Raw genomic sequence first — 1,123,885 nt, 5'->3', positions numbered from 1 at the left:
TCTCTGTATGTGTATCTCTATCTCTGTATGTGTATCTCTATCTCTATCTCTGTATGTGTATCTCTATCTCTGTATGTGTATCTCTATCTCTATCTCTATCTCTGTCTCTGTATGTGTATCTCTATCTCTGTATGTGTATCTCTACCTCTATCTCTGTATTAGTGATGTACCGAACTGTCCGCCGGCGAACAGTTCCCGGCGAACTTAGCGTGTTCGCATTCGCTGTGGCGGGCGGACACATGCGCAGTTCGATCCGCCCCCTATTCGTCATCATTGGGCAAACTTTGACCCTGTGCCTCTCGGTCAGCAGACACATTCCAGCCAATCAGCAGCACTCCCTCCCTTCCACACGCTCCAACCTCCCTCCCAGCATCCATTTTCGATTCATTCTGAAGCTGCATGCTTAGTGAGAGGAGGGAAAGTTTAGCTGCTGCTGATTAGATAGGGAAATTGATAGCTAGGCTAGGGTATTCAGTGTCCACTACAATCCTGAAGGACTCATCTGATCTCTGCTGTAAGGACAGCACCCCAAAAAGCCCTTTTTAGGGCTATAACATCAGGCTGCTTTTTTTTTTTTTCCCTGTGTAATGTAATTGCAGGTGCCTGCCTGCCAGCTTCTGTGTGAGGTTCACATTGGATACTGTGCCTACTTGCCCAGTGCCACCACTCATATCTGTTTTTACAATAGGTTAAGCTTTACATTTAAAATAAATAAAAAAAATTTCACTGTAATAGAAGAGCAGTTGCCTGCCTGCCAGCTTCTGTGTCAGGTTGGATGCCTTGCCCATTTGCACAGTCAGTGCCACCACTCATATCTGTTTTAACAATAGGTTAAGCTTTACATTTAAAAGAAATAATTTTTTTTTCACTGTAATAGAAGAGCAGTTGCCTGCCTGCCTGCCAGCTTCTGTGTCAGGATGGATGCCTTGCCCATTTGCACAGTCAGTGCCACCACTCATATCTGTTTTAACAATAGGTTAAGCTTTACATTTAAAAGAAATATTTTTTTTTCACTGTAATAGAAGAGCAGTTGCCTGCCTGCCAGCTTCTGTGTCAGGTTGGATGCCTTGCCCATTTGCACAGTCAGTGCCACCACTCATATCTGTTTTAACAATAGGTTAAGCTTTACATTTAAAAGAAATACATTTTTTTTCACTGTAATAGAAGAGCAGTTGCCTGCCTGCCAGCTTCTGTGTCAGGTTGGATGCCTTGCCCATTTGCACAGTCAGTGCCACCACTCATATCTGTTTTAACAATAGGTTAAGCTTTACATTTAAAATAAATAATTTTTTTTCACTGTAATAGAAGAGCAGTTGCCTGCCTGCCAGCTTCTGTGTCAGGTTGGATGCCTTGCCCATTTGCACAGTCAGTGCCACCACTCATATCTGTTTTAACAATAGGTTAAGCTTTACATTTAAAATAAATAATTTTTTTTCACTGTAATAGAAGAGCAGTTGCCTGCCTGCCAGCTTCTGTGTCAGGTTGGATGCCTTGCCCATTTGCACAGTCAGTGCCACCACTCATATCTGTTTTAACAATAGGTTAAGCTTTACATTTAAAATAAATAATTTTTTTTCACTGTAATAGAAGAGCAGTTGCCTGCCTGCCAGCTTCTGTGTCAGGTTGGATGCCTTGCCCATTTGCACAGTCAGTGCCACCACTCATATCTGTTTTTACAATAGGTTAAGCTTTAGATTTAAAAGAAATATTTTTTTTTTCACTGTAATAGAAGAGCAGTTAGTTGTCTGCAAGCGTCTGGGTGTCAGGCCTACTTCAGCGTGTGCTCTGCAGACCTGTGCCAGCGTGCTTTGACAGTTGCCAATCATATCTGGTGTCTCTTTAGCGTGCTTTTACAAAGAAAAAAGGTTTCCAGTGTAAGCTAATAGCAGCCAGTCAGTGTCCTTCAAGCGGCTCTGTCAGGCCTTCCTTCAGCGTGTGCCCTGCACAACCCTGCCAGCGTGCTTTGACAGTTGCCAATCATATCTGGTGTCCCTTTAGCGTGCTTTTACAAAGAAAAAAGGTTTCCAGTGTAAGCTAATAGCAGCCAGTCAGTGTCCTTCAAGCGGCTCTGTCAGGCCTTCCTTCAGCGTGTGCCCTGCACAACACTGCCAGCGTGCTTTGACAGTTGCCAATAATATATGGTGTCTCTTTAGCGTGCTTTTACAAAGAAAAAAGGTTTCCAGTGTAAGCTAATAGCAGCCAGTCAGTGTCCTTCAAACGGCTCTGTCAGTCCTTCCTTCAGCGTGTGCTCTCCAGAACTGTTCCAGTGCACATTGCCAATCATATCTGGTGTCTCTATAGCGTGCTTTTAAAACCAAATTTTTTTTTTCACTGTTATAGATTGAATAGCAGTTACTTGTCTTCAAGCGGGTGTGTCAGGCCTGCAGTGTGTGCTCTGCAGAACTGTTCAAGTGCACATTGCCAATCATATCTGGTGTCTCTATAGCGTGCTTTTACAAAGAAAAAAGGTTTCTAGTGTAAGCTAATAGCAGCCAGTCAGTGTCCTTCAAGCGGCTCTGTCAGTCCTTCCTTCAGCGTGTGCTCTCCAGAACTGTTCCAGTGCACATTGCCAATCATATCTGGTGTCTCTATAGCGTGCTTTTAAAACCAAAATTTTTTTTTCACTGTTATAGATTGAATAGCAGTTACTTGTCTTCAAGCGGGTGTGTCAGGCCTACAGTGTGTGCTCTGCAGAACTGTTCAAGTGCACATTGCCAATCATATCTGGTGTCTCTATAGCGTGCTTTTACAAAGAAAAAAGGTTTCTAGTGTAAGCTAATAGCAGCCAGTCAGTGTCCTTCAAGCGGCTCTGTCAGTCCTTCCTTCAGCGTGTGCTCTCCAGAACTGTTCCAGTGCACATTGCCAATCATATCTGGTGTCTCTATAGCGTGCTTTTAAAACCAAAATTTTTTTTTCACTGTTATAGATTGTATAGCAGTTACTTGTCTTCAAGCGGGTGTGTCAGGCCTACAGTGTGTGCTCTGCAGAACTGTTCAAGTGCACATTGCCAATCATATCTGGTGTCTCTATAGCGTGCTTTTACAAAGAAAATTTGTTTTTCACTGTTATAGATTGAATAGCAGTTACTTGTCTTCAAGCGGGTGTTTTAGGAAGTCATGGCATGTCTGGCACACAGTGTTGGGGCAAGGGTCCATCTGACCACTGATACCTGGTCTGCAAAGCATGGTCAGGGCAGGTATATCACCTACACTGCGCATTGGGTAAACCTGCTGACGGCTGACAAGCAAGGAATGCGTGGCATTGCAGAGGAGTTGGTGACACCGCCACGAATTGCAGGCAGTCCTGCTGCCACCTCCTCTACTCCTCCTACTCCATCCTCTTCCATAACCTCCTCGGCTGAGTCCTCTTGTGCTGCTGCATCTTGCTCCACATCAACGGCTCACCCCCAGCTCCCCAGGTACTATTCCACATCCCGGATACGGCAGTGTCACGCCGTCTTGGGTTTGACTTGCTTGAAAGCAGAGAGTCACACCGGACAAGCACTCCTGTCTGCCCTGAACGCACAGGTGGAAAAGTGGCTGACTCCGCAGCAACTGGATATCGGCAAAGTGGTGTGTGACAACGGAAAAAATTTGATAGCGGCATTGAAGTTGGGCAAGTTGACACATGTGCCGTGCATGGCACATGTGTGTAATCTGATCGTACAACGCTTTGTGCATAAGTACACAGGCTTACAGGACGTCCTGAAGCAGGCCAGGAAGGTGTGTGGCCATTTCAGGCGTTTCTACACGGCCATGGCTCACTTTGCCGATATCCAGCGGCGAAACAACATGCCAGTGAGGCGCTTGATTTGCGACAGCCCTACACGTTGGAATTAAACACTCCTAATGTTCGACCGCCTGCTCCAACAAGAAAAAGCTGTTAATGAATATTTGTATGACCGGGGTGCTAGGACAGCCTCTGGGGAGCTGGGAATTTTTTTGCCACGTTACTGGACGCTCATGCGCAATGCCTGTAGGCTCATGCGTCCTTTTGAGGAGGTGACAAACCTAGTCAGTCGCAACGAAGGCACCATCAGCGACATCATACCATTTGTTTTCTTCCTGGAGCGTGCCCTGCGAAGAGTGCTGGATCAGGCTGTAGATGAGCGTGAAGAGGAAGAGGAAGAGTTGTGGTCACCATCACCACCAGAAACAGCCTTATCAGCATCGCTTGCTGGACCTGCGGCAACGCTGGAAGAGGATTGTGAGGAAGAGGAGTCAGAGGAGGATTGTAGCTTTGAGGAGGAGGAGGAGGAGCAAGACCAAACACAACAGGCATCCCAGGGTGCTCATTGTCACCTATCTGGTACCCGTGGTGTTGTACGTGGCTGGGGGGAAGAACATACCTTCAATGACATCAGTGAGGAGGAGGAACGGGAAATGAGTAGCTCGGCATCCGACCTTGTGCAAATGGGGTCTTTCATGCTGTCCTGCCTGTTGAGGGACCCTCGTATAAAAAGGCTGAAGGAGAACGACCTGTACTGGGTGTCCACGCTACTAGACCCCCGGTATAAGCAGAAAGTGGCGGAAATGTTACCGAATTACAACAAGTCGGAAAGGATGCAGCATTTGCAAAATAAATTAAAAAGTATGTTTTACACAGCGTATAAGGGTGATGTCACAGCACAACGGGAATCTAACAGGGGGAGAGGTGGAAGTCATCCTCCTCCTCCTCCTCCCACGACCACGCCGGCAAGGACAGGACGCTTTAAAGACGTGTTGTTGATGGAGGACATGCGGACCTTTTTAAGTCCTATGCATCGCCACAGCCCTTTGGGATCCACCCTCAGAGAGCGACTCGACCGACAGGTAGCAGACTACCTCGCCTTAACTGCAGATATCGACACTCTGAGGAGCGATGAACCCCTTGACTACTGGGTGTGCAGGCTTGACCTGTGGCCTGAGCTATCCCAATTTGCGATAGAACTTCTGGCCTGCCCCGCTTCAAGTGTCCTGTCAGAAAGGACCTTCAGTGCAGCAGGAGGTATTGTCACTGAGAAGAGAAGTCGCCTAGGTCAAAAAAGTCAAGATTACCTCACCTTTATTAAGATGAATGAGGGATGGATCCCGAAGGGACTGACACTGGGCGATACATTCGATTAAAAAAGGCCTGATGAGATGAGCTGCCTTGGGCTAAAAATGGTCCACACGCTGCTGTATTTTAGCTCTGAATGACGTTTGACTTGCGTGACTTATCCGCCACCAACTAGGGTTCAAGCCGCCATGTTTTAGGGCACTTTCTGCCTGTGAAACAAACATCAATTTTTCTAGCCGCTGCTACAGCAGCGGCTGCAACAATACCAAATATTTCAGGCATGTGTACATGCCTAATTTTTAGGCCCACTGGTGCAGCACTGTGGCTTCAAAAACCAAACCAAAAAAAAATCCTCCAAGATGGCACCAATATACCAGTGGTCTAAGCATCTTCCCACCTTGGCCTAAAAAGGGGAGGTGATTCAACAATTAAAAATCTCTGCCATTTACACGTCCACTGATAGGAGACCCAGAAGGTATTAAACTGATATGAACAATACTAAACTCACCACTCCTATCTGGTGGCACATTAGCTTGCCCGCGCAGTGCCCCAAATTTCAAGTAAGAGGACCGACCAAGCATCTTCTTCCATCTCCCTGTTACATAAATCAATGCCATATCCATAGAAATTGTAGAGAATATCCAGGATAGTTTTACAGGGCCAAATCATGTCGCCTGTTTAAAGAGGTGACCTTGCTCGGGTCCCAGGTGTGCGGTTCCTAAAATGGCTGCCATATACACGTCCACTGATAGGAGACGCGGAAGGTATTAAACTGATATGAACATTTACTAAACTCACCACTCCGAGTGCTGTTATTTATTTAATTTTTTTGTGGTGAGGCTTTACAGGACAGAGTGCTTCTCCACGGGACATGTTAACTCAGGGGCAGCTGGCTCATCAAGGAACCAGAGCAGCTTGAACGAGGTGACCTTGCTCGGGTCCCAGGTGTGCGGTTCCTAAAATGGCTGCCATATACACGTCCACTGATAGGAGACGCGGAAGGTATTAAACTGATATGAACAATACTCCACTCCTATCAGTAGGCCCCCCCATTGTGATTTATGCCCCCCACCCACCGTGCAGGGATGGGGGCCGGGGGGGAGGAAAGTAGGCCCCCCCATTGTGATTTATGGCCCCCACCCACCGCGCAGGGGTTGGGGCCGAGGGGGGGAGGACAGTAGGTCCCCCCATTGTGATTTATGGCCCCCACCCACCGCGCATGGGGTTGGGGAGGACAGTAGCTCCCCCCAGTGTGTATCATGGGCTTTGAGGACAGGTGTCAATCCATACCTGCCAAGTGACCCTATGTAGGGGTAACAGTCCCTATTCTGCTCTGTGTCAGTGTGTATCATGGTCTCTGTGGACGGGGAACAGTCTCTATTCTGCTCTGTGTCAGTGTGTATCATGGACTCTGTGGACGGGGAACAGTCTCTATTCTGCTCTGTGTCAGTGTGTATCATGGTCTCTGTGGACGGGGAACAGTCTCTATTCTGCTCTTTGTCAGTGTGTATCATGGTCTCTGTGGACGGGGAACAGTCTCTATTCTGCTCTGTGTCAGTGTGTATCATGGTCTCTGTGGACGGGGAACAGTCTCTATTCTGCTCTGTGTCAGTGTGTATCATGGACTCTATGGACAGGGAACAGTCTCTATTCTGCTCTGTGTCAGTGTGTATCAGGGGCTTTGAGGACAGGTGTCAATCCATACCTGCCAAGTGACCCTATGTAGGGGGAACAGTCCCTATTCTGCTCTGTGTCAGTGTGTATCATGGTCTCTGTGGACGGGGAACAGTCTCTATTCTGCTCTGTGTCAGTGTGTATCATGGTCTCTGTGGACGGTGAACAGTCTCTATTCTGCTCTGTGTCAGTGTGTATCATGGTCTCTGTGGACAGGGAACAGTCTCTATTCTGCTCTGTGTCAGTGTGTATCAGGGGCTTTGAGGACAGGTGTCAATCCATACCTGCCAAGTGACCCTATGTAGGGGGGGCAGTCTCTATTCTGCTCTGTGTCAGTGTGTATCATGGTCTCTGTGGACGGTGAACAGTCTCTATTCTGCTCTGTGTCAGTGTGTATCATGGTCTCTGTGGACAGGGAACAGTCTCTATTCTGCTCTGTGTCAGTGTGTATCAGGGGCTTTGAGGACAGGTGTCAATCCATAACTGCCAAGTGACCCTATGTAGGGGGGACAGTCTCTATTCTGCTCTGTGTCAGTGTGTATCATGGTCTCTGTGGACAGGGAACAGTCTCTATTCTGCTCTGTGTCAGTGTGTATCAGGGGTTTTGAGGACAGGTGTCAATCCATATCTGCCAAGTGACCCTATGTAGGAGGAACAGTCCCTATTCTGCTCTGTGTCAGTGTGTATCAGGGGTTTTGAGGACAGGTGTCAATCCATATCTGCCAAGTGACCCTATGTAGGGGGAACAGTCTCTATTCTGCTCTGTGTCAGTGTTTATCAGGGATCATTAGGATAGGTGTCAATCCATATCTGCCAAGTGACCCTATGTAGGGGGAACAGTCCCTATTCTGCTCTGTGTCAGTGTGTATCAGGGATTTGACTATCTTTATTCAGATTCAAAAATTACAATTCCAGGAAAAATTTAACAAACATTTACAAGAACATGTTATGCACATCATAGAAACAACGTAAACCTCTTTAAAGCCACAAACTTAAGACAAAAAATACGTACACACAATGTGTAAGGGTTTGAAAGAATATTCTGAATCCTTACATGTTTACTTTATCGTTTGTTTGGTTTTTGTGAATTATATATAAACTACAAGCAGCGTGAAAACTATAAAAACTCAAGTGGCCATGCTGATCAAATTAAATAGTATGCTTTACACAGCGTATAAGGGTGATGTCACAGCACAATGGGAATGTAACAGGGGAAGAGGTGAAAGTCATCCTCCCCCTCCCACGACCCCGCCATATCTGCCAAGTGACCCTATGTAGGGGTAACAGTCTCTATTCTGCTCTGTGTCAGTGTGTATCAGGGCAGGGCTTTGAGGACAGGTGTCAATGTTAGGTGATTTCTGCCCTTTATGGATTAAAAGCAGACTCTGCATCAACTGTGCAATTTTCCATGGGAGTTTTGCCATGGATCCCCCTCCGGCATGCCACAGTCCAGGTGTTAGTCCCCTTGAAACAACTTTTCCATCACTTTTGTGGCCAGAAAGAGTCCCTGTTGGTTTTAAAATTCGCCTGCCCATTGAAGTCAATGGCGGTTCGCGCGGTTCGCCGGTTCGCGAACATTTGCGGAAGTTCGCGTTCGCCGTTCGCGAACCGAAAATTTCGGGTTCGCGACAACACTACTCTGTATGTGTATCTCTATCTCTGTATGTGTATCTCTATCTCTGTATGTGTATCTCTATCTCTATCTCTGTATGTTTACCTCTATCTCTATCTCTGTATGTGTACCTCTATCTCTATCTCTGTATGTGTATCTCTATCTCTGTATGTGTACCTCTATCTCTATCTCTGTATGTGTATCTCTATCTCTGTATGTGTATCTCTATCTCTATCTCTGTATGTGTTTCTCTATCCATTCTAAGTGTATTTTGATATTGCTATCTCTCTCTCTCTCTCTCTCTCTCCATTCTAAGTGTATTTTGATATCGCGATCTCTCTCTCTCTCCATTCTAAGTGTATTTTGATATCACAATCTCTCTCTCTCTCTCCATTCTAAGTGTATTTTGATATCGCTATCTCTCTCTCTCTCTCCATTCTAAGTGTATTTTGATATCGCTATCTCTCTCTCTCTCTCTCCATTCTAAGTGTATTTTGATATCGCTATATCTCTCTCTCTCCATTCTAAGTGTATTTTGATATCGCTATCTCTCTCTCTATCTCTCTCCATTCTAAGTGTATTTTGATATCGCTATCTCTCTCCCTCTCTCCATTCTAAGTGTATTTTGATATCGCTATCTCTCTCCCTCTCTCCATTCTAAGTGTATTTTGATATCGCTATCTCTCTCTATCTATCTCTCTCTCTCTCTCCATTCTAAGTGTATTTTGATATCGCTATCTCTCTCTCTCTCCATTCTAAGTGTATTTTGATATCGCTATCTCTCTCTTTCTCCATTCTAAGTGTATTTTGATATCGCGCTCTCTCTCTCTCTCCATTTTAAGTGTATTTTGATATCGCGCTCTCTCTCTCTCTCCATTCTAAGTGTATTTTGATATCGCTATCTCTCTCCCTCTCTCCATTCTAAGTGTATTTTGATATCGCTATCTCTCTCCCTCTCTCCATTCTAAGTGTATTTTGATATCGCTATCTCTCTCTATCTATCTCTCTCTCTCTCTCCATTCTAAGTGTATTTTGATATCGCTATCTCTCTCTCTCTCCATTCTAAGTGTATTTTGATATCGCTATCTCTCTCTTTCTCCATTCTAAGTGTATTTTGATATCGCGCTCTCTCTCTCTCCATTTTAAGTGTATTTTGATATCGCGCTCTCTCTCTCTCTCCATTCTAAGTGTATTTTGAGATCGCTATCTCTCTCTCTCCATTCTAAGTGTATTTTGATATCGCTATCTCTCTCTCTCTCTCCATTCTAAGTGTATTTTGATATCGCTATCTCTCTCTCTCTCTCCATTCTAAGTGTATTTTGATATCGCTATCTCTCTCTCTCCATTCTAAGTGTATTTTGATATCTCTCTCTCTCTCTCTCGCTCTCTCTCTCCATTCTAAGTGTATTTTGATATCGCTCTCCATTCTAAGTGTATTTTGATATTGCGCTCTGTGACTAAGTGTCCTTAAGAGGCCTGCTTGCCTGCCTCCTCCCCTGTGACTATGGCCCTGGACTGTATTGCCCTGTAAAACTTACATTTGGGTGTGGCGAAATAGACCTCGCCACGTGTTCTTGGAGGGGGCTGATTGCCCGCCTCTTGCCTTTGGACTATGGACCAGACTTTATGGGAATGTGCTAACGCAGATAGCTATGCCATGGAGCCCATTCATGTAGTAATTTCGGGTTCGCGACAACACTACTCTGTATGTGTATCTCTATCTCTGTATGTGTATCTCTATCTCTGTATGTGTATCTCTATCTCTATCTCTGTATGTTTACCTCTATCTCTATCTCTGTATGTGTACCTCTATCTCTATCTCTGTATGTGTATCTCTATCTCTGTATGTGTATCTCTATCTCTATCTCTATATGTTTACCTCTATCTCTATCTCTGTATGTGTACCTCTATCTCTATCTCTGTATGTGTGTATCTCTATCTCTGTATGTGTACCTCTATCTCTATCTCTGTATGTGTATCTCTATCTCTGTATGTGTATCTCTATCTCTATCTCTGTATGTGTTTCTCTATCCATTCTAAGTGTATTTTGATATTGCTATCTCTCTATCTCTCTCTCTCTCTCTCTCCATTCTAAGTGTATTTTGATATCGCGATCTCTCTCTCTCTCCATTCTAAGTGTATTTTGATATCACAATCTCTCTCTCTCTCTCCATTCTAAGTATTTTGATATCGTGATCTCTCTCTCCATTCTAAGTGTATTTTGATATCGCTATCTCTCTCTCTCTCTCCATTCTAAGTGTATTTTGATATCGCTCTCTCTCTCTCTCTCCATTCTAAGTGTATTTTGATATCGCTATATCTCTCTCTCTCTCCATTCTAAGTGTATTTTGATATCGCTATCTCTCTCTCTATCTATCTCTCTCCATTCTAAGTGTATTTTGATATCGCTATCTCTCTCCCTCTCTCCATTCTAAGTGTATTTTGATATCGCTATCTCTCTCCCTCTCTCCATTCTAAGTGTATTTTGATATCGCTATCTCTCTCTATCTATCTCTCTCTCTCTCTCCATTCTAAGTGTATTTTGATATCGCTATCTCTCTCTCTCTCCATTCTAAGTGTATTTTGATATCGCTATCTCTCTCTCTCTCCATTCTAAGTGTATTTTGATATCGCGCTCTCTCTCTCTCTCCATTTTAAGTGTATTTTGATATCGCGCTCTCTCTCTTTCTCTCTCCATTCTAAGTGTATTTTGAGATCGCTATCTCTCTCTCTCCATTCTAAGTGTATTTTGATATCGCTATCTCTCTCTCTCCATTCTAAGTGTATTTTGATATCGCTATCTCTCTCTCTCTCTCTCCATTCTAAGTGTATTTTGATATCGCTATCTCTCTCTCTCTCTCCATTCTAAGTGTATTTTGATATCGCTATCTCTCTCTCTCCATTCTAAGTGTATTTTGATATCTCTCTCTCTCTCTCTCGCTCTCTCTCTCCATTCTAAGTGTATTTTGATATCGCTCTCCATTCTAAGTGTATTTTGATATTGCGCTCTGTGACTAAGTGTCCTTAAGAGGCCTGCTTGCCTGCCTCCTCCCCTGTGACTATGGCCCTGGACTGTATTGCCCTGTAAAACTTACATTTGGGTGTGGCGAAATAGACCTCGCCACGTGTTCTTGGAGGGGGCTGATTGCCCGCCTCTTGCCTTTGGACTATGGACCAGACTTTATGGGAATGTGCTAACGCAGATAGCTATGCCATGGAGCCCATTCGTGTAGTTAAAGACTTCGGCTCCATGGCAATTGAACTGTGTGAATAGGATCTGTGCGCTATTCGGTAGTTTGGGGCGCTCAGATCCCAGCTATCTGGGGATATGTGAAATGTCTGTGTGTTATGTGTAAAAGGGGACTTTATGTATTTTAAAGTGTTTTACTGTCTTTGTTTCCCCATGTGCTCAATGGAGTCTGTCTCTTTACTGGGAGGTAATTGGATTACTTCTCCTGTCTCCAGGAGAGAAGACTGTAAAACCGGTCTAAACTGGAAACTGACAGGGGTTTTAAAAGATACTTTACTAACTTTTGAACCCCTGGTCTGATTCATGCCATTTTTTTAATATGTTGTTCCCCTGAATGGATTGATTGTGGATATGTATTTTTATGTGAATGTGATGTATGGTTTTAAAGTTACAGAGTATGTGTGGAAACTGTATTTTTACTGTATGTAATAATTATGTTAATTGCTTATCTGAGGGGAGGGGATGTGTGGGTTGTACTGTTACTTGATTGGTTATTTTATGCCTCCCCCTGGGTGTGTCCTGTATATGCACAACTGTAATAAAAAGCAGGCTGGGTGTTCCAGACCTCAGACCTCTTCTGACCCTCAATACGTAGCCTCGTCTCGTTATTGGAGGGAACTGCTATATCACACTGGGGATTGCTAGGCTCTGCATATTCCCCTGAGCTTAATCACTTAGCTCTTTTAAGAGCCTGTTCCGGATACGCTCTCCTGGAGGAGAGGTCTTCCCCACACGGTCCTGGAGGACAGAATCCGATTCAGGGTGGAAGGAAGACGGCGAGGCTCCAGTTAAGCTACGGCGGTTGTGGAGCCTGCGGTGGTTGTGGTGTCGTCTGCAGTGCTTGGCGTCCTCTGTAAGCGCTAGGAGCATCCATCAACGGAGGGTACTCGGTCGGTGTACACGGAGCTCCGTTACAGTGGTGGCAGCGGTGGGATGGCGTCCTAGTGCGAGGAGAAGCAGCTCAGAGACACTGGTAATGTTTGGAGTTACAAATTAAGGGCAACGCTAGCCATTGCGCAGCATCCCTACCTACGGCAGCATGGAGCCAGCAAGTCCCTGGACAGCACTCGAAGTGGAGGATGAGTTCAACTGGAGGTTACAGAGCCTCTTGGCCCCATTGGGTGGGTCAGTATCAGAGGCAACCAAGTTGGACTGCAGAGAGAGTGCCAGGAAAGAGATGTGGGACGAAGCCCTGGAGGGTGTCCAGCGCGGACGAGATGAGCGTCTCCCCAGCGAGGAGCAGCGACTACAGGTCAGAGTGGCCCTATGGATGCCTATGATGGGAGAACAGCCCAGGTGGGAGTTGGTAATGCCGCTTAATTCTCTGGCATGGAGGGAACTGCTTAGACAACAAATCCAATGCTGTTTGTTTCACTGGTACCTATTCCAGGAGATATCCGAGCAATCCTAAATGGACTTTCCAACTGCGAAAAGTGCCAGTAGACGGGTTGATGAGGATGCCAGCTGACGAAGCATCCCAATGCGGAAAAAACACCATCCGCTGATAGCTCCATCGTACGAGGGGTTGCGACCTGTTTCCTAGCAGCCGGTCCATGAACTGCCAAGCTGACCTATTAGCCATTTTTCTGTAGTTGTAAAATGTCGAAGGTCATTTGCGAACTTAGGGCCGCGAGACGAAACTGCCACCATGTCTCATCCGAGAATAAATGTATTATCCAGGCAAGAGTGTGGTCAAAATAGTCGTATCCTAAATGATTCCAATATTTCCAATGGACTGTGTCATCCTCGGCTGCGGTAGTGAAAGGACTCCAAAAGGACGTCCAATCAGGTTCCCAAACTGAACTTGTGTGGTGGAACGGTGGTCGACTATTCTGGGGATAGTGAAGCCCGGAAATATACAGAGGGATGGGAAACGTAAACCGGAGTTGAGATTTTCATCCAGATATGTCATCGTCGAAGAGTGATGCAATGTACGGATCCAATGTTGATTGAGACCTGTATAACAACTAAGAGTCCTCACGTGTTGTAGTGAGAGAGTGAAATAATCTTAGCAGTCCGATCCTGTTTCATGCCCGACCTGTCAAAATTCATGTAGGGGTTCTTGGTCTACATGCCACCTACAAGATAGGGTATAACATAGTGAGACCCCTAGGTCCCTGTACCCCTGACAAGGGACCCAGCAATGTGAGTTTGATAGCAGAAGTAAAGGTCTCCCTATAGAGGGATACCTCCCTGCTTAGCTTGGAGTCCCACGAACAACTAGCATTCTCTTTCACAAGTCTTTCGGTATACGATTGACTCCATGGGATGGCTATCTGGGTTAAGTCCATACGTACGTTACAAACTCCCGAACGGACCGGTGTTCGTATATGCCTTGACGAAATAGACGGGCGGTCGGTAGTCTTCAGCGGTGTTCAGTAGATAATGTGTCCGTTTTTAGTTCCATAGAATTCTCGCCGAACACCGCTGGTCCGTCGTGTGTTACAAAATGGCCACCGCCTCGTGGTTGGTATACGAACGACGACCACCCATACGAATAGAATAGAGAGGTGTCTGCGTTTAACCACAACGTTTTAATTGGGGCCAAGAGTTTAACCAGCAGCACACTCCTCTCCTGGGTGGCCGTCCGTTCGGTAGTTTCAAGCGGTACTTAGAGAAACACACGAACAGGGGCATACGGACAGGCAATTAAACAAAATAGGGGCAAACAGACGAACCAGCAATCTTAGTCTATGCAGATGGATCTGTCACACGGCTCCCTCCTTGTGGGACACTCCGGCAGACCCAGCTTGACCATTTGGCGGGTCAACTTGGGGATGACCGGACTAGGAGGTGGTAGTGATGTCAGTTTGCCGGGACAATCCATCAGCATTCCCGTTCTGCTTACCGGGTCGGTAGCTGATGGTGAAGTTGTAAGGTTGTAAAGCTAAACTCCACCGCAGCAGTCTACCATTGTCTTCTGAGACGCGGTTAAGCCAGACAAGGGGATTGTGGTCCGTGATGAGGGAAAATTCCTGTCCATACAAATAGGGGCTCAACTTTTTCAGAGCCCAGATCACTCCTTCTCCACTGCCGCATAGCTCACTTCCCGGGGTAATAGCTTTCTGCTGAGATATGCGACAGGGTGTTCTCCTCCATCTTCCCCGACCTGGCTCAGCACAGCCCCCAGTCCATACATGGAAGCATCTGTATGGACAAGAAAGCGTTTGTTAGGGACTGGGGCAGCCAGGACAGGAGCATTTACAAGAGCCTGTTTTAGTGCCTGAAACGCAGCTTCACAAGCTAGAAACCGCAGGACCTGCTTAGGGAGGTTCTTCTTAGTCAGGTCAGTCAGGGGCTTGGCGATAGTACTGTAGTCAGGGACAAAACGTTGGTAGTACCCTGCCATCCCTAGGAAGGCTAACACCTGGGTCTTAGTGATAGGTGTGGGACAGTTAGCCACGGCCTCTATTTTGGCTGGCTCCGGTCACTGACTCCCACACCTCACTCGGTGACCCAGGTATTGCACTTTGGCCATGCCTAGATGGCACTTCTCTGGCTTCAATGTCAGGCCAGCGGCCCCGAATCTTATCCAGCACTACCCCTACATGAACCAGGTGTTCTTCCCAGGACTCACAGTAGATCGCAATGTCATCCATGTATGCACAAGCAAATTCCTGGAAGCCATCGAGGAGTCTATCCACCATACGCTGGAAGGTAGCCGGGGCATTCTTCATCCCAAAGGGCATGACCTTAAACTGGTACAGGCCAAATGGGGTGATGAATGTTGACTTGGGGATAGCATCCTCGGCCAGGGGGATCTGCCAATAGCCTTTACACAGGTCTATGGTGGTCAGATAGCGTCCCATTGTGGTGGAATATCAGTAAAAATAAATTTACTAGGACAAGATTGCCACGTGGTATGTGCACTTGCATATGTTGATGTATCACGTAGCTAAGATACAATCAGTAGTGTAAGGAGCATCTGTAGGAATACAGGATATACAAGTATTTCCCCTCCTCCATTGTGCTGGGCAAGCCATGTGGTCAAACAGGAATTTAGTCTCTATTCGGTTGATTAGATAAGAGTATGTGTGGGTTGAACTGATTATGGGAGGAGCTACATGCCTATATAAGGGATCTACACTATATGATCAGGACTCAGACTTTGCTGTTTTTTGGTGACATTAGTCCCTCTGAGTCCCGGTCGGTGAATCGAATAAAGAATCTCTTCCTTCCTGAAGAAACCTGTGTCCATCTCTCTGTGCTTGACTTCCGTCAGTTTCTCCGGTATAATTTGGTGCGTTGGCCGGGAAGTTCATCGTTCAACGGTAGCTGAGAAGCAGAGGCGTGAGACGGTCTATCTTTGCCCACGTTCTTTACGGCTGCACCCCTGAACTTCTGCGTGGACCTCCCTTCGTCTCGGCGCCACTGGTCTGTTGTCCAGGAGATCATCGGCCTCTACGTAGTAAGTGCTGGGGTGTCCCCGTCGATGAGTGTGAACTCAGGTTCATGAACGAGGAGGTAAGACGACCGCTGTTTTAGACGGCGGACCCACTAGGGGTATTGGATACCGATTGTGCGGTAGGCCCATAAGGGGTTATTTGGAATCTGCCCCCTCCAGTGGAGGGAAGGAGCGAAGGCGCACCGCTCAATTAAACGCCCTGTAGTCAGCCCGTTTAATTTTGGTTTGGAGTCAGGCGGGGTTCTGGTGTAAATAGCCCTAGCCGGACACCGGTGTCTTGTCTAGACTAGCGTTCTAGGGTGTATATTTTGTTCGCTAGGTCGGAGGGACCGGGAGACTAAGCGGCGTCTGTGTAAATTCGGTCCGCTAGATCTCAACCTATCTTGGCTAAGTGGGAAGGCGTGTAAATTTGGAACCCACTAGATTTTTGATAGAGTAATTAGACTAAAAGGGTGCTGTTGTAAATTCCGCCCTCTAGTTCGCTATATGTGGTGCTTGGGCAGTGTGGCTAACCAAAACGGATGTAGATAGTTTTAGGTAGTCCATCAAGGTACTGGACAATAGATTAGTTGGGAATTGTATATGTGTTAAAGATTGTTTTAGTAGCGTGTATATCTTGCTAGATAGTGTGAGCTCTGCCGTCTAGCGAGAGTGTGAATAGTGTGTAACTGTATGATAGCGCACGGTACCATAACCATGTATAATTACTGACACTGTAAATAAGTACTAATAATTGTCGTCTATATTGCATGTCTAACACCATAACCACTACTAATTGTACTGTGACTTTAAATTGTACTTTAACCTATGCTAACCGTACTGTAACTACTGTTTGTAAAGACGATGTTACTGGGGTATGTTATAGACGGGTAATTCAAATATAGGGAATTATAGCGTGGGTGACTGTATAGTTTCGCCAAAGGGCACAGTATTAGTTATTTAGTGACTGGTGTAACAGCTGTGTGTGTACGGGAATTCCCTGAGTGTTTTGTTGTGTGCGTTTCACTTAGTAACTGTACCACGTGGTGCTGTTGCCGAGGGAACGGGTGTGACCGTTGATAGAGTGTTTGCATAGTATCTGTTGGAAACGACGCTCCATTGTTAAGTATGGGCGCGTCAGATTCGACGATTTTGGATCCCTTAGGATGCATGATAAAGAATTTTAAAAAGGGATACACTAAATGTGATTTTGAGGTAAAAATGTCTCCAGCACGCCTGATAACATTGTGTAGTAGGGAATGGCCTACTTTGGTTGCCGCATGGCCGCCACGTGGCAGTTTGGATCCTAACCTGGTACAGCGTGTACACGTGGCTGTATCAGGTAGGCCTGAACTTTACGGCCAGTTTCCATATATTGATTGTTGGAGGCAGGCCTTAAATGACTCGCCAAAATGGATCCGAGTATGCCACGAGGAGCAATGTCGCCTCATGGTGGCCAGGACTCGCTTGTCCACTAGGGCCATGATTACGCCCATTTTGGACACGCCCCCTGAGTCTGAGATCCCTATGCCGCTCCCTTACTCCTCCTCCACAGGAAGAGGAAGATGAGGTGCTGCTGGAAACGCTCCACCCCTTGCCCCGTTGTCCCCACCTACTTCCTCCTCCAGCTCAGAATCCAGCCCCCTTGTTTCAAAACCTCCCCTTCCGGTACCTACTTCCGTTAACCCCACATATCCTGATTTGGCGCCATATCTAGCTTCCGGTCAGGCTCCCCCTAGCCCGGCCCGGAATATTTTATTCACCAACCTTCCCCAAAGTAAAGCTTCCCCATCCCCATGCCTTACTACCCCTCGACTGGAACCCTTAACTGACGCACCTCAACGAAGCCCCATACTAACCCGACAACTGTATATAAAGTATATAAAGGAACGGATAGAGGCGATACTAAGTGGAATGGGGAACCCCTGAGTAGGAATCAGTGCGCATATTGTAGGGAAGAAGGGCATTGGAGAAGCGAGTGTCCGCGAAGGGAACAGTATGAGAGAGACCGACCCAGGGCAGGATATGGTAGTTATAGAGGCAGAGCGAGAGGTAGAGGAGGTCCCGGAGGGAGTAATGGTAGCAATAGAGGAAGTGTTAGAGAAGACAGGTACTATCCCGCAGCGCAGAGATCCCGCGATAGAGAAGATAGGGACTTTGTAGGATTGGCTGACACGGTCATGGAGGACTATTGATACCGACCGGGCTCCATCCCCCTTGGCCGAGCGGAGCCTATGGTCGATGTATCAATAGGGGGAAAAAGGAGTGCATTCATGATTGATACTGGTGCTGAACATTCGGTGGTGACTGACCTAGTTGCTCCTCCATCTGGAAGAACTATCACCGTATTAGGAGCAACTGGAAGGAGTGGCCACTGGGAGGGCCACATAGTGAAACATCAATTCCTTTATATGCCTGAATGTCCAGTCCAACTGCTAGGACGTAATTTGCTGTCAAAACTACAAGCGCAGATAACGTTTCTACCAAATGGAACAACATCTTTAAAGTTCAATGGACCTTCAGGTAGAATGACACTATCTGTACCAAAGGAAGAAGAGTGGCGACTTTATACAGCGTTGACTAGCCAAAACCTTAAGAGTGATGAATCCTTGTTCAATATACCAGGAGTTTGGGCAGAGAACAACCCACCAGGACTTGCTCGTAATATTCCACCAATTCGAATCGAACTGAAACTTGGGGTCCATCCAGTGAGCTTACGGCAATATCATATCCCACAAAAGGCCAAGAAGAATATACAATCGTATCTGGATAAGTTCTTACGGTATGGTTTCCTAAAATTCTGTACTTCCCCCTGGAACACCCCATTGCTGCCTGTTCAAAAGCCCGGTACAGATGAGTATCGCCCTGTGCAGGACTTGAGAGCAGTCAATGATGCGGTTGTAAGTATACATCCAGTTGTGCCCAATCCATATAACCTGCTTGCTTTAATTCCGGGTGGGCTACCTATTTCACTGTCTTAGATCTCAAAGATGCCTTCTTTTGACTTCGAATTGCTGCAGAAAGTCAGTGTATCTTTGCATTCCAATGGGAAAATGCTGTAACGGGCTCGAAACGCCAGATGACTTGGACGAGACTGCCCCAAGGGTTTAAAAATTCACCTACCCTATTTGGATCAGCTTTAAGTCAAGACTTACTGGATTTCAAGTCCATCCCAGGAGAGTGTGTACTATTACAATATGTAGATGATTTGTTGATAGCCGCAGTTACAACCCTGACATTATCAAATGCCACTTCGATTGACTCCTGGCTCGACACACCTTAACGATGATGGCCAGATACAATACGCTGACCCAGTCTTTGTCTATGTCCCTTTCACGACTACCGATCTCTTTAATTGGAAGACCCATAACTCCTCTTACACTGAAAAGCCTCAAGCCATGACCGATCTGTTCACCTCGATAGTCCAGACACACAATCCCACTTGGGCTGATTGCCAGCAATTATTAATGACATTATTTAATAACGAGGAAAGGACTAGGATAAATCAAGCGGCAATTAAAGCGCTGGAAGAAGAGGCCCGTGCACGAAATCAAGCCAACCCAGCAGCATGGGCCGCAACTCATTATCCGAACACTGATCCAGAGTGGAATGTCAATGGTGCAGACATGGTTCATTTAAAAGCTTATAGAGACGCTATTATTGCTGGCATGAAAGCTGGAGGAAAGAAGGCGATTAATATGTCTAAGATGGATGAGGTGTTACAGAAAAGTGATGAATCGCCCAGTGTCTTTTATGACCGATTATTGGAGGCATACCGCTTGTATACCCCCTTTAATCCGGAGGCCCCTGAGAATTCCCGCATGGTTAACTCTGCCTTTGTCAGCCAAGCCTACGGAGATATATAGCGCAAGCTACAAAAGTTAGAAAGGTTTGTAGGGATGTCCATAACCCAACTAATGGAGGTAGCGAATAAAGTGTATATGAACAGGGAAACAGAGACGAAGAAAGAGGAAGAGCGCAAAACGCGTAGAAAGGCAGATATGCTTGCGGTAGCGATCGCAGGCGTAGATAGAAGGGAAAAGGAAGTATATAAAGGAACGGATAGAGGCGATACTAAGTGGAATGGGGAACCCCTGAGTAGGAATCAGTGCGCATATTGTAGGGAAGAAGGGCATTGGAGAAGCGAGTGTCCGCGAAGGGAACAGTATGAGAGAGACCGACCCAGGGCAGGATATGGTAGTTATAGAGGCAGAGCGAGAGGTAGAGGAGGTCCCGGAGGGAGTAATGGTAGCAATAGAGGAAGTGTTAGAGAAGACAGGTACTATCCCGCAGCGCAGAGATCCCGCGATAGAGAAGATAGGGACTTTGTAGGATTGGCTGACACGGTCATGGAGGACTATTGATACCGACCGGGCTCCATCCCCCTTGGCCGAGCGGAGCCTATGGTCGATGTATCAATATAGGGAAAAAGGAGTGCATTCATGATTGATACTGGTGCTGAACATTCGGTGGTGACTGACCTAGTTGCTCCTCCATCTGGAAGAACTATCACCGTATTAGGAGCAACTGGAAGGAGTGGCCACTGGGAGGGCCACATAGTGAAACATCAATTCCTTTATATGCCTGAATGTCCAGTCCAACTGCTAGGACGTAATTTGCTGTCAAAACTACAAGCGCAGATAACGTTTCTACCAAATGGAACAACATCTTTAAAGTTCAATGGACCTTCAGGTAGAATGACACTATCTGTACCAAAGGAAGAAGAGTGGCGACTTTATACAGCGTTGACTAGCCAAAACCTTAAGAGTGATGAATCCTTGTTCAATATACCAGGAGTTTGGGCAGAGAACAACCCACGAGGACTTGCTCGTAATATTCCACCAATTCGAATCGAACTGAAACTTGGGGTCCATCCAGTGAGCTTACGGCAATATCATATCCCACAAAAGGCCAAGAAGAATATACAATCGTATCTGGATAAGTTCTTACGGTATGGTTTCCTAAAATTCTGTACTTCCCCCTGGAACACCCCATTGCTGCCTGTTCAAAAGCCCGGTACAGATGAGTATCGCCCTGTGCAGGACTTGAGAGCAGTCAATGATGCGGTTGTAAGTATACATCCAGTTGTGCCCAATCCATATAACCTGCTTGCTTTAATTCCGGGTGGGCTACCTATTTCACTGTCTTAGATCTCAAAGATGCCTTCTTTTGACTTCGAATTGCTGCAGAAAGTCAGTGTATCTTTGCATTCCAATGGGAAAATGCTGTAACGGGCTCGAAACGCCAGATGACTTGGACGAGACTGCCCCAAGGGTTTAAAAATTCACCTACCCTATTTGGATCAGCTTTAAGTCAAGACTTACTGGATTTCAAGTCCATCCCAGGAGAGTGTGTACTATTACAATATGTAGATGATTTGTTGATAGCCGCAGTTACAAGAGAAATATGTCAGCAAGCAACACATGATCTACTACAAATTCTCTGGAAGGCAGGATACAAGGTGTCCAGGAAGAAGGCTCAGTTGTGTCAGCCAACTGTCAAGTATTTGGGATTCCATATCTCTGAAGGTCAAAGAATAATGGGTCCAGAGAGAAAAGAAGCTGTATGCCAAATACCAATACCCAAGAATAGAAGACAAGTGCGAGAGTTCTTTGGGGCAGCAGGCTTCTGTAGGATATGGATTCCCAGTTATGCGATATTGGCAAAACCTCTTTATGCAGCTATAAAAGGTACAGAACACGATCCCTTCCTATGGACCCCTGAACAGCAAAAGGCATTTGAAGATGTGAAGAAGGCTTTGATGAGTGCCCCAGCATTAGGTCTACCTGATCACACACGTCCATTCTACTTATATGTACACGAGCAAAGAAGAATGGCTGTGGGAGTATTAACACAGTACTTGGGATCATGGCAAAGACCTGTTGCATATATGTCCAAACAACTGGATGCAGTGGCCAGTGGTCTTCCACCTTGTCTAAGAGCCGTAGCTGCAGCCGCCCTGCTGGTAGCTGAACCCGATAAACTCACTCTGGGTCAAGAACTCTATGTGCGAGTCCCGCACGCAGTACAAACGTTGCTAGATTACAAAGGCAATCATTGGTTTAGTAACAGCCGCATGACTAAATATCAAGCTATGTTGTGTGAAAACCCAAGAGTGCATTTAGAGACTGTCAATACCTTAAATCCAGCTACCCTTTTGCCGCAACCTACTGAAAGTCAACACGATTGCCTGGAGGTGATGGATGAAGTATTTTCAAGTAGACCAGATCTTCGTGACTTTCCCATCCAGAACCCTGATGTCCAGTACTATACAGACGGTAGTAGTTATGTTAAAGAAGGGATTCGCTATGCAGGATATGCAGTAACAACTATGGACAAGGTGATAGAAGCTCGGCCACTGTCAAAAGGAACATCGGCACAGAAGGCAGAATTAATCGCACTAACACGAGTGTTACAATTGGCTGAAGGTTTAAGAGTGAACATCTACACGGACTCCAAGTATGCGTTTTTAACCACTCATGCCCACGGAGCTTTGTATAAAGAAAGAGGACTATTGAATTCAGAGGGTAAAGAAATTAAGTACGCAGCCGAAATATTACAACTATTGGAAGCCGTATGGGAACCGAAAGAAGTTGGTATTATACATTGTCAGGCGCATCTGAAAGGAGATGGTGATGTAACCAAAGGAAATCGGATGGCAGATAATGCAGCTAAGCGGAATCAGGAATCAGGAAGACAGGAATATGTGGAACATATAGCTACTCTTATACCTACTCCACTGTCTCAATGGACTCCAGTTTATACAGCTCAAGAAGAAGAGTGGTTAAAGACTGAAACTGGAAAGTACCTGGAGAACAAATGGTATCAGTTAGAAGATGGAAGAATAGTCATTCCAGCATCACTAGCTGTAGAAATTGTCCAGAACAACGGGACACATTCTGGAAGAGATAGTATGGAAGAATCTCTCAGAAAACATTTCTACATATCAAGATTGTCCAACTTGACTCAAGCCATTGTACGAAGATGTGTAATATGTGCTAAGAATAATGCAAGGCAAGGACCAGTAAAACCACCAGGAGTTCAGTATATGGGGGGACTCCCTATGTCCGATCTTCAAATAGACTATACAGTAATGCCTAAATCCGGTGGACATCGCTACCTACTAGTAGTTGTGTGCACCTATTCAGGATGGGTAGAAGCATGTCCTACTCGTACAGAGAAAGCAGGAGAAGTTGTACGATTCCTGCTGCGAGAAATAATACCCCGATATGGACTACCATGCTCTATAGGATCGGATAATGGTCCAGCCTTTGTTCACCAGTGCCTACAACAACTGACTCATATGCTTGGTATTAAGTGGAAGCTTCATACGGCATATAGACCTCAGAGCTCTGGTAAAGTAGAAAGAATGAATAGAACTATAAAGAACCAGTTGGCAAAGATTTGTCAAGAGACTCAGCTTAAGTGGAATGTTCTTTTGCCTATAGCTCTGTTACGTATTCGTAGTACACCTACCAGAAGGATGGGTCTCTCACCTTTTGAAATCATGTATGGGCGTCCACCTCCCGTACTTGGTAACTTAAGGGGGGATTTGAGTCAGTTGGGAGAAGGAATTACTCAGCAGCAGGTTGTAGAGTTGGATAAAACTATGGAGGAGGTACAGAAATGGGTACAAGATAGATTACCTGTGAATATTTATCCCCCTGTTCATAGCTATCATCCAGGAGATCAAGTGTGGGTTAAAGAGTGGAACAGTATACCGTTAGGGCCTAAGTGGAGGGGTCCTTATGTTGTTCTTTTGTCTACCCCTACAGCAATAAAGGTGGCTGAAGTGACTCCGTGGATTCATCACTCCAGGGTTAAACCAGCAGCAGTAGATTCTTGGCAAGCTACACCAGATCCAGAGAATCCCTGCAAGATCCGGTTAAAGCGCACGACTCAGTCGGAGTGACGAGGAGACATTGGGATTACAATTGTATTTAAAGAGATTAGTAAGTGAGTGTTTTTGACGGCCATAATAAAGCCTGACCACTTACCCACGTATCATAGCCAGGGTGTCTCGAAGGGACCTCTGTGAAGAAGAGCAGAACTCCATTCCCTGCAGCCCTTACAACCTGGAAGCTGAGGTGCCATCGCACGGACGAAGACTGAGGATGAAGACGTCGAAAGAAGTGCTTTTGATAATGTATATTTTTGTGTCTTTTTATATTCAGGAAGGTAGAGGTACCGACACTCCTAGCTGTGAGGTTTGCATTAAGACTACTATAACAGGTAATCATATTTCCCAGACCCTAATTTGGCATTCACAATATGAGTGTAAGGGATATGTGTCTAGTTGTAGATACCTAGGTATAGAATATAGTGTATGCCACTTAGGAGTAGGAGAACCTAAGTGCTTCAATCCAGAGTATCAACCCCGTACAATTTGGTTGACCCTCAGGAATGGAGATCCACAGGGGACCCTAATAAATAAGACTGTATTAGAAATCGTACATTCTTCGGGTGTTCTGCTATTTGATGCATGTAAAGCGATATCAAGTGGTAGAAAGCCGTGGAATGTATGTGGGAATCTTAAGTGGGAGAGAACGCATGGGTCTAACGATAAATATATTTGTCCCAGTAGTAAAAACAAGTACGTAAGTCCAAAATGCCCAGATAAGGATTATAATTATTGCCCATATTGGTCTTGTGTGGGGTGGGAAACTTGGGGACAGACAGCAGATAAGGATATGATTGTTACTAAGTTGCCTACCAAACCATATTGTAAGTCTATGGAATGTAACCCAGTCCATATACTTATAAATAATCCTGAACAATTTTTAGATAGGTTCGGTAACTTATTTGGGTTTCAGATATATGGGACGGGTTTAGATCCTGGGACAATATTGTTTATAGGGATAGAGACCGATACCGTAGCATCCCAAACTCATCAGGTTTTCCATTCTTTTTATGAAGAGATGAGTGTAGATAATAAAATCCCCCATAATGCTAAAAACCTGTTTATAGATTTAGCTGAAAGTATTGCTGGTAGTCTTAATGTGACCAACTGCTATGTGTGTGGAGGTACAAACATGGGAGACCAATGGCCCTGGGAAGCAAAGGAGGTAATGTCCGGTTCTGAGACAATTGAACAAATAATATCCTCACAAGCCGATTATCAGATAAGTGTTAGAGGTAAATCTGAGTGGAGAGTAAAGACCTCCATCATAGGTTATGTTTGCATAGCAAGAAAAGGAATAATGTTTAATACATCTGTAGGAGAACTAACTTGTCTAGGGCAAAAAGCTTATGATGATAGTACAAAGAATACAACCTGGTGGTCAGCTTCAAATGTCTCAGAACCACCCAACCCGTTTGCAAGATATGCCAGTTTAAAGGATGTGTGGTTTGATTTATCTATTACATCTAGTTGGAAAGCCCCAGCAAATTTGTACTGGATCTGTGGTAAGAAGGCCTATTCGGAGTTACCACAGGACTGGGAAGGGGCATGTGTGTTAGGTATGCTCAAACCATCCTTCTTCTTGTTGCCTATTGAAACAGGTGAGACTTTGGGAGTTAAAGTATATGATGTGAATCATAGGAAGAAAAGGGGACCCATCGAGATAGGCGCCTGGGAAGATAATGAATGGTCTCCCCAGCGTATTATAGATTATTATGGGCCAGCCACTTGGGCAGAGGATGGCACTTTCGGATATAGAACCCCAATATATATATGCTCAACCGCATTATAAGGTTACAGGCGGTGGTTGAGATAATTACTATTGAGACATCACAAGCGCTCAATCTTCTAGCGAAGCATAATACTAGGATGAGGACAGCCGTTTACCAAAATAGATTAGCTTTGGATTACCTATTGGCAGTAGAGGGAGGTGTATGTGGGAAGTTTAACCTAAGCAATTGCTGTCTTCAAATAGATGATGAAGGGCAAGTAATAGCTGAGCTTACTAGCTGTAACAGATCCCTACCAACCTCTGGTGGATGTGAAAGAAACAAGGGAATTACAACTTACACATCCATTCGTTCCATTCCCCTGTTCGTCTGGTTCCGTGCGAATTTCACGTGTAATGCAGAGGTGGCCGCCATTTCGGGACTTTCCACGTGTTCGCGGCCATCTTGTGTGCGAACAGCGGTGTTTGCCTGTAACCGCATGGAACTGAAAACGGATACGCAAACAGGCGAACACCGCTGAATCCTCCAGACCTCCATAAGTTCGTACGGAAACTACCGAACGTCCCCTCGTTCGGTAGTTATATGCAATCATCTATGGGGATTCCAGCGAACCCCGCGATTCGCATGGATGGCCAGAGTATCATACCTTTTTACCGTGCGAACGGAGACCGACCGCAAGGCCAAAACTCATGGAACTAATTTCGGCTAGTTGGTCTGTGCGGTCGGTCAAAACTTTGGAACGTTGTATCTCCCGAACTGTACATCCGAATGGGGTGATTTTTGGATATATTGTCCCCCTGAAGGAGAGCTATCCAGCGCTACCGGATTTAAAGCTGTACCCCCTGTTTTTGGGGTACATCCAGAACTGGTGGAAAAATGTGGACATTTTAATTGGGTTATGTAGTTATCTGAGGGGAGGAGACGTGGGGGTGTTACCATCTGTATTATTGGTTGTTTTCATCCTCCCCCTGGGAGTGTTCTGTGTGTATCTATTTCTAATAAAAAGCAGGCTGGGTGTTCCAGTCCTCAGTTCATCTTGACCCTTCAAAACGTAGCCTCGTCTCGTTCTTGGAAGGGGATTATTTGGGAATATTATTCTGCTCCTGTTTACAGCTGAACCTGCTCCTCACTCTGGATATCGTGGATGGGATTACATCAGCCTACTTCTCCACAGCAGCTTGCAGGGAAAAAGGACGTCTTCAACGGCAGAAACCCTCTCTCTATCTGGGTAGCCGTTACATTGGTTGGCAGCGGTGGGATGGTTCTTTTTGCCCAAGGAGCAAGTGCTGAATGGAGTCTCAGTATGCCAAGCTGAAAAGACCCACACTGAAAGATCTATTGGAAAATCGTGGTAGGAGTGCTAGTAACAGACCAAGGAGAGAGCTGATAGCTGACCTACTGGAGCTGGACGAAATGGATAGATCCATGGAGGTAACTGAACCTATTGCACCGGTCAGCGAGAACGATGTACTCACTGCTATTGTACAGCGAAGATTAGCATTATATCCGGAAAAGACCACGGAGCTATTAGACAGACTGTTCAAGAACGCAAAAGAGGAGATCGAGACTAAGAGGAGGCAAGACACGGAACATGTATTGGCGCAACAAGCTAGTACACATATAGTTCCTACTCCTCCTCCCGTTGCTGCAGGGAGGAAAATACCATTTACTGCATTTAAAGCGTTTGCAGAAAATGAGGAAGAGATTGATGGGTATTTGGCAGATTTTGAGCGGCAGTGCTCACTGCACCAGATACCCCCAGACCAATGGGTTACTATTCTGGCTGGAAAACTTTCAGGAAAAGCAAATGAGGCTTTTCGGGCACTCACGGCCGAAGATATCACACAATATCAGCGGGTGAAAGCCGCACTACTCACCCGATACGCAGTCACCCCAGAGGCGTATCGCCGTCGCTTCCGGGAGTCCAAAAAGAAGGCAGCGGACTCCCACATGGAATGGGCAAACAAGCTACAAAGGGTGGCATCACATTGGATGCAAGGGTGCAATGCTAACACCGGAGAAGAAGTGCTACAATTGTTCTTGATGGAACATTTCTTCCAAGATTTGGCGGCAGAAACACAGGATTGGGTGAGAGATCGCCGCCCAGCCAACTTAAATGAGGCAGCACGACTAGCGGACGAATATGTGGAAACAAGAAAAGTGAGCCAAGGTACTACGCGACCAGCACCTAGAACAGAGGCCCGCACCCCAACCTACGCTGCACGCACAGAATTCCGGGCCCCGGTACCCCCAGGACCTCCACGTCCTCAAGGGTCTAACAACCAGCCCCGGGAATCCTACAAAGTGACGTGTCATCGCTGCGGCAACCTGGGACATATTGCCCGTGTTTGCCCGTTGGGATCGGCCAATAATAACTGGAGGCGCACATCTAACACCGAAAGCCCATCTTCACGCCCCGCTGCTGCTCATTGCCTGGAAATTGAAGGGAGCCCTGAGGAATGCCTGGGAATATTATATGAGGCCAACCCCATACAAGCGGCTTCCCCAGATAATCGCCAGCACCACCGTCAGGAGGTGCGTGTAAATGGACAGATAGCACAAGGCCTAAGGGACACTGGCGCTACCATCACTTTAATACAAAAGCATCTGGTGAAACCAGAACTTGTGTCTAACCGTACTGTTGCTGTTCGGGTCGCTGGGGGGGCTGTTTTTCGCTTACCCACCGCCCGGGTACACTTGGATTGGGGAGTCGGGTCAGGAAAGACCACGGTGGGCATTATGGACAACCTACCCGCTGAGGTCGTGTTGGGCAATGATATTGGCCCTCTAGCCTCGGCCTTTTTACCCACTACTGCTGCGGCTTGCCCCGTGACCACCCGCTCACAGACCCGTATCGAGGACGATCCGCCAACGGGTCGGGAGACCCAGGTAAGCCACCGACAGACACCTAGCAATGACACTACAGATAGACCGCTAGCTTGGGACACCCCAGAGGAGTTTGGGAGGGAAACTAGACAGGACCCCACCCTCCGAAAGTACCGAGAACTAGCTGACAATAGAGGGGATGAGCGGGAACGTTTTATATGGGAGGGGGACCGATTATACAGATTAACCGAAGGCAGGAAGAGAGGCTGTGCTCCTTCGCAGAAGCGCCAATTAGTGGTACCTAGAAAGTACCGATTGGAGCTTCTCCGAATTGGCCACGACATTCCGTTAGCAGGACATCTAGGGGGTAACCGCACAACCTACAGAATCACTCAGACCTTCTTTTGGCCAGGAATCTCGAAGGACGTGCGCCGTTACTGTAGCACGTGTGATGTATGCCAGAGGGTGGGGAAGAGAGGGGATCATCCGAAAGCTCGACTGTCCCCTATGCCTGTGATCGAGGAACCATTTAGCAGGGTGGCAGTCGATCTAGTAGGACCCCTACCTAACCCCAGTCCCTCTGGTAAGAAATACATTCTTACCGTGGTGGACTATGCCACCCGCTACCCAGAAGCCGTCGCTCTGACGAATATCCAGGCTGACACTGTCGCCAGTGCGCTAGTCGGGATATTCACCAGAGTAGGATTTCCCCAGGAAATCTTGTCGGACAGAGGGACCCAGTTTACCGCAGACTTAACCCAGCAGTTGTGGAAGGTCTGTGGTATTAAGCCCCTACTTAGTTCACCGTACCACCCCCAGACTAACGGTCTCTGTGAACGCTTTAATGGTACCCTAAAGCAATTGCTACGGACCTTTACGGCGGAATACAGAGACTGGGAGCGATTTTTGCCACACCTCCTGTTTGCTTACCGGGAGGTACCGCAGGAGTCCACTGGGTTCTCTCCCTTTGAACTGCTCTATGGACGGAGGGTGCGAGGCCCTCTCGACCTCATCCGAGAGCACTGGGAGGGAGAGACGGAACACGAAGGTGTCCCCATCGTACCATATGTGCTAGAAATGCGGGACCGTATGGAACAGTTAGCCCGGATGGCCCGGGATCATCTCCATGCGGCCCAGGGTCGGCAGAAACATTGGTACGATCGGAACGCTAGGCTGAGAACATTCCAGGTAGGACAGAAAGTTCTAGTACTTAAACCCGTTCGAGGAAATAAATTGCAGACCTCCTGGCAAGGCCCCTACAAAGTAGTAGCCCAGGTCTGTGACACCACCTATATCATTGCCAGTAGCAAGGACGAAAAGATACAGAAGTCCTTTCATATAAACCTATTAAAGGAATACCAAGAACGGCCCGAAGACATAGCCGCCATATGCATCCCCGCCACTGAGGACCCTGACAGTCTCCCCATCCCTGATCTATTAGCCAACCCCGAGTCCAAAACCCTGCTTAATACAGTACAGCTAGGGGAGCGATTAACTCCCACAGAACGAGAACAACTCCAGCAACTACTAGTTGAAAAGAGATTAACCTTTTCCCAGGAGCCAGGTTACACCCCTGTAGCGACCCATTACGTAGAAACCCCAGGACAAGCCCCGCTCCGACAAACTCCCTATAGAATTCCCGAGGCTGTAAAAGAAGAGATGAGGAAGGAGATTCAGGAGATGTTAAAACTAGGGGTTATAGAGCCATCCGACAGTCCCTGGGCATCTCCCGTCGTCCTAGTCCCCAAAAAGGACGGGACGACCCGGTTCTGTGTCGATTACCGACGCCTCAACGACCGAACTGTGACAGACGCATACCCCATGCCCCGAGTAGACGAGCTATTGGATCGCATTGCCAGGGGACGCTATCTGACCACCATTGACTTGTGCAAGGGGTACTGGCAGATTCCCCTGGCCAAGGACGCTATCCCTAAGTCGGCGTTTGTCACCCCGTTTGGCCTGTACCAGTTTAAGGTCATGCCTTTCGGGATGAAAAACGCCCCAGCTACTTTTCAGCGCTTAGTGGACCGCCTCCTTGATGGCTTCCAGGACTTCGCTTGCGCATACCTGGATGACATTGCGATCTATAGCGAGACTTGGGGGGAACACCTACAACACATAGAGACTGTGTTGGATCAGATTAGGGCCGCCGGCCTAACTCTAAAGCCAGAGAAGTGTAACTTTGGCATGGCTGAAGTCCAGTATTTGGGACACAGGGTGGGGTGTGGGAAACAACGACCAGAACCCGCTAAAGTAGAGGCCGTAGCCAATTGGCCCACACCCCACACTAAGACACAAGTGTTAGCATTTTTAGGGACAGCAGGGTACTACAGGAGATTTGTCCCTGACTACAGCGCCATCGCCAAACCCTTGACAGATTTAACAAAGAAGAATTTACCTAGAGTAGTCCTGTGGTCTCCCGCCTGTGAAACAGCATTCCAAACCTTGAAACAAGCCTTGATCAATGCACCTGTTTTATCTGCCCCCGTCCCTAACAAAAGATTTGTCGTCCACACAGATGCGTCCATGTACGGACTGGGGGCAGTGCTAAGCCAGGTCGGCGAAGACGGGGGCGAACACCCTGTCGCGTATCTCAGCAGAAAACTGTTACCTAGAGAAGTGAGTTACGCGGCAGTGGAAAAAGAGTGCTTAGCCCTGGTCTGGGCCCTAAAGAAATTAACCCCATATCTGTATGGTCAAGAATTCACCTTAATTACTGATCATAACCCCCTTGTATGGCTGAACAGAGTAGCTGGAGATAATGGACGCTTACTGAGATGGAGTCTCGCACTACAGCCATACAATTTCTCCATCCAATACCGCCCTGGCAAGTTTAATGGGAACGCGGACGGTCTGTCCAGACAAACAGAACTATTGCCCTAACAAAGGACCGGACAGCCCCAAGTTGACCCGAAAAGGATCAATCCGGGTCTGCCGGAGTGTTCCACAAAAGGGGAGCAGTGTAACAGATCCCTACCAACCTCTGGTGGATGTGAAAGAAACAAGGGAATTACAACTTACACATCCATTCGTTCCATTCCCCTGTTCGTCTGGTTCCGTGCGAATTTCACGTGTAATGCAGAGGTGGCCGCCATTTCGGGACTTTCCACGTGTTCGCGGCCATCTTGTGTGCGAACAGCGGTGTTTGCCTGTAACCGCATGGAACTGAAAACGGATACGCAAACAGGCGAACACCGCTGAATCCTCCAGACCTCCATAAGTTCGTACGGAAACTACCGAACGTCCCCTCGTTCGGTAGTTATATGCAATCATCTATGGGGATTCCAGCGAACCCCGCGATTCGCATGGATGGCCAGAGTATCATACCTTTTTACCGTGCGAACGGAGACCGACCGCAAGGCCAAAACTCATGGAACTAATTTCGGCTAGTTGGTCTGTGCGGTCGGTCAAAACTTTGGAACGTTGTATCTCCCGAACTGTACATCCGAATGGGGTGATTTTTGGATATATTGTCCCCCTGAAGGAGAGCTATCCAGCGCTACCGGATTTAAAGCTGTACCCCCTGTTTTTGGGGTACATCCAGAACTGGTGGAAAAATGTGGACATTTTAATTGGGTTATGTAGTTATCTGAGGGGAGGAGACGTGGGGGTGTTACCATCTGTATTATTGGTTGTTTTCATCCTCCCCCTGGGAGTGTTCTGTGTGTATCTATTTCTAATAAAAAGCAGGCTGGGTGTTCCAGTCCTCAGTTCATCTTGACCCTTCAAAACGTAGCCTCGTCTCGTTCTTGGAAGGGGATTATTTGGGAATATTATTCTGCTCCTGTTTACAGCTGAACCTGCTCCTCACTCTGGATATCGTGGATGGGATTACATCAGCCTACTTCTCCACAGCAGCTTGCAGGACGTCTTCAACGGCAGAAACCCTCTCTCTATCTGGGTAGCCGTTACACTAGCCATATGGTTAAACTAGCGCATGTGCCTACTCAGGTATGGAAAGGGTATAATCCAAGTAGTTGGTTTGGTAATTGGTATGAGCAGTTTGGAGGACTTAAGGCATTGGTAGGTGGAGTCATGCTGATCTTAATGCTGTGTCTTCTCCTACCATGTCTTATTCCTTTAGTAGTTAGGTCTGTGCAGAGCATTATAGAAAATATAGCAGAAAGAAAGGCTGCTGCACAGATAATGGCCATATAGATATGAGGTTCTAAATCAGGGAGAACTAATGCAGGAAGAAGAATGTTGAGGGATTCACATCATTAGTAGCAAAGTCTGGTCTGGTTCATGGCAACCTGAGGTATATGCAAACTAAGGTTAAGTGATGCCTCCGTAATTGTGAAAATATCAGAGGCATCAAAGGGGGGAATGTGGTGGAATCTCAGTAAAAATAAATTTACTAGGACAAGATTGCCACGTGGTATGTGCACTTGCATATGTTGATGTATCACGTAGCTAAGATACAATCAGTAGTGTAAGGAGCATCTGTAGGAATACAGGATATACGAGTATTTCCCCTCCTCCATTGTGCTGGGCAAGCCATGTGGTCAAACAGGAATTTAGTCTCTATTCGGTTGATTAGATAAGAGTATGTGTGGGTTGAACTGATTATGGGAGGAGCTACATGCAGGGGCGTATTAGCCGCGAGGCAAACAAGGCATTTGCCTTGGGCAGCATTTTCCAGGGGGCGGCAAAAAAAGCCGCCCCCCCAAATGCCCAAGGCAAATGTCTTGTTAGCCTTGCGGCTAACAAGACATGCTGGGCTGCTGCTGGGCAGTCGGGCGGCGCTGCTGGGCGGGCGGCGAGGGAGCACTCCCCCTGAGCTGTCTGCTCAGCTCCCTCGCACGCCGCAGAGTGAGGCTGGGAGCCGGAATATGACGTCATATTCCGGCTCCGCCTCCCAGCCTCACTGTGCGGCGCGCAAGGGAGCTGAGCAGACAGCTCAGAGGAAGTGCTCCCTCGCCGCCCGCCCAGCAGCGCCGCCCGACCGCCCAGCAGCCACTAAACCACCAGGGAGAAAGATGACCCCCCCACCCAGCATTCCCAAAGGTAAGGAGACTGGGGGGGTTAAAGTGAAAAAAAAAGAAAAGTGTTAATGTGAGTGTGAGTGTGTGAGTGTCTGTTAGTGAGTGTGAGTGTGTGAGTGTCTGTTAGTGAGTGTGAGTGTGTGTGTGTCTGTTAGTGTGTGAGTGTGTGTGTGTCTGTTAGTGAGTGTGAGTGTGTGTGTGTCAGTGAGTGTGTGTCTTAGTGAGTGTGGGTGTCTGTTAGTGTGGGTGTCTGTTAGTGTGTTTGCCTGTGAGTGTGTGTGTGTGTCTGACTGTGTGTGTATGTTAGTGTGTGTGTATGTTAGTGAGTGTGTGTGTCTGCTAGTTTGTGTCTGCTAGTGAGTGAGTGTGTGTCTGTTAGTGTGTCTGTTAGTGTGTGTGTTTGTCTGTTACTGAGTGTGAGTTTGTCTGTTAGTGTGTGTGTTTCTGTTAGCGAGTGTGTGTTTCTGTTAGCTAGTGTATGCGTATCTGTCAGTGAATGTGAGTGTGTGTATTTAGAATGCGGGGCGGGGCAAAGGTTGGGTGGGGGTGGCGCGTGGGGGGGGGGCGCTTGAGTTTTGTGCTGCCTAGGGCAGCACAAAACCAGGATACACCACTGGCTACATGCCTATATAAGGGACCTACACTGTATGATCAGGACTCAGACTTTGCTGTTTTTTGGTGACATTAGTCCCTCTGAGTCCCGGTCGGTGAATCGAATAAAGAATCTCTTCCTTCCTGAAGAAACCTGTGTCCATCTCTCTGTACTTGGCTTCCGTCAGTTTCTCCGGTATCACCATGGCAATACGATCTAATAATTTGTCTACCCGGGGCATCGGGTAGGCGTCAGTGGTGGTTCGCTCGTTGAGCCGCCTGTAGTCCACACAGAACCGGGTGGTCCCATCTTTCTTAGGCACCAGGACTACAGGCGAAGCCCAAGGGCTATCAGAGTGTTCGATAACTCCAAGCTGGGTCATCTCCTGTATCTCCTTCCACATTCCTTCTCGGACTGGGATATGGTAAGGGGGTTGTCGCCGGGGGTTCTGTCCAGGGGTCTCTACCTTATGTAGAGCTAGGGTAGTGTAGCCGGGCTCTTGGGAGAACGTTGGCTGCTTCTCCCACAGAAGCTGTTTTGCCTGTCCCTTCTCGGTGGGGCTCAATCGTTCCCCTAGCTGCACAAGGCTAGTAAGGTCAGTCTGGGGATCCCTCTTTAACAAATGTGTCGTCTGCAGCAGGGGCACATACTGCAGCGACATCCTCTGGTCTCTCCTGATACTCCTTCAGCATGTTCACATGAAAGGATCGCTGAATTCTTTCATCTGCACAGCTGGCTATAAGGTAGGTTGTATCACACACCTGAGCTAGCACCTTATACGGGCCCTGCCAAGATGCTTGCATCTTGTTCGCCTTCACAGGTTTGAGCACTAACACTTTCTGCCCAACCTGGAAGACCCGCTGTCGGGCACCCCGATCGTACCTCCTCTTCTGTCTCCCTTGGGCCGCCTTGAGATTCTTCCTTACCATCAGGGACAGCTTCTCCCCGGAGTTCCAGAATATATGGCACTATGGGGATCCCCTACTGCTCTGTCTCACCCTCCCAGTGGCCTCTAATGAGATCCAGGGGTCTGCGGACCCTTCTCCCATAAAGCAACTCAAAGGGGGAGAACCTAGTAGATTGCTGGGGCACCTCTCTGTAGGAAAATAACAGATGAGGCAGGAACCTCTCCCAGTCTTTGCAAGTATCTGTAAAGGTCCTCAGCATCTGCTTGAGGGTGCCGTTAAAGCGCTCGCAGAGACCGTTAGTGTGACAAACTGCCCTTTGCCACTGGGCATTGGAGAGGGCTTATCGCTAACCTCCTGCCCTGCGACTATGGCCCCGGGACATATTGCTCTTTAAAAACTATATTTGGGCATAATAGATTTGTATTATGCTGACTCTGGCCCTTTAACTGTGCTGTACAGAAACTATAGACAACTGGAATATGTCTAACTGCTTCTCTGAGATTCGGTATTAAAACCGTTTGTGTCTTTTAAAACATTCCCTTTGTCTCAGTGTCTGGGTGGCCGCCATTTCGGGACTTTGCACGTGTTCGCGGCCATCTTGCGCACGAACAGCGGTGTTTTGCCATCAATCGCGTGGAACTAAAAACGGATACGCAAACAGGCGAACACCGCTGAGTCCTCCAGACCTCTGTAAATTCGTGCCAAAACTACCGAACACCCTGCTGTTCGGTAGAAAGACTTAATAAACTCTGGGGATTCTAGCGACCATAAAGATTCGAATGGATGGCAAGATTTTCGTGCCTTTTTACCGTACGAATGAGGACCGACCGCAAGGCCAAAACTTATGGAACTATTTTCGGCTAGTTTGTCTGTGCGGTCGGTCAAAACTTTGGAACTCCATAACTCCCGAACCGTTTATCCGAATGGACTGATTTTTGGATATATTGTTCCCCCGAATGAGAGCTATCCAGCTGGATTTAAAGGTGTAACCCCTGTTTTTGGGGTACATCCAGAACTTGAGCAAAATTGTGTATGTTTTAATTATGTTATATGTTTATCTGAGGGGAGGAGACGTGGGGGTTGTACCATGTATATGATTGGTTATTTTCAACCTCCCCCTGGGTGTGTTCTGTTTGTACTCTACTGTAATAAAAACCAGGCTGGGTGTTCCAGCACTCAGTTCTACTTGACCCTTCAAAACGTAGCCTCATCTCGTTCTTGAAAGGGAATTCTATTCCAAGGCCAGTAGGGTATTGTCATGCATGAAAAAGGGCATTCATTCTCGGGACGAGAATATAATTTTGCCTCTTTATAAATCACTGGTAAGACCACACATTGAATATGCTGTGCAATTATGGGCACCTGTTCTAAAGAAGGATATTATGGCACTAGAAAAAGTGCAGAGGTGGGCTACAAAATTAATAAAAGGAATGGAACATATCAGCTATGAAGAAAGGTTAACAAATTTAAACCTATTTAGTTTAGAAAAACGTCTTTACTGTAAGAACAATCAGAATGTGGAATTCTCTGCCTGAAGAAGTGGTTTTATCAGAGTCCATACAGATGTTCAAACAGCTACTAGATGCATACTTGCAAAAGCAGAATATTCAAGGATATAATCTTTCAATGTAGGGTAATAACTGCTTGATCCAAGGATAAATCTGACTGCCATTCTGGGGTCAAGAAGGAAATTTTTTTCTAGCTTGTTGCTAAATTGTGCTTCAACTGGGTTTTTTTTGCCTTCTTTTGGATCAACAGCAAAAAACAAATGTGAGGAAGGCTGAACTTGATGGATGCAAGTCTCTTTTCAGCTATGTAACTATGTAACTATGTAACTATTGGATTATTACTCTGCTCTTTTTACAGCTGAACCTGACTCTCTCTCTGAATCTCGTGGATGGGATTATACCGGCTTTACTTGTATACAGCAACTTGCCAGGGAAAATGACGTCTCCAACCGCTGATACCCTCTCACTACCTGGGTAGCCGTTACAGTTAGTCTGTGGATGATAAGGTGAGCTAAGCAGCGGTTTAATGCCTTAATGCCGCACACCTTCCACAGCTGCTGGGTGAGCATAGCGGTAAATTGGGTTCCCTGGTCGGAGAGGATCTCCTGAGGGAACCAGACCCTAGTAAAAATCCTAACCAGGGCATCAGCAACCGTCTCTGCCTCTATGTTAGACAGCGCTACTGCCTCTGGATAGCGAGTGGCATAGTCCACCACAGTAAGAATATATTTCTTACCGGATGGACTAGCCCTGGCCAGTGGACCCACAATGTCAACGGCTATGCGGGAAAAGGGTTCCCCAATAATAGGCATAGACATAAGCCTAGCTTTTGGGTGATCCCCCCCGTTTACCTACCAGTTGACATGTGTCACACGTACTACAGTATACTCGCACAGCCTGATTAAAATTTGGCCAAAAGAAGTTCTGGGTGATCCTATAAGCTGTGCGGTGAGATCCTAGATGTCCAGCTAATGGAACATCATGCCCTATTCGCAGAATCTCCTGCCGGTATTTCGCAGGCACCACCCGCTGTCGATTCGGCGGAGGGGCAACACTTTTCTGGGAAGGCTTAGGGATCCTATACCGTTCCCCATCTACTCCTTCCTCTCCAGTATCTGCTCTATCCCTGTACTTCTGGAGAGTCGGGTCTGCCCGGGTTTCCCTCACAAACTCCTCTGGGGAATCCCAGCTAACAGGGATCTGATCTAGGGTACCAGTCGGGGAAGCGGGTCTTACCTGGGTCTCAGCAGCAGGTGAGCCGGTTCCAGTAGCACGGGTCTGAGCACAGGTAGTCCCAGGGTTAACGTCAGTGGGGCCCATCGGGGCAAAGGCAGAAACCAAAGGGGCCAAATCATTCCCAAGGAGGATATCAGCGGGCAAGTCTTTCATGACCCCCACATCCACATGTCCAGCGCCCACTCCCCAATCCAAATGAACCCGGGCAACAGGTAGACAGAACACGGCGCCTCCTGCTACTCTCACCGCCACAGTGTCTCCGGTATGTTGGTGTTCCGAAATCAAGTTCTTTTGGAGCAGAGTCATGGTGGCTCCAGTGTCTCTTAAGCCGTTTACCACTCTGCCATTCAGCTTAACGGTCTGTCGGTGTTGATGACGGTTGTCCTGATGGGCTGCTTGTACCGGGTCGGCTTCGTGTAATATGCCCCAAAATTCCTCCTGCTCAATACAGTGAGCAGCAGGCTGGGGTGGATGCTGATTCCCGCTGGCCGGTCTCCTCCACGACTGTGCCTGGTTGACGTTGTTCAGTGGGCACTCTGGTCTCTTGTGCCCCAACTGTTTGCACGCAAAACACCTAATGGGCTGCGAGTAATCCCGGGCGTTGAACCGGGATGGCTGAACGTAATTGGTAGCTGGCGGTATCGTTGGGGTGCGTTGTGCTGGGGGTTGATAAACAGTAGTGGTTGAAGGGGCTGCTGGTCTGTACTCCACTCTGGTAGGGGCTTTAGTTGCTGTATTGTCCAATTTACGTGCGTCTGTGTATTCATCTGCCCGACGGGCAGCTTCGGGTAAGGTAGAGGGCTTTCGGTCTCTAACCCACTCTCGAACTCCTGCAGGTAATAGGTCAAAGCAGTGCTCCAGCAAAAATACTTGCAGCACCTCTTCCCCAGTTACCGCTTGGCACCCTGCCATCCAGTGGGCTGCCGTGCGGTGTACTCTGCATGCCCACTCCACGTAGGAGTCGCCAGTCTGTTTGCTGGTTTCCCTGAATCGCCGGTACGCCTCTGGGGTTACTGCGTACCTGGCCAAAAGGCATCTTTCACTGCCCGGTAGCTGGTGATTTCCTCCTCTGGGATGGGCCGAAACGCCTCGCTGGCCCGGCCGGATAACTTCCCAGAGAGGATAGTGACCCATTCAGCTGCGGGTACCTGGTGTAGGGCACACTGCCTTTCAAAGTCAGCCAGGAACCCGCAAAGTTCCACAAAGTTTCCACAAAGTTCCACAAAGTTTTTAAATGCAGCAAAGGGTACCTTTTTTCTTCCAATATTATTATTGCTGCTGTAGCTCCTCTTTCCTGGAGCGCTTGGTGTGCTGCCACTGCTGCCTGCACACGTTCCACAATGTCAGCTGTAGGGTTGGGGCCAAAGTGTGCCAGCCTTATCTGGACTGCCCGGTTGAATTGTATCTCCTCGGGTGTTACATCCAAAATGCTGGGCACATTAGCTCTCTCCATTCCTTGTGCTGCATCCATTTCGAATAACAAAGCAATAATCTCACGTTTCTTTAGATTACTTGCTGACCGTCCTCGGCATTCCAATATATCTTTAAGGGTAGCACGCCTTAACTCCTCATACTGCATTTCCTTCACCAAACTGGGGTATGTAGCTGACCTTCTGGGCGGTGGGACTCATCCCGTCGCTTGCCATCAATTGTTACGACACTCACCGCTGAAATAAGTGAAGCCACCGCTTAGTCGATAATCCCCCTTTGTAGAAATGCAGGTTTTGCACAGCCGACCACCAAACTCCCGAACGGAGTGTAGGGAACCGTAGGGAATCTCACGAACATCCAATCTAGCCCTTCACGGCTAGAATAAACAAAATACACTTTCCCAGTAGCAATTCCCCCACAAACGAGACCAAGCTCTGTCTTGAGGGTAAAACAGGATTCTATTTAATGGAGGCTACCTGCCCAGTATTTATGCAGGTCTCCCACCTGGTGGACACTCCCCTAGGGGACCAGATGGAAGACTGGGACATTTATTGGACAGTAGCCAATCGCAGTGGCTTAGGTATAAGCACTCCCCTTTACACATAAATCCCTCCTCTCTACCCTGGAGATAATTGGGAAGAAACCTAATTATCTCCAGGGATAGAGGCAAATCGCCACTTTAAATATAACAATACAAATACAATAAAATACATAATTCTGAAATTACCGAATGTATGTGGTTCGTGTATCCCCAGATAGCCTGGATCTGAGTGCATATTTCTACCGAATCGCGCTCAGATCCAATGTACACAGTTCAATCGCCATGGAGTCAAAGTCTTTCACAAGTCTTTCGGTATACGATTGACTCCATGGGATGGCTATCTGGGTTAAGTCCATATGTACGTTACAAACTCCCAAACGGACCGGTGTTCGTATGCCTCGACGAAATAGATGGGCGGTCGGTAGTCTTCAGCGGTGTTCGATACATAAAGTGTCCATTTCTCTCGCCGAAAACCGCTGGTCCGTCGCGTGTTCCAAAATGGCCGCCGCCTCGTGGTCGGCATACGAACGACGACCACCCATACCAATAGAATAGAGAGGTGTCTGCGGTTAACCACAACGTTCTAATTAGGGCCAAGAGGTTAACCAGCAGCACACTCCTCTCCTGGGTGGCCGTCCGTTCGGTAGTTTCAAGCGGTACTTAGAGAAACACACGAACAGGGGCATACAGACAGGCAATTAAACGAAATAGGGGCAAACAGACGAACCAGCAATCTTAGTCTGTGCAGATGGATCTGTCACACCAGCCTCCTACCTCATGACTGTGGCCCCTGGGAGATTGGGCCCCTGTAAACTTATGGACTTTTATTTGGTGTGTATGGCCCTTTAAGAACCGTCTGGGGACATATTGTGACTTTGGTGAACAATGCCCCTTGAAGACGGTGTCCCAAGACTGTTTATATATTGTTTTCCTGGCTTTCTCCCACTTGGTTCAGTAAATGGAGCTTACTGAACCAAGTACCACACAGGCGGACGACCCAGAAGTGGAAATGTGCAGGCAATTTACCTCCCAGGCTGTGAGGTTACTGCAGGTTAATTGCCGAGCTCTGGGTGGCCGCAGTTCGTGCAAACGAACACGTGGCGGCGGCCATCTTTGCTCATTCGAACGAGGTCAGCGGTATGTGTAGCCAAATTCATGGAACTAAAATCGGCTACACATTTCCGCAAACACCGCTGACCCTTACCTTCTCCCATACTGAATCTTCAGCTGCAGAGACTAAGTCCCGTTCAATGATTCGAACGCACGTTTGAATGGGACTTAGTCGTTTTTCTGCATAAAATTGACCGACCGCACAGCCCAAATCTATGGAACTGTTTTGGGCAGGAAAATGTGCTTGCGGTCGGTCATAAAGGACTTCCGTCTAACTTTTGATCTACTACATGGATTTGGCTGTTTTTTGAGAGTGTTTATGTTTAAAGTGTAATCTTTATGAAGATTGGATGTATGGTTTTAAAGTTACAGTGTATGTGTAAAAACTGTATTTTTACTGTCTGTGATAATTGTTAATCCCTTGTGTAACATAATTATAGCACAGGCAGAGGGGAGGATTTTGTGTGTAATTGCTGGGAGTGTTTTCGGATATGTACGTGTATGATTGTTTTGTAACACCCTGTGGGTGGTCCTATATAAGGGGATCCTGCATAAAAAAAAGGTTCTTTTGGTGCCAATAAAACAGAATAACTGACCCTCTAACTTGCAGCCTTGACTCATGATTGTAGGTGACCGCTATAATCACTACAGGGATTGCTATGCTCTTCATACTCCCTTAGCTACTGAGCTCTTGTAAGAGCTCTTGTTCCTGATCCTGCTTCGCTCTACAGAAATAAGAGGTTCACCTGCTGGAACCTGGAGCCTGGTCGTAGGTCCAGGGTGGATAGCAGACGGCGAGATCCTAGCCCAGCAGCGGTGGTTCGTGGAGTCTGCAGTACTTATGGTGTCTACGCAGTAGTTATGGTGTCTACGGTGCTGATGTCTTTGGTGTCTTTGGTGTCTTTGGTGAGCGCTAGGAGCATCCTTTCTACGGTTCAACTTCCAGCCAGCCTGGAGGCAATCGTAACAATAGAGTATAGACTGAGAGCTCTCCCTCTCCAAATCATGTCCTCCAGATATGTGCTCAGAGGAGTAGGGGCAGTCCTGTCATCTTATCCCAAGATTGTAATGACCAGGGAACTCAAGTCAACCGGGGTTTCCGATCTTTCCATGCATTCCATGCGTACGGTTGTACCTGCAGACCGGGTAGTGGGCCTTCTCTAGTATTGTTACCCGAGCAAGGCTGTGCCCATTTGCTCCATGAAGGTCTCGGTATCTGATGTCATCTTGATATGGGAAAAACTGTCTGCGTAGTTTGTTCGCAATGGTCCGGATATCTAAAACAGAATGCAATTGTCTGTTTTATATAGTGCAGAATATGCAAAAACCTGCATTCTTGTAATACCTGAGGCTCATCCGTTAGCCGTACTGTCTCCAGGAGAGTGTGTAAACAAGTGGGAGTCTCCCCCCGTTATACCTCTGTGAGTATTTCTCGTGTGGGGTACAGTGGTCTGGATCCAGTAGATCCATTACAGAAGGTGTATGTATATCCTGCATGATTAGGCAGCCCTCTATAATGAAATCGGTAGCACGGTCGTTAGATCTAATTGAATGCAGAAGGGACGCCCCTCTATTCAGTCATCGTTGTCCTGTACAGGCACAAGCCTGTGTGATGAACAAATGGACGGCACCGTAATGCGTTGAGTGTATGAGAGAGCCGCGCTCACTAATAATGTGATGGAACTCCGTGTCAGCATACGGCTGATAGCCTGAGTGGGCCACACCCATTAATAACCAAACAGTATAGTCTACATCCGTGACAGGTTCTCTCTACGAGAATGTGTCACTCAAAACATGACCTCTGTATCCAGCTCAGTATTGGGCTAAGGTTGAGGGAGGGCCGCACCCTCTAATTACAAATCAGTGTCCGGTTCCGTATATGAGAGGGGTTTGCTCTCGGTTTGTGAAAATAAATTATCATTCAAGGATCGAGGTGATGGAGGGCCGCACCCTCTTGTAATCCAAACTAGAGTCCCTTAAAGATTCAGGGTGACAAACTGCAGGGGTACGCCATTCGCTAATCAATGGGGCATAGACATAGCAGGCTAATCAATGGGGCACAGACATAGCAGGCCAGACAGAGGACACCGACAGAGTTGGCCCCTCACAGGTGTTGTGTTCTCCCAGCAGCAGGGGGCCAATCTGTTTGTGTATAGCCCCCTTTATATCTGTTACGGTTGCCTCCAGGCTGGCTGGAAGTTGGACCGTAAAAAAGGATGCTCCTAGCGCTCACCAAAGGACCATCAGCACTGTAGACACCATAACTACTGCGTAGTCACCATAAGAACTGCAGACTCCACGAACCACCGCTGCTGGGCTGGTATCTCGTTGTCTGCTCTGCGCCCTGGACCTACGACCAGGCTCCAGTAGGTGAACCTCTTCCTTCTGTAGAGCGAAGCAGGATCAGGAACAAGAGCTCTTACAAGAGCTCAGCAGCAAAGGGAGTATGAAGAGCATAGCAATCCCTGTAGTGATTATAGCTGTCCCCTACAAACATGAGTCGAGGCTGCAAGTTAGAGGGACAAGTCATTCTGTTTATTGGGACCCAAAGGGCTTTCTTTTATGCAGGTTTCCCTTAGATAGGACCACCCACAGGGCGTTACAAAAGAACCAATCACATACGTATATTACATAAAACACTCCCAGTAGTTACACACAAAATCCTCCCCTCTGCCTGTGATATAATTATGTTACACAAGGGATTAACATAATTATCACAGACAGTAAAAATACAGTTTTTACCCATACCCTGTAACGTTAAAACCATACATCCGATCTTCATAAAAATTACATATTAATTATCAGCACACTCTAAACATAAACACTCTCCCAGGGCCATAGTCATGCGGGAGGAGGCTGGCAAATAGGCTTCTCCACAATCCAGGGAAGCAGGGCAATTTATAATTTAAAGGGCCAGTTACAAATAGCAGTTTGTAACAATATCCATAGAGAATCTTGGGGTAATAGATGCACCAGCCATTCAATATAGTAAACCCTCATGGAGTGAGAAAGTGCGCTAAAGGCACTAAAATAGGAATTTTAGTAGTCCTCCAAATGTCCTACAGCCACTGGTCACTGGGGCATTCATGTTGTAAAAATTTCAGCGTAGAACAGATAAAATAGAACCCAAACTGCATCCCAACTTAGCTTCTTCAGCATATACCTTAAACAGGGGTGTTATACTGACTGGTTACATAGTTACATAGTTACATAGTTACATAGCTGAAAAGAGACTTGCGTCCATCAAGTTCAGCCTTCCTCACATATGCTTTTGCTGTTGATCCAAAAGAAGGCAAAAAACCCAGTCTGAAGCGCTTCCAATTTTGCAACAAACTAGGAAAAAATTCCTTCTTGACCCCAAAATAGCAGTCAGATGTCTCCTTGGATCAAGCAGCCATTACCCCACTAATTAGAAATTGTATCCCTGTATGTTATGTTTTTGCAAGTATTTATCCAATTGCAATTTAAACATCTGTATAGACTCTGACAAAACCACCTCTTCCGGCAATGAATTCCATATCCTTATTGCTCTTTCTGTAAAAAAACCTTTTCTTTGCCTTAGATGAAATCTCCTTTCTTCAAGCCTAAATGTGTGACCTCGTGTCCTATGTATAGCCCTGTTTATGAATAGATTTCCAGATAATGGTTTGTACTGGCCCCGAATATATTTGTATAATGTTATTATATCCCCTCTAATGCACCGTTTTTCCAAACTGTAGAGATTTAAATTGTTTAACCTTTCTTCATAACTAAAATGCTCCATTCCTTTTATCAATCTTGTAGCTCGTCTCTGCACTCTCTCCAGTGCCATGATATCCTTCTTTAGAACAGGTGCCCAAAATTGCACAGCATATTCAAGGTGTGGTCTTACCAGCGATTTATAAAGAGGCAAAATTATATTTTCATCTCGAGAATTTATGCCCCTATTTATACATGACAAAACCTTGCTGGCCTTAGCAACGGCAGATTGACATTGCATATTGGTTGGTTGGTTAAAATCGATGCAGGATCATGGAAAATATATATCGTCTGATATGGTCACCTAAAAAAAAGTGGCACAACACGTTGGCATGTAAACCTGATCAGTGTAAACAATGGTGACATCTGTTATAGCTTGTTTAAAACACAAAAGGGAAAAACAAGTACAGAAAATCAAAACAATCCATAAAATAGAAAGACCAATCTGTTAAGTTATGACAGCCAAGTGTGAGAAAACCAGTGTTGTTTATACCATTAATATTTGGCAAGTTATGGGGATGTATACAGGGAGTGCAGAATTATTAGGCAAATGAGTATTTTGACCACATCATCCTCTTTATGCATGTTGTCTTACTCCAAGCTGTATAGGCTCGAAAGCCTACTACCAATTAAGCATATTAGGTGATGTGCATCTCTGTAATGAGAAGGGGTGTGGTCTAATGACATCAACACCCTATATCAGGTGTGCATAATTATTAGGCAACTTCCTTTCCTTTGGCAAAATGGGTCAAAAGAAGGACTTGACAGGCACAGAAAAGTCAAAAATAGTGAGATATCTTGCAGAGGGATGCAGCACTCTTAAAATTGCAAAGCTTCTGAAGCGTGATCATCGAACAATCAAGCGTTTCATTCAAAATAGTCAACAGGGTCGCAAGAAGCATGTGGAGAAACCAAGGCGCAAAATAACTGCCCATGAACTGAGAAAAGTCAAGCGTGCAGCTGCCAAGATGCCACTTGCCACCAGTTTGGCCATATTTCAGAGCTGCAACATCACTGGAGTGCCCAAAAGCACAAGGTGTGCAATACTCAGAGACATGGCCAAGGTAAGAAAGGATGAAAGACGACCACCACTGAACAAGACACACAAGCTGAAACATCAAGACTGGGCCAAGAAATATCTCAAGACTGATTTTTCTAAGGTTTTATGGACTGATGAAATGAGAGTGAGTCTTTTTTTCAATTTGTATTTTTTTTATTCGGTTTAGAATAACATATACATCTGTTCCATTATATTCGTTTAAGTTAACAATGTGTACATAGTGCTGTCATAATGGGTATAAGATTGGCAACGGGTCTAACAATATAGATCTATTGCCCTGTATTGGTCTTTCTTAGTTGTCTTTATGGTGAAGCTCGGTGGCTAAGTCCCGTGGGCCTTTGAGTCTTTGCGTCCTGTAGAGATTCTTTGTGCTCCTTCAGACTCAGTGTGGTCTCCTCTACTTGTTGGGTCTAGAATTAGCAGCCTTGGAAAGTGGAGTCAGCCTCTTTACGGTGCTACTGGGCGGTGCAGTTTGCCGGATTTCGACGGTCTTCTCCTGTCGTCTTTGATTCTCGGTAGGAGGAGATGACTTTTGCTGCGGCATGCGCTTCAGGCCGGCCTTTTGTAGGAAGGTCTCCAGGTCATCCTCTGGGGTGAGTTCGTATCTCTCTCCCCCCACTTCTGTGAGGAGGGATCCCTCTATGCCCCAGCGATACTTGATATTGGCGACTCTTAGAGACCTGGCTATCGGTGCTAGTTGTCTTTTCACCACAAGTACGGAGAATGGAGTGTCTGGGTATATGGCTACCCTGTGGCCGTCGAGTAATACTGTTCCCATTTCTCTGGACTTGGACATTACTGCGGATCTCACGGAGATATCCCGGGCCAGCACAATGACATCTCTGGGTGCTGCTGTGGGCGCTGTAGCAGACTTCCTTACCCTAAACGCCGAGGTGATTAGAGGTAGGTTATGTGTGTCAGTTATTCCCATGGCTGTCAGGAGGGAGTGAGTATAGGGTAGGAGCTGTATGTCACCGACCTCTTCTGGGATGCCTCTGAGGCGTAAGTTACGTCGCCTGTGTCTGACCTCCATCGTGGTGATTGTGCGTCTAATGTGTTTTACCTGTGAGGTAAGGTCTTGTATGTCTCGACCGTAGGTCTGGAGTTTGTCCTCTCTGACGGCTTCCCTTGTTTCCAGGTTAGTGATTTTATGTCGTACCTCCTCCACCTCTGTCTGCACTGTCTGCAGGTCACTCTTCCAGATCTGTCTCATCTCCGTCAGGAGCTTTTTAATATCTCCTCTTGTGGCAGGTGCTTCATCTTCCTCAGACTCTGTAGCGTAGGATCGAGGAGAGGGCATTGAGTCTTCCTCCTCCTGGGAGGTTTCAGATGCCTCGGGTGTGCCGCGGGCCTCCGGCGCCATCTTGGATCTCTGTGAGGTCGCGGGCCTCTCAAAGGCCAGCCTGATGTCTGGCTGCTGGGGCTTGGTCGCACCTTGGAGTCTCTTATTTTTCCTTCCCATGCTCTCTGCTCGGGGGGTGTCCTTCTCTCGGGTTGGAGTTCCGCGATTTCGCGATGATTTCGGTTGTTTGTCTCTGGGTCAGAACGGAGCTCCGTGGAAAGACGTCCGTTCAGGTTCGTCGTAGGCCACGCCCCCCATGAGAGTGAGTCTTGATGGGCCAGATGGATGGATTGGTAAAGGGCAGAGAGCTCCAGTCCGACTCAGACGCCAGCAAGGTGGAGGTGGAGTACTGGTTTGGGCTGGTATCATCAAAGATGAGCTTGTGGGGCCTTTTCGGGTTGAGGATGGAGTCAAGCTCAACTCCCAGTCCTACTGCCAGTTTCTGGAAGACACCTTCTTCAAGCAGTGGTACAGGAAGAAGTCTGCATCCTTCAAGAAAACATGATTTTCATGCAGGACAATGCTCCATCACACGCGTCCAAGTACTCCACAGCGTGGCTGGCAAGAAAGGGTATAAAAGAAGAAAATCTAATGACATGGCCTCCTTGTTCACCTGATCTTAACCCCATTGAGAACCTGTGGTCCATCATCAAATGTGAGATTTACAAGGAGGGAAAACAGTACACCTCTCTGAACAGTGTCTGGGAGGCTGTGGTTGCTGCTGCACGCAATGTTGATGGTGAACAGATCAAAACACTGACAGAATCCATGGATGGCAGGCTTTTGAGTGTCCTTGCAAAGAAAGGTGGCTATATTGGTCACTGATTTGTTTTTGTTATGTTTTTGAATGTCAGAAATGTATATTTGTGAATGTTGAGATGTTATATTGGTTTCACTGGTAAAAATAAATAATTGAAATGGGTATATATTTGTTTTTTGTTAAGTTGCCTAATAATTATGCACAGTAATAGTCACCTGCACACACAGATATCCCCCTAAAATAGCTATAACTAAAAACAAACTAAAAACTACTTCCAAAAATATTCAGCTTTGATATTAATGAGTTTTTTGGGTTCATTGAGAACAGGCCCGGACTGGCCATCGGGCACACCGGGCAAATGCCCGGTGGGCCGCGGTGGCCAGGGGCCGAGGCCGGCAGGGAGATCACAGGATCTCCCCTGCCGGTCTATGCAGGGCCGGCACTATCCTATCGCCGGCCCTGCAGTAGTCCAGGGCGGGCCGGTGGGGAGATCAAAGATCTCCCTCACCGGCCCACCTGCAGTCCAACGCGGCCGCCGGCTTGGGAGGGAGGGAGGGAGCCAGCCTGCCAGCAGAGGAACCCGGCAGAGCTCTAATTTGTAGCTCCGCCGGGTTCCTCTCGCGAGATCCAGAGCGTTGCCATGGCAACGACCGGATCTCGCGAGAGTGAACTCTAGCCCGCAGGCTAGAGTTCACTCACCACTGGACCACCAGGGATGAAACAGTGCCGGAACCCCCCCTCCCGGATACCACAATGCCGGTCCCCCCTCCCAGGCTAAAAGGTAAGAAGGGAGGGGGGGACATAATGCATGTTATTTTATTTGTTTATTTACCCCCCATTATACATTTATACACCCCCCATTCTAACATTTATACACAGCAGCATTCTCACACCCATCACACTCAGCACTCTTACACACACATCACACACACACACAATCCATTCTAACATTTATACACAGCAGCATTCTCACACCCATCACACTCAGCACTCTTACACACATCAGCACACCCATCACACTCAGCACTCTCACACGCAGCACACACAGCACTCTCACACACCCATCACACTCAGCACTCTCACACACACATCACACACAGCACTGTCACACGCAGCACACACAGCACTCTCACACACAGTACTCTCGCACACAGCACTCACACACCCATCACACTCAGCACTGTCACACATGCAGCACACACAGCACTCTCACACGCAGCACACACAGCACTCTCACACGCAGCACACACAGCACTCTCACACGCAGCACACACAGCACTCTCACACGCAGCACACACAGCACTCTCACACACATCACACACCGCACCCTCACACACATCACACACAGCACCCCTCACACACAGCATCCATCACACACACTCTCACACCCATCACTGTCACAAACAGCACACACAGCACTCTCACACACATCATACACAGCACTCACACACATCACACACCGCACCCTCACACACATCACACACCGCACCCTCACACACCACACACATCACACACAGCACCCCTCACACACAGCATCCATCACACACACTCTCACACCCATCACACACAGCACAGACACACCCATCACACTCAGCACTGTCACACGCAGCACACACAGCACTCTCACACACATCATACACAGCACTCCCACACTCAGCACTCTCACACACATCATACACAGCACTCTCACACACATCATACACAGCACTCTCACACACAGAACTCTCACACACAGCACTCTCACACACCGCACCGTCACACACCGCACACACAGCATCCATCACACACACATACTGCACCCCTTACATACACACTACTTCCAAATATATCTATCTATATCTATATATATATATATATATATATATATATATACATACATACATACATACGCACACAGCACCCCTCACACACATACTGCACCCCAAACACATTATATTCAGACACACACTAGATCCCTTACCCAACTCTGGATCATATACACACACTAGATCCCTATATACACTCTGAATCCGTTATAAATACACACTCACTAGATCTCCTATACACATTCTGGGTCCTTCAAACACACACTAGATTATATATATATATATATATATATATATATATATATATATATATATATATATATACACACACACACACACTACACTCTTAACACACACACTCTGGATCCCCCTATACACACACACTAGATTCCTTGTAAGCAAACACATACTACACCCCTAAACACATACTTTCTACAAACACTACATCACCTATACACACACACACTATAGCCTGTATGCACACACTTGCTATATCCCCTATACACACACACACATTCTCTACAGCCACTAGCTACATATGCATCACATTACACCACACAACATGACTAAAACCAACCTTATTACACAATACCACACCACAATCCGCTCACTCTACACACACACAATACCACAAGCAGGCTCCAAACATATGCACAGTACTCTTTAATGGCATTTTGTCTCCATTTATAGAGACACCAGAGACAAATTGCAAGGAAACACAGTGCAAGCATGTTATTAAATTTGCTTGCGCTGTGCAGAACAAATACAGGGCTTTTTTTCTCATGCTAGAGCTCTTCAGCAGAGCTCTGTGCATGGTCTGCCCTGGAAGAGCATTGAACCAACATGCTCACTTTGAGAGGGGGCGTGTTTGTCATTGGTGATGACAAAACACACCTCCTCTGCCCCGCCCCCTTCTTAGTGGGCCGCTGTGATAAAAAATGCCCGGGCCAAATTTTTCTCCCAGTCCGGCCCTAATTGAGAACATGGTTGTTGTTCAATAATAAAATTAATCCTCAAAAATACAACATGCCTAATAATTCTGCACTCCCTGCAGTTTCTTAAAACAAAATAGGGTCTAAAAATCAGCCTGGCCACGTTTGATTAATGGTGTCTTACTATTTGTATAGTCTCCATAGGCGTGCGCACGGGGTGTGCCGGGTGTGCCTGGGCACACCCTAATCCCCGTGGCACGCCTATGTATTGAGTCCTGCAGGAACAGCGTTCCTGCACTTTTATTTGAGCAGGAACACTGTTCCTGCAGGCACTCAGCTCCCCCTTCCTCACCCTATGTTCCCCCTGTCATTGGGGTCGGTCAAGCGCCGGTCTCCACTCAGCCGCGGTGAGAGCTATGTGCTCTCTGCTTCCTCTCGCCGCGCGCTGTTTGCTGATGCTGGGAGCCGGAATATGACGTAGCCGGAATATGACGTCATATTCCGGCTCCCAGCTACAACAGACAGCCCGCGCGGCGAGAGGGAGCAGAGAGCACACAGCTCTCTCACCGCGGCTGAGTGGAGACCGGCGCTTGACCGACCCACTGGACCCCAGGGACAAGTCCACGCCAGCACTCCAGGTAGGGAGGCTGGGTGGACTTTTTTTAATAAAAAAATAATAATTTGTATGTATGTGTCTGTGAGTGATTGTGTCTGTGAATGTATGTATGTGTGTGTGTCTGTGTGTATATGTCTGTGAGTGAGTGTGTCTGTGAATGTGTGTGTGTCTGTGTGTATGTGTGTGAGTGAATGTGTGTATGTGTCTGTGTGTCTGTGAGTGAGTGTGTCTGTGAATGTATGTATGTGTGTCTGTAAGTGTGTCTGTGAATGTAGGTGTGTGTCTGAGAGTGTGTGTGTCTGAATGTGTGTGTGTGTGTCTGTGAGTGTGTGTGTATGGGTGTGTGGGTGTCTGTGAATGTGTGTGTGTGCACGCATATATATGTGTGTCTGTGTATGTGTCAGTCTGTGTGTGCACGCATATATATATATATATATATATATATATATATATATGTATATATATATATAAATATATATACACACACACACACACACACGTGTATATTATCTTTTTTGGGAGGTGGGAAAAGAGTTCCCACACTTTATTCCCCAGGACTTCACCGGAGATTTCCGGATCTCCCCTGTCGGCTCACGCAGAGTCGGCGCTATCTGAGTGCCGGCTCTGCTCTAAGCCTCCATGGGCTGGCGGGGAGATCAAAGATCTACCTCACCAGCCCACAGCAACATGGAGGGAGGCAGTAGAGGACCCGGGGAGCTCTAGACAGCAGCTCCGCCAGGTTCCTCTCACGAGATCTGAGCATTGCCACGGCAACACTCAGATCTCGTGAGAGTTAACTCTAGCCCCGCAGGCTAGAGTTCACTCTCCACTGGACCACCAGGGATGGCACATGGCAGCAAGGATCCCCCCTCCCTATATAAGGTAGGGAGGGGGGATATTTACTAATCTGCCCCCACCTCCACAATCCCTCCAAACATACAGCCTGCACGCTCACACACACAGTACACAAACCGCACCCTCACAAACACACAACACCCTCACACACAGCACACTAACAGCACCCTCACAAACACACACAAACAGCACCCTCACAAATACACGACACCCACACACATCACACAAACGGCACCATCACACGCACACATCACACAAACAGCACCCTCACACACACAGCACCCTCACACAGCACAGTAACAGGACCCTAACAAACACACACACAAACACCCTCACCCACATAGCACACTACCAGCACCCTCAAACCACCCTCACACAGCACACGAGCAGCACACACATACACAGCAGTGTATGTGTGTGTGTGTATATGTGTGTATGTATGTATGTGTATATATATATATATATATATATATATATATATTACATATATACACATGCGCCGTGTGTTTGTGCTTTAGGGTGCACACCCTAATGCAATAGGCTGCGCACGCCTATGATAGTCTCAGACACCAAATGTAATGTTTAAAGAATAACAGTTTCACTTACTGAAAGTAATGAATATACCTATTTCCTATCAAACAAAATAGCTATAGGAAGAGAATTGAGAAAGCAAATACATTTCATCAATACAGAGAGAGATTTCTTGGAATAGCACTCTAACAATCATTCATGAAACCTTTCAGGGCCTTTTATGACTTTGTGGCCGAAGACCTGTCACAGCTTATCTGTGTTTTATAGGCTTTGGCACCCCATGAGGATCTCACCCCATAAACAGGCCGCCATAGAGGAATGTACAGGCGGGGGAGGGGCTGTGATCAATGCACCCCCTCCTCCACCCGGTCGGACAATCACGGTCCGGAGCTGGAGACAGCAGTGGTAGGCGGCCACGTGTAGGAGAGAAAACGGCTGCCAAGTACTCGATCACTAGTACCTCGGGGAGCTGCAGGAAAGCATGGGACCACCGGAGGTGACTCCGCGGTCCGGAGGCCGGGGTCAGAGGAGACCTGATAGACAGTCCACCTCCAGTAAGCCCCCGGGCGGCGCACATACAGCCTGTCAAAATGGGAAGGGTGAAATAAAAATGGAGCATTGCTAAATATAGAAGGAGCAAACACATTGCACATTGTCCAGTAATATGCAAAATAGGTATCAGATTTGAAGGATACTATATGTGTATCACAAGGCTGTGATAATACTAAAACATGCACCCAATGGTCTTAACATTCTAGGAGATAGGTAGAGGGGGAAGAAAAAACAAAGATATAGTAAGGGCAGAAAAAGCCCACCAAGAACCCCTTGAATCCAAATGCACTACATTTAAGCAAACAATGAGGCATAAATCTACAGAACAATATATTAAGTTCCCAGATAGACTAACATAAAATACTGAATGTAAGCAATAAATCACAAAGCCACCAACTAATACTAGCAGGAGGCAGTGGTACTCGGGCCTGTACTGATGCGGAGCAGCAAAGAAAGAGGAAATGATGAATGGGAAGGGGAGTTTTATAGTACCTAACTTTTTTTTTCTGATTGGTTGTTTTTCTGTGCTTTTCTAGTAAAGAGAGACTTAAGCAAATACGAAGCCTCCTGTCATGTTATAAAATTGTGTACATACAAAGAAGATATGCGGAATTAAGTAATGAAACATGAAAAAACACCAATTACAAAACAGTAAACCGCACCCCTTAGTTTTACATATAATCCAGTTAGGGCTTTAATTAAAATCTGAGTTTTAACATATTTCTGTCGTGCATTTAGGAGTCATTTGAATTAGTTCTACTACAAATGGAATGACTGGAGGCAGGGCCGGACTGGGAATTAAAAGCAGCCCTGGAAAAAAATATTTACCAGACCCATAATGTGCCACGCCAGCATAGTGTGCAGATACAGAGTTAGAAAAGAGAACTTAAAAGGAAAAATTATTACTCCAACATAAAAACAAGCACTCTTAGGCTTCAAAATAAACAAAAGTGCTGATTTATTTTAAGCAGACGTACCTTTGCATGTAATCAATGTTTCAGTCCAACTACCTTGACATATTAAGAAAAGCTTGGTAATGGGACTGAAATGGTGAATGTATGTAGGGCACAACTGTAAAAAATGTACGTTATCTTGTTTATTTTGAAGTCCTGTGGGTGCGCTCTTTACTTTAAATATGTTATTGTGCTGGAGTATGCACCTAGCAACAAGACTCGGACAATACCTGCTCATTACATATGGTACATATTAACCCCTTAAGACCGCAGGACGTACTATGCCGTCCTTATTTTGGTGGCTCTAAAAGCCGCAGGACGGCATAGTACGTCCTGCGATCTTATGTACTTACCCGGTCGCCGGCGATCCCACGCCGGCGATCGCGGTATGGGGGACTTACCTGGGAGCCCAGGGAGTCCCCCTGCGTCCTCTTCAGCCGCCCAGGGCCATGTGATCGCGAGGTCCTTGCGAGGACCCCGCGATCACATGGACGGCATAGCCGTCCAAGGCATTGCCAGCAGGGGGAGTGCCTGTAATGACAGGTACTCCCCCTGCTGTCTGAAAAAAAAATAAAAAATGTTAAAACAGTGTAAAAATAAATTATATATACTTAGATCATATATATATTTATTATATATATGATCTAAGTATATATATATACACACATATACACACATACACATAAATATGCATACACTGTCTACGTGTATTTTAATATTAATATATACATAATTATATATATATATATTAATATCAAAATACACGTACAATGATATTGATTAAATATATATATAATTTTCATTATATATATATATATTTATATATAATAAAAAATAAATAAATATATAAATACGTTAAAAAAATAATAAAAAAATAAAAAAATAATGAAAAAAAAATAGATAAAAAATATATAAACACGCGTAATTTCGTTCTAACTGTATTTTAAAATTAATATATATATATTGATATCAAAATACATGTAGAACGAAATAATATATATATCTATATACATAAGTATATACGTATATATCACTATGTATATACCTATATATAAATAAAAATAATTAAAAAAAATTATATACATATATATACACACATATATATATACACACATATATATATAATAATTCTACGCATATATTTATGTAATAATTTTACATAATTAGGTCATTTTATTAATTACAATTTGCAGGACCTGCCTGCCAACCCAGGCCAAAAGTTCAGGGAATTACATTGTCTAGCACTATATTTAACTCTGTAACTTTCCAAGACACCATGAAACCTGTACATGGGGGGTACTGTTTTACTCGGAAGACTTCGCTGAACACAAATATTAGTGTTTCAAAACAGTAAAATATATTACAACGACGATATCGTCAGTGACAGTGACATTTTTTGCATTTTTCACACACAAATGGCACTTACACTGACGATATAATTGTTGTGATACGTTTTAATGTTTTGAAACACTAATATTTGTGTTCACCGAAGTCTCCTGAGTATAACAGTACCCCTCATGTACAGGTTTTATGGTGTTTTCAAAAGTTACAGAGTCAAATATAAGGTTTGCGTTTCAGTTTTTTCACATTAAAATTCGCCAGGTTGCCTTTGAGACCGTATGGTAGCCCAGGAATGAAAATTATCCCCATGATGGCATACCATTTGCAATAGTAGATAACCCAGGGTATTGCAAATAGGGTATGTTCAGTTTTTTTAGTAGCCACTTAGTCACAAACACTGGCCAAAATTTGCGTTCAAATTAGTTTTTTGCATTTTCAAATATTAACACTAACTTTGGCCAGTGTTTGTGACCAAGTGGCTACTAAAAAAGACTGGACATACTCAATTTGCAATACCTTAGGTTGTCTACTTTTGCAAATGGTATGCCATCATGGGGGTAATTCTTATTTCTGGGCTACCATATGGTCTCAAAGGCAACGTAACCAATCTGGCGAATTTCAATGTAAAAAAACTGAAATATGTAACACGCTATATTTGACCCTGTAACTTCCCAAAACACCATAAAACCTGTACATAGGGGGTACTGTTTTACACGCGAGACATCGCTGAATACAAATATGTGTATTGTATTGCAGTAAAAGCAAACAGTATTATGACATTCACAGTTAGAATGTCACGTAGAACTAAAAAAATTTAAAAAATTCTTATTTTCTCCCATTTTTTAAATATTTTTTTCATATTAAATTATGTTCCATACCTAAATATTTGATGTTAAACGAAAGCCCCGTTTCCCCTGAATAAAATGATATATAATAATGGGGGGTGCATTTAATATGAAAGAGGTGAATTATGGTTGGACAGACATATAGCGCAAATGCCAGGTTTTGTTTACGTTTTTTTGGATCACAACTTGTACATTTGGCTGCGGTCTTAAGGGGTTAATGAAATTTCTCTGTGTATTATGCATATATAAATGTACATTAATATATGTGTAAATATAATAGGCATAATTATATATATATCTCTAATACACACATTAATAATATACATGTAATATATCAGTGGCGGATCCAGAGCCTGAGGGGCACTTGTAGATTATTTAAAGAAAAAATCCATACACAATAACCACTACTGCTCTGTGTAGTGGTTATGTTGCAAGGAGTGCCGGGACCACCTCACAGAGTAAGTAGTCAAACTGTTTAAGAACTGTTTGACAACTTACCTGGGGTCTGCTGGGATATGGGGCTGTAGTAGGGTATAGGAGCAGTGGTGCAATGTGTGAGGGGTGCAGTGTGTGTGTGTGTGTGGGGGGGGTGTAGTGTGTGAATGCGTAGGATGTGTGGGGAAATGTGTGTATGGGGGGGCTGTTAATGTGTGTGTGGGGGGCTGTGTATGTGTGTGGGGGGCAATGTGTGCATGGGGGCAGTGTGTGAATGTGTATGGTGTGTGTGTGTGGGCAGTGTGTCTATGGGGCTAGAGTTCACTCTCAACACTGCGACCACCAGGAATTCATGGTGGTCGCAGTGGTGAGATTGAACTCTAGTCTGTGTGTCAGGCCTACAGCGTGTACTCTGCCAACCTTTGCCAGTTCAAAGTGCCACTCATATCTGGTGTCACAATAGCTTGCATTTAAAAAAAAGTAATTTTTTTCACTGTAATAGATTGAATAGCAGTTAGTTTTCTGCTAGAGTCTGTGTGTCAGGCCTACAGCATCTACTCTGCCAACCTCTGCCAGTGCACATTGCCACTCTTATCTGGTGTCACAATAGCGTACATTTAAAACCCAATAACTTTTTTGACTGTAATAGATTGAATAGCAGTTAGTTTTCTGCTAGCATCTGTGTGTCAGGCCTACAGAATCTACTCTGCCAACCTCTGCCAGTGCACATTGCCACTCTTATCTGGTGTCACAATAGCATGCATTTAAAAACCAAAAAACTTTTTTCACTGTTATAGATTGAATAGCAGTTAGTTGTCTCCAAGCGGGTGTGTCAGGCCTACAGCGTGTACTCTGCCAACCTTTGCCAGTGCACATTGCCACTAATATCTGGTGTCACAATAGCGTGCATTTAAAACCAAAAAACGTTTTGCACTGTAATAGATTGAATAGCAGTTAGTTTTCTGCAAGTGTCTGTGTGTCAGGCCTACAGCGTGTACTCTGCCAACCTTTGCCAGTTCAAAGTGCCACTCATATCTGGGGTCACAAAAGCTTGCATTTAAAAAATATATATTTTTTTCACTGTAATAGATTGATTAGCAGTTAGTTGTCTGCAAGCGTCTTTGTGTCAGGCCTACAGCGTGTACTCTGCCAACCTTTGCCAGTTCAAAGTGCCACTCATATCCGGTGTCACAATAGCGTACATTTAAAAAAAAATAAAAAAAATGTTCACTGTAATAGATTGAATAGCAGTTAGTTTTCTGCTAGAGTCTGTGTGTCAGGCCTACAGCATCTACTCTGCCAACCTCGTCCAGTGCACATTGCCACTCTTATCTGGTGTCCCAATAGCATGCATTTAAAACCCCAAAAACTTTTTTCACTGTTATAGATTGAATAGCAGTTAGTTGTCTTCAAGCGGGTGTCAGGCCTGCAAAGTGTACTCTGCCAACCTCTGCCAGTGCACATTGCCACTCATATCTGGTGTCACAATAGCGTGCCTTTAAAACCCAAACACTTTTTTGACTGTAATAGATTGAATAGCAGTTAGTTTTCTGCAAGTGTCTGTGTGTCAGGCCTACAGCGTGTACTCTGCCAACCTTTGCCAGTTCAAAGTGCAACTCATATCTGGGGTCACAAAAGCTTGCATTTAAAAAATATTTATTTTTTTCACTGTAATAGATTAATTAGCAGTTAGTTGTCTGCAAGCGTCTGTGTGTCAGGCCTACAGCGTGTACTCTGCCAACCTTTGCCAGTTCAAAGTGCCACTCTTATCTGGTGTCACAATAGCAGGCATTTAAAAACCAAACATTTTTTCACTGTTATAGATTAAATAGCAGTTAGTTGTCTCCAAGCAGGTGTGTCAGGCCTACAGCGTGTACTCTGCCAACCTTTGCCAGTGCACATTGCCACTTATATCTGGTGTCACAATAGCGTGCATTTAAAACCCAAAAACTTTTTTCACTGTAATAGATTGAATAGCAGTTAGTTTTCTGCAAGCGTCTCTGTGTCAGGCCTACAGCGTGTACTCTGCCAACCTTTGCCAGTTCACAGTTACACTCATATCTGGTGTCACAATAGCTTCATTTAAAAAAAATGTTTTTTTTCACTCTAATAGATTGAATAGCAGTTAGATTTCTGCTAGCGTCTGTGTTGTCAGGCCTACAGCATCTACTCTGCCAACCTCTGCCAGTGCACATTGCCACTCTTATCTGGTGTCACAATTGCGTGCATTTAAAACCAAAAAACTTTTTTCACTGTTATAGATTGAATAGCAGTTAGTTGTCTCCAAGTGGGTGTGTCAGGCCTACAGTGTGTACTCTGCCAACCTTTGCCAGTGCACATTGCCACTCTTATCTGGTGTCACAATTGCGTGCATTTAAAACCAAAAAACTTTTTTGACTGTAATAGATTGAATAGCAGTTAGTTTTCTGCAAGCGTCTGTGTGTCAGGCCTACAGTATGTACTCTGCCAACCTTTGCCAGTTCAAAGTGCCACTCATATCTGGTGTCACAATAGCTTACATTTAAAAAAAATATTTTTTTTTCACTGTAATAGATTGAATAGCAGTTAGTTTTCTGCTAGCGTCTGTGTGTCAGGCCTACAGCATCTACTCTGCCAACCTCTGCTAGTGCATATTGCCACTCTTATCTGGTGTCACAATAGCATGCATTTAAAAACCAAAAAACTTTTTTCACTGTTATAGATTGAATAGCAGTTCGTTTTCTGCAAGCTTCTGTGTGTCAGGCCTACAGCGTGTACTCTGCCAACCTTTGCAAGTTCAAAGTGCCACTCATATCTGGTGTCACAATAGCTTGCATTTAAAAAATGTTTTTTTTCACTGTAATAGAATAAATAGCAGTTCATTTTCTGCAAGCGTCTGTGTGTCAGGCCTACAGCATGTACTCTGCCAACCTTTGCAAGTCCAAAGTGCCACTCATATCTGGTGTCACAATAGCTTGCTTTAAAAAAAATATGTTTTTTTCAATGTAATAGAATGAATAGCAGTTAGTTTCCTGCAAGCATCTGTGTGTCAGGCCTACAGCATCTACTCTGCCAACCTCTGCTAGTGCACATTGCCACTCTTATCTGGTGTCACAATAGCATGCATTTAAAAAACAAAAAACTTTTTTCACTGTTATAGATTGAATAGCAGTCACTGGTCTCCAAGCGGGTGTGTCAGGCCTACAGTGTGTACTCTGCCAACCTTTGCCAGTGCACATTGCCACTCATATCTGGTGTCACAATAGCGTGCATTTAAAACCCAAAAAACATTTTGCACTGTAATAGATTGAATAGCAGTTAGTTTTCTGCAAGCGTCTGTGTGTCAGGCATACAGCGTGTACTCTGCCAACCTTTGCCAGTTCAAAGTGCCATTTATATCTGGTGTCACAATAGCTTGCATTTAAAAAAAATATTTTTTTTCACTGTAATAGATTGAATAGCAGTTAGTTTTCTGCAAGCGTCTGTGTGTCAGGCATACAGCGTGTACTCTGCCAACCTTTGCCAGTTCAAAGTGCCACTCTTATCTGGTGTCACAATTGCGTGCATTTAAAACCCAAAAACTTTTTCACTGTTATAGATTGAATAGCAGTCAGTTGTCTCCAAGCGGGTGTGTCAGGCCTACAGCGTGTACTCTGCCAACCTTTGCCAGTTCAAAGTGCCACTCATATCTGGTGTCACAATAGCTTGCATTTAAAAAATAAAATTTTCACTGTAATAGATTGTATAGCAGTTAGTTTTCTGCAAGCGTCTGTGTGTCAGGCCTACAGCGTGTACTATGCCAAACTTTGCCAGTTCAAAGTGCCACTCATATCTGGTGTCACAATAGCTTGCTTTTTAAAAAATATATTTTTTTCACTGTAATAGATTGAATAGCAGTTTGTTTTCTGCAAGCATCTGTGTGTCAGGCCTACAGCATCTACTCTGCCAACCTCTGCTAGTGCACATTGCCACTCTTATCTGGTGTCACAATAGCATGCATTTAAAAAACAAAAAACTTTTTTCACTGTTATAGATTGAATAGCAGTCACTGGTCTCCAAGCGGGTGTGTCAGGCCTACAGCGTGTACTCTGCCAACCTTTGCCAGTGCACATTGCCACTCATATCTGGTGTCACAATAGCGTGCATTTAAAACCAAAAAACGTTTTGCACTGTAATAGATTGAATAGCAGTTAGTTTTCTGCAAGCGTCTGTGTGTCAGGCCTACAGCGTGTACTCTGCCAACCTTTGCCAGTTCAAAGTGCCACTCATATCTGGTGTCACAATAGCTTGCATTTAAAAAAAATTAAAATTTTCACTGTAATAGATTGAATAGCAGTTAGTTTTCTGCAAGCGTCTGTGTGTCAGGCCTACAGCGTGTACTCTGTCAACCTTTGCCAGTTCAAACTGCCCTCATATCTGGTATCATAGCTTCATTTAATTTATTTTTTTTTTTTTCACTGTAATAGATTGAATAGCAGTTAGTTGTCTGCAAGCGTCTGTGTGTCAGGCCTACAGCGTGTACTCTACCAACCTTTGCCAGTTCAAAGTGCCACTCTTATCTGGTGTCACAATTGCGTGCATTTAAAACCCAAAAACGTATTCACTGGTATAGATTGAATAGCAGTCAGTTGTCTCCAAGCGGGTGTGTCAGGCCTACAGCGTGTACTCTGCCAACCTTTGCCAGTTCAAAGTGCCACTCAAATCTGGTGTCACAATAGCTTACATTTAAAAAAAATGAAAATTTTTCACTGTAATAGATTGAATAGCAGTTAGTTTTCTGGAAGCGTCTGTGTGTCAGTCCTACAGCGTGTACTCTACCAAGCTTTGCCAGTTCAAAGTGCCTCTCATATCTGGTGTCACAATAGCTTGCATTTACTTTTTTTTTTCAATGTAATAGATTGAATAGCAGTTAGTTTTCTGCTAGCGTCTGTGTGTCAGGCCTACAGCATCTATTCTGCCAACCTCTGCTAGTGCACATTGCCACTCTTATCTGGTGTCACAATAGCATGCATTTAAAAAACAAAAAACTTTTTTCACTGTTATAGATTGAATAGCAGTCACTGGTCTCCAAGCGGGTGTGTCAGGCCTACAGCGTGTACTCTGCCAACCTTTGCCAGTGCACATTGCCACTCATATCTGGTGTCACAATAGCGTGCATTTAAAACCAAAAAACGTTTTGCACTGTAATAGATTGAATAGCAGTTAGTTTTCTGCAAGCGTCTGTGTGGCAGGCCTACAGCGTGTACTCTGCCAACCTTTGCCAGTTTAAAGTGCCACTCATATCTGGTGTCACAATAGCTTGCATTTAAAAAAAATTAAAATTTTCACTGTAATAGATTGAATAGCAGTTAGTTTTCTGCAAGCGTCTGTGTGTCAGGCCTACAGCGTGTACTCTGTCAACCTTTGCCAGTTCAAACTGCCCTCATATCTGGTGTCACAATAGCTTCATTTAATTTATTTTTTTCACTGTAATAGATTGAATAGCAGTTAGTTGTCTGCAAGCGTCTGTGTGTCAGGCCTACAGCGTGTACTCTACCAACCTTTGCCAGTTCAAAGTGCCACTCTTATCTGGTGTCACAATTGCGTGCATTTAAAACCCAAAAACGTATTCACTGTTATAGATTGAATAGCAGTTAGTTCTCTCCAAGCGGGTGTGTCAGGCCTACAGCGTGTACTCTGCCAACCTTTGCCAGTGCACATTGCCACTCATATCTGGTGTCACAATAGCATGCATTTAAAACCCAATAACTTTTTTGACTGTAATAGATTGAATGACAGTTAGTTTTCTGCAAGCGTCTGTGTGTCAGGCCTACAGTGTGTACTCTGCCAACCTTTGCCAGTTCAAAGTGCCACTCAAATCTGGTGTCACAATAGATTACATTTTAAAAAAATGAAAATTTTTCACTGTAATAGATTGAATAGCAGTTAGTTTTCTGGAAGCGTCTGTGTGTCAGTCCTACAGCGTGTACTCTACCAAGCTTTGCCAGTTCAAAGTGCCTCTCATATCTTTAGTCACAATAGCTTGCATTTAATTTTTTTTTTCACTGTAATAGATTGAATAGCAGTTAGTTTTCTGCTAGCGTCTGTGTGTCAGGCCTACAGCATCTACTCTGCCAACCTCTGCTAGTGCACATTGTCACTCTTATCTGGTGTCACAATAGCATGCATTTAAAAAACAAAAAACTTTTTTCACTGTTATAGATTGAATAGCAGTTCGTTTTCTGCAAGCGTCTGTGTGTCAGGCCTTCAGCGTGTACTCTGCCAACCTTTGCCAGTTCAAACTGCCACTCATATCTGGTGTCACAATAGCTTCATTTAATTTATTTTTTATTTTTTTCACTGTAATAGATTGAATAGCAGTTAGTTGTCTGCAAGCGTCTGTGTGTCAGGCCTACAGTGTGTACTCTACCAACCTTTGCCAGTTCAAAGTGCCACTCTTATCTGGTGTCACAATTGCGTGCATTTAAAACCCAAAAACTTTTTCACTGTTATAGATTGAATAGCAGTCAGTTGTCTCCAAGCGGGTGTGTCAGGCCTACAGCGTGTACTCTGCCAACCTTTGCCAGTGCACATTGCCACTCATATCTGGTGTCACAATAGCGTGCATTTAAAACCAAAAAACGTTTTTGACTGTAATAGATTGAATAGCAGTTAGTTTTCTGCAAGCGTCTGTGTGTCAGGCCTACAGCGTGTACTCTGCCAACCTCTGCTAGTGCACATTGCCACTCTTATCTGGTGTCACAATAGCATGCATTTAAAAAACAAAAAACTTTTGTCACTGTTATAGATTGAATAGCAGTTCGTTTTCTGCAAGCGTTTGTGTGTCAGGCCTACAGCGTGTACTCTGCCAACCTTTGCCAGTTCAAAGTGCCACTCATATCTGGTGTCACAATAGCTTGCATTTAAAAAAAAAATATTTTTTTTCACTGTAATAGATTGAATAGCAGTTAGTTTTTTGCAAGCGTCTGTGTGTCAGGCCTACAGTGTGTACTCTGCTAACCTTTGCCAGTTCAAAGTGCCACTCTTATCTGGTGTCACAATTGCGTGCATTTAAAACCCAAAAACTTTTTCACTGTTATAGATTGAATAGCAGTCAGTTGTCTCCAAGCGGGTGTGTCAAGCCTACAGCGTGTACTCTGCCAACCTTTGCCAGTGCACATTGCCACTCATATCTGGTGTCACAATAGCGTGCATTTAAAACCAAAAAACTTTTTTGACTGTAATAGATTGAATAGCAGTTAGTTTTCTGCAAGCGTCTGTGTGTCAGGCCTACAGCGTGTACTCTGCCAACCTTTGCCAGTTCAAAGTGCCACTCATATCTGGTGTCACAATAGCTTGCATTTAAAAAAATTGAAATTTTTCACTGTAATAGATTGAATAGCAGTCAGTTGTCTCCAAGCGGGTGTGTCAGGCCTACAGCGTGTACTCTGCCAACCTTTGCCAGTGCACATTGCCACTCATATCTGGTGTCACAATAACGTGAATTTAAAACCAAAAAACTTTTTTGACTGTAATAGATTGAATAGCAGTTAGTTTTCTGCAAGCGTCTGTGTGTCAGGCCTACAGCGTGTACTCTGCCAACCTTTGCCAGTTCAAAGTGCCACTCTTATCTGGTGTCACAATAGCTTGCATTTAATTTTTTTTTAAATTTTTCACTGTAATAGATTGAATAGCAGTTAGTTTTCTGCAAGCGTCTGTGTGTCAGGCCTACAGCGTGTACTCTGCCAACCTTTGCCAGTTCAAAGTGCCACTCTTATGTGGTGTCACAATAGCTTGCATTTAATTTTTTTTTACATTTTTCACTGTAATAGATTGAATAGCAGTTAGTTTTCTGCAAGCGTCTGTGTGTCAGGCCTACAGCGTGTACTATGCCAACCTTTGCCAGTTCAAAGTGCCACTCATATCTGGTGTCACAATAGCGTGCATTTAAAACCAAAAAACTTTTTTCACTGTTATAGATTGAATAGCAGTTAGTTTTCTGCAAGCGTCTGTGTGTCAGGCCTACAGCGTGTACTCTGCCAACCTTTGCCAGTACAAAGTGCCACTCATATCTGGTGTCACAATAGCGTGCATTTAAAACCAAAAAACGTTTTCACTGTTATAGATTGAATAGCAGTCACTGGTCTCCAAGCGGGTGTGTCAGGCCTACAGAGTGTACTCTGCCAACCTTTGCCAGTGCACATTGCCACACATATCTGGTGTCACAATAGCGTACATTTAAAACCAATTTTTTTTTCACTGTTATAGATTGAATAGCAGTTAGTTGTCTCCAAGCGGGTGTGTCAGGCCTACAGCGTGTACTCTGCCAACCTTTGCCAGTTCAAACTGCCACTCATATCTGGTGTCACAATAGCTTCATTTAATTTATTTTTTATTTTTTTCACTGTAATCGATTGAATAGCAGTTTGTTGTCTGCAAGCATCTGTGTGTCAGGCCTACAGCGTGTACTCTACCTACCTTTGCCAGTTCAAAGTGCCACTCATATCTGGTGTCACAATAGCTTGCATTAAAAAAAAAAAAATTTTTCACTGTAATAGAATGAATAGCAGTTAGTTTTTTGCAAGCGTCTGTGTGTCAGGCCTACAGCGTGTACTCTACCATCCTTTGACAGTTCAAAGTGCCACTCATATCTGGTGTCACAATAGCATGCATTTAAAACCAAAAAACTTTTTTGACTGTAATAGATTGAATAGCAGTTAGTTTTCTGCAAGCGTATGTGTGTCAGGCCTACAGTGTGTACTCTGCCACCCTTTGCCAGTTCAAAGTGCCACTCATATCTGGTGTCACAATAGCTTACATTTTAAAAAAATGAAATTTTTTCACTGTAATTGATTGAATAGCATTTAGTTTTCTGGAAGCGTCTGTGTGTCAGTCCTACAGCGTGTACTATGCCAACCTTTGCCAGTTCAAACTGCCACTCATATCTGGTGTCACAATAGCTTCATTTAATTTATTTTTTATTTTTTTCACTGTAATAGATTGAATAGCAGTTAGTTTTCTGCAAGCTTCTTTGTGTCAGGCCTACAGCGTGTACTCTGCCAACCTTTGCAAGTTCAAAGTGCCACTCATATCTGGTGTCACAATAGCTTACATTTAAAAAAAATGAAAATTTTTCACTGTAATAGATTGAATAGCAGTTAGTTTTCTGGAAGCGTCTGTGTGTCAGGCCTTCAGCGTGTACTATGCCAACCTTTGCCAGTTCAAAGTGCCACTCATATCTGGTGTCACAATAGCTTGCATTTAAAAAAAATATATTTTTTTTCACTGTAATAGATTGAATAGCAGTTAGTTTTCTGCAAGCGTCTGTGTGTCAGGCCTACAGTGTGTACTCTGCTAACCTTTGCCAGTTCAAAGTGCCACTCTTATCTGGTGTCACAATAGCGTGCATTTAAAACCCAACAACTTTTTCACTGTAATAGATTGATTAGCAGTCAGTTGTCTCAAAGCGGGTTTGTCTGGCCTACAGCGTGTACTCTGCCAACCTTTGCCAGTGCACATTGCCACTCATATCTGGTGTCACAATAGCGTGCATTTAAAAAAAAAAAAAAAAATTTCACTGTAATAGATTGAATAGCAGTTAGTTTTCTGCAAGCGTCTGTGTGTCAGGCCTACAGCGTGTACTATGCCAACCTTTGCCAGTTCAAAGTGCCACTCATATCTGGTGTCACAATAGCTTGCATTTAAAAAAAAAAAAAAATTTCACTGTAATAGATTGAATAGCAGTTAGTTTTCTGGAAGCGTCTGTGTGTCAGGCCTACAGCGTGTACTCTGCCAACCTTTGCCATTGCACATTGCCACTCTTATCTGGTGTCACAATAGCATGCATTTAACCCCTTAAGACCGCAGGACGTACTATGCCGTCCTTATTTGGGCGTCTCTAAACGCCGCAGGACGGCATAGTACGTCCTGGGCGGTCTTACCCCCCACGTGGCCGGCGGCACGTGGCCGGCGGCACATGGCCGCTGCAGATCGCGGTCGGGGGGCATGCCCTGTGCCTCGGGACCGCGGTCTGCAGCTTCCGATCGCAGTGACAGGCTGTCACTGCGATCGGTATTTACCATGTGTCAGCCGATTTTAAAATCGGCTGACACATGGAGCCGGACGAATTTCTCTGCAGCAGATCGCGGTAGGGGACATGCCTGAGCCACCAGGCAGTCCCCCTGCGGTCAGTGACCGCGATCTGCAGAGTATGATCGCAGGGAGAGGCTGTCTCTGCGATCTGAATGCAGAGACAGCCTCTCCCTGCGATCTGATCCTGAGCCTATTGGCTGACCCATAGTAACTGCAGGCAGGATCCCCCTGCAGATCACGGTAGGGGGCATGCCTGGCCACCCAGGCACTCCCCCTGTGGCCAATTACCGTGATCTGCAGGAGGTGATCACAGTGACAGCCTGTCACTGTGATCACTGATCCTGTGTGTCAGCCAGTGATGTAAAATCACTGGCTGACACTGTCTCTGCACCTCTCCTCCCCTATTAACCCCTGTTAAAAACAATTAAAGTTAAAAATAAAATATACACATATATATATATATATATATATATATATATATATATATATATGACACACATTTACACATACACTAAGTGTATTTTAATATATATATATATATATATATATATATATATATATATATATATAAAATTATATATATATTAATATCAAAATACACGTAGAAGGATGTTGATTAAATATATACATTGTGGCGAAACCAACCTCGCCACTGGGCCCTGGAGAAGCCTGTTTGCTAGCCTCCTACCTGCTGACTATGGCCCCTGGGTTATTTGGGGCATATTGTACTTTATATTGCTGCTACTGGCCCTTTAAAATCAGCAATGGATATATTGGGACTTTTGGGACTACTGTCCCTTTAAGACTGTGGAGCATATTCCAGTATACTGCCTTTAATATTACATATGTATTTATGTGTTGAGTTTAACCTGGGATATGTATGCAGCATTCACCTGATTGTTCGGTAGAATCACTCCATTCATTATATTGAGTGAAACTACCGAACAACCAGACCACCCAGGACTAAGTGTGCCTCCAATTACAGTTTGCAACAATGTTGCAAACGGGTAATTGGCAATCAGTGTAATGTATTCTTTGTCCTCTGGGTGGCCGCCATTCGGGAAACAAACACGTGGCGGCGGCCATCTTAAACTACCGAACAGCGGTGTTTTGCCGTCGAGTGTCTGGAACTAAAATCGGACACTTGACTAGGCAAACACCGCTGAGACCTCCATACTTCCAGAAATTCGTATAGAAACTACCGAATGACCCGCCGTTCGGTAGAAAGAACCCCACAAACAAGGGAATTCATTCAAACCCTCTCCAGGCTCTATAACACAGGCAATTCGCCTGTTTTCATTCCCTTGTTTGTGACCGACCGCAGGGCCAAAATGCATGGAACTGTTTTCGGATACTTTACCCATGCGGTCGGTCAAATCTTTGGAACCTCATATCTCCCGAACTGTTCATCCGAATGACTTGAATTTTGGATATGTTGTCCCCCTGAATAAGGGCTATCCAGCGATGCTGGATTTAAAGGTGTACCCCCTGTTTTTGGGGTACATCCAGAACTTGGCTGGAAAAGTGTACCGGATAATTGGGTTTAATGTTATCTGAGGGGAGGGGATGTGTGGGCTGAACCATGTATGTGATTGGTTATTTTATGCCTCCCCCTGGGTGTGGCCTGTATGTGGATTATTGTAATAAAAGCCAGGCTGGATGAGCCAGTCCAGAGTTCCTGTTTTACCCTCAAAGTGATGTGTCGTCTCATTATTGGGGGGAAGGATTTATTGTATGCTGTTCCAGTTGACTGCTAGGAGTACAAGCCTATTCGTATGGTTCCTATTCAATGGTCTACAGCATTCATATGCTTGGGAGAATTTAAAGGTTTCTCGGATTCGGTGATTGTGGTGTCTGCCAGAGTGCTTGGAGTCCTCAGGAAGCACTAGGAGCATCCATTAACGGAGGTACTCAGTCGGGGTGCCAGGTGATCCGTTACATTGGTGGCAAGCGGTGGGATGGCGTCCTAGTGTGAGGTAAAGCAGCTCGGAGACACAGTTCGTTTGGATTTACAAATTGAGGGCAACGCTAGCAGTCGTGCAGCGCCCCTGGGAGCAGACAAGTATGGAAGGTTCTGGCTCTGGAGATGATTGGCTGGCCGAGGTGAGGCAGCGAGTGGCCGAGTATGGGGATGATATACCCATGGAGACACGCCGGGTGATCTGGAACCAGGTCATGGCCGAGCGAAACACAAGGCTGGACCGAGAATTCCGGTTGGCAAAAGAGAGGAAGTATGCTCAGCAGCAGGAGCGTTACAGCAGCCGGGTAGAGGCTGCATCCGAGGAGGTTAGCCGTCTTTCCCTGAGGCGGCGGGAGGAACCCGAAGTGGGGGTCCTCATAGACTGGTCCTGTGAGGAACCACAACAGGCAGGTAGAGATGGGACCAAGGTCACTCCACCGGGATGCTGGGCAGCCGGCCCAGATCCCCAGCAGCAGCCAGAGTTGCCAGGTGGGGAAGCAGGTGGCCCTTACTCACAAATGTTGAGGGGCCTCACGGATTGGTCCTGGGAAGACCCACAGATGGCAGGTGGAGATGGGACTGCGGTCTCTCTACCGGCCCTACAGGGATGCTGGGCAGTCGGCCCAGATCCCCAGCGGCAGTGTGCGTTACAGGGAGCTGAAGGTGCCGTTCTTGCTCCCCAGCGGCAGTCTACGGTGCAGGGAGAGGAGCCTGTTATCCCCTCTCCCCAACGGTTGAAAGTGTGTAAGGGAGAGGAGTTTGTTACCCCCTCTCCCCAGCGGCAGCTTAGCACACCAAGGGGAGACAGTAAGCCCCACACCAGCGCAGATGGGACCGTGGTCTCTGCGCCCAAGCTACAGGGAGCTGAGGGGGCCGTCCTCCCTCCCCAGCAGCAGTGTGATTTGTTGGGAATTGGGAGCCCAGTCTCCATTCCCCAGCGGCAGTGTGAATTGCAGGGAATGGGGAGCCCAGTCCCCATTCCCCAGCGGCAGGCTGAGTTACAGGGGGCAGAGGTAGTTGGTCCTACCCCCCAGCAGCAGAGTGATATGCCGGGAAGGCAGTGTGAAGTGCAGGGAGAGGAGAGCAGCGTCCTCCCTCCCCAGCGGAAGGCTGAGTTACAGGGGGCAGAGGTAGTTGGTCCTACTCCCCAGCAGCAGCGTGATTTTTTGGGAATAGAGAGCCCAGTCTCTATTCCCCAGCAGCAGGACACTGAATTGGGAGGAGAGACAGTCGGTCTCCCTCCACAAAGACTGAAAGTAGGCATGGGAGAGGAGATTGTTACCACCTCTCCCCAGCGGCGGATCATCAATGGGCAGAGTGTTCTAATGGGAGAGGAGCTGGTTACCACCTCTCCCCAGCGGCAGCTTAATGTACCAGGGGGAGACTGTAAGCCCCACACCTGTGCAGATGGGACCGTGGTCTCTGCACTTCCAGCACAGGGGGTAGGGACGGTCGGTCCTGCCCCCCTACAACAGGGCTGTTTAGCCAAAGGGGAGCCAGTCTGTCTCCAGCAGCAGAGCTGTGTAACTAAAGGGGAGACAGTCGGTCTCCAGCAGCAGAGCTGTGTAACTCAAGGGGAGACAGTCGGTCTCCAGCAGCAGAGCTGCGCAGCTAAAGGGGAGACAGTCGGTCTCCAGCAACCAGGCTCCAACCAGACTACTCCCGTAGTAGTGCTGGCACCAGGGCAGAGTACCGCTGGTCTCTGCCCACTCAGCAACCCACCAAAACAGCCTACCAGTCCCCCACACAGCCGGGGTGAGGCACCTGGACCTGGACAAGTTTTTCCATTACTCCATAGGTGTAGTAACCATTCATTGTGGGTGGGATGTACTGCTGTTTCTGTTTTGTGGGTGGGCTGCTGGACTAACAAGGGCACTGACCGGCAAGAGGTCAGGTACCCTGTTAGTCTGTTTGGAAAAGGGGAGAAATGTGGCGAAACCAACCTCGCCACTGGGCCCTGGAGAAGCCTGTTTGCTAGCCTCCTACCTGCTGACTATGGCCCCTGGGTTATTTGGGGCATATTGTACTTTATATTGCTGCTACTGGCCCTTTAAAATCAGCAATGGATATATTGGGACTTTTGGGACTACTGTCCCTTTAAGACTGTGGAGCATATTCCAGTATACTGCCTTTAATATTACATATGTATTTATGTGTTGAGTTTAACCTGGGATATGTATGCAGCATTCACCTGATTGTTCGGTAGAATCACTCCATTCATTATATTGAGTGAAACTACCGAACAACCAGACCACCCAGGACTAAGTGTGCCTCCAATTACAGTTTGCAACAATGTTGCAAACGGGTAATTGGCAATCAGTGTAATGTATTCTTTGTCCTCTGGGTGGCCGCCATTCGGGAAACAAACACGTGGCGGCGGCCATCTTAAACTACCGAACAGCGGTGTTTTGCCGTCGAGTGTCTGGAACTAAAATCGGACACTTGACTAGGCAAACACCGCTGAGACCTCCATACTTCCAGAAATTCGTATAGAAACTACCGAATGACCCGCCGTTCGGTAGAAAGAACCCCACAAACAAGGGAATTCATTCAAACCCTCTCCAGGCTCTATAACACAGGCAATTCGCCTGTTTTCATTCCCTTGTTTGTGACCGACCGCAGGGCCAAAATGCATGGAACTGTTTTCGGATACTTTACCCATGCGGTCGGTCAAATCTTTGGAACCTCATATCTCCCGAACTGTTCATCCGAATGACTTGAATTTTGGATATGTTGTCCCCCTGAATAAGGGCTATCCAGCGATGCTGGATTTAAAGGTGTACCCCCTGTTTTTGGGGTACATCCAGAACTTGGCTGGAAAAGTGTACCGGATAATTGGGTTTAATGTTATCTGAGGGGAGGGGATGTGTGGGCTGAACCATGTATGTGATTGGTTATTTTATGCCTCCCCCTGGGTGTGGCCTGTATGTGGATTATTGTAATAAAAGCCAGGCTGGATGAGCCAGTCCAGAGTTCCTGTTTTACCCTCAAAGTGATGTGTCGTCTCATTATTGGGGGGAAGGATTTATTGTATGCTGTTCCAGTTGACTGCTAGGAGTACAAGCCTATTCGTATGGTTCCTATTCAATGGTCTACAGCATTCATATGCTTGGGAGAATTTAAAGGTTTCTCGGATTCGGTGATTGTGGTGTCTGCCAGAGTGCTTGGAGTCCTCAGGAAGCACTAGGAGCATCCATTAACGGAGGTACTCAGTCGGGGTGCCAGGTGATCCGTTACATTGGTGGCAAGCGGTGGGATGGCGTCCTAGTGTGAGGTAAAGCAGCTCGGAGACACAGTTCGTTTGGATTTACAAATTGAGGGCAACGCTAGCAGTCGTGCAGCGCCCCTGGGAGCAGACAAGTATGGAAGGTTCTGGCTCTGGAGATGATTGGCTGGCCGAGGTGAGGCAGCGAGTGGCCGAGTATGGGGATGATATACCCATGGAGACACGCCGGGTGATCTGGAACCAGGTCATGGCCGAGCGAAACACAAGGCTGGACCGAGAATTCCGGTTGGCAAAAGAGAGGAAGTATGCTCAGCAGCAGGAGCGTTACAGCAGCCGGGTAGAGGCTGCATCCGAGGAGGTTAGCCGTCTTTCCCTGAGGCGGCGGGAGGAACCCGAAGTGGGGGTCCTCATAGACTGGTCCTGTGAGGAACCACAACAGGCAGGTAGAGATGGGACCAAGGTCACTCCACCGGGATGCTGGGCAGCCGGCCCAGATCCCCAGCAGCAGCCAGAGTTGCCAGGTGGGGAAGCAGGTGGCCCTTACTCACAAATGTTGAGGGGCCTCACGGATTGGTCCTGGGAAGACCCACAGATGGCAGGTGGAGATGGGACTGCGGTCTCTCTACCGGCCCTACAGGGATGCTGGGCAGTCGGCCCAGATCCCCAGCGGCAGTGTGCGTTACAGGGAGCTGAAGGTGCCGTTCTTGCTCCCCAGCGGCAGTCTACGGTGCAGGGAGAGGAGCCTGTTATCCCCTCTCCCCAACGGTTGAAAGTGTGTAAGGGAGAGGAGTTTGTTACCCCCTCTCCCCAGCGGCAGCTTAGCACACCAAGGGGAGACAGTAAGCCCCACACCAGCGCAGATGGGACCGTGGTCTCTGCGCCCAAGCTACAGGGAGCTGAGGGGGCCGTCCTCCCTCCCCAGCAGCAGTGTGATTTGTTGGGAATTGGGAGCCCAGTCTCCATTCCCCAGCGGCAGTGTGAATTGCAGGGAATTGGGAGCCCAGTCCCCATTCCCCAGCGGCAGGCTGAGTTACAGGGGGCAGAGGTAGTTGGTCCTACCCCCCAGCAGCAGAGTGATATGCCGGGAAGGCAGTGTGAAGTGCAGGGAGAGGAGAGCAGCGTCCTCCCTCCCCAGCGGAAGGCTGAGTTACAGGGGGCAGAGGTAGTTGGTCCTACTCCCCAGCAGCAGCGTGATTTTTTGGGAATAGAGAGCCCAGTCTCTATTCCCCAGCAGCAGGACACTGAATTGGGAGGAGAGACAGTCGGTCTCCCTCCACAAAGACTGAAAGTAGGCATGGGAGAGGAGATTGTTACCACCTCTCCCCAGCGGCGGATCATCAATGGGCAGAGTGTTCTAATGGGAGAGGAGCTGGTTACCACCTCTCCCCAGCGGCAGCTTAATGTACCAGGGGGAGACTGTAAGCCCCACACCTGTGCAGATGGGACCGTGGTCTCTGCACTTCCAGCACAGGGGGTAGGGACGGTCGGTCCTGCCCCCCTACAACAGGGCTGTTTAGCCAAAGGGGAGCCAGTCTGTCTCCAGCAGCAGAGCTGTGTAACTAAAGGGGAGACAGTCGGTCTCCAGCAGCAGAGCTGTGTAACTCAAGGGGAGACAGTCGGTCTCCAGCAGCAGAGCTGCGCAGCTAAAGGGGAGACAGTCGGTCTCCAGCAACCAGGCTCCAACCAGACTACTCCCGTAGTAGTGCTGGCACCAGGGCAGAGTACCGCTGGTCTCTGCCCACTCAGCAACCCACCAAAACAGCCTACCAGTCCCCCACACAGCCGGGGTGAGGCACCTGGACCTGGACAAGTTTTTCCATTACTCCATAGGTGTAGTAACCATTCATTGTGGGTGGGATGTACTGCTGTTTCTGTTTTGTGGGTGGGCTGCTGGACTAACAAGGGCACTGACCGGCAAGAGGTCAGGTACCCTGTTAGTCTGTTTGGAAAAGGGGAGAAATGTGGCGAAACCAACCTCGCCACTGGGCCCTGGAGAAGCCTGTTTGCTAGCCTCCTACCTGCTGACTATGGCCCCTGGGTTATTTGGGGCATATTGTACTTTATATTGCTGCTACTGGCCCTTTAAAATCAGCAATGGATATATTGGGACTTTTGGGACTACTGTCCCTTTAAGACTGTGGAGCATATTCCAGTATACTGCCTTTAATATTACATATGTATTTATGTGTTGAGTTTAACCTGGGATATGTATGCAGCATTCACCTGATTGTTCGGTAGAATCACTCCATTCATTATATTGAGTGAAACTACCGAACAACCAGACCACCCAGGACTAAGTGTGCCTCCAATTACAGTTTGCAACAATGTTGCAAACGGGTAATTGGCAATCAGTGTAATGTATTCTTTGTCCTCTGGGTGGCCGCCATTCGGGAAACAAACACGTGGCGGCGGCCATCTTAAACTACCGAACAGCGGTGTTTTGCCGTCGAGTGTCTGGAACTAAAATCGGACACTTGACTAGGCAAACACCGCTGAGACCTCCATACTTCCAGAAATTCGTATAGAAACTACCGAATGACCCGCCGTTCGGTAGAAAGAACCCCACAAACAAGGGAATTCATTCAAACCCTCTCCAGGCTCTATAACATAGGCAATTCGCCTGTTTTCATTCCCTTGTTTGTGACCGACCGCAGGGCCAAAATGCATGGAACTGTTTTCGGATACTTTACCCATGCGGTCGGTCAAATCTTTGGAACCTCATATCTCCCGAACTGTTCATCCGAATGACTTGAATTTTGGATATGTTGTCCCCCTGAATAAGGGCTATCCAGCGATGCTGGATTTAAAGGTGTACCCCCTGTTTTTGGGGTACATCCAGAACTTGGCTGGAAAAGTGTACCGGATAATTGGGTTTAATGTTATCTGAGGGGAGGGGATGTGTGGGCTGAACCATGTATGTGATTGGTTATTTTATGCCTCCCCCTGGGTGTGGCCTGTATGTGGATTATTGTAATAAAAGCCAGGCTGGATGAGCCAGTCCAGAGTTCCTGTTTTACCCTCAAAGTGATGTGTCGTCTCATTATTGGGGGGAAGGATTTATTGTATGCTGTTCCAGTTGACTGCTAGGAGTACAAGCCTATTCGTATGGTTCCTATTCAATGGTCTACAGCATTCATATGCTTGGGAGAATTTAAAGGTTTCTCGGATTCGGTGATTGTGGTGTCTGCCAGAGTGCTTGGAGTCCTCAGGAAGCACTAGGAGCATCCATTAACGGAGGTACTCAGTCGGGGTGCCAGGTGATCCGTTACATACATAATTATAATTATATATATTGGAAGGCATGGCCTGAAGTTGTGGGAGGGGCTATAGACCTACATAAGGGACTCCCCCTTTCCATGCTTACTTTTGTGGGTCAGACGAATAGCACTTCCAGGTCATACAAGACGCCATTTTGATTTCACCTTTGATCCATGAGGTCTCATACTCCAAGCTGTGTCCAGGAATCCTGCTGCAGGGCTTTCTGTTAATCCAGTGGCTTTCTTTCCGGTCAGCTACACATTTGGTGCCTCAGGGACTCTCAAACCGTAAGTTGACCCACCTGTCGCGCCAGGATTAGTTCCCACGGCATTCAGCACAGCACGGGCCTCACTTTACGGTTTCCTTTCGTTTTGCACGGTTATTTCATTACCTAATACTCACCTAGCTGTTCATGTAAAATCTGTTGGGTTAAAATCTGTTGGGTTAAAATCTGTTGGGTTAAAATCATCTGTGTGGTTAAAACTACACACGAAATACAATTTTTCGCCTACACACTGTCCCCTACCGGTCTTTGGGTGTACTACAGGCTTCTTAGACATTATCGCATTTCATGTACAAACCAACGAACCACTGCATTTTTTCCCACATACTGACCCCTACCGGTCATTTGGTATACTACAGGCTTCTCAGACATTATTGCATTTCATGTACAAACCAACTAACTACTGCATTTTCGCCTACACACTGACCCCTATCGGTCATTTTGGTGTACTACAGGCTTCTTAGACGTTGTTTGCATTTTCATATATAAACCACTAAATTTTCATCTTCACACTGACCCCTACTGGTCATTCGGTGTACTACATGCTTCTCAGACATTATTGCATTTCATGTACAAACCAACGAACCACTGCATTTGAGCCTACACACTGACCCCTACCGGTCATTCAGTATACTACAGGCTTCTCAGACATTATTGCATTTCATGTACAAACCAAAGAACCACCGCATTTTCACCTACACACTGACCCCCATCGGTCATTCGGTGTACTACAGGCTTCTTAGACGTTTTTCATTTTCATGTACAAACCAATAAACTACGGCATTTTCACCTACACACTGACCCCTACCGGTCATTTCAGTGTACTACAAGCTTCTCAGATGTTATTGCATTTCATGTACAAACCAACGAACCACTGCATTTGCGCCTACACACTGACCCCTACCGGTCATTCGGTGTACTACAGGCTTCTCAGACATTATTGCATTTCATGTACAAACCAACTAACTACTGCATTTTCGCCTACACACTGACCTCTATCGGTCATTTCGGTGTACTACAGGCTTCTTAGATGTTGTTTGAATTTTCATGTACAGACCAATAAACCACTGCATTTTCACCTACACACTGACCCCTATCGGTCATTTCGGTGTACTACAGGCTTCTTAGAGACGTTGTTTGCATTTTCATGTATAAACCACTGAATTTTCACCTACACACTGACCCCTACCGGTCATTCGGTGTACTACAGGCTTCTCAGAAATTATTGCATTTCATGTACAAACCACTGAATTTTCACCTACACACTGACCCCTACCGGTCATTCAGTGTACTACAGGCTTCTCAGACATCATTGCATTTCATGTACAAACCAATAAACCACTGCATTTTTATCTACACACTGACCCCTACCGGTCATTCGGTGTACTACAGGCTTTTCAGACATTATTGCATTTCATGTAGAAACAGACGAACCACTGCATTTTCGCCTACATGCTGACACCTACTGGTCAATCGGTATACTACAGGCTTCTCAGACTTTATTTCACTTCATAAGCAAACAAACTAACTACAGCATTTTCGCTTTTATACTGACTCCTACGGAATATTTGCATGGTTGCACGCTTAAAATATAAGTCCTTCCAATTACGTACTTTCACACATTCGGTTATTCAGCAGCCGGTCATGGTTCACTACACTCATGTTTCCGGGTACAGTTGTATTCCATATCACAGATGATATAACACTCCTGACAAGTTAATTTCCTTCAAACAGGGGCATTAACAAGCATACAATAAACATTGGGACGGAGCACTTTGCTCTATTAAACATGCATAACACACATATGGGTATACGCTTTTAAATGTCTATATTCAATTCTCATACATTGTTTTACCCGTCCGGGACACAGGTATTAATAACCCTTACGACCAGTAAGGGTATCTAATCATACTACAAGGTATATACACCTGCTCATGTGGTATTTACATACATTTTCTGTTTTCCCCTGGATACATCCTTAGCGTACTGGCAATTAGGGACTATAGGTTTCCAATAGGTATTCTCCTTTCTTGGCCACTACGCCTGTCGTATAGTGGTCCCGCGAGGCCAACACCCCGCCTCAACGTTCGGAGGCAAACACCCATCGGGCCACTCGTGAGCTAGCCGCCTCGCATGGTATATAGAGAGGGCCTCACCTGTCACTCCCTTCCCCTTTTTCTGGTTACAGTCACCGAGAGGCCAACATCCTGCCATTACGTTGGTGGCCACAAAATTCCCTCGCGCCATTGCATAGATAGAGCCTCTCAAGCCACTTGGCAACTAGCAGGGCCTCACCTGTCACAAAACAAAGGATTAATTGTTTCGCCATGCGGCTTTAGCTAGCAAGCCAGTACTAGCACACTGTGGGTTCATATAATAATGGTTATATTTATCTTTCACTTGGAGAGGATGTTGCTAGTCCCACACGACAATTTTGTCCCAACACAGTGGACGAACACGTTTCAGGCTCCAAGCTCTAGCACCTCAGAACTACCAGAGACAATCGGGTCATCTCATTCTCTTTGGCAAATCCCAGATTTGCAACAATTTCCATGTTGGCACAAGTTGTTTCAGTGCATGCAGACTGGCAGGTATGTTCCTAATACGTCAGGACTCAGGGCACATGAAACCATGTGTCCCAATAAATGTACCCTGAACATTACTTCACGCCTGTAAACATTATGCATTTCCAGTTCTTTCTAACTCCTCACCCTTCCAGACATTTAGTTGATTTCCTAATCTCCGATTTTAAAGGCCTTCCAGACAGGTATTGCCATATACTTTTGGGGAAATCTAGGATGCCCTAACTTGCAGTCATCACAGCAGCATCCAACAGCTAGCAATACACTCATGGCCCAAGAATGGCAGAAAGATTTCTACCTGGGCCTCTCCGATCTACACCATTTACCGCGTGGCGCAATCCCATTGGGATTGTCACAGGGAATCTTCCCTCACACTGTAACTGATCATAGACTTATCTGCACCTCACGCCTCGGCTACCCCAAGTCTCAACTCCCTCATACCCTTCCGAGGAGTCTTCATTACAGTATGCCATTGTTCATACCATTACAACTATCACTCAAAGCAGCGGGGGAAGCCTGGTCAAGTAAAACTGATATCACAACGCATTTCAGACTGCCATCATCCACCCTACACTGGCACTTGCAGGGCATTTATGGGCAGCAGTCATATATTTCTTCTCCTGCTTAACTTCCGGGTCAAGAGTAGCCACAATCTTAAATATATTCATAGAACTATTTGTTGGTTGTGGTTAAGCATATCCAGATGCCCCACAGTCATACACTCCTGAGATGTTTTCTTGTTGGTCAAAAGGAACGCCTTTCCCTCTAGAAGCTTCAAGGAAGCCATTAGTATGTCTGAACACTTGGGGGTCCCAGTATTCCCTAAGGTCACAGAAGACCCAGACACTATCATTACATTCCTGGGCATACAACTTGACTTGGCATCCTTGCCAACAAGTTACCACGTGAGAAATGGGAACAGTTGCTACAACACCAATTACCAAATCCTGCTTGGTATTCGCAACCGCATGGAACTACAATCCCTGCCAAGTTCCTTAAAATTTGCCATGCGCATCATACCGCAGGCTGCGCTTTCATCTCAGACCACTTTGCTTTTTCCACACTCCCGCATGATGATCAGGGGCTGTCCCTAGACAACCAAGCCACGGCAGGCCTAACCACACGTAATGGTAGACTACTGTGGCAGCTGACGTGACAGATGCCATGGCAGGGGGTCACTTATGGTCAAGGTCATGGATTACATGAACCTCGCCAACATAGCCGGGCTCTGACTAAACTGGCCTTGTCCACCAGCACTCAACACGCTTGCTACAGGGTTTCCACTTATACAATACGCTTCATGTCGGACCATGACTTAGATAGCTGGTTTGAGGTTTCCCCATTTATGGCATTCACTTCTTTTGCCACCTTAAGTTAAAAATTCTCGCACAACACGGTTAAACTTTATCTCACGGACATTCAACACTATACGTATTTCTCCTTCCCAAACAACAAAGGTTCCTATCCTCCTACCCCATCCATACCTTACTTAGAGACATAGCCAAGCGGACGTTCCCGCTACAACTAAATACTGGCCATAGACCTACAATGTTCAAACCATATCAGAACCACTCGACCATGCACCTTCCGAACCATGCACCAATGCAGTCATCAAACTGCTACCTATCTAGCCTTTAACTGCTTTCTCAAGGTATGACTCACTATTAGCTGCAAACATCAGAAACAAGAGTGCCTGTTGACCACTTATTGTTCTAAAACACACAATACCACTATGCCCGGTCCCTTCCTAAAACTAAGACGAGTCAGATGTGCGAACCAGTGCATATAACCTACTATCTTAGAAGCAATGCTGGGTGCCCGGTTTAAGGTACTGGTTACGTTCTTGGGCACGCCACCATACGTACCACTGAACCATTACTGTCACTGTACAATGCTGTCCTTACCACAGGTAAGTTCATGCACTATATAGCCAAGATATCCCCGCACACGTTAAAGGCACGGGGCCGCTCGGAATCATAGGCTTATGCGACTTACATACCACAGCCGATTCAGGAATTAGGAAGCTTTCATTAAAATGTCTACCTGATGGTTAACAAATGCACTATGATCCTGTATAATGTTTTGCATTAATATTTCTCTTTTTGCCCACTTTTTACCGGCCTACAGCATACGTCGGTTTCGGCACACCTCAACCAATTATTCCTAAAGCTACAACCATCTTATTCTATATCATATGAGAATGCCCCGAACACAAATTGGAAGGCATGGCCTGAAGTTGTGGGAGGGGCTATAGACCTACATAAGGGACTCCCCCTTTCCCTGCTTACCTTTGTGGGTCAGACGAATAGCCCCACCCTCCACTCCCATTGTTCATATTTCCTCTATGTAAGCCCACTTTTTACCGGCCTACAGCATACGTCAGTTTCGGCACACCTCAACCGATTATTCCTAAAGCTACAACCATCTTATTCTATATCATATGAGAGTGCCCCGAACACAAATATATTTTATAATAAAAAAATATGTAAATACGTTAAAAAAAAAATACAAAAATTATTAAAAATATATATATATGTGTGTAATTTCGTTCTAACTGTATTTTGATATTAATATATATATATATATATTGATATCAAAATGCACGTAGAACGAAATAATATATATGTATACATCACTATATGTATACCTATATATAAATAAAAATAATTGTAAAAAACTGATGTGTATATAATAATTTTACATATATATATATATATTTATGTAATAATTTTACATAATTAGGTCCTTTTATTAATTACAATTTGCGGGACCTGCCTAACAACCCAGGCCGAAAGTATAGGGAATTTAATTTGCTAGCACTATATTTAACCCTATAACTTTCCAAGACACTATAAAACCTGTACATGGGGGGTACTGTTTTACTCGGGAGACATCGCTGAACACAAATATTTGTGTTTCAAAACCGTAAAATGTATTACAACAATGATATTGTCAGGGAAAGTGAAATTATTTCCTTTTTTGCACACAAACGGCACTTACACTGACGATATTTTTGCTGTAATACTTTTTACTGTTTTGAAACACAAATATTTGTGTTCAGCAAAGTCTCCTGAGTATAACAGTACCCCTCATGTACAGGTTTTAGGGTGTTTTCAAAAGTTACAGAGTCAAATATAAGGCTTGCGTTTCAGTTTTTTCACAATGAAATTCGCCAGATTGGTTACGTTGGCTTTGAGACCGTATAGTAGCCCAGAAATAAGAATTACCTCCATAATGGCATACCATTTGCAAAAGTAGACAACCCAAGGTATTGCAAATGGGGTATGTTCAGTCTTTTTTTAGTAGCCACTTAGTCACAAACACTGGCCAAAATTGGCTTTCAAATTAGTTTTTTGCATTTTTCACACACAAACAAATATTAACGTTAACTTTGGCTAGTGTTTGTGACCAAGTGGCTACTAAAAAAGACTGGACATACCCCATTTGCAATACCTTGGGTTGTCTACTTTTGCAAATGGTATGCCATCATGGGGGTAATTCTCATTCCTGGGCTACCAAACAGTCTCAAAGGCAACGTAACCAAACTGGCAAATTTCAATGTGAAAAAACTGAAAAGTGTAACATGCTTTATTTGACCCTGTAACTTCCCAAAACACCATAAAACCTGTACATAGGGGGTACTGTTTTACACGTGAGACATCGCTGAATACAAATATGTGTATTTTATTGCAGTAAAAGCAAACAGTATTATCACATTCACAGTTAGAATGTCACATAGAACTAAGAAAATTAAAAAAAAATCTTATTTTCTCTCATTTTTTTTATATTGTATTCATATTAAGTTATGTTCCATACCTAAATATTTGATGTTAAATGAAAGCCCTGTTTCCCCTGAATAAAATGATATATAATAAGTGTGGGTGTATTTAATATGAAAGAGGTAAATTATTGTCGAACAGACATATAGTCAAAATCTGTGGTTTGTTTAAATTTTTTTTGGTTCACAACTTGTACATTTGGCTGCGGTCTTAAGGGGTTAATGTAACTGTGAAGCACTTTGGGCAACAAAGTTGCAATTAAATGTGCTATATAAATAAATAATAACAGTTACTCCGCCCACTCCAGTTGTAGACTACTGGTGGAGGCAAGAACACTTCACACAATTTCCCCAGAAATTTTAGCTTTTCCAGTTAAGTGTTCTTGCATAGCAAGACCACTTAATGTTATCTCACATATATTATTATTATTAAGTGTTCTTGCATAGCAAGACCACTTAATGTTATCTCACATATATATTATTATTATATTTAAGTGTTCTTGCATAGCAAGACCACTTAATGTTATCTCACATATATATTAAGTGTTCTTGCATAGCAAGACCACTTACTGTTATCTCACATATATATTATTATTATTATTATTATTATTATAGCCAGATTTGCCACCCTAACTCCTCCCACAGTTTTTACACTACATAGACAAAAATATACCAAAACGTGCAGATTGTTCCCGATTGGATTGCTATTACTTTGTGGAACGTTTCGCCGAATGGTTCACGGAATATCGTCGTTCTTGTCGCGAAATTTGTCCCATAGGAATGAATGGCAAAGCTAGAGTGGGAGCTGGCAAAAGCTGAAAAATCAGGACATGATTTCTAAACTGCCACCACTCCTTCATTTTCAAGCCCACCTGCACAAATCTTATATCAAAACGTTCAGCTATCCCTGCTGCCACTAAAAATGTCCACAGCTAAGCCATAGTCCTTATAGTTTTCGCAATATGACCATTTGTTTGCAACTCACGCAGTCCATTGACATGCATTGAAACTCCACTCTGCAAAGCTCACATTTGAAGGGCAATTTCTCAACTGCGACTGTGCCTTCATTGTTAATATCTCAGAGACATATTATACATCAAAATGTAGGTCTGGGTCTTGTGATTCTCACAATATAAAGCTCTTCGCTGTAGGATTTATAGTTTTAAAAATATGACCGTTTGAAGATGGCAACCGCAAAAATACTCTGACCTGTGCCAGTCTGCAGCAGCAAGTGATGTCATAGACAAAGCCTTTTACACCTGCTAATGTTTTTATAACTGTATGTTTTAATGTAACTGTGAAGCACTTTGGGCAACAACATTGCAATTAAATGTGCTATATAAATAAATAATAACAGTTACTCCGCCCACTCCAGTTGTAGACTACTGGTGGAGGCAAGAGCACTTCACACAATTTCCCCAGAAATTGTAGCTTTTCTAGTTAAGTGTTCTTGCATAGCAAGACCACTTAATGTTATCTCACATATATATTATTATTATTAAGTGTTCTTGCATAGCAAGACCACTTAATGTTATCTCACATATATATTATTATTATTATTATTCTTATTATAGCCAAATTTGCCACCCTAACTCCTCCCACAGTTTTTACACTACATGGACAAAAATATACCAAAACGTGCAGATTGTTCCCGATCGGATTGCTATTACTTTGTGGAACGTTTCGCCGAATGGTTCACGGAATATCGTCGTTCTTCTGGCGAAATTTGTCCCATAGGAATGAATGGCAAAGCTAGAGTGGGAGCTGGCAAAAGCTGAAAAATCAGGACATGATTTCTAAACTGCCACCACTCCCTCATTTTCAGGCCCACCTACACAAATCTTATATCAAAACGTTCAGCTATCCCTGCTGCCACTAGAAATGTCCACAGCTAAGCCATAATCCTGATAGTTTTCACAATATGACCATTTGTTTGCAACTCACGCCTTCCATTGACATTCATTGAAACTCCACTCTGCAAAGCTCACATTTGAAGGGCAATTTCTAAACTGCGACTGTGCCTTCATTGTTAATATCTGAGAGACATACTATACATCAAAATGTAGGTCTGGGTCTTGTGATTCTCACAATATAAAGCTCTTCGCTGTAGGATTTATAGTTTTAAAAATATGACCGTTTGAAGATGGCAACCGCAAAAATACTCTGACCTGTGCCAGGCTGCAGCAGCAAGTGATGTCATAGACAAAGCCTTTTACACCTGCTAATGTTTTTATAACTGTATGTTTTAATGTAACTGTGAAGCACTTTGGGCAACAACATTGCAATTAAATGTGCTATATAAATAAATAATAACAGTTACTCCGCCCACTCTAGTTGTAGACTACTGGTGGAGGCAAGAACACTTCACACAATTTCCCCAGAAATTGTAGCTTTTCTAGTTAAGTGTTCTTGCATAGCAAGACCACTTAATGTTATCTCACATATATATTATTATTATTAAGTGTTCTTGCATAGCAAGACCACTTAATGTTATCTCACATATATATTATTATTATTATTATTCTTATTATAGCCAAATTTGCCACCCTAACTCCTCCCACAGTTTTTACACTACATGGACAAAAATATACCAAAACGTGCAGATTGTTCCCGATCGGATTGCTATTACTTTGTGGAACGTTTCGCCGAATGGTTCACGGAATATCGTCGTTCTTCTGGCGAAATTTGTCCCATAGGAATGAATGGCAAAGCTAGAGTGGGAGCTGGCAAAAGCTGAAAAATCAGGACATGATTTCTAAACTGCCACCACTCCCTCATTTTCAGGCCCACCTACACAAATCTTATATCAAAACGTTCAGCTATCCCTGCTGCCACTAGAAATGTCCACAGCTAAGCCATAATCCTGATAGTTTTCACAATATGACCATTTGTTTGCAACTCACGCCTTCCATTGACATTCATTGAAACTCCACTCTGCAAAGCTCACATTTGAAGGGCAATTTCTAAACTGCGACTGTGCCTTCATTGTTAATATCTGAGAGACATACTATACATCAAAATGTAGGTCTGGGTCTTGTGATTCTCACAATATAAAGCTCTTCACTGTAGGATTTATAGTTTTTAAAATACGACCGTTTGACGATGGCAACCGCCAAAATACTCTGACCTGTGCAAGGCTGCAGCAGCAAGTGATGTCATAGACAAAGCCTTTTACACCTGCTAATTTTTTATAACTGTATGTTTTAATGTAACTGTGAAGCACTTTGGGCAACAACATTGCAATTGAATGTGCTATATAAATAAATACTAACAGTTACTCCGCCCACTCTAGTTGTAGACTACTGATGGAGGCAAGAACACTTCACACAATTTCCCCAGAAATTGTAGCTTTTCTAGTTATTATTATTCTTATTATAGCCAAATTTGCCACCCTAACTCCTCCCACAGTTTTTACACTACATAGACAAAAAATATACCAAAACGTGCAGATTGTTCCCGATCGGATTGCTATTACTTTGTGGAACATTTCGGCGAATGGTTCTCAGAATATCGTCGTTCTTGTGGCGAAATTTGTCCCATAGGAATGAATGGCAAAGCTAGAGTGGGAGCTGGCAAAAGCTGAAAAATCAGGACATGATTTCTAAACTGCCACCACTCCTTCATTTTCAAGCCCACCTGCACAAATCTTATATCAAAACGTTCAGCTATCCCTGCTGCCACTAAAAATGTCCACAGCTAAGCCATAGTCCTGATAGTTTTCACAATATGACCATTTGTTTGCAACTCACGCCTTCCATTGACATTCATTGAAACTCCACTCTGCAAAGCTCACATTTGAAGGGCAATTTCTAAACTGCGACTGTGCCTTCATTGTTAATATCTCAGAGACATACTATACATCAAAATGTAGGTCTGGGTCTTGTTATTCTCACAATATAAATCTCTTCACTGTAGGATTTATAGTTTTTAAAATACGACCGTTTGAAGATGGCAACCGCAAAAATACTCTGACCTGTGCAAAGCCTTTTGCACCTGCTAATGTTTTTATAACTGTATGTTTTAATGTAACTGTGAAGCACTTTGGGCAACAACGTTGCAATTAAATGTGCTATATAAATGATAACAGTTACTCCGCCCACTCCAGTTGTCAGAGGCGGCTCTAGACTTTTGGAGGCCTTAGGCGAAAATCAAATATGAGGCCCTCCCCCATGCGCAATAAAAAAGAATAAAAAAAAAAAGCAGGAAATATTAAAATTAACTGTATACATTGCATATTTTAAGGCAAACCTTAATAAACCCCATAATTTCAGTATTCAAACTTATTTTTGTTATTAAATTCTACAAATTATCTATACACAAACATTGGGTATAGATAAACAGTTTGTGTCTGACTTAGTTATTCTTGTTGGTGTCTCCTAAAACTGAAATAAAGTTGTCAACAGAGTATTAAAAGAGCACTATAGTATCAGGAACACAAATGTGTATTCCTGACCCTATAGTGTTAAACTATTTAGCCCCCTCCCCCCTCAATGTAGTAAAAACTTACCTTATTTCTTGAGCTGCACAAGTCTGCCAGCGCCGGATCCGCCCAATTGGCTAACATAATCTAAACTGATGATCTCAGTCTCCATCCCCCTTTATTTCCATCTCCTCTCCGTCCCCTTTATTTCCACCTCCTTTCACTCCCCCTTTATTTGCATCCCCTCCATCACCTCTCCTTCCCCCTTTATTTCCATCTCCTCTCCTTCCCCCTTTATTTCCATCTCCTCTCCTTCCCCCTTTTTTTCCATCACCTCTCCTTCCCCCCATTTTTCCCCATCACCTCTCCTTCCCCCCTTTTTTTCCCCATCACCTCTCCTTCCCCTTTTTTCCCCATCACCTCTCCTTCCCCTTTTTTTTCCATCACCTCTCCTTCCCCTTTTTTTCCCCATCACCTCTCCTTCCCCTTTTTTTTCCCATCACCTCTCCTTCCCCCTTTTTTTCCCCCATCACCTCTCCTTCCCCTTTTTTTCCCATCACCTCTCCTTCCCCCTTTTTTCCCCATCACCTCTCCTTCCCCTTTTTTTGCCCCATCACCTCTCCTTCCCCCTTTATTTCAATCTCCTCTCCTTACCTTTTTCTCTCTTCTCCTCTGCTCTCTTTCCTTCACCACCAGCAGCGTCTTTTTCTTCTCTTCTTCTTGGTACCGCAGGCGGGGGAATGCAGGGAGGGGCTACGTTGTTGCGTCGTGACGTCACCAACATTGGCATCGCGGATTGGCCGATTAGCCGGTTAGTGTGTAGGAGGAGGGGAGGGGACTCACTCCAGCACGGAACCCATATGAGAGGTTTCCATCTTTCGTTAGAGCCGGGCGGTGCCGCGGCAATGCGGCCGCCGGCCGGAATGAAAAGATAATAATTTATTGTTTTAGCACTACTGAAGCGTCTCTCTAATCACACGGTTTAGGCGGCCGCGAGGCCCCTTTTAGCGCGAGGCCTTAGGCGGCCGCCTAAACCGCCTAATTAGAGAGCCGCCTCTGCCAGTTGTAGACTACTGGTGGATGCAAGAACACTTCACACAATTTCCCCAGAAATTGTAGCTTTTCTAGTTATTAAAACCCAAATTCATTAAAACCACACATCCAGTCCTTTAAAGACATGATGGCCATTGCTAACCCCACCTTTGAAGATACCATGGCCGCTGAGACAGGTTTTAATGATGTTAATTTATGGTTAGAATGGATGAAATATAATGCCAACAAACATAACAGAACTGCATGCTATGTGTGTGGTGGTGCCCAGCCTCACCTCGGCACCGTACCTTTAACCTTACCAGTAGATATAGAAGAATGTGTTTTGAGTCTTTTTGCCTACCATTACAACTATAAAAGGTCCCTCTGCGAAGCATGGACAGTGGAGTACCCTCTCCTAACCAAGGATGTCAAACCCCCAGAAGGTGTTACAGTTTATAAAGGTAATTAAGTGTTCTTGCATAGCAAGACCACTTAATGTTATCTCACATATATATTATTATTATTATTATTAAGTGTTCTTGCATAGCAAGACCACTTAATGTTATCTCACATATATATTATTCTTATTCTTATTATAGCCAAATTTGCCACCCTAACTCCTCCCACAGTTTTTACACTACATAGACAAAAATTTACCAAAACGTGCAGATTGTTCCCGATCGGATTGCTATTACTTTGTGGAACGTTTTGCCGAATGGTTCTCGGAATATCGTCGTTCTTGTGGCGAAATTTGTCCCATAGGAATGAATGGCAAAGCTAGAGGGGGAGCTGGCAAAAGCTGAAAAATGATTTCTAAACTGCCACCACTCCCTCATTTTTAGGCCCACCTACTCAAATCTTATATCAAAACGTTCAGCTATCCCTGCTGCCACTAAAAATGTCCACAGCTAAGCCATAGTTCTGATAGTTTTCACAATATGACCATTTGTTTGCAACTCACTCAGTCCATTGACATTCATTGAAACTCCACTCTGCAAAGCTCACATTTGAAGGGCAATTTCTAAACTGCGACTGTGCCTTCATTGTTAATATCTCAGAGACATACTATACATCAAAATGTAGGTCTGGGTCTTGTGATTCTCACAATATAAAGCTCTTCACTGTAGGATTTATAGTTTTTAAAATACGACCGTTTGAAGATGGCAACCGCCAAAATACTCTGACCTGTGCAAGGCTGCAGCAGCAAGTGATGTCATAGACAGGGCCTTTTACACCTGCTAATTTTTTATAACTGTATGTTTTAAAGTAACTGTGAAGCACTTTGGGCAACAACATTGCAATTAAATGTGCTATATAAATAAATACTAACAGTTACTCCGCCCACTCCAGTTGTAGACTACTGGTGGAGGCAAGAACACTTCACACAATTTCCCCAGAAATTTTAGCTTTTCTAGTTATTAAGTGTTCTTGCATAGCAAGACCACTTAATGTTATCTCACATATATATTATTATTATTATTCTTATTATTCTTATTATAGCCAAATTTGCCACCCTAACTCCTCCCACAGTTTTTACACTACATAGACAAAAATATACCAAAACGTGCAGATTGTTCCCGATCGGATTGCTATTACTTTGTGGAACGTTTCGCCGAATGGTTCACGGAATATCGTCGTTCTTGTGGTGAAATTTGTCCCATAGGAATGAATGGCAAAGCTAGAGTGGGAGCTGGCAAAAGCTGAAAAATCAGGACATGATTTCTAAACTGCCACCACTCCCTCATTTTCAGGCCCACCTACACAAATCTTATATCAAAACGTTCAGCTATCCCTGCTGCCACTAGAAATGTCCACGGCTAAGCCATAGTCCTGATAGTTTTCACAATATGACCATTTGTTTGCAACTCACGCCTTCCATTGACATTCATTGAAACTCCACTCTGCAAAGCTCACATTTGAAGGGCAATTTCTAAACTGCGACTGTGCCTTCATTGTTAATATCTCAGAGACATACTATACATCAAAATGTAGGTCTGGGTCTTGTGATTCTCACAATATAAAGCTCTTCACTGTAGGAATTATAGTTTTTAAAATACGACCGTTTGAAGATGGCAACCGCCAAAATACTCTGACCTGTGCAAGGCTGCAGCAGCAAGTGATGTCATAGACAAAGCCTTTTACAACTGCTAATTTTTTATAACTGTATGTTTTAATGTAACTGTGAAGCACTTTGGGCAACAACATTGCAATTAAATGTGCTATATAAATAAATACTAACAGTTACTCCGCCCACTCTAGTTGTAGACTACTGATGGAGGCAAGAACACTTCACACAATTTCCCCAGAAATTGTAGCTTTTCTAGTTATTATTATTATTCTTATTATAGCCAAATTTGCCACCCTAACTCCTCCCACAGTTTTTACACTACATAGACAAAAATATACCAAAACGTGCAGATTGTTCCCGATCGGATTGCTATTACTTTGTGGAACGTTTCGCCGAATGGTTCACGGAATATCGTCGTTCTTGTGGCGAAATTTGTCCCATAGGAATGAATGGCAAAGCTAGAGTGGGAGCTGGCAAAAGCTGAAAAATCAGGACATGATTTCTAAACTGCCACCACTCCCTCATTTTCAGTCCCACCTACACAAATCTTATATCAAAACGTTCAGCTATCCCTGCTGCCACTAGAAATGTCCACGGCTAAGCCATAGTCCTGATAGTTTTCACAATATGACCATTTGTTTGCAACTCACGCAGTCCATTGACATTCATTGAAACTCCACTCTGCAAAGCTCACATTTGAAGGGCAATTTCTAAACTGCGACTGTGCCTTCATTGTTAATATCTCAGAGACATACTATACATCAAAATGTAGGTCTGGGTCTTGTGATTCTCACAATATAAAGCTCTTCACTGTAGGAATTATAGTTTTTAAAATACGACCGTTTGAAGATGGCAACCGCCAAAATACTCTGACCTGTGCAAGGCTGCAGCAGCAAGTGATGTCATAGACAAAGCCTTTTACAACTGCTAATTTTTTATAACTGTATGTTTTAATGTAACTGTGAAGCACTTTGGGCAACAACATTGCAATTAAATGTGCTATATAAATAAATACTAACAGTTACTCCGCCCACTCTAGTTGTAGACTACTGATGGAGGCAAGAACACTTCACACAATTTCCCCAGAAATTGTAGCTTTTCTAGTTATTATTATTCTTATTATAGCCAAATTTGCCACCCTAACTCCTCCCACAGTTTTTACACTACATAGACAAATATATACCAAAACGTGCAGATTGTTCCCGATCGGATTGCTATTACTTTGTGGAACGTTTCGCCGAATGGTTCACGGAATATCGTCGTTCTTGTGGCGAAATTTGTCCCATAGGAATGAATGGCAAAGCTAGAGTGGGACCTGGCAAAAGATGAAAAATCAGGACATGATTTCTAAACTGCCACCACTTGCTCATTTTCAGGCCCACCTACACAAATCTTATATCAAAACGTTCAGCTATCCCTGCTGCCACTAGAAATGTCCACGGCTAAGCCATAGTCCTGATAGTTTTCACAATATGACCATTTGTTTGCAACTCACGCCTTCCATTGACATTCATTGAAACTCCACTCTGCAAAGCTCACATTTGAAGGGCAATTTCTAAACTGCGACTGTGCCTTCATTGTTAATATCTCAGAGACATACTATGCATCAAAATGTAGGTCTGGGTCTTGTGATTCTCACAATATAAAGCTCTTCACTGTAGGATTTATAGTTTTTAAAATACGACCGTTTGAAGATGGCAACCGCCAAAATACTCTGACCTGTGCAAGGCTGCAGCAGCAAGTGATGTCATAGACAAAGCCTTTTGTACACCTGCTAGAGTTTTTATAAATGTATGGTTTAATGTAACTGTGCAACAAAGATGCAATTAAATGTGCTATATAAATGATAACAGTTACTGCGCCCACTCCAGTTGTAGACTACTGGTGGAGGCAAGAACACTTCACACAATTTCCCCAGAAATTGTAGCTTTTCTAGTTATTATTATTATTAAGTGTTCTTGCATAGCAAGACCACTTAATGTTATCTCACATATATATTATTATTATTATTATAGCCAAATTTGCCACCCTAACTCCTCCCACAGTTTTTACACTACATAGACAAAAATTTACCAAAACGTGCAGATTGTTCCCGATCGCGTTGCTATTACTTTGTGGAACATTTCGCTGAATGGTTCTCGGAATATCGTCGTTCTTGTGGCAAAATTTGTCCCATAGGAATGAATGGCAAAGCTAGAGTGGGAGCTGGCAAAAGCTGAAAAATAAGGACATGATTTCTAAACTGCCACTACTCCCTCATTTTCAAGCCCACCTACACAAATCTTATATCAAAACGTTCAGCTATCCCTGCTGCCACTAAAAATGTCCACGGCTAAGCCATAGTCCTGATTGTTTTCGCAATATGACCATTTGTTTGCAACTCACGCAGTCCATTGACATTCATTGAAACGCCACTCTGCAAAGCTCACATTTGAAGGGCAATTTCTAAACTGCGACTGTGCCTTCCTTGTTAATATCTCAGAGACATACTATACATCAAAATGTAGGTCTGGGTCTTGTGATTCTCACAATATAAAGCTCTTCACTGTAGGATTTATAGTTTTTAAAATACGACCGTTTGAAGATGGGAACCGCAAAAATACTCTGACCTGTGCAAGGCTGCAGCAGCAAGTGATGTCATAGACAGGGCCTTTTGCACCTGCTAATGGTTTCTATAACTGTATGTTTTAATGTAACTGTGAAGCACTTTGGGCAACAACGTTGCAATTAAATGTGCTATATAAATAAATAATAACAGTTACTCCGCCCACTCCAGTTGTAGACTACTGGTGGAGGCAAGAACACTTCACAATTTCCCCAGAAATTGTAGCTTTTCTAGTTATTAAGTGTTCTTGCATAGCAAGACCACTTAATGTTATCTCACATATATATTATTATTATTATTCTTATTATAGCCAAATTTGCCACCTAACTCCTCCCACAGTTTTTACACTACATAGACAAAAATATACCAAAACGTGCAGATTGTTCCCGATCGGATTGCTATTACTTTGTGGAACGTTTCACCGAATGGTTCTCGGAATATCGTCGTTCTTCTGGCGAAATTTGTCCCATAGGAATGAATGGCAAAGCTAGAGTGGGAGCTGGCAAAAGCTGAAAAATCAGGACATGATTTCTAAACTGCCACCACTCGCTCATTTTCAGGCCCACCTACACAAATCTTATATCAAAACGTTCAGCTATCCCTGCTGCCACTAAAAATGTCCACGGCTAAGCCATAGTCCTGATAGTTTTCACAATATGACCATTTGTTTGCAACTCACGCCATCCATTGACATTCATTGAAACTCCACTCTAGCCAGCTCAAACTTGAAGGGCAATTTCTAAACTGCGACTGTGCCTTCAATTTTAATATTGCAGAGACATACTATACATGTAAATGTAGGTCTGGGTCTTGTGATTCTCACAATATAAAGCTCTTCACTGTAGGATTTATAGTTTTTAAAATACGACCGTTTGAAGATGGCAACCGCCAAAATACTCTGACCTGTGCAAGGCTGCAGCAGCAAGTGATGTCATAGACAGGGCCTTTTGTACACATGCTAATGGTTTGTATAACTGTATGTTTTAATGTAACTGTGAAGCACTTTGGGCAACAACATTGCAATTAAATGTGCTATATAAATAAATAATAACAGTTACTCCGCCCACTCTAGTTGTAGACTACTGGTGGAGGCAAGAACACTTCACACAATTTCCCCAGAAATTGTAGCTTTTCTAGTTGTGTTCTTGCAAAGCAAGACCACTTACTGTTATCTCACATATATATTATTATTATTATTATTATAGCCAAATTTGCCACCCTAACTCCTCCCACAGTTTTTACACTACATAGACAAAAATATACCAAAACGTGCAGATTGTTCCCGATCGGATTACTATTACTTTGTGGAACGTTTCGGCGAATGGTTCTCGGAATATCGTCGTTCTTGTGGTGAAATTTGTCCCATAGGAATGAATGGCAAAGCTAGAGTGGGAGCTGGCAAAAGCTGAAAAATCAGGACATGATTTCTAAACTGCCACCACTCCCTCATTTTAAAGCCCACCTACACAAATCTTATATCAAAACGTTCAGCTATCCCTGCTGCTACTAAAAATATCCACGGCTAAGCCATAGTCCTGATAGTTTTCACAATATGACCATTTGTTTGCAACTCACGCCACCCATTGACATTCATTGAAACTCCACTCTGCAAAGCTCACATTTGAAGGGCAATTTCATTGTTAACATCTCAGAGACATACTATACATCAAAATGTAGTTATGGGTCTTGTGATTCTCACAATATAAAGCTCTTTGCTGTAGGATGTATAGTTTTAAAAATATGACCGTTTGAAGATGGCAACCGCAAAAATACTCTGACCTGTGCCAGGCTGCAGCAGCAAGTGATGTCATAGACAAAGCCTTTTACACCTGCTAATGTTTTTATAACTGTATGTTTTAATGTAACTGTGAAGCACTTTGGGCAACAACATTGCAATTAAATGTGCTATATAAATAAATAATAGTTACTCCGCCCACTCCAGTTGTAGACTACTGGTGGAGGCAAGAACACTTCACAATTTCCCCAGAAATTGTAGCTTTTCTAGTTAAGTATTCTTGCATAGCAAGACCACTTACTGTTATCTCACATATATATTAAGTGTTCTTACATAGCAAGACCACTTAATGTTATCTCACATATATATTATTATTATTATTCTTATTAAGTGTTCTTGCATAGCAAGACCACTTAATGTTATCTCACATATATATTATTATTATTATTATTATTAAGTGTTCTTGCATAGCAAGACCACTTAATGTTATCTCACATATATATTATTATTAAGTGTTCTTGCATAGCAAGACCACTTAATGTTATCTCACATATATATTATTATTATTATTATTAAGTGTTCTTGCATAGCAAGACCACTTAATGTTATCTCACATATATATTATTATTATTATTCTTATTATAGCCAAATTTGCCACCCTAACTCCTCCCACAGTTTTTACACTACATAGACAAAAATTTACCAAAACGTGCAGATTGTTCCCGATCGCGTTGCTATTACTTTGTGGAACATTTCGCTGAATGGTTCTCGTAATATCGTCGTTCTTGTGGCGAAATTTGTCCCATAGGAATGAATGGCAAAGCTAGAGTGGGAGCTGGCAAAAGCTGAAAAATCAGGACATGATTTCTAAACTGCCACTACTCCCTCATTTTCAAGCCCACCTACACAAATCTTATATCAAAACGTTCAGCTATCCCTGCTGCCACTAAAAATGTCCACGGCTAAGCCATAGTCCTGATTGTTTTCGCAATATGACCATTTGTTTGCAACTCACGCAGTCCATTGACATTCATTGAAACGCCACTCTGCAAAGCTCACATTTGAAGGGCAATATCTAAACTGCGACTGTGCCTTCCTTGTTAATATCTCAGAGACATAGTATTACATCAAAATGTAGGTCTGGGTCTTGTGATTCTCACAATATAAAGCTCTTCACTGTAGGATTTATAGTTTTTAAAATACGACCGTTTGAAGATGGCAACCGCCAAAATACTCTGACCTGTGCAAGGCTGCAGCAGCAAGTGATGTCATAGACAAAGCCTTTTGTACACCTGCTAGAGTTTTTATAAATGTATGGTTTAATGTAACTGTGCAACAAAGATGCAATTAAATGTGCTATATAAATGATAACAGTTACTGCGCCCACTCCAGTTGTAGACTACTGGTGGAGGCAAGAACACTTCACACAATTTCCCCCGAAATTGTAGCTTTTCTAGTTATTATTATTATTATTATTATTCTTATTATAGCCAAATTTGCCACCCTAACTCCTCCCACAGTTTTTACACTACATAGACAAAAATTTACCAAAATGTGCAGATTGTTCCCGATCGCGTTGCTATTACTTTGTGGAACGTTTCACCGAATGGTTCTCGGAATATCGTCGTTCTTCTGGCGAAATTTGTCCCATAGGAATGAATGGCAAAGCTAGAGTGGGAGCTGGCAAAAGCTGAAAAATCAGGACATGATTTCTAAACTGCCACCACTTCTTCATTTTCATTTTCAGGCCCATCTACACAAATCGTATATCAAAACGTTCAGCTATCCCTGCTGTCACTAAAAATGTCCACAGCTAAGCCATAGTCCTTATATGCAGAAGGGACGCCCCTCTATTCAGTCATCGTTGTCCTGTACAGGCACAAGCCTGTGTGATGAACAAATGGACGGCACCGTAATGCGTTGAGTGTATGAGAGAGCCGCGCTCACTAATAATGTGATGGAACTCCGTGTCAGCATACGGCTGATAGCCTGAGTGGGCCACACCCATTAATAACCAAACAGTATAGTCTACATCCGTGACAGGTTCTCTCTACGAGAATGTGTCACTCAAAACATGACCTCTGTATCCAGCTCAGTATTGGGCTAAGGTTGAGGGAGGGCCGCACCCTCTAATTACAAATCAGTGTCCGGTTCCGTATATGAGAGGGGTTTGCTCTCGGTTTGTGAAAATAAATTATCATTCAAGGATCGAGGTGATGGAGGGCCGCACCCTCTTGTAATCCAAACTAGAGTCCCTTAAAGATTCAGGGTGACAAACTGCAGGGGTACGCCATTCGCTAATCAATGGGGCATAGACATAGCAGGCTAATCAATGGGGCACAGACATAGCAGGCCAGACAGAGGACACCGACAGAGTTGGCCCCTCACAGGTGTTGTGTTCTCCCAGCAGCAGGGGGCCAATCTGTTTGTGTATAGCCCCCTTTATATCTGTTACGGTTGCCTCCAGGCTGGCTGGAAGTTGGACCGTAAAAAAGGATGCTCCTAGCGCTCACCAAAGGACCATCAGCACTGTAGACACCATAACTACTGCGTAGTCACCATAAGAACTGCAGACTCCACGAACCACCGCTGCTGGGCTGGTATCTCGTTGTCTGCTCTGCGCCCTGGACCTACGACCAGGCTCCAGTAGGTGAACCTCTTCCTTCTGTAGAGCGAAGCAGGATCAGGAACAAGAGCTCTTACAAGAGCTCAGCAGCAAAGGGAGTATGAAGAGCATAGCAATCCCTGTAGTGATTATAGCTGTCCCCTACAAACATGAGTCGAGGCTGCAAGTTAGAGGGACAAGTCATTCTGTTTATTGGGACCCAAAGGGCTTTCTTTTATGCAGGTTTCCCTTAGATAGGACCACCCACAGGGCGTTACAAAAGAACCAATCACATACGTATATTACATAAAACACTCCCAGTAGTTACACACAAAATCCTCCCCTCTGCCTGTGATATAATTATGTTACACAAGGGATTAACATAATTATCACAGACAGTAAAAATACAGTTTTTACCCATACCCTGTAACGTTAAAACCATACATCCGATCTTCATAAAAATTACATATTAATTATCAGCACACTCTAAACATAAACACTCTCCCAGGGCCATAGTCATGCGGGAGGAGGCTGGCAAATAGGCTTCTCCACAATCCAGGGAAGCAGGGCAATTTATAATTTAAAGGGCCAGTTACAAATAGCAGTTTGTAACAATATCCATAGAGAATCTTGGGGTAATAGATGCACCAGCCATTCAATATAGTAAACCCTCATGGAGTGAGAAAGTGCGCTAAAGGCACTAAAATAGGAATTTTAGTAGTCCTCCAAATGTCCTACAGCCACTGGTCACTGGGGCATTCATGTTGTAAAAATTTCAGCGTAGAACAGATAAAATAGAACCCAAACTGCATCCCAACTTAGCTTCTTCAGCATATACCTTAAACAGGGGTGTTATACTGACTGGTTACATAGTTACATAGTTACATAGTTACATAGCTGAAAAGAGACTTGCGTCCATCAAGTTCAGCCTTCCTCACATATGCTTTTGCTGTTGATCCAAAAGAAGGCAAAAAACCCAGTCTGAAGCGCTTCCAATTTTGCAACAAACTAGGAAAAAATTCCTTCTTGACCCCAAAATAGCAGTCAGATGTCTCCTTGGATCAAGCAGCCATTACCCCACTAATTAGAAATTGTATCCCTGTATGTTATGTTTTTGCAAGTATTTATCCAATTGCAATTTAAACATCTGTATAGACTCTGACAAAACCACCTCTTCCGGCAATGAATTCCATATCCTTATTGCTCTTTCTGTAAAAAAACCTTTTCTTTGCCTTAGATGAAATCTCCTTTCTTCAAGCCTAAATGTGTGACCTCGTGTCCTATGTATAGCCCTGTTTATGAATAGATTTCCAGATAATGGTTTGTACTGGCCCCGAATATATTTGTATAATGTTATTATATCCCCTCTAATGCACCGTTTTTCCAAACTGTAGAGATTTAAATTGTTTAACCTTTCTTCATAACTAAAATGCTCCATTCCTTTTATCAATCTTGTAGCTCGTCTCTGCACTCTCTCCAGTGCCATGATATCCTTCTTTAGAACAGGTGCCCAAAATTGCACAGCATATTCAAGGTGTGGTCTTACCAGCGATTTATAAAGAGGCAAAATTATATTTTCATCTCGAGAATTTATGCCCCTATTTATACATGACAAAACCTTGCTGGCCTTAGCAACGGCAGATTGACATTGCATATTGGTTGGTTGGTTAAAATCGATGCAGGATCATGGAAAATATATATCGTCTGATATGGTCACCTAAAAAAAAGTGGCACAACACGTTGGCATGTAAACCTGATCAGTGTAAACAATGGTGACATCTGTTATAGCTTGTTTAAAACACAAAAGGGAAAAACAAGTACAGAAAATCAAAACAATCCATAAAATAGAAAGACCAATCTGTTAAGTTATGACAGCCAAGTGTGAGAAAACCAGTGTTGTTTATACCATTAATATTTGGCAAGTTATGGGGATGTATACAGGGAGTGCAGAATTATTAGGCAAATGAGTATTTTGACCACATCATCCTCTTTATGCATGTTGTCTTACTCCAAGCTGTATAGGCTCGAAAGCCTACTACCAATTAAGCATATTAGGTGATGTGCATCTCTGTAATGAGAAGGGGTGTGGTCTAATGACATCAACACCCTATATCAGGTGTGCATAATTATTAGGCAACTTCCTTTCCTTTGGCAAAATGGGTCAAAAGAAGGACTTGACAGGCACAGAAAAGTCAAAAATAGTGAGATATCTTGCAGAGGGATGCAGCACTCTTAAAATTGCAAAGCTTCTGAAGCGTGATCATCGAACAATCAAGCGTTTCATTCAAAATAGTCAACAGGGTCGCAAGAAGCATGTGGAGAAACCAAGGCGCAAAATAACTGCCCATGAACTGAGAAAAGTCAAGCGTGCAGCTGCCAAGATGCCACTTGCCACCAGTTTGGCCATATTTCAGAGCTGCAACATCACTGGAGTGCCCAAAAGCACAAGGTGTGCAATACTCAGAGACATGGCCAAGGTAAGAAAGGATGAAAGACGACCACCACTGAACAAGACACACAAGCTGAAACATCAAGACTGGGCCAAGAAATATCTCAAGACTGATTTTTCTAAGGTTTTATGGACTGATGAAATGAGAGTGAGTCTTTTTTTCAATTTGTATTTTTTTTATTCGGTTTAGAATAACATATACATCTGTTCCATTATATTCGTTTAAGTTAACAATGTGTACATAGTGCTGTCATAATGGGTATAAGATTGGCAACGGGTCTAACAATATAGATCTATTGCCCTGTATTGGTCTTTCTTAGTTGTCTTTATGGTGAAGCTCGGTGGCTAAGTCCCGTGGGCCTTTGAGTCTTTGCGTCCTGTAGAGATTCTTTGTGCTCCTTCAGACTCAGTGTGGTCTCCTCTACTTGTTGGGTCTAGAATTAGCAGCCTTGGAAAGTGGAGTCAGCCTCTTTACGGTGCTACTGGGCGGTGCAGTTTGCCGGATTTCGACGGTCTTCTCCTGTCGTCTTTGATTCTCGGTAGGAGGAGATGACTTTTGCTGCGGCATGCGCTTCAGGCCGGCCTTTTGTAGGAAGGTCTCCAGGTCATCCTCTGGGGTGAGTTCGTATCTCTCTCCCCCCACTTCTGTGAGGAGGGATCCCTCTATGCCCCAGCGATACTTGATATTGGCGACTCTTAGAGACCTGGCTATCGGTGCTAGTTGTCTTTTCACCACAAGTACGGAGAATGGAGTGTCTGGGTATATGGCTACCCTGTGGCCGTCGAGTAATACTGTTCCCATTTCTCTGGACTTGGACATTACTGCGGATCTCACGGAGATATCCCGGGCCAGCACAATGACATCTCTGGGTGCTGCTGTGGGCGCTGTAGCAGACTTCCTTACCCTAAACGCCGAGGTGATTAGAGGTAGGTTATGTGTGTCAGTTATTCCCATGGCTGTCAGGAGGGAGTGAGTATAGGGTAGGAGCTGTATGTCACCGACCTCTTCTGGGATGCCTCTGAGGCGTAAGTTACGTCGCCTGTGTCTGACCTCCATCGTGGTGATTGTGCGTCTAATGTGTTTTACCTGTGAGGTAAGGTCTTGTATGTCTCGACCGTAGGTCTGGAGTTTGTCCTCTCTGACGGCTTCCCTTGTTTCCAGGTTAGTGATTTTATGTCGTACCTCCTCCACCTCTGTCTGCACTGTCTGCAGGTCACTCTTCCAGATCTGTCTCATCTCCGTCAGGAGCTTTTTAATATCTCCTCTTGTGGCAGGTGCTTCATCTTCCTCAGACTCTGTAGCGTAGGATCGAGGAGAGGGCATTGAGTCTTCCTCCTCCTGGGAGGTTTCAGATGCCTCGGGTGTGCCGCGGGCCTCCGGCGCCATCTTGGATCTCTGTGAGGTCGCGGGCCTCTCAAAGGCCAGCCTGATGTCTGGCTGCTGGGGCTTGGTCGCACCTTGGAGTCTCTTATTTTTCCTTCCCATGCTCTCTGCTCGGGGGGTGTCCTTCTCTCGGGTTGGAGTTCCGCGATTTCGCGATGATTTCGGTTGTTTGTCTCTGGGTCAGAACGGAGCTCCGTGGAAAGACGTCCGTTCAGGTTCGTCGTAGGCCACGCCCCCCATGAGAGTGAGTCTTGATGGGCCAGATGGATGGATTGGTAAAGGGCAGAGAGCTCCAGTCCGACTCAGACGCCAGCAAGGTGGAGGTGGAGTACTGGTTTGGGCTGGTATCATCAAAGATGAGCTTGTGGGGCCTTTTCGGGTTGAGGATGGAGTCAAGCTCAACTCCCAGTCCTACTGCCAGTTTCTGGAAGACACCTTCTTCAAGCAGTGGTACAGGAAGAAGTCTGCATCCTTCAAGAAAACATGATTTTCATGCAGGACAATGCTCCATCACACGCGTCCAAGTACTCCACAGCGTGGCTGGCAAGAAAGGGTATAAAAGAAGAAAATCTAATGACATGGCCTCCTTGTTCACCTGATCTTAACCCCATTGAGAACCTGTGGTCCATCATCAAATGTGAGATTTACAAGGAGGGAAAACAGTACACCTCTCTGAACAGTGTCTGGGAGGCTGTGGTTGCTGCTGCACGCAATGTTGATGGTGAACAGATCAAAACACTGACAGAATCCATGGATGGCAGGCTTTTGAGTGTCCTTGCAAAGAAAGGTGGCTATATTGGTCACTGATTTGTTTTTGTTATGTTTTTGAATGTCAGAAATGTATATTTGTGAATGTTGAGATGTTATATTGGTTTCACTGGTAAAAATAAATAATTGAAATGGGTATATATTTGTTTTTTGTTAAGTTGCCTAATAATTATGCACAGTAATAGTCACCTGCACACACAGATATCCCCCTAAAATAGCTATAACTAAAAACAAACTAAAAACTACTTCCAAAAATATTCAGCTTTGATATTAATGAGTTTTTTGGGTTCATTGAGAACAGGCCCGGACTGGCCATCGGGCACACCGGGCAAATGCCCGGTGGGCCGCGGTGGCCAGGGGCCGAGGCCGGCAGGGAGATCACAGGATCTCCCCTGCCGGTCTATGCAGGGCCGGCACTATCCTATCGCCGGCCCTGCAGTAGTCCAGGGCGGGCCGGTGGGGAGATCAAAGATCTCCCTCACCGGCCCACCTGCAGTCCAACGCGGCCGCCGGCTTGGGAGGGAGGGAGGGAGCCAGCCTGCCAGCAGAGGAACCCGGCAGAGCTCTAATTTGTAGCTCCGCCGGGTTCCTCTCGCGAGATCCAGAGCGTTGCCATGGCAACGACCGGATCTCGCGAGAGTGAACTCTAGCCCGCAGGCTAGAGTTCACTCACCACTGGACCACCAGGGATGAAACAGTGCCGGAACCCCCCCTCCCGGATACCACAATGCCGGTCCCCCCTCCCAGGCTAAAAGGTAAGAAGGGAGGGGGGGACATAATGCATGTTATTTTATTTGTTTATTTACCCCCCATTATACATTTATACACCCCCCATTCTAACATTTATACACAGCAGCATTCTCACACCCATCACACTCAGCACTCTTACACACACATCACACACACACACAATCCATTCTAACATTTATACACAGCAGCATTCTCACACCCATCACACTCAGCACTCTTACACACATCAGCACACCCATCACACTCAGCACTCTCACACGCAGCACACACAGCACTCTCACACACCCATCACACTCAGCACTCTCACACACACATCACACACAGCACTGTCACACGCAGCACACACAGCACTCTCACACACAGTACTCTCGCACACAGCACTCACACACCCATCACACTCAGCACTGTCACACATGCAGCACACACAGCACTCTCACACGCAGCACACACAGCACTCTCACACGCAGCACACACAGCACTCTCACACGCAGCACACACAGCACTCTCACACGCAGCACACACAGCACTCTCACACACATCACACACCGCACCCTCACACACATCACACACAGCACCCCTCACACACAGCATCCATCACACACACTCTCACACCCATCACTGTCACAAACAGCACACACAGCACTCTCACACACATCATACACAGCACTCACACACATCACACACCGCACCCTCACACACATCACACACCGCACCCTCACACACCACACACATCACACACAGCACCCCTCACACACAGCATCCATCACACACACTCTCACACCCATCACACACAGCACAGACACACCCATCACACTCAGCACTGTCACACGCAGCACACACAGCACTCTCACACACATCATACACAGCACTCCCACACTCAGCACTCTCACACACATCATACACAGCACTCTCACACACATCATACACAGCACTCTCACACACAGAACTCTCACACACAGCACTCTCACACACACCGCACCGTCACACACCGCACACACAGCATCCATCACACACACATACTGCACCCCTTACATACACACTACTTCCAAATATATCTATCTATATCTATATATATATATATATATATATATATATATATATATATATATATACATACATACATACATACGCACACAGCACCCCTCACACACATACTGCACCCCAAACACATTATATTCAGACACACACTAGATCCCTTACCCAACTCTGGATCATATACACACACTAGATCCCTATATACACTCTGAATCCGTTATAAATACACACTCACTAGATCTCCTATACACATTCTGGGTCCTTCAAACACACACTAGATTATATATATATATATATATATATATATATATATATATATATATATATATATACACACACACACACACTACACTCTTAACACACACACTCTGGATCCCCCTATACACACACACTAGATTCCTTGTAAGCAAACACATACTACACCCCTAAACACATACTTTCTACAAACACTACATCACCTATACACACACACACTATAGCCTGTATGCACACACTTGCTATATCCCCTATACACACACACACATTCTCTACAGCCACTAGCTACATATGCATCACATTACACCACACAACATGACTAAAACCAACCTTATTACACAATACCACACCACAATCCGCTCACTCTACACACACACAATACCACAAGCAGGCTCCAAACACATGCACAGTACTCTTTAATGGCATTTTGTCTCCATTTATAGAGACACCAGAGACAAATTGCAAGGAAACACAGTGCAAGCATGTTATTAAATTTGCTTGCGCTGTGCAGAACAAATACAGGGCTTTTTTTCTCATGCTAGAGCTCTTCAGCAGAGCTCTGTGCATGGTCTGCCCTGGAAGAGCATTGAACCAACATGCTCACTTTGAGAGGGGGCGTGTTTGTCATTGGTGATGACAAAACACACCTCCTCTGCCCCGCCCCCTTCTTAGTGGGCCGCTGTGATAAAAAATGCCCGGGCCAAATTTTTCTCCCAGTCCGGCCCTAATTGAGAACATGGTTGTTGTTCAATAATAAAATTAATCCTCAAAAATACAACATGCCTAATAATTCTGCACTCCCTGCAGTTTCTTAAAACAAAATAGGGTCTAAAAATCAGCCTGGCCACGTTTGATTAATGGTGTCTTACTATTTGTATAGTCTCCATAGGCGTGCGCACGGGGTGTGCCGGGTGTGCCTGGGCACACCCTAATCCCCGTGGCACGCCTATGTATTGAGTCCTGCAGGAACAGCGTTCCTGCACTTTTATTTGAGCAGGAACACTGTTCCTGCAGGCACTCAGCTCCCCCTTCCTCACCCTATGTTCCCCCTGTCATTGGGGTCGGTCAAGCGCCGGTCTCCACTCAGCCGCGGTGAGAGCTATGTGCTCTCTGCTTCCTCTCGCCGCGCGCTGTTTGCTGATGCTGGGAGCCGGAATATGACGTAGCCGGAATATGACGTCATATTCCGGCTCCCAGCTACAACAGACAGCCCGCGCGGCGAGAGGGAGCAGAGAGCACACAGCTCTCTCACCGCGGCTGAGTGGAGACCGGCGCTTGACCGACCCACTGGACCCCAGGGACAAGTCCACGCCAGCACTCCAGGTAGGGAGGCTGGGTGGACTTTTTTTAATAAAAAAATAATAATTTGTATGTATGTGTCTGTGAGTGATTGTGTCTGTGAATGTATGTATGTGTGTGTGTCTGTGTGTATATGTCTGTGAGTGAGTGTGTCTGTGAATGTGTGTGTGTCTGTGTGTATGTGTGTGAGTGAATGTGTGTATGTGTCTGTGTGTCTGTGAGTGAGTGTGTCTGTGAATGTATGTATGTGTGTCTGTAAGTGTGTCTGTGAATGTAGGTGTGTGTCTGAGAGTGTGTGTGTCTGAATGTGTGTGTGTGTGTCTGTGAGTGTGTGTGTATGGGTGTGTGGGTGTCTGTGAATGTGTGTGTGTGCACGCATATATATGTGTGTCTGTGTATGTGTCAGTCTGTGTGTGCACGCATATATATATATATATATATATATATATATATATGTATATATATATATAAATATATATACACACACACACACACACACACGTGTATATTATCTTTTTTGGGAGGTGGGAAAAGAGTTCCCACACTTTATTCCCCAGGACTTCACCGGAGATTTCCGGATCTCCCCTGTCGGCTCACGCAGAGTCGGCGCTATCTGAGTGCCGGCTCTGCTCTAAGCCTCCATGGGCTGGCGGGGAGATCAAAGATCTACCTCACCAGCCCACAGCAACATGGAGGGAGGCAGTAGAGGACCCGGGGAGCTCTAGACAGCAGCTCCGCCAGGTTCCTCTCACGAGATCTGAGCATTGCCACGGCAACACTCAGATCTCGTGAGAGTTAACTCTAGCCCCGCAGGCTAGAGTTCACTCTCCACTGGACCACCAGGGATGGCACATGGCAGCAAGGATCCCCCCTCCCTATATAAGGTAGGGAGGGGGGATATTTACTAATCTGCCCCCACCTCCACAATCCCTCCAAACATACAGCCTGCACGCTCACACACACAGTACACTAACCGCACCCTCACAAACACACAACACCCTCACACACAGCACACTAACAGCACCCTCACAAACACACACAAACAGCACCCTCACAAATACACGACACCCACACACATCACACAAACGGCACCATCACACGCACACATCACACAAACAGCACCCTCACACACACAGCACCCTCACACAGCACAGTAACAGGACCCTAACAAACACACACACAAACACCCTCACCCACATAGCACACTACCAGCACCCTCAAACCACCCTCACACAGCACACGAGCAGCACACACATACACAGCAGTGTATGTGTGTGTGTGTATATGTGTGTATGTATGTATGTGTATATATATATATATATATATATATATATTACATATATACACATGCGCCGTGTGTTTGTGCTTTAGGGTGCACACCCTAATGCAATAGGCTGCGCACGCCTATGATAGTCTCAGACACCAAATGTAATGTTTAAAGAATAACAGTTTCACTTACTGAAAGTAATGAATATACCTATTTCCTATCAAACAAAATAGCTATAGGAAGAGAATTGAGAAAGCAAATACATTTCATCAATACAGAGAGAGATTTCTTGGAATAGCACTCTAACAATCATTCATGAAACCTTTCAGGGCCTTTTATGACTTTGTGGCCGAAGACCTGTCACAGCTTATCTGTGTTTTATAGGCTTTGGCACCCCATGAGGATCTCACCCCATAAACAGGCCGCCATAGAGGAATGTACAGGCGGGGGAGGGGCTGTGATCAATGCACCCCCTCCTCCACCCGGTCGGACAATCACGGTCCGGAGCTGGAGACAGCAGTGGTAGGCGGCCACGTGTAGGAGAGAAAACGGCTGCCAAGTACTCGATCACTAGTACCTCGGGGAGCTGCAGGAAAGCATGGGACCACCGGAGGTGACTCCGCGGTCCGGAGGCCGGGGTCAGAGGAGACCTGATAGACAGTCCACCTCCAGTAAGCCCCCGGGCGGCGCACATACAGCCTGTCAAAATGGGAAGGGTGAAATAAAAATGGAGCATTGCTAAATATAGAAGGAGCAAACACATTGCACATTGTCCAGTAATATGCAAAATAGGTATCAGATTTGAAGGATACTATATGTGTATCACAAGGCTGTGATAATACTAAAACATGCACCCAATGGTCTTAACATTCTAGGAGATAGGTAGAGGGGGAAGAAAAAACAAAGATATAGTAAGGGCAGAAAAAGCCCACCAAGAACCCCTTGAATCCAAATGCACTACATTTAAGCAAACAATGAGGCATAAATCTACAGAACAATATATTAAGTTCCCAGATAGACTAACATAAAATACTGAATGTAAGCAATAAATCACAAAGCCACCAACTAATACTAGCAGGAGGCAGTGGTACTCGGGCCTGTACTGATGCGGAGCAGCAAAGAAAGAGGAAATGATGAATGGGAAGGGGAGTTTTATAGTACCTAACTTTTTTTTTCTGATTGGTTGTTTTTCTGTGCTTTTCTAGTAAAGAGAGACTTAAGCAAATACGAAGCCTCCTGTCATGTTATAAAATTGTGTACATACAAAGAAGATATGCGGAATTAAGTAATGAAACATGAAAAAACACCAATTACAAAACAGTAAACCGCACCCCTTAGTTTTACATATAATCCAGTTAGGGCTTTAATTAAAATCTGAGTTTTAACATATTTCTGTCGTGCATTTAGGAGTCATTTGAATTAGTTCTACTACAAATGGAATGACTGGAGGCAGGGCCGGACTGGGAATTAAAAGCAGCCCTGGAAAAAAATATTTACCAGACCCATAGTGTGCCACGCCAGCATAGTGTGCAGATACAGAGTTAGAAAAGAGAACTTAAAAGGAAAAATTATTACTCCAACATAAAAACAAGCACTCTTAGGCTTCAAAATAAACAAAAGTGCTGATTTATTTTAAGCAGACGTACCTTTGCATGTAATCAATGTTTCAGTCCAACTACCTTGACATATTAAGAAAAGCTTGGTAATGGGACTGAAATGGTGAATGTATGTAGGGCACAACTGTAAAAAATGTACGTTATCTTGTTTATTTTGAAGTCCTGTGGGTGCGCTCTTTACTTTAAATATGTTATTGTGCTGGAGTATGCACCTAGCAACAAGACTCGGACAATACCTGCTCATTACATATGGTACATATTAACCCCTTAAGACCGCAGGACGTACTATGCCGTCCTTATTTTGGTGGCTCTAAAAGCCGCAGGACGGCATAGTACGTCCTGCGATCTTATGTACTTACCCGGTCGCCGGCGATCCCACGCCGGCGATCGCGGTATGGGGGACTTACCTGGGAGCCCAGGGAGTCCCCCTGCGTCCTCTTCAGCCGCCCAGGGCCATGTGATCGCGAGGTCCTTGCGAGGACCCCGCGATCACATGGACGGCATAGCCGTCCAAGGCATTGCCAGCAGGGGGAGTGCCTGTAATGACAGGTACTCCCCCTGCTGTCTGAAAAAAAAATAAAAAATGTTAAAACAGTGTAAAAATAAATTATATATACTTAGATCATATATATATTTATTATACATATGATCTAAGTATATATATATACACACATATACACACATACACATAAATATGCATACACTGTCTACGTGTATTTTAATATTAATATATACATAATTATATATATATATATTAATATCAAAATACACGTACAATGATATTGATTAAATATATATATAATTTTCATTATATATATATATATTTATATATAATAAAAAATAAATAAATATATAAATACGTTAAAAAAATAATAAAAAAATAAAAAAATAATGAAAAAAAAATAGATAAAAAATATATAAACACGCGTAATTTCGTTCTAACTGTATTTTAAAATTAATATATATATATTGATATCAAAATACATGTAGAACGAAATAATATATATATCTATATACATAAGTATATACGTATATATCACTATGTATATACCTATATATAAATAAAAATAATTAAAAAAAATTATATACATATATATACACACATATATATATACACACATATATATATAATAATTCTACGCATATATTTATGTAATAATTTTACATAATTAGGTCATTTTATTAATTACAATTTGCAGGACCTGCCTGCCAACCCAGGCCAAAAGTTCAGGGAATTACATTGTCTAGCACTATATTTAACTCTGTAACTTTCCAAGACACCATGAAACCTGTACATGGGGGGTACTGTTTTACTCGGAAGACTTCGCTGAACACAAATATTAGTGTTTCAAAACAGTAAAATATATTACAACGACGATATCGTCAGTGACAGTGACATTTTTTGCATTTTTCACACACAAATGGCACTTACACTGACGATATAATTGTTGTGATACGTTTTAATGTTTTGAAACACTAATATTTGTGTTCACCGAAGTCTCCTGAGTATAACAGTACCCCTCATGTACAGGTTTTATGGTGTTTTCAAAAGTTACAGAGTCAAATATAAGGTTTGCGTTTCAGTTTTTTCACATTAAAATTCGCCAGGTTGCCTTTGAGACCGTATGGTAGCCCAGGAATGAAAATTATCCCCATGATGGCATACCATTTGCAATAGTAGACAACCCAGGGTATTGCAAATAGGGTATGTTCAGTTTTTTTAGTAGCCACTTAGTCACAAACACTGGCCAAAATTTGCGTTCAAATTAGTTTTTTGCATTTTCAAATATTAACACTAACTTTGGCCAGTGTTTGTGACCAAGTGGCTACTAAAAAAGACTGGACATACTCAATTTGCAATACCTTAGGTTGTCTACTTTTGCAAATGGTATGCCATCATGGGGGTAATTCTTATTTCTGGGCTACCATATGGTCTCAAAGGCAACATAACCAATCTGGCGAATTTCAATGTAAAAAAACTGAAATATGTAACACGCTATATTTGACCCTGTAACTTCCCAAAACACCATAAAACCTGTACATAGGGGGTACTGTTTTACACGCGAGACATCGCTGAATACAAATATGTGTATTGTATTGCAGTAAAAGCAAACAGTATTATGACATTCACAGTTAGAATGTCACGTAGAACTAAAAAAATTTAAAAAATTCTTATTTTCTCCCATTTTTTAAATATTTTTTTCATATTAAATTATGTTCCATACCTAAATATTTGATGTTAAACGAAAGCCCCGTTTCCCCTGAATAAAATGATATATAATAATGGGGGGTGCATTTAATATGAAAGAGGTGAATTATGGTTGGACAGACATATAGCGCAAATGCCAGGTTTTGTTTACGTTTTTTTGGATCACAACTTGTACATTTGGCTGCGGTCTTAAGGGGTTAATGAAATTTCTCTGTGTATTATGCATATATAAATGTACATTAATATATGTGTAAATATAATAGGCATAATTATATATATATCTCTAATACACACATTAATAATATACATGTAATATATCAGTGGCGGATCCAGAGCCTGAGGGGCACTTGTAGATTATTTAAAGAAAAAATCCATACACAATAACCACTACTGCTCTGTGTAGTGGTTATGTTGCAAGGAGTGCCGGGACCACCTCACAGAGTAAGTAGTCAAACTGTTTAAGAACTGTTTGACAACTTACCTGGGGTCTGCTGGGATATGGGGCTGTAGTAGGGTATAGGAGCAGTGGTGCAATGTGTGAGGGGTGCAGTGTGTGTGTGTGTGTGGGGGGGGGGTGTAGTGTGTGAATGCGTAGGATGTGTGGGGAAATGTGTGTATGGGGGGGCTGTTAATGTGTGTGTGGGGGGCTGTGTATGTGTGTGGGGGGCAATGTGTGCATGGGGGCAGTGTGTGAATGTGTATGGTGTGTGTGTGTGGGCAGTGTGTCTATGGGGCTAGAGTTCACTCTCAACACTGCGACCACCAGGAATTCATGGTGGTCGCAGTGGTGAGATTGAACTCTAGTCTGTGTGTCAGGCCTACAGCGTGTACTCTGCCAACCTTTGCCAGTTCAAAGTGCCACTCATATCTGGTGTCACAATAGCTTGCATTTAAAAAAAAGTAATTTTTTTCACTGTAATAGATTGAATAGCAGTTAGTTTTCTGCTAGAGTCTGTGTGTCAGGCCTACAGCATCTACTCTGCCAACCTCTGCCAGTGCACATTGCCACTCTTATCTGGTGTCACAATAGCGTACATTTAAAACCCAATAACTTTTTTGACTGTAATAGATTGAATAGCAGTTAGTTTTCTGCTAGCATCTGTGTGTCAGGCCTACAGAATCTACTCTGCCAACCTCTGCCAGTGCACATTGCCACTCTTATCTGGTGTCACAATAGCATGCATTTAAAAACCAAAAAACTTTTTTCACTGTTATAGATTGAATAGCAGTTAGTTGTCTCCAAGCGGGTGTGTCAGGCCTACAGCGTGTACTCTGCCAACCTTTGCCAGTGCACATTGCCACTAATATCTGGTGTCACAATAGCGTGCATTTAAAACCAAAAAACGTTTTGCACTGTAATAGATTGAATAGCAGTTAGTTTTCTGCAAGTGTCTGTGTGTCAGGCCTACAGCGTGTACTCTGCCAACCTTTGCCAGTTCAAAGTGCCACTCATATCTGGGGTCACAAAAGCTTGCATTTAAAAAATATATATTTTTTTCACTGTAATAGATTGATTAGCAGTTAGTTGTCTGCAAGCGTCTTTGTGTCAGGCCTACAGCGTGTACTCTGCCAACCTTTGCCAGTTCAAAGTGCCACTCATATCCGGTGTCACAATAGCGTACATTTAAAAAAAAATAAAAAAAATGTTCACTGTAATAGATTGAATAGCAGTTAGTTTTCTGCTAGAGTCTGTGTGTCAGGCCTACAGCATCTACTCTGCCAACCTCGTCCAGTGCACATTGCCACTCTTATCTGGTGTCCCAATAGCATGCATTTAAAACCCCAAAAACTTTTTTCACTGTTATAGATTGAATAGCAGTTAGTTGTCTTCAAGCGGGTGTCAGGCCTGCAAAGTGTACTCTGCCAACCTCTGCCAGTGCACATTGCCACTCATATCTGGTGTCACAATAGCGTGCCTTTAAAACCCAAACACTTTTTTGACTGTAATAGATTGAATAGCAGTTAGTTTTCTGCAAGTGTCTGTGTGTCAGGCCTACAGCGTGTACTCTGCCAACCTTTGCCAGTTCAAAGTGCAACTCATATCTGGGGTCACAAAAGCTTGCATTTAAAAAATATTTATTTTTTTCACTGTAATAGATTAATTAGCAGTTAGTTGTCTGCAAGCGTCTGTGTGTCAGGCCTACAGCGTGTACTCTGCCAACCTTTGCCAGTTCAAAGTGCCACTCTTATCTGGTGTCACAATAGCAGGCATTTAAAAACCAAACATTTTTTCACTGTTATAGATTAAATAGCAGTTAGTTGTCTCCAAGCAGGTGTGTCAGGCCTACAGCGTGTACTCTGCCAACCTTTGCCAGTGCACATTGCCACTTATATCTGGTGTCACAATAGCGTGCATTTAAAACCCAAAAACTTTTTTCACTGTAATAGATTGAATAGCAGTTAGTTTTCTGCAAGCGTCTCTGTGTCAGGCCTACAGCGTGTACTCTGCCAACCTTTGCCAGTTCACAGTTACACTCATATCTGGTGTCACAATAGCTTCATTTAAAAAAAATGTTTTTTTTCACTCTAATAGATTGAATAGCAGTTAGATTTCTGCTAGCGTCTGTGTTGTCAGGCCTACAGCATCTACTCTGCCAACCTCTGCCAGTGCACATTGCCACTCTTATCTGGTGTCACAATTGCGTGCATTTAAAACCAAAAAACTTTTTTCACTGTTATAGATTGAATAGCAGTTAGTTGTCTCCAAGTGGGTGTGTCAGGCCTACAGTGTGTACTCTGCCAACCTTTGCCAGTGCACATTGCCACTCTTATCTGGTGTCACAATTGCGTGCATTTAAAACCAAAAAACTTTTTTGACTGTAATAGATTGAATAGCAGTTAGTTTTCTGCAAGCGTCTGTGTGTCAGGCCTACAGTATGTACTCTGCCAACCTTTGCCAGTTCAAAGTGCCACTCATATCTGGTGTCACAATAGCTTACATTTAAAAAAAATATTTTTTTTTCACTGTAATAGATTGAATAGCAGTTAGTTTTCTGCTAGCGTCTGTGTGTCAGGCCTACAGCGTGTACTATGCCAACCTTTGCCAGTTCACAGTTACACTCATATCTGGTGTCACAATAGCTTGCATTTAAAAAAAATATTTTTTTTTCACTGTAATAGATTGAATAGCAGTTAGTTTTCTGCTAGCGTCTGTGTGTCAGGCCTACAGCATCTACTCTGCCAACCTCTGCTAGTGCATATTGCCACTCTTATCTGGTGTCACAATAGCATGCATTTAAAAACCAAAAAACTTTTTTCACTGTTATAGATTGAATAGCAGTTCGTTTTCTGCAAGCTTCTGTGTGTCAGGCCTACAGCGTGTACTCTGCCAACCTTTGCAAGTTCAAAGTGCCACTCATATCTGGTGTCACAATAGCTTGCATTTAAAAAATGTTTTTTTTCACTGTAATAGAATAAATAGCAGTTCATTTTCTGCAAGCGTCTGTGTGTCAGGCCTACAGCATGTACTCTGCCAACCTTTGCAAGTCCAAAGTGCCACTCATATCTGGTGTCACAATAGCTTGCTTTAAAAAAAATATGTTTTTTTCAATGTAATAGAATGAATAGCAGTTAGTTTCCTGCAAGCATCTGTGTGTCAGGCCTACAGCATCTACTCTGCCAACCTCTGCTAGTGCACATTGCCACTCTTATCTGGTGTCACAATAGCATGCATTTAAAAAACAAAAAACTTTTTTCACTGTTATAGATTGAATAGCAGTCACTGGTCTCCAAGCGGGTGTGTCAGGCCTACAGTGTGTACTCTGCCAACCTTTGCCAGTGCACATTGCCACTCATATCTGGTGTCACAATAGCGTGCATTTAAAACCCAAAAAACATTTTGCACTGTAATAGATTGAATAGCAGTTAGTTTTCTGCAAGCGTCTGTGTGTCAGGCATACAGCGTGTACTCTGCCAACCTTTGCCAGTTCAAAGTGCCATTTATATCTGGTGTCACAATAGCTTGCATTTAAAAAAAATATTTTTTTTCACTGTAATAGATTGAATAGCAGTTAGTTTTCTGCAAGCGTCTGTGTGTCAGGCATACAGCGTGTACTCTGCCAACCTTTGCAAGTTCAAAGTGCCACTCATATCTGGTGTCACAATAGCTTGCTTTAAAAAAAATATGTTTTTTTTCAATGTAATAGAATGAATAGCAGTTAGTTGTCTGCAAGCGTCTGTGTGTCAGGCCTACAGTGTGTACTCTACCAACCTTTGCCAGTTCAAAGTGCCACTCTTATCTGGTGTCACAATTGCGTGCATTTAAAACCCAAAAACTTTTTCACTGTTATAGATTGAATAGCAGTCAGTTGTCTCCAAGCGGGTGTGTCAGGCCTACAGCGTGTACTCTGCCAACCTTTGCCAGTTCAAAGTGCCACTCATATCTGGTGTCACAATAGCTTGCATTTAAAAAATAAAATTTTCACTGTAATAGATTGTATAGCAGTTAGTTTTCTGCAAGCGTCTGTGTGTCAGGCCTACAGCGTGTACTATGCCAAACTTTGCCAGTTCAAAGTGCCACTCATATCTGGTGTCACAATAGCTTGCTTTTTAAAAAATATATTTTTTTCACTGTAATAGATTGAATAGCAGTTTGTTTTCTGCAAGCATCTGTGTGTCAGGCCTACAGCATCTACTCTGCCAACCTCTGCTAGTGCACATTGCCACTCTTATCTGGTGTCACAATAGCATGCATTTAAAAAACAAAAAACTTTTTTCACTGTTATAGATTGAATAGCAGTCACTGGTCTCCAAGCGGGTGTGTCAGGCCTACAGCGTGTACTCTGCCAACCTTTGCCAGTGCACATTGCCACTCATATCTGGTGTCACAATAGCGTGCATTTAAAACCAAAAAACGTTTTGCACTGTAATAGATTGAATAGCAGTTAGTTTTCTGCAAGCGTCTGTGTGTCAGGCCTACAGCGTGTACTCTGCCAACCTTTGCCAGTTCAAAGTGCCACTCATATCTGGTGTCACAATAGCTTGCATTTAAAAAAAATTAAAATTTTCACTGTAATAGATTGAATAGCAGTTAGTTTTCTGCAAGCGTCTGTGTGTCAGGCCTACAGCGTGTACTCTGTCAACCTTTGCCAGTTCAAACTGCCCTCATATCTGGTATCATAGCTTCATTTAATTTATTTTTTATTTTTTTCACTGTAATAGATTGAATAGCAGTTAGTTGTCTGCAAGCGTCTGTGTGTCAGGCCTACAGCGTGTACTCTACCAACCTTTGCCAGTTCAAAGTGCCACTCTTATCTGGTGTCACAATTGCGTGCATTTAAAACCCAAAAACGTATTCACTGGTATAGATTGAATAGCAGTCAGTTGTCTCCAAGCGGGTGTGTCAGGCCTACAGCGTGTACTCTGCCAACCTTTGCCAGTTCAAAGTGCCACTCAAATCTGGTGTCACAATAGCTTACATTTAAAAAAAATGAAAATTTTTCACTGTAATAGATTGAATAGCAGTTAGTTTTCTGGAAGCGTCTGTGTGTCAGTCCTACAGCGTGTACTCTACCAAGCTTTGCCAGTTCAAAGTGCCTCTCATATCTGGTGTCACAATAGCTTGCATTTACTTTTTTTTTTCAATGTAATAGATTGAATAGCAGTTAGTTTTCTGCTAGCGTCTGTGTGTCAGGCCTACAGCATCTATTCTGCCAACCTCTGCTAGTGCACATTGCCACTCTTATCTGGTGTCACAATAGCATGCATTTAAAAAACAAAAAACTTTTTTCACTGTTATAGATTGAATAGCAGTCACTGGTCTCCAAGCGGGTGTGTCAGGCCTACAGCGTGTACTCTGCCAACCTTTGCCAGTGCACATTGCCACTCATATCTGGTGTCACAATAGCGTGCATTTAAAACCAAAAAACGTTTTGCACTGTAATAGATTGAATAGCAGTTAGTTTTCTGCAAGCGTCTGTGTGGCAGGCCTACAGCGTGTACTCTGCCAACCTTTGCCAGTTTAAAGTGCCACTCATATCTGGTGTCACAATAGCTTGCATTTAAAAAAAATTAAAATTTTCACTGTAATAGATTGAATAGCAGTTAGTTTTCTGCAAGCGTCTGTGTGTCAGGCCTACAGCGTGTACTCTGTCAACCTTTGCCAGTTCAAACTGCCCTCATATCTGGTGTCACAATAGCTTCATTTAATTTATTTTTTATTTTTTTCACTGTAATAGATTGAATAGCAGTTAGTTGTCTGCAAGCGTCTGTGTGTCAGGCCTACAGCGTGTACTCTACCAACCTTTGCCAGTTCAAAGTGCCACTCTTATCTGGTGTCACAATTGCGTGCATTTAAAACCCAAAAACGTATTCACTGTTATAGATTGAATAGCAGTTAGTTCTCTCCAAGCGGGTGTGTCAGGCCTACAGCGTGTACTCTGCCAACCTTTGCCAGTGCACATTGCCACTCATATCTGGTGTCACAATAGCATGCATTTAAAACCCAATAACTTTTTTGACTGTAATAGATTGAATGACAGTTAGTTTTCTGCAAGCGTCTGTGTGTCAGGCCTACAGTGTGTACTCTGCCAACCTTTGCCAGTTCAAAGTGCCACTCAAATCTGGTGTCACAATAGATTACATTTTAAAAAAATGAAAATTTTTCACTGTAATAGATTGAATAGCAGTTAGTTTTCTGGAAGCGTCTGTGTGTCAGTCCTACAGCGTGTACTCTACCAAGCTTTGCCAGTTCAAAGTGCCTCTCATATCTTTAGTCACAATAGCTTGCATTTAATTTTTTTTTTCACTGTAATAGATTGAATAGCAGTTAGTTTTCTGCTAGCGTCTGTGTGTCAGGCCTACAGCATCTACTCTGCCAACCTCTGCTAGTGCACATTGTCACTCTTATCTGGTGTCACAATAGCATGCATTTAAAAAACAAAAAACTTTTTTCACTGTTATAGATTGAATAGCAGTTCGTTTTCTGCAAGCGTCTGTGTGTCAGGCCTTCAGCGTGTACTCTGCCAACCTTTGCCAGTTCAAACTGCCACTCATATCTGGTGTCACAATAGCTTCATTTAATTTATTTTTTATTTTTTTCACTGTAATAGATTGAATAGCAGTTAGTTGTCTGCAAGCGTCTGTGTGTCAGGCCTACAGTGTGTACTCTACCAACCTTTGCCAGTTCAAAGTGCCACTCTTATCTGGTGTCACAATTGCGTGCATTTAAAACCCAAAAACTTTTTCACTGTTATAGATTGAATAGCAGTCAGTTGTCTCCAAGCGGGTGTGTCAGGCCTACAGCGTGTACTCTGCCAACCTTTGCCAGTGCACATTGCCACTCATATCTGGTGTCACAATAGCGTGCATTTAAAACCAAAAAACGTTTTTGACTGTAATAGATTGAATAGCAGTTAGTTTTCTGCAAGCGTCTGTGTGTCAGGCCTACAGCGTGTACTCTGCCAACCTCTGCTAGTGCACATTGCCACTCTTATCTGGTGTCACAATAGCATGCATTTAAAAAACAAAAAACTTTTGTCACTGTTATAGATTGAATAGCAGTTCGTTTTCTGCAAGCGTTTGTGTGTCAGGCCTACAGCGTGTACTCTGCCAACCTTTGCCAGTTCAAAGTGCCACTCATATCTGGTGTCACAATAGCTTGCATTTAAAAAAAAAATATTTTTTTTCACTGTAATAGATTGAATAGCAGTTAGTTTTCTGCAAGCGTCTGTGTGTCAGGCCTACAGCGTGTACTCTACCAACCTTTGCCAGTTCAAAGTGCCACTCATATCTGGTGTCACAATAGCTTGCATTAAAAAAAATATTTTTTTTTCACTGTAATAGAATGAATAGCAGTTAGTTTTTTGCAAGCGTCTGTGTGTCAGGCCTACAGTGTGTACTCTGCTAACCTTTGCCAGTTCAAAGTGCCACTCTTATCTGGTGTCACAATTGCGTGCATTTAAAACCCAAAAACTTTTTCACTGTTATAGATTGAATAGCAGTCAGTTGTCTCCAAGCGGGTGTGTCAAGCCTACAGCGTGTACTCTGCCAACCTTTGCCAGTGCACATTGCCACTCATATCTGGTGTCACAATAGCGTGCATTTAAAACCAAAAAACTTTTTTGACTGTAATAGATTGAATAGCAGTTAGTTTTCTGCAAGCGTCTGTGTGTCAGGCCTACAGCGTGTACTCTGCCAACCTTTGCAAGTTCAAAGTGCCACTCATATCTGGTGTCACAATAGCTTGCATTTAAAAAAATTGAAATTTTTCACTGTAATAGATTGAATAGCAGTCAGTTGTCTCCAAGCGGGTGTGTCAGGCCTACAGCGTGTACTCTGCCAACCTTTGCCAGTGCACATTGCCACTCATATCTGGTGTCACAATAGCGTGAATTTAAAACCAAAAAACTTTTTTGACTGTAATAGATTGAATAGCAGTTAGTTTTCTGCAAGCGTCTGTGTGTCAGGCCTACAGCGTGTACTCTGCCAACCTTTGCCAGTTCAAAGTGCCACTCTTATCTGGTGTCACAATAGCTTGCATTTAATTTTTTTTTAAATTTTTCACTGTAATAGATTGAATAGCAGTTAGTTTTCTGCAAGCGTCTGTGTGTCAGGCCTACAGCGTGTACTCTGCCAACCTTTGCCAGTTCAAAGTGCCACTCTTATCTGGTGTCACAATAGCTTGCATTTAATTTTTTTTTACATTTTTCACTGTAATAGATTGAATAGCAGTTAGTTTTCTGCAAGCGTCTGTGTGTCAGGCCTACAGCGTGTACTATGCCAACCTTTGCCAGTTCAAAGTGCCACTCATATCTGGTGTCACAATAGCGTGCATTTAAAACCAAAAAACTTTTTTCACTGTTATAGATTGAATAGCAGTTAGTTTTCTGCAAGCGTCTGTGTGTCAGGCCTACAGCGTGTACTCTGCCAACCTTTGCCAGTACAAAGTGCCACTCATATCTGGTGTCACAATAGCGTGCATTTAAAACCAAAAAACGTTTTCACTGTTATAGATTGAATAGCAGTCACTGGTCTCCAAGCGGGTGTGTCAGGCCTACAGAGTGTACTCTGCCAACCTTTGCCAGTGCACATTGCCACACATATCTGGTGTCACAATAGCGTACATTTAAAACCAATTTTTTTTTCACTGTTATAGATTGAATAGCAGTTAGTTGTCTCCAAGCGGGTGTGTCAGGCCTACAGCGTGTACTCTGCCAACCTTTGCCAGTTCAAACTGCCACTCATATCTGGTGTCACAATAGCTTCATTTAATTTATTTTTTATTTTTTTCACTGTAATCGATTGAATAGCAGTTTGTTGTCTGCAAGCATCTGTGTGTCAGGCCTACAGCGTGTACTCTACCTACCTTTGCCAGTTCAAAGTGCCACTCATATCTGGTGTCACAATAGCTTGCATTAAAAAAAAAAAAATTTTTCACTGTAATAGAATGAATAGCAGTTAGTTTTTTGCAAGCGTCTGTGTGTCAGGCCTACAGCGTGTACTCTACCATCCTTTGACAGTTCAAAGTGCCACTCATATCTGGTGTCACAATAGCATGCATTTAAAACCAAAAAACTTTTTTGACTGTAATAGATTGAATAGCAGTTAGTTTTCTGCAAGCGTATGTGTGTCAGGCCTACAGTGTGTACTCTGCCACCCTTTGCCAGTTCAAAGTGCCACTCATATCTGGTGTCACAATAGCTTACATTTTAAAAAAATGAAATTTTTTCACTGTAATTGATTGAATAGCATTTAGTTTTCTGGAAGCGTCTGTGTGTCAGTCCTACAGCGTGTACTATGCCAACCTTTGCCAGTTCAAACTGCCACTCATATCTGGTGTCACAATAGCTTCATTTAATTTATTTTTTATTTTTTTCACTGTAATAGATTGAATAGCAGTTAGTTTTCTGCAAGCTTCTTTGTGTCAGGCCTACAGCGTGTACTCTGCCAACCTTTGCAAGTTCAAAGTGCCACTCATATCTGGTGTCACAATAGCTTACATTTAAAAAAAATGAAAATTTTTCACTGTAATAGATTGAATAGCAGTTAGTTTTCTGGAAGCGTCTGTGTGTCAGGCCTTCAGCGTGTACTATGCCAACCTTTGCCAGTTCAAAGTGCCACTCATATCTGGTGTCACAATAGCTTGCATTTAAAAAAAATATATTTTTTTTCACTGTAATAGATTGAATAGCAGTTAGTTTTCTGCAAGCGTCTGTGTGTCAGGCCTACAGTGTGTACTCTGCTAACCTTTGCCAGTTCAAAGTGCCACTCTTATCTGGTGTCACAATAGCGTGCATTTAAAACCCAACAACTTTTTCACTGTAATAGATTGATTAGCAGTCAGTTGTCTCAAAGCGGGTTTGTCTGGCCTACAGCGTGTACTCTGCCAACCTTTGCCAGTGCACATTGCCACTCATATCTGGTGTCACAATAGCGTGCATTTAAAAAAAAAAAAAAAAATTTCACTGTAATAGATTGAATAGCAGTTAGTTTTCTGCAAGCGTCTGTGTGTCAGGCCTACAGCGTGTACTATGCCAACCTTTGCCAGTTCAAAGTGCCACTCATATCTGGTGTCACAATAGCTTGCATTTAAAAAAAAAAAAAAATTTCACTGTAATAGATTGAATAGCAGTTAGTTTTCTGGAAGCGTCTGTGTGTCAGGCCTACAGCGTGTACTCTGCCAACCTTTGCCATTGCACATTGCCACTCTTATCTGGTGTCACAATAGCATGCATTTAACCCCTTAAGACCGCAGGACGTACTATGCCGTCCTTATTTGGGCGTCTCTAAACGCCGCAGGACGGCATAGTACGTCCTGGGCGGTCTTACCCCCCACGTGGCCGGCGGCACGTGGCCGGCGGCACATGGCCGCTGCAGATCGCGGTCGGGGGGCATGCCCTGTGCCTCGGGACCGCGGTCTGCAGCTTCCGATCGCAGTGACAGGCTGTCACTGCGATCGGTATTTACCATGTGTCAGCCGATTTTAAAATCGGCTGACACATGGAGCCGGACGAATTTCTCTGCAGCAGATCGCGGTAGGGGACATGCCTGAGCCACCAGGCAGTCCCCCTGCGGTCAGTGACCGCGATCTGCAGAGTATGATCGCAGGGAGAGGCTGTCTCTGCGATCTGAATGCAGAGACAGCCTCTCCCTGCGATCTGATCCTGAGCCTATTGGCTGACCCATAGTAACTGCAGGCAGGATCCCCCTGCAGATCACGGTAGGGGGCATGCCTGGCCACCCAGGCACTCCCCCTGTGGCCAATTACCGTGATCTGCAGGAGGTGATCACAGTGACAGCCTGTCACTGTGATCACTGATCCTGTGTGTCAGCCAGTGATGTAAAATCACTGGCTGACACTGTCTCTGCACCTCTCCTCCCCTATTAACCCCTGTTAAAAACAATTAAAGTTAAAAATAAAATATACACATATATATATATATATATATATATATATATATATATGACACACATTTACACATACACTAAGTGTATTTTAATATATATATATATATATATATATATATATATATATATATATAAAATTATATATATATTAATATCAAAATACACGTAGAAGGATGTTGATTAAATATATACATTGTGGCGAAACCAACCTCGCCACTGGGCCCTGGAGAAGCCTGTTTGCTAGCCTCCTACCTGCTGACTATGGCCCCTGGGTTATTTGGGGCATATTGTACTTTATATTGCTGCTACTGGCCCTTTAAAATCAGCAATGGATATATTGGGACTTTTGGGACTACTGTCCCTTTAAGACTGTGGAGCATATTCCAGTATACTGCCTTTAATATTACATATGTATTTATGTGTTGAGTTTAACCTGGGATATGTATGCAGCATTCACCTGATTGTTCGGTAGAATCACTCCATTCATTATATTGAGTGAAACTACCGAACAACCAGACCACCCAGGACTAAGTGTGCCTCCAATTACAGTTTGCAACAATGTTGCAAACGGGTAATTGGCAATCAGTGTAATGTATTCTTTGTCCTCTGGGTGGCCGCCATTCGGGAAACAAACACGTGGCGGCGGCCATCTTAAACTACCGAACAGCGGTGTTTTGCCGTCGAGTGTCTGGAACTAAAATCGGACACTTGACTAGGCAAACACCGCTGAGACCTCCATACTTCCAGAAATTCGTATAGAAACTACCGAATGACCCGCCGTTCGGTAGAAAGAACCCCACAAACAAGGGAATTCATTCAAACCCTCTCCAGGCTCTATAACACAGGCAATTCGCCTGTTTTCATTCCCTTGTTTGTGACCGACCGCAGGGCCAAAATGCATGGAACTGTTTTCGGATACTTTACCCATGCGGTCGGTCAAATCTTTGGAACCTCATATCTCCCGAACTGTTCATCCGAATGACTTGAATTTTGGATATGTTGTCCCCCTGAATAAGGGCTATCCAGCGATGCTGGATTTAAAGGTGTACCCCCTGTTTTTGGGGTACATCCAGAACTTGGCTGGAAAAGTGTACCGGATAATTGGGTTTAATGTTATCTGAGGGGAGGGGATGTGTGGGCTGAACCATGTATGTGATTGGTTATTTTATGCCTCCCCCTGGGTGTGGCCTGTATGTGGATTATTGTAATAAAAGCCAGGCTGGATGAGCCAGTCCAGAGTTCCTGTTTTACCCTCAAAGTGATGTGTCGTCTCATTATTGGGGGGAAGGATTTATTGTATGCTGTTCCAGTTGACTGCTAGGAGTACAAGCCTATTCGTATGGTTCCTATTCAATGGTCTACAGCATTCATATGCTTGGGAGAATTTAAAGGTTTCTCGGATTCGGTGATTGTGGTGTCTGCCAGAGTGCTTGGAGTCCTCAGGAAGCACTAGGAGCATCCATTAACGGAGGTACTCAGTCGGGGTGCCAGGTGATCCGTTACATTGGTGGCAAGCGGTGGGATGGCGTCCTAGTGTGAGGTAAAGCAGCTCGGAGACACAGTTCGTTTGGATTTACAAATTGAGGGCAACGCTAGCAGTCGTGCAGCGCCCCTGGGAGCAGACAAGTATGGAAGGTTCTGGCTCTGGAGATGATTGGCTGGCCGAGGTGAGGCAGCGAGTGGCCGAGTATGGGGATGATATACCCATGGAGACACGCCGGGTGATCTGGAACCAGGTCATGGCCGAGCGAAACACAAGGCTGGACCGAGAATTCCGGTTGGCAAAAGAGAGGAAGTATGCTCAGCAGCAGGAGCGTTACAGCAGCCGGGTAGAGGCTGCATCCGAGGAGGTTAGCCGTCTTTCCCTGAGGCGGCGGGAGGAACCCGAAGTGGGGGTCCTCATAGACTGGTCCTGTGAGGAACCACAACAGGCAGGTAGAGATGGGACCAAGGTCACTCCACCGGGATGCTGGGCAGCCGGCCCAGATCCCCAGCAGCAGCCAGAGTTGCCAGGTGGGGAAGCAGGTGGCCCTTACTCACAAATGTTGAGGGGCCTCACGGATTGGTCCTGGGAAGACCCACAGATGGCAGGTGGAGATGGGACTGCGGTCTCTCTACCGGCCCTACAGGGATGCTGGGCAGTCGGCCCAGATCCCCAGCGGCAGTGTGCGTTACAGGGAGCTGAAGGTGCCGTTCTTGCTCCCCAGCGGCAGTCTACGGTGCAGGGAGAGGAGCCTGTTATCCCCTCTCCCCAACGGTTGAAAGTGTGTAAGGGAGAGGAGTTTGTTACCCCCTCTCCCCAGCGGCAGCTTAGCACACCAAGGGGAGACAGTAAGCCCCACACCAGCGCAGATGGGACCGTGGTCTCTGCGCCCAAGCTACAGGGAGCTGAGGGGGCCGTCCTCCCTCCCCAGCAGCAGTGTGATTTGTTGGGAATTGGGAGCCCAGTCTCCATTCCCCAGCGGCAGTGTGAATTGCAGGGAATTGGGAGCCCAGTCCCCATTCCCCAGCGGCAGGCTGAGTTACAGGGGGCAGAGGTAGTTGGTCCTACCCCCCAGCAGCAGAGTGATATGCCGGGAAGGCAGTGTGAAGTGCAGGGAGAGGAGAGCAGCGTCCTCCCTCCCCAGCGGAAGGCTGAGTTACAGGGGGCAGAGGTAGTTGGTCCTACTCCCCAGCAGCAGCGTGATTTTTTGGGAATAGAGAGCCCAGTCTCTATTCCCCAGCAGCAGGACACTGAATTGGGAGGAGAGACAGTCAGTCTCCCTCCACAAAGACTGAAAGTAGGCATGGGAGAGGAGATTGTTACCACCTCTCCCCAGCGGCGGATCATCAATGGGCAGAGTGTTCTAATGGGAGAGGAGCTGGTTACCACCTCTCCCCAGCGGCAGCTTAATGTACCAGGGGGAGACTGTAAGCCCCACACCTGTGCAGATGGGACCGTGGTCTCTGCACTTCCAGCACAGGGGGTAGGGACGGTCGGTCCTGCCCCCCTACAACAGGGCTGTTTAGCCAAAGGGGAGCCAGTCTGTCTCCAGCAGCAGAGCTGTGTAACTAAAGGGGAGACAGTCGGTCTCCAGCAGCAGAGCTGTGTAACTCAAGGGGAGACAGTCGGTCTCCAGCAGCAGAGCTGCGCAGCTAAAGGGGGAGACAGTCGGTCTCCAGCAACCAGGCTCCAACCAGACTACTCCCGTAGTAGTGCTGGCACCAGGGCAGAGTACCGCTGGTCTCTGCCCACTCAGCAACCCACCAAAACAGCCTACCAGTCCCCCACACAGCCGGGGTGAGGCACCTGGACCTGGACAAGTTTTTCCATTACTCCATAGGTGTAGTAACCATTCATTGTGGGTGGGATGTACTGCTGTTTCTGTTTTGTGGGTGGGCTGCTGGACTAACAAGGGCACTGACCGGCAAGAGGTCAGGTACCCTGTTAGTCTGTTTGGAAAAGGGGAGAAATGTGGCGAAACCAACCTCGCCACTGGGCCCTGGAGAAGCCTGTTTGCTAGCCTCCTACCTGCTGACTATGGCCCCTGGGTTATTTGGGGCATATTGTACTTTATATTGCTGCTACTGGCCCTTTAAAATCAGCAATGGATATATTGGGACTTTTGGGACTACTGTCCCTTTAAGACTGTGGAGCATATTCCAGTATACTGCCTTTAATATTACATATGTATTTATGTGTTGAGTTTAACCTGGGATATGTATGCAGCATTCACCTGATTGTTCGGTAGAATCACTCCATTCATTATATTGAGTGAAACTACCGAACAACCAGACCACCCAGGACTAAGTGTGCCTCCAATTACAGTTTGCAACAATGTTGCAAACGGGTAATTGGCAATCAGTGTAATGTATTCTTTGTCCTCTGGGTGGCCGCCATTCGGGAAACAAACACGTGGCGGCGGCCATCTTAAACTACCGAACAGCGGTGTTTTGCCGTCGAGTGTCTGGAACTAAAATCGGACACTTGACTAGGCAAACACCGCTGAGACCTCCATACTTCCAGAAATTCGTATAGAAACTACCGAATGACCCGCCGTTCGGTAGAAAGAACCCCACAAACAAGGGAATTCATTCAAACCCTCTCCAGGCTCTATAACACAGGCAATTCGCCTGTTTTCATTCCCTTGTTTGTGACCGACCGCAGGGCCAAAATGCATGGAACTGTTTTCGGATACTTTACCCATGCGGTCGGTCAAATCTTTGGAACCTCATATCTCCCGAACTGTTCATCCGAATGACTTGAATTTTGGATATGTTGTCCCCCTGAATAAGGGCTATCCAGCGATGCTGGATTTAAAGGTGTACCCCCTGTTTTTGGGGTACATCCAGAACTTGGCTGGAAAAGTGTACCGGATAATTGGGTTTAATGTTATCTGAGGGGAGGGGATGTGTGGGCTGAACCATGTATGTGATTGGTTATTTTATGCCTCCCCCTGGGTGTGGCCTGTATGTGGATTATTGTAATAAAAGCCAGGCTGGATGAGCCAGTCCAGAGTTCCTGTTTTACCCTCAAAGTGATGTGTCGTCTCATTATTGGGGGGAAGGATTTATTGTATGCTGTTCCAGTTGACTGCTAGGAGTACAAGCCTATTCGTATGGTTCCTATTCAATGGTCTACAGCATTCATATGCTTGGGAGAATTTAAAGGTTTCTCGGATTCGGTGATTGTGGTGTCTGCCAGAGTGCTTGGAGTCCTCAGGAAGCACTAGGAGCATCCATTAACGGAGGTACTCAGTCGGGGTGCCAGGTGATCCGTTACATACATAATTATAATTATATATATTGGAAGGCATGGCCTGAAGTTGTGGGAGGGGCTATAGACCTACATAAGGGACTCCCCCTTTCCATGCTTACTTTTGTGGGTCAGACGAATAGCACTTCCAGGTCATACAAGACGCCATTTTGATTTCACCTTTGATCCATGAGGTCTCATACTCCAAGCTGTGTCCAGGAATCCTGCTGCAGGGCTTTCTGTTAATCCAGTGGCTTTCTTTCCGGTCAGCTACACATTTGGTGCCTCAGGGACTCTCAAACCGTAAGTTGACCCACCTGTCGCGCCAGGATTAGTTCCCACGGCATTCAGCACAGCACGGGCCTCACTTTACGGTTTCCTTTCGTTTTGCACGGTTATTTCATTACCTAATACTCACCTAGCTGTTCATGTAAAATCTGTTGGGTTAAAATCTGTTGGGTTAAAATCTGTTGGGTTAAAATCTGTTGGGTTAAAATCATCTGTGTGGTTAAAACTACACACGAAATACAATTTTTCGCCTACACACTGTCCCCTACCGGTCTTTGGGTGTACTACAGGCTTCTTAGACATTATCGCATTTCATGTACAAACCAACGAACCACTGCATTTTTTCCCACATACTGACCCCTACCGGTCATTTGGTATACTACAGGCTTCTCAGACATTATTGCATTTCATGTACAAACCAACTAACTACTGCATTTTCGCCTACACACTGACCCCTATCGGTCATTTTGGTGTACTACAGGCTTCTTAGACGTTGTTTGCATTTTCATATATAAACCACTAAATTTTCATCTTCACACTGACCCCTACTGGTCATTCGGTGTACTACATGCTTCTCAGACATTATTGCATTTCATGTACAAACCAACGAACCACTGCATTTGAGCCTACACACTGACCCCTACCGGTCATTCAGTATACTACAGGCTTCTCAGACATTATTGCATTTCATGTACAAACCAAAGAACCACCGCATTTTCACCTACACACTGACCCCCATCGGTTATTCGGTGTACTACAGGCTTCTTAGACGTTTTTCATTTTCATGTACAAACCAATAAACTACGGCATTTTCACCTACACACTGACCCCTACCGGTCATTTCAGTGTACTACAAGCTTCTCAGATGTTATTGCATTTCATGTACAAACCAACGAACCACTGCATTTGCGCCTACACACTGACCCCTACCGGTCATTCGGTGTACTACAGGCTTCTCAGACATTATTGCATTTCATGTACAAACCAACTAACTACTGCATTTTCGCCTACACACTGACCTCTATCGGTCATTTCGGTGTACTACAGGCTTCTTAGATGTTGTTTGAATTTTCATGTACAGACCAATAAACCACTGCATTTTCACCTACACACTGACCCCTATCGGTCATTTCGGTGTACTACAGGCTTCTTAGAGACGTTGTTTGCATTTTCATGTATAAACCACTGAATTTTCACCTACACACTGACCCCTACCGGTCATTCGGTGTACTACAGGCTTCTCAGAAATTATTGCATTTCATGTACAAACCACTGAATTTTCACCTACACACTGACCCCTACCGGTCATTCAGTGTACTACAGGCTTCTCAGACATCATTGCATTTCATGTACAAACCAATAAACCACTGCATTTTTATCTACACACTGACCCCTACCGGTCATTCGGTGTACTACAGGCTTTTCAGACATTATTGCATTTCATGTAGAAACAAACGAACCACTGCATTTTCGCCTACATGCTGACACCTACTGGTCAATCGGTATACTACAGGCTTCTCAGACTTTATTTCACTTCATAAGCAAACAAACTAACTACAGCATTTTCGCTTTTATACTGACTCCTACGGAATATTTGCATGGTTGCACGCTTAAAATATAAGTCCTTCCAATTACGTACTTTCACACATTCGGTTATTCAGCAGCCGGTCATGGTTCACTACACTCATGTTTCCGGGTACAGTTGTATTCCATATCACAGATGATATAACACTCCTGACAAGTTAATTTCCTTCAAACAGGGGCATTAACAAGCATACAATAAACATTGGGACGGAGCACTTTGCTCTATTAAACATGCATAACACACATATGGGTATACGCTTTTAAATGTCTATATTCAATTCTCATACATTGTTTTACCCGTCCGGGACACAGGTATTAATAACCCTTACGACCAGTAAGGGTATCTAATCATACTACAAGGTATATACACCTGCTCATGTGGTATTTACATACATTTTCTGTTTTCCCCTGGATACATCCTTAGCGTACTGGCAATTAGGGACTATAGGTTTCCAATAGGTATTCTCCTTTCTTGGCCACTACGCCTGTCGTATAGTGGTCCCGCGAGGCCAACACCCCGCCTCAACGTTCGGAGGCAAACACCCATCGGGCCACTCGTGAGCTAGCCGCCTCGCATGGTATATAGAGAGGGCCTCACCTGTCACTCCCTTCCCCTTTTTCTGGTTACAGTCACCGAGAGGCCAACATCCTGCCATTACGTTGGTGGCCACAAAATTCCCTCGCGCCATTGCATAGATAGAGCCTCTCAAGCCACTTGGCAACTAGCAGGGCCTCACCTGTCACAAAACAAAGGATTAATTGTTTCGCCATGCGGCTTTAGCTAGCAAGCCAGTACTAGCACACTGTGGGTTCATATAATAATGGTTATATTTATCTTTCACTTGGAGAGGATGTTGCTAGTCCCACACGACAATTTTGTCCCAACACAGTGGACGAACACGTTTCAGGCTCCAAGCTCTAGCACCTCAGAACTACCAGAGACAATCGGGTCATCTCATTCTCTTTGGCAAATCCCAGATTTGCAACAATTTCCATGTTGGCACAAGTTGTTTCAGTGCATGCAGACTGGCAGGTATGTTCCTAATACGTCAGGACTCAGGGCACATGAAACCATGTGTCCCAATAAATGTACCCTGAACATTACTTCACGCCTGTAAACATTATGCATTTCCAGTACTTTCTAACTCCTCACCCTTCCAGACATTTAGTTGATTTCCTAATCTCCGATTTTAAAGGCCTTCCAGACAGGTATTGCCATATACTTTTGGGGAAATCTAGGATGCCCTAACTTGCAGTCATCACAGCAGCATCCAACAGCTAGCAATACACTCATGGCCCAAGAATGGCAGAAAGATTTCTACCTGGGCCTCTCCGATCTACACCATTTACCGCGTGGCGCAATCCCATTGGGATTGTCACAGGGAATCTTCCCTCACACTGTAACTGATCATAGACTTATCTGCACCTCACGCCTCGGCTACCCCAAGTCTCAACTCCCTCATACCCTTCCGAGGAGTCTTCATTACAGTATGCCATTGTTCATACCATTACAACTATCACTCAAAGCAGCGGGGGAAGCCTGGTCAAGTAAAACTGATATCACAACGCATTTCAGACTGCCATCATCCACCCTACACTGGCACTTGCAGGGCATTTATGGGCAGCAGTCATATATTTCTTCTCCTGCTTAACTTCCGGGTCAAGAGTAGCCACAATCTTAAATATATTCATAGAACTATTTGTTGGTTGTGGTTAAGCATATCCAGATGCCCCACAGTCATACACTCCTGAGATGTTTTCTTGTTGGTCAAAAGGAACGCCTTTCCCTCTAGAAGCTTCAAGGAAGCCATTAGTATGTCTGAACACTTGGGGGTCCCAGTATTCCCTAAGGTCACAGAAGACCCAGACACTATCATTACATTCCTGGGCATACAACTTGACTTGGCATCCTTGCCAACAAGTTACCACGTGAGAAATGGGAACAGTTGCTACAACACCAATTACCAAATCCTGCTTGGTATTCGCAACCGCATGGAACTACAATCCCTGCCAAGTTCCTTAAAATTTGCCATGCGCATCATACCGCAGGCTGCGCTTTCATCTCAGACCACTTTGCTTTTTCCACACTCCCGCATGATGATCAGGGGCTGTCCCTAGACAACCAAGCCACGGCAGGCCTAACCACACGTAATGGTAGACTACTGTGGCAGCTGACGTGACAGATGCCATGGCAGGGGGTCACTTATGGTCAAGGTCATGGATTACATGAACCTCGCCAACATAGCCGGGCTCTGACTAAACTGGCCTTGTCCACCAGCACTCAACACGCTTGCTACAGGGTTTCCACTTATACAATACGCTTCATGTCGGACCATGACTTAGATAGCTGGTTTGAGGTTTCCCCATTTATGGCATTCACTTCTTTTGCCACCTTAAGTTAAAAATTCTCGCACAACACGGTTAAACTTTATCTCACGGACATTCAACACTATACGTATTTCTCCTTCCCAAACAACAAAGGTTCCTATCCTCCTACCCCATCCATACCTTACTTAGAGACATAGCCAAGCGGACGTTCCCGCTACAACTAAATACTGGCCATAGACCTACAATGTTCAAACCATATCAGAACCACTCGACCATGCACCTTCCGAACCATGCACCAATGCAGTCATCAAACTGCTACCTATCTAGCCTTTAACTGCTTTCTCAAGGTATGACTCACTATTAGCTGCAAACATCAGAAACAAGAGTGCCTGTTGACCACTTATTGTTCTAAAACACACAATACCACTATGCCCGGTCCCTTCCTAAAACTAAGACGAGTCAGATGTGCGAACCAGTGCATATAACCTACTATCTTAGAAGCAATGCTGGGTGCCCGGTTTAAGGTACTGGTTACGTTCTTGGGCACGCCACCATACGTACCACTGAACCATTACTGTCACTGTACAATGCTGTCCTTACCACAGGTAAGTTCATGCACTATATAGCCAAGATATCCCCGCACACGTTAAAGGCACGGGGCCGCTCGGAATCATAGGCTTATGCGACTTACATACCACAGCCGATTCAGGAATTAGGAAGCTTTCATTAAAATGTCTACCTGATGGTTAACAAATGCACTATGATCCTGTATAATGTTTTGCATTAATATTTCTCTTTTTGCCCACTTTTTACCGGCCTACAGCATACGTCGGTTTCGGCACACCTCAACCAATTATTCCTAAAGCTACAACCATCTTATTCTATATCATATGAGAATGCCCCGAACACAAATTGGAAGGCATGGCCTGAAGTTGTGGGAGGGGCTATAGACCTACATAAGGGACTCCCCCTTTCCCTGCTTACCTTTGTGGGTCAGACGAATAGCCCCACCCTCCACTCCCATTGTTCATATTTCCTCTATGTAAGCCCACTTTTTACCGGCCTACAGCATACGTCAGTTTCGGCACACCTCAACCGATTATTCCTAAAGCTACAACCATCTTATTCTATATCATATGAGAGTGCCCCGAACACAAATATATTTTATAATAAAAAAATATGTAAATACGTTAAAAAAAAAATACAAAAATTATTAAAAATATATATATATGTGTGTAATTTCGTTCTAACTGTATTTTGATATTAATATATATATATATATATATTGATATCAAAATGCACGTAGAACGAAATAATATATATGTATACATCACTATATGTATACCTATATATAAATAAAAATAATTGTAAAAAACTGATGTGTATATAATAATTTTACATATATATATATATATTTATGTAATAATTTTACATAATTAGGTCCTTTTATTAATTACAATTTGCGGGACCTGCCTAACAACCCAGGCCGAAAGTATAGGGAATTTAATTTGCTAGCACTATATTTAACCCTATAACTTTCCAAGACACTATAAAACCTGTACATGGGGGGTACTGTTTTACTCGGGAGACATCGCTGAACACAAATATTTGTGTTTCAAAACCGTAAAATGTATTACAACAATGATATTGTCAGGGAAAGTGAAATTATTTCCTTTTTTGCACACAAACGGCACTTACACTGACGATATTTTTGCTGTAATACTTTTTACTGTTTTGAAACACAAATATTTGTGTTCAGCAAAGTCTCCTGAGTATAACAGTACCCCTCATGTACAGGTTTTAGGGTGTTTTCAAAAGTTACAGAGTCAAATATAAGGCTTGCGTTTCAGTTTTTTCACAATGAAATTCGCCAGATTGGTTACGTTGGCTTTGAGACCGTATAGTAGCCCAGAAATAAGAATTACCTCCATAATGGCATACCATTTGCAAAAGTAGACAACCCAAGGTATTGCAAATGGGGTATGTTCAGTCTTTTTTTAGTAGCCACTTAGTCACAAACACTGGCCAAAATTGGCTTTCAAATTAGTTTTTTGCATTTTTCACACACAAACAAATATTAACGTTAACTTTGGCTAGTGTTTGTGACCAAGTGGCTACTAAAAAAGACTGGACATACCCCATTTGCAATACCTTGGGTTGTCTACTTTTGCAAATGGTATGCCATCATGGGGGTAATTCTCATTCCTGGGCTACCAAACAGTCTCAAAGGCAACGTAACCAAACTGGCAAATTTCAATGTGAAAAAACTGAAAAGTGTAACATGCTTTATTTGACCCTGTAACTTCCCAAAACACCATAAAACCTGTACATAGGGGGTACTGTTTTACACGTGAGACATCGCTGAATACAAATATGTGTATTTTATTGCAGTAAAAGCAAACAGTATTATCACATTCACAGTTAGAATGTCACATAGAACTAAGAAAATTAAAAAAAAATCTTATTTTCTCTCATTTTTTTTATATTGTATTCATATTAAGTTATGTTCCATACCTAAATATTTGATGTTAAATGAAAGCCCTGTTTCCCCTGAATAAAATGATATATAATAAGTGTGGGTGTATTTAATATGAAAGAGGTAAATTATTGTCGAACAGACATATAGTCAAAATCTGTGGTTTGTTTAAATTTTTTTTGGTTCACAACTTGTACATTTGGCTGCGGTCTTAAGGGGTTAATGTAACTGTGAAGCACTTTGGGCAACAAAGTTGCAATTAAATGTGCTATATAAATAAATAATAACAGTTACTCCGCCCACTCCAGTTGTAGACTACTGGTGGAGGCAAGAACACTTCACACAATTTCCCCAGAAATTTTAGCTTTTCCAGTTAAGTGTTCTTGCATAGCAAGACCACTTAATGTTATCTCACATATATTATTATTATTAAGTGTTCTTGCATAGCAAGACCACTTAATGTTATCTCACATATATATTATTATTATATTTAAGTGTTCTTGCATAGCAAGACCACTTAATGTTATCTCACATATATATTAAGTGTTCTTGCATAGCAAGACCACTTACTGTTATCTCACATATATATTATTATTATTATTATTATTATAGCCAGATTTGCCACCCTAACTCCTCCCACAGTTTTTACACTACATAGACAAAAATATACCAAAACGTGCAGATTGTTCCCGATTGGATTGCTATTACTTTGTGGAACGTTTCGCCGAATGGTTCACGGAATATCGTCGTTCTTGTCGCGAAATTTGTCCCATAGGAATGAATGGCAAAGCTAGAGTGGGAGCTGGCAAAAGCTGAAAAATCAGGACATGATTTCTAAACTGCCACCACTCCTTCATTTTCAAGCCCACCTGCACAAATCTTATATCAAAACGTTCAGCTATCCCTGCTGCCACTAAAAATGTCCACAGCTAAGCCATAGTCCTTATAGTTTTCGCAATATGACCATTTGTTTGCAACTCACGCAGTCCATTGACATGCATTGAAACTCCACTCTGCAAAGCTCACATTTGAAGGGCAATTTCTCAACTGCGACTGTGCCTTCATTGTTAATATCTCAGAGACATATTATACATCAAAATGTAGGTCTGGGTCTTGTGATTCTCACAATATAAAGCTCTTCGCTGTAGGATTTATAGTTTTAAAAATATGACCGTTTGAAGATGGCAACCGCAAAAATACTCTGACCTGTGCCAGTCTGCAGCAGCAAGTGATGTCATAGACAAAGCCTTTTACACCTGCTAATGTTTTTATAACTGTATGTTTTAATGTAACTGTGAAGCACTTTGGGCAACAACATTGCAATTAAATGTGCTATATAAATAAATAATAACAGTTACTCCGCCCACTCCAGTTGTAGACTACTGGTGGAGGCAAGAGCACTTCACACAATTTCCCCAGAAATTGTAGCTTTTCTAGTTAAGTGTTCTTGCATAGCAAGACCACTTAATGTTATCTCACATATATATTATTATTATTAAGTGTTCTTGCATAGCAAGACCACTTAATGTTATCTCACATATATATTATTATTATTATTATTCTTATTATAGCCAAATTTGCCACCCTAACTCCTCCCACAGTTTTTACACTACATGGACAAAAATATACCAAAACGTGCAGATTGTTCCCGATCGGATTGCTATTACTTTGTGGAACGTTTCGCCGAATGGTTCACGGAATATCGTCGTTCTTCTGGCGAAATTTGTCCCATAGGAATGAATGGCAAAGCTAGAGTGGGAGCTGGCAAAAGCTGAAAAATCAGGACATGATTTCTAAACTGCCACCACTCCCTCATTTTCAGGCCCACCTACACAAATCTTATATCAAAACGTTCAGCTATCCCTGCTGCCACTAGAAATGTCCACAGCTAAGCCATAATCCTGATAGTTTTCACAATATGACCATTTGTTTGCAACTCACGCCTTCCATTGACATTCATTGAAACTCCACTCTGCAAAGCTCACATTTGAAGGGCAATTTCTAAACTGCGACTGTGCCTTCATTGTTAATATCTGAGAGACATACTATACATCAAAATGTAGGTCTGGGTCTTGTGATTCTCACAATATAAAGCTCTTCGCTGTAGGATTTATAGTTTTAAAAATATGACCGTTTGAAGATGGCAACCGCAAAAATACTCTGACCTGTGCCAGGCTGCAGCAGCAAGTGATGTCATAGACAAAGCCTTTTACACCTGCTAATGTTTTTATAACTGTATGTTTTAATGTAACTGTGAAGCACTTTGGGCAACAACATTGCAATTAAATGTGCTATATAAATAAATAATAACAGTTACTCCGCCCACTCTAGTTGTAGACTACTGGTGGAGGCAAGAACACTTCACACAATTTCCCCAGAAATTGTAGCTTTTCTAGTTAAGTGTTCTTGCATAGCAAGACCACTTAATGTTATCTCACATATATATTATTATTATTAAGTGTTCTTGCATAGCAAGACCACTTAATGTTATCTCACATATATATTATTATTATTATTATTCTTATTATAGCCAAATTTGCCACCCTAACTCCTCCCACAGTTTTTACACTACATGGACAAAAATATACCAAAACGTGCAGATTGTTCCCGATCGGATTGCTATTACTTTGTGGAACGTTTCGCCGAATGGTTCACGGAATATCGTCGTTCTTCTGGCGAAATTTGTCCCATAGGAATGAATGGCAAAGCTAGAGTGGGAGCTGGCAAAAGCTGAAAAATCAGGACATGATTTCTAAACTGCCACCACTCCCTCATTTTCAGGCCCACCTACACAAATCTTATATCAAAACGTTCAGCTATCCCTGCTGCCACTAGAAATGTCCACAGCTAAGCCATAATCCTGATAGTTTTCACAATATGACCATTTGTTTGCAACTCACGCCTTCCATTGACATTCATTGAAACTCCACTCTGCAAAGCTCACATTTGAAGGGCAATTTCTAAACTGCGACTGTGCCTTCATTGTTAATATCTGAGAGACATACTATACATCAAAATGTAGGTCTGGGTCTTGTGATTCTCACAATATAAAGCTCTTCACTGTAGGATTTATAGTTTTTAAAATACGACCGTTTGACGATGGCAACCGCCAAAATACTCTGACCTGTGCAAGGCTGCAGCAGCAAGTGATGTCATAGACAAAGCCTTTTACACCTGCTAATTTTTTATAACTGTATGTTTTAATGTAACTGTGAAGCACTTTGGGCAACAACATTGCAATTGAATGTGCTATATAAATAAATACTAACAGTTACTCCGCCCACTCTAGTTGTAGACTACTGATGGAGGCAAGAACACTTCACACAATTTCCCCAGAAATTGTAGCTTTTCTAGTTATTATTATTCTTATTATAGCCAAATTTGCCACCCTAACTCCTCCCACAGTTTTTACACTACATAGACAAAAAATATACCAAAACGTGCAGATTGTTCCCGATCGGATTGCTATTACTTTGTGGAACATTTCGGCGAATGGTTCTCAGAATATCGTCGTTCTTGTGGCGAAATTTGTCCCATAGGAATGAATGGCAAAGCTAGAGTGGGAGCTGGCAAAAGCTGAAAAATCAGGACATGATTTCTAAACTGCCACCACTCCTTCATTTTCAAGCCCACCTGCACAAATCTTATATCAAAACGTTCAGCTATCCCTGCTGCCACTAAAAATGTCCACAGCTAAGCCATAGTCCTGATAGTTTTCACAATATGACCATTTGTTTGCAACTCACGCCTTCCATTGACATTCATTGAAACTCCACTCTGCAAAGCTCACATTTGAAGGGCAATTTCTAAACTGCGACTGTGCCTTCATTGTTAATATCTCAGAGACATACTATACATCAAAATGTAGGTCTGGGTCTTGTTATTCTCACAATATAAATCTCTTCACTGTAGGATTTATAGTTTTTAAAATACGACCGTTTGAAGATGGCAACCGCAAAAATACTCTGACCTGTGCAAAGCCTTTTGCACCTGCTAATGTTTTTATAACTGTATGTTTTAATGTAACTGTGAAGCACTTTGGGCAACAACGTTGCAATTAAATGTGCTATATAAATGATAACAGTTACTCCGCCCACTCCAGTTGTCAGAGGCGGCTCTAGACTTTTGGAGGCCTTAGGCGAAAATCAAATATGAGGCCCTCCCCCATGCGCAATAAAAAAGAATAAAAAAAAAAAAGCAGGAAATATTAAAATTAACTGTATACATTGCATATTTTAAGGCAAACCTTAATAAACCCCATAATTTCAGTATTCAAACTTATTTTTGTTATTAAATTCTACAAATTATCTATACACAAACATTGGGTATAGATAAACAGTTTGTGTCTGACTTAGTTATTCTTGTTGGTGTCTCCTAAAACTGAAATAAAGTTGTCAACAGAGTATTAAAAGAGCACTATAGTATCAGGAACACAAATGTGTATTCCTGACCCTATAGTGTTAAACTATTTAGCCCCCTCCCCCCTCAATGTAGTAAAAACTTACCTTATTTCTTGAGCTGCACAAGTCTGCCAGCGCCGGATCCGCCCAATTGGCTAACATAATCTAAACTGATGATCTCAGTCTCCATCCCCCTTTATTTCCATCTCCTCTCCGTCCCCTTTATTTCCACCTCCTTTCACTCCCCCTTTATTTGCATCCCCTCCATCACCTCTCCTTCCCCCTTTATTTCCATCTCCTCTCCTTCCCCCTTTATTTCCATCTCCTCTCCTTCCCCCTTTTTTTCCATCACCTCTCCTTCCCCCCATTTTTCCCCATCACCTCTCCTTCCCCCCTTTTTTTCCCCATCACCTCTCCTTCCCCTTTTTTCCCCATCACCTCTCCTTCCCCTTTTTTTTCCATCACCTCTCCTTCCCCTTTTTTTCCCCATCACCTCTCCTTCCCCTTTTTTTTCCCATCACCTCTCCTTCCCCCTTTTTTTCCCCATCACCTCTCCTTCCCCTTTTTTTCCCATCACCTCTCCTTCCCCCTTTTTTCCCCATCACCTCTCCTTCCCCTTTTTTTGCCCCATCACCTCTCCTTCCCCCTTTATTTCAATCTCCTCTCCTTACCTTTTTCTCTCTTCTCCTCTGCTCTCTTTCCTTCACCACCAGCAGCGTCTTTTTCTTCTCTTCTTCTTGGTACCGCAGGCGGGGGAATGCAGGGAGGGGCTACGTTGTTGCGTCGTGACGTCACCAACATTGGCATCGCGGATTGGCCGATTAGCCGGTTAGTGTGTAGGAGGAGGGGAGGGGACTCACTCCAGCACGGAACCCATATGAGAGGTTTCCATCTTTCGTTAGAGCCGGGCGGTGCCGCGGCAATGCGGCCGCCGGCCGGAATGAAAAGATAATAATTTATTGTTTTAGCACTACTGAAGCGTCTCTCTAATCACACGGTTTAGGCGGCCGCGAGGCCCCTTTTAGCGCGAGGCCTTAGGCGGCCGCCTAAACCGCCTAATTAGAGAGCCGCCTCTGCCAGTTGTAGACTACTGGTGGATGCAAGAACACTTCACACAATTTCCCCAGAAATTGTAGCTTTTCTAGTTATTAAAACCCAAATTCATTAAAACCACACATCCAGTCCTTTAAAGACATGATGGCCATTGCTAACCCCACCTTTGAAGATACCATGGCCGCTGAGACAGGTTTTAATGATGTTAATTTATGGTTAGAATGGATGAAATATAATGCCAACAAACATAACAGAACTGCATGCTATGTGTGTGGTGGTGCCCAGCCTCACCTCGGCACCGTACCTTTAACCTTACCAGTAGATATAGAAGAATGTGTTTTGAGTCTTTTTGCCTACCATTACAACTATAAAAGGTCCCTCTGCGAAGCATGGACAGTGGAGTACCCTCTCCTAACCAAGGATGTCAAACCCCCAGAAGGTGTTACAGTTTATAAAGGTAATTAAGTGTTCTTGCATAGCAAGACCACTTAATGTTATCTCACATATATATTATTATTATTATTATTAAGTGTTCTTGCATAGCAAGACCACTTAATGTTATCTCACATATATATTATTCTTATTCTTATTCTTATTATAGCCAAATTTGCCACCCTAACTCCTCCCACAGTTTTTACACTACATAGACAAAAATTTACCAAAACGTGCAGATTGTTCCCGATCGGATTGCTATTACTTTGTGGAACGTTTTGCCGAATGGTTCTCGGAATATCGTCGTTCTTGTGGCGAAATTTGTCCCATAGGAATGAATGGCAAAGCTAGAGGGGGAGCTGGCAAAAGCTGAAAAATGATTTCTAAACTGCCACCACTCCCTCATTTTTAGGCCCACCTACTCAAATCTTATATCAAAACGTTCAGCTATCCCTGCTGCCACTAAAAATGTCCACAGCTAAGCCATAGTTCTGATAGTTTTCACAATATGACCATTTGTTTGCAACTCACTCAGTCCATTGACATTCATTGAAACTCCACTCTGCAAAGCTCACATTTGAAGGGCAATTTCTAAACTGCGACTGTGCCTTCATTGTTAATATCTCAGAGACATACTATACATCAAAATGTAGGTCTGGGTCTTGTGATTCTCACAATATAAAGCTCTTCACTGTAGGATTTATAGTTTTTAAAATACGACCGTTTGAAGATGGCAACCGCCAAAATACTCTGACCTGTGCAAGGCTGCAGCAGCAAGTGATGTCATAGACAGGGCCTTTTACACCTGCTAATTTTTTATAACTGTATGTTTTAAAGTAACTGTGAAGCACTTTGGGCAACAACATTGCAATTAAATGTGCTATATAAATAAATACTAACAGTTACTCCGCCCACTCCAGTTGTAGACTACTGGTGGAGGCAAGAACACTTCACACAATTTCCCCAGAAATTTTAGCTTTTCTAGTTATTAAGTGTTCTTGCATAGCAAGACCACTTAATGTTATCTCACATATATATTATTATTATTATTCTTATTATTCTTATTATAGCCAAATTTGCCACCCTAACTCCTCCCACAGTTTTTACACTACATAGACAAAAATATACCAAAACGTGCAGATTGTTCCCGATCGGATTGCTATTACTTTGTGGAACGTTTCGCCGAATGGTTCACGGAATATCGTCGTTCTTGTGGTGAAATTTGTCCCATAGGAATGAATGGCAAAGCTAGAGTGGGAGCTGGCAAAAGCTGAAAAATCAGGACATGATTTCTAAACTGCCACCACTCCCTCATTTTCAGGCCCACCTACACAAATCTTATATCAAAACGTTCAGCTATCCCTGCTGCCACTAGAAATGTCCACGGCTAAGCCATAGTCCTGATAGTTTTCACAATATGACCATTTGTTTGCAACTCACGCCTTCCATTGACATTCATTGAAACTCCACTCTGCAAAGCTCACATTTGAAGGGCAATTTCTAAACTGCGACTGTGCCTTCATTGTTAATATCTCAGAGACATACTATACATCAAAATGTAGGTCTGGGTCTTGTGATTCTCACAATATAAAGCTCTTCACTGTAGGAATTATAGTTTTTAAAATACGACCGTTTGAAGATGGCAACCGCCAAAATACTCTGACCTGTGCAAGGCTGCAGCAGCAAGTGATGTCATAGACAAAGCCTTTTACAACTGCTAATTTTTTATAACTGTATGTTTTAATGTAACTGTGAAGCACTTTGGGCAACAACATTGCAATTAAATGTGCTATATAAATAAATACTAACAGTTACTCCGCCCACTCTAGTTGTAGACTACTGATGGAGGCAAGAACACTTCACACAATTTCCCCAGAAATTGTAGCTTTTCTAGTTATTATTATTATTCTTATTATAGCCAAATTTGCCACCCTAACTCCTCCCACAGTTTTTACACTACATAGACAAAAATATACCAAAACGTGCAGATTGTTCCCGATCGGATTGCTATTACTTTGTGGAACGTTTCGCCGAATGGTTCACGGAATATCGTCGTTCTTGTGGCGAAATTTGTCCCATAGGAATGAATGGCAAAGCTAGAGTGGGAGCTGGCAAAAGCTGAAAAATCAGGACATGATTTCTAAACTGCCACCACTCCCTCATTTTCAGTCCCACCTACACAAATCTTATATCAAAACGTTCAGCTATCCCTGCTGCCACTAGAAATGTCCACGGCTAAGCCATAGTCCTGATAGTTTTCACAATATGACCATTTGTTTGCAACTCACGCAGTCCATTGACATTCATTGAAACTCCACTCTGCAAAGCTCACATTTGAAGGGCAATTTCTAAACTGCGACTGTGCCTTCATTGTTAATATCTCAGAGACATACTATACATCAAAATGTAGGTCTGGGTCTTGTGATTCTCACAATATAAAGCTCTTCACTGTAGGGATTATAGTTTTTAAAATACGACCGTTTGAAGATGGCAACCGCCAAAATACTCTGACCTGTGCAAGGCTGCAGCAGCAAGTGATGTCATAGACAAAGCCTTTTACAACTGCTAATTTTTTATAACTGTATGTTTTAATGTAACTGTGAAGCACTTTGGGCAACAACATTGCAATTAAATGTGCTATATAAATAAATACTAACAGTTACTCCGCCCACTCTAGTTGTAGACTACTGATGGAGGCAAGAACACTTCACACAATTTCCCCAGAAATTGTAGCTTTTCTAGTTATTATTATTCTTATTATAGCCAAATTTGCCACCCTAACTCCTCCCACAGTTTTTACACTACATAGACAAATATATACCAAAACGTGCAGATTGTTCCCGATCGGATTGCTATTACTTTGTGGAACGTTTCGCCGAATGGTTCACGGAATATCGTCGTTCTTGTGGCGAAATTTGTCCCATAGGAATGAATGGCAAAGCTAGAGTGGGACCTGGCAAAAGATGAAAAATCAGGACATGATTTCTAAACTGCCACCACTTGCTCATTTTCAGGCCCACCTACACAAATCTTATATCAAAACGTTCAGCTATCCCTGCTGCCACTAGAAATGTCCACGGCTAAGCCATAGTCCTGATAGTTTTCACAATATGACCATTTGTTTGCAACTCACGCCTTCCATTGACATTCATTGAAACTCCACTCTGCAAAGCTCACATTTGAAGGGCAATTTCTAAACTGCGACTGTGCCTTCATTGTTAATATCTGAGAGACATACTATACATCAAAATGTAGGTCTGGGTCTTGTGATTCTCACAATATAAAGCTCTTCACTGTAGGATTTATAGTTTTTAAAATACGACCGTTTGACGATGGCAACCGCCAAAATACTCTGACCTGTGCAAGGCTGCAGCAGCAAGTGATGTCATAGACAAAGCCTTTTACACCTGCTAATTTTTTATAACTGTATGTTTTAATGTAACTGTGAAGCACTTTGGGCAACAACATTGCAATTGAATGTGCTATATAAATAAATACTAACAGTTACTCCGCCCACTCTAGTTGTAGACTACTGATGGAGGCAAGAACACTTCACACAATTTCCCCAGAAATTGTAGCTTTTCTAGTTATTATTATTCTTATTATAGCCAAATTTGCCACCCTAACTCCTCCCACAGTTTTTACACTACATAGACAAAAAATATACCAAAACGTGCAGATTGTTCCCGATCGGATTGCTATTACTTTGTGGAACATTTCGGCGAATGGTTCTCAGAATATCGTCGTTCTTGTGGCGAAATTTGTCCCATAGGAATGAATGGCAAAGCTAGAGTGGGAGCTGGCAAAAGCTGAAAAATCAGGACATGATTTCTAAACTGCCACCACTCCTTCATTTTCAAGCCCACCTGCACAAATCTTATATCAAAACGTTCAGCTATCCCTGCTGCCACTAAAAATGTCCACAGCTAAGCCATAGTCCTGATAGTTTTCACAATATGACCATTTGTTTGCAACTCACGCCTTCCATTGACATTCATTGAAACTCCACTCTGCAAAGCTCACATTTGAAGGGCAATTTCTAAACTGCGACTGTGCCTTCATTGTTAATATCTCAGAGACATACTATACATCAAAATGTAGGTCTGGGTCTTGTTATTCTCACAATATAAATCTCTTCACTGTAGGATTTATAGTTTTTAAAATACGACCGTTTGAAGATGGCAACCGCAAAAATACTCTGACCTGTGCAAAGCCTTTTGCACCTGCTAATGTTTTTATAACTGTATGTTTTAATGTAACTGTGAAGCACTTTGGGCAACAACGTTGCAATTAAATGTGCTATATAAATGATAACAGTTACTCCGCCCACTCCAGTTGTCAGAGGCGGCTCTAGACTTTTGGAGGCCTTAGGCGAAAATCAAATATGAGGCCCTCCCCCATGCGCAATAAAAAAGAATAAAAAAAAAAAAGCAGGAAATATTAAAATTAACTGTATACATTGCATATTTTAAGGCAAACCTTAATAAACCCCATAATTTCAGTATTCAAACTTATTTTTGTTATTAAATTCTACAAATTATCTATACACAAACATTGGGTATAGATAAACAGTTTGTGTCTGACTTAGTTATTCTTGTTGGTGTCTCCTAAAACTGAAATAAAGTTGTCAACAGAGTATTAAAAGAGCACTATAGTATCAGGAACACAAATGTGTATTCCTGACCCTATAGTGTTAAACTATTTAGCCCCCTCCCCCCTCAATGTAGTAAAAACTTACCTTATTTCTTGAGCTGCACAAGTCTGCCAGCGCCGGATCCGCCCAATTGGCTAACATAATCTAAACTGATGATCTCAGTCTCCATCCCCCTTTATTTCCATCTCCTCTCCGTCCCCTTTATTTCCACCTCCTTTCACTCCCCCTTTATTTGCATCCCCTCCATCACCTCTCCTTCCCCCTTTATTTCCATCTCCTCTCCTTCCCCCTTTATTTCCATCTCCTCTCCTTCCCCCTTTTTTTCCATCACCTCTCCTTCCCCCCATTTTTCCCCATCACCTCTCCTTCCCCCCTTTTTTTCCCCATCACCTCTCCTTCCCCTTTTTTCCCCATCACCTCTCCTTCCCCTTTTTTTTCCATCACCTCTCCTTCCCCTTTTTTTCCCCATCACCTCTCCTTCCCCTTTTTTTTCCCATCACCTCTCCTTCCCCCTTTTTTTCCCCATCACCTCTCCTTCCCCTTTTTTTCCCATCACCTCTCCTTCCCCCTTTTTTCCCCATCACCTCTCCTTCCCCTTTTTTTGCCCCATCACCTCTCCTTCCCCCTTTATTTCAATCTCCTCTCCTTACCTTTTTCTCTCTTCTCCTCTGCTCTCTTTCCTTCACCACCAGCAGCGTCTTTTTCTTCTCTTCTTCTTGGTACCGCAGGCGGGGGAATGCAGGGAGGGGCTACGTTGTTGCGTCGTGACGTCACCAACATTGGCATCGCGGATTGGCCGATTAGCCGGTTAGTGTGTAGGAGGAGGGGAGGGGACTCACTCCAGCACGGAACCCATATGAGAGGTTTCCATCTTTCGTTAGAGCCGGGCGGTGCCGCGGCAATGCGGCCGCCGGCCGGAATGAAAAGATAATAATTTATTGTTTTAGCACTACTGAAGCGTCTCTCTAATCACACGGTTTAGGCGGCCGCGAGGCCCCTTTTAGCGCGAGGCCTTAGGCGGCCGCCTAAACCGCCTAATTAGAGAGCCGCCTCTGCCAGTTGTAGACTACTGGTGGATGCAAGAACACTTCACACAATTTCCCCAGAAATTGTAGCTTTTCTAGTTATTAAAACCCAAATTCATTAAAACCACACATCCAGTCCTTTAAAGACATGATGGCCATTGCTAACCCCACCTTTGAAGATACCATGGCCGCTGAGACAGGTTTTAATGATGTTAATTTATGGTTAGAATGGATGAAATATAATGCCAACAAACATAACAGAACTGCATGCTATGTGTGTGGTGGTGCCCAGCCTCACCTCGGCACCGTACCTTTAACCTTACCAGTAGATATAGAAGAATGTGTTTTGAGTCTTTTTGCCTACCATTACAACTATAAAAGGTCCCTCTGCGAAGCATGGACAGTGGAGTACCCTCTCCTAACCAAGGATGTCAAACCCCCAGAAGGTGTTACAGTTTATAAAGGTAATTAAGTGTTCTTGCATAGCAAGACCACTTAATGTTATCTCACATATATATTATTATTATTATTATTAAGTGTTCTTGCATAGCAAGACCACTTAATGTTATCTCACATATATATTATTCTTATTCTTATTCTTATTATAGCCAAATTTGCCACCCTAACTCCTCCCACAGTTTTTACACTACATAGACAAAAATTTACCAAAACGTGCAGATTGTTCCCGATCGGATTGCTATTACTTTGTGGAACGTTTTGCCGAATGGTTCTCGGAATATCGTCGTTCTTGTGGCGAAATTTGTCCCATAGGAATGAATGGCAAAGCTAGAGGGGGAGCTGGCAAAAGCTGAAAAATGATTTCTAAACTGCCACCACTCCCTCATTTTTAGGCCCACCTACTCAAATCTTATATCAAAACGTTCAGCTATCCCTGCTGCCACTAAAAATGTCCACAGCTAAGCCATAGTTCTGATAGTTTTCACAATATGACCATTTGTTTGCAACTCACTCAGTCCATTGACATTCATTGAAACTCCACTCTGCAAAGCTCACATTTGAAGGGCAATTTCTAAACTGCGACTGTGCCTTCATTGTTAATATCTCAGAGACATACTATACATCAAAATGTAGGTCTGGGTCTTGTGATTCTCACAATATAAAGCTCTTCACTGTAGGATTTATAGTTTTTAAAATACGACCGTTTGAAGATGGCAACCGCCAAAATACTCTGACCTGTGCAAGGCTGCAGCAGCAAGTGATGTCATAGACAGGGCCTTTTACACCTGCTAATTTTTTATAACTGTATGTTTTAAAGTAACTGTGAAGCACTTTGGGCAACAACATTGCAATTAAATGTGCTATATAAATAAATACTAACAGTTACTCCGCCCACTCCAGTTGTAGACTACTGGTGGAGGCAAGAACACTTCACACAATTTCCCCAGAAATTTTAGCTTTTCTAGTTATTAAGTGTTCTTGCATAGCAAGACCACTTAATGTTATCTCACATATATATTATTATTATTATTCTTATTATTCTTATTATAGCCAAATTTGCCACCCTAACTCCTCCCACAGTTTTTACACTACATAGACAAAAATATACCAAAACGTGCAGATTGTTCCCGATCGGATTGCTATTACTTTGTGGAACGTTTCGCCGAATGGTTCACGGAATATCGTCGTTCTTGTGGTGAAATTTGTCCCATAGGAATGAATGGCAAAGCTAGAGTGGGAGCTGGCAAAAGCTGAAAAATCAGGACATGATTTCTAAACTGCCACCACTCCCTCATTTTCAGGCCCACCTACACAAATCTTATATCAAAACGTTCAGCTATCCCTGCTGCCACTAGAAATGTCCACGGCTAAGCCATAGTCCTGATAGTTTTCACAATATGACCATTTGTTTGCAACTCACGCCTTCCATTGACATTCATTGAAACTCCACTCTGCAAAGCTCACATTTGAAGGGCAATTTCTAAACTGCGACTGTGCCTTCATTGTTAATATCTCAGAGACATACTATACATCAAAATGTAGGTCTGGGTCTTGTGATTCTCACAATATAAAGCTCTTCACTGTAGGAATTATAGTTTTTAAAATACGACCGTTTGAAGATGGCAACCGCCAAAATACTCTGACCTGTGCAAGGCTGCAGCAGCAAGTGATGTCATAGACAAAGCCTTTTACAACTGCTAATTTTTTATAACTGTATGTTTTAATGTAACTGTGAAGCACTTTGGGCAACAACATTGCAATTAAATGTGCTATATAAATAAATACTAACAGTTACTCCGCCCACTCTAGTTGTAGACTACTGATGGAGGCAAGAACACTTCACACAATTTCCCCAGAAATTGTAGCTTTTCTAGTTATTATTATTATTCTTATTATAGCCAAATTTGCCACCCTAACTCCTCCCACAGTTTTTACACTACATAGACAAAAATATACCAAAACGTGCAGATTGTTCCCGATCGGATTGCTATTACTTTGTGGAACGTTTCGCCGAATGGTTCACGGAATATCGTCGTTCTTGTGGCGAAATTTGTCCCATAGGAATGAATGGCAAAGCTAGAGTGGGAGCTGGCAAAAGCTGAAAAATCAGGACATGATTTCTAAACTGCCACCACTCCCTCATTTTCAGTCCCACCTACACAAATCTTATATCAAAACGTTCAGCTATCCCTGCTGCCACTAGAAATGTCCACGGCTAAGCCATAGTCCTGATAGTTTTCACAATATGACCATTTGTTTGCAACTCACGCAGTCCATTGACATTCATTGAAACTCCACTCTGCAAAGCTCACATTTGAAGGGCAATTTCTAAACTGCGACTGTGCCTTCATTGTTAATATCTCAGAGACATACTATACATCAAAATGTAGGTCTGGGTCTTGTGATTCTCACAATATAAAGCTCTTCACTGTAGGAATTATAGTTTTTAAAATACGACCGTTTGAAGATGGCAACCGCCAAAATACTCTGACCTGTGCAAGGCTGCAGCAGCAAGTGATGTCATAGACAAAGCCTTTTACAACTGCTAATTTTTTATAACTGTATGTTTTAATGTAACTGTGAAGCACTTTGGGCAACAACATTGCAATTAAATGTGCTATATAAATAAATACTAACAGTTACTCCGCCCACTCTAGTTGTAGACTACTGATGGAGGCAAGAACACTTCACACAATTTCCCCAGAAATTGTAGCTTTTCTAGTTATTATTATTCTTATTATAGCCAAATTTGCCACCCTAACTCCTCCCACAGTTTTTACACTACATAGACAAATATATACCAAAACGTGCAGATTGTTCCCGATCGGATTGCTATTACTTTGTGGAACGTTTCGCCGAATGGTTCACGGAATATCGTCGTTCTTGTGGCGAAATTTGTCCCATAGGAATGAATGGCAAAGCTAGAGTGGGACCTGGCAAAAGATGAAAAATCAGGACATGATTTCTAAACTGCCACCACTTGCTCATTTTCAGGCCCACCTACACAAATCTTATATCAAAACGTTCAGCTATCCCTGCTGCCACTAGAAATGTCCACGGCTAAGCCATAGTCCTGATAGTTTTCACAATATGACCATTTGTTTGCAACTCACGCCTTCCATTGACATTCATTGAAACTCCACTCTGCAAAGCTCACATTTGAAGGGCAATTTCTAAACTGCGACTGTGCCTTCATTGTTAATATCTCAGAGACATACTATGCATCAAAATGTAGGTCTGGGTCTTGTGATTCTCACAATATAAAGCTCTTCACTGTAGGATTTATAGTTTTTAAAATACGACCGTTTGAAGATGGCAACCGCCAAAATACTCTGACCTGTGCAAGGCTGCAGCAGCAAGTGATGTCATAGACAAAGCCTTTTGTACACCTGCTAGAGTTTTTATAAATGTATGGTTTAATGTAACTGTGCAACAAAGATGCAATTAAATGTGCTATATAAATGATAACAGTTACTGCGCCCACTCCAGTTGTAGACTACTGGTGGAGGCAAGAACACTTCACACAATTTCCCCAGAAATTGTAGCTTTTCTAGTTATTATTATTATTAAGTGTTCTTGCATAGCAAGACCACTTAATGTTATCTCACATATATATTATTATTATTATTATAGCCAAATTTGCCACCCTAACTCCTCCCACAGTTTTTACACTACATAGACAAAAATTTACCAAAACGTGCAGATTGTTCCCGATCGCGTTGCTATTACTTTGTGGAACATTTCGCTGAATGGTTCTCGGAATATCGTCGTTCTTGTGGCAAAATTTGTCCCATAGGAATGAATGGCAAAGCTAGAGTGGGAGCTGGCAAAAGCTGAAAAATAAGGACATGATTTCTAAACTGCCACTACTCCCTCATTTTCAAGCCCACCTACACAAATCTTATATCAAAACGTTCAGCTATCCCTGCTGCCACTAAAAATGTCCACGGCTAAGCCATAGTCCTGATTGTTTTCGCAATATGACCATTTGTTTGCAACTCACGCAGTCCATTGACATTCATTGAAACGCCACTCTGCAAAGCTCACATTTGAAGGGCAATTTCTAAACTGCGACTGTGCCTTCCTTGTTAATATCTCAGAGACATACTATACATCAAAATGTAGGTCTGGGTCTTGTGATTCTCACAATATAAAGCTCTTCACTGTAGGATTTATAGTTTTTAAAATACGACCGTTTGAAGATGGGAACCGCAAAAATACTCTGACCTGTGCAAGGCTGCAGCAGCAAGTGATGTCATAGACAGGGCCTTTTGCACCTGCTAATGGTTTCTATAACTGTATGTTTTAATGTAACTGTGAAGCACTTTGGGCAACAACGTTGCAATTAAATGTGCTATATAAATAAATAATAACAGTTACTCCGCCCACTCCAGTTGTAGACTACTGGTGGAGGCAAGAACACTTCACAATTTCCCCAGAAATTGTAGCTTTTCTAGTTATTAAGTGTTCTTGCATAGCAAGACCACTTAATGTTATCTCACATATATATTATTAAGTGTTCTTGCATAGCAAGACCACTTAATGTTATCTCACATATATATTATTATTATTATTCTTATTATAGCCAAATTTGCCACCCTAACTCCTCCCACAGTTTTTACACTACATAGACAAAAATATACCAAAACGTGCAGATTGTTCCCGATCGGATTGCTATTACTTTGTGGAACGTTTCACCGAATGGTTCTCGGAATATCGTCGTTCTTCTGGCGAAATTTGTCCCATAGGAATGAATGGCAAAGCTAGAGTGGGAGCTGGCAAAAGCTGAAAAATCAGGACATGATTTCTAAACTGCCACCACTCGCTCATTTTCAGGCCCACCTACACAAATCTTATATCAAAACGTTCAGCTATCCCTGCTGCCACTAAAAATGTCCACGGCTAAGCCATAGTCCTGATAGTTTTCACAATATGACCATTTGTTTGCAACTCACGCCATCCATTGACATTCATTGAAACTCCACTCTAGCCAGCTCAAACTTGAAGGGCAATTTCTAAACTGCGACTGTGCCTTCAATTTTAATATTGCAGAGACATACTATACATGTAAATGTAGGTCTGGGTCTTGTGATTCTCACAATATAAAGCTCTTCACTGTAGGATTTATAGTTTTTAAAATACGACCGTTTGAAGATGGCAACCGCCAAAATACTCTGACCTGTGCAAGGCTGCAGCAGCAAGTGATGTCATAGACAGGGCCTTTTGTACACATGCTAATGGTTTGTATAACTGTATGTTTTAATGTAACTGTGAAGCACTTTGGGCAACAACATTGCAATTAAATGTGCTATATAAATAAATAATAACAGTTACTCCGCCCACTCTAGTTGTAGACTACTGGTGGAGGCAAGAACACTTCACACAATTTCCCCAGAAATTGTAGCTTTTCTAGTTGTGTTCTTGCAAAGCAAGACCACTTACTGTTATCTCACATATATATTATTATTATTATTATTATAGCCAAATTTGCCACCCTAACTCCTCCCACAGTTTTTACACTACATAGACAAAAATATACCAAAACGTGCAGATTGTTCCCGATCGGATTACTATTACTTTGTGGAACGTTTCGGCGAATGGTTCTCGGAATATCGTCGTTCTTGTGGTGAAATTTGTCCCATAGGAATGAATGGCAAAGCTAGAGTGGGAGCTGGCAAAAGCTGAAAAATCAGGACATGATTTCTAAACTGCCACCACTCCCTCATTTTAAAGCCCACCTACACAAATCTTATATCAAAACGTTCAGCTATCCCTGCTGCTACTAAAAATATCCACGGCTAAGCCATAGTCCTGATAGTTTTCACAATATGACCATTTGTTTGCAACTCACGCCACCCATTGACATTCATTGAAACTCCACTCTGCAAAGCTCACATTTGAAGGGCAATTTCATTGTTAACATCTCAGAGACATACTATACATCAAAATGTAGTTATGGGTCTTGTGATTCTCACAATATAAAGCTCTTTGCTGTAGGATGTATAGTTTTAAAAATATGACCGTTTGAAGATGGCAACCGCAAAAATACTCTGACCTGTGCCAGGCTGCAGCAGCAAGTGATGTCATAGACAAAGCCGTTTACACCTGCTAATGTTTTTATAACTGTATGTTTTAATGTAACTGTGAAGCACTTTGGGCAACAGCATTGCAATTAAATGTGCTATATAAATAAATAATAGTTACTCCGCCCACTCCAGTTGTAGACTACTGGTGGAGGCAAGAACACTTCACAATTTCCCCAGAAATTGTAGCTTTTCTAGTTAAGTATTCTTGCATAGCAAGACCACTTACTGTTATCTCACATATATATTAAGTGTTCTTACATAGCAAGACCACTTAATGTTATCTCACATATATATTATTATTATTATTCTTATTAAGTGTTCTTGCATAGCAAGACCACTTAATGTTATCTCACATATATATTATTATTATTATTATTATTAAGTGTTCTTGCATAGCAAGACCACTTAATGTTATCTCACATATATATTATTATTAAGTGTTCTTGCATAGCAAGACCACTTAATGTTATCTCACATATATATTATTATTATTATTATTAAGTGTTCTTGCATAGCAAGACCACTTAATGTTATCTCACATATATATTATTATTATTATTCTTATTATAGCCAAATTTGCCACCCTAACTCCTCCCACAGTTTTTACACTACATAGACAAAAATTTACCAAAACGTGCAGATTGTTCCCGATCGCGTTGCTATTACTTTGTGGAACATTTCGCTGAATGGTTCTCGTAATATCGTCGTTCTTGTGGCGAAATTTGTCCCATAGGAATGAATGGCAAAGCTAGAGTGGGAGCTGGCAAAAGCTGAAAAATCAGGACATGATTTCTAAACTGCCACTACTCCCTCATTTTCAAGCCCACCTACACAAATCTTATATCAAAACGTTCAGCTATCCCTGCTGCCACTAAAAATGTCCACGGCTAAGCCATAGTCCTGATTGTTTTCGCAATATGACCATTTGTTTGCAACTCACGCAGTCCATTGACATTCATTGAAACGCCACTCTGCAAAGCTCACATTTGAAGGGCAATATCTAAACTGCGACTGTGCCTTCCTTGTTAATATCTCAGAGACATAGTATTACATCAAAATGTAGGTCTGGGTCTTGTGATTCTCACAATATAAAGCTCTTCACTGTAGGATTTATAGTTTTTAAAATACGACCGTTTGAAGATGGCAACCGCCAAAATACTCTGACCTGTGCAAGGCTGCAGCAGCAAGTGATGTCATAGACAAAGCCTTTTGTACACCTGCTAGAGTTTTTATAAATGTATGGTTTAATGTAACTGTGCAACAAAGATGCAATTAAATGTGCTATATAAATGATAACAGTTACTGCGCCCACTCCAGTTGTAGACTACTGGTGGAGGCAAGAACACTTCACACAATTTCCCCCGAAATTGTAGCTTTTCTAGTTATTATTATTATTATTCTTATTCTTATTATAGCCAAATTTGCCACCCTAACTCCTCCCACAGTTTTTACACTACATAGACAAAAATTTACCAAAACGTGCAGATTGTTCCCGATCGCGTTGCTATTACTTTGTGGAACGTTTCACCGAATGGTTCTCGGAATATCGTCGTTCTTCTGGCGAAATTTGTCCCATAGGAATGAATGGCAAAGCTAGAGTGGGAGCTGGCAAAAGCTGAAAAATCAGGACATGATTTCTAAACTGCCACCACTTCTTCATTTTCATTTTCAGGCCCATCTACACAAATCGTATATCAAAACGTTCAGCTATCCCTGCTGTCACTAAAAATGTCCACAGCTAAGCCATAGTCCTTATATGCAGAAGGGACGCCCCTCTATTCAGTCATCGTTGTCCTGTACAGGCACAAGCCTGTGTGATGAACAAATGGACGGCACCGTAATGCGTTGAGTGTATGAGAGAGCCGCGCTCACTAATAATGTGATGGAACTCCGTGTCAGCATACGGCTGATAGCCTGAGTGGGCCACACCCATTAATAACCAAACAGTATAGTCTACATCCGTGACAGGTTCTCTCTACGAGAATGTGTCACTCAAAACATGACCTCTGTATCCAGCTCAGTATTGGGCTAAGGTTGAGGGAGGGCCGCACCCTCTAATTACAAATCAGTGTCCGGTTCCGTATATGAGAGGGGTTTGCTCTCGGTTTGTGAAAATAAATTATCATTCAAGGATCGAGGTGATGGAGGGCCGCACCCTCTTGTAATCCAAACTAGAGTCCCTTAAAGATTCAGGGTGACAAACTGCAGGGGTACGCCATTCGCTAATCAATGGGGCATAGACATAGCAGGCTAATCAATGGGGCACAGACATAGCAGGCCAGACAGAGGACACCGACAGAGTTGGCCCCTCACAGGTGTTGTGTTCTCCCAGCAGCAGGGGGCCAATCTGTTTGTGTATAGCCCCCTTTATATCTGTTACGGTTGCCTCCAGGCTGGCTGGAAGTTGGACCGTAAAAAAGGATGCTCCTAGCGCTCACCAAAGGACCATCAGCACTGTAGACACCATAACTACTGCGTAGTCACCATAAGAACTGCAGACTCCACGAACCACCGCTGCTGGGCTGGTATCTCGTTGTCTGCTCTGCGCCCTGGACCTACGACCAGGCTCCAGTAGGTGAACCTCTTCCTTCTGTAGAGCGAAGCAGGATCAGGAACAAGAGCTCTTACAAGAGCTCAGCAGCAAAGGGAGTATGAAGAGCATAGCAATCCCTGTAGTGATTATAGCTGTCCCCTACAAACATGAGTCGAGGCTGCAAGTTAGAGGGACAAGTCATTCTGTTTATTGGGACCCAAAGGGCTTTCTTTTATGCAGGTTTCCCTTAGATAGGACCACCCACAGGGCGTTACAAAAGAACCAATCACATACGTATATTACATAAAACACTCCCAGTAGTTACACACAAAATCCTCCCCTCTGCCTGTGATATAATTATGTTACACAAGGGATTAACATAATTATCACAGACAGTAAAAATACAGTTTTTACCCATACCCTGTAACGTTAAAACCATACATCCGATCTTCATAAAAATTACATATTAATTATCAGCACACTCTAAACATAAACACTCTCCCAGGGCCATAGTCATTTATTTATTATTTATTTATTAAAAATTCTTAAGAAACGCAGTCTTATTACCCATAGGGTCTCGATGCGCATACCAGCAATAAAAAACAGACAAAACAATATCCAGCAAACAACAGCATTATAATCACATGCATTTGGACCAAGTTAAAAATTTTCATGTCATCCCGTACGCCTGAGCAAATAAAGCTGTTTTTAAGCTCCGGCGGAACTTCAGTAGATCGTTCTCAAGCCTTACTGACAGTTGGTGGCCAGTGGTAGTCATGCGGGAGGAGGCTGGCAAATAGGCTTCTCCACAATCCAGGGAAGCAGGGCAATTTATAATTTAAAGGGCCAGTTACAAATAGCAGTTTGTAACAATATCCATAGAGAATCTTGGGGTAATAGATGCACCAGCCATTCAATATAGTAAACCCTCATGGAGTGAGAAAGTGCGCTAAAGGCACTAAAATAGGAATTTTAGTAGTCCTCCAAATGTCCTACAGCCACTGGTCACTGGGGCATTCATGTTGTAAAAATTTCAGCGTAGAACAGATAAAATAGAACCCAAACTGCATCCCAACTTAGCTTCTTCAGCATATACCTTAAACAGGGGTGTTATACTGACTGGTTACATAGTTACATAGTTACATAGTTACATAGCTGAAAAGAGACTTGCGTCCATCAAGTTCAGCCTTCCTCACATATGCTTTTGCTGTTGATCCAAAAGAAGGCAAAAAACCCAGTCTGAAGCGCTTCCAATTTTGCAACAAACTAGGAAAAAATTCCTTCTTGACCCCAAAATAGCAGTCAGATGTCTCCTTGGATCAAGCAGCCATTACCCCACTAATTAGAAATTGTATCCCTGTATGTTATGTTTTTGCAAGTATTTATCCAATTGCAATTTAAACATCTGTATAGACTCTGACAAAACCACCTCTTCCGGCAATGAATTCCATATCCTTATTGCTCTTTCTGTAAAAAAACCTTTTCTTTGCCTTAGATGAAATCTCCTTTCTTCAAGCCTAAATGTGTGACCTCGTGTCCTATGTATAGCCCTGTTTATGAATAGATTTCCAGATAATGGTTTGTACTGGCCCCGAATATATTTGTATAATGTTATTATATCCCCTCTAATGCACCGTTTTTCCAAACTGTAGAGATTTAAATTGTTTAACCTTTCTTCATAACTAAAATGCTCCATTCCTTTTATCAATCTTGTAGCTCGTCTCTGCACTCTCTCCAGTGCCATGATATCCTTCTTTAGAACAGGTGCCCAAAATTGCACAGCATATTCAAGGTGTGGTCTTACCAGCGATTTATAAAGAGGCAAAATTATATTTTCATCTCGAGAATTTATGCCCCTATTTATACATGACAAAACCTTGCTGGCCTTAGCAACGGCAGATTGACATTGCATATTGGTTGGTTGGTTAAAATCGATGCAGGATCATGGAAAATATATATCGTCTGATATGGTCACCTAAAAAAAAGTGGCACAACACGTTGGCATGTAAACCTGATCAGTGTAAACAATGGTGACATCTGTTATAGCTTGTTTAAAACACAAAAGGGAAAAACAAGTACAGAAAATCAAAACAATCCATAAAATAGAAAGACCAATCTGTTAAGTTATGACAGCCAAGTGTGAGAAAACCAGTGTTGTTTATACCATTAATATTTGGCAAGTTATGGGGATGTATACAGGGAGTGCAGAATTATTAGGCAAATGAGTATTTTGACCACATCATCCTCTTTATGCATGTTGTCTTACTCCAAGCTGTATAGGCTCGAAAGCCTACTACCAATTAAGCATATTAGGTGATGTGCATCTCTGTAATGAGAAGGGGTGTGGTCTAATGACATCAACACCCTATATCAGGTGTGCATAATTATTAGGCAACTTCCTTTCCTTTGGCAAAATGGGTCAAAAGAAGGACTTGACAGGCACAGAAAAGTCAAAAATAGTGAGATATCTTGCAGAGGGATGCAGCACTCTTAAAATTGCAAAGCTTCTGAAGCGTGATCATCGAACAATCAAGCGTTTCATTCAAAATAGTCAACAGGGTCGCAAGAAGCATGTGGAGAAACCAAGGCGCAAAATAACTGCCCATGAACTGAGAAAAGTCAAGCGTGCAGCTGCCAAGATGCCACTTGCCACCAGTTTGGCCATATTTCAGAGCTGCAACATCACTGGAGTGCCCAAAAGCACAAGGTGTGCAATACTCAGAGACATGGCCAAGGTAAGAAAGGATGAAAGACGACCACCACTGAACAAGACACACAAGCTGAAACATCAAGACTGGGCCAAGAAATATCTCAAGACTGATTTTTCTAAGGTTTTATGGACTGATGAAATGAGAGTGAGTCTTTTTTTCAATTTGTATTTTTTTTATTCGGTTTAGAATAACATATACATCTGTTCCATTATATTCGTTTAAGTTAACAATGTGTACATAGTGCTGTCATAATGGGTATAAGATTGGCAACGGGTCTAACAATATAGATCTATTGCCCTGTATTGGTCTTTCTTAGTTGTCTTTATGGTGAAGCTCGGTGGCTAAGTCCCGTGGGCCTTTGAGTCTTTGCGTCCTGTAGAGATTCTTTGTGCTCCTTCAGACTCAGTGTGGTCTCCTCTACTTGTTGGGTCTAGAATTAGCAGCCTTGGAAAGTGGAGTCAGCCTCTTTACGGTGCTACTGGGCGGTGCAGTTTGCCGGATTTCGACGGTCTTCTCCTGTCGTCTTTGATTCTCGGTAGGAGGAGATGACTTTTGCTGCGGCATGCGCTTCAGGCCGGCCTTTTGTAGGAAGGTCTCCAGGTCATCCTCTGGGGTGAGTTCGTATCTCTCTCCCCCCACTTCTGTGAGGAGGGATCCCTCTATGCCCCAGCGATACTTGATATTGGCGACTCTTAGAGACCTGGCTATCGGTGCTAGTTGTCTTTTCACCACAAGTACGGAGAATGGAGTGTCTGGGTATATGGCTACCCTGTGGCCGTCGAGTAATACTGTTCCCATTTCTCTGGACTTGGACATTACTGCGGATCTCACGGAGATATCCCGGGCCAGCACAATGACATCTCTGGGTGCTGCTGTGGGCGCTGTAGCAGACTTCCTTACCCTAAACGCCGAGGTGATTAGAGGTAGGTTATGTGTGTCAGTTATTCCCATGGCTGTCAGGAGGGAGTGAGTATAGGGTAGGAGCTGTATGTCACCGACCTCTTCTGGGATGCCTCTGAGGCGTAAGTTACGTCGCCTGTGTCTGACCTCCATCGTGGTGATTGTGCGTCTAATGTGTTTTACCTGTGAGGTAAGGTCTTGTATGTCTCGACCGTAGGTCTGGAGTTTGTCCTCTCTGACGGCTTCCCTTGTTTCCAGGTTAGTGATTTTATGTCGTACCTCCTCCACCTCTGTCTGCACTGTCTGCAGGTCACTCTTCCAGATCTGTCTCATCTCCGTCAGGAGCTTTTTAATATCTCCTCTTGTGGCAGGTGCTTCATCTTCCTCAGACTCTGTAGCGTAGGATCGAGGAGAGGGCATTGAGTCTTCCTCCTCCTGGGAGGTTTCAGATGCCTCGGGTGTGCCGCGGGCCTCCGGCGCCATCTTGGATCTCTGTGAGGTCGCGGGCCTCTCAAAGGCCAGCCTGATGTCTGGCTGCTGGGGCTTGGTCGCACCTTGGAGTCTCTTATTTTTCCTTCCCATGCTCTCTGCTCGGGGGGTGTCCTTCTCTCGGGTTGGAGTTCCGCGATTTCGCGATGATTTCGGTTGTTTGTCTCTGGGTCAGAACGGAGCTCCGTGGAAAGACGTCCGTTCAGGTTCGTCGTAGGCCACGCCCCCCATGAGAGTGAGTCTTGATGGGCCAGATGGATGGATTGGTAAAGGGCAGAGAGCTCCAGTCCGACTCAGACGCCAGCAAGGTGGAGGTGGAGTACTGGTTTGGGCTGGTATCATCAAAGATGAGCTTGTGGGGCCTTTTCGGGTTGAGGATGGAGTCAAGCTCAACTCCCAGTCCTACTGCCAGTTTCTGGAAGACACCTTCTTCAAGCAGTGGTACAGGAAGAAGTCTGCATCCTTCAAGAAAACATGATTTTCATGCAGGACAATGCTCCATCACACGCGTCCAAGTACTCCACAGCGTGGCTGGCAAGAAAGGGTATAAAAGAAGAAAATCTAATGACATGGCCTCCTTGTTCACCTGATCTTAACCCCATTGAGAACCTGTGGTCCATCATCAAATGTGAGATTTACAAGGAGGGAAAACAGTACACCTCTCTGAACAGTGTCTGGGAGGCTGTGGTTGCTGCTGCACGCAATGTTGATGGTGAACAGATCAAAACACTGACAGAATCCATGGATGGCAGGCTTTTGAGTGTCCTTGCAAAGAAAGGTGGCTATATTGGTCACTGATTTGTTTTTGTTATGTTTTTGAATGTCAGAAATGTATATTTGTGAATGTTGAGATGTTATATTGGTTTCACTGGTAAAAATAAATAATTGAAATGGGTATATATTTGTTTTTTGTTAAGTTGCCTAATAATTATGCACAGTAATAGTCACCTGCACACACAGATATCCCCCTAAAATAGCTATAACTAAAAACAAACTAAAAACTACTTCCAAAAATATTCAGCTTTGATATTAATGAGTTTTTTGGGTTCATTGAGAACAGGCCCGGACTGGCCATCGGGCACACCGGGCAAATGCCCGGTGGGCCGCGGTGGCCAGGGGCCGAGGCCGGCAGGGAGATCACAGGATCTCCCCTGCCGGTCTATGCAGGGCCGGCACTATCCTATCGCCGGCCCTGCAGTAGTCCAGGGCGGGCCGGTGGGGAGATCAAAGATCTCCCTCACCGGCCCACCTGCAGTCCAACGCGGCCGCCGGCTTGGGAGGGAGGGAGGGAGCCAGCCTGCCAGCAGAGGAACCCGGCAGAGCTCTAATTTGTAGCTCCGCCGGGTTCCTCTCGCGAGATCCAGAGCGTTGCCATGGCAATGACCGGATCTCGCGAGAGTGAACTCTAGCCCGCAGGCTAGAGTTCACTCACCACTGGACCACCAGGGATGAAACAGTGCCGGAACCCCCCCTCCCGGATACCACAATGCCGGTCCCCCCTCCCAGGCTAAAAGGTAAGAAGGGAGGGGGGGACATAATGCATGTTATTTTATTTGTTTATTTACCCCCCATTATACATTTATACACCCCCCATTCTAACATTTATACACAGCAGCATTCTCACACCCATCACACTCAGCACTCTTACACACATCAGCACACCCATCACACTCAGCACTCTCACACGCAGCACACACAGCACTCTCACACACCCATCACACTCAGCACTCTCACACACACATCACACACAGCACTGTCACACGCAGCACACACAGCACTCTCACACACAGTACTCTCGCACACAGCACTCACACACCCATCACACTCAGCACTGTCACACATGCAGCACACACAGCACTCTCACACGCAGCACACACAGCACTCTCACACGCAGCACACACAGCACTCTCACACGCAGCACACACAGCACTCTCACACGCAGCACACACAGCACTCTCACACACATCACACACCGCACCCTCACACACAGCATCCATCACACACACTCTCACACCCATCACTGTCACAAACAGCACACACAGCACTCTCACACACATCATACACAGCACTCACACACATCACACACCGCACCCTCACACACATCACACACCGCACCCTCACACACCACACACATCACACACAGCACCCCTCACACACAGCATCCATCACACACAGCATCCATCACACACACTCTCACACCCATCACACACAGCACAGACACACCCATCACACTCAGCACTGTCACACGCAGCACACACAGCACTCTCACACACATCATACACAGCACTCCCACACTCAGCACTCTCACACACATCATACACAGCACTCTCACACACATCATACACAGCACTCTCACACACAGAACTCTCACACACAGCACTCTCACACACACCGCACCGTCACACACCGCACACACAGCATCCATCACACACACATACTGCACCCCTTACATACACACTACTTCCAAATATATCTATCTATATCTATATATATATATATATATATATATATATATATATATACATACATACATACATACGCACACAGCACCCCTCACACACATACTGCACCCCAAACACATTATATTCAGACACACACTAGATCCCTTACCCAACTCTGGATCATATACACACACTAGATCCCTATATACACTCTGAATCCGTTATAAATACACACTCACTAGATCTCCTATACACATTCTGGGTCCTTCAAACACACACTAGATTATATATATATATATATATATATATATAAATATATATATATATATATATATATATATATATATATATATATATATATATATATACACACACACACACACTACACTCTTAACACACACACTCTGGATCCCCCTATACACACACACTAGATTCCTTGTAAGCAAACACATACTACACCCCTAAACACATACTTTCTACAAACACTACATCACCTATACACACACACACTATAGCCTGTATGCACACACTTGCTATATCCCCTATACACACACACACATTCTCTACAGCCACTAGCTACATATGCATCACATTACACCACACAACATGACTAAAACCAACCTTATTACACAATACCACACCACAATCCGCTCACTCTACACACACACAATACCACAAGCAGGCTCCAAACACATGCACAGTACTCTTTAATGGCATTTTGTCTCCATTTATAGAGACACCAGAGACAAATTGCAAGGAAACACAGTGCAAGCATGTTATTAAATTTGCTTGCGCTGTGCAGAACAAATACAGGGCTTTTTTTCTCATGCTAGAGCTCTTCAGCAGAGCTCTGTGCATGGTCTGCCCTGGAAGAGCATTGAACCAACATGCTCACTTTGAGAGGGGGCGTGTTTGTCATTGGTGATGACAAAACACACCTCCTCTGCCCCGCCCCCTTCTTAGTGGGCCGCTGTGATAAAAAATGCCCGGGCCAAATTTTTCTCCCAGTCCGGCCCTAATTGAGAACATGGTTGTTGTTCAATAATAAAATTAATCCTCAAAAATACAACATGCCTAATAATTCTGCACTCCCTGCAGTTTCTTAAAACAAAATAGGGTCTAAAAATCAGCCTGGCCACGTTTGATTAATGGTGTCTTACTATTTGTATAGTCTCCATAGGCGTGCGCACGGGGTGTGCCGGGTGTGCCTGGGCACACCCTAATCCCCGTGGCACGCCTATGTATTGAGTCCTGCAGGAACAGCGTTCCTGCACTTTTATTTGAGCAGGAACACTGTTCCTGCAGGCACTCAGCTCCCCCTTCCTCACCCTATGTTCCCCCTGTCATTGGGGTCGGTCAAGCGCCGGTCTCCACTCAGCCGCGGTGAGAGCTATGTGCTCTCTGCTTCCTCTCGCCGCGCGCTGTTTGCTGATGCTGGGAGCCGGAATATGACGTAGCCGGAATATGACGTCATATTCCGGCTCCCAGCTACAACAGACAGCCCGCGCGGCGAGAGGGAGCAGAGAGCACACAGCTCTCTCACCGCGGCTGAGTGGAGACCGGCGCTTGACCGACCCACTGGACCCCAGGGACAAGTCCACGCCAGCACTCCAGGTAGGGAGGCTGGGTGGACTTTTTTTAATAAAAAAATAATAATTTGTATGTATGTGTCTGTGAGTGATTGTGTCTGTGAATGTATGTATGTGTGTGTGTGTCTGTGTGTATATGTCTGTGAGTGAGTGTGTCTGTGAATGTGTGTGTGTCTGTGTGTATGTGTGTGAGTGAATGTGTGTATGTGTCTGTGTGTCTGTGAGTGAGTGTGTCTGTGAATGTATGTATGTGTGTCTGTAAGTGTGTCTGTGAATGTAGGTGTGTGTCTGAGAGTGTGTGTGTCTGAATGTGTGTGTGTGTGTCTGTGAGTGTGTGTGTATGGGTGTGTGGGTGTCTGTGAATGTGTGTGTGTGCACGCATATATATGTGTGTCTGTGTATGTGTCAGTCTGTGTGTGCACGCATATATATATATATATATATATATATATATATATATATATATATATATATATATATATATATATATATATATATATATGTATATATATATATATAAATATATATACACACACACACACACACACGTGTATATTATCTTTTTTGGGAGGTGGGAAAAGAGTTCCCACACTTTATTCCCCAGGACTTCACCGGAGATTTCCGGATCTCCCCTGTCGGCTCACGCAGAGTCGGCGCTATCTGAGTGCCGGCTCTGCTCTAAGCCTCCATGGGCTGGCGGGGAGATCAAAGATCTACCTCACCAGCCCACAGCAACATGGAGGGAGGCAGTAGAGGACCCGGGGAGCTCTAGACAGCAGCTCCGCCAGGTTCCTCTCACGAGATCTGAGCATTGCCACGGCAACACTCAGATCTCGTGAGAGTTAACTCTAGCCCCGCAGGCTAGAGTTCACTCTCCACTGGACCACCAGGGATGGCACATGGCAGCAAGGATCCCCCCTCCCTATATAAGGTAGGGAGGGGGGATATTTACTAATCTGCCCCCACCTCCACAATCCCTCCAAACATACAGCCTGCACGCTCACACACACAGTACACTAACCGCACCCTCACAAACACACAACACCCTCACACACAGCACACTAACAGCACCCTCACAAACACACACAAACAGCACCCTCACAAATACACGACACCCACACACATCACACAAACGGCACCATCACACGCACACATCACACAAACAGCACCCTCACACACACAGCACCCTCACACAGCACAGTAACAGGACCCTAACAAACACACACACAAACACCCTCACCCACATAGCACACTACCAGCACCCTCAAACCACCCTCACACAGCACACGAGCAGCACACACATACACAGCAGTGTATGTGTGTGTGTGTATATGTGTGTATGTATGTATGTGTATATATATATATATATATATATATATATATATATTACATATATACACATGCGCCGTGTGTTTGTGCTTTAGGGTGCACACCCTAATGCAATAGGCTGCGCACGCCTATGATAGTCTCAGACACCAAATGTAATGTTTAAAGAATAACAGTTTCACTTACTGAAAGTAATGAATATACCTATTTCCTATCAAACAAAATAGCTATAGGAAGAGAATTGAGAAAGCAAATACATTTCATCAATACAGAGAGAGATTTCTTGGAATAGCACTCTAACAATCATTCATGAAACCTTTCAGGGCCTTTTATGACTTTGTGGCCGAAGACCTGTCACAGCTTATCTGTGTTTTATAGGCTTTGGCACCCCATGAGGATCTCACCCCATAAACAGGCCGCCATAGAGGAATGTACAGGCGGGGGAGGGGCTGTGATCAATGCACCCCCTCCTCCACCCGGTCGGACAATCACGGTCCGGAGCTGGAGACAGCAGTGGTAGGCGGCCACGTGTAGGAGAGAAAACGGCTGCCAAGTACTCGATCACTAGTACCTCGGGGAGCTGCAGGAAAGCATGGGACCACCGGAGGTGACTCCGCGGTCCGGAGGCCGGGGTCAGAGGAGACCTGATAGACAGTCCACCTCCAGTAAGCCCCCGGGCGGCGCACATACAGCCTGTCAAAATGGGAAGGGTGAAATAAAAATGGAGCATTGCTAAATATAGAAGGAGCAAACACATTGCACATTGTCCAGTAATATGCAAAATAGGTATCAGATTTGAAGGATACTATATGTGTATCACAAGGCTGTGATAATACTAAAACATGCACCCAATGGTCTTAACATTCTAGGAGATAGGTAGAGGGGGAAGAAAAAACAAAGATATAGTAAGGGCAGAAAAAGCCCACCAAGAACCCCTTGAATCCAAATGCACTACATTTAAGCAAACAATGAGGCATAAATCTACAGAACAATATATTAAGTTCCCAGATAGACTAACATAAAATACTGAATGTAAGCAATAAATCACAAAGCCACCAACTAATACTAGCAGGAGGCAGTGGTACTCGGGCCTGTACTGATGCGGAGCAGCAAAGAAAGAGGAAATGATGAATGGGAAGGGGAGTTTTATAGTACCTAACTTTTTTTTTCTGATTGGTTGTTTTTCTGTGCTTTTCTAGTAAAGAGAGACTTAAGCAAATACGAAGCCTCCTGTCATGTTATAAAATTGTGTACATACAAAGAAGATATGCGGAATTAAGTAATGAAACATGAAAAAACACCAATTACAAAACAGTAAACCGCACCCCTTAGTTTTACATATAATCCAGTTAGGGCTTTAATTAAAATCTGAGTTTTAACATATTTCTGTCGTGCATTTAGGAGTCATTTGAATTAGTTCTACTACAAATGGAATGACTGGAGGCAGGGCCGGACTGGGAATTAAAAGCAGCCCTGGAAAAAAATATTTACCAGACCCATAATGTGCCACGCCAGCATAGTGTGCAGATACAGAGTTAGAAAAGAGAACTTAAAAGGAAAAATTATTACTCCAACATAAAAACAAGCACTCTTAGGCTTCAAAATAAACAAAAGTGCTGATTTATTTTAAGCAGACGTACCTTTGCATGTAATCAATGTTTCAGTCCAACTACCTTGACATATTAAGAAAAGCTTGGTAATGGGACTGAAATGGTGAATGTATGTAGGGCACAACTGTAAAAAATGTACGTTATCTTGTTTATTTTGAAGTCCTGTGGGTGCGCTCTTTACTTTAAATATGTTATTGTGCTGGAGTATGCACCTAGCAACAAGACTCGGACAATACCTGCTCATTACATATGGTACATATTAACCCCTTAAGACCGCAGGACGTACTATGCCGTCCTTATTTTGGTGGCTCTAAAAGCCGCAGGACGGCATAGTACGTCCTGCGATCTTATGTACTTACCCGGTCGCCGGCGATCCCACGCCGGCGATCGCGGTATGGGGGACTTACCTGGGAGCCCAGGGAGTCCCCATGCGTCCTCTTCAGCCGCCCAGGGCCATGTGATCGCGAGGTCCTTGCGAGGACCCCGCGATCACATGGACGGCATAGCCGTCCAAGGCATTGCCAGCAGGGGGAGTGCCTGTAATGACAGGTACTCCCCCTGCTGTCTGAAAAAAAAATAAAAAATGTTAAAACAGTGTAAAAATAAATTATATATACTTAGATCATATATATATTTATTATATATATGATCTAAGTATATATATATACACACATATACACACATACACATAAATATGCATACACTGTCTACGTGTATTTTAATATTAATATATACATAATTATATATATATATATTAATATCAAAATACACGTACAATGATATTGATTAAATATATATATAATTTTCATTATATATATATATATTTATATATAATAAAAAATAAATAAATATATAAATACGTTAAAAAAATAATAAAAAAATAAAAAAATAATGAAAAAAAAATAGATAAAAAATATATAAACACGCGTAATTTCGTTCTAACTGTATTTTAAAATTAATATATATATATTGATATCAAAATACATGTAGAACGAAATAATATATATATCTATATACATAAGTATATACGTATATATCACTATGTATATACCTATATATAAATAAAAATAATTAAAAAAAATTATATACATATATATACACACATATATATATACACACATATATATATATAATAATTCTACGCATATATTTATGTAATAATTTTACATAATTAGGTCATTTTATTAATTACAATTTGCAGGACCTGCCTGCCAACCCAGGCCAAAAGTTCAGGGAATTACATTGTCTAGCACTATATTTAACTCTGTAACTTTCCAAGACACCATGAAACCTGTACATGGGGGGTACTGTTTTACTCGGAAGACTTCGCTGAACACAAATATTAGTGTTTCAAAACAGTAAAATATATTACAACGACGATATCGTCAGTGACAGTGACATTTTTTGCATTTTTCACACACAAATGGCACTTACACTGACGATATAATTGTTGTGATACGTTTTAATGTTTTGAAACACTAATATTTGTGTTCACCGAAGTCTCCTGAGTATAACAGTACCCCTCATGTACAGGTTTTATGGTGTTTTCAAAAGTTACAGAGTCAAATATAAGGTTTGCGTTTCAGTTTTTTCACATTAAAATTCGCCAGGTTGCCTTTGAGACCGTATGGTAGCCCAGGAATGAAAATTATCCCCATGATGGCATACCATTTGCAATAGTAGACAACCCAGGGTATTGCAAATAGGGTATGTTCAGTTTTTTTAGTAGCCACTTAGTCACAAACACTGGCCAAAATTTGCGTTCAAATTAGTTTTTTGCATTTTCAAATATTAACACTAACTTTGGCCAGTGTTTGTGACCAAGTGGCTACTAAAAAAGACTGGACATACTCAATTTGCAATACCTTAGGTTGTCTACTTTTGCAAATGGTATGCCATCATGGGGGTAATTCTTATTTCTGGGCTACCATATGGTCTCAAAGGCAACGTAACCAATCTGGCGAATTTCAATGTAAAAAAACTGAAATATGTAACACGCTATATTTGACCCTGTAACTTCCCAAAACACCATAAAACCTGTACATAGGGGGTACTGTTTTACACGTGAGACATCGCTGAATACAAATATGTGTATTGTATTGCAGTAAAAGCAAACAGTATTATGACATTCACAGTTAGAATGTCACGTAGAACTAAAAAAATTTAAAAAATTCTTATTTTCTCCCATTTTTTAAATATTTTTTTCATATTAAATTATGTTCCATACCTAAATATTTGATGTTAAACGAAAGCCCCGTTTCCCCTGAATAAAATGATATATAATAATGGGGGGTGCATTTAATATGAAAGAGGTGAATTATGGTTGGACAGACATATAGCGCAAATGCCAGGTTTTGTTTACGTTTTTTTGGATCACAACTTGTACATTTGGCTGCGGTCTTAAGGGGTTAATGAAATTTCTCTGTGTATTATGCATATATAAATGTACATTAATATATGTGTAAATATAATAGGCATAATTATATATATATCTCTAATACACACATTAATAATATACATGTAATATATCAGTGGCGGATCCAGAGCCTGAGGGGCACTTGTAGATTATTTAAAGAAAAAATCCATACACAATAACCACTACTGCTCTGTGTAGTGGTTATGTTGCAAGGAGTGCCGGGACCACCTCACAGAGTAAGTAGTCAAACTGTTTAAGAACTGTTTGACAACTTACCTGGGGTCTGCTGGGATATGGGGCTGTAGTAGGGTATAGGAGCAGTGGTGCAATGTGTGAGGGGTGCAGTGTGTGTGTGTGTGTGGGGGGGGGTGTAGTGTGTGAATGCGTAGGATGTGTGGGGAAATGTGTGTATGGGGGGGCTGTTAATGTGTGTGTGGGGGGCTGTGTATGTGTGTGGGGGGCAATGTGTGCATGGGGGCAGTGTGTGAATGTGTATGGTGTGTGTGTGTGGGCAGTGTGTCTATGGGGCTAGAGTTCACTCTCAACACTGCGACCACCAGGAATTCATGGTGGTCGCAGTGGTGAGATTGAACTCTAGTCTGTGTGTCAGGCCTACAGCGTGTACTCTGCCAACCTTTGCCAGTTCAAAGTGCCACTCATATCTGGTGTCACAATAGCTTGCATTTAAAAAAAAGTAATTTTTTTCACTGTAATAGATTGAATAGCAGTTAGTTTTCTGCTAGAGTCTGTGTGTCAGGCCTACAGCATCTACTCTGCCAACCTCTGCCAGTGCACATTGCCACTCTTATCTGGTGTCACAATAGCGTACATTTAAAACCCAATAACTTTTTTGACTGTAATAGATTGAATAGCAGTTAGTTTTCTGCTAGCATCTGTGTGTCAGGCCTACAGAATCTACTCTGCCAACCTCTGCCAGTGCACATTGCCACTCTTATCTGGTGTCACAATAGCATGCATTTAAAAACCAAAAAACTTTTTTCACTGTTATAGATTGAATAGCAGTTAGTTGTCTCCAAGCGGGTGTGTCAGGCCTACAGCGTGTACTCTGCCAACCTTTGCCAGTGCACATTGCCACTAATATCTGGTGTCACAATAGCGTGCATTTAAAACCAAAAAACGTTTTGCACTGTAATAGATTGAATAGCAGTTAGTTTTCTGCAAGTGTCTGTGTGTCAGGCCTACAGCGTGTACTCTGCCAACCTTTGCCAGTTCAAAGTGCCACTCATATCTGGGGTCACAAAAGCTTGCATTTAAAAAATATATATTTTTTTCACTGTAATAGATTGATTAGCAGTTAGTTGTCTGCAAGCGTCTTTGTGTCAGGCCTACAGCGTGTACTCTGCCAACCTTTGCCAGTTCAAAGTGCCACTCATATCCGGTGTCACAATAGCGTACATTTAAAAAAAAATAAAAAAAATGTTCACTGTAATAGATTGAATAGCAGTTAGTTTTCTGCTAGAGTCTGTGTGTCAGGCCTACAGCATCTACTCTGCCAACCTCGTCCAGTGCACATTGCCACTCTTATCTGGTGTCCCAATAGCATGCATTTAAAACCCCAAAAACTTTTTTCACTGTTATAGATTGAATAGCAGTTAGTTGTCTTCAAGCGGGTGTCAGGCCTGCAAAGTGTACTCTGCCAACCTCTGCCAGTGCACATTGCCACTCATATCTGGTGTCACAATAGCGTGCCTTTAAAACCCAAACACTTTTTTGACTGTAATAGATTGAATAGCAGTTAGTTTTCTGCAAGTGTCTGTGTGTCAGGCCTACAGCGTGTACTCTGCCAACCTTTGCCAGTTCAAAGTGCAACTCATATCTGGGGTCACAAAAGCTTGCATTTAAAAAATATTTATTTTTTTCACTGTAATAGATTAATTAGCAGTTAGTTGTCTGCAAGCGTCTGTGTGTCAGGCCTACAGCGTGTACTCTGCCAACCTTTGCCAGTTCAAAGTGCCACTCTTATCTGGTGTCACAATAGCAGGCATTTAAAAACCAAACATTTTTTCACTGTTATAGATTAAATAGCAGTTAGTTGTCTCCAAGCAGGTGTGTCAGGCCTACAGCGTGTACTCTGCCAACCTTTGCCAGTGCACATTGCCACTTATATCTGGTGTCACAATAGCGTGCATTTAAAACCCAAAAACTTTTTTCACTGTAATAGATTGAATAGCAGTTAGTTTTCTGCAAGCGTCTCTGTGTCAGGCCTACAGCGTGTACTCTGCCAACCTTTGCCAGTTCACAGTTACACTCATATCTGGTGTCACAATAGCTTCATTTAAAAAAAATGTTTTTTTTCACTCTAATAGATTGAATAGCAGTTAGATTTCTGCTAGCGTCTGTGTTGTCAGGCCTACAGCATCTACTCTGCCAACCTCTGCCAGTGCACATTGCCACTCTTATCTGGTGTCACAATTGCGTGCATTTAAAACCAAAAAACTTTTTTCACTGTTATAGATTGAATAGCAGTTAGTTGTCTCCAAGTGGGTGTGTCAGGCCTACAGTGTGTACTCTGCCAACCTTTGCCAGTGCACATTGCCACTCTTATCTGGTGTCACAATTGCGTGCATTTAAAACCAAAAAACTTTTTTGACTGTAATAGATTGAATAGCAGTTAGTTTTCTGCAAGCGTCTGTGTGTCAGGCCTACAGTATGTACTCTGCCAACCTTTGCCAGTTCAAAGTGCCACTCATATCTGGTGTCACAATAGCTTACATTTAAAAAAAATATTTTTTTTTCACTGTAATAGATTGAATAGCAGTTAGTTTTCTGCTAGCGTCTGTGTGTCAGGCCTACAGCGTGTACTATGCCAACCTTTGCCAGTTCACAGTTACACTCATATCTGGTGTCACAATAGCTTGCATTTAAAAAAAATATTTTTTTTTCACTGTAATAGATTGAATAGCAGTTAGTTTTCTGCTAGCGTCTGTGTGTCAGGCCTACAGCATCTACTCTGCCAACCTCTGCTAGTGCATATTGCCACTCTTATCTGGTGTCACAATAGCATGCATTTAAAAACCAAAAAACTTTTTTCACTGTTATAGATTGAATAGCAGTTCGTTTTCTGCAAGCTTCTGTGTGTCAGGCCTACAGCGTGTACTCTGCCAACCTTTGCAAGTTCAAAGTGCCACTCATATCTGGTGTCACAATAGCTTGCATTTAAAAAATGTTTTTTTTCACTGTAATAGAATAAATAGCAGTTCATTTTCTGCAAGCGTCTGTGTGTCAGGCCTACAGCATGTACTCTGCCAACCTTTGCAAGTCCAAAGTGCCACTCATATCTGGTGTCACAATAGCTTGCTTTAAAAAAAATATGTTTTTTTCAATGTAATAGAATGAATAGCAGTTAGTTTCCTGCAAGCATCTGTGTGTCAGGCCTACAGCATCTACTCTGCCAACCTCTGCTAGTGCACATTGCCACTCTTATCTGGTGTCACAATAGCATGCATTTAAAAAACAAAAAACTTTTTTCACTGTTATAGATTGAATAGCAGTCACTGGTCTCCAAGCGGGTGTGTCAGGCCTACAGTGTGTACTCTGCCAACCTTTGCCAGTGCACATTGCCACTCATATCTGGTGTCACAATAGCGTGCATTTAAAACCCAAAAAACATTTTGCACTGTAATAGATTGAATAGCAGTTAGTTTTCTGCAAGCGTCTGTGTGTCAGGCATACAGCGTGTACTCTGCCAACCTTTGCCAGTTCAAAGTGCCATTTATATCTGGTGTCACAATAGCTTGCATTTAAAAAAAATATTTTTTTTCACTGTAATAGATTGAATAGCAGTTAGTTTTCTGCAAGCGTCTGTGTGTCAGGCATACAGCGTGTACTCTGCCAACCTTTGCAAGTTCAAAGTGCCACTCATATCTGGTGTCACAATAGCTTGCTTTAAAAAAAATATGTTTTTTTTCAATGTAATAGAATGAATAGCAGTTAGTTGTCTGCAAGCGTCTGTGTGTCAGGCCTACAGTGTGTACTCTACCAACCTTTGCCAGTTCAAAGTGCCACTCTTATCTGGTGTCACAATTGCGTGCATTTAAAACCCAAAAACTTTTTCACTGTTATAGATTGAATAGCAGTCAGTTGTCTCCAAGCGGGTGTGTCAGGCCTACAGCGTGTACTCTGCCAACCTTTGCCAGTTCAAAGTGCCACTCATATCTGGTGTCACAATAGCTTGCATTTAAAAAATAAAATTTTCACTGTAATAGATTGTATAGCAGTTAGTTTTCTGCAAGCGTCTGTGTGTCAGGCCTACAGCGTGTACTATGCCAAACTTTGCCAGTTCAAAGTGCCACTCATATCTGGTGTCACAATAGCTTGCTTTTTAAAAAATATATTTTTTTCACTGTAATAGATTGAATAGCAGTTTGTTTTCTGCAAGCATCTGTGTGTCAGGCCTACAGCATCTACTCTGCCAACCTCTGCTAGTGCACATTGCCACTCTTATCTGGTGTCACAATAGCATGCATTTAAAAAACAAAAAACTTTTTTCACTGTTATAGATTGAATAGCAGTCACTGGTCTCCAAGCGGGTGTGTCAGGCCTACAGCGTGTACTCTGCCAACCTTTGCCAGTGCACATTGCCACTCATATCTGGTGTCACAATAGCGTGCATTTAAAACCAAAAAACGTTTTGCACTGTAATAGATTGAATAGCAGTTAGTTTTCTGCAAGCGTCTGTGTGTCAGGCCTACAGCGTGTACTCTGCCAACCTTTGCCAGTTCAAAGTGCCACTCATATCTGGTGTCACAATAGCTTGCATTTAAAAAAAATTAAAATTTTCACTGTAATAGATTGAATAGCAGTTAGTTTTCTGCAAGCGTCTGTGTGTCAGGCCTACAGCGTGTACTCTGTCAACCTTTGCCAGTTCAAACTGCCCTCATATCTGGTATCATAGCTTCATTTAATTTATTTTTTATTTTTTTCACTGTAATAGATTGAATAGCAGTTAGTTGTCTGCAAGCGTCTGTGTGTCAGGCCTACAGCGTGTACTCTACCAACCTTTGCCAGTTCAAAGTGCCACTCTTATCTGGTGTCACAATTGCGTGCATTTAAAACCCAAAAACGTATTCACTGGTATAGATTGAATAGCAGTCAGTTGTCTCCAAGCGGGTGTGTCAGGCCTACAGCGTGTACTCTGCCAACCTTTGCCAGTTCAAAGTGCCACTCAAATCTGGTGTCACAATAGCTTACATTTAAAAAAAATGAAAATTTTTCACTGTAATAGATTGAATAGCAGTTAGTTTTCTGGAAGCGTCTGTGTGTCAGTCCTACAGCGTGTACTCTACCAAGCTTTGCCAGTTCAAAGTGCCTCTCATATCTGGTGTCACAATAGCTTGCATTTACTTTTTTTTTTCAATGTAATAGATTGAATAGCAGTTAGTTTTCTGCTAGCGTCTGTGTGTCAGGCCTACAGCATCTATTCTGCCAACCTCTGCTAGTGCACATTGCCACTCTTATCTGGTGTCACAATAGCATGCATTTAAAAAACAAAAAACTTTTTTCACTGTTATAGATTGAATAGCAGTCACTGGTCTCCAAGCGGGTGTGTCAGGCCTACAGCGTGTACTCTGCCAACCTTTGCCAGTGCACATTGCCACTCATATCTGGTGTCACAATAGCGTGCATTTAAAACCAAAAAACGTTTTGCACTGTAATAGATTGAATAGCAGTTAGTTTTCTGCAAGCGTCTGTGTGTCAGGCCTACAGCGTGTACTCTGCCAACCTCTGCTAGTGCACATTGCCACTCTTATCTGGTGTCACAATAGCATGCATTTAAAAAACAAAAAACTTTTGTCACTGTTATAGATTGAATAGCAGTTCATTTTCTGCAAGCGTTTGTGTGTCAGGCCTACAGCGTGTACTCTGCCAACCTTTGCCAGTTCAAAGTGCCACTCATATCTGGTGTCACAATAGCTTGCATTTAAAAAAAAAAATATTTTTTTTCACTGTAATAGATTGAATAGCAGTTAGTTTTCTGCAAGCGTCTGTGTGTCAGGCCTACAGCGTGTACTCTACCAACCTTTGCCAGTTCAAAGTGCCACTCATATCTGGTGTCACAATAGCTTGCATTAAAAAAAATATTTTTTTTTCACTGTAATAGAATGAATAGCAGTTAGTTTTTTGCAAGCGTCTGTGTGTCAGGCCTACAGTGTGTACTCTGCTAACCTTTGCCAGTTCAAAGTGCCACTCTTATCTGGTGTCACAATTGCGTGCATTTAAAACCCAAAAACTTTTTCACTGTTATAGATTGAATAGCAGTCAGTTGTCTCCAAGCGGGTGTGTCAAGCCTACAGCGTGTACTCTGCCAACCTTTGCCAGTGCACATTGCCACTCATATCTGGTGTCACAATAGCGTGCATTTAAAACCAAAAAACTTTTTTGACTGTAATAGATTGAATAGCAGTTAGTTTTCTGCAAGCGTCTGTGTGTCAGGCCTACAGCGTGTACTCTGCCAACCTTTGCCAGTTCAAAGTGCCACTCATATCTGGTGTCACAATAGCTTGCATTTAAAAAAATTGAAATTTTTCACTGTAATAGATTGAATAGCAGTCAGTTGTCTCCAAGCGGGTGTGTCAGGCCTACAGCGTGTACTCTGCCAACCTTTGCCAGTGCACATTGCCACTCATATCTGGTGTCACAATAGCGTGAATTTAAAACCAAAAAACTTTTTTGACTGTAATAGATTGAATAGCAGTTAGTTTTCTGCAAGCGTCTGTGTGTCAGGCCTACAGCGTGTACTCTGCCAACCTTTGCCAGTTCAAAGTGCCACTCTTATCTGGTGTCACAATAGCTTGCATTTAATTTTTTTTTAAATTTTTCACTGTAATAGATTGAATAGCAGTTAGTTTTCTGCAAGCGTCTGTGTGTCAGGCCTACAGCGTGTACTCTGCCAACCTTTGCCAGTTCAAAGTGCCACTCTTATCTGGTGTCACAATAGCTTGCATTTAATTTTTTTTTACATTTTTCACTGTAATAGATTGAATAGCAGTTAGTTTTCTGCAAGCGTCTGTGTGTCAGGCCTACAGCGTGTACTATGCCAACCTTTGCCAGTTCAAAGTGCCACTCATATCTGGTGTCACAATAGCGTGCATTTAAAACCAAAAAACTTTTTTCACTGTTATAGATTGAATAGCAGTTAGTTTTCTGCAAGCGTCTGTGTGTCAGGCCTACAGCGTGTACTCTACCATCCTTTGCCAGTACAAAGTGCCACTCATATCTGGTGTCACAATAGCATGCATTTAAAACCAAAAAACTTTTTTGACTGTAATAGATTGAATAGCAGTTAGTTTTCTGGAAGCGTCTGTGTGTCAGTCCTACAGCGTGTACTATGCCAACCTTTGCCAGTTCAAACTGCCACTCATATCTGGTGTCACAATAGCTTCATTTAATTTATTTTTTATTTTTTTCACTGTAATAGATTGAATAGCAGTTAGTTTTCTGCAAGCTTCTTTGTGTCAGGCCTACAGCGTGTACTCTGCCAACCTTTGCAAGTTCAAAGTGCCACTCATATCTGGTGTCACAATAGCTTACATTTAAAAAAAATGAAAATTTTTCACTGTAATAGATTGAATAGCAGTTAGTTTTCTGGAAGCGTCTGTGTGTCAGGCCTTCAGCGTGTACTATGCCAACCTTTGCCAGTTCAAAGTGCCACTCATATCTGGTGTCACAATAGCTTGCATTTAAAAAAAATATATTTTTTTTCACTGTAATAGATTGAATAGCAGTTAGTTTTCTGCAAGCGTCTGTGTGTCAGGCCTACAGTGTGTACTCTGCTAACCTTTGCCAGTTCAAAGTGCCACTCTTATCTGGTGTCACAATAGCGTGCATTTAAAACCCAACAACTTTTTCACTGTAATAGATTGATTAGCAGTCAGTTGTCTCAAAGCGGGTTTGTCTGGCCTACAGCGTGTACTCTGCCAACCTTTGCCAGTGCACATTGCCACTCATATCTGGTGTCACAATAGCGTGCATTTAAAAAAAAAAAAAAAAATTTCACTGTAATAGATTGAATAGCAGTTAGTTTTCTGCAAGCGTCTGTGTGTCAGGCCTACAGCGTGTACTATGCCAACCTTTGCCAGTTCAAAGTGCCACTCATATCTGGTGTCACAATAGCTTGCATTTAAAAAAAAAAAAAAATTTCACTGTAATAGATTGAATAGCAGTTAGTTTTCTGGAAGCGTCTGTGTGTCAGGCCTACAGCGTGTACTCTGCCAACCTTTGCCAGTGCACATTGCCACTCTTATCTGGTGTCACAATAGCATGCATTTAACCCCTTAAGACCGCAGGACGTACTATGCCGTCCTTATTTGGGCGTCTCTAAACGCCGCAGGACGGCATAGTACGTCCTGGGCGGTCTTACCCCCCACGTGGCCGGCGGCACGTGGCCGGCGGCACATGGCCGCTGCAGATCGCGGTCGGGGGGCATGCCCTGTGCCTCGGGACCGCGGTCTGCAGCTTCCGATCGCAGTGACAGGCTGTCACTGCGATCGGTATTTACCATGTGTCAGCCGATTTTAAAATCGGCTGACACATGGAGCCGGACGAATTTCTCTGCAGCAGATCGCGGTAGGGGACATGCCTGAGCCACCAGGCAGTCCCCCTGCGGTCAGTGACCGCGATCTGCAGAGTATGATCGCAGGGAGAGGCTGTCTCTGCGATCTGAATGCAGAGACAGCCTCTCCCTGCGATCTGATCCTGAGCCTATTGGCTGACCCATAGTAACTGCAGGCAGGATCCCCCTGCAGATCACGGTAGGGGGCATGCCTGGCCACCCAGGCACTCCCCCTGTGGCCAATTACCGTGATCTGCAGGAGGTGATCACAGTGACAGCCTGTCACTGTGATCACTGATCCTGTGTGTCAGCCAGTGATGTAAAATCACTGGCTGACACTGTCTCTGCACCTCTCCTCCCCTATTAACCCCTGTTAAAAACAATTAAAGTTAAAAATAAAATATACACATATATATATATATATATATATATATATATATATATGACACACATTTACACATACACTAAGTGTATTTTAATATATATATATATATATATATATATATATATATATATAAAATTATATATATATTAATATCAAAATACACGTAGAAGGATGTTGATTAAATATATACATTGTGGCGAAACCAACCTCGCCACTGGGCCCTGGAGAAGCCTGTTTGCTAGCCTCCTACCTGCTGACTATGGCCCCTGGGTTATTTGGGGCATATTGTACTTTATATTGCTGCTACTGGCCCTTTAAAATCAGCAATGGATATATTGGGACTTTTGGGACTACTGTCCCTTTAAGACTGTGGAGCATATTCCAGTATACTGCCTTTAATATTACATATGTATTTATGTGTTGAGTTTAACCTGGGATATGTATGCAGCATTCACCTGATTGTTCGGTAGAATCACTCCATTCATTATATTGAGTGAAACTACCGAACAACCAGACCACCCAGGACTAAGTGTGCCTCCAATTACAGTTTGCAACAATGTTGCAAACGGGTAATTGGCAATCAGTGTAATGTATTCTTTGTCCTCTGGGTGGCCGCCATTCGGGAAACAAACACGTGGCGGCGGCCATCTTAAACTACCGAACAGCGGTGTTTTGCCGTCGAGTGTCTGGAACTAAAATCGGACACTTGACTAGGCAAACACCGCTGAGACCTCCATACTTCCAGAAATTCGTATAGAAACTACCGAATGACCCGCCGTTCGGTAGAAAGAACCCCACAAACAAGGGAATTCATTCAAACCCTCTCCAGGCTCTATAACACAGGCAATTCGCCTGTTTTCATTCCCTTGTTTGTGACCGACCGCAGGGCCAAAATGCATGGAACTGTTTTCGGATACTTTACCCATGCGGTCGGTCAAATCTTTGGAACCTCATATCTCCCGAACTGTTCATCCGAATGACTTGAATTTTGGATATGTTGTCCCCCTGAATAAGGGCTATCCAGCGATGCTGGATTTAAAGGTGTACCCCCTGTTTTTGGGGTACATCCAGAACTTGGCTGGAAAAGTGTACCGGATAATTGGGTTTAATGTTATCTGAGGGGAGGGGATGTGTGGGCTGAACCATGTATGTGATTGGTTATTTTATGCCTCCCCCTGGGTGTGGCCTGTATGTGGATTATTGTAATAAAAGCCAGGCTGGATGAGCCAGTCCAGAGTTCCTGTTTTACCCTCAAAGTGATGTGTCGTCTCATTATTGGGGGGAAGGATTTATTGTATGCTGTTCCAGTTGACTGCTAGGAGTACAAGCCTATTCGTATGGTTCCTATTCAATGGTCTACAGCATTCATATGCTTGGGAGAATTTAAAGGTTTCTCGGATTCGGTGATTGTGGTGTCTGCCAGAGTGCTTGGAGTCCTCAGGAAGCACTAGGAGCATCCATTAACGGAGGTACTCAGTCGGGGTGCCAGGTGATCCGTTACATTGGTGGCAAGCGGTGGGATGGCGTCCTAGTGTGAGGTAAAGCAGCTCGGAGACACAGTTCGTTTGGATTTACAAATTGAGGGCAACGCTAGCAGTCGTGCAGCGCCCCTGGGAGCAGACAAGTATGGAAGGTTCTGGCTCTGGAGATGATTGGCTGGCCGAGGTGAGGCAGCGAGTGGCCGAGTATGGGGATGATATACCCATGGAGACACGCCGGGTGATCTGGAACCAGGTCATGGCCGAGCGAAACACAAGGCTGGACCGAGAATTCCGGTTGGCAAAAGAGAGGAAGTATGCTCAGCAGCAGGAGCGTTACAGCAGCCGGGTAGAGGCTGCATCCGAGGAGGTTAGCCGTCTTTCCCTGAGGCGGCGGGAGGAACCCGAAGTGGGGGTCCTCATAGACTGGTCCTGTGAGGAACCACAACAGGCAGGTAGAGATGGGACCAAGGTCACTCCACCGGGATGCTGGGCAGCCGGCCCAGATCCCCAGCAGCAGCCAGAGTTGCCAGGTGGGGAAGCAGGTGGCCCTTACTCACAAATGTTGAGGGGCCTCACGGATTGGTCCTGGGAAGACCCACAGATGGCAGGTGGAGATGGGACTGCGGTCTCTCTACCGGCCCTACAGGGATGCTGGGCAGTCGGCCCAGATCCCCAGCGGCAGTGTGCGTTACAGGGAGCTGAAGGTGCCGTTCTTGCTCCCCAGCGGCAGTCTACGGTGCAGGGAGAGGAGCCTGTTATCCCCTCTCCCCAACGGTTGAAAGTGTGTAAGGGAGAGGAGTTTGTTACCCCCTCTCCCCAGCGGCAGCTTAGCACACCAAGGGGAGACAGTAAGCCCCACACCAGCGCAGATGGGACCGTGGTCTCTGCGCCCAAGCTACAGGGAGCTGAGGGGGCCGTCCTCCCTCCCCAGCAGCAGTGTGATTTGTTGGGAATTGGGAGCCCAGTCTCCATTCCCCAGCGGCAGTGTGAATTGCAGGGAATTGGGAGCCCAGTCCCCATTCCCCAGCGGCAGGCTGAGTTACAGGGGGCAGAGGTAGTTGGTCCTACCCCCCAGCAGCAGAGTGATATGCCGGGAAGGCAGTGTGAAGTGCAGGGAGAGGAGAGCAGCGTCCTCCCTCCCCAGCGGAAGGCTGAGTTACAGGGGGCAGAGGTAGTTGGTCCTACTCCCCAGCAGCAGCGTGATTTTTTGGGAATAGAGAGCCCAGTCTCTATTCCCCAGCAGCAGGACACTGAATTGGGAGGAGAGACAGTCGGTCTCCCTCCACAAAGACTGAAAGTAGGCATGGGAGAGGAGATTGTTACCACCTCTCCCCAGCGGCGGATCATCAATGGGCAGAGTGTTCTAATGGGAGAGGAGCTGGTTACCACCTCTCCCCAGCGGCAGCTTAATGTACCAGGGGGAGACTGTAAGCCCCACACCTGTGCAGATGGGACCGTGGTCTCTGCACTTCCAGCACAGGGGGTAGGGACGGTCGGTCCTGCCCCCCTACAACAGGGCTGTTTAGCCAAAGGGGAGCCAGTCTGTCTCCAGCAGCAGAGCTGTGTAACTAAAGGGGAGACAGTCGGTCTCCAGCAGCAGAGCTGTGTAACTCAAGGGGAGACAGTCGGTCTCCAGCAGCAGAGCTGCGCAGCTAAAGGGGAGACAGTCGGTCTCCAGCAACCAGGCTCCAACCAGACTACTCCCGTAGTAGTGCTGGCACCAGGGCAGAGTACCGCTGGTCTCTGCCCACTCAGCAACCCACCAAAACAGCCTACCAGTCCCCCACACAGCCGGGGTGAGGCACCTGGACCTGGACAAGTTTTTCCATTACTCCATAGGTGTAGTAACCATTCATTGTGGGTGGGATGTACTGCTGTTTCTGTTTTGTGGGTGGGCTGCTGGACTAACAAGGGCACTGACCGGCAAGAGGTCAGGTACCCTGTTAGTCTGTTTGGAAAAGGGGAGAAATGTGGCGAAACCAACCTCGCCACTGGGCCCTGGAGAAGCCTGTTTGCTAGCCTCCTACCTGCTGACTATGGCCCCTGGGTTATTTGGGGCATATTGTACTTTATATTGCTGCTACTGGCCCTTTAAAATCAGCAATGGATATATTGGGACTTTTGGGACTACTGTCCCTTTAAGACTGTGGAGCATATTCCAGTATACTGCCTTTAATATTACATATGTATTTATGTGTTGAGTTTAACCTGGGATATGTATGCAGCATTCACCTGATTGTTCGGTAGAATCACTCCATTCATTATATTGAGTGAAACTACCGAACAACCAGACCACCCAGGACTAAGTGTGCCTCCAATTACAGTTTGCAACAATGTTGCAAACGGGTAATTGGCAATCAGTGTAATGTATTCTTTGTCCTCTGGGTGGCCGCCATTCGGGAAACAAACACGTGGCGGCGGCCATCTTAAACTACCGAACAGCGGTGTTTTGCCGTCGAGTGTCTGGAACTAAAATCGGACACTTGACTAGGCAAACACCGCTGAGACCTCCATACTTCCAGAAATTCGTATAGAAACTACCGAATGACCCGCCGTTCGGTAGAAAGAACCCCACAAACAAGGGAATTCATTCAAACCCTCTCCAGGCTCTATAACACAGGCAATTCGCCTGTTTTCATTCCCTTGTTTGTGACCGACCGCAGGGCCAAAATGCATGGAACTGTTTTCGGATACTTTACCCATGCGGTCGGTCAAATCTTTGGAACCTCATATCTCCCGAACTGTTCATCCGAATGACTTGAATTTTGGATATGTTGTCCCCCTGAATAAGGGCTATCCAGCGATGCTGGATTTAAAGGTGTACCCCCTGTTTTTGGGGTACATCCAGAACTTGGCTGGAAAAGTGTACCGGATAATTGGGTTTAATGTTATCTGAGGGGAGGGGATGTGTGGGCTGAACCATGTATGTGATTGGTTATTTTATGCCTCCCCCTGGGTGTGGCCTGTATGTGGATTATTGTAATAAAAGCCAGGCTGGATGAGCCAGTCCAGAGTTCCTGTTTTACCCTCAAAGTGATGTGTCGTCTCATTATTGGGGGGAAGGATTTATTGTATGCTGTTCCAGTTGACTGCTAGGAGTACAAGCCTATTCGTATGGTTCCTATTCAATGGTCTACAGCATTCATATGCTTGGGAGAATTTAAAGGTTTCTCGGATTCGGTGATTGTGGTGTCTGCCAGAGTGCTTGGAGTCCTCAGGAAGCACTAGGAGCATCCATTAACGGAGGTACTCAGTCGGGGTGCCAGGTGATCCGTTACATACATAATTATAATTATATATATTGGAAGGCATGGCCTGAAGTTGTGGGAGGGGCTATAGACCTACATAAGGGACTCCCCCTTTCCATGCTTACTTTTGTGGGTCAGACGAATAGCACTTCCAGGTCATACAAGACGCCATTTTGATTTCACCTTTGATCCATGAGGTCTCATACTCCAAGCTGTGTCCAGGAATCCTGCTGCAGGGCTTTCTGTTAATCCAGTGGCTTTCTTTCCGGTCAGCTACACATTTGGTGCCTCAGGGACTCTCAAACCGTAAGTTGACCCACCTGTCGCGCCAGGATTAGTTCCCACGGCATTCAGCACAGCACGGGCCTCACTTTACGGTTTCCTTTCGTTTTGCACGGTTATTTCATTACCTAATACTCACCTAGCTGTTCATGTAAAATCTGTTGGGTTAAAATCTGTTGGGTTAAAATCTGTTGGGTTAAAATCATCTGTGTGGTTAAAACTACACACGAAATACAATTTTTCGCCTACACACTGTCCCCTACCGGTCTTTGGGTGTACTACAGGCTTCTTAGACATTATCGCATTTCATGTACAAACCAACGAACCACTGCATTTTTTCCCACATACTGACCCCTACCGGTCATTTGGTATACTACAGGCTTCTCAGACATTATTGCATTTCATGTACAAACCAACTAACTACTGCATTTTCGCCTACACACTGACCCCTATCGGTCATTTTGGTGTACTACAGGCTTCTTAGACGTTGTTTGCATTTTCATATATAAACCACTAAATTTTCATCTTCACACTGACCCCTACTGGTCATTCGGTGTACTACATGCTTCTCAGACATTATTGCATTTCATGTACAAACCAACGAACCACTGCATTTGAGCCTACACACTGACCCCTACCGGTCATTCAGTATACTACAGGCTTCTCAGACATTATTGCATTTCATGTACAAACCAAAGAACCACCGCATTTTCACCTACACACTGACCCCCATCGGTCATTCGGTGTACTACAGGCTTCTTAGACGTTTTTCATTTTCATGTACAAACCAATAAACTACGGCATTTTCACCTACACACTGACCCCTACCGGTCATTTCAGTGTACTACAAGCTTCTCAGATGTTATTGCATTTCATGTACAAACCAACGAACCACTGCATTTGCGCCTACACACTGACCCCTACCGGTCATTCGGTGTACTACAGGCTTCTCAGACATTATTGCATTTCATGTACAAACCAACTAACTACTGCATTTTCGCCTACACACTGACCTCTATCGGTCATTTCGGTGTACTACAGGCTTCTTAGATGTTGTTTGAATTTTCATGTACAGACCAATAAACCACTGCATTTTCACCTACACACTGACCCCTATCGGTCATTTCGGTGTACTACAGGCTTCTTAGAGACGTTGTTTGCATTTTCATGTATAAACCACTGAATTTTCACCTACACACTGACCCCTACCGGTCATTCGGTGTACTACAGGCTTCTCAGAAATTATTGCATTTCATGTACAAACCACTGAATTTTCACCTACACACTGACCCCTACCGGTCATTCAGTGTACTACAGGCTTCTCAGACATCATTGCATTTCATGTACAAACCAATAAACCACTGCATTTTTATCTACACACTGACCCCTACCGGTCATTCGGTGTACTACAGGCTTTTCAGACATTATTGCATTTCATGTAGAAACAAACGAACCACTGCATTTTCGCCTACATGCTGACACCTACTGGTCAATCGGTATACTACAGGCTTCTCAGACTTTATTTCACTTCATAAGCAAACAAACTAACTACAGCATTTTCGCTTTTATACTGACTCCTACGGAATATTTGCATGGTTGCACGCTTAAAATATAAGTCCTTCCAATTACGTACTTTCACACATTCGGTTATTCAGCAGCCGGTCATGGTTCACTACACTCATGTTTCCGGGTACAGTTGTATTCCATATCACAGATGATATAACACTCCTGACAAGTTAATTTCCTTCAAACAGGGGCATTAACAAGCATACAATAAACATTGGGACGGAGCACTTTGCTCTATTAAACATGCATAACACACATATGGGTATACGCTTTTAAATGTCTATATTCAATTCTCATACATTGTTTTACCCGTCCGGGACACAGGTATTAATAACCCTTACGACCAGTAAGGGTATCTAATCATACTACAAGGTATATACACCTGCTCATGTGGTATTTACATACATTTTCTGTTTTCCCCTGGATACATCCTTAGCGTACTGGCAATTAGGGACTATAGGTTTCCAATAGGTATTCTCCTTTCTTGGCCACTACGCCTGTCGTATAGTGGTCCCGCGAGGCCAACACCCCGCCTCAACGTTCGGAGGCAAACACCCATCGGGCCACTCGTGAGCTAGCCGCCTCGCATGGTATATAGAGAGGGCCTCACCTGTCACTCCCTTCCCCTTTTTCTGGTTACAGTCACCGAGAGGCCAACATCCTGCCATTACGTTGGTGGCCACAAAATTCCCTCGCGCCATTGCATAGATAGAGCCTCTCAAGCCACTTGGCAACTAGCAGGGCCTCACCTGTCACAAAACAAAGGATTAATTGTTTCGCCATGCGGCTTTAGCTAGCAAGCCAGTACTAGCACACTGTGGGTTCATATAATAATGGTTATATTTATCTTTCACTTGGAGAGGATGTTGCTAGTCCCACACGACAATTTTGTCCCAACACAGTGGACGAACACGTTTCAGGCTCCAAGCTCTAGCACCTCAGAACTACCAGAGACAATCGGGTCATCTCATTCTCTTTGGCAAATCCCAGATTTGCAACAATTTCCATGTTGGCACAAGTTGTTTCAGTGCATGCAGACTGGCAGGTATGTTCCTAATACGTCAGGACTCAGGGCACATGAAACCATGTGTCCCAATAAATGTACCCTGAACATTACTTCACGCCTGTAAACATTATGCATTTCCAGTACTTTCTAACTCCTCACCCTTCCAGACATTTAGTTGATTTCCTAATCTCCGATTTTAAAGGCCTTCCAGACAGGTATTGCCATATACTTTTGGGGAAATCTAGGATGCCCTAACTTGCAGTCATCACAGCAGCATCCAACAGCTAGCAATACACTCATGGCCCAAGAATGGCAGAAAGATTTCTACCTGGGCCTCTCCGATCTACACCATTTACCGCGTGGCGCAATCCCATTGGGATTGTCACAGGGAATCTTCCCTCACACTGTAACTGATCATAGACTTATCTGCACCTCACGCCTCGGCTACCCCAAGTCTCAACTCCCTCATACCCTTCCGAGGAGTCTTCATTACAGTATGCCATTGTTCATACCATTACAACTATCACTCAAAGCAGCGGGGGAAGCCTGGTCAAGTAAAACTGATATCACAACGCATTTCAGACTGCCATCATCCACCCTACACTGGCACTTGCAGGGCATTTATGGGCAGCAGTCATATATTTCTTCTCCTGCTTAACTTCCGGGTCAAGAGTAGCCACAATCTTAAATATATTCATAGAACTATTTGTTGGTTGTGGTTAAGCATATCCAGATGCCCCACAGTCATACACTCCTGAGATGTTTTCTTGTTGGTCAAAAGGAACGCCTTTCCCTCTAGAAGCTTCAAGGAAGCCATTAGTATGTCTGAACACTTGGGGGTCCCAGTATTCCCTAAGGTCACAGAAGACCCAGACACTATCATTACATTCCTGGGCATACAACTTGACTTGGCATCCTTGCCAACAAGTTACCACGTGAGAAATGGGAACAGTTGCTACAACACCAATTACCAAATCCTGCTTGGTATTCGCAACCGCATGGAACTACAATCCCTGCCAAGTTCCTTAAAATTTGCCATGCGCATCATACCGCAGGCTGCGCTTTCATCTCAGACCACTTTGCTTTTTCCACACTCCCGCATGATGATCAGGGGCTGTCCCTAGACAACCAAGCCACGGCAGGCCTAACCACACGTAATGGTAGACTACTGTGGCAGCTGACGTGACAGATGCCATGGCAGGGGGTCACTTATGGTCAAGGTCATGGATTACATGAACCTCGCCAACATAGCCGGGCTCTGACTAAACTGGCCTTGTCCACCAGCACTCAACACGCTTGCTACAGGGTTTCCACTTATACAATACGCTTCATGTCGGACCATGACTTAGATAGCTGGTTTGAGGTTTCCCCATTTATGGCATTCACTTCTTTTGCCACCTTAAGTTAAAAATTCTCGCACAACACGGTTAAACTTTATCTCACGGACATTCAACACTATACGTATTTCTCCTTCCCAAACAACAAAGGTTCCTATCCTCCTACCCCATCCATACCTTACTTAGAGACATAGCCAAGCGGACGTTCCCGCTACAACTAAATACTGGCCATAGACCTACAATGTTCAAACCATATCAGAACCACTCGACCATGCACCTTCCGAACCATGCACCAATGCAGTCATCAAACTGCTACCTATCTAGCCTTTAACTGCTTTCTCAAGGTATGACTCACTATTAGCTGCAAACATCAGAAACAAGAGTGCCTGTTGACCACTTATTGTTCTAAAACACACAATACCACTATGCCCGGTCCCTTCCTAAAACTAAGACGAGTCAGATGTGCGAACCAGTGCATATAACCTACTATCTTAGAAGCAATGCTGGGTGCCCGGTTTAAGGTACTGGTTACGTTCTTGGGCACGCCACCATACGTACCACTGAACCATTACTGTCACTGTACAATACTGTCCTTACCACAGGTAAGTTCATGCACTATATAGCCAAGATATCCCCGCACACGTTAAAGGCACGGGGCCGCTCGGAATCATAGGCTTATGCGACTTACATACCACAGCCGATTCAGGAATTAGGAAGCTTTCATTAAAATGTCTACCTGATGGTTAACAAATGCACTATGATCCTGTATAATGTTTTGCATTAATATTTCTCTTTTTGCCCACTTTTTACCGGCCTACAGCATACGTCGGTTTCGGCACACCTCAACCAATTATTCCTAAAGCTACAACCATCTTATTCTATATCATATGAGAATGCCCCGAACACAAATTGGAAGGCATGGCCTGAAGTTGTGGGAGGGGCTATAGACCTACATAAGGGACTCCCCCTTTCCCTGCTTACCTTTGTGGGTCAGACGAATAGCCCCACCCTCCACTCCCATTGTTCATATTTCCTCTATGTAAGCCCACTTTTTACCGGCCTACAGCATACGTCAGTTTCGGCACACCTCAACCGATTATTCCTAAAGCTACAACCATCTTATTCTATATCATATGAGAGTGCCCCGAACACAAATATATTTTATAATAAAAAAATATGTAAATACGTTAAAAAAAAAATACAAAAATTATTAAAAATATATATATATGTGTGTAATTTCGTTCTAACTGTATTTTGATATTAATATATATATATATATATTGATATCAAAATGCACGTAGAACGAAATAATATATATGTATACATCACTATATGTATACCTATATATAAATAAAAATAATTGTAAAAAACTGATGTGTATATAATAATTTTACATATATATATATATTTATGTAATAATTTTACATAATTAGGTCCTTTTATTAATTACAATTTGCGGGACCTGCCTAACAACCCAGGCCGAAAGTATAGGGAATTTAATTTGCTAGCACTATATTTAACCCTATAACTTTCCAAGACACTATAAAACCTGTACATGGGGGGTACTGTTTTACTCGGGAGACATCGCTGAACACAAATATTTGTGTTTCAAAACCGTAAAATGTATTACAACAATGATATTGTCAGGGAAAGTGAAATTATTTCCTTTTTTGCACACAAACGGCACTTACACTGACGATATTTTTGCTGTAATACTTTTTACTGTTTTGAAACACAAATATTTGTGTTCAGCAAAGTCTCCTGAGTATAACAGTACCCCTCATGTACAGGTTTTAGGGTGTTTTCAAAAGTTACAGAGTCAAATATAAGGCTTGCGTTTCAGTTTTTTCACAATGAAATTCGCCAGATTGGTTACGTTGGCTTTGAGACCGTATAGTAGCCCAGAAATAAGAATTACCTCCATAATGGCATACCATTTGCAAAAGTAGACAACCCAAGGTATTGCAAATGGGGTATGTTCAGTCTTTTTTTAGTAGCCACTTAGTCACAAACACTGGCCAAAATTGGCTTTCAAATTAGTTTTTTGCATTTTTCACACACAAACAAATATTAACGTTAACTTTGGCTAGTGTTTGTGACCAAGTGGCTACTAAAAAAGACTGGACATACCCCATTTGCAATACCTTGGGTTGTCTACTTTTGCAAATGGTATGCCATCATGGGGGTAATTCTCATTCCTGGGCTACCAAACAGTCTCAAAGGCAACGTAACCAAACTGGCAAATTTCAATGTGAAAAAACTGAAAAGTGTAACATGCTTTATTTGACCCTGTAACTTCCCAAAACACCATAAAACCTGTACATAGGGGGTACTGTTTTACACGTGAGACATCGCTGAATACAAATATGTGTATTTTATTGCAGTAAAAGCAAACAGTATTATCACATTCACAGTTAGAATGTCACATAGAACTAAGAAAATTAAAAAAAAATCTTATTTTCTCTCATTTTTTTTATATTGTATTCATATTAAGTTATGTTCCATACCTAAATATTTGATGTTAAATGAAAGCCCTGTTTCCCCTGAATAAAATGATATATAATAAGTGTGGGTGTATTTAATATGAAAGAGGTAAATTATTGTCGAACAGACATATAGTCAAAATCTGTGGTTTGTTTAAATTTTTTTTGGTTCACAACTTGTACATTTGGCTGCGGTCTTAAGGGGTTAATGTAACTGTGAAGCACTTTGGGCAACAAAGTTGCAATTAAATGTGCTATATAAATAAATAATAACAGTTACTCCGCCCACTCCAGTTGTAGACTACTGGTGGAGGCAAGAACACTTCACACAATTTCCCCAGAAATTTTAGCTTTTCCAGTTAAGTGTTCTTGCATAGCAAGACCACTTAATGTTATCTCACATATATTATTATTATTAAGTGTTCTTGCATAGCAAGACCACTTAATGTTATCTCACATATATATTATTATTATATTTAAGTGTTCTTGCATAGCAAGACCACTTAATGTTATCTCACATATATATTAAGTGTTCTTGCATAGCAAGACCACTTACTGTTATCTCACATATATATTATTATTATTATTATTATTATAGCCAGATTTGCCACCCTAACTCCTCCCACAGTTTTTACACTACATAGACAAAAATATACCAAAACGTGCAGATTGTTCCCGATTGGATTGCTATTACTTTGTGGAACGTTTCGCCGAATGGTTCACGGAATATCGTCGTTCTTGTCGCGAAATTTGTCCCATAGGAATGAATGGCAAAGCTAGAGTGGGAGCTGGCAAAAGCTGAAAAATCAGGACATGATTTCTAAACTGCCACCACTCCTTCATTTTCAAGCCCACCTGCACAAATCTTATATCAAAACGTTCAGCTATCCCTGCTGCCACTAAAAATGTCCACAGCTAAGCCATAGTCCTTATAGTTTTCGCAATATGACCATTTGTTTGCAACTCACGCAGTCCATTGACATGCATTGAAACTCCACTCTGCAAAGCTCACATTTGAAGGGCAATTTCTCAACTGCGACTGTGCCTTCATTGTTAATATCTCAGAGACATATTATACATCAAAATGTAGGTCTGGGTCTTGTGATTCTCACAATATAAAGCTCTTCGCTGTAGGATTTATAGTTTTAAAAATATGACCGTTTGAAGATGGCAACCGCAAAAATACTCTGACCTGTGCCAGTCTGCAGCAGCAAGTGATGTCATAGACAAAGCCTTTTACACCTGCTAATGTTTTTATAACTGTATGTTTTAATGTAACTGTGAAGCACTTTGGGCAACAACATTGCAATTAAATGTGCTATATAAATAAATAATAACAGTTACTCCGCCCACTCCAGTTGTAGACTACTGGTGGAGGCAAGAGCACTTCACACAATTTCCCCAGAAATTGTAGCTTTTCTAGTTAAGTGTTCTTGCATAGCAAGACCACTTAATGTTATCTCACATATATATTATTATTATTAAGTGTTCTTGCATAGCAAGACCACTTAATGTTATCTCACATATATATTATTATTATTATTATTCTTATTATAGCCAAATTTGCCACCCTAACTCCTCCCACAGTTTTTACACTACATGGACAAAAATATACCAAAACGTGCAGATTGTTCCCGATCGGATTGCTATTACTTTGTGGAACGTTTCGCCGAATGGTTCACGGAATATCGTCGTTCTTCTGGCGAAATTTGTCCCATAGGAATGAATGGCAAAGCTAGAGTGGGAGCTGGCAAAAGCTGAAAAATCAGGACATGATTTCTAAACTGCCACCACTCCCTCATTTTCAGGCCCACCTACACAAATCTTATATCAAAACGTTCAGCTATCCCTGCTGCCACTAGAAATGTCCACAGCTAAGCCATAATCCTGATAGTTTTCACAATATGACCATTTGTTTGCAACTCACGCCTTCCATTGACATTCATTGAAACTCCACTCTGCAAAGCTCACATTTGAAGGGCAATTTCTAAACTGCGACTGTGCCTTCATTGTTAATATCTGAGAGACATACTATACATCAAAATGTAGGTCTGGGTCTTGTGATTCTCACAATATAAAGCTCTTCGCTGTAGGATTTATAGTTTTAAAAATATGACCGTTTGAAGATGGCAACCGCAAAAATACTCTGACCTGTGCCAGGCTGCAGCAGCAAGTGATGTCATAGACAAAGCCTTTTACACCTGCTAATGTTTTTATAACTGTATGTTTTAATGTAACTGTGAAGCACTTTGGGCAACAACATTGCAATTAAATGTGCTATATAAATAAATAATAACAGTTACTCCGCCCACTCTAGTTGTAGACTACTGGTGGAGGCAAGAACACTTCACACAATTTCCCCAGAAATTGTAGCTTTTCTAGTTAAGTGTTCTTGCATAGCAAGACCACTTAATGTTATCTCACATATATATTATTATTATTAAGTGTTCTTGCATAGCAAGACCACTTAATGTTATCTCACATATATATTATTATTATTATTATTCTTATTATAGCCAAATTTGCCACCCTAACTCCTCCCACAGTTTTTACACTACATGGACAAAAATATACCAAAACGTGCAGATTGTTCCCGATCGGATTGCTATTACTTTGTGGAACGTTTCGCCGAATGGTTCACGGAATATCGTCGTTCTTCTGGCGAAATTTGTCCCATAGGAATGAATGGCAAAGCTAGAGTGGGAGCTGGCAAAAGCTGAAAAATCAGGACATGATTTCTAAACTGCCACCACTCCCTCATTTTCAGGCCCACCTACACAAATCTTATATCAAAACGTTCAGCTATCCCTGCTGCCACTAGAAATGTCCACAGCTAAGCCATAATCCTGATAGTTTTCACAATATGACCATTTGTTTGCAACTCACGCCTTCCATTGACATTCATTGAAACTCCACTCTGCAAAGCTCACATTTGAAGGGCAATTTCTAAACTGCGACTGTGCCTTCATTGTTAATATCTGAGAGACATACTATACATCAAAATGTAGGTCTGGGTCTTGTGATTCTCACAATATAAAGCTCTTTACTGTAGGATTTATAGTTTTTAAAATACGACCGTTTGACGATGGCAACCGCCAAAATACTCTGACCTGTGCAAGGCTGCAGCAGCAAGTGATGTCATAGACAAAGCCTTTTACACCTGCTAATTTTTTATAACTGTATGTTTTAATGTAACTGTGAAGCACTTTGGGCAACAACATTGCAATTGAATGTGCTATATAAATAAATACTAACAGTTACTCCGCCCACTCTAGTTGTAGACTACTGATGGAGGCAAGAACACTTCACACAATTTCCCCAGAAATTGTAGCTTTTCTAGTTATTATTATTCTTATTATAGCCAAATTTGCCACCCTAACTCCTCCCACAGTTTTTACACTACATAGACAAAAAATATACCAAAACGTGCAGATTGTTCCCGATCGGATTGCTATTACTTTGTGGAACGTTTCGGCGAATGGTTCTCAGAATATCGTCGTTCTTGTGGCGAAATTTGTCCCATAGGAATGAATGGCAAAGCTAGAGTGGGAGCTGGCAAAAGCTGAAAAATCAGGACATGATTTCTAAACTGCCACCACTCCTTCATTTTCAAGCCCACCTGCACAAATCTTATATCAAAACGTTCAGCTATCCCTGCTGCCACTAAAAATGTCCACAGCTAAGCCATAGTCCTGATAGTTTTCACAATATGACCATTTGTTTGCAACTCACGCCTTCCATTGACATTCATTGAAACTCCACTCTGCAAAGCTCACATTTGAAGGGCAATTTCTAAACTGCGACTGTGCCTTCATTGTTAATATCTCAGAGACATACTATACATCAAAATGTAGGTCTGGGTCTTGTTATTCTCACAATATAAATCTCTTCACTGTAGGATTTATAGTTTTTAAAATACGACCGTTTGAAGATGGCAACCGCAAAAATACTCTGACCTGTGCAAAGCCTTTTGCACCTGCTAATGTTTTTATAACTGTATGTTTTAATGTAACTGTGAAGCACTTTGGGCAACAACGTTGCAATTAAATGTGCTATATAAATGATAACAGTTACTCCGCCCACTCCAGTTGTCAGAGGCGGCTCTAGACTTTTGGAGGCCTTAGGCGAAAATCAAATATGAGGCCCTCCCCCATGCGCAATAAAAAAGAATAAAAAAAAAAAGCAGGAAATATTAAAATTAACTGTATACATTGCATATTTTAAGGCAAACCTTAATAAACCCCATAATTTCAGTATTCAAACTTATTTTTGTTATTAAATTCTACAAATTATCTATACACAAACATTGGGTATAGATAAACAGTTTGTGTCTGACTTAGTTATTCTTGTTGGTGTCTCCTAAAACTGAAATAAAGTTGTCAACAGAGTATTAAAAGAGCACTATAGTATCAGGAACACAAATGTGTATTCCTGACCCTATAGTGTTAAACTATTTAGCCCCCTCCCCCCTCAATGTAGTAAAAACTTACCTTATTTCTTGAGCTGCACAAGTCTGCCAGCGCCGGATCCGCCCAATTGGCTAACATAATCTAAACTGATGATCTCAGTCTCCATCCCCCTTTATTTCCATCTCCTCTCCGTCCCCTTTATTTCCACCTCCTTTCACTCCCCCTTTATTTGCATCCCCTCCATCACCTCTCCTTCCCCCTTTATTTCCATCTCCTCTCCTTCCCCCTTTATTTCCATCTCCTCTCCTTCCCCCTTTTTTTCCATCACCTCTCCTTCCCCCCATTTTTCCCCATCACCTCTCCTTCCCCCCTTTTTTTCCCCATCACCTCTCCTTCCCCTTTTTTCCCCATCACCTCTCCTTCCCCTTTTTTTTCCATCACCTCTCCTTCCCCTTTTTTTCCCCATCACCTCTCCTTCCCCTTTTTTTTCCCATCACCTCTCCTTCCCCCTTTTTTTCCCCATCACCTCTCCTTCCCCTTTTTTTCCCATCACCTCTCCTTCCCCCTTTTTTCCCCATCACCTCTCCTTCCCCTTTTTTTGCCCCATCACCTCTCCTTCCCCCTTTATTTCAATCTCCTCTCCTTACCTTTTTCTCTCTTCTCCTCTGCTCTCTTTCCTTCACCACCAGCAGCGTCTTTTTCTTCTCTTCTTCTTGGTACCGCAGGCGGGGGAATGCAGGGAGGGGCTACGTTGTTGCGTCGTGACGTCACCAACATTGGCATCGCGGATTGGCCGATTAGCCGGTTAGTGTGTAGGAGGAGGGGAGGGGACTCACTCCAGCACGGAACCCATATGAGAGGTTTCCATCTTTCGTTAGAGCCGGGCGGTGCCGCGGCAATGCGGCCGCCGGCCGGAATGAAAAGATAATAATTTATTGTTTTAGCACTACTGAAGCGTCTCTCTAATCACACGGTTTAGGCGGCCGCGAGGCCCCTTTTAGCGCGAGGCCTTAGGCGGCCGCCTAAACCGCCTAATTAGAGAGCCGCCTCTGCCAGTTGTAGACTACTGGTGGATGCAAGAACACTTCACACAATTTCCCCAGAAATTGTAGCTTTTCTAGTTATTAAAACCCAAATTCATTAAAACCACACATCCAGTCCTTTAAAGACATGATGGCCATTGCTAACCCCACCTTTGAAGATACCATGGCCGCTGAGACAGGTTTTAATGATGTTAATTTATGGTTAGAATGGATGAAATATAATGCCAACAAACATAACAGAACTGCATGCTATGTGTGTGGTGGTGCCCAGCCTCACCTCGGCACCGTACCTTTAACCTTACCAGTAGATATAGAAGAATGTGTTTTGAGTCTTTTTGCCTACCATTACAACTATAAAAGGTCCCTCTGCGAAGCATGGACAGTGGAGTACCCTCTCCTAACCAAGGATGTCAAACCCCCAGAAGGTGTTACAGTTTATAAAGGTAATTAAGTGTTCTTGCATAGCAAGACCACTTAATGTTATCTCACATATATATTATTATTATTATTATTAAGTGTTCTTGCATAGCAAGACCACTTAATGTTATCTCACATATATATTATTCTTATTCTTATTCTTATTATAGCCAAATTTGCCACCCTAACTCCTCCCACAGTTTTTACACTACATAGACAAAAATTTACCAAAACGTGCAGATTGTTCCCGATCGGATTGCTATTACTTTGTGGAACGTTTTGCCGAATGGTTCTCGGAATATCGTCGTTCTTGTGGCGAAATTTGTCCCATAGGAATGAATGGCAAAGCTAGAGGGGGAGCTGGCAAAAGCTGAAAAATGATTTCTAAACTGCCACCACTCCCTCATTTTTAGGCCCACCTACTCAAATCTTATATCAAAACGTTCAGCTATCCCTGCTGCCACTAAAAATGTCCACAGCTAAGCCATAGTTCTGATAGTTTTCACAATATGACCATTTGTTTGCAACTCACTCAGTCCATTGACATTCATTGAAACTCCACTCTGCAAAGCTCACATTTGAAGGGCAATTTCTAAACTGCGACTGTGCCTTCATTGTTAATATCTCAGAGACATACTATACATCAAAATGTAGGTCTGGGTCTTGTGATTCTCACAATATAAAGCTCTTCACTGTAGGATTTATAGTTTTTAAAATACGACCGTTTGAAGATGGCAACCGCCAAAATACTCTGACCTGTGCAAGGCTGCAGCAGCAAGTGATGTCATAGACAGGGCCTTTTACACCTGCTAATTTTTTATAACTGTATGTTTTAAAGTAACTGTGAAGCACTTTGGGCAACAACATTGCAATTAAATGTGCTATATAAATAAATACTAACAGTTACTCCGCCCACTCCAGTTGTAGACTACTGGTGGAGGCAAGAACACTTCACACAATTTCCCCAGAAATTTTAGCTTTTCTAGTTATTAAGTGTTCTTGCATAGCAAGACCACTTAATGTTATCTCACATATATATTATTATTATTATTCTTATTATTCTTATTATAGCCAAATTTGCCACCCTAACTCCTCCCACAGTTTTTACACTACATAGACAAAAATATACCAAAACGTGCAGATTGTTCCCGATCGGATTGCTATTACTTTGTGGAACGTTTCGCCGAATGGTTCACGGAATATCGTCGTTCTTGTGGTGAAATTTGTCCCATAGGAATGAATGGCAAAGCTAGAGTGGGAGCTGGCAAAAGCTGAAAAATCAGGACATGATTTCTAAACTGCCACCACTCCCTCATTTTCAGGCCCACCTACACAAATCTTATATCAAAACGTTCAGCTATCCCTGCTGCCACTAGAAATGTCCACGGCTAAGCCATAGTCCTGATAGTTTTCACAATATGACCATTTGTTTGCAACTCACGCCTTCCATTGACATTCATTGAAACTCCACTCTGCAAAGCTCACATTTGAAGGGCAATTTCTAAACTGCGACTGTGCCTTCATTGTTAATATCTCAGAGACATACTATACATCAAAATGTAGGTCTGGGTCTTGTGATTCTCACAATATAAAGCTCTTCACTGTAGGAATTATAGTTTTTAAAATACGACCGTTTGAAGATGGCAACCGCCAAAATACTCTGACCTGTGCAAGGCTGCAGCAGCAAGTGATGTCATAGACAAAGCCTTTTACAACTGCTAATTTTTTATAACTGTATGTTTTAATGTAACTGTGAAGCACTTTGGGCAACAACATTGCAATTAAATGTGCTATATAAATAAATACTAACAGTTACTCCGCCCACTCTAGTTGTAGACTACTGATGGAGGCAAGAACACTTCACACAATTTCCCCAGAAATTGTAGCTTTTCTAGTTATTATTATTATTCTTATTATAGCCAAATTTGCCACCCTAACTCCTCCCACAGTTTTTACACTACATAGACAAAAATATACCAAAACGTGCAGATTGTTCCCGATCGGATTGCTATTACTTTGTGGAACGTTTCGCCGAATGGTTCACGGAATATCGTCGTTCTTGTGGCGAAATTTGTCCCATAGGAATGAATGGCAAAGCTAGAGTGGGAGCTGGCAAAAGCTGAAAAATCAGGACATGATTTCTAAACTGCCACCACTCCCTCATTTTCAGTCCCACCTACACAAATCTTATATCAAAACGTTCAGCTATCCCTGCTGCCACTAGAAATGTCCACGGCTAAGCCATAGTCCTGATAGTTTTCACAATATGACCATTTGTTTGCAACTCACGCAGTCCATTGACATTCATTGAAACTCCACTCTGCAAAGCTCACATTTGAAGGGCAATTTCTAAACTGCGACTGTGCCTTCATTGTTAATATCTCAGAGACATACTATACATCAAAATGTAGGTCTGGGTCTTGTGATTCTCACAATATAAAGCTCTTCACTGTAGGAATTATAGTTTTTAAAATACGACCGTTTGAAGATGGCAACCGCCAAAATACTCTGACCTGTGCAAGGCTGCAGCAGCAAGTGATGTCATAGACAAAGCCTTTTACAACTGCTAATTTTTTATAACTGTATGTTTTAATGTAACTGTGAAGCACTTTGGGCAACAACATTGCAATTAAATGTGCTATATAAATAAATACTAACAGTTACTCCGCCCACTCTAGTTGTAGACTACTGATGGAGGCAAGAACACTTCACACAATTTCCCCAGAAATTGTAGCTTTTCTAGTTATTATTCTTATTATAGCCAAATTTGCCACCCTAACTCCTCCCACAGTTTTTACACTACATAGACAAATATATACCAAAACGTGCAGATTGTTCCCGATCGGATTGCTATTACTTTGTGGAACGTTTCGCCGAATGGTTCACGGAATATCGTCGTTCTTGTGGCGAAATTTGTCCCATAGGAATGAATGGCAAAGCTAGAGTGGGACCTGGCAAAAGATGAAAAATCAGGACATGATTTCTAAACTGCCACCACTTGCTCATTTTCAGGCCCACCTACACAAATCTTATATCAAAACGTTCAGCTATCCCTGCTGCCACTAGAAATGTCCACGGCTAAGCCATAGTCCTGATAGTTTTCACAATATGACCATTTGTTTGCAACTCACGCCTTCCATTGACATTCATTGAAACTCCACTCTGCAAAGCTCACATTTGAAGGGCAATTTCTAAACTGCGACTGTGCCTTCATTGTTAATATCTCAGAGACATACTATGCATCAAAATGTAGGTCTGGGTCTTGTGATTCTCACAATATAAAGCTCTTCACTGTAGGATTTATAGTTTTTAAAATACGACCGTTTGAAGATGGCAACCGCCAAAATACTCTGACCTGTGCAAGGCTGCAGCAGCAAGTGATGTCATAGACAAAGCCTTTTGTACACCTGCTAGAGTTTTTATAAATGTATGGTTTAATGTAACTGTGCAACAAAGATGCAATTAAATGTGCTATATAAATGATAACAGTTACTGCGCCCACTCCAGTTGTAGACTACTGGTGGAGGCAAGAACACTTCACACAATTTCCCCAGAAATTGTAGCTTTTCTAGTTATTATTATTATTAAGTGTTCTTGCATAGCAAGACCACTTAATGTTATCTCACATATATATTATTATTATTATTATAGCCAAATTTGCCACCCTAACTCCTCCCACAGTTTTTACACTACATAGACAAAAATTTACCAAAACGTGCAGATTGTTCCCGATCGCGTTGCTATTACTTTGTGGAACATTTCGCTGAATGGTTCTCGGAATATCGTCGTTCTTGTGGCAAAATTTGTCCCATAGGAATGAATGGCAAAGCTAGAGTGGGAGCTGGCAAAAGCTGAAAAATAAGGACATGATCTCTAAACTGCCACTACTCCCTCATTTTCAAGCCCACCTACACAAATCTTATATCAAAACGTTCAGCTATCCCTGCTGCCACTAAAAATGTCCACGGCTAAGCCATAGTCCTGATTGTTTTCGCAATATGACCATTTGTTTGCAACTCACGCAGTCCATTGACATTCATTGAAACGCCACTCTGCAAAGCTCACATTTGAAGGGCAATTTCTAAACTGCGACTGTGCCTTCCTTGTTAATATCTCAGAGACATACTATACATCAAAATGTAGGTCTGGGTCTTGTGATTCTCACAATATAAAGCTCTTCACTGTAGGATTTATAGTTTTTAAAATACGACCGTTTGAAGATGGGAACCGCAAAAATACTCTGACCTGTGCAAGGCTGCAGCAGCAAGTGATGTCATAGACAGGGCCTTTTGCACCTGCTAATGGTTTCTATAACTGTATGTTTTAATGTAACTGTGAAGCACTTTGGGCAACAACGTTGCAATTAAATGTGCTATATAAATAAATAATAACAGTTACTCCGCCCACTCCAGTTGTAGACTACTGGTGGAGGCAAGAACACTTCACAATTTCCCCAGAAATTGTAGCTTTTCTAGTTATTAAGTGTTCTTGCATAGCAAGACCACTTAATGTTATCTCACATATATATTATTAAGTGTTCTTGCATAGCAAGACCACTTAATGTTATCTCACATATATATTATTATTATTATTCTTATTATAGCCAAATTTGCCACCCTAACTCCTCCCACAGTTTTTACACTACATAGACAAAAATATACCAAAACGTGCAGATTGTTCCCGATCGGATTGCTATTACTTTGTGGAACGTTTCACCGAATGGTTCTCGGAATATCGTCGTTCTTCTGGCGAAATTTGTCCCATAGGAATGAATGGCAAAGCTAGAGTGGGAGCTGGCAAAAGCTGAAAAATCAGGACATGATTTCTAAACTGCCACCACTCGCTCATTTTCAGGCCCACCTACACAAATCTTATATCAAAACGTTCAGCTATCCCTGCGGCCACTAAAAATGTCCACGGCTAAGCCATAGTCCTGATAGTTTTCACAATATGACCATTTGTTTGCAACTCACGCCATCCATTGACATTCATTGAAACTCCACTCTAGCCAGCTCAAACTTGAAGGGCAATTTCTAAACTGCGACTGTGCCTTCAATTTTAATATTGCAGAGACATACTATACATGTAAATGTAGGTCTGGGTCTTGTGATTCTCACAATATAAAGCTCTTCACTGTAGGATTTATAGTTTTTAAAATACGACCGTTTGAAGATGGCAACCGCCAAAATACTCTGACCTGTGCAAGGCTGCAGCAGCAAGTGATGTCATAGACAGGGCCTTTTGTACACATGCTAATGGTTTGTATAACTGTATGTTTTAATGTAACTGTGAAGCACTTTGGGCAACAACATTGCAATTAAATGTGCTATATAAATAAATAATAACAGTTACTCCGCCCACTCTAGTTGTAGACTACTGGTGGAGGCAAGAACACTTCACACAATTTCCCCAGAAATTGTAGCTTTTCTAGTTGTGTTCTTGCAAAGCAAGACCACTTACTGTTATCTCACATATATATTATTATTATTATTATTATAGCCAAATTTGCCACCCTAACTCCTCCCACAGTTTTTACACTACATAGACAAAAATATACCAAAACGTGCAGATTGTTCCCGATCGGATTACTATTACTTTGTGGAACGTTTCGGCGAATGGTTCTCGGAATATCGTCGTTCTTGTGGTGAAATTTGTCCCATAGGAATGAATGGCAAAGCTAGAGTGGGAGCTGGCAAAAGCTGAAAAATCAGGACATGATTTCTAAACTGCCACCACTCCCTCATTTTAAAGCCCACCTACACAAATCTTATATCAAAACGTTCAGCTATCCCTGCTGCTACTAAAAATATCCACGGCTAAGCCATAGTCCTGATAGTTTTCACAATATGACCATTTGTTTGCAACTCACGCCACCCATTGACATTCATTGAAACTCCACTCTGCAAAGCTCACATTTGAAGGGCAATTTCATTGTTAACATCTCAGAGACATACTATACATCAAAATGTAGTTATGGGTCTTGTGATTCTCACAATATAAAGCTCTTTGCTGTAGGATGTATAGTTTTAAAAATATGACCGTTTGAAGATGGCAACCGCAAAAATACTCTGACCTGTGCCAGGCTGCAGCAGCAAGTGATGTCATAGACAAAGCCTTTTACACCTGCTAATGTTTTTATAACTGTATGTTTTAATGTAACTGTGAAGCACTTTGGGCAACAACATTGCAATTAAATGTGCTATATAAATAAATAATAGTTACTCCGCCCACTCCAGTTGTAGACTACTGGTGGAGGCAAGAACACTTCACAATTTCCCCAGAAATTGTAGCTTTTCTAGTTAAGTATTCTTGCATAGCAAGACCACTTACTGTTATCTCACATATATATTAAGTGTTCTTACATAGCAAGACCACTTAATGTTATCTCACATATATATTATTATTATTATTCTTATTAAGTGTTCTTGCATAGCAAGACCACTTAATGTTATCTCACATATATATTATTATTATTATTATTATTAAGTGTTCTTGCATAGCAAGACCACTTAATGTTATCTCACATATATATTATTATTAAGTGTTCTTGCATAGCAAGACCACTTAATGTTATCTCACATATATATTATTATTATTATTATTAAGTGTTCTTGCATAGCAAGACCACTTAATGTTATCTCACATATATATTATTATTATTATTCTTATTATAGCCAAATTTGCCACCCTAACTCCTCCCACAGTTTTTACACTACATAGACAAAAATTTACCAAAACGTGCAGATTGTTCCCGATCGCGTTGCTATTACTTTGTGGAACATTTCGCTGAATGGTTCTCGTAATATCGTCGTTCTTGTGGCGAAATTTGTCCCATAGGAATGAATGGCAAAGCTAGAGTGGGAGCTGGCAAAAGCTGAAAAATCAGGACATGATTTCTAAACTGCCACTACTCCCTCATTTTCAAGCCCACCTACACAAATCTTATATCAAAACGTTCAGCTATCCCTGCTGCCACTAAAAATGTCCACGGCTAAGCCATAGTCCTGATTGTTTTCGCAATATGACCATTTGTTTGCAACTCACGCAGTCCATTGACATTCATTGAAACGCCACTCTGCAAAGCTCACATTTGAAGGGCAATATCTAAACTGCGACTGTGCCTTCCTTGCTAATATCTCAGAGACATAGTATTACATCAAAATGTAGGTCTGGGTCTTGTGATTCTCACAATATAAAGCTCTTCACTGTAGGATTTATAGTTTTTAAAATACGACCGTTTGAAGATGGCAACCGCCAAAATACTCTGACCTGTGCAAGGCTGCAGCAGCAAGTGATGTCATAGACAAAGCCTTTTGTACACCTGCTAGAGTTTTTATAAATGTATGGTTTAATGTAACTGTGCAACAAAGATGCAATTAAATGTGCTATATAAATGATAACAGTTACTGCGCCCACTCCAGTTGTAGACTACTGGTGGAGGCAAGAACACTTCACACAATTTCCCCCGAAATTGTAGCTTTTCTAGTTATTATTATTATTCTTATTCTTATTATAGCCAAATTTGCCACCCTAACTCCTCCCACAGTTTTTACACTACATAGACAAAAATTTACCAAAACGTGCAGATTGTTCCCGATCGCGTTGCTATTACTTTGTGGAACGTTTCACCGAATGGTTCTCGGAATATCGTCGTTCTTCTGGCGAAATTTGTCCCATAGGAATGAATGGCAAAGCTAGAGTGGGAGCTGGCAAAAGCTGAAAAATCAGGACATGATTTCTAAACTGCCACCACTTCTTCATTTTCATTTTCAGGCCCATCTACACAAATCGTATATCAAAACGTTCAGCTATCCCTGCTGTCACTAAAAATGTCCACAGCTAAGCCATAGTCCTTATAGTTTTCACAATATAACCATTTGTTTGCAACTCACGCAGTCCATTGACATTCATTGAAACTCCACTCTGCAAAGCTCACATTTGAAGGGCAATTTCTAAACTGCGACTCTGCCTTCATTGTTAATATCTCAGAGACATGTGCAGATTGTTCCCGATCGGATTGCTATTACTTTGTGGAACGTTTCGCCGAATGGTTCACGGAATATCGTCGTTCTTGTGGCGAAATTTGTCCCATAGGAATGAATGGCAAAGCTAGAGTGGGCAGGGCCGGCGCCACCTGTAAGGCGACCTAGGCAGCCGCCTAGGGCGCAACTTACTAGGGGGCGCCGGATCCCTGTCCCCGCTGCGCCTCCTCATGCTGCGCCGCCTGAGCGCTTTAACAAGCTCCAGGTGGCGCAGCACTGCTGCACGGAGGGCGGCCGGGTTTGAGTGACATGCAGGAGGGAAGCGCAGAGCGCTCCCTCCTGCCGGTCTCTCCATGTAGCGTGGCCGGGCGGCGCGGAATGCGGGACAGGAACCTTTGTTTCCTGTACCCGGCCGCCGGCGGAATGACAGGAAGTGCTCACTGAGTGAGCATTTCCGGTCATTCCGCCGGCGGCCGGGTACAGGAAACAGAGGTTCCTGTCCCGCGTTCCGCGCCGCCCGGCCACGCTACGTGGGCAGGAGGGGAGGGTAAGGACCACTAAGGGGGGGGGGGTTGTAAGGACCACTAAGGGGGGGGGGGGTTTGTAAGGACCACTAAGGGGGGGGGTTGTAAGGACCACTAAGAAGGGGGGGGGGGGTTTGTAAGGACCACTAAGAAGGGGGGGGGTTTGTAAGGACCACTAAGGGGGGGGGTTGTAAGGACCACTAAGGGGGAGGGGTTGTAAGGACCACTAAGAAGGGGGGTTGTAAGGACCACTAAGGGGGGGGGGTTGTAAGTACCACTAAGAAGGGGGGGGGTTGTAAGTACCACTAAGAAGGGGGGGGGGGGTTGTAAGGACCACTAAGGGGGTTGTGGGGTATAAGGACCACTAAGGGGGTTGTGGGGTATAAGGACCACTAGGGGAGTGATGGGGGGGATAAGGACCACTATGGGAGGGAGGGGGGGATAAGGACCACTATGGGAGGGAGGGGGGGGATAAGGACCACTATGGGAGGGAGGGGGGGGATAAGGACCACTATGGGAGGGAGGGGGGGGATAAGGACCACTATGGGAGGGAGGGGGGGGATAAGGACCACTATGGGAGGGAGGGGGGATAAGGACCACTATGGGAGGGAGGGGGGGATAAGGACCACTATGGGAGGGAGGGGGGGATAAGGACCACTATGGGAGGGAGGGGGGGATAAGGACCACTATGGGAGGGAGGGGGGGATAAGGACCACTATGGGAGGGAGGGGGGGATAAGGACCATTATGGGAGGGAGGGGGGGATAAGGACCACTATGGGAGGGAGGGGGGGATAAGGACCACTATGGGAGGGAGGGGGGGATAAGGACCACTATGGGAGGGAGGGGGGATAAGGACCACTATGGGAGGGAGGGGGGGGATAAGGACCACTATGGGAGGGAGGGGGGGATAAGGACCACTATGGGAGGGAGGGGGGGGATAAGGACCACTATGGGAGGGAGGGGGGGGATAAGGACCACTATGGGAGGGAGGGGGGGATAAGGACCACTATGGGAGGGAGGGGGGGATAAGGACCACTATGGGAGGGAGGGGGGGATAAGGACCACTATGGGAGGGAGGGGGGGATAAGGACCACTATGGGAGGGAGGGGGGGATAAGGACCACTATGGGAGGGAGGGGGGGATAAGGACCACTATGGGAGGGAGGGGGGGATAAGGACCACTATGGGAGGGAGGGGGGGATAAGGACCGCTATGGGAGGGAGGGGGGGATAAGGACCACTATGGGAGGGAGGGGGGATAAGGACCACTATGGGAGGGAGGGGGGGATAAGGACCACTATGGGAGGGAGGGGGGGATAAGGACCACTATGGGAGGGAGGGGGGGATAAGGACCACTATGGGAGGGAGGGGGGGGATAAGGACCACTATGGGAGGGAGGGGGGGGGATAAGGACCACTATGGGAGGGAGGGGGGGATAAGGACCACTATGGGAGGGAGGGGGGGATAAGGACCACTATGGGAGGGAGGGGGGGATAAGGACCACTATGGGAGGGAGGGGGGGGATAAGGACCACTATGGGAGGGAGGGGGGGATAAGGACCACTATGGGAGGGAGGGGGGATAAGGACCACTATGGGAGGGAGGGGGGGGATAAGGACCACTATGGGAGGGAGGGGGGGGATAAGGACCACAATGGGAGGGAGGGGGGGTAAGGACCACTAGGGCAGTGAGGGAGGGGGGATAAGGACCACTATGGGAGGTTGGGGGGGATAAGGACCACTAGGGGAGGGGGGATAAGGACCACTATGGGAGGTTGGGGGGGATAAGGACCACTATGGGAGGGAGGGGGGATAAGGACCCCTATGGGAGGGAAGTGGGGATAAGGACCACTAGGGGAGGGAGGGAGGGGGGATAAGGACCACTAGGGGAGGGAGGGGGGGGATAAGGACCACTATGGGAGGGAGGGGGGGGATAAGGACCACTATGGGAGGGAGGGGGGGGATAAGGACCACTATGGGAGGGAGGGGGGATAAGGACCACTATGGGAGGGAGGGGGGGATAAGGACCACTATGGGAGGGAGGGGGGATAAGGACCACTATGGGAGGGAGGGGGGGATAAGGACCACTATGGGAGGGAGGGGGGGATAAGGACCACTATGGGAGGGAGGGGGGGATAAGGACCATTATGGGAGGGAGGGGGGGATAAGGACCACTATGGGAGGGAGGGGGGATAAGGACCACTATGGGAGGGAGGGGGGGATAAGGACCACTATGGGAGGGAGGGGGGATAAGGACCACTATGGGAGGGAGGGGGGGGATAAGGACCACTATGGGAGGGAGGGGGGGATAAGGACCACTATGGGAGGGAGGGGGGGGGAAAGGACCACTATGGGAGGGAGGGGGGGATAAGGACCACTATGGGAGGGAGGGGGGGATAAGGACCACTATGGGAGGGAGGGGGGGATAAGGACCACTATGGGAGGGAGGGGGGGGATAAGGACCACTATGGGAGGGAGGGGGGGATAAGGACCACTAGTGGAGGGAGGGGGGGATAAGGACCACTATGGGAGGGAGGGGGGGATAAGGACCGCTATGGGAGGGAGGGGGGATAAGGACCACTATGGGAGGGAGGGGGGATAAGGACCACTATGGGAGGGAGGGGGGGATAAGGACCACTATGGGAGGGAGGGGGGGATAAGGACCACTATGGGAGGGAGGGGGGGATAAGGACCACTATGGGAGGGAGGGGGGGATAAGGACCACTATGGGAGGGAGGGGGGGATAAGGACCACTATGGGAGGGAGGGGGGGATAAGGACCACTATGGGAGGGAGGGGGGGATAAGGACCACTATGGGAGGGAGGGGGGGATAAGGACCACTATGGGAGGGAGGGGGGGATAAGGACCACTATGGGAGGGAGGGGGGGGATAAGGACCACTATGGGAGGGAGGGGGGGATAAGGACCACTATGGGAGGGAGGGGGGGATACGGACCACTATGGGAGGGAGGGGGAGGGGATAAGGACCACTATGGGAGGGAGGGGGGGGATAAGGACCACAATGGGAGGGAGGGGGGGTAAGGACCACTAGGGCAGTGAGGGAGGGGGGATAAGGACCACTATGGGAGGTTGGGGGGGATAAGGACCACTAGGGGAGGGGGGATAAGGACCACTATGGGAGGTTGGGGGGGATAAGGACCACTATGGGAGGGAGGGGGGATAAGGACCCCTATGGGAGGGAAGTGGGGATAAGGACCACTAGGGGAGGGAGGGAGGGGGGATAAGGACCACTAGGGGAGGTTGGGGGGGATAAGGACCACTATGGGAGGTTGGGGGGATAAGGACCACTAGGGGAGGGGGGATAAGGACCACTAGGGGAGGGGGGATAAGGACCACTAGGGGAGGGGGGATAAGGACCACTAGGGGAGGGGGGATAAGGACCACCAAAGGGGGGTAAGGAGGGAGGACGACTAAGGAGAGGGGAGGAGGGTGATTACCACTAAGGGGTGGGGGGAGTAGGGCAAGGTCTACTAAGGGGTTTGGGAGAGGGAGGACCACTAAGGGGTTTGGGAGAGGGAGGACCACTAAGGAGGGGGGAGTGAGAAGACCACCAAGGGGGACTGCAGAGGGACAGGGGGCCAAGGGAGAGCACTATGTGACAGAAGGGGAGAACACGGAGGGACAGAAGGGAAGGGGAAATCAATAATTGAGGGGAGAGCACTATGAATTTTTTTTAAAAAAAGAGAGAGCTGTTCCCCTCCCAGTCTCTATCCTACCCCACAAACCCTGTCTTTTACACTACACACATACACAATGCACCCCCCCCACACAGAAACATACAATGCATTCCTACTCACACACAGACACACCCGAAACACACAATGCATCCCTTACGTTCTCTTACATAATTAATGCACCCCTTACAGACACACACTGCATTCAATTACATACAATGCATTCCTACTCACACACACACACACACACACACACAGAAACATACAATGCATTCCTTACACGCAAACACACACTACATCCCATATAAACACACTACATCCCTTACACAAATTGCACACATAAAACATCCCCAACTCATGGATGGGCCATGTAGGTGGATTTATGGGTGGGCATTGTAGGCGTATGCCCCCTGGGGGCCCAGACCTTGAGCTGTGTAAGGGACCCTAAAAAATGGAGCTGCTTCCTGTTCGTTAATTGTTGTGAGCACTGTTAAAAACAGTCTCCAGAGAGCCTCTTCTACACCAGACCTGTGGAGCCAGACTGAGCCCATCATCAGCCTCTTGTCCTCATCTGGTGGTAAGTAGGCAATCCAATATATTATTAGTGGCACTAATCTCTAATTTACCTCACATTAAATGGATACTATAGTCACCAGAAGCACTACAGCATAATGTAGTGGTTCTGGTGTCTATAGCCTGTGCCTGTAGGCTTTTTAATGTAAACACACTGTCTTTTCAGATAAGACACTTTGTGAAGACTGGCGTTGGCCCATATGGCAGAGCATATGGGCGGGGCATTGTGATGTCACATGGTGGGCAGGGCCGGCGCCACCTGTAAGGCGACCTAGGCAGCCGCCTAGGGCGCAACTTACCAGGGGGCGCCGGATCCCTGTCCCCGGTGCACCTCCTCATGCTGCGCCGCCTGAGCGCTTTAACAAGCCCCAGGCGGCGCAGCACTGCTGCATGGAGGGCGGCCAGGTTTCAGTGACCGGCAGGAGGGAAGCGCAGAGCGCTCCCTCCTGCCGGTCTCTCCATGTAGCGTGGCCGGGCGGCGCGGAACCCGGGACAGGAACCTCTGTTTCCTGTACCCGGCCGCCGGCGGACTGAAGGGAAGCGCTCACTGAGTGAGCACTTCCTGTCAGTCCCCCGGCGGCCGGGTACAGGAAACAGAGGTTCCTGTCCCGGGTTCCGCGCCGCCCGGCCACACTACATGGGCAGGAGGGGAGGGTAAGGACCACTATGGGAGGGGTGGGGGGGGGAATAACGGACCACTATGGGAGGGGGGGTGGGGGGGGGAATAACGGACCACTATGGGATGGGGGGTGGGGAATAACGGACCACTAGGGGAGGGGGGGTGGGGGGGGAATAACGGACCACGAGGGGGGGGAATAACGGACCACGAGGGGGGGGAATAACGGACCACGAGGGGGGGGGGGAATAACGGACCACGGGGGGGGGGAATAACGGACCACTAGGGGAGGGGAGGGAATAACGGACCACTAGGGGAGGGAGGGAGAGGGGGGATAAGGACCACTGGGGGGGTAAGGACCAGGGGGGGTAAGGACCACTAGGGGAGGGGAGGGAGGATAAGGACCACTAGGGGAGGGAGGGAGAGGGGGGGATAAGGACCACTGGGGGTGGGTAAGGACCAGGGGGCGTAAGGACCACTAGGGGGGTAAGGACCACTAGGGGAGGGAGGATAAGGACCACTAGGGGAGGGAGGGAGAGGGGGGATAAGGACCACTAGGGGAGGGAGGGGGTGAATAAGGACCACTGGGGTGGGTAAGGACCACTGGGGGGGTAAGGACCACTAGCGGAGGGGAGGGAGGATAAGGACCACTAGGGGAGGGAGGGAGAGGGGGGGATAAGGACCACTAGGGGAGGGAGGGGGTGGATAAGGACCCCTGGGGGTGGGTAAGGACCAGGGGGGTAAGAACCACTGGGGGGGGTAAGGACCACTAGGGGAGGGGAGAGTAAGGACCACTAGAGGAGGGGGAGGAAGGACCACTAGGGGAGGGGAGGGAGGGTAAGGACTACTACGGGAGGGGAGGAGGGAGGAAGGACCACTAGGGGAGGGGAGGGGAGGGTAAGGACCACTAGGGGAGGGGTTAGTCAGGACCACTGGGGGAGGGGGGTGAAGGAACACAGGGGGAACAGGGGTGGGAAGGTAAGGACCACTGAGGGAGGAGGAGGGGAGGTCCACTAGGTGTTTGGGAGAGGGAGGACCACTAAGGAGGGGAAGGACCACCAAAGAGGGGTAAGGAGGGAGGACTACTAAGGAGAGGGAAGGAGGGTAAGGACCACTAAGGGGGGGGGGGGATTACCACTAAGGGGGGGGGATTACCACTAAGGGGGTGGTGGGAGTAGGGGAAGGTCTACTAAGGGGTTTGAGAGAGGGAGGACCACTAAGGGGGGAGAGGGGAGTGCGAAGACCACCAAGGGGGGACTGCAGAGGGACAGGGGGCCAAGGGAGAGCACTAAGTGAGACACACACACACACAGAAACATACAATGCATTCCTAATCACACACAATACATCCCTTACGTTCTCTTACATAATTAATGCACCCCTTACAGACACACACTGCATTCAATTACATACACAGAAACAAACCTTGCACCCCTTACACACACACACACACACACACACACACACACACAATGCATTCCTTACACGCAAACACACACTACATCCCATATAAACACACTACATCCCTTACACAAATTGCACACATAAAAAATCCCCAACTCATGGATGGGCCATGTAGGTGGATTTATGGGTGGGCATTGTAGGCGTATGCCCCCTGGGGGCCCAGACCTTGAGCTGTGTAAGGGGCCCTAAAAAATTGAGCTGCTTCCTGTTCGTTAATTGTTGTGAGCACTGTTAAAAACAGTCTCCAGAGAGCCTCTTCTACACCAGACCTGTGGAGCCAGACTGAGCCCATCATCAGCCTCTTGTCCTCATCTGGTGGTAAGTAGGCAATCCAATATATTCTTAGTGGCACTAATCTCTAATTTACCGCACATTAAATGGATACTATAGTCACCAGAAGCACTACAGCATAATGTAGTGGTTCTGGTGTCTATAGCCTCTGCCTGTAGGCTTTTTAATGTAAACACACTGTCTTTTCAGATAAAAGACACTTTGTGAAGACTGGCGTTGGCCCATATGGCAGAGCATATGGGCGGGGCATTGTGATGTCACATGGTGGGCAGGACATATGGGGGGGGCGGCAAAACTGTTTTTGCCTAGGGCGGCAAAAATCCTTGCACCGGCCCTGATGGTGGGCTGGACATATGGGGGGGGCGGCAAATTTTTTTTTGCCTAGGGCGGCAAAAATCCTTGCACCGGCCCTGAGAGTGGGAGCTGGCAAAAGCTGAAAAATCAGGACATGATTTCTAAACTGCCACCACTCCCTCATTTTCAGGCCCACCTACAAAAATCTTATATCAAAACGTTCGGCTATCCCTGCTGCCACTAAAAATGTCGACAGCTAAGCCATAGTCCTTATAGTTTTCGCAATATGACCATTTGTTTGCAACTCACGCAGTCCATTGACATGCATTGAAACTCCACTCTGCAAAGCTCACATTTGAAGGGCAATTTCTCAACTGCGACTGTGCCTTCATTGTTAATATCTCAGAGACATACTATACATCAAAATGTAGGTCTGGGTCTTGTGATTCTCACAATATAAAGCTCTTCGTTGTAGGATTTATAGTTTTTAAAATACGACCGTTTGAAGATGGAAACCAACAAAATACTCTGACCTGTGCAAGGCTGCAGCAGCAAGTGATGTCATAGACAAAGCCTTTTGCACCTGCTAATGTTTTTATAACTGTATGTTTTAATGTAACTGTGAAGCACCTTGGGCAACAACGTTGCAATTAAATGTGCTATATAAATAAATAATAACAGTTACTCCGCCCACTCCAGTTGTAGACTACTGGTGGAGGCAAGAACACTTCACACAATTTCCCCAGAAATTATAGCTTTTCTAGTTAAGTGTTCTTGCATAGCAAGACCACTTACTGTTATCTCACATATATATTCTTATTCTTATTATAGCCAAGTTTGCCACCCTAACTCCTCCCACAGTTTTTACACTACATAGACAAAAATATAGCAAAACGTGCAGATTGTTCCCGATCGGATTGCTATTACTTTGTGGTACGTTTCGCCGAATGGTTCACGGAATGTCGTCGTTCTTGTGGCAAAATTTGTCCCATAGGAATGAATGGCAAAGCTAAAGTGGGAGCTGGCAAAAGCTGAAAAATCAGGACATGATTTCTAAACTGCCACCACTCCCTTATTTTCAGGCCCACCTACACAAATCGTATATCAAAACGTTCAGCTATCCCTGCTGCCACTAAAAATGTCCACAGCTAAGCCATAGTCCTGATAGTTTTCACAATATGACCATTTGTTTGCAACTCACGCCGTCAATTGACATTCATTGAAACTCCACTCTGCAAAGCTCACATTTGAAGGGCAATTTCTAAACTGCGACTTCATTGTTAATATTGCAGAGACATACTATGCATCAAAATGTAGGTCTGGGTCTTGTGATTCTCACAATATAAAGCTCTTCGCTGTAGGATTTTTTTTTTTTTAATAGATCTTTATTAGAAAATATTTTCATAATTTTTTTGACATACAACAAATATGCGGGAATTAATACTTAGCAGCGTATATGCACATCTATCAGATACATAGTTCTTTTATATTTAAAAGGCATAACACATACTCATAAATTGTCAGGGTACCTGAAGTCTCTACCTCTGAGGAGGTTAGACTTCCCGACGGCCGTTCTCTCAGGGGGGCTGATTCATCCAATCCTCACAGCTCTCATAGTCATTCTCACGCCGGCCGCGATATCCCCGCTTCCTTTTATGACACGACGCTCAGGAGCCGACGTCATGACGGCAATCACATCCCGACCTGTCAATCTAGTTCGGAACAACGAATCAGGGCTCGGCAAGGGCGGAGTCAACAATTAAAGAACCAGGGTATAAAAGAGGGATGTGTGTAATGGTTCATTGCCTTGTCGTGGTTCTAGCTTGTCTGGTTCCTCAGTGCTCTTATGTCTATTGTTCTATTTGGTTTTGACTCGGCTTGTACTATCGTTCCTGTTTACCTCTCGTGTCCTTTGACCTCGACTTGTCTCTCGCTTACCTGTTCTCTCGTTCCCTCGACCTCGGCTTGTCTCTGACCATTCTTTGCTTTCTCCTTACGTTAGTCCGGCCATTCTAAGGTCCGGTATACGTACATCTCTCCTGTTCGTACTCTGCGTGTTGGATCCCTGTCCCGATCCTGACATTACGACAGGGCCATGGATCCTGCAGGTACAAACGCTCAGCTTGGTTCTCCTGACTCGAGGTTTGAAGCCATGGACCATAGAATGGACCAAATGGCCCTAGCGCTGCAAGCATTACTATCCCATCCGAGTAATCAAGCAGAGGAGATGCGTACTCCATCCATCTCTCTTGCTAACACAGGCCTAGAGGTAACCACAGTGGGAACTTCTTCCCGTGTTACTTCCCCTTTACGGTATGGCGGTTCTCCGGATACCTGTCGAGGTTTTCTAAACCAGATAGGAATTCATTTTGAATTACAACCCCGCGCCTACCCTACTGACAGGGCGAAGGTTGGATTCATAATCTCGCTACTCATTGACAAAGCTCTTAGATGGGCTAACCCTTTGTGGGAAAATGATAATCCAGTAGTCTATAACTATAATGCGTTTATTACTACTTTTAGGAGGACTTTTGATCCCCCAGGGAGAAAGGCCAGTGCAGCTAGATTACTATTATGTCTTAGACAGCATAGTCTAACCCTTGTGGATTATGCGCTAGAGTTCAGATCCTTGGCAGCAGAGGTCAAGTGGAATGAACAAGCCTATATGGACGTATTTATGAATGGATTATCAGATGCGATCTTAGACGAGGTTGCCACAAGGGATCTTCCTGAAAATTTAGAGGAATTAATTTCATTTATTTCTCGTATAGATGAACGCATGAGACAGAGGCAGAACACTCGTGATAATGGTTATAGACCTTCCTTAAGACTAACTCCCGCATTTCAGAATTCTGAATCTACTATTCTAGCTCTCCCAGAACCTATGCAGATTGGTAACACTCACCTTTCAGAGAATGAAAGACAATATAGGAGAAGGGAGGGTCGGTGTATGTATTGTGGAGTAGGAGGTCACCTACGCCTAAATTGCCCTAACCGTCCGGGAAACGCTTGCACCTAAGTTTCTCCAGAGGACAGGCCTTGGGTGTTTCTATTTTGTCCTCTACATATGATTACAGGGATCATAGGTTACTATTACAGGTTTCTTTAACTTGGGAAAAGGGAGTACTTAAAGCTATGGCATTAATAGATTCCGGAGCAGCTGAAAGCTTTATTGATCAAACCTTTGTCAAGAACCACTCTATCCCATCTCAGTTAAAGGAGACTCCCTTGGCCGTTGAGGCCATAGATGGTAGACCTTTATCAGATCCTGTTATTTCTCGTGAAACCTTACCAGTTAAGTTAACCATTGGTATTTTACACGAGGAAGAGATTTCTCTCATGCTTATCTCATCCCCTTCAGTTCCTATAGTTTTGGGGTATCCCTGGCTTAAAAAGCATAACCCTACTATTGATTGGGAACAAGGTGAAAGTCTCTTGGGGTCAGGGTTGCCAGAAAGGTTGTGTACAGAAAGTCTCACCATTGTGCGTAGTGGACACACCTAGTAACTCTAACAAGCCCACAGATTTACAGATACCTTCCCAGTACCAGGATTTAAAGGCAGTCTTTGATAAGAGGAAGGCTGATACTTTACCCCCACACAGGTCCTTTAATTGTAAGATTAATCTCCTACCTGGTACTATGCCTCCGAGGGGCAATGTATATCCTCTATCCACTAAGGAGAACTTAGTCTTAGAGGAGTACATTCAGGAGAATCTAGACAAAGGCTTTATTAGGAGATCCTCTTCTCCAGCCGGAGCCGGTTTCTTTTTTGTAGATAAAAAAGATGGCACACTACGGCCTTGCATTGATTATCGGGGCTTGAACAAGATAACAATCAGAAATGCTTATCAGATTCCCCTAATTACTGAACTATTTGATCGCCTGAAAGGTTCTAAGATTTTTACCAAGTTAGATCTGAGGGGTGCTTATAACTTGGTGAGAGTTCAGCAGGGTGATGAATGGAAAACGGCTTTCAATACCCGGTATGGCCACTATGAGTACACGGTAATGCCCTTCGGGCTTTGCAATGCCCCTGCTGTATTCCAGGACTTGATTAATGAGGTCCTTAGGGAATTTCAACATGAATGTGTTATAGTTTATTTGGATGATATACTAATACACTCTAAAGAACCTGAGATTCATCACAAACAAGTCATAAGGGTATTGCATAAACTCCTACAGCATGGGTTGTACTGCAAATTGGAGAAGTGTAGCTTTGACCAATCTCAGGTAAACTTTCTTGGTTACGTTATTTCTGGAGAGGGGTTTAAGATGGACCCTGTTAAACTCCAATCTATCTTGGATTGGCCATTGCCCAAGGGACTCAAGGCCATTCAGAGGTTTATCGGATTCTCAAATTACTATAGGCGCTTCATTAAGGGGTACTCTTCTATTATTGCTCCTATTACCAACATGACTAAACAGGGTGCTGATACTAAGACATGGTTTCCGGAGGCGCTTGTTGCTTTCAGTACTCTCAAGGAACAGTTTGCCTCAGCACCGATATTAGTTCATCCAGACACATCTTTGCCTTTCTTACTCGAGGTAGACGCCTCAGAGACAGGTGTAGGCGCTATTCTGTCCCAAAGGTTAAGTTTGAATAAACCACTGCATCCATGTGTTTTTTTTTCCAGGAAATTGTCTGGGCCTGAGAGCAGGTATGATATTGGTGACAGGGAACTGTTAGCGGTAATTATGGCTTTAAAGGAGTGGAGACATTTGTTGGAAGGGACTTTACACCCGGTTATTATTTTGACGGATCACAAGAATTTGTCATATATAGGGGAAGCCAAGCGATTGTCTGCCAGGCAGGCTCGTTGGTCTTTGTTCCTTACTCATTTCAACTATGTGCTCACTTATAGACCTGGTTCTAAGAATTCTAAGGCTGATGCATTGTCCCGCCAACATGAACCTTCTACTATGCCTGATATGTTTTTTTTCTTCTATAGTTCCCAAGCGTAATATTATTGCCAGCACTAGCATCAAGATTCACTCTCCGTTGCTGGATGAGATCAAGAAGTTACAACATCTGGCACCCGGACCTATTGCAGGGGACCGTTACTTCGTTCCTCCTAAACTCCAACTGGAACTTATGCAGTGTTTTCATAACAGTAAATTTGCCGGACATCCTGGCATACGCAAGTCATGTTCTCTGATTTCTAAAGATTTCTGGTGGCCTTCGTTACGTAAGGATCTTAAGGAATTCGTCGGGGCATGTGATGTCTGTATGAGGACTAAACAACCTCATACGCTTCCATGTGGGCTTTTGCACCCCCTAGAAATTCATGAGAAACCATGGTCTTGTCTGGCTATGGACTTCATCGTTGATTTACCGGTTTCTAAAAAACATATGGTTATCCTCACAGTAATTGACAGGTTTACCAAAATGGCTCATTTTGTACCTCTGCTCAAATTGCCCTCTTCTCCCGAATTGGCTGAAATTTTCGCGAGGGAGATTTTTCGTTTACATGGGATTCCTTCTGAAATCGTTTCTGATAGAGGTTCCCAATTTGTTTCCCGGTTTTGGAGATCCTTCTGTTCTCAGCTTGGTATCAAATTAAATTTTTCCTCTGCCTATCATCCCTAGTCCAATGGGGCTGCCGAACGCACCAACCAAAAGGTTGAACAGTTCTTGCGTTGTTTTGTTTCTGAACACCAGGACGATTGGGTCGGTCTGATTCCTTGGGCGGAGTTTGCGCACAACAACAGTGTTTGCGATTCTACTCGTTCTAGCCCCTTTTTCATGAATTATGGCTTTCATCCTTCCGTTCTTCCGTCGGCCTCCCCCTCCCAGGGGATACCGTCGGTTGATATTCATGTTGCCAATCTGAGAAAGTTGTGGGACCAGACTCGACAAATCCTTATTCATAATTCCATGGTGTCCAAACGACACGCTGACAAACGCAGAAGGGTGGCTCCTGTGTTCTCTCAGGGTGATAGGGTATGGTTGAGTACCAGAAACATCCGCTTGAAAGTTCCTTCCATGAAATTTGCTCCTCGTTACATAGGCCCTTACAGGGTTCTGTCTCGTATAAATCCTGTTGCATATCGTCTGGCTCTTCCGCCTGCCTTATGCATCCCGAACTCCTTTCATGTTTCTTTATTGAAGCCTTTGGTGTTTAACAGATTTTCCGCCACTGTGCCTTCCCCTCGTTCTGTCCAGGTTGAGGGTCAGGAGGAGTATGAGATCAATTCCATCCTCGATTCTCGGATTTCTCGGGGGAGGGTGCAATATCTTGTTGACTGGAAAGGATATGGTCCTGAGGAAAGGTCTTGGGTGGTCCAGGAAGATGTGCATGCTCCTCGCCTCCTCAGGGCTTTTCATGCTCGCTTTCCGTCTCGCCCCGGTTCCTTCCGCCCGGTGGGCGTTTCTGAGGGGGGGGGGGTACTGTCAGGGTACCTGAAGTCTCTACCTCTGAGGAGGTTAGACTTCCCGACGGCCGTTCTCTCAGGGGGGCTGATTCATCCAATCCTCACAGCTCTCATAGTCATTCTCACGCCGGCCGCGATAGCCCCACTTCCTTTTATGACACGACGCTCAGGAGCCGACGTCATGACGGCAATCACATCCCGACCTGTCAATCTAGTTCGGAACAACGAATCAGGGCTCGGCAAGGGCGGAGTCATCAATTAAAGAACCAGGGTATAAAAGAGGGATGTGTGTAATGGTTCATTGCCCTGTCGTGGTTCTAGCTTGTCTGGTTCCTCAGTGCTCTTATGTCTATTGTTCTATTTGGTTTTGACTCGGCTTGTACTATCGTTCCTGTTTACCTCTCGTGTCCTTTGACCTCGACTTGTCTCTCGCTTACCTGTTCTCTCGTTCCCTCGACCTCGGCTTGTCTCTGACCATTCTTTGCTTTTTCCTTACGTTAGTCCGGCCATTCTAAGGTCCGGTATACGTACATCTCTCCTGTTCGTACTCTGCGTGTTGGATCCCTGTCCCGATCCTGACATAAATAGTGGTCGCATATTCACTTATAATCCAGCATATCAATACTAACATACAAAAAAAAACAACAATAGGACACAAAAAAAAAAAATCCACCAAACTCAGAGCGCATAATCAAATATATTCTCTTCCACCTGTACTGGGGTTATTAACTTCTATTTTCAGTTTGACAGGTCTTTCTCTATTTATACAGGTGTCTATGTGTCCCGTATAGATTAAATTGGAAAATAACCATCTATGGGATAGCTATCCAAATAGTAAGCTGTATTTATCTAACCATTCACAATACCAATTGTTTTTCCTAGAAGTAAAAGTCGTATTGTTGATCATCTCATGTTCCATTGATATTTGGTACCTTACTTGATCTATCAGTAGTCGTTTGTTAAACGACTTGGATACTTTCCAATTTCTCGCAATAATAATTTTAGCAGCAACTAAACAATGAATGGCAAAACAGATCTCTTTTTGAGAATCAAAAGACAAATTCAGATGTAAAAGAGCCGAAGCAGCATTCTCCGGAATTCTATTTACAGTCATAGATGCAAAAATATTAAAGGCCCAGGACCAAAGAGCTTTAACAACTGGACATGACCACCAAATGTGTATATAGGTGCCTAGATGACTTCCGCATCTCCAACAAGTTGGATCGGCAGAGTGAAACATTTTAGCTAATCTAGCAGGAGTATAATACCATCTATAGAGGACTTTAAAGTGGCATTCTGACAGATTCAAGCAATGCATATGTTTATTCACCCAGGTTAAAGAGGAGTTCCAGTCATCTATCGAAATTTGCAATTTCAAATCTAATTCCCACGTCTTAATCAAACTATAAGGCGACTCCTTAAGGGCTTCCAGCATTGATGATGCAACAGACATGCTCTTTTTAATAGATTGAGACTTAAACATAACTTCCAGGTTTTTCGCAAAAATAGAAGTCGATTTGATCACGTTTTTGTGTAGGAAGTTTTTTATCCGCAAATAAGTGAAAATTTCTCTGGATGGAATATGAAAAATATCATTTATGGTCTGAAATGACAGAATATTATCGCCATGCATAATTTGTAGTAGCTTAATTTTATCAGCGTTAGCCCAGTTCTTTAAAGAAAAATCTTTTATAAGGATTTGCAGTATATCTAATGTACATGTCTTGGGTATCTTATTACTTAGGCCTAATTTTTTCTTAATTGTTATCCACTCTTCTAAAATTTGAAATAATATCATTGAATTCTTAAACGAGTTCATTAAAGAGTTGTTTGTGACTGTCCACATCGAAAGTTGCAATGTGTCTGTTTGAGCCATTTCGGACTCTAAAATATACCATGGTTCAGAGACCTGCACAGGGTCCTGAAGGAGATAGATATGTCTAATAATATTTGCATAATAGCTATAGGTAATACTAGGAAAATTTAAACCACCGTTGGACAGTTTTTTAGTTAAGATCTTTTGAGCAATTCTGGGTTTTTTATTATTCCAGATAAAATTATTGAAACTGGATTGAATCATAGCCAACCAAGGCCCCGGGACTTTAAGTGGAATCATAGAGAACATATATAGCCATTTAGGCAAAATGTACGAATTAATAATATTTATTTTACCATGCCAGGAGGTTTCTAAATTTTTCCATCTTTTAAGTTTGAGATTCATATTTCTCATGAAAAACATTATATTCCTCTCCATTATGCCTGTCACATTGGCGGTTATAAATAGTCCTAGATAATTTAATTCTGAGTCTGTCCATATAAATTTATAGGAGTGGGTTAAGGTATTTACCAGATCGTTGTTCAAATTCAAAAACATTACTGTGGTTTTAGTTATATTTAATTTAAAGTTTGAAATATTGGAATACCTATTAATTTCGGTCATTAGAGATTTTAAAGAAGACTCTGGAGATGTAAGGGTAAGTAACGCGTCATCCGCGTATAGTGATATCTTGATATCCATCAAGTTTGTTTGGACACCTTGGATTAGGGGGTTGTTCCTAATATTGATTGCCAAAGGCTCAATAGACAAAATATACAGCAGGGGGGAAAGAGGACAACCTTGTCGTGTACCATTTTTGAGTGCAAACCACCCTGCTGTAATATTTGGACCCACCGTTCTAGCAGTGGGGGAGGAATATAGGGCCATAATGGCATCATGTATCCAACCAGTGAACCCGAAAGCAATAAGAAGTTCGCTGAGATAGCCCCACCCGACCATGTCGAAAGCTTTTTCAGCATCTAATGACAGGGCCAGGAAGGGCTTCCTATTTCTATTGGCCCAGTCCAAAGTATCAATTATTCTCCTAATATTATTGGACACTTGCCTACCCGGCACAAACCCTATCTGATCTGGGTGGATCAGCGTCGCGATAATAGTCTTAATTCTATCAGCGATAATGGCCGCATAGATCTTCATGTCCACGTTAATCAAAGCTATAGGTCTACAATTACTAGGGTTATGGCTGGTTTTATCGGGTTTCAATATCAGAATAATATTGGCCTGTAGTAATTCAGTTGGAAAAGATTTATTTAAAGCTATTTGATTAAACATATCTGTTAAAGGATTAATTAATAAGGGCTGCATCTGTTTATAATATATATTCGTGAAGCCGTCAGGGCCCGGAGTTTTGTTAATAGGAAGTCTATAAATTTGGAATTTAACTTCATCAACCGAGATGATCCTATTTAAGGTTAGTAGATCTTGAGCTGTGACTTTTGGGATCTGAGTATCGGCTAGATAATTTTGAATATCTTTTAAATTAGGCAACAGTTTAAGATTATACAAATCTTCATAAAATTGATTGGATCTGTCCCCTATTGCAGCAAGTGTCGAATAGACCTTTTGGCCATCGATCAATTGTTCCACCCTGTTTTTTGCATAATGGTTTAGAAGTCTTTTGGATAAGTTCTTATTGGCTCTGTTACCAGTATAGTAATTTTTTAATCTTAGTTTATGAATATTTAATTTAATTTTTTGTTCCACTTTCAGATTAATTTGTTTTTGTAAAACATTTAACTTAGTTTTCATTTCTGCAGATGGATTTTGTTTATTTAATTTAGATAAATTATAGAACTCAATATACAGATCAGTTAGGGTCTTACCATTTATAGACCTCATTGTATGGGCTAATTTAATTAAGTAGCCACGCATAACTGATTTGTGTGTACACCAGTTGTTTGCCGGCGAAGTATCAGAGGGACTATTTTCTAACCAAAAAATTTTTAATAATTGGGTTAATTCTTCCTTATTCTTCGGGTCATTGATAAGAGCGTCGTTCAGTCTCCAAGTAGTATACACCCTTGGGGATTTATTACCAAAGTCTATTAAAATAAGGCTATGGTCGGACCATAAACTCTTTGATTTCAATTGAGTTGCATAAGGGTATCGCTTTAGCCTCTAATAAACAAAAATCAATACGTGCATATGAACCATGCACGCACGATTGATGGGAATAGTCTTTATCGGTTGGATGTAGTAATCTCCATATGTCGTGGAGGTATATTGGTTACAGATGTGATTTAGTTTCTTAGATTGTTTGACAGTTCTTTTATCAATTGTAGTAGCAGAGATATAGGTCTTATCCATTTTAGGGTCTCCCACACAATTAAAATCGCCCGCTATAATTAAATACCCCTTAGATACTTTGTCCACTCTATCCATTATTAATAAGAATTTTGTCATAGGGTCGACATTCGGTAAATAAACATTAACTAAGGTATAGGTCATTTTATCCATTACGCATACAATAATTATATATCTAGCTTCTGGGTCTAATTCAATATATTCAATTACCAATTCAATATTACTATTGAAAACGACTGCAACTCCTCTTTTTTTCTTGTCTTTTAAGGAAGCAATATTGGTAAATTTGTCCCCACCCCATCTTTGTTTAAGATCTTCCAACCAATGAGTTTCCTGTAAGAATGCCACTTGAATGTTATGTTCACTAAGAGTATCATATAGTCTACTCCTTTTTTTATAAGTATTTAAACCTTGTACATTTAGAGATAATAATTTTAACATCTATGACTATCAGAAAATTAGTCGCATATATTTATATTTAAACCCCCAGTAACCCAAGATAGGAATTCTATTATCCTTTCTTGCCATACATTTGTCAATGAATTCATATGCTCTGAGCGTGGAAAAAAACACAAAGACATAAAAAAAAGAAAAACCAACCAAAAAACAGACTACAGCAAACACTATCGAATTAAAATTGGATCGAACAAGATCCAACATCGTCTTCCAGAATACAGCTAGATTAGAGAGAAGGTAGTTCTTTCTACTCTATTTTAACCGTAGATTTCAGGTAGTATTAGAAATCAACGGAAACAATGTAGTATCACTACACCAAAAGGGCCCAGAAAAAACGCATTAGAGGAAACTACTATATCTGATAGAGAGAAAAAAAAAAAAAAAATATATATATATATATATATATATATATATATATAATTATACATTTTATAAACATTCTTTGATGCCAAGATTTATCACTTGCTTAGGATACTCATTTAAGAAACATTTGTGTAAAATATATATTATACATTGCTAGCAACATATGTCTATTGGCATCATAAATCCAAACCATAAATCCCAAAAAAATCCCCCCCCCCCCAAAAAAAAAAAATAAAAAAATTTGAGAACATATATCGTCATATGAACAAAATTTAGACCAGAACCACTTTCTCAAGTTATTCTATTAATGAGACTATTGTATAGCATCTATTTTGTTGATGATAGACAGAAAATGTCAGTTAGCCTCACGAGTCTGACAAATCATATCATATTTCAAAATATATATGTACTATGTTATATTGTATTATATCATTATATCAGTGTATATCTAAGTATACCCCTCCCTATTGGTCTACAGTAATATTGACCTACATAATATGTAGTTACTTATGTAATATAAAACTACACAAGCAACTATTTCAAAAAATATCAATTAATGTATGTATCCTATCCCAATTACAGAATATTTTATCCCCTTGTGATATTATATTTTATCAATGTACCTCAATGAGGTCTTATCGTGTTTCACAATAAATATATCTCTGTATTATATTATATTATATCATTATATCCGTGTATATCAGTGTATTTATGTTAGTCCCAGATTTAAATCAAACCTTACTGTGAAATAGTATCATTCTAAATTAAATTAAAATGTGATACAACAATTATTTACTTACACACAGGTTTTTTGTCAAATTATTTACCATCGCCTTAGTATTCAAAACCCATAGTGAAGGCTATTATTGTACAGTAGCCCTTTCAATAGACTCCTCTCAAGGTGAAAAAATCTTTGCTACTTAACACTTGTAAGGTCAAAATTAGTTGCTCACCTACCAAATGTAGGGAGGTTATTACTGATATATTACCGTCGTCACACCCAAAAACCACGAACATATCCTTTACCCCAAAAACACCAAGAAAAAAAATAAAAGAATTTTTTCCTTTCAGATTAGAGGCAGTGCTTATACCACAGGGATATCCAATCTGGAGGGAAAAAACAGGCAGGCAAATCTCCAAACATTTTAACCCCTCCCCTAATTACCTCCTTTCCCATAAGTAGCAGCTCCTCCTGATCATCCCCAGTTCTTTGCCTGCCTCCGGCAGGGGAGGTTAGACAGGAGGTTCTCCAGGAAGCAGGTGAGAAGGGCTGAGGCTCTGGGGGCACTGCTTCCTTCATCCGGGTAAGTAGCCTTTTACACGCCGGACGGCGTGGTCCCTTAAGTTTTATGTTGCCGTCTAATGCCGTGCCAGGTGCCGGTCTGACGAAGGACGCAGGCGTGCGTCGGCTGGAAAGTCCTGCGGTGGAACGCACACACAGGTTGCGTTGCGTTCCACTAGGGAGTCGCGGAGCGCTATGCGCATGCGCAATGCGAACCTTGATTCAGGCGCCAAATTTGAACTGGGCGTTCGGTTTGGTTTCAGGACTTATATGAGCATTTACCAGCAGCAACCTCTGTTTGCCAGGTGCTCTCAGAACGGTTGTAAAGAGTGTTATCTCACCTGCCCTCTAACACACTCTCAGGCCATTTAAGGTAAGACTGATTAAGTTTTTAATTAAATGGGTCTTAGCCTGAATCGGTAAGGAGAAAATTTTGATTATTTTCCCTTTTTTGTTTTCTGTTCCCAGTATATAATCCTGTAAATTTGGATAAAGTTGCTGAGAAGGGGAAATGTACAGCTAAGCCAAGCATTAATGTGCCCGGTGTGTGGCCATCTTTTGCCAGATGGTTTTTAAAAAAGGAACCTTTGCTCTGTGTGTTCAAAAAAGCTTCAGAGGAAGCACAAAGAACAGAAATGTCCACTTGCTCGGCTGGTTACAACAAGGTATGCAGCAAACAGGTTGTGGATAGGTAGTCAGCAGCATTGCAGACAATCCAGGCGTCGGTTGCCCAGGATTCACAGATTGTAATACATGCTAACAAAAGTCTAAGATCTTGGGAAGTTCCGATACTAGTTTGGAACTAGTGGTTCTGAGTATGGCGATAATTCAGGCAGTGTCTCTTCAAATGAGAAATCTACAGTCCCAGAAGAATCCATTTGGGAAATTGATTTAAGAAGTGCAGTTGCATTTGAACTTGAGGAAACAGGGAAGAAATCCATATGTTTTCTCTTTCACCCACAGATTAGGGAGTTGATTTAAAAGAATGGAAAATTCCCAAGTTACAAGCTGTTTATTTCTGGACAGTTTTTAAATCTCTCTTTTTCCATAGAAGCGGAACAGGACTTTAAGCTGGATACAGTCCCTGTAGTGGGCGTCCCTATTGCTCAAGTAGGTAAGAAGACTACAGTGCCGATTGGAGACTCGAGGTCGGAATTCGGAGACGCGTCCCTCATTTCTAAAGTTCCTTTTGTAGAACATATTTCAGGGGTCAACATAAAAGAGCCGTTGATTATAGGAGAAGGAAAGAAGTCGAGTTTTTCCTAGATCTCTGGAATAAGACATCTTCAGATCGCTGGGCCCTCGCAGTAATTAAGAAGGATACGCTCTAGAGTTATCACAAACCCCTAAGTAAGGGTTTCTAGGTTCAGTGGTTCTTTCTCTGATGTGGAATTCTCTCTGAGGCGAGAAGTATCAAGTCTGTTACAAATCAGAGTGGTGGAAGAAGTTCCTTTAAAGGAAAGACATCAAGGCACCTATTCAGGACTTTTCTTGGTGCCGAAACCAGATGGATCGTTCAGACCCATGATAGACCTTATAGCCATTAACAGGCGGATTATCAAATTAAAATTCCTCAGGGAGTCAATAAAATAGCGACTCTGCTTATTCATCCAGTAAGTTGGTTTGCGTCCCTGGATTTCTAGATACCTATCTTCAAGTATCCGTAGCAGAATCCAGCAAAAATTCTTCTAAGGTTTGATGGGTGCTACCAATCGGTAGACCAGACATTACCAGTTCAGAGCACTGTCTTTCGGTCTGTCATCAGCGCCCTTTCTGCAATTTAAGGTATGCTTTTGGGCTCATATGATCCAGGTAAGTTTTCGATACTTGATGTTGCAAGTATTTTAATTGTCACTGGGAGGTCTAGCCCAATGGGCCATTCTACCAGGTTTACTATTTCAGGTATAATTCACCTGCTACCAGAACAAGAGAGGTAACTCCTTAATAGGTATCTCCATCACGGTCCTTTCTCCTGATACTCATGGGGATCCTTCTAGGGGTCCTTATATGTGGAATTTGCAACCAATGTATGGCTTTAAGTGGTTGATTCATCCTACATAAAATAATGTAATGCAGCTTGTTGATGACAAACATTTGTCTGATATGTTTTTACAGGGTCTCTGTGCCTAGATCGGTATATGTTATGGTCACGCCTAACAGTGCATTGTTGTAGTACTTGTGGATTATATACTTGTATTGGTGTTGATATCTTACAGATTATACAAACTGCTTATTATCGCCATAGGCTCTGCCACTAGTAGTTCATCGCTATATGAAGATAAGGTAAGAGTAAGTAAGCGGATGTTTATTCTCATATGGATAACTGATTATCCGCTTCTATCCTGCTTATTATGTGTCGATTACCACAATGGTTCAGGTGCCTCTGGTTACCACCTTCTTATCAGTATCCTGCCAATTACATTTCTCCTACTTATGTTACACAACTGTCTCTAATAAATTTGATTATACTGTTTGGCATAATCTGTACTATTACAGTATGCTTCTTTGAATGTAGGTACTGATGTGATTGATCCTTAACTAATCTGTATGTGATTCTTCTTGCCTTTGCCTAGTAATATCATTGGTTTATACCTCTCCTGTGACTGATCATTACTGTATCAATTCATCCACGTTGTGAGGTATTGTTGTGAACCTGATTTTTGATATAGATGTGTGTATATATATATATATATATATATATATGTATATATATCTATATATATTCGCTATTGCAGTGTTTTAATAACACTTATTTCTCTACTAGTCTCTGCCTCTTTCTGACAGGCAGGTATTGAATTGTTTCCTGTATCCACAGGTAAGTAGTTCACAAGGCAAGAGGGAGCAGTGTGAACAGTCCTTAATAATCACATCCAGGAAGTAATTGGATTCTCAGTGTATTTCTCCTCGTGTTGAAAAGCATGGTGTGTCTGTTCTCATCCAACTTTCTGTTATGCCTTTGTCTAGGTTCTGATCTGATGAGGTCATCAATTGGGTTTAAAATTTTATATCAAAATGGCATTATCCTTATCTACCTTAGGCTATCAGGGCCTTGATTCCTTTCGGACTCTTTCATGATTCAGGATATTTCAGTTATTGTATGCCAGGAGATTGCTGACCTTGCAGCCTCTAGGCTATTTACTTGTCTGAGCAGAATGTATGACAATATCCTTTGGATGTCTTGTTTGGCCTTTTTAAAGTCTTCTGAAATGTATGCAGCTCTATAATGGTTTTATAGCTATTAGCTGTTTTTTGATCTCTGTCCCTCCCGCTATATATACTGCTTGGGTAATCCACATTTCAGGAGGTATTCTAGAGGACGCCAGGGTGCATCTTCCGACCCTTCGGAAATTCCGATTGACGGCCTGGTTTCTGAACTTCAGATTTTAGAGAGTAAAGGTCTGGATTCTGAAGTTATAAAAATTTTTTTGTTGGCAACTTACAAGGAATCTACTTCAAGGTTCTACACTAGGTTGTGGAAGTTTTTTCAGCGGTGTTGTAGGTTTGTAGTCAACCCTGTTTCCGCGTCCGTCCAGAAGATTCTATGCTTACTTCAGATGGGATTTGCAGAAGGTCTTAAGCCTGCTTCATTTAGATTCATGTTTCTGCTATCAGTTTCTTCTCCCTCAGATGCTTCACCTCGAATTTTCTGATTTCAAGGTTCTTCAGAGCTCTGACACGTTTGGTGCCCTTTGTTTGGGAGGCCTGTCCTCCCTGGGATCTGAATTGGTCCTTTCCGCGCTTTGTGTACCGCCTTTTGAACCATTGGAAGAAGTTTCTCTGAAGATGTTTTCATTGAATACCATTTTCTTTTGGTGGCTATTATGTCAGCTAAAAGAGTATGTGAGATCCGAGCGCTTCGGGAGAATTGTCCCTTTTTGGTTTCATCAGGACAAGGAGGTTCTGAAGCTCGGTCCTTCAGGTATCTCTAAAGTTTTATCTGTTGCCAATGTCTACCGAGAAGTGGTTTTGCCGACCTTTTGTCGGAATCCGTCTAAAGCCTTGGTAAGTATTTTCTCTGCTTAGACGTAAAGATATATCTTTTGCATTATCTAAAAGCTACGGAATCCTTCCGGAAGGATATCGGTATGTTTGTCTTGTTCAAAGGCACATAGAAAAGGTATGTTGGTTTCGAAGAGTTCTCTGGCTAGCTGGCTGAAGGTTTGTATTCTGTTTCTTATTATAAGAGTGGCACGGAATTTGCAGGCCCTATAAAGGCACAATCTTCTAGAGCTGTTTCGTCGTCATGGGCTCTGCGAGCAGCTGCTTCTCCTTCTCGAATTTGTTCAGCTGCTGATCGGTCCTCTCTCCTTACGTTCTCAGGACACTACAAGTTGGACATACTGGCCTAGGAGTAGGCAGCTTTTGGGCGCAAGGTGCTTCAAGCAGTAGTGAACTGAAACCCGCCCTCAGGATCTGCTTTATTATATCCCTGTGGTATAAGCACTGCCTCTAATCTGAAAGGAAAAACATAAATTTTACTTACCGAAAATTTCTTTTTCCTGAAGGATTAGAGGCAGTGCTACAATTCCCGCCCCTTTTTTCTAATATACTCAGTAGTTTTGCAGCTATTTGGCTTATGTATTGACTGGGGATGATCAGGAGGAGCTGCTACTTATGGGAAAGGAGGTAATTAGGGGAGGGGTTAAAATGTTTGGAGATTTGCCTGCCTGTTTTTTCCCTCCAGATTGGATATCCCTGTGGTATAAGCACTGCCTCTAATCCTTCAGGAAAAAGAAATTTTCGGTAAGTAAAATTTATGTTTTTTTTTTTTAAGTATCAGAATCTAGCCCTGGCCCCTGAATCGGCTATTTACAAAGTCAATTTGTTCCCTTTCAGCCAGTCCAACAATTTAGTATTTGACTCAAATACCTCTCTTTTCCCTTCATATGACAAACTTATTTTGGGCGGGTAAAGCCACCTATATTTTATATCATGGCGTCTAAGAACTTGGGTTGCTGGACTAAACGTTTTCCTTTTTGTTCTCGTCTCGAAGGATAAGTCCTGGAATACTTTTACATTTTGAAAACAACCAGAGGTTAGCTGATTCTCTCTTACGGCTTTCCAAACTTTTTCTTTATAGTCATCTGTATTAAAACATGCAATGATATCTCGCGGAGCATCGTTCTGAATGGATTGAGGTTTGAAAAGTCTATGGCACCTTTCTATTAACTGATTGTGTGAATTACACTCCACACCCAGCGCAGAAAAATACTCCATCAAGGTTTGTCTTACATCTTCTGGTCTTCCCTTTTCTGCTATATTTCTAAAACGCAGATTTTTACGTCTAGACCGGTCTTCGATACCGTTCAATTTAGACTCCAGATCTGAAATCTTATGATTGGCCATTTGGAAGTCTTCTGCTAGTTTTTTTACAGTAAATTCCAGCTCTTTAATTTGATCCTCGAATTTGTCTATTTTTGCAGCAAGTACATTTATTTCTTGTTTAATTTCTGATTTTATTTCTGCGGCTGTTGCAGCAAGCTCCATTTTTATCTGTTGCAAATTGTCCTTTAAGGTAGAACATAAAAAAGTAATTGTTAAAGGCTCCTTATTGGCCTCTGAGTCAAGGCATTCTAAGCTGGCATCAGTGTCGTTCATCTTCTGTTAAGGGTTTTTATGTTGGGGAGAGAAATAAGTTGACAAAGATTTGTCCTGAGATGGATCTTTTTTCTCCTTCCTCATGGAGGATTTTGAATCATGTGTCTTTTTAGCAGCCATAATCAAGAGTCACATGAAGTACAGTCGCTCAGATTTTAGGTGGGCTAAATTTAACAAGGTATATTACCACTTGATATATTTAAGCAGCCTGAGGACGCAGCAGATCAATAGAAAAAATAACTAAATACACTAAAGTTCTCCCGAGGTGCAAATATACTGCTCTAGACTTGTGTCCCAAACTTGAGAAAGCATTAAGCAGTAAGTTAGTCGTTTTTTTTTTTTTTTTTTAGTCTCTAATTGTTCAGACTGCAGCATATTGTGACTGAAAACGACATTATTAAAAGACTTCAGGCTATTTTACCATGCGAAAGCAAGATAAGCTGCAAATATGAATCTTCAAATTGAAACCACACAGCAGCTGATATATATTACCACACAGGCGAGTAGTAGAAGCTCTGACTGTCAGGAAGCACTTTCGGAGTAGCTAGAATGCTAACTGCCACAAATTCAGGGGTTGCTGGAGGTCTACCTGCCTCAGATCGATTTCAGAGTTACTGCAGTTTTAGGAGCCTCCTATCCGATTCCATGGCATGCGTTGTGAGCAAGTGAGAAAAAAAAAAGTATTTGGACATAAAAAAAATATAAATAAATTGTTTGGGCATAAGCTGGCTGATGCCCGGACTTGAACAAAGTTAAAGTCTGTCTAAGGTCTGTCGAAGTTCAGGTGGACGGACTAACAGGGTTGTTCAGCCAAATTGTTAGCAGGTAAGTAGTGAACCTCGAGGATGTCTCTCTCTCCGGGCACACCATTACATGGCGGGCCGCCCCTCCTCTTCCGTCATCACGCCGACAGCACCGCCAGCACCTCAGCACGTCCTCGCGTCATGACCCCCCTCGCTGTAGGATTTACAGTTTTTAAAATACGACCGTTTGAAGATGGCAACCCCAAAAATACTCTGACCTGTGCCAGGCTGCAGCAGCAAGTGATGTCATAGACAAAGCCTTTTTCAAGCCTGCTAATGTTTTTATAAATGTATGTTTTAATGTAACTGTGCAACAATGTTGCAATTAAATGTGCTATATAAATGATAACAGTTACTCCGCCCACTCCAGTTGTAGACTACTGATGGAGGCAAGAACACTTCACACAATTTCCCCAGAAATTGTAGCTTTTCTAGTATTAAGTGTTCTTGCATAGCAAGAACACTTAATGTTATCTCACATATATATATTATTAAGTGTTCTTGCATAGCAAGAGCACTTACTGTTATCTCACATATATATTATTATTATTATTATTATAGCCAAATTTGCCACCCTAACTCCTCCCACAGTTTTTACACTACATAGACAAAAATATACCAAAACGTGCAGATTGTTCCCGATTGGATTGCTATTACTTTGTGGAACGTTTCGGCAAATGGTTCTCGGAATATCGTCGTTCTTGTGGCGAAATTTGTCCCATAGGAATGAATGGCAAAGCTAGAGTGGGAGCTGGCAAAAGCTGAAAAATCAGGACATGATTTCTAAACTGCCACCACTCCCTCATTTTCAGGCCCACCTACACAAATCTTATATCAAAACGTTCAGCTACCCCTGCTGTCACAAAAAATGTCCACGTCTAAGCCATAGTCCTTATAGTTTTCACAATATGACCATTTGTTTGCAACTCACGCCATCCATTGACATTCATTGAAACTCCACTCTGCAAAGCTCACATTTGAAGGGCAATTTCTAAACTGCGACTGTGCCTTCATTGTTAATATCTCAGATACATACTATACAACAAAATGTAGGTCTGGGTCTTGTGATTCTCACAATATAAAGCTCTTCACTGTAGGATTTATAGTTTTTAAAATACGACCGTTTGAAGATGGCAGCTGCAAAAATACTCTGACCTGTGCAAGGCTGCAGCAGCAAGTGATGTCATAGACAGGGCCTTTTGCACCTGCTAATGGTTTGTATAACTGTATGTTTTAATGTAACTGTGAAGCACTTTGGGCAACAACGTTGCAATTAAATGTGCTATATAAATTATAACAGTTACTCCGCCCACTCCAGTTGTAGACTACTGATGTAGGCAAGAACACTTCACACAATTTCCCCAGAAATTGTAGCTTTTCTAGTTATTAAGTGTTCTTGCATAGCAAGACCACTTAATGTTATCTCACATATACATTATTATTATTATTATTATTGCCAAATTTGCCACCCTAACTCCTCCCACAGTTTTTACACTACATAGACAAAAATATACCAAAACGTGCAGATTGTTCCCGATCGGATTGCTATTACTTTGTGGAACGTTTCGCCGAATGGTTCACGGAATATCGTCGTTCTTGTCGCGAAATTTGTGCCATAGGAATGAATGGCAAAGCTAGAGTGGGAGCTGGCAAAAGCTGAAAAATCAGGACATGATTTCTAAACTGCCACCACTCCCTCATTTTCAGGCCCACCTACACAAATCTTATATCAAAACGTTCAGCTATCCGCGGTGTCACTAAAAATGTCCACGGCTAAGCCATAGTCCGAATAGTTTTCACAATATGACCATTTGTTGCAACTCATGCCGTCCGTTGACATTCATTGAAACTCCACTCTGCAAAGCGCACATTTAAAGGGCAATATTTAAACTGCGACTGTGTCTTCATTGTTATTATCTCAGAGACATACTATAAATCAAAATGTAGGTCTGGGTCTTGTGATTCTCACAATATAAAGCTCTTCACTGTAGGATTTATAGTTCTTAAAATATGACTGTTTGAAGATGGCAACCGCAAATATACTCTGACCTGTGCCAGGCTGCAGCAGCAAGTGATGTCATAGACAAAGCCTTTTACACCTGCTAATGTTTTTAGAACTGTATGTTTTAATGTAACTGTGAAGCACTTTGGGCAACAACGTTGCAATTAAATGTGCTATATAAATAAATAATAACAGTTACTCCGCCCACTCCATTTGTAGACTACTGGTGGAGGCAAGAACACTTCACACAATTTCCCCAGAAATTGTAGCTTTTCTAGTTATTAAGTGTTCTTGCATAGCAAGACCACTTACTGTTATCTCACATATATATTATTATTAAGTGTTCTTGCATAGCAAGACCACTTACTGTTATCTCACATAAATGTATGGTTTAATGTAACTGTGCAACAACATTGCAATTAAATGTGCTGTATAAATAAATAATAAGAGTTACTCCGCCCACTCCAGTTGTAGACTACTGGTGTAGGCAAGAACACTTCACACAATTTCCCCAGAAATTGTAGCTTTTCTAGTTATTAAGTGTTCTTGCATAGCAAGACCACTTAATGTTATCTCACATATATATTATTATTATTATTATTATTATTATTATTATAGCCAAATTTGCCACCCTAACTCCTCCCACAGTTTTTACACTACATAGACAAAAATTTACCAAAACGTGCAGATTGTTCCCGATCGCGTTGCTATTACTTTGTGGAACATTTCGCTGAATGGTTCTCGGAATATCGTCGTTCTTGTGGCAAAATTTGTCCCATAGGAATGAATGGCAAAGCTAGAGTGGGAGCTGGCAAAAGCTGAAAAATCAGGACATGATTTCTAAACTGCCCCCACTCCCTCATTTTCAGGCCCACCTACACAAATCTTATATCAAAATGTTCAGCTACCCCTGCTGTCACTAAAAATGTCCACGGCTAAGCCATAGTCCTTATAGTTTTCACAATATGACCATTTGTTTGCAACTCACGCCATCCATTGACATTCATTGAAACTCCACTCTGCAAAGCTCACATTTGAAGGGCAAGTTCTAAACTGTGACTGTGCCTTCATTGTTAATTACTCAGATACATACTATACATCAAAATGTAGGTCTGGGTCTTGTGATTCTCACAATATAAAGCTCTTCACTGTAGGACTTATAGTTTTTAAAATTACGACCGTTTGAAGATGGCAGCTGCAAAAATACTCTGACCTGTGCAAGGCTGCAGCAGCAAGTGATGTCATAGACAGGGCCTTTTGCACCTGCTAATGGTTTGTATAACTGTATGTTTTAATGTAACTGTGAAGCACTTTGGGCAACAACGTTGCAATTAAATGTGCTATATAAATGATAACAGTTACTCCGCCCACTCCAGTTGTAGACTACTGGTGTAGGCAAGAACACTTCACACAATTTCCCCAGAAATTGTAGCTTTTCTAGTTAAGTGTTCTTGCATAGCAAGACCACTTAATGTTATCTCACATATATATTATTAAGTGTTCTTGCATAGCAAGACCACTTAATGTTATCTCACATATATATTATTATTAAGTGTTCTTGCATAGCAAGACCACTTAATGTTATCTCACATATATATTATTATTATTATTCTTATTATTCTTATTATAGCCAAATTTGCCACCCTAACTCCTCCCACAGTTTTTACACTACATAGACAAAAATATACCAAAACGTGCAGATTGTTCCCGATCGGATTGCTATTACTTTGTGGAACGTTTCGCCGAATGGTTCACGGAATATCGTCGTTCTTGTGGCGAAATTTGTCCCATAGGAATGAATGGCAAAGCTAGAGTGGGAGCTGGCAAAAGCTTAAAAATCAGGACATGATTTCTAAATTGCCACCACTCCCTCATTTTCAGGCCCACCTACACAAATCTTATATCAAAACGTTCAGCTATCCCTGCTGCCACTAGAAATGTCCACGGCTAAGCCATAGTCCTGATAGTTTTCACAATATGACCATTTGTTTGCAACTCACGCCTTCCATTGACATTCATTGAAACTCCACTCTGCAAAGCTCACATTTGAAGGGCAATTTCTAAACTGCGACTGTGCCTTCATTGTTAATATCTCAGAGACATACTATGCATCAAAATGTAGGTCGGGGTCTTGTGATTCTCGCAATATAAAGCTCTTCACTGTAGGATTTATAGTTTTTAAAATACGACCGTTTGAAGATGGCAACCGCCAAAATACTCTGACCTGTGCAAGGCTGCAGCAGCAAGTGATGTCATAGACAAAGCCTTTTGTACACCTGCTAGAGTTTTTATAAATGTATGGTTTAATGTAACTGTGCAACAAAGATGCAATTAAATGTGCTATATAAATGATAACAGTTACTGCGCCCACTCCAGTTGTAGACTACTGGTGGAGGCAAGAACACTTCACAATTTCCCCAGAAATTGTAGCTTTTCTAGTTATTCTTATTATTCTTATTATTCTTATTATAGCCAAATTTGACACCCTAACTCCTCCCACAGTTTTTACACTACATAGACAAAAATATACCAAAACGTGCAGATTGTTCCCGATCGGATTGCTATTACTTTGTGGAACGTTTCGCCGAATGGTTCACGGAATATCGTCGTTCTTGTGGCGAAATTTGTCCCATAGGAATGAATGGCAAAGCTAGAGTGGGAGCTGGCAAAAGCTTAAAAATCAGGACATGATTTCTAAATTGCCACCACTCCCTCATTTTCAGGCCCACCTACACAAATCTTATATCAAAACGTTCAGCTATCCCTGCTGCCACTAGAAATGTCCACAGCTAAGCTATAGTCCTGATAGTTTTCACAATATGACCATTTGTTTGCAACTCACGCAGTCCATTGACATTCATTGAAACTCCACTCTGCAAAGCTCACATTTGAAGGGCAATTTCGAAACTGCGACTGTGCCTTCATTGTTAATATCTCAGAGACATACTATACATCAAAATGTAGGTCTGGGTCTTGTGATTCTCACAATATAAAGCTCTTCACTGTAGGATTTATAGTTTTTAAAATACGACCGTTTGAAGATGGCAACCGCCAAAATACTCTGATCTGTGCAAGGCTGCAGCAGCAAGTGATGTCATAGACAAAGCCTTTTACACCTGCTAATTTTTTATAACTGTATGTTTTAATGTAACTGTGAAGCACTTTGGGCAACAACATTGCAATTAAATGTGCTATATAAATAAATACTAACAGTTACTCCGCCCACTCTAGTTGTAGACTACTGATGGAGGCAAGAACACTTCACACAATTTCCCCAGAAATTGTAGCTTTTCTAGTTATTATTATTCTTATTATAGCCAAATTTGCCACCCTAACTCCTCCCACAGTTTTTACACTACATAGACAAAAATATACCAAAACGTGCAGATTGTACCCGATTGGATTGCTATTACTTTGTGGAACGTTTCGGTGAATGGTTCTCGGAATATCGTCGTTCTTGTGGCAAAATTTGTCCCATAGGAATGAATGGCAAAGCTAGAGTGGGAGCTGGCAAAAGCTGAAAAATCAGGACATGATTTCTAAACTGCCACCACTCCCTCATTTTCAGGCCCACCTACACAAATCTTATATCAAAATGTTCAGCTATCCCTGCTGCCACTAAAAATGTCCACAGCTAAGCCATAGTCCTTATAGTTTTCACAATATGACCATTTGTTTGCAACTCACGCCTTCCATTGACATTCATTGAAACTCCACTCTGCAAAGCTCACATTTGAAGGGCAATTTCTAAACTGCGACTGTGCCTTCATTGTTAATATCTCAGAGACATACTATACATCAAAATGTAGGTCTGGGTCTTGTGATTCTCACAGTATAAAGCTCTTCACTGTAGGATTTATAGTTTTTAGAATACGACCGTTTGAAGATTGCAACCGCAAAAATACTCTGACCTGTGCAAGGCTGCAGCAGCAAGTGATGTCATAGACAAAGCCTTTTACACCTGCTAATGTTTTTATAACTGTATGTTTTAAAACATACAGTTATAAAAACATTAGCAGGTGTAAAAGGCTTTGTCTATGACATCACTTGCTGCTGCAGCCTTGCACAGGTCAGAGTATTTTTGCGGTTGCAATCTTCAAACGGTCGTATTCTAAAAACTATAAATCCTACAGTTATTATAAAATATATATATAATTATGTATATATTTAATCAACATCCTTCTACGTGTATTTTGATATTAATATATATATATATATATATATATATATATAAAAATACACTTAGTGTATGTGTGTCAGGGTACCTGTAGTCTCTACCTCTGATAAGAGGAGAGACTTAGACGTTTTCCCGTTCAGAAGGGCTGTTTCCTCCGTTCCTCGCGGTTCCTCCGGTCGGTTACACGCCGGCCGCGAGGGATCCACGCCCTTTTATGACGTGACGCTCAGTAGCCGACGTCATGACGCCAAGCCTGCTCGACCTGTCACTCAAACCCTGAACACGAACCAGGACTCGTCGGGGGTGTGATTACCTCCTAGAACCGGGGTATTTAATAGAGCTTCCCGCATTTGCTCATTGCCCTGTCGTGGTTCTAGCCAGTCTAGTCACTCAGTGCTCTTGTATGTCTATTGTCTCTTTGGTTCTGACCCGGCTTGTTTGTATTACTCTGCTTATCTCTGTTATCCTTTGACCCGGCTTGTCTCTCGCTTACCTGTCAAAAAGGCAGAAAAAATGCTTATTGCCACTACACTTGGTACAAGCTAGCGGAAAAATTATCCCACGCTAAGGTTCAAAATATGCCTTTTGAAATACCCTGGGATGTGTTCTTTAAGAAATGGTATGCCTTTATGGTGTAGTTGTAATATGTAGCCTGCTCAAGTGCTCCAAAGTGGGACACGGACGCATCAAAACCCTCCATGAAAATTCACACTTAAAAACCTTAACTTGTCACGTCTCTTTTACAGCAGTGTAACTTCACAAAATAGTGTCTAGGTCATACATTGGGCATATTGTTTTACTCAGAAGACTTAGCTGAGCATAATTTGGGGGGTTTGAACTTAGTGGCACATATGAAATGTACAAAATGCCCAGCAAAAATGGAATCCGTATGTAAAAAAAATGCCCCAAATTATTTTTTACCACATACTTTGGCATATATTGGTGAACAAATGTTAAGGCACAATATGCACCATATGAGATACCCTGGAGTGTCTACTTTTACAATTGGTAGGCCTTTGTGGGGTTTTTTTGAACAGTCAAACTGCTATAATACCCCCAATTGAAGCAAAGGCCCATTAAATCCGCCTCTCAAAATTCTACTGTAAATGTTGAAACGGACAGGTCTCTTATATGGAAACCTTTTTTTCTTTGTAAAAACATGCTATAGAGACACCAGATATGAGTGGCAATGTGCACTGGCACAGGTCTAAAGAGCACAGGCTGTAGGCCTGACACACCCGCTTGAAGACAAGTAACTGCTATTCAATCTATAACAGTAAAAAAAAGTATTTTGGTTTTAAATGCACGCTATTGTGACACCAGATATGAGTGGCAATGTGCATTGGCACAGTTCTGCAGAGCACACGCTGAAGGCCTGACACACCCGCTTTAAGGACACTGACTGCTATTAGCTTACACTGGAAACCTTTTTTTCTTTGTAAAAGCACGCTATAGAGACACCAGATATGAGTGGCAATGTGCACTGGCACAGGTCTAAAGAGCACAGGCTGTAGGCCTGACACACCCGCTTGAAGACAAGTAACTGCTATTCAATCTATAACAGTGAAAAACGTTTTTTGGTTTTAAATGCAAGCTATTGTGACACCAGATATGAGTGGCAATGTGCACTGGCACAGGTCTAAAGAGCACAGGCTGTAGGCCTAACACACCCGCTTGAAGACAAGTAACTGCTATTCAATCTAGAACAGTGAAAAACGTTTTTTGGTTTTAAATGCACGCTATTGTGACACCAGATATGAGTGGCAATGTGCACTGGCACAGGTCTAAAGAGCACAGGCTGTAGGCCTAACACACTCGCTTGAAGACAAGTAACTGCTATTCAATCTATAACAGTGAAAAAAGTTTTTTGGTTTTAAATGCACGCTATTGTGACACCAGATATGAGTGGCAATGTGCACTGGCACAGGTCTAAAGAGCACAGGCTGTAGGCCTAACACACCCGCTTGAAGACAAGTAACTGCTATTCAATCTAGAACAGTGAAAAACGTTTTTTGGTTTTAAATGCACGCTATTGTGACACCAGATATGAGTGGCAATGTGCACTGGCACAGGTCTAAAGAGCACAGGCTGTAGGCCTAACACACCCGCTTGAAGACAAGTAACTGCTATTCAATCTATAACAGTAAAAAACGTTTTTTGGTTTTAAATGCACGCTATTGTGACACCAGATATGAGTGGCAATGTGCACTGGCACAGGTCTAAAGAGCACAGGCTGTAGGCCTGACACACCCGCTTGAAGACAAGTAACTGCTATTCAATCTATAACAGTGAAAACAGTTTTTTGGTTTTAAATGCACGCTATTGTGACACCAGATATGATTAGCAATGTGCACTGGCACAGTTCTGCAGAGCACACGCTGAAGGCCTGACACACCCGCTTTAAGGACACTGAATGCTATTAGCTTACACTGGAAACCTTTTTTTCTTTGTAAAAGCATGCTATAGAGACACCAGATATGAGTGGCAATGTGCATTGGCACAGGTCTAAAGAGCACAGGCTGTAGGCCTGACACACCCGCTTGAAGACAAGGAACTGCTATTCAATCTATAACAGTGAAAAACGTTTTTCCTTTCAGATTAGAGGCAGTGCTTACACCATAGGGATATTCAATCTGGAGGGAAAAACAGGCAGGCAAATCTCCAAACATTTTAACCCCTCCCCTAATTACCTCCTTTCCAATAAGTAGCAGCTCCTCCTGATCATCCCCAGTTCTTTGCCTGCCTTCGGCAGGGGAGGTTATGCAGGAAGGTTCTCCAGGAAGCAGGTGAGAAGGGCTGAGGCTCGGGAGGCTCTGCTTCCTTGATGTTCGGGTAAGTAGCGTTTAACACGCCGGACGGTGTGGTCCCTCAGAATTTATTCCGTCTTTTGCCGTGCCAGGTGCCGGTCTGACGAAGGACGCAGGCGTGCGTCGGCTGGGAGGTCCTGTCGGTGGAACGCACACACAGGTTGCGTTGCGTTCCACCAGGGAGTCGCAGAGCGCTATGCACATGCGCAATGCGAACCTGGATTCAGGCGCCAAATTTGAACTGGGCGTTTTTGTTTGGTTACAGGACTTAAAAGGAGCGTCCCCAGCAGCAACCTCTGTTTGCCAGGTGCTCTCAGAACGGTTTGCAATGTGTGTTTCTCACCTGCCCTCCATCACACTCTCGGGCCATTTAAGGTAAGACTGATTAAGTTTTTATTTAAATGGTTCTAGCCTGAATCTTTAGGGAAAAATTTTGTTATTTCCCTTGTTGTTTTCTGTTCCCAGTATATAATCCTGAAAATTTGGATAAAGTTGCTGAGAAGGGGAAATGTACATCTAGCCAAGCATTTAATGTGCTCTGTGTGTGGCCATCTTATGCCAGATGGTTGTAAAAAGAAAACTTTGCTCTGTGTGTTCAAAGAAGCTTCAGAGGAAGCACAATGAACGGTAATGTCCACTTTATCAGCTGGTTGCAACAAAGTATGCAGCGAATAGTTGTGGATATGTGGTCAGCAGCATTACAGACAATCCAGGCTTCGGTTGCCCAGGATTCTCAGCTTGTAATACATGCTAACATAAAGCCCAACATCTTGGGAAGTTCCGATTCTAGTTTGGAACTTGTGGTTCTGAGTATGGCGATAATTCAGCAGTGCCTCATCAAATGAGGAATCTGCATTCCCAGTAGAATCCATTTGGGGAATTTATTAAAGATGTGCAGTTGCATTTGAACTTGAAGAAACAGGGTAAAAGTCCTATAGGTTTCTTTTTCACCCACAGATTGGGGTATTGATTTAAAAGAATGGAAAATTCCCAGGTCACATGCTGTTTATTGGCTAGACAGTTTTTATTTCTCTCTTTCCATAGAAGCGGTACAAGACTGTATGCTGGATACTGTCCCTGTAGTGGGCGTTCCTATTGCTCAAATAGGTAAGAAAACTACATTACCTATTGGAGTTTCAAGCGGCCTCAAGGAGGTCATGGTTGAACGCAGGGACTCCTCCTTAAAGATGTTGTTCATCTCTTCGGCAGCTCAAGCTAAAGCTTTGATTACGGGGTCATCCGTTGCCGAGGTCCATATTTCTTTGGTTGGAAGAACTAGAAAAGGAAGACCCATTAAAGCTATTATAAAATATCAGTATGGCATCTGAATTTTAGTGGATGCCTCTGCAGAAAGCCTGAAATTATCGGCCAAGAATATAGGTATTTCAACAGTCGCCAGAAGAGCACTTTTGGCTTAGAAATTGGTCAGCAGATGCGACACCTGATAATTCACTGTGTGAACTATCTTTTGAACCTGGAAGACTTTTCGGTTCAAAGCTGGATGAGTTGTTGAAACAGGTGAAGGAAGGAAGGAATGCTTTACCAGTATCGTATGGGAAGCAGTTAGAAGCCGTAACGCAGAGACACTTCCCTCATTTAGAAGTTCCTCTCTTAGAAACTATGTCAAAGGTCAACAGAAAGAGCCTTTGATTATAGGAAGAAGTATCGACTCTGTTACTAAAAGAGTGGTGGAAGAAGTTCCTCTAAAGGAAAACATCAAGGCACCTATTCAAGACTTTTCTTGGTGCCAAAACCAGATGGTTCGTTCGGACCTATCCTAGACCTAAAGGCCGTAAAAAAGCGGATTATCATAAAGAAATTCCTCATGGAAACAGTAAAGTCGGCTGCTCTGCTTATGCACCCATTAAATTGGTTTGCTTCCCTGGATTTGAAAGATGCCTATCTTCATGTACCCATAGCAGCATCCAGCAAAAGTTTTCTACGGATGCGGTGTGCTGCCAATTGGTAATCATACATTACCAATTCAGAGCACTACCTTTCGGCCTGGCATCAGCGCCCAGAGTATTCCAGGGTGGCCAAGACACATAGCTTCGAGTAGTAGTTCAAGCTTTCTAAGAAGTATGGGCATCGCTGTCTTTCCATATGTGGACGTCTGGCTGTTGTTTGCAGAGTCCCAAGTTCAACTACAGTTAGACCTGGGGACAGCCATCAATTCGCTGGAAAAGCATGGCTGGCTAATAGATTTCAACATATCGGAACTAGTGCCAGTTCAAAGGATCCAGTTCTTGGGTCTATTTTTGGATTCTATCGCGATGAAGTTATTCCTGCCAGAGGGGAAGATACTTAAAGATCAAGCGGTTAATCCGGAATCTCTGAGAAAAAAGTGTGTTTTTAATCAGAGATGCCAGGTGCTTGCTGGGTCTGTTTACAGCCTCAATCCCGGCAGTCGCTTGGGCAATAGCCAGATTGAGACCTCTACAAAGTTACATGCTGCAGGTCTGGTATCGACAGGAACTCGGCCTAGATAGGCTGATGAGGTTTAACGATCTGATGTTGAAAAGTCTCGTTTCCTCCACGGGGGTCTGTCTTTCCGGATGAAGTCCTTTACTATCATATCAACAGACGCCTCTGCGCTGGGCTGGGGGGCCCATCTGGAAGACGTATAGAAGCAGGGGTCCTGGCAAGAGAAGGATATGAGAAGTTCCTCGAACTTCAGGGAATTAAAGGCCGTATGGATGGCACTCTTGGCGTTTCAGTTTCTCATCAAAGTTCAACATATTCGAATTCGTTCAGACAATCGAACGACAGTGGCGTATTTGAACATACAGGGAGGTACGAGATCAACAAGATTAGAAAGCCTTTGTTCAATAATCATGCTGTGGGCAGAAGTACACCTGATGTCAATCTCTGCAGTTCACATTTTAGGAAAGTGCAATGTGGTGGCAGATGCCCTGAGCAGGCATCATTTGAAACAAGTAGTTTTGGTCCCTGTCATGCAGAACTTTCAAGTTCAGCACAGTCCGCTTCGGTATTCCGGAGTCAGACCTGATGGCACCCGGAGTGAACAGGAAGACAAGACGTTTTGCATCCCTAACTCCAGCAGACAGGCCGGATTTCATAGATGCCCTGTCATTACCACGGAAGTTCAACCTGGCATATAGCTTCCCGCCAGTGGTGATTATTCCCAGAAATACTTCAAAAAAGTAAGGCTGGGAAATGTAAGTATTATCCTAATCCGTCCAGGGTGGCCAAGAGGTAGTTGGTTCTCGGTTCTCCTGAACTTTCCGGGGGCCACCTTTTGGAAGCTTCCTCTTTCAGGAGTAATTCTAGAGGACGCCATGGTGCCTCTTCCGGACCTTCGGAGATTCCGATTGACGGCCTGGTTTCTGGACTCCAGATTAGAGTGTAAAGGTCTGGATCCTGAAGTTATAAAAAAATTTTTTTTGTTGGCATTTACTTCAAGGTTCTACGTTAGGATTTGGAAGTTTCAGCGATGTTGTAGGTTTGAAGTCAAACCTGTTTCCGCGTCCATCCAGAAGATTCTATGCTTCCTTCAGATGAGATTGGCAAAGGTCTTAAACCTGCTTCATTTAGTTTACATGTTTCTGCTATCGGTTTCTTCTCCCTCAGATGTTTCACCTCGTATTTTCTAATTTCAAGGTTCTTCAGAGCTCTGACACGTTTGGTGCCCTTTGTTGGGGAAACCTGTCCTCCCTGGGATCTGAATTTGGTCCTTTCCGCGCTTTGAGTACCGCCTGTTGAACCATTGGAAGAAGTTCCCTGAAGATGTTTTCTTTGGATACCGTTTTCCTTTGATGGCTATTCGTCAGCTAAAAGAGTATGTGAGCTCCGAGCGCTTCGGGAGTATTTTCCCTTTTTGGTTTTCATCAGGACAAGGAGGTTCTGTAGCTCGATCCTTCAGGTATCACTAAAGTTTTTTCTGTTGCTAATGTCAACCGAGAAGTGGTTTTGCCGACCTTGTGTCGGAATCCGTCTAATGCCTTGGTATGTAATTTTCTCTGCTTAGACGTAACGATAGGTCTTTGGCAATATCTAAAGCTACGGAATCCTTCCGTTAGGATATCGTTATGTTTGTCTTGTTCATAGGCACACAGAAGGTATGTTGGTTTCGCAGAGTTCTCTGGCTAGATGACTGAAGGATTGTATTCTGTTATCTTATTCTAAGAGTGACTCGGAATTTGCAGGCCCTATAAGGGAACATTCTGCTAGAGCTGTTTCGCCGGCAGGGGCTCTGCGTGCAGCTACTTCTCCGTCTCGAATTTGTTCAGCTGCTAATCGGTCCTCTCTCCATATGTTCTCAGGACACTACAAGTGGGACATACTGGCCTCGGAGTATGCAGCTTTTGGGCGCAGGGTGCTTCAAGCAGTAGTGAACTGAAACCTGCCCTCAGGATCTGCTTTATTATATCCCTATGGTGTAAGCACTGCCTCTAATCTGAAAGGAAAAACATAAATTTTACTTACCGAAAATTTCTTTTTCCTTAAGATTAGAGGCAGTGCTACAATTCCCGCCCCTTTTTCTAATAAACTAAGTAATTTTGCAGCTATTTGGCTTATGTATTGTCTGGGGATGATCAGGAGGAGCTGCTACTTATTGGAAAGGAGGTAATTAGGGGAGGGGTTAAAATGTTTGGAGATTTGCCTGCCTGTTTTTCCCTCCAGATTGAATATCCCTATGGTGTAAGCACTGCCTCTAATCTTAAGGAAAAAGAAATTTTCGGTAAGTAAAATTTATGTTTTTTGGTTTTAAATGCACGCTATTGTGACACCAGATATGAGTGGCAATGTGCACTGGCACAGGTCTAAAGAGCACAGGCTGTAGGCCTGACACACCCGCTTGAAGACAAGTAACTGCTATTCAATCTATAACAGTGAAAAAAGTTTTTTGGTTTTAAATGCACGCTATTGTGACACCAGATATGAGTGGCAATGTGCACTGGCACAGTTCTGCAGAGCACACGCTGAAGGAGGCCTGACACCCAGACGCTTGCAGACAACTAACTGCTCTTCAATCTATTACAGTGAAATTTTTTTTTTTTAAATGTAAAGCTTAAGATATTGTGACAACAGATATGAGTGGTGGCACTGACTTTGCAAATGGGCACAGCATCCACTGATCCTGACACAGAAGCTGGCAGGCAGGCAACTGCAATTACATTACACAGAAAAAAAATAAATAAAGCAGACTGATGTTCTAGCCCTAAAAATTGTTTTTTGGGGTGCTGTTCTTACAGCAGAGATCAGATGAGTCTTTCAGGACTGCAGTGGACACTGAATACCCTAGCCTAGCTATCAATTTCCCTATCTAATCAGCAGCAGCTACCCTTTCCCTCCTCTCACTAAGCATGCAGCTTCAGAATGAATCGAAAATGGATGCTGGGAGGGAGGTGGGAGGGTGTGGAAGGGAGGGTCTGCTGCTGATTTGCTGGGATGTGTCTGCTGACCGTGAGGCACAGGGTCAAAGTTTGCTCAATAATGACGAATAGGGGCGGATCGAACCGCCCATGTGTTCGCCTGCGGCGGCGAACGCGAACACGCTATGTTCGCCAGGAACTATTCACCAGCCAACAGTTCGGTACATCACTAGTGATGACCTGGAACCGAATGGTTTCAAAGTGTAAAACCCCTGTATACATGTGTAACTGTACAGTTTCATGAGTAACAACTGGAGAACTTAATGGTCTACCATCTATGGCCTCAACTGCCAAGGGTATCTCCTTCTCTCTGATGGGAATGTTGTTTTTCTTAACAAAACCAGAGTCTATACAATTTTCAGCTGCCCCGGAGTCAACCAGAGCGTATATGTGCTCAGCTATACAACTCTCTCCCATATGTAAAGAGACAGGGAGAAGCAAACGGTTAGGAGGCAATTTAGGATACTTAGATATCACAACCAAGTCCTGTCCCCTATAAGGTCTTAGGTGCAAGAGTTTTCCGGAAGCAAAGGACATTCCTTTAACATATGGTCTCTCCTACCACAGTATAGGCAGAGTCCGTCCCTTCTCTTATGTAATTTTTCAGTATCAGAGAGTTTGGCAACCCCTAATTGCATGGGCTCCTCTTCAGATACTTTAACACTCTCCGGTTTATCAACTCTGGGGTTAATAGGTGTAACAAAACGTCTATTCCTGTTCTTAGTATAGAGCCTGTCACGAATCCTATTATCTATATCAATGAGGTAGTCAATAAAGTCCTCTAATGCAATAGGAAGCTCCTTAGCTACTACCTCATCCAATATAGGGTCTGATAAACCTTCCATGAAGGCAGTAGTTAACCCATTGTTGGTCCAATCTACCTGTGAAGCAAGAGTACGAAACTGAATAGCATAATCAGCCACAGACCTAGAACCCTGTTTAATTCTCATTAATGCTCTTGTGGCATTTTTTGACCTTTTCGTTGTGTCAAACGTTCCTACGAAAAGCCGTAAGAAAACTATTGAAATAATGCACCAAATAGGATTTGCCCACTCAAGTGCTTTATTGGTAAGTTGATGCATAAGGAACCCAACCTTAGACCTCTCTGTGGGAAAGGAACGTGGATACATCTCAAAGTGGAATTCTATTTGATTAATGAAACTTCTGCATGTCTTAGAGTTCCCTCCATACCTAGGAGGAGGTGTTAAATGGGCCGAAGTATTGGACAAAGTAGATACTTCAGGAAGAAGAGGTGTAGGAGGATTAGGTGTGGTTGCTGGAATAGTTCTAGATAATAGCATCTGGAGAGCCTGGGCTATCTGATCCATACGGTGATCCTGCTCTACAAATCTAGCCTCATGGGACGCCATCTGCTGAGCTAAATCTGCAGGGTCCATGGCCCTATCATAATGCAATGTGAATATACCCCAACACGCAGGATCCAGCTAAACAGAAGACAACACAGAGGGGAAATACGTCTACCGGTCCTTAGAGTGGCCGGACTTGACATATATAGGAGAAGTACAGAGTCAGGAACGATCCGAGGTCAAGAGCATAAAGAGACAGCGTAAACTAGGACTAGCCGGGGTCTGGTACACAGTAAACAGCAAGCCGGCAAACAGAACAGATAAGGATAAAGAGTAAACAAAGTCAGAATACAAATCCAAGGTCAATACAAAGGAACACTACTGAACACCACAAGCGCTAAAGGGAACTGCAACAGAAACCACGATAGGTAATTGTATGGGGAGTGTGGCATGACAGGGACCAATGGGAGGCTGTGACGAGACCAACCTCGCCACATTGCATTGGAGGAGCCTGGTTGCCCGCCTGCCCTTAGAGTCAGGCGGGACACGTGACCGCTTCTCGCCTTCCAGTTCCAGCCGTTGGATGAGCCGCGCGCGGCTCGTGTAGCAGCAGAGCCGCGCGCGGCTTGAACAGAGGACCCCGGCCGGCACCTGGAAAGGGTAAGTACCACTACACTTGGTACTGAAGCCCATGCCACGCATAGTGGCATTGAGGAATGACCAGTTCACCTCCTCAAATGCCTTCTCTGCATCTGTTGATAGAAGGAATAGGGGAGACTTTTTATTTCGTGCAAGGTCCCCAGGAGGGTGCTATCTCTAGCTTCCCTGCCAGGGATGTACCCAATTTGATTCGGGTGAACCAGGTATTGTACTCAATAAAAAAAAAGAGAAAGGTAGCTCCTTTGTATTCAAATTAAGAAAATGTAAATTACAAATGTCCAGATAAAACAATCCAGATAAGAAGATTAGACTTATAAGACTTATAAACGGAGCAGCAAACAGGAGATAGCAGTTCCTAGGTCAAACACAACTTGAATTCAGTGGTACATATAAAAAAAACAGAGAGAGGGACTCCAATGGTAGCGTATGTATATAAAATTCAATCGAGGTAGGTATTACTCACATTTACCAGAGCTAAATCCAGCAGGTTTGTAAGGCGTGAGTGGTATGGGATATGTGTGGTATTCCGAACCTCCGATGGTATGGTAACAGGGGGGACCCCAACCAAGAAGATAAAAATTGCAACAAATATAGTGTTCACTGTAGCTTTGAATATTAGTTCAAAGTGAATAGCGAATATTAGAATATGAGAGGTATACTGACATTTAACCAAGCAGGCTCACTGCTCAATGTACAGGACGCTGGTGGTGTGATCCCCACCTTGGATTCTTTAGTCCTCATTAGAACAGTGGGCAAAGGTGTCAGGCAGTAAAATAGAACAAAAATAAATAAAATGGCAAAAAGAAATATGGCAAACGTATAAAGGTAGTGAAAAATTCCTTTATTAAATTTAAAATAGAATAAAAACTGAATTTCAAAACGCGTTTCACCTCACAGGGCTTCTTCAAGTAGAAATGAGTATTGGGTAACAAGCCTGACATACAGTAGTATATGTAGGGAGCTTATTGCAATTACATTCTAAAATTGGCGCCAAAATTACATCCTCATGGAAGGATAGAATGAGTACGGTATATGCATAATTATCTTAAAAACATAAATACATAAATCACAATAATAAGTAATAAAAAGATGCATACAATATTTAACACACAAAAACGAGGGATGTAGTGGTGATAAAAACTAGCATTAGGTGGATCACGTGACACGCGACTTTGTTTCCGCGTCACGTGATCCTCATGTCATTATCGACGTCGGTGGCACGCACATGCCACAGAGGAAAGAGCGAGTGCGCGTTCGTCCCTCTCCACAGTATGCATTACTACTCATGCGTACTGTGGAGGGGGACGCACGAGCACTTGCTCTTTCCTCTAAATGCTATATTCTTGTGAAGCAAAACTGAAACAAGATTCTTATTATTTATGCATTATTATTTCAAATCCTTATTGCTGCAGAAGTCTGCCAAAGTTAAATTACTTTTTTTTAATAAATTATATTTTCTTAAAGTGACAGTATCAAATCTCTTTATTCACCTACAGTTGAATTCCAAATATTTTTTACCCGGGAGTATTACACCTGGAGGTTACATGATTCCCTCCTATTGGACCTCACAGTCCAGGAAACGGTCTCCAAACTCTCACCGCCTACTTCTCTGAAAATCCTCCTGGGGACCAAACTGATGTCACAATTTTGGGAGCGTCATTATGGGCTCACTCATTCAGATCGCGACATGCAAAAAGAAAGAGGCTCATCAACAGCTCAATGACCTGTTGAATGCCATTGCCAAGCTTGAATCCCAACACAAAAGATCCAAAGTAAAAGCTGTATAAAAGGACATTCTGGAAACCCGCATGTAACAAAAACCCTCAGTGTTTGCAGTAGTTATGGTGGTTTTTCCCTTCCCTACAGTGATTATGGTGTGGTTCTCCTTTCTGATGTTTTATTGCAACAAAGGACACGTCCCTGGACTTTGTTTTCCCCTTGTCATTGCTGGATTTTATATGCCTCCTGATGTGTTCGTTAGTTGATTCAGTAAATTAAAAATGTATTACGAACAAGATCATATTATTCAAGTAGCTGAGCAAAGTGTCGAACGACTGACCACCCTGCATGTGGAGTGTGCTGCTAGTTAACCGCAGCCTAAGTGATGAAAAGGCTGGGTGGTCGTCATTCGTATCAATGAACACGTGGCGGTGGCCATTTTGTGTAGCCGAACGCAGTCAGCAGTGTTTTGTCGTTGAACGCCTGGAACCAAAATCGGACACTCAAAGGCACGAACACCATAGGGACTTCCACCTTCCGTGCGTTCGACTAAATTCACAAGAACAGAGCGCTATTCAGTAAGAACAAACTACCGAAAGAGATGCATCCAATGGAATTATGTACGAACGGATCCATTTGTGCAATTTGTACTTTATTTGAATGAGAAGATAGACCGGCCGCACAGCCTAATTCTCTAGAACTCTTTTGGACATGAAATCAAGTGTGCAGTCGGTCAAATGTGACTTCCACAGAATTCGGGAACCCCTGCTGTGATCTGGGTGGTTTTTGGAGATGTTGTTTGCCCAGATCAGAGCTATCCAGGAATAATTTTGGGGATATGCTTGAATTTTGGGGTGTTTCTGAACTTTGGGTAAAAATGTATATTTATCTTAATTATATCACAGACAGAGGGGAGGGCTTGCTGACTGTATGTGGGAGCGTTACAGTAATAATTATTGTTCCTATTGGTTAATGTTCCTTGTGTCCCTGTGTTCCATCAGGTCCAGGGGGTGTGCCTCTGGCCTGAAAATGTGTATAAAAAAATGCCTTTGTGCTCAATAAACCAGACCTTCTTACCCTCAACTCGCAGCCTCGTCACGTGTTGTAGAGAACAGCTATAACTGCTATATCATTGCTAGCTCTTCTAAGAGCTCTCTTCAGCTATACAGCTATACCAGCTCCTCAGAATATTGGGTTGGAACTCTGCAGCGCTCTCTATGGGAAGAAGAATGTCCAGACGGTAGATCCCCTCACTCTATAGGGGTAACCGTCACACCGCGGAAAACTGCTCAAGATTTTATCACACAGATATTTCAGGAACAATGGACTAAAGGCTTCATCTACTTACATGCCAATAAAGGGTGAGAATACTGGCGCGGATGCTTAATGGGCAACAAACGCACGCACAAGTGCATAGGATCAAAACTTCCGCTGCAAGCTCAACCCAAATACCAGAGGAGATCACTGCAGAGCTCCCAGCCTACTACTCCTCTCTATATAATATCGCACATCAGACAGGAAACGCCCCAGAGAGTGATTGGGTGGAGTATGGGGCCCACGTTTGACTCAGGCCTGTTAGACGAGGCTATTTCCTCACTACCTTTACTCCACACTGTTAGCAAAAAGGTTGGACTGATGAACTGATGATTGCCGATTGCTAAGTAGCTGAATACCTCATATTGCAGGAATTGGGAACTAGACACGTGCAATTCGTTTCATTTTGAATGTCAATTCAGACAAATTTCGGGCGATTCGGACATTGGGATACTTCAGAATGTCTGAATACCTGAATTGCAGAACACTTACAACAATCAAGTAACACACATTCATATTAAATGTAAGTTACTTACCAGTCAATGGAAGGACAAGAATGAATAAGTAGATAGCTCCCCAACACTGTGGGAATTATGGAGATATCTACCAAAAGGCTGAAAGACCTAAATTGGTCTTTCAGCCAAATATACTAATACTAAGTAAACATAAATTCTGCCCCTACTCTCCATGCCGAGTAGGGGCATGGCTAGTAAACCGTGTTAAAAAAAAAAAAACAAGTGTCCCCCCTCCCGAGCCCCCACCCGTGCTGTGCGAGTGGGGGCTTTTAAACTGAAGGGGGGAACCTATTGCCCCCCCCTGGTCCCAACCCCTGAGCAGTGGGTGGGGGCCCTGGATGACAATGGGGGGAACCTATCATGTCCCCCCAGGCCCCCATCCCTGAGCAGCAGGTGGGAGCCCTAAATTAGAATAATTATTCTAATTTATTGTCCTCCACCCTGGCCCCTAACCCTGAGCAGTGGGTGGGGGCCCTAAATACCAATAAGGGGGGGGAACCTATTGTCCTCTTGGCTGTGGCCACCAGGAATACAGTTTTATAAGTGAGGTGTTGAACAGAGATATCCTTCAGAGGTGCATAGGGAGCTTCCGTTAAAGCATTCAGGACTAATGGCAAATCCCATGGAGGAGCTGAGTTCCTGGCTGGAAGTCGTAGGTGTAAGGCTGCCTTAAAGAACCTTGAGATGAGAGGGTGAGATGCCCATGAGGTATTACAAAGAGCAGATAGAGCTGAGGACTGCACCTTCAAGGTGTTCTGGCTTAAACCTTTGTCCAGGCCTGCTTGTAGAAATTCCAAAACATGGAGGTGAGTAGGATGTTGAAAATCAAAAGATTTTGTCACTGCCCATTTTTGGAAGGTTTCCCAAATCCTGTAATAACAGGAGGATGTGGACTGTTTCCTTGCTTTTAGGAGAGTATCAATCACTGCTTCGGATAGGCCCTGGATGAGGAGGGATCTCCTTTCAACAGCCAGGCCCCCAGATTCCAGCTAGATGGATCGGGGTGAGTCGCTGGACCCTGGATTAGAAGGTCCAGGGAGATTGGAAGATGCCAAGAATGGGTCAGAGACATTTTCAGTAGAAGGAGATACCAAGGTCTCCTGGGCCAGATCGGAATAATTGCTATCACCTTCTTTCCTTCTTTCTAGATTTTCTTCAGTACCCTGGGAATCAGAGGCAGGGGAGGGAACACATACCCCAGGCTGAAATTCCAAGAATGGGAAAAGGCATCTTGCCCCAGAGCTAGAGGTTCCTTGGATAGGGAGAAACAAATTGCCACCTGAGCATTCTGTATGCCCTACCTCTTCGTTAGAACTTGAAAAACTCTGGTATTCAAGCTCCACTCGCCTGGTAGAATCTGAATTCTGCTTAGGAATTCTTCCAGAATGTTTTCCACCCCTGGGAGGTAGATTGCTTTTATCCCTTTGATGTGAATCTGTGCCCAAGACAGGAGGAGTTATTTCTTCTAAAAGGAGTTTGCTTCTTGTACCTCTTTGGTTATTTATATAGGCAGCCACTGCACTGTTGTCGTACGTATAGAGAGCCAAGGACTCCTGAGATCCCTGTAGAGTTTCCGTATAGCAATGTAAATGGCCCTCAGTTCCCGCAGATTTGAGTGAAGGCCTTTCTCTGATGGTTTCTAAGTGCCTTGAATCTATGGAGAATCTTCTATTGGAAACCCTTTCCGTAGATTGTCTTGCTGAAGCCACCATCTCAACTGATCTTTCACGATATGAGGGATATGAATCATTTGTTTCCAGTTGTTGCGATAGTGGTTAAGCTGACTCAGGAAATTCGACTGGATAGTTCTTGAGTTCCACTGAGCCCAGTGGACTAAACCTATAGTTGAGGTTAAGTATTCCTTGGCTGTGATGGAAGGTTTGTGGAGAGCCGAGATAATTTTTCTTTTTAGTCTGTTGATCCTTTCTTGTGATAGGAAGATCTTTGCTTCTATGGTGTCGATATGAGCCCCTAGGAATATTGTTTGTTGAGATGGAGTCAGAACACTCTTCTCTTCGTTGATAATCCAACCGTGTTCCTGTAGACAGTTCAGGGCCCATGTGGTGTGACAAGAGGCTTCTGGTGAGATGGAGCCAGAATTAAAATGTTGTCTAGGTAGTGAAATATTACCAAACCCTGTTTGCTTAGGTGTGCTATGAGGAGCAATAGGATTTTTGAGAAGATCCTTGGAACAAGGCTTAAGCCGAAAGGAAGGCCTCTGAATTGGAAGTGCTGTTCTATAATATGAAAACGGAGAAACTTGCAATGGAGAGGGTAGATAGGGACGTGGTAATATGAGTCCCTCAGGTCTATGGATGTTAGCCAATCCCCTTTGTTGATATTGGGAATAATAGTGGATATGGATTCCATCTTGAACAAAATGCGCTTCAGGAATGGGTTGACTTTCTTCAGATCTATTATAAGTCTCCCCCGTTGGGTTTGGGGGCCAAATATACTGTTGAGTAGATGCCCTCGTATCCAGGGCCGGTGCTTGGATTTTTAGGTACATAGGCGAAGATGCATTTTTCCCCTAAAAAAAAAAAACATCTTCACCTATGTGCCTCTTAACCAGCCCCTCTCCCCTCCCCGACCCTTAATGGTCCCTTCCCTGTCCCTTAGTGTTCTTCTCCCCTCCCCCCTCTTTTCCCTGTCTCTTGGTGTTTCTCTCCCATTCCCTCCCTGTCCCTTGGTGCACCCCACACCCCTTTAGTGGTCACACTCCCCTTCCTGGTGTGTCAGTGTGTACAGAGTGTAGCGGAGCGGAGCGCGGTACAGGAGCTTCAGTTTTCTGTACCCGGCCGAACTGACAGGGAGTGCTCTCTCTGTGAGCACCTCCTGTCAGTCTGGCCAGGTACAGGAAACAGAAGCTCCTGTACCGCGCTCCGCTCCGCTACACTCTGTACACACTGACAGTCACACACTCAATGACAAACACACAGACGTCACTGACAGACACAGACTTATTGACAGACACACTGATAGTCACACACAGACTCAATGACAAACATACTCTCACTGATTTGACAGACACACAGACACACACTCATCATACGCAGACGCACACGCCGTCACTCGCAGACGCACACGCCGTCACTCGCAGACGCACACGCCGTCACTCGCAGACGCACACGCCGTCACTCGCAGACGCACACGCCGTCACTCGCAGACGCACACGCCGTCACTCGCAGACGCACACGCCGTCACTCGCAGACGCACACGCCGTCACTCGCAGACGCACACGCCGTCACTCACACACATACACTCACTAATTATTTTACAAATAAATATTTTCCACCCAGCCTCCCTACCTGGAGAGCTGGTGTGGATGATGAATCCTTCCCTGGGGTCCAGTGGGGCTGCTGGGCGGCGTGCGGCTGTGCTGTAATCAGACGCGGCGAGGGAGCTCTCACCTCTCTGCTCTGCTCCCTCGCACGCTGCCTGTCTGCTGATACTGCGGGAGCCGGAATATGACGTCATATTCCGGCTCCCGCGGTATCAGCAGACAGGCAGCGCGCGAGGGAGCAGAGCAGAGAGGTTAGAGCTCCCTCGCCGCGTCTGATTACAGCACAGCCGCACACAGCACCGGGGGCAGAGATGGTGGCCCGGCAGGAGGGAGAGCTTCCCTCCTGCCGGTCACTGAAATCTTGCGCCCCCAGAGCCCGTGCGCCCTAAGGCGGCCGCCTGTGCCGCCTTATGGACGCGCCGGCCCTGCTCGTATCTTTCTGAAAGAGAAATCTCTTTTATGACACCTTGACAAAGCCTGAATGGTGGGAGGAAGAGGGAGAAGACATCTGAAGGAAAAAGGAGTGAAGTATTTTATTTTATTACCTTAATATGATTCAAGAGAGAAGAAAAAAAAAAGGGGATAAAGGAATAATTCTTACCTTCAGGAGACAAGAAAATGACTCTGGTCGTACCGAATAACTTTTCAGAATAGTTTAGGAACTGAATGAACTAGAAACTTTAAGAATCAAATGAAAAGGACTGTCTCTTTAAGTAAGGATGTTTGCACATGCGCAGATCGTATGTGAGAATGCTGAACCGTTCGCACCTTTTTCTAGAGTAGATTGCGCCAATTATGAGAACTGTGGTATAAACGAAAAGGGACTAGCGAGGAGAATCCCTTAGAAAGGAGATGAACGACATAGCATTCGAATGGAAGAAAAAATGAATGATACTAATGAACAGAGAATTGTAGATTATGCTAGCTTTAGTGTACCTGTAATCTTAATTTTATTAATGACAGGAGGTGAGTATTTTGCTAGTTTGGATAGAGGTAGACGGAGAACACAGGTAAAAGAGTCGATCTAGAAGCCGAGGAACTGGACCATTTGGGATGGAGAAAGTGTAGACTTCTCCTGGTTGATAACGAACCCTAATGATTCAAGCAATGAGGATGTGTAAATTTACAAATAGGAGAGCGCACTAGTAAATATAAATATGGATAAAATAAAATAAGAATATGATAGTATAAATTTCAGCAGCTAGACATAAAGCAAAACTCCTTAAAGATCATGCCCTAAATGTATGAATAAAAAAATGTCAGCGCTATATGCGGTAGTCTAACAATGAGGCTACCTATAGAAAATGTGACTACCGCATATAGCGCTGACATTTTTTTATTCAATGAGGATGTGTAGTTCATCGGAAATCGCAGTCTGGATACGTCTTTGCAAAGTAGTAAGAGATCGTCGAGGTAGATTAAGCAGCGTATGCCCCTTGCTCGAAGATGTGCGGTGACTGGCTTGAGCAGTTTGGTGAAGTACCACGGTGCGGAGCTGAGGCCGAATGGTATGCAGGTGAATTGGAAGGTCTTGTGGTTCCAAAGGAAGCGGAGGAAGCATCAACTGGTTGGATGCACTGACACAGAGAGGTATGCATCCTTGAGGTTGAGTCGGGTGAACCAATCGCCTGGCTGAAGTATGTCTCGGAGGAGATGTATGCCTTCCATTTTGAAATGCCTGTACACCACGAAAGTATTCAGTTGGCGAAGGTTGATGACGTGGTGGAGTACCCCTGATTTCTTCTTGACCAGGAAGATAGAACTGAAAATCCCTTGTCGTGTTGGGTGAGTTGGATTGCTCCTGTTTTGAGTAGGGATCGTAGTTCCGAATCGAGCAGAGAACTTTGTGACTTTGACAATATTGGGTAACGTGGGGAACCTGTCTGAATGGGGAGAGAATAAAATTCTAAGGAATAACCCCAAACCGTGTTTAGAACCCAGGCATCTGAAGACAAAGTCTTCCACATGTCTACACAATGTAACAATCTGCCCACATGACATACAGTAGAAAGGTGGCAGGTTGGAAATCTCACCTGTCGCATATCTGTTGCATCCTCAGGCTCTGCCTCCTCGTCCCCTGTCCGACCTTTGGGTATAGAACCCCCTTGATTGATAGTTGGGGAAGAATGGTGATGTGTGGGGTTGATGACGTTGGCTTGTGGCCCAGAAGCAGCTGGCTGTACGACGCCTTGCACGGCCAGCCCTGCCAAAAACCTGTGAGGGTTGTTGATGAAACACTCTTTTCATGGATGTCTGCGCCTTGTTCAGTGTGGCGTATAGGTTTACATGTTTTTGTAATTCTTTAATATAGGGTTCTCCAAATAGCAGACCCTTGGCTTTGGGGCCTAATTCTTTGGCTCCCAAGTCAGATAGTTTGGCATTCATGCGCAGCAGCACTGCTTTCCTACGCTCTGTACAGAGGGATGTATTTGCATTGCTCAGCAGGCATATGGAGCGTAGTGCCCATTCTCTGATTACAGATGGGTCCAATGGTCCCTCTTGAGAGAGGGCGTCATCAGCCAGTACAAGAATTTTTGCAAGGGGCCCCAGGATATCCTACATTTTGTCCTGGGTGAGGCGTAAGCTTCGTTCAATGCCCTTTTTTGGGTTACGGCCAGTTCTGGCTAGGTATGTGTAAATCAGCGTATCAAATTCTGGGGTCATAGCAACCTTGTCTGGTAGGGTAATCCTCGGACATTCCACTCTTAAGCATTTGCGGACCTCCTGATCCAGGGGTCTCCTAATCCAGAAGTGGATGTACTGGGATAGATGGTCTGGAAGGGACCATTCCGATGATCAAGGGTATCTGATATGCCGAGGGTCAAATAGTGGTTGACCAAGTGTATCCAGAAAGGATTCAGCCTTCCCTGCTGGTGTTGATGGGACTGTATCCTCCAGTGTGGGGTCACTATCTTGAGGCAAAGGTGCTCCCCCGAAGGATGCCTCAGGCCAGTCTCTTTCGTTGTCCGATGAGTGGTCGGCCTGCCATTCATCTAGAATGGCTAAGGGGTCTAGGGCAAAAATGCCTTCTTCCTCTTCCAAGAGGGTAGGCTGGACAGAGTGTTTCTCTCTAGTGTCCGCCTGTCTGGGGCGTTTTGCCGGTTATTTTCCCTTGCGTTCTGGTGTTCTGGCCCATCCCCTTCTAATAGCGTTTATGGGGTTTGGAAAGATTCCGTCTAGGGGAATCGGAACCCTCTGATTCTTCGACAGAAAGCAGGGGATCAGAGGGTTTGTGTTCCTTGTGCTCTAAGGGCAGCACCCGAGCCAGAGCCTTTTCGAGTGAAGCGGTGACAGGCGCGTTTATGAGAGCTTGCAGATTTTGATCCTGGTTTGTGGCCTCCATAGTAAAGTATTGGTACCTATGGGGCAGAATAGGCCAATATTAGAATGTATATCAAGGCCGTATATATATATATATATATATATATATATATATATATATATATATATATATATATATATAAAATAATATATTTTAAAATCCAAAGTGCAAGCTTAAGCTGGGGCTCATCCAGCATAAATAACATATATATAATTGTTTGTACCCGTGAAGAGGTATGATGGCACAGACAAAGCGGGCCAATCATGGGCTTTGGCTACATGGGGCTACATTAGTGGGGTGCACTTCATATGTGAGAGTCAAATAGAAGCACCAAATTTAAGTTTTATGTGAATGTGATGCATACTTTTAAAGTTATGAATATTGTGTAAAACTCTGGATTTTCCTGCCTGTGATAATTATATTAACCCAGTGTGTAAGGTAATCGCATCACAGGCAGAGGGGAGAATTTTGTGTGGGAGTGTCTGTGTGTACTGTACGTATTGATTGGTTGTTCTGCAAAACCCTGTGGGTGGTACTATGTTTGTGAAATGGGCATAAAAGCAGAGTGTTGGATTAAAAGCCAGTTCTACTTCACCCTCAATTTGGAGTCTCGTCTCTTATTGGGGGATCTGCTACAAGGGATTGCTATGCTCTGCATATTCCCTTGCTATAATCACTCCTAAGCTCTTGTAAGAGCTTGTACCTGCTTTGCTCTGAAGTAAGAGAGGATCGGCCTGCGGTGGTTGTGGTGTCTGCTAGAGTGCTTGGAGCCCTCAGGAAGCGCTAGAAGCATCCTGCTCTTCATATCTAAGAGTCAAATAGAAGCATCAAATAGTGCGCTTACAGCGCAGTTGTAAACATTCTAATTGTTTTGCTGCTAAACTACTAAATAGTACATTTTGGGGCCTGCTCTTCATATCTGAGAGTCAAATAGAAGCGTCAAATTGTGCGCTTATGGTGCAGTTGTAAACATTCTTATTTTCTGGGTGCTAATCTGCTAAATAGTATAATTTGGGCATTCTGTTCATATCTGAGAGTCAAATAGAAGCATCAAATAGTGCCCTTACAGCGCAGTTATTATTATTATTTAATTATTTATATAGCGCCATCAGACTCTGCAGCGCTGTACAATGGGTTGACTAACAGACATGTAATTGTAACCAGACAACTGGACGTACAGGAACAGAGGGGTGGAGGGCCCTGCTCCATGAGCTTACATTCTAGAAGGAGTGGGGTATAGTGACACAAAGGGTAAAAGTAGGGGGACGAAGTAGGTTGTTACAAAAGTATAAATTGAGAGCTTAGTAGGTAATTTTTGAAAGTTGCAGGGGAGGAGTCATGGAGGGTGGGGGATGAAAACCTGCTAACAGTTTAATTGATACGCTTTCTTGAAGAAGAAGTGAGTTTTCAATTATTTTTTGAATGAGTGGAGATTGGGTAAAATTCTTACGGAGAAGGGAAGGGAGTTCCACAGAAGAGGTGCAGCCCTGGAAAAGTCTTGGAGGCGAGCGTTAGAGGTGGGAGTACGGACAGAGGATATATGTAGGTCTTTGGCAGAGGGTAGGAGCCTTGATGGGACATACTTGTGTATTAGGGAGGATAGGTAGGTTGGATCAGCATTATGTAGGGACTTGTAAGCAAGCACCAGAATTTTAAATTGAGCCCTATATCTAACTGGAAGCCAATGCAGGGACTGACTGAGCAGGGAGGCGTGAGAGGTGCGGGTGGACAGTTGTAAACATTCTAATTGTTTTGCTGCTAAACTGCTAAATAGTAAATTTTGGGGCCTGCTCTTCATATCTGTGAGTCAAATAGAAGTGTCAAATAGTGCGCATACAGCACAGTTGTAAAAATTCTTATTTTATGGGTGCTAATCAGCTAAATAGTACATTTTGGGCGTGCTCTTCATATCTGAGAGTCGAATAGAAGCGTCAAATAGTGTGCTTACAGCGCAGTTGTAAACATTCTTATTTTATGGGTGCTAATTAGCTAAATAGTACATTTTAGGCACGCGCTTCATATCTGAGAGTCAAATAAAAGCGTCAAATACCAATATAACAATATTGTAATTCAAAGTTCAAAGTTCGGTCGAACCTGCCGGACCTGAACATCCAGGTGTCCGCTCAACTCTAATTGTACGCTCACTTGAGCAGATCCTCATTAACTTCTTATTTCCCAACACACATAATAGTTTGTTTCTATTATATCCCACCTTAAAATTATAAAAAAACATAAAGTGCTGCTATTTAAAAGTAGCACTATGTAACTGCCAATAATAATAAAAACATAAGTGCTTCCATTGTTGTAGCTGATAAATGATTACATGAGACAAGAAATACTAAAAACGTTTATTACGTTGTTTTTTTTGCCTTCTTTTGGATCAACAGCAAAAACATATGTGAGGAAGGCTGAACTTGATGGACGCAAGTCTCGTTTCAGCTTTGTAACTATGTAACTATTATACATGATGATATTATTACTGGTATTGTTCAAGCAACCATTATTTAAATTCAATATATTTAACTTTGGATGAGATAATACACTTACCAGTTACATAGTTACATAACTGAAAAGAGACTTGCGTCCATCAAGTCCAGCCTTCCTCACATTTGTTTTTTGCTGTTGATCCAAAAGAAGGCAAAAAAACCCAGTTAGTACTAAACTTAATAAACGTTTTTAATATTTCTTGTCTGCAAAATACAATCAATATTCAATATCTGAAAGGGTAGTCTATGAAATCTTGTAACAGCCCATAAATAACTTTAATATATAACAGATACACTACAGGTGCTTGAAGAATATTAGATTATTTTTGTATCATACAATTACTAAAGAGTAAAAGGACCACAAGCAAATAACATCCATATGAAGATTTTAAATATGTCTACTATTAAAATTTCTTTATTTTAAAACCTTTAACTCATGAGTCCTACAAAATTGAAGTTTGATGTTAAATCAAACAGAACACCTTGTAAACAAATTTACTTACAGACATACAATATCTTTTAAGCACCTTTGACAGCAAAATTGTATTGTTCTATGAATTTATTTACCAAGTCCTGCTGAATCTTCAGAGCAGAGACTGGGCCCCTTAAAAAAAGCATTAACACCCAGCACTCCCAAGCAACCAAGTCCTGCTGAATCTACAGAGCAGAGACTGGGCCCCTTAAAACAGCATTAACACCCAGCACTCCCAAGCAACCAAGTCCTGCTGAATCTTCAGAGCAGAGACTGGGCCCCTTAAAACAGCATTAACACCCAGCACTCCCAAGCAACCAAGTCCTGCTAAATCTTTAGAGAAGAGACTGGGCCCCTTAAATCAGCATTAACACCCAGCACTCCCAAGCAACCAAGACCTGCTGAATTTTCAGAGCAGAGACTGGGCCCCTTAAAACAGCATTAACACCCAGCACTCCCAAGCAACCAGGTCCTGCTGAATCTTCAGAGCAGAGACTGGGCCCCTTAAAACAGCATTAACACCCAGCACTCCCAAGCAACCAAGTTCTGCTGAATCTTCAGAGCAGAGACTGGGCCCCTTAAAACAGCATTAACACCCAGCACTCCCAAGCAACCAAGTCCTGCTGAATCTTCAGAGCAGAGACTGGGCCCCTTAAAACAGCATTAACACCCAGCACTCCCAAGCAACCAAGTCCTGCTGAATCTTCAGAGCAGAGACTGGGCCCCTTAAAACAGCATTAACACCCAGCACTCCCAAGCAACCAAGTCCTGCTGAATCTTCAGAGCAGAGGTATCATCTCTGGAAGATCTACTCAAGAATTCCTGTATTACGGTTTCCTTTAAACGCTTATTTTAAAATTGTGTTCTATTCCATCTCCCTCCCTATACTATCACTACTTAATTGATAACTATATCTCCCATCCTGATCTTCTGTTTTTCTTAAAGCTGGTATGATCATGTCATTTTATGTTCATTCTCTAAGACTCTTTGTTAATTGTTTGTTTAGCTAGTGTTACTACTCTCACTGATAATCTAGTAAATTTATGTTCATGGTTTATGACTTTCACCTATCTAATCCTTCCTATCTTTTTATCCCAAATGTTCTCTCCTTTTAGTTTTTCATCGCTAATTAATTACCTCAATAGCCCCATGTCTCCCCACCCATAATAGTGTGTTTTTCTTTTCTTTTTTTTTTCTTTCTAACCTCAGACCTTATATTTCAGACTGGGCCCCTTAAAACAGCATTAACACCTAGCACTCCAAAGCAACCAAGTCCTGCTAAATCTTCAGAGCAGAGACTGGGCCCCTTAAAACAGCATTAACACCCAGCACTTCCAAGCAACCAAGTCCTGCTGAATCTTCAGAGCAGAGACTGGGCCCCTTAAAACAGCATTAACACCCAGCACTCCCAAGCAACCAAGTCCTGCTGAATCTTCAGAGAAGAGACTGGGCCCCTTAAATCAGCATTAACACCCAGCACTCCCAAGCAACCAAGACCTGCTGAATTTTCAGAGCAGAGTCTGGGCCCCTTAAAACAGCATTAACACCCAGCACTCCCAAGCAACCAGGTCCTGCTGAATCTTCAGAGCAGAGACTGGGCCCCTTAAAACAGCATTAACACCCAGCACTCCCAAGCAACCAAGTTCTGCTGAATCTTCAGAGCAGAGACTGGGCCCCTTAAAACAGCATTAACACCCAGCACTCCCAAGCAACCAGGTCCTGCTGAATCTTCAGAGCAGAGACTGGGCCCCTTAAAACAGCATTAACACCCAGCACTCCCAAGCAACCAAGTCCTGCTGAATCTTCAGAGCAGAGACTGGGCCCCTTAAAACAGCATTAACACCCAGCACTTCCAAGCAACCAAGTCCTGCTGAATCTTCAGAGCAGAGACTGGGCCCCTTAAAACAGCATTAACACCCAGCACTCCCAAGCAACCAAGTCCTGCTGAATCTTCAGAGAAGAGACTGTGCCCCTTAAATCATCATTAACACCCAGCACTCCCAAGCAACCAAGACCTGCTGAATTTTCAGAGCAGAGACTGGGCCCCTTAAAACAGCATTAACACCCAGCACTCCCAAGCAACCAGGTCCTGCTGAATCTTCAGAGCAGAGACTGGGCCCCTTAAAACAGCATTAACACCCAGCACTCCCAAGCAACCAAGTTCTGCTGAATCTTCAGAGCAGAGACTGGGCCCCTTAAAACAGCATTAACACCCAGCACTCCCAAGCAACCAAGTCCTGCGGAATCTTCAGAGCAGAGACTGGGCCCCTTAAAACAGCATTAACACCCAGCACTCCCAAGCAACCAAGTCCTGCTGAATCTTCAGAGCAGAGGTATCATCTCTGGAAGATCTACTCAAGAATTCCTGTATTACTGTTTCCTTTAAACGCTTATTTTAAAATTGTGTTCTATTCCATCTCCCTCCCTATACTATCACTACTTAATTGATAACTATATCTCCCATCCTGATCTTCTGTTTTTGTTTTTCTTAAAGCTGGTATGATCATGTCATTTTATGTTCATTCTCTAAGACTCTTTGTTAATTGTTTGTTTAGCTAGTGTTACTACTCTCACTGATAATCTAGTCAATTTATGTTCATGGTTTATGACTTTCACCTATCTGATCCTTCCTATCTTTTTATCCCAAATGTTCTCTCCTTTTAGTTTTTCATCGCTAATTAATTACCTCAATAGCCCCATGTCTCCCCACCCATAATAGTGTGTTTTTCTTATTTTTTTTTTCCAACCTCAGACCTTATATTTCAGACTGGGCCCCTTAACCCCTTAAGGACACATGACGTGTGTGACACGTCATGATTCCCTTTTATTCCAGAAGTTTGGTCCTTAAGGGGTTAAAACAGCATTAACACCCAGCACTCCAAAGCAACCAAGTCCTGATGAATCTTCAGAGCAGAGGTATCATCTCTGGAAGATTGCCCACACCATGGTCATCAACTTACTTATAGATAGTGCACATCAGCTGGTTTCCTTAACACACCAATCAAGTCACTAAACCTCTCCTCACCTGAATTAATTTAACACACTGCATCCTTACATTGGTTTAAACACTCATTGATATTTGTGTGTGTTTGTATATATGATCTACATATCTATATAATACACATTTTCTCTAATGTTCTCCCTTCTATTTTTCACTTCAACACTAACTTCTCTCATCACTAAAATATCCCTAACCTTTCACTCACCTGTAACTGGCAACACCATCATCATTACTTCCACCTTACTCCCCTCCCCTCTCTATTCATCACATGCACTCTACACATACCTTTCCAGCCTATCTCCACCAACTCCTCCCAAATCCTCTACATACATACCCTCCTACAAAACTTTCAAATCCTACTCCCATCTTCACTTCCTTTCTATCCTTCTGGTCCTAGCAGCTGGTGATGTCTCTCCAAACCCCGGTCCCCTCTCAACAAACTCAGCACATACTAACCCAAGGATCCACACTAATCTCATACCCATCTCATGTTCCTCTAAATCCTCCTTCAATACTGCCCTCTGGAACGCACGCTCTGTTTGCAATATAACTAAATCCACTGCTGTCCATGACTTCTTAATCTCTCGTTCAATAGATTTACTAGCCTTAACAGAAACCTAGCTCTCCCCCCCGACACTGCCACCCCTGCATCTTTGTCCTTCGGTGGTCTCTAACTTACCCACAACCCAAGAAACTCTGAATGTAAAGGTGGAGGTGTTGGGTTTCTCCTCTCCCCTCACTGCTCTTTTAAACCTCTTCCCACCCCCCCTTCCCTCTCTTTCCCGTCATTTGAAATACGCTCAATTTGCCTTTTCAAACCCTTCTCTGCTAACATTGCTGTTATTTACCGTCCCCCTGATTCCCCTCTTCTCTTCCTTGACCACTTTGCTGCCTGGCTACCCTATTTCCTCTCTTCTAACGTTCCATCCCTAATTCTCGGGGACTTCAATATTCCTATAAACCCACCTTTGAACTCTGTAGCCACTAAACTACTTTCAATTACTTCCTCCCTCGGGCTATCGCAGTGGGCAAATTCTCCCACCCATGTAGCTGGCAATACCCTTCACCTAATCTTCACTTATGCATGTACAGTATCTAATATCTGCAACACTCCATATCCACTCTCTGATCACCACCTCTTATCATTTGCTCTCGTGTACCCCCTCACCTAACAACCTCAGCCTAACCCCCCTCAAATCAGGAGGGACCTTAATTCTCTTGATCTCCAACAGTTGTCAGCTGACATTGATTCACAACTGCTGTCCATCCCTTCCCTCTCCTGTCCTTCACTGGCCATCTCCATATATAACTCTACTCTTACATCTGCCTTGAACACTGCAGCGCCACTCCAAACAAGCACCTCAATGAGGACCCGCCCCCAACCATGGCATACTAAATCAACGCGCTACCTGCAAAGATGCTCCCGTTGTGCTGAACGCTCCTGGAGGAAGTCTCGTACCCAATCAGACTTTCTCCGTTATAGATTCATATTGTGTTCATACAGTGCTGCCCTTGGCCTTGCCAAACAGTCCTATTTTTCCTCTCTCCTTAGCTCATGTTCCCGCAACCCCAGGCGTCTCTTTGACACCTTTAATTCTCTTCTTCGCCCTGCTGTGGCCACCCCCAAAACTAACCTTACTGCATGTTACTTCACTGACAAGATTGAACAGGAAAGAATTCTCCCCTCCTTGCCTTTCTGTTTCTCAATCACACATAGATCATGCCTTTCCTACACTTCAGATATTCTCCCCAGCTACTGACCAAGAGGTGGCTGCTCTTCTTTGCTCCTCTCGCCCCACCACTTGCCCGCTCGATCCTGTCCCATCTCACCTTATCAGATCTCTCTCCACTTGTCTCGTGCCTTCTCTAACACACATCTTCAACTGCTCGCTCTCTTCTGGCATCGTCCCTGCTGACCTTAAACATGCCACTGTAGTACCTATACTAAAAAAACCATCCCTTGACTCATCCACCCTCTCTAACTACCGTCCCATATCCCTGCTCCCTTTTTCCTCAAAGCTTCTGGAAAGACTTGTCTTTACCTGCGTGTCTCATTTCCTCAATTCCAACTCTCTCCTTGACCCCCTTCAATCTGGCTTCCGCCCTTTCCACTCTACAGAGACTGCCCTTATCAAAGTTACTAACGACCTAATCGCAGCTAAATCCAAAGGCCACTACTCCATACTAATTCTTCTTGTCCTCTCAGCGGCCTTTGACACCGTTGATCATGCTCTCCTTCTTCAAACTCTTCAATCGCTCGGTCTCTGTGACTCTGTCCTCTCGTGGTTTTCCTCTTATCTCTCCCAATGCTCATTCAGTGTCTCTTTTTCTAATGATACCTCCTCCCCTCGCCCTGTCTCGGTTGGAGTCCCCCAAGGCTCCGTCCTTGGTCCCATTCTATTTTCTCTTTATACTGCCTACTTGGCAAACTTATTACCACTTTTGGATTCCACTACCACCTGTACGCTGATGACACCCAGCTATATCTCTCCTCCCCAGACCTCTCCCCTGCCGTCACTGTCACTGCTTGCCTTTCTTCCATCTCTGACTGGATGTCCTCCCGCTTTCTGAAACTCAATCTCTCAAAAACTGAGCTCCTTGTCTTTCCTCCTCCTAATACTGATCCTCCTCTTTCGCTCTCCCTTCAAGTTTGTGGTACCAACATCAGTCCATCCTTGCAAGCGCGCTGTCTTGGCGTCATACTTGACTCTGGTCTCACCTTTGAGCCTCACATCCAGCATGTTGCCAAATCCTGTAGATTCCATCTTAAAAACATAGCCCGCATCCGCCCCTTTCTTGCACCAGATACTACCAAGGAGCTTGTCCATGCTCTAGTAATTTCCCGCATGGATTATTGTAACCCTCTCCTGATTGGTCTTCCCAAAAGCCGTACTGCACCCCTACAGTCCATAATGAACGCTGCTGCTAGACTGATTTTCCTCTCTAGTCATTTCTCGCACACCTCACCCTTCTGCCAGTCCTTACATTGGCTTCCTGTATGCTATAGGAGTCAATTCAAGGTACTAACTCACACCTATAAAGCACTGAACAACTCTATATCTCCTCACATATCCATAGGTATGTCCCTTCTCGGTCTCTCCGCTCTGCCCGTGACCACCTCCTGTCCGTTGTCCGCACCCGTATGGCCAACTCGCGCTTGCAGGACTTCTCGCGGGCAGCTCCCTTCCTATGGAATAGCCTGCCTACCGCCATCAGACTCTTCCCTAGTCTTGCATCTTTTAAGAAGTGCCTTAAAACCCATCTCTTTAGGAAAGCTTATGGCCTCCAAGACAAACCCCTACCTCACATACCTGTCTCTTGCCCTCTCCTAAAGGGCAGCCCACCTTATTTGATTGCAAATTCCTGTCCTAATGTCTTTTACACCCCACCTCCTATAGAATGTAAGCTCGATTGAGCAGGGTCCTCTTCAACCTATTGTTCCTGTAAGTTTATTTGTAATTGTCCTATTTATAGTTAAATCCCCTCTCATAATATTGTAAAGCGCTACGGAATCTGTTGGCTCTATATAAATGGCAATAATAATAATAATAATAAAAATACCTACGGTTTACACATTTTGCCATCTACTACACAAATATTACAATATGAAAAGCAAGTTATTTCTGCGCAATAAGTTGTCATAATGCTTTGTTCTAAATTAAAATTACATGGGTTTTATTAACCCTTGGGAATGTTACTTGTGCTTCCGGTTACAACAACTAATAAATTAACCAGACATGACTTAGACATTGATATTTGATGAGGTTTGTTTTGATTTCAATGCCCACCTGCTGTTAGGGGCCAAGGGACTTTGACACGGTCTGCAGTCAATTAATTAACCTGTGATCTTTCTTTTTTAATGTAATGGCAAGTTAAGAGGTTTGAAGTAAACTCATAAAACACTGAAATAAAAGCAAGATTTACAAGCTGGGATGACTGCTCTGCTATGAGTATTACAAGATGTTTTCTTTACAGGTAGGATGACAATGTATGCAACTTGTTTGTGTCTGAGAACAGAAAGGCAAGTGTCATTTGCAAGATGGATTTAGGTAAAGAAATGAATATTTATGGAAAAAAAAGAAAAGGAAACTTCTTTAGTTAATAATTAGTGCAAATATTTACAATGTAAATTTAAACAAAACATCTAAATGTAATCTAGTTAAGAGGTAAATGGGGAGAGAGAGAGTCTGATCTCATCGCCTATATTAGGATAATGTGAACAATTTAAAAACTGAACTATGCTTTAATCATAGGGTTAAAGACGCCAATATAGAAAAAGAAACCCGGCCGTCGCTGTCTAACTAGACCATAAGTCAATAGTGGCAGCTAGGGTAGAGGGCATGAAGAGAAAAAATAATAATAATAATAATAATAATAATAGTATAATAAGTAGTACAGGGGTATGTACAATACAGAGGAAAAAAGAAAAGAAGGTAAATAATGAAAAAACCCTCACAGATAATGAGGGATAAAACTAAAGATTGTGTACTTGGGCAATTCACACCAGCTGACGGTGAGAAGCCCACACAATAGCTTTGTTAGATATAGTTGGTAAGTTCCTGTGTATCGACAGGGGTATAGGCTGTAGCGTGTCCCGGGTGGTTGAATACCGATAATGTCATAAGCCGTACTTGTATCAATGTATCCGGGTTTAGGATACAGTACAGTGTTATAATCGGTGATTCAACTAAAAGGGGATGCTGCTGCAGATTAGGTTCTTGTGTATCAATAGTGGTATACACTGTAGCATATCCCTGGTGGTCAAATAAAGATACTATCATAAACTGTGCTCGTTTCAAAGTGTCAGAGTTTGAGATACAGTATAGTGTCTTATGGCATAATTTGACTGAAGAGGGATGCTGCTACAGAGAGAGTGTATCCTATTCCTATCACAGCGAGTAAACCTGTAGTCAAAGTTGTATGCGGTGGAGTGTGTGTCCAGCAAAGCATACAGGTACCTAAGTCCGTATTAAGGAGTCATATGAGTTAGTTTCATCAATAGCAGATATATCTGCTCTAGATGCCTATACCAAATAATGCCGTAATGGCTAGTGACCGAGGTCGACAGGATCTCAAGTTTCTAGGTAGAGATAGTGAGAAAAGGTGCCTTCGAGGGTACCTGGTATAGGAAAGGAAGATAAGAAAGGTTAAACTGCTAGAGAGATAGCAGACTGACCCCTTTGTATACGGAGAGGCACTAGCCTACAGATTCAGTCGCTGACTCCTGTTGTATACCGTGATCGGTATGTGTCTCTAACTGTTCGTCCGCTGTCTCCCCATTGCGAGTAAGTAAAAATAATAATGCGGAGTGTCGGGGGGGAGAGGAGGTGACGAGAAACACAGCAGGCAGGGTCTGGTGAATATAGTGATAGGAAATATTAAATCATCGCGCCCCGACGCGCGTTTCGCCTTGCTTCAAAGGCTCATCAGGGGGAAATGATTTCCCGTCATGCTAGGGTTTAAAAAGGCCGCCCTTGCATCTGATTGGTCACTGATTTATGCAGAGAGTATGGTGGCCGAAATGGCTGAAAAAGGTTTAGGAGAAGCCTACGTCCTTTGAATATATTAGATTGGCTGGACAGCCAAGGTCCAAGCATCAGTGGACTCAAGTTTATTGGTATATCAGCCAATAGGGGGGATATTCCAATAACAAATCGTCATAGAGATGATGGTAATCTTGATAGGTTAATATTGTGACGGTACTCCAGTAAGGTGCATTATACTGGAGGTTGTCAATTTGTACAAATCGGTATGTAAGGATCGCTAGCTAGATGTAGCTTGTTGCAGGTAAGTAGAAACACAAGCACAATTGGATAGTGTCCGGTGATATAGTACGGACGCCTGGTATGCCAGTTGGAGGGCATATGTTATGAATACGAGACCCGCGGAGTCAGGGGAATTCCACTCAATCGGAAGAGCTCATAGTGTCCTAGGATAACCATATCCTTAGTTTAGAATAGAAGGATTATATAGATATGGACTAAAAGTCCATAAATAGGGGTATCTAAGTAGTGAGTGCGGTGATGTAGTAGAGGTGCCCCATTAATAGTGAGAATTCCAGATACCAATAAGGCAGTTTAGGAGTTAAGTTTTATATCATAAACAAAATTCACATTGTTACATGCTGTAACGTAACAGGGGGGTGATCAATTCTTATAGGGCAACTAAGCGACTTGCGGGATTCGAGAGGAACCTGTCTGGAGTATTAGGTACAGAGATAAATATTATTGATGTATGAATGCCGTGTAATTAAATTCCTCATTAAGACCCAGAGGGGTCAAAGTCTTGAAGGAGAAAATCCACTGTGACTCTTTTCTGAGTAAGGTTTTGTTGAAGTCGCCCTTCCTCGGATTCGGTAGTAGTTTCTCAATTACCTGGAATCTTAAATTATCAGGATTCCCATTATGGAAATTGAGAATATGTCTTGCAATAGGAGTAGGCGTGATGGTATTCTTGGTAGATGTTATATGCTGCAGAATCCTCCGTCTAAACTGTTGGAAGGTTTTGCCAATATATTGGGCTCCACACCTGCAGGTTCGCCTTCACAGGTTTGAGCACTAGCACCTTCTGCCCAACCTGGAAGACTCGCTGTCGGGCACCCCGATCGTACCATTCCCTCTGTCTCCCCTGGGCCACCTGGAGGTTCTCTCTTACCATCAGAGACAGTTTCTCCATGCGGTCCCGGAGTTCCAGAACATACGGTACTATGGGGGTCCCTTCTTGCTCTGTCTCCCCCTCCCAGTGGCCTCTAATGAGATCTAGGGGTCCATGGACCCTTCTCCCATAAAGCAGCTCAAAGGGGGAGAACCCAGTAGATTCCTGGGGCACCTCTCTGTAAGCAAACAACAGATGAGGCAGGAATCGCTCCCAGTCTCTGCAAGTGTCAGAAAAGGTCCTCAGCATCTGTTTGAGGGTGCCATTAAATCGCTCGCAGAGACCGTTAGTCTGTGGATGGTATGGGGAACTAAGTATCGGTTTAATGCCGCATACCCTCCACAGCTGCTGGGTGAGCACAGCGGTAAATTGGGTTCCCTGGTCAGAGAGGATCTCTTTAGGGAACCCAACCCTGGTAAAAATCCTAACCAGGGCATCAGCAACTGTCTCTGCCTCTATGTTAGACAGCGCTACTGCCTCTGGATAGCAAGTGGCATAGTCCACCACGGTGAGAATGTATTTCTTCCCGGATGGACTAGCCCTGGCCAGTGGACCCACAATATCAACAGCTATGCGGGCAAAGGGCTCCCCAATAATAGGCATTGACATAAGCCTAGCTCTTGGGTGGTCCCCCTGCTTACCTACCCGTTGACAAGTGTCACACGTGCTACAATATATCCGCACAGCCTGGTTAAACCCTGGCCAAAAAAAGTTCTGCATAATCCTATGGGCTGTGCGGCGGGACCCTAGATGTCCGGCTAGCGGAACATCATGCCCTATCCGCAGAATCTCCTGCCGGTATTTCGCGGGCACTACCAGCTGTCGATTCAGCGGAGGGGCAACACTTTTCTGGGACGGCTTAGGAATCCGGTATAACCTGTCCCCCACCCACTCATACTGCTCCCCCTCTGTTCCTTCTTCTCCAGTATCTGCTCTGCCCCTATATCTCTGGAGAGATGGATCGGTCTGGGTTTCCCTCCCGAACTCCTCTGGGGAATCCCAGCTAACTAAAGTCTGTCCTGGGGTGTCAGTCGGGGAATCGGTTCTTACCTGGGTCTCAGCAGCAGGTGGGCTGGTTCCAGCAGCACGGGTCTGAGCACGGGTAGTCACTGGGTTGGCCTCGGCAGGTCCCATGGGAGCATATGCAGAAACCAGAGGGGCCAAATCATTTCCCAGCAAAACATCAGCAGGCAAGTCCTTCATAACTCCCACATTCACATGTCCGGATCCCACTCCCCATTCCAAATGAACCCGGGCAACAGGCAGACGGAACACGGCGCCTCCTGCCACCCTTACTGCTACAGTATTTCCAGTATGTTGGTGTTCGGAAACAAGGTTCTTTTGGAGCAGGGTCATAGTAGCTCCGGTGTCTCTCAGACCAGTGACCACTTTACCATTCAGCTTAACGGTCTGTCTGTGTTGTTGGCGGTTGTCCTGCTGAGCTGCTTGCACTGGGTCTGCTTCATGTAGGATACCCCAAAACTCCTCCTGCTCAAAGCAGTGAGCAGAAGGCTGAGGTGGCTGCTGGGCTCCGCCGGCTGGTCTTCTCCAGGACTGTGCTTGGCTGGCATTGTTTAATGGGCACTCTGGTCTTTTATGCCCCAGTTGCTTGCATCCAAAGCACCGGATTTGATTTGAGTAATCCCGGGCGTTGAATCGGGCTGACTGCCCATAGCGGGTTTGCGGTCCCTGACCCACTCTCGAACTCCTGCAGGTAACCTGTCAAAGCAGTGTTCTAGCAGGAATACTTGTAGCACCTCTTCCCCAGTTACCGCTTGGCACCCTGTCATCCAGTGGGCTGCCGTGCGGTGTACCCTGCATGCCCATTCCACATAGGAATCACCAGCCTGTTTGTTAGTGTCCCGGAATCGCCTCCGGTACGCCTCAGGAGTAACAGCGTATCGGGCCAAAAGGGCATCTTTTACTGCCCGGTAGCTAGTGATTTCCTCGTCTGGGATGGCCCGAAAAGCCTCACTGGCCCGGCCGGATAATTTCCCAGAGAGGATAGTGACCCATTCTTCTGCGTGCACCTGGTGTAAAGCACACTGTCTTTCAAAGTCCGCCAGGAACCCGTCTATCTCTCCTTCAGTCTCAATAAAATTTCTAAAGGCAGCAAATGGTACCTTTTTCTTTCCATTATTATTATAGGGTACCTCTGCTGCTGCAGCTCCTCTCCTCTGGAGCGCCTGTTGTGCTGTCACTGCGGCTTGCACTTGCACCACAATCTCCGCTGCAGAGTTGGGGCCAAAGTGTGCCAGCCTTATCTGAACTGCCCGGTTAAACGATATCTCCTCGGGTGTTAAATCCAGCAGGCCAGGCACATTAGCTCTCTCCATTCCCTGTGCTGTATCCATCTCCACCAATATAGCAATAATCTCCCTTTTCTTGAGATTACTTGCTGATCGTCCTCTGCGCTCCAAAATGTCTTTAAGGGTAGCACGCCTTAATTCCTCATATTGCATTTCCAATCTGGGGTGTGTAGCTGGCCTTCAGGGCGGTGGGATTCATCCCGTCGCTTGCCACCAATTGTTACGACACTCACCGCCAGGGGAATGAAGCCGCCGTTTAGTCGATAATCCCCTTTCTCCAGAAATGCAATTTCAGTCCAACCGATCATAAAACTCCCGAACGGAGCATACGAATGTGGTAACTCCCGATCAGCAATCCATCCGAAATCCTTCCACAGCTAGAAATAAACGAAAACGCTGTCCCAATAGTAAATCCCTCCACAAACGAGACAAAGCTCCGTCTTGAAGGTCAAGCAGTAATGTGTTTAATGGGGGCTACCTGCCCGGTATTTATGCAGGTCTCCACAAGGTAGACACTCCCCTAGGGGACCTTGTGGAAGACTGTAAAATATATTATACAGTAGCCAATCGCAGTGGCTTTAACACAAGCCCTTCACAGTTTACCCATAAGTCATTCTTTCCTATCCCGGAGATAATTAGGGAGAAACCTAATTAACTCCGAGGATAGGGACCATCGCCATTTTAAAACATAATACGAAAAATACAATAAAATACATTAAATCAGAAGTACCGAATGTATAGTGTTCGTGCAACGTATCCCCAGATAGCCTGGATCTGAGGGCATATTCCTACCGAATAGCGCTCAGGTCCGATGTACACAGTCCAATCGCCATGGAGTCAAAGTCTCTCATAAGTCCTTCGGTATACGAATGACTCCATGGGACGGCTACCTGGGTAAGTCCATACGAATTAGAGAAACTCCCGAACTGACCGGTGTTCGTACGCCTCAAAGAAATATAAGGGGGCGGCCGTCTCCAGCGGTGTTCGGTAGATAAAGAGTCCCTTTTTAGATCCATAGGTTTTGCACCGAACACCGCTGATTCGCCTCGTGTCCAAAATGGCCGCCGCCTCGTGGTCGGCATACGAACGACGACCACCCGTACGAATGGAATGGAGAGGTGTTTGCGGTTAACCACAACGCTCTAATTGTGGTCAAGGTGTTAATAAGCCGCACACTCCTCTCCTGGGTGGCCGATGGTTCGGTAGTTTCAATCGGTACTTAGGGAAACATACGAACAAGGGCATACGGACAGGAAATCCACGAACCCAAGGCAAACAGACGAACCAGCAATATAGGTCTATGCAGAAGGGTTCGTCACACTGTGGTTGGTATTAGTTAATACCAAGTGAAAAAAGTAGGTTTACATTTTTGTATTTTTTCTATTTTTTTTTTAAACTTTGACCCTTTTAAATGTATTTTTCTCCTTGCTGTTTTGATTTATGTTAAATTTTTTGTCACTTTTTTTCCCCTTTTCTTATACATTTTCTTTGCTGGATTTATTTAAACTTTGTCGCTTTTTTTTTTTTTATTCTATATTTTCTCCTTGCTGGTTTTATTTAAAATGTTTTCCCTCCTTTTTTTCATTTTTTTTCCCCTCTCTTGTTGTTTATATTCCCCTCCTCGTGGGTGCTGCTGCTGCTGAGCTAATTAGGGGGAGTGCCCCTTAATTTTGCATAACTCTCTTTACTAAACTCCATAGCAGTAAAGAAAGTGAAACATTTAAACCAATCAAAATGCAAATAGGAAGTATATTATCACAGTAAATAGGCTCCTCCTCCTCTTTCTTTACTGCCCCATCGCAGACAGGTCAGAGTTTTTGGCTCTTACCTTATTACTTCATATTATATACGTTTTGTCATTTATAATTGCTCATACATTTGCTTATATACTTTATTTCTTCTTATTATCTTTATTTCCTATTACTTTCTCTACTTGTTCCCTGTATTTTTACTTTAACTACCTTTCCCTCTTTTACTGGGACTGTTTAGACTATGTCTCCATAGTCCCAGCGGCCTCGCTCAGTTTTCCCATTTTCCCGCTCGTTTTTTCCGCCCTCGGGCGGTCCCCGAGTTTTGGCAGGTCCCTCAGACTTTGCCCCCTGCTTTGCCGCCCCTGCCGGCTCCCTCTCACTCATTTTTGCCGCGGCTCGGCACCAGCCGCGGCTACACTCACGGCGGCCATCTTTAATCCCGCAAAATCTCGCAAGATTACGGACGCCATCTTGAAAGTGCCGCGAGTGCCACCAGTGCCGCGAGGGACACACACTGGAATTCTACCGCCATACTTCACAGAGGTCAGTTATAAAAGCTTAAAAGCTGTTAAAGGCACATAAGGTGTTAACCTGTGCCTGCTTGGGGTGCTGACCTTAAACTGTGCTGCTAAAGAGGTCGCTTTGTGGCCACCTCTACAACCCTGGGTGAGGCCCAGAACAAAAATCCCAACTAGGGGTTTAGTATCCTGCCCTGCTGGGGCTATTTATTATTATTATTACCATTGGCTTTATATACCCTGCTGGGGTGATTTTGCCACAGTTCTCCTTGGTCACAGACCCTGCTGAAGGTATAACCTTCTCATACATACCACTACATACCCTGCTGGGGTATAATATATTTACAACCCTGCTGGGGTTATTTGGTTTTCTCCTCAAACCATTATCATACCTTTTATAAACCCTGCTGGGGTAATTTGTACTCTGTACAACAAAAACACGTTATTGCACCCTGCTGGGGTCCGCATAACGATACTAAAACAGCTTATTACTGTCTAATACAGCATAGTGTCCTCTATCATACGCCCTGTGCCAAACACATATTCAGGCATTATGGAGACCTCTCAGACAACAGAGCTCCAAAACATGGTAAACGAGGCCGTATCCGCCTCCATGGAGAAAGTTCTCTCCAAAATGATGGCTTCTGGTCCTGACAAGAGGAATTCATCAAAAACCCACCCATCCCGCCATGACTCAGATTCTGATGAACCAGAATCACGCAAGAGCCCAGAAACCCTTACGGGCAAACACCATTGGTAAGGCAAAAAGGGTCATCAAAACCCTAACAAAGGCAAAAACCCCGCTAAATGCACTAAACCCGCTACAGCCACCACCCCGAACCCGCAACACGAGTACTCTTCGGAAGAAGAAGAATCTCACGCTAAATCCATGGCCATCCTAGATGAATAGCAAGCGGATGAGTCAGATTCCAACAAGGATGCTTGGGGCTCAGACTCAGGATCACAATCCTTCTTTCCACAACACACGTTCATGGGAGAACCCCAAGAACCAGACAACGCGGAAACCCCCGCAGGAAGACAAAGACACCATATTCGACCCGCTGGGATAAAAACTTTTTGACCCACGAAAAATAAGACACCCACGCTCAAGCGACTGGACACCACCCGACCACTTAGCGAGGTTCATGCACCTCTGGGTACGAAAGTCCATGGACAAGACAGTCCGCAACCACTTGAGGTCGGAATGCCCACGACCTTTTCTACCTGACCACGTTGCTGACACTCCAGAATTCGACCAGGTGATGACCACCTTTATGTCACGAGGTGGCCGTGACCCTCGCAAAGGAGTGGAGAAAGGGTTTAGAGGAGTACAGGGTAAACTTCTGTATTTAGTGGGACCACTATCCAGAATTATGTATTTGGCCGATCAATTCGACGCTACTATGGTGCGAAAATGGGCGCATGATGTGCAGGAATGGGCACAAAGATGCTTTTGTTTTGTGGGTAATGCCAATGTCGCCTTATCATCCGAGCGACGTAAAGCAGCACTTCTCCGCATTGACGGGAAGTTGGTGGAGTTGGGCACCAAAGAACTAGGTCCTATGGCACAGGGCAAGATCTTTGGAGAAACTTTCCTTAAGGAGCTGAGCAGACATGTAAACGTCTACACATCCTTAAACAAGGCTCAGACATCAATGCGAAGAGTCTTTAGACAAAACCCCTCCAGGGGTGTTTTTTGGATGGGCTGGCCGCCAAAGGGGCCGTGCTGCCAGCCACTTCTGGCCATCAGGCCCCCACTCTAGGAGACCCCAACCTTTTTACCCAGAGGTGGGATACCGACCATCCTCCTACACTTGAGGTGCAGACACAGGTCGCGGACCACGCACCCGAGGCAGAGCTAGTTTTTCCTCAGGTAAGCAACCATTTCACTCATTCTTCCCTTCCAATGCGTACAGCAGGTCGCATATCTCTTTTCTTCCAGGAATGGACCTCCATCTCCACGGACGCATGTATCCTACAGACAGTACAAGGCTACGTCATAGACTTCGTAGACCAACCACGACAGACGGAACTACCACGTTCCATCCACTGCTGAAGGATAGACACCTCTCTCATCGCCGACGAACTACAAACTCTATACTCGAAAGGCGTGATCGAACCCGCCTCCGACCCTCGAGGTTTCTTCAGCAACATCTTCTTAGTAAAGAAGAAAACGGGAGATCTACGACCCGTCATAAACCTACGACAACTCAACGAATACGTCACTTACAACCACTTCAAGATGGAAGGCATACATCTTCTACGAGACCTCTTACAAGACAAGGATTGTTTCACGAGACTAGACCTCAAGGACACATACCTATCAGTACCCGTCCACCAATCCTGCAGACATTACCTTCGTTTCCAGAAGCTCAAGGAAGCAGGCTGAAGGGTCAGTGTTAGGACCCGCTTAGGGGGGGTCTGCCTTGACGTTGGCAGGCGGGCATCCCTCCAATGGCCATTGGAGCAACTAAATGACCTCCATTTGTCTAAATATACATAGGGATTAAGGAAAAAGCGCAAGTAACATTTTCTTTTCTTTGGTTTTTACTATATATTGGGGCTGATGTGTGTTGTAGTCCTTGCTGCTTAAGCGCAGGACTTCTCTTTTTGTATTTGTATTTACTTTGTATCACACAGCCTGGTTACAATGCTGCTACCCATCCTATGTGTTCCTTATTAAGGGTTAATAAGTAAAGGGGTGTATATAAAAAATACCCCTTTCTGTCTCATTAGAGATATCTTTGCCAGAAGCTCAAGGAAGCAGGCTGAAGGGTCAGTGTTAGGACCCGCTTAGGGGGGGGTCTGCCTTGACGATGGCAGGCGGGCATCCCTCCAATGGCCATTGGAGCAACTAAATGACCTCCATTTGTCTAAATATACATAGGGATTAAGGAAAAAGCGCAAGTAACATTTTCTTTTCTTTGGTTTTTACTATATATTGGGGCTGATGTGTGTTGTAGTCCTTGCTGCTTAAGCGCAGGACTTCTCTTTTTGTATTTGTAATTACCTTCGTTTCCACTGGCAAGGCCTTCCTTGGCAATTCACGTGCCTCCCCTTCAGCCTCAGTTCGGCCCCATGGTGTTTCACCAAACTACTGAAACCCTTGGTCGCACATCTTCGAGCGCAAAGAATTTGTTGCATTATATACCTGGACGACCTCCTGCTGTTCTGCTCAGACAGACTCAGACTGATACGACACACACGGTATACCACGGATCTCCTGTCATCCCTGGGCTTCATAGTGAACTTTCAAAAATCGGCTATCTCCCCATCACAAATAGTAAAATTTCTAGGATTCGAGATAGATTCCATCTCCAGCGCTCTACGGCTACCGACATCAAAAATCTCAGCCATTCACAAGGAATTACGCAGGGCCATCCGCTGCCACACCATTCCACTCCACGCCCTCGCACGCATTGTGGGACTTCTCTCGGCTTCCACACAAGCTATATTCCCCGGTCCACTCCACTACAGGGCGATGCAGCGCCTCAAAGCTTCCTTCCTCAGGAAAAAACCCTCATACGATCAGCCAATCCCGATGACAGAAGAAGTCAGAGACAAACTCAGATGGTGGCTAGACAGCATGGAGGCATGGAACGGCCGAGCCATCTTCGGAAAGACTCCCAATATGATATTGGAATTAGACGCCAGCCTCTGGGGATGGGGTGCGACGAGCGAAATTACATTGACAGGAGGCGCCTGGACATCCCAAGACCTCAACATGCATATAAACTGCCTAGAACTCGGGCGTGGCCTGGAAGCCGAGGAAGATGGCAGCGTGAACCCGGAGCTCCCCGCAAGGCTCATAGCAAATCCTCGCCAGTAGCACCCAATTGCCCCGAAAATGGGCAAATCACAGAAGGCAACACAAGCCTCGAAGCCCGCAGACACCCCGAGGGGAACATCGAACCCCTCCATGCGGCGATTCCTGACAAATCAAGCCGATGGAGAAACACAGGCCTCCACTGACTCGTTAGCCACGGGAGAGACCCTCTCGACACCGATATGGAGTGGGGATGACACACAAGTAGAGAAATCACTGCATCACCCCTCAGAGCCGAACCCGGAATGGCTATCCATCCTCCGCAATTTACCTACCAAGGCAGACCTGACAGAGGCAAACAATAGCCTCCGGGCATCCATCACTGCGGAACTACAGGCCATGCGGGAGGAGTTCTGCGGCCTAAGTCAAAGAGTCTCCCAGATTGAAGCGGACTGCGACCACATGCAGGCGGCGCAGTCAGCCAACACGGACGCCATACAACTCTCCACCCAGCGACTCCAGCAGATGGCACATCATTTGGAGGACCTCGATAACCGAGGTAGACGACAGAATATTAGAGTCAGGGGGATCCCTGAAGATGCCGATGAAGTCGCCCCAATACAGGAAACCCTCATGGGTCTCTTTAACAATATACTGGGCCGCGCCCAGCAGGAACCTATCCACATGGTGAGAGCACATCGGGCACTGAGACCTAAAGGCCCTCCCGGGAGTCTGCCAAGAGATGCCATATGCTGCCTCACGGACTATCACTTAAAAGAGGAAATTTTACGCAAAGCCAGGGAATCCGACAGAATACTATTGGGCAACACAGAGGTCCAACTATACCCGGATCTCTCTCCTACCACCCTTGCCTATCGTAGAGCTTTACGTCCTTTTACTAGACAACTACAGGCCAATAGGATCAAGTACCGCTGGTGCTTCCCGACCGGATTACAGGTTCACACGCATAGAGGCCCATACATGATAAAGGACTATGCCGATATAGAGGAACTGGGGAGAGACCTCCAGATCACACCAGCCCCTCTACAATGGCCGGATCCCTTAGTCCTCTATACACCCACCCAGGGCCCGAAACCAAGAACGGCAAGTAACCAACCCCCAAGGATCACTCGACAACAAGCGACCGGCCCACGTGGCCTCTGAAAAGGGGTACGGCCAGCCATTATCAGGACTTAAATCGACTTGACCCCCCCCTACTGGGAACAAACTCCGTCTTGCTGAACTCCATCCCTCCCCGCCAACGGACTCGCACAGACCGAGAAGAACTTCTGCACGACCTACACAGACTGGGGGTAACCCGTCGCACGGGAGGGCACCTTTTACATGCAGACAAGTGGCCTACTCTCGCAAGTTACAGACCCAAGGACTATGGCGCAAAGACATTTTGCTATCGACACCATGACTCACACCTCTAATCGCAAGTATCACACTTTACTGGCCGACGGGCCTGAGAGACTTTTAATGCTCATGTGTAACCCTGCTTACAAACTGCTAACTACCCTATGAATGCCACAACGTGGGGACATGGGGAGGAGGGTGGGAGGGACGGATAACAAGGGCTCGAAGATAATTAGGGGCCAGCTATAGGGGAGGCGAGAAGGGAGGGAAGACCGGGATGGGCAACCGTCCCCCCCCACGAAGGCCTTGTGATGACCTGGACAGGAGCAGGCTGGAGGGACGGGGGCCCACCTCGCTCAGACCCCTGGCACATGCACACAGATAGAATAGGGCTCCAAGCGGGGTACGATCTCTGAATAGGATACGAATTGAGGGGCTGCTTCATTGTGGTGGGAGGGGAGGGGGTGAGAGGGAAATAGCCACCCAAGGGCTCAAAGATAAGATGGTTACACAGGAGCCGGGAGGTACTTTTATATGACTGAATCTCAACAGATAGAACGGGGAGCCGATGGATAGAGATGGGAGGGAAATGGGAATCCCAGGGGGTGGGGGACGGGTCGACAAGCAACACATGGATGCCTCCATAGGTGAACGGAGGTATTAGAGTGCAGATGACAACCTAAGAGGGCATAAGGCTAATAACTGACAATGCATGTTGTTATTTACACTGTTACTGTTTTCCTTTATGTTAATTATTATGTTATAAGATATACGTTGCTACTGTCACATTTGTACACTGGCGAGGACACGAGAAGCATACACGATCGTACAGAGCCACAAAGGGGACACCTAGGGACTAGGTGAGGGACACTAGGTCACACCAGTGGGAGACTCGCGGAGCGAGCGACCAGGACACTTCCATACACACGTGGAGGCCTAGGCCTTCCAGCCACACCCACGAGGGACGGGCGTCACTCACAAGAGGTCGAAGTTTAACACCTAGGGGCGGCCGAGAGCCCCCACGACCAACGAGACGCTAACACCCTAACGCCGAACAGACGGCGGACACCCCACACTGTACACCCACAAACACCTCAAACACTACACACACTCAATTTAGCTACCGGCCTGGGACTGCCGGGTCCGAGAACCGGATAGACATAGCGCAAAATGTCGTTGACCCCGGCTAACCTCACGCTTATAACCGTGAATGCAAGAGGCCTGAATAAACCTGAAAAGAGGTCAACAGCCTTGAAAGATTTTCACGCCGCTAGGGCATCCATAGTATTTATCCAAGAGACGCACTTCAAAGAGGGAGCAAGACCGAAACTACATAATCACCATTATCCCACAGGCTACTATAGCGACTATCACGGGGGGAAGGCCAGGGGAACAGCAATTTTGATACACAGAGGAATCCCGTTTCAGGAACTGGGCCTACAGACGGACAGGGAGGGGAGATATGTTCTCCTCAAGGGAACGATAGCGGGCCAGACATATACCTTCGCCAACATATATGCCCCCAACCAGAGGCATCACAAATTCCTGGCAGGAATACTTCGCAAGATACAAGGGTTTGCAGAGGGTACACTGATCGTAGGAGGGGACTTCAACATTGCCCTAGACCCTAAATGGGACACGTCCACGGGCACATCCCACATACCCATACAACACCTGAACACGCTCAAACGCCTCATATCCAAATACACACTAGTAGACAGTTGGAGAGCCCACCACCCAGACGAGAGGGACTATACGTTCTACTCCCACCCACACAATTCCTATACCAGAATAGATTATTTCTTTATGACCCAATACCATCTCCCACTCGCCCTACGAGTAGAACACGGCACGGCCACCTGGTCGGACCATGCCCCCGTGACACTCACGATAAAATCCCCACTCTACAGACCCAAAGTCTCTAAGTGGCGACTCAACGAACACTTGCTCTCCGTACCGGAGGTAAAAGCGGAAATCGACACGGCTCTCCGTGACTATTTTGCCACAAACACCCCATCCCAAACATCCCCGACGATCATGTGGGAAGCACACAAGAGTGTGATTCGGGGCCACTTTATTCAAAAAAGCGCTAAACTAAAGAGACAAAGGGAGGCAGCCATGGCAGACACTCTGACAAAAATTAGGGAGATCGATAACCTGAACAAAGTCAACCAGACGCCCGAATCGCAAAGTCAGCTACTCACACTACGCAGGGACCTGACCAAGATGCTCCAGACAAAATATCACAGAGATGCGCTGCGACATACCGCCTTTTTCGCACTACATGGCAACAAAAGTGGTAGGCTACTGGCACGGATGTTAGCCAAACGCAGACAACAGACGTACATTGACCGCATACGGGATGATAAGAACACATTACACAGACTGCCTTGCAAGATACAGGAAACAATCAGGGCATACTACGCTAACCTATACGCACTACACGGGCCACACACACACCAGGCAGACACAAGATTGACGGATTCCATTGATGCATACCTGACACTCAACTCGACGCCTAAGATAGACAGGGATACGGCTGACCTACTAGACAGGGAGATAACATTAGACGAACTGACCACAGCAGTGAAACAGACGAAAACGGGCAAAAGCCCGGGCCCAGATGGCTTACCACTATGCTATTACAAGGCGTACGCTGACATACTATATGCCCCTCTCATATTGACGTTTAACGACATAAAAGAGGATCACCCACTCCCCAAGCAATCCCTGGCAGCGCACATCACTATTATCCCAAAGGAAGGAAAGGATAGGGAACACTGCGGAAGCTACCGCCCTATTTCCCTAATAAACAGCGACCTCAAACTCTTGACTAAGATATTAGCGAATAGACTACAATCACATATACCCACTCTGATACACCCGGACCAGGTGGGGTTTGTACACGGGAGGGAGGCGCGAGAAAACACCATGCGCACCCTTACATTGATGCATAGAGGCGCGCGCACTGCCGGGGGCCTTCTCCTGCTATCCACGGACGCGGAGAAGGCCTTCGACAGGGTGGGCTGGAAATACTTATTCCGGACCCTCGCCCACATAGGCCTGGGCACGGGCATCAGGAGCTGGATAGAAGCTCTGTATGCGCAACCATCCGCGCAGGTGATTGTAAATGGAGCCCCTTCGGAACCATTCGATATATTAAATGGTACGCGCCAGGGATGCCCCCTGTCACCGATCCTCTTCGTCCTAGCCCTGGAGCCACTACTGGTGGCCATTAGAAACAATCCGGACATAACGGGGATGAGGACGGGACCGATCCACCACAAGGTAGCGGCGTATGCCGACGACCTACTATTCTACGTGACTAATCCCGAAATTTCACTCCCAAATATACTCAAAACATTACAGGAATACGGGCGACTTTCTAATCTAAAAATCAATCTGAACAAATCATTCATACTAAACGTAAGCATCCCTGACCGACGGGCGGAAGCCCTGCGCCAACACCACTCGATCCAATGGGCGACTCAGAAGCTAAAATACTTAGGAGTCTGGTTGACAAGGAAGGCAGAGGACCTATTTAAAGTAAACTTTACTGACTTACTAACGAAAATGAGCACAGAGATGCAGGAATGGCCACACCCCCATATATCATGGTTAGGCCGCATTCAGGTAGTAAAGATGAATTTCCTACCGCGCATGCTCTACCTGTTTCAAGCAATCCCAATACAGATCCCACGCACATATTTTGCCACACTACGCACAGCCATAATTCACTACGTGTGGAATGGGAAAAAACCCAGGGTCAACCATGCCCTCCTAACGCAGCCAAAGGACAGAGGTGGGCTGGCGTTGCCGGACTTCACTCTGTACTACAGGGCATGCCACCTTCTACGGATAGTAGAATGGACCAAGACAGGTACACAAAAATTATGGAAACAGGTGGAGGAACATGAGGCGGGAATCCCGGTCGCAGTGCTGCCGTGGCTGCCACCTGACATATCGACAGGGCACACAACACACTCCCCATACACAAAAGCGACCCTATGGGAATGGAACCATGCCAAAGGGAAGCACGGTCTCACCACCTATCCCACCCCCCTACTACCTCTCACTTATAACTCCGACTTCCCCCCCGGAACAGACCCGAGAGCATTCAAGGACCTAATCCAAGATCCTCTACCCAGACTCATACACGTACTCACACCTAGAGGCCCCAAGACCTTAGACGACTTACGGGGACAGTCGGGACACACCTTCTTAACACACCTCAAATACAGGCAAATAAGGAGCTACATAGCCTCCCTCCCTCAGGGTCCCATACTTACAAGGGCAACCACCACTTTTGAGAATCTCTGCATGGACCCCCACCCATTGACACATGGAATATCCGTCTTATACAACCTACTACTAACACTTACGCCAGTAGAACAACCACGATTTATGGGGAAATGGGAGGCAACACTAGGCCACACAATAGATAAAGATGACTGGGAAAAAATTTGCTACCTCACACACCACTGTTCAAGCTTTAGCAAAACACAGGAAACGGCGTACAAGCTATTGACCCATTGGTACTACACTCCCGCAACACTACACACACGAATCCCGACACATTCCCCACTATGCTGGAGATGCGAAAAGGAACAGGGCACTCTCCTACATATATGGTGGGAATGCAAAAAGATTACCTCATACTGGAAAACCATACACCAAATCATATGCCAATACACAGACGACCCGCCACCTTTCACCCCGGCAGCAATGCTGCTACATCACACACAGATCGCTAAGAACGCATACAAACGATCGCTCACTATCCGCATTCTAAATGTAGCCAAGGCACTGATACCTCAATTCTGGAAGCAACCAGTCACTCCTCCCCTCAAGATATGGTTCACACGAATGGAGGAACTCAGATCCCTTGAGGAACTCCATAACACAGCAAATGACACCTTCCAAAAATACCTCAATACATGGACACACTGGATACTAAAATCTACCACGTCAGGTTTCCAAGAGATGATTATATCTCTACCAGACTCTTAACTTGCAACGGCCGTACGAATACTGACCGCAGGAGGGATGGAATCCCCAACACAGGGACACCCCACCACTACCCCAAAAAATGCTGAGACCGGGACCCCGACCTCCACCTAGATAGAAGGGTGAGAACCCACATACATAATGACCCCACACATACTACCAAAGGAAGGGTTAAACCTGGGACGTCCTCAAGACAGATGGGACACACAGAAAGGAGGGGATAGGACACACATACGACAGGTAAATCAGACCTCTACCATAGCAGAGACTAGGAGACACATAACTCCTACCTAGGAAGAGAAACGAAACACATAAGAAACGAATACCAAAAAATAGGGCTTCGGAACGGAGGAAGCTTGGACACCGGCAGTCTCAGGATCCGCCACACGCTACATTTCAGATGAAGGCCAAACAACACAGATACACACACACATACACACACACAGACATAACACATAGGACAGGAGATACATCGACTAATGAGGGCAAATGCGTTAACCGATCTAAGAAACTGAGACAAATCAGGGTGGAGAACTCGGAGCATACACATTCTAAAGTTCTAAAGTGAACCAAATGTTGTAAAAGTTTATATGTATTTCATAAAGGGTCCTGCGAGTCCCTACTACACAGAGGCGCATGTGCCCTTGCAATACTGTGAATTTATGCAACCGATGATACTACCTATTGAAAATTTTCATGGAGACCTGCGAGTCTCGACACGCAACTTACCATATGCTGAAAAAATTATTTGAAAATAATAAAAATCATATTTACAAAAAAAAAAAAAACTGCCTAGAACTAGCCGGGTCTTTCGCTATCCGAAGCCTAGCGAAGGACAAGTCGGATTGCTGCATCCTCCTCAGGATGGACAACATCAGGTCCGCTACATCAACCGCCTAGGCGGAGCCCGTTCCCGTCTCCTGTCAGAAATCACAAAAGAGATCTTCGATTTCTGCATACCCCGCAACATCTCCCTCACGGCAGAATACCTCCCAGGAGAGACAAACCTCACAGCAGACTGGTTCTCACGTCACTGGTGGGACACCAGCGACTGGAAACTGGATCCACAAATCTTCAACCACATTGCGGAACACCGAGGGCCACTTCACCTGCATCTATTTGCGTCCCGCAACAACAGGCAAACAGAACTATACTTCAGCTGGCTCCCGGACCCGGAGAGCGCAGCAGTGGACGCATTCCTACAGCCATGGCCGATCACGGGAGCCTACGCCTTCCCTCCCTTCGCTATGATAGCGAGGACCATACACTACCTGAAGATTCAACAAACCTCTCTAGTGCTCATCACTCCACTATGGAGAGGACAACCATGGTTCCCAGACCTCCTAGCTCTATCATGCAATGATCCTCTTCTACTACCTCATCATCAGTACATTCTCACAGATCCAAAAAGCAACCCTCACCCACTCATCCTAGAAAATCGTTTCCATCTGGTGGCTTGGACACGAAACACATAAGAAACGAATACCAAAAAATAGGGCTTCGGAACAGAGGAAGCTTGTCAGGGGCTCCTGGCAAGTTGGCGAACTATCGCAGGCTGCTAAAGAACTACTATGGGACTCATGGGCCCCTGGAACCAGAAGATGCTACCTATCCGCTTGGAACTCCTGGTCCACTTGGTGTTTGGAACGGAACCTCGATCCATTTACGGCCTCTATTTCAGCCATTTTGAATTTCCTATCCCACCTATTCTCATTAGGTCGGTCTTACAGATCACTTAACGTAATTCGTTCAGCTATTTCAGCAACTCATGTCCCCATACTAGGGATCCCGGTTGGTAAGGACCCACTGGTGTGTCGACTTCTGATTCGATTACAATGCCCCCCCCAGGCCCAAAATATTCTCGATTCTGGGACGTCGACGTAAACCTCCGATTCCTGAGAGACTGGCCAACTAACGACAGACTCTCCCTCCGACAACTCTCAGCAAAACTCACGGTCTTGCTTTGCCTGGTCTCCTTCCGCAGAGTGTCAGACATTCGAGCGCTGGACATAGACGCTTTTTCTATCTCCCCAGAAGGAGTAACATTCCGGATATCTCGTCACACGAAGACGGACTCTACATCTGTATTCTATCCATTCTTCCCCACAGATCCACAACTCTGTGTCGTCTCCGCTCTACGTCAGTATGTAGAAACTACCTTACAACTCCGGTCTGCACCCTCAGGTCAACTCTTAGTATCATATGTTAGACCACATGTCCCCATCACAACGACCACCCTAGCAAGATGGGTTCGATAGTTGCTATCGCTAGCCGGCGTGGACACTACGTTCGGAGCCCACTCCGTACGTGGAGCAGCAGCATCCTCAGCCTTCATGGCGGGTGCCTCCATAACGGATATCCTACGCTCCGCGGATTGGTCTAGAGAATCTACGTTCCGCACCTTCTATTTCCGACCGAACTCCGGTGCGCCCATGTCTCTTATACAACAGCGTTAAAAATGCAAAATAGGAAGCCTCCAGTCATGTGGTAAAATTGAAGATTATGCTAGCGTTAGTGTACTTATAATCTTAATTTTAATAATGACAGGAGGCGAGTATTTTCCCACCCTTCCCACCCGGAGAGGAGGGGAACTACTCTATTCATACGTCTACAACTTTCTCCTTTTCTTCCTTTTTAATCTCCACCAACCAACATGTTGGCATATTGTATCCTCTATTACCATTAGCCTATCGATCTACTGTTAGATTATAATTCGTAATATATACTGTTTCAATGCTATCCGATGGATCAATACCTATATTACAAACAGTTTCTAGACCGGTGCCTAACCTTTCTCACATTCTCTTTTAAGTTTAACTTCGTTTCAACTTGCAACTTCTGCGGCATAATCATAGGACTGCGGTTCTTCATATAAAGACCACGAGTTCTATCTGACGACTTCTATCACCCTGATGGAAAAAGATCTCAGAGGTCAAATCAAGAATAGTACTAGTAAAGATAATCTTTCCAAAAAAGAAAGACTGGCACTTAAAACACTAATGAAGATGGAAGATATAACTACTACATCTGCGGATAAAGGAGGGGGAGTAGTAATCTTGAATACGAAAATAGAAGAAAATATATGGCTCTAATTCAGAGGTGCCAAGAGCTTGAACCACTGAATGAGTGCCACAACAGCCCTGGAGTTACTGTCATAGAAAAGGGAATAACCCTCAAATAGTGCTATAGAGAAATGAAAAGATTGGACCCAAAGGGTCCTTAAATGGGAGAGTAATCCGGAAAAATAATATAGACAACCCTACCTTTTAATAATCCTAAAGGGAACAAAACAGGGGAAGGACGGGTAGAGAGAATGGGTGAGGATGTACCAACCAGAAACTGTAATAGAGGGTCAGGTGCTTACTAATATAAAGAGGCTACCTGACACAAGTCTAACTGGAGGTGACTAAAAAATCCCCATATATAAACCTCAAAGAGAGTGGTCCTAGGTAATCAGGAATGGCAAAAAAGAAACTTAACTGAATAAATTGAAAAGGAAAAAAGAAAACCTCTATAAGGGGACACTAAAGAAATCCCCAGACTTTGCCTTGACAGAAAACTCCTGCAGAAAGTGAACTGTCCCTGTATACCTCGGCGCTTGTGGAAAAGCCACTACTGCCTACCATGACCAAAAAAACCCTTCCTGTCCTAATAGCTTAGAAATTAAATTAAATTAAATCATAAGTGCTACCAGAAAGTGCAACAAAAATAAATAAAATAACTCGACGCGCGTTTCGGCGTTTAAGCACGCCGTCGTCAGGAGCATTGAACTGTAACGGTTCCCTGTAATGGTTTAAATACCTTAGATTGTGATCAAACGTTACGTGTTGCCGGCTGAATGCCCCACGTGGTTCGCCCAGTGTGCTCGTCATTCATTGGTTCAGTCTTACTAGCCCCACCCGTTGTCGGCCGCGTCATTTGACGCGGACCTGACGAAAACCGGATAAGGTGCTACGAGTGGGTAGTGCCTGTATGCGGTCTGATTGGATTAACGTCTCTCAAGTCCGCCCTTCTACTGCGTCAAATGACGCGGTTATGTGGACTTTGGGACATATCATTAACCCATATTGGGCAGTACTCACATGGGGGCCAATAGGGAGAACTGGTCCAAAAAGTATTGCGAGCAAGGAAGTTCCCTCACAACAATATATATATATATATATATATATATATATATATATATATATATATATATATATATATATATATATATATATATATATATTGTAATCGTTTAGATAAATGACGATCTAAGGCTACACTAACCAACCAATGAATGGGAAGTTAGTGGTGGAGACAATACATAACGCATTTCTGACACCTTGGGGCATTTAGACGGGGCATTCTATTCACAATAAGTATGTACAGGAACTGGAACAGTGAAGATTATGACACAAGAGTTCCTATGCAATCTCTTATTTAAATTTAAAGGATAAGCATATAGTGCCATAAAGAAAGTATATACAAAAAGAACACAGCAATTTGTTGTGGTTTATATATTTGCTTATTTACAGTGTGATTAATAGTGTCCACATAAGAGGACTGGTAGGAATGTCCAATATATTATTTACATCCAAAGATAAAAGAGAAGTTGAATGGGCCAGATTAAAGGAAAGCTGAGAATGAAAAACCCACGTTCAGACCCGCGGGAGAGAGGGTCTTGAGTCTGTAAATCCAATAGGATTCACGCTGTCTTAATTTCTTATCCCAGTCCCCCTTCCGTTGAGTTTGTGGGATATATTCTATCCCCATAAACTTCAATTTATTGGCAGAGTTCAGATGGTGGGTTTTCAAATGATGAGAAATTGGAGTTTCCAAAGGGGCCTTAGGGTCTTAGTTCCACCCTCCAGAAAGATTGAGATAGAGGGATTCACACAAAAATGGGAAGATGCAACAGCTAAATGCTCTACTACTTTCATGTCCATAGTATGCAAATATGAGTCTATACATCTGACCAATATTCAGAAAACTCTAGACACTGAGATTGAAAACATCCAAAAGTTTAAGGATGATCCTCAATTTCAAAACCTAGAAGTAAAATTAAAGACCAATTTGGATAGATTCTCCTACCAAATCAAAATCAAGAAGCATCATAAATTTATAAGAGACACTACAGATTTTGAAACTGGGCGGGTCTATCGTCAAACAAAAAGGAAAGTGAGGATTGATTCCGATCACTTTAGTACTTCAGAATATGAAACTACTGACAATGAGGGTGAACCCACAATCAGCAACCCCACACAAACTGAACCTAAAAGCATACTAAGGAAAGGGGTAGATTTTTTTAGGGCTACGACAAGCAGACGAACTTCAACGACCCAGAACCAGACAGGCACAGAGGGGCAGAGGTCAGAGACGACAATGACGCCAATAACTAAGGATCTAAGGATAATTAATTTATCCTCGTTCACACTGACTGATATACAAACTAAAACCCTTTTAAAAGGTTTATCCTTTGTACCCACCCCTCCCTTTAACAAATTATTTTGGACAAAGGACTTGCACCTGTTTGCTCGTAAGTTGGCCCTACATAAATATCATACGCACAAGAAAGAACAGAAAGCATCCAGTTTGGGATTGACAATCAGGGATATGGACTGCTTGGAGACTCTGGTCGAACTCCTTGACTCCAATAACCCCAATGTCACCAATATCCCAACCACTCATCTTGCACCTAAGAGCCGCTTCACACCACATCTAAAAGACTACAAGAATATTGCAGTCTTCCTGGATATGGTATGCAGGGATATTGAAAACGTCAAATTAGGAACCCTACGTATAGAATCCACTGGTAATCTCACCAAAATTGAAAAGTCAGCATTAAAAGAAGTTTCAGCGCTTAGTAGATAATCCCCCTATAAATAAAGAGGGTCTTAAAATAAGAAACAGTGGAAGAAAATATGTGTAACACTGTAAACCATATAAAGCTAAAAATAAATATGGATACAAATAATAAATAAACTACAAAAATAAAAAAAGATATAAACTAAAATGGAAAAAATCCAACAGATAAAAATCCAGAATCAAATGTGGGAAAATGCCACTATTGAAAATCCAAAGTACAATAAAAAAAAGGGGAGATGTAAGTCCTGCACCAAAATCGGTATTTCTGTTTCCCTTTTATCTAAGGTATTTTCGTATATCTGGACCCCTACTCTCCACTACACATTAGGATTTTGGTGCAGGACTTACATCTCCCCTTTTTTTATTGTACTTTGGATTTTCAATAGTGGCATTTTCCCACATTTGATTCTGGATTTTTATCTGTTGGATTTTTTCCATTTTAGTTTATATCTTTTTTCATTTTTGTAGTTTATTATTTTTATCCATATTTATTTTTAGCTTTATATGGTTTACAGTGTTACACATATTTTCTTCCACTGTTTCTTATTTTAAGACCCTCTTTATTTATAGGGGGATTATCTACTAAGCGCTGAAACTTTAAATATGCATGTCTATTAGAAATTGGGATTTTCTTTTGTTTTAGCAGCTTATCTATTGATATTGGTATTTATTTATATACTGTCTAGATATCTTTTGGTTGTTATATTAGCCATTCATCTAGTACTAGCGCTCTCTGTTTCTTGTTTTCAGCATTAAAAGAAAATGATAAATTGGTAATTAAGCCATCAGACAAGGGTGGTAATGTGGTTCTCATGGATCATTCTAATTACATACAGATGGTCCAAAAATTGTTAAATGATAAAGAGACCTATCAAGTATTGAACCATGACCCCACTATGCAATTCTTTGCAGAAATTAAGACCATGTTGAGCCAGGCTTTACTTGAAAACCTAATTACCAAAAACGAATTTGAGTTCATGCTGGTAAAACAACCTATACTCTCAACCTTCTATAGTTTACCCAAAGTCCATAAATCCCTAGACAATCCGTCAGGTCGACCGATTGTTTCGGGCTGCGGAAACCTGACTCAGAATCTGAGCATATTCCTGGATAAAATTTTGTCTCCTATCGTCTCGAAGTTGCCGTCATACATAAGAGATACAAAACAAATGCTTAATTTCTTGAAGGATATCTCCATACCAGATCAAGCATTATTATGCAGTCTGGATGTGGAGTCACTGTACAGCTCTATACCTCATGTACAGGGAATTAACAATATTCAATCTATCCTTGAACAAGAACTTGTCCAAGATCCCCGGCTGCATACATTGAACTCGTTGCTAACATAAGAACAGTTCTTACTAAAAATATCTTTCTTTTTAACGGTACCATCTATCAGCAAATCAGGGGGACTGCGATGGGGACTTCGTGTGCCCCCTCGTATGCAAATCTTTACCTGGGTACCTGGGAAGATTACATCAGATCAGCTCCACATTTGAGTCGTTTTATGGGGATGGTTTCCTGCTGGAAACGGTACATAGATGATGTACTAATTATATGGACAGGTAACTTGGAGGACTTTGAAACATTTGTAAAACTCCTTAATGAGAATGACCTTAACTTAAGATTTACCAGTGAAATGGGCGGCCAAAAACTTAATTTTCTGGACATAACTTTAACTATCCAACCTGCGGGAAGCGTTGTAACCACCCTCTTTAAGAAACAAACTGCCAACAATAGCCTTTTGAATTGGCATAGCCATCACCCCCAACCACTAAAAGCGGGTATACCAATAGGGCAGTATTTAAGGCTAAGACGCAATTGCTCCTCCAAAGATGACTTTAAAAACAAAGCATGGGAACTTAGGCGAGCATTCAAGGAGAAGGGTTACCCTAACAGGGTGTTACATAGAGCCTACGCCAGAGCAATTAGCACTGAACGTGAGTCCCTCCTGACCGACGATAAGACACAGGAACAGGACCAAAAACTGATTCGTCTTATCGCCACATATGATGCAGGATGGGACTTCATGATGGACACTTTGAAGCGCTATTGGCCAATATTGACATCCGATCCACAAGTCAAACAGGTAGTCACCACTTTTCCCTCAGTAACGGCATGGAGGGGAAAAAACTTAAGGGACACTCTGGTACAACGCCACCTAGCTCCCCTGAAAATAGAGGGTAGAAACTACTTACCAAAAGGGACATATAAGTGTGGACACTGCAGTGCATGTGAATTCATCGATTCTAAATCCAAGGAATTCACGGATAGTAATAATAGCGAAATTTTTCCAGTACGCTCATTTTTTAACTAGAGAACATATTAATTCGGTCAGAAGACCTTTGGAAACTCCAATTTCTCATCATTTGAAAACCCACCATCTGAACTCTGCCAATAAATTGAAGTTTATGGGGATAGAATATATCCCACAAACTCAACGGAAGGGGGACTGGGATAAGAAATTAATACAGCGTGAATCCTATTGGATTTACAGACTCAAGACCCTCTCTCCCGCGGGTCTGAACGTGGGTTTTTCATTCTCAGCTTTCCTTTAATCTGGCCCATTCAACTTCTCTTTTATCTTTGAATGTAAATAATATATTGGACATTCCTACCAGTCCTCTTATGTGGACACTATTAATCACACTGTAAATAAGCAAATATATAAACCACAAAAAATTGCTGTGTTCTTTTTGTATATACTTTCTTTATGGCACTATATGCTTATCCTTTAAATTTAAATAAGAGATTGCATAGGAACTCTTGTGTCATAATCTTCACTGTCCAGTTCCTGTACATACTTATTGTGAATAGAATGCCCCGTCTAAATGCCCCAAGGTGTCAGAAATGCGTTATGTATTGTCTCCACCACTAACTTCCCATTCATTGGTTGGTTAGTGTAGCCTTAGATCGTCATTTATCTAAACGATATATATATATTTTGTTGCGAGGGAACTTCCTTGCTCGCAATACTTTTTGGACCAGTTCTCCCTATTGGCCCCCATGTGAGTACTGCCCAATATGGGTTAATGATATGTCCCTAAGTCCACATAACCGCGTCATTTGACGCAGTAGAAGGGCGGACTTGAGAGACGTTAATCTAATCAGACCGCATACAGGCACTACCCACTTGTAGCACCTTATCCGGTTTTCGTCAGGTCCGCGTCAAATGACGCGGCCAACAACGGGTGGGGCTAGTAAGAGTGAACCAATGAATGATGAGCACACTGGGCGAACCACGTGGGGCATTCAGCCGGCAACACTTAACGTTTGATCACAATCTAAGGTATTTAAACCATTACAGGGAACCGTTACAGTTCAATGCTCCTGACGACGGCGTGCTTAAATGCCGAAACGCGCATCGAGTTATTTTATTTATTTTTGTTGCACTTTCTGGTAGCACTTATGATTTAATTTAATTTAATTTCTAAGCTATTAGGACAGGAAGGGTTTTTTGGTCATGGTAGGCACTAGTGGCTTTTCCACAAGCGCCGAGGTATACAGGGACAGTTCACTTTCTACAGGAGTTTTCTGTCAAGGCAAAGTCTGGGGATTTCTTTAGTGTCCCCTTATAGAGGTTTTCTTTTTTCCTTTTCAATTTATTCAGTTAAGTTTCTTTTTTGCCATTCCTGATTACCTAGGACCACTCTCTTTGAGGTTTAGATATGGGGATTTTTTAGTCACCTCCAGTTAGACTTGTGTCAAGTAGCCTCTTTATATTAGTAAGCACCTGACCCTCTATTACAGTTTCTGGTTGGTACATCCTCACCCATTCTCTCTACCCGTCCTTCCCCTGTTTTGTTCCCTTTAGGATTATTAAAAGGTAGGGTTGTCTATATTATTTTTCCGGATTACTCTCCCATTTAAGGACCCTTTGGGTCCAATCTTTTCATTTCTCTATAATCTTGAATACGGCAGATTATGAAGAAGAAAATCGTAGACTACTAAATGAGATATCCACGTATGAAGCATTAAAAGAAGATCCTCCGTCCATATTCACAGAAAAATTGAAGATCTTACTAGAATATGGTAAAGAAAGGGGTATCCTTAGTGAGAGAGAATTTAGATACCTTAATGTGAAATTCCCTAAGATACCGATATTTTATCATCTGCCAAAAATTCATAAGAGATTGCAGAAACCTCCTGGGCGTCCAATTATATCCGGTATAGGATCCTTGACCGCAAATCTATCCGAATATGTGGACCAATTTTTACAGAAGACGGTTTTATGTTTAAAATCCTATCTGAGAGACTCAACTCAAATTCTTAACATTTTATCCGATTTTACTTGGGAAGAAGATATGTTTTTAGTAACCGCGGACGTTACCTCGTTGTATACTGTCATTGAACATCTTCAGGGATGTGAGGCAGCACAATAATCTCTGGCAGTGTACACAGAATTGAAAAATGATCAAATAGACTTTTTAATACAATGCATTGCTTTTATCCTTACCCACAACTACTTTTGGTCAGATGGACAATTTTATCTCCAGCTGGAAGGTAACGCCATGGGAACGCGTTTTGCGCCGAGTTACGCCAATCTTTTTATGGGCAAGTGGGAAGATGAATTTATTTGGGATAACTGCCCATTCGGCGCAAAACTGTCCCTATGGCGTAGGTACATTGATGACTGCTTTTTTATTTGGAAGGGAGACCTGGAATCATTGGAAAATTTGAAGACTTATCTGAACCATAACCCATACAATCTGATATTTATCTTCTCACATTCAAGAGAGAAGGTTGAATTCCTTGATCTAAGCATCTACATTGAGGAAGGTAAATTGCATACAAAAACATACAAAAAGAATGTAGACTGCAATAGTTTCATACCGTTCCACAGTCACCATAAACCTACATGGCTTAAGAACATTCCTCAGAGCCATTTAGGAGTATAAAAAGAAACTGCTCACAGCCGGAAGTGTGCAATCAACAAATGAACGAAATGAAGCAAAGATTTGTAACCAAAGGTTACCCCATCCCACTTTTAGACAAAGCTCTAATTAGAGCTAAAGGCATCCCAAGGGAGGAGACTCTACAGAAAAAGGTGAAAACCCAAGTAAAACAGGATCAGACACCAGCATCCATCACTCAGTATAACAATCAAGCGTCAACAGTACAGGACATTTTAAGAAAACACTGGGGTATTCTTAGAAGTGATCCCAGCCTGTCTGATATTATTACAGACAAGCCCCAGATTATTTATACGAGAGCACCTAATCTGAAATTGATGCTGGCACCAACACTAAAATCCACTCATCAAAATCAAAGAGAAGTCTCTGACAAAGGTTTTTCAACATGCAATAAATGTCAAGGGTGTAGAAATAATCCTCATCAAGCAAACAGGAGACTAACCTTTACATCAGCTGATGATGGGAAGAAATATACAATTATGTCCAATATGAATTGTAATACCATTGGGGTAATTTATTTAATAACATGCCCATGCCTTAAACAATATGTGGGAAGGACAAAAAGACAACTCAAGACACGAATCTCAGAACACATACAGAATGTGAAAAAGGGTCTACCTACACATAATTTATCTAGGCACTTCAAGGAATTCCATGGTGGAAATCCAGAAGGTCTTGATTTTATGGTAATGGAGAGGTAGAAACCAATTGGAGAGGCGGTGATCTTGAAAAAAACTTAGATCAGAAAGAAGCTAAATGGATTTTTACTCTTAATACCCTAGTACCCAAGGGTCTTAACGTGGACTTTGAACTAAATGCTTTCCTATAATAAATTTTAAGAGGGGTCAGAATTTCCCTTTATTTATTTTTTTGGTTTGTTTGTACTTTTGCTGTCTCTATTTTATATTATCTATGTTTTAATCACCAGGTGGATCTTTCTCACATTATTTGATTTCTTCCTATTACAATTATGCTGCTATCTCCATCGGTTGGTTTAGAAATGGATAGATCTTCTATGAGCAGCTAATCTCTTGCATATTCCACCAATTCATTCATCTAATATTTTATTTAAGGACACAAAGTGCAATTTTCTTTGTCACATTCTTTTATTTCTGTCCAATTTCAGTTTGTGGATCTTATGGGATTACCATTCAGACATTTTGTGTCATTTACTCGATCGTATATGAGTAAATCAAATGTGTTATTAACAGACTTGTTTTATGTATTGATAAGAACATACATATATTTTGTTTTTAATGTGCTAGATATTTTCTCTTTATTATGTTTTATATTTTTTATCTATTTCTTTATTTCTTTATTTATTATTCTTTATTTTTTACATTTCACCAATTTGCAGATCTGTCTATATGTACCATATCTATTTGTGGTCCCTGATACATTTATTTAACAAAGTGCAATATTTAATTAATATTCTTCTATGTGTGTTCAAATTCAGTATGTGGTTCTTGTGGGACTATTATTCAGATATGCTCTGTCATTTATTTAATTAAGTGTGTTACACTTTAATTATCTGCAGATATATTGACATGTACTACATGAATTTATGGTTCCTAGTTGAATTGATCGATTATAATTATAACATTTACATTCTGTATGCTATCCAGATTTGATGCCCAATTATTATTTAATTGATGACTTGTGGGATACTATGTGTGTATATATATATATATATATATATAACGATATGGAACAAGACAAGGTTATGCCTCTGATGAAATAGGGCTGCACCCTATGAAACGCGTAAGGCTAAAACCTACACGAAGAGAACTTTTGGAGAAAGTAGGACTCGACATTCTACAACTGTTGCCTGACGAAACTCTGGTGATTCACCCCTCGATGTGAGGTCGGAGGTGATCTACCAAAGAATGCGGACGCCGTCCTCACCGGCTGCTGCATTATTGATTTGGAAGGAAGATACCATAATCCACAACCATCCAGAGGGACTGTACAGGTTATATGGTCCTTTTACTTTCTCCTACCTTGGAACAGTTCGATAGTATATTTTTGATGCATTATTTTGTTGATTTTATTATTAATACGGACTTTTCATAATAAAGCAATTTTTCTTCTCAAAGCCATCATTATCTACAAGTCATCCTTGTGTTACACGGATCCAATTCTAAAGTATCTATATGATTCACAATTTTTATTTGTAGATCCATTTTTGTTTTGTTTTATTTTTGATACTACAGTTGCAGTGTAGCGGACTGCCCCAGACTGCACCAGAGTCTGCCCCAGTTTCCTGGAGGGGACTGCTTGCACGCCTCCTGCCCTGTGATTATGGTCCCTGGGAGATATGGCCCTTCAAGTACAATATTTGGGCATAATGGATTATGTATGACCTTACTGGCCCTTTAAGAACCATCTGGGGACATACTGTGGAGTTACTGGGTGACCACCATTTCATGTATCAGAGGCACATGGTGAGAACAATGGATGAAGCACATGGTGAGAACAATGGATGGCGGACATTTTAACTCACAGACATTGTTGTGACTTTTCTACACGGTGCCATCTCGCCGGTATTTGGCACACAAAGACATCGTGCAGTAGTTTTAAACTATACAGCAGGGGACACATTATACAGTAATTATTTTTTATATAATCTGTATATGTTCTGCGGAATCTGCATTAAACTGTATCTTCTAAACTACTGAATGGATCTGGGTGAATTTTGGATATGTGGTTCACCCAGATCCCCTGGTTCTGAGGATATACTTTATATGGGGTTATTGCATGTTTTGGGGTCCCTGTGATATTGTTTATAAAACTGTATTTCTCTGCCTGTGATAATGAGATTACCCATTGTGTTCAGTAATCCTATTACAGGCAGAGGGGAGGATTTTGTGTGGGAGTGTCTGTGTGTATTGTACCGATTGATTGGTTGTTTTGTCCCTCCCTGTGGGCGGACCTGTATTCTCAACAACTGTAATAAAAACCAGGCTGGGAGTGCCAGCCTCAGTTCCTGCTTAACCCTCAAAGTGAAGTGTCGTCTCATTATTGGGGCAGGATTTATTGTATGCTGTTCCAGTTTGACTGCTAGGAGTGTAAACCTATTCGTATGGTTTCCTATTCAACTGTCTACAGCATTCATATGCTTGAGAGGATTTATACGCTTCTCTGATTCGGTGGTTTTGGTGTCTGCTGCAGTGCTTGAAGTCCTCAGGAAACGCTAGGAGCATCCTTTAACGGAGGTACCCAGTCGGGGTGCCAGGCGATCCGTTACATGCAGTTTTTTGGCAGCCAGCTCAGATCTCTCAGACTAAAATACTGTTTATTAGGCTGTCAGTTCTTTGTACTAACCAGCCTAGATCTTTTATGTTACTCTGGTTTTATTTTTATTTTTATATGTATCTTTCCTCCCTTTTTATATGAAAGTAGAATAATTCATAAACACCTCAGTTGATTCTGCTGTTGATCTTCCAGCAGATCATAGGTGTTTTATGAGACATATCATTTACTCTGTGTGCAATATTTATCTGCTTATATGCCTGGACTGATTTATTTATTATCTGGACTTCACATCTAGATTTCCATACAGTGCTGCAACACAGGACTGAGGCTAGATACTTTGAGTATTCTAGTTATCTTGCAAGAATGTTTCAGCCGTTATTCTGTATTTTGTATTGATATTTTTATTGATCTATTTTACAGTATCTGTCTGATAATATTACTGTATTATTTATTTATTTTTAACATTCTACTTTTAAGCTCCTGGATTACTTTATTTCTAGATTTGACTTCTATCACCCGTTGGTGCCTGTTCCCACTCATGCCAAGACGTTCATCATTCCAGTTAGATACCACAGTTGATGTTTACTACAGACTTTTATCGCTAACCTTCTTCCCTGTTCTGATGTCGCTTCTGAAAGAGGAGGAGGAGCCTATTTACTGGGATAATATACTCCCTATTTTGCATTTTGATTGGTTTAAATGTTTCACTTTCTTTACTGCTATGGAGTTTAGTAAAGAGAGTTATGCAAAATACTCGCCTCCTGTCATTATTAAAATTAAGATTATAAGTACACTAACGCTAGCATAATCTTCAATTTCCACCTGTGTGGGATTTGTATTGCCAATATAAACCCACTACTGACTCACAGTGCTTGCTCACTGGAGTTTGCTTGAAAGTAGGCTATTTAAAGAAGTCTCTTTTAAGTAGGGGTTAAAACAACAGGAGTTTGTTGGTGAACTGGTGAACTGTGGTTAATACCAAGTGAAAAAAAGCAGGTTTAATTTTTTTTATTTTTTTTGTATTTTTTTTAAACTTTGACCCTTTTTAATTTATTTTTCTCCTTGCTGTTTTGATTTATTTTACACTTTTTGTCACTTTTTCCCCTTTTCTTATATATATATATATATATATATATATATATATATATTTTTTTTTTTTTGCTGGTTTTATAAAACCCCTTAAGGACCGCTGACGGTTCAGGACCGTCATAACGGTCTTGGGCAACTTACCTGATCGCCGTCGGTCCCACGGCGGCGATCAGCTCTCCTCCCGGTTGCCTGTCTGCCCGGGCAGTCCCCCCTCGGCAGATCAGGACCCCACGGCCATGTGATCACTCGATCACATGACCGCAATAGGTGTCTGTGTATCTGCCTGCAGGGGGACTGTCTGTGCTGACAGGCAGTCTCCCTGCAAGTGAAAAATCAAAAATAAAGTTGAAAAAAAAAACCAATCAGTGTAAAAAAAAATATAATATGTATATATATATATATATATATATATATATATATATATATATATATATATACATGTATTATATCTATATATACCTATATATAATATATGTATATATATCATATATATAATGTCATACTAAGTGTATTTTTATATTTATATATACGTACATTAATATAAAAATACACTTATATTTAAATTACACACGAATATATACAATATATATAATAACTATATATATGGTATATATATATTATTCTAAAATACAAATAATATGTTAATAAAAATAAATAACAAAAAATAAAAATAATTTGTAATAATTAAAAAAAAATTATATATATATATATATATATAAATGCAATTTTATTCTAACAGTATTTTGATATTGATATATATATATTTATATCAAAATACACTTAGAATGTAATGATATATATATCTATGTATAAATAAATAAATAAAAATAATACGAAATATACATATGTCCACATACATAATTACATAAATAATTTCATAAATATACACGTAGACGTCAAATATATGAATATGTATATATATTAAAATTATACGTGCATATTTATGTAATATTTTGACCTAATTAAGTAATTTTAATGATTGCAATTCGAGGGACCTGCCTGCCAACCCAGGCCGAAAGTCTAGATAATTTAATTTGCTAGCACTGTGTTTAACCCTGTAACTTTCTATGACACCCTAAATCCTGTACTTCGGGGTACTGTTTTACTCGGGAGACTTCGCTGAACACAAATATTAGTGTTTCAAAACAGTAAAACATATCACAGCGATTATATTGTCAGTGAAAGTGAAGTTTTTTGCATTTTTCACACACAAACAGCTCTTTCACTGAGGATATTATTGCTGTGATATATTTTACTGTTCTGAATCACTAATATTTGTGTTCAGCGAAGTCTCCTGAGTATAACAGTACCCCACATGTAGATGTTTTATAGTGTTTGTGAAAGTTACAGGGTCAAATATAAGGCTTGATTTTACTTTTTTTTTTTTTTTATTGAAATTTGTCAGATTGGTTAGGTTGCCTTTGAGAGCGTATGGTAGCCAAGGAATGAGAATTAGCCCCATGATGGCATACCATTTGCAAAAGAAGACAACCCAAGGTATTGCAAATGGGGTATGTTCAGCCTTTTTTAGTAGCCACCTATTCACAAACACTGGCCAAAGTGTTTGTGACTAGGTGGCTACTAAAAAAGACTGGACATACCCAATTTTGTCAATCTTTCTTTTATTGAGGCATATTGTAAATGGGATACAGAAAAGAACGAAGGGGTTGCACGTTATCCATACAAATTGGGGTCATGCGAACATATTGCAGCCTCTCCCATGAGTGTCTGCCTCCTTTTATATTTTGTAGTGTTCTATAATATGGCATTTGCGTCACAAAATACAGCATAAAAAGTTAGTACCAGGTAAAACAAAATAAAGTGATCAGCATTGGTGGGATACATTCTCATGAAAGACTGCCACATTTGTATAATAGAGTAACAGATTAATACAGGCTAGGTTTAGTTATTACGTGAGAGCAATTAATGATTGCGTACGCTGTGTTTTTCACGTGAAGAATATAGTAGAGTGAACATGCTATGTACGATGTTGGTTGAGTGCAATCTGAAATAGTATGTCTAATGTGCTTGCGGTATTAAACATAGGAGCCAGCTCGTGTGAAAATGTAGGATTTCAAGAGTATTACAAACGAGAATGAACAGTCGTAATTCAACTGTTAGCTTAATTTGACAGGCTAATGGCAACCCTAGGCAGTATTAGACGCTGATATGGTTAAGTTCCGTAATAGCAGATTATGTATGGCTTAAGACTGCAATGGCATAAGCGAAAGTGAACTAGGAATAACCCTCGCGTTAATGAGTTTGCTGGTAGTTGTCTAATAACATTTAGAAAGTATGGTGGCCCTGAGAGCCTGGACAGCCTAACAGTAAATAAGGTGGAGTGGTAAACTTATGTTGGTGTCGAGAGTACAACATTGGTAAAGCTGCAAAGATATTAATTAAGAGTAAGAGCAAGGGTCACGTCGTTGGTGTAGGGAGGTGCGTCCGGCAGGTTGCCTGTGGGGGAGAATGCTCAATTATCATTGAGGCGAGAACAAGTGGTACATGCTGACCTTATGACGTGATTAGTGACATGGTTCAAGTAATCCAAATAATATTAAAATGAAAAATGCAAAATTTCTAATATGCTTAATATGTAAATGTTGAGTAGTGCCAGCTAAGGGGTACAAGAAACGAAAATAAGGCACAATTGCCATAGGCACTGGCAGGTAACTTAAATTATACACGTTGGGTGGAACGTCTCGGTTCCGGTGTCGCGTATGTACCCCATGAAGTAAGGGTGTGCTAGTGAGACATCAATAACCACAACAATATAATACTTATATTAGACTGTCCCAAGGTCCGTGATTCTGGTAGAGACGGTATACTGTAACGTGGGTAAGTGCGTCATCTGTGTGTGGGAGCATCTTCGGCCCGACGGTGTTGGCCTCTGGGGACATGCCATCTACTGTTGTCCGGGTTGCGGGCTCGGCGTCGGTCTTTCTCGTGGGATGAACGGCGTGCTGGTGGCTGGGTCTCCCATTCCATGCTGGGGCTCATGAGGCAAGTCGGTTGGTATGACTGGCAGTCCCAGTTTCGTCAGAAGCGCGGGTGCCTCCACCTCTGAAGTTATTTTGTGGGTAGTTTCATTATGCGGAACTAGTAGGGATCTTTGTGGGCCCCATCGATAGGGCATCCCTAGGGTACGTAGATGGCTGGTAAGTCTTGACAGCGTCCTGCGCCATTGTAAGGTGGCCCGGGTTAAGTCCTGGTAAAACGATAATTGGGCTGATTCAAATGTAAGGGGCGTTTTACCTCTGGTTGCTGTCAGGAGTTGAGTTTTGTCGCGTGTGGAGGCGAATTTAAGTATGACATCTTTAGCAGGTGTAGTAGGCGACCTGGGGTTCGCCGGTAGTCTGTATATGCTGTCCAGCTCTACTTTCCGGCATACTGCCGGTGGCAGGATGGTGGCTAAGAGCCTGCGGACGTAGTGCGGCAGATCTTCAGCCTGAATAGTAGCTGGTATGCCTCGGATTTTTACATGGTTCCGCCTGGCCCTGTCTTCCTGAGTGGACATCTGCAGCGTTAGATTCTGCTGCGCGGCTTGTAATTGAAGCATGGCGTTTTTCATGTCTGCCATATCGTTTTGGAGTTCTGAAATGTCAAGTTCCGTGGTTTGGACGCGTTCTGTGACATTATGCATGTCTGTTTTCAGGCGCCCCACGTCTGCGGCCAGCGTTTTTTGTATGTCTTGTGTCCAATTCAGGAGGTCTTGCTTGGTGGCAAAAATAGTGTCCCCCAGAGTTGTGTTTGGTACCGGCGTCATGGGAGCCTGGTCCGTTTGGGTCGAGGTGTGAGCCGGTGAGTGGTACGGCGTCTGGGCATTGGCGGGGGGCCTGGGCTGCGTCTGCCGTTGGAGCAAGGTGCCTATGTCTTGTGTTGCGGAGGGACCCGTGAGGGTTTTCTGGCCGCGTTTCCCCATGGGTTCGGGGGTCTCCTGCAGGTACGGGTAATAGTCGCTCTCCGCGTCTGAGTCACCTTGTGTGTAGGCGCCAAGAAATTGCTCAAGGCCGTGGATGTTCGGCGCGTGGTAGGCCCTGGGTCTGCGTTTAGTGCCTCCGGACTTCGGGGTGTATCGAAAAGGCATCTGCCGGTTCGGTGTGCGGACCTGGTCTCGGTTCCGATGTGCTGTGGTTCGGATGGCGGGCGGTTTTCAAGATGTTTGCGGATTGAGAGTGTCAAGGTGGGAGCCTGCAGTTATGGCGTCCGCTCAGCTTCAGGTCCCGGCCGGAAGTGACATACCCAATTTTGAATACCCTGGGTTGTCTACTTTAAAAAAAATATGTACATGCTAGGTGTGTTTCGGGCATTTATGACAGATAACGGTGTTACAATGTCACTATTGATACATTTAAAATATATATATATTGAAACAGCAAGTTCCTACTTGTATTTATAGGCCTATAACTTGCAAAAAAAAGCAATAAAGCATGTAAACACTGGGTGTTTTTAAACTCGGGACAAAATTTTGAATCTATTTAGCAGTTTTTTTCATTAGCTTTTGTAGATAAGTAAAAGATTTTTCAAGTAAAAGTCCAAAAACATGTTTTTTTTTTTAAATTTTCACCATATTTTTTTTTTTAACCCCTTAAGACCGCAGGACGTACTATGCCGTCCTTATTTGGGCGGCTCTAAACGCCGCAGGACGGCGTAGTACGTCCTGGGCGGTCTTACCCCCCACGTGGCCGGCGGCACATGGCCGCTGCAGATCGCGGTCGGGGGGCATGCCTGGCCCCCCAGGCAGCCCCCCTGTGCCTGGGGACCGCGGTCTGCAGCTTCCGATCGCAGTGACAGGCTGTCACTGCGATCGGTATTTACCATGTGTCAGCCGATTTTAAAATCGGCTGACACATGGAGCCGCGGCATTTTCAATCTGCAGATCGCGGTCGGGGGACATGCCTGGCCCCCCAGGCAGTCCCCCTGCGGTCAGTGACCGCGATCTGCAGAGTATGATCGCAGGGAGAGGCTGTCTCTGCGATCTGAATGCAGAGACAGCCTCTCCCTGCGATCTGATCGCAGTGACAGCCTGTCACTGCGATCAGAGGTTACTATGTGTCAGCCTATTGGCTGACCCATAGTAACTGCAGGCAGGATCCCCCTGCAGATCACGGTGGGGGGCATGCCTGGCCACCCAGGCACTCCCCCTGTGGCCAATTACCGTGATCTGCAGGAGGTGATCACAGTGACAGCCTGTCACTGTGATCACTGATCCTGTGTGTCAGCCAGTGATGTAAAATCACTGGCTGACACTGTCTCTGCCCCTCTGCTCCCCTCTTAACCCCTTAAAGTTAAAAATAAAATAAATTACAGTTACACATCAAATATACTTAGATCATTTATATATATATTATATATATGATCTAAGTATATATATATATATATATATATATATATATATATATATATAGACACACACTTACACATACACTAAGTGTATTTTAATATTTATATATATATAATTATATATATATATATATTAATATCAAAATACACGTAGAAGGATATTGATTAAATATATACATAATTATAATTATATATATATATATATATATATCTATATTTTATAATAAAAAAATATAAATAAATTAAAAAAAATAATTAAAAATATATATGTGTGTAATTTCGTTCTAACTGTATTTTGATATTAATATATATATATTGATATCAAAATACACGTAGAACGAAATAATATATATATATGTATATACCTAAGTATATACGTATACATCACTATATGTATACCTATATATAAATAAAAATAATTGTAAAAAAATTATATACATATATATATACACACACGTGTATATATAATAATTTTACATATATATTTATGTAATAATTTTACATAATTAGGTATCCTAATTAATTACAATTTGCGGGACCTGCCTAACAACCCAGGCCGAAAGTATAGGGAATTTAATTTGCTAGCACTATATTTAACCCTATAACTTTCCAAGACACTATAAAACCTGTACATGGGGGGTACTGTTTTACTCGGGAGACATTGCTGAACACAAATATTTGTGTTTCAAAACCGTAAAATGTATTACAACAATGATATCGTCAGGGAAAGGGAAATTTATTGCATTTTTCGCACACAAAAGGCACTTACACTGACGATATTTTTGCTGTAATACTTTTTACTGTTTTGAAACACAAATATTTGTGTTCAGCAAAGTCTCCTGAGTGTACAGGTTTTACCCTCATGTACAGGTTTTAGGGTGTTTTCAAAAGTTACAAAGTCAAACAAAAGGCTTGCGTTTCAGTTTTTTCACAATGAAATTCGCCAGATTGGTTACGTTGGCTTTGAGACCGTATAGTAGCCCAGAAATAAGAATTACCTCCATAATGGCATACCATTTTCAAAAGTAGACAACAAAAGGTATTGCAAATGGGGTATGTTCAGTCTTTTTTAGTAGCCACTTAGTCACAAACACTGGCCAAAATTGGCTTTCAAATTAGTTTTTTGCATTTTTCACACACAAACAAATATTAATGTTAACTTTGGCAAGTGTTTGTGACCAAGTGGCTACTAAAAAAGACTGGACATACCCCATTTGCAATACCTTGGGTTGTCTACTTTTGCAAATGGTATGCCATCATGGGGGTAATTCTCATTCCTGGGCTACCATACAGTCTCAAAGGCAACGTAACCAAACTGGCAATGTGAAAAAACTGAAAAGTGTAACATGCTTTATTTGACCCTGTAACTTCCCAAAACACCATAAAACCTGTACATAGGGGGTACTATTTTACACGTGAGACATCGCTGAATACAAATATGTGTATTTTATTGCAGTAAAAGCAAACGGTATTATGACATTCACAGTTAGAATGTCACATAGAACTAAGAAAATGTAAAAAAAATCTTATTTTCTCTAATTTTTTTATATTGTATTCATATTAAGTTATGTTCCATACCTAAATATTTGATGTTAAATGAAAGCCCTGTTTCCCCTGAATAAAATGATATATAATAAGTGTGGGTGCATTTAATATGAAAGAGGTGAATTACGGTTGGACAGACATATAGCGCAAATGCCAGGTTTTGTTTACGTTTATTTTGGATCACAACTTGTACATTTGGCTGCGGTCTTAAGGGGTTAAACAACAGGAGTTTAAACAAAGAGGGGTATATATTGTTTTTGCTCACTTGTGTTTTTGTAACTGGGGATGAGTGCTAGCAAGATTGCAAGTTTTACTCAGTGCTGCATGTATGCATGCCTGGGTAAATCTGTCCAGGGTCCATACCTCTGTGGTGGGTGTGAGCGAGTGGCTTTTCTGGAAGCTCAGATTGGAGATCTGGAGAGGCAAATTGCAACACTGAGGGAGATTGACAATCTTGAGAGAAGTCTGCTGCTCACTGAGCAGAGTTTAATGAGGATTCATTATTTTCCACCAGGGATTATTAAAAAAAAAAAAAATTCCCTTGATATAGTGCCATAGTTGCCAACATTTGAGAAATTGGGACATTCAGCGCTCCCTGTACAGTGCTGCTCTCTGTATAATACATGGCTGTGTGAATAATATCCTGGGACAGTCAGGGCTCCCTGTATAGTGTTGCTCTCTGTATAATACATGGCTGTGTGAATAATATCCTGGGACAGTCAGTGCTCCCTGTCTAGTGCTGCTCTCTGTATAATACATGGCTGTGTGTATTGTGACAGACCCCTTTTGGGAGTAACAGATACCATCTCGGAGAATTGCCTGTTTGTACCTGGATTATCGTGAACTGCTCTGGATCTGTTCGGTATACGCAGCCACGTGGGGAGAACAATGGTCGCGGCCATTTTGACCGCACGAACTAATGACCGAACCCTCACGAACTATTCACACGACGAATCTCCACCTTACCGGTAACTGACACTCATGCTGTTCGACAGATCCAGATTACCGAACTAGAGACACTATATCCACTAGAGAGTTTTCGTTTATGTTATGTGGTTCCAGAGTAAATGGTGCAAACGTGTATCTAGTGAACGGCCCAACCGATTTAGGGGATTTTCACGTATATTGTTCCCCTAGAGCTCCGTTCTCTGATACACGTAGTACATTGTATTTCCGTTGCATTTTGTGTGTGTTATTAAACTTACAAATAACTGTTAAATATTCTGCACGGTACAGTGGGAGGGATTCCCACTGTAAATGTATTATCTCCTCCGGATACGGGGAGGAGTTGTTGTACGGCATAAAAGCCCGAGTTGCAGAATAAAGATTATTCCTACTTTTGACCCTCAACACAGAGTCTCGTCTCGTGCTTGGAGGGGATATTTATAATGCTGATTCGTATTCTCTCGGAACGTGTTTCGTTATAACTGACTTCATCTTGGGGGAAAAGACACCTTCTCAGCGGCGTAAACCCCTACTACACCGGGGTGCCGCTACAATTGGTGGCAGCGGCGGGATCGTTATTTCACCCCAGAAGGACAGCTACCGAGAGCGATCAGGATGGAAGCCTACTACGGAAGGCTGAAACGATCTACCCTGAAAGACTTATTGGAGAGCCGGGGTCGTTCGGCTAGCAACAAAAAGAAAAGAGACATTCTGGCAGAATTGGTTGCATTGGACTTAGCCGAACAAATTGGCGAACTGGGTGTCGAACTAAACCCGGAACCGGAGGTCGCATTGGTCCGAACCCCGGAAGACGAACTATTCGACCACGAGGTGAGGGTAAGACTGGCTCACTACGGACCGAATCCCTCACCTAGGATCGTTACACAAGTAATCGCAGCAGTCGATGCCAACCGGCGCCAGACTCCAGCCAGTGCCAGTCCAATTGCTGGAACTTTCCAAACTCCAGAGGAAAAGAGGAAAGTACATTTTGCCGCTTTTAAAAGTTTTGTGGAAACGGAGGGGGAGATTGACCAGTACTTAGCTGATTTCGAGCGTCAATGTGCCCTACATAAAGTACCTCCCGAGGAGTGGGTTAAGATTTTGTCGGGCAAATTATCCGGGCGAGCCAGTGATGCTTTCCGGGCGATTCCTGACCATGAATTGGGAAGTTATCGCTTGGTCAAGGAAGCCCTATTGTCCCGATATGCTATAACTCCTGAAGCATATCGGAGACGTTTCCGGGAATCTCGGAAGCAAACCGGTGACTCCTACACCGAGTGGGCCTGCCGATTACAACGCACGGCTGCCCACTGGATGGATGGGTGCCAAGCTACCACCGCAGAGGAGGTACTACAACTGTTTTTGTTAGAGCATTTTTTCGAAAAGGTGGACCAAGAGATCCAAGAGTGGATTCGGGATAGGAGACCTCTTACCCTACCCGAAGCCGCTCGTTTGGCCGACGAGTATGCGGATGCCCGCAAACCTGATCCCTCGGTCCAAAAGACAACTCCCCGAGTAGAAAGCTGCCCCGTCAGCACTACTCCAACCACCCCCGTTAACCAACCCGCCTACAACAGTTCCTCCCGCTTCACCCAGTCCAGTACCACGGACCGCCAGCGGTGCCATAGGTGCCAGCAGGTGGGCCCCTTGAGAGACAAATGCCCACTAGATTCAGCTCGACAAACTTCTTGGAGGAAGCCTGCCGAGGGGAACACCCTGCCGGCCCTTTACCTCAGGGGCCCATTGCATTGAAGCCCGGCCCATGGGGGAAGAGCAATGGGAAATTTTACACGAAGCCAACCCCTTATATGCAGCTGCCGTAGACAACCGCCAACATCATCGGCAAACAGTCCGAGTAAATGGACAAGTTGTCAGTGGATTAAGAGACACTGGGGCCACACTAACATTGATCCAACACGACCTGATCCCAGAAAAAGAACATACTGGACAAACTGTGGCCGTTAGAGTGGCCGGGGGCGCTGTGCATCGTCTCCCTACGGCCCGAGTGCATTTGGATTGGGGGGTAGGGGCCGGCCAAGTAAATGTGGGCCTGATGAAGGGGTTACCAGCCGAAGTTCTCTTGGGAAATGATTTGGCTCCTCTGTTATCCGCTTTTGCCCCTCAAGGCCCTGCTGGTGCTTGTCCTGTCACCACCCGTGCTAAGACCCGTGCCATTGGAATCGGTCAGCCGGCCGCGGAGACCCAGGTAAGAACTAATCCTCTGACTGTGACGTTAGGGCAGACCTCCTTAGACTGGGATACCCCTGAGACTTTTGGGAGGGAGACCCGGGAAGACGTCACCCTACGAAAGTATAGGGATAAGGCAGATAAAGGGGAACCGGGGACAGATGGGGAAAGCTACGAGTGGGTGGGGGATAGACTATACAGGATCCCTCAGGAACCCGCAGCAGGTAGAAACCCCGTCCCTCAGAAGCAACTAGTGCTACCCAAAAAGTATAGGCAAGAGATCATGAGGATTGCCCATGATGTACCCCTAGCTGGCCATTTAGGAGTACGTCGTACGGCCCATAGGATTACCCAGAACTTCTTCTGGCCCGGGCAATACTGCAGAACCTGTGACACCTGCCAACGGGTGGGTAAGAGGGGGGATCACCCTAAGGCTAAATTAATGTCGATGCCGATCATTGGGGAACCCTTCTATAGGGTCGCCGTTGACATTGTAGGCCCCCTAGCTCGACCTAGTCCGTCCGGTAAGAAATACATTCTTACTGTGGTGGACTATGGGACCAGGTATCCGGAGGCAGTAGCTCTGTCAAATATTGAAGCTGAGACGGTAGCCGATGCGTTAGTTAGAGTATTCACCAGAGTGGGGTTCCCTAAGGAAATCCTCTCCGATCAGGGAACCCAGTTTACTGCCTTACTCACACAACAGTTATGGAAAGTATGCCACATTAAACCCCTGCTCAGCTCCCCGTACCACCCCCAGACCAACGGCCTCTGTGAGCGCTTTAATGGGACTCTCAAACAAATGTTGAGGACCTTTACGGACGGTTGCAGAGACTGGGAGAGATTCTTACCCCACCTGTTATTCGCTTATAGGGAGTGTAGCGAAAGCCACTTCGCCACTGTGGTTTGGAGGGGGCTGCTTGCCCGCCTCTTACCCTGTGACTACGGTCCCTGGGCGATTTGGCCCTTTATGCACGGTATTTGGGCATACTGTGGGTTATTGGGCTGCCCCAGGATTATGGGCCCTCTCATCAGCCCATACGAAACTTAAACCCCATGGCGTTTGAACTGTGTTTGTGGCATCTAAACGCTGTTTGGATATGTTGAGCGCTCAGATCCAAGCCATCTGGGGATGGGTTGAATGTGGGGGTTCTGTTTAGTATAACAGGAGTTATGTATTTTTATGTCTTTTGGTGGTTGCTGGTAACATGTGCTTAATGGAGGCTGTGTTTGTCCCTGGATATAATTAAATCAGCTTCTCCATTGTCTCCAGGATAGAGGATTCTGGGGAACTAGTTTGAGCTTCTAAAAACCATGCTTCCAGAAGGTCAAATGCACATTTGTACTAACTTTTGAACCCCTGGTCCAATTCGTATGATTTTTGAGTATGTTGTTCCCCCGAATGGATTGATTGTGTATATGTATTTTTATGCGAATGTGATGTATATTTTGGGAGTTATGAATGGTGTGTAAAAACTGTATTTTCCCTACCTAGGATAATTGTATTTCCTGTGTGTACAGATAATTAGTTTACAGGTAGAGGGGAGGGCTATGTGTGGGATGTAACTATTGTGTGATTGGTTAATGTACGTTACTGTGTGTCCCTCCCCTTCATGGGAGCACCTAATAAAAAGGGCTGCAAGCTAGCAGCCAGAGAGTTCTATTTTTACCCTCAACTTGAGTCCTGTCTCTTATTGGGGGAATCTGCTACAAGGGATTGCTATGCTAGGCATATTCCCTTGCTATAATCACTGAGCTCTTGTAAGAGCTTGTTCCTGCTTCGTTCTGAAGGGAGATAGCTGCAGCCTGCGGTGCTTATGGTGTCTGGTGGAGTGCTTGGAGTCCTCTGGAAGCGCTAGGAGCATCTTTCAACGGAGGTACCCAGTCGGGGTGCCAGTGGATCCGTTACATTGGTGGCAAGCGGTGGGATGGCGTCCTAGTGCGAGGAGAAGCAGCTCAGAGACACCGGTAACGTGTGGAGTTGTGCAGCGTCCCTATCTTCAGCAACATAATGGAACCAGCAGTGGCTACAGCAAGCATGGCGTATAGCTACTCCGTACTAGAGTTTGGCACGATGGTAGGGTTGCGCCTGAAGTTTTACGGACCCAATCCAGAGGAGAAATACGTGCGGTTCGTGTGGGACATGGTGACCCGGAACATACAACACAGGGCGTTGAGGGAAGGCCAGTGGGCACGTTGGGAGAAACTCCAGCCACAGGTAGAGTGGGACGAGGAAGAAACCGAGGTGGCCGGTGGAGATGGGACCGAGGTCTCTCTACCGGCCCTACAGGGATGCTGGGCACCCGGCCCAGATCCCCAGCGGCAGTATGTTTTACAGGGAGGGGAGACAGTCGGTCTCACTCCCCAGCGGCAGAATGTGTTATTGGAGGAAGAGACAACCGGTCTCCCTCCCCAACAGCAACCAGAGGTACCCGAGGTAGAGGACCTCATAGACTGGTCCTGGGAGGACCCCCTGCAGGCAGGTGGAGATGGGACCGAGATCTCTCCACCGGCCCTACAGGGATGCTGGGCAACCGGCCCAGATCCCCAACTAGAGCTGGAGTTACAGAAAGTGGAGAGCATCGACCTCCCCCCCCAGCAGCAGCCGGAGTACCAGGGGGAGGTAAGTGATATTTCTCCTCCCCAGTCAACTCCTTTGTTCCCTGACCCCCCAGCAGAAGAGCTGGCAACTGGGCAGAGCGCCGCTGGCCTCTGTCCTCCCTTGTTTCCTTCCCCTGAACCTGACTTTCTACAGGCTGCCTCAGCGGAAGAGCTGGCAACTGGGCAGAGCGCCGCTGGCCTCTGTCCTTCCTTTTTTCCTTACCCTGAGACTACCCCAGCTCTGACCCCGGAGCAGAGCACATCGGGCATCTGGCCCCCAAGTACTCACAGCCATTTGCCCAGCAAGGCCGAGGGTGCCACAGTTTCACCCCACAACTTGGGACCTACAGGCCAGTATGACTTATTGTTGGGGGGCTATTCTGTGAATTCTTTATTGTGGGGGGGGCTACACTGCTAAATTTGTTTTGTGGGTTAGACCCTCTGTGAACTATGTACCGTGGGTGGGCCATTCTGTGAATTCTTTATTGTGGGGGGGCTACACTGCTAAATTTGTTTTGTGGGTGGGCTACTCTGCTAATTTTGTTTTATGGGTGGGCTGCCCGACTAATCTAGGTACTGACCGGCAGAAGGTCAGGTACCTGGTTAGTCTACCCCCGAATGGGAAGATATGTAGCGAAAGCCACTTCGCCACTGTGGTTTGGAGGGGGCTGCTTGCCCGCCTCTTACCCTGTGACTACGGTCCCTGGGCGATTTGGCCCTTTATGCACGGTATTTGGGCATACTGTGGGTTATTGGGCTGCCCCAGGATTATGGGCCCTCTCATCAGCCCATACGAAACTTAAACCCCATGGCGTTTGAACTGTGTTTGTGGCATCTAAACGCTGTTTGGATATGTTGAGCGCTCAGATCCAAGCCATCTGGGGATGGGTTGAATGTGGGGGTTCTGTTTAGTATAACAGGAGTTATGTATTTTTATGTCTTTTGGTGGTTGCTGGTAACATGTGCTTAATGGAGGCTGTGTTTGTCCCTGGATATAATTAAATCAGCTTCTCCATTGTCTCCAGGATAGAGGATTCTGGGGAACTAGTTTGAGCTTCTAAAAACCATGCTTCCAGAAGGTCAAATGCACATTTGTACTAACTTTTGAACCCCTGGTCCAATTCGTATGATTTTTGAGTATGTTGTTCCCCCGAATGGATTGATTGTGTATATGTATTTTTATGCGAATGTGATGTATATTTTGGGAGTTATGAATGGTGTGTAAAAACTGTATTTTCCCTACCTAGGATAATTGTATTTCCTGTGTGTACAGATAATTAGTTTACAGGTAGAGGGGAGGGCTATGTGTGGGATGTAACTATTGTGTGATTGGTTAATGTACGTTACTGTGTGTCCCTCCCCTTCATGGGAGCACCTAATAAAAAGGGCTGCAAGCTAGCAGCCAGAGAGTTCTATTTTTACCCTCAAATTGAGTCCTGTCTCTTATTGGGGGAATCTGCTACAAGGGATTGCTATGCTAGGCATATTCCCTTGCTATAATCACTGAGCTCTTGTAAGAGCTTGTTCCTGCTTCGTTCTGAAGGGAGATAGCTGCAGCCTGCAGTGCTTATGGTGTCTGGTGGAGTGCTTGGAGTCCTCTGGAAGCGCTAGGAGCATCTTTCAACGGAGGTACCCAGACGGGGTGCCAGTGGATCCGTTACAGGGAGGTACCCCAAGAATCTACCGGCTTTTCCCCCTTTGAGTTGTTGTATGGGAGAAGGGTGCGAGGCCCCCTTGACCTCATTCGGGACCACTGGGAAGGGGAAACCGGACAGGAAGGGACACCTATTGTGCCATATGTCCTGGAACTCCGGGACCGCATGGAGCAACTCTCTCTATTGGTAAGGGAGAATCTCCAGGCGGCCCAGGGGCGACAGAAACAATGGTACGATAGGGGTGCCCGGCAACGACTATTCCACATAGGGCAGAAGGTATTGGTGCTGAAACCGGTAAAGGACAACAAACTGCAGGCTGCGTGGCAGGGTCCTTACAAGGTTCTAGCCCAACTCTGCGACACCACCTACCTTATTGCCAGCTGTGCAGATGAAAGGATCCGACGATCCTTTCATGTGAACATGCTAAAGGAATACCAAGAAAGGCAGGAAGATATTCACGCTGTTTGTGCCCCAGCTACGGATGACCCCGAAAGTTTACCCTTACCTGATCTACTAGAGAGAGAAACCCACACCGACCCTATTAGTTTAGTGAAGTTGGGAGACCGATTGAGCCCCATTGAACTAGAACTAGCTAGGCAGCTCCTATGGGAAAAACAGGATACCTTCTCCCAGGAACCAGGATACACCACCCTGGCCATGCATAAGGTAGAAACCCCAGGGCAGGCTCCCCTCCGACAGCCCCCTTACCGTATTCCTGAAGCCGTCCGGGAAGGGATGCTGAAGGAAATACGAGAAATGACCCAGCTGGGGGTCATTGAGCCATCAGACAGCCCCTGGGCCTCTCCTGTAGTCCTGGTACCCAAGAAGGACGGAACCACCCGATTCTGCGTGGACTACAGGCGACTTAATGAAAAGACTACCACTGACGCTTACCCGATGCCCCGGGTAGACTAACTATTAGATCGCATAGCCAGGGGAAACTATCTCTCTACCATAGACCTTTGCAAAGGTTATTGGCAGATCCCCCTGGCCGAGGATGCCGTCCCCAAGTCGGCATTTGTCACCCCGTTTGGCTTGTACCAATTCAAGGTCATGCCATTCGGGATGAAAAATGCCCCGGCTACGTTCCAACGTATGGTGGATAGGCTCCTCGATGGATTCCAGGAATTTGCGTGTGCATACCTGGATGACATTGCGATCTACAGTGAGTCTTGGGAAGAACATCTAGTGCATGTAGGGGTAGTCCTAGATAAGATTCGGGCCGCGGGCCTGACACTAAAACCGGAAAAGTGCCATTTAGGAATGGCCGAGGTACAATACTTGGGTCACCGGGCAGGGTGTGGGAACCAGAGGCCGGAGCCTGCCAAGGTTGAAGCAGTGGCCAACTGGCCTTCACCCAATACTAAGACCCAGGTATTGGCCTTCCTAGGGACGGCGGGGTATTATAGGCGTTTTGTCCCTGATTATAGTACGATAGCCAAGCCCCTGACTGACCTGACCAAGAAGAATTTACCTAGGCAGGTCCTGTGGTCTCCCGCTTGCGAAGCCGCATTCCAATCCCTCAAACATGCACTTGTTAATGCCCCTGTCTTGGCTGCCCCAGTACCTAACAAACGTTTCCTTGTCCATACAGACGCTTCCATGTATGGACTGGGGGCTGTGCTGAGCCAAGTCGGGGAAGATGGAAGAGAGCATCCGGTCGCCTACCTCAGCCGAAAGTTATTACCACGGGAAGTGAGTTATGCGGCCGTAGAGAAGGAGTGCCTGGCCCTGGTATGGGCATTGAAAAAGCTAACCCCTTACCTCTATGGACAAGAATTCTCTCTGGTGACCGATCACAATCCATTGGTATGGCTTAACCGGGTCGCAGGAGACAATGGCCGGTTGCTAAGATGGAGCTTAGCCCTGCAAACATACAATTTTACCATCAGCTACCGACCCGGTAAACTAAATGGCAACGCCGATGGGCTGTCTCGGCAGCTTGACAATTCTCCGGACAAGTGAAGTCCGGTCATCCCTAGGTTAATCCGAAAGGATCAAGCCAGGTCTGCCGGAGTGTACCACTAGGAGGGAGCCGTGTGACAGACCCCTTTTGGGAGTAACAGATACCATCTCAGAGAATTGCCTGTTTGTACCTGGATTATCGTGAACTGCTCTGGATCTGTTCGGTATACGCAGCCACGTGGGGAGAACAATGGTCGCGGCCATTTTGACCGCATGAACTAATGACCGAACCCTCACGAACTATAGACACAACGAATCTCCACCTTACCGGTAACTGACACTCATGCTGTTCGACAGATCCAGAGTACCGAACTAGAGACACTATATCCACTAGAGAGTTTTCGTTTATGTTATGTGGTTCCAGAGTAAATGGTGCAAACGTGTATCTAGTGAACGGCCCAACCGATTTAGGGGATTTTCACGTATATTGTTCCCCTAGAGCTCCGTTCTCTGATACACATAGTACATTGTATTTCCGTTGCATTTTGTGTGTGTTATTAAACTTACAAATAACTGTTACATATTCTGCACGGTACAGTGGGAGGGATTCCCACTGTAAATGTATTATCTCCTCCGGATACGGGGAGGAGTTGTTGTACGGCATTAAAGCCCGAGTTGCAGAATAAAGATTATTCCTACTTTTGACCCTCAACACAGAGTCTCGTCTCGTGCTTGGAGGGGATATTTATAATGCTGATTCGTATTCTCTCGGAACGTGTTTCGTTATAACTGACTTCATCTTGGGGGAAAGGACACCTTCTCAGCGGCGTAAACCCCTACTACACCGGGGTGCCGCTACATGTATAATATCCTGGGACAGTCAGTGCTCCCTGTATAGTGTTGCTCTCTGTATAATACATGGCTGTGTGTATAATATCCTGGGACAGTCAGTGCTCCCTGTATAGTGCTGCTCTCTGTAAATACAGATCTGTTTGTGTATAATATCCCAAGACAGAGAGCAGCACTATACAGAGAACACTGAGCTCACTGACATGCGCAAATAGGCTCACTGACAGACAAAAAACTCTCTGACTCGCACACAGGCTTACTACAGACAAACTCACTTGTATAAACACAAGGCTCACTACAAAGAAGTTCAGGGACACACACATGCTCAATAAATAGAAGCTCACTGACACACACAAGCAGTACCATCTTAACAGTGTTAAGGGCCCCCGGGCAAAGCAGTGCACTGGGGCCCTTCCTACACAACAACTCACAGGAATAAAAATTGTAATTATTGATAGACTGCTGAGTACATACAGGGCCGGCCTTAGGGGTGTGCGAGCTTTGCGGCCGCAGAGGGCGCCATGGAGCAGGGGGCGCCGTGCGGCCGCACAGCCGACCGGGATTTAAAAAAAATGTTTTTTTTAATTTGCAGCGGGGGCGGAGCTTACCGTGCGGCGGGGGCGGAGCTAAAATCGCCGGAAAACTGCTGCAGGGGAAGCAGGAAGGAGTCCCTGCTTCCCCACCAAACAGTCACCAGGAGCTGCACTGCCTCCACAATGAACTCCACAGGTAACTGTGTGATTGTCAGGTGAGTGTGACTCTCTGCCTGTGTGTATTACTGTCTGTGTGTGTGTGTATATGACTGTCTGCCTCTGTGTGTCTGTGTGTATTACTGTCTGTGTGTGTGTGTGTATTACTGTCTGTGTGTGTGTGACTGTGTGTGTGTGTGTGTGTGTGACTGTCTGCCTCTGTGTGTCTGTGTATATGACTGTCTGCCTCTGTGTGTCTGTGTGTATGACTGTCTGCCTGTGTGTGTGTATTACTGTGTGTGTCTGTGTGTATGACTGTCTGCCTTTGTGTGTCTGTGTGTATGACTGTCTGCCTGTGTGTGTGTGTATTACTGCCTCTGTGTGTGTGTGTATTACGGTCTGTGTCTGTGTGTGTGTGTGTATGACTGTCTGCCTCTGTGTGTCTGTGTGTATGACTGTCTGCCTTTGTGTGTCTGTGTGTATGACTGTCTGCCTGTGTGTGTGTGTATTACTGCCTCTGTGTGTGTGTGTATTACGGTCTGTGTGTGTGTGTGTGTGTGTGTATGACTGTCTGCCTCTGTGTGTGTATTACTGTCTGTGTGTGTGTATGACTGTCTGCCTCTGTGTGTCTGTGTGTATGACTGTCTGCCTGTGTGTATTACTGCCTCTGTGTGTCTGTGTGTATGACTGTCTGCCTCTGTGTGTCTGTGTGTATGACTGTCTGCCTGTGTGTGTGTATTACTGCCTCTCTGTGTGTGTGTGTGTATTACTGTCTGTGTCTGTGTGTGTGTGTATGACTGTCTGCCTCTGTGTGTCTGTGTGTATGACTGTCTGCCTGTGTTTGTGTGTGTTTGTGTGTATTACTGTCTGTGTGTGTGTATGACTGTCTGCCTGTGTGTGTCTGTGTGTATGACTGTCTGCGTGTGTGTCTGTGTGTATGACTGTCTGCGTGTGTGTGTGTGTGTGTATGACTGTCTGCCTGTGTGTGTCTGTGTGTATGACTGACTGTCTGCCTGTGTGTGTCTGTGTGTGTGTGTGTGAGACTGTCTGCCTTTGTGTGTCTGTGTGTGTGTGTATGACTGTCTGCCTGTGTGTGTGTGTGGATGTCTTCCTGTGTGTGTGTATGGCCGTCTGACTCTGTGTGTGTGTGTGTGTGTCACATACAACCAATACACGCATATCACACACTGTTAATACACCCATTACAAATATCACACATAGCATACATATCACACACAGTCATCACACCTACTATCACATACACAGACAACACAAACATTACAGCATACATGGATGACGGGGGGGGGGGCGCTGTGAAAATTTTTCGCACAGGGCGTCTAAATGCCTAAGGCCGGCCCTGAGTACATACACACAGTACACAAATACGAACACCGAGAAACTTCTGAATACACACACACACAGACGTTGCTGAATGCACACAGACGTTGCTGAATGCACACAGGCTGATTTTTACACTTACACACAGACTGCTGAATCCAACACACACACAGCTGAGTCCATACACACACACACACACATACAGACTGCTGAGTCCATACACACACAGACTGCTGAGTCCATATACACACACACACACACACACACACACACACACAGACTGCTGAGTCCATACACACACACACACAGAGTGCTGAGTCTATACACACACAGACTGCTGAGTCCTAGATACAGACACACACAGACTGCTGAGTCCATACACACACACACACACACACACACACACAGACTGCTGAGTCCATACACACACAGACTGCTGAGTCCATACACACAGACACACACACACACAGACTGATGAGTCCATACACGCACACACACACACACACACTGCTGAGTCCACACACACACACACACACACACACACACAGATACACAGACTGCTAAGTCCACACACACACACATACACAGACTGCTGAGTCCATACACACACATTTACTGCTGAGTCCACACACACACATACACACACACACACACAGACACACACACAGACTGCTGAGCCCATACACACACACACACACACACACACAGACTGCTGAGGTCATACACACACATATACTGCTGAGTCCACCCACACACACACACAGACTGCTGAGGTCATACACACACATAGACTGCTGAGTCCATACACACACACACACACACACAAACACACAGACTGCTGAGTCCATACACACACACACACACACACAGACAGACTGCTGAGTCCATACACACACATATACACACAGACTGCCGAGTCCATACACACACAAACACAGAGACTGCTGAGTCCATACACACACACAGTGGGCTGAGTCCATACACACACAAACTGCTGAGTCCATATACACACACACACACACACACACACACACATACACACACAAACACAGACTGCTGAATCCATACACACACACACACACACACACAGACTGCTGAGTCCATACACACATACAGACTGCTAAGTCCATACACACAGACACACACACAGACTGCTGAGTCCATACACACACATACTGCTGAGTCCATACACACACACAGACACAAAGACATACACACAGACACACAGACTGCTGAGTCCATACACACACACACAGACACAAAGACATACACACAGACACACAGACTGCTGAGTCCATACACACACACAGACTGCTGAGCAGGGCTGCCATCAGAAATTTTTTTTTGGGCCCCTGACACAGCTCAAGATCTGGGCCTCCAGGGCCAGCCCCGAGCTGCCCACAAGGATGAAGGGTGTGTGTGTGTGTATAGTGGATGTAGAATGTGTGTCATGGATGCAGTGTGTATAGTGGATGTAGAATGTGTGTAGTGGATGCGGTATGTGTGTCATGGATGCAGTGTGGATAGTGGATGCAGATTGTACGTTTTGTGTAATGTATGTAATGTTTGTATGCATGCATTAGATGCAGAGTGTGTGTGTAGTGGATGTAGGTGTGTATAGTGAATGCAGAGTGTGTGTTTTGTAGTGGATGTACTGTGCATAGTAAATGTAGTGTGTATAGTGAATGTAGTGTGTGTAGAGCAGAGTGTGTACTTGAAAGGATGCAGTGTGTGTGTAAAATAGGGGGAAGGGGAGTTTTTTTTTTTTTTTATTTGTGTATATTTACATTTCCCCCCCCCCCCCCTGGTTCTTACTGTGCCAGGGAGGGGGGAGATCGCATTCCCTGGTGGTCCGGTGGCATGGAGGAGCGAGCCAGCCGCATTACATTGAAGAGGGGGCCCAGCAGCACACACTGTCTTCCTTTCCAGCTCCTCTCTGACTAACTCTCGCGAGACAGGTCTGCGTGCTGTGCAACCCATGGCAACGCGCTGGCGGCCGCAGGGCGTAGGGAAGTTAGACAGAGAGCAGCTGGAAAGGAGGACAGAGTGTGCTGCTGGGCCCCCTCTTCAATGTACAGGTAGCAGGGGGCCCTCTGTGCACATATATATAGCAAAAATTATATATAAGTGCACATACGGAATGTGGGGCTCGGACTGCCAGAGTAGTGCTGCTGAGTCCATACACACACAGACTGCTGAGTCCATACACACACACACACAGACTGCTGAGTCCATACACACACAGACACGCAGACTGCTGAGGCCATACACACACACAGACTGCTGAGTCCATACACACACAGACACAGACACAGACTGCTGAGTCCATACACACACAGACACAGACTGCCGAGTCCATACACACACAGACACAGACACAGACTGCTGAGTCCATACACACACAGACACACAGACTGCTGAGTCCATACACACACAGACACACAGACTGCTGAGTCCATACACACACAGACACACAGACTGCTGAGTCCATACACACACAGACGGCTGAGTCCATACACACACACAGACACAGACTGCTGAGTCCATACACACACACAGACACAGACTGCTGAGTCCATACACACACACAGACACAGACTGCTGAGTCCATACACACACACAGACACAGACTGCTGAGTCCATACACACACAGACACACAGACTGCTGAGTCCATACACACACAGACTGCTGAGTCCATACACACACACAGACACAGACTGCTGAGTCCATACACACACAGACTGCTGAGCAGAGGCGGCTCTAGACTTTATGCGGCCTTAGGCGTAACTCAAACATGAGGCCCCACTAACAAAAAAGTGTCACCTATACACATTGATGCACAGTACCTGTTTATGTGCCTGAGAGTGTGTCAGACAGAGAGTATCCTTGTGTGTGAGAATGTATGTCTCTGTGAGCATGTTTGCGTTTTTGTCTGAGACTGAAGTGTGTTGTGTGTATGGCGGGTGATGGTGCGAGGGGGATGATGGTGACAGGGAAAGGGGGGGTGATGGTGAGAGGGAGAGCGGGGTGATGGTGAGAGTGAGCGGGGGTGATGTGAGAAGGAAGGGGGGTGATGTGAGAAGGAAGGGGGGTGATGTGAGAAGGAAGGGGGGTGATGTGAGAAGGAGGGGGCGTGATGTGAGAAGGAGGGGGCGTGATGTGAGAAGGAGGGGGGTGATGTGAGAAGGAGGGGGGGGTGATGTGAGAAGGAGGGGGGGTGATGTGAGAAGGATGGGGGGTAATGTGAGTAGGAGGGGGGGTAATGTGAGAAGGAGGGGGTGATGTGAGGTGGAAGGGGGGGTGATGTGATAGTGGAGGGGGGGTTGATGTGAGAGTGGAGGGGGGGTTGATGTGAGAGTGGAGGGGGGTTGATGTGAGAGTGGAGGGGGGGTTGATGTGAGAGTGGAGGGGGGGTTGATGTGAGAGTGGAGGGGGGGTTGATGTGAGAGTGGAGGGGGGGTTGATGTGAGAGTGAGGGGGTTGATGTGAGAGTGAGGGGGGGTGATGTGAGAGTGAGGGGGGGTGATGTGAGAGTGAGGGGGGGGTGATGTGAGAGTGAGGGGGGGTGATGTGAGAGTGAGGGGGGGGTGATGTGAGAGTGAGGGGGGGTGATGTGAGAGTGAGGGGGGGTGATGTGGTGTGAGAAGGAGGGGGGTGATGTGAGAAGGAGGGGGGTTGATGGTGAGGGGGTGAGGCTGAGGGTGGTGAGGGGGTGAGGCTGAGGGGGGTGAGGCTTAGGGTGGTGGGGGTGCTGAAGCTGAGGGTGGTGGGGGGTGCTGAGGCTGGTGGGGTGGTGAGGCTGAGGGTGGTGAGGGGGTGAGGCTGAGGGTGGTGGGGAGGGTGGTGAGGCTGAGGGTATTGGGGAGGGTGGGGAGGCTGAGGTTATTGGGGAGGCTGAGGGTGGTGGGGGGTGCTGAGGCTGAGGGTGGTGTGGGGTGCTGAGGCTGAGGGTTGTGGGGTGCTGAGGGTGGTGGGGGTGGTGGTGAGGCTGAAGTTGGTAGGGAGGCTGAGGGTGGTGAGGCTGAGGGTGGTGGGGAGGGTGGTGGGGCTGAGGGTGGTAGGGAGGGTGAGGAGGCTGAGGGTGGTAGGGAGGGTGGGGAGGCTGGCTGAGGGTGGTAGGGAGGGTGATGAGGCCGAGGGCGGTAGGTAGGGTGGTGAGGCTGGCTGAGGGCGGTAGGGAGGGTGATGAGGCTGAGGGTGGTGGGGAGGGTGGTAGGGAGGCTGAGTCCATACATACAGACACACAAACTTCCTCACTAGCAGACACACACACACATTAAGCCTACCTGTCACTGGAGCCTGTTGCTGGGGGTCAGGCAGCCATCTTCCATGCTTTCCAGCAGCAGCATGGGCTGCTGCTTAACGGCGGGGGCGGGGCTTGTGTGCGGGAGACGGTGCTTCGTTTGGGGGCGGGGCCTGTGCCAGGGAGCCTGTCAGTGCTCCCTCGGCCCCAGACAACACCTGACCCAGCACTCCAGCTGCTCTGCCCTGCATTCCCTCGGGCTGTAACAGCCCGAGGGAATATCATGTAAACATATAGCCAGTAGGTTGCTGGCATTTGGGGGGGCCCAAGGGGGGGCACAGAATGATGTAGGGGGGGCCATGGCCCCCTCTGCCCCCCCCCCTAGCGACGCCACTGCGGAGCTGTAAGTAAGAGCTCCGCCGGGTTCCTCTGCTGTCAGGCTGTCTCCCTCTCTCTCTGCCGGCGGACGGAATATACTACATATGGGCCGGTGAGGGAGATCTTTGATCTCCCCACCGGCCCTTCATGGAACACAACCGGGCCGACGCTCGGATAGTGCCGGCCCTGCAAAGACCGGCAGGGGAGATTGCCCAGTGTGCCTGATGGCCAGTGCATTTGCCCGGTGTGCCTGATGACCAGTCCAGGCCTGCCCTCTAGTACGGGTGGGGTTGAGAGGGTAAGGAAGTCTAGACAGGTTGTGGTGGTAGGGGACTCTATTATTAAGAGAGTAGATAGGGTAATCTGCCACTCTGACCGACTCAACCAGACAGTTTGCTGTCTCCCGGGTGGTCGGGTCCGGCATGTTGCCGACAGAGTGGAGGGATTATTGGGAGGGGCTGGGGATGGTCCATATTGTTACCAATGACAAAGTCAGAGTAAAATGGAAGGTCCTAAAGAATGAGTTCGGGGAAATAGCAAGTAAGCTAAAGAAAAGGACCTCCAAGGTAATATTTTCAGAAATATTACCTGTGCCGCGCGCTACAGCAGAAAGGCAGAGGGAGATTAGAGAGGTCAATGTGTGGCTGAAGTCTTGGTGCAGGAAAGAGGGTTTTGGGTTTTTAGAGCACTGGGCAGATTTTGCGCTTGTGTACAACCTGTATAGCCGTGATGGATTGCACCTAAACGGAAGAGGGTCTGCTGTGCTGGGGGATAGGATGGCTAGAAGGTTGGAGGATATTTTAAACTAGTAGTAGGGGGTGGAGGGTCAACACAATCTAGAAAATGGAGATAGGATAGCTCAGAACAAAGGGGGTGGAGATGCAGGGGAGGGGAAAGCTCAGAACAGAGGAGGTATGTAATATTGATAATTCACAAAAAGTACAAATGACTCTTAATATTAAATGTATGCTTGCTAATGCAAGGAGCCTATATCACAAAATGGGTGAAATAGAGGCAATAGCATACACTAAACAATATGATATAAAAGGCTTAACAGAAACATGGTGGGATGAGACACATGACTGGGCAGTTAACTTAAATGGGTACACATTATTTATGAAGGATAGGAAAAACAAGAAGGGTGGTGGGGTATGTTTGTATGTCAACCATGAGTTAAAGTTAAATCTTAGGCATGTGGAGTGTGACGAGGAAAATGTGGAAGCTCTATGGTTAGATATCTGCTTGGGACAAACAAAGGGTAATCAATTATTGGTTGGGATATGTTATAAACCACCTAATGTAAATATTAATGAGGAAGAACAGCTGTTAATTATTGGAGATATTAATTACCCGGACATAAATTGGGATAGAGGGACTAGTACTTTAGCAAGGAGAACCAGGTTTTTAAATGTGTTTAACCCCTTCAGGACAGAGTCAATAGTGCACGTTCTGATCAAAACAAAATGTAAACAATAACTGGAATTTGCGCTATATGTCTGTTCAACCGTAGTTCCCCTCTTTCAAATTATATGCACCCACACTTATAATATATCATTTTGTTCAGGAGAAACAGGGCTTTAATCTATCATTAACTATTCATATATGGAACATAATTTATTATGAATAAAATAAAAAAAAAGGTGAGAAAATAAGATTTTTTTTTAAATTTGTATTTCCGTCTGCCATTTTAGCTGTGAATGTCATAATACTGTTAGGTTTTACTGCAAAAAAATGCGCATATTTGTAATCAGCGATGTCTCACGAGTACAACAGTACCCCCCATTAACAGGTTTTATGGTGTTTTGGAAAGTTACAGGGTCAAATATAGAACGTTCCATTTTCAAATTGAAATTTTCCAGATTAGTAATGTTACCTTTGAGACGGTGTGGTAGCCCAGGAAAGAGAATTACCCCCATAATGGCATACCATTTTGAAAAATTAGACAAGCCAAGGTATTGAAAGTGGGGTATGTTTAGTCTTTTTTAGTAGCCACTTAGTCACAAACACTGGCCAAAATTAGCGTTCATATTTGTTTTTGTGTGAAAAAAGCAAAAAACTAATATTTGGCCAGTGTTTGTGACTAAGTGGCTACTAAGAAAGACTGGACATACCCCACTTGCAATACCTCGGGTTGTCTACTTTTGCAAATGGTATGCCATCATGGGGGTAATTCTCATTCCTGGGCTACCATACGCTCTCAAAGGCAACATAACCAATCTGGCAAATTTCAATGTGAAAAAAATGAAATGCAAGCCTTATATGTGACTCTTTCCAAAACACCATAAAACCTGTACATGGGGGGTACTGTTATTCTCGGGAGACTTCACTAAACACAAATATTAGTGTTTTAAAACCGTAAAACATATTACAACAATAATATAGACCATAAAAGTGCCGTTCGCTTGTAAAAAATGCGAAAAACGTCACTTTTACTTAAAATATCATTGTTGTAATACAATTTACCAGTTTTAAACACTAATATTTGAGTTCAGTGAAGTCTCCCGAGTAAGACAGTACCCCCTATGTACAGGTTTTATGGTGTCTTGGAGAGTTACAGGGTCAAATATAGTGCTTGCGAATTAAATTCTCTGCACTTTCTCCCTGTGTTGTCAGGCATGTCAATCAAATTTTAATTAATCAAATCACATAATTACGTTAAAAGATTATTTAAATATACACGTAGAATTTTAATATATATGCATTTATAGGTATTTAAATTCTACGTGTATACTAATGTAATCTTTTCTGTAATTATATGTATTTATCTATATATATATATTTGCGGTTATTTGTATTTTATACAACGATAGATATATAAAGAATGTCATTCTAAGTGTATTTTGTTACCGATATATATATATTAATAACAAAATACAGTTAGAATGAAATTACATATGCATATATAATTTATATTAAATTTTGTTTCAATATTTTATTTATTTTATTATTTTATTTATTTATTATTTTAATTATACGTATTTATATATAATATATATATGTACATCTATTATATATATAATATATATACATATTATATATATGTAACGTCATTCTAAGTGTATTTTAATATTAATTTATATACTTATATTAATATTAAAATACACGTTGCATGACGTTACATATATATAATATGTATATATATTATATATATAATATATATACATATTATATATATATTAAAATATATTTAATTTATTTTTAAACATGTTTATTTTATTTTTTTTACACCTCCTACCAGCAGGGGGACTGTCTGATATTTCAAACAGTCCCCCTGCTGGCAGATCCATAGCCAGCTATAGGGGGCCATGTGATCGCTCTTTGAGAGCGATCACATGGCCCCCGGGGGCCTCATTTGCCGGAGGGGGGCTGCCTGGGCTCTCAGGCAGCCCCCCAGAAGAGGATCGCGGCGGAGGTGAGTAGTTGCTGGCTCCTGGGGGCTTAAACCGTTACGGCGTTCCATGCCGCCGCAACGGCTTTAAAGCCCATTTAAAGCGCGACGGCATGGAACGCCGTAACGGCGTTAAGGGGTTAAATGACACCTTTATGTCACAACTGGTCCAAGCACCAACTAGAAAGGATGCTTGTCTTGATCTCGTTATACAAACAATGTTGATCTTTTGACCAACATTCAAGTAGGGGAGCATTTGGGAAATAGTGATCACAATATGGTAATTTTTAAAATAAACTCAAAAAAGCAAAAGCAAGTGGGGTATACTAAAACGTATAATTTAAAAAAAAGCCAATTTCAATAATATTAGGGCAGCTTTACAACATATCGACTGGCATAAACTCCTTAGTGATAACAACACTGAGGATAAATGGAAACTATTTAAACAAATATTAGAAACGTATATTTCTCAGTATGTACCATTGGATAATAAATATAAAAATAAATATAAAAGAAACAAATTAAAACTAATGTGGCTTAGTAGAGAAGTAAAACAAGAGATTAAAAATAAGAAAAGGGCATTTAAAGCATTTAAATCGGACAAATCAGAGGCATCCTATATAATTGCTTACAAAATGGCAATTAAAGTGGCAAGAGATATGCAAATGATTGCTGCAAAAAACTTGCAGATAACTTGTGATTGGATAACTCAAGACAAGGTGTTAGAAAATTAATGTAAATAAAGCTCCGGGGCCTGATAGTATTCACCCACGAGTACTTAAGGAGCTAAGTGAGGGAAATAAGTGAACCTCTGTATTTAACTTTTCAAGATTCTTTTGTTTCAGGTATTGTACCAGAGGATTGGAGGAAGGCAGATGTTGTTCCTATATTTAAAAAGGGTTCAAAATTCTTGCCTGGAAATTATAGACATGTGAGCTTAACTTCTGTGACTGGGAAAATATTTGAAGGGCTATTAAGGGATAATATTCAGGAATTCATTGGGAAGAAGTTTATTAGCAATAATCAGCATGGTTTTATGAAACATGTCAAACTAACCTAATTGCTTTCTACGAAGAAGTAAGTAAAAGTATAGATCAGGGTGTTGTAGTGGATGTGATCTACTTGGATTATGCCAAGGAATTTGATACGGTTCCTCACAATAGGTTAGTCTTCAAACTAAAAGAAATTGGTCTAGATGAATATTCTTGTTGTTGGGTAGAACATTGGTTTAAGGATAGAGTACAATGAGTCGTCATTAATGGTACATATTCAGGCTGGACAAAAGTGGTAAATGGTGTCCCTCAGGATTCTGTTTTGGGACCGCTTTTATTTAACATATTTATAAATCATCTTGAAATAGGCATTGAAAGCCATGTATCAGTGTTTGCAGATGACACAAAACTTTGTAAAGTAATCAAATGTGAGCAGGATACTGCTTTGCTGCAGAGTGATTTGAATAGATTAGGGGACTGGGCACAAAAATGGCAGATTAAATTTAATGTAGAGAAATGCAAAAATGCACAAGCAATTTACACCCTAAATGGTAGTGAATTTGGGATAACCACACACGAGAAGGATTTGGGAATTGTTATAGGCAACAAATTAAACAGCAATATGCAATGTCAATCTGCAGTTGCTAAGGCCAGTAAGGTTTTGTCATGTATAAATAGGGGCATAAATTCTCGGGATAAAAATATAATTTTGCCTCTTTATAAATCGCTGGTAAGACAATACCTTGAATATACTGTGCAATTTTAGGCACCTGTGCTAAAGAAATATATCATGGCACCAGAAAAAGTGCAGAGAGTTTAAACAGTTAACGTACCTGATGATCGTCTTGATTGACGTATACTGAAGTGGAAATAATAATCCTTACTTGAACCTAAAACATGTCACAAATTTAAGTTACAACCTAACCCCTAGGTGAAACCAAAATTGCCCCGCCAAACAAAATGGTAGATACTAGCCGTATACATATTTAAAAAAAAATGTTAAGAAGATTTGCTAGGGCAATAACCTGGACTCCTTTAATGCTGTAGTTGCGTTTAAAGGACCACTCTAGGCACCCAGACCACTTCAGCTTAATGAAGTGGTCTGGGTGCCAGGTACCTCTAGGATTAACCCTTTTTTTTATAAACATAGCAGTTTCAGAGAAACTGCTATGTTTATAATGAGGGTTAATCCAGCCTCCAAATCCTCTAGTGTCTGTCTCATTGACAGCCGCTAGAGGCGCTTGCGTGCTTCTCACTGTGAAAATCACAGTGAGAGCACGCAAGCGTCCATAGGAAAGCATTGTAAATGCTTTCCTATGCGACCGGCTGAATGCGAGCGCGGCTCCTGCCGCGCATGCGCATTCAGCCGATGACGTCGCGATCAAGATGGAGAGGAGGAGGAAAGCTCCCCGCCCGGCGCTGGAAAAAGAGGTAAGTTTAACCCCTTCCTCTCTCCAGAGCCCGGCGGGAGGGGGTCCCTGAGGGTGGGGGCACCCTCTGGGTACTCTAGTGCCAGGAAAACTAGTATGTTTTCCTGGCACTAGAGTGGTCCTTTAACCAATAAGGCCCGTTTGTAAGCAGTGTCAGTAATATCTTAACAGAGGGGAGAAAACAACATATAAACGTATATAATGTCATCTAAAATAATACTGTATGGCGTAGTTAGCAATAAGCAATGCACAAGACCGGGCTGAGTATATTAATAACTTGTATAACATATTAATAAACACAGTAAAGTACGCAATAAGCTATAAGGAGAAATACTTTAGTAATGACCTTTAACTGACCTAATGGAGAACGATTTTTTACCAGCGTTGTTTGACCTGAGTTAACCACTGCTGCTAGGACAGTGATTTACCAGCAGTTAACATATTTATAAATGATCTTGAAATGGGCATTGAAAGTCATGTATCAGTGTTTGCAGATGACACAAAACTTTGTAAAGTAATAAAATGTGAGCAGGATATTGCCTTGCTGCAGAGGGATTTGGATAGATTGGGGGACTGGGCACTAAAATGGCAGATTAAATTTAACGTAGAAAAATGCAAAGTTATGCACTTCGGGGTTAAGAATGCACAAGCAGGGGGCGTGGTTTGCAGCCGAGCGAGCTGGACGTGTCCGGGTAGAGCTCCGCTGCGACCGCGGTGCCAACAGCATACAAAGGCGGAGATAAACTCTCAAATAGACCGATCTAGGCGGGGGAGACGTGATGGATCGGAGAGCCACGAAAAAACTGGCGAAAAAGGCGGTGGAAACTGGCGTTATTGTGCCAGATATGTTTGCGGCCTCTCACGCCGTGCGACTAAGCACACAAGATGGCGGACATTCCCCTGCAAGCCCAGCAAGCGGTGTGGCATCGGATACCGATACCAGCCAGATCCTGGCGAAACTGGCAGAGGTTCATAGCTATCTGGCCTCAGAGATGGTACGTACTACCTCAGAGGTGAAAGCAGAAATACAGGCTTTGGGGGTGAGGACGACGGTACTCGAGCAGCGGGTCGAATGCACGGTTGTGGCCCACAATGCTGCAGCCGCCCAGATCAACCCAGATCAACCCAGATCAACCACCTCACCTCCCAACTACTCACTGCAGAATCAGCTATAGATGACCTGGGGAATAGAACGCGGTGCAACAATATACGCCTTCGGGGATTACCTGAGCAGGAAGGGGAAGGGTCCCTGTCTGAGGTCGTTCTGGGGATTTTCAGGCCGCTACTCCCCGACATCCCAGAACACTTGTGGCACATTGAACGGGTGCATAGGGCCCTCAGGGCTAGGAGGGCGCGCCCAAGGGATGTAATAATTAAATTCCTATCGTTCCAAACGAAGGAGGCCCTGATGAGGTATGGCAGAGACCGACAGATCCTCTATAACGGGGTAAGCCTTACTCTCTATCAAGACCTTACCCCACTGACCTTGCAGAGGCGAAGGGATTGGCGTCCGATCACTGAACTCTTGCAGCGCCATTCCATCAAGTACGCTTGGGGGCACCCATTCCGGCTGATGGCCTTCAGGGATGGCTGCACGAAGCTTCTATTCCCTGATGGTGACCCGAGAAAGTTCCTGGCCGAGCTGGGGATCCAAACCCCTGATGATTTTCCGGTGTCGAGGGGGTCGGCAGAGGCTCTTGCCGCTCTCCCCCGAGAGTGGTACGCGACGGATGAATGAGGAGGGAGGCTATTTCATTGCCGTATCCGATCGGCAGGCTGTTCTTCTGGATGGTAAGACCTCGAGGGTGGGATTAGGTTGTTTGGGTGGGCGACTCCTGGGCCCCGCTTAATGCGCCTTTGGGTCTTTATTATTAGCATTTCTGGTTGCGGCAGGCCCAGGTTATTGGGATTTTATGCAAGGCACATTTGGGTCAGCGGGCTACTTAACCCGTGGGTGGACCTGCTCGTTATTGGGAGGGTTAGGGCTTCTTGCCATCCCCAGACCTCGCCCTGGTTCCCATACTCCTGACCTATTGCTGCCCCTTCCCCAGGGGACCTTTTTCAGATTGGCCCACTATTTTTTCTTCACACGATTTTGGGGTTCATGTCTGGTCCCTCGGAGCCGAGGGCAATGTTTGTTTAAACACTGTTTTTCTGGGGACTGGGATCAGGGTGGGGCGGCGGGCGTCGGGAAGTGTTTTTTTTCACTGTGTTTATGTTACTTATTACTTGCCCCCCCTTCCTCGAAGGACTCTTTTCAAGATGGCCCACCATTTTTCATAGCATGACTTTTGGGTATTATGCCTGGTCCCTCGGGGCCAGGGGCAATGTACATTTAATCACTGTTTTTCTGGGGAGTGGGATCAGAGTGGGGCGGCGGGCGGTGGGATGCGGATTTCAATGTGTTCATGTTATTTTATTATTTGCTGCCCCTTCCCCAAAGGACTTTTTCCAGGTTGGCCCACTATTTTTAGTAGCAAGTTTTTTGGGTTTCATGCCTGGTCCCTCGGGGCTGGAGGCATTGTATACGTAGAAACTGTTTTTCTGGGGTGTGGGTTCGGAGTGGGGCGGTGGGCGGCGGGATGCGGTTTTCCTGGTGTTCATGCTATTTTTTCGTCACCTATTCTAATGCATCAGGTCATGACGTTGCTTATTATTTGTCCCCCCCCTCACGATCCTGCTTCGATGCCGCCCCTTCCCCATAGGATTTTTCTCGGGCCGGCCCACCACTTTTTGGCTTCATAGCTAGCCCTTTTGGGCCGGGGGCAATGTATATTTATGTTACTGTTTTTCTTATGGGGGGTGGGTTTGGGATGAGGCGGCGGGATATGGTTCACGCTATGTTCACGATTATTTTTATGCTACATACACTCTTAAGTCAGGTTATGACACTGCGTATTGTACGTTTCTGGGCGGGGGGTTGGGTGGGGGAGGAGGGGCGGGTTATGCTGTGTATAGGTGTAAGATTAAGGCACCTGTTAGATTTTGGAGGTTTTTTTTGGTTCTGGATGTCGCTTGGGGGCGGCCCAGCGGTCTCCCCCTTCATTTTGTTTCTTTTATATAATATTTTCGAATTTTGTCTCCAATAGGGGATTGTCTGGCACCCTGGGGGTACTATTCGTTGTTGGTCCATGTTGAGGCGGTTCTGGGGCCGTATCGGTTCTCTGGAAACGCCTCGACATATTTCCCATTTGGCCCTGGCAACAGGTAAGACCAGGCTACTGTTTTTTATGTTTTTCTCTTTTTCTTTTTCTTCTTTCTTTCACTGTTCTACTACCCCTCGTTACCCTTGTTACCTTCCCTTACCCCTCTTCCCTGTTCGGACCCTGTTGGGGGGAGGTGTCATTGTGTCCGCTACGCATTATCAAGGTCGATCTGTAGAGGATCCGACTTGTATGACAAGCCGATCTCTTACTTCACTACAATGCCGTTGAAACTTTTATCTCTGAATGTTAAAGGCCTTAATGCCCCGAGTAAACGGCGCCTTATGTTTAGGGAACTTAAACGCCTGAACACTGATATAGCCTTCCTGCAGGAAACGCATATACCAACGCCAGCAAAATTTATGTTGAGGGACCATACATTCCGCATTGTACATGAGGCGAGAGCTCTAAACAAGAGGAATGGCGTAGCTATTCTCATACATCACAGATGCCCCTTTCGAATGGGGAATGTGATAGCTGATCCGGCGGGACGCTATTTATTGCTTTCTGGGAGTTTGCACTCCCACACGATCCACTTCCTTAATATATATGCCCCCAATGTCCCCTCTGCCGAATTCTGGGACGCCATGGCCCAAATGGTCAATAACTTACCGCATGGAATGATAGTTGTGGGCGGCGACCTTAATGCCACTCCGTGCCCGGCTGTTGACCGGAGCCGTTGCAGCGGGCTGCCAAGATCACACGGTAGGGGGGGTCAGGACAAACTACTTTGCACATTTATCCAGCGTACCGGCCTCTTAGATATTTGGAGAGCTCATCATCCAGATGACCGTGATTTTACGTTTTATTCTGCACCCCACGACTCTTACTCTAGGATTGACCTATTTCTAGTTAACTCGCATGCGGCATCCAAGACCTCTGATTCCACGGTCGGTTCTATAACCTGGTCGGACCACGCGGAGATTTCGTTAACAATGGATAAATTATGCACCGCGTCTCCGTGGTCCTGGAAACTGAACACTTCGTTACTACAGGACCCGGTCGTGATGGAAACGGTCCGTCAGGAATTATCCGATTATTTTCTTCGGAACGTAATGCCTGACCTCCGCCCGGCAACGGTTTGGGCCGCTCACAAAGCGGTTATCCGGGGAATATTTATTCGAGAAGCGACGGTAAAAAAGAAGCGTAAAATGCAACTATTGTCATCCCTTCTGGAGGCCCTGGGACGTGCGGAAGAGAAGCATAAGGCAGCCCCGTCAGCTATCACGTTGGCGGACGTACAGAAATTGCGTATGTCTGTGCGAGAGACACTCTTGGATGATACAGCTAGGGCAGTGGTATGGTCCAAGAGGACATACTACGAAAAATCTAATAAAATGGACAGATTGTTAGCTAGGTCCCTCCGCCCGAGACAGGGTCACTCTCATATCACGAGCATCAAAGACGCTGCGGGTAAGTATTGCACGGATCCCACTGATATCGCAACGGTATTCACAGCATACTACTCTAACTTATATAACCACTCTGGAGGAGCAGACTGGGAACGACAACAGCGTGAGATGGAGGAAACAAGGGTTTTCCTCAACCAACTAGCCCTACCAAAACTGGAGGGTGGTGATGCTGCCACCTTGGGAGCTCAAATCACGGCCGACGAAATAGACGCGGCAATTTCGTCCTTGAAGGGCAATAAAGCCCCAGGCCCAGATGGCTTCGAGGGCGGTTATTATAAGATGTTTCGGGAAGAACTGGTACCGCATCTTGAGACGTTGTTTAACGATCTAATGAAGGGGGGCATACCGGACAGGGACATGTCGCTGGCCAACGTGATCCTGTTACCAAAGCCAGGCAGAGACGATTCGCTCCCTGCGAATTTTAGACCGATCTCATTGATAAACCACGACTCTAAGATTCTAGCTAAGATCTTAGCGACTCGCCTGAACCCCTTTTTAACTCGTCTGATCCATCCGGACCAGGTAGGTTTTATCCCTGGTAGACAATTGTACGAAAACACTCGACGTAACATCGACCTTCTCTGGCGGCAGGCAACTAGGGAGATCCCAACTTTGGTCCTGTCACTTGACGCAGAGAAGGCTTTTGATAGGGTTAAATGGCCATACTTATTCGAGGTCCTACGACACTTTGGCCTCCCTAACATGTTTATCACAGCAATTCGGGCTCTATATACGGATGTCCGGGCACGGGTACGTATAGCAGGATCAAAGGCTCTACCGTTTAACTTGGGCAACGGGACCAGACAGGGCTGCCCTTTGTCGCCCTTACTCTTTGCTTTGTCACTGGAACCCCCATTACAACAAGTGAGATGTACCGATGAGATTCATGGAATTTCGATTGGGGACCGGCGATATGTTGTATCTGCATTCGCTGATGACGTTCTGCTGACTCTGACGGAACCGACAGAGTCAATGGATGCGCTGGCAGCAGTCCTAGAGACATACGGTGAATTGGCCGGATACAAAGTGAATCTACCCAAGTCGTGCGCTCTACCTATAAGTATGAGTGATCCTGATATCGCTCGCGTGGGAAATAATCACAATATTCGTATTAATCGGCATCACATCAAATACCTGGGGATTCATTTGACGGCAGATCCTGCCCAGCTCTTCCAGCAGAATTACACCCCCATGATACGCACCCTTATCTCGGATATGGAAAGCTGTCATGATAAGCCAATCTCTTGGATTGGTAGAATCCACTCAGTGAAGATGAATGTCCTCCCCAGAATTTTGTTCCTGTTCCAATCTCTCCCAGTTCGACTCACCAAGTCTGACTTGGGTCCGCTTCAGCAAGCTGCAGGGAAATTAATCTGGCAAAACAGGAAGCATAGAGTTTCCCGTAATATCCTCTATAGATCAAAGTCTAGGGGGGGCCTGGGGTTGCCAAATTTTTATTTTTACTATTTAGCGGCCCAGCTCACGCAAATAGCGTTTTGGCACACCCCTCCAGATGAAAGGAGGTGGGTTGATCTAGAGTCATCCCTCATGCGTCCTGATATACCCCAATTCCTTATGTGGGTTCCTCGTGAACACAGACCGACAACACGAGTTGAATGCCCGGCCATAGCGAATTCGATGAAAATATGGGACATTGCATCGGTCAAATATGGGTTGTCCTCCCGGACATCCCCATTGACCCCCTATCTTAGAAACAAAGCTTTCCCCCCTGGACTACACGCTAGGGATTTCGAAGGAATAGAGGGTACGGGCGTCCAGCGCCTTTGCCAACTCTATGAAGGTGGCTCACTACTTCAGTTTGAGGATTTAAAGGCCAGGGCAAATTTACGCCCTTCTGACTTCTTTCGCTTTTTACAACTCAGAGACTTTGCACAGACCCCGACCAATAGGTTTAGTGCACTGCAACCGCTTACCTTTTTCGAAGCCATGTGCCTCAGGGAACAGTTCCCGAGGGGCCTTATAACAGCTTTATATGCGCATTTAAGCACTTCCACGTCAGAATGGGGGGACCTTACGTACACAGCTCAATGGGAGGCGGATCTTGGCGAAGAATTGGAGGGGGTGGATTGGCAGGAGATTTGGGAAGCTGCAGCAACTTCGTCTATATGTGTTTCAATGCAGGAACAAGCATATAAAACCATGTTTAGGTGGTACACCACCCCGGTGAAGTTGTGTAGGATGAACAGGGTATCCACGGATGTATGCTGGAGAGGCTGCGGTCATAAAGGGACTTACTTACACATGTGGTGGGAATGCCCTAGGATCAAATCGTTCTGGAAGGGGGTGGCGGACTTACTGAAGGATATCTTTGGTAGGGAGATTGACCTAGACCCATGGGTTTTCCTTCTGGCCAGACCTCTTGAGGGATGGACCAGAACGGAATTGAAACTGTTGAATAATGTAAACCTGGCGCAAGGCGGGCATTGGCTCAGGTCTGGCTTCAACCTTCCTCCCCCCCTTTTCACAGGGTGCTACAAAAGATTAAGGATACGTTCCTTATGGATAAACTTACAGCGAAGGTCAGAGGCACGACGGCAAAATTTGATAAAGTTTGGGCACCGTGGATAAATAGTGGCGCGGGAGAATAGGCGATAAGGGAATAGGATCCGGGCCTCCGTTCTCCTTTCTTCCGTCACCTTTTAGCGAACAGGATGCTTACCTGTCATGTTCCCCTTACAGAGGATTTAATGGAATGATATGATGTTATAAACTGGTCTCCAGATATTTAAGTCAGCTTAAATTACACGTCCTGCTTTTAATGATTTAACGATTATTCGTAATTATTGCTTACACTGGGCTTTTAATCATATAAGCACTTTGGATATCTATTTCTCAGTACTTTGGTTGTATCTGGCTACCTTGTTTATTATTAAGTTTAACGATACAGTCAGGTTCATTCATAGTACGGCTATTCCATTCAGTTAGACTTGTTTCAGTTTCATTTGCCAGGTGGTCAGTCTGTTTGGCTTATGTCGCCACCTTGTGGTTTTACAATACTGGTCGGTAACTTTCTTTTAATATATTACAAACTTTTCATTTTTCATATATATGTTTCTTTGCTCTGGACCTTCGGGAGCCTCTAGGATACAGCGGGTCTTTGGGGATAGGTGACGTGGCTATGATTGAGGGCACGGCCTCATGGGCTGGTGCTGAGGACGGATGACTACTCCTACCCTTCCTACCCTTCACACCTCCCTTCCCTCCCCCCCCCCACCCTCCCCCTTGACCTTCTTTTCTATACTTTTCTTTATCCCCGCTTTTTCTGTCTGTATTGTTCTTTGTTCTTTCTTTCCTCTACTTCTTTCTTATCTGAATGGCTTTAACTTCGCATTATTCTCTATCTTGGCCTGGGCCTTGTCCTAACTGATGGGGATCGCGACTATTCAGTGATATTCTTAGACATCTGCAACTATATCAATCAGCGTCCCTCCTGGCGGGGCTGTAAAAGGGCCCTATGTAATCTGTAAGATATGGGATTATATATGCATACTTAACAACAAGATGCCTCCTGTACTGCAGCCATTCATGTTCTTTTTGAATTTTATGTTAATGGAAAATTGGAGAGACACCGTGCACATATATGGACGCTTCGAGGCCAGTGTGCCGAAGACATTAACAAAGCTACGAATAACATATGCTTTACTTTGAACAATTTGCTCATCACTCACGCTGGATCTTGCTAACGTCTTTACAAATGCGATGTATTTATATGTATATTGTGCTAATGGTGTTTCACCTTGTTATAAATAAAGAATAAAAAAAAAAAAAAAAAAGAATGCACAAGCAATTTACACCCTAAATGGTAGTGAACTAGGGATAACCACACACGAGAAGGATTTGGGAATTGTTATCGACAACAAATTAGGTAGCAATATGCAGTGTCAATCTGCCGTTGCTAAGGCCAGTAAGGTTTTGTCATGTATAAATAGGGGCATAAATTCTCGAGATGAAAATATAAGTTTGCCTCTTTATAAATCGCTGGTAAGACCACACTTTGAATATGCTGTGCAATTTTGGGCACCTGTTCTAAAGAAGGATATCATGGAACTAGAAAAAGTGCAGAGACGAGCAACAAAATTGATAAAAGGAATGGAGCATTTTAGTTATGAAGAAAGGTTAAAAAATTTAAATCTCTTCAGTTTGGAAAAACGGCGCCTTAGAGGTGATATGATAACATTATACAAATATATTCGGGGCCAGTACAAATCATTATCTGGAAATCTATTCATAAACAGGGCTATACATAGGACACGAGGTCACACATTTAGGCTTGAAGAAAGGAGATTTAATCTAAGGCAAAGAAAAGTTTTTTTTACAGTAAGAGCAATAAGGATATGGAATTCATTGCCGGAAGAGGTGGTTTTGTCAGAGTCTATACAGATGTTTAAATTGCAATTGGATAAATACTTGCAAAAACATAACATACAGGGATACAATTTCTAATTAGTGGGCTAATAGCTGCTTGATCCAAGGAGACATCTGACTGCTATTTTGGGGTCAAGAAGGAATTTTTTCCTAGTTTGTTGCAAAATTGGAAGCGCTTCAGACTGGGTTTTTTGCCTTCTTTTGGATCAACAGCAAAAGCATATGTGAGGAAGGCTGAACTTGATGGACGCAAGTCTCTTTTCAGCTATGTAACTATGTAACTATGTAAGTTAATACATGACAATTAATATACCCCAAATGAAGGTCCAGAGAAAAGAAACATATATATGAAAAATGAAAAGTTTATAATATATTAAAAGAAAGTTACCGACCAGTATTGTAAAACCACAAGGTGGCGACATAAGCCAAACAGACTGACCACCTGGCAAATGAAACTGAAACAAGTCTAACTGAATGGAATAGCCGTACTATGAATGAACCTGACTGTATCGTTAAACTTAATAATAAACAAGGTAGCCAGATACAACCAAAGTACTGAGAAATAGATATCCAAAGTGCTTATATGATTAAAAGCCCAGTGTACGCAATAATTACGAATAATCGTTAAATCATTAAAAGCAGGACGTGTAATTTAAGCTGACTTAAATATCTGGAGACCAGTTTATAACATCATATCAAATAAAACACTCTACTCCTAAATGTACATACAGAGGACATCTCTAATTATCAAGTAACGTGGCCGCCTACCAGATGAAAGACTGTTCTTTGAGGGTTAATTGAAACGAGCATCTTAGAATTCGAGGGGTAGCTGGGGCTGATGGGAGTGACACACTGTGGTACCTCTCCATGTGAGAGGTAAATAGAGCGAGAGGTGGGGAGATCGTGGTGCCAGTGTGACTGGCGTGAACCAGGGGAGGGGGGCTCGGCATTCAGCGTGTGTGTGTGCCAGTCCTCCTCCCTGCCCAAGCCCCCTCATTGGAGGGCTCTAGATCCGAGAAGTCCCTTTGTGTATAGAGAACTTGCTGTGCGTCTGAGGGGGGGCGTACCTATGTGACCCGGTGGTGCACGAGGATCGCGGCAGTCAGTGTGTGTGTGAGCCAGCCCCCTCCTTTCCCCCGACCCCAGCCCGGTGATCGGAGGGGCTGTGGACCCGGAAGAGCATGTGTGCCGGGTGAGCATGATGTGCATCAGTGGGGGGAGTTGTACTCACGAGAAGTGGACCTCGCCACGAACACTCACACTGGATTAACATGCAGACCCCAAGCACTGCCGGTGGGTGGAGAATGACTTCAGGAACACGTGAACCGGAAGTAAACAAAGCACAGGTGAGTAGGGGCTAATGGGGTTTAAATAGGGATAAAAATGTACCTCCCACAATTACAGGCCAAGCCTTCTATATATCTATATTTAGATCTCTCTCTCTCTCTCTCTCTCTCTCTAAATATATATATATACATACATATTTAAATTCTACAAATATATTTATATAATATTTTTGCATAATCAAGTCATATTATTAATTACAATCTGAGGGACCTGCCTGACAACCCAGGCAGAAAGTCCATAGAATTTGTCTCGCAAGCCCTATATTTAACCCTGTAACTTTCTAGGACACCAAAAAACCTGTACATGGGGGGTACTGTTTTACTCAGAACACAAATATTAGCATTTAAAAACAGTACAACAATGATATCGGCCGTAAAAAATTTTTTTGCATTTTTCACACACAAACAGTACTTTCACCGACGATACAATTGTTGTGCTACATTTTACTATTTTGAAATACTAATATTTGTGTTTGGCAAAGTCTCCCAAGTATAACAGTACCCCCATGTACAGGTTTTATGGTGTTTTTAAAAGTTACTGAGTCAAATATAAGACTTGAATTTCCTTTTTTTCACATTGAAATTTGCCCGATTGGTTATGTTGCCTTTGAGACCGTATGGTAGCCCAGGAATGAGAAATACCATTTGGTCTCAAAGGCAACATAACCAGTCTGGCAAATTTCAATGTGTATAAACTGAAAAATGTAATGTGTTATATTTGACCTTGTAACTTTCCAAAACACCATAAATCCTGTACATTGGGGATACTGTTTTACCTGTAAGAAATCGCTGAATACAAATATGTGAACTTTATTGCAGTAACAGCTAACAGTATTGTGACATTCACAGTTAAAATAAGTAGCTGTCTCAGTAGTAGGTGTGGGAGCAGGGGATGATTAGTAGTAGGTGTGGGAGCAACTGCAGCACACTGTTAGGTGGGGGAGCAGGGTCAGTATAGTGGGAGGTGGGGAGTAGGGGCTGTTTGGTAGGTGGGGGAGCAGGGGCAGTGTAGAGGTACATGGGGAGCATGGGCTGTTTGGTAGTAGGTGGGAAAGCAGGTGCTGTTAGGTAGTAGGTGGGAAAGCAGGTGCTGTTTGGTAGTTGGTGGGAAGCAGGGGCTGTTTGGTAGTAGGTGGGAGTGCAGCTGTGGTAGGTGGGGGAGCAGGGGCAGTGTAGTGGTAGGTGGGGGCTTTTCGGTAGTAGGTGGTGGAGGAGGAGCTGTTTGAAGTAGGTGGGGGAGCAGGGGCAGTGTTGTGCTAGGTGGGGAAGCAAGCGGGGGAGCAGGGGCAGTGTAGTGGTAGGTAGGGGACAGTGGCTGTTTGGTAGTAGGTGGGGGGAGGCACAGTGTAGTGGTAGGTGGGGGAGCCGAGGGTGTTTGGTAGTTGGTGGGGGAGCAAGGGCAGCGTTATGGAGCAGGGGCTGTTTGATAGTAGGTGGGGGAGCAGGGCTTTTTAGTAGTAGTGGGGAGCAGGGGGAGCGTAGTGGTATGAGTGGTAGGTGGGGAGCAGGGGTTGTTTTGTAGTGGGTGGGGGAGCAGGAGTAGCGTAATGGTAGGTGGGGAAGCAGGGGCAGTGTAGTGGTAGGTGGGGAAGCAGGGGCTGTTTTCTGATGCCAATTTGAACTTGTCAATTAGATTATGAACATGCACTAGTGGTCACATTTGGGAAACTTTATGGAAGATTTGTATTTCTCATGTTTGATCGCTCATAACATTAGTCTTTTTTAGAATAATACCATTAAATGCCATTATATATCATTAGACATATAATTTAATTCTGTAGAATGTAATTGTTAAGGACATGAAATATGACTACCATTTTTTTTTTTTAAATTCTTTATTTCTTTATTTTTACTTGTGCATGTAGTAACATCAAGCGTGCAAAGCCACGACAGCAGCTGCAGGCTTTTTCATAACATTTCAAAGTGTGGCAGTTTAGACAGCACAATTTTTTTTTTAAACATGAAAATAACAGACTGTGTAACACTGGTAGTTCGTATTAAACTTGCTAGGCTAGTCGTGCCTATGACAGATTTACTTACGTGTAAGAGTATGGTAAGGTTTATGGCATTGCTTTTCTAACAGATCATATCATAGTGTAAGACTAGTCTTCTGTGACAATAATGTAATTGTAAGTTTTACGTGTATAGGACATGCTAGGCTACTGAAGATTATCGATTCTATGTGTACAGGATTAGGTATAGTTTAACACAGGCAGGATCTCTATGAGACTATGTGACAGGCTAGGGCATTTTAAGGTTGTAGGTAAGCGGTTGAGCTAGGACTCGTTACTCAATACTGTTCTACTAAGACATGTGTCTTGACAGCTTACAATTAAATAGGCAATCAACTATTATGCAAAGTAGGCTAAGCTGAAACTTGTTTCGCGCCTTAGTCTGGAGCACAATACAAGGACATGTAACATTTGCAAGAAAATATGTAATAAGATGTGGTGGAATCTCGGTAAAAATAAATTTAGTAGGCCGAGATTACCACGTGGCATGTGTACGTGCATATGCTGACGTATCGGTCGGTTGGTTGCACGTGGCAAGATACGACCAGTAGTGTACGAAGCATGTGCGAGAATACAGGATGTAGTATTCCCCTCCTCCATTGTGCTGGACAAGCCATGCTGTCAAGCAGGAAGTTAGTTCTTATTTGTTTTGATTGGTTAAGAGAATGTGCGGGTGGAGCTTAATATGGGAGGAGTTATGTGCCTATATAAGGAGCCTGCACTATTGTCCGGGGCTCAGAACTTGTTGTATTTTGGTGACATTAGTCCCTCTGAGTCCCGATCGGTGAACCGAATAAAGAATCTCTTCCTTCCTGAAGAAACCTGTGTCCATCTCTCTGTGCTTGGCTTCCGTCAGTTTCTCCGGTATCATTTGGTGCATTGGCCGGGAAGCTCATCGTTCAACGGTAGCTGAGAAGCAGAGGCGTGAGACGGTCTATCTTTGCCCACGTTCTCTACGGCTGCACCCTTGAACTTCTGCGTGGACCTCCCTTCGTCTCGGCGCCACTGGTCTGTTGTCCAGGAGATCATCGGCCTCTACGTAGTAAGTGCTGGGGTGTCCCCGTCGATGAGTGTGAACTCAGGTTCAGGAACGAGGAGGTAAGACGACCGCTGTTTTAGACGGCGGACCCACTAGGGGTATACTGATTGTGCGGTAGGCCCATAAGGGGTTAATCTGTGTATGGAATCTGCCCCCTCTGTCGGAGGGAAGGAGCGAAGGCGCACCGCTCAATCGAACGCTCTTTAGTAAGACCGTTTGATTTGGTTTGGAGTCAGGCGGGGTTCTGTGTAAATAGCCCTAGCCGGACACCAGTGTCTTGTCTAGACTAGCGTTCTAGGGTGTACAATTTGTTCGCTAGGTCGGAGGGACGGGGAGACTAAGCGGCGTCTGTGTAAATTCGGTCCGCTAGCTCTCAACCTATCTTGGCTAAGTGGGAAGGCGTGTAAATTTGGAACCCACTAGACTATTGATAGAGTAGAAAGACTAAAAGGGTTCTGTTGTAAATTCCGCCCTCTAGTTCACTATATGTGGTGCTTGGGCAGTGTGGCTAACCAAAACGGATGTAGATAGTTTTAGGTAGTCCATCAAGGTACTGGCCAATAGATTAGTTGGGATTGTATATGTGATAAAGATTGTTTAGTAAAGTGTATATCTTGTTAGATAGCGTGAGCTCTGCCATCTAGCGAGAGTGTTAATAGTGTGTTGCTGTATTATAGTGCACGGTACCATAACCCTGTATATTTACTGATACTGCATATAAGTACTAATAATTGTCGTCTATTGCATGTCTAACACCATAACCACTAATAATTGTATTGTGACCTTAAATTGAACTTTGACCTATGCTAACCGTACTGTAACTGCTGTTTGTAAAAGACAATGTTACTGGGGTGTGTTATAGACGGGTAATTCATATATAGAGAATTATAGCGTGGGTGACGGTATAGTTTCGCCAAAGAGCATAATATTGATTACTTAGTGACTGGTGTAACAGCTGTGTGTGTACGGGAATTCCCTTAGTGTTTTTATTGTGTTACTGTGTACGTTTCACTTGGTAACTGTACCACGTGGTGCTGTTGCCGAAGGAACGGGTGTGACTGTTGAATAGAGTGTGTGTATAGCATTCGTTGTCAACGACGCTCCATTGATAAGTATGGGCGCGTCGGAGTCGACGATTTTGGATCCCTTAGGATGTATGGTAAAGAATTTTAAAAAGGGATTCACAGTATGTGATTTTGGGGTTAAAATGTCTCCTGCACGTTTGATCACTTTGTGCACTAGGGAATGGCCTACTTTGGTTGTGGCATGGCCGCCACGTGGCAGTTTAGATCCAAATCTGGTACAGCGTGTACACGTGGCTGTATCAGGTAGGCCTGAACTTTACGGACAGTTTCCATACATTGATTGTTGGAGGCAGGCCGTAAACGACTTGCCAAGATGGGTCCGAATATGCCACGAGGAGCAATGTCGCCTCATGGTGGCCAGGACTTGTTTGTCCACTAGGACCACGGTTAAGCCCATTTTGGACACGCCCCCTGAGTCCGAGATCCCTATGCCGCCCCCTTATTTCTCTGCAAGGGGAAGTGATACAAGTACAGGAAGTTCTACACCCCCTTCCCTGTTGTCCCCATCTACTTCCACTTCCTCCTCCAGCTCAGAATCCACCCCACGCTATACTAAACCTCCCCTTCCGGTACCAGCCCCCATTAAGCCCACCTATCCCGATTTGGCGCCATTTCGAGCTTCCGGTCAGGCTTCCTCTAGCCCGGCTCGGAATATTTTATTCACCAGCCTTCCCCATGATAAAGCTTCTCTATCCGCACGTCTTATTACCCCCCGACCGGAACCTCTAACTGACGCCCCTCCACGAAGCCCTATACTAACCCGACAACTGACTGGAACCCAAAAACCTAAACATTACCAGATGCCTGTTCATTTGAATCCTGGGTCAGCCTACCTTAATGAATTAGGTCAAATGGTGTATGCTGACCCAGTCTTCGTATATGTCCCGTTCACGACTACCGATCTCTTGAATTGGAAGACCCACAATTTCTTGTATACTGAAAAGCCACAAGCCATGACCGACCTGTTCACCTCGATAGTCCAGACGCATAATCCAACTTGGGCTGATTGCCAGCAATTATTAATGACATTGTTTAACAACGAGGAGAGGACTAGGATAAACCAAGCGGCTATTAAAGCACTGGAGGAAGAAGCCCGTACTTTAACCCCTTAAGGACCAAACTTCTGGAATAAAAGGGAATCATGACGTGTCAGACACGTCATGTGTCCTTAAGGGGTTAAACCAAGCAAATCCAGGAGCATGGGCCACAACTCATTATCCTAATGCTGATCCTGAATGGGATGTTAATGGCGCAGATATGGTTCAACTAAAAGCCTATAGAGACGCTATAATTGCTGGCATGAAAGCCGGAGGGAAGGAAGCCATAAATATGTCGAAGACGGTTGAGGTGATTCAGAAAAGTGATGAAGCGCCTAGTGTCTTTTATGACCGATTATTGGAGGCATACCGTTTGTATACCCCCTTTAATCCGGAAGACACTGAGAATTCCCGAATGGTAAACTCTGCCTTTGTCAGCCAAGCTTACGGAGATATTAAGCGCAAGCTACAGAAGTTAGAAGGGTTCGCAGGAATGTCCATCACCCAACTAATGGAGGTAGCAAATAAGGTGTATATGAATAGGGAATCAGAAAGTAAGAAAGAGGAAGAGCGCAAGATGCGTAAAAAGGCGGATATGCTAGCGGTAGCGATCGCAGGCGTAGATAGACGGGGCCCAGATAGAGGCGATAGTAGGTGGAATAGGGAACCCCTGAGTAGGAATCAGTGCGCGTATTGTAGAGAAGAAGGGCATTGGAGAAGCGAGTGTCCAAAAAGAGAGCAATACGAGAGAGACCCACCCAGGGCAGGTTATGGAAACTTTAGAGGCAGAGCGAGAGGTAGAGGAGGTCCCGGAGGGAGTAATAGTAGTAACAGAGGAAGTGTAAGAGAAGACAGATACTATCCCACAGCGCAAAGGTCCCGCGATAGAGAAGATAGGGACTTTGTAGGATTGGCTGACACGGTCATGGAGAGCTATTGATACCGACCGGGCTCCATCCCCCTTGGTCGAGCGGAGCCTATGGTCGATGTGTCAATAGGGGGAAAAAGGAGTGCATTCATGATTGACACTGGTGCTGAACATTCGGTGGTGACTGACCTAGTTGCTCCTCCATCTGGAAGAACTATTACCGTAATAGGAGCAACTGGAAGGAGTGCTGCAAAACCGGTTCTTAAAAGTCGACTCTGTACATTGGGAGGCCACGTAGTAAAACATCAATTCCTTTACATGCCTGAATGTCCAGTCCAATTGTTGGGACGTGATTTGCTATCCAAATTACAAGCGCAGATTACGTTCCTACCAAACGGAACAACATCCTTAAAGTTTAATGGACCTTCAGGTATTATGACATTATCCGTACCAAAGGAAGAAGAGTGGCGACTTTATACAGCGTTGACTAGCCAAAACCCTAAGAGTGATGAATCCTTATTCAACATACCAGGAGTTTGGGCAGAGAACAACCCACCAGGACTGGCCCGCAATATTCCACCCATTCGAATCGAACTAAAGCTTGGGGTTTATCCAGTGAGCCTACGGCAATATCACATCCCGCAGAAGGCTAAGAAAAATATTCAATCTTATCTGGATAAGTTCATACGGTATGGTATCCTAAAATTCTGTACTTCCCCCTGGAACACCCCATTGCTGCCTGTTCAAAAGCCCGGTACAGATGAGTATCGTCCTGTGCAGGACTTGAGAGCAGTCAATGATGCGGTTGTCAGTATACACCCAGTTGTGCCCAATCCGTATAACCTGCTTGCTTTAATTCTGGGCGGGGCTACCTATTTTACAGTCTTAGACCTCAAAGATGCCTTCTTTTGCCTCCGAATTGCCGCAGAAAGCCAATGTATCTTCGCTTTCCAATGGGAAAATGCTGTAACGGGCTCGAAACGCCAGATGACTTTGACAAGACTGCCCCAAGGGTTTAAAAACTCACCGACCCTATTTGGTTCAGCTCTGAGTCAAGATCTACTGGATTTCAAGTCCATCCCAGGAGAGTGTGTATTATTACAATATGTAGACGACTTGTTGATAGCAGCAGTTACAAGAGAAATATGTCAGCAAGCAACACACGATCTACTACACATTCTCTGGAAGGCAGGATACAAGGTGTCTAGGAAGAAGGCTCAGTTGTGTCTGCCAACTGTCAAATATTTGGGATTCCATATCTCTGAAGGTCAAAGAATAATGGGGCCAGAGAGAAAAGAAGCTGTGTGCCAAATACCAACACCCAAGAATAGAAGACAAGTGCGAGTGTTCTTGGGGGCAGCAGGCTTCTGTAGGATATGGATTCCCAGTTATGCGATATTGGCGAAACCTCTGTATGCAGCTATCAAGGGTACAGAACAAGACCCCTTCCTATGGACTCAAGAACAGCAAACGGCATTTGAAGATGTGAAGAGGGCTTTGATGAGTGCCCCAGCATTAAGCCTACCTGATCACACACGACCATTCTACCTGTATGTACACGAGCAAAGAAGAATGGCTATGGGAGTATTGACACAGTACTTGGGATCATGGCAAAGACCTGTTGCCTACATGTCTAAGCAACTGGACGCAGTGGCCAGCGGTCTTCCACCTTGTCTTAGAGCCGTAGCTGCAGCCGCCCTGCTGGTAGCTGAAGCCGATAAACTCACTCTGGGTCAAGAACTTTATGTACGAGTTCCACATGCAGTACAGACGTTGTTGGATTACAAAGGAAATCATTGGTTTAGTAACAGCCGTATGACCAAGTATCAAGCAATGTTGTGTGAAAACCCAAGAGTGCATTTAGAGACTGTAAATACCTTAAATCCAGCTACCCTTCTGCCGCAACCTACTGAAAGTCAACACGATTGTTTGGAAGTGATGGATGAAGTATTTTCAAGTAGACCAGATGTAACGGATCGCCTGGCACCCCGACTGAGTACCTCCATTAATGGATGCTCCTAGCGCTCCTGAGGACTTCAAGCACTGCAGCAGACACCACAACCACCGACTCTGAGAAGCATAGAAATCCTCTCTAGCATATGAATGCTGTATACAGCCGAATAGGAAAAACCATACGATAGGTTTACACTCCTAGCAGTCAAACTGGAACAGCATACAACGAATCCTCCCCCCAATAATGAGACGACACTCCACTTTGAGGGTTTAAGCAGGAACTCTGGCCTGGCTCATCCAGCCTGGCTTTTATTCACAAACAGGTACATACAGGACACTCCCAGGGGAGGATGAAATTGACCAATCACATACATGGTTCAGCCCACACATCCCCTCCCCTCAGATAACATTAAACCCAATTATCCGGTCCACTTTTCCAGCCAAGTTCTGGATGTACCCCAAAAACAGGGGGCACACCTTTAAATCCAGCATCGCTGGATAGCCCTTATTCAGGGGGACAACATATCCAAAATTCAAGTTATTCGGATGAATGGTTCGGGAGATATGGGGTTCCAAAGATTTGACCGACCGCATGGGTAAAGTATCCGAAAACAGTTCCATGCATTTTGGCCCTGCGGTCGGTCACAAACAAGTGAATGAAACAGACAAATTACTGGTGTTATAGAGACTAAGGGGGATTCGCATGAATCCCCTAGTTCGTGAGTTTCTTTCTACCGAACGGCGGGCCGTTCGGTAGTTTCCCCACGAAATCCTGGAAGTCTGGAGGTCTCAGCGGTGTTTGCCTAGTCGAGTGTCCGATTTTAGTTCCAGACGCTCGACGACAAAACACCGCTGTTCGGTAGTTGAAGATGGCCGCCACCACGTGTTCGGCTCCCGAATGGCGGCCACCCAGAGGACACAGACCACACTGCACTGATTGCCAATTACCCGTTTGCAACATTGTTGCAAACGGTAATTGGAGGCACACTCATTCCTGGGTGGTCTGGTTGTTCGGTAGTTTCACTCAATATGCTGAATGGAGTGATTCTACCGAACAATCAGATGAATGCTGCATACAAATCACCCAGGTTAAACTTAACACATATATGAATACATATATAATATGAAAGGCAATATACTGAATATGCTTCACAGTCTTAAAGGGACAGTAGTCCCAAAAGTCCCAATCTGTCCATAGATGATTTTAAATGGCCAGTAGCAGCCATATACAGTACAATATGCCCCAAATAACCCAGGGGCCATAGTCAGTAGGTAGGAGGCTAGCAAACAGGCTTCTCCAGGGCCCAGTGGCGAGATTAGTTTCGTCACACCAGATCTTCGTGATTTTCCCATCCAGAACCCCGATGTCCAATATTATACAGACGGCAGTAGTTATGTGAAAGAAGGGATTCGCTATGCAGGATACGCAGTAACGACGATAGATAAGGTGATAGAAGCTCGGCCACTGTCAAAAGGAACATCAGCACAAAAGGCAGAATTGATAGCACTGACACGAGCGTTACAATTGGCTGAAGGTTTAAGAGTGAACATCTACACGGACTCCAAGTATGCATTTTTAACCACTCATGCCCACGGAGCTTTGTATAAAGAAAGAGGACTATTGAATTCAGAGGGCAAAGAAATCAAGTACACAGCTGAAATACTACAACTATTGGAAGCAGTATGGGAACCGAAAGAAGTCGGTATTATACATTGTCGAGCGCATCTGAGAGGAGATGGTGATGTAACCAAAGGAAATCGGATGGCAGATAATGCAGCTAAGCGTGCCGCTGAATCAGGAAGACAGGAATATGTGGAACATATAGCTGCTCTTATTCCAACTCCACTGTCTCAATGGACTCCGGTTTATACAGCTCAAGAAGAGGAGTGGTTAAAGACTGAACCTGGAAAGTATTTGGAGAACAAATGGTATCAGTTAGAAGATGGGAGAATAGTTATTCCAGCATCACTAGCGGTAGAAATCGTCCAAAACTATCATAACGGGACACATTCTGGAAGAGATAGTACAGAAGAATCTCTCAGAAAACATTTCTACATACCAAGATTGTCCAACTTAACTCAAGCCATTGTACGAAGATGTGTAGCGTGTGCTAAAAATAATGCAAGGCAAGGACCAGTAAAGCCACCAGGAGTTCAGTATATGGGGGGACTCCCTATGTCCGATCTACAAATTGACTATACAGTAATGCCTAAATCTGGTGGACATCGCTACCTACTAGTAGTTGTGCGCACCTATTCAGGCTGGGTAGAAGCATGTCCTACTCGTACTGAGAAAGCAGGAGAAGTCGTGAGATTCCTGCTACGAGAAATAATACCCCGATATGGACTACCCTGCTCTATAGGATTGGACAATGGTCCAGCTTTTGTTCATCAGTGCCTACAACAACTGACTCATATGCTTGGTACAAAGTGGAGACTTCATACGGCATATAGACCTCAGAGTTCTGGTAAAGTAGAGAGAATGAATAGAACTATTAATAGAACTAACCAGTTGGCAAAAATGTGTCAGGAAACCCAACTTAAGTGAAACGTTCTTTTGCCCATAGCTCTGTTGCGAATTCGCAGTACACCTACCAGAAGGATGGGTCTCTCTCCTTTTGAAATCATGTATGGGCGTCCACCTCCCGTACTTGGTAACTTAAGGGGGGATTTGAGTCAGTTGGGAGAAGGAATTACCCGGCAGCAGGTTGTAGAGTTGGGTAAGACTATGGAGGAGGTAGAGAAATGGGTACAAGATAGATTACCTGTGAATATTTATCCCCCTGTTCATAGTTACCACCCAGGAGACCAAGTGTGGATTAAAGAGTGGAATAATGTACCGTTAGGGCCCAAGTGGAGAGGTCCTTATGTTGTTCTTTTGTCTACCCCTACAGCGATAAAAGTGGCTGAAGTGACTCCGTGGATTCATCACTCCAGGGTTAAACCAGCAGCGGTAGATTCTTGGCAAGCTACATCAGATCCAGAGAATCCCTGCAAGATCCGGTTAAAGCGCACGACTCAGTCGGCGTAACGAGGAAAACTTGTGGATTACAAATGTTATTGTTTCAGAGATTGGTAAGTGAGTGTTTAGACGGCCATAATAAAGCCTGTCCGCTCACCGACGTGTAATTTAAAAGCCAGGAAAGTCTCGAAGGGACCCCTGTGAAGACGAGCAGAACTCCATTCCCTACAGCCCTTACCTCCTGGAAGCTGAGGTGCCATCGCACGGACGAAGACTGAGGATGCAGCCGACGAAAGATGTATTTGTGATAATGTTTATCTATATGTATTTTTATATTCAGGAAGGTAGAGGTACCGACACTCCTAGCTGTGAGGTATGCATTAAGACTACAAGAACAGGTAATCATATTTCCCAGACCCTAATTTGGCATTCGCAATATGAGTGTAAAGGTGATGTGTCTAGGTGTAGATACTTAAATGTAGAGTATAGTGTATGCCATTTAGGGATAGGAGAACCTAAGTGCTTCAATCCAGAGTATCATCCCCGTACAATTTGGTTGACTCTCAGGAATGGAGATCCTCAGGGGACCCTAATAAATAAAACAGTGTTAGAATCCGTACATTCTTCGGGTGTTCTGCTATTTGATGCATGTAAAGCAATATCAAGTGGTAGAAAGCCGTGGAATGTATGTGGGGATCTTAGATGGGAGAGAACGTATGGGTCTAATGATAAATATATTTCTCCCAGTAGTAAAAATAAGTATGTGAGTCCTAGATGCCCAAATAGGGATTATAATTTTTGCCCATATTGGTCTTGTGTGGGGTGGGCAACTTGGGAACAGACAGCAGACAAGGACATGATTGTGACTAAGTTGCCTACCAATCCATACTGTAAATCTATGGAATGCAATCCAGTCCATATTCTTATAAATAATCCTGACCAATTCTTAGATAGATATGGTAACTTATTTGGGTTTCAAATATATGGGACGGGTTTAGACCCTGGGACAGTATTGTTTATAGGGATAGAGACCGATACGGTAACCTTCCAAACTCATCAGGTATTCTATTTGTTTTATGAAGAGATGAGTATAGATAATAAGATCCCCCATAACGCTAAAAACCTGTTCATAGATTTAGCTGAAAGTATTGCCGGTAGTCTTAATGTAACCAACTGCTATGTGTGTGGAGGTACTAACATGGGAGACCAATGGCCTTGGGAAGCAAAGGAGGTAATGTCCGGTTCTGAGGCAGTTGAACAATTAATATCCTCACAAGCCGATTATCAGATGAGTGTTAGAGGTAAATCTGAGTGGAGATTAAAGACCTCCATCATAGGTTATGTTTGCATAGCAAGGAAAGGAATGATGTTTAATACTTCTGTAGGAGAGTTAACTTGTCTAGGGCAAAAAGCTTATGATGATGATACAAAGAATACAACTTGGTGGTCGGCTTCAAATGTCTCAGAACCATCTAACCCGTTTGCAAGATATGCCAATTTAAAGGACGTATGGTTTGATTTATCTATCGCATCTACTTGGAAAGCCCCAGCAAATTTGCACTGGATCTGTGGTAAGAAGGCCTATTCGGAGTTGCCACAGGACTGGGAAGGGGCATGTGTGTTGGGTATGCTCAAACCATCCTTCTTCTTGTTACCTATTGAAACAGGTGAGACTTTGGGTGTTAAAGTGTATGATGTGAATCATAGGAAGAAAAGGGGACCCATAGAGATAGGCGCCTGGGAAGATGATGAATGGCCTCCCCAGCGTATTATAGATTATTATGGGCCAGCCACATGGGCAGAGGATGGTACTTTCGGATATAGATCCCCAATTTATATGCTCAACTGCATTATAAGGTTACAGGCGGTGGTTGAGATAATTACTAATGAGACCTCACAAGCGCTCAATCTTCTAGCGAAGCATAATACCAGGATGAGGACAGCAGTGTACCAAAATAGATTAGTCTTGGATTACCTATTGGCAGTAGAGGGAGGTGTATGTGGGAAGTTTAACCTGAGCAATTGCTGTCTTCAAATAGATGACGAAGGGCAAGCAATAGCTGAGCTTACTAGCCATATGGTTAAACTAGCGCATGTGCCTACTCAGGTATGGAAAGGGTACAATCCAAGTAGTTGGTTTGGTAACTGGTATGAGCAGTTTGGAGGGCTTAAGGCATTGGTAGGCGGAGTCATACTGATTTTAATGTTGTGTCTGCTCCTGCCTTGTCTTATTCCCTTAGTAGTTAGGTCTGTGCAAAGCCTGATAGAAAATATAGCAGAAAGGAAGGCTGCAGCACAGATAATGGCCATATATAAATATGAGGCTCTAGATCAGGGAGAACCAATGCAGGAAGAGGAGTGTTGAGGGATTCACATCATAGGAAAAGTCTGGTCTGGTTCATGGTAACCTGAGGTGTATGCAAACCAAGGTTAAGTGATGCCTCAAGTAATTGTGAAATATCAAGAGGCATCAAAGGGGGGAATGTGGTGGAATCTCGGTAAAAATAAATTTAGTAGGCCGAGATTACCACGTGGCATGTGTACGTGCATATGCTGACGTATCGGTCGGTTGGTTGCACGTGGCAAGATACGATCAGTAGTGTACGGAGCATGTGCGAGAATACAGGATGTAGTATTCCCCTCCTCCATTGTGCTGGACAAGCCATGCGGTCAAGCAGGAAGTTAGTTCTTATTTGTTTTGATTGGTTAAGAGAATGTGCGGTTGTAGCTTAATATGGGAGGAGTTATGTGCCTATATAAGGAGCCTGCACTATTGTCCGGGGCTCAGAACTTGTTGTATTTTGGTGACATTAGTCCCTCTGAGTCCCGATCGGTGAACCAAATAAAGAATCTCTTCCTTCCTGAAGAAACCTGTGTCCATCTCTCTGTGCTTGGCTTCCGTCAGTTTCTCCAGTATCAAAGACATTGTGGAATACTCAGCTGCCATTGAGACTAGGTTGTATTTATAGAAGGATATGACAGTCCCTATAGGAAGGTAATCACCCATCTCCCTGTGTGGGCTTGAAGCAGGAGCTGTGTTTGTCGAGTTCCCCTGAGGTTGTGGTTTGCAAGCGCACCCAGCAGAGAGTACAGTCTCTGAGTCCTCGCGGCTGCCTGATAGTGATGTCGTCAGCGGATGCCTTGCGGGGTCTCGCTGGTCCATGAGTGCAGGGGGATGTAGCTCCGGTGAGGAGGTCTGTCTCACTTGTTGGGTAAGTCACAGCCTTGGTCATGGGTCTGTGGTTGCGGGCTGCTTTGGATCCGCTGCAGATGGCGCTCGGTTAATGTAGGCGCTGGGTCTGCTGCTGGTGAGTAGGTCTGCTTGCAGTTTGGGTAGTTGGCAGAACCGCAGGTCTCCTTTGCTGCCTCGTTGTGATTGCATTTAAATGCCCTGGGTGGTCGTAGCTCTGGCCGCGTCCCGTGGGAGCTCTCCTTCAGCGGTTTACAGGTTAAGTGCATCTCTGTTGGCCATTTTGTCATGGCCACGTGGTAGCTGTCGGCGCTGAGTTGCCCAATAGCACTGCCAGGATGTTGTCTGCCTGGTGGGGCCGGGATAACCCCCTCAGTCGTTGCCGGTGTGGAGAGCGAGGCAGCGGCCGTCTGCCCCACTCCCCTCCCAGGTAGGCCTCAGTCTCCCCAGCCCCGGAGCATCTCACCAGGACCCGGCCCACCCGATATCAGGTGCTCCAGCTGCACCGGGACACTCCAGGACCAGGTATATTGCACTCCCAGGGGGTTCCAAAATGCAATTTTTAAGCACTGAAAACGTTAATTAACTAACCAGTTCAGAGTCAGGAGGCAGATTGATGGATAGGGAATAGGCTGGAAGGAGGGACAGTTTACTTTGGTTATTGTGAAGCTCTTTTGTTGAGATTTGCAGTTAGTTTTTGGAGTTTGTTGGGGTTGCAGCGATGTAGCAGTACAGGGGCACAGCCAGCGTTACTAATTTTCTAAGGCTACAAGTATGTGCTCTAGGCCCATGTTTTTTATCGTATTATACGATTAGTAATGCAAAGGATAATTGTCTAGTTAGCATTACAAGTGTTTAGCTAGAACATCTTTATTAATATTTGTTAGATTTTCTTTACCATATTTTTATAAAACAGTATCGTTTGCTATAAGTGATTGTCATTTAGTCTTTACATGTTAAAATATATGTTAAAATATAACTACCTTATGCAGCTAATAACCTAAATTTATAGCTGTACAAAATAAAAGGGTTGGTTTTGAATGCTTGTAAATATATGTGGGCTTCCATTAACCCCTTAAGGACCAAACTTCTGGAATAAAAGGGAATCATGACATGTCACACACGTCATGTGTCCTTAAGGGGTTAAAGGGACACTCCAGGCACCCAGACCATTTCTGCCCATTGGAGTGGTCTGGGTGCCAGCTCCCACTACCCTTAACCCTGCAAGTGTAATTATTGCAGTTTTCATAAAACTGTTTATAGCACATGAAAAGTGTAACGCTATGTGAGGACCTCCAGCGTCGCTGAAATCCCCATAGGAAAGCATTGAAAGCATTTTTCAATGCTTTCCTATGGGAAGGTCTAATGCATTAGATCTCCCCGCCAGTGGCCGCGCATGCTCAATAGGTCTCCCCCGCCGCATGACGTTGATGGGGGAGGAGCGTGTGCGGACCCTGACCCAGCGTCGAGGGAAATCCGCTCTGGATACAGGTAAGTCACTGAAGTGGTTTTAACCCCTTCAGCAACATGGGATGGGGGGTGGGAGGGACAGGGGACCTGCAGTGCCACGAAAACGGCTTATTTTCCTGGCACTAGAGAGTCCCTTTAATTGAGCAATGGTTCTACATTTACAGTGCATGCGCATTAGGTCTCCCCCGCCGGCGGTCGTGCATGCTCAATAGGTTTCCCCCGCCGCATGACGTTGGCGGGAGAGGCGCATGGGCGGACCCTGACCCAGCACCGAGGTACATAGGCGCTGGATGCAGGTAAGTCACTGAAGGGGTTTTAACCCCCTTCAGCAACTTGGGATGGGGGATGGAAGGGAGAGGGGACCTGCAATATGTTTTCCTGGCACTGGAGAGTCCCTTTAACTCTATTGTTTGTGTAACTAGGTTACACCGGGACACATGACTGGTGGCCATCTTAATGCTCTTTGAAGCACATGGTCGGCAGCCATCTTGATTTTCCTAAAAGTTTAACACAGCAGTTATTGTGAATCCCTTTTGAATCGTGCAAACTAATACATCCAAAACCAAGAAACCACAACAGTAATGCAACTCAAAACCATGATAAAATATATTTCATAGCTTCTCATCATTTCTGTTAGTACTTGGTTAGGCTTTTGCCGCCATTGCAAATGGCGTCTCTTGGAGTGAGCCAAGTGTATTAGTTCACCAGGTGCTTCTATCTATTGTCTTTTTACTCCTTGGTTGCAGTTTTGACTAACACACTTCTTTGATCCACATACTATTACCTAGCCATTCTAGTCATGTAATATGATTTTCTTGAAACCACTTTTTTATCACACAGCAGCAACATATCAAGAAGCTGGATCCTGTTGAAATATATAGGCTGTGTTATTTAGAAAAGGTCACTTTTGTCTTCACTTCACTTTCAAATATATCATTAATATAAAAAAGTTTTAAAAAAACAAACAAACAGAAAATGTCAGTGGTCAATTGACGCACCCCTTCCTATCTGAGAAGAACAAAGCTTTACATCCAGTCTGTAGTATTAGTGACAGTCTTTAAGTGTGGTAAAATAAAACAGTGCCATAGCTTATCCCAAATTGGTCTGTGGAGGTAGCAGACATAGCCACACTGCAAGACTAATGCCAGGCAGGGTAAAACTAAACCACTACAACGAAAACCATTCAAAACCATTACAACAACCAGCACCAACACAACATTTAAGAATTCATTTTAAAATAAAAATGACTCATGTCACACAGTGCAGGTAGGGTTAATTTGTGTAATAAACTGTCACACACTGTATAATACTGAGCAAAGAAGCTTTCAATTTGCAAAGCATCCGCAGTGGCAAAGAAGCACAACGCAAATCTAATAATGTTCATATTTATGTTATTATTTTAATTCACCAGATGGTGAAGGGTTTAACTGTTCTTGTCCAATCTATCTCTTTCAACTAAAGACACTATACTCACCATCCCACCTGTTCTACCTAATGATGGTGGCAGTAGGATAAGTAGAAAAGGTACCGCTGGTGGTATGTGGTTACACATGATCAGTATTTTCTAACTCTGCTTCTTAGTAAAAGACATGCAGTGTCTTTGCATATGTTGGATCACAACTCACTAGTGAGAACCTTTCACTCTTTCCCCACTCTTTATTAAATAAAACAACATATATTTGCTTTAATCTGCCCCCCCAACACATACAATTACACAGTCACACACTGCATCCCTTACACACATACACACAATGTACCCTTTGCACACACACACACACACACATACATATACACACACACTGTTGGGTTCAGTGTTTAGTAGACAGAGCCCAAGATGCAGAAGACCGTTGTAGGCAATGGACCAAGTTTGCAGTACAAAAGAGAGTAGTCAGGGAAGCCAAAGGTCAGGACAGGCAACACAGGTTCAGAAGTTATGCTACAGGCAAGGGTCAAAATCAGGATACAACAGAATAGTCCCTAAAGGTCTTTAAACTATCAGGAGCAAAGTAGAATTGAGTGAGGAGTCAAGGGTGTGTGTGTGGTTTAAATGGGGAGAGAGGATGGTCTTGTTCATTGTAGCTCCTCACTGGTCTCCACCTCCTGTACCTTTAAAATGATCTGCTTCAGCGCACGCACACCCTTTGATTCTCCCAAAGCTCTGTCTTCTGTGTCGTCGTGTGTGAGAAGCGGCAGCGTCCTGTCTCCTGTGTCAGCAAGTGGCATTTGCATTAACAGATGTGGCGTTCATATGCACGTGAGCGGTCGGCGTGGGTGGTTGAGCAAACCGTGCTGTCTGGAGGGTCGTGTTTCGACACGGCATCCTCATGGAGTGAGAGAGAGACATGGCACGGGAGCGCGAGGCAGGTGAGTGTGGCAGCGAGGTCCTGATAGTACACCCCGTATAAGGAGTTGCCTCCGGAGACTACAAGGAGCAGGACGAGAAGGTTGTTGGAGATGGAACCTTCAGAGTAGGTGAGGAGCACTGATGTTACTTACAGGTTACCAGGACCTCTCTTCTGGACTGTATGCCTTCCAATGTATCAACAGCAAAAAACATATGTGAGGAAGGCTGAACTCGATGGACGCAACTCTCTTTTCAGCTATGTAACTATGTAACTATGTAACTATGTAGATATTCAAGAATCCCTCTTTGAATGCAGGAGTCAAGGAGGTCCTGTACTTCATATTCAGGTACCCCAGCGACAATCACAGGAGCTGGAGGAGGGATGACCCGATCTGGGAAGGTATTTTCTTTAAAAGGTTGGATGGAAACGGTATTGAGGAGGTAGATCCATTTGAACTGCGACGGATGAGATGATCTTCTTAACACGAAATGGACCAATGTATTTAGGACCCAACTTCTTGAAAGGGCAGGGTAATTTTAGATCTTGGCCGAATAACCAGACAAGTTGATCAACTAGATATGAAGGTGGGATTCTTTTGCCATGGTCTGCATACAGTTTATAGAGGCGTTAACTATCCTGTAGTGATTTTAGAGCACGGAGAAATCCTTGTGTTAGTTGATTGACCAGAGCGGAGGCATCTGGGACAGTGGAAGAAATGGACAGTTTAGGCAGGGATGTGGATTGGAATTCGTAATTAAGCATGAAAGGAGAAACATTTGTGGAGTCGTGTACATTAGAAAGCCACATGAGAGTAGAACGCACATTAGTACACGTCAGGAAATCACTCACCCTAACTACAATAGGTTTCAACCGCTAAGTATTCCCCAAAATGATGAGGATTTTTGTCACAGGCATATGAGGGGACGTTACAAAGAAACCCCCGTATACCAGGCGTCACCAGGGAAACGGAGACGCAGTTTGGAGGAAGGGGAAGTAGAGGAGGGATACGGATACAAAAAAGAAAGGAGAGAAATACCCCGAAGAAGAATGGAATCTTCAACCTCTCTAAACGAGATTTAACGAAACCAGAAACCGAATTACTAACTAAAGGACTCAAATTTGCCCCTACAAAATCAATTGATAAATTCAGCGTATATTTGGATCTGAATAGATTTAAGAGAAAACTTTGCTTAAAAAAATTCTTTCTCAAAAATCCTATTAGTGACAACCATGACACTCCTCCTGTAACCACAACTATACACACCGACTTAAGGGAGAAGTCTACGTTTTTTCCAAGGTGTTGCATCTCTGGTGAGATGACAACCTTTGAAAAAATGGTAATGAACGATGTTAACAAAATAAAAAAACCTAAGCCAAGTGAACAGAACCTGAACCTAAAGGAGAGACAAGCTCTCAAACAATTAAAGGAAGATCGTACAGTCGTTATTAAACCGGCTGACAAGGGGGGGGGGATAGTCATCCTAGATGTGGATGATTACAACCAGGAAATTCTCAGATTGCTAAGTGACCAACAGACCTACCAAATTTTGAAAAAAGATCCCACTAACGATTTTAAAAACACTTATGGTGAACTAATTGAGAGAGGTAAAATAGATGGAGTTCTAAATATAAAGGAATATAAATTTCTGAATGTACAGCATCCCATTATCCCAGTCTTCTATTATCTCCCCAAGATTCACAAGAACAAGGACAAACCTCCAGGCAGACCCATAGTCTCAGGGATAGGGTCCATTTCAAGTAGGTTGTCTCAGTACATTGACAAATGTCTACAGCCTATAGTGAACACCTGCCCGAGCTATCTGAAAGATACCATCAATATTTTACAAATCATTCAACGAATCACCTGGAAGACAGACTACTACTTAGTTACATCTGATGTAAGCTCATTGTATACAATCATTTCCCATACTCAGGGATGTAGAGCCACTAAGCATTTTCTGGAACAATCAAAGAAATTCTCTGCCACTCAGGTCAACTTCATTGTTGATGGGATCAAGTGGATCCTAATGAACAATTACTTTTGGTTTGACAGCCAGTTTTACCTCCAGGTATGTGGAACGGCGATGGGCACGAGGTTTGCGCCCAGCTATGCAAACCTGTTCATGTCTCATTGGGAACAGGAGTTCATCTATAGTGACCATAGGTGGGACGCGAACCTCGTTGCCTATCGCCGTTACATAGATGACATCTTTTTTATCTGGAGGGGTGACGAGCTGTCCCTTAATACCTTTTTGACATACCTGAACAGCAATGATCGGGGTATAGTACTTACCAGCCATTACAGTAAGACCTCGGTTGAATTTTTAGACCTAAATATATACGTAGAGAACGATACCTTAAAATCTTGCACCTTCTTTAAGAAGGTAGACGTCAACAGCTATATAGGGGAGAAGAGTTGCCACTTCTCCCTTTGGCTGCTGAACGCTCCCAAGGCACAATTACTAAGAGTTAAACGTAATTGTACGGATGACATCAAATTCCAGGAACAATCTGCTAAAATCCTTGGGGATTTTAGGGAAAAAGGTTATAGTGAGACATTACTATCACAGGCTTATGGGGAGGTAGAGGTGAAGAATAGGGGTGATCTACTCATATACAAAGACAAGCAGGTTGATACACAACATCAGAACTTCAACTTTATTTGTGATTACAATTGTAAGAGTGCACAACTTAAGAAAATTATTAATAAATATTGGCCGATATTGAGGAATGATCCTATCCTCCACCCCCTGCTCCCTGATAGACCTACGATCACCTATAGGGGGGCTAATAACTTAAGTAGTGGTTTAATACGTAATCATTTACCCACAAAAAATACAGGCACAAAATCATCTTTTTTCAATGAAGCTAACGGATTTTATGGATGCGGCTCCTGTGGAGCATGTAAAAAAACTCAAAGTTCGAAACGAACGATTAAAGAGTTTGCCCATCCCATGAATGACAACAAGAAATTTAAAATTAGAGAACTAATTACCTGTCATTCCACAAAAGTAATATACAAAATCACATGCCCATGTAAACTGACATACATAGGAAGAACCATAAGGACACTTAATACACGCATCCAGGAGCACATAAGGAATATAAGAAACGGTTTTGACAAACACAGTGTCTCCATGCATTTTAAAGATAAACACAATTGTGATCCCTGTTTAATGGAATTCATGGGAATTCAAAAAATTTCTGTCAACTGGAGGGGGGGAGATCTAATGAATAAGATAGGTCAATCCGAGATGAAATGGATTTTTAATTTAAATACCATGCAGCCGCATGGATTAAATGATGACTTCGAAATATGCAATTTTTTATAGTTTTACAATATTTATATTTACATATTGTATATACTTTTTATACATTTTTATATATATATAGGTATCTTTTTTTTTTTTTATTTTAATATATATTTTTTTTTTTTTTTAATTCTTTATTTTTTTCGTGCATGGTATAACAACAAGCTTGTTCAGCCACAATAGCAGTCACAAGCAGTAATGTAACGAACAGTTAAAACATAACGTGGCATATGAGTGTACAGCACAATTTTAGTTTTGTAAGAGAAAAAAAAAAAATAGACATTTCTTTACATATGTTTCAAGCCTAGCTAAAACAATAATCAATGAAGAGATATTTACATCCTGCTGTCTAGAGTTTTCAAAAGATAAATTAACTAGCTGGGTAATCGCAGCGGGAAGTACATAGTGCATGAGGGTATGTTATGCTTCGTTTATGCGCTATGTGCACTGCAGAGTAATATTAAATAAAATAAAATGATAACACAATTAACGATTAAGTACTGTCAAAAACTGACATGCAGCTTCCCCCGGGCCCCCTCTCGCTGCTAACAGTAAGGCGTGGTGGAGCGTATGGGCAGACTGGCTAGACTGGTAACGTTAATTCAAGTAGGGCCTAACATGCAATGCTAGTGTCTGTTTTAGATCCGTTTTATCTAGTGCAGGTTGTGCGGGTGATCTTTCCTAGCAGTTCTGAGTTGCCAAGCCCAGTGGTGGGATAAAAGTAGTATACTCTTGTGGCTGGTACGTTACTGGGCATTGGAGTCAGTATGGTGTTAATGGGAGTCACCAATAATTAACATGCTGGTCTATCGTCGCTAGACTAGGCTGCGTTACAGGCGGTTAAATTAAATTTAAGTACATTTAAGGAAAGGCAGATAGCCAATAGTTAACAAAACATAAATAAGAAAAGCAAATCAAGACAATAACTATGACATCTTTCAGACAGCTTGGTATCAGTAGGCTGGGTTATGACTGCAAGTCCTTGCTCGAGGGTATGTGGCACCTTCAGCCAATACCTCGGTTTGGTAAGACCATTTCGTCCCTAGGAGCTCTCGTGAAAGATAACCTGCACTTTTTTTTTTTTTTAGAAAAATAAAACACGCTAGGATCATTGTTAGGCTTATAACAGGCTTGGAACTATGCGGGTATGTTCTCAAGAGTGCATATATGTGCCAGATAGTAACAAAATTAAACTAAGTTAACTGAAAACAGGTTGAACATATCTGCATTAGGGCTTAGGTAATATTCACGTTATATTTAGCTGCTTGCTGGCGTTCTAGGTTATGTTAAGCTCTGCTAAGGCCCTTGCAAAACACGCTAAATTCAATGTGAGTGAAATTTGAGAAGGCATAGAAAAAGAGAACAGGTATTATTGGGCACTTAGCCTTGCAAGAGATTACAGTCCCGGGATGAATGAGGGTAGTATGAGTCTTTAATATATATGTGGCCGCGGTCCTGGCCTCTGTGCGGCTGTCCCAGTAAGGAGTCATCCTATGCCCTGTGGGCTCATGTTGGTCTCCCATTGCATTGGATGGTGCTTCGTCCTCTGTGGACCGATGATGGTGAGGTGAGCGGTGCCTTTGCGGGGAGGCAGTCCCATTGGCGGGCTTTGTGTGGACCCGTTTAGCTGTCTCAGTGGTCGGTGCGTTCGCGGCCTGTTGTTGAGCCGGTGTAGGTGAGCAGCTATTGCCTTTGATGTAGGGGTCTTGGTGCGCTGTGTTTCCTCACTAGCTCCGTAGGGTGCACCGGTCCTGGGTCCGCGCCGGATCTTTGCGCTTGAGTGAAGTGACTTTTGGCGCATGGCTGTGGGTGCCCCTGTAACTTTGGTAGCTTTTTGTTGGCTGCTCCTATTCTTGTTGCGGTGCCCGGTCCCTGCTTGCAGAGTGGTTCGTTTTTTTTTTTTTGAAAATCTTTATTTAGGGGGTTTTTTTTTGTGTTGTTTGAATAAAGAACATCTTACAGAGAGTATACAGATAACAAGTTCAATGGTTGTAGTCAACGAATATATCATCATATTAGGATACATATATAGCTGTTTACATAGATTTGTTCATTGAGGTTACATCACATCACAGAACAGATTGTTTACGCAGTTGGTGTACTTAAGTGTTCATAAGTAGAGGGAAATCGTGAGGGAAAAGGAGGAAAAGTGGGAAAAGGGGGGTGGGGGAGTGGGAGGAAAGAATGCGCAGGATGAGATAAGATATAATAAGAAGAATGAAAGCGGAAACAATATAGATTCATTTAAGCCATTGGTAGTAATATCGAGACAGAGTTCCACTATGCAAATAACCATCATGCACATATTCCTCGCTGTTGTCGTTGGTTCTTATCTTTCTCCTGCATAGTCATCTTTATGATTACGTTGTGCGTTAAAGGCAAGAAGTGCAAGGCATGGATTATCAGATATCATATGTGTGAGGCTTATGCATTTGTCCCTCAATATACCCTGGAGTGTAAGTGGGAGATACCACGCTATCATCTACCACCGTATATCGTCACCAAATCACATCCTGTTATTTGGGTCTTAGCGTAGTGTTTTAGTGTATCTTTCCGTAGAGAGGTTGCCTTAGAGTTAGAGAGAATCGGAATCACGGGAAGGAGAGGGGTGGGGGTGGGGTTGGAGTGAGAGTGGGGGGTGGGTAGAGAGAAAGAGGTGGTCGTCTAGAAGAAGATAACTAGCAGTGTGGACCTGGTATTATAGGGGGAGCCCCTATGTAATGTAGCTCCCCTTTGAGCTCAGTGCCCTCCCTCTCGGCAGGTGCAGGGAACATAGTCCCGGTTTCCTATGTGCTCAGGGGGCTGATCCCTGGTGTTGCCTGGGTGTGTGACTTGGATTCCGGTATGTTATCCAGCTATCTTTCAGCACCTGTTTGGCTGCTGGGATAGAGGTGAGCAGGGGAGGGGTGAGGGGAGACAATCAGTGTGGCAGAATTGCGAGGAGGTGTGAGAAGGGGGATATGGTGTTAGGCAGCGCCCCCCGGCCCCGCCCCCACGTGACCGGCACTCCCCCATGTGGTGTTGTTTGCAGCGGTTCTAGCCCCGAACGTTTCGCGACATGAAGACAAACCATGGGTACCAACGCTCCGCGTGTTTACCTCCTCTATCCTGAAGGGATGCATGCAGTGCCTCGGCCTCCTGAATATCCTCAACTTTACGGATCCATGCCTCTTCGCTAGGTGTTTCAGTTAGTTTCCAGTATAGCGGAATAAGCGATTTGGCCGCATTCAAGAGGTGACGGAGGATGGATTTCTTGTAGGAGGACAATGACATTTGTGAGATGTGGAGAAGGGCTAAGGCGGGTGACCAGTCTGCCGCGTCACCTAAAATTTCACGTATTCTTTGTTGGATCATATTCCAGAAGGGGGTGATTACGTCGCATTCCCACCAAAGATGTATCATCGTCCCCCTATCCCTCTGGCATCTCCAGCAGGTTGGGGGTATAGTTGGGAAAATCCTGTTCAGAAGGACAGGGGTTCTGTACCAGGAGGCGATCAGTTTGTAGTTTGTCTCTTGAAGTTGGGAGCTAGCCGAGCTCTTGTGTTGCCAAACAAGCGCTTTGTCCCATTGTTGGGGTGTAAAGGTTGTATCCAACCTCTCTTCCCATTGCCTGCGGAAGGTCGTATTCGTCGTCAGGTGCCCTGTTAGGAGATGTTGGTATAGTGTAGAGATAGCGTTATCTAGCGCAACCCTCCTCTCACAGCAGTTTTCTAGCCATGTGCGTGCCCTATGTAATCTTGCGTTATTCTGTGTGGTATCGTGAAAGTGTTTCACTTGTAGGTAGCGGAATATGGCCAGAGGCGTCCGGGGCTGTCCCTCCATTAGGGTGTCCAGAGTCTTTAGTGATCCATCTCGGAGAACCGAGTGTAGTGGAACATATTCACGTCCATCTAGGGAGGGCCACGTCGTGGTCGAGAATCCACCCCCTATCTCGGTGTTGTGAGTGATGGATAGCATCGGGCTAGGGGTGGGTGATATATGGGGCAGTTCTCTCATGGAGCTCCAACCATACAGTGTTTGTACGAGCAATCCCTCTGTGGTAATTCTCCGTGTCTTCCTGGCTATACCTCCCCAGATGATAGGTTGCACTGGGGTTCCAGAACTCTCCTGTGTCAGCATCACCCATTGTTTTTGCGGGGGTTCCGTGTGCATTTCGACTACCCGTTGCAGAATCGTGGCTTGGTGGTATTTTCTGAAGTCAGGCAGTGCTAGGCCTCCCCGATGTCTGGGCAGGCTGAGTAGGTCGTATCGTAATCTAGCTCTCTCCCCACGCCACACGTATCTTAAAACTGCCGTTTTCAGAGCGGCGAAGAAGGAAGTCGGTAGGGCCAGTGGAATCGTTTGGAAAGGATAGAGCAGCCTCGGTAGGATGTTCATCTTGAGAACTGCTATCCGCCCATGCCATGAGATGTGTGGGTGTTTCCATCTGTCCATATCCGAGATAATTTTCTTTAAGATGGTGGTGAAGTTGTATCGGTAAGTGTCTTTGGGATCTGAGGGTATCCAGACCCCAAGATATTTTAGTTTCTGAAAGCACCATTTGAATGGGAATAATGGTTCCAGGGCGATGTATTCATCGGCAGGCATGGACACGTTAAGCACCTCACATTTTGATAGATTCAGTTTAAGGCCGGAGATCGAGCCGAATGTCTCGAACTCCGACAGCAGGCATGGTAGTGCGATGCGGGGATTTGTTATATAAAACAGGAGGTCGTCCGCATACGCGGCGACCTTATGGGTTTTGCCCAGCCAGGTGAAGCCGTTGATGTCTATGTGGTGGCGTATTTTCTGCAGGAAAGGTTCCAGTGATATGGCAAATAGCAGTGGAGATAGGGGGCACCCCTGCCTTGTACCATTGGAGATCTGAAAGTCCCCAGTGAGGGCACCATTGACACGCACCGCAGCCCGCGCGGTCGGTTGTAGAGGGCTCGGATCATTGTAATGAATTTATGCCCCAAACCCATCTGACCGAGGGTGGCAAACATGTAAGGCCACTTCACACGGTCGAAGGCCTTCTCGGCATCGGTGGAAAGTAAGAGAAGGGGTCGCTGTGACTTCCTCGCCAGGTGTTGTATCGCGAAGAGCCGGAGTGTGCTGTCTCTAGCTTCTCGTCCTGGTACAAATCCTGTCTGATCTTTGTGAATAAGGGAGGGGAGGATGGATTGAAGCCTGGTGGCGAGAACCTTCGTAAAGAGTTTTGTATCCACATTTAATAACGATATCGGGCGGTAGCTCCCGCAAAGCAGTGGGTCCTTTCCTGGTTTGGGAAGAACAGTTATGGTGGCTGCTAGGGACTCAGGACCAAATTGGCCACCTTCAGCGACCGTGTTAAGGGCCTTTGTCAACCACGGTAAGACTATGGAGGAGAATGTTTTATAGTAACCTGTGGAGAACCCGTCCGGGCCTGGTGCCTTCCCCCTCTTGGTCACCTTCAATGCCGCAGCCAGTTCGTCCTCCGTGACCTGGGCCTCTAGGTGTAATGCCGTATCAGGTGGGATCGCTGTTCCGACCGTGTCGCGAAGGTAGTCCTGGGCACGTGCCGATGTCGCTGCGGAGCGTGATTGTGTTTCTTCCGCGTCAAGATTGTATAGGGATTGGTAGAACGACCGAAACTCCCCTGCTATGTCCGTCGGGAGGCCAGAAATCCCGCCCGAGGCGAGGCGTAACCTGCGAACCTGGGTGCGGGGTGTCTGGCCCCTAAGTAGACGGGCAAGGAATCATCCGCCCTTGTTGGCATGCATGTAGAAAAACGCTTTGGATCGTTGCAGGGAGCGGTGGTGGCGTTTCATGAGGATCTCTTTCAGCTGACGCCTGGCGTGCATCAGATCCCGGTACGTCTCCAGAAGGTGTGATCGTTTATGCTGAGCTTCCAGTTCCGTGATTCGACGGTAGGTCTCGGCCATTTCACTCATTGCTGCCTTCTTTTTATGTGTGGCTATGCGTATGAGTGTGCCCCTTATGACACTTTTGTGTGCCTCCCAGAGTGATATCGGGGATATGTCCGGGGTTGCGTTGTCCTGAAAGTAATGAGTCAGGGCTTGGGAGATCTGTTCCCGGGTGCCGGGGTCTAGGAGGAGGGTCTCGTTCAGTCTCCACGTCCATTTGGATGGTCGGAACAGCGGGGACTCCAGTTCCATCGTGACGGGGCCGTGGTCCGACCAAGTGGCTGGTTCTATTTTGGCTGCTATTAGTCGCGACAACCCCGTTTGTCTAATAAAGAGGTAGTCGATGCGAGAATACCTGTCGTGAAGTGCGGAGTAGTATGTGAAGTCTTTTTCAGAAGGGTGTAGCGATCTCCAGCAGTCAGCTAGGTCCATCTCACCCAGGGCCCTCCGGATCGCCCGTAGATGTAGTTGTGAGATGCTGCTGTGTCCCGTGGAGGAGTCTAGGATGGGGTCCAGTGGAACATTAAGGTCGCCCCCGAGGACCAGGATTCCTTCCGCGAAGTCGTTCAGTTTCGCCAGAGTGCTTTTCAGAAACATGGCTTGTCGTTTGTTGGTGACATAGATGTTGGCAAATGTATATATCCTGCCCGCTATTGTTCCCTTTAAAAAGAGGTATCTACCTTGCGTGTCGGTAACGTTGTCTAGTGGTTGAAACCCCAGGTCTGCCGATACCAGTATCGCCACTCCGGCCTTCCTTGCCGTAGGGTGATTGCAGAAGTGATTAGTCGGGTACCATTTATTCTGGAGCTTGATTGTCGCGCCAGTGCGGAAATGCGTTTCTTGCAACATGGCCACTGATGTTCGTTTTTTCCGAATTTCCCGTAGGAGGTGGGTCCTCCTTTCCGGGATGTTCAATCCCCTGCAGTTAAGGGTGAGGATCGATATGGGAGCTGGTTGGTATGCCATGGTATCCCAATGCGCGAAAGATATGGGCTGTAGTTAGAATGTGCTTGGTCAGCCACCCACCCCTCTCCGTTCCCGGCTCGTCACGTGGGCGCAGGTTCTCGAGGCCGGCCAAGGGGGGGTAGGGAGGGGGGGCGCCCGCCCTATCTGGATGTGGATTTGGGGCGGAAAAGGGGGCGGAGGGGGAGGCGAGGATAGGCAGGTGACCGTGGAGGAATGGGGAGGGGGGGGGAGGATAGGAAGAGGTTAGAGGAGATAAGAGGGGAATGAGAGGGAGAGAGAAGAGATAAGAGATGTCCCGTCCAACGGGTGTGTTTACCGGGGTATGTGGTACCCCTCTTAGGTGTCCCCACAAAGTGAGGTGACTCGTGTTACGGTGGGTGGCTCAGGGGGACACGCCCTGGTAACCAGACCTAAGGGCAATGTCCCGTCGAGGTCCGCCGTATATAGGCAGCACGAGTGTATGGAGTTACGTGGGTTCGTACCCAACCAAGTGATATCTGGTGGTGATGAAAAACAAGTAGCCGTCCACTACGCACCCCGTGTTTGCTTAGTGTACAGATTATAAGAGGCGATTAAGTGCATGTATAAACATTAAACAATAACAGATCAACAACATGAGCAGCAACTTAGCATCACTAGAATCATAAATAACAGTGTTATGAGCATCCAACTTTTGTCCTCCCGTCCGCCTTGTGGTACCCTAGTTGTGTCCCCCCCCCTGTATTTACAATGCCCCCCGTTTTTGTGTGTCGCCCCTGTCATCTATCCCATGTTTGGTACGTCAGTAAATATTGTGTGAGGGTGTTCTCGTCATTCTCGCTTCCCTCCTCTCGATTCCCTATGAGTAAAAGTCGTGTCTACACGTTTCGGGGTCCGGTTATCCCCCACACCCCCTGTGTGCTCGGTATGCCCGTCCCTGAGGTGTGCGGAGTGGGAGGGAAAGAAAGGTAACATGTTTCAATGTGTGAGTCAGTGCGTGAGTCCGTTCCCCGCTCTATTGCATTCCCTTCAGCCCCCATACGGTCAGTCTTTCCCACTAGGCCCTAGTGCGTGCCATGTATGGCTACTGTGGCTGGATCCGTACCCAGTCCCATGTAGTCTGTCAGTCTCCCGTGAGTACATTCTCAACCCTAAGGCCTATAGCAAGAATAGGTTAGTGGAAGTAATCAAAACATTGGAGAAATGAGGCGTCACTGGTATATGCGTCATGTAGGGCATAGGAGCATGAAATACAACATAACATCTATCCGCTGAGCATCATTCAATTTGACATCTTAATATAACAGTAACCCATTGAATCGGTTAATTGGACGCCAAAAAAGCCCTGGTAACATATGACTATGGATAAATCTACCATTAGAGTGTGAGAGGGTCTAGACCCAGCAACCAATTTCCACAAAGCATGCAAACCGGGTTATACAGGTATATGAATACGGAACCAGATTGTGAGGACTGTCGCCATTGTAGATTTCTCTCGGAACGTTCCGGGGTTGCGTAAGTTCCAGTGTAAAGAGTCAATTCTGCTTTCGAGGACGCACAGATTCGTATCGGAGTGTTCATACTTCCTCAATGTGGGTAAGCCGGATATTCCTCACATAGTCAGTGACAAAAATAATAGGGTAGCGATGGAAAGGGGGGAGAGTCTGGCTATTTTGAGCACAGGGGAGTAGTGTTCATGTCCAAGAAAGTCAGGTGATAGGCCTCACAATCAGGTGATAGGGCCTGAGCCGCCTTGAGTAGGGGGGGGGGGGGGGTCCGGGGCAATAGAAATCAGCTATCCAGGTGCAGCTTGACGCTTCAGGTGGGCCACAGGATTATTGTATGCGTTATACACGTCCCATGAGGTGAACAGTGAACTACATTGTGCGTGGTGTTGGGGCCCAGGACCTGTATGTTGTAGTTTACAGGTCTTACATGGCGTTCCTCTGCGTGATAAGGCGGGTCTCACGGTTATGCCCCGGCTACCAGAAGGTCAATAGAGTGGTGCAAGCATACATATTTATATGGCGGCCTGATGTTCATTGTCCCATATAGGTTCTGTCTGGTTTACATGTCGCTGGGACGTGCTTGTATAGGTGGTCTCCTGCTGCCGCAGAGCAGCCTTGTATAATGTCACTGGCCTTCGTGGAGTGGAGGGGTGCATATTTCAAGCAGGCCCTAGGCAGGCAGCGGGGGAAGAGTCAAATGATTTCAACTAGGCCAGCCTGGGGTACACACGGTATGGGGGCTTGACACTAGTGAGTGCTTGGTTAGAGGGCCTACATAGCGTGTGGGCCAAAGGGTGTGATATCCCGTCAGGTCGTCCGTGGCCTATTGACGCCTGAGGTGTCCACTCGAGCCTGTGGTAAGTGTAGAGTGGGCTAAGTGGGCCGGGTGGCCTCAATAAGGCGGGGGTATGGAGAGGTACGCTTGGTGCCCTCCGACCGGGACACCAGGGTTGAGACAGCGGTGGGGCGAGGGGGGCTGGGACCAGGGTTATGGGTACAGGATTCCCATTTCTGGGAGTGGTACTCACTCAGCCTGATCTCCCGGGTCCAGGCGTCGCCTGAGGGGCTGTCTTTGGGGGGATCCATTTCTGCGCCTCCGCGGAATTCCCTGAGGTCGTGGGCCTTGTCCTGTGGGCCCAATGACCCAGTTTGTTATTGGGATAGGCGGGAGCTCCAGGGCTTCCAGGAAGCGGGGCACCTCCGCCGGCCATCTCGCAGATATCCAGCCGTCTCGATGGCGGGCCATCAGCGCGAAGGGAAAGCCCCACTTGTATGAGATGTGCCGCTCGCGGAGGGCTGCTGTGACTGGTTTCAGGGCTCTCCGGGCTTCGAGTGTGAGGGGGGAGATGTCGTTGTAGAGGGAGACCTGGGAGTTGCGATAAGTCCATTCCGGCCGTTCACGTGCCTTCTTCATAATAGAGTCTTTAATGGGGAAGGAGTGGAGGCAGCAGATGAGGTCCCTAGGACCGTCTTCAATCGATCGTGGGCGTGCAATTCTGTGTGCCCGTTCAAACTCGAAGTGTGGTGGTGCGGCCCCTTGTAGTAGCATGGTGAACAGGCCTGATAGTACCTCCGTCGCATCTTCCTCCCCTCCCGACTCTGGGATCCCTCGAACCCGAATATTGCACCTGCGGCCTCTATTGTCGAGGTCCTCCATATGTCTCCTCATGTCTAGTAGCATGTCGCCTTGCCGCGAAATCGCCAGATCAGTTGCTGCGAGTCTGGTGGTTTGGGTTTCTGCTGTGTGTTCTATGGCTTCAATGCGGCCTCCGTGAGCGGTGACTTCTGCCCTAACGCCTGCTATCTCCGCTCGGAGGGCATCTTGTATCGTGGTGGTAAGTGTGAGCAGGTCCGTTTTCGTGGCCATTGAGGTCGTTATGGAGCGGAGTTCCTCGTTGATCCGGTCGAGTACAGAGTGTTCTGTGCCGGATGGTAGGATAGGAGATGGCGGTGTTGTCCCCGGGTCTACCGTCTCCCCTCCGGGACCGGGGCTCTGCTGTAGGAAGGAGTCCATAGGACCCTGGGAGTGGTTGGGTTGAGAGCCCCTCGGTGTCTGAGAGGGCTCTGTGCGTCTGTTGCGACCCATTTGTCGTCTGAAGCTATATTTAATCGCTATTCAGGGGTATTGTGGAGCGGAGCACATGGATTAAGCAGCCATCTTGGTCGAGGTCCTGGCCACGCCCCCGAGTGGTTCGTTTTTTGGGTCTGCTCGGCTTGTGGAAGAAGTGCCTTGGGGTTGCTGTGTCCCGGTCCGGATCTGCCCGCGGCAAGCGCCGTGTTGTGTGGTCCGGTGGGGATTCCTGGCCTGTGGGCCAAGTGAGGGCCTCCAGTTTCCCCCAGAAGGCACTGAATATGCGGTTTAGACGTTGCTCTGTAAACCGCCATGCTGTGCTTAGGGTTGCGTTGCGTGAGCCATCCGCCATTTTGAGAGCTATACTGCTTCTCTCTGGGCCCTGTGGGCTTGGTGCTTGGGTGTCTCTTGGTGTAGGGATCTTGTGGGGGTGACCCGGGATAACCCCCGCCGGGCCAGAGGGGGGGGAACGTGGGTTCCGATGTGGGGTTTCATTTGTATTCGGCGGCGGGAGAGCGGCCGTCTCCCCCATGCTCGCCATGCTGATAGGCATCTCTGCTGTTATCGGTACGTACCGGAGCTGATGTCGGTTATCGGGTGTCGTTTTGTGCGCCCCGGTCCTCCCTTTCACCAGGAGGCCTTTTGTGTGTGGTTTGGTGCCTTGGTAGGGAGGTTTTCCTCCGTTTTGTCGCCCCAGTTTGCAGGAGCCGTCGAGGTAAGCGTCCTCTCGGCTCAGCGGTCAGACCACGCCCCTATATAGGTATCTTTGATACCCCTTTTTTATTAAGATGTTTATCATATGGTTTTATCTCAAAGTCATTAGATCATCCATGTGGTTTACCCTTATTATCTGCATTGTTTATTTTATACTGCATAATAGCAGTTAATTAATATTCATATGTCTATCTTTCTTGATATTATTTTTTAATTATTCCCTTTCTCCATCATTATGGTCTTTCGGGGAAATGGACATTTTTTGACGTTGGACCAATTTTGGACATATTTCGAACACTTTGCACACATTGCCATCAAGAAATATGGCCAAACTGCGAACTTCCGGCACTACAGGGTGCTGAAAGGGACATTCCTGACAAGCATAACATCCCTGCTGTTGATTCAATGCCGGACGCACACAAGCCTCCAATTTCACTTCCGCGTATGACGTCACACGCACGGGACGTTGTGCGTGATGACGTCACGCTATCGGAAGAGACCACCAACAGCTGAGGCTGTAAATTTCCTGCAGTATGAGCTCCGTGATTGGCGGTATCACGGAAGCCATCGCCCAATGGACTCCCAGTGAAGGATATTTAAACTTGTATGTAGCAGCATTATGGACACCAATTGAGAAAGCCGGATTATATCGGCGAAACGCGTCTTGGACCTAGCACTTGAGTATATTATATTTATTTTATTGTTTTTATGTATAGACTACAATAAATGTTAATTATTTTCATCAAGTGGACCAGTGATTTATCCATGCTGCTATAAAGAAGGGAACTGCCACCCTATAATTGACAGTATACTTGTACACTTGGAGCCCAGTTATAGGCTCCTAATAAGGTGAGAAGTAAATCGTTGTTTATACTCTATTTCTCAAACGTATTAAGGATTCCTGCACCAGGGTTAGCATTGCTTCCCTGTTCCTTTTATTTTCTGTCTCCATTTTGAGGTTTTCTCACAGCTGACAAGTACCTTATGCGGGTGTGATACATCCCTACCACCACCAAGAAGGGAACTGCCACCCTATAATTGCCAGTACACCATCATACTTGGAGCCCAGTTATAGGCTCCTAATAAGGTGAGAAGTGAATTGTTATTTTTACCTTATTTCCAACTTATTAAGGATTTCTACACTAGGGTTAGCATTGCTTCCCTGTCTCTTTTATTTTTATGTCTCCACATTGAGGTTTCTTTACATTCCATGAAGACCTAAGAGGACTCTAACAACACTTGTATTACCTCCTAAAGTCCGTAGGAGTAAGTGTTCTATTTTATTTGTAAGCGCTCCACCGTTTGCACTATCTTTGCATGCAATTGCACAGCAGTGTTTTTTTTGTGTATTAGTCGTGTACATGTGTATTGTAGACAAAATCTGCAGTAGTGAGAAGTCTTTTCCAGTTGAATTGCAGATGTGTTGTGTAACACAGAGGATATGTTTCTAATGTTTGATTTGTTCGTTCGGTTTGCCCATTAGTATAAGGGTGGAATGCAGTAGAAAGGTCCACCATAATATTGAGGGACTGACAGAAGGCTTTCTAGAACTGGGATGTGAACTGGGTCCCCCTGTCAGGGATTCCATGCAACCTGAAGACATGGTCGTGAAAAAGAGTGGCCATCCTTATGGCAGTGAAGAGACCCTTTTTTAGGATAAAATTGGCCATCTTGGTCAAACGATCGACAGTAACCATTATGGTATATCCATGGTATTCAGGAAGATCAACAATTAAGTTGAGGGTGATATTACTCCATGGTCTGGAAGGGATTGGTAGAGGTTATAATAAACCTGACAATTTCATGGTTAGTTGTTTTGCTCTGGAACAGGTAATGCAGGTACTCCCGTAGTTTGTTACGTCCTGTTTAAGGGTAGGACACCAGATATGTTGTTGGATGGCAAGTATGGTCTTTCTTTGTTCACTATGACTAGATATAAGAGCATCATGGAAGTGTTGAAATATGCGGAGACGAAAGGGTTCATCAACATAGCTTTTCCCATGCATCAGGAACCCTTGTGGAGACAGAGGCAGATTAGTAGTTGTCTTTTACAATAGTGGCCATGATACCCAGGAAGTGTTGAGGGTTTAATACGGTTTCTTATTTCGTGTTTCATCTGAAGCAAACATTCTTGAAAGGGCATCTGCCTTTTGATACTCAGACCCTGGCCGGTAAGATACATAAAACAAAAAGAAAAATAATGCCCAGCAGGCCTGTCGTGGGTTGAGTCATTTGGCTGAACAAAGGTATTCCAGGTTTTTGTGGTCAGTATATACTGTTACAGGGTGTATTGTACCATCTAGGAGATGCCTCCATTCTTCCAAGGCTCATTTTATAGCTGGTAGCTCTTTGTCACCGACATCATAGTTGGATTCGTCCTTGGTCAGCCAGAGTAAAAGGCGACAGGATGCAGGGTATCTGTCTCTTCGTCCCTTTGGGATAGGATTGCTCCAGTGGCCCTATCAGAAGCGTTGACTTCGAGAAAGAAGGGCATATGCTGTTTGGGTATACGCAGAATAGGGGTAGTGGTGAACATGCGTTTCAGTTTATCGAAGTCAGTTAGTGCCTGGTGAGTCCAATGCCATTTAATGTCTTTCTTGGTGAGACTTGTGAGTGGTTGCACTATATCAGATAAATTATTATTATATTAAATGCCTGTATAAATTGGCAAAACCCACAAACCATTGTACTTGTTTCTTAGTTTGGGGTTATGGCCATTGTTGTATTGCTTGGACCTTGCATGAATCAATTTATACTTTGGCAGGCTAGATGAGGAATCCTAGGAACTCTACACAACTTGGTTCAAAAATGCATTTTTCTATCTTTGCATATAACTTGTGTTGTCTGAGGCATTTAAGTACTTCCAAGACATGGTAATGATGTGTGATTAGGTCAGGATAAAAGATCAAAATGTAATCTAAATAAATGAAGACATACTTGTTCAGTAGATCTCTAACTATGAAGGAAATATTGGCAAGAGGCAGGGGCATTGCAGAGACCGTATGGCATAACTGTATATTCATAGTGTCCATATTTTCATTGATTTATTCTTTGAGAACAATATGTTATTTTTCTGCCAAGGAGTATCTTCTCCCAAATGGTATGGGTGCCCCAGGTAACAAGTATATGGGGCAGTCATATTCCCTTTGTGGTGGTAAGGTATCAACCCCTTTTTTATCAAAAACATCAGCATAATCATGATACACCTAGGGAAGTAGAACCTCTTGACCTCTCTTCATATCAACGTCCAGTGTGGAATGTATATAGCCTGCGGTGAGGTTGTTATGGAGTCACTGAGTGGTGCAGAGAGTGGAGGAGAAAGATAAGCTTCCTGAGGTCCACTTGATAACCAGATCCTGCTTGAGTAACCAGGGAATACCAAAAATTTCTGGAATTAGATGTGAGGGGGCAAGATCGAATAAAACGTACTCTTTGTATTCCCTATAGAGACAAGAATGGGTTTGGTTTGTTTCAGTATGGGACCTGCTTTCAGAAAAGACCCATCTACCACTTGTATTTTTAATTGAACACCTTTATTGATCACTGGTATTCATAGGGTAGCAGCCAAGGAGGAATCAAGGAAGCATTCATGGTTCGTCGTGTTCCACTGCAAGGAGAGGGAGACTGATAAGTGAGAAGTCATAGTATTCAAAGTAGAGGGTAGGAGATTAATACTTATTTGCTTACCCCTTGTGGCTCTTGTTTTATTGGGGCAGATCCTAACAGTATGTTGTGGATGTCCGCAGTAAAGACATAGGTTCCCTCTCCTTCTACGTTGTAATTCAGCAGGGGGTAGACAACCTTAAATGGGTCCCGTTTGCATTGGTCCCTCTGTCATATGTGGAGAAGGAAGGGACTGGAACCTGGGAGAGAGGCAGAGAAAGAGAGAGGTTGCTTTCTCATGACATCTCTCACGTAAACGTCTGTCAAGCTGGATCGCTTGTTGCATAAAATTTTACAGTGAGTCAGGAATACCAAAGTGAGCAAAATCATCTTTGAAAGGGTCTGAGAGGCCCAGGCGGAACTAGTTGATAAGTCAGATTTCATTCACACTCTCCCGCAACCCAAAATGACTGTTTCATGCTTTTAACTCTCTTCTTTGCCCTGTCATGCCTCCTCCTCCTACCAACCTGACCCCCACAAACTTTACAACTCACTTCACTGAAACGATTTCTACAATCAGGGAAGAGATCTCTCATCTCTCTCCATCCACTACAAACTTTTTCCCTAACCACACTATTCAGCTGTCCTATGTGTTACGCTACTAGGGGTGATTTGGATTGGAACTCAACTGCAGCTTGTAAACTCCCTAATTACAATAGTGAAGAAACGGAGAATCCTTAAGTATCAATACTGTAGCTTTAAGAAAAAGAGAGAATCACTGGTAACTTGATTCAAACAAAGTTTTAATAAGTGTTAAACTTAAATGAATTGCATTTAGGCAATAATCCAATAAGAAGAAGTGCAAGTAATCAACAACACAAAGTTCATTATTAAGTATTTCTTCAGAGATCCATTAAGTAACATTCTTTAAGTTCATGAGAATATTCTTCAATAGGAACAATAATCAAGTAGCTAAGAATATTTGCAAAGCAAGAACAGTTCGTAGTGAATAAGCATGATGGGAGTTGTCCTCCATGTAATTAGTAGATTGAAGCACTGAATGTATTTGCAAAGCAAGAAACAGTTCGTAGTGAATAAGCATGATGGGAGTTGTCCTCCATGTAATTAGTAGATTGAAGCACTGAATGTATTTGCAAAGCAAGAAACAGTTCATAGTGAATAAGCATGATGGGAATTGTCCTTCATGAGATTAGTAACTTGTAGCAATGAAGATTTGAGTAAGCAAGCATTAGTTCATTAATAAATGATATTGTAGACAAATAGCTGAAAGATATACTTAAGGTTAATATGGGTAGTCATCCAATAGTTCAGAGATATGGTCCACTGAGCAAAGTATCCGTTCTCCAGTAATCCTTTATGGCATGCAGCAATCCTTGCATTTGCTCAAAGGCTGGAACGGCTTGTCTGAGCTTGTGGAGAGGTAAGTCTGGCAGAAGTAGCTCCCAGTAGCTGAGCCTGTGGAGCCCGCGGTCTCGCGGAGGCAGCTCACACGTTAGCTCACACAATCAATCACCAAGCACGCTCTCTCTGGCCCAGTCTCCCTGAATACCGTCAGAGCTGTGTCAGAGGGGGGCAGGGTCCGGCTCCTCACAGCTGAGTGCCGAACCCAGAAGTGTTACTCCATGACAGGACCCCCCACCTAAGGAGCACTCTCCGGGTGCTATTACCTCGGTTTATGAGTGTATCTCCTGTGAAAGGCAGTAATCAACATCGATGCATGTATTTCAGAAGAATTCTCCCATGTGTTATCTTCTTCTCCATAACCCTTCCATTTAATAAGGTATTGTAAGTTACCTGTATGAAGTCTGGAGTCAAGAATTTTCTCTATTTCATATTCCAATTTTCATATTCCATGAAAAACAGGATGCAATTTAAGTGATGGAGGAAGTATCAATTTTACAGCATTTTCATTAACAATGTATTCAATTTGAAAAGGTCCAAGAAAAAGAGGACTTAGTTTCTTAGAAGGACGGTTAGTAGAAATATTTTTTGAAGATAACCAAACAGTGTCACCAACTTTATATTTAGGAGGAGCTCTCCTTTTAATATCATAATTCCTTTTATATAACGACATACAACTTTCAAGCGTTTTCTTTAATTGCTTGAACAATGAAGACATTTCCATATTTTGAGAAGAAACTACTGGATTAGAAGTTGTCTTGGGAACTTCAGGGAACAAGGAGGGATGGAATACATAATTTGAAAAGAATGGCGTCATTTTGCTGCTTGTATGTATGGAATTATTATAGGCAAATTCAGCCATGGGTAACCAATTACTCCAGTCATCTTGTAAATACGTACAGTAACAACTAAGGTATTGTTCCACACATTGATTGACTCGTTCCATTTGGCCATTTGTTTGCGGATGGTATGCTGAAGAAAGTTTACGTTGGATTTGAAGTGAAGAACACATTTCCTTCCAAAAACGTGAAGTAAATTGAGAACCTCTGTCTGAGATTATTTCTTCAGGAAATCCATGTAATTTGATTATATTGTCAATGAAAACTTTGGAAAGTTCAGAGGATGAGGGTAACTTTGTCAAAGGGATGAAATGTGACATTTTTGTGAAACGGTCTACGACCACAATGATGGTGGTGTATTTCTGAGAAGGAGTTCCACCATAAAGTCCATGGAAATAGACTGCCAAGGTCTTTCAGGTACTGGTAATCCAGTCAATAATCCATAAGGAAGGTGACGTTTCACTTTTGACCTTTGACATACTGGACAAAACTTAACATAGGATTTAATGGCTTTGTCTTGGCGAGGCCACCAATATTGCCTAGTAGAGAGTTAAAGTGTCTTTTTAATTCCAGGATGTCCAGCAAGGGGAGAATCATGAATTAATTTTAAGAAGTTCTTTCGGAGTTTTGGAGGAATGTAAATTCTGTTTTTGAAATAAAATATTCCATTTTTTTAACAATTTAGGAGTAGAAGGTAGTTCAAGTTCTTTGTGAGATAATTGTTTCAGTTCATCCAATACAGTAGTTGTAAGTCCAATAATTTTATCGTTTGATAATATTGAAAAAGTTTTCTTTTCTGAAGCAGGATTAAATGGAATTCTGGAAAGAGCATCCGCTTTTTTGTTACGAGATCCAGGTCTTAATTTTTCTTGACTTAAATGAAGTGTAGGAATCTGTGGGAGACAATTATCCTTACAATATTCTGAGTCAAAGGTAAGAGAGAAGGGAGTCCAACGAATGAAGGGGTTATGAGTTTGTAACTAGTGTTGTCGCGAACCCGAAATTTTCGGTTCGCGAATGGCGAACGCGAACTTCCGCAAATGTTCGCGAACCGGCGAACCGCGCGAATCGCGCGAACCGCCATTGACTTCAATGGGAAGGCGAATTTTAAAACCAACAGGGACTCTTTCTGGCCACAAAAGTGATGGAAAAGTTGTTTCAAGGGGACTAACACCTGGACTGTGGCATGCCGGAGGGGGATCCATGGCAAAACTCCCATGGAAAATTACACAGTTGATGCAGAGTCTACTTTTAATCCATAAAGGGCAGAAATCACCTAACATTGACACCTGTCCTCAAAGCCCCTGATACACACTGACACAGAGCAGAATAGAGACTGTTCCCCGTCCTCAGAGACCATGATACACACTGACACAGAGCAGAATAGAGACTGTTAACCCTACATAGGGTCACTTGGCAGATATGGCGGGGTCGTGGGAGGGGGAGGATGACTTTCACCACTTCCCCTTAGATTCCCGTTGTGCTGTGACATCACCCTTATACGCTGTGTAAAGCATACTTTTTAATTTGATCAGCATGGCCACTTGAGTTTTTATAGTTTTCACGCTGCTTGTAGTTTATATATGGTTCACAAAAATCAAACAAACGATAAAGTAAACATGTAAGGATTCAGAATATTCTTTCAAACCCTTACACATTGTGTGTACGTATTTTTTGTCTTAAGTTTGTGGCTTTAAAGAGGTTCACGTTGTTTCTATGATGTGCATAACATGTTCTTGTAAATGTTTTGTTACATTTTTCCTGGAATTGTAATTTTTGAATCTGAATAAAGATAGTCAAATCCCTGATACACACTGACACAGAGCAGAATAGAGACTGTTCCCCCTACATAGGGTCACTTGGCAGATATGGATTGACACCTGTCCTCAAAACCCCTGATACACACTGACACAGAGCAGAATAGGGACTGTTCCCCCTACATAGGGTCACTTGGCAAATATGGATTGACACCTATCCTAAGGATCCCTGAAACACACTGACACAGAGCAGAATAGAGACCGGGGGTCTAGTAGCGTGGACACCCAGCACAGGTTGTTCTCCTTCAGCCTTTTTATACGAGGGTCCCTCAACAGCCACGACAGCATGAAAGACCCCATTTGCACAAGGTTGGATGCCGAGCTACTCATTTCCCGTTCCTCCTACTCACACAGAGCAGAATAGGGACTGTTCCCCCTACATAGGGTCACTTGGCAGGTATGGATTGACACCTGTCCTCAAAGCCCCTGATACACACTGACACAGAGCAGAATAGAGACTGTTCCCTGTCCACAGAGACCACGATACACACTGACAAGGGGCAGAATAGAGACTGTTCCCCGTCCACAGAGACCATGATACACACTGACACAGAGCAGAATAGAGACTGTTAACCCTACATAGGGTCACTTGGCAGATATGGCGGGGTCGTGGGAGGGGGAGGATGACTTTCACCACTTCCCCTGTTAGATTCCCGTTGTGCTGTGACATCACCCTTATACGCTGTGTAAAGCATACTTTTTAATTTGATCAGCATGGCCACTTGAGTTTTTATAGTTTTCACGCTGCTTGTAGTTTATATATGGTTCACAAAAATCAAACAAACGATAAAGTAAACATGTAAGGATTCAGAATATTCTTTCAAACCCTTACACATTGTGTGTACGTATTTTTTGTCTTAAGTTTGTGGCTTTAAAGAGGTTCACGTTGTTTCAATGATGTGCATAACATGTTCTTGTAAATGTTTGTTACATTTTTCCTGGAATTGTAATTTTTTAATCTGAATAAAGATAGTCAAATCCCTGATACACACTGACACAGAGCAGAATAGAGACTGTTCCCCCTACATAGGGTCACTTGGCAGATATGGATTGACACCTGTCCTCAAAACCCCTGATACACACTGACACAGAGCAGAATAGGGACTGTTCCCCCTACATAGGGTCACTTGGCAGATATGGATTGACACCTATCCTAAGGATCCCTGAAACACACTGACACAGAGCAGAATAGAGACCGGGGGTCTAGTAGCGTGGACACCCAGCACAGGTTGTTCTCCTTCAGCCTTTTTATACGAGGGTCCCTCAACAGCCATGACAGCATGAAAGACCCCATTTGCACAAGGTTGGATGCCGAGCTACTCATTTCCCGTTCCTCCTACTCACACAGAGCAGAATAGGGACTGTTCCCGCTACATAGGGTCACTTGGCAGGTATAGATTGACACCTGTCCTCAAAGCCCCTGATACACACTGACACAGAGCAGAATAGAGACTGTTCCCCGTCCACAGAGACCATGATACACACTGACACAGAGCAGAATAGGGACTGTTCCCCCTACATAGGGTCACTTGGCAGGTATGGATTGAATAAATCATAATGGGGGGGCCTACTTTCCTCCCCCCCGGCCCCCATCCCTGCGCGGTGGGTGGGGGGCATAAATCACAATGGGATGGACCTACTGATAGGAGTGGAGTATTGTTCATATCAGTTTAATACCTTCCGCGTCTCCTATCAGTGGACGTGTATATGGCAGCCATTTTAGGAACCGCACACCTGGGACCCGAGCAAGGTCACCTCGTTCATGCTGCTCTGGTTCCTTGATGAGCCAGCTGCCAGTGAGTTAACATGTCCCGTGGAGAAGCACTCTGTCCTGTAAAGCCTCACCACAAAAAATTAAATAACAGCACTCGGAGTGGTGAGTTTAGTAAATGTTCATATCAGTTTAATACCTTCCGCGTCTCCTATCAGTGGACATGTATATGGCAGCCATTTTAGGAACCGCACACCTGGGACCCGAGCAAGGTCACCTCTTTCAACAGGCGACATGATTTGGCCCTGTAAAACTATCCTGGATATTCTCTAAAATTTCTATGGATATGGCATTGATTTATGTAACAGGGAAATGGAAGAAGATGCTTGGTCGGTCCTCTTACTTGAAATTTGGGGCACTGCGCAGGCAAGCTAATGTGCCACCAGATAGGAGTGGTGAGTTTAGTATTGTTCATATCAGTTTAATACCTTCCGCGTCTCCTATCAGTGGACATGTATATGGCAGCGATTTTTAATTGTGGAATCACCTCCCCTTTTTAGGCCAAGGTGGGAAGATGCTTAGACCACTGGTATATTGGTGCCATCTTGGAGGATTTTTTTTTTGGTTTGGTTTTTGAAGCCACAGTTCTGCACCAGTGGGCCTGAAAAATTTGGTATTGTTGCAGCCGCTGCTGTAGCAGCGGCCAGAAAAATTTATGTTTGTTTCACAGGCAGAAAGTGCCCTAAAACATAGCGGCTTGAACCCTAGTTGGTGGCGGATAAGTCACGCAAGTCAAACGTCATTCAGAGCTATATTAGGAAAGTGAAGATGGCTATATTGCTCGTTTGAGAAAGCCCCGAGAGGCGGGGCGAAACGCGTCACGTGACCACGGCATTGACGCACACGGAAGTGACTGGGAAACATCCACCGGCGAGAGGCACCTCGAAACAGAAGTAAACAGGAGTTAAGACTTACGTTTTATCATCTATCCCTGTTACAGATCGATTTCGTGTGGTGAGCTTGCGGTTGGACTGACCCATTCTTATGTTTTACTGCTTGGAATTCATTTTAAACCAATAAATGTTTGCGTCTAAAACAGTGGTTACAAAGAGCTTTTCTGTGGATCCCACGTACCCAAAAGGGCTGATCCTCCCTGGGCATGATAGCCGTGAGTGGGGCTTATACCACTCCACAATTGTGAGTTGTTTACCTATAGGGATTTTAATATATATGTGTTTTATGTGTATATTTTTACTTTAATGCACTAGGAGTACCTCCTATTGTCCCCCCTCCCTGTTTTTGTCTCCCTGATTACAGTACCCAGCTACCAACATTGACAGGCTATAAGGCTATAAGTATATTTGTGTCAGCGTGTTGGGTGCACATACTTGTCTTTGGGTCTCTGTGAAAACCACTATTTTATATTTGGAGAGTCACTGGAATATTTTAGAGGTGTCTCTATACATATTTTTCAGCGCACTAGCACTTTTCTCTTTTCTGTATTACGTGGAACCATTTTACCAGGGTACATTGCTGGTGCTGCTTATTGTATTTTATTATTATATAATATTTTTTTGTCTATCAGTTTGAATCTTGCGCCAATTTATCTTATTTGTATATAGTACCTGGGGAGCTGGGGGGGTGCCGTTGATGTGGAGCAAGACGCAGCAGCACAAGAGGACTCAGCCGAGGAGGTTATGGAAGAGGATGGAGTAGGGGGAGTAGAGGAGGTGGCAGCAGGACTGCCTGCAAGTCGTGGCGGTGTCACCAACTCCTCTGCAATGCCACGCATTCCTTGCTTGTCAGCCGTCAGCAGGTTTACCCAATGCGCAGTGTAGGTGATATACCTGAAAGTACAAACAGTATATATATGAGTGTGATACCTCAAAGTAAATAACAATGGTATCTAAATATACTTATACTTATCTGATAAAGTAAAAACAGCCTCTCAAGGTCGTTGCCCAGTTCCCGACCTTTTACAACATATACATAGACAGGGGAAAAATGAGATACGGCTGTGTATAATCTAGAACAGGAACAGAAAAAGATACATAGTGTGATACAGTAAAACACAAAGTAATGCGCCAATGTAATAATGCACTCACAAGATCAAAGTGAATAATGCGCCTGAACAGGTGCCTGCTGTGCCCTTATGGGAAGGATTTTCCTTTCCTTTCTTCTTTTTTTCTTATTTTCCTCTCCTATTGAGATAAAGGTTAGGAAATTTGCAATATGTGAGATATACTCACATCATTTAAATATAAGGAACAGTTTCACTGAAGACACTTAACTAATGGATATAATTAGGATCACTAAGATACATTATATGTAGGAATTTATTTTATGGATGTTATGACCCATCTTTTCACAATATATGTACTACACGAACACACATAAGTATAAAATAAATAAATTCACAGGATATTGGTTTATACTCAAAATGAATTTATCAACATGGTTTACATCAAGGTGTTGCTATTGATAATTGTCTTAAATATTGTATATGTACTTGCTGGTGGTCTATAAGTATGACACTATTATTTATCACCGTAAGTTTGGAACTTATATATAATACGATCATTTAAGCTGTAAGATGTTCCATCCAATGTATTGATTGAATCTAATATCAAAATGCCACTCAAAAGATTTCTCAATAATGATAACACATATGGAATTTAGTTAATTTTTTTTGGATAAAGAGTTTAACTGTGATCCCTTTATATTTAATTATAACAGCAGAGTATTAAGTACGCACTGATTGCTTTTAGGAGTTTTTTCTGCTCTACGAATCGAATTATTTGGATCATAGTTGTTCTCCATTACTAGGAAAATATTTGTTATAACATGCTTGATTTTCCATTAACATTTGGACCGTTATACCCTGGGCGACCTCTAGGTGGCAATATGTCTAATCCCTTTTCATCTTTGAGTTGGAACGCATAGGGCAATGGAACGCGGAAGTACAAACGGAATATTACTTCCGGTTTCCGGTTTCGCCGTTTGGCGCCAAAATTGAACATCGGAACACCTTCTGTACACCTGAACAGGTTTGATGAACGCTCTGCAACTGAACAGGATCTACAATCAATGGTAACTCCCACCGGATCCACCAATGAACTATAGGCTTAGCCTATTTATAGAGACTCATGGGGGGGATAACATTGTATGCATTTTTGTATGTACTGATTGATTTTACTTGACTTTTGGTCCCTGAGGAAGTTCCTTTGCATAGGAACGAAACGCGTAGGACCTTCCCTTTGCTTTTATTTTCTATTGAATGCGGCTATCATCTGTAGCCTTTTTTTCTACAATAAATCTGCATATTTATTTTATCTACCTCTACTGAAGTCTCATTCCATTTTTTTGGTCCGCTTGGAGTTCCAGTGGAAAGTGGAGACGCTCAGCCGCCCAAATATATCGGGGCAGGCACCTGTTCAGGCGCATTATTCACTTTGATCTTGTGAGTGCATTATTACATTGGCGCATTACTTTGTGTTTTACTGTATCACACTATGTATCTTTTTCTGTTCCTGTTCTAGATTATACACAGCCGTATCTCATTTTCCCCCTGTCTATGTATAGGTGATATACCTGCCCTGACCATGCTTTGCAGACCAGGTATCAGTGGTCAGATGGACCCTTGCCCCAACACTGTGTGCCAGACATGCCATGACTTCCTTTTGCACAATCGAGTACAGGTTGGGGATTGCCTTTTGTGAAAAGAAATTCTGGCCGGGTTCCTTCCACTGCGGTGTCCCAATAGCTACAAATTTTTTCAACCAGATTGTATGGTAAAAGCTGGCAGGCTAATAGTTCGGAGAAGCCAGCTGTCAGACGCTGGGCAAGGGGGTGACTTGGTGACATTGGCTTCTTACGCTCAAACATGTCCTTTACAGACACATGACTGTGGGCAGATGAGCGGGAACTGCTCAAGGCGGGAGACGGAGTGGCGGATGGTTGAGAGGGGGCAAGGAGGACAGCAGTGGTTGACGTGACTGAAGATGCTGGACCAGGAGGAGGATGGCGGCTTAGAGTAGGCGTGCTGCTTGTACTCATGTGTTGATCCCATAGGCGTTTGTGATGTGAGATCATGTGCCTATGCAAAGCAGTTGTACCTAGGTGGGTGTTGGACCTCCCACGACTCAGTTTCCTTTGGCACAGGTTGCAAATGGCATCGCTGTTGTCAGAGGCAGACACACAAAAAAATGCCACACTGCTGAGCTCTGCAATGACGGCATTCTGGTGGTGGACACAGCATGCGTTGATTGGCGTGCTGTCGGGCTGACCCCGGGTGCCGATGCATGCTGTCTGACTGTGCCACTAGCTCCTTGCGACGACCCCCCCTGCTTCCAACTCGTCTCCTCCTCCTCCTCTCTGTCTCCCCATCTGAACTTTCGCCCTTTTCTTCTTCTTGCCGAGCGGGCACCCACGTGACATCCATGGACGCATCGTCATCATCAACCGCTTCGCTTGTATCTGACAATTCAGAAAAGGAAGCAGCAGCGGGTACAACATCATCATCATCACACCGTACCTCCATGTGTTTAATGCTGCCTGCCTGAGACATATCCCTGTTATCTACATCCTCGACCTCTAGCAATAATGGTTGCGCATCACTCATTTCTTCAAACGGGTGTGTGAATAACTCCTCTGACATACCAAGTAAAGCGGCTGTGGTGCTAGTTTTGGTGGTGGCGGCAGGCGGGTGAGTGGTATCTTGAGAGGTGCCTGAAGCTAAGCTGGAGGTGGATGGTGCGTCAAGGTTCCGAGCGGAGGCTGTACAAGATTGGGTGTCCTGTGTTAGCCAGTCAACTATGTCCTCAGAACTTTTCAAGTTCAGGGTACGTGGCTTCTGAAAACTGGGCATTATTCTAGGGCAAAAGGGAATCACAGCACCACGACCACGACGGCCCCTGCGGGGTGGCCTGCCTCTGCCTGTCATTTTTTGGGGGATTAGTGGTACTATGCGTGCAAGCTACTGTGAGACCAGATATGATTGGCAATGTGAACTGTAACAGTTCTGCAGAGCACACACTGTAGGCCTGACACACCCGCTTTAAGACAATTAACTGCTATTCAATCTATAACAGTGATAAACAAAATTTTGGTTTTAAAAGCACGCTATAGAGACACCAGATATGAGTGGCAACTGTCAAAGCACGCTGGCACAGGTCTGCAGAGTACACGCTGAAGGAGGCCTGACACCCAGACGCTTGCAGACAACTATCTGCTCTTCTATTACAGTGAAATTTTTTTTATTTATTTTAAATCTAAAGCCTAAGCTATTGTAAAAACAGATATGAGTGGTGGCACTGGGCAAGTGGGCACAGTATCCAATGTGAACCTCACACAGAAACTGGCAGGCAGGCAACTGCACTTCTATTACAGTGAAAAAAATATATACATTTTTTTAATCTAAAAAACAAGCTATTGTAAAAACAGATATGAGTGGTGGCACTGGGCAAGAGGGCACAGTATCCACTGTGAACCTCACACAGAAGCTGGCAGGCAGGCAACTGCTCTTCTATTACAGTGGAAACTAAATTTTGGTTTTAAAAGCACGCTATAGAGACACCAGATATGATTGGCAATGTGCACTTGAACAGTTCTGGAGAGCACACACTGTAGGCCTGACAGAGCCGCTTGAAGGACACTGACTGGCTGCTATTAGCTTACACTGGAAACCTTTTTTCTTTGTAAAAGCACGCTAAAGAGACACCAGATATGATTGGCAACTGTCAAAGCACGCTGGCACAGGTCTGCAGAGCACACGCTGAAGGAGGCCTGACACCCAGACGCTTGCAGACAACTAACTGCTCTTCTATTACAGTGAAAAAAAAATATTTTAAATCTAAAGCCTAAGCTATTGTAAAAACAGATATGAGTGGCGGCACTGGGCAAGTGGGCACAGTATCCAATGTGAACCTCACACAGAAGCTGGCAGGCAGGCAACTGCTCTTCTATTACAGTGAAAAAAAATTATTTCTTTTAAATCTAAAGCTTAACCTATTGTAAAAACAGATATGAGTGGTGGCACTGGGCAAGTGGGCACAGTATCCAATGTGAACCTCACACAGAAGCTGGCAGGCAGGCACCTGCAATTACATTACACAGGGAAAAAAAAAAAAAAAAGCAGCCTGATGTTCTAGCCCTAAAAAGGGCTTTTTGGGGTGCTGTCCTTACAGCAGAGATCAGATGAGTCCTTCAGGATTGTAGTGGACACTGAATACCCTAGCCTATCTATCAATTTCCCTATCTAATCATCAGCAGCTAAACTTTCCCTCCTCTCACTAAGCATGCAGCTTCAGAATGAATCGAAAATGGATGCTGGGAGGGAGGTTGGAGGGTGTGGAAGGGAGGGAGTGCTGCTGATTGGCTGGAATGTGTCTGCTGACCGAGAGGCACAGGGTCAAAGTTTGCCCAATGATGACGAATAGGGGGCGGATCGAACTGCGCATGTGTCCGCCCGCCGCGGCGAACACGCTAAGTTCGCCGGGAACTGTTCGCCGGCGGACAGTTCGGTACATCACTATTTGTAACCAGTTGATTCCTCAGATGATTGGAAAAAGATGAGATTTTATTATATCAAAAACAAGAAATTCTGAATGGTTATTATTGACAATTGTCCTGATAGGAATTGTTTCATTTTTTTTTGATAGGACCAGAGGGAATTAAATATCCATCAATAACTCTGATGGAGACACAAGATGCTTTTTTCATAAAAGGAATTTTATTGGTTTCAACAAACGAAGAATCTATGAATATCCCTGTAGCTCCAGAATCAATAATAGCTTCAGTCTTGATTCTTTCTTTGTCCCATTGTAAAATTAAAGGTACAGCAAACTGATGAGAACAGGAAGAGGGAAGTGTTTTCAGAATTGAGGTATTAATTTTAAGCCTTCCTTCCTTAGCGCGTTTTAGAAGAGGACATTCTTATGAAAGATGTTCCTTAGAAGCACAGTACATACAGAGATTTACATTTCTTCTTCTTGTTTTTTCTTCAATAGATAAAGGTCCCCTGATAAACCCAACTTCCATAGCTTCACTTGGTTGCAAGAGTTTATTAGACATGCGCAAAGGTGGATTGTTTTTTTTCCAATATGAATTAGAGAGAGCCTTTTCAGCTTTTCGTTCTCTGATTCTTCTATCTATACTTGAGTTGAATTAATGTATCAAGCGTTGGGGGAAGAATGGTTCTAGATAATTAATTAATCTTTAATTGTTTCAGACAATCCTAAACGGAACTGATTACGTAGAGCTATATCATTCCATTGGGTTTCTGAAGCCCATCTTTTAAATTCAGCTATATAATCCTCCACTAGTGTTGTCGCGAACCCGAAATTTTCGGTTCGCGAACGGCAAACGCGAACTTCCGCAAATGTTCGCGAACCGCGCGAACCGCCATTGACTTCAATAGGCAGGCGAATTTTAAAACCAACAGGGACTCTTTCTGGCCACAAAAGTGATGGAAAAGTTGTTTCAAGGGGACTAACACCTGGACTGTGGCATGCCGGAGGGGGATCCATGGCAAAACTCCCATGGAAAATTGCACAGTTGATGCAGAGTCTGCTTTTAATCCATAAAGGGCAGAAATCACCTAACATTGACACCTGTCCTCAAAGCCCTGCCCTGATACACACTGACACAGAGCAGAATAGAGACTATTCCCCGTCCTCAGAGACCATGATACACACTGACACAGAGCAGAATAGAGACTGTTACCCCTACATAGGGTCACTTGGCAGATATGGCGGGGTCGTGGGAGGGGGAGGATGACTTTCACCTCTTCCCCTGTTACATTCCCGTTGTGCTGTGACATCACCCTTATACGCTGTGTAAAGCATACTATTTAATTTGATCAGCATGGCCACTTGAGTTTTTATAGTTTTCACGCTGCTTGTAGTTTATATATGGTTCACAAAAATCAAACAAACGATAAAGTAAACATGTAAGGATTCAGAATATTCTTTCAAACCCTTACACATTGTGTGTACGTATTTTTTGTCTTAAGTTTGTGGCTTTAAAGAGGTTCACGTTGTTTCTATGATGTGCATAACATGTTCTTGTAAATGTTTGTTAATTTTTTCCTGGAATTGTAATTTTTGAATCTGAATAAAGATAGTCAAATCCCTGATACACACTGACACAGAGCAGAATAGGGACTGTTCCCTCTACATAGGGTCACTTGGCAGATATGGATTGACACCTATCCTAATGATCCCTGATACACACTGACACAGAGCAGAATAGAGACTGTTCCCCCTACATAGGGTCACTTGGCAGGTATGGATTGACACCTGTCCTCAAAGCCCCTGATACACACTGACACAGAGCAGAATAGAGACTGTTCCCCGTCCACAGAGACCATGATACACACTGACACAGAGCAGAATAGAGACTGTTCCCCTTACGTAGGGTCACTTGGCAGGTATGGATTGACACCTGTCCTCAAAGCCCCTGATACACACTGACACAGAGCAGAATAGAGACTGTTCCCCCTACATAGGGTCACTTGGCAGATATGGATTGACACCTGTCCTCAAAACCCCTGATACACACTGACACAGAGCAGAATAGGGACTGTTCCTCCTACATAGGGTCACTTGGCAGATATGGATTGACACCTGTCCTCAAAACCCCTGATACACACTGACACAGAGCAGAATAGAGACTGTTCCCTGTCCACAGAGACCATGATACACACTGACACAGAGCAGAATAGAGACTGTTCCCCGTCCACAGAGACCATGATACACACTGCCACAGAGCAGAATAGAGACTGTTCCCCGTCCACAGAGACCATGATACACACTGCCACAGAGCAGAATAGGGACTGTTCCTCCTACATAGGGTCACTTGGCAGATATGGATTGACACCTGTCCTCAAAACCCCTGATACACACTGACACAGAGCAGAATAGAGACTGTTCCCCGTCCACAGAGACCATGATACACACTGACACAGAGCAGAATAGAGACTGTTCCCCGTCCACAGAGACCATGATACACACTGCCACAGAGCAGAATAGAGACTGTTCCCCGTCCACAGAGACCATGATACACACTGCCACAGAGCAGAATAGGGACTGTTCCCCCTACATAGGGTCACTTGGCAGGTATGGATTGACACCTGTCCTCAAAGCCCATGATACACACTGGGGGGAGCTACTGTCCTCCCCAACCCCTGCGCGGTGGGTGGGGGCCATAAATCACAATGGGGGGACCTACTGTCCTCCCCCCCTCGGCCCCCACCCCTGCGCGGTGGGTGGGGGCCATAAATCACAATGGGGTGGGCCTACTTTCCTCCCCCCCGGCCCCCATCCCTGCGCGGTGGGTGGGGGGCATAAATCACAATGGGACGTTCCTACTGATAGGAGTGGAGTATTGTTCATATCAGTTTAATACCTTCCGTGTCTCCTATCAGTGGACGTGTATATGGCAGCCATTTTAGGAACCACACACCTGGGACCCGAGCAAGGTCACCTCGTTCAAGCTGCTCTGGTTCCTTGATGAGCCAGCTGCCCGTGAGTTAACATGTCCCGTGGAGAAGTACTCTGTCCTGTAAAGCCTCACCACAAAAAAATTAAATAAATAACAGCACTCGGAGTGGTGAGTTTAGTAAATGTTCATATCAGTTTAATACCTTCCGCGTCTCCTATCAGTGGACATGTATATGGCAGCCATTTTAGGAACCGCACACCTGGGACCTGAGCAAGGTCACCTCTTCAACAGGTGACAAGATTTGGCCCTGTAAAACTCTCCTGGATATTATGTACAATTTCTATGGATATGGCATTGATTTATGTAACAGGGAGATGGAAGAAGATGCTTGGTCGGTCCTCTTACTTGAAATTTGGGGCACTGCGCGGGCAAGCTAATGTGCCACCAGATAGGAGTGGTGAGTTTAGTATTGTTCATATCAGTTTAATACCTTCCGCGTCTCCTATCAGTGGACGTGTATATGGCAGCCATTTTAGGAACCGCACAATTGGGACCCGAGCAAGGTCACCTCTTTCAACAGGCGACATGATTTGGCCCTGTAAAACTATCCTGGATATTCTCTACAATTTCAATGGATATGGCATTGATTTATGTAACAGGGAGATGGAAGAAGATGCTTGGTCGGTCCTCTTACTTGAAATTTGGGGCACTGCGCGGGCAAGCTAATGTGCCACCAGATAGGAGTGGTGAGTTTAGTATTGTTCTGATCAGTTTAATACCTTCCGCGTCTCCTATCAGAGGACGTGTAAATGGCAGCGATTTTTAATTGTTGAATCACCTCCCCTTTTTAGGCCAAGGTGGGAAGATGCTTAGACCACTGGTATATTGGTGCCATCTTGGAGGATTTTTTGGGGGTTTGGTTTTTGAAGCCACAGTGCTGCACCAGTGGGCCAAAAAATTAGGCATGTACACATGCCTGAAAATTTGATGTTTGTTTCACAGGCAGAAAGTGCCCTAAAACATGGCGGCTTGAACCCTAGTTGGTGGCGGATAAGTCACGCAAGTCAAACGTCATTCAGAGCTAAAATACAGCAGCGTGGGGGGCGGAGCTTAACCAGCGAGCTAAACGGACGCCATCTTGACAAGCTCCCCAGTAAACAGGCACAATCTATTAAAAATCCCAACACCCTCAGCCGATCCAACCTCCTCCAGCCCCCAGCTGGACTCCCTACCTACTCCCGAGCCGATCGATGCCCTTCTTTGCGGCTTCCACCCAGCAGAAGCGGAGACGGTAGGTTGGGGCCTACCCCACGCTCACAATCCCAGACCTGGAGAAACTACTCGGCGGCTACTGAGCGCGACAAGCGCGGGACGAAGCCTCCCTCCAAAGGTCAGACCATCCGGCACACACATCAGCCATGGGCCGCTGCTCATAGCGCCCACAAGCCATAGAACAAAACCGGGACATAGGGACCATGCTTCAAAGGCCTGCTCCGGCTAAAACTACTCCCGCGGACACGCTGCGTACAACGCCCCACTACCAACACACGGATCAACCGGAGGCAGAAACAACCTCAGAAGCCCACATAGGGCCACAACACCAACTAGACCCTCCAGCAGACATGACCCCAACATCCAGGCATGATTTAAAAATCCTATTATCGGACTTCCATAAAATCCTTGCGGCAGAACTGGCCCCCATCAAAAAGGACATCACTGCCACTATAAACAGGGTACACACTAATTAAAAACACATTACAGACATGCAAACTCACCTAGCTGAGCTGCAAGAATCAATGCACCACCTTCAGGCGCAACAAAGAGCCATAATGGCACAGCAGACAACCATGGAGGAACGCCATCGGCGCACTAATATAAAAATTAGAGGCATCCCGGCAGCCATCTTGCCAGATGAACTACCGCACTACACAAGGCGCCTTCTGGCCACTATTCTGCCTCACACCACGGTCAAGAAGATGGTCACTGAGGAGATCTACCGCCTGCCTACATCCTCAAAGGTACGCTCAAACACACCCAGAGATGTGATACTCAGGTGCCCAAATGTACACGACAAGATTCAGATCATGTCTGCATTAAAAGGTAAAACACCCCTGATATTTGAGGGCGCTAGCCTAACCTTTTTCCAGGATCTTACAAAGTCTACCCTCATGTGGCGCAAAACCTTCAGCTCCCTCACCAACAGACTGAGGGCAGCAGACATCACCTATCGATGGGGGGCACACGGATCCCTGGTGATACCACAGAACGGATCCCAACTCACACTTGCCTCCATGGAAGAGGCACCCACAATAATACAGGCCTTGGGACTGGACCCACCGACCGCCAACTCACCCTCAAGACCCTCTACTACCAATTGGGACCCAGAGCGCACCGCAACGTTTGTACCGCGGAACAGAAGCCCTCGGTCCTCGGACCCAAGACAGCCTCAAGGGACTGGCTGACAATGAGGCACAGTAGGGACACCTTCCCAGCGCTCACCTTTACCTCAGGTCTAAAGACTGCAAAGTTATTTTCAATGAACGTTTAACATTTCTTATAGTACCCCATTGTTCTTGGGGGCAACAATATATATATATATATATTTTTTTTTTTTGTGAGCCCAATTTTGGTAACCAAGTGCCGTTTTGGAAACGTTACCATAATTCCTACAGTTCGTACACTCAATGTGAAAATCACAATTGTTTATTACCTTGTTCTTTCTCCTGAACCCTGTTTTTGAGCCGGTGTCTGTCAGTTTGTGAGGTCTCCAAACATCTGATAGAGGTTAAAGCCAAGCTCAGTGTCCCATGACTAGGGGACATTACCCTCCTAAGGCTGAATAGGGGCACTAAAATTTAATAAACACACCTCACTACTTTCAAGCTACAAAAACAAGATTAAATGGTCTGACAAAATGTATATATTGCTAAAGCCCATTAAATGCTGACCTTATATAGATGACTAATCTAGAATACTGAACAGTAGCCGGCCTTTAAGAGGACAGCATAGTAAAGGTACAGGTTGTATACGGCCCATTACCTACCGTCAAAGTGTCCATATGGCAACGTACATTATTCTGCAAAGATTAGGGTTTGTCCTGCATTCTTAGTGGGTGTAGAGCTTTAAGCTCGAGGGTTTGTGAAGTCTAAAACGAGTCAAGAATTGCATACAAAAGCATAGGTCAGGAGAAACCTATCTAACTTCACACCACAGGCGTAACTTCACACCATAGGTGTGCACCCTAAAGCACAAACACACGCCGCATGTATATGTATATATATATATATATATATATATATATATATATATATATATACACACACACATACATATATACATACACTGCTGTGTGTGTGTGTGTGTGTGTGTGCTGTTAGTGTGCTGTGTGAGGATGGTGTGTGTAAGGGTGCTGCTGTGTGTGTGTATGTGTGAGGGTGCTGGTAGTGTGCTATGTGGGTGAGGGTGTTTGTGTGTGTGTGTGTGTGTGTGAGGGTGCTGTTTGTGTGTGAGGGTGTTTGTGTGTGTGTGTTAGGGTCCTGTTAGTGTGCTGTGTGAGGGTGCTGTGTGTGTGAGGGTTCTGTTTGTGTGATGGTGCTGTGTGTGTGAGGGTGCTGTTTGTGTGATGTGTGTGGGTGTCATGTATTTCTGAGGGTGCTGTTTGTGTGTGTGTGCTTGCGAGGGTGTTGTTAGTGTGCTGTGTGTGAGGGTGTTGTGTGTTTGTAAAGGTGCTGTGTGTGTTTGTGAGGGTGCGGTTAGTGTACTGTGTGTGTGAGGGTGCTGTATGTGTACTGTATGTGTGTGGGTGCTGTTTGGGTGTTGTGTGTGTGAGGGTGCTGTGTGTGTGCTGTTTGTGTGAGAGTGCTGTATGTCTGTAGGTGCTTTTTGTGTGTGGGTGCTGTATGTGTGTGTGTGTGCTGTATGTTTGGACAGATTGTGGAGGTGGGGGCAGATTAGTAAATTTCCCCCCTCCCTTCTTACCTTATGTAGGGAGGGGGGATCCTTGCTGCCATGTGCCATCCCTGGTGGTCCAGTGGAGAGTGAACTCTAGCCTGCGGGGCTAGAGTTAACTCTTGTGAGATCTGAGCGTTGCCGCGGCAACGCTCAGATCTCGCCAGAGGAACCTGGCGGAGCTGCTGTCTAGAGCTCCCCGGGTCCTCTCCTGCCTCCCTTCATGCTGCTGTGGGCCGGTGAGGTAGATCTTTGATCTCCCCGCCGGCCCATGGAGGCTTAGAGCAGAGCCGACACTCAGCGCCGGTTCTGCGTGAGCCGACAGGGGAGAATAAAGTCCTGGGGAATAAAGTGTGGGAACCAAGATTCCCACCCCCCCAAAAAAATAATATACACTCCAGTGTGTGTATGTATATGTGTGTGTGTGTGTGTATATATATATATATATATATATATATATATATATATATATATATATACACATATATATATATACACATTGACACGCATACTCAAACACACACACATACACTCACAGACACACACACACTCATACATTCATAGACAAACACATTCACAGACACACATATTCACATACACTGACACACATACACATTCACAGACACACATTCACAGATACACATACACACATACACTCACACACACACATTCACAGACACATTCACATACACACACACATTCACAGACACACACACACACATTCACAGACACACACACACATTCACATACACACACACAGACACACACATATACACAGTCAAAGACACACACACACAAACAGACACACACACACACACAGACACACACACACACACACAGTCACAGACACACACACACACACATTCACACACACACAAATTATTATTTTTTTAATTAAAAAAATGTCCACCCAGCCTCCCTACCTGGAGTGCTGGCGTGGACTTGTCCCTGGGGTCCAGTGGGTCGGTCGGCTCTCTCAATATCAGCCGCGGCGAGGGAGCTGTGAGCTCCCTGCTCCCTCTCGCCGCGCGGGCTGTCTGCTGTAGCTGGGAGCCGGAATATGACGTCATATTCCGGCTCCCAGCATCAGCAAGCAGCGCGCGGCGAGAGGGAGCAGAGAGCTCACAGCTCCCTTGCCGTGGCTGATATTGAGAGAGCCGACCGGGGGGGGGGGTCCATAACCTCTTGCCGCCCCCCCCCCTCCCATCCATGACAGGGGGGACATGGGGGGAGGAAGGGGGGCGCTGAGTGCCTGCAGGAACAGCGTTCCTGCACAAAAAAGTGCAGGAACTCCGTTCCTGCAGGACTCAATCCATAGGCGTGCCGCGGGGATTAGGGTGTGCCCAGGCACACCCGGCACACCCCGTGCGCACGCCTATGCTTCACACCATACCTGAGTTACAAAAGGACGTTTAATTGTTTATGTTGTTGCAATCCCTACTAGAAGACTGACACACGTACAACAATCGACAGGCCTAACCCTGACATGGACCGTACTTGACTGACACCACAGGCTCTACGTGTCCCACTTTCGCACGACTGGTACACCTAAGACGGGGACATACCACAAACGCTTAATGGAGTGACTGTTACACTCTTACCACGACCACCACCACCCCGCGACTCCCTAGGTTAGGAGTTTCGATCACGTGAGGCAGAGACCACACTCAAGGCAGGAGGCAGCACTGGACAGCCCACACGCTTCAGAAGTCACTCACTAGTACACACCCATCAATATGCCCACGGGACACCATACTGACACATACAGGCACACCCAAGTGTCATAACCATGGAGGCACCACATACTCCATAACTACTTCACACACGGAACGCGGATACCAGCACCGAATATACGACTCAAACACACAAATAACACAGGTTAAGCGGTTAATGACCCGGATCCAAGTTATTGCTTGTATTTTATAAAATTATATAATTGGTGCAGTCTCACAAGATGCAAGATAAATATGTTGATGCTATATACTGGAAATTCTGACTTGCAATGTACTGTTTTACTGTCATGCAAAGCACCGCAAAAATAAAGAATTAAAAAAAAAAAAATACAGCAGCGTGTGGACCATTTTTAGCCCAAGGCAGCTCATCTCATCAGGCCTTTTTTAATCGAATGTATCGCCCAGTGTCAGTCCCTTCGGGATCCATCCCTCATTCATCTTAATAAAGGTGAGGTAATCTAGACTTTTTTGACCTAGGCGACTTCTCTTCTCAGTGACAATACCTCCTGCTGCACTGAAGGTCCTTTCTGACAGGACACTTGAAGCGGGGCAGGCCAGAAGTTCTATCGCAAATTGGGATAGCTCAGGCCACAGGTCAAGCCTGCACACCCAGTAGTCAAGGGGTTCATCGCTCCTCAGAGTGTCGAAATCTGCAGTTAAGGCGAGGTAGTCTGCTACCTGTCGGTCGAGTCGCTCTCTGAGGGTGGATCCCGAAGGGCTGTGGCGATGCATAGGACTTAAAAAGGTCCGCATGTCCTCCATCAACAACACGTCTTTAAAGCGTCCTGTCCTTGCCGGCGTGGTCGTGGGAGGAGGATGACTTCCACCTCTCCCCCTGTTAGATTCCCGTTGTGCTGTGACATCACCCTTATACGCTGTGTAAAGCATACTTTTTAATTTATTTTGCAAATGCTGCATCCTTTCCGACTTGTTGTAATTCGGTAACATTTCCGCCACTTTCTGCTTATACCGGGGGTCTAGTAGAGTGGACACCCAGTACAGGTCGTTCTCCTTCAGCCTTTTTATACGAGGGTCCCTCAACAGGCAGGACAGCATGAAAGACCCCATTTGCACAAGGTTGGATGCCGAGCTACTCATTTCCCGTTCCTCCTCTTCACTGATGTCATTGAAGGTATGTTCTTCCCCCCAGCCATGTACAACACCACGGGTACCAGATAGGTGACAACGAGCACCCTGGGATGCCTGTTGTGTTTGGTCTTGCTCCTCCTCCTGCTTGTACACATGTGTTGATCCCATAGGCGTTTGTGATGTGAGATCATGTGCCTACGCAAAGCAGTTGTACCTAGGTGGGTGTTGGACCTCCCACGACTCAGTTTCCTTTGGCACAGGTTGCAGATGGCATCGCTGTTGTCAGAGGCAGACACACAAAAAAATGCCACACTGCTGAGCTCTGCAATGACGGCATTCTGGTGGTGGACACAGCATGCGTTGACTGGCGTGCTGTCGGGCTGACCCCGGGTGCCGATGCATGCTGTCTGACTGTGCCACTAGCTCCTTGCGACGACCCCCCCTGCTTCCAACTCGTCTCCTCCTCCTCCTCTCTGTCTCCCCATCTGAACTTTCGCCCTGTTCTTCTTCTTGCCGAGCGGGCACTCACGTGACATCCATGGACGCATCGTCATCATCAACCGCTTCGCTTGTATCTGACAACTCAGAAAAGGAAGCAGCAGCGGGTACAACATCATCATCATCACACCGTACCTCCATGTGTTTAATGCTGCCTGCCTGAGACATATCCCTGTTATCTACATCCTCTAGCAATAATGGTTGCGCATCACTCATTTCTTCAAACGGGTGTGTGAATAACTCCTCTGACATACCAAGTAAAGCGGCTGTGGTGCTAGTTTTGGTGTTGGCGGCAGGCGGGTGAGTGGTATCTTGAGAGGTGCCTGAAGCAAAACTGGAGGAGGATGGTGCGTCAAGGTTCCGAGCGGAGGCTGTACAAGATTGGGTGTCCTGTGTTAGCCAGTCAACTATGTCCTCAGAACTTTTCAAGTTCAGGGTACGTGGCTTCTGAAAACTGGGCATTATTCTAGGGCAAAAGGGAATCACAGCACCACGACCGCGACGGCCCCTGCGTGGTGGCCTGCCTCTGCCTGTCATTTTTTGGGGGATTAGTGGTACTATGCGTGCAAGCTACTGTGAGACCAGATATGAGTGGCAATGTGCACTGGCACAGGTCTAAAGAGCACAGGCTGTAGGCCTGACACACCCGCTTGAAGACAAGTAACTGCTATTCAATCTATAACAGTGAAAAACAAATTTTGGTTTTAAAAGCACGCTATAGAGACACCATATATGATTGGCAATGTGCACTGGAACAGTTCTGGAGAGCACACGCTGAAGGAAGGACTGACAGAGCCGCTTGAAGGACACTGACTGGCTGCTATTAGCTTACACTGGAAACCTTTTTTCTTTGTAAAAGCACGCTAAAGGGACACCAGATATGATTTGGAACTGTCAAAGCACGCTGGCAGGGTTGTGCAGGGCACACGCTGAAGGAAGGCCTGACAGAGCCGCTTGAAGGACACTGACTGGCTGCTATTAGCTTACACTGGAAACCTTTTTTCTTTGTAAAAGCGCGCTAAAGAGACACCAGATATGATTGGCAACTGTCAAAGCACGCTGGCAGTGTTGTGCAGGGCACACGCTGAAGGAAGGCCTGACAGAGCCGCTTGAAGGACACTGACTGGCTGCTATTAGCTTACACTGGAAACCTTTTTTCTTTGTAAAAGCATGCTAAAGAGACACCAAATATGATTGGCAACTGTCAAAGCACGCTGGCAGTGTTGTGCAGGGCACACGCTGAAGGAAGGCCTGACAGAGCCGCTTGAAGGACACTGACTGGCTGCTATTAGCTTACACTGGAAACCTTTTTTCTTTGTAAAAGCACGCTAAAGAGACACCAGATATGATTGGCAACTGTCAAAGCACGCTGGCAGGGTTGTGCAGGGCACACGCTGAAGGAAGGCCTGACAGAGCCGCTTGAAGGACACTGACTGGCTGCTATTAGCTTACACTGGAAACCTTTTTTCTTTGTAAAAGCACGCTAAAGAGACACCAGATATGATTGGCAACTGTCAAAGCACGCTGGCAGGGTTGTGCAGGGCACAGGCTGAAGGAAGGCCCTACAGAGCCGCTTGAAGGACACTGACTGGCTGCTATTAGCTTACACTGGAAACCTTTTTTCTTTGTAAAAGCATGCTAAAGAGACACCAGATATGATTGGCAACTGTCAAAGCACGCTGGCAGGGTTGTGCAGGGCACACGCTGAAGGAAGGCCTGACAGAGCCGCTTGAAGGACACTGACTTGCTGCTATTAGCTTACACTGGAAACCTTTTTTCTTTGTAAAAGCACGCTAAAGAGACACCAGATATGATTTGGAACTGTCAAAGCACGCTGGCAGGGTTGTGCAGGGCACACGCTGAAGGAAGGCCTGACAGAGCCGCTTGAAGGACACTGACTGGCTGCTATTAGCTTACACTGGAAACCTTTTTTCTTTGTAAAAGCATGCTAAAGAGACACCAAATATGATTGGCAACTGTCAAAGCACGCTGGCAGTGTTGTGCAGGGCACACGCTGAAGGAAGGCCTGACAGAGCCGCTTGAAGGACACTGACTGGCTGCTATTAGCTTACACTGGAAACCTTTTTTCTTTGTAAAAGCACGCTAAAGAGACACCAGATATGATTGGCAACTGTCAAAGCACGCTGGCAGTGTTGTGCAGGGCACACGCTGAAGGAAGGCCTGACAGAGCCGCTTGAAGGACACTGACTGGCTGCTATTTGCTTACACTGGAAACCTTTTTTCTTTGTAAAAGCACGCTAAAGAGACACCAGATATGATTGGCAACTGTCAAAGCACGCTGGCAGGGTTGTGCAGGGCACAGGCTGAAGGAAGGCCCTACAGAGCCGCTTGAAGGACACTGACTGGCTGCTATTAGCTTACATTGGAAACCTTTTTTCTTTGTAAAAGCATGCTAAAGAGACACCAGATATGATTGGCAACTGTCAAAGCACGCTGGCAGGGTTGTGCAGGGCACATGCTGAAGGAAGGCCTGACAGAGCCGCTTGAAGGACACTGACTGGCTGCTATTAGCTTACACTGGAAACCTTTTTTCTTTGTAAAAGCACGCTAAAGAGACACCAGATATGATTGGCAACTGTCAAAGCACGCTGGCAGGGTTGTGCAGGGCACACGCTGAAGGAAGGCCTGACAGAGCCGCTTGAAGGACACTGACTGGCCGCTATTAGCTTACACTGGAAACCTTTTTTCTTTGTAAAAGCACGCTAAAGAGACACCAGATATGATTGGCAACTGTCAAAGCACGCTGGCAGGGTTGTGCAGGGCACACGCTGAAGGAAGGCCTGACAGAGCCGCTTGAAGGACACTGACTGGCTGCTATTAGCTTACACTGGAAACCTTTTTCTTTGTAAAAGCACGCTAAAGAGACACCAGATATGATTGGCAACTGTCAAAGCACGCTGGCAGTGTTGTTCAGGGCACACGCTGAAGGAAGGCCTGACAGAGCCGCTTGAAGGACACTGACTGGCTGCTATTGGCTTACACTGGAAACCTTTTTTCTTTGTAAAATCAGGGCTCGAGTCCTGCAGGAACGCATGGGAACGGCGTTCCTGCACTTTTTCCAAAGCAGGAACGCCGTTCCCGCTAGTGATCCTGCAGGACCGGCCCAGAGGGCGCAATGTCGCTGTGCTCATTTCTCCCCGTACCCAGCACAATGCACTGTCTGCTGTTGGTGGTATGATGGCTGTCAAGATGCAGGAGATGTGCCCGCTCACACTACTCTCCCCCGCGGTAGTTTACTGAGGAGTGAAGCCTGCAGTGGGCGGGGCATTTAACTTCACTTCCTGTCAGGCCCTGCTAGAGGATTACCGAGCAGGGAGGAGTAAGAAGATCTCTTTTCAGCTACTTACACCACCAACAGTAAGTAGCCATGTTTTATTTATTTTTTCATTAAATAATTATATATCCAGCACAGAGCTCCACAGAGCTAAATCTTATAGTTCATGTGGAGCTCTGTGTTTTATTGGTCCAACAGTGCCACCTCACTTCTATTCCTCCTATGCTTCATCTCCCCTAAACACTAACAGCCATCCCTCTCTCACCCCTATTACTAGCAGCCATCCCCTTCTCCCCATCACTAGCAGCCATCCCTCACTCACCCCTATCACTAGCATCCATCCTCCTCTGCCCTATCATTAGCAGCCAATCCCTTTCTCCCCTATTACTAGCAGCCATCCCCTTCTCCCCATCACTAGCAGTCATCCCTCACTCACCCCTATCACTAGCAGTCATCCTCCTCTTCCCTATCATTAGCAGCCAATCCCTTTCTCCCCTATTACTAGCAGCCATCCCTCACTCACCCCTATCACCAGCAGCCATCCCCTTCTCCCATCACTAGCAGCCACCCCTCTCTCACCCCTATCACTAGCAGCAATCCTCCTCTCTCTGTTACCAACAGCTATCATCCTCTCTCCCTCCCATCACTTGCAGCTATTCCTTATCTCCCTGCCATCACTAGCAGCCATCCCTTATCCCCCTATCACTAGGAGCCATCCCTCTCCTCCTCTCATCACAAGCAGTATATGTCTGTTTATGTATGTCTCTGTATGCCTTTCGTCTGTTTATCTCTGTATGACTGTGTGTAATTCTCTGTATGACTGTGTCTGTGCATGACTGGTTGCTTGTATGACTGTGTTTGTTTGTATTCCTTTTATGACTATGTGTCTGTATGGTTGTGCCTTTGTGCATGTATGTATTTGTACCTGTATATCTATGTCTGTATGGTTTGGGAGGAAAAAGCCAGGCAAAGGGGCTTGTGGTGGGAGAAAGAGACACAGAAAGTGGTGGTGCAAAGAAAGAGACACACAAATGGGCTGGGGGAAGAAAGAGACTCAAAAGGGCTGTGAGGAGAAAAGAGACACACAAAAGGGGCTGATGAGGAAGTAAGAGAAACACAAAGGTTGTGGTAGGAAGAAAGAGATATACAAAGGGCCTGGAGAGGGAACACAGAGTGTGCTGGGCCCCCGTGTGCAGCGGTTGGCTCTCTCCACCATACCACTGGACCACCAGGTGATCTCCCCCCCTCCCTGGCAAGGTAAGAAGCAGGGAAGGGGGAATAAAAAAATATGAACACATAAATTTAAAAAAATGCTTCCCCCCTATCATCCAGCACACACGCACACGCACACACATCATCCAGCACGCACACACACACATCATCCAGCACGCACGCACACACACACATCATCCAGCACATACACACACACACACATCATTCAGCACACACACATCATCCCGCACACACGCATCTTCCAGCACACGCACACTGCATTCATTACACACAATCTGCACTTACTACAAACACACTCAGGGGAGGGCTGGCAGCCTTAGGCCTGGGGGGCAAATCCAGTCAAGTGGCCCATTGCACCAAGGGGAGAGTAAAAACACCTTTCCCATGTGATTGAAAGTGTGTGTGTGTGTGTGGGGTGGGGGGGGGGGGAGAGCAGTCACCTAAACAGACAATCAATGACAGGCACACTTGCTGATTTGGCACACACTAAAAAACACACACTCACTGACAGGCACACGCACACACTCACTGACAGGCACACAGACACACACAGAAAGACACATTGTTACAGGCATACTGACTCAGACAGACAGACATACTGACACACACAGGCATACTGGCTGACAGACATACTGACACACACACAGAGACATACTTGCACACAGACATACTGACACACACACAGAGATACATGCTGGTACTCACACAGAAACACACAGAAAGACACACTGTTACAGGCATACTGACTCAGACAGACAGACATACTGACACACACACACAGGCATACTGGCTGACACACACACAGACAAACTGGCACACACACAGACATACTTGCACACACATAGACAGACATACTGATACACACATAGACAGACATACTGACACACACATAGACAGACATACTGACACACACATAGACAGACATACTGACACACACACAGTCAGACATACTGACACACACACAGTCAGACATACTGACACACACACAGTCAGACATACTGACACACACACAGACAGACATACTGGCACACACACAGACAGACATACTGATGCGCACACACACAGACATACTGACATACTAACGCACACACAGACATACTGACATACTGACTGACACAGACATACTGACTGACACAGACATACTGACACACACAGACATACTCATCCACACACACCCAAACTTGACACTTTCAAAACCAGTGGACAGGGGCTGTAGTGGGGGGACAGGGGTGGTAGTGGAGGGTATAAGCTGTAATTGGGGGTTTAGGAAATGTACGGGGGGATAGGGGCTGAAGCAAGTTGATGGCTACAATTTGGGAAAGGGGCTGTGGTGTGTGTAATATGGGTTGCAATTGGGGGAGAGGAGCTGTAGTGGGGATGTTATGGGGCTGTGGTGGGGGGCATGGGGCTGTGGTGGGGGGCATGGGGCTGAGGAAGGGGGCAGGAGCTGAGAGGGGGAAAAGGAGCAGGGAAAGGGTGGGACAGGAGCTGACCAAGGGGACAGGGGCTGACCAAGGGGACAGGGGCTGACTAGGGGGCCAGGGGCTGACTAGGGGGCCAGGGGCTGAGGTAGGGGACAGGAGCTGAGGTAGGGGACAGGAGCTGAGGTAGGGGACAGGGGCTGAGGTAGGAGCTGACTAAGGGGACAGGGCCTGACTAAGGCTGAGGTGGGGACAGGGGCTGAGGTGGGGACAGGGGCTGAGGAGGGGACAGGGGCTGAGGAGGGGACAGGGGCTGAGGAGGGGACAGGGGCTGAGGAGGGGACAGGGGCTGAGGAGAGGACAGGGGCTGAGGAGGGGGCAAGAGCTGACTAAGGGGACAGGGGCTGACTAGGGGGACAGGGGCTGACTAGGGGGACAGGGGCTGAGGTAGGGGACAGGGGCTGAGGTAGGGGACAGGGGCTGAGGTAGGGGACAGGGGCTGAGGTAGGAGCTGACTAAGGGGACAGGGCCTGACTAAGGCTGAGGTGGGGACAGGGGCTGAGATGGGGACAGGGGCTGAGGAGGGGACAGGGGCTGAGGAGGGGACAGGGGCTGAGGAGGGGACAGGGGCTGAGGAGGGGACAGGGGCTGAGGAGAGGACAGGGGCTGAGGAGGGGGCAAGAGCTGACTAAGGGGACAGGGGCTGAATAGGGGGACAGGGGCTGACTAGGGGGCCAGGGGCTGAGGTAGGGGACAGGGGCTGAGGTAGGAGCTGACTAAGGGGACAGGGCCTGACTAAGGCTGAGGTGGGGACAGGGGCTGAGATGGGGACAGGGGCTGAGGAGGGGACAGGGGCTGAGGAGGGGGCAAGAGCTGACTAAGGGGACAGGGCTGAGGAGGGGAATAAAAATTTTTTTTTTTTTTAAAGTGTATTTACCCCCTCCCTGAGTCTTACCTTAGGCCAGGGAGCAGCAGCCAACAGGAGCAGCAACCAGCAGCAGCCAGTGAAGTCGTCCTCTCCTGATGATGTCATGAGGAGGGGCCGTGACTTCCTCTACTCTTCTCCCAGACTCCCCAGCGGTCCTGTGAGAAGAGCAGTGGAAGTCACGCCCCCTCCTCCTGACATCATCAGGAGAGGCCGGCCGACTCCACTGACTGCAGACTGCAGGAAGAGTGAGGTAAGTTGAAAAATCTGACTCCTCAGCCAGAAGCAGGGGGTTCAGATTTTTCATTTTTTTGCTGGGTGTGGGCGGCCCTGGGTTTAGGGCGGCCTGGGGGGCAATTGCCCCCCTGCCCCCCTTCCCAGCCCGCCCCTGAACACACTACATTCATTATACACACTCTGCACTCACTTCAAACACACTACATTCACTATACACACTCTGCACTCACTACAAACACACTACATTTATTATACACACTGCACTCACTACAAACACACTACATTCATTATACACACTCTGCACTCACTACAAACACACTACATTCACTATACGCACTCACTACATTCACTATACACACTCTGCATTCATTATGCACTCTGCACTCACTACAAACACTACATTCACTACACACACTGCATTCATTCTACACACTCTGCACTCACTACATTAATTACACACACTCTGCAATCATTACAAACACACTACATTCACTATACACACTCTGCACTCACTACAAACACACTACATTCACTACACACACTGCATTCATTATACACACTTTGCACTAACTACAAACACACTACATTCACTATACACGCTCTGCACTCACTACAAACACACTACATTTATTATACGCTCTGCACTCACTACAAACACACTACATTTATTATACACACTGCACTCACTACAAACACACTACATTCATTATACACACTCTGCACTCACTACAAACACACTACATTCATTATACACACTCTGCACTCACTACAAACACACTACATTCATTATACACACTCTGCACTCACTACAAACACACTACATTTATTATACACACTGCACTCACTACAAACACACTACATTCATTATACACACTCTGCACTCACTACAAACACACTACATCCATTATACACACTCTGCACTCACTACAAACACACTACATACATTATTCATACTCTGCATTCACTACAAACACACTACATGCATTATACACACCCTGCACTGCACTATATGCATAGGAGTATAAATTATTTAATTTTTGGGGGGGTTGGGGGGTGCGGGAATCTTGGGTGAGTTCCCACACTTTTTTCCCCAGGACTTGACCCCTGTGTAAAAGCACGCTAAAGAGACACCAGATATGATTGGCAACTGTCAAAGCACGCTGGCAGTGTTGTGCCGGGCACACGCTGAAGGAAGGCCTGACAGAGCCGCTTGAAGGACACTGACTGGCTGCTATTAGCTTACACTGGAAACCTTTTTTCTTTGTAAAAGCACGCTAAAGAGACACCAGATATGATTGGCAACTGTCAAAGCACGCAGGCAGTGTTGTGCAGGGCACACGCTGAAGGAAGGCCTGACAGAGCCGCTTGAAGGACACTGACTGGCTGCTATTAGCTTACACTGAAAACCTTTTTTCTTTGTAAAAGCACGCTAAAGAGACACCAGATATGATTGGCAACTGTCAAAGCACGCTGGCAGGGTTGTGCAGGGCACACGCTGAAGGAAGGCCTGACAGAGCCGCTTGAAGGACACTGACTGGCTGCTATTAGCTTACACTGGAAACCTTTTTTCTTTGTAAAAGCACGCTAAAGAGACACCAGATATGATTGGCAACTGTCAAAGCACGCTGGCAGGGTTGTGCAGGGCACACGCTGAAGGAAGGCCTAAAGAGCCGCTTGAAGGACACTGACTGGCTGCTATTAGCTTACACTGGAAACCTTTTTTCTTTGTAAAAGCACGCTAAAGAGACACCAGATATGATTGGCAACTGTCAAAGCACGCTGGCAGTGTTGTGCAGGGCACACGCTGAAGGAAGGCCTGACAGAGCCGCTTGAAGGACACTGACTGGCTGCTATTAGCTTACACTGGAAACCTTTTTTCTTTGTAAAAGCACGCTAAAGAGACACCAGTTATGATTGGCAACTGTCAAAGCACGCTGGCAGTGTTGTGCAGGGCACACGCTGAAGGAAGGCCTGACAGAGCCGCTTGAAGGACACTGACTGGCTGCTATTAGCTTACACTGGAAACCTTTTTTCTTTGTAAAAGCACGCTAAAGAGACACCAGATATGATTGGCAACTGTCAAAGCACGCTGGCATTGTTGTGCAGGGCACACGCTGAAGGAAGGCCTGACAGAGCCGCTTGAAGGACACTGACTGGCTGCTATTAGCTTACACTGGAAACCTTTTTTCTTTGTAAAAGCACGCTAAAGAGACACCAGATATGATTGGCAACTGTCAAAGCACGCTGGCAGGGTTGTGCAGGGCACACGCCGAAGGAAGGCCTGACAGAGCCGCTTGAAGGACACTGTCTGGCTGCTATTAGCTTACACTGTGTGACGAAACCAATCTCGCCACATTGTATTGGAGGAGCCTGGTTGCCCGCCTGCTGCCTTTGGATTATGGACCGGCAGCTAAAGGGTTAATTTTACTGTGCAGAAGGATTTATTTCTCCCTTTCTGCACAGCAGTTCGGTAGATTTCATCTACCGAACAAACAGCCGTTCACCAACCTCCCCAGAGCCGTGGGAAGCCGGCCGGCGTTGTTAATTGGCCACCCAGAAGCTGGAGTGTGCTGCCAATTTACCTCCCTGAAGCTGCGGTGAATTGCCTGTTAACTGTGTGGCCGCTGTTACACTTAGCGGCCGCTAGGTGGCGCTGTTCTGGAGCTCCCTGGGCAGCCAACACTTTTCTGCCCGGCTTTCATGCACCAAAATCGGACACTTTTACGTGCAGGCACCGCTGAACCTCCAGCCCCTGGTTCTCATTCGTATGAATTTGGTGAATGCAGGGAAATTCGGTAGTTTATGTTTTATGTGAACTGTAGTAACCCAGATAGCCTGCCATGGAGCCTGTTCGTATAATTAAAGAATTTGGCTCCATGGCAATTAAAATGTATTTGTGTGATCTGGGTGCCATTCACCTAATAATGTGCACCCAGACCTGAGCTATCTGGGGATATGTTACATGTCTGTGTTTTATGTATAAAATGTGTCTGTATGTATTTTAAAGTGATAGTCTGTTTCTGTGTCACCATGTGCATAATGGAGTCTGGCCTTTGTCTTAGGAGATAATTGAATTACTTCATTAATTATCTCCAGGGCAGGGAGGAGGAAACCAAGATGGATTGTGGGAAAGTATTGTGGCTGTGTGTACGAAAATGATACATGTCTGTCTGCTGTTTCAGTCTTCCATCTGGTCCCCTAGGGGAGTGTCCACCAGGTGGGAGACCTGCATAAATACAGGGGCAGGTAGCCCTGAATAAACAGACCACTGCTTGACCTTCAACACGGAGCCTTGTCTCGTTCTTGGGGGGATTCACTGTATGCTGTTGGAGATTTGACTGCTAGGAGTGTAAGCTGATGTCTGCTTTTCCTATTCATCTGCTAGCAGCTATTCGTGAGGTTCCAGCTGGAGTGCTACCTTATTCACCTATATCCAGTTCGTGAGTTTTGGTGCTTTTACAGTAGCTGTGCCTTTTTGGGAAAAGGGGATTATCGCCTAAACCAATTTTTCCCCTTTTATGCTGAAACGGTCCGTAACACACTGGAAACCTTTTTTCTTTGTAAAAGCACGCTAAAGAGACACCAGAAATGATTGGCAACTGTCAAAGCACGCTGGCAGGGTTGTGCAGGGCACACGCTGAAGGAAGGCCTGACAGAGCCGCTTGAAGGACACTGACTGGCTGCTATTAGCTTACACTGGAAACCTTTTTTCTTTGTAAAAGCACGCTAAAGAGACAACAGATATGATTGGCAACTGTCAAAGCACGCTGGCAGGGTTGTGCAGGGCACACGCTGAAGGAAGGCCTGACAGAGCCGCTTGAAGGACACTGACTGGCTGCTATTAGCTTACACTGGAAACCTTTTTTCTTTGTAAAAGCACGCTAAAGAGACAGCAGATATGATTGGCAACTGTCAAAGCACGCTGGCAGTGTTGTGCAGGGCACACGCTGAAGGAAGGCCTTACAGAGCCGCTTGAAGGACACTGACTGGCTGCTATTAGCTTACACTGGAAACCTTTTTTCTTTGTAAAAGCATGCTAAAGAGACACCAGATATGATTGGCAACTGTCAAAGCACGCTGGCAGGGTTGTGCAGGGCACACGCTGAAGGAAGGCCTGACAGAGCCGCTTGAAGGACACTGACTGGCTGCTATTAGCTTACACTGGAAACCTTTTTTCTTTGTAAAAGCACGCTAAAGAGACACCAGATATGATTGGCAACTGTCAAAGCACGCTGGCACAGGTCTGCAGAGCACACGCTGAAGGAAGCCTGACACCCAGACGCTTGCAGACAACTAACTGCTCTTCTATTACAGTGAAAAAAAAATATTTATTTTAAATCTAAAGCTTAAGCTATTGTAAAAACAGATATGAGTGGTGGCACTGACTGTGCAAATGGGCAAGGCATCCAGCCTGACACAGAAGCTGGCAGGCAGGCAACTGCTCTTCTATTACAGTGAAAAAAAATTATTTATTTTAAATCTAAAGCTTAAGCTATTGTAAAAACAAATATGAGTGGTGGCACCAGAGGCGGCTCTAGACTTTATGAGGCCTTAGGCGAAACGCAAACATGAGGCCCCACTAACAAAAAAGTGTCACATATACATATTGACGCACTGTCTACCTGTGCATGTGCCTGAGAGTGTGTCTGACAGAGAGTATCCTTGTGTGTGCGAATGTATGTCTCTGTGAGCATGTTTGTGTTTTTGTCTGAGACCCTATGTGTATGGGGTAGCTGATGGTGAGAGGGAGCGGGGGGTGTGATGGTGAGAGGGAGTGGAGGGTGATGGGGAAAGGGAGCGGGGGGTTGATGGTAATGTGAGAGGGAGCAGGGGGTGATAGTAATGTGAGAGTGAGGGGGTTAATGTGAGAGTGAGGGGGTTAATGTGAGAGTGAGGGGGTAATGTGAGAGTGAGGGGGGTAATGTGAGAGTGAGGGGGGTAATGTGAGAGTGAGGGGGGTAATGTGAGAGTGAGAGGGGGTAATGTGAGAGTGAGAGGGCGGTAATGTGAGAGTGAGAGGGGGGTAATGTGAGAGTGAGAGGGGGTAATGTGAGAGTGAGAGGGGGGTAATGGGAGAGTGAGAGGGGGGTAATGTGAGAGTGGGGGGGGTAATGTGAGAGTGGGGGGCATAATGTGAGAGAGTGAGGGGGGTTAATGTGAGAGTGAGGGGGGTTAATGTGAGAGTGAGGGGGGTTAATGTGAGAGTGAGAGGGGGTAATGTGAGAGTGAGAGGGGGTAATGTGAGAGTGAGAGGGGGTAATGTGAGAGGGGGGTAATGTGAGAGTGAGAGGGGGGTAATGTGAGAGTGAGAGGGGGTAATGTGAGAGTGGGGGGGTAATGTGAGAGTGGGGGGGTAATGTGAGAGTGGGGGGCGTAATGTGAGAGTGGGGGGCGTAATGTGAGAGTGAGAGGGGGGTAATGTGAGAGTGAGGGGGGTTAATGTGAGAGTGAGAGAGGGTAATGTGAGAGTTAGAGGGGGTAATGTGAGAGTGAGAGGGGGGTAATGTGAGAGTGAGAGGGGGTAATGTGAGAGTGAGAGGGGGGTAATGTGAGAGTGAGAGGGGTTAATGTGAGAGTGAGAGGGGTTAATGTGAGAGTGAGAGGGGGTAATGTGAGAGTGAGAGGGGGTAATGTGAGAGTGAGAGGGGGTAATGTGAGAGTGGGGGGGTAGTGTGAGAGTGGGGGGCGTAATGTGAGAGTGAGAGGGGGTAATGTGAGAGTGAGAAGGGGGTGATATGAGAAGGGGGGGGTGATGGTAAGTGGGGGGAAACTGAGGGTGGTGATGCTGAGGGTGGTGGGGGGTAATGCTGAAGGTGGGGAGGGGTGATGGTGGGGAGGGGTGATGGTGAGGGTGGTGAGGGGTGATGGTGGTGGGGGGTGATGGTGGTGGGGGTGAAGCTGAGGGTGGTGGGGGGTGAGGCTGAGGGTGGTGATGGTGGTGGGGAATGAGGCTGAGGGTGGTGGGGGGTGATGGTGAGGGTGGTGGGGGGTGATGGTGACGGTGGTGGGGGGATGAAGCTGATGGTGGTGGTGGGTGTAGCTGAGGGTGGTGGGGGTGAGGCTGAGGGTGGTGGGGGTGATGGTGGGGAGGGGTGATGGTGAGGGTAGTGGGGGTGATGATGGTGGGTGGTGAGGCTGAGGGTGGTGAGGGGTGAGGCTGAGGGTGGTGGGGGTGAGGCTGAGGGTGGGGAGATGGTGGTGGGGTTGAGGCTGAGGGTGGGGTGATGGTGGTGGGGTGAAGCTGAGGGTGGTGCGGGGTGATGGTGGTGGGGGGTGAGGCTGAGGGTGGTGGGGGTGATGGTGGTGGGGGTGAGGCTGAGGGTGGTGGGGGGTGAGGCTGAGGGTCGTGGGGGGTGATGGTGAGGGTGAGGGTGGTGGGCTGATGGTGGTGGGGGTGAAGCTGAGGGTGGTGGGGGTGATGGTGGTGGGTGGTGAAGCTGAGGGTGGTGGGGGGTGATGGTGAGGGTGGGGGGTGAGGGTGGTGAGGCTGAGGGTGGTGGGGGTGATGGTGGTGGGGGTGAGGCTGAGGGTGGTGGGGAGTGATGGTGGTGGGGGGTGAGGCTGAGGGTGGTGGGGGTGATGGTGGTGAGGCTGAGGGTGGTGGGCTGATGGTGGTGGGGGTGAAGCTGAGGGTGGTGGGGGTGATGGTGGTGGGTGGTGAAGCTGAGGGTGGTGGGGGGTGAGGCTGAGGGTGGTGGGGGGTGATGGTGAGGGTGGGGGTGAGGCTGAGGGTGGTGGGGGTGATGGTGGTGGGGGGTGAAGCTGAGGGTGGTGGGGGTGAGGCTGAGGGTGGTGGGGGTGATGGTGGTGGGGGTTGAAGCTAAGGGTGGTGGGGGTGATGGTGGTGGGTGAGGCTGAGGGTGGTGGGGGGTTATGGTGGTCGGGGGTGAGCCTGAGTGTGGTGGGGGTGATGGGGAGGGAGAGCCTACCTTTCCCTGGTGGTCCAGTGGGCTCCCTGGTGGTCCGGTGGCCACTGCTCCCGGTCTGCAGCTCCACAGAGCTGCAGACCGTGTAATCTCGCGAGATTTCAGAGCGTTGCCGTGGTAACCCGCGGCAACGCTCTGATTGGCCAATTCTCGCGAGTCACATGGTCTGCAGCTCTGCACACTGCGGAGCTGCAGACCAGTGTTTGCGGTGGCCGGCCTGGCAGCCAGGAGGGGCCTCGCACCCGGCGGCATACCGGCAAAGCCGCCGGGCCCCCTCCTGGTGTCAGGTCCTCGGTCAGTGACCGAGGACCTGACACACTCTGCCAACAGGCGGTTTAGGCGGCCGCGAGGCCCCAGCCAGCGCGAGGCCTTAGGCGGCCGCCTAAACCGCCTAATTAGAGAGCCGCCTCTGGGTGGCACTGACTGTGCAAATGGGCAAGGCATCCAGCCTGACACAGAAACTGGCAGGCAGGCAACTGCTCTTCTATTACAGTGAAAAAAAAAAATGTATTTTAAATCTAAAGCTTAACCTATTGTAAAAACAGATATGAGTGGTGGCACTGGGCAAGTGGGCACAGTATCTAATGTGAACCTCACACAGAAGCTGGCAGGCAGGCACCTGCAATTACATTACACAGGAAAAAAAAAAAAAAGCAGCCTGATGCTCTAGCCCTAAAAAGGGCTTTTTGGGGTGCTGTCCTTACAGCAGAGATCAGATGAGTCCTTCAGGATTGTAGTGGACACTGAATACCCTAGCCTAGCTATCAATTTCCCTATCTAATCAGCAGCAGCTAAACTTTCCCTCCTCTCACTAAGCATGCAGCTTCAGAATGAATCGAAAATGGATGCCGGGAGGAAGGTTGGAGGGTGTGGAAGGGAGGGAGTGCTGCTGATTGGCTGGAATGTGTCTGCTGACCGAGAGGCACAGGGTCAAAGTTTGCCCAATGATGACGAATAGGGGGCGGATCGAACTGCGCATGTGTCCGCCCGCCGTGGCGAACGCGAACACGCTAAGTTCGCCGGGAACTGTTCGCCGGCGGACAGTTCGGTACATCACTACTTATAAGTATGTTGCCGATGTAAAGCCAAAGTAACACCCACTATCAGCTTTTAGATGTGTATTCACCTACATTATACCCACATACAGCAATTTTCTTTTACAAAACTGGCCATCCGCAACACTACTACTATTTAATGGTGTACAATATACGATAGGTATGAAACCTACCACTCAGTCCATTTTTAGACTATGATTATGTATACCTAAATTAATATATTTAGATTTTTATTTATTTTTTATGCGCAGTCCTTATATTAATACTCTTCTTCCTAAATTGTATACATATATATCCAAGTGGAGTTAAAAATGTCTGTATTGCTAAATGTACCATTTATATTTACTGTTTTATTTTGTTTTTTTACTGATTTTTATTTTATTTTCACTGTTTTGCAAGATGATTCATATTACTTTAGTTTTAAAGATGATTTCTTCTTGTGATCACCATATGTATGAAACTAGCAATATGTGGTGTTTTTTATTACTATCAGTACAACATGTGTAATAGTATCTGATGAATTTGTATCTAGTTGCCGCTCTGATACGGTTAATTGAAGTGCTTTATATAGAAGCGGGACAGCTACATTCAGCTACCAGCCTCTGATGAAGTGAACTTGAATCACGAAACGCGTAAGGCTTTATGGCAACCGTTATTTTTGGGTTGGAGTGGAATGCAGGCTTGGGACGAATTGGAACGCACACGAAGATCAGTAACACCGATCTCGGCAAATCACCTCTTCTCAGCTGGCCAGAGGGAGGATTTCATCTAACCAACGTGTCTCCATATCCTGCAGCAACAAATGTTTCCAGATATGCCCGTTTGATTTGAATTTCTGTGAGTGTTTTTAATTCTTTCCTACAATAAATTAATTGTTTTATAGAGAGCGCTATGGCTTCTCCATTTATTTTTCAGAATACAGCGAAGATCCAGCCCCTTTAGATCTATTACTGTGATCTATAAGTTAATATATTTTTGTACTGTTGTTTCAGAAAGATACAACCACTTGAGGATTGGACATTGACTGCATACTCTATTTTGCAGAGTATATCATACATCAGTTTTGGATTATTTGCAATTTATGTTACTTTATAACATAAGTGTTTATCCAGATAGTTGATACATTGTTCAATAAGACATTTAAACGACAGTTCTTTTCCACATATCTTTTATGGACTGTGCTTCAACTGTATATTTTATCTATATCTTATTTTAATCCGTTATTTGAGCACAATTGGATGCAATATTTTTAGAGCATCTTGTTTAGATTATTCCAGCATTGATATTCAATCTACTATTTAGTCGATGTGCCCTACTTGCTTTAGCTAATGGCAGCACTTTCCCTGGCAAAAACCTCTTGAGGGTTTATTACTCAGTTTAATAGTCACTTTGTGTTTTATCAAATACATTAATACTAGCACTTATTTATTTGCTTTGCCTACAATATATCTCCTGGTACGTTTGGGATTTATCTGAATTCGGCTTGTTACTATCAGGGGATATGCTTTTTGTGGGGATATTATGTGTTTTGGAGGTATTTTCAGATTGTATTACAATTGTGTTCTTTTTCGCCTGGAGATAATTGAGTTAAGGACAGTAGTTGACTCAATTTTCTCCCAGGCAGAGGGGAGGGCCTGTCCTGTATGTGAGTGTCACACTGTACAACACTGTCATAATTAATTGATAATTTTGTATCACTGTCCCCACCAAGGTCCACATGGGTGTATCTCTTGGCTGGGGACTTGCATAAAAGGCCAGTCTGGCTACCATTAAAACAGACTTACTTCACTCTCAATCTAGAGTCTTGTCTCTTATTGTAGGGAACTGCTATACAGCTATAACTACTAGCTCTTCTAAGAGCTCCTCTACTTAGATAACTACCTGGAATGCCAGAACACCCCTTTACACTCGGGAGAAGGATGCCCTCTGGTGGTGGAAACCCCTCTACTCTTCCGGGTAACCGCTACAAGCCAAAAATGTAATTCTTTGTTAAACTAATTTGCATATGCCCACCCAGAATCCTTTGCGGTAGATTTGTGATTTCTGTGGGAAAAGCAAGTCTTATGGCTTGATGACTGGTGTGCAGATTTTTGTTTAACATTGTATTAACTATCCACAGACTTCAGGTGTATTTTTATATAAATATATATTTTAATATAATAAAAACTGTTAGAATAAAATTATATATATATATATATATATATATATATATATGTGTGTAACGGATCACCTTCCGTTGACGGATGCTCCTAGCGCTTCCTGAGGACTCCACGCACTGCAGATGACACCACAACCACCGCAGACTCCACAACCGCCATAGCTTAACTGGAGCCGCGCCGTCTTCCTTCCACCCTGAATGAACCTCCAAGACCTCTCCTCCAAGGAGAGCGTAACAGGATCAAGCTCTCAAAAGAGCTAAGTGATTAAAGCTCAGGGGAATATGCAGAGCATAGCAATCCCCAGTGTGATATAGCAGTTCCCTCCAATAACGAGACAAGGCTACGTATTGAGGGTCAGAAGAGGTCTGAGGTGCTGGCACACCCAGCCTGGTTTTTATTGCAGTTGTGCACATACAGAACACACCTAGGGGGAGGCATAAAATAACCAATCAAATAACAGTACAACCCACACATCCCCTCCCCTCAGATAAGCAGTTAACATAATTATTACAGACAGTAAAAATACAGTTTTTACACATACACTATAATTTTAAACCCATACATTCAATCTCCATAAAAATTACATATCCACAATCAATCCATTCAGGGGAACAACATATTAAAAATGGCATGAATCAGACCAGGGGTTCAAAAGTTAGTAAAGTATATTTTAAAACCCCTGCCAGCATGGCTTTCTGTCTCAGACCGGTTTTACAGAGCCCTCTCTCCTGGAGAAAATTAAGAAGTAATCCAATTACCTCCCAGGACAGAGACAGAGTCCATTGAGCACATGGGGACACAAAGACAGTAAAACACTTTAAAATACATAAAGTCACCTTTTACACATAACACACAGACATTTCACATATCCCCAGATAGCTGGGATCTGAGCGCACAAAACTACCGAATAGCGCGCAGATCCTATTCACACAGTTCAATTGCCATGGAGCTAAAGTCTTTCCCATAGTCTTTCCATTATATGAATAGGCTCCATGGCATAGCTATCTGGGGTATCACCGCTCACACAGGGCAAGTACCGAATGACCCCACTGTATTTAAAGGGCCAGAATGAGTGACATGCACTCTGTTAGGGCCGAATACTGTTTTTAAAGGGCCCAATCTCACAGGGCCATAGTCATGAGGAAGGAGGCTGGCAAACAGGCTTCTCCACAATCCAGGGAAGCAGGGCAATTTATCATTTAAAGGGCCAGTTGCAAATAGCAATTTGTAACAATATATATATATATATTTTACTTATTCAATATATATAGTTATTATATGTATATAAAATAGTTACATAGTTATTAGCTGAAAAGAGACTTGTGTCCATCAAGTTCAGCCTTCCTCAAATATGTTTTTGCTGTTGATCCAAAGGAAGTCAAAAAACCCAGTCTAAAAGCACTTTTGCAACAAACTAGGAAAAATGTCATTCTTGATCCCAAAATGGCAGTCAGATATCTCCTTGGATCAAAATATATATATATATATATATATATATATATATATATATATATATATATATATAAAAGAAACCAAGAGGGCTGCACTCACCAGAACATGCATACATTATAGGGTGCTGCTGGGGCCAAAATATACAAAATACAGAATCCAGCGCACTCGCTTATTAACTAAACAGAGATTTCAAATCTTAGAGATTGTAATAGTTTTATTTAAAAACACCTCGCCTAGGCAAAAAATGATGGGGGTTTAGTTACATTATATGATCATACATTGCATAAGCCTGCCAACTACGTCAAAGTACCCCATATTCGGCAGGTCCTAACCTAATAGCAGCCTAATGCTTGCTCTTATGAGATTAATCCACTTACTTGGGAAATACTTCCTTACTGGGACTCTCTCTCACTATATATATATATATATATATATATATATATATATATATATATATACCTTGTTGGAAATGCACTCGCAGGACTCGATACTGTTGCCAAAAATGTGCCATTTATTCAAGCTTCAAAAAGTTGATTACATAGTGTTGAAAAAAGTCCCTAGTGGACTGAAACGTTGACACTATGTAATCAACTTTTTGAAGTTTGAATAAATGGCAAATTTTTGGCAACAGTTTTGAGTCCTGTGAGTGCACTTCCAACAAGGTATTTTATATTTTGAGGTCGGAGTGGCATAGGCAATAAACAAGACTGGGAGCAGGAGTGCGGGACCCAGCGTGAATTATATATATATATATATACACACTGCTCAAAAAAACAAAGGGAACACAAAAATAACACATCCTAGATCTGAATGAATTAAGTATTCTTCTGAAATACTTTGTTCTTAGATAGTTGAATGTGCTGACAACAAAATCACACAAAAATAAAAAAATGGAAATCAAATTTTTCAACCCATGGAGGTCTGGATTTAGAGTCACACTCAAAATTAAAGTGGAACACACACCAGGCTGATCCAACTTTGATGTAATGTCCTTAAACAAGTCAAAATGAGGCTCAGTAGTGTGTGTGGTCTCCATGTGCCTGTATGACCTCACTACAACACCTGTGCATGCTCCTGATGAGGTGGCGGATGGTCTCCTGAGGAATCTCCTCCCAGACCTGGACTAAAGCATCTGCCAACTCCTGGACGGTCTGTGGTGCAACGTGACATTGGAGGATGGAGCGAGACATGATGTCCCAGATGTGCTCAATTGGATTCAGGTCTGGGGAACAGACGGGCCAGTCCATAGCATCAATGCCTTCGTCTTGCAGGAACTGCTGACACACTCCAGCCACATGAGGTCTAGCATTGTCTTGCATTAGGACAGGGCCAACCAGCAACAGCATATGGTCTCACAAGGGGTCTGAGGATCTCATCTTGGTACCTAATGGCAGTCAGGCTACCTCTGGCGAGCACATGGAGGGCTGTGCGGCCCCCCAAAGAAATGCCACCCCACACCATTACTGACCCATTGCCAAACCGGTCACGCTGGAGGATATTGCAGGCAGCAGAATGTTCTCCATGGCGTCTCTGGACTCTGTCAAGTCTGTCACATGTGCTCAGTGTGAACCTGCTTTCATCTGTAAAGAGCACAGGGTGCCAGTGGCGAATTTGCCAATCTTGATGTTCTCTGGCAAATCCCAAACGTCCTGCACGGTATTGGGCTGTAAGCACAACCCCCACCTGTGGACGTCGGGCCCTCATACCACCCTCATGGAGTCTGTTTCTTACCGTTTGAGCAAACACATGCACAGTTGTGGCCTGCTGGAGGTCATTTTGCAGGGCCCTGGCAGTGCTCCTCCTGTTCCTCCTTGCACAAAGGCGGAGGTAGCGGACCTGCTGCTGGGTTGTTGCCCTCCTACGGCCCCCTCCACATCTCCTGATGTACTGGCCTGTCTCCTGGCAGCACCTCCATGCTCTGGACACTACGCTGACAGACACCGCAAACCTTCTTACCACAGCTCGCATTGATGTGCCATCCTGGATAAGCTGCACTACCTGAGCCACTTGTGTGGGTTGTAGACTCCGTCTCATGCTACCACTAGAGTGAAAGCACCGCCAGCATTCAAAAGTGACCAAAACATCAGCCAGGAAGCATAGGAACTGAGAAGTGGTCTGTGGTCACCACCTGCAGAACCACTCCTTTATTGGGGGTGTCTTGCTAATTGCCTATAATTTCCACCTGTTGTCTATCCCATTTGCACAACAGCATGTGAAATTGATCGTCACTCAGTGTTGCTTCCTAAGTGGAAAGTTTGATTTCACAGAAGTGTGATTGACTTGGAGTTACATTGTGTTGTTTAAGTGTTCCCTTTATTTTTTGGAGCAGTGTATATATATATATATATATATATATATATATATAAGGGCTTCAAATCCTCTCCCACTTCACTATGGTTGGTCTGGCGAGTTACCCCTCCCACCACTCCCTTTATTCACATCACCTTCTAAGGCGGGCCCTCTCTATTACAGGCCTATTCCATTGTCGGTTCGACTGGTGCTATTGACTAAGATGTGTATTGCTAATTGCTAATTATGTGTTATATCACCATTACGGCAATATTGCCCCTCCCACAAATATATATATATATATATATATATATATATATATATATAGGGAGTGAAGAATTGTTAGGCAAGTTGTATTTTTGAGGATTCATTTTATTATTGAACAACAACCATGTTCTCAATGAACCCAAAAAACTCATTAATATCAAAGCTGAATATTTTTGGAAGTAGTTTTTAGTTTGTTTTTAGTTATAGCTATTTTAGGGGGATATCTGTGTGTGCAGGTGACTATTACTGTGCATAATTATTAGGCAACTTAACAAAAAACAAATATATACCCATTTCAATTATTTATTTTTACCAGTGAAACCAATATAACATCTCAACATTCACAAATATACATTTCTGACATTCAAAAACATAACAAAAACAAATCAGTGACCAATATAGCCACCTTTCTTTGCAAGGACACTCAAAAGCCTGCCATCCATGGATTCTGTCAGTGTTTTGATCTGTTCACCATCAACATTGCGTGCAGCAGCAACCACAGCCTCCCAGACACTGTTCAGAGAGGTGTACTGTTTTCCCTCCTTGTAAATCTCACATTTGATGATGGACCACAGGTTCTCAATGGGGTTCAGATCAGGTGAACAAGGAGGCCATGTCATTAGATTTTCTTCTTTTATACCCTTTCTTGCCAGCCACGCTGTGGAGTACTTGGACGCGTGTGATGGAGCATTGTCCTGCATGAAAATCATGTTTTTCTTGAAGGATGCAGACTTCTTCCTGTACCACTGCTTGAAGAAGGTGTCTTCCAGAAACTGGCAGTAGGACTGGGAGTTGAGCTTGACTCCATCCTCAACCCGAAAAGGCCCCACAAGCTCATCTTTGATGATACTAGCCCAAACCAGTACTCCACCTCCACCTTGCTGGCGTCTGAGTCGGACTGGAGCTCTCTGCCCTTTACCAATCCATCCATCTGGCCCATCAAGACTCACTCTCATTTCAGCAGTCCATAAAACCTTAGAAAAATCAGTCCTGAGATATTTCTTGGCCCAGTCTTGACGTTTCAGCTTGTGTGTCTTGTTCAGTGGTGGTCGTCTTTCAGCCTTTCTTACCTTGGCCATGTCTCTGAGTATTGTACACCTTGTGCTTTTGGGCACTCCAGTGATGTTGCAGCTCTGAAATATGGCCAAACTGGTGGCAAGTGGCATCTTGGCAGCTGCACGCTTGACTTTTCTCAGTTCATGGGCAGTTATTTTGCGCCTTGGTTTCTCCACACGCTTCTTGCGACCCTGTTGACTATTTTGAATGAAGCCGTCAGAGAGGACAAACTCCAGACCTACGGTTGAGACATACAAGACCTTACCTCACAGGTAAAACACATTAGACGCACAATCACCACGATGGAGGTCAGACACAGGCGACGTAACTTACGCCTCAGAGGCATCCCAGAAGAGGTCGGTGACATACAGCTCCTACCCTATACTCACTCCCTCCTGACAGCCATGGGAATAACTGACACACATAACCTACCTCTAATCACCTCGGCGTTTAGGGTAAGGAAGTCTGCTACAGCGCCCACAGCAGCACCCAGAGATGTCATTGTGCTGGCCCGGGATATCTCCGTGAGATCCGCAGTAATGTCCAAGTCCAGAGAAATGGGAACAGTATTACTCGACGGCCACAGGGTAGCCATATACCCAGACACTCCATTCTCCGTACTTGTGGTGAAAAGACAACTAGCACCGATAGCCAGGTCTCTAAGAGTCGCCAATATCAAGTATCGCTGGGGCATAGAGGGATCCCTCCTCACAGAAGTGGGGGGAGAGAGATACGAACTCACCCCAGAGGATGACCTGGAGACCTTCCTACAAAAGGCCGGCCTGAAGCGCATGCCGCAGCAAAAGTCATCTCCTCCTACCGAGAATCAAAGACGACAGGAGAAGACCGTCGAAATCCGGCAAACTGCACCGCCCAGTAGCACCGTAAAGAGGCTGACTCCACTTTCCAAGGCTGCTAATTCTAGACCCAACAAGTAGAGGAGACCACACTGAGTCTGAAGGAGCACAAAGAATCTCTACAGGACGCAAAGACTCAAAGGCCCACGGGACTTAGCCACCGAGCTTCACCATAAAGACAACTAAGAAAGACCAATACAGGGCAATAGATCTATATTGTTAGACCCGTTGCCAATCTTATACCCATTATGACAGCACTATGTACACATTGTTAACTTAAACGAATATAATGGAACAGATGTATATGTTATTCTAAACCGAATAAAAAAAATACAAATTGAAAAAAAGACTCACTCTCATTTCATCAGTCCATAAAACCTTAGAAAAATCAGTCTTGAGATATTTCTTGGCCCAGTCTTGATGTTTCAGCTTGTGTGTCTTGTTCAGTGGTGGTCGTCTTTCATCCTTTCTTACCTTGGCCATGTCTCTGAGTATTGCACACCTTGTGCTTTTGGGCACTCCAGTGATGTTGCAGCTCTGAAATATGGCCAAACTGGTGGCAAGTGGCATCTTGGCAGCTGCACGCTTGACTTTTCTCAGTTCATGGGCAGTTATTTTGCGCCTTGGTTTCTCCACACGCTTCTTGCGACCCTGTTGACTATTTTGAATGAAACGCTTGATTGTTCGATGATCACGCTTCAGAAGCTTTGCAATTTTAAGAGTGCTGCATCCCTCTGCAAGATATCTCACTATTTTTTACTTTTCTGAGCCTGTCAAGTCTTTTGACCCATTTTGCCAAAGGAAAGGAAGTTGCCTAATAATTATGCACACCTGATATAGGGTGTTGATGTCATTAGACCACACCCCTTCTCATTACAGAGATGCACATCACCTAATATGCTTAATTGGTAGTAGGCTTTCGAGCCTATACAGCTTGGAGTAAGACAACATGCATAAAGAGGATGATGTGGTCAAAATACTCATTTGCCTAATAATTCTGCACTCCCTGTATATATATATATATATATATATACATATAAAATGTAATTATAAGTGTATTTTTATATTATATGTATATATTAATATATAAATACACTTAGTATATTATATATATATATATATATATATATATATATATATATATATACATACACACACACACACACACACACACACACATATTATATATAGATATAATATATGTATATACCTCATCTTTATTGCTTTCTGTGGCTTTCTTAGACCTAGGGAGTTCACAGTCGTATGCCAGGTAGATACCACATCAAGCCTTAAACTATCTCATCTAAAGAAAGTCGATGACCACTATGTCCTTCCAATCTTCCCACTATCATTCCTCTCTTCCTTACCGAAAATGCCTGGTGCCCAGTCAAAGTACTCAACATTTTTCTTGTATCTAAGCACACACACACTCACTGGACACTCCACTATTACTACTCCAAGGGCACCCAGTCACCACAGCTAAGTTCACATCTCACATCAGAACTCTACTGTCAAGGTTGGGCTACAACCTTGCTTCCTTCTCCGGTCACTCCTTCTGTATAGGCGCAGCATCTTCAGCATCTAGTTCAAACACACCAGTCCACATCATTAAGAGACTGGGCCACTGGAAATCCTCTATTTACAATACTTACATACCACGACCGGAGAGGGAGCGTCGACAAGCTTTCAGAAATCTAGCTTTATAACTTGTAATAAAGTGTGTTTTCTTTGAATCCTCCTTTTGCCCTCTTTTTATTACTGGCCTACTCGTTTCTTGGTTTCGGCACACCTCAACCAACTTTGATTCTTTTTATACATTCCATAACCTATTAACAATTACGAGCACAAATAATATATATATATATATATATATATATATATATATATATATATATATATATATATATTATTGCCATTTATATAGCGCTTCACAATATTATGAGAGTGGGGACGTAATGTAACTATAAATAGGACAATTACAAGAAAACTTACAGGAACAATAGGTTGAAGAGGACCCTGCTCAAATGAGCTTACCGTCTGTAGGAGGTGAGGTATAAAACACATTAGGACAGGAAATAGCAATCAAATAAGGTGAGAGTGAAGCAGAGCTGGAGGAGAGAGTAAACTGCTGCCCTATAGGAGAGAGCTAGAGACAGGTGTGTAAGGTAGAGGTTACTCTGGGAGGCCAAAAGCTATATACATACATATTTATTTATTTATTTCAAATTTATTAACTTTTTTTTTTACAGCAGCAGGGAGACTGCCTGTTAGTTTGGGCAGTCCCCCTGCAGGCAGCCCTATGGATTCCTTTTGCGGCCATGTGATCGCTCTTTCAGAGCAATCACATGGCCTGCAGTGGCCTAATTTGCAAAGGCGGGACTGTCTGAGCTGTCAAGCAGTCCCCCCAGACCGGGAGCAACACCGATCGCCAGGCAGAACGGCGGTGATCGGGAAAGTAATAAGGATGTGCTGCGGACGTACAAGGGGGAACGGCGGCGATTGGGTAAGTAAGGACATTTATTGTCGGATGTACCAAGCACATCCATGGTCCTTAAGGGGTTAATAGCCTGCTGGTGCCTGCATGAGTCTCCTGTGTGCTATTATAATTTAATTTGCATAGTTATGAGTAAGAGCTGATTAAAAATGAAACAATTTTTTCATGGAGGCTGTGTGAGTCACAGCCAGGTGGTGTGTGGATCGGGGTCCATGAACAGAAACAAAAGTGATTTAACCCCCAAATGGCAGAGAATTAAGCAGTGAGACTGCAGGGGCATGATCTATACATCAAAACCACTTTATTCAGCTAAGGTTGTTTTGATACCTATAGTATCCCTTTAGAAGGATGTTGATTAACGTGGGGATTTATGAAAATACTGGTAAAATACAGTGAATATGCATGACCATGGGATTTTACAGTAATGCTTTAAGGTTACTAAACAAGCTAAAAACTGCCACGATCTATGTTGCATGATAATATTATTGCCTTCCAGGAAGGGAAAGACTCTTGCATTTCAGGACACCTGAATACCAGACAAGAAAGAACAGTAAAATAATACAACAATGGTTATGGTTAATAATATTTTAAACTTGATGGTAAGTTGACAACACATGTAACAACTTGCCAACCAGTGAGAACAGAGAGATTTTTTTGAGCGTGATAAGCCTAACGCAAAACTATTGCTGCACAGAATGAAACTGTGAGCGAAACGTTCACTGCACAGAGCAACTACTGCTAAACTATATCAATTGATTCCACGTATAACAAGTTGAGTTAATTGTAATGTGACATTGTAAACACAACACAGAGTGAACTGACATTGCAAATACTGAAACCAGGTGCAGGGTGAACTGATATTGCACACATTTAAGCATGAAGTGAACTTAAATTGAATGTACTGAAACTAAATATTGGTGGAACTGATATTCCACCAACTACACAAAGCCTTGGGTGATATGATATTGTGTATGCTGGAACGAGGCATAGGGTGAACCAATATTGCACTTGGTAAGCCCATGCATATGGTGATCCTACTTATTGTATCTATTGTTAATTGAGGTCAAGCCTAGTGTTGTATAACACATGATGAAATAATAAGGAATAATGTAGGAATAATGTTACATGAATAATTCATGTAAAATGAAATGACCAATATTACATGTAATGCAAACTGAAAACTAGGATGAATTAACTCTGCTAGCACTACAGCAGCGCAAGTAATCTTCCTTACATTGGAACAAAGCATAGGGTGAACTGATATTTCATGTACACATTGCCCAACATTTCAAATGGACAAATAGGGGCACAATAATTGTATGGGTGTGAGTGGAAATGTAGCAGCAGTGTAGTTCGGCTCTTCTGTGAAATTTTAGGTGACTTACACTTACACATTTATGAAATTAAAACGTAATTTAGAACCAGAACAATGTATCTTACTTAGACTTATTTCTAAACACATTTATTGTAGTTTAAAGACACATTACGGTGAGTGTTATTGCTGTGGAGCTATGTTATACACTCAGACACATTAACAATATGGAGCACCTAGAAAAGAGGGACATCAAGACAGAAAGGAGGGGCCAATGGATTTGGGCCCAAAAATATGGACATTCCCTCCTAAATAGAGACATTTTGGAGGTATGTACAGAGAAACAGGGAGAACTGACATTCATAGAGTGATCACTATATGGAGCAAAACAATACTTAGAGTAAACTGATGGCTATATCAATAAAAATGCTTAGAGTAATCTAACAAAATACATAATGTTAATTGATATTGCATGTAATGATACACATAATAGGGTGAAATTATATTGCATAAAATAAAACAAAACATTGTAATATAGTACCTAGTAGAAATTCACTGTCTTGGTAACTGGAGACTGCCAGATGGGTCAGTGGGCTAGCTACTCAGCAGTATTGGCACATTAAAAACAATTTCTAAAAACTGACTGGTCTAAATAAAAAGGGAACTTCTACATTACAATCACCACCTGATTCCAAGATAAGACTGCAAACTATCCCCGGTCTAGTGTTGCAAACCTTAATGGTAGCCTCAAGACCAGTAGTGGCCCCTATCTATCCACTACCAGATTTATAGTATACTTGTCCTGATACTGCCCCTGCAATTGGTGTGAGTTACTATTTGCTATTTGTCTATTCAGTCTCTCTACTAATAATAACATGTTGACATATCTCTTGACATTGTCCTAAGACTATTCTCAGTGTATTATAACTCACCATGCAGTATTGGATGAACGCGATATGCACATGGAATTAATGAGCAGATCATGCAATAATACATATATATGTACATATATATATATATATATATATATATATATATATACATACAGTCATGGGAAATAGAAAATACACTCTATTTGAATTATTTGAATTACATGGTTTCAAATATTAAGAAAATGATTTTCCTTAGCAGGCCTTAAAATTAGGTAAATATAACCTCAAATGAAAAACAAAACATGACATATTATACCATGTCATGATTTATTTAACAAAGATAATGCCAAGATGGAGAAGTCATGTGTGAAAACCTAAGTAAACCTTATAAATCAATAGTTTGTCGCCCCTACTTTAGCTGCAATAACTTGAAGTAATCGACTTCTGTATGACTTGATCCATCTCTCACATCATTGTGGAGGAATTTTGGCCCGCTCTTTTTTTACAATGTTGCTTCAGCTCATTGAGGTTTGCTGGCATTTAATAATGCACAGCTCTCTTAAGGTCCCTTCACAGCATTTCAATCGGTTTGAGGTCTGGACTTTAACTGGGCCATTGCGACACCATGATAATTTTATTTTTTTTGTCATTCTGTTTTAGATTTGCGGATGTGCATGGGATCATTGTCATATTACATGACCCAATTTTGACCAAGCTTTAGCTGTCGGTCAGATGGCTTTCCATTTTGGCTTTATTTTTCTTAAATGAATCACAACTTGGTATAATATGTCATGTGTCGTTGCTCATCTGAGATGGTATTTACTTAATTGTAAGACCTGCTAAGGAACAGATGATTGTTACTATGTCCTGATATGGGAAACCAAAGAATTCAAAAGGGGTGTACTTTCTTGCGTGGGCAAAGTATGGGCTACTAAATAGTATTTGCACCACAGGTAAAAAGTTGCTAACCCTTTCCTTCACTAGCACAATAATGTGTTCAGCACTTACAAGTTAGCAAAGACCACACAGGAGGCACCTCCAGACTGTGTAACCATCATAAGTAGCAAATCCTTGATTTAGTATTGTATTGATGATCTACCTTCAGAGCTCTGCAAATTTGTTAATCTTATTTTCAATTAATTCTACGTTATTACTGCGTTTATAAATCAGAACTTTCCCACATGTAATAATAAATGTAAACAGAAATAGTAAATCTGTTTATAGTAAAAGTTCTCATAAAATCTTTTACTGGCTTTATTAACATTTTTACTTGTATCATGAAGAAAAGTAACTAATGTATTCTATTGTCATGCCTATAAGATACATGCAAGCACAACTATATTTATCTGGCCTTAATACACATATGATTCAGTCAACTGGGGATAATTAAGGTGATGTTAGAGCATTATCCCAAAAGTAAATTTAAAAAAACACCACCTATACTTGTTTTCGCTATCTGTCCTTTTCCTTCTTCCTCTGTCTCTCTCTTTCTCTTCCCCTCCCTTTTGTAGGCACCAACACTGCTGTAACTCCACCCTCCGCTCCTATGATGTAATTACTTTGTGGCTCTGAATGGTGCTGCCAAACAACCCAAGTATTAAATAAAGCCATCCCTTCTGAAAAGGTTTAGCTCTCTGTGCATTTCTGAGTTGTGAGGAAACACACTTGAAAGCTTTCTTTCTTAAATACCCTTTCAGTACCTTGTCTGTGTTTGACACACTCCCAGAAATGGAGTGAATAAAGGAGCAACTTTATTTCTGAAGTCACAGCAGAGCTATGGGTGATTTAAACCAAATGACAGGAAATTAAAACCACTGCATGGGACATTTCACTGAAGCAGATGTTAACAAAATGGTAAGTGTCAGATGCTTTTTGTGATTTTATTGTTGGCACAGTCTTTTGCTTTGTATATTTTTTCTAAAGTTTAACCCCTTCTTTTTTTAAATAAAGTGAACAAGGCATGCCATGAATCATGACTTAAACCAAAATTGGAGTGTATGAAATTCTAATTTTCTGTCTTTAGAATAAAAGTGTCTAATTCTGGCAAAATCATTTACACTAACCACTTATAATATAAGTGTAAATTTAAGATTACATATATATTTAAATTAAAATAAATAAATTTGATTAGTGCATCTGGCTGAAATGATTAAAATGTATTTAAACATTGTACCTCTACTGAAACTCAGGTTTTGCGTTAAATTATTTTATTATTTAAATAAAAACATCCTGAAATATCACAGTTCATGTAATTCCGTATTAACTATGTATTGTGGTCAAAAGATAAGTATAAGTTAATCTGCTATTACAAGAATAGATAGAATCATACAGACACCAGAACATAAAAATAGTTTAATGTCTACAACTGTTACTCTGGGATGCATCATTTAGTTCATGTGCCTGTTTTTTAAATATATATATATATATATATATATATATATATATATATATATATATATATATAAAAATAAACATAATTTACATGGGCTTTGCATCAGTTCATTGGATCGTAAACTGTATGGTATAGAACCTCACTATGGAATAAAAGAGGTACTATGAGGCACTTATAAAAGGGGTCTCTCATTTCTGTTATCAAGTTATGTTGTCTTCTTTTCTGTAAATTATATACTTGTAATTTAATATGTAAACATATGTATTTAAGTAAAGAAAAAAATTAAGAAATCTTACTTGGGAATATTTTTTGATTTCTGAGTACTGGCCAATATTATACTGAAATATATTTGTACATAATTTACATTCTATTTTATTTTAGCTTATTTTGCTTAAAATGGTGTTGTGGTGCTCAGGTTTGTATAAATAAATGTATTAACTATTATTAGTAAATATCTACTATTAGAAACATCTGGAAATGAATTGTCTTTTTATGAAATATACATAACTTGTTCATAACAAATTATTTAAATTAGAGATTTTCATATCATATGCAAAACCAATAATTATGCTTGACCTGGAGTATTGCAGTATGCAATCTACACTATACATATAATGTACATATATAATACCTTGTTGGAAGTGCACTCAAAGGACTCGATACTGTTGCCAAAAATGTGCCATTTATTCAAGCTTCAAAAGTTGATTACATAGTGTCAATGTTTCAGTCCACTAGGGACTTTTTTCAAGACATATATATATATATATATATATATATATATATATATATATATATATATATATATATATATATATATAATTACTGCATGCATTAAATGTATGAACAGTTATACTTGAGATGTATTACACACTTACCAAATGTTGATTTTGCATATGTAATATATTACATTATCTTTTAAATGTATATTTTTGTTTTAACGTTAGTTTTGTAGAAAATGTTTATTTTATTTATATGCCTTGTAAATGTAAACCATGAAACTATGTTTTAACTGTAATAAATCTTTAGCACATCCTCCCTTTTTAAATCTAAAGGATTTTATGTCACCCAACTTGACTAGTTTACATATTAACTGAGATAGTGTGGCATGAACTAAGCTTCAAAGGGATAATCTGACTTAATTAGTCACTAGAATAGTGTTTGGAGAGCTATTTAATTAAACAGTGTGATATGAAAGAATGTGTAAATTTATGCTCTTTTTATCTGCAGTGTCCAGCAAATAACTAATGATTATTTTCATACGTATAAGGTGTTTAAACTGTAAATATAATAATAAAATATTTCTGCCAGATTTCAATAGACCTTAAATTCATGGGTCACTTTAAAGTTAGTAAAGTTAGATATGCAAAACGAGACATATAAATTTGAAACTAAGTTAAAATACATTAAACAGCTATTGCTATCTATATGTAACTTTGCACAACATAATAATACTAATTTAGCAATTTTATTCTTTCTGAATTAAAAGTGTAATTAAAATAATCCAGAATATGACTGTATAAAGTTGTCACTAAAGTATGCATATAGCTAGATTTGCCTATAAAGACATACATTTCCTTTAATTTCCTTAAACGCATCTATGAGATACGTATCTATGAGATATATGAGATAATTGTCATCATATTTTATATACTATTATGCTATTCTAGTTTTATTATTTAGTCCATAATATGAATTGTGTGGCAAAAAGATGTGTTTCCTAGCTTTTTATTTGCCAATGCCAAAATTGTCAAATAGGTTTTTGTTCATGAAACATTGAATTGTGATCAACTAAATTGCAAACTTTAGGAAATCAATAATTTGGAAAAATTCTTCATCTCAGCAATCGTTGCAATGTGATCATTTTAGTCTCAATTTTGCAATTCATAATCTGTTTTGAAATTCAGTGCTTAACGAACATATCCCATAATGTAAATGGGCATGCATGTCCTTTAGAATGAATTGACTATCATAGCACTGATATTAAGTACAACTTTCTTAATGTTTGTTGTATTCAGTCTTTTAATGCTTGCGACTATTAGAAAACAGAATGCATGATCAACAAAATATATAAATACCTAGTTAATCCATCAGTCATCGTCGTGAAGTTTATAAACTGTCTGTAGCAGCACTTAGACCATTATGTATATTATTTAGCATTTGTATTTTCGATTATTTTTTATAACTTATAGATGCACAGCAATTCCAGCTAAGCTACTGTCTATAAAATAAATGTAACAATACTGACTGTGTCTCGGAAAGGTAGTTCAATTTCCATATGACCTCTGTATATGTCCTTTGGCTATATGTTGTGACACACATAATTAGTTTATAAGATTTCATAGTAGTTAATTCAGAACAATGTAATATAACCTGGTTAAACTAAAGCGATCCTAGAAATTATCTTTTTTCGCCTATAAATGTCTCCTACATCTCCTTCCATTTGTTTTCTCACTGAGAATTTTTGTTCAGTACTGTAAGAGTGGTAACAGTTAAGAATTCCAAAGGTTTTTATTCTCTTTAAAACTTGACAACCTTATTGAAATCTTCAACATCCTATTTTCAGAGTCTTTCGAAATAGAGGCATGGTGACAGCTACACAAGTGCCTCATCAACAGCATTGCCTGTTGTTTTCTGCTAGAGGCTAAATGGCAATAATAACCAAGAAGGTTCAAAGTTATTTATTATACTATTAGGAAATGTATTCACACTTTTATGATATTGTACAACAGCTCCTTTGTTCAATTAATATGCATAGGAATTGAAAATGAAAAGTACAGCTTTACACTACTGTTCTGTTAATTTAAATTGATATAAGACCTTCCCACTTAAATATCACAGTTAGTGTGCTGAGGACTAAATATAAGTGTAAAAACAGCACAGTTATACAAGAACAGAACACAATATTTTTGTACCATTGTGCTTGTAATCATTTATGCTGAATTTAATGTACAGTAAAACACATCAGTTACTTATAATTTAGCAAATTGAGCTAAAATAAATAAATATATATATATATATATATATATATAAATATAAACAAGTGGTTGCGAGAAATAGAGCGTATATATTTTTTTATTTCTGAAAAAATATAGATATAGATATATCTTGTTTGGGGGTACAGGGAAATTAAATAAAATAATCCATTAGTATGATATCTCCATATTATTGTGTTCTGGTCTTATTTGGGGGAAAGGTTGGAGGAAATATTTTATGTGTTCTTTATTAATATGCAGTGTTTGAAGATATTTGTCTTTCTTTAAGCTTTTTGTTTGTTTACTACTTATTTTGCAGGTAGCAAAAAGGAATGGAGCATTTGCTATATTTGTCTCTCAGGTTGTCTCTATTCTATGTTCTATTTTTTTGAAAACATATAAATTGAAACTTTTAACCCCTTAACGCCGTTACGGCGTTCCATGCCGTCGTGCTTTAAATGGGCTTTAAAGCCGTTGCGGCGGCATGGGACGCCGTAACGGCTGCGGCCCCCAGGAGCCAGCAACTACTAACCTCCGCCGCGATCCTCTTCTGGGGGGCTGCCTGACAGCCCAGGCAGCCCCCCTCCGGCAAATGAGGCCCCCAGGGGCCATGTGATCGCTCTCATAGAGCGATCACATGGCCCCCTATTGCTGGCTGTGGATCTGCCAGCAGGGGGACTGTCTAAAATATCAGACAGTCCCCCTGCTGGTAGGTAGTTTAAAAAAAAATAAATTAAACATATTATAAAATAAATTAAATGCATTTTTATATATATAATATATTATATACATATTATATATATATATGTAACGTCATACAAAGTGTATTTTAATACTAATATAAGTATATATATTAGAATTAAAATACACTTAGAATGACGTTACATATATATAATATGTATATATATTATATATGTAATAGATCTACATATATCTATTATATATATATATATGTATAATTAAAATAATAAATAAATTAAATAATAAAATAAATAAATAAAATATTGAAACAAAATTTAATATAAATTATATATCCATATGTAATTTCATTCTAACTGTATTTTGTTATTAATATATATATATTGGTAACAAAATACACTTAGAATGACATTCTATATATATCTATCTATATATAAAATACAAATAACCGCAAATATATATATATATATATATATATATAGATAAATACATATAATTACATAAAAGATTACATTAGTATACACGTAGAATTTAAATACATATATATGTATATATATTAAAATTCTACATGTATATTTAAGTAATCTTTTAATATAATTATGTGATTTGATTAATTAAAATTTGATTGACATGCCTGACAACACAGGGAGAAAGTGCAGAGAATTTAATTCGCAAGCACTATATTTGACCCTGTAACTCTCCAAGACACCATAAAACCTGTACATAGGGGGTACTGTTTTACTCGGGAGACTTCGCTGAACTCAAATATTAGTGTTTCAAACTGGTAAATTGTATTACAATGATGATATTTTAAGTAAAAGTGAAGTTTTTTGCATTTTTTACAAACGAACGGCACTTTTATGGACTATATTATTGTTGTAATATGTTTTACTGTTTTAAAACACTAATATTTGTGTTTAGTGAAGTCTCCCGAGAATAACAGTACCCCCAATCTACAGGTTTTATGGTGTTTTGGAAAGTTAGAGAGTCACATATAAGGCTTGCATTTCATTTTTTTCACATTGAAATTTGCCAGATTAGTTATGTTGCCTTTGAGAGCGTATGGTAGCCCAGGAATGAGAATTACCCCCATGATGGCATACCATTTGCAAAAGTAGACAACCCGAGGTATTGCAAGTGGGGTATGAACAGTCTTTCTTAGTAGCCACTTAGTCACAAACACTGGCCAAATATTCGTTTTTTGCTTTTTTCACACAAAAACAAATATGAATGCTAACTTAGGCCAGTGTTTGTGACTAAGTGGCTACTAAAAAAGACTAAACATACCCCACTTTCAATACCTTGGCTTGTCTACTTTTTCAAATGGTAGGCCATTATGGGGGTAATTCTCTTTCCTGGGCTACCACACCGTCTCAAAGGTAACATTACTAATCTGGCAAATTTCAATTTGAAAATGGAACGTTCTATATTTGACCTTATAACTTTCCAAAACACCATAAAACCTGTTAATGGGGGGTACTGTTGTACTCGTGAGACATCACTGATTACAAATATGTGTTTTTTTGCAGTAAAACCGTATTATGACATTCACAGCTAAAATGGCAGACGGAAATACAAATTTAAAAAAAAATCTTATTTTCTCACTTTTTTTTAAATTTTATTCATAATAAATTATGTTCCATATATGAATAGTTATTGATAAATTAAAGCCCTGTTTCTCCTGAACAAAATTATATATAATAAGTGTGGGTGCACTTAATGTGACAGCGGTGAATTACGGTTGAACAGACCTATAGCGCAAATTCTAGTTTTTGTTTACGTTTTGTTTTGATCAGGACGTGCACTATTGACTCCGTCTTGAAGGGGTTAACGTGCAGTTATCAATTTAACTAGTTTGTGTCCAAATAATAAGATAAATTTTCTCAATACATTACACCATTAAACAGAGTCATCATAGTGCATAAGACAAACTAATGAGTATGTTTTCCTGTTAGATTCATAACATGACATCAGCATGTAAAAACCAATGAAAGGTTTGGATCACATGTGAGCAATTATGATATAGGTTATCAAGCAACATCTAGCATTAATTAGCGTGTTAATTAGCATGGGAATTAACACAGCTAAAGGTGTGGAAGAAAATTTCACATGTATACTTTATACAGTAGCACCTTCATACTAGTGTTTTGAGTGTACTGTGTAGCAATGTAAACACTATGCTGTTCATGTTATGCAGTTATTATTAATTATTATTATTATTATTATCATATATGTTTAGCGCAGACGTATTCCACTTTAGAATATTATAAAGGGGAAAATTTACCAATAAATGAGACAATTGCAATGTTACAGGAACAATAGGTTGATGAGGACCATGCTCAAATAAGCTTACAGTAATACATGTCGGGTTAACCTGATCCTGTAGGTCTAAAGTATTTATAGTACTCATAATAATGTGCAGTGACAACAACGACTTGCTGGGTATCTGTAAATTTTACAATTTAGCTTTTTAACCATTCTCAACATTTTAACTGCACATCCAAATGTATTGTATTGTTGTATATAACTATAGAAATTGCTATAGTTTGGATTGTTAAACTCATTCCACAAAGACCAGGGTTTCATAGTGACATAGAGAGCATTGCCTAGACATACATTAAAGGAACACTATAGTCACCTAAATTACTTTAGCTAAATAAAGCAGTTTTAGTGTATAGATCATTCCCCTGCAATTTCACTGCTCAATTCACTGTCATTTAGGAGTTACATCACTTTGTTTCTGTTTATGCAGCCCTAGCCACACCTCCCCTGGCTATGATTGACAGAGCCTGCATGAAAAAAAAAAAACTGTTTTCACTTTCAAACAGATGTAATTTACCTTAAATAATTGTATCTCAGTCTCTAAATTTAACTTTAATCACATACAGGAGGCTCTTGAAGGGTCTAGCAAGCTTTTAACATAGCAGGGAATAAGAAAATCTTAATTAAACAGAACTTGCAATAAAGAAAGCCTAAATAGGGCTCTCTTTACAGGAAGTGTTTATGGAAGGCTGTGCAAGTCACATGCAGGGAAGTGTGACTAGGGTTCATAAACAAAGGGATTTAACTCCTAAATGGCAGAAGATTGAGCAGGGAGGCTGCAGGGGCATGTTCTATACACCAAAACTGCTTCATTAAGCTAAAGTTTTTCAGGTGACTATAGTGTCCCTTTAAGAACAGCAGGGTAGTATGATTCTAAACCTTTTGTAACATTGTAGCTCATGTTTTATGGGACACATATTACATATATATATTGATGGGCAGTACATGAAAATGGTAACCCTGTAGTATTTAGAACTCAGAAGAAGGTGTATTAGATTAAGCAAATAGGCAATTAAGAATCCTGCAATAAAACAATTAGGCAGTAGGCAATAATGCAAAACATGCATTATACACACTGCAGGGCAACCCTTTTCATGTGTCTTCATAAATATGACAAACTTATATGTGTCCCTGTAAACATGGTAGATCTGGATCTATATATGCATGTGTATTTACTTATATGTGGGCATCTGTATTTATGCATCTTGCTCTAACACTCAAAGTGTTAGACTTTGTTGACCTGTCACACATTTCATGGGTTTGCAGGACCTTTCTTTCATTTATTTACACAGGCCCGCTAAAAATGTTGTGGAAGCACCTAGACAGGTTTGTGTATTTGCCCTGTTTGTATGCTCCTTAGCAGGGGCGGGCTGGGAAGGGGGGCAGGGGGGCAATTGCCCCCCAGGCCGCCCTAAACCCAGGGCCGCCCACACCCAGCAAAAAAATGAAAAATCTGAACCCCCTGCTTCTGGCTGAGGAGTCAGATTTTTCAACTTACCTCACTCTTCCTGCAGTCTGCAGTCAGTGGAGTCGGCCGGCCTCTCCTGATGATGTCAGGAGGAGGGGGCGTGACTTCCACTGCTCTTCTCACAGGACCGCTGGGGAGTCTGGGAGAAGAGTAGAGGAAGTCACGGCCCCTCCTCATGACATCATCAGGAGAGGACGACTTCACTGGCTGCTGCTGGTTGCTGCTCCTGTTGGCTGCTGCTCCCTGGCCTAAGGTAAGACTCAGGGAGGGGGTAAATACACTTTAAAAAAAAAAAAATTTTTTATTCCCCTCCTCAGCCCTGTCCCCTTAGTCAGCTCTTGCCCCCTCCTCAGCCCCTGTCCCCTCCTCAGCCCCTGTCCCCATCTCAGCCCCTGTCCCCACCTCAGCCTTAGTCAGGCCCTGTCCCCTTAGTCAGCTCCTACCTCAGCCCCTGTCCCCTACCTCAGCCCCTGGCCCCCTAGTCAGCCCCTGTCCCCCTATTCAGCCCCTGTCCCCTTAGTCAGCTCTTGCCCCCTCCTCAGCCCCTGTCCCCTCCTCAGCCCCTGTCCCCTCCTCAGCCCCTGTCCCCTCCTCAGCCCCTGTCCCCTCCTCAGCCCCTGTCCCCTCCTCAGCCCCTGTCCCCATCTCAGCCCCTGTCCCCACCTCAGCCTTAGTCAGGCCCTGTCCCCTTAGTCAGCTCCTACCTCAGCCCCTGTCCCCTACCTCAGCCCCTGTCCCCTACCTCAGCCCCTGTCCCCTAGTCAGCCCCTGTCCCCCTAGTCAGCCCCTGTCCCCCTAGTCAGCCCCTGTCCCCTTAGTCAGCTCTTGCCCCCTCCTCAGCCCCTGTCCTCTCCTCAGCCCCTGTCCCCTCCTCAGCCCCTGTCCCCTCCTCAGCCCCTGTCCCCTCCTCAGCCCCTGTCCCCTCCTCAGCCCCTGTCCCCACCTCAGCCCCTGTCCCCACCTCAGCCTTAGTCAGGCCCTGTCCCCTTAGTCAGCTCCTACCTCAGCCCCTGTCCCCTACCTCAGCTCCTGTCCCCTACCTCAGCTCCTGTCCCCTACCTCAGCCCCTGGCCCCCTAGTCAGCCCCTGGCCCCCTAGTCAGCCCCTGTCCCCTTGGTCAGCCCCTGTCCCCTTGGTCAGCTCCTGTCCCACCCTTTCCCTGCTCCTTTTCCCCCTCTCAGCTCCTGCCCCCTTCCTCAGCCCCATGCCCCCCACCACAGCCCCATGCCCCCCACCACAGCCCCATAACATCCCCACTACAGCTCCTCTCCCCCAATTGCAACCCATATTACACACACCACAGCCCCTTTCCCAAATTGTAGCCATCAACTTGCTTCAGCCCCTATCCCCCCGTACATTTCCTAAACCCCCAATTACAGCTTATACCCTCCACTACCACCCCTGTCCCCCCACTACAGCCCCTGTCCACTGGTTTTGAAAGTGTCAAGTTTGGGTGTGTGTGGATGAGTATGTCTGTGTGTGTCAGTATGTCTGTGTGTGTCAGTATGTCTGTGTCAGTCAGTATGTCTGTGTCAGTCAGTATGTCAGTATGTCTGTGTGTGCGTTAGTATGTCAGTATGTCTGTGTGTGTGCGCATCAGTATGTCTGTCTGTGTGTGTGCCAGTATGTCTGTCTGTGTGTGTGTCAGTATGTCTGACTGTGTGTGTGTCAGTATGTCTGACTGTGTGTGTGTCAGTATGTCTGACTGTGTGTGTGTCAGTATGTCTGTCTATGTGTGTGTCAGTATGTCTGTCTATGTGTGTGTCAGTATGTCTGTCTATGTGTGTGTCAGTATGTCTGTCTATGTGTGTGCAAGTATGTCTGTGTGTGTGCCAGTTTGTCTGTGTGTGTGTCAGCCAGTATGCCTGTGTGTGTGTGTCAGTATGTCTGTCTGTCTGAGTCAGTATGCCTGTAACAGTGTGTCTTTCTGTGTGTTTCTGTGTGAGTACCAGCATGTATCTCTGTGTGTGTGTCAGTATGTCTGTGTGCAAGTATGTCTCTGTGTGTGTGTCAGTATGTCTGTCAGCCAGTATGCCTGTGTGTGTCAGTATGTCTGTCTGTCTGAGTCAGTATGCCTGTAACAATGTGTCTTTCTGTGTGTGTCTGTGTGCCTGTCAGTGAGTGTGTGCGTGTGCCTGTCAGTGAGTGTGTGTTTTTTAGTGTGTGCCAAATCAGCAAGTGTGCCTGTCATTGATTGTCTGTTTAGGTGACTGCTCTCCCCCCCCCCCCCCCCACACACACACACACACTTTCAATCACATGGGAAAGGTGTTTTTACTCTCCCCTTGGTGCAATGGGCCACTTGACTGGATTTGCCCCCCAGGCCTAAGGCTGCCAGCCCTCCCCTGCTCCTTAGATTGGTAGATAGACAGACAAATTGACTGATCAATTGACGCATTGGTACATTGAGAATCCAAGAATGCATTTGTGTGATATTTTAAACATATAACTTGTGCATTACTTTACTGTATTTGAATGGCACCTAGAATGTTTTATTTCAGTTAAAGGGACACTCCAGGCACCCAGACCACTTCTGCTCATTGGAGTGGTCTGGGTGCCAACTCCCACTACCCTTAACCCTGCAAGTGTAATTATTGCAGTTTTTCATAAACTGCAATAATTTCCTTGCAGGGTTAACTCCACCTCTAGTGGCTGTCTACTAGACAGCCACTAGAGGTCACTTCCTAGTTTCTAGCACAGGTTTCCTGTGCTAGAGCGTAGCTGGACGTCCTCACGCTGTGTGAGGACCTCCAGCGTCGCTCAAAACCCCATAGGAAAGCATTTAAATGATTTTTCAATGCTTTCCTATGGGGAGACGTAATGCGCATGCGCGGCATTTCTGCGCATGCGCATTAGGTCTCCTCGGCCGGTGGGCGAAATTAGTCTCGCCCACCGGCCGACGTAATCACAAGGAGGAGCGTCGCGGAGGCGGAGACAGCGGCGAGGGACATCGCCGCTGTCCCAGGTAAGTCACTGAAGGGGTTTTCACCCCTTCAGTAACCAGGGATTGGGGGGTGGGAGGGAGAGGGACCCTCTAGTGCCAGAAAAACGGATCGTTTTTCTGGCACTGGAGTTTCCCTTTAATTCACACAGTGAGTTCTGAATAACCAAATAAAAAGTAGCCTGATTGATACAATATAAATGGATATTTATGTATAGATAGATGGAGATAGTAGACAGACAGAGAGAAAGAGAGAGACATTTTTTTTTTTTTTATTTCTCCAAAATAACTAATCCCTCTTTTAAAACAAGTCTTTATAGAGATCTGTTTTTGTTTCTGTGTTGCAGCCCACAGGAATATTTCCTGCAGTGGAAATAATTGACTCTGGTCTCAGTCCATTTCATTTCAATTAGACTCAGATAAGATAAGTATCATTGCGGCTTAGAGAGTTAAGCATTTAAATTCAGGTTGTGGTTTCTGCAAGAACATGGATATTAGAATATCTGTTTAAATGAGGCAGAATTGTGCTTCCCTTATAACCGTGAATTTTCTATATCTCTCTATCTTTTTAAACATTCTATTTAAACATGCCATCCAAAGCAAAACAAGAAATGAAATGTCAACTTAAGTGCCTTTTGAACACATTAGAAGACTTCCACATCATAGAAACAGAAGATAAAACTTTATCATGTTCCAACTTTACCTTGAGAAGACTAGACTATTGTTAATATATCAGTGTACTTTGACTAAGAATAATTCTTCAAAAGCCATAAAGGGTAATAATGTTTTGCAGAGTTGTTTGCATTGCAATAAAATGTGTAAGATAAGAGTTGCCAAATTTGCATTTTTAACTTTGTGTAAAATAAATTAGCTTCAGGTTTGAGTTAACAATGCATTATCAAATACTATAGAAATAGTTATGAAATCATTCTCAATACTTATATCAATTTTCTTTGAGGCCAATGCTTGAAAGAGCTAAAATGCATTTTTTGGGGTTATTTCAAAGGTCTGAATGCAACCAAAACTAAAACAATCCAGGGACATTTGGAGGCAAAACTCCAGACATTATTCACAACTAGTGATGTCGCGAACACAAAATTTTCGGTTCGCGAACAGCGAACGGGAACTTCCGCAAACGTTCGCGAACCGGCGAACCGGGCAAACCGCCATTGACTTCAATGGGCAGGTGAATTTTAAAACCCACAGGGACTCTTTCTGGCCACAAAAGTGATGGAAAAGTTGTTTCAAGGGGACTAACACCTGGACTGTGGCATGCCGGAGGGGGATCCAGCCCATGGAAAATTACATAGTTGATGCAGAGTCTGGTTTTAATCCATAAAGGGCATAAATCACCTAACATTCCTAAATTGTTTAGAATAACGTGCTTTAAAACATCAGGTATGATGTTGTATCGATCAGGTAGTGTAAGGTTTACGCCCGCTTCACAGTGACAGACCAAACTCCCCGTTTAACGCACCGCAAACAACCGCAAACAGTCCATTTGCACAACCGCAAACTCCCCATTTGCACAAGGTTGGATACCAAGCTAGCCATGTCCCGTTCCTTGTCCTCACTGATGTCATTGAAGGTCTCTTCCTCCACCCAGCCACGTACAACACCAAGGGTCCCCGAAAGGTGATAACAAGCCCCCTGGGATGCCTGCTGTGTTTGGTCTTCCACCTCCTCAAAGCCACCTCCCTCCTCTGACTCCTCTTCTTCAGACTCCATTCTCTGCGTTGCCTCTCACAAATTTTTGGAACGCCTCAGACTTCACCAGCTTGTATGGTAAAAACTGGAGGGCTAAGAGTTCAGACAAGCCAGCTGTCAGATGCCGGGCAAGGGGGTGACTTTGCGACATTGGCTTCTTACGCTCAAACATGTCCTTGACAGACACCTGACTGTGGGCAGATGAGCAGGAACTGCTCAAGGCGAGAGACGGAGTGGCGGATGGTTGAGAGGGGGCAAGGAGGACAGCAGTGGTTGACGTGGCTGAAGATGCTGGACCAGGAGGAGGATGGCGGCTTTGAGTTTGTGTGCTGCTTGTACTCATGTGTTGATCCCATAGGCGTTTGTGATGTGCGATCATGTGCCTTCGCAAAGCAGTTGTACCTAGGTGGGTGTTGGACTTCCCACGACTCAGTTTCTTTTGGCACAGGTTGCAAATGGCATCGCTGTTGTCAGAGGCAGACACACCAAAAAAATGCCACACGGCTGAGCTCTGCAATGACGGCATTCTGGTGGTGGCAACAGCATGCGTTGATTGGCGTGCTGTCTGGCTGACCCCGGGTGCCGATGCATGCTGTCTGACTGTGCCACTAGCTCCTTGCGATGACCTCCCCCTGCTTCCAACTCATCTCCTCCTCCTCTCTGTCTCCCCATCTGAACTTCCCCCTGTTCTTCTTCTCTTCTAGCGGGCACCCACGTGACATCCACGGACGCATCGTCATCATCAACCGCTTCACTTATATCTGACAACTCAGCAAAGGAAGCAGCAGCGGGTACAACATCATCATCATCACACCGTATATCCATGTGTGTAATGCTGCCTGACTGAGACATATCCCTGTTATCTACATCCTCTGGCAATAATGGTTGTGCATCACTCATTTCTTCCAATTGATGTGTAAATAAATGGTGCTAGTGTTGGTGGTGGCGGCAGGCGGGCGAGTGGTAACTTGAGAGGTTCTCAAAGCTAAGCTGGGGGAGGATGGTGCGTCAAGTTTCCGAGCGGAAGCTGTAGAAGATTGGGTGTCCTGTGTTAGCCAGTCAACTATGTCCTCAGAACTTTTCGAGTTCAGGGTACGTGGCCTCTGAACAATGGGAATTATTCTAGGGCCAAAGGGAATAACAGCACCACGACGGCCCCTGCGGGGTGGCCTGCCTCTGCCTGTCATTTTTTTTCGATTAGTGGTACTATGCGTGCAAGCTACTGTGACAACAGATATGAGTGGCACTGTGCACTGGCAGAAGTTGGCAGAGTAGACGATGTAGGCCTGACACACACGCTTGCAGACAACTAACTACTATTCAATCTATTACAGTCAAAATTTTATTTCTTTTTTAAATGTACACTACTGTTACACCAGATATGAGTTGCACTGGTGTGACACTGTGCCCTGGCAGGCCCTGAAACGCACACGTGTGAAGGAAACTGACTGCTATTATTTCACAGTCAATAAAGTGTTGTTTTTTTTTAAATGTACACTACTGTTACACCAGATATGAGTTGCACTGGTGTGACACTGTGCCCTGGCAGGCCCTGAAACGCACACGTGTGAAGGAAACTGACTGCTTTTATTTCACAGTCAAAAAAGTTTTTTTTTTTTTTTTAAATGTACACTACTGTTACACCAGATATGAGTTGCACTGGTGTGACACTGTGCCCTGGCAGGCCCTGAAACGCACACGTGTGAAGGAAACTGACTGCTATTATTTCACAGTTAAAAAAGATTTTTTTTTTTAATGTACACTACTGTTACACCAGATATGAGTTGCGCTGGTTTGACACTGTGCCCTGGCAGGCCCTGAAACGCATACGTGTGAAGGAAACTGACTGCTATTATATTACAGTCAAAAAATTTTTTTTAAATGCAAGCTATTGTGACACCAGATATGAGTGGTGGCACTGGGCAAGTGGGCACAGTATACGCTGTGAGCCTGACACACACGCTGGCAGGCAGCCAACTGCAATTAGATTACACAGGGAAAAAAAAAGCAGACTGATGTTCTAGCCCTAAAAAGGGCTTTTTGGGGTGCTGTCCTTACAGCAGAGATCAGATGAGTCCTTCAGGACTGTAGTGGACACTGAATACACTAGCCTAGCTATCGATTTCCCTATTAAATCAGCAGCAGCTACACTGTCCTTCCTCTCACTAAGAATGCAGCTTCCGGGGGGCGGGGCCTAACTGCAGAGCTGAACAGATGTGCTTGTCTGGGGCTCCAGCACTGCTAAGCCCAATCTTGTGTAATTCGCACTGACAAAGGCCAAAACCGGACTCAAATTGCAGCCAAAACGACAGATGACCGGGAGTACTATATGTAGATACCAAACATGTGGTGTTACTCACCGGACCCACAAACTTGGAAGCCGCGGCCTACCAGCAGGGATGGTGTGAGGGAGACGGCCGCTCCCCGACCAGCACACCAAGCTGAACATGCCATTGTGGAACCCCGTTCCCCCCCCATGGACCGGCGGGGGTCATCCCGGTCCCCACCGACCAAGAGCACACGACTATACCGCATACTGCCATCCCCCGGGGAGCCGATTGGAACGGCACCGAGACAAATAAAATGGCGCCCGCGTCCTCGTCGGTTAGGCCAACTCCTCAGCCTCTAGATGGCAACTACAATGAAGATGCGCTCAAACGCCTTGACAAGATATTCAATGACTTCTGGGTCAAACTATACAAGCGATTGGAACAACCGCCACCCCCAACAACCCAGGAGGTAAAGGAGCAGGGAACGGGAGGGCGACACACCATGAGCACACTTCATCCCCAAGCTCCTGCGGTACAAACAGACAGCTCACCCAGTCGTAAGTGTGGCAGAGGGCCCACCCCGATGTACCGCACACGCCGCAAGCGAACCCCTCGCCACCAGAGGAGACGAGCTCCCAAGCCCATGATAAAAAGGCCTCTGAGGCACACGCGGAGAGACGAGAGGCACCGGACCGGACCCGCGAGATGGACCCTCCGGGCCCAGCAGCCGAAAACACCGGGGCCGACCCAGAGCCCTGTCGGACTACAAACCCCTCACAGTGTAACGGATCGCCTGGCACCCCGACTGGGTACCTCCGTTAAAGGATGCTCCTAGCGTTTCCTGAGGACTCCAAGCACTCTGGCGGACACCACAATCACCGTATCGGAGAAGCATATAAATCCTCTCAAGCATATGCATGCTGTAGACAGTTGAATAGGAAACCATACGAATAGGTTTACACTCCTAGCAGTCAAACTGGAACAGCATACAATAAATCCTCCCCCAAGAATGAGACGACACTTCACTTTGAGGGTTAAAAAAGGAACTCCCTGTACTGACACATTACAGCCCACAGGGTTTTGCAGAACAACCAATAAACACATTACAACTCATACAATGCAAGTACAGGGGCCAATCAGACACAATGGGACAATAGAAACACACCCAGCATATTCCTCCCCTCTGCTTAGGAGACAATTGAGTCAATTACTGTATCTACTCAATTATCTCCAAGCTGAAAAGTTACACTTTTTTATACATTTTAATAACTCCCTGATCTTACATCACATATGGATCACACTTATATTTCTGTGATCAGCATAACTTGGGGAGCAAAATATGTAAAAATCACATGAATCCGTCCAGGGGTTAAAAAGTTAGGTGAGGTCCCTTTATTATCCCTTGCCAGCATGGCTTTACCTGGTCTGGCAGTGTCCCTGGGACAACGCCCTGCTGGAGAACAATGGAGCTGGGGGCGGGGAAGAGCCTCACCTTCCCAGGGATTCAAAGGGGAAGAAAAAGTGTCCAAAATGTTTCCATGTGTCCGTACACTGTTTTTTAAAAGGGCCAGCACTGTACAATAAAAGTCCATAAGCCCAAATGCAGTTCTTAAAGGGTCAGCACAGTATAATAGTAGTCCATGATTCCCAACTCAGTCCCTTAAAGGGCAATATCTCCCAGGGGCCATAGTCGCAGGGCAGGAGGCTAGCAACCAGGCTTCTCCAGTTCACAGTGGTGAGGTTGGTTCCGCCACACACAGGATGCTACAGCCCCTTCTGCAGGTACGAGACCGGACCGGCATCCTTACCAAGCACTGCAGTGCTGCTCCATGCGCCAGCCTCAGACCCAGGCCCCGAACGGGCATAGGATGACTGGGCAGTACCATGACTTTGGAGGGCCAGCACCGGGCTTTATGGACTCTAGCCCACCAGGAGGCTACAGGACTCACCCACCGAATAGCATTGGCAATAATACCCGCCAATCTATGGCTCCTGAATAGCATTGGCAACAATACCCGGCAATCTAAGGCTCCTGAATAGCATTGGCAACAATACCCGGCAATCTATGGCTCCTGAATAGCAGTCGCAGAGATACAGCACCCACGGACTGGTGATCCTTAAGGTGCAGCTAAAGCCACTTTGTCTATAGACAGACCTAACAGTTAACCTTTCCACATCATATACATGTCGCAATGCATAGTCTCTGAGAGCGGTTGATCACGATTCATACTAGGATGTGTTCCATGTTTTAGTGCAAACTAGTCTAACTACTAATATAGTTGAAACATGCTACTTTTATTCATGCCAGACAACAATGCATGCCAGACTAACAAACATGCCAGGGCCAATCATAGTCAACCACCTCAGACATAGATTGCCTCAGCCTGGTTCTCAGTATGTAGATTTATATACTCACGCACTGCTTAATATAACGTATTCACTATGACGTAAGCTTAAGCCTGTTTACATTCAAAGATGTTCTTAAATTGTCTAAGCCTGTCTAAACACTACCAGGTTGTTGAATCTGACTGACAAACCTCATGATAATTTAACATTTAAAATGTGCACGTATTAACATATACCCTATTGTTACAATTGTTACTTGAAAAGCATGAGGAATGCCGTTGGGGTACCACATGCTCATTTGTTATACCTCCATGCACTACAAAAATAAAGAATTAAAAAAAAAATGTATGCAGCTTCCGAATGAATCTAAAATGGATGCTGTCTAGGAGGTGGAAGGGTCTGGGAGGGAGGGTCTGCTGCTGATTGGCTGGAATGTGTCTGCTGACTGTGAGGTAGAGGGTCAAAGTTTACTCAATGATGATGAATAGGGAGCGGACCGAACATCGCATTTGTTCGCCCTCCGTGGCGAACGCGAACAAGCTATGTTCGCAAGGAACTATTCGGGACATCTCTAGTTGTAGGGATGACAGAACCACAAGGACTCCAATGGCACAGTAAAACTTAGACTTTTATTAAGTAAAATGATTAATACTGCTTACATCCAGCATTGGTGGGCATACACTAGCAATGATCCCACATTCAAGCAGATTGCGGCAAAACAAGCAGACTTTTAGAGTTTACTTCCGGGGTTTGCCGAGTGCCAGGTCTAAGCTCTGCTTTCCGATGACGTTTCAGTGACGCATTTTGACCCGCCTCTTTTCCTTTGGGCTTCATCAGACAATTCCCATCTCTCACTCCTCCGGCTTTTTAGTCTCTTAACTCCGCCTCTGCTGTTCTCCTATGTTGTTCAATAAACAGTGACTATGGTGGAGATGGAGATTTTTTTCCAAGTCACTTTTTGTTTGAATTTTGCAATTTGTTTTTCAGTAGCTTACAATTCAGCATTTAATGAATAAAGCCCTGCATGTCTCTAGTACAGGTGGCACAACGGGCCCTTTTTGTGGGCACGCGGCCATAGGTTTGCCATCACTGCAGAGTAGGCACCTGCCTGCCCGAAACGGCAGGCGCCTACTCTGCTTCCGGTTCGGGAGGCGGGGGAGGCAGGGGAGGGATCTTTGAAGCAGCTCCCTTGTCCTCCCGCGAGCAAGCTGTGTGGAGCGTTGCCGCGCGTTACCATGGCAACGCTCCACACAGCATCGCGCGGGAGGACAGGGGAGCTGCTTCAAAGATCCCTCCCCTGCCTCCCGAACCGGAAGCAGTACTTGCCACCACCGGACCACCAGGGATGACTGTGTCCCTCCCCCCCCTTCATTAAAGGTAAGAAGGGGGGAGAAGATAATAATTTAATATACTTTTTTTTTTAAAACGTTTACCCCCCACACCCCATCCCCACACACACAGCACCCCTACACCCCGGCAGTACCTCTACTCCCCACATACACAGTACCCATACCCCCCCCAGCAGTACCCCTACCCCCCCACACACTGTACCCCTACCCCCACACAGACAGCACCCCTACCCCCCAGCAGTACCCCTCCCCCCCACACACAGTACCCCTACCCCCCCACACACAGTACCCCTACCCCCCACACACACAGTTCCCCTACCCCTCACACACACAGTACCTCTACCCCACACACACACAGTACTCCTACCCCCCACACACACAGTACCCCTACCCCTACCCCCCCACACACAGTACCCCTACCCCCCACACACACAGTACCCCTACCTCCCACACACAGCGTACCCCTACCCCCCACACACAGCACCCCTACCCCCCAGCAGTACCCCTACCCTCCACACAGTACCCCTCCCCCCACACACACACTCTCTGTTGTTGTGTTCTTTTAAAACAAAAGTTGTTAATTAGTTCGGACAACAGTCCGAGTGGTTTTTCATAAACTTAAACCTCAATATTCAGGTTTAATTGCTGTGTTGGCACTTTAAGGGAAAAAAAATTGTCATGTATTGCGGTTTGGGCACTTGGGCTCAAAAAGGTTCGCCATCACTGCTCTAGTATTTCAAAAACCAACACACTGACCTTTGAAATTGTGATTATTTCCCAGACATTTTTCTGTATTGTACTATCATTCACCAAATATTCTTAATAAAATTGCCTATTTTAGGTATAAAAAAGTCTGAGATAGAAAAATTCGCTGAATTTTATTTATTTTTTACGTTGGTCATTTTGGCTTACAATGTGTTTTTCTCTGGCTTATCTCAGCTGTTCCTAGTTTAGGGAATAAACCCTTTTAATGAATAGAGGTTTCCACTTCTGCATGGGAACTCTAAGATTACTTTTAGTGAAATGCAAGTTCTCTGGAGCTCTCTAAAACATGGACTGGTTACATAGTTATATAATCACAAAAGGTTCAAGAAAGATTAATGTACATCGTTCATAGGTCGTTGATCATTCATATGCCGTTGATCCAAAAGAAGGTAAAAAAACAAACAGTTGCAGCCATTTCCAACTATGACATATAAAGGGAAATAAATCCTTCTTGATTCCATAATAGCAATCAGATTGTTCAAGTTTTATAACTGTGACAATATTGTAGTAGTTATAGCAAGAATAGAGCAATAGCCTTTGTTTTGGCCTTTTCACGTAGATTGGCTGTGGTTAATAGTATATCCTTACTGTTATATCATCTAGAATTGGTTCACAGTCATATAAAGCATTTGTCTTTTCTGAAATGGTTATAACATGGTTTAATGTACTCCTGTACATAGTTGATGTTGTAGGTTATCTGAACAATGGTCCAAACTAAATAGCCTAGTTTATCGAGCTTTCTAATAATTAACACATCTGAGAGTATTTGGCTCAGCAGTCTCACAGCAATAATATAATTCCTTGTATACTGCAATTTCCAGTAAGTACCTAGTGATGCATTTTCATGTTAACAAGACTCTGTGAGTTATACTTTGTGCTGCTAACTTTTGATAAGGAACTATCCTATAGTTTAGCAGAGCTCCCTATGCTTTTTTGTCATTGTTGCTAATCCATTTCTACATATCCAAACGTCTACGTTTCCAGACCTGCACCTGATAACACTTTACCACCATGCATAACCCCGAATAAGTTATACCACAGGATGGTTGTTGTCAATGAAGTCAGTGTTCTGTAGAAGGAAAAAAAACATTTATGCAATCCATTGGATTCACCATTGCGAAGGACGTGTAAGGGATGCAGGATATCCTTTTTGCAGCGATGAGTTGATGCTCCTTTCACAGCAAAGCCTAAAGGATCCTAAGTCTTCCATAAGCAATTTTCTCTGCTCTAGCATTCCAGTTGGTTTTGCTAAAAGCTGTGGAACATTGTCTACTGGGAATAATTCTCAAACCATGCAAGGGATCATGACAGAGTGATGAGTAACAAGGAACATATGCTCAGTCTATCACAAATTAGGTTTTATTTCATAACCATTTTGTTAGCATGTACTATTTTAAAGCCCAGAATTTTGGAATAAGAAGTTATTGAGCATGTGACCACATACATATGATATTTTCAAGAAAAGTAGCAGTCAGGTGAACAAGAAATGAATGTAAAAATAGTTTAGTTAAAGGATCACTATAGGGTCAGGAACACAAACATATATTCCTGAGCCTATAGTGTTAAAACCACCATCTAGCCCCCCTGGGCTCCTCATGCCGCCATAAATATAGCAAAAGCATACTGTATTCAAGCCAGAAGCTGTAACTCTGCATGCTGTTTGCCTCAAAAAAAAAAAAAAACAAGCGGTCTGCTGACATCATCAGAAGTGGTGGCCTGATCCAATCACAATGCTTCCCCATAGGATTGGCTGAGACTGACAAGGATTCAGATAAGGGGCAGAGCAAGCATGATTCAAACACAGCCCTGGCCAATCAGCATCTCCTCATAGAAATTAATTGAATCAATGAATCTCTATGAGGAAAGGTCAGTGTCTGCATGCAGAGGGAGGAGACACTGAATTTTTTTCGATGCATTTTAAGCAGCCATGACCCAGGAAGGATCTCTAACAGCCATCTGAGGAGTGGCCAGTGAAGTTATCACTAGGCTGTAATGTAAACACTGCATTTTCTCTGAAAAGATGGTGTATACAGCAAAAAGCCTGAAGGTAATGATTCTACACACCAGAACAAATTCAATAAGCTGTAGTTGTTCTAGTGACTATAGTGTCCCTTTAAATTCAAGGATACCAGAAGAAGGGAAAGTCAAAATACTAGACAGAGTCAAATACCAAAAAAGAACTAGAAAAAGAACGCACCCTCTGACAACCAACTAGTGGTAACAACGACAGGGCACTGACAAAATTATATTTTGGGTTTAAATAACCCTCTTGAGGTTGTAGTTGGCTGTACCTGGCCTCTGACACCAACATGTGCGTGCGCGTCTATGACGTGATGTCGCACGCACTTGCCGCCATATTTGTTGTGGGCACAGGTAAGTTTCCTATTTAAACCAGAACGCAGAGGCCGGTGTCCCTAAGAACGAGGGAGAGGGGATAGGACAGTGTTCTGCTGCAACCTGGGTAAGTATAAAACCTTTCTCAGGGGATCAGATAAAAAATAACTAAGATGCTGACCAATAAAAAAAATAAAAATCTTAAAGCATGTAAAGGAATAAAAAGAAAACAATAAAGTGTGTAATTACTTCAACTGAGTGAATTAAATAAATGTAATAACCTGTTCTAACACAAAACTTAATACCTCAAGTTTTCACCCCGCAAAGCTTCAATTATATATGCTTTTCTTCGGAATTCAATAATGCCTTGTTGCTTTTGAATTAGATAAAAACAGATTATAAAGTCCATTGATATAGTGTAAGGGTTTTATTATAATTGCTATTAGCACAATTTTTGACAGCAGAGTAGTGTGAAAAAAAATCTCAAAAATAATTAATGGCAAATATTTAGTCTTTGGAATTTGAGGACTCTGCTTAAAGGAGCTTACAGTGTACTTTAACCCCTTAAGGACCAAACTTCTGGAATAAAAGGGAATCATGACATGTCACACATGTCATGTGTCCTTAAGGGGTTAAAGAAAGAAGAGTATAATTAAACTGAAGTTAAAAATACAATGTAAGAAAAGGTAGATTGCAAAGTGTACAATTAATGTATGATATACAAAAATTAAATAAGAATGCAACATATAACAGTAGCATTAGCATTAAAGGAACACTAAAGGCACTATATGTCAGTGAAGTGATCTGGGTGTGGTGGTCTTACCATTTTAACCCTGCAATTTAAAATATTGCAGTTTTTAGAGACTATAATGATTACATTGCAGGGTTAAGTCCACCTCTAGTGACTGTCTTCCTGACAGCTACTAGAAGTGCTTTCTCCTTCAGACTGAGTAAAACTTAGTCTGGGAATCAAATGCTGTCTGATTTGAGGAAAGCTGGTTTTGCCGCACATGATTAGTTCCAATTCATTGCTTCTTTATGGAATGCAATTGATTGGAGGAGATCGTGGATGATGTCATCTTGGATGTTGACACCACCGATAAAGAAGCTGGAGGCTGCTGCTAAGCAGTCCTGGCACTGGACAGAAGGGAACCCTATAGTGCAAAGACAATAGGTTCCCTTTAAAGAGGGGCTATATGTTTTAAATGGAAAGAAGGATGTGTTCTGCACGGTTAGACACCCGTTAGGAAAGGAATGTTAACAAGCTAAACCATAATCAGAATAAAATTTTATCAGGCATTGTAGAGCATTACATGTCTACAGCATGCAAAAAAAAAACTTTATAAAAATTTTGTTCTATGGCATTCCATTATTTTGAGAAATGCTGAACATATTGCTTTTTAAACCTTGGCTGCTGGAGGTATGAATTCACCTCCAGCAGCATCATGGGGTGTTATCAAAATGCCCAGAACAAAAGTTCCTGAGTAATGTCAATTCTGTGCATATTTAGATGCACACACACTCATTAGCTGACTGAGATCAGTCAGCAACTCTGTTAAAGCCGGGTGTCGTAAACCCTGTTTCAGAGGAGACCAGATGCCCAGCAGGACCAGGTAAGAGGGCAAACCATTGTAAAATATTGTGAATAACTCCAAGGTACTCCTACCACACCTACAGTTGGCTGTAGCCTGTAGTAGTATTTTTCCCTCACACTAGCTTTGGCTTTTTTTCATATTGCACCTTACTCCCTTTCACTATTGTGGAGTTTTACAGGTATTATTTATTAAAGATGCCTCTGATTAGTGCCCTCATAATTAATGTCTGCCAGATCATCATATCTTCCAAGTCAGATATAGTGAGAATGTCATGTTTGGCATTCAATTGGTCATCTCTTATTATCTTTAGGAGTACTTCCACAAAAGTGGTCTGAAGTTTCATGTTTTCAATATTGGGGACGTAACATTACTTTCATATAGTTAATTTTTCTTTCTATTATCTATAGAAGTATGTGGTTTCCTTCCTTTTTTAAGGAACAAGAAGACCTTTCAACAGATTTTTGTTTGTAATTTTTGTTCTGTATTCTGTAATCAGGAAAAGCTCCTCTAATTGTATCTGCTATCATGGATAATAACATGGAAAATAATATGCTGTCCTCAATAATATGTTTATTTTAGACAGGGCTTCTAGGGTTATCGATCAGATTTACATGGAGATTTAAACACACAAAATTAAGCTCTGTGCTCAAATGACCACTACTCTGCGGTGACAGCAATGGCTTTTGCATCCATCAGCCCAAATATATAGTACAAAAACAAAAAAATGTTCCCTGGGCACTATCCCAAATATTTTTGCATAATTAAATATTAGGAAGTTTAAGGCCATTAAAATGTAAGGATGAGGGGGCGGGGCCTGACTGTCACAGAGGGAAGATGTGCCTAGCTAGAGCTCCCTACGAATACTGACAAAAATGGCTAAAAAGGAGGGGCGGGACCGGGCCGCCGAGCTGATCGGTCGCAGGAAAGATCAGCTCCTGCAAACCCACGATCTATTAAGCTTGTAAATAGTGATTTTGGACACAACTTTCAGTGCTTCTGAGCCTCCTGTTGTGTTGGATAGGCAGTTACACTCAACCTCATACCAGCGTTACTCGCCAACAGTTCCTACTGTTTTACCTAATTCACTCTGCAGTCCCAGATTACCCGCCTGACCTGCCGTTTTAAGCGCAGTCTAAATGCTGAGACATCATTACCTAGCCTAGCCTGTATTACTCTTGTTTTAACATTATCGACTTAAATTTAAAAATGTGTATGTATGCTGGACTACCACATTGTTATATGTGTAACAAATTTGCTTGAGGATTGCCGTCGGGGTACCTCACGCATGTATATTATTCTTGATATGCACTACAAAAAAAAATGTAAGGTCATCTGTCCGTCAAGCCACTACACTAACAATTCACTTTGCTGCTTTCACTTAAAAGGCATAATATTTCATGAGACAGAAAGGGGAATTCTTAACATTAAAGTGTAAAGTCATCTGCCCTGTCAAGGCATTACACCAAGCATGTCAAGCATGTGGCCCACGGTGAATATATTTGCTTCCCGCCTGCTAGGGCTGCTTTCAGCTGTGGCTGCGACCAGCAAGACAGGAAAAATACTTTCTGATTCTTGCTCTCCCCGCCACAAGAGGGTAGAGTGGCTGTGTGTCTGCTGAGCAGACCAGAGCAGCCATTCCCCCTTCCCTCCTGCTTGCAGTGCCAGAGGGGCATCTGGCCTGATTCAGCAGGGCTGGAGCTGGAACTGAAGAACGGACAGCAAATTGTAAGGTAGGAGAAGAGGGGCAGTGTATTAATTTGAGGGAGGGGGCACTGTTTTAATTTGAGGGAGGTGTATTACTCTGAAGGAGGGGGCATTGTATTAATTTGAGGATGGGAGGGGGCAATATTAATTTGGAGGAGGGAGGGGGCAGTGTATTAACTTAAGGGAGGGTGGGGACCAGTGTGTTATATAGGGGGAGGGCAGTGCAGAGTGGTGATGGTGGTGTTGGTGGGGGTCAGCGTGTTAAATTGGGGGGAGGGCAATGTATTAATTTAAGAGAGGGAAGGGGCAGTGTATTAACCTGGGGGAGGGAAGGGGCCATTGTATTAAATTGGGGAAGGGGGGCAGTGTATGTATTTAAGGAAGGGGCCAGTGTGGTAAATTGGGGGGAGGGAGGGCAGTGTATTAAAGTAGAGTGGTGGGAGTGGGGGCAATCTATTCAATTAGAGTGGAGGGGCAGTGTATTAGATTAAGGGGCAATTTATTAGCTTGGGTGAAGGGGCAGTGTATGGTGGATTGAATGAGTGGAGGGAGGAGGGGCAGTGTGTTGGATTTAGGGGCTATGCATTGTATTTGAGGGCAGTGTATTAGAGTGGGAGGAGGGGAAGTGTGTTAGATTGGGTCTGCATGGAGGCGCTGAACGCTCCCCATGGATATGCTAATTGGAAGCGCAGCTTTTTGCCACACATGCACAATAGCCTCCCAATGCTTTCCGATGGGAAAGCATTGGATTTGCTGAGATCATCACGTCTGATGATCTCAGCCAAAGTGAAGAACACACTCATAGAACTTCAAAATCAACAAGATAACGTAATTTGTTTTTTTACAGTTGTGCAACAGCATACATTCACCATTACCAAACATTTCTTAACCCCTTAACACCGCAGCCAAATGTACAAGTTGTGAACGAAACAAAATGTAAACAAAACCTGGCATTTGCGCTATATGTCTGTCAAACCGTAATTCACCTCTTTCATATTAAATGCACCCCCCCTTATTATATATCATTTTATTCAGGGGAAACAGGGCTTTCATTTAATATAAAATATTTAGCTATGAAACATAATTTAATATGAAAAACATGGGAGAAAATAAGATTTTTTTAAATTTTTTTAGTTCTACATGACATTTTAACTGTCAATGTCATAATACTGTTTGCTTTTACTGCAATAAAATACACATATTTGTATTCAGCAAAGTCTCACGTGTAAAACAGTACCCCCTATGTACAGGTTTTATGGTGTTTTGGGAAGTTACAGGGTCAAATATAGCGTGTTACATTTGAAATTGAAATTCGTCAGATTGGTTACGTTGCCTTCGGACTGTATAGTAGCCCAGGAAATAAATTTACACCCATAATGGCATACCATTTGCAATAGTAGACGACCCAAGGTATTGCAAATGGGGTATGTCCAGTCTTTTTTAGTAGCCATTTGGTCGCAAACACTGGCCAAAGTTAGCGTTAGTATTTGTTTGTGTGTGAAAAATGCAAAAAACGCCAATTTTGGCCAGTGTTTGTGACTAAGTGGCTACTAAAAAAGACTGGACATACCCCATTTGCAATACCTTGGGTTGTCTACTATTGCAAATAGTATGCCATCATAGGGGTAATTTTCATTCTTGGGCTACCATAGGGTCATAAAGGCAACGTGAGCAATCTGGCGAATTTTAATGTGAAAAAAATGAAACACAAGCCTTATATTTGACACTGTAATTTTTTAAAACACCATAAAACCTGTACATGAGGGGTACTGTTGTACTCGGGAGACTTCGCTGAACACAAATATTTGTGTTTCAAAACAGTAACAAGTATTGCAGCAGTAATATCGTCCGTGTAAGTGCTGGTTGTGCGTGAAAAAGGCAAAAAACGTCACTTTTACTGGCGATATCATCTTTGTAATACATTTTACTGTTTTGAAACACTAATATTTGTGTTCAGCGAAGTCTTCCGAGTAAAACAGTACCCCCCATGTACAGGTTTTATGGTGTCTTGGAAAGTTATAGGGTTAAATATAGTGCTAGCAAATTAAATTCCTTATTCTTTCGGCATGGGTTGTCAGGCAGGTCCCGCTAATTGTAATTAATTAGGATACCTAATTATGTAAAATTATTACATAAATATATGTGTAGAATTAATATATGTATATATATGCCTGAGCCAGCTATACCGGCCATGTGATTGTGAGGTCCTCGCAAGGACCTCACTCTCACATGACCGGGAGGGACCGGAGGAGGAAGATCTGCCGCGATCGCCGGCGTGGGACCACCGTCGACCGGGTAAGTTAAAAAAAAACGGTGGGTGTATATTTACGTCCTGCGGCGTTTAGAGCCGCTTTTAAAAGGACGTAAATATACGTCCGCCGGTCTTAAGGGGTTAATATGTTAAGGTAGTTGGACTGAAACGTCATTTATATGCAAATGCATTTCTTAAAATAAATTTGCTCTTTTGTTTATTTTGAATCCCTACGGGCGCGAGGCCGTCCAGTGTCATTTAGGCAACATTTTTTATACTGTACTTTTCTAAATAAACCTATGTTTCTATGGAAACTGACGTTTGTTTGTTTTTGCTGCCCACATAAATGTAAACCTTGTTTATTTAGCCTGTCTTAGTCTTTGAGTTTGACATGCTTGCACTACACTAACCATTCACTTTGCTGCTTTCACTTAAAAGGCATAACATTTCATGAGACAGAAAGGGGCATTCTTAAGAACCCATACACACTTATTAAGATGTAATGGGCACATTATTAGGGATCCTGGATTTGGGAATCTAAATCAAAGATTATATGGGAATGTATATTAATATGACATTAGGTTAAATCATGTATATCTAAAATGCTAAAAGTCAACTATATATATCTGTCACATTCTCTTCATATTATATAGCATGTATTTTACGTTTTAGCATTTCAAATATCTAAGTACTGAAACTATAACATTTGGCATATTTATTTTTGATTGCAAACTGCATTTTGTTTGTAGACCTTGCCCAGTTTCCATATTAAAATGTTGTGTGCTCCATTTTTATCATGTAGAGTATGGTGACATGATAAATTACCATTCCTTACTATATATGATAATGTATAAAATGAAATTCTGCAAATAAATTAATTTTCAGCAGGAATTTGTGTATTTTAAATCACTGGTCCAACATTTTTTTGTGATTTAGGTCTGTTGGTTTATTATGTTGATAATTTAAATCTGGAAAAACAATATCCCTCTTTAAACTGCATGACCTTTCAGTATTTAGAATTTTTTTTTTTTTAAATCATCTGCTTAATTGTGTAATGTAAGATTTGTATGCACCAGTTGTGTATTATCACTGTAAAAATGAGCTGTCAAGAGAAATGTGAGCCATCTTATCTACATAGAGACACAGCAGGAAATTACTGTTTAATTGACAAGTCAATAATCCATTTTAGACTTCTAGTCTGTACAGTTAAAGCAGTTCATACAGAATTCCAGTTTTATTATTGCTTATAGTAGTTATCTTCCGTGATCTAATTACAACAAATGTTAAATAATATAAACATTTTGATATGTTTTGAATTATGATTGCAAGTGACAGCTGTACAAGTCATGGCTTTAACCTTTAAGGTAGAATACATTAAAATCATTATAATTGTAATAACAATCTTTAAAGGTATATATGCAAAGAGTAAATAAGAAAATATCCTCTTTTGAAAAATAGATTTCAGCTTAACTTTTTTGTCATTTTATCAGGCCTGCATTTTATCATATTTAACAAAATAAGTAAACCCAGTTGTATTTATGTAATCAATCTAAATGAACCTTTTTTAATAACAACAACAAAAAAAAAATACCATATTCAAAACTAATTTAGTTTTTAATCACTTATATGACAGAAAAAAAAATTCATTAAGCCTTATTGAGAGTTTGCGCATATACAACAATATTTCAGTTCAACGTAACATTGAAGAAGATAATAACAGTGTGTAAAGGTTTGCATATAAATTACATCTGTTCACATCATTACAGTAGGTTTTAGGTCTTGTGTTTTGCTGCTCAAAATAACGATATAGCCTGCCCCACACGTGTTCAATGTGGATATTAGGTTTACATTACTAATTAATCATTATAAATTGTATTTAACAAAGTACAGGTTAATACATTGTCTTCAGTGTGGATTTTCTAGGGGTCTGGAGGTGAGAGGGTGGAGGGGAGGGGAAGGGCGATGAGGGGGTGAAAGGTTAACCTTATAGCCTTGCTCCTGATTTAGGTCAGTGTTGTGTTGGCTATATTGTGAGGCTCTTGAGGTAATCGCACCAAGGTTGCCAAGTAGATGTGTAGGTGAGATATTTATCAGTAATGGAATTGTAAGTTTCCTCTAGGCCCCTAGTCGTTTCGACTCTTTGTATTCATTTACGAATAGAGGGTGAGTTTGGATGTTTCCATAGTGCAAGGATGAGTTGGTTTGCTGTGGATATTAGAGGAATTAGTAGGTCTGCTGTCAGTTTAGGTGTGTCTCGGGGAGGAGTCAGAAAGATAAAGAGTTCTGGAGTGAATGGGATGTGCGTGTTCAGAACAGATTGTATCAAGCCATGTATTCGTTTCCAGTAGCTGTTAATTACTGGGCAGCTCCACCAGATGTGTGCTGTGTTGCCTTCGGGTGCCTGACACCTCCAACAATGGTGTGAGAGTGTCGGAAAGAGGGCTTTAGTTTTGTAGGTGTGTAATGCTGTGATGAAGTGCCCTTCGCCACTTGTGCCTGGAGAGGACTAATTACCAGCCTCTTGCCATATGACTATGGTCCCTGGGAGATTTTGCCAGTTAGAAACACCATTTGGACTTATTGGTGTTTTAAAAGACTGTTCTGGCCCTTTAAATGGTACTGGCACAGTTCTGCAACTTCCAATAACTGTCATATATTCAAACACTGACTGAACTTAACTGTAATTTTGTTTTCCTCTGATGAGGAGTTGTTTTGCTGCATGAGTGCTGTTGCTTTTGTGTGCTAATTAAACAGACCTGCTTGACCCTTTCTTGAAGCCTGGGCTCATGCTTGGGGGATGGGATAAGTCTGCAGTGTTGATGGTGTCGGTTGGAGTGCTTGGAGTCCTCGGCAAGCACTAGGAGCATCGATTGGCGGAGGTACTCGGTCGGAGTGCCAGCGGGTCAGTCACAAATGCCATCTCCCTATCCTTTTGTAATTACTCTCTTGAGTTATTGTGTTTCGTGAGGATCTGTGGATTTGCTTAAATAGAATACGCCAGGTTTCTGGATGTATTGAGTTCTTTTTCCTATGATGTAGTGAACGCTGGTGGGTGGTGTGGTTGAGTCTTTGCTATGGTGATGTACATTGCTGAAATGAGTATTTTATTTAGGGTATGTTCCTTGCATATTTGTTCAAATTGTGTTCAAGTGCAGAATGGTTTGTGGGCTAGGGGATCCGTGTGTAGGAAGTGGGTGAGTTGTCTATATTGACATTTTTGTATTGCATTTTGCCCATCTGTGATGACATGTAGGGGTTTTATCTGTTCTTCCGTGTAGTCTATGATACCCTCTAGTGGAAAGTAGTCTGAGTTGTGATAATGTTTGAAAGCCCTACCGTCTTCCCCAGGTTGGAATAGTGGGTTGTGGGTAAGTGGGTATAGCGGGGAAGGGTAAGGGGATTTCAGATGGTGTGGTCTTAGTTTCGCCCACATGCGGAGTGTCGGTGAGATAGTGGGGTGGGGAATGTGCATGAGGAGCGTATGTCCTGTTTTGTGCCAAGGTATTGTGTATATGGGTGCTCTAAAGAATGTATTTTCTATTTTTACCCATTGAGTGGTGGAGTGTGGGAGTGTCCAGTCATATATTCTAGTTAGGAGGACTGCTTGGTGGTATTTCTCGATGTCTGGGAGGCCAAGGCCTCCCTCTTCTTTAGGTCTTGTGAGGAGTGAGAATGCCAGCCATGGGTTTTGTGTGCCCATATGTATGTTGTGAATGTTTTTCGAACCATTGTGAACCAAGACTTAGTTAACGTGATTGGTTGTACTTGCAGTATGTATAGTATTCTCGGTAGAACAATCATTTTTAGGATGTTCAGCCTGCAGAACAATCCAAATTGTGGTTTGTTCCAAGTATTGAGGTCTGTATTTATGCCTGTCATCAGATTAGGGAAGTTACTCTCAAAAAGATGGGATGCATCTTTGGTTAAGTGGATTCCTAGATATTTTATATTGTGGGGGGCCCAGACAAATTGATGATCCAGTTGTATGGTGATTTTTTCTTGTGGGTTAATGTACAGTGGTAAAATCTTGCATTTACTGAGATTGGCCTTGAAATTGGATAGGGTGCTGTATGCGTCCATCTCAGCCATTAGGAGGGTATATATGTTATAGGGTCTGAGATCGTAAAGAGCATATCGTCTGCAAATGCAGCTATCTTATGCTCTTCTGTACCTGCCATGACGCCCCTGATTTGAGCGTTGTCCTTGATCCCCTGAAGGAAGGGGAGGAGGATGAACAGGAGGGGGGATAGAGGACAACCTTGTCTAGTGCCGTTCGTTATTGTTACTGGCTCTGACAGTTGCCCGTTGATGCGGATGTTTGCTGTGGGAGAAGAGTATATCGCATTAAACCAATTTAGCCAGTGCGGGCCAAATCCCATATGTTGCAGGGTATGCGATAGCATGGTCCAGTCTACCTTTTTCGGCATTAAATGACAGGTGCAGACTAGGACACTGTGATCTTGTGGCTTTGTGTATGAGGTTTAGTAGTTTCGTGGTGTTGTGTTTAGCTTTCCTACCCGGAATGAAACCTGATTGATCTGCGTGGATTAGTCCTCGTAACAGTGGGCGGAGTCTATTGGCTAACATTTTTGTGAACAGCTTTAGGTCTATGTTTATTAACGATATTGGCCTGTAGCTGCCACATTGGGTAAAATATTTTCCTGGTTTAGGGAGCAGTGTGATTGTTCCGTTTAAGGCCTGTGGAGGGAGGGTGTCTGTTTTGAGTAGCGAGTTAAATGAGTTTTGGAAGTGGGGCGCTAATATGGTGGCATATTGTGGTGGAATCTCGGTAAAAAAAAATTTAGTAGGCCGAGATTGCCACGTGGTATGTGTACGTGCATATACTGATGTATCGGTCGGTTGGTTGCACGTGGCAACGATACAATCAGTAGTGTACGGAGAATGTGCAGAAATACAGGATATAGAGTATTTCCCCTCCTCCATTGTGCTGGGCAAGCCATGTGGTCAAACAGGAAGTTAGTCTTTATTCTGTTGATTGGGTAAGAGTATGTGTGGGTGGAGCTTATTATGGGAGGAGTTATATGCCTATATAAGGGACCTACACTGTATGTTCGGGGCTCAGACTTTGCTGTTTTTTGGTGACATTAGTCCCTCTGAGTCCCGGTCGGTGAATAGAATAAAGAATCTCTTCCTTCCTGAAGAAACCTGTGTCCATCTCTCTGTGCTTGGCTTCCGTCAGTTTCTCCGGTATCATTTGGTGCATTGGCCGGGAAGCTCATCGTTCAACGGTAGCTGAGAAGCAGAGGCGTGAGATGGTCTATCTTTGCCCACGCTCCCTACGGCTGCACCTCTGAACTTATGCGTGGATCTCCTTTCGTCTCGGCGCCACTGGTCTGTTGTCCAGGAGATCATCGGCCTCTACGTAGTAAGTGCTGGGGTGTCCCCGTCGATGAGTGTGAACTCAGGTTCAGGAACGAGGAGGTAAGACGACTACTATTTTAGACGGTGGACCCACTAGGGGTATTGGATACCGATTGTGCGGCAGGCCCATACGGAGTTTGAATTGTGTATGGAATTGGCCCCCTCCAGTGGAGGGAAGGAGCGAAGGCGCACCGCTCGTAATTAAACGCCCTGTAGTCAGCCCGTTTAATTTTGGTATTGGAGTCAGGCTGGGTCCTGTGTAAATAGCCCAAGCCGGACACCGGTGTCTTGTCTAGACTAGCGTATCTAGGGTGTATATTACGTTCGCTAGGTCGGAGGGACCGGGAGACTAAGCGGCGCCTGTGTAAATTCGGTTCGCTAGATCTCAACCTATCTTGGCTAAGTGGGAAGGCGTGTAAATTTGGAACCCACTAGACTATTGATAGAGTATATAGACTAAAAGGGTTTTGTTGTAAATTCCGCCCTCTAGTTCGCTTTATGTTGTGCTTGGGCAGAGATGGCTAACCAAAATGGATGTAAATAGTTTTAGGTAGTCCATCTAGGTACTGGCCAATAGATTAGTTGGGAAATTGTAAATGTGTTAAAGATTGTAGTAGAGTGTATATCGTGTTAGATAGCGTGAGCTCTGCCGTCTAGCGAGAGTGTGAATAGTGTGTAACTGTATCATAGCGCACGGTACCATAACCATGTATTATAATTACTGATACTGTAAATAACTACTAATAACTGTCGTTTATGTTGTATGTTAACACCATAACTACTACTAATTGAACTGTGACTTTAAATTGTACTCTAACCAATGCTAACCGTACTATAACTACTGTTTGTAAAGACGATGTTACTAGGGTGTGTTATAGACGGGTAATTTAAATATTGAGAATTATAACGTGAGTGACTGTATAGTTTCGCCAAAGGGCACAGTATTAGTTATTTAGTGACTGGTGTAACAGCTGTGTGTGTACGGGAATTCCCTGTATGTTTTGTTGTGTGCGTTTGACCTAGTAACTGTACCATGTGGTGCTGTTGCCAAGGGGAACGGGTGTGACTGTTGGAAGTGTGTTTGTTTGCTTCTGTTGGAGACGACGCTCCATTGTTAAGTATGGGTGCGTCGGATTCAAAGATTAATGATCCCTTAGGATGTATGTTAAAAAACTTTAAGAAGTGATATAATGTGTATGATTTTGGGGTAAAGATGTCTCCAACACGCCTGACTACTTTATGTAGTAGGGAATGGCCTACTTTGGTGGCTGCATGGCCACTACGTGGTAGTTTTGATCCAAATCTGGTGCAGCGTGTACACGTGGCTGTATCGGGTAGGCCTGAACTTTACGGCCAGTTTCCATATATTGATTGTTGGAAGCGTGCCGTAAATGACTTGCCAAAATGGATCCGGGTATGCCACGAGGAGCAATGTCGCCTCATGGTGGCCAGAACTTGTTTGTCCACTAAGGCCGTGACCACGCCCATTCTGGACACGCCCCCTGAGTCAGAGATCCCTATGCCGCCCCCTTACTCCTCCTCTACAGGAAGAGGAAGAGGAGGTGCTGTTGGTAACACTACTCCCCTTGCCCCGTTGTCTCCACCTACCCCCTCCTCTAGCTCAGAGTCTAGCCCACTTGTTTTAAAACCTCCCCTTCAGGTACCTACCTCAATTAACCCCACCTATCCAGATTTGACGTCATTTCTAGTTCCTGGTCAGGCTCCTCCCAGCCCGGCCCGGAACATTCTACTTACTGAACTTCCCTTCAGTAAAGCGAAAGTGTCCCCTTCCCCTCGTCTTACTACCCCTCGACCGGAACCCGTAATTGACATCCCTCAACGAAGCGCCATACTAACCGACAACTGACCGGTACTCTCCAACCCCGACATTATCAAATGCCACTCCGACTGACACCAGGCCCGACACATATTAACGGTGATGGCCAGTTACAACATGCTGATCCCGTATTTGTTTATGTTCCCTTCACTACAACTGATCTATTTAACTGGAAGACCCATAATTCCTCCTACACCGATAAACCTCAAGCCATGACAGATTTAATTACCTCTATAATCCAGACACATAATCCCACTTGGGCTGATTGCCAGCAATTGCTTATGACATTGTTCAATAACGAGGAAAGAACACGGATAAATCAGGCGGCAATTAAAGCACAATTAAAGCAGGAAGAAGTGGCCCGTACTCAGAATCAGGCCAACCCGGCAGCAAGGGCCGCAGCCCATTATCCAAATACAGATCCGAATTGGAATGTCAATGGCGCAGATATGGCCCATTTAAAAGCTTACAGGGATGCTACTATTGCTGAAAAGTAATGAACCAAAGGACACGGTGTAATTAATATCAAATAATTAGGTGGGCAGCAACATACATACACGTGCCTTTTATGATCGATTATTGGAGGCATACCGTTTGTATACCCCCATTAATCCAGAGGCTCCTGAGAATTCCCGGATGGTTAACTCTGCCTTTGTCATCCAGGCCTACAGAGATATAGAGAGGAAGTTACAAAAGTTAGAAGGGTTTGTAGGGATGTCTATTACTCAATTAATGGAGATAGCGAATAAGGTATATATGAATAGGGAGACAGAGACGAAAAAGGAAGAAGAGCGAAAGATGAGAAGGAAAGCAGACATGCTAGCAGTAGCTATCGCAGGCGTAGATAGAAGGGAAAAGGAAGTGTATAGGGGAACCGAGAAAGGCGAGAATAAGTGGAATAGGGAGCCGTTAAGTAGGAACCAATGCGCGTATTGTAGGGAAGAAGGGCATTGGAGAAGTGAGTGTCCACAGAGGGAACAACATGAGAGAGAGAGAGATAGACCAAGGGCAGGATATAACAATAATTATAGAGGCAGAGTGAGAGGAAGAGGAGGCCCTGGAGGAAATTGTGGGAATAACAGAGGTAGCGTTAGTGGGGATAGGTATTACCCAGCAGCGCAGAGACCCAGAGAGAGAGAAGATAGGGACTTTGTGGGTTTGGCTGACACTGTCATGGAGGACTATTGATACCGACCGGGCTCCATCCCCCTTGGCCGAGCGGAGCCTATGGTCGATGTAGTAATAGGGGGAAAAAGGAGTTATTTTATGATCGACACTGGTGCTGAACATTCTGTGGTGACAGACCTAGTCGCTCCTCCTTCGGGAAGAACTATCACCGTAATAGGAGCAACTGGAAGGAGTGCCACTAAACCGGTTCTTAAAAGTCGACTCTGTACACTGGGAGGCCACGTAGTAAAACATCAGTTCCTTTACATGCCTGAATGTCCAGTCCAACTGCTAGGGCGAGATTTGTTGTCTAAATTACAAGCACAGATAACATTTCTGCCTAACGGAACGACGTCCTTGAAGTTTAATGGACCCTCAGGTATAATGACAATATCAGTAGCAAAGGAAGAAGAGTGGCGACTTTATACAGTGTTGACCAGCCAAAACCCTAAGAGTGATGAATCCTTGTTTAATGTACCAGGAGTATGGGCAGAGAATAACCCACCAGGACTTGCTCGCAAAATCCCACCTATTCGTATTGAACTAAAGCTTGGGGTTTATCCAGTGAGCTTAAGACAATATCATATTCCACAAAAGGCAAAGAAGAACATACAGTCTTATTTGGATAAGTTCATAAGGTATGGTATCCTAAAATTCTGTACTTCCCCCTGGAACACCCCATTGTTGCCTGTTCAAAAGCCCGGGACAGATGAGTATCGCCCTGTGCAGGACTTGAGAGCAGTCAATGATGCGGTAGTAAGTATACATCCAGTTGTGCCCAATCCCTATAACCTGCTTGCTTTAATTCCGGGCGGGGCTACCTACTTCACAGTTTTGGACCTCAAAGATGCCTTCTTTTGCCTACGAATTGCTACAGAAAGCCAGTGTATCTTTGCATTCCAATGGGAAAATGCTGTAACGGGCTCGAAACGCCAGATGACTTGGACAAGATTGCCCCAAGGGTTTAAGAATTCACCTACCCTATTTGGATCAGCATTGAGTCAGGACTTACTAGATTTCAAGTCCATCCCAGGAGAATGTGTACTACTACAATACTTAGATGATTTGTTGATAGCGGCAGTTACAAGAGAGATATGTCAGCAAGCAACACATGATCTATTGCACATTCTTTGGAAGGCAGGATACAAGGTGTCCAGGAAGAAAGCCCAGTTGTGTCAGCCAACTGTCAAGTATCTGGGATTCCATATCTCTGAAGGTCAAAGGATAATGGGGCCAGAGAGAAAAGAAGCCGTATGCCAAATACCAACACCCAAGAATAGAAGACAAGTGCGAGAGTTCTTGGGGGCAGCAGGCTTCTGTAGGATATGGATTCCCAGTTATGCGATATTGGCGAAACCTCTCTATGCAGCTATAAAAGGCACAGAACACGATCCCTTCCTGTGGACCATCGAACAGCAGAAGGCATTTGAGGATGTTAAGAAGGCATTGATGAGCGCCCCAGCATTAGGTCTACCTGATCATACACGTCCATTCTACTTATACGTACACGAGCAAAGAAGAATGGCTGTGGGAGTACTGACACAGTACTTGGGATCATGGCAACGACCTGTTGCATATATGTCCAAACAACTGGATGCAGTGGCCAGTGGCCTTCCACCTTGTCTAAGAGCCGTAGCTGCCTCCGCCCTGCTAGTAGCTGAAGCTGATAAGCTCACTCTGGGCCAGGAACTCTATGTGCGAGTCCCGCACGCAGTACAGACATTGCTAGACTATAAAGGCAATCACTGGTTTAGCAATAGCCGCATGACTAAGTACCAAGCTATGTTATGTGGGAACCCGAGAGTGCATCTTGAGACTGTTAATACCTTGAATGCAGCTACCCTTTTGCCACAACCTACTGAGAGTCAACATGATTGCCTGGAGGTGATGGATGAAGTATTCTCAAGCAGACCGGACCTTCGTGATTTTCCCATCCAGAACCCCGATGTCCAGTACTATACAGACGGCAGCAGTTATGTGAAAGAAGGGATTCGCTACGCAGGATATGCAGTTAAAACCATAGACAAGGTGATAGAAGCTCGGCCATTGTCAAAAGGAACATCGGCACAGAAGGCAGAATTAATCGCACTCACACGAGCATTACAATTGGCTGAAGGATTGAGGGTGAACATCTATACGGACTCAAAATATGCGTTTTTAACCCCTTAAGGACACATGACATGTGTGACATGTCATGATTCCCTTTTATTCCAGAAGTTTGGTCCTTAAGGGGTTAACCACTCATGCCCATGGAACCTTGTATGAAGAAAGAGGACTATTGAACTCTGAAAGGAAATCGGATGGCAGATAATGCAGCTAAGCGTGCCGCTGAATCGGGACAACAGGAATATGTGGAGTGTATAGCTGCTCTCATACCGACCCCTCTGTCTCAATGGACTCCAGTTTATACAGCTCAAGAAGAAGAGTGGTTAAAGACTGAAGCTGGGAAATACTTGGAGAATAAGTGGTATCAGTTAGAAGATGGAAGGATAGTTATTCCAGCATCGCTAGCCGTAGAAATTGTCCAGAATTATCACAATGGGACACATTCCAGGAGGGATAGTATGGAAGAATCTCTTAGGAAGCATTTATACATACCAAGATTGTCCAACTTGACTCAAGCCATTGTACGAAGATGTGTGTTATGTGCCAAAAACAACACAAGGCAAGGTCCAGTGAAACCACCGGCAGTCCAGTATACGGTAGGACTCCCTATGTCCGATCTCCAGATAGACTACACGTAATGCCTAAATCTGGTGGACATCGTTACCTACTAGTAGTTGTGTCTACCTACTCAGGATGGGTAGAAGCATGTCCTACTCGTACAGAGAAAGCAGGAGAGGTTGTGCGATTTTTGCTGCGGGAAATAATACCCCGATATGGACTACCATGTTCTATAGGATCTGATAATGGTCCAGCCTTTGTTCACCAGTGCCTACAACAACTGACTCATATGCTTGGTATTAAGAGGAAACTTCATATGGCATATAGGCCTCAGAGTTCTGGAAAAGTGGAAAGGATGAACAGAACTATTAAGAACCAATTGGCAAAGATGTGTCAAGAAACTCAACTTAAATGGAATGTTCTTTTGCCAATAGCTCTGTTGCGCATCCGTAGTACACCTACCAGAAGGATGGGTCTCTCACCTTTTGAAATTATGTATGGGCATCCACCTCCCGTACTTGGTAACTTAAGGGGGGATTTAAGTCAGTTGGGAGAAGGAATTACTCGGCAGCAGGTTGTAGAGTTGAGTAAAACTATGGAGGAGGAACAGAAATGGGTACAAGATAGGTTACCTGTGAATATTTATCCACCTGTCCATTCTTATCATCCAGGAGATCAAGTTTGGATAAAGGAGTGGAACAGTGTACCGTTGGGGCCAAAGTGGAGGGGTCCTTATGTTGTTCTTTTGTCTACCCCAACAGCTATAAAGGTGGCCGAAGTGACTCCGTGGATTCATCACTCCAGGGTTAAACCAGCAGCAGTAGATTCTTGGCAAGTTACACCAGATCCTGAGAATCCCTGCAAGATCCGGATGAAGCGTGCAACTCAGTCGGAGTGACGAGGAAATATTGGGACTTTTAGAATAATCATAGAGATCAGCAAGTAGGTGTTTTGACGGCCATAATAAAGCCTGACCACCTACCTACATTACATAGTCAGAGTGTCTCGAAGGGATCTCTGTGAAGAAAAGTGAGGATGAGGAAGGACTCCATTCCCTGCAGCCCTCACACCTGGAAGCTGAGGTGCCATTGCACGGTCGAAGAGTCAGGACAAAGATGTCAGGAGTGATGTGTTTGATAATGTATATATGTATGTTTTTAATTATTCAGGAAGGTAGAGGTAGCGACACACCAGGCTATAAGGTTTGCATTAAGACTACAAAAACAGGCAATCATATTTCCCAGACCCTTATATGGCATTCACAATATGAGTGTAAAGGACATGTATCCAAGTGTAGATAATTGGGTATAGATTATAGTGTATGCCATTTAGGAGCTGGAGAACCTAAGTGTTTCAGTCCAGAGTATCAACCCCGTACAATTTGGTTGACTATTCGGAATGGAGACTCAAAGGGGACCCTGATAAATAAGACCATACTAGAAACCGTACATTCTTCAGGTGTTCTGCTATTTGATGCATGTAAGGCGATATCAGGTGGTACGAAACCGTGGAATGTATGTGGTGATCTTAAATGGGAAAGAACGTATGGGTCTAACGATAAATATATTTGCCCCAGTAATAAACACAAATACAGGGAGTGCAGAATTATTAGGCAAGTTGTATTTTTGAGGATTAAGTTTATTATTGAACAACAACCATGTTCTCAATGAACCCCAAAAAATCATTAATATCAAAGCTGAATATTTTTGGAAGTAGTTTTTAGTTTGTTTTTAGTTATAGCTATTTTAGGGGGATATTTGTGTGTGCAGGTGACTATTACTGTGCATAATTATTAGGCAACTTAACAAAAAACAAATATATACCCATTTCAATTATTTATTTTTACCAGTGAAACCAATATAACATCTCAACATTCACAAATATACATTTCTGACATTCAAAAACATAACAAAAACAAATCAGTGACCAATATAGCCACCTTTCTTTGCAAGGACACTCAAAAGCCTGCCATCCATGGATTCTGTCAGTGTTTTGATCTATTCACCATCAACATTGCGTGCAGCAGCAACCACAGCCTCCCAGACACTGTTCAGAGAGGAGTACTGTTTTCCCTCCTTGTAAATCTCACATTTGATGATGGACCACAGGTTCTCAATGGGTTCCGATCAGGTGAACAAGGAGGCCATGTCATTAGATTTTCTTCTTTTATACCCTTTCTTGCCAGCCACGCTGTGGAGTACTTGGACGCGTGTGATGGAGCATTGTCCTGCATGAAAATCATGTTTTTCTTGAAGGATGCAGACTTCTTCCTGTATCACTGCTTGAAGAAGGTGTCTTCCAGAAACTGGCAGTAGGACTGGGAGTTGAGCTTGACTCCATCCTCAACCCGAAAAGGCCCCACAAGCTCATCTTTGATGATACCAGCCCAAACCAGTACTCCACCTCCACCTTGCTGGCGTCTGAGTCGGACTGGAGCTCTCTGCCCTTTACCAATCCATCCATCTGGCCCATCAAGACTCACTCTCATTTCAGCAGTCCATAAAACCTTAGAAAAATCAGTCCTGAGATATTTCTTGGCCCAGTCTTGACGTTTCAGCTTGTGTGTCTTGTTCAGTGGTGGTCGTCTTTCAGCCTTTCTTACCTTGGCCATGTCTCTGAGTATTGCACACCTTGTGCTTTTGGGCACTCCAGTGATGTTGCAGCTCTGAAATATGGCCAAACTGGTGGCAAGTGGCATCTTGGCAGCTGCACGCTTGACTTTTCTCAGTTCATGGGCAGTTATTTTGCGCCTTGGTTTCTCCACACGCTTCTTGCGACCCTGTTGACTATTTTGAATGAAACGCTTGATTGTTCGATGATCACGCTTCAGAAGCTTTGCAATTTTAAGAGTGCTGCATCTCACTATTTTTGACTTTTCTGAGCCTGTCAAGTCCTTCTTTTGACCCATTTTGCCAAAGGAAAGGAAGTTGCCTAATAATTATGCACACCTGATATAGGGTGTTGATGTCATTAGACCACACCCCTTCTCATTACAGAGATGCACATCACCTAATATGCTTAATTGGTAGTAGGCTTTCGAGCCTATACAGCTTGGAGTAAGACAACATGCATAAAGAGGATGATGTGGTCAAAATACTCATTTGCCTAATAATTCTGCACTCCCTGTATATGCCCAAATAAGGATTATAATTACTGTCCGTATCCGTCCTGTGTAGGGTGGGCAACCTGGGGACAGACAGTAGATAAGGATATGATTGTCACTAAGTTGCCTACCAAACCATATTGTAAGTCTATGGAGTGTAACCCAGTCCATATACTTATCAATGACCCAGAGCTATTTATAGATAGGTTTGCAAACTTATTTGGGTTCCAGATATATGGAACAGGGTTGGATCCTGGGACTGATACTGTGGCCACCCAAACTCATCAGGTCTTCCATTCCTTCTATGAGGAGATGAGTGTGGAAAATAAGATCCCCCGATGTGACGAGACCAATCTCGCCACATTGCATTGGAGGAGCCTGGTTGCCCGCCTGCTGCCTTTGGACTATGGACCAGACTTTAAAAGACTTATCTTCCCTGCGGAAAGGCTTATTCGTGCCTTTTCTGCCGGGGTGTTCGGTAGATTTTATCTACCGAACAAACTACCGATTGCACGACCACCTAGGAGTGCCGCCAATTGACCACCCCGAAGTTGCGGTTAACCGCAGCTTGATTGACGAAGGCAGGGTGGTCTTTGTTCGTCGACCGAACATGTGGCGGCGGCCATTTTACAAGTCCCGTACGGCCAGCGGTGTTCGGCACCTAAACTATGGAACTATAAATGGACACTTATTTGCACGAACACCACTGAGCCATACGTCTCCTGGTTCCTGTTCGTGGGAATGTAGCCGAACAGCCGTTCATTCGGTATTTTGTTTTGTGTGAATCGGTAGTAACCCAGATAGCTATGCCATGGAGCCTATTCGTGTGATTAAAGACTTTGGCTCCATGGCGATTAAACTGTATTCGTGGGGTCTGTGTGCCATTCACCTAATAATGTGCACTCAGACCTGAGCTATCTGGGGATATGTGACATGTATATGTTTGATGTATAAAAAGTGGCTTTAAGTATTTTAAAGCATATTGCTGTATTTGGGTCCCCATGTGTGTAATGGAGTTTTGCCTTTGTCCTGGGAGATAATTGGATTACTTCTCCAATTATCTCCAGGGCAGAAGGGAGGAAGCCAGGATGCATTGTGGGGATGTTTTACTTCTGTGAGTCTGTAATGTGATACATGTCTGTCTGTGTTACAGTCTTCCATTTGGTCCCCTAGGGGAGCGTCCACCAGGTGGGAGTCCTGCATAAATACAAGGGCAGGTAGCCCTCAATTAACAGACCACTGCTTGACCCTCAACACGGAGCCTTGTCTCGTTCTTGGGGGGATTCACTGTATGCTGTTGGAGATTGATTGCTAGGAGTGTAAGCTGATGTATGCTTTTCCTGTTCGTCTGCTAGCAGCTATTTGTGAGGTTCCAGTTGGAGTGCTACCTTATTCACTGGTATACCGTTCGGGAGTTTGGTGCATTCATTTATATCCAAATTCGTGAGTTTTGGTGCTTTTACAGTAGCTGTGCCTGTCTGTGAAAAGGGGATTATCGACTAAACTGATTTTTACCCCTTTTCTGCTGAAACGGTCCGTTACAATTGGTGGCAAGCGGCGGGATCGTTCCTACAGCCAGAAGGACAGCTACAGGAGACACCATTGCTTTGGATTTTTACAAATTGAGGGCAACGCATGTCTGAGTACAGCGACCCTGACAGCACCAGCATGGAACCAGCAGTGGAGTATGATGAGGGTGCCATGGATGACCGAGATGCAGTCTGTAAAGGCATCTGGTATCAGGCACTGGGTATGGTGGAGTACCAGCAGGGTGAGAGACTCCCCAAGAAAGTCCACCGGTTGCAGAAGCGAGTATACCTGCGGATGCCCTTCCTGGGAGAGCAGCCCCGGGAGGAATGGGTAAAAGAATTGGAGCTCCGGGTATGGCAGGAGATGTGGCTGGAGGATGCCTACCGGGCGCTTTGGTGGTATGTTGCACAGTACCTGCCCTGGACAGCCGAGCATGACAAGCCAGAGAGAGAGGAGTTTGATGGTCCTGGCTTGTTATGGGAGTCTTTTTCAGAGCTAGAATTTGGGAGCCCTACACAAGCCCGGTTCAGTGATCTCTTGGAGTGGAGGGAGAGCAGGTATGACTGGGACGACGCTCACGAAATTGAGCAAGACCTGGTCCACCTGGGTACCCGGGAGATGGAGCTAGAACAGAGCTACCAGCAGCATAGAAACATAGGAACATAGAAACATAGAATGTGACGGCAGATAAGAACCATTCGGCCCATCTAGTCTGCCCAGTTTTCTAAATACTTTCATTAGTCCCTGGCCTTATCTTATAGTTAGGATAGCCTTATGCCTATCCCACGCATGCTTAAACTCCTTTACTGTGTTAACCTCTACCACTTCAGATGGAAGGCTATTCCATGCATCCACTACCCTCTCAGTAAAGTAATACTTCCTGGTATTATTTTTAAACCTTTGCCCCTCTAATTTAAGACTATGTCCTCTTGTTGTGGTAGTTTTTCTTCTTTTAAATATAGTCTCCTCCTTTACTGTGTTGATTCCCTTTATGTATTTAAATGTTTCTATCATATCCCCCCGTCTCGTCTTTCCTCCAAGCTATACATGTTAAGATCCTTTAACCTTTCCTGGTAAGTTTTATCCTGCAATCCATGAACCAGTTTAGTAGCCCTTCTTTGAACTCTCTCTAAGGTATCAATATCCTTCTGAAGATATGGTCTCCAGTACTGTGTACAGTACTCCAAGTGAGGTCTCACCAGTGTTCTGTACAATGGCATGAGCACTTCCCTCTTTCTACTGCTAATACCTCTCCCTATACAACCAAGCATTCTGCTAGCATTTCCTGCTGCTCTATTACATTGTCTGCCTACCTTTAAGTCATCAGAAATAATCACCCCTAAATCCCTTTCCTCAGATGTTGAGGTTAGGAGTCTATAAAATATTCTGTACTCTGCCCTTGGGTTTTTACGTCCAAGATGCATTATCTTGCACTTATCCACATTAAATGTCAGTTGCCACAACTCTGACCATTTTTCTAGTTTACCTAAATCATTTGCCATTTGGCTTATTCCTCCTGGAACATCAACCCTGTTACATATCTTAGTATCATCCGCAAAAAGACATACCTTATCATCAAGACCTTCTGCAATATCACTAATAAAAATATTAAAGAGAATGGGTCCAAGTACAGATCCCTGAGGTACCCCACTGGTGACAAGCCCAAGCTTCGAATATACTCCATTGACTACAACCCTCTGTTGCCTGTCACTCAGCCACTGCCTTACCCATTCAACAATATTGGAATCCAAACTCAAAGATTGTAGTTTATTGATAAGCCTTCTATGTGCAACAGTGTCAAAAGCCTTACTGAAATCTAGGTAAGCAATGTCTACTGCACCACCCTGATCTATAATTTTAGTTACCCAATCAAAAAAGTCAATAAGATTAGTTTGGCATGATCTCCCTGAAGTAAACCCATGTTGTCTCTGATCTTGAAATCCATGGGTTTTTAGATGTTCAACAATCCTATCCTTTAACATGGTTTCCATCACTTTCCCCACGACTGAAGTAAGGCTTACTGGCCTATAGTTGCCCGACTCCTCCCTATTACCTTTCTTGTGAATGGGCACAACATTCGCTAACTTCCAATCTTCTGGGACTACTCCTGTTAACAATGATTGGTTAAATAAATCTGTTAATGGTTTTGCTAGTACACCACTGAGCTCTTTTAATATCTTTGGGTGTATTCCATCAGGTCCCATTGACTTATTTGTCTTTACTTTTGATAGCAGCTGTTCCAATACTATGAGAAGGTGCAGCAGGAGAGCAGCAGGGCAGACCCAGAGCCAGACCCATTCAGAGGGGACAAGATGGTACAGTTTTACTGGGAAGAATCCCAGGTGGCCAGTGGAGATGGAACCGAGGTCTCTCCATCGGTCCTGCAGGGAATTGGGAGTCCAGTCTCCATTCCCCAGCGGCAGGGTAAAGTGCAGGGAGAGGAGAGCAGTGTCCTCCCTTCCCAGCGGCAGGCTGAGTTACAGGGGGCAGAGGTAGTTGTTCCTGCCCCCCAGCAGCAGAGTGATATGCCAGGAAGGCAATGTGAAGTACAGGGAGAGGAGAGCAGTGTTCTCACTCCCCAGCGGCAGGCTGAGTTACAGGCAGGGCCGGACTGGGCATTAAAAGCAGCCCTGGAAATTTTTTTTTACCAGCCCCATAATGCGTCGCGCCAGCATAGTGTGCAGATACAGAGTTAGAAAAGAGAACTTAAAATTAAAAATTATTACTCCAACGTAAAAAAAAGCACTCATATGCTTCAAAATAAACAAAAGTGCTGATTTATTTTAAGCAGACGTGCCTTTGCATGTAATCAATGTTTCAGTCCAACTACCTTGACATATTAAGGAAAGCTTGGTAATGGAACTGAAATGGTGAATGTATGTTGGGCACAACTGTAAAAAATTGACGTTATCTTGTTTACTTTGAAGTCCTGTGGGTGCGCTCTTCACTTTAAATATGTTATTGTGCTGGAGTATGCACCTACCTAGCAACAAGACTGGGCCAATATCTGCTCATTACATATGGTCCCTATTAATGACATTTCTCTGTGTATTATGCATATATAAATGTACATTAATATATGTGTAAATATAATAGACATAATTTTTTTTATATATATATATATATATATATATATAATATATATATATATATATATATATATATATATATATAACTAACACACACATTAATATACATGTCATATACCAGTGGAGGATCCAGAGCCTGATCCAGGGAGGGGCACTTGTAGTTTATTTAAAGAACAAATCCATGCACAATAACCACTACTGCTCTGTGTAGTGGTTATGGTGCAAGGAGTGCCGGGACCCCCTCACAGAGTAAGTAGTCAAACCGTTTAAGAACAGTTTGACAACTTACCTGGGGTTTGCTGGGATATGGGGCTGTAGTAGGGTATAGGAGCAGTGGTACAATGTGTGAGGGGTGCAGTGTGTGTGAAAGGTTCAGTGTATGTGTGTGTGTGGGGGGGTGTAGTGTGTGAATGCGTAGCGTGAGTGGGGAAATGTGTGTGTGTGTGTGTGTATGGGGGGCAATGTGTGCATGGGGCAGTGTGTATGGTGTGTGTGGAGGCAGTGTGTGTATGAGGCAATGTGTGAATGTGTATGGTGTGTGTGTGGGGGCAGTATGTGTATGGGGGGCAGTGTGTGAATGTGTATGGTGTGTGTGTTAGGGCAGTGTGTGTGGGGGCAGTGTGTGAATGTGTATGGTGTGTGTGTGGGGGCAGTGTGTGTGTGTGGGGGCAGTGTGTGAATGTGTATGGTGTGTGTGTGTGGGGGCAGTGTGTCTATGGGGCTAGAGTTCACTCTCAACACTGCGACCATCAGGAGATCGTGGTGAGAGTGAACTCTAGCCCATAGCTCCAGGGCTAGAGTTCACTCTCGTGAGAGCCGGAGCATTGCCGTGGTAACCGCGGCAACGCTTTGTGCTCGTGCGAGAAGGACGCAGAGGAGCTGCAGGCTGACCTCCTGGGTCCTCTCTCCCTCCCTCCCCTACCGGCTGCCCGCAAGGTGCCTGTGGAAGGGGGAGGGAGATCGTCTGGCAGGGGGAGGGGGGGTTTACCCTCTCCTTCCCAGTCTCTCTCTTTCCCCTCTGTTTCTCTCTTCCCCTCTCCTTGTGTGTCTCTCTCCTTTCTCCCTCTGTCTCTCTCTTCCCCTCTGTCTCTCTCTCCCCCTCTCTTTTTCCTCCCTCCACCATTTCTCTATCCTCCCTCTGTCTCTTTCCCCCATCCTTTCCATGTGCCCCTCTGTTTTATTTGCCCCCCCTATCACTGTGTCTCTTTTCCCCCCTCCACATCTCTCTATCCCCCCTCTGTCTCTTTCCCCCATCCTTTCCATGTGCCCCTCTGTTTTATTTCCCCCCTCTCCTCCCCTTCCATTTACCTGAGTAGTGAGTGGGGCTGGGGCCGGCCGCATTCCGCGCTGGAGCCGCCGGACCGGGTGGCAGCCTCGCCGGTCCGGCGGCACTGCTTTCACTAATGCAGACTCATTGAAGGCTGATGGAGGAGGGAGGAGCATGTCTCTGTACCATGCTCCCTCGCGGTTCCTGTGCTTGGAATTGTGGGAACCGCGAGGGAGCATGGTACAGAGACATGCTCCTCCTTCCTCCATCAGCCTTCAGCGAGTCTGCATTAGTGAAAGCAGTGCCGCCTGGACCGGCGAGGCTGCCACCCGGTCCGGCGGCTCCAGCGCGGAATGCGGCCGGCCCCCTCAGATTGTGTGCCACCGGACCGGCCACCCGGTGGCACATACTTGCTCACAGCAGCCCCCAGGTGCCGCGGCCCACCGGGAAAATTCACGGTATCCCGGTGGGCCAGTCCGGCCCGGGTTACAGGGGGCAGAGGTAGTTGTTCCTGCCCCCCAGCAGCAGAGTGATATGCCAGGAAGGCAGTGGGAAGTCCAGGGAGAGGAGAGCAGTGTCCTCCCTCCCCAGCGGCAGTGTGATTTGTTGGGAATTGGTAGCCCAATCTCCAGTCCCCAGCGGCAGAGTATCCAGCAGGGAATAGAGAGCCCAGTCTCCTTTCCCCAGCAGCAGAACTCTGTATTGGGAGGAGAGACAGTCGGTCTCCCTCCGCAAAGACTGGAAGTATGTATGGGAGAGGAGATTGTTACCACCTCTCCCCAGGGGCGGATCATTAATGGACAGGGTGTTTTATCGGGAGAGGAGTTTGTTACCCCCTCTCCCCAGCGGCAGCTTAATGTACCAGGGGGAGACTGTAAGCCCCCCACCGTTGCAGATGGGACCGTGGTCTCTGCACTTACCACACAGGTAAGGATGGTCGGTCCTACCCCCCCACGACAGGGCAGTTTAGCCAAAGGGGAGACAGTCGGTCGCCCCCTCCAGCAGCAGAGCCATACACCTAAGGGGGAGACAGTCAGTCTCCAGCAACCAGGCTCCAACCAGACTACTCCCATGGTAGTACTGGCATCAGGGCAGAGTACCGCTACTCTCTGCGCACTCAGCAACCCACCAAGGCAGCCTACCAGTCCCCCACACAGCCGTGGTGAAGCACCTGGACATGGACGAGATTCTCCCTTACCCAGGTGTAGTAACCATTTATTGTGGGTGGGCTGTACTGTTTTTTCTGTTTTATGGGTGGGCTGCTGGACTAACAAGGGCACTGACCGTCAGGAGGTCAGGTACCCTGTTAGTCTTTTTGGAAAGGGGGAGAGATGTGACGAAACTAATCTCACCACATTGCATTGGAGGAGCCTGGTTGCCCGCCTGCTGCCTTTGGACTATGGACCAGACTTTAAAAGACTTATTTTCCCTGCGGAAAGGCTTATTCGTGCCTTTTCTGCCGGGGTGTTCTGTAGATTTTATCTACCGAACAAACTACCGATTGCACGACCACCTAGGAGCTGGAGTGTGCCGCCAATTGGCCACCCCGAAGTTGCGGTTAACTGCAGCTTAATTGACGAAGGCAGGGTGGTCTTTGTTCGTCGACCGAGCACGTGGCGGCGGCCATTTTACAAGTCCCGTACAGGCAGCGGTGTTCGGCACCTAAACTATGGAACTATAAACGGACACTTATTTGCACGAACACCGCTGAGCCATACGTCTCCTGGTTCCTGTTCGTGGGGATGTAGCTGAACAGCCGTTCATTCTGTATTTTGTTTTGTGTGAATCTGTAGTAACCCAGATAGCTATGCCATGGAGCCTATTCGTGTGATTAAAGACTCTTGCTCCATGGCGATTAAACTGTATTCGTGGGGTCTGAGTGCCATTCACCTAATAATGTGCACTCAGACCTGAGCTATCTGGGGATATGTGACATGTATATGTTTGATGTATAAAAAGTGGCTTTAAGTATTTTAAAGCATATTGCTGTATTTGGGTCCCCATGTGTGTAATGGAGTTTTGCCTTTGTCCTGGGAGATAATTGGATTACTTCTCCAATTATCTCCAGGGCAGAAGGGAGGAAGCCAGGATGCATTGTGGGGATGTTTTGCTTCTGTGAGTCTGTAATGTGATACATGTCTGTCTGTGTTACAGTCTTCCATTTGGTCCCCTAGGGGAGTGTCCACCAGGTGGGAGACCTGCATAAATACAAGGGCAGGTAGCCCTCAATTAACAGACCACTGCTTGACCCTCAACACGGAGCCTTGTCTCGTTCTTGGGGGGATTCACTGTATGCTGTTGGAGATTGATTGCTAGGAGTGTAAGCTGATGTATGCTTTTCCTGTTCGTCTGCTAGCAGCTATTCGTGAGGTTCCAGTTGGAGTGCTACCTTATTCCCTTGTATACCGTTCGGGAGTTTGGTGCATTCATTTATATCCAAATTCGTGAGTTTTGGTGCTTTTTACAGTAGCTGTGCCTGTCTGTGAAAAGGGGATTATCGCCTAGAGGGATTTGTACCCTTTTTCTGCTGAAACGGTCCGTTACACCCATAATGCTAAGAACTTATTTATTGATTTAGCCGAGAGTATTGCTGGTAGTCTTAATGTAACCAACTGCTACGTGTGTGGAGGTACTAATATGGGAGACCAATGTCCTTGGGAAGCAAAGGAGGTAGACAGTTGGACAGATAATGTCTTCTCAAACTGATTATCAAATGAGTGTTAGAGGTAAATCTGAGTGGCGATTAAAGACCTCCATTATAGGTTATGTTTGCATAGCAAGGAAAGGAATAATGTTTAATACATCTGTAGGAGAATTGACTTGTCTAGGGCAAAAAGCTTATGATGATGATACAAAAGATACAACTTGTTGGTCAGCTTCAAATGTCTCAGAACCACCTAATCCGTTTGCAATTTATACCAATTTAAAGGATGTGTGGTTTGACTTATCTGCTACATCTAGTTGGAAAGCTCCAGCAAATTTGTACTGGATCTGTGGTAAGAAGGCCTATTCGGAGTTACCACAGGACTGGTAAGGGGCATGTGTATTAGGTATGCTCAAACCATCCTTCTTCTTGTTGCCAATTGAAACAGGAGAGACTTTGGGAGTTAAAGTATATGATGTGAATCATAGAAATAAAAGAGGACCCCTAGAGATAGGTACCTGGGAAGATAATGAGTGGCCTCCCCAGCGTATTATAGATTATTATGGGCCTTCTACGTGGGCAGAGGATGGTACTTTTGGATATAGAACCCCAATATATATGCTCAACCGTATCATAAGGTACAGGCAGTGGTTGAGCTAATTACCAATGAAACATCGCAAGCACTCAATCTCCTAGCAAAGCATAACCCTCGGATGAGGACAGCCGTTTACCAAAATAGATTAGCTTTGGATTATCTATTGGCAGTAGAGGGAGGTGTATGTGGGAAGTTTAATTTAAGCAATTGTTGTCTTCAAATAGATGATGAAGGGCAAACAATAGCTGAGCTTACTAGCCATATGGTTAAACTAGCACATGTGCCTACTCAAGTATGGAAAGGGTATAATCCGAGTAGTTGGTTTGGTAATTGGTATGAGCAGCTTGGAGGACTCAAGGCATTGGTAGGTGGAGTCATGCTAATCTTGGTGCTGTGCCTTCTTCTGCCATGTCTGATTCCTTTGGTAGTTAGGTCTGTGCAGAGCATTATAGAGAATATAGCAGAGAGAAAGGCCGCTGCACAGATAGTGGCTGTTTATAGGTATGAGGTTCTAAATCAAGGAGAACAGGTACAGGAAGAGGAATGCTGAGGGATTCGTATCTTAGAGAGTCGCAAAGTCTAGTCTGGTTTATGGCAACTTGAGGTGTAAGCAAACTCTGATTAAGTGATGCATCTGGAATTATGAAATATCAGAAGCATCAAAGGGGGGAATGTGGTGGAATCTTGGAAAAAGGGGGCGGGGCCAAGCCAGCAAGCGGAGCAGACGCACGAAGGCTGAGCTCCTGCTGGATTCACCGACTAGCACCGTTAACTCGCCAAAAACCGAGACATACACCTACCGGGATACCCTACCTGCATAAAGGAGGTCCCGCTGATACGCCTGACACTTTCCACGAGCGATTCGGTGATCGGGAACCCAAGATGGCTGGCTGGGGCCTACACGCGACAGCGACAGGGAGAGACGGCCACTCTCCCAGTCAACGAACCGGAGAAACGAACCGGAGAAACGGACCTGCCAGCAACCTGTCCCCCCCCCCCGTGACCGGCAGGGGTTATCCCGGTCCAAGCGGACACACACGGGCACAGAACCGAAAGGAAGAGGCAAATGAGCGGAGAGACGAGGCGTGGCCCTGCAAAATGGCCGCCGCCACGTGGAATCACACCGCAGAGAGACCCGACCTCATGGCCAGGCTAGATGCCATAATAACTAAGTTCTTGGAGAAGATGGCAGTTAAAGAGCGAAAAGCGGAGGCTCACAATAAGGCCACACGCTCACCCAAGGTATTACCGACACACTCCTTAAGCAGGCGCAAACTCCCTCCCCCAGATAAAGTAAGCAATGGGCGCCAAAACGGACGAAGCTCCCGATGGGCCCACGAACCCAAACCCAAACGACTGACCTTGCCGCTGACAGAAACGAGAACTATGCTTGGACATAAAAACCACAGACCGCGCATCCGACACCGCTGGCACGGATCCCGACCGACTCGGAGGGCTCCCAAACAAGAACTGCCACTAAATAAAACAAAATGGCGCACTCGAGGGGCTGGGACACGGCCGGCTCCAAGCACAACCAAGGCCTGCCAGCGCATCACCCAAAAGCAGCGACAAAGAGCCGCAAACAGCACCCAGAAGGGCTACGCTCCCATACCACAGGGACACACAGAGACTACGGCCTGCAAAACCACGAGGGGAGTAGAGAAATGGCCAAACCGCCTGAGAAATACCCCCACCACCCAAGGTACTCACGGAGGACCGGGAGGCAGCAGCGGAATCCCTCCAACCTACTTGACACGCGATGCTGAAACCCAGTTGGACTCTCTATGTGCTTTGCTGGCACCGACGACAGGAGTAGGCTGACTCCAACTGCCATCATACGGCTAGGACAGCCACCACACCACCAAGCCCACGCAGCCGAAGAGGACTCTGACTCACACCATCCTTATCCAGCCTTGCCTCTCTAGCCAGGGCCACATTAACACACTTAGTTTTACAACTCATACATGTTTATTACCCTAGTGAAACACCACACTTATTGTATATGCACCTGTGAGCAATGCTACACCATCACATGTGCACCCAGCATATCTCATGCCATAGACGGTTAGGCACTCACATGTGATACCTGACAAATACCCTGTACATAGCCTAGCACATCTACTAAAGCATAGCTTAACCTGCAAATACAGCTCTTGAACTCCATTATAAAGTTGAACTAGTAATTATTATCAGCATCTTAAATTGTGAAACAAACCTGTCCATAATAATATGTTTTTTCTCCTAACTGTCTACTTTTCCTAGTACGATACACTAACAGGTGCACTGTCCATTTATATGGGATTACACGCTTATAATGCCTGCTATCATAGCTCAGCATGTATTCATTCATATATATTTTAACTTAACCTTGTTGAATAATATGTTGTGTATTACGCGCTGGGCTACGCATTACGGTTTGTTCATTCATTTATTTTGCAAACGATTCTATGTATGAGCCTCCTTATAATCGTGATACCGCACCATGACCGTGGCTAATAACGCAAACCAACTGTGGTTTTATGACACATTGCTCTGTCTAAGCGTATACCCCACCTGTCCTGGTAACAGAGCAGGGAAAGGTGCCTGTAATATCGATGCAGCTATGCATTCTTGAATTCCTATTTAATGTGAAACCATACTATATTGACTACCCACCCAAGCGATGTTAGCACTCTAAGCCTGAAAACTAATGCTTTAACCTTTAGGCATACTCAGGGGCGGACTGACCGGTCGGGCACTTCGGACATGGTCCGAGGGCCCGGCCGGGAGGGGGGCCCGCCATCAGGGGGCCCGGCCGCCCCTTTAAATGCTGCAGCCGCCTGAGCGCTCTCTTAAGAGCAGGGGCGGACTGACCGGTCGGGCACTTAGGACATGGTCCGAGGGCCCGGCCGGGAGGGGGGCCCGCCATCAGGGGGCCCGGCCGCCCCTTTAAATGCTGCAGCCGCCTGAGCGCTCTCTTAAGAGCGCTCAGGCGGCTGCAGCTTCTCACCTCCCCTCTCCGTAGCGTGGCCGAGCTGCTCTGCGTCCCCGGTGCCGGCCGGAGTTATAGGAAGGTGCACACACACTGAGTGTGCACCTTCCTGTCAGTCCGGCCGGGTACAGGAAACAGAAACTCCTGTTCCGCGCGGAACAGGAGTTTCTGTTTCCTGTACCCGGCCGGACTGACAGGAAGGTGCACACTCAGTGTGTGTGCACCTTCCTATCAATCCGGTCGGCACCGCGGACGCAGAGCCTCTCGGCCACGCTACGGGGAGGGGGTAAAAAAAGAGAGGGAGGGGGGGGAGTTAAAAGAGAGAGGGGGGGGTTAAAAGAGAGAGGGGGGGTTAAAAGAGAGAGGGGGGGTTAAAAGAGAGAGGGGGGGGTTAAAAGAGAGAGGGGGGGTTAAAAGAGAGAGGGGGGGGAGTTAAAAGAGAGAGGGAGGGGGGGTTAAAGAGAGAGGGAGGGGGGGTTAAAGAGAGAGGGAGGGGGGGTTAAAGAGAGAGGGAGGGGGGGTTAAAGAGAGAGGGAGGGGGGGTTAAAGAGAGAGGGAGGGGGGGTTAAAAGAGAGAGGGAGGGGGGGGTTAAGAGAGAGGGAGGGGGGGTTAAAAGAGAGAGGGAGGGGGGGTTAAAAAGAGAGAGGGAGGGGGGTTAAAAGAGAGAGGGAGGGGGGGTTAAAAGAGAGAGGGAGGGGGGGTAAAAAGAGAGAGGGAGGGGGGGTTAAGAGGGAGGGGGGGTTAAAAGAGAGGGGGGGTTGTTAAAAGAGATGGGTTAAAAGAGAGAGGGAGGGGGGTTTAAAAGAGGGAGGGGGGTTTAAAAGAGGGAGGGGGGTTAAAAGAGGGAGGGGGGTTAAAAGAGGGAGGGGGGTAAGAAGAGGGAGGGGGGTAAGAAGAGGGAGGGGGTAAGAAGAGAGAGAGGGGGTAAGAAGGGAGGGGGGAGTAAGAAGAGGGGGAGGGGGAGTAAAAGAGGAAGGGGGGAGTAAGAAGAGGGGGAGGGGAGAGTAAGAAGAGGGGGGAGGGGGTAAGAAGAGGGGAGATTAAGAAGAGAGGGGGGAGTAAAGGGGGTAAGAAGAGGGGAGGGGGGAGTAAAAAGAGGAAGGGGGAGTAAGAAGAGCGGGGAGGGGGGAAAAGAAGAGCGGGGAGGGGGTAAGAAGAGCGGGGAGGGGGTAAGAAGAGGGGGGAGGGGGTAAGAAGAGGGGGAGGGGGTAAGAAGAGGGGGGAGTAAGAAGAGGGGGAGGGGGAGTAAGAAGATGGGGAGAGTAAGAAGGGGGAGTAAGGAGAGGGGGAGGGGGGAGTAAGAAGAGGGGAGAGTAAGAATGGGGGTAAGAAGAGAGAGGGAGTAAGAAGGGGGTAAGAAGAGGGGGAGGGGGGAGTAAGAGGAGGGCAATTGCCCCCTCCCCTGTCCGCAGGCACCGTGCGGGCAGCCGGCAGGGGAGGGAGGAAGAGAGGACCCGGGAGCTCAGCCTGCAGCTCCTCTGGGTCCTTCTTGCGCGAGCACAGATCGTTGCCGCGGTTACCACGGCAACGTTACGGCTCTTGCAAGAGTAAACTCTAGCCCTGGAGCTACGGGCTAGAGTTCACTCTCAACACTGTGACCACCAGGTATTCCTGGTGGTCGCAGTGGTGAGAGTGAACTTTAGCCCCATAAACACACTGCCCCCACACCATACACATTCACACACTGCCACCCATACACACACACACTGCCCCCACACACACCATACACACACACTGCCCCCACACACACCATACACATTTACACACATTGCCTCACACACACACACATACACTGCCCACCCATACACACACAGCCCCCCATACTAACATTGCCACACACATACACAGCCCCCTCGTACACACATTGCCCCACACACCCTACACATTCACACACTACACCCCCTCACACACACTGAACCTTTCACACAGACTGCACCCCTTACACATTGCACCACTGCTCCTATACCCTACTACAGCCTCATATCCCAGCAGACCCCAGGTAAGTTGTCAAACTGTTCTTAAACGGTTTGACTACTTACTCTGAGAGGGGGGCCCGGCCCTCCTGGCACCATAACGACTACACAGAGTAGTAGTGGTTATTGTGCATGGATTATTTCTTTAAATAATCTACGAGTGCCCCAGTAGCCAGCAAGCCAGCCAGCCCACAGGCTGGCCAGTAGACAGCCAGCCAGCCTACAGGCCACCAGTTAGGCTTAAAGCCAGCAACCCCACAGCCTGCCAACCGCAGCCAGCAAGCCACAGCCTGCCAGCCAGCAAGCCACAGCCTGCCAGCCGCAGCCAGCAAGCCCACAGCCTGCCAGCCGCAGCCAGCAAGCCCACAGCCTGCCGGCAGTAGCCAGTAAGCCCACAGCCTGCCAGCAAGCCCACAGCCTGCCAGCCGCAGCCAGTAAGCCCACAGCCTTCCAGCAAGCCCACAGCCTGCCAGCCGCAGCCAGCAAGCCCACAGCCTGCCGGCAGTAGCCAGCAAGCCCACAGCCTGCCAGCAAGCCCACAGCCTGCCAGCCGCAGCCAGTAAGCCCACAGCCTTCCAGCAAGCCCACAGACTGCCAGCCAGCAACAGTAATTAAGGTAAGAGGAGCCAACTTGGCCTAGGTATCAGCTATGTTGTGTTGCTATATTGTGAATAGGAACCAGAGTGTTGGAGAGACCCCCCTCCAGGCCCTATTAGACTCCATTGTAGTCTCTAATGGGACCTGGAGGAAATTCTTTCTAACACACTCTCTAAAGGACACTGAGATAGCCTCTGCTAGAATGCTCCCCCCCTCCATGGCCCATTAGCCCTCAATTGTAGTCTCTACTGGGGCCTGGAGGCGACTGTTTCCAGCAGAGACACTGAGATGGCCTCTGTTAGAAAGACCCCCTTCCAAGCCTGTTAGACTCAATTGTAGTCTCTAATAGGGCCTGGAGGGGATTCTTTCTAACACACTCTCTAAAGGACACTGAGATAGCCTCTGCTAGAAAGACCCCCCTCCATGGCCCATTAGCCCTCAATTGTAGTCTCTACTGGGACCTTGAAGGGATTATTGCACTTTTGTTCCTTGTGTCTAAAGATTGTGTAGGGTGTGGCTGGAGGCGGTGCATGGAGGCGGGACATGGGTGGCGCTTGCTGCGGAGTATGGGTGGGGCCTGTAAGGGGGCCCTTGATTTATTTTGCCCGGGGGCCCTGAGGGTTCTCAGTCCGCCCCTGGGCATACTCGTATGTTATTTCAGTTAATGTCTATTAATCTAGTAACTTTTGCATACCTCTAGCTTAAACGATTGGCAATTTGTTTGTCTTTACCATTATACTGTTCATATATTGCCTCACAACGTATAAGCTTGTTTTCACTTAAAAATTGTGCACTGTTTCAATGCCATAACTGTATAATAACTGTGTTATGCTTCGGCTTCCAAACGCTGTCGTGGCGAGGAAAGCTGTCTGTTATCTTTCATGCACGCAAAAATAAAGAATTAAAAAAAAAAAAAGAATCTCTGAAAAAATAAATTTAGTAGGCCGAGATTGCCACGTGGTATGTGCACGTGCATATACTGATGTATCGGTCGGTTGGTTGCACGTGGCAACGATACAATCAGTAGTGTACGGAGCATGTGCAGAAATACAGGATATAGAGTATTTCCCCTCCTCCATTGTGCTGGGCAAGCCATGTGGTCAAACAGGAAGTTAGTCTTTATTCTGTTGATTGGGTAAGAGTATGTGTGGGTGGAGCTTATTATGGGAGGAGTTATATGCCTAGATAAGGGACACTGTATGTTCGGGGCTCAGACTTTGCTGTTTTTTGGTGACATTAGTCCCTCTGAGTCCCGGTCGGTGAATCGAATAAAGAATCTCTTCCTTCCTGTAGAAACCTGTGTCCATCTCTCTGTGCTTGGCTTCCGTCAGTTTCTCCGGTATCAATATGTCTTGTAATATTTGGCTGTGAGCCCATCTGGGCCTGGGCTCTTCCCTGTTGGTAGGTGTTTGATTGCCTGTAGGCATTCTTCCCTTGAAATGGGTCTATCTAGGGAGTCTTGGATATTTTGTGGGATAGTAGTGTGGATCCTATGGGAGAGAACATTTTTAATGTCAGCTGCATCTGGGGGTGTTTGTCTCAAGTTGTAAAGTGAGGAGAAATAATCCTTAAATGCTTTGAGGATGTCAGTCATTGAGTGTGAGAGTTTTCCCTCGGTCTTTCGAATGGCTGCTACAAATGTGTGTTCCCTTTGTTTTTTTAATGCGTGTGCCAAGAGGCGCCCACATTTGCCCCTTGTGCATAGTATGTGCTTCTCGTTTTAGCTAGAGCATGTTTAGAGCTGACGTTGAGTATCGTGTTTAGCTCAGTCCTTTTCTCCAACAGCGTCTTGTATGTTGATAGTTTTAGGTCTTTTTTGTGTGTTTCTTCTAACTTCATAATTTCCCTGATTAGGCTAAGTGTGCAGGATTCCATCTGCTTTTTGAGTATAGATGCTGCTTGGATGAACGTACCCCTAATAGTGCTCTTGTGCTCTTCCCAGATTATGGGGTATGGAGATTTTGGATGTATGTTAAGATCAAAGTATTTTTTCAGCGAGTCCTCAATTTGGTTTCGGATGTCAGGCTGGTTTAGTTGGGTGTTGTAACAAAACCCTACCTTGTGAATGGGAATATTTATTACTACCGGCCCTTTAAGAGCTAACGGGCATATATAAAGGAACAGAGACCATGGTTATAATTTTATTGCCTGGTTCCTGGGGATTATTCATCACAACAGTTCAGGACTTTTACAAGCATTCGTTTATTTATGCGACCCATACGGTATGGACTCAGCATTCATAAATACGAATGCAAACTACCGAACACCGGACCACCCTGCTACCCAATTATGTGGTAATTTACCTCCTTGATCGGCACATACAACTCCTATGGGAAACGCACAAACTCTTTGTGTCAGTTCCTGGGTGGCCGCCATTTCAGGTCTTTTATACGTGTTCGCGGCCATCTTAACTCCCGAACAGCGGTGCTTTGCCGTCGCGTGTCTGGAACAAAAATCGGACACTCGAGTAGGCGAACACCGCTGAGATCTCCATAACACCGTAAATTTGTGCTAAAACTACCGACCGCCCTGCCGTTCGGTAGAAAGACTATGCAACGTATAGGGATTCTAGCGATCATCAGGATATCAACGGATGGCAAGCTTTTCATGACTTTTTACCGCACGAACGAGGACCGACCGCAAGGCCAAAACTTATGGAACTATTTTCGGCTAGCAAGCCTGTGCGGTCGGTCAAAACTTTAAAGCTCCATAACTCCTGAACCCCTTAATAGAATAGGCTGATTTTTTCACATGTTGCTCCCCCAGATTAGGGCTATCTGGGGATACTGGATTTATTTCACAGGAGATACTTTTATTCAGATATTTTTATACTGATATTTTTATACTGATATTTTTATTCTGATATTTTTATTCTGATATTTTTATTCTGATATTTTTATTTTCTTATGTTTTATCCTTTTCTATATATTCATGGTTTTACATATGTTTATATAGACCATCTGTTGCCCCTTGAGATATTTTGGTTTTAGAGTCTCTTTGTATAGGATGCTTAATATTATGCTGCTATGACACTTTGCACTACTGTAATGATCATTAATCATGCTGCTATTGTATATACACTTTTTATCATTACTATGAATATTTATTATGCCACTACTGTATATACTTTATAAGCTAATTGACATAATATGTTTATTATTCTTTTCCTTTTCATATATGTCCTTATACTGCTATTCTTCACTCTTATTTTCTGAGTAATATGCTTATTATCCTCCCTGCTGTTGCCATATATGCTTGGGTTAAGCTATTTCCATCCGAAACCCGTTTCGTTTTTTTTTACTACATTACCCAATCGCCTTTGCGCCGATCACGTGACCCTTGCGTCACACTGCCCTTGTGTGACGCGGGTCACGTGACGCGGCGCACGCAGATGCCGCCCACTTCCTAGACGGTCATCATATGTATGCGAGCGCGATCACGTGGTCCGCGCACTACATCCCCCACAATTCTGCGCGGGTCACGTGACACGCTTCCCTAATATGTAAATACAGCTCCGTTTTAGCTATAAGCTTCGTTTTATATTTATTTCCTATACATTATGTCTGTTACATGCCAGACTTTTATTTCATTTATTCTTATCCCTATTTTTATTATCACTACAAGTATTGTTTCCAATATGTATCATGCCTAACTTTGATTGGCTTATGCTAATTGCTGCTACTTTTGGCGCCATTTTTAAAGTAACAGTGCTCCTATATATATTTTATTCTTGCCAGGTTTTAATGTTATTCCATTTTGTTAAAACCCCAGTGGTGAAACGCGTTAATGGATTTTATTGTGTATTTTAAATAATAAATTAAGTTTGGCTATACTCCTGTGCCATTCATATTATTATTTTTATTATTTTTACACATATAACATTTTTATTATCTCCTTTCCTGGCATTTTATATATCCTGAGGTGGGGATTATACCGCCCACACTATATCTTAAGTGCAGTGTGATCTGCACTTCAATTTGTGAGTATATTTCCTTCTCTTTTTATTTTATACCACATTTTATCATCAGAGAGCACTATCTGTTGTTCCTATTTTTTTCCCTTCTCCTGTGAATTGGACAGCACCAGACCCAAAGTGGAAAAGAACTCGTTATATCCTACAAGCAGGGATTATACTGCTGAACACCTGTTACTCCTGAGCTGGTTATAGCTCATGTAAATGTGAGTGTATTACATCTTATTATTTATTGCCACGTATCTCATACACTCTGCACGATTGGTCCTTTCCCTTTGTGTTTTCCATATTACGGGAGGATTTGAAGTATCAAATAAAAAGAGAATACTCTACCAGTGGAACGTGTGAAACAGACATTTTATTATATATTTTATTTTTCTATATATTGGGACTAATCTTATTATATTTTATATATATTTTATTCCATGTTTACTGTGTTTTATCTTGGCGCAGCCTTTTTTCTCCTTTTCCTGTACATTCTCCCTTGCATGGGCAGCATCACATAAAAGGAGAATGCATGCCATTACAATTTAGTTCTTCTTGACCCTGCAAAACGTAGCCTTGTCTCGTTCTTGGAAGGGGATTTACTGCATATCCACCTTGCTCTTTTAATAGCTATGTCTGACTCTTCTCCTGGATCTCGTGCATGGGAATAAGTAACTACACTACTACACAGCAACTTGCCGGGAAAAAGGACGTCTCCAACGGCTGATACCCTCTCACTACCTGGGTAGCCCTTACAGGTGTAATTTAGTTTTCATTGTTTCCTGGAGGGGTGTAGGGGGGATTGTGATGGATAGGGAGATTGGTGCATGCTCAATCGGATTCAGGTCAGGTGATTGACTTGGCCATTGCATTACATTCCACTTCTTTCCCTTAAAAAAAACTTTGGTTGCTTTTGCAGTATGCTTCGGGTCATTGTCCATCTGCACTGTGAAGCGCCGTCCAATGAGTTCTGAAGCATTTGGCTGAATGTGAGCAGATAATATTGCCCAGGACACTTCAGAATTCATCCTGCTGCTTTTGTCAGCAGTCACATCATCAATAAATACAAGAGAACCAGTTCCATTGGCAGCCATACATGCCCACGCTATGACGCTACGCCCACCATGCTTCACTGATGAGGCAGGATGAATTCTGCTTTGGATCATGAGCAGTTCCTTTCCATTGGAAGCCATACATGCCCACGCCATGACACTACCACCACCATACTTCACTGATGAGGCAGGATGAATTCTGCTTTGGATCATGAGCAGTTCCTTTCCTCCTCCATACTCTTCTCTTCCCATCACTCTGGTACAAATTGATCTTGGTCTCATCTGTCCATAGGATGTTGTTCCAGAACTGTGATGGCTTTTTTACATGTTGTTTGGCAAACGCTAATCTGGCCTTCCTGTTTTTGAGGCTCACCAATGGTTTACATCTTGTGGTGAACCCTCTGTATTCACTGGTGAAGTCTTCTCTTGATTGTTGACTTTGAAACACATACACCTATCTCCCAGAGAGTGTTCTTGATCTGGCCAACTGTTGTGAAGGGTATTTTCTTCACCAGGGAAAGAATTGTTCGGTCATCCACCACAGTTGTTTGCCGTGGTCTTTTGGTGTTGCTGAGCTCACCGGTGCGTTCTTTCTTTTTAAGGATGTTCCAAACAGTTTATTTGGCCACACCTAATATTTTTACTATCTCTCTAATGTTTTTTTTTTTTTTAAGCCTAATGATGGCTTGCTTCACTGATAGTGACAGCTCTTTGGATCTCATATTGAGAGTTGACAGCAACAGATTCCATATGCAAATAGCACACTTGAAATGAACTCTGGACCTTTTTTATCTGCTCCTTGTAAATGGGATAATGAGGGAACAACACACACCTGGCCATGGAACAGCTAAGCAGCCAATTGTCCCATTACTTTTGGTCCCTTGAAAAGTGGGAGGCACATATACAAACTGTAGTAATTCCTACACTGTTCACCTGATTTGGATGTAAATACCCTCAAATTAAAGCACGTCTTGTTCATTTCATTTCAAATCCATTGTGGTGGTGTATAGAGCCAAAAAGATTAGAATTGTGTCGATGTCCCAATATTTATGGACCTGACTGTATATATACATACGACCTGAAGCTTCTGGTCTGACTGGGTTTTTTGTACACGAGGATATCGTTCTGACTAGGCCATGCTGCTCTTAATTGACCATATTTGAGGAGAAAGTCTGAACTAGATAGGTAGTCCAGTGTTGTCTGTGCAGGAGACAGTCTTGCAGAGAGGGGAATTATGGAAGTCCATCTGGGAACGTTCGTGTGAGTGCATTTAGTCTTCTAGGGTGTTGCTCTGTCCTTTTTCTTCTCGCTGTTGATTTCCAGCTTGAGTTAGTCTTTGCCTCTTCGTCGGGGATCTCCATCTTGTTCTTTGTTGTGCTGATGTGGAAGTCAGTGCCAGATCCGGTGCGTAGCAGTTCATAATGGGCGTTGCTGCTAAGTTCAGCGCTTTGGTGAATGGGATAATATCTTGGTGAGTGGCAATCATGTAGGTGGATCCACGGGTATTTACTATAAGGGCAAAGGGGAATCCCCATCTGTATCTCAGGTTGAGTTGATCTGTTATTGGCCTAAGGGCCCTCCTTGCCTGCAGGGTGTGCATGGGGGTAGAGGTCTCCCTAAGCTGCTTCAGAATATCTTCTTTTAGTGCATAGTAGTGAATGTGGCATATGATATCTATGGGTGCCTCTCTTGTAGCTGTTTTGGGTCTCAGGGAGCGATGTGCTCTATCTAGGACCACTGGGGTATCCGTTTTGCGATTAAGTATTAGGTTGAATAATGTGGTCAGAATGTTATAGAGATTTTCCCCGTCTGCTTCAGGTAATCCCCTTATGCAAAGGTTATTTCTTCTGCCCCTGTTATTGATCCAGTCATCTAGGGAACGTTGCATCATGGATAGGTGTCTCTCTTGGGCCTGTACTTTAGCAGAGAGGGATTTCATTTGGGTTTGGTGGGACCCCCTTTCATCTTCTAGGTCTTGCACCCTGCAGCCTACCTGTTTTATCTCCGAGCTGAGGCCATCCATTTTGTATTGAAAGGTGGTTTCTAATTTTCCCAGCATCTGTGCCAGGTCGGCTCCGGATGGTAGGTTTTGCAATATTTCTTTGATATCCATGTCCATCGAGATGTGTGATGCTTCTGATGCTGTGGGGCTCGGAGGGTCTGAGTCTGTATTTACCGCTGTCTGCGCCACATTGTTTTTGCCAAGCTCCATCACGCGGTCGACATATTCTTTGAATGAACGGGTTACAGTGGCTGTTTTTCCTGCTGTTTTTTTTTTTTTTTTTTTCTTGTTGGAGCAGGCGGTCGAACATTAGGAGTGTTGAATTCCAACGTGTCGGGCTGTTGCAAATCAAGCGCCTGATGCCGATGCATGCTGTCTGACTCTGCCACTAGCTCCTTGCGACGACCTCCCCCTGCTTCCAACTCGTCTCCTCCTCCTTTCTGTCTCCCCATCTGAACTTTCGCCCTGTTCTTCTTCTTGCCAAGTGGGCACCCACGTGACATCCATGGACGGATCGTCATCATCAACCGCTTCACTTGTATCTGACAACTCAGCAAAGGAAGCAGCAGCGGGTACAACATCATCATCATCACACCATACGTCCATGTGTGTAATGCTGCCTGACTGAGACATATCCCTGTTATCTACATCCTCTGGCAGTAATGGTTGCGCATCACTCATTTCTTCAAACGGATGTGTAAATAACTCCTCTGACAGATAAAGTGAAGCGGCTGTGGTGCTAGTGTTGGTGGTGGCGGCAGGCGGATGAGTGGTATCTTGAGAGGTGCCCGAAGCTAAGCTGGAGGAGGATGGTGCATCAAGGTTCCGAGCAGAAGCTGTAGAAGATTGCGTGTCCTGTGTTAGCCAGTCAACTATGTCCTCAGAACTTTTCAAGTTCAGGGTACGTGGCCTCTGAAAATTGGGCATTATTCTAGGGCAAAAGGTAATCACAGCACCGCGACCATGACGGCCCCTGCGGGGTGGCCTGTCTCTGCCTGTCATTTTTTGGGGGGATTAGTGGTACTATGCGTGCAAGCTACTGTGAGACCAGATATGAGTGGCACTGTGCAGTGGCAGAGGTTGGCAGAGTACACGCTGTAGGCCTGACACACCCGCTTGAAGACAACTAACTGCTATTCAATCTATAACAGTGAAAAAAAAAATATTTTTAAATGCACGCTATTGTGACACCAGATATGAGTGGCACTGTGCAGTGGCAGAGGTTGGCAGAGTACACGCTGTAGGCCTGACACACACGCTTGAAGAGAACTAACTGCTATTCAATCTATAACAGTGTAAAAAACATTTTTGGTTTTAAATGCACGCTATTGTGACACCAGATATGAGTGGCAATGTGCACTGGCAGAGGTTGGCAGAGTACACGCTGTAGGCCTGACACCCGCTTGAAGACAACTAACTGCTATTCAATCTATAACAGTGAAAAAGTTTTTGGGTTTTTAAATGCACGCTATTGTTACACCAGATATGAGTGGCACTGTGCACTGGCAGAGGTTGGCAGAGTACACGCTGTAGGACTGACACCCGCTTGCAGACAACTAACTGCTATTCAATCTATAACAGTGAAAAAAGTTTTTGGGTTTTTAAATGCACGCTATTGTTACACCAGATAAGAGTGGCACTGTGCACTGGCAGAGGTTGTCAGAGTACACGCTGTAGGCCTGACACCCGCTTGAAGGACACTGACTGCTATTATATTACAGTCAAAAAAGTTTTTTGGTTTTTAAATGCATGCTATTGTGACACCAGATAAGAGTGGCAATGTGCACTGGCAGAGGTTGGCAGAGTAGACGCTGTAGGCCTGACACACCTGCTTGAAGACAACTAACTGCTATTCAATCTATAACAGTGTAAAAACATTTTATGGTTTTAAATGCACGCTATTGTGACACCAGATATGAGTGGCAATGTGCACTGGCAGAGGTTGGCAGAGTACACGCTATAGGCCTGACACACACTTATGAAGGACACTGACTGCTATTATATTACAGTCAAAGACTTTTTTTACTTTTAAATGCAAGCTATTGTGACACCAGATATGAGTGGCACTGTGCACTGGTAGAGGTTGGCAGAGTACACGCTGTAGGCCTGACACCCGCTTGAAGGACTCTGACTGCTATTAGATTACTGTCAAAAACTTTTTTGTTTTTAAATGCACGCTATTGTGACACCAGATATGAGTGGCACTGTGCACTGGCAGAGGTTGGTAGAGTAGACGCTGTAGGCCTGACACACCCGCTTGAAGACAACTAACTGCTATTTAATCTATAACAGTGAAAAAAAATTGTTTTTAAATGCACGCTATTGTGACACCAGATATGAGTGGCATTGTGCACTGGCAGAGGTTGGCAGAGTACACACTGTAGGCCTGACACCCGCTTGAAGGACACTGACTGCTATTAGATTACAGTCAAAAACTTTTTTGTTTTTAAATGCAAGCTATTGTGACACCAGATATGAGTGGCACTGTGCACTGGCAGAGGTTGGCAGAGTACACGCTGTAGGCCTGACACCCGCTTGAAGGACTCTGACTGCTATTAGATTACAGTCAAAAACTTTTTTTGTTTTTAAATGCACGCTATTGTGACACCAGATATGAGTGGCACTGTGCACTGGCAGAGGTTTGCATAGTAGATGCCGTAGGCCTGACACCCGCTTGAAGACAACTAACTGCTATTCAATTTATAAGAGTGAAAAACATTTTTTCTTTTTAAATGCACGCTATTGTGACACCAGATATGAGTGACACTGTGCACTGGCAGAGGTTGGCAGTGTACACACTGTAGGCCTGACACCCGCTTGAAGGACACTGACTGCTATTAGATTACAGTCAAAACGTTTTTTTTTGTTTTTAAATGCAAGCTATTGTGACATCAGATATGAGTGGCACTGTGCACTGGCAGAGGTTGGCAGAGTACACGCTGTAGGCCTGACACACACTTATGAAGGACACTGACTGCTATTATATTACAGTCAAAAACTTTTTTGTTTTTAAATGCAAGCTATTGTGACACCAAATATGAGTGGCACTGTGCACTGGCAGAGGTTGGCAGAGTACACACTGTAGGCCTGACACCCGCTTGAAGGTCACTGACTGCTATTATTTTAAAGTCAAAAACTTTTTTTGTTTTTAAATGCAAGCTATTGGGACACCAGATATGAGTGGCACTGTGCACTGGCAGAGGTTGGCAGAGTACACGCTGTAGGCCTAACACCCGCTTGAAGGACACTGACTACTTTTAGATTACAGTCAAAAACGTTTTTTTGTTTTTAAATGCACGCTATTGTGACACCAGATATCAATGGCACTGTGCACTGGCAGAGGTTGGCAGAGTAGACACTGTAGGCCTAACACCCGCTTGAAGGACAATGACTGCTATTAGATTACAGTCAAAAACGTTTTTGTTTTTAAATGCAAGCTATTGTGACAGCAGATATGAGTGGCACTGTGCACTGGCAGAGGTTGGCAGAGTAGACGCTGTAGGCCTGACACCCGCTTGAAGGACACTGACTGCTATTAGATTACAGTCAAAAAGTTTTTTTTTGTTTTTAAATGCAAGCTATTGAGACATCAGCTGTAGGCCTGACACACAGACGCTTGCAGACAACTAACTGCTATTCAATCTATTACAGTGAAAAAAATGTTTTTGTTTTTAAATGCAAGCTATTGTGACACCAGATATGAGTGGTGGCACTGGGCAAGTGGGCACAGTATCCACTGTGAGCCTGACACAGAAGCTGGCAGGCAGGCAACTGCAATTAGATTACACAGGAAAAAAAGCAGACTGATGTTCTAGCCCTAAAAAAGGCTTTTTGGGGTTCTGTCCTTACAGCAGAGATCAGATGAGTCCTTCAGGACTGTAGTGGACACTGAATACACTAGCCTAGCTATCCATTTCCCTATCAAATGAGCAGCAGCTACACTTTTCCTCCTCTATCTAAGAATGCAGCTTCAGAATGAATCTAAAATGGATGCTGTACAGGAGGTGGGAGGGTCTGGAAGGGAGGGTCTGCTGCTGATTGGCTGGAATGTGTCTGCTGACTGTGAGGCACAGGGTCAAAGTTTACTCAATGATGACGAATAGGGGCAGATCAAACCGCGCATATGTTCGCCCGCCGTGGCGAATGCGAACACGCTATGTTCACCAGGAACTATTCGCCAGCGAACCGTTCCGTACATCACTATTAATGTTATCTCACATATATATTATTATTATTATTAAGTGTTCTTGCATAGCAAGACCACTTAATGTTATCTCACATATATATTATTATTCTTATTATAGCCAAATTTACCACCCTAACTCCTCCCACAGTTTTTACACTACATAGACAGAAATATTTTTGAAACGTGATCCCGATTGGTGTGCTATTACTTTGTGGAACGTTTCGCCAAATGGTTCACGGAATATCATCATTCTTGTGGCGAAATTGGTCCCATAGGAATGAATGGCAAAATGTTCAAAACTAGAGTGGGAGCTGGCAAAAGCTGAAAAATCAGGACATGATTTCTAAACTGCCACCACTCCCTCATTTTCAGGCCCACCTACACAAATCTTATATCAAAACATTCAGCTATCCCTGCTGCCACTAAAAATGTCCACAGCTAAGCCATAGTCCTTATAGTTTGCACAATATGACCATTTGTTTGAAACTCACGCCGTCCATTGACATTCATTGAAACTCCACTCTGCAAAGCTCACATTTGAAGGGCAATTTCTAAACTGCGACTGTGCCTTCATTGTTAATATCTCAGAGACATACTATACATCAAAATGTAGGTCTGGGTCTTGTGATTCTCACAATATAAAGCTCTACACTGTAGGATTTATAGTTTTTAAATGGCAACTGCAAAACTACTCTGACCTGTGCCAGGCTGCAGCAGCAAGTGATGTAATAGACAGGGCCTTTTGCACCTGCTAATGTTTTTATAAATGTATGTTTTAATGTAACTGTGAAGCACTTTGGGCAACAACGTTGCAATTAAATGTGCTATATAAATAAATAATAACAGTTACTCCGCCCACTCCAGTTGTAGACTACTGGTGGAGGCAAGAACACTTCACACAATTTCCCCAGAAATTGTAGCTTTTCTAGTTATTATTATTATTATTATTATTATAGCCAAATTTGCCACCCTAACTCCTCCCACAGTTTTTACACTACATAGACAGTAATATACCAAAATGTGCGGATTGTTCCCGATTGGATTGCTATTACTTTGTGGAACATTTCGCCGAATGGTTCACGGAATATCGTCATGTTTGTATTCCTGACATTATAGTGATTCTTTAATCAATACCATCATACACATCATCTGGAAATCTCCTGTGATTGGTTGTATTTTATATGGTGTTTTTTTTCTTCTTCAGATAACAGTAACTACTGCCCTCATTTTAGTGTCCAAGAAGCCCGGCACTGGAGTGGTCTCTTGATTAGATTCAAAATTAATTGACCATTCCCGGAGACAATAAGTAAAAAGTTACAGTCACCCCTACCATATAAACTTGTAGCACACTATAAAGGAAAATAAGAGTGTGGAGTACAGATGCACCAGTTTCAAGAACGTTAAAGGAAACTGTAATTGAATTTTTTTAAACATGTTTTAACATATTTTTTGCTTTGTATATTTATTTAGTGTATTCAGAAAATGGTGTTTACCATGGAGATCCAGTCTGGAATGACCCTTTAAAAAATTCCATGTAGGAAATAATATCACATTACACAGTCAAGTCATTCAGACCCCTATAGAAGAGAATTAGATTACAAAGCGGATAAGTGGATTGTTGGTATAAATCACACTAGGAATAAACATTGCAAGCCTGTAGGTGCTGGAAGCGATGTCTGTTATGGTGCAAGACATGTTTTTAAAACAACTCACCATATCTATGTTATATTCCAACAGAAAGAGCATTTAGAGCTGTTACAGGATATATTACTCACAGTGCTAATTTACTTATAAAATATATTGTTTATAAAATCACCTTCTTCACATGTTTCTAGTCTATTGAAATAATATTCAGCTGAAGTGAAATTTTTTATGGCATCTATATATTGTGTTTGTGTGTGCACAACAAAAAGGTTTATTGGTACAATTTGTATCACTTTAAAGGGTACTTCTCTTCTTACTGCATTATATGAATGTTCTGGATATATTTTGAAAATTTAAGCATTTAGGCCACTGTATTAATATGATATGAATTCCCTTGTTACAGGATTCTTATATATATATATATATGTTTTTAATAATTCTATAAATTAAATAAAAATATACTTCATTTTTTAGAGTAAACATCACTTTTAGAGAGGACATTTTTTAGAGAGGACATTAGGTCCTTCCCAATTTTTATTTATGGCCCCCACCCACCTCTCAGTGGTGGGGCCGAGGAGAGGATAGTAGGTGCCCCCCAATATTCTTATTTATGACCCCCACCTACCGCTCAGGGCTGGGGTCTGTGGGGGAGGACAGTAGGTCCCCTCCTCCACATTCTTATTTAAATATCTATGGATACGTTTAAGGTATGTTTCCTGTATGTTTATACAATAGACCGATTTTCTTAAAGCTTCAAATGCTTTTAACCAATCTTGGAATGAAAAAGATTTATTTAGGTTGGTTTCCCACCTAGAGATCGTATTATATTTTACCTCTTGATTTAATAACTTCAAAGATCTTCTAACTGCTGAAGATTTATTTTAACCTCTCTAAAAAGGATCTTATCAAAAGGCAAATCTTTAATTATAGTTGCCTTATAAAGAAAGTTTTTTATTCTTAGATAGGTCAAATATTCTTTATTCACAAGTCTAATTTTTTCATTAATACTTGGAAAGCTAAAATTCCAGAAAACGTGTATAGCTCCTGAATTTTTAACTCAACTCTAAGTAACCAACCAGATAAATTAAGATCTTGAATGAAGAATATTAGAATCTCCAGAGGGTCGGGGGCGTGTCCGACTTCCGGTCTGAACGGACGCATGGAGTAAGAGCTCCTCTCCACATTGAGCCGTAAAACTGCCCTAATTGCACAAAACACGACTGGAAAAGCAACTATTAGAGGAAATATAGCGGGGAGCATACTCCTTCCACGATAATGTCCCCCTCAAAGCAAACAAAACTAACTGATCCGACCAGACCGCCGAAGAAAGACAGGCACAAGCCGTCCCAAGATGGCGCAGAGACGGTTCCCGCCAACCCAGCTTCGGATCATGGGACAAGCACGGACCAGCTCTCTGACCCTGATCTGGAGGGACAGGTCACCAAACTCTACCTAAAGACAATGCTGCAGGATCTACGATCCACTATCAAGGAAGACTTCACTACCGCAGTCTCCAGCATCCATCAAGAATTAGCGGAACTAGGAGACCGGACTGACCACCTGGAGCAAAAAACCGATGAGCTCTGCTCGGCACATAACGTTGCAGCAGATAAAATTCAATCTTTAGAAGCTGACAATGCAAGATTATGGCAAAAACTGGCAGACATAGAAGATAGATCACGTAGAAACAACGTGAGATTTCGGGGGATAGCGGAATCAGTCGCCACGGATCAGCTCTACAACTATGTCACTGCCATGTGTGCAGAGTTAGTGCCAACGATAACCGGCATGGCGTGGGAGCTAGACAGAATTCACCGACTACCAAGGCCCCCGCGCCTCACTCCTGATACACCACGAGATGTGATCGCAAGGTTTCACCACTACAAATCCAAAGATGCCCTTCTCCAGGCAGCGAGAGCAGCGAAAACCTTACCATCACCTTATGGCGAGATTCAACTGTATGCTGATCTCTCGGCCCTAACAATGGCACGAAGACGAGATTTCTCCACGATCACCAAGACCCTACGAAACCACAGAGTGGCGTACAAATGGGGATTCCCGACTAAACTCCTGGTGTGGCGTAATGGCAAACAACACGTGCTGGCGGATCCGGACCAAGGACTGTCCGTTCTGAAAGGCTGGGGCCTTTGGGATCCTCGAAGTCCGGACAACCCTACAGGACTATCCCCACAACGTATCCGACCAGAATGGAAAATGGTGGGCCAGAACGAGCGTTAGCCCGACATAAGGCACCGGACTTAAAGACTGCTCAAATGACTCTTGCCGCTACCTACCGAATGGCGACCTGCTGAACTGGTATCAGTATCTGTGATGCGCTCATTATGTTTGTCTTTTTCATTTTTTTTTTTTGTGTTTGTGTATATAGTTCATAGAAGTAATTTCCACTATAATTCCCGCGCTCAAGTATATACTAATGTATAGTAGCATAGAGGTGTAACTTACGAGCGGGCACACTGCCAACCCCTCCCAGCCCACCGGCATACTGGCGGTACGTGTGACACCCTATAATGTCCGCGAACAATACACCACCGACCCCACTCAGTAACACACCCCTTAGATCCTACTGGTACACCATGATGTTAAAGGCATGCTTAATCAATGCAGTCTAAACTCCAGATCTTCATATATATGCCCAGCACAATAAGCACAGACGCACCATTTATCCGATCTTAAGGGGCCAACGCTCAAATGTGCTCAACTACTACTAGGCCTAAAACTATAACTACATGGGTCAATATACACAGCGCTACATCAAAGTATAGTTGGTAAAAGTAGAAAACACAAAAACAGAAACAAACAGAAGAAAAAAAAAAAAAAAAAAAGAGAAAAAGGGAAAAAGAGAAAAAATATATAAATAAATAAAAAATTATTTGCAAATTTACGTACACGTCACAGATTACCAGCTTCACGCAGAAGATAGCAGGTACGCCTACAACTCCTCCCCTTGTTATAAAGTAGACGGCCAAACTAACACTTCTAAAAGCCTGGTGCCGAAATACAGAATTTACCCCCAGGCTACCAATACTGACGCATTGTTACCTCCTCTTAGCATTCTCATGTGCTGTAATTCTACTTACCTCATTTGCTACGGCTCTGGAGCGAGCCAGCTCCACACGTTCCCATAACAGGATGGTTACTGGAAGCGAGCATGTTCGACTTCCAGCCCACCCATGGTTAAACTCTCGCAGTAGAGAGTTTGGTTTATACTTTATTTGTAATTTTGGTTATGCTTTCCCACGTTGTTTTCCCCCCTTCACCCCCCCGAGCCTATGTTTGTTTTACCTCCAAGGTACAATAATTCTGTCTAGATCCAAGATAAAAGATAATTTTCGGCATCACAATGCTATCACCCGACCACAGGGGCATTGCAGGTCCTACCATGCAGCATCCCATGCCTCACGGCAATACAACCAAAATATTGACCCCCCATCTCCCCCATAATGGCACACCAATTCAAATGCCTCTCTATGAACGTAAATGGCTTGAACAGCCCGTTCAAGAGACATTCAGCGTTGAGAGAAATACACAACTCTAAAGCAGCTATCGTCTGCCTACAGGAAACCCACCTCTGTATAAGGAACCCTCCAACATTCAGACCCCCCTGCTACCCACAAACGTACCATGCACTCTCACCCCACAAGTCTAGGGGCGTCTCTATATTATTTCACCAAGATTGGGTCTTTCAACAGTCTGAGATATACCAAGATACACAAGGCAGATTACTAATTCTGGTGGGTACAGTAAATGGCATTATGGTAACAATAGCTTCTCTATATGCTCCTAATGAGGCCCAAACCCCCTTCCTACACACGGCACTCAACAAAGTGGCTAGCATCAGACAAGGCCACACCATCATCTGTGGGGACTTTAATTGCACCTTAGACCCCAAACTGGACATTCAGAGGACCCAGAATAAACAGCCTTCACACCAAGCTATGCAGCTTAGTCGTAAACTGTCAGCACTTCTTCACACGCACAACCTCTATGACACTTGGCGTAACCTCTTCCCCAGCGGGAAGGACTACACATACTTCTCACACGTACATCACGCATATTCACGCATTGATATGTGCCTGGTAGACACAATAACACTACAAAACGTAACAAATGTCGAAATTGGTAACAGAACATGGTCTGACCATGCCCCCGTTATCACAACGTTCAAAACCCTATATCCAGCAAGGGGCAGAAGTACATGGAGGCTAAATGACTCCCTACTAAATGAAACGACATTAACAAACAAACTGACTAATACTATTCAGCTATTCTATCAGGACCATACTAACGATGGGACGTCCATCTCGACACAATGGCTGGCTCTTAAAGCCGTATTGAGGGGCCTTCTCATACAAGCAGGGGCAAACCGCAAAAGGAAAGGGAACCAAAAGAGAGAGCGCCTGTTAAAGGAGCTAACTCAAATTGAGACCCAAAACAAACACAATCCCTCTAAAAAATTGACCGCCTTGACAAACAAAATAAAATCAGAGTTACACACATTATCCCTACACACTATGGAACAACGCATGCGCAAACTAAACTTAACTCACTACATGCAGGGCAACAGGGCCGGCAAATTACTGGCACGACGCCTGAAGGCACGTAGCCTGCAATCCAAACTCCCATACATGACATCTTCCACTCACGAAAAACTCTATAATCCACATGATATAGTGGAAGAATTGGCCTCCTACTACGATTCGCTCTACAATCTACAAAATGCGATTGACACTCACCAGCCCTCCAGGGCTGAAATCCTAGATTTCCTCAGTTCAGTAGACCTTCCCACCCTGACAGACGCACAAAAATCCTCCCTGCTAGCACCATTCACAGAGGATGAAATACTCCAAACCATCAAAACGCTCCCCAAACACAAAGCACCAGGGCCAGACGGCTTCCCCAACTCCTTCTATACTAAGCTGGCTGTGCACCTCACACCTCATCTTACCAACCTATTTAATCACATTAAAGACACAGGGACTATCCCGACCGAAATGCTCCTAGCTCATGTCATAACTTTGCCGAAGCCAGGGAAACCCCCCACAGAATGCGCTAACCTGAGACCGATCTCATTATTAAATGCTGACACCAAATTATATGCAAAGCTCTTAGCATCACGCATCAAACCAATGCTACTAGATCTGGTTTCCCCGGAACAAGCAGGGTTTGTCCCTTCTCGCCAACCAGGAGATAACACACGCCACTTTCTAAACTTGATCCATTGGGCACAAACTACTCAACAAAAAGGCATACTGCTGGCACTCGACGCTGAGAAAGCGTTCGATCGCCTACATTGGGGTTACATGTCAGCAGTGATGACTAAACTGGAGATACCTACACAATTTCAACATAGCATAATGGCTCTATACTCAAATCCCTCGGCCAAAGTATACAACACAGGGTTTCTCTCCAGACCGTTTTTAATTACCAACGGCACGAGACAAGGTTGCCCTCTCTCCCCACTGATTTTCATACTCTGTCTGGAACCACTAGTCAAACACATAAAACAATTGAACGACATCAAAGGGCTCCAAACACCCTTAGGGCCGATGAAAATTGCGCTATTTGCAGACGACGTTCTGCTTTTTCTTACAGACCCATCTCACTCCCTCCCCCATCTCCTAGCGTTACTAGACAGATATGGCAGAGTATCTTACTACAAAAACAACGCGAAAAAGTCACAGGCCCTAGCGATTCGTGTGCCACACCACATGCTGCAACCCCTCCAATCCAAATATCCCTTCGATTGGCGGAAATCTTCAATCTCATACTTGGGCATCCAGTTGCCTACCTCACACACCCTAGTTACTAAAGCAAACCATTTACCATTTAAAATTAGACCTCCAACTCAAACAATGGGATGATAGAGGAACATCATGGCTAGGCCGTATAAACACAATTAAAATGATGATCCTCCCACACATACTATACCTCTTTCGCACTCTCCCCATAGCGGTCCCAAACACGATACTAAAGAAACTCCAATCTACTATAAACGCACACATTTGGAAACGGAAACCCCCCCGAGTTACACAAAAATTGACATGGAGGCCCTTCTCAGAAGGAGGCCTTGGCATACCCAATATACAGTTATACTACAAAGCAGCAATCATGGCACAGGGCATAACTGTCCTGGAAAGTAAAACATCCCCCATCTGGTTGGCATTGGAAAATGCCTGTATGCCGAGGGGAACAGTAGAGGATGCACTGTGGGCACGCCCAGACCAGAAACTACCAACCACCAACATGCTACCCCCGACAGCAAATCTTCTCCGTATATGGAATCAGGCGCTGATCCAATTAAACATTAGTAAAGACCTTCTGCATGCTGCACCACTAAAGATACTCACACTCCACACACCAGACTTAAACCTTGACCTGTGGACAAGGCATGGTATCCACCATGTCGGTACCCTGATCAATACAGAGGGTATAATACCATACCCACAGCTACAACAGTCCTTCAATCTCCCCCCTAGGGAACTATTTACATATCTCCGCATAAAAAACATCCTACAAAACCACAAATTACACAGGGACAGAAAAGCACAAAAGCCACGGCTTGTCCTCAAATGCCAAGGTACCTTAAAAGGCGCCAAGACACTTTCCCTGTGCTATAACTCCCTCATGTCCGCAGGGGATAAAGAAACTCCCTCCTACATGAAGGCCTGGGAGAAAGACCTGAACTTACAGGTAGAACAGGACGCATGGAAAAAAACATTGAGTCAGATTAAAAAAGCCACACGCAGCATTGCCCACATGGAAGCATACTGTAAATTACTAATGAGGTGGTATCTAGTACCATCGCGATTAGCACATATATACCCAGGAACCTCCCCCTTATGTTGGAGATGCCACAGTGCCACAGGCACGCTTGTACATGTGTTTTGGTCATGTCCGAATATAGTGAAGTTCTGGGGAGAGTTGGAAACATTTTTAGCAAAGAAGCTAAACATCAAAGTACCCAAGACCCCAGAAAGCTATCTCCTACATCTTCTCCCTCATTCCCTAGAGAAGGAGGAATTGCACATACTTACCCATTGCCTCCTAGCGGCAAAGATAGCGATAGCACACAGGTGGAAATCACCACAAAGCCCCAGCTTATCCGAAGTCATTACTCGCATTGACACGACAAGTAGATATGAACAAATGGCTAGTCGTCTTGAAAATAGAGAACACACATACACCGCACGCTGGCACAGATGGGCCCAGTTCAGAGCCCAAAAGGAACCATCCGAAAACCCGTTACTACACGCTAGCCACAAAGCTCCCCTAACCTCCCCAGAATAAGCAAATATCTATCCCAGATGTGCTAATGTCTATCTCACCATTGGATATGTTTTAATGTATGGAATGATGTATTGGTATGTCTGTAAGATCTCTTGTAAATGTCCAGTATAAGATGAACACGGTACCTACATATCATGTTGTCGCCTATCATTAATTGTGACTGTGCACGAGTACCCCTGTACACTTGATCTGCGTATCAAGCACATTGACTGGATCTACAAAAAGGCTGTTCCCCCTCCCCCTTTTTCCTTCTGTATCCATGTTTATTTTACCCTCATATGTATACAATATTGAAAAATGTCAATAAAAATTAAGACATTGAAAAAAAAGAATCTCCAGAGGGTCATTTGAGGACATTTGGTTTGGAGCAAAAAAGTATTTCTTTGCTCACATTATTTGGAAGCAGACTCTATTAAGTAGACTCTTTCAAGTAGGAGTTAGAAAACCAGGAGTTGCTTGGAGTGGTTTGTATACTGTGGAGAGTGGTTTGTATTTTATTTTTGTTTAATTGGTTCAGTCTGTAAAGTTTAAAAAAAAAAAAGTTTTTTTTTTTTTTTTTTTTTTCTGGTGTTCTGGTTTTTCCCCCTCTTTTGTGCTGCTGCTGCTTGATTGATTGATTGGGGGGAGTGTTTATTAATTGCACCTGTGTGGGATTTGTATCCCTATAAAGGCACACCCCTAACTCACTGAGCTTGCTCACATTATTTGGAAGCAGACTCTATTAAGTAGACTCTTTCAAGTAGGAGTTAGAAAACCAGGAGGTCAAACTAACTAGGGGTTTAAACTATCAAGGTAATTTTTAATTTTTTTTATTTATATATATATATAGATTTGGTTTTTTTACTTATTTATTTATTTTTTTATCTGTATCTGGGGAAATGAGTGTTAGCAAGATTGTTAGTTTAACTCAATGCACATCTTGTTGCATGTATGGATGCCTGGATGTACCCGTCCATGGTCCATACCTCTGTGATGGTTGTGTGCGAGTGGTTTCTCTGGAAGCTCAGATTGGAGATCTTGAGAAGCAAATCGCAACTTTGAGGAAGATCGACAATCTTGAGAGGAGTCTGCTGCTGACTGAGCAGAGTTTAGTGGGGACAGGTAGTGGAGAGGGAGGAGATATGACAGATGGGGAACAGGCATGTAGCTGGGTGACAGTGGGGCGAGGAAGCAGGGGGGAGGGAAGAGGAAAGGGCTAGCTAGTCCTGATTTGGTGCAACCTAGCAGATTTGCCCGTTTGAGGGAAGATGTTGGGAGCATCAGCTCAGGAGTAGCTGTATTAGAGGAAGCTGTTACTTCTAACAGCCGAGGTGACAGCCCCTCTAGTACGGGTGGGGATCAAAATGTAAGGAAGGCAAGACAGGTTGTGGTGGTAGGGGACTCTATCATTAGGAGAGCAGATAGGGCAATCTGCCACTCTGATCGGCTCAACCGGACAGTTTGCTGTCTCCCGGGTGCTCGGGTCCGGCATGTTGCTGACAGAGTGGATGGATTATTGGGAGGGGCTGGGGATGACCCAGCGGTCATGGTCCATGTTGGTACCAATGACAAAGTAAGAGGAAGATGGAAGGTCCTAAAGAATGATTTCAGGGAATTAAGTAGCAAACTCAAGAAAAGGACCTCCAAGGTGGTATTCTCTGAGATATTACCTGTGCCACGTGCTACAGTGGAAAGGCAGCGGGAGATTAGAGAGGTTAATGCGTGGCTGAAGTCTTGGTGCAGGAAGGAGGGTTTTGGGTTTTTAGAGCACTGGGCCGACTTTGCGATTGGGTACAACCTATATAGTAGTGATGGATTGCACCTAAACGGAAGGGGGTCTGCAGTGCTGGGGGATAGGATGGCTAGAAGGTTGGAGGAGATTTTAAACTAGTAGTATGGGGGGAGGGTCATAGCAATCTACAAAATGGAGATAGGACAGAAAGGAGATGGGCTTTAGAACAGTATAAGGAGGGTGGAGACGGGGGGAGGGGCAAGCTCAGAACAGAGAAGCTATGTAATGTTGGTAATTCACAAAATAAACAAGAGACGCATGATATTAAATGTATGCTTACTAATGCAGGGAGCGTAAATAACAAAATGGGGGAACTAGAGGCATTAGCATACACTAAACAATATGATATAATAGGCATAACTGAAACATGGTGGGATGAGACACATGACTGGGCAGTTAACTTAAATGGGTACACATTATTTAGGAAGGATAGGAAAAACAAGAAGGGTGGTGGGGTATGTTTGTATGTCAACCATGATTTAAAGCCAAATCTTAAGCAAATTGAATGCGATGAGGAAAATGTGGAAGCTTTATGGGTAAATATCTGCTTGGGGGAAAAGAAGGGAAACCAACTATTGGTTGGGATATGTTATAAACCACCTAATGTTAATATTGACGAGGAACAACAGCTGTTTGAGCAATTTGAGAAAGCTGCAAATCTTGGTAACACTTTAATTATTGGAGATTTTAATTACCCAGACATAAATTGGGACATAGGGACTAGTAGCTCAGCAAAGGGAATTAGGTTTTTAAACTTGTTAAATGACAACTTCATGTCACAACTTGTACAAGCACCAACTAGAATGGACGCTTGTCTGGACCTGGTTTTAACAAACAACGTTGATCTTTTGACCAACATTCAAGTAGGTGAGCACTTGGGAAATAGTGATCACAATATAGTGTCCTTTGAAATAAACTCAAAAAAACAAAAGCACATGGGGTATACTAAAACATATAATTTTAAAAAGGCCAATTTCAATAAGATAAGGGAAGCTTTACAATATATTGACTGGCATAAACTCTTTAGTGAAAAGAACACTGAGGATAAATGGATCACCTTCCAACAAATATTAGAAAGGTACATTTCTCAGTATGTACCATTGGGAAATAAGTATAAAAGAAACAAATTAAAACCAATGTGGCTTAGTAGAGAAGTAAAACAAGAGATTAAAAATAAGAAAAGGGCATTTAAAGCATTTAAATCAGACAAATCAGATGCATCTTATAAAAGATATAAGAAAGCAAATAATGCGTGCAAAAAGGCAATTAAACTTGCTAAACTTCAAAATGAAAAAATGATAGCTAAAGAGAGCAAAACCAACCCCAAAGCATTTTTTAAGTACATAAATTCCAAAAAACCCAAAAATGAAAGTATAGGTACACTTAAAACTGAAACGGGGGTGTTAGTTAAGGAAGACCAAGAAAAGGCAGGAATTCTAAATAACTATTTCTCCTCCGTATATATTAAAGAAGAACCCATGGCAATAGATGTGCAAATGATTGCTACTAAAAACTTGCAGAATAATTGTAATTGGTTAACTCAAGACAATGTGCTGCAGCAACTAAAGAAAGTTAATATAAACAAAGCTCCAGGGCCTGACTGTATCCATCCACGTGTACTTAAGGAACTAAGTGTAGAAATAAGTTAACCTCTGTTTTTAATCTTTCAAGATTCTTTTCTTTCAGGAAGTGTTCCGGAGGATTGGAGGAAGGCAGATGTGGTTCCTATATTCAAAAAGGGTTCAAAATCCTTGCCTGGAAATTATAGACCTGTGAGCTTAACTTCTGTGGCTGGTAAAATATTTGAAAGGTTATTAAGGGATAATATTCAAGAATTCCTTGAGAAGAATATGGTTATCAGCAAAAATCAGCACGGTTTTATGAAGCACAGGTCATGTCAAACTAACTTGATTGCGTTCTACGAAGAAGTAAGTAGAAGTATAGATCAGGGTGTTGCAGTGGATGTGATCTATTTGGATTTTGCCAAGGCATTTGATACAGTTCCACACAAAAGATTAGTGTTCAAACTCAAGGAAATCGGTCTCGATGAAAATGCTTGTTCTTGGGTAGAACATTGGCTTAAAAACAGAATACAAAGAGTTGTCGTTAATGGTAAATTTTCAAGCTGGACAGAGGTGGCAAGTGGTGTCCCTCAGGGGTCTGTTCTGGGACCCCTTCTATTTAACATTTTTATAAATGATCTTGAAGACAGCATTGAAAGTCATGTTTCAGTGTTTGCAGATGACACAAAACTTTGTAAAATAATACAATGTGAGCAAGATATTACTTTGCTGCAGAAGGATTTAGATAGACTGGAGGACTGGGCACTCAAATGGCAGATGAAATTTAATGTTGAAAAATGCAAAGTTATGCACTTCGGCGTAAAGAATACACAAGCAACGTATACCCTTAATGGAAGCGAATTAGGGATAACAACACAAGAAAAGGACTTGGGAATTGTTATAGACAACAAACTATGCAACAATGTGCAATGTCAATCAGCAGTGGCCAAGGCCAGTAAGGTATTGTCATGCATGAAAAAGGGCATTCATTCTCGGGACGAGAATATCATTTTGCCTCTCTATAAATCACTGGTAAGACCACATATTGAATATGCTGTGCAATTTTGGGCACCTGTTCTAAAGAAGGATATCATGGCACTAGAAAAAGTGCAGAGGCGGGCTACAAAATTAATAAAAGGAATGGAACATATCAGCTATGAAGAAAGGTTAACAAATTTAAACCTATTTAGTTTAGAAAAACGTCGCCTGAGAGGGGATATGATAACATTATACAAATATATTCGGGGCCAATACAAACCATTGTGTGGAAATCTATTCACAAACCGGACTTTACATAGGACACGAGGCCATGCGTTTAGACTGGAAGAAAGAAGATTTCGTCTAAGGCAAAGGAAAGGTTTTTTTACTGTAAGAACAATCAGGATGTGGAATTCTCTGCCTGAAGAAGTGGTTTTATCAGAGTCCATACAGATGTTCAAACAGCTACTAGATGCATACTTGCAAAGACAGAATATTCAAGGATATAATCTTTCAATGTAGGGTAATAACTGCTTGATTCAAGGATAAATCTGACTGCCATTCTGGGGTCAAGAAGGAATTTTTTGTCCTAGCTTGTTGCAAAATTGTGCTTCAAACTGGGGTTTTTTTTTTTTTTTTTTTTCTCCTTTTGGATCAACAGCAAAAAACAGGTGTGAGGAAGGCTGAACTTGATGGACGCAAGTCTTTTTTCAGCTATCTAACTATGTAACTATGTAACTATGTAACTATGTATTATAGATTGGAAAGTATGAGAGATAATTACGTTGTCAATAGGTAGGTTTTTAAAAAGTATTTTATCAATCCAGAAAAGATCGAAAGGGTCAAAGGTATTACATAGGTTCTTTTCATATATATATACCAAGCTTTCTGCTTTGAGTTATTATTTCCCCATTCTAAATAGTGTAAAAACATAACTGTGTCATGGATATAAAATGTATTCGGAAATGATAAACCTCCTTCTGCTAATCTAGCTGACATAACTTTAAGAGCAATCCTTGGTTTTGTATTGCCCCAAACATAAGATACAAATAGACCATGAAACAATTGAAGTATTTTCCTTGGGACTCTAAGTGGGATGGTGCGAAGTAGATATTCTAATTTTGGAAGTAAATATGCTCTGATAATATTTATTCTTCCAAGCCAAGATATTTGTAATTCAGACCATTTCAGAATTGTGTTTCTAAATTCTCTAAGAAGTATGGTATAATTATCAGTGGTCCATTCTTCAATGTTAAAGTTTATATTTATTCCCAGATAACGTAGGGAATTGGACCATTTAAATCTACAGTTATTATTCAGGTTATTTATTAATGCGCTTGGTAGATTATCATGCAGAGCTTGAGTTTTTTGCATATTGATCTTATAGTTAGAAAATCTACTGTATTCTTCTATACCGCAAAGTGTAAATGGTACCTAGTGTAAATGGTATGGAAAAATCTGGGTTTGTTAATGTCCGAATTATATCATCAGCGAACATTGTTATTTTTTGTTCCTGAGTTTCCAAGTTCACCCCAGTTATGTTATGCTGCTGCCTTATACTGCCAATGGTTCAATAGAATGAATATAAAGAAGGGAGGGCCAATGGACATCCCTGACGGGGTTCCGTTTTTTAATAGAAAACCAAGCAGATTCTAAACCATAGATTTTTGCTATAGGAGAAGAATATAAAGACATTGTTAGCTCCTTAAAAGATCCCTCAATCCCAAATGCAGAAAGTGTAGCTGATAAAAATTTCCAATTTACTCTGTCGAATTCCTTTTCGGCATCGACTGCTATAAAAATTATAGAAATACATTTTTTTGCCGACTTCTATCATCATATTCAGAATTTTGTGAATATTATCACTAGCTGATCTTCCTTTTATAAAACCAGATTGGTCTAAATGAATTAGATCTGAAATTATCTGGGACAATCTATCTGCTAGGATTTTTGAAAATATTTTTATATCAAGATTGATGAGGGAAATTGGACGGTATGTAGTGTAGATGTTTCCCGGGTTTGGGGATTGAGGAAATTGTGGCTTCCAGCATTGTAGAGGAAAAACTATTGCAGGTTGTTATATCTGAAAAGGTTTTTAATAGTAGAGGGGTTATTATTGACTCGAAGGATTTGTAAAAGTACGCAAAAAATCCATCGGGACCAGGTGCTTTCCCATTACTAAGCTTGGCAATTGTTTTCTTTATTTCCTCTGCTTCAATAGGTTTATTCAAATGTAGTAATTTATCAGAGTTTAATTTTCGAAGGTTAAGCTTTGTGAGAAAGTCTTTTAAATCGTTCTCAGAGAAGGTATTTTCTTTTACGTTATTTATTGAGGCATAGTATCTAGCAAAGGCCTTACTTATATTATGCGGAGATAAGCATATTTTATCTCTGTCTATAATTTTTTTTATTGTGAATTTTCTCTGATCTGATTTAAGTTTATACGACATAGACTTTCCTACTTTATTATTGCTACTGTACCATCTTTGGTTAAGGGATATAATTGAATTTTTAATTTAACATTAGGTCCTCCCCCAATTTTTATTTATGGCCCCCACCCACTGCTAAGGGGTGGGGGCCAGGGGGAGGAGGACAGTAGGTCCCCCCTCATATTGCATTTATGGCCCCCACCCACAGCTCAGGAGTGGGGACCGGGGAAGAAGAACAGTAGGTCCCCCCTTATTGTTATTTAGTGCCCCCACCCACCGCCCAGGGGTGGAGGCCGGGGGGAGGACAGTAGGTCCCCCCCATATTGTTATTTAGGCCTCCACCTGCCGCGCAGGGGTGTGGGACGGGTGGAGGACAGTAGGTCCTCCCCCCAAATTCTTATTTATGGCCCCCACCCACAGCTCAGGAGTGGGGACCGGGGGAGAAGCACCGGGGTGGGGGCAATAGTTTTTTTTTTTTGTGAGCAGCCACTATAGCGAGTAGGGGCTGAATTTACTAATACTAAGTAATCTTTACTTAGTATTAGCACATTTGGCTCAAAGACCAATTTAGGTCTTACAGCCTTTTGGTAGTTAGCTCCATAATACCGTGGGAATTCTGGAGTTATCTACTAAACGGCTGTTTATTTTATTGTATTTTGTTATTTTGCAGGGCACTTGTCCTACTCTTACCCCTCATTTTACTTCCTTTTGCAGCCCTCTAGCCCTTTCCAGGACTTTTTTAGAGGCATTTTTGTGCCCAAAAGTCCCGGTCCCCATTGACTTCAATGGGGCTTCGGGTTCGGGGTCAAATTCGGGGTCAAATTCGGGGTCAAGTTCGATCCCGAACCCGGACTTTTTTTCAAAGTTCGGCCGAACCCGCCAGACCCGAGCATCCAGGTGTCTGCTCAACTCTAATAGTTATCTACTAAGTGGCTGCTTATTTTATGTATTTTATGTTATTTTAATTGATTTCCCTATCCACATTTGTTTGCAGGGCACTTGTCCTACTCTTACCCCCATTTTACTTTCTTTTGCAGCCCTCTAGCCCATTCCAGGATTTTTTTTTTAGGCATTTTTGTGCCCAAAAGTTCAGGTCCCCATTGACTTCAATGGGGTTTAGGTTCGGGGTCATATTCGGGGTCAAGTTCGATCCCGAACCCGGACTTTTTTTCAAAGTTCGGCCGAACCTGCTGGACCCGAACATCCAGGTGTCCGCTCAACTCTATACATTAAATGTCACCTGTCATATTTATTGCCAGTCCCGTGAGAAAGGTCGCATAAAGGTAAGCATTGTGTTTTAAAATAAATCAATTGAGATTTACTAATTAATTACAGGGTTATTCACCTAAGTCCAAATTTAAGAAAGATGGCCAAAAATGCTTTTGAATAATTGGATTTACATTGAATTTCAGTTATTTCAAATGAATCAGCACATCTCAATCGGTACCATCTGGTGTTCAAATCACTTATTTTCAATCCTAAATAAAATATAAAATTTGCATATTTACATAGTTACATAGTTACATAGTTGCATAACTGAAAAGAGACTTGTGTCCATCAAGTTCAGCCTTCTTCACATTTGTTTTTTGCTGTTGATCCAAAAGAAGGCAAAAAAAACCCAGTTTGAAGCACTTCCGATTTTGCAACAAGCTAGGAAAAAAAATCCTTCTTGACCCCAGAAAGGCATCTATCCTTGGATCAAGCAGTTATTACCCTACATTGAGATTATATCCTTTAATATTCAGTTTTTGCAAGTATGCATCTAGTAGCTGTTTGAACATCTGTATGGACTCTGATAAAACCACTTCTTCAGGGAAGAATTCCACAGCCCTATTGTTCTTACAGTAAAAAAAAACCTTTCCTTTGCCTTAGACGAAATCTTCTTTCTTTCAGTCTAAACGCATGACCTCGTGAACTATGTAAAGTCTGGTTTGTGAATAGATTTCCACACAATAGTTTGTATTGGCCCCGAATATATTTGTATAATGTATAATGTTATCATATCCCCTCTCAAGCGACGTTTTTCTAAACTAAATAGGTTTAAATTTGTTAACCTTCCTTCATAGCTGATATGTTCCATTCCTTTTATTAATTTTGTAGCCTGCCTCTGCACTTTTTCTAGTGCTATAATATCCTTCTTTAGAACAGGTGCCCAAAATTGCACAGCATATTCAATATTTGGTCTTACCAGTTATTTATAAAGAGGCAAAATGATATTCTCATCCTGAGAATGAATGCCCTTTTTCATGCATGACATTACCTTACTGGCCTTGGCCACTGATGATTGACATTGCACATTGTTGAATAGTTTGTTGTCTATAACAATTCCCAAGTCCTTTTCGTGTGGGGTTATCCCTAATTCGCTTCCATTAAGGGTATACGTTGCTTGTGTATTCTTTACGCCGAAGTGCATAACTTTGCATTTTTCAACAATAAATTTCATCTACCATTTGAGTGCCCAGTCTCCCAGTCTATCTAAATCCATCTGCAACAAAGTAATATCTTGTTCACATTGCATTATTTTACAGAGTTTTGTGTCATCTGCAAACATTGAAACATGACTTTCAATGCTTTCTTCAAGATCATTTATAAACATGTTAAATAGAAGGGGTCCCAGAACAGACCCCTGAGGGACAACACTTGCCCCCTCTGTCCAGCTTGAAAATTTACCATTAATAATAACTCTTTGTACTCTGTTTTAAGCCAATGTTCTACCCAAGAACAAGCATTTTCATCTAGACCGATTTCCTCGAGTTTGAACACTAATCTATTGTGGGGCACTGTATGAAATGCCTTGGCAAAATCAAAATAGATCACATCCACTGCAACACCCTGATCTATACTTCTACTTACTTCTTCGCAGAACACACTCAAGCTAGTTTGACATGACCTGTGCTTCATAAAACCATGCTGATTTTTGCTGATGTTCTTCTCAAGGAATTCTGGAATATTATCCCTTTATAACCTTTCAAATAGTTTCCCAGCCACAGAAGTTAAGCTCACATGTCTATAATTTCCAGGCAAGTATTTTGAACCCTTTTTGAATATAGGAACCACATCTGCCTTCCTCCAACCCTCCAGAACACTTCCTGAAAGAAAAGAATCTTGAAAGATTAAAAACAGAGGTTCACTTATTTCTACACTTAGTTCCTTAAGTACTTGTGGATGGATACCGTGAGGCCCTGGAGCTTTGTTTATATTAACTTTCTTTAGTTGCTGCAGCACCTTGTCTTGAGTTAAAAAAGAAATAATTTGCACCAAGTGCAAAAAAAACCTTGTGGCTAAAAAAGGATAAAATATACAAAAGATATAAATACCCTTTAAAATAGTAAGTGCGACGACTCCTCAAATGTCTTCAATAGCATAAATATAGAATAATAAAAATGCACTACCTAAAAATACAAAGGGAGACCACAATAGTGCAGATAAAACAAAAAATAAAATGTAATAAAAAAGGGGACTAAAATGCACTCACAAAAGTAGAAATAAAAAGGCAGGATATAATCAGTCTCTTCAAGTGCTTATTTTCTTCTCTTTATTCCAAGATGAAGGCTTAGAACAAAGCACAAGAACAAAACATAGTGTATAGCTGTATGAGTTAAAAAGATTGACTTTATTAAATGCACTTACAAAATAGCAGTAGTTAAAAGGCTCATCAAATCAAACTCAATGTCTTCCCCACCAGGAACAAAAGTAGCCTTCAGGGTATGGAGACCAAGTAGATAAAAGAGTCCACAGTTGAAAAATCAATGATAAAGTAAATCTTGCCCCCCTATGCGTTTCGTCTAAAAGACTTCGTCAGGGGCTTGTGGCAACAATGTAAATACAATTCACATATATACACTTTAAATACCCCGCCTAAAACACTTTAACAAACATACAAGCAATCACAGGAGAGTCCTTCGAATCAATCCACCTGTGAGTAATCCCGTCCGTCCTGCTTCTTTTCTTTTTCGCGCTTTAATTTCTCCGTATGCGTCCCAAGCCTCGCTTTCAAGTCTCAACCGGAAGTGACTCATCCGTAATGGAACACAAATGCATTCCACTTCTTCTTCATATTCAAATGCCGAAAACGGCAGACGGAAGTTCTAAGTTCACATTGGAACGCATATGCGTTCCAATAATATAATAAAGGGAGTCCATCATTGGTTATAAGTCCATCCATTAAAAAGAAAAGGACATAAAAAACGGACATGAAAACAAAAAGTTAAAACAAAGAAACAGATAAAAATACTAAATAGTTAAAACGGAAAAAACAACAATTACAGGAAACAAACCATGTCAAAATCCACATTCATACCATCAGGTTGCATAGTTTTTAGAGTATAAATCCAGTATCCTTCTCTCTGTCTAAGTTTAAGTACCAGATCACCTCCTCTTTCATCCAAAGACACATTTTCAATCCCAATACAAGAAAAAGCACTGGGATTGAAATGTTGACACCTATTACAGTGGACGGGAACTGAATGAGATAATAATTTATTTTTAATATTGTTAAAAAAAAAATGTTCTAAAAATCTTTTTTTCACAGGTCTAATTGTCCGTCCTACATATTGAGTTCCACATCCACATGTTAGGAGATATACCACATGTGTAGAATTACAAAATTATTTCCTTTCCTAAAAATAATCTGTGGAACATGAGGGAGTTCTGTCTTTAAAAAATCATCTTCCAACAAAAGGGGCCAATGTTTATTTAATATTTTCTTAATTTTATTAGCATGAACATTATACTGAGTGTTAAAAGAGAAGGCAAATTTATTATTAGCCGATAAAACTCGTTTTTCCTTATTAAGTAATAAGTCTCCTCTATTCTTATTATAAGAATGCATAATTTATTAGACCCTGCTAATGGTTTAGAATTCTCACCTCATGCTCTAAGATGGGACACAGATCTTGAAAAATGCTCTATAACTCTAATGGAAATTATTATTGATTTTGAGAAGGATAATTTAAATAAATTATCTACTGACATGGATAAATTAGAACAAGATTTCTGCTTGGACAAAGATAATGAAGTCTTTAAGAATAAAGAGAGATTTCTACTTGAAAAAGTTCATAAAATAGATGAACGAATAGCAGAAACAAAAAACAGAAAATATGTCAGGGACAAAAACGACAGAGATTCTAATTTCCAGTCTGTTACCAATAAGTCCAATAGGTCTAACCATACCGGTGGCTATAATAATAATTTTAAGAATAATTTTAGGTTGGATAGAAAAGGAGAAAAAAGGATTTTAAGACCCAATAATAATAATAAAAAAATCAGTGGGCCTAAAATTCAATTTAGGAATAAATCCCCATCTAGAATAAGGAAAGAAATATCTGTTGAGAGTCCATGGAAACTAGTTAAATCTCAAGGTATATCAAATAGGAAAAAAATCCCAATAAAAAACCCCAACAAAAGAAAGATCTCTCTAAAATACATTCAGATTCACAAAATATATTTGAAGAGATTGATAATTTTTTAGACAAGGGGCGAAACCAAAAGAAAAAAGGGACAAATAAATCAGTTTTTCTCCCCCAAACTATCCGAAATAGATCTTACGAACAGATTTGCCCCCTGGGGGAGTGGAATGCCCCAAGGAAAAGGAGGTGAGTAAGCGAAGGGACGACCCGCTCGAAATAAAGCCATTTGCTTTATCTAAGGGCATTTTTATCATTGATGACATAATTTTGACTCAGAGAGATATTGTGATTTTAAAAAAAAGGTCTTACGTTTTCTCCTAATACAGCTGCCTTTTGATTTATTAATCTTAATAAATTTGTACGGAAAATGTCCATTAAAAGATTTTTTAAGAAGAGAGAGCTAGAAGGTTTCTGTAACATTAATAGTAAACTAAGTGGTTCCCCAAAGTCAATTTATTTTTATTTTTTTTTATTTTTTTTTTAATTCTTTATTTTTGTTACGCTTAAGCTTTTAACAATCGGTTGTGAGGTACCCCAACGGCATTCCTCCAACGCATAGTAGACAGTTTAACAGAGAGGTACATGCAATATCTAGCACAAATTTTGTGTTTGAAGGTAGTTGAGCATAAACACGGTAGAAAGTAAGCTTAGTTAACATTAAATTTTGTGTCGCATCCAATATTAACATTAATAACAGCGTTAATCTAGGTTATGAAAATCCATATCTGGCTTACAGTTTCACAACGGCACGGAGAAACGGTTATACACGTGGTTTAACATTAGTTAGGTATTGGAGGGTGTTGCGCATGTTCTTCTATATACATTAATACCGCTTTGTCATATATTTGTTCCTTCGCCGTATATCAGTAGTGAAATGCAAGGTTAGTTAATTAAGACAGAAAACATAAAAACATAAGTGGCCTAAAATGGCATGGATTAACCAGGGACCGCGACCATAGGTTAGTGCGGCATGGCATAGGCTTATAATACTAACTCAGCTTAGGTGGGCGGTTATACGTTTGGGGTTGTGTTAGTTAGGCCTTAGATGATATTAAAGGTCGCACAAGACTGATATTTTACGAGCTTATCTGAACAGATGGTTCGCACGAATAAGATTATATAGAGTAACATAGACTGGAACAACATAGTGATGTTGGTTGCTTAAGGCTGCTAGGCCATTCCCATTAGTGTGGGTATGGTGTGGTAACTCGTTGCGTGGGATGGCAGTATTCTGTTACATTACAGTGCTAGGTGCAAACTATCGCTTAGATACGGTGTGCTGTGAGGTTTTAGGCTATGAGGCATTGTGTAATAAACGATATTGCTGAAACTTGCCTATAATACATCATAACATCGCTTTTCACACCAACTATGGGCGGCCTGGGGTAGAGCCAAACATTATTTAGGGTAAAACCGCTGGGAACAAGTGTAGTCACAAAAGTCCAGAGGAGCACAGATTAGTGCTGATAGTAGTCTCCCTTATATGCACTGGGCATCAGAGTCTGGGTGCTTCGCTGTTATGCTAGCATGAAACTGTCCAGGCTATGAATACCTGTGGAGGGCAGTGTGTTGGGTGCTTCAGCCGATGCCTATTGCCGGTAAGAGCTGGGCTTTTTCATTCTGGGTCTCTCCCTTGTCGCCCCCTAGCTTGCTAACGCTGTTTCGGTAGTCGGCTCCGGCGGTGTTTAGTGGCGCCATCTGCCGCACAGTCGCTCGGGTCGTCTTGATCTGTGTGTGGGGTCGGTGTAAGCTGTGCTGTGTGGTATATTAATGTCACCACATGCTGTACGCCATGATTTTGATCAGGTGAGTTGCCTGTTTGCAGCGGTGGTGTCAGTTGCGGGAAGGGGGTTGCACCCGATAGGATTTCCGCCACTTTCCGTCTCTGGGCCCGCTTGTATCTGTGCAGTCGGGCGGCCATTTTGGAGCCTCGTGGCGTCTGCTTATAGTAGCTCCGTCGTGCTGCGGGCCGTATCCACGAGGTCACCATTCTCTCGGCTTGACGATAGGTAGCTCCCCTCTTCTGCAGGGCATACCTGAATTTTGCGCAGAGGTGGTCAAATGTCTCCAAAGGAGACATGGGTTGCTGGGTGCGTGTGCTCTGCCTTCCCTGTTTCCATTGTGGACCGGGATATCCCGGGGGGGGGGTAGGTTGCAGGGAAGTCGCTTTGTGGCTTTTGCGTCGGAGAGAGCGGCCGCCTCTCCCCGGTTTCAGCCTCAGTAGGCCGCATTTGTGTCTCTGCATTCCCAGCCTCTATGGGCCCCAGAGTGGTATCACTGGGTTCCGGGGGGCACCCCCTACGTGGGTGGCGCACCCCTGGGTGGCTTTGGGTGAAATGGTCGCCGCTTTTGCCCCGGGTCGTGCCCGCTCGGCAGGAGCCCATTTCAGCTGCGTCTGCACGGCTCGGCGGTCAAGCTCCGCCCCCCAAAGTTAATTTTTAAACCGAGATCTACTTTTTTCCCTAATGAAAGAGGACATCAAATAGAGACTTTTTAAAAAATGGTTAATAAAGATATTAATAAATTAGATTTTAAATTAAGAAATTTTAATCTAACTAAAGAAGAAAATAAAGTGTTAAAATCCTTAAAAAATCGTAAGGATATTGTTATTAAAAGTGCTGACAAGGGAGGAGGTACTGTGGTTATGTCCACAAATTATTATCTTAAAGAATCAAATAGACTTTTGGGTGACACCACTACTTATAAAAAACTGTTGTCTAATCATAATGCTACTTTTAATAGTGAGTTAAAATTGTTACTCACTAAATATAAGGAAGAATGCATTATTGATGGAATTTTTTTTCTTTTTTGTATACTGAAGCCCCTAGGATTCCGACTTTTTATTTTTTGCCCAAAGTACATAAGTCAATAACCCATCCTCCAGGTAGACCAATCATTAGTGGGGTAGATCCGTTAACATCTAAATGGTCTGAATTTATAGACTTTCACCTCCAGAAATATGCCCAGGGGGCTACATCTTATTTAAAAGACACTAAGAGTCTATTACAAGAGTTGGAGTGCCTGGAATGGAAAAAAGGTTTTATTTGGGTCACAGTAGATGTGACATCATTGTATACAATTATTCAACATGAACTTGGGCTAGCTGCGGTTAAATCTGCATTGGATTTAGACTTAGAGGTTTCTCCCAATTTTAGCAGTTTTTTATTAGATAGTATCTTTTTTATTCTTACTCATAACTTTTTTCTTTTAATGAAGATTTTTTTTCTTACAATTACAGGGAACAGCTATGGGTACCAAGTTCACGCCAAGTTCTGCCAATATCTTTTTAGATTATTGGGAAAATAACTTTATTTGGACGAATAATCCTTTTGGCGCGAACTTGGTACTCTGGAGAAGGTATATAGACGATATCCTTTTTATATGGAATGGTTCAGAGGCCAATTTAATGGATTTTATTAATTATATTAACTATAATCAATTTTCTTTAACTTTTTCTCTGGTTTTTAGTTACAATGAAATAAATTTTTTAGACCTCGCTATTTTTATTGAGGATTTTAAGATTAAGACCAAAACTTTCTTTAAACCTACTGATGCCAATAGTTATATTAATATAGAAAGTAATCATTAGCCTAATTGGCTCCGGGGTGTCCCTCGGAGTCAATTCACAAGAATTAGGCGAAACTGTACGGATGAAAAAAAATGTTTGGATCAGGCCTCTGTTTTAAAAAATGAGTTTATAGAAAAAGGTTATAGGAGTAGTTTTATAAATAAAGAAATTATGCATTCTGATAATAAGAATAGAGGAGACTTATTACTTAATAAGGAAAAAAGAGTTTTATTGGCTAATAATAAATTTGCCTTCTCTTTTAACACTTAGTATAATGTTCATGCTAATAAAATTAAGAAAATATTAAATAAACATTGGCCCCTTTTGTTGGAAGATGATTTTTTAAAGACAGAACTCCCTCATGTTCCACAGACTATTTTTAGGAAAGGAAATAATTTTAAAAATGTTCTGGCACCTAGCACTTTCAGAAATAAGGATAAACAAGAAACTCAAGACCACGTGGGCTTCTATACATGTGGCTCATGCAAAAGTTGTTATCATAAGAGCCAGAAATTTCACTATTTCTGTAGTTCAAAAACAAAAAAGAAATGTAAAATTAAGGAACATATCACATGTAATTCTACACATGTGGTATATCTCCTAACATGTGGATGTGGAACTCAATATGTAGGACGGACAATTAGACCTGTGAAAAAACGATTTTTAGAACATCGTAACAATATTAAAAATAAATTATTATCTCATTCAGTTCCCGTCCACTGTAATAGGTGTCAACATTTCAATCCCAGTGCTTTTTCTTGTATTGGGATTGAAAATGTGTCTTTGGATGAAAGAGGAGGTGATCTGGTACTTAAACTTAGACAGAGAGAAGGATACTGGATTTATACTCTAAAAACTATGCAACCTGATGGTATGAATGTGGATTTTGACATGGTTTGTTTCCTGTAATTGTTGTTTTTTCCGTTTTAACTATTTAGTATTTTTATCTGTTTCTTTGTTTTAACTTTTTGTTTTTATGTCTATTTTTTATGTCCTTTTTTTATGGATGGACTTATAACCAATGATGGACTCCCTTTGTTATATTATTGGAATGCATTTGCGTTCCAATGTGAACTTAGAACTTCCGTCTGCCGTTTTCGGCATTTGAATATGAAGAAGTGGAACGCATTTGTGTTCCATTACGGATGAGTCACTTCCGGTTGAGACTTGAAAGCGAGGCTTGGGACGCATACGGAGAAATTAAAGCGCGAAAAAGAAAAGAAGCAGGACGGACGGGATTACTCACAGGTGGATTGATTCGAAGGACTCTCCTGTGATTGCTTGTATGTTTGTTAAAGTGTTTTAGGCGGGGTATTTAAAGTGTATATATGTGAATTGTATTTACATTGTTGCCACAAGCCCCTGACGAAGTCTTTTAGACGAAACGCGTAGGGTGGCAAGATTTACTTTATCATTGATTTTTCAACTGTGGACTCTTTTATCTACTTGGTCTCCATACCCTGAAGGCTAGTTTTGTTGCTGGTGGGGAAGACGTCGAGTTTTATTTGATGAGCCTTTTAACTACTGTTATTTTGTAAGTGCATTTAATAAAGTCAATCTTTTTAACTCATACAGCTATACACTATGTTTTGTTCTGATGCTTTGTTCTAAGCCTTCATCTTGGAATAAGAGAAGAAAATATGCACTGATTATATCCTGCCTTTTTATTTCTACTTTTGTGAGTGCATTTTAGACCCCTTTTTTATTTTTTGTTTTATCTGCACTATTGTGGTCTCCCTTTGTATTTTTAGGTTGTGCATTTTAATTTGTCTTGAGTTAACCAATTACAATTATTTTGCAAGTTTTTAGTAACAATAATTTGCACATCTATTGCCATGGGTTCTTCCTTAATATATACGGAGGAGAAATACTTATTTAAAATCCCTGCCTTTTCCTGGTCTTCATTAACTAACACCCCAGTTACCGTTTTTTAGTGTACCTACACATTTTTGTTTTTTTTTAGAATTTATGTACTTTAAAAATGCTTTGGGGTTGGTTTTGCTCTCTTTAGCTATAATTTTTTTTTCATTTTGAAGTTTAGCAAGTCTAATTGCCGTTTTGCACACATTATTGGCTTCCTTATATCTTTTATAAGATGCATCTAATTTGTCCGATTTAAATACTTTAAATGCCCTTTTCTTATTTTTAATCTCTTGTTTTACTTCTCTACTAAGCCACATTGGTTTTAATTTGTTTATTTTATATTTATTACCCAATGGTACTGAGACATTTACCTTTCTAATATTTGTTGGAAGATGTTCCATTTATCCTCAGTGTTCTTTTCACTAGAGAGTTTATGCCAGTCAATATATTGTCTCTGCCTGGGTTTGCATGATAGGGTTAGTCTAGCGTTCACAGGGACCTGTTGATACGAAAAAATTTAAAATCAGATAAAATAGCGCCATAATTGTAAAATAGCATTCCATAGACTGGTATTGGATCTTTATAGTGATAGAGTAGTAATGTCTAACATTTTTGTAGCCAATGTGCTAGAGATACAGTGCAATAGAATGTGCACAATATAGGAAGGAATATTTGTTCATCTTACATTTCATATTACAGTAATATGTTTTCCCACTGTTCATACAGACTCTAACATCTGCTTCAATGAACAGAAATGTGTTAAATGAAAGCATTAAATTTAAAGGAAAGAGAATAAGATTTTGGATTCCTTCTTCTGATAACTTTTTACATGCATGAGGCCTTATTAAAATAAACACAGACAGTTTTATCATGGGGAAACAGAGGGATTTTCTGTGCTTGTCAAGGAAATAAATTCCTTGAAATGGCCATGAACTGCAAGTGATTTTAAATTCCTAGGGGGTAGAGTTCCAGGGTTCATAATGAAAATGTAAGACATTTAGCTAGATTAATCTTTCTAGTATGCTTTGAAAATAAATAGTTTTGAATTTAATTTTTTTTTTTTATTCTGATCTGAGGTGGATACATTAGTTAAAAGATTATACTAAAATATGTATATTTTTATTTCTGTTTCTCATTGTACACCATACCAGATGGAATATGTATCTTCTTTCTGAATTTGGAAAACATTGTTGAATGTGAAGTATAAAACCATGCGAAATTAGTTACTAATCCGTAATTAGTGTAGTGTCATCCAAAAAAAAAAAAAAATGCATCTATTTGAAGCTGCTTAAATATACACACACCTATAAATAGTTACTCTCAAGGAGCACTCCAGGTCTCATAACTGCTATAGTACATTGGAGTGGTTGTGGTGCTAGGAGTGCCCTGATGCCCCCCACACACAGGAGTCAAACTGTGATTAAATGGTTTGACTTGTCACCTGGGGCTTGTTGTGTCCAGCTCACTGTCTATTTTCAAATCTAAACTTGTGGCTTTTATTTTGCATAACACTCACAGATACTAGCATATGCTAGTAGATTTAATAGTTATATCCATTCTTTCTTTACAAATACTGAACAAGATTATGGATGTTTGCAGGCAGGGCCGCCATCAGAAATTTTGGGACCCCTAACACAGCTCAAGGTCTGGGCCCCCGGGTGTCCACCTCCAAATCCCGCCCACAGGAATACACACACATATACACAAAAGGACACAGACAGACACACAAAAAGATACACAAATACCGAAACCGACATACACACATACAGGCATACACACACACACATATACAGACACACACGCATAAGGAGCTACAGATACACACACATACAGACACATATACACTAACGTACATACATACTTGCATACTGACAAACAGACATACATATAAACTGACAATACAGACATACATACATACACATACATACTGATATACATACAGACACACATACGTACTGATATACACACACATGCAGATAGATATATACATACACACATACATATAGACATACATACTGATAGATATATGCATTCATACGGTCTCACACACACACACACACACACACACACACATATATAAATACATACACACATACATACTGACATAGATACATACACAAACAGACATACATACATACTGACATATATACATACACAGATAGATATATACACACATACAGACTGACAAACAGACATACATGCATGCAGACAGACATATACATACATTCTGATATACATACACACATTCAGACATACACCTCATTTTTCAGCAATCCTCCTATTCCTTACCTTTAAGTTGCAGGAGGGTGGCTGGGATTGATGGGAGCAGATGCCTCTGCTCTCCTCAGCTGTCTCTCCCCCCGTGCGGAGTAAGCTGGGAGGAAGTGACCGGCTGTCACTTTCTCCCAGCAGCATTTGCGGTGCAGCCGCATTTTTTTTTAAAGGGGCCCGGTCGCGCTATTACAGCGCTGACGGGCCCCTGAAGATATAGGGCTCATCGGGTGGCCCTAAATGCAGTTTTGACGCTCCACGTAGCTGCTGGGCCTGTCACAGCCATCATGGCCCTGTTTGCAGGCAAGACAGGTTATCAGTTTGGGGGAAGTTTAAAGGCCAAGCAAATGCATGGTTCCGGGGGTGCCTACCTAACCCTTGGGCCGTAGGTATTGGAAAGGTAGTCTTCTATTGGTTTGTTGTGCTTTCACTCAGTGAATGCCAGTACTTGCAGAATAAATAATAGACGGTAGAAAAGGAACACAAATGAATGGCAAATATTGCTGCTTAGAAGAAGTTTTGTATTCTGTTAATGCTCATGCTATGCATACAACAATCTTCAACAGACCAATATAAACACAATACTAACACAATAAAAAATATTGTCTGTGGGGGCGCGGTCTGGACGCCAACCTTCATGGCCGCCTAGTCTCAGATGTCCCGCTCAGCCGCCACGAAACTAGCAATTGCCAGCAGCACCAGGACTAGTGACCGTCCTAAAAGCACCTGGGAATATCCGGTACAGGCTCATGAGCTAGCCACAGCCACGGAGGAAGCATGGAGAGGCGAATCTGCGCCCTCAGTCATGGAGATGTTTACGGCCACGCGCCACACGCAGCTCCTGCAAGATGGCCGCCAAGCAAGCCCGCGCGGCTCACTTTCCCCGGCATCAGTGGCAGAGGGAGAAAACCCTGACCTACAGCATGAGGTTGCAGCACAAATCTTCCAAAAACTCACAGAAGTCAAAACTTATCTGGCGGGGAAAATGACACAGAACACCCAAGATGCAGATCTGGAGCGATGTGTGGAAACCATAGTGGAGGCCCATAATGGAGTGGTGATCCACTCTGAAGCTATGGCACACCAAACAGACAACCTCGAACTGCTTGTGAAGGATTTATCGAACTGCTCAAGACGCAACAACTTGCGGGTGAGAGGCCTCCCCAAAACCCCCAACACTGGCACAGGCAATGCAGAACTATTTTAAACACCTTCTTCCTGACATACCCGATGAAAGATGTGTGACAGATAGGGCCCACAGAGCGCTAAGGGCCAAGAGGGCGGAAGGAGCCGCTCCCTGTGACGTCATCATCCACTTTCACTACTACACAACCAATGAAGATATTGTGAAATATAGCAGGGACAATACACTGCAGTACAGGAATATGGGAATTACTATATACCAGGATCTATCTCCAGCCACCTTACATCATCGAAAGGAATGGAAACCGATAGCGGAACTTTTGCGTCAGAACAACATTCGTTACACCTGGTGTCACCCCTTCAAATTGGTGGCCTTCCGAGCTGGCAAGTCCCACACTTTACTATTGGGAGAGGAGCCAGACCCCTTCCTTCAGGGACTGTCCATCAAAATTCCACTAGGCTTTACAGTGCCCAAAGCAGCGAGGCCCAAATTGGAACTGGTACGACGTAGGAGAAGAATCGAGCCAACGCAACTAGAGGAATGATGCTATCCTAGACACACAGGGTTACATAGTCTTGATGAATCTTTGTTACTCCATCACCTTAGATCCTTAAGTGCTAGGATTGGGATACCATGTTACCCTAGACATATGGGGTCACGAATTGCTGATGAATCTTCATACATGATTACCATCATATAGATATTTTGATGTGCTAGGATTGTGATATTGTACCGTCCTAGACATATCGGGTTATAACCTGCTGATTAATCCTCATACACTCATCACCTAAGATCCTTAGGTACTAGGATAGAGGCGACATGCTATCCTAGACACCCTGGGTTACATTTTGTTGATTAACCTTTTGTTACTCCATCACCTTAGATCCTTAGGTGCTAGGATTGAGGTACCAGGTTACCCTAGACATATGGGGTTACGAATTGCTGATGAATTATCATACATTTAATATTGAATTACTTTATTTGATGTTTAAACACCTTTCAGTCATTTTTTTATTATCATACTAATACAAGTTAAATTTTAATTATTTTCTTAAGGGCACTCAAGTTTCTTCTCTTGTCTGTCACTACTTTGGAAGTTTAATGTGGGAAAACCCCAACTTTGGAGTGTTTTCCTTGAGCTTCCAGTCTCTCTCTGTTCTCTTTGTTATTTAAACATAGTTTTACATTCTCTCATTGCCCTGTCATGGTTTCTACCTGATGGTAATCCAAGAGTGCATTCCTGATCTTGATTTTTGGTATTTGACTTTGGCTTTTGTTCTGACTTCCCTGATTTATGGTATCCTTGACTTTTGGCTTTTTCTCATCGCTGTGTCTGATTCTCTATCCCTGACCTTGGCAAGTATTCTGACTATTCTTGGATACGTTAAGTCCGACCATTCTAAGGTATGTTAGACGTTATCCTTAGTCCTAGGTGTGATACAATTCTGACAGAAATGCACCTCCTCAGGTCAGCACCGGTTAGACTACAAAACAGGACATGCGCTTGGACTTACGAATCACGTGCACTGAGAAAGAGAGCTGGGGTAGCCATCCTAGTCCACAGACAGTGCCCGCTACAGGTAACCGGCACACAGGTTGACCTGGAGGGTAGATATGTATCCCTGACATGTACTTTATACACCACTAAGATTCACATAACAAACGTTTACGCACCAAACGACCGAGACCCATCATATTTGGACACCCTTACCACCTTGACCCAAGACGCGGGAGGGTGTGTGGTCGTGGTGGGGGGAGACTTCAATGCAGTGCCGTGTCTGGCAGCCAACAGGAGCGCAAAACGAGGGGTACCCAGATCCCAGGTCAGGGGCGCACAAGATAAACGTATGCACACGTTCCTCTCTCACACTGGCAACTCCAACACCCGGAATCATACATTCTACATTGCACCACATGACACATACTCAAGGATCGACAATTTACTGCTAAATGGCCACAGGATAACCAAGGTCCTACAGTCAAACATCAATAGCATAACGTGGTCACACCATGCAGACATCTCCATCACTCTAGGTGGGCACAAATACTCGACACCTTGGTCATTGTAACGGACCGTTTCACTCACAAGAGGATAAAAATCGTTTAGGCGATAATCCCCTTTCTCATAGACCAGCAGCTACTTTTGGTACATTTGGTACATTTGCTTCATTTGGTGTTCGCATGTAGAGTGTTGCCGATGGGTCGGGCATTCTATGGCATCATGTATACCCAGAATTTGTGATGCTGCATAAGTTTGTCTCAGGGCCGGTGGTAGCAATGGTTCATGCGGGCGGGAATGACTTAGGGAATTCTAGGACGGCGGACCTTCTCCACGTGATTTGGCACAACCTGGCGAGTTGCATGGCTCTCTTTCCAGATATGACCCTGGTTTGGTCTGAGGTGGTCTCCAGGCCATGCAGGCGCGCATTACCGCACTCTCGCGGATTAGAGAAGAGCCGGTTAGGCGGGGTCATTGTCCGGCATGTGAAGCTCGAGGGAGATAACCTGAATCTGATGAGGAAGGATGGAGTCCACCTAAACACGATTGGTCTTAAAATTTTTAATGCGGGTTTACAGAGCGGTATCGAGGTTGCGCTGTCTGCGGGAGGCACGACGGCGACAAGGGGTTTGAATTAACGTTGTCATCGCGGTGGCGGGAGTCCTGCCCAGCGCAGGCAGAAGTGGAAGAAGGTGCCCAGGAGGCTTGAGGAGTCGCAGCCTTCTGGGAGCTGATGGTGGAGGCAGGCTGCTCTGGACTCATGGTTTAATGGGATAGACTTGTCTGTTGGTAAATCACCCCAACAGCTGACAGTAAAGACTTACTGGCATGTTTAATTCAATAAAGCTGTGGGACACTTTACCTAGTCAGCAGTCATGAAAACAAAGCTAATTTGTAGATTTTTGTTCCATAGCCAAGTTGGTTATTTATGTATCAAATGTGATATTTCCTTATTGGGTTATTTACTAAGGTAAAAATTTTTGGGAAATTAAAGTGAATGTCAAAATCTAGACCACAATAGCTGGATTGGAAGTATAGCTGACTTGGGGAAATCCATTCAGTCATTGTGGCTTTAAATTTGAAAGTCACTTTAAATTTCCAACTGTTCTCACTTTGGTAACAAAAACTATTAGAATTTTTTTTTAACATTTACACTTAGTTTCTGTAACCCAAGCTTACATTTAATCATTTGTATTTGCCTTACTACCTATATCACATGAAGCAAACTAGTTGTAATACATTATTAAACTAAACAGATATTGAGTTAATGAAAAAAATCATCTGACAAATCTTTTAGAATGTATGCATTCCTTTCACTTTCTGAGGTCTTTCCATATTTTGGTGACTTCATTGGTTACAGAGCAGTGACCCGGGGGTGCAGATAAGTTTTACTGAGCCTGGTCGGGTGAAATGCGCGCGTCAAGGGAATTATCATGCAGCCTGATATATCAAACGATTCTCTATGTACGCACTTTACTCTCTCTATGTACTTTGTTAGCCGGGTTGGATTTAGGTGCCCGTGAAGGCACGGGGAGATATCTATGGATAGTTTACTTAGCGATATCACTCTCAACTATTTTCTATCATTTGCAATCAATTGCATTCCCACTTTATTTTCTGAGCACAACATGCTAGCGTGCTCTCTCAATTAGCTTACTGCCAGCATTGGTCTAACGATAATATTCTTTCTTCGTTAGTCATTAGAATCTTCATGTCACTACAGACTGTAGCATTAGAGTATACCATTCAGTCCTATTGACACTACTTATCTATCAATGATTACAATACATGCCAGTGCAGACATGGCAAGATTCTAGTTTCGAGCACCTTTATATGCATTCTCTATTCAGTTTTACTTCTACTTCTACCATTTATCTGATAGTGGATGCCTAATACGGTTATGAACCGCTCTGGGATCACTGCCAGCTCAATACATTCTAAATTTGTTACCATTTATAATCTAACAGTTTATGCATTTACAATTTGGAACATTAACTGATATATTTGATACATTCTATCATTTATGCCTATTGCAGAGCCTTTTCTTTATACTGTTAATCTAGGCTTCCTGTATTCAGGCACTATTTAATATCTCCACTTCATATATTTATACATATAGGATTCACATCCTCATATCCTTAGGCATTTCTTTTTCCAGTACTAATCTTATCCTTCCCCCAACAATATTCAATGTTTATCAGATACAGCTTCCCGGTGAGCACAGACGTGTGCTCCAGTGCGTAATATATACAGTGCAACTTTAGAATTTCTTGATTTCGAGTTATCAAGCCATGCATTTCATTTATTATATTTCTAATTATTTATTTTAGGTTTTCACTATTTATTTAGTTTTTGTGTAACACTCTGGGTGATTGCTAATTTTTTTGCAATTTTTAATATTATACTTTAGCAATAAATATTTTTTTGTTTTCAATCTTTTAAGTCTTCCATTGGCATTTCAGCAAACTTATAGTACTTTTTATGTGTTCCTAGTACCCTTGCACTGGTATACTACCTCTACACCTTTTTGCCTAGTTCTGGGAGTACAACTGATTTTAACGAGCCAAACTCAGCCTTTTATACACAGATGCCAGCAGGGGGTCTCCAGATAATTTCATTAAAACCGGTAAGCTGGGGGCGGAGCCTGGCAAGCAAGCTGGAAATACGTGTCTCGTCTGAGCTCCTGCTGCCGGAGAGGTCTACCCTGGGATTTCTCGGGTTAAAGTATGGGGAAACTCACTCTGGGGAACCCTACATGCAACTTTTGATACCTGACACGAAGCCTTGGGATGCCGAGAATCGCAGCAGCAGGTCGCGGCGTACAAGAGACAGTGTGGGGGAAACACGGCCACGCAACTCACCTACCCACCCTCCCTTTGGACCGGTGGGGGATATCCCGGTCCCTGCTGATCTGCGCTGCCACAGCTATGAGCCTCTAAATGGCTCCTGCATTACTCCCAGGCTGCACGTGGCCTGCACGCGCATGGGTCAGACTCACCCAGTTATACCAAAAAGCCATGGACACTCTTGAAATTATCTTTTTGGACCACGTTGCTGGAACGCACAAGGCCAGTCATGGCTGAACATGTCCCGCCTAATGGAGAGAGAGAATGCGGCAAGGGGAGGCCTGGGAAGCCTCATAAGGGTGTACAGGGTCCTCAAATGTCTGCAACTTACATACGCTGCCCACCTGGGGTGAGAGCTAAAAGAACTGTGTCCCGTAAGTACCAGCCATACAAACGGAGGGCTACAAGGTGCAAACAAATAAATACACAGATGGCATGTAGAGATGTCCGAACAGTACGCTGGTGAATAGTTCCCGGCGAACATAGCTTGTTCGCCACGGATGGCGAACATATGCAATGTTCGGTCCGCCCCCTATTCGTCATCATTGAGTAAACTTTGACCCTGTACCTCACAGTCAGCAGACACATTCCAGCCAATCAGCAGCAGACCCTCCCACCTCCATGACAGCATCCATTTTAGATTCATTCTGAAGCTGCATTCATTTTTTTATTATTATTATTTTTTTTTTTTTTAGACAGAAGTGTGTTATATTTGAGCATGCTAGGCTGAACGTGCGTATATCATGGCTAGTTGCACTGAGGGTATGAGTATATAGCAGTACATTGTTGTGAAAGATGGCTGTCATGTTTAGGGTGTAGTTTGCACGTTATCAACTGTGTATTTATATCAGCAGCTCCACCACTAGTTATAAATCAAGTGTGAGTCGCACCATGAGATGAGACTAGTGAATAACATAATACATGAACGGTTAAGGTAAAGGCATGTAAGGAACTACGACAATAAACTCTTTAGGAGGTGAAATAATAGCATGTTTAAACGCTTGCTACTTTACGATTAGTTAATGTGCAGAGAGCAGTTCATGTGATCAAAGGCATGGTGTGGAGGATCGGCTATAGTGGGACATGCTTGGCAGGCTGCTGTTTACTGCTTGTGCTTATCCGATCCCTTCTGGGCACCAGGTGCAGACCCTGGGAGTCCCTGATACCAGGAACAACAAAGGCAAATCTCTGGCTGAGTGCCGGGTTCGCGGCATGAGGTGGTGGAAGCTTGTTTTGTCGGGTGGTCGGATCTGTCCCGGTGGTGCTTCATGTCCGGTGCGGGATTGTGGTGGCTTAAGGTGGAGGCGAGTGCTTGACGTGGGGCAGGCTCTGCATTTCTGTTTGTGCCTCCGGTCCCGTCTTCGACGACTTTTGCGTTGGTGGATTTTAATGGGGACTGCTTCGCTTAGCTGTGGTGGAGCTTGTTGGGGCTGTGGTGGAGCTTGTTGGGGCTTCCTGCTTGTTATTTGCTTCCAAAATTAATTAAAGAGTCCAGCTTAGATTCTGTCCAGCTTAGACTCAATATCCTTCCATGCTTTGCTGGTACCAGGAGGACACGCAGCTGCCGCCATATTGGGAGAGTCGCAGATGAGTATGTCAGCCTGGGCGGCTGTGCTCTGTGAGTCCAGTAGCTCCAGATAGCCTCTCAGGGGTGGACCGGGATAACCCCCCACCGGTCCTGGGGGGGGGGGGGGTAACGGAGCTCCTGCCGGGAAGTAACTGCTCCTGGGCATCCCAGGATCGGGAGATCGGCCGCCTCTCCCGCCCGGTGAGCACCAGGCCACACTTGCCACGCAGAGGTAAGTAAGACTCTGTTGAGTTGCTGACCGCTATTAAGCATGTCGGGTCAGTCAGGTAGGAGCAACATTGCTGGGTCATCCCCTTCTGGGGTGAAATTCGCTTGTTGATAGCTGCTTAAAGTGAGATCTTGAGGGAGCTCACACGAAGTGCGTCTTTCCTCCATGACAGCTGGGCCCCGCCCCCCGGAAGCTGCATTCTTAGTGAGAGGAGGGACCGTGTAGCTGCTGCTGATTTAATAGGGAAATCGATAGCTAGGCTAGTGTATTCAGTGTCCACTACAGTCCTGAAGGACTCATCTGATCTCTGCTGTAAGGACAGCACCCCAAAAATACTTTTTTAGGGCTAGAACATCAGTCTGCTTTTTTTTAGTGTACATTAAAAAAATAGAAATTTGACTGTGAAATAATAGCAGTCAGTTTCCTTCACACGTGTGCGTTTCAGGGTCTGCCAGGGCACAGTGTCACACCAGTGCAACTCATATCTGGTGTAACAGTAGTGTACATTTAAAAATAAAATACAATTTTGACTGTAATAGATTGAATAGCAGTTAGTTATCTGCAAGCGTGTGTGTCAGGCCTACAGCGTCTACTCTGCCAACTTCTGCCAGTTCACAGTGCCACTCATATCTGTTGTCACAGTATCTATACCTTTTCCAAAAAATAGTGCATAATGTTTACATGCCATGCCTCTGTATCAATATGTATGAATTATATGCATGTTGATGCTGTCATGCACCACCGGATGGTATGTAAATACCTGCACTGCAAAAAAAACAGTAAGCTAATTATCTCCCAGGAACAGAGAGGAAAACACTAAAACATAAAACAGAAAAATCATAAAAATATACAATAACCCCACAAATAATATATCCCTGATCTGAGCGCCCAAGTTCTCCAAACCGCGCTCAGATCTATGCAGTGTAGGGGAAATGCCACCGTGTTAAAGTTCTGTGGCCTCCGCCCAAAATAGCTCCAGGGCATTTGGTGCTTTTGCCGGTCAACTTTTGGGAGCTCCTGTGGGTGTAATACGGGGTGCACTGCCTGGCTCTCAGGAAATGTTTGCTCCCCTTAGTCTCAGGCACCTTAGCTCCAAAAAGCGCTCTCCTGGCAGATTTAAAAGTGGTTCAAAACCGCAAACCAAGTTGTCCGGGAACCGCATGGTCACCTCATGCCGAAAACAGTTCCATGACATTTGTGACCAAGTCCCACTGAGGTGACCAGGAACCCACAAAGTCCTTATGCCAAAATTAGTTTCATAGCAGTTGCGACTAAATACTGCTGAGGACTATTCATTTGTTTCGTACATGCGAACGGCCGCCAGAGAGCTAGTGTTCAGTTCTAGTCGCATGAAGGGAAAGTGCCGAACCAGGAGCACCCAGGGCAAGCAACTAATGGTGGCTGGGCAGGGTAACTCCTAAACTGTGTTTTTAACCTGGACCATAGTCATGGGCAGGAGACCAGCTTCCACACTGCTCCAGGTAAGCACTACCATCAGCTATGTTGCACGGACTGTGCCCGTTATGTTAACAGACACTCATAGCTTTATACATGTATATATGTATATATACATGTATATATCAAAAGGCATTATTTTAGCTCTATGATGTCCAATGCAACAACATCACGTATGTTAAAATAAGGTGTGTCAGAAAAAAAAATCAATCCTCCTGTGTTTAGCCATAATATGCTTGCATAAATTAGCACTTCAACCTTTTATGCGTAAACAGGAACTTTTACTTTATTGACCCAATTCAGCTACAGGATTATACAGAGTCATACAAAACTATAAATAGAAGGCAAGAGAGGACAGAGGAGGCAAAAAAAAACAACATTAATTGATACTATCATTCATAGCACGAATTTCCACCAAGTTCCTTCTATAACATGATTGTCATATCAGCTTGCAGTCCAGTAACATTTCGTTTTAGTGTCACTCAAACCCACTGCTTAATATGAATAAAATTAGTTACTCAAAGTGAAAAAAAAAAAAAAGAGAAAAGGGGGAACACTCCCAATCAACCTGGTGTTTGGAAAAGAACACTAATTGTTGTGGACATGTACCTTTAGATATGTCCAAAAAGGAAAAAGGTATCACTGAGGAAAAGCATATAGATATTGGAAACACTAGATAAACATGTATCCTAACATAGGCAGTGATACACTGTAACTTTATTAAACAAACTGTAGAGAGGATACGATGTGTCAGTGTCCAAAAAATGCTTAATCTTGAAAAAAATCCTAAGTGGATATATCTCAATACCCAAATAACAATTAAGGCAAATTAAATGCTAAAATATGAATTGTATTGTAGTAGAGTAATCCACAGAGGAAAAGAAAAGGAAAATGTGATACCTTTGAATCTTAATAGAAGTTGGACAGATGGAACAGTAGAAGCAGTGTAGCATAATATAAGGAAGGACACAAGCTGTCCGTTAAACAGTAGCTTTAAAGTTGCCTAGAGTAGTTTGTTACATACTTGGGAGTAATAGGATAAAGTGGTAAATGAAATAAAGGCTTAAATTCCCTGGTAGTCCACTATTCTAAACTCCTATAAACTCCCCCCAGCACCTTCATGGGTGTTATATCCTTGGTAGAACGCTATGCTCTGTCCCCTTGAACTGCTATCATTAAACTAGTCCAGCTTCTAAAGAAAAGTACACAGACATTTTGCTAACGAAAATAGGAAAAAATAAATAAATAAGTGTCAATAGAGGATTCCCTCGTGCATCGTGATGTGCTTGGTGAGTGAGGGAGATCCAAAAGATTTTTCTTTGTTGTGTAAATAATAATAATATATATTTCATACAAGTCACAACATTTGTTGTTTTGCACATTTTGCGCTTAAGCACTGTTTTTTGAGAGTGTTGTATTTTGCACAATTTTGTGAAGGCACAGCCATTTAAAGACACAGCACACTTTATGTTTTAACTATTTGTATTTTAGTGTTTCTTGAGCTTTTACACTTATAAGGTGCTGCTATTATTTGTTTTAATATTTTTTAGTCACTTAAAAATTACTGCGCCATTTTAGCTTGTTTTCTTTGTGTATTGTAATTATCTCCCAGGAACAGAGAGGAAAACACTAAAACATAAAACATAAAAATCATAAAAATATACAATAACCCCACAAATAATATATCCCCAAATAGCCCTGATCTGAGCGCTCAGGGGTGGGGGCCAGGTTGGAGGACATTAGGTCCACCCCTAATTGGTATTTAGGGCCCCCATCCACTGCTCAGGGGTGGGGGCCACAGGGGAGGACATTAGGTCACCCCCCATTTTTTACCCGCCGCTCACGGATGGGGGCCAGGGGTGAGGACATTAGGTCCCCCTTATTTTACTTTAGGGCCCTCACATGCCGTTCAGGGGTGGGGGCTCTGGAGGGGGGAACCTTTTTTTTATTTTTAACAGTGAGCAGGCAAAGGCTGCTCACTGTTTAATAGACATACCCCTACTCACGGTATAGAGAGTAGGGGCATAATTTACTAATACTAAGTAATCTTTACTTAGTATTAGTAAATTTGGCTGAAAGACCAATTAAGGTCTTTCAGCCTTTTAGTAGATAGCTCTCTAATACCGTGTGAATTACGGAGTTATCTACTTATTCATTCCTGTCATTACATTGACTGCCCAAGTAACTTACATTTTATATAAATGTGTGTTACTTGATTGTTGTAAGTGTTGCAAATGCTTACAGCTGAATCCTGGCTATGTTTGTATACTTTTTATTTAAAATGTTATACAGTGTAACATTCTTCTTCTTCCACTGGGTAAGCATATTAGTACATACAGCAATTAGCAATACATTTTACTTCCTTTTGCAGCCCTTTCCATGACTTTTTTAGAGCCATTTTAGTGCCCAAAAGTTTTGGTCCCCATTCACTTCAATCGGGTTCGGGTTCGGGTTCGGGGTCAAGTTCGGGTCAAGTTCAAGTCCCAAACTCTAACTTTTTGCTGAAGTTCAGCCGAACCCGGCAAACCCGAACATCTAGGTGTCGGCTCAACTCTAGTCAGCACTGATGTGGAAGGAGTGACCTGCTTAAATACCTGAATTAAGACCTTATCTGACCATGCAGTAAAATCCTGAGATAAAGTCTGAATTTACTTGCCATGTAGAGTATTGTTGTGTAAGGCTAGTAGGAGCAGATCAGGGTAACCTTGAACAGAGGTTAGGTTGTTATCCAGAATTATTACTGACAAAATTCTAAAATATCATTAGCACTGTTAAAATATTTAAGTTAAAGGTGGCTAAAGAAGTAAAATCGACCACTGTACTCAAGAACCTTGATTACAACATTAATCTAGCCATAATCGGTTAAACTGTAGACCCTCAGCGGGAAGCCTGCAATGGAGAACAAGATAAGTTATATACCTACCTATTAAGATATGTATGATGTATATTGTGGTTATCTACAGTTTGCAAGCCAGGTATAAAACTGTTATTGAGGGGAGCTAAGGTGAATGACAGTATAGAAGCCAATACGTCTTCGTAAGGGGCTTAATACCGCAAGCTAAAGGATGCATACTGTGACGCTATGTCTAGATGAGAAGCTGAATTGTTCTAGTAGTAAAAAATCACCCTGAATGAACATAGCCGCTTCTATGTACAAGGAGGGAAGTGGTTCAACCTAAATATTATCCTAATAAGATATATCCCATCTATATGTGTGGAATGTATGTAATCTGGATCCTAATTTACTCATGATGGAGACAGATCGTCAATATCCTGAACGTACAAAAACGTACAAAAACATGCACTGAATACTGAGTAATGTACCGTATGCTCAAATGCAAGGATCAGCGTAAGGAGACAGTCAGAGTTCGAATGTATTTACAAGACGTAAAGGAGAACGGAGTGAGGTCTTGAATTGATATGAACATGAATTAAATGTATGTTGAATACCTGAAATCCAAATTCATAGGTGTGGCGAAACTAATCTCACCACTGGGCATTGGAGAAGCCTGGTTGCTCGCCTGCTCCCTTGATTTTCCCTGTGCCTTTCTGCCTAGGCGTTCAGTAGATTGAAACTACCAAACAAACAGACCTCCGGGGTATGGAGTTTGCCGTCAATTGACCTCCCAGAAGCTGTGGTTAACCGCAGCTTAATTGACGAATGCTGGGTGGCCGTTGTTCGTATAGCCGAACACGTGGCAGCGGCCATTTTAAACTGCCGAACGCCCAGCGGTGTTCAGCTACAAAACTATGGAACTCAAAACGGACAGTTAAACTCACGAACACCGCTGAGCCGTCGACCTTCCTTCTCCTGCCTTCAGTCATTTAGCCGAAAGGCCGGTCCATTCGGTATTTTAACCCTTTAAGGACACATGACATGTGTGACATGTCATGATTCCCTTTTATTCCAGAAGTTTGGTCCTTAAGGGGTTAATGTGTGAACAGTGTTACCCCAGATAGTTATGCCATGGAGCCTATTCGTATACCAAAAGACTATGTGAAAGACTTTGGCTCCATGGCGATTGAACTGTGTGTATGTGATCTGAGCACCATTCGGTAATAATGTGCGCTCAGATCTAAGCTATCTGGTGATAGGTTGAATGTACCTGTTTTATGCAATGGCTGCACAGTTATATATTTTTATGTCTTTTTACTGCCATGTGGTTAATGGAGTTTTGTCTCTGTCCTTGGAGATAATTGGATTACTTCCCCATTATCTCCAGGATAGAGAGGAGGGATTATTCTGTCATTGTGGGAGTGTTTCACTGTGTATGCCTATGATTGGTCAGTGTACCATTGGTGTCCCAGTCTTCCATCTGGTCCCCAAGGGGAGTGTCCATCAGGTGGAAGACCTGCATAAATACCGGGCAGGTAGCCCCATTAAAACAGATCACTGCTTGACCCTCAACACGGAGCCTTGTCTCGTTCTTGGGGGGATTTATTGTATGCTGCTCCAGTTCGACTGCTAGGAGTGTAAACCGTTCGTATATTTTTTCCTGTTCCGCTATTTACTGATAACCAAACTACTCTGTGTACCTCATATAGTTCATTAAGTGATATTCTAATAAAGTATTATTGTAACAGAAGGAACTTACCAATACCTAATAGTACCAGCCACATAACTTAAGATTTAATTTACCAGCTGCACAGATTTACGTCCAAGTTAAATAAATCTGCTCAATATAATTATACAAAGGGTGGTTTCCAATACTAGACACAGTTCTAATACTAAGCAGTTGCCTCCCTTTTAAAAGCCTGTTTTGTCGTACCTATATATGTATGCATGTGATTTGATAATTTGGTGTATATAGCAGTTTCTGGTACCTTATGTGCCATTCAAAAGTTCTGCTGTGATGCGAGGTACAGTCCAAGATCTAGCCATGTTCCTTGTGTGACGTTGTATCAGACCTAGAAGGAGTGCTGGGCATGGAGAGTTCTCTCCACCCACTTCGTCGAGATATGTGTGGCGAAACCGACCTCGCCACGTGTCCTTGGAGGGGGCTGCTTGCCCGTCTCCTGCCTGCTGACTATGGCCCCTGGGAGATTTGACCCTTTAAATACAGTATTTGGGCATATTGTATTTTATTGTGCGGCTACTGGCCCTTTAACCCCTTAAGGACCAAACTTCTGGAATAAAAGGGAATCATGACGTGTCAGACACGTCATGTGTCCTTAAGGGGTTAAGCACAGTGAATGGACTTACTGAAACTTTTTGGACACTTCCTCTTCCCCTCCTCCGGATCCATTGTTCTCCAGCAGGGTGTTGTCCCAGGGACAAGCAGGAAAAGCCATGCTTGCAAGTGAAAACAAAGGACTTCGACCTAACTGTTAAACCCCTAAACCTATTCAAGTGAATTTTGGATATGTTTGTCCCCAAGTTATACTGGTTAAAATAATATAAGTTTTATGTATGTACGATGTTAACTCAGAAAGTTATAAAAATGTATATAAAGTGTAACTTTTCAGCTTGGAGATAATTGAGTAGATACAGTAATTGACTCAATTATCTCCTAAGCAGAGGGGAGGAATAGGCTGGGTGTGTTTCTATTGTCCCATTGTGTCTGATTGGCTGCTGTACTTGCATTGTATGTGTTGTAATGTGTTTATTGGTTGTTCTGCAAAACCCTGTGGGCAGTACTATGTTTTGTGGATTGTGAATAAAAGAGGCTGTATGTGCCAGTACAGGGAGTTCCTGTTTTAACCCTCAAAGTGAAGTGTCGTCTCATTCTTGGGGGAGGATTTATTGCATGCTGTTTCAGTTTGACTGCTAGGAGTGCAAACCTATTCGTATGGTTCCTATTCAACTGTCTACAGCATTCAGAGGCTTGAGAGGATTTATATGCTTCTCAGATCCGGTGATTGTGGTGTCTGCCAGAGTGCCTGGAGCCTTCAGGAAATGCTAGGAGCATCCTTCAACGGAGGTACCCAGTCGGGGTGCCAGACGATCCGTTACAATATGTTAAACAGCAATATACTGGCTTACTTGCTATGCCAAGTGGCGAAACCATGACACAAGGTTGGTGACGGGGGAGGCCCTGCTAGATGCCAAGCGGCTTGAGAGGCTCTATCTATGCGTTGTCGCAAGGGAATTTCGTGACCAGCGAATGTTGTGGCGGGGTATTGGGCTCTCTGTGACTGTGACTTTTAAAGCATAAGATAGAATGGGAGTGACAGGTTAGGCCCTCTCTATGCCACTATGCGAGGCGACTAACTATGATTTGGGCCGATGGGCGCAAGACCTCAGAGTATGAGGATGGGTGTTGGCCTTGCAGGACCCCTAACATAAGGCATAGAGGCCTGAGAAAGTATAAGCTATCAGGCTCCTGGTGCCCTGTCAGCCAGTAATTAAACTAACTAAGGGAGGCATGGGAAGGTATCTAATAAGTATGTGTAATTTGACTCATCTGAGAATGAGTAGTCAGAAACCCGGTATGACAGGGGGCCCGGTGAGCGCGACCGGGCCCCCTATGATGACATCACTGCTGGGAGGAAGTGACTTCCCGGTCACTCCTCCCAGCTATCAGAGCCCTTTGGGAGGAAGCAGGACAGAGAAGGGAGTCAGAGTGGGAACTCTGATTCCCATCAAACTGAGCCCCCACTGGACCCCAGGGAAAGTCACAAAAGGTAGGAAACAGGAAAAATTTTGTGTATGTGTGTGTATCTCTGTATGTGTGTATGTGTGTGTCTCTGTATGTATGTGTGTGTGTCTCTCTGTTTTGTGTGTTGTGATGTATGGGTGGTTGGGCTGTGTATGAGTGTGTGAGTGTATGAGTGTATGTATTGTGATGTATGGGCAGTTGAGCTGTTGTTGGCTGTGAATGATGCACTTCCTTTCTTTTGGTTCTTTACTTCCTGTTCCTGTTGGCAGTTGGTGGAATGTTCCAGGGATTTGACATGGTGGCTGTAGAAACCCTGTGTAACAAGGCAGCAATATGAAGATCCTGTTAAATGTGTATTAATAAAGTGAGTACTTTGTTATACAGGAATTATTGACTGATTTGTACAAAACATCACAGTGTGTGTCTGTCTCTATGTGTGTGTGTGTGTGTGAGTCTGTGTCTGTGTCTCTGTATGTGTGTATATGTGTCTCTGTATGTGTGTATATGTGTCTCTGTATGTGTATGTCTGTGTCTCTGTATGTGTGTGTGCCTCTGTGTGGTTGTCTCTGTATGTGTGTGTGTCTATGTCTCTGTCTATGTGTGTGTCTCTGTATGTATGTGTGTGTGTGTCTGTGTGTGTGTATGTGTCTGTATGTATGTGTGTGTGTGTATGTATGTGGCTGTCGGGGGGATGTCTGTCTGTGTAATGTGTTTGTGTCTATGTATGTGTAGGGGGGGCCCACGGATCGAGGGAGAGAGGGGAGGGAAGGGGAGAGAGGCGAGGGAGGGAGGGGGCCCATGGAGCAGTTTTGCACTGAGGCCCCATGGATTGTGTGTACGCCACTACCCACGACCCATATGGAAGAAGAAACGGATACAAGTGAAAGCAGAAGTCCTAATAATGAACCTAAAGATATAATGAATTATGTGAGAAGTATGTGTGTGGTCCTGCCTGGGACCTCCTCGAGAGCAGAACAGATTTAAATTCTATAAAAGAAGACAAGAGCCTGGTGAATCAGTTTCAGCATATGCCATTGCGTTACGGAAACTCGCCAGCACCTGTTGTTTTGGGGACTACCTGCCCACTGCTCTGCGAGACCAGTTTGTAATGGGCATTGCAAGTGATGCAGTGCTAAGGAGACTGCTTACAGAAGAAGATTTAACATTTAAAAAGGCAATGAACATGGCAAGCATTATAGAACAAGCCTCTAAGGATGCTAATCTATTACACAGCAGACTGGACAACACACAGGAGGCAGAGCTAGACGTTTTAAAATTAGACGCTAGAGCACGTAGTATACCACAGGGAAAGAGACATTCAAAACAGGAACATTCACATTACAAATGTTATCGCTGCGGAGCTGCTACACATGTTGCAACTACATGCAGATTCAAGGATGGCAAGTGTCATGCTTGTGGTAAAATTGGCCACCTACAAAGAGTGTGTAAATCCACAGCAGAGAGAGGCAGTAATCGCTTGAGAGACAGAGCAAAGAATGCCTATAGAGTACAAATGCAGGAGTCTTCTGAGGATTCGGATGAACAATTTCCTGTCCGAAATGTAAAAATATATAAAATAGGTTCTAATCTAGGTTCTAAATGGAAAGGAACTGACTATGGATTTGGACACAGGTGCAGCTGTATCAGTGATTTCTTTGACAGACTGGAAACGCCTAAAAAAACATAGGCCAATAATTCAGGCAACAGTGAGACTGCAGACATGTTCTAAAAAGCTGTTAATACCAGTGGGTTGTGGGTTGTGTGACAGTCACAGTTACATTCAACAAGTGTAAGAAGAAACTACCTCTCTATATCTTAGAGAATGGAGGACCTACACTTTTTTTGTAGGGAGTGGATAAGGGCTCTCGGGATGCCTCAAGTGCATAAGTATCCATGTCATGTGTTGAATGAAAATCAGACCAGACTTGACTGGATTAGGGAATTACAGGAAAAGTATGCACCAGTGTTTGATGGCTAATTGTAGATTATGCTAACGTAGTGTACCTATAATCTTAATTTTAATAATGACAGGAGGCGAGTATTTTGCATAACTTTCTTTACTTTATGCCTCCAGCAGCACAAGTCAATCAGAAAACTTTAAACCAATCAGTAACAGGCATCACATCTATATAAAGCCCTGACAGTCACATGATTTCCTCTTTCTTTGATGCGAAAACAGTCCATTATAACGTCAGGGAATTCAAATAACAGTCCTGAGTAACGTGTAGAACATAACTTGTAACGAGGCTTGAAACCTTCCAGCTTTATCTTGATCTTTATCTTTATGATGGTTACTCTGAAAAGAACAGAAATACGTGAAAGGTGATGGAACCCAACTGATGTCCACATTAAATCCAGTATTATATGTATCTATATTTATATTACGTTAATATACTAAACATTAAACAACCGTAGAATACTTTAATAATCGCCACGGCTGAAACACCCGTCAACCAAATAAGCATCCCATAAAATATACTGAAATATCCAAAATCTTATAATTAGACTGAAGATGACAACCAGAAAATAGAATTTCCCAGAGTATAGGGAGGGAAACAGGGAGGGAAAATACTCGCCTCCTGTCATTATTAAAATTAAGATTATAGGTACACTACGTTAGCATAATCTACAATTTTATCACATGACAGGAGGCTTCGTATTTTGCATTTTTAAAGCTGTGGTATGAGCGAAAAGGATGCGTGTGTGGTTGACGAAAATATACGGAAGTTGTCTCGCCGCGTCCGATTCGCCGCCCGTAAAAATTATAGAGGCCCCCCTGAAGGCCTGAGAAGCGGCCGTGCCTCGTACCGAATGAGTACCTAAAGCACGTCTCCACTCCCGTTAACGATAACCACCAGTGAACCCATCCAGACAGAGTGTTCATGGAAACTGGCTTGTATGGTTGTTATAAATCCCGCAGATGTCTTACTGTGTCAATCTAAGTGATGTCGGGATCTCCATATAACCAAACACCGCTATAACTGCACAAAGACCGGGAGACTGCCGGGAACCGGGTAAAATGCGGACGCGAAAGGGATTAGTTCTACGAAACATCGTAGAGGTCCTCCCTTCTGGTGATACCGAAAAACCATTTACGTCGACCTCCAGAGTATCTGATACCCGACGAAAAAAATCTAACGTAACATGATTATGACTGACGGTTGACGGAGGGATAGGTTCGTGTTATCAGACTAGTTCCGAAAACCCCAATCAAAGTCTCACAACAGTGATACTTTAACTCATGGTTCTGGACCGTATGTTACCCCGTGGAAAAACAACCTATGAAAAAGTTCTTGATCGACCGGAGTGTTGTGAATCGTACTATGCGCTGTCGAACTAACGGAGCGGAACCCGTTAATGGAGCGGTCGGATCGTGCCAATCGGCCCGACGTGAAAATTATGAGCAAGATTCAACATCGAGGTAGATAGGGGTAGTAAAAAAGACCGTAGTCCCTTTCCATACCCCAGTGACTTCCAAGTGTTCCATGTGGATAAGTTATTTCGGGAAATACCTGTTGTCCATGAGTCCCATGACTCTAGTTGGTTGCGATAGTCCCTTGACATACCAGTCTCCCTTGAAGGACACCAATTCACCAACTCTAGCCGCCCCTGCATTAACAATCGATGATGATGTTCTACCTTTTGATCTGCCCGAAGGCAAGTTAGAACTGAAGAAGCAGAGGATGATCCCAATTAAAGACAAATCATTCTAGGTGTCACGCTTAGCTCCTTTACCTCTGTAATGAGTGCTATCGAAGTCCTTGCCATTCTGATCCCAATTTCATAGGTGTGCCCGGATCTCAGGCAGCGAGCTTTCAGTCGATGTCTGGCCTGTCCGTGAAGTGGTCATGGGAAATAGTCAAGGTACTATGGAGCCTTTCCGCCATATCCGTCGCATTTCCTTACGAAAAATCGCTATCGCTGATGTGGAAAAAGTGCAATCCGTCCAAGGTGGAATCTATTCCGAAGTAGAGGTACGTAGTTACTCGGAGCTGGAGTCGAACCGACTCCGCTCTGTTCATTATGAATCCCAACAATTCAGGAAACTGTAACAATAAATCTCGTTTGTATACGCAGTTAGGAATTGGGCTTGCAAAGGTCAGCAAGTTGACTAGGTATGCTACAGCGGATACCCTTTGCTCCTCAGTGCGTCCTGACCAGCTTCCAAAACTTCTTGAGGTACTATGTGAGCCAATAGGTAAGTGTCCTTTCAAATCTTACCTTGCAAAACCCTTTGGAGGAGCAGGTCTCCTAACAGGTGTATACCTTCCTTCTTGAGATGTCAGTACGTCCCAAAGCCATTGGGTTGGCCTATGTTGATGACTAGGTGAGAGTCTCCTGTCTTCTTCTTTACTACTTTTACGTGGACCTCGGTCTGATCGGGGCATAGATATCCCTGTAGTGACACCGAGCTCCCTGTTGAGGACTATCTTGTACGTTCCTAGATGACATGGCCATTCCATCCTGAGCTTGTTTCGTACTTCTTTTCCCCGAAGCCGGAGGTTGGCAAGGTGTGCCCGGTGCTTCGGTAAACCCCTTTCGGGTGATCCTGGGTGTCTGGTGGTGCGCGAGTCAACCAAGGTTTTCCAGTGTGCCAAAGGAAACTTTTCTTGCCAGGCGGATTCTGTCACTTTCCCTCTTCCGATGAAGACTCTCCCTTCTCTTATGATTTCCAGAGAAGGGGGGGGGGGGATGGAGTCCTCGTCCCCTGATGATGGAGTCTGAGATGTTCAATGTGTAGGATGTTCTGAGAGACGGTTCCGCTAAGTCGTGGTTTTCTCTTTCCCCATTGGGGAAGTCGCGTTGGGCCATTCCCATGGTGCTTAGGTGGTAGGATGCCCGACTTGTTAGTCAGCCCCCTGGAGAGGGCTTCTTCACTTGGAAATTGTTCGGTGAATTGAGGGAAATCCGACCTGTTGGTTCACACCCTTTCGGTTTGTGGAGTCAGGATCGTATAACAGTACGCTTATTGTCACTCAGTGTGCCTCTGTGTATAACCGGGGTCACCCAGCATTTTGATTAATTGGTACCACTTTCGCAGGATCTGGGCAGTTGTCTGAGCATAAGGACACTCTCCGTAGGACCGGGACGTACCCGGGTATGGGAGACGTGAAAGTCTCCCTATGTATAATCCAATGGTTCATCCTTATATGTCCTAGAATTGTGGAGTTTGGCGGTATAGTGGGTTCTCCTTCTCGGTTAAGGGAAGGGCGTACGGGTCCTCCAATTGAAACATGGAGGTGTCGGCACACATGCCTGTAGTGTGCCCTGGTCTTGCTGGGACCCTCTTCCGGTCTGTGGGGTACCGAGACAGGTGTCAGGTATGGTAATACACTTATAGTCACTAGTGGGTCTCCACCTACAGCTGGGGTTCACCCAGAACTGTTTCCATCAATACCACTTAGAGATTTCCTGGAGTGGCCTGAGGAGGGGGTCGCCCTCAATAAGACCGGGATGAACGGTCAGAAATGTCGGGACGTAAGCCCGTATGGGGGTACGGTAGTCTCCAAATTATCCAATGGGTCACCCTTATTGGATATAGTACTGTGGAGCTTTGGCAGCACCGTGAGCTCTCCTTCTTGGTGCTGTCGACATACCTGTATCCATTGTGTAACAGATCGTACTCCGTGGTTATCAGCCCGTCCAAGGGCGTGGGGATTAGACCTCAATATCTATATGTCCCTAGCCATTCCGGGTCTAGGCTGGGTTCTCTGACTTCCTGAGGTATGTCTTACCAGTCCTCCTCCTCCGAGGGCGAGTCCTCTGCCCTCCATTCGTCTATGATTTCTAAGGACAGTGGAGATAATGGTTCCTCATCCCCTGATGGGGGTCTTGTGGAGTGTCTGACACAAAGGTAGTATGATTCTTCCCGTCTGTGGGGAGACAGAGTATACGTCAGTGCGTATGTAGCTACACAGTGGCTTCCACATACAACTGGGGGACACCCAGGTATCATGTAATCAGTACCACTAGGAATTTGACTAGTGGTCTGAAGAGGGGTCACCCTCTTATCGACCGGGGTGAACGGTCTTAAATGTTGGGCCGGAGCCCGGTAATGGTCGGGACGGAGCCCGGTAATGGTCGGGACGGAGCCCGGTAATGGTCGGGACGGAGCCCGGTAATGGTCGGGACGGAGCCCGGTAATGGTCGGGACGGAGCCCGGTAATGGTCGGGACGGAGCCCGGTAATGGTCGGGACGGGGCCCGGTAATGGTCGGGACGTAAGCCCGGTAATGGGAGGTATCGAAGACCTCAGTACGCTTTCACCCTTGTGTATGGAATTTTGTGGAAATTTTGCCATTGTGGATTGTGCGTACTTCGTTATAAGCCCTAGATTGGGCGTGGTGGTCACCCTTTGTAAAACAAAATTGTAATTTCGGATAATGCCAGATTTTTTTGTTGTTGTTGTTTGTTTGTTTGTAATGATTTCTGGGTAGTTCTTCAGTGGTTTATACCAATCCTCATTGCCTTCTGTGAGTGTTCACCCGATTGGGCAGTGCAGCCTGATGGGAGTTGTTCCTGGTTTGGTGCAATATAATCCCAATGGTAAGTTACCTGCAGTGGCCCTTTAGCACAGAGTTGCAGGGGTTAACTGCAGTGAGAAGTGTGCTTAGCCTGATGGGAGTTGTTCCTGGTTTGGTGCAATACAATTCTAATGGTAAGTTATCTGCAGTGGCCCTTTAGCACAGAGTTGCAGGGGTTAACTGCAGTTAGAAGTGTGTTAAGCCTGATGGGAGTTGTTCCTGGCTTGGTGTAATACAATCCCAATGGTAAGTTACCTGCAGTGGCCATTTAGCACAGAGTTGCAGGGGTTAACTGCAGTGAGAAGTGTGCTTAGCCTGATGGGAGTTGTTCCTGGCTTGGTGTAATACAATCCCAATGGTAAGTTACCTGCAGTGGCCATTTAGCACAGAGTTGCAGGGGTTAACTGCAGTGAGAAGTGTGCTTAGCCTGATGGGAGTTGTTCCTGGTTTGGTGCAATACAATCCTAATGGTAAGTTATCTGCAGTGGCCCTTAGCACGGAGTTGCAGGGGTTAACTGCAGTGATAAGTGTGTTAAGCCTGATGTGGGGAGTGTGTTTAGTTTTTACACCTATATTATGTGGCAAAACTTTATTTCCGACAATGTCCAGCATTTTGACACTTCACCTTTAAAACTAGGTGAGGTGTCCTGTGGGTAGGACCAATTTATTCAGGTAACTCTTAATGGCACATAAAACATTTATAGAAGCAGAAAAAACTATGTGCCAGTTCGTGGGAATCACGAACTGGCGAAACTAAGATGGCCGCCGAGGATCTCGCGGTATCGCGAGATCCAAGATGGCCGCCGTTCGCGCGCAAAATTGCCGCGCAGTCCGCGATCGCGGCCCGCGATTGCGGTCCGACGGTATCGGTCGGTGCCCCCTCGCGCCCCCCTACCCACCCCTCGGTACCCTGGGACTCTTGGAGAAGCCTGGTGGTCCCGCGCGATCGCGGTAAAATGCCGCGAATCGCGAGGGACAAACAGGCAAGCAGGCAGACAGCAACAGATCCCAGCAGGGGAAAAAACAGTGGGGAAAAAAACACCTTACAGTCCAGGGAGAAGGATGGGTACAGCAGAGAGAAGTAGAGGAGGCAGATGAAAGAGGGGGGCCCCAGACAGGGGGGAAATTAAAAGGTACAATGCCAAAAACAATTTAAAGAGACCACAAAATAAATTTGCATTATATATATAAAACAGTTGAGAGCTTAATACTCTGACCTGTGCCTTGGCTGGAAGCAGCAAAGAAAGAGGAAATCATGTGACTGTCAGGGCTTTATATAGATGTGATGCCTGTTACTGATTGGTTTAAAGTTTTCTGATTGACTTGTGCTGCTGGAGGCATAAAGTAAAGAAAGTTATGCAAAATACGAAGCCTCCTGTCATGTGATAAAATTAGGGACTGTTAAGGGACAACAAGTTTCCTTAGAATTAAAGGAAGGAGCAACACCAATTTTTTTTAAAGCAAGAAGTGTGCCTTTTGCTATAAGGGCTGGAGTGGAGGCAGAATTAAGGAAATTAGAGGAGCTGAATATCATCTCCCGGGTTCACAATAGTGAGTGGGCTTCGCCCATTGTTCCAGTGAGAAAACGTAATGGTGAGATACGGATTTGTGGGGATTTCCGCATGGCTCTTAACACACAGCTTAAAATAGATAAGTATCCCCTTCCTAGGGTAGATGATATTTTTGCATCATTGGCAGGTGGCCAGCAATTCACTAAAATTGACTTGAAAAATGCATACCTACAGTTATCTGTACATCCAGATTCTCAACCACTACTTACGATTAATACCCATCGGGGGCTATTCAGGTATAACCATATGGTTTTTGGCATTTCACCAGCACCAGCTGTCTGGCAGCGAACAATGGACAAGCTGTTAGCTGGAATTCCTGGGACACAGTGCCTGTTGGATGACATGCTGGTGACGGGTAAATCAGAGGAGGAACATAAACAGAATGTAGAGGCAGTTTTGCAAGGACTTATGGAATATGGATTGAAAGTGAATTTGGATAAATGCCAATTCATGCAGGATCGTTTTGAATGTTGTGCTCATGTAATTGACAAACATGGGCTGCATATAACAGATGAGAAGGTCAAGGCATTACAGGATGCTCCAACTCCACAAAATGTGACACAGCTAAGGTCCTAATTATTACAACCTTTTTTTGCCAAATGTAGCTCATGTCCTGTACCCTTTACATCATCTTCTAGAGAGTAAACGACAATGGCGCTGGACAGTAGAATGTGCTTCAGCTTTCCATAGGTCAAAAGAATTAGTGCGTAGTTCACGTCTTTTAGTACTGTCACGTTCACAGTAAATGATGTGGAACACAACTGCAGATTTGTTAGGACTTTGATCTTTTATTAAGACACTTAGATGGAACTGAGACTTCAGTTCCAGAATTACAGTTACTGTTTCTTTAAATAATAAACGGTTTGTTTCATTTAGCATTGACAAGGTTCAGAATTCATTAGCATCCGTTATTCTTGTTAACAGTTCAAATTATAAGAGATTATATACATTGGAATTATCAGCAGCAAGACTGGTGCAGTATAACTTAAATAATACTTGTTTTGAGGGATGCTGTAGCAGGCTTGCTGAACAACTTGATAGAAGACTTTAGTATGAAGAAATAAGATTATCTGTAGCAAGACAGGTACAGCTGAACTTGAATAATACTTGATTTGAGGAAAGCTGTAGCAGGATTGCTGAACAATTCGATAGCAGACTTTAGTATGAAGAAATAAGATTATCTGTAGCAAGACAGGTACAGCTGAACTTGAATAATACTTGATTTGAGGTAAGCTGTAGCAGGATTGCTGAACAACTTGATAGCAGACTTTAGTATGAAGAAATAAGATTATCTGTAGCAAGACAGGTACAGCTGGACTTGAATAATACTTGATTTGAGGAAAGCTGTAGCAGGATTGCTGAACAACTTGATAGCAGACTTTAGTAAGTTGAAATAAAGCTTTAACATTGTTAGCTCTTAACTCAGAGACTGTAAATTACTTAACTTCTGGAAGTAGAGTGATTGTGTCCGCAGCTCTCCTCAGAGGCGGTTGCTTCAGTGAATGGTTGCCGAGAGTGCTGGTAGTTGTCTGTGATGAAGAGAGATGTTGGGGACTTGAATATTCCTCCAGTCCGGTCTAGTAGCGAGTGGTCGTCTCACCGAGGTATGTGAGCCGGTGAGTTTGGCGCGGTACGCGTTTCAATAATCCAGCGTCTATCAGCTGGTGCGGTCGCATTAAATAGCCGACCGCGGCAATGGGGGTGTGGCTAAGCTCCGTCAAACCCAGAAGCATGAGGAGACATCGGGAGGCTTAAGGCCTGACAAGTACACTATGACTTGGAAAAGCCTGTTTCCATTGCTTGTGATGCATCACCTTACTGACTGGGAGCAGTCCTGTCTCATTCCATGGCTGATGGGACAGACAGGCCAGTGGCTTTTGCCTCTAGATCACTCACAGCTGCAGAAAAAAACTATTCTCAAAAGAGGCTCTGTCAATAGTATGGGCAGTAAATAAATTCCCTTCACACTGTTTACGGACCATAAACCTTTATTGACAATTTTTAACCCACAGAAAGGTATTTCAATCACGACAGCAGCAAGACTTCAGAGGTATGCCTTAACTCTGGGGGCTTATCAGTATCAGATACAATATTGTCCAAACGCTCTGCATTCTAATACGGATGCATTCTCTAGACTTCCATTGAAAATGGATTCACAATTAACTACCACAGAAAGATCTTCAATATATTTTAGTGAGGTGATAACAGCCAGATAAATTGCACAGGAGACAACAAAGGACTCTTTGCTGAGGGAAATACTTATTTTTGTTCGCAAAGGTTGGCCACTAAAGACTCCAATACATCTCAAGTCATTCCAAACAAGAGCTCAGGAGTTATGAATTCAGAACGTTTTGTTCAAACATTAAAGGGTTTTCTGAGAAGTCTGAAAGCAGAAGGAAAGAGACCTGAACATCATCGAAATACACCTCATCCAACCACTGGACAACCTTATGTTAGGCCGTGAACTCAGGACAAAGTTGGATCTGCTAAAACCAGAGATTCAACAAAGGGTCATCCAGCAACAATTGAAGATGCAAGTCAGAAAAGCAGGCCGTTGTTACCAGACAGGGGATTCTGTTTGGATGTGTGTATATCATCAGGAGAATCGTTGGAAAGAAGCAGTGATAAAGGAAGTTCTGGGGCCGGCGCACTATAAAGTTTTAACCTCTGATGGATGTTACACACGGAGACATACAAATCAACTTCGACCACGTATAACAGACAACCTATCAAATTGGGTAGGGCCACTCATGCAACTAGACACTGATATCTGGCATGGAGTTTGGCATGATGACATTTCTGAAGTCTGGAATACACCTGGTACAGAGGCTGAGGACGTAATAGGGGATGATTTGGAGGAAATACCCCATGAAACTCAGGAACAAGAACTGCCAAGCCACAGTTCAAGTAATCATGAAGGCTGTGGTCATGAAAATACTGGCCAGTGGCCATTCAACAAGAGAGAAAAGGGTCACAACCCGCTGGCAACCATAAGATCCATTAAGGGACTATAGTCGGAGAAACTCCACAGTGAGGAGAAAGGAGGAAATGGTATCCTCGTAGGAGTAGGAGTAGTGTGTATCTGTGTGTGTATCTGTGTCTCTGTATGTCTCTGTGTGTGTATGTATGTGTGCCTCTGTGTGGTTGTCTCTGTATGTGTGTGTGTCTATGTCTCTGTGTGTGTGTCTATGTATGTGTGTGTGTCTCTGTATGTATGTGTGTGTATGTGTCTGTATGTGTGTGTGTGTCTGTCTGTGTATGTGTGTGTCTGTATGTATGTGTGTTTGTATGTATGTGGCTGTCGGGGGGGTGTCTGTCTGTGTGTATGTATTTGTGTCTATGTATGTGTAAGTGGGGGCCACGGATCGGGGGAGAGAGGGGAGGGAAGGGGAGAGAGGTGAGGGAGGGAGTGGACCCATGGAGCAGTTTTGCACTGAGGCCCCCTGGATTGTGTGTACGCCATTGCCCACGACCCATATGGAAGAAGAAACGGATACAAGTGAAAGTCCTAATAATGAACCTAAAGATATAATGAATTATGTGAGAAGTATGTGTGTGGTCCTGCCTCGGACCTCCTCGAGAGCAGAACAACAGACTTAAGATAAAACAGTAGTGGGGTTAAGGGACATAAATGGTAATTTAGTAAAGAGAGTATACTTTACACTTGAGTAGAATTGAGGCAAGCAGTGAAGGAAGCCACAATAACAGGTGAATTCGCATAAAGATCTAAAACTTAGTTAAATAATTATACACCAAGGCTTTAATTAATGTAGCTTGCTATACAGAACTAGTGATAACATCTAATCCCCAGTTAAGTGTCAAAGACCCAGTCTCCCTTGAATATAGAAACCAATACAAGAAAACTTAGTTATACGTTAGAAATAGAATAGTAGTAGCATAGATGCAGGTTATACAGTGTTGATGTTGGACATAGGTTAAGAAATCAAGCCTTAGTGACATGATTATAGGAATGCACCGGGTAAGAATTTACAGGCTTAGTTGAGTGAAAACCAAATAGTGTTATTTAAGCGAACCTGTGTATCATCAGCATCTACTGATAAAGCATGAAAAACTATGAACACGCAATGCGTTTGCTTTACCTAAACAAAACATAAGACTAACTTAAAATATTGACATGTGCAATATGGATACTGACCAATATATGCCAATATTTAACACTTAGTATTAACTGAACAAAGAATTTATAAACATTCCGTAAGATTACGTGTAGAAAATAAACATTAAGGACTAGACAAACTAATGAGGGCCATATGTGGGCCAGAAAAACTGTAACCACTTAACTAAACGCACAGTGAAGTGTGACTAGTAGCAGTGATGGACTCCAATGCAGAGCTTTGTGGATCTGAAACAAATATAATACATGTTTTACCACATCTGATCGCTATGATATGAATATAATATATACACTTATAAACCCAGCTAATTGCTTCTGGAGAGCAAAACTTAAGAGTTGTGCCCGGAAGATCCATGCCTTAATGTAACTTAAGTTAGAAGGAAGATAACCTCCCTATGGTTTGAACAATAAGAACTGGCAATTAACCTTAATGACACAATTGAGTCCTCTACAAAGAGAAACATGCGTAACGTCAGAATATACTTATAAGGAGTGAAAAAAGAATTAAAAAGCAAGCACTTGTTTGACCTGAATTAATAACTTTAAAATATCAAACTTCAAATATAGCCTGTGCAATATCAAAATTGACCACTAGAAGACGTAATTAAACATGCAGTAATTACCCTACTTCAATTAAACTCCTATGCAATATCAAAACTGACCAATAGAGGCCGACATTTAAAACATACAGTATTTAACTGAAACAGTGAAGTAAAACGATTCGTATGAAATCGTGTGAAAACTACTGCTAAAATAGGGCATTCGGTTATAAATATACGAACGGCCCTTGTGGTGGGCTAACTTTCGTATATAACCGAACATTCCAAGATTAATGAAAACTGCACAAATGCACAAAATAATAGTTTGAGAAAAACAAAAACTTGGTATTCGTTCGTTTCAGCCGAACACGTGTCCGTGGTATGTCTGTGGTCGTTAAGGGGTTAAAATGCCAGGGACATTGCACGGCTCTGTGAGGGGCATTGAAAGGCTCTGTCAGAGGCATTGAAAGACTCTGTCAGGGACATTAAAATACTCTGCCAGGGACTCTTATCAGTATATTTTGAAAGGCTCTGTCAGGGGCATTGAAAGACTCTGTGAGGGGCAAAAAAGTGTTAACTGAAAAAAGGTACTTGGGTTGGCCTTCTTATCCTTTTTTTGTTAAAAATATTTAGAAATTATTTAATATATATATATATATATATGTATATATATATATATATATATATATATGTTTAAGGCTGCAGACCTGTATTTGTAGGATGAGTTAGCATTTCTATAAAACACTACTTCCCCTTCTTACCTTCGCCATGGCGTTCCGTTCACTCTTTTCCTCGGCAGCCCGTACTTCCGGTTCCGGCCTCCATTCGTAATTCCCACCACTTTCAGCGTCCTCCGTTCATGGAGTCTCAGATGAACTACAATCATCTTTCACACAAACAAAACGAACTGTCAAGGTAATTGCCAAAGTTAGCCGCGTTTGGGCTATTCCCACCGTTCAGGCGGCATATCTCCCTACTTATGTTCGAACAAACAGACAAACGATTCATCAGACCTGCTATACTAGGTCCATTCGTTAGCATCTTATAAATGTCTAATTTGTGCACATTACTGTTACAGGATTTTGGTTAGTGAATGGGAAGATCACTGTATAATAAATTTGTACTGCTAAAAAACAATGCAGCTGGCTAACTGTTCTTGGGTGCGGGGGGGCGATCTCTCATAGATATTCCAAGGTTCAGACCAGGATTACTAATTATAATCTGCAAGTTACTTATAGTGGTTATGCAAGATACAGATTATCATTTTATCTGTTACGTTACTCTTAGTAATTAGGCATTCTACTACTGTTATGGTTATTATGCATGTAGAAGGGGTTACTATCATGGCATTTTTGAAAATCATTAAGGATATCCTTTCCTTTCTTGACATGCTACACCTCAATTTAAGATTTCCTGAAGGTTGATTTACCTTATAGGCCGGGTTATTGGTTTCATTATTGTAGTTCACATCTCTCTCTACTAATTGCCTCTACATGGCCACGCTTCATCCATAAACGGGGTATCAGGGAACGGGGGCTTGATTCCCGCTTTGCCTCGTTAGGCCATGGCGTCACTCGACTAAGTCCATCATATGTATCCAAACTATCCAAACTCACTACCTGTCAATAAAGGACTTGATTCTTTGTTCACTGCTGGTATCAGGATTAATCACAGGCACCTATTGGTCATACCACCTGTAGCATGAATGCGAGGCTCTGACTATGATTTGGGCCGAGGGGTGAAAATCTTTGTGTTGAAATTGGGGAGTTGGCCTCACAGGACCAACCATAACGTATAACTAAGACCAGCACCTACCGTATATACTCGAGTATAAGCCGAGTTTTTCAGCACATTTTTTGTGTTGAAAAACCCCAACTCGGCTTATACTCGAGTCAGTGTCTGTATTATGGCAATTTGCATTGCCATAATACAGACAGGGGCTTGTGGGGGCTGCAGAGTGGTTACTTACCTCTCCTGCAGCTCCTGTCAGCTCTCTCCTCCTCCGCGCCAGTCCGTTCAGCACCTCGGTCAGCTCCCACTGTAAGTCTCGCGAGAGCCGCGGGTCATAGTGCGGCCGCGAGACTTACAGTGTGAGCTGACAGAAGAGCTGCACGGACCGGCGCGGAGGAGGATAGAGCTGACAGGAGCTGCAGGAGAGGTAAGTAACCACTCTGCAGCCCCCACAGCCCCCCCACTGAACCACCAGGGAAGCAGAGCCCCCCTCCCTGGCCAGGGAGGGGGGACGAAAAAAAATGAATAAAATAAAAATAATAATAATAAAAAAAAAATAATAATATAACAAAAACAAATAGAAGCAGGCTGGAAATACCTCTATTTATGATTTCAATGAAAATAGGAAATTGTGCACATGCTTCATGTAACCTTTGTGCTTCTGAGGGAAAAGACGTAACTAGGTAACATTGCACCTGACTCACAAATGTATGTTGGCACCCCGACAACCCCAAATCTAGATTTTATTATGTATTTATTAATTCATTGTTTTTGTTGATAATATACTTTGATAATTTCAACAATTTGATATAATAAAATTGGCATTTGTGCTCTTATGTCTCATCTAAATGAGATACTTTCTGGGACCCAATAGAGAATAGAAGCACTTTAAGTTAGCTGTATCTTATTCCATTAAATGCTGAATATGTGCCCTCCTTAATTGGTTTACCTACATCTATATGTAATGACATCATGAGCTGTTGTGCTGTTATGGGCAATACAATATACTGAAAATAGGAAGGTTTTATCCATCAAAATGAACAAAATATATAAGAAAAAAAACATGTTAACCTACAAATGAGAATGTATTTGTGTCTGGAGTGACCTTTTAATTATTAAATATTAAAAAAAATTAATAAAAATGCCCACCCCCCCACCAAGGCTCTGCAACACAAAACACACACTGCATCACACACACACACACTGCACTCATACACACACTGCGCACTCATACACACACTGCATTCATACACACACACACTGCATTCATACACACACACACTGCACTCATACACACACACACACTGCATTCATTATATACACACACTGTAAATAATAATATTCAATTAATATAATTTTTTTAGAATCTAATTTTATTTAGAAATTTACCAGTAGCTGCTGCATTTCCCACCCTAGTCTTATACTCGAGTCAATAAGTTTGCCCAGTTTTTTGGGCTAAAATTAGGGGCCTCGGCTTATATTCGGGTCGGCTTATACTCGAGTATATACGGTAACCCCTCATTGATGGACTGAAGAGAGGACAAGATGGTGTTTAGAGTTCCTTCACGGCTCATTGAGGTCCAGGATCTTGGCTGAATTGAGCCTGAGGGGAATCCCCTTCCCAGCCACAGCAAGGAAAGCGTAACTTTTCAAGCTGCTCACAGCTCATCCTGAGGATCCTTGGTTGGGTACAAGGAACTCTAAACACCATCTTGTCCTCTCTTCAGTCCATCAATGATAGACTGACAAAACTGGAAAATGCCAGCCCGGCTCGGATAGATCCTCCTCCCATAGGATCTGCACAAGCACTCAAACCTTCCAACATGCAGGGTAGGACTCCTGCTTCACCTTTCACCCGGCCCACCACCCACATAATTACCCCAGCTCACATGGTGCCCCCAGATCTCCGCAAGGACATTCTAGATGGTAAAGATGTAACCTAGTCTCTTTGCTAATTGCTTGCCAGGACATTGTGGAAAACAGAACATACAATTACGGTGTTTAAGCTGTTGTAATGAAGGCTAGAGACCCAAGACTCAACAAAAAACTCACCATACCCAAGTTTGTCCTAACTTTCGGTATTTACAGGGACGTTGTATGCTCTGTTTATCTGTTTATCCACAACGCCGGGAAGAGCTCAATTTATACATGCACAAATTGCTGGACTTGGGCCACAAGTACGGGGATTTTATATTTTATGACTACCATAAGCCTGTGTCGGAAAAAGCAGCAGCAACCCTGGCCCAGTTTAACATCTACACTGACTGGAGCCTGTTGGACACAGAACTATTTTGCAAACAGTTTGCAGGCTTGGTGCCCCTGTCTTGTGCAGTCTGCTCATCCACCTCCCATACCACCAATTTGTGCCCCTCAGAAGCCGATCCCTCCAAGGCGCAATTCTGCAATAATTTCAATGCAGGAGTGTGCCGTTTTAGTGCCTGCAGACTACTGCACGTGTGCTCCATATGCTTTAGGGCTCATACTAAGTTCATGTGCCCATCTAAATTGAACCCTAAACAATGACTAACTGAGGTGAACATAGGGAATTTGGCATTCTACTTGAATACTCTTCTGTCCCCTCACTTGGTGGAATACTTAATTCACAAGTTTTCACAAGGTTTCCACACTGGGCTAGTGTCACTCCCCGTAGGTACATTAGAATGTCCTAACCTCCTATCTGCAGTACACAAATCACAAACAGTTGATGATCTTATTGGGAAAGAAGTTCAAAAAGGGTTTCATGATAGGCCCCTTTCCCTCCCCCCCCACCCCCCTCTTATCCTCCTGGTGCACAAATCCGATTGGGATAGCCACTATTAAATACTCAAATAAAAAACATCTAATCATTGATCTGTTGGCTCCTCATTCATCTACAAACCCGAGCCTAGACTCCCTCATACCGTCCACCGAATTCTCTCTACACTGTACCACTGTGGATAATGCTATACAGGCAATCTTGAAAGCTGGTAAAGCTGCATGGCTCGGCAAGACCGATATCACCAATGCTTTCAAGTTGCTACCTATCAATCCCTTATTATGGCATGTTCATGGGGTTAAGAACAGAGAGAAATATTACTTCACTTCCAGACTCACTTTTGGGGCAAAAAGTAGCCCCAAAATCTTTGACACATTTGCAGAGACTCTTTGCTGGCTTCTCCTCAACATCACTAGGTGCCCCAGGGTGATACACTATCTAGACGACTTTTTAATGATGGAAAGTAGCAGTAGCACTCCTCTAAGTTTAAAGAGCACTACAGCGCTATTTGCAACTCTAGGCGTTCCACTTTCACAAGACAAAACCACTGAACCCACCATCAGACTTAATTTTCTATGAATCATGCTGGATTCCAATACCATGAAATCAAGTCTCCCCGAGGATAAACTCCTACGCATTCGCAAAGATGTGAACAGGTTCCTGCAACTAGGAACTTGCACATGGAAGGACCTACACTCTTTGTTAGGTTCATTAAACTAGTTCACTATTCATTAAATAGTTGTCAACCCATAGCCTGTATCCCTTATGTAACAATGGAAGGATTAGGTCCCATACTATCTTGCCACATGTACCCACAGAATCAGGGCATCCTGGTGGGTCAAGATGGCTATCCTTCCTCTGATAAATATGAAACGCCCATGTATATCCAGATTTGGATTCACACAATTTATAAAATTTTACACCGTATCGGGACCGTTAAGAAGGGATATACTGCTTAAAAAGTAATCTACCCTTAAACTTCAGTAAGGACTCATCTATACAAATATTTTCTTCAGGGACATAATTTTGGGAGAATTTGTCTGACAGGAGTTCAATTAGGGGCTGAATTCTGTACAGCCTGTCAAACAATGGGTCGTTTCTTGGTGGGCACAGTGTGTTATCGTTGAAGTGGAGGAAACGCAGAAGCTGCTCATAGTGATCCCTCTTCATAACCCCAGGGAAAAGAGGGGTAGCCAGGATGGGGTGCTTGGACCAGTAGGACCTGATACTCGGCTTTTGACAATGCCCATAACTAGAGTTAGGGCCCAAAACCCCGAGTTCTGTGGGGTGCCACATAATACGCTGATTGTAACGTGACCCCGGATTCGTAGTCAGACATTGGTTGGCAAATAAATTGGTTTGCTCAACCAATAATTGAAATACTTCCTCTGACATGAACAAATCAAAATATTTTAGGGGCTCCCAAGCATCCACCATAACAGTGATGCCAGGGGTCGCCGTAAATGGGGGAATATTTGGGGCCGTCAGGTTTGGGGGCACCCAGTCTCAATCTGGCATTGGGCTTGCTGAACGTCCTCTTGTTGGTGGTGGTGGTGGGGCACCATCACTAGAGGAGTCAGTAATAGCCTCAATGTCAGAGGTAGTGATAGTGCCAGAATGGCGTACGTCTCCTTGGCTGAGTAGCAATGTGCCATTCTAAGGGGGACTACTCAAAATTAATTAAAAAAAATCTCAGGGGGAAATTACAACATTCCTACCTGCCTAACACCCTACTACCCACCCTCAAAAACCCACAAAAAATAAAATTAATGTACTTATCACAGTTTAGTCTGCTGCGACCAGTACTGAAAGGGAATTTTTTTATTTTATTTATTTTTTTTAATAAAAATAACCCCCGAAAAAGTCACCCTGATCGGAGAGCCCTCTGATCACAGTGATCACTGGTACAATACTGTACAGTAGCGATACTGTACAGTACAGTGATTACGGCAGCGGGGAAAGGGTTAAGGGAGATTTGGGTTGCTGCGGCTGACAAAGGGTGAAAAAAAAAATAAACAATATTTTTTGACCCTAAAAAAAAATAATTATGTGACTGCCAAGATGGCCGTACGTGCTGCATGAGGGCTCCCAAGCCATCGGGCACAAATCTGAGCACCCTGCACGACTCAAACATGCCAACAGCACAAAGTGCCCGGAATCCAACACTGGAGTACACGGGGAACAGATTGATACCGGTCCCAAGCCGATACGCCAAACGAGCACCCTCACCGGCCATGCGGCCTACACCGAAGCGGAGCCTGCAGCGCGGGGGAGGCGGCCGATCCCCCAGCACGGGAACTACTCCTATGCTTCACTCGGCAGTTGCCCCGCTGCCCCCCCCTCTGGACCGGCGGGGGATATCCCGGTCCTCGCTGGGGACGACTACCCCCACAATGCGGCTCAACCAAGCGACGGAACCCGCAAATACGCGGGATTACAGGGGCGCACACAAGATGGCGACTCGAACCACCCTCCTCGAACCACCTAAATGCACCCTAACTTACTACTACCGGCTTCGCTCCAGCCTCTGGTCGTCGCTCCACTCACAGGGTCGGCGCTTCAAGCTGGCGATGAAGAGTGTGGCGGCGTGGATCCGCCCAGCCACTCGACGCCTTCTGAGCAGAGGCCCATCCCGAGCCTCCAAACTGCTCCTTCCTCGGACCTCAAAAAAGCGGGAAACAAAGACTTACCTCCCAGGCAGCTGCTGCCGACCTCACACGCACCAGAGCAAGACCAAGCCTGAACATATCCTCTGCCACTCGACAACGCCGGAATCCCCCGGCCAAAGAAAAATGTCAAGGCCTCCAACTGGCGACGGACTCGGGCGGGGAACCTCACCAAGGCATACAGGTGGCGAACTCTTGCCGCAGCGCCCACATCACTACTGCAACACTGTGCATGATGCAGCAGGCCCGTCAACCGAGGAAGGGGCCCTGGGGCGACACCTGTCCTGCCGCGCAAGAACCTCACCAGGCGAGCATGCCGCCCTTAGACAGGTCACCCCCATGCCGGACAGTTCTACACACCCGGTGGGCATCGGCTGACGGAGTCGATTGGAAAAGCACGCAGTGCTGGGCTCCAGCCTCTACAGTCTGCACCTTAAGGGACATTGTTACTGCTGGTAATCACCCATAGCCCAGAGACTCACAGCGTAGGTCTATGTCTATACTGAACTGTGACCAACATAACTAATCTTGAATCACTAGAATGGTGTCCAGATAGATCATTATATGTATTACATGTTAGTTAGCTAAAACTTCACTACACCTGTAATTGAGCTCTATACACACTGAATCTAGGACCTATGCCTATACTTAATGTGTATTGTTATTTTTATCTATTATTTTATGATTTGGCATCTCCTGCAAAAGTAATGTGAGAAACCCCAACATGTACAATGCTAGATGCCTGGCATATTAACATAGATTCTCGCATTGAGGCCTCTTAAAGTATAAAGCTTAATTTATCGCACTGTTATCTTTTGTTCAAAACTCTGCTATGACCTCACTACGTACTGCATGTTCAATCTACTGTTCAATCTACTGCAAATAACGTGTTTAAAACACAACTTTTTTTTTTAAGAAAAAAAAACATGTAGTAGAACCTAAGGCCTCGCTAAGGTACCGCCATGCTAGAATAATTGTTCCCCAAGCAAAGTTGGCACTATACACCAGACTAGCAATGTTTTAAATCTATAGAATTAAGCCTCAGTTATTTCAAGTTATTATGTTATTTTGTTGACCAAGCTATGTACCACACCATTCTGATAAGCAGATCTGGAGAAGCTACTTGACTTGCGACGATCATACATACTCTTACTAAACTAAAAATGTGCAGTCTATTCATATGCCACGCTATGTTACAACTGTGTTATATTTCTGCTCGTGAATGCTATTGTGGCTGACCGAGCCTATTGTTATACCATGCACAAGAAAAATAAAGAATAAAAAAAAAAAAATAATTATAATAGTACAAATGTACTGAAATCCCCAAACAGGCTGATCACAGTGTTAAATGCTGTGACCAGCACTGGAAGGGTTAAAAAATTCTTTCTCCTGTAGGGCTCTCCTGGAGAGGGGCAGAGACAATGCGTCAGCCAGTGATTAAAAATCATTGTCTGACACATTCTAACAGTGATCGCAGTGACTGGCTGTCACTGCGATCACAAACTGCAGATCAGTACGGATTGGCCACAGGGGACCTGCCTGGGTTGCCAGGCAGATCCCCCCACCGTGATCTGCAGTTTGGGAGGGATTGGGGAAACGTGGGTGGGCTTAAACCCCATTAAAGCCAGGACGGCATAGCACGCCGTAACGGCGTTAACGGATTAAGTGAAAGCTAAAGGAGAATCAGAAGAGTAAACAATTTATGAGTAGTGATGTACCGAACTGTTCGCTGGCGAATAGTTCCTGGCGAACATAGCGTGTTCGCGTTCGCCACGGCGGGCGAACACATACGCGGTTCGATCGGCCCCCTATTCATCATCATTGAGCAAACTTTGACCCTGTGCCTCACGGTCAGCAGACACATTCCAGCAAATTAGCAGCAGACCCTCCCTTCCAGACCCTCCCACCTCCTGTAAAGCATCCATTTTAGATTCATACTGAAGCTGCATTCTTAGATAGAGGAGGGAAAGTGTAGCTGCTGCTCATTAGATAGGGAAATTGATAGCTAGACTCATCTGATCTCTGCTGTAAGAACAGCACCCCAAAAAGCCCTTTTTAGGGCTAGAACATCAGTCTGCTTTTTCTTTTTTTCTTTTTTTTTTCTGTGTAATGTAATTGCAGTTGCCTGCCTGCCAGCTTCTGTGTCGGGCTCACAGTGTCTTCAAGCGGGTGTCAGGCCTTCAGCGTGTACTCTGCCAACCTCAGCAAGTGCACTTTGCCCCTCATATCTGGTGTGACTATAGCGTGCCTTTAAAAACAAAAAACGTTTTTCACTGTAAGCTAATAGCAGTTAGTTGTCTGCAAGCGTCTGGGTGTCAGGCCTTCAGCGTTTACTCTGCCAACCTCAGCAAGTGCATTTGCCACTCATATCTGGTGTGACTATAGCGTGCCTTTAAAAACAAAAAAAGTGTTTCACTCTAATAGATTGAATAGCAGTTAGTTGTCTGCCAGCTTCTGTGTCAGGCTCACAGTGGATACTGTGCCCACTTGCCCAGTGCCACCACTCATATCTGGTGTCACAATAGCTTAAGCTTGACATTTAAAAACAAAAACTTTTTTCACTGTTATAGATTGAATAGCAGTTAGTTGTCTTCAAGCGGGTGTCAGGCCTTCAGCGTTTACTCTGCCAACCTCAGCAAGTGCATTTGCCACTCATATCTGGTGTGACTATAGCGTGCCTTTAAAAACAAAAAAAGTTTTTCACTGTATGCTAATAGCAGCTAGTTGTCTGCAAGCGTCTGGGTGTCAGGCCTTCCGCGTGTACTCTGCCAACCTCAGCAAGTGCACTTTGCCACTCATATCTGGTGTGACTATAGCGTGCCTTTAAAAACAAAAAAAGTTTTTCACTGTTATAGATTGAATAGCAGTTACTTGTCTTCAAGCGGGTGTCAGGCCTTCAGCGTGTACTCTGCCAACCTCAGCAAGTGCACTTTGCCCCTCATATCTGGTGTGGCTATAGCGTGCCTTTAAAAACAAAAAACGTTTTTCACTGTAAGCTAATAGCAGTTAGTTGTCTGCAAGCGTCTGGGTGTCAGGCCTTCAGCGTGTACTCTGCCAACCTCAGCAAGTGCCCTTTGTCACTCATATCTGGTGTGACTATAGCGGGCCTTTAAAAACAAAAAAAAGTTTTTCACTGTTTTAGATTGAATAGCAGTTAGTTGTCTTCAAGCGGGTGTCAGGCCTTCAGCGTGCACTCTGCCAACCTCAGCAAGTGCACTTTGCCACTCATATCTGGTGTGACTATAGCGTGCCTTTAAAAACAAAAAACGTTTTTCACTGTATGCTAATAGCAGCTAGTTGTCTGCAAGCGTCTGGGTGTCAGGCCTTCCGCGTGTACTCTGCCAACCTCAGCAAGTGTATTTGCCACTCATATCTGGTGTGACTATAGCGTGCCTTTAAAAGCAAAAAAAGTTTTTCACTCTAATAGATTGAATAGCAGTTAGTTGTCTGCCAGCTTCTGTGTCAGGCTCACAGTGGATACTGTGCCCACTTGCCCAGTACCACCACTCATATCTGGTGTCACAATAGCTTAAGCTTGACATTTAAAAACAAAAACTTTTTTCACTGTTATAGATTGAATAGCAGTTAGTTGTCTTCAAGCGGGTGTCAGGCCTTCAGCGTGCACTCTGCCAACCTCAGCAAGTGCATTTGCCACTCATATCTGGTGTGACTATAGCGTGCCTTTAAAAACAAAAAACGTTGTTCACTGTATGCTAATAGCAGCTAGTTGTCTGCAAGCGTCTGGGTGTCAGGCCTTCCGCGTGTACTCTGCCAACCTCAGCAAGTGCACTTTGCCACTCATATCTGGTGTGACTATAGCGTGCCTTTAAAAACAAAAAATGTTTTTCACTGTTATAGATTGAATAGCAGTTAGTTGTCTTCAAGCGGGTGTCAGGCCTTCAGCGTGAACTCTGCCAACCTCAGCAAGTGCACTTTGCCCCTCATATCTGGTGTGACTATAGCGTGCCTTTAAAAACAAAAAACGTTTTTCACTGTAAGCTAATAGCAGTTAGTTGTCTGCAAGCGTCTGGGTGTCAGGCCTTCAGCGTGTACTCTGCCAACCTCAGCAAGTGCACTTTGCCACTCATATCTGGTGTGACTATAGCGTGCCTTTAAAAACAAAAAAAGTTTTTCACTGTAAGCTCATAGCAGTCAGTGTCCTTAAAGCGGGTGTCAGACCTTCAGCGTGTACTCTGCCAACCTCTGCCAGTCCACTTTGCCACTCATATCAGGTGTGACAATAGCGTGCCTTTAAAAACAAAAAAAGTTTTTCACTCTAATAGATTGAATAGCAGTTAGTTGTCTGCCAGCTTCTGTGTCAGGCTCACAGTGGATACTGTGCCCACTTGCCCAGTGCCACCACTCATATCTGGTGTCACAATAGCTTAAGCTTGACATTTAAAAACAAAAACTTTTTTCACTGTTATAGATTGAATAGCAGTTAGTTGTCTTCAAGCGGGTGTCAGGCCTTCAGCGTGCACTCTGCCAACCTCAGCAAGTGCATTTGCCACTCATATCTGGTGTGACTATAGCGTGCCTTTAAAAACAAAAAACGTTTTTCACTGTATGCTAATAGCAGCTAGTTGTCTGCAAGCGTCTGGGTGTCAGGCCTTCCGCGTGTACTCTGCCAACCTCAGCAAGTGCACTTTGCCACTCATATCTGGTGTGACTATAGCGTGCCTTTAAAAACAAAAAAGTTTTTCACTGTTATAGAGTAAAATAGCAGTTAGTTGTCTTGAAGCGGGTGTCAGGCCTTCAGCGTGTACTCTGCCAACCTCAGCAAGTGCACTTTGCCCCTCATATCTGGTGTGACTATAGCGTGCCTTTAAAAACAAAAAACGTTTTTCACTGTAAGCTAATAGCAGTTAGTTGTCTGCAAGCGTCTGGGTGTCAGGCCTTCAGCGTGTACTCTGCCAACCTCAGCAAGTGCATTTGCCACTCATCTGGTGTGACTATAGCATGCCTTTAAAAACAAAAAAAGTTTTTCACTCTAATAGATTGAATAGCAGTTAGTTGTCTTCCATCTTCTGTGTCAGGCTCACAGTGGATACTGTGCCCACTTGCCCAGTGCCACCACTCATATCTGGTGTCACAATAGCTTAAGCTTGACATTTAAAAACAAAAACTTTTTTCACTGTTATAGATTGAATAGCAGTTAGTTGACTGCAAGCGGGTGTCAGACCTTCAGCGTGTACTCTGCCAACCTCTGCCAGTCCACTTTGCCACTCATATCTGGTGTGACTATAGCGTGCCTTTAAAAACAAAAAACGTTTTTCACTGTAAGCTAATAGCAGTTAGTTGTCTGCAAGCGTCTGGGTGTCAGGCCTTCAGCGTTTACTCTGCCAACCTCAGCAAGTGCATTTGCCACTCATATCTGGTGTGACTATAGCGTGCCTTTAAAAACAAAAAAGTTTTTCACTCTAATAGATTGAATAGCAGTTAGTTGTCTGCCAGCTTCTGTGTCAGGCTCACAGTGGATACTGTGCCCACTTGCCCAGTGCCACCACTCATATCTGGTGTCACAATAGCTTAAGCTTGACATTTAAAAACAAAAACTTTTTTCACTGTTATAGATTGAATAGCAGTTAGTTGTCTTCAAGCGGGTGTCAGGCCTTCAGTGTTTACTCTGCCAACCTCAGCAAGTGCATTTGCCACTCATATCTGGTGTGACTATAGCGTGCCGTTAAAAACAAAAAAAGTTTTTCACTGTATGCTAATAGCAGCTAGTTGTCTGCAAGCGTCTGGGTGTCAGGCCTTCTGCGTGTACTCTGCCAACCTCAGCAAGTGCACTTTGCCACTCATATCTGGTGTGACTATAGCGTGCCTTTAAAAACAAAAAAAGTTTTTCACTGTTATAGATTGAATAGCAGTTAGTTGTCTTCAAGCGGGTGTCAGGCCTTCAGCGTGTACTCTGCCAACCTCAGCAAGTGCACTTTGCCCCTCATATCTGGTGTGACTATAGCGTGCCTTTAAAAACAAAAAACGTTTTTCACTGTAAGCTAATAGCAGTTAGTTGTCTGCAAGTGTCTGGGTGTCAGGCCTTCAGCGTGTACTCTGCCAACCTCAGCAAGTGCCCTTTGTCACTCATATCTGGTGTGACTATAGCGTGCCTTTAAAAACAAAAAACGTTTTTCACTGTAAGCTAATAGCAGTTAGTTGTCTGCAAGCGTCTGGGTTTCAGGCCTTCAGCGTGTACTCTGCCAACCTCAGCAAGTGCACTTTGCCATTCATATCTGGTGTGACTATAGCGTGCCTTAAAAACAAAAAAAGTTTTTCACTGTAAGCTCATAGCAGTCAGTGTCCTTAAAGCGGGTGTCAGACCTTCAGCGTGTACTCTGCCAACCTCTGCCAGTCCACTTTGCCACTCATATCAGGTGTGACAATAGCGTGCTTTTAAAAAGAAAAAAGTTTTTACACTGTAATAGATTGATAGCAGTTAGTTGTCTGCCAGCTTCTGTGTCAGGCTCACAGTGGATACTGTGCCCACTTGCCCAGTGCCACCACTCATATCTGGTGTCACAATAGCTTAAGCTTGAAATTTAAAAAGAAAAAAACTTTTTTCACTGTTATAGAGTGAATAGCAGTTAGTTGTCTTGAAGCGGGTGTCAGGCCTTCAGCGTGTACTCTGCCAACCTCAGCAAGTGCACTTTGCCCCTCATATCTGGTGTGACTATAGCGTGCCTTTAAAAACAAAAAACGTTTTTCACTGTAAGCTAATAGCAGTTAGTTGTCTGCAAGCGTCTGGGTGTCAGGCCTTCAGCGTGTACTCTGCCAACCTCAGCAAGTGCCCTTTGTCACTCATATCTGGTGTGACTATGGCGGGCCTTTAAAAACAAAAAAAAGTTTTTCACTGTTTTAGATTGAATAGCAGTTAGTTGTCTGCCAGCTTCTGTGTCAGGCTCACAGTGGATACTGTGCCCACTTGCCCAGTGCCACCACTCATATCTGGTGTCACAATAGCTTAAGCTTGACATTTAAAAACAAAAACTTTTTTCACTGTTATAGATTGAATAGCAGTTAGTTGTCTTCAAGCGGGTGTCAGGCCTTCAGCGTTTACTCTGCCAACCTCAGCAAGTGCATTTGCCACTCATATCTGGTGTGACTATAGCGTGCCTTTAAAAACAAAAAACGTTTTTCACTGTAAGCTAATAGCAGTTAGTTGTCTGCAAGCGTCTGGGTGTCAGGCCTTCAGCGTGTACTCTGCCAACCTCAGCAAGTGCCCTTTGTCACTCATATCTGGTGTGACTATAGCGTGCCTTTAAAAACAAAAAACGTTTTTCACTGTAAGCTAATAGCAGTTAGTTGTCTGCAAGCGTCTGGGTGTCAGGCCTTCAGCGTGTACTCTGCCAACCTCAGCAAGTGCCCTTTGTCACTCATATCTGGTGTGACTATAGCGTGCCTTTAAAAACAAAAAACGTTTTTCACTGTAAGCTAATAGCAGTTAGTTGTCTGCAAGCGTCTGGGTTTCAGGCCTTCAGCGTGTACTCTGCCAACCTCAGCAAGTGCACTTTGCCACTCATATCTGGTGTGACTATAGCGTGCCTTTAAAAACAAAAAAAGTTTTTCACTGTAAGCTCATAGCAGTCAGTGTCCTTAAAGCGGGTGTCAGACCTTCAGCGTGTACTCTGCCAACCTCTGCCAGTCCACTTTGCCACTCATATCAGGTGTGACAATAGCGTGCTTTTAAAAAGAAAAAAGTTTTTACACTGTAATAGATTGATAGCAGTTAGTTGTCTGCCAGCTTCTTTGTCAGGCTCACAGTGGATACTGTGCCCACTTGCCCAGTGCCACCACTCATATCTGGTGTCACAATAGCTTAAGCTTGACATTTAAAAACAAAAAAAGTTTTTCACTGTTATAGATTGAATAGCAGTTAGTTGTCTTCAAGCGGGTGTCAGGCCTTCAGCGTTTACTCTGCCAACCTCAGCAAGTGCATTTGCCACTCATATCTGGTGTGACTATAGCGTGCCTTTAAAAACAAAAAACGTTTTTCACTGTATGCTAATAGCAGCTAGTTGTCTGCAAGCGTCTGGGTGTCAGGCCTTCCGTGTGTACTCTGCCAACCTCAGCAAGTGCATTTGCCACTCATATCTGGTGTGACTATAGCGTGCCTTTAAAACCAAAAAAAGTTTTTCACTGTAAGCTAATAGCAGCTAGTTGTCTGCAAGCGTCTGGGTGTCAGGCGTTTAGCGTGTACTCTGCCAACCTCAGCAAGTGCACTTTGCCACTCATATCTAGTGTGACTATAGCGTGCCTTTAAAAACAAAAAAAAGTTTTTCACTGATTTAGATTGAATAGCAGTTAGTTGTCTGCCAGCTTCTGTGTCAGGCTCACAGTGGATACTGTGCCCACTTGCCCAGTGCCACCACTCATATCTGGTGTCAGAATAGCTTAAGCTTGACATTTAAAAACAAAAACTTTTTTCACTGTTATAGATTGAATAGCAGTTAGTTGTCTTCAAGCGGGTGTCAGGCCTTCCGCGTGTACTCTGCCAACCTCAGCAAGTGCACTTTGCCTCTCATATCTGGTGTGACTATAGCGTGCCTTTAAAAACAAAAAAAGTTTTTCACTGTTATAGATTGAATAGCAGTTAGTTGTCTTCAAGCGGGTGTCAGGCCTTCAGCGTGCACTCTGCCAACCTCAGCAAGTGCACTTTGCCACTCATATCTGGTGTGACTATAGCGTGCCTTTAAAAACAAAAAAAGTTTTTCACTGTAAGCTAATAGCAGTTAGTTGTCTGCAAGCGTCTGGGTGTCAGGCCTTCAGCGTGTACTCTGCCAACCTCAGCAAGTGCCCTTTGTCACTCATTTCTGGTGTGACTATGGCGGGCCTTTAAAAACAAAAAAAAGTTTTTCAGTGTTTTAGATTGAATAGCAGTTAGTTGTCTGCCAGCTTCTGTGTCAGGCTCACAGTGGATACTGTGCCCACTTGCCCAGTGCCACCACTCATATCTGGTGTCACAATAGCTTAAGCTTGACATTTAAAAACAAAAACTTTTTTCACTGTTATAGATTGAATAGCAGTTAGTTGTCTTCAAGCGGGTGTCAGGCCTTCAGCGTTTACTCTGCCAATCTCAGCAAGTGCATTTGCCACTCATATCTGGTGTGACTTTAGCGTGCCTTTAAAAACAAAAAAAAGTTTTTCACTGTAAGCTAATAGCAGTTAGTTGTCTGCAAGCGTCTGGGTGTCAGGCCTTCAGCGTGTACTCTGCCAACCTCAGCAAGTGCATTTGCCACTCATCTGGTGTGACTATAGCATGCCTTTAAAAACAAAAACAGTTTTTCACTCTAATAGATTGAATAGCAGTTAGTTGTCTGCCAGCTTCTGTGTCAGGCTCACAGTGGATACTGTGCCCACTTGCCCAGTGCCACCACTCATATCTGGTGTCACAATAGCTTAAGCTTGACATTTAAAAAGAAAAAATCTTTTTTCACTGTTATAGATTGAATAGCAGTTAGTTGTCTTCAAGCGGGTGTCAGGCCTTCAGCGTTTACTCTGACAACCTCAGCAAGTGCATTTGCCCCTCATACCTGGTGTGACTATAGCGGGCCTTTAAAAACAAAAAAAAGTTTTTCACTGTTTTAGATTGATTAGCAGTTAGTTGTCTTCAAGCGGGTGTCAGGCCTTCAGCGTTTACTCTGCCAACCTCAACAAGTGCATTTGCCCCTCATATCTGGTGTGACTATAGCGTGCCTTTAAAAACAAAAAACGTTTTTCACTGTAAGCTAATAGCAGTTAGTTGTCTGCAAGCGTCTGGGTGTCAGGCCTTCAGCGTGTACTCTGCCAACCTCAGCAAGTGCACTTTGCCACTCATATCTGGTGTGACTATAGCGTGCCTTTAAAAACAAAAAAAGTTTTTCACTGTAAGCTCATAGCAGTCAGTGTCCTTAAAGCGGGTGTCAGACCTTCAGCGTGTACTCTGCCAACCTCTGCCAGTCCACTTTGCCACTCATATCAGGTGTGACAATAGCGTGCTTTTAAAAAGAAAAAAGTTTTTACACTGTAATAGATTGATAGCAGTTAGTTGTCTGCCAGCTTCTGTGTCAGGCTCACAGTGGATACTGTGCCCACTTGCCCAGTGCCACCACTCATATCTGGTGTCACAATAGCTTAAGCTTGAAATTTAAAAAGAAAAAATCTTTTTTCACTGTTATAGAGTGAATAGCAGTTAGTTGTCTTGAAGCGGGTGTCAGCCCTTCAGCGTGTACTCTGCCAACCTCAGCAAGTGCACTTTGCCACTCATATCTGGTGTGACTATAGCGTGCCTTTAAAAACAAAAAACGTTTTTCACTGTAAGCTAATAGCAGTTAGTTGTCTGCAAGCGTCTGAGTGTCAGGCTTTCAGCGTGTACTCTGCCAACCTCTGCAAGTGCACATTGCCACTCATATCTGGTGTGACTATAGCGTGCCTTTAAAAACAAAAAAAAGTTTTTCACTGTAAGCTAATAGCAGCTAGTTGTCTGCAAGCGTCTGGGTGTCAGGCCTTCAGCGTGTACTCTGCCAACCTCAGCAAGTGCACTTTGCCACTCATATCTGGTGTGACTATAGCGTGCCTTTAAAAACAAAAAAAGTGTTTCACTGTTATAGATTGAATAGCAGTTAGTTGTCTTCAAGCGGGTGTCAGGCCTTCAGCGTGTACTCTGCCAACCTCAGCAAGTGCACTTTGCCATTCATATCTGGTGTGACTGTAGCGTGCCTTTAAAAACAAAAAAAGTTTTTCACTGTAAGCTAATAGCAGTTAGTTGTCTGCAAGCGTCTGGGTGTCAGGCCTTCAGCGTGTACTCTGCCAACCTCTGCAAGTGCACTTGGCCACTCATATCTGGTGTGACTATAGCGTGCCTTTAAAACCAAAAAAAGTTTTTCACTGTAAGCTAATAGCAGCTAGTTGTCTGCCAGCTTCTGTGTCAGGCTCACAGTGGATACTGTGCCCACTTGCCCAGTGCCACCACTCATATCTGGTGTCACAATAGCTTAAGCTTGACATTTAAAAACAAAAAAAGTTTTTCACTGTTATAGATTGAATAGCAGTTAGTTGTCTTCAAGCGGGTGTCAGGCCTTCAGCGTTTACTCTGCCAACCTCAGCAAGTGCACTTTGACCCTCATATCTGGTGTGACTATAGCGTGCCTTTAAAAACAAAAAACGTTTTTCACTGTAAGCTAATAGCAGTTAGTTGTCTGCAAGCGTCTGGGTGTCAGGCCTTCAGCGTGTACTCTGCCAACCTCAGCAAGTGCACTTTGCCACTCATATCTGGTGTGACTATAGCGTGCCTTTAAAAACAAAAAACGTTTTTCACTGTAAGCTAATAGCAGTTAGTTGTCTGCAAGCGTCTGGGTGTCAGACCTTCAGCGTGTACTCTGCCAACCTCTGCCAGTCCACTTTGCCACTCATATCAGGTGTGACAATAGTGTGCTTTTAAAAAGAAAAACATTTTTACACTGTAATAGATTGATAGCAGTTAGCTGTCTGCCAGCTTCTGTGTCAGGCTCACAGTGGATACTGTGCCCACTTGCCCAGTGCCACCACTCATATCTGGTGTCACAATAGCTTAAGCTTGAAATTTAAAAAGAAAAATTTTTTTTTCACTGTTATAGAGTGAATAGCAGTTAGTTGTCTTGAAGCGGGTGTCAGGCCTTCAGCGTGTACTCTGCCAACCTCAGCAAGTGCACTTTGCCACTCATATCTGGTGTGACTATAGCGTGCCTTTAAAAACAAAAAACGTTTTTCACTGTAAGCTAATAGCAGTTAGTTGTCTGCAAGCGTCTGGGTGTCAGACCTTCAGCGTGTACTCTGCCAACCTCTGCCAGTCCACTTTGCCACTCATATCAGGTGTGACAATAGCGTGCTTTTAAAAAGAAAAACATTTTTACACTGTAATAGATTGATAGCAGTTAGTTGTCTGCCAGCTTCTGTGTCAGGCTCACAGTGGATACTGTGCCCACTTGCCCAGTGCCACCACTCATATCTGGTGTCACAATAGCTTAAGCTTGAAATTTAAAAAGAAAAATGTTTTTTTCACTGTTATAGAGTGAATAGCAGTTAGTTGTCTTGAAGCGGGTGTCAGGCCTTCAGCGTGTACTCTGCCAACCTCAGCAAGTGCACTTTGCCACTCATATCTGGTGTGACTATAGCGTGCCTTTAAAAACAAAAAACGTTTTTCACTGTAAGCTAATAGCAGTTAGTTGTCTGCAAGCGTCTGGGTGTCAGGCCTTCAGCGTGTACTCTGCCAACCTCAGCAAGTGCACTTTGCCACTCATATCTGGTGTGACTATAGCGTGCCTTTAAAAACAAAAAACGTTTTTCACTGTAAGCTAATAGCAGCTAGTTGTCTGCAAGCGTCTGGGTGTCAGGCGTTCAGCGTGTACTCTGCCAACCTCAGCAAGTGCACTTTGCCACTCATATCTGGTGTGACTATAGCGTGCCTTTAAAAACAAAAAAAGTTTTTCACTGTTATAGATTGAATAGCAGTTAGTTGTCTTCAAGCGGGTGTCAGGCCTTCAGCGTGTACTCTGCCAATCTCAGCAAGTGCACTTTGCCACTCATATCTGGTGTGACTATAGCGTGCCTTTAAAACAAAAAACGTTTTTCACTGTAAGCTAATAGCAGCTAGTTGTCTGCAAGCGTCTGGGTGTCAGGCCTTCCGCGTGTACTCTGCCAACCTCAGCAAGTGCAATTGCCACTCATATCTGGTGTGACTATAGCGTGCCTTTAAAAACAAAAACAGTTTTTCACTGTTATAGATTGAATAGCAGTTAGTTGTCTTCAAGCGGGTGTCAAGCGGGTGTCAGGCCTTCAGCGTGTACTCTGCTAACCTCAGCAAGTGCACTTTGCCACTCATATATGGTGTGACTATAGCGTGCCTTTAAAAACAAAAAAAGTTTTTCACTGTAAGCTAATAGCAGTTAGTTGTCTGCAAGCGTCTGGGAGACAGGCCTTCAGCGTGTACTCTGCCAACCTCTGCAAGTGCACTTTGCCACTCATATCTGGTGTGACTATAGCGTGCCTTTAACCCCTTAAGGACCAAACTTCTGGAATAAAAGGGAATCATGACATGTCACACATGTCATGTGTCCTTAAGGGGTTAAAAACAAAAAAAAAATCACTATAAGCTAATAGCAGCTAGTTGTCTGCAAGCGTCTGGGTGTCAGGCCTTCAGCGTGTACTCTGCCAACCTCAGCAAGTGCACTTTGCCACTCATATCTGGTGTGACTATAGCGTGCCTTTAAAAACAAAAAAAGTTTTTCACTGTTATAGATTGAATAGCAGTTAGTTGTCTTGAAGCGGGTGTCAGGCCTTCAGCGTGTACTCTGCCAACCTCAGCAAGTGCACTTTGCCACTCATATCTGGTGTGACTATAGCGTGCCTTTAAAAACAAAAAAGTTTTTCACTGTAAGCTAATAGCAGTTAGTTGTCTGCAAGCGTCTGGGTGTCAGGCCTTCAGCGTGTACTCTGCCAACCTCTGCAAGTGCACTTTGCCACTCATATCTGGTGTGACTATAGCGTGCCTTTAAAAACAAAAAAAGTTTTTCACTGTAAGCTAATAGCAGCTAGTTGTCTGCAAGCGTTTGGGTGTCAGGCCTTTAGCGTGTACTCTGCCAACCTCAGCAAGTGCACTTTGCCACTCATATCTGGTGTGACTATAGCGTGCCTTTAAAAACAAAAAAAAGTTTTTCACTGTTATAGATTGAATAGCAGTTAGTTGTCTTCAAGCGGGTGTCAGGCCTTCAGTGTGTACTTTGCCAACCTCAGCAAGTGCACTTTGCCACTCATATCTGGTGTGACTATAGCATGCCTTTAAAAACAAAAAAAGTTTTTCACTGTAAGCTAATAGCAGTTAGTTGTCTGCAAGCGTCTGGGTGTCAGGCCTTCAGCGTGTACTCTGCCAACCTCTGCAAGTGCACTTTGCCACTCATATCTGGTGTGACTACAGCGTGCCTTTACAAACAAAAACGTTTTTCACTGTTATAGATTGAATAGCAGTTAGTTGTCTTCAAGCGGGTGTCAGGCCTTCAGCGTGTACTCTGCCAACCTCAGCAAGTGCACTTTGCCACTCATATCTGGTGTGACTATAACGTGCCTTTAAAAACAAAAAAAGTTTTTCACTGTTATAGATTGAATAGCAGTTAGTTCTCTTCAAGCGGGTGTCAGGCCTTCAGCGTGTACTCTGCCAACCTCAGCAAGTGCACTTTGCCACTCATATCTGGTGTGACTATAGCATGCCTTTAAAACAAAAAAAGTTTTTCACTGTAAGCTAATAGCAGATAGTTGTCTGCAAGCGTCTGGGTGTCAGGCCTTCAGCGTGTACTCTGCCAACCTCAGCAAGTGCACTTTGCCACTCATATCTGGTGTGACTATAGCGTGCCTTTAAAAACAAAAACAGTTTTTCACTGTAAGCTAATAGCAGTTAGTTGTCTGCAAGCGTCTGGGTGTTGGGCCTTCAGCGTGTACTCTGCCAACCTCAGCAAGTGCACTTTGCCACTCATATCTGGTGTGACTATAGCGGGCCTTTAAATACAAAAAATTTTTTTCACTGTTATAGATTGAATAGCAGTTAGTTGTCTTCAAGCAGGTGTCAGGCCTTCAGCGTGTACTCTGCCAACCTCAGCAAGTGCACTTTGCCCCTCATATCTGGTGTGACTATAGCGTGCCTTTAAAAACAAAAAACGTTTTTCACTGTAAGCTAATAGCAGTTAGTTGTCTGCAAGCGTCTGGGTGTCAGGCCTTCAGCGTGTACTCTGCCAACCTCAGCAAGTGCACTTTGCCACTCATATCTGGTGTGACTATAGCGTGCCTTTAAAAACAAAAAACGTTTTTCACTGTAAGCTAATAGCAGCTAGTTGTCTGCAAGCGTCTGGGTGTCAGGCCTTCAGCGTGTACTCTGCCAACCTCAGCAAGTGCACTTTGCCACTCATATCTGGTGTGACTATAGCGTGCCTTTAAAAACAAAAAAAGTTTTTCACTGTTATAGATTGAATAGCAGTTAGTTGTCTTCAAGCGGGTGTCAGGCCTTCAGCGTGTACTCTGCCAACCTCAGCAAGTGCACTTTGCCACTCATATCTGGTGTGAATATAGCGTGCCTTTAAAACAAAAAAAGTTTTTCACTGTAAGCTAATAGCAGTTAGTTGTCTGCAAGCGTCTGGGTGTCAGGCCTTCCGCGTGTACTCTGCCAACCTCAGCAAGTGCAATTGCCACTCATATCTGGTGTGACTATAGCGTGCCTTTAAAAACAAAAAAAGTTTTACACTGTAAGCTAATAGCAGCTAGTTGTCTGCAAGCGTCTGGATGTCAGGCCTTCAGCGTGTACTCTGCCAACCTCAGCAAGTGCACTTTGCCACTCATATCTGGTGTGACTATAGCGTGCCTTTAAAAACAAAAACAGTTTTTCACTGTTATAGATTGAATAGCAGTTAGTTGTCTTCAAGCGGGTGTCAAGCGGGTGTCAGGCCTTCAGCGTGTACTCTGCTAACCTCAGCAAGTGCACTTTGCCACTCATATATGGTGTGACTATAGCGTGCCTTTAAAAACAAAAAAAGTTTTTCACTGTAAGCTAATAGCAGTTAGTTGTCTGCAAGCGTCTGGGAGACAGGCCTTCAGCGTGTACTCTGCCAACCTCAGCAAGTGCACTTTGCCACTCATATCTGGTGTGACTATAGCGTGCCTTTAAAAACAAAAAAAGTTTTTCACTGTTATAGATTGAATAGCAGTTAGTTGTCTTGAAGCGGGTGTCAGGCCTTCAGCGTGTACTCTGCCAACCTCAGCAAGTGCACTTTGCCACTCATATCTGGTGTGACTATAGCGTGCCTTTAAAAACAAAAAAGTTTTTCACTGTAAGCTAATAGCAGCTAGTTGTCTGCAAGCGTCTGGGTGTCAGGCCTTCAGCGTGTACTCTGCCAACCTCAGCAAGTGCACTTTGCCACTCATATCTGGTGTGACTATAGCGTGCCTTTAAAAACAAAAAAGTTTTTCACTGTAAGCTAATAGCAGTTAGTTGTCTGCAAGCGTCTGGGTGTCAGGCCTTCAGCGTGTACTCTGCCAACCTCTGCAAGTGCACTTTGCCACTCATATCTGGTGTGACTATAGCGTGCCTTTAAAAACAAAAAAGTTTTTCACTGTAAGCTAATAGCAGCTAGTTGTCTGCAAGCGTCTGTGTGTCAGGCCTTCAGCGTGTACTCTGCCAACCTCTGCAAGTGCACTTTGCCTCTCATATCTGGTGTGACTATAGCGTGCCTTTAAAAACAAAAACAGTTTTCCACTGTAAGCTAATAGCAGTTAGTTGTCTGCAAGCGTCTGGGTGTCAGGCCTTCAGCGTGTACTCTGCCAACCTCTGCAAGTGCACTTTGCCACTCATATCTGGTGTGACTATAGCGTGCCTTTACAAACAAAAAAGTTTTTCACTGTTATAGATTGAATAGCAGTTAGTTGTCTTCAAGCGGGTGTCAGGCCTTCAGCGTGTACTCTGCCAACCTCAGCAAGTGCACTTTGCCACTCATATCTGGTGTGACTATAACGTGCCTTTAAAAACAAAAAAAGTTTTTCACTGTTATAGATTGAATAGCAGTTAGTTCTCTTCAAGCGGGTGTCAGGCCTTCAGCGTGTACTCTGCCAACCTCAGCAAGTGCACTTTGCCACTCATATCTGGTGTGACTATAGCGTGCCTTTAAAACCAAAAAAAGTTTTTCACTGTAAGCTAATAGCAGTTAGTTGTCTGCAAGCGTCTGGGTGTCAGGCCTTCAGCGTGTACTCTGCCAACCTCAGCAAGTGCACTTTGCCACTCATATCTGGTGTGACTATAGCGTGCCTTTAAAACCAAAAAAAGTTTTTCACTGTAAGCTAATAGCAGTTAGTTGTCTGCAAGCGTCTGGGTGTCAGGCCTTCAGCGTGTACTCTCCGAACCTCAGCAAGTGCATTTGCCACTCATATCTGGTGTGACTATAGCGTGCCTTTAAAAACAAAAAAGTTTTTCACTGTAAGCTAATAGCAGTTAGTTGTCTGCAAGCGTCTGGGTGTTGGGCCTTCAGCGTGTACTCTGCCAACCTCAGCAAGTGCACTTTGCCACTCATATCTGGTGTGACTATAGCGGGCCTTTAAATACAAAAATTTTTTTTCACTGTTATAGATTGAATAGCAGTTAGTTGTCTTCAAGCAGGTGTCAGGCCTTCAGCGTGTACTCTGCCAACCTCAGCAAGTGCACTTTGCCCCTCATATCTGGTGTGACTATAGCGTGCCTTTAAAAACAAAAAAAGTTTTTCACTGTAAGCTAATAGCAGTTAGTTGTCTGCAAGCGTCTGGGTGTCAGGCCTTCAGCGTGTACTCTGCCAACCTCTGCAAGTGCACTTTGCCACTCATATCTGGTGTGACTATAACGTGCCTTTAAAAACAAAAAAAGTTTTTCACTGTTATAGATTGAATAGCAGTTAGTTGTCTTCAAGCGGGTGTCAGGCCTTCAGCGTGTACTCTGCCAACCTCAGCAAGTGCACTTTGCCACTCATATCTGGTGTGACTATAGCATGCCTTTAAAACAAAAACAGTTTTTCACTGTAAGCTAATAGCAGTTAGTTGTCTGCAAGCGTCTGGGTGTCAGGCCTTCAGCGTGTACTCTGCCAACCTCAGCAAGTGCACTTTGCCACTCATATCTGGTGTGACTATAGCGTGCCTTTAAAACCAAAAAAAGTTTTTCACTGTAAGCTAATAGCAGTTAGTTGTCTGCAAGCCATTGGCGGATCCAGGGGGGGGGCAACGGGGCAATTGCCCCCCCCGAGAAAATATTGCTGCCTGAGGCTCTCCCCTGCCGGCCCATGCAGGGCTGGTGCTATCCAAGCACCAGCCCTGCTGATTGCCTGCACGGACCGGAGGGGAGATAAGTGATCTCCCTCCCCGGCCCACACAGGCAGATTGCTGGGCGGCCGGCAGGGGAGGGAGTGAGAGAGAGAACCAAGGGGAGCTCTTACCTGCAGCTCCGCCGGGTTCTCGTCTCGCGAGCACGTAGCGTTACTATGGCAACGCTCCGTTCTCGCGAGAGTGAACTCTAGCCTGAGCTGCAGGTTAGAGTTCACTCCCCCACTAGAACCACCAGGGACTGGAAGAGAAAGCAATGTCTCCCCCTCCCTCAGCAAAGGTAAGAAGGGAGGGGGGACATTAGCTTTATTTATTTAATTATTATTTAATAATTAAAACAAAAAAAATTATCTTTTATCTGCCCCCCTATCCCCTCACACACTGCACCACACAGCCCCCCTTGCCTACACAGCCCCCCCTTACATACACAGTCCCCCCTTACATACACAGTCCTCCCTTACATACACAGCCCCCCCTCTTACATACACAGCCCCCCTTACATACACAGCCCCCCCCTACATACACAGCCCCCCCTTACATACACAGTCCCCTCTTACCTACACAGCCCCCCTCTTACCTACACAGCCCCCCTCTTACATACACAGCCCCCCCTTACATACACAGTCCCCTCTTACCTACACAGCCCCCCCTCTTACATACACAGCCCCCCATTACATACACAGCCCCCCCTACATACACAGTCCCCCCTTACCTACACAGCCCCCCCTCTTACATACACAGCCCCCCCTTACATACACAGCCCCCCTTACATACACAGCCCCCCTTACATACACAGTCCCCCCTTACCTACACAGCCCCCCCTTACCTACACAGCCCCCCCTTACCTACACAGCCCCCCTCTTACATACACAGCCCCCCCTTACATACAGTCTTCCCTTACCTACACAGCGCCCCTCTTACATACACAGCCCCCCCTTACCTACACAGCCCCCCCTTTACATACACAGCCCCCCCTTTACATACACAGCCCCCCCTTTACATACACAGCCCCACCTTTACATACACAGCCCCCCCTTTACATACACAGCCCCACCTTACCTACACAGCCCCCCCTACATACACAGCCCCCCCTACATACACAGCCCCCCTTACATACACAGTCCCCCCTTACATACACAGCCCCCCCTTACATACACAGTCCCCCCTTACATACACAGCCCCCCCTTAAACACACAGCCCCCTTACATACACAGCCCCTAAACACACAGCCCCCCTTACATACACAGTCCCCCTTACACACACAGCCCCCCCTTACATACACAGTCCCCCTTACACACCCCCCCCTTACATACACAGCCCCCTCTTACATACACAGCCCCCCTTACACACACAGCCCCCCTTACACACACAGCCCCCCCTTACACACGCAGCCCCCCCTTACACACAGCCCCCCCTTACATACACAGCCCCCCTCTTACACACACAGCCCCCCTCTTACATACACAGCCCCCCTTACATACACAGCCCCCCCTACATACACAGTCCCCCCTTACCTACACAGCCCCCCCCTTACATACACAGCCCCCCCTTACATACACAGCCCCCCCCCTTACATACACAGTCTTCCCTTACCTACACAGCGCCCCTCTTACATACACAGCCCCCCCTTACCTACACAGCCCCCCCTTACATACACAGCCCCCCCTTACATACACAGCCCCCCCTTTACATACACAGCCCACCCTTACCTACACAGCCCCCCCTACATACACAGCCCGCCCTACATACACAGCCCCCCTTACATACACAGTCCCCCCCTTACATACACAGTCCCCCCCTTACATACACAGCCCCCCCTTACATACACAGTCCCCCCTTACATACACAGCCCCCCTTACATACACAGCCCCCCTTACACACACAGCCCCCCCTTACATACACAGTCCCCCTTACACACACCCCCCCTTACATACACAGCCCCCCTCTTACATACACAGCCCCCCTTACACACACAGCCCCCCTTACACACACAGCCCCCCTTACACACGCAGCCCCCCCTTACACGCAGCCCCCCCTTACACACACAGTCCCCCTCTTACACACACAGCCCCCCTCTTACACACACAGCCCCCCTTACATACACAGCCCCCTCTTACACACACAGCCCCCCCTTACACACACAGCTCCCCCTTACACACACACACAGCCCCCCTTACACATAGCCCCCAATACACTCACTGCCCCCCATACACACACACAGCACCCCTCACACAATAACACACTACGCCACTCACACACAAACACACTGCTCCCAATACACACACTGCACCATTTACACACAAACACACTGCTCCCAATATACATATTGCTACCCCATACATACACTGCACCCCTCTCAAACACGCACTACCCCTTCATACACATACTGCGACCCTCACACACACTGCACCCCTCACACACATACACACTACAACCCCTATCCCGGCAGACATGGGTAAGTTATCAAACATTTTTTTAAACAGTTTGACTACTTACTCTGGGAGGGCGCCACAGTAACTCCTGGCACCAAAACCTCTACAGAAAGCTGTAGTGGTTATGGTGCCTGGATTGTTTCTTAAAATAATCTGCCAGTGCCCCTCCCGAGATTAGCTTCTGGATCCGCCACTGCTGCAAGCGTCTGGGTGTCAGGCCTTCAGCGTGTACTCTCCCAACCTCAGCAAGTGCATTTGCCACTCATATCTGGTGTGACTATAGCATGCCTTTAAAAACAAAAAAAAGTTTTTCGCTGTTATAGATTGAATAGCAGTTAGTTGTCTTCAAGCGGGTGTCAGGCCTTCAGCGTGTACTCTGCCAACCTCAGCAAGTGCACTTTGCCACTCATAGCTGGTGTGACTATAGCGTGCCTTTACAAACAAAAAAGTTTTTCACTGTTATAGATTGAATAGCAGTTAGTTGTCTTCAAGCGGGTGTCAGGCCTTCAGCGTGTACTCTGCCAACCTCAGCAAGTGCACTTTGCCACTCATGTCTGGTGTGACTATAACGTGCCTTTAAAAACAAAAAAAGTTTTTCACTGTTATAGATTGAATAGCAGTTAGTTCTCTTCAAGCGGGTGTCAGGCCTTCAGCGTGTACTCTGCCAACCTCAGCAAGTGCACTTTGCCACTCATATCTGGTGTGACTATAGCGTGCCTTTAAAACCAAAAAAAGTTTTTCACTGTAAGCTAATAGCAGTTAGTTGTCTGCAAGCGTCTGGGTGTCAGGCCTTCCGCGTGTACTCTGCCAACCTCAGCAAGTGCACTTTGCCACTCATATCTGGTGTGACTATAGCGTGCCTTTAAAAACAAAAAAAGTTTTTCACTGTTATAGATTGAATAGCAGTTAGTTGTCTTGAAGTGGGTGTCAGGCCTTCAGCGTGTACTCTGCCAACCTCAGCAAGTGCACTTTGCCACTCATATCTGGTGTGACTATAGCGTGCCTTTAAAAACAAAAAAAGTTTTTCACTGTTATAGATTGAATAGCAGTTAGTTGTCTTCAAGCGGGTGTCAGGCCTTCAGCGTGTACTCTGCCAACCTCAGCAAGTGCACTTTGCCACTCATATCTGGTGTGACTATAGCGTGCCTTTAAAAACAAAAAACGTTTTTCACTGTAAACTAATAGCAGTTAGTTGTCTGCAAGCGTCTGGGTGTCAGGCCTTCAGCGTGTACTCTGCCAACCTCAGCAAGTGCACTTTGCCACTCATATCTGGTGTGACTATAGCGTGCATTTAAAAATAAAAAACTTTTTTTACTGTTATAGATTGAATAGCAGTTAGTTGTCTTCAAGCGGGTGTCAGGCCAACAGCGTGTACTCTGCCAACCTCTGCCAGTGCACATTGCCACTCATATCTGGTGTCACAATAGCGTGCCTTTAAAATCAAAAAACTTTTTTCACTGTTATAGATTGAATAGCAGTTGCTTGCCTTCAAGCGGGTGTGTCAGGCCTTCAGCGTGTACTCTGCCAACCTCTGCAAGTGCACTTTGCCACTCATATCTGGTGTGACTATAGCGTGCCTTTAAAAACAAAAAAGTTTTTCACTGTAAGCTAATAGCAGTTAGTTGTCTGCAAGCGTCTGGGTGTCAGGCCTTCAGCGTGTACTCTGCCAACCTCAGCAAGTGCACTTTGCCACTCATATCTGGTGTGACTATAGCGTGCCTTTAAAAACAAAAAACGTTTTTCACTGTAAGCTAATAGCAGTTAGTTGTCTGCAAGCGTCTGGGTGTCAGGCCTTCAGCGTGTACTCTGCCAACCTCAGCAAGTGCACTTTGCCACTCATATCTGGTGTGACTATAGCGTGCCTTTAAAAAGAAAAAACTTTTTTCACTGTTATAGATTGAATATCAGTTAGTTGTCTTCAAGCGCATGTGTCAGGCCTACAGCATGTACTCTGCCAACCTCTGCCACTGCACAGTGCCACTCATATCTGGTCTCACAGTAGCTTGCACGCATAGTACCACTAATCGAAAAAAAAATGACAGGCAAAGGCATGCCACCCCGCAGGGGCCATCGTGGTCGTGGTGCTGTGATTCCCTTTGGCCCTAGAATAATGCCCAGTTTTCAGAGGCCACGTACCCTGAAATTGAAAAGTACTGAGGACATAGTTGACTGGCTAACACAGGACACCCAATCTTCTACAGCTTCCGCTCGGAACCTTGACGCACCATCCTCCTTCAGCTTAGCTTCGGGCACCTCTCAAGATACCACTCACCCGCCTGCCGCCACCACAGCCGCTTCACTTGATCTGTCAGAGGAGTTATTTACACATCAGTTGGAAGAAATGAGTGATGCTCAACCATTATTGCCAGAGCATGTAGATAACAGGGATATGTCTCAGGCAGGCAGCATTACACACATGGACGTACGGTGTGATGATGATGATGTTGTACCCGCTGCTGCTTCCTTTGCTGAGTTGTCAGATACAAGTGAAGCGGTTGATGATGACGATGCGTCCATGGATGTCACGTGGGTGCCCGCTCGGCAAGAAGAAGAACAGGAAGAAAGTTCAGATGGGGAGACAGAGAGGAGGAGGAGGAGACGAGTTGGAAGCAGGGGGAGGTCGTCACAAGGAGCTAGTGGCACAGTCAGACAGCATGCATCGGCACCCGGGGTCAGCCCGACAGCACGCCAATCAACGCATGCTGTGTCCACCACCAAAATGCCGTCATGCAGAGCTCAGCAGTGTGGAAATTATTTTGTGTGTCTGCCTCTGACAACAGCGATGCCATTTGCAACCTGTGCCAAAAGAAACTGAGTCGTGGGAAGTCCAACACCCACCTAGGTACAACTGCTTTGCAGAGGCACATGATCGCACATCACAAACGCCTATGGGATCAACACATAAGTACAAGCAGCACGGAAACTCAAAGCCGCCATCCTCCTCCTGGTCCAGCATCTTCAGCCACGTCAACCACTGCTGTCCTCCTTGCCCCCTCTCAACCATCTGCCACTCCGTCTCCCGCCTTGAGCAGTTCCCGCTCATCTGCCCACAGTCAGGTGTCTGTCAAGGACATGTTTGAGCGTAAGAAGCCAATATCAGAAAGTCACCCCCTTGCCCAGCGTCTAACAGCTGTCTTGTCCGAACTATTAGCCCGCCAGCTTTTACCATACAAGCTGGTGGAGTCTGAGGCGCTCAAAAAATTTGTAGCTATTGGGACACCGCAGTGGAAGGTACCCGGACGAAATTTCTTTGCACAAAAGGCAATCCCCAACCTGTACTCGATTGTGCAAAAGGAAGTAATGGCATGTCTGGCACACAGTGTTGGGGCAAGGGTCCATCTGTCCACTGATACCTGGTCTGCAAAGAATGGTCAGGGCAGGTATATCACCTACACTGCGCATTGGGTAAACCTGCTGACGGCTGCCAAGCATGGAATGTGTGGCTCTGCAGAGGAGTTGGTGACACTGCCACGACTTGCAGGCAGGCCTGCTGCCACCTCCTCTACTCCATCCTCTTCCATAACCTCCTCGGCTGAGTCCTCTTCTGCTGCTGCGTCTTGCTCCACATCAACGGCACCCCCCCAGCTCCCCAGGTACTATTCCACATCCCGGATACGGCAGTGTCATGCCGTCTTGGTTTTGACTTGCTTGAAAGCAAAGAGTCACACCGGATAAGCACTCCTGTCCACCCTGAATGCACAGGTGGAAAAGTGGCTGACTCCGCAGCAACTGGATATCGGCAAAGTGGTTTGTGACAACAGAAAAAAATTGTTGGCGGCATTGAAGTTGGGCAAGTTGACACATGTGCCGTGCATGGCACATGTGTGTAATCTGATCGTACAATGCTTTGTGCATAAGTACACAGGCTTACAAGATGTCCTGAAGCAGGCCAGAAAGGTATGTGGCCATTTCAGGCGTTCCTACACGGTCATGGCGCACTTTGCCGATATCCAGAGGCGAGACAACATGCCAGTGAGGCGCTTGAGTTGCGACAGCCCGACACGTTGGAATTCAAAACTCTTAATGTTCGACCGCCTGCTCCAACAAGAAAAAGCGGTTAATGAATATTTGTATGACCGGAGGGCTAGGACAGCCTCTGGGGAGCTGGGAATTTTTTTGCCACGTTACTGGATGCTCATGCGCAATGCCTGTAGGCTCATGCGTCCTTTTGAGGAGGGGGCAAACCTAGTCAGTCAAACCAAAGGCACCATCAGCGACATCATACCATTTGTTTTCTTCCTGGAGCATGCCCTGCGAAGAGGGCTGGATCAGGCCGTAGATGAGCTTGAAGAGGAAGAGGAGGAGTTGTGGTTACCATCCCCACCAGAAACAGCCTTATCAGCATCACTTGCTGGACCTGCGGCAACGCTGGAAGAGGATAATGAGGATGAGGAGTCAGAGGAGGAATGTGGCTTTGAGGAGGAGGAGGAAGACCAACCACAACAGGCATCCCAGGGTGCTCGTTGTCACCTATCTGGTACCCGTGGTGTTTTACGTGACTGGGGGGAAGAACATACCTTCATTGACATCACTGAGGAGGAGGAACGGGAAATGAGTAGCTCGGCATCCAACCTTGTGCAAATGGGGTCTTTCATGCTGTCGTGCCTGTTGAAGGACCCTCGTATAAAAAGGCTGAAGGAGAACGACCTGTACTGGGTGTCCACGCTACTAGACCCCCGGTATAAGCAGAAAGTGGCGGAAATGTTACCGAATTACAACAAGTCGGAAAGGATGCAGCATTTGCAAAATAAATTAAAAAGTATGCTTTACACAGCGTATAAGGGTGATGTCACAGCACAAAGGGAATCTAACAGGGGAAGAGATGGAAGTCATCCTCCTCCTCCCACGACCACGCCGGCAAGGGCAGGATGCTTTACAGACGTGTTGTTGATGGAGGACATGCGGAGCTTTTTATGTCATACACATCGCCACAGCCCTTCGGGATCCACCCTCAGAGAACGACTCGACCGACAGGTAGCAGACTACCTCGCCTTAACTGCAGATATCGACACTCTGAGGAGCGATGAACCCCTTGACTACTGGGTGTGCAGGCTTGACCTGTGGTCTGAGCTATCCCAATTTGCGATAGAACTTCTGGCCTGCCCCGCTTCAAGTGTCCTGTCAGAAAGGACCTTCAGTGCAGCAGGAGGTATTGTCACTGAGAAGAGAAGTCGCCTAGGTCAAAAAAGTCTAGATTACCTCACCTTTATTAAGATGGATGAGGGATGGATCCCGAAGGGACTGACACTGGGCCAGGGGTCAAGTCCTGGGTAAAAAAGTGCAGGAACTCACCCAAGACCCACTCCCCGCCCCCTTCCCCCCGCCCCCCCCCCCACACCACAAAAAAATGATACGCTTGTATGCAGGGGCTGAGTAAGGGCACGGGGCTGAGGAGGGGGGCAGGAGCTGAGGCAGAGGGACAGGAGCTTAGGAGGGGTGGGGGGCATGGGCTGAGGAAGGGGACATGGGCTGAGGTAAGGGATGGGGGCTGAGGAAAGGGACAGGAACTGAGGGGCTGAGGAAAGGGACAGGAACTGAGGGGCTGAGGAAAGGGACAGGAACTGAGGGTCTGAGGAAAGGGACAGGAACTGAGGGGCTGAGGAGGGGGGCAGGGGCTGACGAAGGGGGCAGGGGCTGAGGAGGGGGGCATGGGCTGAGAAGAGGGATAGGGGCTGAGGAAGGGGGACAGGGGCTGAGGAAGGGGGACAGGGGCTGAGGAAGGGGGACAGGGGCTGAGGAAGAGGGACAGGGGCTGAGGAAGAGGGACAGGGGCTGAGGAAGAGGGACAGGGGCTGAGGAAGAGGGACAGGGGCTGAGGAAGAGGGACAGGGGCTGAGGAAGAGGGACAGGGGCTGAGGAAGAGGGACAGGGGCTGAGGAAGAGGGACAGGGGCTGATGCTCGTATGCAGGGGCTGAGTAAGAGCACTGGGCTGAGTAAGGTGGACAGGGGCTGAGTAAGGTGGACAGGGGCTGAGTAAGGTGGACAGGGGCTGAGTAAGGTGGACAGGGGCTGAGGAGGGGGACAAGGGCTGAGGAGGGGAACAAGGGCTGAGGAGGGGAACAAGGGCTGAGGAGGGGGACAGGGGCTAAGTAAGGTGACAGTGCTGTGGAAAAGGGACAGGAGCTTAGGAGGAGGGGGGGCATGGGTTGAGGAAGGGGCCATGGGCTGAGTAAGGTGGCAGGGCTGAGGAATAGGGACAGGAGCTTAGGAGGAGGGGGGCATGGGCTGAGGAAGGGGCCATGGGCTGAGGAAGGGGACAGAGGCTGAGGAGGGGGACAGAGGCTGAGGAGGGGGACAGAGGCTGAGGAGGGGGACAGAGGCTGAGGAGGGGGACAGAGGCTGAGGAGGGGGGCAGAGGCTGAGGAGGGGCGCAGGGGCTCATGAAGGGAGCAGGGGCTGAGTAAGAAGACAGGGACTGAGGAGGGAGACAGGGACTGAGTAAGGGGACAGGGCTTGAGGAGGGGGACAGAGACTGAGGAAAGGGACAGGGACTGAGGAGGGGGGCAAGGACTGAGGAGGGAGACAGGGCTTGAGGAGGGGGGAAGGGACTGAGGAGGGAGACAGGGACTGAGTAAGGGGACAGGGCTTGAGGAGGGGGGCAGGGACTGAGGATAGGGGCAGGGACTGAGGAGGGGGGCAGGCACTGAGGAAAGGGACAGGGACTGAGGAGGGGGGCAAGGACTGAGGAGGGAGACAGGGCTTGAGGAGGGGGGAAGGGACTGAGGAGGGAGACAGGGACTGAGTAAGGGGACAGGGCTTGAGGAGGGGGGCAGGGACTGAGGAGGGGGGCAGGGACTGAGGAGGGGGGCAGGCACTGAGTAAGGGGACATGACTTGAGGAGGGGGGCATGGACTGAGGAAAGGGACAGGGACTGAGGAGGGGGACAGGGACTGAGGAGGGAGACAGGGACTGAGGAGGGAGACAGGGCTTGAGGAGGGGGACAGAGACTGAGGAAAGGGACAGGGACTGAGGAGGGGGGCAAGGACTGAGGAGGGAGACAGGGCTTGAGGAGGGGGGGAAGGGACTGAGGAGGGGGGGAAGGGACTGAGGAGGGAGACAGGGACTGAGTAAGGGGACAGGGCTTGAGGAGGGGGGCAGGGACTGAGGAGGGGGGCAGGGACTGAGGAGGGGGGCAGGCACTGAGTAAGGGGACATGACTTGAGGAGGGGAGCATGGACTGAGGAAAGGGACAGGGACTGAGGAGGGGGACAGGGACTGAGGAGGGAGACAGGGACTGAGGAGGGAGACAGGGACTGAGGAGGGAGACAGGGCCTCGAGAAAGGGACTTAGGAGGGGGACAGGGACTGAGGAGGGAGACAGGGACTGAGTAAGGGGACAGGGCTTGAGGAGGGGGACAGAGACTGAGGAAAGGGACAGGGACTGAGGAGGGGGGCAAGGACTGAGGAGGGAGACAGGGCTTGAGGAGGGGGGAAGGGACTGAGGAGGGAGACAGGGACTTAGTAAGGGGACAGGGCTTGAGGAGGGGGGCAGGGACTGAGGAGGGGGGCAGGCACTGAGTAAGGGGACATGACTTGAGGAGGGGGGCATGGACTGAGGAAAGGGACAGGGACTGAGGAGGGGGACAGGGACTGAGGAGGGAGACAGGGACTGAGGAGGGAGACAGGGCTTGAGGAGGGGGACAGAGACTGAGGAAAGGGACAGGGACTGAGGAGGGGGGCAAGGACTGAGGAGGGAGACAGGGCTTGAGGAGGGGGGGAGGGACTGAGGAGGGAGACAGGGACTGAGTAAGGGGACAGGGCTTGAGGAGGGGGCAGGGACTGAGGAGGGGGGCAGGGACTGAGGAGGGGGGCAGGGACTGAGGAGGGGGGCAGGCACTGAGTAAGGGGACATGACTTGAGGAGGGGAGCATGGACTGAGGAAAGGGACAGGGACTGAGGAGGGGGACAGGGACTGAGGAGGGAGACAGGGACTGAGGAGGGAGACAGGGACTGAGGAGGGAGACAGGGCCTCGAGAAAGGGACTTAGGAGGGGGACAGGGACTGAGGAGGGGGACAGGGACTGAGGAGGGGGGCAGGGACTGAGGAGGGGGACAGGGAATGAGGAGGGGGGACAGGGCCTTAAATATGGAGACAGGGACTGAGGAGGGGGGACAGGGCCTTAAATAGGGGGACAGGGACTGAGGAGGGGGGACAGGGCCTTAAATAGGGGGACAGGGACTGAGGAGGGGGACAGGGACAGGCCTGAGGAAGGGGGACAGGGCCTTAAATAGGGGGACAGGCCTGAGGAGGGGGACAGGGACTGGGGAAAGGGACTAAGGAGGGGGGCAGGAACTGAGGAGGGAGGCAGGGACTGGGGAAAGGGATAAAAAAAAAAAAAAAAAACCTAAAGTGCCTTCCCCCCTCCCTGAGGCTTACCTTGGGCCAGGAGGGGTGGGACAGGATCTGGAACCTGCAGCCTGCAGTCAGTGGAGTAAGCCGGCCTCTCCTGATGATGTCAGGAGGAGGGGGCGTGGCTTCCTCTGCTCCCCAGCGGTCCTGTGAGAAGAGCAGAGAAAGTCACGCCCCCTCCTTCTGACATCATTAGGAGAGGCCGGACGACTCCACTGACTGCAGGGGGAGAGGTGAGTTTAAAAATCCGAGTCCCCAGTCAGAGGCAGGGGATTCGGATTTGTGCTCCCCCTGCTCTGGCAGCCGCTTGTGCCAGCCCTGGGTCCTGCAGGATTAGTAATGGGAACGGCGTCCTGCTGTTCCCACGCGTTCCTGCAGGACTCGAGCCCTGCACTGGGCGATACATTCGACTAAAAAAGGCCTGATGAGATGAGCTGCCTTGGGCTAAAAATGGTCCACACGCTGCTGTATTTTAGCTCTGAATGCCGGTGTACTTGCGTGACTTATCCGCCACCAACTAGGGTTCAAGCCGCAATGTTTTAGGGCACTTTCTGCCTGTGAAACAAACATCAATTTTTATGGCCGCTGCTACAGCAGCGGCTGCAACAATACCTAATTTTTCAGGCATGTGTACATGCCTAATTTTTCGGCCCTCTGGTGCTGCACTGTGGCTTCAAAAACCAAACCAAAAAAAAGGCACATAGGGACCCTATGTAGGGGGAACAGTCCCTATTCTGCTCTGTGTCAGTGTGTATCAGGGTCCCTGAGGACAGGTGCCAATCCATATCTGCCAAGTGACCCTATGTAGGAGGAACAGTCCCTATTCTGCTCTGTGTCAGTGTGTATCAGGGATCATTAGGATAGGTGTCAATCCATATCTGCCAAGTGACCCTATGTAGGAGGAACAGTCTCTATTCTGCTCTGTGTCAGTGTGTATCAGGGATCCTTAGGATAGGTGTCAATCAATATCTGCCAAGTGACCCTATATAGGGGGAACAGTCTCTAGTCTGCTCTGTGTCAGTGTGTATCAGGGATCCTTAGGATAGGTGTCAATCCATATCTGCCAAGTGACCCTATGTAGGGGGAACAGTCCCTATTCTGCTCTGTGTCAGTGTGTATCAGGGTCCCTGAGGACAGGTGTCAATCTATATCTGCCAAGTGACCCTATGTAGGGGGAACAGTCCCTATTCTGCTCTGTGTCAGTGTGTATCAGGGATCATTAGGATAGGTGTCAATTCATATCTGCCAAGTGACCCTATGTAGGGGGAACAGTCTCTATTCTGCTCTGTGTCAGTGTGTATCAGGGATCCTTAGGATAGGTGTCAATCAATATCTGCCAAGTGACCCTATATAGGGGGAACAGTCTCTAGTCTGCTCTGTGTCAGTGTGTATCAGGGATCCTTAGGATAGGTGTCAATCCATATCTGCCAAGTGACCCTATGTAGGGGGAACAGTCCCTATTCTGCTCTGTGTCAGTGTGTATCAGGGTCCCTGAGGACAGGTGTCAATCTATATCTGCCAAGTGACCCTATGTAGGGGGAACAGTCCCTATTCTGCTCTGTGTGAGGAGGAGCAACGGGAAATGAGTAGCTCGGCATCCAACCTTGTGCAAATTGGGTTTTTCATGCTGTCGTGCCTGTTGAGGGGCCCTCGTATAAAAAGGCTGAAGGAGAACGACCTGTACTGGGTGTCCACGCTACTAGACCCCCCGTATAAGCAGGCAGTGGCGGAAATGTTACCGAATTACAAGTCGGAAAGGATGCAGCATTTGCAAAATAAATTAAAAAGTATGCTTTACACTTCGTATAAGGCTGATGTCACAGCACAACGGGAATCTAACAGGGGAAGAGGTGAAAGTCATCCTCCTCCTCCCACGACCACGCCATATCTGCCAAGTGTCCCTATGTAGGGGGAACAATCTCTATTCTGCTCTGTGTCAGTGTGTATCATGGTCTCTGAGGACAGGTGTCAATCCATACCTGCCAAGTGACCCAATGTAGGGGGAACAGTCTCTATTCTGCTCTGTGTCAGTGTGTATCAGGGATCCTTAGGATAGGTGTCAATCCATATCTGCAAAGTGACCCTATGTAGGAGGAACAGTCCCTATTCCGCTCTGTGTCTGTCAGGGATCTTACCTGGAGTGGGAGTCCGGCAGGCAGAGTTAAGGCACCCTTTGCAATTCGGCACAGACCGAGGGGACTCAGGACAGAAATCCCCAAGGGTGTGACACAGTGCACTGGGGCTGAAATAACCAGTGCTTCCTGGAACGCAGTACAGACAAGGGAAATCCAGAAGAGTAGTCGGTAACAGAATCAGAAGTCAGGGCTGGCGACAATCAGGCGAAAACAGTAGACGAGCAGGAGATCAAAACCAGGAGTCAGACAAACAGCAGTGAAACCAAACGGAACAGGAAACACGATCTGACCACGAGGACCAGACTTGCGGGGTTTAAATAGGAAGACTCAGACAATAATCATGGAACCAGGAACAGGTGTGCAAATCCCAGGCAAACAGGCTCAGACTACAGGATACCAAGAACATGTAGAAACAGTCAAAGATGCGTGGAGCCCAATGTAAGGATCCTGACTGGGATGCAGGCAACTCAGGTTCGATCCCAGCCAGACCCAAATACACAATATTGTGTAAAACACAATGATGATCCTGACAGTGTCAGTGTGTATCAGGGATCCTTAGTATAGGTGTCAATCCATATCTGCCAAGTGACTCTATGTAGGGGGAACAGTCCCTATTCTGCTCTGTGTGTGTATCAGGGGCTCTGAGGACACATGTCAAGGTGTCAATATGTCATATGTCAGGTGTCAATCCATATCCATTGTGATTTAGGAATGTTAGGTGATTTCTTCCCTTTATGGATTAAAACCAGACTCTGCATCAACTGTGTAATTTTCCATGGGAGTTTTGCCATGGATCCCCCTCCGGCATGCCACTGTCCAGGTGTTAGTCCCCTTGAAACAATGTTTCCATCACTTTTGTGGCCAGAAAGAGTCCCTGTGGGTTTTAAAATTCGCCTGCCCATTGAAGTCAATGGCGGTTCGCCCGGTTCGCCGGTTCGTGAACGTTTGCGAATCGAAAAATTTGTGTTCGCGACATCACTATTTATGAGCAAAACATTTCAAAATGCTATTGAAAAAGCCACAGAGGCTTCTTACAGAGTGAGTTACCGCATAGCACTTGCCGGAGAAGCACACACCATGTGCAAAAGAAATAGTGTCATGTATTTTAAGTGAGACGTTGAGTAAAAAAATTGAAGCGGTGCCACTTTCCAAAAGCACAGTTTTGCACTGTATTCATGATCTTGCCGACATTCATACTGAACTAATTTCTCGACTGCATCAATGTGATGGGTACTCACTGCAGTTAGACGAGTCCACAGATGGTTTGTTGGTTTTTGTTAGATATAATTTTCATTTGCCTCTGTGTGAAACTTTGAAAACTCATACCACTGGTGAAAACATCTTTAACTGTATCCAGAATTTCATGAACACACACAGTATTGGGCAGTGCCGTATTGGCCCACCGGGATACCGGGAAAATTTCCCGGTGGGCCGTCGGCACCTGGGGCCGGGCAGACAGCTGGCTGACCTGCGGCCGCAAGGGGAGCTCTTCTGGCGGCCGCAGAGGGAGCTGGCTGTTCTGTCTCTGCTCCCCCGCCCTTGCGCTCTTGTTAATAAGACCAGGGCCGGAAGATGACGTTGTATTCCGGCCCCGGTCTCATTAAGCTGCACGCTGGGGAGCAGAGACAGCACAGCCAGCTCCCCCTGCGGCCGCCAGAAGAGCCAACTCCCACTGCGGCCGACAGCACAGACAGCTGTCTGCACACAGGTAGCAATATGTGTGTCAGTGTGAGTGTATGTGTGTGTGTCTGTGTCATGGTGTGTGTGTGTGTCTGTCTGTGTCATGGTGTGTGTGTCTGTCTTTCATGGTGTGTGTGTGTCTTTCTGTGTAATGTGTGTGTGTCTGTCTGTGTCATGTAATGTGTATCTGTCTTTGTCACGGTTTGTGTGTGTCTGTGTCACGGTCTGTCTCGGTGTCATGGTGTGTGTCTGTCAAGGTGTGTGTGTGTGTCTGTCATGGTATGTGTGTGTCTGTGTCATGGAGTGTCTGTGTGTCTGTATGTGTCATGGTGTGTGCATGTCTGTCTGTCTGTGTCATGGTGTGTGTGTATCTGTCTGTGTCATGGTGTGTGTCTGTATGTGTCATGTTGTGTGCGTCTGTCTGTCATGGTGTGTGCGTCTGTCTGTCATGGTGTGTGTGTGTGTGTGTGTCTTTCTGTGTAATGTAATGTGTGTGTGTGTGTCTGTGTCATGTAATGTGTGTCTGTCTGTGTCATGGTGTGTGTCTGTCAAGGTGTGTGAGTGTCTGTCATGGTGTGTGTCTGTCTGTGTCATGGTGTGTCTGTCTGTGTCATGGTGTGTGTGTGTGTGTGTGTCTGTCTTTGTCATGGTGTGTCTGTATGTGTCATGGTGTGTGTGTGTTTCTGTCTGTGTCATGTAATGTGTGTCTCTCTGTGTCACGGTGTGTGTGTGTCTGTGTCACAGTCTGTCTGTCAAGGTGTGTGAGTGTCTGTCATGGTATGTATGTGTATGTGTCATGGTGTGTCTGTCTGTGTCATGGTGTGTGTGTGTCTTTGTCATGGTGTCCCTGTCTGTGTCATGTTGTGTGTGTGTGTGTTTCTGTCTGTGTCACGGTGTGTCTGTGTCTTTGACATGGTGTGTGTGACAAGGTGTGGGTTTCTGTCATGGTATGTGTCTGCCTGTGCCATGGTGTGTGTATCTGTAATGGTGTGTGTGTGTGTGTATGTCTGTCTGTGTCATGGTGTGTGTGTGTTTCTGTCTGTGTCATGGTGTGTGTCTGTCATGGTGTGTGTCTTTCATGGTATGTGTGTGTCTGTCAAGGTGTGTGTCTGTCATGGTGTGTGTGTTTGTCTGTCATGGTATGTGTGTGTCTGTCAAGGTGTGTGTGTGTGTGTGTCTGTCATGGTGTGTGTGTGTGTGTGTGTCTGTGTGTTTTTAAAAATAGTGTTTTTACTCACCTTTGTTTCCCCCATGTCGTGCTGGTCTCCCCTTGACTGGCCCGGCCTCTATGATTTGATGATCTCAGCCAATCCGCACTGACACAGGAAGCACCTCTAGTGACCGTCTGAGTGTCTGTCACTAGGTAGCAATGTAAACACTGCCTTTTCTCTGAAAAGTCAGTGTTTACATTGAAAAGCCTGCAGGGACAGGCTATAGACACCAGAACCAGCTGTGTGCGTGTGTGTGCGCCTGCTAGTGAGTGGGCTTGCTTGCATGTGTGTGTGTGTGTGTGTGTGTGTGTGTGTTTTTATGTCAACAAGCTTATGTATATAAGTGAGTTTGTTTGTCTATGATGCTGTGTATCAATGAGCTTGTGTGTGTCAGTGAGATTGTCTGTGTCTGCATGTGAGTATGCTTACTGTATAATTAAATGTTTTACTCTGATAGGACCAATATTTTATTTTAGAAAAAACAATATATATACTCAATCATCTGGGGTGGCAAGACATAGCCTTACATATTACATGCGACAATATATGGCGCAATGACTTATGGGGCTGGCATAGATTTTTTTTTCCAGGGCTGCTTGGTATCCCCAGTCCAGCAATGGTATTGGGACAAATGTGTAGATGTGTGCATTGATGGTGCCAAAGCAATGGTTGGGAAAGTGGCAGGCGCTGTGACACAAATAAGAAATGTAGCAAAAAACAGTTCTTCACAGACATGTACTAGTAGCGAAAAATATTTCAATCTCACTTAAAACTATGCTAGACAAATCGGTCCAAATTATAATTTTTCTATAAAAAGTCGACCATTACAGTCACGACTACTTAAAATGATATGTGAAGATATGGGTAGTCACCACTCTGCTCTGCTTTTGCATTCAGAAGTACGCTGGCTATCACAAGGCCCTTGCTAGAATGTTTGCCTATTTCTAGGATCATAAATTTGGATTATCTGATCGATTAACAAACATTTTGTGGTTATCCAAAGTAGCATATCTTGCAGACAGATTCACAAAATTAAATGACGTATGTTTATCACTCCAAGGAAAAAACACTAATATTTTTAATGCAAGAGATAAAATATTTTCACTGTCTCATAAGCTGTAGTTTTGGACCTCATCTGTTGAGCAAAATAATTTGAACTCTTTGCCAACACTTAAGGATTTCCTTGAAGAATCAGAAATTGAACTTGAAGATGAAATTAGCAGTGAAATTGCAGATCATCTTTGCCATTTAATTACATCTATTAATCAGTATTTTCCATTCTTGAATGAAAACAAAAATGACTGGGTTCGTAATCCATTCATAAAAGACAAGCAGGCTAATTTTTCTGATATAGATTTTGAGAATCTTATCGCTATAACTTCTGACAGTCAACTAACCCAAAAATTTGAATAAGTTTCTCTTATTGCTTTTTGGGGTGATTTACGTGAAGAATACCCAGAATTGTCAGAGCGAGCAATCAACGTTCTGTTGCCATTCATCAGCACATACTTAAGTGAAACTGGATTCTCGATTTACTCTGTAACAAAAACAAAGTATCAAAATTGACTTGACGCAACTGCAGACATGCAAATACAATTGCCAACAATTAAACCAGATATAAACGAATTTGCCAGCAAAAAAGAAAATTACACTCTGTTCATTGAAAGGTTTGCACTGTGCTGCTCTACTATCCTCACATTTTTTGGGTGGTTTCCACATTGTTGCTATATTATGTCAAAGGGTTCCACGGTAAAAATTATTTGGGAAACTCTGTTCTACTGTAAAAAATTGAACAGAATTTTTTTTCACTATTAACACTGCCCCTTGCTCTTTTTTCTTTCTTTCAATTTACTCCAAGTACCATAAATACAAGAGATTATTGTAATGGCCATGGTGCAAGGAGGCTCTGGGGGCAACCTCATTTCAAATGGTTTGACAAAAACAAATGTTTCCACCACATCCAAAGCCCAAACTCTCTGCTTGGGATATGTTTAACTCTCATTCTTCATCAAACATATTTGTATAGATTAAGCCAGATCCAGCCGTGCCAAGTCATTAGCCATGTATGAAGCTGACAATTCAGTAGTGTTGGAATGATATATGAGATTTAGCTTTCCGAAAAGGGTTAAATCAATGTGTTATGGCTGAATAGTGCTTACGCTTTATGTTGAATAATATGGACCCTAAATATTATCATTGTTAAGTCCAAAACAGAGTGGGTGCACTCTTTTATTTGTCAAACCATTTGAAAATGGTTTCACAAACTATGGGAGGGTGTGCATCCAAAATATTTTTTCTACATAACATTAGGTAACCTTATGTGAAAATTTCAATGGGCAATAGAGCATATGTGCCAACAGTCTTGAATTTGTTGTGATAGTCCCACATTTTGCGATTCTCTGTGACATGGTTCACCATAAGGGGAGGCAGTCAATCAACCAGGACACCTTTAGTGGTGTTGCTGTCACTTTCACTGGAAAATCAGGCTTTGAATAGCAGATCTACCCCTTGTACTGTGCCCTGGGCAGCCTGCTCTCTTTTCTCTCCACCTCTGCCCTGGAAAGTGAGCAGGCAAGATTGGCAAATATGATGTTAGGGGAGTGGGGAATTGTGCTATATCCTGGAGGTATTGGCAAACATTTGATCTTTTTTGGCTACCTAAAGATACAGATTATTTATTTTCTGTAAGGAAACCAAGTTTAACCAAACCGAGTTCGGTAGTTTCCTCCCGGACAGTCAGAGCCTAAGGTAGCGAGAGTCCGGTTCGGTAGTTACAGGAAACGAAATCCATACGGAATATAACAGCTGCATAAGATAATTCCCTTGTTACAGCATACGAATTCCAAATAACAGTCAGAGTCCAGGTTCAGGATACAAGCAGAACTAACGTTTATTCACACACAAGGCTTTTTATGCAGGTCCCCATGCAAGGGGACATCCCACAGGGAGGAGTAACATTTATCCAATCCCGAACAGTAAAAATATAAAACACACCCAATACAAACAGGCAATTCCCTCCCCTAGTCCTGGAGATAATCAGGTCTGATATAGTAACAACCTAATTATCTCCAGGCTGCAAATTCACTATTTTCCCCACTTTCTGGAACACCCCTTTATACCTGGGGTATCCCCACAAATCCTATGTCCCCTGATAGCCCCGATCCGGGTGACCAACATATCCAAATTTCACCCGGATCGGTTCAGGGGTTCGCAAAAAGTATGGAAGTCCTTTGTGACCGGTTCACTGTGGGTGGACTGCCCAAAATAGTTCCAGAGGTTCGTGTGGTTTTGCCGGTCACTTTAGAAAAAGGGAAAAATGAATAAAAGTACCGAATGAATTCCCCTGGCTCCTAGCAGCGATTGTTCCCCTCATTCGTGTGCATATTTGTACCGAATAGCGCTCTCCTAGCTAATCGGTATCACTAGTTCCAGCGTTCGTATGATTGAGACCGGTGTTTGGGAAGTCGAGTGTCCGATTTTAGTTCCAGACACTCGACGACCAAGTCCCGCTGCCTTTGTTTGACGAAAAAAAGATGGCCGCGGTTTTCTCTGCCACGTGGCGTTCGACAGTATGAACGCTGACCGCACACATAGAGGGTGAAAGTGATGCCGGCTTTGAAGTTAAGTGAGCCAGGGGTGGTCTCTGTTCGGCAGTCCCATCTGCCGAATGAAAAATACACAAAAAACAGGAACTATGCAAAAAAATACCGAACAATATAGTCATTTCTTCACATTTTCAAATAAAAAATATAACATCACAACTTTTGAGCAAGGCTGCTCGATATAAAATATGCTTCTCCCTCCCTCGTCTCTTTTTCTCTCTCTCTCTCTTAATATGAAGTGTTCATTTTAGTAGCTGTCTGATTTGAAATATAAATGTTCCGAGCATTATTCTGAAACACATTGAGCATAGATTTAACCTAAACAATACAACTACAGAAACTTGGCAACATATTAAACAGAGTAAAAATGTGTTTTTGCATTTCAGAAATCATTTTTTAAATTGATAGAAACAATATGGCCTGTAATCACTTCCAAATTTAAACAATGAATTGTTTAAAGTGTAATTAAATAAATGATTTATTGACCTCAAGAGCTGTAAGGGATTTTAATAGATAACTAAATATAATTAAGCTATTGCATAACCACTTTTTTACAAAGTCTACAGTCTCTGATCTATAAGTAATTTATTTTGAACCTGTAAACTGATATGTATCACTATATCAGTTTTCCGTTATCTTAAAATGAATGAAATAAGACTGCAAAAGGCATTGTCAGAATACCATTAAATAACATCAATAGAAATGGAGAACAACTAAATCCAATGTAGTAAAAAAAAAAGTGGACTTTCTTTCCAGGCACTGTCAAATCAGGATTGATAGATGCCTACTTTCCAACATATCTAGTGATCAAAAAGAAATACTTTCATTATAGAGCATGTAGCTAAAGGTTTGTACATTCTAAGATAGTGCACTTTAGCTCTGACAATCAATTATTTTTAGAGATCTGAGGCTTCAATCAAGAATCCTTTGACTGGGAATTACTGAAATGTTGGGAGCACCAGCTGACACTCTCATCACATAACTGACACACCCCATTCTTAACACAATAAAAAAGGTACGTATCTTTTCCACTCAGTTTTATCAATGTGGAACTAGTGATATGCTGGGAGTATCAGTAGCACTAAGTCTGAAGTTTCCTTGGCCTTGGGGTCTTTGAAAATTTGGGATAAACTGTTCATTAATGATATAATCCCTTAAAGAAATACCTTGCCTTGTTACCATAACAACAATTGAAATTAAGTTGTTATGGTGCCCTGAGTGGTCCTTTAGTTGATAGGTTTTCAAAAGTTTTTGCCTCATACTCATGTTTTTTCACTGCTCAAATCTCTTTAGTTTTACTTAAAAAAAAGAAAAGGCCAATGAACGACCAAATTAGATGCAACATTAACATTCCAGGTTCTTATTGCAAATACCCTCATAGTAAGGGCATGGAAATCCTCACAGACACCAAACACAAATGTGCTAGTCACACAGATCACAACAAACTGGGACTATGTATGTATGACCAATGACTGCATCAGATATAATCCACTCACGTGTTCGGGGCTACATGGAATAGGACATGACATGAGATTGTAGTTAGCAACCTGAGACAGGAAAAAGTCGGTGTGCCGAAACCGACGTATGTTGTAGGCCGGTAAATAAAGTGGGCAAAAAGGAATACTTATCATGCTCATAATACATCTCTTGAGTAAGGAACATGATACCATAAAGTATATTAAGATGACATTCCATGCGTTATAACCGTATGTATAACCTGCCTTGGAGGTAGTGAGGATAATCCTGTGAAGTGACAGTAGCAGAAGAGATGCAATATACATTAAGTTGAGGAGGTAGGAAACGAACCTTCTCCTCTGCACCTCAGGGCCACCATCAGGGGGTGACAACCATAACGGTTGTCACGGGCACCGGGGCCCAAGCATTTAGGGCCACCTGATGGGCCCTATATCTTCAGGGGCTCGGTCAGCGCTGCGGGCGTGTAATTGCGCAACCGGGCCCCTTTAAAAAAAATATTGTGGCTACACCGCAAGTGCTGCTGGGAGGAAGTGACGGACGGTCACTTCCTCCCAGCTTACTCCGCGCGGGGGGAGAGCAGAGGGAGAGCGGAGGACAGGAGAGGACACCAGAGGCATCCGCTCCCATCATCCCCAGCCACCTTCTTGCAACTTAAAGGTAAGAGGAGGGTGGCTGATAAATGATGTGTGTGTGTGTGTGTGTATATGCCTGTGTGTGTGTCAGTATGTATATATGTATGTCAGTATGCATGTATGTCTGTGTGTGTATGTCAGTATGCATTAATGTATGTGTGTCAGTATGTATTTATGTCTGTCTGTATGTCTGTGTGTGTGTGTGTGTGTGTATGTCAGTATGTATGTGTGTATGTCATTATATATCTATCAGTATTATGTCAGTATGCATGTATGTCTGTGTGTGTATATGTCAGTATGCATGTATGTCTGTGTGTGTGTGTGTGTATGTCAGTATGCCTGTGTGTCAGTATGTATATATGTATGTCTGTATGTTTGTCTGTCTGTGTGTGTGTGTGTGTGTCAATATGTATGTGTGTATGTATGTATATATCTATCAGTATGTATGTCAGTATGAATGTATGTCTGTGTGTGTATGTCATTATGTCTGTATGTATCTGTGTATGTATATATATATATATATATATATATATATATATATATATATCTGTGTGTGTGTGTGTATGTCTGTATGTATGTATATCAGTATGTATGTGTATGTATGCCATTATGTATGTGTGTCTGTATGTATGTATGTCAGTTTGTATGTATCTGTTTGTCAGTATGTATGTCTGTATGTATGTGTGTGTGTCAGTATGAATGTGTGTATGTATGTCAGTATTCATGTATGTCTGTGTGTGTATGTCAGTATGCATGTATGTCTGTGTGTATGTATGTCAGTATGTCTGTATGTATGTGTGTATGTGTCTATCTGTATGTGTGTGTGTGTATGTCAGTATGTATATATGTCTGCATGTATGTCTGTTTGTCAGTATGTATGTCTGTGTATGTGTCTGCAAGTATGTATGTCTGTGTGTGTGTATGTCAGTATGCATGTATGTCTGTGTGTGTATGTCAGTATGTATGTGTGTATGTGTCTATCTGTATGTCAGTATGTATATATCTGTATGTATGTATGTATGTATGTATGTGTGTGTGTATTTCAGTATGTATGTGTGTATGTATGTATATATCTAGCAGTATGTATGTCAGTGTGCATGTATGTCTGTGTGTATCTGTGTATGTATATATCTATCTGTGTGTGTGTATGTCTGTATGTATGTATATCAGTATGTATGTGTATGTATGCCATTATGTATGTATGTATGTATGTCAGTATGTATTTATGTGTATGTATGTATGTATGTCTGTTTTTATGTCTGTGTAACGGACCGTTTTGTTGGGAAAGAGGGCCGGTTGTCTTTTCCTGGGCCTCATTGATGAGTCGCAGGTAATCCCACTCCAGGTCACATTCCTGGGCGACCAGATACCGTAGGTCTGCCTCGAGGTCAATAGCGCTAGGGAGCCCCAGTATGTCTTCTCGGTCGTAACACAGGTCCCAAAAACAAGAGTCGGTAGCTTTCCCAAAGTCCTCATCATCAATATTATCCCAAAATAGGCCAAGGCCAGTGTAATCTCCGCCTTCTGGGAACTCATACTCTGCCATCTCGGGGACACACTGAGCTGCGTACCACTGTATCGCCTGGTATGAGTCGTCGAGCATCAGTTCTGAATATACTAACATCTCGGGTCTAGTCACCCACTTTTCTTCGGTCTGTTTTCTCAGGAGGGGCATCCGCTCTGTCATTCGAGCCAGGATTCGCTGCCTTCTGTAGCGGCGCCGATCCCCTCGCGAATACTGTACTTCTTCTAGGGCTTCGTCCCACAATCTGGCTCTGGCCATCTCTCTGTACCTCAACATGTCCTCCTCTGAGACTGCTCCAGACCCCAGGAATACGTAACTGTACACTCTATCTTGAAGCTTCTCCTCCATTTTCCGAATTCATTCGTAGATAGGGTCGCTGTACAGGTACTAGCGTTGCCCTCAATTTGTAATCCAGGAATTGATGCTGTCTGTAGCTGTCCCTCTGGTTGTAGGAACGATCCCACCGCTGCCACCAATTGTATGGACCGTTTTGCTAAAAAGGGGATAAAAACCGTTTAGCGATAATCCCCTTTTTCCATAGACCAGCAGCTACTGCAAGCACCAATCTCCCGAACTGCAAACTGTACGAATTCTGGAAACTCCCGAACTGGAACCACACGAACCCTGGAATCAGCCGAACAGGAAAAGCATACAATCCGCTTACACTCCTGGCAGTCAGCATACAATCCAATTCCCCCAAAAACGAGACGACACATCGGTTTGAGGGTCAAGCAGAATCTGTTTTACTGAGGGCTACCTGCCCAGGATTTATGCAGGTCTCCCACTTGGTGGACACTCCCCTAAGGGACCAAATGGAAGACTGAAACAGCAGACAGACATGTATCACTTTCGTACACACAGCCACAATACTTTCCCACAATGCATCCTGGTTTCCTCCTCTCTGTCCTGGAGATAATTAGAGAAGTAATTCAATTATCTCCCAGGACAAAGGCAAGACTCCATTATACACGTGGTGACACAGAAACAGTATATTACTTTAAAATACATAAAGACACATTTCATACATAAAACACAGACATGTAACATATCCCCAGATAGCCCAGGTCTGAGTGCACATTATTAGGTGAATGGCACTCAGACCACCCGAATACAGTTTAAGTGCCATGGAGCTAAAGTCTTTAACTATACGAACAGGCTCCATGGCATTGCTATCTGGGTTAAAACATTCACATAAAACATAAAATACCGAATTTCCCTGCATTCACCAAATCCATATGAATTAGAACCAGGGGCTGGAGGTTCAGCGGTGCCTGCACGTAAAAGTGTCCGATTTTGGTGCATGAAAGCCGGGCAGAAAAGCGCTGGCTGCCCGGGGAGCTCCAGAACACCGCCACCTAGCGGCCGCTAAGTGTAACAGCGGCGACCCAGTAACAAGCAATTAAGCTGCGGTTAACCGCAGCTTCAGGGAGGTAAATTGGCAGCACACTCCAGCTCCTGGGTGGCCAATTAACGGCGCCGGCCGGCTTCCCACGGCTCTGGGAAGGTTGCAAACAGGCTGTTTGTTCGGTAGATGGAATCTGGATGGAATCTACCGAACGCCTGTGCAGAGGGGGAGAAATAAATCCTCCTGCACAGCAAAATGAACCCTTTAGCTGCCGGTCCATAATCTAAAGGCAGCAGGCGGGCAACCAGGCTCCTCCAGTTCACAGTGGCGAGGTTGGCTTCGCCACAGGCTGTATGTCAGTTTTTATTTTTTGTCTGTTTGTCAGTATGTATGTATGTCTGTATGTATGTGTGTGTCAGTATGTGAGTATGCATGTACGTCAGTGTGTGTGTCTGTATGTCAGTATGTGTGTGTGTGTGTCTGTATCTGTGTCTATATGTGTGTATGTCTGTTTCAGTATTTGTGTGTCCTTTTGTGTCTGTGTGTGTGTATTCCTGTGGGCGGGATTTGTAGGTGGGGCTTGGAGGCGGGCACCTGGGGGCCCCACATGTACATCAGTGTGTGTGTCTGTATGTCAGTATGTTTGTGTGTGTCTGTATCTGTGTATGTGTCTATATGTGTGTATGTCTGTTTCAGTATTTGTGTGTCCTTTTGTGTCTGTGTGTGTGTATTCCTCTGGGCGGGATTTGGAGGCGGGGCTTGGAGGCGGGCACCTGAGGGCCCAGACCTTGAGCTGTGTTAGGGGCCCCACAATTTCTGATGGCGGCCCTGCTGCACCTTATTGTATTCCTGGGATATCCTGTAATGTGGACGGGTTCACCCAGTTGACTTGTTTTGGTAGCGGGTAGTCAGTATGTAATGATCTTGATGTTTGATTAGGTAGGAGCTTCGAAAGCAAAATGGTGCATGGTGTTGGCCACTGACAGTGAATTCCAGTGGCCTCTGGAAGCTGTAAAATGGCAGATAATAGGGGTTCCATAGTAAGTGGAGGATTTAAAGTGGCTGAATCTAGCAATCAGACAGGTTGTTATAGGCTGATTGGATGGGATGAAAAGGAAAATGCTTTGTTGGAAAGTAGAGAATCATGTGATGTTGGATGACCGTCAGGCGCAACTTGATGGTATAGTGAGATAACCTAAATTTAAGGTGGCAAAATAAGATAGCGAACATAACCAGAGACATAATAACCAACATCATGTACTGCAGGACTACTTACCTGTGACGTGAATAGTAATGGAAAAGACTTGGTGACAGCAATTGCTGGGAGATCACTAAGGGCACAACTTGAAATACCTTAGAATCTGGAGGCGTAATACCGTGTATATTGAAATATCGGAATCTGCCTGCTACATGAGCCCTACGAGGGCTAAGGAAATAGTTGTAAATTTGTAAGTGAAGAGTAACACGAGTGACTTAGACTAAACCAGGTGTCCTGAATATGAAAATACCAGACTGAGACGTGAAACTTAAACTGACTAGTATCAATGCATATTTACAACTTCTAATTATGCAGTACCTGTGTAAAGTAAGTGGATCGTGAACCTGTCATATGTATAATCCCCTGTTGCCTGAAAATAAGGGATAGCCAGGAGATAGATGACCATAGATAAGTGCTTAATATAGCGAGTGCCAAGTTTACTAACCAACTTATATAGTGGACTTAATAGAGTAGAAAGGGGTTGAGAAGCTGAAAAGTATAAATACTGTGGAAAACCTCCTTAGCGTAGGTCCTTAGTATCAGTATCGACAAGGTTATACACTTAAAAGTATCTACAAGGACCATAACGGTGGACAAGTCAAGCTAACATGTGTATGAGGAGCCAACCGACCACCCGGAATTTGTATAACTAAACCCAACGTAACTAACCCCTGTTGTTATATTGTGAACCCTATGTGTGGGTCCAAGTTGGCTTGACATGACTGATCCAGTCAATAGTGGCACTTACTCATGTAGGGGCCAAGACCTGAAATAGAAGTCGATGTGATCCTGTATGGGCATTATACCGGAAGCTGAAGTATGCCTCACGGTGAAGTTATGTATTACTGAAATACTGACTATGATAGTAGTTCGCCCTAAAAGAACCCATCTACTGATACCGGAGAAACTGACGGAAGCCAAGCACAGAGAGATGGACACAGGTTTCTTCAGGAAGGAAGAGATTCTTTATTCGGTTCACCGATCGGGACTCAGAGGGACTAATGTCACCAAAATACAACAAGTTCTGAGCCCTGGGCAATAGTGTAGGCTCCTTATATAAGCATGTAACTCCACCCATAATTAGCTCCACCCACACATTCTCTTACCCAATCAATCGAACAAGAACTAACTTCCTATTTGACCACATGGCTTGCCCAGCACAATGGAGGAGGGGAATACTACATCCGGTATTCTTGCACATGCTCCGTACACTACTGATTGTATCTTTGCCACGAGCAACCAACCGACCGATACACCAGTATATGCATGTACACATGCCACGTGGTAATCTCGGCCTACTAAATTTATTTTTACCGAGATTCCACCACATTCCCCCCTTTGATGCCTCTGATATTTTCACAATTACGGAGGCATCACTTAACCTTAGTTTTGCACATACCACAAGTTGCCATGAACCAGACCAGACTTTTCGACTAATGACATGAATCCCTCAACATTCCTCTTCCTGCACTGGTTCTCCCTGATTTAGAGCCTCATATCTATATATGGCCATTATCTGTGCTCCAGCCTTTGTTTCTGCTATATTTTCTATAATGCCCTGCACAGACCTAACTACCAAAGGAACAAGACATGGTAGGAGAAGACACAGCATTAAGATTAGCATGACTACACCTACCAATGGCTTAAGTCCTCCAAACTGCTCATACCAATTACCAAACCAACTACTTGGATTATACCCTTTCCATACCTGAGTAGGCACATGTGCTAGTTTAACCATATGGCTAGTAAGCTCAGCTATTGCTTGCCCTTCATCATCTATTTGAAGACAGCAATTGCTTAGGTTAAACTTCCCACATACACCTCCCTCTACTGCCAATAGGTAATCCAAAGCTAATCTATTTTGGTAAACGGCTGTCCTCATCCTAGTATTATGCTTCGCTAGGAGATTGAGCGCTTGTGATGTCTCATTGGTAATTATCTCAACCACTGCCTGTAACCTTATAATGCGGTTGAGCATATATATTGGGGTTCTATATCCGAAAGTACCATCCTCTGCCCAAGTGGCTGGCCCATAATAATTTATAATACGCTGGGGAGGCCATTCATTATCTTCCCAGGTACCTATCTCGAGGGGTGCCCTTTTCTTCCCATGATTCACATCATAAACCTTAACTCCCAAAACCTCTCCTGTTTCAATAGGCAACAAGAAGAAGGATGGTTTGAGCATACCTAACACACATGCCCCTTCCCAGTCCTGTGGTAACTCCGAATAGGCCTTCTTACCACAGATCCAGTACAAATTTGCCGGGGCTTTCCAACTAGATGTGATAGATAGATCAAACCACACGTCCTTTAATTTGGCATAACTTGCAAACGGGTTAGGTGGTTCTAAAACATTTGAAGCCGACCACCAGGTTGTATTCTTCGTACTATCATCATAAGCTTTTTGCCCTAGACAAGTTAGTTCTCCTACAGATGTGTTAAACATTATTCCTTTTCTTGCCATGCAAACATAACCTATGATGGAGGTCTGTAATCGCCACTCAGATTTACCTCTAACACTCATTTGATAATCGGCTTGTGAAGATATTATTTGTTCAATTGTCTCAGAACCGGACATTACCTCCTTTGCTTCCCAGGGCCATTGGTCTCCCATGTTAGTACCTCCACATACATAGCAGTTGGTCACATTAAGACTACCAGCAATACTTTCAGCTAAATCTATAAACAGGTTTTTAGCATTATGGGGGATCTTATTTTCTACACTCATCTCTTAATAAAAAGAATGGAAAACCTGATGAGTTTGGGATGCTACAGATCGGTCTCTATCCCTATAAATAATATTGTCCCAGGATCTAAACCCGTCCCATATATCTGGAACCCAAATAAGTTTCCAAACCTATCTATGAATTGCTCAGGATTATTGATAAGTATATGAACTGGGTTACACTCCATAGACTTACAATACGGTTTGGTAGGCAACTTAGTAACAATCATATCCTTATCTACTGTCTGTCCCCAAGTTGCCCACCCCACACAAGACCAATATGGGCAATAGTTAAAATCCCTATCTGGGCATTTTGGACTTACGTACTTATTTTTACTACTGGTACAAATATACTTATCGTTAGACCCATACGTTTTCTCCCATTTGAGATCCCCACATACATTCCACGGCTTTCTACCACTTGATATCGCTTTACATGCATCAAATAGCAGAACACCCGAAGAATGTATGGTTTCTAATACTGTTTTATTTATTAGGGTCCCCTGTGGATCTCCATTCCGGAGGGTCAACCAAATTGTACGGGGTTGATACTCTGGATTGAAGCACTTAGGTTCTCCTACTCCTAAATGGCATACACTATATTCTATACCTAAGTATCTACACCTAGACACATATCCTTTACATTCATATTGTGAATGCCAAATTAGGGTCTGGGAAATATGATTACCTGTTATAGTAGTCTTAATGCAAACCTCACAGCTAGGTGTGTCGGTACCTCTACCTTCCTGAATAATTAAAAACATAAAAATACAAATTATCAAGAGCACTTCTTTCGACGTCTTCATCCTCAGTCTTCGTCCGTGCGATGGCACCTCAGCTCCAAGGGTGTAAGGGCTGCAAGGAATGGAGTTCTGAAGGTCCTCTCTTCCCTTCACAGAGGTCCCTTCAAGACACCCTGGCTATGTCACGTGGGTGAGTGGTCAGGCTTTATTATGGCCGTCAAAACACTCACTTGCTAATCTCTTTAAACACACTTATAATCCCAATATCTCCTCGTCACTCCGACTGAGTCGTGCACTTTAACCGGATCTTGCAGGGATTCTCTGGATCTGGTGTAGCTTGCCAAGAATCTACTGCTGCTGGTTTAACCCTGGAGTGATGAATCCACGGAGTCACTTCAGCCACATTTATTGCTGTAGGGGTAGACAAAAGAACAACATAAGCCACTTAGGCCCTAACTTAGGCCCTAACGGTATACTGTTCCACTCTTTAATCCACACTTGATCTCCTGGATGATAGCTATGAACAGGGGGATAAATATTCACAGGAAATCTATCTTGTACCCATTTCTGTACCTCCTCCATAGTTTTACCCAACTCTACAACCTGCTGCCGGGTAATTCCTTCTCCCAACTGACTCAAATCCCCCCTTAAGTTACCAAGTACGAGAGGTGGACGCCCATACATGATTTCAAAAGGTGAGAGACCCATCCTTCTGGTAGGTGTACTACGAATACGCAACAGAGCTATGGGCAAAAGAACATTCCACTTAAGCTGAGTCTCTTGACACATCTTTGCCAATTGGTTCTTAATAGTTCTATTCATTCTTTCTAGTTTACCAGAGCTCTGAGGTCTATATGCCGTATGAAGCTTCCACTTAATACCAAGCATATGAGTCAGTTGTTGTAGGCACTGGTGAACAAAGGCAGGACCATTATCCGATCCTATAGAGCATGGTAGTCCATATCAGGGTATTATTTCTCGCAACAGGAATCGTACAACTTCTCCTGCTTTCTCTGTACGAGTAGGACATGCTTCTACCCAGCCTGAATAGGTACACACAACTACTAGTAGGTAGCGATGTCCACTGGATTTAGGCATTACTGTATAGTCTATTTGAAGATCGGACATAGAGAGTCCCCCCATATACTGGACTCCCGGTGGTTTCACTGGTCCTTGCCTTGCATTATTCTTAGCACATATTACACATCTTCGTACAATGGCTTGAGTCAAGTTGGACAATCTTGGTATGTAGAAATGTTTTCTGAGAGATTCTTCCATACTATCTCTTCCAGAATGTGTCCCGTTGTGATAGTTCTGGACAATTTCTACAACTAGTGATGCTGGAATGACTATTCTTCCATCTTCTAACTGATACCATTTGTTCTCCAGGTACTTCCCAGCTTCTGTCTTTAACCACTCTTCTTCTTGAGCTGTATAAACTGGAGTCCATTGAGACAGTGGAGTCGGTATAAGAGCAGCTATATGTTCCACATATTCCTGTCTTCCTGATTCAGCGGCACGCTTAGCTGCATTATCTGCCATCTGATTTCCTTTGGTTACGTCACCATCTCCTTTCAGATGCGCCCGACAATGTATAATACCAACTTCTTTCGGTTCCCACACGGCTTCCAGTAGTTGCAATATTTCAGCTGCGTACTTGATTTCTTTACCCTCTGAATTCAATAGTCCTCTTTCTTTATACAAAGCTCCGTGGGCATGAGTGGTTAAAAACGCATACTTGGAGTCCGTGTAGATGTTCACTCTTAAACCTTCAGCCAATTGTAACGCTCGTGTTAGTGCAATTAGTTCTTCTGTGCCGATGTTCCTTTTGACAATGGCCGAGCTTCTATCACCTTGTCTATGGTAGTCACTGCATATCCTGCATAGCGAATCCCTTCTTTCACATAACTACTGCCGTCCTTATAGTACTGGACATCAGGGTTCTGGATGGGAAAGTCACGAAGGTCTGGTCTACTTGAGAACACTTCATCCATCACCTCCAGGCAATCATGTTAACTCTCAGTAGGTTGTGGCAAAAGGGTAGCTGGATTTAAGGTATTAACAGTCTCTAAATGCATCTCTTGGGTTTTCACACAACATAGCTTGATACTTAGTCATGCGGCTGTTACTAAACCAATGATTGCCTTTATAGTCTAGCAACGTCTGTACTGCGTGCGGGACTCGCACATAGAGTTCTTGACCCAGAGTGAGTTTATCAGCTTCGGCTACCAGCAGGGCGGCGGCAGCTACGGCTCTTAGACAAGGTGGAAGACCACTGGCCACTGCATCCAGTTGTTTTGACATATATGCAACAGGTCTTTGCCATGATCCCAAGTACTGTGTCAATACTCCCACAGCCATTCTTCTTTGCTCGTGTACATATAAGTAGAATGGACGTGTATGATCAGGTAGACCTAATGCTGGGGAACTCATCAAAGCCTTCTTCACATCTTAGTGGCTTCTTCACATCTTCGTGGCCTAATGCTGGGGCACTCATCAAAGCCTTCTTCACATCTACGTGGCCTTTTGCTGTTCAGGGGTCCACAGGAAGGGATCGTGTTCTGTACCTTTTATAGCTGCATAAAGAGGTTTCGCCAATATCGCATAACTGGGAATCCATATCCTACAGAAGCCTGCTGCCCCCAAGAATTCCCGCACTTGTCTTCTATTCTTGGGTATTGGTATTTGGCATACAGCTTCTTTTCTCTCTGGCCCCATTATTCTTTGACCTTCAGAGATATGGAATCCCAGATACTTGACAGTTGGCTGACACAACTGAGCTTTCTTCCTGGACACCTTGTATCCTGCCTTCCAGAGAATGTGTAGTAGATCATGTGTTGCTTGCTGACATATTTCTCTTGTAACTGCCGCTATCAACAAATCATCTACATATTGCAATAGTACACACTCTCCTGGGATGGACTTGAAATCCAGTAAGTCTTGACTTAAAGCTGATCCAAATAGGGTAGGGGAATTTTTAAACCCTTGGGGCAGTCTTGTCCAAGTCATCTGGCGTTTCGAGCCTGTTACACCATTTTCCCATTGGAATGCAAAGATACACTGGCTTTCCGCAGCAATTCGAAGGCAAAAGAAGGCATCTTTGAGATCTAAGACAGTGAAATAGGTAGCCCCGCCCGGAATTAAAGCAAGCAGGTTATATGGATTGGGCACAACTGGATGTATACTTACGACCGCATCATTGACTGCTCTCAAGTCCTGCACAGGGCGATACTCATCTGTACCGGGCTTTTGAACAGGCAGCAATGGGGTGTTCCAGGGGGAAGTACAGAATTTTAGGATACCATACCTTATGAACTTATCCAAATATGATTGTATGTTCTTCTTGGCCTTTTGTGGGATATTATATTGCCTTAAGCTCACTGGATAGACCCTAAGTTTAAGTTTGATTCGAATTGGTGGGATATTGCGAGCAAGTCCTGGTGGGTTGTTCTCTGCCCACACTCCTGGTATATTTAACAAGGATTCATCACTTTTAGGGTTTTGGCTAGTCAACGCTGTATAAAGTCGCCACTCTTCTTCCTTTGGTACAGATATTGTCATTATACCTGAAGGTCCATTGAACTTTAAAGATGTTCCATTTGGTAGAAACGTTATCTGCGCTTGTAGTTTTGACAACAAATCACGTCCTAGCAGTTGGACTGGACATTCAGGCATATAAAGGAATTGATGTTTTACTACGTGGCCTCCCAATGTACAGAGTCGACTTTTAAGAACCGGTTTAGCAGCACTCCTTCCAGTTGCTCCTATTACGGTGATGGTTCTTCCAGATGGAGGAGCAACTAGGTCAGTCACCACCGAATGTTCAGCACCAGTATCGCTCATGAAAGCACTCCTTTTTCCCCCTATTGATACATCGACCATAGGCTCCGATCGGCCAAGGGGGATGGAGCCCGGTCGGTATCAATAGTCCTCCATGACCGTGTCAGCCAATCCCACAAAGTCCCTATCTTCTCTATCGCGGGATTCTTTACGCCGAAGTGCATAACTTTGCATTTTTCAACATTAAATTTCATCTGCCATTTGAGTGCCCAGTCCTCCAGTCTATCTAAATCCTTCTGCAGCAAAGTAATATCTTGCTCACATTGTATTATTTTACAAAGTTTTGTGTCATCTGCAAACACTGAAACATGACTTTCAATGCTGTCTTCAAGATCATTTATAAAAATGTTAAATAGAAGGGGTCCCAGAACAGACCCCTGAGGGACACCACTTGCCACCTCTGTCCAGCTTGAAAATTTACCATTAACGACAACTCTTTGTATTCTGTTTTTAAGCCAATGTTCTACCCAAGAACAAGCATTTTCATCGAGACCGATTTCCTTGAGTTTGAACACTAATCTTTTGTGTGGAACTGTATCAAATGCCTTGGCAAAATCCAAATAGATCACATCCACTGCAACACCCTGATCTATACTTCTACTTACTTCTTCGTAGAACGCAATCAAGTTAGTTTGACATGACCTGTGCTTCATAAAACCGTGCTGATTTTTGCTGATAACCATATTCTTCTCAAGGAATTCTTGAATATTATCCCTTAATAACCTTTCAAATATTTTACCAGCCACAGAAGTTAAGCTCACAGGTCTATAATTTCCAGGCAAGGATTTTGAACCCTTTTTGAATATAGGAACCACATCTGCCTTCCTCCAATCCTCCGGAACACTTCCTGAAAGAAAAGAATCTTGAAAGATTAAAAACAGAGGTTCACTTATTTCTACACTTAGTTCCTTAAGTACACGTATATGGATACCGTCAGGCCCTGGAGCTTTGTTTATATTAACTTTCTTTAGTTTCTGCAGCACATTGTCTTGAGTTAACCAATTACAATTATTCTGCAAGTTTTTAGTAGCAATCATTTGCACATCTATTGCCATGGGTTCTTCTTTAATATATACGGAGGAGAAATAGTTATTTAGAATTCCTGCCTTTTCTTGGTCTTCATTAACTAACACCCCCGTTTCAGTTTTAAGTGTACCTATACTTTCATTTTTGGGTTTTTTGGAATTTATGTACTTAAAAAATGCTTTGGGGTTGGTTTTGCTCTCTTTAGCTATCATTTTTTCATTTTGAAGTTTAGCAAGTTTAATTGCCTTTTTGCACGCATTATTTGCTTTCTTATATCTTTTATAAGATGCATCTGATTTGTCTGATTTAAATGCTTTAAATGCCCTTTTCTTATTTTTAATCTCTTGTTTTACTTCTCTACTAAGCCACATTGGTTTTAATTTGTTTCTTTTATACTTATTTCCCAATGGTACATACTGAGAAATGTACCTTTCTAATATTTGTTGGAAGATGATCCATTTATCCTCAGTGTTCTTTTCACTAAAGAGTTTATGCCAGTCAATATATTGTAAAGCTTCCCTTATCTTATTGAAATTGGCCTTTTTAAAATTATATGTTTTAGTATACCCCATGTGCTTTTGTTTTTTTGAGTTTATTTCAAAGGACACTATATTGTGATCACTATTTCCCAAGTGCTCACCTACTTGAATGTTGGTCAAAAGATCAACGTTGTTTGTTAAAACCAGGTCCAGACAAGCGTCCATTCTAGTTGGTGCTTGTACAAGTTGTGACATGAAGTTGTCATTTAACAAGTTTAAAAACCTAATTCCCTTTGCTGAGCTACTAGTCCCTATGTCCCAATTTATGTCTGGGTAATTAAAATCTCCAATAATTAAAGTGTTACCAAGATTTGCAGCTTTCTCAATTTGCTCAAACAGCTGTTGTTCCTCGTCAATATTAACATTAGGTGGTTTATAACATATCCCAACCAATAGTTGGTTTCCCTTCTTTTCCCCCAAGCAGATATTTACCCATAAAGCTTCCACATTTTCCTCATCGCATTCAATTTGCTTAAGATTTGGCTTTAAATCATGGTTGACATACAAACATACCCCACCACCCTTCTTGTTTTTCCTATCCTTCCTAAATAATGTGTACCCATTTAAGTTAACTGCCCAGTCATGTGTCTCATCCCACCATGTTTCAGTTATGCCTATTATATCATATTGTTTAGTGTATGCTAATGCCTCTAGTTCCCCCATTTTGTTATTTAGGCTCCTTGCATTAGTAAGCATACATTTAATATCATGCGTCTCTTGTTTATTTTGTGAATTACCAACATTACATAGCTTCTCTGTTCTGAGCTTGCCCCTCTCCCCGTCTCCACCCTCCTTATACTGTTCTAAAGCCCATCTCCTTTCTGTCCTATCTCCATTTTGTAGATTGCTATGACCCTCCCCCCCTACTACTAGTTTAAAATCTCATCCAACCTTCTAGCCATCCTATCCCCCAGCACTGCAGACCCCCTTCCGTTTAGGTGCAATCCATCACTACTATATAGGTTGTACCCAATCGCAAAGTCGGCCCAGTGCTCTAAAAACCCAAAACCCTCCTTCCTGCACCAAGACTTCAGCCACGCATTAACCTCTCTAATCTCCCGCTGCCTTTCCACTGTAGCACGTGGCACAGGTAATATCTCAGAGAATACCACCTTGGAGGTCCTTTTCTTGAGTTTGCTACTTAATTCCCTGAAATCATTCTTTAAGACCTTCCATCTTCCTCTTACTTTGTCATTGGTACCAACATGGACCATGACCGCTGGGTCATCCCCAGCCCCTCCCAATAATCCATCCACTCTGTCAGCAACATGCCGGACCCGAGCACCCGGGAGACAGCAAACTGTCCGGTTGAGCCGATCAGAGTGGCAGATTGCCCTATCTGCTCTCCTAATGATAGAGTCCCCTACCACCACAACCTGTCTTGCCTTCCTTACATTTTGATCCCCACCCGTACTAGAGGGGCTGTCACCTCGGCTGTTAGAAGTAACAGCTTCCTCTAATACAGCTACTCCTGAGCTGATGCTCCCAACATCTTCCCTCAAACGGGCAAATCTGCTAGGTTGCACCAAATCAGGACTAGCTAGCCCTTTCCTCTTCCCTCCCCCCCTGCTTCCTCGCCCCACTGTCACCCAGCTACATGCCTGTTCTCCATCTGTCATATCTCCTCCCTCTCCACTACCTGTCCCCACTAAACTCTGCTCAGTCAGCAGCAGACTCCTCTCAAGATTGTCGTTCTCCCTCAAAGTTGCGATTTGCTTCTCAAGATCTCCAATCTGAGCTTCCAGAGAAGCCACTCGCACACAACCATCACAGAGGTATGGACCATGGACGGGTACATCCAGGCATCCATACATGCAACAAGATGTGCATTGAGTTAAACTAACAATCTTGCTAACACTCATTTCCCCAGATACAGATAAAAAAAAAAATAATAAAATTAAAAAATATATATATATAAATAAAATAAAAAATTAAAAATTACCTTGATAGCTTAAACCCCTTGTTAGTTTTAACTCCTGGTTTTCTAACTCCTACTTGAAAGAGTCTACTTAATAGAGTCTGCTTCCAAATAATGTGAGCAAGCTCAGTGAGTTAGGGAAACCTACCGTAAAGTTCAGGCCTACCTGATACAGCCACGTGTACACGCTGTACCAGATTAGGATCCAAACTGCCACGTGGCGGCCATGCGGCAACCAAAGTAGGCCATTCCCTACTACACAATGTAATCAGGCGTGCTTTACCCCAAAATCACATGCTGTATATCCCTTTTTAAAATTCTTTATCATACATCCTAAGGGATCCAAAATCGTCGAATCTGACGCGCCCATACTTAACAATGGAGCGTCGTTTCCAACAGAAACTATACAAACACTCTACCAACGGTCACACCCGTTCCCTCGGTAACAGCACCACGTGGTACAGTTACTAAGTGAAACGCACACAACAAAACACTCAGGGAATTCCCGTACACACACAGCTGTTACACCAGTCACTAAGTAACTAATACTGTGCCCTTTGGCGAAACTATACGGTCACCTACGCTATAATTCCTTATATCTAAATTACCCGTCTATAACATACCCCAGTAACATCGTCTTTACAAACAGTAGTTACAGTACGGTTAGCATAGGTTAGAGTACAAGTTAAAGTCACAGTACAATTAGTAGTGGTTATGGTGTTAAACATAGACGACAATTATTAGTACTTATTTACAGTGTCAGTAATTATACATGGTTATGGTACCGTGCGCTATAATACAATTACACACTAATCACACTCTCGCTAGACGGCAGAGCTCACGCTATCTAGCAAGATATACATGCTACTACAACAATCTTTAACACATATACAATTCCCAACTAATCTATTGGCCAGTACCTTGATGGACTACCTAAAACTATCTACATCCGTTTTGGTTAGCCACACTGCCCAAGCACCACATATAGCGAACTAGAGGGCGGAATTTACAACAGTACCCTCTTAGTCTATCTACTCTATCAATAGTCTAGTGGGTTCCAAATTTACACACCTTCCCACTTAGCCAAGATAGGTTGAGATCAAGCGAACCAAATTTACACAGGCGCCGGTCCCTCCGACCTAGCGAACGAAATATACACCCTAGGACGCTAGTCTAGACAAGACACCGGTGTCCGGCTAGGGCTATTTACACCAGAACCCCGCCTGACTCTAAACCAAAATTAAACGGGCTGACTACAGGGCGTTTAATTGAGCGGTGCGCCTTCACTCCTTCCCTCCACTGGAGGGGGCAGATTCCAAATAACCCCTTATGAGCCTACCGCACAATCGGTATCCAATACCCCTAGTGGGTCCGCCGTCTAAAACAGCGGTCGTCTTACCTCCTCGTTCCTGAACCTGAGTTCACACTCATCGACGGGGACACCCCAGCACTTACTACGTAGAGGCCGATGATCTCCTGGACAACAGACCAGTGGCGCCGAGACAAAGGGAGGTTCACGCAGAAGTTCAGGGGTGCAGCCGTAGAGAACGTGGGCAAAGATAGACCGTCTCACGCCTCTGCTTCTCAGCTACCGTTGAACAATGAGCTTCCCGGCCAATGCACCAAATGATACCGGAGAAACTGACGGAAGCCAAGCACAGAGAGATGGACACAGGTTTCTTCAGGAAGGAAGAGATTCTTTATTCGGTTCACCGATCGGGACTCAGAGGGACTAATGTCACCAAAATACAACAAGTTCTGAGCCCCGGACAATAGTGTAGGCTCCTTATATAAGCATGTAACTCCACCCATAATTAGCTCCACCCACACATTCTCTTACCCAATCAATCGAACAAGAACTAACTTCCTGTTTGACCACATGGCTTGCCCAGCACAATGGAGGAGGGGAATACTACATCCGGTATTCTCGCACATGCTCCGTACACTACTGATTGTATCTTTGCCACGAGCAACCAACCGACTGATACACCAGTATATGCACGTACACATGCCACGTGGTAATCTCGGCCTACTGAATTTATTTTTACCGAGATTCCACCACAGTACCGTTAGTAACAACTGATGAAATCAGCCATGGCAGGCCATGGTGCTTTCTAGGAGTATGGGTTAGGACTGGCTCATCTTAACAATGACATGTTTTGTATAATAATGATGTCACAATGTGTCTGATAGGTGTGGTGTCACAACTTATCTATTCCTAATTCACCTATTAGTGTCAAACATTCAGAACCGAAAGTCGGATAGCGTGACAGAAAGTCAATATCCCTTTGGATATCTGAACGTACAGGTACAAGTGTACAATATTGAATTGCGTTATGATCATATGCTTACGGAGGACCTTGTGAGGGCCGGCATGCTGTTGATGGCATGGTTCGACAACATATTTCTAGTCTTTCCAGTCACTCATTTATTTATACCTTAGAGAGCATGAGGGCTGAGAACGTTGCCCTGAGGTTGTTGTTGTTCTAGCAACTTGTGCCTTTCGGCCATTACTGGAAAAGGGACATTGAGCCTGCATAGTTCCACCTGAATACGAGGCATGGTCCATGACCTGATGGAACCTGATAGGTGTCACCTTCATGTGTAGGCGTAGTGCACCAGACTGGAGTACTAGGGGTTGACAAGTCATAACCTTTTTTTATGGTTCTGAAACATAATGCAACATATTAATAAATAGCTTGAATCAGGATTGTCTTACTGGCTGGCTAGCAAGTGTCAAGTTGCGAAGCAATTTACTAGGTAGGTGACAGGTGAGGCCCTACTAGTTGCCAAGCGGCTTGAGAGGCTCTATCTATGTTTTGGCGCAAGGGAATTTGTGGCCACCGAATGTTGTGGCGGGGTGTTGGCCTCTCTGTGACATTTATATCCTGAGAGAGATTGGGTGTGACAAGTGAGGCCCTTTCTATGCCACTGTGCGAGGCAGCTAACTAGTTTGGCCCGGGGGGCGTAATACCTCATACGTGGAGGATGGGTGTTGGCCTCGCGAGACCACTAATTCCAAGGCAGAGATGGCGGAACCTTAACATCTATTGGTCACCTAGATTCCTGTAAGCCAGTAAACCTCCTCACTAAAAGGTCTGTATCGTGGGAGAGCCGTCATGGCTGAAACATACCTGAATTCGTATAAGAGTTGGTGTGGTTCTGAATGGTATGGTTGTAACTGGATTCTTCAGTATCCCCTACCAGAGGCAGAGAGGGGAAGAAGAGTTTCTATAAGCTAAGAAAAGAACCATAACAGATAACAAGGTCTGAAAAGCAAAAGTTGCTCCGAATTGGTTTTTGACAAGACATGAGGAAATTCATGTTAGCAAGACATTGTGAGTACCACCGTATCCCCCATTTATCGACCCCATGGTGTCTCGGAAAGCCACAGGGTCAATAATTTGCAGACAGAAACCTATTACCGCTACATCAATAAATAGGTGCACAATATGGAGTCTACAGAATTTCAAGTGAAGCTCAAAACACCTTAAGTGGTATCCCCTAAACCACCTCTACAAAATACAAAAAAACATACATACATAAGGTGGAGCTTCTTGTACAAGTTGTTCAAATATGTATCTGTAATAATATAAATACAAAACACAAATAGTGCAATATTGCAGAAATAGAAATGATCTATAAAGAGACGTATATGATGTCACTCACAAGTCAGGAGTCATAAACCACATATGACTCGGATGGTAAGCGCTTGTGGACTCTTTAAGGATGTCCAATCCTTTCTTGTGTTGACTTTGCTGGAAACCTGGTTCCTTTTGTTTTATGAAGTGGTGATGGTTGTTCAATATCCCCAGTATTTGGTATGTGTATATAGGATGCCACAGCAAAGTTTTCAAAAACAATTTGCTTTTATTGGTGATCCACAATAAATATACACTAAAAATGCAATGTTAAAAAACTTAATGCAAAAAAACTTGATGCAAGTAAAATAAATATAAATACCAGATACAAATGTCTCTGGATGACTAAATAGTCCACATAAATGTCCAAAACGCGTTTCGCCCTTAAATGGGCTTCCTCAGTTGGCTGTGTGTCTTCTCCTTGTCTTCTGTTCTTTAAATAAGTCACTCGCTTTTTAGTTCCGGGTTCCGGAATTTCCGTTTCCGGTATTTGCTCACTTCCGGGTTTCGACAGTGTGAACTGTTGGAACGCTAACGTGCGTTCCACCATCAAGCGTTTGTACTCTTCCGCTTCCGGTTTGCGTTCCAACCAAATGAAATAGGATAACTTTATTGGTTAGTGTAAAAACACACATCATGTCTTATAAAATCGCTTCAATATACATTCATATGTCTACCAGTAAGAGGTTGTCATTTATTCACAGACTGTGTGATTTGTTTACTTATTACCCTTTATTCTCAGACTGTGTGATTTATTTATTTGTTCAATCAATACAAAAGATATAAATAAACGAAACGAAAGCTCTGCTATTTGCAATATTTTATAGAAATAGTGATATGTTTTATTTTTATTAATTAGCTCTCAGGAATTATATCAATTGTATTAATTGGATGTTAAAAAAATATAAGATATTGAATACATACATATTATGTTTGATTCTGCCGTAGTACTAAACTTTAAAAGTGCATAAGTGCAAATAACATAAAAATGGAAGCCTGCAAGGTGCATTAACTTAAAAAACTTCAAACCAATTTTTGGGCATTTTACCAAAAAAAGGGACACATGTGTCCTAAAGTGTAATAAGCTAAGTTTAAAAGTATATTGGTGGTTTCTATTTAGATAATTCTAAAATATAATAGATAAACTTAATAAAAGATATAAGGCTGTATATATTCTGCCTATTAAAAGGGAGTCAGGAATGTTTCCTTAGAAGGTATATCCGAAGGATGATCTCAGAAGGGGAAATTGGTATAAATTGGTTAAAATCATACAAAATATAGTATCAGTTTATAAAATGACACAACTCAAAATCTTGGTTTAAACCGTGGGGGACCAATGTATTAAAATTGAATATATACTTCATCTCTTCCATTCCAATTTTTTTGGTGTAATTTCCTCCTCTCCAATCCTTTTTAACAAGCTTGATTGCACAAAAAAAGAGTCCCTCTGGATTCTGATCATGGGCTGATTTGTAATGCTTGGAGACACTGTGTGACTCCAATCCTTTTCTGATGTTCCTCACATGTTCTGCTATTCTTATATGAAGACAGCGGATTTTTCTTCCTATGTATAGGAGATTACAGGGGCATTTAAGTAAATATATCACTCCCTTAGTGTGGCATGATAAGTGGTCCTTGATTTCAAATTTTTTGTTGGTGTAGGGTTCTAGATCTAGTATGTGCCTTTTTCTACTTTTTGTCCCTCTGCATGCCAAACAGGTTCCGCAACCAAAGAAGCCTTTACTTTGGTTTAGAAAACTATTAACAGGGGTTATATTCCTTAGACTACTCTGTGTAAGAGTTCTCTTTAGATTGCACGCTCCCCGATAAATTATTTTCGGTTTTGTTGGTAAAATTGCTTTCAGGATTGGGTCATCTTGTAAGATGTGCCAATATTTTGCTATAATTTTGTGTGACAAAATGTTATCCGTATACCAGGTGCCAATAAATGTACTCCCTAGAGTTTAAATGTTACATGTATATCCTTAATACAAAATCAATGTCTTAAATGAAATGCCCAATTTAGGTGCCGCTTTAACCTGTGGAAGGTTGCCCATTACCAGGCATATGAAATATACATTGTAAAAGGCATAGTGATGCCAGGAGTAGGACATATGCATACCCTGATTTGTATACCCGAGATTCAGGGTGGCTGTGCGGGCTGTGTTGGGCTTGATGTGGTGAAGGTAGGATGTGAATCGGAGAAGGGTTGTGGCGTTTGTGTACATAGCCAAGACCTGCTGGTGGTGAATGGTAGGGAACCTGATAGGTAGAACTAATGTAGTTTTAAGAACCGTGAAATGAACAGAACCTGCATATACCACTTATAAACATCATATGATACATACTCACTGAGCCCAACATAACAATGGTGTTGGAAGACGGAATTAAAACAGGAACAGAGGCCTCAAAAAATGCCATAGTAGCTGAAGAGGCTAGCGACCTTGATGGTTGTACATAAACATAGGAAAAGACAGGAGATATAAGACATCTTTAAAAAGACCTAGCTGGAATGCTTAGGGGGATGATAATAACTTATGCATATGCCGCTGGTATGTAGGATTTGGGGTTGAAAACAAACGGAAATGTTAGAGTAATACCAGAATATCTCTGTACTATCAGCTTCAGATAGAATTTGATTGTCTAACTGAACATAACTGAATGACGTACCTAATGCATGTGTACCATATGAAGAAATGTCAGGGTGGTGTTAGAAATTGAGTTAAATTTAGCTAGCTGTTGTAAGACTATAGTCCAATGAATTACATAATTAAATGCATGCAAGCTGTCCCTTGTGGCATATCTATTAACCAGTGAATTACCGGGCAATGTTAACCCAATGAGTACCTGAATACCCAGCGGGCAGACAAACATCTAAAATGTAGGGTAAGTAACTTTTAATGCATATGATATAGTCTGAGGAAATGTATTACAGCTCGGTAGTGAAAACGAAATCAAAACTGCTAAATGCTGAATGAAAATAGAAAGACTCTTGCCAATAGCATTGCATGCATGTTTAGGTAAGGTAGTTAAACTATCAAACAACTCGTATGGTTAACAGAAAGCATACACGAGGCCAGTTTAAAAGGAAGTATATGTCTTCCAAGTGTGACAAGGTTGTTATGGCAACGAGTGGCTGCCGGCCAGAAACCCACCCCTGGTGAGACAAAGTGACCGTGCCGGCAGGGCATGCCCTTGGGGAGGTGTCAGAGTAGTTAAACCCTCCGGGGATAACACTACCCTCTGTGCCCCTGGTGAGTCAGTGGGAGGGGAGGGGGGGGGGGGCTTGATGAGATTTGTGCTGATAGAGCGCCCTAGTATCCTTCAGGGGAACTTAAAGATTAAGACATAGCTAATTTACTTAACATGCCAAGTAATTACAGGCAATAATATACATTAATCGCTAACCAGCAGATAACCTATCCAGGCCACCCAGTGGTGATTGTAGCATTGTAACCCGACCAACGGTTTGTCTCCATCTGAAAGCTCTCTACCCACAGGGGCATGTATACTATGTGACCACCATCCGACATAAGTATATACATGCACTCTAACAACCAAATACAATCAGCACTGACCCAGTATATTACAGAAAAATATGGCAATGTGACCACAAGAAGAGAAAAACAAACTTCATAATGTAACCCAGTTGTGTTCGTCTGCACCTTGTAGCCTATGTGAATGCAGTCCTCTGATTGGCCATGCCAGAATGTGTCACATGTATAATATACAATGTCTACCTGTGCAGCATATGTCTGTGCTTGATGAGAGTAGGGTTCCGTATGTGCCAAGCTCCCTTCCCGCCCGACGGAACAGTGGCTGGAAGAGAGTGAGATGGGTAAACTGTGTGACCCTCCCAGGTGTATCGCATTGTGTGGCGGAAGCCCACCCGGCTCCGTGACTGGTGCCGGCAAACCCTCCCCCACTAGCACCAACGAGACTGCCGTGCAGCTCGTAGTGAGTGGAGCCGGGGGCTGGATGCTTATGGATTGCGGGAAGCTCGGTTGGGTCGCACTGGGAGGCGCTGACAGCCCACAGTCATGGTTTCCACATCGGATGGTGAGCGTTGACTACCCGGGGAAGCGACAACTCTGATTCTACTGAAAATGGCTGTCAGTACTGTACTAGCCAACAGAACAGCTTGGCAGACCAATCACGGTAAGGTAGGGAAGGGGGGAGTCCCTTTTAAAGGCCCACACACCCCTCCCACAACTTCAGGTCAAGCCTTCCAATATATATATATATATATATGAAGAAATAAGAGATGCACTCTCAGGTCTTGATAAATAATAAATCGGTACTTTATTTTCCAGACAAGGTTTACATTATCCGATCGACGCTTTGACCCCTAAGGGGTCGAAGCGTCGATCGGATAATGTAAACCTTGTCTGGAAAATAAAGTACCGATTTATTATTTATCAAGACCTGAGAGTGCATCTCTTATTTCTTCATATATACTTTTCAACGTGGGATAGCACCTAGGCATTTAAACCATTTTATTTGGGTGAGTGCCAAGATACAGATTTTTTTCATATATATATATATATATATATATATATATATATATATATATATTAGCAAAAAAACAAAAAGGTTATGGTGGGGAAAAAAACTGTGATTGAAAACCCCTTCCACCTGAAGTCTGTGGATAGTTAATACAGTGTTAAACAAAAATCTGCACACAAGTCAAGCCATAAGACTTGCTTTTCCCACAAAAATCACACATTTGCAGTGATGTTATTACCACAAAGGATTCTGGGTGGGCATGTGCAAAATAGTTTAACAAATAATCACAGTTTTACCTTATTCCATTTTAAACATGTGTTCCTTTGAGTCTGTGTTTGCTGTATACAACAGCTTTGAAACACAACTTAACTGCATGAGATTGGTTACTGGTTTGCTATTGAGGCTTGGAAGTGCTTGGGAAGCTTGGGAAGTTTATGTTGATTTCCATGTGATGTTGTGTAAACATTTGCTGGACTATAATCAGACGTGTAATTGGAATCAAGACAATCATCTTTTTTTTCCCTCCGCCGCTTACTCTTCCCCTTTCTTTTTTCTGTATCCACAAAAAGTACCTTTAGCCAATCTCTTTCTTTATTAGATGTATTCTGAGTACATGCTCAGCTCAGCCAATGATAGATCAGTGTGAGCTCAGCTACTGACTTGACTCCTCTTTGCAGCTATCTTATTACAGTGATTATAGTGTTTCATAATAGGAGGACAGTTTTAGGCAATGAGAGTGATGTCAGCAGCTCAGCTCTGAGTACTTACTGAAAGTACATAAGTAATAAGGAAATTGCTTTTTTAAAAGAGGGAGCATGGCTAAAAGTATAGGATTATGTTGCAGAAAGATGTAAAATATTTTTCTTTCTTTTTTTAAGCAAATTTAATGAGATTTAAATGTGAAGAAAAACACAGCAGGAATATAGTGTCAAAATCTAGAACATGAACTTAAGTTACGTTGGTGCTCAGAATATAACTGGATTGACTTTTTAAGCTTTGTTGTCTGCCAGCGCTTATGGCCAGGTTAAATTTATGATCTTCTGTGCCTGCAGACTAGTCTTCCTGTCATCTGCTATTGACCATGAAAGTTGAGTTTTCATTTTCACTTGGAACCTTAATATAAGATTCAATTTACACTTTTACATGTTGCATACATAATAATATCACCAGTAGCTGCCTGAGCTTTAAAGGCATTATCATGTTTATGTGTGCAAAATATGAATGTGTGGCATGGATTTGGATAAAAACTGTCTCTGCCTGGCCAAAGTTCCCGTCTGATGTTTTTGGTGATGTAGGAATCTCCAGAGATACCTTCCATCTCTGGTAACATGAATTGTGGACTGGTTCCCTGGATTGTGGCTAGTATTCAGAAGAGGGATAAGTCTAGAGAATAAAAGTTATAGGTTGCGCCAAAAAAACACTGAAAAGATATAATAAAACCAAAAATAGATAACAGGAATGAAATAATGGTGAAAATAACACCACAATGTACTAAAACTAGTAGAAACAAAGTTTGTACTTACATATATCAATAAAGATAAAATAGAGATAAGTCCTAATAATAAATGAGCAAATAGAGAGCCAGGTCCACTTGTAGGGACTTGAGTGTAGTGGCGGTCTATACAGGTAGAGCCGAAGAATGGTCAACTTTCTCTTGTTCCGGATGGAGATATGCAGATAAAAAGGAAAAATTCCAATAGTGTGGACTGCGATTTAAAACTTACGTAGAAATAAAAACTTCAAAGCAGGAAGGTAGTGGACTCACCTATTGAAGAGCTGGAACTAGCTCAGGTGTAACTCGCATTCAGTGGCGTCAATCCCCCACTGGTAGGATGTAGGTGTTTATGACCAGAAGAGGTCCTCAGTAAAAAAGAAAGATAACACAAATATAGTGTATATTACATTAGATAAAAATAAAAACATGGAATACTGTCAGGCCTTAAGCCTCCCGATGTCTCCTCATGCTTCCGGGTTTGACGGAGCTTAGCCACACCCCCATTGCCGCGGTCTGCTATTTAATGCGACCGCACCAGCTGATAGACGCTGGATTATTGAAACGCGTACCGTGCCAAACTCACCGGCTCACATACTTCGGTGAGACGACCACTCGCTACTAGACCGGACTGGAGGAATATTCAAGTTCCCAACATCTCTCTTCATCACAGACAACTACCAGCACTCTCGGCAACCATTCACTGAAGCAACCGCCTCTGAGGAGAGCTGGGGACACAATCCCTCTACTTCCAGAAGTTAAGTAATTTACAGTCTCTGAGTTAAGAGCTAACAATGCTAAAGCTTTAATTCAACTTACTAAAGTCTGCTATCAAGTTGTTCAGCAATCCTGCTACAGCTTTCCTCAAATCAAGTATTATCCAAGTTCAGCTGTACCTGTCTTGCTACAGATAATATTATTTCTTCATACTAAAGTCTTCTATCAAGTTGTTCAGCAAGCCTGCTACAGCATCCCTCAAAACAAGTATTATTTAAGTTATACTGCACCAGTCTTGCTGCTGATAATTCCAAAGTATATAATCTCTTATAATTTGAACTGTTAACAAGAATAACGGATGCTAATGAATTCTGAACCTTGCCAATGCTAAATGAAACAAACCGTTTATTATTTAAAGAAACAGTAACTGTAATTCTGGAACTGAAGTCTCAGTTCCATCTAAGTGTCTTAATAAAAGATCAAAGTCCTAACAAATCTGCAGTTGTGTTCCACATCATTTACTGTGAACGTGACAGAATAATCCAGCCTTTGTAATGGAACCAGCAGATTTCGATTCTAAAGTATTTTTGCTGAATCAACGAGTCGATACACTTAACCAAGGTGTGCAAGACCTGCAGGTTACAAATGAAAGACTTCTCACTTATGTCAGAGACTTACAAACGCATTCTCCTCATACTGTTCTGCACTCAACTAGCGATCCTGCTGTATGTAACCCTGAAAAATGTTATGGTGATCGTTCCAAATATAGGGAGTTTTTTAATTCCTGCAAATTATTGATTGCTTTAAAACCTAGATCTTATCCCACAGAAAGATCTAAGGTTTTTTCAGTTATCTCATTTCTGAGAGGTGAACCTATGTCCTGGGCCCATTCCTTTTTGGACAATGATGACTTAGATGACTTAGATTCACTGGAGGAATTCTTTAAAGCCATGTCTCTTCTCTATGAAGATCCATACAAACAAAATACTGCTGAATTAACAATTAGAACCTTGCTGCAAAAAAATAGACCCGTTGAAGATTATATCGCTGAATTTAAAAGATGGGCAGTAGAAACGCAATGGAATGACAGCGCATTGCGCAACCAATTTCGAATCGGTTTATCTGAAGCTGTAAAAGATGAACTATCTAGAATAGAACTCCCTACTACTTTGAATGCTCTGATTCATCTATCGATCAGCATTGACAGAAGGCTTAGAGAAAGAAAGGCCGAAAAGGCTCTCTCAACTTCAACTGGGAAAAAATCATTTCATCCTCCAAAGCCTTCTGACAACTCATCCTTAACAACCGAACCTATGAGAATAGGGGTAATAAGAAGTCCCCTCACTCCTGAAGAAAAAAAATCGACGACGTATATTAAACCTTTGTATTTATTGTGCCTCTCGAGTTCATTTTGTCTCTGATTGCCCCTTGTTGAAACGGATAAAGGGCAATAGGCATACTCATGCCTCATCCATCCTAAATGCACTCTCCTCTATAACAACTACTCAGTTCTCCCCTATAACTCTCATACTACAGTGGGACAAAGAAAGAATTGTGACCGAGGCCATCATTGATTCTGGAGCTAATGGGGTGTTCATCGATTCAACCTTTGTCAAAAAGATTAAAATTCCATGTGCTCGTAAAAGCACTTCTGTTCCTGTTAGAGTGATCGACGGCTCCCTCATCTCCTCGGGGCCGATACTTCATGAAACCATCCCTCTAAAAGTAACCACCAATCATATTCATACTGAAAATCTTATATTTGATATTATCCCATCACCTTTTTTTCCTATTATACTAGGGATCAACTGGTTAAGGAACCACAACCCTCAAATCTCTTGGTCCCCCTTTTCTCTTACTTTTAACTCCGATTATTGCAATGAAACATGCTTACAACATATTCCAATCCTTCAGACCACTAAAGAACCAGCTATACCCTCTTGTTATTCGGACTTCTCGGATGTCTTCAGTAAAAAGGAAGCTGAAACGCTCCCCCCTCATCGTTCCTATGACTGTCCTATAGACCTCATACCTGGTGCGCCCTTACCGTTTGGACACATCTACCCTCTCTCTGATTCTGAATTACAAATTCTCAAAGAATACCTGAATGAAAACCTCCGGAAGGGATTCATTAGACCCTCCAGCTCACCTGCTGCCTCAAGTATATTTTTTGTGAGAAATAAGGACCGTACTATACGTCCCATCATAGATTACAGAGCTTTAAACAAAATTACAATTAAAAATCATTACCCTCTTCCCCTGATCAATGAACTGATTGAACAATTAAAAACTGCTACCATCTACACTAAGCTTGACCTTCGCGGGGCATATAACCTCATCAGAATAAAAGCTAACAATGAATGGAAAACTGCTTTTCGAACAAGATACGGCCTCTACGAGTATCTAGTGATGCCTTTTGGCCTCTGCAATGCCCCTGCAACTTTTCAACATTTTATAAATGACATCTTTAGAGATCTTTTGGACATTTGTGTTATCATTAATTTAGATGACATTCTCATATACTCCAACACTCACGAGGAACAGAGAAAACATGTAAGATGGGTATTATCCAGACTCAGAACTCACAAATTATTCGCTAAACCAGAAAAATGCCTCTTTAACGTCACTGAGATAACCTTTCTAGGTTATGTTATTTCCCCTCATTCAATAAGCATGGATAATTCAAAAATCGATTGTATCCTCAATTGGCCCATTCCCTCTACAGTAAAATAACTACAATGGTTTCTGGGATTCGCCAACTTCTACAGAAAATTTATTAAAAACTACTCAGAGGTAGCTCATCCACTCAATCAACTTAACAGAAAAAAACATCCTTTTAATTGGAACAAGAAAGCTCAAGATGCCTTCGAAGAATTAAAAAGAAGGTTTACAACAGCTCCTGTTCTTCAACTTCCAAACTCCACATATCTGTATGTCCTTGAAACGGATGCTTCGGAAACTGCAATTCGAGCTGTCCTCTCTCAACATAAAACTCCTCAAGAACCCCTTCATCCAGTCGCTTTCTTCTCACGTTCATTGTCTCCTGCCGAAAAAAAATTATCCTATAGGAGAAAAATAATTATTAAGTATCAAAGCAGCCTTAGAAACTTGGAGACACCTTCTTGAGGGTGCAAAAAACCCTCTAATTGTTTACACTGACCATAAAAATCTTGAATATCTTCACTCTAACAAGACTCTCTCTTCCTGACAAGTACGATGGAATCTTTTTTTTCCCGTTTTAATTATCAAATTGTTTTCAGACCTGGTTCTAGGAATAAAAAGGCAGATGCCCTTTCCAGAATCCATTCAGACACTGAATTGGTACCCTCTCCTCTTACAGTCGTTGGAATCCTATCTTCCCTTCTAGACGACATAAAAAACCTCAGTGAAGATGCCCTTGAACTTCCTACATCAGTTAAACTATCGAAGAAAGACGGTCTCTACTATTTCAAGGACCGAATTTACGTACCTCCCGCTTTCAGAAATAAAATACTCAAATTTATTCATGATTCCCCTCTGGCAGGTCATCCAGGTATAAAAAAGACCCTTGAATTGTCCAAAAGGTATTATTGGTGGCCTCGCCAAGACAAAACCATAGAATCATATGTTACAACTTGTTCAACTTGCCAAAGATCCAAATATGAACATCATCAACCATTTGGTCAGTTATTGAACCTACCGATTCCTGAAAGGCCTTGGCAATCCATTTCTATGGATTTCTTGGTGGAACTTCCCCCTTCTCAACATCATACCACCATCTTGGTGGTAGTTGACCGTTTCACGAAAATGTCCCATTATATCCCTTTAACCCCTTAAGGACACATGACATGTGTGACATGTCATGATTCCCTTTTATTCCAGAAGTTTGGTCCTTAAGGGGTTAAAGAAATTACCTTCATCCTCTGAACTTTCAAAATTATTTCTTAACAATATTGTAAAACTTCATGGACTGCCTGATGAGATCATTTCGGACCGAGGAACTCAGTTTACCTCCAAATTCTGGAACGCATTATGCGCTTCTCTTCATATCCAACGTAAACTGTCATCTGCATATCATCCCCAAACTGATGGGCAAACTGAAAGAGTCAATCAATGCTTAGAGCAATATCTACGATGTTATTGTTCCCATTTACAAGATGATTGGATAACATGGTTACCCATGGCAGAATTCGCATATAACAACTCCTATCATACTAGTAGCAAATGACGATTCCTACGTCTAACCCCTCCGTTTCGAATCAAATCTCTCACATGTCCTCTCTATTTAAAAAATTACATGAAAATCTAGAATTGGCCTCATCCAATCAAAATAAGTTTTTTAATGCTAAAAGACAGCCTCCTCCCACCTATAAGATTGGTGATCTTGTCTGGCTTTCCTCGAAAAACATTTCTACAAACCGACCATCAAAAAAGTTAAGTTCCCTTTTTCTTGGTCCTTTTCCAATACTATCAGTTATCAATCGTAATGTTGTTAGATTGAAACTTCCACCTACTTTGAAACTTCATCCTGTTTTTCATGTATCCTTGCTTAAACCTCATCATCCTGACCCCTTTCGTAGAGATGTAACTACTCCTCCTGATCCTGTTTTAGTCCAGGGTGAAGAAGAATACGAGATTCAGAAAATTCTTGATTCAAGGATTCATTGTGGCTCATTACAATACCTCATTAGATGGAAGGGATATGGAATTGATGAAGATACTTGGGAAAACTCCTCTGGAATCCATGCTGATCAATTGATTTCTGCTTTTCATAGACGCTACCCTTCTAAACCATGTTGAGATAGCACCCTGAGGTTGCTCATTAAGGTGGGGGTACTGTCAGGCCTTAAGCCTCCCGATGTCTCCTCATGCTTCCGGGTTTGACGGAGCTTAGCCACACCCCCATTGCCGCGGTCTGCTATTTAATGCGACCGCACCAGCTGATAGACGCTGGATTATTGAAACGCGTACCGCGCCAAACTCACCGGCTCACATACCTCGGTGAGACGACCACGCGCTACTAGACCGGACTGGAGGAATATTCAAGTTCCCAACATCTCTCTTCATCACAGACAACTACCAGCACTCTCGGCAACCATTCACTGAAGCAACCGCCTCTGAGGAGAGCTGGGGACACAATCCCTCTACTTCCAGAAGTTAAGTAATTTACAGTCTCTGAGTTAAGAGCTAACAATGCTAAAGCTTTAATTCAACTTACTAAAGTCTGCTATCAAGTTGTTCAGCAATCCTGCTACAGCTTTCCTCAAATCAAGTATTATCCAAGTTCAGCTGTACCTGTCTTGCTACAGATAATATTATTTCGTCATACTAAAGTCTTCTATCAAGTTGTTCAGCAAGCCTGCTACAGCATCCCTCAAAACAAGTATTATTTAAGTTATACTGCACCAGTCTTGCTGCTGATAATTCCAAAGTATATAATCTCTTATAATTTGAACTGTTAACAAGAATAACGGATGCTAATGAATTCTGAACCTTGCCAATGCTAAATGAAACAAACCGTTTATTATTTAAAGAAACAGTAACTGTAATTCTGGAACTGAAGTCTCAGTTCCATCTAAGTGTCTTAATAAAAGATCAAAGTCCTAACAAATCTGCAGTTGTGTTCCACATCATTTACTGTGAACGTGACAAATACTCACATTTAAGTGAGCAGAATATGCTGCTCACTTTGGTAGCGTAGGTGGCATAATCCCCACCTGGGATTCTTGAGCAAATGAGCAGTTCGATGTAATAGATGACCAGGTTCGGATAAATAAAATAAAATAGGAAAAAATAAAAGGTATATGGCAACTGCAGAATAATAGCCAATATTCCTTTATTAGTACATTAAAAGAGTGATTAAAAACGCGTTTCGCCACACAGGGCTTTATCAACTGGCAATTCAAGACATAGACCTGGTACAGAATGGTATATATAGGCAATAAATCAAAATTTGGCGCCAAAATGATGTCATCATTATGAGACATATGAGTTATACAGCACAATTTAAAACAGAATAAAAGTGTTGTTACAGTGATATATAGCATTAGTAAAGTGTGAAAATCTATTGGATTTAACCGAATAAAACTTATTTGGACAATAAAACTTAATATTTAAGCGGAAGATTATTATTTCCGGGTTCGGGCGATCACGTGACATGTCGTGGCCGATGACGCGCTTGCATCACGTGCTTCGCCACAAAGGGACTTGGGAATTGGAGGCAGAAAGGGAGCCTCCGTGTACATAGTGCGGCTCGCGGCAAGGACTCCGCTTCAGCTGGGCAGGGACTTCCCCAATAGGGGATGTTCCAAAAGAGATCGTGGGTTGCGCACAGAACACAAGCGCAACCCGCGATAAGGGGTATTGTAATCCAATAGACTAACATACAGAGGGAATTGTTTAATACAAGCTGAAACATTGATTATACAATAAAACTAAATGGAAATAAAAGATAAAATCCCATACCTTATAGTAATCAGAATGGATGCTTATTTATCTCTGATGGTATGTTGATGTCTTAATAGAAGGAGAGGAGGAGACATATATAAAAAAATAAATAATAATTAATAATTATAAATAATACATTAATAGAAAAAAGGACAGGGAAAAATTAAAAAATATATAAAAATAAATGTGAAAAAAAGTAAAAATTAAAATAAAATGAAAATGACTAAAAAATGAAAATGAATATAAAAAGTAAAAATTCTAATAAAAATAAAAATAAAAGTAGGAGTGAGTGGAAAAAAAAAATATATATATATATATATATATATATATATATATATATATATATATATATATATATATATTTTTTTTTTTTTTGCAATATAAAATTATAAAATGCATATAAAAACATGCTGAGGATAGACAGCCAATACAAGAAATGGTAATTATAAAAGAAGTCTATAAAAAATTAAAAAGATCAAATTCGAGATTGAGGCCTGTTAAGACCTGCAGTGGTTATGGTACTGCAGTCTTCTATTCCTTTCCCAACAGCTGAGCCTAAGCGATTATAGCTACAGCAGGGAGTAGAGGAATAGTAGAGATGAATGCAGCTTCCAAGACGATTCTCCCCAGCAAATAGAATATTCCCCAAACATGAGCCTAGACTTCATGAAGGGTGTAACAGGAATGATCTTTATTGAAAACAGGCTGGCTTTTATGAGAAATCCTCCTGCAAGGTTCTCCCACAGCAAACAAATTCATTAACCAATCATTTTATTTATTTATTATTTATTATTGCCATTTATATAGCGCCAACAGATTCCGTAGCGCTTTACAATATTATGAGAGGGGGATTTAACTATAAATAGGACAGTTACAAATAAACTTACAGGAACAATAGGTTGAAGAGGACCCTGCTCAAACGAGCTTACATTCTATAGGAGGTGGGGTGTAAAACACATTAGGACAGGAATTTACAATCAAATAAGGTGGGCTGCCCTTTCGGAGAGGGCAAGAGACAGGTATGTGAGGTAAGGGTTAGTCTTGGAGGCCATAAGCTTTCCTAAAGAGATGGGTTTTAAGGCACTTCTTAAAAGATGCAAGACTAGGGGAGAGTCTGATGGCGGTAGGCAGGCTATTCCATAGGAAGGGAGCCGCCCGCGAGAAGTCCTGCAAGCGCGAGTTGGCCGTACGAGTGCGGACAACGGACAGGAGGTGGTCACGGGCAGAACGGAGAGACCGAGAAGGGACATACCTATGGATCTGTGAGGAGATATAAGAGGGGCTAGAGTTGTTCAGTGCTTTATAGGTGTGAGTTAGTACCTTGAATTGACTCCTATAGCATACAGGAAGCCAATGTAAGGACTGGCAGAGGGGTGAGGTGTGAGAGAAACGACTAGAGAGGAAAATCAATCTAGCAGCAGCATTCATTACGGACTGTAAGGGTGCAGTACGGCTATTGGGGAGACCAATCAGGAGAGGGTTACAATAATCCATGCGGGAAATTACTAGAGCATGGACAAGCTCCTTGGTAGTATCTGGTGCAAGAAAGGGGCGGATGCGGGCTATGTTTTTAAGATGGAATCTACAGGATTTGGCAACATGCTGGATGTGAGGCTCAAAGGTGAGACCAGAGTCAAGTATGACGCCAAGACAGCGCGCTTGCAAGGATGGACTGATGTTGGTACCACAAACTTGGAGGGAGAGCGAAAGAGGAGGATCAGTATTAGGAGGAGGAAAGACAAGGAGCTCAGTTTTTGAGAGATTGAGTTTCAGAAAGCGGGAGGACATCCAGTCAGAGATGGAAGAAAGGCAAGCAGTGACACGTTGCAGGACGGCAGGGGAGAGGTCCGGGGAGGAGAGATATAGCTGGGTGTCATCAGCGTACAGGTGGTAGTGAAATCCAAAAGAGGTAATAAGTTTGCCAAGAGAGGCAGTATAAAGAGAAAATAGAAGGGGACCAAGGACGGAGCCTTGGGGAACTCCAACTGAGACAGGGCAAGGGGAGGAGGTATCATTAGAAAAGGAGACACTGAATGAGCGTTGGGAGAGATAAGAGGAAAACCATGAGAGGACAGAGTCACAGAGACCAAGCGATTGAAGAGTTTGAAGAAGGAGAGCATGATCAACGGTGTCAAAGGCCGCTGAGAGGTCAAGAAGAATTAGTATGGAGTAGTGGCCTTTGGATTTAGCTGCGATTAGGTCGTTAGTAACTTTGATAAGGGCAGTCTCTGTAGAGTGGAGAGGGCGGAAGCCAGATTGAAGAGGGTCAAGGAGAGAGTTGGAATTGAGGAAATGAGACACACGGGTGAAGACAAGTCTTTCCAGAAGCTTTGAGGAAAAAGGGAGCAGGGATATGGGACGGTAGTTAGAGGGGGTGGATGGGTCGAGGGATGGTTTTTTTAGTATAGGTACTACAGTGGCATGTTTAAGGTCAGCAGGGACGATGCCAGAGGAGAGCGAGCAGTTGAAGATGTGTGTTAGAGAAGGCACGAGACAAGTGGAGAGAGATCTAATAAGGTGAGATGGGACAGGATCGAGCGGGCAAGTGGTGGGGCGAGAGGAGCAAAGAAGAGCAGCCACCTCTTGGTCAGTAGCTGGGGAGAATGTCTGAAGGGTAGGAAAGGCATGATCTATGTGTGATTGAGAAACAGAAAGGCAAGGAGGGGAGAATTCTTTCCTTAGCTGTTCAATCTTGTCAGTGAAGTAACATGCGAAGTTATCAGCAGTAAGGTTAGTTTTGGGGGTGGCCACAGCAGGGCGAAGAAGAGAATTAAAGGTGTGAAAGAGACGCCTGGGGTTGCGGGAACATGAACTAATGAGAGTGGAAAAATAGGACTGTTTGGCAAGGGCAAGGGCTGCACTGTATGAACACAATATGAATCTATAATGGAGAAAGTCTGATTGTGTACGAGACTTCCTCCAGGAGCGTTCAGCACAACGGGAGCATCTTTGCAGGTAGCGCGTTGATTTAGTATGCCATGGTTGGGGGCGGGTCCTCCTCGAGGTGCTTGTTTGGAGTGGCGCTGCAGTGTTCAAGGCAGATGTAAGAGTAGAGTTATATATGGAGATGGCCTGTGAAGGACAGGAGAGGGAAGGGATGGACAGCAGTTGTGAATCAATGTCAGCTGACAACTGTTGGAGATCAAGAGAATTAAGGTCCCTCCTGAGTTGAGGGGGGTTAGGCTGAGGTTTTTGGGTGAGGGGGTATGTGAGAGCAAATGATAAGAGGTGGTGATCAGAGAGTGGATATGGAGTGTTGCAGATATTAGATACTGTACATGCATAAGTGAAGATTAGGTCAAGGGTATTGCCAGCTACATGGGTGGGAGAATCTGCCCACTGCGATAGCCCGAGGGAGGAAGTCATGGAAAGTAGTTTGGTGGCTGCAGAGGTCAAAGGTGGGTTTATAGGAATATTGAAGTCCCCGAGAATTAGGGATGGAATGTTAGAAGAGAGGAAATAGGGTAGCCAGGCAGCAAAGTGGTCAAGGAAGAGAAGAGGGGAACCAGGGGGGCGGTAAATAACAGCAATGTTAGCAGAGAAGGGTTTGAAAAGGCGAATTGAGTGTATTTCAAATGATGGGAAAGAGAGAGAAGGGGGGGTGGGAAGAGGTTTAAAAGAGCAGTGAGGGGAGAGGAGAAACCCAACACCACCACCTTTACATTCAGAGTTTCTTGGGTTGTGGGTAAGTTGGAGACCACCGAAGGACAAAGATGCAGGGGTGGCAGTGTCAGAGGGGGAGAGCCAGGTTTCTGTTATGGCTAGTAAATCTATAGAACGAGAGATGAAGAAGTCATGGACAGCAGTGGATTTAGTTATATTGCAAATAGAGCGTGCGTTCCAGAGGGCAGTATTGAAGGAGGATTTAGAGGAACATGAGATGGGTATGAGATTAGTGTGGATCCTTGGGTTAGTATGTGCTGAGTTTGTTGCGAGGGGGCCGGGGTTAGGAGAGACATCACCAGCAGCTAGGAGCAGAAGGATAGAAAGGAAGTGAAGGTGGGAGTAGGATTTGAAAATTTTGTAGGAGGGTATGTATGTAGAGGATTTGGGAGGAGTTGGTGGAGATAGGCTGGAAAGGTATGTGTAGAGTGCATGAGATGAATAGAGAGGGGAGGGGAGTAAGGTGGAAGTAATAATTATGGTGTTGCTAGGGACAGGTGAGTGAAAGGATAGGGATATTTTAGTGATGAGAGAAGTTAGTGTTAAAGTGAAAAATAGAAGGGAGAACATTAGAAAAAGTGTATTATATAGATATGTAGATCATATATACAAACACACAAATATCAATGAGTGATTAAATCAATGTAAGGATGCAGTGTGTTAAATAAATTCAGGTGAGGAGAGGTTTAGTGATTTGATTGGTGTGTTAAGGAAACCAGCTGATGTGCACTATCTATAAGTAAGTTGTCGACCATGGGGTGGGATGGTGTGGGGAGGGGTGGGTGGGCAATCTTCCAGAGATGATACCTCTGCTCTGAAGATTCAGCAGGACTTGGTTGCTTGGGAGTGCTGGGTGTTAATGCTGTTTTAAGGGGCCCAGTCTGAAATATAAGGTCTGAGGTTAGAAAAAAAAAAAAAAAAAAAAAAAAAAAAAAGAAATAAAACACACTATTATGGGTGGGGAGACATGGGGCTATTGAGGTAATTAATTAGAGATGAAAAACTAAAAGGAGATAACATTTGGGATAAAAAGATAGGAAGGATCAGATAGGTGAAAGTCATAAACCATGAACATAAATTTACAAGATTATCAGTGAGTAGTAACACTAGGTAAACAAACAATTAACAAAAAGTCTTAAAGAATGAACATAAAATGACATGATCACAGCAGCTTTAAGCAAAACAAGAACAGAAGATCAGGATGGGAGATATAGGTATCAATTAAGTAGTGATAGTATAGGGAGGGAGATGGAATAGAACACAATTTTAAAATAAGAGTTTAAAGGAAACAGGAATACAGGTATTCTTGAGTAGATCTTCCAGAGATGATACCTCTGCTCTGAAGATTCAGCAGGACTTGGTTGCTTGGGAGTGCTGGGTGTTAATGCTGTTTTAAGGGGCCCAGTCTCTGCTCTGAAGATTCAGCAGGACTTGGTTGCTTGGGAGTGCTGGGTGTTAATGCTGTTTTAAGGGGCCCAGTCTCTGCTCTGAAGATTCAGCAGGACTTGGTTATACAGTTTTTCACTAATACACGCCTTCCCTCTGCCTGGGAGATATTGAGATAAGTTAAGGAATAAATCAATTATCTCCAGGCAAAGAGCACACATTCTCCCCAAAAGTTAGAACACCCCTTGTTCCCCTTGTCTTCACTAACATAACTACCGAATGCCACTCTGGCTGTTCGGTAAGTGGGAGAAGCCGGCGTTCGGTAGTTTCAGCGGTGGTTCGTGAGGTTGAATGTCCGATTTTAGTTCCAGACACTCGGCGACCAAGTCCCGCTGACTTTCCTCGTGCGAACAAGATGGCCGCCGTTTTCTTTTCCACGTGGCGTTCGACTATACGAACAGCGGCCACCCAGGGAACACTTAATCGATGGTGCTTTTAAACTTAACGAGCCAGGAGGGTGGTCGGTGTTCGGTAGTTTCAAACTGCCGAACTTATATCCAATATTCATACAGCAAATGGAGGAAACACACAAATACAGAAAATGTCAAAATAAGGGTGTCAAGGTCTGACGAATGGGTGCAGAGGATTGATGAAGGGGATCAGGGCATTGATGAAGGGATAGCCAGGTGTTTTGGTGAAGAGTGCAGGGATTAAGTGAATGAGGGCAGGGGTTTTGGTGAAGGTAGGGCAGGGTTTGTAGAAGGGGCTGGAGGCGGCAGATTGTGTGCCTGAAATTGTCTAGAGGGGGCCAGAGACATTAGATGAAGAAATGAGGGAGAGGGTAAACGTGATTTAACACTTAGATGGCAGAGAATTGAGCAGTGACATAGCAGGGACATGCTCTATAAACTGCTTCATTAAGATTACGTTGTTTTGATGACTATAGTGTCCCCTTAATGTACATTATTGTTACCAGCCTGTCCAGTTATTTATTACTGTAATTGTTTGCACTTGCACTTAAACTATCTGTAATTAAAACAAATTATTTCTTACAAAGGTTTTTTTCCTCTTTGAGTATGTCGAGGTGATCGGGGGAAGGTGAGGGGGGGGGAGGGCACCACAAGATTGGCTCGCACTGGGTGCCTAAAAAGGCCGGCCCTGTGTGTGCAGTGAGCTTGTCTGTAGTAAGCATGTGTGTGATTGTGAGCTTGTATGTAGTGACCATATGTGTGTCAGTGAGCTTGTCTGTAGTGAGCATGTGTGTGTCAGTGAGCTTGTCTGTAGTGAGCATGTGTGTGTCAGTGAGCTTGTCTGTAGTGAATATGTGTGTTAGTGAGCTCTTCTGTAGTGAGCATGTATGTGTCAATGGACTTGTCTGTAGGGAGAGTGTGTGCGCATCAGTGAGCTTGTCTGTAGTAAGCTTGTCTGTACTAAATTTGTGTGTGTACCAGTAACCTTATCTGTGTGTCATTGAGATTGTCTGTCAATGAGCCTATTTGTGTGCATCAGTAAGATTGTCTGCTTGTGAGTATGCTTTACTGTATGATTTAATTACCCTGAACTAATATTTTGAATTAGAAAAAAAATAAACCAATTTTATATATATATATATATATATATATATATATATATATATATATATATATATATATATATATACATATATACACACACTACATAGCACAATGACTTATGGGGCTGGCATAGATTTTTTTTCAGGGCTGCTTCGTATCCCTACTGGGTTCCTATTCTGGCAGGGAACCTTACGGGGAAAGCTGCCGATGCTTATCGTGCCGTGCCCGAGGATGATCTGAGAAACTATACCTCTGTGAAGCAGGTCCTGCTCACCATATGGGCCATCACCCCAGAGGCCTATCACAGAAAATTCCGGTAGTTGAAAAAGGGACTCCCATGCTGAGTGGGCTTGTTGTCTGAGCAAGGCAGCCCAAAGCTGGATGTAGTCCCAGCATTCCAAGACCCCAGAGGAGGTCCTCCAGCTGTTCCTGTTGGAACATTTCAACAATGGGCTAGCCACGGAGATACAAGACTGAGTAAGAAACCGCCAGCCCACAACCCTGACTGAAGCCACTCAAAAAGCCGACGAGTATACTGATACCAGGTGACCTCACTGCACGGCTACCACCCAAACCCACTGACCACTAGTACACTTGCGCCCCAGTTTACCTCACCTGCAGCTACCCCACCAAGGGGTCCCCCAGACCCATACCAGCCCCAAGGACATAAAGCCAGGCAACCATTCAGTGTCACCTTCGGCAGGGTAGCTGTCAATATCATAGGCCCTCTGGCTAAGCCTAGCCCTCTGGGAAGAAATACATTCTGGCCATTCTGACTACTCAACTCGATATCCCGAGGCAGTTGCCCTGAGCAATATTCAGGCAGAGACTGTAGGCAAAGCCCTGATGCAAGTATTCTCTTGGATGGATTTTCCCCGGGAAATTGTCTCGGATCAGGGCACCCAGTTTACTGCCGAGGTAACCCACCAGCTGTGGAGGTTATGTGGCATTAAATTGATCCAGAGCTCCCCATACCACCCCCATACCAATGGCCTGTGCGAGCGCTTTAATGGCACGTCGAAGCAGATGCTCCGTACCTTTGCATAGACTCGCAAGGATTGGGAAAGGTTCCTGCCACATTAGTTTTCGCTTATCGGGAGGTGCCCCAGGAGTCCCCAGGGTTCTCCCTGTTCGAACTGATGGACAGAGGGCAATGGGACTCCTAGACCTTGTCAGGGAGCACTGGGAGGGAAAAGGGGATCAGGAAGGGACCCCCATCATCCCATATGTACTGGGGCTTAGGGACCGGCTGGATAAGGGAGCCAGTGACTGTAGCTTTCAAGTCGGTCAAAAGGTTTTGGTTCTGAAACCGGTCCGGCATGACAAGCTACAGGCTGCCATGCAGGGCCCATACCGAGTAGTGGACAAGAAATGTGACACTACCTACGTGATCGGTCCTTGCTCGGGTATGGGGGTCAGACACATTTTACGTTAATATGCTGAAGCCCTACCACGAGCGGACAGAGGAGTTCACCTCTATATGTGCGCCCGCCTCAGAGGATTTGGATTATCTTCCCCTGCCTGACCTCCTGGAGAATGGAGCTCAGGCAGGATTTATAGACATGGTCCACTTCTATGACTGGCTGACTGAGCAGGAACGCAGGCAAGCGCGGCATCTGCTAGCTAAGAAGGGAGAGACCTTCTCAAATCTACCAGGGTATACCACCCACAGAGTAGAAACCCCTGACCATCAACCTCTGAGGCAGACCCTGTACCAAATACTTGAGGTGGTTCGGAAGAGTATGAAACAGGAGATCCAAGAGATGCTCCGACTAGGGGTGATCGAACCGTCCCAGAGTCCTTGGGCCTTCTGAGTAGTCCTGCACCCAAAACGAGATGGAACCACCCAGTTCTGTGTGGACTACAGGAGACTCAATGACAAGACAGTCTTGGATGCTTACCCCATGGACCTCCAGGACTATGCCTGCATATACCTGGACGACATCGCCATATACAGCGACACTTGTAGCAGTATTGGACAGAATTAGGGAGGTTGAGTTGACCTTGAAACCCAGCAAATGCAACACAGAGCCAGCCAAGGTTGAGGCAGTAGCTAACTGGCCCCGTCCCCGCACTAAAACCCAGGTGCTGGCCTTCCTAGGGACCACTGGCTATTACAGGAAATTTGTTCATCGCCAAACCCCTCACTGACCTGACCTGAAAGAACAGGTAAACTGGGCCCCACAGTGTGAGCAGGTGTTCCAAGCCCCTAAGAATGCCCTGATACATGCCAGTGTCCTGGCTGCTCCTAATCCACACAAACATTTTCTCATCCACACAGATGCATCTATGTATGGATTAGAAACGGTGCTGAGCCAGGTCAGGGACGATGGAGGAGAACACCCAGTAGCTTACCTCAGCAGGAAACTATTACCCATGGAGGTGAGCTGTGCTGCCATTGAGAATGAGTGTCTGGCAGTGGTGTGGGCACTCAAGAAGCTGCAACCCTACATCTATGGACAGCAATTCACCATGCTCACAGATCACAACCCATTGCTGTGGCTTAATCAGGTCACGGGAAACAATGACAGGCTGTTGCGATGGAGCCTGGCACTTCAGCCCTATGACTTCACCATCCACTACAGACCCGGAAAGCAAAATGGGAATGCCAACCTGTTGCCAAGACAGACAGAACTGGAGAAGTGATCTGTGAGCCCTCCCCTGGACTTCCTCCAACCAATCCGTTGCGTTTAGACTGTGTGGTTAAGGGCGAGCTGTATGGCGGAACCGCTGCCGTTCGCACATTTCCCATCTCCTTCTTATGTGTGTTGCCCTATGTGTTAGAGCAGAGGTAGGCAACCTTTTAGCAGCACTGTGCCGAAATAAGATTGTGATGTCCCGTAGAGTGCCGGTCCTATTTTTTTTAAATTGAGGTGTGTATGTTGCTGTATTCTGCTTGTGGTATTTATACTGCAGTTGCTTTGTATCATTGTATTTGTGCGTATATCAGCTATTCTATTGTATATGTTCATCAGTAGTTTGTGGTATCGGGTACCTATGAATGTGAACTGTGTATGGGGACTGCTTGTGTAATTGTGCATGTGGAATTAAATGTCAAATAGTGTGTTTGTTGGTGTGTGTATGTGTGGGGCTGTTTGGAGTATTGTATGTAAGAGCCTGCATGTGGGGTTGTGAGCATTAATGCGGATTGTTAGTGGTGTTGAGTTTGTGAGGATTGTGTGTATGTTTGTGTGTGGGCTGTTCGTAATATTTGTATGAGGGGAGGGTTATTCTGCATTTCTGTGTATATCTAGCAGTGTGGGTGGCTTTCAGTGGGGACCAGGCTGGTCAGGTACAGGTCAAGGACAGAAGCTGCAACAGCAGCTGTGGGCTGCTCTACTACAGTGTTGATTCCTATTCACAAGTGCTGAGAGGAAATGACATGAGGTCAATTCTTTTACGTGCTTCAATGCATAAATTGAGGATTGTCCTTCACCACCTTTTAGTATTATCAGATATCTGAGGTTTCACTGGAACTCTTGATAGGCCAGAGCCTGTTTGGCTCTAGCAGCCTTGAGTGCCGTGCAAAGACACCACGAGTGCCGTGCATGGCACACGTGCCATAGGTTGCCTACCCCTGTGTTAGAGTATTGTGCCCGCTCCCCGTTTGGGAGAGCTTCCATGAAGGGAATCCATTCACCTCCCCAACAGGGACCGCCCCAATAGTCCATTTGGAAAGATTGTTAGAACATCCATTAGAACGTTTGCACCAAATAGTGCCAAAACCGCAAGGGAAGCCTTAGTGCGTGTCCTCCGCTGTGCGGTCCCCCTGTCGTATAGGCAAACACCGTCCAGGCGTTCTCTTCTTGTTCGATTTCCAAACGAGGACCTCACCGGGGCCCCATTGGAATGTTCGCACCAATCAATTAGAACGTTAACACTCACAACATAAGTGTGAAACCGCAGGGGAAATAATTAATGAATCGTATAGATGAACGGCAACCAGGGGGAGCATTCGGATCCCAAAAAGAGATGCTTCCCTTGCCTGGTTTCACACAGGGACCCCGCGAACGGAGGCTGTTCCACCAGGTACCATTGTGGGGTCCCTGAGGTTGGTGTCTTGCAGGCTTTTTGTGCCTGGGAGACAAAGAGGCGTAAACCTTTTCCCGCGCTTTGACTCCCAAGTACAAAGGCTCCTGGTATGAAGACCCAAGAACCCCTGACATCTGGAGCGGGAGACCCTGGATTTGGGTGGCGGGAACAGGTGACAAAGGGGGATAAGACTCCTGGGATGGGGAGGACCCTGGGATAGGACCCTGTTGTTGTGTGTTTGCATAAAAGCCAGGTGTGACACAATAACATTGTGTTGTACCTCCAGAACTAGGTGGTGTCCAGTTACTGTAGGGAAATCTCTGTATCTGCTGAGTGGGTCCAGAATGACTGACGGAAGGGAATTAGTGGAGATAACCGGTTGGATTACCCATGATCCGCTGCATAGGTGTTCCCTTAGAAACAGTCTACTGTTACAATTGGATTATTGCATGGATTTTGATTGAGGAGTACAGACAACAGAATGCTCTTTCAACTTTTGGGTTCATATTGGTTTTATGGTACTAAAAAGCAAAATCCTAAAAACAGTGTACTAGTAAAATAGTTATTATTGAAAAAAAATAATTATATATATATATATATATATATATATATATATATATATATATATATATATATATTTCTTTTGTCTGTGTAAGTTTGCTGCATGTTTGCCAAATTTGTTAATTTAAATTCCCTATCAGTGTTTCAGAATTATGTGCAGAATGTTTTAGTACACAAATTTTATTAAAATATCATACTCATCTGTTACATACATCACTCTTCTGTATCCTGTGTCCCATATGCTAATGCAGGATTCCTAGTTAGTTCTGGGGTGTTCACTATGGTATAATGAATAATGGAAAGTAATCTCTTTAGGGATTTCAAAGATTTTTGAAGGAATAAATAATCATTGTCTTTGAACTAAAACAACTTTGAACTTGATGGCCACTTTTGCAAAGAGCGGATCAAAGAAAAACTTGCTAGCACAGTAAGGACCTAATGTGAAAAGGACAATTCATAACAAACAAAGCAATTAGCAACACAATTAGGTTCCATAAATAACAAAGAAATTTGATTAAATTTGAATAGCAAAACTATACAATATGTGAAAATGTTTACTGCAAAAAGCACACACAGTATGATTAAAATGTAGTTGATGCACTTTTTCTTATTACTGCTATATTTTAGCAAACAGTAATCTAAAATGCTGGAGTTTTGTTTCATAAATAAAAATAACTGCTCAGTAAACTGTTTATGTAAAAATCTTTATTCCAAAATAACATTCATTTTTATTATTAATACTTTTTGTAGAAATACTGTATCTATTGAAGTTCCTGAAAATATTGATAGAACATTAAAATACCTGAAATATAAGCAATTTTTTGTTGACTAATTTTATAATCTAATTGTGATAGTTTATATTTCATTACACTGCAAGCTCCTTTCCCTATTCCAAAACTATATCAGGGTCGCAGACAATTAATGTTTACCCTAATTCACACATAATTTATTGTTATGCCACTACAAAGTTTCCAATCATAACAATGACTTCCCTTAAACCAATGTCAATTGCTTCACCAGTAGTATCAGGTTGATTACAGCAATCTAATTAATCCACCTACTAGTAGTCCCTAACCGGACTTCTATTATTGTACTTTTCAAGTGATGTGTCAATTTTAATCTTTAACACAAGATATGTGGGCAAGAATATTGGGGGAGATTTGTCAAAGTGTTCTGTCCTAAAGAGTAGTCTAAATGTTCTAAAAGTTGGACAATCAGCTGGGATACCAGTGGAGTCAGAATGCAAACTACATTGGCAATTTGTCCTATTTTACACTTTTGTACCACCTTTTGAATCTCTATCATTGTCTTCATCCAAGATCAATGTCTTCACTCTGCTTTCATGGTCCTAAAAGATACATGGATACCCTCCATTAATACATTAACAACTTGTGTCCTAAAATTCACACAAACTGTATTCTCCCAGGCGTTTAACGGCTTTGTCCTGGATTCATGCATTCAACCCAAGAATCATTCCTTTCTCTTCTCAGACGACGATATATTCACTTTTGACTCTCCCAGGCAATCCTCATTTGTCTTTAAGGAATTTGACTGTTTATTAAGCATCTCACTTCCTCTTTACAACCCACTAATAATCTTTGGAGATTTCAACAAGCGCTTGGTTAGTCACTGTACGCTATTCTACTTACTCTCATTCATAAATTCTTTTGACCTATTTCTGACTGGCCATATCCTCCCTCAAGGCTGCCAAGTTTTCCTTCAATGTTAAATGTTGATTCTGCTGACCACTTTGTTCCCTTTTTTTAAAAATCTTTTAGTCCAATGCCAATCTATGTCTTCTCCTATAGTCTTTCCTTATCATGCAGATAACCCTCCACTATATGTTTTTTTTATATAATATGCACCTCTCTGTATGTATCCATTCCTTAGCTAAATTACATCAACATTAGGTTAATAAACAACTAATGACACTTTCCCTCACACTGTGCTAGGCTAAATATTATGCTTGCCCTGGTCATCTGGGAAACTCAACAAATGATTGTGAACTAAGGCTCCCTGGGGAAATTAGGAGATCACAGCAACTGGCTCACATGTAGCACTACTTGTCAGGGTACTACCTGAAGGGGACACTTCCCAAACGCCTTCCTCTCATCTCGGCCGTTCCAACTTGACTTGGCTCTGGTTTAAATATTCTGTGTTCTCCTTCCCTTTGACTTCACTTGTTTGTTCGCTTACCTGTTTTCTGGCTCTCTTGACCTCTGCTTGTCCCTGACTATTCTCTGTCCTTACCTAGTCCGGCCATTTTAAGGCCCGGTACACGTTCTCCTAATTTGCACTCTGCGTATCGGATCCCTGTGTCGTTCCTGACAGTATTATAATGATGTAAATCTAGTATGCAGCAATTTCCTCTGCATCTTATTTTTATTTGTTTATGAGTGAGTGGGTGTACCATTACATCACACATCAAACTACTTGTAAGAATAAAACAAAAATGCTCTCCCTCACACAAATCCTATGTATGTAAAATAAACAATACTTGTATATAGAGATGTCCCGAATAGTTCGCTGGCGAATAGTTCCTGGCGAACATAGCTTGTTCACGTTCGCCACGGCGGGCGAACATATGCGATGTTTGGTCCGCCCCCTATTCATATCATTGCGTAAAATTTGACCCTGTAACTCACAGTCAGCAGACACATTCCAGCCAATCAGCAGCAGACCCACCCTCCCAGACCCTCCCACCTCCTGGACAGCATCCATTTTAGATTCATTCGGAAGCTGCATTCTTAGTGAGAGGAGGGACAGTGTAGCTGCTGCTGATTTAATAGGGAAATCGATAGCTAGGCTAGTGTATTCAGTGTTCACTACAGTCCTGAAGGACTCATCTGATCTCTGCTGTAAGGACAGCACCCCAAAAAGCCCTTTTTAGGGCTAGAACATCAGTCTGCTTTTTTTTTTCCTGTGTAATCTAATTGCAGTTGCCTGCCTGCCTGCCAGTGTGTGTGTCAGGCTCACAGCGTATACTGTGCCCACTTGCCCAGTGCCACCACTCATATCTGGTGTCACAATAGCTTGCATTTATGACTGTGATATAATTGCAGTCAGTTTCCTTCACACGTGTGCGTTTCAGGGCCTGCCAGGGCACAGTGTCACACCAGTGCAACTCAAATCTGGTGTAACAGTAGTGTACATTTAAAAAAAAAAACACTTTTTTGACTGTGAAATAATAGCTGTCAGTTTCCTTCACACAAGTGCATTTCAGGGCCTGCCGAGGCACAGTGTCACACCAGTGCAACTCATATCTGGTGTAACAGTAGTGTACATTTACAAAAAACAACACATTTTGACTGTGAAATAATAGCAGTCAGTTTCCTTCACACATGTGCGTTTCAGGGCCTGCCAGGGCACAGTGTCACACCAGTGCAACTCATATCTGGTGTAACAGTAGTGTACATTAAAAAAAAAACTAGAAATTTGACTGTAATAGATTGAATAGCAGTTAGTTGTCTGCAAATGTGTGTGCAGCATTACACACATGGACGTACGGTGTGATGATGATGATGATGTTGTACCCACTGCTGCTTCCTTTGCTGAGTTGTCAGATACAAGTGAAGCGGTTGATGATGACGATGCGTACGTGGATGTCACATGGCTGCCCGCTAGAAGAGAAGAAGAACAGGGGGAAAGTTCAGATGGGGAGACAGAGAGGAGGAGGAGACGAGTTGGAAGCAGGGGGAGGTTGTCGCAAGGAGCTAGTGGCACAGTCAGGCAGCATGCATCGGCACCCGGGGTAAGCCAGACCACCAGAATGCCGTCATTGCAGAGCTCAGCAGTGTGGCATTTTTTTGTGTGTCTGCCTCTGACAACAGCGAAGCCATTTGCAACCTGTACCAAAAGAGTTGTGGGAAGTCCAACACCCACCTAGGTACAACTGCTTTGCGAAGGCACATGATCGCACATCACAAACGCCTATGGGATCAACACATGAGTACAAGCAGCACACAAACTCAAAGCCACCATCCTCCTCCTGGTCCAGCATCTTCAGCCACGTCAACCACTGCTGTCCTCCTTGCCCCCTCTCAACCATCCGCCACTCCATCTCTCGCCTTGAGCAGTTCCTGCTCATCTTCCCACAGTCAGGTGTCTGTCAAGGACATGTTTGAGCGTAAGAAGCCAATGTCACAAAGTCACCCCCTTTCCCGGCATTTGACAGCTGGCTTGTCTGAACTCTTAGCCCGCCAGCTTTTACCATACAAGCTGGTGGAGTCTGAGGCATTCCAAAAATTTGTAACTATTGGGACACCGCAGTGGAAGGTACCCGGCCGAAATTTCTATGCACAAAAGGCAATCCCCAACCTGTACTCGATTGTGCAAAAGGAAGTAATGGCATGGCCTGATAGGGGACGTAACAGGGATTAAACTGATAATAATAGTACTACTTAACACACCACTCCTATCTGGTGGCACATTAGATTACACGCGCAGTGCCCCAAATTTGAAGTAGAGGACCGACCAAGCATCTTTTTCCATCTCCCGGTTCCTTAAATCGATGCCATATACACGTCCCCTGATAGGGGACGTAACAGGGATTAAACTGATAAGAATAGTACTACTTAACACACCACTCCTATCTGGTGGCACATTAGATTGCACGCGCAGTGCCCCAAATTTGAAGTAGCAGGACCGACCAAGCATCTTTTTCCATCTCCCGGTTCCTAAAATCGATGCCATATACACGTCCCCTGATAGGGGATGTAACAGGGATTAAACTGATAGGAATAGTACTACTTAACACACCTTATAATAACGCAGAGAGAGGCAATGCAGAGAGAGGAGTGTGAAGAAGAGGAGTCAGAGGAGGAAGGCGGCTTTGAGGAGGTGGAAGACCAAACACAGCAGGCATCCCAGGGGGCTTGTTGTCACCTTTTGGGGACCCTTGGTGTTGTACGTTGCTGGGTGGAGGAAGAGACCTTTAATGACATCATTGAGGAGTGCAAATGAGGAGTTTGCGGTTGTTTGCGGTCCATTAAACGGGGAGTTTAGTCTGTCATTGTGAAGCGGGCGTAACCCTTACACTACCTGATCGATACAACATCATACCTGATGTTTTAAAGCACGTTATTCCAAACAATTTAGGAATGTTAGGTGATTTATGCCCTTTATGGATTAAAACCAGACTCTGCATCAACTATGTAATTTTCCATGGGAGTTTTGCGATGGATCACTCTCCAGCATGCCACAGTCCAGGTGTTAGTCCCCTTGAAACAACTTTTCCATCACTATTGTGGCCAGAAAGAGTCCCTGTGGGTTTTAAAATTCGCCTGCCTATTGAAGTCTATGGCGGTTCGCCCGGTTCGCCCAGTTCGCCCGTTCGCGAACATTTGCGGAAATTCGTGTTCGGCATTCGCAAAAGAAAAATGTTATGTTCGCGACATCTCTACTTGTATAAGATGTAATGAATAAAGACATCAGTCAAAAATATGAGAATAATAGATATAATTTATCTAAGACAAAGCAGCAATTTGGTGTCTTGATCAAGGACATTTTTATTATTTTAAAAATACTAAGGTTGATGTGTACTGACTATGGGTTGTAACTATCCTTACACAATGGAGAATGGATTGTTATGAATTAACTACTGTATAACTTTTAATGTTTTGTGGTTATGGTGATTTATAACAATCTTGTCTCTACATTGACATTATCTAAAGTTTAAATTTTAACCGATCAACATTGAGAAAAATATGTTTAAATATTAGAATCGATTACTTATTAATTTTCAGAAGTACTGAGAGATAATAAATTTAGAGATTATATGGTATCCCTTATTTTACAATTCTTTTAGACTTACAGGGTTATTCACTAAATAAAAATCTGGTGAAAAGCAAGTGAGCAAATAGTTATGTAAAATAGAAAGACAGTAGGTTTAGCACTTTATAAAGCCCTGCTAGTGGTAAAACACATTAGTGTTATATTATGTAGCGGAGTGCAGTATTAGAATCCACGATCTCCGCTGGTATAACAGGTAAATTCACAGTCAGCGCTGAAAAGTAAGGCAATATCCAAATCCTCCCAATAACCGGACGAAACACAGTTTGGGAGTCAACTAACCCATGCAAGGGGTTTCCTTACAGAGTTTTAAGGGGATTTATCCCATCATGCAATATAATTCTCCCAACAGGCCTTGCTGCACGAGAAGGATACTCCCACTAAAATGGACGATTAAGTGGATTATCCCCTCGTGCAGCAAAACTGACAATTTACTTTAAAATACCGTTTTTGAGTTTTATTCGGTATACAGACTTAACCGAACGTTCGGTAGATAGCTGGGGTCTGAGCGCATCTTTTGAGAGAATACCGCTCAGTTCCCAGCTGAACTGACCGAACGCCGCAACAAATACAGTTATACATTGAAGTTCCCCTCAATCTGCCGATTGCACTTAGGGGAACGATCCTACCGAACACCGGGCTCCCGAACGGTCTGTAAGTCCAGGTCTGTTCGTGTCGTCGAGTAGCCGATTTCGGTTCCAGGCGTTCGACGACCAAACACCGCTGAAGAATAGACGATCCAAGATGGCCGACCGCCGCATGGTCGGTAGTCGAACGACGGCCACCTAGGAGAGCCTCTAATTACCGATTGCAACATTGTTGCAATCGGTTAACAAGTGCCACACGCCTCTAAGTGTGTGGTCTACCAGGGGAGCCCGTATTCGTTTGACGAACAGCCGGGATAGCCGCTGTTCTTCGAACTAAGTAACTGCATGCTGGTAGCTTACGGCTGCCAGCATGCGAATTACCATAGCACAGTACACACAGCAAAATACACACAGCACATAGTACAGTTTACAGACAACCTTTCTATATTACAGTCCAGAAGTGGCTATGTTTGCCACATATTATATCCCTTATTTTATTGTTTTATTTGTTTATAATGTACTATTATAAAAATAGATTATTGTTGTTATCCTTGGACCTTCCTGCTTTTTTCACTGCCTTCTGGACATAATTTCTAACGAAGCCCTGTGGACTGAGCAAAAACATATTTTTTACCCTTATCAGTAAGTAAATTTTTTAGCACTATTATAAATTGTATTTTTCCTGGCTAATCATGGCAGCATTTAACATATGGGTATAGCTCCTCCCTCTAACCCTCAAGACAGGAAACACAATTAATTAAACAATGAAGTATACCTTCCCCTAGTATAATAGGGCCCCTAGCCCTAGGACAGTTATTTTTTTTTCTCAGTTTGTCTGAATGGAATTTTTTTTTTTTCACCTGACCATGTTGATATGGTCTTGTCTCTGTGGAAGTCAGCCTCCCTCCTCAGGAAGCCCAGGCAAATGTAGCCCAATCTCTGTGGAGTTGGGAACCCCTGGGAGCCGTGGTGTTTAGTTCCCCAGGCTGTTGGAACTTGCTGGCATCAGGATTGTGACCTCCATACCTCAATCAGCCGATCGGCATGGCGGTGAGACGCCCGCGTATGCACAATGCACATGATCGTAATCAGAGTGATTTTGCCCTTTTCCAAAATGGCGGTGTCAAGGTCTCGCGATCAATGAGCGCATGTGCGCTCCCTTAAAGGTACAGAGCGGGAAATTTGAAATGGCGGTATTACATTGTCAAAAACGCTAGTTTCTCTTCCGTTTAAAGTTACAGTGCTCTATTAGACTGTTTCTTAAGCTCTGCAGGTACGAAATGTACTATTATCATTTACAATGATCCAGATGTTTAGGCTGGGAATGTATTACCTTTTTTAATGTTCTTAGCCCTACAGTCAGTTTGGATCCATCATCTCCTTCTGCAAAATCAACGAGATCTGCAATAGGTCATAGGTGAGCAACACTTTTTTATTTTTTCACATTACTAAAAAGAGTGCATGGAGGGTACAGTCTTATGACTTCTGTGTCTTACAACCCTCAAGACCGGTCCTGCCCCAGACCTCTATCTAGGAGAAGGGAAAAACCAGCAGCCTGCCCTGGATGTGGTGCAAGGCCTATGGAAAACTGCAGGCTCTGCAGAAGATGCTTAGCCATGGTTGCAGGAGAGTCTGAATGCCAGAAGTCACCACAAGCCTCTACCTCTTCAGCCGAGAATAAAGTAGGGTCCAGAAGACAATTAGTGTCTCCGCCTAAGATGATATCCCCAAATTTGTGGGCATCTGACAAAGTGACGATTTTATCTAAGAAGTAGTGTTGGTCATTGTGAGGACCATATATGTTAACTAGAGTCAGCTGGATGTTGTTTATAATGCATTGTATGAGGAGAAATCTGCCCTCTTTATCTTTGATTTGTTTGATAAGTTGAAAGGACACTGCCTTGCTTATAAAAATTGATACACCCTTTTTTTTTTTTTATTTGTACGTGCTATGAAATCCCAAAGGGAAGTGCTTGGAGGTGAATTTAGGCTGGCTTCTTGTCTGGAAATGTGTCTCTTGGTAAAATGCAATATGTGCGTTGTGTGTTTTCGCCTCTGTGAGAGCCAGTCTCCGTTTATGAGGTGTATTCAGCCCTTTGGCATTTAAGGAGAAGATGTTAAGTGTCATAGTGTCTGTGAGGGGGTTCAACGCTGCTTCGCAGTGTCATTTGAAGCTCATATGGGCTAATGCTAGTCATCGGTCATATTTGGGAGCGAGTGAAATAGACGAGGATGCCATAGGCAATATCTTGTCTTCGTTTTCTCAGTACCTGCAGAGAGTTTCTTGTAGTGAAGGTAGTTTCATATTTATTGGGAAAAAGATGTGCAGTTTGGAAAGTGCTCTTTTCATGGAGTTGCGGTCCTATGGAAAAAGGAGGGGGGAGGGAATGGAAACAAATAACCAAAAACAAACTATATACAACAAACAATGTGCCTTTAAAGTGAGGCTGGATCATATGTCGGCTTGGGCCGAACATGTACATAAGGGAGGGTCTCCAAAATGGGGCCCTCTGAAACTGGATTACCTGGGCGCTGAGGCCCTCGTCGGGGGTAGAGACTCCCCAGGGTAAAGAGAGGAAGACTATCTCTTACACGATGTGTAACGAAGGTCACTGTATAAGCCTGAAGTGCTCATGTCTCATGGGTCGTAATAGCAGTCCTGCATAGGGGGAGGAGGAGGGGTTGACTCCTCTTGGGAGTGTATCTAGTACTGTACACTATGATAACTTCAGGTACGGGTTATTAACATTGTTCCCTTCATTTAACTGATAGGGCACAAATGTCACGTTGGATACTCTTCCAGAGAGTGAAAAAGTGTGTCTAGCACCTTTTCACACGTATAGTGTGTCGGTGTCTAAGCCCTAAGCTTTCAAGCATTAGATATTGCATGTATAACTTGCAGAATCACCAACCATTCTCATTAAACAGATATTAGACAAATTTAGTACAACCCCTATTCATAACTCCTAGCGCAATATGTGTACATTATCGCCTGTATTGCTGCCAGTCAGGGTATCTGGTCTCCAAACTGCAGGCCACTATGTAAATACTAAAAAGTTCTTGAAGTCTATAAACTTTAAAGTCAGTTAGTTGGTGCGTGCTTCTCCCATCCATGGGTGAGTCGCTGAGGTGATTTGGCTGCCGTCTGCCTATCCGGATTTTCCCTTGTGTCGTCCTGTAGTGGAATGTTCCATTCGGATAAGGTGCGTTTCCCGTCTTCTATTGTAAGGATATGCTTTTCGGCGCCATTCTTCCTAATAATAAGTCTTGTTGGGAATCCCCACTTGTAAGGAACCTCTGCCGCTCTCAGAGCTCGGGTGATGGGAGTGAGGGACCTCCTTGCAGCGAGGGTGGTTGCCGATAGATCCGTGTATAATTGGATCTTGCTGAATGCTTCAGGGAGAATAGGGTTCTTCCTAGAGGCTGCCATAATTGATTCCTTGGTAGTATAGTAATGTAGTCTTGTGATAGTGTAACGAGGTGTGGAGGCTGGTAGATGTTTAGGTCTGGGCAGACGATGAGTTCTGTCCAATAATAGAGTTGACTCAGGCAAGTTTGGTGCCATATGATGAAATAAAGTGGTAACAAATGCTCCAAGTTCGCCCGGGCTGACCTCTTCAGGGATCCCGCGAATGCGGATGCTATTCCGCCGGTCCTTGTCCTCATGATCTGTCAGCTTTGCAAGAATAGATGTTATCTTGGAGTCTATGTTTTCAAACGACGCTACTGCATTGTTGTGCGCTGTGATTATCTCTTCCGTCTTGTTTTCTAGGTAGTCGGTGCGTTCCCCCAATGCTTTCACATCCGCTCTGATTTCTCTTGCTAATTTGGCAAAATCAGCCTGTATGGAGGTCTGGAGGGTGTTTAGCATTTTTTGGATAGAGGCTTCGGTGGCTGGGGGTTCTCTAATAGAGATGGAAGTGACATCGCTTCTGCCGGAACTCGAGGCCGGTTAATTGGGCCTATCGGTGCCATCTTTGATTTCTCCCTGCGGCGAGGACATTGCTGCAATCTGGAGGGAGGGTGTTCCTTTTACCCTTTTTTTGTCACCGAGCGCTGAGCCATGATGCCGAGTTATACCTCCGGTGAGTGGTATAAAATTAGGGGGTAGTCTCTCTTATATCGCTATTATATTCGCTGTATTAGGGGAGATGTTTTCAGAGCCCGTCGCTCACACGTCCATTCGCGTTCGCCAGCAAAAGTATTTTTAAAACCCACTGCCAGCATGGCTTTCCGTCCCAAACCAGTTTCACAAGAGTCTGGCAGTGTGGCAGTGTCCCTGGGACAACACCCTGCTGGAGAACAATGGATCCGGGGGAGGGGAAGAGGAAGTGTCCAAAAAGTTTCAGTGTTGTTAAAAGGCCAGCACAGTACAATAAAGTACAATATGTCCAAATGCAGTTCTTTAAAGGGTCCCATCTTCCCGGGACCATAATCACTGGGCAGGAAGCGAGCAAGCAGTCCCCTCCAGGGAACTGGGGCAGACTCTGGTGCAGGTCCCAGTCCGCTACATATCCAATTAAGGAGGAGGATTCCAGGATGTGGACAGCTGTCCCAAAAATAGATGCTCCTATCATTAAGGTAGCAAAAAGATCCACGCTTCCAATAGATAGCAATGCTTCCCTAAATGAGCCAACGGATGAAAGGATATATCGAAAGTCTTAATGACAGCAGGATTAGGATGTCATCCGGCTGTATCCATTTCAGCTTTATCCAGAGCCTTGCGTTCCTGGATCCTTGATTTGGAGGAAGACCTAGATAGAGGTGTAAGCAGACGTCAGATGGCAGAATCCTTGAGGGATATTAAACTCGCCAGTGACTGGCTTTTAGAATCCTCTACAGACCTTATTAGAATTCTCTCTAAGATTATGGCTCATTCTGTCACTGCCAGACGGGCACTTTGGCTAAGATCCTGGGGAGCAGACCTTTCCTCTAAAAATAATCTGTGCACCCTACCTTTTATGGGAGAGGTACTCTTTGGAAAGACAATGGATGAAGCTATTAAAAAAGTGGCCGAAGTTAAACAGGTCATGCTGCCACAAGATAGATGTCCCAAAAGACCTCATATGGACCGTAGAGCTTTCAGGGATCAAGGTTATTTTAGGGAAAGTAAAACCTACAGACCGGGCAGAGAATTCGCATGGGATTCTAATTGGAAGAGTGGTCAGAATGTTAAGTCTTCTAGGAGCAAGACGCAAACCTCTTCCTTTCGCCCCAACAAGCAATTCTGAAGGTGGCTTACTCCAGGTGCCTCGAGTGGGAGCACGTCTGTCATTTTTTCAGAGGGCTTGGGAAATCATACAAGATGCTTGTGTAAGATCCATTATCACCGGAGGTTATCATCTGGAATTCAAAGAATTTCCTCCTCCACCAAGGTTCATTCGAACAAGGCTTCCTACCAACAGCCAGAAAAGAGAGGTCTTAACTCTTTATGTCAACAATCTTCTTCTAGAAGAAGCCACCGTCCCTGTACCTGTGGGAGAAAGATTGCAGGGATATTATTCTCCCCTATTTTTGGTCGAGAAACTCGAAGGGAAATGGAGACCTATCTTAGATCTCCACCAGCTCAACCATTACCTGAGAGTCAGAAGATTTTGCATTGAATCCATTAGTTCCATCATTCCTGTCGTTCATCACAAAGATTGGTTGATCTCGGTAGACCTAAGGGATGCATATTTTCATGTCCCTATCACGGTCAAGCACCCAAAGTTTCTCAGGTTTTGTGTCTGGAAGGAACACTTTCAATTTCAGGCTCTTCCCTTTGGGATAAGTACAGCCCTGAGGACCTTCTCAAAGATTCTGGTCACCATCATTGCTCTTCTCAGAAAAGAAGGTGTAGCTGTGTTTCACTACCTTGACGACATCCTGGTAGTGGCCCCAGACTTAAACTCCATGTTCCAACAAAGACAGCTAGTCCTCGACACTCTCTCTCACTTCAGGTGGCTCATCAATCACGAAAGGAGTCATTTGCATCCATCAAGAGAACTGGTATTCCTGGGAGCAAATTTTAATACTGACACAGTGATTGTATCCCTCGCACACGAAAGAAAGACCATACTTCAAGATCATATAAGGGGCTTCAGTCTAAAGATTTCAGCCTCGACCAGAGAATTCATGAGGCTTCTGGGAACTCTTTCTTCCACAATAGAGCTTGTCAGATGAGCACGGTGGAACCTTTGCCCTCTTCAACAATTTTTTCTGAAGAATTTCAGGACCAGATCGAGGGATTAGGAAAGATTGATCCGCATTCCTTTTTTTCTAAAACGAAGGCTCTTTTGGTGGATGTCATGGGAAAACATCTTCCGAGGGTTCCCCTTGACGGAAATAGATTGGGTGGTCATCACGATGGATGCTAGTCAGACCGGATGGGGTGCCCATTTAAGGAATCTATTTTTTCAAGCAAAATGGCCTCCAAGGACCCAATGCTTACCTTCCAACAGGGAACTGAGAGCTACCTTTCTTGCGCTTCTTCATTTCCAACACATCATCCAGAATTCCTGGATCAAATTGAGAGTGGACAACAAGGCGGCTGCTGCCTATATAAATCATCAAGGTGGGACAATGATGATTTATATTTATCAAGGTGATGAGGGGAATTATTCCCATTATGACCTGGGCACAGACTCATGTGGAGGGCCTGTGTGCCCTGTGGAGGGCCTGTGTGCCACCTATCTCCCAGGGAAAGATAATGTATTAGCAGATTTTCTCAGCAGACATCTGATAGAAGCATCAGAATGGCAACTTTCCAAGAGGATCTTCACACTGTTGGTCCAGAAATGGGGTCTTCCCCAAGTGGACCTCATGGACACTATTCAGAACACTCAGGTTCCGTGCTTTGTTTCAAGGAAGGCGGTTGCTCAGGATGCACTATCCATCAGATGGGAGTTCGATCTAGAACATCTTTCCTCCAATTCCCCTCATCCACGGTGTTCTGAGAAAGATCTCCAAGGAACATTGCAAGGTGATAGCTGTTCTTCCCTTCTGGCAACATCGCCCTTGGTTTCCCCTGTTAAAGCGGTTATCAAGGGACCTGACTTGTGAGCTTACGGTCTCGGAAGATCTGCTGACTCAGGGTCCAGTGTTTCATCCGGAGCCTCACAAGTTCAGGCTCCATGCATGGCTGTTGAGAGGCAATCCCTAGTTGACCAAGGCCTTTCGGATCAAGTGATCTCGACCCTGTTATGTTCTAGGAATTCATCTACTGCCTCTACCTACCATAAGATATGGGAAGCTTTTGCACTGTGGAGTAATTCCACGGTTCAAGATTCCACGTATTTTGGATTTACTGCAAGCAGGCCTGGAGAGGGGCCTTCAACTTAACACACTTAAAGTACACTGCTCAGCTCTTTTGGCTCTTTCTGGAATTCGTTGGGCTTTAAATCCCATGGTGATTCGCTTTTTCAAAGCTGTCATTAGGATTAGACCTCCTTGGAATTTATCTCTGGTTCTACAGGCCTTAATTGAACATCCCTTTGAACCTATTAATGAGATCCCGATGCAGGTTCTTTCTCTGAAGACCCTGTTGTTGCTGGTTTTAATCTAAGCTAGGAGAATGTTTAACATTAGAGCATTGTTATCTGAGGAACCGTTGACTACCTTCTTCGATGATAGAGTGGTACTGCGGCCAAGAACAGTTCCTTCCGAAGGTTGTTACATCTTTTCATCTGAATCAAGATATTATCCTGCCGGGGTATTTTCAAAATCCTTCTTCACCTGAGGAAGAAAAATGTCATACACTAGACATAAGGAGGTGTCTTTCCACGTATATTGAGCATTCAGCTACTTGGAGAAAGTCTTCTCAATTATTTGTGATACCTTGGGGTTCTCGTAAAGGCGAAGCTGCTTCTGTCACAACTCTTCGTTCTTGGACGGTTCAGGCTATTTCTAAAGCGTACAGGACGAAACAGGTGCCGGTTTCCAAGGACATCAAGGCACATTCCACAAGGTCCATTGCTACTTCATGGGCTGCAGAGTCCGGAGTCCCTGCGGAGAGCCTCTGTAAGGCTGCCAATTGGTCATCTTTGAAAACCTTTGTACATGACTACAGAGTTGATGTCTCATCTCATTGTGGTTCGGAGTTCAGCCTATCGGTTTTGAACTCTCATAAGTCTATAAGTTGATATTAAACAATTTTTTGTAGCATGAATTACCCTCCCTGAGTGATTTTTGCTTTGGGAATCCCATATGTTAAATGCTGCCATGATTAGCCAGGAATAGAGAAAATGTATTAATACTTACCCAGGGGTCAAGTCCTGGGGAATAAAGTGTGGGAACTCACTCGAGTTCCACCCCCACCCCACCACCAAAAAAAACTCAAAACTTGTATGCATATATAAACGCGTACACACACACTCAGGTGCACACATCCACTTACAGACACACACGTACACTCACAGACACACAAAGACACACACAAACACAGACACACACAGACACACACACACACAAATTCACAGATAGACACACATATTCTCACACACACACACACACTCCCAGACACATACACACACAATCCCAGACACATACACTCCCAGACACATACACACACACACACTCACAGACACACACACAGACACCAACACACACATACACTCACAGGCACACAAATACACATACATACACTCCCAGACACACACACACACACACTCCCAGACACATACACGGACACACACACTCCCAGACACACACACTCCCAGACACATACACTCCCAGACACATACACACACACACACTCTCAGACACATACACACACACACTCCCAGACACATACACACACACACATACACTCACAGACACACACACTCCCAGACACACACACTCCCAGACACATACACACACACACTCCCAGACACATACACATACATACACTCACAGACACACACACTCCCAGACACATACACACACACACTCCCAGACACATACACATGCATACACTCACAGACACACACACTCACAGATACACTCACTCACAGACACATACACACACATACACTCCCAGACACACAACACACACACATATACACAATAATTATTTGTATATTTTTTTAAATTTAAAAATGTCCACCCAGCCTCCCTACCTGGAGAGCTGGCGTGGACCTGTCCCTGGGGTCCAGTGGGGCTTCAGTGCGGCCGGCTCTTGTCTTGCTGTCAGACGCCGCGAGGGAGCTGTGTTCTCTCTGCTCCCTCTCGCCGTGCGGGCTGTCTACTGATGCCGGGAGCCGGAAAGGACATCAGATTATGGCTCCCAGCATCAGAAAACGGCGAGAGGGAGCAGAGAGAACACAGTTCCCTCGCCGCGTCTGACAGCGAGACAAGAGCCGGCCGGGGGGGGGGGGTCCTTCAGGTGGCCATTAGGCCACCTCTTGGGCCCCCCATGACAGGGGGAACACAGGGGCATTTGGGGGTGGCATTTTTTTACGCCTCCTGAGTGCCTGCAGGACCACAAACGGGAACGGTGTTCCTGCTCTAAAAAAAGTGCAGGAACGCCGTTCCCACACGTTCCTGCAGGTCTCGAGCCCTGTACTTACCATAATTTTATTTTCCTGGCTATTATTCATGGCAGCATTTGGTTTCCCTCCCTCTCTTGGTAAATTTCTCTTGTTACTGGACTGAGGTGTGTATGCTAGTGGGGTCCCTATTATACTAGGGCAGGGGTAGGCAACCTTTTAGTAGCACAGTGCCAGAATAGCATTGTGATGTCCCGTAGCGTGTCAGTCTTATTTTATTTTAAATTGAGGTGTGTATGTTGCTGTATCGTGTATGATACCTATGAATGTAGGCTATGCATGGGAGCTGCTTGTAGAATTGTGTGTGTAGGTGGATATGTTACATTGTGTGATTGATGGTGTGTGTGTGTGTGGCTGTTTGGGGTATTGCATGTAAGAGGCTGCATGTGGGGTAGTGTGCATATATGTGGATTGTTAGTGGTGTTGGGTTTGTGTGGATTGTGTGTATGAGATGATCATATTATTTGTATGAGGGGAGGGTTATTGTGGATTTCTGTGTATATCTAGCAGTGTGGGTGTCTTCCCTGTGTTCCAGTTGGGACCAGGCTGGCCAGGTACAGCTCAAGGACAGGAGCTGCAATAGCAGCTGCGGGATGTTCTACTACAGTGAGAATTCCCATTCACAAGTGCTGGGAGGAAATTACCTGAGATCACTTCCTCTACGTGCTACAATGCATAAATTGAGGATTGTCCTTTTATTATTATATTTATATAGCGCCAACAAATTCCGTTGCGCTTTACAATTGGTGGAGTAACAAACGTGTAATTGTAACCAGACAAGTTTAACGCACAGAAACAGAGGGGTTCAGGGCCCTGCTCAATGAGCTTACATGCTAGATGGAGTGGGGTAAAGTGACACAAAAGGTAAGGGAAGTATTAGGGAAGTAGATAGGTAGAATAGTATTCACTGAAGACTTAGTGTGTGTTTTTTTTTTTGTAGCCATTAACAGTTTAATTTATATGCTTTTGTGAAAAATTTAGTTTTTAATGATTTTTTTGAAGTAGTGAAGACTGGGTGAGCATCTAATGGAGAAGAGAAGGGAGATCCACAGGAACTGGCAGCCCTAGAGAAATCTTGGATGCGAGCATCAGAGGTGGGAGTACGAACAGAGGATAGATGCAGGTCTTTGGCAGAGCGTAGGGGCCTAGACGGGACATACTTGTGTATTGAGGAGGATAGATAGGTGGGAGTAGCAAGAACCAGAATTTTATATTGAGCCCTATATCTTACGGGAAGCCAATGCAGGGACTGACAGAGGGGTGAGGCATGGGAGGTGCGGGAGGACAAAAAGATGAGCCTCGCCGCCGCATTCATTATAAACTGCAATGGGGCAAGTTGGGAGCACATAAGACCACTGAGAAGTGGATTGCAGTAGTCAAGGCGAGAGTGGACAGTTGCATGGACCAGCACCTTAGCTGCATCTGATGTTAGGTAGGGGCGGATGCGCGCAATGTTTTTGAGCTGGAAGCGGCAGGATTTGGCGATCGACTGGACATGAGGGGTGAAGGAGAGGTCGGAGTCCAAGAGAACACCTAGGCAGCCAGCCTGCATGTTGAAGCTGATGGTAGCACCATTAACATGGAGGGAGACAGAGACTGGAGTAGCAATACTTGAGGGAAGTACCAGAAGACCAGAAGCTCTGTTTTGGACAAATTGAATTTAAGGAAGTGGGCAGCCATCCAGTTAGAAATAGCAGAGAGGCAGTCAGGGACACTAGTCAAGAGGGTTGGGGAGAGATCAGGGGAGGACAGATAGATTTGCGTGTCATCCGCATAGAAGTGATATTGGAAGACAAAGGAGTTTATAAGTGTGACAAACTCCCCTATTTAAGGGAGTTTGCCATGAGTTTTGGAGGGGCCTGCTTGCCGGCCTCCTGCCCTGGGATTGTGGCCCCTGTAACTTATTGGGGTTCAAGGCACTTGGAACAGAACCCTCTGTCCCTGGATTACAGCTTTTGTCTTAATTGTTTGGATTTGAACATTTCCCTGGTGTATTCATGGATGTGTTCGGTAATTAAACTGCTATTACAGCGAGAATAATGTTATTCAAACAGACGAACAAACTGCCGAACGACTGACCACCCTGCATGTGGAGGGTGCAGCTTGTTAACCACCCAGAAGCTGTGGTTAACCACAGCTTAATTGGCGAACAGCTTGGTGGTCGGTGTTCGTATGAACGAAAATGAACTAAAACGTGGCGGCGGCCATTTTGTTTAGCCGAACATGCTCAGCTGTGTTTTGTCATCGAACGCCTGGAACTATTTTCGGCTACTATTTCCACGAACACCACTGAGACTTCCACCTTCCGTGCGTTCGGCTAAATCCATACGAACGGAGCGCTATTCTAGGAGAATAAACTAACGAACGAGACGATTGCAATAAAGTTATGCACGAAAGGATCCGTTCGTGCAATTTGTACTTTATTTGAAAGAGAAGATAGACCGGCCGCACAGCCTAAATCTGTGGAACTCTTTTGGGCATGAAAGTCATGCTTGCGGTCGGTCAAATGTGACTTTCATGGAATTCGGGAACCCTGCTCTGATCTGGGTGATTTTTGGATATGTTGTTCGCCCAGATCAGAGCTATCCAGGGATGTATGATTTATGGGGATATGTTGTTGTTTTGGGGTGTTTCTGTGTTTTGGGTGAAACTTATTATTTTCTGCCTGTGGTAATTAAACCATTGTGTTTGGTAATTGTATCACAGGTAGAGAGGAGGGTTTGTGTGCATTAGCTGGGAATGTCTGACTGTACTGTAATATGTTGATTGGCTGTTGTAACTTTGTGTCCTGTGTTCAACAAGGTCCACGTGGGTGGTAACCTTGTGGGGAAATTTGTATATAAGAAAGGCCTGAATGCTCATTAAACCAGTTCTACTTCACCCTCAATTTAGAGTCCCGTCTCTTATTGGGGGAATCTGCTACAAGGGATGGGTATGCTCTTCATACTCCCTTGCTTTAATCCCTAAGCTCTTTTAAGAGCTTGTTCCTGTTCCTGCTTTGCTCTCTGGGGAAAGAGAGGTTCACCCACTGGAACTTGGAGCCTTGTCCTAGGTCCTACCACCTTACATGGTCAACAGTTGTTGACTATTATAACATAAGAGGGTACCTAGTTTTCCCCCCTTTCCTCTGAATTTATAAATAGCGTCCCACCCACAGCTAATACCACTCATGACTCATGTAGGTGGCAAGTGGGGGCTCTAATAATTATAAAATGAGAGTAGATATACCATTGTCCACTCCCCAAATAATGTCATTGCCATACCCTACTTCCAACCCCAGGTGGTTATGGGTTCCCAATCCCTCAGAGTGCTCTGACTGGCATGTCTTGTGAAGTGAATTCTGCCAGTGGGCAAATAGTTCAGCTTTTTTTTTTTTTAAACAAGGTATTTGGGCTCAGATGTAAAGCATTGGGGTCCAAATTTCAGCCAACTGGCAGCTTTCAGTCCTGTTCTGGACCAAAAACTGGATATTGTTAAATAGTGTGCATAATGTCTGGATTTTGCAGTTTGAATTCAGACTTTAATGAATAACCCCATTAGTCTGTTTTAGATGGATTTAAAAAAAAAAAAAAAATAGTTAGGATAATCAAAAGTCAGGAAGAGATGCAGGAGGCGAGGTCTGGTGTGTAAAAGGAGAATGAGAAGATCTAAATGTTCTTTGCAAATAAATGGGAATTAAAATATAAAATGAGATGTGTTTGCCTAGGGGCTGGTGTAGAGGGAATAAGCATGTGGCAAGAACTGAGTCTGGTACTACAAATACAATGTTACCAGAAGATAGGGATGTGGAACTGCACTCAATCCCCTCCGTAATATGAATCTGGGTGCAACAGAATGGTTTCATTACCAGGAAACCAATTATTTGATAGAAAAAAATGTAGAAAGGTCCAGGCACTCCAGAATTCAAGAAAAAAACTAAATGTATTAAACCCACAGCCCAGTCACAACATCAATTGTGGCCAGCCTAAGGCACACCTGTGCAATAATCATGCTGTCTAATCAGCATCTTTATATGCCACACCTGTGAGGTGGATGGATTATCTCGACAAAGGAGAAGTGCTTACTAACACAGATTTAGACATATTTGTGAAACAATATTTGAGAGAAATAGGCCTTTTGTGTACATAGAAAAAGACTTATCGTATATACTCGAGTATAAGCCGACCCGAATATAAGCCAAGGCCCCTAATTTTACCCCAAAAAACTGGGAAAACTTATTGACTCGAGTATAAGACTAGGGTGGGAAATGCAGCAGCTACTGGTACATTTCTAAATAAAATTAAATCCTATAAAAATTATATTAATTGAATATTTATTTACAGTGTGTGTATATAATGAATGCAGTGTGTGTGTATGAATGCAGTGTGTGTATGAGTGCAGTGTGTGTATGAGTGCAGCGTGTGTGTATATGAGTGCAGTGTGTGTATGAATGCAGTGTGTGTGTGTGTGAATGAAGTGTGTGTATGAGTGCAGTGTGTGTGTATATGAGTGCAGTGTGTGTATGAATGCAGTGTGTGTATGAATGCAGTGTGTGTATGAGTGCAGTGTGTGTGTATGAGTGCAGTGTGTGTGTGTATGAATGCAGTGTGTGTGTGTATGAGTGCAGTGTGTGTATGAGTGCAGTGTGTGTATGAGTGCAGCGTGTGTATGAGTGCAGCGTGTGTATGAGTGCAGCGTGTGTATGAGTGCAGCGTGTGTATGAGTGCAGTGTGTGTGTATATGCAGTGTGTGTGTATGAATGCAGTGCGTGTATGAGTGCAGTGTGTGTGTGTGTGTATGAGTGCAGTGCGTGTGTATGAATGCAGTGTGTGTGTATGAATGCAGTGTGTGTGTATGAATGCAGTGTGTGTGTGTGAATGCATTGTGTGTGTATATAAGTGCAGTGTGTGTATGAGTGCAGTGTGTGTGTGTATGAGTGCAGTGTGTGTGTGTATGAGCGCAGTGTGTGTGTGTATGAGTGCAGTGTGTGTGTGTATGAGCGCAGTGTGTGTGTGTATGAGTGCAGTGTGTGTGTGTGTGTGAGTGCAGTGTGTGTGTGTGTGTGTGTGTGTGTGTGTGTTGCAGAGCCTTGGTGGGGGGGCAATTTTATTATTATTGTTTTTTAATTATTTTAATATTTTTTTATTATTATTTCTTATTATATGTAATTATTATTTTTTTATTTTATTTTATTCTTTTTTTTATTCTTTTTTATTTTATTTTTTTATTTTTTTGTCCCCCCTCCCTGCTTGATACATGGTAGGGAGGGGGCTCTCACTCCCTGGTGGTCCAGTGGATGGGCACTGTGTAGGAGGGGGGGGCTGGCAGAGCGTTTACTTACCTCCCCTGCAGCTCCTGTCAGCTCCCTCCTCCTCCGCACCGGTCCGTGCAGCTCCTCTGTCAACTCACACTGTAAGTCTCGCGGCCGCACTATGACCCCGCGGCTCTCGCAAGACTTACACTGGGAGCTGACCGAGGTGCTGAAAGGACCGGCACAGAGGAGGAGGGAGCTGACAGGAGCTGCAGGAGAGGTAAGTAAACTCTCTGCAGCCCCCTGTCTGTATTATGGCAATGTGAATTGCCATAATACAGACACTGACTCGAGTATAAGTAGAGTTGGGGTTTTTCAGCACAATAAATGTGCTGAAAAACTCGGCTTATACTCGAGTATATACGGTAGATCTTTGAATTCAGCTCATGCAAAATGGGGTAAAAACAAAAGTGTTGCGTTTATAATTTGGTTCAGTGTACATTGGATTTGAGAGCTGGAAGTGTTGCACGATAGGAACTTCATAAAAGTGGTGATTTCTCTCAAAATTGGCATGTTGATAAGAGGTGCTATAGGGATTTGAATTATTCATTTAACCAAACAATATGCAAATACTTCATTTGAAATTGTAGATAATACCTGGTCTCTTACATTTATCACCAGTTTCTTTTACGTCAACATTAATATAAACGCACTCTTTTGCTTATTATCTTGAAATATGCCACTAAGTCTCGATACTTAAAATCCATCAGAAGTTTGTTTTCTTGAGGTCATTGTAAATCTAACACAATGTACAAAACTTTCCAAACATTATATCCCCATTTCATCATATTTCACATTATTATACAACCAGGAACAGGTTAAAGATAAAATTGTTTAAAATGAAAAAAGTTATATGTATGCATTTATTCAATATTACGCTGGATGGGTCTGTTCCTTTTAACGCCTGTCCAACGTATATGTAGTAAAACACAATCCCTGCAAATAATTAAATATTTGAGTGGGAAGGCAAACATGAAAATGGGATAGAGAACAGATGGTGGAGCAGAGGGGAAGTTGGAAGTGTTTTGAGGGGGTGGGCTAGATGTCCCGGAATAGGGAAACTCCAGTACAATACAAAATCCAACTGTGCAGCTTATTTTTCTTTTCTAAACAGGATAAAAATCCTGCAGGGTTATAGCAAAAGACGAGAATGGCCATAATGTTCATGGAATACTACAAGATACATACTATCCAACTGATTCTTTTTCAACCTCTCCTCAAAAAAAGTCCATCAGAATATTTTTTTTTTTATTTAATAGAGGAAGGTCAGGATCATTTATATTGGCCAGTTTGTAAAATAGCGAATTTATTTTATCATCTATTCATTAGTTATTTTAAAGAAGATAAACAATCAGCCTAATCAGCCTAATCATTTAATTAACCAAAGGTTTTCTTTCTTTCTTTTTTTGTTATAAGAAAGATGATACAAGATAATTTGTATGCATATGTTTACAAAGTAACATTGCTTACAATATTGTATATATAATCATTGCAATAGTAGGTTTACTATGTATAATGATTCTTTTTAAAGTGAGAATAGTGTGCCAATAAATTATCTGGGTGAACAAATTAATTGAATGAAAAATAAGATAAAGAAATACCTTTTAATAAATGTTAAAGAAATGTAGGTAAGAGTTTATGTTATGTAGGTAGGCGGAATCATGTTAAACAAGTTTACTAAAGGAATCTAATATTTATGTATTTGTAGTATGTATATTCACTATTTATTACGTTAAAGTAAGTATCTTATTTTTTTTAACTTGGATGAGATTATGATATGTGTTATTTGATGTATTGATCATATTTGTTATATGACATAAAGGGATGTAAGTGTAGATAATGTGGAAGTAGATGTTGTGTAGTATGTTGTTAATTAGTATAATATACCTGGTCAATTAGGGTATTTATCATTATAATAAAATGTAATAACATGTTACATAAGTAATAAAAAATGGATATCGTAAATACAAGTATTGATAGAATAAGAAGTATATCAAGTGTTATCTGAATGCTTCTTAAAATAATTCCTTTTCCCACCTCCAAAGACTTTATTTAAAACATGCTTTCTGAAATATCATAAAATAAAGAGAGTTAAAACATCCACATGACTGAATTGTTAAGAAAAGGTTAAATAATTCCTGTATAGGTGGCATGTTGGCTGACTTAAAGGGACACTCCAGGCACCCAGACCACTTCTGCCCATTGGAGTGGTCTGGGTGCCAACTACCCTTAACACTGCAAGTGTAACTATTGCAGTTTTTTATAAACTGCAATAATTACCTTGCAGGGTTAGCTCCACCTCTAGTGGCTGTCTACTAGACAGCAACCGGGAATTGGAAGGTGGGAGCAGGGCCGGCGCCACCTGTAAGGCGACCTAGGCAGCCGCCTAGGGCGCCCCTTAGCAGGGGGCGCCGGATCCCATCCCTGCACCCGGAGTTCCCGCTGCGGCCACACTTTAGCAAGCCTCAGGCGGCGCAGCACTGCTGTGTGGAGGGCGGCCGGGTTTGTGACCGGCAGGAGGGAGACACAGAGCGCGCCCTCCTGCCAGTCGCTCAATGTAGCGTGGCCGGGCGGCGCGGAATGCGGGACAGGAACCTTTGTTTCCTGTACCCGGCCGCCGGCGGACTGACAGGAAGTGCTCACTCAGTGAGCACTTCCCTTCAGTCCGCCGGCGGCCGGGTACAGGAAACAGAGGTTCCTGTCCCGCGTTCCGCGCCACCCGGCCACGCTACATAGGTAGGAAGGAGGAGGAAGAGGAGGGGGTGAACCATTAGGGGAGGGGGAGGTGGGGGGGTGAACCATTAGGGGAGGGGGGGTGAACCATTAGGGGAGGGGGGTGAACCATTAGGGGAGGGGGGTGAACCATTAGGGGAGGGGGGGTGAACCATTAGGGGAGGGGGTGAACCATTAGGGGAGGGGGAGGTGAACCATTAGGGGAGGGGGAGGTGAACCATTAGGGGAGGGGGGGTGAACCATTAGGGGAGGGGGTGAACCATTAGGGGAGGGGGGTGAACCATTAGGGGAGGGGGGTGAACCATTAGGGGAGGGGGGGTGAACCATTAGGGGAGGGGGAGGTGGGGGTGTAAAGTCCATGAGGGGAGGGGGTGCACAGTTTATTAGGGGAAGGGGGGTGTAAAGTCCATGAGGGGAGGGGAGCGGAAGGGGGGGTGTAAAGTCCACGAGGGAAGGGGAGGGGAAGGGGGGGGGTGTAAAGTCCATGAGGGGAGGGGAAGGGGGGGTGTAAAGTCCATGAGGGGAGGGGAAGGGGGGGTGTAAAGTCCATGATGGGAGGGGAAGGGAGGGGGGGTGTAAAGTCCATGAGGGGAGGGGAAGGGAGGGGGGTGTAAAGTCCATGAGGGGAGGGGAGGGTGGTTTTAAGGACCCTTAGGGGAGGGGGGTAAGGACCCTTAGGGGAGGGGGGTAAGGACCCTTAGGGGAGGGTGTTGTAAAGTCCATTAGGGGAGGGGAGGGGGGTAAGGACCATGAGGGGAGGGGGAGGGGGGTTAAGGACCCGTAGGGGAGGGGGGGTGAGGACCCTTAGGGGAGGGGGGGTGTAAAGTCCATTAGTAGAGGGGAGGGGGGTTTTAAGGCCCCTTAGGGGAGGGGGGGTAATGACCCTTAGGGGAGGGGGGTGTAAAGTCCATTAGGGGAGGGGAGGGGGGGTAAGGACCATGAGGGAAGGGGGGGGGAAGGACCCTTAGGGGAGGGGGGGTAAGGACCACTAAGGGGTTTGGGAGAGGGAGGACCACTAAGAGGGGGAAGGACCACCAAAGGTGGGTAAGGAGGGAGGACCACTAAGGGGGGGGGGACAGGGTAATGACCACTCGGGGGGGAGATTACCACTAAGGGGGTGGGGGGAGGAGGGGAAGGTCTACTAAGGGGTTTGGGAGAGGGAGGACCACTCAAGGGTTTGGGAGAGGGAGGACCACTAAGGGGAGGGATGGAGGACCACTAAGGGGGAGAGGGGGGAGTGAGAAGACCACCAAGGGGGGGCTACAGGGGGCCAAGGGAGAGCACTAAGGCACAGAAGGGGAGAACACGGAGGGACAGGAGGGACACACACTGCATTCAATTACATACACAGAAACACACCTTGCACCCCTTACACACACACACTCACACACATAAACATACAATGCATTCCTTACACGCAAACACACACTGCATCCCCTATAAACACACTACATCCCTTACACAAATTGGTATCCCTATACACTACATTCTATAAGAACACACACACATTGCATCCTCTACAATAACACATAAAACATCCCCTACACACTCCACTTCCTGTGAGAGAACTCATGGGTGGGCCATGTAGGTATTTATGGGTGGGCATTGTAGGCATACTCACGATCAAGCCCCGGGGGCCCAGACCTTGAGCTGTGTAAGGGGCCCTAAAAAATGGAGCTGCTTCCTGTTCGTTAATTGTTGTGAGCACTGTTAAATACAGTCTCCAGAGAGCCTCTTCTACACCAGACCTGTGGAGCCAGACTGAGCCCATCATCAGCCTCTTGTCCTCATCTGGTGGTAAGTAGGCAATCCAATATATTATTAGTGGCACTAATCTCACACTAAATGGATACTATAGTCACCAGAAGCACTACAGCAGAGGTAGGCAACCTACGGCACTAGTGCCGTGCACGGCACTCGAGGTGTCTTTGCACGGCACTCGAGGCTGCTAGAGCCAAACAGGCTCTGGCCTATCAGGAGTCCCAGTAAAACTTTAAATATCTGCTAATACGAAAAGATGGTGAAGGACAATCCTCAATTTAAGCATTGCAGCACATAAAGGAAATGATCTCAGATCACTTTCTCCAAGCACTTGTGAATGGGAATCCACAACGTAGTAGAGCAACCTGCAGCTGCTGTTGCAGCTCCTGTCTTTGACCTGTACCAGGCCAGCCTGGTCCCCACTGGAACCCAGGGGAGCCAACCATACTGCTAGATATACACAGATATTGTGGATCAAACCAAGTGTTTATCTGAGTATCTGCTCCTTTCCAAATTGTTAAAATAAATGCGTGCACGTTTTGAAGTAAATTACACTGAGACACAGGTATCAGGTTAATAAAAAAATTCTGAATGTTTACTCAGGGGGCGGCAAGCCCCTTATAAAGGCAAACATACATCATATGCAAAAATGTAGATAACAGAGAGAATACATCTCTAATTGGTTAACTGTCTTATCTAATGCACATCCTACGAGGCGTGATGTCACCATCATCCCGGGATTTTACTCCGGATGTAGGCGCCATCTTGCTACACGAGGTAGTTAGTCGGTGGGAGCGAGTGATCTAGCAGCCATTTTTAGTAGATATTGAATACAGGTATACACAGTAAATAGACATTTTTACTATCACTAATTTACATTCATAACACAGAAATGAAGAATAACCCTCCCCTTATACAAATAATACGAACAGCCCACACACAAACATACACACAATCTACACAAACGTAACCTGCTAACAATCCACATACATGCACAAACCCCACATGCAGCCTTTAACATGCAACACCCCAAACAGCCCACACACACACTACCAAACACACAATGTGACATATCCATCCACACACAATTCCACAAGCAGCCCTCATACACAGCCCACAATTATATGTATCATACACAATACCATAAACTACTAATGAACATATACAATATAATAGCTCATATACGCACAAATACAATGATGCAAAGCAACTGCAGTAAAAATAACACAAACAGAATACGGCAGCATACACACCTAAATTTAAAAAAAATAGGACCGGCACGCTACGGGACATCACAATCCTATATCGGCACAGTGCTGCTAAAAGGTTGCCTACCCCTGCACTACAGCATAATGTAGTGGTTCTGGTGTCTATAGCCTGTGCCTGTAGACTTTTTAATGTAAACACACTGTCTTCAGATAAAAGACACTTTGTGAAGACTGGCGTTGGCCCATATGGCAGAGCATATGGGCGAGGCATTGTGATGTCACATGGTGGGCAGGACATATGGGGGGGGGGCGGCAAATTTTTTTTTGCCTAGGGCGGCAAAAATCCTTGCACCGGCCCTGGGTGGGAGGGAGAGAGGACCTGCAGTGGCAGGAAAACGGATTGTTTTCCTGGCACTGGAGAGTCCCTTTAACAGATTTGACATTTGAAAGCATTTTTCCAAACGTGGGTGTCCGTGTATTAAGACATAATCCCACCATATCTTTTCGGTGGAACCTGATGTTTTTTTTTTCAATCTCTGCATAAGTATAGTCTATTGCAACTTTTACAGAATTCTTATAAGCATAAAAATATTACATTGCTAATTGTGATAGATATACAGGTAGATAGATAGATATATAGATAGATAGATAGATAGATAGATAGATACCATCTAGTTTTACAAATAAAAAACCTAAACCTAAAATATATGTGAACTAATATATTATTTTTTAAACTTTGGAAGAAAATAGTTTTTTTTTTAAAGTCAGAGAAATTATATAATATTGCAAATCTTGGTTTATCAATAATGTATGTGATGAATTGAACATTTTGTATGATATACATTTATCGTATTTCAGTAAAACCTCTTGTAGTCCTAACTGGGGTTGTGTCAATTGAATTGCTATTAATATAATGAAAATAAGTTATTAAAATAAAAACACATCTTACATGTGAAAATAATCATTTCTAGACCTTAGTAGCAGACATAATGATAATTATTAATAGACACAGAGCACAAAGACATATTTAAATAACTTAGTTCTGTACAGCTTATGTCTCAGTGATTTTTAACATATGTTCTGCATACACTACTATAAGATTTGAAAAAGAGAACAACTTTGATATATTTTTGTTTTATGTAAACTTATATTTCATTGTGACTTTTGCCTGTTCAATTTTATTTTCTCTCTAAGTTGTAATCTCTAACTGGTTTTTAGTATATTCTTAAATGTATATAAAGTAAAATTACTTTATTTAAAAATATTAAGAATATAATTACTCTTCATTTTAAATAGCTGATTTTAAACTCTATAATTGTAGCTAGTAAATATCCAAAACAAATGTTATAATTGCAATTACTAACTGTTCAAAATAGATTTACATTTCTAATTTTACTAAGCTATGTTTTTTTGCATTTGTGCTTATTATAAAATAGTATTTAAAAAAAAAAAAAAAAAACTTTTAATTGCTTTCTGCTAGGTATTTTTATTTAACGTATGTTTAAGCAAAAGACGCAGTATTTTTAAAGGCATATTTTTCATTATCTTTTGATCTAATACCACATCTCTAAACAACTTAAAAATAGGTGTAGCTGGTAAACTTGATTGAAATAAAAGTTAATATGAATCAGAATAAAAAACAAGTTTTCTGAAATTGTATTGAAAGCAGAATTGATGCTACCAATTATTTTGCTAAAAACATATTTATAAAATGCAATGCATTGATATTCTGTAAATCATAAGATCCATCATATTTATGTGTGTGTGTGAGTGTGTGTGTGTGCGTATGCTTGTCTCTCTCTCTCTCTCTCTCTCTCTCTCTCTCTTTATATATATATATATATATATATATATATATATATATATATATATATATATATATATACACACATGTACAATATTAATAAATACTAAATGATAAATACAAAGCAAACAAGTCAATTTGGTTAACACTGAATTTAGTTTGCTAAGAAACGACTTTGGGACAATTCTTAGGCCAAAAGGTGCTGGAACAAAATCTTCAACATAGCTGCGTATATATTTAGTTACATAAATGATCAATCTAATTATAAAAACGCAATGAAAATAAGAGAGTGTATGTGCATTTATTTATTAATTTAAACCATAGTAGCATAACTACATTAATTGCAAGTAAAGAAATTTAATATGCTATTCATTTGGCTTAAGTTGGAACGTGTATACAAATCCCTAATCCAGCTAGCAAGAAAAGGTCACAAGGACACAAAGGGTCATCTCCTTTTAACATACTGCTGCTCTCTCCTAAAATCTAATTTCTCCATCAACACTTCTTAAACAGGAGCCCTTGTACTCTTTGCACATCCATCATCCAGCCAGTTATAGTGTCCTTGTGGTTTTTCTCTCCTTTTCCTTCCTGCTTTATTTATGGTTTCTTAGCTCATCCTGTGCTACTCTATCATAACTGAAAGAAACTAATCCTTACCACCTACAGTGTTAACAGGGATAAACAAACCACCCAAAGCAAGTGGAACATATGGTTCCAGTTCTGTAAATCACATACACATACAGACATATGCATTGCAGGTTTTTGTAGTTATGCATTTCTTTTCAGAACACCTTATTGCACTACAAAAGTATGGTTATAGTCATGACTTGTTAAACGTTTTTTTGTGTTTATTTTCCCAGTCATAAATTCAAGGAGAAAATATAATCTATATGCAATTTGGCACATCTGTTCTGAGTTGAAATCCAACTGCTTCCCAGGCAATTTTAAAATGTTGGTTAAGTAGTCTTGCAAAATTCTTCAGCTCTCTTTATGCACTATAAACTCTCCACTTTGTTTATATTTTATTGTATTACATTTGCAGTCAGTGGAAACCAAATTACACCTAGTTCCAAAAATTGTTACTTAGCGGGGAAAAAAAAATAATTAACATTGTCTTTATTATGATATGTATTCACATATTTATTTTTGTTTATGTGTCTAAAATTAGTTGTGTCAAATTCTTCAACAATTTTAATATATATTTTTAATAATATATTCAACATTTGTGGTCGGGGCAAAAAAACGTAATGAGAGCATATTAAAAGTAGATATGTAAGGTCCCTATAGGAGACCTATAGTAATATGAAAAAGTTAGTCATGGTGTGCCAGAACCGACAATGCGGTGGGCCTGTAATAAAAGAGGGCCCACCCTAGATAAATATATGAGAAAAGGTGGTGGGAGGGGCAAATCGCCAGACTGAAAACGATAATGGCGAGCGGTCTGGCGTCCCTAAGGCCCAGCCTTACATATATCTTGGCAACTCGGGCATTTGATATCAAACTAGTTAATGTCTATTGGAAGAAACTGTTCTCTATAAAGCCCACCCCTGTCAAATAAAAAAAAAAATAAAAAAAATAAAAAAAAATATATATATATATATATATATATATATATATATATATATATGAAATTGGCATTCAGTCATGGCAAGTTGGCAAAATGGTAAGGGTCTTTATTATTATTATTATTATTATTATTATTATTTATAAAGCGAGACATACAAATAACTCACAAGTTTGACATGCAGGAACAAGAGGCACTAAGGCACATGCTCAAACAGACTTACCATCTAAATATACGATGAATTCTAACAATGTTAGCCTAATTTGTGCAATTAATGTTTTGCAATGAAGTAATGAAATGTTAACGTGTTTGTAAAGATTGTGGGGTATGAAACTTTGTAAGACACTTTCAAGGTAGGTCGATATCAAGCTGGGAGGTTAGCAGACTAGTTAATACACTGAAAGGATAAGTAAAAATTCACACGTAATTAAAAATTAAATTAAGGTGAATGGTCATTACTAGTGAGTACATTTCCCTAGATGTTTGAGGACATCTTTCCCATAATCCTGGGTCAGCATTTAGTGTAAGAGAAATATAAAAGAAACATACATATAAAGGGGTGTGTCAAGATAAAAAAAAATTTAGCTCCACCCTCTGTGGTGCAAATATTTTTAGATGGGTGCTAAAATAGAAATCACTGAATTTTGTTGGAGGGGTTAATATTAACTCTGCACAACATATTTTTTTACATTTTTATTCCAGAATTAAATTTTTTAATTATATCTGATGTTAAGACACAATTAGTTTATATCTCATCTGTCTGCATCCCATATTAAGCAAATCAGCATGAGCTTTGTAGTTTCCTGATACACCTCTTCACTTTCAGTTTGTCTTTTAACCCCCTACTGCCTGCTGATCTGCTCTACACACTCAATTTTTGCCATCTTGTTCAAAGCTAGTTTTCAACAAATATAATGATTGTTGTTTCATTATAATGTTTCATTTTTCCCTAGAACTAGCAGGGAATCTATCATGGCCAGCAAGCAGCTTTGTAAATTGTAAATGTATGCTGCATACATTAACAATTTACCTTCCAATAAAAGCTTCAAGCCTTGATAAATATATCATAATTCCTATCCTTTCAATGATTTCACTGATGGTCACTCAGGGCTATCAACATTGGATGGAAGACCCTATTACAAACAACACATAACTAGTAATGTCCCGAACTGTTCGCTGGCGAATAGTTCCTGGCGAACATGCGCTGTTCGGTCCGCCCCCTATTCATCATCATTGATTAAACTTTGACCCTGGCCTGTACTTCACAGTCAGCAAACACATTCCAGCCATTCAGCAGCAGACCCTCCCTCCCAGACCCCCCCCACCTCCTGGACAGCATCCATTTTACATTCATTGTGAAGCTGCATTCTTAGTGAGAGTAGGGACAGTGTAGCTGCTGCTGATTTGATAGGGAAATTGATAGCTAGGCTAGTGTATTCAGTGTCCACTACAGTCCTGAAGGACTCATCTGATCTCTGCTGTAAGGACAGCACCCCAAAAAGCCCTTTTTAGGGCTAGAACATCAGTCTGCTTTTTTTTTGTGTAATGTAATTGCAGTTGCCTGCCTGCCTGCCAGCCAGCCTGTGTGTCAGACTCACAACATATACTGTGCCCACTTGCCCAGTGCCACCACTCACTCACTGGTGTCACAATAGCTTGCATTTAAATAAATAAAAAACTTTTTAGACTGTAATATAATAGCAGTCAGTTCCCTTCACTAGTGTGCGTTTCAGGGTCTGCCAGGGCACAGTGTCACACCAGTGCAACTCATATCTGGTGTAACAGTAGTGTACATTTAAAAAAAAAAATACAATTTTGACTGTAATAGATTGAATAGCAGTTAGTTGTCTGCCAGCGTGTGTGTCAGGCTCGCAGCGTATACTGTGCCCACTTGCCCAGTGCCACCACTCATATCTGGTGTCACAATAGCTTGCATTTAACAAAAAAAAACTTTTTGGACTGTAATATAATAGCAGTCAGTTTCCTTCACTAGTGTGCGTTTCAGGGCCTGCCAGGGCACGGTGTCACACCAGTGGAACTCATATCTGGTGTAACAGTAGTGTACATTTAAAAAAAATATATATATTTTGACTGTAATAGATTGAATAGCAGTTAGTTGTCTGCCAGCATGTGTGTCAGGCTCACAGCGTATACTGTGCCCACTTGCCCAGTGCCACCACTCACTCACTGGTTTCACAATAGCTTGCATTTAACAAAAAAAACTTTTTGGACTGTAATATAATAGCAGTCAGTTTCCTTCACTAGTGTGCGTTTCAGGGCCTGCCCAGTGCCACCACTCACTCATATCTGGTGTCCCAATAGCTTGCATTTAAAAAAAACTAAACTTTTTGGACTGTAATATAACAGCAGTCAGTTTCCTTCACGAGTGTGTGTTTCAGGGCCTGCCAGGGCACAGTGTCACACCAGTGCAACTCATATCTGGTGTAACAGTAGTGTACATTTTTAAAGAAAAATATAATTTTGGCTGTAATAGACTGAATAGCAGTTAGTTGTCTGCCAGAGTGTGTGTCAGGCTCACAGTGTATACTGTGCCCACTTGCCCAGTGCCACCACTCACTCACTGGTGTCACAATAGCTTGCATTAAACAAAAAAAACACCTTTTTGGACTGTAATATAATAGCAGTCAGTTTTCTTCACGAGTGTGCGTTTCAGGGCCTGCCCAGTGCCACCACTCACTCATATTTGGTGTCCCAATAGCTTGCATTTAAAAAAAAACTAAACTTTTTGGACTGTAATATAATAGCAGTCAGTTTCCTTCACGAGTGTGCGTTTCAGGGCCTGCCAGGGCACAGTGTCACACAAGTGCAACTCATATCTGGTGTAACAGTAGTGTACATTTTTAAAAACAAAATAAAATTTTGACTGTAATAGATTGAATAGCAGGAATAGCAGTTAGTGTCACAATAGCTTGCATTTAACAAAAAAAAACAATTTTTGGACTGTAATATAATAGCAGTCAGTTTCCTTTACGAGTGTGCATTTCAGGGCACGCCCAGTGCCACCACTCACTCATATCTGGTGTCCCAATAGCTTGCATTTAAAAAAAAAATAAACTTTTTTGACTGTGATATAATAGCAGTCAGTTTCCTTCACGAGTGTGCGTTTCAGGGCCTGCCAGGGCACAGTGTCACACCAGTGCCACTCATATCTGTTGTCACAGTAGCTTGCACGCATAGTACCACTAATCGAAAAAAAAAATGACAGGCAGAGGCAGGCCACCCCGCAGGGGCCGTCGTGGTCATGGTTCTGTGATTCCCTTTGGCCCTAGAATAATACCCAGTGTTCAGAGACCACGTACGCTGAACTTGAAAAGTTCTGAGGACATAGTTCACTGGCTAACACAGGACACCCAATCTTCTACAGCATCCGCTCGCAACCTCGACGCACCATCCTCCTCCAGCTTAGCTTCGGGCACCTCTCAAGTTACCACTCGCCTGCCTGCCGCCACCACCAACACTAGCACCATAGCCGCTTCACTTGGTATGTCAGAGGAGTTATTTACACATCAGTTGGAAGAAATGAGTGATGCACAACCATTATTGCCAGAGGATGTAGATAACAGGGATATGTCTCAGTCAGGCAGCATTACACACGTATGGTGTGATGATGATGATGTTGTACCCACTGCTGCTTCCTTTGCTGAGTTGTCAGATACAAGTGAAGCGGTTGATGATGACGATGCATCTGTGGATGTCACGTGGGTGCCCGCTAGAAGAGAAGAAGAACAGGGGGAAAGTTCAGATTGGGAGACAGAGAGGAGGAGGAGGAGACGAGTTGGAAGCAGGGGGAGGTCGTCGCAAGGAGCTGGTGGCACAGCATGCATCGGCACCCGGGGTCAGCCAGACAGCACTCCAATCAACGCATGCTGTTGCCACCACCAGAATGCCGTCATTGCAGAGTTTTTATGATGTTTTGGGGTATTTTTATGTTTATGTTTTAGTGTTTTCCTCTCTGTTCCTGGGAGATAATTAGTTTACCAGCCTGTAATGCAATTAACTCCCAGGCCCATATATTTCTGGCAGGGGCTTGTGCTGAATACAATGGAGACACCCTGCTGGGGTTTGTGCATAAAATGCCAAGTTTGGCTCGTTAAAATCAGTTGTACTCCCAGAGCTATGTGTCGTCTAATTACTGTTAGGAGAAAGGGCTAATCACTGTTCAGCATCTTGTTCCAGCTCGTGGAGGATTCAGCGGGGAAAGTCCTTGTAAGGACTACAGCTCCCAGGACTGTGTGTCATCCAGTCCCTGGGAGGGAATAGAGCTAGTCCCCTATCCTGTTCCAGGATGTGGAGGCTCCAGAAGGACCCCAGTCCAGCCATAGCGACTGGGGAAGCGCTGAGGTTTTCCCCTGTTCCAGCTCAGAAGCGATCCTTGGCAGATGTACCCAGCCAGGGTACAGTGAGCTCTGCTACAAGTGGTGGAAGAAGTGGGATGGCTTCCAAGCCTTGGGGGAAACACCCAGAACACCCTGGGTCTCCTGCACATCTTCAGGAGAAGAACTAACTTTCATCAGAGCTGATCAAGCATGGCTCCCAGCTACACTGATGCAAAGTTTGACAAGATGCTGAAGGACCTCCTGGTTTTCTATGGACCTAACCCCTCAGAGAAAAGCATACAAAGAATATAGTGGCCAGGCACCTGCACCGCAAACCAGAGCTGGCAAGCGAGATGGCACAGTGGGGGATGCTGTCGCCCCAGTGGCAGTGTGAGTTACAGGGAGTGGAGACAGTCGGTCTCACTCCCCAGGGGCAGTGTGGGTTCCAGGGAGGGGGGACCATCGGTCTCACTCCCCAGCTGCAGTGTACAGTGTGGGGAGTGGAGAAGGTCGGTCTCACTCCACAACGGCAGTGTGATTTATTGGTAGTGGAGACAGCTAGTCTAACTCCCCAGCAGCAGTGTGAGTTTCAGGGAGGGGAGACGGTCGGTCTCACTCCCCAGCGTCAGAATGAGTTACAGGGAGTGGAGACAGCTGGTGCCTATTTGGGGATGTATTATTTGTGGGGCTATTGTATGCTTTTATGATGTTTTGGGGTACACATTACTTGTGTACAGCCCTATATCTAGTGCTGCACACTTTATGTTTTTGTGTTTGTCTCTCTGTTCCTGGGAGATAATTAGCTTACCGGTCTTTAATGCAATTAGCTCCCAGATTTGAATGTGTGCTTTGTGGACTTTGGGGGGGGGGGCAAGTGAAGGATAGTAGCACAAGGTATATAATAATTAAAGAGATAGAATCTACCATATTTATTTCTTAAAGGGAAAGCGCCTCAGATTAATACGTTATATAATTAACTCCCAGGCCTAGAGATTCCTGGGAGGGGTTTGTGCTGAATACAAGCTGTGTGTCGTCCAGTCCCTTGGAGGGAATAGAGCTAGTCCCCTATCCTGGTTCAGGACAGATAGGCTCCAGGAAGACCCCAAGCCACAGCAACTGGGGAAACTCTGAGGTTTACCCTGTTCCAGCTAGGAAGCGGTCCTTGGCGGAGGTACCCAGCCGGGTATAGGGAGCTCCGCTATAGGTACGCTTAAATATGAAAATCCCACAATGTTACCAATTTAGGGAGTTATCTACTAAACGGCTGCAACATACAGCCGCGGCACAAATAGAAAATTATTCATCCAAATGAAATCCATCAACGAAAATAATCACCAACTTTCATCTGAAAACGAATGAACAAATCAATTAAATTCTGTTCGAGCAAAACCAAAACATTTTCAGACAAATGTCTTTAAACAAAAAGTACATTTCGGCGCGCCCAAGTACAGCATTTTCCATAAGGATATTGGAGTGTATGTAGATAACTAATGGACATTTCAGGTACTATGTTCATTTGTATTTTTCTTTCTTTGTTATAAAGTTGTTATAGTGCCTATTTGTATTTTAACTGGCCTGATTAGCAAGGAATGGTTAGTTAATGTTGCTTACACACATCATCACAATTCAGGTGAGGTGTGTTTGGTGTACATTCTTCTCATATACATACAACTTATAAAATAATCGCTAAAAAGTGTTCAGTGGCTTTCAAAGTTATTTTAGTTTTTTAATTTGCTAAGTGTCCAATGTTGGTAACTACTTTAAAAAAAAAAAGAAACAGACTAAACAATGGAATCACTTTGCCATAGTTAAAGTAACACCATAGTGTTAAGAATACAAACATGTATTCCTACAGTGCTGAAGGACTGTTTAGACATTTGGTCCCCCTCAGAGTGCAGGGAAAAAATAGTTAACTTACCTTTTCTCCATCGCTGTATCAGTCTCCCTGCACCTGGCCTTGCTCTATGGCTGAGATCATCAATCTTGGTGATCTTAGCCAATCCAATGCTTAAAGGTCAGTTGAGCCAATCAGCATTTCCTCATAGAGATACATTGAGTCAATTAGTTCAGCATCTCCATGCAGAGTAGCATTGAGATAGGAAGCACCTCTACTGGCCATATGAGTGACTGCCACTAGAGGTGAAAATCCTGCAGGGACAAGTTATAGATACAATGTCCACTACATTAAGCTAGAGTGGTTCTGGTGAATATATTGTCCCTTTTAACAGCTTATTGACAGCCATTAAAATGCTGAAAATTATCAACAGATTTTAATGTATTGCAACATGATATCATACATAATGTCTTAATCAGGAAGGCTAGATACATATTACAGATGATACAGGTTTAGATTTGTACCTTTCACTGTCTATTATAGAGCAAAACAGGTGACAATGAATGATGGAATTAGGCTGTGGTTAAAAGGATACTAAATAATCCAAACTTTCAAAGAATATCAAATAAATTGCTGAAGATTGAAATATTCTGTGGTTGTTACACTTGTTGGATGAAGTGCACACAAGTTGTATTGTTAGATATTGACAGTTATGTGTAGTGATGTCGAGAACATAAAATTTTCGGTTCGCGAACGGCGAATGCGAACTTCCGCAAATGTTCGCGAACGGGCGAACCCGGCAAACCGCCATAGACTTCAATGGGCAGGCGAATTTTAAAACCCACAGGGACTCTTTCTGGCCACAATAGTGATGGAAAAGTTGTTTCAAGGGGACTAACACCTGGACTGTGGCATGCCAGAGGGGGATCCATGGCAAAACTCCCATGGAAAATTACATAGTTGATGCAGAGTCTGGTTTTAATCCATAGAGGGCATAAATCACCTAACATTCCTAAATTGTTTGGAATAACGTGCTTTAAAACATCAGGTATGATGTTGTATCGATCAGGTAGTGTAAGGGTTACGACCGCTTCACAGTAACAGACCAAACTCCCTGTTTAACGCACCGCAAACAACCGCAAACAGTCCATTTGCACAACCGCAAACTCCCCATTTGCACAAGGTTGGATACCAAGCTAGCCATGTCCCGTTCCTTCTCCTCACTGATGTCATTGAAGGTCTCTTCCTCCACCCAGCCACGTACAACACCAAGGGTCCCCGAAAGGTGACAACAAGCCCCCTGGGACGCCTGCTGTGTTTGGTCTTCCACCTCCTCAAAGCCACCTTCCTCCTCTGACTCCTCTTCTTCAGACTCCTCTCTCTGCGTTGCCTCTCTCTGCATTATTATAAGGTGTGCTAAGTAGTACTATTCCTATCAGTTTAATCCCTGTTATGTCCCCTATCAGGGGACGTGTATATAAGGCATCGATTTTAGGAACCGGGAGATGGAAAAAGATGCTTGGTCGGTGTTACTGTTGCCTCCAGGCTGGCTGGAAGTTGGACCGTAGAAAGGATGCTCCTAGCGCTCACCAAAGGATCATCAGCACCGTAGACACCATAACTACTGCGTAGCCACCATAAGTACTGCAGACTCTACGAACCACCGCTGCTGGGCTGGTATCTCGCCGTCTGCTCTGCGCCCTGGACCTACGACCAGGCTCCAGTAGGTGAACCTCTTCCTTCTGTAGAGCGAAGCAGGATCAGGAACAAGAGCTCTTACAAGAGCTCAGTAGCTAAGGGAGTATGAAGAGCATAGCAATCCCTGTAGTGATTATAGCTGTCCCCTACAGACATGAGTCAAGGCTGCAAGTTAGAGGGTCAGAAGAGGTCTGAGGTGCTGGAACACCCAGCCTGGTTTTTATTACCATTTAGTAAATACAGGATCACCCACAGGGCGGGACAAAACAACCAATCATACACATACATAATTAAAACCACTCCCAGTATTTACACACAAAATCCTCCCCTATGTCTGTGATATAATTATGCTACACAAGGGATTAACATAATTATCACAGACAGTAAAAATACAGTTTTTACCCATACCCTGTAACTTTAAAACCATCCATCCAATCTTCATAAAAATACATATTAACAATCAATCCATTCAGGGGAACAACCAGGGGTTCAAAAGTTATCAAAAGTATCTTTTGGGGCCTGGCTGGCAGCATGGCAATCTGGTTCAAGCAGGTTTTACAGGGCCCTCTATCCTGGAGACAATGGGAAAAGTAATCCAATTATCCAGGGATAGAGGCAGACTCCATTAACCACATGGTTGCAAAAAAACATAAAACACTTTAAAATACAGAAAGTCACCTTTTACACATAACACACAGACATTTCACATATCCCCAGATAGCTGGGATCTGAGCGCACAAAACTACCGAATAGCGCGCAGATCCTATTCACACAGTTCAATTGCCATGGAGCTAAAGTCTTTCCCATAGTCTTTAATTATATGAATTATATGAATGGCATAGCTATCTGGGGTATCACCGCTCACACAGGGCCATAGTCATAAGGAAGGAGGCTGGCAAATAGGCTTCTCCACAATCCAGGGAAGCAGGGCAATTTTCCATTTAAAGGGCCAGTTACAAATAGCGATTTGTAACAGTCGGTCCTCCTACTTCAAATTTGGGGCACTGCGCGTGCAATCTAATGTGCCACCAGATAGGAGTGGTGTGTTAAGTAGTACTATTCCTATCAGTTTAATCCCTGTTACGTCCCCTATCAGGGGACGTGTATATAAGGCATCGATTTTAGGAAGCGGGAGATGGAAAAACATGCTTGGTCGGTCCTCCTACTTCAAATTTGGGGCACTGCGCATGCAATCTAATGTGCCACCAGATAGGAGTGGTGTGTGAAGTAGTACTATTCCTATCAGTTTAATCCCTGTTATGTCCCCTATCAGGGGACGTGTATATAAGGCATCGATTTTAGGAAGCAGGAGATGGAAAAAGATGCTTGGTCGATCCTCCTACTTCAAATTTGGGGCACTGCACGTGCAATCTAATGTGCCACCAGATAGGAGTGATTTAAGTAGTACTATTCCTATCAGTTTAATCCCTGTTACGTCCCCTTTCAGGGGACGTGTATATAAGGCATCGATTTTAGGAAGCGGGAGATGGAAAAACATGTTTGGTCGGTCCTCCTACTTCAAATTTGGGGCACTGCACGTGCAATCTAATGTGCCACCAGATAGGAGTGGTGTGTTAAGTAGTACTATTCTTATCAGTTTAATCCCTGTTACCACCCCTATAAGGGGACGTGTATATAAGGCATCGATTTTAGGAAGCGGGAGATGGAAAAACATGCTTGGTCGGTCCTCCTACTTCAAATTTGGGGCACTGCGCGTGCAATCTAATGTGCCACCAGATAGGAGTGGTGTGTTGAGTAGTACTATTCCTATCAGTTTAATCCCTGTTAAGTCCCCTATCAGGGGACGTGTATATAAGGCATCGATTTTAGGAAGCAGGAGATGGAAAAACATGCTTGGTCGGTCCTCCTACTTCAAATTTGGGGCACTGCGCGTGTAATCTAATGTGCCACCAGATAGGAGTGTTGTGTTAAGTAGTACTATTCTTATCAGTTTAATCCCTGTTACGTCCCCTATCGGGGACGCGTATATAAGGCATCGATTTTAGGAAGCGGGAGATGGAAAAACATGCTTGGTCGGTCCTCCTACTTCAAATTTGGGGTACTGCATGTGCAATCTAATGTGCCACCAGATAGGAGTGGTGTGTTAAGTAGTCCCCCTCATCAGGCCTTTTTTAGTCAAATGTATCGTCCACTGTCAGTCCCTTCAGGATCCATCCCTCATTCATCTTAATAAAGGTGAGGTAATCTAGACTTTTTTCACCTAGGCGACTTCTCTTCTCAGTGACAATATCTCCTGCTGCACTGAAGATCCTTTCTGACAGGACACATGAAGCGGGGCAGGCCAGAAGTTCTATCGCAAATTGGGATAGCTCAGGCCACATGTCAAGCCTGCACACCCAGTAGTCAAGGGGTTCATCGCTCCTCAGAGTGTCGATATCTGCAGTTAAGGCGAGGTAGTCTGCTACCTGTCGGTCGAGTCTTTCTCTGAGGGTGGACCCCGAAGCTGGCCTGTCCTTGCTGCGTGGTCGTGGGAGGTGTAGGATTACTTTCACCTCTTCCCCTGTTAGATTCCCGTTGTGCTGTGACATCACCCTTATACGCTGTGTAAAGCATACTTTTTAATTGATTTTGGAACTGCTGCATCCTTTCCGACTTGTCGTAATTCGGTAACATTTCAGGCACTTTCTGCTTATACCGGGGGTCTAGTAGCGTGGACACCCAGTACAGGTCGTTCTCCTTCAGCCTGTTTATACGAGGGTCCCTCAACAGGCACGACAGCATGAAAGACCCCATTTGCACAAGGTTGGATGCCGAGCTACTTATGTCCTGTTCCTCGTCCTCAGTGATCTCTCTGAAGGTATGTTCTTCCCCCCAGCCACGTACAACACCACGGGCACCAGATAGGTGACAACGAGCACCCTGGGATGCCTGTTGTGGTTGGTCTTCCTCCTCCTCCTCAAAGCCACATTCCTCCTCTGACTCCTCTTCCTCACAATCCTCTTCCAGCGTTGCCGCAGTTTCAGCAAGCGATGCTGATAAGTCTGTTTCTGGTGGTGATGGTGACCACAACTCTTCCTCTTCACGCTCATCTACGGCCTGATCCAACACTCTTCGCAGGGCACACTCCAGGAAGAAAACAAATGGTATGATGTCGCTGATGGTGCCTTCGGTGCGACTGACTAGGTTTGTCACCTCCTCAAAAGGACGCATGAGCCTACAGGCATTGCGCATGCGCGTCCAGTAACGTGGCAAAAAAATTCCCAGCTCCGCAGAGGCTGTCCTAGCACCCCGGTCATACAAATACTCGTTAATGGCTTTTTCTTGTTGGAGCAGGCGGTCGAACATTAGGAGTGTTGAACTCCAACGTGTCGGGCTGTCGAAAATCAAGCCCCTCACTGGCACGTTGTTTCGCCGCTGGATATCGGAAAAGTGCTCCATGGCAGTGTAGGAACGTCTGAAATGGCCACACACCTTCCTGGCCTGCTTAAGGATGTCCTGTAAGCCTGGGTACTTATGCACAAAGGGTTGTACGATCAGATTACACACATGTGCAATGCATGGCACATGTGTCAACTTGCCCAAATGCAATGCCACCAACAAATTTCTTCCGTTGTCACAAACCTCTTTGCCGATCGCCAGTTGGTGCGGAGTCAGCCACTGATCCACCTGTGTGTTCAGGGCGGACAGGAATGCTGGTCCAGTGTGACTCTCTGCTTTCAGGCAAGTCAACCCCAAGACGGCGTGACACTGCCGTATCCGGGATGTGGAACAGTACCTGGGGAGCTGGGGGGTGCCGTTGATGTGGAGCAAGACGCAGCAGCAGAAGAGGACTCAGCCGAGGAGGTTATGGAAAAGGATGGAGTAGGAGGAGTAGAGGATGTGGCAGCAGGCCTGCCTACAAGTCGTGGTGGTGTCATCAACTCCTCTGCAGAGCCACGCATTCCATGCTTGGCAGCCGTCAGCAGGTTTACCCAATGCGCAGTGTAGGTGATATACCTGCCCTGACCATGCTTTGCAGACCAGGTATCAGTGGTCAGATGGACCCTTGCCCCAACACTGTGTGCCAGACATGCCATTACTTCCTTTTGCACTATCGAGTACAGGTTGGGGATTGCCTTTTGTGCAAAGAAATTTTGTCCGGGTACCTTCCACTGCGGTGTCCCAATAGCTACAAATTTTTTGAACGCCTCTGACTCCACCAGCTTGTAAAAGCTGGCGGGTTAAGCGTTCAGTCAAGCCAGCTGTCAGACACCGGGCAAGGGGGTGACTTTATGACATTGGCTTCTTATGCTCAAACATGTCCTTGACAGACATCTGACTGTGGGCAGATGAGCAGGAACTGCTCAAGGCGAGAGACGGAGTGGCGGATGGTTGAGAGGGGGCAAGGAGGACAGCAGTGGTTGACGTGGCTGAAGATGCTAGACCAGGAGGAGGATGGCGGCTTTGAGTTTGTGTGCTGCTTGTACTCATGTGTTGATCCCATAGGCATTTGGGATGTGCGATCATGTACCTTCGCAAAGCAGTTGTACCTAGGTGGGTGTTGGACCTCCCACGACTCAGTTTCTTTTGGCACAGGTTGCAAATGGCATCGCTGTTGTCAGAGGCAGACACACAAAAAAAATGCAGACATAGGAGCTCCTGAAAGTTGTCCGGCAAAAGCACCAAACGACTTGGAACTATTTGGGTCATAGGACCATGTGTGCGGATCGCTATTTGGAGAACTTGGGCGCTCAGATCAGGGCTATTTGTGGATGTATTATTCGTGGGTTATTGAATGTTTTTATGATGTTTTGGGGTATTTTTATGTTTATGTTTTAGTGTTTTCCTCTCTGTTCCTGAGAGATAATTAGCTTACCAGCTACCTCCATAGTACAGATGTGTTACCCATTTCCATATATGCCACAAGATTAATAATACCTTTACCTGTAAATCCTCCCGTGGTATATTTCATTGTGTGTTCCCTTGTTATTTGTATAGCAATTCTAAAGGGAGCTATCTGCTCTTGAAATATCAATATAATTAGTTGTCAAAGTATAACCTCACTCTTGTTATCAAAATAAAACGTTTTATTGTTAACTACGAACTGATATTAGGGAAATGGAAACAGAAAGCTGAGAACTGTCTTTGAATGCAAAACCTTCAGTATGCATATGCTTTACAGAGCTTTGGAGACTGAATGCCTGAAATTGAAGAAGAGTCTATTACTGGAGTTGAGACTGTAAATGACATATGAGAAATGTTTTTTAAGAAGTCGAAAGACCAATTATGAAAAAATAGGGATTTCATAATTTTGTTTTACAGACAATTATACTAATACTAAGGGAAAAAAATACTTAGTAAATGAGGGTGGTTGAAATCATGACTTAATTTTCTGAATTTGGTGACATTACTACTGGCAGCAGTAATATATAATCTGTAAATTTTTGATTATGGTTGTGGGATTCTGGACAAAAGTCAGAAAGCTATATTGATCATTTACTGAAATTGAATTGCAATTCCCTGCTATAAGTGTCAGGATGTATTGTACTGTAATTTTCTCCTGAATAATATGTGCTCTACATTTCATTATCCAAGTAACCTGCCTCCAGTTTTACTTTATTTGCAACTCACCCACAACAGGCAAAATTCTTAGGATACTGGAGAATTTATTAAATAAAACAGTTCTGATTTGGATCTTCCCTTCATTTTGTGCTGTGTTCCATCCCTGGCCTGAGTCTAGCTCTACTATGCATTTACATTTCTCATATGTCATTTACAGTCTCAACTCCAGTAATAGACTCTTCTTCAATTTCAGGCATTCAGTCTGGAGACTGAATAAGCTCTGTAAAGCATATGCATACTGAAGGTTTTGCATTCAAAGACAGTTCTCAGCTTTCTGTTTCCATTTCCTTAATATCAGTTCGTAGTTAACAACAAAACTTTTTATTTTGATAACAAGAGTGAGGTTATACTTTGACAACTAATTATATTGAAATTTCAAGAGCAGATAGCTCCCTTTATACTTGCTATACAAATAACAAGGGAACACACAATGAAATATACCACGGGAGGATTTACAGGTAAAAGTATTATTAATCCTGTGGTATATATGGAAATGGGTAACACATCTGTACTATGGAGGTACAAACAGGTCTCACATCTTTTCTGTAAGCATTGAGATTTACGATTTTCTCTACTCTTCTTAAGGGCACTCCTCACCATCAGTTCTTTAAAGGGACACTATAGTCACCTGAACAACTTTAGCTTAATGAAACAGTTTTGGTGTATAGAACACGCCCCTGCAGGCTCACTGCTCAATCCTTTGCCATTTAGGAGTTAAATCCCTTTGTTTATGAACCCTAGTCACACCTCCCTGCATGTGACTTGCACAGCCTTCCATAAACACTTCCTGTAAAGAGAGCCCTATTTAGGCTTTCTTTATTGCAAGTTCTGTTTAATTAAGATTTTCTTATCCCCTGCTATGTTAATAGCTTGCTAGACCCTGCAAGAGCCACCTGTATGTGATTAAAGTTAAATTTAAAGATTGAGATACAATTATTTAAGGTAAATTACATCTGTTTGAAAGTGAAACCAGTATTTTTTTCATGCAGGCTGTGTCAATCATAGCCAGGGGAGGTGTGGCTAGGGCTGCATAAACAGAAACAAAGTGATTTAACTCCTAAATGACAGTGAATTGAGCAGTGAAATTGCAGGGGAATGATCTATACCAGAGGTAGGCAACCTACGGCACTAGTGCCGTGCACGGCACTCGAGGTGTCTTTGCACGGCACTCGAGGCTGCTAGAGCCAAACAGGCTCTGGCCTATCAGGAGTCCCAGTAAAACTTTAAATATCTGCTAATACGAAAAGATGGTGAAGGACAATCCTCAATTTAAGCATTGCAGCACATAAAGGAAATGATCTCAGATCACTTTCTCCAAGCACTTGTGAATGGGAATCCACAACGTAGTAGAGCAACCTGCAGCTGCTGTTGCAGCTCCTGTCTTTGACCTGTACCAGGCCAGCCTGGTCCCCACTGGAACCCAGGGGAGCCAACCATACTGCTAGATATACACAGATATTGTGGATCAAACCAAGTGTTTATCTGAGTATCTGCTCCTTTCCAAATTGTTAAAATAAATGCGTGCACGTTTTGAAGTAAATTACACTGAGACACAGGTATCAGGTTAATAAAAAAATTCTGAATGTTTACTCAGGGGGCGGCAAGCCCCTTATAAAGGCAAACATACATCATATGCAAAAATGTAGATAACAGAGAGAATACATCTCTAATTGGTTAACTGTCTTATCTAATGCACATCCTACGAGGCGTGATGTCACCATCATCCCGGGATTTTACTCCGGATGTAGGCGCCATCTTGCTACACGAGGTAGTTAGTCGGTGGGAGCGAGTGATCTAGCAGCCATTTTTAGTAGATATTGAATACAGGTATACACAGTAAATAGACATTTTTACTATCACTAATTTACATTCATAACACAGAAATGAAGAATAACCCTCCCCTTATACAAATAATACGAACAGCCCACACACAAACATACACACAATCTACACAAACGTAACCTGCTAACAATCCACATACATGCACAAACCCCACATGCAGCCTTTAACATGCAACACCCCAAACAGCCCACACACACACTACCAAACACACAATGTGACATATCCATCCACACACAATTCCACAAGCAGCCCTCATACACAGCCCACAATTATATGTATCATACACAATACCATAAACTACTAATGAACATATACAATATAATAGCTCATATACGCACAAATACAATGATGCAAAGCAACTGCAGTAAAAATAACACAAACAGAATACGGCAGCATACACACCTAAATTTAAAAAAAATAGGACCGGCACGCTACGGGACATCACAATCCTATATCGGCACAGTGCTGCTAAAAGGTTGCCTACCCCTGATCTATACACTAAAACTGCATTATTTAGCTAAAGTAATGTAGGTGACTATTGTGTTCCTTTAAGGTTTGGAGGTTATTTGAAGGAGATTAGGGTCAATTGTGGAATTACCTCTTATGGTTCTCATCTGTGTGTAACATTGTTTGGAGTTTCCTTCATATTTTCATAAGGACTTCCAGCTGGGGGTGGTAAGTGACCCTTAGAAACACCACACCCTCTTTCTATTCTGTTCTGTCACTCTGATTATATTTCTTAGAATATGTGCTTTTCTCATACTTTATCTCTGGGAATATATGCCTCTTTCATATGGACCTCTACCTGCATCACAATTACAGATCCTTAAACTTTATTTCAACTTACTAACACTATCCACATCCTTTTTTTTTCCCCCACACATTAATTTATCTAACCAAATTGTTTGGAATTCAACATTGGTTCTCCTTGTTCTCCAAATTGCTTTGTTTTTGTAAATTAGGAATTCTGCTAGGGGCACTCCAGAACCCTAAATAACTACTTGCCGAAGAGATTTGTGTGTGAAAAGCGTGTTTTTTTGTTGTTGTTTTTTTTTTTTTATAATTTTACAAAAAGTGCGAATTTCAAAGAAAATGGCACTTTTATAATCTAACCTTGCTACGCCCCCTGGTTGTCAATCAAAGAACAGGTCTGTTAATTGCTCAAATCACGTGACTTGCAAAGACTTCTCATGGAGATGCATTGAGAAGTCTGTGATTTGACAGCCACAGAAAGTCTGGGCTAATGTGGAGGACCAGGACTGCAGACAAGAGATATGCAGCTGTTGCAAACTTTTTTTTTACCTATTACCCCAATGAAAAATTGCATAATTAAATGTATTCATTAGGGATATATTTCCTAAACAAAAAAGGTTAGGAGAGCTCTTCAAGCCTCTCCCTTTCTTTGATATCTCTAAACTTCTCTGTTACTTCTTGCCCTCATATGAGCTTATTTATAGCCCTACCTTATTTATGCAGATAATAACCAACCATCTCTCTAGTTACATTACACATGCACTTATTGCTTACCTATCAGTTGAAGCTATGGAATATGATGCCTATGGCATATCAGGAATTCTTCATAGCCAGAATGCCACTGCTATGGTATCCTTATGACACAACTTTTAAGAGAAACTTGACTTGATTGTTATTAGTAAATTAAAGGGAAACTATAGTGCCAGGAAAACAAACTTGTTTTCCTGGCACTATGGCTTCCCCCACTGTGTTGGTTTGGGTCTGCCTTTATTCCTCCTGCTGACATCAGTCGGCGGGGGAGACATAATGCGCTTTAGAATTTCCCCATAGGACAGCATTATTCAATGCTTTCTTATGGGGATTCCAGTGACACTGGAAGTCCTCATGCATTGCATGAGGACATTCAGCGTAATTTTGGTGACCAAAGGTCACCTAAAGACCTGGAAGTCCCTCTAGTGGTTGTCTGCTATACAACCATTAGAGGAGGAGTTAACCCTAGCAGATAATTATTGCAGTTTATAAAAAAAAAGCTGCAATAATTACATGCTCAGGGTTAAGGGTGATGGGACACTGCACCCAGACCACTTCAATGAGCTGACGTGGTCTTGGTGCCTATAGTGTCCCTTTAATAGTTTACTGCCAATATACTGTTGATGTACACTTTGCAGCCTTTTATAATAAAAAAAAACACAGTGAGCATCATGACTGTGACGAGACCAATCTTGCCACTGTGCATTGGAGGAGCCTGGTTGCTCGCCTGCTGCCTTTAGACTATGGCCCCATGTTGAAACGCTTGATTTTCCCCTGCAAAGACACAAAAGCCGGGTCATTCGGTGCTTGCCCTATTTGAACAGTGATACCCCAGATAGCTATGCCATGGAGCCCATTCGTATAACAAAAATCTTTGGCTCCATGGCAATTGAACTGTATGTGTGTGATCTGAGTGCCATTCAGTAATAATGTGCACTCAGATCTAAGCTATCTGGGGATATGTTGAATGTACCTGTTTTATGCAATAGCTGCACAGTTATATATTTTTATGTATTTTATTGTCTTTTGCTACCATGTGTTCAATTAAGTTTTGCCTCTGTCCTTGGATTACTTCCCAATTATTTCCAGGATAGAAGACTCTGTGGAACTGGTTTTGGGCAGAAAAGTCATGCTTCATTTGGTCACAAAGGACTTTGGTCTAACATTTGACCCACTGGACCAATTTGTATGATTTTGATGTATGTTTGTATTTGGGGTATGCTGATTCTGAAATTTTTATTTTTTTATTTTTTTTGTGAATGTGAATGTGATGCATACTTTTAAAGCTATGAATATTGTGTAAAACTGTGTATTTTCCTGCCTGTGATAATTACATTAACCCATTGTGTAAGGTATTTGTATCATACATACATGTTTATTGGTTGTTTCACAAAACCCTGTGGGTGGTACTAATGTGTGTGTGTGTGTGTGTGTGTGTGTGTGTGTAAGAACAATAAACCTGCAGTTCTACTTCACCCTCAATTTGGAGTTCCGTCTCTTATTGGGGGAATCTGCTACAAGGGATTGCTATGCTAGTCATACTCCCTTGCTATATCACTACTAAGTTCTTGTAAGAGCTTGTTCCTATCTTGCCCTCTGGAGGAGTCTACGGTGGTTATGGTTCCTGCTGGAGTGCTTGGAGCCCTCAGGAAGTGCTAGGAGCATCCTTAAACCTAGGTACCCAGTCGGGGTGCCAGGTGATCCGTTACAATGACCATTTAACTTATTGCAGTGGATATGGTGCAAGGGGTCTTTGAATGCAGGCCCCTGGTTTCAGTAAAACCATTTTTAATCTCCTAAAAAAATTATGTTTTATCTTTTGAGATACATTTCGATATGATAGAAACCTTTAGATACATAAAGGGAATCAAAACAGTAAAGGAGGAGGGTTGTGGATGCATGGAATAGCCTTCCAGCTGAAGTGGTAGAGGCTAACACAGTAAAGGAGTTTAAGCATGCATGGGATAGGCATAAGGCTATCCTAACCCTAAGATAAGGCTAGGGACTAATGAAAGTAGTTAGAAAATTGGGCAGGCTAGATGGGCCGAATGGTTCTTATCTGCCGTCACTTTCTATGTTTCTATGATATAAAATAAATTTCACACAATTCTCATCCAAATATTAAGGCCCGGAAACGGCACTGCTATTTGTCAGTAAGCTAAAATAAAAGCAGAATATGCACATACAGTCTCTGTTCACCATAGCTACTGCATTTTAAAGGCAAGAGTGTCCCTTAAAGATTTTAAAGCTTAGTATGCTAAATACAAAATAGATTGTCTTATGGTAAGTTGCTATCAATATTGCGAATTATCTCATGCTGTTTTAAAATAGATTTAATTTATTTTAAACAGATGAATTGGTACAGTTTTTGTCAACATTCCTACAATAAGAACAACCATTATAATATTTTATATACAATGAACAACATCAGAAATATAAAGACTGTGAACTGGAAATTGCTATAAATAATCCAAGTGTTTTTTGTGGGGTTTTTTTGGTTTTGTTTTTAACCCCTTAAGGACAGAGCTTCAGAAGCTTGTCTTTCACTTAATGACAACGGCATTTTTTGCTATTTGTGTTCAACTGCAATTTGCATTTTACTAATTTATTGCACCGACACATATTATATACCGTTTTTTAAAGGACAGAAAGGGCTTTAATTTGATGTAACACACACATATATATATATATATATATATATATATATATATATATATATATATATAAATGCTTATTTATTATTAAAAAAAATACAGAAATATGCAAAAAAATGCATTTTTGTGTGTTTTTTTACAGTTTTTGCAATAATAATGAGTACATAATTAGTGCAGGTTAAGGAAAGTAATTAAAAATAAATTCATTTAGTTGTTCTGAATTCCAGAATATATAATGTGTCTGGGATTTTGAGTTTTTTTGGTAGTTACAGGTCACAAAGCACAAGGAGTAAAATAAACTTTTTATGTGGAGCGATTTTAGAATTTGGTATGTTTGTCTTGTAAGCCTAATAGCCATAAAAGAAAACAAAATTGCCACACAAAAGTATATATTTATATAAAGTAGACACCACAGGCTATTTACCTAAGGTTGTTTTGACACTTTCTACGTAGCCATTTTACCGCCAACCTCCGCTAAATATTGGAGTCAAATTGTGTTTTTGGGGGGTTTTCGCACACAAACTTATAACAAAGAACTTCTCATGTGAATTTTGTAAAGTTGGTGTGTGCTATTCCTGTACAAAGTTTTATTATGTGTTCAGTTACTTATGCTGAGTACAACGGTATCCCCATTGTATGTCTTTGGCACTATTTCGTGAAGCTACAGTGCCATATAGGAGACCTGTCCTTTTCAGTATTCACAGTAGAATTTTGAGAGACGGATTTAATGAGCCTATGCTTCCATTTGGGGTATTATAACAGTTTGACTGTTCAAAAAAAACCCACAAAGGCCTACCATTTGTAAAAGTAGACACTCCAGGGTATCTCATAAGGTGCATATTGTGCCTTAACATGCCCCCATTTTTTTACCATTACATGCCAAAGTATGTGGTAAAAAATAATGTTGTGCATTTTTTACATACGGATTGCATTTTTGCTGGGCATTTTGTATATTTCATATGCGCCACTAAGTTCAAACCCCCCAAATTATGCTCAGCTAAGTCTTCTGAGTAAAAGGACAGTCCCATTGTATGTCTATGGCACTATTTCGTGAAGCTACAGTGCCATATAGGAGACCAAGCCATATCAGTTTGATGCCGGGCCTATGTGCAATTTCCAAGCATCTTTGCAGGTTTTAAATTCAAACTACCCCACAAAGGCCTACCATTTCTTAAAGTAGACACCCCAGGGTGTTTCAAAAGGCATATTTTGAACCTTAGCGTGGGATCATTTTTCCGCTAGCGTGTACCAGGTGTAGTGGTTATAAGCGTTTTTTTCTGCCTTTTTGACACACAAAGTGAGTTTGCACAGTATATTTTGCAAACCATATGTGTACTACTACTGTATAATACTTCATATTTTGCTCAGCTATGTCTGCTGAGTACAAAAATACCCCCGTATGTACCTTTGCCAGGTATATGTGGACATCGGAGGGGCACATTTGGGACACAGCCATTCCATTTTTTTTCAAACTTTAAATTTTTACGCTGTGCCCATGTCCCATTTTAGAGTATTTTACCAGGCTATATAATCCAAATACCCCATAAAGCCATACCATTTCTTAAAGAAGACATCCCAGGGTATTTCAAAAGGCATATTTTGAACCTTAGCGTGGGATCATTTTTCCGCTAGCTTGTACCAGGTGTAGTGGTAATGAGCGTTATTAAATGTATTTTTTTTACTTTTTAAAACTTTTTTTACTTTTTAAAACTATTTTTTAAACTTTTGTTTTGCTTATTAATTTTTTTAAGTTTCCTAAACTTTCATAAAACTTTTTTTTACAGATTTAAAATTTTTCTAAGCTTTTTTTTTTACGTTAACCCCTAACTAGTAGTAAGCAGCACTAACAGTAAATTCCCCATTTTCCCATAACTCCCACCCACCCCAGCTAGCAAAATATTTAATTATACAATATTTAAATTCGTTAATTAAATAAATTTAACCCCTGAGGGTTAAAAATAAATAAAAGTTAATCGTCAGGGGTTAAAAAAAAAATTAGATCACAGTATAATACTGTGATCTGTATTTTGATCACTGTAGGCAGTGATCGACTGGCAGGGAAGGGGTTAATTTTTATTTGGACTGGGTAAAGGGTTTATTTTTTTTAATTTTATACTTAAACGTTATTAAAACTTTTTTTAACTTAATTTTTTAACTTTTTAAAGCTTATTTTTAAACTTTTTTTAACGTTAACCCCTAGTTAGCCTAATACTAAATCCCCCAATTCCCCACTAACTTCCACCCTGCCCAGCTAGCTAAATTTATAATTTTAAAATATTTAAATTAATTAATAAAATAAATTGAACCCCTGAGGGTTAAAAAAAAAAAGAATTAACCCTCAGGGGTTAAAAAAAAGATCAGATCATAGTAAAATGTAATCCCTGCCAATTGATCACTGCAGTCAGTGATCAATTGGCAGGGAAGGGGTTAATTTTTTATTAAAATGGGTAAAGGGGGGGGTAAAGGGGGGTGGGATTTTAAATAAACTTTATTTTTTTTCCAGCAGGGGGCAGGATCAACACTGATCCGTCTCCCTGCACTTCACACTGAACCCGGAAGTGCAGGGAGGCGGAGGTGAGTATAGAGAGCACATGTGCCCGCTCTGGCATGCTGTCAGAGCGGGCACATGTATTGGGGCAGCCGGATCCGGTGCTCCCGGTCTGCCTCTAATGCAGAGGCAGACCGGAGCACCATTAACCCCACGATCGCCGCGTTTGCGTCGATCTGGGGTTAATTTTAACGGGTGACGGACGAGGTCCGTCACTCGTCATTAACACATTCCCCTGAGTGACGGACCTCGTCCGTCACTCGTCGTTAAGGGGTTAAAGGCCTTTACTTCCAGGTGTCAAATGATTCAATGATTCAATAATCTTGAAAAGAGATCTAAAATTTGATAGGAGCAAAACTATGATATAAATATTATTTTTTGATTAAAATAACCTTTACTGGCAGAGGACAAAACATGAGAAATGATCCTTGTCCGTGAGACAAAAATGTAAACAAAAGGAACTGGTAATGTTTGTCCAAAATAGATAAAATAGTTCAGTTGAACATTTTTTCCAATTAAAAGAAAAACTCGTAAAACCCATGCAAATTCTCTACATAGAAACATAGAATGTGACAGCAGATAAGAAGTCTGCCCAATTTTCGAAATACTTTTTATTAGTCCCTGGCCTTATCTTAAGTCTAGGATAGCCTTATGCCTATCTTTAAGTTTGGATTCCATTATTGTTTTAATGGGTTAGGCAATGGCTGAGTGACAAGCAACAGAGGGTTGTAGTCAATGGAGTATATTCAAAGTATGGGCTTGTCACCAGTGGGGTACCTCAGGGATCTGAACTTGGACCCATTCTCTTAAATATTTTTATTAGTGATATTGTAGAAGGTCTTGATGGTAAGAATATTTGATATAGTCCTAACCACAACATCTGAGGAAAGGGATTTAGGGGTGATTATTTCTGATGACTTAAAGGTAGGCAGACAATATAAAAGAGCAGCAGGAAATGCTAGCAGAATGATTGGTTGTATAGGGAGAGGTATTGGCAGTAGAAAGAGGGTAGTGCTCATGCCATTGTACAGAACACTGGTGAGACCTCACTTGGAGTATTGTAAGCAGTACTGGAGACTGTATCTCCAGAAGGATATTGATACTTTAGAAAGAGTTCAGAGAAGGGCCACTAAACTGGTTCATGGATTGCAGGATAAAAGTTACCAGGGAAGGTTAAATGAGCTTAACATGTATAGCTTGGAGGAAAGCTTGATAGAAAGATATGTTTTTATAATTTTCTTTTATAAATCTTTAGTTGATTTTAGACATATAACATACAAATATCTCGTATAAAAATAGAAATATAATTCTTCTGACATAACATACAAATTCCTAATTATACATACTTGCAATCATCACACAAAGACAAGAACAGAGACATAGTGGGATAAGAAAACAGCATAGATATATTACTTTAGTTATAAGTCAAGTATTTAACAATTCATTATGATAAGGCCCTAAGCAGTGGCCTATAGGAGCTACTGATTCATTTCTAACAGTTGTAAACACTTTTTACTCATTTCATATTTTCGTAAATTCTCCTTGGTTCTAAATAATGCTATCTCATTCTTAAGCTGTAAAGCCAGTTGGTTTTCCCAGTTTTTATACTCAATTACCATGGGATTTTTCCATCTTCTGGCTATCAATATTTTTACCGCTATGAAAGCATGGTTTACTAAAAATTGTTGGTATAAACAAAGATCAGGCCAGTGTAGATGTAGTAGAGCCGTAATTGGGGATTGTTCTATCCAGATTTTGTCCCAAATATATAATTTTCTGAAAACTTCTTCCCATGTTTTCTTAATTATTTTACAGTTCCACCATATATGGATAAAACCACCAACTTCAGTTCCACATCTCCAGCATATGTTGGACTCCATTTGATCGACCACCGATAGCATATTTTATAGTGTGTCTCAAACAGGATCGTATTGTGGATATTTTTTATTGCCTGTGTCAACATGTTGCCCCATTCTGAGAGATTTATTTTTAAATTGCATTCTTTTTCCCAACTCTTTATCTGTTTGGATGTTATATTTTTAGGAGATGATCTTATCAAAGCATAACATTTAGCCATATTTTTATTTGGGTTTTCATTTCCAAAAAAAGGGTAGTGCTCATGCCATTGTACAGAACACTGGTGAGACCTCACTTGGAGTATTGTACGCAGTACTGGAGACTGTATCTCCAGAAGGATATTGATACTTTAGAAAGAGTTCAGAGAAGGGCTACTAAACTGGTTCATAGAATGCAGGATAAAAGTTACCAGGGAAGGTTAAATGAGCTTAACATGTATAGCTTGGAGGAAAGCTTGATAGAAACATTTAAATACATAAAGGGAATCCACACAGAAAAGGATGAGACTATATTTAAAAGAAGAAAAACTACCACAGCAAGAGGACATAGTCTTAAATTAGAGGGGCAAAGGTATAAAAGTGAAGTGGTAGAGGTTAACAGAGTAAAGGAGTTTAAGCATGTGTGGGATAGGCATAGGGCTCTCCTAACTATAAGATACGCTCAGGGACTAATGAAAGTATTTAGAAAAATTGGCAGCTAGATGGGCTGAATGGCTCTTATCTGCCGTCACTTTCTATGTTTCTAAGAAGCTGTTACCCCTTAAATTAAAAATGATATCCTTGAATATTATATTTTTGCAAGTATGCATCCAGTTACTGTTTAAACATCTATACATACTCTGATAAAACCACCTCTTCAAGCTGAGATTTCCACATCCTTATTGTTTTTCTTATAAACAAAAAACCCTTTCCTTCGCCTTAGGCCATAGACTAAGCCATGGCCAACTTGAAGACGCAGATGATGACCTACATTTAATTTTAAGGCATATTTATTTTTAGTGAAATTAACATTTAATCATACCAAAGACTTTGAAGGCAAAATGTATTATTTAATTGTAACATGAAAGTTAATAACAAAAAAAAATAAAAAAATATATGATATGTGTTTGTTTCACGAGTATTCACCCCTTTTGCCATAAAAGCCTTAATTAAACTCTGGTGCTTGAAGAATTTTGCCCAGCAGACAGGTCAAGCATATGCAAATAAAGCATGTGTAGATATAGCCCATAGGACCAAAAGCTGTAATATTAGCCAAAGCTAGTTCTACTAAGTATTAAACCCAAGGCTGAATACTTATCCAGCCACCAACTGACAGCTATCTACTATGATTAGAGTTATTCAAGGTAAATCATGTATAGAGAAGTAGTAATGTCACTGCATTGCAACTGGGGATCCACCTCACTAGTAAGTGCCCCTTTGCATGACACTTAACATATTCCTTCCTCAAAAATAACAGTGACATGAACAAATAATAGATAGATGTGTCCTAAAGTTTTGCTAATTAAACTGAAACTTTTTCTCTTTATGATGAGCTAATAAAAGTTAGGTTTATTTCTATAACAAGGCATTAGAGTGCTGTCTTTTTTTGCCAATTTTTATATACACAGACAAATACATTAAGTGCATGTTTCTACATACTTAAAAAATATATTTGTGTGCATGTATTAAACATATCTTTTACTAAAGCTGTTCATGCTTCGAAAAATTATGTTTGGTATTTCTCAGTTTTCTTCATCATGGCATTTTTTTTTTTAAGTATGCTGAAGCATCCATCTTCATTTTCCTTTTGTAGTGAAAATATTGTAAATCAATAAGAGTGATTCAAATTTGCAGGTGCAGACTTATAAAAGTGTATGTCTCTTGTGTTTCCAAATAAATTTCTTGCCTTTACTGAACCATTGATGAAATTCACAGTATGCTCAGAAGTAGACTGAATGGATTAACACAGTGACACACACACATATGCTGGTGTTTTGTTTGAAGAACAGTGGGGGTTACATTATGTGAAACAAATTAGGCATTGGAGCAGGATAGGGAAATGAGGGAGGAGGACAGAAAGCATGTGGTAGTATCCCAACAGTTCATATTTTGAATACCCGAAACTGCTGGTTGATTTATGCATTTTCTTCATGCGATGACTATACTGTCCCTTTGGGATAACGGGAACTTACAGATGGTCCAGAATTAAATGTTATGGGTTCAAAATAGCATAACAATGCTTAATGTGCTTTATACCGTAATCAAATTCAACATTCCTATGTTTTATTGTTAAAAAATGACCTGTCATATTAGAAGCAAATAAGATGGCATTCCTCAATTTACATATACAACGGTATAAAATGTACTTTTTTTTTTTTCTTTTTTACAAATAGTAAAATAATGGCAGGCATTTCCTTATTAATTAATGTAAAATTAATTTAAACAAAAAACAAGTTTCTTTGCTTTACAGCTCCAAACAACCGTATAATTATAGTGACTTTTAGAGAATGACATATCTTAATGCCTTACTGGGTTCCACAATGAAATGTTTTTTTAAATGAAATAATATCCTCTTTATGTAACCAGTTAAGAAATAGCATAACATATTATTCCTCTTAGAAGCCTATTTAGCACATACAAACCACCTAGCATAACCCTAACTAAAGCCAGCATATATGTCTGAAATATCCTTTTAACATTAATATTCATGTTATAATCAATTATTTTTAAAAAGCCAGGGATCTCCCATAAAATCTCTGGCACTGGAAGAAGACCAATAACAGGTCAAAACGCATCTGGTTTGAGACATTCATGTTTGGAGTTGGTGTTGCCAGTGGTAAGCTTAATTTTACTAAAATTAGTTTTTTATATACTCATGAAACTGCTATTATTTGGCACACCACCCTGCTTCAACTATATATATATATATATATTATTTTGCTTTTATATTCCGTTTTACCCTGTTATATCTTTGAAGCTTAAATAAAATAATCTTGATTTCTACCTTTTGGATCTCTGTGTGCTGCTAAGAGGGAAACTTCTCCAAGTTTACAGGCACCCTGAAGCTTTTTAGACAGAGCCTGGTACTGCCCTGTGTCATGTTAGTGCAATTTCCCTTGCACTATTTTGGAATAAAGTTTTATACTATGGGACTCCTATGTATTTCTTTTAGATACTTTTTTTTTCTTCTTGTGGAGTATTTTTCTACACTGTTTTGCACTGTGGTGAGTTTCATATGTTGGTTTTTATCTTGTTACTATTATAATATGTAGTTTGAGTGCTGGGGTAGCACTTTTAACTGGCGACACATGCAGTGCACTTTTATTCAGCTTCAAGTGACTTTACACTTTCTGTTTATTTTTTTTTTATATTAATGGTTTTTATTTTCCAATGAAAGGGTAACGTGGGGATACAGAAAAAAGAAAGGGGAAGGGGGGGATAATGCATGACAGAGAAATATCGTACATTGGACAAGTTATCACATTCGATAAGTTATCACATGAATTCGGAGACAAATGGATGCCATAGTACATCCCATTACAATGTTACATCATGTTATACCAGTGCATATGCCTATTTGAGTTACAAGTCCAGGTTGAGTTTCAAGTAGTTTATGTATTTTATTCATCTACACGATCGTCTAATCTCGCCAGTCGAAGCTAAATATTTAACAAGTTAATAAGGTTGACAGGTGTTTATGTAGTCAAGTGTAGTATGAGTACCAGATCTTTGTGAGTCAGGTTAGACAGGTTAGTCAGGTGGGTCAGGTGAGTCAGGTGGCCTATCACCATGTATGTGGTGCCTAAGCTATTGCCTTGAGGGCAGACCTTTTATATCGGTGTTCCGTATGTGTGTCGAGATTCTCAAACTCTCAAGTGGTGCGTTGAGTGTAGAGGCCAGTCCATGCCGACCATGTCTCTTCCAGCTGTTTCCTCTTCTGGTATGTTTCAGCGGATAGTAGTTCAAATCTGTAGTATTGGTGCGTCTTTTCCATTAGTTCTCTCTTTGTAGGGCAGTATGAACTTTTCCAATGTGTTGCTAAGAGATTTCTGGTTGCCAAAATAAGTATAGTAGCTATTCTTCTGGTGTCTATGCCCCAGGAATCCGGGAACAGTAGCAATAATCCTATCAATGGCGTGATGAGGTGCCTATTAAGAGTCAACTTGTTCAGTAGGGTTTGCGTATGGTCCCATAGTGGTTTGATATCTGTACATTCCCACCATATGTGTGACATAGTGCCGGTTGAGTTGTGGCATCTCCAGCATAGAGGGCTAACATTGGGGAATATAGTGTGTAACCTGTGAGGGGTGAGGTACCACCTGTATACTACTTTTTTATGTGCTTCCACATGTGATCCGCATGATGTAATACCCTTTAGGGCTAATAGAGATTTCAACCATTGTTCGTTGGAAAGTTTTGGCATCTTCTCCTTTTCCCATTGTGTAACGTACTTAAAGGCTTGGGGTGGAGAGTATTCTAATAGGCTTTTATAACATAGGGACAAAGTTTTAGGTTTTGTCGGCATAAAGTGGCATCTTTTAATCAGGATTTGTGTCAGATTATTAGGCGCAGTTATGGTTCTTGGATTCGTAGCTACTTTAGTAAGGATGATGCTTTTCAATTGTAGATATGCGAAAAGGAACGAGTTTGGTAATTGGAACTTTTGTTGTAGATCTGGGAAGGGCATTATTGCTGAGTTAACGCAGAGGTCCTGGATTTGGGTCGCCCCCCTGGATGTCCAATTTTGTAGCGACAACCAGGGTGAGATCTCCTCCAGGGCTCGTAATGGTGCGTGCATACTGAATTTTGTTCCGTCCATGTTGGTCATCCTCCATGTATCCCAAATGCGGATTGTCAAAGCAGTAGTTGGGTATAGTGTGGATAGATGTGGTCTGAAGGTCTTTGGGGACCATAGTATGTTCGTTAACAACCTGGGTTGGATCATTTCCTGTTCCATGTCCACCCATTGAAAATTATACTTGGGTGTGTGGAGTTTGATAGCTTGTTCCAGTATGGCTGCTTTGTAATATGTGAACAGTTTCGGGAATCCCAAACCACCATCTGTTGGTGACATATGTAGGAGGGAGAGGGGGAGGCGTGGTCTTGCTTTTCCCCATAAAAACTTGTTAAACGTAGTTTGAATGGTCTTGAATAGTTGGGGTGGTACTTGCAAAGGTAACATTCTAAAGATATAAAGTAATTTCGGTAATATCATCATCTTTGTAGCATGTAGCCGTCCTAGCCATGATAGATGAACGTTTTTCCATTTCTGAAAGTGAGACGTGCAGACCTGCACTAAAGCTGTGTAGTTTAGCGACACCATGGTCTGTCTATGTAAAGCAAGTTGGACTCCCAGATAAGTGAGAGATTTATGTCTCCAGTCAAACTGGTGGTTGAGGCGTAGTTCTCGCACTTGTTGTGCTGGAATGTGAATCGGGAGTGCTTGTGTCTTTGATTTGTTTAATCTATAGTACGAAACTCTGCCGTAGTCCTCCAATAGCTGCAGGAGTTTTGGAAGAGATATCTGGGGTTCGCTTAGAGAAAGCAGAATGTCATCCGCGAACATGGCCAACTTGAAATTGTCGTTTTTGATTGAGATTCCCGATATTTGTGGGTCGTGTCTAATTTTATAGGCTAGCGGTTCCAGTGATAATATGAAGAGAAGGGGGGACAGTGGACAGCCTTGTCTTGTTCCATTGGTGAGTTTAAAAGGTGAGGAAAGAAAGCCTGAGTGTGAAACTCTAGCCGTGGGGTTGCGGTATAGCGCCATTATTCCCTGGATCAGTTCCTTAGGAAAGTTGTACTTGGTTAATACTGAGGTCATATATGGCCAGTGAAGCCGGTCAAAGGCCTTCTCAGCGTCTAAGGCTAAGAGAAGGCCCCTGGTGTTCCTACTTTCCATGTGTGAGATGATGTTGAGTATTTTCCTTGTGTTATCGGAGCCTTGTCTCCCTCTGATAAATCCTGATTGATCATTATGAACTAGGCGTGGGAGTATCTTAGATAAACGGTTTGCAATTAGTTTGGCATAGATTTTAGTATCACAATTCAATAAAGAGATAGGCCGGAAGTTTGGGCATTGTGTGGGAGATTTCCCTGGTTTCGGCAAAGTAGAAATATATGCGGTAAGCATCTCTTGGGGCATGCTTCCTGATTGAAAGCACTGATTAAAGAGTGTAGTCATGAATGGAGCTAATAAATGTTTAAATGTGTGATAGTATAAATTGGTGAACCCATCTGGGCCTGGGGCTTTGTGTTTCGGTAGTTGTTGAATAGTTTGTAAGATTTCTTGGGTCGTAAATGGTTGTACCAACTCTGTACTCTCTTCGGTTGTTAGGTTCGGGAGGTGGATATCTCGTAAGAAGGCGTCTATATCTGTTTGTGTAGGGTGGTGTGTTAGTTCGTCTTTGGTTAGATTATAAAGCTTGCCATAGTATTTGTTAAATTCTTCCACTATATCCTGCGGGTTGGTAATTTTATGGCCTTCTGTATTGTGTAGATACGCAATTTTAGTAGCGTGGGTCCTAGCTTTGAGTTGGGCTGCTAAGATTTTTCCCGCCCTGTTGCCCTCCTTAAAGAATTTATGTTTTACCTTCGTTAGAAGATAAGTTGTTTTAGCAAGTTCTATCTCCTGCAGGCGAGTTTGTAATTGGAGAATTTGTTTCGTGGTGTCATGGGATGGTGAGATCTTGTTGGTTCGTGTAAGTGTCGCGAGTTCAGTAATTGTGTTCATATAGTCCTGTTTTCTCTTCTTATTGTTATGGCTGGAGTACTTAATAAATTGCCCTCTGAGGACCGCTTTATGTGCCTGCCATAATGTGTCAATGTTTATATCTCCTGTGTTATTTATAGAGAAATAGTTGTCCATCTCTGTAGTGATTTGGGGAATCAGTGTGTGATCTTGCAGTAAGGAATCATTAAGACGCCAGGTACGACCTCCTTGCGTTGGATATTGGGTCACTATCTGTAGAGACACCGGTGCGTGGTCGGACCACGTTATAATGCCAATCCGGGCTTTATCTATTTTTGCTATTTGATTTAAAGGGATAAGGAATCGATCTATCCTTGAATAGGAATTGTGTACCTGAGAATGAAAGGTGTAATCTCTGTCTAGGGGATGTAAAGTGCGCCATACATCAAGATAATCCTTGTCTATTAGTAATGTCTCTAGAAGTTTTGTAGATCGTAGTCTGTGTGTTTTAGTGGTTTGTGTAAGTGTGGAGGAGGTAGAATCTAAGGTGGGATCTAAGATGAAATTAGCATCTCCTCCAATTATAACATCTCCAAATTTATTCGCATTGGCTAAAAGAAGGATTTTCTCTAAAAAATGGTATTGGTCTGTATGGGGGCCATAAATATTGATGAGAGTGTATTGATTGTTATTGATTAAGCATTGGAGAAGGAGAAATCTACCTTCTTTGTCCTTAATCTTTTTTACAAGTTGAAAAGATATATCTTTGTTAATTAATATCGCCACTCCTCGTTTTTTTGTTTTATATGTGCTGTGATACCCTATAGGGAATTGTTTAGAAGAGAATTTTGGCTGCTTATTTGTTTGAAAGTGTGTCTCTTGGTAAAAGGCCACATGAGTCTTGTTAATCTTCGCTTCTTGGAGTGCCATCCTTCGCTTGTGCGGGGAATTCAAGCCTTTTACATTAAGTGACATAAAATTAAGCGTCATGGTTCATGTAGGGTTTGTGGCTGGTTAACTCTATGGTATGATATATTGTACCCGGTGTAATATGGATGGCCTGGACGTACGTTAAGGTGTTGTGTTTCATAGGTATTTTCCCTATATGCTCTGTTATCTTGAAATGTTTTTGGGTCAATGTCCATATCTTTCTTATATTAGAGCTATCTGTGTGTTGGGAGATAGCCATATTTTGAATGTCTGTCATTGGGTTGTGGGGGAAGTCATAGGAGGAAGACGAGAAATAGGAAAAGGAGAAATAGAAACGAAAGAAACATAAGTCAAAAAACAAACTATATACATTCTTGAGGTCTCTCTCTTGAGACCTGATCATCATCGCTACCTGCAGGCAGTAAGCCCACGAGGGGGGGAGAGTCTCTCCTTATTTATCGTGAATATACCAGCGTTCTATAGACATATATGACATTTAAACATTTATAGAAGTTGTTTTTTTTTTTTTTTTTTTTTTTTTCATTCTTCATATTTCTAGCTATCCAAAGGCTGTATATATACATGTGGTTTAGTAATAGCTTAATGACTTTAGGGGCATAGGTAGTTTCCAACAGAGCACCCTCTCTAACAATAGGGTTAACCAGCAATCTGTGTGTAAACAGATCACTATAACATAAACAATCACAATTACAGTCCGTGAGGGGTGAGAATATCACCCGAGGACATCCATGGCTTCTAAAGCATGTTTGTAGAAAAGTCACTTAGCTGTCGCTGCGGTTTTCCAGTCGTGGGGTATTTTCATCGGAGAAGAAGAGGAGAGTTGGCGTGTAGATGTCATCCCGGCGGAGGTCTCTCCTGTCAGCACTTTCCATTCCATTAGAAGTCTTTCTCCCTCTTCTGGACTACGTATGTGATGTTCCACACCATTCCTTCTCACCAGGATCCTTGCTGGAAATCCCCATTTATACGGAATGTCCGCTGCGCGTAGAGCCTTTGTGACTGGCATAAACGTTTTCCTCGTTGCTAAGGTAGTGGCTGACAGGTCCGTGTAGAGCTGTATGTTCTTGTATTCTTCTGGGAACACTTGTAGTTTTCTGGCTGCTTGCATAAGTGCCTCTTTGGTTGTGTAGTAGTGCACTCTAGTTATTGTATCTCTTGGTAGGGTGGGAGGTAGGTTCTTAGGTCTCGGCAATCGGTGGATCCTGTCTAGCAAGAGGGCCAAGTCTGGGATATCAGGGAGCATCATTTTAAACATTGCCGTCGCGAATTTCTCCACGGGATCCCACGAATGCGGATATTATTCCGCCTATCCCTATCTTCATGATCCGCCAGTTTAAGGATTATAGAATTTAATTTAGCATCTACATTTTCGTAGGCCGCAGCCACGTTATTATGCGCGGAAATGAGTTCCTCTGTCTTCGTCTCTAAATTATCAGTGCGCTCGCCAAGCGCTTGTACATCTGACCTGATTTCTTTAGCCAATTTGGCGAAGTCAGCTTGTAGGGAAGTTTGCAGTTCCAGCAGCATTTTTTTGATAGATGAGTCTGTGGCTGGGATTAGCTTCATCGATATAGATGTTTCGTCGCTCCGGCCGGAGCTTGATGCCGGAGATGTAGGTCTCTCGGCGCCATCTTGCGCCCGCCGCTGCGGTGATTGTAAGGCCGCGACTTGCATAGATGCTGGTTTAATCTTAGCTTTTTTGGTAGATCTTTGTGCCATCGCTTTGAGGGGAGATCTGTGTGTGAATAGGTCGTTATTCACGCTTTCTGATGGATGTAATCGCTGTATTTATCCGACTCTCTCTGGGAGCTGATCGTTCACACGTCCATCTGCTTGAACGGTCAGGCCACGCCCCCACTTTCTGTTTATTTTTATGGTATAACGTTTTATATTGACAAATCAAAAAAATAGCTTAATTTGGTGGATTGAATAATAAAACAGAAACCTTTTTAGAGATGGTGTAATACAGATATGAAAAGTATGGATTGGATTAATAATAAGGAACTTGAAAATGGCAGACCTTTTTGAGTGACACAATTCTATCAAACAAATGCCACGAGTATGAAGTGTACGGCGTGGATTATTTTAACCTAAATTGGATTAAACAATATACAGCTAAACATATGTTTTAATCCAAAAACTCCTGCCATCTCCATTCTACTTGAAAAAAATCTTTAAGCATCCTTCTAACAAAAATATTGAAATCATTACCATATATACTCGAGTATAAGCAGACCCGAATATAAGCCGAGGCCCCTAATTTTACCCCCCAAAACTGGGAAAACTTATTGACTCGAGTATAAGACTAGGGTGGGAAATGCAGTAGCTACTGGTAAATTTCTAAATAAAATTAGATCCTAAAAAAATTATATGAATTTTAATATTTATTTACAGTGTGTGTATATAATGAATGCAGTGTGTGTGTATGAATGCAGTGTGTGTATGAATGTAGTGGGTGTGTATGAATGCAGGGGGTGTGTATGAGTGCAGTGTGTGTATGAGTGCAGCGTGTGTGTATGAGTGCAGTGTGTGTACGAGTGCAGCGTGTGTGTATGAGTGCAGCGTGTGTGTATGAGTGCAGTGTGTGTATGAGTGCAGTGTGTGTGTGTGTATAAGTGCAGTGTGTGTGTGTAGCTGAGCCTTGGTGGGGGGTGGGCAATTTTATTATTTTTTTTTTTTAAATTATTTTAATAATTTTTTATTATTATTATTTTTTATTATTTTTTTTATTATTATTATTATTTTATTTAATTGGACTAAAGAACTTAGAATTGAAATAAATGTGGAGAAGTGGGTAGAGATGGGGAAAATTACTTACTGCTTAAATATCCAAGAGTCACACTATGAAATTATACATAGATGGCACCTTATACCCATGAAAATACATAAAATTGAGCATAAACATAATTCAATTTATTGGAGATGCAGATTACACATGTGTACATATTAACATATTTGGTGGTCATGTGATTTGGTTAACGGAACTTGGCAAAACATTTTAGTTTACTTTCTGTTATGCTAAAAACTGTATCCCTTCTGACAGGAAAGAGACATTCTTTATTTACGTCTAGGGAAAATGAAAAAGAATGACAGGATGTTGGCTATTCAGATTTTTATGGATATAAAAGTTATAGCAAAAATGTGGAAAACAAATGATAAAATGATCTGGCCAATGGTATTTAAACAACTATGTTACCAATGCAATATGGAAAAAGGCTATTATTTGACCTTAAAAAGATTTGGTTCTTACATTAAAATGTTCTGAAATTAAAATATGGAAAAAAATATTTTCAACATTTCCAGATATTTGCAATTGAATTGAGAATAACATTTTTAGACAACATACACTGAACAAAATTATAAATGCAACACTTTTTTCCCCCCATTTTTCATGAGCTGAACTCAATGATCTAAGACTTTTTTTCTATGTACACAAAAAGCCTATTTCTCTCAAATATTGTTCACAAATCTGTGTTAGTGAGCACTTCTCCTTTGCTGACATAATCCGTCCACCTCACATCAAGATGCTGATTAGATGCTTTGACATATCAAGGTGCTGATTAGACAGCATGATTGTTGTACAGGTGTGCCTTAGGCTGGCCACAATAAAAGGCCACTCTAAAATGTGCAGTTTTACTGTACTGGGGGAATCCGGAGGGGTTAGAAAACCAGTCAATATCTGGTGTGACCACCATTTGCCTCACACAGTGCAACACCTCTCCTTCGCATAGAGTTGATCAGGTTGTTGATTGTGGAATGTGGAAGGTTGGTCCACTCCTCTTGGACCAACAATGGCTGTGCGAAGTTGGTGGATATTGGTAGGACCTCGAACACGCTGTTGTATATGACGATCCAGAGCATCCCAAACTTGCTCAATGGGTGACATGTCCAGTAAGTATGCTAGCTGTAACGGATCCAATGGCACCCCGACTGGGTACCTCCGTTGAAAGATGCTCCTAGCGCTTCCAGAGGACTCCAAGCACTCCACCAGACACCATAAGCACCGCAGGCTGCAGCTATCTCCCTTCAGAACGAAGCAGGAACAAGCTCTTACAAGAGCTCAGTGATTATAGCAAGGGAATATGCCTAGCATAGCAATCCCTTGTAGCAGATTCCCCCAATAAGAGACAGGACTCAAGTTGAGGGTAAAAATAGAACTCTCTGGCTGCTAGCTTGCAGCCCTTTTTATTAGGTGCTCCCATGAAGGGGAGGGACACACACAGTAACGTACATTAACCAATCACACAATAGTTACATCCCACACATAGCCCTCCCCTCTACCTGTAAACTAATTATCTGTACACACAGGAAGATACAATTATCATAGGTAGGGAAAATACAGTTTTTACACAACATTCATAACTCCCAAAATATACATCACATTCGCATAAAAATACATATTCACAATCAATCCATTCAGGGGAACAACATACTCAAAAATCATACGAATTGGACCAGGGGTTCAAAAGTTAGTACAAATGTGCATTTGACCTTCTGGAAGCATAGTTTTACAGGGCCCTCTATCCTGGAGACAATGGGGGAAGTAATCCAATTATCCAGGACTAGAGGCAGACTCCATTAACCACATGGTTGCAAAACGACATAAAACACTTTAAAATACATAAAGTCACATTTTACACATAACACACAGACATTTCACATATCCCCAGATAGCTCAGGTCTGAGTGCACATTATTAGGTGAATGGCACTCAGACTAACCGAATACAGTTTAATAGCCAAAGTCTTTAATCACACGAATAGGCTCCATGGCATAGCTATCTGGGTTACCACAGCTCACACAGGGCAAGTACCAAATGACCCCACTGTATTTAAAGGGCCAGAATGAGTGACATACACTCTGGTATGGCCGAATACTGTTTTTAAAGGGCCCAATCTCCCAGGGCCATAGTCCAAAGGCAGCAGGCAGGCAGCCAGGCTTCTCCAATGCGATGTGGCGAGATTGCTCTCGTCACACTAGCCATGCAAGAACTGGGATGTTTTTAGCTTCCAGGAATTGTGTACAGATCCTTGCAACATGGCGTCGTGCATTATCATGCTGCAACATGAGGTTATGGGCGTGGATGAATGGAACAACAATGGGCCATTGGATCTTGTCACGGTATCTCTGTGCATTCAAAATGCCATCAATAAAATGCACCTGTGTTCGTTGTGCATAACATATGCCTGCCCATACCATAACCCCACAGCCACCATGGGCCACTCGATCCACAACATTGACATCAGCAAATTGCTCACCCACATGATGCCATACACGCTGTCTGTTATCTGCCCTGTACAGTGAAAAACGGGATTCATCCATGAAGAGAACACCTCTCAAGTGCCAGATGCCATTGAATGGGAGCATTTGCCCACTCAAGTTGGTTACGAGAATGAACTGCAGTCCGGTCGAGACCCCGATGAGAACGATGAGCATGCAGATGAGCTTCCCTGAGACGGTTTCTGACAGTTTGTGCAGAAATTCTTTGGTTATGCAAACAGATTGTTGCAGTAGCTGTCCGGAAGGCTGGTCTCAGACGGTCTTGCAGGTGGAGGTACTGGGCTGGTGTGGTTACACATGGTCTGCGGTTGTGTGGCCGGTTGGATGTACTGCAAAATTCTCTGACACGCTTATGGAGACGGCTTATGGTAGAGAAATTAACATTCAATTCTAGGGCAACAGCTCTGGTGGACATTCCTGCAGTCAGCATGCCAATTGAATGCTCCCTCAAAACTTGCAACATCTGTGGCATTGTGCTGTGTGATAAAACTGCACATTTTAGAGTGGCCTTTTATTGTGGCCAGCCTAAGGCACATCTTTGTAATAATCATGCTGTATAATCAGCATCTTGATATGTCACACCTGTGAGGTGAATGGAGAGCCTATCTCGGCAAAGAATAAGTGCTCACTAACACAGATTTGTCAACAATATTTGAGAGAAATAGGCCTTTTATGTGCATAGAAAAAGTATTCAATCTTTGAGTTCAGCTCATGAAAACTGTGGGTAAAAACAAAAGTGTTGTGTTTATAATTTTGTTCAGTGTTTTTGCTTCAGAGGTGAATGTGTTGTATTATTGTTTTTTGTTGTTGTTGTTGTGTCTGTATTATAATTTAGCTTGCCTTAATGTTTTGAAGATTTTAATCCAGATTATGGATGTTGGTCCATGTTTAATTGAATAATGCACATAGAAACAAAAGACAAGGTCTCGTGATGGGATAGATTACCAACTATAGGGCCTAACCCTAAATATTAACCCCTTAAGGACACAGCTTCAAAAGCTTGTCTTGCACTTAATGACACAAGCAATTTTTGCATTTTTTGCTGTTTGCGTTTAACTGCAATTTGCATTTTACTAATTTATTGCACCAACACATATTATATACAATTTTTGTAACATACACCTATATAAATGCTTATTCTAAATAAAATGCAAAAAAAAAATGAAAAATTTTTTTTTTTTGCAAAAATAATGTGTTCATAATTAGTGCAGGTTAAAAAAGTAATTAACCCCTTAAGACCGCAGCCAAATGTACAAGTTGTGAACAAAACAAAATGTAAACAAAACCTGGCATTTGCGCTATATGTCTGTCCAACCGTAATTCACCTCTTTCATATTAAATGCACCCCCCCCCTTATTATATATCATTTTATTCAGGGGAAACAGGGCTTTCATTTAATATCAAATATTTAGCTATGAAACATAATTTAATATGAAAAAAATGGGAGAAAATAAGGTTTTTTTATTTTTTTAGTTCTACATGACATTGTAACTGTCAATGTCATAATACTGTTTGCTTTTACTGCAATAAAATACACATATTTGTATTCAGCAAAGTCTCACGTGTAAAACAGTACCCCCTATGTACAGGTTTTATGGTGTTTTGGGAAGTGTTACATAGCGTGTTACATTTGAAATTGAAATTCGCCAGATTAGTTACGTTGCCTTTGAGACTGTATAGTAGCCCAGGAAATAAATTTACACCCATAATGGCATACCATTTGCAATAGTAGACGACCCAAGGTATTGCAAATGAGGTATGTCCAGTCTTTTTTAGTAGCCATTTGGTCACAAACACTGGCCAAAGTTAGCGTTAGTATTTGTTTGTGTGGGAAAAATGCAAAAAACGCCAATTTTGGCCAGTGTTTGTGACTAAGTGGCTACTAAAAAAGACTGGACATACCCCATTTGCAATACCTTGGGTTGTCTACTATTGCAAATAGTATGCCATTATAGGGGTAATTTTCATTCTTGGGCTACCATAGGGTCATAAAGGCAACGTAAGCAATCTGGCGAATTTTAATGTGAAAAAATTGAAACACAAGCCTTATATTTGACGCTGTAATTTTTGAAAACACCATAAAACCTGTACATGAGGGGTACTGTTGTACTCGGGAGACTTCGCTGAACACAAATATTTGTGTTTCAAAACAGTACAAAGTATTGCAGCAATAATATCATCCGTGTAAATGCTGTTTGTGCGTGAAAAATGCAAAAAAACGTCACTTTTACTGGCGATATCATCGTTATAATACATTTTACTGTTTTGAAACACTAATATTTGTGTTCAGCGAAGTCTCCCGAGTAAAACAGTACCCCCCATGTACAGGTTTTATGGTGTCTTGGAAAGTTATAGGGTTAAATATAGTGCTAGCAAATTAAATTCCCTATACTTTCGGCATGGGTTGTCAGGCAGGTCCCGCTAATTGTAATTAATTAGGATACCTAATTATGTAAAATTATTACATAAATATATGTGTAGAATTAATATATGTATATATATACATATGTGTATATATACGTATATATATATATATATTTTGTTTTTAAAAATATTTTTATTTATATATAGGTATATATATAGTGATATATACGTATATATTTATGTATATAGATATATATATTATTTCGTTCTACGTGTATTTTGAAATAAATATATACATATTAATATCACAATACAGTTAGAACAAAATAAAACACATCTATATATTTTTTAATATTTTATTTTTAATTATTTTTTTATTTTATTTTTTTACGTATTTACTTATTTATTTTTTTATATTATATATAAATATATATAACAATAATTATATATATATTTAATCAGTATCAGTCCGTGTAATTTGATATTAATATATATATATATATATATATATATATATATATATATATATATATATATATATATATATATATATATATATATATATATATATTATATATATATTAATATTAAAATACACCTAGACAGTGTATGTGTATGTGTGTATATGTGTATATATATACTTAGATCATATATATATAATACATATATATGATCTAAGTATATATATATATATATATTTTTACACTTATTTTAACTTATTTGAATTTGATTTTCAGCCAGCAGGGGGACTAACTGTCATTACAGTTAGTCCCCATGCTGGCAATACACCAGGCAGCTATCCCGGCCATGTGATTGTGAGGTCCTCGCAAGGACCTCACTCTCACATGGCCCGGGGGGGGCTGAAGAGGACAGAGGTGCCGCGGGGGGCTCCCTGGGAGTCCCCCCAACCGCGATCGCCGGTGTGGGATCGCCGGCGACCGGGTAAGTAAAAAATAAACGGAGAGTGTACTATTACGTCCTGCGGCGTTTAGAGCCGCTTTAAAAAGGACGTAATAGTACGCCCTGCGGTCTTAAGGGGTTAAAAGTAAATTAATTTAGTTGTTCTGATTTACAGAATATATAATATGTCTAGGTTTTTAAGTTTTTTTTTTTTTTTGGTAGTTACAAGTCACAAAACACAAGGAGTAAAATAAACTTTTAATGTGGAGCGATTTTAGAATTTGGTATGTTTGTCTTGCAAGCTTAATAGCCATAAAATAAAACAAAATTGCAACACAAAAGTATATATTTATATAAAGTAGACATCACAGGCTATTTACCTAAGGTTATTTTGACACTTTTTACATAACCATTTCACCGCCAATCTCTGCTAAATATTGGAGTAAAATTGTTTTTTTGTTTTTTTTGTTTTTTTACACACAAACTTATAACAAAGATCTCCTAATGTGTATTTTGTTGGTGTGTGTGTGCTATTCCTGTACAAAACCTCATTTTGTGTTCAGCTACATCTGCTGATACCCCCATTGTACAGTGCCATATAGGAGACCTGTCCATTTCAGTATTTACAGTAGAATTTTGAGAGACGGATTTGATAGGCCTATGTTTCAATTTGGGGTATTATAGCAGTTTGACTGTTCAAAAAACCCGGACAAAAGCCTACCATTTGTAAAAGTAGACACTACTGGGTATCTCATAGGGTGCATATTTTGCCTTAGCATGAGCCCATTTTTTCACCAATATATGTCAAAGTTTGTAGTAAAAAATTATCTTTGTAATTTTTTTTATATGTATTACATTTCTGCTGGCCATTTTGTACATTTTATCTGTGCCACTATTAGTGATGTCGCGAACATAAAATTTTCGCAAACGTTCGCGAACCGGCAAACCGGAAGAACCGCCATAGACTTCAATGGGCAGGCAAATTATAAAATCCACAGGGACTCTTTCTGGCCACAATTAGTGATGGAAAAGTTGTTTCAAGGGGACTAACACCTGGACTGTGGCATGCCGGAGGGGGATCCATGGCAAAACTCCCATGGAAAATTACACAGTTGATGCAGAGTCTGGTTTTAATCCATAAAGGGCATAAATCACCTAACATTCCTAAATCACAATGGATATGGATTGACACCTGACATATGACATATTAACACCGTGACATATGGATTGACACCTGTCCTCAGAGACCCTAATACACACTGACACAGAGCAGAATAGGGACTGTTCCCCCTACATAGGTCACTTGGCAGATGTGGAATGACACTTGTCCTCAAGGACCCTGATACACACTGACACAGAGCAGAATAGGGACTGTTCCCCCTACATAGGGTCACTTGGCAGATATGGAATGACACTTGTCCTCAGAGACCCTGATACACACTGACACAGAGCAGAATAGGGACTGTTCGCCCCACATAGGGTCACTTGGCAGATATGGATTGACACCTGTCCTCAGGGACCCTGATACACACTGACACAGAGCAGAAGAGGGACTGTTCCCCCTACATAGGGTCACTTGGCAGATATGGATTGACACCTGTCCTCAGGGACCCTGATACACACTGAAACAGAGGAGAATAGGGACTGTTCCCCCTACATAGGGTCACTTGGCAGATATGGATTGACACCTGACCTAAGGATCCCTGATACACACTGACACAGAGCAGAATATGGAATGTTCCCCCTACATAGGGTCACTTGGCAGATATGGATTGACACCTATCCTCAGGGACCCTGATACACACTGACACAGAGCAGAATAGGGACTGTTCCTCCTACATAGGGTCACTTGGCAGATATGGATTGACACCTATCCTAAGGATCCCTGATACAAACTGACACAGAGCAGAATAGGGAATGTTCCCCCTACATAGGGTCACTTGGTAGATATGGATTGACACCTGTCCTCAGGGACCCTGATACACACTGACACAGAGCATAATAGGGACTGTTCCCCCTACATAGGGTCACTTGGCAGATATGGATTGACACCTAACCTAAGGATCCCTGATACACACTGACACAGAGCAGAATAGGGACTGTTCCTCGTACATAGGGTCACTTGGCAGATATGGATTGACACCTGTCCTCAGGGACCCTGATACACACTGACACAGAGCAGAATAGGGACTGTTCCCCCTACATAGGGTCACTTGGAAGATATGGATTGACACCTAACCTAAGGATTCCTGATACACACTGACACAGAGCAGAATAGGGACGGTTCCTCCTACATAGGGTCACTTCGCAGATATGGATTGACACCTATCCTAAGGATCCCTGATACACACTGACACAGAGCAGAATAGGGACTGTTCCCCCTACATAGGGTCACTTGGCAGATATGGAATGACACCTGTCCTCAGGGACCCTGATACACACTGACACAGAAGCAGAATAGGGACTGTTCCCCCTACATAGGGTCACTTGGCAGATATGGATTGACACCTGTCCTCAGGGACCCTGATACACACTGACACAGAGCATAATAGGGACTGTTCCCCCTACATAGGGTCACTTGGCAGATATGGATTGACACCTAACCTAAGGATCCCTGATACACTGACACAGAGCAGAATAGGGACTGTTCCTCGTACATAGGGTCACTTGGCAGATATGGATTGACACCTGTCCTCAGGGACCCTGATACACACTGACACAGAACAGAATAGGGACTGTTCCCCCTACATAGGGTCACTTGGAAGATATGGATTGACACCTAACCTAAGGATTCCTGATACACACTGACACAGAGCAGAATAGGGACGGTTCCTCCTACATAGGGTCACTTCGCAGATATGGATTGACACCTATCCTAAGGATCCCTGATACACACTGACACAGAGCAGAATAGGGACTGTTCCCCCTACATAGGGTCACTTGGCAGATATGGAATGACACCTGTCCTCAGGGACCCTGATACACACTGACACAGAAGCAGAATAGAGACTGTTCCCCCTACATAGGGTCACTTGGCAGATATGGATTGACACCTGTCCTCAGAGACCCTGATACACACTGACACAGAGCAGAATAGGGACTGTTCCCCCTACATAGGGTCACTTGGCAGATATGGATTGACACCTAACCTAAGGATTCCTGATACACACTGACACAGAGCAGAATAGGGACGGTTCCTCCTACATAGGGTCACTTCGCAGATATGGATTGACACCTATCCTAAGGATCCCTGATACACACTGACACAGAGCAGAATAGGGACTGTTCCCCCTACATAGGGTCACTTGGCAGATATGGAATGACACCTGTCCTCAGGGACCCTGATACACACTGACACAGAAGCAGAATAGGGACTGTTCCCCCTACATAGGGTCACTTGGCAGATATGGATTGACACCTGTCCTCAGGGACCCTGATACACACTGACACAGAGCATAATAGGGACTGTTCCCCCTACATAGGGTCACTTGGCAGATATGGATTGACACCTAACCTAAGGATCCCTGATACACACTGACACAGAGCAGAATAGGGACTGTTCCTCGTACATAGGGTCACTTGGCAGATATGGATTGACACCTGTCCTCAGGGACCCTGATACACACTGACACAGAGCAGAATAGGGACTGTTCCCCCTACATAGGGTCACTTGGAAGATATGGATTGACACCTAACCTAAGGATTCCTGATACACACTGACACAGAGCAGAATAGGGACGGTTCCTCCTACATAGGGTCACTTCGCAGATATGGATTGACACCTATCCTAAGGATCCCTGATACACACTGACACAGAGCAGAATAGGGACTGTTCCCCCTACATAGGGTCACTTGGCAGATATGGAATGACACCTGTCCTCAGGGACCCTGATACACACTGACACAGAAGCAGAATAGGGACTGTTCCCCCTACATAGGGTCACTTGGCAGATATGGATTGACACCTGTCCTCAGAGACCCTGATACACACTGACACAGAGCAGAATAGGGACTGTTCCTCCTACATAGGGTCACTTGGCAGATATGGATTGACACCTATCCTAAGGATCCCTGATACACACTGACACAGAGCAGAATAGGGACTGTTCCTCCTACATAGGGTCACTTGGCAGATATGGATTGGCACCTGTCCTCAGGGACCCTGTTACACACTGACACAGAGCAGAATAGGGACTGTTCCCCCTACAAAGGGTCACTTTGCAGATATAGATTGACACATTTCCTAAGGATCCCTTAAACACACTGACACAGAGCAGAATAGGGACTGTTCCCCCTACATAGGGACACTTGGCAGATATGGATTGACACCTGTCCTCATAGACCCTGATACACACTGACACAGAGCAGAATAGGGCTGTTCCCACTACATAGGGTCACTTGGCAGATATGGATTGACACCTGTCCTCAGAGACCCTGATACACACTGACACAGTGCAGAATAGGGACTGTTCCCACTACATAGGGTCACTTGGCAGATATGGATTGACACCTGTCTTCAGGGACCCTGATACACACTGACGCAGAGCAGAATAGGGACTGTTCCCCCTACATAGGGTCAATTGGAAGATATGGATTGACACCTAACCTAAGGATTCCTGATACACACTGACACAGAGCAGAAGAGGGACTGTTCCCCCTACATAGGGTCACTTGGCAGATATGGATTGACACCTGTCCTCAGGGACCCTGATACACACTGAAACAGAGGAGAATAGGGACTGTTCCCCCTACATAGGGTCACTTGGCAGATATGGATTGACACCTGACCTAAGGATCCCTGATACACACTGACACAGAGCAGAATATGGAATGTTCCCCCTACGTAGGGTCACTTGGCAGATATGGATTGACACCTATCCTCAGGGACCCTGATACACACTGACACAGAGCAGAATAGGGACTGTTCCTCCTACATAGGGTCACTTGGCAGATATGGATTGACACCTATCCTAAGGATCCCTGATACAAACTGACACAGAGCAGAATAGGGAATGTTCCCCCTACATAGGGTCACTTGGCAGATATGGATTGACACCTGTCCTCAGGGACCCTGATACACACTGACACAGAGCATAATAGGGACTGTTCCCCCTACATAGGGTCACTTGGCAGATATGGATTGACACCTAACCTAAGGATCCCTGATACACACTGACACAGAGCAGAATAGGGACTGTTCCTCGTACATAGGGTCACTTGGTAGATATGGATTGACACCTGTCCTCAGGGACCCTGATACACACTGACACAGAGCAGAATAGGGACTGTTCCCCCTACATAGGGTCACTTGGAAGATATGGATTGACACCTAACCTAAGGATTCCTGATACACACTGACACAGAGCAGAATAGGGACGGTTCCTCCTACATAGGGTCACTTCGCAGATATGGATTGACACCTATCCTAAGGATCCCTGATACACACTGACACAGAGCAGAATAGGGACTGTTCCCCCTACATAGGGTCACTTGGCAGATATGGAATGACACCTGTCCTCAGGGACCCTGATACACACTGACGCAGAAGCAGAATAGGGACTGTTCCCCCTACATAGGGTCACTTGGCAGATATGGATTGACACCTGTCCTCAGGGACCCTGATACACACTGACACAGAGCATAATAGGGACTGTTCCCCCTACATAGGGTCACTTGGCAGATATGGATTGACACCTAACCTAAGGATCCCTGATACACACTGACACAGAGCAGAATAGGGACTGTTCCTCGTACATAGGGTCACTTGGCAGATATGGATTGACACCTGTCCTCAGGGACCCTGATACACACTGACACAGAGCAGAATAGGGACTGTTCCCCCTACATAGGGTCACTTGGAAGATATGGATTGACACCTAACCTAAGGATTCCTGATACACACTGACACAGAGCAGAATAGGGACGGTTCCTCCTACATAGGGTCACTTCGCAGATATGGATTGACACCTATCCTAAGGATCCCTGATACACACTGACACAGAGCAGAATAGGGACTGTTCCCCCTACATAGGGTCACTTGGCAGATATGGAATGACACCTGTCCTCAGGGACCCTGATACACACTGACACAGAAGCAGAATAGGGACTGTTCCCCCTACATAGGGTCACTTGGCAGATATGGATTGACACCTGTCCTCAGAGACCCTGATACACACTGACACAGAGCAGAATAGGGACTGTTCCCCCTACATAGGGTCACTTGGCAGATATGGATTGACACCTATCCTAAGGATCCCTGATACACACTGACACAGAGAAGAATAGGGACTGTTCCTCCTACATAGGGTCACTTGGCAGATATGGATTGGCACCTGTCCTCAGGGACCCTGTTACACACTGACACAGAGCAGAATAGGGACTGTTCCCCCTACAAAGGGTCACTTTGCAGATATAGATTGACACATTTCCTAAGGATCCCTTAAACACACTGACACAGAGCAGAATAGGGACTGTTCCCCCTACATAGGGACACTTGGCAGATATGGATTGACACCTGTCCTCATAGACCCTGATACACACTGACACAGAGCAGAATTGGGCTGTTCCCACTACATAGGGTCACTTGGCAGATATGGATTGACACCTGTCCTCAGAGACCCTGATACACACTGACACAGAGCAGAATAGGGACTGTTCCCACTACATGGGGTCACTTGGCAGATATGGATTGACACCTGTCTTCAGGGACCCTGATACACACTGACGCAGAGCAGAATAGGGACTGTTCCCCCTACATAGGGTCAATTGGAAGATATGGATTGACACCTAACCTAAGGATTCCTGATACACACTGACACAGAGCAGAAGAGGGACTGTTCCCCCTACATAGGGTCACTTGGCAGATATGGATTGACACCTGTCCTCAGGGACCCTGATACACACTGAAACAGAGGAGAATAGGGACTGTTCCCCCTACATAGGGTCACTTGGCAGATATGGATTGACACCTGACCCAAGGATCCCTGATACACACTGACACAGAGCAGAATATGGAATGTTCCCCCTACATAGGGTCACTTGGCAGATATGGATTGACACCTATCCTCAGGGACCCTGATACACACTGACACAGAGCAGAATAGGGACTGTTCCTCCTACATAGGGTCACTTGGCAGATATGGATTGACACCTATCCTAAGGATCCCTGATACAAACTGACACAGAGCAGAATAGGGAATGTTCCCCCTACATAGGGTCACTTGGCAGATATGGATTGACACCTGTCCTCAGGGACCCTGATACACACTGACACAGAGCATAATAGGGACTGTTCCCCCTACATAGGGTCACTTGGCAGATATGGATTGACACCTAACCTAAGGATCCCTGATACACACTGACACAGAGCAGAATAGGGACTGTTCCTCGTACATAGGGTCACTTGGCAGATATGGATTGACACCTGTCCTCAGGGACCCTGATACACACTGACACAGAGCAGAATAGGGACTGTTCCCCCTACATAGGGTCACTTGGAAGATATGGATTGACACCTAACCTAAGGATTCCTGATACACACTGACACAGAGGAGAATAGGGACGGTTCCTCCTACATAGGGTCACTTCGCAGATATGGATTGACACCTATCCTAAGGATCCCTGATACACACTGACACAGAGCAGAATAGGGACTGTTCCCCCTACATAGGGTCACTTGGCAGATATGGAATGACACCTGTCCTCAGGGACCCTGATACACACTGACACAGAAGCAGAATAGGGACTGTTTCCCCTACATAGGGTCACTTGGCAGATATGGATTGACACCTGTCCTCAGGGACCCTGATACACACTGACACAGAGCATAATAGGGACTGTTCCCCCTACATAGGGTCACTTGGCAGATATGGATTGACACCTAACCTAAGGATCCCTGATACACACTGACACAGAGCAGAATAGGGACTGTTCCTCGTACATAGGGTCACTTGGCAGATATGGATTGACACCTGTCCTCAGGGACCCTGATACACACTGACACAGTGCAGAATAGGGACTGTTCCCCCTACATAGGGTCACTTGGAAGATATGGATTGACACCTAACCTAAGGATTCCTGATACACACTGACACAGAGCAGAATAGGGACGGTTCCTCCTACATAGGGTCACTTCGCAGATATGGATTGACACCTATCCTAAGGATCCCTGATACACACTGACACAGAGCAGAATAGGGACTGTTCCCCCTACATAGGGTCACTTGGCAGATATGGAATGACACCTGTCCTCAGGGACCCTGATACACACTGACACAGAAGCAGAATAGGGACTGTTCCCCCTACATAGGGTCACTTGGCAGATATGGATTGACACCTGTCCTCAGAGACCCGGATACACACTGACACAGAGCAGAATAGGGACTGTTCCCCCTACATAGGGTCACTTGGCAGATATGGATTGACACCTATCCTAAGGATCCCTGATACACACTGACACAGAGCAGAATAGGGACTGTTCCTCCTACATAGGGTCACTTGGCAGATATGGATTGGCACCTGTCCTCAGGGACCCTGTTACACACTGACACAGAGCAGAATAGGGACTGTTCCCCCTACAAAGGGTCACTTTGCAGATATGGATTGACAACTATCCTAAGGATCCCTTAAACACACTGACACAGAGCAGAATAGGGACTGTTCCCCCTACATAGGGACACTTGGCAGATATGGATTGACACCTGTCCTCATAGACCCTGATACACACTGACACAGAGCAGAATAGGGCTGTTCCCACTACATAGGGTCACTTGGCAGATATGGATTGACACCTGTCCTCAGAGACCCTGATACACACTGACACAGAGCAGAATAGGGACTGTTCCCACTACATAGGGTCACTTGGCAGATATGGATTGACACCTGTCTTCAGGGACCCTGATACACACTGACGCAGAGCAGAATAGGGACTGTTCCCCCTACATAGGGTCAATTGGAAGATATGGATTGACACCTAACCTAAGGATTCCTGATACACACTGACACAGAGCAGAATAGGGACGGTTCCTCCTACATAGGGTCACTTGGCAGATATGGATTGACACCTATCCTAAGGATCACTGATACACACTGACACAGAGCAGAATATGGACTGTTCCACCTACATAGGGTCACTTGGCAGATATGGATTGACACCTATCCTAAGGATCTCTGATACACACTGACACAGAGCAGAATATGGAATGTTCCCCCTACATAGGGTCACTTGGCAGATATGGATTGACACCTATCCTCTGGGACCCTGATACACACTGACACAGAGCAGAATAGGGACTGTTCCTCCTACATAGGGTCACTTGGCAGATATGGATTGACACCCATCCTAAGGATCCCTGATTCAAACTGACACAGAGCAGAATAGGGAATGTTCCCCCTACATAGGGTCACTTGGCAGATATGGATTGACATCTGTCCTCAGGGACCCTGATACACACTGACACAGAGCATAATAGGGACTGTTCCCCCTACATAGGGTCACTTGGCAGATATGGATTGACACCTAACCTAAGGATCCCTGATACACACTGACACAGAGCAGAATAGGGACTGTTCCTCGTACATAGGGTCACTTGGCAGATATGGATTGACACCTGTCCTCAGGGACCCTGATACACACTGACACAGAGCAGAATAGGGACTGTTCCCCCTACATAGGGTCACTTGGAAGATATGGATTGACACCTAACCTAAGGATTCCTGATACACACTGACACAGAGCAGAATAGGGACGGTTCCTCCTACATAGGGTCACTTGGCAGATATGGATTGACACCTATCCTAAGGAACCCTGATACACACTGACACAGAGCAGAATATGGACTGTTCCCCCTACATAGGGTCACTTGGAAGATATGGATTGACACCTGTCCTCAGGGACCCGGATACACACTGACACAAGTAGTATAGGGACTGTTCCCCCTACATAGGGTCACTTGGCAGATATGGATTGACACCTAACCTAATGATCCCTGATACACACTGACACAGAGCAGAATATGGACTGTTCCCCCTACATAGGGTCACTTGGCAGATATGGATTGACACCTGTTCTTAGGGACAATAATACACACTGACACAGAGCAGAATATGGACTGTTCCTCCTACATAGGGTCACTTGGCAGATATGGATTGACACCTATCCTAAGGTTCCCTGATACAAACTGACACAGAGCAGAATGGGGACTGTTTCCCCTACATAGGGTCACTTGGCAGATATGGATTGACACCTGTCCTCAGGGACCCTGATACACACTGAAACAGAGCAGAATAGGGACTGTTGACCCTACATAGGGTCACTTGGCAGATATTGATTGACACCTAACCTAATGATCCCTGATACACACTGACACAGAGCAGAATAGGGACTGTTCCTCCTACATAGGGTCACTTGGCAGATATGAATTGACACTTGTCCTCAGGGACCCTGATACACACTGAAACAGAGCAGAATAGGGACTTCCTCCTACATAGGGTCACTTGGCAGATATGGATTGACATCTATTCTAAGGATCCCTGATACACACTGACACAGAGCAGAATAGGGACTGTTCCCCCTACAAAGGTTCACTTGGCAGATATGGATTGACACCTGTCCTCAGGGACCCTGATACACACTGACACAGAGCAGAATAGGGACTGTTCCTCCTACATAGGGTCACTTGGCAGATATGGATTGACACCTGTCCTCAGGGACCCTGATACACACTGAAACAGAGCAGAATAGGGACTGTTCCCCCTACATAGGGTAACTTGGCAGATATGGATTGACACCTGTCCTCAGGGACCCTGATACACACTGAAACAGAGCAGAATAGGGACTGTTCCACCTACATAGGGTAACTTGGCAGATATGGATTGACACCTGTCCTCAGGGACTCTGATGCACACTGAGACAAGCAGAATAGGGACTGTTCCCCCTACATAGGGTCACTTGGCAGATATGGATTGACACCTAACCTAATGATCCCTGATACACACTGACACAGAGCAGAATAGGGACTGTTCCTCCTACATAGGGTCACTTGGCAGATATGGATTGACACCTGTCCTCAGAGACCCTGATACACACTGAAACAGAGCAGAATAGGGACTGTTCCTCCTACATAGGTTCACTTGGCAGATATGGATTGACACCTGTCCTCAGGGACCCTGATACACACTGAAACAGAGCAGAATAGGGACTGTTCCCCCTACATAGGGTAACTTGGCAGATATGGATTGACACCTGTCCTCAGGGACCCTGATGCACACTGAGACAAGCAGAATATGGACTGTTCCCCCTACATAGGGTCACTTGGCAGATATGGATTGACACCTAACCTAATGATCCCTGATACACACTGACACAGAGCAGAATAGGGACTGTTCCCCCTACATAGGGTAACTTGGCAGATATGGATTGACACCTGTTCTTAGGGACCCTGATACACACTGACACAGAGCAGAATATGGACTGTTCCTCCTACATAGGGTCACTTGGCAGATATGGATTGACACCTATCCTAAGGTTCCCTGATACACACTGACACAGAGCAGAATGGGGACTGTTTCCCCTACATAGAGTCACTTGGCAGATATGGATTGACACCTGTCCTCAGGGACCCTGATACACACTGACACAGAGCAGAATATGGACTGTTCCTCCCACATAGGGTCACTTGGCAGATATGGATTGACACCTATCCTAAGGTTCCCTGATACACACTGACACAGAGCAGAATGGGGACTGTTTCCCCTACATAGAGTCACTTGGCAGATATGGATTGACACCTGTCCTCAGGGACCCTGATATACACTGACACAGAGCAGAATAGGGACTGTTCCTCCTACAAAGGTTCACTTGGCAGATATGGATTGACACCTGTCCTCAGGGACCCAGATACACACTGACACAGAGCAGAATAGGGACTGTTCCTCCTACACAGTGTAACCTGGCAGATATGGATTGACACCTGTCCTCAGGGACCCTGATACACACTGACACAGAGCAGAATAGGGACTGTTCCCCCTACATCGGGTCACTTGGCAGATATGGATTGACACCTGTCCTCAGGGACCCTGATACACACTGACACAGAGCAGAATAGGGACTGTTCCTCCTACATAGGGTCACTTGGCAGATATGGATTGACACCTATCCTAAGGTTCCCTGATACACACTGACACAGAGCAGAATGGGGACTGTTTCCCCTACATAGGGTCACTTGGCAGATATGGATTGACACCTGTTCTTAGGGACCCTGATATACACTGACACAGAGCAGAATAGGGACTGTTCCTCCTACAAAGGTTCACTTGGCAGATATGGATTGACACATGTCCTCAGGGACTCTGATACACACTGACACAGAGCAGAATAGGGACTGTTCCTCCTACATAGTGTAACCTGGCAGATATGGATTGACACCTGTCCTCAGGGACCTTGATACACACTGATACAGAGCAGAATAGGGACTGTTCCCCCTACATCGGGTCACTTGGCAGATATGGATTGACACCTGTCCTCAGGGACCCTGATACACACTGACACAGAGCAGAATAGGGACTGTTCCTCCTACATAGGGTCACTTGGCAGATATGGATTGACACCTGTCCTCAGGGACCCTGATAAACACTGAAACAGAGCAGAATAGGGACTGTTCCCCCTACATAGGGTCACTTGGCAGATATGGATTGACACCTGTCCTTAGGGACCTGATACACACTGACACAGAGCAGAATAGGGACTGTTCCTCCTACATAGGGTCACTTAGCAGATATGGATTGACACATGTCCTCAGGGACCCTGATATACACTGACACAGAGCAGAATATGGACTGTTCCCCCTACATAGGGTCCCTTGGCAGATATCGATTGACACCTGTTCTCAGCGACCCTGATACACACTGACACAGAGCAGAATAGGGACTGTTCCTCCTACATAGGGTTACTTGGCAGATATGGATTGACACCTGTCCTCAGGGACCCTTATACACACTGAAACAGAACAGAATAGGGACTGTTCCCCCTACATAGGGTCAATTGGCAGATATGGATTGACACCTGTCCTCAAGGACCCGGATACACACTGACACAAGTAGAATAGGGACTGTTCCCCCTACATAGGGTCACTTGGCAGATATGGATTGACACCTAACCTAATGATCCCTGATACACACTGACACAGAGCAGAATAGGGACTGTTCCCCCTACATAGGGTCACTTGGCAGATATGGATTGACACTTGTTCTTAGGGACACTGATACACACTGACACAGAGCAGAATATGGACTGTTCCTCCTACATAGGGTCACTTGGCAGATATGGATTGACACCTATCCGAAGGTTCCCTGATACACACTGAAACAGAGCAGAATAGGGACTGTTCCCCCTACATAGGGTCACTTGGCAGATATGGATTGACACCTCTCCTCAGGGACCCTGATACACACTGACACAGAGCAGCATAGGGACTGTTCCTCCTACATAGGTTCACTTGGCAGATATGGATTGACACCTGTCCTCAGGGACCCTGATACACACTGAAACAGAGCAGAATAGGGACTGTTCCCCCTACATAGGGTAACTTGGCAGATATGGATTGACACCTGTCCTCAGGGACCCTGATGCACACTGAGACAAGCAGAATATGGACTGTTCCCCCTACATAGGGTCACTTGGCAGATATGGATTGACACCTAACCTAATGATCCCTGATACACACTGACACAGAGCAGAATAGGGACTGTTCCCCCTACATAGGGTAACTTGGCAGATATGGATTGACACCTGTTCTTAGGGACCCTGATACACACTGACACAGAGCAGAATATGGACTGTTCCTCCTACATAGGGTCACTTGGCAGATATGGATTGACACCTATCCTAAGGTTCCCTGATACACACTGACACAGAGCAGAATGGGGACTGTTTCCCCTACATAGAGTAACTTGGCAGATATGGATTGACACCTGTCCTCAGGGACCCTGATATACACTGACACAGAGCAGAATATGGACTGTTCCTCCTACATAGGGTCACTTGGCAGATATGGATTGACACCTATCCTAAGGTTCCCTGATACACACTGACACAGAGCAGAATGGGGACTGTTTCCCCTACATAGGGTCACTTGGCAAATATGGATTGACACCTGTCCTCAGGGACCCTGATACACACTGAAACAGAGCAGAATAGGGACTGTTGACCTTACATAGGGTCACTTGGCAGATATGGATTGACACCTAACCTAATGATCCCTGATACACACTGACACAGAGCAGAATAGGGACTGTTCCTCATACATAGGGTCACTTGGCAGATATGGATTGACACTTGTCCTCAGGGACCCTGATACACACTGAAACAGAGCAGAATAGGGACTTCCTCCTACATAGGGTCACTTGGCAGATATGGATTGACATCTATTCTAAGGATCCCTGATACACACTGACACAGAGCAGAATAGGGACTGTTCCCCCTACATAGGGTAACTTGGCAGATATGGATTGACACCTGTTCTTAGGGACCCTGATACACACTGACACAGAGCAGAATATGGACTGTTCCTCCTACATAAGGTCACTTGGCAGATATGGATTGACACCTATCCTAAGGTTCCCTGATACACACTGACACAGAGCAGAATGGGGACTGTTTCCCCTACATAGAGTCACTTGGCAGATATGGATTGACACCTGTCCTCAGGGACCCTGATACACACTGACACAGAGCAGAATAGGGACTGTTCCTCCTACATAGTGTAACCTGGCAGATATGGATTGACACCTGTCCTCAGGGACCCTGATACACACTGACACAGAGCAGAATAGGGACTGTTCCCCCTACATCGGGTCACTTGGCAGATATGGATTGACACCTGTCCTCAGGGACCCTGATACACACTGACACAGAGCAGAATAGGGACTGTTCCTCCTACATAGGGTCACTTGGCAGATATGGATTGACACCTATCCTAAGGTTCCCTGATACACACTGACACAGAGCAGAATGGGGACTGTTTCCCCTACATAGGGTCACTTGGCAGATATGGATTGACACCTGTTCTTAGGGACCCTGATACACACTGACACAGAGCAGAATTTGGACTGTTCCTCCTACATAGGGTCACTTGGCAGATATGGATTGACACCTATCCTAAGGTTCCCTGATACACACTGACACAGAGCAGAATGGGGACTGTTTCCCCTACATAGAGTCACTTGGCAGATATGGATTGACATCTGTCCTCAGGGACCCTGATATACACTGACACAGAGCAGAATAGGGACTGTTCCTCCTACAAAGGTTCACTTGGCAGATATGGATTGACACATGTCCTCAGGGACCCTGATACACACTGACACAGAGCAGAATAGGGACTGTTCCTCCTACATAGTGTAACCTGGCAGATATGGATTGACACCTGTCCTCAGGGACCTTGATACACACTGATACAGAGCAGAATAGGGACTGTTCCCCCTACATCGGGTCACTTGGCAGATATGGATTGACACATGTCCTCAGGGACCCTGATATACACTGACACAGAGCAGAATATGGACTGTTCCCCCTACATAGGGTCACTTGGCAGATATCGATTGACACCTGTTCTCAGGGACCCTGATACACACTGACACAGAGCAGAATAGGGACTGTTCCTCCTACATAGGGTTACTTGGCAGATATGGATTGACACCTGTCCTCAGGGACCCTGATACACACTGAAACAGAACAGAATAGGGACTGTTCCCCTTACATAGGGTCACTTGGCAGATATGGATTGACACCTGTCCTCAGGGACCCTGATACACACTGGGGGGGGGGGGACCTACTGTCCTCCCCCACCCCTGCACGGTGGGTGGGGGCCATAAATCACAATGGGGGGACCTACCGATAGGAGTGGTGTACTACTATTATCAGTTTAATACCTTCCGCGTCTCCTATCAGTGGCAGATATGGATTGACACCTGTCCTCAGGGACCCTGATACACACTGAAACAGAGCAGAATAGGGACTGTTCCCCCTACATAGGGTCACTTGGCAGATATGGATTGACACCTGTCCTGAGGGACCCTGATGCACACTGAGACAAGCAGAATAGGGACTGTTCCCCCTACATAGGGTAACTTGGCAGATATGGATTGACACCTGTCCTGAGGGACCCTGATGCACACTGAGACAAGCAGAATAGGGACTGTTCCCCCTACATAGGGTAACTTGGCAGATATGGATTGACACCTGTCCTGAGGGACCCTGATGCACACTGAGACAAGCAAAATAGGGACTGTTCCCCCTACATAGGGTCACTTGGCAGATATGGATTGACACCTAACCTAATGATCCCTGATACACACTGACACAGAGCAGAATAGGGACTGTTCCCCCTACATAGGGTAACTTGGCAGATATGGATTGACACCTGTTCTTAGGGACCCTGATACACACTGACACAGAGCAGAATATGGACTGTTCCTCCTACCTAGGGTCACTTGGCAGATATGGATTGACACCTATCCTAAGGTTCCCTGATACACACTGACACAGAGCAGAATGGGGACTGTTTCCCCTACATAGAGTCACTTGGCAGATATGGATTGACACCTGTCCTCAGGGACCCTGATATACACTGACACAGAGCAGAATAGGGACTGTTCCTCCTACAAAGGTTCACTTGGCAGATATGGATTGACACTTGTCCTCAGGGACCCTGATACACACTGACACAGAGCAGAATAGGGACTGTTCCTCCTACATAGTGTAACCTGGCAGATATGTATTGACACCTGTCCTCAGGGACCCTGATACACATTGACACAGAGCAAAATTGTCACGATTCGGGGAACCCAACACGCTAACATACACACAGACACACACACAGAAAGTGTGCAGTACCGGTCCTTAGAGTGGCCGGGCTAAGCACACACAGAATAGTCAGGAGACAAGCCGAGTAAGGGGAACCAGAAAACAGAATAACGAGAAACAAGCCGAGGTCAAAGAGTAGGAGAAAGTCACAAAGTCAGTATAACAAGCCAGAGAGTACGTAACCAGAAATCACACGTTCAGAATCAATACTATAAAGCAAAGACCACAACAGGGCAGGGAGGAACAGGAAAGGTAAGTATTTAAACCATCAGGTTAATTCTGATTGGATAATTTCCAATCAGAATTAACAATCACACGTGGGAGATATCTAAACCTCCCACTGTGATTGAGGCACTGTGCCTTTAATGCCGGGTCAGGTGACTGACCCCGGCGTGACATATCTTGAACAGTCTTCCAGCGTGCAGCGTCATGCATGCTGCCGCTGGGGGGCGTGGAGGAAGACGCGGGCGGCATCCGAGGCTGGAGGGATGCCGCTCGCCGAACCCACGTGGAGAAGGGGACCACGGACGGCTGGAGGGTGAGTGCCGCGATCGGACTGCAGCCTCCCCTTGCAGCCGCCCGCGGGATCCTGACATTACCCCCCACTCGAAGACTGCCCAGAGGGCGGGAAGCAGAAGGCTTCAAAGGTAACCGGGCATGAAAGGAGCGGACCAAAGAGGGAGCGTGCAGATCAGAGCACGAAACCCAAGATCGCTCCTCAGGGCCGTACCCCTTCCAATCCACCAGATATTGCAGCCGACCCCTAGAAACACGAGAGTCGAGAAGGGCAGCCACTTCGTACACATCACTGGGGACAGCGCGAGGGGAAACAGGCCGCCCGAGGGGACGAGAGAACCGGTTGCAAAGCAAGGGCTTCAAAAGCGAAACGTGAAACGTGTTCGGAATGCGCATGGAAGAGGGCAAGTCTAGGGAGTAGGAAACGGGGTTAACCCTACGTAACACCTTGTAGGGACCAAGGAACCTGGGAGCGAACTTCATCGAGGGAACCTTGAGGCGGAGGTTCCTAGAGGACAACCATACCCTATCACCCGGAACATAGGAAGGGGCCGCACCCCTATGGCGGTCAGCAAACTTCTTCTGAGCAGCCGCTGAACGGGACAGCGCAACATGGACCTGATCCCACATCTTCCGCAAAGAGGCGAGGTGCTGGTCCAAAGCGGGCATTCCCTTGTCGGAGAACGCACCGGGAAGGACGGAAGGCCGAAACCCATAAGCAACCTCAAAAGGACTTAAGCCAGTAGACGAATGAGACACCGTATTCCTGGCAAATTCAGCCCACGGAAGGAGGCGAGACCAGTCATCCTGGTGCGCATTAGTGAAGCAGCGCAAATACAATTCCACAGACTGATTAGCACGTTCGGCTGCACCATTAGATTGCGGGTGATAGGAGGAAGTAAACGACAAGGAGACCCCCATCTCAGCACAAAAACCCCTCCAAAACCGAGAGACAAATTGAGGAGCCCTGTCAGATACAATATCCTCAGGTACCCCATGCAAGCGGAACACTTCCTTGGCAAACACCTGAGCAAGCTGAATCGCAGAAGGCAGTTTCTTAAGCGGAATAAAGTGCGCCATTTTAGAGAACCTATCCGTCACAGTTAATATCACTGTCTGACCATCGGAAGGAGGAAGGTCTACAATAAAATCCATGGATAAGTGGGTCCATGGTTTCTTGGGTATCGATAGAGGCATCAGGAGACCCTGGGGTCTCACATTAGGGGACTTACACTGCGTACAGACCCGACAAGCCTGCACAAAATCCACTACGTCTCGCTTGAGTGAAGGCCACCAGAACTGTTGAAGGAGGCCCTTATACGTCTTGGTAACCCCCGGATGACCAGCAGTTTTGGCGGTGTGAAATAAAGTTAATAACTTCTTTCTGTCATTCACTTTAACGTATAGTCTGCCAACAGGCGTCTCAGGGGGTGCTTGGGTTTGGTATGTCTTAATATTATCAAGAACAAGAGACGAAACAACCAAACGGGTAGCAGCTATTATCTGAGACGCAGGTACAATAGGTTCAGGGGTCGGGTTAACAGATTCTAGAGGTTCATACTGTCGAGAGATAGCGTCAGCTTTGGCATTACGGCAACCAGGTCTATAGGTAATCACGTATTGGAAGCGTGAAAGAAATAGAGACCATCTAGCCTGCCGGGCGGACAACCTTCTAGCATCAGCTATATAGGAGAGGTTCTTATGATCTGTTATAACCATAACTTTGTGTCTAGAACCCTCTAATAAATACCTCCATTCCTTAAAAGCTAACACAATAGCTAATAGTTCCCTGTTCCCAACATCGTAATTATTTTCCGGATCAGATAACCTTTTAGAAAAGTAGCAACAGGGATGGAGGGGTTCGTCATACGATGACCTCTGTGACAGTACTGCTCCCACGCCTGATTCAGAAGCGTCCACTTCCATAACAAAGGGAAGAGAAGGATCAGGGTGGCGTAGTACTGGAGCAGAGGCAAATGCCTTCTTGAGAGTGTCGAAGGCCTTAAGGGCTTCAGGAGTCCAAACCCTAGGGTGTAGACCTTTCTTAGTCAGCTTCGTTATAGGGGAGATAAGTGGTGAAAAGTTTCTTATAAATTTCCTGTAATAGTTGGCAAATCCTATAAAACGCTGGATAGCCTTAAGACCTTGGGGAAGCGGCCAGGATAGTATGGCTTCTAATTTAGCAGGATCCATACTGAAACCCTGTTCGGAAATTATATATCCTAGAAATTGCACCGAGGTCTGATCGAACAAACATTTTTCTAATTTACAATAAAGTCCGTTCTGTAATAACCTTTTAAGCACCTTCCTAACATGATTATGATGTGTCTGCAAATCAGGGGAATATACAAGGATGTCGTCAAGGTACACCACGGCACAGACATGTAATAGATCCCTGAGGACATCGTTTATGAGGTCCTGAAACACAGCGGGAGCATTACACAGTCCAAAAGGCATGACTAAATACTCGTAATGTCCGCTACGTGTATTGAATGCTGTTTTCCACTCATCATTCTCCTTTATACGAACAAGGTTATAAGCCCCCCTGAGGTCTAATTTAGTGAAGTACTTAGAACCTTTGACCCGGTCAAACAACTCTGTGATGAGGGGAATAGGGTAGGCGTTTTTAATTGTTATATTGTTCAGGCCTCTGTAGTCTATACAAGGCCGTAGGTCACCCTCCTTTTTGGCAACGAAAAAGAAACCAGCCCCAGCCGGAGAGGAGGACCTTCTGATAAAACCTTTACATAAGGCTTCCTGTATGTACTCCTCCATTACCTGGTTCTCTTTTTCAGAAAGAGGGTATACCTTACCCCTAGGCGGCATAGTACCAGGTAAGAGGTTTATGGCACAATCATATTCACGGTGCGGGGGTAGTTTATCTGCCTCCCTTTTTTCAAACACCTTAGCTAGGTCTGCATACACAGGAGGAACATAAACAGAAAGTGGTTTGGCTGTGGGTACATTAAGCAAGCCAACAGGACAAACACGAGTCATACATTCCCTTTGACAAGATTTCCCCCAGGAGAGAATCTCCAAACAACCCCAATCAATCATCGGATTGTGTTTAACCAACCAGGGAAAGCCCAAAACGACAGAGGCTGTAGGGGAGTTGATTATTTGAAAGGACAATCTTTCCTTGTGCAAGGCACCCACAGACATAACCAGTTCTTTGGTCTCATGGGTCACCAGAGGTTTCTCCAGTGGTCTACCGTCTATGGCCTCCACAGCCAAGGGAGTGAACTTTTGGATCAGAGTCAAAGATGCGGTTTTAGCAAAACTCTCATCCATAAGATTGTCAGCAGCCCCTGAATCTATCAAGGCTTTGGTAATCACGGTAGTATTACCAACAAAAAGGGTAACCGTAATAAACGGTCTAGTAATGGGGACGTGAGGGGTAAACGACATAACACCCGAGGTCGACCCCTCTATAGGCCTTGGGTGCTGCAGTTTTCCCCGCAATTCAGGGCAGGTTCTTAGAAGATGTCCCCTTTTCCCACAGTAAAGGCATAACCCTTCCCTTCTTCGGTATGATTTTTCTACCTCAGTTAACCCAGTAACACCCAATTGCAAGGTTTCAGGGGGAGGTTGGCTAGAAGGGGGTAGTGCCAGTAACGCAGTACTGGGTAAAGCAGGTAACATCTGTGTATACATACGCCTCTGACTACGTCTCTCTCTAATACGATTATCAATACGGATGATATAATCTATAAGATCATCCAGAAGGACAGGCAATTCCCTGGACGCTATTTCGTCCAGGATGTAAGCAGCCAAACCCTCCTGAAAGGCTGTAACGAGGGCATCATTATTCCAAACCACCTCAGCTGCTAGAGTGCGGAATTCGATAGTGTAATCCGCTACTGATCTGTTAACCTGTCGGACCCTAAGCAGGGCTTTGCCAGCAGAAGCAACCCTACCGGGTTGATCAAATGTGCGTTTGAATGCGGTCAAAAAGTCTGCAAAGGACATTGGGGAAGCATTCTCCCACATGGGATTAGCCCATGCTAAAGCTCTCCCTGACAAGTGGTTTATCAAAAAGGCAATTTTAGTTCTGTCAGTGGGATAGGAACGTGGATTCATTACCAAATGGATGTCAATTTGATTGAGGAAACCACGACACAAAGCTGGGTCACCACTATAGCGCTGTGGCGGTGTCATATGGACTATATGAGCAGGAACGGGTACTGGAGTGGCAATGGGTTCGGACACAGCAGCAACCGCCTCCTGGACGGCAGGCTGCAGGTGTGCAGTACGAGCCAGTATGGTCTGCAAAGCTGGAGCAAACTGATCCATACGGTGGTCCAAGCCATCCATTCTAGCCTCCTGATTAACTAGGAGCTGTGGTATGTCAGCAGGTTCCATTATGGCCCTGTTGTAATGTCACGATTCGGGGAACCCAACACGCTAACATACACACAGACACACACACAGAAAGTGTGCAGTACCGGTCCTTAGAGTGGCCGGGCTAAGCACACACAGAATAGTCAGGAGACAAGCCGAGTAAGGGGAACCAGAAAACAGAATAACGAGAAACAAGCCGAGGTCAAAGAGTAGGAGAAAGTCACAAAGTCAGTATAACAAGCCAGAGAGTACGTAACCAGAAATCACACGTTCAGAATCAATACTATAAAGCAAAGACCACAACAGGGCAGGGAGGAACAGGAAAGGTAAGTATTTAAACCATCAGGTTAATTCTGATTGGATAATTTCCAATCAGAATTAACAATCACACGTGGGAGATATCTAAACCTCCCACTGTGATTGAGGCACTGTGCCTTTAATGCCGGGTCAGGTGACTGACCCCGGCGTGACATATCTTGAACAGTCTTCCAGCGTGCAGCGTCATGCATGCTGCCGCTGGGGGGCGTGGAGGAAGACGCGGGCGGCATCCGAGGCTGGAGGGATGCCGCTCGCCGAACCCACGTGGAGAAGGGGACCACGGACGGCTGGAGGGTGAGTGCCGCGATCGGACTGCAGCCTCCCCTTGCAGCCGCCCGCGGGATCCTGACAAAAATAGGGACTGTTCCCCCTACATCGGGTCACTTGGCAGATATGGATTGACACCTGTCCTCAGGGACCCTGATACACACTGACACAGAGCAGAATAGGGACTTGTCCCCCTACATAGGGTCACTTGGCAGATATGGATTGACACCTGTCCTCAGGGACCCTGATAAACACTGAAACAGAGCAGAATAGGGACTGTTCCCCCTACATAGGGTCACTTGGCAGATATGGATTGACACCTGTCCTCAGGGACCCTGATACACACGGACACAGAGCAGAATAGGGACTGTTCCTCCTACATAGGGTCACTTGGCAGATATGGATTGACACCTCTCCTCAGGGACCCTGATACACACTGAAACAGAACAGAATAGGGATTGTTCCCCCTACATAGGGTCACTTGGCAGATATGGATTGACACCTGTCCTCAGGGACCCGGATACACACTGACACAAGTAGAATAGGGACTGTTCCCCCTACATAGGGTCACTTGGCAGATATGGATTGACACCTAACCTCATGATCCCTGATACACACTGACACAGAGCAGAATAGGGACTGTTCCCCCTACATAGGGTCACTTGGCAGATATGGATTGACACCTGTTCTTAGGGACACTGATACACACTGACACAGAGCAGAATATGGACTGTTCCTCCTACATAGGGTCACTTGGCAGATATGGATTGACACCTATCCTAAGGTTCCCTGATACACACTGACACAGAGCAGAATGGGGACTGTTTCCCCTACATAGGGTCACTTGGCAGATATGGATTGACACCTGTCCTCAGGGACCCTGATACACACTGAAACAGAGCAGAATAGGGACTGTTCCCCCTAAATAAGGTCACTTGGCAGATATGGATTGACACCTCTCCTCAGGGACCCTGATACACACTGACACAGAGCAGAATAGGGACTGTTCCTCCTACATAGGGTCACTTGGCAGATATGGATTGACACCTGTCCTCAGGGACCCTGATACACACTGAAACAGAGCAGAATAGGGACTGTTCCCCCTACATAGGGTCACTTGGCAGATATGGATTGACACCTGTCCTCAGGGACCCTGATACACACTGGGGGGGGGGGGACCTACTGTCCTCCCCCACCCCTGCACGGTGGGTGGGGGCCATAAATCACAATGGGGGGACCTACCGATAGGAGTGGTGTACTACTATTATCAGTTTAATACCTTCCGCGTCTCCTATCAGTGGACGTGTATATGCCAGCCATTTTATGAACCGCACACCTGGGACCCGAGCAAGGTCACCTCTTTCAACAGGCGACAATATTTGTCCCTGGAAAACTATCCTGGACATTATGTACAATTTGTATGGATATGGCAGCGATTTTTGTAACAGGGAGATTGAAGAAGATGCTTGGTCGGTCCTCTTACTTCAAATTTGGGGCATTGTGCGGGCAAGCTAATGTGCCACCAGATAGGAATGGTGTGTTTAGTATTGTTCTGATCGGTTTAATACCTTACGCGTCTCCTATAAGTGGACGTGTATATGGCAGCCTTTTTAGGAACCGCACACCTGGGACCTGAGCAAGGTCACCTCTTTCAACAGGCGACAACATTTGTCCCTGGAAAACTATCAAGGACATTATGTACAATTTGAATGGATATGGCAGCGATTTCTGTAACAGGGAGATGGAAGAAGATGCTTGTTCGGTCCTCTTACTTCAAATTTGGGGCACTGCGCGGGCAAGCTAATGTGCCACCAGATAGGAGTGGTGTGTTTAGTATTGTTCTGCTCAGTTGAATACCTTCCGCGTCTCCTATCAGTGGATATGTATATGGCAGTCATTTTAGGAACCGCACACCTGGGACCCGAGCAAGGTCACCTTGTTCAACAGGCGACAACATTTGTCCCTGCAAAACTATCCTGGACATTATGTACAATTTGTATGGATATGGCAGTGATTTCTGTAACAGGGAGATGGAAGAAGATGCTTGGTCGGTCCTCTTACTTCAAATTTGCGGCACTGCGCGGGCAAGCTAATGTGCCACCAGATAGGAGTGGTGTGTTTAGTACTATTCTTATCAGTTTAATACCTGTTGCGTCTCCTATCAGTGGACGTGTATATGGCAGCGATTTTTAATTATGGAATCATCTCCCCTTTTTAGGCCAAGGTGGGAAGATGCTTAGACCACTGGTATATTGGTGCCATCTTGGAGAATTTCAGTCACTTGGTTGGAGCCGGGGGTGGGCTGAACTTCACTGGTGGTAAAGTGACCCATAGTAATTTTTCCCCTTTTAGAAAATGAGGGTGGTGAATTGTATGACTTAATTTACTTTAAAATATAGAGACGGCTACAGTTCTGCGTCTGTTTATTCAGTGTTTTTTGAGTGGTGGTGCTACTGTAACCTGTGAGTTCGCATGTTTCCTCCATCTGCAGTTTTGCCTCATTGACTTGGGTCAGATTACCATGCACACCAGGTTTCTAGAATCGAACAAGGTGTTTTTTTTTTGTCTCCTTCTCTAAAACATGGTGAATCCTGAAATCCTTAGCTTTAATTAACCATTTGTACCCTGCTTGTGATTTATTTTTTCCCTAATTTTTACTAAAGGTATTACAACATTTTGTCAAATTCATCTCTTCTGGAAGGATATCCTGCTGCAAAGCAATCTGACGTTATTATAACATTTAACAGGTATAGCTTTAAAGGACCACTCTAGTGCCAGGAAAACATACTCGTTTTCCTGGCACTAGAGTACCCTGAGGGTGCCCCCACCCTCAGGGACCCCCTCCCGCCGGGCTCTAGAGAGAGGAAGGGGTTAAACTTACCTCTTTTTCCAGCGCCGGGCGGGGAGCTTTCCTCCTCCTCTCCATCTTGATCGCGACGTCATCGGCTGAATGCGCATGCGCGGCAGGAGCCGCGCTCGCATTCAGCCGGTCGCATAGGAAAGCATTTACAATGCTTTCCTATGGACGCTTGCGTGCTCTCACTGTGATTTTCACAGTGAGAATCACGCAAGCGCCTCTAGCGGCTGTCAGTGAGACAGCCACTAGAGGATTTGGAGGCTGGATTAACCCTCATTATAAACATAGCAGTTTCTCTGAAACTGCTATGTTTATAAAAAAAAAGGGTTAATCCTAGAGGTACCTGGCACCCAGACCACTTCATTAAGCTGAAGTCGTCTGGGTGAATAGAGTGGTCCTTTAAAGCATTGCATTTTAATATTAAGATGTTTTAGTCTGGGATAAAGATCTGTGTAACAACTAAGATCATGTCATGATTCAATCAGATCTGACTTTTCTAATAGCTTATGTTTTTTGCTTTTTTGTTTTTCCCCTGTATTTATGGAGGTTTAATAATTTTGTGTTATTCATCTATAATGATGTGTTTTGTATTAAATGCCAAACTGGCATTTTGCAATAAAAAAAAAATTAAAAAAAATAAATAAAATAAAGTACAGTAAAACCATTTTTTTGTTTTTAAAGGCACGCTAGAGTCACACCAGATATGAGTGGTGGCACTGACTGGGCAAATGGGCACAGTATCCACTGAGCCTGACACAGAAGCTGGCAGACAACTAACTGCTCTTCAATCTATTACAGTGAAAAAAGTTTTCTGGTTTTAAATGCACGCTATAGAGACACCAGATATGAGTGGCAAATTACACTTGCTGAGGTTGGCAGAGCACACGCTGAAGGCCTGACACCAAGACGCTTGCAGACAACTAACTGCTATTAGCTTACAGTGAAACCCTTTTTTTGTTTTTAAAGGCACGCTATAGTCACACCAGATATGAGTGGTGGCACTGACTGGGCAAATGGGCACAGTATCCACTGAGCCTGACACAGAAGCTGGCAGGCAACTAACTGCTATTCAATCTATTACAGTGAAAAAAGTGTTTTGGTTTTAGATGCACGCTACAGAGACACCAGATATGAGTGGCAACTGGCAATGTGTACTGGCACAGTTCTGCAGAGCACAGGCTGTAGGCCTGACACACCCGCTTTAAGGACACTGACTGCTATTAGCTTACACTGGAAACCTTTTTTTCTTAGTACAAGCACGCTACAGAGACACCAGATATGAGTGGCAATGTGCACTGGCACAGTTCTGCAGAGCACAGGCTGTAGGCCTGACACAAGAAAAAGTGTAGAGTAGGTTAGCGCTAATAATATACAAAGGAGGCAGCAACCTTACAGAGGGTCACCCTCTAACCCTCTGGGATAAGGATGTACAGGAAAAAAGGGGAGAAAAGGCTGCGCCAAGAGATACAATAAAATAAGTCCCAATAAAAATATAAAAAGGATATATATAAATATATATAAAAGTCAATATAAAAAGGAGGATAAATGTCTATGTTGCGCTGGTGTTCTCTCTTCTTATGATGCTTTGGATCCTCCCGTGATATGTAAAATATAAAAGGGAAAAGGACCAATGGTGCAGATTGTGGGGTACGTGGAAAATGAAGAATAAAGATGTAATAAACTCACATTGTTATGAGCTATAACCAGCTCAGGTGGAATGGGCGTTCTGCAGTATAATCCCTGCTAGTAGGATATCAGGAAATTCTGATCCACTGGTGCTGTCCAATTCTCAGGAGAAGGGAGAAAAATATATAACAGATAGTGCTCTCTGAAGATAAGATGTGGTATATACAAAACAAAATAAATATACTCACAGTATACAGTGCAGATGACACTGCACTTGAGATATGGCGTGGGTGGTATAATCCCCACCTTAGGATATATAAAATGCCAGGAAAGGATAATATAAAATTGGAGTGATAAAAATATATATAATAAAAATATGAATGGCACAGAGATAAAGCCAAACGTAATTTATTATTAAAAGTATACAATAAAATCCATTAACGCGTTTCACCTCAAGGGTTTTATCAAAATGGAATAAACCAACCAGGTTATTCCATTTTGATAAAACCCTTGAGGTGAAACGCGTTAATGGATTTTATTGTATACTTTTAATAATAAATTACGTTTGGCTTTATCTCTGTGCCATTCATATTTTTATTATATATATTTTTATCACTCCAATTTTATATTATCCTTTCCTGGCATTTTATATATCCTAAGGTGGGGATTATACCACCCACGCCATATCTCAAGTGCAGTGTCATCTGCACTGTATACTGTGAGTATATTTATTTTGTTTTGTATATACCACATCTTATCTTCAGAGAGCACTATCTGTTATATATTTTTCTCCCTTCTCCTGAGAATTGGACAGCACCAGTGGATCAGAATTTCCTGATATCCTACTAGCAGGGATTATACTGCAGAACGCCCATTCCACCTGAGCTGGTTATAGCTCATACAAATGTGAGTTTATTACATCTTTATTCTTCATTTTCCACGTACCCCACAATCTGCACCATTGGTCCTTTTCCCTTTTATATTTTACATATCACGGGAGGATCCAAAGCATCATAAGAAGAGAGAACACCAGCGCAACATAGACATTTATCCTCCTTTTTATATTGACTTTTATATATATTTATATATATCCTTTTTATATTTTTATTGGGACTTATTTTATTGTATCTCTTGGCGCAGCCTTTTCTCCCCTTTTTTCCTGTAGGCCTGACACACCCGCTTTAAGAACACTGACTGCTATTAGCTTACACTGGAAACCTTTTTTTCTTAGTAAAAACACGCTACAGAGACACCAGATATGAGTGGCAATGTGCACTGACACAGGTCTGCAGAGCACAGGCTGTAGGCCTGACACACCCGCTTGAAGACAAGTAACTGCTATTCAATCTATAACAGTGAAAAAAGTTTTTTTGGTTTTAAAAGCATGCTACAGAGACACTAGATATGAGTGGCAACTGGCAATGTGCACTGGCACAGTTCTGCAGAGCACAGGCTGTAGGCCTGACACACCCGCTTTAAGGACACTGACTGCTATTAGCTTACACTGGAAACCTTTTTTTCTTTGTAAAAGCTCGCTATAGAGACACCAGATATGAGTGGCAATGTGCACTGGCACAGATCTGCAGAGCACAGGCTGTAGGCCTGACACAGCCGCTTGAAGGACAATGACTGGCTGCTATTAGCTTACACTGGAAACCTTTTTTTCTTTGTAAAAGCACGCTACAGAGACACCAGATATGAGTGGCAATGTGCACTGGCACCGGTCTGCAGAGCACAGGCTGTAGGCCTGACACAGCCGCTTGAAGGACACTGACTGGCTGATATTAGCTTACGCTGGAAACCTTTTTTCTTTGTAAAAGCACGCTACAGAGACACCAGATATGAGTGGCAACTGTCAAAGTATGCTGGCACAGGTCTGCAGAGCACACGCTGAAGGAGGCCTGACACCCAGACGCTTGCAGACAACTAACTGCTCTTCTATTACAGTGAATTTTTTTTTTAATGTAAAGCTTAAGCTATTGTGACAACAGATATGAGTGGTGGCACTGACTGTGCAAATGGGCACAGCATCCAGCCTGACACAGAAGCTGTCAGGCAGGCAACTGCTCTTCTATTACAGTGAATTTTTTTTTTTTTAAATGTAAAGCTTAAGCTATTGTAAAAACAGATATGAGTAGTGGCACTAACTGTGCAAATGGGCACAGCATCCAGCCTGACACAGAAGCTGGCAGGCAGGCAACTGCTCTTCTATTACAATGAATTTTTTTTTAAAATGTAAAGCTTAAGCTATTGTAAAAACAGATATGAGTGGTGGCACTGACTGTGCAAATGGGCACAGCATCCAGCCTGACACAGAAGCTGGCAGGCAGGCAACTGCAAATAAAAAAAAAAGCAGACTGATGTTCTAGCCCTAAAAAGGGCTTTTTGGGGTGCTGTCCTTACAGCAGAGATCAGATGAGTCCTTCAGGATTGTAGTGGACACTGAATACCCTAGCCTAGCTATCAATTTCCCTATCTAATCAGCAGCAGCTACACTTTCCCTCCTCTCACTAAGCATGCAGCTTCAGAATGAATCGATAATGGATGCTGGGAGGGAGGTGGGATGGTCTGCTAGGGATGGTGTGCTGCTGATTGGCTGGAATGTGTCTGCTGACCGAGAGGCACAGGGTCAAAGTTTGCTCAATGATGACGAATAGGGGGCGGATCGAACCGCGCATGTGTCCGCCCGCCACGGAGAACGCAAACACGCTATGTTCGCCAGGAACTATTCGCCGGCGAACAGTTCGGTACCTCACTAAAGAGCAATAGGAATATGGAATTCTCTGCCTGAAGAGGTGGTTTTGTCAGAGTCATTACAGATGTTTAAACTGCAATTGGATAAATACTTGCAAAAACATAACATACAGGGATATAATTTCTAAATAGTTGGGTAATAGCTGTTTGATCCAAGGAGACATCTGACTGCTATTTTGGGGTCAAGAAGGAATTTTTTTCCTAGTTTGTGGCAAAATTGGAAGCGCTACACACACTAGGTTTTTTGCCTTCTTTTGGATCAACAGCAAAAACATATGTGAGGAAGGCTGAACTTGATGGACGCAAGTCTCTTTTCAGCTATGTAACTATGTAACTATTTTAAAAAAGGATCTTAGTTTATGCATGTTACCTTCATTCTTGTCCTTCATCTTATCATATGTACCTGCACTGCACCAGACTTATGTGATTTTAAAGATTAAGAAGGGTGATGGATGGGGTGGCGCCTGACTTCCAGTGCAAATGGCCACTTTCTGCTAGAGCTTCACACCAGCAGGCATCCATTTAGTTAACAAAAATAGCAATTCTCGAAATAATTACCTCGAAAAGGTCAGCACCATCCCCAAGACGGACGCTAAATACACAGATATGGAAAGTTATAAGAAATCGAAGCAAAACAACAGCGTAGCACCAATTTTCTGCAGTCACAAGGAGGGGGACCCGCCATGTGAAAATGAGCTTCGGGACAATGACTCGGATTCTGCAGCAAGTGACATGAGCCCCTCTACCACCATGACTCCCATCACCAGAGGAGACCTTCAAAGCCTACTTCAAGATATTAAACTGAATATGGCATCGGAGTTTACCAAGCACCTGGCCCCCATCAGGGAAGGCCTGAATGACCTCGTGAAACACACAAGCGACATGAAGGAGAAAGTGGACCACGTTACATCTAGGTCCAATGCCCATGACCAAGCTATAAGAGAACTCCGAGAATAAGTGTGATAGTTGGAAGATGCCCAGGAGGATCTAAACAATAGATCCCAACTCTATAACATCAGGATATCATTGAAATGGACACCCTCTACACTCTGCAAGATATTTTTTGGCCTACTCCCGGGGGCACCACCAGCAGAACTCCTCCTGGATCAAGCTCACAGGGAGCTGCGAGCTCCCTCCACCAATATGGCTCAACCACGAGATGTCATAGTCAGGCTACATTACTTCCATGTCAAGGAAGCTGTAATGTGAGCAGCCCGAGACACCCCACTTCTGATAGAAGGGCACAAGGTCCAATTCTATCAATACCTGCACACTCCCAGCACACTGAGGAAGAGACAGGAATTGCGCCCACTCACACAAGAACTGACCTGGAGGAGAATCCGTTACTAGTGGGGTCACCCATTTTATTAAATGGTGCATCGCGGATGCTGGAGGTTTGGCTGAACAACTAGGCCTCCCCTGCTTTGACATGAACACAGACTGACCACCCGGCAGGACATCAAGAGCATCTCCATCCCTGCTGGGAGGAGCAGAAGCCAGCAGACACCCGGCAAGAAATGGAGACCCAGACTTGGCTTCTCGGGACTAAAATCACTGAACACGCAAAAACACAGACTGGACAGACTGCAAACCCTTGCGGTTCGACACACGTCAGCGATAAACCCACTTAATAAAGCGGACTGAACAAGCACCAGATAAGACACCTCACAAGCTATGCATCTCGTGTGGCTCAGCCCACATATAGAAGGTACCCACTGAGTTCCTATGGGAACACCCGCATACATCCAGAGGCACCCATCTCAGTACTCCCCCCACGTCCAATCCCAAATCTCTCCTACATAGGAGTCCCACATGGCATTGCAAGGATACTGCCACACAATTCCATCTGAGGAAGCCCACAATCTACTATTATCAGGCCTGAATTTCTGCTTAACCTATCGGGCGATACTAACAACTACACCAAATACAAGGCTTTGCAGCATAACCAACACGACCCCACGCACTCAGAGTCACTATGATAGGCAAAGACGCCCCATGGGCTGGTGGTCCTCACTGAGCCTCTCCCTGCTTCCTTTCCCCCAAAACCAAGGGGACAAGGTGTGGGGACGCCAGGAGGTAGACTAGTAGCAGGATAACAACCTTCAACACCACTCTAGAGAATAGTGCGATAGAAGATACAGATATGCAGTACTATTCCTTTACACTCTGCGTGTAGGATCCCCTAATATTACTAACACACCACAAATGTATTGTGGCGAAACCAACTTCGCCACTGTGAACTGGAGAAGCCTGGTTGCTAGCCTCCTGCCCTGCGACTACGGCCCCTGGACATATTGCTCTATAAACACTATATTTGGGCATGTAATAATTTATATTGCTGCTACTGGCCCTTTAAAATCAGCGATGGACATATTGGGACTTTTGGGACTAATGTCCCTTTAAGACTTTGTAACATATCACAGTAATACTGTCTTAAATATTCTGTAGGTATTTATGTGTTCAGTTAAACTGGGGATATGTAGAAATGTGTGTTTTATGTGTTAAATGTATCAGTATGTAATTTTATGTCTTTTACTGTCTTTTTGTAACCATGTGGTTAATGGAGTCTGACTCTAGTCCTAGATAATTGGATTACTTCTCCAATTATCTCCAGGGCAGAAGGGAGGAAGCCGGGATGCATTGTGGGGGATGTTTTACTTCTGTTTGAGCCAGATTGTGCCATGCTGCAAGCCAGGGCCCAAAAGATACTTTTACTAACTTTTGAACCCCTGGTCTGATTCATGCAATTTTTGAGTATGTTGTTCCCCCGAATGGATTGATTGTGAATATGTATTTTTATGCGAATAGGATGTATGGTTTTGAAGTTACAGATATTGTGTAAAAGTTATGTTTTAAACTGTATAATAAGTGGATTATCTCTCAGGCTAAGGGGAGGGGATGTGTGGGTTGTACCATATCTCGGATTGGTTATTTTATGCCTCCCCCTGGGTGTGGCCTGTATGTGGATTATTGTAATAAAAGCCAGACTGGGTGTCCCAGTCCAGAGTTCCTGTTTAACCCTCAAAATGAAGTGTCGTCTCGTTCTTGGGGGGAATTGGATTGTAAGCTGACTGCCAGGAGTGTAAGCGGATTGTATGCTTTTCTTGTTCAGCTGTTCCAGTTCGGAGTGTTATCTTGTATCCAGTTCGGGAGTTTGGTGTTCTGCAGTAGCTGTGCCTGTCTCTCAAAAAGGGGATTATCGCCTAAACGGATTTTTCCCCTTTCATGCTGAAACGGTCCGTTACAATTGGTGGCAAGCGGCGGGATCGTTCCTACAACCAGAGGGACAGCTACAGACAACACCATTCCTGGATTACAAAGTGAGGGCAACGCCAGTACCCGTACAGCGCCCCTATCTACAAGGAACCAACTGCAGCAGAGCAAGCATGGCACCCAGCTACACGCAGGAGGAGTTTGACAAAGAGCTGAGATCACGGCTGATTTTCCTCGGACCCAACCCCCCGGAGAAATACGTGCAGCTTGTGAGTAGACAGGTAGATGAGTACCTGTGGTTCATGGCAGATCCAGCCAAGGGTATCGGTCGCCCTATCCGGCGGCAGAGTGCGTTTCGGGGACTCAAAGGTGTACCCCAGGGAGCTGATGGTGTCGTCCATCCTCCCCAGCGGCCGTGTGTGTCCCAGGGAGCCGAAGGTGCCATCCTTCCTCCCCAGCGGCAGGCTGAGTTACAGGGGGCAGAGGTAGTTGTTCCTGCCCCCCAGCAGCAAAGTGATATGCCAAGAAGGCAGTGTGAAGTGAAGGGAGAGGAGAGCAGCGTCCTCCCTCCCCAGCGGCAGTGTGTACCCCAGGGAGCTGATGGTGTCGTCCATCCTCCCCAGCGGCCGTGTGTGTCCCAGGGAGCCGAAGGTGCAGTCCTTCCTCCCCAGCGGCAGGCTGAGTTACAGGGGGCAGAGGTAGTTGTTCCTGCCCCCCAGCAGCAAAGTGATATGCCAAGAAGGCAGTGTGAAGTGAAGGGAGAGGAGAGCAGCGTCCTCCCTCCCCAGCGGCAGTGTGTACCCCAGGGAGCTGATGGTGTCGTCCATCCTCCCCAGCGGCCGTGTGTGTCCCAGGGAGCCGAAGGTGCAGTCCTTCCTCCCCAGCGGCAGGCTGAGTTACAGGGGGCAGAGGTTGTTGTTCCTGCCCCCCAGCAGCAAAGTGATATGCCAAGAAGGCAGTGTCTGTCCCAGGGAGCAGAAGGTGCAGTCCTTCCTCCCCAGCGGCAGTGTGTGTCCCAGGGAGCAGAAGGTGCCGTCCTTCCTCCCCAGCGGCAGTGTGTACCCCAGGGAGCTGATGGTGTCGTCCATCCTCCCCAGCGGCAGTGTGTCCTGCAGGGAGCAGAGACAGTCAGTCTCGCACCCCAGCAGCCGGACAAGAGAATGAAAGGGGAGACAGCTGGTCCCCCTTTCCATCAGCAGAGAGAGTGGCAGGGAGAGGAGCCTGCTAAACCCCCTCCCCAGCGGCAGTTTACCGTCCAGAGAGAGGAGCTTGTTACACCCTCTCTCCAGCGGCAGCCTAACCCACCAAGGGGAGATGTTAAGCCCCACATCTGTGCAGATGGGACCGTAGTCTCTGCACTTACAACACCAGGGGTGGGGACGGTCGGTCCTGTCCCCCAGCCACAGAGCCATATACCCAAAGGGGAGACAATCGGTCTCCAGCAACCAGGCTCCAACAAGACTACCCCTGTGGTAGTGCTGGCAACAGGACAGAGTACCGCTGGTCTCTGCCCCCTCAGCAACCCACCAAGGCAGCCTATCAGTCCCCCACACAGCCTTGGTGAGGCGCCTGAACTTGGACAAAATTCTCCCTCACCCAGGTGTGGTAACTGTTTATTGTGGGTAGGCTGCCCTGCTGTTTCTGTTTTGTGGGTGGGTTGCTGGACTAACCAGGGCACTGACCGGCAGGAGGTCAGGTACCCTGTTAGTCTAATTGGTAAAGGGGAGAATTGTGGCGAAACCAACTTCGCCACTGTGAACTGGAGAAGCCTGGTTGCTAGCCTCCTGCCCTGCGACTACGGCCCCTGGACATATTGCTCTATAAACACTATATTTGGGCATGTAATAATTTATATTGCTGCTACTGGCCCTTTAAAATCAGCGATGGACATATTGGGACTTTTGGGACTAATGTCCCTTTAAGACTTTGTAACATATCACAGTAATACTGTCTTAAATATTCTGTAGGTATTTATGTGTTCAGTTAAACTGGGGATATGTAGAAATGTGTGTTTTATGTGTTAAATGTATCAGTATGTAATTTTATGTCTTTTACTGTCTTTTTGTAACCATGTGGTTAATGGAGTCTGACTCTAGTCCTAGATAATTGGATTACTTCTCCAATTATCTCCAGGGCAGAAGGGAGGAAGCCGGGATGCATTGTGGGGGATGTTTTACTTCTGTTTGAGCCAGATTGTGCCATGCTGCAAGCCAGGGCCCAAAAGATACTTTTACTAACTTTTGAACCCCTGGTCTGATTCATGCAATTTTTGAGTATGTTGTTCCCCCGAATGGATTGATTGTGAATATGTATTTTTATGCGAATAGGATGTATGGTTTTGAAGTTACAGATATTGTGTAAAAGTTATGTTTTAAACTGTATAATAAGTGGATTATCTCTCAGGCTAAGGGGAGGGGATGTGTGGGTTGTACCATATCTCGGATTGGTTATTTTATGCCTCCCCCTGGGTGTGGCCTGTATGTGGATTATTGTAATAAAAGCCAGACTGGGTGTCCCAGTCCAGAGTTCCTGTTTAACCCTCAAAATGAAGTGTCGTCTCGTTCTTGGGGGGAATTGGATTGTAAGCTGACTGCCAGGAGTGTAAGCGGATTGTATGCTTTTCTTGTTCAGCTGTTCCAGTTCGGAGTGTTATCTTGTATCCAGTTCGGGAGTTTGGTGTTCTGCAGTAGCTGTGCCTGTCTCTCAAAAAGGGGATTATCGCCTAAACTGATTTTTCCCCTTTCATGCTGAAACGGTCCGTTACATGTATGTTTGCTATCAAAACCCAACAAAGACCATACAGAACCCGTACTCTACAGACCCATATCATTACTGAATGTAGACCTAAACATTATGACTAAAATCATGTCTAACAGGCTTAATCCCTGCCTAGGCCCGCTGATCCATCCAGACCAGGTGGGATTTATCCCCCATAGGCAGGCCTCGACAACACCCGCAGAAACGTAGGCCTTGTTTGGCTGGCACAACATTGGCAGATACCAACAGCTGTCATATCACTAGATGCCAAAAAAGGCGTTCGACCGTCTGCTATCTTTATCGAACCCTAGAACACTTAGAATTCCCAAAAGAATTTCTCACCTTCCTTCAAGCAGCTTTCCGCAGCTTAGTTTGGGTCTCGCCATCTCCTACCCACCCTGGACCTACGATGAGGCTCCAGGTTCCAGTGGGTGAAACTCTCTCTTCCTCCAGAGAGCGAAGCAGGAACAGCTCTTACACGAGCTAGTGATTATTCAAGGGAGTATGAAGAGCATAGCAATCCCTTGTAGCAGTTTCCCCCAATAGGAGACAAGACTCTAGATGGAGGGTAAATCAGGAACAGAAAGTTTAATGGAACACACTGGTCTTTTATACAAGTTTTACAGCAAAGGTGACGCCCAGGTGGACCTAGTTGGGCACCGGATACAAAACATACAAGCCAATAAAAACAGAGGTTTACATTCAGACACTCCCATACAGTCTACACAACCCCTCCCCTTTGCCTGTGATACAATTAACGAAGACAATGGACTAACTCAATTAACTCTAAGCAGAAAAAACATACATTTTTACAAAGTCTGGAAAACACCCCAAAACACCACATATCCCCTGATAGCCCTGATCTGGGTGAACAACATATCTGAAAATAACCCAGATCAGTTCAGGGGCTCAGGAATTTCCTGGAAGTCATAGTTTTTACTGACCGCAAGCATGGCCCCATGCCGAAAACAGTTCCATAGAATTAGGGCTAACGGTCGTTCTCTCTGTCTGGAGTACAAAAGTACATAACTAACATGAACAGAGCCTGTTTAAAGTATTTTAGCCAGGTTTATCACAGGGGCCATAGTCACATAGTAGGATGCTGGCAAACAGGCCTCTCCGAAAACCAGTGGCAAAGTTGCTTTCGTCACAGGGTGCATTGCCTCTATCAAGATGAACCTCCTCCCTAGATTCTTATACATCTTCCAAACACTTCCTGTCCTGTTCCATAGATCTGACCTGGAGGCTTTACAATCCGCAGTAGACACTTTCGTATGGAATGGATGCAAGCCCCGAGTCCATAGGAGTATGTTGTATTTCCCCCCAAAATTTGGGGGTCTGGGTTTGCAAAATGTTTCTCACTATCACTCTGCAGCACCCAGATCCAACATTGGCATTCCCCACCACACAAAAGAATATGGGTCGACCTTGAACATCTCTGTATATGTGGGTGCCCAAACCACACAGACCTCTTCCCCACCCCTCCCCCAACACCCTCTTCAATCACACACTGACTAGACCTATGGAAACGACTACAAGCTCTCCTCATTTTTAACCCCTATGACTCCGATCTGGAGGAATCAACTATTCCCATCAATCCTTACCCCAGCACACTTTGCCCACTTTGAACAACGAGACATATCAAAACTAGGCCACCAGTACCACAACAACGCAATAATTAGGTATGCTGACATTAAAGACTCTGACTCCCTCACAACCTTTGATCACTTTGTAGCTTAGCTTCACTGCCACCCCTATCATACAACAAGCAGGAACAGCCCACCCTTCCAGGAAGGGACAAATATAACAACCCTACACAACCCTAGCAACTCATTCCACTCAAATAGCACTCCCTTACATCGCAGCATGGGCAGTAGACCTAGGACCCCCAGAAGACACATCCGACTGGGCGGACATATTGAATGCCACAGCCTCAATTTCAACATGTGTAATGTGACTGTCAAGGAACCACCGCCATGAATACCCTTTTCCCATTATAATCATTTGCAAATAATCCACTAGTTAAAATATTGCCGGTATCGCATAATAACCCACACATGAGCCAAGGCTTAATGCTGGGGTAAGATTGATTTTAATGGAGAACAGGCATCAAATTTATACAGTCAGCAAACTCCTCCTCTGAACCTGGGAGATAATTGAGTCAGAGAATGTACTAAACTCAATTATCTCCAGGTACATAAAAAGGTAAAATTTTGCAACACCCCAAAATACTTCCCAAATACATGGGATCCCCACAAGGTCACATCCCTGGGTAGCCTGGATCTGGGGGAATAATATATCCGAAAATCACCCAGATCCGTTAGGTAGTTTATGATCGACACCGCACGGAAGGTTTGACCGGTCTGCCATGAGGTCGAAGTCCAGAAATAGTTCCATGGAAAGTGTTGCAAGAGTCAATCTCTGTTCGTGGGGTTTTGCACGAAAAGCACATAAGATGGAGTCAAGCAGGTTTGTGGAGAGTGCTCCTTGTGTTCGGTATTCTGGAACTTCCGAACGCCGTTCATCTAGGTGAATAGAAACGAGAATGTAGAGTAGATCCATAGAGACCCATGTTCGTGAGAATGCCTGGCTGAAATGAGTTCCATGCACTCGACGACCACGTCCTGCTGGCAGCGTTTGGGAGAGAAGATGCCCGCCATCCATGGTCCCAACCACGTGTATTCGTATGCATGAAATAGCGGCCACCCACTGGAGCATTCTATTTATGATTTCCTCTGTGATTTTCATACAAGATAAATAACGTTCCGTGTTCTAATTGGTCTCAGGGGTAGTCTCAGGAACCGAACAAGATAATGAACAAAACTGGAACATGATTGCAAACAAAGGTAAATAGCCGAGCAGTGATGGGGTATTCCTTCACACTGCCCCCCCATTTTGCTCACTGCTCTTGCAGACATGGTTGGACCCTTTTCAGGTCAACTTTTGACTGTCCGTACCCCACATCCTGATCAAGGTATCAGATCGGTCTGACGAGTCCATCGGCATTCCCATTTTGTTTGCAAGGTCGTTAATGTATGGTGAAATCATAAGGCTGTAGGGCTAGTCCAAACATGGAAGCATCTGTATGGACGATAAAGCATTTGTTAGTATATGGGGCAGCTAAAACAGGTGCATTAACAAGAGCTTGCTTCAGAGCTTGGAAAGCCACCTCACACTCCAGGACCACAGGACTTCTTCTTAGTCAAATCAGTCAGGGGTTTGGCCATGGTGCTAAGAAGGCCATGACTTGCGTCTTGGTACGGGGAGTGGGCCAATTAGCAATGGCCTCAATCTGGGCAGGCTCCTGCCATTGCTTACCACATCCTACATGGTGACCCAGATATTGCACTTTCGCCTTGCCAATGTGACACTTGTCAGGCTTCAAGGTTAAGCCAGCCCCCCTAATCCTGTCCAACACTGTCCCTATGTGGTCTATGTGAGCCTCTCAAGTGTCGCTATAAATTGCAATGTCGTCCAGGTATGCTCATGCATAATCCTGGAGACAATCTAGGAGGCAGTCCACCATCCATTTGGAAGGTGGCTGGGACGTTGTCCATCCCAAATGTGCTTTTCCCAAAAATCACGGAACTGGTATAAGCCGAACAACGTGACAGATGCCGATTTTTGGTATGGCTTCCTCGGCTTGGGGAATCTGCCAATATCCCTTACAGAGGTCGATAGTGATCAGATATTTTCCCCTAGCAATACGGTCGAGCAGTTCGTCTACCCGAGGCATCGGGTAAGCGTCTGTAACTGTTTTATCATTGAGCCGCCTGTAGTCCACACAAAAATGGGTCGTGCCATCCCGTTTTGGCACTAAAACTACAGGTGAGGCCCAAGGACTCTCAGAGTGTTCCATTACCCCTAAGCAGAGCATCTCAATTATTTCCTTCCACATCCCTTCCTTCACTGCAACTGGAATACGGTACGGGGGCTGTCTCAAGGAAGCCTGGCCTGACGTCTTTACTTTATGAATAGCTATTGGGGTATATCCTGGTTCTTGAGAGAAAGTGACTTGATGATACATTCTTGTGGCCCCACTCATTCCCCCAATTGGACCAACTCTATGGCCCCTGTTCCCGGTTCCCTCTTAGCAGGTCGGTAAGGAATGGGCTTCAGGATCCTCAAATGCTGGTGCGCATACTGCAGCTACTTCCTCTGCCCTGTCCTTATACTCCTTGAGCATGTTGATGAGAAACGTCCGTTTCACATCTTCATCCTCACAACTAGCTATGGTGTACGTAGTATCACATACTTGCCCAATAATTTTGTATGGACCTTGCCAGGCAGCCTGTAGCTTATCCTTTTGTCTGACCTGGAAGCTACGGTGCCTGACTTACCGGTCATACCATAACCTCTGGCGCTGCTGGGCCGCCTGGAGGTTCTCCTGCACTGTCTAAGCCAATGCCTCCATTCGGTCCCTCAGCTCCAACAAATAGGGTACAATCAGAAACCCCTGCAGTCTCCACCTCCCCCTCCCAGTGCTCCTGAATAAGGTCTAGGGGCCCCCTCATGCACCTCCAGTACAACAGCTTAAATGGCGAGAGTCTGATTTCCCTGGAACTGTTTTGGGCATGGGGCCATGCTTGTGGTCGGTCAAAACCATGTTATTTTCCAGTTTTACCCTGAATACGGGACATTCCATCCCACAGCCAGAGTAGTTTTTTGTAGTTTATGACTTCCAGGAAATTCCTGAACCCCTGGACCGATCTGGGTGATTTTTGGATATGTTGTTCACCCAGATCGGGGCTATCAGGGGATGTGATTTATGGGGTTTTGTGTGGTTTTAAGGTACTTGCTGGGGTTTCATAAAATTGTATGTTTTTTCTGTGCTTGGAGATAATTAGGTTAGATTAGTACAGTTCCTGATTCAATTATCTCCCAAGCACAGAGGAAGGACTATATTGTTTGTGTATGGGAGTGTATACCTGGGTGTTGCCCTTGTTGGGAAACTTGCATAAAAGGCCACTGTGCCTCCATTAAAAGCCTATTCCAGCTTACACTCCAAAACTGTGTGTCGTCCTGGAGGGAAAGAAGATTTACACCTGTTTCTGCTGTTCCAGCTTGCAGGGGATTCAACGGGGAAAGTCCTTGTAAGGACTAGAGCTAATTCCCCATTTGGCTCCAGGAAGGAGTGGATCCAGGGCCCCAGTCAAGCAACGGCGAATTTGTGCAGAAGTGCTGTGGTTTGTCCCCCGTTCCAGCTAGGAAGTGGTCCTTGGTGGAGGTACCCAGCCGGGGTACAGGGAGCTCCATTACAGGTTGTATGGTCATAGTCTGGGAAGTTTAGTTTACCTGGGTCTCGGTGGAAGGAGGATGGCTCTCTGCTGTACGGCTTTTTGCTCGGGTAGTCACGGCTTGGACATTTTGGGTAGGTGTAGATATAAAGGCTGATGTTAAGGATCCTATGCCATTGCCCAGTAACACTTCTGTAGGCAAGTCTTTCATGACTCCCACATTAACAGTGCCTGCTCCGGCACCCCAATCTAGGTGTATCTGGGCAGTGGGAAGCCGTTAGATAGCTCCCCCGGCCACCGGGACAGCGACTGATTTCACAGGGTTATTTCTCTGTGTTATTACTCAGGTGTCTTTGGACCAATGTGATGGTGGAACCAGTGTCTCTGAGTCCTCGTGCGGTCTTTCCATTCACCATCACCAACTGGCAATGATGTTGTCTGTTGGAGTACTATAAGAGGCTCCTCACGGCTTGATTCTCTGGCCTCCCAGGTTGTCGGTACAGGGTAGTCTACACGGTGGGCAGCTGCCCATGGTTTAGAAAAACCGGGCCGGGTCTAGTTGGACCTGGGGGACTCCAGGGGACAATCATTGCGTTGCTCATTGTTGGCTGAGCGTCCAGGGTTGGTAGTGTTAGGCTGGATCAGTGTTTGGTATCTCCCGACTGCTGTCTGGGTTCCTAATGGTTTGGACCCGGGGTGCAGGCATCAGTATACTCATCCGCAAGTCAGGGCCTTGGGGAGAGAAAGGGGTCTACGGTCCCTTACCCACTCTTTGATGTCTGCGTGTACAAAATTATTAAACTGTTCCAATAGGATGAGTTGTAAAATGTTGTTCACAGTGGTTACTTGACAGCTTATAATCCAGTTGGAGGCTGAACATTGTAACTGGCATGCCCACTCAGTGTATGAGTCTTTGTCCATTTTGCGGGAGTCCCAGAATTTTCTGCCTCAGGTGTAACTGCATACAGGGCTAAGAGCGCCTCTCTTACCCGCTCATAGCTTTGGATCTCCTGGTCTGGACCGGCCCGAAAGGCATCTACTGCTTTGCCTGATAGTTTCCATGCTAGTACAGCAACTCTGTGTAGTGCACACTGGCATTCAGAATCTGCCAAGTAACCATCAATTTCACCTTCTGTTTCATTGAAGGTTTTGAATGCCCTAAAGGGGACCTTTTGTGGTTCAAATGCGCTGTCGACTCCGTTTGGTGATAGTGGTGCTGTTTGTTGTGCTTCGACTAAATGTACTTGCAGTTCCCGCTGTTCCTTGGCTTTGGCATTCGCAGTAACATTGTTCATCACTTGCATTATGATTTCAGTGCCAGTCATTCCCTAATCTCTTTGCTAATCTCATTCCCTAATCTCATTCCCTAATCACTTGCATTATGATTTCAGTGCCAGTCATTCCCTAATCTGTTTCGTTTTCCCAAATGGTCAGGGTTGCCGCGGGCAAGTTTTCCCGGTCTAGCTCAATCAGTTTGCTGATTATGACCCACTTGGCTTTGGTGCTGGCAGTACCTTCACGAATTAATAATTATTTCAATGTGCTGCGCTTAAGCTGTGTGTACCAGCCTTCCATTCACTATACACCAGCGCCCACCACGGATTATCAGTTCAGGATCCCGCCACTGACAACCAATTGTGACTGTCTGTCAAGGTATCACCGCCATGAATACCCTTTTCCCATAATAATCATATGCCAATAATCCACAGGTTAAAACATCGCCGGTATCGTATAATAACCCACACATGAGCCAAGGCTTAATGCTGGGGTAAGACTGATTTTAAGGAGAACAGGCATCAAATTTATACAGTCAGCAAACTCCTCCTCTGAACCTGGGAGATAATTGAGTCAGAGAATGTACTAAACTCAAATATCTCAAGGTACATAAAAAGGTACAATTTTACAAAACCCCCAAATTAACCTCAAAATACATGGGAACCCCACAGAAGTGTATATATGCCGCCCCCCCCAGGGTAGCCTGGATGGATCTGGGTGAACAATATATCCAAAAATCACCCAGATCCATTTGGTAGTTTGTTATCAGCACCTCACGGAAGGTTTGACCGGTCTGCCATGAGATCGAAGCCAAGAAATATTTTCATGGAAAGTGTGGCAAGCCGGTCTCCATTCATGGGGTTTTGCACAAAAACCACATAAGATGGAGTCAAGCTGGTTTGTGGAGAATTCTCCCTGTGTTTGGTATTCTGGAACTACCGAACGCCGTTCATCTAGGTGGAAACGAGAACGTAGAGTAGATCCATAGAGACCGGTGTTCATGAGAATGCCTGGCCGAAATGAGTTCCAGGCACTCGATGACCAGGTCCTGCTGACAGCGTTCGGGAGACAAGATGCCAGCTATCCATTGTCCCAACCACATGTATTCATATGCACGAAATGGCGGCCACCCACTGGGGCATTATATTAATTACTTTCTCTGTGGTTTTCATACAAGATAAATAACGTTTCATGTTCTAATTGGTCTCTGGGGTGGTCTCGGTTCGGGAACCAAGCAAAATAACTAACAAAACTGGAACATGATGGCAAACAAAGTTAAATAGCCGAACAATTATGGGATATTCCTTCACATGTAACACATATGGAGCACGCATATAAAATGCTCTTCCGCTGGTACCTTAAGCCCCAGCACCTCACTATCATGCACCGCTCTAACTCTAACTTTAACCTATGCTGGAAGCAATACAGGGAAACAGGAATGTTCCCCCACTGTTGGTGGACCTGCCCCAAAATAAAACCCCTATGGAAAAGTGTCACAACACTAATAGCCAAAATCTTGGGCAAACCTTGTTCCTTGGACCCCTGGGCCTCTTTACTTTAGAAAATCATTGAGACCTTCAACAGAGCAAAAAACAAATTAATTACTCACATTTTCTTAGCAACACACAGAGCGATTGCAGAAGTATGGTCCACACTCAACATTCCAACAGAAACTGTAATCAAAAGAAAAATACTAGACAGCCTACATATGAACAAGCTCACCTCACAACTTCATGACACACCTAAACAGTTCCACAAAATTTGGGACCCATGGCTAGAAGGGGACACAACCCTACTATGGTAGCAACCTGATATGATAGACTTGCCAATACTGTTGGGAGCAGGGGTGGGTGGGCCTTGGTGCAGGGCTGCTTGCTGCAATGGTGACCAACACCAATCCTCCCCTGAAACCCATTTATACAGCAATTCTGCCTAAATGGGTGGGGGCATGGACCCTGGCGACAGGTTACATATAACCTCACCCTTGACTTCTCTTCTTTCTTCTAATATCCTCCATAGCCAGTAACCTGTGTTTATTATACATTATCCCCCATAGCCAGTAACCTGTGTTTATTATACATTATCCCCCCATAGCCAGTAACCTGTGTTTATTATACATTATCCCCCATAGCCAGTAACCTGTGTTTATTATACATTATCCTCCCATAGCCAGTAACCTGTGTTTATTATACATTATCCTCCCCATAGCCAGTAACCTGTGTTTATTATACATTATCCTCCCATAGCCAATAACCTGTGTTTATTATACATTATCCTCCCATAGCCAGTAACCTGTGTTTATTATACATTATCCTCCCATAGCCAGTAACCTGTGTTTATTATGCATTATCCCCCCATAGCCAGTAACCTGTTTTTATTATATATTATCCCCCCACAGCCAGTAACCTGTGTTTATTATACATTATTCCCCCATAACCAGTAACCTGTGTTTATTATACATTATCCCCCATAGCCAGTAACCTGTGTTTATTATACATTATCCTCCCCATAGTCAGTAACCTGTGTTTATTATACATTATCCCCCCATAGCCAGTAACCTGTGTTTATTATACATTATCCCCACATAGCCAGTAACCTGTGTTTATTATACATTATCCTCCCATAGCCAGTAACCTGTGTTTATTATACATTATCCTCTCATAGCCAGTAACCTGTGTTTATTATACATTGTCCCTCCCATAGCCAGCAATCTGTGTTTATTATACATTATCCCCCCCATAGCCAGTAACCTGTGTTTATTATACATTATCCCCCATAGTCATTTATCGTTGGACCTAGGCAGCATGATGTCTTAGGCCGGCCCAGAGAGTGAGTGAGTGAATAATATAATATATATGTTATACATTATCCCCCATAGCCAGTAACTTGTGCTTATTATACATTATCTCCCCCATAGCCAGTGACCTGTTTTTATTATACATTATCCCCCCACAACCAGTAACCTGTGTTTATTATACATTATCCCCCCATAGCCAGTAACCTGTGTTTATTATACATTATCCCCCCATAGCCAGTAACCTGTGTTTATTATACATTATCCTCTCATAGCCAGTAACCTGTGTTTATTATACATTATCCTCCCATAGCCAGTAACCTGTGTTTATTATACATTATCCCCCCCCTAGCCAGTAACCTGTGTTTATTATACATTATCCCCCCCATAGCCAGAAACCTGTGTTTATTATACATTATCCCCCATAGTCATTTATCGTTGGACCTAGGCAGCATGATGTCTTAGGCCGGCCCAGAGAGTGAGTGAGTGAATAATATAATATATATGTTCAGAAACATATTAGTAATATATGTAAATCGGGTTCATGCAAAGAGGGTGAAAAGGTATTAAAGAAAAACACACTTATTGCATCAAATTTACAAAGCCAGACTTTTAAAAGCTTTCCTCATTTCTTTCTCAGGATGAGGAATATATCGGTTGTAGACTGAGAATTTCCATCTGCCAAATCTTTTAATAATATGCACTGGAGTGTCAGTGTTGAAGGAGACCGAAGCTGCCCCTATTCTAAATGAAAGACCCGAGACATGGATACAACCCAATCTTAGGATTAGTGTTCTGATGTAGAAGATGAATTTAGCCGAAGTCAGAGGGATTCAGTGAGAGTAGTGATGAAATGTGTGTGGCATGACTGAGTGTGGGTAAGTAAGAGTCAAGTATTTTAACTGGGCACTAGTTCTAGGTGGGATAAAGTAGTATAGTGGATGGATGAGTAGTTTGGTTCGTTTTAGAGGTTTGTAGAGAAAGTACATAGTGATCATGATTTTTAGAGATATCCAATATTTTTAAGGTGGTCCCAGTGCCACCACTCATATCTGGTGTCACAATAGCTTGCATTTAAAAAAAAAAAAAAAAAAAAAAAAAAACTTTTTTGACTGTAATATAATAGCAGTCAGTTTCCTTCACACGTGTGCGTTTCAGGGCCTGCCAGGGCCCAGTGTCACACCAGTGCAACTCATATCTGGTGTAACAGTAGTGTACATTTAAAAAAATAAATAAAGGGGGCTTGTTGTCACCTTTCGGGGACCCTTGGTGTTGTACGTGGCTGGGTGGAGGAAGAGACCTTCAATGACATCAGTGAGGACAAGGAACGGGACATGGCTAGCTTGGTATCCAACCTTGAGCAAATGGGGAGTTTGCAGTTGTGCAAATGGACTGTTTGCGGTTGTTTGCGGTGCGTTAAACGGGGAGTTTGGTCTGTCACTGTGAAGCGGGCGTAATCCTTACACTACCTGATCGATACAACATCATACATGATTTTTTTTTAAAAACACGTTATTCCAAACAATTTAGGAATTGTAACGGACCGTTTCAGCAGACAAGGGGTTAAATTCCGTTTAGGCGATATGCCCCTTTCTGAGAGACATGCACAGCTACTGCAGAACACCAAAACTCCCGAACTGGATACAAAATAGCACTCCAAACTGGAACCTCACGAATAGCTGCTAGCAGATGAACAGGAAAAGCATACATCAGCTTACACTCCTGCCAATCAGTCTCCAACAGCATACAGTGAATCCCCCCAAGAGACAAGACAAGGCTCCGTGTTGAGGGTCAAGCAGTGGTCTGAGGTGTTGGCACACCCAGCCTGGTTTTTATTACAGTTGTTGCAAATACAGGACTGCCCACAGGGAGGGATAAAACAACCAATCACATCACAGTTACATCCCACATATTCCCTCCCCTTATCCTGAGAGGAAACTCAATTATACATACAGTTAAACATACTTTCTACCCAACTTTCATAACTCTAAAACCATACATCACATTCACATAAAAATTACATATTCACAATCAATCCATTCAGGGGAACAACATATTTAAAATGGCATGAATCAGACCAGGGGTTCAAAAGTTAGTAAAATATCTTTTGGGCCCTGGCTTGCACATGGCTATCTGGCTCAGACCGGTTTTACAGAGCCCTCTTTCCTGGAGACAATGGGAAAATAATCCAATTATATCCAGGGATAGAGGCAGACTCCATTGAGCACATGGCTGCAAAAAGACATAAAATACAATAAAATACCCAAGGTTCCATTTACTACATAAAATAAAGACATGCAACATATCCCCAGATAGCTTAGGTCTGAGCGCATATTATTGAATGGCGCTCAGACCACACACATACAGTTCAATTGCCATGGAGCTAAAGTCTTTCCCATAGTCTTTCATTATATGAATGGGCTCCATGGCATAGCTATCTGGGGTATCACCGCTCAAACAGGGCAAGTACCAAATGACCCCACTGTATTTAAAGGGCCAGAATGAGTGACATGCACTCTGTTAGGGCCGAATACTGTTTTTAAAGGGCCCAATCTCCCAGGGCCATAGTCCAAAGGCAGAAAAATATATATAATAAGTGGAGCGCTGATTAAATGAATGTGCAAGGGGTTTAGCTAAATAGGGTACCTAACTACCTATAAAATATAGTACAGAAACATAAATATATAACCCCTACTAAAGTAATAGATCAGAAAGTGACCTTACTAGCGCACTTGGAGATAAATAAAACACAATTTATTGTGAAAAATTCAATGTAAAAGAAATCACTGATACATAAAAATGTCCTGTCCGAACACAGAAAGCAACCACTTTCAATCACAATTAAAAAGAAAAATAAAAATAAAAAAAACAATCGCTTATGCAAAAAAAAAAAAAAAAATATGTCCTGCTCGGACTATTTAAGTAAAAGCCATAAAAAGAGTCCAGACCTTATTCAGATGCTCGGCGTCCCGAGTCAGAATATATGATGTTGAAAAAAATGTTGAATAAAAGTCCTTTTGTAATCCGAGTTAAGGCTTGTAGTGATGGGAGTCAGACCTCTCCAGACGCGTTTCTCCGCTCCTGCGGCTTTATCAATGGATGAGGTCTGTCTGAGTGCGTTCACTTATATAGCAGCTTGCCGATATCAATTTCGTCAGAGTAAATTCCTCACAGATACAAAATTTAACTTCCGTTTAACTTATTGGTCGCAATGTATCAAAATACAATAACTATTAAATCTCATTACTTGTTATAACCGGCAAGTATCGTTTTAACAATCTGTTGATTAGCGTTGCTATAGTAACGCCCGCCCAGGCAGATTTAAATGTAACTGCCGTTTTTATGTGCTCGGGCAGAAGATAGCAGAATATTCATACACGCTAATATTTAGAAAAATAAAATAAAGTAAAATTGTATTCAGTTTTGGTACTATATAACTAAACGGTTCAATAATAATGGCATTGCATAAAATAAAATAAAAATAAAAATCTTATTGTTGATTTGTCATGGAGGTTTTGCATTTATGATGTTATATTGGTTACCGATGTTATACTAGATGGGAGTTTTGCATTTATGATGTTATATTGGTTACCGATGTTATACTAGATGAGCTTCACTGTAACTTAAATTTTCAGTCTCTTGTGTCAAAAATTGGAAATAAGTGAAGGTTATTTATATCTGAGCAGAATTACACTCGCATCTAAAATGCAAATGTTCATATACCCAGATTCGAGAAATATATTTAATTTAAACAACGGCAATATTAAAAAAAAAAAAAAAAATTTATTTTTATAAAAATTTTTCAAAATAATTTTTATGCCCTTATTTTTCCTTCCGTTGTTATAGCAGCATTTTCCTCAGCAGATTTCAACTTCTTATTACATATTGTTAGAAAAATTGTGAATTACTTTCATTAATTTTACTTTCGTGGTTCTAATAACATACTATCGTTTCTATGGTAACGTCTACCTTAGCAGGTTTAAATATCCCTAATAGAACAGGGAAATATATCATGAATTCTGTTACTGTATAATTGTGAATGTATTAGTGTAATCCAGAATTCAAATATCTATAAATAATATACAAAAATCCTGGTAATTCGAACCTACTAATTGCCATAATTATATATACTTAGAGCCCTTTCTTTCAGTGGTTCATAAAAATATACCACATTTTAAAATAACCATTGGATTTTAGAAGGAAGATTTATCCCAAAAAGTGGCATAACTCAAACTCAGCATTTAGGCCCTTTGGCTGTAGTGTGTCTAATTGGTATATCCATTTCATCTCGGCTATGCCAAGTTGTTTGGTATGGTCTCCTCCTCTCCAGTTTTTATTCACTTTACATATTCCTTTAAAATTTAGAAGGCTCATATCTGAATTATGTTTTTGTGCAAAGTGGGCAGAAACTGAGTGTTGCAAATATCCTTTTTTTATATTCAGCATATGTTCTCTAATTCTGACATACAGTTGCCTCTTTGTTCTTCCCACATACTGGAGTCCACATGGGCACTCCAATACGTATATAACATTGGTGCTGTGGCAGGTGATATAATCTTTTATTTTGAAAGATTCCGTCTTAGTCTTACAGTTATTTTTGAATACTTCACATATTCCTTTTGCTTGTTTGTACCTGCTTCCTTTGCATGCAATGCAGTCCAAGCAGTGGAAGAAACCCTTCTTTTTAGATGTAACCAGGGCGTGTTTACCTTTTAGATGTTTGTTTGTTAATTTCCTTCTTAAGTTCGGTGCACCTCTGAAGATAATCTTAGGTTTTTCCGGTAAACTGCTTGCCAGAATTTTGTCTTTCCTCAGTAAGTGCCAATGTCTCGTCAATATCCTTTTCAGTTTTAGATTTTCTTTATTATAATTCAGTATGATTGCTGGGAATTCTCCGCCTGCTTTTGGTGTTTGTGGTTTATTCTTATTTTCTAAGAGTTTAGTTCGATCTAAGTTGTCGACTCTGCATAATGCTTCTTCTATTTCATTGTGTTTGTAATTTTTCGACAAAAATTTTTCCTTCACCATCTCCGCTTGCTCTCTATAAACTTCAGAGTCCGTGCAGTTACGCCTCAGGCGTCTAAATTCATTGTAAGGTACATTTTTAAGCCACAGTGGTAGGTGACAGCTCTCTTTAAGAATAAAACTATTCACATCTACTTCTTTAAAGTGCGTTTTTGTCTTCACTCTCCCAGAGTCTACATAGATGATAAGATCAAGGAATTCTACTTGTGTTTTGCTGCAGATGGTATTCAGTTTGACTCCCCAGGTATTCATGTTCACATAATCTAAAAACTTGTTTAGATCTTCCATTTCTCCTTCCCATATGAAGAAGACATCATCGATGTATCTTTTATAACTCAGTATGTTCTTATTCCAGGGATGTTCATTCCAGATGTAGTTATCCTCCCAATCTCCCATAAACAAGTTAGCGAAACTCGGGGCAAATTTAGTCCCCATTGCCGTTCCCTTCTTCTGGAGATAGAACTGATCTTCAAACAAAAAGTAATTATTTTTCAAAATGAAGGCAATCCCTTCTATTATGAATGAGATTTGTAGGTCTTCTAGCTCTCCATATCTCCTTAGTGCGTTACTCACGGAGTCGCATCCTTGTTGATGATCAATGATCGTGTATAATGAAGTCACATCTGTGGATACTAGGATATAGTCTTCTTGCCAGATAATGGAATCGATTTCCTTGATCATCTGAGTAGTATCCTTGAGATGTGACTTTACCTTAGACACATAAGGTTGCAGAAATGTGTCTATGTATTGTGATAGATTTGACGTAATTGAGTTGATCCCCGATATAATTGGCCTGCCCGGTGGTGAAGTTAGATCCTTGTGGATCTTAGGTAAAAAATAAAAGGTAGGGGTTCTTGGAAAAGAGATAGAAAGAAATCTGTATTCGGACTCTTTCAAAATTCCAGTGTCTCTAGCATTATCCAACATAGTCTTAAGTTTGCTCTTAACTTCATTTAGTGGATCACTTGATAATTTCCCGTATGTTTCGGGTTCTTCTAATAGTCGGGTTGCTTCTTTTAGGTAGTACTCACTTGACATGATGACTACCCCCCCCCCTTTGTCTGCTGGTTTTATGCAGATCTCAGTGTTCTCCGTTAGATCTTTTAATGCTTCTCTCTCTTTACTTGTTAAATTATTCTTTGAGTACTGGTTCTTTTTCATTTTCCTTATATCATCGGTTACTAGTTCTTCATACATTTCCATTCCGGCAGAGACCTGATTGATCGGATAAAATGTCGAGGTTGGTCTCAATTGGCTGTGTAGGAACATATTATTAGGCTCTTCTCTTACTGGGAGATCTGGCATCTGATCAAAATGTTTTTTGATGCTTAACTTTCTAATAAACCTCTTGACGTCAATGGTTGCCTCAAACTTATTTACATGCGCTGTAGGTGCGAATTTTAATCCTTTATTGAGTGCTGTAATATGATGATGTGATAATGTTATTCCTGCGAGGTTAAATATCCCTACTGGCTGTGTTTCTTGTTCTTTTTCTTGCTTGTCCATTGCTCTTCTTCCTCCTCTATTTCTTCTAAAGTGGGCTCTTTTCTTTTTGTACTTCTTGGTGTCATTGGATGGAACCATGTGGTTATTTCTCTGTTGTTCCTCCCTAAAAAAACCGCCTCTCTTGCGTTGTTATGAACCTCTACTTGCACTTCTCTTGTATTATTATGTACCTCTGTTGGTACTGGTGCGGTCTTATCTCCTACAGGAGTCTCCCCTGTTACGAAGTGTCTTCTTTCAGAGCTTATTCTCCTTTCTCTACCTTTATTTCCTCCTCCAGAGGTCTCCACATTCGCTATTTGACCTCTTCTTTCAAACGTGTTTACCCTTTCTTTGCTTCTATTATCGTATTCCTTCCTCCTGACAGAGTTAGTGTTGGGTAGCCTTCTATAGCTTCGCTCCACCTGCCCTCCTGGTTTTCTAGGGTTTGCATATTCTCTATTTTGTGTGTCCTTAATCTCCACTCTTCTTTTATCTTTCTGTGGATCTTGACTTCTTCCCATATAGTCCTCTTCTCTACTGCTCTCAGGTCTTCTCCATCCCTCGTTGGTCCGTCTTTTTTCATTTAATGGGATGTAATTGGGATTTTCTCTTTCATACTGTCTCATTGAATGTAGGTTTGGTCTTCCATTCCAATTCTGGTTTCCTTTCCCATAGGCATGTTGGTTTTGATTCTCATATACAGTTCTTTTAGATTGTTGATCTGTATTCCTTTCTTGATAGTTGTTATTCTCATAACGTGAATCATATTTCCTCTGAAAATTTCTGACTCTATCGTTTTTATAGTCATCCGTGTCACGTAGAAATTTCTTCTTCTTAGTCTTCTTTATCTCCTCCTCCAGTCTATCAACACTTTCTGCTATTTTTGCAACCCTTTCCTTTGGGTTGTCTCCTCCTTCCATGGATTCTAGAATCTTTTGTATCTCTTTAATTTCCTGATCTAATTCTTCCAACTTTTTCTTCCTACATTCAATTATAATATCCATGAACACGAATGAGCAATCTTCCATTGCCTCATACCATCTATCTTTAAGTTCTAAATACTCAATAGGAAATGCCGGGTCTTTAAATAGTCTTAATCCTCGAGGGGTTATATTATCAATAATGTACTGTTGGAGTGTGGCGACTTCCCATTTTAATTTCAGTTCCTGTTTCAACAGTCTTTCCAACTTTAAAAATAGGAAATTCCTGTTGTGTTTTGTGGAATATTCTTGAAGTATATCTATTCCAAAACATCGGGTAGCATTAGTATCTACTTTTAATCTTAATGCGTTAATATCCATAATATTAACCTGCTGCTCAACACTAGTTAGGTTTAACTAATACAAATACAGAAAAATATATATAATAAGTGGAGCGCTGATTAAATGAATGTGCAAGGGGTTTAGCTAAATAGGGTACCTAACTACCTATAAAATATAGTACAGAAACATAAATATATAACCCCTACTAAAGTAATAGATCAGAAAGTGACCTTACTAGCGCACTTGGAGATAAATAAAACACAATTTATTGTGAAAAATTCAATGTAAAAGAAATCACTGATACATAAAAATGTCCTGTCCGAACACAGAAAGCAACCACTTTCAATCACAATTAAAAAGAAAAATAAAAATAAAAAAAACAATCGCTTATGCAAAAAAAAAAAAAAATATGTCCTGCTCGGACTATTTAAGTAAAAGCCATAAAAAGAGTCCAGACCTTATTCAGATGCTCGGCGTCCCGAGTCAGAATATATGATGTTGAAAAAAATGTTGAATAAAAGTCCTTTTGTAATCCGAGTTAAGGCTTGTAGTGATGGGAGTCAGACCTCTCCAGACGCGTTTCTCCGCTCCTGCGGCTTTATCAATGGATGAGGTCTGTCTGAGTGCGTTCACTTATATAGCAGCTTGCCGATATCAATTTCGTCAGAGTAAATTCCTCACAGATACAAAATTTAACTTCCGTTTAACTTATTGGTCGCAATGTATCAAAATACAATAACTATTAAATCTCATTACTTGTTATAACCGGCAAGTATCGTTTTAACAATCTGTTGATTAGCGTTGCTATAGTAACGCCCGCCCAGGCAGATTTAAATGTAACTGCCGTTTTTATGTGCTCGGGCAGAAGATAGCAGAATATTCATACACGCTAATATTTAGAAAAATAAAATAAAGTAAAATTGTATTCAGTTTTGGTACTATATAACTAAACGGTTCAATAATAATGGCATTGCATAAAATAAAATAAAAATAAAAATCTTATTGTTGATTTGTCATGGAGGTTTTGCATTTATGATGTTATATTGGTTACCGATGTTATACTAGATGGGAGTTTTGCATTTATGATGTTATATTAGTTACCGATGTTATACTAGATGAGCTTCACTGTAACTTAAATTTTCAGTCTCTTGTGTCAAAAATTGGAAATAAGTGAAGGTTATTTATATCTGAGCAGAGTATAACATCGGTAACCAATATAACATCATAAATGCAAAACTCCCATCTAGTATAACATCGGTAACCAATATAACATCATAAATGCAAAACCTCCATGACAAATCAACAATAAGATTTTTATTTTTATTTTATTTTATGCAATGCCATTATTATTGAACCGTTTAGTTATATAGTACCAAAACTGAATACAATTTTACTTTATTTTATTTTTCTAAATATTAGCGTGTATGAATATTCTGCTATCTTCTGCCCGAGCACATAAAAACGGCAGTTACATTTAAATCTGCCTGGGCGGGCGTTACTATAGCAACGCTAATCAACAGATTGTTAAAACGATACTTGCCGGTTATAACAAGTAATGAGATTTAATAGTTATTGTATTTTGATACATTGCGACCAATAAGTTAAACGGAAGTTAAATTTTGTATCTGTGAGGAATTTACTCTGACGAAATTGATATCGGCAAGCTGCTATATAAGTGAACGCACTCAGACAGACCTCATCCATTGATAAAGCCGCAGGAGCGGAGAAACGCGTCTGGAGAGGTCTGACTCCCATCACTACAAGCCTTAACTCGGATTACAAAAGGACTTTTATTCAACATTTTTTTCAACATCATATATTCTGACTCGGGACGCCGAGCATCTGAATAAGGTCTGGACTCTTTTTATGGCTTTTACTTAAATAGTCCGAGCAGGACATATTTTTTTTTTTTTTTGCATAAGCGATTGTTTTTTTTATTTTTATTTTTCTTTTTAATTGTGATTGAAAGTGGTTGCTTTCTGTGTTCGGACAGGACATTTTTATGTATCAGTGATTTCTTTTACATTGAATTTTTCACAATAAATTGTGTTTTATTTATCTCCAAGTGCGCTAGTAAGGTCACTTTCTGATCTATTACTTTAGTAGGGGTTATATATTTATGTTTCTGTACTATATTTTATAGGTAGTTAGGTACCCTATTTAGCTAAACCCCTTGCACATTCATTTAATCAGCGCTCCACTTATTATATATATTTTTCTGTATTTGTATTAGTTAAACCTAACTAGTGTTGAGCAGCAGGTTAATATTATGGATATTAACGCATTAAGATTAAAAGTAGATACTAATGCTACCCGATGTTTTGGAATAGATATACTTCAAGAATATTCCACAAAACACAACAGGAATTTCCTATTTTTAAAGTTGGAAAGACTGTTGAAACAGGAACTGAAATTAAAATGGGAAGTCGCCACACTCCAACAGTACATTATTGATAATATAACCCCTCGAGGATTAAGACTATTTAAAGACCCGGCATTTCCTATTGAGTATTTAGAACTTAAAGATAGATGGTATGAGGCAATGGAAGATTGCTCATTCGTGTTCATGGATATTATAATTGAATGTAGGAAGAAAAAGTTGGAAGAATTAGATCAGGAAATTAAAGAGATACAAAAGATTCTAGAATCCATGGAAGGAGGAGACAACCCAAAGGAAAGGGTTGCAAAAATAGCAGAAAGTGTTGATAGACTGGAGGAGGAGATAAAGAAGACTAAGAAGAAGAAATTTCTACGTGACACGGATGACTATAAAAACGATAGAGTCAGAAATTTTCAGAGGAAATATGATTCACGTTATGAGAATAACAACTATCAAGAAAGGAATACAGATCAACAATCTAAAAGAACTGTATATGAGAATCAAAACCAACATGCCTATGGGAAAGGAAACCAGAATTGGAATGGAAGACCAAACCTACATTCAATGAGACAGTATGAAAGAGAAAATCCCAATTACATCCCATTAAATGAAAAAAGACGGACCAACGAGGGATGGAGAAGACCTGAGAGCAGTAGAGAAGAGGACTATATGGGAAGAAGTCAAGATCCACAGAAAGATAAAAGAAGAGTGGAGATTAAGGACACACAAAATAGAGAATATGCAAACCCTAGAAAACCAGGAGGGCAGGTGGAGCGAAGCTATAGAAGGCTACCCAACACTAACTCTGTCAGGAGGAAGGAATACGATAATAGAAGCAAAGAAAGGGTAAACACGTTTGAAAGAAGAGGTCAAATAGCGAATGTGGAGACCTCTGGAGGAGGAAATAAAGGTAGAGAAAGGAGAATAAGCTCTGAAAGAAGACACTTCGTAACAGGGGAGACTCCTGTAGGAGATAAGACCGCACCAGTACCAACAGAGGTACATAATAATACAAGAGAAGTGCAAGTAGAGGTTCATAACAACGCAAGAGAGGCGGTTTTTTTAGGGAGGAACAACAGAGAAATAACCACATGGTTCCATCCAATGACACCAAGAAGTACAAAAAGAAAAGAGCCCACTTTAGAAGAAATAGAGGAGGAAGAAGAGCAATGGACAAGCAAGAAAAAGAACAAGAAACACAGCCAGTAGGGATATTTAACCTCGCAGGAATAACATTATCACATCATCATATTACAGCACTCAATAAAGGATTAAAATTCGCACCTACAGCGCATGTAAATAAGTTTGAGGCAACCATTGACGTCAAGAGGTTTATTAGAAAGTTAAGCATCAAAAAACATTTTGATCAGATGCCAGATCTCCCAGTAAGAGAAGAGCCTAATAATATGTTCCTACACAGCCAATTGAGACCAACCTCGACATTTTATCCGATCAATCAGGTCTCTGCCGGAATGGAAATGTATGAAGAACTAGTAACCGATGATATAAGGAAAATGAAAAAGAACCAGTACTCAAAGAATAATTTAACAAGTAAAGAGAGAGAAGCATTAAAAGATCTAACGGAGAACACTGAGATCTGCATAAAACCAGCAGACAAAGGGGGGGGGGTAGTCATCATGTCAAGTGAGTACTACCTAAAAGAAGCAACCCGACTATTAGAAGAACCCGAAACATACGGGAAATTATCAAGTGATCCACTAAATGAAGTTAAGAGCAAACTTAAGACTATGTTGGATAATGCTAGAGACACTGGAATTTTGAAAGAGTCCGAATACAGATTTCTTTCTATCTCTTTTCCAAGAACCCCTACCTTTTATTTTTTACCTAAGATCCACAAGGATCTAACTTCACCACCGGGCAGGCCAATTATATCGGGGATCAACTCAATTACGTCAAATCTATCACAATACATAGACACATTTCTGCAACCTTATGTGTCTAAGGTAAAGTCACATCTCAAGGATACTACTCAGATGATCAAGGAAATCGATTCCATTATCTGGCAAGAAGACTATATCCTAGTATCCACAGATGTGACTTCATTATACACGATCATTGATCATCAACAAGGATGCGACTCCGTGAGTAACGCACTAAGGAGATATGGAGAGCTAGAAGACCTACAAATCTCATTCATAATAGAAGGGATTGCCTTCATTTTGAAAAATAATTACTTTTTGTTTGAAGATCAGTTCTATCTCCAGAAGAAGGGAACGGCAATGGGGACTAAATTTGCCCCGAGTTTCGCTAACTTGTTTATGGGAGATTGGGAGGATAACTACATCTGGAATGAACATCCCTGGAATAAGAACATACTGAGTTATAAAAGATACATCGATGATGTCTTCTTCATATGGGAAGGAGAAATGGAAGATCTAAACAAGTTTTTAGATTATGTGAACATGAATACCTGGGGAGTCAAACTGAATACCATCTGCAGCAAAACACAAGTAGAATTCCTTGATCTTATCATCTATGTAGACTCTGGGAGAGTGAAGACAAAAACGCACTTTAAAGAAGTAGATGTGAATAGTTTTATTCTTAAAGAGAGCTGTCACCTACCACTGTGGCTTAAAAATGTACCTTACAATGAATTTAGACGCCTGAGGCGTAACTGCACGGACTCTGAAGTTTATAGAGAGCAAGCGGAGATGGTGAAGGAAAAATTTTTGTCGAAAAATTACAAACACAATGAAATAGAAGAAGCATTATGCAGAGTCGACAACTTAGATCGAACTAAACTCTTAGAAAATAAGAATAAACCACAAACACCAAAAGCAGGCGGAGAATTCCCAGCAATCATACTGAATTATAATAAAGAAAATCTAAAACTGAAAAGGATATTGACGAGACATTGGCACTTACTGAGGAAAGACAAAATTCTGGCAAGCAGTTTACCGGAAAAACCTAAGATTATCTTCAGAGGTGCACCGAACTTAAGAAGGAAATTAACAAACAAACATCTAAAAGGTAAACACGCCCTGGTTACATCTAAAAAGAAGGGTTTCTTCCACTGCTTGGACTGCATTGCATGCAAAGGAAGCAGGTACAAACAAGCAAAAGGAATATGTGAAGTATTCAAAAATAACTGTAAGACTAAGACGGAATCTTTCAAAATAAAAGATTATATCACCTGCCACAGCACCAATGTTATATACGTATTGGAGTGCCCATGTGGACTCCAGTATGTGGGAAGAACAAAGAGGCAACTGTATGTCAGAATTAGAGAACATATGCTGAATATAAAAAAAGGATATTTGCAACACTCAGTTTCTGCCCACTTTGCACAAAAACATAATTCAGATATGAGCCTTCTAAATTTTAAAGGAATATGTAAAGTGAATAAAAACTGGAGAGGAGGAGACCATACCAAACAACTTGGCATAGCCGAGATGAAATGGATATACCAATTAGACACACTACAGCCAAAGGGCCTAAATGCTGAGTTTGAGTTATGCCACTTTTTGGGATAAATCTTCCTTCTAAAATCCAATGGTTATTTTAAAATGTGGTATATTTTTATGAACCACTGAAAGAAAGGGCTCTAAGTATATATAATTATGGCAATTAGTAGGTTCGAATTACCAGGATTTTTGTATATTATTTATAGATATTTGAATTCTGGATTACACTAATACATTCACAATTATACAGTAACAGAATTCATGATATATTTCCCTGTTCTATTAGGGATATTTAAACCTGCTAAGGTAGACGTTACCATAGAAACGATAGTATGTTATTAGAACCACGAAAGTAAAATTAATGAAAGTAATTCACAATTTTTCTAACAATATGTAATAAGAAGTTGAAATCTGCTGAGGAAAATGCTGCTATAACAACGGAAGGAAAAATAAGGGCATAAAAATTATTTTGAAAAATTTTTATAAAAATAAATTTTTTTTTTTTTTTTTTAATATTGCCGTTGTTTAAATTAAATATATTTCTCGAATCTGGGTATATGAACATTTGCATTTTAGATGCGAGTGTAATTCTGCTCAGATATAAATAACCTTCACTTATTTCCAATTTTTGACACAAGAGACTGAAAATTTAAGTTACAGTGAAGCTCATCTAGTATAACATCGGTAACCAATATAACATCATAAATGCAAAACTCCCATCTAGTATAACATCGGTAACCAATATAACATCATAAATGCAAAACCTCCATGACAAATCAACAATAAGATTTTTATTTTTATTTTATTTTATGCAATGCCATTATTATTGAACCGTTTAGTTATATAGTACCAAAACTGAATACAATTTTACTTTATTTTATTTTTCTAAATATTAGCGTGTATGAATATTCTGCTATCTTCTGCCCGAGCACATAAAAACGGCAGTTACATTTAAATCTGCCTGGGCGGGCGTTACTATAGCAACGCTAATCAACAGATTGTTAAAACGATACTTGCCGGTTATAACAAGTAATGAGATTTAATAGTTATTGTATTTTGATACATTGCGACCAATAAGTTAAACGGAAGTTAAATTTTGTATCTGTGAGGAATTTACTCTGACGAAATTGATATCGGCAAGCTGCTATATAAGTGAACGCACTCAGACAGACCTCATCCATTGATAAAGCCGCAGGAGCGGAGAAACGCGTCTGGAGAGGTCTGACTCCCATCACTACAAGCCTTAACTCGGATTACAAAAGGACTTTTATTCAACATTTTTTTCAACATCATATATTCTGACTCGGGACGCCGAGCATCTGAATAAGGTCTGGACTCTTTTTATGGCTTTTACTTAAATAGTCCGAGCAGGACATATTTTTTTTTTTTTTTGCATAAGCGATTGTTTTTTTTATTTTTATTTTTCTTTTTAATTGTGATTGAAAGTGGTTGCTTTCTGTGTTCGGACAGGACATTTTTATGTATCAGTGATTTCTTTTACATTGAATTTTTCACAATAAATTGTGTTTTATTTATCTCCAAGTGCGCTAGTAAGGTCACTTTCTGATCTATTACTTTAGTAGGGGTTATATATTTATGTTTCCATAGTCCAAAGGCAGCAGGCGGGCAACCAATCTCCAATGCAATGTGGCGAGATTGCTTTTGTCATAGGAATGTTAGGTGATTTATGCCCTTCATGGATTAAAACCAGACTCTGCATCAACTATGTAATTTTCCATGGGAGTTTTGCCATGGATCCCCCTCCGGCATGCCACAGTCCAGGTGTTAGTCCCCTTGAAACAACTTTTTCATCACTATTGTGGCCAGAAAGAGTCCCTGTAGGTTTTAAAATTCGTCTGCCTATTGAAGTCTATGGCGGTTCGCCCGGTTTGCCCGTTCGCGAACATTTGCGGAAGTTCGCGTTCGCCGTTCGCAAATGGAAAATTTCATGTTCGCGACATCACTAGTCCTCATGCATAGCGTGAGGATATCCAGCGTCGTTTTGATGACCAAAAGTCATCTAAGAAGCCAGAAGTCCCTCTGGTAGACAGCCAGGAGGACTTAACCGTGCAAGGTAATTATTGCAGTTTATAAAAACTGCAATAATTACACTTGCAGGGTTAAGGGTGATGGGAGTTGGCACCAAGACCACGTCAATGAGCTGAAGTGGTCTGCAAAGAAGCCAACCAGGTCTATGACCCCTCCACATAATCTGCTCTGCATCCCTATATAATGTCATGACAATTGTGCATTAAACCTTTCTTTTTTCTGTAAATTTTACCTTATTAATTTTACATTTTCAGTTGATCCAAATAATTTTGTATGGACAAACTGAATCGAAACTGCACGTGAACAAAATTAAGTTTGACCCAATAAAAAATTGTATGATTTGGACAAGCCGGATTCTTTTGCATTGCAGAAGTCTATTACTTATGTTCGGTTAAGCAGTGGTTTTATCAGAGCCTGTACAGATGTTTAAACCGCAACTAGATGCATACTTGCAAATACAGAATATCCAATGATATCATTTTTCAACTGTTTGGTAAAACTTCTTGATCCAAGAATAAATCTGACTGCCATTCTGGGATCAAAAGGGAATTTCTTTCCCTAGTTTGTTGTAAAATTGGAAGTGCTTCAAGGTTTTTTTGTTTTTTTTGCCTTATTTTGGATCAACAGCAAAAACAAATGTGAAGAAGGCTGATCTTGGTTGACACATGTCTCTTTTCAGCGTAGGTAACTATGTAATAATGGTCTGCCTCGGTTAGGTAGCACTATCTACAGTTACAAATATAATGAACTGACACTGTTGCACATAGAAGGCTTATCAATAAACTGCAATCTTTAAGTTTGGATATTTTGAATGTGTAAGGCAGTGGCTGAGCGACAGGCAACAGAGTTGTAGTCAATGGAGTATATTCGAAGCGTGGGCTTGTCACCAGGGGATACCTCAAGAATCTGTACTTGGACCCATTCTCTTTAATATTTTTATCAGTGATATTGCAGAAGGTCTTGATGGTAAGGTATGTCTTTTTGCTGATGATACTAAGGGTTGATGTTCCAGGAGGGATAAGCTAAATGACAAATGATTTAGGTAAACTAGAAAAATGGTCAGAGTTGTGGCAACTGACATTTAATGTGGATAAGTGCAAGATAATGCATCTTGGACGTAAAACCCCAAGGGCAGAGTACAGAATATTTGATAGTCCTAACCTTAACATGTTAGGAAAGAGATTTAGCAGTGATTATTTCTGATGACTTAAGGGTAGGCAGACAATGTAATAGAGCAGCAGGAAATGCTAGCAGAATGCTTGGTTGTATAGGGAGAGGTATTAGCAGTAGAAAGAGGGAAGTGCGCATGCCTTTGTACAGAGCACTGGTGAAACTATATATTTAAAAGAAGAAAAACTACCACAACAAAAGGACATAGTCTTAAATTAGAGGGGCAAAGGTTTAAAAATAATATCCAGAGGTATTACTTTACTGAGAGTGTAGTGGATGCTTGGAATATCCTTCCAGCTGAAGTGGTAGAGGTTAACACAGTAAAGGAGTTTAAGCATGCGTGGGATATGCATAAAGCTATCTTACATAGTTACATAGTTACATAGCTGAAAATAGACTTATATCCAAAAGAAGGCAAAAAACCTAGTTTGAAGCACAATTTTGCAACAAGCTAGGAAAAAAAATCCTTCTTGACCCCAGAATGGCAGTCAGATTTATCCTTGGATCAAGCAGTTATTACCTTACATTGAAAGATTATATCCTTGAATATTCTGTTTTTGCAAGTATGCATCCAGTAGCTGTTTGAACATCTGTATGGACTCTGATAAAACCACCTCTTCAGGCAGATAATTCCACATCCTTATTGTTCTTCCAGTAAAAAAAACCTTTCCTTTGCCTTAGACGAAATCTTCTTTCTTCCAGTCTAAACGCAAGGCCTCGTGTCCTATGTAAAGTCCGGTTTGTGAATAGATTTCCACATAATAGTTTGTATTGGCCCAGAATATATTTGTATAATGTTATCATATCCCCTCTCAGGTGACGTTTTTCTAAACTAAATAGGTTTAAATTTGTTAACCTTTCTTCATAGCTGATATGTTCCATTCCTTTATTAATTTTGTAGCCCGCCTCTGCTCTTTTTCTAGTGCCATAATATCCTTCTTTAGAACAGGTGCCCAAAATTGCACAGCATATTCAATATGTGGTCCTACCAATGATTTATAAAGAGGCAAAATTATATTCTTGTCCCGAGAATGAATGCCCTTTTTCATGCGTGACAATACCTTACTGGCCTTGGCCACTGCTGATTGACATTGCACATTGTTGCATAGTTTGTTGTCTATAACAATTCCCAAGTCCTTTTCGTGTGTTGTTATCCCTAATTCGCTTCCATTAAGGGTATACGTTGCTTGTGTATTCTTTACACCGAAGTGCATAACTTTGCATTTTTCAACATTAAATTGCATCTGCCATTTGTGTGCCCAGTCCCCCATTCTATCTAAATCCCTCTGCAGCAAAGTAATATCTTGCTCACGTTGTATTATTTTACAAAGTTTTGTGTCATCTGCAAACACTGAAACATGACTTTCAATGCTGTCTTCAAGATCATTTATAAACATGTTAAATAGAAGGGGTCCCAGAACAGACCCCTGAGGGACACTACTTGCCACCTCTGTCAAGCTTGAAAATTTACCATTAATGACAACATTAACTATAAGATAAGGCCAGGGACTAATGTAAGTATTTACAAAATTTGAGCAGACTAGATGGGCCGAATGGTTCTTATCTGCCGTCATATTCTATGTTTCTATGAACATGTTCTACCTGTGACATATTCAAGTTCATAGAGATAATGATTCAGTTTAACTCTAAGAGATTTGTCTTTTTCTACTTATTATTATTATAAGTGGCAATTATAAAATGTCAACAAATTCTGCAGCACTGTACAATTCTAGAGAAAGACACTACATTATACAAATATTAAGTTTCATAGAGTTTATATTAGGTCTATTTAAATTCTAATCCCACATGTCCTGCATATGCTTTATGTAAATGTGGTATTGAAAGTAACTTTAATATTTCTAAGGCACATTGTGTTCAAACATTGTGAAGTTTCAAATTACATGTAGATACTAATTTAATTGTTTTATGACTACTAGTGATGTCGCGAACATAAAATTTTCGGTTCGCGAATGGCGAACGCGAATTTCCGCAGATGTTCGCGAACGGGCGAACCTGGCGAACCGCCATAGACTTCAATAGGCAGGCAAATTTTAAAACCCACAGGGACTCTTTCTGGCCACAATAGGGATGGAAAAGTTGTTTCAAGGGGACTAACACCTGGACTGTGGCATACCAGAGGGGGATCCATGGCAAAACTCCCATGGAAAATTACATAGTTGATGCAGAGTCTGGTTTTAATCCATAAAGGGCATAAATCACCTAACATTCCTAAATTGTTTGGAATAACGTGCTTTAAAACATCAGGTATGATGTTGTATCGATCAGGCAGTGTAAGGGTTACGCCCGCTTCACAGTGACAGACCAAACTCCCCATTTAACGCACCGCAAACAACCGCAAACGGTCCATTTGCACAACCGCAAACTCCCCATTTGCACAAGGTTGGATACCAAGCTAGCCATGTCCCGTTCCTTGTCCTCACTGATGTCATTGAAGGTCTCTTCCTCCACCCAGCCACGTACAACACCAAGGGTCCCCGAAAGGTGACAACAAGCCCCCTGTATTTTTTTTTTTTTAAATGTACACTACTGTTACACCAGATATGAGTTGCACTGGTGTGACACTGTGCCCTGGCAGGCCCTGAAACACACACGTGTGAAGGAAACTGATTGCTGTTATTTCACAGTAAAATTTCTAGTTTTTTTTTAATGTACACTACTGTTACACCAGTGATTGGCCCACGTCATGCCTACGCCCCCAAAACGTTCGTGTGTGGGGGTGCTGGAATGACGTGGGCCAATGGGAGCCTTGTAGCGGAGCGGCAGGGGTTAATCCAAGGGCTCTCCGCTGGTACTCAGGATTCATCATACAGAAGGCAAGACACACAGCATAATTCCCATTCCCAAGGACCACACGACACATAGCCTGGGAGTCAACTGGCAATTTTTATTCACGGCTCCAGGAGTTAACTGTCAACTGTCAACTGTCAATTTTTAAATGTTCTGCAATGCAGTAATAGCAAGACATACACATGGAAAAACCATCACAGTACATATTGGAGACACAGAATATAAAACGAAACCTCTGAATACTCAGGGGACATGGCACTTAGTGGCGATGTCCCGCCACATATCTCCCCCTTGTCCACTCCCGGCAGCCCCGGCCTGACTCACACGAGTCAGCTGGCTGCTGCCCGGAGTGGACACAGTCTTTTAGTGCCATGTACTGCCACCCTCTCCATGTCTTCCTCCATTAATTCTATTATATTACATTTACTGCCCCCTCTCCATGTCTTCCTCCCTTAATTCTATTATATTACATTTACTGCCCCCTCTCCATGTCTTCCTCCCTTAATTCTATTATATTACATTTACTGCCACCCTCTCCATGTCTTCCTCCCTTCATTCTATTATATTACATTTACTGCCCCTCTCCAATAGTCCTTGTATTACACACAGTATATCTGTATTACACACTGTATCTCTGTATTACACACAGTATGCCTGTATTACACACTGTATCCCTGTATTACATACTGTATCCCTGTATTACACTCAGTATCTCTGTATTACACACAGTATCCCTGTATTACACACAATATCCCTGTATTACACTCAGTATCTCTGTATTACACACTGTATCCCTGTATTACACACAGGATCCCTGTATTACACTCAGTATATCTGTATTACACACTGTATCCCTGTATTACACACAATATCCCTGTATTACACTCAGTATCTCTGTATTACACACAGTATCTCTATATTACACACAGGATCCCTGTATTACACTCAGTATATCTGTATTACACACTGTATCCCTGTATTACACACTGTATCCCTGTATTACACTCAGTATCTCTGTATTCCACACAGTATATCTATATTACACACAGTATTACACTCAGTATCTCTGTATTACACACAGTATAAACAAAGGAGCACCGAAATGCCAGGTTCCCAAAAAGGGAACTAGAGTGTGTCTGCAGAACTCAATAGGGGGTAACCCTTGTATATATACACAGAGAAAAGAAGATTAGGCGTATTCCCTAGCTTGACAAGCTTTGGGAGCGCCAGGAGGGGGAGTACTGCAGCTGTTGTACTGCTTTAAATAATGGTCTAAAATATTTTAATCGAGGGTATCATTAAAAATATGATCCCTAATGGAAAAAATAATAAACAAATAAAACTTAATGTACCGTCACCGTTATAAACACACTGGGGTTGGGTCTGTACACTGAATCAGTAGCACACACTGGAACTGGTGCTGTGGCAGGGATGGACCCGTTACTAGTGTTAAATAATGCACTAGAAACTTGTTTCCCTCAGCATAAGTCTGTAGAAACACCTATTAATGAAGAGAAAACGAGTGGCTCGATCTCTAGGTGTGACTGCTGGGGAGTATCGTATCCCTGTGTATCTAGAGGGACACAGAGTTGCCGCCTGTCCTGCTATGAATACAACGTAATAACCCAACAATGGGGCTAACTGAATGGTAGCAGTGGATTACTCCGATTTGATAGCGGAACTCTGTGGACCTGCTACAGAAAGGAAATATGACTCCTCCAATACCGGCCCACTAGACACCCAAGGCTGACAGCACTCACTTGCTGCAATGCTTGCCCTTACTGTGTGAGGAGCAATGGTTAGGCCACAGTGGAAGGAAAAAGATTACTGCTCTGTTCAAAAACCAGTGACTGATCTGTAGCTGCCACTGCTTGGGGAGTACAATATCCCTGTATATCTAGAGGGACACAGAGTAGCCGCTTGTCCTGCTGTGGATACAATGTAATAACCCAGCACAGGGGCTCACGTGGTGTCAGTGAGGCAGGTCTACGGACGCAGGGAGAGTGTCAGTCATCGACTGACTGAAGGGAAAAACTCCTCCCCCAGTGTGAACGGTTTAACCTTTTAAGGTCCCTCCATAGTCTGGTATGACCCCCTCAATACACGGCATCATGGGTTACAAACCCATAGTCAGTGGAGGCAAAGAGCTCAGTCACCACTACGTGTACCGAAGAATCCTAAATTGGATATTACGGGATGTAGGACTCCAAACATCTTTTCGGGTTTATAACAGGAAATCTGCTGCAATAAAGGGAGAGTACGACTCTCTCATTCCGCTGTGGGTTTGTGCCATAGTGGGCACTGCAGATTGTAGTAGACCTGTGTGTTTAACCCTTGTGAATGCTATAGGCAAACTTTTAACCCATACTAGGTGGAATGTGAACACATGTTGCCATGTAGCATATGGGAAGATTAAAGATAAATAGTCACTTCTGTTCCTACGGTACCCAACCAGGATCAACGGTCAGGGGGGGGGGGGGTGTTAGGACAGAACTGGAGGTATGGTGGAATTTGGTGATACACGGTCACTCGGGATGCTTGGTATCCGGTAACTCACTCTTCACTTGTACAACAAGCCATATTTGTTAACAAGCAGACCTAAATTAAAGACTGGACAACACAAATCTATATACATATATACACAGTGGGGTAGTCATCAATCGATAAATGGAGTAAAGGTAAAGCCTTCATTAAGGCCTTTGGGGGCTAGTGTATCAAACTTGTAGATCCAGTAACATTCCCTTCTTCTAAGGGTCTGGTCCAGATCTCCCCCTCTTTTTCCCAGTTGTATTTTTTCTATTCCCGCAAACTTAATACATTTAGGGGTGTCCATTGTATCCACAGCAGGACAAGCGGCTCCTCTGTGTCCCTCTAGATATACAGGGATATTGCACTCCCCAAGCAGTGGCAGCTACAGATCAGTCACTGGTTTTTGAACAGAGCAGTAATCTTTTTCCTTCCACTGTGGCCTAACCATTGCTCCTCACACAGTAAGGGCAAGCATTGCAGCAAGTGAGTGCTGTCAGCCTTGGGTGTCTAGTGGGCCGGTATTGGAGGAGTCATATTTCCTTTCTGTAGCAGGTCCACAGAGTTCCGCTATCAAATCGGAGTAATCCACTGCTACCATTCAGTTAGCCCCATTGTTGGGTTATTACGTTGTATTCATAGCAGGACAGGCGGCAACTCTGTGTCCCTCTAGATACACAGGGATACAATACTCCCCAGCAGTCACACCTAGAGATCGAGCCACTCGTTTTCTCTTCATTAATAGGTGTTTCTACAGACTTATGCTGAGGGAAACAAGTTTCTAGTGCATTATTTAACACTAGTAACGGGTCCATCCCTGCCACAGCACCAGTTCCAGTGTGTGCTACTGATTCAGTGTACAGACCCAACCCCAGTGTGTTTATAACGGTGACGGTACATTAAGTTTTATTTGTTTATTATTTTTTCCATTAGGGATCATATTTTTAATGATACCCTCGATTAAAATATTTTAGACCATTATTTAAAGCATTACACACAGTATCTCTATATTACACACTGTATCTCTGTATTACACTCGGTATCTCTGTATTACACACTGTATCCCTGTATTACACACTGTATCCCTGTATTACACTCAGTATATCTATATTACACACAGTATATCTATATTACACACAGTATCTCTGTATTATACACAGTACCCTGTATTACACTCAGTATCTCTGTATTACACACAGAATCCCTGTATTACACACTGTATCCCTGTATTACACTCAGTATCTCTGTATTACACACTGTATCCCTGTATTGCACACAGTATCCCTGTATTACACATCTCTGTATTACACACAGTATCTCTATATTACACTCAGTATCCCTGTATTACACACAGTATCCCTGTATTACACTCAGTATCTCTATATTACACTCAGTATCTTTATATTACACACAGTATTACACTCAGTATTTCTGTATTACACACTGTATCCCTGTATTACACACCGTATCTCTGTATTACACACAGTATCTCTGTATTAACACAGTATCCCTGTATTACACACTGAATCCCTGTATTACACTCAGTATCTCTATATTACACACAGTATCCCTGTATTACACTCAGTATCTCTGTATTACACACTGTATCCCTGTATTACACACTGTATCCCTGTATTACACTCAGTATCTCTGTATTACACACAATATACCTGTATTACACACAGTATCGCTGTATTACACACAGTATCCCTGTATTACACTCAGTATCTCTGTATTACACACTGTATCCCTGTATTACACACAGTATCCCTGTATTACACTCAGTATCTCTGTATTACACACAGTATATCTATATTACACACAGTATCCCTGTATTACACTCAGTATCTGTGGCAAACCTAGCCACTTCTGGACGATATGTAGAAAGGTTGTCTGCAGGCTGTATTGTGTGTTATGTCCCTTTTACTGTATGTGCATTGTATTATGGTAGTTTGCATGCTGGCAGCCGTAAGCTACCAGCATGCAAGTACTTCGTTCGGCGAACCACGGCTATCCGGGCTGTTCGTCGAACGAACACGGGCTCCCCAGATGGACCACACATTCAGAGTCGTGTGGCGCTCGTTAAACCGATTGCAACAGTGTTGCAATCGGTAATTAAAGGCTCTCCTAGGTGGTCGCCGTTCGACTACCGACCATGCAGCGGTCGGCCATCTTGGATCCTTTGTCTCTCCAGCGGTGTTCGGTCGTCGAGTGCCTGGAACCGAAAACGGCTACTCAATGATACGAACACCGCTGGACTTCCAGAGCGTTCGGGAGGTCCGCTCTCAGCACATTATGTTCCCCATCGGTGTTCGGTAGTTTCAAACCGAACTCGATGGTTAAGTATATTTCGTGCGGCGTTCGGTTAGTTTAGCTGGGATCTGAGCGGTATTCTCACTAAATGTGCCCACAGACCCCAGCTATCTACCGAACGGTTGTTCGTATAAAAGCGATGCGTATTATGTGAAATACAGATTTTTATATGAATTGTCAGTTTTGCTGCACGAGGGGATAATCCACTTAATCGTCCATCTTAGTGGGAGTATCCCTCTCGTGCAGCAATGCCTGTTGGGATAATTACAATGCCTGATGGGAGAAATCCCCTGTAACATCTGTAAGGAAACCCCTTGCATGGGGAACTGCATAAATATGGAAGTCTCTGAATAAAGCGAGTTAGTTGACTCCCAAACTGTGTTTCGTCCGGTTATTGGGAGGATTTGGGATATTGCCTTGCTTTCTAACCCTGACTGTGGATTTCCTGTGATACCAGCGGAAATCGTGGACTATACTACTGCATTCCGTTACAATTGGTGGCAGTGGTGGGATCCAACCTTACAGCCGAAAAAAAAGGGTTTGTGTAAGCTGAAACTACCGAACAAGGAAAGCAAAGGGCAATTCGTATGGAGATTGATTATAATGTATTGAAACGGCAGACATTGAAGGAGCTACTGGAAGCCAGGGGTAAGATAGCAAGCAATAAATCAAAAGCTGCGCTGATCGCTGAACTGATGGAGGGAGACAGAGCTCGCAGCGCTACACCTCCACCAGCCATGGAAGAGACCCCGTACCAGAGAGAGCTGAGGACAAGGGTGGAGTTTCTACCGCAGCCAGTACCTCTGGATATATTGACCGTACTGATGTCAGATGTGCATGATTATCTGATGGCAAACCGCACCCCGGAACCACTGTCCAGGGCAGAGTCTGTTACTGCCTCCATATACGGACAGGTAAAGCCCAAAATCCCATATCACGCATTCAAAGTGTTTTGTGAAGAAAAAGATGAGATTGACGGGTATTTACAAGATTTCGAGAGGCTGTGTGATTTGCACGACTTGGAACCAGCCGTATGGGCCGTAAGCCTACCGCGCTGTGCCCCGAGAGGACAGCAAAGATTGCCCAAAAGTAAAAAGGGCAATCTTAGAGAGGTATGCCATTACCCCAGAGGCATACCGGCGCAATTTCCGAGGTTTGCGAGGGCGCACAAGCTGGACCAAGCATCACAAGGGTGGATACAAGCCAGCAACGCTAATACGATGGAAGAATTGAGGCAGTTGATGCTGCTGGAACAATTTTTTAATGGCTTGTCCCCAGAGGCACAAGAATGGGTGAGAGATCGAAAACCCCTCACCCTAACGGAAGCCGCTCGACTGGCTGATCAACATTTTGATGCCAGGAGACATCACGGACTCCTAGCCAAGACTTACCTTCTAATCACCGTGTCACCCAGTAACTTTACCCCTACCGGCCCCACAGTACCACTGTCTAGAGCAACGCCAAGTAATCCACCACTTCCCTCCCGATACAACGGCCGGGCTAACATCCAGTGTGACACCTGCAAACAGTGGGGACAAATTTCCCGGGAGTGCACTCAGAACCGGAGCAGACAAGCGTGGAACCAAGTCCGACAAAACTTGGCCCCAAGGGCAGCTGCTCATCATTATCAGGTAGCACCAACCATCCAGGAAATATTGAGCACCCAGGCCAAGGAACCTCTACTTCACGAGGTGATGTCGGTTCGAGCCACTGACAACAGGCAGCATCATCGCCAGCTAGTGACCCTAGAAGGGAAGGAGGTACAAGGGCTCCGAGATTCAGGGGCCACTCTAACTTTGGTAGCACCTCATTTAGTCCCAGGTTCAACCCACACTGGTGGATCAGTGGCAGTGCGTGTGGCAGGGGGAGCAGTATACAGATTACCTACTGCCAAGGTGCATTTGAATTGGGGTGTGGAAGAGGGGACTGTGGAAGTGGGTCTTATGCAAAATTTAACCGCAGATGTAGTACTGGGGAATGACTTGGGCCAGATGACTTCTGCTTTTATACCCCAGGCTCCACACCAGGAAGCCCATTCAGTGACTACACGGCAACAGGCTCGCACCACGGCTCCACCACTACACTCTGAGGCTCAAGTAAGAGACCATAACCCCCACACGACCCACATGTCCTGGGATACCCCGACTACCTTTGAGGCAGAGGTGAAGTCAGACCCCACCCTACAGATATATCGGGACAGGGTACACACTGACCAGGCAGGGCTAGAGGGGGAGCGGTACAAATGGGAGAAAGGGCTACTGTAGCGCATCGCGGAGAGAGAAATAGGAGGGTCCGTCACAGTGACAACCAAACAGCTAGTGGTACCCCAGAAATATAGGCAGGAGCTACTTAGGATTGCTCATGATATCCCCTTGTCCGGACATCTAGGGATGACCCGTACCCGGTATCGATTAACGCATGCCTTCTTCTGGCCCGGAATTTCTAAGGATGTGTGACAGTATTGCACCTCCTGTGACGTTTGCCAACGAGTAGGTAAACGAGGTGACCGCCACAAGGCCAAGCTATGCCCCCTCCCTATCATTGCAGAGCCTTTCAGTAGGGTAGCCGTGGATATAGTGGGGCCCCTACCCAAGCCCAGTACCTTGGGAAAAAGGTATATCTTAACAGTAGTGGACTACGCTACCAGGTACCCCGAGGCCGTAGCGCTCACTAATATTCACGCCGAAACAGTAGCTGAGGCTTTAATGAAGGTATTTTCCAGGGTGGGGTTTCCCCAAGAAATAATATCTGACCGGGGGACCCAATTCACCGCCGAGGTCACCCAACATATGTGGAAGGTATGTGGCATTAAGCCGATAGTCAATTCTGCCTACCACCCCCAGTCCAATGGACTATGCGAGAGATTCAATGGTACGCTGAAGCAGATGCTCCGTACGTTTGGGGAAACCCATAAAGACTGGGAGAGGTTTTGACCTCACCTGCTCTTTGCCTATAGAGAGGTCCCCCAGGAATCGACAGGATTCTCCCCGTTCGAACTGCTGTTCGGAAGAAGGGTACGAGGGCCCTTGAATCTAATTAGGGAGCACTGGCAAGGAGAGAGTAGCACAGATGGAACCCCTATTGTATCATACGTACAGAAATTTCGGGACAGTCTGGAGGCGCTGACTCAGACTGTGCGCACCAACCTCCAGGCAGCCCAACAACGCCAGCGCTGCTGGTACGATAGGGGAGCCAGAGACCGCAGCTTTCAAGTGGGGCAGAAGGTTTTGATTTTAAAACCCGTCCGCACAGACAAGCTGCAGGCCGTCTGGCAAGGCCCATACCAGGTGGTGGAACAGAGATGTGACACCACCTATGTGATCGGCCCCTGCTCAGGGGTAGGGAAGAGACGCATGCTCCATGTGAACATGCTCAAACCCTACCATGAGAGGGTGGAGGACGTGACAGCGATATGTGCCTCAGCCTCCGAGGATCAGGAGAACCTGCCCCTACCCGATCTACTAGAGCCGGAAGAGCAGATAGAGCCCTCCCGGGGGGTTCAGCTGGGGGAGCGGCTAAGCCCTCAGGAACGTGCCCAGGTACAAGAGCTGATCGTAGCTAAAGGGGCTACCGTCTCCAATTTGCCTGGGTACACTCCGCTGGCCACTCACCGAGTCGAAACCCGGGACAGCTACCCATGCGACAGGCTCCATATCGGGTCCCAGAGTCCGTCAGGACCCATATGAAGGCTGAGCTAGACGAGATGTTACAGCTAGGGGTTATCGAGCCCTCAGATAGCCCCTGGGCATCGCCGGTATTGCTGGTACCTAAGAAGGACGGCACGACACGTTTCTGTGTCGACTACCGGAGGCTAAACGACAAAACTGTGTCGGATGCCTACCCGATGCCCCGGATAGATGAGCTGTTGGATAAGATGGCACGGGGCCAGTATCTCACTACCATAGATTTATGTAAGGGATACTGGCAAATTCCACTAGCCGATGATGCCATCCCCAAGTCGGCGTTTGTCACTCCATTTGGCCTGTACCAATTCCGGGTCATGCCATTCGGAATGAAAAACGCTCCGGCCACCTTTCAGCGGATGGTAGATCGGCTACTGGACGGTTTCCAAGATTATGCCTGTGCGTACTTAGATGACATAGCCATCTTTAGCCAGACCTGGGACGAGCACCTCAGACATATTGGGGCTATTCTAGATCGTATTGGGGAGGCAGGATTAACCCTCAAACCCAGCAAGTGTCACATAGGGATGGCCGAAGTGCAGTATTTAGGCCACCGGGTGGGGTGTGGGCAACAGAAACCCGAACCAGCCAAGATTGAGGCCGTAGCCAAGTGGCCCACTCCAAGGACCAAAACACAAGTGTTGGCTTTTCTAGGTACCGCAGGGTATTATAGGAAATTCGTACCCAACTACAGTACCCTGGCCAAACCCCTGACTGACTTGACCCGCAAGAACCTTCCCCGACAGGTTGTCTGGGCCCCAGAGTGTGAGCAGGCATTTCGACAACTCAGACAGTATCCCTGTATTACTCAGGTTACTGGCTATGGGAGGATAATGTATACTAAACACAGGTTACTGGCTATGGGGGATAATGTATAATAAACACAGGTTACTGGCTATGTGGGATAATGTATAATAAACACAGGTTACTGGCTATGGGGGATAATGTATAATAAACACAGGTTACTGGCTATGGAGGATAATGTATAGTAAACACAAACACAAAAAAAAAAGAATACAAAAAAAAAAAAGAATGCAGCTTCAGAATTAATCTAAATTGTATGCTGTCTAGGAGGTGGGAGGGTCTGGGAGGGAGGGTCTGATGCTGATTGGCTGGAATGTGTCTGCTGACTGTGAGGTACAGGGTCAAAGTTTACTTAATGATGACGAATAGGGGTGGACCGAACATCGCATATGTTCGCCGTCCGTGGCGAGCGCGAACATGCAATGTTTGCCAGGAACTATTCACCAGCAAACCGTTCGGGACATCACTAATGACTACTATTTATGATCAGATTATCATTAACCACACAAATAAAATGGTACTCAACTCTAAATATACACATTTTCATACAACTGCTTGGTAATTTAGAAGTTGAATTTGCATTTAACTGTTTGTTTCTTATATTTAATTGATTTTTGTTTCATCTCATGTGTCTGCAGTTGTTAAATATGTTGTAGTGTATTTTCTTTGAGAAATAGTCATTGAGTAGAATTGCTGTTTGTTGAGGAATTTAGAGAAAGACAACACAGAAAGAGTTAGTGATCTTGACCAAGGGTCATCAATATACAGTGAAAAAAGTGAACAAATACATAATAATCCTTTGCATCTTAGCCTAAATTGTGAAAATGTATTTTCAACTTAATACAACTCTCAACCTTTAGTAAAAAGATCCCTTCCTTTTTTAAAATTATTTAATATTTTTAAATGATTTAATATTTAGAACAATATGTGTGTATGCCTGTCTGTGTTAGTATGCCTGTCAGTGTTTGCTCATCTGTGTTAGTATGTCTGTCAGTGTCTGTGTGTCAGTATATCTTTCAGTGTGTCAGGATGTATGTCAGTGTGTGTCAGCATGCCTGCCCTTGTTTGTGTCTGTGTGTGAGTCAGTGAGTCAGTGAGTGTGTGAGTCAGTGAGTCTGTCTGTTGGTGTGTGTCAGTGTGTCTGTCAGTGCGTGTGTCTGTCAGCGCATGTGTCAGTGTGTGTATCAGTATGTCTGTTAGTACATGTGTCATTATGTCTGTCAGTGTGTCTGTGTGCGTCAGTATATGTGTCAGTATATGTGGCTGAATATCTGGATGTGTGTCAGTGTGTGTATCTGTATGTTGTCAGTTTGTGTTTGTCTCAGTGTGTGTATTTGTGTATCCTCATGTGTGTCAGTGTGTATCTGTGTGTCTGTATCTGTGTCAGCGTATTTATATGTTTATGTTTATCTGCATGTGTGCCAGTGTGTATCTGCATGTGTTTCAGAGTGTGTGGATCTGCGTGTGTGTTTGTGTGGCAGTGTATGTGTATATGTGTGTTTGTCTCAGTGTGTGTATTTGTGTATCCTCATGTGTGTCAGTGTGTATCTGTATGTGTGTATCTGTATGTCTGTATCTGTGTCAGCGTATTTATATGTTTATGTATATCTGCATGTGTGCCAGTGTGTATCTGCATGCGTTTCAGAGTGTGTTTAAACACTAACATGACACACAAATACACCCCTGCATTCAAACTTCAATACTACATTCAAGAACACTCCTTTTATTGAAAACTGAACACTACATACAAAAATATCTCTGTGGTAAACACTAAAATATATGCAAACACACCACTGCATTAATAAATCGATACTACTCATAAATGGATGCTTATATTCAAACACCAACACCACATACAAACATACTCCTACATTCACACAAACATACTCCATACAAAAACATGCTTACATTTAAACACTGCTCAGCTCTAAATACAGCCCTGTATGCATGGTAAAATGTAGAGCCCCAGCTGTCAAAGCAGTGTTTGAGACAGATGGGGAATATACATTTTGGCTACCCTTGTGATAGATTCTTGCACCAGGGCTCTCTATTTTAGTACAGCCACTGCTTTGGGGTATAGGGTGTACATGCCAGTGAGTAAGGGAGAGGTGGGGGTGGCAGGGTTCAGGGAACGCAAGCTAATGCTTACCCAGGGTCCATTCAATATTAAAGATAGTCCTTGCATCCAGTAGCAAAGAAGGTCAGTCTACCATATAATTAATGACTGGTATTTATAACATTTAAGATACTGAATGTTTGGGTATTCTAAGTAGGCAGTCTGTCCTTTTGTTACTAGAAGGGAAAGTAAAAAAAAAATGGATTACTAAGATTAAGAATGTATGAATTCTCATCCAAGAGTTACAGAATATGCATGAAGGCCTATATATAACATATGTGAAGAAATCCCTCTTTGTATTCGTTATTTCTCCCCATTTCATTCTGTACGCGTAACTACCAAACAGAGACCACCCCCCTGGCTCTACCTGTGCGAATGCCACATTCCTGAGAAAACGGCAGCCATCTTGTTTGGCTCAAAATAACTGCCCATGAACTGAGAAAAGTCAAGCGTGCAGCTGCCAAGATGCCACTTGCCACCAGTTTGGCCATATTTCAGAGCTGCAACATCACTGGAGTGCCCAAAAGCACAAGGTGTGCAATACGCAGAGACATGGCCAAGGTAAGAAAGGCTGAAAGACGACCACCACTGAACAAGACACACAAGCTGAAACGTCAAGACTGGGCCAAGAAATATCTCAAGACTGATTTTTCTAAGGTTTTATGGACTGATGAAATGAGAGTGAGTCTTGATGGGCCAGATGGATGGGCCCGTGGCTGGATTGGTAAAGGGCAGAGAGCTCCAGTCCGACTCAGACGCCAGCAAGGTGGAGGTGGAGTACTGCTTTGGGCTGGTATCATCAAAGATGAGCTTGTGGGGCCTTTTCGGGTTGAGGATGGAGTCAAGCTCAACTCCCAGTCCTACTGCCAGTTTCTGGAAGACACCTTCTTCAAGCAGTGGTACAGGAATAAGTCTGCATCCTTCAAGAAAAAAATGATTTTCATGCAGGACAATGCTCCATCACACGCGTCCAAGTACTCCACAGCGTGGCTGGCAAGAAAGGATATAAAAGAAGAAAATCTAATGACATGGCCTCCTTGTTCACCTGATCTGAACCCCATTGAGAACCTGTGGTCCATCATCAAATGTGAGATTTACAAGGAGGGAAAACAGTACACCTCTCTGAACAGTGTCTGGGAGGCTGTGGTTGCTGCTGCACGCAATGTTGATGGTGAACAGATCAAAACACTGACAGAATCCATGGATGGCAGGCTTTTGAGTGTCCTTGCAAAGAAAGGTGGCTATATTGGTCACTGATTTGTTTTTGTTTTGTTTTTGAATGTCAGAAATGTATATTTGTGAATGTTGAGATGTTATATTGGTTTCACTGGTAAAAATAAATAATTGAAATGGGTATATATTTGTTTTTTGTTAAGTTGCCTAATAATTATGCACAGTAATAGTCACCTGCACACACAGATATCCCCCTAAAATAGCTAAAACTAAAAACAAACTAAAAACTACTTCCAAAAATATTCAGCTTTGATATTAATGAGTTTTTTGGGTTCATTGAGAACATGGTTGTTGTTCAATAATAAAATTCATCCTCAAAAATACAACTTGCCTAATAATTCTGCACTCCCTGTATATGTATATATATATATATATATATATATATATATATATATATATGTATATAATTTGTGTACGGCACATTTAGAGGGCGTATGTTATAATATGAAAAACATTTAGAAAGAGCAAACTCAGTTGAGGTGTGCCGAAAGTGACGTGAGGTTAGACCTGTAAAAGAGGGCCCACCTAGGTGAAATGAAAATAGAGGGTGCAGTGGGTGGGGAACTTCCAAGATCGTTGACGACAGGTAAGCAGGGGCTCACTGGGTTTAAATTGGGGTCATAGTCCCTCCCACAATTACAGGCCAAGCCTTCCATTTGTGTACGGCATATTTAGAGGACGTATGGTATAATATGAAAAACATTTAGTAAGAGCAAAGTCAGTTGAGGTGTGCCGAAACTGACGTGAGGTTAGACTTGTAAAAGAGGGCAAAAATATAAGAAACAATTCTTATTGGTCAGACACAGGTTACTGGCTATTAAGCAATACATTTCACGGAAAGCTAATCGTATTTCTTTATCTGGATTAGGGATGTATCTGTTGTATGCGAATTATTTCCACTGTCCCATATTTATAATGATATGTGTTGGTACGTGATTACTGGATGCTGCTGTGGCTACTCCAATATGGAATGAATGGCCACAGAATGAATGCAGGTTGTGTCCTAGCCGGAGTAATAACGTACAAATGTAAAGCATGAATTGTTTGGTAGTTAGGGGTTTCCCTTGAATGGCTAATACTGGGGATTCAGGGTTGGTAGAAAGTGGAGTTTCCACTAGTTTATCCAGAATGTGGATTGGACACCATTTGGTAGAGGCAGGATAATATTTAATCTCTACTGGTGGACCAGTTTGGCTCGTTTTGGTATGAGCGATTGATAGAATATAGTGGTCCTGTGTTTTAGTAACGTGTTTTTGCTGAAGGCATGACTTAAAGTTGGATGCCTTCTCCACAGAAAATTCTTTAGGTCTCAAGAAACCGTAGAAGGCTATGTAGGCTGCGGATTTGATTATCAGGTTCGTGACCTTCTCAAAAGGGGACTTTTTTAGTAAATCGGAGATCTCTTAATGTGATCATGTACTGTTAGTCTCTGAATACCTTAAAGGACACTTTTAACTGGGTAGGATGCCAGGAATGGAGTTTTGTTGGGATAACTAGTTAACATGTAGTGTTTTATGCCTGTTAAGTAGAGTTTGATTGTATTGTAAGCTAATTTAAGAGATATGTGGCAAAGAGTTGTAAATGTGACCATGGTTTCTATGGAAAAAAAAACATTTATTACATAATAATCACGTACAAATTTTTTAAACCAATCATATGCTCTGGAATAGCCTTTTTTTGTATTAAGTGATAAACCAGCCTGTCCGAGTGACCTACTATGGTGTAACAGTATATTTGCGAGTTTGCTGACGGATGGACTCTGAAATATTCCTGCAAATTAGAGCGTGAGAGTGCGTCAGCTGCGTTATTCAGAATACCTGGAACGTGAATGCAATTTATACAGAATTGTAGATTTGCCACTAGCCAGGTAAGTCTCCTTACCAAGTTCATAATTGTAAGCAGGGCCGGATTTAGATGAAAAGAGGCCCTAGGCTATTCCACTTATGAGGCCCTTTCACCTCCCATTTTTAAGTTTGTAAATTACATGAGAGACAATAAAATACATCATTACTGTGATATATATATATCAATATGTTAAATTAAACATGTTGTGATTGGTACTAACCTTTATAAAAAATGTGGCACGGATAATAAATAAAAAAAAGTCGAGATGAGGAGAGGGGGGGAGGGGGGGTTGTGAGAGGGAGGGGGGTGATGAGGAGATGGGGGGTGATTGTGAGAGGGAGGGTGATTGTGAGAGGGAGGGGGGTGATGAGGAGAGGGGGGGTGACTAAAAAAAATTACCTTAAATCCCTGGTGGTCCATTGGAGGCTGCCTGGTGGTCCGGTGGGGTCCCTGGTGGTCCGGTGGCCCTCATTTCCGGTCTGCAGCACCGCAGAACTGCAGACCATGGATCTCGCGAGACCCAACCAGAGCGTTGCCGTGGTAACCTGCGGCAACGCTCTGATTGGGCAGTGCACGTGAGATCCATGGTCTGCAGCTCTGCACATTGCGGAGCTGCAGACCACCAGTTTTGGCGATCATGGCAGGAGGGGCATTGCAGTCTGCCCCAGGCACCCCCCTAGTAAGTGGCACCCAGGGCGGACCGCTCCCCCCCCGCTCACCTCTTAGTATGCCACTGGTCATATCATATGCGTAGAATTTCTCCTTATTTTTGGTTCAGTGTTTTATTGTTCACTGTTGTTAGAATAGTGTCATTTTAATTTTGCTAACAATTTGAATGTAGGCCCCTCTTGATCTTGAGGCCCTAGGCTGAAGCCCAGTTAGCCTATAGGAAAATCCGGCCCTGATTGTAAGGGACTAAGAGTGGCCTTTGTTAATAATATTACATGCCGCCAAGTTATCTTAAAAGCACCTGACCGATTGCACTCTCCATTATTTACCCTATATGTGTGCAGCAGCTATGATTGGATAGAATTCAAATAGAGCTGAGGTGGTAATGAAATTCTCTAGCGATGCATTTTTTTTTTCCTTTCTTTAATGATGACTTATGCTAACTAGATAACCAGGACTGTTTTTTTGATAATTTCATGACTAAAGGCAATATAATACGATTGAAAATATTCCCTGATGGGGGCGGCTCAGCATCAAAATAGTGATCCCGAATAGGATCTATTTGGAGGTTCTGTGAAAGAGGGTTTATTACAGGACCATCCACACTTCCTTTAAGGGATGTTTATTTTATATTTAGTGTTTTTTGTAAATGTTGTTATGAAATATGTAACTCAATTAAATAAGCTAGAAGCAAAGAAAGAAAGAGATACCCACTCTGCGGAGACCTTAGGCCTAAAAGGGCAGTATAAAATAAATAAAAATAATAGAATATGGAAAGAGAAGGAAAAAGTAGGATGAGAAATATCTGATTAGCGTTGTTTCGATTAACGCGCAAGGCCTGAATTCTCCACAAAAAAGGAGACTATTATTTGAACGCGTAAAAAGAGAAGATGCACAAGTTGTCGGAATACAAGAGACTCATTGGCGGGGAGATGATAAGACAAAATTTAGTTGCAAAGACTTTCCTATCACAGTCTGCTCCTCGTTCAAAGATAAAAAAAGAGGGGAGTAGCCATTTTTTTCCCTCAGTATTAAATCTCTCTATAAAGCACGTGAAAACTGATAAGACGGGTAGATGGATCATTCTCATATGTACAATAGAAGATCAATTATATACAATTGCGAATATTTATGCCCCAAATACTTCTCAGATTCAGTTTTTGTATATTACAAACAAATATTACAAATACATTCTTTGCACAATTAGATAAAATTAAGCAAGGACGCACTATAGTTATGGGCAATTTTTATTTGGTAACTGACCCTAATTTAGACAGAAGCTCTGAAAAGATTAACCCCTTAAGTCCGGCGGACGTATATTTACGTCCTTTTAAAAGCGGCTCTAAACGCCGCAGGACGTAAATATACGCCCGCCGTTTTTTTTTAACTTACCCGGTCGCCGGTGGTCCCACGCCGGCGATCGCGGTTGGGGGGACTCCCAGGGAGCCCCCACGAGGCAGATCTGCCTCCTCCGGTCCCTCCCGGTCATGTGAGAGTGAGGTCCTTGCGAGGACCTCACAATCACATGGCCGGTATAGCTGGCTCAGGCATTGCCAGCAGGGGGACCAACTGTAATGACAGTTGGTCCCCCTGCTGGCTGAAAATAAAATAAAATAATGTTAAATAAGTGTAAAAAATTTTTTTTATACTTAGATCATATATATATATATATTATATATATATATGATCTAAGTATATATATACACATATACATACACACACATACACCGTCTAGGTGTATTTTAATATTAATATATATATAATTATATATATATATATATATATATATTAATATCAAATTACACGTAGACTGATACTGATTAAATATATATATAATTATTGTTATATATATATTTATAAATAATGTAAAAAAAATAAATATGTAAATACGTAAAAAAATAAAATAAAATAAATAATTAAAAATAAAATATAAAAAAATATATAGATGTGTTTTATTTCGTTCTAACTGTATTGTGATATTAATATATATATATTTATATCAAAATACACGTAGAACGAAATAATATATATATCTATATACATAAATATATACGTATATATCACTATATATATACCTATATATAAATAAAAATATTAACAAAAAATATATATATATATATATACGTATATATACACATATGTATATATATACATATATTAATTCTACACATATATTTATGTAATAATTTGACATAATTAGGGATCCTAATTAATTACAATTAGCGGGACCTGCCTGACCACCCATGCCGAAAGTATAGGGAATTTAATTTGCTAGCACTATATTTAACCCTATAACTTTCCAAGACACCATAAAACCTGTACATGGGGGGTACTGTTTTACTTGGGAGACTTCGCTGAACACAAATATTAGTGTTTCAAAACAGTAAAATGTATTACAACCATGATATCGCCAGTAAAAGTGACGTTTTTTGCATTTTTCACGCACAAACAGCACTTACAGGGACGATATTATTGCTGCAATACTTTTTACTGTTTTGAAACACAAATATTTGTGTTCAGCGAAGTCTCCTGAGTACAACAGTACCCCTCATGTACAGGTTTTATGGTGTTTTCAAAAATTACAGCGTCAAATATAAGGCTTGTGTTTAATTTTTTTCACATTAAAATTTGCCAGATTGCTTACGTTGCCTTTATGACCTTATGGTAGCCCAAGAATGAAAATTACCCCTATGATGGCATACCATTTGCAATAGTAGACAACCAAAGGTATTGCAAATGGGGTATGTCCAGTCTTTTTTAGTAGCCACTTAGTCACAAACACTGGCCAAAATTGGCGTTTTTTGCATTTTTCACACACAAACAAATACGAACGCTAACTTTGGCCAGTGTTTGTGACCAAATGGCTACTAAAAAAGACTAGACATCGCTTATTTGCAATACCTTGGGTCGTCTACTATTGCAAATGGCATGCCATTATGGGTGTAAATTTATTTCCTGGGCTACTATACAGTCTCAAAGGCAACGTAACCAATCTGGCGAATTTCAATTTCAAATGTAACATGCTATATTTGACCCTGTAACTTACCAAAACACCATAAAACCTGTACATAGGGGGTACTGTTTTACACGTGAGACTTTGCTGAATACAAATATGTGTATTTTATTGCAGTAAAATCAAACAGTATTATGACATTGACAGTTAAAATGTCATGTAGAACGAAAAAAATAAAAAAAAAATCTTATTTTCTCCCATTTTTTTCATATTAAATTATGTTTCATAGCTAAATATTTGATATTAAATGAAAGCCCTGTTTCCCCTGAATAAAATGATATATAATAAGGGGGGGTGCATTTAATATGAAAGAGGTGAATTACGGTTGGACAGACATATAGCGCAAATGCCAGGTTTTGTTTACATTTTGTTTCGTTCACAACTTGTACATTTGGCTGCGGTGTTAAGGGGTTAAAAACCCTTCGAGGAATGCTATTAATTTGGCAAGAAAATGTCGTAATCCAAAATGAAGCGCTTTATGATTGTTGGAGGATTTTTCATCCTTCAGAGAAAGATTTTATGTGTTTTAGTAAGACGCACTGCTCATATTCAAGAATAGATTTTATATTTGGAGATCGTAGCTTATTAGAACATGTGCAATCAGGGCTGCCATCAGAAATTTTGGGGCCCCTGACAAAGCTCAAGGTCTGGGGCCCGCCCACAAGTCCGTCCACAGGGCTCCTACCAATGATGCAGGACTGAATGTGAATTAGAATGTGTGTAGTAGGTGTAGTGTTTGTGTGTATTAGATACTGTTTGTGCAGTGAATGCAGAGTGTGTGTTTGTGTAGTGGATCTAGTGTATGTACTGTGTGTGTGTGTGTATTTGTGTAGTGGATATGGTGTTTGTGTGTTTATTAGATACAATGTGTTTAGTGGATGCAGTGTCTGTGTAGTTGATGTAGTGTGTGTGTATTAGGCGCAGTGTCTGTGTATAATGAATGCAGAGTGTTTAAATGTGTGGTGGATGTAGTGTGTTTATAGTGAATCCAGGATGTTTGTGTAGTGGATGCTGTGTGTATAGTTAATGCAGAGTGTGTGTTAGTGTAATGAATGCAGAGTGGGTGTTAGTGGAGTGGATGCAGAGTGTGCGTTAGTGTGGTGGATGCAGAGCGTGCGTTAGTGGAGTGAATGCGGAGTGTGCGTTAGTGCAGTGAATGCAGAGTGTGCGTTAGTGTAGTGAATGCAGAGTATGCGTTAGTGGAGTGGATGCAGAGTGTGCGTTAGTGGAGTGGATGCAGAGTGTGCGTTAGTGGAGTGGATGCAGAGTGTGCGTTAGTGGAGTGGATGCAGAGTGTGCGTTAGTGGAGTGGATGCAGAGTGTGTGTTAGTGGAGTGGATGCAGAGTGTGTTAGTGGAGTGGATGCAGAGTGTGTTAGTGGAGTGGATGCAGAGTGTGTGTTAGTGTAATTAATGCAGAGTGTGCGTTAGTGCAGTGAATGCAGAGTGTGTGTTAGTGGAGTGGATGCAGAGTGTGTGTTAGTGGAGTGGATGCAGAGTGTATGTTAGTGGAGTGGATGCAGAGTGTGTGTTAGTGGAGTGGATGCAGAGTGTGTGTTAGTATAATGAATACAGAGTGTGTATTAGTATAATGAATGCAGAGTGTGAATTAGTATAATGAATGCAGTGTGTGTGCTAGTGTAATGAATGCAGAGTATGTGTTAGTGTCGTGAATGCAGAGTGTGTGTTTTACTAGTGTATGCATGTTGTGTAAATGGAGCATCCCCCTCCCCCACTTTAAAAGTAATAAATGTTATTCCCCCCTCCCTGCTTCTTACCTGTTACAGGGAGGGGGGGGATATTCTATCCCTGGTGGGCCTGTGGCAATGTGGGGCCCCTCGGCTCCCTGTATTTGCAGAAGGGGCCCAGCAGACTGCAGCAGTACATTACAGCTCTTCCCTCTCTCTAACTCCCGCGAGCGTGGTGTGCGTGCCGCGCGGAGCGTTGCCATGGTAACCGTGGCAACTGTCTGACGGCCGCACGTCTTGCTGGAGTTAGAGAGAGGGAAGAGCTGTAATGTACTGCTGCAGTCTGCCTGGCTCCCTCTGCAAATACAGGGAGTCGGGGGCCCTCGGCTGGACATATATATATAGCGATCATCGCTATATATATGTGCAGAGTGGGAATGTGGGGCCCAGGACTGCCAAAGCAGTCCGGGCCCCCCAGGACCGTCGGGCCCGTGACAACCGTCATGGTTGTCACCCCCTGATGGCGGCCCTGTGTGCTATCTACAAATATAATTACGGCCACTTGGTCCGACCATAATTTGGTCAAAATACAATTAAAGAACAATATTATAAAGCAAAGACCGGATTGGAAACTAAATAATAAGCTATTAATCTCTAAAATGAATAGGGAACAGATTGCCAAGGCGATAGACATGTATTGGATGGATAATGACAATAATGAAGTGTCTGCTGATATAAAATGGTGCGCATTTAAAAGCGTTATTAGGGGTCATCTAATTAGCCTAGAAGCCAAAGATAAGAAAAACAGACAGGAATCCTTGTCCAGTCTATATATTGAATTGAGTGAATGTTATAAAAAAAACACCGCTGCTCCTGTAAGAACAATCTTGAACCAAATTAGGACTATAGAAAATAAAATTAATGAAATCTTGATATCTAGAATAAACAGAAATCTACAGATTATGAGGATGAACCATTACTATAGGGGGAATAAGGCTGATAAGATCATTACCAATAAAGTTAAAAATCAACAAAAAAAATAATTAATTACAAAAATAAAACAGGGAAATTAAACCATACTATCCTAAGAAAATAGGAGCAGTATTTAGCGATTATTATTACAATCTATATAACTTATCGGTGACATCATCCCAAGAGGATATAAACAACTATTTCTTGAACATCCATATCCCTAGACTAAATGAGTCACAATTAGACCAACTAAATGCAGAGATATCACTACAAGAAGTTATGGACTCTATTGATACCATGAAAGAAAATAAAGCGCCGGGTCCAGACGGGTTCACAGATTATTTTTTTTAAATATATAAGGCTAGACTGGCCCAGGGGCTGGTAGAATGCTATAATTTAGCGATTAATACTGGCAAATTACCTAAGGAAATGCTGGTAGCTAATATTACTCCTATTTTAAAAAATAATAAAAATCCAGAAGAAATAACTATCGTCCAATTGCCTTATTAAGTAATGATTACAACATTTATGCCTCAATCATTGCTAAAAGAATTAAGAATATAATTTCTTTCCTGATTGCAGACAATCAGGTGGGTTTTATACCAGGTAGGGTGTCCTCTAATCCTAATCCTCTAATCATATTAGGAGGATACTAAATATATTCATTAAGATCCATGAGAATAAAACCACTTTCTTAACAATGGCTTTAGATGGAGAAAAGGCATTCGATAGGGTTGGCTGGAATTTTATGCAATCAACTCTAAAAGCTTTTGGATTTTCAGGCCAGATTCTTTAGGCGATAATGGCCTGCTACTCTTCACCAACCAGTAGGATAGTAGGAGGGGGGATCAAGTCAGAATGGTTTATGTTATCAAATGGTACTCTAAAAATGAAAATCCAGCGCACTCACTTGTCTACTAAACAGTTATTATAGTGCTGAACAATTTTGTTAGTTTTATTAAAAACACCTAATCTAGGCAAAAAATAATGGGGGTTTAGTTACATTATATGATCATACATTGCATAAGCCTGCCACAAACGTCAATGTACCCCATCTTTGGCAGGTCCTACTCTGTCTGCTAAATGAGCTACTCACTTGGGGAAATCCTTCCATCTCGAGTTCTCTGCAGTATCAAATGGTACTCGTCAAGGATGTCCTCTCTCCCCACTATTGTACATCTTAAGTGCTGAACCCCTAGCAAATGAAATACGTAAAAACACGGATATAACAGGGTTTAAAAAGAGAGATAAAGACTTTAAGATAAGCCAATATGCTGATGATTTTGTTAACTTTGTTAACCCTCACCAACCCAATCAAGTCAGTTCCAGCTGCAATGCAAGTAATTGAAAGATACAGCTACTTGTCAAATTATAAACTTAATGTTCAAAAAACAATGGTATTACCCTTTTATATGGATGAAAAAGACCTGCAACATTTAAAAGAATATTTTGCTTTTAAATGGGAAAAAAAGGGATTTGTATATCTTGGAATTAATATAGTGAAAGATCCAGAGAATATAATGAAGGCTAATGTAATTCCTTTGATCAGAGAACGCACTCACTCTCTGAAACAATGGAACGCTTTGCAGTTATCATGGTGGGGTAGGGTTAATTTTATTAGGTCATATGTTTTCCCCAAGTTTGTTTACCTATTGAGGATGATTCCACTACAGATTCATCCCCAGCAACTTAGACTTGTGAATAAGATTTTTAGGGACTACATATGGTCTGACAGGAAACCCAGAATAGGCCAGGATCTCTTGTATTTGAAGTACAAAGAAGGAGGGATTGGCTTCCCAAATATTTTTTTATACCATCAAGCGGCACAGTTGATGCATACTCTTCCTTTAATCAAGCAGTATTGCTTCTTACAAGACTGGTTTAAAATAGAAGGCGCAGATATTACAGACCCATATAATAACGTAAGACTAATGTGGCCTACAAGAAATAATAGCAGAACCAACAACATAAGAGGCATGACGGATAACTAGACCCCTCTTAAAGTTTTGGTCCCACCTTAAAAATCAATTAGATCTGAAAAATAAAGTTTTACCCGCTCTGACGTTTAAAAATTTAGAAATATGGATGGAAAATATGGATACGTCCGAATGGACCAGACGTGGCGTTAAAAAATTAGCTGATTTATTAGTAGATGGGAAGATTATTCCCTTTGCTGAGATACGAAGTACCTATGGTATCCCATATTCACAAGCGTTTAATTATATCAGGATTAAGAGCTTTTTGCAAAGTTCCCTCGTTAGTAATATGAGTTCTTTATCATTATCCAAATTAAATGCTCTGATAGGATCGGAGAAAAATACTAAAATACTAACTAGATGTGTCGAGGTTATGAAAAGCATAAAAGGACCGGTGTATCCTATAGCTAAAAGCAAATGGGAAAGAGATTTATTAATAAAATTTGACATAAAAGAATTGTACAAGGCTTTACAATCAGTTTATTCTACGATACATTGTTTAAATATTAGGGAAGCACATTTTAAAATACTTAATAGATGTTACATGACCCCCAATAAGATCCAGAAATTTTCAAAGACAGAGACTTCTAGATGCTGGAGATGTGGAAATGAGGGAGCAAATGAATTACATATATGGTGGGATTGCCCACCAATCAAGGAAGCATGGGTTCAATTTCTGGGTCATATAAACAAATTGCTGGATACTACCCGTATCTGGACCCCAGACAACTTGCTTCTACATTTAAACTTTCCGCAATTAACTAAAGACAAGAAAGATCTGTTGATTCAGGCTTTGATGGCCTTTAAGATGTCTATTGCAAAGAACTGGAAGAAGACAACAATTGACTCATGGCCGCAAATTAAGGCATCTATTATTATGCAGTGTAAAATGGAAAGGGGAATAGCCTCCAATTTAAGTATTAATATTTCCCAATATCAGATTTGGGATGATTGGATAAAGGTTCTTGAGAATTAAATACTGGAAAGCATATTGTGTAATAATTAGAAATCTCTGAAGAAGTGGGAACTTAATCTAATTTTATGTATTTTGAGTGCAGAGTTGAATGAGTCAATGAGTGTGTTATATGTTATATGTTTGTTAGTCTATATGTATTTGTTTATCTATTGTATCTACCGTATATACTCGAGTATAAGCCGACCCGAATATAAGCCGAGGCCCCTAATTTTACCCCAAAAAACTGGGAAAACTTATTGACTCGAGTATAAGACTAGGGTGAGAAATGCAGCAGCTACTGGTAAATTTCTAAATAAATTTAGATCCTCAAAAATATATATTAATTGAATATTTATTTACAGTGTGTGTGTATGAATGCAGTGTGTGTGTATGAATGCAGTGTGAGTGTATGAATGCAGTGTGAGTGTATGAATACAGTGTGTGTATGAGTGCAGTGTGAGTGTATGAATGCAGTGTGAGTGTATGAATGCAGTGTGAGCGTATGAATGCAGTGTGAGCGTATGAATGCAGTGTGAGCGTATGAATGCAGCGTGTGTGTATGAGTGCAGCGTGTGTGTATGAGTGCAGCGTGTGTGTATGAGTGCAGCGTGTGTATATGAATGCAGTGTGAGTGTATGAGTGCAGTGTGTGTGTGTATGAGTGTAGTGTGTGTGTGTGTGTTGCAGAGCCTTGCTGGGGGGTGGGCAATTTTTTTTTTTATTATTTTCAATTTTTTTTATTATTTATTATTATTTTTATTTATTTAATTTAATTATTATTATTATTATTGTATTATTATTTAATTATTATTTTTATTATTACTAATTATTTTTTTTTGTCCCCCCTCCCTGCTTGCTACATGGCAGGGAGGGGGCTCTCCTTCCCTGGTGGTCCAGTGGCATTGGCAGTTCAGTGGGGGGAAGGGGGGGGCTGGCAGAGCTGTAACTTACCTCTCCTGCAGCTCCTGTCAGCTCTCTCCTCCTCCGCGCCGTCCGTGCAGCTCCCTCTGTCAGCTCACACTGTAAGTCTCGCGAGAGCCGCGGCTCTCGCGAGACTTACAGTGGGAGCTGACCGAGGTGCTGAACGGACGGCGCGGAGGAGGAGAGAGCTGACAGGAGCTGCAGGACAGGTAAGTTACAGCTCTGCCAGCCCCCCTCTCCCCCTGTCTGTATTATGGCAATGCAAATTGCCATAATACAGACTATTGACTCGAGTATAAGCCGAGTTGGGGTTTTTTAGCACAAAAAATGTGCTAAAAAACTCGGCTTATACTCGAGTATATACGGTACTTTGTATTGTATCTACTTTGTATGTATTGTACGATATAAAAGAAAATAACAATAAATAAATTATAAAAAAAAAAATTCTCTAGCGATGTAGTCTTTACTGGCCAAGAGTTGTATACCCACTCATTACCAAAAATCAATGCATAACCTATGGCACCTGATGCGTCAGTCCAAACTACAGGGGGATTGTCAGAAATGGGGGGGGACTAATAGCGACCTGCAATTTCAAGAGGACATAAATAGATGCCACATTTTAAGATCTGCTCTAGCTGGTTCGTCTATGAGAGCTGTGGAGTCGTCGTCAGGGAGACTGTGTAAGAGAGAGAGAATTCTGGAAATTAATGACCTCCCCTGTGAAATGATCCTCATCGCAAAATTAAGTGACCCGAGTAGTGACTGTAGCTGTTTCCTGGTGCAAGAGCCTTGTGATGTGCAGATGTTGATGTATGAAAGAATTCTGTCTACTTTCTCTTGGGGCAGGCTGGATTGCATAGAAACGGAATTGAGTGTTATACCCAGGAAAGTAATCTCAGTGTTGGGACCTTCTCTTTTGTCCAAAGCTACAGAGACTCCTAAATCTTTGAATAAAGAAAGTATGTGATGTAGCCTGCTTGGTGTGCAGTGGTGCGGTTCGATAGTGAGGAAGTCGTCTAAATATGGATGACTACTGGACATCTGCACTTGTTAAGTAGGAGCCAGGTTAAAGTTTCGGCGAAGATATCAAATATCTTGGGGCTACTTTTGGAGCCAAAAGTTAGTCTGGTAGTGAAATAATACCTGTCTTCCCACTTAACGCCATGCAGGTGCCAGAGTGACTGATGTATAGGTAGCAATTTAAACGCATTAGTAATGTCGGTTTTACTTAACCAGGTAGCCTTTCCAGAATGAATGATAGCTTGTATGGCATCATCAATTCTTGCTTAATGAAGGGAGAAATCATCTGACGGAATAAGCTCATTTAAGCTAGGTGTAGTGGAAAAGTGAGGTGCAGAAAAATCAATAATGATTTATTATTAAAATTTATTATTACATTTCCCTGTAGCAATGCCTAGAGGGTTTGTTCTCCAGGAGGTGAAAGGTGGTGTTGTGAAAGGCCCTATCATGAAACCGTTGTTAACTTCTTTAAGTAGGAGTTCTTGTATGCTACTGGGGTCTGTAAATGCTGACTGTAGGTTGGGGTATTCCAATATACCTCTGGGGAGTGTAACAAAACCTGTGTGAAACCCGTTAGTAAAACCAGATGTGAAAAATTCTACCAGATGTAAAGAAGGATAATTAGACAGGTAGCGTTGCAAATTAGGAATGTTTATTGGAGTGGAGGATATTTTAGGGTACAGCCAGTTTGGGCACATTGTTTTAGCGTGCGCCCTGTAACAAAGTGAGCACACGTGAAGAAGTCTGCAAGCACTGTAACTACAACCAACAGCATTGAAATTATTACAGACTTAAGCTTTACCCAAAAAACAAAAGGCCTGCCTAATTTGTCTCTCAATTCTCTCTGGGTCGTGTTGGGTTGATATTCAGAGTAAGCGTTACTGGTTAAGGGAATTGCAACATTTAGGGACAAAAGTTGACCGTATGAGCTGCTGAAGAGCATATAGCGCAAGAAGGTGTTTTGAGACCTGCAAAATGTCTTAGAAACAGTTCGGTGTCTAACTGCCCCCAGTCGGTATTTGTATTATATTGGGACAGTGATGCGGCTGATCTGGATGAGAATGAATTGTGATAGTCGTAAAAAGCATAGCCTCTGCACTTATATGCCAAGTCAATAATTTTATGTAGGTATAAGTCAAGTTCTTCTCTACGGAGGGGAAAAGCCGTACAAATCACATCTCTGTATAGACCGAAGGTTAGTACAAATTCAGGGATGTTAAGTTTCCTATTCAGTCTTGGGTCTCTAGACTTCAAGACTACCGACAGGTCATCAAACATATATGACCTGTTCTCAATTACGTCTTCACTATAAGTAGTGAAGCTAGGTTAACATCTTTCCCCTCTATAATGTCACGCTTAAGATTCTGTGGTATTAGGTGAATAGGATTTATGATATTTGAAGTCTTAGCGGGTCTCCTGGGTTAGGCTCTGGCTGGGCAATAGGTGCTGGAACCTCTTGAATGGTTGGTGTATTATTTGATTCCAGATTATCCAATCTATTATTTATAGTGGCTACAGAAGACACTAGGGAGGCCATCATAACGCGCAGTTCTGACAGGCTGCTTTGAACGTTAAACTCAGAACTAGGGCCAGGCCTTTCATTGTCCACGTTGGCATTCAACAAGCGAAAAAGTTCAGCTTTCCTGGCTGTGGCCGGGAAAGGGATATTTCTCTTTTTGAGTTCCGTGGTGATCTTTGGAATTGTCCAGGATCTAGAGCTGGACGCGGGATTTGCCGATTCTGATTGCCTTCTTAGCGAGCCTGACCTGGTCGGGGTGCTGGTAACGGACAGGTCATCTCCCTGTATGGAAGCGTTAGACATGCTAAGGGAGTGAGGCGGATAGCTTGGTTAGTATGGTACTCGTGTAGATCTGCAGTAACCCAGATTACCAGATTAGTGCACTAAGCCAAAATTGTATTAACTTACTATTTTAGGTGACAGGTGATGCCCTAACTACTCGCCAAGTGGCTTTGAGAGGCTCTACCTATGAATTGGCTCGTGGGGCCTTTGTGCCACTGAGGTGGGTGGCGGGGTGTTGGCCTCTCGGTGACACGTATAAGATTGTAATATCATTTGGCCGTGACGAGTGAGGCCCTAACTATGACTTAATGCAAGGCTATAACTATGCCTTGGGACGATTTGGCTCGAACCTCTGATGGAAGAAATGACTGTAGCCCTTGCGGGACCACTTAACTATAGGCGAAGAGGCCTATGGGATTATACCTAATTGGCGAGAGCTTATTATAACCTTAAAAATAACCTAACTGGGTTTTATTTATATAAACGTACCTGCTGTTTGTCCTGTATGACGATTCGGTAGTGGAAAAATTACCCCTACTTGATCCTAAAACATGTCATAATAATTGAGTTACAACCTAACCCCCAGGTGAAGACCATTGAAATTACACCGCTAAGCATAAGAGTAGATACTAACCGAAATATTGAAATATGTTAGGAAGATTTTGGCTTGTCCTGGTAGGGCGATAACTTGAACTAATGTGGAAAAAAACGTGACTTATTTATATATAGTTCTTGTTACCAGAAAGGAATACATGAAAAATATTTATAGATAGGTAATTTAGGGGCCTGCCTCTTTAAATAATGTAGTTGTATTTAACCAAGAATTACATATGGCACAAGACGGGGGCCTAAGACCAGTGAAGTGGCGACAGAATAGTTCTGTATCCATCTGACACCAGTTAATTCTAACGTTGAACTGTTTCAGATGGGTTGCCACCTTCGCTGATACTGACTTATGATAGTCGTAGAAAGAAGAGCCCCCGTACTTGATGCCTAGATCCACCACCTTGTGAAGGTAGAGGTCTAACTCCTCTCTTCTGTGGGGATACACCGTGCAGATGACGTCCAGGTATATCCCGAAAGCTATCACAAACTGGGGAATTGAATTTTTTTTATTAAGCCTGGGATCTCTCGTCTTAAGTACTACTGATATGTCCCCGTAATTGTATGCCTTGTTCTCCAATATGTCCTGTGAAGCTATAAGCAGAGACACCAGACACATGTCATTCCCGTCTAAGATTTCTTTCCTGATAGAGTCTGGGACGGAGTGAGCTGGTGACTCAAAATGAGTTATAGCTGTGACTGGTGTTTGTGAGGGGAGTATGGGGGCATGCTGATACAGCAAGGACAGCCGGGGTGGACACTGGGAGGACCGGGGTATTACCTGGGGAGGCGATGGCACTCTCCACCTTAGATAGCCTGCTATTAAGGGTCTTCAGGTTGGCCAAGATTGCTGCCAGGGTATCCTGGGTGGCCATGCCAGTGCTTGGTGGCTGTCCTTGAGAGCTAGTGCTTGGCCTCGGCTCAGGGGCTTGGTAGGTAAGCAGCCTGTAAAGTTCTGCCTTTCTAGCTGTGGCCGGAAAGGGGATTCCCCTGAGCCTAAGCTCGGCCGTAATTTTAGGAATAGTCCATGCTCTCAAGGACGTGGGAGTTGAAGGGGTGAGAGATTCGCCTGGAGACTCTGGTCTGGTTGGCGTTAATGGTAACTCTTCAAGCTGTTCTTCGATGGGGATTGGTTCTTGGGACATTCTAAAAGAAATGATTTTGTGAATTAGATATTAGAAGGGGAGTAAGGAACGTGGGGGGATATGAGGGATGGTATTTATTGGAAGAACTGGACTGTAATGCTAGTGCCGAAGCGAAAAACTTATCTGTGGGATTTTGATAGGTGACGCCCTGCTAATGCCAAGTGGCGATGAGAGGCTCTACCTATGATTTGGCTTAGGAAATTGAGGCCACAGACGTGGTGGCGGGGTGTTGGCCTCTCGGTGACTGTAAAGAGAATTCAAAACGTGTGGCCGTGACAGGTGAGGCCCTGACTAAAGCCCTTTAGAAGGGCGGGCGAGGCGTATAACTATGATTTGGGCGTGGGGCCATACCTCCGTGTTGAGGTGGGAGATGGCCTTGCGGGACCGGATTTCCTAATAGAGTGAGCTAAGGTGGTAGCCTAGACCCAGTAGCCAGTTCAATTGTATACTTAAGGTTGACAGGGAAATTCTGGTGTAATGTGTGGATACTAACCTTGAATGGTTGTAAAGGATAACTGGAACCTTCTAGTATTTTTTTATCTGGCGAGTCTTGTCTGCTGCTGTTCTTGAAGAAGAAGCCTGAGGATTAAGACAAATGTTGATGTATTTATGCGTATTGTGGTGACGTATGGTTTGTAGTGAGGGTTGGCTGTTAGGAGCGCAACATGAGATCCTGAATTGAGGGATCTGGAAGGTTTAGTATAGGATTGGGACGAGTTTGCGTTAAAGAGAAAGGCTGATTGAGGCCTTGGGGTAGTGATTGCCGTATGTGAGTAAGGACGTAAGTACCTGGTGGTATGCCTGAGTACCGGGTCAGGTAGGTTTGCTGTTTTTCTTGGCCTGATGGCAGTATGACCGTAGGCCTGGGTAGAGAAATTGTAAAGAGTTAACATACTGTGTGCGTAAGACCGTGAGTCAATCGTAATGAAACCGAGACCGCGTAAGGTCTTGTATAGAAAGGTCTTGAAAAGAGTCGGGAACTATACCTTGAATGAAGTATGGAACTGGTGATGAGCGTGTGGCAAACCTAGCCACTTCTGAGCTATATGCAGTACAGGTTGTCCGTAGGCTGAATGTATAATGTGTTCCGTTAAATGTATATGTGTTGTACTATGGCCGTTCGCATGCTGACAGCCGTACGCTGCCAGCATACAAGCATTCGTACGACGAAACACGGCTATCCTGGCCGTTCGCCGTGCGAATACGGGCTCCCCAGGTCGACCACACATTCACAAGTCGTGTGGCACCAATTAACCGATTGCAACATTGTTGCAATCGGTAATTAAGGGCTCTCCTAGGTTGCCGTCGTTCGACTACCGACCATGCGGCGGTCGGCCATCTTGGATCCTTTGTCTCTGCAGCGGTGTTCGGTCGTCGAGAGCCTGGAACTGAAAACGGCTACTCAATGATCCGAACACCGCTGGACTTCCAGAGCGTTCGGGAGTTCCGCGTTCGGTACATTATGTGTCCCGTACTTATTCGGTACTTTTAGACCAACTTCAATGTTTAAATGTATTCTGTGCGGCGTTCGGTCAATTCAGCTGGGATCGGAGCGGTATTCTCACAAAGTGTGCGCTCCGACCCCAGCTATCTACCGAACGTTCGGTTATTCCAAAGTACCGAATATTGTGTGAATTATGTATTTTAAAGTCAATTGTCGGTTTTGCTGCACGAGGGGATAATCCACTTAATCGTCCATTTTAGTGGGAGTATCCTTCTCGTGCAGCAATGCCTGTTGGGAAAGTCACAATGCATGTTGGGAGAAATCCCCTGGATTATCTGTGTGGAAACCCCTTGCATGGGGAACTGCTTAAATATGCCTGCTTGTGAATAAACCGAGTTAGTTGACTCCCAAACTGTGTTTCGTCCGGTTATTGGGAGGATTGGGGATATTGCCTTGCTTTCTACTCTGACTGTGGATTTCCTGAGGATACCAACGGATATCGTGCATTATTATACTGCATTCCGTTACAGAGCGTAACTGGTTTAATGTGTAGAAACCGGTGGAGGCCTAGAATAATACTGGAGCTAAGGATTAACCAATGAATATTTAAATAGTTAACAACAGATGTGACAGTATGTAATAAATACCAGCATGTCTTGCTGTGACAAGTCTAGATTGCTTAATTGTATTTGAGGCCTAGACCTGGATGAAACTAAAGTAAGAAAATACTATACCTGTTCCTGTAATAAAAATAACTTGAAATAGTAACTTTTGAGCAGGAATGCAAAAACCGATGCAATCTGTGAAGCCAAAGACGTGACAGAGGCAAGAATAAATGACTGCGTTATTTTAAGGAGAAGATGTAGTACAGATGTGGATTTAACGGAATTACCCTAGAAGATCGTGTTTAAATAATTAATATCTGTATGTAGGGTTTAAATAGGGTTGGCTTATAGTTAGAAAAGCCTGTTCTTTAAATTGGTGACATGAAAAGTCTATAAGACTTGTTGAGATTTAAATGTTTTAGATATAACAGACCGGCAAACACAGTTTAAGAAAAAGACTGGTAGTTAGACTGAATTGAATAACTAATACTGACAGGAAAGTATCAGCAGTTAACTGACCGAACAGGGAATATGCGTTTACATTGAAATTCGTGTAAATGAAATTCATGATTTATTAGAATGGTTTAAAATAATTAACCGTACTAGGGATTTGTACCGCGCGTTCGTTTAAACCATACGAATAGAACAGTAGTGAATTAGAAAATAGCGAGGGGTGAATAGGATTTTTGTCTAACGTTAAAGATGCACGAACGGGTAAGTACGAGGTTCGTGCGTATGACCGAACAGTAACTCAGAAATACGATTAATATTAACGTTACACCTATACATAGTTCGGCAGTTTTTCCCGTACAAAAACGTAAATGATGCGTATGTGTAACGGGCGTTCGTCCGTTTTGGCACGAACGCTGAATACGTAAAATGACCATGGATACATTTACAGAAGACATAGGGAGCCTACCCCTACGTTTTAGGCCCGAACGGAGGGAAATAGCCGAACGCTATTTCCCTCACTTAGTTTACGTGAGCGTGCCGGTCTCGTGACCGGAAGCCAGGTACCGCAACCGGGAGGAAAACAGAGTGGCAGGGCCTCAGAACGGACGGAGGATTGCTCTGGACCTCTTGCTGCAGGAGACTGATGCTGTTCTGGCAGGAATCTTGGACCGGAAGTGCTGGTTGCTATGGGGATAGACAATCAGCTGAACGGCAGAGGTGAGTAGGGGCTGGGAGTTTAAGCAGGGGACTTGCTCCTCCCACAAATTCAGGCCTAATGGCCTTTCTACATATATGTTAAGGTGGAGCCTGTAGTTGTGGGAGGGGTTAACCGGCCTATTTATACTCAGACCTACCCCTAATCAGGGCCGAGATCGACCCAGGCTCCACTGTGTCCACTTCCGGTTCCGGTACAGCAGCATCCGGTCCAGCAGCATCCAGTCCAGCAGCTACTCCTATTACACCCAGCACACCATCCCGACTAACGGAGGGTTCCCCTCCCCACCGGCAGTAAGCCAGCCGCAGGCAGGATCGGCACCCGGACCACAGGTAAATCCGGGCAGCTACTGGGCTTCCGTCAGCTCGTTTTCACCGGCAGTCCCACGCCGTGGTTACTTCCGGTCACGTGAGTACACGGCACGCATCTACTTCCACCCCCCCTCCCCCCCGTTTCTTCCTCACAATCCGCCGGTCAGGGGAACGGAGGGGCTGGCAAGCACACGCAAATATCAAAAGCCAGCCCCCCCCCCCGATTATTCCACACAATCCACAAGTCAGGGCAATCCACAAGTCAGGGGAGCGGAGGGGGCCGGCAAGCACACACTCACAAGTGCCGAACGCCGAACCCCCCCCTTCCCCGATCCTGATCAACCATCACTCCCATCAGTAACAGCCAAACCCAGGAAATAAAATAAATCAATAAATTATTAATAGTATTCAGCCACAAACATATACTCTAGTAGGAAGGAAGAAAGGATGGCAGGGAGGGAGCCAGGGAGGGAGAGGGATGGTATTTAAAGGGACACACACACAAAAAAAATGTTTTTAAAACCAGTTCCCATACTTGTATTTTAGGACTACCCTAACAAAAGGATATCAAATCATTTCGTACCACACCAATACATAGGTAAGTAAAAGAAGCATCTTGTCAATGCAAGATAAATATTACACTCGCATATTCACTCTAATCAATAATTAGGCTCTCCAGAACGACGCATAATCCGCAAACTGCAACTCGTACCCACCGGACAAGTTTCGTGCAGGTAATGCATTCCCACACGGCACTCTCACGTACGTCAAATAATAAAATAATTAAAAAAAATTATTACATAGATTTTTAACTGTCCCTCTTAATAGGTGTAACGGACCGTTTCAGCAGACAAGGGGTTAAAATCGGTTTAGGCGATAATCCCCTTTTCAAAGACAGGCACAGCTACTGTAGGATCACCAAAACTCACAAATTGGATATAAGTGAATGCACCAAACTCCCGAACTGCATACAAGGGAATAAGGTAGCACTCCAAACTCCCGAACTGGAACCTCACGAATAGCTGCTAGCAGACGAACAGGAAAAGCTCCCAAGCAGCTTACACTCCTGGCAGTCAGTCTCTATCAGCATACAGTGAATCCCCCCAAGAACGAGACAAGGCTCTGTGTTGAGGGTCAAGCAGTGGTCTGTTTATTGAGGGCTACCTGCCCCTGTATTTATGCAGGTCTCCCACCTGATGGACACTCTCCTAGGGGACCAGATGGAAGACTGTAACAAAAGACAGACATGTAGCATTTCAGGACATACAGAAGTAAAACATCCCCATAATGCATCCTGGCTTCCTCCCTTCTGCCCTGGAGATAATTGAGAAGTAATTCAATTATCTCCCAGGACAAAGGCAAATCGCCATTATGCACATGGGGACACAAAGACAGTGAAACACCATAAAATACATAAAGTTACATTTTACATATAACACACAGGCATTTAACATATCCCCAGATAGCTCAGGTCTGAGTGCACATTATTAGGTGAATGGCACTCAGACCACACGAATACATTTTAATTGCCATTGAGCCAAAGTCTTTAATTCCACGAACAGGCTCCATGGCAGGCTATCTGGGTACTTCCACATAGATTGGGATATAAATTTAAAGTCCCGAATGAGAACCAGGGCGCTGGAGGCTCAGCGGTGCCTGCACGCAAAAGTGTCCGCTTTTAGTGCAGGAAAGCCGGGCAGAAAAGCGCTGGCTGCCCGGGGAGCTCCAGAACACCGCCATCGTGTGGCGGCTAGGTGTAACCGCGACCACCCAGTAACAATCAACTAAGCTGCGGTTAACCGCAGCTACTGGGTGGTCAATTGCCGGCACACGCTTGTTAAGCCGCGGTTAACCGCGGCTTCAGGGAGGTCCATTGGAGGCACACGCCAGCTTCTGGGTGGCCCATTAACAGCGCCGGCCGGCTTCCCATGGCTCTGGGGAGGCTGAAACAAAGGCTGTTTGTTCGGTAGATAAAACGTTCTACCGAACGGCTGTACAGAAAGGGAGAAATAAATCCTTCTGCACAGTAAAATTAGCCCTTTAGCTGCCGGTCCATAATCCAAAGGCAGCAGGCGGGCAACCAGGCTCCTCCAATGCAATGTGGCGAGATTGGTCTCGTCACATCTCTCCCCTTTTCCAAACAGACTAACAGGGTACCTGATCTCCTGACGGTCAGTGCCCTTGTTAGTCCAGCAGCCCACCCACAAAGCAGAAAAAACAGTACAGCCCACCCACAATAAATGGTTACTACACCTGGGTAGAGGAGAAACTTGTCCATGTCCAGGTGCCTCACCACGGCTGTGTGGGGGACTGGTAGGCTGCCTTGGTGGGTTGCTGAGTGGGCAGAGACCAGCGGTACTCTGTCCTGGTGCCAGCACTACCACCGGAGTAGTCTGGTTGCTGGAGACTGACTGTCTCTCCTTTAGGTGCATAGCTCTGCTGCTGAAGGGGGAGACCGGCTGTCTCCCCTTTGGATACACAGCTCTGCTGCCAGAGGGGGAGACCGACTGTCTCCCCTTTGGCTAAACAGCCCTGTCGTGGGGGGGGGTAGGACTGACCGTCCCTACCCCCTGGGTGGTAAGTGCAGAGACCACAGTCCCATCTGCACAGCTGTGGGGCTTACAGTCTCCCCCTGGTATATTAAGCTGTCGCTGGGGAGAGGGGGTAACAAGCTCCTCTCCTGATAGAACACTCTGCCGCTGGGGAAAGGAGACTGAGCTCTCTATTCCCTACCCATTAATGATCCGCCGCTGGGAATAGAGAGTTTAGTCTCCTGTTACTGTGTGTGTGAAATGTGCATAAAAGCAGAGTGTTTCATTAAAACTTAAATTCTACTCTACTTACCCCTTCATTTGGAGTGCCGTCTCTTATTTGGGGAATCTGCTACAAGGGATTGCTATGCTAGTCATACGCTCTTGCTATATCACTACTAAGCTCTTGTAAGAGCTTGTTCCTGTCTTGCTCTCTGAAGGAGGCTACGGTGGCTGTGGTGTCGGCCGGAGTGCTTGGAGCTCTAGGAGGTACCCAGTCGGGGTGCCAGGTGATCTGTTACACTTTCCATTTGATATAATGAAATTGGGAGATAATTTACTTACTCTATTACACTAATAATTGTAGATAATTCACGGTTATGATTTCTGTATTTCTCAAAAAATATTCAGAAACACTCTATAAATAACAAAAATAAGGAACCAACTTTGCATAATTATCTATGTTTAAAGCCAAAATTGGTGAATAGATTTAGAGAACCTTTACTAGTACTGAAAACATAAGGCTAAATTACACTCATTGTTTGCTAGTAATGAGGTCATTTTAGAATCACCATTCAGGTTCTATGTTATAATGAAAATGGCATTAATTTATCCTTTTACACTGCAGTCACATTGCATTAAGATTTACACAGGGGCGTATTTTTAAACAATAGACACTTAGAGATTAAATACCAGATAGAATCTCATGATGACATGGATGTCGAATGGAATTATTGTGTTGACTAAGTTTGATACATTGGCTTCTCAGGTTTCTCACATTTATATTCCTTTAATATTTGGCCAGTATATTTCACACCAAAATGTGAATATACACATTTTATTGTGTTCATTGAAATGGTCAAAAGAAACAAAATAGTGCGAGGAAAATATGCTAAACTATACTTTAACAAAGTGTTTGTATATAAAGCACCCCATTAGTATTCACATTGCAGGAGAGAGGACAGAGACAAACAAAGAGTGCTGTTGGCATCATTACAACTTTAATTCGGAGATCTAGTGGAACATTAATGTATATGTATACAGCATTATTCTAGATGGACAGAGGGAGACAGAAAAATAGATAGATTGTTATAATTGTTGACAACCTGTTTTGTAGATGTTGCGCATATATATATATATATATATATATATATACACACTGATACACATTTTTATATGTCTCCTTTGTTTTTTCTCAGGTAATGTTTCCAACATCCTGATTGTTCTGAGATGCCTCGAATTTGGTGGGGTTTTATTCCTTTTTATATCATCTCCCTTCTATGCCCAGTGCCAAAAGGGCAGGAAAACAATTTCAATAAAGCTTCAACCCATGGTGGGTCTCCAGAGAGCCCTTGCTATGATGCTAAACAGAGGCCAAAGTACTGCATACCAGATTTCATCAATGTGGCTCTTGAACGAGAGGTAATTACTTTCAACACTTGTGGTCGTGTACCCCAGAAACTTTGTTATTTCCTGGACTCCACAAATATAACATCACGTAGGTGTCAGCTGTGTGATCAGAAAAACGCAGAGACATCTTACCCACCTTCATATATGACTGACACGGATGCCCAAACATGTTGGAGGTCAGAAAGTGGAATCACACTTCCACAAAATGTTACCTTGACTCTATCTCTGAGTCGTAGGTTTGAGCTAGTTTATGTCAGCTTGCGTTTTTGTACCCCACGCCCTGACTCTATGGCAATCTATAAATCAATGGACTATGGAAAGACCTGGATTCCTTTCCAATTTTATTCTTCTCACTGCCGTCGAGTATATGATCAAGCAACTACAAGTGCCATTACAAAGCCCATGCAACATGAAGCCACATGTACTGACTTTCAAACAGGGGTCAAACCTCTCACCAAAGGACTTGTGGCATTTATGCCACTAGCAGGACGTCCTTCAGCTCGTAGATTTGAATATAGTCCTGTTTTGCAAGACTGGGTAACTGCTACAGACATACGTGTGGTATTTAATCGTCTACATTATGGCAAAAAAATCGGGATTCGAAGAAAGACAGCTTTTTTTGGTATATCAGAACTTCAGGTTGGAGGAAGGTGTAAATGTAATGGGCATGCTTCTCGTTGCATTGATGGCAAAGATGGGCCTTTGTGTGAATGTCAGCACAACACAGTTGGTCCAGAGTGTGATGTTTGCAAACCCTTTTATTATGATAGACCCTGGCAGAGAGCAACACCAAGCAATGCACATGCATGTGTCGGTAAGTTTCTCAATACATTTATTTAATTCGAAATATATACTCTGAAATCAATAAAACCATAATAATGTACCTTGCTTATACAGAGAGTACAAATGTGATGCATTATTTTATATAAATATATATATATATATATATATATATATATATATATATATATATATATATATATATATATATATATATATATATATGAAAGAAAAGCCTTGCACTCCTACTTACAGTTTTCCTGACCCGGTGCTCGATTGCACTAAATGTATAGAACACAAAAATCAGCACTCCCAGGTAATTCTCTCAAAACTTCTTTACTTGGGAAAAGTGTAAAAGTCAACGTTTTAGTTCCACTAAGGGACTTTCATCAGGACAACCACAAGTGATATTCAACAAACTAAACAAGAAATAAGGCAATAAATCAATTACTTACAGTTCAGCTGTGGGGTGGGCTGGCATACTGACTCCCAGGGCGCAAGACCGGGTGCTGAAATCAGCTGTGTGCAGATTAATCTAATGAGTATGTGTCAAGTGATGAGAACTATCTCCTCCGGTAACTGGGACGCGGATCAGACGAAAAACATTCCTGTCCTGTCAACAATCACTCAGGGTGTTTTGGTTAAGCGTCCTGACTTTTACACTTTTCCAAGTAAAGAAGTTTTGAGAGAATTACAGGGAGTGCTATATAAGACCCAAAATGCTGCATTCTCTCAGCAGAGTAAGGCTTTACTCTGCATAATGAATAGCAATTCCTTCTTTCAAGTCTGTGGGGAAATTGTTGACCAGTATACCTTTAAAACTCTGAAAGACTCAGCAATAAATATTTAAGGTTGCATTAAAAAATGTGTCAATGAACTAGAAATGCTGTTGATATTCATATTACCAATTACCTGTCAATTCTTATCATCCAGCTTGTGAGTGCAATTCACATTCTCATCGTTGTCGATTTAATATGGAGCTATACAAGCTTTCTGGTAGAAAAAGTGGAGGTATATGCTTAAATTGCCGACACAACACTGCTGGGCGCCACTGTCACTACTGCAAGCAAGGGTACAAACGAGATATGAGTAAGCCTATTTCCAGTCGAAAGGCCTGCAAGCGTAAGTATTTGTTTTTTATAAACATTGATCCTTTTAGTCACATATATTGCCGATATAAGACCATTTGTATTCACAGTATTAGTACTATAAATATTTAACATAAAACAATGAAAAAAATCAAATATAGGTAGATAATGGGACATTTTGTGTATGACAAAAGTACTCTGCATGTTATTCCCATCATGAAAGGGCAGTCTGGAAAATGCTCCTCATAGGCCTATCAGTTACATAAAGGTGGACCTCAAAGTCACATAATCTGAATAAGGGGTGGAAAGAATTTGTAACACTCAAATGATATGGCGATTTTTACAGTGGGCTGTCACTTTTGTTGCTGACATGGAAAAAGAGAAATTGATTTGGCTTCTCTTCTCCTCCCTGCAAAATATTTACCCATACAAAAAAACATAACTGATAAAAAAATTATTAAAGAGAGAAAAAGAAAGAAAAGTAGATATTAATACACTCTGTCTTCAGCTGGAGAGAGTTAAAGGACCACTCTAGGCACCCAGACCACTTCAGCTTAATGAAGTGGTCTGGGTGCCAGGTCCAGCTAGCTTTTACCCTTTTTTTTATAAACATAGCAGTTTCAGAGAAACTGCTATGTTTATTCTGAGGGTTAAGCCAGCCTCCAGAGCCTCTAGTGGCTGTCTCACTGACAGCCGCTAGAGGCGCTTGCGTGCTTCTCACTGTGAAAATCACAGTGAGAGCACGCAAGCGTCCATAGGAAAGCATTATGAATGCTTTCCTATGCAACCGGCTGAATGCGAGCGCGGCTCCTGCCGCGCATGCGCATTCAGCCGATGACGTCGCGAGGCAGAAGAGGATGAGGAGTAGAGCTCCCCGCCCGGCGCTGGAGAAAGAGGTAAGTTTAACCCCTTCCTCCCCCCAGAGCCCGGCGGGAGTGGGTCCCTGAGGGTGGGGGCACCCTCAGGGCACTCTAGTGCCAGGAAAACGAGTATGTTTTCCTGGCACTAGAGTGGTCCTTTAATCTGCTATAAATATGGGCTTAAAAATATATGGAAAATAGCAAAATCTTGGTGATCCAACCTTACTATTACAGGAACACTATAACTGAAGAAAAAGTGTTAAAACTCAGAATCTTTTGTTACTTATATTTAAAAAAAAAAAAAACAATATATTGTTGGAATAAATGCCAGAAGAAGTGAACTGAATCATACGCAATTGAAGATTATGCTTGCTTTAGTGTACTAATAATCTTAATTTTAATAATGACAGGAGGCGAGTATTTCGCATTATATCTCTTTACTAGCTCCACACAGCAGCAAAGCAATACATAGAAAAAAAGAACCAATCGCATGAGATGTAATGACCTAATCACTTCCTCTTTCAGAAAGCGACATTTAACAGAAGCAAACATATAACAAGCAATAGTAATAACTCCTAAATCCAACATAAAAGGAGCAAACTTCCCTGTGAATTCCACACAAACAACCAAAATGTTTTCAGGGACAAATCAAAATCCAAAAGGAGCAAACCACCAGGAAATTACAAACGAACAACCAAATGTCTTCAGTGATGAATCATACTGGAAAGAGAATTTGTGACAGTTTTAGACACAGTCATGAACGTGGAAATCCAAATAATGTACCGTATACATCATTCCATAGTAGTAAATTGTATATTACAATCTGATAACTGAATAACTATTATGTAAAATTACAGTAACAAATCATCAATGTAAACACAAAACATGAGCCCAACCTACCTTAGACCAGTGACACATATAAAGAAAGCAAGGCAGGGAGGAAAAATACTCGCCTCCTGTCATTACTAAATCAAGGTAGCCCACAAATGTACCTTAGATAAATATATTAATATGTGATACTGCATTGATGAGATGATGCAAAAAAAACGTTGTTTTTATTTAGATATATGTAATGTAATAACAGGTTTTCTTACAGTACTATGCTCAATAGCAGAGCTGATATATACCTATATTGTTAACTTTCACAATATTAAGTAAAGGCACAATTGCATAACCAAAAAAAAAAAAAGGATACATAAATCACAAGATGCATAGCAATATACACTGCTCAAAAAAAATAAAGGGAACACTTAAACAACACAATGTAACTCCAAGTCAATCACACTTCTGTGAAATCAAACTGTGCACTTAGGAAGCAACACTGAGTGACAATCAATTTCACATGCTGTTGTGCAATTGGGATAGATAACATGTGGAAATTATAGGCAATTAACAAGACACCCCCTCCATGTGCTCGCCAGAGGTAGCCTGACTGCCATTAGGTACCAATATGAAATCCTCAGACCCCTTGTGAGACCATATGCTGGTGCGGTTGGGCCTGGGTTCCTCCTAATGCAAGACAATGCTAGACCTCATGTGGCTGGAGTGTGTCAGCAGTTCCTGCAAGATGAAGGCATTGATGCTATGGACTGGTCCACCCATTCCCCAGACCTGAATCCACATCTGGGACATCATGTCTTGCTCCATCCACCAACGTCACATTGCACCACAGACTGTCCAGGAGTTGGCAGATACTTTAGTTAAGGTCTGGGTGGAGATCCCTTTAGTAGGCTGAGATTGCCACGTGGTATGTGCACGTGCATATGCTGATGTATCGGTTGGTTGGTTGCACGTGGCAACGATACAATCAGTAGTGTAAGGAGCATGTGCAGGAATACAGGATATACGAGTATTCCCCTCCTCCATTGTGCTGGGCAAGCCAAGTGGTCAAACAGGAATTTAGTCTCTATTCTGTTGATTGGGTAAGAGTACGTGTAGGTTGAACTGATTATAGGAGGAGCTATATGTCTATATAAGGTGCCTACACTGTACGATCAGGGCTCAGATTTGAGCTGTTTTTGGTGACATTAGTCCCTCTGAGTCCCGGTCGGTGAATCGAATAAAGATCTCTTCCTTCCTGAAGAAACCTGTGTCCATCTCTCTGTGCTTGGCTTCCGTCAGTTTCTCCGGTATCATTTGGTGCATTGGCCGGGAATCTCATCGTTCAACGGTAGCTGAGAGCAGAGGCGTGAGACGGTCTATCTTTGCCCACGCTCCCTACGGCTGCACCCCTGAACTTTTGCGTGGACCTCCCTTCATCTCGGCGCCACTGGTCTGTTGTCCAGGAGATCATCGGCCTCTACGTAGTAAGTGCTGGGGTGCCCCCATCGATGAGTGTGAACTCAGGTTCAGGAACGAGGAGGTAAGACAACTACTGTTTTAGACGGTGGACCCACCAGGGGTATTGGATACCGATTGTGCGGTAGGCCCATAAGGGGTTTGTATTTTGTATGGAATTGGCCCCCTCAGTAGAGGGAAGGAGCGAAGGCGCACCGCTCGTAATTAAACGCCCTGTAGTCAGCCCGTTTAATCTTGGTTTGGAGTCAGGCTGGGTCCTGTGTAAATAGCCCAAGCCGGACACCGGTGTCTTGTCTAGACTAGCGTATCTAGGGTGTATATTTCGTTCGCTAGGTCGGAGGGACCGGGAGACTAAGCGGAGCCTGTTGTATATTCTGTCCGCTAGATCTCAACCTATCTTGGCTAAGTGGGAAGGCGTGTAAATTTGGAACCCACTAGACTATTGATAGAGTAGATAGACTAAGAGGGTTCTGTGTAAATTCCGCCCTCTAGTTCACTATATGTGGTGCTTGGGCAGCGACGGCTAACCAAAACGGATGTAAATAGTTTTAGGTAGTCCCTCGAGGTACTGGCCAATAGATTAGTTGGGAAACTGTAAATGTGTTAAAAATTATTGTAGTAGAGTGTATATCTTGCTAGATAGCATGAGCTCTGCCGTCTAGCGAGAGTATGAATAGTGTGTAACTGTATCATAGCGCACGGTACCATAACCATGTATTATAATTACTGATACTGTAAATAACCACTAATAACTGTCGTTTATGTTGTATGTTTACCATCATAACCACTACTAACTGAACTGTGACTTTAAAATTGTACTTTTTTTTTAATTCTTTATTTTGTTGTGCATTAATAAAACAAGGTACATTTTATACTAGCAATGCCACAATAGCAAATGCCAGAGTTTTCATAAGCATAAATGTACAATCATTTGGCATGGATAGACTGTGCACATTTTTTATGTTATATAAGAGTAGACAACAGTATAATGCTGAGCTTAACGTGTATTTATATATAAAAAAAAATTTAAACAGGCTTATCTCCAAGTTATGCAATATAAGAGTGTTGGAAATGCTTGTCTGAGAGTGCTAAGGTAGATGCTTGTTCCCGAGGGGACTATCACTTTGCTCAGTTTAATTATTAGGCAGTTAAACAGTAAAACATGAAACTTAGTATTATTTCACCATGTTCAGTGATGATTAAGTACAGGTAAATATTGTCTGACCTATCAAAAGTTATATATTAGACATATTAACATAATTGCCCGTATTTGGCTCTGTCTTCAAGAGTGGTTCTGTCAAGGCTGGTAGTAAAATGCCGCTTAATTATGTTAGCCTGATATCGCTGTATAGTAATGAACTGCCTAATTTCCTAGCAGTTAAAACATAAAGGCTAAAAAATATATGGGTATGTGCTCAAGATTGCCTATGCGTAGCATGGTTAAGTAAACAAGATAATGTGGACGCTTGTGTTTCATAGTATGCATGATGTACAGTGGTAGTCAGCCTGATCCAGCAATTATATACCAACAGTTCCTGCCAATTTTAGACAGTAGATCAAGCAAACTAAATGTAAAACAGGCTTAGAGAACAGGCTTGTGACACAGGCTTACAAGAATATTAATACAAGAAAAGTAAATGTTAATCTCAAACCAGCACTATGTACATTATAGAGTCTATTTTGCTTGGTTAATCATCAGTGAGTATGTGAGTATGTCGGCATGAATACTATAGGACCATGTGTTGTCCCTTCATAAGTACAGTCCACCACAGGTGCCTGGTATCCCAGTCAGCCGACGCCCAGCCCAGAGGCTCGACAAGTGGGCCATGGGCACCTGCGGTGTCTGTTGGGGCCAAGAGTTCAGTCAGCCGATGCCTTCCAAAGGGGCTCTGCAGTCCCGCAGCTCTGAGGGGCACAGTGAGCCTCTGATTCTGACGGACGACAGGTGGGGTCGGTCTGCTGCTGGCGCAGTGAGCAGGCGGATAGCGATATTTGATAGTCCACTGGTCGTAGGATCTGGGAACCCGGTGCAGCCACTGCAAGGCCTCTGGTGTCTTGATCTTAAGTCCGCCACGGTCTGTGTCGGGTCTAGGGCTGGAGGGTTGTGAGTTAGGCTCCTGATAGCGTGCCCTCCGCATTGCGGCCCTGTCGTTCTGCCACAGCGGGTAGAGAGGGGAGAGTGCATGGTAGCGGTGTGGCTAATTACTCTGCTTCCCGCAGTTGCGGCCCGGGGGGTGAGTCTCTGCTGTGGTTTCAAGCGACTCACCAGTGGGCGAGGATTGGGGCGCCGCTGCTTGCGCCACGATCTTTGTTTCGCTGTGTAGGGGCCCCTTCTGTGCGGCTCGTTTGTGGTGCTTAGTTTGGGCCGTGTATAAGGGTGGCCGGGCGGTGGGTTTGATCGTAGCGTGGACTGCATTGTTTGCCGGTGTTGGGCCCTTGGTGTCTCTAGAGGCCTCTTCTCCCTCTGTGGTGCCGGTCGGCCGTCAGGGTGTTGGGGCGCCCGTCGGCTTTTTAATTGTAGCTTCTGTTCTGGGGTTTTCTCCCCTTGGAAAGGAGATGATTGCCATAGTCTGCGTTCCAGCTCCCTCCAAAGCTTCACGAAGTGCCTGTTCAGCCTTATGTGATAGTCTTGTATAGCTTCGTTGTGGTGCTCTGTATCTGCAGATTCGGCCATCTTGGGTGAGGCTTTGCGCTTTCTCTTTACCCCTGAGGCAGTCTGCTCTGCTACAGCATGCCTGGGATAGCCTCCGCTGTGCGGACCGGGATCTCCCCCACCGGTCCAAAGGGGGGGGCAACGGGGCTCGCTCTCTTTGAACGTGTCGGCAGAGTACCTCCAGGACGGGAGAGCGGCCGCCTCTCCCGCCTGTCGTGTGCTAGGCCACACCGCCGGTCCCGGTGTCAGTGGGTCTCTAGCGGGTCTCCCAGGCTCCCACTTCACGCTCACTGTTGCGGGGTGTTTACAGGTATGCGGTACCGCTGTTTCTCCCCTGGGATGTTGCCTTATGTCGCTTGTGCTGTCGGAGTTGAGCAGGAGCTCCTGAGACACACGTCTGGTCGCCATGTTAGTTAGGCCCCGCCCCCTTAAAATTGTACTTTAACCAATGCTAACCGTACTATAACTACTGTTTGTAAAGACGATGTTACTAGGGTGTGTTATAGACGGGTAATTTAAATATTGAGAATTATAACGTGGGTGATTGTATAGTTTCGCCAAAAGGTACAGTAATAGTTATTTAGTGACTGGTGTAACATCTGTGTGTGTATGGGAATTCCCTTTATGTTTTGTTGTGTGCGTTTGGCCTAGTAACCGTACCACGTGGTGCTGTTGCCAAGGGGAACGAGTGTGACTGTTGGAAGTGTGTTTGTTTTGCTTCTGTTGGAGACAACCCTATCTACTCTCTATTAAGAGAGTAGATAGGGTAATCTGCCACTCTGATCAACTCAACCGGACAGTTTGTTGTCTCCCGGGTGCTCGGGTCCGGCATGTTGCCGGCAGAGTGGAGGGATTATTGGGAGGGGCTGGGGATGACCCAGCTGTCATGGTCCATATTGGTACCAATGACAAAGTCAGAGGAAAATGGAAGGTCCTAAAGAGTGAGTTCAGGGATCTAGGAAGTAAGCTAAAGAAAAGGACCTCCAAGGTAATATTTTCAGAAATATTACCTGTGCCGCGCGCTACAGCAGAAAGGCAGTGGGAGATTAGAGAGGTCAATGCGTGGCTGAAGTCTTGGTGCAGGAAAGAGGGTTTGGGGTTTTTAGAGCACTGGGCCGATTTTGCGCTTGGGTACAACCTTTATAGTCGTGATGGATTGCACCTACCCGGAAGAGGGTCTGCTGTGCTGGGGGATAGGATGGCTAGAAGGTTGGAGGAGATTTTAAACTAGTAGTAGGGGGGGAGGCTCAAAGCAATCTAGAAAATGGAGATAGCATAGAAATGAGATGGGCCTTAGCTCAGAACAATGGGAGTGGAGATGGGGGGAGGGGGAAGCTCAGAACAGAGGAGGTATGTAATATTGATTCACAAAAAGTACAAATGACTCATGGTAATATTAAATGTATGCTCACTAATGCAAGGAGCCTATATAACAAAATGGGGGAACTAGAGGCAGTAGCATACACTAAACAATACGATATAATAGGCATAACAGAAACATGGTGGGATGAGACACATAACTGGGTAGTTAACTTAAATGGGTACATTATTTAGGAGGGATAGGAAAAACAAAAAGGGTGGTGGGGTATGTTTGTATGTCAGCCATGAGTTCAAGTCAAATCTTAGGCATGTGGAGTGTGACGAGGAAAATGTGGAAGCTTTATGGGTAGATATCTGCTTGGGGCAAACAAAGGGAAATACGTTATTGGTTGGGATATGTTATAAACCACCAAATGTAAATAGTAATGAGGAAGAACTGCTGTTAGAGCAAATTGGTGAAGCTGCAAATCGGGGGAACACATTAATTATTGGAGATTTCAATTACCCGGACATAAATTGGGATAGAGGGACTAGTACTTCAGCTAGGGGAATCCGTTTTTTGAATGTGTTAAATGACACCTTTATGTCACAACTGGTACAAGGACCAACTAGAAAGGATGCTTGTCTGGATCTCGTTATAACAAACAATGTTAATCTTTTAACCAACATTCATTAGGGGAGCATTTGGGAAATAGTGATCACAATATGGTAACTTTTGAAATAAACTCAAAAAAGCAAAAGCATGTGGGGTACATTAAAACGTATAATTTAAAAAAAGCCAATTTTAATAAGATTAGGGCAGCTCTGCAACATATTGACTGGCATAAACGCCTTAGTGATAAAAACACTGAGGAAAAATGGAAACTATTCAAACAAATATTAGAAAGGTACATTTCACAGTATGTACCATTGTGTAATAAATATAAAAGAAACAAATTAAAACCAATGTGGCTTAGTGGAGAAGTAAAACAAGAGATTAAAAATAAGAAAAGGGCTTTTAAAGCATTTAAATCGGACCAATCAGATGCATCCTATATAAGATATAAGGAAGCCAATAATACTTGCAAAAAGGCAATTAAAGTGGCTAAACTAGAAAATGAGAAATTGATAGCCAAAGAATGCAAAACCAACCCCAAACATTTTTTCAAGTACATTAATTCTAAAAAAAACAAAAAATGAAAGTGTAGGTACACTGAAAACAGAGATGGGTCTGTTAGTCAATGAAGACCAGGAAAAGGCAGAAATTTTAAATAACTATTTTTCTTCGGTATATATTAATGAGGATCCTATGGCAAGATATATGCATATGATTGCTGCAACAAATTTGCAGATAACTTGTGATTGGATAACTCGAGACAAGGTGCTACAGCTATTAAAGAAAATTAATGTAAATAAAGCTCCGGGGCCTGACGGTATCCACCCACGAGTACTTAAGGAGCTAAGTGGGGAAATAAGTGAACCTCTGTATTTAATTTTTCAAGATTCTTTTGTTTCAGGTATTGTACCGGAGGATTGGAGGAAGGCAGATGTTGTTCCTATATTTAAAAAGGGTTCAAAATCCTTGCCTGGAAATTATAGACCTGTGAGCTTAATTTCTGTGACTGGGAAATTATTTGAACGGCTATTAAGGGATAATATTCAGGAATTCATTGGGAAGAACTGTGTTATTAGCAATAATCAGCATGGTTTTATGAAACATAGGTCATGTCAAACTAACCTAATTGCATTCTACGAAGAAGTAAGTAGAAATATAGATCGGGGTGTTGCAGTGGATGTGATCTACTTGGATTTTGCCAAGGCATTTGATACGGTTCCTCACAATAGGTTAGTCTTCAAACTAAAAGAAATTGGTCTAGATGAATATTCTTGTTCTTGGGTAGAACATTGGCTTAAGGATAGAGTACAGCGAGTTGTCATAAATGGTAAATTTTCAAGCTGGACAAAAGTGGTAAGTGGTGTCCCTCAGGGTTCTGTTTTGGGACCGCTTCTATTTAACATATTTATAAATGATCTTGAAATGGGCATTGAAAGCCATGTATCAGTGTTTGCAGATGACACAAAACTTTGTAAAGTAATAAAATGTGAGCAGGATATTACTGGGCACTAAAATGGCAGATGAAATTTAACGTAGAAAAATGCAAAGTTATGCACTACGGGGTTAAGAATGCACAAGCAATTTACACCCTAAATGGTAGTGAACTAGGGATAACCACACACGAGAAGGATTTGGGAATTGTTATAGACAACAAATTAGGTAGCAATATGCAATGTCAATCTGCCGTTGCTAAGGCCAGTAAGGTTTTGTCATGTATAAATAGGGGTATAACTTCTCGAGGTGAAAATATAATTTTGCCTCTTTATAAATCGCTGGTAAGACCACACCTTGAGTATGCTGTGCAATTTTGGGCACCTGTTCTAAAGAAGGATATCATGGCACTAGAAAAAGTGCAGAGACGAGCTACAAAATTGATAAAAGGAATGGAGCATTTTAGTTATGAAGAAAGGTTAAAACATTTAAATCTCTTCAGTTTGGAAAAACAGTGCCTTAGAGGGGATATGATAACATTATACAAATATATTCGGGGCCAGTACAAACCATTATCTGGAAATCTATTCATAAACAGGGCTATACATAGGACACAAGGTCACACATTTAGGCTTGGAGAAAGGAGATTTAATCTAAGGCAAAGAAAAGGTTTTTTTACAGTAAGTGCAATAAGGATATGGAATTCATTGCCGGAAGAGGTGGTTTTGTCAGAGTCTATACAGATGTTTAAATTGCAATTGGATAAATACTTGCAAAAACATAACATACAGGGATACAATTTCTAATTAGTGGGCTAATAGCTGCTTGATCCAAGGAGACATCTGACTGCTATTTTGGGGTCAAGAAGGAATTTTTTCCTAGTTTGTTGCAAAATTGGAAGCGCTTCAGACTGGGTTTTTTGCCTTCTTTTGGATCAACAGCTAAAGCATATCTGAGGAAGGCTGAACTTGATGGACGCAAGTCTCTTTTCCGCTATGCAACTATGTAACTATTTAACTATGTAACTATGTATGGGTCCGTCGGATTTAAAGATCATTGATCCCTTAGAATGTATGTTAAAGAACTTTAAAAAGGGATACTATGTACATGATTTTGGAGTAAAGATGTCCCCAACACGCCTGACTACTTTATGTAGTAGGGAATGGCCTGCCCTGGTGGCTGCATGGCCTCCACGTGGTAGTCTTGATCCTAATCTGGTGCAGCGCGCATACGTGGCTGTATCGGGTAGGCCTGAAATTTACGGCCAGTTTCCGTATATCAATTGTTGGAAGCAGGCCGTAATTGACTTGCCAAAATGGATCAGGGTATGCAACGAGGAGCAATGTGCCTCCTGTTGGCCAGAACTCGTTTGTCCACCAAGGCCGTGATTACGCCCATTCTGGACACGCCCCCTGAGTCAGAGATCCCCTTGCCACCCCCTTACTCCTCCTCTACAGGAAGAGGAAGAGGAGGCGCTGCTAGTAATACTACTCCCCTTGCTCCGTTGTCTCCACCTACCCCCTCCTCTAGCTCAGAGTCTAGCCCACTTGCTTTAAACCATCCCCTTCCGGTACCTACCCCTATTAACACCACCTATCCAGATTTGGCGTCATTTCTGGTTCCTGGTCAGGCTCCTCCCAGCCCGGCCCAGAATATTCTACTTACTGATCTTCCCTTCAGTAAGGAAAAGGATCCCCTTCCCCTCGTCTTACAACCCCTCGACCGGAACCCATAACTGACCTTCCTCAACGAAGCCCCATACTAACCCGACAATTGACTGGTACCCTCCAACCCCGACAATATCAAATGCCTCTCCGACTGACACCGGGCCCGACACATATTAATGGTGAGGGCCAGTTACAACATGCTGATCCCATATTTGTCTATGTTCCCTTTACCACTACTGACTTATTCAACTGGAAGACCCATAACTCCTCCTACACAGATAAACCTCAAGCCATGACAGATTTGATTACCTCTATAATCCAGACACATAATCCCACTTGGGCTGATTGCCAGCAATTACTTATGACATTGTTCAATAACGAGGAAAGAACTCGGATAAATCAGGCGGCAATTAAAGAGCTTGAAGAAGTGGCCCGTACTCAAAATCAGGCCAACCCGGCAGCATGGGCCGCAGCCCATTATCCAAACACAGATCCGAATTGGAATGTTAATGGCGCAGATATGGCCCGTTTAAGAGCTTACAGGGATGCCATTATTGCTGGCATGAAAGCCGGAGGAAAAAGGGTGATCAATATGTCAAGGACGGCTGAGGTATTGCAGAAATGTGATGAGTCGCCCAGTGCCTTTTATGATCGATTATTGGAGGCATACCGGTTGTATACCCCCTTTAATCCAGAGGCTCCTGAGAATTCCCGGATGGTTAACTCTGCCTTTGTCAGCCAGGCCTATGGAGATATAAAGAGAAAATTACAAAAGTTAGAAGGGTTTGTAGGGATGTCTATAACTCAACTAATGGAAATAGCGAATAAGGTTTATATGAATAGGGAGACAGAGACGAAAAAGGAAGAAGAGCGAAAGATGAGAAGGAAAGCAGACATGTTAGCAGTAGCTATCGCGGGTGTAGATAGAAGGGAAAAGGAAGTGTATAGGGGAACTGAGAAAAGCGAGAATAAGTGGAATAGGGAACCTTTAAGTAGGAACCAATGCGCATACTGTAGGGAAGAAGGGCATTGGAGAAGTGAGTGTCCACAGAGGGAACAATATGAGAGAGATAGAACAAGGGCAGGATATAGTAATAATTATAGAGGCAGAGCGAGAGGAAGAGGAGGCCCTGGAGGAAATGGTGGGAATAATAGAGGAAGGGTTCATGGGGATAGGTATTACCCAGCAGCGCAGAGACCCTGAGAAAGAGAAGATAGAGACTTTGTGGGTTTGGCTGACACTGTCATGGAGGACTATATATACCGACCGGGCTCCATCCCCCTTGGCCGAGCGGAGCCTATGGTCGATGTAGCAATAGGGGGAAAAACGAGTTCTTTCATGATCGACACTGGTGCTGAACATTCTGTGGTGACTAACCTAGTCGCTCCTCCTTCAGGAAGAACTATCACTGTAATAGGAGCAACTGGGAGGAGTGCTGCTAAACCGGTTCTTAAAAGTCGACTCTGTACACTGGGAGGCCACGTAGTAAAACATCAGTTCCTTTATATGCCTGAATGACCAGTCCAACTTCTAGGACGAGATTTGTTGTCGAAGTTAACATTTCTGCCTAACGAAACGACATCCTTGAAGTTTAATGGACCCTCAGGTATAATGACAATATCAATACCGAAGGAAGAAGAGTGGAGACTTTACACAGTGTTGACCAGCCAAAACCCTAAGAGTGATGAATCCTTGTTTGATATACCAGGAGTGTGGGCAGAGAGTAACCCACCAGGACTTGCTCGCAATATCCCACCTATACGGATTGAACTAAAACTTGGGGTTTATCCAGTGAGCCTAAGACAATACCATATTCCCCAAAAGGCAAAGAAGACCATACAGTCTTATTTGGATAAGTTCATAAGGTATGGTATCCTAAAATTCTGTACTTCCCCCTGGAACACCCCATTGTTGCCTGTTCAAAAGCCTGGGACAGATGAGTATCGCCCTGTGCAGGACTTGAGAGCAGTCAATGATGCAGTAGTAAGTATACATCCAGTTGTGCCCAATCCATATAACCTGCTTGCCTTAATTCCGGGCGGGGCTACTTACTTTACAGTTTTGGACCTTAAAGATGGTTTCTTTTGCCTACGAATTGCTACAGAAAGCCAGTGTATCTTTGCATTCCAATGGGAAAATGCTGTAACGGGCTCTAAACACCAGATGACTTGGACAAGATTGCCCCAAGGGTTTAAAAATTCACCTACCCTATTTGGATCAGCATTAAGTCAGGACTTACTAGACTTCAAGTCCATCCCAGGAGAATGTGTACTACTACAATACGTAGATGATTTGTTGATAGCGGCAGTTACAAAAGAGATATGTCAGCAAGCAACACATGATTTACTGCACATTCTTTGGAAGGCAGGATACAAGGTGTCCAGGAAGAAAGCTCAGTTGTGTCAGCCAACTGTCAAGTATCTGGGATTCCATATCTCTGAAGGTCAAAGGATAATGGGGCCAGAGAGAAAAGAAGCTGTATGCCAAATACCAACACCCAAGAATAGAAGACAAGTGCGAGAGTTCTTGGGGGCAGCAGGCTTCTGCAGGATATGGATTCCCAGTTATGCAATATTGGCAAAACCCCTTTATGCAGCTATAAAAGGCACAGAACACGATCCCTTCCTGTGGACCATCGAACAGCAGAAGGCATTTGAGGATGTTAAGAAGGCATTAATGAGCGCCCCAGCATTAGGTCTACCTGATCATACACGTCCATTCTACTTATATGTACACGAGCAAAGAAGGATGGCTGTGGGAGTACTGACACAGTACTTGGGATCATGGCAACGACCTGTTGCATATATGTCCAAACAACTGGATGCAGTGGCCAGTGGCCTTCCACCTTGTCTAAGAGCCGTAGCTGCCGCCGCCCTGCTGGTAGCTGAAGCTGATAAGCTCACTCTGGGTCAGGAACTCTATGTGCGAGTCCCGCACGCAGTACAGACATTGCTAGACTATAAAGGCAATCATTGGTTTAGCAATAGCCGTATGACTAAGTATCAAGCTATGTTATGTGAGAACCCGAGAGTGCATCTTGAAACTGTCAATACCTTGAATCCCGCTACCCTTTTGCCACAACCTACTGAGAGTCAACATGATTGCCTGGAGGTGATGGATGAAGTGTTCTCAAGCAGACCGAACCTTCGTGATTTTCCCATCCAGAACCCGATGTCCAGTATTATACAGATGGCAGTAGTTACGTGAAAGAAGGGATTCACTACGCAGGATACGCAGTGACAACCATAGACAAGGTGATAGAAGCTCGGCCATTGTCAAAAGGAACAAAGGCACAGAAGGCAGAATTAATCGCACTCACACGAGCGTTACAATTGGCTGAAGGATTGAGGGTAAAGATCTATACGGACTCAAAGTATGCGTTTTTAACCACTCATGCCAATGGAGCCTTGTATAAAGAAAGAGGACCACTGAACTCAGAGGGTAAAGAAATCAAGTACGCAACGGAGATATTACAACTATTGGAAGCCCTATGGGAGCAGAAGGAAGTTGGTATCATACATTGCCGAGCGCATCTGAAAGGTGATGGTGATGTGGTGAAAGGAAATCGGATGGCAGATAATGCAGCCAAGCGTGCCGCTGAATCGGGACAACAGGAATATGTGGAGTGTATAGCTGCTCTCATACCAACCCCTCTGTCTCAGTGGACTCCAGTTTATACAGCTCAAGAAGAAGAGTGGTTAAAGACTGAAGCTGGAAAATACTTGGAGCATAATTGGTATCAGTTAGAAGATGGAAGGATAGTTATTCCAGCGTCGCCAACTGTAGAAACAGGGCCGGACTGGGGATACAAAGCAGCCCTGGAAAAAAAAATCTATGCCAGCCCCATAAGTCATTGCGTCATATATTGTCGCATGTCTTGCCACCCCAGATGATTAAGTAATATATATATATATATATATATATATATATATATATATATATATATATATATTGCTTTTTCTAATATAATATATTGGTCCTTTCAGAGTAAAACATTTAATTATACAATAAGCATACTCACATGCAGACACAGACAATCTCACTGACACACAAGCTTATTGATACACAGCCTCATAGACAAACAATTTCACTAATATACATAAGCTCATTGACATAAAAACACAAGCTCACTCACTAGCAGGCACACACACACATGCAAACAAGCAAGCTCACGAGCAGGCACACACACACAGCTTAATTTAGTGGTTCTGGTGTCTATAGCCTGTCCCTGCAGGCTTTTGAATGTAAACACTGACTTTTCAGAGAAAAGGCAGTGTTTACATTGCTTCCTAGTGATAGACACTCAGATGGTCACTAGAGGCGCTTCCTGTGTCAGTGCGGATTGGCTGAGATCATCAAGCTTGATGATCTCAGTCATAGAGGCAGAGACCAGCACGACATTGGAAAAAAAAAGGTGAGTAAAACACTATTTTTAAAAACACACAGACTCCACGACTGACACACACACACACCATGAAAGACATACACACACCATGACAGACACACACACACACACGACACACACACACACACCATGACACAGACAGACACACACACACCATGATACAGACACACCGTGACACAGACTCACACACACGACACAGACACACACACCATGACACACACACAGCATGACACAGACAGACACACACACACAGCATGACACAGACAGACACACACACAGCATGACACAGACAGACACACACACACACACAGACAGACACACACACACACAGACAGACACACACACACACAGACAGACACATACACACACAGCATGACACAGACACACACACACAGCATGAACACACACACACACACACATCATGACACAGACACACACACACACAGCATGACACAGACACACACACACACACAGCATGACACAGACACACACACACACACAGCATGACAGAGACACACACACACACAGCATGACACAGACACACACACACACTGACATGCATACTTGTTGCTACCTGTGTGGGTGGGCAGACTGATAGGTGACTTGCGGCCGCAGGGAGAACTTGAATGACGGCCGCAGGGGAAGCTCTTCTTGTGGCCGCTGGGGGAGCAGGCTGTTCTGTCTCTGCTCCCCTTCCCTTGCGCGCAGCTTAATGAGACCGGGGCTGGAATATGACGTCATATTCCGGCCCCGGTCTCTTTCTAGCACGCGAGGGAGCAGAGACAGAACAGCCTGCTCCCCCAGCGGCCACAAGAAGAGCTTCCCCTGCGGCCGCCATTCAAGTTCTCCCTGCGGCCGCAGGTCACCCCGGCCCCAGGTGCCGACGGCCCGGTGGGCCAGTCCCGCCCTGTGTAGAAATTGTCCAGAACTATCATAATGGGACACATTCTGGGAGAGATAGTATGGAAGAATCTCTTAGGAAGCATTTCTACATACCAAGATTGTCCAACTTGACTCAAGCCATTGTACAAAGATGTGTGTTATGTGCCAAAAACAACACAAGGCAAGGTCCAGTGAAACCACCGGGAGTCCAGTACATGGGAGGGCTCCCTATGTCCGATCTCCAAATAGACTACACAGTAATGCCTAAATCCAGGGGACATCGTTACCTACTGGTAGCTGTATGCAACTACTCAGGATGGGTCGAAGCATGTCCCACTCGTACAGAGAAAGCAGGAGAAGTTGTGCGATTTCGGTTGCGGAAAATAATACCCCGATATGGACTACCATGTTCTATAGGATCAGATAATGGTCCAGCCTTTGTTCACCAGTGCCTACAACAACTGACTCATATGCTTGGTATTAAGTGGAAACTTCATTCGGCATATTGGCCTCAGAGTTCTGGGAAAGTGGAAAGGATGAACAGAACTATTAAGAGCCAATTGGCAAAAATGTGTCAAGAAAACCAACTCAAGTGGAATGTTCTTTTGCCAATTGCTCTGTTGCGCATTCGTAGTACACCTACCAGAAGGATGGGTCTCTCACCTTTTGAAATTATGTATGGGCGTACACCTCCCGTACTTAGTAACTTAAGGGGGGAGTCAGGTAAAACTATGGAGGAGGTACAGAAATGGGTACAAGATAGGTTACCTGTGAATATTTATCCACCTGTCCATTCTTATCATCCAGGAGACCAAGTTTGGATAAAGGAGTGGAACAGTGTACCGTTGGGGCCAAAGTGGAGGGGTCCTTATGTTGTTCTTTTGTCTACCCCAACAGCTATAAAGGTTACCGAAGTGACTCCGTGGATTCATCACTCCAGGGTTAAACCAGCAGCAGCAGATTCTTGGCAAGTTACACAAGATCCTGAGAATCCCTGCAAGATCCGGTGGAAGTGTGCAACTCAGTCGAAGTGACGAGGAGATATTGTAGAGATGTAGAGATCAACAAGTAGGTGTTTTGACGGCCATAATAAAGCCTGACCACCTGCCTACATTACATAGTCAGAGTGTCTTGAAGGGATCTCTGTGAAGGAAAGTGAGGATCAGAAGGACTCCATTCCCTGCAGCCCTCACACCTGGAAGCTGAGGTGCCATCGCACGGTCGAAGAGTTAGAAAGAAGATGTCAGGAGTGATGTGTTTAATAATGTATTTATGTGTGTTTTTTTAATTATTCAGGAAGGTAGAGGTACCGACACACCAGGCTGTGAGGTTTGCATTAAGACTACGAAAACCGGCAATCGCATTTCCCAGACCCTTATTTGGCATTCACAGTATGAGTGTAAAGGACATGTATCTAAGTGTAGATACTTAGGCATAGATTATAGTGTATGCCATTTAGGAGCAGGAGAACCTAAGTGTTTTAGCCCTGAGTATCAACCCCGTACAATTTAGTTGATTATTCGGAATGGAGACTCACAGGGGACCCTGATAAATAAGACCATACTAGAAACCGTACATTCTCCAGGTGTTTTGCTATTTGATGCATGTAAGGCGATATCAGGTGGTAGAAAACCGTGGAATGTATGTGGCGATCTTAAATGGGAAAGAACGTATGGGTCTAATGCCCCAGTAGTAAGTATAAATATATAGATCCAAAATGCCCAAATAAAGAATACAATTATTGTCCGTATTGGTCCTGTGTGGGGTGGGCAACCTGGGGACAGACAGTAGATAAGGATATGATCGTCACTAAGTTGCCTACCAAGCCATATTGTAAGTCTAGGGAGTGTAACCCAGTCCATATACTTATCAATGACCCAGAACGATTTATAGATAGGTTTAGGAACTTATTTGGGTTCCAGATATATGGAACAGGTTTGGATCCTGGGACAATATTATTTATAGGAATAGAGACCGATACTGTGGCAACCCAGACTCATCAGGTCTTTCATTCCTTCTATGAGGAGATGAGTGTGGAAAATAAGATCCCCCATAATGCGAAAAACTTATTTATAGATCTAGCCGAGAGCATTGCTGGTAGTCTTAATGTAACCAACTGCTATGTGTGTGGAGGTACTAATATGGGAGACCAATGGAAGCAAAGGAGGTAATGTATTCCGGTTCTGAGACAGTTGAACAGTTAATATCTTCTCAAACTGATTATCAAGTGAGTGTTAGAGGTAAATCTGAGTGGCGATTAAAGACCTCCATTATAGGTTATGTTTGTATAGCAAGGAAAGGAATAATGTTTAATACATCTGTAGGAGAATTGACTTGTCTAGGGCAAAAAGCTTATAATGATAATACAAAAGATACAACTTGGTGGTCAGCTTCAAATGTCTCAGAACCACCTAATCCGTTTGCAATTTATACCAGTTTAAAGGATGTGTGGTTTGACCTATCTGCTACATCTAGTTGGAAAGCCCCAGCAAATTTGTACTGGATCTGTGGTAAGAAAGCCTATTCGGAGTTACCACAGGACTGGGAAGGGGCATGTGTATTAGGTATGCTCAAACCATCCTTCTTCTTGTTGCCAATTGAAACAGGAGAGACTTTGGGAGTTAAAGTGTATGATGTAAATCATAGAAAGAAAAGGGGACCCCGAGAGATAGGTACCTGGGAAGATAATGAATGGCCTCCCCAGCGTATTATAGATTATTATGGGCCAGCTACGTGGGCAGAGGATGGTACTTATGGATACAGAACCCCAATATACATGCTCAACCATATCATAAGATTACAGGCAGTGGTTGAGATAATTACCAATTAAACATCACAAGCGCTTAATCTCCTAGCAAAGCATAACACTAGGATGAGGACAGCCATCTACCAGAATAGATTAGCCTTGGATTACCTATTGGCAGTAGAGGGAGGTGTATGTGGGAAGTTTAATCTAAGCAATTGTTGTCTTCAAATAGATGATGAAGGGCAAGCAATAGCTGACCTTACTAGCCATATGGTTAAACTAGCACATGTGCCTACTCAAGTATGGAAAGGGTATAATCCGAGTAGTTGGTTTGGTAATTGGTACGAGCAGTTTGGAGGACTCAAGGCACTGGTAGGTGGAGTCATGCTAATCTTGATGCTGCGCCTCCTCCTGCCGTGTCTGATTCCTTTGGTAGTTAGGTCTGTACAGAGCATTATAGAGAATATAGCAGAGAGAAAGGCCGCTGCACAGATAATGACTGTTTACAGGTATGAGGCTTTAAATCAAGGAGAACACGTACAGGAAGAGGAATGCTGAGGGGTTCGTATCTCTAGAGAGTCGCAAAGTCTAGTCTGGTTTATGGCAACTTGAGGTGTAAGCAAACCCCGATTAAGTTATGCATCTGGGATTATGAAATATCAGAAGCATCAAAGGGGGGAATGTTGTGGAATCTCGGTAAAAATAAATTTAGTAGGCTGAGATTGCCACGTGGTATGTGCACGTGCATATGCTGATGTATCGGTCGGTTGGTTGCACGTGGCAACGATACAATCAGTAGTGTAAGGAGCATGTGCAGGAATACAGGATATACGAGTATTCCCCTCCTCCATTGTGCAGAGCAAGCCAAGTGGTCAAACAGGAATTTAGTCTCTATTCTGTTGATTGGGTAAGAGTACGTGTAGGTTGAACTGATTATAGGAGGAGCTATATGTCTATATAAGGTACGATCAGGGCTCAGATTTTAGCTGTTTTTGGTGACATTAGTCCCTCTGAGTCCCGGTCAGTGAATCGAATAAAGATCTCTTCCTTCCTGAAGAAACCTGTGTCCATCTCTCTGTGCTTGGCTTCCGTCAGTTTCTCCGGTATCAGTCATACAGGCACGTGGAGGCCACACACACTACTGAGACTCCTTTTTGCTTGTTTTAAGGACATTAAATCAAAATTGGACCAGCCTGTAGTGTTTTTTTCCACTTTAATTTTGAGTGTGACTGCAAATCCAGACCTCCACGGGTTGAAAAATTTGATTTCATTTTTTAATTTCTGTGTAATTTTGTTGTCAGCACATTCAACTATGTAAAGAACAAAGTATTTCAGAATATTTAATTCATTCAGATATAGGATGTGTTATTTCTGTGTTCCCTTTATTTTTTTGAGCAGTGTACATGTATGTATCCTCATAAGTGCTTGATATATATAAAAAATTAAATAAAAAACTGTGATAAAAATCCCTTGCAGGTATGCTTCCTATAATCCTAGGTCACACGGAGTACAATACATTCTGTTAGAAAAACCACAAGGATTTGTAAGTATCTTCCTACAAAAATATAAGCAAAAGAGAAAAAAAGAAAAAAACAGTGAAACTTTTAAAAGAAAATAAAAAATATATATGTAGGAAATCTATGTAAAGTCCCAGTGTGTACACACTAAAAAAGAAAAAAAATATCCGAATCCAAATCCTTTGATAACAAGGAAATCCCTTATAGAGTAGATCTCAGCACTTCCAGTTGGAAAGTCCTCTTTAAATATGCAGTCAGATTTGCCTGAAGTTTGCAGGGTGTCTGAACCTTGTGTGCTTGGATATTGCTGTTATTCTCTTATCAAAGGGCTAAGAACCTAAAAAATGTGTAGGTGCGATCAGATATTGGGAGCAATAAGAAGCAAAGGAGTTTTTTTCAGAACCCAAGAAAGACACGTTTCCGTGTCTCGGTTGTATACATTGCAACAGTGTGATTAACCCCTTAAGGACACATGTCATGTGTGACATGTCAAGATTCCCTTTTATTCCAGAAGTTTTATCCTTAAGGGGTTAAGAACATTTTACACACCCATACTAATGCAAAAAATACAAAATTAATGATTACTACACTTGCAACTCAGACCATGTGATATACATTTTGAAATGTCCATGTGGATTGCTCTATGTGGGAGAGACAATTAGGCCTGTTAAGGAAGGTATAGGAGAGCACAAGAGAGGCATCAGAGCAGGATTATAGAGAGGAACATGTGAAACTCCGGTACCGAGGCATTTTAAACAACAAGGGCATAGTGTCAACCAATTACAGTTTCAAAAAATTGAAAGTATCCCACACCTATGTAGGGGTGGAGATAGACAGAACTGTTACTAGAGAAAGAGACCAAATGGATAATCACTTTGGAAACACTACATCCAATGGGTTTAAACAAAGACTATGACCTTAAGAATTTTCAATAGGTCATATGAGGTCTTTGTAAATCCTCATTGAATAGTAATCTTTCTGTGAATATTTCTTCAATGTTCAGTAAGATACTAGTGTGAGTAATATATTTTTTGCTCAGTATACTGTGCACTGCTCTGACCAGGATTGGTCCGATTGGCTCTCAAACTCTCTCTATACATCCAACTTGTTGACCTGTCATGGTCAGCTACCCTATAGGATTGCGGGGTCCCCACTATGAGGCACCACATACATTTTCACACAGACACTACTGGTGAATATGCTCTCTATATGATGTGTTTGATCTAAATCCTGAGTAATGTGGTGTGTGACTCCTTGATTGCTTGAGGCAATAGGTAAAGTGTGTGTTATTTATTATGATTTAAATATGGAATAATCTTGGATCTGACATCATGTGACATGTACTTTACTGTCATTACACCGTTTAATAAACCTTTATAGACATTCTATATGATTTATTCATCATCAGCCTCCCAAATGGTCCATTAAGTATGTGATATGTGCAGAGCGCATGTGCGCAAATGCCCACCCGGAATGACTTAATGAAAGCACGACCCGCAGGAAAAGGCAGGCATGCCCAAAATACAGGAAATAAGAGTGAAATATGCATTGAATAATTTAGGGCCTTTGAAGAGACTGTCAGGTCCTGAGTACGCAGCCCAGACATTCCCAACGGCAGATTACACTTACAAATCCATATTGTTTTTCTAACATAGGTGACATAGGTGTAGCGGAGTAGAGGTATAATCCACGATATCTCCACTTGTAGACATAGTCAGCATGCAAAGTACAAGTAGTGTGATAAGTACAATCCCTTTTTCCCAAGAACTGGATGACTCACAGTTTGGGAGCAAGGGGTTTCCTTAATGACATTCAAGGGGTTTTCCCCTGGTGGACACTGTGGAAAACTTAGTAGACAATAATATCTCCCATCATGCTTTTCTGTACTGGAGAGATAATTGCGAAAGAGTACACCTTTAATTACATTATCTCTCCGTACAGAAAAGTATACAATATAACACAAAAATACATAACTCAAGAAATATGCATCTGAACTTCCCGAAATACCACTCAGATCCGTTCGTTAGAATAGAAAGGCCATTCGAATTAAGTTATGGACCGGTCAGCCATGAGGCGCGAGCCCCAAAATAGTTCCACGCAGTTATATGCTTTTACCGGTCTTCTTTCGGGAGTTCCTGAGTAGCCGATTATAGTTCCATGCACTCGACGACCAAACACCACTGGGCGTTCACTAGCAAAGATAGCCACCGCCACGTGTTCGGTTATACGAATGGCGGCCACCCATTAAATCATTAGAGTATTGCGGTTTCCCAATGTTGCTAGTTGTAAATTGGAGACACACGACTCCCTTGTGTGGTCTCCCATTCAGCATTGTATTAGTTTCACAAACAATATATCCTAATCCTGTTCATGGAACCGGCATACGAATGCCCATAGTCTTTACAGGGGAAAATAGACGAATAGACCCAGTCTTTTAGATAATGAAGTGGCTAGTTTTGCCACAATGATCCCCCAGAACCACAAGCTGGCATACACAGTCTGATCCCAACAGATTAGATTGGGGATGTCCGGAGGAGTACCCACAGATCACTTTTCAAGTTCAGTTTGTCTGGATAACCTGTCGGCGTTGCCATTTTACTTTCCAGGGCGGTAGTGGATGGTAAAGTCAAAGGGCTACAACGCTAAACTCCAAGGAAAGCAGCCCAGCATTGTCTCCGCATAATGAAAAGGTTTGTCTATACAAATACGGCTGTAGCTTTTTAAGGGCCTGCACCACAGCAGGCTTTCGATGCTTACTTCTCTGGGTAGGAGTTTTCTGCTTAAGTAAGCCACTGGATGCTTACCGCCATCTGCTCCGACTTGGCTCAGCACTGCTCCCAATCCAAACATAGAAGCATCTGTGTGCACAAAAAATAGTTTAGTTGGATCAGGAGCAGCGAGTACAGGTTCATTAATCAGAGCGGTTTTCAATTGTTGGAATGCCTGTTCACACTAGAGAACGTGGCCCTCTTATGCTTAATTAAATATTGCACCTGTGCCCATTCCTGGGGACTCAGGCGCTATAATAACTGTACTTTTCCCAGGCCCTCATTCTGGTCTCCTTTCTCTAGGAGGTCTGGGAGGAGTAAGTTATCAAAGTCCTCTGTGGCAGAGGCGCAAATGGCGGCTATATTTTCTACGCGCTCGTAATATGGCTTCAGCATATTCACGTGGAGCATGCATCTTCCACCTGCTCCAGCGCATGGGCCGATCTCATAGGTGGTATCACAGATTTGTTATACCACAGGCCCTGCCAGGAGGCCTGCAGCTTGTCATTGTGGACCGGCCTTAGGATTAGCACCTTCTGCCCTATCTGAAAGCTGCAGTCTCTGGCCCCCCTATCATACCATCTGCACTGTCGTTGTTGGGCCGCCTGGAGGTTGGTACTTACCGTCTGAGTCAATAATTCCTCCAGGCGTTCCTGAAACACTCTAGCACGTATGGGGCAATAGGGGTACCATTGGTGTTCATCTCTTCCTCCTAATGTTCTCTGACGAGGTCTAAAGGACCTCTCACCCTTCTCCTGAACAGTAGTTCAAAGTGGGAAAACCCGGTGGACTCCTGGGGAACTTCTCTATAGGCAAATAGCAGATGGAGTAAGAATCTTTCCCAGTCCTTTTTGGTGTCTACAAACGTATGGATCATCTGTTTCAGAGTTCCGTTGAAACGTTCTCAGAGACCGTTGGACTGGGGGTGATAAGCTGAATTTAACATGGGTTTCACACCGCATACCTTCCAGAGTTGGGGGGTGACCTCTGCAGTGAATTGGGTGTCCCTATCCGAAATAATCTCCTGGGGAAATCCCATGCAGGAAAAAAATTGCATCAGGGCATCTGCTATGGTCTCTACATGAACATTGGTCAGCGCCACCGCTTCTGGATCCCTAGTGGCATAATCCACTATGGTCAATATGTATTTCTTGCTGGAGGGACTGGGTTTGGCTACGGGTCCTATGAGGTCTACAGCCACTCTGCTGAATGGTTCCTCAATGATTGGGAGGGGGTGAAGCTTCACTTTATAGCGGTCTCCTCGCTTCCCTACCCTCTGGCAGGTATCACAAGTTTGGCAATATTGCTTAATATCCTTTGAGATACCTGGCCAGAAGAAGTTCTGGGTTAGTCGATGTTTGGTTCGGCTGACCCCTAGATCACCTGACAATGGTATGTCATGGGCTATGCGCAGCAAATCCTGCCTATATTTTTGGGGTACTATCAACTGTTTAGTGGGCATCGGGATAGACCCAGCTACTATTTTTTCTGTGTAGCGGTATAACAGGCCTTTGTCCCAGGCATATTTCTCTCCCTCTAACCCGGCCTAGATGTTTGCTATCCTGTCCTTATACACCTGTAAGGAGGCATCTAGTGCTACCTCATTGCTAAATTCTAAGGGGGTATCCCAGGGGAGGGCAGCTGGAGATGGGGGTAGGTTGCTTACTTGAGCCTCAGAGTGTGTGGAGGAAGCCGCGGTGCAGGCCTGCTGTCGGGTGACGACTGGGTACGCTTTCTGTACTGTGGAATGGGGAACAAAGGCTGAAATGAGCTCCCCCAAATCGTTGCCTAATATGACATCTGCCGGAAATTCTTGCATTAGCCCCACCTCAACGTACCCTGATCCCGCTCCCCAATTCAAATGCACCTTGGCAGTGGGTACTTTGTAGATTGCTCCCCACTCGCACTGCTACACAAACTCCGGTGCGGGCCTCCTTTGGGATGAGGCGGTTCCGGACCAAGGTCAAAGTGGCCCCAGAATCACGTAGCCCTTGTAAATTTTTCCCCTCCAGGTGTACAACCTGGCGATGGCCTTGCCGATTGTCAGAGGCTGCTTGGACGGGGTTGGCCTCATGTAGTACCCCAGTTGTTCCTCCACGGATGTGGCGGAAGTGTGTCAGGCGTTGGTCTCACCCTGGTATCAATGTACTGCAGTCCAAGTACTGGAAGGTTGGGCCTGATTGGAACAGGTTTGGCAGTTTCAGTTCCGTTGGCAGTCCCATTGCACATGGCCCAACTGGTTGCAGGTGGGGCACCATATACCAGGCCAGGGTGGATATCTTGATGGGTATTGATTAGGTGCCCCTCCTGGTCGTGGCAGAGTTGAAGCCACAGGAGCTGGAAGAGGTGCTACAGGTCTGGAGAATAAGCGGTGAGGTGGACTGCTCCAGCGCATGGGCTCGTCGGCTAGTTTGGCTGCGTCGTGTAGGGTAAGGGGTTTTCCGTCCCTTACCCAGTCATGCACATCTGGTTCCAGCCCCTTGAAGAATTGTTCTAGTAGGACCAGTTGTAGCAGATCATCCAGGGTAGTGGCTTGTGTAGACTGTACCCATCCCATGGCAGCTCTGTGTAAGCGGTGAGCCCATTCCGCATGCAAATCTTTTTCTTGCTTTTTGAGCTCCCGGAATTTGCGTCTGTATGCCTCTGGGGTGATGGCATAGCGTGCTAGAATGGCCTGTTTCACCTTACGGTAGTCTCTGCTGTCCCCATCAGGAACTGCGCAGTACACCTCTGCTGCACGGCCTGATAGTTTACCGGCAAGCAGGGCCACCCAGTCTTCTGGACTGACCTCATGCAGATGACACAGTCTTTCGAAGTCCTGGAGGTACCTATTGATGTCTTCTTCGGTGTCTGTATAATTTTTAAATGCCTGGTAGGGAATTTTAATTTTTCCCTGCGTGATGCTGGATGCTGCTGGTGATCCTTCCCTGGATCGCCGGTCTGTTTGTAGCTGCCTGGCCATGATGTACTCCTGTACATCTGCCACCAATCGGCCTAATGTCTCAGTGGGTTGTGTTTCTGGGTAAAACTCCAATCTGGTTCTGAGTTCCCGTTGAAATTCTGTTTCTTCCCTCTGTGGTGGAGGTGCCGCATTATTTGCTCGGTCTCCCTCCATTAATTCGGCTGTAAGAGTAGCTTTCGCCTTGTTGCTGGCTATCTTACCCCTTGCTTCCAACAGTTCTTTTAACGTAGTTTGTTTCAGTGCGGCATAATCCGTCTCTATTCACTGTCCGTTCGTATAGTCGAACATATTCCCGAACTCCATTCGTATGTATAACTCCCGAACGTTGCTTTGCTGCGAGGCTTGAATCCCATCACTTGCCATTAATTGTAGCAGAGTAGAAGTATAATCCACGATATCTCCGCTGGTAGACGTAGTCAGCATGCAAAGTACAAGTAGCATGATAAGTGCAATCCCTTTTTCCCAAGAACTGGACGACACACAGTTTGGGAGTCAACTGAACTTTTATTGCACCACAGCTGGTTTTATACAAATCCCCATGCACGGGGTTTCCTTAATGACATTCAAGGGGTTTTCCCCTGGTGGACACTGTGGGAAAACATAGTAGACAATAATATCTCCCATCATGCTTTTCTGTACTGGAGAGATAATTGCGAAAGAGTACACCTTTAATTACATTATCTCTCCGTACAGAAAAGTATACAATATAACACAAAAATACATAACTCAAGAAATATGCATCTGAACTTCCCATTCATTTAATGGCTGGGATCTGAGCACACAATCTGGAGAAATACCACTCAGATCTGTTTGTTACATAGTTACATAGTTAGATAGCTGAAAAGAGACTTGCGTCCATCAAGTTCAGCCTTCCTCACACCTGTTTTTTGCTGTTGATCCAAAAGAGAAAAAAAAAAAAAAAAAAACCCCAGTTTGAAGCACAATTTTGCAACAAGCTAGGACAAAAAATTCCTTATTGACCCCAGAATGGCAGTCAGATTTATCCTTGAATCAAGCAGTTATTACCCTACATTGAAAGATTATATCCTTGAATATTCTGTCTTTGCAAGTATGCATCTAGTAGCTGTTTGAACATCTGTATGGACTCTGATAAAACCACTTCTTCAGGCAGAGAATTCCACATCCTGATTGTTCTTACAGTAAAAAAACCTTTCCTTTGCCTTAGACGAAATCTTCTTTCTTCCAGTCTAAACGCATGGCCTCGTGTCCTATGTAAAGTCCGGTTTGTGAATAGATTTCCACACAATGGTTTGTATTGGCCCCGAATATATTTGTATAATGTTATCATATCCCCTCTCAGGCGACGTTTTTCTAAACTAAATAGGTTTAAATTTGTTAACCTTTCTTCATAGCTGATATGTTCCATTCCTTTTATTAGTTTTGTAGCCCGCCTCTGCACTTTTTCTAGTGCCATGATATCCTTCTTTAGAACAGGTGCCCAAAATTGCACAGCATATTCAATATGTGGTCTTACCAGTGATTTATAGAGAGGCAAAATGATATTCTCGTCCCGAGAATGAATGCCCTTTTTCATGCATGACAATACCTTACTGGCCTTGGCCACTGCTGATTGACATTGCACATTGTTGCATAGTTTGTTGTCTATAACAATTCCCAAGTCCTTTTTGTGTGTTGTTATCCCTAATTCGCTTCCATTAAGGGTATACGTTGCTTGTGTATTCTTTACGCCGAAGTGCATAACTTTGCATTTTTCAACATTAAATTTCATCTGCCATTTGAGTGCCCAGTCCTCCAGTCTATCTAAATCCTTCTGCAGCAAAGTAATATCTTGCTCACATTGTATTATTTTACAAAGTTTTGTGTCATCTGCAAACACCGAAACATTACTTTCAATGCTGTCTTCAAGATCATTTATAAAAATGTTAAATAGAAGGGGTCCCAGAACAGACCCCTGAGGGACACCACTTGCCACCTCTGTCCAGCTTGAAAATTTACCATTAACGACAACTCTTTGTATTCTGTTTTTAAGCCAATGTTCTACCCAAGAACAAGCATTTTCATCGAGACCGATTTCCTTGAGTTTGAACACTAATCTTTTGTGTGGAACTGTATCAAATGCCTTGGCAAAATCCAAATAGATCACATCCACTGCAACACCCTGATCTATACTTCTACTTACTTCTTCGTAGAACGCAATCAAGTTAGTTTAAAATGACCTGTGCTTCATAAAACCGTGCTGATTTTTGCTGATAACCATATTCTTCTCAAGGAATTCTTGAATATTATCCCTTAATAACCTTTCAAATATTTTACCAGCCACAGAAGTTAAGCTCACAGGTCTATAATTTCCAGGCAAGGATTTTGAACCCTTTTTGAATATAGGAACCACATCTGCCTTCCTCCAATCCTCCGGAACACTTCCTGAAAGAAAAGAATCTTGAAAGATTAAAAACAGAGGTTCACTTATTTCTACACTTAGTTCCTTAAGTACACGTGGATGGATACCGTCAGGCCCTGGAGCTTTGTTTATATTAACTTTCTTTAGTTGCTGCAGCACATTGTCTTGTTAGAATAGAAAAGCCATTCGAACGAAGTTACGGACCGGTCAGCCACGAGGCGCGAGCCCCAAAATAGTTCCAGGCAGTTGTATGCTTTTACCGGTCTTCTTTCGGGAGTTCCTGTGAATAAATCGTCGAACAGATACATGAATGTATTGGTTAACACTTGTGAGGATACATACATGTACATTGCTATGCATTGTGTGATTTATGTATTTTTATTTTTTTTGGTTATGCAATTGTGCCTTTACTTATTAGTGTGAAAGTGAACAATCTGCTATTTGTCATAGTAATGTAAGAATCATATCATGAGTGCAGTATCACATAATATTAATATAATTATTTTTTTTTGCTGTTATGTCCCCCCCAAAAAAGTAAAAAGTACTGTGAAACATATAGGCAATATATAAATTCCATTATATAATAATATATAGTAATATAAATAATAACAGTAAAAAATGAGGCAGAATTGTATCAACTTGAGTTTAACCGCTTCTAAATTCTGCATTTATTTACACTGCCAGTAAATCAGCAATATCTTAGGTCTTAGCAAAGGACTGAGTTTAAGATATTTGTTTTAAGTATACTCACATCTATTTTTCAGTTTTTTGTTTAATTAATTTATATGTAATATTTTGAAAATTCAATAAATGTTTAAAAATTAGCCAGTGATACATTTTCCTTTATCTCTGCAATCATTATTTTTTGATGTTGTCATCTTTCTTTAGCCTTTTACAATGTTCAGTGCAGGTTTAAATATCTTTTAAATTGTCTGTTCTGAAAACCATATGTGCAAAGATTAGAGAAAAATTAACAGGCTATTTTATAATTGCACCAGGAATGAGTTGTGGTTGTTAATGCATAGTTTGTTCTGCCTGATTTTAAAGTTAAGAAATGACATTAACATTTCAATCCTCTCCCATATAACTTTAATTTGGAGTGCTTTAAATTAATTGAACAGTCATAGTTTTAAACACTTAATTCTAACAGTGTGATAAAAAGGTTAAAACTTACTAAATGACAAACGTGTACAATTATCTACAGGCTTAACAACTAGAGACATTGAAATCCTGATACTATTATTAATAAGATCATAATCACGAGGTGAAGAAGACTTTATGATATTTTAAGAGCTTCACTTAAGTGAAGCAAGAAATATAGCAAACTTCTCAAATGTACTAACCTATGGCCATTTCTATTTTCTTATATAATTTACACATTGATAATTTTACTGCAGTATTTTATATTTTTGTCTAATTTTATGAAAAAGAGAAATTATCCTATTCAAAAATGTTGATAATGGTAATGCATATAAAGGGAAGAAAAAAATAAATTCACTAATTGTTAGACACTTCCTTGCAAATGAAAATGTTTTATGACATGGGTTCAGATAGCATTGTTCTAGGAAACAAACATCTTGGTAGTGTCTGTTATTTCTTTCTTTTTCTTCTATTGGCAATGTTCTGCGTTAATATTAAAGTTTCAATTGCTAGACCTACTTTTTCCGTGATTAAAACACACAGAAAGTGAAGTATCTAACATGTCTAACTCAGTGATGCCAATCTTTGTAGCACACCATTTTACTTAATTCAGTTTACGTAATTGAACAATTCCAATTTAACACTAATGGAATGTTCTCTTATCAGAAGCATAGGCCCCTCAGATTATTATTCTAATTGACAATAAACAAGCCTCAATTAAATTTTTTTTGGATATGGTATTCAAACATTTAACATACTTTGTTTTTTTCAAAATATTCTAAAAATATGAAATAATTTGAAAAACTTTAATATTAAACCGAGACTATAGTTAGTAAAAGTAATGTCAGTTATTATTACATCCGAATAGCTTTTAATTCTTTATATAATTCTTTAAAAAAACATCTTGTTTTCTAGCCTGCCAGTGTCACCCGATAGGAGCAGTCAATGCCATGTGCAACCAAACAACAGGGCAATGCCAGTGCAAAACTGGAGTTACTGGTATGACTTGTAATCGCTGTGCTCTAGGATATCAGCAAAGTCGCTCTGCACACATGCCATGTGTCCGTAAGTAATTTAAAAATGCTTATCAGTGGTAGCTTTGACCCATTATTTCCAACCAATCCTCGTAGAACTGCAAAATGTCTGCATTTATACATATTACAATTGATGGAGGTACCGACAACAAATAGACCACTTGAAGACTTAAGGACTGTGTTGGTAATCACTAGTGCAGACTATGTTGTATTTTAAGGGGACACTACACTGCCTAAATTAAAAAAAACAAACAAACAAACATGCATGCATTTAATGACGTATTTTAAGGTATACAGATTGCGAAAACAACCAAGGGGAAAGGTACACTATATATGTAAACCTTAAAAATAGTGAATTATTCACTTGGATAAATTGTGCTATAATAATATTTATGAAATGCTACTTTTGCTGTGCAATAGTGCTAATCCTCAGTACAATAAACTATTTGTATAAAAGTGCAAATGTACTACAGTGCAGTATTTGTGTAAAGTGATCACATACATAGGGCATCCAGTAATAACACAACAACGATACAGATATTTACGTAGTGCTATACTAACACAACTAAAAACAGAAGGAATAAAAATAGTCAATAGTAATTACCAACTAAAATAAAATAAAAAGTTAAGGACTAGGATACATTACTGAACCATGCTTAATATAAACAATGTTAAAAATATGAGAAATCATAAAAAAATGTAATAGATCAAAACTTAATGTGTAGCCCTTGAGGTACTACGATTTTAACCTATTTAATTTCTTCCTTGCCTACAGGTGATACTCAAAAAATAAAATACGAATTCAAAAAAATGGAAAATCGTGCAAAAGTTCATTTATTTCAGTAATGCAAAGTAAAAGGGGAAACTAACTGTAACGGCTACCCAGGTAGAGAGAGGGTATCTGCCGTTGGATACGTCCTTTTCCTTGCAAGCTGCTGTGGAGAAGTAAAGCTGGCGTAATCCCATCCACGATATCCAAAGCGAGAGTCAGGTTCAGCTGTAACAGGAGCAGAATAATATTCCCAAATAATCCCCTTCCAAGAACGAGACAAGGCTACGTTTTGAAGGGTCAAGAAGAACTGAGGACTGGAACACCCAGCCTGCTTTTTATTAGGATAAGGTACACACAGGACACTCCCAGGGGAGTACATATGGTAACACCCCCACGTCTCCTCCCCTCAGATAAACACATAACATAATTATAACGTACAACATTTTACCCCAGTTCTGGATGTACCCCAAAAACAGCTCTCATTCAGGGGAACAATATATCCAAAAATCAGCCCATTCGGATGAATGGTTCGGGAGATACAGAGTTCCAAAGTTTTGACCGACCGCACAGACCAACTAGCCGAAAATAGTTCCATGAGTTTTGGCCTTGCGGTCGGTCTCTGTTCGCACGGTAAAAAGATACGAAAACCTTGCCATCTATTCGAATCTCGGGGTTCGTTGAAATCCCCATAGATGATTAAATATAACTACCGAACGGTGGGACCTTCGGTAGTTTCCGTACGAATCTATGGAGGTCTGGAGGACTCAGCGGTGTTCGCCTGTTTGCGTATCCGTTTTTAGTTCCATGCGGTTACAGGCAAACACCGCTGTTCGTGCGCAAGATGGCCGCGAACACGTGTAAAGTCCCGAAATGGCGGCCACCTATATTTTACACAAGGAATTCGTACGGAATCATACGAACGGTTTTACTACCGAATCCCCCTATACTTTACAGCGGGGATTCACTTAAACCATGTGAACAGAGGAAAATGGAACGAATAGAGGATTAAACTGCAATTCCCTTTAAGGATCTGTTACACTAACATACGAGATAGACGCATTACATGCAAAGCAAGATAGTTCAAGCCGTGATTTGTCATAAGTGCGATGATTATGGGTTACAGCTCATGAAAACCCCAAATCCACAATCTCAGTAAATTAGGATATGACATGCAATCAATAAAACAAGGAGTGTACATAGAACAATATCGGACCTCTGAAAAGTATAAGCATGCATATGGACTCAGTTGGTTTGGGCCCCTTTTGCAGCAATTACTGCCTCAATGCGGCTAGGCATGGAAGCTATCAGCCTGTGACACTGCTGAAGTGTTATGGAATACCAGGATGCTTCAACAGCACCCTTCAGCTCTTCTGCATTGTTCGGTCTTATGTCTCTCATCTTTCTCTTGGCAATGCCCCTTAGATTCTCTATGGGGTTCAGGTCAGGCGAGTTTGCTGGCCAATCAAGCACAGCAATCCCACGGTCATTGAACCAGGCTTTGGTGCTTTTGGCAGTGTGGGCAGGTGCCAAGTCCTGCTGGAAAATTAAATCAGCATCCCCATAAAGCTCGTCTGCGGAAGGAAGCATGAAGTGCTCCAAAATCTCCTGGTAGATGGCTGCACTGACCCTGGACTTAATGAAGCACAGTGGACCAACACCAGCAGATGACATGGCTCCCCAAATCAACACAGACTGTGGAAACTTCACACTGGACTTCAAGCAACTTGCAGTGTTTTCCTCTCCATTCTTCCTCCAGACTCTGGGTCCTAGGTTTCCAAATGAGATGCAAAAGTTGCTCTCATCAGAAAATAGGACTTTGGACCACTGAGCAACAGACCAGGTCTGTTTTTCTTTAGCCCAGGTAAGACGCTTCTGATGTTGTTTGTTGTTCAGGAGCGGCTTAACAAGAGGAATACGACATCTGAAGCCCATGTCCAGGATTCGTCTGTGTGTGGTGGCTCTTGATGCACTGACTCCAGCCTCAATCCACTCTTTGTGAAAGTCCCCAACACTTTTGAATGGCCTTTTAATCACAATCCTCTCCAGGCTGCGGTCATCCATGCTGCTTGTGCACCTTTTTCTTCCACACTTTTCCCTTCCACATAACTTTCTATTAATTTCCTTTGATACTACACTTTGGGAACATCCAGCTTACTTTGCAATTACCTTTTGAGGCTTTCCATCCTTATGGAAGGTGTCAATGATGGCTTTCCACACAACTGTCAGGTCAGCAGTCTTCCCCATGATTGTGATTCCTACTGAACCAGACTGAGAGACAATTTAAAGGCTCAGAAACCCTTTGCTGGTGTTATGGTTTACTTAGCTGATTAGAGTGAGACACTGTGAGCCTAGAATATTGCACCTGTGACGAAGTGCCCTTCGCCACTTGTGCCTGGAGGGGACTACTGGTTTGCTATAATAACATACTCCCCAGAGTCAGCTCTTGCAAGAGCTTGTTTTGTTCCTGGTTCCTGCTCTCTGGATTTAGGAGAGGTTCACCCACTGGAAGCTGGATACTGGCCTTGGATCCAGGGTGGGTGAGAGACGGCGAGACCCCGGGGCAGCTGCATCGCTGGAAGTGGGGTCTGCAGTGCTGATGGTGTCGGTTGGAGTGCTCGGAGTCCTCGGCAAGCGCTAGGAGCATCGATTGGCGGAGGAACCCGTCGGAGTGCCAGCAATCCGTCACAGCACCTTTTCACAATATTCTAATTTACTGAGATTGTGGATTTGGGGTTTTCATGAGCTGTAAGCCATAATCATCGCACTTATGACAAATCACGGCTTGAACTATCTTGCTTTGCATGTAATGCGTCTATCTCATATATTACATCTTGAAAAAGCCTGGGTTCTAGCAGGCGTAACGCGTAGATGAAATTGATGAAATCAACTTACTAAAGACACCAGTAAGCCGAACATTTAAACCGAGACTCCAGCATTTACCTGCATCGATAAACAACTTGTCCGAGTGCACGGGACTTTAAACATCAACTGCAGACGACTGGGATCGGTAACGTGTTTTAAAGAGCCGCTGGGCTAAAACAGACAAGCTGTTGTGTGGGACTTGGAGACAAGAACCACATATATCTCTTGTAAGAGTTTTTAATTTGGGGGCCACAGATTGTTAATAAACCAATATATATTTTACGGTATCATGCTATGTATTTTTCTTTCTATATTTAAAGGTACATCACCTGAAGGAGGATTTTGCCGCAGGCATTGTCTCTTCCACCCCCCATGCGTGTTTTTTTCACCTATTATGCTGGTTAATTTACATCAGTAATTGCCATACAATATTATATGGACTTCCTTCACCATTTGTTCATAGTGAAACCTGCTTGCCATATAAGGGGTTTATTCACTTAGCGCTTAACATCTTGTTTTTTTCGTTTTTTTTCGTGTTGTTTATCTCATATATTAGTTTCCCCTTTTACATTGCATTACTGAAATAAATGAACTTTTGCACGATATATCTATTTTTTTGAATTCGTATTTTATTGAGAATGATTTTTGTAAAGGGGTACAGAAAAGAAAATAGAAAGGAAAATAGGGGAAAGTAGGGAGGGTGGGGTACATTATACACAGATCAAAGGTTGCCTTATGTAAATATTGATATTCTAATTTTTTGAGTATCACCTGTATGTTAAAAAGATGGTTCCCTCCTCTATATGTTTTTTTTTTTTTTTAATTCTTTATTTTTGTTTTTGCATGAAATTACAGTCTGGCGTGCTGCGCCACAATAGCTACAGCCAACCATCCATTCGGTAACATAGAGTGACATGGTATGAGAAATACAGTGCACTTATCCAAAGTGGTATAAGAAAAAATTAACAAAATTAACATTGCAGACATGGAAAGTAAACAAATTATGGTGTTAGATTCTAGCTGATCTATTCTCATTGTGACAATATTGTATTTGTAGGGTATTACATGTATAAAACCTATCCGTTTAACGAAGATCGTCTATGCTATATGGCTATGTATGCTTTTTATTCTTAAATGACTTAATTTGTTGTAACTCACGTCAGTAAGGTGTATATTAATAAAAAATATTGTACAATCTGGCACCTTGTCTAGTTTAGAGAGACATTTAAGGGTATTGCGCCCGCGTGCAGTGCATGTCACAAAGACAGTGGTTCGAACCCCCTGAATGACCTGCAGAGGTAACTGGTTGATACACATTTTCTTATTTGGGACAATTACCGAAGTGGGTCAGACAGTTACGTTTTCAAGTCGAGAAGAAATTGACAGTTCTCATTAAGAGCCAAAGAGGGTACCAGAAATTATAACCTGCTAAAAGGTTCTTGCTAGACACATTGGAACACAACAATGCATTTGAACTCTAAGGTATTCTAAGAACATGTTGGGATTTGCAGTGGCCTCCATGCCATAACATGAATTGCTAATCTACCTAGCAGTCAACGCTGCACCACAGTTATGAGTGCCCAGTGAACTGTACAAATTATAAGACGGCCACTCAGGTCCTGCCAGATTTGCAATAAGACGAAGTGCCTCCCCTGTCACATTATAGGGGCCTATTTCCATCACTGGCATTTTACAATGCAATCGGAACAGCTGGTTTGCATGTTGAAGTAGTTAGTGCAGGTGTTAGCTTAGGGTCTGAGAACATGAAGCAAAATAAACTAAGATACAAAAATTAATTCGCACCCTCAGGGCTATTTCCTACTATATAGGCATAAGCTTGAATCCTAAGAACGTTTCACTTCAGTGAACAACATGTCTAATACTAGGCAAGTAAATGTATGGCAGATGAATTCTCTAATATTCATAGATGCCCATTGAGTTCTCTTTGCCAGGTTAGCAGGTAACAAGTAACTAAAATCTACACATATACCTCTGCTCCTAGCAACATGTTAAATGATAGGTACTCTAGTTCATATTTAGCGTTTTCTCACGGTGGTGTACTGAAGGAGTCAGTAGTGGACCGTTGAGTGATTGAAGCAAAGGCTGCAGTGTTCCAAACTCCCCCAGTCCATATAGCCTGCTGGTCAATAGGTTCTCATCCCAATCTTTGGAGGAAGATATTTGTTTCTGGGAAATGACGGCATCTGAGGGCTCCTTCTTGTGCGGACTATGGGGGTGGGTGCACGGTTCGATGAACATGGTGACGCTTCCTGACAATATTGTAGCACTTCTTCTAAGCGTAGGCTCCCCACAGCTTAAGGCTAGTCAATCAATATTTTTGTGCAGTCAGGGAACCCCCAAAATCAGTGCACTGCTCCCAACTCCTTTTGGGGGTTGGCGTTGTGATCCCGGACTGTTAGTACAGCATTTAAGCACCTTGTTTAGCCCTGCCAGCTAGGTCGCCTTACCCTGGGTTTTCAAAACTATCAATATCAGTTGCCAGTTCCTTGTACATAGACTCTAAACTGGGCGGGGGTGGGACAGGTTTGCCCTTGGGGTTACCCCTTCTGTTGGAGTTCTCTGTGTGTCCGAGGCCCCTAGTTGGGTGTCCGGGAGCTTCAGTGCACGATACGGTGAGCACTTCATCTCCGCGGGTTTCCACCAGGGTTCCGGATAGTCCCCATCGGTATCTCACGCCATTTTCTCTCAGTTGCCTGGTAACAACCTGCAGCTTGCGTCGCTCCAGTAGAACCGAAAATGGTAAGTCATCGTATATCCTAAGATGGTGGTTTTCTTCTTGGAACGTGGGTTGTCTCCTGGCTTGGGTTAGTATCGCCCCTTTGAGTGACACAATTGCAATTATGTCCCTGGGAGCATCTACAGGCGCCATTGGGGCCTTCCGTATTCTGAACGCTGAGACCAGTGATGGCTCTCCGTTTTCTCCTGTTATGCCCAGTGTTTCTGCCGCTTTATTTGCGTATTGTAACAAGGCCTCCGGGCCTACCGTTTCTGGTGCACCGCAAATGCGTATATTTCGTCTGCGGTGTCGCGCCTCCAGGGAGCCCACAGTGCATGCAAACCTCTGCACCTGTTGCGAGAGAGCTTCGACTTGGGAGCTTGTGGTTTCGAGCTGCCCGTCCCTAGCTTCCTCTCGGGTTTCCACCTCCTCGATCCGCCTGGTGATGCTTCCCATCTCGGCTTGCACAGCCGCCAGGTCTGCCTTCCAGACCGCCCGTAAGTCTAGTAGGAGTTTTTTTATGTCTCCCTTAGTGGAGGGCGAGGTGTCTGAGTCTGAGTCAACCTTTCGGTGTACCCCGCTCGTGGTCTGCGACCCCCCGGATCTCACTTCCTCGTGGGAGTCCTCGCTGGAGCCTTGTGGTTCTTCCAGCGCCATCTTGGGTCGGGCCTGTTGTTGCGGCCTGTCGAATGACCATCGGATGTCTGGCAGGTTAGAGCACTCTGCATGCGCCATTCTTCTATTTTTTCGTCCCATAACTGACCCGGGAGGGTTAGTGTCGCAGTGGGTAAAGTTGTAAGTTCTGTTTTCGCCTTTCTTCGTGGTATTTTAAGCGATTTAGAGTGGTGGAGGACGGAGCTCTCCACCAGCACGTCTGTTCAGGTTCACAGCTGGCCACGCCCCCCATATGGTTTTTGACCATTTATATGCCAAGGAAATTCAAACCTCTAGGGTAAAGCCTGTTAAGATATTGTTTACATGTTTGCCAGTTCTTTTATATAACAGACATATGGTGTGACCCACATACTGTAGGCCGCATGGACAAATGAAAAGATAAAAGGCATTTCTAGTGAAACGTGTAATAAAATAATTTATGGAAAATTCTTTATTCTCATATTTAGTTTTAAATGTATTAATTCCTTTCAGCAATACTACTGTCTGCAACCTTTGCAAGCGCTCTCCTTCTTTCCTGTCCAGTCACAGATTTTTCAGTGCAGCTTAAGAAGAAGCATTGGCAAGGCAGGTACACATGTAAAACTGTGAACCCATATAAAACCCATTCACACCTCCTGTCACTATCTCTCCTCCTACTTCTAGCAGCTGGTGACATCTCTACCAACCCAGGGCCCTTCACCTCGTCTGCTCACACTAAAACAACTAGAAACCACACAAACCTCATCCAAATACCTTGCAGTTTATCCTCCTCTACCAACATTCAGTGTGCACTCTGGAACGCCCGTTCAATCTGTAGCAATATTAAATCAACAGCCATATGCAACCTCTTCATCTCTAATTCCCTCACACTACTAGCACTCACCAAGATCTGGCTTTTCCCCTCTGATACCGCTACTCTGGCTTCTTTTTATTTTGGTGGGCTGCAATTCTCCCACACTCCCAGACTCAAATGTATAGGTGGCGGTGTAGGCATCCTTATCTTCCCTTAATGTACTTTTCAACCCATCCTCCCTGTCCCTGCCCTATCCTTTACTTCCTTTCAAGTTCACACTGTTTGCATATTTAAGCCCACTTTATGCCCTCCCCTCCCCCCCCCCCCCCCCCCCCGGTAATCCTTGGCTATTCATTGAACACCTTTCTTCCTGGCTACTCCACTTTCTCTCCTTCAGCATGCCTTCCTTCATACTTGGAGACTTTAACATCCAAAACAACAACCTCATCTGCCTTGATGCCTCCCGTTTGCTCTCTGTAACATCCTCCTTCGGCCTCACACCATGCTCTACTTCAGCAACTCATAGAGAAGGAAACACTCTTGACCTCATCTTCACCAATCTCTGTACCACCTCTAATCTCTCTATTGTTCCATTTACTTTATCTGGCCACCATCTGCTGACCTTTGACATCGGCACATCCCATACCCAAATTTCACCACCCTCAACTCTCCAATCTCGCAGAAACATCCACTGCCTTGATCTCCAGCATTTGTTCACCAAACTCCAAACTCTCCTTTTACCCATTTCAAATCTCACTTGCCCTAACTCTGCAACCTCACTCTACAACTCCACTATCTCCTCTCAACTGGACATCATGCAGCAAGCGTTCCCAATTGCAACCCTGGCACACAAAGCTTACCCGATATCTTCAAAAATGTCCCAGAACTGCTGAATGCTGTTGGAGAAAGTCTCACTCTGCACTTGAATTCCTCCACTATAAATGTATGCTATGATTCTACACTCTGGCTCTTTCCTCTGCAAAAGTAAATTACTTCAATACCCTTATAAGCACAGTGTCCCGCCAACCCAAATGCCTATTTCACACTTTTAATGCTCTCATTCACCCTGTTGCTCCCCCTCCTCCTACCAACCTGTCCACCTCAAGCTTTGCAACTCACCTCACTGAAAATATTTCTACACTCAGGGAAGAGATCTCTAACCTCTCTCCCTCCCCTTCCAATACACACCCAACCCCACTCACTCCACTGTTCTGTGCTCATTCGCCCCTACTACAATGGAAGAGGTTTGTGCTCTGCTCCGGTCCTCCCACCCCACCACCTGTTCCCTCGATCCTATTCCCTCATATCTCATCTGTACTCTGCCTCCCTCTTTTGCTCTTCCTCTCACTAAAATGTTCAATCTCTCTATTTCCTCTGGCACTTTTCCTTCACCCTTCAAGCATGCAACCATAACGCCAATTCTGAAAAAGCCCAACCTTAAACCCAACTCCCCATCCAACTACCACCATATATTGCTAGTGCCATTTGCCTCCAAGATCCTTAAAGAGAGTTGTGTGTAGCGGACCACCTGGCACCCCGACTGGGCACCTCCGCCAGGGACCGCTTCCTAGCTGGAATAGGGGGCAATCTGGAGCACTTCTTGCCCTCAGTCGCCGTGGCTTGACTGGAGTCCTGGAACCACCACCTCCTTCCTGGAACCGAATGGAGGCACACTGTCTTTTATACAAGTTTGTCACAGGTCACAAAGTATACAAGCCAATCAAAACAATGTAACAATGAACGACACTCCCACATACAGTACACAATCCCTCCCCTCTGCCTGTGATACAATTAAGGTAGATAATGCAATAACTTAATTATCCCTAGACAGAAAATACACATATTTTTATAAAGTCCAATAAGTACCCGAAAATACAACATGTAACAGAACTTCATCATCTCCCAAGCCCTGTGGACTAAGACAGTGAAATGCATGATGAAGCATCTGTTCGGTAGTTTAATTCGTTCGATTTCTACCGAATACCGGACTGTTTTGATATAGCAAAAGCATGTTTTACCTTCCCAGCTTGTTCCCAGCCGTTCGCATCATTCCGCACGAACTCCGTGTATAACATATAGGTGGCCGCCATTTCGGGACTTACACGTGTTCGCGGCCATCTTGTGCACGAACAGCGGTGTTTGCCTGCAAACGCATGGAACTAAAAACGGATACACAAACAGGCGAACACCGCTGAGACCTCCATGCGCCCAGAACTTCGTGCTGGAACTACCGAACGACGGGCCATTCGGTAGTTACACTTAATCGGCTATGGGGAATTCAGCGAACACGGAGATAGTTGTGGATGACAAGGATTTTGTATAATTTTAACAGGCGAACGGAGACCGACCGCAGGGCCAAAACTTGTGGAACTCTTTTCGGCTAGAAAATCCGTGCGGTCGGTCAAAACTTCAAACATCCATAACTCCCGAACCCCTCAACCGAATGGGCTGAAATTTGGACATATTGTTCCCCTAACCAAGACCAAGACCTTAAAGGTGTACCCCCTGTTTTTGGGGTACATCCAGAACTGGGGTAAAATATTGTACGTTATAATTATGTTATGTGTTATCTGAGGGGAGGAGACGTGGGGGTGTTACCATGTGTATGATTGGTTATTTTCATCCTCCCCCTGGGAGTGTCCTGTGTGTACCTTATCCTAATAAAAAGCAGGCTGGGTGTTCCAGTCCTCAGTTCTTCTTGACCCTTCAAAACTTAGCCTCGTCTCGTTCTTGGAAGGGGATTATTTGGGAATGTTATTCTGCTCCTGTTACAGCTGAACCTGACTCTCGCTCTGGATATCGTGGATGTGATTATACCAGCTTTACTTCTCCACAGCAGCTTGCAGGGAAAAGGATGTCTCCAACGGCAGACACCCTCTCTCTACCTGGGTAGCCGTTACATTGGTGGCAGCGGCGGGATGGTCCTTTTATCCAAAGAACAAGCGCTGAATGGAGTCGCAGTATGCCAAGCTGAAAAGACCCACACTAAAGGATTTATTGGAGAATCGTGGTAGGCGTGCCAGCAACAGACCACGGAGGGAGCTGATAGCTGACCTGCTGGAGCTGGACGAGATGGATAGGTCCATGGAGGTAACTGAACCAATGGCACCCATCAGCAAGGACGATGTGATTACTGCAATTGTACAGCGGAGATTATCTTTGTATCCAGTCACGTCTGCGGAACTAATAACCCAACTGTTCCGGGAAGCAAGGGAAGAGATCCAAACCAAGAGGGAAGAAGAAATGGAACTGTTAAGAGCAAGACAGCCCATTACACATACAGTTCCTACCCCTATACCCACTACTACGGTAAAGAAAATTCCCTTTACTGCATTTAAAACCTTTGTGAAAAATGAAGAGGAAATTGATGGATATTTGGCTGACTTTGAAAGGCAGTGCTCACTACATCAAATACCGCCAGAGCAATGGGTCACTATCCTGGCGGGGAAACTGTCAGGAAAAGCCAATGAGGCTTTCCGAGCACTCACTACAGAGGAGATCACACAGTATCAAAAGGTAAAAGAGGCACTGCTCACCAGGTATGCTGTAACCCCAGAAGCATACCGTCGCCGCTTCCGGGAGTCCAAAAAGAAAGCTGTGAACTCCCACATGGAATGGGCCAACCGACTACAAAGAGTGGCATCACATTGGGTCCAAGGGTGCAAGGCCAACACCGGGGAGGAAGTATTACAGTTGTTCTTAATGGAACATTTCTTCCAAGATTTGGCTGCGGACATACAAGACTGGGTACGAGACCGAATATGCCGAGACAAGGAAAGTAAGCCAGGGTACTACACGACAAGCTCATAAGACAGAGCCACGTACCCCAGCCGTTGTCTCACGCCCAGAATTTCGGGCTCCAGTCCCACCAGGACCACCACGTCCTCAGGGACCTACCAACTACCCCTGGGATTTGTCAAGGGTGACGTGCCATCACTGCAGCAACCCTGGACATATTGCCCGATATTGTCCCCTAAGGTCTAACAACAACAACTGGAGACGTACAACTCCCAACACAGAGGCCCCTGCATCACGTCCCGCTGCGGCTCACTGTCTGGAAGCCGAAATGGGCCCTGAGGAATGTCTGGGGATTTTGTACGAAGCAGATCCAATACAAGCTGCTTCTCCAGATAACCGACAACATCACCGGCAGGAGGTTCGGGTGAATGGACAAATAGCACAAGGCCTAAGAGATACCGGGGCTACCATCACTTTGATCCAAAAACATCTAGTAAAGCCGGAGAATGTGTCTACTCGCACTGTTGCTGTTCGGGTCGCAGGGGACGCTGTGTTTCGCTTGCCCACCGCCCGAGTACACTTAGACTGGGGAGTCGGATCGGGAAAGACCACAGTTGGCATTATGGACAACCTGCCTGCCGAGGTCGTATTGGGAAACGACATTGGCCCTTTGACTTCAGCATATTTGCCTACACCTGCTGCCGCTTGTCCCGTAACCACCCGCTCACAGACCCGTGTCACGGATGATCCTAATACAGGCCGGGAGACCCAGGTAAGCCAAGCACTCACATGTAACCCCACTACGATAAGAAGGCCCATAGCTTGGGACACCCCAGAGGAGTTTGGGAGGGAAACTAGAGAGGACCCCACCCTCCAAAAGTATAGGGAATTAGCTGACAGTAGGGGGGACGGACGGGAACGCTTTCTATGGGATGGGGACAGGTTATACAGACTGACTGAAGGCAGAAAGAGAGGCTGTGTCCCTTCGCAGAAGCGCCAACTAGTGGTACCCAGAAAGTACCGGTTGGAACTTCTTCGAATTGGCCACAACATTCCATTGGCAGGGCATCTAGGGGGTAACCGCACCACCTTCAAGATCACCCAGACCTTCTTTTGGCCGGGGGTCTCGAAGGATGTGCGACGTTACTGCAGTACTTGTGACGTATGCCAACGGGTAGGGAAGAGAGGGGATCACCCTAAAGCTCGACTGTTGCCTATGCCTGTGATCGAGGAACCATTTAGCAGGGTGGCAGTCGATCTAGTGGGACCCCTACCTAACCCCAGTCCCTCTGGTAAGAAATACATCCTTACCGTAGTGGACTATGCCACTCGCTACCCGGAAGCCGTCGCTCTGACGAATATCCAGGCTGACACTGTCGCCAGTGCTTTAGTCGGGATATTCACCCGAGTGGGATTTCCTCAGGAAATCTTGTCCGACAGAGGGACTCAGTTTACCGCAGACCTAACCCAGCAGCTATGGAAGGTCTGTGGTATTAAGCCCCTGCTTAGTTCCCCGTACCACCCTCAGACTAACGGTCTCTGTGAACGCTTTAATGGTACCCTAAAGCAATTGCTGCGGACCTTTACGGCGGAATACAGAGACTGGGAACGATTCTTGCCGCACCTCCTGTTCGCTTATCGGGAGGTACCGCAGGAATCCACAGGGTTCTCTCCCTTTGAACTGCTCTATGGACGGAGAGTACGAGGCCTTCTCAACCTCATCCGAGAGCACTGGGAGGGAGAGACAGAACATGAAGGTGTCCCCATCGTACCATATGTGCTGGAAATGCGGGACCGTATGGAACAGTTAGCCCGGATGGCACGGGACCATCTCCATGCGGCCCAGGGTCGTCAGAAACATTGGTACGATCAGGGCGCCCGCCAGAGAACGTTCCAAGTAGGCCAGAAGGTGCTGGTGCTTAGACCTGTCAAAGGGAATAAGCTCCAAACCTCCTGGCAGGGCCCTTACAAAGTGGTAGCACAGGTCTGTGACACCACCTATGTAATTGCCAGCAGCAAAGATGAAAGGATCCAGAAGTCCTTTCACGTAAACTTATTAAAAGAATATCAAGAAAGACCCGAGGATATAGCCGCCATATGTATCCCAGCCACTGAAGACCCTGACAGCTTACCCATACTATTACCCATACTATTAGCTAACTCGGAACCTAAAACCCTGCTCAATACCATACAGCTAGGGGAGCGGTTAAACCCCGCAGAAAAGGGGCAGATCCGACAGTTGCTGACTGCGAAAGGGTTGACGTTTTCCCAAGAGCCCGGGTACACCCCCTTAGCAACTCACTATGTAGAGACCCCAGGACAAACCCCTCTCCGACAAACTCCCTATAGGATCCCTGAGGCAGTAAAAGAGGAGATGAGGAAGGAAATCCAAGAGATGTTAAGACTGGGGGTGATAGAGCCATCTGACAGTCCGTGGGCCTCACCTGTGGTCCTAGTTCCCAAAAAGGACTGAACCACCCGGTTCTGTGTCGATTATCGACGTCTCAATGACAGAACCGTGACAGATGCATATCCCATGCCCCGAGTAGACGAGCTATTAGATCGTATTGCCAGGGGACGTTATCTGACCACCATCGATTTGTGCAAAGGGTATTGGCAGATTCCCCTGGCCAAGGAGGCTATCCCTAAGTCGGCCTTTGTCACCCCATTTGGCTTGTACCAGTTCAAAGTCATGCCATTTGGGATGAAAAACGCCCCAGCTACATTTCAGCGCTTAGTGGACCGCCTCCTTGATGGCTTCCAGGATTTCGCATACCTGGATGACATTGCGATTTATAGCGAAACCTGGGGAGAACACTTGAGGCATGTAGAGGCCGTACTGGATCAGATTCGGGCCGCAGGCTTGACTCTGAAACCAGAAAAGTGTAACTTCGGCATGGCCGAAGTCCAATACCTGGGACACCGGGTGGGATGTGGGAAGCAGCGCCCAGAACCCGCTAAAGTTGAAGCTGTAGCTAACTGGCCCACACCCCACACCAAGACGCAGGTCTTAGCATTTTTGGGGACGGCAGGATATTATAGGAAGTTTGTCCCTGACTATAGCGCCATCGCAAAACCCCTGACAGACTTAACCAAAAAGAACTTGCCTAGGATAGTCCTCTGGTCTCCCGCCTGTGAAACCGCCTTTCAAGCCCTAAAGAATGCTCTGATTCATGCACCTGTCCTGTCTGCCCCCGTCCCTAACAAAAGATTTGTCGTTCATACAGATGCATCCATGTATGGACTGGGGGCAGTTCTAAGCCAGGTCGGAGAAGATGGGGGCGAACACCCTGTCGCGTATCTCAGTAGAAAACTGTTACCTAGAGAAGTGAGTTACGCGGCAGTGGAAAAGGAATGCTTGGCCCTGGTCTGGGCACTAAAGAAACTCACCCCATATTTGTACGGACAATAATTTACTCTAATCACCGACCATAACCCCCTGGTGTGGCTGAACAGAGTAGCTGGAGATAATGGACGTTTATTGAGATGGAGCCTAGCACTGCAACCCTATAATTTCTCTATTCAATACCGCCCTGGCAAGTTTAATGGGAATGCCGATGGTCTGTCCAGGCAAACAGAACTGTTGCCCTAACAATTGACCGGACAGCCCCAAGTTGACCCGAAAAGGATCAATCCGGGTCTGCCGGGGTGTTCCACAAAAGGGGAGCAGTGTAACAGAACTTCATCATCTCCCAAGCCCTGTGGACTAAGACAGTGAAATGCATGATGAAGCATCTGTTCGGTAGTTTAATTCGTTCGATTTCCACCGAATACCGGACTGTTTTGATATAGCAAAAGCATGTTTTACCTTCCCAGCTTGTTCCCAGCCGTTCGCATCATTCCGCACGAACTCCGTGTATAACATATAGGTGGCCGCCATTTCGGGACTTACACGTGTTCGCGGCCATCTTGTGCACGAACAGCGGTGTTTGCCTGCAAACGCATGGAACTAAAAACGGATACACAAACAGGCGAACACCGCTGAGACCTCCATGCGCCCAGAACTTCGTGCTGGAACTACCGAACGACGGGCCATTCGGTAGTTACACTTAATCGGCTATGGGGAATTCAGCGAACACAGAGATAGTTGTGGATGACAAGGATTTCGTATAATTTTAACAGGCGAACGGAAACTTCAAACATCCATAACTCCCGAACCCCTCAACCGAATGGGCTGAAATTTGGACATATTGTTCCCCTAACCAAGACCTGTTTTTGGGGTACATCCAGAACTGGGGTCAAATATTGTACGTTATAATTATGTTATGTGTTATCTGAGGGGAGGAGACGTGGGGGTGTTACCATGTGTATGATTGGTTATTTTCATCCTCCCCCTGGGAGTGTCCTGTGTGTACATTATCCTAATAAAAAGCAGGCTGGGTGTTCCAGTCCTCAGTTCTTCTTGACCCTTCAAAACGTAGCCTCGTCTCGTTCTTGGAAGGGGATTATTTGGGAATGTTATTCTGCTCCTGTTACAGCTGAACCTGACTCTCGCTCTGGATATCGTGGATGTGATTATACCAGCTTTACTTCTCCACAGCAGCTGCAACGGCAGATACCCTCTCTCTACCTGGTAAAAAACAGAAAATAAGAGTAAGCGCTAAATACCCAAAAGGCAGCAACCCTATAAGGGGATCTCTCAGAAAACCCTTAAACAAATGACAGATACAAAAAATAGGGGGAAGGGCTGCGCCACAAAACGTCAGTATATAAAATAGTCCAAATAAAAAAAAGAGAGAAAGAAAGTCTTATCTGGAACAGGTCCAATAGGGGATGTAGGATCTATGGATGTTGGTCCGGAGCGGATGTCCTCTTTCTCCTCTTTCTCCTCCTTCTTAGGGATTCACTCAGATATAGGGAAAAATGAAGAGAAAAAATAGTGCAATACGTCTGATAAAAAGATACAACAGTCTAAAAGCTGGTATAAAACTCACATGTGGAGGAGCTATAACTTGCTCTAGTATGAAGGGCGTGCAGCGGTATAATCCCCGCTTATGGGATATATGGAAAGTTCCTCCGTCAGTGGTCAAATATATAAAAAAGAAAGGAGACAACAAATAGTGCTCACTGGGTAAAATCCACGGTAAAAAGGAAAATAAAAATAATACTCACAAGGATGGAGCAGACCAACTGCTCCTTGATGGTAGCGTTGGTGGTATTATCCCCACCTAGGGATTGCTTGTGGTCCAAAATGAAAACAGTGCTCAGTGTATTAAATAGATAGATGGTACTAGTAAAAAAAGTGACCAAATAATCTTTAATATAATAAAATACACAGTAAAAGTCCACATACGCGTTTCGCCAATACGGCTTTATCAATATTGATAAAGCCGTATTGGCGAAACGCGTATGTGGACTTTTACTGTGTATTTTATTATATTAAAGATTATTTGGTCACTTTTTTTACTAGTACCATCTATCTATTTAATACACTGAGCACTGTTTTTATACCTGTTTACTACCTGGCATCATTTTGGACCACAAGCAATCCCTAGGTGGGGATAATACCACCAACACTACCATCAAGGAGCAGTTGGTCTGCTCCATCCTTGTGAGTATTATTTTTATTTTCCTTTTTACCGTGGATTTTACCCAGTGAGCACTATTTGTTGTCTCCTTTCTTTTTTATATATTTGACCACTGACGGAGGAACTTTCCATATATCCCATAAGCGGGGATTATACCGCTGCACGCCCTTCATACTAGAGCAAGTTATAGCTCCTCCACATGTGAGTTTTATACCAGCTTTTAGACTGTTGTATCTTTTTATCAGACGTATTGCACTATTTTTTCTCTTCATTTTTCCCTATATCTGAGTGAATCCCTAAGAAGGAGGAGAAAGAGGAGAAAGAGGACATCCGCTCCGGATCAACATCCATAGATCCTACATCCCCTATTGGACCTGTTCCAGATAAGACTTTCTTTCTCTCTTTTTTTTATTTGGACTATTTTATATACTGACGTTTTGTGGCGCAGCCCTTCCCCCTATTTTTTGTATCTCTCTCTACCTGGGTAGCCGTTACACAACATATCCCCATAAAAGTCACAGTTCTTCATCCTCTGCCTCCTACCCTCCCCCCCATGTTTCCTCTCCTGCAACTGTCAAAAATAACCTACTGAGTTCTCAGTGAATATTTTCTAGCAACCTATTTCATTACCCCTACTCATACCCTTTGTGTCACTATACCCTACTCCCTCTAGCATGTAACTTAATGGAGCAGGGCCCTCAACCCCTCTGTTCCTGTGTGTTCATTTGTCTGGTTACAATTACATGTTGGTTAGTCCATCCATTGTAGAGTGCTACGGAATTTGCTGGCGCTATATAAATAATAAAATAATAATAATAATGTTGACCCCCACAATCGGTTAAGGATCGCTAATGTTTCATTATCTGTTTACTGTTTTTTTATCCAGAAAAATAAGGATGCCTATAAAATTAAGTAAAATTACTACTGCAATATATATATATATATATATATATATATATATTTTTTTTTTTTAATGATAACAGCACATTATACTTATTTTATTTACTTCATTCGTGCTGACATTAGGGATGTGCATGGGCAAAAAAAATCGCTGCGGTTCGGCACTTCCAAAATTCAGGACTTCGGGACTTTAGCAATTCCCTAACCCTAACCCCAACCCTAACTTCGGAATTCTGAAAAGTGGCAAAACAGGAGAGGGAGGGAAAATTAAGGGAATGAACCCTAACCCTACCCCTAACCTAACCCTACCCCTAATCCTGTTAGGGGTATGGTTGGGTTAGGGGTAGTGGTTAGGTTAGGGTTAGGAGTAGGATTAGGGTTAGATTCGGGTCATCATTCCCTCAATTTTCCCTCCCTCTCCTGTTTTGCCACTTTTCAGAATTCCGAAGCACTTCGACACTTTCGAAATTCGTCACTTCGATTCGGTACGGCACTTTCAAAATTCGGCAATTCGGCACTTCGGAAATTTCGATTTGGTTCGGCTCTTCTGAAATTCGTCACTTCAGCAATTCGGACATTCGGAAGCATCCGAATGTCCGTATTGCCGGTATTTGTACGAATTTAAATTTGGACCAAAATTAATTGCACATGTCTAGTTGGCATGACAAGCTAATTGTATTTCACTTTGTATTCAACATGTATAATATAATATAAGGTCAAAGGCTTGAATTTGTATTTATACAATATAAACGCAATTAACTACTCACATATGCCATTTCGATTTGAGTGACTTGGTCTCAATAGCAACCAGCACTTCCATTCCAGTCCGTCCTGCCAGTTTCACTCGCCTGATTGACAGTCTGCTGACAGCTTTCATCGTCTCCAACCTCTCACTCCACTTCTGAGAGTCCCTATCTTCCGGTCACAAGACCTGGCATGCGTACATATTCTCAGTATGTACCACTGTGTAATAAATATAAAAGAAGAAAATTGAAACCAATGTGGCTTAGTAGGGAAGTAAAACAAGAGATTAAAAATGTGAAAAGGGCATTTAAAGCATTTAAAATCAGACAAATCAGAGGTATCCTATATAAGATAAAAGGAAGCCAATAATGCGTGCAAAAAGGCAATTAAAGTGGCTAAACTAGAATATGGGAAATTGATAGCTAAAGAATGCAAAACCAAACCCCAAAAATGAACATAAATGCTAAAAAAAACTAAAAATGAAAGGGTCAGTACACTGGAAACAGAGATGGGTCGGTTACATGGGCGTCCTGGATTTTTCACCTTGTTCTGCTATTTTTCGTGTGAGACAAAAAATGCACTGCAATACCAGCGCAAGCCAGTAGGTGTTGTGTATGGAGAGAGACAGGGATAGGAAGCTACATCTTATTCCTGCTTCTCTCTGCTGACTGAGGGATGGGGGGGGGCAGCCTACAGATCAGGTAATTGAGGGATGGAGGGGAGCCTACAGATCAGGTAAGTGAGGCATGGGGGGGGAGGAGATCAGAAAAATGAGGCATAGATTACGGAAGTGAGAGATAGGTGGTGGGGTCCAACATACAGATCAGGTAAGTGAAAGATGGGAGGGATCTACCTACAGATCAGGTAAGTGAGGGATGTGGGAGACAGCCTATAGATCAGGTAAGTGAGGGATGGGGGAGGCAGCTTATAGATCAGGTAAGTGATGGATTGGGGCGACAGCCTACAGGAAGGGTCAGCAAGGAGCAGGCTGATAAAGTAAGAGAAGGAGCAGAAAGGAGAAGGAACAGAAATGTGCAGCAAGGGACATCAAGGAGCAGAAAGGGACAGCAAGGAGCAGGAAGGGTCTGCAAGGAGCAGGAAGGGTCAGCAAAGAGCAGGAAGGGTCAGAAAGGAGCTGAAAGGTAAAGCAGCACAAACATAAAGTAGAACGAGCAGAAATGGGCAGCAAGGAGCAGGAAGGGACAGAATGAGCACAAAGGTAAAGTAGGAGAAGGAACAGAAATGAGCAGGAAGGGACATCAAGGAGCAGAAGGGTCAGCAATGAGCTGGAAGGGGCAGAAGGAGCACAAACGTAAAGTAGGAGAAGGAGCATAAATTAGCACGAAGGGTCTGCAAGGAGGAGAAAGGGTATGCAAGGGGTAGGAAGGGACTGCAAAGAGCAGAAAGGGACAGAAGGAGAACAAAGGAAAAGGAGCAGAAATAATCAGAAGGGGCACAAAGGTAAAGTAGGAGAAGGAGCAGAAAAGGGTCTGCAAGAAGCAGAAAGGGATCAGAAATAGAAAGGAGCAGAAGGGTGCAAAATAAGCAGAAAGTAGCAGAAAGGTAAAGGAGCAGAAGGAGCCAAGGAGGAGAGAAGACAGTGTCAGAAGAAAAAGAAGACTGTGTCAAATGAAGGAGAAGAAAAGGAGATTGGAGCAGGAAGGACAAGTGAAGTGAACCCTCCACTTTATTCTGGACACCACATCATAAGGCTTTGGTACCTGGGCCTGGTAGGGAAATTTTGGACCTTCTCATCTCCCCATGTAAAAAACAAATATCAGTGTTAATGTGTTCCCTTTTTTTACTGAGTGTCAGGAAGCACAGAGTGCACAGAGGGTAGGGGTGCCGCTGATTGGCTAGAGCAGTCATCTGGCACTCTAAGCCAATCAGTAGCTCCCCATTCATAAAAAAGTGAAACCTCCTGGACAGCATCCATTTTACATTCATTGTGAAGCTGCATTCTTAGTGAGAGGAGGGACAGTGTAGCTGCTGCTGATTTGATAGGGAAATTGATAGCTAGGCTAGTGTATTCAGTGTCCACTACAGTCCTGAAGGACTCATCTGATCTCTGCTGTAAGGACAGCACCACAAAAAGCCCTTTTTAGGGCTAGAACATCAGTCTGCATTTTTTTTTTCTGTGTAATGTAATTGCAGTTGCCTGCCTGCCAGCCTGTGTGTCAGGCTCACAGCATATACTGTGGCCACTTGCCCAGTGCCACCACTCACTCACTGGTGTCAAAATAGCTTGCATTTAAAAAAAAACAAACAACTTTTTTGACTGTAATATAATAGCAGTCAGTTTCCTTCACCAGTGTGCGTTTCAGGGCCTGCCAGGGCACAGTGTCACACCAGTGCAACTCATATCTGGTGTAACAGTAGTGTACATTTAAAAAAATATATACAATTTTGACTGTAATAGATTGAATATCAGTTAGTTGTCTGCAAGCGTGTGTGTCAGGCCTACAGCGTCTACTCTGCCAACTTCTGCCACTGCATAGTGCCACTCATATCTGTTGTCACAGTAGCTTGCACGCATAGTACCACTAATCGAAAAAAAAATGACGGGCAGAGGCAGGCCACCCCGCAGGGACCGTCATGGTTGTGGTGCTGTGATTCCCTTTGGCCCAAGAATAATGCCCAGTGTTCAGAGGCCATGTACCCTGAACTCGAAAAGTTCTGAGGACATAGTTGACTGGCTAACACAGGACACCCAATCTTCTACAGCTTCCGCTAGGAACCTTGACGCACCATCCTCCTCCAGCTTAGCTTCGGGCACCTATCAAGTTACCACTCGCCCGCCTGCCGCCACCACCAACACTAGCACCACAGCCACTTCAATTGATATGTCAGAGGAGTTATTTACACATCAGTTGGAAGAAATGAGTGATGCGCAAGCATTATTGCCAGAGGATGTAGATAACAGGGATATGTCTCAGTCAGGCAGCATTACACACATGGACGTACGGTGTGATGATGATGATGTTGTACCCGTTGCTGCTTCCTTTGCTGAGTTGTCAGATACAAGTGAAGCGGTTGATGATGACGATGCGTCCGTGGATGTCACGTGGGTGCCCGCTAGAAGAGAAGACAAACAGGGGGAAAGTTCAGATGGGGAGACAGAGAGGAGGAGCAGGAGATGAGTTAGAAGCAGGGGGAGGTCGTCGCAAGGAGCTAGTGGCATAGTCAGACAGCATGCATCAGCACCCGGGGTCAGCCAGACAGCATGCCAATCAACGCATGCTGTTGCCACCACCAGAATGCCGTCATTGCAGAGCTCAGCAGTGTGGCATTTTTTTTGTGTGTCTGCCTCTGACAACAGCAATGCCATTTGCAACCTGTGCCAAAAGAAACTGAGTCATGGGAAGTCCAACACCCACCTAGGTACAACTGCTTTGCGAAGGCACATGATCGCACATCACAAACGCCTATGGGATCAACACATGAGTACAAGCAGCACACAAACTCAAAGCCGCCATCCTCCTCCTGGTCCAGCATCTTCAGCCATGTTAACCACTGCTCTCCTCCTTGCCTCCTCTTAACCATCCACTGTGCCCACAGTCAGGTGTCTGTCAAGGACATGTTTGAGCATAAGAAGCCAATGTCACAAAGTCACCCCCTTGCCCGGTGTCTGACAGCTGGCTTGACTGAACTCTTAGCCCACCAGCTTTTACCATACAAGCTGGTGGAGTCTGAGGCATTCAAAACATTTGTAGCAATTGGGACACCGCAGTGGAAGGTACCCGGCCGGAATTTCTTTGCACAAAAGGCAATCCCCAACCTGTACTCGATTGTGCAAAAGGAAGTAATGGCATGTCTGGCACACAGTGTTGGGGCAAGGGTCCATCTGACCACTGATACCTGGTCTGCAAAGCATGGTCAGGGCAGGTATATCACATATATGCATTGGGTAAACCCGCTGACGGCTGCCAAGCATGGAATGCGTGGCTCTGCAGAGGAGTTGGTGACACCGCCACGTCTTGCAGGCAGGCCTGCTGCCACCTCCTCTACTCCTCCTACTCCATCCTCTTCCATAACCTCCTCGGCTGAGTCCTCTTCTGCTGCTGCGTCTTGCTCCACATCAACGGCACCCCCCCAGCTCCCCAGGTACTGTTCCACATCCTGGATACGGCAGTGTCACACCGTCTTGGGGTTGACTTGCCTGAAAGCAGAGAGTCACACTGGACCAGCACTCCTGTCCACCCTGAACACACAGGTGGATCAGTGGCTGACTCCGCACCAACTGGAGATCGGCAAAGTGGTTTGTGATAATTGAAGAAATTTGTTGGCGGCATTGCATTTGGGCAAGTTGTCACATGTGCCGTGCATGGCACATGTGTGTAATCTGATCGTACAACGCTTTGTGCATAAGTACCCAGGCTTACAGGACGTCCTTAAGCAGGCCAGGAAGGTGTGTGGCCATTTCAGGCGTTCCTACACGGCCATGGCGCACTATATCCACACGATATCCAGTGGTGAAAAAACATGCCAGTGAGGCGCTTTATTTGCGACAGCCCGACACGTTGGAATTCAAAACTCCTAATGTTCGACCGCCTGCTCCAACAAGAAAAAGCCGTTAACGACAATTTGTATGACCGGGGTGCTAGGACAGCTTTTGCGGAGCTGGGAATTTTTTTGCCACGTTACTGGACGCTCATGTGCAATGCCTGTAGGCTCATGCGTCCTTTTGAGGAGGTGACAAACCTAGTCAGTCGCACCGAAGGCACCATCAGCGACATCATACCATTTGTTTTCTTCCTGGAGCGTGACCTGCGAAGAGTGCTGGATCAGGCCGTAGATGAGCGTGACGAGGAAGAGTTGTGGTCACCATCACCACCAGAAACAGCTTTATCAGCATCGCTTGCTGGACCTGCGGCAACGCTGGAAGAGGATTGTGAGGAAGAGGAGTCAGAGGAGGAATGTGGCTTTGAGGAGGAGGAGGAAGACCAACCACAAGAGGCATCCCAGGGTGCTCGTTGTCACCTATCTGGCACCCGTGGTGTTGTACGTGGCTGGGGGGAAGAACATACCTTCAGTGAGATCACTGAGGACGAGGAATAGGACATGAGTAGCTCGGCATCCAACCTTGTGCAAATGGGGTCTTTCATGCTGTCGTGCCTGTTGAGGGACCCTCGTATAAAAAGGCTGAAGGAGAACGACCTGTACTGGGTGTCCACGCTACTAGACCCCCGGTATAAGCAGAAAGTACCTGAAATGTTACCGAATTACGGCAAGTCGGAAAGGATGCAGCAGTTCCAAAATCAATTAAAAAGTATGCTTTACGCAGCGTATAAGGGTGATGTCACAGCACAATGGGGATCTAACAGGGGAAGAGGTGAAAGTAATCCTCCTCCTCCCACGACCACGCCGGCAAGGACAGGACGCTTTACAGACGTGTTGTTGATGGAGGACATGCAGAGCTTTTTAAGTCCTATGTATCGCTACAGCCCTTCGGGGTCCACCCTCAGAGAACGACTCGACCGACAAGTAGCAGACTACCTCGCCTTAACTGCAGATATCGACACTCTGAGGAGCGATGAACCCCTTGACTACTGGGTGTGCAGGCTTGACCTGTGGCCTGAGCTATCCCAATTTGCGATAGAACTTCTGGCCTGCCCCGCTTTAAGTGTCCTGTCAGAAAGGACCTTCAGTGCAGCAGGAGGTATTGTCACTGAGAAGAGAAGTCGCCTAGGTCAAAAAAGTCTAGATTACCTCACCTTTATTTATTTATTTATTCTTTATTCTTTATTCTTTATTTTTGTTGTGCACGGAATAACAAAAGATGCTTGCAATGCCACGACAGCAGTTACAGGTGATTTAAAAACAGGTATATGTTAACATTTGCATGGCATTTGGAAAAAAGCACAATTTTTATAATGCGTAAATAAGCTTAATACACGCTAACTTTGTATGTCTGTTGTAGCGGTTCACGTTATGATCATCAGGCTTAAGACTGTAAACATACAGAGAGTATATACTAATAATTAATAATTGTTAAACCTTAGCTAGCTAGAGTGCCCTGTTTTAATGGCTTAACCTAAGTTTTATCAAGAGTGTCAGACAGGGTTTCAGGGGAATAGTTAAAGGGTTATCAAGCTTAAGTATTTCTTGCTGCCTTAGGTCAAGGAGTTCTGCAGTGCTAAAAATCATAAGTTAAAAACAAACAAAGATAAACATTAAAGGTATGGTTCGGTCATGTCAGGGTGGCTGCCCTGTTCCACCTGGAGGATAGTCATCCAATACCCTGGCTGGGTTCAGAGCGTCCGCTTGTATATAATGCATGAAAGAGTCCCTGTGGGTTTTAAAATTCGCCTGCCTATTGAAGTCTATGGCGGTTCGCCCGTTCGCGAACATTTGCGGAAGTTCGCGTTCGCCATTCGCGAACCGAAAATTTTATGTTCCCAACATCACTATTCACAAACACATTTTTACACAGTACACTGATTACACAACAGACTTTCCCCTATCAAGGGGGCATACAACATACAAGGTGGGGCCAGACCACTTTATCACTTATACATACGGCACTTAATGGGTTAAGATTGATACATATTTAACCAGTATGGTGTGGCGAAACCAACTTCGCCACTGTGAACTGGAGAAGCCTGGTTGCTAGCCTCCTGCCCTGCGACTATGGCCCCTGGACATATTGTACTATAAAAACTATATTTGGGCATGTAATCATCTATATTACTGCTACTGGGCCTTTAAGGGCCATCCGTGGACCTATTGGGACTTTTGGGATACTGTACCTTTAAGACTGTGGAGCGTAGTACAGTAATCCTGCCTTTAATCCTTTAATGTCATGTATGTATTTATGTGTGCAGTTAACCTGGGTTATATATATGCAGCATTCATCTGATTGTTCGGTAGAATCACTCCCTTCAGTATATTGAGTGAAACTACCGAACAACCAGACCACCCAGGAATAAGTGTGCCTCCAATTACCGGTTGCAACAATGTTGCAAACGGGTAATTGGCAATCAGTGTAATATATTCTTTGTCCTCTGGGTGGCCGCCATTCGGGAAACTAACACGTGGCGGCGGCCATCTTAAACTAACGAACAGCGGTGTTTTGCCGTCGAGTGTCTGGAACTAAAATCGGACACTCGACTAGGCAAACACCGCTGTGACCTCCATACTTCCAGAAATTCGTATGGAAACTACCGAATGGCCCGCCGTTCGGTAGAAAGAACCCCACAAACAAGGGAATTCATTCAAACCCTCTCCAGGCTCTATAACACAGGCAATTCGCCTGTTTCTATTCCCTTGTTTGTTACCGACCGCAGGGCCAAAATGCATGGAACTGTTTTCGGATACTTTACCCATGCGGTCGGTCAATACTTTAAAGTCCCATAACTCCCGAACCGTTTATCCGAATGGGCTGATTTTAACGTATGTTGTTCCTCCAGACTAGGGCTATCTGGAGATATTGGATTTGTGGATGTACCCCAAGTATTTAGGGTACATCCAAAACTTGGGTAAAACTATGTCCCTGTTAATTGTGTTAACAGATATGTTGGAGGGAGGAGATGTGTGGGTTGTACCTTAAACTGCATTGGTGTACTGTAAACCCCTCCCTTGCATGGGAGAATCTCATATAAGCCTGTGTGTGAATAAATCAGTGTTGTTGCTGTTTAACCCTGAAGCTGGAGTGTGTCTCTTTCTTGGGGGAAAGGGGACTGTATGCCGACTGCCAGGAGTGTAAGCTGTTTGTATTGCTTATCCTGTTCGGCTGCTTCCAGGGTTCGTGTGTCTGCTGTTCGAGAGTTGGTGAATCCGTGCAGTTTGGGAGTTCGGGAACTTGGTGCTTATAGTAGCTGCTGCTCTATCTAAAGGGGATTATCGCCTAAACGGATTTTTCCCCTTTTATGCTGAAACGGTCCGTTACAATTGGTGGCAAGCGGCGGGATCGTTCCTACAACCAGAGGGACAGCTACAGACAACACCATTCCTGGATTACAAAGTGAGGGCAACGCCAGTACCCGTACAGCGCCCCTATCTACAAGGAACCAACTGCAGCAGAGCAAGCATGGCACCCAGCTACACGCAGGAGGAGTTTGACAAAGAGCTGAGATCACGGCTGATTTTCCTCGGTCCCAACCCCCCGGAGAAATACGTGCAGCTTGTGAGTAGACAGGTAGAAGAGTACCTGCAGGTCGGAGCAGGGCGGGCACAGAAGTTGGCAGGTTGGGAGAGACCCCAGTGGCCAAGCAAGTTGCAGGGAGAGAAGCGTGTTGTCCTTCCTCCCCAGCGGCAGTGTGTACCCCAGGGAGCTGATGGTGTCGTCCGTCCTCCCCAGCGGCAGTGTGTGTCCCAGGGAGCAAAAGGTGTCGTCCGTCCTCCCCAGCGGCAGTGTGTACCCCAGGGAGCAGAAGGTGCCGTCCTTCCTCCCCAGCGGCAGTGCGTACCCCAGGGAGCAGAAGGTGCCGTCCTTCCTCCCCAGCGGCAGTGTGTGTCCCAGGGAGCAGAAGGTGCAGTCCTTCCTCCCCAGCGGCAGTGTGTACCCCAGGGAGCTGATGGTGTCGTCCGTCCTCCCCAGCGGCAGGCTGAGTTACAGGGGGCAGAGGTAGTTGTTCCTGCCCCCCAGCAGCAAAGTGATATGCCAAGAAGGCAGTGTGAAGTGAAGGGAGCGGAGAGCAGCGTCCTCCCTCCCCAGCGGCAGTGTGTACCCCAGGGAGCTGATGGTGTCGTCCGTCCTCCCCAGCGGCCGTGTGTGTCCCAGGGAGCAGAAGGTGCCGTCCTTCCTCCCCAGCGGCAGTGTGTGTCCCAGGGAGCAGAAGGTGCAGTCCTTCCTCCCCAGCGGAAGTGTGTAACCCAGGGAGCTGATGGTGTCGTCCGTCCTCCCCAGCGGCAGGCTGAGTTACAGGGGGCAGAGGTAGTTGTTCCTGCCCCCCAGCAGCAAAGTGATATGCCAAGAAGGCAGTGTGAAGTGAAGGGAGCGGAGAGCAGCGTCCTCCCTCCCCAGCGGCAGTGTGTACCCCAGCGAGCTGATGGTGTCGTCCGTCCTCCCCAGCGGCCGTGTGTGTCCCAGGGAGCAGAAGGTGCCGTCCTTCCTCCCCAGCGGCAGTGTGTGTCCCAGGGAGCAGAAGGTGCAGTCCTTCCTCCCCAGCGGCAGTGTGTAACCCAGGGAGCTGATGGTGTCGTCCGTCCTCCCCAGCGGCAGGCTGAGTTACAGGGGGCAGAGGTAGTTGTTCCTGCCCCCCAGCAGCAAAGTGATATGCCGAGAAGGCAGTGTGAAGTGAAGGGAGAGGAGAGCAGCGTCCTCCCTCCCCAGCGGCAGTGTGTGTCCCAGGGAACAGAAGGTGCAGTCCTTCCTCCCCAGCGGCAGTGTGTACCCCAGGGAGCAGAAGGTGCCGTCCTTCCTCCCCAGCGGCAGTGTGTACCCCAGGGAGCAGAGACAGTTAGTCTCGCACCCCAGCAGCAGGACAAGAGAATGAAAGGGGAGACAGCGGGTCTCCCTTTCCACCAGCAGAGAGAGTGGCAGGGAGAGGAGCCTGCTAAACCCTCTCCCCAGCGGCAGTTTACCGTCCAGAGAGAGGAGCTTGTTACACCCTCTCTCCAGCGGCAGCCTAACCCACCAAGGGGAGATGTTAAGCCCCACATCTGTGCAGATGGGACCGTAGTCTCTGCACTTACAGCACCAGGGGTAGGGATGGTCGGTCCTGTTCCCCAGCCACAGAGCAATACATCCAAAGGGGAGACAGTCGGTCTCCAGCAACCAGGCTCCAACCAGACTACTCCCGGGGTAGTGCTGGCAACAGGACAGAGTACCGCTGGTCTCTGCCCCCTCAGCAACCCACCAAGGCAGCCTGCCAGTCCCCCACACAGCCGTGGTGAGGCACCTGAACCTGGACAAAATTCTCCCTCACCCAGGTGTAGTAACTGTTTATTGTGGGTGGGCTGCTCTGCTGTTTCCGTTTTGTGGGTGGGTTGCTGGACTAACCAGGGCACTGACCGGCAGGAGGTCAGGTACCCTGTTAGTCTAATTGGTAAAGGGGAGAATTGTGGCGAAACCAACTTCGCCACTGTGAACTGGAGAAGCCTGGTTGCTAGCCTCCTGCCCTGCGACTATGGCCCCTGGACATATTGTACTATAAAAACTATATTTGGGCATGTAATCATCTATATTACTGCTACTGGGCCTTTAAGGGCCATCCGTGGACCTATTGGGACTTTTGGGATACTGTACCTTTAAGACTGTGGAGCGTAGTACAGTAATCCTGCCTTTAATCCTTTAATGTCATGTATGTATTTATGTGTGCAGTTAACCTGGGTTATATATATGCAGCATTCATCTGATTGTTCGGTAGAATCACTCCCTTCAGTATATTGAGTGAAACTACCGAACAACCAGACCACCCAGGAATAAGTGTGCCTCCAATTACCGTTTGCAACAATGTTGCAAACGGGTAATTGGCAATCAGTGTAATATATTCTTTGTCCTCTGGGTGGCCGCCATTCGGGAAACTAACACGTGGCGGCGGCCATCTTAAACTACCGAACAGTGGTGTTTTGCCGTCGAGTGTCTGTGTGGCGAAACCAACTTCGCCACTGTGAACTGGAGAAGCCTGGTTGCTAGCCTCCTGCCCTGCGACTATGGCCCCTGGACATATTGTACTGCAAAAACTATATTTGGGCATGTAATAATGTATATTACGGCTACTGGGCCTTTAAGGGCCATCCGTGGATCTATTGGGACTTTTGGGATATGTGAAATGTCTGTGTGTTATGTGTAAAATGTGACTTTATGTATTCTAAAGTGTTTTATGTCGTTTTGCAACCATTTGGTTAATGGAGTCTGCCTCTAGTCCTGGATAATTGGATTACTTCTCCAATTATCTCCAGGGCAGAAGGGAGGAAGCCGGGATGCATTGTGGGGGATGTTTTACTTCTGTTTGAGCCAGATTGTGCCATGCTGCAAGCCAGGGCCCAAAATATACTTTTACTAACTTTTGAACCCCTGGTCTGATTCATGCAATTTTTGAGTATGTTGTTCCCCCGAATGGATTGATTGTGAATATGTATTTTTATGCGAATATGATGTATGGTTTTGAAGTTACAGATATTGTGTAAAAGTTATGTTTTAACCTGTATAATAAGTGGATTATCTCTCAGGCTAAGGGGAGGGGATGTGTGGGTTGTACCATATCTCGGATTGGTTATTTTATGCCTCCCCCTGGGTGTGGCCTGTATGTGTGAGATGTAAATAAAAGCCAGGCTGGATGAGCCAGTCCAGAGTTCCTGTTTAACCCTCAAAATGAAGTGTCGTCTCGTTCTTGGGGGGAATTGGATTGTAAGCTGACTGCCAGGAGTGTAAGCGGATTGTATGCTTTTCTTGTTCAGCTGTTCCAGTTCGGAGTGTTATTTCGTATCCAGATCGGGAGTTTGGTGTTCTGCAGTAGCTGTGCCTGTCTCTAGGAAAGGGGATTATCGCCTAAACAGATTTTATTCCCTTTTATGCTGAAACGGTCCGTTACAGTCTGGAACTAAAATCGGACACTCGACTAGGCAAACACCGCTGAGACCTCCATACTTCCAGAAATTCGTATGGAAACTACCGAATGGCCCGCCGTTCGGTAGAAAGAACCCCACAAACAAGGGAATTCATTCAAACCCTCTCCAGGCTCTATAACACAGGCAATTCGCCTGTTTCTATTCCCTTGTTTGTTACCGACCGCAGGGCCAAAATGCATGGAACTGTTTTCGGATACTTTACCCATGCGGTCGGTCAATACTTTAAAGTCCCATAACTCCCGAACCGTTTATCCGAATGGGCTGATTTTAACGTATGTTGTTCCTCCAGACTAGGGCTATCTGGAGATATTGGATTTGTGGATGTACCCCAAGTATTTAGGGTACATCAAAAACTTGGGTAAAACTATGTCCCTGTTAATTGTGTTAACAGATATGTTGGAGGGAGGAGATGTGTGGGTTGTACCTTAAACTGGATTGGTGTACTGTAAACCCCTCCCTTGCATGGGAGAATCTCATATAAGCCTGTGTGTGAATAAATCAGTGTTGTTGCTGTTTAACCCTGAAGCTGGAGTGTGTCTCTTTCTTGGGGGAAAGGGGACTGTATGCCGACTGCCAGGAGTGTAAGCTGTTTGTATTGCTTATCCTGTTCGGCTGCTTCCAGGGTTCGTGTGTCTGCTGTTCGAGAGTTGGTGAATCCGTGCAGTTTGGGAGTTCGGGAACTTGGTGCTTATAGTAGCTGCTGGTCTATCTAAAGGGGATTATCGCCTAAACGGATTTTTCCCCTTTTATGCTGAAACGGTCCGTTACATATGGCTACGATGTTTAATATTTACCCATCATGGCACTTTACTTTTCACATATACTGCACGTATTAAGATAATCTTGGTCTATTCCATATTTCCTTATACCATACGGTATATCCATTTAGGTTACAGGTACTACTAAAAAACCTATACAGATTGTCAGGTTCAATACCATACTACCAGGTACGTACACCTGCTCACATAGTTATTCATATCTTACCTATTATCTGGAATAGTAATAGCGTACTGGCAATTAGGGTTTTAGGGTCCATAGGTATTACCCTCCCCCCTTTATTCTCTACATTACGCTTCGGTTAGTGGTCCGGTGAGGCCAACACCCCGCCTCACACTCGGAGGCATACACCCCTCGGGCCACTCGTGAGCTAGCCGCCTCGCATTGCATCATAGAGAGGGCCTCACCTGTCACTCCCCTTCCTATTTTTTGGTTACTGTCACCGAGAGGCCAACATCCTGCCACAACGTTCGGTGGCCACAAAAATCCCCTCGCGGCAACGCATAGATAGAGCCTCTCAAGCCACTTGGCAACTAGCAGGGCCTCACCAGTCACCAAAAAACACCAAGCCTAATCGTTTCGCCTTACGGCTTAGCTAGCAAGCCAGTACAAGACCCCTGGGTGCAAATAATAATTACTATCTTTATTTTATTTAAGTATGTCTCAAGAAGGTGGTGAAGAATTACCTCTTCCTAGCACCCTGGCTAGAATTGATACACCTTCAAGCAGAGGAGATGTTGATAGTCCAGCATCAATCAGATCCTGGGCGATCCCACACATCACCACCGACCTAAGGAGGCGACAAATCCCCTACCCTGCCTCCGCAAAGAAAGCCAAATTAATTGTCCCCTTAAGGACACATGACATGATTCCCTTTTATTCCAGAAGTTTGGTCTATAAGGGGTTAAACTCCTCCGCACATCAACGGACAACACGGAGGGGGGAGAAGGCCCCAGCAACACCAACTCAGGTGACACCCAGGCCATGCTAGCCTCACTCGTGAACTCATGAGCAAAAAAATTGACAGACTGGCAATCGAGTCACAAGGCTGGGCCTCACGCTACTGTATAACCAGCACCAACCGAAACTCAGTTACCTGGTACAATCAACTCTCTTGACACTCAGCACGTTAACCATGCACATATGATCCCAGCACACAGTAACAGATATATCCTGGCAGGAAAAAGATGTCAACTTAACATCTCTACCAATGGCCATCCTAGGCCATGATAGCCTCACTCATGAACTCCATGAGAAAATTAACGCCAGACTGGCAAAATCTCGAATCAGTCACCTAAGCACTTACAAAGGCTGGGCATCCCTCTACCATACAACCAGCACCAACTAAAACTCAGTTATCTAATACAATCAATTCTTACAACACTCATGACGTTAATGCTGCACATATGATCCCAGCACATTGGGAAACAAAGCATATTTATGTATGAAATGTATATGTGATGGTCAGATCCAGGGATTCCAGGTAAATCGGGAACTGACCATCCCTGAGTTGTTTTGGCATTTGGCATATGTAGAGATGTTTATTTGTGCAGGTACCCTAACAGAATGGATTTTGTCCCAACCAAATGGATGAGCACTCTCAGGCTCAGGTACCAGCACCTCTGGTAGCACGGAGCGAACTACCATTGACAATCAGTATGTATAGTTGCAGTGCATATAGACTGTTGCGTATATGTTCAAATGGTTCAGGGCACATGACAAACCATTTGTCCCAATACAACTTACAAAAAACTTAGTCACTATCTGTAAACATCAATGCACTTTCAATACTACTGACTCATCACCTTTCCAGACTTGTAGTAGATTTACTAAAGCTCTGGACTTTCAGAAGGCTCCCATACAGGTATCGTCAATATACCTTCAGGGAGTATAGCATGCCCTCACTTGCAGTCAGCACAACAGAAACATCGTCTGTAAACACAATCATAGCCAAGATTTGCAGAGGGGTTTTTACTTGGGCTTTCCCAATATCCACCATTTACAGCATGGCAAACAAACACATTGGTATTGTCACAGGGAAATCTTCCTTTAAACAAAGACTAACCATAGACTTATAGGCACCACACACCTCTGTTACCCCAAGTCTCGACTCCCTCATACCCTCTGAGGAGTTTCCTCCACTCAAGCATGGGTTGAAGCTTGGTTAAGGAAGACCAATATAATCAACACATTCAATGGCTACCATCTACCCTACACACTGGCACTTACATGGCATAAAATGGGCAGGCAGTTACTAATCATTTCCGTGCTCAACTTTCGGGCTACAAATTACCAACTATCGATATTCGCAGATACTCTGTGCTGGTTATGATAACATATCCAGTCTCCTTACAGTCATACACTATCTAGATGACTTATTGTTGATCGAGGATAACACCTTTTTCACTAGATGCCTCACGGATGCTTAGTCTGGTGAACAACTTGGGCGTCCCAGTACCCCATAAGAAACAGAAGTCCCAGACAATATCATCACATTACTGGGCACACGACTTGATTTAGCATCAATACACGCAATTTACTACAAGACAGATAGGGAACATTCTCAACGACAACATCACTACTTCCTGCTTAGTACTTGCAACCACAGCGAACTACAATCCCTACAAGGTTCCTTAATTTTGCCATGCAAATCATACCACAAGACCACGCTTTCACATCCAGACTACTTCCCCCTTTTTTCACACTTCCATCATGATGATCAGAGGATGTCCCTAGATACCCTATCCATAGCAGACCTGCACAGGGGGAGGTATTTCTGGGCCACTTGGCATGGTTCCTCCCGGGGTTGTCTGACACTCCTCCAACCAGATGGTCACACGTGGCGTCTACCATGGGTTTGGCAGCAATCTACCGGGAACTTTGGAGCAGTTGACCATGGCATCCAGGTTTGGAACTTTTCCACCACCTCAGCCCCTTTTGGAGATCTACCCCATTGTAGCAGCTGCTGTGGCATGGGGTCAATCATTGTCAGGATCATCAATCTGTTGTTACTCAGACAACTAAGCACATGTCATATCATCAACAAAACCATTCATCATACATACGATCATGATATTTCTAGGGAACTCACTTGGTTGGCCGCTTGTCACATTTCTTTTTGCTTTCATGTACCAGGCGGTGGCAACATCCCTGCCGACAATTGTCTCATTTATATTCCAGGCATGTTCATCATACACTTCCTACAGCCGCCCATACAGTCATGGCCACCTTTTCGTTCCAGAGACTAAATCATGGATTAGACATACTCATGCAGCATAGCATGCACTATCCCACTTAACACTTTCGTCCCATACTTGTAGAAAGGATGACACAGCTTTCACCTTGCTTAAAGATTCTTATTGGAACACGGCATATCTCAACCAATCTCAACATCTCTCCTAGGTTTTGCTTCTTTTTTGCCATCTTAAACTGGAACTATCTCACACACCATTAAAGTATATATTTTACAGGCATTCAACAACACATGCTAACCCTATTGCCTAAACTACCATAGCTTCATGCCATCATACAAGACAAGAATATACTCAGAGGTTTTCAGGAATCCATCCCCTCACGTTCCTCTCAGAGATTACCAATAGCTATCCAACTTTGCCATCCTTATCTGACCTATTAGATCTACAACCGTTTAATTATACTACCAATTCGGCCATTACTGGCCATGTACACAGCCTTCCACGCCTTTCTCAGGTCAAGAGAATCCACTACCATCACCACCACTCAGACAGATCATTGTCTTCAACGATCCCAACCACGTAAACACATAGATCACTACCTATTGGCTCTACTACATTCCAAAACGAGTCACACGCACCAGCAGTAGAGATAACATACTATCCTACCCACAACAAATGGTGTCTAGTTGCGGTCCTAGATTCCTACCTTCAAAATCCTTCCAGGAATTAAATAATGCATTTAAGGAATGTCTGGGTAATTCGTATATATTTGTTGACTGTATTAAATCTTTGATTATTTATTCATTTTTGCCCTCTTTATTTACAGGCCTACCGTATCGTCGTTAGTGATGTACCGAACTGTCCGCCGGCGAACAGTTCCTGGCGAACTTAGCGTGTTCGCGTTTGCCGCGGCGGGCGGACACATGCGCAGTTCGATCCGCCCCCTATTCGTCATCATTGGGCAAACTTTGACCCTGTGCCTCTCGGTCAGCAGACACATTCCAGTCAATCAGCAGCACTCCCTCCCTTCCACACCCTCCAACCTCCCTCCCAGCATCCATTTTCGATTCATTCTGAAGCTGCATGCTTAGTGAGAGGAGGGAAAGTTTAGCTGCTGCTGATTAGATAGGGAAATTGATAGCTAGGCTAGGGTATTCAGTGTCTACTACAATCCTGAAAGACTCATCTGATCTCTGCTGTAAGGACAGCACCCCAAAAAGTCATTTTTAGGGCTATAACATCAGGCTGCTTTTTTTTTTTTTTTTTCCTGTGTAATGTAATTGCAGGTGCCTGCCTGCCTGCCAGCTTCTGTGTGAGGTTCACATTGGATACTGTGCCTACTTGCCCAGTGCCACCACTCATATCTGTTTTAACAATAGGTTAAGCTTTACATTTAAAATAAATATTTTTTTTTCACTGTAATAGAAGAGCAGTTGCCTGCCTGCCAGCTTCTGTGTGAGGTTCACATTGGATACTGTGCCCACTTGCCCAGTGCCACCACTCATATCTGTTTTAACAATTGGTTAAGCTTTAGATTTAAAATAAATAATTTGTTTTCACTGTAATAGAAGAGCAGTTTCCTGCCTGCCAGCTTCTGTGTCAGGTTGGATGCCTTGCCCATTTGCACAGTCAGTGCCACCACTCATATCTGTTTTAACAATTGGTTAAGCTTTAGATTTTAAATAAATATTTTTTTTCACTGTAATAGAAGAGCAGTTGCCTGCCTGCCAGCTTCTGTGTCAGGTTGGATGCCTTGCCCATTTGCACAGTCAGTGCCACCACTCATATCTGTTTTTTTTTTTTTCAATTCTTTATTTTTGACGTGCAAAATACATAGTACAATCAGGCGAGAGGTGCCCCAAAAGCAGTCCTCAGGCTTTTCCGCGTGGAACATGTGGGGTACATGAATATCAAGAACATTTTTTTTTTTTATATTGTTATCAGGCGTAAACAATTGGATTTAAACATAGAGTGAAAGTATATGAGCGTTAGATCGTTGCGAAAGCCATGCTAGAGGCCACCTAAGCAGTGTCATTAGTTTTACAAAAAGGCTTTCATTTTAGTATTAATAACATATTGGACTAGTCACAATGCTGTATCATACATATTCGGTGGCATAAGATATTACTGCACATTCCAAGCACGTATGCAAAAGGTGACACTGGTAGGCATCAATACAAACATGGATTTTATATTCAGGATATCTGACGGTGTGCAATTCGTTGACAACAATAGTCGAGGATCATTATAATATACTTTTAGGCAATGCGTGTAAACAGGGAGGTACATGTTTAGTCTAGCATATTGTTAGGAAATTAGAGTGTTTAACGAACATTAACAACTTTAGTAGGAGGGCTTAAGTTTTGCGCGGGTAAAACAAGCTCACAGGACAGGCTCAAAGAAATGCTAATAGAAGATTATGAAATGTTAAACGGTATGTTGACATTGGCATTTCGTTATAAAACATGCTAGGTATACGATTCAACTATGCTTAATAGTAGTTTGCCATGCTTAAGTAAGACAATTGCGCGTTTTACATTTTTAAAATGGAAGTCTAACAGAATAACGTTAGTAACAGGTGAACCAAGACAGAGCTTATTACTCTCTATTAATCCTTACATCTATGGGGAACAGGCTTAGTCTAGTAGTTAGTCTCCCATTGCAGGGATGCTGGTTAGTACATGCTTAAATTCTTAAAAGTGACGTGTTGACTGCATGTGGATTTAAAGGCATATGGGTTAATTACAAAAGTAACGGTTAATTCACAGGGCAAAACAAACATTAAACAGTTGAGATGGACTGGGCAGATAGAGTGAAAAGGTTTGATTGTTACATCCAAGTCCCGTACTGTAAGTAGGCTGGTAGCTGGATCAAGGGCTGCTGCAATCTGTCAGCCGATGCCTTTGGTGTGCTTTAGTAGATGATCCGATGTGGGGCTCGACCCGACCCGGCTTGTCAGCTCCAAATGATGACCCTCCGTCTGGATTCCCCAACTTGATTCATGTGTGCGTTTTTGCGGTGGGCGAATAGATGTTGTGTTTTTCCGATAGCGTCGGCTTGGTCTCAGTCGTGTGTTGGAAGTCACCTCAGGGCTTTGGGTCTGGTGCCTGACTCCTCTACTCCCGCTCGTGTATGCAGGTAAGTGGGGTGTTGTATGTCTCGCATTGCGTAGTCGCCTTATGTGGGTGCGGGTTCTCCGTCGGCGATGATTGTTTTCCCTTCTGTTCCGAGTGGGACACCGCCTTGTCGAGTTAAAGAAGGTGTTTGTAATGACTTGTGGAGTCGGTTTGCCCTGAGGAGGTTTAGGCCTTTTGCTGGTCGCGGCCTTGCGTACCTTCTCCTGAGATTGGGCCTGTTGCGCCGCCATCCACGCCTCTAGTCGTCGCCAGAGTTGTTGGAACGCTTTGTCTATGCGTCGTTGCGTGTAGTTTGGTGGGCCTAGTTGGACCGGTTCCGGCCCGCTCAGCCCTGGCCTCCACGAAGAGAGCTCGTCCGCCATCTTAGGCCTTACCGGTCGGGTTGATGTGGGGTTTGCTTGGTCGCTTAGTGAGTCCATGGGGCTAGCCCAGGGGGACCGGGATAACCCCCACCGGTCCAAAGGGGGGGGTTGCAGGGCTGCCGACTTGCTTGCGGTCGCTGCCGGGTCAGTCCTGGGGGATCGGCCGACTCCCCCAGGTATCAGGCCGCCATTCCCGCTAGGCCGCATGTTCGGACAGCGTGTTTCCAAGGTGCTTAGGCAGAAATAGGGACACCCTCGGGCGCACAAATGTTGCGGTAGCAATATACTGTCTGCTCCTCTCTGTTTTATAGTCGCTGCAAGTAGGATTCGTTTGGATTGAGTTCAGATGTGCAGGAGCTGCTAGCAAACACGTCCGGCCATCTTGGCTGTCAGGCCCCGCCCCCCACTCATATCTGTTTTAACAATAGCTTAAGCTTTAGATTTTAAAGAAATAATTTTTTTTTCACTGTAATAGAAGAGCAGTTGCCTGCCTGCCAGCTTCTGTGTCAGGTTGGATGCCTTGCCCATTTGCACAGTCAGTGCCACCACTCATATCTGTTTTAACAATAGCTTAAGCTTTAGATTTTAAAGAAATCATTTTTTTTCACTGTAATAGAAGATCAGTTAGTTGTCTGCAAGCGTCTGGGTGTCAGGCGTACTTCAGCGTGTGCTCTGCAGACCTGTGCCAGCGTGCTTTGACAGTTGCCAATCATATCTGGTGTCTCTTTAGCGTGCTTTTACAACCAAAATTTTGTTTCCACTGTAATAGAAGAGCAGTTGCCTGCCTGCCAGCTTCTGTGTGAGGTTCACATTGGATACTGTGCCTACTTGCCCAGTGCCACCACTCATATCTGTTTTAACAATTGGTTAAGCTTTAGATTTAAAATAAATAATTTGTTTTCACTGTAATAGAAGAGCAGTTGCCTGCCTGCCAGCTTCTGTGTGAGGTTCACAGTGGATACTGTGCCCTCTTGCCCAGTGCCACCACTCATATCTGTTTTAACAATAGCTTAAGCTTTAGATTTTAAAGAAATCATTTTTTTTCCACTGTAATAGAAGATCAGTTAGTTGTCTGCAAGCGTCTGGGTGTCAGGCCTACTTCAGCGTGTGCTCTGCAGACCTGTGCCAGCGTGCTTTGACAGTTGCCAATCATATCTGGTGTCTCTTTAGCGTGCTTTTACAACCAAAATTTTGTTTCCACTGTAATAGAAGAGCAGTTGCCTGCCTGCCAGCTTCTGTGTTAGGTTCACATTGGATACTGTGCCTACTTGCCCAGTGCCACCACTCATATCTGTTTTAACAATAGCTTAAGCTTTAAATTTTAAAGAAATCATTTTTTTTCACTGTAATAGAAGAGCAGTTGCCTGCCTGCCAGCTTCTGTGTCAGGTTGGATGCCTTGCCCATTTGCACAGTCAGTGCCACCACTCATATCTGTTTTAACAATTGGTTAAGCTTTAGATTTTAAATAAATAATTTGTTTTCATTGTAATAGAAGAGCAGTTGCCTGCCTGCCAGCTTCTGTGTGAGGTTCACATTGGATACTGTGCCTACTTGCCCAGTGCCACCACTCATATCTGTTTTAACAATAGCTTAAGCTTTAGATTTTAAAGAAATCATTTTTTTTTCACTGTAATAGAAGAGCAGTTGCCTGCCTGCCAGCTTCTGTGTCAGGTTGGATGCCTTGCCCATTTGCACAGTCAGTGCCACCACTCATATCTGTTTTAACAATAGCTTAAGCTTTAGATTTTAAAGAAATCATTTTTTTTCACTGTAATAGAAGATCAGTTAGTTGTCTGCAAGCGTCTGGGTGTCAGGCCTACTTCAGCGTGTGCTCTGCAGACCTGTGCCAGCGTGCTTTGACAGTTGCCAATCATATCTGGTGTCTCTTTAGCGTGCTTTTACAACCAAAATTTTGTTTCCACTGTAATAGAAGAGCAGTTGCCTGCCTGCCAGCTTCTGTGTGAGGTTCACATTGGATACTGTGCCTACTTGCCCAGTGCCACCACTCATATCTGTTTTAACAATGGCTTAAGCTTTAGATTTTAAAGAAATCATTTTTTTTCACTGTAATAGAAGAGCAGTTGCCTGCCTGCCAGCTTCTGTGTCAGGTTGGATGCCTTGCCCATTTGCACAGTCAGTGCCACCACTCATATCTGTTTTAACAATAGCTTAAGCTTTAGATTTTAAAGAAATCATTTTTTTTCACTGTAATAGAAGATCAGTTAGTTGTCTGCAAGCGTCTGGGTGTCAGGCCTACTTCAGCGTGTGCTCTGCAGACCTGTGCCAGCGTGCTTTGACAGTTGCCAATCATATCTGGTGTCTCTTTAGCGTGCTTTTACAACCAAAATGTTGTTTCCACTGTAATAGAAGAGCAGTTGCCTGCCTGCCAGCTTCTGTGTGAGGTTCACATTGGATACTGTGCCTACTTGCCCAGTGCCACCACTCATATCTGTTTTAACAATTGGTTAAGCTTTAGATTTAAAATAAATAATTTGTTTTCACTGTAATAGAAGAGCAGTTGCCTGCCTGCCAGCTTCTGTGTGAGGTTCACAGTGGATACTGTGCCCTCTTGCCCAGTGCCACCACTCATATCTGTTTTAACAATAGCTTAAGCTTTAGATTTTAAAGAAATCATTTTTTTTCACTGTAATAGAAGATCAGTTAGTTGTCTGCAAGCGTCTGGGTGTCAGGCCTACTTCAGCGTGTGCTCTGCAGACCTGTGCCAGCGTGCTTTGACAGTTGCCAATCATATCTGGTGTCTCTTTAGCGTGCTTTTACAACCAAAATTTTGTTTCCACTGTAATAGAAGAGCAGTTGCCTGCCTGCCAGCTTCTGTGTTAGGTTCACATTGGATACTGTGCCTACTTGCCCAGTGCCACCACTCATATCTGTTTTAACAATAGCTTAAGCTTTAAATTTTAAAGAAATCATTTTTTTTCACTGTAATAGAAGAGCAGTTGCCTGCCTGCCAGCTTCTGTGTCAGGTTGGATGCCTTGCCCATTTGCACAGTCAGTGCCACCACTCATATCTGTTTTAACAATTGGTTAAGCTTTAGATTTTAAATAAATAATTTGTTTTCATTGTAATAGAAGAGCAGTTGCCTGCCTGCCAGCTTCTGTGTGAGGTTCACATTGGATACTGTGCCTACTTGCCCAGTGCCACCACTCATATCTGTTTTAACAATAGCTTAAACTTTAGATTTTAAAGAAATCATTTTTTTTCACTGTAATAGAAGAGCAGTTGCCTGCCTGCCAGCTTCTGTGTCAGGTTGGATGCCTTGCCCATTTGCACAGTCAGTGCCACCACTCATATCTGTTTTAACAATTGGTTAAGCTTTAGATTTTAAATAAATAATTTGTTTTCATTGTAATAGAAGAGCAGTTGTCTGCCTGCCAGCTTCTGTGTGAGGTTCACATTGGATACTGTGCCTACTTGCCCAGTGCCACCACTCATATCTGTTTTAACAATAGCTTAAGCTTTAGATTTTAAAGAAATCATTTTTTTTCACTGTAATAGAAGAGCAGTTGCCTGCCTGCCAGCTTCTGTGTCAGGTTGGATGCCTTGCCCATTTGCACAGTCAGTGCCACCACTCATATCTGTTTTAACAATAGCTTAAGCTTTAGATTTTAAAGAAATCATTTTTTTTCACTGTAATAGAAGATCAGTTAGTTGTCTGCAAGCGTCTGGGTGTCAGGCCTACTTCAGCGTGTGCTCTGCAGACCTGTGCCAGCGTGCTTTGACAGTTGCCAATCATATCTGGTGTCTCTTTAGCGTGCTTTTACAACCAAAATTTTGTTTCCACTGTAATAGAAGAGCAGTTGCCTGCCTGCCAGCTTCTGTGTGAGGTTTACATTGGATACTGTGCCTACTTACCCAGTGCCACCACTCATATCTGTTTTAACAATTGGTTAAGCTTTACATTTAAAATAAATAATTTGTTTTCACTGTAATAGAAGAGCAGTTGCCTGCCTGCCAGCTTCTGTGTCAGGTTGGATGCCTTGCCCATTTGCACAGTCAGTGCCACCACTCATATCTGTTTTAACAATTGGTTAAGCTTTAGATTTTAAATAAATAATTTGTTTTCATTGTAATAGAAGAGCAGTTGCCTGCCTGCCAGCTTCTGTGTGAGGTTCACATTGGATACTGTGCCTACTTGCCCAGTGCCACCACTCATATCTGTTTTAACAATAGCTTAAGCTTTAGATTTTAAAGAAATCATTTTTTTTCACTGTAATAGAAGAGCAGTTGCCTGCCTGCCAGCTTCTGTGTCAGGTTGGATGCCTTGCCCATTTGCACAGTCAGTGCCACCACTCATATCTGTTTTAACAATAGCTTAAGCTTTAGATTTTAAAGAAATCATTTTTTTTCACTGTAATAGAAGATCAGTTAGTTGTCTGCAAGCGTCTGGGTGTCAGGCCTACTTCAGCGTGTGCTCTGCAGACCTGTGCCAGCGTGCTTTGACAGTTGCCAATCATATCTGGTGTCTCTTTAGCGTGCTTTTACAACCAAAATTTTGTTTCCACTGTAATAGAAGAGCAGTTGCCTGCCTGCCAGCTTCTGTGTGAGGTTCACATTGGATACTGTGCCTACTTGCCCAGTGCCACCACTCATATCTGTTTTAACAATTGGTTAAGCTTTACATTTAAAATAAATAATTTGTTTTCACTGTAATAGAAGAGCAGTTGCCTGCCTGCCAGCTTCTGTGTCAGGTTGGATGCCTTGCCCATTTGCACAGTCAGTGCCACCACTCATATCTGTTTTAACAATTGGTTAAGCTTTAGATTTTAAATAAATAATTTGTTTTCATTGTAATAGAAGAGCAGTTGCCTGCCTGCCAGCTTCTGTGTGAGGTTCACATTGGATACTGTGCCTACTTGCCCAGTGCCACCACTCATATCTGTTTTAACAATAGCTTAAGCTTTAGATTTTAAAGAAATCATTTTTTTTCCCCTGTAATAGAAGAGCAGTTGCCTGCCTGCCAGCTTCTGTGTCAGGTTGGATGCCTTGCCCATTTGCACAGTCAGTGCCACCACTCATATCTGTTTTAACAATAGCTTAAGCTTTAGATTTTAAAGAAATCATTTTTTTTCACTGTAATAGAAGATCAGTTAGTTGTCTGCAAGCGTGTGGGTGTCAGGCCTACTTCAGCGTGTGCTCTGCAGACCTGTGCCAGCGTGCTTTGACAGTTGCCAATCATATCTGGTGTCTCTTTAGCGTGCTTTTACAAAGAAAAAAGGTTTCCAGTGTAAGCTAATAGCAGCCAGTCAGTGTCCTTCAAGCGGCTCTGTCAGGCCTTCCTTCAGCGTGTGCCCTGCACAACCCTGCCAGCGTACTTTGACAGTTGCCACTCATATCTGGTGTCTCTATAGCGTGCTTTTACAACCAAAATTTTGTTTCCACTGTAATAGAAGAGCAGTTGCCTGCCTGCCAGCTTCTGTGTGAGGTTCACAGTGGATACTATGCCCTCTTGCCCAGTGCCACCACTCATATCTGTTTTTACAATAGCTTAAGCTTTAGATTTAAAAGAAATATTTTTTTTTCCACTGTAATAGAAGAGCAGTTAGTTGTCTGCAAGCGTCTGGGTGTCAGGCCTACTTCAGCGTGTGCTCTGTAGAACTGTTCCAGCGTGCTTTGACAGTTGCCAATCATATTTGGTGTCTCTTTAGCGTGCTTTTACAAAGAAAAAAGGTTTCTAGTGTAAGCTAATAGCAGCCAGTCAGTGTCCTTCAAGCGGCTCTGTCAGTCCTTCCTTCAGCGTGTGCTCTCCAGAACTGTTCCAGTGCACATTGTCAATCATATCTAGTGTCTCTATAGCGTGCTTTTAAAACCAAAATTTGTTTTTTACTGTTATAGATTGAATAGCAGTTACTTGTCTTCAAGCGGGTGTCTCAGGCCTACAGTGTGTGCTCTGCAGAACTGTTAAAGTGCACATTGCCAATCATATCTGGTGTCTCTATAGCGTGCTTTTAAAACCAAAATTTGTTTTTCACTGTTATCGATTGAATAGCAGTTACTTGTCTTCAAGCGGGTGTGTCAGGCCTACAGTGTGTGCTCTGCAGAACTGTTCAAGTGCACATTGCCAATCATATCTGGTGTCTCTATAGCGTGCTTTTACAAAGAAAAAAGGTTTCTAGTGTAAGCTAATAGCAGCCAGTCAGTGTCCTTCAAGCGGCTCTGTCAGTCCTTCCTTCAGCGTGTGCTCTCCAGAACTGTTCCAGTGCACATTGCCAATCATATCTGGTGTCTCTATAGCATGCTTTTAAAACCAAAATTCTTTTTCACTGTTATAGATTGAATAGCAGTTACTTGTCTTCAAGCGGCTCTGTCAGTCCTTCCTTCAGCGTGTGCTCTGCAGAACTGTTCCAGTGCACATTGCCAATCATATCTGGTGTCTCTATAGCATGCTTTTAAAACCAAAATTCTTTTTCACTGTTATAGATTGAATAGCAGTTACTTGTCTTCAAGCGGGTGTCTCAGGCCTACAGTGTGTGCTCTGCAGAACTGTTCCAGTGCACATTGCCAATCATATCTGGTGTCTCTATAGCGTGCTTTTAAAACCAAAATTTATTTTTCACTGTTATAGATTGAATAGCAGTTACTTGTCTTCAAGCGGGTGTGTCAGGCCTACAGTGTGTGCTCTGCAGAACTGTTACAGTTCACATTGCCAATTATATCTGGTCTCACAGTAGCTTGCACGCATAGTACCACTAATCCCCCAAAAAATGACAGGCAGAGGCAGGCCACCCCGCAGGGGCCGTCGTGGTCATGGTGCTGTGATTCCCTTTTGCCCTAGAATAATGCCCAGTTTTCAGAAGCCACGTACCCTGAACTTGAAAAGTTCTGAGGACATAGTTGACTGGCTAACACAGGACACCCAATCTTGTACAGCCTCCGCTCGGAACCTTGACGCACCATCCTCCTCCAGCTTAGCTTCAGGCACCTCTCAAGATACCACTCACCCGCCTGCTGCCACCACCAAAACTAGCACCACAGCCGCTTTACTTGGTATGTCAGAGGAGTTATTCACACACCCGTTTGAAGAAATGAGTGATGCGCAACCATTATTGCTAGAGGATGTTGATAACAGGGATATGTCTCAGGCAGGCAGCATTAAACACATGGAGGTACGGTGTGATGATGATGATGTTGTACCCGCTGCTGCTTCCTTTTCTGAGTTGTCAGATACAAGCGAAGCGGTTGATGATGACGATGCGTCCATGGATGTCACGTGGGTGCCCGCTCGGCAAGAAGAAGAACAGGGCGAAAGCTCAGATGGGGAGACAGAGAGGAGGAGGAGACGAGTTGGAAGCAGGGGGGGGTCGTCGCAAGGAGCTAGTGGCACAGTCAGACAGCATGCATCGGCACCCGGGGTCAGCCCGACAGCACGCCAATCAACGCATGCTGTGTCCACCACCAGAATGCCGTCATTGCAGAGCTCAGCAGTGTGGCATTTTTTTTGTGTGTCTGCCTCTGACAACAGCGATGCCATTTGCAACCTGTGCCAAAGGAGGTCCAACACCCACCTAGGTACAACTGCTTTGCGTCGGCACATGATCTCACATCACAAACGCCTATGGGATCAACACATGAGTACAAGCAGCACGCCTACTCTAAGCCGCCATCGTCCTCCTGGTCCAGCATCTTCAGCCACGTCAACCACTGCTGTCCTTCTTGCCCCCTCTCAACCATCCGCCACTCTGTCTCCCACCTTGAGCAGTTCCCGCTCATCTGCCCACAGTCATGTGTCTGTCAAGGACATGTTTGAGCGTAAGAAGCCAATGTCACCAAGTCACCCCCTTGCCCAGCGTCTGACAGCTGGCTTGTCCGAACTATTAGCCCGCCAGCTTTTACCATACAATCTGGTTGAGTCTGAGGCGTTCAAAAAATTTGTAGCTATTGGGACACCGCAGTGGAAGGTACCCGGCCGGAATTTCTTTTCACAAAAGGCAATCCCCAACTTGTACTCGATTGTTCAAAAGGAAGTCATGGCATGTCTGGCACACAGTGTTGGGGCAAGGGTCCATCTGACCACTGATACCTGGTCTGCAAAGCATGGTCAGGGCAGGTATATCACCTACACTGCGCATTGGGTAAACCTGCTGACGGCTGACAAGCAAGGAATGCGTGGCATTGCAGAGGAGTTGGTGACACCGCCACGAATTGCAGGCAGTCCTGCTGCCACCTCCTCTACTCCTCCTACTCCATCCTCTTCCATAACCTCCTCGGCTGAGTCCTCTTGTGCCGCTGCTTCTTGCTCCACATCAACGGCACCCCCCAGCTCCCCAGGTACTATTCCACATCCCGGATACGGCAGTGTCACGCCGTCTTTGGTTTGACTTGCTTGAAAGCAGAAAGTCACACCGGACAAGCACTCCTGTCCGCCCTGAACGCACAGGTGGAAAAGTGGCTGACTCCGCAGCAACTGGATATCGGCAAAGTGGTGTGTGACAACGGAAAAAATTTGATAGCGGCATTGAAGTTGGGCAAGTTGACACATGTGCCGTGCATGGCACATGTGTGTAATCTGATCGTACAACGCTTTGTGCATAAGTACACAGGCTTACAGGACGTCCTGAAGCAGGCCAGGAAGGTGTGTGGCCATTTCAGGCATTCCTACACGGCCATGGCTCACTTTGCCGATATCCAGCGGCGAAACAACATGCCAGTGAGGCGCTTGATTTGCGACAGCCCTGCACGTTGGAATTCAACACTCCTAATGTTCGACCGCCTGCTCCAACAAGAAAAAGCTGTTAATGAATATTTGTATGACCTCTGGGGAGCTGGGATTTTTTTTGCCACGTTACTGGACGCTCATGCGCAATGCCTGTAGGCTCATGCGTCCTTTTGAGGAGGTGACAAACCTAGTCAGTCGCAACGAAGGCACCATCAGCGACATCATACCATTTGTTTTCTTCCTGGAGCGTGCCCTGCGAAGAGTGCTGGATCAGGCCGTAGATGAGCGTGAAGAGGAAGAGGAAGAGTTGTGGTCACCATCACCACCAGAAACAGCCTTATCAGCATCGCTTACTGGACCTGCGGCAGCGCTAGAAGAGGATTGTGAGGAAGAGGAGTCAGAGGAGGATTGTAGCTTTGAGGAGGAGGAGCAAGACCAAACACAACAGGCATCCCAGGGTGCTCGTTGTCACCTATCTGGTACCAGTGGTGTTGTACGTGGCTGGGGGGAAGAACATACCTTCATTGACATCAGTGAGGAGGAGGAACGGGAAATGAGTAGCTCGGCATCCAACCTTGTGCAAATGGGGTCTTTCATGCTGTCCTGCCTGTTGAGGGACCCTTGTATAAAAAGGCTGAAGGAGAACGACCTGTACTGGGTGTCCACGCTACTAGACCCCCGGTATAAGCAGAAAGTGGCAGAAATGTTACCGAATTACAACAAGTCGGAAAGGATGCAGCATTTGCAAAATAAATTAAAAAGTATGCTTTACACAGCGTATAAGGGTGATGTCACAGCACAACGGGAATCTAACAGGGGTAGAGGTGGAAGTCATCCTCCTCCTCCTCCTCCCACGACCACGCCGGCAAGGACAGGACGCTTTAAAGACGTGTTGTTGATGGAGGACATGCGGACCTTTTTAAGTCCTATGCATCGCCACAGCCCTTCGGGATCCACCCTCAGAGAGCGACTCGACCGACAGGTAGCAGACTACCTCGCCTTAACTGCAGATATCGACACTCTGAGGAGCGATGAACCCCTTGACTACTGGGTGTGCAGGCTTGACCTGTGGCCTGAGCTATCCCAATTTGCGATAGAACTTCTGGCCTGCCCCGCTTCAAGTGTCCTGTCAGAAAGGACCTTCAGTGCAGCAGGAGGTATTGTCACTGAGAAGAGAAGTCGCCTAGGTCAAAAAAGTCTAGATTACCTCACCTTTATTAAGATGAATGAGGGATGGATCCCGAAGGGACTGACACTGGGCGATACATTCGATTAAAAAAGGCCTGATGAGATGAGCTGCCTTGGGCTAAAAATGGTCCACACGCTGCTGTATTTTAGCTCTGAATGACGTTTGACTTGCGTGACTTATCCGCCACCAACTAGGGTTCAAGCCGCCATGTTTTAGGGCACTTTCTGCCTGTGAAACAAACATAAATTTTTCTGGCCGTTGCTACAGCAGCGGCTGCAACAATACCAAATTTTTCAGGCATGTGTACATGCCTAATTTTTAGGCCCACTGGTGCAGCACTGTGGCTTCAAAAACCAAACCAAAAAAAAATCCTCCAAGATGGCACCAATATACCAGTGGTCTAAGCATCTTCCCACCTTGGCCTAAAAAGGGGAGGTGATTCAACAATTAAAAATCTCTGACATTTACACGTCCACTGATAGGAGACGTGGAAGGTATTAAACTGATATGAACAATACTAAACTCACCACTCCTATCTGGTGGCACATTAGCTTGCCCGCGCAGTGCCCCAAATTTCAAGTAAGAGGACCAACCAAGCATCTTCTTCCATTTCCCTGTTACATAAATCAATGCCATATCCATAGAAATTGTAGAGAATATCCAGGATAGTTTTACAGGGCCAAATCATGTCGCCTGTTGAAAGAGGTGACCTTGCTCGGGTCCCAGGTGTGCGGTTCCTAAAATGGCTGCCATATACATGTCCTCTGATAGGAGACGCGGAAGGTATTAAACTGATATGAACAATACTAAACTCACCACTCCTATCTGGTGGCACATTAGCTTGCCCGCGCAGTGCCCCAAATTTCAAGTAAGTGGACCAACCAAGCATCTTCTTCCATTTCCCTGTTACATAAATCAATGCCGTATCCATAGAAATTGTAGAGAATATCCAGGATAGTTTTACAGGGCCAAATCATGTCGCCTGTTGAAAGAGGTGACCTTGCTCGGGTCCCAGGTGTGCGGTTCCTAAAATGGCTGCCATATACATGTCCTCTGATAGGAGACGCGGAAGGTATTAAACTGATATGAACAATACTAAACTCACCACTCCTATCTGGTGGCACATTAGCTTGCCCGCGCAGTGCCCCAAATTTCAAGTAAGAGGACCGACCAAGCATCTTCTTCCATCTCCCTGTTACATAAATCAATGCCATATCCATAGAAATTGTAGAGAATATCCAGGATAGTTTTACAGGGCCAAATCATGTCGCCTGTTGAAAGAGGTGACCTTGCTCGGGTCCCAGGTGTGCGGTTCCTAAAATGGCTGCCATATACATGTCCTCTGATAGGAGACGCGGAAGGTATTAAACTGATATGAACAATACTAAACTCACCACTCCTATCTGGTGGCACATTAGCTTGCCCGCGGAGTGCCCCAAATTTCAAGTAAGAGGACCGACCAAGCATCTTCTTCCATCTCCCTGTTACATAAATCAATGCCATATCCATAGAAATTGTAGAGAATATCCAGGATAGTTTTACAGGGCCAAATCATGTCGCCTGTTGAAAGAGGTGACCTTGCTCGGGTCCCAGGTGTGCGGTTCCTAAAATGGCTGCCATATACACGTCCACTGATAAGAGACCCGGAAGGTATTAAACTGATATGAACATTTACTAAACTCACCACTCCGAGTGCTGTTATTTATTTAATTTTTTTGTGGTGAGGCTTTACAGGACAGAGTGCTTCTCCACGGGACATGTTAACTCACGGGCAGCTGACTCATCAAGGAACCAGAGCAGCTTGAACGAGGTGACCTTACTCGGGTCCCAGGTGTGCGGTTCCTAAAATGGCTGCCATATACACGTCCACTGATAGGAGACGCGGAAGGTATTAAACTGATATGAACAATACTCCACTCCTATCAGTAGGTCCGTCCCATTGTGATTTATGCCCCCCACCCACCGCGCAGGGATGGGGGCCGGGGGGGAGGAAAGTAGGCCCCCCCATTGTGATTTATGGCATATCCATAGAAATTGTAGAGAATATCCAGGATAGTTTTACAGGGCCAAATCATGTCGCCTGTTGAAAGAGGTGACCTTGCTCGGGTCCCAGGTGTGCGGTTTGTGCAGGGGTGGGGGGAGGACAGTAGGTCCCCCCATTGTGATTTATGGCCCCCACCCACCGCGCAGGGGTTGGGGAGGACAGTAGCTCCCCCCAGTGTGTATCATGGGCTTTGAGGACAGGTGTCAATCCATACCTGCCAAGTGACCCTATGTAGGGGTAACAGTCCCTATTCTGCTCTGTGTCAGTGTGTATCATGGTCTCTGTGGACGGGGAACAGTCTCTATTCTGCTCTGTGTCAGTGTGTATCATGGACTCTGTGGACGGGGAACAGTCTCTATTCTGCTCTGTGTCAGTGTGTATCATGGTCTCTGTGGACGGGGAACAGTCTCTATTCTGCTCTGTGTCAGTGTGTATCATGGTCTCTGTGGACGGGGAACAGTCTCTATTCTGCTCTGTGTCAGTGTGTATCATGGTCTCTGTGGACGGGGAACAGTCTCTATTCTGCTCTGTGTCAGTGTGTATCATGGTCTCTGTGGACAGGGAACAGTCTCTATTCTGCTCTGTGTCAGTGTGTATCAGGGGTTTTGAGGACAGGTGTCAATCCATATCTGCCAAGTGACCCTATGTAGGGGGAACAGTCCATATTCTCCTCTGTGTCAGTGTGTATCAGGGGTTTTGAGGACAGGTGTCAATCCATATCTGCCAAGTGACCCTATGTAGGGGGAACAGTCCCTATTCTGCTCTGTGTCAGTGTGTATCAGGGGTTTTGAGGACAGGTGTCAATCCATATCTGCCAAGTGACCCTATGTAGGAGGAACAGTCCCTATTCTGCTCTGTGTCAGTGTGTATCAGGGGTTTTGAGGACAGGTGTCAATCCATATCTGCCAAGTGACCCTATGTAGGGGGAACAGTCTCTATTCTGCTCTGTGTCAGTGTGTATCAGGGATCATTAGGATAGGTGTCAATCCATATCTGCCAAGTGGCCCTATTTAGGGGGAACAGTCCCTATTCTGCTCTGTGTCAGTGTGTATCAGGGATTTGACTATCTTTATTCAGATTGAAAAATTACAATTCCAGGAAAAATGTAACAAACATTTACAAGAACATGTTATGCACATCATAGAAACAACGTAAACCTCTTTAAAGCCACAAACTTAAGACAAAAAATACGTACACACAATGTGAAAGGGTGTGAAAGAATATTCTGAATCCTTACACGTTTACTTTATCGTTTGTTTGATTTTTGTGAACCATATATAAACTACAAGCAGCGTGAAAACTATAAAAACTCAAGTGGCCATGCTGATCAAATTAAATAGTATGCTTTACACAGCGTATAAGGGTGATGTCACAGCACAACGGGAATGTAACAGGGGAAGAGGTGAAAGTCATCCTCCCCCTCCCACGACCCCGCCATATCTGCCAAGTGACCCTATGTAGGGGTATTGCTGGAACCACTGACCAATGACCGAGGACCTGACACCAGGAGGGGTACCCGGCGGCTTGCCTGGTATGCCGCCGGGTGCGAGGCCCCTCCTGGCTGCCCGGCCACCATCGCAGACACTGGTCTGCAGCTCCGCAGTGAGCAGAGCTGCAGACCATGTGACTCGCGAGAATTGGCCAATCAGAGCGTTGCCGCGGGTTACCACGGCAACGTTCTAAAATCTCTCGAGACTACACGGTCTGCAGCTCTGCGGAGCTGCAGACCGGGAGCAGTGGCCACCGGACCACCAGGGAGCCCACTGGACCACCAGGGAAAGGTAGGCTCTCCCTCCCCATCACCCCCCACCACACTCATCCTCACCCCCCACCACCATCACCACCCCCAGCCTCACCCCCACCCCCCTCAGCCTCACCATCACCCCCCTCAGCCTCAACCCCCACCCTCACCATCACCCCCACCCCCCTCAGCCTCACCCCCACCACCCTCACCATCACCCCCCACCACCCTCACCATCACCACCCTCAGCCTCACCCCCCCACCATCACCCCCACAACCCTCACCATCACTCCCCACCACCCTCAGCCTCACCATCACCCCCACCACGCTCAGCCTCACCATCAACCCCCACCACCCTCACCATCACCCCTCACCACCCTCAGCCTCACCATCACCCCCACCACCCTCAGCCTCACCATCACCCCCCACTACCCTCACCATCACCCCCCACCACCCTCACCATCACCCCCCACCACCCTCAGCCTCACCATCACCCCCCACCACCCTCAGCCTCACCATCACCCCCACCACCCTCAGCCTCACCATCAATCCCACCACCCTCACCATCACCCCCGCCACCCTCAGCCTCACCATCTCCCCCCACCACCCTCACCATCACCCACACCACCCTCAGCCTCACCATCACCCCCCACCACCCTCACCATCACCCCCCACCACCCTCAGCCTCACCATCACCCTCCACCACCCTCAGCCTCACCCCCCACCACCCTCGGCCTCACCCCCCACCATCCTCAGCCTCACCCCCCCACCCTCACCATCACCCCCCACCACCCTCAGCCTCACCCCTCCACCCTCACCATCACCCCCCACCACCCTCACCATCACCCCCACCACCCTCAGTCTCACCATCAACCCCCACCCCCTCAGCCTCACCATCACCCCACCACCCTCACCATCACCCCCACCACCCTCAGCCTCACCATCACCCCCACCACCCTCAGCCTCACCATCACCCCCACCACCCTCAGCCTCACCATCACCCCCACCACCCTCAGCCTCACCATCACCCTCCACCACCCTCAGCCTCACCCCCACCACCCTCAGCCTCACCCCCCACCACCCTCACCATCACCCCCACCACCCTCAGTCTCACCCCCACCCTCACCATCACCCCCCACCACCCTCAGCCTCACCCCCACCCTCACCATCACCCCCCACCACCCTCAGCCTCACCGTCACTCCCCCACCCTCAGCTTCACCCCCCACCCTCACCATCACCCCCCACCACCCTCAGCCTCACCATCAGCCCCCACCCCCTCAGCCTCACCCTTCACCATCACCCCCCACCACCCTCAGCCTCACCATCATCCTCCACCAACCTCAGCCTCACCCCCACCACCCTCACCCCCCACCACCCTCAGCATCACCCCCCCACCACCCTCAGCATCATCCCCCACCACCCTCAGCATCACACCCCCACCACCCTCAGCATCACCCCCCCACCACCTTCAGCATCACTTTCTCATCACCCGCAGCATCACCCTCTCATCACCCTCAGCATAACCCTCCGTCACCACCCTCAGCCTCACCCCACTCACCATCACCCCCTCCTTCTCACATCACCCCCTCTCACTCTCACATCACCCCCTCTCACATTACCCCCTCTCACTCTACCCCCTCTCACTCTCACATTACTCCCTCTCACTCTCACATTACTCACTCTCCCTCTCACATTACCCCCTCACTCTCACATTACCCTCACTCTCACATTACCCCCCTCACTCTCACATTACCCCCCCTCACTCTCACATAACCCCCCCTCACTCTCACATTACCCCCTCTCACATTACCCCTCTCACTCTCACATTACCATCACCCCCCTCCCTCTCACATTACCATCACCCCCGCTCCCTCTCACCATCACTCCCTCTCACCATAGCTCCCTCTCACCACCGCACCCCCTCTCCCTCTCACCATCACACTCCCCTCACTCTCACATTACCCCCCCTCACTCTCACATTACCCCCCTCACTCTCACATTACCCCCCCTCACTCTCACATTACCCCCCTCTCACTCTCACATTACCATCACCCCCCTCCCTCTCACATTACCATCACCCCCCTCCCTCTCACATTACCATCATCCCCCTCCCTCTCACATTACCATCACCCCCCACCAGGGGAGGGCTGGCAGCCTTAGACCTGGGGGGCAAAACCAGTCAAGTGGCCCATTACGCCACCAAATCAGTTCACCATCCATGCCCACCTTTTCCTGGTTTTATAACGAATATTGATGTTATGCTAATCAGTAGCTCTTTGCCATACCCGCTCCTTCACGGCTCTGACTTTCAATGTTGTCAGAGCACAGGCTGAGAATCTCTGAGCCTGTGCTCTGACTCACTAACTGAGCGCCAGAACCACGAGGGAGAGGATATGATCTGACTGCACCTACTGCTGGTGCGCACCAGTTGACCACCAGCGAATCGTTTAAATTAAATATGCTGGTGTACCCAACTTGTGAGCTGTGTTGGCCACCGGGTGCCTCTGTTGTCATGGCACCCTGCGTGACCGCACAGCTTGCCCACCCCAACGGCTGGCCCTGCTGGCACACACTGACGTTACTACTTAGACATCCCTCAATATTAATACAGACATCAGAGTAAACACCAATAAACTGTGGAAACAGAGCTGATCCCCCAAATTTATAAAGGTTTGCTTAGAGGATTTATTGTAAGATTAAATCATGCCTCATCCTCTCTCTCCCCCATGCGCTGCTCTGTAGGCTGGGAGGAAGTGAAGAGTAATCACAGTCTCCCAGCACAACGCCACCTGTGGCTGCATGGGGAACAGCTGTTTAATGTAATGCTTGCAGGACAGCCAGCTGCCGCAGAACCTCTTTGTTTCCGTCTCTGCAAAGGGCTCCAGGCACTGCTTGTTGTGAGTGTGACCCACTGTAAATTAGGGGCAGAGGGCAGAGGGCACTTGCACTGCGGTCAAGACAGGTCTGGGCAGGAGGAGAGTGCAGTGCAATCAGTGCACTTCCCTCCTGTGGGTCACCAGTAGACTGGTGCACCTGCCCAGGATCAGAGCCGGTGCAAGGATTTTTGCCGCCCTAGACAAAATATAAATTTGCCGCCCTCCCATGTGACATCACAATGCCCCACCCATATGATCTGCCATATGAACTAACGCCAGTGCTGCACACAGTGTGTGTTTACATTAAAAAGCCTGCAGGGACTAGATATAGACACCAGAACCACTTCATTAAGCTATAGTATCCCTTTAATGTGAGGTAAATTATAGATTAGTGTCACTAATAATATACTAGATTGCCTACTTACAGTTAGATGAGGATGCAGGGGCGGACTGAGAACCCTCAGGGCCCCCGGGCAAAATAAATCAAGGGCCCCCTTACAGGCCCCACCCATACTCTGCAGCTAGCGCCACCCATGTCCCGCCTCCATGCACCGCCTCCAGCCACACCCTACACAATTTTTAGACACAAGGAACAAAAGTGCAATAATCCCTTCGAGGCCCCAGTAGAGACTACAATTGAGGGCTAATGGGCCATGGAGGGGGGTCTTTCTAGCAGAGGCTATCTCAGTATTCTTTAGAGAGTGTGTTAGAAAGAATCCCCTCCAGGCCCTATTAGAGACTACAATGGAGTCTAATATGCTTGGAAGGGGGTCTTTCTAACAGAGGCCATCTCAGTGTCCCTGCTGGAAACAGTCGCCTCCAGGCCCCAGTAGAGACTACAATTGAGGGCTAATGGGCCATGGAGGGGGGGGAGCATTCTAGCAGAGGCTATCTCAGTGTCCTTTAGAGAGTGTGTTAGAAAGAATTTCCTCCAGCTCCCATTAGAGACTACAATGGAGTCTAATGGGGCCTGGAGGGGGGTCTCTCCAACACTCTGGTTCCTATTCACAATATAGCAACACAACATAGCTCGCTGATACCTAGGCCAAGTTAGCTCCTCTTACCTTAATTACTGTTGCTGGCTGGCAGTCTGTGGGCTTGCTGGAAGGCTGTGGGCTTACTGGCTGCGGCTGGCAGGCTGTGGGCTTGCTGGCAGGCTGTGGGCTTGCTGGCAGGCTGTGGGCTTTCTGGCAGGCTGTGGGTTTGCTGGCTACTGCCGGCAGGCTGTGGGCTTGCTGGCTGCGGCTGGCAGGCTGTTGGCTTGCTGGCTGCGGCTGGCAGGCTGTTGGCTTGCTGGCTGTGGCTTGCTGACTGCGGTTGGCAGGCTGTGGGCTTGCTGGCTGTAAGCCTAACTGGTGGCCTGTGGGCTGGCTGGCCGGCCTGTGGGCTGGCTGGCTGGCTGGCCGGCCTGTGGGCTGGCTGGCTTGTTGACTACTGGGGCACTTGTAGATTATTTAAAGAAATAATCCATGCACAATAACCACTACTGCTCTGTGTAGTCGTTATGGTGCCAGGAGGGCCGGACCCCCCTTTCAGAGTAAGTAGTCAAACCGTTTAAGAACAGTTTGACAACTTACCTGGGGTCTGCTGGGATATGAGGCTGTAGTAGGGTATAGGAGCAGTGGTGCAATGTGTAAGGGGTGCAGTGTGTGTGAAAGGTTCAGTGTGTGTGAGGGGGTGTAGTGTGTGAATGTGTAGGGTGTGTGGGGCAATGTGTGGATGAGGGGGCTGTGTATGTGTGTGGCAATGTTAGTATGGGGGGCTGTGTGTGTGTGTATGGGTGGGCAGTGTATGTGTGTGTGAGGCAATGTGTGTAAATGTGTATGGTGTGTGTGGGTGTATTTGGGGCAGTGTGTGAATGTGTATGGTGTGTGGGGGCAGTGTGTTTATGGGGCTAGAGTTCACTCTCACCACTGCGACCACCAGGAATCCCTGGTGGTCACAGTGTTGAGAGTGAACTCTAGCCCGTAGCTCCAGGGCTAGTTTATTCTCGCAAGAGCCGCAACGTTGCCGTGGTAACCGCGGCAACGATCTATGCTCGCGCAAGAAGGACCCAGAGGAGCTGCAGGCTGAGCTCCCGGGTCCTCTCTTCCTCCCTCCCCTGCCGGCTGCCCGCACGGTGCCTGCGGACAGGGGAGGGGGCAATTGCCCTCCTCTTACTCCCCCCCTCCCCCTCTTCTTACCCCCCTCCCTTTCTCTTCTCCCCCCCTCCCTGTCTCTTCTTACCCCCCTCCCTTTCTCTTCTTACCCCCCCTCCCTCTCTCTTCTTACCCCCCTCCCTTTTCTCTTCTTACCCACCTCCCTCTCTCTTCTTACCCCCTCCCTTTTCTCTTCTTACCCACCTCCCTCTTTCTTCTTACCCCCCCTCTCTGTTCATTCCCCCCCTCTGTTCATTCCCCCCCTCTCTGTTCATTCCCCCCCCTCTGTTCATTCCCCCTCTCTGTTCATTACCCCCTCTCTCTGTTCATTCCCCCCTCTCTCTGTTAATTCCCCCCTCTCTCTGTTCATTCCCCCCCTCTCTCTGTTCATTCCCCCCTCTCTGTTCACCCCCCCTCTGTTCATTCCCCCCTCTGTTCATTCCCCCCTGTTCATTCCCCCCTCTCTGTTCATTCCCCCCCTCTGTTCATTCCCCCCCTCTCTGTTCATTCCCCCATCTGTACATTCCCCCCCTCCCTCTGTTCATTCTCCCCCCTCTCCCTGTTCATTCCCCCCTCTCCCTGTTCATCCCCCCCCTCTCCCTGTTCATCCCCCCCCTCTCCCTGTTCATCCCCCCCTCTCCCTGTTCATTCCCCCCCTCTCCCTGTTCATTCCCCCCCCTCTCCCTGTTCATTCCCCCCCCCCTGTTCTTACCCACCCCCTCCCCTGTAGCGTGGCCTAGCTGCTGTGCGGTCCACAGTGCCGGCCGGAGTGATAGGTCCGGCCGGGTACAGGAAACAGAAACTCCTGTTCCGCGCGGAACAGGAGTTTCTGTTTCCTGTACCCAGTCGGACTGACAGGACTGACACAGTGTGCACCTTCCTATCACTCCGGCCGGGCACCGCGGACCGCACAGCAGCTCGGCCACGCTACAGGGGAGGGGAGGTGAGAAGCTGCAGCCGCCTGAGCGCTCTTAAGAAATTAGCATATTTATGCAATGTGTCATAAGCTCAGCAATTTACCTGTAAACACTTTCTTATAGGTGTCATAAGACTGGCCTACCGTGGCCATCTCAGCTTTTTTTTGCAAGTGTTCCCATTACCATACCAGCTATCTTAAAGGTATTTACTATCACGATAGGCCATGGATAGAATTTTACATTCCAATGAGCAGATACACCATTTAAAAACTCATTAGGTATGCTTCTACTAACACCTACGCTATTATAAGTCCATCAAATGTTGGAGTTAATGTGGGGCTTGTCTCTTTTAAATTGACCCTCGTATGGTCCACGATATATTTGCATAATTTCCCATACCTGCAAATGTCGCCTTCAGTCACATACACATCACATATGTATATTTCAGTTTCCTATTCTAGAATCTTACCCCTTTAGCAGACCATAACAGTTAATTTCCATACATAATTAAATTTTGACACACAAGTAATCAGTCACAGGTAGTCATACTCGTTGTCAATATATAGATGAACATGTTTTGTTTTGTTTTTGTCCACCCCCTATTTAGTATGCACAGGTAAGAATAACTTTGTAATCTCCACCTTAGGAGGGCAAGAACTGTCTATTCTTCAGGTATTTTATAATCTTTGGGATCTGGTTACAGGCCTGCTAGTTATTTTCCTTTCCCGTAGGTCTATTGGACAAGGAGTCCTACTACTTAAAAAATATTGTATAAACCACCTTTCGGTAGGCAAATTATATTTAGTAGCTACACTATCTATTACTTGAGTTACTACCTTCAGTAATTCTGGTATTTATTTCTAGATCGGGTTAGCTTGCATAATCATTGATTACTGTTTTTGTTTTATATGTCTAGCATGTCTCAAGTATACAAATATGACGATGGCCTATCTCTCCCAGAAACCCCAGCTAGGCCCAGCACAACCACCCGTCCAATTTCCCCTACTGAATCTATTACCCTGGCTTCCCCAGGGTCATTAAGATCCTGGTCTATCCCCAAACTGACTGCAGAGTTACGCATAGAATTATTATTATTATTATTATTATTATTGGCATTTATATAGCGCCAACAGATTCCGTAGCGCTTTACAATATTATGAGAGGAGATTTAACTATAAATAGGACAATTACAAATAAACTTACAGGAACAATAGGTTGAAGAGGACCCTGCTCAATCGAGCTTACATTCTATAGGAGGTGGGGTGTAAAACACATTAGGACAGGAATTTGCAGTCAAATAAGGTGGGCTGCCCTTTAGGAGAGGGCAAGAGACAGGTATGTGAGGTAGGGGTTAGTCTTGGAGGCCATAAGCTTTCCTAAAGAGATGGGTTTTAAGGCACTTCTTAAAAGATGCAAGACTAGGGGAGAGTCTGATGGCGGTAGGCAGGCTATTCCATAGGAAGGGAGCCGCCCACGAGAAGTCCTGCAAGCGTGAGTTGGCCGTACGGGTGCGGACAATGGACAGGAGGTGGTCACGGGCAGAGCGGAGAGACCGAGAAGGGACATACCTATGGATCTGTGAGGAGATATAAGAGGGGCTAGAGTTGTGAGGTGTGAGTTAGTACCTTGAATTGACTCCTATAGCATACAGGAAGCCAATGTAAGGACAGTCACACACACACAGTCTTACACACACAGGCAGGCAGTCACACACACAGACACACACAGTCCCACACACACAGGCAGACAGTCACACACACAGACACACACACACACACACACACAGGCAGACAGTTACACACACAATCCCACACAGGCAGGCAGTCACACACACACCCTGGCAGACCGCCTGCTCCCATGGGGCCTTGTGTGGTCGCACAGCTTGCACATGGCCGGCCGGGATTACAGGAGCATGAGCAATGATTAGGGCTGTCAGCCCAGCCCCAGGTGCCGCGACCCACCGGGAAATTTCCTGGTATCCCGGTGGGCCAGTCCTGCCCTGCTGGGGGATTGCTATACTCTACATACTCCCCTAGCTATAATCACTAAACTTTTTTACGAGCTTGTTCCAGTTCCGCTTTCTGCAGTAAGAGAGGTTCACTCTGCAGTGCTGATGGTGTCAAGTGGAGTGCTTTGAGTGCTCGGGAAGCACTAGGAGCATCCATCAACGGAGGTACTCGTTTGGAGTACTGGAGCTCCATTACAATTACTTTTACACTAGGCTCACTTTTGGTTCCAGGAGCAGTACAAAATTGTTTGACATTTTCGTAGAAAGCCTCTGTTGGCTGCTCCTGAATGTACTTCATTGTCCCAAGGTGATTCACTATCTCAACAATTTCGTGTCTTTGCAGGGGAAAATCAAGCGTTTCAACATGGGGCCATAGTCTAAAGGCAGCAGGCGGGCAACCAGGCTCCTCAAATGCACAGTGGCGAGATTGGTCTCGTCACATCTCTACATGAGGTATCTCTGTTTCTCACGATTAAACTCTAGGCCCCACTACCCGATTGGTGCTTTTAGGTATCATCTTGGATACAATGGCATTATAGGCAAGCCTCCCTGACAACAAATTACAACGAATCAGGGCTGAGATGGACCAATTCCTGCAGGTTGGTTTGTGTAATCGCAGGGATCTCCAGTCATTACTGGACTCACTTAAGCTTGCCATGTGAATCATCCCACAGGGAATAGCTTTCATTTCTAGGCTTCTTTGTCTGCTTCCGGGCATGTCCTATAATGCCATTGTATACCTCGATCCCTCGGCAAGAGCCGATTAACACATGTGGCACCGGTTTCTTTCAGATTGGAATGGTACCTCTTTGTTCATTCCTCCTCTTTCTCACACATCACCAATTATCATGACTGACACTGTGGCACACACAGGGTCCACCACTGTTTTTGTTAATATGTGGTTCAGAGACTCATGGCCAAAGAAGACCTCCACCCAATTCGAGATTTACCCTATAGTGGCAGAATTGCACACATGGGGGCATCTTTGGACAGGGAAGGCTATTTGATGTGACAATGCGGCAGCATGCAAAATCATCAATAGATTGGTCCGACGATTGACTTGGTTGGCTGCCTCATTTCAATGTTACCTCTGCTGTGAACATATTCCTGGTGTAGTTAACAAACTGGCCTTTTCAGGTATTTTTCCAGCTGCACCCCACAGTACACAGACTCTCTTTCAGAATTCCACTATTCCAAGAACTGGTGATGGACTAAACAACCTTCTGTATCACTCACGATTCCTAGCACATGCAGCACTGTCCAATAACACAAAGATAGCATATGATAGAGCCCTTACAATTTATAATGGATTCACATTGGAACTTCACATACAACTGAAGTTCACCATCGAATCTATGGTGGCTTTTGCTTCTTTTTGCCACCTTCACCTTAAATTAGATCACAACACAATCAAACTGTATCACACCGGAATCCAAAACCACGTACTAACCACTTTTCCCAATTACACACCTTTCATACATTTTTATAAATTTTATATTAAAAAATTACTGTAATAGGTTGAGTAGCAAATTATCAAATGTATAATATAGGGTAATTATAAAAAAGAGATAAAAGAGCATTTTTTGTTTAGGCCTTTCAGGGATAGTGAGTTCCAATATCCAGTAGGTCTCTCTTTGTAGGAGGAGTTTGCCACATCGGTGGATATGCAATACAGCTGGTGCGGTGAGTGTTCATTGGTAGAAATGCCCTATATATGTTTGTCATTGCAATGTAAATTGCTCTATGTGTCCTGATGAAAGCTTCAATCGGGAGCTGAAACGTTGACTATTTTGGATGTACCAACAATACATCGGATGAATCAAACCCAAGAGTACCGGTAATCTTTTGATATTTTTATATGTTGGAAGGCCATTTGGCCTGAATTTGTGGGAGGAGTAATGAACACATTACTTTTTCTTGCAAGACGTTTGTCTCCTTAGTTACCTGCACTTCCGGTCGAGGTTGCCGCCAAATCCTAGCTCGAGTACCCAGCCCCTTGTTTACAGCTCCCGTCACCGACCTCTGGACTCTTTCACCGGCTTCTAAACCGCCTTCATTACTTGTTTTCCGGCTTCCGGTCACGAGACCGGCACCTACACATAAGCACAAACGTGGCTATTTCCCATGTTCGGGCCTTAAAATACAGCCGAACACGCTTACAAATGGCTTTAATGCACCCGCTTTCATTTACTCATGCAGTCTGCAGTTGATTCATATGTTAAATCCCTCTCTTGTTTGTTTAGTCGAACGCGGGAGGCATAAGCAGGTATTCCCTATATGTAATGCATATACCCCAGTATGAAACTATACATGACTATTTCCTTTCTATATTTAAGTGTATACTCTGTTTTTTACCCCTGCATATATCAAAGACTGTGTGGCACAATTTCCCGACCCACGGTTACATTTAATTATGAACTAATTCCCAGCACTCTTTTCCCAGCACTTGTGCGGTTTCCACACAAGGGTAACCCTCTTAAAGTAACAGTTGGCCTTTTAACCCTTTTTTATATCACTGGGTCACTCAGCAGTAACCCCCCCATTTTCTAGGCTCATTTCAGACCAGTAAAACATACGACTAATCTGTTCCTTAAATATACTATTTCCTGTTCATCATTCTTAGAATACATATGTTTTAGGTTCGTCTACTCTTCAAGGAAATTTTCAAGAAGTGATTTCCAGGTTCCAGTTTTACGGTATCAGGTAAAAAAGTTGTTTTTATCAATTTTGCGTTTCTCCTGAGGCCTCATTCAGCCTCCACGGCCTTGCGTAACCCTCACCCCCACCTCCCAAAGTGGGTTCTAAACGTTTATATACACACCAGGTTTAAAAACGCCACCTAGACACCAACTACTCTCATAAACCTGCTCAACCGAGCTACTATCATATTAACGGATCATTTCCTGTTTATCGTTTCTACATAATATTACTTAGACTTATGCCTTTTTACTCAGTTCCAGTACGTTATCAACAACCAACTGGCTACCCGGTCTTCGGCATTCAGTATCAGGTATTTTTATCTTTCTCATTACGATGACGTTCTCATTAAGGCCTCACTTCGCCTTCGTATCATTCATAAATTCACATCCCTGGGTACCCAGGGGCTTGTCACTTATTGTGGACCAACGTTCAGGTCAGTCAGCTTACTCATGCTTACGTTACAGTATCTCTGGTACACACCTACCCATACGTTCTACATTTTACACTTGGCATACCGGTGGCACGCCTCAGGCCCACTAGCATCTCCTTTTCCCTTAGGTTCTGGATCAAGCCCATTTCCTGCAGAAGCTAATTTATAGCCATATCGAAGTCTACCTGTGCTTTGTCCGAACAAACAGGACTTATACTCAAGGTTAGTATTTACATACGTACATATGCATCACTGCGAGAGACAAGCCCCAGTAGTTTAGAGAATTGGCTCCTAGGATTAGGTTCTGGCCTTAGATGTCTAATTAATTCCCAGTCCCACAAGGTCTACAAGCCCACCTCATACACGGAGGTTCGGCCCACGACCAAATCATAGTTAGCCACCTTGCTCGCCCTTCTTTTGGGCTATAGCCAGGGTTTCCCAGGTCACAGCCACACGTTTTGACTCTCTTTACAGTCACCGAGAGGCCTACACCCTGCCACCACGTGCATGTGGCCACAAAATCCCCTCGGGCCAAATCGTAGGTAGAGCCTCTCTCCGCCACTTGGCACTAGCAGGGCCTCACCTGTCACTTGGTCTAGGTAAACTTTTCGCCTCTGTACTAGCTAGCAGGCCAGTTCTCCGGAGGTCTCAACTTCACCTCCTCTTCACCCTACTCATTCAAATCATTCTTCCTTTTCTCATCTTGGCGTATCAATCCCATTGGCATAGCTATTCACAAATACTCCAACAAAAAACGTTTATTTATTGATCTCTTCGCACCTCACTCTTCCTCCACTCCTAGTATCAACTCCCTCATTCCCGCCACGGAGTTCTCACTGCAATACGCTAAAATTGATGATGCCATGGAGGCCATCTTATTAGCAGGTAGTGGGGCTTGGTTGAGCAAAACAGATATACAGATATAACAAACACCTTCAAACTACTACCTATTCACACCTCAGTACAGCACTTACACAGTGTTAAATGGAGAAACAGGTATTTTTGGGCCACCCAACTCACTTTTGGCTCTAGGTTATTCGATATCTTCACAGAAATCCTCTGCTGGCTGCTCCTAAATATACTCAGGTGCCCCTCTGTCATCCACTACCTAGACGATTTTCTATTGATAGAACCAGGTTCACAATCCCCTCACTGCATACACTTCACCACAGCTTTTTTTACGACACTCGGGCCCCCTTGTCACCTAGCAAAACACTCGGTCCCTCCACCAAGCTCGTTTTCTTGGGCATAGTACTCAACACCACTACCTTCCAAGCCAGTTTACCACCAGACAAGCTGTCCCACATTAAGAACGAGATTGTCCTGTGCCTGCGAAGTGTTGCCTGCACTTGGAGGGGCCTCCAGTCCTTATTGGGGTCCCTCAACTTTGCTATGCGCATCATTCCGCAGGGTAGATCTTTTGTCTCCAGGCTTCTCAACTTGCTCCACGGTGTGCCCGACTCACGCCCAATCGTGTTGAACGATCCGGCTAGGGCGGATTTACACATGTGGAGTCGTTTTCTGGACGATTGGAATGGGATCTCTTTGTTCATTTCCCCACTTTCAGAGCACTCACCTTCGATTCACACAGACGCAGCAGCACACACAGGGTTTGAAACCATCTATGGCAACCACTGGTTTAGGGGCGACTGGCCCCCTGAGACGGATGCCTTGCTGGCCTTTAGAGAAACATCTACTTTATTTGAGATCTACCCCATCGTAGTGGCCGCCCACACATGGGGTCACCTTTGGACCGTCAAGGCAGTTAGATGCTTCTCCAACAACTCCGCAGCCTGCGACATCATTATCAAAGAACGGTCCTCCTCCCTAACAATTATGAGGCTGATTCATAGGCTGAAGTGGTTGGCAGCTACCTTTCCGTTCTTTCTAGTCTGTATCCACATTCCTGGTGTCCACAACACAGCAGCTGACGCACTGTCACGCTCCCAAATTGATACCTTCTTCCAGGCCCTCCCCGCGGCCCACCACTTTCCATCTATGATACCACTTTTCCACAAGCTGATCTGGGACTAAGCACACAATTGCACATTGCACAGGTACACAAGCTTCACGCAGGGTCACGGCTTTCCCTTCACGTACGCCAGGGCTTACTGTATTGCACCATGACACATACAGGAGCTGGCTTAAATTCAAGAACCTCGCTGTTATAATCTTGGTAAATTTTTGCCTTTTTCTCTAAACTCATAACCCAAGCTTCTTACTTAAAACCTTCTGTGCTGTCACTCAGCTGTTACGTCTCCAAAGGCACTACAACAGCAGCTTCAAACACTTACAACCCAGTCTACATCACAAACAATGCGGTCACAAGAAGCATCAGCTCAGGTACTTACATACCTCAATCAGAGTGAAGCACCTTACAAACTTTTCTTACTCATGCTGTATTAACTTGCAATAAAGTGTGGTTTCTTTGGATCCTCTTTTGCCCTCTTTTTACAGGCCTACTCGTACATTGGTTTCGGCACACCTCAACCAACTTTGCTTCCCCTTCTACATCCCATTACGTATTAGATAAATTCCGAGCACAAGTTGGAAGGCCATTTGGCCTGAATTTGTGGGAGGAGTAATGAAACTTTATAAACCCTACCCCCTACTTACCTTTGTCTTGCAAGCCATTTGTCCCCACCCACCTACACCCATCTATATTAACACTCACATTTGTGGGTCCTATTTTTACAGGCCTACTCGTACGTTGGTTTTGGCACACCTCCACCAACTTTGCTTTCCCTTCTACATCCCATTACGTATTAGATAAATTCCGAGCACTTTGCTTTGGTAGTTGCACTTTGTATAATATCCCCTGGGCACTTTTGGCACTTAGCACTTTGTTTTGCACATTCAGACACTTTGGCCGTATGTCTCATATCCATACACATAGTTAAATGTGAGATCTTCCTATTCTGATTCATTATTATCTTTAGATCTCTTTCCCAGTGATCACTTAATTATAACTCGTAAAAACATGTTGCCATGGCTGGTTGCGAGTTACACATTATTGAACTGTTTACAGAGTATCACCTAGCAACCACGCTGCACGCACTGACGCACGCTAGGGAAACCACGTGGGTCTCCGTGACACTTCCGGGTTTGAACGGGCGGCTGCACACACGAGATTGGTGAGTGTATTCTCTTCACTTGTATATAAATCATGTCTAGTTCACTTGTAAATTGTTCTTGAAAAAGACCCTGAGGGGTCGAAACGTCGAAACACAGGATTTACATGTCTATGTAAAACTTTTTCGTACCAATAAACCCACTATTGTTAAGTCCTTTTGAGTGCTCCACTTTATCGTTTGATATATATTGAGGACGTCGGATGCACCAAAGGCAGGATATATTCGAACACCATTCAGGGGTGAGTGCCTAAATTATTATTTTGTATATATATATATATACATACATACATACATATATATATATATATATATATATATATATATATATATATATATATATATATATATATATATATATATATATATACATATATATATATATATATACACACATACATACATACATATATATATTGCTCCCCCAGGATAGGGCTATCTGGGGATACTGGATTTATGAATGTACCCCAAGTATTTGGGGTACATCCAAAACTAGGGGAAAAATGTGTGCTTGTTAATCATGTTAAAGGTTATCTGAGGGGAGGATATGTGTGGGTTGTACCCTGTCTCTTATTGGTTACTGTATTAATTATGTAGGTGTCTCCCTTGCATGGGCAGCATCACATAAAAGGAGAATGCATGCCATTAAAAGTTAGTTCTTCTTGACCCTTCAAAACGTAGCCTCGTCTCGTTCTTGGAAGGGGATTTACTGCATAACCACCTTGCTCTTTTAATAGCTATGCCTGACTCTTCTCTTGGATCTCGTGCATGGGAATAAGTAACTCCACTACTATACAGCAACTTGCCGGGAAAAAGGACGTCTCCAACGGCTGATACCCTCTCACTACCTGGGTAGCCGTTACATATGTAATGACAGATCATATGACACTTGTATTGCACACAGGTGGACATCATTTCACTATTTATGTGACTTCTGAAGGTGTAACAGAATGCAGTAGTATAGTCCACGATCTCTGTTGGTATCTTAGGTAATCCACAGTCAGAGTTAGAAAGCACGGCAATATTCCCAATCCTCCCAATAACCGGACGAAACAGTTTGGGAGTCAACTAACTTGCTTTATTCACAGACTTCCATATTTATGCAGTTCCCCTTGCAAGGGGTTTCCTTACAGATGTTACAGGGGATTTCTCCCATCAGGCAGTACGATTATCCCAACAGGCATTGCTGCACGAGAGGGATCCTCCCACTAAAATGGACGATTAAGTGGATTATCCCCTCGTGCAGCAAAACTGACAATTCACATAGAAATCCATATTTCACACAATATTGCTCGCTTTTATACGAATGACCATTCGGTAGATAGCTGGGGTCTGCGGGCACATTTAGTGAGAATACCGCTCAGATCCCAGCTATTCTAACCGAACGCCGCACAAAATACATTTATCCATCGAGTTCGGTTTAAAACTACCGAACATCGATGGGGAACAGAATGTGGCGAACGCGGGGCTCCCGAACACTCTGGAAGTCCAGCGGTGTTCGAGTCATTGAGTAGCCGTTTTCAGTTCCAGGCTCTCGACGGCCGAACACCGCTGCAGAAACAAAGGATCCAAGATGGCCGACCGCCGCATGGTCGGTAGCCGAACGACGGCCACCTAGGAGAGCCTTCAATTACCGATTGCAACATTGTTGCAATCGGTTAATTAGTGCCACACGACTGTGAGTGTGTGGTCTACTTGGGGAGCCCGCATTCGTTTGGCGAACGGCCCGGATAGCCGTGTTTCGTCAAACGAAAGGCTCGTATGCTGGTAGCGTACGGCTGCCAGCATGCAAACGGACATAATATAGTACATACACAACCACGATATACAGTAATACATTCAGCCTACGGACAACCTTTGTTAACTAAAGTCCCGAAGTGGCTAGGTTTGCCACAATGCTCCCCCAGAACCAAGCCGGCATACACAGTCTGATCCCAACGGATCGGCTTGGGGATGTCCGGGAGAGTACTCACAGATCACTTTTCTAGTTCAGTTTGTCTGGACAACCCGTCGGCGTTACCGTTTTGTTTCCCTGGGCGGTAGTGGATGGTGAAGTCGAAGGGCTGCAGCGCCAAACTCCAGCGCAGCAGCCTGGCATTGTCCCCAGCCACACGGTTGAGCCACACCAACGGGTTGTGATCTGTGAGTAAGGAAAAAGGTTGTCCATACAAATACGGCTGTAGCTTTTTAAGGGCCCACACCACGGCCAGGCATTCTTTCTCAATGGCGGCGTAGCTCACTTCACGGGGCAACAACTTTCGGCTTAAGTAGGCTACGGGATGCTCTCCGCCATCTGCTCCCATTTGGCTCAGCACTGCCCCCAATCCAAACATTGAAGCGTCTGTGTGGACAAGAAATCTTTTAGTTGGATCAGGAGCAGTTAATACAGGAGCATTAGTCAGAGCCGTCTTGAGTTGTTGGAATGCCTGCTCACACTCTGGGGCCCAGACAACCAGTCGGGGAAGGTTCTTTTTGGTCAGGTCCGTCAGGGGTTTGGCCAGGGTGCTGTAGTCGGGGACAAATTTTCTATAATACCCTGCAGTCCCTAGGAAAGCTAGCACCTGAGTTTTGGTCCTTGGGGTAGGCCACTTGGCCACGGCCTCAATTTTGGCTGGCTCGGGTCTCTGCTGCCCACACCCTACTCGGTGCCCCAGATACTGCAATTCGGCCATCCCTATGTGGCACTTACTGGGCTTTAAGGTTAACCCTGCTTCCCCAATACGGTCTAAAATAGCCCCTATATGGCGTAGGTGATCTTCCCAGGTCTGGCTAAATATGGCTATGTCATCTAAGTAGGCACAGGCATACTCCTGAAAGCCGTCCAGTAGCCGATCTACCATCCGCTGAAAGGTAGCCGGAGCGTTTTTCATTCCGAAGGGCATGACCTTGAACTGGTACAGGCCAAACGGAGTGACAAACGCCGACTTGGGGATGGCGTCATCGGCTAGAGGAATTTGCCAGTATCCCTTACACAAGTCAATGGTAGTGAGATACTGGCCCCGTGCCATATTATCTAGCAGCTCGTCTATCCGAGGCAGCGAGTAGGCATCAGACACCGTTTTGTCGTTTAGCCTCCGGTAGTCGACGCAGAACCGGGTTGTGCCGTCCTTTTTAGGTACCAGGACTACCGGCGATGCCCAGGGGCTATCTGAGGGTTCGATAACCCCTAGCTGTAACATTTCATCCAATTCTGCCTTCATATGGGTCCGGACTGATTCCGGAACCCTATATGGAGCCTGTTGCATAGGTAGCTGTCCCGGGGTTTCGACTCGGTGGGTGGCTAGCGGAGTGTACCCAGGTAAATTGGAGAAGGTAGCCCCTTTAGCTACAATCAGCGCTTGTACCTGTGCACGCTCGTGAGGGCTTAGCCGCTCCCCCAGCTGAACCCCCCGGGAGGGCTCTATCGGCTCTTCCGGTTCTAGCAAGTCAGGTAGGGGCAGATTCTCTTGATCTTCTGATGCGGAGGCACAGATCGCCGTCACATCCTCTATCCTCTCATGGTAGGGTTTGAGCATGTTCACGTGGAGCATGCGTCTCTTCCCTACCCCTGAGCAGGGGCCAATCACATAGGTAGTGTCGCATCGCTGCTCTACTACCTGGTATGGGCCTTGCCAGATGGCCTGCAGCTTGTCTGTGCGGACGGGTTTTAGAATTAAAACCTTTTGCCCCACCTGAAAGCTGCGGTCTCTGGCTCCTCTATCGTACCAGCGCCGCTGGCGTTGCTGGGCCGCCTGGAGGTTGGTGCGCACAGCCTGAGTCAGCGCCTCCAGACGGTCTCTGAACTCCAGTACGTATGATACGATAGGGGTTCCGTCTGTAATACTCTCTCCCTCCCAGTGTTCCCTAATCAAGTTCAAGGGTCCCCGCACCCTCCTCCCAAACAGTAGTTCAAACGGGGAGAATCCTGTCGACTCCTGGGGGACCTCTCTATACACAAAGAGTAGGTGAGGTAGGAACCTCTCCCAATCTTTGTGGTTTTCCCCGAACGTACGAAGCATCTGCTTCAGCGTCCCGTTGAACCTCTCACATAATCCATTGGACTGGGGATGGTATGCGGAATTGACTATTGGCTTAATGCCACATACTTTCCACATATGTTGGGTGACCTCGGCAGTGAATTGGGTGCCCCGGTCCGATATTATTTCTTGGGGAAACCCTACTCTGGAAAATACTTTCATCAAGGCCTCAGCTACGGTTTCAGCATGAATGTTAGTGAGGGCCACAGCCTCGGGGTACCTGGTGGCGTAGTCCACTATGGTTAGAATGTACTTTTTGCCAGAGGGTCTGGGCTTTGGCAGGGGCCCCACTATGTCTACAGCTACCCTGCTGAAGGGCTCTGCGATAATGGGTAGGGGACATAGCTTGGCTTTGTGGCGGTCCCCTCGTTTACCTACTCGCTGGCAGACGTCGCAGGAGGTGCAATACTGTCGCACGTCCTGAGAAATTCCGGGCCAGAAGAAAGCATGCGTTAGGCGATATCTGGTGCGGGTCATCCCTAGGTGTCCTGACAAGGGAATATCATGAGCGATTCTAAGTAGCTCCTGCCTATACTTCTGTGGTACCACTAACTGTTTGTTTGTCAGGGTGACGGACCCTCCCACTTCCTTTGCCATGACGCGGTATAATAACCCTTTCTCCCACGTGTACCGCTCCCCCTCTAGCCCTGCCTGGTCAGTGTGTGCCCGGTCCCTATATACTTGTAGGGTGGGGTCTGTCTGTACTTCTGTCGCAAAGGTAGTCGGGGTATCCCAGGACATGTGAGTCGGGTGGGGTTCATGGTCTCTTACCTGAGCCTCAGAGTGTATCGGTGTAGCCGTGGTGCGAGCCTGCTGCCGTGTTGTCACGGGATGGGCCTCCTGGTATGGAGCCTGGGGTATAAAAGCAGAAGTCATCTGGCCCAAGTCATTCCCCAGTACAACATCTGCGGGTAAATTTTGCATAAGCCCCACTTCCACAGTTCCCTCTCCCACACCCCAATCCAAATGTACCTTGGCAGTGGGTAGCCGGTATACTGCTCCCCCTGCCACCCGTACTGCCACTGATCCGCCAGTGTGGGTTGAGCCTGGTACCAAATGCGGTGCAACTAAAGTTAGAGTGGCTCCCGAATCTCGGAGCCCTTGTACCTCCTTCCCCTCCAGGGTCACTAGCTGACGATGATGTTGTCGGTTGTCGGTGGCTCGGACCGACATTACCTCGTGGAGTACTCCTAGAGGTTCCTCGGTCTGGGCGCTCAGCATTTCCTGGGTGGTTGGGGCTACTTGATAGTGATGCGCAGCAGCCCTTGGTGTTAAGTTTTGTCGCACCTGGTTCCATGCTTGTCGGCTCCGGTTTTGCGTGCACTCCGGAGAAATATGTCCCCACTGTTTGCAGGTGTGACATTGAATGTTAGCCCGGCCATTGTATCGAGAGGGAGGTGGTGGATTATTTGGTGCGGGCCTGGACAGGGATACTGTGGGGCCGGTAGGAGAAAAGTTATTGGGTGGCCCGGTAATCCGAGGAAAAGTCTTACTTTGAAGTCCGTGATGCCTCCTGGCATCAAAATGCTGATCCGCTAGTCTAGCCGCTTCGGTTAGGGTGAGTGGTTTTCGATCTCTCACCCATTCTTGTGCTTCTGGGAACAAGCCATTAAAGAATTGCTCCAGCAGCATCAACTGCCGCAATTCTTCCATAGTGGTAGCGTTGATGGCTTGTATCCAGCCTTGTGATGCTTGGTCCAGTTTGTGTGCCCACTCTGCATGGGAATCTTTCTCAGGTTTGCGCAAGCCCCTGAACTTGCGCCGGTACGCCTCTGGGGTAATGGCATACCTCTCCAAGATCGCCCTCTTTACTTTTGGGTAATCTTTGCTGTCCTCTCGGGGCACAGCGCGGTAGGCTTCGGCTGCCCTAGCCGATAATTTGCCTGCCAGTAGGGGTACCCATACTGCGGGTTCCAAGTCGTGCAAATCACACAGCCTCTCGAAATCCTGTAAATACCCGTCAATCTCGTCCTTTTCTTCACAAAACACTTTAAATGCGTGATGTGGGACTTTTGGTTTTACCTGTCCGTATATGGAGGCAGTAACAGACTCTGCCCTAGGCGGTGTCTCTGGTGTGCGGTTTGCCATCAGATAATCATGCACATCTGACATCAGCACGGTCATTATTTCCATGGGTACTGGCTGTGGCAGGAACTCCATCCTGGTTCTCAGCTCTCTCTGGTATGGGGTCTCTTCCATGGCTGGTGGAGGTGTAGCGCTGCGGGCTCTGTCTCCCTCCATCAGTTCAGCGATCAGCACAGCTTTGGATTTGTTGCTGGCTATCTTACCCCTGGCTTCCAGTAGCTCCTTTAAAGTCTGTCGTTTCAGTACGGTATAATCAATCTCCATACGAATTGCCCTTGCTTTCCTTGTTCGGTAGTTTCAGTTTACACGAACACTGCTTTTCGGCTGTAAGGTTCGGATCCCGTCGCTTGCCACCAATTGTAACGGAATGCAGTAGTATAGTCCACGATCTCCGTTGGTATCTTAGGTAATCCACAGTCAGAGTTAGAAAGCACTGCAATATTCCCAATCCTCCCAATAACCGGACGAAACACAGTTTGGGAGTCAACTAACTTGCTTTATTCACAGACTTCCATATTTATGCAGTTCCCTTTGCAAGGGGTTTCCTTACAGATGTTACAGGGGATTTCTCCCATCAGGCAGTACGATTATCCCAACAGGCATTGCTGCACGAGAGGGATCCTCCCACTAAAATGGACGATTAAGTGGATTACCAAGTATTTGGGGTACATCCAAAACTAGGGTAAAAATGTGTGCTTGTTAATCATGTTAAAGGTTTATCTGAGGGGAGGATATGTGTGGGCTGTACCCTGTCTGTTATTGGTTACTGTATTAATTATGTAGGTGTCTCCCTTGCATGGACAGCATCACATAAAAGGAGAATGCATGCCATTAAAAGTTAGTTCTTCTTGACCCTTCAAAACGTAGCCTCGTCTCGTTCTTGGAAGGGGATTTACTGCATAACCACCTTGCTCTTTTAATAGCTATGCCTGACTCTTCTCTTGGATCTCGTGCATGGGAATAAGTAACTCCACTACTATACAGCAACTTGCCGGGAAAAAGGACGTCTCCAACGGCTGATACCCTCTCACTACCTGGGTAGCCGTTACATATGTAATGACAGATCATATGACACTTGTATTGCACACAGGTGGACATCATTTCACTATTTATGTGACTTCTGAAGGTGTAACGGAATGCAGTAGTATAGTCCACGATCTCTGTTGGTATCTTAGGTAATTCACAGTCAGAGTTAGAAAGCACAGCAATATTCCCAATCCTCCCAATAACCGGACGAAACAGTTTGGGAGTCAACTAACTTGCTTTATTCACAGACTTCCATATTTATGCAGTTCCCCTTGCAAGGGGTTTCCTTACAGATGTTACAGGGGATTTCTCCCATCAGGCAGTACGATTATCCCAACAGGCATTGCTGCACGAGAGGGATCCTCCCACTAAAATGGACGATTAAGTGGATTATCCCCTCGTGCAGCAAAACTGACAATTCACATAGAAATCCATATTTCACACAATATTGCTCGCTTTTATACAAATGACCATTCGGTAGATAGCTGGGGTCTGCGGGCACATTTAGTGAGAATACCGCTCAGATCCCAGCTATTCTAACCGAACGCCGCACAAAATACATTTATCCATCGAGTTCGGTTTAAAACTACTGAACATCGATGGGGAACAGAATGTGGCGAACGCGGGGCTCCCGAACGCTCTGGAAGTCCAGCGGTGTTCGAGTCATTGAGTAGCCGTTTTCAGTTCCAGGCTCTCGACGGCCGAACACCGCTGCAGAAACAAAGGATCCAAGATGGCCGACCGCCGCATGGTCGGTAGCCGAACGACGGCCACCTAGGAGAGCCTTCAATTACCGATTGCAACATTGTTGCAATCGGTTAATTAGTGCCACACGACTGTGAGTGTGTGGTCTACTTGGGGAGCCCGCATTCGTTTGGCGAACGGCCCGGATAGCCGTGTTTCGTCAAACGAAAGGCTCGTATGCTGGTAGCGTACGGCTGCCAGCATGCGAACGGACATAATATAGTACATACACAACCACGATATACAGTAATACATTCAGCCTACGGACAACCTTTGTTAACTAGAGTCCCGAAGTGGCTAGGTTTGCCACAATGCTCCCCCAGAACCAAGCCGGCATACACAGTCTGATCCCAACGGATCGGCTTGGGGATGTCCGGGAGAGTACTCACAGATCACTTTTCTAGTTCAGTTTGTCTGGACAACCCGTCGGCGTTACCGTTTTGTTTCCCTGGGCGGTAGTGGATGGTGAAGTCGAAGGGCTGCAGCGCCAAACTCCAGCGCAGCAGCCTGGCATTGTCCCCAGCCACACGGTTGAGCCACACCAACGGGTTGTGATCTGTGAGTAAGGAAAAAGGTTGTCCATACAAATACGGCTGTAGCTTTTTAAGGGCCCACACCACGGCCAGGCATTCTTTCTCAATGGCGGCGTAGCTCACTTCACGGGGCAACAACTTTCGGCTTAAGTAGGCTACGGGATGCTCTCCGCCATCTGCTCCCACTTGGCTCAGCACTGCCCCAATCCAAACATTGAAGCGTCTGTGTGGACAAGAAATCTTTTAGTTGGATCAGGAGCAGTTAATACAGGAGCATTAGTCAGAGCCGTCTTGAGTTGTTGGAATGCCTGCTCACACTCTGGGGCCCAGACAACCAGTCGGGGAAGGTTCTTTTTGGTCAGGTCCGTCAGGGGTTTGGCCAGGGCGCTGTAGTCGGGGACAAATTTTCTATAATACCCTGCAGTCCCTAGGAAAGCTAGCACCTGAGTTTTGGTCCTTGGGGTAGGCCACTTGGCCACGGCCTCAATTTTGGCTGGCTCGGGTCTCTGCTGCCCACACCCTACTCGGTGCCCCAGATACTGCACTTCGGCCATCCCTATGTGGCACTTACTGGGCTTTAAGGCTAACCCTGCTTCCCCAATACGGTCTAAAATAGCCCCTATATGGCGTAGGTGATCTTCCCAGGTCTGGCTAAATATGGCTATGTCATCTAAGTAGGCACAGGCATACTCCTGAAAGCCGTCCAGTAGCCGATCTACCATCCGCTGAAAGGTAGCCGGAGCGTTTTTCATTCCGAAGGGCATGACCTTGAACTGGTACAGGCCAAACGGAGTGACAAACGCCGACTTGGGGATGGCGTCATCGGCTAGAGGAATTTGCCAGTATCCCTTACACAAGTCAATGGTAGTGAGATACTGGCCCCGTCCCATCTTATCTAGCAGCTCGTCTATCCGAGGCAGCGGGTAGGCATCAGACACCGTTTTGTCGTTTAGCCTCCGGTAGTCGACGCAGAACCGGGTTGTGCCGTCCTTTTTAGGTACCAGGACTACCGGCGATGCCCAGGGGCTATCTGAGGGTTCGATAACCCCTAGCTGTAACATTTCATCCAATTCTGCCTTCATATGGGTCAGGACTGATTCCGGAACCCTATATGGAGCCTGTCGCATAGGTAGCTGTCCCGGGGTTTCGACTCGGTGGGTGGCTAGCGGAGTGTACCCAGGTAAATTGGAGAAGGTAGCCCCTTTAGCTACAATCAGCGCTTGTACCTGTGCACGCTCGTGAGGGCTTAGCCGCTCCCCCAGCTGAACCCCCCGGGAGGGCTCTATCGGCTCTTCCGGTTCTAGCAAGTCAGGTAGGGGCAGATTCTCTTGATCTTCTGATGCGGAGGCACAGATCGCCGTCACATCCTCTATCCTCTCATGGTAGGGTTTGAGCATGTTCACGTGGAGCATGCGTCTCTTCCCTACCCCTGAGCAGGGGCCAATCACATAGGTAGTGTCGCATCGCTGCTCTACTACCTGGTATGGGCCTTGCCAGATGGCCTGCAGCTTGTCTGTGCGGACGGGTTTTAGAATTAAAACCTTTTGTCCCACCTGAAAGCTGCGGTCTCTGGCTCCTCTATCGTACCAGCGCCGCTGGCGTTGCTGGGCCGCCTGGAGGTTGGTGCGCACAGCCTGAGTCAGCGCCTCCAGACGGTCTCTGAACTCCAGTACGTATGATACGATAGGGGTTCCGTCTGTAATACTCTCTCCCTCCCAGTGTTCCCTAATCAAGTTCAAGGGTCCCCGCACCCTCCTCCCAAACAGTAGTTCAAACGGGGAGAATCCTGTCGACTCCTGGGGGACCTCTCTATACACAAAGAGTAGGTGAGGTAGGAACCTCTCCCAGTCTTTGTGGGTTTCCCCGAACGTACGAAGCATCTGCTTCAGCGTCCAGTTGAACCTCTCACATAATCCATTGGACTGGGGATGGTATGCGGAATTGACTATTGGCTTAATGCCACATACTTTCCACATATGTTGGGTGACCCCGGCTTTTTGGGTGACCATGTTTTTTTACCCTATTTGAAAAAGTCACAATGGAAAAACACTTTATTGGATGTTTTCTTTTGTATTTAAATAAAGGAATTATTTTGGACAAGTATACCTAGGTTTGTGCCAATTTCCTTTAATTATTCAAAAAACAAATTATTATTGTTAAAAATTTTTTTTGTTTTTTTACCTGGCTTTTTAACAACCACTCTAAAGAAATCAGAGGTGGGGATCATACCACCAGAACTGATACCACAGAGCAGTTGGCCTGCTCTACGTTGTGTGAGTATATTTTATATATCTTTTTACACTTGTTTTTTATCTCATTGAGAGCACTATTGTTGCCCCCTACTTTTGTTGTCATTTGAGCTCCAGCTAACCCATAGGTCGAGGATACCTACAGTATATCCCAAAGTGTGGATTATACCACTATAAGCGCTAGACGCTAGAGCTGGCTGTAGCTCTGCCAAATGTGAGTGCATTATTATTATTATTATTCCACCATAACCAACTTATACATTACATATTACACTTTTAGGTCCTTTCTCTCGTCTTCTCTCCATTTCATATGACCGAATATCGGAGAGACTGATTAAGGATACCATTCCCAAGCTTTAGGAACTCACATCTCCCTTTGAATATACCATAAAGACACCATCTGGTGTGAAACTAAAGGTTTTCTTTTATACCTCTGGACTTCTTGTCATTGACTATATTTCATTACTTCCTGTGACACAGCACCTATTTATCTTTGTACATTTCAGTTTTTTGTTCAAAGGGTTAGAGGGATCCCCTTTGTTGTGGTTGCTGCCTACCCATTGATATTTTAGCGCTGTTCTATTTCTTGTGTATATAGGTATTTAAAGCCATGTTTTAGTGTTTGCGGATGACACAAAACTTTGTAAAGTAATAAAATGTGAGCATGATATTGATTTGCTGCAGAGGGATTTAGATAGATTTGGGACTGGGCACTAAAATGGCAGATGAAATTTAATGTAGAGAAATGCAAAGTTATGCACTTTGGGGTCAAGAATGCACAAGTAACTTACACCCTAAATGGTAGTGAATTAGGGATAACCACACACAAATAGGATTTGGGAATGGTTATAGACAACAAATTAGGCAGCTATATGCAATGTCAATCTGAAGTTGCTAAGGCCAGTAAGGTTTTGTCATGTATAAATAGGGACAAAATTTAATATAAATTATATATGAATATGTAATTTCATTCTAACTCTATTTTGTTATTAATATATATATATCGGTAACAAAATACACTTAGAATGACATTCTAGATATATCTATCTATATATAAAATACAAATAACGCAAATATATATATATAGATAGATACATATAATTACATAAAAGATTACATTAGTATACACGTAGAATTTAAATACCTATAAATGCATATATATTAAAATTCTACGTGTATATATAAATAATCTTTTAACGTAATTATGTGATTAGACTAATTAAAATTTGATTGACATGCCTGACAACACAGGGAGAAAGTGCAGAGAATTTAATTCGCAAGCACTATATTTGACCCTGTTACTCTCCAAGACACCATAAAACCTGTACATAGGGGGTACTGTTTTACTCGGGAGACTTCGCTGAACTCAAATATTAGTGTTTCAAACTGGTAAATTGTATTACAACGATGATATTTTAAGTAAAAGTGACGTTTTTCGCATTTTTTACAAGCGAACGGCACTTTTATGGTCTATATTATTGTTGTAATATGTTTTACTGTTTTAAAACACTAATATTTGTGTTTAGTGAAGTCTCCCGAGAATAACAGTACCCCCCATGTACAGGTTTCATGGTGTTTTGGAAAGTTAGAGAGTTACATATAAGGCTTGCATTTCATTTTTTTCACATTGAAATTTGCCAGATTGGTTATGTTGCCTTTGAGAGCGTATGGTAGCCCAGGAATGAGAATTACCCCCATGATGGCATACCAATTGCAAAAGTAGACAACCCGAGGTATTGCAAGTGGGGTATGTCCAGTCTTTCTTAGTAGCCACTTAGTCACAAACACTGGCCAAATATTCGTTTTTTGCTTTTTTCACACAAAAACAAATATGAACGCTAACTTTGGCCAGTGTTTGTGACTAAGTGGCTACTAAAAAAGACTAAACATACCCCACTTTCAATACCTTGGCTTGTCTGCTTTTTCAAATGGTATGCCATTATGGGGGTAATTCTCATTCCTGGGCTACCACACCGTCTCAAAGGTAACATTACTAATCTGGAAAATTTCAATTTGAAAATGGAATGTTCTATATTTGACCCTGTAACTTTCCAAAACAACATAAAACCTGTTAATGGGGGGTACTGTTGTACTCGTGAGACATCGCTGATTACAAACATGTGCATTTTTTTGCAGTAAAACCTAACAGTGTTATGACATTCACAGTTAAAATGTCAGACGGAAATGCAAATTTAAAAAAAAATCTTATTTTCTCACATTTTTTTTAATTTTATTCATAATAAATTATGTTCCATATATGAATAGTTAATGATAGATTAAAGCCCTGTTTCTCCTGAACAAAATGATATATAATAAGTGTGGGTGCATATAATTTGAAAGAGGGGAACTACGGGTGAACAGACATGTAGCGCAAATTCCAGTTTTTGTTTACGTTTTGTTTTGCACTCACCCTTCTTCTCACTTGGTGGATTTTCTGTTTTCAGGGTTTTCTAACGGTTTTTACACAAGACTTAGCACTCCCCTCAGGCACTCTGGAATGACCATAACTCCTGTCAGCATCTAATGATCCAAATACAGTAGACAAATTGCTACTAAAAAAGAAACCCAGTCAGGTTTCATGATAGGCCCTTTCACAAGCTCCCCATTTTCCACATGGCATACAAACCCTATTAGGGTGGTTACCAACAAAACTTCCAATAAAAAAATGTTTGATTATAGATCTCTCAGCTCCTCATTTATCTCACAACCCCTGTGTGACAAACTGCCATTTGGAGAGGACTGATTGCCAGCCTCCTGCCCTGCGACTATGGCCCTGGGATGTATTGCCCTTCTAGGAACTGATTTGGGCATATTTGATTCTTATATTGCTGTTTCTGGCCCTTTAATTCCCAGAGAAAGGGTTTGTACTTTTAAACTGGCACTTCGTATGCAGTCGAAGTGCCGAAGTCGTCGAAGTGGCCGCCATTAGAATACCAAACACGTGGCGGTGGCCATTTTAACTTATTCGAACGCGGTCAGCGGTGTGTGCAGCCAAATCTATGGAACTGTTTTCGGCTACCCAATTGCACGAACACCGCTCTACTCTACTTTGACACTGCGGCTGGAGACTAAGTCCTGTTCGAAGATTCGAATGCTCGTTCGAATGGCACTTAGTCATTTTCTCGGTGTAAAATAGATCGACCGCACAGCCCAAATCCATGGAACTGTTTTGGGCATGAAAATGTGCTTGCGGTCGGTCAAAAGTGACTTATATCTATCTCTCGAACAGCTGAACGGATTCGAATGATTTTTGGGTATGTTTGTATTTGCAATGTGCTGATTAATAATATGTGACTTTTATTAATATTGGATGTATGGTTTTAGAGTTATGAAAGTTGGGTAAAAATTATGTTTTAAACTGTACGGATAATTGGGTTACCTCTCAGGCTAAGGGGAGGAGATGTGTGGGATGTAACCATTGTTTGATTGGCCTATGTATAATTGACTGTGGGCGTCTCCCTTGCATGGGAGAATTGCATAAAAGCAGAGTTTGTGTCATTAAACCTCAGTTCTTCTTGACCCTCAACACGTATTCTTGTCTCGTGATTGGAGGGGACAGCTATATTCACACTGGGGATTGCTATGCTCTGCATACTCCCTTGAGTTTTAATCACTTAGCACTTTTAAGAGTTTGTTCCTGTTACGCTCTCCTTGGAGGAGAGGTCTTCCCCACACGGTCCTGGAGGACAGAAGCTGATCCAGGGTGGAAGGAAGACGGCACGACTCCAGTTAAGCTACGGCGGTTGTGGAGTCTGCGGTGGTTGTGGTGTCTGCTGCAGTGCTTGGAGTCCTCAGGAAGCGCTAGGAGCATCCTTCAAAGGAGGTACCCAGTCAGGGTGTCAGGTGATCCATTACACATCAATTATTTATAACTAGTGTTGTCGCGAACCCGAAAATTGACTTCAATGGGCAGGCGAATTTTAAAACCAACAGGGACTCTTTCTGGCCACAAAAGTGATGGAAAAGTTGTTTCAAGGGGACTAACACCTGGACTGTGGCATGCCGGAGGGGGATCCATGGCAAAACTCCCATGGAAAATTACACAGTTGATGCAGAGTCTGCTTTTAATCCATAAAGGGCAGAAATCACCTAACATTGACACCTGTCCTCAAAGCCCAGCCCTGATACACACTGACACAGAGCAGAATAGAGACTGTTCCCCCTACATAGGGTCACTGGGCAGATATGGATTGACACCTGTCCTCAAAACCCCTGATACACACTGACACAGAGCAGAATAGGGACTGTTCCCTGTCCACAGAGACCATGATACACACTGACACAGAGCAGAATAGAGACTGTTCCCCCTACATAGGGTCACTTGGCAGATATGGATTGACACCTGTCCTCAAAACCCCTGATACACACTGACACAGAGCAGAATAGAGACTGTTCCCTGTCCACAGAGACCATGATACACACTGACACAGAGCAGAATAGAGACTGTTCCCTGTCCACAGAGACCATGATACACACTGACACAGAGCAGAATAGGGACTGTTCCCCCTACATAGGGTCACTTGGCAGATATGGATTGACACCTGTCCTCAAAACCCCTGATACACACTGACACAGAGCAGAATAGGGACTGTTCCTCCTACATAGGGTCACTTGGCAGATATGGATTGACACCTGTCCTCAAAACCCCTGATACACACTGACACAGAGCAGAATAGAGACTGTTCCCTGTCCACAGAGACCATGATACACACTGACACAGAGCAGAATAGAGACTGTTCACCGTCCACAGAGACCATGATACACACTGACACAGAGCAGAATAGGTACTGTTCCCCCTACATAGGGTCACTTGGCAGATATGGATTGACACCTGTCCTCAAAACCCCTGATACACACTGACACAGAGCAGAATAGAGACTGTTCCCTGTCCACAGAGACCATGATACACACTGACACAGAGCAGAATAGAGACTGTTCACCGTCCACAGAGACCATGATACACACTGACACAGAGCAGAATAGAGACTGTTCCCTGTCCACAGACACCATGATACACACTGACACAGAGTGTCCGCGTGAAATAGGGCCGTGAGTAATGACGTCACGGGTAGCCTGCCCATAGTATCGCATAGGGTGGAAGAGCTGATAGGACATCTGAAACGTATTGGGATGGAGATGCTTAATTGTTCTCCAAAATGCTTGACACCACCCCATAGTGAATCTCTGCAAACTTTAATACCATCAGAGGAGGAAGAATGTGGCAGCCCACTGGGATTATTCGAAAAATTTCAAATTGATGATTTTCCAGACCCTGGGGTTGACATTAGTCCAGATTTACATCTTGTGACCCATGAGGATGTTCCAGGCACTACTTGTGAAATAAAGACAGATAATAAAGTGAATGATCCTTCTCCTTGGGACTTGCACCCTGTCGTTGAAGGTGGAGTAGGCAATGGCAAGAGCATGCTGTGGGTAGTCAGTGCAAACACTCTCTTCCCGGTGAATAATGAGGAGACTAACTATGATGACGTTATTTGCGTTGAAAGTAATGATGCCAGAGATCTTTTGAAACCATATGGAAGTAACGAATTGGTTAAAAGAAAGGCGAGTGTCAAAAGCAGCGGGGGGCGTGGCTTGGAGGCTGAGAGGAATGGCAGCTTAACCTGAGAGCTCCCCGCAGGCTTATCTTGAATCCTCGTCCATCCACTCCCTACAACTACAAAATGGGCAAAACACACCGCTCATCACACGCTGGTAAGCCCGCAGACACAACCAAGGGCACCCCGGCATCCACATTGCACAAATACCTGAAAACCCCGGCGGACCTGGCTTCACAGGCCTCGACGGATTCCGGGACCTCTTGGGCCTCGCGCCCTCATTCCCCGAACACAGAGCCCTGCACGGAACCCCCCGACATCAACCCCCACCCGGAGAACACACCAGACTGGGTGACTTTAATCCGGGCACTACCCACCAAGGCAAACCTTAAGGAGGCGAACTCTGAGCTCCGAAACTCCATCACGGCAGAGCTCCACTCCCTCCGAGAAGAACTGCAGGGCCTGCACCAAAAGGTATCCCAGCTGGAAGCGGACAGTGACCATCTGACTGCCACACAAAACGCCACTACGAATACCCTGAAGGTACATGAGGCACAACTACGCCAGATGGCCCTGCACCTCGAAGACCTGGACAATAGGGGACGCAGACAAAATATCCGGGTTAGGGGGATTCCGGAAGAATTGGATCAGAATACTCCGATCCGCGCAACGCTCACGGGACTATTTAACAGGCTCCTCGGACGGCCTGAAACCACGCACATCGAATTTGTGCGGGCACATAGGGCCCTGAGACCCAGGGGCCCCCCGGAGTCCCCTCCCAGAGACACAATCTGCTGCCTAGCGAGCTACCAACTAAAGGAGGACATCCTGAGACAGGCCCGAGACACAGACCGGGTCCTGTTGAACGGCACACCCCTACAACTGTACCCCGACCTGTCGCCAGCAACACTGGCCTACAGAAGGACACTTAAACCCCTGACTCGTGTCCTACAATCTAACAAAATACGTTACCGATGGACTTATCCCTCAGGACTACAAGCTTCCACTCCCAGCGGCCTATTTGTGGTGAGAACCCCAGAGGACCTAGCAGACCTGACTACTGAACTGCAACTACCGCCTATACAGCTCACATGGCCAGACCCGATGGGAGCTAAATGCCTTGAGGCAGCCTGGGACCCCGCTAGAGGTACAACTCCATGAGAGACAGGTAGCTCACATCCGAGCAAATCCTAACCTGCCCACCATCACTACCCCCTAGTCCAGACACACGACCTAAGTCGACTTTAGCGAACCCCCCTGGCGGAGGGGCGAGGGGGGCGTTCCTGGCTGGACCGTACCGCGGAGGTGATACCGCCCTGTAAGGAACCGGTGGGGGAGCAGAGGCGGAGGCCGATGCTGGTGCGGTTCACCCGGGGCACGACCCCCCTCCTAGATAGCAATAGGGGAGTTAACTCAACACTAAAACCAGAGGGCAGAGGACGAATATAGGGCCTACCTCGACCTAGGGATGGGTGCAAGACACTAAGGAATGCAAACTTGGAATCTGAACCCACCCCCGGTGTAACGGATCACCTGGCACCCCGACTTGGTACCTCCGTTAATGGATGCTCCTAGTGCTTCCTGAGGACTCCAAGCACTCTGGCAGACACCACAATCACCGAATCCGAGAAACCTTTAAATTCTCCCAAGCATATGAATGCTGTAGACCATTGAATAGGAACCATACGAATAGGCTTGTACTCCTAGCAGTCAACTGGAACAGCATGCAATAAATCCTTCCCCCAATAATGAGACGACACATCACTTTGAGGGTAAAACAGGAACTCTGGACTGGCTCATCCAGCCTGGCTTTTATTTCCAACTCACACATACAGGCCACACCCAGGGGGAGGCATAAAAGAACCAATGACATAGATGTTACCTCCCACACATCCCCTCCCCTTAGTGTGACACATAATCCCATTATGCATACAGTGTAAAATATACTTTTACACAACTTTCATAACTTTAAAACCATACATCACATTCACATAAAAATACATATCCACAATCAATCCATTCAGGGGAACAACATATTAAAAAAATGGCATGAATCCGACCAGGGGTTCAAAAGTTACTAAAAGTATCTTTTGTTCCTTTCTGGCTGGCAGAAAAACATCCCCACAATGCACCCTGGTTTCCTCCCTTCTGCCCTGGAGTTAATTGGAGAAGTAATCCAATTACCCAGGACTAAAGGCAGACTCCATTAACCACATGGTTGCAAAACAACATAAAACACTTTAAAATACATAAAGTCACATTTACACATAACACACAGACATTTCACCTATCCCCAGATAGCTGGGATCTGCATGCACAAAACTACCGAATAGCGCGCAGATCCTACTCACACAGTACAATTGCCATGGAGCTAAAGTCTTTCCCATAGTCTTTCATTATATGAATAGGCTCCATGGTATGGCTATCTGGGGTATCACATTCCCATAAAGTCTGGTCCATAGTCCAAAGGCAAGAGGCGGGCAATCAGCCCCCTCCAAGGACACGTGGCGAGGTCGGTTTCGCCACACCCGGCAACCGCTAAAATCACGGACGGGGTACCCCCTCCCACCCACACCATGAGAGTCGCATACTGTCCTAACCTCCACACAAAATCAGGGAACGTAAAGGAACTTATAACTGTAAAGTAGCATGGGAAGGCCGAGACCAATCCTGAGGAATGGGGAAGCGGGACTTTTTCTATGGTAGATAAATTGCTCAATATACTTGTTTAATATGTTCATTTAAACTGTTATACTTGCTTAATATGTTCATCTAAACTGTTATTATTTGTTGTTGCTCACCGACTTGCCCACCGGGCCACACGCCACACCAAAACCAAACGCCCAACGAAACAAACCCTACCCACTAAGAGCCTCCGGCCAATACGAGTTTAGGACGAGGATGAAACAATCACTCACCCACCGCCCACACTTGAAGCCGCAGGGGAGTTGGAGGTTCCAGACGAGACCCGGCGCACGAGAGCCCAGGGTGTGAGGGCACGGGAGGCCACACAACCCCGGGAATCCCGGGCGGGACTCGTACGGAGACCCTCGACCTCCTCCGCTTTCCCCAATAGGAATAGAGCGCCCACAGATAGGTGGACGGGACTTGGTGGACCACTGGTGGACCCCACCACTCCTTGTCCCCCGACGCTCGACCCTTAAACAGCCACCACCGAGTGGCTGATTGGTTCACTGTACATAGTTTCCCCACCTAGATTCCCTTCCCCTCCCTGCCCCGTACCTGTCCCACCCCCCCCCCCTTCCCCCTCCCTCCTTTCCCTCCCCTACCGGACGACCCGACTGACCCACGACACGCACTGACTGGACCCAACACAGACAAGTGCACACGCCCCACAATGACCGACGGATCACTACTACCGTGCGACCTCACTGTCCTCTCCATAAATGCCAAAGGGCTTAACAAACCGGAGAAAAGGTCAGGGGCACTGAGGGACTTTCACTCGCAGAAAGCATCCGTAGTAATGATACAGGAGACCCACTTTAGAGATGGGGACAGGCCCAAGCTGACCAACCATCACTTCCCAACAGGGTACTACAGTGACTTCCACGAGGGGAAATCCAGGGGGGTGGCGATACTGTTTAATAAGAAAATACCGTTTGTTGAGAAGGCAAGCATGACCGACAGGGAAGGGAGATACCTCTTTGTAAAAGGCACAGTGTCCGACCACCTTTACACCTTTGCCACTTTGTACGCACCGAACTACAAACACCACCGCTACCTTAAAAGCACTCTGCGGAAACTTCACGCTTTCACAGAGGGGGTCTTCATAATAGGGGGCGACTTGAACGTTGCCATGGGCCCAACCTGGGACAGCTCCACGGGCATGTAGCGGCACCCCGGTGTAGTAGGGGTTTACGCCGCTGAGAAGGTGTCCTTTCCCCCAAGCACGAAGTTAGCTACAGCATAACAGGTTCCCCATAATTACGATATCCAAGTAATAGTCATCCCCTCCAAGCACGAGACGAGACTCTGTGTTGAGGGTCAAAGTAGGAATAATGTTTATTCGGTAACTCGGGCTTTTATGCCGTACAACAACTCCTCCCCGTATCCGGAGGAGATAATACATTTACAGTGGGAGTCACTCCCACTGTACCGAGCAGAATATTATAACATTATTACAAGTTATATAACACACACAATATGCAACGAAAATACATTGTGCTACGTGTATTAGGGAACGGAGATCTAGGGGAACAATATACGTGAAAATCCCCTAGATCGGTTGGGCCGTTCGCCAGATACACGTTTGCACCAATTACTCAAAAACTATACAAGATAAACGAAAACTCTCTGTTGGACCGGGTGTCTTTGGTTCGGTACTTTGGATCCGTCGACGAGCATGGGCGTACGTCGTTGGTAAGGTCGGAATTCGTCGTGTGGAAAGTTCGGTCATTAGTCCACGCGGTCAAAATGGCCGCGACCCATTGTTCTCTCCACGTGGCGATGTATACCGTACGGATCCACAAGTACCCGAAATCCACAATAATCCATATGCAACGGCAATTCTCCGAGATGGTATCTGTTATACTAGAAAAGGGTCTGTCACACGGCTCCCTCCTAGTGGTACACTCCGGCAGACCTGGATTGATCCTTTCGGATTAACTTAGGGATGACCGGAATTCATTTGTCCGGAGAATTGTCCAGTTGTCGAGACAACCCATCGGCGTTGCCATTTAGCTTACCGGGTCGATAGCTGATGGTGAAATTGTACGTTTGCAGGGCCAAGCTCCATCTTAGCAATCGGCCGTTGTCTCCTGCGACCCGGTTAAGCCATACCAATGGATTGTGATCTGTTACCAAAGAGAATTCCTGTCCATACAAATAAGGTGTTAGTTTTTTCAATGCCCATACCAGGGCCAGACACTCTTTCTCTACGGCCGCATAACTCACTTCCCTCGGTAACAGCTTTCGGCTGAGGTATGCGACCGGATGCTCTTTTCCATCTTCCCCGATTTGGCTCAGCACAGCCCCCAGTCCATACATGGAAGCGTCTGTATGTACAAGGAAACGTTTGTTAGGTACTGGGGCAGCCAAGACAGGAGCATTAACAAGAGCATGTTTGAGAGATTGAAATGCGGCTTCGCAAGCGGGAGACCACAGGACCTGTCTGGGTAAATTCTTTTTGGTCAAGTCAGTCAGAGGTTTGGCTACCGTGCTATAATCAGGGACAAAGCGTCTATAGTACCCGGCGGTCCCTAAGAAGGCCAATACCTGGGTCTTGGTATTCGGTGTGGGCCAGTTTGCTACTGCCTCAACCTTGGCAGGCTCCGGTCTCTGGTTTCCACACCCCACCCGGTGTCCCAGGTATTGGACCTCGGCCATTCCTAGATGGCATTTCTCGGGTTTTAGTGTCAGGCCCGCGGCCCGAATCTTATCTAGGACTACCCCTACGTGGACTAAATGTTCTTCCCAAGACTCACTGTAGATCGCAATGTCATCCAGGTATGCACACGCAAACTCCTGGAAGCCATCGAGGAGCCGATCCACCATTCGCTGGAATGTAGCCGGGGCGTTTTTCATCCCGAATGGCATGACCTTAAATTGGTATAAGCCAAACGGGGTGACAAAGGCCGACTTGGGGACGGCATCCTCGGCCAGGGGGATCTGCCAATAACCCTTGCAGAGGTCTATGGTAGAGAGGTAGTTACCCCTGGCTATGCGATCTAATAATTCGTCTACCCGAGGCATGGGGTAAGCGTCAGTGGTAGTCTTTTCATTTAGCCGCCTGTAGTCGACGCAGAACCGAGTGGTTCCGTCTTTCTTGGGGACTAAGACTACGGGAGAGGCCCAGGGGCTGTCGGATGGCTCAATGACCCCCAGCTGTGTCATTTCCCGTATTTCCTTCAGCATTCCGTCCCGGACTGCTTCCGGAATACGGTACGGGGGTTGTCGGAGGGGGGCCTGCCCTGGGGTCTCTACTTTGTGTATGGCCAGGGTTGTGTATCCTGGCTCCTGGGAGAAGGTACTCTGCTTCTCCCATAGGAGCTGTCTAGCCTGCTCTAGCTCCGTAGGGTTCAGTCGTTCTCCCAGCTTCACTAGGCTAACTGGGTCGGGGTGAGTCTCCTTTTCCAGCAGGTCAGGTAGGGGTAAGTTTTCGGGGTCATCAGTAGCTGGGGCACAAACAGCGTTAACATCTTCCTGTCGCTCTTGGTACTCTTTCAACATGTTCACATGAAAGGAGCGTTGGATCCTTTCATCTGCACAGCTGGCAATAAGGTAGGTGGTATCACAGAGTTGGGCTAAAACCTTGTAAGGACCCTGCCACGCAGCCTGCAGTTTGTTGTCCTTCACCGGTTTTAGCACCAATACCTTCTGCCCTATATGGAACAGTCGTTGCCGGGCACCCCTATCGTACCATCGTTTCTGTCGCCCCTGGGCCGCCTGGAGATTCTCCCTTACCAATAGGGAAAGTTGCTCCATGCGGTCCCGGAGCTCCAGGACATATGGCACAATAGGTGTCCCTGCCTGTTCGGTTTCCCCTTCCCAGTGGTCCCGAATGAGATCGAGGGGTCCTCGCACCCTCCTCCCATACAATAACTCAAAGGGAGAAAAACCCGTAGATTCTTGGGGGACCTCCCTATAGGCAAATAACAGGTGGGGTAAGAACCTCTCCCAGTCCCTGCAACCGTCCGTAAAGGTCCTCAACATTTGTTTGAGAGTCCCATTAAAGCGCTCACAGAGACCGTTAGTTTGAGGGTGGTACGGGGAACTGAGCAGGGGTTTAATGTGGCACACTTTCCATAACTGCTGTGTGAGTACGGCAGTGAACTGGGTTCCCTGGTCGGATAGGATTTCTTTAGGGAACCCCACCCGAGTGAATATCTTAACCAAGGCATCGGCTACCGTCTCCGCTTCAATATTCGGCAGGGGTACCGCCTCGGGGTACCGGGTCCCATAGTCCACCACGGTAAGAATGTACTTCTTACCGGACGGGCTATGTCGTGCTAGGGGGCCTACAATGTCGACGGCGACCCTATAGAAGGGTTCCCCAATGATCGGCATCGACATTAATTTGGCCTTCGGGCGATCTCCCCTCTTACCCACCCGTTGGCAAGTGTCACAGGTTCTGCAATATTGTCGCACGTCCCGGTTAAACCCTGGCCAGAAGAAATTCTGGGTAATCCTATGGGCCGTGCGACGTACTCCTGAATGGCCAGCTAAGGGTATATCGTGAGCGATCCTCATGATCTCTCGCCTGTATTTTTTCGGTAGCACTAGTTGCTTCTGTGGGACGGGGTTTTTACCTGCTGCGGGCTCCTGGGGGATCCTATACAGTCTATCCCCCACCCACTCGTAGCTTTCCCCATCTGTCCCCGGTTCCCCTTTCTCTGCCTTATCCCTATATTTCCGGAGAGTGACGTCTTCCCGCGTCTCCCTCCCAAAAGTCTCAGGGGTATCCCAGTCTAAGGGGGTCTGTCCTAAGGTCACCGTCGGAGGGTCAGATCTTACCTGGGTCTCCGCGACTGGCGGGCCGATTCCAATAGCACGAGCCTGAGCCCGGGTGGTGACAGGGCAGGCTCCAGCAGGGCCTTGAGGAGCAAAAGCGGACAACAGCGGGGCTAAGTCATTTCCCAAAAGTACTTCCGCGGGTAGCCCTTTCATCAGGCCCACATTTACTTGGCCAGCTCCCACCCCCCAATCCAAATGCACTCGGGCCGTGGGGAGGCGATGTACTGCACCCCCGGCCACTCTAACGGCCACCGTTTGGCCAGTATGTTCTTTTTCTGGGACCAGGTCGTGTTGAATCAAGGTTAGGGTGGCCCCAGTGTCTCGTAACCCACTGACAACTTGTCCATTCACTCGGACTGTTTGTCGGTGATGCTGCCGGTTGTCTACAGCAGCCGCATATAGGGGATTGGCCTCGTGTAAAATCTCCCATTGCTCTTCCCCCAGGGGTTGGGCTTCAATGCAATGGGCCCCTGAGGTAAAAGGTCGGGGGTTCCCTTCAGCGGGCTTCCTCCAGGACGTTTGTCGAGCGGGATCAAGTGGGCATTTGTCCCTCAGGTGACCCACTTGCTGACACCTATGGCACCGCCGGCGGTCCGGGACACTTGACTGGGTGAAACGGGAGGACGTGTTGTAGCTAGGTTGGATAGTGGGGGTGGTTGGAGTAGGGCCGACAGGGCGGCTTTCTACTCGGGCAGCTGTCTTTTGGACCGAGAGATCGGGTTTGCGGGCGTCTGCATACTCGTCGGCCAACCGGGCGGCTTCGGGTAGGGTAAGTGGTCTCCTATCCCGAATCCACTCTCTGAGCTCCTTGTCCACCTTTTCAAAAAAATGTTCCAACAAAAACAACTGTAAAACCTCCTCCGCGGTGGTAGCTTGGCACCCATCCATCCAGTGGCCAGCCGTGCGTTGTAATCGGCAGGCCCATTCGGAGTAGGAGTCACCGGTTTGCTTTCGGGATTCCCGGAAGCGTCTCCGATATGCTTCGGGGGTTACCGCATATCGGGACAATAGAGCTTCTTTTACCAATCGGTAGCTTCCCACCTCATGGTCCGGGATCGCCCGGAAAGCATCGCTGGCTCGTCCGGATAATTTGCCAGACAGAATTTTGACCCACTCCTCGGAGGGTACTTTATGCAGGGCACATTGACGCTCAAAGTCCGCTAGGTATTGGTCAATCTCCCCCTCTGCTTCCACAAAATTTTTAAAAGCGGCAAAGTGTACTTTCCTCTTTTCCTCGGGAGTTTGGAAAGTCCCCGCAATTGGACTGGTGCCAGTGGAAGTCTGGCGCCGGTTGGCATCGACTGCCGCAATGACTTGGGTTACAATCCTAGGTGAGGGGTTTGGTCCGTAGTGAGCCAGCCTTACCCTCACCTCGTGGTCGAATTGTTCATCTGCTGGCGTTCGGACCAACGCGATCTCCGGTTCTGGGTTTGGTTCGACATCCAGTCCGTCATTCTGTTCAGCTAAGTCCAATGCGACCAACTCTGCCAAAATGTCTCTTTTCTTTTTGTTGCTAGCCGAACGACCACGGCTCTCCAACAAGTCTTTTAGGGTAGATCGTTTCAACCTTCCGTAGTAGGCCTCCATCCTGATTGCTCTCGGTAGCTGTCCTTCTGGGGTGAAAGAACGATCCCGCCGCTGCCACCAATTGTAGCGGCACCCCGGTGTAGTAGGGGTTTACGCCGCTGAGAAGGTGTCCTTTCCCCCAAGCACGAAGTTAGCTACAGCATAACAGGTTCCCCATAATTACGATATCCAAGTAATAGTCATCCCCTCCAAGCACGAGACGAGACTCTGTGTTGAGGGTCAAAGTAGGAATAATGTTTATTCGGTAACTCGGGCTTTTATGCCGTACAACAACTCCTCCCCGTATCCGGAGGAGATAATACATTTACAGTGGGAGTCACTCCCACTGTACCGAGCAGAATATTATAACATTATTACAAGTTATATAACACACACAATATGCAACGAAAATACATTGTGCTACGTGTATTAGGGAACGGAGATCTAGGGGAACAATATACGTGAAAATCCCCTAGATCGGTTGGGCCGTTCGCCAGATACACGTTTGCACCAATTACTCAAAAACTATACAAGATAAACGAAAACTCTCTGTTGGACCGGGTGTCTTTGGTTCGGTACTTTGGATCCGTCGACGAGCATGGGCGTACGTCGTTGGTAAGGTCGGAATTCGTCGTGTGGAAAGTTCGGTCATTAGTCCACGCGGTCAAAATGGCCGCGACCCATTGTTCTCTCCACGTGGCGATGTATACCGTACGGATCCACAAGTACCCGAAATCCACAATAATCCATATGCAACGGCAATTCTCCGAGATGGTATCTGTTATACTAGAAAAGGGTCTGTCACAGGGCACCTCCCACCTCCACAGACAACACCTTAGAGCAATAACCTCCCTACTGAATAGACACAGACTAATTGACTGCTGGAGGGCACATCACCCGGACGAACGGGACTACACATTCTACTCCCATCCCCACCGGACATACACTCGCATAGACTACTTTCTCACCACACACTATCACCTCTCCTTAATACGAGACGCGAAGATAGGAGTAGCGACTTGGTCGGACCACGCCCCAGTCCTTATCACCCTCCGATCCCCGCTTCTTAGACCCGCAATAACCAAATGGAGACTGAACGAATACCTGCTATCACGCCAAGACATGACCACACACTTTGGTAGAGTTTTGGCCGAATACTTTCAGGACAACGCACCAGAGGACACCTCACCGACAATCAGATGGGAAGCACACAAAAGCGTCATACGGGGACACTTCATACAAAAGGGTGCAGAACTCAAGAAACAAAGGGAAGCCCGAATCACAGAACTCATAACAGACATACACAAACACGACACGCTTCACAAACAAAAACAATCCCCAGCCCACCACACACAACTCCTACAACTGCGACGAGACCTGACCTCCCTGATCCAGTCCAAACAGCATAGAGAAGCCCTCAGACATAGGGCCTTTTTTTCCCTACACGGCAATAAGAGTGGCAAGCTCTTAGCCAGGATGCTGGCGAAACGACGCCAAATGACATACATCAATAAAATAAGAGACAAACAGGGAGTGACGCGCCGCCTACCGTCCGAAATCATGCAAACGATAAGAACCTACTACTCAGAACTCTACTCGCTTCCCCGACCGAAGTCGGAGACAGCGGCCGCCCACCTAAAAGACTCCATCCGACAATATCTACTGACCCATAAACTACCCACACTAGATCAACCGGTGGCAGACCAGCTTGATGAACCCTTCTCAATTGAGGAGCTGTCGAGGGCGATTAAAGGAACTAAACCTGGCAAGAGTCCGGGTCCCGACGGCCTGCCTCTCTGCTACTACAAGCACTTCGCAGATAAATTGTACCAACCTATGCTGGCCTCCTTTAACGCGATTAGAGAAGGTCACCATTTCCCCAAACAGGCGTTGACAGCACACATTACTATCATTCCAAAGGAGGGCAAGGACGCGGAGCACTGCGGGAACTACAGGCCCATCTCCCTCATCAATTGCGACATTAAGTTGATGGCGAAGATGCTTGCCGGTCGCCTGCAACCGCACATCCCCGCACTGGTACACCCCGACCAAGTCGGATTTGTCACAGACCGTGAAGCGAGAGACAATACCATTCGAACCCTTGCCCTTATGCATAACAAGACCTGCGACGCCGGAGGCCTTCTCCTTCTGTCCACGGACGCGGAGAAGGCCTTCGACAGAGTGGGATGGGAGTACCTATTCCAGATCCTGGGTCAAATAGGACTGGGACCCCACATGCAGGACTGGATCACAGCCATGTATGATGGGCCCACGGCTCATGTCATAGTAAACGGGGCACTGACGGACGAATTTCCGATACACAACGGCACCCGTCAGGGTTGCCCACTTTCCCCACTGCTCTTCGTCCTTGCCCTTGAACCCTTTATGATAGCCATCAGGGAACACCACGACATAACGGGCATACGCACAAGAGACACACATCACAAGGTGGCCGCCTACGCGGATGACCTCCTCTTTTACGTCACGAAACCGGAGATCTCTCTCCCCAACATTCTGCAAGCCTTCAAGACATTCGGACACATTTCCAACCTCAAAATAAACTACTCCAAATCCCATATACTGAATGTAGACTTACCTGACAACAGAACTACCCCCATCCGCCCTAGCTTCCCATTCCAATGGGCAGAACACAAAATACGTTACCTAGGTACATGGCTAACTAGACAGAAAGAAGACATATACAGAGAAAACTGGGTGAACTATGCTGAACACTTTCAAAAGGGAACTAGCCGAGTGGTCCCACCCACATATATCGTGGCTGGGAAGGGTTCAGGTAATTAAAATGAACCTTCTCCCACGATTACTCTACTTATTCCAGACACTCCCTATAACAATCCCTAAAAGATTTTTCACTGCCTTACGCACGCTGACTAGCGCATATATATGGAACGGGAAAAGACCACGTCTCAAGTACCAGACCCTCACTCTACCTAAGGAGAGGGGGGGGTTGGCCATCCCCGACTTCTATCTATATTACACGGCAGGACACCTACGGAGGGTCCTAGACTGGACCAAGACTAACGTCCTCAAACAATGGAAAACGGTGGAAGAGACGGAGACAGCAGGGCCGGTGTCGACCCTACCATGGTGCTCCGGAGGGGGCCTGGGCCGGGGATGCTCCTCTTTGGCACAACATACCCTACGGGTATGGCATAGAGCGTCCCGGGTACATGGCCTCACCCGACACCCCTCACCCTTACTGCCACTCATCCATGACCGGGACTTCCCACCTGGGCTGGATCCGAAGGCCTTCAGAGACCTCATCCACAACCCAATCCCCAGACTACACCACATACACACGCATAACGGACGGAAGACACTCACGCAACTGACGGAATGTACACACCCCACATTCATGCAAACCTTCAAATACAAACAACTTTCGAACTACATTGACTCACTGCCCGGAGGACAGAACTACGCTAGGGAACCGACCACCTTCGAGGATTACTGTATCCAACCAGACCCCCTTCCCCACAGCATTTCTATCCTGTACTCACTGCTACAGAGAGAGACCCCCACAGAGACTCCTGCCTTTAAGGGAACATGGGAAACTGTTGCGGTCACCGGCCCGCCGAGCCTCACGGTCGTGCCCGACCGGCACGACCGCTCCGACTACACGAGCTTACTTGCTCGTCGGCGAGCCGGGAACCGCGCACGTAGTTCTTCCGGGCATCGCGCCCAGATCCAAGATGGCGCCGACCGCGTGGTCGCGTCTATTGCTAGCCCGCCCCCGAGAATTATACCAACGTGTGCGTGACGTCACGACGTCAACGCACACGCACGTTTTGGGGTCAGAGGTCGCCCTCTGACCAATCTTAGCCTAGAGAGGGGTATTTAAACCCCTAGCTTTCCCCATTACTTTGCCATGTCGTGGTTTCAGTTTCCTGGTTTCCTGAAAGTGCTGATTCTGTGTTTCTGATTTCCTGGTATCCTGATCCTTGGCGTTTCCCTGGTTATTCTGATCTCTGGTTTCCCTGACTTGGCTTGTTTTATCGGTATTGAGTATTTTCTGGCTTCCTTGACCTCGGCTTTCCCTTTGACCATTCTCTGTCTCTAGCGTATTAGTCCGGCCATTCTAAGGTCCGGTTTACGCTCTATCCTATTATTTTCCTTTTCTTACTTATGTATATGTTTACATAGTTTCTGCGTGCTGGACCACATTACTAGTTGTGACATTACGACATGGCCATGGATCCTGCAGAACTATGCAAGCATATGATCGCATGTGAGAGTAGGGTGGAGGATATGGACCACAGGTTAGACCAATTTGCCCAGGCATTTCAGACCTTGCTCCAGAGGACTGCCTATTTAGAGGTTCCTCCGGTACCACCTGTGGTTCCGCCACCTGTAGTGGTTCCCGTACCACATAAACCACCGTCCATAACCTTGTCACCGCCCCCTCGCTATGGAGGTGATTCCAAGGAATTCAGAGGTTTTTTAAACCAAATTGAATACCACTTTGAGGCCTCCCCAGGTTCATTCCCAACAGATAGATCGAAAATTGGCTATCTGATGAACCAATTAACAGGAAAGGCCTTAACCTGGGCTAACTCCTTATGGGAAAGTGGTGACGCAGTAGCCCGTGATTACAATACTTTTCTTACGGCCTTTAAGGCTACGTTTGAACCTAAAGGCAGGGAGAAGAACGCTGCCAAAGCCCTTATGAGAATCAAGCAAGGCAGTCGTTCTGTAGCCGATTATGCAATAGAGTTCAGGACATTAGCATCTGAGGTTGATTGGACCAATAGTGGTCTGGTGGCTGCTTTCTCTGAGGGTCTAGCTGAGAGTATACAAGATGAGACTGCAGCTAGAGACCTTCCGGTTAATCTTAACGAGTTTATTGCATACATGATAGACATTGATAACCGGCTCAGAGAGAGAGAGAAAAACAAACAACGTAACAGACGTTCTAATTTGTCCATAGCCCCTCGTTTCTCTAACCCAGTGGTGAGTAGCCAAACTCCTCTTCCGGAACCTGAACCCATGCAATTGGGTAGCGCTAAACTCACTGAGGCAGAGAGACAACACAGACGTAACGAGGTGTTATGTATGTATTGTGGCAAGAAGGGACATCTAAGATCGTCATGCCCGGTTCGGCCGGAAAACTTGCACACCTAAGGCACGTACGGGGACCGACCTTAGGTGTGATGTATATGTCCCCTAAATTGACTAAGAACCGTTTCCTTGTCAAAGTAACCTTATCTTTCAAGAACACTACTGTTCAGTGTGAGGCTATGATTGACTCTGGGGCAGCGGAGAATTTCCTAGACAAAGAATTCTCTGCAAAACATCTCATGCCCTTAAGACATAAAGAGAAACCTATAGCAGTCGAGGCCATTGATGGAAGGCCTCTTACCCAGCCTTTCATCACACACGAAACTCTGCCAATCACTATTTCAGTGGGTATTCTCCATTCTGAAGAAATGACCTTTCAAATTATATCTTCACCTACAGTGCCGATAATACTCGGTTTTCCTTGGCTCCTGAAACACAATCCACGTTTGGATTGGATTGAAGGAGAGATTGTGAGTTGGGGTGAGAGATGCAAAGGTGTTTGCTTTAAGCAAATCCCACAACCTATTTGCACCATCAATGTTCCTGTTACACCTCCCTTGACCACACAAATTCCACAGCAAAAAAAAGACTTTTTTATCCAGTTGAAGAAGCTGTTACAGCGAAACGCGTCCTGGAGCTTGGAATACACCGGTCTTTATATATTTGGACTTTTTATATGCCTATCCAGTGTTTTTATATTGCTTTACATAGTTTTTTATATTGTTATATATAGTTTTATGCTAATAAATATACTTATATTTTTATAACACTGCTGGCATTGTTCCTGCTCTTTTAAAGAAGGTGTGTGGTCCTTAACCACATATACCCTTGATCAGAGCCGATGTGGATGGCTCTGTGTCTGTAAGTACCCACCTGTTCTTCTTTTTTACACATATTTGGAACCATACGGTACTGCACCATATATATGTTTCAACATTTCAGAATTTAAAGAATATCCAGCCAAAAAGAAGGGATAGGGTCGCCTTCACGGACCCCACAAGCTATCAAATTGAGCTATATACTATTAGCTCTCCAAAGTGTGAGTGGGAACTTTTCACTCTTAATTGAAATTCACTTTTTTGTCACAGTTTACACTATGTTTTGTATATTTTGTTTTTAAGGTATTGAATATCTACTTAGGACATTCTTTGTATACTAAAAGGTACTGTCCATGTATATACCCACATTTTAAATTGATTCACAAGTGTTACCAGTAATATCCACAACTGTTAAAATTATATAAACTTTTAGCGCTGCACCAGCACACTACCACTAGACCTACTTTTAAGATAAGAACTTGGTGTTACAGCTGCTCATCCGTTTTCTTCACTTTGCATATTAGCGCTAGTACTACCTTGTTTTGTTTGAAATTCCACAGCAGTATATGGATTTGAAAGAGGTATTTAACAAGGTCCAGTCAGAAGGGTTACCTCCTCATAGACTGTGCTATAAACTTATTACCAGGGACTATGCCTCCCAAGGGAGGAATCTATGCCTTGTCCCCCCAGGAAAATCTTTGTTTGGAGGAATATATTAAGGATGCTCTCAGAAAGGGTCATATCCGTAGGTCCTCCTCACCAGCCGGGGCTGGATTCTTCTTTGTCTCTAAAAAAGAAGGAGACCTACGCCCTTGTATTGATTATAGGGGTTTGAATAGGATTACCATTAAAAACGCCTACCCTATTCCCCTTATATCAGAGCTATTTGACAGATTGAAGGGAGCTCGAGTCTTTACCAAGCTCGATCTCCGAAGTGCATACAATCTAGTCAGGATTAAGAACGGTCACGAATGGAAGACCGCATTTAACACCAGAATGGGACATTACGAATACCTGGTTATGCCGTTTGGATTATGTAACGCTCCAGCGGTATTCCAGGATTTTATTAACGATGTCCTAAGAGAGTACCTTCACATGTTCGTTCTAGTGTATTTGGACGACATTCTCATCTATTCCCCAGATCTAGAGACACATCACGATCATGTGAGAATTGTACTGAAAACCCTGTTACAAAACGGCCTTTACTGTAAACTGGAAAAATGCCAGTTTGACCAAACGGAGATACAATTCCTTGGATACGTTATATCTCCGTCTGGTTTCCAGATGGATCCTCGCAAACTGGAGGCAGTCTTACAGTGGCCATTACCCAAGTGCCTTAAAGCTACTCAACGCTTTATAGGTTTTGCAAATTACTACCGCAAATTCATAAGGGGATTTTCCTCCGTGATTTCCCCTATAACCAATTTAACAAAAAAAGGAGCAAATTGTATATCTTGGCCCAAAGAAGCAAGAGAGGCATTTGAACAATTAAAATTTTTATTTTCCTCAGCACCTGTCCTGACCCATCCTGATCCATCCAAACCATTTATCCTCGAGGTGGATGCATCAGAAACAGGAGTTGGAGCCATTCTGTCTCAAAGAGAAAGTCCTGATACGCCTTTACATCCCTGTGGATTTTACTCTCGCAAACTCACACCTGCAGAGAGGAATTACGACATAGGGAATAGGGAACTTTTGGCCATTGTACTTGCCCTTAAGGAATGGAGGCATCTCTTGGAAGGTTCCAAAGAGCCACTTTTGATCTTTACTGATCATAAGAATTTGGCTTATATTGGGGACGCTAAGAGACTGTCCTCTCGTCAGGCTAGGTGGTCATTGTTCCTCTCCCGATTCAATTTCGTAATTACGTACAGGCCTGGTACTAAAAACACCAAGGCAGATGCACTTTCTCGGCAGTTTGAGACAGATGAAGTACCAGAACAGGTGATATATCCTATTGTACCTCCTGAATGCCTCATTGCCACTACTGTTTCCGAAGTGTCTTCTCCACTCTTCTGTGCCATAATAGCAGATCAAACTCAGGCACCTGTGGGAAAACCTCCGGACAAACTGTATGTGTCACCTCAGTTTCGAAAGAAGGTACTAGATTTGTTCCATGACAACCTCACAGCAGGCCATCCTGGAGTCCATAAAACTCTCTCAGCCGTCTCCAGGAGATTTTGGTGGCCTGCTCTTAGAAACGATATCAAAGATTATGTTGGGGCATGTCAAATATGTGCCGTTTCTAAAATTCCTCCTAGGTCACCTCCTGGACTGTTACAACCACTGCCCATACCTAGTGCTCCATGGACCCACTTGGCCATGGATTTCATTGTGGATCTACCCAGTTCTAACGGGTTTAATACAGTTCTTATGGTTATTGATAGATTCACGAAGATGGCACATTTCGTCCCACTTAAAAAATTACCATCTGCCCAAGATCTAGTTCAAATATTCTTGAGAGAGATCTTTCGGTTGCACGGTGTACCCAAAAACATAGTATCTGACAGAGGTACCCAGTTTGTTTCTAGGTTTTGGCGTTCCTTTTGCAAACAATTGGGCGTCGAACTCTCCTTTTCGTCAGCATATCACCCTCAAACTAATGGAGCAGCAGAGAGGGCGAATCAGTCTTTAGAAGCTTATTTACGTTGCTTTATAAATGCCAATCAATCTAACTGGTATGAGCTCTTACCCATGGCTGAGTTCGCCAGAAACAATGCCACTCATGAATCTTCTAATCACAGTCCATTCTTTGTTAATCAGGGTTATCACCCCACTGTTTTACCTTCTGCATTCTCAGACACAGATATCCCCGCTTTGAACACCCGTTTAGAATCGATTCATGATACCTGGGATTCCGTCCATTCAGCTCTGCAAAAAGCCTCATTCCGAGCAAAGGTCCAAGCTGACAAGAAACGGGGCGCTAATCCTGTCTATCTTCCAGGTGACAGGGTGTGGCTCTCCACAAGACATATCAAGCTTAAGGTCCCATCCATGAAATTTGCCCCTCGGTACATTGGTCCCTTTCGAGTTACCCAACGTATTAATCCAGTGACCTATTCTTTGGCACTACCGGCTCATATGAGAATAGCGAATACTTTCCATGTGTCTCTGCTCAAGCCCCTTACTTGCAATCGCTACACCAGGGTATCCACTCCTCCTCCGCCCTTGGTAGTGGGTGATCAAGAAGAATACGAAGTCCATTCTATCATGGACTCCAAATTATCCAGAGGTGTCTTGTCCTATCTCGTTGACTGGAAGGGTTATGGTCCCGAGGAACGTTGTTGGGTTCCTGCTGACCGGGTCCATGCGCCCCGTCTTATCCGGTCATTTCACGACCGCTTTCCTCTTAAGCCGGGTCCTTCCCGCCCGGTGCGCGGTCTTCGAGTGGGGGGTACTGTTGCGGTCACCGGCCCGCCGAGCCTCACGGTCGTGCCCGACCGGCACGACCGCTCCGACTACACAAGCTTACCTGCTCGTCGGCGAGCCGGGAACCGCGCACGTAGTTCTTCCGGGCATCGCGCCCAGATCCAAGATGGCGCCGACCGCGTGGTCGCGTCTATTGCTAGCCCCGCCCCCGAGAATTATACCAACGTGTGCGTGACGTCACGACGTCAACGCACACGCACGTTTTGGGGTCAGAGGTCGCCCTCTGACCAATCTTAGCCTAGAGAGGGGTATTTAAACCCCTAGCTTTCCCCATTACTTTGCCATGTCGTGGTTTCAGTTTCCTGGTTTCCTGAAAGTGCTGATTCTGTGTTTCTGATTTCCTGGTATCCTGATCCTTGGCGTTTCCCTGGTTATTCTTATCTCTGGTTTCCCTGACTTGGCTTGTTTTATCGGTATTGAGTATTTTCTGGCTTCCTTGACCTCGGCTTTCCCTTTGACCATTCTCTGTCTCTAGCGTATTAGTCCGGCCATTCTAAGGTCCGGTTTACGCTCTATCCTATTATTTTCCTTTTCTTACTTATGTATATGTTTACATAGTTTCTGCGTGCTGGACCACATTACTAGTCGTGACAGAAACGATCCTGGGGAGGATATTTACAGAGACAGAATGGGACAAAATTTTCTATCTAACACACCACTGCTCCACCTTTTCAAAGACGCAAGAGACGGCATTTAAACTATTGAGCCACTGGTACCGCACCCCACACAGACTACATGCCATAGACCCCTCACACTCCGACCTGTGTTGGAGATGTGTAGAGGCTACAGGCACCACACTACATCTATGGTGGGACTGTCGTAAGATTACACCATTCTGGAAGTCTATTCACGATATCTTGTCGAGGCTGTCAGATGCACCACCACCGCTGGATCCAGCGGCGATGCTGTTACACCACACGACAATACCCAGATCTAGATATAAAAAATCCCTGACCATTAGGATCCTCAACGTAGCAAAGCAGATCATCCCTCAATATTGGAGACAGGACAGACCCCCCCCCCCCCCCTAAGAGCCTGGTTCAACCAAATGGAGGACCTCAGGGCTATAGAAGAACTCCACTCAGGGGCCACTAATACCACTGTGAAATATATGGAGACCTGGACACACTGGATTGTATCCACCATGCAGACAGACTTCACCACTCACCTGGAAGCAGGAGACTCACACGACGGGACAGACTGACCCCGCCACCCCACCTACCCAACCTACCATAGTGCTCATACCCCCTCCCCCTTCAGGATCCCCCCTACCCCCCCATTTCCCCCCCCTCTAGCATCTCCCACATCCCCCATTAAGGTCGTAGGCAAATGCCCCGACAGCACGGAGACACGTATGATTACTGTACGAAGGCTCAGGCAGCCACGTAGACGCATAATGCTCACCTACGGTGACTTAGAGATGTTTGGCACACTTGGTTACCCAACCCCCTCATCCAATGAACCGCAGCTACATCCATTTTGAATCTACGCACCATGACAATTACCAGTGGCAACCTCATATGTAGTTAAACCCAGAGGGACACACGAATGTTTTATCAAAAGCCTAACCAAGGTTCACATTTCCTAGGACCTGCGTGTCCACCACTGTTGGGGGCCTGCGTGCTCCAATTCCAACCTATATTTTATAGCACATGTTGTGCTTTGTTTCTGCCAATCTTAAAGAGACCTGCGAGTCTCGACTTGAATGTTGAATATGTTACAGCTATTGAGACCTGAGAGTCTCACATTGAATATAAAAATGACAATACAAATATATTTACAAAAAAAAAAAAGAAAGGCAAGAGACCACCTGCATATAGACAAGAATATGCATAAGAGAAAGAAGAGAACAGGTGAAAGAGAAGCTGCAGACTGCCTATCTGCAAATAGTTGAGTTATGTCCTGAAGATGTCCGTGTTACCACAGTGCAGACTCTGTTTGATACACTACTGAGGAGAGTCAGAGAAACCCCAGATCTTCACGTATTGGATGAGTCGGTGCGTGGAGTTGCAGAGAACGTAGAACAAGAAATATTTAAACTTTTCCTGTGTACTGACAGCAGATATACATAGGGTCACTTGGCAGATATGGATTGACACCTGTCCTCAAAACCCCTGATACACACTGACACAGAGCAGAATAGAGACTGTTGCCTGTCCACAGAGACCATGATACACACTGACACAAAGCAGAATAGGGACTGTTACCCCTACATAGGGTCACTTGGCAGATATGGATTGACAAATCCCTGACAAACAGCTACCACATGCAAGGAAGGCAGCAGGGGCGCAAATGACCCACTCCCGACGCGGGAAGGTAGTGACGACAAATAACAATACAGGACTCTTTAGAGGCCCTGTAATTGTAATCAGTCCACTTGAAATCCTTTAACTTTGATCAATTGGAGGGAAGTCTGGTGCAGAGCCACTGACCCATGCGCAGTGCCAGCCTTAGGCCTTTGGGCGCCCTGTGCAAGAAATCTTCACCCTGTCACACCCATGTGCAAGAAATCTTCACCCTGTCATAGGGTCACTTGGCAGATATGGATTGACAAATCCCTGACAAACAGCTACCACATGCAAGGAAGGCAACAGGGGCGCAAATGACCCACTCCCGACGCGGGAAGGTAGTGACGACAAATAACAATACAGGACTCTTTAGAGGCCCTGTAATTGAAATCCTTTAACTTTGATCAATTGGAGGGAAGTCTGGTGCAGAGCCACTGACCCATGCGCAGGGCCAGCCTTAGGCCTTTGGGCGCCCTGTGCAAGAAATCTTCACCCTGTCACACCCATGTGCAAGAAATCTTCACCCTGTCACACACACACAGGCAGACAGCCATACACACGCACACACACAACTGTGACTGACTAGGTTTGTCACCTCCTCAAAAGGACGCATGAGCCTACAGGCATTGCGCATGAGCGTCCAGTAACGTGGCAAAAAAATTCCCAGCTCCCCAGAGGCTGTCCTAGCACCCTGGTCATACAAATATTCATTAACAGCTTTTTCTTGTTGGAGCAGGCGGTCGAACATTAGGAGTGTTGAATTCCAACGTGTAGGGCTGTCGCAAATCAAGCGCCTCACTGGCATGTTGTTTCGCCGCTGGATATCGGCAAAGTGAGCCATGGCTGTGTAGGAATGCCTGAAATGGCCACACACCTTCCTGGCCTGCTTCAGGACGTCCTGTAAGCCTGTGTACTTATGCACAAAGCGTTGTACGATCAGATTACACACATGTGCCATGCACGGCACATGTGTCAACTTGCCCAACTTCAATGCCGCTATCAAATTTTTTCCGTTGTCACACACCCCTTTGCCGATATCCAGTTGCTGCGGAGTCAGCCACTTTTCCACCTGTGCGTTCAGGGCGGACAGGAGTGCTTGTCCGGTGTGACTCTCTGCTTTCAAGCAAGTCAAACCCAAGACGGCGTGACACTGCCGTATCCGGGATGTGGAATAGTACCTGGGGAGCTGGGGGGGTGCCGTTGATGTGGAGCAAGAAGCAGCGGCACTAGAGGACTCAGCCGAGGAGGTTATGGAAGAGGATGGAGTAGGAGGAGTAGAGGAGGTGGCAGCAGGACTGCCTGCAATTCGTGGCGGTGTCACCAACTCCTCTGCAATGCCACGCATTCCTTGCTTGTCAGCCGTTAGCAGGTTTACCCAATGCGCAGTGTAGGTGATATACCTGCCCTGACCATGCTTTGCAGACCAGGTATCAGTGGTCAGATGGACCCTTGCCCCAACACTGTGTGCCAGACATGCCATGACTTCCTTTTGCACAATCGAGTACAAGTTGGGGATTGCCTTTTGTGAAAAGAAATTCCGGCCGGGTACCTTCCACTGCGGTGTCCCAATAGCTACAAATTTTTTTGAACGCCTCAGACTCAACCAGATTGTATGGTAAAAGCTGGCGGGCTAATAGTTCGGACAAGCCAGCTGTCAGACGCTGGGCAAGGGGGTGACTTGGTGACATTGGCTTCTTACGCTCAAACATGTCCTTGACAGACACATGACTGTGGGCAGATGAGCGGGAACTGCTCAAGGCGGTAGACAGAGTGGCGGATGGTTGAGAGGGGGCAAGAAGGACAGCAGTGGTTGACGTGGCTGAAGATGCTGGACCAGGAGGACGATGGCGGCTTAGAGTAGGCATGCTGCTTGTACTCATGTGTTGATCCCATAGGCGTTTGTGATGTGAGATCATGTGCCGACGCAAAGCAGTTGTACCTAGGTGGGTGTTGGACCTCCCACGACTCAGTTTCCTTTGGCACAGGTTGCAAATGGCATCGCTGTTGTCAGAGGCAGACACACAAAAAAAATGCCACACTGCTGAGCTCTGCAATGACGGCATTCTGGTGGTGGACACAGCATGCGTTGATTGGCGTGCTGTCGGGCTGACCCCGGGTGCCGATGCATGCTGTCTGACTGTGCCACTAGCTCCTTGCGATGACCCCCCCCTGCTTCCAACTCGTCTCCTCCTCCTCCTCTCTGTCTCCCCATCTGAACTTTCGCCCTGTTCTTCTTCTTGCCGTGCGGGCACCCACGTGACATCCATGGACGCATCGTCATCATCAACCGCTTCGCTTGTATCTGACAACTCAGAAAAGGAAGCAGCAGCGGGTACAACATCATCATCATCACACCGTACCTCCATGTGTTTAATGCTGCCTGCCTGAGACATATCCCTGTTATCTACATCCTCTAGCAATAATGGTTGCGCATCACTCATTTCTTCAAACGGGTGTGTGAATAACTCCTCTGACATACCAAGTAAAGCGGCTGTGGTGCTAGTTTTGGTGGTGGCGGCAGGCGGGTGAGTGCTATCTTGAGAGGTGTCTGAAGCTAAGCTGGAGGAGGATGGTGCGTCAAGGTTCCGAGCGGAGGCTGTACAAGATTGGGTGTCCTGTGTTAGCCAGTCAACTAAGTCCTCAGAACTTTTCAAGTTCAGGGTACGTGGCTTCTGAAAACTGGGCATTATTCTAGGGCAAAAGGGAATCACAGCACCACGACCACGACGGCCCCTGCGGGGTGGCCTGCCTCTGCCTGTCATTTTTTTGGGGATTAGTGGTACTATGCGTGCAAGCTACTGTGAGACCAGATATGATTGGCAATGTGCACTGGAACAGTTCTGCAGAGCACACGCTGAAGGAAGGACTGACAGAGCCGCTTGAAGACAAGTAACTGCCATTCAATCTATAACAGTGAAAAACAAATTTTGGTTTTAAAAGCACGCTATAGAGACACCAGATATGATTGGCAATGTGCACTGGAACAGTTCTGCAGAGCACACACTGTAGGCCTGAGACACCCGCTTGAAGACAAGTAACTGCTATTCAATCTATAACAGTGAAAAACAAATTTTGGTTTTAAAAGCACGCTATAGAGACACCAAATATGATTGGCAACTGTCAAAGCACGCTGGAACAGGTCTACAGAGCACACGCTGAAGTAGGCCTGACACCCAGACGTTTGCAGACAACTAACTGATCTTCTATTACAGTGAAAAAAAAATATTTATTTTAAATCTAAAGCTTAACCAATTGTTAAAACAGATATAAATGGTGGCACTGGGCAATTAGGCACAGTATCCAATGTGAACCTCACACAGAAGCTGGCAGGCAGGCAACTGCTCTTCTATTACAGTGGAAACAAAATTTTGGTTGTAAAAGCACGCTATAGACACACAAGATATGAGTGGCAACTGTCAAAGCACGCTGGCACAGGTCTGCAGAGCACACGCTGAAGTAGGCCTGAAACACAGACGCTTGCAGACAACTAACTGCTCTTCTATTACAGTGAAAAAAAATATTTATTTTAAATGTAAAGCTTAACCTATTGTTAAAACAGATATGAGTGGTGGCACTGGGCAAATAGGCACAGTATCCAATGTGAACCTCACACAGAAGCTGGCAGGCAGGCAACTGCTCTTCTATTACAGTGGAAACAAAATATTTATTTTAAATGTAAAGCTTAACCTATTGTTAAAACAGATATGAGTGGTGGCACTGGGCAAATAGGCACAGTATCCAATGTGAACCTCACACAGAAGCTGGCAGGCAGGCAACTGCTCTTCTATTACAGTGGAAACAAAATTTTGATTGTAAAAGCACGCTATAGAGACACAAGATATGAGTGGCAACTGTCAAAGCACGCTGGCACAGGTCTGCAGAGCACACGCTGAAGTAGGCCTGAAACACAGACGCTTGCAGACAACTAACTGCTCTTCTATTACAGTGAAAAAAAAATATTTATTTTAAATGTAAAGCTTAACCTATTGTTAAAACAGATATGAGTGGTGGCACTGGGCAAATAGGCACAGTATCCAATGTGAACCTCACACAGAAGCTGGCAGGCAGGCAACTGCTCTTCTATTACAGTGGAAACAAAATTTTGGTTGTAAAAGCACGCTATAGAGACACAAGATATGAGTGGCAACTGTCAAAGCACGCTGGCACAGGTCTGCAGAGCACACGCTGAAGTAGGCCTGAAACACAGATGCTTGCAGACAACTAACTGCTCTTCTATTACAGTGAAAAAAAAATATTTATTTTAAATGTAAAGCTTAACCTATTGTTAAAACAGATATGAGTGGTGGCACTGGGCAAATAGGCACAGTATCCAATGTGAACCTCACACAGAAGCTGGCAGGCAGGCAACTGCTCTTCTATTACAGTGGAAACAAAATATTTATTTTAAATGTAAAGCTTAACCTATTGTTAAAACTGATATGAGTGGTGGCACTGGGCAAATAAGCACAGTATCCAATGTGAACCTCACACAGAAGCTGGCAGGCAGGCAACTGCTCTTCTATTACAGTGAAAAAAAAATATTTATTTTAAATGTAAAGCTTAACCTATTGTTAAAACAGATATGAGTGGTGGCACTGGGCAAATAGGCACAGTATCCAATGTGAACCTCACACAGAAGCTGGCAGGCAGGCAACTGCTCTTCTATTACAGTGGAAACAAAATTTTGGTTGTAAAAGCACGCTATAGAGACACAAGATATGAGTGGCAACTGTCAAAGCACGCTGGCACAGGTCTGCAGAGCACACGCTGAAGTAGGCCTGAAACACAGACGCTTGCAGACAACTAACTGCTCTTCTATTACAGTGAAAAAAAAATATTTATTTTAAATGTAAAGCTTAACCTATTGTTAAAACAGATATGAGTGGTGGCACTGGGCAAATAGGCACAGTATCCAATGTGAACCTCACACAGAAGCTGGCAGGCAGGCAACTGCTCTTCTATTACAGTGGAAACAAAATGTTGGTTGTAAAAGCACGCTATAGAGACACAAGATATGAGTGGCAACTGTCAAAGCACGCTGGCACAGGTCTGCAGAGCACACGCTGAAGTAGGCCTGAAACACAGACGCTTGCAGACAACTAACTGCTCTTCTATTACAGTGAAAAAAAAATATTTATTTTAAATGTAAAGCTTAACCTATTGTTAAAACAGATATGAGTGGTGGCACTGGGCAAATAGGCACAGTATCCAATGTGAACCTCACACAGAAGCTGGCAGGCAGGCAACTGCTCTTCTATTACAGTGGAAACAAAATTTTGGTTGTAAAAGCACGCTATAGAGACACAAGATATGAGTGGCAACTGTCAAAGCACCCTGGCACAGGTCTGCAGAGCACACGCTGAAGTAGGCCTGAAACACAGACGCTTGCAGACAACTAACTGCTCTTCTATTACAGTGAAAAAAAAATATTTATTTTAAATGTAAAGCTTAACCTATTGTTAAAACAGATATGAGTGGTGGCACTGGGCAAATAGGCACAGTATCCAATGTGAACCTCACACAGAAGCTGGCAGGCAGGCAACTGCTCTTCTATTACAGTGGAAACAAAATTTTGGTTGTAAAAGCACGCTATAGAGACACAAGATATGAGTGGCAACTGTCAAAGCACGCTGGCACAGGTCTGCAGAGCACACGCTGAAGTAGGCCTAAAACACAGATGCTTGCAGACAACTAACTGCTCTTCTATTACAGTGAAAAAAAAATATTTATTTTAAATGTAAAGCTTAACCTATTGTTAAAACAGATATGAGTGGTGGCACTGGGCAAATAGGCACAGTATCCAATGTGAACCTCACACAGAAGCTGGCAGGCAGGCAACTGCTCTTCTATTACAGTGGAAACAAAATATTTATTTTAAATGTAAAGCTTAACCTATTGTTAAAACAGATATGAGTGGTGGCACTGGGCAAATAGGCACAGTATCCAATGTGAACCTCACACAGAAGCTGGCAGGCAGGCAACTGCTCTTCTATTACAGTGAAAAAAAAATATTTATTTTAAATGTAAAGCTTAACCTATTGTTAAAACAGATATGAGTGGTGGCACTGGGCAAATAGGCACAGTATCCAATGTGAACCTCACACAGAAGCTGGCAGGCAGGCAACTGCTCTTCTATTACAGTGGAAACAAAATTTTGGTTGTAAAAGCACGCTATAGAGACACAAGATATGAGTGGCAACTGTCAAAGCACGCTGGCACAGGTCTGCAGAGCACACGCTGAAGTAGGCCTAAAACACAGATGCTTGCAGACAACTAACTGCTCTTCTATTACAGTGAAAAAAAAATATTTATTTTAAATGTAAAGCTTAACCTATTGTTAAAACAGATATGAGTGGTGGCACTGGGCAAATAGGCACAGTATCCAATGTGAACCTCACACAGAAGCTGGCAGGCAGGCAACTGCTCTTCTATTACAGTGGAAACAAAATATTTATTTTAAATGTAAAGCTTAACCTATTGTTAAAACAGATATGAGTGGTGGCACTGGGCAAATAGGCACAGTATCCAATGTGAACCTCACACAGAAGCTGGCAGGCAGGCAACTGCTCTTCTATTACAGTGAAAAAAAAATATTTATTTTAAATGTAAAGCTTAACCTATTGTTAAAACAGATATGAGTGGTGGCACTGGGCAAATAGGCACAGTATCCAATGTGAACCTCACACAGAAGCTGGCAGGCAGGCAACTGCTCTTCTATTACAGTGGAAACAAAATTTTGGTTGTAAAAGCACGCTATAGAGACACAAGATATGAGTGGCAACTGTCAAAGCACGCTGGCACAGGTCTGCAGAGTACACGCTGAAGTAGGCCTGAAACACAGACGCTTGCAGACAACTAACTGCTCTTCTATTACAGTGAAAAAAAAATATTTATTTTAAATGTAAAGCTTAACCTATTGTTAAAACAGATATGAGTGGTGGCACTGGGCAAATAGGCACAGTATCCAATGTGAACCTCACACAGAAGCTGGCAGGCAGGCAACTGCTCTTCTATTACAGTGAAAAAATGTTTTTATTTTAAATGTAAAGCTTAACCTATTGTTAAAACAGATATGAGTGGTGGCACTGGGAAAATAGGCACAGTATCCAATGTGAACCTCACACAGAAGCTGTCAGGCAGACACCTGCAATTACATTACACAGGAAAAAAAAAAAAAAAAAAAGCAGCCTGATGTTATAGCCCTAAAAAGGGCTTTTTGGGGTGCTGTCCTTACAGCAGAGATCAGATGAGTCCTTCAGGATTGTAGTGGACACTGAATACCCTAGCCTAGCTATCAATTTCCCTATCTAATCAGCAGCAGCTAAACTTTCCCTCCTCTCACTAAGCATGCATCTTCCGAATGAATCGAAAATGGATGCTGGGAGGGAGGTTGGAGGGTGTGGAAGGGAGGGAGTGCTGCTGATTGGCTGGAATGTGTCTGCTGACCGAGAGGCACAGGGTCAAAGTTTGCCCAATGATGACGAATAGGGGGCGGATCGAACTGCGCATGTGTCCGCCCGCCGTGGCAAAGCGAACACGCTAAGTTCGCCGGGAACTGTTCGCCGGCGGACAGTTCGGTACATCACTATTTATAACTGCCAAAGAGTTCTCCCTCCACTACACCACAATAGTAATGCCATACAAGTCGTTTTACATTCAGGCAAACACGTCTGGCTAAGCAAAATTAATATCACAAACACATTCAAACTTCTAACAATTAATCAGTCACTATGGCATATCCGTGGCATCAAGTGGAGGGCCAAATATTACTTCGCTACCCAGCTCACTGTTGGTTCCAGGAGAAGTCCAAAGTTGTTTGACAGCTTCGCTGAACTGTCTGTTGGCTGCTCCTGAACATTGTCAGGTGTCCCATGGTAATACACTACTTGGAATCTTCCGGTTGGTTGAAGCAGACTCCCACACACCACGCAGCATGCTTAGCACTACAGCTCTTTTTCAACACTAGGCGTTCCTATGGCCCACGAAAATACTTTAGGCCCCACAACAAAATTGTTTTTCATGGTTATCTCACTAGACGGTGTTGATGCAGTCATGCCTCCCTGATGAGAAATTGCAACACATCAGGGAAGAGTTGGATCTATTCCTTCAAAATGGTTAATGTAAGTGGAGGGATCTTCAGTCTTTACTGGGATCCCTCAATTTCACTATGCAAATCATTCCCCAGGGTAGATAATTTATCTCCAGGTTACTCTGCCTGGCAACGGCACCATAGTCCTTGTCCCCCGAGCTAAGGACGATTTTGCTCATTTGAAAGCACTTCCTCTCAGAATGGAATGGTATCTCCATGTTAATTTCCCCACTGCCAAGCAATCCAATGTAATTTGGACTGACGCAGCGGCTCACACCAGGTTTGCTGCCATATTCGGTATCCACTGGTTTAGGGATGATTGGCCTAAGGACACAATTACATTGGTGGCCTTTACAGAAACCTCTGCCTTATTTCAAATTTACCCTATCGTAATGGTGGCCCATACTTGGGGTCATCTATGGTCTAGCAAGGCAGTTAAGTGTTTTATGGATAATTTGGCGGCATGCAATATAGTCAATAAAGGGCGTTCCTCCTCTTTGACCATCATGCAGTTGGTCCGAAAATCGACATGGCTTGCCACCAAATTACAATTTTTCTTGGAATGTGAACACATCCCGGGAATAGATAACACTGCAGCTGACGCGTTACCCCCATCTTATTTTCAGGAATTTTTCAAATTACATCCCTCAGCTAACGAACACCCATCCAGAATCCCATCATTCCCAGAGCTAATTATGGATTGATGGAATTGACGAGTCACGCACAGTCACTTTCACGTAACGCTCTTTCGACAAGCACCAAGACAGCATACGATACGGCATTAACCATTTTTGTAAATTTATGATGAAATTGTAATACAAAAAAATTAGTCTATCGAGACCATGGTGGCTTTTGACACTTTCTGTCATCTACATCTAAAAATAGCACATGACACCATCAAATTATATCGTACAAGCATACAATATCACGTCCTCAACACTTTTCCCAATTACCCCCTTTTCTTTCTTCATACCCCATCAAAACTATCCTAAAAAAACTATTACATTCTCTCATTGCAAACTTCGAAAACAATCCAGACTAACCATCCTTCTACAATCCCTTTTTTTCCAACAGACAACAACTGGTGCCCTGTTAAAACTCTAGATTCATTAATACTCACACGCAGCAGCTACCCACCACTTCTTCACGGACATCCACTTACCTCTTCTATATTTTACATTAGAAACTTGTTGCAAAGAGTTATCTATTCCCGGGATGTGTTCACCCCTCTTCCTTGTCTGGACATTCCTTCAGTATAGGGGCCGCCTTCTCGGCCTCTAGTACGGACACACCAGTCCATATTATTAAAATATTGGGTAGATGGAAACCCTCTGTCTACAATACTTACATTCTGCAACCCAAGAAAGAGCTCAGGAAAGCAATAAAATGTTTAGCTTTCTAAGTATGCTATAAAGTGTGTTTTTTCATCAATATCTTTTGCCCTCTATTATTACAGGCCTATCCATGTGTTGTTTTTTGGCACAACACTACCAACTTTCACCCCTTACACTATTACATATAATATTAAGTTCCGACCAAAGGCCTACATTTGTTAGAGGAGTTTTCCCTATATAAATGCAATTCCCCTACTCACCTCACTAACTTATTATTACATTATCCTTGGTAGGCCCTATTTTATTTCAGGCCTATCCATATGTTGGTTTTGGCACAACACTTTCACCCTTTACACTAGTACATATACTATTAAGTTCTGACCACAAATATAATATACTATAATTCATAAAGTAAAGGTGGCGGTGTAGGTTTTCTCCTTTCACCCCTATTGCTCTTTTAAAACTCTGCCCACCCCCCCTTCCCTCTCTTTCCCATCATTTGAAATTCAATTCACCTTTTCAAACCCTTCTCTGCTAACATTGCCGTTATCTATCGTCCCCCTGGTTCCCCTCTCCTCTTCCTTGACCACTTTGCTGCCTGGCAACCCTACTTCCTCTCTTCTAACATTCCATCCCTAATTCTTGAGAGACTTCAATATTCCTATTAACTCACCTTTGACCCCAGAATCCTCTAAACTACTTTCAATTACTTCCTCCCTCAGGCTATTGCAGTGGGCTAATTCTCCCACCCATTTAACTGGCAATACCCTCGACCTTAATTTCTCCTATTCATGTACAGTATCTAATATCTGCAACACTCCATTTCCTCTCTCTGATCACCACCTCTTATCATTTGCTCTCGATTACCCCCTCACCCAACAACCTCAGCCTAACCCCCCTCAACTCAGGAGGAACCTTAATTCCATTGACCTCCAGCAGATGTCAGCTGACATTGATTCACAACTGCTATCCATCCCTTCCCTCTCCTTCCCTCAATGGCATCTCCACATATAACACTACCCTTACCTCTGCCCTGAATGCTACAGCCCCACTTCAAACATGCACCTCGAGGAGGACACGACCCCAACCATGGCCTACTAAATGAACACGCTATCTGCAGAGTTGCTCCCGTTGTGTTTAATGCTCCTGGAGGAAGTCCCGCACCCAGGCAGACTTTCTCCAATATAGATTCATATTGCATTCATACAGCGCAGCCCTTGCCCTTGCCAAACAGTCATACTTTTCCTCTCTCATTAGTTCATGCTCCCGCAATCCCAGACATCTCAATGACACCTTTAATTCTCTTCTCCGCCCTGCTGTGGCCACCCCAAAACAAACCTTACAGCTGATAGTTTTGCATGCTACTTTACCGACAAGATTGAAGAGCTAAGGAAATAATTCTCCCCTCCTTGCCGTTCTCTTCCCCCACCACACGTAAATCATGCCTTTCCTAACATTCAGACTTTCTCCCCGGCTACTGAACAAGAGGTGGCTGTGCTTCTCCATTCCTCTCGCCCCACCACTTGCCCGCTTGATCCTGTCCCATCTCATCTCATCAGATGTCTCTCCCCTTGTCTTGTGCCTTCCCTAACACACATCTTCAACTACTCTCTCTCTTCTGGCACTGTTACTGCTGACCTTAAACATGTCACTGTAGTACCTATCCTAAAAAAATCATATCTTGACCCATCCTCCCCCTCTAACTATCGTCCTATATCCCTGCTCCCTTTTTCATCAAAGCTTTTGGAAAGACTTGTCTTTACCCATGTGTCTCGCTTTCTCAATTCCAATTCTCTCCTTGACCCTCTTCAGTCTGGCTTCCACCCTCTCCACTCTACTGAGACTGCTCTTGTCAAAGTTACTAATGACCTAATCACAGCTAAATCCAAAGGTAACTACTCCATACTAATTCTCCTTGACCTCTCTGCTGCCTTTGACACTGTTGATCATGCTCTCCTCCTTCAAACTCCTCCTTCAATCGCTCGGTCTCTGTGACTCTGTCCTCTCATGGTTTTCCTCTTATCTCTGTCCTTGGTCCCTTTTCTATTTTCTCTTTATACTGCCTTTCTTGGCAAACATATTGCCTCTTTTGGATTCCACTACCACCTGTATGCTGATGACACTCAAATATACCTCTCCTCCCCAGACCTCTCCCCTGCTGTCTTGCAACGTGTCACTGCTTGCCTTTCTTCCATCTCTGACTGGATGTCCTTGCGCTTTCTGAAACTCAATCTCTCTAAAACTGAACTCCTTGTCCTACCTCCTCCTTATACTGATCCTCCTCTCTCGCTCTACCTTCAAGTCAGTGATATCCACATAAGCCCATCCTTGCAAGCACGCTGTCTTGGCGTCATACTTGACTTCTGGCCTCACCTTTGAGCCTTACATCCAGTTCGTTGCCAAATCCTGTAGATACCAACTTAAAAACATAGCCCGCATCTGCCCCTTTATTACACAAGATGCTACCAAGGAGCTTGTCCATGCTCTAGTAATTTCCTGCATGGATTATTGTAACCCTCTCCTGATTGGTCTCCCCAAAAGCCGTATTGCCCCGCTACAGTCTGTAATGAATGCCGCTGCCAGACTTATTTTCCTCTCTAGTCGGTCCTCTCACACCTCACCCCTCTGCCAGTCCCTACATTGGTTCCCTGTATCCTATATGCCTACCCCCATCAGACTCTCCCCTAATCTTCAATCATTTAAGTGCCTTAAAACCCATCTCTTTAGGAAAGCTTATGGCCTCCCAGAGTAACCTCTACCTTACATACCTGTCTCTTGCTCTCTCCTATAGGGCAGTGCTTTACTCTCTCCTCCAGCACTGCTTCACTCCCACCCTATTTGATTGATATTTCCTGTCCTAACGTGTCTTATATCCCACCTCCTATAGACTGTAAGCTTGTTTGAGCAGGGTCCTCTTCAACCTATTGTTCCTGTAAGTTTTCTTGTAATTGTCCTATTTATAGTTACATTCCTCCCTTTCATAATATTGTAAAACGCTATGAAATCTGTTGCTGCAATATAAATGGTGATAATAATAAGAGCCGGACAGATATACCAGAGAATTTAATATGCAGAGACTTGCATCCATCATGTTCAGCCTTCCTCACTTTTGTTTTCTGCTGTTGCTCCAAAAGAAGGCAAAAACCCCCAGTTTGAAACACTTCCAATTTTGCAACAAGCTAGGAAAAAAATTCCTTCTTGACCCCAGAATGGCAGTCAGATTTATCCTTGGATCAAGCAGTTATTACCCTACATTGAAAGATTATATCCTTAAATATTCTGTTTTTGCGAGTATGCATCTAGTAGCTGCTTGAACATCTGTATGGACTCTGATAAAACCACTTCTTCAGGCAGAGAATTCCACATCCTTATTGTTTTTACAGTAAAAAAACCTTTCCTTTGCCTTAGACAAAATCTTCTTTCTTCCAGTCTAAACGCACAACCTTGTGTCCTATGTAAAGACCGATTTGTGAATAGATTTCAACACAATGGTTTGTATTGGCCTGAATATATTTGTATAATGTTCTATACTCATTCACATGCCAAGTAATCCTAGTCAAGCCACTTATTGGAAAAGTACTAAAAATCACACAGAAGACTTACTTTTAAGAATATTTCAATAACAATTTACTGTGATAAGTAGGTTGCATTGTGCATTAACCTGGGAGCATAATGATGTAAAAAAAATTTAATATGAAAATTAAATAGCTTCTTTGTCTAACACTTCTAGGTATACAGGAAGAGATGACAACCACTGCAGCATATCCTGTAGAATGGAAAGCAGGTATATTAAATGTCATACTTCATATTCGGTCTAAAAAAAATTTCAGTGTTGATTATAATAGTAATTTAAATATATTCTTTCAATTATCAACAGGTCAGTGTCAGTCATATTGCAAGCCATCCGATAGCCGTGTGCATATGAATCTACGAAAATACTGCAAGAAGGACTATGGTAAGCAGAAAATAATTGACAAAATGAACTTTAAAGTAAAACATGTTCATGAAATTGCTGTAGAAGTAATATTATGTGGGGTTTAGATCTAAAATATGCAGAAATCAACTAAATTTGACATCCAGCAAATTAGTCGCAGCTAACACCTTTGTAGGGTTTTTTCTGGATTGATTCAAAGTGACCCTTGATGCACCTTATGTATGTTCTGAATGTCTCAAAGAATTTCCACAAAATGCCCTGAATGTCATCAAAATGGTAGGCAGGAACCTGTGCCAAGGGTCAAAGACATGAACTGTAGGCTAGAGGGAGAAATCTGGTTAAGAAGAAAGTAGATTTGATGCTTTAACCCCTTAAGGACACATGACATGTGTGACATGTCATGATTCCTTTTTATTCCAGAAGTTTGGGAAGTCCTTAAGGGGTTAAACTTTGGGTGGAGAAGGCTTAAAGGGATTCTATAGTGCCAGGAAAACAAATCCGCCCACCCTCCTCCCCATGCTGGCATCAGTTGGCAAGGGAGACCTAATGCGCATGCGCGGCTATGGCAGTGCTCGCATTAGGATTTCCCCATAGGATAGAATTGTTCAATGTTTTCCTCTGCGGAGAATCTGACGCTGGAGGTCCTCATGCATAGTGTGAGGACATCCAGTGTCAGATAATGGACTAGTTTCCTTTCTGGAAGTCCCTCTTGTAGCTCTGCAAGGTAATTATTGCAGTTTATTAGAAATTGCAATACTTACTATTACAGGGTTAAGGGACATGGGACATTGTACCCAGACCACTTCAATGAGCTGAAGTGGTCTGGGTGCTTACAGTGTTCCTTTAATTATAATTGTAGACTTTCCAATAGCATATTTGAGATGTATGATGATGCAGCTAAGAAGATCAATCAGCTGAGGAAAATATTGACTGAGTGAAATTCCTATACTTTATCTTGGTTCAGAAATTCATGGTGCCTCCATAATGAAACTAATTGAGCTAACGTAATCACTTAGCAATCACTTACATTTAGCAATCTCAGGTGCATTCATAACAACAGTTAATCCACCCACCACAAGCACTTCAGCTTTTATAAGTTGTCATGGTGGTATGAGTTTGTATTTGCAGCATTTCTGCTCCAAATGTCAATTCTCTGCAAAAATACCTCCGTCAGAATTGGTAACTGTGTAATTGGTAACTAATTGTAACTGTGTAATTGGTAACTGTGGCAATGGAACCAATTATCTTCTACCTTGCAGGCAGAACCTGCGATGCAAAGTGTTCAGTTTAAATTCAACTTTATTATGATTGTACTGCTGCTAATGACGACTGGGCAGGGTAACTCCCAAACAGTGTCTCAGACCTGCACCATAGTCGGTGGGCAGGAGGCCAGCTTCCACACTACTCCAGGAGTTTGTTTCAAACGTACGAGGGAAGGAGCATTTGTCACAATATTAATACATATTTATTAGTTACTGCTTTTGGGGTTCACCGACCGATTACTACTTGTCAAGGTCCAAACATGGTCTGTCTACTAAATGAGCAATGATTTGGTGTTAATGCATTACTGGAGTACCAGTAAATTTTTAGCTTATATTCAAGTCTTTTGAACTTTTCTTACTATAAGCAAGAAACATATTGATTTAATGTCGGTGGTGCTTTGAATTGTAAATTTATCCGAACCAAAAGTCAAAATGAGCTGTAGAAAAAGAAACTATATCTACGAAATACCTGCATAATGCAATATCTCTGCCTACTTTTAATTTTTATCATAAGTAAATGACTTACAGGAGAATTGTTAATTTTAAAGTAAAGGCCAGAAACAAACAGGCCATGCATTTATTCAGTTCAAACATCAATTTTAAAATGTAGACACCAATACAAATTGTGATAAAATTTAGCATGAAAGCTAGACAGTCTTTATTTCACTTTACCTAAAAGAATGGGGCCTCCGGCTTATGAGATTTCTAAACTTTTTAGATGCAAATGCATTAATTAGTTGGAAAAACCACATTCTTCAGCTTTTCTTACTTAGCCTTCTCCATTTGGGTCAATGTAATCCCAGCAGGGCTTTCTCTTGATCCCACAAACACAGCTAGGATAAGATGTCGGAGGGATCATCATTTCATTGGATTAGTTAAAGCCACAGCTTTGGGAAGATGTGGATGTTAGGGTTGGAAACAAAGTGTGCACTGAAAAGCAAAGTGTGTATGAGAGATGGCCAAGACATTTGAGTCCAAGCCCTGCTGAGTATGGAGAATTATGAACAACACAAAAGGAATTATCTAGTTAAGCCGATTTCCTCCTGATGATTTCAAAGAGAAGAGGGTAAAGATAAAAAAGAGGAAAGGCAAAACTAGATTTACACTGGTTGGTAATCCTTTCTTCTGCCATGGAGGAACACTTATTTGAAACACATATACCATGTATTATTCCTTCATTTGTAGATTCCCAACATATAACATTGTACAAATATTTTTTATTTAAAAAAATATTTTTATAAATGATACAAAATCTTTTTAGTTTAACTTTTCTTTGTTATATGGGCAAACAGATTATTATACAGGCTGTTTTATGTCTCACTGGCAGAAAAAGTGTTAATGCATTTGTTAAAAGGTGGTCTGCAATGCATTAAATTGTAGGCCAAGGCATTTGTAATGAAAGAAATGAGGGGCCCTCCAGCATCAGTCAGAAAGAAAAGATCTGTGATTGATTGTCTTTGTGTCATGACTAATAAAACTAAACAGTCTTCAAACAAATGATGATCAACCAGGCAACTGCTGAAACTAAAGAAGTGGGGCACAGGTTAAGTGTGTGCAACCACCCAAGGTGTGTATATGTTAGGGCACCAACAACAAACATTTCACAAATGTTTTTATTACTGAAAAGATTCTAAAGCTTAAAACACTCAATGCACACATATATTAATATCAAACACCAAATAGAATGGAACTCATTTCCATGTAAACAACATCTATTACTATTTAGCTGCTGATTTGGTTAATTCCGAGAGAGAGCGCAGAAAAGAGCTTTGAGTCCCACTGGGAGAAAGGCACTATATCAATACTAGTTGTTGTTATTATTATTATTATAAATAAATATATCTGGAAAAGCATAAGATATTTTAAGACCTGTTGCATCTCACTATCTACTCAATGGTTTATGGCATTTCTTCTGAAATTCTTGTACTTTATGTTTGCATTCAAATCTGATTTTTGTGTTTGTTAAAGGCTATTTTTATACATATAAGAAAAGCAGCACACTTTTCTCACAGCATGTATATACAAAGTTTTACAGGAAGAAATAATAGGTTGCTGACTTATTTTTCACAGTTGCACAGATGCTAATATTTTGTTGAATATTCAGTGGCACCCTTTTATATCAAACCCATTGTTCTTACAACTAATTTCTAAGATAGCAGGGTATAATTGACCGCAATGCAGTGGAAAATAATTACAGGCTCCTTAAATATGCCTGAAATTCACAAACCCTGGTCATGTGACATAAATATGCAATAAATCACCATACTGGGTGATTCCCAGTGCCCCAGGATAGCTGCCCCCCAATATGGAGCCCAGTGGAGCCACATGATATGCCCAGCCCACCTGGGACTTCTCTTGTATCCTCTACTCAGCCCTATATGTGAATAGAAATGTTTCTTCTATAAACTTTAGAATAGGTTAATCATATGGTATAGGATAGCAGCACTGGCAGATCTGGGGAGGGGGTGGGCAACGGGGCAATTGTCCCCCCGAGTGTCTCCCTTGGCGGCCATTGCAGGGCTAGCGCTCCGGATCTCGTGAGAGTGAACTCTAGCTGTGGACTAGAGTTCCCTCTCACCACTGCGACCACCAGGGATTCCCCACCGGACCACCAGGCAATCTAGCTCCCTCAGTATAGGTAAGAAGGGGGGGGGACATAAAGTGTATATATATTTTTATTAAATTAAAAAATATATATACATTATAAAAAAAGTCTCCCTACCCTCCTCACCACACATTCACACACTGCCCCACACACCCTACACATTCACACACTGCCCCCATACACACACACACACACATTGCCACACACACACACACACTGCCCCCATACACACATTGCCCCACACACACCCTACACATTCACACACTGCCCCATACAAAGATTAACCCACACACACCCTACACATTCACACACTGACCCCCATACACACACACACATTGCCCCCATACACACACACATTGCCCCCCATACACACATACAGTGCCCCCATACACACACTGCCCCCCACACACACATTTCCCCACCCACACATACACTGCCCCCCCAAATAAACATTGTCCCATACACACATACACTTCCCCCAATACACACATTACCCCACACCAACATATACTGCCCCCATACACACATTTCCACACACCCACGCACACTACCCCCTATACACACACTGCCCGGCATACACACATTGTCCCCCCTACACACACATACACTGCCCCCCATACACACATACACTGCTCCCACTATACCCCTATAGACATACTGCCCCCCATACACACATTGCCCCAAACACATACACTGCCCCATGCATACACGATGTAGCTGTTCTCCCGGTGAGTAGAGGGGCTCCCACTGCTAGAGGGTGTCCTTCTCCCGATGAGTGAGGGGTATTCTCAGCATCCAGCAGTCATCCAAGTTGAGAAGCTCTTAATTGAGCTAGTGTTATAGCTGTATAGCAGTTTACCCCAATAAGAGACAAGACTCTAGATTGAGGATGAAGTAGAACTATTTTAATGAGCACACAAGCCTTTCGTTTTCCCACAAGGTTTACACCCACGTGGACCTTGTTGGGCACTGAAAATACAAACTTAACAACCAATAGCGTACAATCACAGTTACACACTCCCATTCATTACTGTAAATTCCTTTCCTCTGCTTGGGAGATAATTGAGTTAATTGCTGTATCAACTCAATTATCTCCAAGCAAAAAATATACTTTTTTACATAATTTTTATAACTTTAAAACTTTGTGATTCCAATAAAAGTTACACTTTCTAAACCAGCATAATCAGGGAACAAAGATATACACAATTCAGACGAATTGGTCTTGTGGATCGGTAGTTAGCTGAAAGTCTTATTTGACCGACCACACGCACATTTTCATGCCCAAAGCAATTCTACAGATTCAGGCTGTGCGGTCGGTCTATCTTTTCAAATAAAGTACCAATTGCACGAACGGATTAGTTTGTGCCTACTGTCATTGGATGCGTCCTGTTTATGAGTTTAAGTTCCAGAAATAGCGCTCTGTCGTATGGTTTTAGCCGAACGCACGGAAGGTAGAAGTTTCAGCAGTGTTCATGGAAATTGTAGCCGAAAATAGTTCCACGCGTTCAACAACCAAACACCGCTGAGCGTGTTCGGCTAAACAAAATGCCCGTCGCCACGTGTTCGTACAGACAAACGTCGACCACCCTGTTGATCAAATAGAACGTTGAGGTGTTTGTGGTTTTAGGGGTGTTAATCGGGTCAGGGAGGTTAAAGTTCTGGGTGGTCGGTCGTCCGGCAGAAAATTTGTGATACGAACGAATCTTAATAACAGATCCATTAATTTTAGACAAATGATTTAAATGAATAGTTTTTCCCAGTTACAAAAATCAGGGACAGAGGGTCTGTCACACATACATTGCCCCCCCATACACACATACACTGACCCCATACAAACATTGTCCCACACACACACACTGCCCCCTCATACACACATTGCCATACACACACACACACACACACATACACTGATTACCCTACACACACACTGCCTCCCCATACACACATACACTGCCCCATACACACATTTCCCCCATATACACATTTCCCTACACACACATACACTGCCCCCATACACACATTGTCTCACACACACATTGCCCCCCCACACATACACTGCCCCCTCACATACACACACACACACTGCCCTCCCACACACACACACTGCCCCCCCACACACACACACTGCCCCCTCACACTCACTCAACCCCTGACATACACTGCAACCTTCTCACACTGCCCCCTTACAAACATTGTCTCACACACACATTATCCCCCCCACACATACACTGCACCCCTCACACACACACACACACACACACTGCACCCCTGACATACACTGTCACACACACACACACACACACTGCAACCTTCACACACACACACACACTGCTCACACACACATACACGCACACACTCACACTGCACTGCACACACACACTGCCCCCACCCACACTCACACACACACTGCCCCACCCACACACACACTGCCCCCACACACACACTGCCCCCTCACACTCACTGTACCCCTGACATACACTGCAACCTTCACACACTGCCCCATATACATATTGTCTCACACACACATTGTCCCCCCCACACACACACACACTTCCCCACACATACACTGCACCCCTCACACACACACACTGCACCCCTGACATACACTGTCACACACACACACACTGCAACCTTCACACACATACACGCACACACACACACTGCACCCCTCACACACACCACTGCTCCTTTGCTCTACTACAGCCCCATATCCCAGCAGACCCCAGGTAAGTTGTCAAACTGTTATTAAACGTTTGACTACTTTCTCTGGAAGTGGGTCCCAGCACTCCTGGCACCATAACCACTACACAGAGTTGTAGTGGTTATTGTGCCTGGATTATTTCTTACATAATCTACAAGTGCCCCTCCCGAGATCAGGCTCTGGATCCACCCCTGGATAGCATTAATAGAACTAGAACTCCAATGATATTCAGTCAGCTTGAAGGCTGACTAAACATTATAGGGGCTGTGATCCTACTACAGCATGCCATTCACCTACAAAAAAAAAAAAAAACAATATCACTCACTTATGAATACCAATCCAAAGTTACCCCCTTTCACGGAGGGATGTGTGTAACAAAAAGTGCTTAAACGTGAATAAAAATGGTTGAAAAGCAGCTCTATACACATATCCTCTTTTCCACTAGACAATAATATGAAATACAGTGTGGTATCCTTCTCTTTTACTATGATGCAAAAGATCATAGCAAAAAGAAAACTCACATTAGATAAACTAGACACAGAAATAAATAAGGAACAAAATTTCCTTATTAACCACACTAACGCAGAAGAATACAAGAAAATCACAGAAAAAATTCAATGTTACAGATAAAGTGGAACAAGAGATAATACAAATAAAAAAGAGAAAGTACATGTGAGACAAAAAACGATTACAGACGCAATGAAGTTAGAACGTTTGGTAAAAACAATAGACTGTCAGGGTGGCGGTCTGGTGCCCTGGACCCAGACACTGTCCGGGTGGCCGGGCGAGGTCCAGGACCCAGTATGCCTGATGTTCAAAGTAGGAGTCACAGTGTGGAGGTGGATTAGCAGGGTCTGGTGCAGGGTAACCGCACGCCCACTGGTGTTGAGCTCCAGCGTTTGTGCAGCCACATACCAGAAGCCTGATGCAGCTTATGCGGATCCCAGGAACTAGGAGCTAGGAAATAAGCAGACCTCCCAGGAGCTGACTATGGAGGCTCTGCAGCAAGAATGTATCCAGTACAGAATCAAGGAAAGACTAGGAAAGGCACCAAACATGAAAAACAAGACAGAACTAATAGAACCCAGAGCCAGAGAAGGATAGGAAGCTAAACCCAGAACATGTACACAATACATAAGAGAAACATTGACATAACATGGGCAGGACTTGACAGGACTGTACATGCACTGGGAATACAAACTAAAACAAGACAAGATATGATAGGCAAAACAAGAGGAGAAATAACTAAGTACTATATATGAAAATCATGGGGATTTAGTTACATTATATGATCATACATTGCAAAGTCTGCCAGCAACGCCAATGTACCCTATATCTGACAGGTCCTACTCTGCCTAATGTATGCTAAAAGAACCATAAGAAACACATATAGCACTTACCTGAAAGAAAAGACAGAAGGCTTGAGCAACTGCCTGCAGGCTCCAACTGAAACAAAAGGAATCATGGAAAAGGAACGGGTGTGGCAACTTAAAACAAACATGTAAATGAACCCTGGAGACTGGGAATTCCCGGGACAGAATACAGGAATAAACCCAGAAAAATGGAATAGAAAACCAAAAAAAAAACTAAACAAGAATTGTAAAAAGAGTACTGGATACCAGAAGCTATCACCAGACTGATCCGCAGCTTGGAAAAGGATGTGACATAGACACAATGACCAAAATAGATATGACCAACATAAGTATAACTCTTATAATTCACGTCCGTACATACACACCACAAAGAAAGGGAAAACCCAACCATGGACCATTACAAGAGGAAACCTAGTGAAAAAATAGAACCCAAGCCACTCATAAGACCCCACCCCAGACCTAGTACACCAAATATGTGGACCCCTATCCAGATGGAAAAAAGAGCCAAAATTCCATATCATGCAGACTCTCAGAATATGTGGACAAATGCCTGCAGCCCATAGTTCGATCTATTCCCACTTATCTAAAGCATACAGGGAGCATTCTGAGACACTTTCAAACAATTAAATGGGAAAAAGATTACTATTTGGTAACCACAGATGTGAGCTCTCTGTATACCATTATCACACATCAGAAGGGCTGCACAGCAGTGAGATTATTTCTGGAGCAATCCCATTTCTTTTAACTAGACCAAATTGATTTTATCATGGAAGCGATACAATTAATTTTAACCAGTAATTATTTTTGGTACAACGATACTTTTTACCTGTAGGTGTGTGGGACGGCGATGGGCACCAGGCTCTCACCCAGCTATGCCAATCTGTTTATGGCAGATTGGGAACGCCATTACCTACAACTTAACGATGGCTGGGTAGAGGGCCTGGTGACCTATAACCGTTACATAGATGACCTATTTTTTATTTGGAAAGGCACAGAGAACACATTACACACTTTTTTAAACAGCTTAATAATAATGAATGGGGCATTATTTTAACTACTAATTTTACACGCAGTCACATTTTTAGATCTTGATATTTTTATAGATAATGAAAGGGTGAAAACTAAAACACATTTTAAAGATGTGGATGTCAATAGTTTTATCCATACCTCTAGTTGCCATTTCTCCCCATGGTTAAACAGTGTACTCAAGTCACAACTCGTTCGAATTAAGAGAAATTGCACCGATGAGGACACTTTTAAGGAACAAGCGGACAAATTAATCACTGACCTATTAGACAAGGGCTATAAAACGAAAATACTAAAAGACACCTACAACAAAACACTCTATTACAAGAAAAAAAATAGAATGAAAAATGAAGGTGAAGTCAATCTGCCTATTATATGTAACTACAGCCACAATAACAGGGCATTAAGAAAAATTCTAAATAAACACTGGCCCATCCTACTACAAGACCATGTTCTGTCTCCTACCAGAAAAACCTAAAATAGTGTTTAGAGGGGCCGCCAATCTAAATAGATTACTGGTAAAAAACCATATTAAGAAAACAAGGGCCACTACTTTCTTAGACAACTGAAACGTTTTTTATGGATGCGGTACTTGCTTGGCGTGCAGAAACACAAACAATAAAAAAATAAAAAGAGACACATTAAGAGGTTTAAGAATTTCAATAACAATGAAGAATTCCCATTAAAGAACTTATAACTTGCCACTCGAGCAATGTAATATACTTATTGGAATGCCCCTGTGGCTTAAAATATGTGGGACGCACTAAACGTAATCTACACATAAGGTGTGAAGAACATATCAGAAACATCAGGAGAAAATTTGAAGGACATAGTGTATCACACCACTTTGCACTTGAACACAATAGCGAGCCAAGAGGGCTGAAATTCACTGGCATACATAAGGTTAAGGGAAATTAGCGAGGAGGGGACCCTAACAAACTTTTGGGATAGAGCGAGATGAGGTGGATATTTAACCTCGGGACTTTAAAACCCTGGGGTTTGAATATAGACTTCAAACTCTGCCATTTTATTTGAATTCACCTTTCACCACTTATTTTTATCTGGATATCTTTTCACATTTCTTTTTGGGGGCTCATTTTAAATAAACATGTTTTAAATAAACATATTTTACACATGCTATCCTTGAACACGTTGGTTTAATCCCCATCCCAATATGTATTAAATTCCAAATTTGTTGTTTAATAATTTATTGAGAATATTACTTTGTCAATATTTTATTAACATGCATTTAATATTCTATTGGATACACCAAAATATATCCATAAGGATACCCATCTCTGTACATACCAATCTAAATTTAGCACTTAATATAACCTCTTTCATATTCCTCTAAATAAACACTATACCTTATGCACTTTATGTACAATACGTCACTTGATATAGATATACATTAAGGATATCAAATAAAATGTTCTTTCATATGCAAATATAAGTACTAATTATAATTATCTTATGTCCGTCTTTTTTTTTCTCTCCCCCTACATTTTTTCCCCTGCCCACTATTTATCTATTTATGTTTACACTCCCTTCCATTGCCGTGCTGTGTTGGAGGGAGGAGGAGTCCGTGAGCACATCGGCATGCCCGAAGGGCGGCACGAGCCGATGTGCCTACACATCATCCTCTCAGGGATGAATCTCCTCCCACCCATTAGAGTCCCCTCCCTCCGGCCCGGACGCATAAGAGGCGTGTAGCAGGGTCGGAGTGTCTGGGAGTCTCTTCGGGGTGGCGGTTAGATGACGTTCACGGAGGTCCGTGACGTCACTTCCGCCAACCGCTCCGGAGAGTTCCCAGTACTTCCGCCAACCACCACTGTCCACCATTGTAAAGTAAATAAAAGCGCCGAAAATTCAGCCAATTGAAAGTATGCACACAGTTACACACATGAAATAACTATACATCACTGTGATTGGTCAAACTGTATTTAGATCACTAAAGTGGAAGGACTAAAGGACATTTAAAATAGAAGATTCAGAGGACCATCATTACAGCTGACTGAGGAAGATCTATTGAGAGTGAAATGCGTATTGGCCATTTTAAAGGACTATTCCAAAGGACTTTAACTTTTTATTTTTATTTGCTATTGCACATCAATAAATTTGTTATTGTAATCAAGATATCCTGCTCAAGTCCTTTCAGGAGCCTCTAGGAATCTCCATACTGGCAGTGCCATCCCTATTTAAATTGGCATCATACCTAAACACCTTAGAACCGGGACCTCAGGACCAGGTGAACACCACATCTACTATTCTAGACCCGTTTTCTTAATTGCTACAGTCTGCACATTGGTTCGTTCTCCTTTTATGTTTTATCTATGAGAACTACTCAAAGCCGAAGCGGAAGGGTGGTGCTACCAAAATAAGCACACAAGCCTAAGTACGGAGCCAGTTTTTACACACAGGCTCCTTAAAATGTGAGTGTTCTGTCTGCTACATTATTCTCTGCATTGCAATTTTAAAATACCATCTGTACTATATTGTATCTTTTGTTTGTTATACTTTTTGGCATGTACTTCACACCATACTATTGAATCAAGTTACGCTTGGTAAGATTTCTATCCGTTTGAGAGCTCCACTTATAGGTGTAGGTCTCTGTCACTTATACCGCACTGTATTTCATAATATCACTCACTTAATTCAATGATGTCAATAGATGTGCCTGAAAACATTTGCTCTGAACTTGGAATTTGACACCCTTTAAAATAAAAAACAATTGAAAAAGATTTAAAATTATGATATGATAAAGATGATATCTACATACTCCATTAAAATCAACTAGAAAGACTTCTAACTTTTCATTTATAAGGATTTCTAGAAATCTCAGATAAGGTGCAATTCTGATTGGCTGCAACAGTTAAGCCAGCCAATCAAATCATAATGATTTAACCCCTTAAGGACACATGACGTGTCTGACATGTCATGATTCCCTTTTATTCCAGAAGTTTGGTCCTTAAGGGGTTAAATAAATGTAAAGGGCCATTGCCTTATTAACTTATGCTAACAATGTATGTCTTTTTTTTAAATTTATATCCTACAGTTCTTCGTGCTCAACTGTTGTCAATGGAACAGTCTGGAGAGTGGTGGCAATTCACAGCCACGGTGCTGACTGTATACAGACAGAGGAGGGTGCCCATTCGCCGTGGTGAACAGCCTCTTTGGGTACCAGATCAGGACTTAGCATGTGACTGCCTAAGAATGCAAGTTGGAAAGTCCTACTTAATTATTGGTAATGATGAAGAGTCACCTGATCCAGCTCGTTTAATTTTGGATAAGAATAGTCTGGCACTCCCATGGCGTGATGTTTGGGCACACAAATTGAGACGTTTTCAGCAGCAGAACCGCCGTGGAAAATGCAGAACTGGATAAAAGGGAATTGCTTAGTAATGCAAATATTAAGTGTCAGTTGTCTCAAGAACTAGATCCCATGTAGAATAACAATTTTGACCTGCTATATGAGCTTACAGTCTTCTATGCGTATCCCTACCTCTGCATCACTGAATATTTTAGCTGTAAGTTCTGGCCAGGACATATATAATTACTAGATAACTAAATATAACATTATATAGATTGTGTAGTTAGACTTTGCAGAATAATCTAGATAATGATAAGCAAACTTAAAATGTGTGTTCCAAAATTCACCACCTTATTGCAGTTAGTTTTGTTTTCATACATGATGTAATTTGTGCTTAAGAGTACTTTTATATATTTGTAGAAAAGGTAGGATGCTCCCTGGTTGTTTTAAATAAGATTACATAATGTATTGCATAAGTGAATTGTAATTATTTTCTCCATCATTTTTAACTGATTAGGACTAGAGTGATTACATTTTCTTTCTGTCATCTAGGGACACTTTATATGTGTATCATGCTAAAATCCAATTTCAATTGGGGGTGCATCAGAATTTAATATTGATTTAAAAAGGTGCAAATAGTATTAGCTGCATCTTAAATGTTACCATTTCAAAACCAGTAATACAAATATTTGGTTGAAAGGCTGGGTTGGCAACACTGCGACCATACAAGAAGAATTTGAGCTCCTTTTTGAGCTCAGTTACCCAGTTTTCTTTTTTTTTTTTTTTTTTTTTTGTTTAACTCTTCTTTATTTCCAACAAAGCAATAAAGCAAAATGGTCTGTAAGAAAAGTAAAATAAACACTGAAGGAATTATGAATAAAATGATATCAAATCATATATTTGTTTAAATATTGTTCATTAAATGTCTGATTTTCTAAATATATGGCATATTGGTTTGTTAGTTGATTATCTATGCCACACTTCTTTTTAATCATCTTTCAGTCTTCCAGTAGTGAATCCAAGTGTGTATTCAATTTTCTCACAGAGATTATTTGGGGGATCTGTGCTCCCAAACCACAAGATAGAACTTAAACCCTCTATTCCGCAAATCTCACTTTCTAAATGATACCAGCCTTCATTTTTAGCACTGTCTAACTGAGTTCTATATATATATAGAAGATCAGATTTGCAAAGGTATATGCTCATAATACTTGGAAAACTGAAAAATCCATCTCTGATGATCTTGCTCTGTTGCCCTTCCAGATGTAATTATTAACTCTGTTTTGGATTATTTCTAGCCAAGGTCTAGCTATTTTTAAGGGGAGCATGCAAAATCATTAGGCCCATTTAGGAAGGAGGAATGCATTAATCAAATTCATCAAGTGATCTCAACGCGTCTCCATTTTTTTCAGTGAGCTTTTCATTTCCCTGAGACAGCTTAGTAAATTAATCTGCATAACGTTGCACACCTCTCTAGTCAGGAAAATACCAAGATATGGAAGGGTGATTTTTGCCCAAGTAAATTTCTAGCTATTATTAATAAGATTCCTACTCTCTTTGTCTACATTAATATCCAATACTGTTGATTTACTCTCATTAATTTTATAGTTCGATATATCACTATTAGATACTACTTGGGGTCGGTTAGGGTTATAATCAGGTCATCTGCATATAAGTTCAGTTTTAGGTCTCTTTGTTTTGTAGCAATGCCTTTTATTAGTTGAAATTAGTATTTCTGATATTAATTGCTAGTATCTCCATAGAACTAATATACAGGGCTGGAGACAACGGGCAGCCCTTTCTTGTTCCATTGTATAGATTAAACCAGTCGGCACATATATTTGGGCCTATTATCCTCGCTGAAGGGCAAGAATACAAGGACAGGATCACCCGGTGTATCCATCCCTGCCAATAGTAGTAGTAGTGGATATTTTTTCTTTTGGCGCAATCTAAGATATCGATAATGCGTCTGGCGTTGTATGAAGTTGTGCGCCCAGGGACAAAACCTACTTGATCTTGATCAATAATGATGTCTAATGTTGGTTTTAATTAAGAAAATCTTGAAATCTATATTTATAAGTGAAATTGGCCTATAGTTTTCTACTCTGATGGATATTTATGCTGATTTAAAATCGGTAGTATAATGGCTCTAAGCATTTCATTCGGAAAGTGGCCCATTGTCACTATATAGTTAAAGGACCACTATAATGCCAGGAAAACAAACTTGTTTTCCTGGTACTATAGGGTCATTAGGTACTCCCCACCCTTAGAGCCCCCCTACCGCTGGGCTGAAGGGGTGAAAACCCCTTCAGCCACTAACCTTTCTCCAGCGCCAGTCTCCCTCGGTGCTGGTGACCTCTCCTCCCCCTGCAGATGGCCTGATCCAAATGCTCCGCGCACACATTCAAACCGCCCATAGAAAAGCATTACTCAATGCTTTCCTATGGACATCCAGCGTTTTCTCACTGTGATTTTCACAGTGAGAATCGCGGAAGCGCCTCTAGCAGTTGTCAGTGAGACAGCCACTGGAGGCTGGATTAACCCTCAGTGAAACATAGCAGTTTCTATGAAACTGCTATGTTTTCAGCTGCAGGGTTAAAACTAGAGGTACCTGGCACCCAGACCACTTCATTGAGCTGAAGTGGTCTGGGTGCTTATAGTGGTCCTTTAAAGGTGTCTGCTAAATGAGTGCTAAGTAGTTCTCTAAAAGTTTTGTAAAATAGATTTGAGAATCCATCTGGACATGGTGTCTTTTTAGTTTTTAAGTTTTTAATATCCTCCCCCACCTCCTGGGTCGCTATAGGGCAATTAAGCATGACTTTTTGACTATCAGGGATTACCGGGACCTTAGTGTTGTCTAAATACTTGTCTATGTCCTTATTAGCAGCAGAGAGGGCATACTATGCGTTAAAGAAATTGGCAATCAACTTGGGAGTATAGTGTACCGCTCCATCAACCTCTATTCTAGTAATTTTGTTTGATGTAATTTTGTCTCTCAGCCTCCTCATTAGCATATTTTACGCCCGGTTACCTTTACTATAGTTCTTCATTTTTAGTTTCTCCTTGATCTTAGCATTACTATCTAATATTTTTTGGTTAATTTGTTTTTGAATCTTACTTACGGCAGCCATGTTCGTCTTATCGGGATTTGATTTATTATTTTTTGAGGCTTTTGCTAAATCATAGAGCGTTATCATGTCAACTATTTTTTCCTTTTTTAATTGGGTGTTCAAACTTAGAAGGTTGCTTCTCATGGTAGCTTTAAAGGCACACCAATTATTAGAATGAGAGGTATCTTTTGGATTATTTTCCTCAAAAAATCATTTAATCTGTTTTTTGAGAGACTATATTTTTTTCTTGCAAGTAATCATTCATCCTCAAGATGGCTGGTATTCCATTGGTCCTTCATGGACCACATACTAATCTATATAGTTATAATTATGGTTAGTCCCTAGATTCTCGGGCATTTCAGCATCTTAGTCATCTCAATAGACCTATAGTCCATACAAGCTTAAGTGTTTGGGAGAAGTTATTAACTCCATACAATCAATATGGAAGTCCCAAAATTTTTATAGACTAACCAATATTGTCATTTAAATTTATTGTCCTATTCCAAAAAAAAAGAAAAAAAAATGTTCTCCTTCCCTTATCTCCCCCCAAAGTGATCTTTAGGTTTGTTTAGCAAACACACACACAAGAGCGATCACATGGCAGGCATAGCTGTCTGCAGATATGCCTGCAGGGGGAGGCAGTCCCCCTGCTGGTGAAAAAAGCAATGAATCATTATACACATTAAAATAATTATATGTACATACACACATTTTATATATATATATATATATATATATATATATATATATATATATATAGACCTAGAATAACAGATTGCAAAATATGAGGTAAATTCAAGTATCTAGAGGATTCCTCTCGGCGGAGCAACTTGAGGTTGCGTGGCATCCCTGAGTAGGTGCAAGAAGCAGACCTATCTGCATTTGTCCCGAAGAGGTCTTGGTGGCTTAGCCAACTGATAACCCCTGCATCCAACTCTCAGACAAGTTTAATCACAGCTTTCGAAAAACTCATGTCAATGGCTTCTTCAGAGCCCTGCTCCCAGAGATCGACATGTTGGTGCTGGATCATCTTCACAGGGTCCCGAAGTCTAAACATATATCTGCCTCCCTCCCGAGAGACGTGCTGTTGAAGGCCCACTATTTCCACATCAAGAAACCCATCTCTACTATTTACACTCTTTTGAACACAAACTCAGAACTCCAACAACTTTCTTGGGTTAGGGCATGGGAAAAGGACCAGGGCGCCAGTTACCTGAGTCATCCTGGCTTACCTACATCAATTGTTACAAAGGTGATACGGCGTGCGCAGCCCATATGGAACTTTCACGCAAGCTATTCTATAGATGGTACATGGTGCCCACACGTATGGCCAAGATCCTACCTTCTAAAGCAGATACCTGCTGTCTCTGCCATAGGGACACAGGCACATTTCTACATATTTGGTGGAGCTTTGCCAAAATTCTAACTTATTGGCAGGATGTTATCTCTCTTAAAAACACACCAAATCAAATATCTCTCTTAAAAACACGCCAAAATTCAAACTTATTGGCAGGATGTTATCTCTTCGAAAAACACACCAAAATGAAGGTGCCTAACTCCCAGCTTCCCTTTTATTATTCATGTTTGACGTCCCCATATCCCAAAGCTGACAAGTATCTGATATTCCTTAACTTGATAGCAGCACTGTCACATATAGAAAAAAATTGGCTATCCACTTCCACAACAACAATGCAGGAACTCATTTGATATATATCACAAGTGGATAGATACGAGATAGCCACAGGCCACTTACTGCTGAGTCAAAGCTGGAGACATGAGGTATGGGAGACCTGGGCCATGAAACACCCAACTTGAGGGCTACCTCTAAACAAGGAAGTAAACAGCCGTACAAGATCGAGTCCAGACAAAAGTGAGACGAGGTAGATAGCCCATGGGGTGAATAGTGGAGATATGATTAGGCGATGCTGAGAAAGTACTGGATCCCTGCCCACCCCCCCACTTCTCTTTCATGCCTCCCCACAACCCAACTACACCACATATTGCTCACTTACTCCCCCTCAGCAAGCACACGATCACCACAAAAAACATGCGCCGATGCCGTGAAGGACAAATGTTGACATCATATGTGCCTAAGGACAGCACAGCCTTACATAGCCACAAACACACGTGGGACACCCATGGCATGGACTAAGACACAAACAGTGCACTCTGCAATAACAGAAATCAGGGGCACACACAACCATCCACTACTTGGACTAGGTCGACCACCAACATGCACACTACCCTTACATATTCCAACACATTTTAACAGACCCTTTTAAAAATCCTGGAGCGTGGAATGGGGTCCATCAGTTATCATAGGCCCATGGTGCTTGAGTTGGGACTCTGTTTATGTGTCAAGGTTGCCTGTATATTTTAGTGGTTCAAGGTGTAACGGCTACCCAGGTAGTGAGAGGGTATCAGCCGTTGGAGACGTCCTTTTTCCCGGCAAGCTGCTGTATAGTAATGGAGGTGATTAGTCCCATCCACAAGATCCAAGAGGAGAGTCAGGTTCAGCTGTTAAAAAGTAAAGTAATAATGCAGTATAAATCCCCTGCCAAGAACGAGACGAGGCTACGTTTTGAAGGGTCAAGAAGAACTGAGTGCTGGCACACCCAGCCTGGCTTTTATTACGGTCTTGCACATACAGAACACACCCACGGGAACGTATAAAGTAACCAATCAAATAACAGTACAACCCACACATTCCCTCCCCTCAGATAAACAGTTAACACAATTAGTATACACACATTTTTACCCGTTTTTTGGATGTACCCCAAATACTTGGGGTACATCCATAAATTCAGTATCACCAGATAACCCTAATCTGGGAGAACCACATATTTAAAAATTAGCCCATTCGGATAAATGGGTTCGGGAGTTATGGTACTTTAAAGTTTTGACCGACCGCACAGGCAAAATAGCCGAAAATAGTTCCATAAGTTTTGGCCTTGCGGTCGGTCTCTGTTCGTGCATTAAAAGTCCCGAACTGTTTGCCATCCATGGATATACTGAGGTTCGTGTGAATCCCCGTAGTTAACTTAGTCTTTCTACCGAACGGTGGGTCGTTCGGTAGTTTCAGTACAATTTTATGGAGGTCTGGAGGTCTCAGTGTCCGATTTTAGGCGAGTGTCCGATTTTAGTTTCAGACACTCGACGGCAAAACACCGCTGTTCGGGTGATTAAGATGGCCGCCGCCACATGTAAAACTCCTGAAATGGCGGCCACCCAGGGATTGGAACAAAGCATTCGCGGCTTTCAATTAGCCGAGCAGGGAGGTAAATTGAAGTCTCATTAAGCATCAGGGTGGTCCGGTATTTTCATTCGTTTTTTGGGCCAGTTTATATACCAGTCCATGGCATTCGGTTATATGGGGATTTTAAAACGAATGAACAGTCCACACATATTACAGATCCCATGAATAAGTCCAGATAGGATCTGTTACCGCAGGTAAGCATATTCCATTTCTATACAGTTTGGTATCTTTTCACTGGCTAACAATCTAACGTATAATCCCATGTCTCTGTACAGCACTGTTAAAGGGCCAGAGACAGCATATTAAAAATCTATTATGCCCAAATACAGTTCTTACAGGATTAATACACCCCAGGGCCATAGTCGCAGGTCAGGAGGCTAGTAACCAGGCTTCTCCAGTTCACAGTGGCGAGGTTGGTTCCGCCACACAAGGTATCACACTCATACCTCCACATCCCATGCTAGACTTTGATAGTATTTAAGTGAGCCAGACTGCGATGTACTTATGTATGAATTTATGAAAGGATTATGTTATAAAATGGTTCTCCCCCCCATAACCCACCCTTTTTCTTTTCTGTACCACCATCGTCATTATTGAAAATTTTGGAACTGTCATATTGATTGTATGGAGTTAACCTCTCCACACACTTAAGCTTGTATGGACGATAGGTCTATTGAGATGACTAAGATGCTGAAATACCTGAGAATCTAAGGACTAACCATAATTATAACTATATAGCTTCCTTGTGAGAGGTATACTATAATTACACACACACACACACAGAGTATTTTTTGTTGTTTTTGTTTTGAAGATCAATTTTTGGGCGTTTGCGCACAGGGACAAAACCTATTTGATCTTGATGATGTCTAACGTTGATTTTAATCTAATTGTTAACATCACAGAGAAAATTTTGACATCTAAATTTATAAGTGAAATTGGCCTATAGTTTTCTACACTAGATGGATCTTTATTCTGATTGAAAATCGGTAGTATATTGGCACTAAGCATTTCATTCGGAAAGTGGCTCAATGTCACTATATAGTTAAAGGTGTCTGCTAAAAGTTTTTTAAAATAGATATGAGAATCCATCTGGACACGTTTTTTTTTTTTAGTTTTTAAGTTTTTGATAACCTTTCCTAGCTCCTGTGTCATTATAGGGCAATTAAGCGTGACTTAATCAGGGATTACTGGGACCTTAGTGTTATCTAAATACTTGTCTATGTCCTTATTAGTAGCAGGGAGGGCATAATATGCGTTAAAACAATTGCCAATCTACTTGGGAGTATAGTGTACCGCTCCATCAACCTCTATTCTAGTAATTTTGTTTTGATGCAATTTTCTCTCAGCCTCCTCATTAGCATATCTTCCGCCCAGTTACCTTTACTATAGTTCTTCATTCTTCGTATAATTACAATAATAAATAAATAAATAAAATATTAAAATAAATAAATACAATAATTAAAATTTGTTTTAAATAATTTATATATACATATGTATTTATTTCATTCTAAATATAGTGTATATATATATATATATATATATGTAACAAAATACACATAGAATGACATTTTATATCTATATATATATATATAAAAATAAATACAAATAATTTCAAATATATATATATAAATATGTAAAGGCGGAGCCTGGAGTTGTGGGAGGGACCAGTGCTGATATAAATACTCACCCTCAGCCCTATACTTCTCCTAGGCTTTCGTTCTGTTTTGAGCGTGACGTCACTCCCGGGTATTCTCCAGCGTGCAAACATACGCGACCGGACTTTATTTTCTTTCTGCAGTACAGTGAGTCGTTATACGTACGTGGGTTTGGTCTAGTTATGCCATCTGATTGCCATTTGTGTTATGGTATTATGTTATTTTGTGTTAAGCAAAGATTGGTGGGATAGATCCTGACTACATTAAGTCAGAAGGAACATAGAAACACCTGGTTTATTCTTATTTTCATGTCGGTTGTTTTACCTAGGCAATATGTATTTTTCACACAGATTCTGTTTCATCATAGTTACTTTGTTGCTTTCTGTTAAAATAGGTTATAGGCTGCTGCTATCAAATTTACCACTCAAGTACAATTTATGTTCTGCTGCTTATAACAGGGTACGTGTACATTTATGATATGACTCCTATGACAAAGCATTGCATACTTAAGTACAACAGCTTCACAGTATCTGGTATTAACATGTCACTGAAATGTTAAAAAAATCACAACAAATAATGGTTCACGAATGCTATTGTCACGATATATAGCGGTTACATCTCGGATATTAATCTTCAACGCTAAGGGATCCATGGTCAATTAAATATTGTTGTATAAATAATCACTTTAGCGGTAACGTCAGAAGGGTGTTAACTAATTAAAGGTACACCAAGTGGTCACACTACTCATACCAGACTTATGTTGCATGGACATACATACCAATATTCTTGTATTGAATGCTAGTAGTCACTTTTATTTTCGTAAAACAAGCCATATTCTGTCATATACTGAGGATCAAAGATACGTGCATCTTATAATATCCATGTTGCATATTTTATAGACTAGCATTGGCGCATGGACACATCTAGATTTACCATGACTATTAACCTAGCTGAAGATTCTAAAAATGTAATTCTTGACAAACCAGGTAGGCATCATTCTTTTGACTACATACGGTCCAAAGACTTAGTGCCTTAGTTATATTTTCCCTTCCACTTACTTTAGGGGCACGCATTATCAGGGAACCCTCTAGACTTGGCTTACGCATTCAAGCTGCAAGTCTTACAGGTACGATCCCCGACATCATGTACAGTTGCAAGAAAAAGTATGTGAACCCTTTGGAATGATATGGATTTCTGCACAAATTGGTCATAAAATGTGATCTGATCATCATCTAAGTCACAACAATAGACAATCACAGTCTGCTTAAACTAATAACACACAAAGAATGAAATGTCGCCATGTTTTTATTGAACACACCATGTAAACATTCACAGTGCAGGTGGAAAAAGTATGTGAACCCTTGGATTTATTAACTGGTTGAACCTCCTTTGGCAGCAATACCTTCAACCAAACATTTCCTGTAGTTCCAGATCAGACGTGCACAACGGTCAGGAGTAATTTTTGACCATTCCTCTTTACAGAACTGTTTCAGTTCAGCAATATTCTTGGGATGTCTGGTGTGAATCGCTTTCTTGAGGTCATACCACAGCATCTCAATCGGGTTGAGGTCAGGACTCTGACTGGGCCACTTCAGAAGGCATATTTTCTTCTGTTTAAGCCATTCTGTTGTTGATTTACTTCTATGCTTTGGGTCATTGTCCTGTTGCAACACCCATCTTCTGTTGAGCTTCAGCTGGTAGACAGATGGCCTTAAGTTCTCCTGCAAAATGTCTTGATAAACTTGGGAATTCATTTTTCCTTCGATGATAGCAATCCGTCCAGGCCCTGACGCAGCAAAGCAGCCCCAAACCAGGATGCCCCCACCACCATACTTCATAGTTGGGATGAGGTTTTGATGTTGGTGTGCTGTGCCTCTTTTTCGCCACACATAGTGTTGTGTGTTTCTTCCAAACAACTCAACTTTGGTTTAATCTGTACACAGAATATTTTGCCAGTACTGCTGTGGAACATCCAGATGCTCTTGTGCAAACTGTAAACGTGCAGCAATGTTTTGTTTGGACAGCAGTGGCTTTCTCTGTGGTATCCTCCCATGGAATCCATTCTTGTTTAGTGTTTTACGTATTGTAGATTAGCTAACAGGGATGTTAGCATTTGCCAGTGACTTTTGTAAGTCTTTAGCTGACACTCTAGGATTCTTCTTCACCTCATTGAGCAGTCTGCGCTGTGCTATTGCAGTCATCTTTACTAGTGATGTCGCGAACCCGAAATTTTCGGTTCGCGAACGGCGAACGGGAACTTCCGCAAACGTTTGCGAACCGGCGAACCGGGCGAACCGCCATTGACTTCAATGGGCAGGTGAATTTTAAAACCCACAGGGACTGTTTCTGGCCAAAAAAGTGATGGAAAAGTTGTTTCAAGGGGACTAACACCTGGACTGTGGCATGCCGGAGGGGGATCCATGGCAAAACTCCCATGTAAAATTACACAGTTGATGCAGAGTCTGCTTTTAATCCATAAAGGGCAGAAATCACCTAACGTTCCTAAATCACAATGGATATGGATTGACACCTGACATATTGACACCTTGACATATGGATTGACACCTGTCCTCAGAGACCCTGATACACACTGACACAGAGCAGAATAGGGACTGTTCCCCTTACATAGGGTCACTTGGCAGATATGGATTGACACCTGTCCTCAGGGACCCTGATACACACTGGGGGGGGGGGGACCTACTGTCCTCCCCCACCCCTGCGTGGTGTGTGGGGGCCATAAATCACAATGGGGGACCTACTGTCCTCCCCCCGTGCGCGGTGGGTGGGGGCCATAAATCACAATGGGGGGGACCTACTGATAGGAGTGGTGTACTATTATTATCAGTTTAATACCTTCCGTGTCTCCTATCAGTGCACGTGTATATGGCAGCCATTTTCGGAACCGCACACCTGGGACCCGAGCAAGGTCACCTTGTTCAACAGGCGACAAGATTTGTCCCTGGAAAACTATCCTGGACATTATGTACAATTTCTATGGATATGGCAGTGATTTCTGTAACAGGGAGATGGAAGAAGATGCTTGTTCGGTCCTCTTACTTCAAATTTGGGGCACTGCGCGGTCAAGCTAATGTGCCACCAGTTAGGAGTGGTGTGTTTAGTATTGTTCTGATCAGTTTAATACCTTCCGCGTCTCCTATCAGTGGACGTGCATATGGCAGCCATTTTAGGAACCGCACACCTGGGACCCGAGCAAGGTCACCTCTTTCAACAGGCGACAAGATTTGTCCCTGGAAAACTATCCTGGACATTATGTACAATTTCTATGGATATGGCAGTGATTTCTGTAACAGGGAGATGGAAGAAGATGCTTGGTCGGTCCTCTTACTTCAAATTTGGGGCACTGCGCGGTCAAGCTAATGTGCCACCAGATAGGAGTGGTGTGTTTAGTATTGTTCTGATCAGTTTAATACCTTCCGCGTCTCCTATCAGTGGACGTGTATATGGCAGCCATTTTAGAAACCGCACACCTGGGACCCGAGCAAGGTCACCTCGTTCAAGCTGCTCTGGTTCCTTGATGAGCCAGCTGCCCGTGAGTTAACATGTCCCGTGGAGAAGCACTCTGTCCTGTAAAGCCTCACCAAAAAAAAAAAAATAGGGGTGGAGGAGCCTAGCTATCAAGCAGAGCAGACGTGTGTGTCCTGAGCTCCTGCATATTTGGCTGAATTTAGGACTTTAACCCCAGTAAACCAGTGATTTAAAACACCAACGAGAACCACAATACGGAGGGGGGTCCAGCAAAGCGACCTGAAGCCTAAGCAAAGTCTTATACACGCTGGGGACCGGCAATCCAACACTGCGGCCTGCTGTGATAGAGCGGAGGAGAGGCGGACAATCTCCCTGTTCACAAGCAACACAAGCCTCTGGAAACACTCCTACCCACGCCCCCCTTGGACCGGGGGGGTTATCCCGGTCCCCACAGGAACATCACGATGAGCCACCACGGCACTTACCTTTTAGTCCAAACCAAGGCCTAGAAGCAATCTACAGGCCTAACTGCCAACTCACTTGGAGCACAGCAACCTGCATCAAAATGGCGGCAGCGTCTCATCCTCGAGACGATACAAGCGAGTAATCATACAGCGAATTGATGAGCACTTTCGGCACTTTTGGAGAGCTCTGGGGCACCGGGTAGCTCAGCTGCAGCCTCAACCACATGCGAAGGCACGAAGAGCTGTGAACCGGGGAGCGCAGGAGACCCCCTCGGGCCTAGTTGCTCTGGCCACTGGCCTACCTGGGCTGAGTGCCACCAAGGCCTTGACCCAAAGACATTGCCCACATCGACTGAGGGTCCACCGCCATAGGCGTCGACACACCATTGGAACCCACCGCTGCTCCCCACCCGGGAGAGACCCGGCCCATCTGGGCTACTGGGTCCGTGGCAAGAAGATGTCGGCCTCCTCACCAGCCCGGGGTGGGAGGCTGCGGTTACCCTGCTCCCAACGAGCTGCCAACTCTGCACACTGCCTCACTGCAGCTATCACCGACTCGGACAAGGACTGGAGGTGGAGACAAGCAACACCTAGCCCAGCAACCCCTCAGGTTTACACCTACTTATTCCCTATGACCGGGGTGGGGTGAATGCCCCAACCAAATTTCAGGACTGATATACTGCTGCCAGTCATGACCACCAACCGCTGCCACGAACTCACAAGCCTCCTGACTCACTCCTTTGATCGTTACAGCCAGTGGATGACAGTGGTGCTCACTACTGTAATGCCAGCATAAGTGACTCGGTGCTTATCCAGCTGGTCAAATTATATCAACGTGGACTGTTTTCCCTAAGGTTACATGCATGCATAGTTTAATGTTCTTATATGCTTGGTTACTCATGCTGTCACTAACCTAACCCACGCTCTGACTAAACTTGACTATAACATAATCGTATATTCTTAAGCTGAAGCTACAATGTTAAATCTGCTTATATTATAAAATTGTGCCTGATAATTGAAGCCCCGCATGTTACGCGAGGTAAATACTTGAGGACTGCTTCTGGGGCACCTTGAGAGCGCATGTACCTATTCTTCGCACTGCAAAAATAAAAAATGCAACAAAATAAAATAAAATAAATAACAGCACTTGGAGTGGGTTGAGAACTAGAGTTTTCCCCCATCTCACACTAGTGGTACCATGGCCACGAGCAGAACCATAGAGTTGGACAGAACAAGGGCCATGGATAATATTAGAGAGACAACCAATCATGGGCAGAACCAGAGACTCTCCAAACAATGTTGCAAGCATGGATTGTTGTAGACATGGTGTGCAGAAATGAAGTCATGTACATTCCAGGACTGATGGTTAACTCAATGGACACTTGATATTATGGATCCGGTTTAACGACCGATGTACAGGCTCAGTAACCTTGGGGACCTAGAATGTTGGTTGGCATCAGAACTAATGTAGTTGAAGCAACAAATAAGATGGGACCTGGGACCTGAGACCAGAAAATGCCCTACTCTTCATCTCGATTGACCCATTCCCAAAAGCACATGCTGACCTAACATATCATATTTTGATTGCTGCCAACTTATTAATAGCCAACAGATCTCCCTAAACCTAGCATATGAAACAAAAACCTGCCAGCGGCTACACCCCCCACACCACATAGTGAAAGCCAGGAACATATGGGAGGCGTACCTGAGGAAGGAGGAGGAGGGGGTCGTGTTAGAACAATAACATATATCACATATATATATATATATATATATATATATATACACAAAGGATGAATAGTACCACTCCTAAGACCTAACTGCTCTGACGCAGAGAGACAACGACTCCAAACACCATGGTACAACAGCCAACATTGAGGTATACCAAGCTGAGGTTAAACAATCTACAGGGCATAACGGAACAAACACCCACATTGTACATAGTTAAGTAGTTAGGTAAGGGAATAGACCCGGTGACCGCACACAGCGTGCTAACTAAGAAGGAGACAAAGGGAGATGAGGGGCTTCCGACGTCTATTTCCCCCGTTCTTCTTCCCCTACCATAGCCTGTCCCCAGGTTTACCCCTTCCCATACCCCGGACCAAACCCAGGTTTAGGAGAGAAAGACAACCCTGACATGGTACTAGACCGAAGGCACAAGGGCAGCGGAAAAACTCCCACGAGAATGAATAACCAGTTTGCTCTTGAATTATAAGATGTGAATAAGATCGATGTACCTTAACCGCTTACCCTCCCTTTTTTCCTTTCTGTATCCCGAACAAGTTCTCTGATAAAATAAAAAATGTCAGATTCGAGTTCTTGTGCCCCACAGTTCAAATTAACATTCAAATGACAATTCATGACAGATCACACAAGTGAATAGCCCTGCCAATGTCGTCTCATAATTTTTTTGTTATTCAAGAAGAAATAGAAATGCAAGAGCAGAATAGAGACTGTTCCCCATCCTCAGCGACCATGATACACACTGACACAGAGCAGAATAGGGACTGTTCCACCGTCATAGGGTCACTATGTGCCTTTTTTTTGGTTTGGTTTTTGAAACCACAGTGCTGCACCAGTGGGCCTAAAAATTAGGCATGTACACATGCCTGAAAAAATTGGTATTGTTGCAGCCGCTGCTGTTTCACAGGCAGAAAGTGCCCTAAAACATGGCGGCTTGAACCCTAGTTGGTGGAGGATAAGTCACGCAAGTCAACCGGCATTCAGAGCTAAAATACAGCAGCGTGTGGACCATTTTTAGCCCAAGGCAGCTCATCTCATCAGGCCTTTTTTAATCGAATGTATCGCCCAGTGTCAGTCCCTTCAGGATCCATCCCTCATTCATCTTAATAAAGGTGAGGCAATCTAGACTTTTTTGACCTAGGCGACTTCTCTTCTCAGTGACAATACATCCTGCTGCACTGAAGGTCCTTTCTGACAGGACACTTGAAGCGGGGAAGGCCAGAAGTTCTATCGCAAATTGGGATAGCTCAGGCCACAGGTCAAGCCTGCACACCCAGTAGTCAAGGGGTTCATCGCTCCTCAGAGTGTCGATATCTGCAGTTAAGGCGAGGTAGTCTGCTACCTGTCGGTCGAGTCGCTCTCTGAGGGTGGATCCCGAAGGGCTGTGGCGATGCGTAGGACTTAAAAAGGTCCGCATGTCCTCCATCAACAACACGTCTTTAAAGCGTCCTGTCTTTGCTGGCGTGGTCGTGGGAGGAGGAGGATGACTTCCACCTCTCCCCCTGTTAGATTCCCGTTGTGCTGTGACATCACCCTTATACGCTGTGTAAAGCATACTTTTCATTTATTTTGCAAATGCTGCATCCTTTCCGACTTGTTGTAATTCGGTAACATTTCCACCACTTTCTGCTTATACCGGGGGTCTAGTAGCGTGGACACCCAGTACAGGTCGTTCTCCTTCAGCCTTTTTATACGAGGGTCCCTCAACAGGCACGGCAGCATGAAAGACCCCATTTGCACAAGGATGGATGCCGAGCTACTCATTTCCCGTTCCTCCTCCTCCGTGGTGTTGTACGTGGTGTTCCCCCCAGCCACGTACAACACCACGGGTACCAGATAGGTGACAACGAGCACCCTGGGATGCCTGTTGTGGTTGGTCTTGCTCCTCCTCCTCCTCAAAGCCACATTACTCCTCTGACTCCTCTTCCTCACAATCCTCTTCCAGCGTTGCCGCAGGTCCAGCAAGCGATGCTGATAAGGCTGTTTCTGGTGGTGATGGTGACCACAACTCTTCCTCTTAACGCTCATCTATGGCCTGATCCAACACTCTTCGCAGGGCACGCTCCAGGAAGAAAACAAATGGTATGATGTCGCTGATGGTGCCTTCGGTGCGACTGACTAGGTTTGTCACCTCCTCAAAAGGACGCATGAGCCTACAGGCATTGCGCATGAGCGTCCAGTAACGTGGCAAAAAAATTCCCAGCTCCCCAGAGGCTGTCCTAGCACCCCGGTCATACAAATATTCATTATCATTAACAGCTTTTTCTTGTTGGAGCAGGCGGTCGAACATTAGGAGTGTTGAATTCCAACGTGTAGGGCTGTCGCAAATCAAGCGCCTCACTGGCATGTTGTTTCGCCGCTGGATATCGGCAAAGTGAGCCATGGCCGTGTATGAACGCCTGAAATGGCCACACACCTTCCTGGCCTGCTTCAGGACGTCCTGTAAGCCTGTGTACTTATGCACAAAGCGTTGTACGATCAGATTACACACATGTGCCATGCACGGCACATGTGTCAACTTGCCCAACTTCAATGCCGCTATCAAATTTTTTCCGTTGTCACACACCACTTTGCCGATATCCAGTTGCTGCGGAGTCAGCCACTTTTCCACCTGTGCGTTCAGGGCGGACAGGAGTGCTTGTCCGGTGTGACTCTCTGCTTTCAAGCAAGTCAAACCCAAGACGGCGTGACACTGCCGTATCCGGGATGTGGAATAGTACCTGGGGAGCTGGGGGGGTGCCGTTGATGTGGAGCAAGAAGCAGCGGCACAAGAGGACTCAGCCGAGGAGGTTATGGAAGAGGATGGAGTAGGAGGAGTAGAGGAGGTGGCAGCAGGACTGCCTGCAATTCGTGGCGGTGTCACCAACTCCTCTGCAATGCCACGCATTCCTTGCTTGACAGCCGTCAGCAGGTTTACCCAATGCGCAGTGTAGGTGATATACCTGCCCTGACCATGCTTTGCAGACCAGGTATCAGTGGTCAGATGGACCCTTGCCCCAACACTGTGTGCCAGACATGCCATGACTTCCTTTTGCACAATCGAGTACAAGTTGGGGATTGCCTTTTGTGAAAAGAAATTCCGGCCGGGTACCTTCCACTGCGGTGTCCCAATAGCTACAAATTTTTTGAACGCCTCAGACTCAACCAGATTGTATGGTAAAAGCTGGCGGGCTAATAGTTCGGACAAGCCAGCTGTCAGACGCTGGGCAAGGGGGTGACTTGGTGACATTGGCTTCTTACGCTCAAACATGTCCTTGACAGACACATGACTGTGGGCAGATGAGCGGGAACTGCTCAAGGCGGGAGACGGAGTGGCGGACGGTTGAGAGGGGGCAAGAAGGACAGCAGTGGTTGACGTGGCTGAAGATGCTGGACCAGGAGGAGGATGGCGGCTTAGAGTAGGCGTGCTGCTTGTACTCATGTGTTGATCCCATAGGCGTTTGTGATGTGAGATCATGTGCCTACGCAAAGCAGTTGTACCTAGGTGGGTGTTGGACCTCCCACGACTCAGTTTCCTTTGGCACAGGTTGCAAATGGCATCGCTGTTGTCAGAGGCAGACACACAAAAAAAATGCCACACTGCTGAGCTCTGCAATGACGGCATTCTGGTGGTGGACACAGCATGCGTTGATTGGCGTGCTGTCGGGCTGACCCCGGGTGCCGATGCATGCTGTCTGACTGTGCCACTAGCTCCTTGCGACGACCCCCCCTGCTTCCAACTGGTCTCCTCCTCCTCCTCTCTGTCTCCACATCTGAACTTTCGCCCTGTTCTTCTCTTCTAGCGGGCACCCACGTGACATCCATGGACGCATCGTCATCATCAACCGCTTTGCTTGTATCTGACAATTCAGAAAAGGAAGCAGCAGCGGGTACAACATCATCATCATCACACCGTACCTCCATGTGTTTAATGCTGCCTGCCTGAGACATATCCCTGTTATCTACATCCTCTAGCAATAATGGTTGCGCATCACTCATTTCTTCAAACGGGTGTGTGAATAACTCCTCTGACATACCAAGTAAAGCGGCTGTGGTGCTAGTTTTGGTGGTGGCGGCAGGCAGGTGAGTGCTATCTTGAGAGGTGCCTGAAGCTAAGCTGGAGGAGGATGGTGCGTCAAGGTTCCGAGCGGAGGCTGTACAAGATTGGGTGTCCTGTGTTAGCCAGTCAACTATGTCCTCAGAACTTTTCAAGTTCAGGGTACGTGGCTTCTGAAAACTGGGCATTATTCTAGGGCAAAAGGGAATCACAGCACCACGACCACGACGGCCCCTGCGGGGTGGCCTGCCTCTGCCTGTCATTTTTTTGGGGATTAGTGGTACTATGCGTGCAAGCTACTGTGAGACCAGATATGATTGGCAATGTGAACTGTAACAGTTCTGCAGAGCACACACTGAGGCCTGAGACACCCGCTTGAAGACAAGTAACTGCTATTCAATCTATAACAGTGAAAAACAAATTTTGGTTGTAAAAGCACGCTATAGAGACACAAGATATGAGTGGCAACTGTCAAAGCACACTGGCACAGGTCTGCAGAGCACACGCTGAAGTAGGCCTGACACCCAGACGCTTGCAGACAACTAACTGCTCTTCTATTACAGTGAAAAAAATTATTTATTTTAAATCTAAAGCTTAAGCTATTGTAAAAACAGATATGAGTGGTGGCACTGGGCAAGAGGGCACAGTATCCACTGTGAAACTCACACAGAAGCTGGCAGGCAGGCAACTGCTCTTCTATTACAGTGGAAACAAAGTTTTGGTTTTAAAAGCACGCTATAGAGACACCAGATATGAGTGGTGTAACGGAGCTCCGTGTACCCCGACCGAGTACCCTCCGTTGATGGATGCTCCTAGCGCTCTCAGAGGACTCCAAGCACTGCAGACGACACCACAACCACCGCAGACTCCACAACCGCGTAGCTTAACTGGAGCCGCGCCGTCTTCCTTCCACCCTGGATCGGCTTCTGTCCTCCAGGACCGTGTGGGGAAGACCTCTCCTCCAGGAGAGCGTATCTGGAACAAGCTCTTAAAAGAGCTAAGTGATTAAGAGCTCAGGGGAATATGCAGAGCATAGCAATCCCCAGTGTGATATAGCAGTTCCCTCCAATAACGAGACACGGCTACGTATTGAGGGTCAGAAGAGGTCTGAGGTCTGGAACACCCAGCCTGGCTTTTATTGAGGTTACATGCAAATAGGACACTCCCAGGGGGAGGCATAAAATCACCAATCACACATCTGGTGCAGCCCACACATTCCCTCCCCTCAGATAAACAGTTAAACCAATTATTACATACAATAAAAATACAGTTTTTACACACACACTGTAACTTTAAAACCATACATCCAATTTCAATAAAAGTTGCATATTCAGACTCAGCATACATCAAACATAAACACTTCCAAAAATCAGCCAAATCCCTCCAGTGGATCAAAAGTTAGCTGGAAGTCCTTTATGACCGACCGCAAGCACAATTTCCTGCCCAAAACAGTTCCATAGATTTGGGCTGTGCGGTCGGTCAATTTCATGCGAAAAAACGACTAAGTCCCATTTCGAACGGGACTTAGTCTCTGGAGCTGCAAGTTCAGTATGGGAGAAGGTAAGGGTCAGCGGTGTTCGGCAAAATGTGTAGCCGATTTCAGTTCCACAGAATCTTTAGCATACACCGCTGACCGCATTCGAGGAAACCAAGATGGCCGCCGCCACGTGCAATTGACCGGCAGTAACCTCACAGCCTGGGAGGTAAATTGCCTGCACACTTTAGCTTCTGGGTGGTCTGCCTGTGTGGTACTTGGTTCAGTAAGCCCTATTTACTGAACCAAGTGGGGGAAAGCCAGGGGCAAGTTATTTTACCGGTCTGGGGACATAGTCTTAAAGGGGCATTGTTCAGTAAAGTCACAATATGTCCCCAGACGGTTCTTAAAGGGCCATACACACCCAATAAATGTTAATAAGTTTTCAGGGGCACAATCTTCCAGGGGCCATAGTCATGAGGCAGGAGGCTGGCAAACATGCTTCTCCACAATCCAGGGAAGCAGGGCAATTTCTCATTTAAAGGGCCAGTTACAAATAGCGATTTGTAACACATCTCCCCTTTGGGGGGAAGACTAACCAGGCACCTGACCTTCTGTCGGTCAGTGCCTCCGTTAGTCGATCCACCAACCCACAATAAACAGATGTCCGAGTAGCCCCCCCACAACATCAAAGTACAGGAACAGCCCACCCACAACACACAGTCACTGCACCTGGGTATTTGGCTGTGGTAATGAGGCCACATGCCAAGGGTACTTGAAGGGCAGAGGCCAACTGCACTCTGCCCAGATGCCAGCTCTTCTGCTGGGGTAGCCTGCAGGACATCAGGCTCTGGACCAGGGACAAAGGTAGGGCAGAGGCCGACTGCACTCTGCCCAGCTGCCAGCTCTTCTGCTGGGGTAGCCTGCAGGACATCAGGCTCTGGACCAGGGAAAAAGGTAGGGCAGAGGCCGACTGCACTCTGCCCAGCTGCCAGCTCGTCTGCTGGGATGCTTGGGACATAGTCCGGCTCAGTAGCCAAGGGAACATGGACGTCAGTAGGGGTTAACATTGCCTCTGTTAACTCTGGTGCCACGCTAGGAGTTACCTGGGGAGGGGAATTTGTACTTACCCCCTCCTCTGGGTGTCCCGGTGAGGGTAGTTGGGGATCTGGAAAGGCTGTCCAGCATCCCTGTAGGTCAGGCACAGAGACCACGGTCCCATCTGCGCCGTCTGGGGGATTGGTGTCTCCCCTTGTTAGGGTAAGCTGCCGCTGGGGAGAGGGGGTGCTGTGCTCCTTTCCCGGAAACACAGGCTGCCGCTGGAGAGGGAGACCGCCTGTCTCCACTCCCGTAACATTGTCCTGTTGCTGTAGAGAGGGACCAACTGTCTCTGCTCTCTGTAGGACACACTGCTGCTGGGGGGGAAGGTCGGCACCTTCGGCCCCCTGGGGTACACACTGCCGCTGGAGAGGGAGACCGCCTGTCTCCACTCCCTTACCATTGTCCTGTTGCTGTAGAGAGGGACCAACTGTCTCTGCTCTCTGTAGGACACACTGCTGCTGGGGGGGAAGGACGGCACCTTCGGCTCCCTGACACTCACTCTGGGGTTGGGGATCTTCCCAGTTAACATCTACGATATCCTTCCAGCTGAAGGGCTCTAGACCTGGTTCTGCTTGTCGGGTAGGTTGGGGCTGCACGGAGCTGAGCAGGTGTAGGTAGTCTTGCTCCAGCTCCCACTCCCTTGTTACCAGGTGGGTCATGTCTTCTCTCACCTCTCGTTCGTCAGCCCAGACATACATGCCCATCCGGTAGTCGTAGATGTCCCAGAACCTAGACTCCTCCGTGCTGCCGAAATCAGGCTCCTCCTCCATGGCGTCCAGAAGTAGACCAGGACCATCATAATCATCCCCCTCCGGTAAGTCGTGCTCGGCTGTCCAGGGAGTAAGTCGAATGGTATGCCACCAGAGGGCCTGGTATGCGTTGTCTAGCCCGATCTCTCGCCATACCAGGGTCTCTAGTCTTGCCACCCATTCATCCAGGGGCTGCTCTCCCAATAGACACATTCGCATTGCCACACGCCTCTGTAGCCGCTGCTCATCACTGGGGAGACTCTCACCTCGCCGCCACTGGGCATCTTCCAGGGCATCATACCAGAGTTCCCTTCTGGCTACATCCCTGTAATCTGCCGCCTCCTTCTCCTCCTCATCATGGAACGCTGTCCGCAAACCAGCTGATTCCATCCTGTTGTAGTCAGGGGCGCTGCCCAATGGCTAGCGTTGCCCTCAATTGTAACTCCAAACGTTACCAGTGTCTCTGAGCTGCTTCTCCTCGCACTAGGACGCCATCCCACCGCTGCCACCAATGTAACGGATCACCTGGCACCCCGACTTGGTACCTCCGTTAAAAGATGCTCCTAGCGCTTCCAGAGGACTCCAAGCACTCCACCAGACACCATAATCACCGAATCCAAGAAACCTTTAAATTCTCCCAAGCGTATGAATGCTGTAGACCATTGAATAGGAACCATACGAATAGGCTTGTACCCCTAGCAGTCAACTGGAACAGCATACAATAAATCCTTCCCCCAATAATGAGACGACACATCACTTTGAGGTTAAAACAGGAACTCTGGACTGTCTCATCCAGCCTGGCTTTTATTACACTAATCCACATACAGGCCACACCCAGGGGGAGGCATAAAATAACCAATCACATACATGGTTCAGCCCACACATCCCCTCCCCTCAGATAACATTAAACTCAATTATCCGGTACACTTTTTCAGCCAAGTTCTGGATGTACCCCAAAACCCGGGGGTACACCTTTAAATCCAGCATCGCTGGATAGCCCTTATTCAGGGGGACAACATATCCAAAATTCAAGTAATTCGGATGAATGGTTCGTGAGATATGGGGTTCCAAAGATTTGACCGACCGCATGGGTAAAGTATCCGAAAACAGTTCCATGCATTTTGGCCCTGCGGTCGGTCACAAACAAGGGAATGAAAACAGGCGAATTGCCTGTGTTATAGAGCCTGGAGAGGGTTTGAATGAATTCCCTTGTTTATGGGGCTCTTTCTCCCCAACGGCGGGTCATTCGGTAGTTTCCATACGAATTTCTGGAAGTATGGAGGTCTCAGCGGTGTTTGCCTAGTCAAGTGTCCGATTTTAGTTCCAGACACTCGACGGCAAAACACCGCTGTTCGGTAGTTTAAGATGGCCGCCGCCACGTGTTTGTTTCCTGAATGGCGGCCACCCAGAGGACACAGAACACATTACATGATTGCCAATTACCCGTTTGCAACATTGTTGCAAACGGTAATTGGAGGCACACTCATTCCTGGGTGGTCTGGTTGTTCGGTAGTTTCACTCAATATACTGAATGGAGTGATTCTACCGAACAATCAGAATGCTGCATACAAATCACCCAGGATAAACTTAACACATCTATAAATACATATATAATATTACAGGCAGTACACTTGAATATGCTTCACAGTCTTAAAGGGACAGTAGTCCCAAAAGTCCCAATATGTCCATAGATGCTGTTAAAAGGGCCAGTAGCAGCAATATACAGTACAATATGCCCCAAATAACCCAGGGGCCATAGTCAGTAGGTAGGAGGCTAGCAAACAGGCTTCTCCAGGGCCCAGTGGCGAGGTTGGTTTCGCCACATTTCTCAATGTAACGGATCACCTGGCACCCCGACTTGGTACCTCCGTTAAAAGATGCTCCTAGCGCTTCCAGAGGACTCCAAGCACTCCACCAGACACCATAATCACCGAATCCAAGAAACCTTTAAATTCTCCCAAGCGTATGAATGCTGTAGACCATTGAATAGGAACCATACGAATAGGCTTGTACCCCTAGCAGTCAACTGGAACAGCATACAATAAATCCTTCCCCCAATAATGAGACGACACATCACTTTGAGGTTAAAACAGGAACTCTGGACTGTCTCATCCAGCCTGGCTTTTATTACACTAATCCACATACAGGCCACACCCAGGGGGAGGCATAAAATAACCAATCACATACATGGTTCAGCCCACACATCCCCTCCCCTCAGATAACATTAAACTCAATTATCCGGTACACTTTTTCAGCCAAGTTCTGGATGTACCCCAAAACCCGGGGGTACACCTTTAAATCCAGCATCGCTGGATAGCCCTTATTCAGGGGGACAACATATCCAAAATTCAAGTAATTCGGATGAATGGTTCGTGAGATATGGGGTTCCAAAGATTTGACCGACCGCATGGGTAAAGTATCCGAAAACAGTTCCATGCATTTTGGCCCTGCGGTCGGTCACAAACAAGGGAATGAAAACAGGCGAATTGCCTGTGTTATAGAGCCTGGAGAGGGTTTGAATGAATTCCCTTGTTTATGGGGCTCTTTCTCCCCAACGGCGGGTCATTCGGTAGTTTCCATACGAATTTCTGGAAGTATGGAGGTCTCAGCGGTGTTTGCCTAGTCAAGTGTCCGATTTTAGTTCCAGACACTCGACGGCAAAACACCGCTGTTCGGTAGTTTAAGATGGCCGCCGCCACGTGTTTGTTTCCTGAATGGCGGCCACCCAGAGGACACAGAACACATTACATGATTGCCAATTACCCGTTTGCAACATTGTTGCAAACGGTAATTGGAGGCACACTCATTCCTGGGTGGTCTGGTTGTTCGGTAGTTTCACTCAATATACTGAATGGAGTGATTCTACCGAACAATCAGAATGCTGCATACAAATCACCCAGGATAAACTTAACACATCTATAAATACATATATAATATTACAGGCAGTACACTTGAATATGCTTCACAGTCTTAAAGGGACAGTAGTCCCAAAAGTCCCAATATGTCCATAGATGCTGTTAAAAGGGCCAGTAGCAGCAATATACAGTACAATATGCCCCAAATAACCCAGGGGCCATAGTCAGTAGGTAGGAGGCTAGCAAACAGGCTTCTCCAGGGCCCAGTGGCGAGGTTGGTTTCGCCACATTTCTCCCCTTTTCCAAACATACTAACAGGGTACCTGACCTCTTGCCGGTCAGTGCCCTTGTTAGTCCAGCAGCCCACCCACAAAACAGAAACAGCAGTACAGTCCACCCACAATGAATGGTTACTACACCTGAGTAATGGAAAAACTTGTCCAGGTCCAGGTGCCTCACCCCGGCTGTGTGGGGGACTGGTAGGCTGTTTTGGTGGGTTGCTGAGTGGGCAGAGACCAGCGGTACTCTGCCCTGGTGCCAGCACTACTACAGGAGTAGTCTGGTTGGAGCCTGGTTGCTGGAGACCGACTGTCTCCCCTTTAGCTGCGCAGCTCTGCTGCTGGAGACCGACTGTCTCCCCTTGAGTTACACCGCTCTGCTGCTGGAGACCGACTGTCTCCCCTTGAGTTACACAGCTCTGCTGCTGGAGACCGACTGTCTCCCCTTTAGTTACACAGCTCTGCTGCTGGAGACAGACTGTCTCCCCTTTGGCTAAACAGCCCTGTTGTGGGGGGGCAGGACCGACCGTCCCTACCCCCTGTGCTGGAAGTGCAGAGACCACGGTCCCATCTGCACAGGTGTGGGGCTTACAGTCTCCCCCTGGTACATTAAGCTGCCGCTGGGGAGAGGTGGTAACTAGCTCCTCTCCCATTAGAACACTCTGCCCATTGATGATCCGCCGCTGGGGAGAGGTGGTAACAATCTCCTCTCCCATTAGAACACTCTGCCCATTGATGATCTGCCGCTGGGGAGAGGAGGTAACAATCTCCTCTCCCATGCCTACTTTCAGTCTTTGTGGAGGGAGACCGACTGTCTCTCCTCCCAATTCAGTGTCCTGCTGCTGGGGAACGGAGACTGGGCTCTCTATTCCCAAAAAATCACGCTGCTGCTGGGGGGTAGGACCAACTACCTCTGCCCCCTGCAACTCAGCCTGCCGCTGGGGAGGGAGGACGCTGCTCTCCTCTCCCTGCACTTCACACTGCCTTCCCGGCATATCACTCTGCTGCTGGGGGGTAGGACCAACTACCTCTGTCCCCTGTAACTCAGCCTGCCACTGGGGAATGGAGACTGGGCTCCCAATTCCCTGCAATTCACACTGCCGCTGGGGAATGGAGACTGGGCTCCCAATTCCCAACAAATCACACTGCCGCTGGGGAGGGAGGACGGCCCCTTCAGCTCCCTGTAACTTGGGCGCAGAGACCACGGTCCCATCTGCGCTGGTGAGGGGTTTACTGTCTCCCCTTGGTGGGTTAGGTTGTCGGTGGGGAGAGGGGGTAACAAACTCCTCTCCCTTACACACCTTCAACCGCTGGGGAGAGGGGATAACAGGCTCCTCTCCCTGCACCGTAGACTGCCGCTGGGGAGCAAGAACGGCACTTTCAGCTCCCTGTAACGCACACTGCCGCTGGGGATCTGGGCCGACTGCCCAGCATCCCTGTAGGGCCGGTAGAGAGACCGCAGTCCCATCTCCACCTGCCATCTGTGGGTCTTCCCAGGACCAATCCGTGAGGCCCCGCAACATTTGTGAGTAAGGGCCCGGTGGAGAGACCTTGGTCCCATCTCTACCTGCCTGTTGTGGTTCCTCACAGGACCAGTCTATGAGGACCCCCACTTCGGGTTCCTCCCGCCGCCTCAGGGAAAGACGGCTAACCTCCTCGGATGCAGCCTCTACTCGGCTGCTGTACCGCTCCTGCTGCTGAGCATACTTCCTCTCTTTTGCCAACCGGAATTCTCGGTCCAGCCTTGTGTTTCGCTCAGCCATGACCTGGTTCCAGATCACCCGGCGTGTCTCCATGGGTATATCATCCCCATACTCGGCCACTCGCTGCCTCACCTTGGCCAGCCAATCATCTCCAGAGCCAGAACCTTCCATACTTGTCTGCTCCCAGGGGCGCTGCACGACTGCTAGCGTTGCCCTCAATTTGTAATCCAAACGAACTGTGTCTCCGAGCTGCTTTACCTCGCACTAGGACGCCATCCCACCGCTTGCCACCAATGTAACGGAGCTCCGTGTACCCCGACCGAGTACCCTCCGTTGATGGATGCTCCTAGCGCTCTCAGAGGACTCCAAGCACTGCAGACGACACCACAACCACCGCAGACTCCACAACCGCGTAGCTTAACTGGAGCCGCGCCGTCTTCCTTCCACCCTGGATCGGCTTCTGTCCTCCAGGACCGTGTGGGGAAGACCTCTCCTCCAGGAGAGCGTATCTGGAACAAGCTCTTAAAAGAGCTAAGTGATTAAGAGCTCAGGGGAATATGCAGAGCATAGCAATCCCCAGTGTGATATAGCAGTTCCCTCCAATAACGAGACACGGCTACGTATTGAGGGTCAGAAGAGGTCTGAGGTCTGGAACACCCAGCCTGGCTTTTATTGAGGTTACATGCAAATAGGACACTCCCAGGGGGAGGCATAAAATCACCAATCACACATCTGGTGCAGCCCACACATTCCCTCCCCTCAGATAAACAGTTAAACCAATTATTACATACAATAAAAATACAGTTTTTACACACACACTGTAACTTTAAAACCATACATCCAATTTCAATAAAAGTTGCATATTCAGACTCAGCATACATCAAACATAAACACTTCCAAAAATCAGCCAAATCCCTCCAGTGGATCAAAAGTTAGCTGGAAGTCCTTTATGACCGACCGCAAGCACAATTTCCTGCCCAAAACAGTTCCATAGATTTGGGCTGTGCGGTCGGTCAATTTCATGCGAAAAAACGACTAAGTCCCATTTCGAACGGGACTTAGTCTCTGGAGCTGCAAGTTCAGTATGGGAGAAGGTAAGGGTCAGCGGTGTTCGGCAAAATGTGTAGCCGATTTCAGTTCCACAGAATCTTTAGCATACACCGCTGACCGCATTCGAGGAAACCAAGATGGCCGCCGCCACGTGCAATTGACCGGCAGTAACCTCACAGCCTGGGAGGTAAATTGCCTGCACACTTTAGCTTCTGGGTGGTCTGCCTGTGTGGTACTTGGTTCAGTAAGCCCTATTTACTGAACCAAGTGGGGGAAAGCCAGGGGCAAGTTATTTTACCGGTCTGGGGACATAGTCTTAAAGGGGCATTGTTCAGTAAAGTCACAATATGTCCCCAGACGGTTCTTAAAGGGCCATACACACCCAATAAATGTTAATAAGTTTTCAGGGGCACAATCTTCCAGGGGCCATAGTCATGAGGCAGGAGGCTGGCAAACATGCTTCTCCACAATCCAGGGAAGCAGGGCAATTTCTCATTTAAAGGGCCAGTTACAAATAGCGATTTGTAACAAGTGGCAACTGTCAAAGTACGCTGGCAGGGTTGTGCAGGGCACACGCTGAAGGAAGGCCTGACAGAGCCGCTTGAAGGACACTGACTGGCTGCTATTAGCTTACACTGGAAACCTTTTTTCTTTGTAAAAGCACGCTAAAGAGACACCAGATATGATTGGCAACTGTCAAAGCACGCTGGCAGTGTTGTGCAGGGCACACGCTGAAGGAAGGCCTGACAGAGCCGCTTGAAGGACACTGACTGGCTGCTATTAGCTTACACTGGAAACCTTTTTTCTTTGTAAAAGCACGCTATAGAGACACCAGATATGATTGGCAACTGTCAAAGCACGCTGGCAGGGTTGTGCAGGGCACACGCTGAAGGAAGGCCTGACAGAGCCGCTTGAAGGACACTGACTGGCTGCTATTAGCTTACACTGGAAACCTTTTTTCTTTGTAAAAGCACGCTAAAGAGACACCAGATATGATTGGCAACTGTCAAAGCACGCTGGCACAGGTCTGCAGAGCACACGCTGAAGTAGGCCTGACACCCAGATGCTTGCAGACAACTAACTGCTCTTCTATTACAGTGAAAAAAAAATATTTATTTTAAATCTAAAGCTTAACCGATTGTTAAAACAGATATGAGTGGTGGCACTGACTGTGCAAATGGGCAAGGCATTCAACCTCACACAGAAGCTGACAGGCAGGCAACTGCTCTTCTATTACAGTGAAAAAAAAATATTTATTTTAAATGTAAAGCTGAACCGATTGTTAAAACAGATATGAGTGGTGGCACTGGGCAAGTGGGCACAGTATATGCTGTGAGCCTGACACACAGGCTGGCAGACAGGCACCTGCAATTACATTACACAGGAAAAAAAAAAAAAAGCAGCCTGATGTTCTAGCCCTAAAAAGGGCTTTTTGGGGTGCTGTCCTTACAGCAGAGATCAGATGAGTCCCTCAGGATTGTAGTGGACACTGAATACCCTAGCCTAGCCCTATGAATACCCTAGCCTAGCCCTATGTAATCAGCAGCAGCTAAACTTTCCCTCCTCTCACTAAGCATGCATCTTCCGAATGAATCGAAAATGGATGCTGGGAGGGAGGTTGGAGGGTGTGGAAGGGAGGGAGTGCTGCTGATTGGCTGTAATGTGTCTGCTGACCGAGAGGCACAGGGTCAAAGTTTGCCCAATGATGACGAATAGGGGGCGGATCGATCTGCGCATGTGTCCGCCCGCCGCGGCGAACAAGCTAATTTCGCCGGGAACTGTCCGCCGGCGGACAGTTCGGTACATCACTATACATCAGCATTGCTAGAAATATACCCTACCGTGGCTGCAGCAGCAACGTGGGGACACTCCTGGGCGGGACACACGGTCCATTGTTACTCAGATAACCAAGCAACATGCTAACAAAGGCCGGTCCCCCTTTCTAGTCATTATGAGTTTCATGAGGAGATTAACTTGGCTCACGGCAACTCATCAGTTCTTTTTGTATTGCACACATGTACCAGGTATTCAGAACGTAGCAGCCTACCATTTGTCCCGATTTCGGTTTCAGGAATTTTGCCTACTCAATCCCAATGCTTCCTTGATAGCAACTCCGGCCCCCCTAGTTTCAAGACCTCATATTGGATTGAGTCAACTTCTAGAGAATGGCAGATTACTATCACAGAGAGCTCTGTCCAAAAACTCCAGGCATACATACAAAAGAGCTCTTAATGTTTTTATAAAATTCACAAGGGACTTCCAGGTGGCAGACGTATTCGCTATGGAAACTTTGGTAGCGTTTGCCTCTTTTTGCCGCTTCAATTTACATCTGTCTTACAATACAATAAAACTCTACCTCACGGGCTTACAACACCACATGTTAACCTTATTTCCAAACAGACAGACCTTCCTCTCCTCCTACCAAATTAAGACATTATTAAAAGGAATTCAGAGGAGCAGTACTACACCGGCACCACAAAGAATTCCTATTACAGGGAATGTGTTTAGATCACTATTAGACCTATTGGATAACTCTCCTTGCGAACACAAAACAAATCAGACTTAAAAGTAGCTATATATTTAACTTTTTACGGGTTCCTTAGGCCCAGACAATTTACCACAATCCTTACTACCGACGCTAGATCCTGTCTTAACGTTGGGCAGCTAATTAAACAGGAAGACCATTTCCTCCTCTCACTGTTACATACAAAACTACGCAACCAGGGTAAACCGTCACAATACCTTATTATCTCAACTTTAATAAATGGTGTCCCGTTAAGACTTTCGATACCTATCTGTCTACTTTACAAGCACCTACAAATCTCCCATTACTCACCTTACAAGGCACCATCCTCATGACTAGCAAATTCATGCTATATATTAGAATCTTGTTGATGAGGCTAGGTCTTAACCCCTCACACTACTCAGGGCATTCTTTCCGTATTGGAGCAGCTTTAGCAGCCTCACACCGGAACATACCCGTTAATATTATCAAGTCTCTGGGGCGCTGGAAGTCTGCAGCATACTGCAGATACATACCACAACCAGAGAGAGAAATCAGACAAGCTTTCAGACATTTGGCATTATGATGTTATGTTGTATTAAGTTATTGTTGATGGAATAAATCTTTTGACATACATCTTTTTGCCCACTTTATTTACAGGTCTACCAATACGTTGGTTTCGGCACACTTCTAAACTAATTAGTCATACTGGTATGAGAAGGTATCAATTATACTTATGGCTGTTATTGTCCTGACCACAAATGTAAAGGCAGAGCCTGGAGTTGTGGGAGGGGCCAGTGCTGATATAAATACTCACCCTCGGCCCTATATTCCTCCTAGGCTTTCGTTCCGTTTTGAGTCCCACCCACCACTCCACCTTTTTTAAAATTATTATTTCACTTAGTCTACCTTCCTTGGTGGGCCCACTTTATTTACAGGTCTACCAATACGTTGGTTTCGGCACACTTCAACCTAATTAGTCATACTCCTACTGGTATGAGAAGGTATCAATTATACTTACGGCTGTTATTGTTCTGACCACAAATATATACCGTATTTATCGGCGTATAACACGCCCCAGCGTATAACACGCACCTCATTTTAAGAAGGAAATTTCCCCCCCTCCCATAGTATTCTCCCCCACTCCCATAGTGTTCCCCCACCCTCATCCCATAGTGTTCCCCCCTTTCCATAGTATTCTCCCCCCCTTCCATAGTATTTTCCACCCCCTCCCATAGTGTTCCCCCCCTCATCCCATAGTGTTCTCCCCCCCTCCGATAGTGCCCCCCCATCCCTTGTCCCATAGTGCACTTTCCCTCCCCTTGTCCCATAATTACTTACCTATCTTGAAGCGTGGGCCGGCTTCACAACGCGCACCACGGTACAGGAACTTAAATTTCAGGTTCCGGTTTCCGGCGGGACTGAAAGGAAGTGTGCACACTGAGTGCGCACTTCCTTTCAGTCCCGCCGGAAACCGGAACCTGAAATTGAAGTTCCAGTACCGCGGTGCGCGCTGTACACTGGCCCACGCTTCAAGACAGGTAAGTAAACCTTCACATTCGCTCCATAAGACGCACAGACATTTCCCCTCACTTTTGAGGGGAAAAAAGTGCGTCTTATGGAGCGAAAAATATGTATATCGGCGTATAATACGCACACATCATTTGCCCCATATTTGCAGGGAGAAAAAGTGTGTGTTATACGCCAATAAATACGGTATTTATATAATTACATAAATTATTAAATTTACAAGTAGAATTTAAAAACATATATATGTATATATATACAATAAATACACAAGATCCAGCGCACTCTCCTATCTACTAAACAGCAACTTCAATGTTGACAGATTTTATTAGTTTGTAAAAGTTTTTTTTAAAAACACCTAATCTAGGCAAAAAAATGTGGATTTAGTTACATTATATGATCATACATTGCATAAGCCTGCCACAACGTCAATGTACCCCATCTTTGGCAGGTCCTACTCTCACAGTCTAATGTCTGCTCTTATGAGATTAACCACTTACTTGGGAAAAAATTCCATCTGAGGCTCTCTGCAGTACAAGGCTAAATAGGGACCTGAGATGAGGCACCTGTAACAGGGAGGGGTGCAGAACCAAGGAGTTGGCTAGACTCCCAAATATATATAGGAAACATGGGGGGATGGTTGCACTCACCTAAACATGCTTAAATGGGGTGCTGCTGGGGGCCATATTATACAATAAATACACAAGATCCAGCGCACTCTCCTATCTACTAAACAGCAACTTCAATGTTGACAGATTTTATTAGTTTGTAAAAAAAATTTTTAAAAACACCTAATCTAGGCAAAAAAATGGGGATTTAGTTACATTATATGATCATACATTGCATAAGCCGGCCACAACGTCAATGTACCCCATCTTTGGCAGGTCCTACTCTCACAGTCTAATGTCTGCTCTTATGAGATTAACCACTTACTTGGGAAAAAATTCCATCTGAGGCTCTCTGCAGTACAAGGCTAAATAGGGACCTGAGATAAGGCACCTGTAACAGGGAGGGGTGCAGAACCAAGGAGTTGGCTAGACTCCCAAATATATATAGGAAACATGGGGGGATGGTTGCACTCACCTAAACATGCTTAAATGGGGTGCTGCTGGGGGCCATATTATACAATAAATACACAAGATCCAGCGCACTCTCCTATCTACTAAACAGCAACTTCAATGTTGACAGATTTTATTAGTTTGTAAAAGTTTTTTTTTTAAGTTTTTTTTAAAAGTTTTATATATATATATATATATATATATATATATATATATATATATATATATATATATACATATGGAACATGGGGGGGTGGCTGCACTCACCTGAACATGCTTAAATGGGGTGCTGCTGGGGGCCATATTATACAATAAACAAGATCCAGCGCACTCTCCTATCTACTAAACAGCAACTTCAATGTTGACAGATTTTTTTGGTTTTTAAAAGGTTTTTTTAAAAAACACCTTATCTAGGCAAAAAATAATGGGGATTTAGTTACATTATATGATCATACATTGCATAAGCCTGCCACATGTGGCAGGCTTATGCAATGTATGATCATATAATGTAACTAAATCCCCATTATTTTTTGCCTAGATAAGGTGTTTTTTAAAAAAACCTTTTAAAAACCAAAAAAATCTGTCAACATTGAAGTTGCTGTTTAGTAGATAGGAGAGTGCGCTGGATCTTGTTTATTATATATATATATATATATATATTAAAATGCTATGTGTATATTTATGTAATCTTTTAAAAGAATTATGTGATTTTTATTAATTAAAATTGAGGGGTGTGCCTGACAACCCAGTCAGATAGTCCAGAGAATTTAATTTGCGAGCACTATATTTAACCCTGTAACTTTACAAGACACCATAAAACCTATACATGTCAGGTACTGTTTTACTCAGGAGACTTTGCTGAATACAAATGTTAGTGTTTCAAAATGGTAAATTGTATTACAACGATGATATTGTCAGTGAAGATGATGTTTTTTGCATTTTTCACACACAAACGGCACTTTCACTGACGATAATATTGTTTTAATATGTTTTACACCAATATTTGTGTTCAGTATAGTCTCCCGAGTGTAACAGTACCACCTGTACTGATTTTATGGTGTTTTGGAAAGTGAGAGAGTCAAATATAAGGCTTGCATTTCAGTTTTTTTCACATTGAAATTTGCCATTTTGGTAATGTTGTATGGTAGCCCAGGAATGAGAATTACCCGAATTATGGCATACCATTTGTAAAAGTAGGCAACCCAAGGTATTGCAAGTGTGGTATTTCCAGTCTTTTTTATTAGCCGCTTGATCACAAACACTGGTCAAAGTTAGCATTAATATTATTTTTTTTTTGCATTTTCGCACAAAAACAAATATGATCGCTAAATTTGGCCAGTGTTTGTGACTAAGTGGCTACTACAACAGACTGGACATACCCTATGTTGAATACCCTGGGTTATCTACTTTTGCAAATGGTATGCCATCATGGGGGTAATTCTTATTCCTTGGCTATGATATGGTCTCAAAGGCAACATTACTAATCTGGCAAACTTCATTGTGTATAAACTGAAAAATGGTACATGCTATATATGACCCTGTAACTTTCCAAAACACCATAAAACCTGTTTATGTGGGGGTACAGTTGTACTTGTGAGATATCACTTAAAACAAATATGTGTATATTATTGCAGTAAAAGCTAACAGTGTTATGAAATTCACAGTTAAAATGTCACACAAAAATGAAAAAAAAATGAAAAAAGAAAATTTAATTACTCACACTTTTTCAGGTTTTTTTCATAATAAAAAATATATATGGGGTGAAATAAAGCCCTGTTTCTCTCGAACAAAATGATAGATGATAAGTGTGGGTGCACTTAATATGAAAGAGGTAATTTATGGTTGAACAGGCATATAGTGCAAATTCCAGGTTTTGTTTAAGTTTTGTTTTGCTCAGAATGTGTACAATTGACTCCATCCTTAAGGGGTTAATTACCTCATTAAGTTAGTGTAGTTATAGTACAGTCAATATACCTCGTTCAGTGACCCAATCTTGTTATAATTATTGTAAGTTTTTATATTCCTGAGCATTTCAGCCTTTTAGCCATTGTACTTTATTCTAAATAAGCCTTTCTTTCAGACAAGTTTAAGTATATGAAGGGGTTTTTAACTCAGTAGAGTCCATATAACGGTCCCAAAATTCTAATAGCCTGAGCAGTAGTGTTGCTTAAGTGTATTATCCTATTTCTACAAATTTTTTTTTATAGAGAAATCTTTAACTTTGTTTGAAATCCCCACACTCCTATGACTGGCTATATATGAATATATTTTTACAATGAATTATCTTGTGGACAAATTCCTAACTTTGCTTTCTCTCCCAAAAGTTAAATTACCTTTTTCCCTTTCTCTTTTCCCTATACTCTCTCTTTCTTTTCTTTTACTTAATATCTAAAGCAATGTTTTATTAAATCTTAACACTCTCATCAACTAATCAAAGATATTTGTGCTCGTGTTCATAAAAAATAAAATAAAGGGGGGGCTGGGCCTAACCATCATGGCGACAAGACGTATCTCTCAAGAGCTCCCGCTCGATTATGGCGATATAAGCGACCTGAGACAAAGCGAAACAAACACCGATACCACATACCCATAAGCTCCCTACAACAGAGCGCAGGTGGTGGAAGGGTAAGAGACCCGCGCATGTCTCGCCGATGCCGCGGCTGACAGTGCGGCCTAGCACACACAGGACGGGAGAGACGGCCGCTCTCCCGACCCAGCGTCGCACCGGCAATGCAGGCACTACGAGCAAGCCCCGCTGCCCCCACCTCTGGACCGGTGGAGGAGATCCCAGTCCACCAAGCGGAGACAACTCGAAGCGGACTAGAGCAACACAGGCCGCCTCATGGGCAAAGCGAGAGCACAGAGCTCCACCCAAGATGGCAGAAATTACGGGCGCTGAGAGTCCCACCGATGCTGCACACGATGTCCTTGCGAAGATTACTCGACACTTTGAAAGGTTTTGGAAGCGGCTGGAGCGCAGGCTACTTCGGCCTGCCCCACTTCACAGCGCTGACCTTACTTGGCAGAAACAACAACCAAATAATCCTATTACTAAAAAGATTATAGAGTGATCTTTAAATTTATTTAACACTCCACATTCCTTTGAGTATCTGTCTACTAAATATTTATTTACAATTAATTATCTTGTGAAGCAATTCCTGATTTTACTGTCTCTTACAAAGAGTTAAGGGACCTTATTTACTTAATATCTAAAACCACTTTATAGTATATCTTAACACTCAAAATCATGTATATTTGTGCTGGTATTTCATAGGGAGAGGAAGGAAAAACAAAACAAAAAAACATATGAATCACATTTTGTTAACTCGCTATCACATGATGTTGTACGTTTTTCATCCATACAGCACGTTTTTCTGGAGAATCAAATTTTCCATTCTACCATTCCAATTGACTCTCAATGTAGTGGGGAAGCCTCACCTATAGATGATATTATTTTGTCTCAAAGTAATCAAATTTGTGTTAAAGTTTCTTTTTTGAATGCTTAAAATGCTTAGGTTCTTGAATTTATCTTCCACATTAAGCTTGTTTCTCTTCACAGCCATAATTCTCTCCTTGGTGTGATAGGAATGAATTTTCACAATTACATCTCGAGAGAGGTAATCTGGAACTTTTTGAGGTCTGGGCAGTCGGTGACATCAATACAAATCATATCATAGACAGATTAAGTCGATTTTGCATTGATTCAACTTTGCTTCAAGTATTATGGATTATTTGTATAGTTTCTCCCAAATATGTGGTATATCACCAATTTAATTTTGCAGCCTATTGATTAGTACTACTTAACCACCACTGTTTTAGCTTGTCTTTCCCTTCTTCACTCTCTCTCTTCTCTCTCCCCTTTTCCGGCTTCGATTTTTTCTTTTCTTTTCCTTTTCCCTTTTTTGTCTTCCCTCTCTTCTTCTCCTCTTTCAGTTGTGTCTCTTCCCTCCCTTTCCCCCCACCCTCCAAACTTTTTACAGGCAGTTATGACATCACTTATTATTATTATTGCCATTTATATAGCGCCAACAGATTCCATAGCGCTTTACAATATTATGAGAGGGGGAATGTAATTATAAATAGACAATTACAAGAAAACTTACAGGAACAATAGGTTGAAGAGGACCCTGCTCAAACAAGAGTATAGAAGTATGTAGGGGAGAGGAGCTTGCTACCACCTCTCCCCAGCGGCGGATCAGTAAAGTGCAGGGAGAGGAGAGCAGCTTCCTCCCTCCCCAGCGGCAGGCTGAGTTACAGGGGGCAGAGGTAGTTGGTCCTACCCCCCAGCAGCAGCGTGATTTATTGGGAATTGGGAGCCCAGTCTCCATTCCCCAGCGGCAGGCTGAGTTACAGGGGGCAGAGGTAGTTGGTCCTACCCCCCAGCAGCAGCGTGATTTTTTGGGAATAGAGAGCCCAGTCTCCTTTCCCCAGCAGCAGGACACTGCATTGGGAGGAGAGACAGTCGGTCTCCCTCCACAAAGACTGAAAGGATGCGTGGGAGAGGAGATTGTTACCACCTCTCCCCAGCGGCAGAGTGTTCTAATGGGAGAGGAGCTGGTTACCACCTCTCCCCAGCGGCAGCTTAATGTACCAGGGGGAGACTGTAAGCCCCACAACTGTGCAGATGGGACTGTGGTCTCTGCACCTACAGCACAGGGTGTAAGGACAGTCAGTCCTGTCCCCCAGCAACAAGGCTGCTTAGCCAAAGGGGAGACAGCCGGTCTCCCCCTCCAACAGCGGAGCTATGTATCCAAAGGGGAGACAGGCCCTGTAAACCTGGAATGCTGACAGGGGTTTAAAATATACTATTACTAACTTTTGAACCCCTGGTCTGATTCATGCCATTTTTTAATATGTTGTTCCCCTGAATGGATTGATTGTGGATATGTATTTTTATGTGAATGTGATGTATGGTTTTGAAGTTACAGATATTGTGTAAAAGTTATGTTTTAAACTGTATGAATAATGGGATTATGTGTCACACTAAGGGGAGGGGATGTGTGGGAGGTAACATCTATGTCATTGGTTCTTTTATGCCTCCCCCTGGGTGTGGCCTGTATGTGTGAGTTGGAAATAAAAGCCAGGCTGGATGAGCCAGTCCAGAGTTCCTGTTTTACCCTCAAAGTGATGTGTCGTCTCATTATTACATATATATAGTTACATATTTAGATAGCTGAAAAGAGACTTGCGTCCATCAAGTTCAGCCTTGCTCACACCTGTTTTTTGCTGTTGATCCAAAAGAGAAAAACAAAAAAAAACAAAAAAAAAAAAACCCAGTTTGAAGCACAATTTTGCAACAAGCTAGGACAAAAAATTCCTTATTGACCCCAGAATGGCAGTCAGATTTATCCTTGAATCAAGCAGTTATTACCCTACATTGAAAGATTATATCCTTGAATATTCTGTCTTTGCAAGTATGCATCTAGTAGCTGTTTGAACATCTGTATGGACTCTGATAAAACCACTTCTTCAGGCAGAGAATTCCACATCCTGATTGTTCTTACAGTAAAAAAACCTTTCCTTTGCCTTAGACGAAATCTTCTTTCTTCCAGTCTAAACGCATGGCCTCGTGTCCTATGTAAAGTCCGGTTTGTGAATAGATTTCCACACAATGGTGTGTATCGGCCTCGAATATATTTGTATAATGTTATCATATCCCCTCTCAGGCGACGTTTTTCTAAACTAAATAGGTTTAAATTTGTTAACCTTTCTTCATAGCTGATATGTTCCATTCCTTTTATTAATTTTGTAGCCCGCCTCTGCACTTTCTCTAGTGCCATGATATCCTTCTTTAGAACAGGTGCCCAAAATTGCACAGCATATTCAATATGTGGTCTTACCAGTGATTTATAGAGAGGCAAAATGATATTCTCGTCCCGAGAATGAATGCCCTTTTTCATGCATGACAATACCTTACTGGCCTTGGCCACTGCTGATTGACATTGCACATAGTTGCATAGTTTGTTGTCTATAACAATTCCCAAGTCCTTTTCGTGTGTTGTTATCCCTAATTCGCTTCCATTAAGGGTATACGTTGCTTGTGTATTCTTTACGCCGAAGTGCATAACTTTGCATTTTTCAACATTAAATTTCATCTGCCATTTGAGTGCCCAGTCCTCCAGTCTATCTAAATCCTTCTGCAGCAAAGTAATATCTTGCTCACATTGTATTATTTTACAAAGTTTTGTGTCATCTGCAAACACTGAAACATGACTTTCAATGCTGTCTTCAAGATCATTTATAAAAATGTTAAATAGAAGGGGTCCCAGAACAGACCCCTGAGGGACACCACTTGCCACCTCTGTCCAGCTTGAAAATTTACCATTAACGACAACTCTTTGTATTCTGTTTTTAAGCCAATGTTCTACCCAAGAACAAGCATTTTCATCGAGACCGATTTCCTTGAGTTTGAACACTAATCTTTTGTGTGGAACTGTATCAAATGCTTTGGCAAAATCCAAATAGATCACATCCACTGCAACACCCTGATCTATACTTCTACTTACTTCTTCGTAGAACGCAATCAAGTTAGTTTGACATGACCTGTGCTTCATAAAACCGTGCTGATTTTTGCTGATAACCATATTCTTCTCAAGGAATTCTTGAATATTATCCCTTAATAACCTTTCAAATATTTTACCAGCCACAGAAGTTAAGCTCACAGGTCTATAATTTCCAGGCAAGGATTTTGAACCCTTTTTGAATATAGGAACCACATCTGCCTTCCTCCAATCCTCCGGAACACTTCCTGAAAGAAAAGAATCTTGAAAGATTAAAAACAGAGGTTCACTTATTTCTACACTTAGTTCCTTAAGTACACGTGGATGGATACCGTCAGGCCCTGGAGCTTTGTTTATATTAACTTTCTTTAGTTGCTGCAGCACATTGTCTTGAGTTAACCAATTACAATTATTCTGCAAGTTTTTAGTAGCAATCATTTGCACATCTATTGCCATGGGTTCTTCTTTAATATATACGGAGGAGAAATAGTTATTTAGAATTCCTGCCTTTTCTTGGTCTTCATTAACTAACACCCCCGTTTCAGTTTTAAGTGTACCTATACTTTCATTTTTGGGTTTTTTGGAATTTATGTACTTAAAAAATGCTTTGGGGTTGGTTTTGCTCTCTTTAGCTATCATTTTTTCATTTTGAAGTTTAGCAAGTTTAATTGCCTTTTTGCACGCATTATTTGCTTTCTTATATCTTTTATAAGATGCATCTGATTTGTCTGATTTAAATGCTTTAAATGCCCTTTTCTTATTTTTAATCTCTTGTTTTACTTCTCTACTAAGCCACATTGGTTTTAATTTGTTTCTTTTATACTTATTTCCCAATGGTACATACTGAAAAATGTACCTTTCTAATATTTGTTGGAAGATGATCCATTTATCCTCAGTGTTCTTTTCACTAAAGAGTTTATGCCAGTCAATATATTGTAAAGCTTCCCTTATCTTATTGAAATTGGCCTTTTTAAAATTATATGTTTTAGTATACCCCATGTGCTTTTGTTTTTTTGAGTTTATTTCAAAGGAATTGGGGGAAGGATTTAATGTATGCTGTTCCAGTTGACTGCTAGGAGTACAAGCCTATTCGTATGGTTCCTATTCAATGGTCTACAGCATTCATACGCTTGGGAGAATTTAAAGGTTTCTCGGATTCGGTGATTATGGTGTCTGCCAGAGTGCTTGGAGTCCTCAGGAAGCGCTAGGAGCATCCATTAACGGAGGTACCCAGTCGGGGTGCCAGGTGATCCGTTACACACACTGTCCGCTAAACACATACACACACTGTCCGCTAAATACATACACACACTGTCCAATAAATACATACACACACTGTCCGCTAAATACATACACACACTGTCCGCTAAATACATACACACACTGTCCGCTAAATACATACACACACTGTCCGCTAAATACATACACACACCGTCCGCTAAATGCATACACACACCGTCCGCTAAATACATACACACACCGTCCGCTAAATACATACACACACCGTCCGCTAAACACATACACACACACCGTCCGCTAAACACATACACACACCGTCCGCTAAACACATACACACACCATCCGCTAAACACATACACACCGTCCGCTAAACACATACACACACTGTCCGCTAAATACATACACACACTGTCCGCTAAATACATACACACACTGTCCGCTAAATACATACACACACATACCGTCCGCTAAATACACACTCACCATCTGCTAAATACAAAAACACACAGTCCGCAAAATACACACACAGTCCGCTGAGTACACATACAGACAGACTGCTGAATACACACACATACTGCATTGGGGTGCAGTGTATGTGTTTGTGTGTAAGGGTGTGGAGTGGTGTGTGTGTGGGGGGGTGCTGTGTGTGTGGGCGGGTACGGTTGGTGTGTGTAGGGGTACGGGTGCTGTGTGGGGGTAGGGGCGCTGTAGGGGTAAGGGGTGCTGTAGGGGTAAGGGGTGCTGTGGGTGGTAGGGGTTCTTCGGGGGTAAGGGGTGCTGTGGGGGTAGGGGTGCTGCAGGAGTAAGAGGTGCTGTGGGTGGTAGGGGTGCTGTGGGGGTTAGGGGTGCTGTGGGGGTAAGGGGTGCTGTGATGGGTAGGGGTGCTGTGGGGGTAAGGGATGCTGTGGGGGGTAAGGGGTGCTGTGGGGGTAAGGGGTGCTGTGGGGGTAAGGGGTGCTGTGGGTGGTATGGGGTGCTGTTGGGGTAAGGGGTGCTGTTGGTGGTAGGGGTGCTGTGGGTGGTAGGGGTAAAAATACAAAACAAAAGATATACTAGTACTGTATCCCGCCATCCCTTCCTCTTACCTTTGGTGAAGGAGGGGGGGGGGGGACACAGCCATCCCTGGTGGTCCGGTGGTAAGTTTGTTTCTGGCAGCTATGAAGCAGCTCCCCTGTCCCCCTGCGCGATGCTGTGTGGAGCGTTGCCATGGTAACGTGCGGCAATGCTCACACAGCATCGCGCGGGAGGACAGGGGAGCTGCTTCCTAGAGCCCTCCCCCTGCCTCCCGACCCGGAAGCAGAGTAGGCGCCTGCTGTTTCGGGCAGGCAGGTGCCTACTCTGCAGACAGCCGGCGGCCCCCTCTCCCGGCGACCTATGGCTGCGTGCCAACAGAGCGGGCCTGGCGTGCCACCTGTGGCACGCGTGCCATTGGTTCGCCATCACTGCTATAGGAGGTGGGGTATAAAACACATTAGGACAGGAAATAATCATATAGGGTGGGAGTGGAGCAGAGCTGGAGGAGAGAGCATAATAATCTTAGCTTAATAATCTCAGGAGCTGGTGTTCTGGAACGTATACATCTCCGTCTGCTTACCACTCTGCTAGGATACTGCGGTGTGCAATTGTTTCATAGAGGGTCCAGTAGTGACTGCGTTCTCTGCAGTATACCACTTAAAACTCAGAGTGTTGTGCCTCATGTTTCAGCAATCCAGCGTCTCAGAGGTCCGGACCAGGGAGGAACAAGGAGGGAGGTCGTGGTAAGCCAGTTACTTCCCACAGCTCCTTCCACTTCTGTATTCCCGCTTCATGATGTTAACGCCTCATGCTTCAAATGTCCACTTGCACATGTGCACCTTGTTAGTGGATTATCATCGCAACCATAACATCATAACATAACATCATAACAACCATAACATTGCGCGATGCTGTGTGGAGCATTGCTGCACGTTACCATGGCAACGCTCCACACAGCATCGCGCGGGAGGACAGGGGAGCTGCTTCCTAGAGCCCTCCCCCTGCCTCCCGACCTGGAAGCAGAGTAGGCGCCTGCTGTTTCGGGCAGGCAGGTGCCTACTCTGCAGACAGCCGGCGGCCCCCTCTCCCGGCGACCTATGGCTGCGTGCCAACAGAGCGGGCCTGGCGTGCCACCTGTGGCACGCGTGCCATTGGTTCGCCATCACTGCTATAGGAGGTGGGGTATAAAACACATTAGGACAGGAATAATCATATAGGGTGGGAGTGGAGCAGAGCTGGAGGAGAGAGCTTAATAATCTTAGCTTAATAATCTCAGGAGCTGGTGTTCTGGAACGTATACATCTCCGTCTGTTTACCACTCTGCTAGGATACTGTGGTGTGCAATTGTTTCATAGAGGGTCCAGTAGTGACTGCAGCCTCTGCAGTATACCCCTTAAAACTCAGAGTGTTGTGCCTCATGTTTCAGCATTCCAGCGTCTCAGAGGTCCGGACCAGGGAGGAACATGGAGGGAGGTCGGGGTAAGCCAGTTACTTCCCACAGCTCCTTCCACTTCTGTATTCCCGCTTCATGATGTTAACGCCTCATGCTTCAAATGTCCACTTGCACATGTGCACCTTGTTAGTGGATTATCATCGCAACCATAAATAATAAAAACAGAATGATAGAAAAAGTTTGTGATATGCAGCACCCGCTGTGCAGCACCCGCTGTGTGTACAAAAAGATAAAAGTGTAAAGTGCTGGTGCGTAAAAGATATTTATAAAACTTTAAGTGTTAATTGATATCTTAAAGTGCTTACATAAGTGGAGTGGGTGTATATAACAACCAACTATACCAATCACACACATGCATATACTTATACTCTGTACAATATGCACTAGGCAATATGCACTGTAGGTATCTGTAAAAAGGAGATAAAAAATGAGAAGCACTCCTAGTGCAATAAAGTCATTTAAAATGCATAAACAGCTAAAAAAAAAAACCTAATAGGACAAAAATCACAAATTAGGAGTGGTATAAGCCCCACTCAAAGCTATGGCGCTCAGGGAGGATCAGTTCCTAGAGTACGTGCGATCCAATATATGCTCTAGTGACCCGGGTAACATGTAAAAATACTTGTTTTCATTGTGGTTATATGTATAAACCATTAGAAAAATTGCAGTTCTTTTTTCTGCTGACTTTGTAAACCCTCCCTTTCTAACCCTGCCCAGAATTTCTGTAACTGTCCAGTGCAGTTCGATGCACTTTGCTTGGCAGGTGCTCTGAGCAATTGCTTCCTTTTGAGTTTAGTTCTACTTTGCTAAACAAACTAGTTACAGTTTGTTTAGCAAACTGTTGTCTGCATGGAAGTCAAGGGGGTGTAAAACCAGGTTAATTTGAAAATTTCTATTGAAATCTGCACTTTTTGCAAAATTAAAAAATGAGGACACACTATTCACACATAAAACTTTGCAGCATGCTGAAAAGCTTTAGAAGTCTGGTGCTTTAAGTCCATCGCCTACTCTTTGTAGTTTAAGAACCTTAAAACACTCTTCAGAAGTGTCTTTTTAAGCAGTGTTTCTTTATATTTGTAATGTGGCCATTGTTGTGCCTTTGCTGACCTGGATTGTAATAAAATCTGCTCAATCTTTAAAATAATTTAAAAGAAAAAATAGACATGTGAAACATGTTAACAAATGTTATAGGTGATTGTCAATTGTTTATTCAGTGTTATAATTTAATTAGATAATTGTAGATTATGCTAGCTTTAGTGTACTGATAATCTTAATTTTATTAATGACAGGAGGCGAGTATTTGCTTAAGACTTTCTTTACTTAAGCTTCACAGCAGCACTTTTTCACTTAGTAACAGGGTAACCAATCAGAAAAAATTTAACACGGTATAAAAGTCCCTCCCTGTGACGTCACTTCCTCTTTCTGGCTGCGAACAAAAGGAACGGGAAAACTGTAAAGGGAACCGATGAGAAATCCGGAAAAGCCAGACGAGAAAGTTGATGCTTGAGAGGGAACAGGAACGAAAACATGACTTCTAGTAGAGCTGAGATGAAGCTTGAGATGAGACAGCAGCTAGACTTGTCCTCTTGAGGGGCTTTTACGCTGAAACGAGAGAGCAGAGTCGAAACCAAGGATTAATCCGAGAATTGGACTTCTAAAATTATGGTGTCCAGTAATTAGAAAAAATCATATATAATAGACCACCTCCCCTAAAGTGTTAATTTATATAACCATGGAGAAAAATCCTTAGCCCCCCCTGGTAGAATATACATAGCGTGTTACTCATATCTTAGATAAACTTACCTAAAGAGGCAACCTAAGGGGGGGAAGAAACAAGGGTGAATGGGTGGGAAATACTCGCCTCCTGTCATTAATAAAATTAAGATTATCAGTACACTAAAGCTAGCATAATCTACAATTTTATAACATGACAGGAGGCTTCGTATTTGCTGTTTTAACGCTCCCCCAGGAGGGCTAAGGAAGCGTGCACAGCTGGACGAAAGTAGAAGTTGCGGAACGTCTGTTCCCTGGACCAGTCTGCTGAGTGAAGGATGTCCCGAAGAGAGGCTCCAGCGTTGAATGCTCCTGATGCCGCCGCACCCCTAATGGAGTGGGCTCCGAAGGAAGTTTCAATCCCGGCTAGGGAGAGCAACCACCTAAGCCATCTGGCAAGGGTTGTGGTTGATACGGGATGATGGGGTCGGACGTATGAGATCAATAGTTGGCTGGAGGAGGTTGAACGTAGAGAGGAGGTGACTGATAAATAACGAGAGAGAAGAGAGACCACACACAATTTTGGATGGTTAGGGAAATAAGGGTAAAAAACTGAAGAGGAGTTTGATTTTGTCCGTCTGGATACGGAAAAGGTGACACCTTCTCGGGAGAAGTTGATAGCGTTATGGTCGAATGCTCGAACGTCTGATACTCTTCGGAAGGAGATGAGGCAAAGTAACAGAGTGAATTTTGCTGAGAGTTGACGTAGGGTTAGATCCTCGTTGTTCGGCCAAGCTTCAAGGAAGCGAATCATGACATTAACGTCCCATAGGTGGGAGTATTTCGGTGTTGGGGGGCGAGCTAGTTTAATGCCCCACAATAGTCTACAAACCAAAGAGTCCTGGCCAACCGGAGCTCCCTCTAAAGGCACGTGGGCCGCTGAAATTGCTGACCGGGCAACGTTGATGGAACGGTATGAGCGGCCTAAGTCGAATAGATGTGAGAGGAAATTCAAAATGAACTGTCTAGGGGCTGTAAGGGGATCGGTATTCCGTTCCAGGCACCAATTGCACCAAGCACCCCAGGAGGAAAGGTAGCATCTTCTGGTTCCAGGTGCCCAAGAATCCCAGAGGAGTTCCTTAGTTCTCTGCGATAATTCTCCGAAATTCCAGGATCCCCTGAAAGAGTCCAAGCCACTAGTTGGAGGTGGCCCTGAATTATCATCGGATGAGGGTTTCCTTGGGGGTCCTCTAGCAGGTTGGGCCATGGAGGTAGAAGGAGGGGATGTTGGCAGGATAGGTCCAGGAGATCTGGGAACCATGCTTGGCCCTGCCAGAGCGGGGTGAGCAGTACCAGCGTGACTTGTTGTCTGCGGATCTGGAGAAGGACTCTCGGGATCATTGCGAAGGGAGGGAAGGCGTAGGCTCCCGTTGTCGGCCACTTTTGAAGGAAGGCATCTACCGCCAAGCATTCTGGGTCTGGTAGCCAGCTGAAGAAATGTGGGACTTGAAAATTCGTTCGGGAGGCGAAAAGGTCCAGAGTAAACGGTCCTCGGAGCTTGGAGATGTGGAAGAAAACTGATTCGTGCAGGCGCCAGTCGCTGACGTCCCTCCAATGCCGGGAGAACCAATCCGCAGTAATGTTCGTTTCTCCCGGGAGATATTCTGCTCGAATTGTTATGTTGCGTTGGAAGCAAAAATTGTAGATGTCCTTTGTCACTTCGGATAGGGTACGTGATCTGGCCCCTCCCAGTTTGTTGATGTATTGGACAGCTGAGATATTGTCCATTCGAAGGAGGATACAACAGTCTGAGAGGTGGTTGGCCAGACTGCGGATTGCGAACGAACCTGCAATTAATTCCAGACAGTTGATGTGGAGAGAGTGTTCTGCCGCGGTCCATGGTCCCCCGGTGGAAGTTGCATGACAAGTTGCGCCCCAGCCTTGGAGGCTCGCGTCTGATTCCACCACGAAGTCTGGAGTGGGGCCGAAAATTGCTTTGCCATTCCAGGCAGACATATGGCGGAGCCACCAGTTGAGTTCCTCCCTCACCTCGGTAGTGATCGGGACCCTCTGGTCGTATGATGGATGGGTCTGGAGGAACTGAGCCTTCAGACGTTGCATGGCCCGATAATGGAGGGGACCTGGGTAGATCGCCTGAATGGAAGCCGAAAGTAGGCCTACAATCCGAGCTAAACCTCGGAGAGGGATATCCACTTGTCGAAGCGTCTTGCGTAGTTCCTTCCTGATCGCAGTTAGTTTGGCTTGAGGTAGGCGGAGAACACAGGTAGAGGAGTCGATCTCGAAGCCGAGAAATTGAATAATTTGGGATGGAGTCAGTGAGGATTTCGCCTTGTTGATGACGAATCCCAAGGATTCGATCAATGAAGATGCGTAGTTCGTTTGTGACTGTAGACTGGATGCGTCGTCGCAGAGTAGTAAGAGGTCGTCGAGGTAGATTAGGCAGCGAATGCCTCTTGCTCGAAGATGCGCGGTGACTGGTTTGAGTAGTTTGGTGAAGCACCATGGAGCGGAACTCAGGCCGAATGGAAGGCAGGTGAATTGGAAGACCCGGTGGTGCCAAAGAAAGCGGAGGAAACGTCGGCTGGATGTATGTACCGGTACGGAGAGGTAGGCATCCTTGAGGTCGAGTCTGGTGAACCAATCTCCTGGTCGGAGGATGTCCCTGAGTAGATGAATCCCTTCCATTTTGAAATGCCTGTATATCACGAAAGTATTCAACTGACGAAGGTTGATTACTGGGCGAAATTCCCCTGATTTCTTCTTGACTAGGAAGATGGAACTTAGGAAGCCTTTGTCGTGTGGAGCTGGTTGAATAGCTCCTTTTGTTAGTAAGGAACGTAGTTCCGAATCGAGGAGGGTGGTTTGAGCTCTTGACATTATCGGGTAATGGGGAAAACCTGTTTGAGTAGGAAGAGAATAAAATTCTATCAAATAACCCCGGACTGTGTTTAGAACCCAGGTATCTGAAGACAGCGTCTTCCACATATCTAGACAATGTAATAACCTGCCCGCATGATAAATCGTAGTAAGATGAAAGGTAGGAAGTCTCACCTGTAGGGTATCTGTTGCGTCCACGGGCTCTGCTTCCTCTTCCCCTGTCTGCTCTTTGGGTGTAGAAACCCCTTGACTGGTAGTTGGGGAAGAAGGATGAGGTGGGGGGTCGCTGGCGTTGGCCTGAGGCCCAGAAGCGGCTGACTGTACGACCCCTTGAACGGCCAGCCCTTCCAAAAACCCGAGAGGGTTGTTGGTGGAATACTCTTTTCATGGATGATTGTGCTTTGTTCAAAGTAGTGTATAAGTTTACATGCTTGTGTAACTCTTTGATATAGGGTTCTCCAAATAATAGACCCTTAGCCTTGGGGCCCAATTCTTTGGTGCCCAGATCAGTTAATTTGGCATCCATACGCAGCAGCACTGCTTTTCTACGCTCCGTACATAGGGAAGTATTTGCATTGCCCAGCAGGCAAATGGAGCGTAGTGCCCATTCTCTTATAACCGATGGGTCTAAGGGGCCCTCGTTAGTGAGGGCTTCATCAGCCAATAGTAGAATTCTTGCCAGGGGCCCCAGGACATCCAACATCTTGTCCTGGGTGAGGCGTAGGCTACGCTCGATGCCCTTTTTAGGGTCACGGCCAGTTCTGGCTAGGTATGTGCAGAGCATTGGATCAAACTCCGGGGTCATGGCTACCTTGTCCGGCAAGGTCGGCCTAGGGCATTCCGCTCTTAGGCGCTTGCGGACCTCTCGGTCTAGTGGTCTCCTGATCCAGAAATGGATATATTGGGAGAGATGAAATGGGAGTGACCATTCCGAAGACCGAGGATATCTGATATGCCGTGGGTCAAATAGGGGTTGACCCAGTGTATCCATAAAGGTTTCGGCGTCTTCCGAAGGGTTCTGTTCGGGTACAGAATCCGCTGTTGTGAGATCTCTATTAAAATCTTGAGGGAAAGGTGCCCCTTTAAAAGAAGCCACAGGCCAGTCTTCTTCATCTTCAGAAGAGTGGTCGGCTTGCCACTCATCTAGGATGGCCAAGGGGTGTAAATCAAAGGAGTCGTCCTCTTCCTCTGACAGAGTAGGTTGCACGGGATGTTTAGTTTTGGTGTCAGTCTGTTTCGGGCGTTTTGCCGGTTCTTTCCCCTTGCGTTTGAGGGGTTCTGGCCCATCCCCTTTCCAATATCTTTTATTGGGTTTGGAAGGGTTCCTTCTTGTGGAATCTGAATCATCCGCCTCTTCCTCAGAAGGCGGGGGCTCAGAAGTTTTTGGGTCTTTAGGCTCAATGGGCAGCACCCGAGCCAGGGCCTTTTCCAGTGAAGCGGCAACAGCCGCATTTATAACAGCTTGTAAGTTTTGGTCTTGGATTGAAGCCTCCATAGCAATAGTGATGATACCTATGGGGCAGAATAGGCCAGCATTAGAATGTATTTGAGGCCGTCCGAAATAACACAAAACTTTATTAAAATGTTTTAAAACAGTGCAAGCTGTAGCTGGGGGTCACCCAGACTTAATAACCTCAGGGAGTAATATTTCAAACCCGTATAGAGGTATAGCGGCACAGACAAAGCGGGCCAATCATGGGCTGTATATCATAACAGCAATCATAAATATATTTAGGGATTTAACCTTACAATAAATCAGTATAAATGTGATGAAAACTCAGGTTGAATGGTAATGGGGTAGTCCCAACAGTAATGAGATGTTGAATATAAAACCGAAATATAAATATTTGGTTCCAAGTAGTACTTTCAATTCACCGCCAGGGGGAGTAGTATAAGTCAGTAACTCATCAAATTGAAATTACAGAGTGAGGTATTTCCAAGGGGAGTGAAATCAAGCCTACTCTGAGGTAATATTATTATTATCTGAAAAATAGTAGTGTAAAATATATATATATCTTTATCCAGGTGTTAGAAATAAAGGAACTGCTGAAGTGCAGTTAAAATGGCCGCCGTGCGGCTATTTGGGCTCCGATCGCGGCTCCAAGAAAATGGCCGCCGCGATCGTGCTCATGCGCACAAGGTAGAGAAGCGGCCGTTTGGATCTCGCAGAGGTGTGCGAGATCCAAGATGGCCGCCGTGCGCGCTCGGGGCCGCTGGAGGCGTTCTCCACGGCCCAGAAAGCCCGGGAAAACGGGGCAAAATATGCCGACCGCAACCCGGACTGTTAAAAACGGTATATTTGAAAATTTAAATATAATACATTCGATAGATATACAAAACAGAAATGTAACTGTAAGAATGAGAAAAGAAAAATAAGGTGGTAATAAGAACTAAGTTAAGAGAAACTTAGGGAAAAAATAAGATAGGGTAGGAAACAAACGCCTAGTAATAAAAAACCATATATAAAGTGAAATTATGACAGAAACGGATAGGTAAAAAATAAAGAATAAAGAATAAAGAATAAACCACAGAACCCACAGAAAAGTAGGAGACAGTGGCACTCTGACCTGTACTGGTGTGAAGCAGCAAAGAAAGAGGAAGTGACGTCACAGGGAGGGACTTTTATACCGTGTTAAATTTTTTCTGATTGGTTACCCTGTTACTAAGTGAAAAAGTGCTGCTGTGAAGCTTAAGTAAAGAAAGTCTTAAGCAAATACGAAGCCTCCTGTCATGTTATAAAATTAAAGTGTTTTTGCAAACAAGAAATTTAAGCCCAAGCCCCCTTCAGTTCAGTACCAGTCCACCAATAAAAAATATCTCTAATTTTGCTTATTGTGACAAAAGTACTCCTTTCCCTTGGTACCTTGTCCTGGGATTGGGGTGTTACACACAGTCTTTTCAGGCTTTAGAGACACTTCACACGCTGGATGAGGTAAAAGGACTTGCTCATTTTATTGTGGTTCCAAAATACATGCACAGTAAGGTATAAAAGGTTGTAACAAAATATATTAAACAAAATCATTGCTCTTCTGAGCACTAACTAAACAAAATAATTAGCTAACTGGGTTGGATGGCTTGTCCATTTCCCAACATAAGCATAAACAACAACCTTACTGTTTCAGGGTTTTTCAGCTCTCGGTTTCCACTCACAGAAATCAAAAAACACCAATAATGTTGGGTCACACCACTGTGCACTTCTGAAGTTACCAGGCCTAACCTCTAAATCAATTAACTCTATTTCTGTTTCAGAGCTTCTAGAAGGTCCCGCATTAGTTTGTTCTGGGTTTTCACCAACTAATGTTTTTATAGGGGAGTGCTGCATATTGTTAGGCCCATCATCATGATCTCTCTCATCTGCCAGAGTATCTGCAAAAGGAAATTCATTATTCTGTTCACCTGATGGGTTTTCAAAACAGGCCCATAGGTCTAGAAAATGGGGAAAATCCCTTCCAATAATCATCTCATGTGCCAGTTTTGGTACCAGCCCCACTCTGTAGTTTACAGTACCACACTGGGTCTTAACAAGTATATCTGCAGTAAGGTAGTTATGTATATCCCCGTGAACACAAGCAATATCAACTTTTTCACAGTTAACAATATGAGTATCCTGTAATAAGGATTGGTCTAGAAGGGTAACCATACCCCCTGAATCTAGCAATGCCTGTATATTTTTTCCCTCCACGTTCACGGTACACCCAGGGTGACTATTCAAATAACCATTTTTTTCCGCAGAACATGCAACCTGTGAATAAAGTGCAATTCCTTCCCAATTATTACCAAAATTACACTCCATTGGTTCAACATTTTCAGGACAGTCTTTTGCAATATGCCCAACGTTTCTGCATTTAAAGCATTTTATACCATAATTAGTACTTTTTGATTCCTTTGTAGGTTCTTCCCACCACCCAAAGTCTTTTTCTCTTTTAACAATGTCTCTTGGGTAATAAAACCCTGTTCTCTCATCAAAAGACCCCCTTTTCCCTGGAACAGTCTTACCAGATTTGCTGGGGCTGTAGGTTTTCTGATTCTTGGGTCTCTCTTGGCCAGGAGGTTGAAGCAGTTCTCCTGCTGCTATATACCATTCAACCAATTCAACCAATTGATCTGCTGTTTGGGGATTTCTCTGACTGACCCACCGACAAAGTCCAATAGGTAATCCTCTCAGGAATCTTTCCATCACCAGTTGCTCCACAATGCGACTGGGTGAGTTGATCTCTGGCTGCAACCATTTTCTGGCAAGGTGTATCAAGTCAAACATCTGTGAATGAATCGCTTTATCCAGGCTGTAAGTCCATGAATGAAATCTCTGGGCACGGACGGCTGTTGTCACCCCAAGGCATGCCACTATTTCTGCTTTCAGCTTCTTGTAGTCACTGGCTTCCGCTGGTTCCAGATCATAGTATGCTTTCTGGGATTCACCAGTAAGAAATGGTGCTAGCAGACTTGCCCATTCCACTGCAAGCCAACCTTCCCGCTCAGCGGTTCACTCAAATGCCATCAGGTAGGCCTCTAAATCATCTGTGGATACCATATTTTGCAAGTAGTGACTCACTCTGATCACCTTTGGACATTGTGGTGATTCTGTGGCATCCCTGACCAGCCTTTGTGATAGACTCTGGATCTCCTGCTGTATGGCACATGTGGCATGCTGCTGCTCCTCTCTGAGTAATTGATGAGCTGCTGCCTGTGCTGCTTCAACTTGCTTGAATAAAGCATCTGTATTTTCCTTTTGAGTCAGTACAAGTTGCTGCAGTATTGAAATGCTCTCTTGCTGTATTGCATTAGTCTCTACAGTCCTTCTGTTTGTCTCTTGCTTTACAGCAGTGGACTGGAGCAAAGCTTTCATGACATCCTCCATTTTCCATGACATCAAAAACACAATCTCTCTCCTCCTTTGGCAGGGGAGTACTTAATAGCACCTGTAACTGTGGCAAACCTAGCCACTTCAAACTATAGACCTGTATCTTTAAAGGTTGTCCTAAGCACTGCTGCCATATTGTGTTAATATAAATTGCTTTCTGTATTGAACTGTATGATTGCCTGTATCCTATAGCATTCATATGCTAGCAGCCGAAAGCCGCTAGCATTTACATGGTGGTTTCACGAACAGCAACTTTCCCGGCTGTTCGTGAAACGAAATAAGTACCGAACCCAAGCCCACACACTGAGGGTCGTGTGGCGCCAATTAACAGATTGCAACATTGTTGCAATCGGTAGTTAAGTGTTTTCCTAGGTGGCCGTTGTTCGACTACCGACCACGCGGCGGTCGGCCATTTTTTATCCTTTGTTTCCGGTGTTTTGTCGTTGAGTGCCTGGAACTGAAAACGGCTACTCGACGTCACGAACACCGCTGTATTTCCAGGCCGTTCGGGAGTTCCCGTCTTTCCCTATTGTGGTTCCCCATCGGTGTTCGGTACTTTCAGACGATTTTAGTAATAAAGTGTATTTTGTGCGGTGTTCGGTCGTTTTAGCTGGGATCTAAACAATACTCTCACGAAATGTGTACTCAGACCCCAACTATCTACCGAACGTCCGTTCGTACAAATAGAGGGTATATTATTGAAGTTAATTATTTTTATGTGAATTGCTGGTTCTGCTGCACGGAGGGATAATCCACTTAACGGTGTATTTCAGTGGGAGTGTCCCTCTCGTGCAGCAGTGCCTGATGGGAGAAATGCTCAAAATGTTAAGTCCCCCATGTAGTCCCCTACTTTATTAACCCTGCTATGACAGTAAGGAAACCCCTTGCATGGGGACTTGCATAAATACTGGAAGCTGTGAATAAAGACCTCAGTTGACTCCCAGCACTGTGTTTCGTCTGGTTACTGGGGGGATTTGGGATATTGCCTTACTTTTCAGCGCTGACTGTGGATTTACCCTTAATACCAGCGGAGATCGTGGATTTTAATATTGCACTCCGCTACAATTGGTGGCAAGCAACGGGATCCAACCTTACAACCGAAAAGTGCAATTCGTGCAAATTAAACTGCTGAACAGGAAAAGGGAATGGCAATTGCAATACAACGAAAGAACCGAATACCGAAGTGAATGGATACGGATTATTCTACATTAAAGCGGCAAACATTAAAAGAACTGCTAGAAGCCAGGGGTAAGATAACCAGCAACAAATCCAAAGCTGTGCTGATTGCTGAACTGATGGAAGGAGACAGAGCTCGTAGCGTTACACCTCCACCAGCCATGGAAGAGACCCTCTACCAGAGAGAAATGAGGACCAGGCTGGAATTTTTACCACAGCCTATATCAGAGGCCATGCTGTCTGTGGTGATGGCGAATGTGCAGGAGTACGTGATGGCACACAGTCCGCAGAATGTACCGTCACGAGCAGAATCCATTACTGGTTCACTCTACAACCAGGTAAAACCCAAAATTCCATATCATGCCTTTAAAATGTTTTGCGAGGAGAAGGATGAGATTGATGGGTATTTACAGGATTTTGAGAGACTGTGTGATTTGCATGATTTGGAACGGACAGTATGGGTCCCGTTACTGGCAGTCAAGCTGGCTGGTCGGGCAGCAGAAGCGTATCACGCTGTACCCAGTGAGGACAGCAAGGATTATGCTAAAGTGAAACGAGCGATACTTGAGAGATATGCCATTACTCCGGAGGCATACCGGCACAAGTTTAGAGGCCTGTGCAAGCCGGAGAAAGATTTGCATGCCGAATGGGCACACAAGCTGGATCAAGCCTCACAAGCGTGGATACAAGCCAGCCAAGCCACTACCATGGAAGAGTTGTGACAATTGATGCTGTTAGAGCAATAACGGCTTGTCCCCAGAGGCACAAGAATGGGTGCGAGACAGAAAGCCTCTCACCCTAACGGAAGCTGCCCGATTAGCTGACCAGCATTTTGATGCGAGGAGGCATCATGGGCCCCTACCCAAGAGTTACCCTCGACCCACAGGGCCACCCAGTACTTTACCACCTACCGCTCACACAACCACCCCTTTCCGTCCATCACAAGGGAATCTACCACCACCCTCCAGATATAACGGACGTGCTAACATACAATGCCACACCTGCAAGCAGTGGGGACATATGGCATGTGAGTGCACCCAGAACCGGGGCAGACCGGCATGGAACCAAGGCCGACCGAACCCGGCACCAAGGGCTGCTGCCCATCATTATCAACTAGAGCCAGCTGCTCAAGAGATATTGAGTGTTCAAGCTGAAGAACCCCTGGGATCCTGATTCAGCGCACACCGGCGGATCCGTGGCAGTACGGGTGGCAGGGGGAGCAGTGTACCAACTCCCCACGGCAAAAATACATTTGGATTGGGGTGGGGGGGAGCGGATGGTAGAGGAACTTGCCAGCAGATGTTGTGCTCGGGAATGACTTGGGTCCGATGACCTCTGCTTTTGTACCCCAGGCTCCACACCAGGAAGCCCATCCAGTGACCACCCGGAAGCAGGCACGCACCACGGCTCTGCAAGCACACACTGAGGTAAGGTAAGAGACCATGACACCCCCTTGACACGTATGACCTGGGATACCCCCACCCAATTTGAGGCGGAGGTGAAGTCCAACTCCACACTGCAGGTATACAGGGAAAGGGTGAACACAGATCAGGCCGGGTTAGAGGGGGAGCGGTATATTGGGGAGAAAGGGCTATTTTATTGTATGGCAGAAAGGGAAGTAGGGGGTCAGCCACAGTGTCAACCAAACAGTTGGTAGTACCCCAAAGGTATAGGCAAGAGCTGCGTAGGATAGCGCATGACATCCCCTTGTCTGGGCATCTAGGCATGACACGCACCCGATACAGATTGACCCACGCCTTTTTCTGGCCCGGAATATCTAAGGATGTACGGCAATACTGTACCTCCTGTGATATTTGCCAGCGAGTAGGAAAACGAGGTGACCGCCACAAGGCTAAATTATGCCCTCTACCTATTATCGAAGAACCCTTTAGCCGGGCAGCTGTGGATATAGTAGGGCCTCTACCCAAGCCTAGTCCCTCAGGGAAGAGATACATTTTGACTGTGGTGGACTACGCCACCCGGTACCCTGAGGCCATCGCCCTCTCCAACATTCACGCAGAGACAGTAGCTGAAGCATTAATGAAAATATTTTCCAGGGTGGGGTTTCCCCAAGAGATAATATCGGATAGGGGCACCCAGTTCACTGCTGAGGTCACCCAACAACTTTGGAAGGTATGGGGCATTAAGTCGATAGTAAACTCTGCCTACCACCCCCAGTCTAATGGGTTATGTGAGAGGTTTAACAGGACGCTAAAGCAGATGCTCTATACGTTCGGAGTGGCTCATAAAGACTGGGAGCGCTTTCTACCCCATCTGCTTTTCGCCAATAGAGAGGTACCCCAGGAGTCGACAGGTTTTTCTCCCTTCGAATTACTATTTGGGAGAAGGGTGCGAGGGCTGTTAAACCTCATTAGAGAGCATTGGGAGGGAGAGAGTAGCCCAGATGGGACCCCCATTGTATCTTACGTGCTGGAGTTTAGTGACCGACTGGAGGCATTAACCCAGGCTGTGCGCACCAACCTCCAGGCGGCTCAACAACGCCAGCGCCGCTGGTACGATAGGGAGCCAGAGACTGTTGCTTTCAAGTGGGACAGAAATGTTTAATTTTGAAACCTGTCCGCACAGACAAGCTGCAGGCCATCTGGCAAGGCCCATACCAGGTGGTAGAGCAGCGATGTGACACCACCTATGTGATTGGCCCCTGCTCAGGGGTAGGGAAGAGACGCATGCTCCATGTGAATATGCTCAAACCCTACTATGAGAGGATAGAGGATGTGGCGGCAATATGTGCCTCCGCCTCTGAGGATCAGGGGAATCTGCCACTACCTGACCTATTAGAACCAGATGAACAGATAGAGCCCTCCAAGGGAGTTCAGCTGGGGGAGCGGCTAAGCCCTCAGGAGCGTGGCCAGGTACAAGAGTTGATCATGGCTAAAGGAGCTATCTTCTCCAATTTGCCTGGGTACACTCCGCTAGCCACTCACCGAGTTGAAACCCCGGGACAGCTACCTATGCGGCTACCTGAAGCAGTCAAGGCACATATGAAAACTAAGATTGAAGAGATGTTGCAACTAGGGGTTATCGAACCTTCAGATAGCCCCTGGGCATCGCCGGTAGTGCTGGTACCTAAGAAGGACGGCATGACACGCTTTTGTGTCGACTACCGGAAGCTAAATGACAAAAAGGTGTCTGATGCCTATCCGATGCCCCGGATAGACGAGTTGCTAGATAAAATGGCTAGGGGTCAGTATCTCACTTCCATAGATTTTTCTGTAAGGGATACTGGCAAATTCCGTTAGCCGATGATGCCATCCCCAAGTCGGCGTTTGTCACCCCGTTTGGCCTGTACCAATTTCGGGTCATGCCTTTCGGGATGAAAAACGCCCGGGCGACCTTTCAAAGGATGGTAGATCGGCTACTGGACGGGTTCCAGGAATATGCATGCGCATACCTAGACGATATTGCCATATATAGCCAGACCTGGGCAGAACACCTACACCATATAGGAGCCGTTATTGACCATATAGGGGAGGCAGGGCTGACCCTGAAACCTAGCAAGTGCCATATCGGGATGGCAGAGGTGCAGTATTTAGGTCACCGGGTGGGGAGAGGGCACCAGAAACCTGAACCGGCCAAAATTTAAGCTGTTGCCAAGTGGCCCACCCCTAGGACCAAGACCCAAGTACTGGCTTTTCTGGGTACAGCAGGGTATAGAAAATTTGTACCCAATTATAGTGCCCTAGCCAAACCCTTGACTGACTTGACTCGTAAGAACCTTCCCCGACAGGTTACCTGGGCCCCAGAGTGTGAACAGGCATTTAACCAACTCAAAACAGCTCTAACTAATGCTCCAGTACTAGCTGCTCCTGATCCAACTAAAAGATTTCTTGTCCACACAGACGCTTCGATGTTTGGATTGGGGGCAGTGCTGAGCCAAGTTGGAGCAGATGGCGGGGAACACCCAGTAGCTTACTTGAGCCGAAAGTTATTGCCACGTGAAGTAAGCTACGCCGCCATTGAGAAGGAATGCCTGGCCGTGGTGTGGGCCCTCAAAAAGTTGTAGCCGTATTTGTATGGACAACCTTTTTTGCTGCTCACAGATCACAACCCTTTGGTGTGGCTGAACCGTGTGGCTGGAGACAATGCCCGGCTGCTGCGCTGGAGTTTGGCGCTGCAGCCGTTTGACTTTACCATCCACTACCGCCCAGGGAAGCAAAACGGTAACGCTGATCCGTTGGGATCAGACTGTGTATGCCGGCTTGGTTCTGGGGGAGCATTGTGGCAAACCTAGCCACTTCAGACTATAGACCTGTATCTTTAAAGGTTGTCCTAAGCACTGCTGCCATATTGTGTTACTGTAAATTGCTTTCTGTATTGAACTGTATGATTTCCTGTATCCTATAGCATTCGTATGCTAGCAGCCGAAAGCCGCTAGCATTTACATGGTGATTTCACGAACAGCAACTTTCCCGGCTGTTCGTTAAACGAAATAAGTACCGAACCCAAGCCCACACACTGAGGGTCGTATGGCGCCAATTAACAGATTGCAACATTGTTGCAATCGGTAGTTAAGTGTTTTCCCAGGTGGCTGTCGTTCGACTACTGACCACGCGGCGGTTGGCCATCTTGGATCCTTTGTTTCTCCAGCGGTGTTTTGTCGCCGAGTGCCTGGAACCGAAAACGGCTACTTGACGGCACAAACACCGCTGTATTTCCAGGCCGTTCGCGAGCTCTGGTCTTTCCCTATTGTGGTTCCCCATCGGTGTTCGGTACTTTCAGACGATTTTAGTAATAAAGTGTATTTCGTGCGGTGTTCGGTCGTTTTAGCTGGGATCTGAGCAATACTCTCACGAAATGTGTACTCAGACCCCAACTATCTACTGAACGTCTGTTCATACAAATAGAGGGAATATTATTGAAGTTATGTATCTTTATGTGAATTGCCGGTTCTGCTGCACGGAGGGATAATCCACTTCATGGTGTATTTCAGTGGGAGTGTCCCTCTCGTGCAGCAGTGCCTGATAGGAGAAATGCTCCAAATGTTAAGTCCCCCATGTAGTCCCCTACTGTATTACCCCTGCTATGACAGTAAGGAAACCCCTTGCATGGGGACTTGCATAAATACTGGAAGCTGTGAATAAAGACCTCAGTTGACTCCCAGCACCGTGTTTCGTTACTGGGGGATTTGGGATATTGCCTTACTTTTCAGCGCTGACTGTGGATTTACCCTTAATACCAGCGGAGATCGTGGATTTTAATATTGCACTCCGCTACAGTAATTAACAATCCTTTTCAGGTGAGGTAAATTAGGAGTGAAACTCTGGAACTGGACTTCTCACCTGTAGGTTCCAAGCAACTTCCAAAATGTGGAGTGGAGCACTGGCCCACCCTACTCTCCAAGTGCTCCACCCCAGGGCCCAAATATACACATATTTAAAGTGCAATATTCATTTTAAAATAACACATTTCCCTGGGGCTTATTACACAAAGTAGGAACCTTGCAAAATCTGGGGAGGTATATAGATTCCCTCCAGCACAATTCCTTACTTTCGGTCACATTATATAACCCCCTCAACCTGGTGCAGAGGGTCAGAAAATACAAGAGCTGCATTCTAGTAATAAAGGAACATAAAAGATGGGATGTAGCTCAACAGCAACTGCTCTTAATTGTACCTGTACTTTATTTACAGATACACTTTAAGCTACTAAAGCTCTTCAGCTTGCCAACATATTTTACATATTTTACATTCAAATAGCCTTGTCAGCTTCTTTTATAAGATAAATCAGCGCTTTGATATAACATCTTTTCCACCCCTTCCCTGATGAGAGGGGATGGTACAATCTCTGCTCTGGTCATTGATACACTTCTCAATTAGGTCATTAAGGAGTATATGATTGTCCATTCATGCGCATGTGTCCATCTGTGCTGGACAAAAAAGGAGATGTAGAAATTACACCCAGTTCTGAATTATTATGCAAATGATATTTTTCTCATTTACCTAAATAATTGATGTAAATAACAGTCAGCATAATTCTTTTGTTATCAACTATTAAGAGTACAATTCAAATTTTATTGAACAAACCTCCTAATGATAACAGTATTTTTTTTTAAACATAAAAAACTTACAATGCACTGTTACAAATTATTACGCACATTAAGTTTCAAAACACTTTATAGGTTGTAAAGAACTGAAAATTGTAATTTGTTGTGTTTGCAGCATATTTACTGAAATCAAAAGCTATTTTTATCAAACTTATAACAACTGTAACGGCACCCCGGGCATAAAGGGGTTAAACCGCCGCTTAGAAGATCTTCCCCTTGCAGAGATACAGGCTTAGCTACTGCAGAACACCAAACTCCCGAACTGGATACAAGGGAATGCTCCAAACTCCCGAACTGCATACAAAATAGCACTCCAAACTCCTGAACCGGAACCTCACGAATAGCTGCTAGCAGACGAACAGGAAAAGCACACAAGCGGCTTACACTCCTGGCAATCAGTCTCTAACAGCATACAGTAAATCCCCCCCAAAGATGAGACAGAGCTCCGTGTTGAAGGTCAAGCAGTGGTCTGGTTTAATGTGGGCTACCTGACCAGATGGAAGACTGGGACACAAATGGTAAAATGACCAATCACAGGCATACAGGGTTAAAACACTCCCACAGTACATTACAATCCCTCCCCTCTATCCTGGAGATAATTGGGAAGTAATCCAATTATCTCCAAGGACAGAGGCAAAAACTCCATTAACCATGTGGTTACAGTAAAACACTAAAATACAATAAAATACATAATGTTGCAAATAATGAATAAAACATATACATTCTACCTATCCCCAGATAGCTTAGATTTGAGCGCACATTATTACCGAATTGCGCTCAGATCACATACATACAGTTCAATCGCCATGGAGCCAAAGTCTTTCCCATAGTCTTTCGTTATACGAATAGGCTCCATGGCATGGCTATCTAGGGTGATGCTGTTCATACGGATAAACTACCGAATGAACAGGCAGTCGGTTAAATGACCGAAGGCAGAAGTAGGGAGACTGACGGCTCAGCGGTGTTCGCGCCAATAAGTGTCCGTTTCTAGTTCCATAGTTTGGGCGCTGAACACCGCTGGCTGTTCGGGACTTTAAAATGGCCGCCGCCACGTGTTCGGCAAACGAACAATGGCCACCCAGTATTCGTCAATTAAGCTGCAGTTAACCGCAGCTTCTGGGAGGTAAATTGCCGACACACTCCAGCTCCCAGGTGGTCCAGTCATTCGTGCGTTAGGTCGGTAGATTGAATCTACCGACCGCCAGGCAGAAAGGCACGAACAAGCCTTTTCTGCAGGCGAAAGGAAGACTTTTAAACATGGGGCCATAGTCCAGAGGCAACAGGCGGGCAACCAGGCTCCTCCAATGCAATGTGGCGAGATTGGTCTCGTCACAACAACATTTTAACTTTTTAAACATTTTAACAGGTCACGTTACATTTTAACATATTTGATAGCAGCTTCACAAGTCTTGCATCTATTGAACTTGTGATTTTTTGGACAGTTTCTGCTTGAATTTGTTTGCAAGATGTCAGAATAGCCTCCCAGAGCTGTTGTTTGGATGTAAACTGCCTCCCGCTCTCATAGATCTTTTGCTTGAAGATGCTCCAAAGGATGGAGGCTGTAACAAACCCTACCATGTTGCCTGGGAACCTCTACCTTTTGTTTGCTTTTACCATTATCCACATTGCCTGTACCTAAAGAAAGACTATGTCTGGCCCTTTAACTATTTTTGGAGAAAGGATTGGTACATTTGATATGGCACTTCGGATACAGCAAAATGCCGAAGTAGTCAAAGTGGCAGCCATTAAACAGTCGAACACGTGGCAGCGGCCATTTTAATCCAGTCGAACGCGGTCAGCGGTGTGTGCCGTCAAATCCCTGGAACGGAAATCAGCCACACAATTGCACGAACACCGCTGATCTGTACCTTCCCCTGCCCTTCGACGCTGTGGCTGGAGACTAAGTCCCGTTCGAAGATCCGAACACCTGTTCGAACGGGACTTTGTCATTTTGGTGTAAAATAGACCTACATTAGACTATTGAACACTGCTACAACGCACCCCCGGTTCCACTTCGACACTTCAACAGAAGTAGAAGTGAGTTCGACGATTCGAACGCCGCCTTCGGATGGGACTTTGTTATTTTCAAGGCAGAAACAGACCGACCGCACAGCCTGAATCTGTGGAACTGTTTTGGGCATGCAAACAGGCGTGCGGTCGGTCCAAAGAGACTTTTTTATATTTCTGGAACCACTGGATGGATTTTCACAAATTTTGAATATGTTGTTCCACAAGTTATGTTGTTCATAAAAAATTTAGTTTTATTCCTCTACGATGTAAAATGGGAACGTTATAAAAATATAAGTTTTAGCTTGGAGATAATTGAGTAGATACAGTAAGAAACTCAATATCTCCCAAGCAGAGGGGAGGGAATCTGTGGGTTGTAACCATTGTTTGATTGGTTAACGTCTAATTGGTTGTGGGCGTCTCCCTTGCATGGGAGCACTGCATAAAAGGAGAATCCCTGTCATTAAACCTCAGTTCTACTTTACCCTTCAAAACGTAGCTTTGTCTCGTTATTGAAATTGAACCTGCTCAGCTAATCACTAGCTCTTTTAAGAGCTCTACCTCTCTCTCTCTACTTGGATCCAGCTGAAAGAAGGCTACTCCATTACTGCACAGCATCTTGCCGGGAAAAAGGACGTCTCCAACGGCTGATAACCCCTCTCCACTGGGGTAGCCGTTACAGAGGCCACACCATGACTTTCTCTCCTTTTATCCCCATAGCAGCCATTGATGCAGAGGTATTCTTTGCAGCATGAGATGGTGCATTGTCATGCACGAAGATGATTTTATTACGGAAAGCATAGTTCTTCCTTCTGTACCAGGGAAGAAAGTGGTCAGTCAGAAACTCCACATACTTTGCAGAGGTCATCTTTACACCTTCGGGGACCCTAAAGGGGCCGACCAGCTCTCTTTCCATGATTCCGGCCCAAAACATGACTCCACCACCGCTTTGCTGACGTTGCAGCCTTGTTGGAACAGTGTGGCCGTCCACCAACCATCCACTACTCCATCCATCTGGACCATCCAGGGTTGTATGGCACTCATCAGTGAACAGGGCTGTTTGAAAATTAGTCTTCATGTATTTTTCTGCCCAATGCAGCCATTTCTGCTTGTGAGCATTGGTTAGTGGTGGCCGAATAGAAGGTTTATGCACAGTTGCGAGACTATGGAGGACTCTACACCTTGATGTCCGTGGGACTCCAGAGGTACCAGCAGCTTCAAATATCTGTTTGCTGCTATGTAATGGTATTTAGCAGCTGCTCTCTTATTCCGATGCATGGATCTGGCAGAAATCTTCCTCAACGTGCCTTTATCTGCACAAACCAGTTTGTGCTCTGAATCAGCCACAAATCTCTTAATAATGCAATGATCACGCTTAAGTTTTCATGAAATATCTAATGTTTTCATACTTCGTCCAAGGCATTTAACTATTTCACTCTTTTCGGCAGCAGAGAGATCCTTTTTCTTCCCCATATTGCATGAAAATGGTGCTCTGCTTAATAATGTGGAACACCCTCCTTTAGTAGTTTTTCCTTAAATTGGGCTCACCTGGCAATCTAATTATCACAGGTGTCTGAGATTGTTTTCAGTGATCAAAAGAGCTCTGAGACACAATGCCACCCATGAGTCAAACTGAAAAACAAAATATAGTCTTTGTGACACTTAAATAGAAATTGCATAATAATAAACAGGGTGTATGTATATATATATATATATATATATATATATATATATATTTAAATGAAAATACACTTAGAATGAAATTATATATATATCTATATGTATAATTTCCCCTTAACGACCGAGGACAAACTATGTACGTCCAACAAAAAACAGTTGTTAAGGGTGTCTGCGACAGGACGTCCGTGATAGGAGCCCTGGACCAACGATCTGCGTCAATCACGGTCGGGGAGGACTGCCAGAGACCACAGCAGTCTCCCTACAGCAGCTCTTGCCACCCTGGCCCTCCAGGGCCATGTGATCACCATGATCACATCACCGCAATAGGACTCTAGGAGCTGCCAGCAGGGGGACTGTCTGAGCTTTCAGGCAGTCCCCCAGGCTGCTAAAAAAATTATAATATCATACATATACAGGTGGTTCTCATTTAGCGACCTACCTGTTTTACCACGGCTCGCACTTACAACAAGGCGTTAGTGCAAGTCGTCATGGTGATTCCCTGCTCTGGTGCAAATGTATATGTTTGGGAAAAATTCCCCGAACATAGACGAATGCACCAGAGCAGGGAATACCTCAAATCTATGTTGGAGAAATTTCCCAGAACATAGATGAACGCACAAGAGCAGGGAATCCCTCAAATCTATGTTCGGGGAAATTTCCCCGAACATAGATTAGAGGGATTCCCTGCTCTGGTGCATACGTCTATGTTTGGGAAGTTTTCCCGAACATAGACAAATGCACCAGAGCAGGGAATCCCTTAACTCCTCACTTCCCGACCGATTTGTTCTACGACCAGGTCATAGGAAGGGAACCCGGTCGATAAGTAAGGAGTGTCTATATTATATATGTGTAATATATTATAAAATAATAATAAACTATTTTATAATATGTTTTAAGGCGAAGGCCTGTATTTGTGGGAGGAGTTAGCGTTCCTATATAAACGCTACTCCCCCCTTCCTACCTTGCCGTACGCACGCTGTTCACGATGTTCACCTCGCTTCCGTGACAGCTGAACTTCCGGTCTCAGCCACTGCTCTTCCGGTCTCGGCGTCCTCTCCATACTACCGCCTCTCCATGCTACCGCTCCTCCGTTCGTGCATACTCATCTAATTTGGTCCCCTAAATGAACCACCTTACATACGAACGGCAGGTAATCGGCAAATAACTGCATTCGGGCTATTTGCCGTTTGACAATGCGCAATCATGTTGTACATTTTTTTTTCTCCCCACTAATGATTTTTTTTTTATATGTCAAAGGTGCTTCCCCTACTGCAATTAGTTCAATGTACGTATTGATTCCTGCAGCCAGTCTCATACTCATCTAATTTGGTTCCCTCAAGTCAATAAACAGAGATTGACATTTTTTATTATTATGTGTGTCATTAAGAAGTAGAAGCTCAGTTTTAGTTAGAGGCTGGCTCAGTAATTGTAAAATGAGTTGTCCTATAATTGTAAGGTTATTACTGTAAGTTTTTAGCATTCTTGTGCTTTGACTTAAATAGAGCCATATTTACCCAGGGGATAAGGAGGATGTTGATGATCTCTTAAATGACTTTATACAGTGCTGCGCTCCATGGAAGGTCCACTTAAGGCAGACCCGTTACCAATTCCTATCTACACCTGGTTTTATTTAAACAGCCCACGGTTTCTAAAAATATAAAATAAAATAATGCATAATCCTTGAGGGGATAAGTGCCTGACTGGGCACAGACAAGGGGTAATGTGGGTGTCAGTTCCTTTCACAGCTCACTCGATTATCTCCTTCCCATGATTGGGAAACCATTTACTGCATCACACTCCGTGTGCTCTGCATAGCGAGCCTGCAGATTGCTGCCCTTAAAAAAAATGCCTTGCGCGCACAGCGTCTGCTTCATTACCTGTTCGGGTCCTGCGCTATCCGCATGGATCACCACTCCCATCACAATCAGCACCAAGTAAGGCAGATTTTATACAGCAGCTGAGTGTGATAAGCCTTATGTACGAGTTATATTAACAGTTTGTTTGGAGTATAATGTTGAGCTGGAGTATAATGGCTGCCTGTATATGTTGAGAGCTATTCTCCTCAACAGCTACCTATTGTCTGTCTCAGACAGCAGTTTTCCTAATTGAAATCACCTGTGCCTCCAAGCAGCCCAAAACTTTAAGGGAAAATATTTATTTTACGTGTGTGTAATTTAAAAAAAAAAAAGTTATACATTAGTTTCGCAGTTACTATTGTTGTTGCATATTGTCATCTGCTACCATTAGACAAATTACTGGTTCACTATTGTTGCCTGTTTCTATCAGGTATAAATAAGTTTTTCTTTCACATTCCAAACAACTGCCTCAACAAGGCCACGTTGTTACACGATTGGGTATTGGGGCTTGATTCCTGCCTTGCCTCGTCAGGCCACGGCTTCATTCGACAACTCGTGATACGTTCATTCAAACTCACTATCCATAACAATCGTCCTGTTACTCACTACCTTGCTCATTTCACCACTCCTCTCTCCATCAGGTACTATCACGCTTTCTTGGCACAATGCCTTCCTACATCTCCCTTCAGGAATATATAGTAGCCATCACGAGAATCTTCAGCACCCTCAGGGTCTAAGGATACTGTACTAACAGCTATATCTCCAAGAACTGCACTATACTGCATATAATTTTCTTTCCCGCGACCACAGTTCTTTTCCTCTTCTTTCTTCCTCCTTTCCTATTTCTCCGACTGGGAATTTCCAGGTACCTATCATAAACCATAACTTGGGTTTGCCAAGCACGTTACGTTACCCCCTTATCAAGCCCCCGTCTAGGGTCAGAGAACTGGTTATCAAGGGTTAGGAGCTGGCCTTAGCTGTACAACATAGCTGGTCCTCGAGGCCAACTCCCCAATCTCAACACAGAGATTTTCGCCCCTCGGCCCAAATCATAGTTAGAGCCTTGCATTCACCCAAATATCGGGTTTATAGTTAGGGCCTCACCTGACATGGCTACACGTTTTGGATCTTTTACTGTCACCGAGAGGTCGACACCCCACCACCACGCTAGTGGCTCGAGCCCCACGCCCAAATCATAGGTAGAGCCTCTCACCAGCCGCTTGGCAACTAGCAGGGCCTCTCTTGTCACGGGGTAGAGAGCTTTTCGCTTCGGCACTAGTTATTCAGCCAGTTCTATATTACTTAACCGTATTGTTGTTAATCAGTTCATTGTTGTTGTCATGTTCTTTTTCAGTATGTCCTAAGAAGGCAACACCGGACAAGGGATTGCAGCATTCACATAACTATTAGGGATTACTGACCAAGGGACACTCGGTCTCGTACCTCACCCAACTGACAACACCCGAGCATAATCTGCGTTTAAGCATCCCCATCTGGTCTCCCGGTTATTGGGGCTCGACAACAAGTTATCACCTATAGCATTATTTGCTTGCACTAAGATACATCTGACAGAGACGTGACATTCTTCCAAGACTAAGTGGAACACGACATCCACAGGCATACCGATCAACTTGTAGTCTTTTCTGCATTTTTTGCCACCTTTCATTCAAACCTTCATACAACACTATCGCACCAATCAGACATACAACAACATTTTCTGACAAGCCTTTCAAACCATACCCCGTCCTCTTAAACGCTTAACATAAGAGATCAAGGTACAAATAGTTGCTTCGTTACTCTACAATTACATACATCCACAGATGGTAATTCCAGGCAGTATTAGACTCCCTAAACAGCATCCGTACCACACATACCCGGTCTTAAACCTCTGTTCCTTTAACCTTTCAAGGGTTCTGGAGCCCTACAACTTCACGATCACAGCTAATCAGACAGGCAATGTTATGGTACTTTTTCAGTAAACCAAAATGTTTAAGTGTCTATCTGTTCCTGTCCAAATTAAAGAGAATTGAATTGCGTATATACGCTGAAGTAATTCAGTCTGACACACGGAGTTCAGGTTAAAATAACTTCGAGGAAATTTATTGGCAAGTGCAGAATCAGCGGGCGCGCAGGCCCTTTTAAGAGACATTTTCGTCATCATTGATTATCAAGATATCAGTGAATAAACATCATTAATTGGATTAATTGTTAAGTGTCTGGGTTAGTGTCCACCTATCAATATAATTAATTGGATCAAAAGCTAAGTGGTTAGTTCCGTGTCCACCCACCAAGAGGTGGTACTTTTTCGGACACGGGTGGGGGACAAGGGGTCTTGAGCGTCATTTTACTCGGTCGGTGATGTCAAATCTCGTGGTTAGGTGCAAGGTCTCTTATGAATAGAACATTTCATTACTACTGTGTTCTCGTGGCCTTTAAATTATACTATGTTGCGAGTTAGGGGAAATTCAACAGTTCCTGGGTTAGTCATATCCTTATGGAGAATACAGTCTTTGTCTATTGTATTAGATGTGCTGAGAAATACTGTCATGTAATGTAGTTTTCATATGAAGAAGTCAGGTTATGAGGACAAAATGGAGGATTTGTCACAGTATCAGGTTAATACAGAGTTAGAGCAGCAATTCAATATAAATACAATAAGATTTTTTAATAATTCTACATCAGTCCCCCCTATGAAATGTTAGATTCTAAGAGATAAAAACTTTATTTGTTAATACCAGAAGACGTGTTAGCCCAAAGGCACAGAAACCCCGTGGCCGCTAGCTAGGTGTTAATGCAAAGTGCAAGTCTGTCCCTAGATCTGACCCTAATAGGCTAACCATCCGTCAGTATGGCTCTCGAACGCTTCACACCCAAGGGTATCCCATGGCAGCTAACCCACCACTTCTCCACATGGGGCCTTTACCATTCACCGACAGATGCTGTCCCTAAGGTGGTCCCTTCCTAGAACTCTCGCACTTTATCATCAAAAGGGATGGATTGCAGCGGCAAACAGGGTGAGTTGAGATCCTGGAAATCTTGGTCATCAACATCAAGTAGTGTGAAAGTGGGTGCCGCTTGGTCAATAGTCTTCGTGAGAGCTTTCCTCAGGCAGGGGAAGACACAACAAAAGAGAAGAGCAAAGATAAAAAGAGAAATTAGTATTGCCATACCAATATGCATTAAAGCCTTTTTCCAACCCGTCATCCAACCAAACCATCTGTCCCAGGGATCTTTTATCCCGGAATTCCTTTTTAATTCTTCTGAGAGGTCATTTAATTTTGCTATGGCTAATGTAACTTTACCATTAGGACCTGTGTTTTCTGGGATGTAGGTACAACATGTCATGGTGTCGGGCAAAATTTTACATACCCCTCCTTTTTCGGCTAGGATCATATCCAGGGCTATTCTATTTTGGAAGGCCATTTGGGATGTTGCCTGCAATTGTTCGGCTAATCCCTGGAGGGCATCTCTGGTGTAATTAACGAAACGCTGTTGATTGTAATAAATGTAGTTTATCCAATTTAAGTTCTTGTTTGCAGTAACTATGGTAAAAATTGATTCAAACCCTGCAGCAACTTCATCTCTTGCTTTAAATTCATTGGGTACCCCCCTAGGTACCCCAATGGCATCAATGTAAATGTGAGGGTCAAAACTTCCTTTTACTGGGGCTTCACGCTTGGCCTTAGTGTGGCTGGACTCATGGGTGTTGGTGTGTGTGTCAGAAATAATGTGTATAGGCATAATGGCCTTGGCCAATGTACACTCCCCCCACCACTCTGTGTCCATTCTGGATCTTAACTGTAAATCCCCACACAACCAGTAAATATCTCCCAGTGACCTAGTGTGCTGCTGCAGCAAACGTACAGGAACAGTTCTATATGTAGTACAATAACCTGCGGGAAAGTTACCCACAAATTTACCAATCCCATCATGTTTGACATAGCAAGTGTAATTACCTTTATATACGGTAACACCATGAGGAGGTCTTACATTTTTGGCTATAAGAGGATACTCCGCTGTCCATGCTTGACATTGAGACCTGTTGAAATTATATTGGTAGGCAAAAAGACTTAAAATGCAATTTTCTTCATCTACTGGCAGGGTTAAAGGTACAGTGCCCAGATGAGGCCGGGCACCACCACACACATAGCATGCGGTTCGGTTATGTTTGTTGGCATTATATTTCATCCATTCTAACCATAGGTTAACATCATTAAAACCTGTTTCAGCGGCCATAGTATCTTCAAAGGTGGGGTTAGCAATGGCCATCATGTCCTTAAAGGACTGGATGTGTGGTTTTAATGGGTTTGTGACCATATGAGTAGCTCCTCGCCACTCAGGGGAATTACACATATCTTTAAGGTAGAAATGCCCTAATTTAGTATAGGAACCCTTTTTCCAGTACATTCCCAATACATACTGGTCTGCATCTGTTGGGCTTGGATGCTCAACATTAAGAATTAATTTCATTGGTGTGCCTCCTCCAGGCTTTCTCAGAGTCATTCTTTGAAGGAGGGACCTACCATGATCATCTACTTTAGATAAGGCACTTTTTGGCTTGTAGCCCCAGGAAGGCCCGGCATTCCATCCCGCCGCCCCCCAATGGCCACAATTATGCCCCCATTGTTTGTCAACTACACAAACATATGGATCTTTTACATGAGGGATATCTCTATAGATATTCTGGATTTGTGTTGTAGTGAATGGGCATTCTACGATGTCACAATAATCAAAGGTATAGGTAGCCACACGGGTACATGATGAATTGTACCAGAAGGTGTACCCACTAGCATCTTTAGTGATGGCTACTTGCTGGGCCTTAATTAAACTAATTAAGGAGACAATGTACCAGAGGTACATGGTTGTGCGGTATCTGCTTCCTCTGGGGCAGGAGACTTCTTGCAGTGGGAAGCGTGGATCCAATGTGGCCTGCCGGCCAATTTGACGGAAGTTGCGGTGATCAGGAGAACTTGGAATGGCCCGTCAAATCTTGGTTCCAGGGTGCTTTTCCGCACGAACTTCTTAACCAGAACCCAATCTCCGGGAAGCAGGTTATGGGTACCTGTGTTCAGATCAGGATCTGGAATTGAAGAGAAAACTTGGGCATGTATTTTGTTCAAGGAACTTGCATGTTCAGTTACATAGTCTACTAAAACATCTGATTGAAGCTGTAACTGCTGTGGATAATAACAACCTAGCCTGGGTGCTGTCCCAAATAGAATTTCATATGGGGATAACGAGTGTTTCCCTCTAGGTGTGTGTCTAACGCTGAACAAAGCTATTGACAGACTTTCTGGCCAGGGCATTTTTGTTTCTTGTGACATTTTTAACATTCTGGCTTTTAGAGTGCCATTCATGCGCTCTACTTTACCACTACTTTGTGGGTGGTAAGGGGTGTGGAAGGCTAGGGTCACTCCCAGAGCAGTCCAAATTTCTTTAGTCACTGTTGCTGTAAAGGCTGGGCCTTGATCACTTTCAATGACTTCTGGAAGTCCAAATCTACATACAATGTCTGTAAGTAGGCGTCTTGCGGTTGTTTTTGCAGTGATATTGGCTACAGGGTAGGCTTCTGGCCAGCCTGAGAACATATCCACCATTACTAGTGCATATTCATGAGACCCACTCTTGGGCATTTGGATATGATCAATTTGAATTCTCTGGAATGGGTACATGGGTTTTGCTAGGTGCTTCGCAGGCACCTTGATTGGTCTTCCTGGATTACATTTTGCACAAATGACACAGGCCCTGCAGAAGCTGTTGATCAGGGTTGTGATTCCAGGTGCTTCATAATATTTTTGAATGAGGGCAGCCATTAGGTCTTTTGACAGATGTGCAGGCCCATGGGCCCATTGGACAACTGCTGGGTATAAGTTTCTTGGAAGGCAAAATTTAGAATTGTTGTAGTAAATTCCGTCCTTTTGGACAGCTCCTTTCTTCTTCCATTTCTGGATTTCTTCAGGGGTAATTATAGCTTGTTGTTCTCGTAGAATTCTTAGGTCAGTAGGAAGAGTTTGTAAGGTGAAGATAGGAACTTCTTCTTCTTGACCGGACACTTCTTCATCCACTTCCTGCAAATCTCTGGCTGCTTGCTTAGCAGCCTGATCGGCCAAATGGTTGCCCTTTGCTTCATCTGAATCCAATTTCCCATGTGCCTTTACTTTCAAAACGGCCACTTCTTCTGGGAGTAGGAGGGCATCCATTAGTTCCTTGATTGCAGAGCTGTGTTTGACTGGTGTACCGGCAGTGGTAAGAAATCCTCTTGTCTTCCAAATGAGGCCGAAGTCATGTGCCACACCCAGAGCATATCTTGAATCTGTATAGATGTTGGCACGCTTTCCCTTGGAAATCTTGCATGCTGAAGTCAGGGCTTGCAATTCAGCTTCTTGCGCAGACATTGCTGGCGGTAGAGGTGATGACTTGAGAACTTCCCCTGTTGTGGTTACGGCATATCCTGTATGGTATTTTCCTTCTTCATCAGCATACCTTGAACCGTCCACAAACAGAGTAAAATCCGGATCCGGTAATGGATTCTCATGCACAGTTGGTAAGTGTACTGTTTCCATTTTCATCTGTTCGAAACAGTCATGAGGAGTTTCTGGGTCATAGTCATTTGTTATAACTAGGTCTTTAAATTCTTTTTCCAGGAAATGTCGTGGCCATGCTTCAAGAAGGTCAGTTGCTGGGTATTTGGCAATGCCATTTTCCTGTAGCTGTTCTTCATCCATGGTGGCCCATAACTTTGCCATGGGCCCAAGGTCATTCCATGATCTTGTCTTTAACTTGGTAACAGGAATATGTGGAATAGCAGTATCCCAATGATGGTATAGGTAATTGAGTTCTGGGGGCAGTTGGATCAGGACCATGCTGTTGCCTTCCGAGTCACAATAGAAATCTTGGGCAGTGAGCTTTACTTCAAACCAGTGGTAGAGCTCATCTTCATAGCAAGGTTCAGGAGTAATGTCTGGCTTGTACCACATGGTACAGAAGGCGTAATCTGGACCTTCACAGAGAGGTGTCTTGTCCTCGTGAAAAGTTAAATGTGGATGCATTTTCTTGATACATCCACAGAGAAGGTAAATGTAGGTTTCATCTGTGACAAACCCATAGTAGATACCCCCCTCAGGGAGTGGAAGAAGAGTGGATGGGTTAAGAACTTGACACCTTTGTATAGAAATGTTGTCAGGCAGAAGAAGATGACATTGCAGACGTAGGTGTCTAGCGGGAGACACGTGCTTGAGCTGGACTTGGTTGATAATGGCAGAGATGTCATGAGGGGCCAAAACAACCAACGGGTGGCCAAGGACCAGGTCTGAAGTTCTTTCAATAAGTTCTCTTGCAGCAAAAACAGCCCTAAGGCAGGAAGGGGTCCCTCTAGCCACAATGTCCAGTTGGCATGAAAAGTATCCAATAGGCCTCTGGCGGCCTCTTAAGTCATTAGTTTGGGTAAGAACTCCTGTAGCATGGCCTTGTCTTTCAGAGACAAATAATTTGAAAGGTTTGGTATAGTCTGGTAGGCCCAAGGCAGGAGCAGAAGCAATAGCACGTTTAAGAGATTTGAAATTGTCCAGAGCTTCGTTGGTCAGGCCGAATGGATCTGACTTGAGTGCATCGTAGAGGGGTTGCATAAGCAGAGAGGCCTCTGGGATCCATGCTCTGCAGTAGGAAATGAGGCCTAAGAAGGCATGAAGAGATTTTGAAGTCCTTGGGGTTTGAATGTCCAGAATTGTTCTGACTCGGTCCCGAGTGAGATGTCTGGTACCTTGAGATAGGCAATGTCCAAGGAAAATCACAGAGGGTTGACAGAATTGCAGCTTGAGAAGTGAAGCTTTACATCCTTGTTCTGCCAAATAGCAAAGCAGACTAATTGAACATTTTTCAGTAGTGGGTATATCATCTCCACAGAGCAACAAATCATCCACATACTGGAGTAAAACAACTTCTGGGTGTTCAGCTTGCCATGGGTCAAGAATAGTACACATGGCTTTGGCAAATTGACTTGGAGAATTTTGTGCCCCTTGGGGCATGACAGTCCATGTATATTGTTGCATTTCATGGGTGAAAGCGAACAGGTATTGACAGGATGGATCTAGTGGAACACTGAAAAAGGCATTAGCTAGATCAATGACTGTGAAATACTTTGCAGAAGGTGGGACGCCAGAGAGCAGGGTATGGGGGTTTGGTACAAGAGGGGTGTCCAGGACAGTGGCTTCATTGACCGCACGGAGATCCTGAACCATCCTGTACTTTACTGGCTCACCTTTTAGAGTCTTCTTCTTCACAGGAAATAATGGAGTATTACATTCTGATTTACACTCCACTAAAGCACCCTTTTCCAGGAGCGCTTTGATGTGAATAGAAATGGCTGCAGCCTGTGCTGGTTTTAGAGGATATTGTGGTTTCCTTGGTAACTTAGCTCCTGGGATAAGCTTAACCACCACAGGTGGGACATTTAGATGACCTATATCCTCTGGGCCTGAGGACCATAACTTAGCAGGCACCTGAGTTTTTAACTCATCTGGGAAATTGGACCTAGGTTCTGCTGCTTGCTCATTGGGTATATCTAATTGCAGCATCAAAGGTAAGGAGCACAGGGCTGAAGTGTCAGAAACAGATAGAGGTGTAGACATTTCTACCTGTCCATCTGGAGTGAAGGTTATAGACGCCTGCAGGCGTGAAAGGACATCAGCGCCTAACAGGTTAATTGGGCATGTGGAGGAAACTACAAAACGAGCAAGTAAGCTTGTGCCAACCCGCAGAGGGGTTGTTAGAGGACTGTGTCTCGGTTGGCCATCCACTCCAACACAGGAGACATCAATACTTGACAAGAAAGATGGGTCTGGCAGGTCTTGTTCTCTGAGAACACTTCGGGCTGCGCCTGTGTCAATAAGAAATGTGGTAGGTTGGCCTTCAATGGGTAAAGTCACTGTGGCAAGTGGCCCCCCCCCCTTATCCCCTGTAGACACTGCCATGACAGGGGTTAATGACACAGGTTTGCCAATTTCCTAATCATCATCTGGTTCCTCAACAATTGGAACCGTTTTCATGGTCTTAGGGGCCGGGGCAGGCTTGGGAAACTTTTTGGGCTCCCCTGTAGGAAACTTTTTGGGCTCCCCCGGTTCCCTTTTGGGTTCTGGACAGTCACTTCTGTAGTGTCCCTTAGCCCCACAATTAAAACATGTTACGTCCTCTAACTTGACACCCTTGGTGCCAGGGGTGATGGGGGTGGCACGGGCCACCATGAGAGGAGCTGAATTGGGTCTTCTGGGGGTTTGGGCAGATTCCAAACCTCTAGCAACTAGGAGTAACGTATCTAGGGGAACAACCTTGTATTCAGGGCGTGCAGCAATGATTCCCTTGCGTATGGAATCTTTAACACCTTGGACAAACGCACCTGATAGCATTTGTGAATGAATTTTGTCAGTGAGATCAAATCCCAAATCTGTAAACATTTGATATAATCTTGCATGAAACCTTTCCACTGATTCTCCTTTGTCTTGCACAACATCAGTAAGGCCAGCAGCTTGATCTGCAAGTTTATCCTTAGCCCAATCTCTCAATTGATTGCAAAAGGTTACTCCGGAGGGATAATCAACATCACTTGTAAGCAGATCTGTACTGAGGTGGCGGGCCATGCTGGGCCAATATGCATCCCCTGCTTTAATAGCACAAATGCTCAGTAGGTCACGCCAGGCGGCGGAATAAGTCTTTTGTATCTGAACTATCCCTCGGTAAAAAGGCATAGGCTGTTTCTCTGGGTCAGGGAGAGATTTCATTAAAGCACTAGCTTGTGTGGGGTTAAAAGCGACATATTTAGGAGGGGCCTGTTCTCCCCGACCCTGATGGCCGAAGGGATCTTCAATAGAACGGTGGGCTCTCGCAGCCTCCATTGAACCCTGGGACAGCCTGTCATCCTCTTCCTCATCTAGCTCTATTATCTGGGACCTTCTGCGTGAGGGGATCACCTGAGGAGACAGGGCCGGGGGATAGGAGGGAGCTCCGGAGGCGGGAGTTGCCATTGGGTCATAACCTTGGGACCGGTAATCACCGGGAAGCACCGGCATCAGGGGTGCTGAATGGCTGGGGGCCGCCATATTGGAGGCGGGGAAGGAAGTTGCATTGGGGTTAAGGGAAGACGTGGCGGCCATGTTGGATGTGGGCACATCCGGGGCAGACTGAACCGGACTGGGCATGACCGGAACCTGGGGAGTGACTTGGGGAAAGGGGTATGGCCAGTGAGGATAGGGGTATGGGAAGGGGTATGGCCAGGCCATTTGGGTGGGAGTTGGGGCGGAACCTGGAGTGGGCAGTGAGGTTGGGGAGGGATTAGCAGAGGGGGTGGGAAACTGGGCTGTGGTCGGGGCGGGCGAGGGAGAGGGTGGGGAAGAGTCAGTAAAGGTGCCTGAAGGAGGAGGAGCCGGAGTGGGATCAGCAAGATTGACAGTGGCAGGAGAGGAGGGGTTAGTGAACTGGGCAGATGCAGATGGGAGGGTAGGATTATCTACGGAGACAAAGTGTGAGGAAGGAATGGCAGATGAGATGTTAGCATTAGACTCAGAAGGTGGCTTGGGGATGGATGAGGATGATGGGAATGTTAGGGAGGGAGAAGGGGAAAAGTAGGATCCATCAGAATTTAGGACCGGGCAAACGGGAGAGGTGACGGGATGGGGATTGGGAGGATTAATCAGCTGGCAATCTCCCATTACTGACTGGATCTTTGGGATAGACATCCCCCGGGCGCCATTTTGGGGCGCTGGCTGAGGAAGAGCCCCAGCAACACAATTATTATGGTACACAAACATTTTCACACCCTTGTGAATTATTTCTTCTTCAACCCAACCTTCTTGCTGAATAGCCTTTGCTACTCTGTACCATGCTTCAGCTGTTTTTAATAAATTATAATTTGCAAGCTTGCCTTTCTTTTCCATCAACAATCTACGCCAACTTTCTGGTTGTAACCTACCACATGTCGGCACAGCTATTTTACAAACTTTTGCAATCTTTTCAACACCTTTAACCATCTCCTCACCCTCTCTGTCATCAACTAAATCACATGCTAACCAGCCCTTACTGGGCTTACTTAAATCCTGCCCCATGATCCCTTCTCCCCTACACCAGCGTCCCAGATATAGGGAAAGATAAGGAAAATTGAACCGGAACGTCTACAATGCTCGACTGCCACCTGAGAATCGTGGGTCTTTCTCAAGTGCGTCTTCCCAAAACGTAGACTAGTCACTGAATCCGCCTACCCGGGGTGGTAGACACGGATTGGAGCGAGGTGAGAAGTGTGTGACCAATCACTTCTCTATTAAGAGGAATGGGAGTGGATAGTATAATAGTACAGGAAGTGTAGAAAAGGTAAAGAGTAAGGGAAGAAAAATCCTTAGAGACAGATACAGGAGTTTAAATGACTCCACATTAAACAAACAAGACAACAGTACAGTTGAAATACAGTGCATGCATCACAGTTCAAATGAAATCAACAGTAATCCCTTTCCTTCTACATGTGCTTACTCCAAAGTCACCTTTCTCAACCTCGTAGTGTCCCCGCTCGGAGAATGACTTCCTCAAGTCTCACTACCAGCGGCCAAGGATAACAGCTAACACCGGTCCGAAATCCTTTCTAGCCTCCCTCGTTACAGCAGTCCACTTAAAGTGGCCACGCCACCCTCACTCCCGTAGTGCCCTTATAAAACCCACTCTATAAGTCTCACTACCACGTGATGCGGAAAACAAGCAATGCCTGCCTGAATCCCCCCAGGAAACTGAGTCCCCTGCCACAAGGCTAAGTCTCCTATCACAGTTAAAATAATCAGTGGACCTTCAACTCAACTAGAGCCGAAGGGTCCGGGTCAGGACGTCCCCAACTCAACTAGAGCTGGATGGTCCGGGTCAGGACGTCCCCAACTCAACTAGAGCTGGATGGTCCGAAAGCGCACAGTGAAGCTAGCTAGGCTATCAAAGTGACACAAAATTGGATCACAGGAAACTATGATTCTACACAGACCCCACAATTCCACAAACTTCTTTTTCCTTACAGCCACAGCCACGAGGCTCCTAAAAGAAGTAAACAGGCAAAGAAGACCCCCAGGAACACATCCACAGGTCAACCCCCCTTTTTCCCTACAGCCACAAACACGTGGCTCCTAAAAGGAGTAAAACAGGCAACAGGACTCCAGGCAAATCCCCCGGGTCCACCCCCCCCCCCCTTTATCCCAAAAAGGGGAAAACAGACAAACACAGGACCCTCAAGCAAACTACCACGGGTCCACCCCTCCCTTTATCCCAAAAAGGGGAAGCAAATAAACATTCAGCCCGGGCAACCAAACTAAACACACCCAGGCAACAGATAGACTAAATGCAGGTAACAAATGGGTAATAAGACTCCGGGCAAGATATTACCTGTCTTTGATGTCCTCCCGGGAAGCAGTCACAGACACGTGGACGGGTCAATCAAAGGGGCCGGAACGTACCGGTGGCTCTGCAGAAGTCTCTACCGTGTATCTGGAGGTGATCAATCTCCCTTCCTTCCCCCTGGATTCCTCCGTCCACCCTTGTCTTCCTTAGGACGGCTCACCGGCCAGACATAGCCCGGAGTCCCTGTTCGGGCGCCAAAGTTGTTATGGTACTTTTTCAGTAAACCAAAATGTTTAAGTGTCTATCTGTTCCTGTCCAAATTAAAGAGAATTGAATTGCGTATATACGCTGAAGTAATTCAGTCTGACACACGGAGTTCAGGTTAAAATAACTTCGAGGAAATTTATTGGCAAGTGCAGAATCAGCGGGCGCGCAGGCCCTTTTAAGAGACATTTTCGTCATCATTGATTATCAAGATATCAGTGAATAAACATCATTAATTGGATTAATTGTTAAGTGTCTGGGTTAGTGTCCACCTATCAATATAATTAATTGGATCAAAAGCTAAGTGGTTAGTTCCGTGTCCACCCACCAAGAGGTGGTACTTTTTCGGACACGGGTGGGGGACAAGGGGTCTTGAGCGTCATTTTACTCGGTCGGTGATGTCAAATCTCGTGGTTAGGTGCAAGGTCTCTTATGAATAGAACATTTCATTACTACTGTGTTCTCGTGGCCTTTAAATTATACTATGTTGCGAGTTAGGGGAAATTCAACAGTTCCTGGGTTAGTCATATCCTTATGGAGAATACAGTCTTTGTCTATTGTATTAGATGTGCTGAGAAATACTGTCATGTAATGTAGTTTTCATATGAAGAAGTCAGGTTATGAGGACAAAATGGAGGATTTGTCACAGTATCAGGTTAATACAGAGTTAGAGCAGCAATTCAATATAAATACAATAAGATTTTTTAATAATTCTACATCAATCACAGCTAATCAGACAGGCAAGTCATGTCTCCTCAAGGGAATTTAAGAAGGCACAGACACTACCTCATGTCACGACAACATTCAAACCAGACAATCAAGACAATTGACCTAGTAAATAATCCCCTAACTACTTCTAAATGCGGTTCTACATTCATACTCCTTGCATTAGATTAGGTTGGGACCTCTGGCTCCTATTTAGAACATCCTATCAACAAGTACAGCATCCAGTAGCAGTACGCTGGTATACATAATAATTAGTCATTGGAATCAGCAACGTTATACAGAAGCATTCCTAACGGATACGAGGTAAGGCAAACGAATCTCATGGGATAATTATATTGCAATAAGTGTGTTTTCTTGCATTTCCTTTTGCCCTCTTTTACAGGCCTACCCCCTACGTCGGTTCCTGCACACTACGCTGACTTAATTCCAATCACAAAGTATTTCACGATAAGATATTTACCGACCACAAGTTTAAGGCTGAAGGCCTGTATTTGTGGGAGGAGTTAGCGTTCTTATATAAACGCTACTTTCCCATTCCTACCTTGCCGTACGCATGCTGTTCACCCCACCCACCTCTCCCTCTTATACAATCCATTCAGGGGGGGGGGGGGGCATCTTTTACAGGCCTACCCCCTACGTCGGTTCCGGCACACCACACCGACTTAATTCCAATCACAAGGTATTTCACGATACGATATTAACCGACCACTAATTATATATATATATATATATATATATATATATATATATATATATATATATATATATATATATATATATATATATATATATATATATATATATTAAAAAATCTACGAATCTTGCACTCCACCTGTCCAGAAGTTCAATGCCCGGTGCTTGTCAGCCAAAATATACAGCAACTTCCAAAGATAGCACTCCAGGGTCTTGATAAAAATTTACTTTTATTTTCCTTGCTAAAACGACAAAGTGTCAACGTTTCAGCCTGATCCCCTCAGGCTTTCGTCAGGACATACTGTGCAAATACAAAAACCCCACATTATATACCCTAAATAAAATGTTAACTCACCACACTTGTGACACCTCTGACTCCATGGACGCCCGGACCGGGACTGCCGCGGGCTACCCGACGTACGTCCGCAGCCGCACGGCGTCACGCTCAATCACGCGGCCAAGGGTCATCACCATGGTGACCTACTAACATCAACAAACCACATATGGGTCTCGAGTAAAAACAATACACATAGCTGATTCACGCTGGGGAGATGAAAACAATCATTTCGATCGAAAGACATCCCACTGGCAGTACAGAATGCTGGCTACTGAACTAATATCCACCTCCAAAAAGATACATAATAAGCTCTTAAATCACTAAGCTGTGGAAGTAACACAATTTAAAGTAACTATGTAGATGCAAGATAAGAGCTTTTGCTTAAAGGAAATTTATGCCATAAACCTAGATAAATTAGGCATAATAATGACTATATCTGAACTGACCGTTATAAGAAAAAGGGGAAAATCACCTAACTAGTTTGTTGAACATATTAGATTTTAGTTCACAAGGAACATAGTGAATGGGACTGCAAATTTTAAATGGCGGTAACTCATAATAATCCCCAATAGTTTCAATAAGTTCCATCTTAAGTCAAGGAATCACCAATTACCTAAACCGCATAAACAGTACCCCACTTATTGCCGAGGTCTATCTGCATATAAACATTCTATCAAAAAATAGCATATCGTCATCGTGATGAAACAAAATTCAGGGATGAAGGAACAATATCATAAAAGAAATCAACAAATACAAATACAACACCATTTTTATGCCACCATGGGACCCAAGAGAGGATGCCTATCCCTCAGGGTGGGCATCTACTTCTCATCCCATATTTGTGGCTTCTTATGTGGGTGAACGTAGTATTTTAAAGAGAAACATAGGTGTATATGTCTAACCCCCAGAGTGGACATAACACACCCCATCTTATCCATACTACTTAGATAGTATCCCCATTGGATTTGTTATAGAAAAAAACGTCCTCCAACCGTACTTTCAAAAAAAGAGAGAGAGCTTGTTATAAAAATGAAGATAGAGTATATTTCTCATTTAAACCTTCAGGATAAACTGTTCTCAAAGTCCTAATCCAAAATAGTTCACGTTGTAACAAAATTTTCTTGCGATCCCCTCCTCTCCTAGGTGGTGGTACATGATCAATTGCCATGAGTTTTAAAGTCGGTAAAGTGTGACCTTTCTCCAAAAAATGTTTGGCCACCGGCAAATCCGATTTCTGGTCTCTGTACGCCACTCGTATGCTGGATCTATGGTTACGAATGCGTTCTCTCAGGGGCAGGTCGGTCTTACCAATGTAGGTGAGCCCACAGGGACACGTTAGCCTGTATACTACATAATCCGTGGTACAAGTTAGTCGATGCCTGATGATATACTTTTTTCCTGTATGAGGATGAGAGAAGAATTTTCCCGATAGCATGTGTCCACACGTGACACAGCCCAGACATTTATAACAACCCAGGTTCAAAGAGCCCTGTTTCTGCTCGTAACAGTGTATCGGGTCTGTCTTGACTAATAAGTCTTTCAAGTTCTTATTTCTCCTATAACACATCATGGGTCGCTCACGAAATGGTTCTGGTAACGAAGTGTCATTTCCCAAAATTCTCCAATTTTTCTCAATCATCTGTTTAAATTTTGGGGAAGCTGTAGTATACGTGGTTGGAAAAACCAATCTTGTAGTTGATGAAGCCTCTGGCTCGACCTGTGTTGTATGGCACCTATCAAGGGCTTTACGTAGTATCTGATCACTGTAGCCCCGTTGATGAAACTTATCCCACATCATTTTTAATTGTTCCTCAGCTTTATTTGGATCCGAATTATTCCTCACCACCCTCAAAAATTGTGAATATGGTAGAGATTGTTTAAGGGCATTTGGATGGAAGCTATTCGCATGGAGTAAAGTATTGCGGTCAGTAGTTTTTGAGTAGAGTGTGTATGCCAACTTGGTGCCTTCTCTCATAACCCTTACATCTAAAAAATCTACTGTATATGGATCTACCGTCATGGTTAATTCTACATTCGATGTACATGAATTAATATATTGGACCATGGATTCTGCAGTCCTGTTGTCACCCTTGATGATCATAAAGACATCATCGATGTAGCGGCCGTATAGTAAGATGCAAAAAGGGTAATAAGCGCTCTCTTCTCAAGGGTGAGCAGCAGTTCACCAACAAGGTGTTCCCTCTACCTTGTGATAAATGGACAGATAAAATAGAAAGGTGAACAGCGCTAAAGATCAGAAATTGTACATACGTTTAGTAGAAATACTGGCCAGCGGAGTAACTTAAAAAAAAGGAGAAACAAAGATACAAATAATGGTACAGTATAGTAAGATGATATCCTTAAACGGCTCCAATATGTATTGTGTTTCAAACTCAAACATGAATCCATTCGCATACATTGGAGCCATGGCCGCTCCCATAGATGTTCCTGCTGACTGTCTATACCAATCAAATTCAAAACGAAAGTAGTTCTGTGTCAAAACCAATTCCAGAATTTGCATGACGTATTCAATTGGAGGACCCATATATTTGTCCAAGGACGAAAGAATCCGTTCCATGGCCTGGACTCCCCCTGAATGGGGTATGATAGTATATAAATTTTTTACATCACATGTCACCAGTGATATTAACCCGGCTGGTAAGGAAATCATAGAAATCATATCAATGAAACTAGGCGTATCCTTGATATATGTTGGAAGATGTTGAATCGTTTCCTTAAATAAAAAGTCGAGCCATTTAGCCAAGGCTTCTAAGATGCCCCCCACCGCCGACACAATTGGTCTCCCCGGTGGGTCTTGTAGATTTTTGTGCACCTTGGGGAGTGTATAAATCACCGGTGTCCTTGGGTTTGATTGGTGTAAAAACTCCCAGAGGTCCTGATCTATAAACTTCTGTTCCAGACCTCTTGATAGAATGGTGTCAATCAAAAGTTTGACTTGAAACGTAGGGTCACCTCTTAATTTCAAATACGTTTGGGAGTCAGATAATTGGCGCATTATTTCACACCTATATTTTGCATAATCTTGGATGACAATTCCCCCACCCTTGTCCGCTGATCTAATGACAATATCCTTGTCTGTAGCCAAGGACTTGATAATTTCTCGATCCATTTTGGAACAATTGGAATGATAGGAGTGAGTGATCTTTAAATGGTCTGTAGTTTCCTTTTGTACAGATCTTAGAAAGCTTTTGATAGAAGCTTGGTTCGGCAAGGGGTCAAAAGTACTTTTCCTTTTGAATTTTATCTCATCCAAGGGGGTAGATTGGTTCTTAAAAAAATCTTTGAGCCGCAGAGATCTGCCGAATTTATACAATTCAACTTCCCAGTCTAATGGGTTGGGTTTAGCCGTGGGGACGAATGACAAACCTTTACTAAGCAAGGTAATTTCAGCCACTGTTAATATCCTGGAGGATAAATTGAAGATAGGTATTATCTCCTCTGTCGTGGTGGTCTTCCTTTTACCCCAGAAGGTATGTCCCTTCTGACCTCGTCTGGTGACCGCTCTCCTCCTTGCGTAGCTTCTTTGCTTTGGTGTCTGGTCTGTATACCCTGACTGGCAGGGTTTGAAACCTCTAAAAAAGGCTGAGCTTGAAAATTGTTCGCCCCTCTTCCTCTATCCCAACTGTTTTTATCAGATTCTGAGCTGGAATTACCTGAAGTTTGGTCAATCGTATAATGCCTAGGTTTGCGAATAGGTCTTCTCTTTCTCGCAAATCTAGGTAAATCACTCGTGCCGCTGAGCCACCTATAAACTCTGTGTTCCTTATAGTCTGCTAACACTTTTTCTTGCTTTTCCTTTTTGAATCTGATAAGGTCAGTTTTATAGCTTTTTACGTTGTTTTCCAATTTTAACAATGTAGATGTAGCTTCCTGACTAGCCAATAGTAATGCCTGTCTCGTTTCCAATTCAGTAATCCTCCTCCTAATTTGAATCAGATCTTCCTTCACGTCCTCTATAATCACTAACATCAAGTCCAATGAACACTTGTTAAGGACTGAGATCCACTTTTTGCAGACTGCTGGTTTCAATCTACCAATCGTGGGCACATTGCTTACCCTAAAGCCTCTTGGGATCTGAAGTTTACGATGATAGTCAGATAAAAACAATCCGTGAAGATCCAGATCTGTTTCCCTCTTTTTTAATTTCAACAATTCAAAATAAATGTCTCGTAGTGAGGTTGTATTGGGGAGATCCGAAGTGCTAGTCTCCCATCTAATTCTATCTGCATCGGAGTCACTGTATTGCCAGATTTCTGCTTGCTCAGCGCATCCACCAGCTAATGTGAAAAAATCACCCATTGATATAAAATTATATCATGAAAAGCCAAAATAATGTAGGGATAGCGTACTTCACAAAAAATAAAAAATCTTAATCCAATTCTGTAGATAATAATCCTAACTCAGAATAGTCTGAGTGAATTAATTCACTGGGGGTGCATAGAATAACAGCTATGGCACACGCTGAAAAATACAAAAAAATCAACGAATCTTGCACTCCACCTGTCCAGAAGTTCAATGCCCGGTGCTTGTCAGCCAAAATATACAGCAACTTCCAAAGATAGCACTCCACTATAATGCGACAATTATCTGACTCCCAAACGTATTTGAAATTAAGAGGTGACCCTACGTTTCAAGTCAAACTTTTGATTGACACCATTCTATCAAGAGGTCTGGAACAGAAGTTTATAGATCAGGACCTCTGGGAGTTTTTACACCAATCAAACCCAAGGACACCGGTGATTTATACACTCCCCAAGGTGCACAAAAATCTACAAGACCCACCGGGGAGACCAATTGTGTCGGCGGTGGGGGGCATCTTAGAAGCCTTGGCTAAATGGCTCGACTTTTTATTTAAGGAAACGATTCAACATCTTCCAACATATATCAAGGATACGCCTAGTTTCATTGATATGATTTCTATGATTTCCTTACCAGCCGGGTTAATATCACTGGTGACATGTGATGTAAAAAATTTATATACTATCATACCCCATTCAGGGGGAGTCCAGGCCATGGAACGGATTCTTTCGTCCTCGGACAAATATATGGGTCCTCCAATTGAATACGTCATGCAAATTCTGGAATTGGTTTTGACACAGAACTACTTTCGTTTTGAATTTGATTGGTATAGACAGTCAGCAGGAACATCTATGGGAGCGGCCATGGCTCCAATGTATGTGAATGGATTCATGTTTGAGTTTGAAACACAATACATATTGGAGCCGTTTAAGGATATCATCTTACTATACGGCCGCTACATCGATGATGTCTTTATGATCATCAAGGGTGACAACAGGACTGCAGAATCCATGGTCCAATATATTAATTCATGTACATCGAATGTAGAATTAACCATGACGGTAGATCCATATACAGTAGATTTTTTAGATGTAAGGGTTATGAGAGAAGGCACCAAGTTGGCATACACACTCTACTCAAAAACTACTGACCGCAATACTTTACTCCATGCGAATAGCTTCCATCCGAATGCCCTTAAACAATCTCTACCATATTCACAATTTTTGAGGGTGGTGAGGAATAATTCGGATCCAAATAAAGCTGAGGAACAATTAAAAATGATGTGGGATAAGTTTCATCAACGGGGCTACAGTGATCAGATACTACGTAAAGCCCTTGATAGGTGCCATACAACACAGGTCGAGCCAGAGGCTTCATCAACTACAAGATTGTTTTTTCCAACCACGTATACTACAGCTTCCCCAAAATTTAAACAGATGATTGAGAAAAATTGGAGAATTTTGGGAAATGACACTTCGTTACCAGAACCATTTCGTGAGCGACCCATGATGTGTTATAGGAGAAATAAGAACTTGAAAGACTTATTAGTCAAGACAGACCCGATACACTGTTACGAGCAGAAACAGGGCTCTTTGAACCTGGGTTGTTATAAATGTCTGGGCTGTGTCACGTGTGGACACATGCTATCGGGAAAATTCTTCTCTCATCCTCATACAGGAAAAAAGTATATCATCAGGCATCGACTAACTTGTACCACGGATTATGTAGTATACAGGCTAACGTGTCCCTGTGGGCTCACCTACATTGGTAAGACCGACCTGCCCCTGAGAGAACGCATTCGTAACCATAGATCCAGCATACGAGTGGCGTACAGAGACCAGAAATCGGATTTGCCGGTGGCCAAACATTTTTTGGAGAAAGGTCACACTTTACCGACTTTAAAACTCATGGCAATTGATCATGTACCACCACCTAGGAGAGGAGGGGATCGCAAGAAAATTTTGTTACAACGTGAACTATTTTGGATTAGGACTTTGAGAGCAGTTTATCCTGAAGGTTTAAATGAGAAATATACTCTATCTGCATTTTTATAACAAGCTCTCTCTCTTTTTTTGAAAGTACGGTTGGAGGACGTTTTTTTCTATAACAAATCCAATGGGGATACTATCTAAGTAGTATGGATGAGATGGGGTGTGTTATGTCCACTCTGGGGGATAGACATATACACCTATGTTTCTCTTTAAAATACTACGTTTACCCACATAAGAAGCCACAAATATGGGATGAGAAGTAGATGCCCACCCTGAGGGATAGGCATCCTCTCTTGGGTCCCATGGTGGCATAAAAATGGTGTTGTATTTGTATTTGTTGATTTCTTTTATGATATTGTTCCTTCATCCCTGAATTTTGTTTCATCACGATGACGATATGCTATTTTTTGATAGAATGTTTATATGCAGATAGACCTCGGCAATAAGTGGGGTACTGTTTATGCGGTTTAGGTAATTGGTGATTCCTTGACTTAAGATGGAACTTATTGAAACTATTGGGGATTATTATGAGTTACCGCCATTTAAAATTTGCAGTCCCATTCACTATGTTCCTTGTGAACTAAAATCTAATATGTTCAACAAACTAGTTAGGTGATTTTCCCCTTTTTCTTATAACGGTCAGTTCAGATATAGTCATTATTATGCCTAATTTATCTAGGTTTATGGCATAAATTTCCTTTAAGCAAAAGCTCTTATCTTGCATCTACATAGTTACTTTAAATTTTGTTACTTCCACAGCTTAGTGATTTAAGAGCTTATTATGTATCTTTTTGGAGGTGGATATTAGTTCAGTAGCCAGCATTCTGTACTGCCAGTGGGATGTCTTTCGATCGAAATGATTGTTTTCATCTCCCCAGCGTGAATCAGCTATGTGTATTGTTTTTACTCGAGACCCATATGTGGTTTGTTGATGTTAGTAGGTCACCATGGTGATGACCCTTGGCCGCGTGATTGAGCGTGACGCCGTGCGGCTGCGGACGTACGTCGGGTAGCCCGCGGCAGTCCCGGTCCGGGCGTCCATGGAGTCAGAGGTGTCACAAGTGTGGTGAGTTAACATTTTATTTAGGGTATATAATGTGGGGTTTTTGTATTTGCACAGTATGTCCTGACGAAAGCCTGAGGGGATCAGGCTGAAACGTTGACACTTTGTCGTTTTAGCAAGGAAAATAAAATTAATTTTTATCAAGACCGTGGAGTGCTATCTTTGGAAGTTGCTGTATATATATATATATATATATATATATATATATATATATATATATATAATGCATCTATATGATTTCATTATAAGTGTACTTTGATATATATCTCAAAATACACTTATGATGAAATCATAGATGCATTATATATGTAGAATATATTAAAAATGATTTAATTATAATATATTATACATATATAGGAAATAAAAGTATGTGTGTGTGTGTGTGTGTGTAATATATACACGCGCACGTATTTTATATATATATATATATATATATATATATATAAAACTAAAAAACTAAAACATTTATACAAAAACAAATTAAACCACTAACTTTGGCCAGTGTTTGTGACTAAACGGCTACAACAAAAGACTGGAAATACCCCATTTGGAATACCCTGGGTTGTCTACATTTGAAAATGGTATGCCATGATGGGGTTATTTCACATTCCTGGGCTACCATATGGTCTCAAAAGGCAACAAAGGTCCAGCAAACCAATCTGGCAAACTAGATTGGGCAAGCCCTATATTGACCCTGTAACTTTCCAAAACACCATACAACCTGCACATAAGGGGTATTGTTATACTCAGGAGATATAATACAAAATAACAAAATACTGAAAAGGGTGTGCCTTAAAAAGAATAAAAATAATAATAGTCCAAATGACTTATCATGAATCCAGTATGGTACAGTCCACGCTTATAGGAAGAACTCTTGAGATACAATAAAATGGAATCGGTCTTCACGGGTATGCACTTGAAATTCAGTGAAGCATATGAGGAAAGAAAACACAGAAACAGGACTCCAATGGTACAGTATGTAGACAAAATAAAATGATAAAAAAAAGATAATTAGTACTACTCACAATCTCCAGAGCTAAAATCCAGCTCTGGTATTGAACGCTTGAAGTTGAATAATCCCCACTCAAGGATATGTGAAGTGGTGCTGGTTGGCACGCGTTTAAGACGAATCAGTAGTCCAATATTGGTGTGATCCAGCCCAAAATAGAAAGGGTAAAATATAGTGCTCACTGTGTCTTTATGAATAAAGAGATTGAAAAAGAATAAAGCATTCCTTTATTAAAATATAGCAAAAACAATATCTATACGCGTTTCGCCTACAAAAGGCTTCTTCAAGAAGATATTAATAAAAATATTTTTATTTATTTTTTAAGTACAGTGCTACAGTGCCCAGTGCTCCAAGCCAGCACTCCCAGTGCTCCAAGCCAGCACTCCCAGTGCCTGGTCTCCTTGACTCTCACTGGAGAGAACAGCTTCTCTCCTACCTGCTTCCTGAGAGGAAGCCAGCAATCCCCCTTTACCTGCCTAGCAGGGAGTGGTTTATTCCCACTGCTACAGCTGATTATCTGCAGCTGAGCAGTGGGTTGGAGACAGTCCAAACCCTGGCCTGGATATTTGTCTCCCAAGAAAACCACTAAACTGTGGAGTGGAGCATTGGCCCACCCTTCTCTCCAAATGCTCCACCCCAGGGGCCCATAACTAAACAAAGCTTTGTGTTGTGCAACACACAAACTACATATACTTCCCCTTGGGTTAGAAGGCCTCTCTGCCTTCACTATATCACAATATATATATATATATATATATATATATATATATATATATATATATATATATATATATATGTATATATATATATATATATATATATATATATACATAGTTACATAGTTACATAGCTGAAAAGAAACTTGCGTCCATCAAGTTCAGCCTTCCTCACATATGCTTTTGCTGTTGATCCAAAAGAAGGCAAAAAACCCAGTCTAAAGCGCTTCCAATTTTGCAACAAACTAGAAAAAAATTCCTTTTTGACCCCAAAATAGCAGTCAGATGTCTCCTTGGATCAAGCAGCTGTTACCCCACTAATTAGAAATGATATCCCTGTATGTTGTGTTTTTGCAAGTATTTATCCAATTGCAGTTTAAACATCTTTATAGACTCTGACAAAACCACCTCTTCAGGCAATGAATTGCATATCCTTATTGCTCTTACTGTAAAAAACCTTTTCTTTGCCTTAGATGAAATCTCTTTTCTTCAAGCCTAAATGTGTGACCTTGTGTCCTATGTATAGCCCTGTTGATGAATAGATTTACAGATAATGGTTTATACTGGCCCCGAATATATTTGTATAATGTTATCATATCCCCTCGCAGGCACCGTTTTTCCAAACTGAAGAGATTTACATTTTTTAACCTTTCTTCATAACTAAAATGCTCCATTCCTTTCATCAATTTTGTAGCTCGTCTCTGCACTTTTTCTAGTGCCATGATATCTTTCTTTAGAACAGGTGCCCAAAATTTCACAGCATATTCAAGGTGTGGTCTTACCAGCGATTTATAAAGAGGCAAAATTATATTTTCATCTCGAGAATTTATGTATATCTATTTATACATGACAAAACCTTACTGGCCTTAGCAACGGCAGATTGACATTGCATATTGCTACCTAATTTGTTGTCTATAACAATTCCCAAATCCTTCTCGTGTGGGGTTATCCCTAGTTCACTACCATTTAGTCTTCACTACCATTTATATCTTTGCATTTTTCTACGTTAAATTTCATCTGCCATTTTAGTGCCCAGTCCCCCCAATCTATCCAAATCCCTCTGCAGCAAGGCAATATCCTGCTCACATTTTATTACTTTACAAAGTTTTGTGTCATCTGCAAACACTGATACATGGCTTTCAATGCCCATTCCAAGATCATTTATAAATATGTTAAATAGAAGTGGTCCCAAAACAGAACCCTGAGGGACACCACTTACCACTTTTGTCCAGCTTAAAAATTTACCATTTATGACAACTCGCTGTACTCTATCCTTAAGCCAATGTTCTACCCAAGAAAAAGAATATTCATCTAGACCAATTTCTTTTAGTTTGAAGACTAACCTATTGTGAGGAACCATATCAAGTGTCTTGCCAAAATCCAAGTAGATCACATCCACTGCAACACCCTGATCTATATTTCTACTTACTTCTTCGTATAATGCAATTAGGTTAGTTTGACATGACCTATGTTTCATAAAACCATGCTGATTATTGCTAATAACACAGTTCTTCCCAATGAATTCCTGAATATTATCCCTTAATAGCCGTTCAAATAATTTCCCAGTCACAGAAGTTAAGCTCACAGGTCTATAATTTCCAGGCAAGGATTTAGAACCCTTTTTAAATATAGGAACAACATCTGCCTTCCTCCAATCCTCCGGTACAATACCTGAAACAAAAGAATCTTGAAAAATTAAATACAGAGGTTCACTTATTTCCCCACTTATCTCCTTAAGTACTCGTGGGTAGATACCGTCAGGCCCCGGAGCTTTATTTACATTAATTTTCTATAATAGCTGTAGCACCTTGTCTCGAGTTGTCCAATCACAAGTTATCTGCAAGTTTGTTGCAGCAATCATATGCATATATCTTGCCATAGGATCCTTATTAATATATACTGATGAAAAATAGTTATTTAAAATGTCTGCCTTTTCCTGGTCTTCATTCACTAACAGACCCATCTCTGTTTTCAGTGTACCTGCACTTTCATTTTTTGTTTGTTTAGATTTAATGTACTTGGAAAAAAAATTGGGGTTGGTTTTGCATTCTTTGGCTATCAATTTCTCATTTTCTAGTTTAGCCACTTTAATTGCCTTTTTGCAAGTATTATTGGCTTCCTTATATCTTATATAGGATGCCTCTGATTTGTCCGATTTAAATGCTTTAAAATCCCTTTTCTTATTTTTAATCTCTTGTTTTACTTCTCTACTAAGCCACATTGGTTTTAATGTGTTTCTTTTATATATATACTGTTTAAGTGTATTTTAATATTAAAATATAATTATATATTAATATAAAAATACATGTAGAATGATGATATATATATATATATATATATATATGTATATATATATATATATACACACACACCAAAAATATAAAAATAAAAAAATGATTAAAATACATATATGTGTAATTTTGTTCTAATGTATTTTGCTAATATATATATATATATATATATATTAATATATATATATTAATATCAAAATACACTTAGAACGAAATTATATACATGGGCTTTCATCAGGATGGCAATACCTGATGAAAGCCCATGTATTGGGGCTGAAACGTCGATATTTTTAAATGATATAGAATAAAAGTTATATTTTATTTTTACTATCAACACGTCCTTGGAGTGCGGTCATTTCCAATAATATTTTTGTATCTTGTGTCTGACCAGCACCGGGCAATTACTCTCTAATCGAGGAGTGCAAGCATCTATATATATATATATATATATATATATTCCAATAAACGGATAGCACTCCAGGGTCTTTCAGATGAAAATAAAATGTAACTTTTAATTCATGTTAAAAATAAAAAGATACATCAACGTTTCGGCTCTCCTCTGGAGCCTTCTTCAGGATTACAGACATGACCTGTCCTCCTGAAGAAGGCTCCAGAGGAGAGTCGAAACGTTGATGTATTTTTTTATTTTTAACACGAATTAAAAGTTACATTTTATTTTCATCTGAAAGACCCTGGAGTGCTATCCATTTATTTGAATATCTTCATCATTGTGCTGGATCAGCACCGGGCAATATTAGTGTCTTTACCAGGAGTGCAAGCATCTTTGGATTTTGTTTATATATATATATATATATATATATATATATAATTTTAATTTAACATATATACAGGGGAGGGCTGGCAGCGTTAGGCCTGGGGGGCAAATCGAGTCAAGTGGCCCATCGCAACAAGAGGAGAGTAAAAACACGTTTCCCATGTGATTGAAAGGGGGGGCAGTCACCTAAACAGACACACTCACTGACAGGCACACACACTTGCTGATTTGACACACTAACAAACTCACTGACAGGCACACGCACACTCACTGACAGAAACACAGTTACAGGCATACTAACTCACACAGACACAGACAAACTGGCACACACACAGAGACATACATACTTGCACACACACACACAGACATACTTGCACACACACACAGACCTACTGACACACACACACAGACATACTTGCACACACACACACAGACCTACTGACACACACACACACACACACACACACAGACATACTGACACACACACACTTTACACTTTTAAAGACAGTTTCCTACTTTTGCTGGTACCTTTCCTGAGGTTCAGTGTGCTGGCTAGGGTGCTTGGGAGTTGGGGTCTAGCTCTTCTTGCTGTGTATGGGTCACCCGGTGGTCCCCCTTAGTGTGTGGGCCCCAGTTCAACCACAGTACCAGTACCGCGGGCCCATGGGGGGCAACGAGAGGCATAACTGGGGACCACTGGGCCCCTGTGCAAGAATTAAAGTAGGGCCCCCTTGTCACTCTACCTGGTGCATATTTTCACTCCTCGTCACTCCCCACTAAGCAATACACATGGTTGACATGTGTATGGTTTCTTTGTGTGATTGTACTGTTGCTGGGTGAGTGTTACATGTATGTGTGTAGTTGGATGAGTGTGATTGTGTGGGTGTGAGAGCTGGCTGAGTGTGATTGTATTTGTGGCTGTTTGAGAGAGAGACAAAGAAACAGAGAGGGAGATAGAGTGCAGAGAAGACAGATAGGGAGGGAGAGACCGAGACAGAGAGCCAAAGGGAGACAGAGCTACACATGTAAAGAGATGGAGAGACAGAGAGTGACACAAGGAAAGGAGAGCCAGAGACAGCTAGAGAGAGACAAAGAGTGACACAAGGAAAGGAGAGACTGAGACAGCTAGAAAACCATAGAGAGACAGAGAGTGACACAAGGAAAGGAGAGACTGAGACAGCTATAAAACCATAGAGAGACAGAGAGTGACACAAGGAAAGGAGAGACGGAGACAGCTAGAAAACTATAGAGAGACAGAGAGTGACACAAGGAAAGGAGAGACTGAGACAGCTAGAAAACCATAGAGAGACAGAGAGTGACACAAGGAAAGGAGAGCCAGAGACAGCTAGAAAACCATAGAGAGACAGAGAGTGACACAAGGAAAGGAGAGCCAGAGACAGCTAGAGAGAGACAGAGTAACACAAGGAAAGGAGAGACTGAGACAGCTAGAAAACTAGAGAGACAGAGAGTGACACAAGGAAAGGAGATCTAGAGACAGCTAGAAAGCTATAGAGAGACAGAGAGTGATACAAGGAAAGGAGAGCCTAAGACAGTTAAAAAACTTGAGAGACAGAAAGGAAGTGAGACACACAAAAAGAAGTAGAGCCAGGAAGAGACAGCCTCCTATGTGTGCAGGGAGAGGTGAGGTAGAGTATTTCACTCACCTTTCATCCTGTGTGCCACTGTTGCAAGCTGGGACAGGAAATCCTGGGGGCCTGAGGTCTGCTGGGCTTGCTCTGAGCTCCCCTGTGCTGTCTAAGTGCTGGCATCCTGGGAACTGAGGGAGGGGCCTGCAGGCAGGATATGGAGGCAGCTCTGCCAGAACTCCGCCCAGGAAGAGGTGAGGGTAGGCATTGAGTTCCGGTGTGCCTCAGCGGGACACACAAACAATGAATGCAGCGGGACCTCCATCTGCACCTCACTCTGCCCCTTACTGAGGTTACTGGCCGATCGGCCAATCAGTGAGGTAGGATAATTTCTATTTAGTATATTGCCGAATTAGCAATATACTAAATAGCAGTTTTGCAAGGGGAGGCAGTCCTGCCAGCAGGGGTCTACAGAGCAGCCAGTCCCCCCTGGTGTGATGGGCCTGGACGCAGCTCCGACCCGGTAGTTCAGCCACTGGGGGGAACTTTTTTTTTTTTTTTTTTTGGATGTGGGCAGCCCTGGATTTAGGGCGGCCTGGGGGGCAATTGCCACCCTGCCCCCCGGCCCAGCCCGCCCCTGCATATATATGTATGTAATATTTTTACATAATTAAGTCATTTTATGAATTACAATTTGCGGGACCTGCCTGATAACCCAGGCAGAAGGTTTAGAGAATTTAATTTGCTAGCACTAAATTTAACCCTGTAACTTTCCAAGACACCTTAAAACCAGTACATGGGAGGTACTGTTTTACTCGGAAGACTTTGCTGAACACAAATATTAGTGTTTCATAACAGTAAATGTATTACAACTTTGATATCATCAGTGAAAGTGAAGTATTTTGCATTTTTCACATGCAAACGGCACTTACACTGACAATGTAAAAATTGGTTTTGAAACACCAATATTTGTATTCAGCAAAGTCTCCTGAATATAATAGTACACCTCATGTACAGGTTTTATGGTGTTTTCAAAAGTTACAGAGTCAAATATAAGTCTTGTGTTTCAGTTTTTTTCACATTAAAATTCGCCAGATTGGTTACGTTGCCTTTGAGACCATATGGTAGCCCAGGAATGAGAATTACCCTCATGATGGCATACCATTTGCAAAAGTAGACAACCCAAGGTATTGCAAATGGGGTATGTTAAGTCGTTTTAGTAGCCACTTAGTCACAAACACTGGCCAAAATTGGCATGCAAATTTGTTTTTTTTGCATTTTTCACACACATACAAATATTAACGCTAACTTTGGCTAGTGTTTGTGACTAAGTGACTACAAAAAATGGACATAACCATTTGAAATACCTTGGGTTGTCTACTATGGCAAATGGTATGCCATCAAGGGGGTAATTCTCATTCCTGGGCTACCATACGGTCTCAAAGGCAACGTAACAAACCTGGTGAATTTCAATGTGAAACAACTGAAAAATTTAACATGCTATATTTGACCCTGTAACTTCCCAAAACACCATAAAACCTGTACATAGGGGGTACTGTTTAACACATCAAACATCGCTGAATACAAATGTGCAGTAAAAGCAAAGAGTATTCCTGGCTAATCCATGGCAGCATTACAATAGGGTTAGCTCTGCCCACTTGGCTGTTTAGGACAGGAAATAAAGGTATAAATACTCCTCCTACCAGACCGGATCTCCAGACTTTTTCCTGTCCTCTTGGCTGTGGACATGGTTTCAGATAAGTTGCATTACCTTTTTTGGATTTGGATTTGGACTTGGGCTTGGGCTTGGATTTGGACCTGGACTTGGTTTACCTCTTCTTACCCAGGAGGGTTTAGCCGTACTCTTTGGAAAGTACATAAGGATTCTCCTGATCAGACCACTGGGTAGCGGTAAAAACTATCCAATGTAAGCTATAGTGGTAAATATATGCCTTGTATCCTTACTATTTGAAGAATTCCGCAGCAAAGGATAGCGGTAATATGATGGGTGCTTGTTTATTTCTCTCCCATCAGATGTTGAGCTTGGGTATTACCCTATCATAATGCTGCCATGGATTAGCCAGGAATAAAGAAAATTTCACCATACTTACCGTAATTTTCTTTTCCTGGATATATCCACGGCAGCATTGCATCCCTCCCTTTAGTGATGTACCGAACTGTCCGCCGGCGGACAGTTCCCGGCGACATTAGCTTGTTCGCGTTCGCCACGGCGGGCGGACACATGCGCAGTTCGATCCGCCCCCTATTCATCATCATTGGGCAAACTTTGACCCTGTGCCTCTCGGTCAGCAGACACATTACAGCCAATCAGCAGCACTCCCTCCCTTCCACACCCTCCAACCTCCCTCCCAGCATCCATTTTCGATTCATTCGGAAGATGCATGCTTAGTGAGAGGAGGGAAAGTTTAGCTGCTGCTGATTACATAGGGAGATTGATAGCTAGGCTAGGGTATTCAGTGTCCACTACAATCCTGAAGGACTCATCTGATCTCTGCTGTAAGGACAGCACCCCAAAAAAGCCCTTTTTAGGGCTAGAACATCAGGCTGCTTTTTTTTTTTTCCTGTGTAATGTAATTGCAGGTGCCTGCCTGCCAGCCTGTGTGTCAGGCTCACAGCATATACTGTGCCCACTTGCCCAGTGCCACCACTCATATCTGTTTTAACAATCGGTTAAGCTTTACATTTAAAATAAATATATTTTTTTCACTGTAATAGAAGAGCAGTTGCCTGCCTGCCAGCTTCTGTGTGAGGTTGGATACCTTGCCCATTTGCACAGTCAGTGCCACCAGTCATATCTGTTTTAACAATCGGTTAAGCTTTAGATTTAAAATAAATAATTTTTTTTCACTGTAATAGAAGAGCAGTTAGTTGTCTGCAAGCATCTGGGTGTCAGGCCTACTTCAGCGTGTGCTCTGCAGACCTGTGCCAGCGTGCTTTGACAGTTGCCAATCATATCTGGTGTCTCTTTAGCGTGCTTTTACAAAGAAAAAAGGTTTCCAGTGTAAGCTAATAGCAGCCAGTCAGTGTCCTTCAAGCGGCTCTGTCAGGCCTTCCATCAGCGTGTGACCTGCACAACCCTGCCAGCGTGCTTTGACAGTTGCCAATCATATGTGGTGTCTCTTTAGCGTTCTTTTACAAAGAAAAAAGGTTTCCAGTGTAAGCTAATAGCAGCCAGTCAGTGTCCTTCAAGCGGCTCTGTCAGGCCTTCCTTCAGCGTGTGCCCTGCACAACCCTGCCAGCGTACTTTGACAGTTGCCAATCATATCTGGTGTCTCTATAGCGTGCTTTTACAAAGAAAAAAGGTTTCCAGTGTAAGCTAATAGCAGCCAGTCAGTGTCCTTCAAGCGGCTCTGTCAGGCCTTCCTTCAGCGTGTGCCCTGCACAACACTGCCAGCGTGCTTTGACAGTTGCCAATCATATCTGGTGTCTCTTTAGCGTGCTTTTACAAAGAAAAAAGGTTTCCAGTGTAAGCTAATAGCAGCCAGTCAGTGTCCTTCAAGCGGCTCTCTGGAGGGGGCATCCTTCAGCGTGTGCCCTGAACAACCCTGCCAGCATGCTCTGACAGTTGCCAATCATATCTGGTGTCTCTTTAGCGTGCTTTTACAAAGAAAAAAGGTTTCCAGTGTAAGCTAATAGCAGCCAGTCAGTGTCCTTCAAGCGGCTCTGTCAGGCCTTCCTTCAGCGTGTGCCCTGCACAACCCTGCCAGCGTGCTTTGACAGTTGCCAATCATATCTGCTGTCTCTTTAGCGTGCTTTTACAAAGAAAAAAGGTTTCCAGTGTAAGCTAATAGCAGCCAGTCAGTGTCCTTCAAGCGGCTCTGTCAGGCCTTCCTTCAGCGTGTGCCCTGCACAACCCTGCCAGCGTACTTTGACAGTTGCCAATCATATCTGGTGTCTCTATAGCGTGCTTTTACAAAGAAAAAAGGTTTCCAGTGTAAGCTAATAGCAGCCAGTCAGTGTCCTTCAAGCGGCTCTGTCAGGCCTTCCTTCAGCGTGTGCCCTGCACAACACTGCCAGCGTGCTTTGACAGTTGCCAATCATATCTGGTGTCTCTTTAGCGTGCTTTTACAAAGAAAAAAGGTTTCCAGTGTAAGCTAATAGCAGCCAGTCAGTGTCCTTCAAGCGGCTCTGTCAGGCCTTCCATCAGCGTGTGCCCTGCACAACCCTGCCAGCGTGCTTTGACAGTTGCCAATCATATCTGCTGTCTCTTTAGCATGCTTTTACAAAGAAAAAAGGTTTCCAGTGTAAGCTAATAGCAGCCAGTCAGTGTCCTTCAAGCGGCTCTGTCAGGCCTTCCTTCAGCGTGTGCCCTGCACAACCCTGCCAGCGTACTTTGACAGTTGCCAATCATATCTGGTGTCTCTATAGCGTGCTTTTACAAAGAAAAAAGGTTTCCAGTGTAAGCTAATAGCAGCCAGTCAGTGTCCTTCAAGCGGCTCTGTCAGGCCTTCCATCAGCGTGTGCCCTGCACAACCCTGCCAGCGTGCTTTGACAGTTGCCAATCATATCTGATATCTCTTTAGCGTGCTTTTACAAAGAAAAAAGGTTTCCAGTGTAAGCTAATAGCAGCCAGTCAGTGTCCTTCAAGCGGCTCTGTCAGGCCTTCCTTCAGCGTGTGCCCTGCACAACCCTGCCAGCGTACTTTGACAGTTGCCAATCATATCTGGTGTCTCTTTAGCGTGCTTTTACAAAGAAAAAAGGTTTCCAGTGTAAGCTAATAGCAGCCAGTCAGTGTCCTTCAAGCGGCTCTGTCAGGCCTTCCTTCAGCGTGTGCCCTGCACAACACTGCCAGCGTGCTTTGACAGTTGCCAATCATATCTGGTGTCTCTATAGCGTGCTTTTACAAAGAAAAAAGGTTTCCAGTGTAAGCTAATAGCAGCCAGTCAGTGTCCTTCAAGCGGCTCTGTCAGGCCTTCCATCAGCGTGTGCCCTGCACAACCCTGCCAGCGTGCTTTGACAGTTGCCAATCATATCTGGTGTCTCTTTAGCGTGCTTTTACAAAGAAAAAAGGTTTCCAGTGTAAGCTAATAGCAGCCAGTCAGTGTCCTTCAAGCGGCTCTGTCAGGCCTTCCTTCAGCGTGTGCCCTGCACAACACTGCCAGCGTGCTTTGACAGTTGCCAATCATATCTGGTGTCTCTATAGCGTGCTTTTACAAAGAAAAAAGGTTTCCAGTGTAAGCTAATAGCAGCCAGTCTGTGTCCTTCAAGCGGCTCTGTCAGGCCTTCCATCAGCGTGTGCCCTGCACAACCCTGCCAGCGTGCTTTGACAGTTGCCAATCATATCTGGTGTCTCTTTAGCGTGCTTTTACAAAGAAAAAAGGTTTCCAGTGTAAGCTAATAGCAGCCAGTCAGTGTCCTTCAAGCGGCTCTGTCAGGCCTTCCATCAGCGTGTGCCCTGCACAACCCTGCCAGCGTGCTTTGACAGTTGCCAATCATATCTGGTATCTCTTTAGCGTGCTTTTACAAAGAAAAAAGGTTTCCAGTGTAAGCTAATAGCAGCCAGTCAGTGTCCTTCAAGCGGCTCTGTCAGGCCTTCCTTCAGCGTGTGCCCTGCACAACCCTGCCAGCGTACTTTGACAGTTGCCAATCATATCTGGTGTCTCTTTAGCGTGCTTTTACAAAGAAAAAAGGTTTCCAGTGTAAGCTAATAGCAGCCAGTCAGTGTCCTTCAAGCGGCTCTGTCAGGCCTTCCTTCAGCGTGTGCCCTGCACAACACTGCCAGCGTGCTTTGACAGTTGCCAATCATATCTGGTGTCTCTTTAGCGTGCTTTTACAAAGAAAAAAGGTTTCCAGTGTAAGCTAATAGCAGCCAGTCAGTGTCCTTCAAGCGGCTCTGTCAGGCGTTCCATCAGCGTGTGCCCTGCACAACCCTGCCAGCGTGCTTTGACAGTTGCCAATCATATCTGGTGTCTCTTTAGCGTGCTTTTACAAAGAAAAAAGGTTTCCAGTGTAAGCTAATAGCAGCCAGTCAGTGTCCTTCAAGCGGCTCTGTCAGGCCTTCCTTCAGCGTGTGCCCTGCACAACCCTGCCAGCATACTTTGACAGTTGCCAATCATATCTGGTGTCTCTATAGCGTGCTTTTACAAAGAAAAAAGGTTTCCAGTGTAAGCTAATAGCAGCCAGTCAGTGTCCTTCAAGCGGCTCTGTCAGGCCTTCCATCAGCGTGTGCCCTGCACAACCCTGCCAGCGTGCTTTGACAGTTGCCAATCATATCTGGTATCTCTTTAGCGTGCTTTTACAAAGAAAAAAGGTTTCCAGTGTAAGCTAATAGCAGCCAGTCAGTGTCCTTCAAGCGGCTCTGTCAGGCCTTCCTTCAGCGTGCGCCCTGCACAACCCTGCCAGCGTACTTTGACAGTTGCCAATCATATCTGGTGTCTCTTTAGCGTGCTTTTACAAAGAAAAAAGGTTTCCAGTGTAAGCTAATAGCAGCCAGTCAGTGTCCTTCAAGCGGCTCTGTCAGGCCTTCCATCAGCGTGTGCCCTGCACAACCCTGCCAGCGTGCTTTGACAGTTGCCAATCATATCTGGTGTCTCTTTAGCGTGCTTTTATAAAGAAAAAAGGTTTCCAGTGTAAGCTAATAGCAGCCAGTCTGTGTCCTTCAAGCGGCTCTGTCAGGCCTTCCATCAGCGTGTGCCCTGCACAACCCTGCCAGCGTGCTTTGAGAGTTGCCAATCATATCTGGTGTCTCTTTAGCGTGCTTTTACAAAGAAAAAAGGTTTCCAGTGTAAGCTAATAGCAGCCAGTCAGTGTCCTTCAAGCGGCTCTGTCAGGCCTTCCTTCAGCGTGTGCCCTGCACAACCCTGCCAGCGTACCTTGACAGTTGCCAATCATATCTGGTGCCTCTATAGCGTGCTTTTACAAAGAAAAAAGGTTTCCAGTGTAAGCTAATAGCAGCCAGTCAGTGTCCTTCAAGCGGCTCTGTCATTCCTTCCTTCAGCGTGTGCCCTGCACAACACTGCCAGCGTGCTTTGACAGTTGCCAATCATATCTGCTGTCTCTTTAGCGTGCTTTTACAAAGAAAAAAGGTTTCCAGTGTAAGCTAATAGCAGCCAGTCAGTGTCCTTCAAGCGGCTCTGTCAGGGCCTTCCTTCATCGTGTGCCCTGCACAACCCTGCCAGCGTACTTTGACAGTTGCCACTCATATCTGGTGTCTCTATAGCGTGCTTTTAAAACCAAAACTTTGTTTCCACTGTAATAGAAGAGCAGTTGCCTGCCTGCCAGCTTCTGTGTGAGTTTCACAGTGGATACTGTGCCCTCTTGCCCAGTGCCACCACTCATATCTGTTTTTACAATAGCTTAAGCTTTAGATTTAAAATAAATAATTTTTTTCACTGTAATAGAAGAGCAGTTAGTTGTCTGCAAGCGTCTGGGTGTCAGGCCTACTTCAGCGTGTGCTCTGCAGACCTGTGCCAGCGTGCTTTGACAGTTGCCAATCATATCTGGTGTCTCTGTAGCGTGCTTTTACAAAGAAAAAAGGTTTCCAGTGTAAGCTAATAGCAGCCAGTCAGTGTCCTTCAAGCGGCTCTGTCAGGCCTTAATTCAGCGTGTGCCCTGCGCAACCCTGCCAGCATGCTTTGACAGGTGCCAATCATATCTGGTGTCTCTTTAGCGTGCTTTTACAAAGAAAAAAGGTTTCCAGTGTAAGCTAATAGCAGCCAGTCAGTGTCCTTCAAGCGGCTCTGTCAGGCCTTCCTTCAGCGTGTGCCCTGCACAACCCTGCCAGCGTGCTTTGACAGTTGCCAATCATATCTGGTGTCTCTATAGCGTGCTTTTACAAAGAAAAAAGGTTTCCAGTGTAAGCTAATAGCAGCCAGTCAGTGTCCTTCAAGCGGCTCTGTCAGGTCTTCCTTCAGCGTGTGCCCTGCACAACACTGCCAGCGTGCTTTGACAGTTGCCAATAATTTCTGGTGTCTCTTTAGCGTGCTTTTACAAAGAAAAAAGGTTTCCAGTGTAAGCTAATAGCAGCCAGTCAGTGTCCTTCAAGCGGCTCTGTCAGGCCTTCCATCAGCGTGTGCCCTGCACAACCCTGCCAGCGTGCTTTGACAGTTGCCAATCATATCTGCTGTCTCTTTAGCATGCTTTTACAAAGAAAAAAGGTTTCCAGTGTAAGCTAATAGCAGCCAGTCAGTGTCCTTCAAGCGGCTCTGTCAGGCCTTCCTTCAGCGTGTGCCCTGCACAACACTGCCAGCGTGCTTTGACAGTTGCCAATCATATCTGGTGTCTCTTTAGCGTGCTTTTACAAAGAAAAAAGGTTTCCAGTGTAAGCTAATAGCAGCCAGTCAGTGTCCTTCAAGCGGCTCTGTCAGGCCTTCCATCAGCGTGTGCCCTGCACAACCCTGCCAGCGTGCTTTGACAGTTGCCAATCATATCTGCTGTCTCTTTAGCATGCTTTTACAAAGAAAAAAGGTTTCCAGTGTAAGCTAATAGCAGCCAGTCAGTGTCCTTCAAGCGGCTCTGTCAGGCCTTCCTTCAGCGTGTGCCCTGCACAACCCTGCCAGCGTACTTTGACAGTTGCCAATCATATCTGGTGTCTCTATAGCGTGCTTTTACAAAGAAAAAAGGTTTCCAGTGTAAGCTAATAGCAGCCAGTCAGTGTCCTTCAAGCGGCTCTGTCAGGCCTTCCATCAGCGTGTGCCCTGCACAACCCTGCCAGCGTGCTTTGACAGTTGCCAATCATATCTGATATCTCTTTAGCGTGCTTTTACAAAGAAAAAAGGTTTCCAGTGTAAGCTAATAGCAGCCAGTCAGTGTCCTTCAAGCGGCTCTGTCAGGCCTTCCTTCAGCGTGTGCCCTGCACAACCCTGCCAGCGTACTTTGACAGTTGCCAATCATATCTGGTGTCTCTTTAGCGTGCTTTTACAAAGAAAAAAGGTTTCCAGTGTAAGCTAATAGCAGCCAGTCAGTGTCCTTCAAGCGGCTCTGTCAGGCCTTCCTTCAGCGTGTGCCCTGCACAACACTGCCAGCGTGCTTTGACAGTTGCCAATCATATCTGGTGTCTCTATAGCGTGCTTTTACAAAGAAAAAAGGTTTCCAGTGTAAGCTAATAGCAGCCAGTCAGTGTCCTTCAAGCGGCTCTGTCAGGCCTTCCATCAGCGTGTGCCCTGCACAACCCTGCCAGCGTGCTTTGACAGTTGCCAATCATATCTGGTGTCTCTTTAGCGTGCTTTTACAAAGAAAAAAGGTTTCCAGTGTAAGCTAATAGCAGCCAGTCAGTGTCCTTCAAGCGGCTCTGTCAGGCCTTCCTTCAGCGTGTGCCCTGCACAACACTGCCAGCGTGCTTTGACAGTTGCCAATCATATCTGGTGTCTCTATAGCGTGCTTTTACAAAGAAAAAAGGTTTCCAGTGTAAGCTAATAGCAGCCAGTCTGTGTCCTTCAAGCGGCTCTGTCAGGCCTTCCATCAGCGTGTGCCCTGCACAACCCTGCCAGCGTGCTTTGACAGTTGCCAATCATATCTGGTGTCTCTTTAGCGTGCTTTTACAAAGAAAAAAGGTTTCCAGTGTAAGCTAATAGCAGCCAGTCAGTGTCCTTCAAGCGGCTCTGTCAGGCCTTCCATCAGCGTGTGCCCTGCACAACCCTGCCAGCGTGCTTTGACAGTTGCCAATCATATCTGGTATCTCTTTAGCGTGCTTTTACAAAGAAAAAAGGTTTCCAGTGTAAGCTAATAGCAGCCAGTCAGTGTCCTTCAAGCGGCTCTGTCAGGCCTTCCTTCAGCGTGTGCCCTGCACAACCCTGCCAGCGTACTTTGACAGTTGCCAATCATATCTGGTGTCTCTTTAGCGTGCTTTTACAAAGAAAAAAGGTTTCCAGTGTAAGCTAATAGCAGCCAGTCAGTGTCCTTCAAGCGGCTCTGTCAGGCCTTCCTTCAGCGTGTGCCCTGCACAACACTGCCAGCGTGCTTTGACAGTTGCCAATCATATCTGGTGTCTCTTTAGCGTGCTTTTACAAAGAAAAAAGGTTTCCAGTGTAAGCTAATAGCAGCCAGTCAGTGTCCTTCAAGCGGCTCTGTCAGGCGTTCCATCAGCGTGTGCCCTGCACAACCCTGCCAGCGTGCTTTGACAGTTGCCAATCATATCTGGTGTCTCTTTAGCGTGCTTTTACAAAGAAAAAAGGTTTCCAGTGTAAGCTAATAGCAGCCAGTCAGTGTCCTTCAAGCGGCTCTGTCAGGCCTTCCTTCAGCGTGTGCCCTGCACAACCCTGCCAGCATACTTTGACAGTTGCCAATCATATCTGGTGTCTCTATAGCGTGCTTTTACAAAGAAAAAAGGTTTCCAGTGTAAGCTAATAGCAGCCAGTCAGTGTCCTTCAAGCGGCTCTGTCAGGCCTTCCATCAGCGTGTGCCCTGCACAACCCTGCCAGCGTGCTTTGACAGTTGCCAATCATATCTGGTATCTCTTTAGCGTGCTTTTACAAAGAAAAAAGGTTTCCAGTGTAAGCTAATAGCAGCCAGTCAGTGTCCTTCAAGCGGCTCTGTCAGGCCTTCCTTCAGCGTGCGCCCTGCACAACCCTGCCAGCGTACTTTGACAGTTGCCAATCATATCTGGTGTCTCTTTAGCGTGCTTTTACAAAGAAAAAAGGTTTCCAGTGTAAGCTAATAGCAGCCAGTCAGTGTCCTTCAAGCGGCTCTGTCAGGCCTTCCATCAGCGTGTGCCCTGCACAACCCTGCCAGCGTGCTTTGACAGTTGCCAATCATATCTGGTGTCTCTTTAGCGTGCTTTTATAAAGAAAAAAGGTTTCCAGTGTAAGCTAATAGCAGCCAGTCTGTGTCCTTCAAGCGGCTCTGTCAGGCCTTCCATCAGCGTGTGCCCTGCACAACCCTGCCAGCGTGCTTTGAGAGTTGCCAATCATATCTGGTGTCTCTTTAGCGTGCTTTTACAAAGAAAAAAGGTTTCCAGTGTAAGCTAATAGCAGCCAGTCAGTGTCCTTCAAGCGGCTCTGTCAGGCCTTCCTTCAGCGTGTGCCCTGCACAACCCTGCCAGCGTACCTTGACAGTTGCCAATCATATCTGGTGCCTCTATAGCGTGCTTTTACAAAGAAAAAAGGTTTCCAGTGTAAGCTAATAGCAGCCAGTCAGTGTCCTTCAAGCGGCTCTGTCATTCCTTCCTTCAGCGTGTGCCCTGCACAACACTGCCAGCGTGCTTTGACAGTTGCCAATCATATCTGCTGTCTCTTTAGCGTGCTTTTACAAAGAAAAAAGGTTTCCAGTGTAAGCTAATAGCAGCCAGTCAGTGTCCTTCAAGCGGCTCTGTCAGGGCCTTCCTTCATCGTGTGCCCTGCACAACCCTGCCAGCGTACTTTGACAGTTGCCACTCATATCTGGTGTCTCTATAGCGTGCTTTTAAAACCAAAACTTTGTTTCCACTGTAATAGAAGAGCAGTTGCCTGCCTGCCAGCTTCTGTGTGAGTTTCACAGTGGATACTGTGCCCTCTTGCCCAGTGCCACCACTCATATCTGTTTTTACAATAGCTTAAGCTTTAGATTTAAAATAAATAATTTTTTTCACTGTAATAGAAGAGCAGTTAGTTGTCTGCAAGCGTCTGGGTGTCAGGCCTACTTCAGCGTGTGCTCTGCAGACCTGTGCCAGCGTGCTTTGACAGTTGCCAATCATATCTGGTGTCTCTGTAGCGTGCTTTTACAAAGAAAAAAGGTTTCCAGTGTAAGCTAATAGCAGCCAGTCAGTGTCCTTCAAGCGGCTCTGTCAGGCCTTAATTCAGCGTGTGCCCTGCGCAACCCTGCCAGCATGCTTTGACAGGTGCCAATCATATCTGGTGTCTCTTTAGCGTGCTTTTACAAAGAAAAAAGGTTTCCAGTGTAAGCTAATAGCAGCCAGTCAGTGTCCTTCAAGCGGCTCTGTCAGGCCTTCCTTCAGCGTGTGCCCTGCACAACCCTGCCAGCGTGCTTTGACAGTTGCCAATCATATCTGGTGTCTCTATAGCGTGCTTTTACAAAGAAAAAAGGTTTCCAGTGTAAGCTAATAGCAGCCAGTCAGTGTCCTTCAAGCGGCTCTGTCAGGTCTTCCTTCAGCGTGTGCCCTGCACAACACTGCCAGCGTGCTTTGACAGTTGCCAATAATTTCTGGTGTCTCTTTAGCGTGCTTTTACAAAGAAAAAAGGTTTCCAGTGTAAGCTAATAGCAGCCAGTCAGTGTCCTTCAAGCGGCTCTGTCAGGCCTTCCATCAGCGTGTGCCCTGCACAACCCTGCCAGCGTGCTTTGACAGTTGCCAATCATATCTGGTGTCTCTTTAGCGTGCTTTTATAAAGAAAAAAGGTTTCCAGTGTAAGCTAATAGCAGCCAGTCTGTGTCCTTCAAGCGGCTCTGTCAGGCCTTCCATCAGCGTGTGCCCTGCACAACCCTGCCAGCGTGCTTTGACAGTTGCCAATCATATCTGGTGTCTCTTTAGCGTGCTTTTACAAAGAAAAAAGGTTTCCAGTGTAAGCTAATAGCAGCCAGTCAGTGTCCTTCAAGCGGCTCTGTCAGGCCTTCCTTCAGCGTGTGCCCTGCACAACACTGCCAGCGTGCTTTGACAGTTGCCAATCATATCTGCTGTCTCTTTAGCGTGCTTTTACAAAGAAAAAAGGTTTCCAGTGTAAGCTAATAGCAGCCAGTCAGTGTCCTTCAAGCGGCTCTGTCAGGGCCTTCCTTCATCGTGTGCCCTGCACAACCCTGCCAGCGTACTTTGACAGTTGCCACTCATATCTGGTGTCTCTATAGCGTGCTTTTAAAACCAAAACTTTGTTTCCACTGTAATAGAAGAGCAGTTGCCTGCCTGCCAGCTTCTGTGTGAGTTTCACAGTGGATACTGTGCCCTCTTGCCCAGTGCCACCACTCATATCTGTTTTTACAATAGCTTAAGCTTTAGATTTAAAATAAATAATTTTTTTCACTGTAATAGAAGAGCAGTTAGTTGTCTGCAAGCGTCTGGGTGTCAGGCCTACTTCAGCGTGTGCTCTGCAGACCTGTGCCAGCGTGCTTTGACAGTTGCCAATCATATCTGGTGTCTCTGTAGCGTGCTTTTACAAAGAAAAAAGGTTTCCAGTGTAAGCTAATAGCAGCCAGTCAGTGTCCTTCAAGCGGCTCTGTCAGGCCTTAATTCAGCGTGTGCCCTGCACAACCCTGCCAGCATGCTTTGACAGGTGCCAATCATATCTGGTGTCTCTTTAGCGTGCTTTTACAAAGAAAAAAGGTTTCCAGTGTAAGCTAATAGCAGCCAGTCAGTGTCCTTCAAGCGGCTCTGTCAGGCCTTCCTTCAGCGTGTGCCCTGCACAACCCTGCCAGCGTGCTTTGACAGTTGCCAATCATATCTGGTGTCTCTATAGCGTGCTTTTACAAAGAAAATAGGTTTCCAGTGTAAGCTAATAGCAGCCAGTCAGTGTCCTTCAAGCGGCTCTGTCAGGTCTTCCTTCAGCGTGTGCCCTGCACAACACTGCCAGCGTGCTTTGACAGTTGCCAATCATTTCTGGTGTCTCTTTAGCGTGCTTTTACAAAGAAAAAAGGTTTCCAGTGTAAGCTAATAGCAGCCAGTCAGTGTCCTTCAAGCGGCTCTGTCAGGCCTTCCATCAGCGTGTGCCCTGCACAACCCTGCCAGCGTGCTTTGACAGTTGCCAATCATATCTGATGTCTCTTTAGCGTGCTTTTACAAAGAAAAAAGGTTTCCAGTGTAAGCTAATAGCAGCCAGTCAGTGTCCTTCAAGCGGCTCTGTCAGGCCTTCCTTCAGCGTGTGCCCTGCACAACCCTGCCAGCGTACTTTGACAGTTGCCACTCATATCTGGTGTCTCTATAGCGTGCTTTTAAAACCAAAACTTTGTTTCCACTGTAATAGAAGAGCAGTTGTCTGCCTGCCAGCTTCTGTGTGAGTTTCACAGTGGATACTGTGCCCTCTTGCCCAGTGCCACCACTCATATCTGTTTTTACAATAGCTTAAGCTTTAGATTTAAAATAAATAATTTTTTTCACTGTAATAGAAGAGCAGTTAGTTGTCTGCAAGCGTCTGGGTGTCAGGCCTACTTCAGCGTGTGCTCTGCAGACCTGTGCCAGTGTGCTTTGACAGTTGCCACTCATATCTTGTGTCTCTATAGCGTGCTTTTACAACCAAAATTTGTTTTTCACTGTTATAGATTGAATAGCAGTTACTTGTCTTCAAGCGGGTATCTCAGGCCTACTTCAGCGTGTGCTCTGCAGCACTGTTTCAGTGCACATTGCCAATCATATCTGGTGTCTCTATAGCGTGCTTTTAAAAACAAAATTTGTTTTTCACTGTTATAGATTGAATAGCAGTTACTTGTCTTCAAGCGGGTGTCTCAGGCCTACTTCAGCGTGTGCTCTGCAGACCTGTGCCAGTGTGCTTTGACAGTTGCCACTCATATCTTGTGTCTCTATAGCATGCTTTTACAACCAAAATTTGTTTTTCACTGTTATAGATTGAATAGCAGTTACTTGTCTTCAAGCGGGTGTCTCAGGCCTACTTCAGCGTGTGCTCTGCAGCACTGTTCCAGTGCACATTGCCAATCATATCTGGTGTCTCTATAGCGTGCTTTTAAAAACAAAATTTGTTTTTCACTGTTATAGATTGAATAGCAGTTACTTGTCTTCAAGCGGGTGTCTCAGGCCTACTTCAGCGTGTGCTCTGCAGACCTGTGCCAGTGTGCTTTGACAGTTGCCACTCATATCTTGTGTCTCTATAGCGTGCTTTTACAACCAAAATTTGTTTTTCACTGTTATAGATTGAATAGCAGTTACTTGTCTTCAAGCGGGTGTCTCAGGCCTACAGTGTGTGCTCTGCAGAACTGTTACAGTTCACATTGCCAATCATATCTGGTCTCACAGTAGCTTGCACGCATAGTACCACTAATCCCCCAAAAAATGACAGGCAGAGGCAGGCCACCCCGCAGGGGCCGTCGTGGTCGTGGTGCTGTGATTCCCTTTTGCCCTAGAATAATGCCCAGTTTTCAGAAGCCACGTACCCTGAACTTGAAAAGTTCTGAGGACATAGTTGACTGGCTAACACAGGACACCCAATCTTGTACAGCCTCCGCTCGGAACCTTGACGCACCATCCTCCTCCAGCTTAGTTTCAGGCACCTCTCAAGATAGCACTCACCCGCCTGCCGCCACCACCAAAACTAGCACCACAGCCGCTTTACTTGGTATGTCAGAGGAGTTATTCACACACCCGTTTGAAGAAATGAGTGATGCGCAACCATTATTGCTAGAGGATGTAGATAACAGGGATATGTCTCAGGCAGGCAGCATTAAACACATGGAGGTACGGTGTGATGATGATGATGTTGTACCCGCTGCTGCTTCCTTTTCTGAATTGTCAGATACAAGCGAAGCGGTTGATGATGACGATGCGTCCATGGATGTCACGTGGGTGCCCGCTAGAAGAGAAGAAGAACAGGGCGAAAGTTCAGATGGGGAGACAGAGAGGAAGAGGAGGAGACCAGTTGGAAGCAGGGGGGGGGGTCGTCGCAAGGAGCTAGTGGCACAGTCAGACAGCATGCATCGGCACCCAGGGTCAGCCCGACAGCACGCCAATCAACGCATGCTGTGTCCACCAACAGAATGCCGTCATTGCAGAGCTCAGCAGTGTGGCATTTTTTTTGTGTGTCTGCCTCTGACAACAGCGATGCCATTTGCAACCTGTGCCAAAGGAAACTGAGTCGTGGGAGGTCCAACACCCACCTAGGTACAACTGCTTTGCGTAGGCACATGATCTCACATCACAAACGCCTATGGGATCAACACATGAGTACAAGCAGCACGCCTACTCTAAGCCGCCATCCTCCTCCTGGTCCAGCATCTTCAGCCACGTCAACCACTGCTGTCCTTCTTGCCCCCTCTCAACCATCCGCCACTCCGTCTCCCACCTTGAGCAGTTCCCGCTCATCTGCCCACAGTCATGTGTCTGTCAAGGACATGTTTGAGCGTAAGAAGCCAATGTCACCAAGTCACCCCCTTGCCCAGCGTCTGACAGCTGACTTGTCCGAACTATTAGCCCGCCAGCTTTTACCATACAATCTGGTTGAGTCTGAGGCGTTCAAAAAATTTGTAGCTATTGGGACACCGCAGTGGAAGGTACCCGGCCGGAATTTCTTTTCACAAAAGGCAATCCCCAACTTGTACTCGATTGTGCAAAAGGAAGTCATGGCATGTCTGGCACACAGTGTTGGGGCAAGGGTCCATCTGACCACTGATACCTGGTCTGCAAAGCATGGTCAGGGCAGGTATATCACCTACACTGCGCATTGGGTAAACCTGCTGACGGCTGACAAGCAAGGAATGCGTGGCATTGCAGAGGAGTTGGTGACACCGCCACGAATTGCAGGCAGTCCTGCTGCCACCTCCTCTACTCCTCCTACTCCATCCTCTTCCATAACCTCCTCGGCTGAGTCCTCTTGTGCCGCTGCTTCTTGCTCCACATCAACGGCACCCCCCCAGCTCCCCAGGTACTATTCCACATCCCGGATACGGCAGTGTCACGCCGTCTTGGGTTTGACTTGCTTGAAAGCAGAAAGTCACACCGGACAAGCACTCCTGTCCGCCCTGAACGCACAGGTGGAAAAGTGGCTGACTCCGCAGCAACTGGATATCGGCAAAGTGGTGTGTGACAACGGAAAAAATTTGATAGCGGCATTGAAGTTGGGCAAGTTGACACATGTGCCGTGCATGTCACATGTGTGTAATCTGATCGTACAACGCTTTGTGCATAAGTACACAGGCTTACAGGACGTCCTGAAGCAGGCCAGGAAGGTGTGTGGCCATTTCAGGCGTTCCTACATGGCCATGGCTCACTTTGCCGATATCCAGCGGCGAAACAACATGCCAGTGAGGCGCTTGATTTGCGACAGCCCTACACGTTGGAATTCAACACTCCTAATGTTCGACCGCCTGCTCCAACAAGAAAAAGCTGTTAATGAATATTTGTATGACCGGGGTGCTAGGACAGCCTCTGGGGAGCTGGGAATTTTTTTGCCACGTTACTGGACGCTCATGCGCAATGCCTGTAGGCTCATGCGTCCTTTTGAGGAGGTGACAAACCTAGTCAGTCGCACCGAAGGCACCATCAGCGACATCATACCATTTGTTTTCTTCATGGAGCGTGCCCTGTGAAGAGTGCTGGATCAGGCTGTAGATGAGCGTGAAGAGGAAGAGGAAGAGTTGTGGTCACCATCACCACCAGAAAGAGCCTTATCAGCATCGCTTGCTGGACCTGCGGCAACGCTGGAGGAGGATTGTGAGGAAGAGGAGTCAGAGGAGGATTGTAGCTTTGAAGAGGAGGAGGAGGAGCAAGACCAAACACAACAGGCATCCCAGGGTGCTCGTTGTCACCTATCTGGTACCCGTGGTGTTGTACGTGGCTGGGGGGAAGAACATACCTTCAATGACATCAGTGAGGAGGAGGAACGGGAAATGAGTAGCTCGGCATCCAACCTTGTGCAAATGGGGTCTTTCATGCTGTCCTGCCTGTTGAGGGACCCTCGTATAAAAAGGCTGAAGGAGAACGACCTGTACTGGGTGTCCACGCTACTAGACCCCCGGTATAAGCAGAAAGTGGCGGAAATGTTACCCAATTACAACAAGTCGGAAAGGATGCAGCATTTGCAAAATAAATTAAAAAGTATGCTTTACACAGCGTATAAGGGTGATGTCACAGCACAACGGGAATCTAACAGGGGGAGAGGTGGAAGTCATCCTCCTCCTCCCACGACCACGCCGGCAAGGACAGGACGCTTTAAAGACGTGTTGTTGATGGAGGACATGCGGACCTTTTTAAGTCCTATGCATCGCCACAGCCCTTCGGGATCCACCCTCAGAGAGCGACTCGACCGACAGGTAGCAGACTACCTCGCCTTAACTGCAGATATCGACACTCTGAGGAGCGATGAACCACTTGACTACTGGGTGTGCAGGCTTGACCTGTGGCCTGAGCTATCCCAATTTGCGATAGAACTTCTGGCCTGCCCCGCTTCAAGTGTCCTGTCAGAAAGGACCTTCAGTGCAGCAGGAGGTATTGTCACTGAGAAGAGAAGTCGCCTAGGTCAAAAAAGTCTAGATTACCTCACCTTTATTAAGATGAATGAGGGATGGATCCCGAAGGGACTGACACTGGGCGATACATTCGATTAAAAAAGGCCTGATGAGATGAGCTGCCTTGGGCTAAAAATTGTCCACACGCTGCTGTATTTTAGCTCTGAATGACTTGCGTGACTTATCCGCCACCAACTAGGGTTCAAGCCGCCATGTTTTAGGGCACTTTCTGCCTGTGAAACAAACATCAATTTTTCTGGATGCTGCTACAGCAGCGGCTGCAACAATACCAAATTTTTCAGGCATGTGTACATGCCTAATTTTTAGGCCCACTGGTGCAAGTGGACTGATTACAATTACAGGGCCTCTAAAGAGTCCTGTATTGTTATTTGTCGTCACTACCTTCCCGCGTCGGGAGTGGGTCATTTGCGCCCCTGCTGCCTTCCTTGCATGTGGTAGCTGTTTGTCAGGGATTTGTCAATCCATATCTGCCAAGTGACCCTATGTAGGGGTAACAGTCCCTATTCTGCTCTGTGTCAGTGTGTATCATGGTCTCTGTGGACAAGGAACAGTCTCTATTCTGCTCTGTGTCAGTGTGTATCAGGGGTTTTGAGGACAGGTGTCAATCCATATCTGCCAAGTGACCCTATGTATATCTGCTGTCAGTACACAGGAAAAGTTTAAATATTTCTTGTTCTACGTTCTCTGCAACTCCACGCACCGACTCATCCAATACGTGAAGACCTGGGGTTTCTCTGACTCTCCTCAGTAGTGTATCAAACAGAGTCTGCACTGTGGTAACACGGACATCTTCAGGACATAACTCAACTATTTGCAGATAGGCAGTCTGCAGCTTCTCTTTTTCACCTGTTCTCTTCTTTCTCTTATGCATATTCTTGTCTATATGCAGGTGGTCTCTTGCCTTTCTTTTAACCAATTTGTTCCTTCCATATGGTTTCAAAAGATCTCTGGCATCATTACTTTCAACGCAAATAACGTCATCATAGTTAGTCTCCTCATTATTCACCGGGAAGAGAGTGTTTGCACTGACTACCCACAGCATGCTCTTGCCATTGCCTACTCCACCTTCAACGACAGGGTGCAAGTCCCAAGGAGAAGGATCATTCACTTTATTATCTGTCTTTATTTCACAAGTAGTGCCTGGAACATCCTTATGGGTCACAAGATGTAAATCTGGACTAATGTCAACCCCAGGGTCTGGAAAATCTAAAGAGTCCTGTATTGTTATTTGTCGTCACTACCTTCCCGCGTCGGGAAGATTTCTTGCACAGGGCGCCCAAAGGCCTAAGGCTGGCCCTGTGCATGGGTCAGTGGCTCTGCACCAGACTTCCCTCCAATTGATCAAAGTTAAAGGATTTCAAGTGGACTGATTACAATCACAGGGCCTCTAAAGAGTCCTGTATTGTTATTTGTCGTCACTACCTTCCCGCGTCGGGAAGATTTCTTGCACAGGGCGCCCAAAGGCCTAAGGCTGGCCCTGCGCATGGGTCAGTGGCTCTGCACCAGACTTCCCTCCAATTGATCAAAGTTAAAGGATTTCAAGTGGACTGATTACAATCACAGGGCCTCTAAAGAGTCCTGTATTGTTATTTGTCGTCACTACCTTCCCGCGTCGGGAAGATTTCTTGCACAGGGCGCCCAAAGGCCTAAGGCTGGCCCTGCGCATGGGTCAGTGGCTCTGCACCAGACTTCCCTCCAATTGATCAAAGTTAAAGGATTTCAAGTGGACTGATTACAATCACAGGGCCTCTAAAGAGTCCTGTATTGTTATTTGTCGTCACTACCTTCCCGCGTCGGGAAGATTTCTTGCACAGGGCGCCCAAAGGCCTAAGGCTGGCCCTGCGCATGGGTCAGTGGCTCTGCACCAGACTTCCCTCCAATTGATCAAAGTTAAAGGATTTCAAGTGGACTGATTACAATCACAGGGCCTCTAAAGAGTCCTGTATTGTTATTTGTCGTCACTACCTTCCCGCGTCGGGAAGATTTCTTGCACAGGGCGCCCAAAGGCCTAAGGCTGGCCCTGCGCATGGGTCAGTGGCTCTGCACCAGACTTCCCTCCAATTGATCAAAGTTAAAGGATTTCAAGTGGACTGATTACAATCACAGGGCCTCTAAAGAGTCCTGTATTGTTATTTGTCGTCACTACCTTCCCGCGTCGGGAAGATTTCTTGCACAGGGCGCCCAAAGGCCTAAGGCTGGCCCTGCGCATGGGTCAGTGGCTCTGCACCAGACTTCCCTCCAATTGATCAAAGTTAAAGGATTTCAAGTGGACTGATTACAATCACAGGGCCTCTAAAGAGTCCTGTATTGTTATTTGTCGTCACTACCTTCCCGCGTCGGGAAGATTTCTTGCACAGGGCGCCCAAAGGCCTAAGGCTGGCCCTGCGCATGGGTCAGTGGCTCTGCACCAGACTTCCCTCCAATTGATCAAAGTTAAATGATTTCAAGTGGACTGATTACAATCACAGGGCCTCTAAAGAGTACTGTATTGTTATTTGTCGTCACTACCTTCCCGCGTCGGGAAGATTTCTTGCACAGGGCGCCCAAAGGCCTAAGGCTGGCCCTGCGCATGGGTCAGTGGCTCTGCACCAGACTTCCCTCCAATTGATCAAAGTTAAAGGATTTCAAAAGGACTGATTACAATCACAGGGCCTCTAAAGATTCCTGTATTGTTATTTGTCGTCACTACCTTCCCGCGTCGGGAAGATTTCTTGCACAGGGCGCGAAAAGGCCTAAGGCTGGCCCTGTGCATGGGTCAGTGGCTCTGCACCAGACTTCCCTCCAATTGATCAAAGTTAAAGGATTTCAAGTGGACTGATTACAATCACATGGCCTCTAAAGAGTACTGTATTGTTATTTGTCGTCACTACCTTCCCGCGTCGGGAAGATTTCTTGCACAGGGCGCCCAAAGGCCTAAGGCTGGCCCTGTGCATGGGTCAGTGGCTCTGCACCAGACTTCCCTCTAATTGATCAAAGTTAAAGGATTTCAAGTGGACTGATTACAATCACAGGGCCTCTAAAGAGTCCTGTATTGTTATTTGTCGTCACTACCTTCCCGCGTCGGGAGTGGGTCATTTGCGCCCCTGCTGCCTTCCTTGCATGTGGTAGCTGTTTGTCAGGGATTTGTCAATCCATATCTGCCAAGTGACCCTATGTAGGGGGAACAGTCCCTATTCTGCTCTGTGTCAGTGTGTATCATGGTCTCTGTGGACAAGGAACAGTCTCTATTCTGCTCTGTGTCAGTGTGTATCAGGGGTTTTGAGGACAGGTGTCAATCCATATCTGCCAAGTGACCCTATGTAGGGGGAACAGTCTCTATTCTGCTCTGTGTCAGTGTGTATCAGGGATCATTAGGACAGGTGTCAATCCATATCTGCCAAGTGACCCTATGTAGGAGGAACAGTCTCTATTCTGCTCTGTGTCAGTGTGTATCAGGGATCATTAGGACAGGTGTCAATCCATATCTGCCAAGTGACCCTATGTAGGAGGAACAGTCCCTATTCTGCTCTGTGTCAGTGTGTATCAGGGATCATTAGGACAGGTGTCAATCCATATCTGCCAAGTGACCCTATGTAGGAGGAACAGTCCCTATTCTGCTCTGTGTCAGTGTGTATCAGGGATCATTAGGATAGGTGTCAATCCATATCTGCCAAGTGACCCTATGTAGGGGGAACAGTCTCTATTCTGCTCTGTGTCAGTGTGTATCAGGGATCATTAGGACAGGTGTCAATCCATATCTGCCAAGTGACCCTATGTAGGAGGAACAGTCTCTATTCTGCTCTGTGTCAGTGTGTATCAGGGATCATAAGGATAGGTGTCAATCCATATCTGCCAAGTGACCCTATGTAGGAGGAACAGTCCCTATTCTGCTCTGTGTCAGTGTGTATCAGGGATCATTAGGACAGGTGTCAATCCATATCTGCCAAGTGACCCTATGTAGGAGGAACAGTCCCTATTCTGCTCTGTGCCAGTGTGTATCAGGGATCATTAGGATAGGTGTCAATCCATATCTGCCAAGTGACCCTATGTAGGGGGAACAGTCTCTATTCTGCTCTGTGTCAGTGTGTATCAGGGATCATTAGGATAGGTGTCAATCCATATCTGCCAAGTGACCCTATGTAGGAGGAACAGTCCCTATTCTGCTCTGTGTCAGTGTGTATCAGGGATCATTAGGATAGGTGTCAATCCATATCTGCCAAGTGACCCTATGTAGGGGGAACAGTCTCTATTCTGCTCTGTGTCAGTGTGTATCAGGGATCATTAGGATAGGTGTCAATCCATATCTGCCAAGTGACCCTATGTAGGGGGAACAGTCCCTATTCTGCTCTGTGTCAGTGTGTATCATGGTCTCTGTGGACAAGGAACAGTCTCTATTCTGCTCTGTGTCAGTGTGTATCAGGGGTTTTGAGGACAGGTGTCAATCCATATCTGCCAAGTGACCCTATGTAGGGGGAACAGTCTCTATTCTGCTCTGTGTCAGTGTGTATCAGGGGTTTTGAGGACAGGTGTCAATCCATATCTGCCAAGTGACCCTATGTAGGGGGAACAGTCTCTATTCTGCTCTGTGTCAGTGTGTATCAGGGCTGGGCTTTGAGGACAGGTGTCAATGTTAGGTGATGTCTGCCCTTTATGGATTAAAAGCAGACTCTGCATCAACTGTGCAATTTTCCATGGGAGTTTTGCCATGGATCCCCCTGTGGCATGCCACAGTCCAGGTGTTAGTCCCCTTGAAACAACTTTTCCATCACTATTGTGGCCAGAAAGAGTCCCTGTTGTTTTTAAAATTCGCCTGCCCATTGAAGTCAATGGCGGTTCGCACGGTTCGCCGGTTCGCGAACATTTGCGGAAGTTCGCGTTCGCCGTTCGCGAACCGAAAATTCCGGGTTCGCGACAACACTACCTCCCTTCTGTATAAATGTAATTTTTAGGAGCTTGTAACTAGACTGGAGATCCGGTCTGGTAGGAGGAGTATTTATACCTTTATTTACTGTCCTAAACAGCCAAGTGGGCGGAGCTAACCCTATCGTAATGCTGCCATGGATATATCCAGGAAAAGAAAATTACGGTAAGTATGGTGACATTTTCTTTATTATGACATTTAGTTAAAATGTCATGCAGAACTAAAACAAAAATACATTTTCTTAATTTCTAATTTTTATTTATATTTTATTCATATTAAATTATGTTTCATAGCTAAATATTTGATGTTAAATGAAAGCCCTATTTCTCCTGAATAAATATATATATATATATATATATATATATATATATATATATATATATATATATAATAAATGTGGGTGCACTTAATATGAAAGTTTTGTTTTATTTTGATCAAAATGTGTACATTTGGCTCAGTCCCTAAGGGGTTAAATAGGGCTAATCCCTTTCAGTCATTGGTGGTTCAGTGGGCATGAGCCCTTTATTTGCTCCTGATATGGTAATATTCCTCCAATTGCAGTGTTGCTTGAGTTCCCACCTCACTCACAGGTGATTCCTCTTTGCATTTGCCAAGTATGATGTTCCAGAATGCTGTCCTGCGTTCTGGCGCCATATTGTTTGCATTCCACCACTCGATTTCATTCGCGGTCATGTGCTCAGGTGGTTCCACCTGTTCATGCTTTCACAATGGGACGCAACCCAGATTTATTAACAGCAATCAGAGTTGTGAGAGGTGCTAAGAAAAGACTGAGGTTACCGTCCACATTTCGGCAATGGGGATTGAAAATACAGGCATGCACAAACATAAAAATCTCTTCAATAAGGTGGACCCAGGACTGGCCATTCACAATGTTAAAGACCGATGTGTGGTATACCATATGTTATCTTTGGAATTTTGTTTAATAATTAGATGATTCCCAAGGCATATGAGAATATATATTACATATGGGTATACCACACATAGGTCTTTAACCCCATAATGACCACAGATGTACTGGGTACGTCAGACAAAAAAAGGTCGCTAATGACCGTTGACGTACCCTGTATATCCGCAGTGATCGCTTCCAGACGCTCTAAGTGTATTGCAGCGATGCCTCGATGTCAAGGAATCCTGCAATACCCCCGCTCACTGCCGGGCCACATGGTGATCCCTCCCCCGGAGCGATCACTTCTGGGTTACCCCACAGGCTTCCGATGCTCTGCCTTTGCTGAGTGCCTTGAGGTGTTGAGGCAATAGGGGGACCTGCTGGTTAAGAAAGTTAAAAAAAAGTTGTAAATAAAAAAAATAAAGTTAATAAAAAACAAATATATATATATATATATATATATATATTTGTGTGAAGGGCTCATGATGGTAAAGAGTAATAAGACCTTAATAAGTGTAGGGTGGTATAAAAGTAGCAAGTCGGTTGTGGTGTGCCGGAACCGACGATGAGGTAGGCCTGAAAATAAAGAGGGCCCACCAAGAAGAGATGTAATAAAAGGAGTTTGATAAAGAGGAGTGGGTGGGAGGGTGATGCAACGCTGACCTCGAAGGTATGGAGCCAGGTAAGGGGTGTCCCTTAAGTAGGGAAGGGGTGTGTCATACGCCCCTCCCACAAACACAGGCCAAAAGGCCTTACTACTTGTGTGAAGGGCTCATGATGGTAAAGAGTAATAAGACCTTAATAACTGTAGGATGGTATAAAAGTAGCAAGTCGGTTGTGGTGTGCCGGAACCGACGATGAGGTAGGCCTGAAAATAAAGAGGGCAAAAATAGAAATTTCAATAATTATTACAAACCACCAAGATACATACTTTTAACAAGACATGTTCTGAAAAGCATTTCTTACTTCTTGTACAGGGTTAGGAATGTATCGTGTGTAAGCGGATGATTTCCAGCGCCCCAGTGTCTTGATAACATGAACCGGTATGTTTACACTGGAGGCTGTGGAGGCCGCTCCTATGCGGAAGGAGTGGCCTGAATAGTTAGCTGGCTTGAGTCCCAGCTGTGTTAGTAACGTGGGTCATGAAGTTGGTAGTAGTGAGAACTGAACCTCGTAGAACAAAAAGTGGTTGTGATGGCGGTGCCTTGAGACTCTCTGTATAAGAGTCCAGTATTTGGACGGGGCACCATCTGTTGTGAGTCGGATAGTATTTAACCTCTACGGGTGGAGCATGTTGATTGTTTTTGGAATGAGGTAGTGTCAGGATATAATAGTCCATATGTTTGGTTAAGTGCGAATGGAGCAGTAGGTGAATGGATTGTGTTGTATTGATGGCGGTAAATTCTCTAGGTCTCAGAAACCCATAAAAAGCCACGTAAATTGCTGTTTTGATGACTAGAGTTGTGTTGATGGAGAAGGGTTTTAGATCTAGTAGGTGTGATAATTCCTTAAAGATATGAAAATCTATAGGAAGCCTCTGTGCTGTATGCGGGGGTTCGGATCTTTGTATACCCCTAAGGATGTTCTTGATTTGGTATGATGACATGAAACTTGAGATGTTGGGTTGTAATGTCAGCATGTTATGTTGGATGCCTGTAAGATATAGTTTGATTGTGTTGTAAGAAAGTTTGAGTTTGATGTGGCAAAAAGAGGCAAAACCTAAAAAAGATGTCATGATGAACGGTTGTAATATGTTGTGTTCCAAAAGGAATCTTTTGAATAAACTGAAAGCTCTGTTGTAGGTTTTCCGGGTATTTGTAGATAGAGCTAGTTGGGACAAAGTTCTGCAATGTTGCATGATAACGCCTAGTCCATTACTAGCTGATGGAACAGTGGAGTGGCCGTGGCTGTGAGCGCGGCTGATGGGAGAAGTTGATGAAAGGCCTGGAATTTAAAACGAGACAAATTATCAGCTGCCTCATTACATATACCTGGAATATGAACACTTTGCAAGAAGAAATTATGACATGCTGCCAACCAAGTGAGTTTCCTCAGAAATCTCATGATAGTAAGGGATTTGGAGCGACCTTTGTTAATAATGTAACAGGTTGCTTGGTTGTCTGAGTAACACCTTACTGATGACCCTGTCCATAGATGTCCCCATGCCACGGCAGCCGCCACGATGGGATATATCTCAAAAAGAGCTGCGGTAGAGGAAAAATGCTCCAGGTCCTGAACCTCTGAAGGCCAGCTGCCCCAAAGCCATTAGTTCCCAAATATCGCTGCAAAACCTGTGGTAGACGCCGCGTCTGACCAAACAGTAGGAGAGGTGTCAGACAATTGAGGGAGGGACATGCTTTTACCATTCCAGGTGGTTAAAAAGTTTCTCCACATGAGAAGGTCTGCCGTGGCTTGGGTATCTAGGGATAATCTGTGTGCATCATGTAGAAACAGTGGGAACATGCTGAGGAGACGTGAGATGAAAGCACGGCCTTGAGGTATAATACGCATGGCAAAATTGAGTGACCCCAGTAAAGATTGTAATTCTTTGCGGTTACAAGTGCGTAGTTGTATATAGAGGTTGATGTTTGTCAGGATGTTTTCTACCTTAGTGCGTGGTAGGCTAGCTTGCATGTTGGCCGACTCTAGCATGATGCCCAGGAAAGTGATGATGGTATCTGGGCCTTCGGTCTTGGTAGGGGAGACTGGGACCCCCAACTGGTTTAATAGGCTGACGGTTTCTTTGAGGCTACTGGGAGGGGAAGAATTCTCCTCGACCAGTAGGAAATCGTCCAGATAATGTATGACTGTAGGGCATCTGGATATATTGAGTAGTAACCAGCATAGGGTTTCGGCAAATGTGTCAAATATGGCTGGACTACTTTTAGAACCAAAAGTTAGGCGTGAGAAGAAGTAGTAGTTCCCTGCCCACTTGATGCCATGTAGGTGCCACAGTGTGGGGTGGATTGGTAGTAGTTTGAATGCATTTGTTATGTCGGTCTTGCTGAGCCATGCACCGACTCCTGCCTGTATGATAGCCGTAATGGCGTGATCTATAGTGGAATATTGCAGGGAGAATTCCTCCGATGGTATTAGGGAGTTGAGGCTAGGAGTGGTAGAGGTGTGTGGTGCCGACAAATCGATAATGAGTCTCTGCTTGTTGGAAGATTTCCCTGTGACAACCCCGATAGGGTTTGTCCTCCATGTAGTGAAAGGAGGGGATTGAAAAGGTCCCAATAAGAAACCTTCTGTCACTTCTTTAGCTATGAGTATGTCAACAGCTGTAGGGTTGTGTTGGGCGGATTGTAGATTTGGACATTCCAGGATTCCTGGAGGTATATGTATGATACCCGTGTGGAATCCTTCTGATAGACCCGAGATTATGAAATCTACTAAATGTGTAGATGGATGCTGTGACAGAAATGTCGCAAGTAGGGATATGTTTATAGACGTTAGGTACTGTTTGGGATACATTTTATTGGGACACATGATTTTTGCATGTGCCCTGAAACATTTTGAGCATATATGCAATAAACGACAACCGCTGTAATTACATGTACCAACATTAAAGTTATTACATATCTGGGATTTGCCCAGAAACTTGATAGGTCTACCCAGTTTGTCTTTAGCTATTTTCTCCATAGGACCAGCGGAGCTAGGTCCTTGCAAGTGGGTATGCTCGTTAGCAGTGGTGGGACAAAAAATTGCCGAATGAGACATGGAGGAGCAGTATGCACAAGCCGGCGTCCTTAGACCTGCAAAGTGTCTGCAGAAAATAACTGTGTCTATCTTACTCCAGTTGGACCTTGTCCCGTACTGTGAGAAGGCGCCTGACACTTTCGCAGAAAAAGATCTATGGTAATCGTAGAATGTCGATCCACCATATTTATTGCCCAGGTCCACCAGCCTGTGCATATACATGTCAAATTCCTCACGCCTGTGTGGGTAAACGGCACATATGACATCCCGGTAGATGCCAAAAGCCAACACAAATTCCGGGATGGTGAGTTTCCTATTTAGGCGTGCATCCCTGGACTTAACCACCACAGAAATATCCTCATACGCATAAGTTTTATGCTCCACCACATCCTGGGAGGCAATTAGTAGTGAAGCTAAGTTGACATCTTTACCTTCCAGGATGTCTTTCTTAAGGTGCTCAGGTATCATATGGGCAGGGTTAACCTCCTGCTCGTCAGAGGTGGTGGCTGGAGAAACTAGTGGCAACTCGACCAGTGGCGGAGGGGTCACAGTGGCTGACCCAGCCATGGTAAGGGCTGTGGTGACCGATTCCAGTTTCTCCAGCCTGGAGTTGACCTTGCCCATGGATGACATGAGGGATGTTAGCATGCCGTGTATATCTGTCGGGTTAGACTGGCTAGTCCCTTCCCCTGCATCAGAGTTATCAGTTGAGGCATGCAACAGTTTGTATAGTTCCGCTTTCCTGGCAGTAGCGGGGAAAGAAATGTGTCGCCTCCTGAGTTCGCTGGTAATGCGAGGGATTGTCCATGACCTGAACGATGCAGGACTATCCATGTCTTCTTCCGGTGATGGGGTATTTGGTCTAACCGGAGTGCTCGGGATGGAGAAATCCTCTAACCCTTCTTGAGACATACTAGATGAGAAAATATATCGTTAGTGTGTTGAAAACCCCAGGGGATGTACTGGCGGGCTAACTATGCCGGTTAAGGCGAAAAATTAGTCTTGTTCTTTGGTGACAGGTGAGGCCCTGCTAGTTGCCAAGTGGCTATGAGAGGCTCTATCTATGCGTTGGCGCGAGGGGAAATTGAGGCCACCCATCGTAGTGGCAGGAATACGTAGGCCTCTCGGTGATAATAAAAGAAAACAGGGGAAGGGAGTGACAGGTGACGCCCTCTCTATAATGCGAGGCAGCTAACTCACGTGTGGCTCGAGGGGCGTTTGCCTCCGAAACGTTGAGGCGGGGTGTTGGCCTCGCGGACCGCTAAACTATAGGCAGTATGCCAAGAGGGGAGATACCTATTTGGGCCTATACCCCTGATTTGCCAGTACTCTAAGTCCTATGTAGGGAGAACGTATGTGATACGTGAGCAGGCTTACGTACCTGATAGTATGTATACGTATATAAAGCGTCAGGTAAAGAACAACCTGGCTAAACCTAAATGGGTAGAAATAGAAATGATAGTATGAGAATTGGATCCTGTGATACTAATGTAGACTAGATATGCTGTAGTAGAATTTGACCGTATGTGTAGGAGGGGAAAATTTTGAGCATGGTAGTCACCTGCCTGATTTGTTATGGAGTAACACCGTAACGCAGGGATTTACCCTGGTAGTGGGTGCGTATAATGTGTCTACATGGTGACAAAAAATTATAAATATATATGGCCATGCTACTGTAGTATTCCTGGTGCAGGGAGTTTTATGTGATTTATCCGGTATGGATTAAATAAACCTTGATATAAATTGAAAGATGTGGGTGAGGTAGAAAATATGAAACTTGACCATATGCAGAAAAAGTAGACGTATGAGTGGTTTAACCAAAAGTGTGATTCAACTTGACAGTTTGTAATATTGGGACCGTGTTCTTGTATACTCGATATATCGTTGAGTACATGCAGAAAGGTCAGAAGTGTACGTACCATGTAATCGTGTGTACATGGTTGTGACAACGTAATATACAGAAATACCTTTAGAGAAAGTTTATCACATTTATGTACTATACCTGCTATATAATTTAATGAGAAACATGAACTATTATATAAAGTCAAGATAACATAACACATAATTAGATTTAAATAACATATCCTATGGATTGTACATAAAACAGGTAAATGACCGACCTATATTTATCTATATGTACGTATACAGGCTGTGTGCTGTATTTCAAGCTATGAAAGAAATAGCGATGTGAATGACATGAGCAAAACTGTCGTGAGCATATATCGCTTGAATGACCAGAACTGTTTGATACAGAAAATATGCGAAAGTTACGTGTATGAGAAATGCAGAAAACCGAAAGACAGTTAGTTCGAATGAGTACGTATGCTATGAGACAACGACTTGAAACGAAGTGGGTACTGGTGAATGAGTACCATTCGTAAAGAAACTAATGAAAAGATTATTAGCCGCCAAGTGTAGCTGGCCGTAAAGTGTTAGGCCGTAAAGTGTTAGGCCGTAAAGTGTTAGGCCGTAAAGTAAGGCCTGTTTAACAGCGCGACGCCGTGGGAATGATCCAGGCGTCGAACTTACGATTTGGAAGTCACTAGGACGTAGTCTGTGACGAAGACCGGATTCGTGAGGAGCTGGACGGGCGGAAAACCTGTAAGGAATCCTGGACACAGCTACACCGGACGAAAACCGCGGGTTTTTGAAAAGCAAGATGGCGCCGCACGTGAACCGGAAGTGGATTCTCATGCAACGCTGACCTCGAAGGTATGGAGCCAGGTAAGGGGTGTCCCTTAAGTAGGGAAGGGGTGTGTCATACGCCCCTCACACAAACACAGGCCAAAAGGCCTTACTACATATATATATATATATATATATATATATGTATGATATATGTAAAGGCGGAGCCTGGAGTTGTGGGAGGGGGTAGTGCTGATATAAATACTCACCATCAGCACTAGATTCCTCCTAGGCATTGTTCCGTTCTGAGTCTGAGCGTGTGACATCACTTCCAGGTAAATAGTGCGCAGTGAGTGAGGAGACACAAGGTCCTGCAGCAGTAAGGACGCCTAGCTACACGGCGGAGCTTTCCTTCAGCAGGACAGTGAGTGAAAGAGCACAACAACGGTACTGTTTACAGGGACCCCCCCAGGTTAACCCCTTCACTGACGGTACATGCAGGGAATCTCCCTATACACGCTCCCTTTTGATACCTCTTGCTGGGAAACGGATTGCCACATTTTGGCTTGATACAATGTTGTTTAATACTGTGTTACTGTTTATAGGGGTGGGTTCTGACTGGAGCATTCTTTAAGTCACAAGGAGGGAGGTAGAAGCATGCTTCAAACACTATAGCTCCTACAACTTCTCTCTTATCCCTGTTAACCCTGTATTCCCTTTCTGTTGCTAGGCTCTAGGTTGCAGCTCATGAAATTTAGCTAATCAGAAGTCCAAGCTTTTTTTCTACTTATTAAAGTGGTACGTGTACAATAACAATACGTTTCTTATCGCAAACTGGCACGCGCTCATGTCACAACACTTAACAGCCGCTGATATAGATGAGGAGTTTGACATTTAATTTGTTTTGTTAGATTGGTGATGGTTACATACTCCCTTTTCCCTTACTTCCAAGCATACTTCACCCTTACTAGACTCACGTAAAGAAATCCTATATGATTTACTAATACACAGTCCTCTAGCAATACCAGGGGTCCACATATACTTGTATATTGTTAAAGTATAAGTGCAAACATCACGGTGGCTACACTGGTAGAACTAAAGATATCATTTTACCACATGACAGGAGGCTTCATATTTTGCATATCTCTCTTTACTAACTCCATACAGCAGTAAAGAAACACATAGAAAAAAGAACCAATCACAGGAGAGCAGGATGTACATAAGGCAATGTGACCTCATCATTTCCTCTTCCTTTACTGCTCCATCAAACAGACAGGTCAGAGTATTACTCTTCTCCATTACTTTATGTTTCTATTGCCTCTTTCTGTATTATATTTTTTATATACTTTGCTGTATGTTCTTGCTGTGCTTCTGTTCTATGTGCAGCTGTGTTTTTTCTATGTTTTTTTTATAGATATTATGTAGATTAAACGTTATCCTTATTTCATAACCTTTAGTTGTGATTAATATCACTTGTAATTTATCAGTTTTATAGGCATTTCATCCTTTGTTTTGATAAGTATTATATGTACTTTATATGTATTTAATAGATGTCATACGTATTTTGTAACATGGATTTAATAGGTGTTAGGTGTAAATTTTATTATTGACTTAATAGGTTTTATATATAGTTATGGTAGATGTACTTTATACCATATGTATTATGACTTTTCTGGCAATTTTCCTGGCCTTCTATACCTGGGGCATCTGGGGACCATCTTTCCCTGCTTTCCTCCTTCTCCTCAGGGTCTCATGGGGATTCTGGGTCTGTCTGGGGCTTAACCCCTTCTCTCCCGCGGTTCCCGTCGGCTCCCGGGCATTAACCCCTTCTTCATGTATAGTAGTTCGAGGTACTGGAACCTTAAAGGGATATCACCCCCAAAAATCCCTTAAAGGAATAGATCCCTCAAATTCATTAAAGATACCATTCTTGGACCCTTAGAGGGAATTCAAGATCACCCTTGAATTCCTTAAAGGGATAGAACCCTTGGACACAGATAGGGGAGGGCTGTCAGCCTTAGGCCTGGGGGGCAAAACCAGTCAAGTGGCCCATTGCACCACCAAATCAGTTCACCATCCATGCCTACCTTTTCCTGGTTTTATAACTGACATTGATATTATGCTAATCAGTAGCACTTTGCCATACCCGCTCCTTCACGGCTCTGACTTTCAATGTTGTCAGAGCGCAGGCTGAGAATCTCTGAGCCTGTGCTCTGACTCACTAACTGAGCGCCGGAACCACGAGGGAGAGGATATAATCTGACTGCACCTACTGCTGGTGCGCACCAGTGGACCACCAGCGAATAGTTTAAATTAAATATGCTGGTGTACCCAACTTGTGAGCTGTGTTGGCCGCCGGGTGCCTCTGTTGTCATGGCACCCTGCGTGACCGCACAGCGTGCACACCCCAACGGCTGGCCCTGCTGACACACACTGATGTTACTACTTAGAAATCCCTCAATATTAATACAGACATCAGAGTAAACACCAATAAACTGTGGAAACAGAGCTGATCCCCCCAAATTTATAAAGGTTTGCTTAGAGGATTTATTGTAAGATTAAATCATGCCTCCTCCTCTCTCTCTCCCATGCGCTGCTCTGTAGGCTGGTAGGAAGTGAAGAGTAATCACATTCTCCCAGCACAGCGCCACCTGTGGCTGCATGGTGAACAGCTGTTTAATGTAATGCTTGCAGGACGGCCAGCTGCTGCAGAACCTCTTTGTTCTTGTCTCTGCAAAGGGCTCCAGGCACTGCTTGTTGTGAGTGTGAGCCACTGTAAATTAGGGGCAGAAGGCACTTGCACTGTGGTAAAGACGGGTCAAGGCAGGAGGAGAGTGCAGGGCAGTCAGTGCACTCCCCTCCTGTGGGTCACCAGTAGACTGGTGCACCTGCCCAGGATCAGAGCCGGTGCAAGGATTTTTGAAAATTTGCCGCCCTCCCCCCCATGTGACATCACAATGCCCCACCCATATGATCTGCCATATGAACTAGCGCCAGTGCACACAGTGTGTGTTTACATTAAAAAGCCTGCAGGGACCGGCTAAAGACACCAGAACCACTTCATTGAGCTATAGTGTCTGTTTAATGTGAGGTAAATTATAGATTAGTGTCACTAATAATATACTAGATTGCCTACTTACAACCAGATGAGGATGATGATGGGCTGCAGTTTGGCTCCACTGGTCTGGTGTAGAACAGGATCTATGGAGGCTGTTTGCAACTATGGCCACAAAATTCAATGTTCTGGGAGAATTGGAAGCTTTTTTGGGGCCCCTTACACAGCTCAATGTCTGGGCCCTAGGGCCTGATGGTGAGTATGCCCATAAGACCCACTCATAAGTCCACTTATATGTTCCACCCACCCATGAGTTCGCTTACAGGGAGTGGAGTGTGTAGGGGATGTGTTATGTGTTATTGTAGAGGATCTAATATGTGTGCTTATGGTGTGTAGTGTATAGGGATACCAGTTTGTGTAGGTGATGCAGTGTGTTTGTGTGTAGTGGAAGCAGTGTGTATTTGTGTACAAGGGATGTATTATGTGTTTCTGGTTGTGTTTAAGGGATGCCTTTTGTGAATCTGTGTTTGTATGCATAAGGGATGCAAGGTGTGTGTCTGTATGTGTGTGCATTGAGTGTAAGAGATGCATTGTGTTTCTGTGTGTATGTAAGAAAAGCAGTGTCTGTGTTTGCATGTGTGTGTAAAGGTTTGCATTGTCTGTTTCTGTGTATGTGTGCAAAGGATGCATTGTCTTTGTGTGTAGGGGTTGCATTGTGTGTGTGTGTGTGTAATGGATGCATTGTGTGTTTCTCTGTGTGTAAGGGAAGCGTGTTTTGTTTCTGTGTATGTATAGGGATGCATTGTGTGTGTGTGTGTGTGTGTGCGCGTAGTGTGAAAGAGCTCCCTGTCTTGCCCCCTTTCCTATAGAGCTGTCCCTTGCCCCTTAGTGGTCTCTCCTCTCCCCCACCCTCCCCTAGCGGTCTCTTCTCACACTCACCCACCCTCCCTGTGCTCTTCTCATCCCCCCCTTCCACTCTCCATGTGTTCTTCTTACCCCCCTCCTCCTTGTGTTCTTCTTACTTCACCCCCTTGTTCTTCTTACCCCCTTGTTCTTCTTACTCCTCCTTCTTCTTATTACCCCCCTTCTTCTTATTACCCCCCTTCTTCTTATTACTCCCCCCTTCTTCTTATTGCTCCCCTTTTTCTTACCCCCCTCTTCTTCTTACTCCCCCCTTCTTCTTCTTACCCCCCCTCTTCTTTCTCCCTCCTCTTCTTACTCCCCCTTCTTCTTCTTACTCCCCCTTCTTCTTCTTACCCCCTTCTTCTTCTTACTCCCCCCTCTTCTTACTCCCCTCTTCTTCTTACCCCTCCTTCTTCTTCTTACCCCACTCTTTTTTTTACTCCCCCCTTCTTCTTCTTACGCTACAGGGAAGGGGAGAAGAAGCACTGCAGCCGCCTGAGGCTCTTTACAGAGCACTCAGGCAGCTGCAGCATTTAAAGGGCAGGCCCTGCAGCGGCCGGTCTTAAAATTATTTAGGGCGGCCTGGGGGGCAATTGCCTCCCTGCCCCCCGGCCCAGCCCACCCCTGGACACAGACTATCAAGATGGGACTGTATAAGTACATATCAGTGATGGCAGAGTTGAAGAGATATCACCTGGATCAGGGTTCAGGAATCTACAGCAAGACTCTATGTCTGGTAATGGATTCTCAAAGGGATGACCCCATCACTTAAGACTACCTGTCAGAACACAACAGACGATGGAGCTTAGAGCTAGTGCTATATCCTATTATCCCTCAGAGGTCAGTCACTTTTGTCTCATTACTGCCATGTTACCCTGTGCCTGCTTGGGGTGCTGCCCCTATTACCGTGCTTCTTTTTGGAGGTCGCCCTGTGGCCATCTCTGTGATCCTGGGTGAGGCCCAGTTATACAAATCCCAATATTGTGGTTTGCCATGCTGGGACAATTTGACTACACTAAGTGACTGATACAGAATACCCTGTCGGGGTTATTACACCTTACTGTCATTTATACAGACCCTGCTGGGGTCCACTGGCATTATTTACACTACAACAGATACCCTGCTGTGGTACTCCATATCACACACCCTGCTGGGGTTGTTTTGGTACTTTGAGACAATAAATTGCACACAATAAGTGTACACTACTGAATATCACACACCCTGCTGGGGTTGTTTTGATACTTTGAGACAATAAATTGCACACAATAAATTGTACACTACTACACCCTGCTGGGGTCTGCACGGTGCATTGCACACAATGAAACAGATTGTGCTCTCATCCAGTCTGTTTTATTTGGCTGCGACCAACGCTTGATAGGTACATACACCACGCACCTGAGGTGATCTCTGACTAGATATAAGCCAATCTATTTGGTTAAAAAGGGGACAGAGTTGCAAGCTTCAGCGCAAAATATCCCCCATGGCAGTGCATTAATTATTGGAAGAGCTGTAGGACACTCTCTATTAGGCTGATGGCCAGCACTGATGGGTTCATACTCTGTGCAACCGGGGTGAGCCCCCTACAGCACTGCTGCTTCTACTCCTGCCCCTCTCAACAGCAAGCTCGAGGATTGAAAACCCGAACTTCGGATCTGGGACCGGCACTTACAGGTTCAGACACAGTGCTCTCGTGGTGACACCCCTACGATAGGCGAGTCACACTACCCGACCGAGTGAAGTCTTACGGCAACAGCCTCTACCTACAGCTGAAGGAATAGCTCCATTGATAATGAATCATGATACGGTACGGGTTTATGCCCTGTACCTATTCTGTGTCCTGCAGTTAAAGGCCCATGCCCTATGCACCGGGCCCGGCTAGGCGTGCACTGCACTAAAATGCCGAACAGAGGCATGCGGTTACAACTGCTGAACAGGAGTTCCGAGCCACCTACTTAATGATATATATTCCCCTTGAGGTGAATTTAATAATGGAAGAGGTGACTGACACTCTCTATCAGGGCGATGGCCAGCACTTAAGGGTTCATACCCTGTGCACCCGGGGTAAGCCCCCACTATACGTGCGCTGCATGGTGCTGCCAAGCTGAGGCAATGCTATGGCAACCTCTATGTACTGGGTGAGCCCCAGTCTGTTTTATTTGGACACGATTCAGAATAAGACCCGCAAGGGTTTCCGCGAACACTGCCTACTGTCATAGTAGAAATTGAAAAATGAATCCAGGCACTCCAAATGAATTCCAAGAAAAAGGCAATTTATTGGAACCAGCAGCTACAAAGCGAAGTTTCAACCCCTAAGGGTCTCTAGGGTGCTTCACTGGATATGTCCCAGTACCAAAATGGACCAAATATAATAGTAGAAATAGAAAAATGAATCCAGGCACTCCAAATGAATTCCAAGAAAAAGGCAATTTATTGGAACCAGCAGCTACAAAGCGACGTTTCAACCACTAAGTGACTGGATTCATTTTTCTATTTCTACTATTATATTTGGTCCATTTTGGTACTGGGACATATCCAGTGAAGCACCCTGTATTCCTTGGCAAGGGGTGGAGTGAACTTCCATCAATTTTCTACTGTCATAGTAGACTGATCTGTTTCCCTGCATCCTGTACCTGAATACTGGTTTATGCCTTGCACAGGGGTATCCCTTACAACGATAAACCTACTTGACAACATTATGCACTCGTGGCTTTGCAGCCTCTTGCTTAGAATGTCCATATCCACTGATGGTCGGACAAACCCATGCCCTTCCATGCCGGTCAGAACGGTTCAGACAACTATAGTGACCAACGGAGTAGGTCTTTCAGGATTCACGACATTACCATGGCTGATGCTGGACGCCGCCAAACATCGTCCGGGAACGGGCATACAACTTAGGTATATGGACTCAAAAAACAGTTTCTGCTCCTTGCAGGAAACCCCAGTGTTGGCCTCTCCCCTGGGATGCCCATAGCAGCACTCCTCCGCACTGATGGATGGTTGGCGGCACTGGGCGCCAAGATAGTCGGAACCCCAGGAACAGGGCACAAAGTTCCGAAGGGAACTTATTAGACACGCAAGGGTCCCACGGTATTCACACTAGTTCCATTGGCGCACTGACATTTTGCAAAAATCCAACACTACAACTCATAGGCTTTTCCTGAGAATTCTAATTTCATATTGATCCTGTACAAACCAGGTAGGCCATTACTCCTTTGAGATATGGTGGTGGTTAAGGTTCATTCTCTCAGACATAATTCTCCCTTCCACGTACTTTAGGTGCATAACTTTTGAACCTACAATTACTTGGCTTACGAGTTCAATTTTAAATCTTACAGGTATGTTCCCCTGTGTCTTATATTTATATCTCCCCACTCTTTTCAGTCACTTAGAGGCATGTATTACTGGCTATCAGGGAAACAGGAGCCAAATTTAGCTTTCTAAAGGCCTTCTACGCCTTATACTAGTGGTCCCGCGAGGCCAACTCCCACCCTCATACTCAGAGGTATTCGGCCCTCAGTCCAACGCATAGCTAGCCGCCTCACAAGTTACATAGAGAGGGCCTCACCGGTCATGGACAATTCTATTTTCTTTTAAACATCACAGAGAGGCCAACATCCCGCCACTATGTTTCGTGGTATAGGTCCTCGGTCCAACGCATAGATAGAGCCTCTCAAGCCACTTGGCATTAGTAGGGCCTCATCTACCATCACTTAGCGAATGTCTTTGCCACTTGGCACTAGTTAGCAACCAGTAGCATGAAGGTAATATCCTACATTTCTAACTTTTATTTTTGGCATGTCACAAGTTCCAGAAGGGGGAGATGAGCTTTCACTAGGTCTGGTTCACTTTCTAGGAGAGAAGAATCTGTTAGTCCTTCATCTATAAGGTCATGGACCATACCACACATACAAGCAGAACTAAGGAGAAGGAGCATTCCATTCCCGGCTACTGCCAGGAAAGCAGAGTTGTTCAGACAAACACCGTTAACTCTGAAGCAGGGGATGGGTCTAGCGGTAACATCAACATGTCCAACTTACAGACCATGATGAACTCTCTTATCTTCCATGGGCCAGATCAGTTCATCATATTCCCCTTTTCCACACCCCCCATTTCTAATTGGCGTACAAACCCGATTGGCATTGTAATGGGAAAACACTCTTTAACCCCTTAAGGACTGTGGGCATTCTAAGCCGACCTTGGGGACCCGGCTCTAAACGCCGGCGGGCGGCATATGTACTGACCGTGTCGCCGGCGATCCCACGGCGGCGATCGCGGTGTGGGGACTCATCTGGCAGCCCAGGGAGTCCCATCCATCTGTTTCAGCCCCCTTGGGCCATGTGATCGCGAGGTCAGTGAAACAAATAAAAATAAACGTTAAAACTATTTAAAATTGAATTATATATACTTAGATCATATATATTTATTACATACATACATACATACATATACACTGTCTAAGTGTACTTTAATATTAATATATATATATATATATTTTCTATATATATTAATATCAAAATACACGTAGAATATTGATTAAATATATGTAGAACTAAATATATATATATATGTATGTAAATAAATGAAAAATCAAAATGCACTCACAGGTCTTTGTGTCAGTAGAAAAACTGGTGCTTTATTCGTTCATCAATAGTGTACCAAAAAATCAATCGACGTTTCGACCCTGCCGGGTCTTTTTCAAGATCATAAAGTACATGACAATGCAGTGTTTATATGTAAAATACAAATCTAAAAAATGTGCACTTACCCAATGGTGAAGTGAGGAGGAGTGAGTCTGCCCGTTAGAACCCGGAAGTGAATGGAAGCCGCCCAGGACATCACGTGATCGGGACGTCGGACGGATACAAAGTGGTTGCCAAGGCAAAGATATACAAAAGAATTTTTACAAGCCGGGCGCAAGTGAACCATTGTGGAGAACAAAGTGGGTAGTGAAAACTACCAAGGGGACTGCATAGCCCTGATGTCAAAGAAGAGCACTGATCGACAACGACCAGTGCTGTGCAATAAAGTGTGTGATGTGCATAACACGCTAGTGGTAAAGTGAGAGCACTCAGTGAACTCATACAGTGAAAAACATATAATATAAATGACATCATAAATTAAAATCAAAGCTGAGGAGAACACATATTCATACAGTTATGTATAAATAATTTCTACAAGGGTACTGAATCTAACATATATATGCGCTCGAGCATATTGTGAAATGTACTAATACAGTATTGATCTAGTGCTAACGAATATATGCAAAACTCAAAAGATGACACGAACTTATTAAAGTACAGGCATAAGATACCTAAATAGGTGTCCTCTCTAAAGGACTGAAAGGATCAAAGGGACAGACTACTAAATATCACACTCACCATGATTAGAGTGATCTAGGCTAGCATATAGAAAGAATTAATTAATGATTGAGAAGGGACATAAATCAAATAAGTGACTGTACGCCACAAGCCGATGAATCCAGCCTTGTGCTAGAATCAGCACACAATGTACTGTAAATGACAGGTCCAAGTCTAAATCCGACCTGAAAATCTCTAACATAATGTTTAAAGCATATGATTGCTATGTACAAGAGAAAAACCTTCTACTGAACAACAGCAAATGGGACAAGGTAAAGTGCTAATAAGGGTTAGGCTCCAGACGTGCAGAATAAACCCACAAATCTCTATGTGTATCTACAAAGGGATCAAACCTCCAGACTTATAATTGTGGTATGTAGATGCTACATACATATCAAACTGCCAGAAAAAAATGGAGAACCACCATTAAATTTACTCTCAATTATCATCGAGACCAAATCCACTTTTTGGATGTGCTACTATACAAAAAATTAGGTGAAATCGGCTATACTTTATACCGCAAAGACACAGATAGAAACACCATTCTATCAGCCACCAGCTTCCACCCTCAACACCTTAAAGATTCTCTACCTATCTCCCAGTTCCTTAGAGTTCTACGCTACAATAGTGACGCCTCCAACATGAATATCCAGCTGGCAGAAATGAAGCAACGTTTTATCAACAGAGGCTATGCTCCTCGTACATTGGAGATTGCTGAACAAAGAGCCAGAGAACGTCTCGACTCCAGGGCCAGCACCAAATCTACGAAGACACAATTGTTTCTCCCCATGACTTACCACACAGCAACTAAAAGAATTAAAAACACGATACACAGACACTGGGACGTTATACAGGCCGACAAGAATCTCCCTTCGATCTTCCAACATCGTCCTATGATCAGTTATAAAACAAACCGCAACTTGAGGGACTTACTAGTTCGCAATGACCCTACTCAATGTTATACCAAGAAAACATGGATCAAAAAGAAGGGTTGCTTTAAGTGCACGGGCTGTGTAACGTGTAGTCACATGCTGACCAGCACCTCTTTTGCCCACCCACACAAGGGCAAGAGGATACCGATCAAGCATTACATCACCTGCACGACAGACCATGTTATCTACATGGTGACCTGTACATGTGGAGTATCGTACGTCGGGAAGACAGACCTCACATTACGTGACAGGATGCGGGGACATCGATCCGGGATAATGACGGCATATAGGGACCAGACCACAGAAAAACCTGTGGCTAAACATTTCTTGGCTATGCAACACCATCTGCCTACACTCAAATTCATTGGGATTGACCATGTACCTCCTCTGGACCGAGGTGGCGATTGATCCAAAATTCTTCTACAGAGAGAATCCTATTGGATTCATTATTTGGACACAGTTACACCCAAGGGATTAAATGAAAATAACGTATATTCAATGTTCTTGTAATTATATTTTTATATTCAGTCCATTTTTATGATTATTATTTTGATTTTTGATTTTTATTTTCATTTTTATTTTTATTTTTATATTTATTTTTATTATTTTATTATTATTATTATTTTTATTTTTATTTTTATTTGTATATTTATTTTTATTTTTATCTTTATTTATGGTCCATTTTTCATTCTTTATTCTTCATCTTTTATTTCTTATTTTTTATTTTTTATTTTTTAATTTTTTAATTTTATTTATATTTATTTTTCACATTTATTTTTATTTTTATTCTTATCTTTATTTTTATTTTTTATTTTTTATTTTTATTCTTATTGTCTTTTATGTTCTATTTTTATTTTGACATCTATATTTATTTTTATTTTTATTTTTTTTATGTAGGTAGTAATCATATGCTATGAGTATGCTCTTTTTCCCCAAGGCCTCCAAGTATGGTTCTAGATAACCAGCGATGTTGTGTATAGTTAGCTACTGTTTCTCCATTTTTTTCTGGCAGTTTGATATGTATGTAGCATCTACATACCACAATTATAAGTCTGGAGGTTTGATCCCTTTGTAGATACACATAGAGATTTGTGGGTTTATTCTGCACGTCTGGAGCCTAACCCTTATTAGCACTTTACCTTGTCCCATTTGCTGTTGTTCAGTAGAAGGTTTTTCTCTTGTACATAGCAATCATATGCTTTAAACATTATGTTAGAGATTTTCAGGTCGGATTTAGACTTGGACCTGTCATTTACAGTACATTGTGTGCTGATTCTAGCACAAGGCTGGATTCATCGGCTTGTGGCGTACAGTCACTTATTTGATTTATGTCCCTTCTCAATCATTAATTAATTCTTTCTATATGCTAGCCTAGATCACTCTAATCATGCTGAGTGTGATATTTAGTAGTCTGTCCCTTCGATCCTTTCAGTCCTTTAGAGAGGACACCTATTTAGGTATCTTATGCCTGTACTTTAATAAGTTCGTGTCATCTTTTGAGTTTTGCATATATTCGTTAGCACTAGATCAATACTGTATTAGTACATTTCACAATATGCTCGAGCGCATATATATGTTAGATTCAGTACCCTTGTAGAAATTATTTATACATAACTGTATGAATATGTGTTCTCCTCAGCTTTGATTTTAATTTATGATGTCATTTATATTATATGTTTTTCACTGTATGAGTTCACTGAGTGCTCTCACTTTACCACTAGCGTGTTATGCACATCACACACTTTATTGCACAGCACTGGTCGTTGTCGATCAGTGCTCTTCTTTGACATCAGGGCTATGCAGTCCCCTTGGTAGTTTTCACTACCCACTTTGTTCTCCACAACGGTTCACTTGCGCCCGGCTTGTAAAAATTATTTTGTATATCGTTGCCTTGGCAACCACTTTGTATCCGTCCGACGTCCCGATCACGTGATGTCCTGGGCGGCTTCCATTCACTTCCGGGTTCTAACGGGCAGACTCACTCCTCCTCACTTCACCATTGGGTAAGTGCACATTTTTTAGATTTGTATTTTACATATAAACACTGCATTGTCATGTACTTTATGATCTTGAAAAAGACCCGGCAGGGTCGAAACGTCGATTGATTTTTTGGTACACTATTGATGAACGAATAAAGCACCAGTTTTTCTACTGACACAAAGACCTGTGAGTGCATTTTGATTTTTCATTTATTTACATATATATTTGACGCCAGCAATTTGCACCCAGGCATATGAGATACACTGCATTATCTTTGGAGGAGAGTGCCAAGCTTCCACCTGTATATATATGTATGTATATACATATAAGTGTATACGTATATATCACTATATATACCAATATATAAATAAAAATAATTTAAAACAATTATATATATATATTTCCTGGCTAATCATGGCAGCATATACACATGGGTTAGCTCCTCCCCTACAGCCGATAGGACAGGAAAACCACCAAGGTTTTAAAAGGAGGCTCCATCCCTAAGGTCCTCAGTCTTTGTTCTGTCCTACAGCCCTTAGGACGTGAGCAATTTGCTCCCTTTACTTATGTATGTTTTTTTATATCTTCATTACTTTATTTGCCTGTTTTACTGTAGTACGTTATGCAGTTGTGCTTTTATGCTGTGATGCATTTAAGCTTTGATATCTTTAAACTAGTGCATTATACAGCTGTACCTTATTTTTAAGATTGTGGTACATTATGCGGTTGTGCTTTTGCTAGGAAGCGCTTTTAAGCTGTGTGGCATTTAAAACTGTTTCATTTAAATTTGCATTTAATACTGTTGCATGTAATACCGCAAGTCATTGGAAACTGCAGTACATTTTGAAAACTGCAGTGCATTTGAAGACTGATATTTTAAAACTGTGATACATTTTGAAAACTGTGTTACCTTTTATATCTTGAGGCCTTTAGACTGGGGTGCCTTTAAACTTTGACTTTTTGAACGTGGTTGCCTTTTAAACTACCTTGCAGGCACTTTTGTTATCTATTTTGCTTCCCCTCGGTCCCAAAGATTTGTTCCGGTACCCTGGGTGTTTAGGGGCCATGTAGGCTTCAGACAGAGTCCTCTCCCTGGTCTCTAAACAGCAAACACACTCGGAAAAGGCCCACATGTGTGCAGTTTGTGCCTTATTGGGCTTAATACAGATGACTTGCATTGTGGGAATACAAGTTGTGGTGTGGTGGAATCTCGGTAAAAATAAATTTAGTAGGCCGAGATTGCCACGTGGTATGTGCACGTGCATATGCTGATGTATCGGTCGGTTGGTTGCACGTGGCAACGATACAATCAGTAGTGTAAGGAGCATGTGCAGGAATACAGGATATACGAGTATTCCCCTACTCCATTGTGCTGGGCAAACAGGAATTTAGTCTCTATTCTGTTGATTGGGTAAGAGTACGTGTAGGTGGAACTGATTATAGGAGGAGCTATATGCCTATATAAGGTGCCTACACTGTACGATCAGGAATCAGATTTTAGCTGTTTTTGGTGACATTAGTCCCTCTGAGTCCCAGTCGGTGAATCGAATAAAGATCTCTTCCTTCCTAAAGAAACCTGTGTGTCCATCTCTCTGTGCTTGGCTTCCGTCAGTTTCTCCGGTATCATTTGGTGCGTTGGCCGGGAATCTCATCGTTCAAAGGTAGCTGAGAGCAGAGGCGTGAGACGGTCTATCTTTGCCCACGCTCACTACGGCTGCACCTCTGAACTTCTGCGTGGACCTCCCTTCGTCTCGGCGCCATTGGTCTGTTGTCCAGGAGATCATCGGCCTCTACGTAGTAAGTGCTGGGGTGCCCCCGTCGATGAGGAACAAGGAGGTAAGACGACTACTGTTTTACACGGTGGACCCACTAGGGGTATTGGATACCGATTGTGCGGTAGGCCCATAAGGGGTTTGTATTGTGTATGGAATTGGCCCCCTCAGTAGAGGGAAGGAGCGAAGGCGCACCGCTTGTAATTAAACGCCCTGTAGTCAACCCGTTTAATCTTGGTTTGGAGTCAGGCTGGGTCTTGTGTAAATAGCCCAAGCCGGACACCGGTGTCTTGTCTAGACTAGCGTATCTAGGGTGTATATTTTGTTCGCTAGGTCGGAGGGACCGGGAGACTAAGCGGAGCCTGTGTATATTCTGTCCGCTAGATCTCAATCTATCTTGGCTAAGTGGGAAGGCGTGTAAATTTGGAACCCACTAGACTATTGATAGAGTAGATAGACTAAGAGGGTTCTGTGTAAATTCCGCCCTCTAGTTCGCTATATGTGGTGCTTGGGCAGCGACGGCTAACCAAAACGGATGTAAATTGTTTTAGGTATTCCCTCGAGGTACTGGCCAATAGATTAGTTGGGAAACTGTAAATGTGTTAAAATTATTGTAGTAGAGTGTATATCTTGCTAGATAGCGTGAGCTCTGCCGTCTAGCGAGAGTGTGAATAGTGTGTAACTGTAAAATAGTTCACGGTACCATAACCACTGGCATATACTATAACCACTGACATTGTGTCAAAATTACTAGCAACTGTTGTCTTATGTTATATGTATAATACCATAACTGTTACTAACTGATCTGTGACTTTAAAACTGTATTATAACCACTTGCTAACTGTACCATAACTGCTGACTGTAAAGATGAGATTACTAGAATGTGATATAGTTGGTTAGTTAAAACTTGATTTATAGTACGGATAAATGTAAAGACGATTTATAGTTACAGAGATAAGTATCTAGTGTTTGGTAAATCTTTGTGAGTGAGACGTCGTGATATCACTGTATGTATGAGAATTCTCTGCATGTTATCGTGTGTATGTTTGGCTTAGCAACTGTGCCACATGGTGCTGTTGCCAGGGAAACAAGTGTGACTGTTGGAAGTGTGTTTGGGGTATTGTGTTTCTTTGTATTAGACGCTCCGTTGCCAGTATGGGTGCGTCTGCCTCTAAGATTGTTGATCCCTTGTCGTGTATGATGAAAAACTTTATAAAGGAATATGCTGTTTGTGATTATGGTGTAACACTGTCCCCCAAAAGATTAAAATACTCTGTGTAGCAGAGGAAGGCCTGTTCTGGTAACCAGTGTTCCCGTGGATCCTTGATCCAGATTTAATACAGCCGGTTTACATTGTAATAAATAATATGCTGGGGCTACACAGTAGTTTCTGTATACAGATTGTTGAAACACTGTTAAATGGATCAAGCTGTGCTAAGAGGAACAATGGAGTCCATGGAAGCCAGAACTTGTTTGTCCACTAAGGCCTTAATTTCACCTAGTTTGGACACCTCCCCCCATGCATCTGATTACCAATTCATCCTCCAGAGCCAGAGTAGCCATTCCCCCACTCTTCCTCCCAAGCTAAAACTGGTATAGCTAGTATTTGCATTCCCCCTGCTCTATTGTCCCCGCCTACCCACATACCTATCTGTTCTTTTGTTTCAAACAACCCCCACTGATTCTTTGTAAATTTAAACTGACTTCCTTTTTGGTAGGAGTGTATTTTAGTATTGAATTTTATTAACAGTTAAATTGTGAGGAGAATTCTTAATAACAGTAACTGAGTCTATTGGATTAGATAATTCTCAGCAATGACATTGTACCATAATCATTGAAATAGCACTAAAACTATTGAACACAGTGTAAAATACAACTGGAATAGATGATTTATCCTTTTTTAGTTATTGGATGGGCCCCTCCCAGCTTTGTTCAAAATATCCCCTTTACTAAAATACAAACTGAGATGTTTAATTTACCATAGAACTAAAGCTTTACTCAAGCCTAGATATTAGGGTGAACAGTGATTAAAATAAGCAATAATAAAATAAGCACATAATTAAAGTTTATTTGCTTCATTAGACTTTAAGGAGGCACTCTAGGGCCACCTACTGGCTATCTTCGGGAGGTACATTGATTTACATTGTTTAAAATATTAATGACATATAATCATCTTTAACTCTATACTGACATACAATAGACAGAAGTAGGATTGATTACCCTATTTTAATATATTTATTGCTATAAGGTTTTATTATGTATAAATATATTAAAAGTTAAGTTTTATTATTAGACCCATAAAGATTATTTTGCTACAATTATTTACCCTTTGGTGACACCTACTGGTAGGTTTTTGTTTAACATTTATTTATTTTATTTTTTTCATCCGCCAAATGCTGACTAGTAGAATTAGCTCACCCCCTTCCACCTACCTTACTACCCCTAGACCGGAACTTATTATAAAACAGTCTCGCCAAAGTCCCATATTAACCCGACAGATTACTGGTGCCCTCCAACCCCGACATTATCAAATGCCTCTCCGACTGACAATGGGCCCGACACATATTAACGGTGAGGGCCAGTTACAACATGCTGATCCCGTATTTGTCTATGTTCCCTTTACCACTACTGACTTATTCAACTGGAAGACCCATAACTCCTCCTACACAGATAAACATCAAGCCATGACAGATTTGATTACCTCTATAATCCAGAAGCATAATCCCACTTGGGCTGATTGCAAGCAATTACTTATGACATTGTTCAATAACGAGGAAAGAACTCGGATAAATCAGGCGGGAATTAAAGAGCTTGAAGAAGTGGTCCGTACTCAAAATCAGGCCAACCCGGCAGCATGGGCCGCAGCCCATTATCCAAACGCAGATCCGAATTGGAATATGGAAAAGAGTATATATAGTGGAGCGCTGATTGAATAAAAATAGATGAGAGTAGGGTAAATAAATAGGAAATCTAACAACCTATATACTATAGAGCAAATACATAAATAAATTGACCCTTCTCTCCTAATAGGTCATATAACTGACCTTACTAGCACACTCAAAATAAGTTAAAAATAATTTATTATAAAATACAGACAAATATAAAAAGAAAACAATAACTATTGCATATAATATGTCTATTACAAATTAATAAATGAAAGCCATGTAAAAAGTTCAGACCTTATTCGAATGCTCGGCGTCCCGAGTCAGCAAAAATATGTGGGCCAGACCTTATTCGAATGCTCGGCGTCCCGAGTCAGCAAAAATATGTGGGTCCAGACATTATTCGAAAGTCGACTCTGTACACTGGGAGGCCATGTAGTAAAACATCAGTTCCTTTATATGCTTGAATGTCCAGTCCAACTTCTAGGACGAGATTTGTTGTCGAAGTTACAAGCACAGATAACATTTCTGCCAAACGGAACGACATCCTTGAAGTTTAATGGACCCTTAGGTATAATGACATTATCAATACCGAAGGAAGAAGAGTGGCGACTTTATACAGTGTTGACCAACCAAAACCTTAAGAGTGATTAATCCTTGTTTAATATACCAGGAGTGTGGGCAGAGAGTAACCCACCAGGACTTGCTCGCAATATCCCACCTATACGGATTGAACTAAAACTTGGGGTTTATCCAGTGAGCCTAAGACAATACCATATTCCCCAAAAGGCAAAGAAGAACATACAGTCTTATTTGGATAAGTTCATAAGCTGTAACGGTGGCCGAAGTGACTCCGTGGATTCATCACTCCAGGGTTAAACCAGCAGCAGCAGATTCTTGGCAAGTTACACCAGATCCTGAGAATCCCTGCAAGATCCGGTTGAAGATAGTGACCCAGTTGGATTGAAAGTGATTTTTGCGAAAAGTTTTGTTACAAGGGAACATCAACAAGAATCTACAAGTAGGTGTTTTGACGGCCACAATAAAGCCTGACCACCTGCCTACGTTACATAGTCAGAGTGTCTTGAAGGGATCTCTGTGAAGGAAAGTGAGGATCAGAAGGACTCCATTCCCTGCAGCCCTCACATCCTGGAAGCTGAGGTGCCATCGCACGGTCGAAGAGTTAGGAAGAAGATGTCAGGAGTGATGTGTTTGATAATGTATTTATGTGTGTTTTTAATTATTCAGGAAGGTAGAGGTTCCGACACACCAGGCTGCGAGGTTTGCATTAAGACTACGAAAACCGGCAATCGCATTTCCCAGACCCTTATTTGGCATTCCCAGTATGAGTGTAAAGGACATGTATCTAAGTGTAAATACTTAGGCATAGATTATAGTGTATGCCATTTAGGAGCAGGAGAACCTAAGTGTTTTAGCCCTGAGTATCAACCTCGTACAATTTGGTTGACTATTCGGAATGGAGACTCACAGGGGACCCTGATAAATAAGACCATACTAGAAACCGTACATTCTCCAGGTGTTTTGCTATTTGATGCATGTAAGGCGATATCAGGTGGTAGAAAACCGTGGAATGTATGTGGTGATCTTAAATGGGAAAGAACGTATGGGTCTAATGATAAGTATATTTGCCCCAGTAGTAAGTATAAATACAGGGAGTGCAGAATTATTAGGCAAGTTGTATTTTTGAGGATTAATTTTATTATTGAACAACAACCATGTTCTCAATGAACCCAAAAAACTCAATATCAAATTTAATATCAAAGCTGAATATTTTTGGAAGTAGTTTTTAGTTTGTTTTTAGTTATAGCTATTTTAGGGGGATATCTGTGTGTGCAGGTGACTATTACTGTGCATAATTATTAGGCAACTTAACAAAAAACAAATATATACCCATTTCAATTATTTATTTTTACCAGTGAAACCAATATAACATCTCAACATTCACAAATATACATTTCTGACATTCAAAAACATAACAAAAACAAATCAGTGACCAATATAGCCACCTTTCTTTGCAAGGACACTCAAAAGCCTGCCATCCATGGATTCTGTCAGTGTTTTGATCTGTTCACCATCAACATTGCGTGCAGCAGCAACCACAGCCTCCCAGACACTGTTCAGAGAGGTGTACTGTTTTCCTTCCTTGTAAATCTCACATTTGATGATGGACCACAGGTTCTCAATGGGGTTCAGATCAGGTGAACATTGTCATTAGATTTTCTTTGTTTATACCCTTTCTTGCCAGCCACGCTGTGGAGTACTTGGACGCGTGTGATGGAGCATTGTCCTGCATGAAAATCATGTTTTTCTTGAAGGATGCAGACTTCTTCCTGTACCACTGCTTGAAGAAGGTGTCTTCCAGAAACTGGCAGTAGGACTGGGAGTTGAGCTTGACTCCATCCTCAACCCAAAAATGCCCCACAAGCTCATCTTTGATGATACCAGCCCAAACCAGTACTCCACCTCCACCTTGCTGGCGTCTGAGTGGGACTGGAGCTCTCTGCCCTTTACCAATCCAGCCACGGGCCCATCCATCTGGCCCATCAAGACTCACTCTCATTTCATCAGTCCATAAAACCTTAGAAAAATCAGTCTTGACATATTTCTTTGCCCAGTCTTGACATTTCAGCTTGTGTGTCTTGTTCAGTGGTGGTAGTCTTTCAGCCTTTCTTACCTTGGCCATGTCTCTGCGTATTGTACACCTTGTGCTTTTGGGCACTCCAGTGATGTTGCAGCTCTGAAATATGGCCAAACTGGTGTCAAGTGGCATCTTGGCAGCTGCACGCTTGACTTTTCTCAGTTCATGGGCAGTTATTTTGCGCCTTGGTTTCTCCACACGCTTCTTGCGACCCTGTTGACTATTTTGAATGAAACGCTTGATTGTTCGATGATCACGCTTCAGAAGCTTTGCAATTTTAAGAGTGCTGCATCCCTCTGCAAGATATCTCACTATTTTTGACTTTTCTGAGCCTGTCAAGTCTTATTTTGACCCATTTTGCCAAAGGAAAGGAAGTTGCCTAATAATTATGCACACCTGATATAGGGTGTTGATGTCATTAGACCACACCCCTTCTCATTACAGAGATGCACATCACCTAATATGCTTAATTGGTAGCAGGCTTTCGAGCCTATACAGCTTGGAGTAAGACAACATGCATAAAGAGGATGATGTGGTCAAAATACTAATTTGCCTAATAATTCTGCACTCCCTGTATTTACGGATCACAAGAACCTATCCTACCTTAGTGAGGCTAAAAGATTGTCTTCTAGGCAGGCTAGGTGGTCACTGTTTTTGTCTCATTTCAATTATATTATCAGCTAAGCCAGGTGATCGCAATACTAAAGCAGACGCTCTGTCCAGACAGTTCGAAACTGCTGACAAACAGGAGATTGATGTTACTCCCGTCATTCCCCCAGACAGGATAATAGCTACTACCATTTTGACTATTTCCTCGTCCCTCTTGCAGGCCATACAAGCGAAACAAAGCATGGTGTAACGGATCACCTGGCACCCCGACTCGGTACCTCCGTTAATGGATGCTCCTAGCGCTTCCTGAGGACTCCAAGCACTCTGGCAGACACAACAATCACCGAATCCGAGAAACCTTTAAGTTCTCCCAAGCGTATGAATGCTGTAGACCATTGAATAGGAACCATACGAATAGGCTTGTACTCCTAGCAGTCAACTGGAACAGCATACCATAAATCCTTCCCCCAATAATGAGACGACACATCACTTTGAGGGTAAAACAGGAACTCCGGACTGGCTCATCCAGCCTGGCTTTTATTTCCAACTCACACATACAGGCCACACCCAGGGGGAGGCATAAAAGAACCAATGACATAGATGTTACCTCCCACACATCCCCTCCCCTTAGTGTGACACATAATCCCATTATGCATACAGTGTAAAATATACTTTTACACAACTTTCATAACTTTAAAACCATACATCACATTCACATAAAAATACATATCCACAATCAATCCATTCAGAGGAACAACATATTAAAAAATGGCATGGATCAGACCAGGGGTTCAAAAGTTACTAAAAGTATATTTTGTCCCTTTCTGGCTGGCAGAAAAACATCCCCACAATGCACCCTGGTTTCCTCCCTTCTGCCCTGGAGTTAATTGGAGAAGTAATCCAATTACCCAGGACTAAAGGCAGACTCCATTAACCACATGGTTGCAAAACAACATAAAACACTTTAAAATACATAAAGTCACATTTACACATAACACACAGACATTTCACCTATCCCCAGATAGCTGGGATCTGCACGCACAAAACTACCGAATAGCGCGCAGATCCTACTCACACAGTACAATTGCCATGGAGCTAAAGTCTTTCCCATAGTCTTTCATTATATGAATAGGCTCCATGGTATGGCTATCTGGGGTATCACATTCCCATAAAGTCTGGTCCATAGTCCAAAGGCAAGAGGCGGGCAATCAGCCCCCTCCAAGGACACGTGGCGAGGTCGGTTTCGCCACACATGGCTCCTAGCGAGAGGCCTACTGATAAACTATTCGTTGATGTTCCCGAGAGACGGGATATTCTGTCGTTGTATCATGACACTAAGACTGCTGGACATCCTGGTATTTCCAAAACGGTGTCAGCTGTTTCTCGGTATTTCAGGTGGGATTCCTTACGCAGGGATGTCACCGACTATATAGGTGCTTGTACTACTTGTGCCTGTATGAAATCTTCTCGCAGAGTTCCTTTTGGACTGTTGCATCCGTTACCCGTTCCCGAAAGACCTTGGTCTAACCTGTCCATGGATTTTATTGCTGAACTACCCCCTTCGGATGGTAACACAGTTATCCTAATGATAGTAGATCGGTTTTCCAAGATGGCCCATTTTGTGTCTCTTCGCAAGCTGCCCACGTCTAGGAAACTGGCACTTATATTTGCTAGAGAGGTGTTTAGGTTGCATGGCATTCCCGTATCTATTGTGTCCGACAGGAGTAGCCAATTTATTTCCAGGTTCTGGAAAGCCTTTTGTTCGGAAATGGGTATTACTCTCTCATTTTCTTCCACATACCACCCCCAGTCTAATGGAGCTGCTGAACGTGCCAATCAATCTCTGGAGCTGTACCTTCATTGTTTCGTATCCCACCATCAGGACAATTGGTCTGACCTTCTTCCTTGGGCTGAGTTTGCTCGGAATAACGCTACTCATGATTCTTCCGGCAAAAGTCCTTTTTACGTGGTCTATGGCCAGCATCCCATTGTTCTTCCGGCTGCTTTCTCCTCACAGGGCATGCCAGTTCTGGATGAGCATTTGGCTGGTTTACGTAATACTTGGGAGCAGGTTCAGCATTCCTTGGTGGATTCCGCTGCTCGCCAGAAGGTGCAGGCTGACAAGCATCGCAAGGCGGCTCCTTCTTATGTCGTGGGGGACAGGGTTTTGCTTTCCACGCGGAATATTCGCCTCCGGGTGCCTTCTATGAAATTGGCTCCCCGCTTTATTGGTCCTTATCGTATTTTGCATAAGGTTAATCCTGTTTCGTATGCCTTAGGTCTTCCTAAGAATCTGCGTATTCCTAATGTCTTTTACACCTCGTTGTTGAAGCCTTACGTACGCAACCGCTATACCCGGCATACTCCTCCTCGCCCTCCTGTCTCTGTGGAGGGTCATGAGGAGTTTGAAGTTTCTGCTGTTCTTGACTCTCGTTTCCTTAGAGGTCGACTTCAGTACCTGCTGCATTGGAAGGGCTATGGGCCTGAGGAACACAGTTGGATTTCCGCTGACGCTGTTCACGCTCCTCGCCTTGTGCGTTCTTTCCATTCTCGTTTTCCTGCCAGGCCTGGCCCACCCTGCCCGGAGGGCGTGTCCTCGGGGGGGTACTGTAGCGGTACTTACCCTTTCCAGGGGCCGGCCGGGGTCCTCTGTTCGAGCTGCGCGGTCCTGCTGCTGCACGAGCCGCGCGCGGCTCATCCGAAGGCAGGAACAGGAAGGCGGGCAGTGACCGCGAGAAGCGGTCACATGTCCCGCCTGACTCTAAGTGCGCGCCGCGGGTCTCGGGCGCGCTCTTAAAGGGACAGTGGGAGCCTAAATTGGAAAAGGCCTCCCATTGGTCACTGTCATGCCACACTCCCCATACAATTACCTTTTGGGGGTGTGGAGATGACAGGGACCAATCAAAATAGATGTTTAGTTATTTATACTCACCTTTTTCCCTTGGTTCCTTGCCCTATCATGGTTTCTGTTTCAGTTCCCTTTAGCGCCTGTTGTATTCAGTTGTGTTCCTTCGTACTTGACCTTGGCTTTGTTTTCTGACTACGTTATCTCTTTTTCCTTATCTGTTCTGTTTGCCGGCTTGCTGTTTACTGTGTACCAGACCCCGGCTAGTCCTAGTTTACGCTGTCTCTTTGTGCCCTTGACCTCGGATCGTTCCTGACTCTGTACTTTTCCTATATACGTTGAGTCCGGCCACTCTGAGGTCCGGTAGACGTATCTCCCCTCTGTGTTGTCTTCTGTTTAGCTGAATCCTGCATGTTTGGGTATATTTTTGGGGTATATTTTTGGGGAAAGAGAGGTTCACCCACTGGAACATGGAGCCTTGTCATAGGTCCAGGGTGGGCAGAAAATGTCGAGACCCTAACCTAGCTGCGGAGGTTCGTGGGGTCTGCAATGCTTATGGTGCTAATGGTCCTTGGTGAGCACTAGGAGCATCCGTCAGCGGAGGATCTGTCACAGTGCATTACAAGTCTGTATGTATTTTTCTGCACTGCAAAAATAAAGAATTTAAGAAAAAAAATTATTAAATTGACCTAGGTCTTCCTGCCCGCTCCTGCCCATCATTAAAATAGCAAAATGTTTTTCAAACAGTCATTGAGTAAATTGTTTGAGATATGGGAAAGTGTGGTGATGTTTTAAATAAGAAATTATTGGATTAAAGTATAGTTTACTTGTGAATGTATATTTATTGAAATAATGCTGTCCTAGTCAACATTTATTAGGTGTAAGTGTCCGCTATTAAATTTAAATCGTTGTTCTGCACTGATGTCACCGGAGTCGTTGCCCCAGAACATGTACAGTCAAGTAGTCACTCCTGCCGCTAGATCCAGCAGCAAAAACGCTCTGTGACACAGCGTTTAGACGTCAAGCAAGCTAGCAGTACCTCATGGGAAGACAGTCGATGTTAACATTTTCTAAGTCTCAAATTGCACCCCCTGGAAAGTGTAGCTAGGTATGCTGTAAAAGTATATGTTATAGGGATTAATTGCATTCATGCCATTAACTTAAAGATATGTTGTATATTATTCAATGTTTGGATATGCAGCACTGTAGTTCGAAACTCTGTACATATGAGTTTGTATTCCTTGAGATGATTGATGCAATTTCGCTGTGTATAGGTAACTGAACTCCATATTGTAACTGTTTACAACCTTTTGGGTGAAACTCTGTAAGCAAATGTATTTTGTAGTCCATTGTCCTTTAATAGTTTTCACGGTGCTCAGAATACTGACGTTGGTGGTGTTCAGAGCATTCCTGCACACTTCTATGCAAAGGATAAAATACTGCACCCATCAGAAGCTCTTTTCTCCCTTCTTAATTGATGGCAAACGGCTGCTACATTATCTTTTAGGTGTAGTAGGTAATTTGACAAATTGTAGCAGCAAGTAGAGGATACATTTAAAATATATTTATCTGGTCATCAACATTAGAAGGCAAGTAGTTACCTAATAATAGAGTTTGATCTTTGCTTACGCTCTCGGACATGTTCAAATTTAAATGAGAGAAAGGTAAATATTTTATACCATACAAACTTCCTAATAAACCAAGTTGTATATTAATAAGCTAAACATACTTTTCAGAACTGTTATATTTCCCATGGTTCCAAAAACATTTTATGTGCACAGAAAAACTAACTACCCAAATATTTATAATGTTTCCGTAATTATTGTGTGTCGGAATGTAGAGGTTGAATGGTTTCCTTTTCTGCAGCTGACTTTATATTTCATTTAAATAAGTTACCCGCAAAATAATTTTTTTTACAAATGCAATTATAGTTGAAATTTCCTCCAGAAAACTATGGCTGAGGTACTCTGATGAACCATTTGGGGAGTCAAAGATTTCCCATGGTGCCCCAATCTTTACATTCTTCTTACTCCTCGAACATTTTGATTATTTTTAGTGTCTGTTAAATCCTTGCTGCGTGGGTTGCTGTGGATACTTGTGAAGGGTGTCAGCTGGATATAAAACTAGAAAGATGATTTAATGTTTTTGTCTGGAAGGATCTGCAGCTGTACATGTTTGAGTTTCCAACTTCAAAACATGTACCGATTTCCTTATATTTGTTCCCCAGTGTGTGGAGATGTTAAAGTGAGAAATGCATCAAAGTCTACTAAACCTGGCAATAAAATCAGACACAATTTGTATGGCAAAGTTGTCTTTCTTTATTTTTAAAACTTTACATAACTGTACATCACATTCATAACTGCAAAATTAATGTGTAGATTGTAAGCTCACAGGCTATCTAGCTAAGCACTTTCTATAAAAGATCTTATTACTATGAGCTGGGCCCTCTTACCTTTTGTATTTGTCTGTGTATATTGTATGTCATCCACTAATGATACAGTGCTGTGGAATCTGTTGGTGCTTTATAAATAACAGTAATAAATAAGTGAAACTATATATAAAAAGTTGCTCACACATGAAAAAGCATTTTGTATCTACTAGCTGTAAACCTTTCAAATTCTGATGTTAATCCTGACCTAGGGAATAGGTGATTGTGCCTCACATGAAATGTGTAATAAACTATGTTGTGGACCAGCAAATGCATAGTTTAAACAGCATTTCAATTATTTACCCTGTTACATCAGTAGTAAAGTCTGAATATGTGACATTAAGGGTTCTTTAGAGGCTTTAGCTCCATCTAGTGGAGTTAAAAAAAGTTAAATCCTTTAATAGCATAACTTAAAACCATTGTGGTATTTTAAGAACTCTAAAGACAATCTGTTGGAAATGAATAGTTTACAAGTACATTTGTAAACAATCAGGAGTTATTACTAGAAGATTATATAAAAAAAAAATCTACAAGAATAAAAACCCAAAATAGTGTAGCACAGTTACTAAAATTCCCATTAAGTTTTAACGTCCACAGGTATCTTCTTTCTTCATAGACTTCCAAGTAGCAGTTCCATATAATGAGAGTAATAAAAAGGGAAACAGAGCAGATCTTTACATATAAAATCCCTCTATTTATTTGTATGCACTCACAAGCAGTGGCAGCTCTAGACTTGGCAAGCTTTAGGCGAAACTCAAACATGAGCCCACCCCACACTAACACCATTAGTGAAAAAAATAATAATAATATAGCGGTTGATGTGTGTGTATAAGAAGCTGTAGATATATTGAAGGGCGTGCTTGCAGCGTTGGATATAGAGATCAACTCTCTTTATTCATCGTTCAGAGGTTTGCATTGTTTTGGCTCACTGTGCCGCTGCCTTTTGAGCTCTCTAATTGTAGTTATGGCATAATTCGCCATTAACAAATTTAAATTTGCAATTATGCAAATTTTTATACACAATTGCGGGGTAAGGTTGCATAGCCTGGCAGTGGTGTATATATAAGTGCTGGTGTGAAGGGGTTATTGGACACAGAAGTTTTAATTTAATTTGGGCTAAAAAAAAAAAAAAACAGTCACAATGTGCATTTCTGAGTATGTCTTGCATTTTTTATTTGTGTGTGTGTGTCTGACAGTGAGTATCCTTGTATCTGTATGTATGTTTCTCTGAGCATGTGAAGGTTTGTGTGTGGGACAGCTGCTTGCAGTGTTTTGTGCATGGGGCGGGGGGAGATGTGCAGCCTGTGGCCTTTGGGCACGGAGTTTATGGTGAAGCTGTGTTTTATGACTGTGTGTATAATGATGGTCTTCAGGGGGTGATTGAGACAGGGTTGGGGCATGAGTGTAACAGAATGAGGGAAGGTTAGTGTGACATGGTTTGAGGAGATAGTGTTACAGGGTGAGAGGAGGTATGTATGACAGGATTAGTGGATTAATGCCTCTGCCATGTGTTCTTGGAGGGGCCTGCTTGCCAGCCTCAAGACTATGGGCCAATGCGAAAAGGCTCATGAAAGACTTTGTTTGTGCACTTTCTCTATTCTGTTCTGGAACCTAACAGGCACACAAACCATGGACAACCCCGGAGCTTGTTAAGCCTTTTCAACAGTTTATAACACGTTCCACCACAGTGGCTCGTCTAGGTGACCGCTGTTCACATGAACGACCACGAGGTGGTGGCCATCTTCTTCCCGGGAATGCAGGGAGTTGCATAAAAGGTTGTTTGTGACTCCCAATAAATCACTTCCTAGCATAGAGCCTCATCTCATTTGTGGGAGAAAGCTATACCAGCTTTCTCCCTGCTCTTTGGATTGCTTTATCACTAGCTCTTTTAAGGGCAATACTCTCTTGGAGGAGAGGTCTTTCCACTGGGAGCTGGTCCAGGGTGGGAAGGGACGGCGAGACCCCAGCCAAGCTGCGGCGGGTGCTTATGGTGTCCGGTGCTTATAGTACTAGGTGATACTAGGAAGCAGCGATTGGTGGAGTTACCCAGTCAGTCCACCACAGAGGACATGTGGCATGCTTGGGGCATGAGTATTACAGGGTTGGGGTGAATGTGACAGGATTAAGGGGGGGTTTATTGAGAGGGCAAGTGTGACAGGATTAGAGGTGTTATTGTGATAGGTGGAGTGTGGAAGGGTCAGGGGGTTGTAACAGGGTGAGTGTGGAAGGGTTGGGGGGGAAGTATCACAGGACAAGGGGAGGTGGGTGAGACGGAATTGAAGGGCTTGATCCCATAAACTGTAAGCTCGTTTGAGCAGGGTCCTCTTCAGCCTATCGTTTCTGTAAGTTTTCTTAAACTGTGTGATAGACCTTATTTACACTATAGAGGCAGCTTTTCGTACATTTTTTGTTCTGTAAGTAACTTGCCTAAGTGCCATCTATTCACTTGCTTTGAATTTTTGTATTGAGGTAGGTGCCAGACTGTGGATTGAGGTGCCAAAGTGTGTATGGAGAGGAGGGGGGGGGGGGGGGGATTACATTAGTGTGAGAAGGAGGGTGACATCAGGGCCGGTGCAAGGATTTTTGTGTACACAAGTGAAGATGATTTTGGAGCCCCCCCAAAAAACAACAAAAAAGCCAAAACATCTTCACCTTTGTTCCTCTTAACCGCCTTTTGTTTCTTATCCCCTTTTTTAAATGTCTGACGCCCTTTAGTGTATCTTATCCGCCTTGTCCACCACCCTTGTGTATCTCAATCCCCACCCAGCCCCTTTGTATATATTCTACTCTCCCTGCCCCTTTCTCTTTCACCCCCAGCCCCTCTGTGCATCTCTCACACCCATCATGGGCCATCTGTGTGTTTCTCCCCACTCAGACCCCCCTGTGTGCCACTCTTCCCTCCATGTTACTCCTACCCCTTACCTCTCTTCGTGCCCCCCCCTTAATGTTCCTCTTCCCTCCCTCTCTTTTTTGTGTGGTCACACCCCACCCTATAGTGTTCCTCCCCCCCATCCCTTAGTTCCCCTCTCGCTCCCCCCTTGGTCCGGTCCCCTCCCTCCCACTTAGTGGTCCTCCCTGTGGCAAAACCAACCTCGCCCCTATGTTCTGGAGAAACCTGGTTGCCCGCCTGCTACCTCTGGACTATGGCCCCATGTTAAAAATCTTTATTTCTCCCTGCAGAAAGGCTTGTTCATGCCCAACCCCCTCCTGCCTGGGACTAAGGGCCTGGGACTATTGTGTTGAATGGAGACCCCCTGCGGAGGTCTGTGCTTAAAGGAAGCTGTAATCATTAAAGAGTGTGACTCAGCCTGGTGAGATGCCAGTGTTTAAACCTCCAAACTGTGTGTTGTCCTTTTTCATGGAGGGAGAAAGATTTAACCCCTGTGTCTGCTGTTTCAGCTTACAGGGAATTCAGAAGATTTAACCCCTGTGTCTGCTGTTCCAGCTTGCAGGGAGATATAAATAGGGAAAAAGTCCTGGTAAGGAATGAGAGCCTCCAGGGTTGAGTGTTGTCTCAGCCTGGGAACAGGACACAAGGAACAGGGCCCGCTACAATTGGTGGCAAGCGGCGGGATGGCTTCCAAGCCTTGGGAAAACCAGCACTACTGCAGTATGGAAGACGAGTACTGCCGGTCCGTATCCGGCTTCGACACCAGGCTCCAGCAGCGACTACAGGATGTGCTGCACTGTATGGAGTATCCTATCCCAAAGGAAAGGGAGACAGAGTGGAGAGTGGCGCTGGAGTGAGGAAATCCTGACCACCAACCAGCGCCTAGCGGAACAGCTAGAGCTGCGGATGCCGTTCCTGGGAAACCAGCCCTCAGGGGAATGGGTAAGTGAACTGGAGATGCTAGTGGAGACTGAGGTGTGGCTGGATGATTCCTATCGGGCCCTGCGGTGGCATGCTTACCACATCTATTTGGTAAACCAAGAGTGGGAGTTCGAGCAGGACTACGCTCGCTTATTTAGCCAGGTGACACCGCCTCTCTCTGTCATGATAGGGCCTATTGACTGTGTACCACCAGGAGCCTTGAGTTTAGTTCCTCCACCCCAGCAACTAAGCCTGTCATCTAGGGACCTGGGTCCGGTACCACCTACGTCCCAACCAGCCCCAGAGATGGAAGACCTTATTGACTTGTCCTGGGAAGACAACCATCTGGCAGATGGAGATGGGACTGAGGTCTCTCCACTGGCCCTACATGGATGCTGGGCAGCCAGCCCAGATCTTCAACCCCAGATGGAGATGTTAGGAGTAGGGCCACAGCGGCAGTATGCATCACAGGGTGAGAAGTGTGTCGTCCTTCCTCCCCGGCGTCAGTATGAGTTCCAAGGAGCCGAAGGTGTCGTCCTTCCTCCCAGCGGCAGTGTGTATCCTTGGGAGAGGAGACAGTCTGTCTCTCTCCCCAGCAGCCAGGTGTGTTACAGGGAGAGAAGCGCCCGTCCTTCTTCTCCAGCGGCAGTGCGAAGTGCAGGGAACGGAGACAGTCGGTCTCGTTCCCCAGCGGCAGTGTGAGGTCCAGGGAGAGAAGTGCCCCGTCCTTCCTCCCCAGCGGCAGTGTGAAGTCCAGGGAATGGAGACAACCGGTCTCGTTCCCCAGCGGCAGTGTGAGTTATCAGGAGAGATAACCACAGGTACGGAGGGTGTCGTGGCTGGGACTGTGGTCGCCACGGGCACCCAGCAGGTAGTAGAGTCGGCTTCTCCGACTCTCCCTGGAGCTGAGCCCAGAGACCTGGTATGGTCGGGTCAGCAAGTAGTAGGTGAAGCTACGGTGGCCGCTACCCCTTTCCCTAAGGTTGCTCCGACATCCGAGCAAAGGGCACCCAGCCTCTGCTCGCTACTTCCCCAGGAGCAGATGAGTGTGGAGGCACGGGCCTCCGGGCAGAGAGCCGCCAGCCTCTGTCCACCCCTGTTTCCCCAGGATCCCTTAAGTGTAGAGGCACAGGCCTCCGGGCAGAGGGGAGGTAGCCTCTGCCCACCCTTGTTGCCTGAACTGGGTCCCAGGAGCCGTACAGGACCTCCAGAGCCAGTAAACGCAGAGGCACGGGCCTCAAACCAAGGGGTAGCCGGTAGCCCCCCAGCAGCTGAGTGAGATCCAGGGAGAGATGGAAGGCTCACCCCTCCCCCATATCCCAAACAGCGCCAGGCAGAGAGCACAGTCGGCTCCCCTTCCCAGAAGCCAAGCCAAGATGTGACCAGTGGACAACTCCCATTATCCTCGTACAGTCGGAGGAACCCAGGTGACAGAAGGGCTGGGTGGGAACCATTATTTGGGTGGGTGCTGTTATCGGCTTGGGAAGCTGGTTGGGCACCTTTGTTTGGGTGGGGGCTGTTATGGGCTTGGGAAGCCAGGGGGCACCCTTGTTTGGGTGGGGGGCTGCCTGGGTGCAAAACCGCCTGTGGGACAGAGCCTGGGATGGATGGCTCCCCAGGCTAAAGGGACGTTATAGAAAAAAATGAAAATAAAAGTGTAAATGTAAAGAAATAAAATACGGTAAGAAAAATAAAATAAGATAAAAAATTATAAAAATAAAAATAGACTGAGCTCCTGAATGGATGTGCAGCGAATATGTATAGAACAGGTATCTCAATCCCCAATAAAGTGTGAGGTAGATGATGCTTGTTCCAAATGTTACGACACTCACCGCCTGGGGAATG

At 44.2% G+C, this 1,123,885-nt stretch overlaps 1 protein-coding gene across 1 annotated transcript; it reads left to right on the top strand.

Moving 5' to 3' along the window:
* Positions 1–423,404: 423,404 nt before the first annotated feature.
* On the top strand, positions 423,405–970,834 carry LOC134577714 (netrin-1-like). The gene is made up of 7 exons (XM_063436579.1): positions 423,405–423,646; positions 809,175–810,199; positions 811,099–811,287; positions 841,794–841,943; positions 957,493–957,557; positions 957,645–957,717; positions 969,719–970,834. The coding sequence occupies exons 2-7, from the start codon at positions 809,206–809,208 to the stop codon at positions 970,045–970,047; spliced, it is 1,800 nt and encodes a 599-aa protein (XP_063292649.1). The 5' UTR covers positions 423,405–423,646; positions 809,175–809,205; the 3' UTR covers positions 970,048–970,834.
* Positions 970,835–1,123,885: the final 153,051 nt, after the last annotated feature.

This window comes from Pelobates fuscus, chromosome 11 (assembly GCF_036172605.1).
Source record: "Pelobates fuscus isolate aPelFus1 chromosome 11, aPelFus1.pri, whole genome shotgun sequence".
Taxonomy (NCBI): domain Eukaryota; kingdom Metazoa; phylum Chordata; class Amphibia; order Anura; family Pelobatidae; genus Pelobates; species Pelobates fuscus.
Note: the sequence above shows the minus strand (reverse complement) of the source record. Positions and strands in the feature narration are given on the sequence as shown.

Bases quoted from the DNA above. Each gene is read 5' to 3' on its own strand.
- LOC134577714 (XM_063436579.1), top strand. From the start codon at position 809,206: ATGCCTCGAATTTGGTGGGGTTTTATTCCTTTTTATATCATCTCCCTT. The intron at 810,200-811,098 runs GTAAGTTTCTCA...CTTATCATCCAG, and splicing joins CAATGCACATGCATGTGTCG to CTTGTGAGTGCAATTCACAT. The intron at 957,558-957,644 runs GTCATACTTCAT...TCAACAGGTCAG, and splicing joins GGAAAGCAGGTATATTAAAT to TGTCAGTCATATTGCAAGCC.